Raw genomic sequence first — 1,153,433 nt, 5'->3', positions numbered from 1 at the left:
GCAGAAACAAATCCGTGTGACATAGGTGACCACTTGCACAGCATGAATGATGAATAGAAATACTGGAATTGTTTTGCAAACACCCAATAGGCTGCAGTACGCACAGTTATAAATAACTAAGGACCAGATACTACTGCCCTTACAGCCTGAGTAGTACCTTACTGTGCAAGTAGTCCCCTGACTACAATTTGCCAATGCTTGGAAAACAATACTGTTTGCCAATGCTTGGAAAACAATGATTGCAAATATTTATACATGGAAAACTTCCCCCAACAATTTACAAAGGGCTCAGTTGTGCCTTTATGGTAGAGTTCTACTCTGAGCCCTATGCATTCTAAGCACATGGGGGAATATGTGATAATTGTCAAAGATTAAGGTGTGCCTGGACCCTATAATTTCTGACAGCTGTAAAGAGAAGGACATCTATAGCAACATGGTGCCTTTTTAGCTGTTCTAAGTCAGAATAATAACCATGGGATATATCCATTGTAGTCATTTTGGTTCTTAAATAGTTGTTACACTACTAACTCCATCCATCATATGCCCTCCATTGGGTAGAGCAGATTAGACAGCAATGACAGCTGAATTTGGGACTGTTCCCGTTCTATTTTACAAGGATATCTGACATTCCTGAGTTGTGGTTGTAATAGCACGATTTTAATTATTTTGAAAACATATACATTAAAATGTGTTGTTTGAGAATGAGATGTGAATAAATTAAAGTGCCTTTGTGTGTTCTTTTTTAGTTTCTTCTCTGCCTTTGTTGCATTCACCTTACACACCAGTGTCACTCCAGTTTCAAGGGCGTTATTATTTATTTACTCCAGTGTAAATGAGATCAGCATCAGGCCCTGTGTAAATGAGATCAGAATCAGGCCCTAAATGTCAGCTCCTACCATAGTCCCGTATCACCCTAGCCAATATATTATCATTGAGTTTTGATAATGTATTGCCATGAAATGATGATGATCTCTGTGCATATAATTCTTTCATAAATAAATTTCATAATTTTCTACAGATTTTCTAGAAAATTAATACAGATAATTAAAAAAAAATTACCAGTGCTTCTGTGACTCATAACTAGCTGTGAGTCAGAGTCCCCTAAGCCATTTCTGTAAAGGTCACCAATCCAGCTTCAGGAGCCCCAAGAAAAAATAGACATCAGTAAAAACAGAATAGTATTCATTTTGGGCAAACTCACAGAGACTCTTTTCATCTCACTTTTCTGTTGTTTTTATCTATGTTAGCCGGTGACCAGCCCTCAATTCAACAGCACCATGCCCCTTGCACTCAATTACAAATCAACAGCACTCAGGGCTAGGTTGTAACTTTTCAGTCTGCCCTGAGGAAAGGGTGGCACAAAACTGCGCCACCCCGGGAACAGGCCAGAGGACGAATTGTCACAGTTCCTTCCTGTTGCCCCAGGGGTAAGTCATTTCAGAAAAATTCGAGGGGGGAGGGACAAAAAGGTGGAAGACATAATAGAACATAAATAAACCATGAAAAGTCTGGGGGTGAGGGGAAGCGCCTTATAGCAAATTACACATCTGGCTCCCTGTAACCCCCAGACAGTTACTCTTCCCAGTCCCTGCCCCTCTCCACGCTCTCCCATCTACTCATTCAAAGTAGGATGGAGTTGTAATCTGTACAGAGCCAAACGAGGGAGTGAAGGGGAAACTTAATCTAGCCCCGCATAGCTGCGTAAGGTCTGTAACACTTTAGCCCTTATGGATCATTGCCACTATAGATGAGTGAACCCAACTCCCGTATAATTAGTGTTGTTATTTAGTAACAGACAGCTGCAGCGGCACGGGAGCCAGCAAACAGAGCTGTAAACAGGGGAGTTTGAAAGGGGAGTTTGTCTTGTGGTGCTTGTTTGGGGTTTGTTTTTGCTGTGGGTGCTGGTGTTTTGGTGTGGTTTGTGTTTCCCAGAGTAACAGGATTGAGGTGGGAAGGCTATGACCGATACAGAGACAGCAGTGGTAGTGACCCAGGTAGTGGAAGACACAATGAAGATGACTGGATGTGGAAGCTGCGGTATGTACATGATCCAGGAGTGGGTACCTGGAAAGAGTTTCGTCTGCATGAAATGCCGTCTGATAGAGCTGATGGAAGAAAAGATCTGAGGATTGGAGATGCAGGTGGAAAGTCTGGTTGAGTTTAGAAGGGGGTTCGAGCGGATTATGGAGCAAGGATATGAGGCAGCTGAAGGGAAAAGCTGGAAGCAGGTGGAAGCAGGACTGAAAAACTCTGAGGGGAGACTGCTGGGTGAAGAAAATGGACAGTGGAAGCATGTGACTAAGAGAACCAGGCAGAGGAAAAGACGGGCTAGTGAAGGAGAAACAGAGCTCAAGAACCGGTTTGCAGAGTTGGAAAATGAAGAAGTGGCTCAGCAGGTGGTCACTGAAGGTGGAAGGGCAAGGAAGAAGAGAAGAGAGGCTAGTCCTATAGGAAAAGGGGAAGAGTCAACGGAGACTACACCAGATATGAGCCCCAGGAGGATACAGGATGGGTTGAAGAGGATTACAAGGGAGAATGGGAATGGAAAGAACTTGCAGCTAGATGGAACAGGGGATAGATCAGAGAATCGCACCATTACCAGAAAAAGGAAGAAAGGAGAGCAGCAGAATACGGACCCTGGACTTCAGAAAAGCAGACTTTGACAACCTCAGGGAACTGATGGGCAGGATCCCCTGGGAGAATAATATGAGGGGGAAAGGAGTCCAGGAATGCTGGCTGTATTTTAAAGAATTTTTATTGAGGTTACAGGGACAAACCATCCCGATGTGTAGAAAGAATAGTAAATATGGCAGGCGACCAGCTTGGCTTAACAGTGAAATCCTTCCTGGTCTTAAACATCAAAAAGAAGCTTCCAAGAAGTGGAAGATTGGACAAATGACCACGGAAGAGTATAAAAATATTGCTCGGGCGTGCAGGAGTGAAATCAGGAAGGCCAAATCACACCTGGAGTTGCAGCTAGCAAGAGATGTTAAGAGTAACAAGAAGGGTTTCTTCAGGTATGTTAGCAACAAGAAGAAAGTCAAGGAAAGTGTGGGCCCCTTACTGAATGAGGGAGGCAACCTAGTGACAGATGATGTGGAAAAAGCTAATGCACTCAATGCTTTTTTTGCCTCTGTCTTCACGAACAAGGTCGGTTCCCAGACTGCTGCACTGGGCAGCACGGCATGGAGAGGAGGTGACCAGCCCTCTGTGAAGAAAGAAGTGGTTCGGGACTATTTAGAAAAGCTGAATGAGCACAAGTCCATGGGGCTGGATGCGCTGCATCCGAGAGTGCTAAAGGAGTTGGCGGATGTGATTGCAGAGCCATTGGCCATTATCTTTGAAAACTCATGGCAATCGGGGGCGTCCCGGACGACTGGAAAAAGGCTAATGTAGTGCCCATCTTTAAAAAAGGGAAGAAGAAGGATCCTGGAAACTACAGGCCAGTCAGCCTCACCTCAGTCCCTGGAAAAATCATGGAGCAGGTCCTCAAGGAATAAATTCTGAAGCACTTAGAGGAGAGGAAAGTGATCAGGAATAGTTAGCATGGATTCACCAAGGGCAAGTCATGCCTGACTAATCTAATTGTCTTCTCTGATGATATAACTGGCTCTGTGGATGAGGGGAAAGCAGTGGACGTGTTGTTCCTTGACTTTAGCAAAGCTTTTGACACAGTCTCCCACAGTATTCTTGCCAGTAAGTTAAAGAAGTATGGGCTGGATGAATGGACTATAAAGTGGATAGAAAGCTGGGTAGATTGTCGGGCTCAATGGGTAGTGATCAATGGCTCCATGTCTAGTTGGCAGCCGGTATCAAGTGGAGTGCCCCAAGAGTCGGTCCTCGGGCCGGTTTTGTTCAGTATCTTCATAAATGATCTGGAGGATGGTGTGGATTGCACCCTCAGCAGGTTTGCAGATGACACTAAACTGGGAGGAGAGGTAGATATGCTGGAGGGTAGGGATAGGATACAGAGGGACCTAGACAAATCGGAGGATTGGGCCAAAAGAAATCTGATGAGGTTCAACAAGGACAAGTGCAGAGTCCTGCACTTAGGAGAGAAGAATCCCATGCACCGCTACAGACTAGGGACCGAATGGCTAGGCAGCAGTTCTGCAAAAAAGGACCGAGGGGTTACAGTGGACGAGAAGCTGGATATGAGTCAACAGTGTGCCCTTGTTGCCAAGAAGGCCAATGGCATTTTGGGATGTATACGTAGGGGCATTGCCAGCAGATGTAGGGACGTGATCGTTCCCCTCTATTCAACATTGGTGAGGCCTCATCTGGAGTACTGTGTCCAGTTTTGGGCCCCACACTACAAGAAGGATGTGGAAAAATTGGAAAGAGGCCAGCGGAGGGCAACAAAAATGATTAGGGGACTGGAACACATGACTTATGAGGAAAGGCTGAGGGAACTGGGATTGTTTAGTCTGCAGAAGAGAAGAATGAGGGGGGATTTGATAGCTGCTTTCAACTACCTGAAAGGGGGTTCCAAAGAGGATGGATCTAGACTGTTCTCAGTGGTAGCAGATGACAGAACGAGGAGTAATGGTCTCAAGTTGCAGTGGGGGAGGTTTCGGTTGGATATTAGGAAAAACTTTTTCACTAGGAGGGTGGTGAAACACTGGAATGCATTACCTAGGGAGATGGTGGAATCTCCTTCCTTAGAAGTTTTTAAGGTCAGGCTTGACAAAGCCCTGGCTGGGATGATTTAGTTGGGGATTGGTCCTGCTTTGAGCAGGTGGTTGGACTAGATGACCTTCTGAGGTCCCTTCCAACCCTGATATTCTATGATTCTATGAAAAGGCAGGTCTACGTGATCGGGGACTCCTTACTGAGAAAAATGGTCAGGCCTGTAACCAGAGCTGATCCAGAAAATAGAAGGGTGTGCTGTCTTCCAGGTGCTAAGATACAGGATGTGGACCTGAGGTTGAACAGGATCCTAAAGGGAGAGGGAAAGAATCCACTGATCGTCCTTCATGTGGGAACAAATGATACCGGTAGATTCTCGCTGAAACGTATCAAGGGAGACTATGCCAGGCTGGGGAAGACGCTTAAGGAAATCAAGGCTCAGGTGATCTTCAGTGGGATTCTGCCTGTTCCTAGAGAAGGGGAACAAAGGTGTGATAAGATTATGACTATCAACAGATGGCTCAGGGAGTGGTGCTATAAGGAGGGCTTTGGGATGTATGGCCACTGGAGGCATTCATGAACAGGATAGTTCTCTAGGGATGGACTTCATCTGAGTAGGGAAGGAAATAGACTTCTACGATGGAGGCTGGCACAACTGATTAAGAGAGCTTTAAACTAGGAATTTGGGGGAGATGGTTGGGAGATGTCCAGGCAATCTCCATGCCGGATTTTAACATTAAGAGGGAAGAAAACAAAGTAAGAAAGGATACAGCCACGGGTAGGAGAATGGACATAAGGAGGAAGGGCAGTGTGGATACCAGTCTAATAGGTCACACTGGCTATAGAATGTCTGTGCCTAATTGGGTAAAGAATATGAATGAAGCCAAACAGCAAAAATTAAGATGTTTGTACACCAATGCGAGGAGCCTAGGTAACAAAATGGAGGAACTAGAGCTACTGGTGCAGGAAGTGAAACCAGATATTATAGGGATAACAGAAACATGGTGGAATAGTAGTCATGACTTGACTACAGGTATTGAAGGGTATGTGCTGTTTAGGAAAGACAGAAATAAAGGTAAAGGTGGTGGAGTAGCATTGTATATCGATGATGAGGTAGAATGTAAAGAAATAAGAAGCGATGGAATGGATAAGACAGAGTCCGTCTGGGCAAAAATCACATTGAGGAAGAAAACTACTAGAGCCCCTCCTGTGATAGTGCTTGGGGTGTGCTATAGACCCCCGGGATCTAATTTGGATATGGATAGAGCCCTCTTTAATGTTTTTAATAAAGTAAATACTAATGGAAACTGCGTGATCATGGGGACTTTAACTTCCCAGATATAGACTGGAGGACAAGTGCTAGTAATAATAATAAGGCTCAGATTTTCCTAGATGTGATAGCTGATGGATTCCTTCATCAAGTAGTTGCTGAACCAACAAGAGGGGATGCCATTTTAGATTTGGTTTTGATGAGTAGTGAGGACCTCATAGAAGAAATGGTTGTAGGGGACAACCTTGGTTCAAGTGATCATGAGCTAATTCAGTTCAAACTGAATGGAAGGATAAACAAAAATAAATCTGCAACTAGGGTTTTTGATTTCAAAAGGGCTGACTTTCAAAAAATTAAGGAAATTAGTTAGGGAAGTGGATTGGATTGAAGAACTTATGGATCTAAAGGCGGAAGAGGCCTGGGATTCAAGTCAAAGCTGCAGAAGTTATCAGAAGCCTGCATCCCAAGAAAGGGGAAAAAAATTCATAGACAGGAGTTGTAGAACAAGCTGGATGAGCAAGCATCTCAGAGAGGTGATTAAGAAAAAACAGAAAGCATACAGGGAGTGGAAGATGGGAGGGATCAGCATGGAAAGCTACCTTATTGAGGTTAGAACATGTAGGGATAAAGTGAGACAGGCTAAAAGTCAAGTAGAGTTGGACCTTGCAAAGGACATTAAAACCAATAGTGAAAGGTTCTATAGCCATATAAATAAGAAGAAAACAAAGAAAGAGGAAGAGGGACCGCTAAACACTGAGGATGCAGTGGAGGTTAAGGATAATCTAGGATGGCCCAGTATCTAAACAAATACTTTGCTCAGTCTTTAATGAGGCTAATGAGGATCTTAGGGATGATGGTAGCATGACAAATGGGAATGAGGATATGGAGGTAGATATTACCATATCTGAGGTAGAAGCGAAACTCGAACAGCTTAATGGGACTAAATCAGGGGGCCCAGATAATCTTCATCCAAGAATATTAAAGGAATTAGCACATGAAATTGCAAGCCCATTAGCAAGAATTGTTAATGAATCTGTAAACTCAGGGGTTGTACCGTATGATTGGAGAATTGCTAACATAGTTCCTATTTTTAAGAAAGGGGAAAAAAAAGTGATCCGGGTAACTACAGGCCTGTTAGTATGACATCTGTAGTATGCAAGGTCTTGGAAAAATTTTTGAAGGAGAAAGTAGTTAAGGACATTGAGGTCAATGGTAAATGGAACAAAATACAACATGGTTTTACAAAAGGTAGATCGTGCCAAACCAACCTGATCTCCTTCTTTGAGAAAGTAACAGATTCTTTTAGACAAAGGAAATGCAGTGGATCTAATTTATCTAGATTTCAGTAAGGGGTTTGATACGTTGTCACATGGGGAATTATTAGTTAAATTGGAAAAGATGGGGATCAATATGAAAATTGAAAGGTGGATAAAGAATTGGTTAAAGGGGAGACTACAGCAGGTCATACTGAAAGGAGAACTGTCAGGCTGGAAGGAGGTTACCAGTGGAGTTCCTCAGGGATCAGTTTTGGGACCAATCTTATTTAATCTTTTTATTACTGACCTCGGCACAAAAAGTGGGAGTGTGCTAATAAAGTTTGAAGATGATACAAAGCTGGGAGGTATTGTCAATTTAGAAAAGGACCGGGATATCATACAGGAGGATCTGGATGACCTTGTAAACTGGAGTAATAGTAATAGGATGAAATTTAATAGTGAGAAGTGTAAGGTCATACATTTAGGGATTAATAACAAGAATTTTAGTTATAAGCTGGGGACAAATCAATTAGAAGTAATGGAGGAGGAGAAGGACCTTGGAGTATTGGTTGACCACAGGATGACTATGAGCCGCCAGTGTGATATGGCCGTGAAAAAAGGTAATGCGGTCTTGGGATGCATCAGGCGAGGTATTTCCAGTAGAGATAAGAAGGTGTTAGTACCATTATACAAGGCACTGGTGAGAGCTCATCTGAATACTGTGTGCAGTTCTGGTCTCCCATGTTTAAGGATGAATTCAAACTGGAACAGGTACAAAGAAGGGCTACTAGGATGATCCAAGGAATGGAAAACCTGTTTTATGAAAGGAGACTCAAGGAGCTTGGCTTGTTTAGCCTAACTAAAAGAAGGCTGAGGGGAGATATGATTGCTCTCTATAAATATACCAGAGGGATAAATAGCAGAGAGGGAGAGGAATTATTTAAGCTCAGTACCAATGTGGACCCAAGAACAAATGGATATAAACTGGCCATCAGGAAGTTTAGACTTGAAATTAGATGAAGGTTTCTAACCATCAGAGGAGTGAAGTTCTGGAACAGCCTTTCAAGGCAAGCAGTAGGGGCAAAAGATCTATCTGGCTTCAAGATTAAACTCGATAAGTTTATGGAGGAGAAGGTATGATGGGATAACATGATTTTGGCAATTAACTGATCTTTAACTATTCATGGTAAATAGGCCCAATGGCCTGTGATGGAATGTTAGATGGGGTGGGATCTGAGTTACTACAGAGAATTCTTTCCTGGGTATCTGGCTGGTGAATCTTGCCCACATGCTCAGGATTCAGCTGATCGCCATATTTGGGGCCAGGATGGAATTTTCCTCCAGGGCAGATTGGCAGAGGCCCTGGGGGGGTTTCGCCTTCCTCTGCAGCATGGGGCACGGGTCAGTTGCTGGAGGATTCTCTGAACCTTGAAGTCTTTAAACCATGATTTGAGGACTTCAATAGCTCAGACATAGGTGAGAGGTTTATTGTAGGAGTGGGTGGGTGAGATTCGGTGGCCTGCATCGTGCAGGAGGTCAGACTAGACGATCATAATGGTCCCTTCTGACCTTAACATCTATGAATCTATGAATTGCCAGACTGGCTCAGATTCAAACACCATCCAGTCCAGTGTCATCTGGAGACCAGCATTCAGTGCTTCCGGGGAAGATGTAAAACCACTGTAGTAGGCAGGTATGGCATAATCAGCCCTCTACATTAAAGCTTGTCCTGACCTTCAATAGTTAGAGGTTGACTTAAGTTCTGAAGCATGAGATTTAACATCCTTTCCAAAATGTTCATTAGCAATAACATTTATAACTCTGGATATTATTCCTCCCCATATAAACCTCCAGTCTCTTCTTGCATCTTACTAAGTTCCTGGCTTCAACAATTTCTGTAGCAATGAGTACCACAGTCTAATTATGTGTAGTGTGAAAAAGTATCTCTTTTTACCAGTTTTGAATTTGCCACCTTTCAATTTCATTGAATGTCCCCTTCTTCTTGTGTTATGAAACCAAGAGAACAGACGCTCTTGATCCACCTTCTCTATACCATTCCTTATTTTATATACTTTAATGTATTTCTAAGGTTCCCATCACCCTAATATCTGGGCTAAGATTGTTTTACCTTTCAAAAGTTGTCTCTCAATCTCGGCTGGAGGTAGGACTCCCAAAATAATTGGCTAGGTTATTCTCACTAGTTATTTTGCAACTGTGAGATTGTTCAGCCTAATTTGTAAACCAAAATGGCTCAGTGAAATTCTTCAGAAGCTTTGAAAATTTTGGATGCTTAGCCAAATTTTGGGCTTGAGCTAGCATCCAATAAATCCATGACACAACTTCCATAGAATTTAATGGGAGGTGGATTGGGCCCCTTACAAAGATTACCTATCACTAGTTGCTGCCCACCCATGACCACAAGTCAAAAGCAGGTCCACCATCTCTGGTTTTGTTGAGTTCTCTGGAGTTATTGCAACCAAAGGCAAAGCTTGACATGCTCACTAAATGGAACCTTAAAAGATTAAACCTTTTCTCAAAAGCACAGATCCTTCTGTCCAATGGTCCCTCTGACTCATGGTCTGGCAATTTTATTTTGTATGAGGAAAGGAACAGTAAACAAATTCACCTACAGTACAATCCATGTCCCTAAAGAAGCTTTTTACAAAGGCTGTGGGTAGGAAGTGCCATATGTGCAAACCACTGCAGTGGATTAAAGTGATTTCTATTGAAAACTTAGCTGATTCGTTTGAGCTGAGAAATGTTTGTGGGGTTTTGTTTCGAGGTTTATTAAATTGTCTTCATTATGTTTCTGCAGCCAACACAGATGTCTTTTGCTATTGTGCTATTCATCTTTTATTAATTATCTACTTTGACATATGAACAGACCATTTGGATCCTATAAACATTTGGGTTCTGAACTATTCTGTACTGTACATGTTTATAGTCTTCTTCTTGTAACAAAAATACACTTCATCTGAAGAAAGCACTCAGGTACTGAAACAATAGCCCTGCATTCATAAACAGCCTGGGATTGAACTCAGTCCCTAAATTGTTTTTCTGATAGAAGCCATAGCACCGAAAATCTCTGTGCTTCTTAATTGTTTTAAAATAGTTGAATAAATTTTGCGTGTGTTGATGTTTCTTTCCCTGCTCCAAACTTTCAAGTGTTGGATTGTGTTTGGTTTTTGCATTTGCATTACCAAACAGCAAAAGCTATGACAACGTTGCAGGAGGGTGAATCCCACTTTTGAAGTATTGCTCTCCTCAGTTAACCATTACTCCATGACATCCTCAGAGTTGGCAGAGTCCTGTGGCACCTTATAGATTAACAGACGTATTGGAGCATGAGCTTTCGTGGATGAATACCCACTTCATCAGATACATGGACGAAGTGGGTATTCACCCATGAAAGCTCATGCTCTAATACGTCTGTTAGTCTATAAGGTGCCAGAGGACTCTTTCCCGCTTTTACAGATCTGGACTAACACGGCTACCCCTCTGATCCTCAGAGTTGTTTACATACAAAATTTTATACCCATTTCTTTAAATTGGTTTAGAAACTGAAGTAGTTAAATCAGTGCAACCCATATGTGTGGACACTCAGATCAGCTTTAGAGTACTTTGTATCCATTTAGCTTAAGTCAACTCCTTTCCACCCTACCTCAGATAAAATTGGCCCAGCCCTGTTTTTGGAAGTTTTCCAACTGATTTGGCAGGCCCAGCAGGTTCAGATAGTCCCAATAAGCATTCAAAATATTGGATACTTTTCAATATTTAATCTCTTAATTTTTTAAGATTTGCCCATTTCTTACTGACCGTGAAAACTGTGCTGAAAATTCTGTGCACTTTATTCAATTATTGTTCCATGATGAAAGCATTAGCAAGAAAATATCTACTTCAACTCATAGACACGGATAATGAAAATAAAAGTCCAGTTCAGTGATGGAAAAGTGTCCCTGTGGACTAAATGTGAGACAGATTCTATTTTTCATAGGCTCCATCTCCACAGCAGCTAGGAGCATGCTTCACAGAGCAGGCAGGCAGACCTGCTACCGCTGCTCAAGCTAGCATGCTGAAAATAGCACTGGGGCCACACAGCAGCACAAACAGCCGCCCAAGTACGTATCAAGGGGGCCAGGCAGGCTTGTACCGGTGACTATCCCAAGCTGCCACTGAAGCCACACTGCTATTTTTAGCACACTAACTCAATCAGAGTTGGCACATCTCTACCTGTGCTAGGAAGCACCATCCCAGCTGCTGTGGAGAAATACCTTTAGAGGTGTTAGTGGCATCCCAGACACTACTATGGAGATATGCCAGACCGCTGGAACGCTTTACCTCTTGGTAGCATGTCTGGTGAGTACTTTTAAAGGCATCAGACATGAGAGTCCAAAAAGACCCACATGTCTGACAATGTTTCTTTGTTTGAAGAATCAGCTCTGTGAGGGAATCGTCTTTAAAAATACATTTACATTGGGTGGCAGAAATTAAATGAATTTCACTGTCAAAGATCGTAAGGCTGGTAGTGCATTTAAGCCCCATCAGCATACACCAGAGAGCAAAGCTGAAATGAGGGACAGGAAGTTAAGGGCATTCTTTTTCAGAAAAGTGGAAAAAGCTGGGCACCATCCCTGGCCATTATACTTCCAGAAATTGGAGGCATTTGATTTGGTGGATATTAATCCCTAATTTTTAAATGCAAAAATTCACCTAAATTATCCAATCACTGACTGTTTTTAATTCCCTCCTTCTGACGTTTGCTCATCTAAACTGGTCATATTGCACTGATGTCCCAGGTCACAAAGAAAATCCTGGGAGATCAACTTGCTCCTTGTGAAGTGTTTGTCCAAGGGTTATCCACATGGTACACACTCTTTCCAAGTCAGCCAAACCCAGATATTTCCCAATTCATCAGCCACATGAGCAGCTTTCTATGAGGTTGAGTGCAGCGCCTAATTTGAATAAAAAGGAGGTGATTGCAAATACCTTCATCTTCTTCAGTACAGAATCTGTGGAGTCCGCTATTTGGATGCAATGCTCTATTTTGATCTGAGCCGCCTGGTCTCTGACCGGAGCGGTTGTTCCCAGGGCTGCACCTCTGTATTAAAGCTGAACCATGCTCCATATTTTAGGATTGCATTGACTGTATTTGGCCACTTTACGGGCACCACTGCTCTAGATCAAGTTCATTTCACTACACACCTTTTTGGCTGATTCACAGAATGAAATATATTGACTTATGAATCTCATGCTCAGGTACATTACTGGAAATGAACAACTAACAAAACAGAAAGGAGGGAAACATTTTCTGCAAAGAAGGGTCAGGTAAGGAACATCAAATTATGGCCTTAAACAAACTGAAATACAACACAACAGGTCAAGGGTTTAGTAATTAATCTGAGTTTACCCTGTGTTGTGGATGTGCTCAGAATAGATGGAATTATATTTTTTTCACTTCCCGCCACAGGAGATCTATCTGTGTCAGTGTGGCACTTATCTTGAGCACTAAATTCACTTACAGAAAAAGAAAAAAAATCTGAATTTCTTGATGTTGTGATCACCTATTTGGGTCAGAGCCTGAGTACCATCTAACACAGAAGCTATATTCTGTCCTCAGTTATCCATGTCCAACCCCATCCATGGCAGGTTCAGATACTAATAATGATATATGGGGTGCCAAAATTTGAAAATGTGTTTTCTTGACCACAGGAAACTGCATATTTTGAGTTTCATAATTAAATATTTCCATAGGGTATATCCTTCAACGATTGTATATTAACACAGTACAATATAGCGATCAAAAGATAACTCTCCTTATCCATCTAGTCTTCACTGGGACTACTCACGTGACTAAGGCCAAGTAGCTTTGCCCCCATGTGTAATTCCAGTTAGGATCAGATATTGTGGTGCTAGGATCCATACAGGCATATAGATAAATGTATACTACTAACAGTAATTGTGGGGAACAATAATTTTTTGCTGTTGAATTAAACATAGAGTCTGGATGCTTCTTTTTCTTTAGTTTACTACTGTTGTTATTGTGCCAATGTACACAGCCTGCCCTCAATCTGGTGGCTGCCTGAGACTGATTATTTTAGAGCTTTTTGCACTTAATGAATTAATTACTGATCACTGGTTTGTTCTGATTTTCCTTCCGAAAGTTCAGCATTTACCTAAATGTTTCAGTCCAATCAGAAAAAGCCTGCATTAGAAAAGATATAGCATAAAACAGTGCATGTCAAAATGAAATTCTAGCTGTCCCAGTTCTCACTTTGCCTGTGTAGGTAGCACAGCTTCTAATAAGCATTTGGGAAATACACAGCAGGAACAGTAACATGTCATTTAATTTTACATACATATTAAAAAAAACACTACGATTCATTTGCACCTTAAAGATAAAAAGAATGTTGATCCATAACTATAATTATTTTTTATGGAAATTTTAAATTATGCTCAAAAACCATCTACAATAAAGGGACAAAAGCTAGATATTGAAGGGCACCAGTTAAGTAGAACATTGTTTTTGTAGGTTCAGTACATAGAGAATCTAAGGGTTTTCATGGCGGTGTTTTATATCTGCGTCACATCATGAAGGCTATCTTTGCAAACATAGTGGCTAGTGACTTAATGTTATTTTTAATGTAAGCTCAGGTTGTGCAGCACAAGTTTCAGGCACCAAGGAAAAGTGTTCCACCAAGCTTTCTTCCTCACTTATAGTAATGTGAAAACAAATGCAAAGATTCCCCAGCTTTCGGGGTACGTGTGCACCATATTTACATGCAGTTTATTACAGCGTAGGGAGAAACATTTTTGTGAGAACTCCTTATTAAAATATCAGCAGCTCCTCATTGGTACCACTGACCCAGAGAATGACTGAGAATGGTGCTCCATTGGAGCTATTCCTAGCTTACAACATTATCAGATCAGAATTAGGCTTGCCTGTATTCAAAATGTTTTGAGAAACCTCTTTGTTGATTCACATAAATCAGATACAGAATTATCTGTACACAGCCATTTAGTCATAAAACAAATAAATCTATCTCGTATGGAAGACAACAATATACATTGTCATTTAGCCTCAAACTCACTTTTCTTTAGTATGCTCAATAAAGGTCTCAAAGCTAATGGAAATGGAAGAATGGGGCTCACCGCAGGTTCAGTATTGTACCTGTGCGCTGTAAATTGCAGTATTAGTGCCTAAATGACCTATTCTTTTGGCAGACCTTCATTTAATAGAAAAAAATTATCTTGCACTTTTAAAGAGATCTATACAAATTAATTAGAATGAGAATTGAGCCATCAGAAAAAAATATTCCTTTCAAGGTTTTCAATAAATATTAGAATTACCAAGGACAGAGTATATTGTTTTTATGATTTAAGACTAAAACTGTCCATCAGCAGCAAAATGAAATCTGATTAACTGATTCTGTGTTAATTTCCACAAAGTTTAATCAGCTCTGTCAATGACGTCTGCCCAATGTGCTGCCAATCTGAACTGATCATATTATTAATGCCTCCAGAGGAGTGAACCTTAAGATTTAATGGATTTACTAATTTAAATCAAATCTTTATGGGTCAAATATTCTGGCAGTCACAGTTTAACTGTTCTGATGTCATTTCTGCTATTTTTAGGTACTTTAACAGGGGGAAACAGTAATTTCATTTTAAATTAAGTTTGAATAACTGATATGTAGCAAAGCCTTATGCAAGTTTAGTAATGGTAAAGAAGTCAGGAAAAACACAAAAATAAACATAGGTGAAAATATGGGCCTTGCTTTACTTCCTCGTTAAGAGTGTAATTACATTGATTTTAATCAAGTACATCAGTTTAAAACTGGAGTAACACATTGGTGAATCAGGCACATCAGGAAGGGCTGGACTTAGGGAAAATGGTGCCCCGGCAAACTTGTATTTTGGCACCCTTTCTTTGAGTTTAAGTAAAGATACACAGTACAGTCACACACCTGGCGTTTACTGGAGAAGCTTTTAAGTTATGGTAGGGACTGTGTGCACCTACACCACAGCCTGCTGCAAATGGCACTGGCAGCCCGTAAGCTCAGTGCTGGCTTGCTGTAGCCCCCCGAGCCTCTGGCACCAGCGCTGGGAAATCAGGCTGGTGCCCATGCGAAGTGCCGGGGGGATGGCAGTGCTGAGAGGCACAAACTGAAGCCCAGCACAGCATGCACCCAGCATGGGGTCTGTTTCCCTCAGCTGCCAGAACCTTCCCAGGGAGCCTCGCTGTCTCCTCTCTTCAGTGCTGCCCAACTTCAGAGTCAGGAGTCCAATATTGGAGTCAGGATTTCACCTGTGGAGTCTGCCCTCCTCCTTTGTTGTCTGTGGATGTCTATGGACATTTTGGGGTTCATCCCAGACCAGTAAGAGGTTGTGTCACCACCTGTCCTGCAACTCTGAGTATTAAATGCTATGCAGCTGTAACTCAGAGACACCAAAGCCACCATACAAGCATGCAAGTCACTCCCTGGCTTCCACCACCTGGTTACTGTTTGCAGAATGACACTAACGTCCCCCCAGGCCCAAATTTCCCCAAAACTGTTTTTCTGCAGTGTCCAGCCCTCTTCTGGAATACTCACAGACATTAATGTAAGCGGGGGGAATAGTACCGCTATTGTGGGGAACTTTCCTGGCTTCTGCACTACCCCGGTGAAGTGGGCTAGCGAAAGGATCCGAGTCCTCGCTCCCACTTCCTTTACCCAGCGGCCTCCCTGCCCTTGAGGGCTCCCCTTCTACTCTCCTGTCTGGCAGAACCCCAACAAGGCTGGGCCCAGGATTCCTGGTGGCTCAACCCCCAACCCTGCTGTGGTCACCGAGGACAGGGGCTAGGGTGTCCCCATTCCAGGGTACTCTCTCTGCACTGGGCACTTCTCTGACCCACTGACCATTACATACAAGTTAAAGCAAATGCAAGTTATTTAATCAACAATTAATTTAAAAAAGAATAAGGAAAAATGGGAAAGGTTAAAGGAAACACATCACCCCACTCTGTGGCAGGGAACATCACAAACAGTGTCTCTGGAATGTCAGGGCAGTTCATAGTCTGCTCCTTGTAAGTCCCAGGCCTTCTTCTCCAGCCCTGGCTGTGCTGTAGGGATGCTGTGGGTTGGACACTCGCTCTGGTGGTGGCCACACGCTCTCAGGCTCTAAGTGGTAGGACCCTTCTTCCCAGTGTCGCCTCCGTCCTGTCGGGGTTACGATCCAAGCCTGGCCTGCAGAGCCTCTTGGCTGAGGCATATCCCTGTGCTGGGCCCACTGCCCAGGGTCCCCCTCACTCTCCCCAGCTGCTCACCGCACCCAGCTCCGGACTGCTCCAGCCCGAGCTCCACCACTGTGTCTCACCACTGCTGCTCTGCCTCCAGCTCCCTGGGCTGCTTCTTTGGCCCCTCTGCCTCTGGTTGCTACAGCTCTGCTCCCAGGACAGGTCTGCTCTGTAGGCTGCTTCTGTGACTCTGCTCCCAGCACTGACCTGCTTCGTGGGCTGCTTTTCTGGCCCCTCTGGCTCTGGTTGGTCTGCTCTCTCTGGGCTGTGCCTCTGGCTTTGGGGCTGCAGCTCTGCTCCCAGGACAGGGTCTGCTCTCTCTGGATCTGGCACAGCTCTGCTCCCCAGCTCAGCTCAGGCCCCTGCTTTCTTCTTAGCTTGGCCCCACTCTGTCTGACCCAGGCAATTCCAGCTCACATGGAGGACGGGACCTCCCTGGCCTCCTAACTCTCTGATTAGCCTGCCCACCCTGTCATTCAGGCTGACCTGGAGCACTGGCCTCTCCCCATTGTTCCTGGGGGCTGTCAGTGTCAGGGTCCTGATTTCCCATAGACCCTTCCCCTTTTAGTACTGGGAGCTAGCCAACCAAAACACCCCCACTGAATGTTAGTAAGGGGGCAACAGTCCCCTTACGTTAAGTTCATTGCTCCTTTAATGAGTCAATACACTGCAGCTCACTCATTACCCTGGAGCTTGACAAACATTCTTATTTCAGTCAGAGCGCTGATTTGGTTTATAGTAAAAGGAAAACAAGTCTATTAAACAAAAAGGCATAGTTATAAGTGAGTTCAGGTATAAGGGATAAAGACAAAAAGGGTTACAAACAAACAAGTAAAACACACTTTCTAATGGGTAAGACATAACATTACGAGCTATAGTCTTTGTTCAAGGTAGTTTCCTCACCAATCTTCCTTTTCCAGCAATGGCTGACTAGCTTTGAGCCAGGATCCCCATAAAGTCCAAAGCACTGATTTTCCTTATCTCCTCAGGTGAAGGGTAACTTAGGAGTTCACTCCCCCTCTCTTTATAGTCCAGTCGACCTTTGAAATATCTTCCAAAATGTACCCCTAGATAAAGTTCCTTTTCCCTGTTGTCTGGTGTAGCCGCCATGCTGTCTTCTCCTCCCCTGATGATTTTTACAATGTAAGTGATCTCTTCCTGCAACCTCTGATACAAATCTATAGCCCATTGAATTTGGTCATCCCTGGTTTGAGGTGTTGTCCTCTTTCCTTTGGGTGGAGAAAACCTGTTTATCAACTTTCCCTGACATGCCTGATTTAAACATGCTTTAGTTCTCATTCTAGCACATCTGCATACTCCTTTGTGGGTTGACCTTCCATACATCACACAAGGATATTAATCATCAGGGAGTTATTAGTTTTCCAATGACATATTACATGATACCTTTTAGATATAGATTATAACAATAGTGAGCTGTGGTACATTGAGCTGGCTACATTCACTGAAACTCACCGCTAGGCTCCAGGGAGCCCCTTGCATTCTGGCATAGGGATGCTCTTAGGGTCACAGTGGACAATACTGCATGTTACAGGGGATTTGATAACATTCTTGAAAACCCTTATTCATATGAGTGGCTAATGTAAATAATCCTTATTCATATGAGTGGCTAATAAGATATTATCTAGGCCAGAAATCTGAGAACAGCTAGTCTCTTCTAATAAAAATTTCATATGAGATAGCTTCGAACACACACCACTGCATTAGGGCTACATTGACGCCCCGGGTCTGATTCCCAGCTCAAACAGACATACTCAGCTGAGTTAGCATGCTACAAATGATAGTGTAGCCGCAGTACAGTTATACCAGTACTTTAACTAGTATGCAGGGCCGTCCCTAGCTATTTTGGTGCCCGCAGGGGGGCTGTGTGGGGCCTGAGGCCTCCGTGGGACGGGGCGGGGGACTGGCCCCAGGCCTCCATGGCGGACGGGGGCTGGCCACTTCCTGCGGGAAGTGGAGTATCCTGGCTCCAGCCTGCTCCGCTCCCCTGGCTCCCAGGCTTGGGGGAAGGGGGGAACCGCCCCCCCCCCCCCGCAGCATTCGCCGGCGGCGCGGCTGGGAGGCAGGGGAGCGGAGCAGGCTGGGTCCGGGTCGCTCCACTTACCGCGCAGTGAGTGCAGGGTCGGGCCTGGCGGCAAGCTTCAGGAGAGTGGGGGCGGGGCTTGGGCAGAGCAGGGACAGGGCCCTGGGAAAGAGGCGGGGCAGGGGCTGGAGCAGCATGGAGCTGGGCAGGGCACCAGGAAATGTGGTGCCCCAAATTTCCTGGTGCCCTACGCAGCTGCGTGCTTTGCGTATGGGTAAGGATGGCGCTGCTAGTGTGGGTTAATAATACTAATATTATAATATACAGTTGGGTCTGAGATATTGAGGCAGTTCTAGTGCTCCCATTAGCAAAGGAGTATCCACTGTAGCATCTTAGCATAATTCTACAAATATAATACATATATTACACGGCTATATTAAAAACTAATTTGTTAGCTTTCCCAGAAATTAATAAAACTGACAGAAAATAAATAGATTTCTATTGCTTAGTTAATTTTCCACCAGTTCTAGGTGCTGTAGGTTGCACATGCATTCATTCTAGACAACTCTTTGTCAATAAGGCAATGTACCAAAATTGTAAATTTTAACATATTGGCACATCTCGTCATTGATATTTTTACCAGGTGAGATCTTGGCTTCGGTAGAATTATCCCAGTTTACACCAGCTTAAGATCTGACCCACAAGTACCACAGGAGCATAACAAAATTCTTGCATTTTCAGCCAGCCATTACTGTCTGCAGAGTTTGAACAGATCAGATGAAGTTTGTTTCTATAACTATAAGCACGTAGCACAAATTTTTGCACACAATACCCAATACAATGACCTCATAATTGTGCATTGTTCTATTCTTTAGCTGCCCACTCAGTGAAAAACTAATAACTCCTATAGCACATCCCCCAAACTCCTTTTCTATTAAGGCACCAAAAATCACCAGAGCTACAGTATCATTGGTAAATAATTTGGCATCCGAAAAAATGTACTTTTGATTATTTGATCAATCTGGTGATATATTGCAATGTCACCCTTCTGGGGTCTTTAAAGTACATTTCCACATTGAATAGAGAGTATCTGAAAGAGCCATGTCTTTGTGTCAGTATCTGCAGTCAGAAAGGGCGGAGTACTGATCCCCATGGACTGAGGGGGTGTAACATTTAATTTCAACACCTTGTGTTTCTGAGAAAAGTTTCTCACTTTGCACCTCACATCCTGCAATGGCAGGAGCATCTGAACAAAGCAATCTGCCACCACATTCACAGGTGTAACTCAGCCTTTCACAGACACTTGGCCAGCATTGGCATGTGGACGAGATATTTTCCTGTGCAGCAGAAGGTGTGCTAAATACAGTGTCAGAAGGTAAACAGTTGTGGGTGAATAATCCTCCACACCTTTTCCTTCCCTTGAAATCTCTACAAAGGAAGCATGCAGAGGGCAGCTCAGAGCCTTGTCTATGCTTTTTCTACTGCTATTAATGACACTTGCAGTATTACAGGTATTCCATGAATCAGGCCCCCAAATCAAGAAATTTTAAAAATAATACTTCTTTTCCTTTGACTTCTGCCTTTTCAATCTTTAGGGGTCCTATTTTCAAGTTTTTCTCTGCAGCCATGAGTGCTAGAAATTTACTTTTAAAAAAAATTAAATTGAGATTCTCACATAATACGTGACTGGAGGAGGTGGAGCTTTAAGAAAAAAACCCAAATATTGTGAGACTCGCTATAAAGAGAGCTGGCAATACCACATAAAATGGACCCCTTTCTTCTCTTGACTCGTGTATGCAGTGCCAGGGGCAACTGCTAGTAAGACATGGAGAACTGACAGATTGGAGCCATAGCACGTCCTGCAGTAGAGGCCAAGGTAACAGGAGTAACAAGGACAGATGAAGCAGGGTCTTGAATAATGAGAACAGCACATGGACAGCAGAGTTCAGGAAGAAGAGGGATAAAGATTCATGCTGGGATGAAGAGGAAGAAGATGAGAGGATACGGCAAGAGGTGAGGTGATCTGCCCTCTCATAGGCCTAGCTCTGGAAGAGACCAGAAATATGAGTGAGGCTCCCTATAAATATTTTTATTGAAATGAATCCATTTTTGTGATCTCCTTGAGTGCTTTCCCTGTACTTGTACAGGAAATGCTCCTGTTAGCCTGCTGCATGTGTCAGGGACCCATTGGACTAAAATCTGCTCACAGTAAAGCCAGAGTAATCGCATGGGTGTAACCGAAGGCAGAATTTGGCCCATTCTGTATATGCTATGATGAATCAGAAAGGGATTAGAACACCAATAGAAATATGCATTACATTTTTCTTGCATTATACATTTGGACTATGTTTAGCACTTTACTCTAGTTCAATGGCAAATACCTGATACCCAGCAGTGTACAAAGAAATCTAGGAGGTGCCATTTCTGTCCTGCAATCCCCACAATATTATATATGTTTTTTACTCTTCCATATGTATTTTCCTAGTGTGCATTCATGTTTACATCTTTGCTGCTGCTTCTGTTTCAAACTATTTAAACCAAGGACTGTCTCTTTAAATATGGGTGCATGGAAAACAAAAAGTCCTCAGAGTCAGTCAATATAGGGTGTAGCAGACCCTTCCTCATTTCTTTTATTGTGCTGCCATCATGTGGCCATTTAATTTCATTCATTTAAAGATGTTACACATTTTACACATTTATCCATAGTTTTGTGCCTCTCGTGTAGATACCGTTCATGTGTCCTTCACATGCTTTTAAAGCTTTTCACTTAGGAATATTTTAGAAAATGTAGACAGATAAAGGAGAGGCATTTTGGATCAATGTAATACGATAAACACAAGCAAAAATGCTGATCTCCATAGGACCCTTCTCTGTTTCAGGGCTAGTGTTGTTGGGCCATAACCTGTACATTGTATGGCACAATAACTAGGAAGGGAGAATGCACATTCTGTCTTAAGAGTTAAATAACTAAGTTTTTTCTGTGTTAGCTCACACAATACTTCACATCAAGGTAGAATTAAGAGAATCATTTATAATGTGCAGTGTGGCTCTGCATGAGTCCTGAAGTGACTCCCACTTATCAGATAATGGCTATTTTTTCATACACAGTGCATTTTATTGTAACTTTGGCCTTCTGACATTAAGCAGTGCTCACAGGTGCTTTTTTCCTGGATTCCACACCTTGAGGCAGAAAATACCTCCTTCTGTATAAGTTTTGGCTGCAGACCCTAAAGACCTTCATGGAGGTAGAAGTAGAGAAGGGAGTGACTTGCACCATGTCTTGTGCCACAAGAACTGTTATGTCCTACAATATGTGCCATACCTGAAATGATTGAGAAGGCTTATGAAGCACAGCAGGGCCACCAACCTCCCCACAAACTCAAATAAAAAAAAAAGAAGTTGAGATTTTGACCTTTCCAATCTCTCTGCACTTCTTTCATTGTGATTAAACTGGCTGTGCCCAAGGAGTTTCTGTGCTCTGAAGCAGCCCTCTTGCTAATATATTGAAGCTCCGTTTCAAAAAGTAATATTTTCTGTCCTTGAAATTCCAAAGTGATTTTTTCTGTGCTCCTGTACTGAGCTATTCAAGACAATAACCTTCTGTGTCTTGTCCTATTCCAGGCCCCTCAACCTCTTTCGGCTGCAGTACCTTCAGAATCTGCCCATGTGGCAGAAACCTAGATTATCGTACCTTTGTGGACCATTCCAAGGGGAAGCGTTTCTGTGATGAACTTATAGTTGAAGTTCTGGAGAAGGCCAAAAAGCAGGTTGAGTACCAAAGGCAAAGGAACTTGCTGCAAGAGGAAAGACATGCCGAGAGGCTCAGGCTTGCTTCACAGCTTGAGGACAAGGTAGCGAGGCAAGAGCAGGCACTCCCTTCACAGTTGCTGGAACAGGAACATTGGTAAAGGGAAGAAAGCGCACAACAGAGAAAACTGGTTGAGCGGCTGCTGTTTCTGATGGCCCAAAGAGCAGGCTCCTGCTGCGCCCCACAGGCTCCTGCTACACCTACACCATGGGCTGCATCCCTTCCGTGGTACCCTGTCCTGTGTTCCAGGAGCAGCTTGAACAACTCCATGGCTGGATGGCCCATGCAATCAGGTCCTATGAGTTACTGTGCCCCATGCAGTCCTCAGTGCTGAACCCCTCCCTCATGGACATCTCCATCTCTCTACGCTGGCACCAGGTGCATGGCAAATGTGGAAGGGAGAATGGGGAATCAGAAGACACACAATAGTGGTGTGGGGGGGGAGGAGGCAGGGGTCTTGCATATAGTTTCACTGTTTTCACTTGTTTATGTACTTTGTTCTTGGTTACTTTTAAACCTTCTGGTGTTGCTGGTGTTTTGGTGTGTTAATGGCAGCTGGCCAAGAAAGCAATGGTTTAATATTGTACTTTTCCAATAAATGTGTAAAAATAAATGTTTTTATTTTCTAAAGAAATCTTATTGACCTCACTGCAACACATCATTAAATACATATTTCAAATAATTAAGATAAACACATGACCAGGGACAACTGGGAGATTGTATACAAAACCCATGTCTCAATATCGCTAAATAAATCAATCCACACATCTGTTATTTACATCAGTCCATATTGTTAACCCCTCTCCCACCCCACACCCCAAAAGGACAATGCATGGCATACAACCTCCCTCCCACATGCACAAGCACATTCATAAAGGTGCTATTCTTCATCTTCCACTGGCCCATGCAAATCCACAGTGTGGGAGCACAAAGTGTCCCTGACTTCTATTGCCTGGGTGCATCCAGCTCCAGCTGTGGTAAGTGCATTTTCTGGCTGAATGTACCAATTCAGCAGCCCCTTGGTGTCAGAGGTCCATTCAGGAGGAAATGGCTCTCCTTTGGCTTCACAAAGATTATGTGATTGTGTGTGAAAAGCACAGCAAGTCACAGTAACGTGAACAGCATTGATGATACTGGAATGCAAATGGGTCTGTAGATAGCACCAGCGGGATTTCAATCTGCCAAATGCACATTCAACCAGTGTTCTACACCCGCTGAGAGTGTACTTAAACCTTCCTTTGCCAGGGCCTCTGAGATCAGGGTATAGTTTCATAAGCCAAGGTGAAAGGGGTATACAGGGTCCCCCAGCACAACAGTGGGGACAGTAACTGCATTTATGACAATGTCATGTGGAGGGAATAGTGTGCCAGCCTGTCCATGAATGTAGACCCCTGATCATTGCAAAACGCTGTCATCATGAACTTTCCCAGTGCAGCCTACATTGACAATCATAAATCGGCCTCTGTGGTCCACAAGGGCCTCCATAACAATGGAGTATTTCCCTTTGCAGTTTATGTGCTCATGTGCTCCTTGAGAAGGGCAAACTATGGACACACGAGTCCCATCAGTGGCCCCAGCACAGTCTGGGGGAAACCCCATTCTCTCAAAGCCAGCAATTACCTCCGGAATATCTTTTATGCCCACCACCTTGGGGTAAACCATAGGCCTGATTGCCTCAGAAACCTCGCCACCACTTAACCCACAGTTGACTTTCCAACACCAAACTGGTTCGCAGTGGAAGACTGTAGAAGACTGGGGTAGTCAGCTTCCAGAGGATTACAGCAACCCACTTCTGGACTGCCCTCAAGTATGTGTCTTTTTGCTGGAGGGTCAGGGCAAGCCTCTCACAAAGCTCCAGAAATGTAGCTTTCTTCATGCAAAAATCCTGCTGGTCATCCTAGATCTGCATGACAATGTGAGTCTACCAGTCAGTGCTTGTGGCCCTGATATAGAAACACTGATCTATGTAGGGACCATCAGCGGCTATACCGAGGGTCATGAGTAGCCTCAGCCAGTTTGAGTCTGCCATGTATGTGTCCCCCTCCTTCTTCTCCATCATTAGCTCTGTCAGGCACCTTTGGTGGGTCAGAAAATGCTGCCAATGTCTCATGGAAGCTCTGCCCGGGTCCTGAAATAGGAGCTAAAGCCCAAGCAAGAAAAGTTCTTAAAATGGTGATTCCTCCATTTTACTGGCTTTGGCTGTTGGAAGAGCACAGAAAAAAATGACAGCTTGGCAGTATGTATTAGCAAGTTATTCAAACTTCCTGTTACATGTGGTATGGACAGTCAAGTTTTCCGAGACTGCATCATGAACAAAGGGCTAGGATGGCCACATTTTGGGAGGGCACTAATAAATCTGAGATATGGTAGGTTGAACTCGGTTCTGCTCACTGCAGTGTGGACACTGGAGCCCTGGCTTCAGGCCTGGGTTAAAAAATTCTTAACCTTGGGTTGGCAATCAGTGTAAACACTCAAGCTCTGGGTGCTCAAACCCAGGGTACACTGACTTGAGTTCCACTAACCCTGGGTTTATGTTCAGGGTATGTCTACTCTGCAGTGTTCTTAATACTTGGGACAAACATAGCCCTTTGTAAGGAGGCAGAGTTAAGGTTGAGCTTTCAACTTTGACTCTACATTTCCTAACTTTTCAGTAGAGTTGGGTGAATACTGCAAAACATTTTCCACAAAAATACATTTGACATTTTTCACTTTCAGCTGTGTTTTAAGCTCCTTTTGCGTTTTCTTTCCAAAAATATTCCAGTGAACAAACTTACTGGAAAGGACATTTATAGAAACAGCACATTTTTACCAAATATTGAAGAATGCTGGCAGAAAATGAACTCATGAATATCTGAGTTTCTACCTTTGCACTCGTCCAATCAGAAAATAGACGCCTACCATGTGATCTTTGAAACATCACAAATTATGAATACTTGTAACAAACTACAAAATCAAAGATTATTTTAAAAATTATTCACACATAATTCCAAATAATGAACACAATGAAAGATGTAAAGATGAATACAGTGAAAGAACTGCAGTCTGCTTGTGGACAACGTGCTAAAAGAAAGAGCAAAAATTCACCAAATTAATTGATTTCTCAACTTTAAAGTTGACTAATGCTGTAGAGGAAGGGGTTGCACAGGATATATCCGTTTGCTGTACTTCTCATGTACATTCAATCCAGAGGATCTCAAAGCACATTACCAAAAGTGATGGAATAATCCTCACAACCCTCCTCCCATTTTATATATCAGGAAACTAGCGGTATGTCTACACTGGACTGTAGCCCAAGTTTGACCAGTTACGCCACAATTTTACAGCCCCACAGCCTGTGCCCTGGAAGCCCAAGTCAGGCTAGACACAGGTGTTCAGTTGCAGTGTAGACATATCCTAGGATAAAGAGAGGTTTGGTTTTTATTGTATTTATTTACGTATTTTATTACTATTATTATTATTAATTATTATTATTATTGTTATTGTTATTATATGTATTGAAATAGAACCTAGAGGCCTCAATCAGGGATCCTCAGAGCTCCGTTGTGCTAAAAACTGTATATGAGTGTCATGAAAAGACAGTTCCTGCCCCCAAAACAATCTAAGCCTGGGGTCCTGCAATTCACCACACAAGAGCACAACAAATTGTAGGCTCAAGGCCTGCGTATATATTGGGAGACAACAGGTGGAGAGAACAGACAAACAGTAGTGGCACAAGGTGAAGAGCTTCAGTGACTTGCTGAAAGTCGCACAGTGGATGAGTCAGATTCCTGTGTTTTAGCCACAGTGAATTAATCTTGAACAATCATACTTGACAGCAAGACGTATCAGACCCTCATTGTGAAAATATGAAAACTACGGAGAACGCTGAGGGGGAGGGCATGTAGGAGGTTGTTTTTTCAGCTATGTTCTTAGGAGTGGCAGTATTAAATTATCATTGTTTTTTGTTTTGTTTTGTTTGAAAGTGCATAATATCTAATGATGAATCTCTTGGTATTTGGAATGCACAAGTCAAAGAAAATGAAATCCTAACCTCCTGGAGAACATTGCAGTTTGATTAACCTAAAGGGAGGAATTCTAATAATTTAACTTGCCATAGTGCTTTACTGAAAAGAGGGGAAAAAGTAGTTTTCAGAAATAATTTAAATTATTTAACTCTCTGTTATGAATCAAAATCCTCAGGAGAGGAAACTTTCCAGCTACCAGCTTTTTATATCCACTAGGTCCTGATCACACGCAGATGCTGTAATTACCTCAAGTGTGGTATATTAATTTTCCAGCAAGACACTAGCAGAGGCACCATGGTATTATATGATGTTTTCATTTCTTGGGGAACTCCCAGGGAATATTTCTTCTTAGGAAAACCCATTCCATCATAAACCTTCCTTCCTATTCTTTATCTTGATAAGCACCTAGGGAAGCTAATGTTTGCTAAGTGCTCTGAGGATGAAAAGCTTAATCATTATTATGATGACAGTTAAAAAGAGAGGACAGAAAGAAAGACTGAAAGCAAAATGGGGGAGAGGGAACTGAAGCCTGAAATTTTACCACATCTGAATGGGAAGAAGATTCCCTTTAGGGCATTCATCTTCAAGAGCAAGTGGAAAACATTACTCCGGTCTGAAAGTTTAAAACAATTTTGCAGAGCATCCACTATCATGTGGAGGCAGCATACAGAGCCCCTGAGAGAAAGACTGCCTTTGTTATCTCTCCAGTGAGCAAAGGGACCTTCATCCTGCTTTTCTCAGCCAAGAAAAGTCACTACAACCTGGGCCCTTGATGGACTGAGGTGGGGGGATCCTCCACTGGAGACTGCATTTGGAATAGAGAGAACCCTCCTTTGGGGAAGGGGAGAAAAGGGTAAAATAACCCTTAGTATTTTTAAGGACCTGCCTTGAGAAGAATGCAAACATTCACTGAATTAGACTTGCGACACAGCTTTCAGGTAGACATTATTGTCTTCATTTTACAGATAGGGAAACAAAGGCACAGAGAAGTTAAATAACATGTCTACAGTCACACCATTGTAGCAGAGTCAGGAATGGAACTCAGATACCTTGACTCTAAGTCACATGCTGTAACTCTTACGTAGCACTTTCTTCTTACCATAGACTTTGTTTAGGTCACTTATATTAGCAGATATGACTACTTCAGCTCTGGGATACACCATACTGATATTATAAGTAGGTTCTACTACAAAGTACAAATTAAGGGCCCATTTCTGCAAGATGCTGAATAAATATCAGGACTGGCACCTAATATAAGTGTTTTCTTCCTGTATCATTATTATTAATAATTATTTTATAATTAACTCTAGAGGCCCCAACTGAGATAAAAGCACCATTGTGCTGGTCATCATACATACATACAGTAAGTAAAAGTCCCTGCCTGAAGAGCTTACCATCAAAATAGACAAGAGAGAGGGTACAAGGAAGGAACCATTATCATCCCTATTTTACAGAAGGGAAACTGAGCCAACAAAGGTTAGGTGACTTGTCCTAGGTCATACAGGAAACCTATTGCAGAGCCAGAAACTGAACCAAAATCTCCTGAGTCCCAATCCAGTGTCTTAATCCCAAAACCATCCTACCTTCCCATTTGAATCTCAGACTTAAATAGGGTTTTGCTCCAACTTCTTTTTTTTCTTCCCTTTGTGGACCAAAAAAAAGTTATAATAAAATTATGCAATTGTATTTTAGCTTGGAGTTAAAACATGGTTCCCTCAGACATTTAGAACATGATTTCTGTCCACACCGACAAGCAAAGGCACTCTATAACAGAGCTGGGACATCACAGCCAGGCATTGTAAACATGTTTAAACATAGTTATTTTTGTAATGCAGAGAAAGCTGCCCTCTCTGGGCTCATTGCAGAGTTCTCAAGTTCACATTACTGATTATGAGCCACTAAATACCAATTTGCATATTATATAAAACCATGCTCAATTAAGGGGGTATATTCCCACTCATTAGCAAACACAACGAAAATAGCACAGGAAAAAAGAACGGCATTCTGTTTTATTTATGTAAAGAAATTTCATTAAAATTCTTTTGATTTTCCTGAAGGCAAAATTTTACATTATTAGAAATACAGATCTGGCCTAATTTCCCAACTGCAAATTAATGAGCATTGGAGATATTTAAATTACACTCATAGAGCTCAGATGTTTCACAAAGAATTTTTTTAGAAATCGAGTTTGTGAGAAAAAATACTCTACTGAAGTTAGAAAACAGAAACATAACTTTCTATGGTTCAGTTTTATTATGATTGGGGCCTATCCACCGTAAATGGTGTTAAGAAAAAAATATTTACTGTGAGCAACAGTGGGAACAATAGGTGAAAGCTCATTGTAGCCGTACAACAAGGAAACAAATGGATGTGATTGTCAAAGGAGACTAAAAATTACCTCTTCTTGGGAATTAAAAGCTCTTTGCTTCTGCTTTGTTTACAGTGCTTAGCCAATTTTCAATCTAAGTAACAGTTTTGCCATTGGTACTGGACTCAGCTGTAACTCTGCATAGGCAACACAGCAGTGAGGAGGGGAAGGAGATACAGTCACAGGAGGCAGTCTGCTATACCAATGCCTCTGGAGCACTAAGTGGGGCATGCTGGACAGTGAGACTTGCAATACCTACATAAAGAAAAGGAGGACTTTCGGCACCTTAGAGACTAACAAATTTATTTGAACATAAGCTTTTGTGAGCTACTGTTCACTTCAATGGATGCTCACGAAAGCTTATGCTCAGATAAATTTGTTAGTCTCTAAGGTGCCACAAGTCCTCCTTTTCTTTTTGCGGATACAGACTAACACGGCTGCTACTCTAATATCTACATAACTTTTGTAGCCAGCACTCCTCCCAGCACAACCCCACTAAACACATCCCTTCTGTCCACTTGCACTGCCATCAGTGCTCTGCAGGGCAGAATTATGGATATCTGCTGTATTGGTGCAATTAAAAAAAAATATGTTCCCATGCCACTCCACCCCCACACTCTCCTTCCTCCAGGCTGGGCCCCCATTCTTTAACCTAAACTTTGGCTCATTATTTGAGCTTGTTGGGAATTATTTTTTCCCCAAGAAAAATCTATGATGAAAATGACATTTAAAAAAATGTCTTAGGCTATCTGTCAAAAAAGTGATAATGCAAAACCCAAAAGTTTTTGGTTCAAAATCAGAAAAAAAAAATCATTTTTCAACAAAAGCCCAAATGTTTTTAGCAAAAATTGATATTTTGTCAAGAAAGCCATTTTCCCTCCAAAAAACTTTTGGCAAAAAATTTTCAACCAGCTCTATGCCTTGTGTTTACTATCACCCCTTCAGCTGTTAATTTTATCAATTTGTCTTTCTAAATCAGGTAATATTTATACTTCATAAATACTCACCTTTCTGTCTCCAGCAACCCCTCAGAGAGGTATCTGCCTGGTAGCCCATCTCCACTCAATCTGAGTTATGGTAGTTTCATCTTGCAATACTGCTCTTGGTTCTTGCAAACAGAACCTAGACAACAAACAACAAAACGAGATCTAAGCATTGGGGTGAAATTCACCCATGGTGCAAAGGGCTCGCACAAGTCCCACTGGACCATTTTAGTCCTGCATAGCAACTGCATCCATTGTATGCCTGATATGTGACTGCAGTAATGGTTGCCACACTGAACCCCCCAAAATGGGCAATATAACTTTGGCTGGGGCAAGGTAACGGGCGAGGGGGCATGGATACATGTTTGCACAGAACCAGGGGCCCTGACAAACTGCAACCAGCACAGATGGTTTTCCAGGCCATTGAATAAAATAGCAGTTATAGGGGTGAAGAGATGGAAAGTTCTGCATATTAGCTAGCATCCATGCTCTGGGTTGGGGAATGGATTTCATTTTCCCAGCTATCCTGCATTTCATTTTCACAGAGCCCAAGTACTCAGGGTTTATGCAGGTGTGGTGAATTTTGTCATCAGTGTTTTTGTAAGCGCTATGGCCTGCAGCTCTAGTGGATAGGGAGCTCTCTGCTCCCATCTGTTGGTGAACAGGGGGAAGAACAGACACAGAGCAGCTTCATTTGCAGGAGGTATTTACCCAGAATTCCTCCAGTGACACTTTGGGAGTAACCATAACTGTTCATCGACTCAGAATTGGCTAGGAAGTAGAGATGAATTGAGAGCAGGAACAGAACACTTACATTGTAAGCAAGGAGGTGTAGCCTCAATGGCAAGGAACTAGGATCAAGAGTCTTATATGGTATTCCCTTCTGTAGAGAATTCTGTGCTATGGGGAGGATTCTTCAATGGGAGACACTGCATAAGTGGCAGTTTGCTAAAGCTAAAGAGGTCCGTGGTTGAGCTGAGTGAGCTCTGATGAGGTACTGCCGATCAAGTCATTAAATAAAGCTGGAATCACTATAGTTGAGTGAGGTAGTGGAGCCCCAGGACAGGATGAGGCAGCACTTTCTGGGCCTGAATGGCGTTTAGTAGATGGGGAAGGGGTAAGTGATGTGATAGAGGGACATCTGCATATTGGTCATTCATGCTGGTGGACGGGGAACTCAGTTAACAAACTACTGCCAAAGTTACTATGGGAGTGTTTTATTTATTCATTTAAATATATTGTTTCCAAGTTGATGCTGTGTTCACTTTTCCCCTAATAATGTTTTCTTTGTTTCATACACAGACTTGTTAAGGGTGCCCAGGGAAGGTATTTAGTGATCCCAGAAATTCTGAGTGGGGGCTTAAGCTGGTGGTGTTTGTTTGTTTTAAGAGGGACACCTTGTGATTTAAACCTGGTTCTTGTTGCTGCTGACAACACTTGGCAGAAGGGTTACAAATAAATGCAGAGATCGGGTTATTATTATCGGCAGAGAGATGGACAGATGTGCATCTGAAACATTTTGTTCAGAACTCGCATATCAGTGTTAACATGAGGAGGTCAAATGTAAATATTGAGAAAAAAGAAAAACCTCCTTAAAGTAGGTTTCAGAGTAGCAGCCGTGTTAGTCTGTATTCGCAAAAAGAAAAGGAGTACTAGTGGCACCTTAGAGACTAACCCATTTATTTGAGCATCGGATGTATCCGATGAAGTGAGCTGTAGCTCACGAAAGCTTATGCTCAAATAAATGGGTTAGTCTCTAAGGTGCCACTAGTATTCCTTTTCTCCTTAAAGTAATCCATCTTTGATTGCATTCTTTAATCAAAACTTGTTCTCATCTCTTCATATAAAATTGAGATAATACACTTGTCTGATACTCTTCTAATTTGTTCTCCTGTAAAAGACTTTGAATTAATAATACTGTATAGAATAGGTGCAGCTGTGACATAGGGATTAATTATTTAAGAGTAGTTGGTATATAGCTTGAAATCTCTACCAGCTTTAATACCTGGAAATCTGCCTCTTTTATGAAGACCAAATTTAAATAGTGGGGAATGGTGGATTGCACGAAGAGGGCACATTTAGGGTGTGTGGGTAATAAATGATGTGCTAAACTATCCTGTTTATGATGAATTCACAGTGGAGATTAACACTTTTATTGGAAATGCCATAAATTGTCCTTACAAAATACCTTTATAGCAGTTATGATTTTTTTTATCCTGTAGTTAAAAACATTATCCTGGCACTTAGTAAGCAACATCGCATTATATGCAAACTAAATGGCGAAAGACGCACACAGATTTTGGGAATTCCTACCTACTATTCATTTGTTCAACTGAGCTTCAAAATGGCAAGGAAGAGACAGGCAGCAGCAGCTGTCGCCTTCAAACTAGGATTTTCCATCTGCCAAATTAGGTGTCTTATTTGTTTGTATATTTAGGTTTTAAAATGCATTTAATCCTAAGCATTAGGGTCCTGATTCAGAAAAGCGGCTAACTACATGTTTAAACCCATCCCTATTGAGAAAAAGCATTTACGTATGAGCTTATGACCCATTGATTTCAGGATTTAAGCACATACTTTCCTGAAAGAGGACCTAGGTTCATATCCTGCTATTGACCCACACATTTAACTTGCATCAGAGTCAATGGGAGTTTGCTTGGATATGGCCATAAAATAGGTCTTTAAAACCTGAGCAGTGATTTATCTTGTTTTTATTAGCTGTGGATGAAATGAGGGACAGTGGCTGTACTTTGCCTTAAATTGTAAGAATTTGACAGGGGAAAACAGAATAATATGAAGGTTGGCAAAACGGAGCAGAATGTACAAGATTTAAGAGGAATAGATTCTGTTGAACACTCACAGAGTCCATATCTAAACTGTTATTCCTAGTAAAATGATTCCCTTCTGTAGCATTTGGTATAAAGACAAGAGGCTAAAGTACAATAAACGAAAATCAGCTTTTGTATTTGGAAAGCTATTTGTGGACCAATTAAAAAAAATATTTTAGTTCCACTCTAACTCGGCATATTCAATCCCATTGATGATGTTTTATTAATGGCTTGAAAGGAGTCAACAGCAAGCTAATGAAATTAATAGATATTACAAAATTGCAGTGGGATGAATTAAGTACTAGTAAATACAGATGGTAACCAAGGGGGTCTTGAGTAATGAGTAAACTGGACACAAATAACAAAATCTGGGCCTTGACCCTGCAAACTGCTCCATTCTTCTTCACCCAATGGGTCATTCTCAGTGGGACTTTGCATGGGCCCAGGGCTCCACCGTCATGGAACAGCTTTGCAGCTCTGTGCCACAGAGGAGATCACATGGACAGGACTGTGAGGACTATTTTCTAGGAGAGCAGCAGCTGACTTTATAAGACGTATGCATTTCCCTTCCTTAGCTAAGGAGTGTACTCATTTGTCAAACAGTAGGAGACTAGTTTTTAGTGCAGTTGCTATTCTGTATCACAAGACTGTTTGTGATCTTTCTAATGTGGTCTGCTGGTGAGAAAGGCATCAAGAAGAGAAAGCAAGGAAAGGGGGGCAAGGAAGAGAGAGTAATACGAGGGGGTGGAAATGAATGTGTGGTGCTTGTATATGATTTGGGGATGGAACAGGTGTGAAAACAAGCAAAGGGAGAAAAAGCAGCGAGGAGGAGTGTGGCAGGATGAGGGGGAAAAACAAGAAGGAGTAGCAGCATCCAGAAAACAGAAAGAGCAAAACTAACAGAGAAGAGAAACAATCACATAAAATAGGAAAAAGACAAATGAAAATGTAGTGAGTACATTTAGAGAGAATTTGACAGGGGAAAACAGAATAATTTGTAGATTTGTAAATGTAGAGAGAGTACAAAATACAACAGTGCATCAGATTCTGCTCTCAGTTACATAAGTGTAAACTCAGATTTATGTTTGATTTATGTCTATGTAGCTGAGGGCAGAATTAGACCCAGAGAGAGAGAGAGCGAGAGAGAGAGAGAGAGAGAGCGAGCATACAATGAGAGAATGTAAAACCAAAGGAAAAAGCAGATTGGAATGTACATGGAAAAGAGTGAACAGAAGGTTTGACTATAGAGGTGGGAAACAGAATAGAAATTGGGGGGCGGGGGAGAGACTCAAGAAAGAAGAGAAACAGAAAATACATGAAAAAGAGGGAGGGAGAAAAGAATCATGGGATAGTAAAAGCCACCTGTACAACTCAGATTTTAGAAATATGTGTTTGCCTCCAAAATTATCAATAGGAAAGATGTCATTTTTAACAAATACTTTTCCAGTGTGGTATAAAATATATAACATGGTTTTGATTTCTCAAGATTCTAGACTACTTCCATGTGCTGGAAATAGTGATGGGCAGACATTGAAAAGTATAAAGCAGTGGTTCTTAAACTTTTATACCTTTCACATAGCAAACCTCTGAGTGCAACCCTCCCCCCTTATAAATTAAAAATACGTTTTTATATATTTAACACCATTATAAATGCTAGAGGAAAAGCGGTGTTTGGGGTGGAGGCTGACAGCTCATGACCCCCCATGTAATAGCCTCTTGACCCCTTGAGGGGTCCCGACCCCCAGTTTGAGAACCCCTGGTCTACAGCTTCAGATCATGAAGTATACAATATCTTTAAACCTTTTGAGTCCCCTTACAGGACTCCAGGACCTGTTTTTCCAATCTCTTCCCACCCTGATAGGCCTTTATAATCTGACCATAATCAACTGAAACTGCAAGTCCTGCTCAGCACCTCTTAAAAATGAAGACACTTTAATTTAGGCCCCCAGTTCTGAAAATTATGGCCTTAACTCAGCTGCACCTCAATTTTTCCTGTACAAAATTGAGCTATTACCTTACAGAAGGGTTGCCATGTTTGATTGATGTTTGTAAAGTACTTTGAGATCCCTTGGTGGAAGATACGAAAAAAATTGCAATTCTTATACAAACCAAAGCATCTGGCCACATTCGCTGCTGATTGGCACAGCACTATTGACTTATTTATCAATAGCTTTGCCCGTAGCGTTAATCTACACCAGTTGAGAATTTGGCCCCTTATCTTTTTAGATTAACCCTTCACTATTAAAGTGTTCGTTACAATTCAGCCTATACTTAATGCTTATATTCTCTTGAATCGCTCAGTGAATTCAGGCACAGGGTAATGTTAAAGCTTGAGAGATCATTTTTTCCATCAGCACCTGGTCTACCTTACCAGCTGATATTTTATATTAAACTTCACTTCTGGAATTTCATCAAAATAGTTTGTAGTTTATCTTTTATTTGCCTCATCCTTTACGCAGCTCATTGTAAATTTGCACAAAGGGAGACTTAGGGAAGCAGCTGTGATTTCTCTGCTCTTTAATACATACGGCATATTTGTAAGCAATTACATTTCAGCTTCTCTTCTGAGCTCATATTCTCTGTGCACATCAGAGATGGCAAATTAATTATCATAATGATCTGGACTATGTACTCATTCCACGTAAGACAAGCCAAAGCCCATTCAAATCCAGAGATCGATTTTTCTAGAAAAACAAGAAAAGAAAAACATAGCCCACCCCCTCAATGTGCTTTCAGGCTTTAAAGTTATTTCAGTCTCTTAAAAAGAAACAAACAAACAAACAAAAAATTCGTTAAAGAAATTGCCTCTTAATTTTGCCTAATTGTTTTCTTTTCTACTGGATAGATAGACCAGATGTGCATGTTGGGATGGAAGATTTCACACACAGAGCCCAACAGTGTGACATGTAGACCATTGGCAATGCTTAGCTGTTTCCTTTCTCTTTGTCCTACATTTAGTACTCCCTGTGGCAAGTAATCAGTTTCTGAACTTCAGAAATAGTTTCTTGAAAATGTTTCATGCTGCACTGTGTTGGCTCAGTACCACTCTGCTGGGGCTAGTTAGTGGATACAGAGACGACTGTAGTCTATGCCCCAGCTCCCCACATCATACAGTTCAGATCTTATGTCGCCCATCACATGGAGAATCCTGGTGGAGAAATCCTGTAACATAAGCCGTTTATTTGGGATTTCAATGGGGAAGGGTAGATTTAGCTCTAAATGAAGTGCAATGAAAGTCCCAGATGATTTCAGTGCTTTTAAAATGTCCAAACTGCATTTGTGATAATAGTGAACTTCTGCTTATATAGAGCAGGATCTTGAAATCCTTATTCACTTTTCATTCACTCCTTTTTGCTTTGAAGGGAGTTTTGTCAAAGTGAAAAGTAAGCAGGAACTTCAAGATATGTCCCCTTAAGAGCAGTACTGCCCATTGATCAGTCTTCCCTATCACCTGGCATGGCCCTTTAAGAGTTTGGGGTGGTCAGATACTCAGAGCCTGAGGACACATAACAAGAGAAGAAAGGGGTCCCTGGAAGAAGTAACATTTAGAAGGAATTCTGTTACTGTATCTTTAAGGACCCAGGACCTGGAGCATTGCAGAGAGGGTGGGGCAGGTCTCCCATTTCTCACGTCCAATAAGGAGTGAGCTGGGAGAAGCAGCCAGCATAAATACTGGCCTCCTCCTTCATAGCAGCTCATGTGCCTGAAAACACTAAAAGGAGTAAGACAGCTTCTACAGGGTTCTGAGTTAGCAGGGAACAGATACCAGCAGGAGAAGACTGCCAAACCCTCTGAGCCTGAAGACTAAGTGGGGTCAACTGAGGGAGATAAATTGCCAGCAAGCTCCAGGAGGAGGGCTCGGGTTCCTGATAAAAAGAAGAGACTTAAAGACAGAGAGTCCCCTGAGGGTCAAAGCTTACAGGGCAAGTTCCAGATGAACCCTGAAAGCCAGAAGGATCTTTTGTTTCTTTGGGACTTTTTTTTATGGCCCCTTTTGTAGGAGGCTCTCTAATAAACAATCCTTAAGCAGGGTATAATTGAATCGAGCAGAAAGAGTGGAATTATTGGCTTCCTGAAAAGGGAAACTGGGGCTCAGCAGGGAGCACTACAGGGCAGACATGCCGTATCACAGATCCATAGTGAAGTTGTGCTGCAGAGAGAATAACTTTCCTATAAAAGGTTACCTACTGTAGTTCTAGGACATATTTTATCTCTTAGCTTTCATTGGTCAGTGTATAAGACTCAGCCTCCATATAACCATGTTTTACAATATCAGAGAAAGATGGACAACACATGGAAAAGGTAGTCATGCTTTTTCTGCAGCACTGGGTGTGACAGGTTGGGTCACAGAAACCCCCTTGGGGCTGCCACCTGATGTGCTGAGACTACCTCTGAGCCGGTTTTCCCTGCCAGCTTGGGACTTCAGAATCCTGGCTTGTTGAGCCAGACATGCAAGCTGCTGCAAACACAGACCCAGGTCTGAACCATGTCCCCCAAAGCTGCAGGCTTTAACTGAAAACCACTTAGCAGCTGCTCCTGTCTCCAGCACCCAGATACCCAGTTCCCAATAGGGTCCAAATCCCAAATAAATCTGTTTTACTCTGTATAAAGCTTATACAGAGTAAATTAATAAGTTGTCTGCACTCTATAGCACTGATAGAGAGATATGCACAGCTGTTTGCTCCCCCAGGTATTAGTCACTAACTCTGGGTTCAATATTAAGAAAAAAGTGATTTTATTAAGTATAAAAAGTAGGATTTAAGTGGTTCTAAATAATAACAGACAGAACAAAGTAAGTTGCCAAGCAAAATAAAACGAACACTCAAGTCTAAGCCTAATACATTAAGAAACTGTATACAGGTAAATCTCACACTTAGAGATGTTCCAATAAGCTTCTTTCACAGACTAGACTCCTTTCTAGTCTGGGCCCAATCCTTTCCCCCGGTACAGTCCTTGTTCCAGCTCAGGTGGTAGCTAGGGGATTTCTCATGACTGCAGCCCCCTTTGTTCTGTTCTATCCCCTTTTATAGCTTTGGCACAAGGTGGGAATCCTTTGTCTCTCTCTAGGTTCCCACCCTTCCTTCTAAATGGAAAAGCACCAGGTTTAAGATGGATTCCAGTACCAGGTGACATGGTCACATGTCCTGTGAGACCCCAAGCCTTCATTCTTCCTGGCCTGACTCACAGGAAGGCTTGCAAGTAAACAGAGCCATTTACAACCAACTGTTCTAGTTGATGGGAGCCATCAAGATTCCAAAGCACCATTAATGGCCCACACTTTGCATAATTACAATAGGACCTCACAGTTATATTTCATATTTCTAGTTTCAGATACAAGAATGATACATTTATACAACTAGGATGACCACACTCAGTAGATTATAAGCTTTGTAATGATACCTTACAAGAGACCTTTTGCATGAAGCATATTCCAGTTACATTATATTCACACTCATTAGCGTATTTTCATAAAATCATATGGAGTGCAAAGTCACATTGGGCTTTATCTGAAAGACTACAGTAATTATTCCTTAGGTTGAAAAATAGAGACGTTAGTTATTTTCTTTCTGCGATCAATGTCCCAGATACTCAGCATGTGTACGTTGGCACAACTCTGTTGACTTCAATTACACTACATTGATTTACTTCAGCTAAGGATCTAGCACAATACATTTCTTTTCAAATACTGTAGATCTGATTCACAATCGTGTAAATCAGGAGTAATTTCATGAAGTCTGTGAACTTACATGTTGTAAAACCAGTGCCATTAAGAGCAGAACCAGCCATTGTAATTTTTATTTTGGATAATCACACCCAGGGCAAAATTTTTTGAAGCCCATGTAATATCACCAGGGAGGTTGCAACTAGAGAAATTGAATGTTGAGCTCATAAGTACAATTTGAATTTACCAACTGTGGACTTGGGAAAACTCCCCTTTATTGAACAGGAACTGGAACCAGTCCCAGCTTGATAGTAGGTTCTTATCCAGTTTCAAATAGGTAGGTAACTGTATATTTGCTTGTCCAAAAGAGCAGTAAGCAAATGGGAAGAGCAATGAATTCCCCTTACTAGAAAATAAAGATTAATACAGTAAGACTTCACAGATCAGGGCCTGCATTCCAAGCTGCCTGGCTGTGGGATTGTTGACAGAATATTGGGGTTAAACAATGAAAAAAAAATAAAACTTTCAAAAACAGTAAGGAAACAATGTGAATATTTCCTGAGGTCTGATATGGGTTTTTAACGTAATAAACTTTTTCATTTATATTGAGTAGTGTCAAGAGAAGATGGTGTGTGGGCCCTTCCTTCCCTAGGATCCAGCTGGCAGGGCAGGCAGGTGGAAGGACAGAATATGAAAAGGGGATAATTTCATTTTCCTGCACATCTGAAGAACAGTGCGGGGCTGAGTTCCTTCTTTGTTTACTGATCAGTTTACAAAATGTGCTTATCTAAGAGCATGCACGAACCTTCAAACTAGCACAACTCCCTATACACTGAATAGACTCTCTCTTCAATATGACTCCACCCTTAACTTTTGCCTCCTCCTTGGGCAAGTCTGAGTAAGCAGAGTCGAAGGACTGGGGAGTTCAAGAAGAGATGTATTCATAAACTTGGTATTTGTCTTGTTATATCTCCTCAAGGCAAGGAGGGAAGGGAAGTGGAGAGATTAGTGAGGATGCAGATGTACATTCATATTCTTGGAAATCAGCACCATGAGTCTGGATTTTCAGAGATACTGTTATAAGACAATTCTTAGAACAGCGAAGTTAGATCTCCATCGCTGAAGGTAGTTTTTATTAGTCATCACAACAGTTATTTACTTATTTGTGCTTATTGTTATAGTTCCATATGTTGGGGACACTGGGGCATGGCCACTAGGTAACTCGAGGGGATGGAAGACCACGAGTGTCGATGAAGCCCCCTCGTACTAGGCCCAAGTGTCCTTGGCCCCCCCTCCCGCCTGGAGGCACTCGCAGCAGCTCTGCGTACTAGGCCCAAGTGTCCTTGGCCCCCCAACCTGGAGGCACTCACAGCAGTTATGCTGAGGATCTGCAACAATATGTTGCAGAGTCAGACTGCCTGAAACTAAGCAAGGCCAAACAGGGCAGATATGGAAGAACAATGCTGAAGAAAGCAGCTTTACGTATGGTTTAAGAAATGATACAGAGCACAAGGGCACTAGCTGGGAACTGGATTGGCTGGCTATATGGATACTTAGGGCAGCTTGCTATTGGATAAGTATGCTGGGAAAAAAGGATGTATAAAAGCCTGTGTAACTTCCTGCTTTGTGTGCAGGATTTGAGATTTTATTCTCCCTGTACCTTTTTGCAGCTGCAAATAAACTTTTCTGCTTCTCCACCCCATTGTGATTATTGGGTGTAGCACACTGGGTAGCGAACCAACCCAAGCTGTTGTTTAGCCTCTCAGCACTGGGTGCCGGCAACACATATGTTATGCTGTCTGGAGTTCGTGACAAAGTCAGGCTGAATGGGTCCTGGAAGGCTGATATATTAGCCCTAGAATGTTAAAGGCCCTTTTTTCTACAAGCTGAGAAGGGGTTATCTCAGGTCAATTAGGAACACCTGAATCCAGTTAAGGGCTGCCTGAGGCCTTTAAAAAACTCCTCCTCTGGGGAGAGCAAAGGGGAGCCAGCCTGCCTGCCTACCTAGTGGCAGTAGGGAAATAGACTGTTTTAGATTGAGAGACTGTGCTCCTTCCCATAGGGGAAACAGCCAAACCTGAGTGCCTGCTAGGGGAAGGACTGATACCCCAGAGCAGCCACAGGACAACATCTTGTCCTAGCAAGGGTGGCAGAGAAAGGTACCCCGCTGTTTTTTTGTCTATGAGACGGTTTCCTTTTTGTTTGGTGGAGGATAACCCCTTAGGCTGACCCTCAGGCCTACCCTGAAAATATGGCCAAGGAAGCACAGAAAGGGGAAGGCAAACCTTGCCTGAGTGAGGATGATTACCCCAGGCCAACCATCGCCAGAGGGGGAAGCGCTAAGTATGGCGAGAGAAAAGAGGTGTCTTGCCACAAGTGGTTCACAGCTGAGAGTGCTTGGCTCAGGGCAGACAGTCAGAAAACAGGGCGGACACCCCAACCTGGTGGTGTGGTCTATAATTAGATTTCACCAGCCAGTGACAAATGTGAACTCCTGAGTCACTATACCAGTCTTACCATGAAGTCACAGACAGTCCCCTTAGACTCTCCAGTCTATCTTGCCACCTGGACAAACTGGACTTTGTGACAAAAGGTCACTTAAATCAAAAATGACACCACACCAGGTTGCTCCGAGTCCCAAGAGACCAGTCACTCACCCAGATCAATTGGTACTCTAGATCAGGGGTTGGCAACCTTTCAGAAGCGGTGTGCCGAGTCTTCATTTATTCACTCTAATTTAAGGTTTCGCATGCCAGTAATACATTTTAACATTTTTAGGTCTCTTTCTATAAGTCTATAATATATAACTAAACTATTGTTGTATGTAAAGTAAATAAGGTTTTAAAAATGTTTAAGAAGCTTCATTTAAAATTAAATTAAAATGCAGACCTTCCCCCCGCCCTTCCCCCCAGACCAGTGGCCAGGACCTGGGCAGTGTGAGTGCCACTGAAAATCAGTTCACGTGCCGCCTTTGGCATGCATGCCATAGGTTGCCTATCCCTGCTCTAGATCTTACATCAAAGACAATGCTGGTAGCCAATTCTATAGTAAATTAACTAAAGGTTTATTAGCCAAGAAAAGGAAGTGATCATTATTGAAAGGTTGAAGCAGATAAAATATATGCACAGGTGAGTCACAGTTTGTAATTCCCAATGGTGGCAGTGATATAATAAACTGCCAGTTTCCCAAAACTCTTTTCAGGATACCCAAATTGTTTCTGGGGATCTCCACTTTGCATCCGGTACACTTCCCTGTAAGAGTCCAGAGATGCAGGATCGTTCCTTGAATCCATACATATAGTTTCTTCTCACAGAAAACAAGCTGGCAGTGTCACTACCCACGTGGACTTTTCCTTTAATGACGGTGAGTGAGGAATGCATTTTGAGTCTTTGACCTCCTATCATTGCACACCATGACTACTTGCTTTGAAATTAGTACTTTTCTGTTAAAGTTCTTCATTTGCACAGGGCTTCTTTCTCCTTTGATGGGTTATTTAGTTACAAGGGGGTACACACAATGAAAATGTTTGCTATAACATCATAACAGGATACAAATAAGTGAAAACAATGCAAGTAACATCCCACTAGTTTTCATGAAGTTTAAACACCAAATATACTCTTATACTCAGGTGATCTTGGCCTTGCTATAATGCTTTTCAGATTAGCAATAGACATACTCCAACTCTCAGGCCCTTGAAGCATCTTCCTGGGGCATCCAGCCCCTGGCCCACTGGAAACTCACAGTATTCACCAATCCACTGCTTCTGAAGAAGCAGTACACCCCAGCTTACCAGTTCTACCTCAGCTCACCACTCTGCTTAACACACAGCACTTGTTTATAGTGAAATCAGGTATAAATTCACTTAAAGCATAGAGATTTATAAAAAGTAGCAAGTAGAAGTATAGGAAACAAATGATTACATATAAGTTATAACATGCATTTTAAAGCCTAGACTTAATTGACATGATACTCTTATGTCTAATAAAGTCTTGCTTGCCCCAAATCCTTGCAATGTTTATGGCCAAGCAGTCTATGACCCTTCTTTCAGAGACAAACTTAGAGATTTTAAGACCAAAAGGGACCATTATGATCATCTAGTCTACACATCATAGGCCATGGAACCTCATTCCTTCAATAGTCCCAGAACCTTTGGCTGAATTACTGAAGTCCTCAAATCTTGATTAAAAGATTTCAAGTTACAGAGAATCCATCACTTTCTCTAATTCAAACCAGCAAGTGACCCATGCCCCATGCTACAGAAGAAGGCCAATCTGACCTCGAGGAAAATTCCTTTCTGACTGGTGATCACTTAGATCTTGCCCAGATGCTCAGGGTCTATCAGCCAGACACCTGAGAAAGAAGTCTCTGTAGTGACTCAGAGCCCTCCCCATCTAGTGCCCCATCTCCAGCCAATGGAGATATTTGCTAATAGCAATTGTGAATGGGCCATGTCCCATTGTAAGCAACCTCATAATATCGTCCCCTCCATAACCTTACCTACCTCAGTCTTGAACCAGGTTAGGTCTTTCCCCCTACTACTTCCCTTGGAAGGCTGTTCCAGAACTTCACTCCTTTGATGGTTATAAACCTTCATCTAATTTCAAGCCTAAACTTGTTGATGGCCAACTTATATCCATTTGTTCTTTTGCAACATTGGGCCTTAAATTAAATAACTCCTCTCCCTCCCTGGTGTTTCCCCTCTGATGTTTTTATAGAGAACAATCATATCTCCCCACAGTCTTTGTTTTGTTAGGCTAAACAAGCCAAACTCCTTGAATCACCTCCCATAAGACAGGTTCTCCATTCCTCTGATCATCCTAGTGGCCCTTCTCCACATCTGTTCCAGTTTGAATTAATCTTTCTTAAACATGGGATTCACACAGTATTCCAGATGAGGTTTCACCAGTGACTTGTACAATGATAATAACACTTCCCTATCTCTACCAGAAATACCTCTCCTAATGCATCCTGGGATTGAATTAGCCTTTTTCACATCAGCATCACATTGTCATCTCATAGACATCATGTGATCAATCAATATACCCAGGTCTTTCCCCTCCTCTGTCACTTCCAGTTGGTAAATCTCCAACTTACAGCAAAAACCTTTGTCATTAGCTCCTAAGTACATGACTGTGCACTTTGCACTATTACATTTCATCCTATTTATATTACTCCAGTTTTTAAGGTCTTCCAAATCTTATTGTGTGCTATTTTGGTCCTCCTCCCTATTGGCAATACCTCCCAACTTTGTCATCTGCAAATTTCATTAGCACAATTCCACTTTTTGTGCTAAGGTCATTAATGAAAATGTTAAATAAGATTTGTCTCAATACTCATCCCTGAGGCACTTCACTAATAACCTCCCTCAAGTCTGACAGTTCACTTTCAGTGTGACCTGTTATCTCCCCTTTAACCAGTTCCCTACCCACCTTTCAATCCTCCCATTAATCCCTATCTTCTCCAAACAAGCTGTCAGTTGCCTTCTAGGTGAAGGATTCAGTGTGTCTCTTTGCACTCCAATACATACCAGACCAATCCTTCGTCTTTAGTCGTAAACAGGACACCCCCTTGCTGTTTTTTTCTTTCTGTAATTTTCCTGTCTTGTAGATTTTGCACTTTTTGAGTTTGCACCTGGCTCAGTATGCAAATAGGCACACAGTGTGAGACATACAATACACAAATATGCAGACAGGTAAGTAGGTGTCAGTTTTCTCCTGCCTGAAGGGAACATCTCCGAGATATGTCACATCCAGGTGACATGCCTTAACTCCAAGACCTGAAGAGTATAATTTACAGTATAGCTATACAACACCTCAAATATTATCCATATATACATTTTGCAATGATTATGACAACTAGTGGGCTACTGGCTCTTGATAGAGACCTCACATGCCACCCTTTGCTGAACTATTATGCAGATATCTGACTCAGTGGATCCCTGTACAACCCTATGCTCCCTCTGTGTCCTCTGCCAGTTGGCAACAAAGGGTCCCTGGGTCACAGAGGCATTCATGGAAAGAGGACTATTTCCATCTGACTGACTCCACCTGTGAATCTGGGGTATTTACTTTCTGGGATCAAGATTGATATAACAGACAAGAAGGGCTTTAAACTAGGAAATGGGGGAGGGGGGAGAGGGAACATTTGGGACTGACTTGTATAATCTCCACACCTAGTTTTAATACACAAGAGAGAAAAGTCAAATAAATGGGGCTACAGTAAGGGACAGAGGAACACCAGAAGTTAGGAGTATGGACAATATCTAATCCAACTAGGAAATTGGGTGAAGTCAGAGAGAAACAACTGAGATGTCCACATACTAATGCAAGGAGTCTAGGCAACAAAACAGAGGAACAGATGAACAGGTGCAGAATGTAAAACAGGATATTACAGGGATAACAGAAATATAGTGGAAGAGATAGCATGACTGGAATACAGGTACTGTTCAAGAGAGACATAAATAAAGGCAAAGGTAGTGGGTAGTGTTAATCAATTATGCAGTATATTGTAAAGAAATAAGTGATAACATAGATACAACAAAATCAGTTTGGGTCAAAATCACTTGGGGAAAGGACTATCAAAGAGATTGTATTGGGACAGTGTTGTAGGGGTCTGCTATAGATCTTAGGGATCAGATTTGGATATGGAGAGAGATCTCTTTGATATAATTAAGGTGATAAATACTACAGGAAATTGTGTCATTATGTAAGAATTTAATTTCCTATATATAAATTGGAGAACAAATGCTACTGATAATGGTAAGGCCCAGTTATTCCTGGAGGCAATAGCTGACATATTTCTTCACCAAATAATTACTGAACCAACAAGACGTGTTACAATTTTAGACTTAGTTTTGATAAGTAGCGAAGACATTCTAGAACAGCTGGTCATAGTAAATAACCTTGGATCAAGTAATCCTTTAAATTAAATGGAGGAATAGTCAAAAACCGTTTGGCAACTAAGCTTTTTGATTACATAAGGGCAGACTTTGAGAAAAAAAGAACAAGATCATAAAGTCAGCTGGACTGAAGATCTCAGGGACTTAAATGTGGCGGAGTCTTGGAATTTCTTTAAGTCAAAGATGCAAAATCTCTCTGGAATTTGCATCCCAAGCAAGAGGAAATAACTTGTAGGGAAGGGCTCCAGACCTAACTATGAATGACCACTTGTCAAGGCTGAATCCCCACTCTGTCACTCCAAGTGCAGGAAGTGGGGGCCCGCAAGGATTTTAAAAAATAATACTTGCCACTCCAGGCTTGTATTACACTCCCAAGGTTACAGCTTCTCTCTGACCTTGGCTTGGTAAACGTTGCCACCACCCAAATGCAAAAAAACCCCTTTGAACCCAGGAAGGAGCACTTGGGAATTCCTCCCTGTGGGGTATCCTCAAGTCCTTTCACCCCACTCCAGGGAAGAGATGAGAAAGAAAACAAAGGAAATTAGCTGTGCTACCAGCTAATCAAACAACATGCACAAACCTCTTAGGACACCAAAAATCCAATCCTGTTCTTAAAAAAGGTAAATTTTATTAAAAACAAAAAGGAAAAAATTACATCTGGAACTTAGGCTTTTTGCTAGATCTTAAAAGAAACAATTACAAAAATTAAGCACCCAAAATAGCTTTCTTGGGGGTTCAGCTTACAGGTTACAAGCAAACAAAAGCATCGGGGTTAGCACAGAGGAGATCCACAAGCCTTAAAAAATAAACAGAAATAAACCTCATCGCATCTAGCTAAACATTCTGATCTACTTTCACATTTGGAGTTCAGATAAGTAGTTCTAGATATGATCTGATGATTTATGCTCATACCTGACTTAAAGCTGCTTACAGCATTGCTGCTCTGTCCCTCCAGCCCAGAGAACAACAGACAAAGGGAAAGTTTCTTTCCCCATTCTAGCCTTCCCATTGGCTCTTTTGGTCAGGTGCCCACTCCTTTTCTTTTACCTGTGAGCTTGTTAACCCTTTACAAGTAAAGCAAGCAGAGAACAGACACCAACAGGGATTTTACAGGTAACTGGCTGGCTGGGTGCTCATAAATGGGGGCTACCCCCCCACACTTTATTTATCACACCACTTGAAAAAGGTTAAGCTGAGAGCCTATAAGAAACAGAAGTAGGGACTGATTAGAAACGAAAGCTACATCTGGGAGGTCTGAAAGTATAGTGATCAAGTGAGAACTGCCAAAAGTCAAGCTGAGTTGGACCTTGCAAAGACAATTAAAATAAATAGTAAAAGGTTTTTTAAGTCATATAAATAAAAAGAAAATGAGGAACGAAGTGATCTGCTATGCAGCAAGACTGGGATAGAGATTAAGAATGAATGAATACTTTGCCTCTGTTTTCAACAAGGATGATAATGTAGAACATGGGGAAAAGGCAGGATGGCTAGTGGAAATGAGTGTATGGAAATGAAAATGACCACAACTGCCGGCTTAGAGCCGGCCACAGGGGCTCTGCACTCTGCCCCCACCCCAAATGCTTGGTCCGCAGTTCCCATTGACTGGGAAGCATGACCAATGGGAGGTGCAGGGGCGGCGTCTGCAGGCAGGGGCAGTGCGCCGAGCTGCCTGGCTGCGCCTCCACCTAGGAGACAAAGGGAGATGTCACCGCTTCCGGGAGCCGCCTGAGGTAAGTGCTGCCCAGATCCCGCTCTCCCTCCCACGCTCCAACCCCCTGCACCAGCCCTGAGCCCTCTCCGAAACTGCCTCCCTGAGCCTGCATCCTGCACCCCACTCCCAAACCCCTTCTTTACCCCAAACCCCTCATCCCCGTCCCCAGCCGGAGCTCTCACCCCCTCCTGCACCCCAACCCCCTTCCTCAGTCCGGAGCCCCCTCCTGCACCCTGAACCCCTCATTTCTGTCCTACTCCTGAGCCTGCACCCCCAGCCCAGAGCCCATACCCCTTCCCACACTCTGAAACCCTCAGCCCAACCTCCAGCCTGGAGAGCCTTCCTGTACCCCAAACCAATAATCTCTGGCCTACACCCCCAGCCAGAGCCTCACCGCCTCTCGCACTCCAACCCCCTGCCCCAGCCCCATGAAAGTGAGCGAGGGTGGGGGAGAGCAAGTGACGAAGGGAGGAGGATGGAGTGAGCAGGGGCAGGGCCTCGGAGAAGGGGTGGGTCAGGGGCGTTGCCTCTGGGCAGGGCAAGGGTGTTTGGTTTTCTGAACATAGAAAGTTGGCAGTGGTGAGAACTTATCTGGAATATGGTGTACAATTCTGGTCACCCATATTCAAAAAAGATGAATTAAAACTGGAACAGGTTCAGAGAAGAACTACTAAGTCTCCATTCCCTGATCATCTATTTTATGAAAGTAGATTAAAAGAGCTTGGCCTATTTAGCCTAGCAAAATGAAGGCTGAGAGGGGATATGATTGTTCTCTATAAATACACCCGGGAGTAAACATCAGGAAAGGAGAACAGCTATTTAAGCTAAAGACAATGTTGGCACACTAAAATTAGGCTGGACATTAGAAGAAGGTTTCAAACCATCAAAGGAGTGAGGCTCTGGAACTGCCTCCCAGTGTGAGTAGTGGAGGCAAAAACCTGACTGGTTTTAAATTGGAGCTTGAGAATTTTATGAACAGGATTGTAAAATGGAGTTGCCAACTGATCTCAGTGACCAAGGAGGTCTCTTCCAGGCCTATGTTCACCTGAAAATCAAAGGATTTTGGGTCTTAGAGACACAATCAGGGAAATTTTGATGAATTTGGTCTTAATATTGTAGCACCACATTAAATATCCATGTCACAGTACTTTCCACTAGGAAAAAAAACCTGGTATAGGAGACTTGAAATTCCTTCCCTTTAACTATTTATATGCAGAGCTCTCTAGAGGAATTTTAAACCACTCTTAAAGATGTATTTGTTTCTCTTACCCTGGACATGATTAAATTTCTGGTATCTGAACAGCGGCCACAGATGTATATTTCTTCTCTGTATTTTATTACTAGCTGATAATTTTATTGTATTCCATTTTGAAATTCATCTCATGAACACACTATGTGGTTTTTCTTTCAGCTGGTCTTTTCTTATTTTTAGATTATGTCTGATGTGCACACACACACACATATATTCCCAACCTTGCCATTTGTGCAGTACCACTTTGAACCACTTAAAATTAATTTGGGAATTTACACACACACACGTCCCCCGCCCCCATAATACAGACAGTAGCTTCTGCACTAAAAGATGCTGATTCAAGAACTGGATGTGCTCAAAAACATATATGTGTTGTGTCTTTCTAATTGGTTTTTAATATAACTGCAATTTCTTATCACGTTCTCTGAAGATGGGATTATATAATCAAAAATACAATACAGGGGATACAGTTTTCCTGATAGCCCAAATAAAGGGCCCAGACATTCCTCTGGGTACTGTATGTGGGCAGAAGACAGATCAGACACACTTAGGGATGGAAGCATAGAAGAAGAAACAGAAGCTCCACAACATGCTCCCCACCTTCACTTCATGTCACAACTGCCTTTCTACAAGTGCAGCCTGGATGGTGGGCTCTACAGATCTGCAAAGAGTAGGGCTGAGAGGAGAGCCCTTCCACATGGCATCAGCTCTCCAAAGCAAACTAGTGAATTTCCCCTCAGAATATTCTTGAACTTTTTAGCGTCTCAACATTGTAACACACTCCAAGCTCTGAAAGCTCACATTCTGGGCAATCTCTGGTGGTGACTACATAGGAGCATAGATCCTGAGGGAGTCAGTTTACCATATGGGATGATATCACTTGAACCAAATTCAGAGGCATTGATCCAGGTGCATAAATGCCAAAGTATTCCAGTGCATATGCTGGTTCAGAGTAGGACCAGAGTTATGGAACTCATTTCCTGTGGATCTGAGACTAACTGTAAAGTTTGTCACCTATTGATCCAAATGAAAATCTCACCTCTTCAACTTTGATTTCCCATGTAACAAGAGATACTATAATTGTCATAAATATAAAGGGAAGGGTAAACACCTTTAAATCCCTCCTGGCCAGAGGAAAAACCCTTTCACCTGTAAAGGGTTAAGAAGCTAGGATAACCTCACTGGCACCTGATCAAAATGACCAATGAGGAGACAAGATACTTTCAAAGTTGGAGGGGGGGAGAAACAAAGGTTCTGTCTGTCTGTGTGTTGTTTTTGCCCGGACCAGAGTAGGAATGCAGGTCAGAACTCCTTTAAAAAGTCAGTAAGCAATCTAGTTAGATATGCGTTAGATTCTGTTTTGTTTAAATGGCTGATAAAATAAGTTGTGCTGAATGGAATGTATATTCCTGTTTGTGTCTTTTTGTAACTTAAGGTTTAGCCTAGAGGGATTCTCTGTGTTTTGAATCTGATTACCCTGTAAGGTATTTACCATCCTGAGTACAGAGGTGATTCTTTTACTTTTTTTCTTCAATTAAAATTCTTCCTTTAAGAACCTGATTGCTTTTTCATTGTTCTTAAGATCCAAGGGTTTGGGTCTGTGTTCACCTATGCAAATTGGTGAGGATTTTTATCAAGCCTTCCCCAGGAAAGGGGGTGTAGGGTTTGGGAGGATTTTGGGGGGAAAGACGTTTCCAAGCGGGCTCTTTCCCTGTTATATTTGTTAGACGCTTGGTAGTGGCAGCAATAAAGTTCAGCAATAAAGTTTTATAAAAATAAAAAGGTAAAATAGTTTTTACCCTGGGGAAGTTTTAACCTAAGCTGGTAAAAATAAGCATAGGGGGTTTTTCATGCAGGTCCTCACATCTGTACCCTAGAGTTCAGAGTGGGGAAGGAATCTTGACAATAATTAAAAACACATGTTTTTTTGAAAAGTCCCAAATTTTTGCTGCCACTTGAGAAAAGAAGAGATCCATCATAAGGATGGTCCTCCTGATTTACTTCTCCATTCTGTAAGGTGCTCAGCTGGGGTGACTGAGAATGGAGTAGAAACATAGAACTGGAACCACAAAACTTACTATCTGATGCGTCAAGGCAGGAATATTGCTCATGGTGACATTTTGCCACCCTCAGATATTTAATATTAAGTTTTGAAACAGTTCCAAACTGCTTAAATACTATTTTAATCAAGCAGTTCTCGCCATGATATAACACAATTCTCATTTAATCGAATATTTTAATATTTAATATTCTGAAATAACTAAGAATGGCAAAATCTCAGTAAGATGATTGAATATTTTGGAATGACCACTGATTAAATATCATGAGAAGATTAATGTTTTCATTGCTCTTTACAAAAACTTGAAAGAACCAAAATATATTATTTAGAATATATGATATTTTTATTTAAATCTGAGATCAGGGTGTTTTCAAAATGGAACAGTAAAGAAATATACTAACATTTTTTTTTAAAAAAATGTGCTGTCAAACTGTAAATGTCAGTTATTAAAATTAAGCATTGTTTTTAAACACCTAGAATACAGTACTGTACACTACCTCCAATGAGTACCTTGGAAAAAATAATTTCTTCTTTCCAATGCCCAGGGAGTTAATACTGTCTGGCCAGATCACAAACAGCACAATTGTCAGATAATCACATGCATAGTAGAACCTTGATTATTCAAATGTCTTGGGATCATGAGTTCTGGTATTCTTGATATTATTATTGTTTTATTGTTATGGTAGCATGTAGGAGACCCAGTCATTTGGTGAGTTACATCAGAAGACTTTAAAATTGTTCAAAGGGTCTACTGACCACGAATACAGACTTCAAAGGCTGTTGAGATGTTCCTGATACTATAGACAGTTTGACAGGGCTTTAAAAATTTCAGCACATGAATATTTTTGCACACGTCTCTTTGTACTGGAGATATTTCAGCACATGCAAACATCTGCAGGGAAGCCTTTATGTACTGATGTATTTTTGGTGTATACTGATTTTTGAGCAATGTGCTTAGGTCATGCTGATCCAGTTGCTCTGCAGAAAATGTTTGTTTCTTAAAGGGAAACTTCCTCTCCGTTAAGCAAAGAAGAGAAAATAGGAGTCCGGGAGTATGAACCATGCTTGATCTGAACTTCATGTATCTTTCTATGTCCTCTCATATCTTTATAATGGGCCTGTTGTTGTGGCATCTAAACGCTTCTAAGAGCTCCCCACCAGCAGTCAAGGAAGTTTTGGTTCAAAAGGAAAGCCTCAACCAGAAACAAAAAAACCATGGGACAGATGTGCATTAGGGGTATTTAACATTGGCAAGAGTCTGTAGGCAGGGGAGTGCTGGCACGAGTCTGTAGCGTGCCCCTCAGGCAGGCGGAGCGCTGGCATGAGTCTGTAGCGTGCCCCTCAGGCAGGCGGAGCGCCGGCATGAGTCAGTGGCGTTGTTGGGATTCTGCTACCCAAGGCGGGTTGGCCGGGGTAGAGGAACGCAGGCCCACCAAACTCCACTGCGTTCCAGCCCAGGGCCCTGACAGTGGTGGCAGGAGAGGGTCCCGCCACTGGGTCAGCGGGGAGCCATCCGCAACACGCTGACCAAATAGACCCACCGCACTGTGCAGTTCTGCCCCTGGGCTACTTCCTACCCGGTCTCTCGAGTGGGTCGCTCTGGTCCCTCCAGCTCGTCAGGGTATTCCGCTGCTGGCAGCTCCAGCTCCCCCTCCGCGTCAGGCTCACGCGGGCCCGAGTTACTGCGTGGCCCCTCCAGTTCCTCCGGGTACTCGGCAGCTGGCAGTCCTGGAAGCCCCAGTCCTTCCTCCCGGTCAGGTTTCTCCTGGTCCAGGGCCTCCCCTGGCTCACCAGCAGGGTCTGAAGGGAGCAGCCTGTGTCTGTTTCCCTCCCTGGTGCTGCCCTGACTGGGCTAAGGGCCCCGCCCTTTGTACTTCCTGTCCCACCCCTCCCCTTCCGGGGGTTGGAGTAAGCTTGGTCTGGCCCCACCCACTCAGGCTGAGAGAGTCATTCTTTACCCTCTGGTTCGGAGGGAAACCACCCTGGCTGCCTACACAGGCCTTTTAACTTCAGTGCAGAGCAGCAGTGGAAAGTGTTTAAAAACAAAGATTGTGGCTAGAGGAGGCGCTTCAGTATTGGGGTACTAAAGGGGCTGATGTGTAAGGAGAGACAGAAAGTTTTCTCAGGAAAGGAGATAGGAACTAGGGCTGTCAAACGATTAAAAGAATTGATTGCGATTAATCGCGCCATTAAAAAAATTAATTGTGATTAATCATGCTGTTAATAATAGAATACCATTTATTTAAATATTTTTGGATGTTTTCTACATTTTCAAATATATTAATTTCAATTACAACACAGAATACAAAGTGTACAGTGCTCACTTTATATTTATTTTTATTACAAATATTTCTACTGTAAAAAAACCAAAAGAAATAGTATTTTTCAATTCACCTAATACAAGTACCATAGTGGAATCTCTTTATCATGAAAGTTGAACTTATAAATATAGAATTATGTACAAAAAATAACTGCATTCAAAAATAAAACAATGTAAAAGTTTAGAGCCTACAACTCCAATCAATCCTATTTCTTGTTCAGCCATTCACTCAGACAAACAAGTTTGTTTACATTTTCAGGAGATAATGCTGCCTACTTCTTGATTACAATGTCACATGAAAGTGAGAACAAGCATTCACATGGCACTGTTGTAGCCAGTGTTGCAAGATATTTACGTGCCAGATGTGCTAAAGATTCATACGTCCCTTCATGCTTCAACCACCATTCCAGAGGACATGTGTCCATGCTGATGACGGGTTCTGCTCGATACCAATCCAAAGCAGTGCGGACCGACGCATGTTCATTTTCATCATCTGAGTCTGATGCCACCAGCAGAAGGTTGATTTTCTTTCTTAGTGGTTTGGGTTCTGTAGTTTCCACATCAGAGTGTTGCTCTTTTAAGACTTCTGAAAGCATGCTCCACACCTCATCTCTCTCAGATTTTGGAAGGCACTTCACATTCTTAAATCTTGGGTCGAGTGCTGTAGGTATATTTAGAAATTTCACATTGGTATCTTCTTTGCATTTTGTCAAATTTGCAGTGAAAGTGTTCTTAAAATGAATAACATGTGCTGAGTCACCATTTGAGACTACTATAACATGAAATATATGGCAGAATGAAGGGTAAAACCGAGCAGGAGACATACAATTCTCCCCCAAGGAGTTCAGTCACAAATTTAATTAATGCATTATTTTTTAACAAGTGTCATCAGCAAGGAAGCCTGTCCTGGAATGATGGTCGAAGCATGAAAAGGCATATGAGTCTTTAGTGCATCTGGCACGTAAATATCTTGCAACACCAGCTACAACAGTGACATGTGAATGCCTGTTCTCACTTTCATGTGACATTGTAAACAAGAAGCAAGCAGCATTATCTCCCGCAAATGTAAACAAACTTGCTTCTCTGAGCAATTGGCTGAACAAGAAGTAGGACTAAGTGGACTTGTAGGCTCTAAAGTTTTACACTGTTTTACACTGTTTGAGTGCAGTTATGTAACAAAAAAAACTACATTTCTAAGTTGTACTTTCATGATAAAGAGATTGCACTAAGCTACTTGTGTGGGGTAAATTGAAAAATACTATTTCTTTTGTTTATCATTTTTACAGAGCAAATATTTGTAATCAAAAATAATATAAAGTGTGCACTGTATACTTTGTATTCTGTGTAGTAATTGAAATTGCTATATTTGAAAATGTAGAAAAACATCCAAAATATTTAATAAATTTTAATTGGTATTTCATTGTTTAACAGTGCAATTAATTGCGATTAATTTTTTTGAGTTAATCACAAGAGTTAACTGCGATTAATCAACAGTCCTAATAGGAACCCTGAGACACTGAAGTTAAGCTTCCTGATGAAACAGCATGGGATGCCCCAGAAAGGTTCCTGTGAAGTGTTGCTGCTGTAAGTAACTGTTATAACTTTGTTTTTGAAGTACTGCAGCAGTGCGTCATGAGGTGTCAGCAAGGATAGCTGCCATTTTGTGAGGCAGAAGTGATGCAGCATATTGACAGGAGGAATGGGCCATTAGTTGGCCACTTATATTTAGGCATACAAGTATGGATTAAAAAACTGAAGTTTTAGATGCTTATTTTAAAATTTCTGGTCCACACTCAAGCTATTCAATTTAGGTGACAAATCTGAGCAACTGTCCCAGATTAAGGTGCCATTAAAGGAGGTTTTAGAACAAACTGATAAATTAAGCAAAAGTAATAAATCACCAAGACCGGTTGGCATTCATCCATGAGTTCTGAAGGAACTCAAATATGAAATTGCTGAACTACTAACTGTGGTATGTAGCCTATCACTTAAAATCTGCCTCTGTGCCATATGAGTGGAAGATAGCTAATGCAACATCTGTTTTTAAAAAAGGCTCCATAAGTAATCCTGACAATTACAGAGCTGTAAATTTAACTTCAGTATAGGGCAAATTGGCTGAAATTTATAGTAAAGAACAGAATTATCAGACATAAATATACATGATACGTTGGGGAAGAGACAACACAGCTTTTATAAAGAGAAATCATGCCTCACCAATCTAATAGATGTCTTTAAGGATGTCAGTGAGCATGTGCAGAAGTGTGATCGAGTGGATATAGAGTACCTGAACTTGCAGAAAGCCTTTACAAGGTTCCTCACCAAAGGCTCGTAAGCAGCCATAGGATAAGAGAGAAGGTCCTCTCATGGATCAGTAACTGGTTAAAAGACAGGAAACAAAGGGTAGAAATAAATGGTCAGTTTTCACAATGGAGTGAGATAAATAGCGGGGTCCTCCAAGGATCTGTATTGGGACCTATGCTGTTCAATATATGGATAAAGAGTGAGACGCCAACGTTAGCAGATGATACAAAATTACTCAAGATAGGTAAGTCCAAAGGTTTCCGAGTGGTAGCCGTGTTAGTCTGTATCAGCAAAAACAACGAGGCATCCTTGTGGCACCTTAAAGACTAACACATTTATTTGGGCATAAGCTTTTGTGGGCTAAAACCCACTTCATCAGATGCATGGAGTGGAAAAACAGGAGCAGGTATATCGGTACATAGTACAGGAAAAGATGGGAGTTGCCTTACCAAGTGGGGGGTCAGTGCTAACGAGACCGTTCAGTTAACAGTAGAATGCCAAGGGAGGAAAAATCACTTTTGTAGTGGTAATAAGGGTGGCCCATTTCAACAGTTGACAAGAAGGTGTGAGTAACAGTAGGGGGAAATTAGTTTTTATAATGACCCATCCACTCCCAGTCTTTATTCAGGCCTAATTTGATGGTGTCCAGTTTGCAAATTAATTCCAGTTCTGCAGTTTCTCGCTGGAGTCTGTTTTTGAAGTTTTTTTGCTGAAGAATTGCCACTTTTAAGTCTGTTATTGAGTGACCAGGGAGATTGAAGTGTTCTCCTACTGGTTTTTGAATGTTATAATTCTTGACATCTGATTTGTGTCCATTTATTCTTTTGCATAGAGACTGTCTGGTTTGGCCAATGTACATGGCAGAGGGGCATTGCTGGCACATGATGGCATAAATCACACTGGTAGATGTGCAGGTGAACGAGACCTGGGTGGTGTGGCTGATGTGGTTAGGTCCTATGATGCTGTCCCTTGAATAGATATGCGGACAGAGTTGGCACCGGGGTTTGTGGCAAAGTTTGGTTCCTGGGTTAGTGTTTTTGTTGTGTGGTGTGTAGTTGCTGGTGAGCATTTGCTTCAGGTTGGGGGGCTGTCTGTAAGTGAGGACTGGCCTGTCTACCAAGATCTGTGAGAGTGAGGGATCGTCCTTCAGGCTAGGTTGTAGATCCTTGATGCGCTGGCCCAACAAAGAAAGTAACAGAATGCCACTAGCCATCACCTACAGCCCCCAACTAAAACCTCTCCAGAGCATCCTCAAGGATCTTCAATTTAGTAACTGTTTTCAGCAGAGCCCAGTTCTTAGAAAAATGCAGAGATGATGTTTCAATGGCAACCGTTCTTCGTCACCCTATAGGACCTGTGCATATGTTCCTCTTCCATAGGGTGACCAGACAGCAAGTGTGAAAAATCGGGATGGGGGTGAGAGGGTAATAGGTGCCTATATAAGACAAAGCCCCAAATATCTGGACTATCCCTATAAAATCGGGACATCTGGTCACCCTACTCTTCCATGCTGATAGAACAATGAAAAGAACAGACAAAGCTGAGCTAGAGCATCAGCTGGAAGTTCAAGCTGAAAGAATCCATGAGCTATGAGCATGCAACAAAGAAACCACAGTGTACCTCAGAGACACCATGGCGGTCATTCAAATGATGACCAATTCCACACACTCAGTGAATGGGCTGCTGAGTACTTGAGGCAGGTCCTAAAAGGATTTGACAAAGCTAATTCTATAATTGAAGTCTTTGACAGATCTGACAACTGCGACTCTGTGAAAACTGCAGAAAGACAGTACCGGATTGGATCTAAGTTTGGATGCAAGAAATATCACATGATTGGTAGATGCCCTGTGCCTCCATGGAAAAAGTTTCTAAATATAGCATCCAACAAGCAGACACTTGTAAAATTTCTATCTAAATATATGGTTCAAAATGAAATAGCAAAGTCCACCACCAGTAGATGTGATGAAGAAGCCTAAGATTTGTACAGCATGCATGCTGTATGTATCAATATGGACTCAAAGGAACCATAGTAATTAGGTCACCTGATACAGATATTTCGGTTCTTGTTGTTCACTACTTCCCAAAAATGGAACATGTAGGTAACATGTGGATAGACATGGCACCAATTCCAGCTTTTTGCTTTATACATGCACTCACTCCTGACATCTGCAGCATAATTCCTGCTGTACACACTTTGGCTCTGTGGCATCCCTATTTGCTACTGGAGGGGGGTTGGGAATCTGTATTTAATGTTGTCAAAACAAAGGGAGGTTATCACTTCAAGAGATCTTGCCAAATGGGGAGAGAGTGACAGACAAGCTACAATTTCTGCAGCTAGGAAGTTGGTAGTAGTGCTGTATGACCAGTATGAGAAAGAAAAGGAGGCCCATAGAGACCTGAACTGCTTGCGCTTCAGTCTAGCCATCAAAAAGGACAAGTCACGGGCCAAACTCCCACCACGTGAGGAGAGTTTTGAAGAGCTTGTCAAAAGCGTATCTTGGCAAAAAAAAAAGACTTGGATATCTTTGCACATAGGTAAACCATTGCAACATGGATGGAAAAATGTGGATGATGATGAACTACTTCCTGTATTCTTCCAGGGCCCAATTGCAGCTGAGCTTCTACAAGACCGTATTTGTGCTTGTGCCAGTGCGGGGGCAGGGGGGGTCATTGCACAATCAACTGTGTCTTCAGTCAGAACAATATTCCCTGCACAGAACTGTGTACGTGCCAAGCGAATGAAGACTGTGGTAGCCAACTCACTCTCGAAGGCGATTATAATAATGAACAACAGGATGCTAGTGATATTGACTAGAAATGTCACTAGTGCTATCACATTTCAATGATACCTGTATACACTTATTATCTGATTTTGTTTTACCCTTTAGATTGTTATTGTGATGTTTTGATGTCACAATGAAATCCAATTTTATGTCTTGAAATAATACATTGTCATTAAACTAAGAGAAACAAATGTAAGTATTTCAAACTAGTCATTTTAACACAGTGGTGGTGCCTTTGTTTATCCATTTCTATGGTAATGGCACAACTTGACAACTTCACATCATACCCTATCTTAAAGTAGACCTAATAAGCTTTCAAACGACATATTGTGTGTGTGCACTGTGAGTGTGTGTGTGTGTGTGTGGAGAGAGGGTACATTAAGTCAACCAAATCAGTGGTGTCTGCTTCTCACCTAATTAAAGATATCAGTTTAAAATCTACTGGGCTTGATTCTCCATTGTCTTACACCTTGTGTAGTCATTAATGCTGTGAAAAGTGGGTGTAAAATTCTGCCATTCTGATTTCAGAGTGTTTTGCACCCACTTCCCACAAGTTTAAATTACTGTGACAAGGTGCAAAGAAGTGGAGAATCAAGCACATCTGGCATTACACATTCTGCTCCTCTGGGACAATGTAGATCACAAAGCTTAGAACACAGCATGTGAGAGATCACGACAAAGCCTTCACAGTATAGGGAACAGAACAAATTTCCAGAAAAAGTGAAACTTCCACAGGAAGGGAGGAAAGATGGTCCAGAGGTTAAGGGAGTAGCCTGGAATTTGGAGAGCTGGGTTTAATTCCCTGCTCCACCATAGATTTCCTTTGTGACCTTAGGCTCATCATTTAGTCTCTCTGTGCCTCAGTTCTCCATCTGTAAAACAAGGATTATAGTATTTCTCGACTTCACAAGGATGTGAAAGATAACAAGACACTGAGATATGGCAGTAATTGGGGCCATATAAGTACCTAAAATAGGTTAGTCAGAAAAGAGAAAATTTTCCCCAAACACGCTTATATAATTATATTGCTAATCTCTATGAAACATTTCTGATTGCTCAGGAAAATACATATTTCAGGAGGTTTTTATTTGGGACCAGCTTTAATATTTTCAAAGGCATTTTTAGAATTTATTATTCCCTCAGTGTAATAAGTGCTTTGCTTCACCCATTATATTTTTCAGCATACATGGGAAATACAAGACTGCATATAAGGCCAATTTTTTAAAATAGGTGCTGTAGTTCCATTCACATTTGTGCAGGTGAATTGGTTAACTGAATATGTAAGCAGATATTTCTGCACATGATTACCCATTTGTGCACTGAGGGTGAAATTCACTCTCTGTAGAGCAGCCAGTATAAGGCCACCACTTAAATCTTCAAAACAGGATTTAACTGGGACTCAAGTGGTGCTGGGCTTCTGATTGGGGTGAATTTCACCCCCTGTTGGCAGATGAGTATGCACAGGATATGCTCTAGTTCAAACTGGAATTAATTCGGGAAAGTTCTATAGCCCTTGTTATGCAGGATTTTAGACGGGATGTTTACAGTGGTCCCATATGGCCTTTTAAGCCATGAATCTATGAAAAAGTGGGTGCCCATTTTGGGGGTACACATTTTGATCATGGACTCTCAGCATTGTTTTTTTAAATAGTTTGATCCATTTTGTACCTCAAAGTTTACTTTTTTATTTGATGTTTTCATGCCTTGTGACACATGAGGCAACCCAGTCTTTCTGCCTCCATCTGCCTAATGCAACATTTCTTGTCTATTATAGTCTGTTTCCATGACAGCAGCCTCTTTTTCAATGGCTTTCTTACATGGTCTTCCACTAGGTGTCATCCAGTCAAGCACCTGTCTAGGAATACATTTTTTTTACATCCATGAAACATAAAACATTGTCTCTACAATCTGCTGGCCCGTCCTTTGTAACACAATCAGCCTTGGTCAATGTATCCACTAGCATACACCAAGTATTCCTCGCAAGCATCTCTGACAGAATGCATTAAGATTCCTCTTGTGGGTTTCAAGCATTTGCCAAGTCTCAGAAGTATATAACAATGTGGGTATCATAATGGCACAGTATAATTTTACCTTGGTTCTTTTGTGAATCTCCTTATTTTTCCAGCTGTTTGGCATGCTCAGACTCCATTTGCCTTCCCAGTTTTTGCTTCCACCTCCTTATGGAGTAGGCCAGATTGTGCTATCAGAATATACAAACTTGTTAACCATGCTTCACTACTGACCTTCTGTGCACCATCATTGGCAGCCTCACCTTTTACATTGGCAGTGGTCTTTTTCATAGCACCATCATCTGTGTAAAACAGATGTCGTCTGCAAAACTGAGATCTTAAAGTTTTCCTCCACTCCACATAATTCCTGTATCTTCCTTTGATGTTGCTGTTTGCATCTCATAATCTATCACTATGCAGGAAAGGAGAGGCGATGAAATGCATCCCTGCTGCACTCCACTGGTGATATCAAACCAGTCAGTCTCTCCCCTTTGTCCGTACGCAGCACTTTGGACCTTCTTACAGCATCTTAGCCAATGATTCTACCTTTCTAGCAAGCCCATATGGTTGTAAGATCTTCCATAGTGACTTTCTATGGGTGCAGTCTGAAGCTTTGGTGAAATCTATAAAGTTCAAGACTAATCTTTGCTGATAAGCAAGCCCTTTCTCAATCAACCATCTGAAAGTAAAGATGTCATCTATACACAGTCTTTTTGGTCTAAAGCCAGTAGACAAAGTAAACTGCCCTATGCCAGACTGCCAGTAGTTAGTGTCTTGTAAGAAACCCTGCTCCACTGTATGGTGCTTTTCTATAGCATGGATTTTGACTTAGAAAGAGCAAATAGTGGTTGTCATATAAATCCTGCATTCTGCGTGGTTCACTGACCGGAAGGGTCATTTTGGCTCCCACCGAGCTGAGGAAGCACCGTGTTTCTCTGTAGTTATCATGTACAGACACAGTGTTTGTGTCAAATCCCTTTTTCAAGTTGAATAGAAAAAACAAATTGTGGCACATGCTTATTAAAACCCGTTTCTAAATGAAATAACTTGAATATATACTATGAGGAGAAGTGGGAGGGGATGAGTATTTTAATATGCACGGCTCCGTATTTGTAATTTGTTTACTCAGGAGGAAAGCTCAGTGCAGATGCAGCATTTAATTTTCAATGAGGTCCTCTTCTTTTTTTTTTCTGCTCAATGTTCCAGCTGGGTTGACTGAAGCACGAGTAGCTTGCCTGAGGGATCTCGTCATGAGTCAGCGGTTCAGATCAGATTACCCAGGATCCTCTTGGTTTTTGTCCTAATCCAGGAAAAATTGACTTGGTCTGTGAGAATTCAGCTGCAACTTGTACAAAAGCAGCGATCAAATACTTACTCAACTGACAACTAAAATCTCTAAAATACTGTTTGTGTACCATTGAAAGTCACAATATGTACAGAGCTGTGTATAACTTTATGTCCACAGACATGTTAGAAACAAAATCATTTGATGGAATACAGGGTTTAGTATGTCAGTGGGACAGATCCTCAGGCGCTATGGCAAATTACACCAAATGGAAATTTACTCTAGGATATATTCTGCACTGGCAGAGAGATCGACTAGGTGTCTAAATGATAAAAGGCCTTTTCTGGTTCTAATTTTTGTTTGTTATAAGATCTAGTGATTTCTTTGTATCCTGGCTACACAAAATATTCATCTGTTTGGTACAAGATCATGAGACAGAGGTGTGAGTTCTGTTCTCCAAAAGTTAAGCAGCTGTAAAATATATATAGTTTGTGCATTATTTGTAAACATATAAAACAATTGGGAAGAAGGGCTTTGAAAAATCTAGACTATAACCTGATTGTTTTATATGTTATTTATTAGCCTCACAGCAATGGAGACTGGCTGTTAGAGTATCACATAACTACAGTACATGGATAAAATTAAATATTTTTGGTGCAATGTCTACTTCAAATCAATCTCAGGACCATAGGAAGTTTTAGATAAAGCTAAGTAACATTTTAAAATGTGATTATTTGGTCCTAAGAAAATTCTAATTTAAAGTGAAGTTTCAACCAAATTACAGCTCTATTCTAATTTCTTGACTATTTTTAAAGTGAATTTATTGCTAGTGAAAGACACCAGATTGACTAAAATCCTCTATTTATGCACAGAACAACTATAATATGGAAAACATTCATATGATCTTCCCCACATGTTCACTTGCCTGGGAAAGACCACATGGACCGGTGACGGGGATTCAGTTTTTATGCCCATTCAATATTAGGCATTATGTTGACTCCGCTAACAATGGTGCCAATTAGTGGTAATTATGATGATGGAGTTTTCTGTAATATGGATGGGGAACTGGACTGAAAGGGTTTAGGACTATTGCCCAGTTGACTGAATGAATTATTCTGTAGCACATAATTACACAATAATTAATTATTTTTGTTTTTCTCTGTTCATGTGTGGTCTTTCAGGATCATTGAGCAACCATGAATCCCTCAGTTTTGTGGTATTTCCATCAGAGATGAAGATTCAGTGACCAGGTATGACCAGTGACTCATACCTGTTGTATGAATTAGCTTTCTCAGAGCAAGTCCGAGAGGACATGTGGACACACGGTTCTAGCTGGCACTAATTGGCTCCACTGTTGTCAGCCTCAGCAGAAAGGCCAACAGTTGAATAGGAATGAAGAGATGGTCCCCCATGCTGTGATCTGAGATGTATTGATGGGAGAGTTTGCACTGCTGGTGCCCATTCTGTCCCTCTTTTGTGGATAAACAGAAGCCCTCAGTTTTCAGGGCTGTCAGTGTAGCAACTGTGAACACATTATTTTTTCTTAAGTGAAGTTCCTAGCCTATCACAAGGGAGATAACTACACAAAATGGCTCCAGATGAGCACTTCTTGTTCCATTTCCTGCAGCACATTCCCACATACCCATTGCAGCTTTTTGTTGGCGTTTGCAATAATATAATAAATACATACATGATATAAGGGGAAGCTCTTTTATGGTTCATGCACGAAAAACTCTCTACTATCTCTCCGGTAGTTCTCCTTATTGACCAGAGAGTTCTTACTTCCTGAACAATTTGGTCTAGATCATTTAAACTTAAGTCACAAATGGCTGATAATTTAAGCATTGTTAGCACTTCAGCAGATTACTTGCAACTACACAATTTCAGTTCCGTGGTCAATATATCTATCCAGGCAGTAGAATAGATTCCTTATTTTTAAACTGCAAAAACTAAATTAATATGTATCTGTCTCCTGTTCGGCACAAGTTTGGGTGTTCTGTTTTTGGTTTCTGGGCAGTTATTTGGAATTTGGATTGTTCTGGATGAGCAGCTTGTTTGAGCATGAATATAATTTGTTGTTTTAATCTTCTTTTTGTAGTTTTTCACCACAGCATGAGCAACAAAGGATTAGATGTTTCATAAGTCTAAATACATACATTAGCTAATATAGTAATTACATTTTCCAGTTCTATAGTCTCATACAATAGAATTCAAACTAATACTGAGACTGAACAACAAAACAAAATAGACTGACACACAAGCTGCTATGAATCAATAAATATGAAATCTAATCTATGTATTAGAACCAAAGAGCAGGGACATGAGAGAAGAAACTGTGCAGAGTGCTTCAGACACTGATAATGAGGAAGCGTCATTGACTTGTTTCCTTTCATGGTTATCAGTAGCTTTAGTTTAGGGAAGAGGCACAAAGAAAAATTATACCTGGTGAATGCAAATCCAACTAAGTCTATCTTCTCAGTTACGTATGACGTTATCCTTTCTGTCTGTTGACACCTTTGCCACAGAGGTGCTGGAACTAGAGGTGCTGTCGCACCTCCTGGCTTGAAGTAGTAACAACAGACACCAAATACATGGTTTCCATCATCGGCACTCCCATTATAAAAATTGTTCCAGCACCCCTGCTTTGCCATCAAGAATAGTTATTAGACTATTTCTTCTACTAGAATTATCCCAGGATAGAATATGAAAGAACCTTGAATGTACACTAATATGGTATAATGGAAGCTTTTCAATATCAAAGCAGCTTTCTTGCTGGGCTCCATTTTCCCTTTACAAATTGCTGGAGAGAAGACAGTGAGTGTGGTACATGTAGATACTAGTGACATAGGCAGGTTAACAAATATGTGGACAAGGGTGATTCAGTAGATACAGTGTGTTTGGACTTTCAGAAAGCCTTTGACAAGGTCCCTCACCAAAGGCTTTTAAGCGAAGTAAGCAGTCATGGGATAAGAGGGAAGGTCCTCTCATGGATCAGCAACTGGTTAAAAGATAGGAATAAATGGTCAGTTTTCACAATGGAGAGAGGTAAATAATTGATCCCCCAAGGATCTGTACTGGGACCAGTGCTGTTCAACATATTAATAAATGATCTGGAAAAAGGGTAAACAGTGAGGTGGCAAAATTTGCAGTCAATACAAAATTACTCAAGATAGTTAAGTCCAAAGCACACTGCAAAGTGTTACAAAGAAATCTCAACAAAACAACAAAACGGCAGATGACACGCAAAGTAATGCACATTGGAAAATGTAATCCCAGCTATATTTACAGAATGATGGGGTCTAAATTAGCTGTTTCCACTCAGGAAAGAGATCTTGGAATTATTGTGGATAGTTCTCTAAAAACATGTGCCCAATGTGCAGTGGCAGTCAAAAAAGCTAACAGAATGTAAGGAACCTTTTGGAAATAATAAGACAGAAAATACGATAATGCTATAAATCCATGGCATGCCCACACTTTGAATGTTGCATGTAGTTTGGTTGCGCCATCTCAAAAAAGACATTAAAATCAGAAAAGGTACACAGAAGGGCAACAAAAATTATTAGGGGTGTGGAACAGCTTCCATATGAGAAAAGATTAAAAAGACTGGGACTGTTCATCTTGGAAATGAGGTGACTAAGGGGAGACATGATATAGAGGTCTATAAAATCATGAAAGGTGTGGAGAAAGAAAATAAGGAAGTGTTGTTTACCCCTTCACATAACACAAAAACCAGGGTCACCCAATGAAATTAATAGGCAACAGGTTTAAAACAAACAAAAGAAAGCACATTTTCACACAATGCACAGCCAATCTGTGGAACTCATTGCTAGGGAATGTGAAGGCCAAAGTATAACTGGTTTCAAAAAAGAATTACATAAGTTCATGAAGGATAGGTCCATCAATGGTTATTAGCCAACATGGCCAGGGACACGATTCCATGTTCTGGGTGTCCCTAAGTCTCTCACTGCCAGATGCTGGGATGGGACAACGGGATGGAGCACTTTATGATTTCCTTCTTCTGTTCATTGTCTCTGAAGGATCTGGCATTGACCACTGTTGGAAGACAGAAGGAGACTGGACTAGCTGGACCATTGGTATAACTAGGGCCCTACCAAATTCACGGCCATGAAAAGCACGTCACGGACCGTGAAATCTGGTCTTTTGTGTGCTTTTACCCTATACTATACAGATTTCACGGGGGAGACCACTGTTTCTCAAATTGGGAGTCCTGACCAAAAAGGGAGGTCACAAGGTTATTTTAGGGGGGTTGCAGTATTGCCACCCTTACTTCTGGGCTGCCTTCAGAGCTGGGCGGCTGGCGAGTGGCGTCTGCTGACTGAGGGCCCAGCTCTGCAGGCAGCCGTGCAGAAGTAAGGGTGGCAATACCATACCATGCCATCCTTCCTTCTGAGCTGCTGCTGGCAGCAGCTCCACCTTCAGAGCTGGGCTCCTGGCCAGAAGCTGACACTCTCCAGCTGCCCAGCTCTGAAGGCAGCGCAGAAGTAAGGGTAGCAGTACCACAACCCCCCCCCCCCCACACACACACACACACAATAATCTTGAGAACTCCCCTGCAACTCCTTTTTGAATCAGGACCCCTACAATTACACCACCCTGAAATTTCAGATTTAAATAGCTGAAATCGTGAAATTTATGATTTTTAAAATCCTATGACTGTGAAATTGACCAAAATGGATTATGAATTTGGTAGGGCCCTAGGTATGACCCAGTGTGGCCATTCTTATGTTATGTTCCTTACAGGTTCTAAGTTACTTCACAATGCCACCCCTTTTCATATGTCAGGAGACATACTTCTCAGCTCCTGAAGCATACTTGCTATGGTAGCAAAGGGCAGACTTGACCCTTTGGTTCAGGATGACTCCAACAGAATTGTTCGAGTCATTTGACATTAAAATCATGTTCAGTGACTGTCATTTTCAAGCAATTTCCTGAATAATTTCCAATCTATTAAGACACAGGAAACTGCTACTTAACAAAGGTTGGATTCAGTGAATCCAAGAGCACCATCTAATTATTAACTTCCCTTATTAGCTAAAATGAAACCTGTTATGACACAACCACATCTTTGGTATCAGACAGTGAAGAAGATGGAAGGGTCAGTCGTAAGCACAGAATCAACCTCTTTGCCTGAAGCACTTGTATCAAAATAAATTCCATTTTACAGAGATGATTTATTTGCTTCTCATTAATACAGTCTTTGCACGGGGGAAGAAAGGATAAAATGAGTGTATAACTGTGCTGTACTGGACTTTAGAGACTTTGCTCCCAGAAGTAATAGAATTATACAGAGGAATAAAAACCACATACACATGGAGCCCAAGTCTGAAGTACACTATGAGAAACCCATTTGGCTGGATTTAACTTGACCCTCTTTCCTATATATCTGCAGCATGACATGCATATTGATTCCATGACAGCTCCAAACACCTTTACAACATCCACCATTGATGCAACCCTACAAAGCCCAGCATAGATCAATCTTCTTTCTTTGACAAACTTCTTGGCTGAATGAATACCAAAGGGTAACCAGGTAAATCTGTAATCTCCCTTGTGAAGTATTAAAGGTGGTTAGCACTTGACTTTCTTTGTCCAGTTTTATCTACCAGTACCCAGAACTGGAAAACTGAGCACCAGTCAATTTACTTGCTCCGTTCTCAGATGTCATTATCCGATCATGTTTTTCCTCAATTTCCTTGTTCTGGTCTCCTGGATTTAGGCACAGACATGTGGAAGCGCAGCACCTCTGAAAAAAGATGCCACTCCTATTTAGGTACCTCACTTAAGAAATTAAAGTCTAAAAATAATGGCCACAGATTTTAACTGGGCTTGTGTTCTGACAATGTCTATCACTATTTAAATCAAGCTAAGCTTCATGACATATGAGTTTTTCATTGACTGTGAGTCGATTTGTCCCAAACACTGTCTGGTTCCAAAACATTTCACCTATCTTGGTAAATACAGAGTCTTTATACAGCAGCTTTAGCTCAGTCACAAAAACTGTTCTTAGGGTTCGTTTGGTTCTTTTATTTGTTATAAAAGGTATGTATGCAAACAGTTGGCTGGATATTAAGATGGCATTTTCTTTAAAGCTATTGCAATATGTCTTCACTTACAATAACTTTTTAAGTATTATAAATGTAAATAAGTGTCTCTCTCCATTCAAGATTAGCTGACAACATTTTTTTTTCCTAATGCTTGGATTTCAGGGGATCTTTGCTGGAAATCTTCTCCTGCTCAGGAAGGTGCATGCTTTTACAAGTTTAAGCTAGGCATTTGGACTTCAGCCAGCTCTGCAAGATTGGCCAGTTGTCCTTTCTCAAGCTATTTCTGCACTTGGAGGGCTTCTGTTATCATATGATGTTTTGGTTTGCTTGCATGAGTATAACCTCTAGACAGCAGCTTTACACCTAGGAAATCACTTTAAATGGTGTAGAGGCATGTATCTCTGCAATGATGGCTTTGGCTTTACCACTGATTCCCCAGGATCCATTCTGAGCTCTGGGGAGGATTGGAATTGGACTCAGCAATCTATTTCCACGCTCTGGGGCAGAATTAAAGAAGCACTCTGTGCTGTGTGGGGATGCTAGTGGAAATTTTCTCCTCCAAATCTCTTTCTGACAGGTTTTCCCAGCCCCTGGCAGCTGGTTTTACAGTAGCTGCCCATGCACCCAATAGCACCCGAAACTTCAAATGAGATTCTTATTCCAAACACTGCAGCTCTGAAAGATGAAAGAGAGGATTCCTGTGGGTGAGTTAGAAGAAGTGCTATGCTTTTCTCACCTGAGGTGCTTTTATGGGACCCTTACTCAGGCTAAGCGGCATTTACTTTAGTGCAGGGGTTCTCAAACTGGGGGTTGGGACCCCTCAGGGGGTCATGAGGTTATTACATGGGGGGTCGTGAGCTGTCAGCCTCCACCCCAAACCCTGCTTTGTCTCTACATTTATAATGGTATTAAATATATTTAAAAGTGTTTTTAATTTATAAGGGGGGTTGCACTCATAGGCTTGCTATGTGAAAGGGGTCACCAGTACAAAAGTTTGAGAACCACTGCTTTAGTGGGATTGCTCACTTGCAGCTCAGCTATGCCTAATGGGCACAGCCCCCATGGTGGGGGCAGTGTGGCATCACACTGTGACAGGAGGAACACAAGGAGGCAGAATGTCTTCCAGAGTTCTCTGGCACACAGAGGTAACAGACCTGCTGCTATATTCCCTCACACTCATAGGGTGCAGCTCATTCCCCACATCCTCCACATGGTCAACCAATGCAACTGGCCACTGCATGGCGGAACAGAGCCACGTCCTCCTCTTTCTTTTCTTTCTCACCCCCTCAGAGACACTACAGAGGGAGCAGTCCCTGCACTCCCCTGAGCAAAGCAACTGCCACTTGGGCTGACCCTTACACAGCTCATGCAAATGTCCACCTTCCCTCTGATGGGTCAGCCACAATATAGCCTTGGAGTAAGCACTCAAGACCATGTTGAAAAATCAGAAAAATTCCAAAGGCGTTTCTATAGCTTGCATAAATCACTCTTATGAATTCCTTTCCACATACAACTTATTTGTTACACATTATTTATGTTGTTTGCTGGGACAGGAGCTGAAGTTGAGTGAGGGTAGGCAAGCATGGAACTTCCTCACAGGGCAGGAATGGGTAAATGCTACCCACTGCCTGCAACATGGAAAGCATTCTATTTTCTCTTGTTTATACCTTCCTTAATATGCAGAGAAATCATGGAGAAGCCAGCCAATCACTTTGTGACATACGGATGTAATCCATGTATTTTTCAGTCACAGGGAGGTAGGGAGCACATTCAAACTCTGATATCTCAAAATTTGCACCCAGGTTGTTAAAGAACACACAAAATATCCCACTTTCCATTATAGCTTCAAGAAATTGTGCTTTGGAGTCCTCTGGGTTTGTTCAGATGATAGGTTAATAGATAATATTATACTAAAATTAAAGTGTGTGTGGGTGTGTGCATGTGTGTAAAATAAGCTCTTTGGGGGCAGTTACCACGTCTCCCGACACATTTGCACAGAACCTAGCACATTTTAGCTCTTATTTTGTTTGGGTCTCTGGATGCTACTGTAATGTGAATATTAAATAGTACGGCATAGCCTGATTTTCTAAACTGCTCAGCACCTTTTGCAAATCAGGACCAATATATTCTGAACTTAGGAATCAATTTTTTAGGTAGCTAAGACAATTCCAATTTTGCAATGTACTCCTGATTAGCTATTTCTTGGCAGCTTGAGATATCTGTGCTAACGGATGTCTCTGTCCCAAGCTAGCTTAAGCTTGATAGAAAGATCTTTGCTTTACTGAAGTGGCTGAGTTTATATTGTGAGCTAGTGAGAAATGGAGCATTAAAGAGTTTAGTTTCAGCAGCCAGACCAAGGAATGACGTTGGTGGATTGAGATATGACATACTGTAGCACCTTGATGAATCTCTAAGATTGTCTCTTGAAGAAAGATTGAAGGACCCATTTGTTCTAATGTCAAGAAGTAGATAAGCCAAGGGGGAAAGGAAAGGAAACCACACGATAAATTTAATTCCACTGTGGAAATAAGGCGAGTAAAATGTGATGATTGTTATATTAGTGATTATATTGTTGTCAATTAAATTAGCAAGCGGCTCTGGCAGTGATGTTGGATGAAGTGGTGATGGGAAGTATCATTTGAACAGCAACCAAGTGGCTTAGAGCAAATTATATAATAAGGGCTCTAGCATCTTGTCCAGGCAGTCCCACATGATATGAAATTTCAAGCTTTGTTTATAGATAGAGGTGGTTTTGTTAAGCATCTGAACTGTTGGGTAATTATCCAAAACAAAACAAGCCAGAGCCTGGCTCACCTTCCCTCAGAGCAATATTTGTGGGAGGCAGAAACATCCATGAACATTCCCTGAAATCATTCTGGGAAAGGGATTTTAAAAAATGGGCACTCCAGTTCCCTTCTCCATCCCCCTGGAATAGGGAGCATTTCCCTACTTACGAAAAGAGCCTTGGTATCTTTATTATCGATGCAAAACAAACAAGACCGTGGTGTTTAAATTCTCATCTGAAAGACCCAATACACTGTAAGCTCCCTGGTGTTCAATTTCTTTCTGAACGTTAGAAAAAAATCATTACATACATTAGTCCCTGCATGGAGTGAGTGGTGCCAGAGCAGAGGGGAGGGGTTAATTACTTCCGATCTTCATATTCAGTAACTTCTAAGAATTACTATTGACCTTGTGTGCATTATAAGAAGAATAACAGGTAAACAAGCAGACAGGAATGCATATTTCATTGGACTGTACTACTGACATATGGCCCAATCCAGCACCCATTAAGGTTAATGGAAAGACCTGATTGACTTCAGTGGGAGCTGGAACAGGCCCTTAATGAACCACACCCTTGGAGTTCAAGTAGTTGGTTACTAGACCTTCAAAACAAGATTTCCAAACTCTTCCCAAATTGAAAAACAGCATTTAACAGCAGAAAGCCAGCAGGAAAGGTTGATAATCCAAGTGAGGTTTGTTAATCAAATTGTATTGCAGCAGATAACCGAGTTGATGAAGCCCAGTACATGACATAATTGTTTCAAATTACTGATATGATTGAACCAGAACAGTAGCTATACACTTCTGCTGCTGGTCCATCCCAAATTAAAATACTGCTTCTAAAATATGTTATATTTCTAACATAAAGGACAGACTGATTTACTTCTGCAAAGCAGGCCACAGGAACACAGGAACTGCCATACCATAACAGCCAATCGAATCAGCCTCTGCATGTGGTCTGTACAAATGTTTCAGGGGAAGGTAGAATCCCCCCAATTTCAGTAATGCTTCTGGCATGGATAGAAAGCCAAAGCTTCAGAGAAAGACAGAATGCCTACCCAGCCCCCAAAACTAGTGATATGCTGCCAGTATTTTAACCTATGGCTCCCCAAAAAGTTTCTCCATAGTTGACATTAAAACCACTGTACCAGGTATATGTGCTGCAGGTAAGGGGCTACAGAATTCATTCCATTTATTTTCCTCTCTACACAACAACTAGTCGTCATAAATCTAATCAAAGAGGAAGAAAACCCCACATAGGAAACAGACTTGGTAAGCCGCTCTCACCGTTTGTGCTTGGTTCCTGAAAACTCTATTGAGTATATTGATAGTACAGGACAACGCTCAGCATGTGCTATTTGAAGCAGGGCGTAGGAGAGAACCTGGATGTCTCTTACTCTGAGAATTTTTAGACAATGCCAGCCCTTTGGTGCAATCTGGTCCATTCGGCAGGTAAAATAGTTGCTCTTCAGACTTATTTTTATAAGCTCTAGAGATAAAAACATCTCTGCTAGGGAAAGAGGGAGGACTGCACCAGAGATAGCAAATTTACCCCAACCTCTCCTTCAGCTATGTGGCAGAATTTCAATAAGGGAGCCCAGCAGGTCCAGGGGAAGGTTAGACCTCTAGATAAACAGAAATAAACTGATTGTAAAGTCAGTGTTGAAATAACAGATTTTAAATCAAATATAATAATAAAGCTGATTACAATTGTAGGAATAAATAACCTGCCTGTAAAATGGGGTTTAAATTGGACCCCAGCTGACCCATGATTCTACTTCATAAAAATGTTCCCTGATTAAACGCTGGAGAGATTTCAATGCCATGCAGTTGTGGTCACCTAAACCCAGAAGACTCTAATTACAGCTGCTGATTCCACAAGGGGCATGAGAGATGGAAGCTACATCAGAAAGCAAAGAAAATATTCCTTTGTCCTGGATTTATATAGAGTATGTAAAGTAGTAAAATGCAGGACATTTACCTTTTACTGGAGGTAATAACAGATTTGTTCAAAAGACCTCCACAGTGCTAACTATGAATTTGTTTTGTGTGCAATCAAATAAATCTGGCATAGGTTTATTCTGCTAATAATTTAAGTATCCAGTTAAGATTCAGCTACATTCAGTCATTTTACTTGTTCTAGTTTACTATATCTAGAATATCAGGCTAGATGCACACTTTAGCTTTTTTGAACTGTTCCAGAGATGAAAAAGATGGCATGACCCCTATTTATCTACCTGGTCAGACTGGGCATATATCCACTTTTGCATCATCAACTTTTGCATGTGCAAAGTAGGCACAGTGTTCTGGTGAACATAACCAATTAGTTTTTAACAGCTTGATTCCTTGGTTTTATCTTTAGTATTCTGGGATTTAAACCTCATAGGCATTGCTGCAATATGTCTTCAGAAAAAAAAGCATTTAAAGTAATAATTATATGTATCACTATTTGCTCAATGTTTTAGTCCTCCCTTTACAAATCCCATTTATGTACTCAGCACTGTAAACTGATTATTGCCCAAATCAAACTAATTGACTAAAGCAAAGGTAAATTAGACATTGTGAACATTGTGTAATTAGGTTTACTGTCAGTTAATCAACTAATGAAGATACAGTACATCCACCAAAGTATATCAGGGAAGAGGAATAAAGCAGACCTGTGTCAAGAACAAATTGTTAAATATTGTTCTACCAATATTTTTTTTTTGGAGGGGGTGGGTTGGCTTTGATACTTGCTATAAAGTAAAAACAAATCCACAGGACAACACAGAATGTACCGTACTTAGCTTTGGTATAAAAACCTATTGTCTCTTAGTCTAGATTTGTGTGTTTTGTTCAATAAACAATCTTGCTAAATTGCAGACTATTATGAAACATAATGTGATTGTATTCCACTCACATTGCTCATTCCACTGTTCACCAGTTGGTAAGTATTGTGAAGGGCAGAAGGGGCACCTTTAAACCACTAATTGTTATGATTGCTGAGTGACAAGAATTGCAAGCAGTAAAGGGTATATCTCAACAGCTTTGGAAGTTTGATTCAGTTAAGCCCTGAAAATCCTTGATGCTTATCAAAATCCTTTGAGCTTTCCTTTCTATCTCCCTCCTTCTTCTTCTCCTTCCTATTCTTCGCCTTTCCCCTGCCCTGTCCCTTATAGCAACTTGCAACAGCCCCCTCAGACTTTCTCTTCCCCCACCCTATTTTAGCAACAGTGGTCTAAAAACTTGTTAAATCTAGTTGTCTGTCTGGGCCTGAGCTGATTGCACCATTTGTATCATGCTCCCTCTCTCTTGGGCTTTCTTCTGCAAAGACACCACAATATACATTGTAGGCCAGGTTTTTTAAAGGTATTTAGGTGCCTAAAGATGCAGATATATGCTTTTGATTACTAACTCCCACTGAACTCTGGTTAATTGATGATGAAGGGTTCAGTCACTGAATAGGAGCCAAAAGGGTCCAGACCAATTGAGGATGAAATAAAAAATGTTTCCCTGTGATGGGATACCCGAAACACCTGGACTTTTGCAATGCAGAGTTCCATAGCTGCCTGTGAGCTCATTATCAAAATTCATTTCCGTGTGTCAGGATTCGTTTCACTTTAGACCAGGGGCGGGCAAACTACGGCTCGCAGGCCACATCTGGCCTGGGATCTGTTTTAAGCCAGCCCGCAAGGTCCCGCTGTAGTATCGGATCGGGGGCCACACCATGTGGCTCCCGGAAGCCGCAGCATGGCCCCGCTCTGAGGGTCGCAGGCCACTCCATGCCTAGGAGCTGGAGAAGGGACATGCCACTGCTTCCAGGAGCTGCTTGAGGTAAGAGCTATTCGGAGCCTGAACCCCTGAGCCTCTCCCCATGCCCTTGCCCCAGCCCTGATCCCCCTCCCACTCTCCAAACCCCTCAATCCCAGCCCGGAGAACCCTCCTGCACCCCAAACCTCTCATCCCCAGCCCCATCCCAGAGCCCGCACCCCCAACCAGAGTCCTAATCCCCTCCCAAACCCCAACCCCAATTTTGTGAGCATTCATGGTCTGCCATACAATTTATATTCCCTGATGTGGCCCTCAGGCCAAAAAGTTTGCCCACCCCTGCTTTAGACCATGCCTATTTCACAGAATTTTCATCAGACAGGGGAAGGATGGAGTACATGCAAGGGACAGATTGGTCCTTGGGAAAGATTTTCAAAGGCACATTTTAGTCAGACATCCTGCTGAAATTTGATGGAAATCTGCAGGAAGAGGTTTCAAGCATGCCTAATATAAGGGCCTAGACTCTTTTCTGTGCTCATGGGCACTTTGCACCAGCTTACTAGCACAAAGGGACAGTAAAGCCAATGGATCTGTTGATCTGTGGTGTCATCTGGGATGGGGGAGTCTTTAGGTGCTCTCCAGCAGCACTCGCCAGCAATCCTGTGCAGGTGCATTAAATCGTAATATATATATATTGGATGGTCAAGTGGTAAAGATAGCAGCCTGAGGCCCAAGTTCAAATCCCTGTTCTGCCACATACTTCGTGTGTGACCTTTGGTAAGCCACATAGGGCCAGATATTTAAAGGTATTTAGGTGCCCAAGTTTGCAGATAGGTGCTTAATGGGATTTCCAAATGCTTCTTAGGTGTCTAACTCCAATTAATGTCAATGGGAGTTAGGCATCTATGTCCTTTTGAAAATTCCACTTGGTGTCTAAATACTATTAAAAATCTGGCCCTTGATCTCTCTGTACATCAGTTTTCCATCTATAAAAGAGGAGATGATAATACTTTTCTCCCTCCCAGGACTGCTGTGAGTGAAAATACATTAAAGATTGTGAGGTGTTTCAGATACTATAGTAATGGGTGCCATATAGGTACCTTAGATAGATCTGATCCTGAATGAACATCAATTCATTTTCTTTAGAAAGTTGGACTTTCTTAACCTACCTCCATTTAGAGTGTCATTTTGATGGACAAACCAATACCCTAACTGACTTTTGACCTCTTATGCATTTCATACCAAAGAGGAAAAAGAGAGAAAAAGAATAGATGGAAAGGAACTCTCTCATTCAATATCATTAGAACATAAGAACGGCCATACTGGGTCAGACCAAAGATCCATCTAGCCCAGTATCCTGTCTACTGAAAGTGGCCAATACCAGGTGCCCTAGAGGGAATGAACAGAAGAGGTAATCATCAAGTGATCCATCCCCTGTCGCCCATTCCCAGCTTCTGGTAAACAGAGGCTAGGGACATGATCCCTGCCCATCCTGGCTAATAGCCATTAATGGACCTATCCCCCATGAATTTATCTAATTCTTTTTTGAACGCTGTTATAGTCTTGGCCTTCACAACATCCTCTGGCAAGGAGTTCCACAGGTTGACTGTGCGTTGTGTGAAAAAATACATCCTTTTGTTTGTTTTAAACCTGCTGCCTATTAATTTCAGTTGGTGGCCCCTAGTTCTTGTGTTATGAGGAGTAAATAATACTTACTTATTTACTTTCTCCACACCAATCATGATTTTATAGACCTCTATCATATATCCCCTTAGTCGTCTCTTTTCCAAGCTGAAAAGCCCAAGTCTTATTAAGCTCTCCTCATACGGCAGCCATTCCATACCCCTAATCATTTTTGTTGCCCTTTTCTGAACCTTTTCCAATTCCAATATATCTTTTTTTGAGATGGGTCAACCACATCTGCACGCAGTATTCAAAATGTGGATGTACCATGGATTTATATAGAGGCAATACGATTATTTGCTGCCTTATTATCTATCCCTTTCTTAATGATTCCCAACATTCTGTTAGCTTTCTTGACTGCTGCTGCACATTGAGTGGATGTTTTCAGAGAACTATCCACAATGACTCCAAGATCTCTCTCTTGAGTGGTAACAGCTAATTTAGGCCTCATCATTTTATATGTGTAGTTGGGATTATGTTTTCCAATGTGCATTACATTGCATTTATCAACATTGAATTTCATCTGCCATTTTGTTGCCCAGTAACCCAGTTTTGAGAGATCCTTTTGTAGCTCTTCATAGTCTGCTTGGGACTACTTGAGTAGTTTTGTATCATCTGCAAATTTTGCCACCTCATGTTTACCCCTTTTTCCAGATCATTTATGAATATGTTGACTAGGAGTGGGCCCAGTACAGATCCCTGGGGGACATCACTATTTACCTCTCTCCATTCTGAAAACTGACAATTTATTCCTACCCTTTGTTTCCTATCTTTTAACCAGTTGTCAGTCCATGAGAGCACCTTCCCTCTTATCCCATATCTAAATAGCCAGATGTAATAAATCACATGGCAATACCTTTTATTGATTCTTTCAGTGACACACACTAATTGAAAAGGTTTACATTTTCCTGGCCAGTTCCATAATCCTCATTGACTGTCAGGGCGCTGTGTCCTGTATATGAACATAGCTCAGCTACACACCTATATTCTGTTAATGCACAAAAGCAATCCTGGACATGTCTGTGAACGTCTGAAGTAAATTCAAAAAGTAATGTAATCTCTGTGCCAAGGCCTCTTTCCCCATAGGTGAATTCTTGCCTATATTTAGTATCGTTGGGAGAGATCTGCAAATGTCACATACAGACCTTTTGATTCCACTGGACCACTTCAAATTTCATACAAGGTAAATGTTTGGCCAGACACTCTTCCATTTTTATGAATCCAAAACAATCCCTGCCCAGTGCCCAGCTAGTAGTCTGAGCAAATATTTCCCTGTCTTGTTGTGCAAAGAGATTACCTGACAGTAGTTCAATAACTCTTTACTCACCTTTTACAAATATAAAGGTCATTAGAGGGTTCACTTTTAAAGCTTCCTCCCCTAAACAAAAGATTCCCAGTTCAAAGTCAAAAATTAATGCCATTGAATGGAATTAATATATTAGCTAAAGTTATTTACCCTTTTTGGGCTCTCTCTTCCCTCCTCTTCCAAACTTCTAGATATAGGGGCAGATTGCCACAGCTCCATTGAAGTGAATGGAACTATGGCGGCTTACAGCAGCTGAGAATCTATGCTATAATTACTAGCTCACCAGGGGCCCAATCTTGTAAGGCACTGATCTCATTCAACTCCTGTTGAACTCACTGGATGTTAAGGGTGCACAGCACGTCATAAACTCAAACCCAGCAAAAAGAATAACTTTGGATTTTCTACAAGAGAAACAGACTATTCTGATATTTCTGTTTTACATTTGCTAGTGATCTCCCTGGACCATACCTGACACTGGTGCTCCTGTGAACCTCTATTTTTTCCATGTATGAAGAATTACATAGGGAGGGTTATATCCTGCTCTGGAAAGCCCAATCAACTGAAAAGTCAACTCGTCTTTCTTGGATTTAGTAGTAGAACAAACAGTCGTTTAAAAGAAGGAAACAAATAGCACAATCGAAAGCATGAACTTTAAATAGTTTCCTTGAGGGGGTCCGTGTACAGGTGGCCTAAAGGGCAAGGAAGGAAATACATGATTATAGCACATTGGTCTTTCTTCTCTTGTATATCTAAGCACATAGAGGTTGGGAGAATGGTAATGCCAAAGCCTGAGATCTACTCTTCATCCGTAAGTCATGTGGGTTTCAAGTGCCTGCATTATGAACATTCAGGGCCAAACCCAGCTGGTGTAGATTAGTGTTGCTCCATTGATTTCACTGGAGCTAGTCTGAGTTCCACTAGCTAAGGATCTGATGCTCAGGTGCCTCATCAGTGACATATCATTGAACTGTTTCAAAATCCCTAGCGTTAATAGCCCATTTGATGTCCCCAGTTATTCAGTTGTAATGAAATATGGAAATTGTACACGAAACACAACTTCCGCCTTTTGGAATATCATGCAGTGTCAACAGTACCATCAGTATCTTGAGGAAATGAAATCTTCCACTGGCCTTTGGTTACTATTTCTGCATTAAAGCTTTCTCTTGGAGTCATTATTTGTGGTGATATTTCTTGATTTCACTTTCCATGCAAAGGGGCACTGTTTTCACAAACATTAAATGCCTTCACCCCATTGGCCTATATCTTCAAGCAAAGGGAAGGTGATGATGAGCTGGAAGACCAATTGTAAAATTGCCAACATCTGGATCAGATGTCAGATTTATTTAGGCTTTTGGTTCTATAAGATAATCAAAAGGGACCCTGGGAAGCATCCATTCTCTTAACTAGGTTGACCTTGAATTTGTTATTTTAAAATTGGCAAAAAATTACCATGCTGCCTTCTGATTTTATTGTTCTAGTTTTGAATGCAGTTTTGGCTCTAGCACTAGATGGTGCATAAGGGAAAAGGTGGGGGGAGGGGACAAGAAGCTCAAAAGGGGTTAATATAACTTGAGATTTTTCACTTGGAAAAATGGGTGCACATTTTGACACCCAGAAGCAAACAACTTTCTGAACTTCCCTACACACCAAATATATTCACAAGGTGATTTTTTCCCACGGTGAGAGTCTGAGTCAGGTGTTGTAAAGTTCCAAATTTCACCAGGGTGTATTGTCTGCTTTTCCTCTCCGCATTGATCTTGGATGGTTCCTCAGACATAAAGGGTCTAGTCCAGCTCCCACTGAAGTCAATGGAAATCTTTCAATTTATTTCAGTGGGGTCTGGATCAGGCTCATATTGAAGAGATGTGATAGAGATTTAATTCCTCTCTGTTGACAGGCAAAATAGTTGTCAAAATTATTACAAACAGGTAGACTATTCTGAAAATAATCAGGGCATTCTCAATTCCAGTATGAACTAATATGGCATGAAATTGGCTTATTCATAGATTTTAGGGATGGTAGGGATCATTAGATCATGTAGTCTGATCTCCTGTATACTACAGGCCATCAGGGCCAGATTAACCTCTTGTGGGCCCTGACCCCCGCCCTGCCCATGCTCTGCCCTGAGGCCCTGTCCCCCACTCAGCCTATTCCCCTGAGAACCCGCCCACTGCTCACATTTGGGGAGCAGGCAGAGAGGAGTGAGCAGCAAGTGGTGAGGGAGAGGGTGGAGATGAGCAAGTGGGTGGGTGTGGCCTTGGGGCATGCAGGCAGAGCAGGGGGTGGAGCCATGGTCTGGGCGCTGGGGCCCCTTCTGAGTGTGGGCCCAGTGCCATTGTAAACCCGGTTCTGCAAGCCATAGATTTTTACTGAGTTTACGTCTGAATTGAAACCAATAACTTGTGTTTGACTAAAGCCGATCTTCCAGAAAGGCAATCAGTCTTGACCTGAAACATCAAAGAGATGGAGAATCCACCACTTCCTATTGTTCCAATGGTTAATCAACCTCACTGTTAAAAATTTGTGCCTAATTTCTCATTTGCTTTTGTCTGGCTTCAGCTTCCAGCCAGGGTTTTGTTAGGCCTTTCTCTGTTAGATTAAAGAGCCCTTTTGGAACCCAGTATTTTCTCCCAATAAAAAGTACCTATAAACTGTAATCAATTCACTTTCCAATCCCCTTTTTGTTCAACTCAAAGGATTGAGGTTTCACGGTAAGGCATTTTCTCCAGCCCTCAAATTATTTTCATGGCCCTTTTCTGAATCTTAACCAATTTCTCAACATCCTTGTTAAAAGTGGACACCAAAACTGCACACAGGGTTCTAGTATCAGTCTCACCAGTGCCACATATGGAGGTAAACATCACCACCCTATCCCTACTCACTATTCCCCTGTTTGGACATATCAAGGTTGCATTAGCCCTTTTTGCCCGAGCATCACACTGCAGCATTACAGTGCTAGAATATTATGAAGAAAATAGGAAAACAGAGTAGAAATCCAGGCATCAGAAACTCAACTCAAACCATTAAACATGAAAAGAAGCTGCCTAAACGAAATCTAATTTTGAGTGGTAATAATATTATCTTGCACTTCTATAGCACCTTAAATCTAAGGATCCCAAAGTACTCTTCAGACAAAACATAGAAAGGAAACACTGTCAATGTTGTTCAGATCTTGTCCTTCTGTTGATAACACAGCCTTACCCTTTATTATATTTTTGCTTGTGAACTCCTCTTTGGTTTGGTTGTTGAATTTAAATAATTTGTATTGAATAAGACTGATTTCCTAATTTACTTTTAAAACACATATTGGAAAAAATTGCATACTGAAAAATTATCTAAAAATATTCCTAGCATCATACTTGCGGGGGTGGTCTCCAATGTAATAGGAACTTTGCATCTTTTCAATTTTGCCTGACAGCGATTTCTCGGGCTTATTACAATTACTAACTATGCTATATTATGTTACACTTTATTTCTGTAGTGCTAATCACTGTGACAGCTGCTAATTTAAATTAAAGATTAAATAAAAATACTCAAACTCAAACAGAATCTTCTTCCCCAATATTGTCTAATCCATTGCATTCTAGAGTTGTCTTAAATATACGTATAATTCTTTATACGGTTTATAGTGCATTGTCCTTTTTTCTGATCTTCCTTGTAGTTTCCATAATGCATGAGGTTGACCTTCCCCCTCAGATTAATAGAAAAGTGCAGTGGTCACAGTTCTTATATAATTGTAGTTTTGTCAAATCATCTTTATACCTATTTCACTTGCTAGAGCCAACAGCAAATATTTGCAACCTTAAATTAAGGACAAAAACTGTTAATATACCAAGCAAAGCTTATGTTTGCAACTTCAACATTCATTTGGGATATCTTTTAAATTTCCTTCTTTATCTGTAATTTATCCATCTATGTGCTTATAACATTCCCATCACCATGGTATTGAGCACAGCTATGTGGCATTAAGAGCTGTGTACTAATCATGATCTTGATGTTCATGGAACAACTTCAGTGGGAATTGGGATCAGGCTTTAAACAATTGAAAACTATGTGAATGTTTTTATATGATTTTTGGTAGGATTACAGTAACATTATGAACATACATGGACCCTTCATATTTTCCTGCACTAGGAAGAAATTGTAAATGTGATTCTTTTATCTCAGAAGGAATTTTCTGCTTAAGGATTTTCAGAAATAAGCATCTGGTCCTTTTTTAACGGGGATCTTTCACAATAAAAGTAGAGTTCATTCTTTTTCACCCATCCATGGATTAAGCAAGAAATTAACATTGAGCTAATATTGCTTGGGTGTTGCTCAGCAGCAGAAAGGTCAACAAAAGTGGCTGTATATTTCATTAGTCCTACTTTCTGGGCTATAACAACCCTCTTGAAACAAGGACTGAAGCTATTGAATACATAAATCAACCGCCGTTGTTAGAGCTCCATAACAGCAAGAGTGTATGCAGTTCTTAAGAGCAGAACATAACAATTTCACAGAACAAATACACACATTAAGAAACTATGCTCTAGGAAACCAATATGTTCAATGACACTTTAAAATGCAATATGTGATACTGTGGTCTAAATTATATCTTCCCAGAGAGATACCCATTGCAGGAGTTGTGACCAGCCTCTCTGGTTCTTGGTGATCCACTGGGAAGGGAACCTCTAGTCCCCTGGTTGCACTGCTCCTCTAGTCCTCACTTGTAAAAGCTTTTTCCCCCACTGGCTAGGCACACTATCCATCTGCAACCTGCACCCTCCCTCACCCCCATACACACATCTGAAAGGGGTGTGGAGCCTGGGCTAATACAGCTCCAAGCAGCATTAACTTGGGTGCAGATATCTGCTTGAATAATCAACTGCCTCTTTAGGGAATGACTGAATGAGAGCAGCACCCTGCCTCCAGGCCCCTCTCTTCAATTACACCCATAGTGCCCCACTGCATACAGTTGCAGTCCAGAGGGCAGAGTTTGCTCTGCAGCGTTTTTACCACTGGTGTTGATGCACAAGAGCTCAGCTTGAATTGCAGAACTGGCAATTAAATAAATCATTTTTCTACTTGTAACCTGAGCAAGTTAAATCTTGAAAGCAAACACAGAACTACACTTCTCAGAATTACTCCTTGGCCTTTTCTTCTTACTCCAAGGCCATTTTCAGTGTCTCTCCTCAGCGTAGAACTGCACTTTCTAAGAACACTGGTTGACTGATAGCTAGAAAATGAATTGGGAGCCCTACTTTCCTCCTTCCCCATTCAGTTATTAAGTGTGTGTATCAAGAGTTAAATCAGGGTCTTGTATCTAGTTGGCCCACCGTCACTCACATTCTTACTTCAAGGTATCGTGGGAATGTCCAGTCACCTAAAATGCTGATTTTTAGTTTGTCGTTTACGGTACTAGTTTCTACATGGATATGTAGGGCACGGATTCTCCAGTTTTGTTCTTCTGCAGAGAAAGATCCCCTCCTGGGCCACTTCAGCTTTCAGCACTGCAATCTCCCACCATTTAGTGTCAGAATATTTCACAAGCACTCCATTGTGATCCAGAGGCTGCTAATATAAGGGAGCGTGTACCTCTTCATAAACCAAAAACTGCACATTTACTCATTTCTTTGAAGTACGCCCAATGGCCAGATCCATTTCTACACTGCAGTGGCTGCTCTCATTGACAGCTTTGACCTACTGTGTGACTGGTGACTCTAGTTACTGTCTCGTTGATACTATCGTTTCTTCATGACTAGATTATCCTATCATACTGCTGTAGTTCTGGTTATTTTAACAGAGTTGCTCTGGTGTGAATAAGGAGAGAAGAGAATCCTAGTGTGTGGTTTGTGTGGTTTTCTCTTTGTTTTTTTGTTTTGTTTTGTTTTTTTACACACACACATTTGTTCTTCTCGTTCCTATTTGGCAAGAATGTGTAGACTAAAAAGCTGGTTCCAAAGCGCCAACCATCTCCAAATCATATTTTCAAGGTGCAGCTTCTTTCTATTCAATTTAGGATAGGTATTGGGAGTAAGAAACACACTGCTCTCCCTGTAGGGTGCTATGCCATAGGAGCAAACTATGGGAACAAAGTCAAGAGCTATATTACCAGAAACCCTCTATCGAAATTGTTATTGACTTCACATGATGTATGCAGCAGAGACAACCAGAAATTTCTTCATCCTACTCTCTCCAGTAAACAAAAATACAACTGCAATGTTATGCATTAATGATAGCTAAACAGGCTGTGTAGTGTATAGCCTAAAAGCAACTTTGAATTCTGTATGCATAGAAAAATGCTTCTTTGGTTTCATAAGGCTGTTATTTCTACTATTTATCTCTTGTGAATATAAAATTAGTTTTAAAAGTGTGTAATAAAAGCAATATTTAGAAGATTAATTTAATTTATTTTTAAAAAATCCTACTATAAGTATAATAAAAACCTTAATTAGGAATAGAAACAACTTCACAAATTCAGAACCAACTTGTTTTTGTAGATATTACATCATGGTGAGACGCAGGAATCCAGCCTGAATATTCTGAGCACCTTTTTCCTCAGCGCTGTATACTTTGTAATAGTGTAAGCCATAGAGAGAGACTTTTACACTAATTATAGGAAGGGGGAACCTCAATCATGTGGAGAAATGATGGTTTGCATCATTATTTCTATGATAGCTCTGGCACCATCACAGGAAGAGATGAATGCTTTAGTAGGTAGGAAAGCCAGTTTCCCTAATGCAAGATTAAGCCATTTTGATTAAATGCTCACTGCAAATGAAAGGAAATAATTAGGAGAGGAAAACAGAAGCTTGTGATTTGGAGAACATGAGAAGTTAGGGGAAGCTGTACATTTGCCAGTAATTACAACAGATCTGAAGTCAAAATTATGAAAGTCTAACTTGTTTTTTAACAGAGTTGGGAAAAGCCTTTTGTGTATAAAGGATGTGTGCTTGGACCCTGTGGGATTTTCAGATCTAACGCTGACAACATTGGAGAACACTAGAAGCTTTGCTGTTAATGGTGAACTGCAATGAAAATGGAGTTAAGCGTATATTTACATGGGGAATGATCCCACTTGCTATAATGTGGGGGCACATGGCAAAGAAAAATGTACAAGCTTGCCTTTTACTAAAATAATTCCCCTCTGAAATCTTTCTGGTATTTCCTGGTTTGCTGAGCACATCCTAGAAAGCAGCATTCCCTGGCATCCCAGTGACAAAGGCTTTTCAATGAGACTTCAGCTGACTTGTTACAAAATGATGCATTCAGTGCACAAATCTGTGCTTAACTCAGTCTCCACATTACCTTTGCCATTTACCTAGTATTGCCAATGCCTGAGATTTTAATTACAAGTCTCATGATCTTTTGTTTTTCTTAAAGCCCCAGCTGCCGGAAACAAGAGACTGCATGAGAATTTCAGCTTCTGTTTAAAAGCATAATAGTTACTAGCCCTCACAGATGTGGAGAAAAGCTTGAAATCATGAAGCAAGTGCACCCTAAGGTTCAGAAAGCAGACAGCAAAGAAAAGAAACCAACATTTGCTATTGTTTTTTAAATCTCATGATTTTGTAGGGCTTGCCTTATGAAAGTTTGCAAAATCCCCAAGTGACAAATGGTATCATTTGTTGGGAAGAACTGGGCTATTTGCTGCAGTAGGTAAGAAGTGGTGACCAATGCTGCCAGAACCATATTAAGAAAATAAGAGGAGCATAAGAATGTTGTTACTGCTCCATTATAAGCAAGTGATGCAGTAAGCAGGCAGAGTTGTAGGAAAGAGATTTTTATTGAGCATGCTGACAGGTCTTTGTCTGCCAAGTAGCAGCTTGACCAAGCTTGTACTCCTGAGTCCGGGTGTCGCACCAAACTAGTGTCTTCTGGAATCTAAACCTCTTTCTCCACTTCCACTCATCACACTTCAAGTAGAGATTCCAAGAATTGCAGGGGGAACTCTTCTTACAATATCAGGCAGTCCCATTGTCCGTGATAGAAACTTGCTTTTGAGCTTTATCCAAATGGAAGAAAAATAAATTTCCATCTTTAAAAGGGAGCAAAAACTACATATAACTGGCTGAGGAAAAAGTTTGCCATTCAGACGAGTCACTTTTCTGTTCTGTTCTAATGCTAATGCCATACTAGAATAATTTCTCTTATTTTAACAAGTTTGATTCAGTTTTGAGTATGCTGGCCAAGGCACTGTCTGGTGGGTCAGGGAGGGAATGTAATGCAGCCTCTGCTTGCAGGGGCCCTACATAGAACAGCCACAACTTGCTGCTATCTTCTAGGCCAAATCCTTGAAGGTGCAGCTGTTTCTCCTAGTGAAGGAGGATGGGAGAGGGGGTATAATCAAACAGTGAAGGTGTAACTCATGGTCCAAAAAAGCTCCTCATACTTTTGGATATAGGTAGGTTTGTGCCCCAATGATTGTCCATCACTGATGGCTCAATGCCCCAGTAAAGCAAGTTGTTTATTTTAAGAGCAAAGACAGCTATTGAGGCATTGTCTTGTGTTTGAAACTCAGTAAAGGAGTGGGTTCAAGTCAAGACAAGCTGTGGGCAAAATGCTGAGCTGCCAAAAGCTTAAAAATGAAAGTCAGTAGATTGCAAAGACACATCAATTTGTGTATATTTACACTAATTTACCTAATTTGAACAGAGATGCAGAGAGAAAAAGATAGGTGTGGAGAAAGGTGTAGAAAAAGAGCAACATCAGCATTTCATTCTCTTCCCCCTATATCTTTAGAAGCCTCCTCTGGCTTGCAGGACTTGGGGATTCCTGGTGGTTTGTGCCTGTCTAGCCGGGATATTGCAGAGATGTGCCCTGCACTGTTCTCCTTGGCAAACTTGATTCCCTTTTCTGGGACCAAGGCAATGTTTGGAGTCCTCTCACTAACCCCCTACAATTCTTGAGGGACAGCATGTGGAGTGTGGATAGGGACAGTGCTTGCAGTCTCCTCACCCCCCTTCCAGCCCTGCAGGATTGCCTTGCACAACCTCCCACACACACACAAACACATGCACAAGCGTGCACACACACACACACACACACACACACACTCTCCTTCCTCAGACATTGTTTGAGCACTGTAGTCTTTGTATATTTTTAAAAAATCATTTGTGTGCAATTCTCAACATAGCTCTGCAGCTCAGGAACAATATTCATTCCTTGGTGGCCAAAATAACACCTTCATATTCTTACTAAAGTTAGCCAAATATCCCCCCTATTTCATCCAGAATGGTTAAACAGCAAGAACCAAAAAAGAAAGAAATAACTCTTATTGAGCATGAAACAGGAAACGCAGAGCCAGCTCCAAAATTACTTCTGAGGCAAATATGAGGTCTTCAACCCATCTCTATACAAAGTGTATAAGTACTTGAATTATGGTAAGATATAAGTGCCCCCAGAGACAGGAACTGTTCTTAAATAGTATGAGGCAGTTCAATTCTCTGCTGAACATGGGCATCACTGTTGTTTTATTTTCTAAACCTGTTACATTATACCTGTCAGACCTCCTGATATGAATATAATTATAGAATCACTGGCACCAATTCCGGCCCCTACAGTCATGTAGAAGGGCTATATACAGAGTTGCAAGAGCCTGCGGTAGGAGCTGTGTAGAGCGAACATAAACAACCCTGTGCCTCCCCCTCAGAAGCCCCAGAATATGGAATAAACCAGTGGTGGAAGGGGGTTGGAGGGCATGTGCCTGCAGCTCTGAGTGCTCTGGGGATTTGGGACTGCCGCAAAGCCCATAGACAACCCTGAGAAGGCTATTGTAAGTCAGCACAGTCCTCAGGGACCCATTTCACACCCCACAGTAGCTCACAATGCAGAAGTAACAAAGGTGGAATAAACAGAGCTGGTCAAAGCAGGACATATTTTAGTGAACATTTCTTTTGAAAAATTGTCCTTTTTCTCATCAGAAATGTTGAATTTCAAAATTTTGCTCTAGGGTGAAGCTGTCTTTGACCTGTTTTGCCCCCTATGCTGCATCTCCCAGGACGCACAGCAAACAATATAGCCCCTGGCTTTTATCTTTACCAATATACTCATGTAAAATATATCTTTGCTGTACTAGAAACAGAGCTAAGAAAGCGGGCAGTTGTGTTATGCACTAGCTGACGTTTCTGAGTGGGTTTCAGTGGCAGCATCTTGTAGAACACATTGCAATAATCTAATCTGGAGGTGACGAAAGACAGGGATAACTGTGGCAAAGTCCATGTCTCATGGGAAATGTCCCATCTTAATGAAAAGATTGTGAAAACTTGCTCTTGACTATACTTGCTATTTGACTTTCTGAGAAGTCCAACAGTACCCCCAGATTGAGGTACACCTCAATAATACACCTTATTAAGAAAAGGCAGACAAGCTCCCTCTAGATATGAAGTACTAGAGCTGAGCAAAATCATTGGTTATTTGATTCAGTGGCCAAACTGAAAAATCTGTGGGGAAAAAAGGATAAATGTTGGGTGACACAAAGTGCTTTTTGGGTCTCAGCAAAACATTCAACTGGAAATTAATTATTTTTTAAATAAGTCTAGCTACATTTTGAAATGAAAATGCATGTTTCCTTTCAAAAATGTTTGAACTAAACATTTTGACTTTTTTGACAAAGAAGAAGAAGAAGAAGAAGAAGAAGAAGAAGAAGAAGAAAAAAATTGGACAAAATTTGCCAAATATGGAGAAAATTCACAAATAGCTTTCGTCAACTTTAAACTAAATTTTTCAGCAAATAAGCTTTGTCTGAAATATTTTGCCCAGCTCTGTCAAGAACATATCCTGTTAGGTGAGACTATGCAGTACCAATGTTTTATCTTAATGCTACCTTAAGCCAGTTTGTCTCAGGCCACTGTATCTCTGCTGCTGACTGTCTGAGCTGCTTGTTTCTTATGGATACAGATGATTATGCAGGAAGCTCATCTCTGAGTATGAGCCGCTTCCGGTGTCTGCATTAAGCCAGTGGCCTTTTCTCTTTCTAAAAGAAAAAAGGTGGGTGATGTAATATCTTTTATTGAATCAACTTCTGTTGGTGGAAGGGACAAGCTTGTCTCTCTTACCCTGGGACCAACACATCTACAACAACAATGGTTAGTTTCATTCTGTTCTTTCATGTTAAACACATCTTCCTTTTTCCATTCTTCTATTATCCCGTTTCTATGCCTGTCTCCTGTATCTCTCTCCTCTCCTCTTCCTCTGTTTCACATTTTCCTCCATATTTCTCTCATTTCTCTGACATCAGATCAGTCTCTTTTTCCATGTCCTCCCTCAGCCCCATTTCTTGTCAGATCAGTAACATTATTTGATGGTGTCAATATTTAACAATGGAGTTTCCAGGTGGAGAATTTAAACAAGGACAATTTGCACAACACAACAAGGTACACGCTATTAATATTATAAACTTTTGCTAGGGGGGTTTCATATGAAGTTCTGACAAAAAACAATCCTCAAATCCAAACTTCTTTAGTTAGAGTCCAGACAGTGAATTTACAATTAATCCCCTCCTACACACACATCCCACTTCATTAAACACCTTCTCTCGGTTTAAGGTCACCATGGTAGTCTGCTAACTTAACGGTGCTCAGGCTAGAACTATTGTTTTTTATATTGCTTTTCTTTACTCCCAGGAAGTTGGTTAGCATGTGGGGGAACTAATTGAAGAAGGATAATCTGAGTGTGTCTCCTTAACAAGTATTCTATGTACACAATCTATGGTATAAACATTCACAGACAAAACTGGATTTTAAAGCACGTTCTCCAGGACCTTTACTGCTCTCAGGGGGAAAAATACCATATACAAATGGAACATTGGAGTCAACATTTGACAGAGTAAAATATTTGTCTGAAAGACTAACCTCAGTACCATATGTCATAGACTAGCTGATAGACTGTAGTTGTAAAGCTGTCAGTAATTTCCCATTTCTCAGTGATGTAGGTACAGTATTTCTTTAGCAATGCTTCCTTGCAATCTCTCCTGTAATGCTGTGCAGGTACATTAAATCTAATTATCTATTAATGTTCTCTTCCTGATCCTACATAAAGTATATAGGTTTGCTATAGAACCTTTGATTATTATGAATAGTAGCAGTATGGTAGCACTTAGGAACCCTAGTTAAGGACCAGGACCCCATTGTGCAAACAGAACAAAAAGACAGCCCCCACTCCCAAAAGCTTACAATCTAACTTGTCTTCACTACTAGGGAGATTGATGCTGCTGCAATCGATGCAGCAGGTGTTGATTTAGTGGGTCTAGGGAAGACCTACTAAGTTGATGGAAAGCGCTCTCCGGGCAATCCCGGTACTCCAGCTCCCCGAGAAGAGTAAGGGAAGTTGACTAGAGGGTGTCTCCCATCAACACAGCGCAGTGTAGATACCGGGGTAGGTCGACCTAAGCTACACCACTATTCACGTAGCTGGAGTAGCGTAACTTAGGTCGACTTACCCCAGTAGTGAAGACAAGCCTGCATGTAAGATGGGAGACAACAGAAGGAGACAGACAGGGAAGTACAAGGAAACAATTAGATATTTTGGTCAGCATGGTGTAGGCTGTGGTCTGAGCACACCAGCTGCCTAGCAGTTGTCAAGTCTTGTGTATGCTCCATGGCAAAGGAGTGTTTTAAGGCAGAAAAAGCCATATGGGATCATTAAAAACCTGCTCTGGTCAAACCCCATTATATAAACTAAAGCTTGGATAACTTCCTAGTAGAGCAGATGAAGGAATTAAGAAAAAAACAAAAAAAGAGATTCTTATATGTAAGAAAGGCCAGATAATGGCAGTTATATACCAGCCTGCCTAGAGCCATACCATCCCATGGGGAGCTCTGAAAGAGTCAGTGTCTTGCTCTTCCCTAGTCTTCCCTCCTCATGCAACTGCACAAGGGCTAGTCACAGCTAGGCACAACGGTTACACGGCAGACTGTGGTGGCCCTGGGCTGCTGCTAAGGGACATAACCAGGAATTAGACTCAAAGACACCCACGCCTACACGGCCTCCCTGGATCACCACTGTAGCCACAGAGGTGAAAGCAGGTGCTATAAATCAGATACACCTGCTTTGGGATGGGGGAGGAGAGACGTAAGGAATGGGTGGAGCCCCAGTACCCCACCTACAACAGCTTAACCTTTGTAGGTCAGAAATCTGCTGCTGCCCCTGGGAGCAAGTTGGGAGCAGGGAAGGAATTCTTCCCAGGGCTCATCCTTGTGTGTGTGACAACCCAGAGCTTCCCCTCTGCTTCCAAGCACACTCTGCCATGCCCAGTCTCCTTTAAAACACTTATTTGCTTAAAACAGGCAAGGAAACAAACAGAAAACAGTCTTTTAACTCTGTCCTTTGTCTCAGACTTCAGGTCACCTCTCCCAGGGGTCTCTAAAACTGGGAACTTGTCAGGAGCAGGAGTGCCAGGCAGCTCTGCTCCCTTCCTGGAGCAGCAGCCCAGGGCTGCTTCCCTGAGTGCCTGGCCACTTGTTCCAGGGACCAACCACTGGAGTCAAGACATCTCAGTAGCTTCCCTTCCCTAGGCATAGCCTATGCCCATTTTCTGCCCTTTATAGGCCCAGCGTGGCCCCCTTGAATTAGCTGGATTGGGCTCACCTGCTCTGAAACAGGGGCGCTGGGCCTACCTTTGCTCACAGGGACCAAATTCCCTGTGACAGGTGGTATAGCTACATATTGCCCCTTTTGGGGGATTTTAGTTTTCCTCAGTTCAGCTGTGTTTTGCCATTTTCAATTCTAGCCCTATCTATGCTTGAAATGGCAAACATAATTGTTTTTAACATGTTTTAATTGACCTTTGCACTTTGCTTTTGATGTTTAAACATCCAATCCTGTAAGGGCTAGTGCTTCAGAACAGGGCTCTAGATTTGTTGGACTAAAATCACTGGAGGCCTGCAAAGTTCGCCTACCTTTCTAGAAAGGTATTAGTATTATTACAATAGCACCTGGAGGGCCCAACTATCTCAGGGCCCCATTGTGTCAAGTTTGTACAGACATAGTAAAAGATAGCCCTTGCCCCAGAGAGCTTCCAAACTTAGATTAAGACATGTCAGAACAAGTGCATGAAACAAATAGGGGAGTAACTTTATATTTTAACCCTTCTCACCTTAACCCTTCCCTTCCTGTCTCCAGAGATTGGTAAGAGTTTACAAAGTTTACTAACATGTTTTCACTTTGACACTTTTTATTTATTGTTTGTGCTAGAATATCAACTTTCCAAGTTATGCTTTTTTTGGTCGGTACAAAGAGATGTCAAGGTTTAATATTGGTACTTTCATGTTTCTGACACCAAAGATTTACAGAACAAGACCATGCATCTTTGGAGGTATAGTCAGGCCTGCAAAGAGCCTGGTAAGCACACTGTAGGTAAAAAAGCTCCCTGAGACACCCTAAGCTCACAGTGAATGACAAATCTGGGTTTCTGTACTTTTGGAATCCCCCAGAGCCTTGATCTGACAAGTATGAGATTAGCTGTCATCTTTAAATTATGTCAGCCTGAGATCAAACAAGGCCCCTAATCTTGACAATTCCTTTAATATGTATCTCCTGGTGGTTGCCAAGGTCAGTACCTGTGGCTCATGTGTTTTCCTCTAACCCCTGAGACAGTAGCACAGGAAATTGCTAAATGCGGGGGGGGGGGGAATGGTTCCTCCAAACAAAGGGATGCTGGTCATAAAATATTACATTTTATATAGCATTTTCTGAGAAATTCCCTCCCCCCCAAAAGTGAGTCATCAACAGCATCATATAGAAAAGATTAAAAAAATCTTCTGCATGCTGGGTAACAAATATGGTTTTCCTGATGCAACCTATTTGCTTCCTTGCCCTCCCAACTTTTTGTCACTCCCTTTTCACAAAAGTTGAGGCTTCATGGGCTAGACCTATTTACAGCAGCTAAGGCCACATCTCTTTCTGTTTGTATTGTAAAGGATCTGATCTGATCTGATTCACTTTAATAATACAATTATAAACAATGATTGTGAAGCTCTGTAAAAGATTGTTCTCATAGTGTCCGGAACCATATAAACATACTGTAGAGGACTACACTGAACATCTGTGGTCTGTGGGTTAGAGTGCTGCAGCCAACCAGCGCTCAGGACGGTACACAACATGGGGACAGAAAGGGAAATCATGTACAATGACACCAGAACAAGCCAGAGCATGAGTATTTCTACATCCACACATAGCAGACAATACTGCAGATTTCAAGGTCTTGTCAGGAAAATCCACAAAATAAACTGCATGGAACTCAATTTCTCTCTTGAAGATGAAGGGCTGAGTCAGCGCTGCTAGATTTGAACATGTGGTCCATTACCTTTGCGTGTCTTTCTCTCCATTACTTTTGTGTGTCTTTCTCTCTGTCCTTGCTTATCCATAGAAAACATTCCTGACAAAAACTTAAATAACACAGTTTAGCCCAATGCTTCTATATCATAAGACATATTCTTAAGAGTTCTTGAAGCCTGAAATTAGCACACTTCACAGAGATCATAAATGTAATTCTCAGACCTGTCCACATGCCAAGGTTCAAGTGTGGAACTATGCGTGACAAAGACCCAAAAGTGAAAGACAGAAAAAGTTCCTCCAGCAGAAAACTAAAAATGTATGTGGGATTCATTCCCTTAGGGTAAAGAACCCTTCCCATAACCTCAGCTTTGTAATTCTTTTTCTGATTTTAAACAGTTTCCAACAATACAAGTGGGGGGACACCAAATTTGCATAGAATGTAAGTAACTTTGGGACTAAAGTGAGTGATGTTCTTCAAAATGAGGAATATTTAGATCATTCTAAAGAGGGACTTCTCACCAGAGCTCCCCTTCACTAACCTAAAAGGTTAATTAAGTTAAGATAAAAAAAGAATACTACAAAAAAGTAACACCAAGTAAAATGTTTGATAACTGCGTGGTAAGCAAGCATATATTTAAATATATAACATTTTTAAAAAGTTAAGTGCAAACTTTGTGGTGATGTTTAGTCTGAACATGTAATTAGATTTTATGCCCTCTGAGTGATTAGTATTGAATATACTGGTAGAAAGTTACTTCATACCCTATGAATGCATAAACAGTGGCTGCTCAGGGGCATCTTTAACGTTTCACCCCCATTTCTGTCCTTTTAATTTTTTTTAAAAGGCCTACAGATATAAAAAGGAAGCACAAGTGGCCTTTATGTTGGATTTTCCCCTTTTGAAAGCTGTGAGTTAGATGGGGTTTGGAGAAATGTCTGCTGGAAAATTACAAATTCATTAAAACATTGTGGGCTTGCAGTTTTTCCACTGGAACAAGTCTTAGTTGAAATTTGTGATTAAAGGAACAGAAATCTGAATCAAACTCATCTAGAAACAGGAAGTTTGAGTGACATCTAAACTCCTTCTCCCTCTTCAGTCAAGCTCTCCCCCGCCCATCTTGTTTGAGGGGAGAGGTCTTTCATTCTTGTAGGCTCCACTCACTCCTCTGGGATTTAGAATAAGCCCTCCCCTTCCCTAGGGCCTCTTTTCCTCCTCAAAAGATAAAATAGGTCCTCCCCTTCCTAGCTAGCTAGTCAACCAGCCAGGCAGTTGGAACAAGCACATTCAGCTATATCATTAGAGGAATGAGAAAGTAGAAAATAAAGGGGTGAAATATTACTGGAAATCAATTCCATTGGAGCCTGCAACTGGTGCAGGCCAGTGTATGGGTGGTGGGAGGGAGAACAAAGAGTGGTAACTTCCTAATCCCCTATGGGCCACAGAGACACAACGGATGGGGCAATGTGACAGTTGTGCTGGCTTAGCTTTCTGTGCCAGAACTGCTGTCATAATGGAGATCCTAATTCTGACTATTGGCCGGCTGGTGTCCATTGCCAGAGGGAGGCGTGTGCCCTCAGTGTAAAAGGCAGAGCTCCGGCGGTGACACCCGAGGCTCCTCACTGGCTGCCCAGCCACTATGAACATGATCAAGTCAGAGATGGGGCAAGAGTGAGGCCTTTTTTGCTTGCTCTGCACCTGAGACTTCTCCTGTTTGTCCACTCACCTCTGGCATCTAGCACTGTCATTGTACAGTCCGGTTTCCCTGTGCTTTGTGCTTAGGTAGTCACAGTGGGGAAGAGTTTATGAGCTTATAGACATCATGGGTGATAAAAATGTCTAAGTCATGTCACTATCTGAATGGTAGCATTTTACACCTATTTGTATTTATTTTCCTTGAGGGTAAGTGACAACCCAAGGTGCAAAGCAGTGGACAAAAAGGCCCCTGTTTTCTAAACAGTTTGCAAGCAGGGTTCGGTTCCTCTCCCCCACCAGTATTCAATATTCAGCCTTTGAATTTTGGGCTGTTTTGATCAGACACACAGGTCATAATGCACATCTGTATTTCCTGATTGGGTGAGACTGTGTCTCAGAATCAGTTTCTGGTGTGAGTTCCTGAGGTGATTAATTTGAAATTTGCTTTCTACAAATAATCTGCTCAAAACTGGTTGTTTTGGTGAAAACTCCTGTCAGTAAACTCATTTGCTAGACCATGCACAGAAAGTGAACATAAACATGGGTCTGAATATGGTCAAAGTGAATTCATTTAAACTTTTCAAAGGATGTTCATAGAATGTCTATTTGGTAGCATTTGCCGAGCTCTACTCAAGAGTGAGGTGATGCATTACAAGAAGAAAGCAAAGAACATTAAAGGGCTCAACACTTGGAGACAAATTCAGCCAGCCACTGGGAGCTGCAGCTCAAAGAAGCTGTTACTCTTACTTTTTCAAATTCATGAGAATTGAAGCAATGTATTTGTTTAGACTTTCATTTTGTTTAATGTGTTGTGCCTAACAGTTTAAATGTCCATAAATGTCTAGATTGTTATTATTTAAATTTCCAGAGGCAAACTGTTATGGCTGCAGTGATTTTTACTTCAATGAATGGGAGCTCTGTGGGAACTGGAACAATCCCAAGGAGAATGAGGCTGGGCCAGTAAGGGGTATAATGCAGCTGCTCAGCCATCCAACCACTGGGTCTTGCATACACTCAGGAGGGAGCAGGAATTTCATACAAATTAGTTCTCCACCAGGCTGTGTGGATCCCAGTTTCTCTCTTTGTGGAGCTAGTGGCTGTACTTAGCTTCACCAATCCACAGCCATGAGAAAGAGAGAGGAAAAGCTTGGGCTCAGCAGTGCAATGAGAGCCCTCCAAGAACAAAGCATGTGAGAAAAAGGATTTGGGGCGGGGCGGGGGGAGAACAATGAGGAACTCAGTTGCCTCTTCTGCTTTGTTTTCCATAATGGATATGGGAGATACTTGTGCCTCCTCTCAGTGCCTGCGGGAAGGGCCTCTCTGCTCTCTCACTGCTTTCTGTGAGTCAGCCAAGGAGACCCTGCTACCCCCATGACAGCATCACAGAAAAAGCCATCTCCCTCCACAGCGATGTCTTCACTCAGTGATATATCTGGCAGCGAGTCTAGGATTCCATGTTTGAAGGAAGAAATGAAATTTGGCAGTCACAGAGCAACTCCACACTTTCATCTACAGAAAAACAAAAGCTAGGTAGATACACAAAATGCTACATTTCTTGTTGCACCAACTTAGTATGGTATGAAACCCCCAGGCATACTCTATGGAGTGAATGGTGCATTACATTTTCTGTAAAGTCTTGTGCGTAAAACTCTGAATAGTTCTTTTTTTAGTAGAAAACTTCATTCCTTTCCTGATCTGAATTTCTGGAACATCTGCGGTTGGCCTAAGTTATAGGCACTGTTGTTAAGTTAGGAGGTGATGATGACCTGATTGTAGAGGTCTGTTGAATTCCTTTCGAGCAGAATAACTGTGATAAAATATGGTGGTGTTGTAATTTATCTCACTGTTTTAGAAGGCCTGTCTGGGAAAAAGCATGGGGGAGAAATGAAATGAGATATTCCCCATATTATCATCTTTACATGAATCAGAATTGTGTTCTGAATCTTCTGAGTTCTTCAACTGTTGCAGTGTATTCAGTTCTAAATAATATTATCTGGTTGATTATATACCGTAGAAAGCTGTTCAGTAAGTTATATGAAAATAGCATAAATATTGCCAGCATTTGAAACCTGCCAGTTTCTAATTCTATGTACAGTTTAAAATTAGATTGTCCCCCACAATATATTAATGTAAACTCTTGCAAAGTTTTGTGCATGTCTAATGAAGTTCAAATGTCTTTTGGGTGCAAATATTTGTCTTCAAAGCTGTTATTACAGTTAGCATTGTTAGACCGTTGTTAGCAGAAAGGCTAAGGATAGAATGGGCATTGGCGACTGAACTACCATTACATCTCTATAAGTAGTCTGCACCAAATCAGGATTGTGGCATGTGGATAGAAAAATGTGAGAAAGCTTGAACTGAATTGCCACTGTCCGGAAAGGACTTCCGTCTCCAGGTGAGACCCAGCTAGAATCAGGCCAGTAAGCACTCACATGAGGATCTTGGACTGGAACTCTGGTTCTTCAGCTCCATAAATACAGGCCATGAACTACTTGAACTGAGGACTGAACTGGAAGTAGCAGTAATAATTTTTAGCTTTTCCATAGCATTCTTCATCAGTAGATCTCAAAGTGTTGTAAAAAGACAGTCAGTATCAGTATTCCCATCTGTAAAATGGGAAAACTGAGGTGAAGTGACTTGCCTAAGGCCACACAGGATGCCAGTAGCAGAGGCAGGAATGGAACCCAGGCCTCTTGAGTCCCAGTCCAGTGCTCTAGACACTAGTACCTCCCAGTAATAATAGGAGAAGGAGGGCTCATGGACTACTGCTCTGTGGTGCCACCCAGAAGAAGTGAGAAGTTCTGCCTGGTCCCTAAGTATCTGTTAGCTCCGAGATTATGCCAGGAGTGGCTGACTGGAGCCATATCCAAGAACATTAAGAACAGAGGTCCAAAGGCTCTTATCAGCCACTCCTGGCACAATCTTGGTGGAGCAGGACCATCCACTGCTGCACTGAGCTCCCTTAGGGAGCACTGTATGCAGCTACTTAACTTTGAAGTGGGATGGGGTGTCTCTGAAGGGGCTCTGGATGAAGAGAGGTTCTGCAGTGTTTATTGACAGAAAAGCCAGCCCTGAATCCCATTTTTCCTTCCATAAAAAAGCATGGAAGCAGGGGGGATAGCCCAGTAGGGAGCCCCACTAGCAGATGGCCAGATCTACACTGTGGATGAGGTAATATCTTTTATTGGACCAAATTCTGCTGGTGACAGAGACAAGCTTTTAAGCCACTCAGAGCTCTCCTTCAGATCTCCCAGCGTCACAGCGAAATGCAAGGTGGAACCAACTGTTTAGCATAAGTAGTTAGCACATAGCGTAAGGGACCATTCTATAATGTACAGACCTCATATCTGCTACTACAGTGCATGGGTATCTACAGATCAAGAGAAAAAGGGGTGGGAAAACATGGACTAAGTCTCCAACTCTTTTCTAGCCCTTAGATCTGGGGAAATAGTACTTTAAACAAAAAGGGGACACTGGAGTTAATGTGCCTGAGTATTTATGTGTGAGCCCATGTGTTTTTGTTCCACTCATCTGACATACATAAGAATTGGATTAAGAGTATCCACAAATATTTTTAGCCTAACCAATCAGTAATGTCATGTCTACAAATTTACCGTTTGTCTCTCCCTTTTGGGGGGAGAGTGTTCTGCATTCTCGGTAATATTTTTACTTCCATGTTTGGAGATGAAACTGTTTAGGTACTTCCTAACATTTTTTCAGTTCTTTACTCTGTTTGGCTATTGGATATGTCCACTTGAATGATTGTGGATGAGAAAGAGGACAGCTTGATTGATTGGAACAGATTGAACTATTATGGAATCTATGCAGTGGAAAAAAACGTATACAATCATATTGTCAACCCATTCAAGGTCACTTTTTTTTAAAGTGATTTGAGTAAACTAGTCTATAAACAACATAAATGTAACTGTTGTATTCATTAAACTAAATTCCATGTGGTGCACTTCTTTAAAAGTTAGAGGGGTTGCCAAATATTAGACCTGCTTTGTAATGGAAAAACTGTCTATCATTTTAAAACCTGGCAAGTGAGTGAGACAAATTCCTGTTTAGAAACACTGAGCTGGGGTAGCCAGTTATTCATTCCTCTCTTGATTTTTATTAATGAAGTATTCACACCTGTTTCAAGTTGTTAACATAATAAAGGCCCAATCCTGCTCACGCCGAAGTCAACAGCAAAGCTCCTATTGAGTTTATTGGGAGTGGAATCAGGCTCATAATCAAACATACCATAGACAGGAAACAGGCATGATGACAGCACCTAAATGATAGGATGATTAGCACATCTGTTCTGAACCATTAAAGTGATGTAAAGAAATTACCTTAGAGGCCACCTGCAGGACAGCAATTGCACACAATTACCATAGCATCATTATGAAAAGTTAATGTAGATGAAAAGTGCTGTTGGAAACATAATCTCTGTGTTACATGGTGCTACTAAAGATGGGAACTGAGAAGTGTGTTGTCTGTGATGATGATGCACAGGGTCCAGAGTGCATTGCCTTCATGTCTTACATTCGTAGTGAGAGCGGGTAAGTATTGTGCAGTGGAAATTCTCTCACTCCACAGCCCAGGTACATTGCTGAGAAGATTCTGTGGATTGTGAGGGCTACATGGACTCCTTGCGTTGGGACTGAATGACTGCCATTATTACAAAAGTCTCTTATCCTTTGATTCACAGTGTAGAAATGACCTGGGCTTAAAAAAAAGCCACTTGCCCAGCCACACAGACAAAGCAAAAATAAGGAAACAAAGAGGGGGGAAATGATGATACCCAAATACAATTAATCCAAGTGAGCTAACAAAGAATTTCTCTGTAGCAGAGCCAGAAACTTTTATGGGCAAAAGCAAAACAGCTTTAGATACTCAGTTTATAGAATTGGGACAGGGACGAAAAGCCTTTATTTATCCTATCCTAAGAAGAGGAACCAGACTCAGTTGAGTCTTTAGTTATAGAGTACTTAGATGCCATCACAAGAGGCCTGTTTAGAAATCCAATAGATAAGATCTGGAACCCGATCACATTAGGTGTGATGATATGATAAATGGGAAAAAGATAAAACAGAAAGGGTAAACAGGAACAGAGAGGCAGGTTACAGGAAGTAATGTGAAACTGGGGCCAATTCCCTGTGGAGAGATATCAAAAAGGACTAATGTTGTAACTGTTTAATGGCCTTTGTGAAATAAGGTAGTGGTCAGTTCCCAGGGCAATATGGTCCACATCACCAAAAGCCACCACCACAGCTGACATCCTTACATGCCTACATTCTGGCATTTGAGGTGTCAGGACCAGTGGGAATCCTACTGTAGACAACTCTCCAATGGCTTCCCTACTGTAGATGAGGATTGAAAGAACATTAGAATGAGTTTTTAACAACCTTCTTACCCCCACAGGTGGTCTCTGCAAGTCAAGGTTCAGGCACATCGATGGGACAGTGTGGTGGTGCTGTTTCCTAGATTGTGCTTGTTATATAGTTTAACAGAGGATTTCTGTCAATCTTTTAGAAGCACTAAGTTTTTGATTGCTCACTATTGAAATGGAGGCATAAGGAGAACTAAATGCAAAAACGGCCTTCCAAGAAAGCTTAGTGTGAATGCAATACAAGTTTCTGATAAATACATATATGGGGATAATTTTTACATGGATTAAGAAGGCAATGGGCCAGAGTGTGAAATCCTGGACCCACTGAAGTCAATAACAAAACCCCCATTGACTTCCGTAGGACCAGGACTTCACCCTGCGTGTTAAAAGGAAAAAGAAGTGAATGGGAAATTTGTAATATTGGTCAGAAATCAGGATGCTGGAAAGGAATATAGCCAGATATAAAAAGGAGATTTTAAAAAGTAATAGCAAAGGTTAAAGTAGCAAATGCAATAAAATAATCAAAGGAAACGGATACTTTATCAGTTATGTCATTTAACTACACAAGCAAAAAGCCAGCCAAGCGTTCTGTGAAGCCACTGAGGGAAATACAGAAAGTGGGAAGTTAGTTAATGATGACGTTAGTATTGCTCTGGGCCTGAATAAATTCTCTGCCTTAGTCTTCATGAAAGAAGCCAAAGGTCACATTCTGGGGATTGGGATATTTTCCCAAGTGGGAGGGAAGAGAATGGAAGTGTTGAAAGACTTTGTGAGTACATCAAAGCAGAAAAGCAATTAGAGCTGATAAATGTTCATACAGAACAGATACAGATAGAGAGCATCCCAGATTTTATAACCTAGCAAAGGAGACTATAAAGTATTAGTTGTGGAGATTTCCAGTACCTAAAAACTAAAGAAGCATAGTACCTTCTGCACTGGAGTGCACAGGCTTGAGAACTAAAACGGGTCAGTCATGCTGTGCAATTATTTTATTTAATTAATGTATTTATTTATTTATTGACACCATGGGGCATGAGGAAGAGCCACTGTTTTGTGAGTCAATGAGGCTAAGTGCAACATGATGAGGTAGGTAGTCTAATAATAATAAAAGCTTATTGAAGTTGTCATCACAACATACCCTACAAAGGTTACCACCTCTGCAGAATCAGGTGTGATCCTGCTAAAAAGTTAGTTTGCTAGCACATCATAATTCAATGAGAGTTCTGATAGCAGTTTCCTTCTCCTTTACCATAGACTCATGACAAAAATCATTGTATTATTGTAGTGTAAATAATTACACTAAAGATGACTTCAGAGGTAATTTGTTTACACCATTTTAGTGCTTTCAAGCAGATGCAGTAAACACCATTCAGCATGGTTAGATGCTGCCAGCTAAAGTGCCTACTCAAGTGATTTCACCTAGATTTATCTGAATGTGAATACCATTTGCTTTTTATGAATGAAAGTCAAGGGCAAAGAGGATAGCCATAATGAGAGTTGCAATGGGGGAGGTTTAGATTGGATATTAGGAAAAACTTTTTCACTAAGAGGGTGGTGAAACACTGGAATGCGTTACCTAGGGAGGTGGTAGAATCTCCTTCCTTAGAGGTTTTTAAGGTCAGGCTTGACAAAGCCCTGGCTGGGATGATTTAACTGGGAATTGGTCCTGCTTCGAGCAGGGGGTTGGACTAGATGACCTTCTGGGGTCCCTTCCAATCCTGATATTCTATGATTCTATGATTCTATGAGAGCATGAAGGGGATAATGCTAGCATGTTTCAATATCGTATACTATATATATTAAGATGGTAATAGACAGTAAAAGACAAAGTTGAAGGAAATGAAGGGCCTGATTTAACATCCGCTGAAGTCAATGTGTGTCTTTAAGAAGATGTTGGATCAGACTCTATAGTGTTAGCAGATGCATGTGCCTCATCTGTAAATGTGCATGTGCCTCATCTATGAGTATGTGTTCCTCCTATTTTTCTGCCAGCAGCTACTGTTCTTGATTCTCTTGTATTCCTTGTTCTGCATCCAGACTGCCAGGTCATTTTCAGTTAACATAGTACTAGCAAAGCTACAGAAGTGTTTTCTTTTATTCAATAAAGAGACAAGCTTTAGTTAGCTGTCTAGAAATCTTGAGTTAAAATGTTTTGGCAGTAGGACACCTAGAACAGCAGTGATCTCATAAAAGCTTGAAGTAGTTATCTGAGTTTTAAAATATTACTGAGATGATAAATTGGAGTGTTCAGTCCACAGAGATGATGGGAAGATATGATTGTAAAACCTAGTCTGGACTGCAAAGCAAACGTTCTATTATATATTCTTCTGCATTGTCCTACAAGATCCCAGTAAAGCGGGGAAGGTCCCATAGTCCAAATCTCTAAAAACCATGGCTATGAAAGGTAAGTTCAAGTGCAAAGGGGAAAGGAAAAATATTGAATATGGAAGAATTAAACATTTGTGTAAGAAATCCTATTTGTAAATTGCAAGGAGCTGAGCAAAATTGGTGATTTTCTTTTTCTATTTTGAATAATGGCTTTTTGGGTTTGGTTTTTTTTGCGGACTTTTTTTTGCGGACTGAAAATAGCGGACTGTCAAAAATGTTCCATTTCACAAAAAATGTGCCTTTACAAATTTACAAAATTGTGATCAAAATGGTAATTTATAAAACCCAATTTAGGAAAAAATAAAGTGGTTTATAGCAGGTGTTTTGTGGTTTTGAAAAGATACCTTAAAAACAATTTTTGGGGCAAAACCAAAAAACGGCTCCATTTTGAGCACTTGGAAACAAAAAACGTCTAAATTTTGAAATTTTTCACGATTTTTTTTAACCAGCTCTCATTTCATGCAATTTGTACTCCTTGGGTTTCATTGCTCTATAGAAAGGTGTGACACAGGTACATTGGTGCCAACTAGCAAAGGGTTCACTATTCTTTACAAGCAACTCACTATACCTAATACACTACTTATATGATATTTATCCATAAATGATAGCATGTGAGGTCTCCACTGAAACCTTGTAACTTATTGATAGTCAGTGAGAGATATGTGTACAGGTAATATTTAAGGAATAATTTAACGATACTAAAAATTGACCATGTCTCTGTATTTCAAATGTGTTATGTTGGATGAGTCCAAACAATGTTAGTGGCTTATTGAAGAAATGCACACTAGCAAAAGGATTACCCCAGGAACTGTGTGCAATAAAAACCTCTCAGAGATAGCACTACACAATGGGAATTGTTTGACGCAGGTCAGATAGCTCTATAGAATGGGAACTGTTTGATCCAGATCACAGCAACATGAAGGGCCCTCACTCTCCCTATGACAACACATCTGAAAACACCTGAGGAACAAAGACTGAACTGTGAGAAGTGATGGTCCCAGCCTAAGATCTTTAGCCTGTTTATGAAAACCTCGGAAAGCCAAGGCAACTGGTGCCTTAAGAAACTGCCAGCCTATTTATCACTCGGGGTGAGAATTTGCTTATTTGTATCCTACCTATCCAGTGTGTCAAGCTTAGTTTGCATGTTCTGTTTATTTACTAAGGTAATTCGCTTTGTTCTCTTTGCTATCTCTTGAACCACTTAAAATTCACCTTTTGCAGTTAATAAACTTATATCTTGTTTATTATTAAGCCCAGTTCTTTTAATTTCTATATGGGGGGGCGGCAAGACATTGTGCACATCTCTCTTCACATTGAGGAAGAGGGCAGATTTTTATGAGCTTGTGCTGTGCAGATTTTTCAATACAGTGCAAGACAGTATTATTTTGGGTTTATCTCCCAAAAGGGATGTGCATGTGAGTGCTGGGGGAGTCCTCTCACACAGAGCTGACTTCAGTCTGTGGCTGAAGCTGGGTGGTGGAGCAGGAAAGGCTCAGTGCAATCCCAATACATCAGGTGGCATCCCAGAAGGGAGAGGGAACCCATCATAACTGGGTCCTAGCTCATGCCACAAAAGCCTGAACTTTGGGTTGATAACCTACTTTATTAAATAGGAAAGGTAACTATTAATTAGAAAATACCCTAGTTCCCATTTTATTATTTTGGTTTATATATAACCATTTGTTTCCAATGCTTACACTGGTTTCTATTTGAATATCTATTCTCTCAAATAAATTTCCTTTTGTTTTACTGTAATTGAACTTGAATTCTGTGTGTGACAGAGGAGCGGTGGCTAACGCAGAACTGATAAACTGGGGTACATTGTTCCTCTGGGAATAGAGGATCTGGGTTTTCTGTGGGTATCCAGAGATCAAGGGCTGCATAGCGCTGGGGAACATGGAAGGGACTAGGGAACTGGGGTGCACATATTGTCAAGCTGCAGGGAAAAGGCAGGGCGGGTGTAGCCCAGAGGTTAGCACTTGAGTGGCTGACAGACTGGCTGTGTTACGAAGCTAACATCAAACTGACACAGGCAAGACTCCCTGACGCTAGAAGCAGGGGGTAACAAGGGGACACACAGCCCTAGGTGCCCTGAAAAGCATCACAAGAGAATATTTCTGAACATGCAAAAACTCCCATTTTGAACTGCAGACTGCCAACTTGGAAATTTTGGATGCCCTTATTCAGAATGGACTCCTTTTCAAGTGAAAAATGTTGATGTGGCAAATTAAATATGAAAACACTGAAGGTTGAGGAATTTTGCTTTTCACTGTGAACATTATGTACATTTGAAGTATGTCTACACTGCAATGTAAGTCCAGGGTTTGAACTCAGGCTCAAGCCTAACTCACTTCCATCTACGCACAAATCGCACCAAGCCAGACTCAGGTCCAGGACTGAAGGACCCCACAGGGGTGGAGAATCTGAGCCTGAGTCAAGCTGGACCCAGCATTCAAGTTCTAGTGTTTTGCAGTGTAGAAACAGCCCCACTGGGCTTGTGAGCTGGGAGTCCACCCAAAGTATCCCAGAACCTATGGACCTAATTTCTTTGTCCTCTGGACAGTCAAGTTTGGTGGACAGTCAAGTTTTCCCACACTGCACCACAAACAAAGGGCTAGAGTAGCCACATTTAGGGAGGATGCTAGGAAGTCTGGAATATGATTGGTTGGTCTTTGGATCTGCGTACTATGGTGCTAATGCTGGAGCCCCGTGTTTGGGCTCCAATTAGAAAATTCTTAGCCTAGGATTGACAATCAATGTAGATGCTTGAGCCCTGGGTTCTCTAACTTAGGGTCTGCTGACTCAAGTTCCACTAACCCTAAGCTTACACTGCAATGTAGACATATCAATGGACTAGGACATCAAGGGTCTGTTCAAATGAGCACACACTGTACTTACTACTCATGGTTTACAACTTCAAGAGCTTTGGGAAACATTTGGGGTCAAATTCAGTAGTGTAAACTATAGAGTTTAAGGTCAGAAAGGAAATACTAGATCATCTACTCTGACTTCCTGTATATCACAGGCCATCAACACCACCCAGCACCCATACACTAAACCCAAAAATGGAAATGAGACCAAAGTAAGTGAGACCAAGATATTATTATGTGTCACAGGCAGAGAATAGGAGGGACTGAAGTGCATCAGTGCTCAAGACACCTGCAAGGGCAGGGAAATAGTCCTGGCAAGTTACCTGCACCCACACACTGCAGAGAGAAGTGAAAAATCCACAAGGACACTGCCAATCTGACCTGGGGGGAAATTCCTTCCTCACCCTATATATGGTGATCAGTTAGACCCTGAACATGTTAGCAAGAACCAGTCAGCCAAGCACCTGAGAGGATGTCAATGCCACCCCAGAACCCCGGCCCACCCTTCCCAGTGTCCCAACCCCAACTGTGGTCATCCCTGATGCTTCAGAGGAAGGAAATAAAAAACCTTCTAGGCTACATTTGGGGGGTGGGAGAATCCGTTCTTAATCCCTGCCAGTGGCCAGCTGAAGAGCCAGTGTACGTTTGAGTCCTTTACAGTAGCCTAGGCCTTTTTAGATCTAATTACACCTGCTTATTGATGTGTATATGTAAGGGAAGTAATATTGATGTAACTTAATCACCAAGGAGCTAAAGAAGGTGTAATTAAAGGAATTTAATTTACATACTTACACCCTCCTGTTAGTTGCTTTTCTTCTTGTTGGGTTCTCTCTTCTGATATCTCAACTTGTAAGTTAAACTAACTTAGACTCCCTGAACCAAATTCAGATGTAATATGTAAGAGGATACAGGGTGAGCTCAAGGTAAGTAGATGGCTATAAAAGAGACTTGAATTTGGTGTACCTCTTCACCTACCAAAAAACACACTGGGCCAGATTCCTCTGTGGTGTAAATCCTTAAAAGGAAATGGAATTACACCAGGAAAGAATTTTTCCCTGTATCCTTAATATTAGAGAAACAGAAATCTTAAATACATAACCAGTATACAGGTGCACAGTGAAGTATGGGTTTATATGCATGTATACCCTGCTTTCTACTTGATGAATGACAGAGCAGCTCCTACAATATGTCTAGCAGTTCCCTCTATTGACTGAGATTGTGAAATTATTTCCTATAGTTCACTGAGTAAAGACCTGTTTCTGGAAGTGAAGGTGCTATATAGAATTATAATATTGCATGTCTGACTGGTAAGCTGGTGTCTTTATTATTATTTGAATTCCCCTAAAAGCATCAAAACCTGAGGATCAGCTTTTCTTAACTTCTTTTGTTTGAGTATAAATGCAGGCTTCAGTCACAGCAATGGAGCTAAGCCACTGCATATAACTACAGGTTTCAGAGTAGCAGCTACCATGTTAGTCTGTATCCGGAAAAAGAACAGGAGTACTTGTGGCACCTTAGAAACTAACAAATTCATTTGAGCATAAGCTTTCATGAGCTACAGCTCACTTCATCGGATGCATGCAGTGGAAAATACAGTGGGGAGATTTTATATACACAGAAAACATGAAACAATGGGTGTTACCATACACACTGTAACGAAAGTGATCAGGTAAGGTGAGCTATTACCAGCAGGAGAGAGAAAAAAAAACCTTATGTAGTGATAATCAAGGTGGGCCATTTCCAGCAGTTGACAAGAACATCTGAGGAACCGTGGGGTGGGGGGAAATAAACATGGGGAAATAGTTTTCTTTGTATAATGAAACATCCACTCCCAGTCTTTATTCAAGCCTAATTTAATGGTGTCCAGTTTGCAAATTAATTCCAATTCAGCAGTCTCTCATTGGAGTCTGTTTTTGAAGTTTTTTTGTTGAAGAGTTGTGACTTTTAGGTCTGTAATCAAGTGACCAGAGAGACTGAAGTGTTCTCCGACGGGCCAGACTATGTAGACTCCCTCCTCAGGCCCTACGTTACGAGCACTCCTAGCTATCTTTGAGACACCACTGACGTCCTGAGGAAACTACAATCCATCAGTGATCTTCCTGAAAACACCATCCTGGCCACTATGGATGTAGAAGCCCTCTACACCAACGTTCCACACAAAGATGGATTACAAGCTGTAGCTCACGAAAGCTTATGCTCAAATAAATTTGTTAGTCTCTAAGATGCCACAAGTACTCCTTTTCTTTTTGCATATAACTACAACAAGCTAGCAATGCACTTTGCTTTGTGGGACATACCCAAGTTTAACATTAGCCTTACACAGTGTTTGTTGGATTCTTCAGTAGGCCTCATGATTTTCAGGCTCTTTTTAATTGGAAGTAGTATATTGTGAGTGCTTAGGACATAGCATGCACAATTAGGGATATTGGGTTCTGTTTGTGGCTCTGCAGTAACTCGCTGTCTGACCTTGGGTCTATCACTTACATTCTCTGTGCCTCTCTTTCTGCCCCATCCATTAAAAGCCTATCATGGTACTAATTCTATTTCCCAGGAGCATTGTGGTTCAGGCTTAATATTGGTAAAATGTTTTGCGATTCTTATATATACACATTGTAATATAAATGCAAAGTATCATTAGATTTGTGAATTAATCAAAACCCAAAAGATTAATAATATGCTTAATACTGTGCAGAATTTTGATATTTTCTGTTGTTAGGTTTCATGTCAGGCAATATGGTTGTGGACCTTCACCTGCCCAGAGGAAGGGAGCTTTTGACTGAAGAATTTTATTACAATATTTTTTTAAGTGTCATGTCTAAAGCAGTTATAATAAAACATCTGTGTTGACTTCAAAGTTATCCAAAGTAGTCAGATTTTTTTTTAAAATAAGTAACATTATTCATCAGTGATATGGTGGCAAAATAGAACTCACTCCCACATAGGCACATTAGATGAAAAGTGATCTTCATGACTCTCACAAAATCCCATGTCAATTAAGGCCCTCATTTTTCAAAAAAGGATTTCCAATATAGCTTTTAAACCCTAATGATTTCCAGATCCAGTATTTAATAAGTTGCATGAGCTCACTGGATTCCCAGTCTGAATCCAGCCCCTGTCCACAGTGACAAAAGATCATTGCCATCAAATTGTTATTCAGTGACATACATGAAATGTTTTGATTGTCCCAGTTTAGCACCTGATGAACTGATATGCATCACATTTGCCATGAAAATTTGATGGCACTTTCAACAGAGAAACCAGACTTGTGAATAGGCATGGAAACAAAACGAACCGTATCGCCCCGTAATAGGGTTTACAAACCCCACACTGAGTATAGGCGGAAGGGAGAGGAGAGACTTCCCTGCTTACAGACAACCAGGGTGACCACACCCCAGCACACGTGCCAGAACTGCCAGGTATAGAGGCATGGATGATGGACGCCCGACTGGGACCAATAAGGAAAACAAGCCCATCTATAAGAGGAAGGAGAACAGAGAGAGATGGGGAGGCAGAAAGGCCTGGGAGAGTGGTGGGGAAACAGCCCTACACCAGACTGCCTCTAAGAATCTGACAGGGAGACAAAGGAAGACTGCAAGCCCTGAAGTTGAAGGCCTGATTGATTTCTTTTAGGTTAAATTGATGGACTGGGCTAATTTGACATGAACAAAGGAAGACTAGTTAGGAGGAAGCTGGGAGCTCTACAGGGATTGCCTCTCGAGCAGTTAACACACCCATAAAAGACAGTCTTATGTGAGGGCTGCACTTTAGTGAAGCCCTGCTGTGAAATTGCTGCCCACACTGTATCTCTTCTGTTGAAAAATAAGACTTCACTATGCAGGGATGTCTAACACTTTACGTGAGCACTACATTTACTTAAGGGAATTAATTGATGAAATGAGTACTGACAAATGCAGCATTGATTCAGTTTCAGTTCAGTGTTGCTGCCATTATAATTAACTTCTTGAAGTCTCACATAAGGTTTACTAACATCTGGGTCCTTTGTGTTTTTATACTTAAGTCATAATACATTGCCCCTCTATATTAACTCTCCTAAAGCATTTTATTCATGCTGTATCCAATCATAGGTCTTGTTTTTCTTAATATTTGGAGAAATCTAAGATGTCACTTACTCTCCCCCTTTTTGGCAATAGCTACATTTCAACATCTACTGGTAAGTCCACTGTTTGTTTCTAATTAAAATTGTCAATCATTTAGCATATGCCATCAAAGTAAATGTTAAACTCTAAGCTGAAAAAAGTACGGCTGGACTGTTAGTATGCCACAGTAAAAATGGCACTTAAGTGTTGATATTTGTACAAGAAAAGGAGTGCTTTATTATTAAAGCAAATATTGTTGGAACATTAATAAACTAGTATTATACACTAGCATTAGATATGTGATGAAGACAGAAGGGAAGGATGGTTTTATGGGATTTAGGTGGTCTGGGTTCGATTCCTGGCTGTGCTACCAACTGCCTGGGTGTCTCAACTTAGTCACTGCACCTCAGTTCTCCATCTGTAAAATGGGGATAATATCTGCCTTACAGGATGTAGTGAGAATACATTGAGGTTATGAGTGCTCAGATACTATGTTGATGTGGACCATGTAAGTAACTGAAAGCAATGTTACCTCACCACTTCCACAACTGAGGCTATTCCCTGCACTCACTGTCATGAGTAAAAATTTGCTGTAAAAATGTCACCAGCTGTCACACACAATAGCTTTTGATTAAGATTTCATCTGGTATGAAGGAACCAAGTTACAATGTGGACCTTCCTTGGTATCAGACACATATTGGCATATGATTAGGATTCATTCTGCATAATAATAATAATGGAGTTTACCCAATTTACATGAATATCTATGCTGGGTTCAAACAAGACTTTGATAAAAAGCTTTCTTCTGCAAAGAAAGTTCTCCGCCTTTGAGGTGACAACTTTCTTCATTGTTTTCTGACAATCCGAATTAACAAAACTTCTTGCATAAAGTTTAATAAGCTTTCTTTTCATACTGCAAATGATTCCAGATAACACCTGGCTGGAAGGGAGTTCTATTAACATACAAATAAACCGGTGGCATTTTTAGCTCCTTTGTACAAGCACAGCTCATGGATGAGAAGGTATTAGAGAATCCACAATTGCAAATCAGAAGTATTGCTACATCAAGTAAGATTAAAATAAAACATATTTATTACTTGTCATCAATATACTGTGCACCTCAGTTCAAAAGAAATTGCTGTAATTCCCTTATAGCTAGGACTTCCGTTTTGGGCAACTTATTAATTTCATTTGGGGGGGGGAATGTTCAAAAATAAGAGGTTTTCAGAGCTTTGTCTTTACTGTTCGTGGTATATATAATGTATATTAGATACATTACTCATTGTAGTACATACTGCTGTAATGAGTAATCTCTTTGTAATGTTCCCTCGTGTGTTTAAAGGTAGCACTGTTTCAAACAGCACAAAGTTAAAGTGCACAACGCAGGGTTTGCACAGACCAATTAATGCATAACACATTAGTGCGCTTTAGAAATCATACTCACATACTCCACATTACTGCTTGCCCCATATAGACAAGCCTTTTGATACAAGTAACCATTTCCATTGGTTTTTCCATTGGTTAACCCCCCCCCCCCCCGCACGCACACACACACACACCTTTTTGTAACAAGAGTGTTTTATCTGTGTGTAAAAAGAAAAGGCGTACTTTTGTGGCAAGAGACTAACAAATTTATTTGAGCATAAGCTTTCGTGAGCTACAGCTCACTTCATCGGATGCATGAATGCTGCATGCATGCATCCGATGAGCTGTAGCTCACGAAAGCTTATGCTCAAATAAATTTGTTAGTCTCTAAGGTGCCACAAGTCCTCCTTTTCTTTTTGCGGATACAGACTAACACGGCTGCTACTCTGAAACTTATCTCTGTGTGTTGGTTAAAACAAAAAATCGGCTCTACTTATAGCTTCGGGATGCCTTCTGACTACATAGTAACCTGTGTCCATTTGTCATGGGTTGTGTCTGGAGGGTGCCCTCTTGGGGTGAAGATGAGCACCCCTCTGGCCCCAGATGTCCTCCTCTGGCTGCAGGAGCCACCGGAGTACAGAGTGCAGTCCTCCACCTGTATGCGTTAGGGAGATAGCTTCCCCCACCTGCATCTGGGGATGACCTGATGAAAAGGGCAAACAAAATAATCCCTCGACCCAGGCTCACCCAACTGCTCCCCACAAGACAAACGATAAATAGTCTGTGAACAGTCTAGTTTCCTAACCAGTGTGTGTCTGAGGAGCTCAGGTTAAGTACCCTGGGCTCTAATAAAGAGGAAGCCAAGGTAAAGAGGGTCCCTCTACCTATCCAGAGGGTCCAGGTAGCAGAGACTCTTCAGCAGTCTTCCTGGAAAGCTACTCCTGCTCTGTGCGGCTAGGGAATACTTGCTCTGTTTCTCTGAGTGATTAAAACTTAATTCTAGGGCATTGTAATCTTTACCTGAGCAGTTTACTTATTTACATCAAGATAACAGCACCCCTAGTCCTCCAGACCAGGGGACCCAACTTTCATAGGCTCAAAGGCTGCTGTATCCTATTGTCTCCTCAGTGATGGATGACAAAATGGCTTTTTGCTTCTGCTTATATCTTCCCAAAGCTCACTGACCCTGTTTCAAGGGGCAGGAAGGCTTTCCCACGATGAAATCTCCAGCCCCATCAAGATTGTTAAGTGGCCATCTTCCCCACATGCTCACCTGATGGCTTCATTTAACCTTACTTGTAAGCATGCTTTTCACGGTCTTTGGTCTCACTTTGCCCAATTTACACTGGAGACACAGTCAAGCCTGCACAAGAACATTCCTTTGTCTAGCACTGCCTGCCAAACACGTTTTAGGAATGTATTTCCATCACACATCTATAACTGTTTATACACTGCCCACACATACATCACACAACATTAATGACTAGCATGTTGCCAGTTTGTATATGACACCTTACACTACATGTTTTAGATACAGATTCTGACGACAGAGAGTTGGGGGCAATGAGTGTGTCAGGTTTGAATAGAGTTATGGTATGGTGTGCCCTCTGCCACTTGGCATTGAGGGCTCCCTGGGTCACATAAGAGAGAACCTCTGTACATTTATTCTCCAAACCCACTTTGACATTGGACTCCTTTGTCCAATAAAATATCGAAAGTCTAGGTACTGGCAATGCTATTCCAAATAGTTTTCCCTGTTTAATGTTATTTGTTCTCATTCATCTGGCTAAATGAATCAAAAACAGCCAATGAATTCTGAATCATATGTACATAATTTTGAATCAACATTTGGCAATTTTGCTATTTTCCAAACTATGAGACAGCTCCTCAGCTAGTGTGAATTGTCACAGATCCATCTACAGTCCCTGTATGCATCTAATACCCAAACTCCATTTTACACTTAATATGCAGTTGCAAAAAGAAGCATTTTATGTTAATTGGTTTTGGCATGATCTATATGAGAGGAGCAACTGGCCAGATACTATTCTGATTTCCTTTAAAAGTAGATGCTCTCCATTACTGTACATTGTCCTGCCCTGGAAGAATCTGTATCTGTAAGACTTTTGGGAAGGAGAGCTGAAATTTTCTATGAAGGCCTCTGTGCTTAACAACTTTTAAAATAAAAGTAAAAAGAAATTATTTCAGTTTTTACCAGAAATGAGGCAGATGCTCAGCTGGTGTAAATTGGCATGGAAGTCAATGAAGCTGTGCCGATTTACACCTGCTGAGACTCTGATGCAATACTCCAGGTCACAATTGATTACAGTACGAATTTAGAATTTGCATGGTCTTACCTATAATAACCCTGACTAACCACTGCATTACTCCCGGTGTAACCCCCTGAAATCAATGGAATTACACCAGCATGAAATCTGGAGTAACAGAGTAGCAAATTAGGCACGATGGTGACATTTATTTCGAAGATCAAGAGCTAAATTTAATGCTAGAGTGTCAGATTGCCAGAATGAGAGAGTGATAGGGAAGCAGCCCAGGGCAATACAGCAGCTGGAAAGATAACTCATCAAACATGGTCTAAAACTCCATTGTCTTTGGTAGACTATAAGTTATGATTTTTCTGTAAGTCACTGCACCCCTTCATTACTGCACTTGCGTATTTAATCCCCCTCACTTCAAGAAGAAAATGCAGCTGTATTTGGCAGATTAGTTTTTCTTTCTGTATATGCCTCGCAAGTGCTGACGAATTAACATCGGCCATCAACAGCCTGATGTTTGGAACAGCTGCTGAGCTAAAAATGTATCTGAGTTGTGAAAATTACCATGCTCTTTCTAGGAATATAACCCAGGGAAGTTACTTCCCTACAGTACATAATGAGATAGAGCAATATCATCCCAGAAGGAAAGAGAGTCTACAGCAGGCTTTTCACAAAGGTCCAGTTTAATATACATATTTAATGCATGTGCCTATTTAGCTCCATAAGGTTATGGTCTTACTTAACGCAAGTTTTGTCCGAGTAAAAAGTGCAGGCTGGGCCCTATGCATCTTATAAAATATTGAATTACTTTAATTATTTTAACATTCACTTCTTATGTCTAGGCGGCTAACTATTTTATGAAAGCATTTGGCTGCGTTCGGGGGGGAAGCAAAATCTCTGGCCACAGAGATTTTGAGGACTCTGTTTCCATGGAGCCTAATAATGGTTATTAGGGACCAAAATTATATATTTTCCTTTTCCCCACTGAGTTTAGATGCCTGAATTTTGGCTTTATCTTTCCTCCCACAGACTACAGCAGCACATGCAAACATGTCAACCTCTGGCCCAAGATATGGGTGACACACCAGTAATTGAACTGGGCATGGATTGAGAGAGTGGTGAGACGTACAAATGACAGAGAGGCCAGTCACCAGTGAAAGGAAGCAAACAATTTTCTATGAAGTTCTGCTAGCAGGAATTTCAACACGGTGGAGTAAAATGTTCATTAGGAATATCTTTAAGTTCCTTCAGTCCATTTGCTACATAGTACTAAGAGCAAGAAGTCACATTTTCTCTGTTTCCACCTTACTGACTTGCTTCACACAGCCAAGGAATAAGGGGATTTAAATTCTTGTAGAGAGCTGATTTGTGCTATTTTCATAGATGTTTGCCCTATGTGAAAGAGGATTGACCTGTAGCCAGAGCATAACGAGGAGGTTTCAGATAGAGTTTGGGCACTGCAACATCAAGGGCTTCAAAAATTCAGAGTCAACCTGCTACTTTCTAGGCAGGCAGTGTAAAGAATATAGAGCAGGCTTTAGTAGGCTTTAAAAGCTCAAGCCAGCAAGCAAATGTGCTGCTACCTTTTGCCCAGTTTCCACATGCTGGAGAAACCTCACTGAGAACCCTCTCACATAGGAATTGCAGTAATACAGTCTCATTGGCATATGTGCTGCTGTAACAAAATTGCAATGGAGTAAATGTCCTATGTACAAACCAAGCCCTTCTTATTTCTGCTGTTCCCTGGATGAGTATGTGGAGTATATTGTATGATCTCAAAGGAGTCAAGACTTCCTTGTGATTTAGTCAGTCCTGAAGATCTTCCATGAACTGGCTGCAATGAGTGCTAACAGGCTGACCTCTTAAATACTGGATAAAAATGGATACTTATTGTGATCTTACTGGGTTTCCCAGGTGCTTGCTGTAACCTTTCTGACAGTTTCCAGTGTCTATTAATTCCATGTCTTCTCTTAATGTCCCTCTATTTCTTTTCCTTTCTCTTGAGGGATACGGAAATCAATGTGGCTAATAAACTGTGAATTAGTGCAGCTGAATCATCCCATAAATATGTGGTTTGGATCCTTGCGTAGGAGGCCAACAGGTCATTTTAGTTCAGAATAATTTTTCACCTTGTGGCACACATTTATTGTGAGCCTCAATGCAATGGAAAGTTGTACTTAACTTCTCCTTCTCTTTCTATACTCACTGATGTGCCCTTAATCATTGGAAATTAAAAATAATTTGAGATGAGTGACTCACCTGATAATTTTTTCTACTTTTCTATTAAATGTATTGTACCTCACTGAGAGTTTTATAAAATGGACTGCAATTAGCATAGCACCTACAGTGCTATGATTAAATACTGCTTGGGGGGATTTTGTCTGTACTGTATCATATTCTTCATAAAGAGGGCTCTCTTTTCATTTTAAAGATGATAATTCCTGTCACAGGGCCATGTTATGTATATATGTTGCAACTTGTAATGGGGGTGTAACATGTAAATGACATCAGAATTAGGACCAGAATGTGTATTTGAAGTGATATGTGGCTGTTTCAAGAAAAGTATTTGAATAAAGGTTAGAAAGGCCATCACAACAGTGAACCTATATATAACAATTCTATATGACATACAGTATATGACCAGCCTTTGACTGACAAAACAATTGGAGCAAATTTTCATGGGAAACTCATGTGGCAGAAGTAGAAAAAATACACAACAACTTATATAAGTAAGCTCTATCAGAGATGGAGAGAAAGGGTTTGAAATCGCTACAGAAGAAATAAATATCCCCAATAAATACCACATTAAGGACACTTTGAGATAATGCTGTCTTGAGGGAATTAAGTAGCAGCATCTGAGCTAATGGGTTAAATTCATCTCCAGTGTAATTCCTTTAACTTCAATTACATGCTTATGAGTGGGTTTGGAAGAATGCACACACCCCCACACCCCCATTTTTAGCAGTTCTGTGAATATTGCCAGTGTTTATTTCCAAGTAGTTAATTTTAACTTTGATTGACTTAGGGCTCTATATTACAAGTGACTCCATGTGGAGTGACTCTATTAAAGTCAAAGGGGCTTCATGTGGGACTGCCTACATGGCAGGATTGGGGTCTCACACATTGTCATACTTGTATCCAAGTTTGAGTTTTTTATTGTTTGTTTAGTTTTGGTTTTGGTTTGCGTGTTTTAATCAGCTTTATTTTTTTTTCATTTGCAAAAACAAAAAGAAAAAATGGAAATTTGCCACATAGTCAAAATGCATTGACTGTACAAGTTCAAATTCATTTAATGCATTCAGATACAGGAATATAATATAGGGTGATAAACTACGGCATTCTCAATTGCTTAGTATTTCCCTAAGGCTCAGACCCTGCCACAGAGTCCATGCAAGCAAGTTGGCACTACCAGCCAACTGTACAGGCTCAGGCCTGAGCTTTCTGTTTCATTTACATGCAAGAATCTGTAAGTTCTAAGGCACAGCCACATTTAAAGTTTTATTTTGCAGACAATTCAGTGAATAACTGACAGAATTATTTTCTGTCACGTTATGGCTTGAAGGAGAAATGGATAGATACCAACATTCACCCCAGGATTCTACAGTGTTAGAAGTTTTCAGTTCCCATCAAGTTCAATTATTTCAGTGGCAGCTGAAGTTCGCCAGCACCTAGCAGGGTGGTGCATTTAGGACCTAATCCAAGGCACTTTCCATGTCTTCAATAGGCCTTGACTCAAATTCATTTTCAGTCAATGAGGGCTTTTCTAAAACCCATTTATAAAAACCTTGTCCAAGTCCTGTCTCTCTCCCAGTCCCAGTTTCTAATTATAGTACTTGTATTTTGTTTGTCATCAGCAATATTCTTCTTGAAAGCCACATACTTCCGGGTTGTCTAGTTCAATAGGATCCAACCCTGCAATCCTCTCATTGACTTCAATAGGGATTTTGGGTGCACAAAGAATGCAGATGGGCTATGCCACTGGCAGTGTTTTCTTCCTCTTCTAACAGAGATTGTGGTTTTTGTTTAAGTTTAGATGCTGCATCAAAAGACCAGTCCCAGGAAAATATGTATTTCCTTGCATAATATGCTTCCTCACTCCTAAGCCCAGGAGCATTAAGTCAAAGAAAATATATGTTTCTTTATTCTTGGTTATGAAAAGTGAACTTCAGCAACATACAGTAACCCTCAGAATACTGATAAATAACCTTCAGATTAACAGGGCTTTCATTTCATTGTCATTTCTCTTGGGAATGACAAGCCAACAGTTGCCTGGAGCCAGAAAACTAGCTGAGTATTAAAGCAAAATGTGACATCAAGGCTACTTATAAACAAGTAAAAAAGTACACGTTCCCAAAAGGTTTGTGCATTTGTAAGGCAAAAAGGGTGGAAAATAAGTGCAATCTGTTCCTGTTTCATGGCCCTGCAGCAGGTTTCACCTGAAGGCCAGCAAGCCTAGAGCACAGGCTGTGTCTCAACAGTCTTTCCCACCAATTTGTAGTGGGTTCTGCTCAGAGGCCAGCAGGCCTAATGGGAAGGTGGTGGCTTGACAGTCTTTCCAAAGTCCTGGGACAGACTTTCCTGACATGCAGCAGGCCCACTGGTCAAAGAACAGTCTGTTGCTTCCCAGACAGATGTGGGGACTAGCGAGTGGGACCTGGCCCTCCCTCTCAACCAGGTCCCAGCCTAGGGCACAAGGGAGAGAGGCCCTCGGTCACCTCATCCTGGCATACCTAATTAGCCTTCTCTGGGCCACTTCCTACCTTTCCTTTGCCTTGGGGCATGGTCACAGTCCCTATCTCCCTCAGTGGTTCAGTTGGTCAAAAGAGTGTTCCCCGGCTCTCTTCTCAACGATCCGTTATTCTTCCTCACCAGGGAAGGGGAAAGGACACCCCCCATCACCCAGTCCAGACACTTCTTTGGTGCATTACTCTGTCGCCAGAAGCTGCAAACTGACTTTTACCTTTCAGACACTCTCTCCTTCACTCTCCCCCACTTGACTGTTACACCCCCCACTTTAGAGGAGCTCCTCCATTTGGAGCATGCTCCGCAGCTGCCCTCTTAAGCCAGTACTGCTCCTTCACTCCTTTGGTTTCTGTTTGGGGTCTGTAAACCACAGCATACGCCCTACAAAATCAGACTTCCATAAAAGACAAACCTGCATGCTGTGGCTCAGATAAAATCATGGGCCAGAGAAGCACACATACATACCCAGCCTCACATAATCTCTTCTGTTAGATCTGAAGTTTTTTAAACTAGTTTTTTAAACTAGTAAAAAAACTAGTTTTAAGTTTTTAAAGAGGTGTTATTTACATTTATGCAACAGTGACTGGGCAGAGAATCCTACTGAGAATTTTTCAAGGAATGTGCTAGTGGACAAGTGCTATATATTTCAAGATCCAGTGACTAGAAACTGAAGCTAGACAAATTCAAGCTGGAACAAAGGTGCATACTTTAAAGTGAGGGTAATTAGCCTTTGGAACAGTTTAACCAGGGATGTGGTGAATTTTCTATCCCTTGTCATCTTGAACTCAAGACTGGATGTCTTTCTAGAAGATAAACTTCAAGTCAACTGGAAATCATTGGGATCAATGTAGGAATTACTGGGTGAATTTCTATGGCCTGTATTATGCTCAGTGGTCCCTTCCAGCCTTAAAATCTACTAAAGATCCCATCCTTCCCTGAGAACAAATGAAATTCGTGGAGTTCACAGATGAGGCTGATTTTAATAAAATATGCTCATCATTGTTTTTAAATATTTTTGTAACTAACCTAGTACTAAAACAGAGTTATCACGCAGGGCTAGAACCACAGAGCATCAGTAGATTCTACTTGATTCTTCCTGCTGGTTGATGTACTTCTCAGGGGGCCTCCCAGCAGGAATGTGCAGCATAAATCTACTAACAGATAACCTTGTTGCATCAAAATGTTGCTCATTTAATAGCTATTTGCTTAAGAGGATTCTCCTGTTTGATAAAACATTGCAAAAATGTATTCAGTGGCCAAATCTGTTTTTAGTGCTTTTAGACAATTTTTTACTGTTTTTGTTTGTTTGCAATCAAACCTACCCTTCTGACAGTCTTCAGTGGTTTGCTTTGGCCTGCCAGGACCAAGTAGTCGTTGGTCTGAGTGAGCGCCACTCCTACATGAAATGTCAGTTTAAATAACATTTAAAATTTTAGGCAAGAAATATGCCTCCAAGCATTTTCAGTCATTGCCAGAGTTCTGCAGTATCATTACTGTGTATGAAATTTCATCATGAGGCAAACTCCTGGTGAGAATTTTTAATCTATTCATCTGTACCATGAACACAATATCCAAAATGTTCATGGTGTTTCAAACAAGCACAGCTGATACCTATTAGCTGATGGTGAGGTGATCATTTTGCTACCTCCCTCTTGGATGAGAGACAGGTCTGTAAAAGGCACAGCACTTTTAAAATTGGTATGCAGTGCTGCTTCTCTGCTCCCACAAAAGGCTGTTTTTACCAAATGGCCAGATTCTGCTGACCTTGCTGAGGCTGAATAGTCATTTACTTTACACGCAGTCCCATTGAAATCAAAGGAATTATTTCTGGAGTAAAGTGTTATTCAGTATGAGACTGGGGTATCACATTCTAGCCCCAATTCTCTTGTGATCTTCTCCAGTCTTGTCTCAATTCTTTCTCACGTAGAGAAGATTCCATTTCCTCTGCAGGAGCTTCATGACTGAAGATAGGAAATAATTAATAAAAAGAAAAGGAGTACTTGTGGCACCTTAGAGACTAACCAATTTATTTGAGCATAAGCTTTCGTGAGCTACAGCTCACTTCATCGGATGCATACTGTGGAAAGTGTAGAAGATCTTTTTATACACACAAAGCATGAAAAAATATCAGAGGCTCGTTCACCTGCACATCCACCAATGTGATATATGCCATCATGTGCCAGCAATGCCCCTCTGCCATGTACATTGGTCAAACTGGACAGTCTCTACGTAAAAGAATAAATGGACACAAATCAGATGTCAAGAATTATAACATTCATAAACCAGTCGGAGAACACTTCAATCTCTCTGGTCACGCGATTACAGACATGAAAGTTGCGATATTACAACAAAAAAACTTCAAATCCAGACTCCAGCGAGAAACTGTTGAATTGGAATTCATTTGCAAATTGGATACAATTAACTTAGGCTTGAATAGAGACTGGGAGTGGCTAAGTCATTATGCAAGGTAACCTATTTCCCCTTGTTTTTTCCTACCTCCCCCCATCCCCCCCCCCCCCCCCCCGACGTTCTTGTTAAACCCTGGATTTGTGCTGGAAATGGCCCACCTTGATTATCATACACATTGTAAGGAGAGTGGTCACTTTAGATAAGCTATTACCAGCAGGAGACTGGGTTTGTGTGTTTGTTGGGGGGGGGGGAAGGGATGGGGGGGGTTGGGGTGAGAAAACCTCGATTTGTGCTGGAAATGGCCCAACTTGATTATTATACACATTGTAAGGAGAGTGATCACTTTAGATAAGCTATTACCAGCAGGAGAGTGGGGTGGGAGGAGGTATTTTTTCATGCTTTGTGTGTATAAAAAGATCTTCTACATTTTCCACAGTATGCATCTGATGAAGTGAGCTGTAGCTCACGAAAGCTCATGCTCAAATAAATTGGTTAGTCTCTAAGGTGCCACAAGTACTCCTTTTCTTTTTGCGAATACAGACTAACACGGCTGTTACTCTGAAATAATTAATGTTGCTGAACTTAGTAATAACATCTCACTTCAATCTTGACGTGGTAATGGTGGGCTGGGTCTCTGTTTTTCCCTTTTGCACCTCAGACCTCAGGTCTACATGAACAACTGCATGTGTGACTTCGTCTCTGGTTCCTAGCCTGAGCCATGCAGTTGCCAGAGCCATATGCATAAGTAAAACCTTTATATCTCTAAAAAGGCATTTAGGCAATGCTGTAAAGTGCCAAGGAAGTCAATGAAATCTTCATCACCAGAGATGCACAAGATTAGACCTGATAATCTGCTATGTTCATAATAATAATGAATAATGACACTCTCCTGACAAGATGCTGGGGCACAAATTATATGATCCCTGGAATTCCCTTCTATACATCCTTTGTCTGGGATAAACCTAATAAGCAATCCCAGAGGTTTCACTGTTATTCTCAAGATACTCTCAACTCACCCTTCTTCATCTTCATGACTTTCTTTAAAGGCAAACCTAAAAAAATGCTCCTAAAGATTTTATGATGGGGGCAAACTCGGCTTTGGTGTAACTCCATTACCTTCATTAGGTTTGTGCCTGCTTACACCCAGGTGGTATGTGGCATACTAAGTAAGAGAGAGCAGCCAGATAGGTGTGTGAGAGAGGCCAGATATTCTCTTAAACTGGATAAAGGAAAAGGAGAGTAAAGCAGGGTAGAGACAGTGGTGACCTGAGTCACTGACTGAGGTCCAAAGCATCCACTATGCAGATTTTTAACCAGCTGAGTTTCTAACCATGGGAGAGGGTTGGGGTTTGTCCAAAACCCCTTCACTCCCTGAAAGCTCAAAAGGTATGGCCTTAAGAGACCATTCTGGGGATGAGGAAATTCTCAGCAGACCCTTGGCCTCCACCACAGAGAGAGGGATTTTAAAAATCCATGTGAACACAGCACAGAATTAGCAAAAAGAAACGGGTGTAAGTGCAAAACACTTTCCTTCTGTCAGAATGTGAACATGTTCTTTACTTGTAGTAGTATTTAGTACTAGTATTTCATACTACTACTTGATCCGTTATCACAGTAGAAAGGTAATGAATTCACTGGAAAATACTTTGATTGCAACACATTCTCCTGATATTGTCTAGACTGAAAAGGGGAAGCTTATTAATTAAATGAATTACCTCCTAACTGAATCAAGTTCTTCCAAGCACTCTGTTTAAAATCCAGGTCTGGCGGAGTCTCATTCACTGGCTGTCAATATCAGCAAAAGGAAAACAAGATTAAAAGCATTAATTTGCCTGTGTGTCAGTGCCACCAGGTTTAGGGAGTCTAAATGAATGTTCTGTATATGCACTCAAAGGGTTCAGTATAAAATGTCCCGCTACTACTGAATATAAATTGGAGAGACACTACTTGTGGAGAAATTGCCATTTTTCTTTTACTTTAATATTTTCTTTTGTTTCTTGTGTGGAATATTAGCAATTTCAGTTCTTCATTACAGGACATATTTGCATCAAAGCTACAGAATGCAAAAGAACAATGACAGGCAGACAGTCTGCCCATAATAACTTAATATGTTGTATGATAATTGACCAGGAACTATTGCCTGGATAAAGTTCTATAATCAATACAAAGTTTAAAAAGCAGTAATTGAAGAAATAACTCAAAAAGCAATTCAAGAAATATGGATTGATTTGATGTTTACACTTATTATTCTTTGTGTTAGGTGGGGGGAGACTCTGAAATGTTCTGAGTTTACTTTTGTTTTGAATTAGTAAATTCAGAAGCTGTTCACAAAATTTGGGATGGAAATTTCAGGAGAGCAGGCTTTTGAAGCAAGATTTCAAGCGCTTCTGGTGGTGGCCTGAAATGCTGTTTAAAAAAAAAAAAAAAGCTTTCCTCCCATTATTTTGGCACTCCAGTTTCTGATGAAAGGAGAAAAGTGGAAATGGAAAAACAGAACAGAATATTTCAGAAACCTGCAACAAGGTGAGGGTCAAGCTTCACTTTTAGAAATCAGCAAAGATTTGGAATTTGTCCTTTTTTTTTTTAGCAATAGATTCATTGTGATGGGATGTCGACCCCCATGCAAGACCTGAGAGGGTTAATGTGGGCCAGAAGAGGCCAATTAACCTAATATGCTGCACCTGGAAAGGCCTAATGGCAGATGAGGCCCTGCTGGGGGAGAAGCAGAAATAGTAGTATGAAACCAGGATGTTAAAAGCAGAAGAAGTCTGTAGAGAAAGATTTTGCAGTCTCTATAGGAACAGAGAGGTGGTAGGGAGGACATGTGGCAGGTGAATAAGCTCTGGACAGGGGCACCAGATGCAGTGAGAGCTAATTCTCACACCCAGCCTCACATAGGCACACCTGCAGTGAGTAAAACCCCCTTTTACATTCACCCATTACTAATATTCATACTAAGCTTTTCTAATGTGTCTTAGCTTGAAATATGTGGACTGAAATGCTATCTGATATCCTAGGTTAGAATGTCTCGTTGGCGCTGACCAGCAGCGCTAAGAAGCCAGAAAGCTAATGGATCCCCCCAGCTGGGGATTCCTACAGTGCCAGGGAGTCCTCAACTGGTGCAGAGTTAGCTCGTATGCCAGCCCTCTGCAACAACTCGGGTAGTGGTGATGCTGGAGTTGAATTTGGCATGGGCGGGTACATGAGCAGTACATAGGTTATGCAGATCACCTTCAGCTGATGGACAGCTCTTGTGAGCTACAACCAGCTAGTGTAGATTAGAGCAGCCCTGAGACTGTTCTAAATTTTGCCAGGTCCAGTGTAGAACTGGCCAAAGACTCAAGGAACCATAACTGGTTCCTTTTTGGCCCTCCACTGCTGCAGCCAGTGAATAATAGGGGAAGTAAAGAATCTGGACCCAGGGTTTATTCAGTTTTTAATCAGTTTTTTTTTAATTTAGTCAGAAAAATAGCACTTATGATGGCTTGTTGTTTTTACACTCAAGTTTACCACCAAGTAAAAAGTACATGTGTCACACAACACAGTACCTCTCCAAAGCAAGATTTCAGATAGATGGATTTCTTTTAGGAAACAGTTAAGTGGTAACATAATTAGAGATGGAAAATAGAACATTCATTTGGATTAGGTATCTTTAGTACAGACAGTAAAATACCTGCTGGCCAGGCACTTCTTATTAATAAGGTCATGTAAACCAAGTTTTAAAAGAATAGAAAAGAAAGACATTTATTGAAATGCTGTTCTGACTTTATTAAGTGATGTTCTGTATGTTCTGCCATCAAAAGGCAACTTAATTATTTCATGTGCTGTGCTAACACCCTTCAGAATACCAAAAACATGCAAGAACTATTCAGCTGAATTGAAGCCAGGGAAATGAAATTTTGAATTACCCACTTCTGCAGGAAAATATATTCAAATAGGGCCCGAGTGCTATAGAACCTGCTACAGCCAATTAAATCCAGTCTTTACAGATCTGGGGCTTTTTTGTGTGGGAGAAGGGCACATTAAACACTTGTGTTCTCACCTCCATGGAACAGAGAATAAATCATTAATCAAAGAGCAATGACCCAAGCAGTTCTCTCTGGAGGATTTCTTTATTCCTGCACAGCGGCAGACTAATGATCCAGTAGGTAATCCCTCTGGTAATCCCTTTAGCTGTGGATAAAAGGAGACCCCCCCCCCGCCCCGCACACACTCCCCCTACTAGTCATTGGCACTACACTTTTGCATGGTATTTTAATATACACGAAATACGTCAGCAAGTGAGTGCTGTAGTAGCTGCCTTTGCTCTTCCTTTTATGTTTTCATGGGGGGGGGCAGCAAGCAACCTACACCTCACCGCATTCTTACAGAGAGCAACCTACACTTGCACTGAATTGCCTCTATAAGCCTGGTGGTCCGCTCACTAGTGTGCAGTGGATTGACCCTCAGGTTTCCCTTCCTCAGACTGGCAGAAGATAGGAAAGCTGTAGAGGTGATGTTCACAACAGGCAATGGGTGCAGATGACATTACATCACTCTCCAATATTCCTTCGCAGCTGACTGAAGAGCAGCATTAGAGATGGAGCTCTCAGCTGCCTTGGCCTAGGATAAAGAGGAAGGGTAAAATCCAAGGCTCAATATGCAGAGTCTCAGCTGTTCCAAAAAAGTCAGAGTTTCCCTTTGCGTGCACCCTTGCTTGGTGTGGATGAGTGCAGACCCTCATCAAAATACACAGGCATAACTTTTTCAAGTGACTCGTGAATTTTGTGCCTCCATTTTTGGATGTCCAACGAGAAACAATTTAAAGTTGTCCAAATGCTGATCATCCTGTCTCTGAAAATCAGCACCCAAGGCATCTCAAGTTGGCACTAGTCGCTTCTGAAAATTATGCAACAGAATAAAAGCCATCATAGTCCTGTCTTGATATATCACTTATTATTGAGCACCGTTACAAGGAGTTTCTTTCTTGCTCGATTGCACTCTCTCTCCATATCTCAATTTCTCTTTCTCACTCTCCCACCATATGTCACTGTCCTCAAGAATGGGGCTCAGACCATCTCAGCTACACCATGCTGTAGCAGAGCAGCACATTTTGATGGCGCCACGACATAGTGTGCAGTATTGTGTTATGGCTGGAATCACCAGGTGGCACTGGTATACTTAGGCTATGTCTACAATACAAGCCGGGGTGAAATACACATACTTGCGCTAGCTCTTGACAAATAGTAGTGTAGCCATGGTAGTATGTGCAGAGGCTAGCTGCCCCAACCCTATACCCCTGGACTGCAGGCAGGACTGTACTTGGGACAGTGAGCCCATACCACCGCCGCCTGACCTAGCGCAGCTGCACTATTCTGGTAGAGTGTTCGCTCAGATAAGAGTGAGTGCAAGTATGTCTAGGTGGGCTGGGAATCACACCCCCAGCTCGGAGTGTAGACTTAGCCTTACAGGGTCTTAGCGTGTGAGCAGGGTTTAGTCTTCGAAGAAACGCTGTTTTGTTTTGTGACGGAGTTGGTTTTTACAGCCGCTGGTGCACGCACGGAGGGTTGCACCCTACCTTAATCTCCCTAATGAGAGTCAACTCTTGAGGCAGAGCTGCTCCTTGGGATCTGGGTGTTTGGTTTTTGGCTGTGACTCTGAAAAGAAGGGATAATCTGCATGCTCTTTTTGACACCTTACATAATAAGACTGGGGTATATAGTGTAGAATAAACGAGTGCTATTGATAATGTATCCACTCTCCATATCACTGATTTCTCCTCCGTCAGGAAACTGATGTGCAAGTCCCTGGCTCAGCAGGGGGGCAACAATACCAGAGAATCTGACAAGCCACATTCTAATGTTCTGTCTTCTTTGCCACTGTCAGCAGCCCAGCTTCATAATAAGATACTTGTCAGAATTCCTGTTTCCAGTCTGGAAGGTTATCATTGATTAAAATAAACCAGCAGTGGAAGAGTATGACTGGAATAGTCAGCAATCAGGTTTTCCTTCTATTTTTTTTCAAGTAGAAAGGATGCAAGGTGGATAAAAGTAAATTTTTATACTAGGGGTAAAATTTTCCAATTGCCCCATTTTCAAGTGACTAAGCCATTTAAGAGCCTAGTTCTCATTGTAGGTGTATGGGACTTATGCTCCTCAGTCCTAGGTCATTTTTTAAAATAGGACTTAGGCTCTTAAATCACTTACTTGCTTTGGAAAATTCTACTCTAGTCCCTATGTCTTGCATTTAGAAGTTAATAACTCATATATTTGAGAGTAGGGGATTGTTGCTGAAATTTAGCCTGTTATTTTTCCTCCAGGATACCACTGCTTCAAATATACTTTGCTCACAGAGTGAGTCTTTCTAAAGATGATATTTAGATAACAGACATTTTTGTTTGCTATATCACACTGTATTCATTCTCTGAGCTTAACAGAGAGGATCATATTTTAAATTCAGATATTTTTGATCTCTTAAAATTATTGTTCATCAAATACTGGCTTTTGGTGGTGCTCTCATAAAGGGGTAGACATTCTTTTCCTTCCTCATAAGTTTCTGTGCTGGTGCACTTTTAGTACTAGTATGGCCAGTGTGTCTGTATATGAAAGAGAGAAATAGTGGAATAAAACTTTTCTATTCAGTAAGAGAGTTCAAATTCTGCATCTCAAAAGTGAAAGTCATATCTAATTACTCCAAGTATTTTTTTTTAAAGGTGGTTTAGGAGATCAACGCTCTCATAATCCGGCTTCAGTCCTGAGCCAGCTTGTCAAACTAGCAAGCCAATTTGTTTTTGTACGTTCCAAAGCAGAACTGAGCAGAGCTGAAAATATCTGTGGCCAGCTGAGCCATACAGGCCTCAGAAGACCACACATGCAGAATCCACAGAAGGTGGACTTATCCAAGGGAAAGGTCAGCACGCTGCAGTAGTCACAAACCAAACTAAAACTTGAACAGTATGGAGGGGAGTTGGAAAGCTGTGTGGGAGCAGGAGAGGAAGCTTTTGCAAATGACATCGCTACCTCCTGTACCCTGTTTGTGCCAGCCCTCTGGAAAATTAATTCCCTATCCAGGGCTGGCATAAACATTTTGTGCCTGGCCTACAAGACACTCTCTGCTGCACCCAAAAGTTACCTACTTCTGTCCCAGCCTTTCCCTACCCCAAAAAATATGGCTGATCCTTGCTCGCCATGCTGGCACCTCACCCTGCATTCATGGGCATGAGCAGCACGATCTGTTTTTCTACATGACTAGGGTAACAATGAAAACAAGGATGTCCCTCTTCTCAGGGTCTGACCCTGCCATCTTCACAGGAAATAGTATTATGGGCTGGTTTGTTCGTCTTCTAAATCACATCAGACTGGCCACATGAAAGTAGGGAAAGTACCTGGGGAAATTGACATGAGAGCTGAGTGAGCACATATACACTGAAGGAGACAACCTGCCATCCCTACAGTGCATGGCGCAGCACAATGGGGAAAGGTGTGTAAAGGTGGCCAGGGCCATGCCCCCTACACCAGCAGTGAGCAGGGGAGGTGGTGGCACAAGTCCACGCTGTACCAGCAGTAGGCAGCAGATACAAGTGCAAAATCTGGTTTTAAGTGTCTGCGTGCAATTGATGAGAGTTTCAGAGTAACACCCGTGTTAGTCTGTATTCACAAAAAGAAAAGGAGTACTTGTGGCACCTTAGGTTAGTCTCTAAGGTGCCACAAGTACTCCTTTTCTTTTTATTGATGAGAGTATAGACAATGCTCCTAGGCCATCACTGTATTCATGGTGGCTTGGGGACACTAACTGGGATACAGCATCCATGCTGCTGCTCATCGTCCATGCACCACAAGTAAACACAGTGCTCAGGCAGCGTATTGAGTGAAGGGGGCAACAGAAGGGAAGACGGGGGAACCTAGAGGACTGAGAGTAGATGTGAGAGAGAGCATGATTGTGACAGAACTCCCAGCCTAGCACATGGCTGCTTCTATTCTCTACCAACTTGAGCAAGGCGCAGAGAAAGGTCACAGAAAGGTCAGGCTTTGAAAGCGAGAGACATGCCAAACAGAATAAACAAATAGCTTTTTGCTATGGATACAATGGTGACAGACCTAGGGAGGGAGGAGGAAAAGGGGAGACGTTTGAAGCAAGGGGAAAGTGGAGAAAGCAAGGGGAGATGGGGGAAAGGTATAGGAAAGCATAGGAAATATCAGAGGGAGGATTGGGCAGATTTTTCTCTTACCTTCTCTAGCCCCTGCTCAAGTAACCAGAACCCTCCTATGCACATCTCACTGACCCTGCTAAAGTAATAGCCTCCTCCCATAAAGTTTTTTCACCTTGAAAATCTGGTCGCCCTCAAAATAAAGTGAGGCAGATCCTCAGCTGATATTAATCTATTATGTGAATCTGTCCTATTATTCTTAGTATTTCTGTTTAAAAATATATGTCAAACTATCCAGCTATAGCAAACATTTCAAGCCACTCAAACTCAGGCAGCTCAAAGTTTCAGAGGAAGTCTCTCGGTTCCTAACATTGTCATCCTTTTCGAGTGTCACTGTTTTCAGAGAACTATTCACATTGACTCCAAGATCTCTTTCTTGAGTGGTACCAGCTAATTTAGACCTGATCATTTTATATGTATAGTTAGGGTTATTCTTTCCAATGTGCATTACTTTGCACTTATCACATTGAATTGCATCTGCCATTATGTTGCCTAGTTACCCAGTTTTGGGAGATCCCTTTTAACTCTTCACAGTCAGCTTTTGACTTAAATCTCTTGAGTAATTTTGTATCATTTACAAACTTTGTCACCTCACTGTTTGCCCTCTTTTCCAGATCATTTATGAATATGTTGAACAGTACTGGTCTAGTACAGATCCTTGGGAGACCCCTCTATTTACCTCTCTCCACTGTGAAAACTGATCATTTATTCCTACCCTTTGTTTTCGGTCTTTTAACCAGTTACTGATCCATGAGAGGACCTTCCCTCTTATCCAATGACTGCTTATTTTGTTTAAAAGCTTTTGCTGTGGGATCTTGTCAAAGGCTTTCTGAAAGTCAAAGTACACTATATCGACTGGTTCACCCTTGTCCACGTGCTTGCTGAGACGCTCAAAGGACTGTAATAAATTGGAGCGGCATGATTTCCCTCTACAAAAGCCGTTTTGACTCTTCCAATATATTATGTTTATCTGTATGTTTGATAATTCTGTTCTTTTCTATAGTTTTTAGCCAATTTTCCTGGCAATAACAGGCTTTCTGACCTGTTATTACCAGGATTGCCTCAATGCCTTTTTAAAAGATCGGCATTGCATTAGCTATCCTCCAGTCATCTGGCACAGAGGCTGACTTAAGCAAAAGTTTATATACCTCAGTTAGTAGTTCTGCAATTTCATATTTGAGTTCCTCCAGAACTCTGGGGTGAATACCATCTGGTCCTTGTGACTTATTACTGTTTAATTTATCAGTTTGTTCCAAAACTTCCTCTATTGACACCTCAATCTGGGATTGTTCCTCAGATTTGTCCCCTAAAAAGAACGGCTAAAGTGTGGGAATCTCCCTCACATTGTCTGCAGCGAAGACTGATGCAAAAAATTCATTTAACTTCTCCACAATGGCTTTGTCTTCCTTGAGTGCTCCTTAGCACCTCAATTGTCCAGTGGCCCCACTGATTGTTTGGCAGATTTCCTGCCTCTGATGTATTGAAAAAGGTTTCTGTTTAGTTTTTGTGACTTTAAATCAAATAAATCATTCCAGATTATGAGATCCAAACTGCAGATAAGCAAAGATAATTTGGCCTGTTAGAACTATACAATTTTAATTACTCAAAATCTGCTTATTTTTTTAAGAGTTAAAAACTTCTGGAAACTTCTAGCCTACACATTATTTTCCTATTTTGTGTACTTTAAAATGGTTGAATGATTTTTTCCTATCTTAAAACAAAAAATATGATGTGTTGAGACCACGTGTATATCAATTTTTAGTTCTGAAGGAGTATTTTTCCAATCTATAATCTTTTAAAAAAAGTTTTGTCATGGAAATGCTTAGTGAATTCAACCACATTGGATAAAACATCACGAAGTAAAAGGTTATTATGTGTCAGCAATGTTCAACGGCTGTCTGTTCACTCATATTCTCATAATCAGTTTAGGTAGGAATTGCCAATGGAACACAATATTCGTTGTGTGTTCAATTGCAAAACTGAAATTGTGTGTGTAACTTTTGCACATACATGCACTACCTTATCCCAAAAAGGATTTGAAAATCTAAGACAGATAAGTAGAGAATCAGTTACTTGATTAATGGAAGCTGATTTCCATTTGGGTACATAAATGGATGTGTTCAGAAAAAACTGGCAGCCTACATGTTAGTTTTACATGGAAAAACTTTTTCCATGTAAGTTTTAAGTCAATCTATACTCAGAAGTTATGTTCACCTGGTATGTTGCTCAGGAGTGTGAAAAATCCACACCCCCTGAGCAATATATTGAAGCCAGCCCAACCAACAGTGTAGACAGCACTAGGTTGACAGAATTCTTCCATGGACCTAGCTACCTCCTCTCAGGAAGGTAGATTAACTATGCCAATGGGTGAACCCCTCCCATCACTGTAAGTAGTGTCTACACTGAACTGCTACAGTGGCACCTAGGTTGCATTTCAAGTGTTGACAAGCCTGTAGGCTTAGCATGCATGAGCAACTTTGAGACATTTCCTTTTGAAACACATTGACATTTCCCAGCATGAATAAAAAGAAAAGCACGTTTTTGAATGTGCACATCTAACTCAAAAGTAATTTACATTCACAGAAGTCAATAAAGTTTTGCTGTTAACATCAATGGAAGCAAGATTAAGTCTGTAGTACATAAATTGAAGTAAAATTCCAAAGGGAAATATGCATATTGCTAAGCAGCCTCTACATGCTTTCTTCACCCTTTCCAAACTTGAAAATATTTTAAATTATGAATGGGGTTTCTTAGCTTTATGCCTGGTATTCCATACAAGTTAGTACTGAGGAGTCTATGCTACATAACTAGTACATACAGTAGATCTTTTTCATACTGTACTAGAATTATCAAGCCCTATAAACAACCTCTGAAAAGGTCCTTCTTGAGCAAATGATTATGTAGCTTATATTAAAATACACAGTGGGCCTGATTCACACCAACATTCTTCCAGTTTTACATCAGAGTTACACTGACATTAAACTGGAATAACACAATCAGGAATCAGGCCTATTTTGTCTTTTAATACAATCAGAGATTTATATGGTATATCGCAGAAGAAGAATGTGTTCATTTTGTCTCTGTTATTAACAGGGGTCTTGTCTGTTCAGGCAATTGCAGCATTGAATCAAACCAATAATAGTTGCAGTGATAATAAAATGTTTTTTATTGTCTGCGTATTTCATAAGTTACATTCATTTTGAAAAAATAGTAAACTGTCTTCAGATCTACTTTATATATAAGGAATGCGCTCATCAGCAAAGTTATCCACAACCAAATGTAGAATAAACTTACTGCTATGACTTTAGCACATCAACCATTAAGGGGTAGCTTTTTTCCCCTTCTCTTTCCGTGTGCTTTGGCAACTTTGGATTAAAAAGTGTTCACCATTAAAAAGAAAGGAAATATTACTGGCTTTAATTTAAATGGTATTTTATGAAAACATTCAAAATGGAGGAGGACAAAAATAAGGTTCTATGACAGATCCAATCCTTTTAAATGCCTTTTTATTTATTTAAGTCGGTGAATTGTTAGAAAAGCATATATTTTTGTACAGATCCTACCCCCGGCAATCTTTTCTTACACAGTTTGAACATACTGAACACAGTTCCTTTCTATGGTCTTTTGTATTTATTTATTTATTAAGTTGTCTGCAAATGTATCCATTGCGTCATGCAATTTTACCTGAAGTGTCACCATAGTTAAAATAATCCAGTTAATCAGTAATTTGGTGCTGTCTTCTGGTGTGCATTCCTCTTTTTCAAATGCATTTATTGAAGTAAAGGATTTACATCATATGAAATCACAGGGTTTTCATGAGTTAGACTAGCATACATATGTACAGCTTTAGGTAGAGATCTCTAAAGTAATATTTACAGTGTAAACATCAACTTTTATTATATCAGAAACAAATATATCACACTGTCACTTCACAACATATTTGTTTTGGTTTGAATACTGAAGTCATTTCTTTGAAATACTATGTGGAACTCAAAAAATAGTTTTGTTCTTGTCATAGATTTTACCAGCTCTCCTTCAAAGACTCTGAAAAACAAGAAGAATGCGTGTTTCAAAATCAATGTTACAAGTGACTGCAACATCAGATAACGTTATCTAAAGTGTATACAACCAAGACCCAAATCCTGCAAACACCAACTACAGGGTGCAAGAGTCCCTACTGGGAGTAGCAACTTTGATATCTATGGAACCCCTGTTCATAGCAATAAGGACTGTGCCTGGTAGTGAGTGCTTGTAGAATCAAGCCCAACCATCAAGAATGTTGTTGAATATCAGCATACTAGGCAAGAGGGATGATACTGAAAGCAGTTGGATCCTTGGAGTGAATAAGTGCAGATTACCAAGCTGACATGGCACCAATGGATACTGATAGAATAATGGACAGCACTGACCAGATTCTCCCTCTTCAGGGAAATCTGTAGCATGGTTACAATCCCCTAATCTGGGAGGGAGGGAGGAAGGAACAAATTTAGGAATTGCCAGGATCAGATCAATGGTCTGTCTAGTCCAATATCCTGTCTCTGAGTGTGGCAAGCACCAGATACTATAGAAGAAGGTATAAGAAACCTTGCAGGAGGAAATGATGGAATAACCTTCCCACAAGGAACATTTTCTTCCTAAATCCATCATTTAGAAGTTGTCCTATACCCTGAAGTGTGATCTTTTGGATCTCTGCTTATGTTTGGAAAAATGCATTTTCTTCTATTATCTGAAGGAAATGAAAAACTGAAGAAAAACATTTTCTTACTCGTATAAGGCTACAGCATTCATCAAATGCTAGGATGGGTTAAATAATTACTTTTTATTTATTTGTAATCCTTTTTTTTTTGCCCATTTGCATCAACAGCACCACTGATATAAAAAATCCTCTAACAGAGATTAATATATTTTCAAGAATATCAGGCCTGATTCACCACTGTGTTATCACTCCAGTGTAAGGTCTGTGTAATACATTGAAATCAATGAAGTAGAGTAACACAGTTGTGAATGAGGTGCATTGTCTCCAAAGATTCTGACACACAGCTAAATAGGAAGTAGTAACACAGCTATTAAGTAGTAACTCAGACATTAAGAATATCAGAACAGAGGAAAAAAGGGTCTTTCCCCACTTGACACACAGTTTTAGATAGTAATCAGCTGCCATGTAGGTTGGGGTAGTGGTGCACATTTTTCTCATTCTCCAGTTTTAGGGGGAGCTTGGATTTCAATTAGAAAGAATGACATAAGGCAAAAAGTGGGGATGGAACTTTATTTTTTAATTAAAGAAAACCAGTGAATTTATTCTCAGAAGCCAGAATATTCTTCCTAATTAAAAATAAGTCAATTATGCTTTTTTGCCTCAGAGCCTGTGGCTTGAAACACCCAAGTGAGCTAGGTGCATTAGCAACAGTGTCAGACTGTTCATTTAATTAGGAAGTTAGAGTGAAAGTAATCATGGGGATCATTTAATTAATCTTATTAAAGAGGTCATTACACTGAGACACATTCCCTGTAGACATATAAAATATATAATGGAATGTGGCTCATGCCAGAGGGGTGCACTTTACCAAGAGGCCATCTTTTGTGCAGGATTAATATCTTAAGGGTGGTGTGACTACTGCTGAACGGGAAGGATAAAAGTAAATTTGGACCTACCAATGGGAGGCGGTTCAGCAGCTCATCTACTGTAACATCATCATAGGTTTCGGAAAAGGAGGGTTCAAGCAATTCTGCTTCATCTCGAAGGCTGGCAGGGTTTAGCTCTTCTTGGCTGTTGCAGATGAGAAACATGGATTTTGTTGCACTCAGAAAAATAAGACAGAACTAATCATAGTAACTTTCTGTTTTGTTAAACTTTATTAAACAATTTTTAAATAAGTGAAGTAGCATGTCTAGCACTTCCCTAGATATCAGCAAATTTCAAACACTGTGCATTTTCATTGTTAGAGTGTTACCTCATAGCAAGTCCTGTGCATAAGCCCTAGCTCTTCAGTTCTTCCTTTACTAGGATGTTTGTTCTAAATAAAAGACTTTAAGAATATTTCAATAGCATTTTCCTTTATTTTAAGACTCTCAAATTCTGTGTGTTATTCTTGTTCTTTCATTCTAATTTGACTGTGAAGTGTGCTGTAAATAAATCACTAGGAGAAAATGTCACTAATACTTGTCTATATATTAAGATTACATTCCAAGATCATTAATGTTCACTGTGTTTTATTTTATTTTCTTAATACCTTCTTTTTCCAGTTAAAACTGAGTTTAAATATTTCTTCACGGCCATTTGCTTTCGAAATCGGCTGTAGTTGTCAGTGAAGACGGCATCCGAATGACGTTTGACGGGCATCTGTTCGTCCATGAGGTTGTTGCTATGTAAACACAAAAAACAGTGGAAATGACCACAAATACATTCAACTAGAAAAGATAAAGACTTTGAACTATATGCAGTAAGTTTTTCAATTGCTGACTAGCTGAGTAAAAATTCATTTCCATTCAAATTTTCTTTTTACTACTTCAAAAGTCAATCTGATCAAATTGGTAAAATCCTGAAATTTTTATTCAGTCTTTACTTAGGCAGATCTCCCATTGACTTCTTCCCATCTCAGTGTAATTAGAATTCACATTGATGTCTCTGGAAGTATTATATGAGCAAGGGTTGAGCACAGACTTTAGGATTTGGCCCATTCTGTTTTCTAATAATTAAAATCACAAGTCCTTATGTGCCAATTCTTGTAATTCAGGAAACCCTTTTAAACAAACTGAAATCATCCTGATTTACACCAGAAAGATATTTGAGTAAATTATCAAATTATATAGGCTGGCTGAAATATAAGGAACCTCTTAAAGGGCCTAGTCTTGTTCCCATTGAAATCAGTGGGAATTTTGCTTTTGACTTCAACAGGAGCAGGCTCCAAGTATTACAGTATGTTTATATATAGCTTTAACTTATGCACAGAATGGTTAGTGAAGCAAGCTAAATAAAAGCTCTATGTAAGTGTAACCTCACCTAACCCGTTTTCCAATAAGTGATTCCAGATATCTCCTTGCAGAAAGTTGACCCAAAAGTTTGCTGTAGCCACTGGTGAAAAGTCCATCAGCATGTCTTGCATTCCTAATATGATGAAAAAATAACTCCACAATAAAATCTGGGCTCCATATATTACAAGTATATACAGTTTTTATTTTAAATTTCATAAGCACTTCTTTTGAAAATTATTATTATTGCTTTGATTTATTAAACAAAACTATTTTAAAAAACATTTCCAAATGATTTATTATTATTTTTCAGCGCTTTCAGTGCCCATGCTATAATGACAATGAACTCCACAAAACTTTGGCAAACAAACATACATTCTATGCTCCCTTTTAATACTCAATTTTTCCTTTCAAATGTCTTAAGCAGTTTGAAAAGTTCATTGAAATAAATGCAGGAAAAGCACTTTCTACCTTGGTATCATTCAAGCAATGCATCAAAACTTATCCAGTATTTATGGCAACAAAAATTCTCACCTATCTATAGCTCTGGACATGTCAAAATAGAATTTGTCATTTTCTGGTAGTGCATTTGGCAAAATGTCAGTTTCAGGTTTTAATGAACCCTGGGCTTGATCAGGTTCACTTGCTCCGTCAAATGGCATTCTGTTTCCCAACCTACTGGAGAAGAAAATCTCGTAAAGTATTGCAAAATGAGGTTATTTAATACTGTCTCTTTCAATGCAATTTGCATGCAGTCTAACGTGTCAAACAATATACATGTGTCTAATGCTCAAGACATTTTAAAGCAAACTGGATAAAGCACAAGAAAATACTCTGCAAGTAATAATCCTTCATTGGCAAGATGATAGAGTACCTGGTGTAATAGATTTTCTCCATCTTTAACCATATATTTATATGAATCTTCATATTGGGTCAGCATTCACATTTTTATAATGTTATCATTGCAAATAATTGACTTAAGGGAATACCATGCAATCCATGGTCATTATAATTACTTGCAAATGGCAATTGTAAAAATTTTAATGGCAACCATTGCAATATACAGGGATATGTATATGATATAAACTATGGATTAAATTCTCTTCTGTGTAAAGGGCCAGAAGATCTATGTGCCACTTAAGTTCCAGTTAAGACCTTAAAATGGTGCGTAAGTGGAACTAATTGGTTCTTAGGCCTTTGTGCAGATTCTCTGAAGAGGGATTAATTTTACCATATAAGATATAAACAGATAGCTATATACTGATTTTTATTCTCTTTTAAGACTGATTTACTATTAACTCATCAGAATATCTCACTGCTAATAATTAATGTGTTTTCATCATAACCACAATTCTGTTCAAGTAGTGTTAATATCCCAAACATTGAATAATAAACTTTTTGTTAGTTTATGTGTTAATATTGCCCACTCCCACAATTGGATGCATGATCTCATGTATTATTAAGGATAGCATGACTATGTTGCAGTGGTATGGCCTCAGACATTGCTTCTGGTCACTGTTGTATTCTATGGAAAATGATAGCTTCCTGTCAGAGTGGTAGATGCAGCATGTGATGATGTGCCAAATCACACACTGAGGCTTGGAAGAGATTTTATGCTAACATTGTAGGCATACACTCCCTGTGGACAAATTATACCTATTGGAGTAAGACATGCAGGATTTCGCTCTTATGAGTATTCCTTCAGCTACAGATGTTTTATGAAACAAGTACAGTTACTGTTGTGCGAAATAAACCAACCCAAGTGGCAAATTTTAAAATTATATAACTACAGTTATATTCATTTGTTCTTTTCAGCATGTACATTTGTTTCAGCTTAATACTGAAAAATACACTGTAACATTTGACTTTACCTTCTCTAAACAACAACAAAAATTCAAAATATCAAACTACAATGTGTTCTTTACGCCAAAGCTATGCATAGATGTAGGCAAGTCACTTTCTCACAATCTACTGTAATACAGTCTACAGCCATAATTTGAGGCACAGTCCAGCTATAATGGTAGAGCTGAGGTGAAATGTAGGTTTTGCCATAAGAAGAGCTGGTACTTGCTATTTGTGATAGGCCAAGGCAAGCCCAGAAACACAATTCAGCATGTTTTCTTTACTATTTGTCATATTCTTCATGGAAGCAATAATCATTACTAAAGGGCTATTAGAGTGGAAATGGTACTTAGGACCTTTAAAATAAGAAGAAGTCATTTAATTGCTATCCACCAGTGATGCTGGCGCTGGCTGAATGAAAGGATCACATCACTTCCTGGTGTTCTTGGGGAACAGATGGAGAAGGAAGCGCCACTTCTTAAAACCCTTTTAACGTTTACATTATTTACAGAGAGGGGAGGTAGACCAGCCCATACCATCCATGCTACTGCCAAAAGGGGTCATCTTCACTGACGCTATTGCAAAGATCACCAGCGTACCCAATAATTATTAGTCCCTTCCTGTAATGTTGATGTGAGAATGTAATAAATGAACCTTTCAACCACGTTTGCTAAAGAGAAGGGTCTTGTATTCAAGCCTTGGATTAGAGTTTCCAAGATAACAAGTACACTAGGACGCTGCTGATGCTAACTAACTAGACCGTTTGCTGCAATATCGCCTTTCGCAGGTGGTGTTGTGTCGTTAGCGAGCAGTGGGGTGCTGTAGCTAGAGGTTGCATGAGTTGGAACAGCACTTACCTCATAGCTGAGTATGTCCCCAAAGGCGGTAATGCCAGTGCTGGCGAGCAGAGCACACTGAAGAGTGTGAAGGACAGAAGAAGCTGGGAGCTGCTTCTATGTTCCATCATGCTGGACCTGAGTTAATGAATAGGAGACAATAATTACCTCCTATCGGCACTGGTTTCCGACTGCATATACAGAGGGCCAATTCTAAGATGCTTTTGTTGCTGTATGAAGGAAGGGTGGGGAAGGTTTCGGATCCCACGTGGAAAAGCAAGGATCCCTGCTGCGGGCTACACCTCATCCCTCAAATATGGCATGCCAGGGTACGGCTGTTTAAAATTTGCTGCGAGCTATATCTTTTGCTTTTGCTTTAGAAGTCAGGGGCACTCGCTGGGTAAGACGGATCTGGTTGACAATACACTTATTTTTTCTAAATCACCTGGAAGGAAACTATTTCTTCTGGTTTGTAAGTCCTAGTATCTGATGACGGCCAAAGGCAGGGAGAGGGTGAAGGGGAGAAGTTCTATCCGAAACGTAAACCTCCTTGAAACTCAGACATTAGAGTAATATAAACCCGTTTGAATTTGAAGAATGAAGTAATAATGTGAGTTAGCACTGTGCATCCTCTACGTTTGTGCTCCGCTGGGGAAGCCACGTACACTTACTTCTCTTCAATAGTTTAATAACTTAAATCTGGTCAAACAGTTAAAGAACGAGTAGCAGATGGTTCTCATGCTGCGCTGTACAATACTGCCGTAGAAAGCCGAGCTGCACTTTGTTTCAAGCAACCAAAAGGCACGAGCAGGCAGTGGGGAATTTGAGTTGAACATTGTAAACATTAATGGTCATGTTCACTCAAAGCCAGTCTGCATCCTTCTGAGCTCGGAACAGAGACTTTAAGTGGAAACTTTTTGTAGCGTATCAACACCTCTTCTAGTCCCCCAGCCCCCCCTCGCCCCCCGCAGGAAAGAAGAGTGCAGGGAAAGCGAGAAAAGAAAGATCGGCTTGATTTGACTAATTCGGTGAATTTAAATTGAGGATATAAAATAATAAAAGCGCTAAGAGGGAACCCAAGTAACCAGCGCGTGATAACTGTACACGAGGGAGAAATCGGCACTCAAGGGCAGCTAACATGCAGCAGTAAGGAGAAGTAAAAAGGAAGGCGCAAAGCAAAGACACCCTAACTTGGTTAATCTGAGCTAAAGTCCATAGGAATTGATCAAGGATTAGGAAGGAGAAGGTAGCGTCAGAGAAGGCAGGACTGTTCTATACATTCCCACTTGCTGGCTGGTCAGCAACTTTTTAGCGTTAAGCCTGTTTGCACTGCTCTTATCACCGGGGGGGTCCTCTCTTCTCTCTACTCGCTAGGACGGTCCAGTGGGTTTACTTATTGAGCCCAGGCCTAGCTGGCGGTACTCACGAGGCAGGGAGACGGTGCTTTCTCCTGGGAAGTCCGCCCGGCGCCGGGAGTTCTCCGAGGTGCTGGATTCCTCGGCGGCTCGCCCCGCACTCTGGCCCGGGGACCGAGGGGGAACGTGCAGGGGTTGGGTCCGTGTCTGCTGTTTCGGTGGTGTTCCCCAGCCCTCCTCCTGAGGCTGATGCCGTCTCTCCCCTTCAGTGACACTCTGCTCAGCCCTCCAAGCCGCCTGGTTTTATAGGGTGTAGCCATAGGACCACGTTTCTGCTTCAGAAAAAGCAATCACGTTACTTGGGAGACGTCACTCTTCCCAAGGGGATGACTGGAAGTCCGTGATCGCTTTGCTCAGGATGCTCTGAGCCGGGGAAGAAGTTCATATTTAATTCATGAGCAGCCGCGTCCCCTGTTTTTATTGATGTATATTAATGGATGGCTTAGCCAGTGAGTAAGACTTGGCTGGCAACATAATTCAGCCTAAAACGGCAGAGCAGAGTTGGGCAGGTCCCGGGTTGCAGCCCAGAGCCCTGTTGCACGGTTAGCCTGGGGGTGATTACCCGGGACCGGTTAGCAGCCTGGCTCTCCTTCTGTGCATTAAAGACACCGAGGGACGGGGCAGAGCGGGCAGAGCTGTGGGCAGCAGCCGAACGTGCGGCCAAGCACGAGTTCCGGGCAGAGCTTCTGTCTGGGACGGTCGCACCGACCTCCGCAGCCTCCCATTTACTCCCAGAAAAGTGTTGGTGTCTTGTAAACTGTTAAGTGTCCCGCTGAGGTTGTGTAGAAGGAGGCGTGTGTTAAAGTACACGGCATTCGGGGGGCTGCTTCCACCTTTTGATCTGGTTTGTTTTTTATTAACATCTTTGGTTTTCTGCGTGCATGTTACAATTCTCCAGGCACACTTTACTTATGAAGTGTAAGGACCCTGCCCAGCTCCCGCTCTCCGCAGACACACAGCTGTGCTACAGACACACCCTAGCTGCACCCTAGGAGTGTTATCTGCCGTCCTCGGGGACCAGCCATGAAATATCACCATACTTGACACAGTCAGAAAGCTTTATACCGGGAGAGAGCTTTCCCGTGTAACCTGTAAAGCACAGATTTGGAGCAGAATAGCTGGCTTAGAAGGGGTGTCTTTTTTAACTCTCTATTTGCCGACAGATATGATTTTTATGAATTAAGTTACTATTCTGTGGTTTCTCGTTTAAAGCATATTTGCTCACTCGGATTATTCGGGGAATTAAAAGAAGCAGCAGGTGCTTGTAAACGTTGACCGAAACCAAAGACTGGAAGACGCTAGGCTCCCCGAATAGGGGAGAGGTGAAGCCCTGAAACTGGGCAATTGAATGGAAAGGGGACATGCGCTTGGAAGGAGAGCCCGTTCTTGCTCCGCATTTGAATCGTGCCCCGAGCAGCAGAGGGGGACTCAGAACCGCGGCATGTGGCGAGTCGATTCGTTTTACTACAGCCCCCATTTTTCCCCTGAGCAGTTGTTTTGCGGGGAAGCGGATTGGAAGGCATGTGGCCATGAAACACGGGTTCCGGCCTAGCGCTCGTCTGGTTTCTACAGCCTCGGTAGTTTTCGTACATTCCTCTTTTGTTTGCCGAATTTCCTTTTGTATCTAAAACTCCTACGTCAAAAGAGCCCCGTCAAGGAATCATTTCGGTAAAGGCTCACTATCCGGTTCTGCTCTAGCTTTCTTGTGTATGTGATGTACACCTAGTCCTCCTAACCCAAGACAGCCGGCGTACAGAACCAGCGCAGACGATTTCACCATTTCCTCCGACTTATCATAGGCTTTCCGGGCTAGTTTTCCGTCTTAGTCTCTAAGGTGCCACAAGTCCTCCTTTTCTTTTTGCGTGCTTCTCTGTTTCATGTATTCGTAAGGTCAGACAGGCTGGACAGTGAATATTCTGCGAGCCCTAATCGCATTTTCTAATTCGGTTACATAACAATTAAGCGAATTAAACGCAAAAATGCCTGGAAATTTGTTTCTCGGATGTCAGCTGTGACTCAAACCAGAGTTCCTGCAATGGCCTAATTCCAGGAAATTTTCCCTTGTTACTTCATAACTGGAGGTCGAACAAGCAGTTCTGTTCTGGAATGGCATGATGAGCATTAATAGCTCTTCTTCACCTAACTCCTGGGGAAGTTTTTCCTCACAAAGGCTCTATTTGGCGTTTACAAGCTGTTGCACTGTAGGCTAGTGATGAACAGAGGCTTAAATAAAGTGCTTCAAACGATTGGTAAATGACATTTTTGAGAGTTCAGGTAGAGGAAGGGACCTGTGGACGAACACAGGGTAAAAGTTTAAAGGAGGATACTCCTAACTTTGGAAGAGGAGTTTATCTATGACTTTGGCAACCTTAGGCTGTGAGTTTATTTTGTAAACGCACACGTAGAACTGAAGCTGCGCCTGCAAAGGTTACTACTGGGCAGGTTCTTTGTCCGGCCAATTCCCTGGAAAAGTTTTACAACAATCAGCTGGCGAAAGCATGCAGCTGTGAGTTTCAAGAAAACGCGAAACCTCAAGATCTACATGTGGCGAGAGCGCCACCTACACGCTAAAGCGCTGACATTCTCGGCGTGTGCTGGCTTGGTATAAAAGGAGCTCCCCTGCGGTTAGCCTAATAAACCGAGCACAGGAGTGAATGTCAAATATAGATATTCTTGGTCGATGTGGGAAAAATCAGCTACCTCCCGATATAGGAAGCAGGTAGAACTCCCTGTTTTGCCACGATCTTGTTGCTAATTTCACAAGGCATGTATGTGGCTAGTAGAGAATTGGACTGGACAAAGCCATAACAAATGTTTTGTGGAGCGCAATTCTGCATGGATGAGGTTACACAGGTGACACCGTTCCTGAAAGAGCAGTCTGTCTTATATAGCTCCCATAGCCACCGTACCTGAGCAGCTCCAACCCCCCCCCCGCCCCGGAAGGTAGGGCATTATCCCCATTACACAAATAAGAAACAAAGGCCCAGAAAGACTGAGTGACTTGCCCAAGGTCATAGATGAAGTCAATGGCAGAGCTGGGAACTGAACCTACCTCTCTTAAGGTATGTCTACACTGTAATTAAACACACACAGCGACTCTGGCTCATGGGGCCTGGGCTAAGGAGCTGTTTAACTGCAGTGTAAACATTTGGCCTCATGTTGGAGCCTGAGCTCTGGGACCCTCCCCACTCAGGGGGTCCCAGAACCCTGGCTCTAGCCCAAGTCTCAACATCTATATTGCAATTAAACAGCCCCAGGAGCCCAAGTCAATTGACATGGGCCAGCCGTGGGTGTTCAATTGCAGTGTAGACTTACTGTTACACTGCAGACTCCTTATGGCAACATGGAGAGTACATACTCTGTGCACACGGCTAGAATAGGTATAAGTAGCAGTGTAGATGGTAAGGCACTGCTTAGGCAAGTAAAGACATGCCATAACCCTATTTCCAGACTGGATTATCTTTCCTCTCCAAAGATGACCCCATGCCACCCTCTATTTCCTCCTGTGAAACCAGGCTAAGTGGTGCAGAAGGGGATTATGTCACTTCCATAGCATGCATCCTCTTTTTCTCTTGGCCCTCTCTCCCCCTGCCACAGAGGTCTCTCTGTAGGGTAGATATCTTCAGGATGAGGAAGCTGGGGTGGCAAGTCGAGTTCCCTACCAAAATCTCCTCTCCTTCAAAATCTGCTAGGGAAACCACCACAAATGACTACATCCTCTTCTGTGTTTTGGAATCTCCTCTTGAAATAATAATAATATTATTATTGTGTTGTATTTCCATAATGCCAACACTTGGGTAGGCACATGTGTACAAGAAAACATGACTGCCTAAGGAGACATAGGAGAGGCAAGCAGGCTCTGCACGAATGCTGGTTGCCTCTTGCTGATCCCCTGAGATCTAGGTGGATCCATGGGTTTGGGGCATTTTCCACTGATGGGAAGAGAAAACCCTTTCCCACAAGGAAAAACTTAGCAGGAAATAATATGAAATAACACTCATGGAGTTTCTACTGAGTAAGAACTGGGCACAGATAATTTTCAGGAAGATAAGAAGAACATAAGAATGGCCATACTGGGTAAGACCAATGGTCCATCTAGTCCAGGGTTCCTGTCTTCTGACAGTGGCCAATGCCAGGTGCTTCAGAGGGAATGAACAGAACAGGAATCCTCAAATGATCCATCCCCTGTCACCCAAGATAGTATTTTGCAGCTGACATCCCATGAAATGTCAGAGTTTTCAGCAGGAATATCTCTGCATAGTACCCAACTTCTACATTCACTCAACAACGAGCCCACGGGGTTGACCCCACCCAACTGGGGTCCTTTGGTTTATTTTTATTCCTCTTACCTAACCACATCTTAAGCAAAAGGATAAGAATATAGCTGTCCAAAAGTATTTGAAGTGTAATCACCAAAGAATGCAAAGATTTATTTTGGGTTCTAGAGTGTGGTATAACTAGTAGTGAGATGAAATTAAATTAAGGAAAGTTTAGTTTGAATATCTCAATAATGGAACTCTAGAACACTGAATAATGGCAGAAACCCTGTCATTTGAGATATTGCAGGCAAGACTGCAGAATTTGGAAAAATTTGCCTGAAAAGCAATGTGTGGGTGTGGGTGTGGGGGTGTGCGCGCACACATAACATACCCAACCATATACTGTGAACTAAAATGGCCACAAACTTTCTGGAGGAGAGCTGGATATTTGTTGTCTGGCTATGAATTTCTGGCTAACATAACTTTTGTGTATAAGGCTATTTATTACGTACAAAATGTGCTGAAACTGATGTATTAAAAAAATCTTAGGTCAAAACTCTTCAGCTGCTGAAAATCAGTATGGTTTCATTGACGTCACCATCAGTGCTTACCAGGTTTGTCACCTCCTCATATCAAGAGAGGGAAATTAAATTGGCAGAAATGACAAATGACTTTATCATAGTCTTGGTTTTTTAAATAACTGTATAAAAAGACAATGATTTAAGTGGCTTGCATGCTCTGAAAGAAAAGTAAAACATCTAGCACATCACAAGCCCTGACTCAGGAAGTACTGTGGTGTGCTGTCATCTCTTGCTTGTTATAAGTTGTGTTCCAATGGACCTGTTTAGAATCTCCACCTTTGATACAGTGCCCTTGCCTTTTGTTCCAGGATCTTCTAGGAACTTGTCCATTTGAGCTGGTTCATGGGTACCGCTTTCCAGCAGCAGCTAGCCTAGCATTTTCAGCATATTGTGTCTCTACAAGAGACGCACCAGAAAAGATGTCAATGACTTATAAAACGCCAGTAAAAGTACAAGCAGACACATGCTAACCCACCCTCCCCCAAACCATCCACTGACATAATTAACATGAACTCCAGACATGGGTGTTGAGATAGCGAGGAGGGAGTAGGACCCTGCAGGTGTCTCCATCCCCCTCTTCACACATGTGGTAGTACAAGTGTGTGTGTGTGTGTGTAAGATGGGTTAGGGCGGGGAATAAGGGGTTCTGAAGTGATAGTGCTATAAAGCCTCTGCTCCCACCGGTGAGACCTTTGCACAGTGGTTTTGTGTGTATTCACACTGGGACAGTTTTCAAAATCTGTGCAGGACTCAGGTTATATGCCCAAGATTTCCCAGTCATGCTCCCACATTAAGAAATGCTGATGTGCTGTTAACCTATGCTACTGCACCATTAATGTGTTGCAATTGCTGTTGCGTGCCTAATCTGCCAGTATATAATATGCCGGGTAAAAGGCGTGTAAATGCAGGTGAATGGCTGCTTACAGTGGTGTCCCCAGTACTCTCCCCCTATTTTTTTGCTATCATCCCCCTCAAAGCAAACCATCACTGCTTGTACCTCAGCACCTTGTTCCCACTGGCCACCCCACCACTCCTCACCCCAAAGTCCTCTCTCTCCCTCCCACTACTGCTCCAAAACTCTGTGTCACTTTTGGAGAATTTCTTCTCTAGCTGTTTCTCCTGGCTTGCACCTGCTTGAACACCGCCTTTACCTTGACCTAAACATACCCTATACAACAGTGTGATTAGGTGGGATGTGCCTGTTCCTGAGACCACAGCCACTACACCACCTATTTGCTCATGCTGTTCACATCACCACCACCACTCCCCCTTTGAATATCACATGTATGTGTGAGCACACACTGCTTGCACCCCACATGGAGACGGGCAACCAGATAACCTTTTGAAAACATGTCGCAAAGAGACTGGCTTTAACGCTTCTGCTTTTCTTTCAGACCTAGCTCTTCTGCTAACTACTTTAGCCTAACTTGTTAGAATGATTCCATTTGTCTTGATAACTGGAAAGGGTGGCAGTGGTGATACAGAGCTAAGCATGACGGCAGAATTGTTTCATTTTTATGGGCCACACTGATAAAGGTCATATTTCTCCCAGCACTACTTGAGGGTTATAATCTTCAGCCTACAGCAAAAGAGTGACAATTTCATCAGCAGAAGTATGTGTTGCCTCCTCCTGCAGTTGCCCCGGTGCTTCCATGCTTCTGGTTAGATCAACAGCACCTGCCTTTAATATGCTACAGCATGTAGTCTCAGTTACCTGTTTATTTTCCTGTGACACAAAACACAGTCTTGTTTTCTTCCTGCACTTTTAAAGTATTCAAAGCAAGTTAAGCTGTATGTCTATCGTATATTCAAGCTCTTGCGGGAAGATGCTTTGGGACTTTGAAGAAACATATAAACAAGCATATGTTTCGAACCAGATATTCAGAAGTGGCTTTCAAATTTTCATGCCTCCATTTTCACATGCTTTCTCTGTAGTCCCTCAGGATAGATTCTGCCCTAGGCTGTGGCCCCTTTGCAGGACTCTGGTTGTATAAAAGGGACACAAAGGGGGCAGAACTGTCATATAGGGCTCCCTGCTCAGAGTAAAATCAACGTGGCAGCTCTACACTGAGTCCTCTCCCAGCTGCAAACCTAGGGGGCGTGTGGGGATAGGGAGGTAAACAGAAGGGGTCAGAGACGACATGTCTGGAGCACACTGGGCTCCAGTTATTCAACATTGACCACAAGGCCCATGGACGCCTGCTACAATCCAGAGCAAATTCAAGGAGCCCTAAGGGCCATGATGGCTTCTGGCCAGGTACAGATCCTGGAATGCACAAAAGCAGCTTGAGGCCATCTTTACCCTCCTCCCTTCTTCCTGTACCCATTGCAGGAAAGGCATAGCCGAGAAATTGCCCCACTGGCTCATTAGCTTTTGCATGCACAGAATTTTCATGTGGGTGCACAAACTGTATTTCTGTGAGAAAACTGGGTGTTTATCTGATTTGCATGTACTATTTGCAGGGCACACAGACCACCAGACCCCATCCACTGTACATGTGGCCAAGGTCTCTCTGTACACCCTAAAGAGCACCTCTGCTATGGTGCTGGTTGGAACCTAGCAGTAGTACCAAGTCATATATTTCTTGGAGGAAAGGATTCTGGTGTCCCATGGTTAGGGACCCCATTCCAGCACCCACTCGTCCCTCCCCCTGCCAGTCGCCCATCTCTTTTACCCACACAATGCATAAGCTGGTGCCGCCAGGAGTTGAGTTCTCAGCAGACTCCCCTGCACTCTGCCATACAAAAACAGACTCCCCATGTGGCAGGTCACAACATCCTTTGGCCTGGCCAGCCCTCCATCCCACATTTCCTGTTGACTAAACTCCACAAGGCAACAATTTAAAAGTGATTGTGGAAATTATCTAAAAGATGCTTCAGTCTCAAGCAAATTCCTACTATTGTTTTCATTTTAAATCAGCCTAAAGATTTTCTAAAATTGCATGTGTGTATACAGAGAGCAGAGGGCATAGTATGATATGCTGATGTGTACCTTAAACTACCCCTAATGTACACTACTTTGGCTGAGAAAAAACAATAAAATTAATTCATTTACTTAAAGAAACTACAGAGAAGAAATCATCAATCTGTCAGTTTCTTCTTTAATACATTTCAGTTTTGATCTTATTTTAATATTAATTATGAAACCATTTCTACAATGATCATGAACAAAAGAGATACAGTTCTAATACAGAGTTAGTTCAACTCCACAAGTCACTGGAACAAACAAACAATAAAACCCTCCATCGAGTTTAATTTGCTTCTTGGCTGATAAATCAATGGATCATTATCCTTTTTTCCCCATGTCAGGGTTCCTTCCCCACTCCGAACTCTAGGGTACAGATGTGGGGACCCACATGAAAGACCCCCTAAGCTTATTTCTACCAGCTTAGGTTAAAACTTCCCTAAGGCACAAAGTCTTTGCCCTTGGATTAGGTAAAACGCTGCCACCACCAAGTGATTTAACAAACAATCAGGGAAAGGACCACTTGGAGTTCCTATTTCCCCAAAATATCCCCCCAAGCCCTTACACCCCCTTTCCTGGGGAGGTCTGAGAATAAACAAGATGAGCACAGACCAGCCTTGGATTTTTAAGACCCAAAAAACCCAGTCAGATTCTTAAAAAACAGAACTTTATTAGAAGAACAAAAAAAGATACGAGAACTACTCTGTAAGATCAGAATGGAAGATAATCTTACAGGCAGTCAGATTCAAAACATAGAGAATCCCTCTAGGCAAAACCTTAAGTTACAAAAAGACACAAAAACAGGAATACACATTTCTTCCACCACAGTGAATTTCACAAGCCAAAACAAAAAAAACCTAATGCATTTTCTAGCTAGATTACTTACTAACTTTACAGGGGTTGGATGGCTTGCATCCTTGATCTGTTCCCAGCAAAGGTATCACACAGACAGACAAAAGCCTTTTCCCCCACTCCAGATTTGAAAGTATCTTGTCCGCTCATTGGTCATTTTGGGTCAGGTGCCAGCCAGGTTACCTGAGCTTCTTAACCCTTTACAGGTAAAAGGACTTTGCCTCTGGCCAGGAGGGATTTTACAGTACTGTATACAGAAAGGTGGGGTTACCCTTCCCTTTATATTTATGACACCCCACATAAAGCATTAAAAAATGTTACAGTGAACATGGTACTGCAATCAATGTATTCCACGTTATTAACTCCACATAAATAGACCTACTCCTAATTGGATTCCTAACCATTTTGGAAGGAGGATGAGAGAAGTAAAAGATAGACTCAGTTGCAACAGACAAAAAGAGAGATTAAGTGACACAGCAATAATCATGACAACTATCACATGTACATCATTGTACACCCTGGTTTCTTAAATGAGGAAGTGCAAAAGAATTAAAGGGTCTTTAACAGAAACTAATGAAACATTCAGTACAGAAGGGATACACATTAAATGCAGTGTTTCCTCTTCCAAGAGAGGAACATTCTAAAATTTTGTGAACTACTCTTTAGACATGAGCTGAACCGCAAGCCTTAGATTTTGGATACCTTCAAACTTTAGGAAGGTCTATGTCCTAATTGCACTGAAGCTTGGTTTCAAATATCATTGATCCAGATCTGATTTAGAGATCCAGATGAATGATCCAGCTATATCAGTAGCTGTATTCATGCTATTCCCTTCTTCCAGAATGTAGCTATGATATTTTTAAGGCACTGGATCGATCCGAGGGCCATAGCTAAGCACAAGAAATAGAAGTAACTGCAAGGGGATCCATGATTAGAAGGACCCCATGCAACTCAGTAGAAGACCTGAACACCCCAATCCAGCAGCAAGGCCAAAGGCAGATGATTCTAAAAGTCCAATCTTGCCAGAAGTGGCACCTTAAAAGGAGAAAACTCATGACCTGATCTACTACCACTTGCAATTTGGAATCTTGTAAATTATAAGGCAGGCCCTAGTGGTTTCCCGTAGGAGAAAGGTAAAAAGCAGTAGGCACCAGAATGAGAAACTATTATTATCAGCAACTTTTTGTATGTCACAATATCAATAGCTAAGTTATTTGGCAAATTAAAGTATTACGACACTTGGGAAGCTCTAAGGGTAAGTGCATGTGCAAACTCAGAGATCATACATTACAGTTTCTTGTTGTAAAGGAGAGGAAAGTTAAATAGGCAGGGAAAAGATTATCAGCAGTCGAACCTGAAACCAGTTGTTGGGGAATGAGATCACCCAAACTCTGGCTGTCTATCCTTCAATAACAGCACTAAGCACAGAGGACTCAGACCCAGAAATTACACAAGTGTAAATGTAGCCATTCTTACACCCAAGGGACTATAGAATATGTGCTAAAGTTGTGGAAAGAGTATAAATTACCCCTGGATTCAATCTAAATTAGCACCTGGTACCTTCACCTGGAAATCTCCAGGAAACAAACAAATATTACTTAATGCAGAGCTTCGGCAGAAGTAGCAACACACTGTAGGCATCCAGATTGAGATTTAGACACAAGGTTGCCTATTCATTAGATAAGGATGAGGAGGACAGGGAACTTGGGTCCGTGGTTAGATAGGATGTATAGCAAGTGGAAACAGAAATAAACCTATGCACTCCATTTGTCCCTCCCACAAGATATAATGACAGGTACGTCTGCACACTAGTGATGGTGAATAACGGAGTAACTTACACTGTGTTTTGTGGTTATGCTGTTGGAGTCCTCAGGTTGTTATAATGCAACAAAATGAAGGAGATGAGTTTAGTGGGGGTTTCTCATGTTCAGTTATAACAGGCTTTTCCCCCTTAGCACAACTCATAGGAACATGTCTGTTGCAGGGCATGTCTTCTCTGTAGTGCCCCCTCCTGACCTAATGTGGCACTGCAGGCACTCCCTGCATCTGTTTCTCTTTTTTCAAGACCCACTCAGCACAGTCCAAAAGTGCATAAGACAAAATTCTGCTGTTGGGGTTCTACTTTATTATATACAAATACACTTGAAATAAAGTCTCTCCCCCTGGTGTCAGGAGTCTCACTGCCCTTCTGCTTAGGGCTCAGGTGTGAGAGTGGCCTGTTTGTGCTGGCACTGGCATTGTGCAGCTTTGCTCTCCAACTTCCCTCAGTAACTTCAGGACGCCCAGCTGAGAAGTGTCCCTCCCAAATGGACACCCAGGAATGACCTTGTTCCCCTCCCTGATGCTGTGCCTTCCCCTGGCAGAGGCCGTCTAGCAGTGAGAAGCAATGACCCTAAAGAGGTTCCATAGAGACTTTATTGCTGTCAGTCCCTACGTCACTGATACATAGGTGCCATCCAGAGGTTTGAGATGATGTGGCATTCAGAGGAAACCAGGTTTATATAAACAACTGCACCTAAATTGCCTCTGAGGAGGCTATGATTCAGGAGTTCTCCTCTTTGATTTTATATCACACTAAATGCCTTACAAATACTGCAGTGAAGAAAAGGTCCTCTTCAAGGTCAAGCAGGACATTGATTACTGATTAGTCACTAAGAGTTCATTCGTGAGCCCTCTTACATGCCTACACAGTGGGCGTAAGAAGCCCCTTTATGTCCATCAACAGGCAACCCCATGGTGGGGGTACCATGCCTCTTTCATGCCTAAACAAGAATGAAAGATGAGTAGAGTTCCCTGGTAGTGTAGCCATTTAATTAACATGCAAGAGGCATTTCAACAAGCAGCATTCAGTAGTTAGGGCACAAATTATGCTCCTAAACTTAGTCACTGGCATTATATGGTTTAGGAAATTAGGCTCTGAGTCAGAAAAGGACTTGAGCCCATGAGTAGTTCTGCTGAAGTCAATAATAGGTCAAATCCTAATCCAGTCAGCCATCAATGTGACTATTGACAGGCTTAAAGTTAAGCATGTGCCTAAATGCTTTGCTGGACACACAATTTTTGACACCTTAGTCATCAACCATGCGGTTAACATGCACTATTTGCAAATCTATCCCCAATGCAGTAATATTTAAAGAACCATGCTTTGCTTTTCTTTTCTTTTCTTTTGGTATCTACGCTATAGCTGACCCTGAAAGGAGAATGGATTTGCCATCCAGATGTAAATTAACCATGGCTAAACAGCTAGCCTGAAAAGTTTCCTCCATCATTGATTTAGTCAGAGTTCACTGTCAAGCAAGAAAATAAAATAAATAAATATACATATAGATATGTAATATTTACACTCCATTTCCAAATCTTTTGTAACGCGGGCAGAAGCATTTAAATCAACTGGCAGTTCACTGTCAACCAGGAGCTCTGGAGGAAGCAAGAGCACCTATTTATATCTCTTGTGATCCCAGTAAATACATTTAAATGCACTCAATGACATCAAGGACTATGAGTTATGTGACATCCTCACTTCACTAGTAAATTTATCAAGCAATATGTGGCTCTTGTGAATTGTTTTCAGACATGGATTTGTTATTGCCCCAGTGATTGACATCCCTGTCACTGTACTTTAAGACTTCACACAAATACCTGTAGACCAAAAAACACACAGATTGAGAGAGAGAAAATATTTAGCAGACTGTGTGAGTGGAAATGCTGTTTAACCCTTCATGGAAGAAAATAAAATGAGCGCATTTTATACACTAGTCACAGACCAGAACTAAGTTCATTTGCAATTAACAGGAGATGTACCATGCTCCTCATATCACTCACAGACTTATGCCTTTTTGAGCCTACTTCTTAGACTGTAAGTGGCTCTGCCAGTTCAAATTCACTGCCTGCCTGAACTAATAATGAGGCTCCCACGCTGCAAGAATGCAGAGCGGTGAACAAACTCTGGAAGGATAGCATGCATCTTATTTGATGCTTGATGGCTGCCTACCCTTGCTCCCTGCCTCTATGGACTCAGGATCTGGCACACAGATTGTGATTCCGTGGAGATTAGGATCTTCAGATGCCAAGATCCTCTCACCTCCTTCTGGACCTCTGTGGATTCGGACTATGGAATGGCAGAGTAACTTTTCAGTACCCCTATTGTACTAGCTTGATCGTTTTCAAATTAGTCAGGCTCACATGCAGCTACCCTCAGTGAGTACAGCTACACAGTGAGCAGCAGGAAGTGATGGAGTGAGCTTCTGAGCCTGTCAAGGCTGATTTCCCACTCTGGCACTTTGAGTGCAGAAGGTGGGGCCCGCAAGGATTCTAAAAATTAATACTTGCCATTCCAGGCTTGTATTAAACTCCCAAGGTTACAGCTTCTCTCTGACCTTGGATGGGTAGATGCTGCCACCACCCAAATGCAAAAAACCCCTTTGAACACAGGAAGGCACACTTGGGAATTCCTCCCTGTGGGGTAACCTCAAGCCCTTTCACGCCGCCCCCCCCCCCCCCCCCGGGGGAAGAGCTGAGAAAGAAAACAAAGGAAATCAGCTGTTGCTACCAGCTAATTAAACAACATATGTACAAACTTCTTAGGACACAATAACTCAATCCTGTTCTTAAAAAAGGTAAATTTTATTAAAAACAAAAAGAAAGAAAATACAGCTAAAAACTCAGACTATTGCTAGATTTTAAAAAGAACCACTTATACAGATTAAGCATTAAAATAATTTTCTTGAGGTCCAGCTTAAAGGTTACAAGCAAACAAAAGCACCTGGGGTTAGCACAGAGGAGCCCACAAGCCTTACAGAAATAAAAGAGATAAACCTAATCACGTCTTCTTAGACATTTCCTGATGTACTTACATATCTGGGGTTTCAGATAAGTAGTTTCTAGGTATGATTTTTCATACCTGGCGCAAGCTTATTACAGCATTGCTGCTCTGTGTCTCCTCTCTGGAGAAAACAATAACAACCAGACAAAGGGAAAGTTTTTTCCCAATTTTAAAAAGTTCTAGCCTTCTCACTGGCTCTTAAGGTCAGGTGCCCACTCCCTTCCTTTTACCTATGGGCTTTTTTAACCCTTTACAGGTAAGGCAAGTAGAGAACAGCTACTAAGAGGAATTTTGTAGCTAACTGGCTGGCTGTCCATAAAAGGGAGCTACCCCTCTCCCCTTCATTTATCACAGAGCCCACGTTACAATGTCTACACAGCTATTTTTAGTACAGTAGAGCAAGCCCTGCTAGCGTGAATCTGTCGACCCGAGCTCAGAGCCTTGCTGCTGCGGGCTGTGCGGGCCTACCCATGGAACTAGGAGGCCGTAATGGTTGTTAGGGTTTGCTGCAAATAAGTTAAAATTACAAAAAGAGAAACGTAAAGGAAGATGGTTGTGTGATGGTAGTAGAACCAAGGAATCTGTGAATTTAATGCATAACAAGAAACATTAATAAAATATTATTAATTTAATGCAAATTATCAATATTTTCACTAATTGGTCATTTTTTTTACTTGTGTGAGGATATTGGAACATATGACCTTTTCAATTCCAGTTAAACCAGTAGAGTGGTCCAATCAAAGGCCCTGATCCCACAATTCACTGTTTGTAGGCATACTACTGTTTCTGTAAAGAGCTTGAGGAGTCCTGTTTCAAAATAGTTTGTGATCATGTTATTAAAGACTGTATGATGAATGCTTGCCCTCTCTTCCTGGCATTTCTTAATTTTTGAGTGCTTGACTCAACCTTTAACCTTTTAAGCTTTTTTTAAAAAGGTATTTGTAAAGTGTACAAGGGTGCCTACATTACTTAGGAGCCTAAGTTCCATCTTCAAAAGTGACAGAAGCCAAAGTCCCAGAGAAAGTCGATGGGACTTAGGATCCTAAGCCATGTGGGCACTTTTTGAAAAGTTTACCCAATATAGATGTAAGAGATGGAAAACTATGTTTGTCCAGTGCACAGGGATTTCTGCAGGAGACCTCTTGTTTTATTCGGAATGCTCATAAATATCTGAATGCTGAATTATTATGTCATGGATTCACCAGGATTTTGCAAGGCAATTCAAAGCTTTATGAAATGACTGTCCATACCATTTTATGGCATGTACCCAAGGCCTTACAGAAAAAAAAATACAGTGCTTCGAAACTGGCAAACTAAGTCAGAAGGGTTTATCAAACAATGCAAGCTAATACATTTCACAAACTGATTCTTTGGTGCCACCTTTTCTATTGCTTGCCAAAGCAACAAAAGAATTAGGTCTGAGGAAGACCTCTGGATTTTTACCAACATTTTGACAGAATCCAGAGAGAAAGGGATTCTGAACTGCCTGGTGTCATGAGAAATATCAGTTTTTTAAATCACTCTAAAAATAGTCTCTATTTAAACGGTACACTTGAAATTCTTTGAAACTAGCATGGCATAATGAATTTTCCAGGGAATTTTGTGCTTTTGAGAACACTGACAGTAGGAGCTATTTAATTTATCCTCAGAACACATGTAGCATGGGGAGAGAAAACTTCCTCACTCTGACTCACCAGTGTGCCTCAGCCCAGTTCTAGAAGGACCATATGCAGAGTTGAGGGAGTAGTGTAGTCTTGAGGTGCCTCTAATCATTGATGGCTTCACTGATATTATCCAAAAGGCTGTAAATTATTGCCAACTATGATTTTCACACCTGTCCACTAGGAACAGCTTGGGTATCATTCCCTTTTTTCACATAAGTCACCAGAGTGCTGGCATCTGGCAATGACTTTGGGTCACTACAGACGTGGGTCTGGATTTGACCGGGGGGGTCTAGAGGTGAACGGTTTCTTGTCTAATTGCCAATAGTCTGAGCCATCCTACCACCCCAGTCAAGCCTTACTTAAACCAAATGGCTACTCAGCACCAGTATTTCTATTGTTTAGTGTCTATAAGGGCAAAATTGGCCTGATTTTGCTGCTGAACAAAGAAAATCCTGTTTTCAGTGCCTGTTGCCATTTCATCCTGTCTGTACAACAGAAGACATAAAACTGGCTTACAACGGTACGTCAGCAGAGTCTGTTTCATGCTTGTCATGCATCTGCTACCATCACGTAGCAGCAAGTGGCAATGTAACAAGCATCAAACCTTTCTAGATGAGGTACAAGGAGGAGTGTGCTTAATGAACCTGCTGTACCTTTGTAAGCGATTTGTTACTATTCATTAATTTCTGCTTGCACTGGACTGGTGAGTGGCCCATAGAACATTGAGCTCTCATTCAGGCTGTTTACTTGGACTGTACCCTCTTTGGGGCAGGGATGGTCTTGTCCCTCCGTGTGTGTGTGTATAACACCTAGCACAATGGGGCCACAGTCCTTGACTGTGGCTGCTGGTGGTACTATAAATAGTCAACTGCTGAAGTAATAATTCCCAGATTTTAGAAAGACTAGGGGGACAGTAGATGAGGGAGAGAATGCTGAGGGGATGATGGAATGAGGACGTGATCGGGGAATGATACTCAGGGTGCTGAGGACGACTTTTCCCCTCCTGTTGTTCTCTGAGGTTCAAGAAAAGCTGCTGGCAGCCTCTTCCAGTCCTGAGGTGAAGTCTACACATTTGAAAGGGATTAATGATCCTGCTGGATGAAAAGGGCTACAGAAATAAAAATCTATGTTGTTGTTACTCCAAATTGTAACCCACATGCAATTAAGATTTTGTCCTTATCACCAGTTTTTGAAAAGGTAAATAGGCACGGAAGCCAGCCCCTCTGCAAATCAGGTCACTTTTGTCAAGGTGCAGAAAAAAAAAAGATTTAGGTGCCTAACGTTAGGCACCTACATTTGAAACGGTTGGACAAAGTTGATTTATGGTCCTCCTCTCTGTAAAGTACATCAACACTCTTCTTTAATCTGTTTTGGACATGGTAGAGGTAAATTTCCTATTAGTGTTTCCTTTCTTTTCTCCAGAAGCTGCAGTGCATCACAGACATTGCCTAATTTTATAAAGTACCTATAGGTCAGGGATCTGGCATGTGTCATTTCATTTCTGAGTGGACATTTCCAGTAAATGTAGTTTTCAGTTTATAAATTTTCAGATGAGATGTCAAGATGACTAAAAAACTTCATGGTAAATCGCAAGTGAACTTTAAAAATTTGATTTGGCAAAGACATGCCACGTTCAGAGAAGTAGTATTATAATCCAGTAGATGTCTGAATGAGCAATCTGAAATTCTTCAGTAAGAAAAGGTCAAGGAATATAGTGGAAACCACTTGTGTTAATACCTTGGAATGGCATTAATCTGTTCTCTGCATGAAACATGGACAATAGCTTCTGTGTATGATTTAAGGTATGGACAGTGTTTCATTTTAAGAAAAGAAGAGGAAGCATCGTCTAGTGTTTAAAAAGTGCAGGACTGGGGTCAAGATATCTGAGTTCTAGTCAAAGCTCTGCCAGTGACTTCTGTGTGACCCTAGGCAAGTCTCTTAATCTCTCTGTGCTTCCCTTCCCCCACTGTAAAATGGTGTAAGTAATGATTACCTACTGTCCAGAATTATGAGGCTTATTAATTCATTATTTGAGGGTGCATTGAGATCTTCCTGTGGAAAATGCTGTTGTACAAGGTCAGTACAATATCTCTGAAAAGAATGACCCCCCGAAAAAGCCCTCCTGCACCATGACAGAAGGTGAAATGCACTAATAATTTCACCTGCTAAAAAAATAGAATGCATTTTTTTAAACATAAAACACCTCATTAAACATTGACTTGATAGAGACTATTCATGCTTCAATGTATGCTTACCCACTTTCCCGGATCAAGGACATACTGCTCAAAACCCTGCCAGTTCGAACTCCTTTGAGCATATTTCTTAGAAAGATATCCAATCCTGATTTAAAGACTTAAGGTGACAGAGAATCTACTGCATACTGTGGTTCCAGTTAATTACTCTCACTGTTAAACATTTGAGCCTTGTTTCCCATTAGAATTTTTTTAGTATCAGGTTCTAGCCACTGGATCTTATTATCATAGAATAAATGCTGAACTTGACACTATTTATATAACTTTTCCAGCTCTTTATGTCTGCTTTCTACAGCAAGGATTTTACATATAAATTAGCTCTTTCACATGTAAAATGTAGCTTAAGGAAAATCATGCAGTACAGATTATAATTTCTACCTTTATTTCACATTTCAAAGTCTCCACAATGCTTACAAAATATTCATATCCATTATTGTTTAAGCTGTTAGTTAAGCAGCTGACTTCCAAATTGGTTATGCACAAAATATTTCAAATTTTTAACTCCTCTAATCCAGGGAATGTAAAACAGTTTTTGTGTCCAATGAAGATTTCAAGAGAAAAAAATACAGTACATTATAGCTTTTCTTCCTATATTACTTACTAAATATAGTGTAATACAAGGAATAATATATCATGTAAAGCTCTATTGCAAATCCTGCATTTATAACCCATAAGTACATATTCAGTTATTTTAAAATTATCTCTCTGTGAAGGAATTTCTAACACCTTGGTTACACACTGTGGACCAAATCCTCCTTGCTGTTCTCATTCAAGTAGACCACTAAAGTCAATGAGCAAGGGGGGCAGGGTTAGATGCAATTTTTCATGGGCATGTTACAACAGATGCCATTATCTGCAAGAGAGATACTGTGTAAGCCTTTAGAGTACAGTGAAGCCTACTGGGAATCTAAATAAAAACAATAAGAGATCTAATACAATAATAGAAGCCTCCTCCCATAAGAGTATCATTTTACATAGGAATATAAGAGCAGCCATACTGGGTCAGATCAATGGTCCATCTAGCCCAGTATCTTGACTCCTACAGAAGCCAGTATCAGAGTTTCAGAGAGTGTGGACAGAACAGGGGACTTTAGAGTAACCCACCCCTGTCTTCTCCTCCTAGTTTCTGGCAGTCAAAGGTTTAGGGTGGCCCTAAGCATGGTGGTGCATCCCTGACCATCTTGGCTAATAGCAATTGATGGGCCAATTGACCATGAACTTATGTAAATCTTTTCTGAACCCAGTAATACTGTTGGCTTCACAATATCCATAGCAATGAGTTCCACACATTAACTGAACATTGTGTGAAAAAGTACTTCCTCTTGTTTGTATTAAACCTGTTGTCTATTAATTTCATTGGGTGAGCCCTGGTTGCTGTATTATGGGAAAGGGTAAATAACACTTCTCTCTTCACTATTTTAGGGCCATATCCTGCCATCACTGGAGTCAGATGGCGTTTTCAGACCTAGTAGTGTTCTTAGTTTACTCTAATCCATACTTTCTAAAATAAAATGCTGTATGCAATCTGTATGGACAACGTGGAGCTCTAGCAATCAGGTTTAACTTCTTAAAATTAAAAAAAAATTGCACATAAAAAGAACAAAAGCCAGTCTGTCTGATACATTCAAATTAGTTTGCCTTTACAGTTAGAAAGCTGGACAGGTTGTTTAGAATTAATAGTAATGGTTGCAAAGAGAAAATAGCAGGTTTAGAGACTGCAGTGATAAGAGCAGTTATAGTTACTCTGGGCCCATTCATGAGAGGGGCCAGAGTAACAATGCAATGCTGACTGTGGAGGAAGTTTAAGGTGTTATCCACTTTGTCTGTTCCTGAGAGCTGCTCCCATTAACTACAACTGTGGTTGCAGGTCCTCAGTAGATGCACAGGATCATGCCCTCTAAGGATCAGGCCCACTGTAACTAATACCTCTTCCCCTAACCCTCCGTAAGAAACAAAAAGTTCTTAATAAGCCAGGAATGGTAGTGTTGCACAGCAGCAGGGCTGGATTAAGGCAGGGGCTTTAAGGGGGGGGGGGCGCAAAAATAAATCACAGGCAGCGATCTCCGGGCCTCTAAAAGGGGCACTCAGGCAGGCTGCCTGCCTGCCATAGCCCTGCACCACTTCCGGAAGCGGCCAGCTGCTGGCACGTCTCTACGGCCCCTGGTGCGGGGGGGTGAGGAGGGGAAGGAGGTGGCTCCGTGTGCTGCCCTTGCCCCCAGCACCATCCCCGCAGCTCCCATTGGCCGGTTCCTGGCCAATGGGAGCTGTGGGGGTGGCACTTGCGGGGACAGCACTTGTGGGCGCAGACAGCATACGGAGACCCGCTGCCCGCCTCCAAGGGGCGCGCAGAGACAGGCTAGCAGCCAGCCGCTTCTGGGAGCAGTGTGGGGCTATGGCAGGCAGGCAGGCAGGCATCCTGAGCCCTGCTGCACCGCCGGCCAGGAGCCACCTGTGGTAAGCACCTCCCAGCCGGAGCCTGCACCTCACACCCCCTTCTCCACCCCAACCCCCTACCCCAGATCAGAATTCTCTGCTGCACCCAAACTCCCTCCCAAACCCGCACCACCTCTGCACCCCAACCCCCTGCCCCAGGCCCCTCCTGCACCAAACTCCCTCCGAGGAAAAAGACTTGTATACAGGGGTTCCACACAATCTAATAGCCCCTGGCCCACAGGAGAGTTAATCCGGCCCTGCACAGCAGGTGGTACTCTCTAAACTGAAATGCCCTTCTCTGTGTTCAAGTCTCAGACTATCCACCATGGAAATGATCCAGCTCCCGTTGCAGTCAATGGGAGTTGAATCAGGCTCCATGTGTCTGTGCTATCTCCGTTGCTCCCAAGCCTGGACTTCTCACATGTGAATACAATCAGTCACCGCTAAGCCAGTGGGCCAGCATGTTATAATAGCTCTACAGGTCTGACAGTCAAAAACAGGCATTAATCTGTCCTGAGCATCTCCATACTCTAAAGCAGTTTCATTATTTTAGACTGAAGGCTTGACATCCTGGAGTCAATGGGAGTTTTGACATTGAATTTGGTGGGGCCAGGATTTCGCCCTAGACGTCTGAGAAATTTTCTTTTAGCAAAATGCAGGATTTCACTGTATTATACATCAGGAAGGATGAAACGTTAGTACAAACTGAAAAACAATTTAAAGAAAGGAAATGAGTATTCCCATAGAAAAACAGGAAGCTCAAATAAAAAACAGTTGCCATTCACGTTGTTTATCTTAGGGACCAAGACTAGTATCCTTGTAACCTTATAGGGTAATAAAATGTGACCCCTGTTAGGTTGCAGGACGAAGTCCTCTTATAGAGTTATTCCTTTTTCAGTCGGTTAGAAATTTCTCCCGTGGCACAAATGTTGGGACACTCCATCTTTTTTTGCCATATTTTTGGGAATTTGTGGTAAACAGGGAATTTGTGGTAAACAGGACTGGCCTGTGGTCATTTGGAGCCCCCTACAAATATCAAAACAGGGGCCCTAGTACCTGCCACAAGACTGTGACACTAAAGCCACTTTAAACTCTACTTCTTCCAAGGGATTCCTGAGCTATAGGAAACCCTGTGGTTCAGGAGGCATAGAACCAGCCCAGGATTAAGAGATGAAGGAAAGTATCTAATGAAAACTTAAGACTCACAGACAAATGTACAAGAACAAGATTTCTAACAAACATAATGAATGGGTGAACTTTGCAGGAAATTAATAAGCGATTATCAACAAATGGTTCCTCATGTGGCTCGTTTCTTCCTTTAAGTTGCCAGTTTTGTAGCCTGCAGAAGTTTCTTTCTTCTAAACTAAAAGCCTTACAATGATTACAGATTAAAGGTATAATATAAATTTAGAATTACACTGCAGACCAGTTCAGTTGGTGGGGGAGGAGGGGTAAGATCCTTGGGGCTGCAGGATACCACACCTTGCCCTAGCAAATCAGTGTCATCTGTGCATGTCCCTTCTGTTTGCCTGCAGCATGCCACAGCACCAGGGAGCTTCCCAGAGGCCTTTAGAGCATACAGAAAATCTGCTTCAGATGATGGAGAGTCCTCCTTTTAAAGAAACAAAGAAAGACTTCAGCTCAAGAGTCTGGAAAAGCTTTAATGATGGTCTCATAGGCAGGAGGAGGTGTTTGTGTTGAATGACAGATGCGGAGGCTGTTGTTGGACCAGTGGAATTCAGGACGAGTTAAGCTGTTGGTGGTGGTCCCCACAAGGGTAGTGGTGGTGCTGGTGGGAGACAGAGTAATCAGCTGACTGTTAGTTTCCACAGGGAGCGGAGGGCATTGCAAAAAGGGGTGGAAAGTGGAGGCTCGGAAGCTTGACTTTCTTGGGAAGGAGTTGGCTTGCTCCAGGGAGGCTTGTCGCTGGAAGGTGAGGCTGGCCAGGCTGAGATTGCTACGACGTTCACAGCTGTTGTTACGGTAGAATCCAGTCCTGTTGGCAGCATGGCCCTGAGAAGCAGGTCTGGAACGGCGGCTAGAGATTGATGAGCTCCACTGTGAAATGTGCGCACTGGCTCTGCGACGGGACAGGCAAGTAAACAAAGCCCAGATTATCCCTCCAATCACCAATCCAATCACCATGGACACCGAGAAGGCTATTATCATCTGACCTAAAACACAGAAAATAAACATCAAGGTTGCTTTATTTACCATCCAGACTATTCAGTCTAGAAAATGAATTTGATATGGCAGGCTTCTTAAAACGTGCCCAGACAATAAGGATTAAAGATGTTCGTTTAGTGACATTACAGAGGGCACATGCAACTTGTAATTATGGTGCAATAGAAACACAGGGTTTGATGCTGATCTCACTGACACTAGTTTTTAACAGTGTGACTCCAGTCAGTAACTCCTGTTTGATACCAAAGAGAGCGAGGGAAGACTGAAAGTGGCAGGTACTCATGACCTTGCAGGAGGCTGTTAGCACCTATTACAATCAGATGCAGACCAGATGTACAGCTGTACCAGAAAAGCACTGAGATTACTTTGGCAGAGGTGGCCACAGAAACACAAAAAGCTGATGGACCTTTCCCTCCTCCTGACCCCCAGTTTTGGGGACATATATATGTCAAGCTGTCATTGCACAAAGTGTAAATTTCTAGCCCTCTTTACACATGCCTGCACTCTAATACTCAGCATTGAGAGGCTCTGGAAAATATCCTAGCGAGGATAATTTTCTTACCCACATGATCAGCAGTGTAACAGAAAAAGGATCAATTTTTTCCTCAGACATCCCCATCCATTTCTAAAAATGGGTGAGCCACTTCAGCTAACTCTTTACCTATTTCTAGAACTGAGCACAAGCAAACCTTGCACTGAGGTTCTAAAAGGTATGGTGATGTGTGTGTGTGTGTGAGAGAGAGAGAGAGAGTGTGAGTGTGTTTATAATATTTCCATTCACTTCCTATGCTTTTGCATTCTCAGGTTCTAGATAGAACTAAAAGCACCACAGACCTCATATGCGAGCTTATTAGATTTTCAGATATTTTGGACAAGCTCCAAATAAGCAACTGATGTTTTGGAAGTTTAGGTGACCACTCCAGATCCCTAAATATGAACTTTTGGAGTTTTCCCCCTTGACTACTTCTTGCCTGTTACTTCTGCTCTCTGATATATATGGTTCTTAGCAGCATTCCCAAATGGGGATGAACAAGTGAAGACAGGTCAGAGGATAATTGCATGGGATATTGTCTGAGAGCATTATTCCCAGCTGGGAACATTCTGGCATCTATTCAGCTCCAAAGTGGCCTCAGTCTGAACACAGTCAAACTGGGACACCTTTCTGGCCCACAAACTCCTGGCAGAGCATTGTGCTGTATGGCTGACTGAGCCAAAAGTAATGTGGTTTTCCCCTGTCCAATTAATGTTAATAGGAATAGGCCAGCTACATGCAGGAGCCTGTTCTGCAACTCTCAGTTATGGAAACAGAGATCTAAATAGTTACCAGCAGCATTCAGATGAGTTCATATTCATTATACTCCATTCAAAATGCCTTCACAGAGGCACAATGCTTTACAGGGCTCCTCATTTGCATGGTGTGGGGAGCAATTTGTTATGCCCATTTATGTGTCCAAACAGCTTTCCTGGCCATTGGGTAGGAGGGCAGAGCCATGTCTCTTTCCAATTACTGCTCAGTTGCTCCCAGCATGAATCACCTTGAGAACAGCCCATACACTTCCACAAGTGCCAGAGGTGCCACTTGGGTAGCCATGACTCCCTCCTACTTCCCTGAACAACCACGGAAGGGTACAGTCTAGCCCTTATGATGACTTTTTGTCATCTAAACCAGAATACATGAGTGTACTTTGGGGACTGTCTGGGAATTGACTTTCTACCTAAGAGGTTTTATACTGCCACCCATCACCACAGTATCTGAGCAGCTACTCTGTCACTGGGACAGAGGCAAGAGGGCATGCTGTCTCGTCAGCATTTCAACAGCCCTGAGTCCAGCCAGTGACTATAGTGATCACTGAGCCCCGCGGAGAGGATCTGGCCCCAATGACTATAGCCAAACATTTTTACCACCTATACATGCAAGTAAACATTTCACATTATTAAAAACATGCAAAGAAATTGACAAAATATTGAGCGCAGCACTTCAGTCCTTTCCCCAACTGTTACCCATCCAACTAGAACACTCAGCTGTTATTAAACTTCTGTGCCTTTATATGCAAATTAACAAATACAGGGTCAAAGTCCTCTGTAGTGTTATTCCACTGAGGTCAGACAGACTATTGCAGTGTCTACACATTAAATCTCATTTCCTTTCACAAAGCATACATTTTAGCCTCCTCTTTTGTTACTTCAGTCGTTTAGGTGGACACACAGATCCCAATCCCCCTCCCATACACACACCCAGAACTCACCTGCTTCCACAGAAAATGTGGATGCACTGTGGCAACTCTAAAGGGTAACATTTATCCCCATGCAGTGGGCCAGCATAGAGCGTAGGCACCAATGAAGCCCTAAGGGTATGTCTACACTGCAGTTTAACACCCATAGCTGGCCTGTGTGAGCTGACTCGGCCTCGCGGGGCTCAGGCTAACGGGCTTGGATCCTGGGCTCTGGGACCCTGCAGTTAAACAGCCCCTTAGTCTGAGCACCATGAGCCCAAATCAGCTGATGGGACCAGCTGCGGGCTTTTTATTGCAGTGTGGACATACCCAAGGAGCTTTAGTGGGACTTATACGGTGTATAGTCCTTGTGTTAGCCCCCTGCAAAACATGAATTTCATCCAAATGTAGTAAATACTGAAAACTGCATCTATTGATTTGTGAATCTATATCCATCCATTTCCATTCTAGAATGCTCAGTCATCAAAAGCAACAAGTACATTAGAGAAAGTATTACAATGCTTCACTCGAGCAGAACTTGCCACACCTGGGTTTTTCGGGCATTGGTGGCTTTACACAAATTACTGTGACCTCCACGCAGTCCCTCAGAAGAGCTAGAGCAGCTTCAGGCTCTAACTTGCCCTGGCAGATAGCGTCTCCTAAGGAGCTGTGATCAGGGTGCCTGTATGGGCCACACTGAGAATGCTACACTCAGGGCAGAATGCAAGGAATGGGGCAGAAAATCCCCCAACTGGTGGTTTATTCAATAATTAGATTCACCAAGCCAATAACAAAACAGCTTCTGTAATACCACACTTGTCACCAGGAAGCCAAACACAGTCCCCTTTAAGCATTCCAGCCCTTGACTTCCATCTAGACACTCAAGTCTAATATAGTGAGAGGTTATTTAAAACTTGGTTCACCATATGTGAAGTCCACCAATCCCAAAAGACCAGAGACTTATCTCCAGGTCGATATGAGTCTCAGATCTTACCCAAAAAGAAAAGGAGTACTTGTGACACCTTAGAGACTAACAAATTTATTTGAGCATAAGCTTTCGTGAGCTACAGCTCACTTCATCAGATGCATTCAGTGGAAAATACAGTGGGGAGATTTATATACACAGAGAACATGAAACAATGGGTGTTACCATACACACTGTAACAAGAGAGTGATCGCTTAAGGTGAGCTATTACCAGCAGGAGAGCGGGGGGGGGGGGGGGGGGGGGGAGAGAGTCTTTTCTCAGACAATACCTTCAGCAATAGCCATTCAAGCTATCAAGACAGTTCACAGGTGATTTACTATGTGGAATTACAAGCTCCCAGGGGAGATTAGGACAATAATATTATTACACCACAAGTCCCATCTAAATGATAATATCCCCTTTTGATCTCCAAGTCAATAGAATGCAGTAATGAAGCATTATAAGACAGAAATAGAATACAGCATCTACACGTTAATTCGATCACGTTGTTAGATTGCTAATAGGATGCAGATAAACATAGACACATTTAGCCGTTACTCTTTCATTCTCTAACAATACAGGCAAACAGGTTAAAGATTCCAGTCTACTTTAACATGGCTTTGATAGATCTCTGCAAGGAATGGCCCTCTTTACCACTGCAATACCCTTTTGATATGTCCTTAAGGGTTGCTTACGGGTCACCTAGTTTGCTGATTGTTTAACCTTCACTGGCTCAGCATTACAGGAGCCAACCCACCAAGCAGGATTGCTACAGTGTAATCTTCTTCCCCATCTGCCCACCCCTGAGATGTCCACAGCCCACCCTGGGAAGTCCCACAAAGAAGAGCAATGAGAGACCAAGGATCTGGCCCATGGTCTCAATCATATCCTGTCGACACTAGCTTGCATTGGATGGGGGCTGCAAAAGCACCAGGAGGAATCTTGCCTGATAGAGAATTCCTCCTGGAGCTCCCTGCTGCACAGGGAAGTACACCCACCTGTACACCCCTTTGGAGGGACTGTATATTCCCCCCCTTTGGGGTATCTTGTACTTTAGGGGGCACTAAGAGCAGTGCCTACACTTGGCAACTCTGCAAAGAGTGGGTAAGACTTGTTGCATCCTCCCATCCTCTGGCTCATAGCTGTGGCAACTGAACTGTATTTAAAATAAATACACCATTTACCGATTTAGGGTCCAGTCCAGTCCCAAGCACAGTGCTTGCTTTGTGAGTATCTCATTTTCCTTTTGTGTGCTTAGACTCCATCAGAAAGTATAACATCCTCGTGAGCACAAGATCTACCAGCTGCATTGTGAGGTACTGAAAATTGTATTGAAATTGTTAACTCTCGCTTTAAATGCTCAGTGGGTTTTCCTGGTCCTCCATGCCTGGTAGGGGGCTCTGTGTGCAATCTGGGCCTAGTAGCAGTCAGATAGCAACAGACAGGCAGCTTACATTAAGATGGGGTGAATTGTGCCTCTCTGTTTAGGGAGCAGCCTGTTTTGTCTCTCTCTGTTTTTGGTTCTTGTGTTGACAAGGCTCTAGATTTTAAGAAATAAAAATAGAGTTACAGTGCAACCTTTCAAAAATATGTTTTTATCTAACCTTTCTATGTGTATGCCATTAACATAACATGTACCACACCAAGAGGGTAAACAAAGGTTTCATTTGAAAGGCTTCAGTTTCAAATAGTACATTTTAAAAGTAACTAAGTCATTGGTGATTGACAGACCTGGGTAGCCTTGCCAGTGAATTTCCAAACTTTTCTCCAATTGAGGGCTAGATTATCCCTAGGGAGCCTCTTCTCAACCCCCACCCTCTGCTTTATGTCTCATTCAAGGTCCAAGGCAGAATTCCATTCCCTGGGCTCAGAGGACTGTGGAGTTTGCTCCTTCCCTATAATCCTAGGTAGAACACTGCTCTGCGAAGGGTGGCACAGTGGAGCTGGGCCCACGACTAACCCCACCCCACTAGCAAGTTGAACTGACCATCTAAATGGGGGAATATGTAGTGCCCTACAAAAAGATGTAGTAGCAGGTGTGCAAGATGCTTCCCACTGTAGCCACCTGCATGGAACTTGGAAGTTGGAACATGGGCTGCAGGAGGAAAGAGTTTGGAAAGAAACCAACTAATCAGTCAGTGTGCACATCCTGCAAATACTAGCTGAAGTTGCAGCACCTTTGTAAACAGTAGCTTTAATAAAGACAGGGGGGCTGGAACAATTTGTATAGTGAGGGTGCTGAGAGCCATTGAACCAAACTGTAAACCAGGGGTAGTCAATAGGCAGATTGTGGGCCAAATCTGGCCCGCCAGATGTTTTTGAATAGACCCCAAAATATTTTTATTTATTATTAGCATTATTCTTATTTTTTTTTATTATTTTCTCCAGAGTCTACCAAGAAATCTGGACCTTGACAAAAATAACTGACTTAACCCTGTATATCATGGAAACCTCTTCAAGCCCCCCCATATTCCAGCACCTATGAATAAAGATCCAGATTAGCTTTTCAAACGTGGAGTCCACTCATATTGTTACCTGGCACGTGAAACATCCAGAACTCCCCCTGGGGTGAGGCAGCTCCTTACTGTGGACTATAACTAAAGGACCTAATTAAAGACCATTGAAGTCAGTTGAAAGATCCCTGTTGATTTCAATGGCATTTGGAGCAGTCCCAGATACTGCAATCTACTCTAAGTTTTTGGGCCACCACATTCTTTTATTACTGTTTTATTAAAAAGGGGAATAATTTAGTAATCTTATCTGAAATTTAACAAAGGTTTTTGTTTGGGAATATTAACTCAGTGTCAAGCAGGAGAATCCTTGCTCTGAATTCAAGTGCACAGCCTGCTGTAGAGAAGGATTTATTCATGTTAGGGCAAGCCTCTATTTCTCCACAATAATTGGGAGGGATTCCCTCCCCCACTAAAATCTCACAGCAGCTGCACAGAACATAAAATAAATAAATAAAGTGCTATGTACCAGACAAGCAAATTCTACTGTATGGGGGCTCTAGCAGATTCATGCACAGAGCATATCATGTTCAAGCTGCTTGGCTTTGGTTGGGGTGAAGGAGGATACATCAGAAAGAGTCTGTTGTACAATGAAGAAGGATTATTTTTGCCCCTTCCCTTTTTAACTTCTTTCCCTCTCACGTTTCTGCAAGCATTTCCTCCCTTGTGCTGGGGCAGTGGATCAGCACATGTTGACGAGACAAAACTTGATTCAACCCAAAGCATGCATGCTAGTTGGAGACTCATTTTTCCCTACTGCCCAATCCATGAACTACAGTGTTTTGAAGCTAGAAACAATGGTTAATCGGGTATTTTCACACCAGCCTATCTCAGGCATGCAAACTTACAGACTGCAAGCCAGCCAAATGGTCTTCTTCATCATAATTTTGCCTTAATGCTAAATGAAATAATCTGTGATATGGAAAACCATACTTGAGCAGGTGTTTGAAATTTAGTGTAGAACACGGACTAGTGGACAAAAGATGAATTGCACCTGCATCCAATCAGCAAACTCTTAAATAACTGGAATAGAGAAACTGAGAATTGTGACTATTCTGCTATAATAAAGCAATCTCTTCTCAAGTGAGGTTGTCAGCTGAAGTTCATTCTGTAGTCTGATTCATGCAACATCACAAGCAACAAACTAAATACATTTTGCTAGCACTGATGAAGTAAGGAGTTGAACCTGCTAGGGTTTGGACTTTGCTTCTAAGAAGCCCAGCAAGGTACTTGAGGCTCAGATCAATAAGCTAACCCATGTGGCATACACCGTTGTTGCTGTGTGTAGTTTGCCAAAACAACGTTCCTACAACTGACAAGTGTTTAGAATTATTTTATTCCCTGATCTTTATCACCCTCTGATTGTTTGTAACAAAGCCCTGATTCAATAGACTGAGTGAATCAGTGGGTTGGCAGAATGAACCAGCTGCGATCTTTGTCATGGCAAATGTTGGAAAAGGGTCACAGTGTGGTGATGGTGAAAAGAACAGAAGTGATTGCCCGCAGCACAGACTGATTCAGGTAATTGGGACACTGGGAGGCTTACACAGCTGGCCTGGATGGTGGTGGGTTAAGTAGGCAGCTACTTAACACTCCTCTACCTGAAGGGTTTCTAGAAGCTTCCAGAAATAAATCATTAGCCAAACTGAGTAAACAGGAAAATCATGAGTCCCTGAGGTGGTGTTATTATGTTTGCCACCCGGAGAACAATGCTCTTGAACAGAGGTTTACATTTCATAACCAAGCCACCTACCTAGTAACAAGATTGCCCTCTGCTGGCAATCTATAGTGATGAAAGTAGAGCAGCAGATAAAATAGTTCAGACGTTGTTATGCTAGAAGTACTCACAGCAAACGTTCAGGAGATGGAGAGCACCACGACCAATGCTCTATTTGGTAACTACCAGAAACTCAGGAAGATTCTGAGCTCTCTGGTGTATACTCTTGGGTTAAAGTCCTGCTCAGAGTTTGGAACGCTCATGTGCAGGGGAAATGTTCAAACAAACTTTGTGAAGTACTGTTTACAAGGGATTGGTGACTTTGTGACTGTTTGCATGAAACTCTATCTGTCTTACAGTTGGAGCACTAAACTTGCTTTGTAGCTACGTTACCGGTCTTTGTTCTTGATAAAAAGCTGAAAAGAAAAGTTTAAGATGCCATATGAAAATCATAAAAACCAAGTCAGAGCCAAGTCTTGATTTCGCTAGTGACCAGCATTGAAAGGGATAATAAAGACAGAGTAATTGTAATGACCAAGAGGAAACATCTAGACATCACCGTGTTTTAGTTTCCTGACAGCAGCACAGTCGTTTAAAGAACTAAGCAAAGCGGTAACTGGCTCTTCTAAAGAATCCTGTGTGAAGGCAGTCGTAGAAACTGTTACTTCAGGGCTTCAGCCTATTTTCCTAAACGCTATTGAAATAGCAACAAACAGTTTTCATCTGCTCACGTGTGTGGTGCACAAGCCTCTAGCACAGCATTGCTGTCTGTCTTGTAAAGACAGAGTCGGAGTAGCATGCACTTTTAAAGAATTTAAACCAATTGAATGTACTGATACAGTAACATAATTCCACAGTGCAATATTGAATAACCTTTTATTGTAGTAACTACTTAGCTAATAAGACTATCCTATAAAACTGACAGTAAAATCATTTACACTTTTGATAAAGTATTTAACAGTGCGGTTAAAATGGAGGCTTCACAAATGAAGAGGGATTTCTTTAATGAGGTACGTGGCAGTTAGCAGCACATTACAATAAAGAAAATGTACAGTATTGGATCAAAGGTGCAGATCTTCAGCTTGATGTAAGGACTTGAGAGTATGTGATACTTTTAAAAGGTCCTGAATATTAACACCTGAAATTCTATAATATTTTTGTTGGCTGCCTGATGCTGAAGGAAATCCTGTTGGAACCTAAAGCATTAGAGACATTTCTCAAAAACAGTCTCTCATTAAGTAGAAATCTGTGACCACTGAAATGCTGCCAAGGTCAGTGGAGAGAATTCTGCTGATGGATTTAACTTCTGCATCACCAGTTCAAAAATATCCCATGTGTTTCCTTAATGAATCAACTTATATTCTCCATTCCTTGTTCATATTGTCTCATTTCCCCCCATTATTTCCCCTCCAGGTATTTCTTGTTTTCACCTGGAGATTTTCTAATTTTTTAGCAGTTAGTGCCTTTTGTTGAATACTGACTTCAGGCTGGTAACACAGAGGGACCCCTAGTCTAACCTATATAGATTCTTATAACACTCTCATCATCATAAAATCTGATTTCCAGTCACTAGTATTAAATTTAGTGTAGCAAGGAAATTAGAAATTGCATCTTCCTTTTTCTTTTCCTTTTTTTTTTCTTTCTTTTTTTTTGTGCATGCCATTTTGAGAATACAACTCTAAGTTCTCATCCAGTGGTAATGGGCCCTTCAATTAATTATCTGTTGCTAAGTGTTCTGTTTCTCATTTTGCCTCAGTCTTCCTATGTGATCTTGGGTAAAAACACTTGACCTCTCTCTTTCACAGTTTTCCCCTCTTTAAAATGGGAATAATACTACCTACGCTACAGAATTGTTGTGAGGCTTAATTCATTAATGGGGTGTAAAGGGTGATGAGACCATTACACGAAAGGTGTTGGTATAAATTCTGAATAGTACTATTATTATTGCCTGTAGCTAGTATAATACAATTTTAAAACTACATATTTAAAAGTATGGACATATCAATTAAATATTCAAATACACCCATGAGTCATATAATTTCTTAAATAAATGTACAAGTGTAATATATTCCATTTCCCACGCAAAGAAATAACCTTAACTTTGCCTTCATATGCCTTCCTGGCCTCATTCTATAGAAAAGGGAGATTTTTACACACCCTGCTACATATTACAGGTACAGCATGGACACACCCTGCTACATATTACAGCACACCACATATGACCCACAGATCATCTAGTTTGCTCACCTGCTCTGGGCCAGAAATACTAACATCTTACCTCCTACCCTCTGTGAGCCGACTGGAAACTTGAGCCTCCTGCAACCCAGCATCCTACTTGTGTTAAGAGGCCACATATTTCTCCATAATCTTCAAACTCCTCCATTTACAGTCTCTCTTGGTTGTATGTATGTGAGTAAATGGTTGTCTAATTTTATCTGGCAAAATATGGTGTTTCAGTGACTCAGTCATTATTTAACAATAATGCTTTATATATATTCAGTATACGGGGACAAAAAGAACCATGATCCCCTTCTAAAAGCATTCTTAAAGAAGTCATTTGTAAAATCGCCATGTCTGGAAAGGCGTGTTCTCAGATTTTCAGAAGAAAGTATGCTGCACCCTAAGAGTTAGCTTTTTGCATTTTGAAATGGTAAAGGTGGTGGCTTGTTTCGGAAGAGTCAATAGAGGGCTGATTGTGGATCTTATAATGGAGCACTGGTTGCAGCCTTAGCTATAATATGGCTCCATATTCAATCGCCTAAATTAGACTCATGCAAGAAGTTAAAATTCTGCTAAAAAGAGTGAGGAAAATACGAGTCAGTACTAAACTGTGTTCCGTATGATACTGAACTTCTTTCACTTCCTCCCCCGATACAGGGCATAAGATTAGGTTATGTGTGGAAGGATAGTCTTATAAAGCACAAGACTGTGACCCAGACAAATTAGCTCTATTTAATGCTCTTCCACGTACATCTCTTGTGACTGTGGGCAAGTTACCCTGCCTCTCCGTGCTGCAGCTTACTCATCTGGAAAATGAGGACAATAACACTTGTAATAATAATACATAGCTCACAGGAAGACTGAAGCTAACTTTATGAATGTAGGAGGAACACTTTGTTTCATGCACTTTAATGTTAAAGCACCCCAAGGTAATCAGATGGAAGCCGCTTGGTAACAACAAAGTATTATTCTTCAAAAGGCTTTAAAATGAGGGGCTCAGTAACAAGAATCACTGAAGAACAGTTCTTGGCCCTATGACATGCTGGTCAGATATGATACTGGATCCTGCTAGATTTTGACATGTTTGATCCTTAAATCTAGAATTCACCTGCGTGTAACTTACCCTCCAGAGAAGAGAGAGCACAATGAGAGCTTGTTTCCTTGTGTTGCTACTGATGCAGACACATTCAAACGCTGGCTGAGTCCTTGGCAGAAGAAATACCCTTGACCTCCTCCTAAACCACTTCCAGGGCTTGGAATCTTTTCTCAAATGAGAAAAATCCATGACCCTTTGGGGAGCTATCAGCTGTGGGAATAAACAGCAGCCCTCACCTGAGCAACATAGTAACTGTTGCACACATTTTTTTGGCAAATACAGTGTAAAATATATTTGATTAACTTAACCAAATAATACTATTAAGCAAGGTTTTCTTGGCCTTTCTCCCTCCTACCACTACACTTGGTCTTGTTCCTCCAGTGGAATGGTTGAGCCCTGAGAAAGCAGTGATTGTATGAGCAAAAGGATCAGGAAAGTAGCAGTTAGCAGAAGGCAACATACATAGGCTGCAGGGACAGCACACAAGCATGAGATCATGCCCCCTCACCATTACTGAGTTTGTTTTCACCCAGCCACAGCCACTGTAATGTTTACTTCAGGTTTAGCAGAAGAATGGCAAAGGGAAACTAAGGGCATGGCTGCACTTGCAGATGTAGAGCGCTTTGAGTTAAACCCACCTTCGGAGAGCGCAGTAGGGAAAGCGCTGCAGTCTGTCCACACTGACAGGAACAAGTGCACTGGCATGGCCACATTTACAGCACTTGCAGCGGCATTGGGAGAGGTGCATTATGGGCAGCTATCCCACAGAGCACCTCTTCCCATTCTGGTGCTGTGGCTTGTGGGAAGGGGGCAGGGAGTGCGGGGCATTCTGGGTCCTGTCCCAACACCCCGTGATGCATCAGTTCGCATCCCAGCAATCCCTATACTTCCATCCACGTTTGGCGCCATCTTTCAACGTTTTTTGTACTGCGCACTCTGTCTTCCTTTTTGGTCTGCGGGAATGGATCCCGAACTGCTGAGGAGTATGCTGACGAGTCTCGCCAGCACTTCACGTTTGACAGTCGAGTTATTTCTTATGATCCAAAGTGACAGTGAGGGCTCCAACGACGATTTCGACTCAAGTAACGCATATGACACGAGTTTGCTTGTGGCATTTACGGACACGCTCACCACCGTGGAACGCCACTTTTGGGCTCAGGAAACAAGCACTGAGTGGTGGGATCACACCGTCATGCAAGTCTGGGATGACGAGCAGTGGTTGCAGAACTTTCAGATGAGAAAAGCCACTTTCATGGGACTGTGTGAGGAGCTTGCCCCAGCCCTGCAGTGCAAGGACACGAGATTGAGAGCTGACCTGACGGTGAAGAAGTGGGTGGCTATTGCAGTCTGGAAGCTGGGAACTCCAAACAGCTACCGATCGGTCACTAACCAGTTTGCAGTGGGAAAGTCGACCGTTGGACTCGTGTTGATGCAAGTTTGCAGGGCCATTAATCGCATCCTGCTCAGAAGAACCATGACTCTGGGTAACGTGCATGACATTATGGATGGCTTTGCACAAATGGGTTTCCCTAACTGCGCAGGGGCGATAGATGGCACACATATTCCAATTCTGGCACCAGCCCACCTCGCCTCCGAGTACGTTAATAGGAAGGGGTATTTCTCTATGGTTCTCCAGGCTCTTGTGGATCACCATGATATTAACGCAGGCTGGCCCAGAAAGGTGCATGACACACACATCTTTCGGAACACTGGCCTCCTCAGGAAGCTGCAAGCCGAGACTTTTTTCCCAGACCAGATGATCACCTTAGGGGAAGTCGAAATGTCCATTGTGATCTTTGGAGACCCCGCTTACCCTTTAATGCTGTGGCTCATGGAACCCTACACAGGGAGCCTTGACAGCAGCAAGGAGTGGTTCAACAACAGGCTGAGCCAGTGCAGAATGACTGTGGAGTGTGTTTTTGACTGTTTAAAGGGCTGCTGGCGCTCTCTGTATGGGAAGCTGGACGTGGCTGATGACAGCGTCCCTGCAGTTATATCTGCGTGCTGTACCCGCCATAACATTTGTGAAGGGAAGGGTGAACGATTCACTCAGGCATGGAACTCGGAGGCTCAACAGCTGGAGGCTGAATTTGAACAGCCAGAGAGCAGGGCTATTAGAGGGGCCCAGCGTGGGGCTGCAAGGATTAGGGATGCCCTGAGGGAGCAATTTGAGGCTGAAAGCCACCAGTAGTGTCTGGTGCCTGCATGGGAGTGAAGTGCCGTGGTTCCAATGTTAGTAGGAATCTGTGTTTGCTACGCTGACTTTCAGTGCCTGTTTCTTTCCTGGGCTATGGTATCTTTTACTTTATGCAATAATAAAGAATGTTTTCAAAGCCAAAAAATCCATTTATTGAAAAGAAAATTCATTTATTGAAAAGAAACACAATTGCTTGGGAAACAGAAAGGGCAAAGGGGAGGGGTGGGGAACGGTACAATCACAGATTTGCGTATGTCCTGTTATCACACTAGCCTTCCTGTCTGGAGCGCTGTGCAATGAGTGCTGCACTTCAGGGTGGCTGTACTGCATGGTGATGGGGGTTCAGTGCAGTGGGTAAGGGTCGTAGTTTTCAGGGCTGGGTGGTGAAGCTACAAGTGTTGGAGGCAGCTGGTGGCGGTAAGAACCCAGCTGTTGGGGAAAGTGGGTTGGAGGTGACATGGGGGCACAAGGGAAAGAGTTTTGGGACAAGGGCTGCAGGGGGTGTCGGGCACAGTAGTGCTCCGCCTGCATGGGTAGGAGCGCCTGGATTGGTAGGAGCGCCACTTGATGCTCCATTATGCTTATCAGCCAATCCGTGTTTTGCTGCCAGAGCACCGTGCTTTTGAGCCGGTGCTCCTCATGCTGCTGGCAGATCCTCCTTTCACTGTCCCGCCACTCCTGCACTTTTCGATTTTCATTATTTGAATGCTGTATTACTTCATGCCACATGTCTTCCTTGCTTCTACGTGGCCTCTTTCTGATTCTTTGGAGTCTTTTGGCCGGTGATAACACGGATGGCTGAGATCTCAAGGTTGCATCTGTAAAGGCAAAATGCAACACTTAACAGAGGCAGCATTGTTCACACCAGACAGAGCAATGCTTCCCCCATACTTAAGGGCAAGCACAGTCTACACAATAGCATAATTTGCCCATCCCAAAGCGAGTGTACATAACCCACAGGAGCCCAAAATGGTGAGTAAGCACAGGGTCAAGCGTGACTGATTGTTTCCCGGCTGTACTGTCCTCTGGGTTTCTGTGCCTTGGGGAGAGCCAACAGCAGCAGGGGACCCCTATACTGAACACTGTCCCCACAGTTTCCACAGGAGTTCGTCCTGGAAGATATCTTGCTGCTGTGGGTGACCTGAGAAGCAAGGGAGTGTCTTCTACCGCAATGTGGATTCCGCCCTGGCCCATACGCAGCTTGCCTGTGTGCAGCAATGGTCCCCCCACCCCTCACGGCACAGTGGCGTGGACAAGTTAGCCTTACTGGGACAAGGAACACAGTGGCTCTCCCAAGAAACCTGTGCAAGCGCATTGCCCAAGTTTTCGCTGAGACCTTTGAAGAGATCACTGAGGCCGATTACTGCGATGGGAGAGAGCACATCAACATCCTATTCCGCATCTAGGCATGCATGCAGCCCTAACCCTCCTCACCCCAAGAGCCTGCACCTTCCCAAAATAAAAACTGCTTACCAGGAATGTCCTCTGGTTTCTGTCCTTCCCCAAGCACCGGCCGCTGCGATTGGCTACCTTCCTCCTGGCTTGAGAACAGCTCCTAGCCGCATACATCTAGGGATTCCGGGGTGTCTTCCTCCGCTGGAGCACCCTCGCTCCTGCTTTGCTCCTCCTCCTCCTCTCACCTTGTTGAACTGGGCTCTGAAGTGTCCATGGTGGTACTCGGAGTGGAGGTGGGGTCGACCCCAAGTCCAGCTCTTTGTAAAAACGGCAGGTCGCAGGGGCAGCAACAGAGCGGCTGTCTGCCTTATGGGCTTTGCCGTAGGCGTTCCACAAGTCCTTCACTTTATTCCTGCACTGCACCAAGTCCCGGTCATGGCCCCCTTCCATTATGTCCCTTGATATCTGCCCAAAGGTATCATAATTCCTACGGCTGGAGCACAGCTAAGACTGGACAGTTTCCTCCCCCCAAACACTGATGAGGCCCAGCACCTCGCCATTGCTTCATACTGGGGATCACCTGGTGTGTGGAGGCATGGTCACCTGGAAAGATTCACTGAGAGCACTCCAAGCCTGGCTGAGGAAACAGGAAGGGGATTTTCAAAATTCCCAGAGAATTTAAAGGGCGGGTCTGATGGTTGGTCACCTGAGGGCAGGGCAGTAGAGTTCAAAGTGATGACCAGAGTGGGTAGAATAGGCATTGTGGACACTTCTGGAGGCCGATCACAGTGCATAACAGACCAGGGTGTCCACACTCCAGCGGTGGTGCACAAAACGTTATTCCACTTGCTGAGGTGGAGTACAAGCAACGTTCTAGTCATGGAGTCAGAGCACTCCACGTGCCTTACCAGTGTGGATGGGTAGTGAGCTAGCAAGTGTAGCCAAGCCCTAAGTTCCCAGTACAATGCACACAGTTTCTCTCCCCAGTGGATTTGCACCTATGTAGCTTGTGATTTGCTTTATCTGCTTGTCTGTGTGGATACCAAGATTCATCAATGACTTCATCTGAATTATACCAAGGATACATTTGGTGTCTTCTCTGCCAAATCTTTATCCTCAGCAGTCCCCTGATAGTGACATCAGAGCAGTTACACCCGTCTAAAACTGGTCTAAATAGACTCCTCAGAAGAGGGCGCATTTGTGTTTTAGTTTTATATTTACTGAAGTTTATATAAACGATAATAGTCTATATTTGACATACAGTAATGAAGGGGCTAGCTAGAGAACAAAACACAGTAACATAGCTGACACACCACTGTCCCTCCCAAGGAAATGGTGCCTCCTTTCAAACTATGACCTCTACTCATACTCATGATCAAATTGGGAGGAAGTTTCAGCTTCCTGCAGTTGTTGGGTGGGTTGCAAAATTGGCAAGCACAGTGCATGGGTGAATACAAAGTTGCTTCAGGTGCTCCTTAGTAACATAGAAAGACAACAAAAGCAGCAGTCGAAGAGACATCCTGCAACAATGTTGCCAAAGACATAAGAAATCTGACTGACAAACTGCTTACAAATCCCTCGTTCTCAAATATTACTGATGAGTACAGAGACATGATGTGCTGGAAAAGTGGTTGGGAAGATGAATAATGGCTTTCTACATCATAAACATAAATCCTGTCTTTTCTTCTTCAGGTACATGAATATTTCTAATAGATTTGGCGGGGGGGGACGGGGACTCTCAGGATTTACAGAGCGATGAGAATCACTGCTGTTGGTTTGCCAAAGGAATGGCACTACATATAGCTGCCACCATCACGAATATTGTAGGGGTAGATGACCAAAGGAGACTAAGGTTCAGCACTGCAATACCTAACTGTAGGCCCCTTGTCACCAGCAGAATCCTCAGCCCTGAGTTAGGCATCCAGGCTCCCTGTATATAATGCATAGGAACAATTAGGTGGTTTAGCAAGGGATTCACAAAAGCCAATGTGGTAAGTGGGAAGTCACCTAATCTAGCCAGTTGGAAATGCCAAGGGGACAGGAAGCCTAGGCCAGAGAGAGGTACCTATCTTCACTTGGAATTCACTGCTGTGAACCCACTCCTGGAGCTAAGCACCTAAGCCAAATCAGTCCTTTCTGGCAAAAAAGTTAGGAGGAGGTGAGATGCTGTTGCCCCACCTACAGCCTGCTGCTGGTCAGGGCCCCCACCTCTGATGTGCGTGACATAGGTTCAAGTCCCCACTCTGCCTGATTTGAAGCAGGGACTTGAATTCAGGTCTCCCGTATCCCACATAAGTGCCCCAACTACTGGAGAGTATTCATGAGTATGGAGAGTATGGAGTCTCTCTCAGTGTTTCCTGTTGAAGTTGTTCCACTTTCCATAAAATACTTAAACAGTCATTGGGCCAGAAAAAGTAAGAATGAATGACTCTAGCCCAATGGTTAGGGCTATAGAGTCATTCCAGTCCCTGCTCCAAAGAACAGTTAAATATTTCCTACAAAGTGAAACAGCTTCAACAAAAGGCTCACTCCTGAATGCCCAGTATCCCAATAATTAGGGCACTGGCCTGGGAGCTGGGAAACCTAGGTTCAAGTCCCTGCACTGAATCACACAAAGTGGGAACTTGAACTCACATCTCCCACATCCTGGGTTATAAAGAGGAAGAAGCATGCTCACTGGCGGCTGTATTTTGTGTAAGGCCCAATCTGATAAACCAGCTCTTAGGCAGCCTCTGAGCATGCCTATTGGATTAGGCTCCATAGGTGAGACTGGCAAGGGAATGCCTAGTTTGAGGATCTCACCAGGGCTTAAGCACTCAGTAGCGACAAAACTTAGTTGGCTTTGTGCATCCCACTGGCAGAAACGTAGACCTCTATGGGACTTTACAGGAAGAAATGTAGGTGACTAGGGAATTTAGGAACCTACAGGGTTAGGCAGCCGCTGAGCAGGGTTTTTGAGGGTCTAAATTTTGGATGTGGGCACTAATCTGGTAGTTAGGCACCTAAATCCCTTTGCAGATCAAGCTCTTACTGAGTACTCCTTCCATTCTCCAACTGCCTTTCATTTACATCCACACTCTTGATGCTATTTCTAGTTGTCAGACTAAACAAGAACAAATGTTTGAAATGAAAGCAGTGTCTCAAATAGTTTAATTTGGGGCAATTATAGCAGGGCTATACCTTGTGTCACTTCTACTCCGTTACAATATGGTCATTGCCCTAATCCCCTCTGATTTAAAGGTAAGCCCCTGCCTAGCCTGTCCTGTAGCCACTTTGTCATACCACCAGTCAGGGTGGCGGCGATCCCTCGAGGTCGAGGATGATCTCCTTCACAAGTCTTATTTTTCATGGGTCCTTTGGTGACTGAAGTCTGATTCTTGAGCCACAGGCTCATTGGCAGACATTGCAGGTGGTGCTGGAAGCATAAGTGCTGACTTTTGTTTTTGCTGGTGGTTGCTTTGGAAGAGGTGTGTGTTTGGGGGGAGCTATTTTCTGTTTATTTATACACTTCTTTCATATTCTAGTTACTGAATGTGTCTATCACTGGTATCTTTACTATTTTAATAATGGTGCAATTGTTATGAATTACATAATTACTTTATCATGAATTACAGTATATTAAGATCATTGCAATCACTTACAAGCTGCCTTCACTAACATCCCAGTTAAAGACATTATGTGTCACTGTCGCTTTCTGCATGAAACTGTCAGCAATCTTATTTATATCTAGGTTTTCTGGTATTATTTTGATGCACGTTAAGGACTGCTACATTATTCAGTTGTGTCTGTCCCATTGATGACCTGAGATAATTTTTAAGTCTTCTGAAGCCGGACAAAAAGCATCCCACAGTTCAGGATGATACAGGCACAGTGAGAAGGATTCTTATGAATTTGCAGTACTCTGGAAATATAGTGCTTCCAGAGTACTGCAAATTACTCCAAGATCTCTTTCTTAATGGGTAACAGCTAATTCAGGCACCAGCATTTTGTATGTCTAGTTGGGATTACATTTTGCCATGTGTATTACTTCGCATTTAATATTGAATTTCATCTGTCATTTTGTTGCCAAGTCACCCAGTTCTGAGAGATCCCTTGGTAACTCTTTGCAGCCTGTTTTGAACTTAACTATCTTGAGTAGTTTTGTACCATCCGCAAACTTTGCCACCTCACTGTTTACCCCTTTTTGCAGATCATTTATGAATATGTTGAACTGCACTGGCCCCAGACCAGTACAAGCCCCTAGGGGGACACCTCTATTGACTTCTCTCCATTCTTGAAATGGACCATTTATTCCTACCCTTTGTTTCCTATCTTTTAACTGGCGTGCCTGGGAATGTTACCAGGATCATCTAATTATCCTTAATATAATTGAATGACAAGTCTTTTGTGATCTTAATCACCCTGTCTCTGTTTATAAACAAACTCCCTGCCCCAAGGGCAGAAGTTGTTAGCAGCACAGAACTCATCCCATTCCACACTCAAGTTTTGACTCATGGGTGCTGAGCACCCACTATATTTTTTTCCGTGGGCGCTTGAGCCCTTGAGCACCCACGGAGTCGGCACCTATGGTTGGAAGACAGGGTTGGGCCGCGATTGCTGCATGACTGTTGTCTTTCCTTTCTTTTCTGGCGTTTTTCTGCAACCAGGGCAAGGTGATTTTCCTCAAAAGTGGATGTTCCCTTGCTGACAAGTCTTTGCCAGTTATCCCTATCCTGGGCTGCTGTCTCCCAGAGTGTGGTGTGGATACCATGTCTCTTGATATTTATCTTGAGGGTGCCTTTAAAGCATTTCTTTTGGCCTCCTCGTTTCCTTTCTCCTTTGGTGAGTTGGGCATACAGCAGTTGTTTTGGTAAGTGTACTGTGATAAATAAAGTGGGGGGATAGCTCCCTTTAATGGACACCCAGCCAACCAGTTAGCTGTAAAATCCCTCTTGGTAGCTATTCTTTACTTGCTTTACCTGTAAAGGGTTAAAAAGTCCCCTAGGTAAAGAAAAAAAAAAGTGGGCACCTGACCAAAAGAGCCAATGGGAAGGCTGCAACTTTTTAAAATGGGGAAAGAAACTTTCCCTTTGTCTGTTGTTCTCTGGGCTGCAGGGACATGGAGCAGCAATGGTAAAGGCAGAAATGCTGTGTAAGGTTTGAACCAGGTATGAAAAAGTATCTTCCATACCTAGAAGAAATAATTTGGATAGGGAATGTTTAGACAGACACTATCAGGTTTATGTCTTATTTTGGCGTGTGGATCTCCTCTGTGCTAACCCCAGATGCTTTTGTTTTGCTTATAACCTTTAAGCTGAACCTCAAGAAAGCTATCTTGATGCTTACTTTTTGTGATTGTTTCTTTTAAGATCTAGCAAAAAGTCTAAGTTCCAAATGTATTTCCTTTCTTTTTGTTTTTAATAAATGTTACCTTTTTCAAGAACAGGATTGGATTTGTGTGTCCCTAGGAGATTTGTGCATATGTTGTTGGCTTAGCTGGCAGCCACAGCTAATTTCCTTTGTTTTCTTTCTCAGTTCTTCCCAGGAGGGGGCATGAAAGGGCTTAAGGGTACCCCACAGGGAGGAATTCCCATTTTCTGGTCACATGCTCCTTCCTGGGTTCAAAGAGGTTTTTTTGCATTTGGGTGGTAGCAGCGTTTACCAAACCAAGGTCAGAGAGAAGCTGTAACCTTGGGAGTGTAATACAAGCCTGGAGTGGCAAGTATGAATTTTTTAAATCCTTGCAGGCTCCCACTTCCTGCACTCGAGGTGCCAAAGTGGGGATTCAGCCTTGACACATACATCAGGCATGCGCACACAGGGCCCGCTCCACCTTAGCTGGTGCTGGATAATCAGGGCCTCAACACTGAAGATGTTGGCCTCTGTGAGGACACTGACATCAGTGTGACGATCTTCCCACTTTATGTTGAGGATCTTCTGAAGAAAGTGCTGGTGCTGGCGTTCCAGGTTTCTCAGGTGTTTTCTGTAGGTCACCCAAGTCTCACAGCCATAAAGGAGAGTCTGGATTATCACTGCTTTGTAAACTAAGATTTTAGTATGTGTTCTGATGTTTTGATTGTTGAATACCTGGCAAGACAGTGTGCCAAAGGCAAGGCTGGCATGGCGAATTCTGTGCTGAATCTCGACATCTATGTCTGCCCTGTGTGAGAGATGGCTGCCAAGATAGACAAAGTATTCTACATTTTCCAGTTCTTCTTTGTCAATGCAGATCTTCCTTGCTGGGTCTGATGATGGACTGGGGACTGGCTGGTGGAGAACTTTTGTTTTGCCAATGTTCAGAGTTAGCCCTAGGCTTTTGTAAGCTTCAGAGAAGCAATTAAGGGCTGTTTGAAGATCCTACTTTGAGTGTGCAACTACAGCACAATCATCTGCATACTGGAGTTCAGTTATTGTTGCCGATATTACTTTAGTCCTGGCACGGAGATGAGAAGGGTTGGAGTCATTGTCGTTAGTCCAATATGGGATGCCAATACCCTGTGGTAGACGATCTTGGGTTAGTGTTTTCATAGATGCTACAAAAATGGAGAAAAGGGCGGGTGCCAGTACACAACCTTGTTTTACCCCAGTTCGGATGACAAAGGGCTCAGAGATAGAGCCACTGCACAGGATGGAGGTAGTCATCTGGTCATGGAGGAGTCTTACAATGGTGATAAATTTGCCTCGGCAGCCAAACTTTGACATGATTTTCCACAGAGCCTCACAGTTGACAGAGTCGAAGGCTTTGGTCAGATCGATAAAGGCCATATACAGCTTCTGGTGGTGTTCTTGACATTTTTCCTGGATCTGCTGGCTGTGAAAATCATGTCAGTGGTGCCTCGTGATGGTCTGAGGCTGCACTGGGACTCTGGAAGTACTTCCTCTGCAAGAGGGAGCAGGCAATTCGGTCAGATTCTGGCAAGAATCTTCCCAGAGATGGAGAGGAGGGCGATGCCTTGATAGTTGCTACAGTCGGCCCTGTCCCCATTTTTGAAAATGGTGATGATGTTAGCATTATGTAAGTCGGCAGAGATTTCTTCAGTGCACCAGATTTTGAGGAGCAGCAAGTGAAGCTTGTTAGTCAGTGTTTCTCCCCACACTTTCAGCTGGTATGCCATCAGAAACTGGTGCTTTATTCTTCTTTGTTTGTTTAACTGCTTTGCAGACCTCCTCAGGTGTTGGTGGGTTGGCAAGAGTTTTCCAGATTGGGTGCTGAGGGATGGAGTTTATGGTGTCATCAGTCACAGTCGATTCTCGATTTAGAGGCCTTTGGTAGTGTTTCTTCCAGTGCTCATTGATGGATTTGTTATCTTTAAGAAGGGTCCTACATCTTCGGATCTCAGAGGTGTGAGGTCACATGAGCTCGGTCCATACAGGGTCTTTGTCTCACAAAAAAAGCTCCGTATATCATGTCTGTTGGCGAATGTTTGGATTTCTTTTGCTTTGTCCTCTCACCATTTGTGTTTGATTTTTCAGATCCTCCTTTGAACTTCAGCTTTGAACTGATAGAAAGAGCTCTGCTTCTGACTGGATAGTGGTTGGTTTTGCCAGTTGCAGAAAGCTTTTTCTCTTCTGGTCCAAAGGGGCTATAATCTCAATGTTGTTGTTGTCAAACCAGTCCTGATGGCGGTGGGTAGCAAGGCCAGTGGATTCCTTGCAAACCTCATGGATGGTCTGTTTTAGGGATTCCAAGTCTTCAACACTTGTGCTATCATTTCCAGGTGTGCATATGGCCAGTTTTTCCACTGAGGAGTGTTTGGAAGTTCTCTTGGTGCACTGAGGACTGAACTCTTTGGATGTTGTATTGCTGTCTGTGTGATTTGGATTGCTTTCTATGTTTTGGTGCAGTCCTGATGGATATGACTGACCTCACCATACCAGCAGTACAGATCACCCTAAAGTCAATGTAGATGGGAACAGAAAGATCCTCAAGTGGTGTAGAGCTGGTATAATAGCTAAAACACCAACCCACCTCACTTCAGCCAGTGACAGTGTAAGAGAGGTAGCCAGTGTATGAGGGGATGCCATAACATCCCCTTGAGGTCATGATCAGAATCATTAGGCAGCTCTCGGGCTGTTAACTTATGCTTGATCAGGTCAGCAGCCAGCCAGCCCAGCACTTGGGGAGTGCAATGGCGAATAGCTGTACTGTGCACTCCTCAACTGTACTTGAGGATCAGGTACTAAATACTAAATACTTTATGGGTTTGCCTTGAATTATATCAGCTTCAATAAAGAAATCAGGAAATTGGTATTTCATCCAGAGAGACCCATCTTGCCCCAGAAGCCATCTAGCAAATGTTACACTGAGACCACTGGGAATACACACATTCTAGACCCCTACTCAGAAAAAAATAGCCTTTCCAGTGCTTTCAGTCTCCGTTAGACAAGGTTTATATTGATTACAATTACTATATTTATTTATATTGCAGTAGTGCCGAGAGGCCCAAATGAGGCACTTTATGAACACTTCCTAACCCAAAGGGCTTACAGTCGAAACCGAGTTTGTAATTGGAGTCAACCCAGTTGCCACAAATGCACCATGTAAACACATTGTCACTATGCTCCGGTAATAAGAAAAACAGAATTACTCATACAAATGAAATCTTTTGCTAAGTCAAAGGAAAAATGTTCTCACTATTAAATCCATGTCACAGTGTAACATTTCCCTGTGGAATTGGAGGAAGGCCTTGCAGGCACATTGTACCTGAGATTGCTAATAAGGTGGAGGAAAAAATATAAGGAGTTATCTAATCACGCTCCAGGATTCCTTCATTTCTTTCATAACGCTGTTTAAGTGTCAGTTCTGGAGATATATGGGTTTCCTTTCTGTCCCTAAAACAGATTTACAGTTAAGCATCCACATAATTTTTGTATATTTCCAGGGGATCACACAAAAAATACATCAGTCTGCCTCTTTGTCTATCAGATTCTGTGTTCTACGGTAGGGGCATCCCCAATTACCATAGTATTTGAGCATCTCAGAGTCTGTAATGTATCTATCCACACAACACCCCTGTGAGGTAGGGCACTGCTACTATCCCCATTTTACAGAAAGGGACCTGAGGCACAGGGAGACTAAGTAACTTGCCCAAGGTCACACAGGAGTTCTGTGCCAGAGCAGGTCTCCCAAGTCTCAAGCTAGGCTCTAACCACAGGATCATCCTTCATCTTTGTTCTACGGCTATCAGTGCTCCAAATTGTTGCTGCAGCTATCAGTGCTCCAAATGCCACCCATGGCTGTTAACAAAATACTGTCTGACAGTGTAATTCTTTCCCTAGAAAGTCTCTACCTGCTGCAGTCAGGCAGAACAAAGTTCTGGTTGTTCCTAAGAGAAGACAGCACTTCTAATCTCCCATTGGGTATGATAAGAATTAACACTTCACCCTAAAATGGTCTCCTTAACCCAGGAATCTGAATACATTTCAGTGTATTCAATCAGTGAGTAAAATCCTTCCCTCTATTGCACAGGTTCACTGCTGGGGAAGAAAGAGTGTCTCCTCATCACCCTCTACAAGCACAGCTATGTAGCAGCTATACACGATACACTTCTAGCCATCTGTTGTTTGATAGCACTGGGGGGCTGGCTAACTCACATGCTTGTGATCCATAGCTCCAAAAGGGCAGGGTCTGCCAGTTGGGAGGGTGTGGTTAATGTGGGGGTTTATATGCTCTAATTGGCATTTTGTGAGAGATGCTGACACACATTGTTCTGGGAAGAACTCAGGGATATTCTGACTCCCGGTCTTACCAGCTCACTAAATGTTTCCCCTCTCTTCCCTTCCCCCCATGTTGCTTAAAAGTACCACCCTTGTCTTTGCCCTCTTTACTCTTCCACATCCAGTTGCTAAATTTGGCCTGATATTTACATCAACTCTTTACTGACTTGATCTATATTTTATATATGGTAATTAATTTTAAAAAACTGCAGTGAGGTTGACCATTAAAAATGGCAAAACAATTAAAATAAATAATTTTAAGACAAAGAGAGCAACATCAATTCATCCACATTGTACATACTGTACTATATATTGATAACCTGGTTACCCAGGCATCAGAATTACTGCATATGTGCATTTTGTGCCATCACAATATCTTCAGTTGCACACAAAAGGCTCCATCATGGCTCCTAGCTACTAGTTCATGAGCCCTACTGCCCCAGGGAGAGCTCTGGAAGGGATTGTACCTTGGGATGATACAGCATGGCTGAATAGCTCTGCCGCAAGACCTTCCCACCCTGGTCTCATGGGGTTGCCACCACTGACAAGGGTTTGTAAAGATTGCAATTGTCTCACCCCTGCCCAGGAGTTGCAAGGCCAGAAGAGGCTCCTTACACTCTTTCCCCACATCCCAGTTGTAAATCTAGGAAGGGGTCAGTCTTAATCAGCCCAAAGATTCTGCAGAAGGAGGCCACATCTGCAGGGGAAAAAAGAGGTGCTTAGAGTGAAGTTGCCCCTTTGCGGTAAGTGGGGTGATATGTTTCAGAGGGTTGATATCTTTTAATCTTTGGGTTTTCCGCATCATAATAAGGGTTCTAGAAAAGTGACAGAAAGAAAACGATTGCAAGGAAAGTTCCAGCTGAGGTATTAAGCCATCCTTCCAGAGACAGGTTTGGCTTTTCACCACCAATTAAAATATCATTAAAAAAACTAGCCATTCCAGCATGGAATGATTAAAAAAGGAAAACCAGTAATATTGTTTCAGGAAACAAGGCTACCAAGGGTGACGCAGCACCTGGAGTCTGAGGCTCTGATTGTGGGGTGTGTTCCAGCTGCTTTGTTCCACTCCTGCTGTGCAAAGCTGCCCAAAAGCTGGATTAGCTGGCCACTTGGGGAGTCCCCCTGCATAACAGAACTTCAGGTGTTGTGGAGCTTTTGTGCCTTGCCATCCCACCTCTTATCTGCGGGCACAGGAATTGTCTGGGCTATCATACACCCTAGCAATCATGGGCTGCCAGAACAATGGCCCCTTCAGGTTGTGCCAGGGATCTGGCCCAGCACAGAACAACCCTGGGACTAGGTAAGAAAATGATGTATTAAAGCCACTATTACCCTCCCACCCCATGTGCACCACACATGCACTCAAGGTTCTGGCTCTTAATGTCCGTAAGTATAGCAAGATAGTAAGGCAGCTGTGACATTCTCCGGGGTACAATCTGGACTGTTGGACAACTGTGTGCCCTCAATTCTCCAACCTGGGGTGCCATTTACAATGCTTCGCTGTGAAAGCAACCACTCCTGGCCTGCTCATACACAGCCTCCACCAGGTAAATTACCCCCAGCTATACTGCAAGAGTGCTTCAGCCAGCCAGCCTGCCATCCTTGAATTATACTGCAGAGTAACACCAGCAAATTCCCAGTCCCAGACTTTCCCCCAGAAATGTGCATCTTGTACTGCCCAGCATCCTCCTGGACAATAAAAGTTCATATAAAGTCCATCATTTCATTAATAGGAAATGATATGCACAAACCTTGCTAGCTCAAGTGGAGTTTCCCAAACACTTCAATCCAAACACCCTGGCTTAGATAAAACAATGAAACAAGTTTATTAACTAAAGAAAGATTTTAAGCAATTACAAGTAATGAGGCATAAAAGTTAGAATTTGGTTACAAGAAAATTAAAGGTAAAATACAACTAATAGCTAAGTGAACAAGCTAAAGTGAATTTAAAAAAAAGACTCTCTCTCACCACATGTTTACAGCAGTCTGTCTAGAATCCTTTTAGCCAGGACCTTTCCTCCAGTTCTATGAGGCGTCTTTTGTCTTTCAAGTATTGTTGATGCCATGCGTAGAGATGAGGGGAAAGAGGTAATCAGGGGAGTTTGCTCCCCTTTTTTATAATAATTCTCTTCTTTGTGAATCATCTCCAGCTGGGGTTCAGGCGACAGTCAGTCTGTTTGCATAGGAGCTCCAGCTGTTCCATTGCCAAGATGTAAAATTCTTGCTCACACCCTTCTTCCTGCCAAAGAATGGCCACTTACCCAGGTGATAGTCCATTTGATTTTGTTGACACCTGGCTGAGGCATCAATTTGCCTTTTGTCTCTGAGGAACTGGTTTATGCCTGCTTTTCTAAACTTGGAGCCTGTCTTAGTCAAGCCATACAGTATAATCTTATAACTTTACATACCATGTTGTCACACATATTTTACTAGGACAATAATAATCAGCACATTATGAGTTTTCAAATGATACCTCACAAGGCATACTTTGTACAGAATCCATCATAGTCTTGTAAAAAGAGTGGACATAAGGATATAGACTGTCACAGCAGTTGTTGGAACTGTTATGCTGTACTGCTAAGAGAAGAATGAAGGAGTGCAAAGAGTGTAGAAGGAGCATGGGGGAAGTGAAAGTGTGCCGAAAAGGAAGTGACAATGAAAAGAGAAGTGAGAGACACAGTAGGAAGAGGGGGTGACACACTCAGAAAGTGGCGAATGGGAGACACACAACTGTTCACTCTCAGAGTGAGTTTCTAAAAGAATTCTGGAGGAAAATGCCCCAGACCCTGTTCCCAAGATGCCATATTTAGTGAGTACACAGGAAATGAACAGATACAGTAGATTATCCTACAACATTTCATGCCAGCACTTCTCTCCATCAGTAGCATTTCAGTGAGCTCTATGAGACTGTAGCGACCATTCTGAAGAGACTGGCAGTCTGATCCTTGTTTACACAAACTGGTACTATTGTATCTTCACACCTAATGCTCATTTTCCCCCAGAGAGAGTATACTGGCATCAAAACATCTTGGCAGGGGGCTAGACTACATGACCCTGGCAGTCCCTTCTTACCCTATGATTCTATGATTCCATAAACAGATTGGATCCAAAAAGAGATTAGTGACTATAGGTGGAGATTTCTTCCTTGCCAGATTAGTCCAGCCAAGTTGTCTGAGACAGGCGTATTCTTGCTTTCCAAGTGGAAAAAAAAATTCCTCCTTGCAACCAGGAAGCACCTCTTGAGACCTCTTTAATTGGCTAGGCAAGGAGCAGAGCTGCCAGAGGCTACAGCAACCTTGCTAAGTTGATAGAAAGAGAAGGTATCACCACCTATCACATGTTTACTATGGTTTCCCTATTAAATAGAGGAAGTTTAGTGACAAGGCCATGACATTTATTACAAAACTCCTGGAAGTGTACACTAAGAAAGGAGGTTAAAATCAATTTTTGTATGCCTAATAGAAACACTCATGATTTTTAGGCCCACAAAATTATCCTGTTTACAGTTTATTCATGTATTTGTGCTGCATGTCAGGTTTTGGGAGAGTTTGTGAAAGGTGTTTAATTTAGTGTTTGTGAAAGGTTCCACAATGATGACTGTGGTACATGAAATCCCCAGGACAATTAGGGCATATTCAGCAGTAGTGAAAGCTCCCCTCACGTTGCTCTGATAGTGTGATTTGGAGGAGACACTTTCAGGGGTGAAAGAGAGTGGTTAAATCTCCAGGTCCATTCAGTCCTCGGCCTTTCTGCTGAACCTTCAAACAAGGATGCTAGTTTGTGTCATTTCTCAAGGTGTTTTTTTATGATGTGGACAGCTGTCTAATAGGAAGTTGACTGAGACCACTAACGCAATTCACATAACATGACTCAAGCCAAGCTGTGCATTGTGACAAAGTTCTTCCTCTACCTTGGTGGGTCTTGCGCTTATTGCCAGATTTGCTCACCTTGGAGCTTCACAGCAGCCCTCAGTTTGGCCGTTTTTGTGAACCCACAGTCCAGGTCAACTCCTCCTGTGTCTGACCAGGAGTTGGGAGGTTTGGGGGGAACCCGGGCCCACCCTCTACTCCGGGTTCCAGCCCAGGGCCCTGTGGAATGCAGCTGTCTAGAGTGCCTCCTGAAACAGCTGTGCGACAGCTACAACTCCCTGGGCTACTTCCCCATGGCCTCCTCCCAACACCTTCTTTATCCTCACCATAGGACCTTCCTCCTGGTGTCTGACGATGCTAGTACTCCTCAGTCCTCCAACAGTATGAGTTCTCACTCTCAGCTCCTCGCACCTCTTGCTCCCAGCTCCTTACACACGCAGCACAAACTGAAGTGAGCTCCTTTTTAAAACCCAGGTGCCCTGATTAGCCTGCCTTAATTGATTCTAGCAGCTTCTTGTTTGGCTGCAGGTGTTCTAATCAGTCTGTCTTAATTGTCTCCAGAAGGTTCCTGATTGTTCTGGAAACTTCCCTGTTACCTTACCCAGGGAAAAGGGACCTACTTAACCTGGGGCTAATATATCTGCCTTCTATTACTCTCCTATAGCCATCTGACCCGACCCTGTCACAGCATATATGCTGTTTCTATCATATATATACACACAACTTTGCTCATCTGGTGTGCTGAGGTGCTCACTTCACACCTCACCTGAAAGGGTTAAGGTAACTGGGAAGGGGCTAATTAAACTAAGAGGCTGCACCTAGGGAAGAATTAGGCGGGACAGGCAAACCCTAACAGAAGATGAAGCTCAGCTGAGCAGGTACAGGCTGGGCCTGTACAAAGCCAGCAAGCTGAGACCAGAAAGGCGCTGTAGGGGAAGTAATCTGTAGTTAGTTCCTGGGAGAAGGGAGGATGTTTGGGGCTATACAGTTAAACAGTAAACAGTTGTTTCCCGGAAGAAGAGTGTTTAGGCTGGAAAACTGGGGGGAGGCAGAAGATAAGGCAGAGAGGTAGAAAAGAGTCCTGGGAGCGAGCAGACCATAGTTGCTAGACATCGGGTCCCTGGACTGGAACCCAGAGTACTGGGTTGGCCTGCGTTCCCGTACCAGCCATTGGGAAAGAGGCACAGGACCTAGCCTTGGATTGGAAAACTGTCTGGAGTGGCATGAGGATAGCTAATCTAGTGGGACTTTAATACCCCCAAAGGGGAAACACCGATAGTGACCTGGCTGGAGGGCCAAGTCACGAAGAGAGAGCGTGCTGAGTCCCAGAGAGCAAAAAGAGCTGCAGTGAGAGCAAATGACAAAAAGGGGCGTCAGATCTGGACGGAGCTAATCCCCTGAATAGCCAGGAGGAGGTACCCTAGTGGTGACTGTACCCCATTACATGTGGACTTTTAATAATATACTGTGGAATGGACCGGTTTGGAAAAGAATAATATGTGCTCAAATATAAATAAACAGTAAGTCTTGCAGTGGAGACTTTACTTTGATATTGTTTTAAAATTCTTAAAATCACTTCTAAAAGAGCTATGGTCTCAAGTTAACAGTGGAAACTTCAAGAGTTCCAGAAAACAGGATTCCTGTAGATAATTTTCAGAGTATGATACCAGCTATTGGACAATAGATTAATAAGGACGGTGAATTGTTCTAACAGTTTTTACAGTATTTAACTTTGTCCACTCCGAGTAAGTCCCTGATCAGCAAACAGTTACACACACTTTAGTCTACACATTTATAATCCCCTTGAAACAAATTGGATGACTCACAAGAGTAAATTTAAGACTGTGTGTAAACTTCTGCAGGGTCTGGCCTAAGTAATTTGTTAGTGCTCACAATACTATATGCTTCCTTAAAAAGAGAGAGTGTGTAAAATGTATTCTTAAAGTCAGACTTTGCTGAAAGCAGCTATGCTATATCATTTTAACTGATGCCATCTCCTGAAATCTCCTTGCCTATTCCACCCCTTCCCACATGATATGGGGGGGAAAGAACGAAGTGCCAATCCCACTGCTATGTCCCAAAACTATTAGGGAGAAATGCATTGAGCCAGAGGCATCACTACCTTCTCTCTGTAACCATGGAGGCCCCTCCATAGGAAGACTGGATGGTTCACTGTGAGGTTGATCTACTGTGTGGGTGTCACCAAGTGGAGGGAATTGTGGTGCTGTGCAATATCAATTACTTGGGAACAACACAAGAAAATTCTTATGCAAGTTAATGCCGACTCTCAGCATTATGGCAACCTGTGCAGGTTCTTCTCTGTGCAGTCAGCACTGAGCATGGAAGAATCCGGGGTTTGGCAAGCCCTGGGAGGCACCCAAAAGTGAGCAGAAAAGTAATGGCAACACAGCTACCAAGGGGGCCAGCGCTAGGCCCAGGGGGTAGAGCAGATACCCAGCCCTCAGTGCAGATGAAGGATCTTGTCCACAGACTTCTCTGGCTGGAAAACCACAGTGCCTGTTGAGTTAGAAACTCTGGATTGTGAATTCACAATGTCTCATGTAACTTTGCCCTTCTGATGGATTTTTCCATTAGAGATAAAATATAGCCCGCTGACTCTTGGCTCAGAATAGAATAAAATCTGGAATTTACAGTAGGTAGTGCCTCTTACTCAAGGATTCTCAAAGTACCGGCTATATGAAAGCACTCTTTCACTCCTATTCTGAAATAGCTACTTTAGAAAAATATGCAGTTTCACTCTAAAAATTGGCAGTCATCTTTGCTTCAGATACCAGAGGACAGTACCCGAAACAAGGAGAGCACATCCTATGAAATGCACATATCAATAAAGGAATCAGAGATTAGCACTCAAAGGCCTGTTACTCACACAAGGTGACACAAAGGAACTCCCTCAAAAGTGTCCCATAAGCTGATCTCCCACTTTACTCCCAATACATCCTCATAATAAAGCAGGCCTCTTTGCTGTTTTTAGCATATATTATTTTGTAGAGTTACATATTGCAAGGACTCCTGAAAAGATCACAAGGGATGGTAAGAATAAAATAGGCAAATATACAGTATGTGACTTGTGTAATGTAAAACATAGCAAGTTTTAGGACTTTTTGGAGTGAAGTGATCTCCATGATTGCTGCTGGTGGTTTGTTTGTTTGTTTGTTTTTTTGTGAATCTACCTATGGAATTTTGGTATTACTGATACCCCTGTCTCATACCCAATATATTTTGGTTAAGGAACCCTTCCCAGGTTTTAATGATAGCACATTAGAGTTAATGGACAAAGAACAAGTCAAATTTTGAGAGAGACAGTGAAGACAAGTTGTTTTTGTGAGGTTCTCAGCTTATTAGGAACCTTTCACAGCTTGGAAAGACAAACCGATTATTCCAAAGAGTGCACTCCCTCTAGTCTTTGCTACATCCCTTTCATCTGAAAATGGGCCAGATCCTGCTTGCTTTCCTTATGTGAGCAGTTTCATTAAATTACTGAGATTAGGTGCTTAACAAGCCATTGAAATCAATTGACAAACTCATTGACTTCAATAATGGACTTTGGATCAGACCATGGGTGAGATCTGGCCCAAAAACCCACCTGCTAGATCTCAACTGTTTGGATTCATTAAGAAACTATCCTGACACTTCATTAAGGAGCATTTGGAAAATATTTGCACCACAAAAATAAGTAATCCATTAATTGTTTCAGTGGTAATAATTCTAGAAATCTACCCCAGTGATAGATAACATGACATTTTACAAAGTAATTGGTGGCATACTTGTGTTCTAATTCCTACTAATAATACTCTAGTAAAAAAAAATAATCTTACCCCAAAAGTTTGGCGGCCATGAACTATCCGAATGAGTACCGTTTTTATCCATAACATCCAAAATAATAATTGTGAAACTGGTATGTCCACGATGAAGCACTAGATTTTGATATGTCTGCGATTCAGCAGGAGAAGAAATGCGTTCACACACCCAGTCACATTGTTGTGCTTGCATAGAAGGAAATAAAAAGTATCACATTTCCTGCTTTTAGACTCAAATTAGCAACTGTTTGTCTTATCTTGGAGTGCCACATGGTTCCTGAGACGGGACAACTTCCCTCTCGTCATTTCCTCAGCTAAGGAGTGAATTGACTTAAAACAATACTAAATCTCCTCCCTTTCTAAAGCTTGCCACTGCATCCAAAGTCATCTGAGAGAGATGAGGGTTCCTTCCTTTGCCCCACAGCAATTCCCCTCACCCTGCCTACTTTAAGCATTCCAAAACACCAGTTGGCTTCAGTGGGGAATTTTGGATATACCAGGAAGGCAGGACTGGTGTCTTATTAAATATCCTTTCCCTAAGTGTCTCATGAGAGTATATTTTTATTTGTTACCCTCCATTATTCCTCAACTAGCATGAAAGCTTAGGCCTGATAGTGTGACCACTCATATGAATATTTTTTAATTACTATACTTCACAGTTCCTCTGTTAATCTAAGGATGTGTATGGGGAGGAAAGAGATAGTCCATGTTCCAGAAAACAATCTTTGTGTTTTGAATGCTGCCTAGTGCTGTGAGACCCTAATCCCTGCTTGGGGTTTGTACCTACCGCTGAAAAAGAAATAATAAATAGTAGGGCTGTCGATTAATCACAGTTAACTCATGCGATTAACTCAAAAAAATTAATCATGATTAAAAAAGTTAATTGCAATTAATCAGTTTTGCACTGATTAAACAATAGAATACCAACTGAAATTTATTAAATATTTTGGATGTTTTTCCACATTTTCATATATATTGTATTTTGTGTTGTAACTGAAATCAAACTGTATATTATTTTTTATTACAAATATTTGCACTGTAAAAATGATAAACGAAAGAAACAGTATTTTTCAATTCACCTCATACAAGTACTGTAGTGCAATCTCTTTGCCATAAAAGTGCAATTTACAAATGTAGATTTTTTTTTTGTTACATAACTGCACTTAAAAAAATAAAACTATGTAAAATTTTAGAGCCTGCAAGTCCATTAAGTCCTACTTCTTGTTCACCCAATCACTCCGACAAACAAGTTTGTTTACATTTGCAGGAGATAATGCTGCCCGCTTCTTGTTTACAATATCACCAGAAAGTGGGAACAGGTTATCACTTTCAGGTGACATTGTAAACAAGAAGCGGGCAGCATTATCTCCTGCAAATGTAAACAAACTTGTTTGTCTGAGTGATTGGGTGAACAAGAAGTAGGACTTAGTGGACTTGCAGGCTCTAAAATTTTACATAGTTTTATTTTTGAATGAAGGTTTTTTGTACATAATTCTACATTTGTAAGTTCAACATTCATTATAAAGAGATTGCACTACAGTACTTATATTAGGTGAATTGAAAAATACTATTTCTTTTGGGGTTTTTACAGTAGAAGTACTTGTAATCAAAAATAAATATGAAGTGAGCACTGTATACTTTGTTTTCTGTGTTTTAATTGAAATCAATATTTCTGAAAATGTAGAAAACATCCAAAAATATTTAAATAAATGGTATTCTATTATTGTTTAACAGTGTGATTAATCGTGATTAATTTTTTTAAATCGCTTGACAGCCCTAATAAATAGTAATAATAACACACCCTTTATGCCCCAAAAATATAACCAAGAGACTTAGTGGTATGTACATTGTTCTATGCTATATTTCAGTGAAAATGAAGAAGGAGCAGTAGAATACAGATGACCATGTATTCTTGTGAAAACATTGCAGGTCTTAGCGCAAAAGCTCTTACTTCTTAAGTGCACCTGCTAATTAGTGATAGGTCTGATCTATAAAATTCTGGTGCAGATTTCAAACCTCTTTTCTCTTCCAGAGTTTTTGTGGGGTGTAGTTCAGCCTTTCATAGACAATGGGATCAGTTACATCATCCATGTCTGGCTTTGACAAACCCCCAAAGTTCAGGGATATTTAGATCTGAGGATTTGATTCTGGACCAATATTAATGATGATTCTAAACTTCGATGTTACTAAAGAAAGAAACATGACTTGCTAGTGAAAACACAATGACCAAAATTTTCAAACCTGGGACCAAAAATTAGACATCTAAGTGAAAGAGGCACAACTTTCAGAAGTATGAATTATTTTGAAAATCATTAATAGGTGATCGGGGACTCTCTCCTCAGGGGGACTGAGTCATCTATCTGCAGCCCCGACCGGGAAAACCGAGAAGTCTGCTGCTTGCCAGAAGCTAGGATTCACGATGTGACGGAGAGACTGCTGAGACTCATCAAGCCCTCGGATCGCTACCCCTTCCTGCTTCTCCACGTGGGCACCAGTGATACTGCCAAGAATGACCTTGAGCGGATCACTGCGGACTACGTGGCTCTGAGAAGAAGGATAAAGGAGTTTGAGGCACAAGTGGTCTTCTCGTCCATCCTCCACATGGAAGGAAAAGGCCTGGGTAGAGACCGTCGAATCGTGGAAGTCAACGAATGGCTACACAGGTGGTGTCGGAAAGAAGGCTTTGGATTCTTTGACCATGGGATGGTGTTCCAAGAAGGAGGAGTGCTAGGCAGGGACGGGCTCCACCTAACGAAGAGAGGGAAGAGCATCTTCGCAAGCAGGCTGGCTAACCTAGTGAGGAGGGCTTTAAACTAGGTTCACCGGGGGAAGGAGACCAAAGCCTTGAGGTAAGTGGGGAAGTGGGATACCGGGAGGAAGCACGAGCAGGAGCGCTCGAGAGGACAGGGCTCCTGCCTCATACTGAGAAAGAGGGATGATCAGCGAGTTATCTCAAGTGCCTATACACAAATGCAAGAAGCCTGAGAAACAAGCAGGGAGAACTGGAAGTCCTGGCACAGTCAAGGAATTATGATGTGATTGGAATAACAGAGACTTAGTGGGATAACTCACATGACTGGAGTACTGTCATGGATGGATATAAACTGTTCAGGAAGGACAGGCAGGGCAGAAAAGGTGGGGGAGTTGCACTGTATGTAAGGGAGCAGTATGACTGCTCAGAGCTCAAGTATGAAACTGCAGAAAAACCTGAGTGTCTCTGGATTAAGTTTAGAAGTGTGAGCAACAAGGGTGATGTCGTGGTGGGAGTCTGCTATAGACCACCGGACCAGGGGGATGAGGTAGACGAGGCTTTCTCCCTGCAACTAACGGAAGTTACTAGATCGCAGGCCCTGGTTCTCAGACTTCAATCTCCCTGATATCTGCTGGGAGAGCAATACGGCGGTGCACAGACAATCCAGGAAGTTTTTGGAAAGTGTAGGGGACAATTTCCTGGTGCGAGTGCTGGAGGAACCAACTAGGGGCAGAGCTCTTCTTGACTTGCTGCTCACAAACTGGGAAGAATTAGTAGGGGAAGCTAAAGTGGATGGGAACCTGGGAGGCAGTGACCATGAGATGGTCGAGTTCAGGATCCTGACACAGGGAAGAAAGGAGAGCAGCAGAATACGGAACCTGGACTTCAGAAAAGCAGACTTTGACTCCCTCAGGGAACTGATGGGCAGGATCCCCTGGGAGAATAACATGAGGGGGAAAGGAGTCCAGGAGAGCTGGCTGTATTTTAAAGAATCCTTATTGAGGTTACAGGGACAAACCATCCCGATGTGTAGAAAGAATAGTAAATATGGCAGGCGACCAGCTTGGCTTAACAGTGAAATCCTTGCTGATCTTGAACACAAAAAAGAAGCTTACAAGAAGTGGAAGATTGGACAAATGACCAGGGAAGAGTATAAAAATATTGCTCGGGGATGCAGGAATGAAATCAGGAAGGCCAAATCACACCTGGAGTTGCAGCTAGCAAGAGATGTTAAGAGTAACAAGAAGGGTTTCTTCAGGTATGTTAGCAACAAGAAGAAAGTCAAGGAAAGCGTAGGCCCCTTACTGAATGAGGGAGGCGACCTAGTGACAGATGATGTGGAAAAAGCTAATGCACTCAATGCTTTTTTTGCCTCTGTCTTCACGAACAAGGTCAGCTCCCAGACTACTGCACTGGGCAGCGCAGCATGGGGAGGAGGTGACCAGCCCTCTGTGGAGAAAGAAGTGGTTCGGGACTAATTAGAAAAGCTGGACGAGCACAAGCCCATGGGGCCGGATGCGCTGCATCTGAGAGTGCTAAAGGAGTTGGCGGATGTGATTGCAGAGCCATTGGCCATTATCTTTGAAAACTCATGGCAATCCAGGGAAGTCCCGGACGACTGGAAAAAGGCTAATGTAGTGCCCATCTTTAAAAAAGGGAAGAAGGAGGATCCTGGGAACTACAGGCCAGTCAGCCTCACCTCAGTCCCTGGAAAAATCATGGAGCAGGTCCTCAAGGAATCAATTCTGAAGCACTTAGAGGAGAAGAAAGTGATCAGGAACAGCCAGCATGGATTCACCAAGGGCAAGTCATGCCTGACTAATCTAATTGCCTTCTATGACAAGATAACTGGCTCTGTGGATGAGGGGAAAGTGGTGGACGTGTTGTTCCCTGACTTTAGAAAAGCTTTTGACACGGTCTCCCACAGTATTTTTGCCAGCAAGTTAAAGAAGTATGGGCTGGATGAATGGACTATAAGGTGAATAGAACGTTGGCTAGATTGTTGGGCTCAACAGGTAGTGATCAACGGCTCCATGTCTAGTTGGCAGCCGGTATCAAGTGGAATGCCCCAAGGGTTGGTCCTCGGGCCGGTTTTGTTCAATATCTTCATAAATGATCTGGAGGATGGTGTGGATTGCACTCCCAGCAAGTTTGCAGATGACACTAAATTGGGAGGAGAGGTAGATACACTGGAGAGTAGGGATAGGATACAGAGGGCCCTAGACAAATTAGAGGATTAGGCCAAAAGAAATCTGATGAGGTTCAACAAGGACAAGTGCAGAGTCTTGCACACAGGACGGAAGAATCCCATGCACCGCTACAGACTAGGGACCAAATGGCTCGGCAGCAGTTCTGCAGAAAAGGACCGAGGGGTTACAGTGGATGAGAAGCTGGGTATGAGTCAACAGTGTGCCCTTGTTGCCAAGAAGGCCAATGGCATTTTGGGATGTATACGTAGGGGCATTGCCAGCAGATCGAGAGACGTGATCGTTCCCCTCTATTCAACATTGGTGAGGCCTCATCTGGAGTACTGTGTCAGTTTTGGGCCCCACACTACAAGAAGGATGTGGAAAAATTGGAAAGAGTCCAGCGGAGGGCAACAAAAATGATTAGGGGACTGGAACATATGACTTATGAGGAGAGGCTGAGGGAACTGGGATTGTTTAGTCTGCGGAAGAGAAGAATGAGGGGAGATTTGATAGCTGCTTTCAACTACCTGAAAGGGGGTTCCAAAGAGGATGGATCTAGACTGTTCTCAGTGGTAGCTGATGACCGAACAAGGAGTAATGGTCTCAAGTTGCAGTGGGGGAGGTTTAGGTTGGATATTAGGAAAAACTTGTTCACTAGGAGGGTGGTGAAACACTGAAATGCGTTACCTAGGGTGGTGGTGGAATCTCCTTCCTTAGATATTTTTAAGGTCAGGCTTGACAAAGCCATGGCTGGGATGATTTAGTTGGGGATTGGTCCTGCTTTGAGCAGGGGGTTGGACTAGATGACTATCTGAGGTCCCTTCCAACCCTGATATTCTATGATTCTATGATTCTATGAATAGGGAAGAAATCTTATCTCTCCTAAACAAGTCTAAGGTCTAAATCATCCCTTCTGGAGTATGTTGAAAAGAGATAATAAAATGTAGTGGCCAGAATTTTCAAACCTGGTGCCTAAATCCATGTCTAGGTTCCTAACCAAAAGAGGCCTGTTTTTCAGAGATGTTAAACATAAAGAGATGAGTAAATAGAAGGGCAATCAAGCTCAATATAAAGAACATAAGAAAATTTGCTGATTTTGGAAATGTTCTGCAGATCTAGTTGAAATAACATTATAGTGATGCCTTTCATGCCATGTTGCCAAAATGAATGAATCTACTATAGTAATAATCCAGTTTCCAATTATCAATAAATAGAAGGATAACAGAGATGGGTGATGAAACAGATTAGAAGTATGAAATCCATTTCTTTGAAAAATTAGGACTGTTTATTTTAGAGAGGAGACAAATAAGAGGGCACATGATAAAGATATACTAGTGAATGGTATAGAAAGTCATATAGTCACTGTTCTGCCTTACCCTCTCATAATATAAGAGCAAAAGGACATTCAATGAGATTGTAATGTAACACATTTTAAAATCATAGAAGTAAATATTTTTACACAATGGATAATTAGTCTATGGGAATTATTATTACTAAGTATCATTCAGAAATAGAGCTTAGCAAGATTCAAAAAGAACTGGACATCTATATGGATAATGCAAACATCCACTGTAGAATATAAACCCTCATGCTTCATGACATAAATCAAGCACTAACAAGTGACAGCTAGGAAGAAAGTTTCTCTATGGGCAGGTTATTCCATCACTGGAGTTCTTTCACCTTCCTCTGAAGCATCATGTATTGGCCACAGTCAGACAGAATACCAGACTATTTAGACCACTAATTTGACCAGTATAGCAATTCATATTATATCTCTACATGTTAAACACTACTAAAAATATGACAGTGGTGAAAGTTTTAAATGTTCTGATTATACGTTTTTAGAAATGATGCTGCATTTCTTCAATGGGCCAATTCTGCCATACTCTCTCATATTGAGAACTACCTTACTCTGCCAATGGTATTATTGTAAACAAGACTATTAAAATACTACTCAGCTTGAGTAAGGATGGGTTAAATCTGGCCCACTGACTTCAGACAGACATGAGATGGTAGATAAGTGGATGACAAGTTGACAAATTCATTGCTGGTAGATGTGGACATAACTCCACTAAAATTAATGAAATTATCCACCCCTCAATAAAAGGGAACTAAATTTTGTGCTTAAACTTTTTGACCTTGTCAACAAAGTCAGAAGAGTTACTCTGATTCACACCAGTGTAATTAGAAGCAGAAATTGACATTATCTCCATTTCTAAATTGAGCAATGTGTTTATTATAAATCAACCTGCCCTGAGATGTACAGTATATTCACTGTTTTTGAAAACTAGGTCCCATTTTATTAGCACTTTTCAGGGTTTAATGCACTTTATGTATTTATGTTGAACTCTTTTGAGAGCATTTGAAATCCTTTGTTTGCCATTCAAGAGCCTATGAAGCTCACTGAAAGGAAAGAGTGAAACAGACTACAATTTGAGTATGTGCAGTCACTTATTCTACTCTTTTTCCATCTGGAGGCTCTGATTTAGACTGTGATTTCCTTTAATTGTTTCACTTTTCAGCCATTTCAGATTTGTCCTTGGTTCATTTGCAGCTGTCCAGAGGCATGAAGAAAAACTGAGGAATAATTGTTTTTTCCTTAACTAGAGATGGAAAAATGCTCCCATATCATAGTGGGCTATCTATTTAAAGTGATAATCATAATATGGTAAACAACAAAGAAATGATTACTGAAAGGTACACTCAGTAATGATTCATTTCTGCATGAACCAAGCCATAGACGCAATGCAGGATTTTGCAGTTTAGTTGCTGTAGAGCTTAATCTTCACTGAGAACATTAAATTGTCTACTTAACCTATCTTTCAAATGATCTCTCTAGCATGTTGCTTCTTTGAGCCTGCCTCTCCATCAGTGGATGCTAAAAGAATATGGCTTTTAAAGACTGCATCGGCACTTCAAGAGGGGAAGAGGGTTCTTGGTTTCCAGTAAAGGCACTGTGGTTTTCATCAAACTTACCAGAAAAATTCTTCCCTGGGCTGAGAACAAGCATTAGAAATTTCAGTGACACTGTACTTTCTTGGGAAAGTTATAACCCCGGGGGGGCTTACAAGGAAAGCAACTTCTTGACCATTTCTGTAGCACTACACTAGTGATGGGACAATGCAACATTGTTGGATGTGAATCTGCCTGATTTAAAGAGACACTTTTTCAAGGTTTTTAGGTCCAACATTCAACACAAGACCTTGGAATCTTGAATATCACTGAGTGCGAAAACCATGTAGAATTTAGTTGAGGATGCTTCAAGGAGAGGAGGCAGAGAAGATGAGTCCCCTCTCTTCCGGCCAGCCCAGAACTGCAGAGTGATGCTCCTGTTCTTTAAAAAACAAATCTCTGTGGTCCACTGACTTCAGTGTGGGGCTGAAGAATGAGACACAGAGAGGGGAAAAAAGGTTCACTGGCCCGCCTGCCAACTCCAGTATGATACTAATTACTCAGCTTGAGCTTCTCTCTGATATTTCATTTATATTGCATTGATGTGTATCTGGCTGTTTTACATGCCCATATGATTGATTTCCAGTAGGGATAAGGAGGTTTTAGTACCGTTATATAAGGCACTGGTGAGACCTCACCTGGAGTACTGTGTGCAGTTCTGGTCTCCCATGTTTAAGAAGGATGAATTCAAACTGGAACAGGTACAGAGAAGGGCTACTAGGATGATCCGAGGAATGGAAAACTTGTCTTATGAAAGGAGACTCAGGGAGCTTGGCTTGTTTAGCCTAACTAAAAGAAGGCTGAGGGGAGATATGATTGCTCTCTATAAATATATCAGAGGGATAAATACCAGAGAGGGAGAGGAATTATTTAAACTCAGTACCAATGTGGACACAAGAACAAATGGATATAAACTGGCCACTAGGAAATTTAGATTAGAAATTAGACGAAGGTTTCTAACCATCAGAGGAGTGAAGTTTTGGAATAGCCTTCCGAGGGAAGTAGTGGGGGCAAAAGATCTATCTTGCTTTAAGATTAAACTCGATAAGTTTATGGAGGAGATGGTATGATGGGATAACATGGTTTTGGTAATTAAATATTCATGGTAAATAGGCCCAATGGCCTGTGATGGGTTTTAGATGGGGTAAGATCCAAGTTACCTGGGAAAGAATTTTCTGTAGTATCTGGCTGATGAATCTTGCCCATATGCTCAGGGTTTAGCTGATCGCCATATTTGGGGTCGGGAAGGAATTTTCCTCCAGGGCAGATTGGAAGAGGCCCTGGAGGTTTTTCGCCTTCCTCTGTAGCATGGGGCACGGGTCACTTGCTGGAGGATTCTCTGCTCCTTGAGGTCTTTAAACTACAATTTGAGGACTTCAATAGCACAGATATAGGTGTGAGGTTTTTTTGTAGGAGTGGTGGGTGAAATTCTGAGGCCTGCGTTGTGCAGGAGGTCAGACTAGATGATCATAATGGTCCCTTCTGACCTAAATATCTATGAATCTATGAATCTATGTCTTTTTCTCACAGTTGCCTGCTTTAACAACCACATGTGGAAACCTGATGGGGACAGGCTATGTTAGCGCTCTCCTTCTGATGTTCTGTGTACATATATGAATTTACTGCACCTTTATTAACTATTTGTTTGTATTATCGTAGTGCATAGGCCTCTCCATAGCCTACGACACAGAAGGAAAAACTATGTTCCCTGTGGAAAAATGAAAAATCATTCAATAGAAAATAACATTGCTGTAGCCATCATGATTTCCGGACTTCAGTAACTCAGCCAGAGGTTACGAGTCTATTACAGGAGTAGCTGGGCAATGTTCTTGATCTGCAGAGTGCAGGAGGTCAGATTAGATGATCATGATGGTCCTGTCTCTCCTTAAAGTCTATAAGCATTTTAAAACCAACCTATATGAAGGATATAAATTGTGCACCCAGCTACTATATCTTGGAGAAACCATTTTTGATCTATTGTGTTCTTACACACTGGCTGTTCTTTTTAAAAAAAAGAAAGAAAGAAAATCATACCAATTTTGCTCACCCTCAAGGAGGCCTGAAATTTCAAAGGACAGTGAAAAATAATTTTCATAGATCTGCCTAAGTGTGTTCATGCTGGATGATGTGTTTCATCTTAACCGAGCAAGATGAAATTTTTGAAAGACAAGGAGTCCACTTTACCTATTCCACTGCATGACATATATCGGAGCAGAATTACATGTGTCCTAAGTTGCCGAACAGCTTTTAACAGACCTGACGTCTTACAGGTATTGCCCATAACCACAAACATATTGCTGAGCAATGTTGTTTACACATGTACTTGCATAATAGTTAATGTTTGAACATAAGAATCACCACATTGGGTCGAACCAGTGGTTCATCTAGCTTCGTATCCTTTCGCTGACAGTGGCCAGAGCCAAATGCTTCAGAAGAAATTAACAGAACAGGGCAATTTCAAGTGATCCATCACCTGTCCTTCAGTCCCAGCTTCTGGCGGTTGAAGGTTTAGGGACACTTTGAGCATGGGGTTGCATCCCTGACAATCTTGGCAATAGCCATTGATGGACCTATCCTCCATGAACTTGTCCAATTCTTTTTTGACCCCAGTTATGCTTTTGGCTGTTATGACATCCTCTGGCAATGAGTTGCACAGGTTGACTTTGTGTTGTGTGAAGAAGTACTTCCTTATGTTAGTTTTAAACCTGCTGCCTATTGATTTCATCAGATGGTCCTAGTTCTTGTTATGTGAAGGGGTAAATGCCATTTCCCTATTCACTTTCTCCACACCAGTCATGAATTTATACGCTTCTATCATATCTCACCTTAGTCTCTTTTCTAAGTTGAACAGTCCCAGTCCTTTTAATCTTTCTCCTTATATGGAAGCTGTTCCATACCCCCTATCATTTTTGTTGCCCTCCTCTGTACCTTTTCAAATTCTAATCTCTTTTTGAGATGGGGTCAACAGAACTGCATGCAATATTCAAGGTGTGGCATGCCATGGATTTGTATTGTGGCATTATGATATTTTCTGTCTTATCTATTCTTTTCCTAATGGTTCGTGTGGTTAGATGTTTGGCTACATGTGTATGTTCTCCCTGTGTGCTGCCCCAGCTCTGAGCAGCCAGTTGGCACAGCAGACCTTGAGCGAACCGCCCAATGACCACAAGATCCATTAAGGTATGAAGGCGCCAGGCCAGGTTTATTGTCGACAAAGAACAGTAATAGCACCTATGAGACTCTACAAGGATACTAAGACATGTATGCCCATGACAATGGATGCAGCTCAGTGAATGGCAGTTATTTTCCATTCCCCCCTCAGCTGGATCAAGACACTTTCTCAGAGATACCTCTTTATACCCTGATACAAATAAGTTACATACTGCCCACTGACGTGGCTAGTTATTACCCATCTCCTCGTACATGTTGGTTCCATCAAAACATCTCTATTCATCACGCTGTCATCCTGACCTTATATTTTAGGAGCGGTCAGTGTGTTCCTGTTATCCTTGGGAAACGTTTTTGTACTATCCTTGATATGGAGATGTTCTGGTACCACTCTTCTGGAATGTGTTTGCATGAGCACTCTGTGCCTAGCACTTCTTCAGAATGTGTGTTTCTGCAATACCCGCCCTGCTCTTGCCAGGTTCTGTGAACTCGCAAGCAGGCAAAGACTGATGTTTGCTCATAGCCTAACTATGTCTTACTAAGTTTTACTAACTTTGCTTTATATCAGAAAAGCTTGCCCACTACTTTAGCTCAGGCCTCATTCCAGGTCTATGATAAAAAGGGCTTAGATCTCAGGCTTTCCTGCTACTACAATTCTTATATTCTGTTTGCTTTTTTGACTTCTGCTGTATGTTGAGCTGATGTTTTCACAAAACTATCCATGATGGCTCCAAGATCTTTCTTGTGTGGTAACTGCTAATTTAGACCCCCATCATTTGTATGTACTGTTGGGGTTTTCCAGTGTGCATTACTTTGCATTTGCATAACTTTGCAACACTGAATTTAGTCTATTGGTCACCCAGTGTAGTGAGATCCCTTTGTAATTTTTCTCTGTCAGCTTTACACATAACTGTCTTGAGTAATTTTTGTATCATCTGCAAATGTTGCCACCTCATTGTTCACCTACTTTTCCAGGTCATTTAGGAATATCTTGGATAATACAGATCCCTGTTCAGAGCCTTGGGGGACCGCACTATTTATCTCCCTCCATTTTGCGAAAACTGTCCATTTATTCTTACCCTTTGTTTCCTTTTAACCAGTTACCGATCCATGAGAGGCCCTTCCCTCTTATCCCATGACTGCTTAGTTGGCTCAAGAGTTTTTGCCGAGGGACCTTATCAAAGGCTTTCTGTATGGAGCTATACACAGGTTGCTTAGTGCCACAGCACAGTTAGCGGCACAGGCCTGTGTGAATTGTCTAGTGCCAATGATCAATGTAATGATTCTACTACTATCATTGTTGGCTGACGACAAGCCTCATTTAGGTGCAGAATGCATACGCCCTCCCTGCTGGTGCATCACCTCTCTGACCCTTGGAGTACCTCCTGAGTGATAACCCAATTATTGGTTGGTATTGCATGCCCAGACAAATTCTGCAAGGGATTTCTGAGCAGCATGGGCCCTCAGAGGTGTAGTCAACAGGCCCGCCGATGTATGGAACGCACCCTGACGCTCATTAACGTAGGCTGCTAGCTACTGGATCAATAGCAAAGACCTCCACAGTTTCCATAGCAGACGCATGGTACACTCTATAATGTCGTAGCAAGTGGATGCAGGCATAGCAGTTGCCTACCATAGAGGGTGCACGGTATGATTCCACATCGACAGCCATAGATTGCACCCTAACTCTTGCCGGTTGTCTTGTGAAGGCATGCCACTGGAGAACAGATGAACAGGCAAGAGTGTGGATGGGGCAATGCAAGCCATCACCACTGAAAACGACAATTCATGCATGTCTCCAATGACGGAGGACAGGTTTTGTTGTTGTTGTTTATTTATACACTGATGGGTGAGTGGTGCTGTGACAGATGTGGTGACACTGGCAGTTGTAGTTGCAGATTTGCAAGTAGGTGGCTCATGACGCCAATTATAATTGCTCTGTGGAATGTTAGGACTTTATGTGACAACCCTGCTGCCAGTTGAACTGAGTGGCATGACACTTGTTGCAAAAGAACTGGACAGATATAGGGTGAACATTGCTGCTCTCAGTGAAACCTATCTTCCTTGAACTTGTCCAATTCTTTTTTTAACCCAGTTATGCTTTCAGCCTTCATGACATCCTCTGGCAATGAGTTGCACAGGTTGACTGTGTGTTGTGTGAAAAAGTACTTCCTTATGTTAGTATTAAACCTGCTGCCTATTCATTTAATCAGATGGTCCTAGTTCTTGTTATGTGAAGGGGTAAATGCCATTCCCCTATTCACTTTCTCCACACCAGTCATGATTTTATACACTTCTATCAGATCTCACCTTAATCATCTCTTTTCTAAGTTGAACAAGATCCAGACAATGGCATCTGATCAACTACATCTTCCAGCAGCATGGTCTACAGGATGTACAAATCACGGCAGCCATGCCTGGGCCAGACTGCTGGGGACAGACCATCACACAATCCATTCCAAACTGTTGTTTGTAGTTCAACCAGTGTGTCACAAGCCCTCATCTAAACCAATCAGACTGCTTAATGTAACGTGATTACCAGATGAAACTACACAAGTGCAGTTCTGTAATAACATCAGCTTTTCCTGACCCTGCTGGTTTGACTGCTAGTGATAATGTAAACAGTGAGTGGGTGACTTTGTGTGACATGCTATATCAAATGGTTCTTGCCACCTTTGGTACAACAAAATGTTGTAATCAAGAATGATCTAGACATGAAACAGGTACTCACTCAACATGAGATGCATTGTCAAATTCTTGTAATCCATGTCCTGTAGGCACAGTTCTAACATACCGGAATCTGCCATGACATCCAATCTAAGCTTAGAGACATGCAGGATCAATGGTGGAATGCGAAGGAAGATGAAATCCAGGGCTATGATGACCATCATGAGACCAAAGATTTCTGTGCTGCTTTGAAAGATATACATGGTCCTACGCATACCACTATAATGCCGTTGAAGAGTGCTGACTGCTTAATACTGATCACTGGCAAAGGAGAGATCCTTCAGAGGTGGCAACAGCATTTCAGGTTTGTGGGGTTTTTTTTTTTAAATCTCTAACATCACAGATGAGACAATAATAAGGGTAATGGATCATCCTGCATGGAATGACAACATGGACACAGCCCTGTCCCTTGACAAAGCACTGCAATCAGTGCCATGAAGAGAAGCAGGGCTCCCGGATCTGATAGTATTCCTGCAAAAATATTTAAGTGTGGAGGTGAGATCCTGCTGAGGCGACTGCATGGACTATTCCTCAATACACAGAGTATTGAAGATGTGCCGCAAGACTTCCAGGACACCACCATTGTCACCATATACAAGAGAAAAGGTGAAAAGTCTGATTGCTGTAACTATCACAGTATCTCAATATTCTCCATAGCTAGAAACGTTCTGACTAGCGTACTCTTCGGTTATCTGCTACTCAACTTTTGTTTATTAAGTGCTACCGGAGTCACACTGTGATTTTAGGCCAACGCACAGAATGGCAGACATGATATTTGCAACTCATCAGATGCAGAAAAAATACAGAGAACAGCAACAGGGCATTTACACTGTCTCTATTCACCTGGCTAAAGCATTTGAAACAGTCAGTAGACCTGGGTTTTAATAATTACTACGTAAGTTTGGTTGTCCAGAAAAATTCACCAGCATTCTGAGGCTCTTTCATGATGGAATGCTTAGATGGTGTTCTGTCTGATCCATATCCTATTAGTAATGGTATTAAGCAGGGCCTCATAATTGTTCCACTCTTGTTTAATCTCTCCTATTCAGCAGTGCTTGAAGATGCTAAGAGAGTCTTGAATGTCTGTATCAGAATACATTTCTGACCCTCTAGAAAGTGATTTAATCTGAGCAGGCTGCAGTCTCCCACAAAGGTTTTCATGGCAACTGTTTTATGACCTGCTATATGCCAATGACTGTGCTGTAGAGGTCCATACTCTAGAAAATATACAATTGATTATGAACAGATTTGCAGAGTCCGTAGAAAGGTACAGGCTGACAATCACTCTGAAAAAGACAAAGATCACGTATCAACTTGTGCCAAGGAAACCCTACACAGAACCAAACATCACCATTAGTAACACACAGCTGAATGCTGTTATAGACTTCTGCTCTCTTGGTAGTGTATCGTTACGACTTATCAGCTCCTGGTCTATAGTCTGCCAAATAATGAACTTTGCTGATACTATCAGGCAGAGTCTGGCAGCAACATGGTATTAAGCATCAAACCAAGTTAAGTCTATAAAGTGGTTGTGCTGCCCAACTTGTATGGGTGTGAGACCTGGACTTGCTACAGGCATCACATGAAGTTTCTAGATAAGTTCCATATATGACATCAGTGTGCTATGCTCACACCGTATGACAGGATAAAGTTACCAATAATAAGGTTCTGGAACATAGTCACTCCACAGGGATTGAAACCATACCTAGGGCATCATAGTTAGGCTGGGCTGGTCATGTGTTGAGGATGGATGACACCAGAATGCCAAAGCAGGTGCTCTACAGTGAATTGAAAGTGGGCAATTGCATATGAGGCCAGTAGAAACATTTCAAAGAGACACTGAAGCACAACTTGAAACAGTGCAACATTGATGCTGACAGCTGGGAGTCATCAGCAACAGACAGATCACTCTGGCAAGCAGTAGTCCACAATGGGGTTACACAGTCTGAGATTAACTGCCCTGTGGAGCTGAGGCACAGAGGATGCGTCAAACAGTGGCAGACTCAGCAGACACAGATAGTAATCCCTTCACCAGCACCAAGCTATCTGTGCACTTCTTCATGTGGAAAGGGCTGCCACTCACATCAGGCATTTTAGCCACAACCATACTCACAAGACTTAAAACTGTTGTCAGTGTCATCTTCGGTCACAAAGGACTTCATCATCACACATAGCTCCATCTAACTGGTTTGTTGTTGAACAAGTGGATCCTGCTTTCTATCGCCATTATTCCACCATGGCCTGGAATATATAGTCTCCATTTTTTTTAACCTGTGCTGAGAGCAGAATCTGAATGTATGGGGTAATGCATAAAAAACCATTTTGGGACCAAAGTTTACATTGCATTTTTCAGAAATGCTTCCCAGCTGTGGATGCAGTACACATATTATATCAGGGCCTAATTCAAGAGGCACTAAAGTTTAATAAAAATACTCCTGTAGACATCAATCAGCTTTGGATAAAATCCCATATACTAATGGAAAGATAAACACTTCTGTAGCGATGTTAATATTTATTGCTGATGTGCATCTGAAACCTGCCCCAGAGACCTAATGGGAGGGTTCTATCAGCAAAACCATTGCTGTTGCTACTGCTAGCATTACTGTTTCCAATACTAAGGGTTTACCTCCAAACACTTTTTTTTTTCAGAACTGATTTAACATGGGTTTGCACCCAATCTAATTTCAGATCCTGGGTCCACTTAGCCCCCCAGCTGGTGGATCCGGCTTGTGAAGACACAAAACAGTCCCACATGGGATGATCTGCCACAAGACCAGCAGAATATCCTGGTTTGGTTTTTATTAATGGCTCTCATGTAGGAGTCAAAGTCGTTTAATTTTTCAGGACTGCTTTTCTTTAGGTGCTGATCTAGGCTGAAAATCCCTCTTTCATATTACTGTCAGAATGACTTACAATAGTAAAAGTTTGTTTTCTGAGCCAGACCATTTATAAGCACACAATGTTAAGGGAAACAATGGTAAATTTTTGATCATGATGGTGTCTTAAATCAGAGAAGATAAATTGGTTTACTAACACTATGAAGACATTGTTTACTGGAAAAATAAAGCCTTTCTGAAATTTAGAACAAAAGGAAATCAGAGGGGAAAGGGTAAGAGTGGAGGTAAAACAACAATTGAAGGAAATGCCTTTCAGCGATCATTGAATGCTTAATTTTCTCGGGCGTCACATTTACTGATTTACGTAGGGGTGGGTTGGTTTTTTTTTGACCACTCAATAATTGCAGAATATCCATTTTTATCTTAAATTAAGAGATTCTGGGATGTAAATGATAAACAATTTATTTCTGTTGCTGTATGTATCACTGTTCTATATTATCAGTAATCTGAAGGAAAATGATATAATACAGAAGGGTATGATATGATAACCAAGTATATTTTAAGGCCTGAACCTGCATGCTTGCAAAGTTTTGCACAGGGTGTGAGGAATACGGGTCTGGACCCCATGCACTGAAGGTTTGAGTCAGCAAGGTACTTACTCATGTACTTAAAATTAGGCATATGGTTAACCCCCCTGCTTTCAATGTGCTTAATTTGACATGTGTCTTAGTACCTTGCTTAATCAGGACTATAATATCCAGGTATAGCTTATTTTCTATTATTTCTATTGCAATTGCCCTAAGACTTATGGCCCCATGGTACCAGGCAATGTACAAACAACTAACAAAAGCACTTAAGGAATTTGTTTTTCTTCTGTGCCACCAAAGTAACTTCTTTCTATGGTGCTGGGGAAATCATATTATGGAATTTTTTTTTTAAAAGTCCCTTATCAAACACGCCTCCTGAAGGAGCATTCTAGGTTTACAAGGCAGGGCTTTCAAGTGTTACACACCTTTTGTGACAGTCTCGGTCGGCAGCCATGTCATTCCTGCCCCCAGCTTAGCCTGTATGTCATGCATTCAGCTGCAGTTCCACGTATAGGCTGTCTAGAGGCTGTTGTGGAGCCCAGGCCCCATTACTCCTGGGGACATTCTGCACCAAAAAATTAAAAATTCTGCACACAAGATTTTAAAATTCTCCAAAATTCTGCAAATTTTATTTATCAAAATAACACTACATAATCTTACCAGTTTCAATTATTTTCGTAATTTATTTCAAAATACTTGTCAGGGAGTATGTTTGCAATAATACAGACAAACACAAAAGTCCCCCCAGGAGTAGAAAGTTAAAGAAACCCCTATGACAACCCAGTTCCCCCCCAGAGTACAGCCAGAGGGCCAGACCCCCATAACCCCTCCCCTCCAGAGCCCAACTGCAGCCTCCCCCTTGCCCAGACACCCGTCCTCCTTCCCCCAGCCCCAGTGATCCAGAGGGAGAAACAGCCTGATGCTCAGTCCCAGGCTTGCACGGAGTTTCCTGCATGCTGCCAATCCTTCCCTCAGGGCATGCTGGGAACTCTAGCTTCCTCTCCCTCCCCGCAGCAGTGTCTTCTTTGTGGAAGCTGTGCTCTGCTGAGTCCAGTAGCCCCTAGTGGTGGCTAGCAGCACTGCAGACCATTTCTGTGGGGTGGTGGAAAAAGAAATTCTGCATGCACATTAATTTCTGCAAAATTCTGCATTGCGCAGTGGTGCAGAATTCTCCCAGGAATAGCCCCATGTCTCTCTTCCCTCTGGCTGCTCCCACTGCTGGATCTGAGCAGGGAAAGAGCAGCAGCAGGCATTTGCTCAGCGGGTGGTGAGAGAAAATGAAGGGGTTCCATGCTATTCCTAAACTCTCTCTTTCAGCCAGACCCCAGACTGCCACGCTCCTCCACCGCCTGAGTGACAGACCTCCCACTACTCCTGGGTTTCAGGAGACTGTCCTGCTTTGTCTTTTTTTACCTGTGCTGGTACTTGCATAATAGTTGAGTTAAATAACTTCCAATAGGCAAGCTAATTCCAACTTTTATAACATGATGCGACAAGGGATTCCACCATACTGGTAATATATGATCAAAGATATGGGCTCCAATTCTGAGCTGTACTCGGTCTGCTTTTGCAGCACCCCACTTGTGCAAAGTGGCCCTGTAGTGGGGCGGTCACCCCGCACTGGCTCAGAAAAGGTTAAAAGCCAGCCCTTGGAGAGGGCTGGGGCTGAGAGCCAATAAGAAAAGGCTGGGAGGCAGCCAATGAGGGCCAGGCTGGGCCCTATAAAAGGGCTGTGAGCCAGGAGCTGAGCCAGTCTCTCGCTAGCTTTGGAGAAAGATGGACCTAGCTGCCTGAAGGAGCAAAGGGTACTGTGGACAGAGCAGTGCGGGGGAAGGGGCAGGCTGAGCTGGAGAGCTCAGGCCTGGCGACCTTCCAGGCTGCGGCCTGACAGGAAGGCCTAGAGAGGTACTGGGCTGCAGGGAAAGGCAGCAGGTCCAAACCCCCCTTGCCAATGATGAGTGGCCATTACACTGCAGTCTTCCCCAGTGAACAGGGCCTAGCTGATGACTGGCAGTAGCCACTGAGGTGAGGTGGGCTTAGAGGGTTGGGGGTTACCCTAGCAGGGGAGACTCAGAGTGGGGGTCCTGTTGAGGCAGAACCCCAGGGTAAGGGGTTCGGGAGGGACACAGGGTCCTGAGGCAGGTGAGCCGCCGGCTAACAGAGGGTGTGCTGAGCTGGAAGCGAGCTAATTCCCAGGGCAACCAGCAGAAGGCACCGCACCAGTGAGTTGTGTTGCTACAGGCCCTAAACCCAGTAGACTGATTCCAGAAGATGTTCTCAGTGTCCTTAAGTAGCATAGAGCCATCACAGGAGGCATGTCAGGGGCAGAGGATGTGGACAGGATTCCCTTATGCTGATGATCCCTGGTTGTCTCATGGTAGGGGACAAAAAAATTCAGGGAACAGCAAATACTGAAGAGGACGAGTCACTGGTACAGACCAATTCGGATCACTACAAATGCATTTCACTACAACCAAATGTAAAGTCCTGCATCTAGGATCAAAGAACACAGGCCACAGTTGCAGGATGGAGCTTTCTATCCTGGGAAGCAGTGACTCTCAAAGACTTGAAGGTCCTGGTGGATAATCAGCTGAATATGAGCTCCCAGTGTGAGGCAATGGCCGAAAGGACTAATGCGATCTTTGGATGCGTAAATGGGGTAATCCTGAGTAAGAATAGAGAGGTGTGAGCGGTGGCGGATTCATGATTTTGCCACCCCTAGGCCCTGACACAATTGCTGCCTCCTTCGCGGAGCATGCTGCCGTGTCCTGCTTCTCCCCGCTCCCTACCAGTGCTTGTGCACAAAGCAGCTTCCTGAAGGGGGGGAATGTGGCGCGCTCAGGAGAGGAGGCAGGGGTGGGGATTTGGGGAAGGGGACCAATAGGGGCAGGGAATGGGGGTGGGGAAGGGGTGGAGTTGGGGCGGAGGGTGCAAACTGGCGCTGGGGGGAGCAGCCTCTGGTTCCAGTTCAGCCCACAATCAACCTGTTACTTGGGGGGATTGCTGACATTGGGTGGCAATTGTTGGGATAATGAAGTAATTGGCTTAGTCATGGGGAGGCTATACAATCGGAGGAAAAGAAAATAAGTGGGAAGGGAGGAGGGGGGAAACTTAGAGGGTGAGCTGCATGGAGGAGAGAAGTTGCCTTAAAGGCTCCTGCTGCTCCTCTATGCTATGTCCTGCCATGTTTGGAAATGGAGGACAAAAGGTACATGTGGGTGAAAAGAAACACTGTGTGTGTCTGTGACTAGGAGACCATGAAAACAGGCTCAGCAGCGCTGCTAACTGGGTAGTTGCAGAAGCACGCTGTGACAAAAGCTTATTTTAGCTCTGCACTTGGCAGTGGTGTGACTACTACTGCAATGCTATGTTTACTTCTGGTCTGCCATTCAAGAAGGATGTTGCAAAGTTGGAGAGGGTTCAGAGAAGAGCCATGAAAATGATTAAAACATTGGAAAACATGCCTTATAAGTGAAAGACACAAGGGACTAGATTCACAAAAGGATGTAAGTCCCTAGCTGCCACTTTAGGTGCCTAAATCTCAGAATCAGGCCCCACTGGGATTCAAAAGGCCCCTGCCTCAGCTGCCCCTGAACCCTGTAGGTATCTAAAATTGCTCCACACCTACATTTTTGCAGTTAAAGTTCTGTAGGCACCAATGTTTCTGCCTGTGCACCTCCGCACTGCAGCCCCATGCTGTGTCTGGATGCCTAAGCCCCCACATAGACTGAAGGAAAATAGGTGTCCCTCTGCCTAACTCACCTGCAGGGCCTGAGCCAGTTGCTGAGCTCTGTGTATGCTTATCGCATTAGGCCTCTAGAGGCAAGTTTATACAGAACAGCCTGGGGGTTGTGGAGGTGGAGAAAGATTTCCCTTCTAACATTCAGACTAGGGCTTAGGGTGCTCATCAGAAGTGGGGAAAACCCTCATTCTAGTCTCTTTCCCCTGACGGGAGGGAGAGAAGGGACTTGAACAGGGATTTGAACATTGAACACTGGTGAGGCCTCATCTGGAGTACTGTGTCCAGTTTTGGGCCCCACACTACAAGAAGGATGTGGATAAATTGGAGAGAGTCCAGCGAAGGGCAACAAAAATGATTAGGGGTCTAGAGCACATGACTTATGAGGAGAGGCTGAGGGAGTCTGCAGAAGAGAAGAATGAGGGGGGATTTGATAGCTGCTTTCAACTACCTGAAAGGGGGTTCCAAAGAGGATGGCTCTAGACTGTTCTCAATGGCAGCAGATGACAGAACGAGGAGTAATGGTCTCAAGTTACAATGGGGGAGGTTTAGATTGGATATTAGGAAAAACTTTTTCACTAAGAGGGTGGTGAAACACTGGAATGCGTTACCTAGGGAGGTGGTAGAATCTCCTTCCTTGGAAGTTTTTAAGGTCAGGCTTGACAAAGCCCTGGCTGGGATGATTTAACTGGGAATTGGTCCTGCTACGAGCAGGGGGTTGGACTAGATGACCTTCTGGGGTCCCTTCCAACCCTGATATTCTATGATTCTATGATTTGCCACCTCTTAGGTAAGTGCCATAGCCACTAGTGGGCTATAAGATATTCTGATGTGGCACTCCCTCAGTCTCTCCTGTTGAAGCTGTTCCACTGTGGATAAATATTTTAAATAGTCAGTGGTGAAGGGGGACTGGATCCTGAATCTTCCACATCCCTGGGGAGTGCTCTAGCCACCAGTCTACAGCATCATGTGGAACAGCTTTAACAGAAGACATTCAGGGAGCACCACATCAGACTATCCTATATAACCCAGTGGTTAGGTACTCACTTGAGTGACGGCAGATCCCTGGTCACATCCCTTCTTTTCGGGTGGAGGGGGGAACTTCAGTCAGGGATCTCCTAAATCCCAGGTGAGACCTTTTAGCCCATAGGTTAGGGTAACAAGGGAGTCCTTCTCTGCCCCTGCTTCTTGCAAAAACAGCATAGGAACCTAACACTAAAAGAGGGCTTGCAGCTGAGAATCTCAGCCATAGAGCAGTGCCGAGCTCCCTCAGAAGGTGTAGGGTTTAGGTCACACCTCTCTCCCTGGGCGCCCTCATTGGTTAGCGTAGGCAGCTCCCCATCTAGCTGGCTGGCTTTTGTGGATCCCAGTCTCACGGGCCTATCTCTCCGCATTGTATAGGGAGCCAAGGCAACTAACTCAGGGTTTGTGAATCCCAGTACTTTCTAGGCGCCTAGGTTTCTTTGAATGTGGTCCAAAGAGCTCACTTTACTTAGTTTAAAGGGGGACAGAAATTTGATAATGAAGGAATCTTCAATCTAGCAGACAATGGAATAAAAAAATCCTCTGACTGGAAGTTGAAGCTAGACAATGTTGACTAAAAATAAGGGGCACCTTTTTAACAGTAAAGATAGATAAATAACTATTGGAACAATTTACCAAGGGTTGTGGTAGACTCTCCATCACTGGCAACTTTTAAAACAAGATTGGATGTTTTCTAAAAGATATCCTCTAGTTCAAAGAAGATTGAATTCAGGGAAGTTCTATGGCCTGTGTTACAGAGGAGGTCAGACTAGATGATCGCAATGGCCCCTTCTCGATGTGTAATCAATGAATGAACCTGCACTGGGAACCAGACTGCCACAAAGCACAACTTTCTGTCCCAACCCACCCCCTTCTTCCTAGTTGCACCAAGCCGTGCTGTAGCTAAGGATCTGGCCCATTGTGTTCAATTCACAATGAACACCCTCCTTAGTGTCTTTAGCAGAAGGTCCGCAGGTTTCTCTGGGACGGTAACCTTAATCTGAGCAGGTATTTCCTTCTAGATAGGAGCTGTGTAATGCCATTTTAGACATTATGCAGCCTCCCAAAACCTCTAAGCCTGATTGCTCAGCACCTCTTCCAATGTTGTGGTGTAAATGAGGGTTCTCCCCTGCTAATGATACATGCCATCAGCCCTGATTGTTTTAAACAACATTAAGCTTGAGAATGTAATTGTACAAAAATCAGAAAATTCAGATTTTAGATTCCTGCTATAACTCTGTATATATATCTCTAGAAATAGAGGGGAAAAGGAGACAGCAAAGGAGGAAGTTGGGGTTATAGCAGTGGTCCCCAAACAGTGGGGCGTGCCCTCTCAGAAGGCTGTGAAGGAACTTTTTTTTTGGCGGGGGGTGCACGGCAGGGCCTGGGCCAGCCGCCAACAAAGGGTGGGGACGGAGCAGTGCCCAACCCATCTCCGTTCTGCCTCCATCCCAGCTCTGGCCCCTGTCATAGCTCCACTCTGCCCCCTACTCTGCCCCCAGCCCAGCTCTGCCTCTAGCCCCAGCTCCTCCCCCGTTCTGTACCCAGCTCTGCCATCAGCCCAAACTCCTCTGCTGAGCCAATTGTGCAGGAATTGAAGCAGGGGCATGGACAGATTCCGTTACTGGGAAGGGGGAGGGAGGGTTGACAGGAAAAAGTTTGGGCACCACTGAGCTAGATGCCTTTTGCACCCTCTGAGATGCACTTTGGAATTGGGGCTTGAATAAATCCCAAAGCAAGTCTCAGCCAAATCTGCCAAGATTCCAGTCAAATTCTGTTTGTCTTACTCTGAGACCTGGGCTAATTATAAGAAGGCTGCAAAGATCCTTCTCCCTCACTCAGCACTTAGCTTGTGAGAGTTCAGCAGTGCCTTTCCCCCTCTCCATGTTTTGACTGACTGTGAAAGGACGGAGCAGAAAGGAGAGGCCGGTGCTGCTTTGTTCAGCAGTTCTGAGCAGACTATCTCCTCCCCCCTCCTTGCTGCTGTCAATCAGCTGGTTAGCTGTTTAGGCTCAATAAACAAGCAGGAGTTGCACTCGCAGTGCCCTGCCAGCAAGGGCTGCTATGTCCCTCTGCCTTGGGAGGCAGGCGCCTGAGCTCTGGCTCCAGCCTGAAGCCCTCAGGGCTCAAACAAGGCATGAGGGAGCAGTGCTGATGGGGCAACAGCTATGGAGGATAGGCATAATAGGGACACCACTTGGAGAAATGGGGAACAACACAGGCACATTGGAGCAGCTATGGGCTGAGTTTGGGGACAGGCAGGGTAAAGGAGTTGGAAGGACTTTGGAGAGAGGAAAATGACTGGGACAAGAGGCAATTTTCAGAAGAGAGAATGAGCGGTGTTAGGGGCTATATTGTCTGAGACAATGTAGATTGTGGTTGAGGGAGGGGACACAATATTGCCAACTCTGTGTTCAAAAATTGTGAGTCAGGCACAAAATATCATATGCTTTTTGTTTTTAACAATATAGTGGTTTCCTTTCGTTTACCCTCTGGTTATTGAGTCTTTAGGAGGCACTCTTTTCATGTTTTCAAGCTTTTCTCTGCAATCATGAGGGCCAAAAACTTACGTTTTTTTAACATGGAAGCTGCGATTCTCTTGGCTTTGCTGGATTCCAACATTTGAGGGTTTAAGAACAACACCAAATATTGTGAGACTTGTAATAAAATCACGAGAGTTGGCAATATTGGCCTTTGGAGAGAAGAGACTTGGATTTAGTGAGAGGAAAGTCTTGGGAAAAAGAGAAGAGAGATTTGGGTCAGGGGAAAGGGAAGAGGCATTGGAGGACTTAGTGGCTATAGGAGCATCTGGGAAGATTTCATATGGAGAGACATCTGGAAGTGGAAGAGGAGAGTCTAGGGAATTTAGGAGGATGTTGGAAGGTCAGCAAGTTGTTTGAAGATTTCTGCAGCAGCCAACAGGAGCCAGTCAAAGACTTCACCATTACAAGACAGGAAGGAGGAGGCCAAAGGAAATGCTGCAGGTCTTGTTTATTTCTAAGGGGTGGGGAGACAATAGCTTTTGTTGGTACCTGTTTGGTTTACAGTGAAAGAGAGTGATGTTATGGTGCTACAGGGCAGTGTCTCTGCCTTGTCCTCTCATCATTTTGGGCAAAATTATTCCACTGCTCATGTGAATAATTCCATTAAATGTTAACAAACTCACTGCTTAAGTGAATAAAGTCAGCAGGGTCTGTCCTCTTGGCTAGTTTCATATCAAAGAAGAAGAAAAAAAGCTAAACTGCTGAACATCCCTGATGATGTTCACTGAAATGATATCACCATCTTTGCTTGGAATTGGCTCCATTTCCCTCAGATCAAAACAGACCAGTTTTGCCAAAAGACTTGTGAACCTCTTGAGTAGCATAGCTTGAGTTAGGGCGGTAATGAAATGCAAAATTACTTCCCTTTTGCTAGCTTCAGGGTTCTTAATGAAAATTGCACATGGCTCTAGCCCAGCTTATTTTGTCACCGTCCAGCAGATGGCATTATTTGACTATATTTGTTTTGTAGTGCTAATTTGAAGACTAAGTTAAACAAGTAATTACTTTTGACATGTTTCATTTGCATTTATTTTTTAAAAACTCAAGCGCTATACAACATACGCTATTTTAACTGGTGAGCTGGTTCTTTTAGCTGCCTATTAACCTTAGTAATCCTGTTTTAAAATATCAAGCTCACTAGAGGTGGTTGATGTCCCACCCGCTTCCCCCCACCCCTAAAAAATGTTGGACAAAAACGGGGAGAAATTGTTTACAAAAAGTTGTCACTATTTCCCTATTTTTCAATGAGCTCTATTTATGATGTGGAATTTTCAGAAATGCCTTTAGAATTTAACAGAACTTTTAAAGTACAAAGTACGGAAAAGTTATCACAACAATAAACTGTTCAAAATATCCATACTTATAGCCTCTAGGAAATATTAAAGTAAATGGCATTAGAAACTTAATGTAACTTTATTTAGGTCATCCCCCGACAAGTGCCAGATTGTGCTCAATCTGTACATGTTTTTTGTTAGTTGTAATTAGGAGTATCTCTGGTGACAGAGCTTCAGTAACTTCACCTGCAAGAAAATTCCATAGTCTAAGTGAGAATTTTTTCTATGTATCTAGCTTCAGTTTCTCTTTGTACAGTTTCATCCTATTACTTTCAGTTGTTAATCCAAATATAAGGTAAACAAAGCTAATGTTTGTTTTTGTTTCCGTTCATATAACTCAGGATAGTTAATTTCAGATGTGGCATATTCTTTGTGTTCTATTGGTGTCCTACTTTTACCCAACTTATTGCTTATGATTTGTTGGCCCAAGCTTTGCCACTTTTTTTTTTCTTTAATGTTAATAAAAATAGAACCTATATCCGTGATATCCCCAAAGTATTTTACAAACAACCTCTACTGTATAGGAGGCACTTCCCCTACAACAAGAATGCAGACACCTCCTAGGTGGGATGTGGCAATTATTTAGCAGTGCGCACCAACAACACTCACCAGTTTAGGACAGGGAGGAATGGTGAATATCATACAATTGAAACTGGAGAAGGAATGTAATGGGAAGAATTTAATTACCCAAATTTGAATTTGGCAAGGACATTAGGCCTAACACCCCCACTCTTTTGAAAAGTGCTATGGGATCTCCAGGCACAACTCAGCTGAAAGTTGGCATGGTAATAGTGCTGTGGCCTCCACCATACAGAGGCACAATTAACTTTGCAGGTGAAATACCACCTACCATGTCCTCAGCATCACTGATTATACTGGCTAGATTTCCTTGGAATTTGTCATGTTCTGTAAGCACTCAGGAGTCAGGTTTGTCAGAACAGAAAGCGCAACACTTTAGCTAACTATGAGCTCGCAGCACAGACTGAGACTGTGTATGCTTCTGGAAACGTCAAACATAATCATCTAAGACCTACATTAACATAGGTACTCCCATACTAGTAACACACATAGATCTCTTAACAAGAACTTGCCAGGCAATTCTGGTTATCTTTGAGAACTGACAAATCATAGCTGTATGTAGTCCACTCAGTGTCAGCAATCCCCCAAAGTAACAGGTTGGTTGTGTGCATCTAGTCTGACCTCCTCTTCTCTATCTAGGTACAGTATTTCTAGTGTATTCAGCACTGTGTGGTCTGAGCATTTTGTGTGTCTGCACTATCAGTTTGCAACATCTATGCATTTATTAAGTGGTGAAGTACAGTTGGTCTGATGAAAATCAGTTATGATTTAGTCATGCAGTAACGCTTTAAACTTCATATTTTGTTCATGTACACTTAGGGCCTTAATTTGGTAATAACAATTAGGATTGTCTAAATGATGTTCTAATGGGAATGCTTATGAATGCATAGAAATACGGTTTGGAAACTAGTATCATACTATAAAACTATGGAAATCCTGTTTCACTCAATCCAATAATGTTTCTAGAATGACTCAGGCCCTGTTTATAAATGAGGCAGGGCATCATTGCTTATGGTCTCTGAAGGTAATTTCAAACAGAATTTGCTCAAAATGAGTTTCAGATCAATAGATTCCCTGTCTCATTCATTGTACAACTTCTAACCTGTGCACTGAATGAGGCAGGATTCTTGTTGAAATAATATGTGAATAAGTATCTAAGGCTGTATAATAATAAGGGAAGCATTAAGGTGATGAGTCACCCTTAACTATGGAATTTCTTAAATTTTGTGTTTCACTTTGTAAACTTAACATTATTATAATGTTTTAATTGACTGTAGAGGTATTTTAAGTGTCTTACACTGTTCTGTTTATAGCTGGTAACTGAGGCACAAGGTAGTTTGGGTGAGGGAGTGTCTCATTCCTTATTTTAATACTGACTCCTTATTCTTTTCTGTAACCACTGAACTATGCCAGTCAAGTTAATTTAGACCTTTTTCCCCCTTCTCATTTTTTGGATAGGAATAATATTTTCTTCTGATCATAACAAATCCCCTGATTTGAGAAAGCATCCCTACTCAGGAAGGACCCCACTTAAGCATGTGCTTAATTTTAGGCAGATGCTTAAGTCTCATGGGAGTCAATGGGGTTTGAGTATGTACCTAAAATTAACATGTGATTAAGTATGGATAAGGATGGACTTAAGCACTTTCCTGCGTTGGGGCCAAAAGGTCATTCAGAGGGATAAGCTGCAAAATGGTGTCATGTGCACCCCTTCCCGAATTGAACATGGTGCTGTCAGCACTCCCTGTCTCAGTTTCCTTCCCTGAGGAGCATCTCGTTGGCTCTCCACACACTGGTCTGTGCTGGAGATGTGGCTTCACCCTCCAGCCAAGTTACAAACAAACAACCCCTTCCAGGGTAGCAAAAGTCTCCTCCACAAACAAAAAGGTGGTTCTGTCCTTTGGGGCTTCTCTTCAGCCCATCCTCTGGGCCATCTTTGAGAGTCTTTCTGGCTCTTCGATACAGCACTCAGCCTCCAGGCTGGTTCCTCTGGAGTATTCTTTTCAGCACCTGCTGGCCCTTGCATTCTTCCCTGCCCTGGTACAGAGCAGTGGACTCCTGACTGGTTCCCCTTGAGTACCCAGCCTCCTGAAGACCCTGGCTCAGGGCCTTCCCTAGCAGCCTGCCTGTTCCCCCAACTGCTATCTTAGTCATTTTAGAAGGCCAAGGTGACTATTAAGGTATCACCTGATGCCCTTATCCCCACCCCCTCAGGGTGGGAAGCAGCTAATTAATTATGGCACAGGTGTGACTGGCCCCATCTCCGCTTAAAGGTGCCAGTCACCCTGTGACAAATGGTATAGGGGTCTCAGCAGAAATCTATACTGTTCATCTCTTATGCTACAATAAGCACATTTTTCTTAGTCCTGAAAAACTAATGTCATTTTAAAGAAACATAAGACTATCAAAACATATTTAGATTGTAAGTTCTCTGGAGTGGGAAGCTTCTTTTTGTTCAGTGTTTATACAAAACCTAGCTAGTGCTCCTGGTGCTAGGGTAATACAAATAATAAATAACAATAAATAATAACCAAGATGTAGATGTGACAGGATGTCAGGTGCCATTGATATGGAGAGCATCAACTCTGTTCACTATTTTCTTTTATAGTCTCATAAGAAGATAAAAATATCTGAGGATCTTTTATGTTCATGGGCTTCCCTTCCCCACAAGTGCAAGCAACACTGGCTTAGTGTGTATTGCAGGACAGGTGGATCCCCCTTTCAGTCTTGCTGCATTTTAGCAGAAGTAATCTCGGTTCCCGTCACAGGCATTATCTGCAAACATCCTACTGACAAACAGGATTTCAGTTTCTGAGTTTAACCTTTCAAAAACAAAACAACCTATTGGAGGAGAATTGTAGTATAGCTTCACTGAGATGTCACACTAGATACTTCTCTAACGAAAAAGCTGCAAATAAGTTTGGTTATTTCCTCTAGATCTCATAAACACTGTAATATTAAAAGAAAATAAGGTACAAGAAGCAATTATTGCAGAAGGGCTCTTTCATAAAAATTTTATAGATGTTATTTGGTTGTGAGAAAAAATCTTAAAAAGTGGCATAAAGGAGTACATTCTGCTTTCAAGAAAGATATAAGGCATGAGTCTGAATGAAGTTACTGTCACTCCTTTGACTATGGCAAAAATCTAGATCTGTGCATTTAAATAATGAAGTTCTGAAATGCAACCCAGTGTGTTAATCACTGAACACATTTCTTTTTCAGGGTGGTCTCCAGTTTGTTGAACTGTGGGTATGATGTTTTATGTCAGAAGGGTCAGGAGGAAGGATGATACCCACATTATTGTTTTCTGTAACACAAAAAGGAGGAGATTTACATAAAGAGCCAAATCTTGCTTTCTGTGACATCACAGTAAATCCAGAGTAACTGCACTGAAGTCAGTGATGTTTCTCTGGGCTTATCCAGTGTAACTGAGAGGCAGAATATATCTCAGTAGTTTTAACTGTACAGATAAGTTGCATAATACAACAATGAAGACAGTATACCCTCCTACCATTTTGTATACTTTTATGTGCTCATTTATTTCAGTAATGGGATTTTATTATAGTGTAATATCTAATACTCGTATAGTAAAAAAGATACTTTTATTCTTGTATTCTTTGCTCAGGAAGTTGAAAGAAAACCAAATATTTGGAAAGAGACAGTAAGCAAGAAGAGGAGTTTCTCTAAGAATAAGATGTGGTATTTTTTAAGGGGAAATTCAGCAAGAAGTCACCACCCACTTCCTTTTTCTACCCTCTGTGCTACAACTGACATGCGTAACAGACACAGTAGCAAGGCCAATGGAGATTTTTTTTTAAAGAAAAAACAAATGTTAAGGGCTCCCCCCTCTTACACAGAAACCTGAAGAAGAGAAAAATGTAAGAAAAAATATCTGCGGCTATGCTTAGCCAGGGGCAAAGAGATTTTGGGACCTAGTAGAAGTGACCCAGGGAATGGCCTCCCAAAGCTCCATAGAGAATCCTTGCCATGTAATTCTACAGACCTCAGATCACCCCTGGATGTCCTGGCTCCAGCTTTCTGGTCTTAATGTCTGTCATACTATAGGCAAGTCTACACTACAGCGCTGCATCGGCACAGCTGCACTGATGCAGCTGTGCTGCTCTAGCACATCTGGTGAAGATGAGCTGTGCCGATGGGAGAGCACTCTCCCATTGGTATAATTACTGCACCTCTGCCAGAGGCAGAAGCTATGTTGGCAGGAGAGCGTCTCCAGCTGACATTGCACTGGTGTGGACAGTGCTTAGGTCGCTGGAACTTACATCACTTGGGGGTGTGTGTCTTTTTCACACCCCTGAGTGACGTAAGTTACATCGACTTAAGTGATAGTGTAGACCAACCCATGGGCTGCATAGTTACCCCACTGAGCAAGGTAGATGCTGCAGATTAGAAGTTTGTGCTGGAAGGGAAGCATTAACATCCTTAGTTAAATCATGGGAATTCTGTTGGGAGGATGCCATGTAACACTTCTACTCCCTAACTCTGACTCCCTCCAGCCAGCCAAGGCACCCATACCCCAGAGCGCTCTAATGTTGCCAAGTTCTAATTGCCACAGAGAGGCTCTCAGAGCCTTGGGAAAGGTAAAGAATGTGCTACACTGGCTCTGCTCCTCTCCCCTTCTCACTTTGCAGCCATATACCACTCCTTTGTTCCCCTCAGTGCCACAGAAGAGAGGTGAGCAGAGATGCCTAATGAAGAAAAAATCCTCTTATCTTTTGTATGAAAAAGCTTTAATCAAAATGTAATAAAAATGGAAAGGGGGAAAAAAATAGACCCTCAAATAAAGGGGACATCTGCAATCCCTTACTAACAAATACAGCATTATTCTACAGTAATGGTTCAAAACCCTGCAGTAATACTATTGGACAAAGGTTAATCTTATGTTTCAAACTCAGGAATGGGAGTCAAGAGACCTAGTCTGTATTCCTAGATCCCTCAAATACTTCTAGTAAGGTCATATTATGTAAGTCACTCACACCTCTCTGTGCTTCAGTTTCCTCAAACAGGAATGCTTAACTCATTAATATTTGTGAAGTGCTGTGAGATCCACGCTGAAGGCCCTATACAAATACAAGGTATTTTAAGACTAAGCTGTAGTGTTTTGGATCATTACTACAGAATATTTTGGCCTCATTTTTAGCTGGGTCTGAAGCTTGCCTCTAATATCACAGGTGCAATTATACACCTGCAATTACAGATTAGTGCAAAATTGCAGTGTAATTTAGATCCTAGTATTGAACTGGTAAATCAGGCAGTTAGGCATGTAGAAGGATGGCGTTGGGGCCCAGGTTGATTGCACTTGCAGTTTTGTCCCCAGCTGCGTTCACGATATGAGAGTCTGTGCTTGAAAAATGTAGGGTTTGGTATACACATTTCCCCCCTTAGAAATAGTGTGCATCGGAGCAGGGGCTGCGCTTGGACACTGCAAAGCAAATCACAGGGAGCCGAGAGAAGGAGATTGGAGGAGCGCGTGTTGTGAGGGCCAGCCCCTCCTGCTCCCACTAATGGAAACCTCCCCGGGGAGGGAGGGGACAGAGAGAAGGCTGGGGACAAATGACAGCCCAGCCGCTGCCTGGGAAACACTGCAAGGGGGCGGGCTAGCGCGCGCGTGTGTGTGCTGCTGCTGGTGGTGGGGGGGGTGTGTGTTTGTGGGGGGGGGGCTCTCTGAGCAGGGAAATCCTGCATCGCCTACAGACACTTCGCCTCTCCCACTCTTACACAGCGCATCCCCGGAGCGATGCACTGCGTGTAACGGCGGGGAGGGGCCAGAGCCTGGCCAGGAGGGACGCAAGGGGGCCACATAGCCCTCCCCCCTCACACACACCTGCTTGCCCCTTGCAACGACGGCGAGAAGCCCGCGGTGACGGGGGAAGGAGGGAGGCTGCGGCCGCATGGTTTGACTGCAGGAGGAGGCAGAGGGGAGGAGGGAGAGAGGAGGTGGCCGCTGCTAGGTGCCGCCGCGTGTGTGTACGGACGGAGCGTGTGTCGGATTGTTGCACTCGGTAACCAGGCAGCCGGGGGCTTCCTGTCAGCCCTGCAGACACAGCCCCGGGACTCGGCGAGGAGGCGGGAGCCCGCGGAGAGCCCAGGGGCCGGGGCACCGGGAGGGCGGCCGCAGAGGAGCGGAGCGCTGCGGGAGAGAGGTACGGGGCTGGCCGGGGAAGCCGGCGGCGTTCGGGGCAAGCCGGCAGCCCGCGCCGCGCCGCCCGGCAGGCTTGCCCTCCCGAGGATGGGCGCAGGTTGGGTCGCTGTGTCCTGTGTGAAGATGGCTCAGTCTCTACAGTGTCATTTCCGTTAGGGGCAGCCCTCCTTCTGCCTCAGGGCCATGCAGGAACCAGGGACAGCGGTCTGTGGGCTATTGGTGGGGTTAAGAATAATGTATTTGATTCTGAACAGGAAAATATGGGATTGTAATCAAACCCTATGAGGCAGAGCACCCCACCACAGAAACTGTTCTTTGGCCTGAACCAAAACCCAGTGAAATCAGTGACTTTCCATGGACTTCAGTGGATTTTATAGATCAGGCCCTTACCCCAGGGAGCAGGTGTGTGTGTGTGTGTGTGTGTGTGTGTGTGTGTGTGTGTGTGAATATGCACCAAAGGCTAGGGAACTGAACACACAAATGTTATAATAGCATCCATTCCTGACACACACTACAGAGCAAGATGTATTTCACCTAGAAACAGTGACTTGTCAGGTTATCACTGTATGTATTTGCCCAGCTTGGCTGTACAGAATGGTGACGCATTAAGGGCAAGAATATTGCAACAAAAATTCCAACAAAAATGCACTGGGGTGTGTGTGTCTGTGTCTGTGTGAGTGTGTGTAAAAACTTTGAAGGATACCAGATCTGAAATATTGGCAGTCAAGGCTGTTTCTAGGATTTTGACATTGAGGCATGATGATTTCTCCTCTAGTGATACTAGTGGTTACAGTATTAATAGTGGGAGAAGTGCTTTTTTGAACTATTCTCAGAGTCTGCTGTTATGGCCCAGATTGTGTGCGCAGATGCTCATGAGTTATCCAGTTGATGTCAGTGAGACTACTCCTGTGATTAACTGCACAGCAGTGTCAGTAAGGAGCTCATAATCTGTTCCTGTCTGATTTGTGGGGAGGTTGTATGTTGTTTCAGGGTGCCTACCAGAACCTTGCAAGTGCTGAGGCGGTTGTCCAAAAGAAACCCAGAAAGGACGTATTTTTCTGTTGTAGTATTGATGATAATCAATTTTGAGTGCTCTCTGAGAATCATTTTCACAAAGGCTAAGATGTGTTTTAACCCTTGAGGTCTATATAACAAAATGTTGCTAAACTATATTTAAATGTTACTTTCATCTGTCTGGGTGCTATGTTGACTTAATTATGAATAATAGAAATACTTTATTGATTGTTGTACTTAACCTCACGTGGTGAATTATATGTCACAATGTTTTATGAGTATAATATTGTAATTTTTGGAGATGTTCACTATTTCTGACAGCAACCACCTCTTCATTATTTTGTGGATATTTGAAACACTCTTTAATAAAATGTCTTAAAGAAAAGAGGAACTGCTGTCCAAAAATCAAACAGATCATGCCCAAATGTGAAGTTTGAAAGATTGTCTCTGCTTTCCTGGATTTCTTTTCATTTATGATCTTAATTTTTAATATGTTGTCTTCAGACTGACTAAATCAGTGGCAATTCCATTTTATACCATTCGTTATGAAATACAACTGGATGGACATTAATCACCGAAGTGCTCAAAGTCATGTATGATTTGTATTTAAATTAAATCTCCTCTTCTTTTTCTAGCATTTGTTTCCATCTATATGGGGTCATCTCTTCGAGTCCTTCTTCTCCATTCCAGTCTGTCTTGAAGCAGTTCCTTGGAAACTTCGCAGCTAATGAGATCCTTTTGTATAACATTCATCCATCTAGTTTTTGGTCTTCCAATCCTTCACTCTATTTCCTGTATTCTTGTGATCTTCTTTTCGCATGTCCAAACCACCTAAGCCTGGATTCCTTCCGCTTTTTTATAATTGGTACCACTTTCACACTTCCCTTAGATGGTTTGTTCTGAATATGGTCCATTCCGGTAAATCCAAGCATCCATCTTAACATTTTCATTTCCACTGTATTTAGGATCTGCTCCTGGCTCTTCCTTGGTGCCTAGCATTCAGAGCCATACAAAAGTGCAGGCCTAATTACTGTCTTATAGGTCTTGCTTTTCAATTTGATAGGCATTTTCCTATTGCAGATCACTCCACACACTTCTCTCCATTTAGTCCATGCCTTTCCTGTTCTACATATAAGTTCATTGTTGAGTACACCATTATCCTGTCAAATCTAGGTACTTGAATTTCTGTACCTCTGGGTTGTGATTGGCTCCCCCAGACTTAGTCTCATTGTCTTTCTGAAATGCATCATCAAATCTGTAGATCATATACTCTGTTTTGTGTCACTGATTTCCATGCCATTTCTTTCAAATAGATACCTCCATCTCTCTAAATCTTCTACCACTCCCTCTTTGCTCTCCCCCACGAGCACTGCATCTTCTGCAGAAAGCATGCACCTGAGAGCTACTCTTGCTGCATGTTTTCTGTAAATCAAGCACCAGTGTGAACAGAAAGGGGTGTGATGCTGAGCCTTGATGCACTCCAACTCTTACAAGAAATTGCTGGGTTTCTCTACGTGGCCTCCTAACGGTGGTAACAGCACGAGAGTGGGGTGGGGGGAGAGAAAACCTTTTGTAGTGATAAACACCCATTGTTTCATGTTCTCTATGTGTATAAATCTCCCCACTGTATTCTCCACTGAATGCATCCGATGAAGTGAGCTGTAGCTCATGAAAGCTTATGCTCAAATAAATTGGTTAGTCTCTAAGGTGCCACAAGTACTCCTTTTCTTTTTGTAGATGTTGTGGATGACTCTAATATAGCCTTCAAGTATCTGTTTCATTCTCAGACACTACCAGATGATTTCTCTCACAACGTGGTCATCAGCTGTCTGAAGATGGATGAATACTATGTCCAAGGTTTTCCCCTTTTGCTTGTGGAAAAATATAGGGAAATCTTAATGCAGCAATAACATCTATTGTTGACTTGCCTGGAACGAATCCAAACTGATTGTTACTGACCTTTTGCTTTTCTTCATAGTCTCTTATCAATAACTTCCTCTGAAATCTTCATCCTGTGGCTCATAAGTTTAATGCCAAAGTAGTTACACTTCTTGTATGTCTCTTTTTCTCTTAGAGCACATAAGTACCAGTATTTTTCTCAGGCATTAGCTGTCTTCTCAATCCTCATGATGGAATTAAACAGTTGTGTCAATATGTTCACACCTGTTTGACCCAGGCACTTCCATACTCCTGCTGCTAAGCCATTGGGGCTGAGAGCTTTCTTATTTTTGTTTGTTGGTTCTGCAGCTTCTTCTAGGACTGGTGCCAGCAGACCATGGTTTGGTTTCATCATGCAGCATGGTTCTCTTGGAGTCTCCTCATTCATAAACATTTCAACGTAATTTCTCCCCTCTTCCTTAATCTGGTTCTCATTGATCAATGTATTTGCACTTTCAGTGTAATTATTTTGATCTCACCAATGTCTTTAGTTTTCTTGTAGGTCTTTGCCAGTCTATATATTTCCTTCTCACCCTCCTATGTTTCAAGACAGTCATATAAGCCTTCCATGGCTTTAGCCGTAGCGACTGCCACCTCTTTTGACTTTTTTTATACTGCTGAAAATCTGACTGTTGAAGCATTGCTTGCCAAAGTTAAAAATGCTTGTTCGTTTTCTCCACAACCTCTCAAACTTACTCATTCCACCATCAGATGTGATGGGGGTGGGTGGGGGGGAAGGAGGAAGGCTCTTGCTTTTGTTTCATCAAGCAGACTCTTCGCACATTCTGGAATTTTGCTTGCAGTATGCTTCCGTCATTGATTTGTATTTTGTCTTAACTCTTCTAAATAGATCTCCAACATGTTCATTTTAAACCCCTTGTTAACTTCATTAAGCTTCCAGTGCTTCGTTTTCTTTATTGCTTTGGACCATTTTCTTCACATATTCACTATGTACCCATAGTCAAGAACTAGCATTCTATATTGAGTTGCACTGCTTTCCCCTGGGATGATCTTACACTTTTTTGATGTTCTTCAGATCAGATTACTCCCTGATAAACCATCTACTACCTCCTACTACTATTCTGATCTAATGTTCTTCCTTCTTAGTGAAGAATGTATTGACTACTAAATTATATGTCTGCGAGTACTATAAGATAGTTTCTCCTTCCTTGTTTCTATGTCCAGACCCATGGCTGCCATGCTACCTTTTTGAAGCATTTACTGTCGCTCTCCATGTAGACATTAAGATTTATCAGTGGAGTCACTCTTTCATTCTTTATCATTTTTTGTACAACAGTGTCCATTTCCCCCCCCAGAAATTCTCTTCTTCTTGTTCCTCCTATCCTACTTGGGGTTATGCACATACAACATTTAGGGGGATGTTTTCAAGAGCTAACATAATGAAAATTATCCTGTGACTTATCCTATCCACAACCACTGCACATTCCCGCATCACTTTGTCTAAAGCTCCATTTATCTTATTCAGAATTCCATAGTATAATGGCTAATAGCCTTCCCCAGTACTTCTTCTCTTCGCTCCCTTCCATTTGGTCTCTTGAATGCAGGCAATCCATACTTTCCTTTTCATCACCAGCTCTGCACATTTTCCAGTTAATAAATTAATTGTTTTAATAAATGGTAGTTGTGCTTCAGACTGTTACAATTTAAATAGACTGTACTCAAGAGTTTTCATAATCATGAATATACATCAGGATGGGGTATTTATTTTAGTTTATTAAAATTTGAACTTGACTCATTAAAGGATACTTCACTAGGACTAGTTCTCTTTCTAGCATAAATTGCTACAGCCCATTGACTTCAGTGGAGTTATGCTGAGTTACATTAGTATTGGCACCTAGTGTCAAAGAAAACCCCTACTATGAATGTTCTTTCTTTTGAACAGGAAAGGGAGTCTTTATCACCGTAGGCCACGTGCCCCTTTTTGCTTGGAAGTCTCAGGACTGATCAAGAATTTTAGTGTTTTTCTGTCTGAATAGAACAGTTAAGAGTTAAAGTTGCGGAAAGATAAGTCTACACTTCCCGCTGGAGGGAAAATTTCCAGCTTGAGTAGACATACCCATGCTACCTCTGATTGAGCTAGTGTGCTAAAAATAAAAGAGTAGCCATGGCGCAAGCTGTGGGAGGGGCTAGCAGCCTGAGTACATACCCATCCAAGAAGGTAGGCACCTTAGTGTTATTATATTTTTCCTGGCTTCACAGAAAATATAAAAAGCAAATTCACGTTTTAGATCTCCTTCCTACAAATGTTTATACAAGTGCTTAACTTGAAACAATGCACTGAAATTAGTGGGACTGTTCAGACACTTAAAGTTAAGCACATCCCTATATGCTTGCAGGACTAGAGCCTCACTGATCATTTTACAGTCTGCAGAGTAAGGTACAGGGCATTTGCATGATGAATATGCCAAATTCTAAAATGCCAAACATACAGCTTACGTTAAATATGACCTCTCACCCCAGACCCCCCATATGTTCAATTTATAAGCCCTCAACATTATGTTTTAAAGTGCAAAAGCATGCAGAAATATAACTGCCAGAACAAGAAGCATCTGAAGCTCCAGGGTGGGTACTTCACTTGCTTTTTCAGGGAAAAAAACCTGACCATTTTCCAATATTAATTCTTTCAGTTTTGGAGTGGAGACATTTACAATAGCTTAGAACCCAGCGTCCTGTTTGAATGTCTCTATATAGCGTCCTTTTTGAAAGGTCAACATTTACATCTTCCTTCATCTTCTTTTTCCGAAAGCAATCCCTGATGTAGAAAAAAGGAAGTACAAAGTGACGGGGATGGGAGTTGTGAACAGCAGTATCTGAACACTTTCCAGAGCCAAACTGATGTTTTTTCCATGATCTTATGCGGTGTATGTTTAAGACCCAGCAGATTTTGGGAGAGCAGCAGAGCACATAAGCTGGTTGTATTGTACAATGCATTAGCATACAAGTACAGATTTGCAATTTAAATGTGGTCCAATAGCGATTTCTTTCTTTTATTTACAAGATTAAAAACCAAATGGTATCTCTGCTTGAAACACTGTTATACTATTGCTTTTCAGGTTTAAATTTTCTCCTTGAAACAGACTTAGTACAGTGTAGTTGCTACAGCTGTAGCTGAGCACTTTGGGCTATATAAGAGCATATCTGGCTGCTTTATTAAACTTTCTTCCCGAGGGAGCATAATTTAAGATATTGGCACGGGACTGGAGGCCAGGACCTCCTGAGTTGTAATCCCAACTGTATCCTTGTCCACACACAAAACTAGCACCAGTTTAACCAAAACCAGTTTTTAAATCATTTTAATAAAGCCCTGTGTGGACATTTTAAATCTGTTTGCTCCAGGCATATATCTTGTTAGCTTAAGTCAGCTATTGACTGTTGTTTACACATTCTGATGACCAGTGGCCAGATCCAGTGACCAGTAGCTGAGCACTACGAACATTGTGATACACAGCGCATGATTAGTAATATCAAAATAATAATAAAAAACAATACTTTCTTTTTTTAGTTAAGTGTTCATCCTGTCATTTGCATATTTCTGCTATTCCCTTCCTCTTTCTACAATACTGTAACATAACTATGAATTTGTATTCTGTTGGGTTAGTAACGCTCTACCAAATGGATTTATTATTACTAACAATAATTGTAATTCACAGTGCACTACATACTATAAATACTATAAAGATATTTTTGTGTGCTCTTATGGATGTAAGCATTTTTCTCTTCCAATATAAACATAATAATAACAAAAGGTACTTTTGACTTCTATGGTTCCTCTTATCTAAGGCCCTGGAAGCATTTTTACAAAGATGAATGAATTAAGCCATCTACCAACATTTTTTAAAAATTAATTGAGGCCTAAGAAGGCAGCAGGATCAATTTATAGGCGGGCCAAAGATTGCTCATTTGAAAGGGGCGGAGATTTCTTGACTGCTCTCCTTAAATAGTGTGTGAATTAGTGTGAAATGGTACTCATGTAAAAGAGTAAACACTACAGCTTCTCAAAATATAGTTTTTTTGACCAAAAGACAGACACGTATTTTGCTGTTTCCCATTTTTCAACCAGGAAACACCTTTTCTGTCATCAACGAGAGTGTTAGATTGGATACTGAAATTAAGTATAGTGTGCAGAAGATTCTGCATGGTTTTTTAAGACTATCACATATTCATTAGTTATCACATGTTTTATAACTCTAAAGAATAGAAGAATGAGATACCATGAGATCTCCTAGTGCTTGGTCCAGGTCTACCAATAAACGGAAACTTGTTTATTTTCATTCAGTGGCCTGTTTTTAAGTACAGCTAACATGTTTCTAAGTGTTGTGAAATAATTTAGGCCTTCTCATGAAAAAGGTAACATGAGAGATTTGGTACTAGTGTTCTCTACATGAGATAAGATTTCCCTTTTCTTACATTTGCAGAAAAAGTAACATATTCTACAGTGTTTAAAACCAGTGCCATGCAAGAGCCGATTTCTGTTCTTGGGTTGACATGCACAACTGCCATTGACTTTACTGGGGTTTGTGCTTTTATCTGAGGGCAGAAATTGACTATTCATCTTTTATTTTTATTTTAAAATCACACGGGGCCACGCATGTGCCCAGGCAGATGGCAATGATGTCTTTAAATGAGATGAACGTTCATTACAATGTTAAGTATACTTGTTCATTTTTATCTCATATCCTTAATCTCTGTACAGTAGAACCTTAGAGTTATGAACACCAGAGTTACAAACTCATCAGTCAATCACACATCTCATTTGGAACTGGAAGTATGCAATCAGGCAGCAGCAGAGCCAAAAAATACCCCAAAGCAAATACACTACAGTACTGCGTTAAACATAAACTACTAAAAAAATAAAGGGAAAGATTAAAATAAAAGATTTGACAAGGTAAGGAAACTGTTTCTGAGCTTGTTTAATTTAAATTAGGATAGTTAAAACAGCATTTTTCTTCTGCATAGTAAAGTTTCAAAGCTGTATTAAATCAATGTTCAGTTGTAAACTTTTGAAAAAACAACCATAACATTTTGTTCAAAGTTATGAACAATCTCCATTTATCAGGTGTTTGTAAATGTGAGGTTCTACTGTATATCTCTGTCAACAAGTACATGTAATTAATAATATGGCATAACAATAATAATGTAACAAAAATAAGGCTTTAGTCACCTGTAGAATGCTAAAACCTAGAGCAGCTTGCAGACTACTGGGTACTTCAGTCTAAGTTTTATAGAAATGCTCGTATTTAGAGCTAATTTTCTAAAGCATTGCTGTTTTCAGTCATGCAATTGCCATTAAAGACAAGGACTCCAAATAGTTACAAATCTATGCAATGTTCTGAAAATGTATTCTTTCAAGTTTTTAATACATATGGCTGATACACAATGGGAAAACCTGTTAGTTTTTTATAATGAAATGTTTTTCTGTAAGTGCTGTAAATATGTTTAGTGTAATGGAATTTTAATAGTATTTGCAACTCTAAAGAGTAAAACATTGTTAGAACAACAAACAAATCTTATGTCTTGAGATATAAACTGATTGCCTGTGGGAGGTGAGGAAAAAATATACTCCCCATTACGCTGCAAAACTATGTGCATTTTGGGTTTTGGTTTTTATCTTCCTTTGAAGCATCAGGTGATAGTCACTACTGGAGACAGGATACTAGACTACAAAGAATATTGCTTTAATCTGTGTTGGTAATGCCTACTGTATGTTCCTATGGTTCTTTCTGGTTGATGAGGTGACTGTGGTGATGCTGTTGTTTCCGTGTCTAATACCGTTTTCTTTCCCCATCTGTTGCAGCTTAGTTCCCCCTCTTTATATTAGAATCACTTCCCACTGCTTACAAAGGAGCTTTCAAATTATGATTTAGGGCCATGAATTCTCACTACACAGCACTCACTCTTTATTCTCAGCAAGATAATTTATTAATTGCTACAATCCCATTTATAAAGGTGAACTGGCTCAACCTGTACATTTTATGCAGAGAAAACAGTACATGTAAGGGAAATCTAAATATATATGCACTGCACCATAGTCTAGATTATTTTACATTGGAATTGGAATTTACTAAGGAGTAAGTATCTTCCTCAACTGGTCTAAACCAACATTAACTTCAGTGGTGCTTCACCGATTTATACCAGCTGAGGATCTAGGTCCACATGTTTTGAGTGAGTTAATAAATGATCATCCAGACCCAGTTCATACAAGTATTTTAAGAAAATAATATTTTTATTGCATCAGTAGGGAAAAAGAACTCTGTTGTTGACAACAAAACTAAGACTAGTTCTTTGAAAAATAAAAATACAGTGTATTAAATTGATGTGGCTATCTTTGGACCACTCATTGAATAAGCTGATACACTGCACATATAGATACTCAAAGTTAATCATTAAGAGGGCTGAATAATTCTGTGCATCCTTGACTCAGTTTGGTGGACTAGGTTCACTGCAACTGGAGGAGAGAGCTGCAAATTGCAACTATTTTCACCAGCACAATCCACTGTACTTCAAAGGGGATTTAACTTTTTGGGGGAGGGCAAGCACTGTTTCCATTACCAGACTACCTTGTGGGTTTTGTTAGGGAAGGGTAGCTTTAATTTTTGTAAGGAGCACCAGAATGGGCTCTGCCACAGTGTGTGACCTGAATTGATGCATCCCAGAATTGCTCTGGCCATGCTTCTCTCTGGCCAGAACCATCCATTGATCAACACCAGCATTTGACTATTTGCTGTAAGAGATAATAATACATGTGGTACAGGTGCAGCTGTCAGGGTATTACTTATGTTTGTAGTTGGAGAGTAGACAGTCGGGAGGTGTTTTTAATACTGTGTCAGCTAGCCCTGCACAGGAGCACCTCCAGCTGCATGCAATAAAAAATGCCTGCACCTTGTCTAAATTACTGTTCAAAATGTTAGCAAATCTGTTCCAGCTGAACCCGTTTCACACTTCCTTAGTGTTGGCACAGCTATAACATACAGATAGTGCTGCAGAGCCTGATTATCCTCTCACTGAAACAGGTGTAATCAGAAACAATGCCACTGAAGTCAGTGGACTCACACTGATGTAAAACTGTTAGGATTAAGAGGAGAATTAGGTCTGCAGAATCATACACTCTTTGGTATGAGATTTTGAGCACAGCACTGTGAATAAGAACAATGGGCTGGATCCTGACTCCCTGCTCTGTCTACTTTGTACTGCTCTGGCAGTGCAAAGAGGACCAAGAACTGCCTAAAATGGCAGACCGGGATTCCCTGGACATAAGGGTGTAGGGAGTATTTCAAGGGCAGAAGGGGACATGATGAGGATGGAACTGGAGCATGATGTGCTTTTACAATCCTCAGATGGTGGTGCAGACCCTGCAGGAACATTCTAGACTGCCTAATGTAGAACAGTCTAACGGCTGCTCTCTGTTAGGGCAGTGGGCATTTTGGCTCCAGGATCAGGGGAGTACAAAAAAGTGTACTACAGCTACTTTTCCCACCCACTCCCAGGCCATATGTTCACCTGTGTCGGGGGGAGGGAGGGCGCTGGCCCTGTGAATGCACTATGCATAAAACAAGGTAGAAAGGAATGTTCTAGGTCTGTATCCACTCATTTCTCTTCCACTGAGGAACTAACCCCCCTGGAAGTCCAATTTTTTCTTGCTGTTCAGAAGTCAGGATAGTGTTTTACGGTAGCATTTTGGAGCCCCAAGGTGCTGCTGTAACAGGGCAGTTTTACACTGATGTAACTCCATTGATTTCAGTAGAGTTACACTAGCATAAAACTTGAGTAACAGTGGTGAATTAAGGACCTGTAATGTTAATTACACTTTAAATGTTATGCCAAGTGACCAAAAAAGCAACTTTACTGTACATTACTACTGTGATTAAAAAAATATAATAGGCAAAGTGAGACATTTCAGATTATGGACAGTAACCTAGTAGAACTAGGGATTAACATTTTATCCTGATCAAAAAGTTATTACCTGTTCTTTTTTAATGCAATGAAATATAGTGATAGTTTTAAACTATTTCAGTTTTACCAGGGACTTTATATTTCTTCCTTTAGATGCAATATTATTTTAATATTTGATGTACCGTAGCCTTCTGAAACAGCATACTCAATCCTGTCATAAAAAGTATCAATGTCTGGCATGTTTTCAGTTGACTTTAATCATTTGTTTGTGTACTTTCAGTTGAAGTAGTGCTTGCCAACCAGGTTTTCAGCATTAATTGTGTCTCTGGCTTGAGCAATACAATATATGCCATGCATGCCACTCTTTATGTGTTAGAATAGCTAATAAAATTATGGGTCTTAGTTTTACAGGAACTGGTGCAGGTTTCTCTAAAGCCCACATCTTTCTTTTTTCAGGCTTCTGAGGTCTGATGAAGGAAGGACAGTGCTGTAGCACAATCATTGCAAGCGAGTACTGTGCTTTCATTGGGGGAGAAGCTGCTGTGACTCATCATAGGCATGCTGTGCTCAAGCTAAGTGACGTTTTCTAAAAGGAAGTAGTCCAAACTCTCTATCCTGTTGAGGTCTGCAGCTTGGTGTGGAGATTCTGTCACTGAAAGCATTCTTGCTGCAAAGAGACCATGGCCTCCTCCAGGCTAGCGGGGAGATCACCCAGGCATATTGCCGATGTTATGCAAAGGCTTCAAGGTAAGTGACTGATTCTGAATGGTTATATCTGTCATCTGTTCATTTAGATAACAAATACAATATTCTTTGAAGCCAGGAAAGCATTTTAAAATTATTTATACATTTCAAAAACCTACTGTTCTAAACTGATCTATAGGAAAATGTTTGCTTATGATGTGTTTGCAGATTTCTGGTTGTTTCCTCTAGTATTACATTATTAATGATGTTTAAAAGCATATGGCATTATGCAGGGCAGTAGATTGGCAGTCCAGACATCAGGGTTCTATTTCTGGCTTTGCCCCTGACCTGCTCTGCTCAAAGTCAGTTCACCTGTCTGTACCTCAGTTTCCCCATATGTAAAATGGTGATAAAGACACTTACTTTCCTTCTCTGCTTTGAACACTACAGATGAAAAGTGCTCAATTAATAATAATATTTTTAAAATGATTGCTATTACAATAAGGCCTAGAGGCCCCAAACAAGATTAGGGCCTCATTGTGCTGGGTATTGTTACAGACACTCAGTAATGGACAGTCTCTGCCCTGAAGATCTTACAGTATAGAGGCTAAGTGTTGTTATTGTCCGAGTTGATATCCTTACAAATCATGGGACTTCTGGTTATTGTTGCAGTCAGTGGCTATCAAGTAGAACTTAATAAGTTGCTTTAAATCTCTTTATCACAAACAATCATGGCTAACTGAAATTATAATGTTCACTGAAACTTTTTAAAGTTTATAAACTTAGAAGTAAAAAAGTACCATCTAATATATTTTTTTTTAAAAATGCCTGCATTTTAAAGTATTCACTAACCATCTGTAAACACTTTCTTAGCACCACTTTTGTTGCCAGCACTAGGGTGACATTTAGGGACTAATGGCTCAATCCTGCTCCCATTCAACTCAGTTGAAAAACTCCCATTAACTCTCATTAACTTTAATGTTTCAGGATCAAACCCTAATTTTGAAGTTCCTCAACACACAAAAATTCCATGGACTTCAAGAGTTCAGTGCATAGAATCATCTATGCTTTCTACATCTTGAAGCTTCCTTTGTTCTCCTGTCCTTTTCCTCCCATTTCTGTGTATACAGTCATGGTGGCATGTCTAACATTAGTCTGCCTGTCAAAAAATGGGACAATCAGTTAGTGTTGTGGGTGTTTACAGGCAGCTTTTCCCAAAAGCTGTGATGGGCAGCATGAGAAAAAGCAATAAAGGTGTTGTTTGAAGGTTTAGCAAGTGGAGGGACCTTGGAGCTGAGTAGTGGTTAATGCAATATAGTGCATCATTCAGATGATGTCATGGTATCCCCTCGCACTGAGGATACCTCTCCAGGGGAGACAGCCCCAGGTATTAGGAAGAGACAGGTAATATTAATGGGGGACTTGATCATTAGAAATATAGAGAGGTGGGTTTATGATGATTGGGAGAACTGCATAGTGAATTGCCTGCTGGGTGCAAAGATTGCAGATCGCTCGAGATATCTAGAAAGGCTTATGTACAATGCTGGGGAGGAGCTGGTGGTCATGATATAGGTAAGGACCAACGACACAGGGAAAGGTAAGAGAGACATCCCGGAGGCCAAATTTAGGCTTCTAAGAAAGAGACTAAAATCCAGGATCTCCATGGTAGCAATCTCTGAAATGCTTCTTATTCCAAGGGAAGGGCCAGATAGACAGGCAGAAGTGCGGAGTCTTAATGTATGAGTGAGACAATGGTGTTGGGAGGAAGATTTAGGTTTATTAGGAACTGGGGAACCTTTTGGGAAAGAGGGAGTCTATGCAGGAAGGATGGGCTCCACCTAAACCAAAATGGAACCAGATTGCTGGCATGTAAAATTGAAAAGGTCATAGAACAGTTTTTAAACTAAGGGCAGGGGGAAAGCTGACAGGTGCAGAGGAGCACACAGTTTGGACGGAGACATCTCTTAGGGGAGGATTTATTAAAGGGGATTCTCTATATCAGGGGTGGGCAAACTTTTTGGCCTGAGGGCCGCATCGGATTTCGGAAATTGTATGGAGGGCCGGTTAGGGGAGGGGGTTGTGGCCTGGCCCCCACCTCCTATCCACCCCCCACAGGACTCCTGCCCCATCCAACCCACCCTGTTCCCTGACGGCACCCCCCGGGACCCCTGTCCCATCCACCACCCCACTTCCTGTCCCCTGACCACTCCCGGACCCCTGCCCCTAACCGCCCCCTGCCACTCCATCCAACCCCCCCTCTCCTTCCTGCCTGCGCCCCCGGGACCCCTGCCTCATCCAGCCACCCCTTCTCCCTGTCCCCTGACTGTACAAGACTGAAACCAGACACGGAGTTGCTTATGAATTTTTAGTCATCAGCATAGCCTTTATAAATCATTTTCTAACTTCCTGGCTTTTCAAATGAAAAGCCTGATATTGCGAGGATTTGGCTTCTGCTGCAGTAGTTAAATAAATATTTTACCTTTGGAGAGATTGATAGTAGTTTGAGCATAAGCCTTTTATAGGTTGTGGTCCTGCATTATGGATGAGCGGACAATCTGCTGTGCAGCTCCCTTTAGCTCTTACAAAGTACATCTATCCTATCTCTGTCCTTGTAATCAATTAAATACAACCATGTGAGGACAGACAGGAATGTAGAGGATTGCAGAGCTATGGGCATGGCATAATTGCACTGAATCCCAGGGCCTGCTCCTGCCACGTGCTAAGCACTTTTTTCCCACTGAAAGTGGAGTCGGAGGTGCTCAGCAGCTAATAGGAAGAGCCTTGAGTAGGGGACTAGTGTAGAGCCACCACTCTGCCCGCTGCACCGGCTGTACGTCTTCTGTTCCTGCCCTGATGTTGGAGTAGGATGGTGCTTTTCCTTGGCATGGCCAAACTGTGCTGCAAGGTGGTGATGCTGGGCCACTGGAAGGGCCCTTGGAATGACTGGGATTGGGTGACGGGACAGAAAGGTGATGGAAATCCACCTGTGTTCTTTGCCGCTGTGTACTGAGTTTGCTCAGATTCACTTGACGACCTGCCCATAGATGTTTGGGGAAAAAATATTTACTAGTAGGTATCCTTACGTCTACGTTTTGAAATACCTAAAGTAGATATTGTATGTGGATCGAATTACTAATGATCACCCCAGGAAACTTCAGTTGCTGTTATAAAGAGGACATGATCTGTTGTTCTCCATGTCCATTGAAGGTAGAATAAGAAATAATGGGCTTAATCTGCAGCAAGGGAGATTTAGGCTACACATTAGAAAAACTTTCTAACTATAAGGGTTGTTAAACACTGGAATAGGCTTCCAAGGGAGGTTGTGGAATTCCCATCACTGGTCATTTTTAAGTATGGGTTGGGCAGGGATGGTCTAGGTTTATTTGGTTGTGCCTAAGTGCTGGGGGCCTGGACTAGAACAGTTCTCGAGGTCCCTTCCAGCCCTACATTTCTGTGATTCTGTGATTACAGTAGCGCTCAGATCCCCAATCAGGATTGGGACCCTGTTTTCCTGGATGCTATACCAGGATGAATAATACTCATGACATTAGTTCCATTGGTGTCATTGTGATTACTCATGGGAGCAAATGTTAATCATGTAAGGGCCACAATATTAGGCCCAGAATAAGTGCGAGTTTTCCCAGGAATGCAAGAATTCATGTATTCCTCTCCAAAGGAATTATAGCTATTGAGAGATTCAGGATTTTTTAGAGCACTTGTAATTGCTGTAAAAATCAAAATATAACCCTCCAAATAAAGCTGACAGGTGCAGATTCTAGTACCTTACGTCTTTTTACTCTTAAGACTGGCATGGGTGTAATTTTGTTCTTTCCTCTAATAATACGCTCATACAGTTAAAGCTGTGTGGTCATGCTTGTGACAATTGTCAGGTAACTCCCATGCAGTCCTGTTACACAAATGACAGTGAGTCAGTTCTCCTTGACCTTGTCACTCTTATATGCTGACTTGTTCTTGCCTGTAAAATGATATCAAAGAGTCAATATGTCATACTACTATTGCAGTTTTTTTCTCCTTCCCTTTCCTCCCCCTTCCTCTAATTTGTCATTTGTAATAGCCTTTTTCTGCCAGGTTGGGAGGAAGGAATTGTTTTGGATGGTATTATATTCACTGAATTTTTTCTATAGTATCACAAGTGCATTTTATAATTTTAAAAGTTAAAGCTAACACAAAAGCACACTGTAATGAGATTGATTTTAAATATAGCAAATAGAGCTGATAACTTCAGAATGTCTGGGTAGTAAAAATTCCACTCAGAAGTTTTCTTTATTTTAGCTGACTATAATAAAATAAATTATAATAGTACTTAGCACTTATATAGTGCTCTGAAACGTCAGTGTTCTGTACAACATTGTGTTTGATTCACGAGGGAGAGCATTCGCTCCAGGGAGTGGGTAGACTGTATCTCCACCACTGACCTCCTTGGGGTTAGTATCACAGGAAGATAGCTTCGACTTATAGTCAACTCATAGGACCCCGCCCAAAGGGGATGCACTGAATCAGGCACTTATAGGCACTGTGGCTGTGTCCCTCCTAGTCTGAATGGAACTGAGTGTGTTGTGCTGCTGCAGATTCCCTCCAGGTTCCCTCCCTCCCTCTGGTTCCAGAGACCTTCCACCTGGCTTTGGAAAGAATGCCGTACCCTCATTCAGCAGGGCAGGCAGCAGTGGGAAGAGGAGAGCCAGTGGACTCCAGGTTTGAAGAGAGCCCATTAACTACTGTAAGACACACAATAGCCCTGACTGATTTCAGAGACTCAGGAACCAGTTGGCTAAAGGCCCAATAATGATGCTATTTCAGATTACATAACCCTGGATAGGTTCTGTTTTTGTAAGTGGTAGTGACTTCCTTCTGCTAATGCTATCAAAGACAGTGTATTCTTCCTCTGTATATGCCTCCTTCCTTCTCCCCCTCTCACCCTGATTTCTATCTCTTCTTTCTCTTTCTTTCCAATTTTTCTTCTTTCCTTCCCATAAAGGGGGAGCGTCAGTCATAGATCAACTACCAGAGTCATCTCCTCATACTGCTGCCTGCTCTGCCTCCAACAATCTTCCTGCTTTTGCTGTTTTCCTTCTTTGAAGGCAATGGAACCAAGTCTTGAAGTTAAGCACGTGCTTAAGTGCTTTGCTGAATAGGGGCCAGAGTGCTAAGCATCTTGCCCAATTGAATCTTTATGATTATTATTTATTATATGTATTACTGTAGCACCTAGGGACTCTAGTCATAGGCACTGTGCCAGGTGTTGTAGAAACACAACAAAAAGATGGACCCTGGGCTTAGTCCCTAATCACATTTGCTTCCCACCCACCCTCCTTGCATGGCCGCCTTTCCTCCCAATCCCTGATACTTGCTGTTTCCAAATTTTCCTTCTGGTGCCTTCTCTTTGTGGACTCTTCTTCCCTAAAATTTCCCAGTTGGATTCCAGGGATTGTTTGTGAAGTACAGCAGTTACTGTGTTAATTTGTTTTTCCTCCTTAACTTGGCTGGAAGACTCATTCACTTAACTCATTACCCACTGGAACTGGGTTAAAGGGAAATGTAATCAATAGCATTCCCTTACAGTATCTCTCATATAGAAGGACCAGGAAGAATTAAAAGATTTGTATTAGTGAAGTAAGAAGAAGCAAGTCCAAATGATGATTTGCAAATGTTTCTGCAAAATTTGAATGTTGACAGCTGATATGTTGCTTAGCAAGAAATTGATTTGTTATAATGTGAGAGAGATATAGGTGAGAAATACTCAAGAGAAAATGTTTGGAAACTAAGATGTGTGAGGAAAGGATAAGAGAGCTGGGCATGTTCAATACAGAGAAAAAGAGACTGGGGAGACTCGATAACTGTTTAGGACAAAATAGAAGAGGAGAAAAAAGGCCAGTTGTTTTAATTTTTTAATGGACAAGCTAAAATGTAAAAGGTTTAAGCTGCAGCCAGGGAGATCCAGGTTAAATATTAGTTAAAACTGCACAAGTGGAGCTGCCAAAGCTGGTTGTGAAATTGTCATTGCTGGATATATTTAAGGCTTGACTAGACACGGTCTATTAGTGGTGACTGAGTATACTGCAATCAGTCCTGTGGTGGTGCAAGGATATGGAATAAGAGACCCATTAGAGTTCCCTTCCAACGCAGGTGATCCAGTAAAGATATGCCGAGGTAATCTAGTATTTTGCTAAAACCCTGACATAGCATTGTCCTGAATCATCTTTAGGAGCTACAGAAACTTATTGGAAAGGATATCAAGAAAAAGTGGAATGAATTAGTCCTAAAAAATCCCAAAAACATGCACTGGTTGTTCTGTGTGATGTTGTATTGCAATGTTTTGCAATATGGATCAACAAAAATAGTTCAGAATAAAGGACCATATGCTGTCCTTGATCCACAGTATATCACTTTATATGAAGCTTTGCGTTCATTTGTATGCTCTCCTCAGGAGAAGTTGTGTGTGAGGGCACTAGGTGGGATGAAGCATTCATTTTAGTGCAGTGAAATTAAAGGGGGACTGTAGAGTGGAGAATGTACTTACTGAGTTTTTGTTCATTCACTCTTTTTTTTATTTTAAACATTTCCTTTGTTTGCAAATCCTTCTGAGCAGTTTTAAAAATACAATTTCTTTTCCTACTAATTTTGCCCTTTTCATTTGTCCTTTCCCATTTCTTTTCATCCCAGAAATGAATTGCTGTGCACAGACCAAGAAGTTCCTATTTAGTTTTCTTCCTCGCTTCTTTCCCACACTTACTGATAATGTTAGCACAGTTCTCAAACAAGGGTTGGCTAGTTAACTTCTGCTCTTCCTTCTGGCTGTCCGTAGAGTACAAAGCACTAGAACGGGGTGGCCAACTTGAGCCTGAGGAGGAGCCAGAATTTACCGAGGTACATTGCCAAAGAGCCACAGTAATATGTCAGCAGCCCCCCATCAGCTCCCCCGTCCCCGCTCCCAGCGCCTCCAGCCCACCGGCTGCCCTGCTGATCAACCCCTCCCGCTCTGTCCCTGCACCTCCCAATCAGCTGTTTCGTGGAGTGCAGGAGGCTCGGAGGGGAGAGGGAAGAGCAGGCACGGCAGGCTCAGGGGAGGGGGCGGGAAGGGGTGGAGTGGGGGCAGGGCCTGTGGCAGAGCCAGAGGTTGAGCAGTGAGCACCCCTCTGCACATTGGAAAGTTGGCGCCGGTACTCCAGCCCTGGAGTCGGTGCCTATACAAGGAGCTGCATATTAACTTCTGAAGAGCTGCATGTGGTTCAGGAGCCACAGATTGGCCACCCCTGCATTAGAGGGACTACAGAAAGTGTAATGTAAGAAAAAATATACTCCTCTATTGAGCAATGGATTTTAAAAAATTATTATCTGAGAACCTACTGCTTCAGATTATAAAACTGTTGGGGTAAATTCTATTTTCCATGGCAGAAAATGATTAAAATTCCACCGTACCACTGGTTTGGCTCATTCTTGGGGAAGTGGTTTGTAAGTGACCGCAGTTCTCCTATGGAAAAATGAAAATACAGAGTGACCATTTATCTTACACAGTTACTTTGAAAGGTATGTCCAGTACACTATGCTTATTATGGACAAGAACTAACACAAGTCTCAGAATATATATGATATTTAAGGCATTAAACATTGCCATAAGACAGTCAGTCATTTTTGCTGACAAAATTGAAGGGGCTGATATTTTGGGACTTCTAAGTGTGAAAAGAAAAGTGTCAACTATGAAGATAGCTGTGAGGGTGTAACCTTAACAATGAGTTGTTGTTATAAGTTGGTCCCATGTCCACGGTTCTCAAGTTTGCTAAGAATGAAAGTAGCACAGTGTTGGTTATGAGTGTGAGCAACACCTATATTTTGCGATGGAACTGCAGATCTAATATAGCATGGTTTTAGTAACAGAGGTGGGTTTACAGGGCAAATACATAAAGTCCTATGGCTGGCTTTCAGACCATTTCAGAATACCTCTTTCTAAACAGATTATGGCACTGTGACCATTCATTAGCTTTGTAACATCTAGTTCTAGCCCTGTGTAAAAATGATCAGATAAGACTGGCAAGGGCTGGAGGGGAGTGGGAGGAGAATTCTTTTTTTTTTTTTTTTGGAGGGTTGTTTCATTGTCCAAACAAATTAATTTTCAGACTACAACCAGCAAAGCACAAAATCTGCCTATGAGAAAACCCCCACCACAAAGTCCTCCCCAATAAAGCTCTGTCTCTATCTTATCAATTTAAAATGCTCCCATCACAGTGCTGTTTAGGTATTGGTTCATACCATTATGAAGTATTGTCTGAACTATCATTATATAGAACATACATATTAATTGGTGTACAACTGTTTTAATTCGTGTAACTTCTTTATTGTTGCACCAGATTTTGTATTTCACTATTTGGTACATAGGGTTTAGTTCTTTTAAGAGGATTATTCATTCATTCATGCACATTGGTTTAACTATCTCTGCAGAATCTGTGCAAGCTGTTTATAATACTATTAAGCTTATGACACAAACCAGGGGAACCAATGGAATTTCATGTTAAGGACTATTCTGTAACTCAGCATGGTACAGCATGTGTCCTGGAAGTAGGACTGACTTCACATTGGCCTTACACACAGCTGGTACTGCAGAATGACAGTTACAGATTTACTTTGCCGTAATTCATGGTTTGCTTAGCTGTGCCAGCATACTTCTAGGGAAAATCGGCCACCTCTTTCATGGGTGCAGAGGGCACTGCATGCTTTGGAATGGCATGGTAATGATGCAAAAGGGGGAACAGGATTGCTCTAGACTGAACAGATGATATGCACCCTCTGAGACAGACCCTCAGCTGGTGTAGATTGTCATACTGCATAAATTGCCATTGCTCCATTGACTACAATCCATTGGAGGCAATGGAACTATGAGAATTTACATCTGCTGAGCATCTGCCTTTCTATGTGCCGATGATCACATTTCTGTATAGGATCTCGGTAACCTACTGCTCAGAGGAGTTTTGGGAAAGGATCATTGGATCCATGACTTTGTGAACCCACCAGCTGTCCCCTAGGGGCTGATCATAGCGCTCTAAAGTCAATGGAAGTATTCGCATATGTGTATAGAATGAAGGGGGCTGCACTACACATAGGAACAACTGTATGAACAACAGCAGCAGATAAGGAGTAGCTCTGCTGCCACTCCACAGTCCTGGGAGTAGGATACCTCACCTCACAACTCCAACTCCCTTGGGGAGTCATGGGCCAAGCCTATGTCCTCAGGCTTGTTGCAAAGTAAGGTGCAGGATTTGGCTCTTTGGTTAACATGTCATATTTGTTTATTGATGGGAAAACACGGTTGTCCCAATTTTTGGGCTATGGACTCATTTCTGTCACATAAATTAAAATGAAGTAATGTTGCAGCTATGCTTGTCTAAAAACATTTCTCTGTATTCTGTTTGCTCTGTATTCTGTTTGTTAATGTCTCAGGGGTCTCATTTTTATTCTTTTTGTCCTTGTCTAACTCACATTTGATCTTTTATATTTAGTTTTGTCCTTGCTTTAACATAAACTAAGGCTGTGTCTGCAATATGGTTGCTACAATGGCACAGCTATGGTGCTGCAGCTATGCCACTGTAGAACAGAGGCTTCTTACAGCGACGAAGGGATTATAGATAATCTGCCTCTCTGAGCAGCAGTAGTTAGGCTGATGGAAGAATTCCAGACATGTCTATGTTGGGGAATAGGTACAGATTTTTTCACACCCCTGAGCACCATAGCTATGTCAACCTAACTTTTAAGCATAGACCAGTCCTAAAATGGCACAGCCATCCCTAGTCTGAGAATGAGTCAGAACTGAGACTGAGGGCATGTCTTCACTAGCAATGTTAAAGCGCTGCCCCCATGATGGGAGTAGTGATACCAGTCAGCTCTGTGTTCTTGGGGAACCAGGGTGCAGTATCCAGCCTGTTTGACTCATTGAAAGACACCCCCCTAACCAGCCTCTGTTTAAACCAAAACCCATCAGAGAAAAAAAACTTGCAGAGAGCAGTGAAGGGCATTGGGAGACATACCTAGATCCCTCCTGACAAGGGTGACAAGATTAAGACATCTCCATTAGCATACAGAATGGAAAACAGACAACTCCCCTAGCCTCATCTGCATGAAAGGTGGGACAGGGAGACATCTCAATTTGCATACAGAATGGAGAACAGAGAACCGCACTGAACTCTGGGATCAGAAAAGCAGGGACTCACTGCATCATGGGAATCTCTGCTCCAGATGTTAATGAACCTACGCCTGCACACACCCAGCTCAGCAGTTATCAGATCAATTCTAGTAATAAATCCTTGATTGATATCCAAAATACTGAAGCAGCCTTTTATTCTTTGCGAGCTCCCTGGAAGAAAACACCACCCATCGCCACGAGTGATCAGCTCCTATTGTCTAGCCTAAAGAAAACCCTTAAGTCATCAGTTTTCCCATAAACAAATCTAGTGTTCTGCCTTGAACCATTGTATTTTCTCTACAAAAACCCCTACCTATGCCCAAGTAAGTGTTCTGATGCTTAGATCCAAACTATGCATCAGTTTCACTGGGACTCCATCTTCTCCTGACTGATCGTGCTGGGGGCTCTGTCTGTCTCCTGCCTTCAGGACCCTGGGCTACCACCATCACCTGGGAACCCCGACCAGTTCAAGCCTCCTGGAGAGGGTGAGATCCCCCTCTTTCTCTCTCTCTGTTCACCTTTCTACCTCAGGTATTAACCTTTAATAATGTATCTTATGTTGGTTTAGGCTCTCCTTGTGTAGTTATCACTATTATTCAATAAATAACTTTTATGGTTAAGCTGGTTGCTTCTCTCTCTCTCTCTGAACTCTACTCTTTTGTGTTTTTAGCTTCCCGCATTTACTCTGCAGCAACACTTCTTTTACCTAAGCTAAAGATCCCTGTAGTGCCCAAAAATACTGTGGGGTTTGCTCATCAAGTGGGTTACTATCAGTACAAGTGTAACGTGAAAGTGGGATAGGGACGTGTTAAACCTGTGGCATATAAGGGGTGAGCAGCTGAAAGTGCTGCTCAGCCCAGGCTATTGAGCCCAGGGGCACATGAGGGTGACAGCTGAAAAGTGCTGCTTAACCCAGCCCATTGAGTGTGTGTGTGTTCATCTAGTTCTAGGGTTGGAGGAACCCAGTCCTGGGGAACCTAGGTACTGCAGGATAGCTCCATTGGGAGGGGACTTGCAGAAGGAAGGAATAGAGCTCCATATGAACACACAAGTGACATAAGCAGTACATTAATAGCATTACAGAACCGCCCCCGCCCCAGAAGAGTAACCCTAATAAATGAGCATACCCCAAAGTAATGGGCACATCTGGTAACAGTAGCTACCAGCACTGGTGCACTGTGTACACTGGCGCTTTACAGTGCTGAAACTTGCTGTGCTCTGGGGGGGGGGTGTTTTTTCACCCCCCTGAGCAAGAAAGTTTCAGCGCTGTAAAGTGGCAGTGTAGACAAGGCCTAAATCTTGTCTTTCCCACTCTCTATAACTTGAGAGTTGCCCCAGTCCAACTACCATCCATACACAAAAATATCTAGCTTGAGGTAAGTGGTGCTTTAAACTTGAGCTAGTGGGGTAGACGCTCCAACGCTGCTGATGCTGGAGCTAGTAATGCTGTGGGGATGAGGCATCTGTAGTACAACTCCTCGTCAGATGCTGATCCAGTCACTCTGATAATCAAATCGCTCTGTGTTGCTGGAGTGTTGTTTTGCAGTGTGGATACTTTCATTCCACTTGCATTTGAGATAGGCTAACTACTTGAATAGAATAATTAGGTAATTAGTAACCTGAAAAGAGTAAAGCTTGAGTGGAGTAACCCAAAATAACTGTTGCTGTGAAGATAAGCCTTATGTTATAGTCTATTTCAAATGTAAGTTAAAATTCGAATGCCTAAATGATGCTATGGATAATATCAACCCAGTTTGATAACTTTTGTCTGTTTGAAATAAATCTGATTAACAGTCTAAAATTATAAATCTACATTGCATGCCACTGTGGATTCCTAATGGATCACGGATTTGGAGCATCATAACAATTCCAAAGGAACTGTTACAATATTACTATAGAATACTGATACCAAAACACATTTAGCAAGAGTAATTTCTAGGGATATGCAGCAGTCACTTTTCTAATCTTAACGATGAGTTATTTTACCATGTATTAAGTTGGTCCCATGTCCACATTTCAAAAAGCAAAACTGTACTTTAGAGCAGTGTTTCTCAACCTGTTTACAATTGTGGGCAGCATATGAGGCTCTCTATTTGTTTATGTGATCTGCATCCACACAATATAGATACTACCTGTATGGCCCTGAGAATGTCACCTGAGCCGTGGTTGTGTGCTGATTAAGCCACGAGTGGGCCAAGGGTTGAGAACCCCTGTATTAGAGGAATAAAACATTTGAAATGAGAGAAACCTGTTGTATTTTTCCATTTACTGACTTAAAAATATGCAAACACATTTTATTCAAATTTGAAACCACATGGTCATTTCACTTTATACCAAGTTTCAGCTGAGGTTAGTTTTTATTGAATAAGTTTTTAAAAACCCTCAGAAATGGAGTTTATAATGGAAATGTTGACTCAGCCATAGTAGCAGACCAACCAAGATTGCTATAGTACAATTTTTCTTGGTGCTTTTTTCCTCCTGAATTGAATGTTTATTGAAGTGGTCTTGAAATGTATTGAATACATTTTCCCAATTCAGCAGCATTTTACTATCAGGAATACTTGCTAACATAGATCAGATTATTTGATACAGAACATTAGCTGCTACATTTTTCTCTGTGGACAATTTAGAAGCAACGATGCTTTGCAATAATTTGGTACCAAGTAGCATTCTTATAGGTTACAGGTTCTGGTTTAGTTGTCTCCAAAGGAAGCACAAGACTATTTTTCCATGTTGTTGGTTACTTAATAAGGGTTAAGATGGAAAAACTGTACTGCAAACAGAAAACTGACCGCCAGAAAAGTAAATGTTACCATTATATTTTTATACTGAAAAGTACAGATTGTGCTTAGATGGATTGATAAATCTGTTTTCTATTCTGAAAGTATAAGTACTAGGTTATAAGTAGAAGATGAAACTCCTTTTAAATTAGCTCTGCGTTGTTTGTGTTTCATCCAAAAAACCTTGAAATAATTGCATACACATTTATATGTGTTTGGCCATTTTTGTTGAGAGCCAAAAATCTTGGATTTTGTGGTCAACAAAATAAGAGTATTTTCCTTGCTTTAATATTACTGCCAAAGCAGATTTCTACAATATAGACTGGAGACAACATGGTGTCCTTTGCAGTTTTTAGAGTGTCTTCAGAAGCAAACATCTGAATTACAAGAATTATAATTAATTTTAAGAGCCTGTCTTATAATATTTCTACAAGTTTCTATTTAGGGTCTTACACTGCATAGCAACAACATAGTATGTGAGTACCTAGGATTCATGAAGACTTCTGGGCTGTGTAGCTTATATGCTGCTGGGACTATTGCTCGGTAGCTGTAGAAGATAGGCAATGGATGTTTACTCAGAACTCCATGTTCTGCCTTTGTTTGACTGGATCACTGATGTTATTAGTGATTCCATGTAGGACATTGTCAAAGCCATATCACAAAACATGGTGGCCTCTGTTTCACATCACTGGATTGAACAATTAGCAGCAAATTCTTCCTCAAAGTTCTTTCTAGTTCTTTCACCTGCCCATGGTGTCATTATGGATGCCCATCATCATACTATCTGAGCACCAGCCAAACATTTTAAAAAGACATAATACATCTCTCTCCCTTCCCAGACAGTAGGAGAAAATGGTTCATTAGAATAAGAATTTTTTTTTGTAGGAGGAGGTGGGGGGGGAGCTGGGTTAGTTTGTGTGTGTGTGTGTGGTGTGCATGTGCGCATGAATGAGAGGGGGAGTGGAGGGAATACTGATGAAAAGTGAGGCTGAAGACATGAGTGTTGTTCAGTTCTAAATGTGAGGGAGGTCTGTTTTCATTCTTATCTTTGATGTTAATGAGTCAAGTAGTGTTGGTTCATCTCTCATGAAAGTTTTGTCTCCTGCACTCCTGAGCCTCTTTATTGGTTGACAGTCTATTTTTTTCCAGGAGATCAAAGTTGCTGATGAAGAGGTGATCTTTCATGTAGTCAAAATCAATCCTATAGAGGGCTTTAAAGATCAAGACAGAGAACATCAAACTCAATTCTGTATTCAGTGGCAAACCAGTGCGGAGAGCATTATTACCAAGCAATTGTGTTTTGTATTAGCTGGAGCTTTTTCTGGGCTTGTAGCTTCACTGATAGATATGAATTGCAGTAATCAAGTCTGGAACTCATGAATACATGGGTCATTGTAGCCAGATTTGAGCCTGATTGAATAGAACATTAGGCTAATTAAGCTGGATTTATGGCTGCTTTTCCTCACTGGAGTGGTGCAATGCATCAAGGACCAGAGTTTTAAAGGTATTTAGGCATCTACAGATGCAAATAGGTGCCTACTGTGATTTTCAAAAGCACCTAAGTGCCTAGCTGCGTTTTCAGATGCCTAAATACCTTTAGAAATCTGACCCCCCAAGAGCATAAAGGTGAATCTGGCCCATGGTTTGGGATATTATTTCCATTTAGTTATCATGAGTCTGGAGGACTTGATTATTTTTAGATCTGGTTAATACTATAAAAATGTTAACATTGTTGAATTCTGATTTTTCATTCATGACCAGTCTCATAAAAAGTTACTGAGAGAAGAATCCCAGGCATCCCTTTTTGTTCTTTAATACACATAAATTATATTAAAACTGATGCTATCTATATAGCAATCTTGTTGAATATAAAGCTCTGGAATATTACTGCAGAGCTGGTGCTGACTGCTAAGTGAGCAGACAGGAATGCATCTTGTTTCTTAATATTGGCTGTCTCAGTAGTGGAGCAATATATTGTAGAAAAGGGAAGAATACATTGCATAATTTTCTTTGACTAGAATGTAACACTGTTGCACAAAAAGCGAACATCATGCTGGGATCTATTAACAGGAGTGTTGTAAGCAAAAGACAAGATATAATTCTTCCACTCTACTCATCACTAATAAGGCCTCAGCTTTATCCATCCAGTCCTGGGCACCACACTTTGGGAAAGATGTAGAAAATTGGAGAATGTCCAGAGGAGAGCAACAAAAGGATTGCAGATCTAGGAAATATGACCTATGATGAAAGACTGAAAAGAATGGGTTTGTTTAGTCTGGAGAAGAAGGCTGAGGGGGAACATAACAGTCTTCCAGTACATAAAATGTTGTTATAAAGAGGATGGTGATAAATTTGTTTTCCTTATCCACTGAGGACAGGACAAGAAGTAAGGGGCTTACTGTCAGGGTAGTTAAGCACTGGAACAAATTACCTGAGGGGGTTGTAGAATCTCCATCACAGGAGGTTTTAAGAACAGGTTAGACAAACACCTGTCAGGGATGGTCTGAATAATACTTAGTCCTGACTCAGTGCAGGGAACTGGACTAGATGACCTATCAAGGTCTCTTGCAGTCCTGCATTTCTATGATTCTTCCTGCTCCAGTTTGTTAGCACAGTATTTAGAATGTCCTTTTGCTTGAGCAGTGTGCTGATATAATATACAGAATATCTACATAATACTTTTTCAGGATTCCTGAAGCTGAAACTTGGCTTTATATTTGTGTTGTTACTAAGAAATCTATGGGTGTGACAAACTGTCCAAAGGTGGCTTGAATAGTTAACTGAATCTGAAAGGTTAATTTTAATGTTTACAGCTAGTTCCTAAGAAACTAAACCCTCCACTCTCTCTTTAGGCTTGCAAAGCTTAAGAACCATGTTTGCTCTCTCAATGATTTTGTGTTTGATATTTTAGTGAATAATTTAAACATATCTATGTGTCTGTTCCCTACATAAACATGTTTGTTTTTATAACCCTGCATCACATTTATTGTTACCTTCCTGAATCTGTTGTTACCTTCGTGACTGTGAATGGTGGTAAAACATCTTGTTGAGTTAAGTATGTTTAAACTTGCTCTCACTTGCCGGAGTTCAGGTCTGGTAAAAAAGCCGTGTAGATGTTTCTGGTTATAGTGTTATGAGGTAGCTCTCCTGAAATACTTCAGAATAGAAGGACTATGTTTGGATGGAGGAGACAGAGGTGGCAGTGGTATAAAGAAAGATGATATGAAGACTTTCAAGTACCATTTCAAACTACTGTATGCAGTGGGGAAAAAATGAAGCAGAGAATACCTCAGTACAAACAGTAAAATTTGAATAACAAACTATTATATTTTTAAATTTGTCCCAGCTAGATTGAGATTAACCAGTACTTTTGCATTAGACTGAGTGTAGGAAACAGAAGGAAAATGTTGGCTTTGTTGAATGTAAGTCTTGCACACTTCAGTCTCATCTGAATTGTGTATGGCATCTTCACTTTAAATCCCTAAAGACTTCGATGTAGCTAGAAATATCAGAGAACTTAATCTGGAATATAAGGGATGTATAGAAGGCCACAATTATGTGGTTGGGTTAAATTTTCAAGAGACACTTTGAAAGGGACTTGAACCCCTATCATGTTTAACAAACACTGAAGAAGAGATTAGAGTAGATGGGTCAAAATTAGAGGCTGCAGAAGAGTTTCTGGACCTGCTAGATATTTGTTATTCTAAAGCAGGAGTGTGGTGGAAAGAGAAATCAAGGCTGAATGGGAGAGTAAGGTTTCATAAAGAGAGTGCTTCCATATTACTAAAAAGCAGAAACATAGGTATTACCCTCAAGAAAGACCAGTAACTAAAACTTGACAACCAGAGATAGAAAGAAATGGAACAAATTCGTGAGTAGGAAAACACGTTAAAGTGAAATACATTTTGAAGACATTCATTGTATGGCCATTTGGGGTTCCTTGTTATGTCGCATGAAGAAATGCTTAATGGAATAGAGTGGAATGGAAAACAACATATGATAGGGACCACTGGTGATGCTGCCTCCAGAAATGAAAATGGAGAGATTGCCTTTGCAAGACATAGGTTGTACTCTGCTCAGGATAGGGGGCAAAGTCAAGAGCTTCATCTGCAGTAGACACAGTGTGATGAGGGTGATGATGGTTAGTGTTTGTCCCATCGCCAAAAGCTATTTTCCCCACAGTTTGACTATAGTTTATTACCCTCTTATAAAGACACAATATAGAGCTGTCAATAAAAAAATCTGTCTGGCTTCCACAGAGCACCTGCACCCTGTTGTGTTTAACAAGCATAGATTTCAGCCCTGGCTCTCTCATTATTCTGTTATGAAATCCTTAAATTGAAGATGAACAAGGCTTTAATCTAGATACATAATTTTAAACTCCAAAACAGCAGAGTAAAATGTACATGTTAGCATTGTTTTATTTGTTCTATTCTGAGATTTGTCTGTTTCACAAATATCTTAAAAGATGCTGCCAGCCAGGTTAGCTTTCCTAACCACGTAACATTCTGTTACGCAGTCTTAGAAGAGTTCTAACCTATACACCTGTAGCAATATATTAATCAATTACTGAAAATTATCTTGGTTTCTCTTCTCTTTCTGCACTCTAAAAATACCTTCTATAAACCTAATAATGGGAGCTTGTTTTCCGGGTCATCAATTCAATTTCTCAATTCTTGGTAGCCCTCAGTCCATGTAATTAGACGAGCTACATACCAGTCAATTGTTATCCATGTTTTCAAGATTATTTTTTTCCCCTCAGACTCTTTAACTAGAAGATTTTTCTTGGATCCTTGTAGACTTTCAAAGCTTTCAGTTTCATTTAACTTTTACTAATAACCAACTGGGTTCTGGGCAAGTAATTTCAACATTGTTTGGCTTGTCAAATATCTTTACCTTTTTTTGTGCAAAGCCAAAAGCCGAACAAGGAAAAAACCTTGTATTAATAGCAGATGGTAGCTTGTAATAAAAATGTTCTCTGTCTAGGAGGTCAGGTATATTTTTAGGGATTGTAGGCTATATTTATCTTCTAATAAATAAATGTTTAAGCAGAAATAGTCACCTGCAAAAATACAACCTAAAGCAGCATGTCACCGAAAGCCATCTGCTACATATATGTGACCTTTTTCATTTTATCTCAAACCAGTGCTATAGGATGCTGTTCCGGTTACTTTCCAGAAGGCTGTTCCTCACTGACTAGACAGAATTTGTGGCTGCTTGCCAGTAGTGTCAGCCATAAGCTGCTTTGGTGGATTTTCCTTTCTGAGTCTTTTGCATTATTGGGAGGGGAAATTATATCCCATACTGCAAAACGTCAGAATGAGGCTGAGATATGCCCAGTGAAAAAGTAACAAATATAACAACAGTAGCTGTGTCCTAGGCTGAGGATTTCATCTTTCTATTCCCTACATCTGTCTCTAATGCCAGTAGAGGCTGACTTTGATGTGGTTAGCATAAACAAAGATGAAATAAGATAAAATTGTTAGGTTTTCCTTAAACCCACAATGTGTTCACTCTGGTCTAACTTCTCTCATAAATAGAATCCTACGCTAGCTTCAGTAATCAAAGAAAGGTAATCTTTCCAGTGCATTTAATAGGGAGCTACAAACCTAAACCTTGCTAATGAGACTTAAGATCAGGCAGAAAAATGTACTCAGTGTATTTATCAAAGCCATGTACAATGGCAGGGAAATAATAACCCCCCTCAGTATCTTAGCTGCTGTGTAAGTAGTCCCACAGGCTATTCCTACAGAGCAGTAGGGAGGATGCTTCACAGTGTGGGTGGAGAGACACACTCGCTGTGATCGAGCTAGTGTGCTAAAAATAGCAGTGTGGCCCTGGTGGCAGGGGCAGCGTCTGAGGCTAGCCATCCGAGTACTACTCAGGCCGATAGCCCAAGCTGCTCCCTGTGACGCCACGGCCACGCTGCAGTTTTTTAAAGTGCTAGCTCAAGCAGAGGTAGTGCATGCCTGTCCACCCATGCTGGGAAGCACTCTGTGGACATACTCAAAGACCTCCAGCCTGATCTGTACTGTGCTCTAACAGGAACTTGAACAGTATTCATGAAGATTCTTGTAAGAAATCTCTGACATGATTAACAGAAGTTAACACACATTCAGGGTAAGATTTTGCTTCATCCTGGATGGGTGGAGGGCAGAGGAAGGGAGTATAAAGTCAAGGAGCCTTCCCAACTGTTACACCCATGTAGGAATGGGCACAGTGTGGTCTTTGCACTCTCCTTTTAGTGTAAGGGATAGTGACCTGAATGGATGGTTTCTGTTTACTTCAGTGGGAGCTGGAGCAGATTTTAGAATCATAGAAATGTAGGCCTACGAGGGACCTCAAGAGATCATCTAGGCTATCCCTGTGCATTGAGGCAGAATTAAGTATACCTAGACAATCCCTGACAGGTACTTGTCTAACCTATTCTTAAAAAAACCTCCAGTGATGGGGATGCCAAAGCCTCCTTTGGAAGCTTATTCCAGTACTTAACTATCCTTGTAGTTAGAAAGTTTTCCTTAATACCTAACCTAAATCTCCCTTGCTGCAAACTAAGTCAGCTACTTCTTATCCTACTTCAGTGGTCATGGAAAGCAATTGATTGCTGTCCTCTCTGTAACAACAGTCTTCAAATATGTAAAAGGTTATCATGTCCCTCCTCAGTCTTCTCTTCTCTGGATTAAACATTCCCAGTTCTTTCAACCTTTCCTTATAGGACAAGATTTCTCAACTGCTTATCATTTTGTTGCTCTCCCCATGACTCTCTCCAATTTTTTCACTTCTTTATAAGAGTGGTGCCCAGAAAGGACACAGCAGAGTGGGCCAATTACCTCCCATGTACAAAGCTAGTGTCCAACCATAGGTAGGACTATAGAGAGCAAAGATGAGAGGAGTATATGGCCATCCCTCCTTCACACTGTGCCTGTTCAGGAATAGCTGTAGACCTTACTGTGTCATCATCTTCCACATGGATACCTGCTTGTGTAACCATAGGTTGGGTAGAGGATGACACTATGCTGTTTGGCTTCACCCCCTGCCTCTGTCTCTGTCTCACCTCCTGCAATGCTTCGCTGAGGGAATTCTTTGGAGAGCCAGGAAGGGGAGAGGGTGCAGCAGGGGCAGCTTTCCTCCCCTGCTGCATGGGCAAGAAGAATTGTACCTTCGTAGGTTCTTGTCTTCATGCACTAGCAGAGGGGTTAATGTGGAACTTGATTAGAAGATCCCAGAAAACTAAGTGATGAAGCTAAAATCTTTAAAAAAAATCTTTCCCTTTCATTTTCCACCTTTACTCTGCCTGCCATCGACAAGAGGAATCGGGAACAAAATTAAATTTGGTTGAAATTCCCCTTCTCCATTAAACAAAGACAACCAAGGGTCTGGTTTTACAAAGTGTTAGCTTCACATGGAGTTGTGAATGCTCAGTGTATTCAGAATCAGGAAATTCAAGGTGTCTCAGGTTGGATACTCATAACCAGGGAGCACTTTTGAAAATATTGCCGTTAGTGTGTTGAGAGAAGGAAAGGAATGTACACAGAAACATGGAAGTACATCCAACAGGACCTGCCAGTCAGGATCCAACTATCGGTCAATTTACAGTACTCCAGACACATGCCCTCACCAGCGGCTAATACACAAGAAGGGGGAAAATACTTCCTGCACTTTAGGCGATAAGATTATTCTCTCCAGCATGAGATTAGACTACCATTAGCATGATTCTAGTTTATCTGCTACAGCATTATTGTTGGGCATATGATTATCACACCTCTTAAATCCAGCCACAGTATATGACCCAATAACCTCCTCCAGGAGTGAATCCCACAGACATATAAGAGAAGGGATATCCCAAAAGAAGCAATTCAGGAGGAAAGAGCACATGTATTTAATGACAAGTACAGTGGTGTCTTCTATAAAGTATGGATCACATACAGGGAAATGAACAATAACAGCTAATATGGGAACTCACATATATCCGATCTGAAAAGTTATGAAAAACCTTAGCATTCCCACAATTTTTAAAAAGAGTTTATTCATTATCTTTGTATTTCATGACAACAGTGTTTGGCAGTTAGTTAAGTTATTATAGTACTTTATATAATGAAGGCCATAGTTACTGTATCCAATTCAATGTACACTTGGGCCCAATCAAACTAAACAAACCCCCTGGACTTGCCTATTCATCAGGTTGGTCACTTGAGGCCATCTCTGTAATGGGCTGAGTGAAAACTATAGATCCAAATATCCTTGAACGTTAGGAAAAATCTGTAGATCTGAACTTTGTGTCTTGATCCCATCTCTGTTTCAGTGCACTGTATACAGATCATATTGAGCTCAGAGTGGATTCTTTAAAATAATAATTAAAGTGTTAGAAAAATATTTGGTGTAGAGATCAAAGGCATATAAAGTTAAATGTTCAGAGTTAAGTATCATATGATAGGCAATGGCTGCCACTTGAGACCTCAGCTCTGAGAGCTTGATCCAATACCAGTTAAATGTTTTTTTTCCCCCATACACTTTATTGAGCATTGGAGGCTCCTATCCCTTGTTGACTCCTATTCCTTGTTGACACCAATGCCCTGGGGATATGAGTGACTACTTTTATGAGTGTGACTGGCAAAGTTATTACAGTTTTGTAAGAGTGGTTTATAATTACTTTCAAGCTTGTCCCTCCCAATGTTGCTTTAGGGAAAGGAGATGTAACAATTAACTTTTTTTTGATTTTTAATTGAAAATGTAACATCTGCAGTAATGTTTGAATATTAATTATTGATTTTGGCTCTTTGCAGCACCTTTTTCAATAAATGCCGTTTTAACTAAATCTGTAATTATTCTATCCTGATTTGTAGATCAAACATTTGATAAGATCAATTATTTGGAAATCGCTCTCTCTTCCCCGTTTCTGTATTCAAATCAAGCCATGACTTTATAGTTTACCAGACTCTCCTTGTTTGTATGGACTCTGTTAGCCATGGAATTAATACAGCGATGTTTGTGTGTAGGATTTTTTTTGTGTGTGTGTGGTTGAAGTTGGTTATGGCCTATCGTGTAAGTCTAGTTTTTGTAGTCTGTTTTTTTAAAATGATTGATTGCCAGCATGAGGCATCTATATATAATATATGATTAATTTCACTGCATCACAGAGTGCTTCCCACAGTTGATCATTGTAACCCTTGTTTTTGAATGTACTAACCTTTTGTAATTTCTATATTTAATATTGGTGTAAAGAATGTATTACTAATTTCAGTTTCCCACTTTCTCTGTTCACCTGTGACCACTCTGTTTTGGACTAGGTTGATTTCAGCCCTGGTGGGGACACAGGTATGCACAAGAAACCTTTTCACCTTTGAAACATGAAACCGTGAAACAGCTAATCACAATAGCAGTCCTTGTGAACAGGGCCTGCTTGTCTCCCCTTCACCCAATGAACCAATTGCCTGAAAGAGGGCAGGGAGGAGGCAGGTGTCTGTGGAATGGGACCAGCACAGAGAGGAGAGCAATCTGTCTAATCCGAATGGGTGTTATAGAGTTCATACCTCCTGTGTATGCTGAGAAGCCCCAGGTGAGATTCTTCCTGAGACAATCTCTGTCCAAGGCCCTCCTGAGGCAAACTCTCTCCTGTGTTCTTAGAGCAGTGTGGCTCTACGTTGCCCTTACACAGGGCTTTGTTAACTTCGCAACTAGCACGATTGTACTGAGTGATAGTCCTATGGGATTCTCCCATTTGGGTGAGAAGAAAAACGTGTCCGTGCCTGTGCATGGGAAAGGCAGGATTTCTGTGAACACACTGACTGTAAACTCTTATAAACTGAGCAGTGCTATCACTCAAAAAGCAATGATCTCAGGTTGGGCAAATACTATTGCATAAAGTGACCTGGAGATAGTGCGCAAGAGGTGGGGAGGGGAAGTGAAAAGAGGAAGAGATCAGGAAATAATAAGAGGAACTTATCAAAGTGAGCAAATTCCTCTTATAACCTTTTCTGACTGAGCAATTTATTCCCTGCAAATAAAGATGGTCAGTATTAAGACAGGCAGGCTACATATACACAGATGGCCCAACCTGCCCTCCACAACCACTCATCCTGGGTGTGGAGGGCCGCAGGTATAGTGGAACCAGGGTAGTTCAGCTGCGCAGGGTGGGAGAAGAGTGGGATTGAGAAGGCCAGGCAACTGAAAGCACAGCTATGGAACGCCATGGAACTCCATTGTGAGGACTGCCTGCACACGCTTATGGGTAGGAGTCAGGTGGATCTCTGCTCCCTTATCCTCCTGCTCATCAGTGCTTGGGGCAGTATGAGAATTGAAGTTTGCACATGTTATGAGTGCAAAGCACGTTTCTGCCGCCTTCTGAGCGCTGTGTTGAGTCTCTCTGAACAACAGTGTTTTGGTTCTCTGCACTCCTTTCAGCAGGGCGTGCATGCCTGTGGGACTGAGCCACAGAAGCAGATCTTCGCTATAAGAGATAAAACATTAACCAATGTAAAATGACAGATTGTGCCTTTCAGGTTTGTGTATTTTTTTTTCTAATCAGAGCAATAGTCACTGTTGTTGCAGGCCCTACTGATTAGATTATGGTCTGCAAACACAGGATTAATACATCCTGGGCAGGGTGGATTTGATTTAAATCAAATTGATTTAAATCACTAGTCAGGAAGACTCGGTTTAATCATGGTTTTCTACATAAAAGTGCATTCTTGTTTATTGTTATAACCTTAATACATATTCTTCACAACTCAGAGGTAGATGGTTTCATTTTTAGAAGGTACACACTATACATTTTTAAACAGTGATTTATTTTGAAAACTTTTCAGATTAGTTTTACAGCTATATCAGAAAACGAATGATTGTTTGGTTATTTCATTTACCAAAGGTAATTGAAGCAGATATTTATGAAGTCATTGGGAGGTGAACTATCTCCGATTCAACAGGTTAATCATTAATATTTGGAGGATTTTCTTGCCATGCTGTATTAGGAGGAGAACATCACGAGACAGACATTTAAATTGTTTTATTTAACTAAAACAACAACGTTAAGTATTCTGGATTTTTTTCTTCAACTGAAAACATATAATATTTTAACAAAACAAGCATATATCCCTTGCTTCTCACGTGGTTCAGTTCCCCCTCTCTCTGCCGGGGGGGGCGGGGAATGGATTTTAATCAGGGGTTTCCCAACCTCTCAGGAGACTGCTTTAATCACTGAGCTATGGGGTATTTTGATGTGATGGTCCCTCAGTCTGTTGAAGGTGTTCCATTGTGGACCGATAATAAAAGAATCATTGCAGTAGGGGGCTGGACCCACCCCCCATGCGAGTGCCCTGACCAATGGATTACAGAGACCTCATTCTCTCTCACATGCTTTCTCTGTCCCAGTGACTGTTCCTCTGTGGATAAATACTTAAACAATCATTGGGTGAGGGGGTAGGTGGGAAATGTTAACTCTGTAGCCTATTTGTCAGGGCGTTCCCCTGGGAGGTGGGAAACTCTGGGTCCAGACCCTCTGTTCCAGTCACTGTTTCATTATTTATCCACCCTGGAACAACTTCAGCAGCACAGTTTGATTGAGCCCCACATCAGAATGTCACCTACCATAGTGGTTAGCATATACTCCTGAGAGGTGGGAGACCGTTATTCAAATCCTTTCACCCCATCAGGCAGAGGGTGGGGATTGAAACTGGATCTCCTGCATCCCAGGTAAGTGTGCTAACCACTGGACTAAAAGTTATAAGGTGGGCACCACCTCCATCTCCTCCTCCTGCCATTTTGAATGGGACTTGATTTGGTAGGCAGCCCCTGAGCATACCTACTGGATCAGGCCCTGCAAGCGGCTTCTGTGGTCATAACAACAGCTATACTGGGTCAGACCAATGGTCCATCCAGCCTAGTATCTGTCTTCCAGCAGTGGTCAAATGCCTATCTTCCCCTGGTTTTTGAATTTTGTGGAGCTTAGGCAGGAGATGGACATCTGCATGCTTAAAGTGGTGCAGCAGTGCACATGCCCAGAGGCAGAAATGTAGGCACCAAGGGAACTTTCACTCTGCAAACTTAGGCACTGAGTGACTTTAGGCAGCAGCTTTGTGGATCACAGTCCAGCCAAAACAGGGACCAACGTGACTAAATCCCAGACTTTGTGGTTCCCACACAGAGAGACTAAGCCACTTGTCCAAGGTTGCAGTAGGAGTCTGAGACAAGGCTATAGATTTTATACCAGATACCCCAAGCCCTAGGCTAGTACCCTAAACACTGGACCATCAAGAGGATCCTCAAACTTTCTCTGTAACTCAGTTTTCTCAACTGATGGATAATGATGTGTCTCTGCCTTTGCAAAGCCCTCTGAGTTGTGTGGATGAAAAGTGTTTCCTATATGCAAGGGGTACCTTACATAATCTGAAGCTGACTGCCCTGCAGCTCCATAGGGCTTCACTCTGATCCGCCCCACAAGCTGCTCTGCTCTGCAAGCAGCTCCCGCCATCCCACGAACTGCTTCGCTCCGCTCTGCTCTGCAATAGATTTTCAGGCTCCCCACTACTTACACAGTGCTTAGTGATTTCAGCTCTTAGCAATTTTAAGCTCTTTAGTGATTTCAGCTTGTAGTAGTAGGAGCCTCAGTGCTGATGCACAATAAGGCCAAAGTGAATTCAGCTCAGCACCTACAGCTAGACTCCTAATAGATCCAAAATTAGCTCTGATGTTCTACAGCAGAGAGAGACAGAGGTCCAATTGATGTTTCAGGTCCTTACAAAGGCAGCCCACACCACTAGGTACTAATATCTATCTCCAGCCTCTCTCTCAATTCACAGAGTTTTGGAACCCATGTCCCTTGCCTAGCGAGTGCTACTTAGTTGATGGCAAGTCCCTCCATCATAACAAAAGGCCAATACAGTTCCACTGTCCTTGATTCCCATAATCAGGATAATAACAATTTATTCTTCCTGCCCCAATAACAGAGACACTGGGGATCCCACATCAGCCCAAGTGACCATTTGGGCAGCTATGGGCTCATTCTAGGCGGGGTGGGTGTGCCTATGCAAATGAGATCAGCCCCTGAAGTTCTTTTCCACAACTTGCCACACGTCACCGCCAGATGTCAGGGTGGAGCTCATCCTGACTCTGCTTACACTGATGCAGAGTCAAACAAAATTGTGTGTACAGAGAGAGAGAAGGAATTTTATATATGTGTGTGTGTGTATAGAGAGAGAATTATATAAATTCTGAATAATTTCATTAGGAAACATCTGACAGAGTCTTTCATTAAGGTTATGAATGTCTTAAGTGATGACTGTGGTTTCCATTATATAAGATACAGAAGAAGACTCAAGTCCCTACTCCAAGGAGCTATCTCAATTGACGAACAAATATTGTATGTTCAAATATACAAACTGGACTCTAAATGCCCTTGGAGACTCAGAGGAAGATACTGTCTTTGAAATGTTTGGTTTTTTAATTATTGGGTGTCTGGCAGCATTTTTACTTAGATGGCTTAACATCTGTGGGCTTTATGGAAGAAGTAAGTTCTGAGGAGGGATTTGGAAGAGGAAAAGACATAGGCTTGGCAGTCTGGGATAGGGCAGGCATTCCAGGTATAGAGGGAAGCCTGAAAGAAAGCATGAAGACAAAAGCAAGAGGAACAAACTAAGGGGGTGAATAAAAAGCAGGGTCAGATTCATGGAGAGCCTGGAAAGTAAGGATGAGGATATGGAAAATGAGAAGAAGCTAGGGGAAGGAATCAGATAGGGGAGGTAGAATTTGCCAAGGTGTGGGTGAGGAAGATGATTTTAGTTGCTGCGTTCTGAGTACTGTTGAAAAGAGTGCAATGGAGATGGTGCAGACAAGAGAAGAGAAGGAGTTTGGAGTAGCTGAGGTGGGGAGATAGAATAATGGAATATTAGGGTTGGACGGGACCTCAGAGTTCATCTAGTCCAACCCCCTTCTCAAGGCAGGATCAATCCCCAACTATAGCCCCATGGGCAAGCATATTGTCTGTAGGAATAGGGAGGAAGTGTGTAATGTTGCAGAGAAAGACCCGGCAACATTTTACAACTGCCAAAAGAAAAAGAAGAGGTGAATATTGCAACAAGGTTCTGATCTTTGCTGATGAAATGTGATTGGGAATGTTAGTGTCAACAGAAAAAAGATGAGAGAAAGGGGAGGGGGGAGGAGAGAGAGCTCAGTGGTTTGAGCATTGGCCTGCTAAACCCAGAGTTGTGAGTTCAATCCTTGAGGGGGCCATTTAGGGATCTGGGGCAAAAAAACTTGGGGATTGGTCCTGCATTGAGCAGGGGGCTGGACTAGATGATCTCCTGAGGTCCCTTCCAACTCTAATATTCTATGAGATTTTGCCATGTGGAATTGGAGCTGCTGGCTGGACCTCCAGGATGATATGTCAAGGAGATAATCAGAAATGTGAAACTGGATAACTTTATTTTAAAATAATGTTCTAAAGGGATGATACAACTAAATGCAGAACAAATTACTATTCACCGCTAAAGAGTCATTTACAACAAATATATTTGTGTATGCCTCCCAATTGACTTGCTGGGATTGAATAACTGTTTTATTAAACTCAGCTGCAGCCAGGTAGGGTATAAACAATCTGAATCATTAATATTACTACAGACTTGGGCTGAGTGGGAAATAGATACCACACCTGTGAGAATTTTTAACATTTGGAAATTTTTGCTGTCTTGAATAGGGATAAAAAGTCAAAATCTTGAAGATTTTCACCAACCAAAAATCAGATTTTTTTCCCGTTCAGAACACTTGCTTTGATAATTTTGAACCATTTAATTTGATTAGCTTTTTTCCCTTAAAAATAGTGTACATTTACTAAAATTTCAAAATGAAAAATTGTTTAGACTAATAAAACTTAAGCTTTCTGGAACAAAAGTCTCAATTTTTTTTAAACCAAAAATTTAAGTTCAGTAAAACACTTGATATAACATTAATTTGTGAAAAGTTTCACATTTGATGAATCGGCATTTTCCAGTGAAAAAATGTTTAGCTAGAAAATTCCCAAAGACCCCTCACTATTCTGACTTCTGAGGTAAGCAGGAGTAGGGTTGCCAACTTTCTAATCCCACAAAACTGGGAACAACCTAGCCTGCCCCCTTCCCCGAGGCCCTGCCCCCCCTCACTACAGGGGGTTGGGGTGCACGAGGGGGTGAGGGCTCTAATTGGGGGTGCAAGCTCTGGGGTGGGGCCAGAAATGAGGGGTTCAGGGTGTAGGAGGGGAACTCTGGGCTGGGGCTGGGGGTTGGAGTGTGGAAGGGGGTGAGGGTTCCATCTGGGGGTGCAGGCTCTGGGTTGGGGCTGGGGATGAGGGGTTCAGGGTGCAGAGGGAGTTACGGGTTGAGGCAGGGGATTGGGATACGGAGGGTGAGGGCTCTGTCTGGGGTGCAGGCTCTGGGTTGGGGCCGGGGATGAGGGGTTTGGGGTACAGGAGGGGGCACCAGGCTGGGGGGTGGGGCAGAAGGGTTCAGGGTGTGGGAGGGGGCTCTGGGCTGGGGCAGGGTGTTGAGATGCAGGGGGGTGAGGGCTTACTTCTGTCTGGGGATGCAGGCTCTAGGGTGGGGCCAAGGATGAAGGGTTTGGGGTGCAGAAAGGGGGCTCTGCGTTGAGGGGGGCTCAGGGCTGGGGCAAAAGCTTGGGGTTGGGGCGTAGGCTTACCTGATGGCTCCCAGTCAGAGGCTCAGTGAGGGGCCTAAGGCAGGCTGCCTGCTGTCCTGACTCCGCAATGCTCCCTGGAAGTGTCCAACAGGTCCGTCTCCTAGGCGGAGGCACGGCAGGTGGCTCTGCTGCGCACTGCTCTCGCCCACAGTCACTGCCCCCGCAGCTCCCATTGGCTGCAGTTTCCAGACAATGGGAGTGCGGAGCCGGTACTTGGGGTGGGGGCAGCGCGCAGATCCCCATAGCCCTTCTGCCTAGGAGCCGGACCTGCTGGCTGCTTCCAGGACTCAGCGCGGAGCAAGGACAGGTAGGGACTAGTCTTTCTTAGCTCTGCAGCACTGGACTTCTAACAGCCTGGTCGGTGGTGCTGACCAGAGCTGTCAGGGCCCCTTTTCAGCTGGGTGTTCCAGTCAAAAACCGGACACCTGGTCACCCTAACCAGGAGAAATGTTCTGATTTTGTCACATGAGCTGGGCATTCTACTGCATGCTAGCTTATGTAAAAAAAATAACTTGTACAAACTGGAACAGGTACAGAGAAGGGCTACTAGGATGATCCGAAGAATGGAAAACCTGTCTTATGAAGGGAGACTCAAAGAGCTTGGCTTGTTTAGCTAACCAAAAGAAGGTTGAGGGGAGATATGATTGCTCTCTATAAATATATCAGAGGATAAATATCGAAGAGGGAGAGGAATTATTTAAGCTCAGTACCAATGTGGACACAAGAACAAATGGATATAAGCTGGCCATCGGGAAGTTTAGACTTGAAATTAGACAAAGTTTTCTAACCATCAGAGGAGTGAAGTTCTGGAATAGCCTTCCAAGGGAAGCAGTGGGGGCAAAAGACCTATCTGGCTTCAAGATTAAACTTGATAAGTTTATGGAGGAGATGGTATGATGGGATAACATGATTTTGACAATTAATAGATCTTTAAATATTCATGGTAAATAGGCCCAATGGCCTGTGATGGGATGTCAGATGGGGTGGGATCTGAGTTACTACAGAGAATTCTTTCCTGGGCTTCTGGCTGGTGAATCTTGCCCACATGCTCAGGGTTTAGCTGATCGCCATATTTGGGGTCAGGAAGGAATTTTCCTCCAGGGCAGATTGGAAGAGGCCCTGGGGGTTTTTCGCCTTCCTCTGTAGCATGGGGCACGGGTCACTTGCTGGAGGATTCTCTGAACCTTGAAGTCTTTAAACCATGATTTGAGGACTTCAGTAGCTCAGACATAGGTGAGAGGTTTATCGCAGGAGTGGGTGGGTGAGATTCTGTGGCCTGCGTTGTGCAGGAGGTCGGACTGATGAACATAGTGGTCCCTTCTGACCTTAATATCTATGAATCTATGAAAAAATCCTACTTTTCTGAGGCTCTGAGGCTGCATTTATGCCTTCGGTAATTTTAGCTGTGCAGTGTATGTATTTCCTGCTAAGTTTAGACCTAGGTTTACCTCTTTCACCCCATATGGTTTTGATGCTTTGCTTGCTGCAGTCGATTTTCATGGCCTGAGTTCTACTGCCACAGCGGTTACCTGTGCTCTCTGCAGCTGCCTCTGTTCACTCAGCAGCTGCTTATAAGAATGACTGCCTCACCTGGCAGGCCCAGACTAATCAATTTACCCTGGCTGCACCTACTGATCTGACCATAAATAGGAAGACAGGCTCAAACTCAGAGACAGTTCCATTATCTTTTGTCTGCAGATCGGATCTGTTTTTCATCCAACTGGCTGGAAAAGAAGCACACCTCATTTACCCAGCGTAGTATAGATGACTTTTCAAAAAAGTGATAGAGTCCCAATGTTTTTCCACTTTTCCAGTATCACATATATGCTTGTTTACATTAAATTTGAATGTGAAGGTCCAGTCTTGGCTCTCATTGGGCAAGATTGCTACAGGTCCATCTAGGTTTTCCTCTCCACCAGGGGCATCTCTCACTGCACAAGGATCTGTCACAATTGCAGTTCCTGCACTTGGGTGAATGTAGGGGCTACTCCTTCAGTGGATCACTGAGGGGTTAAAGAGCACGGAAGGAGGCGAGCATCCTGGTCTGGTGAGAAGCCTGCTGGCAACAGATGAACAAGCTGCACCATTCTAAAAGATGGTGCAGTCTGTGCTGTCCCCTTGCTCACCACAGAATATAGTTAAGGCATCAGGGATTGTGCTCTCCTCCTGTAATTGAAGGGATGGGATACATTTAACAAAGACAGCCTATTTCTCAAGTGTTAATTGGGCACTGGAGTTGAAAAGGTTTTCACAAAAACCAAAGAATTGGAAGCCACCTGACAAACAATCAGTTCCCCTCTTAACTGTTCATTTTCTAGTCTCTTGTGATGTCATAATCTCGCTAGATCTCCGGTCATGCAAGACTTCCAGAGTAGATAAGAGCGGAATATCTAACATAAAAAATTAGTGGGGAAGAAATCTTTAACAAAGAGTGAAAAACAGCAGGCCTTTTTCATACTCAGTAAGGAAAAAAGGAAATAGTCACTTTTTTCCCTTTGCAAGTTGCCTTTAACAATGCACAACAGTACTGCAATGAACCATATCATTCGATTTCATCTGCAGGGGAAATCTGGGCAAGTAGAGAGTATTTGCTCAAATTGGAATTTGGCCAAGACAATGGGGTTAATACCTCATCCTTTGTGGAAAGGACCCAACGATCTTTAATTACCTTAGCCATGACCCTCAATTTCACATAGTCCTTGAAAGAAGGCATCTTCAGGAATGTACATTGCCAAAAGGACAATTAAGTGAATATTTATGAAAATATAGGGTGAAATCTTGGCCCAGTTGAAGTCAATGGGAGTTTTGACATTGGCTTCAGTGTGGCCAAGATTTCACCCAGAGTGCCTGCATCTTAGGCTGTTAGTTGCTTAAGACCAAATATTGATCTGTCCTGTCGAGTCTGGTCCTGGATGTTACCCCAGAGAGTTTATTTTTAAAGCAGTGACTCAGTAATAAAATGACACAGTCTCACTTTAATGATTACAGCTGTGAAATATTCCTCAGGCTCTGTTAGTTGCGAATGTAAGAGTTCCTGCATATTTACATGTAAGAAAACTTCAGACTCAAGAGCATAACACAAAACATCAGGCAAGGATAAGGAAGCTCATGTAAGGTCTCCACTGAGTCCTTGGTTAGACTCTGCCAGTCATGGGGCACTCGTCCTTGGTAACACTTTTCCAATATACAGTTCTTTAGTATTTGTTACTAAAAGAGAGATTCTTGTTCCTCCAAATTTAATAGTAAATTAAAATCTTGTCAAGATAATAAATGGATGGACTATAGGAATTTGAAGAGTGGATTATTTCTTTTAGGAAATCAAAGAAGTGAACAGCAGGCACAGGATTATTAAATTATCCTAATCTTTAATTATCCTAATCTACTTTAATTTACAAATGTGAAATTCTTGCCATTAGATTTTGAAGCAAAAATAGCATTTTTTCAGGCTTGTGGAGAGAGACTGTCATCCAACTTTTCTCTTAATGTTTACAGGTGCTTTAGAGAATGTTCTCTTTTATATATCCTCTTTTAGCACAACTCTAATTCTTCTCTTCCTAATGTGGTATGCAGATTTAAAAGCTTCCCCAAAGAGATCCTGTGGGATGATGAGAGCTCTTTAAGTCAGTGGGACTTAGGGCACTGAGGTAGAAAAGTATCTGTGTTTGGCAAAAAAAAAGACACAAAGAATTAATCAATGTATCATGACAAGAGAAACCCTGGGTGACAGCTTTAGGTCATCCACATCTAGTTATGGTCTTAATGGGGGGGTGGTGGGATGTTAAAGCATGTACAGTATGTGGCTTCAAGAGACTTCCAGATCCAATGACATGAGACCCTATCAAGCAAACCCTACATCTTCCGGGATAAAAACAGCAGTCTCATCATCATACTTGAAACTCCCAACAGTATCAGTGGAGCAACTGCTGGTGGGTATCATGGAAAACTGCTGCAGAAAATCCCCTTTTCAAAGGGAGTTGGAAGTGGTATCATAGACTTTGTCACTTGCAGAATTCTGGCTCTCAGTATACTGAAAGTTGAAAAGGTTGCTAAAATATAGAGAGAGTGTGTTACAGGGTGAGATCCAGAAGCATGAGGGATACTGTCATGTAGTATTATTAGTTTTGCCTAAAAAGTTACTTGGTGATGGGACATTCACAACCAAACAATTATTTGTAGTGCCACACACAGTGGAGGTTGGGGCTCTATTAATTATCTTTCTGAGGCCTCGGGGAAGCCTTAAGATTTTTCAGCCTAGCTGCAATAGGTCTACTCAGTATATTTTTTTAAGCCCAACATTTCCAAACCTGGGTACCTACAGTTAAATCCATATTTAAACACATTATACAAGTGTGCTATTTTTCTAAGATGCAGCACACCTGCAGCTCCAGCTGACTTAGTGGGATTTGTGGGTTTCGCTAATAATAAAAAATGAAGCTCCTTGTAAATGTGCAAGCAGTTCTTTTACCCTGTCATTATAATACTCAGGCTTGAACATACCCAAAGAAAACTATTCTTGTGCATTATTAAATTAATTCACAAGGAAGGCTGACTGACTTTGATCTGGATGAGTTGTGACAAAACATTAGTTTCTTCCAAGCTTTTACATTTAGAAGCCTTTAAAAAGCCCTGTTTTGTGTTTCCTAATTTGTTTTTCAATATTCAAATAATGTTAAATGCTATAAAACATTTAGTTATTTACTTAAATTTATAAAAGCACTCCCCAAAATCTCTGGGTGCAGTACAATCCTGCTAAAACTTAACATCTAGTAGATCATTGTATCATCCTTGTCGGCAACTGAGTGAAGACCTCTGCTCAGTGAGCAGCACTGATCAAGAAAGGAAATAGCATTTTGGAGTACAGAAGCAATGGTGAGATGGAGAATAGTACTAAAATGTATAATGCCATTATATAAACAAGTATTACACTCTCATCTAGGAACCTGTTCAGTTCTAGTTGTCCTATGTCAAATAGGATGTGGCAGATATGGAGGTGGTTCAGGATGTGGGCAGAAAATCATCAGAAGCATGAAAAAACTACCATATGACAAGAGACTGAAAAGATTGGGGATCGTTTACCATTGAGAATTGATGAATAAGGGAAGAGATGATAAAGTATAGAAAATAATGAGTGATACAGAGAAAGTGGGCCAGGCATTTCTATTTACTCTTTTGCATAAAACAAGAACAAGGGGACACTGAATGAAATTGAATGGCTGTACATTTAAAAATGATATATATAATTTTAAATGGGTCCATTTTGTAACCTGGTGAACAAATTTTTTTTTTAAATTTTCAAATTCAGTTGTTCAAATTTCCAAGTTAGCTGTTTTGTGTTTACCTTCTTCAACCAGATTTACTCCTCACTAACCCATGCAATAGCCAAGATATCCAGAATTATGAATTAATATGTTGAAAAATTTGTATTAAAAATGCAGTAGCTAAAGATTGTCTATTACATCATGAAATAACTATGATTCATTTTAAAGATCAAGTATAATCTCTTAAAAACTACTTCAAAGCAGCTCTTTTATTTGGTTATGTTGTATCTTATAACTTTTAAAGTAAAATATAAATCAGAGTCAATCATGATTACGTAAACACATAATAATCCCATTGCTATATTAGCTATATGATCTACCCTCATCCTGCTTTTTTGTCAGCACTTCACTACAGCATATTTCATGTAGGGCCCAGTCTTGCCAAGACTTAAAGATATAGGGAAAGATCCTCAGCTGGCGTAAATCATCCTGTCTCCATTCACTTCAGTTGAGCTATAGTGATTTGTCAGCTGAGGTCTGGCCTGTAATTTTATGCCCACATGAATTTGTCACTTACATCAGTGAGGCGACTCTTGAGTTAAAGGATAAGCCCATCTTTTTGGGATAGGAACTATGTATTTTGTAGGGGTCTCTTTGGAACCTAGCACACGTTTGGGTCATCGGTGCATACATAATATTTATTAATTAATGAACTAATGGACAACTTTGAAAAAATATTAGCATGAAATAGATTTGCTGTATAAATGGTAATTGGTACCAGAGATTATTGTAATTATTATGGCTGCTCAGTGCTGAAGTACACCAGATCCTTAGAGTGTCAGTAGTGTGCCAGGTAGGGAGGCCACTTGTCCGGTTTTATACCAGACAGCCCTATTTTTGGCTGATTTGGCTCTCATCCTGGACTCGGACAAAACCGGATGTGGCTTTGTCCAGTATAGGACAGGGGATGCCATTTTGAACAGTGCACCACTCCACCTCCACCTGTGTGACTGTGTATACATGCTGCATGTGAGGTTAGGCCGGCAGGGGCAGGGTGGTGCCTCTTGAAAGTGGCACCCCCCATGTGACGTATGAGGTCATGGTGGCAGGGGCCAGGTCACGGAGGCAGGGTAGGTCCATGCAATTCCTGGAAGTGCTAGAATGTCTGGTATTCCGGGAACATGTGAGTGGCCACTCTTGTGCCTGGTGTATCATGACTGGGAGGCAAGCACTCTTGTTTTTTCAGAAGCTAGGCCTTGTCGTTGCTAGCCCTGGTAGGTCCCCAAAATCACTCAGAAATATGGCTAAGGGAAAACATATTTTACTAGGCCTGGCAGGAAAGGGCAAAGGTTGTAGATAGCCAGGCACCGTTCAATAGGAGTGGTTCTGGTTTGGGCCTCTGGGCCAGTCAAATGGAGAGTCAGGCTCTTCAGATTTTTAGTAGTTGGGGTGTCCTCTTCAGTCCAGGGTCTATTCCAGAAAATAGGAGCTTGTGGGTTTCCAAGTGAGGCTTAGTTAGTGTCTCTCCTTGGGGCCCCTCTGCACTGGCTGCCTGCCCAGCTGCTGCTGCTCCCCCGTAAGTCCCACACAGACCTGCACCCAGATGTAAAGTTTGGCAGCACAGCCTGTTCCACACGCAGCTCTGCATATGGTTCCTGGAGATTTTCTGCCTCCAGTTTCTGTCCAGCTCCTGGCTTCAATGTGGCTGCCAGTACCATTTCTCCAAACAAAGCCCAGCATTCCTGGTTCAGGACCTTTCCTCTGACCTGGCCAGGGAGAAAGGGAAGTGCAGTGGTGCTGATGGGAGTTGTAGTCCCCTACTTAGCAGCTCCATCACATAATTAAGAGGAGTCTTTTGGTAAAGAACAAAAATTTTCCACCATCCCCTGCTGATCCCATGATGACTGCAAATCAAAGCTGATTCTCCTAAGCCCCGAACTCTTTAATTTCCAGGATTTCCTATTTTGAATCTCTCTGAATACATAATAATTTGAAGAAGGCATTTTCTATCTCCACCTTATTAAGCTAAAAGTACTCTCTTAACCTAGTAAACATGATCATAGGTTAAGAATAGATTGGTTTTCAGTTTTTCTAAGAATAAAATACTTGCACTATGAATTCTAAATAAAACTATATAAGTTTCCTTGTGGTAAGAGGATCTTCTTTTATAATGCACAAAAGGTACATTTGCAGTTCATTATATTTTCTCTGGCATTAAAAAAGCTACATTTCTGCTAGATCCTGCAGGTTGGGTATTCTTTATTCTTTCTGAACTGTAAAGTAAGGCCAGATCTCAAGGTCTTTACTCAGTTATTACTCTGCTTTTATTTTATTTTTTTTATTTTTTTTTTTGCCAAGGCAAAAGGAGTTTGCTTGACTAAGTAAAAATGGAGGAAAACTTAAGTATGGCTTACAGATTTTCCCATAGTGGGCATGGTAAGACTTATAAAAATACAGTAGAGTTCTCTGTGTGTGTGTGTGCATGTGCATGCATGATGTGGGCTGAAAATGTTCTGCAGTGATTCATGCTACCTCTGCAGAACTTTCTGCCTGATTCAGTAGTACTTAATCTTGGCACTTCACTGTGTCACTTAAAAATAACTTGAAGACAGTGGGAACAGTAACACAGCATTGATTTTACACTGATTTCAATTGGACTAAAATAAATGTGGCACAACATCATAGTTATGATAAAACCCTCTTCTGCTCTTAACATACAGATCCTTTCCCATGAATCTTATTTACCATAATGAATGCACATTGTTTTATTTGCACAAGTTAAGCTTTTAAACGGGGAGATGGATCTGTTTGTCTGTCCAGCACTCATCAGTACCATGTACAGGAAGTTTCAAACAAAAAGTTGTTTGATAATTTAAACAAAAGTCAAATGACATAGACCATTCAATAAAGCAGCAAGGACCTCTGAATTATGAAGGTGCTAAAGATTATGGTACCTTCAGCTGAGAACTACAGTAGCTGATCATGTAACTTTCTTTCTGTGGTATGTGTAGCTTCTAGTACTCACACAGTCCCATGCTTGCTCACAGTGAGAGTTACTTAAGGATAGTGCACAGAGCATTACGTGTTAGAACAAGAAACACAATGAGGCATTTTCAGATAAGACCCTTCATCTCTGAAACATACTTCCTTTCTTGGTTCTACAGCATATGGATTTTGTGATCTTTGAAGTGTGCTGTAAGGCCCATTTAGTTTTTCAGGTCCTGATTGCAATGTTGTCAAACATCACAATATTTGGTAGTTTACTGAAAGCCCCAGTTTCTTAATTCATGCGATTACATGAAAATCCAAGCTTTAATTAAAAAAAAAAAAGCTACTAATTTGCATAAGGTGGTGACAATAGCTTGCAACATGACCCAAAAGGCTATGACACTAGAAGACAAATAAAGAGATGCCAAAGTCATTTCTCTCAAAAATGTCATGTTTTGAAGTCAATCTCATGATTTTTCAAGGGTCTCACGCACATTTTTTGAGCACATTGGGTTGGCAGTACTATCACTAGCCCTGACGTGGGTTTGTGAGGGGAGAGGGGCTCAAGGAGTGTTCCTTTTCATCAGTGCATGCCCTGAGCCAGGGTCAGGGACAATTGCAGTCCTGTGGTCAGGGGAGTGCTGAGACTGCTCCCTCCTTGAGCTCTGGAGAACACACCTCACCCCAGAAAGCATGAAGAAGAGGAGGGGTAATGGGTCCCTCTCCATCCCTGCTCTCTCCTGCTCTGTGGGTTCGTGGCTTCATAGAGGGTGGGGGCACTAACAGTCTGCATCATCTTAAAGGGTGGTCCAGCCTGCACAGCTACCCTGTGTACTAGGGACCTCAGGGAAAGGGAAACACATTCCTCCACTGAGCTCCTTATGGGTTTGGGCAGCCATACCACCCTCAGCTCAGGACTGGCCTTAGGCTGCCTAGGGTTGCCAGGTGTCCAGTTTTCGACTGGAACGTCTGGTTGAAAGGGGACCCTGGCGGCTCCAGTCAGCACCGCTGACTGGGCCATTAAAAGTCCGGTCGTCAGCACAGCAGGGCTAAGGCAGGCTCCCTGCCTTCCTTGGCTCCGCATGGTTTCCAGAAGCAGTGGTATGTCTCCCTCCAACTCCTACTTGTAGGGGCAGCCAGGGGGCTCTGCACGCAGTCCCCGTCCCAGGCGCCAACTCTGCAGCTCCCATTGGCTGGGAACCGTGGCCAATGGGAGCTGCGGGGGCAGCACCTGTGGATGGGGCTGCACGCAGAACCTCCTGGCTGCACCTCCATGTAGGAGCCGGAGTGGGGACATGCCGCTGCTTCCAGCTGCCTGAGGTAAGTACTGCCTGGAGCCTGATCCCCTGACCCCCTCCCGTGCCCCAATCTCCTGCCCCAGCCCTGATCCCCCTCCTGCCCTCAGAACCCCTCGAACCCAGCCCGGAGCCTTCCCCTCCACCTGCACCCCAACCCCCTGCCCTAGCCTGGAGTCCCCCCCACACCCCAAATCCCTCATCCCTGGCCCCACCCCAGATCCCGTACCCCCAGCTGGAGCCCTCACTCCTTCCCGCATCCCAACTCACTGCCTAAGCCCAGTGAAAGTGAGAGAGTGAGTGAGGGTATTGCTGTATTACCAGAGGGAGGGATAGCTTAGTGGGTTGAGCATTGGCCTGCTAAACCCAGGGTTTTGAGTTCAATCCTTGAGGGGGCCATTCTGTGTGACAGTTGTTTTTTGGGGGGGAGGGATAGCTCAGTGGTTTGAGCATTGGCCTGCTAAACCCAGGGTTGTGAGTTCAATCCTTGAGGGGGCCATTTAGGGATCTGGGGCAAAAATTGGGGATTGGTCCTGCTTTGAGCAGGGGGTTGGACTAGATGACCTCCTGAGGTCCCTTCCACCCCTGATATTCTATGATTCTATGAGGGTGTGGAGAACAAGCAACAGAGGGAGGGGGGTGGAGTGAGTGGGGGGACAGGGCCTCAGAGAAGGAACGGGGCTTCAGAGGAGGGGTGGGGTAGGGGGTGGGGCAAGGGTGTTCGGTTTTGTGTGAGTAGAAAGTTGGCAACCCTACTTAGGCTTCATCTAGCCCTTGGGATGTGTCTGATAATGGAGGGTAGGTGATTAATATGGGTTGGGAATAGGAGGTGTTTTAGTTGTGGGCTGGGAGTTTAGTGGTTCCTGAGTTGCTAGAATTTTGTGTGGATTTTTTCTAATAAATGTTAGAAATAATTTACCTCCAGTAGATCAAAATAAAAAATTCAAACCAATGTACAGCTGGGGAAGAAGGAGATTAAACCAGAAATATTTTTCATGAAAAAGAAAACTGCAATCATTTAGGAAGGGTTGACTCCTCTTGCTCCTCTTCTGGTAGAGCTAAGTTTCCATAATCAGAAATGTGCAACTTTTGTCTTATGCATAACCGTCGCCTTATTAATCAGCTAACTGCCACTACTAACCAATGATCCACTAACACCATTAAGCACTACAATAATTTCAAAATCCTTAAAACTGATTATACCTCAGATTAGTGCAGTTGTCATGGGTTAACACCTTGTATGCCACATTTCTGTTGGCTCTGTTATTTAGTATGAACCCATTTCTTCTAAGCTGTATGTTAATTTATTTAGTTTTAAATAATAATAGTAAAAATGCCTGTTCAAAAATGAGGGGCTAGTTACATGCTTAAAGTTAAGCATGTGCCTAAAAGTGCTTTGCTGGATCAGGGCCTGCAATAAGCACATTTCTGGAGATTATATTTATGGCTGGTTTAAGGATATATTTGGAAAAGTATAATTTACCAGCTGCACATAGATTTGTGAAAGGTATAAATCACGTTCTAATGAAATAACTAAATTGTTTGCTCCTGTTTACCCTTTCTGATAATACAAAACAAAAGGGACAGCAGATGAAAATGAATGGAAACATAGTCACACTTTAGGTCAAGCTAAGCATAGTTTAATTAGGTATGTTGAAAACATCTTTATGTACTGTATCAACAATGTGATATGTTTTGTAAATCCAAGCAGATTTTGCTAAGGCTTTACAAAAAACATAGGTTAGTCTGCATGTGGAATATAGCATTCACTTTTAGTTATCTTCTTTGAAAAAAGATACAGTTGAAAAATGAGAAATTTAATTAAAAGTTTTTTAAATTTTAAAATATGAAAATATTTGCTGACCAGAAAAATACTTGTGTAGGAATGCTTGTGAACTAATTAAATTATATGGCACATAGATGACAGAGTTGTCCTCATACTGTTCCACACATGAAGGGCTTATTACTCCTTTCTGGTCCTATGTAAGTTGCATGATGACTGACAAACATTTATCGTCTGCCTTCAGGATAATTCATGAATACTCCGCTGGTTAGTTTAAAAAAATTGCATGTAGATTTGAGTTAGTCCAGTATATCAATAGCGAACTGGAATACTTGCAATGAATATGGTTTTGCTTCAGTTCAGCTTAGAGTTCAATCAAAAGCCCACTGAAGGCAGTGGGAGCCTTTGGACTTTGAATCAGGCCCTTTGTATCTTTTGATTTCTTTTAGGAAGAAAAACTTTATCTCTATAGCAACTAGGAAGCAGTAACTATTGTATGTAGTTTAGTTTTCAAGGGAGAAACTAACACAGTAGGTTATGACAGGTAGTCGTTTCTAGCTCTATTCTTCTGTTTTCTCGAATAAAAATATATGTGCAGCTGCTAAGCAGTATGCAAAAAATCTAAACGCAGTTGGGGCTGAGAGTGCTGTAAGTAGATTGGTTGCAAAGCTGTGAATGTTACAACCTGCATGGCAGCTGAATGGAGTATTTGAGCTCTGTATGCTGTGGCAGTACTTTCAGAAAGACAAGTATGGGCATGTTTGTTTACTAGACAGTGTTTGATTTTCTGACCTTTGACAGATTAAGAAATACTGCTTTTCCCAGGATAGGGAAAATGACATCAAAAGAATTACAGGAAAAGCCCTGCTGCATTTGAAAACAATAATTGTCATTAGTGCTGAAATGGTAATTAAGTTGATGAAAAAGTGGATTCTGTACAAACTTGTGAGACATAATACCTGATTGATAGCCAGTAGTAAAATAGCACTGTTAATAATAAAGAGGCCAGGTTCTCCTAGATTCTTACTCATGTAAGTAATCCCACTGAAGTCAATAGAACTTGTGTAAGAAGTAGTCTAAAGATGGAAGAATTTAGCTCAGTATTAATAAAGTGCTATGAATATCTCTGTTCTGTTATGTGTAGTTGGATTCTGGTCAGCCCAGGGCTGTAGGGTAACTGTACTGATAACACAAATTATAATTAAAACTCATTGTTTGTCCTGGTAAAAAAAATAGGAAAAGTTATCATTTTAATTTTAAAACAGGAAACGTCATGGCACAAAAGCATTATGAATAATATTAAGTTGGCATAAAAATTATAAGTCAAATAAACATTTAATTTACAGTCAGAGCAGTTTACAGCCATTATATTATTTGGCATATGCAATTCGGTCAAGTCAAGCCACAGCGTTCTTATTAACAATGTTCAAGGCATGAAAACCTCCAGGAAGCTGAGTCATTTTGCAGTCCTCAACAATATGTGTCATAGTCCTCTTCACGAGACATGTAGAAAACCAAATTTATAACTAATCATACAGGAAGTCTGCTCAGTAGTGAACTTACTCTCATGACTTGGACCAGGACTTTTTCTGAAACAAACAAACCCTGTCACAATTTCCATGGAGATTGTGGCTATGACAGACATACAGCCTTACCAAGAAGCTACAGGAGAACAGAGCTAATTCAGTATTTTATTGGAGGAAATACTTGCAGAAAAATGTCAGCGTTATTTGATAGTACTAATAATCAAAAAATTAAAGTGCAACATGTAAATATTAATTTGCAAAATGGCATGTAGTTTGGTTTGTCTCTGTTATCACAGCAATTTGCCTCACCTATATTTACAAGTGTTAAAGAAACTTTAGAATTACAGAAAATTGAAATACTAGCCAAACTGCTGTTATACTACAAAAATGCTAATCATTTTTGAAAATCTAATTCACTTTCTGCTGCTATTAACCAATGCCATGGGTGCGACACCTAGGTAATAACTGTGGTTATGTAGATGGTATCTCTAACACAGGAAGTGGAGTAATATCATTTTGTCCTTCTGTTTACTGATGTCATCATATCCTTCTGCAGTGCCAGTTTATAAAGAATTCCTTTATCATTTCATGATTCCTGCATAAAAATAATACAAATGGTTAGGCTTTGCCATTTATTATAAAGATGTCGATAAATAAAAGCGCTATTGCTATCATTTTTTCATTCATATACTCTTTTGCCAGAGCTCCATTAAACTCCTTGCATAAGGAGTTACCTATCGGCTACTATTGGTAAGGCACTTAGCTGAATAATGTTATATTGCATCCAAAAAACCTATGTTAAAAGAAAGATTAAGATTGCAAAGTTAAGCACTCAAATGTTAGGAAATGCTAGAATGAAGGGTTCAAAGTCCTGTGAAAAATGTAATAAATGTGACCATGTAATAAAACTAATACATACACACATACTACCTTGATTGGTCCTGCTTTGAGCAGGGGGTTGGACTAGATGACCTCCTGAGGTCCGTTCCAACCCTGATATTCTATGATATCTATGATATTTGAGTGCTTGACTTTGCAACCTGAGTGTTTTCTTAATATATTTTAATGTAATTTCTTAAACTTTTAAAACGTAAACTTTGAAAACATAAAAACGCCATCTTGTGGAACCATACTGCCCCTCTCACCCAGATGGTGAATCAGCAAGATTGGGATCTTTATACCTACAGTACAGTGCTCTGCCACTTGAACTAATAGTGGAGTAGCCTGCCACTACAGGGGAATAGAAACACATACTAAAAAACAAAGGAATACTGAGATTTAAAAATAATGGTTTCAATTCCAGGTTCTGGAGGGGAGTGTTATTTAGTGGTTACAGATCTTTCAACCCCAGTTTCTTCCTGTCCCCTTTTTCTTCTATTCTCACCTCCTCAGTCCTGTTATCCCCTTCTGCCCTGTTCCAGCTCATGCTCTAGTCTCACCACCTGCTCCTATCCTTCCTCCCAGCTCCTGCCCCCCCTCTGTTCCTGTCTTCCCTCATCTGCTCCTGCTTCCCTTCACTGTGTTCATAGACTCACCATCTTCTGCCCCCTCTGCTCATTCCCCCATTCCCCAGCTTGGTGGAGATGGTGCATATGTAGTCTTGTCACCACGTAGGAACAATGAGGAGATGGAGCATGCTCAGTGCCTACAGAATCTTTGGAGAATTTGGCTACCAAACTGTAAGATATTTCTACTGAGTATGTGAAAACTGAGATTTTTCAGAGTCTTATGACGGCTGAATTTGGGCTGATATTAAAGGCAAATGGCACATTCCTGACATTACAGTGACCACCCTGCCAAATTTCAAGTCTCTGTTCTAATGCAAGGGGGTGCTAGAGTTTCTTAAAGAAACAGGTGCAAGAATTTGTATAATGTGCAAACCAACTTATTTTACCCTAACCTCTTACACTGAAACAGCTGAACCGTTTTGTTGAAACTTTTGTATGTATGTCAGCCTGAAGCAGATGTCTGGCATGAAAAATTTCAACCCAAATGGTTTAAATTTAGCAAAATTCAATTGGGCAATTACACTGGTCTGTCTGAAATGAGTAAACCTCTGTAATTTTGTTCGCCAGTTAGGACATTCAGCTTACGGGTGTCTGTGTGGTGGCACCTTTATTTTCTTATTGTTTGAATAGAATAAAAGTGTGATAGGTAATATCAAAAGAAAAAATGGCTGTTTAAAGGGGAGATTCCGAATAAATATGGTCTGATTCTCCTCTGACTTATCTTGGCTTTACACCAGATAACTCCATAGACTTCAGTGGAGTTACTCCTGATGTGCACCACTGTAACTGAGATCAGAATCAGGCCCATACTGTATGCTTACTAGAATTATTTATTAAAAAGTTACCTGTGGGTCTGCTTCGCTCTCGCAACATTGTAGACCAGGAGCCATTTTAATGAAGTAGATGGAGTTACAGCAGTATGAGATAAAGCCAGGCTTTTAAGTGTTCAACTTAAGATGAGCTTTTAAGATGAGATCAGGCTTTTAAGTGTTCAGAATGACAGCATTAGGACACGTTGCATAAAAATGCCTTCTGGGATGTCATGGAACACACTAACACAGAAATGGAACAGATATGCATTAGACATAACGACAATGAAAGACCAAGTACTGTTCTCAGCAGAATGTCAGATGGTGTCGTACATATTCAGCATTAGCTCCAAAGAAAGACTTAAATTAGTATTCTCATTAGGTTACTGTAATATTTGTAAATTCAAACAAATACACTACACACTTAGTTGTTGGATAGTATGTGATCTGTATGGCACAGAAACAGAGAAATTAGATAAAAATAAAAGTACTGTGTTACCCTACTTTATTTCTGAGAGTTCAGAACATACAAGAACCCCAAACAGAGAAAACAAGCTGCTCCACTAAGGCAGCGTGGCACAACTCACCCCACCCTGCTTTAAGCTGACCTTTTCCAGAATGACTGTACTTGCACGCTTTGTTACAGAGCTCTCTAGCCCACAAGCAGGACCTGGACACCTCTTCAATGCCCATAAAGTGATAGCTTGCAATTCCAGTGCAGCCCTCAAAACAACATACCACACCCTTGTAAATTCCTTGATTAGTTAACACAATAATAAAAGAAAAACCACTAGTTTAACCTTAAGATAGGTCTGCAATTTTGTTGCAGCTGGTGTACCTGCCAGGAAGAGAAAGTGACACCTGCCTTTTGTCTGTGCCTTATTGATTGGATCACCCTGAAAAGGAACATTTTCTGTTACTACATCCTCAGCCTCCTCTGGCCATCAAAACTCATAAACGTTGTGCCCCTGAAATGTGTGATGGTGCTACTATGCTGATTACAAATCCCTATTGAAACCATAACTAGGCATCTGGTGCTCACTATCATTGCCATTACAATGTTTGGTAGTAATCAACCTATTCTTGCACTTGACCCCTACCCAGTGTATTTCGCCTTTGCATTGCTCCAGCAGAACAAAGTTGTTTTAAAGCCATCCTAAAAGGGAAGCTTGGGATTTTCCTTCTGAGAATTCCCCAGTGGCATGTAGCCAGGTTACTCAACTCTGTGCCAACCACACTCCAGTGGAGTCAGGGACAGATTAGGGGCAGGAGGGGGCATGAATAGTGCATGCAGCACTCTGGTTACTATGAAAGTACCATTCAACATAACAAACAAGCTTTTAATAAATAGTTTGTTACTTCTTGTTGAAGTGTTTAGAGTCTTGATTATTTCACCAGACTACAGACAGTGCCACTACCATATCCTTCAAGGATGCAACCCCTGTAAGGGGTCATGAGTAGGTCTAGGGGGTTGTGATCACTCTCCTGTTTTTTATGGCTAGTTGGAAGGAGGGGTCCCAACATTTATTTTCTCTTGTGACAGTTGCTCTTGTTGAAGTGTAGCCTATTAATTTCCCATTGACCTTAGTTCTTTTCAATGTGTAGGCCTTAGTGTCTTTTTGGCAGGAGGAGATGGATCTCATTGTCTTGTTTTCAGTTTTGTTTAAAATACTTCAGGTTACCCCTGTTGTTTATGTTTCGGTCTGCAGTTAACTTTTCTCAATTGTGTACCAATGTTTTCTTCCAGAGTCATTTTTTCCTTATGCGTATCAGTCCCTTTGCTTAAGAACCCTCCGTATTCTCTAAATACTTTGTCTAATCCGGGTCCCATTAATGTCAATGGAAAAACTTCTATTGACTTCAGTGGAGCCAGGATTTCACTCACTGTCTCTATGCTTTCTGAGTACAGTTCCTGATCCTGCACTTCTTACTCAGGCAAAACTTGCATTGAGATTGTGGGAAGCTTTGCTGATTAAAGAACTAGTGAAAACTGTTGGATTTGGTAAGTACTGCGTTAAATACAGTGCAGAGTACACCCATCATGTCCTTCCTGGGGAGATTCAAGATGTTCCTGTTTTCTTTTTCTTTTTAGAGTCTATGATGGATATTGTTTTATTTATTGGATGTTTGGGTGATGGCTATCGGATTTTGTTTTGCTTTCATTGTTTTTGCACCTGCTCTGTATACAATCATTATAATCTCTGGTTTTGCTTGAAACATATTTGGTAACATTTTGTTAGGCACCCAGATGTCTTAGGCCCTATAAGTAATTATGCATTGCTATTGTTGTTTTTGGTTATACTTCTTCAGCAGAGAAATATGTTCCTAAACAACAATACTTTATTATATAAATTAGTGCTTTCACAGTGAAACAAATGTGAACCCTGCCTGCCTTTGGCTGTGGACATACTAAACCTTATATAGTTTCACATTTTTGCCACTTAAAAAAACCCACTGTCTCCAGTTTACAAATAGCAAAATGTAAGATGAGAGAGGTTAAGTGATTTGACTAAGATTACTCAGCAAGGGCCGAATCCAAGTTTTGTTGAAGTCAGTAGAAATACTCCCATTCATTTCAATGGGAGTTGGATTGGTTCCTGTATTAATGTCAGAGACTGGCTTAGTCCCAAGTCTCCTGACTTGCATTCCTGTACCAAATTACCAGACCTCAGTACCTCTCTGGAAGTTACTTAACTTCTCTGAATCTGACTCTCCAGTGACCCCAGCCACAATGGGATTACCTCCAGCATTCTTTACCCCACTCTTCTTCCCATGTTGGAGGCCTGGAGGAAGCAGAAGGCATTCAGGCCGATTCACCTAGAATTCTGCCTCATAGCTCAAAGGGCTCTTTTCTAAATTCTTGCTCCAAGCATCATGAAGCATGACTGTTTCCTTCACAATTCACTTCTCAATAAGGAAATGCCCAAGAGATAGAGATCACAAAACACACTCTAAATTAAATGTGTTTAGGGCTGGATTGTACCTTTAGATATAATCCTGCATAAGGGCCAGTGTGTGGTTGTACTGCCTGAGAAGGAGCCCTGAGAAAAGACTGTGAAAATCATAATTCCTTCCCTGCTTTGCCCTTTCCCCACAGATCCTTTGCTGCCGTAGAGAAAAAATGATGAGTAGCAAGGGCTAATAAGCCTTTTTATTATATCAGTCAGTTACCCACAATGACCTTGTTGTTTTCTTAAGATTAGTTGCCTTGTGTCATTAAAAATTAACATATCATGTTGTTGGCTTTTAAAGGAGGAGGAGAAGAATTATTTGCTTTCAGGCCCTATTTTCTCTCCTCCACTATTTCCTCAGACCCAGAACCCTCAAGCTTCTTCATTGTGGTGACCTTCCTGCTGAGGAGAACTGGCTGGAACTCCCTGTGGAATTAATCAGTGCTACTTCTAAGCCAGCCAGGGAGTTGATGCAAAGAGATGTGAGGCTGCTTCCTTTCCCCCTAGGGGCAGAGTGTACTGCCTCTGCAGCAACCCCAGGAGCTAATCCTATTAATCTATTGGAGATTTTTCGCTTCCAGGCTATAAATACTGCTACACATTTCATATGCTATTATTAATTTAGTGTGGGATTTTTTGATTATCTGTACTGGGACACTTGTGGACTAGTACCACAGAAAGGGGTATTTGGGGTATGAGCTATACTGAGTAATATATGTGCACTTGATTGCTTACTGTTCAGAGGGCTAGCAGCTATTTGATCTCAACATGATCTGCTTTTAAACTACGTTTGTTAGAATAGTGTTTATAGGCAGAGTTTACAAGCAAGTCGAAAATTAGGAATACAAATATATATATGCCACCCTTAATTCTTGCAGTTCCAAACTTTTGAGTGCTTGACTTTGTAACCTTAATAATGTTCTTTTAACATATTTTTGTGAGTAGTTTCCTAGGATTTTTAAAAAATAGACTCAAAACCCAAAAATTCCATCCTGTGGAATGTCTCATATTGACACCTAGAAGGATCTTCAGCAGGGCTGGAACCTTTAGATCTACCACACAGACCTCTGCCACTTGAGCCAATGGAGTAACTGATCGCAGTAGTAGTTGAGATCTCTGTGTGGACCAGCACTAGAGGGAAATGAAACACACATTTTGTCAGCAGGTTTCACAAGTATTTTCTGACAGTAGAGGAATGATGAGACTCAGGAATCCTGGGTTCCATTTCAGGATCTGGAGTGGAGTCTGTTCTAGTGAGGCAGACTCTAACCTATTCTGACCTGTCCCTTCCAAGCTTTCCCTGTCCCAGTCTTGTCTTTTCTCCTCTCCTGGCCTCTTGTCCGAGTCCCATTATCTTTGCCGACTCAGTTCCCGTTTCTACTCTTTACGGTTCTCATTGTAGTCCTCGTCTTCTTGCCCAGCCAGTCTGAGTCCCTGCCTTTGGGCTTGCTGTCCAAATCGTAGAAGTGTAAGAGTGCAAGGGACCTCATTAGGTCATCTAGTCCAGTCCTTTGCACTCAAGGCAGGACTAAGTAATAACTCGACCATTCCTGACAGGTGTTTGTCTAAATCCCAAAGTCCTCCCTGATTCTCTCCTCGTCCAACACCCAGTCCAGGTCTCCTTGCCCAGCCAGCCCTAGTTTTCTCCCCTCCTGCTGCAACTCTGCTTGCCCGTCTGGTCCATTTCCCCTTGTATCTGATCTCCTCTCCCATCCTCCACCCTGGCTCCCAATCCCAGTCTCCTCTCAATGCTCCTCTTCTTAACTTTGTCTCCACCCCACCTCCTCCCTGACTCCATATCCTAGTCTCTGAACCCAGCCAGTCCTAGTTCTCTTCCCACAACCCATTTCCTTTTCAGATCTGTCTCTGCTCCCTCCCACTCTCCACAGGTTCCTAGTCCCAGTTTTCTTGACCAGCCAGTCCCAATTTCGCCTGTCACCTCAGTTCCTCAGCTGATTTCATTGCCCACCCAGCAGTTGGTTCCCAGTCTCCACTCCCCATTCACCCCTCAGTTTCTTTCACCAGCGTCCAGTCCCAGTTCTCCCCCTCAAAGCCCGCAGCCTCCAGTCTCCTTACCCAACCCAGCCCATCTTTCCAACTCACCTGGTCCTGGATTGCCCTCTCCCTGGGCTCCCAATATCCTGGCCCAACCAGTCCCAGTCTCCCACTCCAATATCCAGTCAAGTTTCTCTCCCACCCCTTCCAGTCCCAGTCTCACCACACTCTTTTCCTCAGTCTATTCCTTTCCCTCTCCCCAGTTCAGCTTTTTCCCCTCCACATTTGAATCAGAAGGCTATCTCCTCCATGCTGCCTTGGTGCCGGGGTGGGATATGTGTGTGTGTGTGTGTGTGTGTTATTGAGAACACAGGCAACAGGCTCCCTGCTCTCAGTTCCAGTGCCCGGCCCCAGTCTGTCACAGATCAGCTTTTAGAGGGAAATCCTTCTGTGCCCCCCTAGCTGTGGGCTTGGAGCATGCTTAGTCACTTTTTGGTGATGATGTATGCACTGTATAATCAGCACTAGTAGCTATGAAAAAATGGAATATGCTCAGTGAGGTTGGAGTTTTCAACCTCTACTGAGCATGTGTAAACTGCAGATTTTCAAAGGCTTATCACTTGGCCACATTTTTATGGGGAAGGCAAAAGGCACATCCCTGACAGAAAGGCCAACCGCTGCCACATTTTCGAGTTCTACTCCAAAGTATAGGGGGTGATAGAGCATTTCAAAGAAAAGGTCTCAAGAATTTTTTAACATGGGCAAAATTAGATATATTTTTTCAAGCCTCATTCTCTGATATGGCTGAACCACTTTGGCTGAAAATTTTATCTATATGAGGCAGACACCTGGCATGGAAAATTTAAGCCTAAATTGTTAAAGTTTGGCAAAGTTGTAAAGCAACTTAAAACAGCATCTTTTAATGGGAAGTGTCAGGGAATTTTAATAACATGGAGTGCCAATAGCCCTGCCTATAGTAACAGATATGGTACAAGGCAATGAGATACAAATGTATGAATAAAAAATGTAAAAAACAAACAAAAAAAAGGCATGAGTATGAGGAAATGACAATCTAAAATTAAAAGAGAGTTTTGACATACCTATATCACGTATGCATGTATACATCTGCATCTATATATCATTACCTACATGAGTAGACAAAAAGTATTGTACTTTTCTAGAAGACTTGCTAAAACATTGCATCTAATAAATCACCACTGGTTTTATATCTCAACCACAACTCCTTCTCTCAGATAGAACTGGTTATAACAGAAAACAGTTAGAACAATATTGAGCAACTGTGTAGCCTTTCACCTCTTCACCTTTCTGTAACAAAATCTTCCATAAATATCAAGTTTTCATTAAGACTAATCAAACATGAGCATATATTGTATCTCAATACCTCATCATGGAAAAGAAACAGAAATTCAGTTTCTCACATTTAGATTGTAAGCATTAGGCAGTTCTTCTGTTGAATTGCCACCATTGCTCAGGCAAGGCACTGGCTCCCTCCTATTTAATTTATCCAGGGAAATGTACTGTGCCTGACACATATTCAGACTATTTAAGAAATGAGATGCTTTCAACCAAGTATCTGTATGTTAATTTCAAAGATGTTCCCAGTGAGGTGAGGACCTCCCCAGCCCTATCAGAATTTAAGAGTTCCTGGACAGTATTTCCAGTGCAGCTTTCACTTAAGGAGCTAATTGACAAGAGTGGTACCTTATCAGTGAACAGAATTTTCAAAAAGTTACAAAAAATGGGTCACTTTTCCACGGCTCTAAAGATATATGCTGTGATAGTCACCAAGATAACTATGATCCTATTAGAATTTGGGTTTGAGATCAGGCTGTGTGCCTAATTTAACTTTGTTTTGGCACTGACATCTTGGCACATTGTATACACTGCAGTTTATGTTCCTACCTGATGTCCGTTTGGCAACTAGTTTTTCTCTCCACAAGCTCTGCTGATGGGTTTCATTGTAGAACTCAGTGGGATCTGTGATTGGATGCCAGAAAGTTAGTGCTGCTTTAACCTTTTATCATTCTTCACTTACTTTTCCTTTAATTTGAAGGTGTTTTTGTGACTTTGTTGAGATGTTTTTAATTGCCCATTGTGTTTCTGTAACTGATCAGAATTTATAAGCAGCATAAAGAAAAATTCCACAGAAATGAATGGAGTTGATTGAATTGTTCAACGTTCTAAAGAATGAGGTTTTCAATTTATTTGTTATGGATCCAAATTGAAACCCTTTCTCATGTGAGGTTTCAGAGTAGCAGCCGTGTTAGTCTGTATTCGCAAAAAGAAAAGGAGTACTTGTGGCACATTAGACACTAACCAATTTATTTGAGCATAAGCTTTCGTGAGCTACAGCTCACTTCATCGAGTAATCCCAGAGATTTCAATGGGATCATTCTTGGGAGTGGCAAGTAGTTGCGTAAGGGTTTCTGTATTGTGCTATGTGGGTGTTTCTCTCCACAGTTATGGTGAGGGGAAAAAGAGTTATAAACTATATAGATTTGAATATGGGCTTGCTGGGAGCTGCTGTCCTCAGGGAACAAGAATTATATTGGTAATACAGCATTTGAACAACTTTAAAGACACATACGAGGTAGAAGATTAAATCTAGAAGCTCAAGGTAAATAGGAAAGATGTGGGTGAGGGCCCCATCCCTGAAGTCAATGGACAATGCTTTGGTGAAAAGGGAATTCTCTTGCCCTTTTTGTCAATTTCATGGATGCCCACAGGGCTCTGAATAGCAGCTATGAAATTGACTATAGTTTTCTTGTGTTTTTAAAGAAATTGTATATTCTAGAGAAATTGATACCTTAGGCTTCCACACTTATTAGGAAAACTTCCCCTTACTATTGGTGATTGGGTAAGTGAATTTTTCAAGCTTTGGAGTAGTAGTTTCATTATTTTTCTTTCTTTATTCAAATCAGGTAAAATACAGACCAGGAAATACATAAGCTACATTGACTATTGTACTACAATGAAAAGTGTGCATAAACATACCAGTTCTTCTTCGAGTGCTTGCTCATGTCCATTCCATATTAGGTGTGTGTGCTCGCCATATGGCAGAACTTTTCCACTCAGCAGTATCCGTAGGGGACCGGCTCTGGTGCCCTCTGGAGTGGCGCCCGCATGGTGTGGTATAAGGGGTGCCACCAGCTCCCCGCACCCTCAGTTCCTTCTTGCCACCAGCGATGGTGCTGGAACATCTGCTGCTTTGGCTAGCGTTTCGTTTTCTATTCTTGTGAACTTTGAAAACATGTAATATAGTTGTATATAATTAGTAGTTTTTTAGTTACCCTTAGTAGTAGTTCTCAACTTTTCATTAGTCTCCAATGGGACTCAGCTGGGGGACGGGGCATGGCCTGGTCCCCAGGCTTTAAGCCCTGCAATCGCTGGAAATGACCTATGTCCTTTAGCGATCCACATACCAGCTGCCTAAGATATTTAGGTGAAGGGCACGTAAGTGACAAGTGCCATACCTGCAAGTCCTTTAAACCTAGGGCGAAGAAGAAACACGATATCCATCTGAAAGCACTCCTAATGGAGTCAGCACTCACTCCGGCACCGGAGCAGTGGACCGACTCCACACTGAGCACCGCAGCCTCCGTGTGCAGTGCTCTGCCGGTGCTGTCCACAAGCTGGCACCAGTCCCTCTCCATGGCTCCGGGGAAGAAGCCATAAAAGACTGGGAGGGGAAGTTCTCCTACCTCCTGAAAGGAAAAGGAGAGGGCTGGGGGTGAGTCACGACCTTTGCCGGGCAGCTCAACACCCTCTTTGGGAAGTTGGGCCCCAGCTCAAGTTGAGCGGTGTAGTCCATCCCATGCTTTGCCTGTGACCCCAGATAGCGGTGCAGGCCCTTCCCAGCTTCAGGTGCCATTGATGCCCGAAGGTCTTCGAGTGGCTCAAGAGATCCTGATGCTCTTGGTGCCGCCCACACCGGCTCCCACGTACCCTGGTCTTGGGGAAAACCCGGGTTGGGACCTATGTGTGTGTCCCTGCCTCAGCGGTACCGATCCCACCATTGAGAGGGACATCCCACCAGCGTTTGCCTGCCCGAATCCGTCATGCCTCAGGACTGGAGAGGCAGGCTCCGTGGAGCCTGGGGGACACCGATCGAAGGACTCGAGGCATACCTCACCAGTAGATTGGCACAGACTCTCTGAGGCAAGAGCCACCCGACAAGAACTCCAGTAGCAGCCCTGACCATCTCCAAGGGCCCAGGACTGATCCTGGGACCAATTGGACACCAGAGACCGCTGTTTGCTTGGCCATCATCGCCTGTCTCCAAGAAGGAGGTCAACCTACTCAGGACGATCCTCCCAGCAGCTGGCCCATAGTAACTCTCGGTCCTGTTTGACTCTCGGTCCTGGTACTGGTTGAGAGCCCGACCAAGACAGTCTTGCTCAGACAGGTCGGCACCAGTTGGACAAGAGCCACTGCTCAGCCCAAACCTGGTCGCCCAGTACTGACTGCACTGCTGGTAGCTCCTGCTTGGAGCGAGGTTCCCTGACTTCAGGACAAGCCCCAGTACTGGTGGTGCCGACTACATTATCGGCACTGAAACCTGTCCCGTGGCCCCAAGCGCAGTGTCTGGCACCATGGTATTCATGGAACCCTTGGGAGTTCTCCCAACCTTCCCAGGCTGCTCGATTGGTGTTGGGAGTCTTGAAGAGGCCAGTGGCCTTGATACCTCATCCTCCTCCAGTGCTCGAGGCTTCGGGGGGTAGGACCTCGCAGGTCCAGGAGGACCCAGAGGAGCAAGCCGCTGGACCACCAATGGACGTGGAGGTTCTAGTGGCACCGGCATCGTCCTCGTCATCGCCGGACAAGGCTATCACGGAGCCCCCTCACCCAGTTCCTCAGGATGATGCCAAAGTACACCAGGAACTTTTGAAGAGGGTTGCTTCTAATCTCGGGCTTCAGGCAGAGGAACTGGAAGAGCCCTCGGACTCTCTGTTTGATGTCCTCTGCTCCTCGGCCCCTTCCAGTGTGGCTCTACCCCTTCATGAAGGGGTTTCCAAAATCACTAATGCCTTGTGGCAGACTCCCCCTTCCCTGGCCCCTATCTCAAAGGGCTGAACACAAGTACTTCGTGCCAACCAAAGGGCATGAGTACTTATACTCCCATCCACCCCTAATTCCCTTGTGATTGAGGCGGTTAACCACCAGGAGAGGAAAGGGCAACCGGGGTGACCAGTGGTGAGCTGGAGCCGGTTCGCAGCGGTTTGCCAGAACCGGTTGTTAAATTTAGAAGCCCTTTTAGAACCGGTTGTAAAAGGGCTTCTAAATTTAACCGGCCAAAAGTGGCGCCTTAGGTGCCGACTCCATGGGTGCTCCAGCCTGGAGCACCCAAGGAGAAAATTTGGTGGGTGCAGAGCACCCACCGGCAGCTCCCCACCCCATCCCCGGCCCCAGCACATCTGCACTCCGCCTCCTCCCCTGAAAGCGCTGCCCCGCTCTGCTTCTTCGCCCCCCCAGGCTTCCCGCGAATCAGCTGTTTGTGCGGGAAGCTGGGGCGGGCTGAGAAGCAGGCGGCGGCTTCGCATTCAGGCCCAGGGAGGCGGAGGCGGAGGTGAGCTGGGGCAGGGGGGCGCGAGGAGGACCGCCTGTGCCACAGCAGGTGACCTGGGTGGGGGGGCGCAGGGGAACCGCTCCCCGCCCCAGCTCACCTCCGTCACCCTTGGCCTGAGCGGGACGCCGCCGCCTGCTTCTCAGCCCTCCGAGGCTTCCCACCGAACAGCTGATTCGCGGGAAGCTGCAGGGGAAGGGGGTGCGGAGAAGCAGAGCGGGGCAGTACGTTCAGGGGCGGAGGTGGAGTGGAGGTGAGCTGGGGCTGGGTGTGGGGCGGGGAGCTGCCGTGGGTGCTCCAGCCCCAGAGCACCCCCAGAGTCGGCACCTAAGGCGCCACTTTTGATGTGATCAGTGGAGGGAGCGGCTCCCTGCTCCCCCCCAGCTACGCTACCTCACCCCTAGGAGCCAGAGGGACCTGCTGGATGCTTCCTGGGAGCTGCCCCAGGTAAGCACCGCTGGGACTCCCCATCTCGCCCCCCGGCAGGTCCCTCTGGCTCTTAGGGGTGGGGTGGGCACCCACTACGGTGGCCCACGAGACCCTCCTGCCCAGTTCTGGGGGCAGTCAGGGGACAGGGACGGGGTGGATGGGGCAGGGATCCTGCGGGGGGGGGCGTCAAGGAACGCGGGGGGTTGGATGAGGCAGGAGTCCCCGGGGGCGGGGGTGGGCAACGACCCCCTCATGGGGTGAGGAGGGAACTTGTTGTTAAGATTTTGGCAGCTCATCACTTGGGGCGACCCCCAAAAATAAAGACTCAATGAGGTTGGATCTCTTTGGACGTAAGGTTTATTTGTCTTCCAGCCTTAGCTGAGAGTGGCCAACCACCAAGCCCTCCTGGGCTGATAAGACTTCAATATGTGGCAAGCCATGGCCAAGTTCGAAGGATCGCTGCCTGAGGCTTCCAAGAAGGAGTTCCGAGTGATCCTCGATGAGGGCACTACTGAGATGAGGGCAGCCCTCTAGGTGGCATCGGATGCTGCTGATGCTGCTGCCCGTCCCAGGGCTTCCGCTATCTCCATGCGGCGAGTCTCTTGGCTGCTTCTCTCAGGTTGTCTACTGAGGCCCAGCAGTCATTGCTGGACCTGTCCTTTGGTGGAGGGGCCCTATTTGTGGAGCAAACAGACAACAAGTTGCATGGTCTTAAGGACTCTCACACCACCCTGAAAACCCTGGGTCTCTAGGTCCCAGCCCTGGTGCGTAAGTGGTTCAAACCGCAGCAGCTTAAGGGCCGGGGAGCCAGCCTTGGCAGGACCAGCTCCATAAATGAGCCAAGGGTTACAAGCGCCACCCGAGCCACCCACCTCCACCATCTGTGCAGTCGGGCTTGACCCATAATAAGCAGGGGGCCAAATGGTCATTTTGAGGGTGTGCCTGAGGGCAACCTACCAGACTATTCCCTGGATCCATCTTTCCCAGTGTTCTCTTACTGCCTTTCCCCTTTCCTCCCGGCATGGACCGCTATAACGTCGGACTACTGGGTCCTCAGCACAGTGGAACAGGGTTATACCCTCCAGTTCCTTTCTCCCCCACACTTCCCACCCGCCTTCCCCGTCCCTCTTCAGGCACCCGTCTCACGAGAGTTTCCTCATGCAGGAGGTAAAGGGGTTACTACAGCTGGATACGGTGGAAGAAATTCCTCGTCAGTACAGGAACAAGGGGTTCTATTCCCAGTACTTTTTAATCGAAAAGGCCAAGGCAGTCTACGGCCCATCCTGGATCTGTGAGACCTCAACAAGTACCTACAGAAGCTAAAGTTCCACAAGGTCTCTCTGGCTTCTATTATCCCCTCCCTGCATCCGGGAGTCTGGTATGCTGCCCTCAATTTGAAGGACGCACACTTCCACATAGCGATCTTTCAAGGACACAGACGCTTCCTCCAGTTTACGATCCTCCCATTCAGCCTGGTGACAGCACCGAGGGTGTTTACCAAGTACATGTTGGTGGTAGCGGCTTACCTCAGACTCCAGGGTATCCAGATCTACCTGTACCTCGATGACTGGCTCATCAAGAGCAACTCCGGGTCTCAAGTCCGAAGGGATGTCATGGTGCTTCAAGCCACATGATGCTCTCTGGGCCTACTGGTGATTGACAAAAAGTCAACGTTAGTGGCAGTGCAGAGGATAGAGTTCATTGGAGCGGTCCTCGACTCTACCTGCTCCAGAGCGTTCCTGCTGCCGGAAGGGTTCCACACGATGGCAAATCTCATCGCAGAACTCTCCGCGTTCCCTCTGACTACAGCCATGGCCTGTCTGTGCCTGTTGGGCCACATGGCAGCGTGCACTTATGTGGTCCATGCCAGGCTCCATGCGGCCCCTGCAATGGCTGGCAATGGTCTATTCCCTGTCTCGAGACCCCCTGAAGAAGATCGTTACCATTCCCCAGGCGATACTTACCTCACTGCGATGGTGTACCAATCGCAGGACAGTCCTGGAAGGGGTTTCGTTTGACAACCCACCTCACTCCATTGAGTTGGAGTTAGACACCTTGAACCTTGGCTGTGGGGCACATCTCGGCAACCTCCAGACACAGGGGATGTGGTCCCTGGAGGAGGCATGGTTACACATAAATGTCAAAGAGCTCCAAGCAGTCCAGCTGGCATGAGGAGTCTTCTTGCCCCACCTGTCGGGCAAGGTGGTACAAGTCCTGACGGACAACACAGCCTCGATGTTCTACATCAACAGGCAAGGGGGAGCGCGCTTGTTGGCTCTTTGTCAGGAGGCATGCTGTCTGTGGGACTTCTGCATCAGCCACAAAATCCACCTGTAAGCTTGTCACCTTCCTGGCGTCAGGAATACGCTGGCAGACCAGCTCAGCAGGAACTTCTCCTCTCACTACGAGTGGTTGCTCCATCCAGAGGTAGCCTGCATCATCTTCCAAAGGTGGGGAATTCCCCAAGTGGACTTGTTCGCTACCAGACAGAACACGAAATGCCACCAGTTTTGTTCTCGACAGGTCTGAGCAAGGACCCCCTCTCCGATGCCTCCTCTCATGGTCAGGGAGTCTGATATATGCGTTCCCTCTGATTCCACTCATAAGCAGGACCCTAGCAAAGATCAAGAGAGACCAGGCACAGATTATCATGATTGCCCCAGCATAGCCTCACCAGCATTGGTTTGGCATGCTTATGAGCCTGTCAGCGGCTCCTTCCTGGCCCCTGCCCAACCGACTGGACCTGCTGTTGCAGGACCACGGTCAGCTCTTACACCCCAACCTTGGGTCCCTCCACCTCTCGGCATGGATGCTGCATTGCTGAACCCAGAGGAACGGACCTGTTCAGAAGGAGTCCAACAGGTACTCCCGGAAAGTAGAAAGCCCTCAACTAGACTGACTTACCTGGCCAAGTGGATGAGGTTTTTCCCGCTGGGCATCCAAATGAGGCATCTCTCCCTCACATTCCTCCATACAGGCTGTCCTGGACTACCTGTCCATTTGAGGAACCAGGGCCTGGCACACGCTTCCATTAGAATGCATCTTGCAGCCATCTCCGCTTTTTACCCACAGATCCAAGGACAGACGTTGTTCTCCCATAACATGACGGTCAGATTCTTGAGATTCCCACAAGTGCTGGCTCCTGCCCTGCAGTGGTCCTCTCTAGGTTCATTGGGCCCTTCCCCATCTGTCATGGAAGGTCACGTTCCTTGTGGCAGTGATGTCAGCGAGACTCAGAACTGCAGTACACACTACACAGTATTTTCTGCAAAGATAAGGTTCAGTTGCAGCCCCACCTGGCCTTCCTGCCAAAGGGTGTCTCCATCTTCCATATGAACCAGGACATCTTCCTCCTGATGTTCTGTCCCAAACCGCACAAGACCAGTGAAAAGAGGCATTTTCATGCCCTGGACGTCCAGAGGGCCTGGGCTTTTTACTTAGAACGTACCAAGCCTTTCCGTAAATCGCTACAGTGGATAGGATGAAGGGTCACACGGTGTCCTTGCAGAGGATTTCCAATTGGATCACCGCATGCATACAGACCTATTTCGACTTGGCAGGGGTTCCACTGCTGCCAGTTGTCAGAACCCACTCGACGAGAGCTCAGGCGTCTTCGGCGGCCTTCCAGGCACACATCCCTATCCAGGATGTCTGTAGAGCTGCAACGTGGTGCTCTGTCCACACGTTTACTGCTCGTTATGTCATCACTCAGCAGGCCAGCGACAACACTGGGTTCGGCAGAGCTGTGTTGCAATCTACACATCCATGAACTCCTACCCACCTCTAGGGGTACTGCTTTGGAGTCACCTAATATGGAATGGACATGAGCAAGGACTCAAAGAAGAAAAGACAGTTACCTTTTCCATAACTGATGTTCTTTGAGATGTGTTGCTCATGTCCATTCCATGACCTGCCCTCCTTCCCCACTGTCGGAGTTGCTGACAAGAAGGGAGCTGGAGGTGCTCTTTATACCACACCATGTGGGTGCCACTCCAGAGGGCGCCAGAGCTGGTCCCCTATGGATATTGCTGTGGGAAAAACTTCTGGCACCAGTGCATGTGGCAAACACACACACCTAATATGGAATGGACATGAGCAACACATCTTGAAGAACACCAGTTATGGGAAAGGTAACTGTCTTTTCATTTTAGATTTTTCTTCTTTGTGTGTGTAAAGACTGCCTGCGATAGCAGAGAACATAATAGCCTGTACCACAGAAGTTGTTAATATGTTAATTTTTTGCAACTTCATTTCCAGGTAAAAGAAATAGAGGACTTCATTACCCATTGGTGTAAATTGGTGCAGCTTTGTTGAAGTCAATGGAGCTGTGACAGTTTACACCAATAGAATTTATTCCAGAGTTTTCAGAAAAAAATAAACTTGTTCCTTGTGATCCTAGAGTGTGTTCACATATGCAGCTTGGAGAATCCAGGGAATTTTCAGGCCAAAGGCATGAAAAGCCTCGGTAGACATTAAACAATAATATGGCTACACTTGCAGCATATTGGCTTTCAAACAAAATTTTCATCAGTGAGGTTCCCAGGCTTCATATTACGTTATAAAACAGATTGTAAATTCTCCAAAATACCTTTAATTCTGGATTTCCATGTTTTCCAATGTGTACTTTTGCAAAAGATGAACCTTAACTTAGAATTACCATGTTTTATAAATGTTGTGTTTTGGGGTTTCTGGCATTTGCGTACAGATACAAATGTACAAACTTAATTCCCCATACTACCTTTTATCCCTTACTTAGTTCTACCAACTTTCGCTCCCCTGGATTGAGGATCCGGAGCATATATTTTACCCCCGGGTAGTATTTTTTATAATAATGCTATTTTATGGTTTTCCCTTGCTTTGTGGGTCTGTGATGTGATGTGAGATGTTCAGGATGGACACAGAGAAATAAACAATTCTTGGAAAACCAACCATTGTAGGATATTTAATCATAGTGGTCCTTCTCTGCTTGCCTTGTTCAAGCTGAGTAGTACATTATTTAGTGAGCAGTCTCATTGATTTCCCCCTTGGGACTACTCACTGAGTAAGATACTTCTCAGCCTAAGTAAGAGTAGCAGAATTGGGACAATTATTATTTAGTAGATGAATTTTAAAAATATTTAACATAGTAGCATGTTATTTAGAAAATTGATTCCGTTTGGAGCCCTGTTCTGAATGGCTGTAAATAATCATTTGCTACAGTTGAAGGTTTTTTTTAATCAACTGATATTCTTTTGTGTTACTGTGTTGTAATAATGATTTCTCAAAGGAGTGAATTCTTTCACATGGATGTAGCTTCAGTATACTACAGTCCATGCTCCAAAGAGCTTGCAATCTAAGGCCCTCATCTAGCAAACACTTAGGCATGTGCATAACTTTACACACACGGCTAATCCATTGAAGTCAGTGGGATAGCCCACATGCATAAAGTTACACATGTTCTTAAGTGTTGGTAGGATCAAGGTTCAAGAAACTCTTCTGATTACTTTGGGCAAGATTGTGAATCTCTTGCTCACATTGGTAAGCAGTTATTCATAGCAGTAGTCCCACTGACTTCAAAAGGATTTCATGTGCAAATAAATGATTCATAATTTAGCCCTCAGAGCACATTCAAAAAACTAACTTCTCATACTCCTCCTGCATCCAGAAGAACTGTATTCCTTCCTCTGGGTACACGTTAATGGAACATCATGCCTCTATTATGTTGTAATATTGCAATGTGTTCTCAAGAGAAGAACTTTGGAAGTCATCCAGACTGTCCACGGAGTAAATAAAAAGCATTGTACTTTGTATAAATCATAAGTTAAATGAGCTTTGAACATACAGTAGTTTTGGCTGGAAAGCATAATCTGCTTGAAGTGATACCGTGACATTATGATTTTAGTGACTTCTCTTTTACTTTCTGATAAGAATAAGCCCTTTTCAATAATACTTTTCATTTCATTTAATTTTGGCCACTTTATTATAAAAATCACTGAGATTTAATTGCAGAAAATGTCTCTTTTTAGAACAGACATGTTTTTCTATTAGTGCAAGAATAGGTAATATACACTATTGTTTTCAACAAAATATTTAAAAGTGCATGTAATTATTATAACATTATCTAGATATATTTTGGTGGTTATTAAAATGAAAAATCAGAAGCAAAATAGAAACCCTTTATAACTCTGACATGGAATTTGTTTCTAAAGTGGTTCTTTTTTGATTAAAGCTAAAATGTTAGAAAAATTGTTTTTCACATATTACCCAAGCAAAATATTTATTTAGACAATATAAAGTGTTTGCAAATATTTTATTATTTTATTAGATCTAAATGTTGCTTTGTTTGCTGTTTTGAGATTACTCTTAATGATCCTTTTTTCTCCGCTATGGAGCCTTCTTAATATATCATACGTTATTTTTATAACTTTTTGGGGATGTTTATTCTGAAGTAGAGATTCTTTCTGGGGATTCCATTGCCACCAGAAATGTAGAAATACTAAGCAATATGCTAACAGAACAATAGTTTTTCTTTCTCTTGTCTTCATTACTGATAGCCTGTGCCTGGAATGCTTTTTTCACTGACAAACTTTGGTACTGTATGTTTCTAAGATTCTTCTTCTATTCTTGTTTGTCCAAAATAATATTTGTAGTAGTGTAATACTGTTTAAATAGGAAATTTATAAAAATCACATTTTTCCTCCGTTCGTCCCAAAGTTGTATGAAAATCTCTTGGCATTTGTGCAATAGTTGGAGTCAGAGGAGCAGTGAAGCTGGTGGGGCGTCAGAGGACAAGAAAAAAGGATAATGATGGAAATGCCTATACAGTGGGGTTGCTATAGCAATGCCTGGAGGATAATTCTGCTGGGCTGCTGAGAGGTTTCCTTGGTAAAGGCCTGTGTTTCATTTAGCTTCTGATTCTGATTGAATTAGGGCATCTCCAAAATACAGAAGTCAATATAACTGGTGAAACATGACTGAAAATAAAATAAAGACTATGTATTATTTTATTTATTTAGGGATTCTCCTCCCCCCAATGTCCCATACTGAAATGATGATATTTGTTTAATGGTGTTTAAAAGAAAAAAGGTATTTTGTGTCCTGGTCTAAGAATGAACACTTGCAGTATTTTCATATGGTAGTTATCAGTACTGGTCACTGAAAATGATTATGGGTCAGTGAGTATTTCTATGACTTCAGTGGGAATACTGACATGAGGAAAGATGGAGATGTCTGCAGGATCCTATAGACCTTATTCAAGCAAAACTCCCATTTGAATCCATATGAATATTGCTTGAATAAGGACTGCAAGAATGGGCACTGAATATGAGTGTAGTGTTATCACTGTGAGCTAGCTTCATGATACCAGTGGAGAAAAACTGGTGCCTTTTTGACATAAATTTGGTAGCAGTCTCATAAGGTTAAGATGTAACCACTACGCTGACAAGTTTTCATTTTTGAGATAGATGTATATTGTAAGGAATGTGCAGAGATGTGAGGCTTAGGGTGAAATCCTGACTTCATTGAAATCAATGATAAAACTCACATTGACTTCAGTGAAGGCAGGATTTTACCTTTAATGCTCAGGTATTCATGGCAGCCCAAAGAGAAGTCTCAAAATCTGTTAGTCACACTCCTTAAGGGTTCATGTCTTCTGTGGTCTATTAACACACTGTCAAGGGTTTCATATCCTGTGTTGGACCTTGTAACTTGGAAATCATGTTCTGGAGTGCGGGATATTTTGGACCCTGAAGTGTCAGTTCGGCTGATGTAAAAATCCCTTGTTCCTGAGCGATTAGGAGTTTGTTGTGATGAAAACAACTCTACTTCAGGCTGGACAGCACTACTTTGGTTATGACAGGTGGTTATTCAAGGTTTTCAATACAAATCTCTATTTTCAGTTCAGAAAAAAGGAGTGTCTCCTGTAGAAACCTGCATGGACCTCGGAGGGAGTGTAGCACATGAAACACCTTCTTTGCTGTTCCTTACTTCTGGAACGCTCACCATAACCTCGAGTGGCAAGCAATTTCCTGCTCCTCTTCAAAACATGCTTCCTCAGTGAAGCCTCCCAGCGTTAATCCACTACCGAAAGAAATGCTATTATCAAGGCTTAAAGTGGGCTAGGTCACCTATGGTTAATGTCCCAGACAAAACAAATGAAAAGCTCTGAGGTGTCTCTGGGTTTGGGGTGAGGGTTGTGCTGGTGAAGAGGACTGCATGGCTGAATCTAATGCAATGCTTTCTGACTGGGAAACAGAAAGTGCAGTATCAACTATCCCCAGGTGAGTATTTTCCTGATCATTTCAGGACATGCTGCTGCTCTCAATGCTGCCATAATAGGTATTTAGGACACAGGCACAAATGTACCAGGAATGGATTGCACATACGTTTGAGGTTGGAAATAAATCATCTGGGTCTAATTTGGATTTTGCTCTGATTTTAGAACTCTTGGAGTTAGCAATACTGCATTTTCCCATTTGTTGGCAACACCCCAGACTCTGCTGCAGATGCAGACATGCTACACACCCCGGTCAGCAAAATCAGACCATTTTCACATTTGCATCCACTCTGCTGTTGCTGACTACTTTACAACTACTTCTCTGCATGTTGCAAAGGAAGCTAAGGAAAAGGGCGCTCATAGATCAGACAGACTTCTCTGAGACAGTATTACGACTGTAGCTGGCCTGTGTCAGCTGACTTGGGCTTGTGGGGCTCAGGATACAGGGCAGTTTAATTGCAGTGTAAACATTCGGGCTCAGGCTGAAGCCTGGGTTTTTGGATCCTCCTCCCTTGCTGAATAATTTGTTCCACATTGTATTTATCTATGACACTCTGAGTATGTTTCCTAGCCCTAAAAAAGAACTCAGTGTAAGCTGGAAAGTTTGTCTCTCTCACCAACAGAAGTTGGTTCAATAGAAGATACTACCTCACCCACCTTGTCTCTTTGATCATCACCCATTGGCATTTATTGGCTTCCTTTCTGGTAGTCTCAACAGAGAGGCTGGGAGTTATACCAGTATTGAAAATGAAGTACCTTGTCACCCCGAGAGACGATCCATCTAGGTCAGGGTGGAGGCATGTGGAGGCAGAAGCTTGTGCTGCTTCTGCTGTACCCGGTCTGTGAATAAAGCAATTAGGCTACTAGGGCTGCCAATCTGGCACCTTTCACAAGCACTACATTCACTTCAAATAAGCACCTCAATTGTTGATTATACTGATTTTAGCTAATAACCAGCTTTAGATTAGTGCCTTGAAAGGCAGATTAAATGCATGTAAATCTCTTGAAAATTATAGCAATGATTTTGCAATAGGAGGTTGTTTTCATTTGCAACTTTACTCACTTCATTGAGAATAGTATGAAGGAAGGTAATATAATCCACACAGGTCAAACAATTCTCTGTGCAATATCAGGATTTCTGAGTGGAGAAAGCCTCAGGTCACCACACTGAAATGAGGATTGTTGTCTAATATTGGTCCTTATGAGTTGACTGCCCTAGATACCAGAAAGGGAAGGCTTATTGGAGCTGGTTCGAAGCTTTATTTTATTTTATTAACAAGAAAATAATCAAATACTTTTTAATGTCAGAATGAAAGAAGAGAGGGTTAAAAAGAAAAAAATACATATACATCCCAATGAATACAGGCTAGGACAATAATCATTTAGCAGAAACAGAGGGGAGAAGGAACACATGCATTTAAATCCCCAAGGAGATTAAGACAAAGGTTAATAAAGGTAATAAGAACAATAAAAGAGCTGCAGTTCACAGGGGAAATGCTGTAGGGATGAAATGCAATTATAATCAGTGTATGGGGCTAAATATGCTCCTGTGCTACCAATAGTGGAGAACAAAATGTAGCAGACCCAGCCAGGCAGGCATGCTGCAGAAGTGGGGGACAGCTGGTTCTATAGTGCGTGCCTCTCTACCCGCAACCGTTCGGAAACCCATGTGTGAGTATGCTGCAGGGACTGGCATCCACAGATGGGAACAAGGGGGACAGGTCGTAGAGAAGTCACTGTCTGTAGCATCATCCCAAACCCTCAACCCCATGCAGATTTTCACCATAAATTAATGTTGATTCTGTTTGCATTAATTTATGTGGGTTCTCTCACAGATCAGGGAACCCTCCCAGGGGATTGTGGCAGCAGCAGTTGGTGACACAATGAGAGCACAACTCCTGAAGGTGCTGCCATGAATCTGGGCCAGGAGATAGTACAGAAGCACTGGGCTTCTGTGCAGACGGCGCTGGCTTCCACTGATCTCCTGAAATCTGTGTGTTCCAAGTAGCAACCCCCATTCCAGATCCATGGAGTAGCGGCGGGGAGGCAAATCAGGCTCCCAGAAAGTGCCATCAATGAGTCCAAACTAATTTGTTCCTCCTCTCTAAATGAGAAAAAACTGAACCAGGGAGGGTAGGCTGTTAGTTTGTAAATGTAAATAAGTGCATTTCCAACTCATTTTTCTGTTACATATCCTCAGTGTAAGTGAACAATTATTGTGAAGCTAGCAGTAAGTTTACTTCTTGAAAAAAACTGGCAGGCACATAGTCCAGAATCTGTTTCAATATCATTTTACCCAGTTTTCTTCTTTTGTGCTGACCTCTGCAACAGTTTCCACCAGAAAGTGATTTTGACATTGCTGTAGTTTTCTTGGGAAAGTCTGTGGTATATTAATCCTTTGGTATCCTTATAGAACTGTAAATATGGCACGTTGGCAGGCACAATAAGTTTTCTTCTTATGTGTGAGAGGGAGCTGCTGGCAAGTTGTTCTTCATGAGAACTCCTAGATTTTTGAATTTATTCCTCACCTTGGTCAGAAATAGCCCAAATATGTCAACTGTGCAGGCACGCTGCAAGCCTGTTTTTGTGGCATTTTGAGGAGGGTAAGAGTATAGGATGATTGGAACAGAATTTGAGGCAGAATGTCCTACTGATTCATTTACTTTTAATACTTGACTATACCTGGATTTGTTAAGGGGTAAAGCTGATTTGGGCGATTGACTAATTTCGTACATGATTTTAAGAGATGGCAGGGCTCCTAGAGCTTTGGATGGGCATCTTTTCTGTTTTAGAAATGGGAAAAAAATAAAATATTTATAGCAAACTCCATGCCGGCAATAACCACAACTGCCCTGGTCCTAATCAAGCCAACGACCATCTACTGCATATAAAAACAGGTGATATACTGTACTTTTACTTTTCTGTCTCCTCAACCATGTCCACCACTTGGAGAAGGTTTCACACTCTCCAAATAACAGACAGACCAGGTCTCAGAGCCAGGACACTAACTGACCACTAAGGCCTGATAAAATGTCTTCAGTTTTTTTCCCTTCACCACAAAAAAAAAAAAAAAAAAAAAAAAAAAATGGGGGGGGGAGGGGTGGGAGCAAAATCCATGTGAATACATAGAGTATCTCAAAAATATTGCCTCTCCCAACATCAGTGCATGCACACTCTTGAATTTCAGTGGCTTCTGTTTTGCTGTTGGTGTTGAATCTCTTTTCATCTACCTTCATTTTCTTCCACTGTTCTCCTATTCCCCATCATTTATTTCTGTCCTGATTGAAGCAGACAGGATAGGCTTAGCAAGTTACAAAGCATACACTGGTTTTAGCATTGCTATCATTTTCCTTTTTGTTGTGAAAGAGGCATAGTTCTGGCACAGGCCTGTAAAAAAATAATTAAAAATACAAAAAATACAGTTAAGTCTTTCCTGGTTCCCCTTTGTCCAGTAAGTCTGAATGGGGTAATTCATGTACTCAGAGGAGCAGATGTGCAATAACTACTATGTAAGCTTAGAACATTGCTACCTTTTATAAGAGTCCACATTGTTGCTTTGACTTGGCAAGCCTTTGTACAGCTGCTTTAAATTAAAATTGGCTTAATGGAGATGGAAATTGCCATATAATATTGCTCACTTGAAACTTTACAGTGCCAATGCCAAACTACTGACCAAAGGAACTTTCCTTGAGCAGTGCCATTCACATCTCTGTATGCCGACTGTTACATGTTCTCAGATGACATCTTGACATGCTGTAGCTGATTTGGCACTCTTCTGTGCAATTATGGCTCTCTTGACACTATTCCTAGCAGCTCTGAAATCCCCCTGGAAAGTAAAAAGGAAAGCAGGTTAATGAGAAACTCTTTATAGTTTTTAAGACTAAATTACAAAAAAATTGAGATTTTGTGGGGAAAAGTAAGCGCTGGAACACTTTTTTGTTTCATCAGAGCAAACAATCTGTATGGTAGCCTAAGAAGCTATCAGAAGATATATTTTAGTGGCGCAGCTCTATAATTTAATAGTACACATTGTTCAATGGAGCTGTGTTGCTTTGCATAAACTTTAGCAGAAACATTGTGTGGACAATGTTGTAGGACCAGTGCTGCCAACCTTTTAAAGTACAGATATAGTTAGGCGCCTAGCTGTCATTAATTTTCAGTGGGAATTAGGCACCTATCTACCATTTGGGCCTTTGAAAATCTCTCCATTATCTGCTAAATATCTCATAGTATTATTCAGTTAGCCTAAGTCTACACTCCATGTTCAAGACTAAAGGGAGTTTTGCCTGCATGAGAAGTGTAAAGTAGGGGCCATGCAGCTTAAAATAAAATAATAATAATTGATAACTGAATGGCTTTGTCCACAGATCATGTTGCTCTTGAAGATTTCTGCAACATATCTGCAAATGTCTAAAAGTAGAAAATTATTTTTGTTCATCTTTCATAGCATCTTATCCATTGTTATTGTAAACAAAAATAGCCAGTTACTATTGTCTTTGCTTATTTTTGAGCTACCTGAAAAAGTCATTTGTTAGAGATGCATTAGGGAAAAAAAAGACTTGTAAAAATATGTAAACACTTCAAGTCAAATAAAGGAAAGGTATTCTATAAAAATTCCAGGCCCAAATTCTTTTAGCCACATCTGCATAAATTCATGGGGGTTACACAGGCATAACTGCAGGCAGAATTTGAACCTCCAAATTTAATTTATTAAAGTGAATTTAAAAAGCCTGTACAAGTAAGATACATTACATAAAACAGCACACACAAAGTGGACAAATTTTTCCCTCTTCAAAATTATATGCTATTCAATTGCTAGGATAAACAGAATGTGCATCACATTTACATGTTCTCCAGATCTTATTGGTCATAACTATATTTATTTTAGTACAGCAAAACAAAGTCTATTTCAAACCTACACACCTCAGATTCTTTGCTATATGGACTAGGAAATACTGCATATTTTCACATTTTTCAGCATGTAGAATGCTTCCTCAAATACACTACAAAATTCTGTGCATCACTAGATATATTTCATATTCACTATAAAATAGTTCTAATACATTATTAAAAGCTAACTGGCATATATGTCTTTTCAGGTTCATTACTCATTATCTCTTCCAGTTCAGTACTTCAGATACAAGCTGAAGGACATCCATGTCTAAACATACAGTGTGATAAGATGAATCCAAGTGGTTGTTTTTAAAAGCTACATACATATTTTCATGCCAAGCAGTAACAGAATATTTTATTCAGTGTTTTTATGCTTACTGTACGTTACATTACTATCAAAGTTCTGGTGAGAAATTTGAATTGCTTTTTACAGCCACACAGCCTGCTGCTTTAGGTTCTCAGCATTACACTTGGGTTGTCCCAATTCCTGGATAAATTATTCAGGCTCTTGACATCACAGATTTCCACTATCCGATTGGCTGGGGCTTACAAAATAGAATCTTTCCTCAGGAAAACAGTTAGGAGGAATGATGGCAGTGAGACCAGCAGGGTTGTTACTCAGAAGAAAGCTGGCTTTGTCGGGTAATATGAAAAAATATGTGAAAGATGCTATAAAAACCTGCATTAATGTGATCCCACTTTAAATGGGAAACGTGGAGGGATTTATGCAAGAAGCATGCATTTTTGGTGGAGGAAATAATGTGATCTTTGCTGAAAAATTACCTCTTAGCTCAAGTCTAAATAACAGAGGCTTACTATATAAGATGCAAAAGTAGCAGCAGCAGCAATGGCTCGTTACAAAGATGCTAGTGGCAAAAAGGTTACGTCGTTAAATTTGGTGACCGGATTCTTTCAATACCAGCTGGGTAAGTGGTGCAATTTGAAGCACTGACAACCCTTGTAAGTGCGGGAAGCAATGGCATACAGTGTGTAAAAATTGTAAAATGTTTGTGTCTTGTGTTCTTGGAGAAATGTGAGATCTAAGGAGAATTCAGATTATCTTAACAAATGGAAAGAACTGCCCTCCTCTCTATGGAAATTGTAAAAAGTACATGCTAAATTCCCATGGTATTTGTAAAAATCAAACCACTTTTCTATTTTACTTGTGTCTTGGATCTCTAAATGGTGTAATTCAGTCTATTTATTTTACAGTTTTAAAGAATAAGTACTAAAAAGTAGGAAACTATTGAAAATAGTTATTTTAGAGATGGTAAGGTATATGAGTCAACAGATTTTGCTTTGGGATGGGTCACATTAAAGAATATTTCTCTTATCTGCTGATCTAAACTGGCTATGCCTACCATAGGTCAGCTGCTAGTAGCTAGGAGTTCAGAGCAGGTGTTTCACCTGATTTTCAGTATGTTGTCAGAAGGGCAGTCAATAAACTCTGTGGGTGTTCTGCCTAGGAGGGAGCAGGCCAGAATTGATTATTTTTCCCTTTTGTTTTATTTCTTCGAACTGAAAGTTGAATTCTAATTGCCCAATTCTCATCTCTGGTCTGATACACTATTGATTTAAATTGATTTACTCCTAATAAACATGGGTGTGAATGAAATAACAATCAGGGATTAATTTTGCTCCCTGGGTACATATACCCAGGACTAAAAGACCCTTGGCATGGCCACAGCTGGCTTGGGCTTGCTGGATGCGGGCTGTGCAGCTAAAAATCTCTGTGCTGATGGTTGGGCTGGAGTCCGAGCTCTGGGATCCTCCAGCCTCCCAGAGCTCAGGCTCCAGCCTGAGCCTGCACATCTACATAGCGATTTTTCCGTCCCACAGGTCAAGACCCATGATCCTGACTAAGCTGACCTGGGCCAGTCATGGGGTTTTTATCCCTGTGTAGACGTAGCCTCTGTGTCTCAGTCCCAAATTCCTATTCAGGTTGAAGTGTACTTTTCTCTGCAAGTAGTTCCACTAAAATTAATGAGGTTACTTACATGAGCAAATGCTCATCGGTTCCGAGTTTGGCCTTTATGACTTACTGCACATCACACATGAAATACCCTGTTTACATTGGTTACCAAAATAAACACTCCTGAATATAGTCTTGTTGCACACGTAACTGAAAATGATTTATTTTGTTTTCATCTACGATCATTTTTATGTTTGTTATAGTCAGTTAGATTTGAAATATTTTATCGTAACAATTTTACTATTGCACGTCAATATTCCTTTTTCTAAATTATACAGATTTACAAATTATATATAATTTCATAACTGCAACTCTGTGTATTGGCAGGTGCAGTTGTTGCTCTTTAAAAATTCATTCAATTTTGAGAGGTCCCCTATCAGTTTCAATGATATTCCTTATACCTATATAAAGGGAAATACTAGTGGAACCAATAGAATCTCTAAAAGCTGAGTGAACTTAACAAGGGAAAACTGGGTCAGACTCACCAACCATAAAAAAGATTAACAAAATTAAGAGTGCAAAAGTAATTTGCAAGTTTCAAATTATTTCCTCAGTTCAGTTCATAGCTCCAATAATGTACAGTAGAGGATAAATACTATAATTATAAAAAGTTCACCACTTTTATTCATGGTGAACACATCTCACTAGTATATGTAATGCCATTTTATCAGTGTATTTCCCCCTCTTTTACTGTCCTTCCTTGTGTATATGCTAACCCAGGGGTGGGCAAACTTTTTGGCCTGAGGGCCACATCTGGGTGGGGAAATTACTTGCAGGGCCATGAATATAGGGCTGGGGCAGGGGGTTGGAGTGCGGGAGGGAGTGCGGTAGGGGGTGCGGTGTTCAGGAAGGGGCTCAGGGCAAGCGGTTGGGGCAGAGGAGGGGTGCGGGGTGTACAAGGGGGCTCAGGGAACAGGGTTGGGGTGCAGGAGGGGGTGCAGAGTGTGGGGGGGCTCAGGGCAGTGGTGCAGGGAGGGGTACAGAGTGCGGGGGGGCTCAGGGCAGGCGGTTGGGGTGCAGGAGGGGTTCAGGGTGCTGCAGGGGGCTCAGGACAGGGGGTTGGGGTGCAGGCAGAGGGGTCAGGGCAGGGAGTTGGGGTGCAGGAGGGGTGTGGGGTACGCTGGGGGTTGGGGTGCAGGCAGGGGTTTGGGCTCCAGCCTGGCACCGCTTACCCAGAGTGGCTCCGGGGTGGCAGCGGTGTGCACCGGGGCCAGGCAGGCTCCCTGTCTGCCCGCCCTGGCCCCGGCCCTGTGCCGCTCCGGGAAGTGGCCGGCACCACGTCTCTGCGGCCCCTGGCGGGGGCGGACGGGACAGAGAGCTGCATGTGCTGCCCTTGCCTGTGGGTACCTCTCCCGAAGTTCCCATTGGCTGGGAATGGGGAACCGCAGCCAATGGGAGCTTCAGGGAAGGTACCCACAGGTGAGAGCAGCACGCGGAGCTCTCTGCCCCCCCCCACCCCCAGGGGCCTCAGGGACATGGTGCCTGCCAGTTCCTGGAGCGGCGTGGGGGCTGCCGGGCCCGGGGGTGGCAATCCCGCGGGCCGGATCCAAAGCCCTGAGGGGTCAGATCCAGCCCACGGGCCGTAGTTTGCCCACCCCTGTGCTAACCATTTAAAATATCTGTCCTGCTAGTTGTAAAATAAAACCCTTCATACTGTGACAGTCTATACTATTACTCACCACTTTGACAAGATTATGCTAAATGTTGTACAAAGTATTCCTTGTGATGTATCGTTTGAAAACTCATAGTCTGCTGAGCATTGTTGTCCTGATAAAATATGTCTATCAACGTTGTATGTAAAGTTATACGTTTTTACTTTATAACATTGGTGTAACACATTCCAGAGTTAGAAAGGCAGTGGTGCTGGGACGGTGGGGGTAGTGGTAGTATTGTCAGAGTACTTGGTAGTATGACCACAATGAAAATAGAAATGAGAGGGCATTTTATGAATAATATTATTTAACACTTTTCATCTCTAAATCCCAAAGCACATTAGAAAGGTGATTAAACATTATTTCCTACCATTTTTACAGATCAAGAGAGCTCACATGACTTTTTCAAGGTCACACCACAAGTCAGTAGCAGAGGCAGGAATAGAATCCAGGTTTCTGGGCTTTAGACCTGTGTCATCTGGTGAACCATAGTGCATCCTTGTAGAAAGAAAGAAAGAACTTCAGCTAGCATTGAATTTTCTGTAGTGTAGGGTAAGAGCAATGTTCAAAACTATTCAGTGGTGATGAAAAAATGACATTATTGGTGAAACAGGTAGTTCTTTAAAAAAAACCCTATTAACTTTATGCATTTGATCCCAGTGGTATAAAATTCTTTCCTGTGCCAAAATTCACTCACCACAAGAGAAGGGGTGGACCTTCAGGGAGCCAGTTATGGCTCTCTGATTCTCTCCTTTTTACAGCTGTAACCCCAGCATAGGTTACAACAGTTAGTTCAGAAACTGTTTTCACCTGTATCAGCTGGCAGCAACCTGCAAGGGACCAGTTGAGAATTGGCAGAGCTCATTGTAATGTCAGACATACTCCTTAAGCCAGTGCAAAGAGCAAGAGTACTGTAGAAACTGGATATGCCAGCAGCTCCTGCTTGCTAGGGTGCATTGTCAGCTGGTCAGATATTGGCAGTGTCCCAAAAAGTTAGGCTTCTAAATCCATAGTTGTTCACCTAAATAAGTGGTCTGATTTTCAGAGATGCAAAATACAGTGGAGGTTGTGAGTGTTCAGCACCTTGAAAAATCAGGCCACTTTTTTCAGTGCCTAAACATGGATTTAGGAGTCTAACTTAAGCACTTCGATTTGTACTCTCTCCCAAAACACAAAGAAAGTATGATATTTAAACATTGCTGTGAAGCACTGCTAATAAACAACTGTCGGGACATTACTGGGAGAATATACAATTTTTTGTTACAGGGGAATTACAGGCAAAATTAACAGGATTTACAAGAAAAAGTGACATTTGTGGAGCTGTTGCATGATATGTAATGAACATTGTTCCCCCCATCATGTAACTCCCCAGTGAGCTTTAGCAATGTCTAATCACATTGGTTCCATTTTTTTTTCAGATGAGCAAGAGGCAGTGCAAAAGAGGACTTTCACAAAATGGATCAACACTCATCTGGCCAAGGTAATAAACATTATGTAATGATCCTTTTTTGAACTCAAATCCTGCTCCTCTGCAGATAACTAGGCACTGGAGGATGTAAGGCAATGGAACCTCTGCAGTTCTGCTGATCAGGATAGAAGTAGGTTGTGGAGACCCCTCAAAAGGGGATCCATATTATCTGTATGTTTAGAGGTTTAATCTGTTTCAAGATGTCAAGGTTCCTTCCCCACTCTGAACGCTAGGGTACAGATGTGGGGACTGCATGAAAACCTCCTAAGCTTACTTTTACCAGCTTAGGTTAAAACTTCCCCAAGGTACAAACTATTTTACCTTTTGCCCTTGGACTTTCGCTGCCACCACCAAACGTCTAACCGGTATATTATTAGGAAAGAGTCCGTTTGGAAACGTCTTTCCCCCCAAAAATCCTCCCAAAAGTTAGCCCCCCTTCCTGGGGAAGGTTTGATAAAAATCCTCACCAATTTGCATATGTGACCACAGACCCAAACCCTTGGATCTTAAGAACAATGAAAAAAACATTCAGACTCTTAAAAGAAGAATTTTAATAGAGGAAATAGTAAAAAGAATCACCTCTGTAAAATCAGGATGGTAAACACCTGACAGGGTAATTAGATTCAAAACATAGAGAATCCCTCTACGCAAAACCTTAAGTTACAAAAAGACACAAAAACAGGAATATCCATTCCATTCAGCACAGCTTATTTTCTCAGCCATTTAAAGAAATCAGAATATAACGCATATCTAGTTAGATTATTTACTAAGTTCTAAGACTCCATTCCTGTTCTGTCCCCGGCAAAAGCATCACACAGACAGAGAGAGAGGCTTTGTTTCTCCCTCCTCCCAGCTTTTGAAAGTATCTTGTCTCCTCATTGGTCATTTTGGTCAGGTGCCAGCGAGGTTATCCTAGCTTCTTAACCCTTTACAGGTGAAAGGGTTTTTCCTCTGGCCAGGAGGGATTTTAAAGGTGTTTACCCTTCCCTTTATTTTTATGACACAAGATGACAATGGTTTTGGGGGCTGTGGTATGGCCAGTAGGATCACAGCTGCTCAGCTTTACTGGCCAAAATCCCTTGCCCTGGAAAAACGGGTAGCATAGTGGCTGCTACTACAGTCAGGAGGAAGTACTATGTGACTGCCTTGTACAAAGCAGGACATTGTGCAAACTGAGCTGTGTTGGTTCTGTCACTCAAAGTATGGTAGGATAAAGCTTGACTCAGCTGCCTCTTAGGTGTTCAGCCTCATAGGGTACATCTACACAGCAAAGAAAAATCCGCGGCTGGCAAGTGCTTTTACTTTTTCTTTAATTAAAATTCTTCTTTTAAGAACCTGATTGCTTTTTCATTGTTCTTAATATCCAAGGGTTTGGGTCTGGGTTCACCTCTGCAAATTGATGAGGATTTTTTATCAAGCCTTCCCCAGGAAAGGGGGTTTAGGGCTTGGGGGAATTTTGGGGGGAAAGACGTTTCCAAGTGGGCTCTTTCCCTGTCATATTTGTTAGACGCTTGGTGATGGCAGCAATAAAGTCCAGGGACAAAAGATAAAATAGTTTGTACCTTGGGGAAGTTTTAACCTAAGCTGGTAAAAATAAGCGTAGGGGGTTTTTCATGCAGGTCCCCACATCTGTACCCTAGAGTTCAGAGTGGGGAAGGAACCTTGACAGGTCAGGAAACTTTCTTGATAATGGACCTATAATAAGTACTTAAATTTAAAATAAACATTGATTGCTATTCTTAGGTAAAAATGATTTTGATTTGAGGTTTATCAAGAAAATAGCAACAACAACACGCTGTGAAATAAAATGTTTTTATTTCCTTTCTTCTAAGAAATCACACATCATTTTAGGTATTCTGGCATCAAGTGAATACATTTAATAACTGATTAGAAACATTTTATAGCAAGTCGCAGGTGATTTCTAGGAGAGAAATATTTTTACAGAGATTTGTATGCTCTATTCAGACTGTAAATGCTGAGCTTTAAAGTGCTGGACAATGAAAATATGATAAAGATCTTGGTATGAGCAAAGCTAACTTTTGTGATCATCTGCATTCAACAAGTACTGTATGCAGAAATCTATTTTTCTGTTTAAAGTGGATTTAGTACCAGTTAAAGGTGTTGTACTTTCAGCCCTACAGTCTGATGTCCTCTGTCCCAGAAAGAACAGCTCTTGCCTTAGCATGAAATGGTAGTTCAGCCTCCTTACCAATTCATTTTGTGACCTCTGCTGTGACCTTTTGAGAGGAGACTCAAAGAGCTTGCTTTGTTTTGCCCAATCAAATGAACGCTGAGGGGATATATGACTGCTTCCTTTAAATACATCAAAAGGGGTAAACACCAGGGAAGGAGAGGCATTATTTAAATTAAGCGCCAGTGTTGCCACAAGAACAAATGGATATAAACTGGTCATCAACAAGTTTAGGCTTGAAATTATATGTAGGTTTCTAACCACTGGAGGAGTGAAGTTCTGGAACAGCCTTCTAAGGGTAGCAGTGGGGGTAAAAAACCTAACTAGCTTCAAGATTGAGCTTGATAAGTTTATGGAGGGGATGATATATTGAGACTGCCTACAATAGCAGGTGGACCCTCTGTGACTGCTACAGCAAATATCCCCAGCTGCTGGAGATGGGACACTGGACGGGTAGAGCTCTGAGTTACTGCAGAGAATTCTTTCCCAAGTGTCTGGCTGGTGGGGTTTTCCAACATGCTCAGGGTCTAAGTGATTGCCATATTTGGGGTCAGGAAGGAATTTTTCCCCCAGGTCAGACTGCCAGAGTCCCTGGGGTTTTTCACCTTTCTCTGCAGCATGTGGCATGGGTCACTTTCAGGTTTACACTAGATTAAATGGTGGATCCTCTGTAATTTGATTTGAAGACTTCAGAAACTTAGCCAAAGGTTATGGGTCGATTACAGGAGTGGTTGGGCAATGTTCTTGGCCGGCAGTGTGCAGGAGGTCAGACTAGATGATCATGATGGTCCCTTCTGGCCTTAAAGTCTATAAGTCTATGAGACCTGCAACAAGATGCCTATTATGATATGGTCACTAAGAACTGGACTGATATTTTCAACCTATTCCACATTGCTCACCAAACAGCCATTACATGGTAATGACTTTCTGACACTATCAGCATGGCTCAGAATCAAACTTGGGATCCAAAGATAGAAGGCTTTGTTTTCCATTACCAGTCCCCAGGCAGGTGTGTCCAGAAGCCTGGTTGTATGTTCTTGATCACAGTAAGGTCCATAGTTCTGGAACAATAGGTCTTCAGCTTGCCTGTAAATTGGAGAGCAGCATCCCTTCCACTAAAAAACACCCTAGTTTCATTCTGCCTCCTCAGCTGCAGGCAGAGTTTATGCCTAGGTCCAGGGGCTCATCCCTTTTGGCTGAGGGGAGGGTCCTTTAGATATGGGTGGGGCCAAACCCGCCCATCCCCAGCGCCTCAATAGGTGCAGGCAGGGTTCACTAAAACACTCCTGTACGGTGAATGAAGAGACATGTCCCTGTTTTTCAGAAAAATAAACTGCCCTCATCTAGATTGTTAGCTGTGCTTCAGGGCTGTATTGGGCTTAGAGGATTCAACTTTAGTCTCCCCTTTATTTTATTTCTCTGCTGAGGTACTGCAGCAGCTGAAACCTTTGGATTCTCATGGAGTGGCAGGCAAAGCCAAGGAGAATAGGAGAGAGAGAAGTTTTCAACCCCCCAAATTATATGGTGGCAGTAAAAAAGGGACAGACAACACCCCAAATTTCTTATTTCATTGGGGCAGTAGGGAGAGGGGAGAAGAAGGTGACAACAGAGAGAGAGGGATGGAGAGAAGGATTTTAGACAACTCCTCCCTCCCCAAAACCTTACAAAAGACTGAAAATGATGCAAAATTCATGTATAGGAAAAACACCAAAAAGCATTGCCAGAAAGGGGGTATGGCCAGGCCAAGTATGTAATGTGCTGCTTCTGTTCCACTTGGGAGCATCCTTGGGAGCATCCACCATAATTTTAAAACATGGAAGTGGTATCACTTCCTGATTGCTCTTGGACTGAATGCCGCTTGGGGCCAGGCTGGTTCAGGGGTGTATAATTTATCTTTGCTATGTTCAGTGACTAGTCCTGTAGTGTTACTGTAAGTTTAATTGATTTGCTTCTTATTGCTCTCAATAAATGCCTGCATAGCATTTTCATGATACATTAGATTGATATCTTCTGCCTTTTTTTGGATGTGTACTTCAAACTTTCACCATAACTGATTTCTGCCTTTTATCCTGGGTTATAAGAAACGGATAGCTCTGCTGATTCAGAAAAGTTGCTTAGGGCTAGTTCCTTTTTAATAAAAACAACAAAGAGTCTGGTGGCACCTTAAAGACTAACAGGTTTATTTGGTCATAAGCTTTTGTTGGTAAAAAACCTACTTCTTCAAATGCATGGAGCTAGTGAGGAACAGGGAGGGTAATTAACCAAGAGTTGTGGTAGATTCTCCATCACTAGTAATTTTTAAATCAAGATTGGATGTTTTTCTAAAACATATGCTCTAATTCAAAAAGGAATTAATTCAGAGAAGTCCTATTTTATGCAGGAGGTCAGATGAGATGATCACAGTGGTCCCTTCTGGCCTTAGAATCTGTGAAGTTACACCTGTGTAAAACAGGTCTGAGAAGAGAATCAGGCTCTGCAAGTGTTGTAGTCATAGCATGAGAATGACCCAGAAGCATTAAACATTGATTAAACATTGATACAAAATTCCCTACCTGACATTTTTAATTTATTTTTTAAAGTTAGTTATTTTAATTACTTATCCTACACTGATTTTTTTTGTGGGCCAAATTCTGGCTCAGTTACCAATCCAGAGGAAACGCTTTGAGTTCGGCCCTTGTTTCGCAGATTTCAAAATTAACACTAACTTGTGAAATAAATTATTGTTAGGACTTCATTGTAAATATTCCTTCCTGTTTTCTCTGCATCTATCCTAAAGTTCTATTATGTTTTGGATGATGGGTTTTTTTTGGAAGAAGCATTTATAACTAGTGTCCTAGCTGCTCTTCATGCACATTTGGTAAAAATAGGGCTTTGTGTTGTGTTCCTCACCAAAATTTCCCCTCTTCTCCATCTTGTGTAGCAAACAATGCTACACAAATACCTCCCCCATCTGCCCCCACATAGGTGACACCCTTGTTCACCACATAGGTGTCTGAATTACAGTGGAGAGGTGATTTCTGTGTAAAATGCTCATCGACTGTATGACACCGGATTGATCCTCCCCTCTCACTTCTTGGACATGGGCCATAGTGCAGAGGGAAAATATGTGAAAGTTAATGTTTGTTCTTCAAATGTGAGAGGGGTGAAAAACGTTACAGAGGATGGCAAGTCCCTAGGTTTGCCCTTTTGCATTTCTTCCCCACCAAAGAGTCAGATGAAAAGCCTTATATAAGCCTAAGATATTATTTCTTTATTTTATCATCCTATTGCTATAATCCTTTGGTACCAGCTGATTAGTTTGGTTCTCCTTTGCTGCATGATGCATAGAGATGCAATGCGCCATTACTTGGGGCCAGATTGTATCCTTTATATGCATTTTATTATTGCTATTGATATTGTTGCTATTGTTATTATTTATAATTATTATTGTTATTACACCATTGTCCTGCTGTGTCAGGCATTGTATAAGCATAGTAAAGAGACCATCCTTATCGTACCAAGCATGTGTTCCATTTACTTTACTGGGACATGAATGTTTCCAGGGTAGAATTTAGATTTTAGGATTTTCCAATGACCTCTGTTTTAATGGTTATTATACCATCTTTTGGAGAAGAATTAAAATCTGTAATTGAGTGAGGGCCTTGGGAAGATTTTTAGTTTTTAGTGAGGATAATCTCTTTTTATCAGATTTCTCCTTTGCTGCTCCTTTCTTCTACTATAGTAAAGAACTTGTTCTGTCTCTCGTGATGGATACATATTCAGAGCAAAGCAGTTACTCCCAGACTAGGGGAAAATTGGTCAGTCAGTAGACACCTGGTGATTGCCATGAAGCTGAGTGAACTAGGAAAATTCTCAAAGGACCTAGATTCCACTCTTTAGTCATATAATTTTTTACCCTTCTGCCCCTGTTTTCTTATGACACCCACCCAAGTAATGAAGTATAAGTGCATGGCATATAAGATTTTCATACCCTGTCTCTGAGGAATCCTAGATTTGCTAGAAAATGTGCCCACTAACCGATTGTGTTCAGACATTTTTAAAAAATACGTTTTGTTTTGAATGTTGGGCCCAATCTTGAGCTCCTTGCATAGTTTTTATTCAGCCCCTTTCATAGATTCCAAAGCCAGAAAGGACCATTGTGATTATCTAGTCTGACTTCCTGTGTAGCACAGGCCATAGAACTCCCCCAAAATAATTCCTAGAGCAGATCTTTTAGAAAAACATCCAATCTTGATTTAAAAATTGTCAGTGTTGGAGAATACACCACGACTCTTGGTAAATTGTTCCAGTGGTTAAAACTGTATAGCTTATTTCCAGTTTGAATTTGTCTAACTTCAACTTCCAGCCATTGGATTGTGGATCTCTTGTTTCAGTGAAAAACTTGCCCTAGAAAGGACTGAATGAAAATTGAGTATGGACCACAGGATAAGGCCTATTGTTCCTTTGTACCCTGAAGAGTGGAAGAGAGCAAACAGCTTGCAGAGAAAGATAATTAAGAAAGACAAATCTGTGTTTCTTTCAGTTCATAAATGTGAGCTCTGAAGGACCATGGGTACAATTAGCTTTAACAAGTTAAGTTATGTGTGTGTATTCAGCACAATTCCAAATTTATGCATGCATGTTTTGGGAAAAACCTGAAATCTCTAATCAGGGCTCCATGTCATTCTCCCATGGAAAAACCAATGGGAGGAGAAAAATGAGTTAAAATATCTGTGACTTTGACACCATGGGTATCTGGAGAAATTCTTTCCCCACATGAGGGGGTTGCCAGCTCTGTGGTATGTTTCCAAACTGCATAGGATGATGACGAATTCAGGAGTCATTCCTGCGGACATCATAGAACCTCTATGCAGAGGGCCTGCCTCACCATGCTGCTCTATGGGTACTCATTTCTCTCTCCATTGGCGGTGTGTTTCCCAAAAGGGTAAGTATTGAATGTCCCCGTGTGTCTGTGTTGTAGAAATCACAAACCAGTCACTGCAGAAGTTTGATTTTAGCAGCATTAATCCTAGTGCATTTTTCACACCAAACATAATGGAATCCCAAGGAGACCAAGATATCAGCCTCAGTCTGGACCAGTCCATACAAGATGTCCACTTCCTAGACACTACAGTGCAAATAAGCAATGGTCACATAAACACCACCCTATACTGGAAACCTACTGACCACTATACTTACCTACATGCCTCCAGCTTTCATCCAGACCACATCACACGATCCATTGTCTACAGCCAAGCTCTAAGATACAACCGCATTTGCTCTGATCCCTCAGACAGAGACAAACACCTACAGAATCTCTAGCAAACATTCTTGAAACTGCAGTACCCACCTGATGAAGTGAAGAAACAGATTGACAGAGCCAGAAGGATACCCAGAAGTCACCTACTACAAGACAGGCCCAACAAAGAAAGTAACAGAACGCCACTAGCCGTCACCTACAGCCGCAACTAAAACCTCTCCAGCGCATCAACAAGGATCTACACGTATCCTGAAGGACGATCCCTCACTCTCACAGACCTTGGGAGACAGGCCAGTCCTCACTTACAGACGGCCCCCAACCCTGAAGCAAATACCCACCAGCAACCACACACCACACAACAAAAACACCAACCCAGGAACCAAACCCTGCAACAAACCGCGGTGCCAACTCTGTCCACATATCTATTCAAGGGACACCATCATAGGACCTAACCACATCAGTCACACCATCAAGGGCTCGTTCACCTGCACATCTACTAATGTGATATATGCCATCATGTGCCAGCAATGCCCTTCTGCCGTGTTCATTGGCCAAACCGGACAGTCTCTACGCAAAAGAATAAATGGACACAAATCTGACATCAGGAACCATAACATTCAAAAACCAGTAGGAGAACACTTCAATCTCTTTGGTCTCTCAATAACAGACCTAAAAGTGGCAATTCTTCAACAAAAAAACTTCAAAAACAGACTCCAACGTGAAGCTGCAGAACTGGAATTAATTTGCAAACTGGATACCATCACATTAGGCCTGAATAGAGACTGGGAGTGGTTGGGTCATTACAAAACCTAAACTTAATTTCCCCTAATACTAATTTCTCCCTAGTGTTACTTACACCTTCTTGTCAACTGTCTGTAATGGGCCACTCTCTTACCACTTCAAAAGTTATTTTTCCTCCCTTGGTATCCTGCTGTTAATTGATTTATCTCGTTAGACTGACCTCACACTTGGTAAAGTAACCCCCATCCTTTCATGTATTTATACCTGCTCCTGTATTTTCACTCCATGCATCTGATGAAGTGGGTTCTAACCCACGAAAGCTTGTGCCCAAATAAATTGTTAGTCTCTAAGGTGCCACAAGGACTCCTCGTTATTTTTGCTGATAAAGACTAACATGGCTACCACTCTGAAATATACGGAGAGTGGCTGCTCCCTTATCCACCTCTGGTTCTCCCTTTGAAAACATGCAAGGCCTCAGTCATGCAGAGTAGGTGCAGAGGTGGGTCCAAGGGCTTGCAGGAATGGGGAGCATGGCGGCTCATTGCCTCTCTGTTGCAGGCTTAGGATACTTTGTGTCCTAGTTCTTCCTCTTTAACTTTCAGTTCTCTCTGGACTGTTTAATGAAGCTGGGGGATAGTGCTCTTCATCTTTACTCAGACAAAACTTCTAATTTTTGAGAATATTATTTGAATAGGGATCACATCATTTGAAGCATAACACATCATAAATGTTTCAGGGGAGGCTAGTCCTGAGGGGTTGGTGGTGCTAAGCTCTACTACTAATGTCCTAGCTGTCAGACACTGTAGTAGCTGTAGAGTGGCTGCTCTACTGTAGTGTCCAGAACCACCTGCTTGCACTAGGGGCTCCCCTTAAGGTTCTACTGGTGGCAGTACATTGGGCTGCTATTGAGGGTCACCTGGTAGTGCTGGAACTGTTCCAACTCCACCTGGAGTCTCTGTAGCAGATAGGCTGCAGGTGCAGAGCCTCAGCATGGCTACTTTATCTTAGAACTTCACAGGTGAGGTAAGGGGGCTCTCTTCACATACTTCCTGCTCCAGTTTCTACAGGTCCAGCTTTGAGTCAGGGGGAGTTTCTGAGCTCCAGCATTACATGGGATTGATGGAGTTTCTGAAGTAAGTGGGTATTTCTGTGCCTGGGGTTTCAGATTGGAGGGGAGGGGAAGATTCTGAGGCTGGGTAGACATTTTTCTCTTGGGATGGGTGGGTTGAGTTTAGCAGGGAAGGTCTAAGAGCATGAGGAGGAGTTTTTTGAGCGTGGAGTGGAAGGTATTCTGAAGATATTGTATGAGGGGAAGAGAAGTGTCATTTTAGAACTGGTGTGTGATTTCAGAGCTCTGGAAATTGGGTAGGAAGGGGTGTTAGGCCAAGGGAGTGGTTTGTGTGTGAAGGGGTTTCTGTGAAGGAGCTGGTTGGCTTGGAGGGAGATGAGGAGCTGTTGGGGGTGGGATTTTGCACTGGAAGTTAGGTTGGCAGGGTTGACTGTGAGTGAATGGGTTTGGGATAATAGGTATAAGTAGAGGAGAGTGAGGGAAATGGGTGGATGAGGGTGTGAGTAGCAGTGAACTGAAGGATTGTGTGAATGAGAGTCTGTGCGTGGGGTGGGAGACAGTAGGGCAATAGGGGAATAAAAGCTCAGTTGGAGAGGGGGAAAGACAGAGATGATCCTATGACTGGCAAAAACAGTACAGGGGTGACAGGACAAGCACATTTTTATTTCATCCTGTCCCTTACTATGAAGTGTCACCGTTTTTTATTCTGTGTATTTATCCAAAGGGGCCTTCCTTACAGACAACCATGTTTCCCTCAGTGAAGGAGAGGGACCAAATAAAGGACCTGGCATCAACTAATTATGGGGCAAAACTCAAACTGGGATTGAGGCCAAAAATTCAGTAAAAGAGTGCCAGAGGGGACACTGAGTGAGAACTCAGGCAGTGCCCACTGTTCCGTGCTGAGGGAGTCATTTAGATGCTGTCAAGAGGGACTGTGCCTGGGTGCATGTGTGAGGCCAAGGAAAATGGTCACAGAGAGCTTCCCTGTGGTCAAGATTCCTCCTCTGGCACTTGTGAAGGACCATTTTGGGCAATTCCAGGTGGCAGTTTACAAGAAGGTCTCTGGATATAGTGGGGCTGTGGGAAACAAAAAATAAGAAGGGGTGTGGAGAAATGCAGCCTAAACATGAGTAGGTGGTACTCAAGTTGGATGGAGGATGAAGCCTGGCACACTGGCGATAGGCATGGGTCAGGTCTCCATCTCATTGCAGATGTTGTAAGTGTCAGAGGAATTAGTGAACTGTGCCAGCTATATGCCCATGCTCACAACACCATGAAGGAGCCAACAACTAATGTCTTTGGTAGGTTGTAGAACCACAGTGGAATACACAGTGATGCATGAAGGATCTTCACCCTCAGATGAAGGCAGCAGGTCCTGCCACTTGGTGTGTGGTCAGGACATTAGAGTAAGAAAAGTAGATGGGAGCACAAATGAGATCATCCACGGACCAGTGCTAACATATATGCTGTTAACATCTGTGAGGATTGTCTAGAGTGTAACCACTGGATTACACGACTATTTGTGAAACAGCACTAGAAAGTTAGGTATCAGGATTCTGGGGTTCAGTTCCTGAGTCTTAGAATAGAGTATAGTTTCATGGTTGCGGACAGTATCGCTAAGTTAATATGGGCCCTTCTTGGGTCTTCTGCTGAGTTTGAACTCTGGGATATCTGAGCACAGGCCTTGAACTACAGGATCATTCTATTAGTATGTAGGCAGTACCAGACTCATAAACCTCTACATATGGTCTAGCCACCAGAGAGGGGCAAATAGTCACTAAGAGTATTAGCATGGGTTATACAGGCTATTTGACTTATTTATTCTGAAAGTGTGTAGCAAAGTAGATGAGACATAGGTCTCCAGCTCTACCTGCAGTGACGCTGCACAACCTCTCAGTTTCCTTGTCTGTAAAATGGGTAAACGATAGTTGCCTTTTTTTAGTCTGGGTTATGCAGCCTTAGTCAGTAAAGGGTGTGAAGTGAATGGAAATATTAAAAGCTTCAGTAGAAAAGCAAGGATTAGATCCTTCAGCTCTTAGCCTGTAGTTTAGTGAACCTTTTCCTACAATACTACTGTAACTGGGCAGATCTGCATCCCCCTTCCTGCCTCCCTAATTTACTGAATCCTTTCTGCTCCCCTAACCCAGCAACCCACCTCCTGCCATGCCAGTTGAGCATCAAATCTGTTCTGTCCGTCTGTCAGGTGTACCATTCGCAGACTGGTCCAAGGATTTTTCTTTAATTGTTGGCAACTGTTATTTTGGACACAAGCTCCCACTGAAATGTAATCTACTCTGTTGTCTAATCTAATCTTATTTTAGTGTGGTTTAGTCTAATCTTATTTTATCAAGTGTGTCTAATCTATAACATCTCTATCACCTTGGTAAGTGAGGGTTGAATATGAGTGGTATCTGAGTCCTTAATAACTCTCCATGAAATGTCAGGTTTTTTGTTTTCTTTGTGTAATGCAACAGTCGACCAGTGTAAGGTTAGGTTTATTTTTTAGTTATGAAATCATAAGTCAATGAATGTATCTTTAAACTTACAGAATTTAAGTTTATACAAAGTTATCAATAAAAGTAAAGAGGGGAATGGATATGTCCATGGATTGTTAATGAGGTATGGAATCACTTTACCTCTAGTTTACTTATTTGATTCTAGCTCAGGATGAACATCACTGAAACAGTCACAATAGATTAAAAAATAGATTAAAAAATACGCTGAAAATACTTTCAGTATACAATGCATATTTAAAATCTCCAGTCAAAAGTTACTAACTGAAAAGCTTGAGATGATTTAAAGTTTAAGGCTACAATCCTGTGAAGACTTACTTACCTGTTTAACTTTGTGCATGAGAAGACCCATGAAGAGAGTGGAATTACTCATAAGCACAAAGTTAGGCAGATGCATGAGTGCACAGGACTGAGGCTTGGGCCTTAAAATCAGATTGTCTGAATGTACTTCAAAACTTTTGGAGTTGGGTTATTTATCTCTGTTAAGAGCAGGTGTAAAAATATATCTGAAATAATTTGAGAAAGCTGTCTGTTCCTGATTTGGATGAATTTATCTAAGGCCTGAGTTTAAAATGGAGAACAATATTACTGCAAAGCTAAATTGAAATATTTGCAACACTGATTTAGTACAGCAGTTCTGGACAGCAGTTACTCAAGAGTTTTCCATTTCAATGTCTGTCCTGAATTTTTAGATAAGCCTTGAGTGATTAAAGAAGAGGAAATAATGATGTTCACTGTCAGAGTAAACAAAAGACCTATCTTTTTCTGCTAGTGTTATCATTGGCAGAAGATGATTGAAAATAGTAATTTCAAAGCTTTAGAAAAGGCAATAAACTAGACACAGGCTTAACCAGTCAGGAAATGTCAGCTTTCCTTTGAGTGCTTGTCCTTATGCACATTCCACTGATGGTGCATATGTGTCTCATGAGCCAGAAGTCAGAGTCTTTTTGGCCAGCAGTACCGGTAGGGCATGCATGCACTCTTTCAGTCCTCATGCTCCGTAGCGAGATCATATAAGAGTGAGGCTTGCCAGCTGCCATTTAATTCCTCTCGCTTCCTCATGGCTTAGAGATGGAACCCTGACTGTCTGAGATACTGCCAGCCTTTCTATTATAGTTGATAGCTTATTAATTTTACAGTTTAGTTCGTAGTTAACCAGTAATTATAGTTGTTCAGTTGCTTTTAGTCTTAGAGTTTTATTTGTCACTGGTATGGCGTCGTCTGGTTCTCCCAGATTCAAACATTGCCCCTCATGTGAAGGAATTATCCTAACCTCAGATGGACACTCAGAGTGCCTCTGTTGTTCGGGAGAATCACACTTTCCCAATAAATGTGCTATTTGTAAGTCCTTCAGCTCCTCTGTTAGGAAGCACTTGAACGCCCACCTTCAGGTCTTCCTAATGACTAAATTTATGAGACCCACTTCCAACCTGGGCTTGCTAGATGACTCCCCACCCCAGTACAGGAACCTTCAGAGCCCAAGAACATAAGTGCCGGCTTTTTGCTGTTGCAAGCCTCGACTAGAACCATGGCCATGATAACAGAGTCGTCCTCTGACAAGCTGCAGGGAGCCAGAAGCCCCAGAGGTAGATTGCTGAAAAGCTCCCCTGGCACTGAACATCATCTGGGACTTCGCAGCCTAGAATGGTTCCTGCTGAAACTCAGTCTTGTGCTGGTTCCTACTTGATGGCACAAAGCATCTGGCACCAAAATCCATGAGTTTGGGAAAAAGTTTAGCACCAACCTTGACACCGTCTACCTCAACAGCCCCAATGCCAACTACCTTGGCACCTGAACCAAGCCAACCAGGGGAGCGCACTATTGCCACTACAAGGATTGCGATGCCACCCTGAGAAAAATCTGGCTCCAGCACACCTATCTACACTTCCCTGCACAGCATCGTTCAGGTATGTGGCCCGATGGAAATGGAACCACAGTCCCCCTTGCTGTCAACTTCAGTACTACAGTTAGCACCAACTCTATCAATTCGGCACCGTCAGTCCCTATCACACTGAGGGCCATAGCACTGCCTATGAATCAGGCATATGCTTTGTTGTCTGTTTCATCTTCAGAGAGAGAAGGTGAGGAAAATCCATGCCAGTGATGTCTTTATTCACCAGATTCTCGCCACAACCCTCCACATCTTACATAGTCTAGACAGCTCTTACGAGAGAGATACTGGGGCCTGCAGAACCCAGGCCTGTGGTTCTCTACCTCTCCCTGTTCCAGTATAGCCACACAGAGGAGAAGGAGGTGGAAGAGCAGGCATCAGGAGGTGACTTCCCTCACTGGTCACCCTATCCTCATCCCCTCATGAGGCCATAGTACCAACCAAGGCCCCACAACTAGATTGATTATTAAGGGTTCCCAAGACCCATTAAAAAGGATGGGTGAGACCCTGCAAATCCTGTTGAGGAAGTACAAAAAGACACAAGTTAGTAGACATATTCCGGGCATCTTCAGGAGGAAGGATAGTCCTCTCTGTCAACGAGGCCATCATTGACCCTGCCAGAACCCTGTGGCAGATGCTGGTTTCAGTCCTACCTCTTGTAAGGCAGATAGGAAATACCAAGTACCACCCCAGGCTGTGAAATGGTTTTACTGCACCGTGTCCCATTCTGCTTCATAATCACTGTGGTGAATGCGAAGGCAAAACCATTCAGATTCACATTAAAGGAGCGAGAGCGCCAACTCCTCAGCAAGCCTACAGTTTCATAGGCCAAATGCTTTGTTCCAAACCATGGGTTGGAAATCAAAGACACGATACTGACAGACATCTTCATGGCTTGGGGCGATCTCATGATAAACCTCTGCCACTCAACACAATACCAAGTGTCAGAACTTCTGCTCAAGAAGGGGGATGAGTCAAGAGTCTATAGAATACACGTTCCTCATACCATGGTCAGGAGACCTGATGAATACTTATCCCTGACCCCTCTGATTACCAGAGTGTTCTGCAAACACAAGGAGGCCTTGATAAAGTTAATCCTCATAGCTCCAGCATGGCTCAGACAGTTCTGGTTCAGGGAGCTATTGAACCAGTCAGTATCTCAGCTCAGGTCCACATCTCTACTCCCAGATCTGCTGTTTCAGAACCAGGGACAGATTCTACACCTGAATCTAACGTCCCTACATCTCACAGCATGACAGCTGGATGGATGTCATTGGTATAGCAGGCTTCCTCCTCTCTGGTTAGAAAAGCTCTAACAAGCAGTGGGAGAGAACTTCCTGGCAAAATAGCTGAGGGTCTCCCCCTGGTGCCACCAAAACTTATTCATGCCCTGTCACTTCTTAATTCCACAGATTCTCAAATAGTTACTTGATAACTAAAAAGGAAGAACTTGTCCGTCAGTCCCTTCAAAGTGCACTTGGCAGCGATTTCAGCTCACCATCTGCCAGTGGAGGATCATACAGTCTCCTCCCATCCAGCAGTAATTCGGTTTTCAAAGGGGTTTAATAAAATGTTCCTGCCTGTCAAGGAACCTGTACTCCCATAGGATTTAAACCTATTACTTGCAGCCCTCATGAGACTACGCTTCAAAACCTATGGGCTCCTTCTCTGCTGCGCCTGTCAATGAAGATGGCATTTTTAGTTGCCATAACTTAGGTCAGAAGAGTGGGAGAGATTGAGGCACTAATGGCTGACCCCGCCACACACGGTGTTCCACTCAAAGTGTTCATGAGAATACACCCTAAATTTCTCCCAACTGGAATACTCCCTAGTGACAGTATTCCATTTGAATCAACAAATACATCTACCAATATTCATCCCGAAAATCCATGCAGCCAGATCTGAGGCAATGCTGCATACATTAGGAGAGTCTTGGCTTGCTGCTTAAACAGAACAAAACCCTTTAGAACATCACCAGGACTGTTTGTCTCTATTGCAGAAAGGATGAAAGACTCTGCAGTTTATCCCAGAGAGTATTGAACAAGATTTCCAATTGCAACAGAACCTTCTAAAAGGTGTCCAAGGTAGATCCACAGTCCACAATCAGAGGTCACTCTGCTAGAGCACAAACTGCATCAGCAGCATCACTGCAAAACTTACTAGTATTGGACATTTGTAAAGCAGCGACTTAGGCTTCAATCCACATGTTTACATGACACTATGCCCTGACTGAAGCCTCCAGCTCCAGTGCTGCATTTGATAAAACCCTTCTTCACTCATTGTTTACCTAACTACTACAAGATCCCATCTCCTTAACAAAATGTCTGCTTGGGAGTCACCATCATTGGAATATGCCTAGGAACAAGCACTTGAAGGAGAAGGAAAAGTTACTTACTGTGTACAGTAACTGGAGTACTTCAAGATCTATTGTCCATGTGCAGATTCCACAACTTGCCCTTCCATCTCCTCTAACTCAAAATCCTTACCTCCAGGGATTCTGCAGTGAAAAGGAACCAAATGACTATTGGTGGGCCTCATCCCATTTGCTCTCACTTCAAAGCACGAGATCTGAAAGAGCACATGCGTGCCCAGGGGTATTGCTGGCCAAAAAACCTCTCATCTCTGGCTCATGAGGTGCATATGGACAACACATCTCAAACAACCCTAGTTACCCTACACAGTAAGTAACTTCTCATTCCCCCAACTCCAGGAATACCTACAGTATTATCTAACTTCTGCTACCAAGTGTCAGGCAGCACAAGCTACTTTCCGAAACAGACACCCACACAATTGAACTAATATGGTTCACTTAATAATTATATAAAAAGGAGAATGGAGAGCATCCTAAAATAAAAGCAGACGAGGGATAATAAACCAAAATAAAGCTAAGAATGGAAAGGTTTTTAGGATATATTTATGGAACACTACTCTGCATTGTTGTGTTGTACCTATATATGTATCTCTATATTCAGGGTTGTAAATTGAAAAAAAGACTCTCTATGGATTTAGAAAAGAAAAGGAAATAGAAATATAACCAAGAATAGATATTGTCATCTATAATAATAGTTACTGAATTTTTGAGACCATAACAAGGTCTTATCTAGTCAACTGTGAGCTTAATTGTAATAGTACTTTGCACTTAGAGTATGTAGTGGCTTCATACAAGGAGCTGAATAGTTTACATCTATTAGATAAGTAACCATCAGAATTGGGTACTATTATATTTATTTTTCAAATGGGGAAACTGAGGCATGGATAAACTAAGTGACTTGCATGGAGTCACGTAATAAGCCAAAAAACAAACAAACTAATGTTGAGAAGAAAACCCAGGAGGTTTGACTCCCAGTCTCCTGCTTCAGTAATTATGGTATGTTTCCTTTAATAATAAACCATTGGTTAAAGATATCCTTGGAAGAAAACTGCCACATTAAATCTAGGGCTTAATCCTGCAGCCTTTACTCACACAGATGGCACTAAAAGCTATGAGCATGCCTCTAGAGAGGGGGCATGTGACCTAGAGGCTTCAGGATAAATCCTTTAAATTGGCATTGAGGAATAAAGGTCAAATATTCAAAACAGCCTTTGAAATTATGCACATCAGCTTGTTCAGACAAATCAGGACAAGCAAATCAGGTAATTGCACACCCAGATATCAATTTGTGCAAGCGAGTGCATGTGCCAGATTTGCTCATGCAGTTTTGAAGCTATTTGAAAATTCAGCTACCACTTATTTTAGTAACGGAAGTCTCACAACATTCTACAGATCATTTTACAGAGGATCTGCAAAACACTATTGTTTTCATTTGTACAGCACTAACTGTTTTTTAGGCAGTGTACTCACAGGTGTGAAGAAAGATTCAAAGCAGTTACAGTTTAGAGAGACAATAGAAAAATACAGAAAAGGAGATGCAATGCAACAAAAAACAGTAGGACAGAACAGAGAAGTTTATCAAATGTCTTGTTTGTTCCATGATTTTTGTCTGGGTTTTTCAAAAAGTTTTCTGTTACTCAGTTTAATACTTCTGAGAGAGGAGAGATTACAGTTTGTAGGCTATTTAAAAATCTGCTTTTCTGAGTTTAATAATTACATACTAAGTATATTAATTGATATACTCTAAATTGTATTGCTTTAAATGTTCAAAGAAATTTTCTAAATATTAGCACAAACGAGAGGCCAGTTTCAAAGAGCAATAGGATTATCCAAAAAATTCCCACATTAAGTTACATTTGTGATCAGTTCCAATCTATATTTAAATAAAATACTTAGTATGGGAAAAAATCAGTTTGCTAACCTTTAAAAAGCTTCCCAGTTAATTCATATGCCTCCCACAGCGCTCATGAATTTACTTGTGGTGAGTGTGCCTCACCACTCATGTCTTGCCTCCTCACAGCCACTCTTAAATATAATTATTACCACAAGTGTAACCATGCCATATGTGCTGGAGTTATGGAAAAGTTAGTGTTGATATAATATGTGTGCTTTGCTATTGCTTTGATATTTTGGAGGAAGAAAGCAGACACCGAAGGCCTTGTCTTCATTAGAAAAAGAGGGTGTGTTTTAACACATCAGCTAACAAACTAAGATATATTAAAATCCTCGTATAGACAAGGCAAGTTGTAGTTTATATACATGTTAGCTGATCGAGGAAAATTATGTTTACAACTTGACTTGGCTACACTAGGATTTTAATGTATGTTAGTTAATATGTGTTAAAAATACACCCTTTTTCCTAATGAAGACAAGGCCTTTGTTATCTGCTAACTGCTTCCAGTATAACAAAGTACTGTATCAAAGCAATAGCAAAGTATATATATTATATCAACACGAACTTTTCTATAATTCTAGCACATATGGCATGTTAAGATCAATGTTATTGATTCAGTCACTGTAGCTGTAGGGACCAATCACAATGCCAGTGTCTGGATATAGATCTAATATTTTCTAAAGTTCAGATATGTTTGTACCACATGTTTCTACAGATTTCATGTTAACATTTTGACAGTACAGACTGGTAGTTGAATGGAATATTTGTTAAGTTCTGGTCCATCTCTAGTATAAATAGTATTCAGTAGCATTTAACTTTATTCACATTTTTAAGAAAAGGTAATGACTTTCTCACTTGGAGACTACCAAGGAAAAAGTACATATTAACTGACTCACATAATTCAGATTGACATTACGTATGAGGCTAAGGGACATGTACTTATCTATTATAGCAGAAGAATCACTCTATGTTAGTTTGAATGGAAAGTTTTTTCATGAAAAACAGGAATTTTATTTAAGCTATCATATTTAGTGGTGCATATACAATAATATATAAATAAATATCTAAAAACTTCTAAGTGTCAGGAAGTTTGTGCTTACTACTTGGGATATACTGAATTTCATAGGTACATGGAGCTGAATTACAATAAGGCTGATGTCCACAGCAACCTTAAAAAGGAGAGTTAGTGATTGCCATTAAAAAGTCAGCATTTTCTAACCATTCTCACACTGGCATGAAATACTCCAGGAGATAATTGTGGTATTACAGGCATAACAGTGTGGGAAATGTTGCGTTTGTGACCACTGTATATTGTTAATAAACATGCTGGAGATGGATTGATGTGCGTGTTGAATTTTTTTGCAGTTAAATATCACAGACTACATATGTGCTTCACATATAGTGTCACCCCACTCTGTCCCAATATAACCAGAATACAGACGGAAGTCAGTGAGAACTCTGAGTAAGAGCTGCCAAAGAATTTGGCCTTATATTTTTAAGTTTGTTTCCGCTAAATCAGTAATGTTTTAACTAATGCAGTGTGACCACGGCAGCATACAAAAAAACAGAACAAAAAAAGGTTGCTGTGTCATTTACTTATCGTTGGTAAGAAAGAGTCTTGAGTTACTAGCTATGCACGCTTTATTTTTAAACGGGCCCTCCTTACATGCTTTTCTCTTTTAAAAAGAGGTCAACATTTTAATGGCAGTAGAGGACTTTACATTATAATGTATATTGCACCAAGCATTTTGGGTTAGGAAGCAAGCTACCTACCTAATTTCCAATCTAAGAGGTAATGGTGCCAATCTAGTAATTGTGCATTGCCCGAAAGTTAGTTCTTAAGTGCTCATATATCTCTTATCTGTGTTTTCTGCTTCTCTTTTGTACTGGTTTTATTTATGTTTCCATGCATGAGTTCTGCTCTGCTAAGCAGTGCGAGTGATTGTAAAGAGAAAAAAGAAGACAACTTTCCTCAATAGAATACACAGGTTTATATTTACCAGCTAGCACCAGCAAGAGATGAATTGCAGTCTCCTGATTTAAGAGGAACTGTTGTGGTTTCCCTTACTTCTCAGCATTTGGTCTCAAAATCTTTGCTTTTAATAATTTGGTTGTTTCTTTGCCACTTCTCATCTTTTCCAGCACTCTTTATATTTTGCCTCCTTTTCCAAGTTCTATGAAATCTGTCTTCACAGCTTTAGTTTGCATGGAAAGCATAGCATTTTAGAAGTAAAGTTTTCTGGGAGAAATCCTGGTTTCATTGAAGTCAATGGCAAAATGACATGATTTCACCCACTGTTATTGATGTGATGACCACCCTTATGGATCACTATTTTAACTGCTAAATCCAAATACTTGAAAGTAGTATAATGTTGCTTCAAAATTTACAAAGGAAAAAACAACACAGAAGGAAATGAATTGTATCTATATCTGTAGCATGTAATACAAGATTGCCTGGGACAAATCCATTTTTACTTTGACTTTGACACTCCATTGATTTCACTGGAGTCACAGTGAGGAAGAGTTTGGTCTAGCATCAGGGGTATTAGTAGAAATGTAAGTGTGGTAAGCAGGGGGTTTTTCTTTAAACAAAATTATTCATTAATCTGATACTACTAGCATATCAGAATGAAAAGAACTTTACATGTTATTCTTATCATCTTTTTTTAAATTGTACAACACAACTGTACAGCAATCTATAGGAAACCTGCAGTTCTCTTACTGTAGTTGTCAGAGCATAACCACATAACAAATCTTAAGTGTACAAAGGCTCATTTCAACAGAAGAATGTTCTTTTCACTTAATGCTAAAAGTATTTTTTTCATAGAAGAAATAGATAATCTAGATTAAACAACAAAGGGAGAGTATTTTCAGAGTTGGAGGCTACAAACCCAGGGATGCTTTGCTTTTTCCTGCTTTTTTATATCATCACTGCTCCTGAAGGGAAATGCTTCCTTTTTTATCTCCAGTTCTTCAGTTACTTTCTGTATGAACTATACAAGAGCAGTACATCAAGTTGGTTGTGCAAGCGTGATTTTTCAGATGTACATCTGATGTAACCATAAAACAAAGTAGGCACCTCTTTTGCAGTTTAGTATATATTAGTCCCTGTTGCTCAAAGGTTATGTTCTCACTTATTTATCTGTTTAGTCACTGTAACAATTGTTGCCCTTCATGACTTCTGTGAAGTCAGGGTTTTTTGTTTTGTTTGTTTTTTGTTTTTTTCTAGATTTTACAAACAGTGAAGACTGAATTTTGTTATTTATATGGTATTTCCATCTTGTGCATGTGTGTATATGTGTATAGTTTGTTTATACTATACACATATACACGAGTTTATAAGCATCCACATGTTTTGTTGCTGCTGATTGTCTATTAGACAACTCTATTAGACAATCAGCAGCAACAAAACATGTGGATGCTTATAAACTCGAGGTGAAATCCTGGCTTCAGTATAGTCAATGGAAATTTTGCCAGTGACTTCAATGCGTCCAGGATTTCAGTATTTAGTATTTTTTGATGTGCGAGGTTAGGGAAAATGCATGAAATTGTTATTGTACTATCCAATTGATAGAGTTACATAATATGGCATAAGAAGAGTCAAAGCAGTTGAAAAAGTAGAGTTTAATGATGACATCTTATCGTTCAAAATATCTGGAAACAAAATCTGTTTAAGTATATTTTCAATATTATCATTGTTGTCTCTGAAAATTTAATAGCATGTGTTACAGTAATTTGTCATGAGTGGGAACTGATATTTTGAGTAACTTAGTGTTGAAGAACTGCAATGCCTCGCGGAGAAAGGGTGGTGGTGGTGGTGGGGGGGGGGATATGGCAATCTTCTGAAACAACTGTCAGCAATGTAAAAGTAGTACTGTGACTCCAACAGCCCCAGCACACTAAACACTTCCTGCCACATCTTGTCTTCCCTTCATACTACTCACCCAGTCATATGTTGCAGGTTTAGAGACAGTTTCCTGTAGCATATTGAATACTAGGTGGAATATGAGATAAATCAAAATATGGTTAGTCGCTAAGGTGCCACAAGTACTCCTTTTCTTTTTCCTTAATTAATAGTTTCTTAATGGGCATGTCAACATTATAGATTCCTCCCAAGTCTACCATTTTTAATAAGAATGATAGATTTTGCGGTTTCTTCAGCAAAAAAGATGGTGAATCTAAATGTAGATGAAAGATGCTTTTAGGTTTGGAAATCAGTAGTGATTATTGAAATTGTAAATGTTCACTCAATGCTGGGACTTAAGGTAAAGGGCCTGTGATGTGGGCTTAAAGTTTAAGAATATTCAAGGTGCCACCATATTATTTTTTACATTACACATCTGTATAATAACCTTGAATCCTGCAAGTCTTTGTGTTCAGTGCAAGTGGATGTGGAAGCTATGCATGGGTATTATTAATAAGATTAAAAAGTAGGCATAGTCCTTCATGTGGAACATCTAAAGAGTCTTGTGTGCACACTCCCTTCCTCTCAAGAACACAGGATCAAAAACAGGACAAATTGTGGGATGGCAAATTAGTGTGCATGAACAGACTTAAGCTGAAGTGTGATCCTGAGTATGAAAATTGAACATGTAACTATTCCTCTCTTTGACCTTAATGCTGCTAGTAGGTGGACTAACTTGGCAGCTGCATATCTCACTAATGCAGCATATCACTCTCCCTCCCTCTTGTCATTTTTACCGGGATGCTATAGGCTAGTCAATGGAGCTATGCTGATTTACATCAGCTGAGGATTTGGCCCTATATGTTCAACATTTCATGCCTTCACTGTGGAGGGCAGTAGATTTATTTCAGTTCCTTACATTATGATATTAATGCATCTAGTATTACATTCCAGAGCCAGCAATGCCAAATGATAACTGGCCCATTAAACCATTGCTGACAAAGACCAGATTAATTTTCTGTCCCTTTCTATTTTAACAAAGTAGCCGTGTTGTTAGTTATGATATCTGATTTCTTTTCACCTTTCAGCGCAATCCCCCCTTGGTGGTCAATGATCTGTTTGAAGATATCAAAGATGGGGTTAAGCTACTTGCCCTTTTGGAGGTTCTTTCTGGTCAGAAACTGGTAAGGATTTGTTTCCCTTTGAAATGAGATAAGATGGCTTTCTGAACTTCTAAGTAATACATGAAAGACAATAGGTACCCGTGTGTTACAGCATAAAACAGGCTTATTAACTGGGTGGTCTGCCAGGTTAAGGTATACGGAATACTTTATTATAGACTGATATTCTTTGTTTTACTCCCTGTTTGTGATATGCTGAATATATGCACACAATGTCTGTTGCTTTTTATTTTGTCTTTTTACATTCAGCAAATGTTGATTATTTACATGCATCTTATCTATCAGTGTGCACATGTTTCACTGGAGCTTAACATTAAAATGGCATTTTTGTTATATTTGTGCACCAGCATCATCAGGATCTGAAGCTGACAATAATCACAAATCATTAGAACCAGTAGCGGGAAAATAAGAACACACAAAACTTTCTGTACATCTCACAGAAATAGTGTCTATCTTACTTGTTTGGTTTATTAATTTCTTTATGAGAGTGGTGGATAGTTGATATTATCTAGGGCAGCGTTTCTCAAATGTGACCATTGGCCACCAGGGGCTTTTCTTGTAGCCACAGGCTCCTGGGCGGTGATTGGCGGGGTCGGGACGGGAAAAGCAGTAGCTCCTCTTCCGGGGCCGCCAGCAGGGGTTGGCCCTGTCCCCCTCTGGAGCCACAAACACCAGAGAAGCAGGTAGCCGGTGTGAGTTCCCCTTTTTCCTGGTGGCAGTAGGGCTTCTGGCTTCAGCACTGGGTCAGTGGACTCCATCCCCCCAGCTGAGGGTCGGCGGTCTCTAAGCACCCGGCAGTAGACTCTGGCTTCAGGTGCTGGGCCCAGGCTCCCCTGCCCCCACACACATCGTCACTGGACCCCACTATCTCCCCAGCCTGCCATCCATCCTCCCATTGCCCCTAAACTCTGCTGCCTCCCTACCCACCTCCCCATCCAGGGCTTAATTTGTCTCCTGGCTTGCTGGGCCTGAGTATGTCTGCTGTGAAAAGGGATATTTCCATGTTTGTTAATATCACTTTTCAGTGCCTCCCAGTTAGCTAGCAGACTTACTAGTTAGCAAGTCTTAAGAAAAAAAAGCAACCAAAAAAGCAACAGAAACAACAACAACAAAAGTCAAGAACATGCAAAGCACCTTATTTGTGTTTCTATTCTGTTTAGGCCCAGTAAAGTATAGAGACAACTCTGCATTATTTTTATTACTGAGTCTGCAAACAAAACCATCCTTAAATAAATTACAATGATTTGGACATGTATATGTGCATATTTATTTTATTTTCCTAAAGTTAATTAAGCATTTTAGGAAAATTTTTCAGAGTGGCCACCAGCAAGAGTTGGTGGCTGAACTCTGAGGCCACCAAAAAATTTGTTTTAAGAAATTTGATGATCTAGGGTCTGATTCTCATTTATACAAAGGCCCCTTTCTCCTGTTCTTCTAGCGAAAAGGGCCCAAATTTACACCATTTGAAGGTTCCTTTACACTTCTAGAGTTGTGTAAAGAGGCTTTGGTGTAAATGAGAATCAGTCTTTAATTCTGGCCCTATGCAGGTCAGCAGAGATGAGTAGGGTTATCCATTAGGAGTTCCAGCCCCTTCCAAACCAGCCCAGTGATCAGATTGCAAGCTCCTAACAGATAGAGATAGAATCCTTCCCTGAACTCACCCTAGGGCTTAGGAGTTTCAGTCTACCCCCTACTCAAGGCAGTATCTAAATGCCACACTTCAGCTGTTATTCTTTATTCGTATCTAGCTATCATCTGCCTCCATAAAATAGAGGGAGGCATTTTGATTCCAGATAGAAACCTACACTAGATTATAACAGCTTTAAAGTCATTCTGATTGTGGGTCTAAACTACGTGCCAGTCTGACAGTAAGCATGCTTAAGGATAATTCACTTGAATGAAGATTGCTTAATTTGAGTTATGTGTTCTGAAGGGTTTCTAGGATTTCTGCAGTGTTGAACTGCGCTAGTTTTTTTATTCTGTTCTATGCTTTTCTGAGAAGGGAAGTCTCTCCCTTGTGGTAAAATGTTATTCAAGATCGAAGAAAGGAACTTTACCTTTGTTAATAGTGACATTGAAATTCATTATATTAAAACCAACATAAACACACTATTGAAAGAAAAGAGGCAGACCCAGAAAAATGACTGGAGTTTAAAAAAGCACGGTATCAGGTTTACCGAAAGGATAGGCAAAAGAATAATAATAGATAATTTTACAGGTTGAAAAGGACTTTTCATACAGTATGATCCCAGAGTGTTTTATAATTTATATATAAGTATTAGTTAGGATTACCGTCTATGGAAATGAAGCCACTGCTGGGGTGGAACATAGCTGATGTTTTACAGTGCACAGCAACAGTATACTATGGTTTAAGACAGGAAGTGAAGAATATTAGAATGCACTGAAATTACAGGGGGAATTTCAGGATCCATAGCAGACCGTTCTTAAAGTTTGATTTTCTGAATAGGAATAAAAATGGAAGTAGTTAATGATCCAGTGATACCAAAATGTGGATTGCCTATTAGGTGCATTCTGTCAGAATGAATTGTTCAAGATAGGGGAAACCTATGGGTCTGGGTCTCAGAGATCCATTTTACAGATATGAAATATACATGATCTTAAAACTTGTCTAGATTACACTTTGATTTCCAATTTACTGAAGAGACTTCTTGAGAATGATACAACCATTCTCTATCTTTCTTGATGGAATAATGTATCAAGGATGATTAGATGTAAATTTTAATTATCACTTTCAAATTTTAAAAGTTTAGGATATAAGGGGTGTTTGTGTCTTGATTACATTCAGATAATTGTATGTCTCCCCTTTGGAGAAAATCCCCTGTTGAGAAAGGGCTCATGATAGTTTGTTGGCCTCAGAAAGACCGTGAACCATATTTTATAGAAAAGGAGTACTTGTGGCACCTCAGAGACTAACAGATTTATTTGAGCATAAGTTTTCGTGAGCTACAGCTCACTTCATCGGATGCATTCAGTGGAAAATACAGTGGGGAGATTTATATACACAGAGAACATGAAACAATGGGTGTTACCATACACACTGTAATGAAAGTGATCAGGTAAGGTGAGCTATTACCAGCAGGAGAGCGGGGGAGGGGCAGGAAGGGGGGGAATCTTTTTGTAGTGATAAGCAAGGTGGGCCATTTCCAGCAGTTGACAAGAACGTCTGAGGAACAGCGGGGGGTGGGGGGAATAAACATGGGGAAATAGTTTTACTTTGTGTAATGACCCATCCACTCCTAATTAGGCCTTATTCAAGCCTAAGTTAATTGTATCCAGTTTGCAAATTAATTCCAATTCAGCAGTCTCTCCTTGGAGTCTGTTTCTGAAGATTTTTTTGTTGAAGAATTACCACTTTAGGTCTGTAATCAAGTGACCAAAGAGATTGAAGTGTTCTCCGACTGGTTTTTGAATGTTATAATTCTTGATGTCTGATTTGTGTCCATTTATTCTTTTACGTAGAGACTGTCCAGTTTGGCCAATGTACATGGCAGAGGGGCATTGCTGGCACATGATGGCATATATCACATTGGTAGATGTGCAGGTGAACGAGCCTCTGATAGTGTGGCTGATGTGATTAGGCCCTATGATGGTGTCCCCTGAATAGATATGTGGACACAGTTGGCAACAGGCTTTGTTGCAAGGATAGGTTCCTGGGTTAGTGGTTCTGTTGTGTGTTGTGTGGTTGCTGGTGAGTATTTTCTTCAGGTTGGGGGGCTGTCTGTAAGCAAGGACTGTAGTTTCCTCAGGAAGTCAGTGGTGTCTCGAAGATAGCTGGGAGTGCTGGTAGCGTAGGGCCTGAGAAGGGAGTCGACATAGGCAGACAATCCTGCTGTTAGGGTGCCAATGCCTGAGATGATGGGGCGTCCAGGATTTCCAGGTTTATGGATCTTGAGTAGCAGATAGAATACCCCTGGTTCGGATTCCAGGGGTGTGTCTGTGCGGATTTGTTCTTGTGCTTTTTCAGGGAGTTTCTTGAGCAAATGGTGTAGTTTCTTTTGGTAACCCTCAGTGGGATCAGAGGGTAATGGCTTGTAGAAATTGGTGTTGGAGAGCTTCCTAGCAGCCTCTTGTTCGTATTCTGACCTATTCATGATGACGACAGCACCTCCTTTGTCAGCCTTTTTGATTATGATGTCAGAGTTGTTTCTGAGGCTGTGGATGGCATTGTGTTCTGCACGGCTGAGGTTATGGGGCAAGTGATGCTGCTTTTCCACAATTTCAGCCCGTGCACGTCGGTGGAAGCATTCTATGTAGAAGTCCAGTCTGTTGTTTCGACCTTCAGGAGGAGTCCACCCAGAATCCTTCTTTTTGTAGTCTTGGTAGGAAGGTCTCTGTGGGTTAGTATGTTGTTCAGAGGTGTGTTGGAAATATTCTTTGAGTCGGAGACGTCAAAAATAGGATTCTAGGTCACCACAGAATTGTATCATGTTCGTGGGGGTGGAGAGGCAGAAGGAGAGGCCCCGAGATAGGACAGATTCTTCTGCTAGGCTAAGAGTATAGTTGGATAGATTAACAATATTGCTGGGTGGGTTAAGGGAACCACAGTTGTGGTCCCTTGTGGCATGTAGCAGTTTAGATAGTTTAATGTCCTTTTTCTTTTATAGAGAAGCAAAGTGTGTGTTGTAAATGGCTTGTCTAGAGTTCCCCTGGAAAAAGTGAAAAGATCTACTTCAAATTGAATTTTTGAAGTAATAACCACCATTATCATTCCCTTTGTAAGCCATACGTTGGAGATGACATGTTCACTTCCGTTACTTATGTGTCCAAAACCCAAAACCTGCTTAAATAGATAAGTGATATTGGAAGAAAAACAGCTATTAGTATTATAGGAATTTTGATTTGTCATTTAAAACTTCAGTGAACCTTCTAGATTTATATGTTCAGAAAAAAAAACATAGTAAAGAATAGAGAAATTAGTGAATATTGTTTTTGACTAGCTTGTGTTGTGAGGTTGTTAACTAAATAGAACTTGATGATACTTTTGGATTATAATACGTAGATCTAAAATTTAATCAAAGCTGTAAAATTTGCCTTCAATATTTATATTTATTATGTTTTCTGTATATCTATTTGCATATACAAAAATGCTAATTTGAGTGCACTCAGCAATATTTTCACATATCAATCAGGTCACTGCACATATTCATGTGCTTTTATAATGACCTGGCCTTCACTTTGTAAGAATGTTGGCATAAATCTGATTGTAATTTGCACTATTCTTTCTTTAAGCCTTGCGAGCAGGGACGTCATCTGAAGAGGATCCATTGGGTGGCTAATATTGGCTCTGCCCTTAAGTTTCTAGAAGGAAGGCGGGTAAGTTTAATTAACATTCTGTCAGCACCATTTTGTTTCCCCAGTGGTTCTTTCCTGAAGTCCATATTCTATTTTCACCTAATTGCTGTAATCTTGAAGAGTCTGGGCTACGCAGAATCCTAAGTATCTATGTGCTGTACATAGGTATGCTATAAAGGTATGACACAGTGAAATCCGAATATCGACTTCCCAGGTATGATATTTATGGTGCAATTTTTCTTTTTCAGACATTGATCAACTATTAATGGACTCCTCAGTTATTATGTGCTCTTCAGTTAATTTTCTTTGATCCCATTATAAATACAGATAAAAAGCTGCCCTATCTGTTAATACATTTGGGGTAAGCAGCTCATCTGTAATTATAAGAACACATCCCCAAACTTAATTAAATGATATTTGCAAAGATAAATTCCCAAAAAGAATAGATGTGAGAACTTGAAAACATTCTGGTCATTATTTCCTTGACTGGCATTCAGGCCAAGATCCTGCCTGATTCTGGAGAAACCACACTGTTGCCATTTTAGTACCAGAAATGAAACAAAACACAATAAATAAAATTCAGAATGTTTTTGGTAAGAATGCCAAATAAAGTAATCCTACTTGTGCATGTATTCCTGGCTCTCCTCCTCCTGCTATATCTACTCTATTGACTTATGTTTATCTTTTTTATTAGCTTTAGTTCCTTTTATTAGCTTTAGTTCCTTTTTACATTTGGCTTCTTTTAAAATTTCTGCAACACCAGATTGCGTCTGATAGCATAGTGATAAGAGAGATTAAACCTATGAACCAGCAGCCATCAGTTGCCATCAGTGATTTTTGGCACATTTTGTTTCCATCTCATCTCACACTATGATATCTCTGACCTAATTACTTTTCTGCCACACAAGAGACAATCATAGCAGCTCCCTGTAAAAATAAATCCACCTCAGGTTGTTTTTTTTGGCTCAGTCTTGGGTGGGAAAGGTAGAGTACAAGAAAAGACAAAAGTATTCCCAAAACAAAATTTTGCTTCAGCCCACCTAGTGAAGTTTGGTAATACAAACTGAGCTACAGAAGCTGTTCACCCTGAGAACTTTGTGTTCAAATGTAGTGAGGGCTGCCTTGCCTGCTGAGACTGGTGCTGCCAAAAAGTTGACTAGGACCAGGGAAAAAGAGAATCTGGGGTGCAAAAAGAAAGACATACCGATTTTCCTTCTCTCAGAGAGGCCTGCGTAATCTTTAGTAGAGGCCACATTACATAACCTAAAGCAATCTCATGTGGTTTTCACTATTTCATCCAAAAATGCTTCTTCTGTATAGAAGGAATGCTGGGCCATCTATTGAAGGAGCCCTCGGATCCATCTTATGATCTTGTTATTGAATGTTGTCTTTGATCTCGGTTGGGGTAGCGAAGCTTTTGTCAGATAAGTTTTATTAATTTATCCAGTGATTCTACAAATACTACAGGGGCATGTTTAAAAATGAACCTAATATTTTATATTCCTTTGATAAGGCTTGGGAGTGGGGATTCACCCAAAATGCCCTTTGAGCTACAGCAGTGCTTGCCATTTTCATATATTTGAAGGTAGAATTGAGTGAGTCTTGTACTGCATTGTGCAAAAATATGAAAACTAATTGTCACTAACCTAATATCTTTTTTGGATAAAACTGGGTTTTGCCCTGGGCCTGGAAGGTTTCCTTTCTAATTCCTCAGTCAACTTTAATAGGGTACAAACCAAAGAAAATACAGTACTTGGAAGGATATGTTCATATGAGCAATCGCCTAATCAAAAGCTTTTTTGAGAGCCCTGTTAATCTTTTTATCTGTGGGATCTGTAAGGAAAGCATTGCTCTCTAGAGGAAATGAAGATTTGTTGGGGCTTGAGGAAGCTTTGGGGGATGAGCCCCCAAATATTTTTTTTTTGAACTAGGCTATATACAGTAACTTTTCCTTGTTAACCAGTAGAAGAAATACAGAATCCTGGTTTCCCCAGGAGACTTATACCATTTTTTTGTGGAGTGGATTGTCAAAATATCTTGTGGGGAATTCTCCTCTAGGGCTATTTCCAGGGTCTCTGTGGGATTTTAAGAGGGGAGGGAGTTAACTGTACAACCTTACATGAAAGTTTTGCCAAACAAACCGTGATCCTTTCCTTTAAATGTTATAGCACAAGGGTGGGCAAACTTTTTGGCCCGAGGGCCACATCTGGGAATAGAAATTTTATGGCGGGCCAGGAATGCTCACAAAATTGGGGTTGGGGTGCAGGAAGGGGTGCAGGCTCTGGTTGGGGGTGCAGGCTCTGGGGTGGGGCTGGGGATGAAGGGTTTGGGGTTCAGGAGGGTGCTGTGGGCTGGGATCGAGGGGTTTGGAGGTGGGGAGGGGGATCAGGGCTGGGGCAGCGGGTTGGGGCATGGGGAGAGGCTCAAGGCTCCAGGCAGTGCCTACCTCAAGTGGCTCCCAGAAGCAGCGGCATGTCCCTTTTCCGGCTCTGACGTGGAGGCATGGCCAGGGAGCTCTGCACGCTGCCCTGTCCGCAGGCACCACCCCTGTAGCTCCCATTGGAGTGCCAGAGGGGGCCATTGGAGCAGTGCCATCAGAGCGTGTATGAGCTGGAGGGGGGCCATGTCGTGGCTTCCGGAAGCTGTGTGGAGCAGCCCCTGACCTTGCTCCATGGCTGGAGCACTGGAATGGGGCCATGCGTCTGCTTCCGGGAGCTGTGTGGAGCGGCCCTGACCCTGTTCCCCAACGGGAGCTCGACGGCTGGCTTAAAACGGCTGGCGGGCCTTAGTTTGCCCACCCCTGTTATAGCAGCTTCTGTGGCTTCTCTGTTGCTGGGTCAAAGGACGACACCTTTCTCCATATGATTAAAGGTCACATGAAATTAGTCTCCTGCCCTCTTAGTGCCAACCAACATTTGAAGGTTCTTCTGCCCACTCCCGCCCTCATCCCCATCTTCCTCTCACAGATACACCTGCATAACGTTAGAATCTTGGGAGTCCTTGGTCAGAGATAACACAATGACTGGGAGCACCCAGGAGTGTTTTAAAAATTATTCGTGGTGACTGGTGGTACTAATGCTTTTTACAGGAAAAAAGGAGGAGCTGTCTGCCCGGGGATACAGAACATTGACATTAAAATTAATTAATTCATTCATTAATATATTTTGGGATTGCATGGCAGGGCTGAAATTCAGCCAGAGCTGTTCAGAGTGGAGGTCCGGTAAATTTTTTTAACCCCCCTGGAGTTTTCATAACATGTTGGAGGGTGGGCCGTAGGGGGCTCCGGGAAATACTCTATGAGAATTTAAGCCCTGGAACATAGAGATTTGGTTCTTTAAACAAAGGAAGCTCTTCTGAATTTCTCAGCAGGATGATGTATTGGGAGGTGGTGCTTTATCTTAAGCTACACAGTTCTTCCAATTGTCTGTGTTTGTTTTTGAAAAATTTTAATAGAAATCTAATATATCAAAAAATCCAATGTGAAAAAGAAGAAAAAAGTTGAAATTTACTAGTTTTACACAAATGTAACATTGACTTCAGAAAAGTTATTCATGATTTACATCACCGTCACTGACAGAAGAATCAGACCCACTGTGTATTTTTCTTTGCTTTTTAATGCTAATTCTGTGGATATTCTTTCTTATTCTGTTTCATGGATTTCTGTTTTGCTGCTACATTTTCTTTGATTTTACAGTCTATTGTATATTCAACCTCTTCTTTACTGAGTTTTGTCTTTTGGCGTTATTTTTGTTGAGCATATGTCTAGTGGTTAGTGTAGGACCCTGAGGCCATGTCTACACTTACTGGTAGATAGGCACTGCTGCAATTGATGCAACGGGTGTCGATTTAGCAGGTCTCTTTTCATCGATTTGTGTACACTCTCCCATCAATTTGTGTACTTCACCTCCCCAAGAAGAGTAAAGGAAGTCTGTGGGAGAGCATCACCCATCGACACAGCGCGGTGTAGACACTGTAGTATATCGACCTAAGCTATGTTGACTTCAGTTACGGTATTCACATAACTGAAGTAGCATAACTTGGGTCAATTTACTGTGGAAGTGTAGACCAGCCCTGAGTCTGATTCTGATCCCAGATTCTGTTCTTGTCTTTGTGATTGATTTATTGCATGACTTTGGAAAGTCATTCATTCTTCTCTGTGCATCTATTGACCTATGTTTAAAAGATATATAATAATGCCAACTTCACTAAGGACGTAAGTCCTTTACAACGCTGGGATGAAAGGATCTCTACTTGACACGTATCTCATCTTTTCTTTTCAACGTCTGTTTATTCTTTTCTTGCTCCCCATTTATTTCCTGTTCCCTTCTTCTCTCTTTCCCTGATCATCTTCATTCAAAATATGGCAAGAACAGCTTGTTCATAGCTAAATGAGTAATTTGAGATAACAACTAGTGAGTACAAGAATGGAACACTGTGGATTCTATGCACTGCATTGCTGATTAGTCTTGTTATAGCAGTGCTTTCTTTACATTCCAGAATTTAATTACCAGGAAAATGAATTAATTTATCACATTAAGCTGATTTTATATACCACTGTTTCCCCTTTGCTTTTCATGCTAGTCCATGTACAGAGGATCACCGGTTGGTACAAAGATTTTCTGGAATTCTTAACCCTATAACAAACTTGCATAAGTACAAAAAGTATAAATTAAGTGGTATATTTTTTCCATTTGAAGTTGAATATATTAATGGAACAATCCTGTATTGGCCAATATGGTAGTTTAGATTAGTTTTTACATGTAATTCCTATGATTTTATGATAAATCATGTTTAATCACAAACTGAAAAATATATTCATGTATTGTTATACTTCTGTTTGTTATCTTGCTCCATTTTAAGGTATAACTGTAGGTGTGCAATATATTAACTGACGTTCTCATCACTGTACTGAATTTTTGAATAAAAAAACTAACTATTTTTGCATAAATTTACTGTACACCAAACCCATTCAGAATCCATGTAATAATTGTCACTATCTCCTGTATGTGATAATGTGTATTTTCTTTTCTAAACAGATTAAACTAGTCAACATCAATTCAACTGATATTGCTGATGGTAGGCCTTCTATTGTACTTGGCTTGATGTGGACCATAATTTTATATTTCCAGGTATTATATTTTCTATATTTGACTATTTTTGAAGTAATGGGCCAGATCCTCATCTGACATAAGTTGGTGTAGCTCCAGTGACTTCAACAAAGCTCTGCCAGTTTACACCACCTGGGGATCTGGCCCAGTGTCTGTATGAGGATGGGACTATTCACTATGTATAAAGTTAAACGTGTGTGTAAGTTTTTGCAGGATTGGGGCTTAGGAGTGTAACTTTAAAATTATACCAAGTTATTATTGGCGTATACTCCTACTTTTCCTGAAGAAAGCAAACTATATATATATGAAATCAAGTAAATAAAAAAGGACTAGTTGTAAACAAGCACCATCAATCACTGTAAGCCTTATTTATACTAACAGAGAACCTGCTAGCGAATGAACCAAGTTTTCAAGTCCAGCAGATTCAATATGTAAACACAGTTTACTATTTAGTGGCTGAAGCGTGGCCTCACATATACATGTGTGACACCTACTGATTTCATCAGGAGCTGCAGATACTTTCAAGGCAAAATTTGATCCTGTGTGTAATGAGGCACTCACCTTCTGAACACTTCCTTGTAGCTGGATGTGGTACTGCATGCCTTTTCCTGCTCCTGGTACTCGCTGCAGGTTGCTGGCTGACTTTTTGGGATCTTCTGTGGCTTGGACCTTTGACTGAGTCACAAAGTCCAAATGAATCCCTACCACAATAGTAAAGAGCTACTAAATGAACAGTCTTATTAAGTCCCTGGCTCTAGTCTCTTTAAATTCAGTTCTTTGTTCAGGCTCTCAAATAAGCACTGTCCCCTTCTTGTGGTTGATGCTACTGTGGCCAGAGGGGGAGCCTGGGCCCGCCCACTATTCCGAGTTACAATCCAGTAATCCTGTATACAGCAGCCACATACGGCTTGATTTCAGATCATTGCTGCTTCTTCCTTGGGCCTCTCCCTACCTGATCCATGTTAGCTTATCTTAGGGTTAGGTTCTTAGACCCTCCCTCTCCCTGCAAACCCAGATAAAGCAAATGCAGCCAGAAACAAACTCTGGTTCTTCTTCAAGGAGTGTCCCTGTGGGTGCTCCACTTTAGGTGTCTTGGTGCCCTGCGCTTGCAATTGTAGATTTGTAGTAGCAGTGCCCTGGTTGGCTGCACACGCGTGGCAGCCGTCTCGCACCACTCTGAGTGGCCACTTAGCTTGCGCAGCCAACCATCCCTCAGTTCCTTCTCTACCACCTTTGGCTTGAGTCGGACCACCAGCAGCGCCACTTTCAAATTGTAGATAGCTACCCTTTCCTTTCTTTTTCTTTATAGTTTCTTTCTTTCACACACCCTGCCTCCAGCAGGCTCCACTTTGAATAACAACAGCCAAGTGCAGGACTCATCTCCTTCCCTCAGGCGTGCCCGGCTCTCCTGGTTTCAAACACTGCCTAACCTGCAGACTCTCCATTCCTGTGTCGGATGGCCACCCTCAGTGCGTCCGCTGCCTCGGAGAGACTCATATTGCCCAGAAATGTCCGCATTGTAAAAAGTTAACTGCTAGGACATGAAAGGCAAGGGATCTCCAACTTAAACTGTTAATGATGGAAAAATCCCTCAGACCAGTCTCCGACCCTGAGACCAGAACGCCTCCAGGCCAATGATTACCATCGGCAGCCTCTGACAGGGGTTCTACCTCTAAGACTGTTACCAAGGAGCCTGCTTCCAAAAAGGGCGCAAAAAAGTGGACCCATACATCCCCACAGAGAGATTCGCCCAAAAGAAAGTGATCTCCAGGTGGAAAATCTGCCCCAGTACTGACAGCACTGAAACCAATGGACCGTGAGGCACCGGGAATGCCCAGTAGGGAGATGTCCCGAGGAGCTAAAGACCCAGAACGGGTAACCTCTCTCTCAGGTGCACCCCATAAGAATAAAACATCTACCTCGGCACCGACGGAGCCAAGGAAATCCTTGGCATCGAGTCCTGCAATGACGCCCCCCCCCTTGGTAGCCAGCGCAGCATAGCACGTCTGCGGTTCCAACATTTCTGACATCAACAGCAAATCAGAGTGTACTCCCATTCCTGGCACCGAGCTTCCCAGTACCATGCCAATTCAGCAGGCACACGGACCTTCTAGTCACCTCCACGCTGGGGACTCCCTTGTTCGGCACTGACGGTACCACAGTCAGACCAGGATCGATCTGAATAGGCACTCCTAGTAGATCTGCACCTCTACTATCTAGTGATGAGGATGAAGAGGATGAATCAGGTCTTTATGATTGTCATTCCTCCCCGAAACCAGGACCTTCTCACCAACAACCATCTATGCAAGGGCAAAGCTGGCAGGCACAACCATGGATGCTATCGCCCGTTGTTATGCCACCCAATTGGCCATACTGGGACCTATGAGCAAACTACAGAGCCCATAATTTAAACCCCCCAACCTACCAGCGTCAAGGGACACCTGATCCCCTTCACCCACAAACCCACCACCATCGGAGGCCCAGGAGGAAGAGGGAAAGGAGCTGGAAGAGGCTCCTGAAGGCAACATACTGCCACCCATCCATATTGCATCCTCGTCTCTGGACGAAACAATTATGCCACTGCCTCCCACCACAGGAGATGACTTCAAGTCCTTCCAGGACTTATTCAAAAGAGTTGCAGAATCCCTGGATATGTCTCTAGCAGAGCTGCCAGAGACCCAGCACAAACTTACCGACATCCTGCAGGCATCCCCATCAGCAAAGATAGCTCTGCCCATCAACGCTGCTATAATGGATCCTGCAAAGATAAAATGGCAGACACCTGCCACTGTCCCACCCTCCTGTAAACTCTTGGACAGAAAATATTATGTACCACCGAAAGGGGCTGAGTTCTTATTTACTCACCTGCCTCCAAATTCACTGGTCGTAGAGGCAGTAAACCAAAGGGGAAAACAGCACCAGTCAAAAATCACCCCTTATGACAAAGACTGGAAAAGGCTTGACCTCTTTGGATGCAAAGCCTATTCCTTGGCCTCGCTGCAATTTCGCATAGCAAACTACTCTGCTCTGTTGGCGAAATACACTTACAACTTGTTTAATAAAATGACATTTTTTATTGAACAAATGCCAGAGGAATCAAAACAACAATACAAAAGCTAACATTGCGGAGGGCACCTTAATTGCCAAAACAGTCCTACAGGCTTCCCTTGATTCCACTGACATGGCAGTTCATTCTATCGCCACGTCCGTGGTCCTGTATTGAGCATCATGGTGCCATCTCTCTGGATTTCCTAGGGAAGTACAAGCCACAGTTGAGGACCTGCCCTTTGAGGGACAAAAAGTGTTTGTGGAAAGCACAGATGCATCTCTACATACCTTAAAGGACTTGAGAACTGCCTTGAAGACTGCAGGCATTTACGTCCCCCCCAAAGAAGAAGAAACAGGGCAGATTCTACATTAAAAGATTCCTCCCTACTCTGTACACCCAACCCCAGAGACAGTTATGATCAACACCGAAAACAAAAACAATTGAAGTGCAGGCAGAACCAAGATCAACCCGCCACATCTCAACCTTCAACATCACATCAATCATTTTGAAATATCAGTTGAGGGCTCGAGACCTCTGTGTTCTCCCAGCCCGGAATATCAGATGACCTCCAGTCCATTTGGAGACCGCCTGCTACTACATTACCTAGTCTGGAACAACATCACTACAAACAAATGGGTCCTGGAAATCATCCAGAAGGGTTACTTTATCCCATTTACTTCTACTCCCCCTACCCACCCACCTTCCCCGTCCCTCTTCAGGGACCCCTCTCACAAGCCCCTGTTACAGCAGGAAATAAACCACCTCCTGCAACTAGGAGTTGTGGAACCAATACCACCTCAACATAGAGGAAGAGGGTTTTATTCCCGTTATTTTCTAACACAGAAAAAGAACAGTGGATGGAGACCCATTCTGGACTTATGCAAACTCAGCAAGTTTGTGAGAACGCAGCATTTTAGAATGGTAACTCTGGCAACCATAATTCTGGCATTAGAGGAAGGAGACTGGCTCTTGTCCCTCGACCTACAAGATGCCTACTTTCATGTCACCATTCATCCAGTGCACAGAAGATCCCTGTGCTTCACATTAGGCCATTAACATTACCAATACAAAGTGCTAACCTTTGGATTATCGACAGCCCCAAGGGTAGTCTCCAAAGTCCTGGCCCTTGCCGCAGCTCATCTCTGCAGGCTAGGAGTGATGATCTTTCCATACTTGGATGACTGCCTCATAAGAGCATCAACACAACAGGCAAGTGGTACAAGCTACACAAACCACAACAACCCGTCTTCACCAACCTAGGGTTTCAAATAAACAGTCCAAAAGTCCATCTTGGTCCCTGTCCAACAACTAGAGCTTATAGGGGCCTACCTCGACAGCCTCCCAGCAGCGATTCCTCAACCTAACCATGCTGATAACTACGGTCACAGACAGCCCTCAAACGTCTGCCAGGACCTGCCTACAACTCTTGGGGCATATGACTGCTCCGACTTACTGTAGTTCAAACATGCCAGACTACATATGAGATGCCTACAGGCCTGGCTTCACACCTGCTATATACCACACAGGCATTCCCTCCACAAAAGACTCACAATGCCCCACAAGGTGAAGGATTCCCTCAAGTGGTGGTTGCAACCGCAAAACATCTGCTTGGGGATCCCATTTCAACGAACAGCTTCCACCATGAATGCCTCTCTCATCGGATGGGGCGCTCATCTGGACAACAACGCTATCCAGGGATGCTGGTCCCCAGTGGAAGCCAACTTACATATAAACATTCTAGAGCTCAGAGCAATCAGAAAAGCATGCGAGCACTTCTTTCCACTCATCCTCAACAATACCATCAAAGTCCTCATGGACATCACAGCCTGCACGTTTTATAAAAACTGACAGCAGGGAGCTCGATCATATCCTCTCTGCATCAAGGCACTATATCCTATGGCAATGGTGCATCTCCAACAAAGTAGACATCTCTGCATCTTACCTGCCAGGGCTTCAGAACACCACGGCAGATCAACTGAGCAGACACTTCTCACAAACCCACGAGTGGGAGGTGGACTACCCGACCCTCCTGACCATATTCCACCGGTGGGGGTTCCCTGCTATAGACTTATTCTCAGTGGCTCACAATACAAAATGCCCTCAGTATTGCTTCCAAGTGGGGCTCGGTCAGCATTCCCTGGGCTGATGCTTTCCTTACAAAGTGGGAGGCGCCACTAATGCTCGACTTCCCCCCGATTCCTCTATTGAACTGGGTGCTACACAAAATCAGACAGGATAAGGCCAGGGTCATACTTATTTCACCCACATGGCCCATGCATACGTGGTTCCCATACCTGAGACAGATGGTGGTGAAACCGCCTCTAATCCTTCCACTACTTCCTCACCTCTTGACACAGGACAATGGCTGAGTCAATCACCCCAACCTAGCGGTTCTCAACCTCAAGGCCTGGTCACTCCGTGGCTAACAGGGCTGGACAATGACTTATCCGAGGAACTTAAAGACATTCTCTTGAATAGCCGCAGGCCGAGGACACAGAAAACATACACTCAGAAGTGGGTACGATTCTGCACCTGGTGTGAGGCTAACCATGTTGCCTCATTCCGTTCCTCTACCCAGGGTCCTGGACTATATACTAGGCCTTAAAAAATAGGGTCCTCTCCAACTGTTCCATAAAGGTGCACCTAGCTGCAATCATCTCACTACACGATAAGGTAGATAGAACCACCATCTTTGTTCACCCAACAACTAAGTGTTTCCTAAAGGGCATGACTAACATCTACCCACTTCTGAAAGACCCTACTCCTTTGTGGGACCTTAACCTCGTGCTACGCACCCTTATGGGTAAATCATTCGACCCCCTTGCAACTTGCTCATTGCTACATCTATCGATGAAGGTCTCCTTCCTTATCGTGATCGCTTCAGCAAGAAGAGTAGGGGAGCTAGGGGCCCTAATGGCACACCCGCTGTATACCACATTCCATAAAGACAAACTGATCCTAAGAGACCACCCCAAATTTATACCTAAAGTAGCCTCTTCATTTCATTTAAACCAACCCATTTGCTTACCTGTGTTTTTTCCAAAACCCCATGCTGATGCCAGGGAGGCATCCCTTCACACTCTCTACATCTGTAGACCTCTGGCCTTCTACCTAGAAAGAAAAAAGAGATTTAGAAAATTGTCACGTCTCTTTCTATCAGTCACAGAGCGATCGAAGGCTGAGGCCATCTCTAAACAAAGACTATCTAAGTGGATTTCTGGCTGTATCCACCTGTGCTATCATCAGAGCTACATCCTGGCTCCAGCTAGGGTTCGTACATACTCCACCAGAGCACTGTCCAAGTCAGTAGTGTTTCTCAATAACTTACCCATCGTAGACATTTGCAGGGTAGCTACCTGGGCCTCGGCCCACACGTTTACCAAACAATATGCCCTGGAATAACATTCCTTTGCCGACACTCAGTTCGGACTCTCGGTGCTATCCACCCTCAACAAAGATACTCTGAAGCCCCTACTTCCATCGAGGGGTACTGCTCCATAGTCACCTAAAGTGGAGCACCCACAGGGACACTCCTCAAATAAGAAGAGAAGGTTACTCACCTTGTGCAGTAACTGAGGTTCTTCGAGATGGTTGTTCCTGTGGGTGCTCCATTACCTTCCCTCCTCCCCTCTATTTCGTTGTTTCACACTGACTCTCTGGGGTAGAGAAGGAACTGAGGGACAGTTGGCTGTGCACAATAAGTGGCTGTTCGGAGCGGCGCGAGACGGCTGCCGTGCACATGCGGCCAACCGGGGCACTGTTACTACAAGTCTCCGATTACAAGCGCAGGGCGCCAAGACACCTAAAATGGAGCACCCACAGGGACAGTCGTCTTAAAGAACCTCAGTTACTGCACAAAGTGAGTAACCTTCTCTTATCCCTCAAGTTTCTGTGGCCAGAGAGAAGCACCCTTCCTCACACCTCTGGTTTCTGCCAGGAACTGAGCTGCTCAAGCCAGGCAGCTCCTTTTATCTAGGCCAGCATGGCCCTGATTGGCTGTTGCTAGCCCCTCTAGTCCTTGGAGGGCCACATCTCTCTAGCTTTCAAAATGACGACTCCAGAGAGTCCACTCTAGGCAAGCTTGAAGGACCCACCATTGCTACTCTTTTCCTTTCAGCTCGCTGCTTCTTGGGGCAGGGTATGATAGGACCACAGGGCCTCCAGCAAAGGCCGAATACACCCTGCAACACTGTGGGCGGTAGAATGGAAATCATTTTGGGGGGGGGGGGATAGCTCAGTGGTTTGAGCATTGGCCTGCTAAACCCAGGGTTGTGAGTTCAATCCTTGAGGGGGCCATTTGGGATCTGGGGCAAAAATTGGGGATTGGTCCTGCTTTGAGCAGGGGGTTGGACTAGATGACCTCCTGAGGTCCCTTCCAACCCTGATATTCTATGATTCATGCTCTCCAGGGGTTAAAATGGGAAAAAAAGGTGGTGTTACTCTTCAGACTCTGCCCCTCTGAGCTGACTAAACGAGACAGTGCTCACAAAGGGATGATTGTGTGTGCTTCTTGGCTCCACAGGGCTCCCTGACTTTGGCTTCCCTTTGTCATGGCTTCAGTTGGCCCATGGGCTTTGCTAGGCTTCTGGGGCATGGCTCCTTCATGACCAGGGGCAAAAATAAAGTGGTGGTATCTCCCAAATGCAAAGCACATGTTGCGCCAAAATTACTACAGTAAATTGTGCAGATCTGAGATTCTCCCTCTTGTTTCTTACATGAGGAATGCAATAATTAGCCATGTTGACATTTAAATGATCATTACTGGGCAACTGAGTTAATGTCTCACTGAGATGAGTGGGGCACTTCTTCCCTGGCAGAGCTGTTATTCCAAGCTGTCTCTAAACCAACCTTTGCACCATTTGCACTTGATTTGCTTTCTGAAGTTTTCTTTATAACCATTAAAAGTAGACACTTAGTTTTTGAGAAAATGAAAACTGACATTCTGGAGAAAAAATGCTTCAGAGAAGTGCTGCTACAGTGTATGGGCATGTAGCAACTGTTGCCAATCCCTGATACTCTCTAAGAGAGCCTGATTCTTTAAGGTACTGAGCTATTCTGTGATGTTTTGTGAGCAGTCTCAACTCTCTGAATCTTTGTTTCTTCAAGCAGGCAAATATGTGCCAACCATATATATATATATATATATAACCATTTCCTATTAAAACCAAGTTGTGAATGTAATGCTCTTAAAAGTGTGGGACTAATGGTTTTCATTTGAGCCAGGGATGGAACATATAAGTGCTCTGTGAATTGCCTCACTGGTATTTGCTAATGTACACCTCTGTACTATTCCATTGCGAGGCCTCTTCTAACTAGAGACATCCAGTCATTCAGAATCAAGCCATAACAATGCACTAGTTTTGGGATGAAAATGAAACTACTACAATGAGGTCATCAGAGTCACTTTAACTATTTTGAGGAGGTCATGGGAAGAAGACCCAGGCCTTGTTAACTTCCCCAGCTGCCACCAAATGCCCTCTTCTTGGCCATTGTTGGTTAAACGTAGCGTATTTGGAAAGGTCACTTTCAAGTGTTCACTCTGATTCAAATTCACCAATGGTATCAGGAGATGCAGCTCTATTTAAGTTGATGGAATTGTCTTTTTTTTGAGCTAGTGGTGAATGTGGGCCAGTATCTCAGTACAATGAACTAGTAATTTGCATAAGAATGTGTAATGCTATGTAAAGTGATATGTTTACACATTGTTCAAGCAAATAGGACATCAGTAAGAGTCAACAGTTTCTGGATGCTCAGCAGGTCTGAAAAGAAGACCATTTATTTAGGCACTTAAATAAGGATTTATGAAGTGACCTTTAGGAACTTATTTTTTTAAAAAAAATCTTGCTCATTATTTTCATGTTTTTTAATTTTAGCCCATGTCTAATCCTGTTAATGTCCTGTTCATTATGATTAAAATAAATATCCGTATTACAATAAACTGATGTCATTCTAAACACAGATTGAAGAGCTGACAAGCAACCTGCCACAGCTGCAGTCATTGTCTAGCAGTACATCTTCTGTGGACAGTGTCGTCAGCTCTGAGACTGCAAGTCCACCAACAAAAAGGAAGGTAGTAACCAAAGTCCAAGGAAACGCTAAGAAGGCTTTGTTAAAGTGGGTGCAGTACACAGCAGCAAAGTAAGTTAAACTCACAAATTAATTTAGATTTAATTTAGCTCTTTACTTAGGACTGGAGTTCTTTTTCTGTGTTTTTACAGTGCCTAGCACAATGTGTTCCTGGCCCATGACTGGGGCTCCTAGGTGTTACTATAATACAAATAATAATAAAGAATAATAATTTAGATTACTTTTACAAAGCAATCCCATTTTATGGTATATGAAGCAGAATTATCCCTGAGACAGTGAAAAACCGGAAATAGAGTTGGATGTTGTTTGAATGGCAGTGTTGGCTCTTGCTGCCAAAACCTTTGATACAACGTTTGCCCCATATTGAAAGGGCACTTTTTACAGACTGTGCTTTTCTGTCATTTCTGTCTCAGTGAGTGAGTACAATTGTACTTGGGTGCGAGTTGTTGAAAATCATGACTATCATGATTTAATCAGTGGTACTCAGTTACATATATTATACAAATTTCATTAATTTTCATTTCCTATTAAACTAAATTGGTTCAGAGGTGTAACAGGGCACTCTGTTGTTAGCTTCAAAACATTTATCTTCATTTGGTGCAATTCTCCTATGTATGCTGATTCCAAAGAGGGCATAAAACAAAAAGTAAATTAGATCAATGAGACCACAGTGATCTGATTGCTTCCACAATAAGAAAAATAAAAAGACAGGTCCTTCCCCTAAAAGCCATAAAAGAATAAACTGGATTTAATTGTTCAAATAAAATAAATAATTATCTGAAATACAGATATCCACAGTAATATCCAGGGAGAACAACCAGCACAGAGGAGTAGAATGGAGCCCCAGAGAGAGTAAATATGATCATAATGTCATAGAACTATATGCCCAGGTCCCTATAACACCAGTGCAGTATAAGATAATTTACAGTACAATGCAATCTACTTTGGCATAGCATTCTTCCTACAAAATTATTTGCATTCAGAGACAGACTACTGAAAGCCGATAGCAGCACCATCCAGACAGGTGGCAAGTGAAAAATTGCAGTGATGGGTGAACACAGCAATGAAATTGACCCAAACATGGGGAGAGGAAGGAACATCATAGTCCCCATCCCTCCATACAAACTCAGAGTGGAGTGGCTGCACTGCAGGAGCAGGCTGTGCCATCGGAAAGCATGGTGTATCCTGAACAGCGCTCAGGAACTGATGCATAGCCCACTGAAGGGATTGGGAGTCTTTCCAAGGATTTCAGTGGGCTTTGGATCAGGCCCTCAGAGAAAGACACTACCTCCATGAAGAATGAACCTCTCTAAGCTACCCCTGTGACTCCACACTACCCCAAGAGGGGGCAAGCATCTGAAAGCCACAATATGGCCTCACTGGAAGTTTGCCTGGGTAAGGACTGAATAAAAATTGGGGTAAGGACCTGAGTGTCTGGACATGAACATAGTTTTCAGAATTACTTTGAAAAATTAAAATATTACCCATTGCTGATTAGTTTCTCTTTAACATAGTGCTAATCGCTTAGATTCCCTCTTGCATCATTGTGTGAGTTTCACAGTGGCAGTGTAAGTGGACTGGATATTGTGAGAGGACATTATCGCTCATGCATGGAACAAGAACGTACTCCACATTACATTTTTGGGCTGAACCACAATGACATAACGTCCTAGGATGTTATTTTAAAAGAGAAAAATATTATTGTAATCATTTACTTTAAAAATCCAGATGCAGATAACAAGGGAAGTATACTTATAGTGAAGGAAGACTGGAAGGATTCAGTAAGGGAGGAAGGAATAGTGAGTAGTGTTTTATATAGCAACATACTTTGTAGTGTCTCACATACAAGAACCAGAGTTGTAGTTCATTTGCTCATAACACACAGGGCTTAATGTAACCAAACAGCTCACTGGAAATAGAAATTTTTGCTTGAGGCTAATTGGAAAATACACTCTTGGCCACTGATAGAAAACATAACCTTGTATCTTGTGTCTTCATATGACCTGACTGATTCATTGTCCCTTTTTTTCTTTTTGTTAAATTTTAAGGCAGGCTGGAATTGAAGTAAAAGATTTTGGACGAAGTTGGAGGAGTGGTGTTGCCTTTCACTCAGTCATTCATGCTATTCGTCCAGAGCTAGTGGACATGGAGAAAGTGAAAGGAAGATCTAATAGGGAAAACCTAAATGAGGCCTTCACAATTGCAGAAACAGAACTAGGAATCCCAAGACTTCTTGATCCTGAAGGTACTTCACATAAACTATACTGCATTAAATTTTGGACTAGGATAGGCTAATATTTGTTTGAAAGTTTTTCAAGGGTGTGTAATATTTTTGCTGTTCAATTATGAATTAATTTACTATATATTCTGCACTTTTCTAGATGTGGATGTTGACAAGCCAGACGAAAAGTCTATCATGACCTACGTAGCACAGTTCCTGAAACAGTATCCCGATCTTCATAATGCAACTGAAATGCAGGAGAATGATGTAGGTGTCCATTACATTTCCATTTTAATCAGTTGCTTATGCACATAATGGGCATATTTTGACATCTATTTTCAAAACATATAGGTTATCTCTGTTTTTTTTTTAAAGAGCAGCTGAGTGAAGAACCACCGGAGCTAGAAAGACCATTAGCTAGAAAAGACTAGCTGACTATAAAAGAAGCCAGTGTTGTGAATGAACACTAGTAACAATTTTGGAGCTGGAGAGAATAGAATGATGATGGAAATAATGACCCTGCAGATAATAGCAGAGGGGAGAGGGAGCAAGAGTAGCTCTGGTGAAGAGTAGCAATCTCAGACCATGTCTACACCAGAGGGACTGTAGTGGCATAGCTGTGGTGCCACAGGTATGATGGCATAACCCCATAGTGTAGACATTGCCTACGGTCACAGAAGGGTTTTTTCCATTGCTATAGAACCACCACCTACCCGAGTGACAGTAGCTAGGTTGACAGAAGCATTCTTCTTCTTTGAGTGCTGTCCCTGTGGGTGCTCCACTCTAGGTGTTGGTGCGTCCTGGCGCCGTCGATTGGAGATTTTTGGTAGTAGTGCCTGGTTGGGACGCAGGTGCTCAGTTGGTATCTCCCATCTCGTTGGAATCTTCCTGAGCGCCTGCGTCCTGCACCCCCCTCAGTTCCTTCTCAACCATCCTCGGGTGAAGATGGGACTCAGGGCAGTGCTACTTCTCTTCCCTGGTCTCTGTCGGAAACAGTAACAAAGAACACAGAAATAGTTATTAGTTACATCCCAGTTGTTTCCCTTCCTTTAGAATAGTTACGTAGTTTAGTTAGTTTAAAAAACAAAAACAAAAAACAAAACAAACAAACAAACAAAAAACTAAACACTTTTCATCTCAGGCTTGTCTCCCGCTGAGACACTGTCCCCTGCCATTTCTAATTCAATATGCCAGGGGCTTCAGGATTCAAGAAGTGTGTTTCCTGTCAGGACTCCATGCCAAGGTCTGATGGGCACTCACGATGTGTGAAGTGCCTCGGTGAAACACATGTCCCTGCTAAATGCCTTCACTGTGCAAGCCTCAAGACCAGGGCTCGTCGCAACAGGGACCAGTGGCTTAAAATGTTACTAATGGAAAAATCTCTGCAGCCGCCTTCGGAGACGGGGAAAATTAAACCCTCTCCCTCACACTCCCGGCCAGATCAGAGCCAATTGGGAGCATGGCTTCACCTCTCTGTAGCAGAGGCAAGAAGCCAAACAGTCTCTGAGAGAGACTTTAACAAGGGTAAAGGGTCTCCCACGAGATCCTCACCCTCTGTATAGACAGCGCAGAAGGCAGGTGCCTCAGGCTGTCACAACGCCTCAGCCGCAGCTTCCGCAGACCGCAGAGGCAGGAACCCGACCTCCCGTGCTGGGAAGGCTTCCGCGGCACCAAGCACTTCAGCGCTAAAAATAGCTGGCAGTGCGGACTGCATGCTCTGCTCCGGTGCCGGGAAGAATGTCCTCACCGAGCCTTCTGCTCCGGCACCAGCAGCGGACCCCCTGCAGGGCTCCTCCACACGTCCCGGGACACCAGTGAGGCTTTGAGGACAGTCCAGGCTCAGCACAGCCCAGGGAGCAGGAGCAACAGTTTCTCACTCAAGGTGACCTCTCAGTGCCACCTGAGCCTAACTCCCCGCTCCTGGACAAACAGGGCTCATTTTTTGAACAGCCGCTCTCCCCACCTGAACTGGCTACCTTTACTGATAGCGAACCTGATGTACAGCAGCAGGCGGAGTTCTGCCCATCTGCCTCTCCTCCTCCACCGGAACCTTTTCCGCCTCAGGTCACGGCTCACAACCACAAGTCTCAGTTTCCCTACTTCACCCCTCTGTGGACGGCACCTGGCAACCACCAGTCTCAGTTTTCCTACTTCACCCCTCCATGGACAGCACCTGGCTTCTCCTACCCTATGCCTTGGTCTCAGTGATACCCTTTGTCACATCCTCCTACCACTCACCCTCAGACCTCTTCTACTGAACCACTACCTCCTTCTGTGCCTTCATCTCCAGCTCCGTCCACTTCTAGAGTGCCTGAACCCCCTCCTGAGAACATGAGCTACGGACCATATCCTGACTCACTGACCCCCTGACTGTCCATCAGCTCCAGACGGAGCCCTCTTCCCTCCGCCTCCACAGAACGTGGATGACTGTAAACAATTTCAAGAACTTTTCAAGAGGGTGTCACTCAGTCAAGACATCCCCTTAGAAGAGGTTCAGGAAACACAAAACAGACTCCTCAGAATCCTTCCACCCTCTGCACCCTCAAAGATCGCGCTCCCCATAAACAAGGCACTCTTGGAAACAGCTGACACTCTCTGGCAAACTCCAGCTTCTTTATTACCAACTTACAAAAGGCTGAACGTAAATACTATGTTCCCACTAAGGACGCTGACTTCCTATTTTCTTATCCACAACTGAACTCTCTTGTCATGGATGCAGTTGCACAACAGACAAAACAGCCTTAAACTCCTTGACATCTTCGGTCGCAAGGTTTACACATCCTCCACTCTGCAATTCAGAATTGCGAATTATTCTGCCCTCCTCACCAGCTACGACTTCGATAATTACAATAAACTTTTCGAATTTGCCTCCTACATTCCAGAGGGTAGGAGAACAGACTTCAAATCAATCCCGGTTGAGGGCCAATTAATTTCCAGAACGGCCCTACAAGAAGTTCTAGACACGGCAGACACAGCAGCCCGTACTATTGCAACTGCTGTGGTTATGCACAGATCTTCATGGCTCTCTGCATCTGGCATCCCTAAAGATCTGCAGACCAAAGTGGAGGACCTCCCCTTTGATAAGGATAAACTTTTCTCAAAAACAAAAAAACAAAAACTGATCAATTCCTCCACACCATGAAAGATTCTAGAGCGACACTGCACACCCTGGGCATTCACCCATCTTTTCCCAGGAGACAACAATACCAACCCTACCAAAGACCACACACACAACAGTATTATCGGCCTCAACCCAAATCATACGACATAACTAGGAGTTGCGCTAGATCCCTAAGCACAGAAAAAATCAAGCTCAAGCAACCACTTCCCACCCACCGGGGAATAAACAACAATTTTGAAACATTGGTAGAGGGTCTGCAGGACCTCCCCTTGAATCTACCGCCTACTTGCCTGTTAGGCCACCGCCTCCAGAGTTTCCAAAATGCCCGGCAGCGGATTACACGGGACCGCTAGGCCCTCAAAATAGTTCAGTCCGGTTACTCTATCCTCTTTATATCCTACCCTTCCCCCTTCCCCGTCTCTCTTCAGGAACCCCTCTCACAAGCACTTACTTCGCATAGAAGTGGCTCACCTTCTACAACTAGGCGCAGTGGAAACTGTGCCGACACAACGTCGAGGGAAAGGGTTCTACTCCCATTACTTTCTGACCCAGAAAAAGACTGGGGGAGGGAGGCCTATACTGGACCTACGCCGACTGAACAAATTCATGAGGATACAAAAATTCAAGATGGTCACACTGGGCACAATAATTCCTGCACTGGATCAAGGGGACTGGTTCACAGGCCTTGACCTCCAGGACGTTTATTTTCATATACCAATTCATCCAGCTCACAGATGCTTCCTACGTTTCACAATTGGTCACAACCATTTTCAATACAGAGTTCTTCCTTTCACACTCTCTACAGCACCGAAAGTCTTTTTCCAAGACTCTAGCCATGGTCGTGGTTCACCTCCACAGACATGGAATCACGCTTTTTCCCCTACCTGGATGATTGCCTCATCAAGGGCAACTCCTATGGCGAGACACTTCAAGCTACCTATTTCACCATCTCCCTCTTTCACAGCCTAGGCCTCCAAATAAACGTCCAGAAATCCACCCTGACACCTACACAACAGATCGAGTTCATTGGAGCTCATCTGGACTCAATCTGGAGCAGAGCCTCACTCCCAAATGACAGATTCCTCACTATCACACAGCTGATACGCACGCTTGCTATTCGTTCCAGGACACAGGCAAGAATCTGCCTACAGCTCCTTGGTCACGTGGCAGCCACCACCTTCGTGGTCCAGCACGCCAGGCTACGCATGAGATGTCTTCAGGGCTGGCTCAACTCCAACTTCAAACCCACCAGACACACCTTAGGGATGGTGCTAACTCTTCCTCCTCCCAATGTTTTAGCTTCCCTACACTGGTGGACGAGACCAGAAAACCTCTGCATGGGGGTTCCCTTCCAGCAATGATCCCCAACGCTGACGCTCACCATGGACGCTTCCCTAATCGGCTGGGGAACGCATCTAGGGGGACACAGGGCACAAGGCTGCTGGTCCGCATCAGAGACGCACCTACACATAAATCTCTTAAAGCTCAGAGCAGTGTGATGAGCATGCCTTCACTTTCTTCCCCTCATAAAGAACAAATTTATTTGGGTCTTAACGGACAACATAGCATGTATGTTTTACATCAACAGGCAAGGGGGAGCCCAATCACACTCCCTATGCATGGAAGCCATCCGACTATAGAATTGGTGCATACAACATGAAATACGAATCATTGCCTACCCGGCTGCCACAATACTACTGCTGACGCACTCAGCAGGCATTTTTTGACAGAACACGAATGGGAACTGCAACCTGCAATACTTCAGCAGCTCTTCTCCCTCTGGGGCACCCCGTCAATGGACCTCTGCCACAACCCAGCATCGAAAATGTCGCCTGTTTTGCTCCAGAGTGGGACTCGGGACTGCATCCCTGGGAGACGCGTTCCTCATCCCGTGATACAACTCTCTCCTGTATGGAAGAGATATTGAAGAGCTCAGAACGGAGCAGAATCCGATCTTCCTTGCCTAAACTATCAGTGACTGTGATGCATGAGTTGGAAAAGGAGGAAGATACTGAGTTAGACTAGGGAGCTCCCTAATGGATAATCTGGAAGAACAAGAACAAAATTATTATTCATTTGACATCAGTCAAATGTCTGCCTGTCTGTCTATCTGTCTGTCCAGAATCACCTCTTCTCATTGTGGATTTCTGTTCTCTAAGAAAGATTTAGAGGTACTTTGATATAACCAGCACTTCCCTAAACAGTAAAGAATATATGTTGCTCTGCATAAATGATTGTTATGGATGCCTGTTATGATCTGTCAAGGCCTTTTAGTTTTACTCTCAAAGGAGTTTTAAAAAGATGCAGCTGAACTTTAATAGACATTTCCTGTAATCCTGTTTTGTTAAAATACAAGCATGGGAAATGGTTTGGAAATTAGACTCTGGAAATTCTGAGTTATTAGCATCTATTTTAAATTCCAGAAACATAGGGCCAGAAACATAGCCCATTTGAGTCCATGGAAGGACTCCCTTTGACTTCAGTAGGGTTTGCATTGGGCCGTGGCTTGCTTTCTGGTTTCTGACCACTCCAGAGATACCACCAGGATTATGCTAACCTGGGGGAAGCCTATATTTTTTACTGAATGTCAGCTGGCAGGCTATGGACCTGTCCAAGAAAAAAAAATGATAGAAGAAGTAGCACACCAGCATTTTTAATTTTAGCTATCATAAATCTTATATTATTACTTCCAAGAAATCTTAACTTCTTGAGGAAGAACTCACCAGCTGTCCCTTTTCACATCACCAATGGATTGTTTAACCTGGAACTGATTGCTGCAGAGGCTTTTTGAGAATACCGAATATCAACAGAATGGCAATGCTTTGGTAGTCTGGCTTGGATATACAATCTCTGGAGTTGTCTTCTTGGTTTATTGGTTTGAGAGCCCTCACTTGGCAACCTCCACACTTTTATTATTGTAAAGGATTTCTGTGATACACAGGATAGAGAGGCTTACTCTGCACCACAACCACTTTGGATCTGAATTACTCATGATTTGTCAGAGTATCATCAACATTAAAATTGATATTTCCCATGATAGCAGATTCTTGCCATTTAGGATGTTCTCTTTGTCCTTGCCAAGCCCATTCTGATGACTTTGGAAGAGCATCACACACAAATTCCAGCAAATATTAGCATCTTAAGTTATGCTGTTCTTACACATACAAAAAGAAGCTGGGAGTGTGTGGCTAATCCTGTTGGCAACATCATACCTAGTTGTAATGTTTTCCCAAATATTACTTTATGTTGAACACAGTACCTTTAATTCACATTGCATGTTGCACATGTAGAGACTCTAGTCTTGTAAAGACTAATATATCAAACTATGAAAAAATGTATATACTGCATTACATTTTTATATGGTAAATGATTAGCCAGGTGAAAGGAAAACTGAAGTGATAGCAGGCCAAGACTAACTGAAATTATATCATCTAAAATAAATATCTCATTTTTTTTATTAAGGTGCTTTTCATTTGAGTTGCCCAATTTCTGACTTTTAAAGGGTTTAGTGGAAATTAAACAAAGGAATCTGCAAAGTAAGTGTTTGGTTTCTGGAGGGCTACCATAGCAGCTGATCTAAATAGTGGCGGAATTTCATTACGATTTTAGCTGACTCTTTTAACAATACCACTCTGCATTAATAGAGGTCTTTTTGCAAGCTAAGTCTTTTTCAGACTAAATATCACAGTTTACATTTTAAGTAAGACTAAAAAGTTAAATAGTTGAAAAGTTGAATGGGGCAAGCAGTAATTTTGCTTTGATATCTGTGGGAGGACAGCTGAATTTGTAAGGCAATGCCATTTCTGCAACACAGAGCAGCAAATGTACAACCAGAGACTGAGCTCATGAACTGCTGAATCTGAACATACACAGTCTCTATTTTACCAGAGCTTAGAGAGGCCAATTGTGGTAAAAAATGATTGCTTAAAATAAACATAATGCAGCCACCATTATGGAGGAGAGAAACTAAGAGTGGAAATACAGGGTTTATATAGTATTTTGGACCAATAATTGGCCTGTGCTATTGCAATGTAGAAAAAATTTCCGGTTCCAGAAAAGGGAAACTGAGTGTAAAACAGCAAATGTGTGAGGTCACTGTGGAAAACAAAATAAATTAAGCATGTGAAAGACATTCTGTGCTGTTTTTGTGATGCAGTCACTACAGGCATCCAATATTTTACCCTTTATAGCAGCTCTAGACTGTGACCTCACAATGTCACTCTTTCTTAAAAATCACTGCAGCCAAAAGCCATAAAAGTAACTTCTTCCGAAGCCACCTCTCATACTATTACGTTGATTGGCCAGAAAGAAGCCAGCGTCCTAATACATGCATGCAGCAAGGGGAATGAGCTAGAGTGAGAGGATACAAGTGAGAGTAGTCTTCTTTTCTCAGACTTAACCCATGTATGCAGCTATATAATTTCACTGAAAGGTGGTTGGGAAATTTAGTTGTTCCTTATAAAATATGTTCATAAATTAGCAGTAACTAATAGAGCAAAAGCATTGGTTTGGTTATCAAACCAAACTCCTTTATTGGATTTTCTGAAATAGCATAAATACATTAATATTTAATAATCTGTCTCAGAGAAGTTTCAAATAATATGAGCTTCTCTTTCCAGGAAGTTCACTTCCGTGCTTTTAGATGAGTGGCTTTTTTAATGTACTTCTTTGTATCTGCTCTGTTTTTTGGTTTTGTTTGGTTTTATTGGCTATCCATTTTTCTTTTTCTATTGTTTCTTCATATTGCTAGGACACACTTCAAGCAATCCCAACTTTTTCCATTATTATTCCTAAATTAAAGGTAAGGGTTAAACACTCTGGAATAGGAACTTATCCCCCAACTGAGTGTTACTCCTTGCTATTTTTTCACACCAGTGAAAGTTTAGTTTACTCTTATAAACTTTTCCACTAACACTTAATTTAGTAAATAATTCTATAGGGATATGGTAGAAAAGCAGATCAGCTTATACGTAGGGTATCTCAGGCAATGCTTTATTATGGTTTTGTTAAATCTAAGTTTATATATAGAAAGACCGGATTGGATGGATAGATGAAAAGAACTATCTATCTATCTATGTTTGTAGATAGATAGAGTTCACCGTGCACCATGACCCTCTTCTGACAACATAAGAATGGCCATACTGGGTCAGAACAAAGGTCCACCTAGCCCAGTATCCTGTCTTCTGACAGTGGCCAATGCCAGGTGCTTCATAGGCAATGAACAGAACAGGTAATCATCAAGTTATCCATCCCCCTGTTGCCAATTCCCAGCTTCTGGCAAACAGAGGCTAGGGACACCATCCCTGCCCATTCTGGCTTACAGCCATTGATGGACCTATCCTCCATGAATTATTACATGACCCTGGGTTAGGAGAGAAAGGAGAGGAGAGGGGGGCAGGAGTCCGAGCCCCGCTGCCCCCAGGTGGAGGTGGAGCTCAGGCTTCAGTCCTAGTTCCAACAAGTCTGATGCTGGCTTTGGTGACACCATTAAAATGGGGTCATGACCCACTTTGGGGTCAAGACCCACAGTTTGAAAACCACTGGGTAGCTATTAGGTTGTTTCACATACCTGTGGAATATATTGTATGTGTTTGAAAGAGAAAATATATGCATAACAGTGTGAGGTCCGATGAAGCTTTTATTACCACGTCTGTGATGATTTTGAGGGTGCCATTTTCAAAGGTGCCTAGCATTTGGGTGTCCAATGGTCATTAATTTCTAATGGGAATTGGCCCTTTCAGGCAGCTTTGAAATCTTCAACTTAGAAGTTTAAGAGATGGTTTTCTTTGGAAATGAACATTCTGAATGAGAGATGAAATTAGGGGTCCAGAAAAAAATCCATTTGGTGGTAAATAATGGTTATCACTAAGATCACTGCAGTGAACCAGGATACATTTATTTTCTTATGTCATCTGATTAATGGACATGTTCAAAACCTCACGGTTTTTTTTAACTCAACACAGGACTGTTTTCAACTAAGTATCAGTCAGGATTGCTTTCATACTACATATAACCAATAATTAAACGGTACTTTATATACTAGACTTTGAGATAAAATAGGTACATCAGTATAGGTAGGGGCTGGATTCTCCACCCTACCCGAGCAGATAGATAAAGGATCCATGAGGGATCTGGTTGCAACTCCCCAGTGCTGCATGGCCCAGCCCTGGTGTAAGTTAGAGTTACTGAGGAGCAGCTCTAACTTACACTGCCAATGGTGTAAGCTCCTTTATTGACCTCACACCAGAGGATGAACAGAGTAGTATAGAGGAGCTCCCCTGCTCTAGAACCCACCTGACATGACCCCCCCTCCTTTGTGTCAGTGTGGCAAGTGGCTAGTGCAGGAGGTGACTCTGCCACATTGACAGCTTTATATCAGTGTAGTGGTCCTCTATGTAAAGGGAATTCTCCCTTTGGCCAGCTACTGCCAAAAATTACAACTTTGTGCTGCTTGAGCAGTGCAAAGTGTCTGTAGTGGACTAGAGAATCTGGCCCATAACTCTCCTCTCAGGATTCTACTTGCCATGGTATTCATGGTATATAGCTTTGTAAAGTCATATGTTTGAGTGTGGAAAATTTAGGAGTGTTATGTCTTTGTAAAAAAAATATGTGCTCAAAGCTTTCAAACTAGAGGCCATAGTTGGGCACCTAAATTCATATTTAGGCACCTTAACAAGTGCCCTGATATTCAGAGTATCTGAGCTCCTGAATCTGTCATAGTTCAGCTTCTCTGAAGATCAGGCCACTTATTTATTTGCCTAACTATGGATTTAAGAGCTGACCTGTAAGGGCCCAACTTTGAAAATTCTGCTGTTGGACTTGAATAGCCTAACAAATTCATAATTACGTATCAGAAAACTGGATAATCCAACTAAGTACTCCTTTTTCAATCTGTAATTAAACTCCTTATGGTACACAAATGTATATGCTTAGCTGTCTAGCAAAGTGTCCTGCTTTTGTAATTTTCAAATTAACCTCAATGGCATCAATTTAAAAATTGTTGTAAATTGTTTTGACTTTCTGACTGGGTCAAAAATATTCTGGGTTAATTTAAACTGCCTCACCTTCTTGTCATAGGGGAAGCCAGAAACACTTTTCCATTCTTTAATTACATACCTTAGCTTTCATTGGCTGTTGAGCACTGTGCTCTTATTCAGTTGATCTTCTCTGCAAAATCAATGAATATTTATGGAGAGATAACAGGATAGGCTATTACTTTAAAATGTCATTTAGGGTTAACATGCAGGGAATAAAATGCAGAAAGTTAGAAAAATTAAATGTCAAGCAAATGTGATCAAAGATTAGATCTCTTACCTAAAAGGAATAATTTTATTTCCACTAGCCAGCTATATTTATAGTTGCTTACACTCCATTCCATACGCTGTTCAAGATGGCTAGTCTTCAGAATATAATTTGCCTATTTAGAAATGTACCCTTTTGATGTTTCTGACTGAGCGTGCAGAGCACTAAGTGTTGATAAATGCCTTGTGTTAAATATGATAGTTCATCAGACATGATGTATGAATGGTAGGTCCTTTGGTGCTTAAGAAACTGTGATTCATTTCCATCTACTACCACTCAGGTTGTACTTGCAACCATTTAATCAGAAGGGGATCTTCGAACTGCTTATATATCAACCAAGGAACCTTTCATCTGACAAATGGGGCTGAGACACAGAGAGCTATATTGATGCCTCACATGCAGTTACTGAGAGATATATTCCAATGTATGTAGAAAGAAACAAGAGTCCAGTGAAGCAGGCTGCAAAAACAGAATGGTAAAATAGGAGCATGGCTAATAGTTTAAAAAATTAACAAATGATTATTCCTAAGCAAAATCATTCTGGGCCAAATTCATCACTTGTGTAAGTAAATACAAATCCATTGACTTTAGGTTGATTTTACAGCATAGCTGAATTTGAGTCCTTCTCTATAGTGGGACTGTATCTATCAACCTGAATAATTTGTTTTATACAGTGTGGTAAATTGGAGAATTGGTCTGAAATTCAATAAAGACAAATGCAAAGTGCTACACTTAGGAAGAAAAAAATCAAATGAACAAATACAAAATGGCGAATAACTGGCTGGGCACTAGTAATGTTGAAAAAAATCTTGGGGTTATGGTGGGTAACAAATTGAATCTGAGTCAACAATGTGGTGCAGTTGCAAAAAAGGCAAATATACCGGGGTGTATTAATAGAGTGTTGTATATAAGACATAGGAAGTAATTGTTCTCCTCTACTTGGCACTGGTGAGGCCCCAGCTTGAGTAGTGTGTCTAGTTTTAGGTGGAACACTTTAAGAAAAATGTGGACAGATTGGAGTAAGTCCAGAAAAGAGTAACAAAAATGCTAAAAAGAAACATGAGCTATGAGGAAAGGATAAAAATACTGGACCTGGTTAGTCTTGAGAAAAGAAGACTGAAGCAGGACCTGATGACAGTCTTCAAATATGTGAAGGATAACTAAGGACAGGAACAGGTTACCAAGGGAGGTTGTGGAATCCCTGTCATTGGAGTTTTTTTTAAGAGAAGATTAGACAAACACCTGTACTGGATGGTCTATGCATGCTTAGCCCTGCCTCAGCATGGAGGGACTAGATCACCTCTTGAGTCCCTTCTACTCCTCCATTTCTGTGGTTTCTATGAAATATGATATTGAAATAATCACATATAGGGTGAAATTTTGGCTTCATTGAAGTCAGTGGCAGAACTTCCATTGATTTCAGTGGGTCAGGAATTTCACCCAGAGGCCGTGTGCCACTATAGAATGTGCTATATGGGAGTAAAGAGCTAAACTTCAGGGCTTAAATCCTGGCCTTATGGCAAGACTCCCACTGACTGCAGAGAAGGTACTATTTCATCTAATTCATAAGTGAGCATATCATTTCTGTGTTACACACAAGATCACATAAAGTTGTCCAACCTATTGACTATCTCCCACCCATTGATACAGAGTGTATGGAAGACCAGTTGAGGAATAACACAAAACCTTGATGACTGTCACTCTTTTAGAATTGTAATGTCTTCAAAATCAATCTTACTACATATAGAAGTAGCTACTTTTTTAAAAAAATATTCCTGTTAGAAGACAAAATTGTACCCGTTGTTTAGTAGTCTTCAAAGGACATTGTGGAAGGATTTATTTTAACTCTTAAGTCTACTTTCAACTAATATAGACATGTTCTTGCTGCTGCTGATTCTGTGTTTCAGTGAATCTTGGGCCTGATTCCTACACATGACTTTGTGGCTCATATAGTCAGTCACCAAGTCAGAACGGTAGTGTTTTACACTCATTTTAGACTTGTCTCTATGGACACTTAGTGTGCTGCAAGCTGGGGTACAAATCACTAGCCTGCTGTGCACTAAGTTGCTGTGTGGACCTTGCTGTCATTCACTAGAAGATCCATAGTGCCCTTTGACCCACTGCTGTAGATCAGAGCACACCACGGATATACATAGCCGTTTAGTGTGCAGGAGGCTAGAGCGCTATAGAGTTATACCCCAGTTTTCCATGTACTACAGACTATGTAGACAAGCCCTTTGTACACACTTTGCACAGGTATAAATGATTCCACAAGATGCATGCAAAGTGAATGTAATCTGGCTGCAACTATCCTGCTGAGAATTCCCCTGGAAGGGAATTCTCATCAGGCATATAGCCAGTGGAAATGGTTCCTGTGCCATCTTTGCCTATCCTGCAGCCTCAGCCCTGAGGGCCTGGGGAGGGAGTGGGTTGCTCCATTCCCATACAGCAATACTCAGCTGATGGATGGTCCATAGAGACCATAGCTAACTGTTGTAAAATAATAGCCTCCCTCGTGTTGCTCTAATTTACTTCTGGGCTGAGGGCAGCTTGAGAATTAGAGAGCTATAATTGACTCCCTGACAACCCTCTGTAATGAGAGGATTTTGATAAAAGAGCGAACCTTAAATATTTAAGTTTAAAATGACTGTTCTTTAGTACGTTTCAATTGTTTTAAAAACAAGTAGGTATTTCCTCTACAGTTTTGTACGCATGAATCCACTAATTTGGTGTGATGTTTGAAACTTACATACTTTGGGTTACTACTATGGATTTAGTTGAATCTATGAGCGTGCTTCTCCTCTCACTGGTTTTACAGGCGTGTATCTTCATTTATTTCAATGGAGTTACTCCTGAGTTACATTAGCGTTAGTGAGAGGTGCATGTGGCGCACTGTGTGCAAATATCAGTCAGTCACTTACATCCCGCTTAAGGATAGGCTGTTTACACATTGCACAAATGTCCCTTCTATCATATGCTAAATCTTGATATGACAAGCTTACAGACCTGTGATTTCCTGTTGGTATTTTTGTGTTGGTGACTCTCTGATCCCACTGTTCCGGACACAGCATTAATAAGGACTGTGTGGTTGACAGTACACCGTACTAAAGCAATGTTGAAACAAGTCCTCTAATAGAACAGTATGCTGTTATTGAATGTAGAAAGATCCGTGTGCTGGGGTATATAAGTAAAAGAAACTGTGAAGATCGGTACCTTGCAATGTTTTTTTTTTTTGTCCTAATTAAAATTGTAGAATATGTAAGCATTTGTCATTTATACCAACTTGCTGTTTGATACTGGATGGTGCACTTAAATCAGGGAGCCAACAGTCTGGTAATGTAGCATGTCATTATGACACATTGTTTATCATCAATACCATAAGTGATAATAAATGATAAAATCAGGAATAATGCCCTTTTCCAAACATATAGACCTTCACTGAAATTCACTGTGAACAAACTGTGATTTACATCAACTGTGGCAGATTAAAATTAGCTGTTACAATTTATTGCAGTGGCTGCGCATTAAGTTGGCTTTAAATAAGAACTCCCTGTGACAGTATGCTCTATGTGACACTGCAGTACCCCTTGCTAGTATGAACCTCATGGCTAGGGGTCTAAATTCTACTCTTACATCCAGGCAACCCCACTCATTCAGGTTGAATGCAGATAATAGAGTCAGATTTGACCCAAATGTCTACACTGACTTTCTCTGTAAATTAAATTGTTCTGCTAGGAAAGAGTAATATATTGCCTATCTTTGGCACTCACTAATAATCATCTACAATGCTGTTTGGGTTTCCTGCCTCACAGAAAGAAGATAGACTGATGCTGAGAGACCTCAAAGTTTGGGTAGAACAGTTTGAAAGGGACCTGACCAGGACACAGATGGCAGAAGCAAGCTTACAGGAAAAATACCAGGTAAGCTGTGGAAAACTTCAAATGGTGGAAGATTTTTGTCATGATTAGGTGTAATATGTGCCCCTGAATTTGTATCCTTCTTCCATATCATAGAATATTAGGGTTGGAAGGGACCTCAGGAGATCATCTAGTCCAACCCCCTGCTCAAAGCAGGACCTGCTCAAAGCAGGACCAATCCCCAACTAAATCATCCCAGCCAGGGCTTTGTCAAGCCTGACCTTAAAAACCTCTAAGGAAGGAGATTCTACCACCTCCCTAGGTAATCCATTCCAGTGCTTTACCACCCTCCTAGTGAAAAAGTTTTTCCTAATATCCAACCTAAACCTCCCCCACTGCAATTTGAGACCATTACTCCTTGTTCTATCAGCCGGTATCACTGAGTTTAGCTCCATCCTCTTTGGAACCCCCTTTCAGGTAGTTCCAAAAGCAGCTGTCAAATCCTCCCTTATTCTTCTCTTCTGCAGACTAATACAGTATGCTGACTGCATAAAAGTGTGCAGTGTTTCACTGCTGAAACAAATCTAAGTCTGCAGATGCTCACGTTGTGCCCCCTAGATCTTCAGATAAAGGGGACTTGTCTAACACAGATCTGCCTCCTCAGGATGGAAGAAGGGCTAGGTTGCCCTTAGGTGGGCAGCTAGGGGCAGCTAAGTCCTCTCTCCCCAAACATACATTCCAGATGCTGCAAAGGCCGCTCTGCATGATAGAGCTTCTGTGATGGAAAATAATTGAAGGGGAGGTGGGCCAAGAGGAAGAGTCGGCAGGCCTTGGTCAGGGGTGGAGGTCACATTTTACTCCCCTCTAGCCAGGTCCTGGAAATTAGTCAAAATGGCTAATACAGAATGGGCCTGTATTATATTTTAATGGAAACCCCTTCCTCCACTGGGGGCAGTCATAGCCCAGGGGAGGCCTTGATAGTGGGGCTCGAGTGGAGCCATGCTGCATGGGGGGAATGGGTGGGTGTGATAAGGGCCAGAGTCAATATGGAGGCATAGGGTCTGCCTCTAGTGGATATGTCTCCCCTGCCTAATTTGGGTGCACATCGTACCGCCTTTTCTAGATGGGTTAATTCTGCCCCTATAACAGGATGGTGTCAGGAAGGTTTGTAGAGATTTGCTTCCTCTGAAAACCCTGCCCTGGGTTTTGGTGTGGGAGGAGATGATCTAGGCCCTGACAACGGTCCTACAATCGTTGAAATAAAGAGGCAGTTTTCTCTGCCTGCCCTTTACTGTATTTTCCTTCTATCATTAAATATATGTAACATATATTTGGGTCACATTCTGCTCAGTTATAATCGTGTGAATTTGAGTAACTCAGTTGTTGGTGTGAATCCTGAAGAAGTCTGTTGAACTTCGTGTGTGACTCTGGATTTAAACAGCTTTAGCTCTAAAGAGTGGATTTCAGCAGTTTTTGTTAAATCATAGGTTTTTTTGCCTCACAGCCTAGCTTCTTATTTTGTCAGATTCAGCAGTGAAGTCCCAATTATATGTTTTTGATACCATAAGACTTCCTCTCAGGGTCCCACCACAGCCAAAATCCCCATTGATTTCAGTGGGAGTGCCATACATAAGACAGCTGCAGGACCAGCTCCTGATTGTAAGATGCTGGTTCAAAAATCGTGGTAGATCTTTGAAGCAGATGGAATTCCCATCCTCCCCTGAACAGATTATATGTACACTGTATGAAGTCCAAATGGAGGCCCTGATCCTGCAAACAGTTATGCATATAATTAAAGGCACACAAGTGAATAGTCGCAGCTCATTCAGGGCTACTTGTGCATGCAAGTAAAGTTACTCAAATGCATAAATGTTTGCAGTATCAGAGTCCTGCTCTTTCCTGGGGTTTGGCATTATTGGTAACACCACATCATAAACTTCAACCTAAACTTCAAATATGGTTATACATAGGAGTTTCCATGCAGGCCATCTCTCTACCAAAACCTAGTTTCCTCTGCCTCTGAGAGAGGCTCCAACCCCTCTTTTAACCTGCTAAAAGCTAATTGAATGTAATTGCTAGTTCTACTCAACAGTAATTTCTGCCTTTCATGTAGGGTTCAGGTGCCTAATAACTGGAGGAAAACAGAGGAGTCCTGTATCCCTACAGAGGTCCCTTGAATCTCTTACCCTGTTAAAACTTTTAATAAAAATGTCTTTCAAGGAAGTTCATAGTTAAATACACATTCCAACTTGAGAAGGATAGAATCTTTTATCAATTCAGAATTGTAAAATGGCCAACCTTACCCCATACATGTCCTGTCATTTCCTTCCATGCCTCGTTGTACTGATTTTCTTTTCATGCAGTCATTTAAACACTTCCGAGTCCAGTATGAAATAAAGAGGAAACAGATTGAACTTGTAATCCAGTCTTCCCGGAAAGATGGTAAATTGTCACTTGATCAAGCTATGGTGAAGCAAGCTTGGGACAGGGTTTCTTCCAGGGTAAGTTAAAAAAAATTAATACACTAAATACATTTTATTAGACATACATTTTTAAGTTTTGCCAAAGCAAAGATTGAATAAGGTCTTTAGGATAGGGCACCTACCTTGAACTGCCCTTTGTTAGAAAATATGTTGATAAAAACATAGTGGTATTGAGTATTTTGAAAACACAACTAATAGTACAATTCACAGCTCCCCTCAAACTGGATTGACAGAACAGGTTTTAGACAATATTGAATGCCCTATAAAATTCTACATCTGTTCATTTGCAGAACAATTTGTGTCTGCCTACCAACTACTGAATACTTACCTGGCAGGGGAGATACCATGATCACAAAGGTGGTTTTCCCAGGGTGAGGCTCATCCATTGCACTGCGGGTGTGCTGACCCCTGCGATTTCCCCAAATGCGGGAAACTCGACTGCATAATTTGTGGTAGTGGGGGACTGCGTTCGCGCTCTCCCCTGGCTTTAAAAAACAAAAACCAAAAAACAAAAAAAAAACTACTGAATGTTGCAGTGTGTTGTAAAAGTGTAACAGTATTCATTTGGCATGGACACATACTTATGACTGGTGAAGCAACAAATGAGTTGTGTAGGTCATTCCAAATGAGAGCCAATGAAACCTTTATAAATCACCATGCTGTCATGAATTTTTCTATGTCATGTATTTAAAATAAACTATATTGGAAATATTCTGAAGCTTTATAATTTTTATTGACATTATTTTTCTCTTTCTTAATTGGGACTCTTCCAGTAAGACAGGCTACTTTACTTCTACAGATCCAAATGTACAGTCTTCTGAGGGAGAGAAAAATTAATAAAGACCTTTCAATATTACTGAAAATAGCTTCTTTGTGTAACTAATATTAAATCTTCAGCTCTGAACTTCCACAGTCTACTGGAAAAAACATTCTTGGCATTCAGTGGGATAAGGAAATTATTACTATCCCTGATAATTGATGCCATATTGGAGCTTAAGCTTTGTCAGGCTCCACTCTGCATAATGCCAGACAATTATAATTTGGAGAGGCTAGGTGGAAGAAAGATGCATTTCTCAAGCACAACGTATAAGCATCTGTCTGAAACTGCTGAGATGCCTGGAATGGTTGACATTTGTCTCCTCTCAGATGGGGTAATGAGCAGAGGGTAGATGAAACTATCTGACATTATGAGAAGTTCAGTTTATGACATGGTTTCATTTTTTTTCCACAAGCCTGTCATCACCACATCTGTGGTATAACTATAGAACATCTGACTGCTTTTGGTGGTGGACAAGTTTTACTAATATACATGTAGGGTAACCTGCACCATTAATGAATAATGATGCCATGCATAGTTTATCCAGGACAAACTGTTGTAATGGAAAATTATAAATTACATCCTTAATACTGTAACGTCATGAACTGAATATCAACATTTACATTTTATACATCACTTATTGGTCTTTTAATTTCTTTTTGGCCTTGTAACTATCCAGCACCAGGTTTGTTAGAAGTCTGATTGTCAGGATAGTTACTTGTGAAATTAATCCTGGAAGGATATTCAGTATTCTTAATTTTGTTTTCCAGCTATTAGATTGGCACAAATATCTTGATAAATCTCTTCCTGCACCTTTGGATAGCATAGGTGCCTGGCTATACAGAGCAGAGGCTGCCGTTAGGGAAGAAATAATTGTCCAGCAAGCGCATGAGGAGACAGCAAATACGATACATCGGAAGCTTGAACAGCATAAGGTAACTCTGTATGAGACATCTCTATGCATGACATTCCAGTTTCAGTGTGGCCACTGTTCCTAGGATTGTGGGTGACTGAGAACTCATGCTGTATGAACAACAAATTTTCGTGGTGGTGGTTACTAGGTTTGTTTTGAAAGTGAGTTGTGATGATGAGGCAACTTGGACAACATATGGAGTCCTAAGATTTCCTTGGTGCAATACAAACTGGGTTTTTGACATGCTGTAGTTAGGAGGCTACATGTACTAGTTGTATTGGTAGATAATCTCCTGTTGGTGGTAAATGAAGATCAGGTGTCCATGCCTATTCTTTTAGATCTGTCAGATGATACCTTTGACTATGAGGTTTTATTAAGACGTCTGCAGATCCTAGAAGAAGTAGTTAGAATTATTTTTGAATGGCTCTTATTCCTTTCTTTTTGAAAAGTCCCAGAGTGTAATATTCCATAGCTGTTCATCTGCTCCAGGAGCTCTCTCCTACAAAGCTCCACACTGTACCATTCTGTTACTCAATCTATATGGGAAGCCAGGTGAAATAGTGGGGTAATGGAGAGACTACAACACTTTAAATAAGCTGATAACCCGCATTGCAGTTGGTCTTAACCTGCTTTAATGCCTAACCAAGATTTAGGCTCGAAAGAGAATGTGGTGAACCTAGATCATTTTGCGCCTGAACAGGGCTTGAAAAATCCACTTTCCTATGGGTGAGTAAGAAGCTTTCATAGGCAAATTTGAATAATAGTGTGATCAATTTCTGAAGATTCTAAGCTGTCATTTAAAAGTAATTTGTATATATAGACAGGCAGATAAAAATCTTTGGGGAGAAGTAGGAGAAGAAAGCTGAGACAGGAAATATAGAAGATCAAGTAGAGAACACAATGTAGGGAAAGCGTAAAAGGGTATATAAGCTGGGAAAGAGAGGAAGAAAAGAGAGAACAGACACTGAAAATATAGGGATAGAAAAGGAAGAAAAATTGGAGTGGAACCAGCAAGGGAAAGAAGATATAATGGAAGCAACAGAGGTGTATCTAATAAGTTATATTTTAAAATGTTTTATATTGAAAGTTGACTGACAGCATGGCATAAAGAAATACAAGGCTCAACTGTTTTATTGCTGCAAAAATAATCTGCCAAGGATTTATTTAAAATTATATTTGTAGTCCTTTTAGCTTCTTTATGGTGTACAGTATAATGAAGGCCTAAAAGGTTTCTTAACAAAAAAGGTTTTGTTAATCTTGCAATATCATGAATGTCAGCTCTGCTTGTGCTAGAACAACTCCTGGAAGTCTTAGAGATATATATTTTGAGCTCTTACATCTTAAGAAATCACCCTGACAAGTAAACTTAGTCCTTAGGTTAGTAGATGTCAGCTAGATTTTCAAGCCCTATATCAATGGTTCTCAACCTATTTACCACTGTGGGCCGCAAATATGTGTTATGTGGGCCACATCCAGTACTGCCTGTATGGCCCTGAGGATATCACACGGGCTGCAGCTGTGTGTTGATGGGCCGCAAGTGGCCCACGAGCCGCAGGTTGAGAACCACTGCCCTATATGTAGTGCATGTGGGATGGAGAAAGCATCAGAAGAATTAGTAGAAATCAGCTCCCTGTATTGTGTGAGTGTGCTCATCTTTGTCACTCAAGGTCGTGACACAGGGGTCATGAAGGTCCTCAGCTGCTTAGGTAGCAGCAATGGCTCAGTGTGTTTTTTCCAGCTGTGCTCTGCAATTTTTTTTTAATTTCTCTCTGCTGGAAACCTCACCACATTATCCATACCTTTGTCACCTCCAGAAGTTGTTACATGGCATTGCATATTATATGGCCCCTTAAGGTTATTCTGAAGTTCCAACTGATGCAGAATACATTATTATTAATAACATCTAGCTTTTATATAGTGCTTTTCATCAGTATATTTCAAAGTGTGTTTTGCCTTCTTAGACACCATCCTGCACAAACTTTGCTGTGTTCAACTTTACATCCATAAGTAGTCCTACTGAAGTTAGTGGGACTACTCACAGTTGTTTAACTCAAAGTTAAACATGTATATAAGTCTTTGAAGGGTCAGGACCTTAATAATTAGTAATTCACTTGGGGAGCAAATTGCATCTGAATGCCGTAGTTTTCACAGGCGTCCAGTAGATTAGTGGGTGAAGTTTCAAGTACTGGTTTTGACTTCTAAAGATCTAAAAAGCTTGTTATCTATCTAAGGATCTCAGGCTATGTCTACATAGCCCTGAAGTTTGGACTATGGGGGTGGGAATAGAAATGCACACCAAAGTACTGTTTGTAACTGCCCCGTGTGGGTGCTGTGAGTGCAAACTAAAAGGTTTCTAGTTTTCATTAATGTAGTCTGGTTAGCTGAGGACTATGTTAATGTGAACAAGGACACTTTTAGTTCACGCCCACTGCATCCATATGTGGGGAAGCTGAAGCGCAGCAGTTTGGTGCTTACTGCTATTCACACACCTGTACTCTGAACTGTGGGACAGTGTGGACAAGCCCTTAGAGACAACTTCCCTCCTTGCATGGCGAGGTGGCAAATGCAGTCATGTGAAATGTTTGTTCTAACATCCCTCATATAAATGAGAGAGGGCTAGCTGCAGAGAATTCTCGGCAAGGGTTTCTTGATTCTCAAACTCATTTATTATCCCCTTTGCCTGACAAAGCCTGATATATCCTCCTTCAGACATACTGTCAGTTTTATCTGTTCTCTCAAACTTTCTACCAAAGAGGAGGGTTGAGTAGAGTCAGATGGGTTGGTGGAGGATCATGAGGGATATTGGGCACAATTTTGTGAATTGAGCCAATAGAATTGTATATATCTCTCTGCTGTTGCACAAGTGCTCAGTCAGAGCAGTCTGTGGAGAGGTGATATTTTAATACATTGAAAAAATAAACATTTCAGATAAATTTACTAGCTTGCATTTTGTGTCCCAGCTCCCTCAGCCTGGGGAGAGGAGGAGCTGTACATGATTTTGTTTGTCAGTACGATACTGATCAGGTTCAGCAAGGGACTGTACAATAAGCTATCTACTCCCTCACATTCTGGCAGCCTTCTGAAGACTTCACATCGTTATGGTTACCGCTTTGGAAACTATTGCCAGTCATTCATTTTAATAAGTAATCTCCAGGAAATCCTTTGAAGTAGTGTTGCTTGGTTACTATAGAAATGAGCTGTTGTTATGAGGCTTATGCTTGTTCGTATCTTATCATAAGCCTACAGGTTTAGGTACTGTATTCAGTGTAGGTTTGCGTAATATATAGCATATAATCACTGAATCTTCTGATGCTGAGAGTCAGGAGTTCACTTCACATTGAATATGCAATAACATCAGGAACCCTGAATCTGCTGCTTTGTATTGGGGGGGGGAGGGGGATTAGACTAATTGTGTAATATTTGAAATAGCAATTAATAAAAGCTGGTATTTGTAGTAAAGATATAAACAGTAAATTTAGCAAAATTATATACTCATGAAATTTCAGCAATTGCAGACTTTATCTGAGATTAGTCACATATAACTAGAGTTCATCGTGTTTCTTTAAATCTCTGAAAGATTTATTTGAGGCAGTGCAAGTGCCATCTATTTTAAAAACTGCCAGAATTATAAGACACAGCTTTAGCAGAATATCTCATAAGGTACTTCCACTGTACAGATACTCAAGCTGCTATATAATGCTTTTATATTAGGCATTAACTTGCATGCAAATGTGACAGCATGTTCAAATACTTAACTACATTGACTCATCATTGCAGCCTTAAAATCATGCTTATTAGTTAGTCTACTGTGAGCGTTTTCTCTCTCTTTGAATCGAATCAGGACCTGCTTAAAAACATAGATGGTCACAAAAAGGCATTCCAAGTGATCCACCGGGCTAGGTCTGTTAATGGAGTCCCTGTTCCAGTGGAGCAGTTAGACGATATGGCAGAGAGGTAAGAAGAATTTCAATCTTAAATGATAGGTATCAGGGGGTAGCCGTGTTAGTCTGTATCCACAAAAACAACAAGGAGTCCGGTGGCACCTTAAAGACTAATCTTAAATGAATCCTTCTCTGTGAACGACAGAGATCCTGTTTGCTTTATAATGTTTTCATGTAAAAATCAGATTTTGCATTTGGTTCTTAGTTAAGAAGAATGTGAGCAGCAACAAATGAGAAATATATTGAAAAGCCTGATATTCATAATTGAACAAGCTATTGATTTTCAGAAAGGAATAATTTTTCAGACAGACTCGGCACAAGAAGGAACATTATGTAACAACACTTGGGATGCTTATGAACAAACTGGAAGAGGGATGCTTTGGTAATGAAAAGAACTTAGTCTCAGACCTAAACTGATGATTTACTTCTGTGTATAAACAGAATTATAACATGTTTGCTTTTAATGAGCAACCTTCAGAGTGGTTATCATACAAAATTAAATATGCCTTTAGGCTTTGCATTAGATCAAAGAATAGAGATATATATCTCACACATAACAAGGTAGCTTGAACCTATAGAAAAATCCCTCCGTTCCTCCTACACATTAAATGTTTCACTTTTTTACTACTGTGTGATTCATTCCTAGGTTTAATTTTGTTGCATCTACGTCTGAACTCCATCTGTTGAAAATGGAGTTTCTGGAACTGAAATACCGTCTGCTGTCACTGTTAGTCCTTGCAGAATCGAAGTTAAAATCATGGATTATCAAATATGGAAGACGAGAATCAGTAGAACTACTTCTACAAAATTATATTGTAAGCTTTTGTTCTTTGGTTAATTTTGTTGCATCTACATCTGAACTCCACTGCTTTGCTCCTTATGTTGTGATTTACACCTATGTAAAGACAGTGTAAAATGCTACCATAAGAGAAGGGCCGCATTTTACATCTACTCTGCACCCAATTTGAAGAGGTATAAAGGACCACAGAAAGTATAAAACAACAGAGAATCCAGCAGATGGCCCCAATCCTGGCTGCGCTTCAGCTGGTTCATGGTGCTCCAATGGTACAGAGTTCTTCTAAACCCAGCAGATCCAGCCTCTGAAATTAGGAGGATCTTTGGGTGATACAGAACTACTACTACAGCTGTCACATGGCTCCTTAAGACCACTGGTGGCTTATGGAGAATAAAACAGCTTTCAGGCCAGTCTAACCTGTGTTGGGGGCTTCACCCTGGGCAGAGCAACTCGATGGGGAAACACATAAGGCACATTTGAGCCCCCCTCAGCTGAGCTGAGCATTCATTAGCTGAGGTTCTTGCCCAATGTATTTATTATGTGTGCCATGTAAGATTTATGAAGTCCTCCCATATTTATTCGCTTGCTTTGATGTGTTTCAGTTTTGTAAATGATGTGATAGTTCCCCACATTACTGTTATTAGCAATCTGAACTGTTCCTTTTCAGTGTCTTCTTGTTTTGGGAATGGATACAAATGCCAAACTCAATTTACAGAGCAACAAATCAATAATTCAAAATAAAACACAAATTCAGTACCTGAGATTCCTTTTCATTTAACAGTTTAAAATAAGATTTTTTCCTGCTTACTATAAAATAGTGATCCAAAAGCATCTTTCTCTCAATTATTTAACTTCCATTATGTTTTTAGTGCTCATCAAAGCAGCCCATTGACGGTATTAATGATTATAGTTTTCTAGCCATTGCACATCAAGAATTCCATAGTTTTAATGCTAATTGGGAATGGGCAAACTGTTTAGAGTAGAGTATACTCAATAATCATGTGCTTAACTTTTGAGAATGTGTGTTCCCATTTACTTTAATAGGATTACTCACATTCTTAAAGTTTACTAATGTGCTTAATGCTTTGTTAGATGGGGTGGGGCTTCAGTATGTATCTGATGATATAAAGTATGCGTGTATACTGCATAGCTAAGTTAGCCCAACATGCCTTCATTCTCAAAATGTTGGCAAAAAGTGTTTAAAAATCATATCAAATTACGTGTTCAATACAAAACTGGGACCCAAGTCTTTTGGTGCCACTGTCAGTACCTCCAAGTCAAATCAGTGAACCTGGTTAGCTTATCTGAAAAATAGGGCTAATATTTCTTGCACTTACATATCTGAAAGGAATTTACAAAGGTAGGAAAAATTATTTCCATTTGGCAGTTGGCCTAACTAAGAACTCAACCTTGAAAATTCTTAAGCACATTAACAACTTTAACAAATAATTTTGAAAAACAAATACATTTGAAAAAAACAAAACCAAGTGACTGACCATCCATGAACAAAGAAAGGGGCAACATTTGTTGAATAAGTATTCCCTATAAATTATTTACCCAGCTCTGTTTAAGAGCAAATGTTCAGAGCAGGATATAGAGTTTTAGCATCAACCGCGAAGGTAAAAACCTATGCAACACTTTGTAAAGCAGCATCCCTTAATGTAGTATTTCTTTAACACCTCGTTCTGTCTCTTCTGGAAGATGTGAATGAAAACTGATGTTTGATGGAATATATTTCTTCTCTTTGAATGAAATCTGTCCCTTTGGGCAGAGTCAGTACAAGGGCTATTCTGAAGGCTTAAGTGAGATTTAAATGGTGCATAGATTTTGAGTTAGCCGTCTGCATGAAGATGAATTTTGCCCTTACTGAATTGTTTTCACTTAGATCTCAGCAGAGGAGGAGTTATCTAATAAATAGTGACTCTTCAGTCAGTTCTTTGGCTTCTGCTGAATTCTAAGTGTGAAGAAGTCCAAAGAATTCCGGCAAGAAAGAGCAATTAACAGGTTGCCTCATAAGCATGTTAAAAATATTCATCCAAAATGTACTATTGAAAGAAAAAAAAAACCTATGGGAGGAGACTATCCTGTCCTGTCACTGTCAAAGGGAACTCTGGATAGCACTTTGTAAATTAAGTGGGGGATGGTTTGGTGAAATTTGAGAAATCGTATCTTAATGCAATTGTAATTCGAAGGAATTGTACTTATTATTCCATGTGAGATTTACTTTTGCCCCTTATAACTGTTTTTTCTCTTTTCAGTCTGTTATAGAAAACAGTAAATTCTTTGAGCAATATGAAGTTACATACCAGATCTTGAAAAGGGCAGCTGAGATGTATGCCAAAGCTAATGGCTCAGGTAAATACCTCTGTATCTGTTGCAATTCTTAAGGCATTTTAGTCCTGTTGATTTTAATATCCTTCTTAAATTAGTTCCTCAGAGTATATTAGAAGCCAATTCCTTCTGTGCAATACAGTTGTACTGTAGCTGTAATTAACCACGTGGGATCTGACAAGACTAGAATCCAGTGGATTTCTGCCAGTGTGTGTTGACTGTGTGATTATTAGAATATGCTACTGGAACATGAGGAAATCTAAGTGTTAATTGTAAAAGTTCTTCCACTTTTGACTCGTAGAAAAGCACTCCTGGTTGTAAGTGAAGAAGATTTTGATTCGCAAAGTGTGAAATTCATTCCGGTGCAGAGGGCTAGCACAATGCCCATACACCAAATAAGTCTCACATACTTTGTACTGGCCCCCTGCACTGTGGTGAATTTCACCCACTTTGAATAACTTGGAGGAGATATGAAATGATAACATCTAAGCACTGAGTAACAGTGGTCATCTGTGCTTTTCGGGGGGGTGGACTGTAAAAAAGCAACAGTCTCCTCTCGAAGTATCTGGAATGGGGATTTAATGATAGTCACAATCATAATAATAATGATGCAATTTGTGCCATTTTGAACAGCCTTGTGTTGGGGCACTTCAGAGCAACAGCTATCCAGGGGGAAGTTGTAGAGGGATTGTTAGACCTCGCTGAACTCCCCACTACACAGGGGGAAGCTGCACCATCCTTTTATCTCCAGGCTCAAGGAGTGGTCTTTTATTCCTGGTGTGCAAGCCATGGAAGGATCTTTTGTATTATTATGCCTCTGCACCCACATGCAAAGCAGTCTCATCCAGTATCATTATTAGTAGAGATAGTATTCACTGAAGTACCTTTCACAAGCTTCACAGAATTACAAAGAATGATCAAAATGATAGGTGCAGTATATGATGACCTGTGGATGGATCGGCTACTCTCTGTTCCACCTATACAACCCCACTGGGTTCAGTGAGGTTGCATGGATGGCTCTGGAAGCACCTGGTGGGGACTAGTTTAAACACTGTCAAATAATAGTGCAGCAATCTCTGGGGTGAGATGCTGCAGTTGTTAAGATGGCTTATGGACAGGGAGTGAAAAGGAATATCTTACCCGTTTAAAGTGACACTATCAGCTCAAATTTGTCCCAAAATTTAGATTTTTGTAAAAATACACTTTACAAAATTTAAGAGCAATAGAAATTATTTCATGATTTTTTTAAAAAAAATCCAACAATAAGTCATTTTCCAACAAATAAATATTCACCTGAGTTATTGGCAACATCAATAGTACAAACTAAGGACGCCTAAGCTATGAATTCATTTCTTAAAGGATCCTGCATTGTGGATGTATTGTCTATTTTCCTTAAAAAGAGAGAATCAAATGCACCGGTATGGCCCAGAAATCAAGTACACCATAGACAGAAAATTCAAAAAGTAAATGACAAAAATCCAGTGTCATTAATCTGGATTTACACAATTGTAAATTAGAATAGATTTTCACTGAATATTTTTAATGCAAATTCATCATTGAAGCAGCCACACACGTAGTTTTCTATTTCTCTTTCCTTGTTAAATTTAACCCATCCTATATTACCTTTTTATTATTAGATGCATACACCAATAATATGCAGGATATGCACCATAACTGAGTTAATGTGACATTCTTTGTATACTTTATTTTTTACAACGTACGCTTAATTTCTCAACGTTAATGTTGCAGATGACATAGAGCTTGGGGGGAGGGGTTGCCAATACTTTGGAGGATAAAGCTAAAATTCAGAGGGATCTTGATAACATGGAGAAATGGGCTATAGATAACAAAATGAAATTCAACAAAGACAACAAAGAAAAACTAAATGCATAAATACAGAAAGGGGGAAAACTGACTTGGCAGCAGCACTGCTGAGAAGGATCTGGGAGTTGTGGTGGATCATAACCGCAACATGAATCAGCAATAAGATGGTGTTTAAAAAGAAACAAATGTAATTTTACGTTGCATTAACAGAGGCATAGCATGCAAGTCCACAGGAGATGATAGTACTGCTCTACTTGGCACTGGTTAGGCCTCAGCTGGAGTACTGTGTCCAATTTTGGTCACCACTGTCTAGAAAGGATGTAGAGAAACTGTCTAGAAAGGATCCAGAGGCAAGTGACAAAGATGCTCAAAGGGATGGAATACAAGCCATGTGAGCAAAGGCTGAAGGAACTAGGTATGTTTAGTTTAGAAAAGAAGAGATTAAGCATGTGGGGGGACATGATAGCACTCATTAGGTACTTGAAAGGTTGCTACAAAAAAGATAAAGAAAAATTGTTCTCTCTTGCCACAGAGGGCAGGACAAGAGGCAATGGGTTCAAACTGCAGCATAGCAGGTTTCAATTAAACCTCAGGAAAAACTTCCTTACTGTAGGAACAGTAGGACAATGGAACAGACCCCTCAGGAGGTTGTGGAAGCTCCTTCACTGGAGGTTTTTCTAAAGGAGGCTGGAGAGCCATCTGTCTTGGATGGTTTAAACACAACAAATCCTGCATTTTGGCAGGAAGTTAAACTAGATGACCTTGCAGTCCCTTCTAACCCTGTGGTTTTATGATTCTGTGATTAGGTTGTGCATTTAATATATGTTTAAACAAACCTACTGATGCTGAAAAGAATATAAAATATAATTACTTAACAAGAATAATAAAAGAGATTTAATAGTATTTTTAATAAAAGAAATACATGCTAAATACTTGGATAAATACTTCCAGCAGCTCCAAGACTTTTAAGTTGTGTTTAAAAATTCAATATGCTTTCTATGTCTTAGTGGAAGAAGCAGAGAATGTGATGAAATTCATGAATGAAACAACAGCCCAGTGGAGGAACCTGTCGGTAGAGGTGAGAAGTGTGAGGAGCATGTTAGAAGAAGTGATTGCTAACTGGGACCGATATAGCAGCACTGTGGCCAGTCTGCAGGCCTGGCTGGAGGATGCTGAAAAAATGTTGAATCAGCCTGAACATGCCAAAAAGGTAAGGAATATTAGCTACTTCATCCAACCCCTGTATATGGCTTTTATGACTGTTCAGTAAAAGTTTTACAACCTACACAAAACAAGTTTAAAAAAGTATATATCAGTGACCAGTTAGGGGCTGTTTGCAGAAGACTGGGGAGAAGCCCTAGATGATGAGAGTTGTGGCAGGTTGAGATTTATGCATGGAATAATTCCTGCTCTACTCTCTTCACTATCAGAAACCTTCACAGATGCATAGTATACTTTCTATCTGAGCATATTTGCCTCAGGTTTGTGTGTGTGCGCATGTGTGCACTCATGTGTGCATGTATAAATTTGGAAAGAGAGCGAGCACATATAGGATGGTATAGCATAAAGGCTTTATTTTCATGAATTTAGGATGGCTGCTTTGTTCACAAATGGCAAAGTCAAGAATGTATTGTTATGCAGCTCACTCAAAACAAGTGCCATTATATCATACTGCATCATTATGTGTTCTGTGTATGCCACATATTTTGTAGTAAAACTGGTTTAATCATTTCTTTCTTTGCAACAATCTAGGAGTTAAAGTGAGCTGTTTATACAAGCATTTATGTGCAGTAAATATTATGCTTTTACCTTTTTGTTTACCACTCAGGTGACTTCTCTGAATTACCACTCTGTCTACAGCCAGTTTATCAATGTATATTTGTAGTTATGTTTGCCCAGCAAATTAAAAAATAAGGATGTTTTTAAACTATTTTAGAAATTATTTAAATAGTTCTAAAATTTGTTCCAACTATTGTGTGCATTTATATAGTTCACCATAAGCCTGTCTGCTTTGGTATCATGAGTTGTGCTCTGACCTCAGAGGGGGTGAAAAATTATGACAAATACATTTTAGAAACTTCTTTAAATGACCTAAAATAGTTTTTCACCCATAAGGATAACACTACTATTTTAATGGCACAATTTTAATATCTATGGTCTTCAGCACTACCAATGATAAATATCTCCTATTTAAAAAGATATCAGACTTTAATCCTGACACCAGCTGAGGACAGAATATTGCACATTGTGGGTCACAAGCCAGTTTAAATTTTTTTTTTTTTTAGAAATTCACTACTTTGAATTGGGGGGAAAGAAAGGAGCGTTTCTTATGTTTCTTATGTTTAAACAAAAATTGTGCCTGTAAAAGTTGTCTCAGTAGTTTGGCATTTTATAAATTGTCCTGGCAACGGTAGATTAATGGGCAAGTGAGATGGTCAGACACATGATAAATGCACACGGGTGTCAGAGGCTTATATGTGTGGTTTATGTTCGTGTGTATATTGATATATATATTGATATATTCTTTGTATATGAACATTTAAGTCAACATCTATGTGCCGAGTCTGTTCTACAGTTTCATCTTAAAGCAGATTTTAAACACAAAATGTGAACATGTGAATAGTGCCACACGTGCTCCTGATATCCATGTGATGAATTGCATTCATGATGCAACTTTGACCATCCCATCTGCACTCTATCCACTCTGCTAATCTGTCTCCACTGGGACTCTTTGACTACTAGGGTTGCCAATTTTAGTTGGATGTATTCCAGGTGTATCCCAGATTGGATGTATCCCAGACTCCAGGGCAATCCTGGAGAGTTGGCAATCTTATTCCAAATCTCTCAGCAGCTTCAAATAGCCAGTTTAAATAAGTAAGTAAGTAAGTAAATAAATAAATACAGCACTCTGACATAGGAATATTACTTCCTTTCCCCCAAAATGTGCAGTTTCTCCCTCATATTACACTGGCTCAAGGATCAGAAGTGTCCCCAATTATCAGAAGGTAACAGAATTTGCTTCTGGTCCTAGGTATTTTCAAGATGCTGTACTAGACCTTAAGAGTGACATCATCATGTATGGCAAATCTATTTTAGGTCATTTAAGAGGCTTTTATAATTTATCAGTTATAACTTTCACTCTCACTAAAGTTTGTACAATTCAACTAATGTTAACAAAGGCATCCTGGCTTCAAGTTGGATAGAGGTAATTCAATAGCATCAGTAACGCAAAGTAAAACTTACTGAAATATTTCCAAAATATTTGTTTTGTAACGTATGTGTCACATACAAAATCCCTGATGCTGTGGCGTGATATAAGGGCTTTATGGCACTCACCTGGAATGATCTACATAACTCACTCTTAAGTTCACCACGCATGAGAATTATGGTGCATCCCAAATGTAGGCCATAAAACCTTCATACCACACCATAATGTTTCAACTCTCCTTTAGCTCCCTGTCTGATTACAAGTTCTGTATTTGCATCATTGTTGTGTTTGCAATGCTAAAATGTAAAGTTCTTCCCTGTTTTTCCGGTAACCCCTAGTTTAAGGGATTCTACCATGAACTCATTAACCTAAACAATTTTGAAACTTGCCAGAAATAACTGTCCTGGATTCTCATATTCCTCGCACAAATAATTGAAATATAACAGAACAAATTCATTGCTGAACAAATCCATCTTTTCTGTAACTCCATCAACTACCAGGAACTTCAACTAAAGATAAATTTGGCCTAGTAATTTCAAAGTTGCACAAGGAGGCTATTTACTGGGAAATATCTGTGATGCCCCTGCACCATGCCATCAGGAGGAGCAGGGTTTGTCACCTGCTGAGAACTGCCTTCCAACCTAGTGGATTCCTGAGGACCTGCAGATGGCCTCAGCCATTCACAGGGAAACCCCACACCTTTTCAACCCCAGCAGTCCCTCTCAGACCCCTCCCAGCACAGCTCCATTGGAGCCATGCTTCCAGGGCCTCTCCCCTTGCACCTTCATTCAAGGCCCCAGGGGGTATTGTGGGGGGGAATCAAAAAATAGTATAGGCTGGGACCATATTCATTTTTTAAAGTCTTCCTTGGGTCAGGGACAATATGTGCCCCCCCCTCCAGCCTGCCCTGACTCTGCTTCCTCCTTCATGCTGACTGGGGTCTATGCAGAGGAACTTCTGCAGGGTCTGGGGTGGGAAACGGTGCCTCAGAGGTATCCAAGCCATGCTTCCCAGTGTTGGAGAGGAGATTTACACCTGGAATGAAGAAGGTCTACCTCTGCAGGGTAATTCATTCTTCCGTCTCATTTCATTGCTAAGTCTGCCAACAAGAGAACTGGTCAGTGCCTATTCTGAAGGAGTTATTTTGTTGTGAACAGTAGGAACAGGACTGCTGGTTTTGTGTTCCTTCTAGCAGGCCTGGCATGTGTACAGCAGTTTAAAAAAAGACAGGGAAGTGTTTATATAATATATCTGGGATGCTGTTGGGTATTTCCTGACAAATCAGTATTGTTATCTTGGGCACCAGGGCAATGCACCACTATTCTCAAACTCAAAGAAGATGGAAGATAACACCCAGTCTACTCGGAGACTATGAAGCTTATTCACTGATATGTCTATGTACATAGTACAAGTGCTCTTTACCCATCTCTTCTTTAGGGATTTAAATAACATTGTGTTCAATTATCTGTCCAACTCATTTAAGCAATATGCCTCCATTTGACATTTTCTTTGTAGCTATATGGGAGGTGTTTTAAATATGGATAAGTTATGACATCTGCATCAACTATTGTGTTGTCACAAGACTTTCTGAAACCTTGAGATTGTGCTTTTTGGTACAGCCCTGAGCAAGAGGCAAAGAGCCTGGAGCAGCGCTAGGAAGAATTGTACTTCAGACAGCCATTTGAAGCACAGTTCCTCCCTGGTTCCTCCTTCCTCCTGGGGCAGAGGAAAAAGGAAGGTGGGAAGTCATTTGTTGGGGACCTCTCATGGCAGAAAATTAACACAGACACACACATATCTCACACCTCTCTCTCTCACACACACACACATCTCTCTCTCTCACACTCCCCCTCTGCACAGGCTCAGCTGTGCAGCCTAGAATACTGGAGTGGGGACAGAACCAAGGCTCCATCCATTCTCCTCTCCCTCCCCACTCACCCGCTCTGAGGTGGGAGTAAGCAGCCATGAAGCATTTGTTTTCCCCTCTGCTCTGAGGCCCACAATTACCTGCCTTGAGTTTACAAGGGGGATTCTTACTAATGTGCTGGCATGTAGTCCAAGTTGCAATACAGCCCATAGTGAATTAGTAGTTAATTGATTTCAAATGAACAAAAGTAATCCTCAAATGTATATAAATTAAACAGAAATTAGATGAAACAATGGCAGTATTATAAATTAAGACTCAAATCCTTTTATCTTACTCAGGAGAGTAGTCCCATTGACCTCAGTAGTTCTACCTACTTGATTAGAACTGAGAAGGTACTGATTGTTTATATCTATATTATAGATACAGATGTATAATATAGAGTCCCCTCCATTAACGCAGCAGGTTATCTTGATAGCTCTTTTTAAAAATATTATTTTGGAACATAAGAATTTACTAGAGTACCCAATGTGGAATGCTTTCCCTTGTAGGGAAAAGGTTTATCCATGTCCTTAGTTGGTGATGAGGTTTAAATTTTATTGTGTAACATACTGACTTTTGCAAAATGTTTAGCAATGCTGCTTATATTGTGTTTAGGATTTTTTCCGACATTTACCTCATTGGATCCAGCAGCACACAGCCATGAATGATGCTGGTAACTTCCTTATTGAAACTTGTGATGAGACCATTTCCAGAGATCTTAAACAACAGCTGCTGCTACTAAATGGAAGATGGAGAGAGTTGTTTATGAAAGTTAAGCAAGTATGTGTTGTTACGGTTGTTGTATTTAAGTAATTATTTTATCATTGCAATGCAGCAAGGCTGCCTAAGGTTTGCACCACTAAAGCCTGCGTGGACAATTTACCAGGACTCCAAGGACCATGTCTAATGTAAACGTATATAATATGTAAATCATGAAGCAATACATACCACCAGAATAGTTGGTTGCATTTGTACCTTTTTAGAAAGATGGGTAGAGATGGTTTGTTCAAGTTCATCAGCAAACATACTTTGCAACTTATCTCTGTAATATTTGACCATGCCTTTTTAAAAAAATGCACATTCTCTATAGTTGAGAAATTAAAATGATTTTCAAAAAATAGCCATTGTTTATGTGGAATCTACAGAGCCAAATTTAGCCACAGTGTAAGGGGATACATCGAATGCTTTTTAATGGGAGTTGCACCTACTTATCAGAGGGCTAAAGCCAGTCAACAGTAGAGGCAGCACATGTTAATCAGGCAATCCCATTCCCAAAGCTGTGCTCACATCATTGTTGCCTTGTGCTCTACCAGGCACGGAGAGCAAAAAACTTTGCTTCAGGAAAGAGACTCACCGGGCTGGAAAAGAAATGTTATTTTAAGAGGTTATTCAAAACGGCGTGAGGGAAGATGTGAGCTATAACTTGTACCAAAGTATTTGACAGCCTTATATACACATTTAAAAATATCTGCATTGAAGTAGTCATATGGCTAATGAAATTTTTTATTTAATTACTTTTGACTATTCACCTGAGGCCAAATCCTGTTCTCCTTACTCTCATGAGTATTCCCATTGCTGTCAATGAATCACATTAGTAAAGTGGTCAGCATTTGGCTCTTATTTTTTTAAACCTTTCAAACTGTTGCTTGTAGCATAGTCACAGCTTTATTATTTGCTAGTGATGGGCAGAGTAGTTTACTTGGCAAATCCTGATCCCCAGAGTTTGAATGCTCCCCTGCACATTTTGAGACTGTCTCCTCACTCCTATTCCCCATCCATCTTCATGACCTTCTAAAAATTCTCCCACTCAATTCTTTCCAGTCTATTTTGTGCCCTCTAACAGTTCCTCAGTTCTTCCTTCACCGCAGCCCTCAACTAATTCCCTGACTTCTCTCTCTATCTCCTCCGTCCTCCCAGCCTTCCCCAATTTTGTTTGGCTGCCTCTCTCCCTGCTGAGCTGCAGATACTGATGCATTCATATTTCCTGATGTTAATAGCGTCACAGTCAAATGCTGTCAACAATGCAGAGAATGTGAATGGACTGGCACCAGGATCTTAGTGGAGAGGCTGCCATATTTGCTGTATCATTAAACCAGATCCCCAAAGACACTGTTAGAGGGTTGCAGTGACTGAGAATACTAGGAGACTATTGGCATTTTACTCACTGAATTGATAAACTAGCAAATCACAGTTTGAGAGAAAGTAGATGCTCAGGTGGAATGTGTCCCTGTCTAGAGTCAAAATTGAGAAAAGGGTAAAATATGAAGCCTCAAAAGAAAGGCTACTGGTAGTTCAGGAGAAGTGAGTTGGGGAGTTAGGTCCACTTCAGAAACCTGAGAGAGAAAGGAGGTCTTGAAGTGATCCAAACTTTAAAATATGTTTGGGTTTTCTTTCATGGATGGAATTGAAGTGAGGGCCATTTGCGGGATTGGAAACAAGTTTTCCCATTTCTAAAAAAGAACTATGTGCTTCATTAATCAATATTAAAATTTAAAAAAACAAGCAACCAACGACTTGCTGGACCCTTAGCTTAAAAGATCACTAGCAAATCACACTGAATAAAAAAAAAAGAAAAGTTTAACAGTTACTCCCAAGAACCTATTAGTTTCCTTAAGTAGCAGCATTGCATATTTTGACATGTTCTCTGTGTTTTTATTTTCCCTTTTTCATAGTATGCTCGCGTAGATGAATTTGACAGAATGAGGAAGGAATACTTGGATGGCATTGCCACCTTGTCTACCTTTGCTGATTGCACTAATGGAAAATTTTCTGTGCCTGTTGAAGTGTCCTTTCTAAATGTCAAGATGTTTGTCCAAGGTTTGGAGGTGAGTTTCTGCCTTTCATCTGTCTGTCTCTCTCACTCTCTTTCTCTCTTTTTTCTTCACAGAAGGGAGAATTATTTAACTATTTAATTTTATGAAAGGATCAGAAGATTATTTATTTACATAGCCATATCAGTATTTTTATACTACAGTGGTGTATTTTGTGTTTTAGGTAATCTAAATGATTGCATTCTATGAGTGACGTTTCTGGAACACATTTCCAGTGCAACAAGCAAGGGTGTCACTAGATTTTCAGCTGAACGCTGAACTGTAATACAGAGCGTTGGAGATGAACTCCTTTGCTTAGTATATATCAAATACATTCTGGACCTGGTCCAACACTCGTTGAAGTCAATGGAAAAAATCCCATTGATGTCAATGGGAGTTGGATCTGTCGCCTACAGCTATGTGAGAACAAGCTGATGTGCCACATGAATTCATAACAGTACCTGTTAAAATATTTGTTGCAGGATATTAAACAGAAGGTGCCTGTGATGGAAGCTCAGTACAAGATAATTACAAGGACAGCACAGCTTATTACAAAGGAAATTCCCCAAGAAGAAGTCAATGAAATGCTTGCAACTATGACAGGGATCAAAGCACAGCTAAGCAAGGTCCTGGAATATCTTTTCTGCTGTTAGCAGTATGTTTACTGTTGGACTAATAATTAAAGACGGGTCCAAACAGGAACCATTTAGCCCAGTGCCACACCAACCCCAAGCTCAGGGGACTCAATAAAATGGGACCCATATCTGAACCAGGCTTAGAATTGGTTGCTTATGATTTGTTTCACATAGTGGGTTTTTATAAAGCCAAAACTACACTCTGGTTTTGACCCCTCTTTATTTCCAATGGACACGAGCTAAAACCTAAACTATTTATGTTGAACATCTCTTCTACCCCTCCAGACTTTAGGGGGTTAGATAAAATGGGACACATATCTGAGTCCCCCCAGGTTTGAGTTTTGCTTTTTTCATCATTAAAACCACCCCAGTTTTGTCCATCTGATTCTGTACTAAAGTGACATTTATGAGCATTCTTTGAAAGATATGCTTTCATATGGGAAATTTACTTAAAAAGAAAACTTGTTATGTTAGATTGTGCATATTTTCAAAATAGCTGGGTGGCATTTGTTTGTTTTTTGGTATAACTGAAGTATTAGAGCTAATGCATAAACTTGGAAAAAATCATTGAAGTTATATATATTATAATGTTTCAGGTGTATGCATTTAGACTGAGTGCTAGCTCCCAAAAGTTATGCATGTCAGTACATCTATACAATAGACCAGTGCACACTTTTCATATGCAAGGTTCTCTCCACACCAAATGCTCTGCATTAATCAGACCTGTCCTTACAGTCAGAGAGTGTTGTATGCAGCCTCTTCCTGAAGTCATTAACACTCCTCCTGAGTGGAATAGATGGTTTTATTATATATGAGATACTCTTTTTACCCTTATCATCTCATGGAGCTTAAGCCTGAACGTGGAACCTTAGCTTGTGTCACTACTGTTGCACTACTTTAAACTGCCAGGCTGTCCCCAAAAGCACACCCATACTTCTATAGTGAGCGGGTGAGTGTTTTTGTCCAACTGAAACTGGCCGAGAGCCCAACCCCGATTGCTCTACTGCTGGGAAATACAGAGAAATATATAGGTGTAAAAATCCAAACAAAACACACACACATACACCATCACACCAACCCTTTGTCAATGTTGTCTTCTTAACAAATACAGTAGTTCAAACTCACCTCAATAAAGGGGATGGAGTAGTGAAAGACAGAAGCTGAGTGGGAAGTAGTGATGGAGAACTGAAGAGGTACAGTGGGGAGAGATAGATGATCTTGCAAATCATGTATATGCGACACTCCTGTGTAAGGGATGCAGGATTGGACCAGAGACAATGTAGAGAATGAGAGAAAGAGAAGCAAAAGAAATGGAAAAAGGAAGGGGTATGTAGAAAAAGTGAGAGTGGAAGGATGGGATGGAAGAGAGAAGGAGGGAGGTGGAAGGGGAGAAAGAGAAATGCAGGAGAGAGACCATGAAGCAGAAGATAGCAAATAATGTAAGGGAGAATAAAAGAAGAGATCTCCCACACAAAAGTTTAAATGATATCTAGTGCACATATATTAAAATAACTATGGGTGGAATATATTAGCAAGAAGATATTACCAGATCCTGAAGTACTTGATATTAATGGTAATTTTTGCTTAAATAAGAACTAAATATCAGGTCCATTTACCTTTAAAAGAAGGAGGGGGCTTATGTAAAGCAATGTACATGGAAAGGTTATTTATTGTTTATTGAATTTCAGTAACTTTCTGTTGTAATGAGATTTTTTTCTTTATGTTGCCAAAAGACTAAGGAGCGTTGCCCTGTCCTGCTCTATGAAGCTCAGCAGCTGCTGTCTCCTCTGGAAGAATTAGAAAAGCAAATTACATATTTTTATGAGTCTCTTGAGAAAGTCAATGAAATAATTTCTGCCCTAGATCCTGAAGTACAACCTGCAGCTGTTTTTAAACAAAACCACCAGGTAAGTTTAAAAAAAACCAAAACACCCAAAACCCTATCTCGAAAATATAAGAGACTCCGTGTGAGCATTTATGCAACACATTAGATTATTAGGACTCTGGATTGCAGCAGTGAGAATTGAGGAGCAATTCTTAATTGAGGGGCAATTTCTTAATCTTAATTTAATAATAGTTAAACACTTTTTCTTTGGGATACAGATGCCAGCTCTACAATTCACCGCTGCCCACCAACTTTCCCACAAACTCACATTAACTGAAAGTGCATTTTTCTTCATATGGGCCCTGTTTCATCTTTCTCTGAAATCAGTGGGAGACTTTCCTTTGATTTCAATGGAAACTAAATCAGGCCCCTATACAATTGCACACAGCATCAGTGAACATTGGGATTTCCTTGAGAATGCTTAGGAACTCCCATTGATTTTCATGGACACTGGTGGGCTTCCCATGTGTTGGACAGGAGTTTTCTTTGAAGTCATTGGGGATGGGGAGATATAATGTAATGAGGCCTTAAATTTCCACCTGTCCTGCAGTAAGGAACTCAGTGTTAGACAATGGAAGGACATATTGGATCCAGAAGAAAATATCTTAGATTGGCTTCTTGCATCTGTAATGTAAGGCTGGAATGTTAAAGGGCTGTTTAGAGTCAAATACAGGGAGATAATATTGTTAGCAAAATAATGGACTTAGTACAGTATATGAAAGAACAGTTAGAAATTATTTTATAATTGCAATGACTATGGAGATGTGAGCCACGCTTCAGTCAGGGAGGGCCTTCGCCCCACCAGTGACTTGAAGCTTACGTCTTTGTTTTTGGAAGAAAAATAATATTGGGCTGCTGAGCTTGACTGTGCATGTGAGCCAGTCCAGCCTTGATCTAAACTCCCTCACTTTCCTGAACAAATCCTGTCCTGTCTGAGCATAGACACCGAATGAAACAGGTGTCAGAGCTGCAGAATGAAGAGAATGCATCATCATGAAGTCTCCAGCTTTTAGATTACCATAGCCCAGACATCATAATTTAAGTAAATGGCTTATTTCTGCTAAAAGGATTTACCACCCATGGAACTGAGATCCGTGACAGTCTGACAGATTATACAGAGGCTCCTGATTTCTGCTGAGTAGATCATGGAATAGATAGTTCATTAAACAGTAAAGAGCCACACTTGTGCTTTCCTCTCATGAGAATTAATGAGGTTTTTCTTCTTATTTGTGTAGTTGTAGTTACTGATTCTCTTGTCTAATGATTTGTTGTGGTCATTTAAATTCCAGTAACGGGATTGGTAGATGGCACGGACCTTATGTGTAAGCATTTTAGCAAGCTACGGAGAGTTGTCACTCTTTATCTACTCACTGAATAAATGAACATCTGTTTTTGCAATTAATTACTATGGGTACAGATATTAATAATACCCAAATCAAGAATAAATGACAGAATCACACAGCCAGAAAAGACCCTTGCATTTTGTAAAACTACCCATATGGATCTTATCCTACAAGCTGTTCTGTAGGACTGAATTCCTGTGGATGGGGCTGAGCACCCCTGGAAAAAGTTTGCCGGATTTATATTATTCTCTCTAATGTCTTGTTAAAACTGTTCTTGGTGGAACCTGACCACTTCCATTTTCTTATTGTCACAAATGCCCCCCTAGGTTGTTTTTTCTGAACTTTGCCTCTCTTTGTTTCTGGCCGGAACAGAATTATGTTTCCTTCTTTCTTTCTTTCTTTCTTTCTTTCTTTCAGGATTTGGTAGCATACCAAGAAAACTGCAAGAAAGCTTTGTCCCTGATTGAGAGAAACAGTCAGGACATTCTGAAGTTTGTGGCTTCGAGTAAGGTGTTACAACATTTCGATCCATTAATGCTTCAGAAGAAGGTCACAGAGATCCAGGTCACTTTTCAGGTAGTTGTGTCGCTTCTCAGTACATTTTTGAGACTCTCTTAGGGTACGTCTACACAGCAAAGAAAAACCTGCGGCTGGACTGTGCCAGCTGACTCAGACTCGTGGAGCTCGGGCTGCAGGGATATTTCATTGCTGTGTAGGCATCTGGGCTTGGGCTGGAACCTGAGCTCTGGAACCCTCCAACCGCACAGGATCCTAGAGCCCGGGCTCCAGCCGGAGCCCAGACGCCTACATAGCAGTGAAACATCCCTGCAGCCTGAACCCTGCGAGCCTGGGTCAGCTGACGTGGGCCAGCCACAGGGGTCTAGTTGCTGTGGAGACATACCCGTAGGATGCACTTGTTGTTCCTGTGTTCTCTTCGCTTTCTGTCAGTCTTCAGCTGTTGCCACAGGGAGCGCAAAGAAGTTTCCTTTGTTTTTCTCCTCTCCTGACACTCACATACTCTTTAAATCAAACACAGGGCTTATTTGTATTAGAAAACTTGCACTAATGTAACTAAATTACTTTAAAATCTAATATACTTTTAATACTTCAATACTATATACTTATACACAGCTAGAGGTGCTCATTCTCATTGAAATCTTTCCCTTACTCCAATCTGTACCAACAGTGCCATGATACAGTGGGATAATTCCCCTTTTTTAGAATTTGAAGTTGCAGCAGAAATAAAGACTAGATCAGTGGGAGGGGAAGAGATACTTCACAAAGCTCTGTGAAATGAGACTCAGGTTTTCATGTGTCATGTGCTCAGGGAGCTTGGGGTCTGCTTTTCCGTGTAATGACCTACAGGTCAGAATCCTCTGCACCCCTCTGATAACCTGAGATCAACAGAGAAATCCCACAGATTTCAGGCCATCTGTTTATGGGGTTAGAAGATCCCCACAGAGGGACTGCCTTTCTGTGTTACTGCCCAGACCTCTCTACCTGCACCTGTTATCACAGCTCTCATTGGCAACCATCTGTTCATGCACCCCACTCCACTCCAAGAATGGAGCATGGTGATTTTTTAAAAACTCAGTCTTGCTGGGCTTGTATTTCCACTGGAAATAAATCACAGTTACAGTGAGAGGCAAATGCTGAAAGTTACAAACATTTGGTTTATATAGTACTCCACATTTAGTGCCCAAATCTGTCTCACTTACTCACTTGAAGTAGTATTTTACTCTGTGAATAGTTTCATTGATACTTTCTGGACTATTTGAGTAATCAAGTACTTATACAACTTTAGTAAGTGTAACAAAATCTGGCACATAATTATCCAGTACTCTTTTAGGGTCAGATTTTCCAAATGTTCAATGACACTCCTTTTAGAGTAATGTACTATTCAATATAAGGGTGGCATAATTGGACTCTTAATTACTCTATGAAATGTAGTGTCTTGAATTTTAAGCTAAAGTGCTGATTGTCTAAATCAAGGGTTCTCAAACTGGGGCTCGGGACCCCTCAGGGGGTTGCGAGGTTATTACATGGGGGATTGCAAGCTGTCAGCCTCCACCCCAAACTCCGCTTCACCTCCAGCATTTATAATGGTGTTAAATATTTTAAAAAGTTGTTTTAATTTATAAGGGGGGTCACACTCAGAGGCTTACTATGTGAAAAGGGTCAGCAGTACAAAAGTTGGAGAACCACTGGTCTAAATGCTATCATTGAGCATTTCTGAACATCTGGATTCTCAGTGAAGATCTGTAGATGTCATTTTTCCTTGGGTTATGTTTATGGGTTACAAAGGCAGGTTCAGTTGATGGAGCTTGATAAGTAGCTCATGTAATACATTATTCCCATCTTATAAGCGTGGGTAGTTAGTTTTATTTCAGTTTACATTTGAAGTAGACTTAACTCATGGGGCAGAGCCAGCCTTAGTATATTTGTGGACCTGGGGATTATTATTTCTCAATGAATGGAACCAGTTCTTATACGAACGCACTACTGTGCACAGAGTCAGCCTGGGAATTTGGGGAGATTGAAAAAGATGATTATTTGAGGCAGCCCAAAAGAACAGTCGAGTTTAGGGCATTCGTGTAGGATTTGGGAGACCCAGGTTCAAGACTCTGTTCCACCAGAGACTTCCGGTGGGACCTTAAGCAAGTCACTTAGCCTCTTGTGCCTCAGTTCCACATCTACAAAACAGGCATAATACTACTTCCCTACCTCACAGGGGTGTTGTGAAGATAAATACGTTAAAGAGGATCAGGCACTTTGAAATCTGTTGATGAAAAGAGTTATGTAGGAGTTAGGTATTGTAATTAACTGAAATATTTTCTATAACAGAAAGAAAAGGAGGACTTGTGGCACCTTAGAGACTAACCAATTTATTTGAGCATAAGCTTTCGTGAGCTACAGCGGGTGTATCTGGGTGCATCCGATGAAGTGAGCTGTAGCTCACGAAAGCTTATGCTCAAATAAATTGGTTAGTCTCTAAGGTGCCACAAGTCCTCCTTTTCTTTTTGCGAATACAGACTAACACGGCTGTTACTACTGAAACCTGTCATTCTATAACAGAGGTTTTCAAACTGTGGTGCGTGGAGGAATGTTCATGGGGTGGGCACAATGCAAAAGGCATTTTTTTTACTTTTTAAAAATTAGTATTACTAAGGCCCTACTTAATTCATAATATTGCGAAAATTGAAGATCCCTCAACATTAGGCTTTCACCACAATTTTGTCATCCAGGCAGCTGGCAGCGGGAGCCCTGGCCTCCAGCCACCCGGGGCCAACAGTGGGAACCCTGGCCACGAGCCACCCAGGGCTAAGGCTCCCCTTGTCAGCCCCATGCATGGCAGAGCTCTGTTGTCAGCCCACGCGGTTGACAAAATTTGCAGTGGAGTCCTAATATTGTGGGATCTGCAATTTCCGCAATATCATAAATTAAGTATGACCTTAAGTAGGAGTAAACATTTTGCAGCTCATTTAATCAGATGGACTTTTTTGGTGATGGCTGGTGATGCAGTACACAGGAAAGAGTTGCCATGTATTTAATTATAAGCCGACGATCATTTCTATAGCAATAATTACCTTTCCCAGTTCAGTATATTGTATCCTGTCATTTCAGCAAGCAGTGTTGTTGTGCTTATTCCGCTGGTGAAAAATGGATTGGTAGTTATTGCCAAAAGATGGTAATGTTCCAAAACGAAAGGCAGAAGCTGAAATGGCTAAAGTTGTTACAGACAAAAAATCTGCAAAAACAAGAAAATATGATGAAGCATATTTGAATTTTGGTTTCACTTCCATTGCAGTAGCGGAGAAATCAGGCCGCAATGCGTAGTGTGTGCAGTAACTTTAGCAAATGATAGCCTGAAGCCAACAAAATTAAGACGCCATTTGGAAACAAAACATGGCGATGTGGTAGGAAAGAACAGAGATTTTTTTCGAATGAAAGTTACAAGAAATTAACAAACAAAAAACCACAGTGAAAAATGTGGTATCCACCCCTGCAAGTGATTTAAAAGCATCGTATCCAGTTGAATACCACATTGCCAAGAATAAAAAGCCTTACACAATTAGGGAAAAACGGATTCTCCCAGCAGCAATTGACATTGGCAGGACAAGGCTCGGTGACAGTGTGGCAGAGAAGTTAAAAATGATCCTGCTGTCAGACAACACAGTCAGCTGCCAAATCTTTGACATGTCAGAAAACATCAGGACACAGATGATCTCTCGATTGCAAACCAGTTTATTTGTAATCCAGTTGGATGAAGCAACGGATATATCAAAAGCTCATTTAATTGCTTATGTTTGGTACGCTCATGAAACATCAATATTGGAAGATTTTTTTTTGTTGTGCAAGCCAATTAAGATTCATGCCACTGGATTTGAACTGTTTAACATTTTAAACCACTTTCTAACATCTCACAAGTTGAAGTGGGAAGCCTGCATCAAAATCTGCATGGATGGAGCCCCTTCTGTGTCTGGAGGTAGGGCAGGCTTAAAGGCCAAAGTGTTTGAAATTGCACCACATATATTGTGGACTCATTGTGTGATACACTGCAAAGTCCTTGCAACTCGAAACATGGATCACATACTTACAGTTCTGCTCTAAAAATAATGAACTTTATCAAGACGCAGCCCACAAAGGCACTTCTCTTTGAAATGCGTTTTGCAGAAATGGGAGTAGAGCATGATGCTTTGTTGTTTCACATGAAGTCAGTTGGCTATCCAGTGGGAAAGTGTTGCAACGCGTTTATGAACTTAGAAATGAAATTTGGTTTTTTTGTGGTGGATATGAATTTCACCAATGCCGAGACACTGTGTGATCCCTAGTGGCTTGTGCTTTTGGCTTACCTTGCTGATATTTTGACAAAATGAATTATTTTTGCATTGTTCTTTTGCAAGGAGCAGAAAGTACTATTTTTGACCTGCACAACAAGATATCGGCATTCAAGAGAAAACTAGATCTCTGGAAAACAAAAATCAAAACTGGTTTAAGCATTCCATTCCTGTTGTTAACTGATGTTATCGATGAAACAGAATCTGAACTATTCAGTGTTGTGGAGCCAATTGAGAATCACTTGACTTCTCTCAGAGCCAGTTTGGGTAAATATTTTCCTGGAGGAAATACACCCCTGAATGACTGGATTATCCAGCTTTTTGTAGCTGAGGCAGTGACTTTGTCCCATCTCTCAAATGACATTCAGGACAAGCTGATTGAACTTTAGAGTGATAGCACACTGGACATTCAATTTTAAAAAAAGTCTTTGGGGGATTTTTGGTTGAAAGTTGGCTCATAATATCCTGCTTTGTCAAAGTGTATGATCAAAGCTCTTTTACTGTTTTGGTTCATCTTATTTGTGTGGGATCAGATTCTCTCTGTTGGCTGTGCTAAAGACAAAGTACCGTCTGAGACAGGAAGTGGAGGACAACCTCAGAATGTCAGTTTCAAAAAACTCCTCACAAATTGATAAACAGAGAAATAGGCACACCCTTCACATTAAAGTATCAGTGTATTTGTAATTTAATTAAAGTTGTGTTAAGATCTCTGTTAGGTTTATGAGTAGACTATCAAGCATACTTTTGTATGTGTCTATTTTGTCTGGGTTGGGGGAGTACACAACCAAAAATTGTAACTCAAAGCCGGGGGGGGGTCTCAGCTCCAAAAGTTTGAAAACCACTGTTCTTTAAAGTGTCTGTGGTGAGCAGGTGTTGTTGCCATTGTTGGTATCCTCAGGCTTCTCACTTCAAGAGAAGTGCTGCTAGGTAAGCTATAGAAAAGTTGTTTTGAGTGTCGGTTTTCTGTAAGGGTTTAGCGCTCCAGCGGGTTTTTATGCATCTTGGTGAATAAGAGAACTTATGTATTTGAACTCTAGAAACATGAGCTAATGCAAACATAAGATATCCTCATTCTCTTCGTCCATCAGTAAGTATTGTTCTTCTCATTTTGCAGATTAGGAAGCCAAAGCAAAAAAGTTAAGTGATTTGACAAAGACCACAGAAGGAGAGAGTGTTAGAGTTGGGATTAAACCATAAGAGGGACTGCCTGTTACAGTTCTGGGCAGTATCACAGTGCTCAGATGCAGGCAGCTAAGGGGAAATAGAGTTTTGCCAAACTCCACATCTGGCAGTTGGTTTAGGCCCCTCAAAAATCAAGAGACTTGTAGTTGTGGGGTTCATGGGTCTCAAAGGCCAACCAGGGTGTCTCTGACGAGAAGGGACCATGAATAACTTGTGATCTTTTGGAAAAATCCCAGTGACAAACTTCCTACCGTACCAGCCAGTTACATTTAAGACTTGCTTCGCATAAAAAAAGTCTAGTCACAATGATAGGTTGTATGAAAATCCCCCAGATTCATTAAATTAGATAAATTTATTTATTTAATGGGAGAATGAGATTAACATGGTCATTTATAGGTACCAGGGGAGAAGCTGTGAACTTCACAAGCCAAAGGGCAGCTCCAGCAGGAAGCATTTTAATGAGGGACTGTGGATAGTATAGTCAATAAAGATCACCATTCAGAAAATAATCTGGGGAAAAAATACAAGCTCATTTTTCTTCACTTGTAACTTAGGATATGGTCAAGAAGACTGGTGACTGGAGAAGAATGTAGAAGCAAATAGCCGTTTGATGAAAAAGTTTGAGGAGTCCAGGGCAGAACTAGAGACAGTACTACAGATTGCCCATGGTTGCCTAGAAGAAAAAGGAAATCCTGAAGAACTTCTCAGGAAACATACTGTGAGTAGATTCTCTGACCTTCACTGCAGTCCCTATGTAGGCTTTAACAATGGACATATGTTACACTAGTACAAAGTCTATTTAATCTTATAAATGACATAGAATTCGATATTTGAATGATATTGTTCAGGAGGACTTGGTGGCAAGTAAAAATATAGAAGTTCTTATTAAGTAAATGAGCTAACTGGTAATATTACTACTTTTATTGTTTCTTTAAAATACTGTGCAGAATCCTATGTGTATAAGCTACCAACTCTGTGCAGTTGCTGAACTGTACAAGGAATTAGTTGATTCTCTACCTTAGAAATTATTCAGGAATATCTCCTGCTAACTCTTTCCAACTTCCTGCTAAATAGTGTACCATTTCTTAACTTGAATTCAGTCTTTTAATGCAGCTACCTGCCAAGCTTGCAGAGAGCTTGTATGTGGTAGTATAAAATATGTCATTCTGAACTTCACCCTTGCTGCTTTCCATATCAATAACATTAAGCAACTTAACCTTCTAACTTTACTTTCAACATCAGGAGTTTTTCAGCCAGTTGGACCAAAGAGTGCTTAATGCCTTCCTGAAAGCTTGTGATGACTTACTGACATCCTTCCTGAGCAAGAACAACACAGCCTGCAGAAGCTGTTCGGAAACTCCATAAGCAGTGGAAGGTTAGTATTTAAATTAGAACTCTGGAATTGTAAACTGAATGGCTCCAGAGACCCAACTGCCCAAGCAATATGTTGTGCATAGAAACTGGGGACATCTTGTCCCTCTTCTTCCTCTTTCCGAATATGTGAAAAAGGACACATTGACTGTAAAAATAAATACAATTACACAAAACTATGTTAAAAGAATATTATTACAGTTGCGAAGTCGAGCACTCAAAAGTAAATGAAAATGCCAGAATTTAGCTTCCCTATGCAAGTTTAATTGGTCCCCCTGTGCATATGCATTATGATACAGTCATTAATTACATGGTCACAGACTACTTTTTCCACAGGATGCCTGTGTCATTCAGAACACAGGATGGACAGTGTTCACTTAAATAGCAGCTGTTCAATATTTTCTTTTCCCTCATTGTTTAGTGTGTGGCTCTAGGCCTTAGTTATTGTATTATTCAGACCCAGACAGAATTAATTTCTTCATGGGCATTCTTGTGTCACTCATCACTCTAGTATCTGAGTGCTTCACGGACATTAATGAGTTAATCTTCACAGTACCTCTGTGAGGTGAGGGGCAGTATCCCCATAGAGAAATGGGGAACTGAGGCACAAAAGGATTAGGTCAAACATATTGCTCAATTTGAAACACCTAGGACTTGATTTTTTCAGAGTATTTAGTAGTATATTGTTTTATATAGTTTGAACCCAGTTCTTATTGTCTTCATTTGCACCTGTGAGTGCTCAGCACTTCTGCAAATCAAACCCCACGATCACAAGTTGGGCACCCAGAGAATGAGGAACAGACAGCTAGTGACCACCTGTGAAGAATTTAGTGTAAGTGAGTTGCCCACCATCACACAGAAACCTGGTGGCCAGTTTTCCAGGGCAACATTCAACTGTCTAAATCATGAGACCCACCTTTCTCTTCCTGCAATCCTCTGCCTTATTCACTACATACCTTCTAATTTCTGAAACAAATGAGATTAGGGGTCCTACAGATGTCAGCCTCCTTTGCAGTGCAACCCTGATTTATCCCCCAGAGCAGGTCCATCCTCTGCACTGAATGATGCAGGCATCATGTGGAAAAAACAGTCTGTGATCATGTATTTAAGGACTGTAGCATAATGCATATTTAATTCTGGCACTTTCTACTTTTGAGAACTTGACTTTGTTCTTTTAATGTAGATTTTTGTGTGTAATTTCCTAGTTTTTTAAAAAAAAAACAAACTGAAAAAAAATTAATTTGATCATCTGGCATCATGTTGACACCCACATGTATCATCAGCAGAGTTGGAACCTTTAGAGCCCACCACACAATCCTCTGCTACTTGAGCTAATGAAGTAATTGATAGCAATAGTAGGTTATTATCCTCTATATCGACCAGCACAAACAGGGGGAAGAGACACACATTTTGTCAGAGGGTTTTACAGATATTTCGTGACAGAAGAGACATGGTGAGACCCAGGATTCTTGGGCTCCATTTCAAGTTCAAGAGCGATGTGTGATTTCGTGGATAGAGACTCTTCTGCCTGTTTCCTCCTAACTTGACCCCTTCTGTCCAACCTCTTCTTGTCCCAGTCCTGTCTCTTTTCTACCCCGGCTCCTCATCACAGTCTCATTCTCCTCAGCTACCCAGTCTCCACTCCTCAGGTTTCTAATCTCAGTCCAGTCTCCATTCCCACCCATTTGTAGTCTACCCCACTGGATTACCAGTCCCAGTCTCCCTCCCGCCATGTCCATGATTTGGTCTCCTTGCCCTGTCATTTCCAGGTCTCTCCCCAGGTTTTTAGTGCCAGTTTCCTTACCTAGCCGGTACCAGTTTCCTCCTCTCGGCTCCTCACTGAAGTAGTCCTCTTCCCCCAGCCTCCAGTCACCGCATGCCCACATTCCCCTCACCATTGGCTCCTAGTCTCAGTCTCCCTCCCTTCCTGAGCTCCAAACTCAGTGTCTCCCCACCAGCCATCTCCTTGTCCAGTTCTCCCCTGACATCCTAGCTTCTTGTCCGATACATCTCCCCTCCACCCAACCGTCCTTTCACTGCCCAGCCAGTCCCAGTCTCTCCCCAGGGTCCTCATCTAATCTCAGTCTTTTCACTCCATGTATTTGCTCCCAGTCTCACATCCTGCGCTTTCAGTCTCCTTGCCGAATCTGTCCCAATTCTCATTTTAATGCCCAGACTCTGTTTTTTTCCCTAGTCTCATTCTTGGAAATGGCTGAATTGTTTTGGCTGAATTTAAAAAAAAAAAACAAAAAACAACAGCCTGAGACAGACATCTCACATGGAAAATTTCAGCCAGAACGGTTGAAGTTTGGAAAAGTTTGCAAGCAGCTGAAAACTGAGTTTTATAATGGGAAGTGTCGAGCAATAAAAGGTGGTGCCCGCGCTGCTACTCGTGCTGCCTGCAATATCACCTATCCTTTTCATGCTTTACACTGAAGCAGAGCTGACTGTAGTTACCCTAGTAACACTAATAAAACAGATTTTTAATAGATTAGGCTTTCAGTTTAAACAGTGCTTATTGCCAAAGACTACAGTGACTAAGCAAAGACTGATAATAAGTCATGGAACAATTTCATTATACTTCATGAGCCAAGTTTCAAATAGTCCTCTAAGAATATGCCTACAGAATGTTCAGGTGAACATCTGGGGAAGCACAAAGGTCTCCACTTGAGTCCATCTTGCATACATCATTGGGGTAGTTAAATATCTAGAGTGAAGTTTTCAAAAGCACTCAGAATTGGCCGAATTCTCTGGGAATTTTACCATTGACTGCAATGCAAGCAAAATTAGGCCAACACTGGCCGTTTTGGAAAAATCCTACCCTTAATAAGTCACATTTTGTGTGCACCTGTGGCTTTTCATGAACACAAAAGCTGGTGCTCTTGGGGGGCTGTTGCTAATGTAGCCACACTATTATTATCTTTGTTATTTATTTTTATTGAGGTAGCACCTAGAAGCCTCAGTCATAGATCAGAATCTCACTGTGCTAGGTACTGTAGACACTATTGTGAAAGAAGGTACCTGTCCAAAAGAGCTTGTGATCTAAGTATATAACTAATAATTCTGTCTAATAGATTTATTTTATTTCCCTTCATACATGAATGCTGAAAAACATCTGTTCTCTGTGTGTTATAGCATGTATGTGATTTCTGTTACACTTTAAAAATTGTTCTGTAATTCTCATTTAGTAGCCTTACATTGGATGAATGAGAATCATGCTTTCTTTCCGTGTTTGTTTTTTTCCCTATGGAGTATAGGATCTCCAGGCAGAAGCCCCATATCATTTGGGTCCATCTGAAGATTGAAGTGGAGAAAAGCAAACTCCTAGGCACAGTGGAAGAGTGTAGATCTGAAACTTACTAGAGAGAACAAGCTGGTATCCAGCAAGGGCAGTGAAAAGATCATCAAAGAGCACAAGGTATGCACCATGTGCCACCAAGTGGACATGTGTGTAAATGCATTCAAACACAAAGGATATAAAAACCAAGGTCTCATTGACCACAATCAAGTTACTCCAGATTCACACCAGTGCAACTGTACTGATTTCAGCGAAGTGAAACTGGTGTAATATGGCAGTAAATTGGACCCCTGGATGGAGGTTCTATAAGTTCTCTGAACAACTTTTAAGTGTACTAAGATTTGAAATCTTAAAGGAAAGGTGAATTTGATTTACTTTTGTACTGATATGCAAAAGCTGGGAGCCTACTTAGTTTTCTATAAAAAAAAATGTGATTTGTGGCTTTGTCAGTTTGTATTATTGTTGCTTTTTTTCCCTTTTCAGTTTTTCTTCAGTGATAAGGGACCCTATCAGTTGTGTGAGAAAAGGCTGCAGCTGATTGAAGAACTGTGTCTAAAACTCCCAGAATGGGATCAATTTAAGACTACATCGGAAAGCATCCAGAAACCCTCAAGGAACTTAAATCCCAGATTGATAGCACCTATGTGAAGCTAAAAGAGAACCCTGACAAATGGAAGGAGTACAAGAATAGGTACTAGTTCTGTTGTTAACTGGGTATGACAGAGCCTTGGTCAGAACAATTAGCATATGTGCTCTTCTTTAAACTTCCAGCCGTAGAAAAATACAATTCAAGGAATAGTAAATGCTTTTTTTGTTCACAAACAGAAAAACTCTGTTTTATATAGTAGGTCCAAAATAATCTGTTTTTCTTCTTGTTGTTGTTTTTTTATTTAAGCTAATAATTATCAGCTGTGACTTGATAAAGGCTAGTTTACAGCTAACTTTTAACTTGTTTTGTGTTGTGTGGTCTTTGATTTCAGAATTTCTGAATTAGCAAGTTGGATTTCATCAAAGGAGAGTGAGCTAAAGAAGATTAAGCTTGATGTCAATGATACTGCCAAATACAAACAATTTAAAACAGCCATGGAGGTTAGTTCTTAGCTTATATTAATATAGAGGAGAGTGATTTCTTCCTTGGACTTCAGTGGTGCTCCCCATCAGTTCAGCTGCACAGAGTCAGCACCTATGGGCCTCTATAAAAAGAGAAGCTGGAGGCAGGGTCATCTCGCCACCTACCTTCACATCAGTGAGCAGACCTGGCTGGCAACACAGAGGCATAGAGTTTAAGGCCAGAAAAGACAACCAGATGGTCTAGTCTGACCTCCTAGATGTCACAAGCAAGCAACACCACCCAGCACCCGCACACTAAACCCAACAACCAAAATTAGACCAAAGTGTTACAGCCCCCAGAAGACTAAACTGTTGTTTGTCATAGGCAGAGAATAGAAGGGACCAAGGTGCACTAATACGCAAGACCCCTGCAATGGCAGGGAATATAGTGAGGGATACCCAGATGATCCTGGAGAGTTAACCACACCCCACATTGGGGCAACCCCCAGATCACTGCCAATCTGATCTGGGGGAAAAAATCCTTCCAATATGGCCATCAGTTGGACCCTGAGAATGTGAACAAGAATCAGCCAGCCTGAAAGAGAGAAAGCTGGGCGCCACCTCAGTAGCAACATCCCACCCTGGCCAGTGTCCCATCTTCAGCAGTGGCCATCCCTGATACTTCAAAGGAAGGAGACAAAAGACCCCAGAATACGTTTGGGTGGGGGAATCCCTTCCTGACCCCTGAAGATGATTGGCTGAAGCCCCGTCATACACTAGCACTCATAAATTTGTCCAGCTCTCTCTTAAAACTAATTAAGTTGTTTGCCCCTGCAATTCCTAATGGGAGGTTGTTCTAGAACCTCACCCCTCTGGTGGTTAGAAACTTTCTTGTAATTTCCAGCCTGAATTTGTTCATGGCCAATTTGTATCCATTTGTTCTTGTGCCAGCGTTGTCCTTTTTCTTAAATAGCTCTTCACCCTCCCTGGTATTTACCTCTGTGATGTATTTATACAGAACAATCATATCGCCTCTTAGCCTTCTTTTTTGCTAGACTAAACAAAGCCAAACTCTTCCAGTCTCCTCTCATAAGACAGGCTTTCCATATCCCTGATCATCCTAGTAGCCCTTCTCTGCACCTGTTCCAGTTTAAATTAATCTTTCTTGAACATGAGTGACCAGAATTGTACACAGTATTCCACATGAGGACTTACCCCAGCCTTGTACAAGGCATTAATACTCCTCTATCCCTATTGGAAGTGCCTAGCCTGATAATCTTAGGACTGCATTTGTCTTTTTCATAGCTGCATCACATTGGTGGCTCATAGTCATCCTGTGATAGACCCACACACCTAGTCTCTCTTCTTTTCTGTGACTTCCAACTGATGAGCCATCAGCTTGTGGCAGAAATTATTATTATTAGAGCCTAAGAGCTTGCACTTTGTAGTATTGAATTTCATCCCATTTCTATTATTCCAGGCTTCAAGGTCATCCAGATCTTCCTGTATAATATTCCCACCCTCCTCTGGATTGATGGTGCCTCCAAACTTTGTATCATCAGCAGATTTCATTAGCGCACACTTACTTGTTGTGCCAAGGTCATTAACAAAAATATTAAATAAGATTAGTCCCAAGACTGATCCTTGAGGCACTCCACTAGTAACCTCGCTCCAGTCTGCTAATTCACCTTTCAGCAGAACCTGTTGCCTTATCCCCATTAGTCAGCTCCTTATCCACCTTACAATACTTCTCTTGATCCCCATCTTCCCTAATTTAACTAATAATTTCCCATGTGGTATCATGTCAAATGCTTTACTAAAGTCCAAAAATATTAGCTTTACTGCACTTCCCTTATCCAAAAATCAGTTGTTTCCTCAAAGAGGAAATCAGGTTAGTCAGGCATAGTCTGTCTTTGGTAAACCCATGTTGCATTATATCCACTTTTCCATTTGCCTCTATGAATTTAATTATTCTTTTCTTCACAATTTGTTCTAAAGCCTTGCAAACAACTGAGGTCAGACTAACAGATCTGTAATTGCTAGAATCACTTTTTTTCCTTTTCTTAAATATACATATGATGTTAGCTGTTGTGCCATCTTATGGCACTACCCCTGAATAGATAGAAGTATTAAAAATCCTTACTATAAGGCTACCAATCTATCATGCCAGTTCTTTCAGTATTTTGGGATGGAAATTATCCAGTCTCTCCCCACCTTTCTTTGAGAGCATTAAGCTCTTTAAGAGGAGAGAGCTGGTAGAGTAGCTGAGGATCTGAACCTTTGATTAAATTCATTGAGGTTAATAACTCAGGGTGTATATCGGGACAGAATTTGGCCCTTTTTCTTTTTTACAGTAGAAGGGAGAACAGGACTACAAATTAGTACAGTTTATCGAGGTTCATGAAAGTCATTAACAGATTATAAGGCATACCTATGCAGAGAAAAGGAATTTGAGTGACCTGGAAAAAGCACACAAGTCAGAGGATTAATGGATGACATTGGCATGACTATGCAATATCCTCTTATTAGCGCTGGGCTACAAACATAAACAGTTGGGAAAAAGTGAGTGAAATGGGGAAAAATTAGCTATTTTAGAAATTTTAAAAAAGTATATAGATGCTTATATAATTTGAAATATTATTCAACAAATAACACTCGAGGGAAAAGCAGAGTTAAAAATAAAAATTGAATTATTAATTAAAATTATAATTAAAATCTTTATTACATTCTATAAATAACTATGGCTTCTTTAACAAGCAGCAGGTTGATTTCTTGCACTGTTAACATTCTTCACCTTGTAAAAAATATGAAGGTGTAAAAAGAAACGTTCTGTTTCTATTTGGGTCATTCCGAATTTCCACATCTGCTATGTTGAGTAGAAGAGCTTGTGCAGTCACCTATAGATAAAAGCCATTTCTTGGTACTTAATGAAAACCAGTCAAAGCTAACACAATGCTTTCCATACCATGCCATCAAGTTTTATTCAGAACTCCCCACTGATTTCGCAGGTGATTTCTACATGCCATAGAAGGCAAGGTTTGACTGGTATAAGTACCAGTTTATTAACACTGCACTGAAGTGTTAATACCTTATTGAATGACTTCATTGTGATGTGATGAGAAGGTATATATTTCTGAGAGATATCAGTAAAATGGCAAAATAGTGGTGTTTTTGGCAAATAGCCCTTCAGCCCTTACACCTCTTTTAGTCAATGGGACTTCTCACATGTGGAAAGGCTTTACCACTGGTCTCTAAAATGACCACATCAATATTTTTTTTAAAGCATGGGTTTTCATATGTAGGGAAAAATGTGCTTCACTTACCTTTTATACTGTAAAAAGAAAAGGAGTGCTTGTGGCACCTTAGAGACTAACCAATTTATTTGAGCATGAGCTTTCGTGAGCTACAGCTCACTTCATCGGATGCATCCGATGAAGTGAGCTGTAGCTCACGAAAGCTCATGCTCAAATAAATTGGTAGTCTCTAAGGTGCCACAAGTACTCCTTTCTTTTTGCGAATACAGACTAACACGGCTGTTACTCTGAAATCTTTTATACTGTGAGTGCTAATACACAGAAGGACATAGGTGCCTAATTGCCGCTTTAGGCACCTAACTCCCCAAATCAGGCACCACTGGGATTCACAAACCCCCTCCTAGCTGCCACCAAACCCTGCAGGCACCTACATTTGTGCAGTAAAAGTTCCCTGGGTGCCTATGTTTCTGCCTTTGAGCAAGATCACAGCAGCCCCACTCCAAGGGTCTGGATGCCTAAGCCTCCGAGCAATGCACAATCCAGGAGAAGATCAGTGTTCCTCCTCCTAAATTGCCCAATCTGGGAAGCGTGTTCAAGTCCTTACCTTCCAAATTCGGCACTTATAGACAAACTGACACAAAACGGAGGGGGGGAACCTCCCTCTTAACTTTTAGTGGCTAGTGTATTCACCTGAGATGTGGGAGACTGCCAGTTCAGTCGCCCCTCCACCTGAGTGGGAGTAGGGATTTGAACAGATGAGTGCTCTAAAAAACTTTCTTTGTGACTCTGGCCTAAGTATCTGAAAACAGATGAAAACATAATAAAATGTTGCTAATTTGGCTAATCCTGATACTCTTTAAAATATGCAGTGTAATCCTAGTTTAGATACATATATGCAGGATATTGTATGGTCAATATATGAAAAAATATGTACAGTATTTACCATGTGGATAATGAGCACCAAAAATGCTAGCCTGTAGGGGAAAAAAAACAGGCTTCAGCAATGTAATCAGTAGGGGACAATCCTGTATTGCTTGTGGAAGGAATGCAGGATTCAGCCCTTCGTAGAACATGACAGACTCCATGGGAATTAGAGAAAAATACTATCCTGCAGTATCTTCAAAGGAGAATACACAGACTCTCACACACATACTTTTGTGCTGCTAACCATAGGATTGATGGCAAATTGCCCATGAATATTATTCGCTGGTATATTTAATTGATTCTAAGCTTGTATATTTGTGATTCTTATATAGATAATCCGACAAGATATCAGCAAACAAGGAGAAAATGTCGACTGGCTGAAATCTAGACTTGCTGTTCTGACTGAGGTTTCTGCAGAGGATGAAGCCAGAAAGAAAGAGGATGAGCTATCTAAACTTTCTAGTAACTTCAAGGGACTCCTACATTTGCTGGCTGAGGTATAGTATGAGAAACACAATGCCACTACATTTACAGCATCATATGTAGTGACATCAGCCATGCTACACAAGACTAAGTGACCTGCTGTTTTTTTAATTACACTAGAAGCACACAGCAACCCAAATTTCTTCAGGTTCCAGATGCAACAAAGCCTTGAGTCTAACAAACAAAAAATATTGACAGAGCTGATCAGCAGGCTTTTGAATCTTTCTCGGCTTCAGATGAACATTTCTGAATCCAAAATACGTGCAGTGCTTTAGGAGTTTTTATCTAAAAAAGGAACATTAGTTTGCTATAATTCAATTCTATCAAGCATTTTACATTGACAACCTGGTGATGTGGGTGTCTCAGGTTTGGAAGTCTCAGGATTCTGTTGTTGCAACTCCTAGGCTAAATCACACCCTTACTTTCCAAAGTAAGAACATCTAACATGAATTAGATTGGCAGAATCAGGCTCCAAGTGATTGAGCCCCCTGCCATCCTTACTGACTGATCTGCAACCAAATTCTGGTACCACTGAAGTCAGTGGGAGTTTTTGGCCCCTAAGAGACAGTGTACTAGAACACTACTTTCTGGCCTGAGAAAAGGGTTATGGATGAGTCAGTGCAAACAGAACTGCTTTGGCAAGGTTCATCAATGCCTGAATCATGTCTTTTGGGCACCAATGTTTCCCCAGCACGAATGGCACCGTGTCAGCCCACTTCACCTCTGGCCCCTCCATTCTCTAGTGAGGAAGAAGATACTGAGGAGGAAGGTGTCTTCTTATCTCAGCATTCCTTTCCCATAGAATCTACTCTGGGAAGCCTAGAACCCATCACAGGACTGACATCCAGACCTGGTAGGGCTTCCTATGGATGCCACCGCTTATGCCATTCCCCACTCCGTGGCCCTACTGGGACCCCTGGAGGCATACAGGAGACAGTATCTCAGACCCCGAGCCTATACAAGGAGAGGCTTAGATCTCCCCCATCACTTTCCATTGCTGCACCTTCAGAGCCCTCTGAGGAGAGAGCTGAAGAACAGGAGGAAGCCTGGGAACAGGTTACAACACCAACATCCAGCATTTCTTCTTCGTCCCTGGACGAGGTCATAATGCCACTGCCACTCACAGTGGCGGACGATTTTAAACCCTTTCAGGAACTCCTTAAAGGAATCGCTGATATCCTAGAGATTCCTCTAGAGGAGGTTCCAGAGTCCCAGCACAAACTACTGGACATTCTCCAATCATCCACCTCATCTAAAATTGCACTTTCCATACATGGTGCACCCATGGAGCTGGCCAAAAATGTATGGCAGACCCTGGCTACGATACCGCCCATCTGCAAGAGAGTGGATAAGAAGTAGTATGTTCCCTCTATAGGACCAGGCTTCTTATTTTCTCACCTTGCACCAAATTCACTAACGAGGCAGACAACAACAACAGAGATCCACTCCATACAACAAAGAGTGGAAACGTTTGGATCTTTTTGGCCACAAGGCCTAATCATTCTTCAGTTCTGGATTGCCAAATACACTGCCCTAATGGCAAAATACAACCACACTCCAAACTCACTGAATTTATTGACATCATACCAGAGAACAAAAGAGACCAATTTAAGTCCATAATTTCAGCGGGCCAACTCCTATCCAGAACCTCCTTACAGGCCTCTCTAGATATGGCTGATACAGCGGCGTGCTCCATGGCCACTGCTATAGTTATGTGCCGGGCTTCATGGCTCCACCTGTCTGGCTTTCTAAGGAAGGTACAATCCACTCTCAAGGATCTGCCATTTGATGGCTGTAAGCTGTTTGTGGCAAAAACTGATGAGACATTGCATACTCTGAAAGATTCAGAGGGCGACACTCTGCTCCCTGAATATATAGACACCTGTGTCAAAAAGAAAAAAGGGTCAATACTAGCCCCACTCAGCGTGCAAGGTCTGTCCTATACACCTCAAAAGAGGCACTATGACACGCAAAGGCAAAGACGGGGCCTTCAAAGCATCACCAACTGCCTCCATTCTTATGCGCTGACACCATCACTAACCATCCCCTGTTCTGGACACCGGTTGACCTGTTTATTGCCCAGCATGGTAATCCATCCACCACAAAAGAAATGGGTTTGGAGGTAATCCTTTCAGGCTATACAATAGCATTAATCCCCTCCCCACCCCCCCCCCACCACCATCCCTCCTCAGGGACCCTTACACAAACACTTTCTACGGCAAAAAGTAAATCATCTCCCACATCTGGGTGTCTTGGAACACGTACCATGACAACACAAAGGGAAGGGTTTTTACTCCCACTACTTCTTAACTCAGGAAAAGAATGGAGGATAGAGGTCTATCTGAGACCTCAGAAAACACAACAAATTTGTAAGGGTCCAATGTACGGATGTAAAATGTTAACTGGTTAACCGATAAGCATCAGTCTTATTGGTAATATAGTCAATTAATGTTTAAACTTCACTGCCCGCCAACTCCCGGGACTCTGCAGCCACCCCGCATGCCCAGGGCTCCACTGCCGCCCCACATCCAGGGTCCCAGCTGCTGGTCCTGCACCCGGATCCTGGTTGCTGCCCCTCGCCTGGGGTCCTGGCTGCTGCCCCGCGCCGAAAGTCCAGATGCCAGTCCTGCACCCGTGGATTCAGAACTTTGGAACTATCTAAAGATTTGTCTGTGTTGTCATTGTCTGTTCCACGCAGAGGCTGTCCAAATGGATTTCTGGATGCTTTCACCTATGTTACCAGCAGCATGACAAACAACTTTCACCAGGGATCCGAACCCACTCTATGGTTATTATCAACCTCAGTAGCATGTCTCAACAATGTACCAATCATGGACATATGTAAAGCAGCCACGTGGGCTTCTGCACACATGTTTACAAAACACTATGTGATAGATCAGAGCTCAAGATCGGACGCATTGGTAGGACTCATAATCAATTACCCACGCAACTCTGAAGCCCCTTCCATTCAACGACGGGCACTGCTCAATAGTCACCTGAAGTAGTGGTCCCACAGGGACACTCCTCGAAGAAGAAGAAGAAAGTAACTGGGGGAGGTCTGGTTGTATGGCGCTAGATAGGCACCAACAATGGCACGACATGGGGAGAGCACATGCGCGACTCAGATGAGCACTGCTGCTGAAATTCTCTGCTCAAAGGTGCCGGGACACACCAGCACCTGAAGTGGAACACCCACAGGGACACCATTTAGAAGAATCTCAGTTATTGCACAGTGTGAGGAACTTTCTCTTGGGAATCCCTGTACCAAACAGAATGAGCCCCTGTACCAAGTGATGAAGGTTTTGGACTTGTGTTGAAAACAGGTGAAGGAAATGGCCTGGGGCAAACAAAGCAAGGGAGCCTGAGACCTGGAGTGGGCACCTGCTCATTCTTTAGGAGTCCCAAGCTGGAGTTCCTCAGAGATAAAGGGTGAAAATTTCCCCCACCCCTCAATGTCCAGGCAGGAACTATCACCATGGAAGTGAAAAATTGAGCAGAAGATGAGAAAAAAGCCAAAAATGTACAGAAGACATTAGAAAAAATCCCCAGTGCACTCCAGATGTTCAAATCCTTCCATGAGCTCCAGTTCCTCCCCTAAAGAGGGAAGACTCTTGATTTCAGACTATAACTCTAAGCCAGAGAAGCAGGAGGAGTTTTTTTCCCTGGACATGTTTCAAACGAGGAGGAGGAGGAAAGTGGTGGCCAGCATGACAAAGTTTTGCTACCCGCTACATTCCTCCATCAAAGATGTTAATGGGGAGAAACTCTAGGTAAAGGGGAAAGGATCACTTGGCATGTCCTGGAATTTTACAGTGTCCTAGGACCCCAAATTATGTTTGCATCATTCTTGTTGCTGATGCAATAATGGCATTTGTGGAAAATGGCAAGATAATTCTTGCAAAAGACTAGACGATGGAAGTCATCCTCAGAAGCGACTTCAGAACTTCTTCAGCTTCCCCCACGGCTCTCTAGCAACCACCAGTTTTACTGAGCCAAAATATTTATATTTAAAATGATATAAAATGCTTGCATCTCCAGATCTATGATGAATTCAAGTAAGTTGATACAATAGAAGATATTCCTGGCTGTCATAATTATACCAGTTTATCTGTGGATTTCTTAAAGCTGCCAGCAAGCGTCATGGCAGCAAACTCAATGTCCAGGCACTAACTCTGGCTTCTGACCTGGGCAGCAAATTATTCATAGCAAATCCTCTGTGCCTTAAAAATCTGAGGAGGAAATGATTGATAAGGTGGTGGCTGACAATGTAGATAAGCCATAGTGTGAGCTATCTACTCTAATGAAGCCCTCAAAGGACTACAAGCTCTCCTACAAGCTCAAAGGATGACAAGCTCTCTTACAAAGGTAGAAGATCCTTTCATCCTTAACCCAAGGAGAGACTCTTCACATTCCAGGGGCAGAATCTGTGCACAAAACACCAGTAGAAGACTAGATTCAGTAACAGGATATATCCCTCATTAGTGTGACTGTTCAAGGGCCTGTTTCTTCCAAAAATAGGCAGGATATCTCACTTAAGTTTAGGGACCCTGTCAACTTCAGACACATGGATACCCTCACAGCTGTTATCTATTTCCCATTTAGCTTTGACAGGCAACGAGAAGTATCAAACTGTCTTGAAGAAATTGTGCTTCTCTTAGATCTGGGGCAATCGAGCCTGCCTCTCAAGACTCTACTCCATATTTTTCATAAGAGAAAGATTAGAAGGAGTTTGGGGATGTCCTTGTTAGGAGGAGGATGAAATTCAGGATGGAGACTCTAGTGCCACTTTCACTGCAGTCTCTTGCAGAGACCTTCTTACATCATTGTAATTGTTCCAGATTTATACAGGCTCCAAGTATTTATTCAAACTTAATTTAATTTTCCTTGGTGTGAAAATTGGGTGTGAAATTTTGTGAAAACTGTTGGTTCATGTCGTGATTTCCAAAGGGTTGGAAATACTGCATAATATAACTTTTCATGGTATTTAAGTGAATTTACCTCTTGTCTCATCCAAAAGCAAGAGCCAAGAAAAGCAGAGATCCATGAACATTTAAAACAAAAACAGGAAATGGTTACTAAACTTTTCCAGAACCTAAATATGGTTTGGCTTTATGTTGTCCTCAAGTTTAGAGTGAAGGTTCTGTTGATTCTTAATCTGTCTGAAATATTTCACACATTCCTAAAAACTGAAATCTGTTTCCTGACTGACTACATTTTATATTTGTATTTTCTTCCACTGATATATTATTTTTCTTTAAATACAAAGCAAAAGCGTGGTCCTAAATGACCTGGAGGTGTATGGGTTTTGCATTACAGACAATTATCATGTGTTACAAAAAATACCCCAAATGTAAATTAACCCTGTTCAGCTATTGCCTATTTCAATGTTGTCCATAAATATAGATTGAGAAGATGTTAAGCACTGTGGATGATTGTGTCCAATACAAAGAAGAAGTAAAAAGTGCCCTAGAAGAACTAATTACCAACTCAAAAGAAGCCCAAGTAGAGGCTGAAAAAATCTTAGATACAGAAAGCTTATTACAGGCTCAACAACTGCTTCTGCATCATCAGGTAGGACAACTGGGCATACCCAGATTTGATATGTTACGTGGAGTTTGTGTCATTGACAAGCATAGAGTGTTTGTGTGGCTTCTCCTATGGTGTACTGCAGTGTATTTAATATGACAACATCAGGTAAAAAGTATAGCCCCAGCATAGGGAAATAGTGCCTCTGAACGAGTGCTCGGGTAGCCACGTTATGCTGATGGAGAGAGCTCTCCCATCGACAAAATAAAATCAGCTCAACGAGCGACATAGCACTGTGCACATGAGCGCTTATGCTGGCAAAACTTATGTCGCTTGGGGGTGTGTGTTTTTTTCAGACCCCGGAGCAACAAAAGTGCTAATGTAGACATGGCTTAAGTGATACTAGTTTATAATGATGTCATTTATTTTGTCTTGAAATAAAGAGACCTTTATTTTCAAACCTGGGTGCCCTAAATAAAAATAGCCAGATTTTCAGTGGAGATGAGCACTTGCAGCTCTCGTTGAATTCACTTGAGTTCCAGACCTTCTGAAAATCAGACCATTTTTATTTAGGTGCCAAAGTTTGAAATTTTTGACAAGGTGCACTCTACAAGTATTACTATTTTTAAAGGCTAAGATTCTGATCTGATCGTTGTGAGCATAATTGGAGGAATTATTTACACCAGTCATTTTTTCCAGTACTGTGCCTCCAGTAACAGAATTTGGTTTTATGACATTATATTGCCATGGTTCAATTAACCCAATGTTTCAATTTGCACAATTAATATTTTTAATATTGAGGGGCAGATTCTGCCTTCAGTTACACGAGTGTATGTAACTGAAAGCAGAATTTGTCCTTAATATTCTGGCTGGGTATGTATGTAAAACTATAAAAAACTGTTTTGTGTAGTTTACATTAATTGATACGTAATGCAAGATGTCATATTTTCACCAAATCAGGTGCTGACTGCAGTAACAGGTTCTTATTTTAACTGATTGCAGGTAAACAGAATTAAAAACATGGTTTTTTTTTAATCTTAACAGACAGTGGACCCAGTTATGCAATAGTTACACATATCACTGTTTTCAGTCATAACAACAAATACTACTACGACTACTATTAGTAATAAATAAAGGTTGGGGGTTGTGTTCTGTCACAGACTGTAGAACAAGGCTGTATTGTGTGACAGTCACTCTGGGGCTTCCTAAATAAGAATCACATTATTGTCATTGTCGGTGCACGGTGTAAATGGTGTTTATTAACCTGTGTTTCTGCACAGTTGGAAGTGCCTTGTTGTCTAACCAGAGGATGCTGTGTTGTAGCTCTGATTCTGTACAGCGCGTGTCATATTTGTCATAACTACATCTGTGTAATAGTTGCTGTATGTGCTGGTGTTTTAAGGCTCCGCAAACCTGAGCCAATCTGAGAGAGGCAGGAGGAGGAGCACTACTCACAGGGACTTGGCAGGTTTATCCTTGCAGAAGCCAGGAAGAGTCATGGGTGAAATTTTCACCCTGTCCTGTCCCCTGTATGGCAGATGGGGGCAGTGGTACAAATGGGGTCTTTAAAAGCCCTGGAACTGGCCAGAAGAGAACTGAGACAGACAGCTGCAGGCTGCCTTCTGAGGATTCCTTCACAAACCCCAGCAAAGGGACATGTAGGAGGCAGGGCTGGAGGTGGGTGGGACACCCATATGCAAGGGGGTGGAGCTTTGGCATTTGCTGTTTGCTCACTGCGTGGGTGTACAGTGTGCTTCCCTCAGTGCTGCTCTGCATCTGGCGAGTGGCACAGAGAAGGAGCAGGGCTACTGCCATATCCACACCACACCCAAAGGTGCTCTGGACCCTGGGGGTAGTGAAGCAGCATGAGCCAGCCTCCAGCCATTACTCACTACTTTGCAGCCAGCTTATGGCTGCCTCCTGTGCGGGTGCACAAGTGGGACAAAAAGGCTCCATGTGTCCTCACCCTCTGACCGTACTTCTATTCAGGGAGGAGATAGTGTAGCCCTTTGTCTATTATTCCCTTTGTATAGATATACACATACAGAAAACGGTGAGTGTGTTTCTGGTGTGCCTGTTTTCAACACTGAACTAAGAAACATTTAAATTTGTATCAATCCTCTTGAATAAATGCTTCTAGCAAAGGACAAAGAGGCTCTGTGCAAAGAGGCAAGATGTGCAACAGCAGATTGCGCGAGCTAAGCAGCTGCAGATCGAAGGAGGACTGCCTAGCACAGTGCAAGAAGATTTACAGAAGCTGGAAGGTACATTAGAAAACATGCAGCAGAATATGGAGAAACGGGAAGAAAAATTACAGGTGAGTGTTCTGCATGTAACATTACAGAAATCAGTATCCTGTATTCTATTTTCCCAGTTTTTCATGTAATTTAGTTAAAGTAGTAACAGGTCAATGTCCTTTTCTTTAACTTGCTCTTGTATCCGTCTGATGAGAGGTGCGTTTGCTCCACATTTTAACATTTTTAACAAACTTGTGATCAGTTTCTTACCTTTGAAACTTAGTATGTGGGAACTTCACAGTCAGAACCCATCCATCCCTCCTGATACTTTTCTCTCCTTGTTTGAGCCAAATGTGGGAACCCTTTTGGATTATACTACATCATTTAATTTTTTACTAGCTTGTAGCTCAGTCCTAATTGACAATGTTAATTCTCATTTAATAGACAAAATGCCTATAAATTAGTTTTTAGATGGGGATTATGTGGCACATTTATTCATGAAGGATGACACTGCACTGTAGTGAAATTATTTAGGTTGCATTCAATAATAATACCTACCACATATACAGCACTGCACAAACAATTAAGCCTCACAGCTGCCATATGAAATATCCTAATTTCACAGATGGGAAAACAGAGGCACAGAGAAGTGAGCTGTAGCTCACGAAAGCTTATGCTCGAATAAATTTGTTAGTCTCTAAGGTGCCACAAGTACTCCTTTTTTTTAGAGAAATTAAATGACTCACAGAGCAAATCACTGACTCCCTCCTGATTCCCAACCCTAAACTCAATTCACCAGACTACACCCTCCCATCAGATTTTGCTGCTCAAGGGTGATCGTGCCATTGGATTTGTCACTTTGCTTGGAGGTTTAAAGACACCACAGTTATTTCCTGTGTTATGATAGGTTAAAACTATATGATTGACATTGCAGAGTATTAGAAGACGTTTTAATTGTAATTATTGGTGGAAGCAAATTAGGATATTTCTAAAAGGGCCCACCTTCTGCCAATTTTTAATAGGGGCTTGAGTTTATTTCAGAAACTTGACATTTCAAGGAAATATTCATTACACTGAAGATACTAGGTTGGGTTCCAAACTTGGAGTAGCTAATAATCAAATGCCACATGTTAACCAAAATTTATATTAGATAAACAGAACAGATAGCTCTCTATATTCAGCTTGGTATTAATATAATTACCGTTTTGCCTGTGTAGTTTTTTTTAACCAAAAAGTTTTCTAATTCTATAGGTATCATTGAGCAGAGATCCAGTCCTTCCACCTTTACTTATATAGCCTTGAGGCTTTAGTAGGTTCAGATTTATGCTTAAAATCCAGAGAGAAACTAGAAACAAGTACTAGAGAGAACTGTGCTTTTCTATACAACAGAACAGAACATGTGCCAGGGACCAACCAGACCTTAACTGTCTCCTACATGGTTGTGTCTGTAGCTGGGGTTCTGAGAGGCAAAAAAAATGATGTGTTTAGCATTTAGGTGTGTAACCTTTGACCTCCTTCAGTAATTTATAACCAAAATCTTTTCTGTTGTTGTCTTTTTTATGTGTAGGTCACAGTAAACAAATGGGAACAGTTTGAAAGAGACAAAGAAACAGTAGTCAAATATCTTAAGCAAGCAAGCTCTGCACTTGAACGCATCTTAAGCTTTAGCAGTTTAGAGAGCCTCTCATCAGAACTGGATCAGACAAAGGTATAAATGCCATTGTGTAAATTAGTGGAATTGTGACAATGTTCTGTCTTATTTATTAATAATTAATGTGAAATGTTGTTTTTTGATCTCTGTATGGTTCTCCATGAATGAGAGAGACCAGGTAGGTGAGGTCATATCTTTTATTGGACCTACTTCTGTTGGTGGAAGGGACAAACTTTCGAGCTATACCTCTTTCAAGCTCCCATTAATGTCTGTGGAAGCTGTGCATGCAGGTTGGAGACAAAATAGTGCCTTCAGCAGTTAAATTATAATTTCACCACTGAAATGAATATATCTGCCAGTGAAGCACATATATGGAGAGTAAAGCAATTGCCTGAGCTTTACTATTTTACCCAATACAAGTATTATAAATATAAGGGTAGATATAAACAAAAATATTCACTTTCCTGCTACGCTGCCTGGCGATCAGGTAGCTGATATGTGTTTCTTCTTACAGTGTGCACAGCAACAGCCTGTTATGGCAAGTAATTTTGAAGTCAGTAGACCTAAAAAGTTGATTTTTTTTCTCACATTCAGCATAACACTTCACTAGTTAATTCCCTTTTTCTTTCTCTAACGCCTCTTTCCTTTTTCTTTCTACTCTTCCTCTGTTGTGGACAACACAACTCATATTATCTAAAGCCCAATCCTTTTCCTATTTTGATGTCAATCAGAGCTTTGGTACTGACTTTAAAAGGGGGCAGGTTCGGGCCCATAGTGCTTGCTTTTTTTCCTAGCTAAGTGTATTGTTTTTCCTCAATGCTTATACCTTTCCCTGTTGACAATGATGCCAAATTGTATCTAAATCTGGTCAATCTAGCAATCCACCATTATCTTGTATGAAAGGAAATAATGCTAAAGAGAGAAAAAAACGAAGCTAAAAGCTACATAAAGCTATAAATCCACTATATATTTAGGAGTTATAGCACCTAAAAGATATTAAATGCGAAGACTATCCTAGACACACTGCCCTCTGCAATTTCAGTAATAAAACTGCTTCACAGTGCGTCTAGTACACTGATTTTTAACTGAGTACATTGAAATATTATTGTCATATCATATCAAACTAGGTTCTTGCCTTAGTTTGATTGGAATAGTTAACTAAAATGAGCATTTGTTAATGGAAATGTGAAAATAAAAAGGTTCTGAGTTTTTACACATACCACAAATAAATATGAATAATCATGGGAACAGCCTCTCTCCCCACAGGGGAAGAAAAAACAATAATTTTAGGATCAGGAAATGTAAAACATTTTTTTTTATAATAACTATGATGCCTCTTTACAGGAACTTGCTAAACAGACTATAGCCATTGCAGCACAGGCTGAGAATCTTGTGAAGAACTCCTCTGAGATACAGCTGGGCTCAAAGAACAAGCAATCCCTTCAACAGCAAGCCAAGTCAATCCAGGAACAAGTGAAAAAAGTGGAAGTTACCCTTGAAGAAGAGTATGTTCTTAACAAGTCCTAGTATTTTCTGTGGCATAAGAATGTAGCTGATTTTTACATAACATTGTCAACATTTCATGTTAAGTCTCAAAGGGCACTGTAAATTTCAGCTTTCCATGGGATAATAACCAGGAGAATAGTACTAACCATTGCCGAGAACACAAATACCTACCAATAAAGAAAATAGTGGCTTGATAATACAAAGTAACTACAATGATTCCAGGCATATTTAACAGATAGAATTTTTTATTTCTAAGCCACAGGCCCAATCTTGTGAATTAGTCATGTATTCAGGCACTAGAGCCTTTTGAAAGCTATGCCATTACCATGCTTGTCTCACATTTTTCCTACTTTTTCCACAGGAATATGTCAAGAAGTGCCTTTATCTTAGTGAATGCCCCAATTTGATTTTCACTGGCAATGCAATAAGTATTTCTGGTCTTGAAAATAAGAAAAGGTTTGCCAAAATTCGGGTAAAAATGGAAAGATCAAGATCCATGGAAATATTGAGAAAATCCTGAAAAATAAATGTGACATTTTGCATTTATAAAAATATAATGCATTTTCACAAGTTTGTGAATATTTCAGTTTGGGCAGTGACATTTAGTGAAACTCTGTTTTGGTAGATTCACATATTTCTGGATGTTAGTACCAAAAACTCTTATCAAGCCCAGCTATGGGGGCCTGAGTACAGGTGAAGTTGGCATTCAGTGTCAAACAATATTGGTTGCACCATGTTGTGATCTCAACAATTTCTTTAGAATTTAAGTAGGACTGTCAAGTGATTTAAAAAATTAATCGTGATTAATCACGTGATTCAAAAATTAAACACGCAGTTAATCATACGATTAATCGCACTATTAAACAATAATGGAATGCCATTTATTTTAATATTTTTGGATGTTTTCTACATTTTCAAATATGTTGATTTCAATTATAACAGAATACAAAGTGTACAGTGCTCACTTTCTATTTGTTTTTTATTACAAGTATTTGCACTTTAAAAAAACAAAAGAAATAGTATTTTTCAGTTCACCTAATACAAGTACTGTAGTGCAATCTCTTTATCATGGAAGTTGAACTTACAAATGTAGAATTATGTACAGAAAATAACTGTATTCAAATAAAACAAAACTTTTCCAGCCTACAAGTCCACTCAGTTATATTTCTTGTTCAGCCAATCGCTCAGAAAACAAATTTGTTTACATTTGGAGGAGATAATGTTGCCTGCTTCTTGTTCACAATGTCACCTGAAAGTGAGAACAGGCATTCTCATGGTGCTGTTGTAGCCGGTGTCGCAAGATATTTACGTGCCAGATGTGCTAAAGATTTATATGTCCCTTCATGCTTCAACCATCATTCCAGGGGACGTGTCCATGCTGATGACGGGTTCTGCTTGATACCAATCCAAAGCAGTGCAGACCGACGCATGTTCATTTTCATCATTATCTGACTCAGGTGCCACCACTTTTTTGGTGATTCGGGTTCTGTAGTTTCTGCATCGGAGTGTTTCTCTTTATTAAGACTTCTGAAAGCATACTCTACACTAGTGGTTCTCCAAGCGGGTCCGCTGTTCAGGGAAAGCCCCTGGCAGGCCGGACTAGTTTGTTTACCTGCTGTGTCCTCAGGTTAGGCCGATCGTGGTTCCCACTGGCCGCAGTTTGCCGCTCCAGGTCAGTGGGGGCTGTGGGAAGGGCGGCCAGCACGTCCCTTGGCCCACTTCGCTTCCTGCAGCCCCCATTGGCCTGGAGCAGTGAACCGCGGCCAGTGGGAGCCGCGATCAGCCAAACCTGCGGATGCAGCAGGTAAACAAACCGGTCCGGCGCGCCAGGGGCTTTCCCTGAACAAGCGGCGGACTGGCTTTGAGAACCACTGCTCTACACCTCATCCCTCTCAGGTTTTGGAAGGCACTTCCGATTCTTAAACCTTATGTCAAGAGCTGTAGCTATCTTTAGAAATCTCACATTGGTACCTTCTTTGTGTTTTGTCAAATCTGCAGCGAAAGTGTTCTTAAAATGAACAAATGTGCTGAGTCATTATCCAAAAATACTATAACATGCAATATATGGCAGAATGCGGGAAAAAAAGAGCCAGAGACATACAATTCTTCCCCCAAGGAGTCCAGTCACAAATTTAATTAACTCATTCTTTTTTCAGTGAGTGTCATCAGCATGGAAGCATGTGCTCTGGAATGGTGGCCCAAGTATGAAGCGGCATACGAATGTTTAGCATATCTGGCACATAAATACCTTGCAATGCCAGCTACAAAAGCTCCATGCAAACACCTGTTCTCACTTTCTGGTGACATTGTACATAAGAAGTGGGCAGCATTATCTCTCGTAAATGTAAACAAACTTGTTTTTCTGAGTGATTGGCTGAACGAGAAGTAGGACTGAGTGGACTTGCAGGCTCTAAAGTTTTGCATTGTTTTGTTTTTGAGTACAGATATGTAACCAAAAAGAATCTACATTTGTAAGTTACACTTTCACGATAAAGACATTGTACTACAGTAATTGTATGAGGTGAATTGAAAAATACTGTTTCTTTTGTTTATCATTTTTACAGTGCAAATATTTCTAATCAAAAGTAATAATATAAAGTGATCACTATACACTTTGTATTCTGTGTTGTAATTGAAATCAATATATTTGAAAATGTAGAAACACATGAAAAATATTTAATACATTTCTATTGGTATTCTATTGTTTAACAGTGTAATTAAAACTGCAATTAGTCGCAATTAATTTTTTTAATCGGGATTAATTTTTTTTAGTTAATCGCATGAGCTAACTGCGATTAATCAACAGCCCTACATTTAAGCTTTCATTAAACATATGCGTTTCTGAGCATAGTGTACCAGATCCTCAGCTAGTACAAATCTGTGTTGCTCCATTTACTTCCGTGGAACTACGATGATTTATCCAGTTGATCCACTGGTTGTAAAGATAAACTTCCAAGTATATCCCAGTCCCATGCTGCCTTACTGGAGTTACCCTTGGGTTGAATTTGCCCCAGTTGTTCCAAGAAGTAAGATCTGTTCCTGTCCATCTCAGTGGTTGCCTAACCAAAGGCAACTGAAATGCCAACATTGTTGGCTATTTCATTACTGATCATTATCCAGCTAGTCTGAAATTTTGGGAAGAGCTTGATTATAGTTCAACTGCTTTTTCTTCTCAGTGTGAATCCTGATCCCAACAGCTACTATAGCATGTGTTTGGCTATTGGCAATTTCATTCTTTACACACTCCCTCACTAAAATGTGTGAAATACTATAGTCATTTATTGTCAAATATTCTGTCATTTTCTACTTAATAATTGACTTGCTAGTGTGATTTTTACCACCATCATTGAGCAGGCCACCATTGTCCTTTGATTCAAAAGACTCTGAGTAGCCCCTTACTGCCAGTGATATATATTCATTTTTGTTTTTAATAATGTGGCATCATTTTATAAAGCCTTGCAGAAAGCTAGACAGTTTGGCCATATTCCCATGCAGCCTAGGTTTGGAATAGATTTTCATTTGGAAGTAAAATCATGTAATATGTCTGTGGTACTGTGATAGAACAGGGCATCTTTACCCAATAGCCCATAACTTCTTCCTGCAAAACATGCATGCCTGTATAACTGGACATTAGAATGAGATGAACCTGCAAAACATGTATTTTACATTGAAGTGAATATTTTGTATATATGGTCATGGGGTGGCTCATGCACACTGCAGAATAGCAGTGCCAGCGGTTAGAAATTTTGCCCCATAGATATGTATTGAAGATGTCCTCCTAAACACAGCAGGTCTCACACACTGCTCTTCTATGGGAAAACCTTCAGGAGGAGAAAAAAGAATATCAGCTCTGCATGGTCAGCTACACAGCAAAACTGACACACATTCTTTTTGTGCACATAGATTTGTAGCTGAGCAGAGGGGACAGAGAGATGTCCTTGAAATACTGCAGATCCCAAGGAATCATAAGGAAATCATACCCCAGTTGCTCAGTGTTCTGATTCCTGTATTCTGATCCCCAGCCCTCTTCCTCCTGGCATTATGATACACTTAGGTTACGTATTGCCACCTTATCTGAGTGTAATGCCGACAAACCCTTGTCACCGTTGGCTGGGATCAAACCTGGTACCTCTGGAGTTTAATGCATGACCCTTTCCCGCCTGAGCTAAAAAATGCATACCTCTTAGCTAAGACTGTAGCAGGCTCATCAGTCTAGAGCTGGTCTAGCTGTCACTAGAGGGGGACAGAGTGCCACACCAAGCAGACATGGGTTACATACTTCCTCTAGCTGGAGATGCACATCCTGAGCTTCAGAGACTTCCCAGTTGATATTCTGGATGAGCCCCCACTTGTAACACTGACAGACTCTGGTCGTCATCAGCTGGGATCAAACCTGGGACCACTGGAGCTTAATGCATGACCTTCTACTGCCTGACAAAAAGACAAACCTCTCTTAGCCAAGGCAGAAGCCGGTTAATTACTCACTAGCTGGTCTAGCCGCCACTGGAGGAGACAGAGTGCCACACCAAGCTGGCCTGGGTTTCATAAGCACTGTCATATTCTTTGAGAGGAGTAGAAGCTATGGCCAAGGAGTTACTTTTGGTATACCCAGTGGGGGGTGTATGAGAGAAAGGAGAAGGGTGCTTCTTGTGTGAAGCCTTGGACCCGAACCAAGATCAAGCACAATCTCTTCCTGTTTTAACACATCTAAATTGTACATTTATGGGCAAAAGAATATTTTGGACCAAGCTCAGGCTTCATCAGTTTTCTGTTCTTTCACTTGATGTTAACTCTTTGCTTGAGAAAAAAACAGCTACTTGCAAGGTTGGCAGATTGTTGTTTATAGCACAAGAGAATAAAACAGTCAGTCCTCACTGATCACATGCAGAGCTACAGTATACTGGTCTTAGCCATTTTGCTGTAAAATAATTCAGACCCCTTTATTTTTAGGGATCTGGTGCAGCCATATAATGTTTATATTCCACACATATTGTGTATATGGTGCCTGGATTGTTTCTCTTTGTTATTTCTTGCTTTCATGTGTTCCTTGATACACAGATTTTACACTTACTCATATTGTGTGTACCACTATTGAGATTAATGGAATTGTGCAAAGTCCGATCTGACTTTGATCCAAAAGACACATGTACATTCTCTAAAAACATTTTTTTGAAAATACAAACTGCCTGTAATTTGGATAAGTAGTATTTTTAATTAGACCTCGAAAGAAAAGTTTCACTATATTAAACTGTTTATTTTCTCTACTTAATTTGGTTAATTTTAGTATTAAAACCATGGAAATGGTGAAAAGCAAGTGGGATCATTTTGGCAATAATTTTGAAGCTCTATCCATCTGGATAACTGAAAAAGAAAAAGAACTGGATACCTTGGAAACATCATCATCTCCCTTGGATATGCAAACCAGCCAAATGAAGGTGATTGGTTCACGTGTTACATTAAGCATTAAAACCTTGTTTTTCTCTCTCTCTCTCTCTCTCTCTCTCTTTTTTTTCCTAGTGGCTGCAAGGGTGAGGAACAGACATTTGACTCGAGTTTCAGAGCCACAATGATGTAAAGATGTTACACTTTGTATACAAATATACCAAGCTCAAAGATTTGGCAAGAGCTAAAGGAAAAACATTATAGGCTGGTTTCTCTGTTAGTGGCTATTTATACTTACAAAGCCTTCATTGTATGTAATATTAAAACATTTTAATGAATGCATAGTTTTTTTCTTTTTTTGGATGAAGCTCACTGACTTACCAAATAGTCATGTAGCATGTTTATACAGAGTGTAGAAAGCCTTTATATTGTAAAATGTACATCAGTCAGTGGTTATAGCACCTTATTTTATAGCACCTGATGTTCTGTGTGTCTTTTATGCTGAAATAATAAAGGAACTAGTGTGCTCACTAGCTTGTGCACCCATAGACCTTTATTGCTACAGTATTTACAGAATTCCAAATTGTTTGTACAGTATTGTAGGTACACGTTTTCTCCTAGTTCATTTATTGGCCTCAGAGATGCCTAGTACCTCCAAAAGCTGCATTTAGTCAAAAATACGCTGTCAGTTCCAAGGATCACTTTACATCCCCCTTCAAAATATAAAAGGTATGTCTTCTCAACCTGCATGTGCTCATGGGTGCAAAGTTCCCAAAATGTAATTTTCTATAAACCCTTTAACTCTGCAATGGCTTGCAGTTAGGCTGCTGCAGGCTGTTGCAATATATTTTGAAAGGTTCCCAAGTCAGATTTGATTCAGGTGACTGGAAGAGTTTCTTGACAGAATATTAATTTCTGAAGTTGTGATCATATTAACATATACTAAATAAATGAAATCATCTATCTCTTGGTTGCAGCAGTGAAAAATAGAACACTGCTTGAATTCTTGCCTTGTCATTAAAGCAATGTTTCTAAAAAACTCAAGAGTAAAATTAATATCTCTGTGTTTTTCACAGAGATACATTAAATCATACATCCCTATTTGTTAGCAGCTATTAGATAGAACCCCAATGTTCAATGACTCTGATGGAGAAAATTGAGCACATCTGAATTACACATGACATGTTATAATTTAGAAGCTATGTCCCTGAACTGGTTATTCTGCATGAAGCCTAACAGACTTGTGCAAATACATCGTGGTTCATCCATGCAGATCTCATTGGAGGATTGATACCTATTTGTGTGCTGTGCTTGAAGAGATTAGCAATGACTCCATTCCATCCCAGTGTAAGTTTATGAGAAATAACGCTTCAACTAAATGCCAGTTATCAGACTGAAAATTATTTTAAATAGATAAACATTTGAGTGAGTTACCATAAAATAAAGAAAGTTCTTCAACATGAAGCTACATGAAATAAAGATAAGATTGTGTTTCTTATAAACAAAAGCAAGGCGATGCACGACGAAGTGTGAAACTAGCCATGTGTTCCTCAACATCAAGACATAAATAGCTGCCACCTCAGTTGCTTTCATAATGTTCATAGTTCTGTCTACATTTGAAGAACTTGTGTTGTGTATTGTGGTGTATTTGCTGCTTTGTGTCACATTCCTAATAGTGCTTATAGTGTAGTAGACAGTATTAAGCAATGTCACAATCTGAGTGGCTCAGTGGAAAAATTGTGTGATACACACTTTCTCATCTCTAGATCACCAGAACAGATGACTATAATTATCATTGCATGACTGTTCACTAACCTATGTAAAAAGCCTAATAAGTCTGACATGGCCTTGTAGTCAGTGGCAGAACTCCCACCGCTTTCAGTAGAGCAAGGATTTCACCCTAGGCGATTTCACTGTAATTCCTAATTCCACAGAAATTACGACTACAGTTATCACTAAATGGTTCCGCTGTTGGCAGACAAAGTTATACACTTCCTCTTAGGTGCACTGTAGGTGCGAACTTGCACGGCCTAATTTTATTTCTGTTCTGCTGAGAGAGGGTTACAGCTCCAGTGCTGTCAATCTAGTACCTTTCATTAGCATTGTATTCTCATGCAAAAAAAATTATTTTATAATCTGAATTATTTCAAAACATCACACATAGACTTTATAACTGCTGATTTACTATAGTGCATTCTAGCTATACGATATAACTTTGCTGTTCTAGATACAAACCTTGCAAAATTCTATTCATCCACAGTTGAGTAATTATTTTTGAATAGCAAGTAAAATATAATTAGTATTTTTGTTATCATCGTGATAACAGTGGTTAGTAGATCTAGTGCCTGGAATGGTACAGTTTCATGACAATTTTGGAATTCTTCCATTCACACATACCTTTACATAAACATTTATGAGGATGATAGAGCGTTTCCTAACATTAGTAAAAGAGGGCTTCTCTCTCCCCATTACCAGCCAGTTCTGATAACTATATTTCACTACTTGTGAGCAAAGCTTCATGAACATGCTACATGGTCTGAAGTGAACATACTTCCCTGGTGAAGAAAGCGTATTTTTCCATGTGCACAGATGTTTAATGAGTAAATACGGGTAGGTGCTGCAAGTTTCAAATTTGTGTGAAGGTCTCATGCTTATCGCTAATTGCCAATGAAAATAAGCATAGAAACATATAAAATAGGATAAACTATGATCAGCTAGTGCCTACCTGAAAAGCAGTTGATGAAATCAAAAGCCAGTGCTAGATTATCCCAGAACTCTGCTCAATGACCCAGAGCAAGTTGAACAGTATCAAAGGCCACTATCAATCTACCCTGGAGGAGAATGTTGTCTTGAACTCCAATCTGGCTCTCCATTTAACCCTGTGTTTGAGAGGCAGAATCATCCTTATGCTCAAATAAATTTCTTAGTCTCTAAGGTGCCACAAGTACTCCTTTTCTTTTTGCGGATACAGACTAACATGGCTGCTACTCTGAAACCACCCTAATTAAGTTTCTAATCTGATTTATACTTGGAGATCATAAAATTGAGATGAAAATACCTATTTTCCAATGTATAAAATGCTCCTATTTACACTCTGAAGCAGGTATTCTCGAACTGGGGTGACGGGACCTCTCAGGGGGTCATGAGGCTATTACATGGGGGGTCGCGAGCTGTCAGCCTTCACCCTAAACCCCACTTTGCCTCCAGCATTTATAATGGTGTTAAATATACAAAACAGTGTTTTTAATTTATAAGGGGGGGGTCGAACTCAGAGGCTTGCTATGTGAAAGGGGTCACCAGTACAAAAGTTTGAGAACCACTGCTCTAAAGCACATGCTTGCAAATTGTTACATCACATTCATATTAGATTATTGTCTATCTCCTGACCAATACAAGTTTGTTTTTCATTGTACATTTACTAAGTTTATTTGTCAAGCTTAATTTTAAATATGACTAAGTTATGTTTATTTTTCCTTCTTGAATCCCAACCAGAATTATTCAACCAATTCTAGGGGGCAGAAGATTCTAAATATCATCCTGTCTGCTTATACTAATGTACATTTCATTTAGCCTGCACTAGTTGGTTTTCATAGATAATGCTTTTTAAATAGCTTTCCAACATTAAATCCAAGAAGGAAAGGGAGCTTAGATAATATAATAAGGATTTTTATAACCAGATGTGTAGGGTGATCTCTGAGTTGTCCAGTACATTGATTTATAAGAAAATTACTGTGACTACTATTAACACTAATAGAAGGAAAATAGAAAGTGATTATTCTGATCAATTGAAAATCTGTTGTGGCTGCTAATTTATTATTACTTTACATTTTAGGTTATTAGTAAAGAAATAGATGGTAAAATAAATGGAATCCCAAGTCTAGAAGAGGAAGCTCTGTCTTTTTCTCAGTTTGTTACTTCTGGAGAATCTGCGCATCTTAGAGCCAAGTTAACACAGATCAGAAGGTACTGGGAAGAGCTGAGAGACCATGCACACTGTCTGGAAGGAATAATCACAGGGAATGCATCGCAGCAGCAGAAGTATGAAGAAAGTCTCAAACAGGTAAACATTGCAAACTCTCAATAGACTATTCATAGACAATTTATAGAATGTGTATAGTTTCCCACTAGAACCCTAAAATTACACATACAGTACCATATTATCAAAAAGAAAAGGAGTACTTGTGGCACCTTAGAGACTAACCAATTTATTTGAGCATAAGCTTTCGTGAGCTACAGTGAGCTGTAGCTCACGAAAGCTTATGCTCAGATAAATTGGTTAGTCTCTAAGGTGCCACAAGTACTCCTTTTCTTTTTGCGAATACAGACTAACACGGCTGTTACTCCAGTAACATATTATATTATACAAGAGATTTCATTAAGGTCTGTTTTTAGTTAGCTAAGCAGTTTCGAATCCTCCACTGGTAAATTTTGTTTAAAATGATTTAAAAGGTAATGAAATAGACAAATCATAACGCAGAACCATACAGTGTTATACATCTTTAAAATAACAGAAGACAATTCTTCTGGATGCTGCAACAGTAAATCAGGTCCAGAAACTTGACATATGAAATTGTCCATCTTCAGTACCAGGTAGGAATAAATACTGTTTGCATAAAGGGCCAGTCCTGCAAGGTGCTTAAGCATCTCCTGAGAGCAGCTGAGTGCCCTAAACTCCTATTAACTTCAGGAAGCACAGAGCACCTCACAGGGTCAGGCCCTCAAACTGCAGTTGGCTCTGGATACTTAATTTATTAGCAAACATATAATTTTAAAATGTGACATTTAATTTGTTTTCTGCAGTTTTTTAAAACCTCTGTTTTGTATATATTTCATAGGTGCAGCAGGCTGTGTCTAGATTCGAAGCTAAACTGGCTGAGCCTGTTACTTCATGTTTTTCATCAGCAGATACTTACAAAGCTCTTCAAGATCACACGGTAAAAACATGCTCCATAATTGCTGCTTGTATATTTATTTACTAATTGAGGGAACCTGTATTATATTGACTTTCTTACAGAAAACAGAAATAAGTTACAGTTGAGGGACTGATTTACCTCCATGGGCTGTGAGGCAACTGGACCTGGGGAGGAGCATGCAACGTTACTGCTACTAATGCCCATCCTGCCATGCCTTCTGAGGGGTTCTGTCTAAAGGCACCGCCTTTAAATTTGGGCCAGTGTTCCACAGGAGACTCTTGGGAAATACATGAAATCTACACGTCTCCAGACAGCTCAGTCCCACAACCAAGTGGGATTTGTCACTACATCTCCTATCCCGTCAGGCAGTCTTTCCTACTCTTGGGGGGTGGGGGGGAGGAGGCGAAAAAGGTGTAAAGCAAGCCCTGAGAACTTTTAAATTCCTCTTCATTTTTAAAACATTGTCATAAATAAAAGATAAGAAATGCACATAGCTGTGAATGTTCCTGTGGAGAAATTTCAAGAAATTTTGTCTTTTGTCTTTGTGGTTTATAGCAGTGGTCTCCAACCTTTTTACGCACAAGATCACTTTTTGAATTTAAGTGCAACTCAGGATCTACTCTGCCCCTTCCCTGAGGCCCAGCCCCACTCACTGCCCTTTGGGGGGGGAGGGGGAACATGGCTCTGCGTGCTGCCCCTCTCCGCAGGCACTGCCCCCCTAGTTCCCATTGGCCACAGTTTCCGGCCAATGGGAGCTGTGGGGGGTGGTGCTTGCAGGCAGGAGCAGCACATGGAGACCGCCTGCCCCTGCCCCGCCCCCCTCCCGGGGCCTCGGGGGCATGCTGGCCACTTCTGGGAGTGGTGTGGGGCCAGGGCAGGTAGGGAGACTGCCTTAGCCCCACTGCACCACTGGACTTTTAGTGGCTGGAGATCACGATCGACTGGCAGAGACTCCAGGATTGGCCAGTTGATTGTGATCGACCGGTTGGTTACCTCTGGTTTATAGAAATCTATGATTAGAAATGGATTTTCTTTTGTCTATTTTCCCTTTATCGCTCTGACTATTCACACTAGACATGGGCTCAAGCTACAAAATTCAGATTTAGAACCAGATTTCTAGCTTCTAGAACTCTGGGGGAGTTTCCTTTTTGGGTTTGGGTTTCGTCCATTGTAGAGATACAGATAATTTGCAAAATTTGGATCTGGATTCAGATTTCAAAAAAGCCAAAGTTCAAGGGAGTTTCCTCCAGGGTTTTGGTTCACCTCTCTCTCTATATTACATACACATTCATCATTACTTCTCTCTTATTTCCTCTAAGAAAATAAATACAAATCTTTGGTCAGAATGCCTTTGCAGATATGTGTACATAATTCTTATTGAAGTAAATGACAGCTCCTTGCAAAGGCCATCTGCAAGGACGATCTAGCCCTTAAACTGCAAAAAGTTGTAGATAGTAGCAACAACAGAGGCCTGTTTAATGAGGAAAAAAATATTGTTGCATGTAGGATGTGTAGCCATACGCTAGGTTTCTACTATTGTTTCTACCATTATTGTTTGTTAAGCAATCATAATGGGCTTGGCGCTTAAGCATTACTAATGAATACTGTAGCATGATAATTTAACCTTTTGAGAACAAATTCTGCATCCTTATTTACTTTAAAATATTAGCATTCCTTTCTGTGCTGTTCTTGTTTCTTTTTCAGTTACCCACTGTAGACTGATTCTTCTATGATGTACTATAATTGCATCCTTTCCCACACCTTGTTATTCATTTGGTAGAAGTGCTTTGCTATTGCAATTTTAGGATTATGTGGTGATGGTTGGGGGGAGGGGTCAGTCTTCCCTTTTTAAAATCATTATAATTATTTCTGGTTTGTTTCCATGTAGACATTTTAGCCCCAGTTCTAATGGCACTTACAAGACTGCCCTAAGACTGGCATAGCTGGTTAGTGCAGGATTCCCTTTGCCTAAGTTAGTGTATATCCACTGTAACTGTTCTCATGCCTTCCCCCACTCCAGCACATAGGGCATGGCTGAGTGTCCCTACTCTGTAGCTATCCTCAGCTGCTGGAATGACCCTGTAGGGCTATGAGCTGCCAAAGTAAATTAGAATAGCCCTTAGGCAGCTGCTAGGGAATCTGGACCTTTGGCCCCTAACCAAGCCTTGTGCCAAGCACAGCCTGTCCAGTCCATTTCATAGTTGTCTGGGTTTTTCCCTAAAATTGTTTACAAGGATTCTTTCCCCAAGCACTATCTACCCTTTGTGTCTGATGTGCTTATTTTGTTTGTTTCTAATAAAAGACAAATTCTCTGACCTAATGAGAAAAGAAGCATTGTGCAGTGGACCTTTGTTGGGGGACAGCGGTGTTGGAATCCTTTCTCTGAGGTCATGGAGCACCTATGCAGTAACTCCATGATCCTTGGGCTGTAGCAGTGCTGCAGATACTGTGCTTCTTTCAGCAGGATTTGTGCCACTGGATCTTGGTAGTTATTGATGTCCTGGCCACACTCCTGCCACTTCCCTGGCCTGCCTCCCAAAGAGTAGCATGGATCAAATCCAAGCACTTCTGAAGTAATGCTCCATGCCATTCAGGGAGTGAGGAGTCCTCTCTGTGCATGACTTTTCCCTTCATGTATAGAGAAACCTTACCAATTCTGTGGCCTCCTTTGAGCTCCTGTAGAGGAATAGGAGTTGGCTCATGGGTGTTATTGTTTGTTTGTTCTATTTGTGGCTTTTATTCCCTTATCACCATCAACAGGATCTCTGCCAGGCTGTGGGAAAATTGAACAACACTGTGACCTCCCTCTTAGCCTCTGCCCATAAGGTCACCAGCAAAGAAAAAGCTATTCAAGAGGTTACAGTGTTACAGGAGAGATATGAAAAGCTGCTAGGAAGAGCTAAAGAAAAACAAACCTTACTAGAGACTGTGCTAGCACAGTGGCAGAGGTGAGTAACCCGCTCTCCTTTATTTTGACAAATACAGAGACTTTTCTGCAGATAGTCCAAGAGAACATGGGGCACTTGAGTCGGTAATGTTCTATGCCAGGGGTCTCAAACACACGGCCCTTGGGGTTATTTCCTGCGGCCCATCAAGCTCATGCCCCCCCCCCCCCCGCCTGGAGTTATTTCCTGCGGGCCGCCAAGCTCCCCTCCCCCCTGCTCTCCCTCCCCCCAGCGCTCCGTGTCTATGCTCCTCTGCCTACCTCCAGGCACTTCTCACCAACAAACAACTGTTTGGCTGCGCTTAGCGCTTTCCAGGAAGAGGGGGGAGGAGCAGGGAGCTGCGCGCTCAGGGGAGGAGGTGGAAAAGAGGCAGGGCTGGGGCCGGGATTTGGGGAAGGGGTTGGAATGGGGGCAGGGAAGGGGTGGGAAGAGGCGGGGCAGGGAGGGGGTGGAGTTGGGGTGGGGACTTTGGGGAAGGGTTTGGAATGGGGGCAGGGAAGGGGTGGGAAGAGGCGGGGCAGGGGCCGGGCATCATGGAAGGGGTGCAGTGGGGGTGGGGCCAGGTGCGGGGAGGGCTTTTGTACCTTTATATGGAAAGGTGTCAGTGATGTGGCCCTCCTGGTGATTCGAATTTGAGATCCCTGTTCTATGCCATGCTTTTGTTAGGCAGGAGAAGGAGCTATCTATCTTCCGGAACTGGTTAGAGAGGTGTGAAACTGCAGCCAGACCTCCAGAGCAGTACGTTTCCGCTGACAGAATCAAACTGGAAGGTGAATTACAGTCAGTACAGGTAAATTTTGGGATTGAAAGTTAGCCCAGAAGTGTACCTGCTTTTACGGATTGGCTTTTCTGTAGCTTTCTAGGATTGGATCTGCTCATTTGACCTCTGACAATCTGTCTAAAAGTGAATTGTAGAGATTCACTCAACTGAAAGCGCTTACATTATTATTTATTAATTCATTTATTATCATAGTACCTAGGAGCCGCATTCATGGACTAGGACCTCAGTGTGCTAGGTGCTGTACAAACATAGAAAAGATATTAGCGTTTATCAAAGTGCAGGCAAAATTGGAGGGGGGGTTTGAAGGAAGAATTTTATTTTGCAATTAGTATATGCTGTTTCCTGGGGAAGAGTGCTACAGGATACCCTACCACCCACCAGGGACTGATGGGCTTCAGGGTGAGTGCCACAGGATCTTCAGACTGCAGGGCTGTATTTTCTTTAGGTCACACACTTGTGTATTTTTTTTCATGTATGAGAAGACTTTTCCGAGAGCAAAGCAGGCAGGGATTTTGCATTCAGAATGGAAATGGTGATTTTGCAGCACTTCCACTGGGTTTTTGAATGTAAAATTTCACACAGCTCTAAGGCACTTTTCCCCTGTGAACAAGTGCTCTGTGTTGTAGTGGACTAATGGGAAACATTTGGGCAAAAGCAGCTCTTTTTTACAAATCCAGTGAAGACATAAATTTCATTTCAGCACTGAAGAGAATGGAGAGGTTTTTCTTTGTTCAGGCCAAAGTGTGATTTTTTTCACACAGCTCTAGCACTGGTGACAAGGACCAAATTCTGGGCTAGATTTTGTAGCCATTACTGTTGTGTGAGCACTTAATCTCACAAGCAGTTTCATTGTCTACTTGTTTGAATAAGTGCTCACGAACATGAGAAAGATGCAAAGCCTTGCCCTTCAAGAGGTACTGAGAACTTGCTGAGTGCCTAGATGTCCTAAAAACCCTGAACATCTGTAAGATTTGGTCATACCTGAGTCTTGACTCAGAGTAGTGTGTTGGCGCTCCCCAGCTGACTACAGACTGTCATGTTTACTTGCATATTATGATACTGTATTTACCCTAAAACGTGCAATCTACTGTTCCCCAGCATTTGCAAGCTGATATTACATCCCGTGCTTCACTGTATACCAGCCTATTACAATTAAATGAGTCACTGTTCACAACAGCTTCCAAAGAAAGTGTGAAAGCAATGAAACAAGAGTTCAAAGAGCTGGATGGGAGATGGAAAGCTTTACCACAGACTGTTAGCAAGAGGTATGTGTTTCAGGGTGTGTCTAACATGGTTTACATGCTCAAAAATAGTAATCAACAATGCAGATGAAGAATACCCTGCCTCAGTCACAGCTTTACAGTGTAACGCTGGAAATGTTAGGTTTTATGGGCCATATGCTCGCAGAAGTGGAGAGTATGGGAATCCAACAGATCCAGCATGCTGCCTCTGTGACATCATTCTTCCCCTACTCCAGTGGAAGTGTTGAGGATCTGTGTGCTAGGAGGAGGGTGGGGCAGGTGATGGAGGCAGTATTGTCCCCACACAAATACCATGGAACTTCCTCTTATAAGTTAACGTTGGCATTAACTTATCCCGCTTTCCTACTCAGTATGAAGGAACTTCCTTTTGTGGGGAGGTCCAGGTCTAGCAGCTGGTGAGGGAGCCCCTACGATCTTGACCTCTGCAAAAGTCATGTGGATAGCAGCTGTGAGTTAGAATCCATTGAGATATTCTTGTCTCCGTGGATTCCTCAGGATACACATGGATCTCAAGTATCCCCTGATTTTGGAGCCTAAACATTTTACTTCTTCAGAGAGAACGTCAGCTCTCTCAAGGGAAATATGTATGCAATTCTGAAAGGGAAATCTCGCAGCATTTCTTGTCCCCGTTCAGTCTTCTCCTGCATAGGAAATGATATAGCAGGGTTTTTTCAGTTTAGTATGCAATGGCTTAATCTTGAGTACTCCTGTGAAAGGATGAGCATCTCTCTAGATTGCTCAGCACCTTTCAGGATGGAGCCTAAAGTGTACTTGCTTGAAGTTACTTTAAACAGAATTGTTATGTCTGAAAATTCAAGTTTAAGATCATTGGCCCATTCCTGTAACCTTTGCTCCCATGAGTTTCATTCATTCTCTCTCTCCTCTCACCTGGAATGTATTTTAATACTGTCTAGTCAGCTGTGGTTTTGATTAATCACAGTGACTCACTCACACTGAAGTTAACTTTTCATTTTTATACCTGATATCCTGTAGGATCAGTTTCCTTCAGTCTCTTGTTGCTGAACATGGGGAGTTTGATGAACTGCTGCTCAGTTTTTCAGACTGGATTAACCAGTTTCTTGGTGAATTGCAAGCCACTTCTGAGATAAACACAGCTGATCAGCACACAGCTGTATGCCGCAATCAGGTAAGCTATCCCGTTGAAATATTCAAAAATATAAAGAAAAGCATCCCATGCACAGTGCATTCCAAAGACCATGCAGCTAAAACTATGATGAAGCTGCTTAACCTGTTGGAAATCTGATTGTCCATATTACACAGTTCACTTTTTTGATTGGGTTAATGCAAATCAGCAATGCAGTATTGTTCCTACTGGGTTCTATTTAGTAATAATTGTATGGATGAGCTTAATTTCTTTTGTCAAGACTTCTCTCTGAACTCTTGTATGGAAACTCAGTTTGTTTCCTGTCTTTCTAAAAGGACCACTCTATGGAAGTGGAAAGCAAGAAACAGGAACTTCAAAGTCTGAGGGAACACGTAGAAAAGCTGTGTTCTTTTAGTAGCCCAGAGGACCACCACATGCTACAGGGGAAGGCTGATGACTGCTTCCAGCTCTTCCAGGAGGCCAGTCATATAACCAGACGAAGACAAGAGGCTCTGAATCAGCTTGGGGTGTTCCTAGAGTTACATGCTGCTGCATCAAGTGTGCTTCATCACCTGAGGCAGACAGTAGAGACTACTAGAAACATGGATAAGGCAAAATCAGAACTGCTGGAGAAGGAACTGAGGGATGTTGTTCAAGATATTAACAAATTACCACCTGCTGCAATCAGTTTGGATGGAGCCCTTACAAAAGCCCAATATCATCTAAGACATGGAAGTTCTGAGCAGAGGACATCCTGTAGGGCTGTGGCTGATAATCTATGTTTAGAACTGGAGTCAGTCCAAAATCTGTTGGGAACCAAGCAGAGTGAAGCAGAAGCCCTTGGAGCCTTACAGAAGTCTTTCATGGAACGTAAAGAACAGATGTTAAAGAGCATTGAAGATATTGAGGAAAGAGCTGACAAAGAAGGATTGAAGGAGCCAACACTTCAGGCACTACAACAAAGGTAAAAACACGAATCTTAGGAAGTACTTGATCTTTGGTGCCTTTTTTTTTTGGCTTGTATTCCATAGTATTAGATGTTTTGATGACTTAGACTACTCAATAATCATTTTATTCCTTGGGTTAAATTCACTCCTGGGAGATCTAGGTCTCCAATGGTAGAAAGTCTGCAGAGGAAAAGGTTGCAGTGGCGCAAGTTACAGACAATCTGTGGAGCCAGCCAGCACAGTTCCAAAAGTGAGCAGTCTGGCAGAAGAGAGGGCATATCCAGAACACTCGGCAGGTGCTCTGTTTCAGCACATCTCTCAGAGCTCTTTCTCAGGAAAAGCACATGGTGAAATCCCTGCCAATAAAAATTGCTTTATCCTGAGAGAATCCATACTGTAAAGTGGCAGTACAAAAACTGCTTCCGTTAGCACAGACATTGCAGATTGTATAGTCACACATTAGCAGGGCATGAATGGAACCCATTAACTGTAATAAACTGTCAGATTATAAAGGAGACTTACTTAAAAGGGATTCTAAAATTCTAGAAGAATATTTCCAAGTTCACTTTGTGTGGGAAGTGAGGATAGGGGGCGTATGCATGTGTGGTTATAGAAACACAGAGGCCTAGATTCTGATCTTAGTTTCACCAGCATCAATCCAGTGTAACTTCATCTTCAGCAGAGTTGTCCCAGATTCACACTGTTACATCTAAAGCCAAAAATTGACCATCAAATGTATTTTATATGCAATCTTGCCCTTTCTCGCTCTCATTTCATTTTCAGTGAAGCTAAGAAGTAAATGTGTAACCACTCTTCTCATTTGCAGATTAAAGATCTTTAACCAACTGGAGGGTGAACTGAATTCTCACCAGCATGAACTGCAGTGGTTGATGGACAAAGCAAAACAAATGGCCCAGAAAGATATAACATTAGCGCCTGAAATTGACAAAGAGATAAATCGTTTGGAAGCTACCTGGGAGGATACCAAGAAACTAATCCATGAAAAGTAAGTAGATTTTGGATATACTTAAAATGAGGGAGAAGGAGTATCTTTTTTTTGGTAGAGGACGAGAGCTCAGGTATTTGAGTATTATTTCTTTTGCCACATCAACTCCAGTATACAATAATACCACCTAGCAATCATATATGATTTGATATCTTAGGAGTACTGTACAAACATGATTTAATTAATAAATCCATATTAATTATGTGCTCTTTTTTGCTTTTCTAAACTTACCCTATGGCTGGAAAGTTAGGAAATCTCCATTAAGACTACATGATTACTATGTAATTAGAATTTACATAATGCACTATTTCCCTGTATGCTACCTCTGCAACATGCCAATCTTCCACTGGCTTGAAACTATTCCTGAGCTTAAGTCTCCTCTATGTCTGCATGTAGCACCACCCTCTAGGCAGTCAGCCCAGCTCAAGATTATGTTTTGAGTAAAATCATAACTCAAGCCATTTGCTAGATAATACTCAGCAGGGCATGCTGCGGTCTATCTGTCTATATAAGTATATTCTCTCAATATATATTCCAGTAACTTTTTCCCAGTCTTAACTGCATTTGCATTTGTTTGAAAAGAAAACTAACATTCTTTTAAGGTTTTTTGCTTGTACGTTTGGTTTTTGCTGAAATAAGTGGTAGGCTCTTTCAAATATGACTCTAGGTTATACTGTAAAATTCCTCCCTCTCCTTAGTACTGACACCCTTCAAATATTTGTATACACACTGGCACTTTGCCAAGCTATGTGCATTTCACTTTTATAGATTTCATCCTTTGTCAGTCCCTTTAGCACAGTCACCAAAGGTGTTATGTTCATTTGAATTCACTCTAGTTTCCCAATATCCATCTGGTAACGAGGTGTGCAGATCTGAACAAAGGAGAGGAGAAGGACTGAATTTACTAGGCTCTTATACCTATTTCGTCAAGGTCACTACCTGCCCCTCATCTTTATTTTATGTGCTGCAAAGGCATGGATAAGGTGGTGGAAGCTCACTTTGAATGGAGGCACAGAGGTGAATAGTGAGACCTAAACACACAAAGCATTGTACTAAACCTGGGGAGCGGGAGGAAGTTAGGATGGCTGCTCGACATGGGGAGTGGGAAAAGTCAGGGACAGTGGGGGAGGTTGGGGTGTTAGGAATAGGAAGAGGAGTCAGGGTGCGTGCTCTGTATGGGGAGTGAGGAGAGCTACAAAGACTTGGGATCCTTTGGGAGGGGGCAACCAGCTCCAGTTTGGGAGGGGGGTTCTGGAGATTTGCGTCTCTCTTGCCGGGGTAGCTGCTCCCAACCTGAACATCCCAGTTCCTGCCTGCTCCCACTGCGACAGCTGCTCTGGGTCCTGCTCTCACCTCCACTCCCAGCAGCCATGGAGCCCCACTCAGCCTGAGGGCATAAAATAACTCACTTAAGAATAACACACGGAGGTGGAAATATAGATCCACATCCACAGTATTTCCATTGTGGGGGCACTAGCCCCAATGCCCCCCAGTTCCTCCGCTCCGGAATATTTCCATGGGATGTCTCAGAGGCCAGACATCACCGCTCGGAACTGAAGATAGTATACATATATAAAGCCATACCTACTTGCTTAATAAATAATAGTAATAATAATAATAATAATAACATGTACATGTTCAAAACAATGAAAAGACATTACCTAACTAATCCACATAATATCTCTTTGTGGAAGTATATTTATTTCTATTTTACATATGGGGAAATTGAGTCAGAACAGCAAAATGACCTACCCAAGGACACACAAAACAGCAAGTCAGAGGTAGAGCTATGTCAGAGTTATGTAACTGGGTTATTTAGCTCCCTTTAACTCACCCAACTACAGCCCAGCTATGGCAGTGAGGAAGAATGATTTGGTGGCTAGCGCCCTAGACTGGGACTCAGGAGACCTGGGTTGAATTCCCTGTTGTGTCAGACTTGCTATATGGGAAGTCATTTAGTCACTGAGTGCCTGAGCTCCCCATCTGTACAGTGGGGATAACAGCACCTCCCTATCTCACAGGGGTGTTGTGAGGATGAATACAGTAAAGACTGTGAGTTGGTCAGATACAATTGTAATGGGAACCATATAAGTACCTGAAAGTCAGTTTCTTAGTGAGTCTTTTCTGACCGGAAGAAATGTAATTTTAACTCTCGGTTTTTAACTAATATGATTATTAGTTTTGCTGTAAGCCAGTGGGGACCTCGCTGTGCACGATTATTTCTCTGGTATGCTCCTGAGAAGGAGATGAACTCAGAAGTGACCGTCTTTCACACTTGGCCACCTGTGGCTCTCAAATTCCTTTTGTCAGTGGAACACTGTTTATAACAAAGTAAATTATATAAAGGAAATATGGGCTTCCTGTTCTGTCTTACTCCTCCTCGTGAAGAGCTTGAATTCATTGAAAACTTCTATTGAACCTGAAGTTCCCTGTCTAGGCAGGGAAATCCAAAATAAAATCATAAGATCTGGCTTCAGCAGCAAATTGTTCCCATTTCCAGGTGAATGTCTCAAGCCAGAGGCGTTTGAAACGATATTTTAAACGTAAGAAAGGAAATATTTTGACTGAAAAATCAGCAAGGCTGGACAGGTCTCCCTCTTCTTCAACCTTCATTTCTACTTTTTCCTTTTTAACCAAGAAGCTTGAAATCCTTCACTGAATTTAATTTAGTTGATACAAGAGGTTGAAAATGCACAATCAGAAGCCAGCTACATGGCACTGTGGTTTTCAGACAGCATGGTCCAGTGAGTAAGACACTGAACTGGAAATCAAGAAACCTGGGTTGTACTATCAGCTCTGACCTGCTGTGTAGCCTTTGGAAAGTCACTTTGTTCAGATACCCTGCCTGTTTAATGGCAGTGTGGGACCCTTCTTTTGTGAAGTGCTTTGAGATTGATGAATCAAGAGTGCTGTATAAGTGATAATGATGATTATGTACATAACCACATAGATCCTGCTGCTTTAACATTCTAACCTGATTCCCCTGGGCCACTCCGGGGGAAGTTCTCCCTGACAAATGCCTCTGTCACATCTCCTGGATTCACAAATATCAGAATGAACACCATTCTTTCAACACAGCTATTTTCCATTACAGACAGGAGCAGTGCTGCATCCTGGTTGATCTGATGAAAGAATATCAGAGTTTGAAATTGGCAGTAACTAAAGTCATAGAGAATGCTGACAACGTGACTATGACCAACTCCATTTTAAAGGATCAGGAGGACGTCAGAAGGGCTTTATCAAAGGTAATTCAGATATTTTCATTTAAAAATAATTGAATGGATCTTCCGTTTCAACAAATATGATGAATCGTTTCTTTTTGTGTTTGGAAAGAAGTTGGTCTGATCCTTGCTTAAAGTTCCTTGCAGTATTGGGTGCCAAATCATCTCCCACTGAAATCAATGGTAAATCTCCCATTGGCTTTGATTTGGGAAGAATCTGGCCATTACTGTACACTCTGCACATTTTGCAGGAAAACCTTTCAATTTGCGGGCATCTGCTTTTCTATTGTTTTAAGTATATTGTACATTCCTTCAGTGATTTTAAATGTACATTTGTATACAAGGAGAAGCTGTGCATAGATACTGGAGATGGATACTCTACTCAAAGGCACTGAGGAAGAAAATGCCTAACATGTTTCTAATGCTTTGCCATAGTAACCCCTTGGATCATTTTTGTTCACTTGAAAACAAAATGAAAGGACAAGACGATAACTGAACTTTGGTCTCTTCCATGACAATGCAGGGCATTGATGCTGCAACATCAGCAAATTAGCCTCTGCTTCTGAAAAATGACACATTCTCTGTCTCCTTCCCCCAGCAATGGTTCATAGGCACCGACTCCATGGGGAAAAAATGGTGGGTGCTAAGCACCTTCCGGCAGCCCTCCTATCAGCTCCCCCCACCCACCCCCAGCGTTTCCCGCCCACCAGTGAGCCCCATGGAGCAGCACCTCCCCCTCCCTCCCGCCCACCGTGAACAGCTGTTTTGTGGCATGCAGGAGGCTGGGAGGGAAAGGGAGGAGTGAGGACACTGTGCACTCAGGGGAGGGGGTGGAATTGGGTGGGAAGAGGTGGGGTGGGGATGGGGTGAGAAAAGGTGGGGTGGGTGGGGGCCTTGGGTGGACTGGGGATGGAGCCTGGGTCAGAACCAGGGGGCGAGCACTTTGGAAAGACGGCACCTGTGGATTAGTTTATCCAAAGTGGTTACTTTGATACAGTACTGGACACGGAAAAGGGTCAAGGACTTTGGTTCCCTATAGTCCATACACTTCATGAATTACATTTATTACATTTCCAAATTCTGCTAGCCTGAAGTCACTCTTAAGCCCCAGCACATCTTGAGAGTAAGTTCTGAGTTAAACTCTCTCCATTCATTAAATTTAAATTCAGTAAATTTTCAGAATGGAGAGGGGTAACTAGTGGTGTTCCCCAAGGGTCAGTCCTAGGACCAATCCTATTCAACTTATTCATAAATGATCTGGAGAAAGGGGTAAACAGTGAGATGGCAAAGTTTGCAGATGATACTAAACTGCTCAAGATAGTTAAGACCAAAGCAGACTGTGAAGAACTTCAAAAAGATCTCACAAAACAAAGTGATTGGGCAACAAAATGGCAAATGAAATTTAATGTGGATAAATGTAAAGTAATACACATTGGAAAAAATAACCCCAACTTTACATACAATATGATGGGGGCTAATTTAGCTACAACTAATCAGGAGAAAGATCTTGGAGTCATCGTAGATAGTTCTCTGAAGACGTCCACGCAGTGTGCAGCGGCAGTCAGAAAAGCAAACAGGATGTTAGGAATCATAAAAAAGGGATAGAGAATAAGACGGAGAATATCTTATTGCCTTTATATAAATCCATGGTACGCCCACATCTTGAATACTACGTACAGATGTGGTCCCCTCATCTCATAAAAGATATACTGGCATTGGAAAAGGTTTAGAAAAGGGCAACTAAAATGATTAGGGGTTTGGAACGGGTCCCATATGAGGAGAGATGAAAGAGGCTAGGACTTTTCAGCTTGGAAAAGAGGAGATGCAGGGGGATATGATAGAGGTATATAAAATCATGAGTGGTGTGGAGAAAGTTCATATGGAAAAGTTATTTATTTGTTCCCATAATATAAGAACTTGGGGCCACCAAATGAAATGAATGGGTAGCAGGTTTAAAACAAATAAAAGGAAATTCTTCTTCACTCAGCACACAGTCAACCTGTGGAACTCCTTGCCTGAGGAGGTTGTGAAAGCTAGGACTATAACAGGGTTTAAAAGAGAACTGGATAAATTAATGGAGGTTAAGTCCATTAATGGCTATTAGCCAGGATGGGTAAGGAATGGTGTCTCTAGCCTCCATTTGTCAGAGGGTGGAGATGGATGGCAGGAAAGAGATCACTTGATCATTACCTGTTAGGTTCACTCCCTCTGGGCACCTGGCATTGGCCACTGTAGGTAGACAGGATACTGGGCTGGATGGACCTTTGGTCTGACCCAGTATGACCATTCTTATGTTCTTATTAGAAAATGTTAATTTTGATGGGAAGCCTGTAGTGGGTATATTGCAAAATTGTCATTAATATTCAGTAGTCTGCACCATAAAACACATAGTATTAAAACATGCCTCTTTATGGGCTATGTTTTATAAAAATCATAATATCTGGAATTATAATTCAGATAATCATCCTGTTAAAGTTCTCTGAATTATAACTTCACAAATTCTTGCATGAAAGACTTTTAGTCCATAGTGCTACACCTATTTTACAAAGGATTTCTTTTATTTCTATTTAGTTTATTTTGATATTGCAGGTAACATTTTTTAACATAAGCCTTATGACAATGACCTCCTGACAACATTAGCCAGAAGAACGTATGCAGGAGTTTGCAAGATCCCTCATACAGCTATGCCAGCATGCGTCAACCCTCACTCGCAGCACATTCTGCGTGCACATCTGTCTGAGGCTCTCAAAGCACTTTTCAAACATTAGTGAATTATGCGGCATGACTGTTATATGTTTCTGTTATCCCCATTTTACAGGTGGGGAAATGGCGGCTTGGAAAGTTTGTAAATTATTAGCCCAAGTTCCCACAGCAAGTTATTGCAGAGTGGGAAAACAACCCAGATCTTGTCACTCCCACTCATAGACTTTATGGCCAGATGGGGCCATCATGATCATCTAGTCCAGTGGTTCTCAAACTTTTGTATTGTGACCCCTTCCACACAGCAAATCTATGAGTGCGACCCCCCCACCTTATAAATTAAAAACACTTTTTTATATTTAACAGTATTATAAATGCTGGAGGTGAGGTGGGATTTGGGGGTGGAGGCTAACAGCTCGTGACCCCCCACATAATAACCTCGTGACCCTCTGAGAGGTCACGACCCCCAATTTGACAACCCCTGATCTAGTCTGACCTTCTGCTCATCGCAGGCCAAAGAACCTCACCCACTCTGTCCTGTAATAGGCCCATAACCTCTTATTGCATAACCATTCATGTACTTACAACTGTTAGCAAGAAACTAGAATAACTAGAAAACACATTCCATATGTTCAGTGACTTTAGGTCTCTAGAGGTGGATGGCTGGGGAGATGGATTTTTATGTATTTATTTATTTATTTATGACTGCATTAAACAAACATTTATGTTTACAGCATGAAGCTGTCAAGAATGAACTAAACGACAGACAGGAAGAGCTGGATGCCTTCACTAATAAAGGAAAACACTTGCTAGCAGAGCTGAAGAGAATTCATAACTTTGATCCCATACTGGTGAAAACAGATATGAACAGTACTGTGGACAAATGGCTGGATGTAAGGACAATGAATGATGTTTTCCTTATACGGCAGACTCAGTTTACAGTCCGAGAATACGTTGCAATGTCTGTGCTTCTCTTAGGAACTGAAAATACTTCTTTTTTTTTTTTTTTTAACTAAAGGTGACTTTGGAATAAATCTCAGAGGGCTAAATCATGAGTATTCTGGGGTTGGTTTGTATCTACAGTATGTACTCAACATATATCAAGTACATTTGCTAGATCTTAAAAAAGTGCACACTTCTGATGGTATCTGAAATATGTGTAAATTTGGACCAGATCCTCATCTGCTGTAAATCAGTAAGGCTCCATTAAAGTCAATGCAGGTACACTAATTTACACCAGCTGAGTATGTGGCCCATCGTATATTATGAAACATAATATTTTAAAATTTCATATCTATAGAACTTTATGTGCAAATCCCTTTATGGTTTGAAATCCTTCTGAAGCTCTTAGTGAGCTGTCTTTTCTGTTCTTGTATCATACATTTGGGGTTTGCTCAGATGAGAAATTCCTCAGCGTGCATGGTGGACTACTCCCTGCTTACCTCCTGACCCCAAGTTTGTTGCAAACCTCATGAGTTTTGAAAACTGCAACCTATTTAGCTGAGACTGCTAAGCCATTTGAGGTCCCTAGATGGGTTTAAGCAAAGGTATGATGCTTATTTGGAGTCAAAGAAGGGAAGCTGGGAAGGGGAGTGTGTGTGTGTGTGTAGGGGGAGTGTATGTATGCAGAGAGTTAAACTAAAAGAAGGTTCACATTTGGTTTGAGACTTGGGTTTTTTGGACCCATTTCATCCCTCACTATTACTGAACTAGTTTTGATGCATCAAAATTGGCTCAAAGGTGAATTTTCAGTGTTGGGTGGGGTTCTAGCAATATAACACATTTTAAAGTCAATGGACATTTATTCATCTAATTCCTCTTGCAACTCTTTCCCCAGTCAAAGTATACACATTCAGAGGCATTGGCATGTACTGGTTTATGTCAGTTTTACAATATATAAACCTAAAATGCAGATAGTAACGTCTTGCTATTCTGAATGTGTTTCTGTTTGTAAAACAAGAGACCTGAGGTTAGGTTTTCCAGTTGTTTCTGAGCTACTTTTCTTGCAATTGACTCAAGCTTAAAGAAATATGAAATTAATTGTTCAGGATATGGATGTCTGTTCCTCTCCAACAGGTGTCAGAGAGGACTGAAGACAATGTAGAAAAGTTGAGTGTAAGCGTGTCTCTATGGGATGATGTGCTCACCATTGGAGATGAAATTGATACATGGTGCAGTAATGCCATCTCTCAGCTGAATGAAGGCATCAGCAACCTGAACAGCAGCCAGAAAATGGAGGCCTTCCTGAAGGAATTTCAGGTGCTTACCAAAAAAAAAAAAAGATATAAATGTTTGAAATGCTTTAATCAGAGTCTCAGATGGTTTAAATCGGCATAGCTTCACAGAAGTAAGTGAAATTATGCCAATATACATCAGCTGGGAATCTGCCTTTTTGATCTTTTGTTCAGTTACATTATTACCAAACATAGCAACTCATTAGGGAGAATGTAAAAATCTAATAGATATATCCACCTTCTTTCTGAGACTGTCTGTTAGTATGTGGTCTGCTGAAGAGTAAAGGGCAAATTATTTGGGCTTGGTCTGATTTCACTCAATATGTTCAGAAACTAATTTACTAACATAAGAGCAAGCCCACTTATGTGGACACTCTTAAACTGGTTTAAGAGTGCCTCATATCCCTTTTGCTGTTGATTCCTTGCAGCACCCTTTCTTGCAGATCTCACTCCATAGTAAATCTCTCTGTATATCTGGAATATTTCATTACTTTATTAGCGCTATGCCTTAGTCACACAGCAGGTGGTGGATCCAGTGTTGAAGTTCACTAGTACTTCATTTCTGTTACACTGTGATTACCCTGCATTAACAATAATTACATCAGATTCTCATTCATTAATAATACTCTAATGCAATACTTTTACCTTTTGTCTAGAATGGGCTGTTAAACAAGAGTTGATTTAATACATTAGACCAGAGATTCCCAAATTCTGGTATGTGACCATAGGTATATGAGCTTGATGGTTCATCAGTTCACTTCTCAACAATTTTCTAAGAAGATGGTATGTGAACCAATACAGTTTGAGAGCCACTGTATTAGACTCTAAATCCTAGAATAGTGACGGAGCTTTGGTACTACAGCACTCCCTTGTTATGGGTTTTTATGAGAATAGTGTTGTGTCCAAAATATATAGCAGGTCCATTGAAGAATGGGCTTATCCTACTTCCTCTGGAATTAATTTAAAAATAGTGATCGTCAATGAAACAGATAATGAGTTTGTATTAGTAATATAGGTAAATAGTATGGAATGCTTCAAAGGGAACACATTTGCTTTGATTAAATTAATATTATATTCCATTGTGTCCATTTCTCACTGGGACCAGCCAAACAAATTGGTGTAAAACAGTCTGGTTTTGCATAGAACCAGACTGTGCCCAGGCCTCAGGTGTGCAAGGGACAATACAGAGTTCAAGGACTGTATAGGAGCTGAATACAGTGGATGTCTTTACACTCAGGTAATGCAAAGATTCTGCACAGCTACCACTACTCTGCATTGGCTTCTGCAAAGGAGAGAGGAGGGGGCACGGGTGTAGCCCATTACCCCCCGCCCGCCGGTCTGGACCAGCCAATAGAGAAGTCTCAGCACAGAGAGAAGCACACACTGCACCTAATTTGCAAGTGCCTCAGCATCTGCATGTCTCAGGAGCACTGGAAGGCATTGTGCATCCCTGAAGCACAATGCCTCCCGGAATTTCTGATGGGGTGATTCTGCACCACCTTAATGCCACAATTTAGCCCTTAATGTGCCTCTTCTAATCAATGAGATCTGTGTTAATTTAATGTTCCCTGCAATAGCATACATATTTGTATCAGAACTTTTAGTATTTCAGATCTCAGAAAATTACAAAGTGAAAGTTATGAGCTTTCTCTGTAATGTTAACAAATAAAATGTTTCTCCAGAGTTTTCATTGAAATGTATACAGTAAACTAGAGATCCTGACATGTCAGTGAATTTCAGCTCTCTTTTCAACACAGAATTTAGTTCTGCATTTGAGGTTTTTTCAGAGCTCAGTTCTCTGTAATAAAAAACAGAGGGTTGTGCATTATACTCTGCATTCCATTAAGTGGAACCTAATGACCATAGTAAAATTTTCCAGTCTCATAAACAAAGGCATTCCCATTTCTACTGAGCCACTTTTCAGAGACTCAAGCTGTTAAACAAATGAGCTGTGTGTGGTTTTTTAGTGAAGAGGAAAATGTCTGAACTTAATATAAAAAAGGAAAGAAGTGAAGTATTTTTGTGAGACAAGAAAACCGAGGGATAATAATGTTTAACTTTGTTTGAATAGCTAAACATTCCCTTTCTTTTTCTTTCTTTCTTTCTTTCTTTCTTTCTTTCTTTCTTTCTTTCTTTCTTTCTTTCTTTCTTTCTTTCTTTCTTTCTTTCTTTCTTTCTTTCTTTCTTTCTTTCTACTGAGCACCTATCTACAACTTCATTCAGCTCTTTAATGATCAGTATAAAATATTTACTACATGCTCTTTTTCAGTCTCAAGTTATAAATAAAGGACAGAAGTTGGAGCAGCTTAGTTCAAAAGTTTCAGATCTCAAAGAACTGACCAATAGTCAAGAGTCACCTGCAGATCTTCAGGTAAGATATAGCTGTCACTCATCACAATCTGTATCCTTCTGAAATTGTGCCCCTTCTGTATAGCCTTTGTCTATTTGGGAACATATTACACTTGCCAGTATTCTGCTAATTTTTCTTCCTATTGAGAGAGTTCTGAATTAGTTACTGACATTGTTTCTGAACAAGAATACTGTAGAATACAGAGGGGTTGAAGTTTTATAAGCACTTGCCACCATCTGAATTTAGAGAGAGCTTCTTATTTCAAAGGTAGTGTTGCAGTGGAGCATATGGGTAATTATGTTGGCCTACTTTACAAAACCAAGAAACAGCACATTGGATTCGAATCTGTGCATCAAACTAAATATTATTAGAAATTGGCCAAAACACGAACCTCGAATCCCCATTTACTGTTTTTGTTATTTTGGGGGTCTGATTCAGATGAAGACTCATTTTGTTTAATGACTGCAATGTTGAATCTACAGAGAGGGAGACTAACTTTTTAATTTTCTCAGAGTTGGATAGCCATTCATTCAGGATTAAATTCTGGCTCTATTGAAGTCAGTGACAAAAATTGCATTGACTTCAGTGGAGCCAGGATTTCACCCTCAGTGCCTGCCATTTTCATTTACTTTAAATATTTGTAGCCATTCACATAAAAAGAGAGCGAGAAAAAAAGGGGGCCTCACATCCCACTTTTCCTTTTTTCCATTTGTTATACCATGTGAACTGCCCATTAGTTGTAATACTAGGCCCAAGTGATTCACTGTAGTGCTCTAATGTATGAAATTTTGATTTTAGTTCCTAGAAGCAGATTTAAGGCAAAAATTGGAACATGCCAAAGAAATGTCTGAGACAGCAAAAGAGACACTGGAAGATTTCAGTACTCAGAAGATGCAGATACTAAAGTTTATAGATCACATGACAGGCTGGCTCACAAAAGTAGAAGAGTCACTGTTAAACTGTGCTTGTAACCAGGATCCCAAGAGCTTAGGTAAAGTGAAGGTAAGTGTTACAGAAGATAGACTTTCTATTGCATAGTGGCTACTGTATTTAATTCTAGCATAGTTTTACCTGATTGGTCATAATGGCTCTCAATGTATTAAAATGTACATGTTAATTTTAATCTGATCAGTTTAAAACTATCCATTTTTATGCTTTAGGATATCAATGAAGAACTGTCTGTCATATTTTTAAAGAAGTGAGCAGCATTACTGATCTTCATTTTTTTTCATTGTATTGCAAAGCTTTTGGAGAAATGAAATGAATAGCAGTGTCTTTATTGTGACAGGAACTAATGTTGTTTCATCAAACTGTTTTCAGTCATTGCTTTAGAATATTTGCTATCCTGTTTTTTGTCTTTCTAATTGTTGTGAATATGGAGCTCATGCAATTAAGAGACTAAGAGCTCGGGTAGAACTCAGCATAATATTAGGTTCTATCCTAATGCACCTCAGTTGCCATCTGCAGCACCTCTGCTATGTAAATCCTAGACTCTCTGTGAATGCTGACTACCACGCCTGGCCATATTGTGACAAAAAGCATGGAGGTTTTTGTGGTGTAAATAAATGGCAAGTCTGATGAAACAGCCACTCTAAACTTTAGCTTTGATATAAATTTAGCTTTGTATGCTGTTCCCCAGATGGATAAAGGCAATGCTAATGATTCTCCCTCTCTCTCCCAAACTCACATTGCTTTCCTAATGTACCTTTGAACTGGGCAGAAAAATGCCAATAAAACTTTTTTTTCTGGAATTTGCCAGTTTGTCAAAATAGAAATGTTTTCCAGAGATGGTTTGATTTCTATAAAGTTCTGATGGAACACAGGCTGGGGTCGATGGAACCCTGTCAGCCAGGCAGGTTTTGATCAGAAACTGATCTGGTTTCCTGCCAGCTTGCCCGCCTGGCTCCTCATCAACAGATGTCAGAGAACCCAGTGCTTCTGGGGTCCGTAGCTCTGGGGCTGCCCACCAGATGGACTGCCCTGGAGCTCGATCTCATTTAATGGAAAATGTCCAAAAAAATGTTTTTTTTGTTCCAAAGCACAATGAAACCAAACTTTGAAATATCAAAATCCTCTATTAATGGAATTATCTTTCTCCACACAGCTCTATTGTACCCCAAATGAACCCTCATTGTTGACTGCAAATAAACATTATTTTCAGTTGCACTTTGAAAAATATATTTTAAAAAAAATGACAGTGGTGAATGCTAAAAAGTTCCATTTTTCTGTGCTGATTTGACATTCTCTAGGAGCCATTTCAGTTGGGAAATATCAGGAAATTGTATAATCTAGTACCCTGTTCCTCAATTCCCTCCACAAATTCCTTGCTGCAGAGTGCTCTCTGTAGCTGCAACAAGTGACTGGATGAAGGGCAGCAGAGCAGGAAAGTAGAGGAAATAGGCAGCTGTTTTGTTTAGCTGGGCATGTCGCACTGATGATGCAGTCTTATCTTTTAGGAAACACAAAAAGAGCTTCAGGTCCAGCAGAGCAGCATCGATTCGACTCGGGAGAACCTCAATAGCCTGTGCCGCAAGTACCACACAGTGGAACTGGAGACTCTGGGTTGCACTGTCACTTCACTGATACAGAAGTACGAAGCTGTGACCCAACTGTGTTCCAGAACGCAGGCCAGCATGCAGGACTCCCTGGAGAAACACGTCCTCAGTGAGTCTGAGTGCCTGTTAAGATGAGCTGGTAGACTGCAGCCATGGATCAGACTGCCTCAGAAGAGTCTGCCAGAGAGTGTTGGTGCAAAGTTTCCGTTGACATCATTTATAGTTACACTCTTGTTCTTGTATAGAGACTTTCCTAAAAGTGCTTTCACCAAATGCTAGTTTCAATGTCTGTTGCAAATTGAAGGGTTTACAAAAACAAAATTCAACCTCATTTAATACATGCAGTCCTCATGACAGGAGTTCCAATTAGGCCTTCCCTGATGAAATCCTTCTATGTTTCTCGTCTTCCACTTAGTCCCATTTTAATCCCCCTTGTTATAAAACATCTCTTGATAGCACTCAAATGCTCTGTATAGTCTGTCACCAAGGACAGTCTCATGGTGCCTGTTGCAAAGGCCATTGAAGTCAATAAGAGTCTTTCATTTAGCTCCAACAGGCTTTGGATCAGGCACCTAATGAGGGATGATGATATATCTGCACTGGTATTTTGGATTATACAAGAGTAAAATGCCTTTTTTGGAAACTTATTCCTATCTTCTGTTTTCTTTTTAAAAGCTTCTATGCAGGAATTCCAGGAGTGGTTTTCAGGTATGAAGGAAGCAGTAAAAGAGTCATCTGATAGGTCTGGGGACAGCAAAGCCATAGAAGCAAAGCTGCATGATTTGCAGGTAGAGTTATCAAATCAAGACGTGATAATTAGCTCCTTTTGGCAATTTGCATCCATGTCTTATCTAATTTATATCTACAGAAATCTGACAAATCCATTTTTTCTAGAAAGAAAATATAAAAATGGCTCCAAATAGCAATAAATTACTGTACCATATCCAAAAGACGTCAACCAAATGTATTTCATCTTGTCGGATTTTTTGTTCTGTTAAAACTCTTCTTCCTTCCTCTCTGCACATTTCTATATCCTATTTTCTCCTTTGTCTCTGTCTTCCTCTCACTCTGTCCCTTACCCCTTTCCTATCTTTCCCTACAATATCTTTCTTCTTCCCACTCTTTCACATGTTATTGCTCACTCCCTCCTTGAGATATACAATGCTATGATATACAGTATTAGGACTTCCTTGATCTGATTTGTCATGGAAAAGAGCACAAACAGGACAAAAGCTGCTCCAATTCTTGTAAATAACCCTAATCCCTAAAATGTCTGCCCATAGTCTTGGAGATTACATAAAATAGGCAGAAAGGGCTGGGGAAGTACTGGGAACAGACAGGAATTGTCCATTCTGTCCATCATAGATTTTAATAAAATGGTCCAGTTGTAATCAGTTCCACTGCTAGACATAGGCTCTGAACTTCTTGGGGAAGTCTGGCCATCCCTAGTGTATACAGTGCTTCCTTAGCTATTGGCTAATCCTGCTAGTTTAAACTGTACTCTTTTCTCACACAGAGAGTGTTGGACTCGATTAGTGAGGGACAGAACAAACTAGACGCTGTCTCCACACAAGGAGAAAATGTGTATGCTTACTTACCCAAACCAGTTGTGAGCAGTATCCAGGAGCAGATAGCAAAGTCACACCAGGACTTCCAGGGGTTCCTGAAACAATGCCTGAAAGATAAAGAGGCTCTGGAAGACTGTGCCTCAGAACTGGGAAGGTGGGTTATTTCAACAGAACCAGATACTCTGCAGAATTTTATTATAAAATGGCTTAGAGGTGGGGCACTACACTGGATGCTGAAATTTTCAGACTGTGGGGATATAGATGATGATTTGAGATTAAAACTTGCAGTTAAAGAAGTAATAACTATGGGCCTGTTCACCCCCTCCTCTGGAGAGAAGTTCAGAGAATCATCTCTGTGCTAATAATTTTGGAAAAACAATTGGGCTCTGTATGTTAGATTAAACAAACGCAAAAGCCAAAGGCTTTAAGGTATTTATTAGCTCAGAATATGTTTACTGCTAAAATAACAGGAAGAGTATTAGTGGGTAGTTGGATGAAACAGCAAAATGAGATCAGATGGAAATTTCATGTGTGCCTGCATGTGCATTAAAGTAAGATTTTCAAAAATAGGAAACTAAAGTAGACTCCTAAATGCATGGCCTTATTTTTCAGAAGTGCTGATCATCCAGAAACTCCTGTTAACCTCAATAGGTGCACAATACTTTTTAAAATCTGGCCACTTGTTTACGTGCTTACGTTTGATCTTAAGAGCCTAATTTTAGACATCTTTTAAAAAAAACAAACTTGGGTTAAATTTTAATGACAAGCAAGATTTGGAGAGACTTTTTTTTTAGCCTCCTTATCTTTACTGAATATAGTACTTAATAAATACAAGCACTGTCACTTTAAATTTTGGAAGGTTCTTTTCCCGCCGTAATTCCCATGATCTTGCTGAACATTTTTAGAGCCCTGCTGAATATTTTTAGACTAGTTGTCACTGCAGAAGTATGCTGTGTGTGGAGCTCTCATTCACTAAAAGTTAAAGTGGTATCCAGCCTGCTTTTCTACTCTACTGGATATGCATTATACTGTATAAACTCAATAGTATCTTTGCACACCTAGGAATTGCTTTTGAAGGGATATTTTTCTGTTCCGTAGCTTTGAGGATCAGCACAAGAAACTGGCCCTGTGGATCCGGGAAATGGAGGAAAGAATACGTACTGAAGCACTAGGAGAGAGCAAACAGCACATCCCAGAGAAGAAAAATGAGGTGCAGAAAGTGGAAAATTTTCTTGAAGAATTACTGGCTGCAAGGTATAAAAACACGTTTTCTAATGTCCTGTTGTCAGCGTTCTTTTTTCCTTCTGTTCAGCCATAATTAAATGAACGGACTGGTAGTATGAGAGAGAAGTGCTGGAGGATGCAGTGTGTCAAAGGAACAGCTTACAAGAGGCTCTGTCCAAACAGCTCCAGACTCTGGGGAAATTTGAATCTGTATCCAAACTTAACGGCTTACGCTCATTTCTATTTAAGGGGAAGTTGAGGTAACTTTGTTAGTAAAGATGATCTGCACAGCATTAGAGCACAGCACCCTCAGCTTTAGCAATATGGTTTAGATGTCCCCCAAAAGTCACACTAATAGTAATAGTCATCACATTGTCCATTAAAAAGTTTTGTTTTCTTGCTTTTGCCCCATGGCATCCAGTTCCACTTGGATTGCACGCTCATATGCTGCCTGCCACGCACTGTGCCCATGAAACCTCTCAGCCATGGAATCCTACTTGAGTTGGGAATCAGCCAGTGGATGACGAGGTAATTGCCATTTTTAGTATACTGTGTAGTTGTGCAAACATTTTATAGTTTGTTGGAAAAGGTAGAAAAAAATATTATTCAATTGTTTTGCTAAACCTCACAGTATACTAAAAGAAGGCACTTACTCAATCCTCATCCATCTGTGGCTGTTCCAGCAGGGTTTTTGTCTGATGTGACTTCAACATAGTACATACAGGGACAAGAGGGAGGATGATCCAGTGGTTTAGGACTTGGGAGACCTGGGTTCAGTTTTCTGTTCTGCACAGACTTCCTATGTGACCTTGGGCAAGTCACTTAGCTCTGCTTTCCTGTATCTTGATTTCCCCAGTCATTAAATGGGGATAATGATACTTCCCTACCTCGCAGGTTCTGAAGTGCTCTGATACTACTGTAATGGGAGCCAGATAAATATTTAAGATAGATTACCTGTTGGAGAGGGAATTGGCAATATCAGTAGAGGTGGATGTAATAGGAAATAAAATTAGAATGTGCTTATCTCTGCTTTTAGCTTGATTACTGTTGGCACCAAACAGTTATTCTTAAAGCAAGAGTGTAGACCCTCATTAAGGTTATTTATGTTACTTTACAGCAATATATAAGTCTGATATTATACACTCAAATTTGGCTTTGTTCAGATAACTTTTCCAGCAACCATGAGTTGTCTGACTGCAGTCAAAGTTGGTTATGTTGGCAGCATTAAGTAATTTTCCATCCTCACTATAGCAATAACAGTTCAAGTGGTTTCTAAATTTAAATGTCAATCTCAAATCTTTCTTTTAGAGAATCCTTTGCTAAACTTTCCCAGAGGGCACAAGCTTTAAATGAAGAAGGACATGGTGCTGGGAGGGAAGTACGTCTGGCTTCGCAAAACCTTACAAGCTATCAAAATCTAGTCAAAACTGTCAAGGAGAAGTTGCGAACATGTCAGGTTGCACTCCAGGAGCATCAAGCCTTGGCGGAAGCACTACAGAGTATGTGGTCCTGGGTGAAAGATGTTCAAGATAAGCTGGCTTCTGCAGAGAGCACTGTCGGCAGCAAAGCAACATTAGAGAGGCGGCTGATGCAAATTCAGGTAAAGCACAGGGCTACATGAGCTAGCACATCAGGTCAAAATTGCATTAGAGTTTAATTCATGCCACACTCACGGAGCTTAGGGGCTTAAGCTATTCATTAGCTGCAGAAAAGGACCTGGGGATTACACTGGACGAGAAGCTGGATATGAGTCAGCAGTGTGCCCTCGTTGCCAAGAAGGCCAACGGCATATTGGGCTGTATTAGCAGGAGCATTGCCAGCAGATTGAGGGAAGTGATTATTCCCTCTATTCGGCACTGGTGAGGCTACACCTGGAGTATCACATCCAGTTTTGGTCCCCCCACTACAGAAGGGATGTGGACAAATTGAAGAGAGTCCAGCGGAGGGCAACGAAAATGCTTAGGGGGGTGGGGCACGTGACTTACGAGGAGAGGCTGAGGGAACTGGGGTTATTTAGTCTGCAGAAGAGAAGAGTGAGGGGGGATTTGATAGCAGCCTTCAACTACCTGAAGGGGAGTTCCAAAGACGATGGAGCTGGGCTGTTCTCAGTGGTGGAAGATGACAGAACAAGAAGAAATGGTCTCAAGTTGCAGTGTCGGAGGTCTAGGTTGGATATTAGGAAATACTATTTCACCAGGAGGGTGGTGAAGCACTGGAATGGGTTACTTAGGGAAGTGGTGGAATCTCCATCCTTAGAGATTTTTAAGGCCTGGCTTGACAAAGTCTTGGCTGGGATGATTTAGTTGGTGTTGGTCCTGCTTTGAGCCGGGGATTGGACTAGATGACCTCCTGAGGTCTCTTCCAACCCTAATCTTTTATGATTCTATGATCAGCTGCTGCAAAATAGGCAAATGCTTTAGGAGGCACCAGTTGGCACTTGTATGGCTTTATGCTTTGCTGCTACAGCACTCTGCATAAATATAAATGGAGAGATGAAATGGGTGAAGTAATATTTTTCATTGGAGCAAGCCATTTTTCTTGGTGAAAGAAGGAAGGTTTCAAGCTTACATAGAGGCAGTCCTGAGAAAGTATGGTCCAGGCTGAGTAGGGATGCACAGGAGTATGGTGCAGAAGGGGTAAATCAACTAAATTACAATGGTGAATATTGCTAGAGGAGTAGCATTTGGAGGTTTCCTTTATGTTTTCTGGCTGGTTGGATTTGATACATGTGATCCTTTTTGTTGCACAGGAGATCCTTTTAATGAAAGGTGAAGGTGAAGTTAAGTTGAACATGGCCATTGGTAAAGGTGAACAAGCCCTTAGAAGCAGTAATGAGGAAGGGCAGAAGATGATACAGACCCAGTTACAAACATTAAAGGATGTATGGAATGATATCATCAACACTTCAATGAGCTGTCAGAGGTAAACTCACTTTAACTCTCTTTAAACGTAGGGCCAGATTCTGACATCCTTTCTCCCAGTGATAAGTACCTTACACTGCAAGTAGTTCCGCTGATGAATACTTGAAATGTAATGTGCTGCTCGAAGTGACTAATGCTGGCAGAATCTGGCCCAGAATGAAATGTAATTTAGAAGTGCTTATCTGAGAAAAAATACGGAGAAAGGCAGTGTGGTGATTCCGCTGCTTGAGTTCAGAGTTCAGTGTAAACTGGTCACTGCAAAAATACTTCCCTCAATAAGAAAACTCTCACAGTTCAGTGTGCTTGGTAGTCTGAGAGGACTAGGACTGAGTAGTCAAAAGTTGTCAGTTTTTCAATAATTACTGAACTGGTGCACTTTTTATTATAGTTTTGAGAGGAGGGCTGTTTTTTTTATTCAGGAGTCAGGATTAACGTACATTGGAGTTTCATGTGAAACCTGCAGAACACTTCCTTGTCTGAAGTTAGTCAATGTTACCCAAGTATCTCATTTATTAGCACTTCCCCCAACCCCATTCCACAACTCCGATAGAGATGTGTGCGGAAGTTTACAATGATAAAGTTTATCTAAATTTTCACTTTGATTGTGTGGCTAAATTCACCCCAGTTTATGTCGGCTCCAACTGACATAAACTTGGGGTGAAATCCTGGTCTTTTACATAAGAACGGCCATACTGGGTCAGATCAATGGTCCATCTAGCTGAGTGTCCTGTTTTCTGATAGTGGCCAATGCCAGGTGCTTCAGAGGGAAGGAACGGAGCAGAAAATCCTCAAGTGATCCATCCCCTGTTGTCGACACCCAGCTTCTGGAAAACAGAGGCTGTTGACACTGCAGAGCATGGTTTTGCATGCCTGCCTGTGCTGGCTAATAGCCACCGATGGACCTATCTTCCATGAATTTATCTAATTCTTTTTTGAACCCTGTTATTGTCTTGGCCTTCACAACATCCTCCAATAAAGAGTTCCACAGGTTGACTGTGCATTGTGAAGGCCAAGACTATAACAGGCGGCTGCACACGCTGCCCATGCCCCACCCCAAGTGATAGCTCCCATTGGCGGGGAACTGTGGCAAATGAAAGCTGGGGAGGCAGCACACAGAGTGCCCGCCACGCCTCTGCCTTGGAGCAGACGGGACAGGTTGCCGCTTGCGGGGAGCTGCCGGACGTGAGCGCCCCCGGATCCGGCACCCCGAGGCCCCTCCCGCATCCCAACCTCCTACCCCGAGCCCCCTCCCACACCCAAACTCCCTCCCAGAACCGGCGCCCCACACCCCCTCCTGCGTCCCAAGCCCCGCACCCACCCACACCCAAACTCCCTCCCTCTTAGTTAATTGGCATTTTTCTCTTACCAGCATCCCCCATTCCCACAACATGCCGGATAAAACAGCTTTTACTGTAATAGCTCAGATGACAGGGAAGAAGTCTGAAATAGCAACAGTTTGAACTGATAAATGGAAAGAGTCAGTTTTGCTAAAGAGAGATCCAGAAAATATCTGGGAGAGGACATGTATTCTAAATGTATGATACACGTGTACAATAAGAACTATAAAAGGTGGATTTTTACCAGTAAATAAAATATTGATAGTTTGAAAAGGTACAGTGGATTAAAAGATTTCTACTGGTTTCAGACATTTACTGGTTCTGTTTGTATTCTGCACTACAATATATGAAATATCTCTCAGACCCTTCTTATAAGAATTTTTCAAAGTGTAATTTCTGTATTCAGTACAATTATGAAGAGGGAATTGGGCTACAATAGGTAATATCACCTTACCAGTAAAATGGTGAATGAAAACTTTTTGATTGCACTTCACTGTTCTAGGGCTGTGTGAAATTCTTAAATTTTTTGTTTGTGAAAATTTTCACAGTTGAATTTCAGGCAATTGTACTCTTACAAAATACTACTTTTTATGATGTTTTAGTGAACAGCATCTGTCAGTGTGCTAGGTTGTAGAACCCTCACTCTTTTTGGTAGCACTTATTACATGGGGCTCCTCAGGTGAGTATTATAGTGCCACTTAATTGGTTTTCCTTAAGGCCTGCAAGACTTCTGACCTGTAGTGTATCTGTGTCTGTGTCTTTAATGTAAGCTGTTTGGAGTCTGTGATTAGCCAGTGGAATGACCATCTGGAGAGGAAAAGCCAGCTGGACCAGTGGTTGGAGTCAGTGGATCACAAAATTGAACAGCCTTTACAGACCCAGATTGGTCTGAAAGAGAAGTTTTCTCAACTGGATCACTTCCAGGCTATCGTTTCTGATATAGAGGATCACTCTAGTGACCTGCATCGACTCACTGAACAAGCCAAGGAACTATATGAGAAAACTGAGGATGCTTCTATCAAGGAAGCAGCTGAAGAGGAACTGAAAACACAGTTTAGTGACATCACCACTGTGGCCAAGGTAAATGCCTCGTAAGAGAAGGCAAACTTTTACATACTTGTTTTAATAAATAAGCTTGTGCCAAGATTTCAGTTCTATTTCAAGTAATAAAAATATTTATACACACTTCTGTAAAATCAACATAGAAGGCAACTAAAGAATCACATCCTAAATAATATCCTGCTTGCATATTTATGCTGAAACATAATCGGAGGGCAGCCCTGGTACTCAATTTCAATAATTTTACTTGCATGAAAAGCCTTGTAGGTGTTGGACTTTTCTTGGCTTTTTTACTTCAGTTATTAAGATAGCGTCTAATTTAATTTGCTGTAATTCACTGGGATGCAATGATTTGTTTCCCTTGGGAAATTAGGGTTATCAGGTGGAATATTTATGACTTTCAAGTAGTGAGATCCATATATTTCAAGCTTGAGGTCTTATATACAATGATATTTCTGCAATTCCTTTTTATTTTTAAACTTTATTTCTTTCTCATTTATTTCCATCATGTTTCACTTGTGTATGTATGGGAAAGAAGGGGGGTGGGCGGTGTTTTACACAAGCACAAGAGAAGAACAAATTGCTTAAATGAACAGAAAACACATTTCTATAAAGAAGATGAAGATGAAAGTATCTGTTTTATGGGCCACTGAATATTAGGCATGTCATAGGGCACATCTTTGTGGTCTCTGAGGAAAGTGGATAGAAACTGTTTGTTCTTGGACCCCTTGTGCCAATGTCCCTCCCCAAGCTCACCGAGGGAGGGATCTTGGACAGACTGCAGGGGATGCAACCAGGTGTCCAAATAGTGTGTGTGCATGCGTGTGTGTATGTATGTGTAAGGGGGCATATGTGGCAAAGGGGGAGCTCACCCTCCTTCTCGTCTGCCACCTTCCCATTGGCTGGGGGTGAGTACCCAGGTTAGCTAATTACTCCTATATGCCCCTCCCCACCATCATATTTATACTTTCCAAGCCCTTTCAAAAGCCTCTTGCTCCTGCTAGCTGCCCTCCCTCAGGTGTAGTATAGGAGCCATGTTTTTTTAAGGTGATGCGGGTCTGACAGATCATCTGTTTTTAGATCAGGAAGGATTTTTTTTGTGTTGGAACAAATTTTCAGAGGTCTTCTGTTTTTCCCCACCTTCCTTGCAGTGTCCTAGAGGCAAAGTTGGATTGTAAGCAATAGATTCATAAATGTCTAGGTTACATTAGAGGCCAAAAGGGACCATTGTGACCATCCAGTCTGACCTCCTCTGTAACGCAGGCCATAGAACTAGTTTCTTATTGGATACAATATTTCTTTGTTTTTCCTTCCTGGCCTGAAGCTATGTAAAGTTGCAGCACAGCTGACATGTTTCATCCCTGAGGGGCTTTTAGTGGTAGGTGAATAACCTATATATGTTTCAGTTCTGCCCCGTATACCCTAAATGGGTCGGGACCTGCCTGTCTGAGAGACTACCTCTCTCCCCATGCCATTAAGCCTCAGTTGCAGTCAGCAGAGGTACTCAAATTGGAATTTACTCAATTTAATAAGGAGGGGCCGGCAGTATAACATTTTCCATAAGTGTAGGCTTGAAAGGATTTAGATACTTGTTAGTAAATGTAGATAGACTCACCAGACACACGCAAACCAATGAAAACATGTTTCCACCAATAATAATAGAAATTTACAAATAGGAAAAATAAGAAAAATGCTGGCTGAGAACTTGTTACAGTTTGATTTAAGGATATTTACTTTGTATATTTTGACATGTGATGCTGACAATTTGTGTTTTAACGGTTATAAAGCTTTATCTTGATGAATCTCAACATCCACTGTTTTTAAATGGTTATTGTCTGACCCCCGTAACTTCGCACAACTGAAAATTTAAATAAAAAATCCTTTAAACACCAGAATTTTGCCCAACTGTGAAAATTTAAATAAATAAAAATTGAATTCTGCAAGCCTATATAAAATCTAAAAGCCTATGCAAAAGCCTTTATATGGTATATCTTGGCTTTAGTAAGGCTTTTGATACTGTCTCGCATGACCTTTTCATAAACAAATTGGGGAAATACAACCTAGATGGAGCTACTATAAGGTGGGTGAATAACTGGCTGGAAAATCATTCCCAGAGAGTAGTTACCAGTAGTTCACAGTCAAACTGAAAGGGCATATCGAGTGGGGTCCCGCAGGGATCAGTTCTGGGTCCGGTTCTGTTCCATATCTTCCTCAGTGATGTAGAGAATGGCACAGAGAGTACACTTATAAAGTTTGCAGAGGACACCAAGCTGGGAGGGGTTGCAAGTGCTTTGGAGGATAGGCCAGACTGTGCATCTAAACTAGAGCCAGTGAAATGGGATAAGCTTGTTTTTTGGCTTATTGTGACAGCCAGGTTGCTTATTTACAGCGTGAAAGTTGGCAACTTTTGCTCACTCTACCAGAATGCTCTCTGGGTCTACATGGGAGCACATACTGCTTCAGCACAGGAGCAGCTTTGCCGTCCTTTGAAAGGATGTACTGAGTATTCTCCCATTCCCTACAGCCTCCCTATTGGCCGGTGCAGAAGGGAAGCAGGGCCATGGCTCTGCTCTCACTCTTTCCCCTCCTCCTGCATTTTGGGGAAGCTAGTTTCTCCTCTCCTCAACCAAACTGTGTATTTCTTTAAGGCAGAGGCGCAATGGGGAAGGGGAGGACCAGGCAAAACATAGCTCTTTACTATGGATAGCTTATAAGGCAATTATTAAAAAGAATACTTTGGAAGCAGCCCTGCAAACAGCATGCAAAACAGCACCGCAAACGGAAGGGGAGGAGAGACCAAAGATTATGCTACTCCTTAAGCGCACAAATGAGTCTGTTTTCCATGTGATTGACAGGAGAAAATGAGGGAAGTGGAAGACATTGTGAAGGACCATTTGCTATACCTTGATGCCATCCACGAATTCACAGACTGGCTCCATTCTGCAAAGGAAGAGCTGCACCGCTGGTCAGATGCGTCTGGAGATACATCAGCCATACGGAAAAAACTAGCCAAAATTAACGTAAGAAAAGTCAACTGGGCTGGTTTTACTTGTAACTTTGTCCCTGGGCACTGAAACAGGACATGGCTAGAAGTGCTGTGGGATCTAAAGATGCTGGTTTCCCTTTGTTTGTTTGAAATGGGTTGTTACTTTTCACTGAGCTGAGAGTGCACTTGCTACGCCAAACTCTGTTCTCAGCTGCTGTGCCTGTGGTTTGAGTAAAACCAAAACTGAGGTCTTTAGTCACAAGCCCACACTGGAAGCAGCAGCATCATATCAGTGGGCTCAGAGAGGTTTGCTGGGGTTTTCAACCTTTTTCTTTCTGAGCTGCCCACCCCCCATGGTATAAAAACCCCACAGCCCACCTGTGCCACAACAACTATTTTTCTCAGTATAAAATCCAGGGCCAGCATTAAGTGGTAAGAAGCAGGGCAATTGCCCTGGATCCCACGCCACAGGGAGCACCGGGAAGCTAAGTTGCTCAGGCTTCAGCTTCAGGCCCGGGTGTTGGGGCTTGGGCTATAGTCCTGCGTAGCAGGGCTTCAGCTTTCTGCCCTGGGCCCTAGCGAGTCTAACACTGGACATGCTTGGTGGACCCCCTGAAACCTGCTTGCGGACCCCTGGTTAAGAACCACTGTCTTAATGGGCCAATACACAAGCTGCACCACTTTGGTCCTCCGAGTGTGCCTGTCCCATCTGCAGAGCTGTATGGAGAGGAAACAGAGACAAGGGCAGGGCCCTTACCCTCTGCCACACCCCTTCCTGTTCTGTTAGGGCAATGTGTGCCCTGGGGTGCACAGAGAGACCGATCCCTGCACTTCTCCAAGCACTGCGGAAGTGCTGATGCATGGGACCCGTACAGTGAGGGAGTCTCCTTGCACACTCCCTGCCCCCCTTGAATCTCTGAGGGCCTGTCACCTTCTATGTGTTTATACGCTCCAGAGCAAATTATCTATCCCTGCATGCAGTATAAGAGCAGAGTTCACATATATTTGCTGTCAAAACATTTCACTTCAGATGTTCATAGAGGAGTTTTAGACTGCGGCACAGTGTAGGAAGCTGGTCTGGTGGGTAGGTTTTCAGACTGACACTAAAGAGTCCTGGGTTTAGTTCCCACCTCAGTCATGGCCTTATTGTGCCATTTAATCTATCATGTGCCTCCGTTCCCCAATTGTAAAATGGGGAGAATTCTTCCCTACGTTACAGGGCTGTTGAGAGGATAAATACATGAATGATTGGGAGGCACTCAGATACTGCTGATATTACGGTTGTATACTACATAGATGGCTGTATAGAGAGAGCTGCTTCTTCCATGCTATATTCCCCCCAGGTTACAGTCTTTTCTTGTTCCTATGACAGCGTGTGATCTCATATTTATATATGAAATCAAAATATGACACAACATGCTGTCTCGTGGAAAGTAAGAAATTGTGCAGCCAATAATGGTGCATCACAAATTATGGGCAGAATTGCAAAGCACTCCTGCACTTCACGTTTCTGTTTGTATGTCCTTAAAACGATTGGGATCAGCTACACCCTTGCATTTATTGTATTAAAGAGAATATGTTTTTTCCCATTTTAATCTAAAGAAGCTTCTTTGCACTGTCTAAGAAAAGTTGTTTTTCTTCTAGTCTTCTGAAAGTTTGAGTATACTAGCTTCAGAGTCACTCTGTTTAAAGCATTCTGTCTGCTTTGTTGTTTTCATTTTATTTTAACCTTTCATTTACATTTTTAGATGGCGTGGGTATTGTGAAAATGTTTTTGTTGAAACTGCTGCTTTGTTCACCACGAAATGCTGGCTGTTACTTCCCAGTAGAATGTGCTGCCCTCCATTTGTAAGTGTTCAGATTTCCAGCTGTAGTGAATCACAGCACTTTCAGTTACCATGGCAATGTTCCATTGCAGGAGCTGATAGATTCCAGACAGATTGGTGCAAGCCGCCTAAGCAGAGTTGAGACACTGGCTCCTGCAGTGAAACAGAACACAACTCCCAGTGGGTGTGAACTGCTAGATGCAGAGATGCAGGCCCTGCACTCGGACTGGAAGCAGTGGGAAGAAAGCATATTTCAAACCCAAAACAACTTGGAGGATATAGTTAGCCAAATGGCCTTGTCGGAGCAGGAGTTCACAGCGCAGGTTGCTCAGCTGGAAAAGGCCCTGCAACAGTTCACCTCACTTCTTGCAGCCTGCTCTCAAAAGCTGACCCTCCTAGATGGCAAGCAAACTGATAAAGAAATAATTGAATGCTGGCACCAAGAAAAAGTAAGGCCACTTTCTGCTTCTCTAATCCTTTTTTGGTTGTAAATATACAAGTACTCTGTTGAAGAAAACTTCTTACCAGCAAGTGACTGTAATACATAGGCATAGGAAAAGCAGAAAGCTTTGAAATACATTTTTAAATATAAAATTCAAAGCTGAAATCTCTAGTAATGACTTTGTAAACTTTTTTAAAAGGAGTCACAGTGTGCAATGTTTTAATGAAGACATTTCTCTTTGGCCTCCATTATACAAGGCATAATACATGTTTCTCAGCTCTCCCGACACTGAAAACAGGGCCTTTCAGCAGAGGCAGAAACCAGTGAATGCTAGTTTTGAGTTTTCCTTCCAACTCCCTCAGTATTTCAAGCCACAAAAGCACATGATTGTAGAAATGAATATTGTATGTTGTGGTTTCCATAAGGTCAGTTAGCCATCATAGGCATTATGTTTCCTTGAATTTAATCCTTGCTTTTTGCCAATTTATTCTTCTCATTTCTCAGAACATCTTGGCATTGTGCATTATAAACTGTCGGCGTATATTTAGAGAAGAGGAATTAGAAGCTAGTATCTACTGGTTAACTGTTCTCTTAACTAGCTCAGCAGTACTACTTCAAGACAGAGAGAGGCAATCGAAACGCTTTTACCTTCATACTTCTCTCCGAGGTGATCTTCCACAGCAGAGGCAAAAAGATTCCTGTAATATTATAACTGTGAATGATATATGCCCCAAAAAAGGTTGTAGAGTGTTTCAGTTTCTGCTAGCTTTGCACCAAAGCCGTCCAAGTAGAGTGAGAGAGCCATGTAATGCTTGCACTGTCACTCCTTCACTGAAGATCTGAAATGTTCTAAAACTCCCAGAGATGTTCTTTCTTTAACCTGAAATTATTAATCTCCATCTCCTGCTTCCCTCTCACGTTAGTTCCCCTTTCACAGAATTCTCTTCTGATACGCAGATTTACAGTACCAGTATGCAGCATTCAGTACACAGCAGCAGGTCTGATAAGGCTGTAATACCACTTTAAACATTATGGGTATGAATATGCAAAATTCCCCTTGGCTCATACTATTTTTAACCTTGTATTATTATCAACACACATACAGTAATTACCAGAGATTCTGTGCTTAAAAACCCATATTAAACTCCTTATAATCTCAAGAGACTTCAAAATGTTGCTTGTTAATATTTATACTGTATACAAATTGTAGCTGAATGTAGTACTTGTCTAATATACTTATGCTGACTTCTAATAATATGTAGAATGCAGAAAAACAGAAGTCTTACTGAGTATGCCTCTACTTTGTAATCTAATTTATAGTAAAAAGTAGGAACCTGTGTACTGAAAATTAGGAGTCCTAAGGAAAATTAATAATGTGGACAAGGGTGAACCAGTGGATATAATGTACTTAGACTTTCAGAAAGCCTTTGACAAGGTTCCACACCAAAGTACTTACTTAAACAAAGTAAGCAGTCATGGGATAAGAGGGAAGGTCCTCTTATGGATCAGAACTGGGTAAAAGACATATGAGAAAGGGCAGGAATAAATAGTCAGTTTTCTGAATGGAGAGAGGTAAATAGTAAAAGTCCCCCAAGGATCTGTACTGGGACCAGTCCTATTCAACATATTCATAAATGATCTGGAAAAAAGAGTAAACACTGAGGTGGCAAAATTTGCAGACAATACAAAACTACTCAAAGTTAAGCCAAGCCCAAAGCAGACTGCGAAGGGATCTCTCAAAACTGGGTGAGTGGGCAACAAGATGGCAGATGAAATTCAATGTTGATAAATGCAAAATAATGCACATTGGAAAACATAATCCCAACTATACATACGAAATGATGGGAGCTAAATTAGCTGTTACCTCTCAGGAAAGAGATCTTGAAGTCATGATAAATAGTTCTCTGAAAACATCAGCTCAATGTGCAGCAGCAGTCATAAAAGATAAAATGTTAGGAAACTTTAGGAAAGGGATAGCTAATAAGACAGTAAATACCATAATGCCTCTATATAAATCCATAGTATGCCCACACTTTGAATATTGCATACAGTTCTAGTCACCCCATCTCAAAAGAGATATATTAGAATTGGAAAATGTACAGAGAAGGGCAACAAAAATGATTAAAGGTATGGAACAGCTTCCATATGAGGAGAGATTAAAAACACTGGGACTTTTCAGCTTGGAATAGAGATGACTATGGGGGGATATGGTAGAGGTCGATAAAATCATGGCTGGTGTGGAGACAGTGAATAAGGAAGTGTTATTTACTCCTTCATGTAACACAAGAAGCAGGGGTCACCCAATGAGATTAATAGACAGCAGGTTTAAAACAAACAAAAGGAAGTACTATTTTACACAATGCACAGTCAAGCAATGGAACTTGTTGCCAGGGGATGTTGTGATGGCCAAAAAAGTACTGGGTAAGTTCATGGAGAATAGGTCCATCAATGGCTATTAGCCAAGATGGTCAGGGATTCAAACTCCATGCTCTGTGTGCCCCTTGCCTCTGTTTGCCAGAAGCTGGGAATGGACGACAGGGGATGGATCACCTGATGATTACCTGTTCTCTTCATTCCCTCTGAAGCATCTGGCATTGGCCACGGTTGGAAGACTGGGTACAGGGCTAGATGGACCATTGGCCTGACCCATTATGGGCATTCTTACATTTTTAATAATGATCCAGCCATTTTGGACTTCCTTTGAAGTTATACTGTGACCATAAAAAAGACATGACAGCAATTCCATTTTTGTTGTCTTACATTGACTCGATTGTCATGTGTGCTTAGAATTAAAATATCTTTCCTAATTGTTAGTGTTTGTAAGCTCATTCTGGTATCCCAAAGTCAAGCTGTGTTCCTTAGGCAATAGCAATAATAAAAGATCCCACATTTAGAACTTATGTAATAATTCTATTGATGTATGATCCAGAATCAAATCCATTTCACTGCCAGAGCAGTGTTGGCTCTGCGGGGCTTTATTTAAATATATACAGTGTAGGTATCTATTGTTCAGTGGTTCTCAACCTGTGGCCCAATCAGCACACAGTTGTGCCCCATGTGACATCCTCAGGGCCATAAAGGTAATATATATACTGTGTGGATGTGGGCCACATAACACAGAGAGAGCTGCATATGTAGCCCAGAGTGGTAAATAGGTTGAGAACCACTGGTATAGTCTCTTTCAGTTCATAACTGCACTTTAAAAGAAAACCCAGGTTTCTGCATTTTGGACAGCTTGTGCGTGAAATTATAGTATGCTATTATAAAGATCTTTCAGTGGTGGTAGTGGTAGGTTAATTGAAAATAAAAACTCCTTCAAACATGAATTTGTTAAGTGCGGGGCATTTGTGGTAAATATTCTTTTTTCAGAAGTACTTGTGACATTTCAGAATAGTGAGTCCTACACTGTAGAACTTGAGAAATCCTGTATGTAAGCAATCAGTATTATGATGGCATAATTGTTACTGCTAGAAAATGTCCTCTGCGTATTTTAGTGTAGCATGATAGCTAAAAGAAATAAGCTTACATTCATTTCTAAGCAACATTACCAGTGTGTAAATAAATAAATTAATTCAAATGTTATATTGGTATTAGAACATCATTGACAATTTGGGAGTTTCAGTGTGGAATCTACTGGTGTTTGAGTGACTCAGAGCAGATATAACCAGTAATGTTGGCATAAATAGTGTAGGTTAGTTAAAGATATGATGTAAATTTCCTGTGGTGAAGTCAGTTTTTCACAGTTTCAGAATAATCAGAGCTGTAGTTTTGTACACACACGATATTGAAATGCCTTTGGACAGTCATTCTGCTGAGTTTCACTGTATCCAAGTTAATTATAAACAGGTTTCACTAAACTTAATATTGCATTGAAGTACTGGTGAGCGATCAAACCACTTTTTTTTTTTTAAGATAACAGGATTTTGTGGTTTTCTTTTTCTCTAAAATCTAGAAGGCTTTTCCTGACAGTTCAGTCTTTATTAAAAATATGGGTAATATATTTGAATTTCCTAATTTACAGTACATTACAGGGTAAAAATCTTCATTTACTCACCCACAACCATCCAGACAGAGTTTTTGGTAAAAAGGGATTAGAAAGGAGGCTATCACCGCAGGTTGCTTGGCTATTATCCATATGCTGTTCTACCAAGCCAGTCAATTGGCTTGTTAGAGTCTTGCAGGTATATGAAAGATTTGACATCTTTTACTGCTGATCTATATATTTAGACTTTTGAATAGCTTCTTAGTTTTATTACATCTTAGTGAATATTGCCCAGTAAACAACCTATTCAAAGAGCTGTGCCTTTTTTATCTTTGTAATTGTCCACAAATAGATTGTAAAACTGTCAAATTATTTTTTTTTTGTAGTTTAAACTACTTGCTAATTTCTTGAGCAGTAATTCCTGGTTTGCAGATGGTTCACAGATATCCCATCGAGAATATAGTGAGTGTACCTGCACCTCTGTCCATATCTGGTCTCGCTCAGGACACCCCCTCACATAATAGGCCTCTTGCCCTTACCCGTGTTAGGGTGGAATCACATGATTCTTTCACTCTTAGACCAGTAACTACTTATCGTCTTGCGGGTTTGACTGGGTTTCATGCATCTGCATTTCTTCCCTTCAACAACTTGTGTCTAGTGATAAAATGGTCAGCAGCCTTCTTTAAACCAAAGTATTTTGGTTTAGCAGTTGGAACAAAACTGTAGAGAAAAAGAGATTTTTTTTTAATCAGCAGACAGCCTTCAGACATATTTAGCCTCATCTAAATTTAGGCTTCATTACTAGCTAAGTTAGATAGACTTTCCTCTAAAGTTATAGGGAGAACACACTTACATTCTCCCCTGTGAGTCTGAGGGTTTCTCAAAAACTCCTCCCCAGCCTGACCAGGAGAGCGGGCTAGTGCCATTAAGACTACTCACTGTGACATTGTACTTTGACACCGCGTTCATTCTCAGTGAATGGTAATCATTGGTCTTGTCTCTGTGTGTGGCCTGTGGGTTAAGGGGTGAAACTCTGCTTCCCTTTCGAAGTCCAATGCATCTATCACTTTTTGGGTTACAGATTAATAACCTGGACCAAACACCCCACATTCATCACACATTCTGCTTATGCATATTTACATAAATTAGACAGTATTGTTTCTATTCTCTGATGGGATGGTTTAGGCAACTTACCAACAAAAATATATTGCAATTATTAAAGTCAGACGTAGACTTTGAAATTTGCTTTAGGAGAATATTTGAGAAAAAACAGAATTTACGTAAGCATTCACACACAGAAAAACTTGAACACTAAAATATTTTCAGAAGAGGAGCATGGTTGGGTAATGAACATGGCTGAATTGAAATTTGCTTTGGAATTCAAGTCAGTATTTTCAGATTAATTCCAGTACTTTCTCAGCCCTAATAATTTTAGCCAAAGGGTAAAATTTTCAAACGTGTCCAAAGTCCCGTTTACAGAAGTGACTTTTTAGGAATTTTTTAAAATGGAGCCTAGGTTCCTAATTCGCTTATGTGCTTTTGAAAAATTTACCCAAAATGTTCAAATATGGATACTTAAAGTTAGGTTCCTAAGTCCATATTTAGGCACCTAAGTAGAAGCTGACTGTCCAGAAGTGCCAAACACCTGCAAATCCCATTGGAAGTTAATGGAAACAGGATGTGCACAGCACCTTTGAAAATCAGGCAAGTTCTGTTTTGGTGCCTAAATTTGATTTTGGGAGCCTTCTTTTAGGCACCCAGAATTGAAAATATTGGCCAGATCTTACAAAAGAACTGTATATGACAGTATTTCTTTGCAGAAGTACCAAATATTTTGCCCATCTTAACGTTTAAATTATTCTGTGTTGATTTTATTAATTTCTTTATTTAAAAGTGACAGCGCTGAGAAAAAGGTACACATCCCATTTTTCTGAGTAATGGTACAATCTCGCTTTAACACAGCACAAACAATGTAAGGCACACCTCATCTAAATTAGTTGACAACAGTATTGAACAGTCACAATTTCAGTTCTTTTCACACTGTTTTTTTTTTTCCCCCCCACCAGGAAACACTGGATGCTCTAACAAAGGCAGAGAATATGACAGAAGAGCTCAAGACTCAATTAAATGACCTTTGTAGATTTTCCAGGGATCTGAGTACCTATTCTGCAAAAGTTTCAGGGTTAATTAAAGAGTACAATAGGTAAGCATTCATCTTATATAAGTTAAACAATACTCTGTGTGTGTAACGTATACATTTTGATCTAGGATACCATAAGTTAGAAATTCACAAGTAAACAGTGGATTATTTACTGATTGCCTTAAACTTGATGGTAATAAAGGTTGAAAAAAATTGCCAATTTTTTTTTAAGGCCTTGATTGAGTCATAAGACTCAGCTTTGAATGGTTAAGAATTGGCACTGTGAATGACAACAGATAGTCATTGGGCCAGAGACAGAGAGTGAGAATAACTCTATAGCCTGGTGATTTGGACACTCACCAAAAATGTGGGAGAATCGAATTCAAATCCCTGCTTCAATGATTATTTAATTGTTTATACAAAGTGGGAAAGTTTCCACAGGAGAGATTGAGAGAATATCCCATAATCTAGTGGCTAGGACACTCTCCTGCAGGGTAGGAGACCCAAGTTCGCATCCCTTTTTCACATCAGGCAGAAGAGGGTGTATCGGGGTGTACCAACCCCGCACTGGGCTGCTGGGAGCAGACCAATCATTGTGGGCCCAGGTGGCCATGCCCCATTTCCTCTGCTGCACATGCTCCAGGTGGAGAAGCCAGATAAAAGGAGCCAGCACAGCTCAGTTGGGGTGGGCAACAGAGGAGGAAGGACGTACACTGCTGGTTCCTGCAGTGCTTCTGGCGGTAGAGCCTGACTACGCTCCAGGAGACTTGCCGATGGCGGAGACTGCTGGGAAGCCAAGCCGCCACCTGCTGAGGAGGCTGCTGCCTGCTCTGAGTCCCAGGCCAGAGGGAAGTAAGTCCTACAGACTATTTGTTTGTTTTGCCCCACCGAGGGGCCATAGACTGACTGATGTTTTCCCCTGTCCAGGGGGCTAATTCACCAAGTGCCACTGCTGGCCCAGCTGGGAGGTTGCAGGGCTCCAGACTGGTTGTTTTGTTTTGTCCGTCCAGAGACCACGGACTAGTTTGTTAAGTGACCCCCGTCAGGGGGCCCGAGACCCACTTGGACGAAATCACCCACTTAACAGGGAATTCTGACAACAGGGTGATGGGGTATACCGGGAAGGGAAGCTGGAGGCTGGGGCCAGTGCCACAGAGCTCCGAGGCCGACACATTGAAGGGTCGATGTTATGAGTGTGGCCAGAAGGGACACTTCAGATGGCACTGACCTTTCATGGACTGCAATTATGGCCAGGTCTGGGTAGCAGGTTCTCGGGCCTGGCAAAGATGCTCACCAAAACTGATAGTCCCTATGCAGGTCAATGGCACTCCAGTATCCAGTCTTATTGACTTGGGTTGCAGCCCAACTCTCATATGGGCCAATCTGGTGAAGTCACTGGACTGGACAGAAGCCCTATATACCTTCAGTACATCCACAGGGATGTACAACTATACCCCGCCACTAAGGTAAAGCTAAAGGTGGGCAGTCTCAAGGAGACATGCCGGGTCGGTCTGGCCAAAAAGGTGGCATATCCCGCAGTCCTAGGTCAAGACCAATGTTCCCTCTAATTTTTAACAGGCCGTGTGCACAAAAAATTTCTTCTGTGCCGCCACCGAAGGAAAAGAAAAAAAAAGAAGCCGCTGAAGTTGGAGTGCTTGCGGTGTTTCACCATGTGCGCGGGGTTTAAGATCTGTGTGCAAGCGCACAGCTTAGAGGGAACAGTGGTCAAGACTGGTCCTGGTTTAGGGAGATCCTGCAAGAATGGGTGCGCCGTCCATTGGCAGAAACAAACCAGAGGCCATGGGTGAGGGGACCTAGGCCAGAAGGAAGAAGAAGGATGGGACGAGAGACCCTCCTGCCCTGCAGAAGGCCCCGGACCACGCCCTGCAGGAGGGGAGATGCTGGAAGTGAAGCGGGAATGACTGATGGGGACTTCCTGGGAGAGCAAAGAGAAGACCCCACCCTGAGTCGTGTGTGGGAGCAATTGACCCCAACCGAGGAGGAAGGGGACGCCAATCCACAGACACCCCAGGGACCACACTTTGAGGTCCACGATGAATGCCTTTACTGGATGACCAAGAACCCGCAAACGCAAGAAGTGATCCAACACTGGTGCCATGTAAGTTTCGGCGTGACCTGCTGCAGTTGGTGAGAGAAGACCCCACGCCAGGTGGCCCTTAGGTTTTTCTGGCCCGGCATCCATAGGGAAGAGAGCGACTTGTGTGTCTACTGCCCAGAGAGCCAAAGGCCCAGTCCCAGAGGGATACCCAAGGCGCCCCGATCCCCCACCCAGTGGTAGGAGTGTCATTTGAGAGGATAGGCATGGACCTAATTGGGCCCTTCGAGAAGAGCGGCTCGGGGTTCCGCTACATATTGGTGGTGGTAGACTATGCAACCTGATACCCTGAGGCTGCGACTGCAACTGTCATAGCAAAGGAACTCTTGAAAATGTTTGCCCAAGTCGGGATACCAAAAGAGATACTGACAGATTGGGGCGCCAACTTTTCATATCGACTAATGGCGAAGCTATGCAAGCTACTAAACATCCAGGCCCTGAAGACTTCTGTCTACCATCCCCAGACCGATGGCTTAGTCAAGAGTTTTAATGGGACCTTGAAATCAATGCTCTGTAAATTCGTGGACGACGACCCACAACATTGGGATAAACTGTTACCTGACTTGCCGTTCACAATACGGGAGGTACCCCAAGTGTCCAAGGGGTTCTCTCCATTTGAACTGTCTTTCAGGAGGCAACCCAGGGGGATCCTGGACCTCCTTCACAAAACCTGGGAGGAACAAGAGTCCCGAGTTACAGGGTCAGTTCCATATATATTACAGCTGCGGGAGTACCTTAAGAGGCTCGGTGGGTTTGCCCACGATAATCTAATGAAAGCCTAACAGACCCGAGGCAGAGATACACCCAGGGAACTCATCTCCAGACCTTCAAACCCAGTGATTGTGTCTTGTTGTTACTCCCCTCATCTGAGTCCAAACTGTTAGCCAAATGGCAGGGACCATTTGAAGTGGTCCGAAGAGTGAGACTGGTAGATTACGAGGACGGCGACACGATATTAGAGTGTACCACATCAACCTCTTAAAGGCCTGGAGGGCCCAGAAGGGCATGCTAATTGCACCTTACCTGGCTGACCCTGAATTAGGACCAGACGCGTTGAACCCCCCGCCCCCATCGACACAACAGTGGTCTTCGGGCAGGAGCTCAATGAAGAACAATGACAACAACTGCAACGACTGACCCAGTCCTTTCCAGCTGTTCTATCACCCCACCCCAGACGGGCAAAGATGGCATACCATCACATAGCTATGAGCCCAGGACAGAGGGTGCGAGATCATCACCGGTCATTGCCCTGGAAGATGCGGGGCATCGTCAAGGAAGAACTTGAGGTGAAGCTAGCCTTGGGGGTCATGGAAGAGTCCCATAGTGAGTGGAGAAGTCCTGTTCTAAAACCAGACTGGTTCACAAGGTTCTGCATAGATTTTCAAAAAGTAAATGCGATCTCCTGGTTTGATGCATACCCTATGCTACGGGTAGAAGAGATTCTGGAACAGTTGGGGAATGCTGAGCTCATATCTACTCTCGATTTAACAAAGAGATACTGGCAAATTCCCCTGACTCCTGCTTCCCAGGAGAAGACAGCTTTTGCCATACTGTTCGGCCTCTTCCAATTTATGACCATGCCATTTGGGCTACATGTGGCCGCTGTGACCTTTCAGAGGCTTATGGAACAGCTACTGCGGCCACACGAGCAATATGCAGTGGCCTATATCGACGATATAGTGATATACAATACCAGCTGGGAGGACCATCTTAGACATCTCACTTGGGTGCTGCAAGCCCTTGGAGGACTTGGCCGTCAATACGGCTTTTCCAAGTGTCACCTAGAACAAAAGGAGGTAACATATCTGGGATACACGGTGGGGTGGGGCAGCTGTGCCCACTCATGGATAAGGTCTAAGCTCTGAGAGACTGTCCAACCCCCACAACCAAGAGGCAGATGAGACAGTTTCTGAGCTTGGCCGGCGACTACAGACGTTTTCTTCCAGCGTTTGCCACATTAACAGCACCCCTAACAGACCTGATGAAAAACTCCCAATCCAAGAGAGTACAGTGGTCTAGGGACTGCGAATACGCTTTCCAGACCTTGAGGAAGTGGTTAAGTCAGGAGCCAGTCTTTTTTCACCCAGATTTTTCAAAAAGGTTTATACTCCAGACCAATGCTTCAGAGGTAGGCCTTTGAGCAGTCCTGTCGCAAGAGCCTGAGGGGGAGGAGCACCTGATGCTCTATCTGAGTAGAAGGTTATTCCATCACGAGACAAGGTATTCCACAATAGAAAAAGAGGGACTGGCTGTGAAATGGGCTGTTGAAGCCCTATGGTACTACCTATTGGGGAATCCCTTCCAACTTTTCACAGGTCATGCACCCCTGTGATGTCTCCATTCTATGAAAGACACTAATGCCAGGATTATGAGATGGTACCTTGCCGTCCAACCCTACCAATTTGAGGTACTTCACCACCTGGGCCAAGCCCATGCAAATGCTGACTTCTTTTCCTGAGTAGGAGGGAGGGAGGAGAGGACAGGACAGGGGGCAACTGTCTGATCTGGACTTGAGGGGGAGGGTGTGTGACGGGGTGTACCAATCCCACACTTCGCCGCTGGGGGCGGGCCAATCATTGTGGGCCCAGGCGGCCATGCCCCCTTTCCCTTGCTGTGCATGCTCCAGGTGAAGAAGCCAGATAAAAGGAGTCAGTCCAGCTCAGTCAGGGCGGGCACCAGAGGAGGAAGGATGTACACTTCCAGTTCCTGCGACGCTCCTGGTGGTACAGCCTGAAGACCTGGACTACGCTCCAGGTGACTTGCCAACAGCAGAGACTGCTAGGGAAGCCAAGCCGCCACCCGCTGAAGTGGCTGCTCCCTGCTCTGTGTCCCAGCCCAGAGGGAAGTAAGGCCTACAGACTGTCTGTTTTGCGCCACCACAGGGCTGCAGCCTGATTGCTGCTTTGCTGTGCCCAGGAGGCTAATTCACCACGTGCTAGGGGCTGCAGGGCTCTAGACTGTTTATGTACCTGCCCAGGGACTGCAACCCAATTGCTGCTAGGTACTATTGCCTGTCCCCCCTGCTGTTTGTTTCTGTTGTCTGCCCAGAGACTATGGACTAGTCGGTTAAGTGACCCTGTCAGGGCCGAGACCCACTTGGCCGAAATCACCCACATAACAGGGAATCCTGACGACAGGGTGTACCAACCCAGCAATAGACCGACGGGGGCACCCCAACTTGACACACAGGGCCCCCATCACAGAGGGAATTGAACTTGGGTCTTCCACATGCCAAGTGAGTGCCCTGAACACTTAGCTAAGGGTTATAAGGATGGCTGAAGCATCACCACTGGCCATTTTGTAAACAGCACCTAAATTCTGGGGGGGGAGAAAAAAGTGGCCAAAACTACGTAGTGAATTGCTGTTGAATTCACGAAGAGGTTCTAGTCTACTAAAATCTCATTTTTTTTTTTTTTTTTGGTGAACAAACTATTCATGTGGAAAAAGTCACCCAGCTCTAGCAAGGGTATTACTCATCTGAATGAGCCCTGGGAAAAATCTGTGACTCAGCATCACAATTCCTCCCCTGCTTTTCCTTTTTTCCTGGGAGGAATTAAGTTGCAACAGCTCTTTCCCTGCTCATTTTACTCCCTCCTCCCTGGCCGCTCTCACTTTGGCTCAGCTCTGCTGGCCGGTGCAGTTTGGGGGTGGAGCCAAGGCTCTGCTCACTCCCTCTTACTTGCTTGTGGTGGTGGGAAGTATGCACTCTAGACCTGTTAGGTTTTGCAGGAGGTGGTGGCTTTTTCCCCCGTGGCCATATAAGATAAGAACACAATCTAACCCTAAACAAATTGTTCAGTTGCTTTTAGTCTCAAAGTATATATAATATGAGTCTTAGTGTAATACCTGTGGAAATGCCTATTTCATTGTATTTAATTGACTCTCCCATCCCCCCCTGTTTTCATTTAACTCCGTAAAATGACAAACTCAGCCTCTGTCTACAAGCTTCAAAGGGCTGTCAGAATAAAGAGGAGGTTTTGCAGCAGAGATTCCGGACAGCTTTCAGGGACTTCCAACAGTGGCTGGTCAGTTCAAAAATCACCACCGCCAAATGTTTTGACATGCCTCAAAATATCAGTGAAGCACTGACAAGTCTACAGAAAATACAGGTAATTGCACCAGAATCAGATACTGATTTAAGAGGGACATGATTAGCTTAAAACCAACACATCTGTCTGAATTTTGTTTACTTACTATTTTTAGTTTACTGTTGTTACAGCAAGACTAATTATGACTATAACTGAGAAGGACTAGAGAATTATTTTTTTTCTCTGTTCGGTTTGTTTATTTTGTGGATAGCCATTTTCACTATTTTCCACATTGTAGGACATGTCTATACTGTAAACACAGGGTGTGATTACAACCCAAACTCACAGACCTGAGCAAACTTTACTCTAGCTAGCTCAAATCTCAGTAGCGCAGGAGTGGTCTATCCAGGGTTTTGGATAGGCTTGTTCAGCCTGCGCAGAAACCCCTTCTGCCAGAGCTTCACCACTTGGGGACCCAAGCCAGCTAAATTAATGTTAGCTCAGGTATGTCGGCTTGAGCCGCAGTCACACTGTGCGATTAAATTTAGACCTACTCATAGTCAGTTTCCTCCATCCATCTGGGTCTTTCACACAGTGACACGGGGGAAACATATGTTTTAAAAATAGGAAAATGTTTGTAAAACAACAACACAAAATGGAAGGCAAGAACATTATGTGGTACCTGAAACTATTTCAAAGTAATAGTTTCTGCAAACTTTTCATCATGTATGAATATAATCTTTATAATGTAAGTAAATGACCACAAACATGCCAGCAGGCAATTAACTTGTATATTTTTCAGTTAAAGGTAATACTAATCCTTCTTCAATAGTTTATTTGCAGATTCCAAGTCCCAAAACAGATAATTTTCCCCTTGGAATTGTACTTAAAATTTTGCTTAATGTTGGATTAATGTCTCACTTTTTCATCGAAGGAATCCCACTTTAGAAGGAGAAAATTCTTTGGCTGTTTCTGGTAACGATGTTTGGGAATAACAGAAATGTCAGCCCATTTGTCATTCGAGCAGTGACAAGCAATTTTTATTCATCATGAAAACCTTGCATGATTAAAATAACCATTTGCTCAACTTCTGCCTAAAAGCGTAAATTCATGATTGCTATGCACAGTATACGCATTCTGCATAAAAGAACTTCTGCTCATACTTCCTGGCATTTCTCAAGAAACCATGTTCACTTTCATTCCTTAATCCCTCCAGCAGTTAGGAATCCATTAGCCTGTTTGATGTCAGTAAACATTCATAGGTTCATAATGTAAAACTTCCATTGACCTCAGTGGGGCTAGGTTTTCACTCACAGATTTTAGAGACAGAAGGGGCCATTCTGATCATCAAGTCTGACTTCCTGTGTAACACAGAACTTCACCCATTAATTTTTTGCATTAAGCCCATAACTTCTTAATCTGGAAGTAATTTGGTAAGGTAATTGTGAACCAGAAGCTTTATATTATGGCAATTCTGATCATCATCATCATCATAATAAATATCTTTAGTTATATATTTCCTTTCAATCCAAAGATTCACAAAATACTTTTACAATTATACACAGAAATTTCACCCATAACTGAAATACAGGTACTTCTGAGGTGGAATTTGAAATATCCACATTATGCAATAGCTCCATGAAGTGCAGAATACCTTGAATTGCGGAAGTAACTAAGCAGACTGTAATTACCACAATTAGCGTTTGTCCCGAATAGCAGGGTTAACACCCCTACGCTCTTGGGTTTTTTGTTTTTTTTGTTTTGTTTTTAAAGGCCTATGTGGTTATTGAAGATTCCAAGTGAGTTACACTGTATGTGTCACCTAAAAGATGATCTCTCTAGTAGCAAAGTAACTCAGACCACCATGCCTGGGTGTGCGTTCAATATCTACTCTGAGCAAAGTCTACCTGCCACCTACTGAATCCCTAGTATTGCTTCTTCTTGCAACACACTGAGATTTTCAAAGCGGTATCCTATCCCAGTAAAGAATGGGTCATTTTATGAATTCTCACACAGTCCGAGCTTGTTAGTATCCCTTTCGTTTAGGCTCGTGGTACCTCTGGTCTAGGTTGTTGCTGTCCCTAAAGCCTCTGATTTTTACTGGGTATAAAGTGGAATGCATTTAAACAAACATGAGTTGGTGTGATTGTGAAAACTCTTTCTGCACATTATCTATAACTAATTGGCTAATTTCTTTTGCCAAGGAATCCTTATCTGAAAGTGAAAATGGCCAGCGTAAACTAAACATTGTGGTGTTCAAGGGAGAATTGCTGAGCACTATTCTGCCCCAAGAAAAGGCTAAAGTTATCCAGGCCAAAGTTGTTACTGCTAAAGAAGACTGGAAAAATTTTCTCTCCACCCTGCACCAGAAGGAATCTGCTTTGGAGGTATGGAGCCAGTCAAACAGGAAATGGATTGAATAGAAACCTTTTTTTTTCTTTTCTTTTGCCTTTCTGATTACATGCATCTTGATAGACTGAGTGCTTTACATTTCTTGTTACTGAGGAAGGTCAGCTTTGCTGTCTGGTTCTTGCTCATGTGCTCAGGGGCTAATTGATCACCCATATGTGACATCAGGAAGGAATTTTTCCCTAGGGCACATTGGTAGTGGCTTGTGGGGGATGGGGGAGTCGCCTTTCTTAACAGCATGGAGTGTGGGTTACTTGCTGGGTTTAAGTGGGTATTATTGTGTCTCGGTCCCTCCTATTCTCTGCCTATCACATATAATAGTTTAATCTCCTGTGGGCTGTAATATTTTGGCCTAATTTTGGTTGAGATTTAGTGAACAGATGCTGGATGGTGGTAGTGGCCTGTGATAGACAGTATGTCAGACTAGATAATGTGGTCCTCCCTTCTGGCCTTGGAATCTATGGCTCTATGATAACTAGTTCTAAGTGCCCCTAAGTGATGCAACTGGAAAATGGCTAAGCTCAGAGGGTCAGATTCTGTCACCCTTACTCCTATTGAGTAGTTCTTTACCAAACAAGTCATCCCATTAATTTAAATATCATAGCTCACATAGTGATGTACTAGTCAAGACAGAGGATGATGGAATCTGGCTCAACCTCAACAGCTTGAGTTTCATCCCTACACCAAATAACTAAGGTGCATGAAAATACATTGTTTTAGTGCAAGACTCTGATACCCTTGTTCCATGAGTAGTTCGACTGATTTAAATGGGCCAGCTCAAATAGTCTTACTCGTGTTTAATAGTACCTTGCTATCAGAATCTGGGCCTTCATGCAATCACTAGACCAAGTTTGTCCCACTGAAATGTAATTAAGATTTACCCAAGCAAATATTTTAATCATAGATACAATGTGACACCACAGTAGTCTGCGCCTTTCAAAATGTCTTGTTCAAGTAGCATAGTTTTTATCCCGGGGAAGGATAGCTCAGTGGTTTGAGCATTGGCCTGCTAAACCCAGGATTGTGAGTTCAATCCTTGTGGGGCCGTTTGGCGATCTGGGGCAAAAATTGGAGATTGGTCCTGCTTTGAGCAGGGGGTTGGACTAGATGACCTCCTGAGGTCCCTTCCAACCCTGGTATTTTATGATTCTATGAAAGATGTTTAATTTCTAACACAGTATACTTCAAGTTCAGAAGGGGCCATGACACAGAACTTAAAACTGGATGATCATAACATAGGCCATAAAATCTCTCCCAGTGATTTCAGTTTCAAGCCCCTAACTTCTAGTTGAGACAGAAAATATCTTTTAGGTCAGTTTTAAATTGCATTGACAGGAAATGTAGGAAACTCTTTGGGCCAGATCCTCACCTCTTGTAAATCAGCACCAAAGACAATGGAGCTACACTGATTTAGGCCTTCTTTGTCTCAGAGTGGATGTGTGGGGAGATGTCATGCAGTACAGTGGACACATCCTGTGCTGTTCTCACATGGACGGGGATTAATCCTTCTAAACCCAGAAGTTTCAGTCCCATATCCTAAATCTTTCATTCTGAAGTGAATGAAAAGAAAATCAGTCAAAAAAACTAGAGAAAACTAAACTACGTGAATTATGCTGGTTAGATCTTTTTAATCCACATTGATTGTTTTAGATATTCTCCTCTCAGCCAATGGAAGGAGTCCACAGGAAAAATATGCAGTCAGCAAGGGCTTTTAAAGGCTTATTTATAAGGACTTGAAAGTAAAGCAAATTACAATCAGAAAGTAATGGTTCAACTAAGCTCTTGGCTGTGAAGATGTCCTTTTTAAAATCATTTTCCCCACTCTGGCTCCCAAACGTAGCCTTCCTCCTGATCATTTGTGCAGGATGGGAGAGAAAGCAGAGCTGAAATGAACCCTTCACACCTTAGCATACCCGTGTATGCATACCTCTGGGTTTGGGTTATAGATTGCATAATAACATTGCAGCAAACTTAGTCATGCATTGATTTTTTTTTTTAAATGTGCACATCACGTCTCCACAGAACTTAAAGATCCAGATGAAGGACTTTGAAGCAAGTGCTGAGCCTCTCCAGGACTGGCTGAACACAACTGAGAAGATGATGCAAGAAAGCAGTAGTCGACTGCATGACCTCCCTGCAAAGAGGAAAGAACAACAAAAGTTACAGGTGATAAGGGCCTAAAAACACATCCAGCCATCCCTAGCCTGATTTCCTGTGTCATGAATTCCTAATAAATGCTTGATCATGCTGGCACCCTGATCTCCAGCTAAAGGCTGCATCCAGTTTTGGGGCTTACTTCAATCCTCAGGCAGATTTTGTGTCTCAGCACTTCTTGATGACATGTGTTGTTTCCTTTCTGTGTCTGTATCATGTGCAAAATGATCAACTGTTGCCTTTTTTTAAGATGCTTGCTGATGGCCAGGGCATGAATTTCCATGTTAACAGGGCTGCTTCCTTTCTTTTTTGCTTGCTCTTTTGCACCCGCACTTAATAGTAACATGCTTGTGCTTTACAGTCTGTCCTTGAGGAAATAAGCTGCCACGAGCCTCAGCTCAACAGGCTAAAAGAAAAAGCTCAGCAGCTGTGGGAGGAGCAAGCTGCCAGCAAAAGCTTTATGCGCAGAGTGTCTCAGCTATCTTCTCAATACCTAGCTCTAAGCAATCTAACCAAGGTAATGCACCCCCACTGTGTGCGCTTTCCAGCAGTTCTTGTGAATGTGACAAGTGAAAACGAATGGTTGAATTCTGAAATATCGCAACTGTCCTGCTGCTGTATTGTATGGTATGTCTGCTCTATCCTATGTCTGAGGCTTGTGGTATAGAGGGGAAAGGTGTGTGTGGATCGTTTACCTGGTTGAACACTGAGCGAATTGTTTTTTCCAATGCACTGGTCTGAGAAGAGAAACTGAGAGTCCACATACATGGGATATAATTCCTTCCCTCCTCCCCGCCCCCCGCAAAAAATGGTAGTTTGCGGGGAGTTATGTTTTAAATGAAACAAATTTGGATGTTTTGAATGAAAAAAGCAAGCCATGATTTACGGCATTTAGCATAATTTAGTTTGATAATCAGTATTTCCGGGAGCATGTACGGTAATTATTTTTCAAAACTTGGGGGTATTTTATACAGAATCACAATACTGAAATGTTGCTAATACTTAACCAGTCCTCATATTAAAGCTTAATATCTCCATTATGAATTTCTGTGTCTAGAAGTTGGTAGATTGGTTTCAGCATTTTTAAAAAGCATTTGTTAGCTGTTAGGGTGCTTCTGAGTTATCAGAGCGAGGTAGCATTCTCTAGTGGCTTGGGCACTGGATTGAGGCTGGGAGACCTGCATCTTTTTCCCATCTATCCCACTGACGTGCTGTGTGACATTGGGCAAGTCAACTCACCACTGTGTGCCTCCCTTTCCCCTCTTACCTTCTGTCTTCCTTGTCTATTTGAATTGTAAGCTGTTTAGAGCAAGGACTATATCACTCCTGCAATGCCTATCATGGTGGGACCTTGATCTCAGCTGGAGATCAAGCAGGCACTACTGTAATATAAACAATTATGAATATTAGAAGTGTGTTATTGGAGACCATTTAATATGAGACCATTTAATAAAGTATCTCATTTCTATTTTTAATAATTACTAGTTTGTTAATTTGTCAACTAAGTGTACACAAATAGAGAAATATGAAACATATAGTCATATAATATACAAAAATATTGTATATAGGGCCATATCATGTTCTTCATGTTAAAAAAAAAACCCACAGGAAGGGAAAAGGAATATGGGGAAATTCTCACAAGTTGAAACTAATGAAATTCCTTGCATATCTTAAAATCAGAGACTGGGAGTTTGTGGAATGTCACACACCCTGGCTCTATGTACCTTCTTATATGGGGCAATCCCAAAGATCTGTACCCAAAGCATCAGCAGAGTGCCGCTGCTTGCACAGAGCTGTGAGATGCCTTCCTACAAAAGTGTGTGCTCACACTGTGTACTACCACAAGTTTCTAAGTGATCTTCAGGGGCAGTCCTGTGCGGAGTGTATTGAAATAATTCAGTCCTGAGGTGATGAAGGTATTGATAAGGTAAGGCAAGATCCATATGTGGAAGAAAAGGATGTAAGAAAATGGAAATAGGTCTAACAAAAACCAATAGCTGGAAACTGAAGTGAGACAAATTCAAATGAGAAATTACATGCAATTTGGAGTCCATTAACTACTCCAAATCTCTCTGCCATATGACACTTCAGAACATAGACACAATGGGCTGAGTTAAAGATAGTACTGAAATTAAGGAGTGAATTTACTGTCCACAAAGTCAGGTTTTATGTCCCTCCTCTAGAAGGATGATAGACTATGAAGTATACATATTTTATGGATTATGGATGAAGTATACATATCTAATATTATTTTAATATTAAATATTATTTTAATAATTTTTTTATTTAGTTCTGTATATAGTATATATTGAAGTGGCTAACTAATAGGTCTCAAAATGTAATTGTAAATGGGGAATTATCATAGGGTGGCTGTGTTTCCTGTGGATCCCTCGGGGACCAGCTCTTCGCCCTATGCTATTTAATATTTTTATCAGTGACCCAAAAGAAAACATAAAATCATCACTGATAAAGTTTGCAGATGACACACAAATTTGGGGAGTGGGAAATAATGAAGATAGGTCATTGATTCAAAGCGATTTTGGTCAGTTGGTAAACTGGGCACAAGCAAACATTACATGTTTTAATATGGCTAAATGTAAATTTATTCATTAGAAACAGAGAATATAGGCCATCCTTACAGAATAGGGGACTCTATACTGGGGAGCAGTAACTGTGAAAAAGTTTTGTGGGGGAGCAGATAATTACTTGAACATGAGCTCCAAATGTGATGCTCTGGCCAAAAGAGCTTAAGCAGGGAATCTCGAGTAGAGGTAGAAAGATTATTTTACCCGTGTATTTGGCACTTGTGTGACTGCTGCTGGAATACTATGTCCAGTTCTGGTGTCCACAATTCAAGAAGGATGTTGATAATTTGGAGAGGGATCAGAGAAGAGTCAGAGAATGATTAAAGGATTAGAAAACATGCCTTACAGTGATAGACTCTAAAAGCTCAATGTATTAGCTTAACAAAGAGAAAGTTAAGGGGTGAATTGATTAGAATCTTAGATATGTGCATGGGGAACAGATATTTAATAATGGGCTCTTCAGTCTAGCTGAGAAAGGTATAATAATATGATCCAATGACTGAAAATTGCATGTAGACAAATTAGACTGCAATTAAGCCATACATTTTTAATGGTGAGAATAATTGACCGTTGGAACAATTTACCAGTTCTTATTATAGATTCCCCACCACTGATGATTTTTAAATCAAGGGTGGATGTTTTTCTAAAAGGTCTGCTCTGATAATTATTTGGGGGAAGTTCTGTTGCATGTGTTACACAGGTGGGTAGACAAGATTATCACAGCGGTCCCTTCTGACCATGGAATCTATTAATTGAAAAAATGTAAATGAAAATGGCTACTTTATGTAAAAAAATTTCTCACTTATAAGTAAGTCCTTCAAATGGTTCTGCTAATGTAGTTTTTTACGAGACTGACTGATTTGTTTATACACTTAGATCTATTGATACATTGCATAGACTGAAAAAGGGAGCATTTGAAGAGCCAAATCTTCTAATTTGGGGGACTAAATGTAGTGTACTTGTAAAATTGGCACATGCATATAGTGGGTGCACCACTCATGCAAAGCAGATAACTGCACCTATACGCACTTGAGCATGCAACATATGCATGAAATATGGTAGACACAGTTTAGCCACCTGCCCTAAGTGCATACTGAGCGGTAACAATCACTGGAATGGATGGCAGTGTTAATTTCCATATGAATTTCAGGAGAAGGTTTCCAGAATGGATAGGATTGTCGCAGAGCACCATCAGTTCTCTCATGGCATAAAAGAACTCCAGGACTGGATGGCTGATACAATTCATATGCTGGAATCTTACTGTCTCCCCACAGCAGACAAAAGTGTTCTAGACAGCAGAATATTAAAGCTGGAGGTATGTAAACAAATGGCTACAAAGATGACACACACAGGACACATTACTTCAGTTGCTATGAAATAGTGACCACTATAAGTAAGTTTGCAAAATTCAAACACCAATTTTTCATTTACCTCAAAAAAACATTTGGAAAAATGTTGCCTTTTGGAGTAAAAAGGATAAGATAAGATAAAGATATACTGGACCATTGTGACATGGAAAATGGTGTAAATATTGAAGAAAAAAATTTCAAGATGATACGTTGTTAACTAAGGCTATAGAGAAAGTATGATATTGTTTTTAGTTACACAATCATACTGTGTCAAATGTTACAAGTGACTTAAGTGCTGTATTGTGTAACCATCACATTCTGTTAATGTAGTTTGTTATTTGTTTGTAGTAACTAATGCATTGCTCATTTAGGGGTAGATTGTGCCTCTCAGATAGAACCTTGCATTGAGGGTGTTACACTGCCACACCACGGCTGGGGGGAGTATTGCACTTAGAGAGAATATGCCAACTGATATCACTATACAGAAAACGTTGCAATGCTCTACCAAAAAAAAAAAAAAAAGAAAAGGTGGTGGATGATCATGTTTACGTTATTGTCAGTAACACTGGGCATCCCCAGCATTGTCAATCTCCAGCATTTCAAAATCCTGAGTCAGGCCCCCAAAATTATGAGAGTTGAAATCTCATGATTTTTAATCAAATCATAAATTTAGCATTCTTTTCATTTGCCTTCTGTTTTGAGGCGGGTTCAGGGTTCATGTTTTCTGATTTTTCTGCACAACCATAAGAGCTAGACAGTTACTTTTTATTTTTAATGAAAGCTGAAAATCCCATACGTACACAACTCCAGGAGCTGGGGTTTAAGAAAAACACCAAATGCTGCAAGATGTGATAAAATTGTGAGAGCTGGCGATACTGGGGTCACCAGATTTCAAAAGTCGAGGCACCGCAGTGTTGTAGGTAGGTCTTAAATAGAGTTTTATTTCAGCACCACAGCAGAAGGGCTCTTTCACCACAAAATATCTCCAGTTCTCCATGGATCACTATAGAGACAGTGAGAGTTCTAGTTCCTACTCTCTTTTTCTCTATAGTGTTCAGCTTGGAAATCTGTAGAACAAAGCCCTTTCTGCCCAGATTCCAGGAAAACTCTCTCTCTCCCTGAGTGCTAGGGTTTCTCTTATGGCCCAAACCCTTCCTTTGAAAGGCCTCTTTTACTAGGGAGACCCAGCTGTCAAGCCCACCCTCCCAATAAACAGCTTGTACAATCCATTCAAGGTGTAGTGTAGCAGCTTCTTTTCTAGTAACGTTCATTAACCATTTCCTCTTTTTGGGAGAAGGACTACATACATGTCACAACAATGAGGCTAGAACAAGGTCTGTTTGCTTTCTAGAGACTGTTATCAGTGAAGCAGGAGAAGGAAATCCAGATGAAAATGATGCTGACAAGAGGAGAATCTGTTCTGCAAAACACTTCTCCGGAAGGAGTCCCTGTCATTGAACAACAGTTACAGACACTTAAGGAAACGTGGGCTTCTCTCTTGTCCTCTTGCATTCACTGTAAAAGGTAAAAAGAGATGTGAGTGGGGAATGGTAACGGGAGACAACACAGTTGAAAATATTAGTATTATCTCCAGAAGTCATATGATTACAAGACAGGCAAGGTGGGCGAGGTAATATCTTCCATTGGACCAACTTCTGTTGGTGAGAGAGACAGCCTTTCGAGCTACACAGAGCTCTTCTTCAGGTCTGGGAAAGGTACTGAGTGTGTGTCACAACTAAATGCAAGGTGGAGCAGATATTTTTAGCATAAGTAGTGAGCACATATTCTAAGGGACCATTCAAAGTGAAGTGGCCTGCTGACACCCCTGTAGTCATAGGACAAAAATATGGTGAGCGTTACTAATTACAGACATTTCCAAGTTTCAAACAATCAAGACTATTTATCAGTAGATAGTATCTGCTCCCTAATGTATGATGAGATATAAAGTATGGTACTTGGAGTCAAGTCTTACAGATTCTATTCCTTTATACCATGCTTTACCCATATATTTACTAGAGCTAGTGCACACATGGTTGAGGGATATGCTGGGACTGCAAGCATCCTGTATCCACCACTAATGTCCTTTACTGTCCCTTTTCAGATGTGGGCAAGTAGCCTCAATATTGGTACCCTTCTATATATTAGCCAGCCAAGATCTGTAGCAGTTTTCATAGGGCAGTTCAGCATATTACATGTCTCCTTTCATTCTGTCCCCCTAACAAACCTAAAACTTGAATGACTGTTTATTGCCTTATCTAATTGCTAGAATAATATGAGATACTGAATATCAACTGATATGTATTTTTAAATTGTAGTCAGCTGGAAGGAGCGCTGTCCAAATGGACAAGTTACCAGGATGATGTTCATAAATTTTCCAGCTGGATGGACAAAGTGGAAGCGAGCATGAATGCTTCTGAGAGACAGTGTGCAGAGCTGAGGGAAAAAACAGCTGTCCTCAGTAAAGCAAAGGTTTGTTTACTGTTACTATAATCTTAAGAAAAATCCTCCGTGGTGGTATGAGTAATAGTTTTATTGTATGTTATAATGGAATAAATATTACCATGATGTCTAAACAGACAGATACAACTGTTTGATACTTAGCTTCTGTCCTGGTGTATGCACTAGAAATCAGGCAGATAGCTGTTCAGATTGAAGTCCTGTTTCCTCATTAAATTCTGCTGCTGCAGCCATTAACTGCTGCGGGGAGGAACAGTACTACAAACCATACTAGACAGGAAATCTCTCCAAGGTAGGGTGAAGTTCAAATTTTGGCCAACTGACTTAAAAAAAAGCCTTAGAGATAAATCTTCTTCAAGTTTATATTCTCATAATTCTCTATATTCTTGTTCAAAATGGCACAATATGCTATGACATTAGAATGGACATGTTTTACTTCACAGCATTGTTTCTGTGCTGGTGTATATAACTACACAGAGTGCTGGGCAACAGTGAATCAGACCCATTCTGCATTATAGTCATACGCTGCATTTAGTTAAGTAATAATGTGTTTTGAGTCAGACATTTGATATGAGTAAATAGCCAGTTCAAGGAGTTAAGGGCCCAAAGTGAAGTTTCAGGAGCTTAATCCAGGTGGTTATTAATTGCCATGCAATGTCATTATTGCTGTTATTTCTCCAGTGAAGTCTTATGCGAGGTAGTTTCTTACACACTTGCACATCCTTAACCACTTTAATATCTGAGTGCTTTTGAGTAGTGCATTAAGCAATGTGGCTAACATCTGACTGTGATTCATTCCCGCTTTCATCCTCTCCCCAGGGAGAGAGGGGTATGTGCAGTGGAGTTCTATTTTGATAGGGATCTCTGGCTTTGGATTTTTTTTCCCTAATGCATACACTGCTATGTGTTTATGAGAGAAATAGCAAGGTGGAAGAAATTAGTCTTGCACTTGGAGGAACTTGAACCATATAAATTCAGTGGGCAAAATTCCACTGTCACTTAGGCCTGTGCAGACCTATTGAGAAGAGAATCTGTAAGAGCAATATAAGTAAGCAACAAACTAATAGGCCAAAAAAACCCCACTAATTACCTTACAAACAAACAAGCTGTCTCTGGACTTGTTTGAATATTGATCATTAGTAAACCTGTTCATTTACTCTGTGTTATGCAGTTACTCAGTGAAGAAGTATTGAGTCACAGCAGCCTATTAGAGACCATTGAAGCAAAAGGCACTGGCATGACTGAGCATTATGTAACCCAGCTTGAACTCCAGGACCTCCAAGAACGATACAGGTTCCTCAAAGACAGGACAATGGTACAGTTTATCTTGTCAGTACTCCAGTGTTTTTCTTTGAGTTTGGGGTGGAGGGAGAGAGGATCTGTTTGTTTGTTTGTTTCAGAATTTTTAATGTGTATAATTTGGGGGGCAGATTTAATATCTCTGGCTATCTTGAATTCAAAAGCAAAACTCTCATTGACTTTATAATGGCTAGGATTTCACCCACCCGAAAGCTTAGAAACATCAGTGCAAATACAAAGAAGGATTTTTGTTTGACCATGAATGCATGTCATATGACAAATGTAAACACTTTGTATTTGTACTGATGTTAAGTAATTCACCAAGGGCCTACTTTTACAGTCACTACTAAATATAGTGCTTAGTACGAGGCTGAGTTCCATTGACTTCCGTGTCATATGATCCATCAAAGTAAGTGCTACACTCAATGGTAAGTGCTGGCGGGTTCCAGCACTAGCCCAGAAGGGATTTTGGAAAGTTTGATGTCAGAGAGTGATGAAGGCTGAAGCAGTTTTAATACAGTATCTTAAAATATCATGAACTTCTGAAAATTATATGTACTTGCAGAAACTCGTCTGCAGTCACACCACATTGGGCTGTGATTTTGTGGCATCTGATAAAATAATAATCAGTGAGGGCCTGGACAAAGTGTGGATGGGAAACCTAGGTGCAATAATAGTGTTGGGATTCTCTATCAGTCCTGCATAATGCTTGGGTCATTGTGGTGGAGGTGCTATCTTTTACATGAGATGTAAAAATGAAGCCTAACCCTCTTGTAGTCAGCAAAGATCTCATGGCAGATTTATTAAGCATGGGACTTAACCCTAGTGTCCTGAACAAACTTCTCTGTTGGCAATTACAGAAATCCCTCTGCAGTTTCAGTTGCAGATAATCTTTTAGTATTGCTTCTGAAAACACCATTCTGTAATGTTGCTGACATATGATGGCTATGGTGTTGTGCCCCAGATATGGCAGTGTTTTGGGGCCAGATTGTGAAATCAGAGGGACTACTCATGAAAATGATTGTTTATCAGTTTAAGTATAGGGTTCACAGTCTAGTTCTTAGTAATCAGCAAAGTTATCTTTAGATATAGCAAAACACTGTGAGATTCTCCATAAGGAATGCTATTATATACTGTAAATAAGAGGTGGAACTATTATTGTATGTAGTTGACAAGGGTCTGAATTCCTGAAAAGAAAATGGGCCAGATTCTGAGCTCACACATGTGGCAATCAGGAATAATTCCAATTAAGTCACTGGAGTTGTGCTAGTTTAAAAACAAAGTAAATGAAATAAAAAATCAGGTCCATTGTTAGTATTAATCAATGCTTTAACTATAAATGTTCTCAAACCAAAAGACCAGATCCAAATAGCCTCAAATTGAGTCAAAGTTCCCATCTGAATCTACATCTCTATCTTCATAGATGCCCCCTCTCTTTCTGTAATTACACAAACCATCCCCCTGAATCTAGACCCCCTGAACTTTGGGAAAGTTCAGCTCTAGATCCAAACTTTGTATTTCATTTCTAGGATGTATAGTTTACAATACTTAGTCCTGCCTTGAGTGTAGGGGACTGGGCTAGATGACCTCTCAAGGTTCCTTCCAGTTCTATGTTTCTATGATTCTATAATCTCTTAACTGGTTGTGGCTCAAATGAAGTATTTTTAACAAACAGGAGGCTGTAACCAAATCTGAGAAACTGCTTCACTTACATCATGAGTACCAAAGAAAACTGAAAGCCTTTGAAGTATGGCTGGAAAAGGAACAGGAAAAACTTGAGTGTTTATCATATCTTGAAGGTGATGCTCAGACACATGAGTCAACACTCCAGGACCTACAGGTATAGTATGTGTGGCATGGCACTCGATCTAAATGAATTCCATTTGTAAAATACAATAACAATAATTGCATGACAGAGAGGTTGTATTCCTTGTTTATCTTGGGGAAAAAATTAAAGCACAGTAATGCATTTATTTTGCTGTTGTTTTTTAAAACGTGTTCTAGCCATGCAAAAGACTTACAGGGCTTGATTTTCAAGTGCACTTCAACAGGTCCTCCCATTTGCAGGCACAAATAATGACATTTACTTTATATCTAACAACTTGATTTCTGGATGCAAATGAGAAGTCTATGTCACCCATTGTATTGGTACAAAATGAGAGTGAAATCCTGACTCCAATGAAATCAATGGCAAAAATCCCATTCACTTCAAAGGGACAAGCAATTCACCTCCAGCCTACTACTTCATCTTAAGAACGTAAGAACAGCCATACTGGGTCAGACCAATGGTCCATCTCGCCCAGTATCCTGTCTTCTGACAGTGGCCAATGCCAGGTGCTTCAGAGGGAATGAACAGAACAGAGCAATTATCACGTGATCCATCCTCTGCTGTCCAGTCCCAGCTTCTGGCAGTTGGCAGTTTAGAGATGCCCAGAGCATGGGGTCACGTCCTTGACCATCTTGGCTAATAGCCATTTGTGAACCTATCCTACATTAACTTATTTAATTCTTTTTTGAACCCAGTTAGACTTTTGGCTTTCACAGCATCCCATGGCAATGAGTTCCACAGGTTGACTTGTGTTGTGTGAAGAAGTACTTCCTTTTGTTTGTTTTAAACCTGATGCCTGTCAATTTCACTGGGTGACCCTTAGTTCTTGTGTTAGGGGAAGGTGTAAATAACACTTCAGTTTCTCCATACCATTCATGATTTTATAGACCTCTATTATATCCATCCCCCTTAGTTGTTTCTTTTTCTAAGCTGAAGTCCCAGTCTTTTTAATTTCCCCTCATCATTTCCATTGTCCTATTCTGCATCTTTTCTAATTCTAATATATCTATTTTGAGATGGGGAAACCAGAACTGCATGCAGTATTCAAGATCTGGGCACACCATGGATTTATATAGCCTCATTACAATATTTTCTGTTTTATTATCTATCCCTTTCCTAATAGTTCCTAATATTGTTAGCTTTTTTGACCGCTGCTGCACATTAAGCAGATGTTTTCAAAGAGCTATTTGACAACTCCAAGATCTTTTTCTTGAGTGGTAACATCTAGTTTAGACCTCATCATTTTGTATGTATTGTACAGATTATTGTTTCCAATATACATTTGCACTTCTCAATCTGCCATTTTGTTGCCTTGTCACCCAGTTTTGAGAGATCCCTTTGTAACTCTTTGCAATCAGCTGTGGACTTAACTGTCTTTACTAATTTTGTATGGTCTGCAAATTGAGCTACCTCACTGTTCATCCCCTTTTCCATAGCATTTATGAATAAATTGAACAGCACAGGTCCTAGATCTTTGAGAGACCCTACTACTTACTTCTCTCCATTGTGAAAACTGACCATTTATTCCTACTCTTTGTTTCTTATGTTGTAACCAGTTACTGATCCATGAGAGGACCTTCCCTCTTATCCCATGACTGCTTAGTTTGCTGAAGAGGCTTTGGTGTGGGACCTTGTCAAAGGCTTTCTCAAGGTCCAAGTACACTGGGGATCCTCCTTGTCCACATGCTTATTGACATCCTCAAATAATTTTATTAGAGTGGTGAGGCATGATTTTCCTTTACCAAAGCCATGTTGATTCTTCCTCAACATATTGTGGTTCATCAAAGACTTTCTTCAGTTTCTTACAGTTCCTTTTTACGGCTCAGACTATATTATTGTTGTTATTGGTACTATTCTTTTATTTAAATATACAGTGGAAGTAGAGCAAAAATATCAGGTAAAATCTAACATTTTCAGCTGAGTCATTCTTAGAGTTTCAGGGGTAGTTTGAACTCAGAACTCAAAGAATCAATGCCTTCATGAACCAAAACTGGCCAAGTGGTTCACACAAACCACTGCAAACTGAAACGGGTCAGTTTTCTACATCTCTAGATATAATATACTTTGGGCTTTGGTTTTGTTAATTGATTTACATTTTGCACAAGGACTCTTTTGTATAAGGTATTTGCTACCCAACTAGTGGGCTCAGTCCTGCTGCCTTTCAATTCCTGGTTGAAGTCCTGTTGACTTTTAGGGATTGAGTTTTGTGACTTCCAGTTGACCCCATATATCAGCCCATAAGTCCACAGTCATACCAAACTTTCTCAGTTTTGCTGACTGCAGTAAATCTGGCCTGAATTTGAGTCTTTAAAGGGAAAACTTTGTACAACTCTCAGTCTACGATATAGTTAACAGTATTTCAGAAAAGTATTGTCAGGTTCTAAAAGCCAGAACTAAAGGGATCTGAAGGTGAAACATGATACCACTTTTTCTCTAAATCAGCTGAAATAAATCCATACTATCACATTAGAGTGTGTTTTGTTCATTGAGTCTTAAGTCTTTCATGACTTAGCAACTGAGTGAGAGAGGAGTTTTTTTTTTAGTCCTGTTCTTGACCTAGCAATAACACAAAAGGGCTATACAGTATTAATCAAATATAACATATTTATAAAGTTGGTGGGACAATTTGTAATTTAGGGCTGCAAATGTGAAATACCCACTATCTTACATGTGATTTTTTAAAGGGATTAAAGTCAGTGTGGATATGCTGTCTACAAAATTATACTTTTAAAAATATTTACATGGAAGGAAAGTTTCTTAAAATTAAGGATGGGATATTTGTTCCATAGAAATAAATGTGAAAAGAAGTATATGTTTCAGGTTGCTGTGTTCTTCTCTTGTGCAGTGCTTGAACAGATGGTCCCTTCTTGGATTCTTTATTAAAGCCATTTTCATTCTCTTCCGGAATTAACAGCAGAAACCCAAGTGTGTCTTCTGTTTCAAATATCTTCATCAGAAAACTGGGGACCATCATATTCTGTAATTTGGCTAGCCCATTTTGGTATCAAATGGATTTATGACGAACCTGAATTGCACAGTCTCAAAATAAAACCAGACTGGCTTAATACCCTGGAGGAGAAAGTTAATATCAGGACCTGGCAACAGTCTAACAGAGTAAAAACCAGCATGTTGTAATTCTTAACTATAAAGGACGCTGGGAATTAGTTTGTAATTGTATATGAAATATTTACAGGGAAAATACTGTTATATTTATTACTAAAAAATCTGGGCCATAAATCTTCAAACCAGCTGTTTCCTGATTTTGTATGCCTTTTTTTCAATCAACTTTCTTTAAAACGTGGTACCCTTTGTGGCTGTTTTTACCTACATAGGGCAAAAATAAGCATCTGGCTAAGAGCAATGGAAAACAGGTCCAGGAATCTAATGAAACAGATTTGGTGTTAAAAGTTACCACATTGGCAAGCTAGTAGTATCCTGGCTGCCAGCCCAAAAGCCTCGAGTTCAAGGATGTGCTGAATGGGCTCAGGGATCCCAAGTGCCCATGCCAACAAAGATGACAAATGTTTTGGAAGTTATGATCAGCTCAGCAGCTAAGGGAGGAACATATAGCACATTTTGGCCATAAATGTATCCCTTAATTCATTGAGCAACACTAGTGATTGTGTCAAAAAAAATCTCTGCCAGGCTGGGTTAGTTAAGATGTTCACAACCAGACTACCACTGAGGTGGTATAAGGTACTCAACTTTAAATACACTGGGTCATGTCATGGCTCCATTGAAGTCAAAGGGAGTTTGGAGCTAGGGTTTTATCTACTCTGCAAAACATGCTAACCACTGTTAGTGTAAAACATGTGAAGAAGTTATCCCTGTAATTGTACACTTGCAGGAACTACAGGTCAATTGTGCAGAGGGACAGGCATTACTAAATGCAGCGCTCCATGGCAGGGAGGAGGTGATATCTTGGGGCATACCCCAGATAGAAGACAGAGCACTGGAGTCCATGCGACAGGATTGGCAAGTTTACCAGTACAGGCTTTCTGAGGCCAGGACCCAGCTAAACACCACTCTGAATAGACTGAGGTTAATGGAGAAAAAGTTTCAGAAGGTAAATGACTGGCTTAAGACCCTGGAGGAGAAAGTTAATATCAGGACCGGGCGGCAGTCTGAGAGAGCAACAAAGGAGATGCAGCTACAGCAAATGAAGGTAATGACTGTCCATCTATTTGAGCAACACTGTATATATCACACATGGTGTATACATTACAGTGTAGTTCTACTATGAAAAATGACTGTAAATACGACATTGCCATTGTCTCTCAGGGGGTCTAGATCAAACTTGCTCCGCTTACAGGTGAAGAGATGATTTTGCCAGAGCTGTAATCTCAGTGTGGGATCTGGAATTTAATTGGCCTGTAGAGTGCATTGGCACAACTGAAAGAAGAGTTTGGTCCTGGAACTGGAATCTGTTCAACTCTTTTCTTGATGAGGGAACCAGAATCGAATCCAGCACACTCTCCCATCATGGTGTTGACTGTCTCTGCTGTACTGACCAGAGTAAACAACTACATTTCCAGTGTTAAGATACATGGTTGATACACTTGGTAATGTCTGTCTTCTTTGTCTCAGAAGTGGCATGAAGAAATAACAATCTACAAAGATGATGTTGAAGAAGTTGGGGCATTAGCTCAGCAAATCCTGGAGGAAAGTCATACCACCAGTAGAATGGGAAATCAAGCTACCCAGCTTACCTCTCGGTACCAAGCTCTGATCCTTCATGTACTGGTAAGTAATGGCAATTCATTCGTTATAATATTATGCAATGTCAGCAAAGGGGGAGACACAGGTAGGTATTATTTACTGGGCACGGTTACCACAAATTATTCATTGATATAGAATCCTCAATCATATAATGTGCACATATAAGAACCCTCCCCTCTCTAGATTTCAGTGGGCTAGCTGGATCAGGGCATTGTTAATAGGAAACAGACCTTTCAGCCAACTTCTGCAGTAATCATAAATTGTCACCATGTCATGGGTGTTAAGCAATCTGTGTGAAATGTGTTGGTAGTCTGGTTCTGTTTTCCTATAGACAGTTTGTGTAAGTTATCTACATCACAAAAAATATCCTCACAGGAGATACGGACTGATACCTCTCTTGGCAGTCCCAGCAGACAACCTGAGGGTTCAGTGTGCATTGACATTGAATGAATTTTAGAGAAGTGCCTTCAGGTTGTCATGGAGGCGCATTGGTAGGGCGTTGTGGGGAAACTTGATTTCCTAGTGTAAACCAGGCCTAAATTCACTTAAAAATATAAAATAGAATTTTATCACCTGTACCCTCCCCCTTTAGTGCTAAAATATTACTCCATTTTAACATTAGTGATTGCTATACACACATGTTGAAAAGAGAATACAGAAAATCCCCATCAGAACAATTATCTGGTGGATATAAAAGGAATGAATTACAAGTCAATGAACTTCGTAAATTGATTATTCTTTCATAAAATAGTATTTTGTTGCTTTTATTAAACGTTCTCTTGTCAAGAAATGGACAATGATAAGCATTTCACTTTCTGTTTCCAACATTTGTTTGAAGGAACAAATAAAGTTCCTGGAAGAAGAGATTCGAAGTATGGAGGAGTCAGAATTAGCTTTCTGCACTTACACAGATTGGTATGGAGCCACTAGCCAGAACTTAAAAAATGTGGTAACCAAGACTGATGTAGTCGATAAAACAGCAATGGAGAAGAAAATGCAGAAACTAGAGGTACAGTACACTTGAACTTGGGATTTGTTAATCATTTTTCTTCATGAGGTAAGTCACATACACTAGTCCACATTTAATAGTGTACCTCCAGTTACTCAGAATTCTGATTCCAACAGTCCAGAGTAGTTAGCAGCATAGCAAACATTGGGTGTAAAATTTGATGTTCTCCTAGTGTGTGGAATTTGATGACATTGGATTAATAGTTTGGTAACTCTTCATAGTGAAATTCGTCTTAATCCCATTCTTCTAATAGAGGGTGTTTATATTTTGATTTAGTTTAAAATAAAAGACACCCAAATAATCATGTGGTATAAATTTTATTATAGAAATGTATTGTGGGGAACAAAACTCTTCCTTTCCTCCCACTGAACTAACCCAGTGGTAAAACTCACACTTTACCTCAGAGTTGTGAATGAATTCCTCAGTCTCCTTGCAATATTTAAAACTACTATGCCAAAGAACAGCTTTCAACTATTCCACATTATCTTGTGCACTTTGTATTTGACAAACTCCATACATAAAATTTCCTAGTTCAACTCCTGAAATTTCACCACCTCTGGCTGATTTCTAGTACATGGTTTTAAAACATTGTATCTTTAATGAAAGCTTTAATTCCTTTCTGAGATGCACACTGTTTTGTTTTTCCCGATAGCCATACTTAATAAGCAGTGGAGAATGAAAGAATTATATTTTCTTGTATCTGTTCCACTTAAGCGAGCTTTTGAAATATTGACCAAAGTGATAAACCATGTAGTATTCACACTACGTCTACTGTCAGCATTCATTATATTGCAATAAAACAGTACAGTGAATTTGAACTGTTTAGTTATGTTTTAAAGTGAATTTCTTGATTGTGAAAAGTGATGAGCTGATAGTCTTGGAGAGAGAAGTCCGGATCCTCAGTTGGCAATATTGTGTTGAATTACAGCATGAACAGCACAAGTGCAAGCTTTTCCACACTTCCCTGCTAATGCATCTCATCATGGTACTGCAAGCAGTGAGAAGTTCGCTCAATCTCTTTGGCCTCGGTAGTTTGAAAAAGACATTGCTACTAGCATCTCTTTGACATAAAAATTAAAACAAAGGAAAATGAAAGGGAAAAAGACTCAGTCTGCTTTCTCTGTTAATCTCCATATTTTCCTTCACAGCTTCTTTTGAGTGACATGGATGTAGGCCACAATTTGCTGAAATCTGCCCGTGAGAAAGGTGATCGGGCTATTAAATACATGGAGGGAAATAAAGCTGACCAGTTAAGGAAAGAGATTGGTGATTACATGGAGCAGCTTGAAGAGCTGGCCAGCTCTGTCAGGAAGGAGCATATGGCCTTAGAGAAGTGCCTCCAGTTGTCAAAGGAATTCTCAGACAAGTACAAGGCACAGACTCAGTGGCTTACAGAGTACCAAGCCATATTGCACACTCAAGTGGAGCCCAAAACTGAATTATATGAGAAGAAGGCCCAGTTATCCAAATACAAGGTAAGAATTGATGCTGTGACTCCATTGTATGAATGAAGTTTTGAGCTAGAAGTCCTTGAGGTCCAAGTTTTCAGCTGTGGGGGCCTTAATAGATTCCATGAGATCCCTTATCTGGATGCTCAAATCATAAATGCATAGTATTTGTGCCAGAGAGCCAGTGTAAGCATCCAAATGTGGAATTTGGGTGCCATAATAAATTCTCCATGTTTGAAGGTTACCCACCTGGGGCCAATTTTTGTTCTCATTTACATGGAATAAGTATGGAGTAACTCCACTGATATCAATAGTTGTTCTGGATTTAAACTAGTTTAAGTGACAATAGAATTTGACCTGCAGTCTTCTGGAACTTTTCTGTCACAGCTGACATTGCCTCCTTATGCTTTTGTTTTCTTGCTATATTTAAGTTTTCTATAGAATGGAAAATAGGTTATAGTGCTATATATGGTACTATTTACCACAAAGATAATGAGAGTTAACCTGAAAACTGAGGGCCAGATTCAGAGGTGACATAAATGATGGTGTAAATTATATGGTGGTAACTCATAGAAGTTGTTATAGTTTAAAACATCGTGGGGAATGGAAGGGCAAGGATGTAGCAGGGAAAGCAACTAATAGGAGGGTGAAAAGGAAATCAAGATAGACCTCTAATTAGTGCTTTTCCGACTACACACTGCCACCTCTGTGTGTAAATTACAAGAGTAACATGTTTAAGTTACACATTTCCTCATTTAGCTTCCCCTACTCGGGATCTGAATTACACACTTTCTGTTGCACCTTTCCTTTGTATTCCTGAAGTGCATAAGTTTTCACCTAGCGATACATGCTAATATAGATAATGTACTGCATGCGGTTGTTTGGATTGCCTGTGATTTTAACCCTGAATATTGAAGGCATGCGAACTCCTTCTCATCAGTCTACTAGTTTTATAGGTGTAATGATACAATGAATTGAGCCAAATTTTGTTCCGCAGTACACTAAAGTCAGTGGGGTTACTCTGGATTTATGCTGATGTAGCTGAAAGCAGAATTTGGCCATGCCACACATTTGGCTAATTTAAAATACCTGTTGATTTATTAAATGGTCTGAAAAATTCCAGCCTGTGTTGGCCTGAGACAAAAGATGCACAATTGAGAACTCTTCTGAGATGTTATTTTATTTTATATTATATTATTTTATTTTGTAAACTAAACCTGAAACTGAAAGTTCCAGTTTAGTTGACATGGGAGATTGTAGGCTCCAGTGCTTTTAATTTTAAAAGCATTATAAAAATATTAAGAATTAAAATAGTTTTAGAGAGACAGGGTGGGTGAGGAAATATCTTTTATTAGACCAATGTCTGTTGGTGAGAGACACAAGCTTTTGAGCCCTTCTTCAGGCCTGGGAAACATACTCAGGGTATGTCTACACTTAAAATGGTACAGTGGAACAGAGAGGGATTCTCCTGTCAGTAATCCACCTCCCTGAGAGGCAGTAGCTAGGTTAATAGAAAAATTCTTCCATCTACCTAACACTGTATAAATGGGGACTTAGGTAAGTTTAACATTGCCACTCTAGGGTGTAGATTTTTCACATCCTTGACCGACATTGGTTTTACTATCTAATTTTCTACTATTGACCAGTCCACAAAGTAGTGGAACAGATTGTTTATCACAGTAGTTAACATATATTTCAAGGGACCATTCAAGGTGAAGTGGCTTGTTAATACCCCTTCAGTCATAGGGAGGGAAGGAAGGGAGAGCGGGGAAAAAAAGGCAGTTGATGTAGGGGGTTGTTAATGGGTTACAGATTGTTGTAATAAGCCATAAATCCAATGTCTGTTCCGTCCATGATTTTTAGCATCTAGCAAAGTTACAAAGTTAAGCTCCCAGGCTCATCTTTTGAAAGTGTTGTGCAGTTTTTCTTTGAGAATAAGGACTAAGAGGTCAGATAAAGAGTGATAGTTTTGTGAAAAATGTTCGCCCACAGGTGATAAGGGTGTTTTTGTCTATTATCATTTTCCTGTGTGAGTTTATTCAAGAGCATAGTGAGTGTGATTTCACCCATATAGTTACTGGGGTATGTCAGGAACTGGATGATGTGCACCACATGTTGTGATAGGTATGACCCATGGATCTTGAATGGTGTGTTGTCAGTGGTGTTGATCATCGTCATAGTGGAGAGATGTCTACAGGTTTTGCATCTGTTGTTCTGGCAGGGTCTGAGTATGTTTCCCAGACCTGAGGAAGAGCTCTATGTAAGCTGAAAAGCTTGTCTTTCTCACCAACAGAAGTTGGTCCAATAAAAAATATTATCTTACTTAGCTTATGTCTCTAATATCCAACACGGCTACAACTACATTGCAAACAAAAATAGTTTTTTAACATTTACCATTGTACCAAGATAATAACTCTGCAAAAATAAAAATTGCATCAACGATACAAATCGCCCACCTTATTAGTGTCTTTGTAACGCAACACAGGGCTGCAGATGTTGCTTGTGACTCTCAGGCATCACTATGCCTATGAGGAAGTCAATATCTGACATCATGTGCACACACTGCCATTGTTTCATTTGTTGTTTTTAAAAAGGCAGGAATAAGGGGACAGTTGACCAGATCATGTCCCTTTGTAGAGATTCCCCTTGCATCATCCCATTAAGGGGGATGGAGTTTATCTCCTGGAAAAGGCCGTGGGGTCCATCCCCAAACCTGCAGGTTATAGCCATGTGTTCAGAGGCACTCTGCTGCTGCACCAGCTCTGGCCTCTAGCACTTGCCCCCTCCACCTCCCCCCCACACACATGCTCACTCTCTTATTGTAGCTGCCCCTAGAGTTCCTGAGGGGGCTCCAAGGAAAAAATAATACAGCCGTGGGGGCTGGTTGGGGAAGGATAGTGCCGCAGAGGTGGCTGCGCCCTCTACTGTAGGAGAAGGGGGAGCTCCATGATTAGAGGGGACCCTCTGAGCCTGGAATTTAAGGGAAGTGATCTTACCATATTCTGTTTACAGTATATTTTTTTCACTATAATGCTTGCACTTGTAGTCAGTACAACAGACGGTGCTGTCCCACGAGCCTTCGATAAAATCAGTGACTGAAAAAGGAGAAGCCCTTCTTGAACTTGTGCATGACGTTACTTTAGGGGACAACATTCAGAAACTTCAGGCCAATTACCAGGAACTCTGCAATGTGGCAAAGGTAAAAGAAATCAGCAGGGGACCTGTGGGATCCTTTCATGTCACTCACACACAGTATGAGAAATGTTTTTGTTTTTTTCCAGTTTAAAGGGTTGAGGTTTTTTCCTGTGGGTGACATTTCATCCCAATGCAGAGGGCTGGCAAAAGCCCCCTTTATGTGGGGTTTACAAGGTGCACTGGGTCTCGTGTGAGCTCTCTGCAGTGAGGTAAATTATTACTTAAGTAAATATCACAAGGAAAGCTCAAATGAGTATTGAGGTACTAGGGGAGAAGTCTCCTCTTGAAACTTATGGCTTAAAGGAGAGCGGTTAAAAGATATCAGTGACCACTCTGAACTTGAAGAGTGGGCCAACTCTATCAGAAACAAGCCTATGACCTTAGAGACTTAGCAAAGGAATTCTCAGACAAGCACAAGGCACAGATGTGTGTCTAATCATCTCATTGCATAAAAATAGTTTCCTGAGTAAATGATACTTCAAAAGTAAAAATGTCCTTGAATCACATCACCTTGTACAGTGTTCCTGCCAGATCCCACAAGCTAGGCATGGCTGAGATCACAAAGGAAAATTTACTTAAGTAATTTTAATTAGTTAATGAGTATATAATACTTTGAAAATGTAATGCTGATATATCTATATCTATATATATATAATGTGTTATTCCTAAAGCTCTTCACAGGTGATGCCTCCAACAGTACTAAGCTACAGTAAAACTGTATAGTGTCCCTTTAATTGCTATTCCACCTTCCCCTGGCGGACAAAGAGAGAACCAAATTTGTGGATGTCTTTTTGTTTTGTTTTGTTGTGTGAGTTATAATTTACAGGAACAAAATGATGCTTCTCTGAATGATTTTTATTGTGTTAGATTTGTTGTTTGGCAACCTGGGTGATTTCAACTCTATCATATATACATGAATTTAAACAGAAAAAAATCCACAGTAAAATATATTTTAAAAGGACACTATCATTTTAAAAGTAACATTCTTGTCTGTTGTTTTTTCTACTATAATTACAAGTAACGTGTGCGATTACTGTAAGTGACAAGGATTAACTACTTTTCAAGTTGATAGTCACCCTTTTAAAAAAAAACCCTCAATTTTCTTTATCATTAATATTTTTGTACTTTTTTTTAAATTGTGCCCAACCCATACTGATGCAAGAAGTTCTTCTGATGTGTTAATTGCGGTCTAGACCTATAAGCACTACTCCTATGAATAAATAGTTTGCAGGATCAGTCTCTTAGTAACTTTTCAGGTTTCAAAGCAACTTTTGACATCCTTTCTCTTGTAAGTGTCTCTAAAATTGTATTTCGGTTTATATGGTCCCACAGGCACATGTTGAAAGCTTGGAGGTGAAAGTAAAAGAGCATGAAGATTATAACAGTGACTTACAAGAAGTGGAAAAGTGGTTGTTACAGATGTCCAGCAGGCTGGTCACTCCTGACCTTATGGAGAGCAGCAGCGTAGAAATAATAACTCAGCAACTAGCCAACCACAAGGTAGGTCTTGTGTTTGAACACGTCATTTACTCAGTAAAAATAAAAAATATTACTCCAGCAATTCCCCATCTCAGTTCTGGAGCTGTAACTTTTTTATCACCCTTTTCTGTACTTACTTGAATATCTGTAACATTGACTGGGTTAACAAGAATAACTTGATGCACTCACTGTCTACATCCAGATCAGTGTGTTTCTGATTCATGTCACCTTCAGTGAGCAGCAGTGACATAATGTGAAAGTTATGTATATATGTCTTAATTTTGTATTCGATTTTCTCTATTTCATGCTGAGAAGAAGTAGACCTCAAGAGGCAGAGCTGGGCCCTCCTACCCTGGGACACTATTGATTCCTGACTCTTGGGAGGACAAAAACCTCCTAGTTTTTAGAAGAGTTTGTATTATAATTCTCTCTTGTTATTAGGTTGTAAAATACCCTCAAATACTCTCATGAAAGGCATAATTATTGCTAGCAACCCACTGCTGTGGTTAGTACACACTGAAGTTAAAGAGAGTCAAAATCCTTGCCTCAAAATGCCTTCAAACTATGGACCAGATAATGATGTCCTAACTTATTTTGGTTAGTATGTTACTCCTTAAGTAGTTTCATTGTGTGAAATCCTGGTTCCCTTGAAGTCAATGGCATAATTCCTATTTACGTCAATGGGGTTAGGATTTCATCCATTGTTCTTAATGGGACCACTTTTGGATCAATTACTGTCAACATCAAAATCTGACTCTAATATTAGATTTGACATGAAAAAGCGGTGATAAGCAGCGACAGAGAGGGACTGTTGACAAGGAAAAATGAAAGTTACTCAATTTAGGACAAAGCACATCATGTTAGTTCATTTAAGATGTTTGTAATATGTCTAGAGGATACCTATGTATGTGAATTTGCTGTATTCTGTTGATTAAGTGACAGACTAGGATCTCTTGGGTGACAAAGGCTTTAAGACCGATTGTACAGTCTAATAGCTGGAACATAACTGTTTTCTCATGAAATCTAATCACAAATACATTTAAGAAAAATATTTAAGCATATGAGTTGCTTTAAGAAGTCATCACTCAGAAGTGGTTTTACTATCTAAGTATTTCTTTATGGGTTTTTTAACTTTTTTTTTAGGCAATGATGGAAGAGATTGCAGGATTTGAAGACCATTTGAACAGCCTTAAAAATAAAGGTGACTATTTGATCAATCGATGTGCAGAACATCTTCAAGCAAAATTTAAGCAAAACACACAAACCCATCTGCAGGGGACAAAAGACAGTTATTCAGCCATATGTAGCACAGCTCAGAGAGTAAGTCTTTTTTTTTTTTCAACAATGTATATCGGATATAACTATAAGCAACATGCTGGTTATGTACAGTATTGTAGTAATTCTGTGCAGGATGGGAATAATGTATTAGAATTTCTGAAATAATTTGATGTTTCATGAAATTGTTTAAAAACTGACTCTACATGTTACTAATGTAACTGTGCCATCATTCCTTATGCTACAGATAAATTGATTAAAGTGGCCATTTTTTGTCATAATTTGTACTCCACATAAGCCCAGATTGATTTAAAATCCCTATTTACAGGGGTATGCAAATGTATTATTAATATAAAATCAGAGAAACATGGTCTCCATCCAGGAAGTGACTAAGTTTTTTCATCAAATTTTAGAAAAAGAGTTTGACTATATTTTATTATTAAAGCATAAAGGTTAAGTTTGGCTAAATAAATAAATAAAATCCACGTGTATAGCTCCATGCAGTATATAATAAAAGGTGTTAAAAATCAGCTGAGGTCGAAATTCTGTTGAAGTTTATTTGTTTTAAGCAAGCTTAGGTTTAGACTGAGTCATATAGGCCCAGATTCTGCAAACACTTGCCCACTCGCTTCACTTTACGCAGTATGAGTTGTCCCAGTGAACTCAATGGAATTGTTCACAGTGGGTAAAGTGAAATATGTTGGTAATTCTTTACATGATTGGGGCAGTAGTGAAGTCTTTATCAAGAGTCAATATCACTCTTTTTAGAGTGAAATTCATCCCTATTAAGACAACCTTGTGTGGAGTCCTCTTCATTGGGGTGAACTTCATACTTAGTGTCAGCAGTTTAGGAACATCCGTCACTAGGAACTGATGATGTGCTAGGAAATTTTATCTTCCCTGGCACAATAGAAGAGTCTTAGCTCAGCCATCCTGTTGATCCAGTTAGCAGAAAGGGCCATTTTCTTTAAAAAAGTGCCTCTACACTGCCCCCCCACATAGATGGACTTGTATCTACAAGGCATAACCAAGCCTTTATTTGAAAATTTCTTTATTAAAAGTCCAGAGCTTAAATTTTCAACACCTAATTAAGCATCATTAAAGAAATTGACAGTAGCATATGCTTTCCCATTAAGAAAAATAAATATTAACATGCCAAATAAGCAACAGTCATCGCCATTCAGAGTTATTAATCTAAACTCCCTGAAAAGTGTGTGAAATTGCCTCATCCTATTCAATTAAGGTATATTACATTATATTTCTAGAATGTGATGTAGCTGAAGTACAAAAACAGGATATTCTGGATGTTATACTAGACTGATTTCGTGTTTTTTAAAGCATCTGAAGTTTGAATAAGATTAGAGAATTTAATGTGCACTAGGGAACTTCTAGTGCTTTCCAGCAAGTTCCACCATGGGTCAGTTAGTGCACCATGGTGCAGGCACCGTGTAGACAAGCCCTTAGTCTCTCTTGAAAATTTTACCTAATATCTGAAAAATACAGCTTGGTTGGAGTTTGAGAGACCTGCATTTTATATTCTCTTCCTTTTTTTTTATATCAGTGTCAGAAGTGTCAATGACCTTACTGTTCTTTTTATTATAGGTGTACCAGAGTTTGGAACATGAACTCCAGAAGCATGTTAACCATCAGGATACTCTACAACAGTGTCGGGCTTGGCTCTCTACAGTCCAACCAGAGTTAAAACCAAGCATGTGGCCACCTTTCAGCCTGACAGATGCAGTTAAGCAGGTAAAAGTTGTGCACATGAGCAACATTTTGAGCAAACTGGGTTTATACACTCAATTATCCTTTTTGGTGTGAATCCAAGTAGGTGCTTAATATTAGCAGAAAACTGCCTCTGTGGCTCTTCACTCATGGAAACTTCAGCGCCTCACTGGCTACTCCCAGTTCCAAGGGTTAAATGTTCATGCACTAGGGGCAGCATAATGCAGTTTTAGGCACCATGCACCTACTCCATCCTAGGACTGTGTGACTCTTGCTAGTCCAGCATCATAAGTGAAAATAAGATATTTGAACATAAAGTTGAGCAACTCAGTAAACATGCTCAGAGATTTCATTGTAGAGCTTAACACTGAGTTTCCCTGTCTGCCTAGCCACCCATCTATCTATTTGTCTATTTATGTTCTTGTACCAGCCCCATTACAGTGGTGTCATTGGCGCATAGTGGTGTCATAGGAAGATTTTTAAAAGGTTTCAGCCTGAGGTTATTGGGTTAGAATCATAGAATCATAGAATATCAGGGTTGGAAGGGACCCCAGAAGGTCATCTAGTCCAACCCCCTGCTCAAAGCAGGACCAAGTCCCAGTTAAATCATCCCAGCCAGGGCTTTGTCAAGCCTGACCTTAAAAACCTGTAAGGAAGGAGATTCTACCACCTCCCTAGGTAACGCATTCCAGTGTTTCACCACCCTCTTAGTGAAAAAGTTTTTCCTAATATCCAATCTAAACCTCCCCCATTGCAACTTGAGACCATTACTCCTCGTTCTGTCATCTGCTACCATTGAGAACAGTCTAGAGCCATCCTCTTTGGAACCCCCTTTCAGGTAGTTGAAAGCAGCTATCAAATCCCCCCTCATTCTTCTCTTCTGCAGACTAAACAATCCCAGCTCCCTCAGCCTCTCCTCATAAGTCATGTGCTCTAGACCCCTAATCATTTTTGTTGCCCTTCGCTGGACTCTCTCCAATTTATCCACATCCTTCTTGTAGTGTGGGGCCCAAAACTGGACACAGTACTCCAGATGAGGCCTCACCAGTGTCGAATAGAGGGGAACGATCACGTCCCTCGATCTGCTCGCTATGCCCCTACTTATACATCCCAAAATGCCATTGGCCTTCTTGGCAACAAGGGCACACTGCTGACTCATATCCAGCTTCTCGTCCACTGTCACCCCTAGGTCCTTTTCCGCAGAACTGCTGCCTAGCCATTCGGTCCCTAGTCTGTAGCGGTGCATTGGGTTCTTCCGTCCTAAGTGCAGGACCCTGCACTTATCCTTATTGAACCTCATCAGATTTCTTTTGGCCCAATCCTCCAATTTGTCTAGGTCCTTCTGTATCCTATCCCTCCCCTCCAGCGTATCTACCACTCCTCCCAGTTTAGTATCATCCGCAGGTTGTCCCTGGCTGACAGCTTTCTTGTGGAGTTCTGCCAGGGAAAGGAAGCAAGGAGACATGTAGGCTCCCCAGAACCTCACACTAAAGTATGGGACTTGAAAAAATGCATCCCTTCCACACACTCCAATGGAAACCAAACAGTGACGGGTGGCAGACACTCCTTTTCAGGGCACATCAGCACTTGGAAGTTGGTACAGAAGATCTGTCCCCAGATGCTTCCAGGATTTTTTTATTTTATTTTGAAGCGCAGAAGGCTAAGTTCAAAGCTGAACAGTTCCTCTATCCACAGCTGAACAGGGGAGTTCTCTCAGATCCTAGAACCACTGAAAATAAGGTTGGCTTTTGGATAGGAATACTGACTGTCTCAACCATCAGGACTAGGAGACCTTGGTAGCAGTGGTGATGATGATGATATAAATGACAAGACAGGTAGATAGTGGAGCGCAGAAACTGGAGAGCTCATGTATGAATTTCTGCATCTCCAGACAGCTAAATGCTTTGCAGCCATCACACTGGAGTTGTGGCGGGGTGGCCTCCATAGTCATCCAACCATTCTCTATGGTGGGGCCAGTTATGGGAGATGGCTTTTTTGTAGGATACAGTTTCCTTACCAGCCACACATGACTTTAGTAGGTAAGTTTTAGTGCTGTGCTCTGTCAACCTGAAATGAAGTATCTCTGGTCTTGTACAGCTTGTATATCCCATAGGTCCCAATCCATCTGACAATGTCCTTATCTGAGATCTGATTTCGGATGCATGGATGCAGAATCACTCTGTCATTCAAAAATTACCTTAAGGAATTTTCCATGTCCTGTGTCCCTTTTTGTGGATTTTGACCTCTTCTGGGTTTTTTTCCCCATACAGAAAGGAAGCATGAAGTTAAGGTGTTGTCATAAGACTCTGATACCTTAGAAAGTAATTTGAAATTGTTGTTGTTTCATTTTTACTTGATTATTTTTAATACTTAACTATTTTGCATAAATTTTGAGCCCTGGATTAAAATTGAACTGATATGAAGCTGTACATTCAGAAATTTAGGGTCATATCACCTACATATAGTAGTGGGGGGACTCATGCCACAGCTTATGGCTGGGCAGGATAGGGAAGGAGAAAGTACCACCCCTGTAGCATTGTTTTTCCCTTCCCTTGAGCCTCTTTTAAAGAGTTCTTCAGGGACTGGTTTTCACTCCGTGGTGGGACCAGTTATGGGAGACCGTTTTTTTCTATAGGATACAGTTTCCCTACCAGCCACTCATGATTTGAGTAGGTAAGTTAGTGCTGTGCTTGTCAACATTAATGTAACCCTTTCCTATGCGATGGGGAGCCTCCTTCAAGGAGCATCCCATGGACAATAGCTGGAGGGAGAGTCCCTAACCTGTCAGAGTTGTTCTACCATGGAGGCAAAGGAGGATTGGGAGGGCTCTGAAGCGTATATGGAGAAACCAGCCCTCTGCATAGATCACCTTGAATCCCCCCAGAATCTATTCAGATTTTGGAGAATTCATAGGTCTAGACAGCCACCCCTCTGAGCTCAACAGTGATGTAAATCCTGTTTCCTTTTCCACTGAGGAAATGATCTAGATGAAACTCTGCATGTTTAAACAGTTCTTTGTAAGGGAATAATCTATATAGGGGACAGCATGTCCCTCAGAGCTTTGATCTAAAAAATAAACAAGATATAGTTGTCATTCTTTAGCATTGTGAGCAATATATTTCCCATAAGCTTATTGGTAAATAGTCCAGATAATTGTGGTTAAGACAAAATAGCCTTCTCTGAAGCTGGTCTCTTACATTTTCTATCCATCTGAAAATTATGACAAATGAAAGTTTTAATGCAATGTGATGAGTTCCAGAATATATATGAGGATTGTCTTCCTTCAGGTTAAACATTTCCGAGCTCTGCAGGAACAGGCAAGCACATACTTGGATCTCTTGTGCTCTATGTGCGATTTGTCAGATACCAGAGTGAAGAATACAGCAACAGACATTCAACAAACAAAGCAAACGGTATGAGAGAAACCACAGCAGCCAACCTCTAATCCTCCTTAGAGTTTTAATTGTCTTGATCTATCCTCTTACACAAGGTTCATATTAGGTAAAGGTTTAAAGAAACATCTTCTGTACTTACATCTTAACTTTCTCACTGAGGAAATTTTACTTTTTTTTTAAATTATACTTTCATGTTGTCATCCTGCTGTACAACAGGCATCTTAGAGTGAGGTTGCTGGAGTGGGGATTTTCAGGAACAGTGCTTCAAGGCAGCAGTATATAGTGTATATTATGGCTGTGTGAAAAAGCAGAACCTGGGCCAATGTATTACTGTTTTCAGTTGCACAAACATGACTTTAGCTATTTTCTAGTGCTTAGTGTTTAAGAAAACGTAAACTTATGAAACACAAGGCTGATTTTCCTGTTTATCACTAAAATTGGTATACCATAAAATCTTCTACAATGGTACTTTTAATTTTTAAATAAAATGTGCTTTTACATGTGCATGTGTAGAAAAATATTATATCAGAGTTTTAAACTTAAAATATATTCACCTAAGTTATCCACGAACAAACATCATTTACATTCTTCCATGAAAACATCTCACTGCAGTGTACGCTTTATCAGGAAAAGCCACATTCTGATATCATTTAAAATTCACTCCATTGAGTATAACAGTCTAATGCATACAGTAATCAAATTCCATATTAAAGAAGCAAGTTAAAATCCAAATCCAAGCAACCCATAAACTACAGTCTGCAGATATATACAGAATAGATAAAAGGTGCTTCCAGTCTTAGCAATAGAAATGGCTTGTTAAATAACCAGCAGGAGAAAAAAACATAAGTAGGATAGCACCGAGACATTTTAAGCCTTGAGAACCTAAGTCTTAAAGGCATCTCACTGTTGCATTTGAAGCAAGTGACACTCTGTTAATATGGGTTTAATGTGACTGATGGACTCAGATTTGGTAAGCATTCTCCTTGCTGAATTCTGGGAATTCTCCTAAATGACACATAAGGAAAATAACTGTGTTAGGCAAATTGGAATGAAACACACAAATTGAATTAAGTTTTCATGGTGAGAGGATATACGTTTATGTATATATGTCACCATCTGGCATGATTCATGAAGTGCAAGCAAGAGAGTAAAGAGACTTGAATTGTATAGTTGATTTGAGCTTTTAAAGAAATCGTTGAGCCCTGAATTATCTCTAAAGAATTGTTAGATTATTTCTTTTTTAAGTCTCTTACAACTAAATTTATTATGAGTCAATCGTGAATTAGCTTTCCTAATAATTTCTTGTGGCTTTCCTCTGACACAGTCTTGTTTTATGACTTTCCAAGGTTAAGGCTTTTTTTGGACAGTAATGCCTTCTGCAAGCTCCACTTAGTCCCCTCCAGAATCTACTCCTCAAATCTGTCCTTTGCGCAGTTCTACTGTACATTTCGCGCAGCGCATGAATACTTACATTAAAACGTCCCCATCGCTATTCTTTTCTTTTTAGATCGAGCAGCAGATAATGCACTCACAGTACCTGGCTCAGGGTTGGGAAGAGATAAAACAAATGAAGGCTGAGCTTTGGATATATTTCCAGGATGCAGACCACCAACTACAGAATATGAAGAGGAGGTGGGCAGAACTGGAACTAAACATTGCCCAGAACATGGTTTTGCAGGTTAAGGTAAGGAGTCATTGTGTTCTGAAAACGAAGAAAGGAGGAAATGTATCCAACAGTTCATTTTATTATAGAACTTGCTAGATCCCCTGCGTGGGTGCATTGATTCTGTAACAGCCATGCAAAGAAGGATGAGAGGGGACTGTTTTTGCTTACGTTGGTGCTACAGAAAGCTAAAGCAAAAAGGGAAATACTTTAATACTTCCCCTACAGTTTTAGAGTAGACAGTCAAATCTTTACTGTGCTAGGTTCCCATTGCTTTCAGGAAGCTAAATGCCTATTGCATTTAGTCTGAAGTTAAAATCTGTAACATACTATGAAAAAAACTAAATAACGTAACTATTTCTAAAGCAGTCTAAACTATTATCAGATAAAATTTGACTAGGGCTGTTGATTAATTGCAGTTAACTCATGAGATTAACTCAAATAATTAATTGCGATAAAAAATTAATTGCTATTAATCGCAGTTTTAATTGCTGTTAAACAATAGAATACCAATTGAAATTTATTAAATATTTTGGATTTTTTTTTACATTTTCAAATATTTTTTTCAATTCACAACACGGAATACAAAGTGTTCACTTTATATTATTTTTATTACAAATAGTTGCACTGTAAAAATGATAAAATACTAGTCTTCAATTCACCTCATACAAATACTGTAGTGCAATCTCTATTGTGGAAGTGCAACTTACAAATGCAGATTTTTTTGAGTGCAGTTACGTAACAAAAAATAATGTAAAACTTTAGAGCCTACAAGTCCACTCATTCCTACTTCTTGTTCAGCCAATCACTAAGACAAACAAGTTTGTTTACATTTACGGGAGATAATACTGCCCGCTTCTTGTTTACAATGTTGCCAGAAAGTGAGAACCGGTGTTTGCATGGCACTGTTGTAGCTGGCATTACAAGGGTATTTACATGCCAGATGCGCTAAACATTCCTTTGCGCCTTTATTCTTTGGCCACCATTCTAGATGACATGCTTCCGTGCCAATGACCCTCTTTAAAAAAATGCATTAATTACATTTGTGACTGAACTCCTTGGGGAAAAAAATTGAATGTCTCCTGCTCTCTTTTATCTGCATTCTGCCATATATTTCGTGTTATAGCAGTCTCAGATGATAACCCAGCACATGTTGTTCGATTTAAGAACACTTTCACTGTAGATATGACAAAAAGTAAAGAGGATACCAATGTGAGATTTCTAAAGATAGCTAAGGCACTTGACCCATGATTTAAGAATCTGAAGTGCCTTCCAAAATCTGAGAGGGACGAGGTGTGGAATATGTTTCCAGAAGTCTTAAAAGAGAAAACACTCCAATGCGGAAACTACAGAACCGGAACCATGAAGAAAGAAAATCAACCTTCTGCTGGTGGCATCTGACTTAGATGATGAAAATGAACATGCATTCGTCCACACTGCTTTGGATTGTTATTGGTCAGAACCTGTCATCAGCATCTAAGTATGTATTCTGGAATAGTGGGATGAAGCATGAAGGGACATATGAATCTTTACCGAATCTTTACCACATCCTGCACATAAATATCTTGCAACGCTGGCTACAACAATGCCATGCAAATGCCTGTTCTCACTTTCAGGTGTCATTGTACACAATAATATATAATACCATTTATCTAAATATTTTTGGATGTTTTCTACATTTTCGAATATATTGATTTCAATTACAACACAATACAAAGTATACAGTGCTCACTTTATATTTATTTTTATTACAAATATTTGCACTGAAAAAACAAAAGAAATAGTATTTTTAATTCACCTAATACAAGTACTGTAGTGCAGTCTCTTTATCCTGATAGTTAAACTTACAAATGTAGAATTATGAAAAAACACCAAACCTGCATTCAAAAATAAAATGTAAAACTTTTTAGAGCCTACAAGTCCAATCAGTCTGTCTTCTTGTTCAGCCAATCGCTCAGACAGGCAAGTTTGTTTACATTTATAAGAGATAATGCTGCCTGCTTCTTGTTTACAATGTTACCTGAAAGTGAGAACAGGCATTTGCATGGCACTGTTGTAGCCAGCGTCGTAAGATATTTACATGGCAAATGCACTAAAGATTCATATATCCCTTATTGCTTCAACCACCATTCCAGGAGACATGCATCCATGCTGATAACATGGTTCTGCTCGATAACAATCCAAAGCAGTGTGGACCAACAGATGTTCATTTTCATCATCTGAGTTAGATGCCACCAGCAGAAGGTTGATTTTCTTTTTTGTGGTTCTGGTTCTGTAGTTTCCTCATTGGAGTGTTGCTCTTTTAAGACTTCTGAAAGCATTCTCCATACCTCATCCCTCTCAGATTTTGGAAGGCTCTTCAGATTCTTAAATCTTGGGTCAAGTGCTGTATCTATCTATAGAAGTACCTCGCATTGGTATCTTCTTTGCATTTTGTCAAATTTGCAGTGAAAAAGTGTTGTTAAAATGAACATGTGCTGGGTCATCATCCAAGACTGTTATACCATGAAATGTATGGCAGATGTGGGTAAAACAGAGCAGGAGACATACAATTCTCCCCCAAGGAGTTCAGTCACAATTGTAATTAATGCATTATTTTTAATAAGCATTATTAGCATGGAAACATGTCCTCTGGAATGGTGGCCAAAGCATGAAGGGGCATTCAAATGTTTAGCATATCTGGCACGTAAATACCTTCCAGTGCTGGCTACAAAAGTGCCGTGCAAACACCTGTTCTCACTTTCAGGTGACATTGTAAAGAAGAAGCAGGCAGCATTCTCTCCCATAAATATAAACAAACTTGTTTGTCTTAGTGATTGGCTGAACAAGAAGTAGGGCTGCGTGGACTTGTAGGTGTTAAAGTTTTACACTGTTTTGTTTTTGAGTGCAGTTATGTAACAAAAAAATTTTACATTTGTAAGTTGCACTTTCATGATAAAGAGATTGCACTACAGTACTTCTGTGAGGTGAATTGAAGATAAGATTTCTTTATCATTTTTACAGTGCAAATATTTGTAATAAAAAATATAAAGTGAGCGCTGTACACTTCGTATTCTGTTGTAATTGAAATCAATATATTTGAAAATGTAGAAAAACATCCAGAACAAATTTAATAAACTTAAATTGGTATTCTATTGTTTCACTGTGCGATTAATAGCAATTAATTTTTTAATCATGATTATTGTTCTTTTAGTGAATCGTGTGAGTTAACTGTGATTTATCGACAGCCCTAAAAAAGTGTGAGATAGATATAGATTGATTGATATAGCTAGATATAGTACTGGCAGAAATGACTCTAATAAAAGCTAGACTGTGCTGTCCTGTGGGAGAGGTAGGGTTAGCTGTGTCCCCAGGAGAAGTCCAGGGAAGGGACTATAACTCCAGTCACAATTCCTCCCCTCATCCACCCTTGCTCCCATGAAGAACGTAATTTGCTACTAGCCTCTTCCCAATTGCAGCTTTGTGGAGATTGCTTTTATACCCCTCCGCAATCCTATACTAGGAGCTGCAAGCCAGGGTCGGGAAAGGATCTTATTCCCCTTGTATATCTGCACAGCTGCATAAAGCTGCACCACAGCCTAGCTGTAAGCAGGATGTTTTCAGAGTTTTCATTCAAACCTCAAATTATATTTGAAATGGAACATCTCAATTTCATTTTTGTTTTGTGTCTCTAACAGGAATTCAGTCAGAAGCTGCATTCTAAAGAGGCAGCTCTTACCGCTGTGACTGAAAAGGTGAATAAACTAACAGAAGGACAGGAGTCTCCTGAGCATAAGGAAATAGGTCACTTCAGCAACCAGTGGCTGGACCTCTGCCTTCAGGCAAACAATTTGCTCATACAGCGAGAGGAGGATCTTCAGAGGACAAGGGATTACCATGATCGCATGAATGTAGTAGAAATCTTCTTGCAAAAGTTTACAAAGGAATGGGACAACCTGGCCAGGTAGAGAGGCCTGACTCATACAAACCTGATACATCCCACACTTGTTAAGAAACCACCTTACTAGGGTTGCCAACTTTCTGATTTCTGAAAACCAGACACTACAGCAGGAGAGCCAGAACCTCTCCCCTCCCCACCTCTTCCTCTGAGGCCCTGCCCCTGTCACTCACTGCTCTCCCCATTTCTCCTCGCTGGATCCTGTACACCTCCCTCCCCTCCCACCAGCTGGGCTCCCTCTGCTCTGAGGCTAGGACAGGAGCCTGCCTGCCCGTGAGTTGCAGGTCGGAGATGGCCCCAGCTGAGCAGGGGCTGACGTGGGTCAGAACCTCTCCCCTCCCGACCTCTTCCTCTGAGGCCCTGCCCCTATTACTCACTGCTCTCCCCATTTCTCCTCGCACGATCCTGTACACTTCCCTCCCCTCCCACCAGCTGGGCTCCCTCTGCTCTGAGGCTAGGACAGGAGCCTGCCTGCCCGTGAGATGCAGGTAGGAGACGGCCCCAGCTGAGCAGGGGCTGGCATGGGTTGATGAACCAGCGCCTCCTCTCTTGCCCCCTCCCACCCCATGGTAACTGGAATTTTAGTGTCCAGTCAGTACATGTGACCGGACACTGTACAGGTCTCCTTTCAACCGGACTTTTCAGTCGAAAACCAGAGAACTGGCAACCCTACTTCTTACAGTGTCTTAAGAGGCTATGTCCAGTAAAATCCTTTTTCTATACCTTACTTAATAAAAACTCCTGATAGCAGAATTCATTATTTTGAGGTGGAAGGAGGTCGAAGTGCACAATGCTTGTATTTTTTAAATAGGCGAGGTCCTCAGCTCGTCTTCAAGGGGTGTGCACTAACTCCAACTGAGGATTTGGACCTATGTCTGTGCTACCTTTTCCCCTTTAGAAGCCCTTTAATATTCACGGCATAATTGAGAACTGCAGGGTTGTCAGATCTTGCAAGGTTATAGTTTAACTATTCAAAATGTCATGCAGGCATAATTCTGTAATCGTAAATGAATACATGACCGAATTAATCAGGAATGCACTTCCAAAAGGCATGCTTTGATATTAGTACCACATGTCTAAACTATTCCATTGTATTTTATCTAATGGTTAGTTTTAAATTATTGAAAGCTTAATTTCTCCTTCATCACTGAGATAATATTTTAGGCACTGCCTAAGACTATATTTTAAAGGAGTAACAGTCCAATTCTGCTCCTATTTAGGTCAATTGGTAAAACTCCCTTTGAGTTTAATGGATTGGGTCCTAAACAAAGATATATTTTGTTGTTGTAATATTTTCTCTAGTGCAATATTTGATTTGTTATTTACATATACAATATGTTACATGTATGAACTGCCAGTACTTACATTGCTAATTTGAATGTTTTACCAAATGACAGACATGTTGTGGAGGAGGGGGAGGAATAGTAGAAATATTAAACTTGTAGTTAATGATTGAATTGGCTATCTTCAAAAGAGCTAAGGGATTTAGGCACCCAGATCCCAATGAACTTCAATATGATGTGGGCACCTAACTGTCTTTGGCTCCTTTGAAAACCGTACCCTGAGATCATGTAGCAAGTAGAGACTTACCCATGCGGCACCTCCTGCTGGTTGCCCTGGGAATTAGCTCACTTCCAGCTCAGTGTGCCCTCTGCTTGCCGGTGGCTCACCTGCTCAGGCCCCCGTTTCCCTCCCGGACCCTGGTGCCCCTTACCCTGGGATTCTGCTCCAACAGGACCCCCGCTCTCTGGGTCTCTCCTCCCAAGGGAACCCCCAACCCTCTAAGCCCACCTCGCCTCAATGGCTACTGCCAGTCATCAGCTAGCCCCTTTTCACTGGGGCAGACTACAGTATAATGGCCACTCATCATTGGCAAGGGGGGTTTGGACCTGCTACCTCCCTGCAGCCCAGTACCTCTCTAGGCCTTCCTGTCAGGCCGCAGCCTGGGAGGTTGCCAGGCCTGAGCTCCCCAGCTCAGCCTGCCCCTTCCCCCACACTGCTCTGTCCACAGTACCCTTTGCTCCTTCAGGCAGCAGGTGCATCTTTCTCCAAAGCTAGAGAGAGACTGACTCAGCTCCTGGCTCACAGCCCTTTTATAGGGCCCAGCGTGGCCCTGATTGGCTGCCTCCCAGCCTTTTCTTATTGGCTTTCAGGGGGCTGGCTTTTAATGCATTCTGAGCCGGAGCAGGATGACCACCCCACTACAGATACCAGCTGGCATTTAATTTTTGTACCATGCATTTTGTCAACAGATCAGATGCTGAGAGTACGACTGTACACCTTGAGGCTCTGAAAAACGTAGCATTGGCTCTGCAGGAGAGGAGATTTGCCCTTGAAGACCTGAAAAACCAGAAACAGAAAATGATGGAACATCTGAATCTAGATGACAAAGAATTAGTGAAAGAGCAGACTGGTCATTTTGAACAACGCTGGTCTCAGCTGGAGGACCTAGTCAAGAGAAAAATCCAGGTCTCTATCACAACCTTAGAGGAGCTGAGTTTGGTGCATTCTAAGTTTCAGGAACTGATGGAGTGGGCAGAAGAGCAGCAGCCTAGCATCTCTGAGGCTCTTAAACAGAGCCCTCCTCCAGACCTGGCTCAGAGCCTTCTCATGGATCATCTCACCGTTTGCAGTGAACTGGAAGCCAAACAGGTTGTTCTCAAAGCACTCATAAAGGATGCTGACAGGGTGGTGACTAACCTTGGCCTCAATGAAAGGCAGATCCTCCAGAAGTCCCTTTCAGATGCACAGAATCACATGGATTGTCTTAGTGATCTGGTTGGCCAGAGGAGAAAATACCTGAATAAGGCATTATCTGAAAAGACTCAGTTCCTCATGGCAGCTTTTCAAGCTACAAACCAAATTCAGCAACATGAGAAAAAGGTAATGTTCCATGAACATATCTGTCTGTTGCCAGAAGATGTGAGCAAACAGATCAGGACTTGTAAGAGTGCCCAAGCTAGCATGAAGGCCTATCAGAGTGAAATAACTGGGCTGTGGGCTCAGGGAAGGGATTTAATGAAAGAAACAACAGAACAAGAAAAGAGTGAGGTGTTAAACAAACTCCAGGAATTACAGAATGTGTATGACACTGTTTTACAAAAGTGTAGCCAGCGACTGGTAGAACTGGAAAAAAATACAGTTTCCAGGAAATATTTCAAGGAAGATTTGGATAAAGCTTCTCATTGGATAAAACAAGCTGATATTGTCACATTTCCAGAAATCAATTTAATGAATAGTAACTCTGAATTATACTCACAGCTGGCAAAGTATCAGCAGATTCTTGAGCAGTCTCCTGAATATGAAAATCTTTTACTTACACTGGAAAGAGATGGTCAGGAGATCTTGCCATCGCTTAATGAAGTGGATCATTCTTACCTGGATGAAAAACTGAATGCCCTGCCACAGCAATTTAATATTGTCATTGCCTTAGCCAAAGATAAGTTCTATAAGGTTCAGGAAGCAATTCATGCTCGCAAAGAATACGCTTCATTGATTGAGTTGACAACTAAGGCTCTAACTGAACTGGAAGATCAGTTTTTAAGTATGAACAAAGCTCCTGCAGCTCTTTTATCCAAAGAGGTTGTGTCACTCCAGCAGGATTACAAAGCTCTCTTAGGTGAAGTGGTGAACCTTGGTGCAGCAATGGATGAATTGAACCAGAAGAAAGAGGCTTTTCGAAGCACTGGCCAACCATGGAAACCTGAAGAGATGTTAAAACTCACCACCCTGTATCACAAGCTGAAAAGGCAAATAGAGCAGAGAGTTAATCTTTTGGAAGACACTATAGAGGCCTACAAGGAACACGAGGAAATGTGCATGCAGCTTGAGACACAATTAGAGGCAGTGAAGAAAGAGCAGATGAAAGTGAATGAAGAAACACTCCCAGTAGAGGAGAAGCTGAAAAGCTACCATTCTCTGGCTGGCAGCCTGCAAGAGACCGGGATTCTTTTGAAGCGAGTTACTGAACATGTGGAAACACTTTGTCCTCAGCTTGACCCATCCACCTATGAGATGGCAAATCATCAGGTACAGTCTTGGCAAGAGAAAATGAAGTTGTTGCATGCTGCCATTGGTGACACAGTGATGGAGTGTGAAAACAGGCTGGTGCAAAGCATAGACTTCCAGACTGAGATCTGCCGTTCACTTGACTGGCTGAGATGGGTGAAAGCAGAACTTAATGGAACGTTAAGCTTGGACCCAAAACTGCAAAACATTCAGGAAGAGATCCGAAAGGTTCAGATTCATCAGGAAGAAGTGCAGTCAAGCCTGAGAATAATGAATGCGCTGAACCGTAAAGAAAAGGAGAAGTACATGAAGGCTAAAGAACTGATACCTACTGACTTGGAAAACAGCCTTGCTGAGCTATCAGAACTAGATGGTGAAGTTCAAGAAGCCATTCATATGAGGCAGGTTAGTGTATTGTTTAGTCTGTATTTTTTTTATTTATTTTATTTGGTTCTTGCTGAAAACAAACATCATTATAAGGTTGCCTTGGCTTATTGTCTGTGATCATGATGAACAGATTGGCTTTGCTAATCATATGGTCTTTTCTCAGGTTTTAGGCACAGTTCATAGCCCAGCCCTATGACGCAGTATAGGGACAGAAAAGGAGTAAGACCCACCTCAGCACACACTCACATGTACTCCTTGTGGCCTCCCCAGAGCTTGAGTCTCGGTAGTGGGCAAAGAAAAAATGCTGTTGTCAAGGTTCCTTCCCCACTCTGAACTCTAGGGTACAGATGTGGGGACCTGCCTGAAAAACCCCCTAAGCTTATTTTTACCAGCTTAGGTTAAAACTTCCAAGGTACAAACTATTTTACCTTTTGCCCTTGGACTTTATTGCTGCCACCACCAAGCGTCGAACAAATATATAACAGGGAAAGAGCCTGCTTGGAAACGTCTCCCCCCCCCCCCCAAAATCCTTCCAAACCCTACACCCCCTTTCCTGGGGAAGGCTTGATAAAAATCCTCACCAATTTGCGGAGGTGAACACAGACCCAAACCCTTGGATCTTAAGAACAATGAAAAAGCAATCAGGTTCTTAAAAGAAGAATTTTAATTGAAGAAAAAGTAAAAGAATCACCTCTGTAAAATCAGGATGGTAAATACCTTACAGGGTAATCAGATTCAAAACATAGAGAATCCCTCTAGGCAAAACCTTAAGGTACAAAAAGACACAAAAACAGGAATATACATTCCATTCAGCACAACTTATTTTATCAGCCATTTAAACAAAACAGAATCTAACACATCTCTAACTAGATTGCTTATTAGCCCTTTACAGGAGTTCTAACCTGCATTCCTGCTCTGGTCCGGGCAAAAAAAAACACAGACAGAGAGAACCCTTTGTTTCCCCCCTCGTCCAGCTTTGAAAGTATCTTGTCTCTTCATTGGTCCTTTTGGTCAGGTGCCAGCGAGGTTGTCTTAGCTTCTTAACCCTTTACAGGTGAAAGGGTTTTTCCTGTGGTCAGGAGGGATTTAAAGGTGGTTACCCTCCCCTTTATATTTACGACAGCTGTCCACAGCTGCTGTTCCCCCTAATGAAGAAGAAGGTTGAAAGGGGTGGGGAGTGGGTGAAGCTGTCACACCTTGTTGGGATTTTTTGTTGCTGTTGTAAGATAGTTGGCTCTGTAACTGTGTGCAGTATTTTCACTGTTGTTTCAGGCTGTTTTGACGAAACTCTATAGCCTATGCCGAAGGTACTACCAAGTGATACAAACAGCTGGTGACTGGCTTGAGGATGCCCACCAATTGCTACATTTGGCAAGGAATGGTCTGGATGTGGAGAGCTCTGAGGAGAATCTGAGGAATCACACTGAATTTTTCAGCACAGAAAATCAATTCCTTGGTCATCTGGAGGAGCTACAAGCCCTGGTGTCTGAGATGGAACCATTTATCCAGGCCACAGCAAGAGAAGAGCTGTTACAGAACGTAGCTGTTTTAGAAGAAAAGGGCAAAGGAACCAAGCAAGAATCTGAAACCCAGCAGGATCAACTGCAGAAGTACTTTTTTATTCACTTTTAAATTTAACGCGTTTTGTTGATGAGAGAAAGGGGGACACTTCAGAAACTTCACTGAAGTTTGTTTAAGAGTGTATTCTATGGAATAGAGCAGTAGCTTATGATTCAGAACTCCTGGATTCTGTTTCCTCCTGTGCTGCTGACTTACCATTAGGAAGTTCTCTGTTTCAATTTACTTATTTTTAAATGAGTATAGTGGTATCCAAAATGTTATTTACAGGGCTTCATGATTTTGTGAGATTTATGATTGTAAGAAACATTGAGTTTCTCTCATGAAAGGTATTAGACTCATAGACTTTAAGGCGAGAAAGATCCATCATGATCATCCAGTCTGACCTCCTGCACGTTGCAGGTGAATGTCATCCACCTACTCTTGAAAAAGACTCATAACCTCTGGCTGAGTTACTGAAGTCCTCAAATCGTGGTTTAAAGGCTTCAAGTTACACAGAATTCACCATTTACACTAGTTTAAACCTGCAAGTGACCCGTGTCCCATGCTGCAGAGGAAGGCAAAAAAACCCAACAAAAACCCAGGGTCTCTGTCAATCTGATCTGGGAGGAGATTCCTTCCTAACCCCAGATATGGTGATCAGTTAGACCCTGAGTGTGTGGGCAAGACCCACCAGCCAGATATCCAGGAAAGAATTCTCAGTAGTAACTCAGAGCCCTCCCCATCTAGCGTCCCGTCTCCAGCCATGGGAGAGATTTGCTAATAGCAAAATATGTGATGTTTAGACCCTGGTGTTGCAATGTTTGATTCTAAATGATTTTGTGTTATATTAAATCTTTCTTGCTGGTGTTTCATTTTGCAAGGCATACATCTCAGTGGCAGGAGTACCAGGCAACAAGGCAGCAGGTTATTGAATTGATGAACGAGGCTGAGAAGAAATTATCTGAATTCTCTGTAGCCAAGGCTCCTTCTGGTTATGAAGCAGAAGAGAAATTGTTAGCACATAAGGTAAGGTTACTGAAAACGATATGAATCAATTAAATCTTGTGCCATATGCAGGATATCAAGGACAATCAATGACTTGCATCGTTGTTTGTTTTCCACTAGATAGATATGTGAGGTGATGAAGTGTCAGGTTTATAATGTAGACTTTTATTTACAGCCTAAATGAAATAACAGTTAACTTATAAGAATGACTTCTCCTTCCTATATATAGTGTTTTCAATGGTAGACTCCGAAAAGGTTTGTTTAAATATAAAGTAACTGCACTGAAATATTCTTATGGATCTATTTTAAACAAACAAAACTTAAAAATTCTGAGTTGAGTCCGTGGTATTTCAGGGATATCTTGAACACTCGCATTCTACTGTCACATTCTGGGATGCAGTCCAGACTGGTGAGGGGTTGTGTCACCACCTGCCCTGCAACCTTGGGTTCACTCACAGTGCTTTTTACAGTTGTAGCTCCCAACCTGGGCCCCCCTTACAGACAGCATGCAGGTCACACCTTAAATGTCTGTACGTAGCTTCAGCCAGTCAGGAACACTCCAGTCACACTCCAGCTTCTATCAGCCTGGGTTACCACTTGCAGGGTGACCCCAACACACTCCCAGTCCTGAATTTTCTCAAACACGTAAGTTCTGCACACTCCTGGGCAGTTCAGATATTAGAGGTTTGTTGCCCCTGTAAGGAGTCAGTAAGCAAACAGTTTGCTATTTTAACTGGAATTACCCAAAGAGTTCAGTTTAAACACAGCACTGGAATAGTTTTGATTAAAAGCAAGAAATCAAGTTAAATAAACTACAAAGAGAGAGGTTTTAAGTGAGTACAAATATAAGGCATTAAAGTCAGAAATGGTTACAAGAGAAATAAAGATAAAATGCTTTCTAGTAATTAAAACTTAAACAATACTTGGTTCAAGGTAAAATTCTTACCGTATATTCCCAGCAACAGGGCTGACCAAATTCTTTGGTCAGAACCCCTCCCAAAGTCCAAAGGCTGGTTCCTTTGTCGTCTTGGATGAAAGTGAGAGAGAGGGAGAGATAACATGGGTTGTTTTTGCCCCTCACTTTTATAGTCTAGTCACCCTTTGAAATGCATTTTCCTTCCCGCTGTGGGGATGGAAACATGGAGTCTTGTGGTGAAAGAGGTCCCATGTGGTTATCTATAAAATGCAGACCCATCTATTCCTGCCCCTCTTCGTTGCCAAAGAATGGCCACTTGACAGGCAATTGCCCTGTAACTTTGATGACATTTGGTTAGAGGCATTAGTTTGTACTTTGTCTTTGAGTAACAGGTTTACCCCTGCCCCAGTTTTGTCTGGTAAACACATTTCTGTCATAATTTCATCTATGTTCATAAGTTTACATATAATATTGACTCACACATTTCACCATGATATTCTTGACCAGCAAGTTATTAGTTATCAAATCATACCTCACAAGGCATATTTTGTTCCGGGATTATTTCAGTGGTTTGTAGGTGTAAATACAGGGGTGCATTCAGTCCCACACACCCCTTTTTTTAAAACCGTGTGTTCTTGAGAGTGAGGTTATGTCCACACAGAGCTAGGGGCATGATTTCCCTGCTCATGTACACCTACTCACGGTAGCTTTCATCAAGGCAGCGCGAGTATAAATAGCAATGTAGCTGCGATAGCACGGATAGTGGCAGAGGAGGCATGGCTGAGCTGTGCCAAGTACTTATCCACTGGTTTCAGGTGGGTTTGTGCTTGACGTGACTTAACCAGGCCTTCGCGGTAGCTACCAGTGCTACTGCAGGTACACTGCTATTTACCTCTCATTAAACTAATACGAGCATAATGTGAATACACATACACGAGCAAAGAAATTACATCCCTGGCTTGTAGTGCATACGTAGCTTAAGAAAGCAGGTGCATATGGAGTTTCAAATGTTTACTCACTGTAGAGAACTACACCTAGGGCCAGATTCTCCAGATTAAAGCTAGCATTGGAGACCAGCTGGAGATTCCCAGCAGAGAATTTCCACTGACATAGAGCTGGTACTGGTGATTTATCTGCCTCCTTTGCCAAGTGAATGCACCGTCCTGGTAGATTGGGGATTGGGAGAGAAATTAGAGTTTACCTGCTGCTGCTCTGACTTCCGCTGGGATCAGGTGGCCCTGAATTGAGGAGCTGAAAGTGGCTCCTTTTGGCTACCAGCATCCATTATGTCCAAGTTCATACTGAGTGGGGATTCAGGGCCTTAGTGTTTAAACTCACTAGTGTGCACACATAGCTTCCACTCAAGCTACTGCTGGTATGCAAAACTTTTCACATTCTACTCATGGATAATGGATACACTTTAAAATTGTTATGTATGTAAAACATTATAATGGCAAAAAACTATTTGAAAAAAATTGCTCTTAGGCTAAAGCCTCATTTCAGCCCATAGCTGTGTTATAAACTTCACAAGAGAAATGTTGAGGTAGCTTCTACTCTGGTAGAAGAGTGGCAATTCAGGCATTGCTATAAAAAGGAAAATCCTGCCATTTGTTTTGCTTTTTTTCAGTCCCTGGTGTCTATGGTAAACGCCTTCCATGAGAAGATCACAGTTCTGGAGGAAAAGGCCTCTCAGCTGGAAAAAATCGGAAATGATGCCAGTAAGGCAACAATAAGCAGGTCAATGACAACTGTCTGGCAGCGCTGGGCACGGCTCCGGAGTGTGGCCCAAGAGCAGGAGAAGATATTGGAAGATGCAGTGCAGAAGTGGAAAGGCTTTAATGATAAGGTATAAGGGTCTGTGTCACGGGGCGCAGACTCACCGGCAGCACCTCCTGCTGGTCGTCTCAGGGAATGAGTGTTCCAGCCTCCGGAGCACCCTCTTCAGGCCGGTGTCTCGCCTTGCTGCTGGCTCCCGTGTCCCTCCCAGGACCCCAGTGCCCCTTTCGCTGGGTGCTGCCCCCTGGCGGTACCCCACAGTTCTGGGTCTCCCCGTCCCAGGGGAACCCCCCCACCCACTATCCCTATCTCGCCTCAGTCGTAGGCTCCTGCCAGTCACCAGCTAGCCCCCACACCCTGGGGTAGACTGCAGTATGAGCCACTCATCACAGGCAAGGTTGGGTTTGGACCTGTTACCTCTGTCTAACCTAGAGCTGTCCCCTGCAACCCCAGTACTTGTTGGGCCTAATGCTAAGCCACAGCCTGGGGCTTTCCTGGCTGGAGCTCCTCAGGTCCTTCCCCAGCCCTGCTCCAATCTAGGTACACTGCTTAGGTCCCTGCAGCCAGGTCCCTCCCCCTCAGAAGCTAGAGAGAGTATCTCTTCTGCTCCTGGCTTCCCTGGCTTTTATAAGGGCCGCAGGGTCTGTTTTGGGCATGGCCCCCAGCTGCGGCTGCTCTGCCAATCAACCCAGCTCTTCCCCTGCCCCAGCCCTCTCCCAGGGCTATCTTAAACCCCTCTGGGCCCGAGCGGGTGTCCACCCGCTACAGTCTGGAAACTCCTTTCTACTTCATTGTTTGTATGTTTTCGTTACTTGTAATATATAATGTGTTACAGATTCAGAGCATTGTACAGACATTACCTCACAGGGCTGAAGGCTGAATTAGTTAGATAGGTCCGTTAATGTTGTCACCCCCATTTTACATATGGGGAAACTGAGACTAAGAAGCCCAGCTACTTGTCCAAGGCCAAACAGCAAGTGATTAACAATGGCAGGTTCAGAACTCCTGACACCTATGCCTATTCCTCCAGACCATATTGCACACCTAAAATGGAATGGAAATAATATTATGTACAGTAAATTCAATCCTGTTTTTGTTTTTGATACTTTTGGTAGTTCTCTCTGATCCCTCATTCTTTCCTTTGCCTTCCCAAAGGGCCAACTCTAAGCCGACTCCTCCTTCTGTATAAAGAGAATTCAGGGTACAATGTCTGAATCAACAAGAAGATGTCACTCAATGGCAATGCAAGGCATTCCCTTACCATCCTTCCCATCGCTACCAACTGCCAGAGTGAAAGTACACTCTCAGAACCCATATCTCCCGCAATGACTACTGGGTCAGCCCAGTATTCTAGAATCCTAGAAATCTAGGATTGGAAGGGAGCTCAGTAGGTCATTTAGTCCAATCCCCTGTACTGAGACAGGACTAGATATTATCTAAACCATCCCTGACAGGTGTTTATCTGACTTATTCTTTAAAACTTGCAGTGACGGAGATTCCACAACCTCCCTAGGTAATTTGTTCCAGTGCTTACCCTTCCAGTTAGGAAGTTTTTCTTAAATCTAACCTAAATCTTCCTTGTTGCAATTTAAGCCCCTTACTTCTTGTCCTGTCTCCATAGTTAAGGAGAACAATTGATTACCCTCCTGTCCATATCTTTCCTGAAGTGTGGTGCTCAGAAATGGACACAGTACTACAGCTGAGGCCTTATCTGCAGGGATCCTGGTTTTCTGTGATTAAAAAGCCCAACATTTTCCGATTAAAAAAAAACATTAAATTCTGTGTTTTTCTACAATTAAAATGAAATGCTGAACTTTAGTTTCCCTACCCACAATATACAACAAAACCCCATTTATCCAATCTAATAGGGACAGGCACCATATCAGATAAGCAAAAATTTGGATAATCCAGAGAATGGGCACAGAGCTTCAGTTCCAGGTGGTGACAGCGGGAGCCCCACTGTTTGGGGCTGAAGCTCTTTGCCCAGTCTCCGGATTATCTGAATTTTTGCTTATCTGATTTGACCCTGGTCCCAGTTAGATCGGATAAACGGGGTTCCCCTTACTTAATATATGGGTTTTTTTAATATTTTTAGAAAACATAAAAATGAAAGATTCACTGTAAAAATGCAAATTGTGCATTTTTCCATGGCAAAAAGATTTCTATGATCCCTGCTTATCAGCACTGAGTAGAGTGGAAGAATTACTTCTCGTGTCTTGCTTACAACACTCCTGCTAATACATCCCAGAATAATGTTTGCTTACAGTATTACATTGTTGACATTTACGTAGTTTGTATCCAGTTTACCCCGCAGATCCTTTTCTGCAGTGGTCTTTCCTAGGCAGTGATTTCCCATATTGTATTTGCGCAATTGGTTATTCCATCCTAAGTGTAATACTTTGCATTTGTCCTTATTGAATTGCATCCTATTTGTTTCAGACCATTTCTGCAGTTTGGCAAGATCATTTTGAATTCTAATTCTGTCCTCCAAAGCGCTTGTAACCCCTCCCAGCTTGGTATCGTCTGTGAACTTCCTACACGTACTCTCTGTCATTATCCAAATCATTTATGAAAGTATTGAATAGAGCCAGATCCAGGACGGAACCCTTTGGGACTTGATATGCCCTTCCAGCTTGATTTTAAGCCATTGCTAACTACTCTGAGTACACTTTTACAGTAGGTTGTGCACTTTATAGTAGGTTCATCTAGGCCAGGGATTGGCAACCTTTGGCCCGCGGCCCGCCAAAGAAAGCGGCTGGTGGGCTGGGCCAGTTTGTTTACCTGCAGCGTCTGCAGGTTCAGGCTGAGGGATGTGCAGGCTGTCCTTCCCGCAGCCCCCATTGCGGCTTTCCCTGGCGGGCCGCGGGCCAAAGGTTGCCGATCCCTGATCTAGGCTGTATTTCTCTAGGTTGTTTACGAGAAGGTCATTTGAGGCAGTATCAAAAGCCTTACTAAAGTCTAGATATACCATATCTACCACTTCCCCCCCATCAACAAGGCTTATTATCCTGTCAAAGAAGGCTCTTAGGTTGCTTTGACATGATTTGTTCTTGGCAAATCCATATTGACTGTTATTTATCTCCTTATTTTTTCCTAGGTGCTTACAAATTGATGGTTTGGTTATTTGCTCCATTATCTTTCCGGATACCAAAGTTAAGCTGATTGGTCTGTAATTCCCTGGATTGTACTTGTTTCCCTTTTTATAGATAGGTACTGTATTTGCCTTTTTCCAGGGCAAATTTTGCTCTGTAATCTCTCCCATCCTCCATTAGTTCTTTAAGATAATTGCAGATGGCTCAGATATTTCTTCAGCTTGTTCCTTAAGTATTCTAGGATGTATTTCACCAGGCCCTTGAAGGCATCTCATTTGTCCAAGTAACTCTTCTATTTGAGCTTCTGATCCTACCCCATTTAAACTGATGTTCGCTATGTTAGTTATCCAGTCACTGCTAACCTTTATGATGAAAAGTGAAACATAAAAGGCATTTAACACTTCAGACATTGCTGCATTTTCTCTTAGTGTCTTATCCCCATCACTGAGTAATGGCCCCACCTGTCTTTGGTCTTTCTCTTGCTTCTAATGTATTTGAAAAATGTTTTCTTGTTACCCTTTATGTCCCTAGCCTGTTTAATCTTGTTTTGTATGCTAGTCTTTCTAATTTTATCCCTATGTGTTGGTGTTGTGTTTTTTTTATATTCATCCTTCATAACTTGACCTAGTTTCCACTTTTCGTATGACTTTTTTTTTTTTTTTTGAGTTTCAGATCGTTGAAGATCTCCTGGCTAAGCCAAGGTGGTCTATTACCATGCTCCCTATCTTTCCTATTGAGAGAGTTTTCTTTTGTGCCTTTAATAATGTCTCTTTGAAAAATCCCAACTCTCCTTAATTCTTTTTTCCTTTAAACGTGCTTCCCATGAAATCTTACCTACAGTTCTGAGTTTGCTGAAGTCTGTCCGAAGTCCACTGTTTTTATTTGCTATCATTCCTTAGAATCATGAATCTATCATTTCATGATCACTTTCACTCAAGCTGCCTTCCACCTTCAAATTCTCAACCAGTTCCTCCCTGTTGATCAGAATCAAATCTAGAACAGCCTCACCCATAGGCCCTTTCTCTTCCTTCTGTAATAAAAAGTTGTCTCCCACGCATTCCAAGAACTTGTTGGATAATCTGGCCTGCTGCAGTGTTTCCCCAACAGATGTCTGGATAGTTGAAGTCCCCCTTTATCACCATCTCCTGTTTTGGATGATTTTGTTAGTTGTTTTAAAAAAGCTTTGTCCATCTCTTCTTCCTGGTTAGTGGTCTATAGCAGACACCTAACATGATATCACCCTTGTTTTTACCCCTTTTATCCTTACCCAGAGACTTTCATCAGGTCTGCCTCCCACTTCTATCTCAATTTCACTGCAAGTGTACTCATCTTTGATATACAAAGCAACACCTTCGCCCTTTTTTTTCTGCCTGATCTTTCTGAACAAGCTGTAGCCTCCTATACCAATAAAAAAATCCAGCTTTGATAGAAGCAGATTGGAACAACATGACTGCTTTTTTCTGTTATAGGTTGAGTTTGAACTCACTGCCTGGTAGTGTGCTCAGATTTAATGACCATAACATAGCTTTAAAATCCACCAGGTCCTGTATAATCATAATGCATCATAATGAGTTACTGATTCTAGTGATACAGCACTAGGTTTAGATCTTTTCCTATCAACTGTATCCATCTTTTGTTTTACCTTTATTGTTGTCAAAACCTGTATCTCTTTCCTTAGATTCAAAAAGCCACCATAATGATAGATCAACTACAAGGTCGCTTACCAGAGAGCTCAGTTGAGAAGGTATCAAAGACAGAGCTTCTGGATCTTCTGGGTTACCACAGCACTTTCATTCTGGAGCTGGAACAGCAGCTGTCATCTTTGGGTCTGCTCAAGCAGCATGCAGTGAGCATGCTCCAGGATCTGGAAATGGAGACTTCTTCACAAGAGAAGCTACCATTCATGCAAGAAATCAAAGCAATGCAAGACCGATGCCACAAGTAAGGAGAAAACAGTATTTAAGTAAAGGTTTCAGAGTAACAGCCGTGTTAGTCTGTATTCGCAAAAAGAAAAGGAGTACTTGTGGCACCTTAGAGACTAACCAATTTATTTGAGCATAAGCTTTCGTGAGCTACAGCTCACTTCATTGGATGCATACTGTGGAAAGTATAGAAGATCTTTTTATACACACAAAGCATGAAAAAATGGGTGTTTACCACTACAAAAGGTTTTCTCTCCCCCCACCCCACTCTCCTGCTGGTAATAGCTTATCTAAAGTGATCACTCTCCTTAGATAAGCTATCACCAGCAGGAGAGTGGGGTGGCGGGAGAGAAAACCTTTTGTAGTGGTAAACACCCATTTTTTCATGCTTTGTGTGTATAAACACCCATTTTTTCATGCTTTGTGTGTATAAAAAGATCTTCTATACTTTCCACAGTATGCATCCGATGAAGTGAGCTGTAGCTCACGAAAGCTTATGCTCAAATAAATTGGTTAGTCTCTAAGGTGCCACAAGTACTCCTTTTCTATTTAAGTAAAGTATATTAGCTAGAAAAGTCATGTTCTTTTTACATTAGTGTACTGTTGGCAACACACCTATAAAAAGTTCAAAATCTCCAGTTTCTGACTCAAGTCCTCAGTGGAAGTGTGGTAAATGTATTTAAAGTCAGGGTAGCCTGATCAAGTAGCAAGTCCAAATGGCTGAACTGTGTCTTATAACAGCTACTCTGTTAATACCTGTCCCTCTGTGTGAGTCACAATGACATACAATCAAGACAGACAGGTGAGTAAGATAATTTTTATTGGGCCAACTTCTATTGGTGAGAGAGACAAGATTTTGTGCTTACACAGAGCTCGTCTTCAAGTCTGGGAAATGTACTCACGGTGTCACAGCTAAATACAAGGTGGAACAGGTTGTTTAGCATAAATAGTTCTGTTCCGGCTTGTATTTACCTGTGACACTCATAGTATGTTTCCCAGACCTGAAGAAAGTGCTCTGTGTAAGCTCGAAAGCTTGTCTCATCAATAGAAGATGGTATAATAAAATATATTATCTCACCCACCATGTCTTTCTGATACCCTGGGACTCTCATGCCTACAACATATATACGGTCAAGACACACTACATAAAATGGGTGATCTGTGGAGTTAAACATCTGAAACTTAGTGTTGTAGTGTTCTGTAACACCACTTCATTTTTTATTAGTCACCCTGTAAATGCATAATGTTGTGCAACAGTCTCCTTTATTTGTTTTTTGTATCATTCAGTAAAAATTTTGACAAAATATAATGAAATTTTTAGCAAGATGTAGTTCTTCACAAATAATATATATTTTTTTGTTTTGAAGCATGCAACAGAAGGTGAAGAAAAGTGGGAAGTTGGTGAAACAAGAACTCAAGGAGCGGGAGGAGGTGGAGCTAGAGATTAATATAGTGAAGTCTTGGATTCAGGAAACTAGAGAATATTTGCTAAATCCCACCATGGAAATAGATGCTCAACTTGAGGAATTGCAGGTATATCAAACTTGTAATGTTCTCGTGCCCCTTGTGAAACATCTTTGGTGTTTTCTATTTATGAGCACTAAATCAGATTAAATTAGAATGAATTGGAATTATACAATATGAATGAAATCTTTGCACTAGCAATTGGACAAACTTATAAAACAAACCCATCAGCTTCAGAAATGGTGTGCAGCAAGAGAGCTATGATACATTCTCCCTTCCTAGATACATAGGATAGGAGTTAGCAGCTTTCTTCATTCTATCTCAAATAAAGGTAAACCCTAGAATATGGATGGCGAAGTATAATAAGGTATTTATTTTCTTCTTGGCGGGGGGGAACATTTTAAATGAAGATGCTCAAAATGTATAGACAGAGTATAATAAGGTATTTTCTTCTCTGGGGAGGAACATTTTAAATGAAGATGCTCAAAACGTAACTGTTTCAATATAGATGAGCTCACACGAGTATTTTCTTTCTTTGGGTAGCAAAAAGTGTTAGAGAAGGTGAACTTCTGAAATATAATGGCATATACGGAAATTAGCTATGCAGACAACTACCTGTCTAACAAAGGATTGAGTAGTTAAGAGCCAACATACCACCTTTTATAATAATCTCAGCACCAGTTTACCTGAGTATTGATCTATATTTTATGTATGAATGAACCCAAAATCTGAGTATAAACTGCTGGTTTTGTATTAAAACCATGTTATGAAACAGAAAACGTTTGCATGATTTTTTGCTCCAAAATTCTAAATTGTTTGGTTTACTTTAGCTAGCAAACATTCAGATGGAACTGGTCTGAATTTTCAGTTTTTAGTGAAACTCAAAAACTGGGGATTTTCATGTGATTCTAGGCTTTGTTACAAACATTCTCATGCCTCTACTCTTGATACCTGCAAGCTAATTCTGTTCAGTCTTAAGAAATATTTTTCTCAAAGTTATTGTTTTTCTTTTACAGTGTTCCTGAATGACACCTTTTTTTCTATCCTCTAGGCTCTCCTCAGTGAAGTAACTACTCACCGCCAAGCTGTTGAGAAAGTGGCTGAACAGCAGCAGAATAAGTACCTGGGGCTTTACACCATTTTACCTTCTGAACTGTCTCTTCAGTTAGCAGAAGTGGGACTGGCCCTGGTAACCATACATGATCAGGTAAAACCTACTGGAAGAAGGCACTATATAAACCTATGATACTATGATAATTTTCAAAAGGGCAGTAACTGAATGAAATGTTGTGATATTCCAAGCCTTGTTACCTCCTTAGTTTTGCAAGAGACTCCTCCTATGAAAGAAAAGTGTATGATTAGTTGGTTTGTTGGTTACTGCTGCTGTTTTTGGCAGATTCAAGCCAAAGAGAAGGAAACCCAGCAGAGCAAAACATTGAATCAAGAGTTTGGTCAGAAAATCCAGGTGACAGCAAAAGAACTAAATGGAATTCTGTCCAAGCTGAAGGAGAAGACAAGTAATATAGCACAAGCTAAAATAGATCAAAAGGTAAGAAAAATGCTTTATCTGCTTATATGGTGAAATGTTCTGAATTGGCATATTCCAACTCACAAAGGGCTGAATGGTGAGTTTGGCTTATACAGCTAGAAGGAGTAAGGGTTCCCTTTATCCAGGCTGTCTGAGGGTTTCCATGACCTCTGCACATGTGCACATGCAGGGCTGCCCCCAGATGTTTCCCATGGGAACAAATATGAAGTGGGTGAGAGGGACAGGGAGCAGGCAGAACTGTCAGGCCATATGTAGAAGAGTGTGCTACCCCCTTCCTTCCAAAAAGGGGAGTGGTAAATAACCCCCATCATACCCAGTGCAATTAGGGATCCTCATGAGGCAACCACACTGCCCCTTTATTCAGGCTGCACCAAAACAGCATGAGTTATCCCTATGGGCCATCCTTGTTCATGCTGATTAGTACCTTTCTCAGAAAGTAGTTCCACTGATATCAGTGGGACTGCTCATGAAGCTCAGTGTGCTGCTCAGTTTGAGTAAGGGTGACACAATCTGGCCCTTCATGATCTTGCTGGGTTGCTGAGGCTATTAGACATATATTGTGTTTGCAAATGCTCATTTGTATGAAAGAGTTGCTATTAAGTTTATCACAAAATATTACATATTTTTTAAAACTACACTAAGGTAAGATGGACTTGGTCACTAGCTTGAAGTGAGCAAAGTGCTGCACACAGAGGAAAAATTACTGATGTGACAGAAAGCACCAGTCTCTGTTAGTATGCTGCTTTAAAATTTTGCCTCCCAAGTATATTTTTCTGCTGTACAGGGTCACTGAAATGCATCCCACTGAAACTGGTTCATAATTGCCCCAGTTAAGTTGCTGTAAAATAAATTAAATGTGTTTTCCTGTATCTCCAACTGTAGATGTCCAGTGATGCAAGAACATTTCATCTAGTAATATTTCCACAACTATATTTATCTGTTAATTGTGAGATGAGGTTGGCTTCTATCAAAGAAGTAATAGTTTTGTTTTAATGCTGAAACTATGGCTGTAATATATATGGGATACAAATTAGTTATGAATATATCAAATGATTTCTAGTTGATCCATTTTAAGACTTTTTTTTAAAAAAATTGGAACTTTAATCAATATAAACTCCATAGCTTTCAATACTGCAATATAGAGATGTACATATGCACACCTACAATACAATAGTGTGTGTGTTGAAACAGGTAGATGTATATCTATGGGTAGATTGGTTAGCTGTGTCACTTTTGTGATGCTGATTTACCATGAACCTTTATCGCTCCATTTGCACTCTAACCCATCTCTTCCACAATATTCTGCGCCTCTGAATAGCTTGAAACAGATCGGATTAAAAATAAAGATTAACCTGTCAGAGAAATCTTTCCTTTCCTCCTGGACTATTCTCCATCATAGAAAAACAGTCCAAAATAGAATTTCCCTCACAGTAAAACTGTTCTGAGATGCAGCATGGACAATGTTCAGTCCTGGACCAGATTTTGTCTTTTTGTTGTGATTTGTGTAATAATAATTGTAAAGAGCACTTTGAACTCTGTGGAAATGAGCAATTTCCAGCATAATACATGTAATATTCTTGCAGCCCTGCAAGATTCCAAGATATCATATGCCACTGTGTAAAGAAAAACTCTTTTAGATCTTTTTTAAAAAAAATAACTTCTCTAAAATGGAATAGATAACATTTCTTCTCTCCTTTACAGATATGTGCAATAAGAATCATAGATAACTAGGACACTTGCCTTTGCATGTGGTGGGATACATAAAACACTGTACATAACACATTTCCAATATATATTTTAAATACATCCACACAGTACAAAATACATGATGGTCTGCTATGTTAGAAAGTTTTATTGTCATTTATTTAAGTTGAACTGCATAATTCATGGCTTTTCCTGTTGTAGTAGATTCCTCCCAATCTCTTATAACATCTTTGTTATCAAACCACACCATTATACACAGTGAAGTCTATTTCTACCTAAGAGATTCTATTGATGAAGTTTTTATTTTTATTGAAATGTGCAAACTGCTCGTGACAAAATCAAATTGTCTAGTGCACAGCACAAACTGATGATACTAATAGGAAAAAAAAAACAAAATAGTCTGGACACATGGATATTTAATGACACATTCTGAATTTTTCAAAAAAGGTTTCTTTAAAAAAAAATATCAATCCATACTCTCATATGACCAGCCCAAACCTTCATCTTGACAACAATGTGTTGACCACTCAGTCTGAGGACAAACATAGGACCACGGCCAATACTGGTAGATGTAACACTAAGTGACTCAATCTTCTGGTGGGGGAGGGAAAATGTTATCCATCTTGTACAGGAACACGGGGAAGAAACAGCAATGCCAGTCATTAAAGAGATGATCACACATCCTGCTCTACTGCCTTTTTGCTTAAAGAAAAATTACTGGTATGCAGCCAAAATAGAAATGGAACAAACTATGGAAACTTTGGAAAAAGTGTCAAAATCACAAAAAGGCTGTTTAAAAACCAACCCCCACTCACTGATTTTGTAAGTAAAATGCTCTCTCCGTGATCCAGATCCTAGGTGAGGAATTGGACAGCTGCAATATAAAGCTGGTGGAACTGGACGCATCTGTACAAGATTTCGCAGAGCAGAACAACCAGCTGGCTAAACAGCTGGCTAACAGGATAGAGAAACTGACTGGGCTACACCAACAGACCATTAGACAGGCTGAGTACAGAGCAGCCAAACTCAACCAGGTATGGTATCAAATCATTTAATTTATTTCCTTTTAGAGGCTCCAAGAAAATGGTGATTTCTGATTAATGCTGTTTATTTTTTGTATAGTTACATAAAAACATTGTCTCTTGGAATAATGTGTAATATGTGCATATTCAGGGCCGAATACGCTCCCTGTGGATGGGCCTTAGGCAGATGTAAGTCTGGCTGAATGAAGCATGGCCAAGTCAGGAGGGCGGAATAATTCTGATTTGGAGAGATGCTGATTCAGCCCCTTTGCCAGGAAACATGTCAGCAAAGTTCCTATGGAGACCCAACCAGGTTTTAAAGCTGCCTTCCAACAGCAGCATGCCCAGTGCAGTACCTGCCCCCTCCTCTGGAGTTAAATCTTGCTAGTGCAGCTCCCCCTTAATATTCATTTGGATATGGGGGAGGGGTGATCATAGCCTATATACAGCAATAGAAAAGTCTAGAAATAAAATAATTAAAAATGGCTCCAATTCAGCAGTCTGTTCCTACTCAGCAAAGAACTTAAGCACATACTTTGTCCGATTGACTTCAGTGTGCAAAGTCTAATTGAGCACATGCTTTGTTAAATTTGGATCAGTACAAGAAATTGAGCCATAGAAAAAGGGCCTAACAAGGAAGGAAGTTGAGGTACCATCTTGCCATGTTGGTATTTTGAATAGTTGAGATAAGAGTGAGGGAAGGGACTTTTTGTGGTCCTGCCATCAATAATCCTGATACATCATGAGCCCCATTTTCAAAATGCTTTGAGAAGATTTTACAGAACTTGAAGTGGATACTGCTTCGTGGTATTATTTTCCATTGCCATTGCAAGAAAGTTTCTTCAAAAGGAGGTCGAAAATACCTGTCAGAATAATTTTCAATCAATGTTACTTTTAACAAAAGTGCTTGGTGAAAGAGTTGTCCTGTATTTTAGTTCAGCACAATACAAAACACAGAAGAAACCCCTTACCCCATCCCAAGAAGCTTACAGTCTGAGTGCTTTAGACAAACAATACAATTCAGATTCACAGGGTTTGTCTCCATTCTTACAGTGCAAATCCATTGATTTCAGCAGAGTTATTCCTGTTAAGTGAGTAGAGAATCAGAGTTATAATGTAATTGCTAACCAGAAAAGTGGATGTATCAGAAATCAGTGCCGTTTGTGGCTTTGTATTTTTGAAATAAGTATACCACTTTTCTTCTTTTGGAAAATTAACATTGATAGGCCAGACAGAGAAAGCAGGCTTTAAATAGAGAGCGGGGGATGTGTGGGATTGCAGGCAGGAAAGAGACATAAGGGACAGACTAAGATAAGGCACAAGATAAGAATGACTATACTTAAGTGGGAGTCTTGAGCTGAGCAAGAAGGGAGAATACATTCTTGTGTGACAATCTCAGGCATGCACAGCCACCCACACACTCCTAATGTGTCCTAGTTTCTTTAGGAAGAACTTTCAAAAAATAGTTACACCTGCCTTTAGAGACATACATAATTTATCTTCATAATGTGGAATATTTTTACTAAATTCAATAATAATAATAATAAGTAATAATAGTGATTGAAAAATATTACAAATTACCCTCCCCACCAAAAAAATAGGTAGATTGATCTACTTTTGCCACTTTTAAAAAATGTTCAGAGTCCTACTGTGCAGGATTGATTTTCAGGTTTATAAAATTGATCTTTTTATTTTCAGGCTGCTTCACACTTGGAAGAATACAGTGAGATGCTGGAGTTCATACTGAAATGGATTGAGAAAGCGAAGAGTCTAGTGCATGGTAGCATCACATGGAATTCTGCCTCCCAGCTTCGTGACCAGTTTACGGCATATCAGGTGACTATATGAGCTACAGATTTCAGGGGACAGTTTAATGCCCATTTGTCACGTTCTGTTCAGGATACCCAGAACTGTAAGCCACTGTGTTACCCCTCTGCCTCAGCAAGAGAGATCAGACTGTGTGTGTCTATCTGTTTACCAGCAAACCCCTGAGACTCTGTCAGTCTAAACCTTGCCTTGTAGGTAACATACAGTGAACTGGAGTTCTCCCAAAGATAGCTCTCTGCAGTGTTCAGTTCCTCTCACTGGACATTCACAGAAATCATTGTTTGCTACTTCCAAAGAGACAGAGCGCACACCAACCTGTTAGTTTAATTGAGGACTCACACTTTAATTCAGTAATAACAGCACTGAAATTTAGAATAAGTAAAATTAAGAATAAGTTTACTAACAAGGAACAGAGATTTAAGTGATACTAGGCAAGAGAAAGAGACAGGTATGGTTATAAACAAAACAGTATAAGCTTTTTATTGACTAAAACTTAATTTTAGCAAGTTACAGTCTTTGCCTAAGCAGTTTTCTTACGGTTGTATCGCAGAGCTTGGCTGTAGACGATGGATCGTGTGGTGTGATCAGGGTGAAAGCTGGAGGCGTGTAGGTAGGAATAGCGGTCAGTAGGTATAGGGTGGTGTTTATGTGACCATCGTTTATTAGCACTGTAGTGTCCAGGAAGTGGATCTCTTGTGTGGACTGGACCAGGCTGAGGTTGATGGTGGGATGGAAATTGTTGAAATCATGGTGGAATTCCTCAAGGGCTTCTTTTCCGTGGGTCCAGATGATGAAGATGTCATCAATATAGCGCAAGTAGAGTAGGGGCGTTAGGGGACGAGAGCTGAGGAAGCGTTGTTCTAAGTCAGCCATAAAAATGTTGGCATACTGTGGGGCCATGCGGGTACCCATAGCAGTGCCGCTGATCTGAAGGTATACATTGTCCCCAAATGTAAAATAGTTATGGGTAAGGACAAAGTCACAAAGTTCAGCCACCAGGTTTCCATCCCACCATCAACCTCAGCCTGGTCCAGTCCACACAAGAGATCCACTTCCTTGACACTACAGTGCTAATAAACTGTGGAAATGGCCCACCTTGATTGTCATACACGTTGTAAGGAGAGTGGTCACTTTAGATAAGCTATTACCAGCAGGAGAGTGGGTTTGTGTGTGGGGGGGGGGGGAGGTTGAGAAAACCTGGATTTGTGCTGGAAATGGCCCAACTTGATTATCATACACATTGTAAGGAGAGTGATCACTTTAGATAAGCTATTACCAGCAGGAGAGTAGGGTGGGAGGAGGAATTTTTTCATGCTTCATGTGTATATAAAAAGATCTTCTACACTTTCCACAGTATGCATCCGATGAAGTGAGCTGTAGCTCATGAAAGCTTATGCTCAAATAAATTGGTTAGTCTTTAAGGTGCCACAAGTACTCCTTTTCTCTGTCAGGTGGCACTGATGCTCAATTAGGATCACACTATTGCAATACAAAAAATAAAAAATGTTGGGCTTTTGTGGCTGTGCAATGGCCAGAAGAGGTGATTTTTTTTCAGGGTTAACAGATACTGGAAAAACAATATCTTCATTGTTCTATGCAGTAGGTCCCCATATGATTCCGCCTCGTCTTCGCTTTTACTCTAATATATTTACTTACTAACAGTATTTGTCTGGGTATGATGCTATAAGTGGATAGTGTGAAGTACACAGAGATTGGCTCATGGCAGGCAGTTCACCTCTGAAACAGATCACACTAATTCCTGTTGATAGATGTTACAGCACGTACAACAGCAGATTATAAATTCTAGTTGTGCTCAGCAACATTTTGTATATATTTGGTAACACGTGCACTAATGTATTTTTCTAGAGTAAACTAAAATAAGAGATTTTGGTCTCATATGGCAGCATTCATATTAAGTGTTCCAAAATTCTTTACAGATTGACAAATTACAGAAAATATGTGTAATTAAATGACTCTGCAGGCACATGTGCATTCCACTGCATATTTTGTAAACATGACTTTGGTGCAATTTTTTTTAAATGTAACAGTTATGATGATACAGCAAACCCGTTTACCAAGCCCTGCTGAACCACAGGGGCCTCTTCTCTGAATCATCCTTTGGGAAACATAGCCACTTTCCTAGTTGTTCCCTGAATATTCCACATCTCTGCTTATCCACAAGTTTTGATGTTCCCTGAACAGTGTTGATTGTATGGGTGTGTGTGTGACACTGTGTGGATTGTGCATACATGGAAATAGTGGCATGTTACATGATTCTGCGAATCAGACCGTCCCAAGCAGTCAATAGAAAATGAATCCGATGCAACAGCAGGTGCTATCATCTGACCGAGACCAAAAGAATATAATGTGCTGGTGAATCTGGCTCCATTTGTATAATTCTCACTAGAGCAGGAAGATATAAGTTACACTTCCCTGTATTAGTGAAGTTGCTCTGCTCCAAGGGAGTTCACCCTGGGGAAGCTGCTGTTTCTGCCATCCGTGATGGTTTCCCACCCTGCTGTTACAGGCTACTAAGGAGTTGTTCTGATTCAGCGCACACCCCAGGACACCCTGAGTATGCCTACTTCCTGGGCAGGCCATCTACGTTTTAGGCACAGCTAACATCCACTGTCTTGGCCGCCACACTGTTTGCTCCACCTGAGATCTTTCTGCTACCACGTAGGCCCAGCAGATGTCCAGGCTGAATCAGGGCCAAACTTAGTGTGTATTTTACCTTTATGTAACAACAAGCTAACGTATATGGAGAAATTCTTTAAAAAACTGATGTGTGGAGAGGTGCAGCTTCTGAAATGGTAAAATTTATGCTAGTGTTTTATGGCTTAATAAACTAAAGCTCTGAAGTTCATGCTCACCATAAAGATTTGCTTAAGTCTAATTGAAGTCCATGGAACTTAAAAACCTACTTATTCTTAAGTATGTGATTAAGTGCTGTGCTAAATAAAGGTGTGCTTAGGGTTGAACACATGCCTAAATGTTTTGCTGAATCTAAAAGGTGTCACTTAACTCTGGTGATATGGTTCTTCCATCCAGACCATGCTTGAGGAGTCTGGAGAGATACATGGTGATCTCGAGTCCATGACTGAGAAAATAGAATATCTTTCAAGCGTTTACTGTACTGAAGGGATGACTCAGCAAGTGTTGGAACTGGGGCGGCAGACAGAAGAGCTACAGCAAATTATCAAACTGCGGCTCCAAAATCTCCAGGATGCAGCCAAGGTACTTGAAGTGCCCTTCATAGCCCTTCATGTCATCATGTTTGTAGGAGTAGCGGCAGAACAGGTCATCTATGGTTTATAAAGTGTTTATCGTAGAAAAAGAAATGGAACTGATATTGTGCCATTTCCAATATCTTCCTTCTGCAACGTCTCATCCAGCTCCTACTGAAGTCCATGGGAGTCTTTCTGCTGACTCGACTGGGAGTTGGATTGTGGCAAAACTGTGGAGAGTAAGGTCCCCATTTCCAAATGGGTGAACCCTAAAGAGTGTGCACTTTCACATGTATCATGCTTTAATATGCAAACTCCTCAATGGGTGTGCATACTAGGATTTACATATGTTAACCCCACCTAGTGCATGTACATGAGGGATTTACACATTTCAGCAAGGGCACGTGCAAAAGTGCAGAAAGCTTCTTTTCTTTTATTTTCTTTAAATTTTCCAGTGGGTATGCTGAAAAACCTGTTGCTTTTAAGGCCAGAAAATGGCTCAAAGATTTATTTTTTAAATAGAGCAGTTTCTTTATCATAATGTAGCTTTCTTGGTGCTCGAGAGGGTTTTCCATTGCAATTATAGTATTCCTTTTGATGCTGGCTGCAGGTACAGAAAAGATACAAATTGATAAATATGGGAAAGTTATGTAAATTCAGTTAAAGGTATGGCAGATAGATCTGCTTTTTCTAGTTAAAGCTAAAATGCGGTCCTTGACCCATCACGTGATCTGAGCTCAGCAATCATATACTGCAATGTAGCAGAAGTTCTGTAATAAAGCACAGTAAGGTGATACAGAACTTTTAAATAAAATCTGAGACACAAAACGTGTCAAACCACAAATGCGCATAAAGTCAAGGCTTATTTTATTGTTTATGGTACAAATCAGACACTGGTCTGAATACTTAAGTATCACGGAAGTGAATGGCATCACTTCAATCAAGTCCAGATTGAATTTGTTTGAGAGGATACTTTCAGTGATATCTGTGTCTTGCAGAGCTCCTTTTCCAACTGATCCCAGGGTGTAATAAGAGTAAAGATTTTTGACACTCCCAATAACTTAAAATTGTAGTTTATATTGAAAAAAACTGGTGTTGTGTATGGATTACATAGTGGATACTATAATACCAGATACATCTATGGCATTCATTTCTTTCTTGTTTGTCCCTGAATTTTATTTTTTGCAGGATATGAAGAAATTTGAAGCTGAGGTGAAAACTCTACAGGCTGCTTTGGAACAAGCCCAAGCTACCCTGATCTCTCCAGAGCTTGGGCGTTTGAGTCTAAAAGAACAACTTTCTCACAGACAGGTAAAAGGGTCAAGCCACAAAGATAACATGGAAGTGAAGTGAGCAGCTCTAATCAGTGGGGGTGCCCAGGGGGTAAGGCACTACTTACCGTGAGTCAGGGTATTGGAAGCCAGCCATAAATTGTCCGTAGGTATGGAGAAAGCAGGGGAGGAATTGTTACCTAGAAGGGTGTCCCCAAGGTTGAATGCTTCATGGGGCTATTCCTCAGTTGATGCAGCTTCTGTACTCGCACCTACCTCAGGGCTGTGCCTAAAGTAACAATCTACCCCATAATAATACTAGCCTTTGTATAGCCTATTCCATCAGTAGATCTCCAAGAGCTTTACAAAGAAGGTCAACATCATTATCTCCATTTTACAGAGGGGGGAAACAGGCATAGAAAGATGGACTGACTAGCCCGCCCACCCAAAAGGCCAGCGTCCAAAAAAGGGAACAGAATCCAGGTCCCTGAATACCAGTACATTGCTCTATCTACTAACCATCTCTGCCTCCATAGAATATAGCAGCTTTTTGTATTTCAGTTGACTTATTATGGAGATTTACTTGTGGTTACCTTTTGTTCTCTGCCTCATGGATCAGCTTAACCAGAACAGTGACTCTGAGTACTTGATTACAATTTCCTACTCCAGACTAATACAGAAGTACACTGCTAACTGCCCTCGTTCTGTCAGCACTAGCTAGACATCTGCTGGTTCACTTTTGTTAAACCACTGGTAGAATGGAGTTTTGTTTGTGTTCTTGGAAAAGATTAAAATCTACAAACACGGATGGGGTGAATGTTCGGAGCTTTGCATGTGGATTTAATAGCATTACTCTTGTTAATAAGGGTCTCACAGCCAATTCTCTGCACACCACAATGAATTATATCTCCTTGTGAACCATCCCATCACCCACCTGGAGAGTAAAGGAAAGGTGATGACAATAAACTATAAAGTAGTTACCAGATTATTCTTGATAGGTCAAGTCCTGTCCCTGCCAGGTAGAGCTGCACAAGGGGAAACCTTATGGACAGCTGCAGAGTGGCTATGCTGCCACCAAACCCAGCCCACGCACCAGAAGTGGAAGGGATAGATGCTTTGAGGGAGACTGACTTGTCATGCAGCCCACAGAGTGTCCTGAAGTCAGTTCCAAAATAAAGCTGTCCATTATGGTGGGTATGGGACCTATCAGGTGAAAATCTGGCGCAAAGGTGTTTGGAGAAGAAATAGGTATTCACCACTGACCTTTAGATCATCCACCCTCCTTCAAAAAAGGAAAAATAACCCCCAACACGTTAGGTGCCCCAGATCTCAGGGTCTTCCGATTGCCCATCACCACAGTTCCATTGCTGTAATAGCGGGGGAAAGGGATGAGTTTCTGTACCTCATACTGTCAAATTTTTGGTACTGAGGCTTCAGCCTGTTGAATTTAAAAATTCAGACTGTGTATGTTTATGCATGTCTTCATTCATGCATTTTTTTTTGTTGAGAATTCAGTAAACTCCTCAGTGACAAAACAAAGAATGTAGACCTAATCTATCCCCCTGTAACTGCATACGCAGTTCTCATGCATATGAATGGAAGTTAGGCACATGCATTGTGGGAAGAATAGATGCTTGGAGGGAGGCCAGATAAACAAAGGAGACCAGATGGTGCTTATTCAAGGGAAAGGATCTTTATGTAGCTGCATTTTGTTCCATTTCGTTGCTTATTTAATTTTAAACCTCATCATTTTTAGCTGTGGTCTAAATTTACAAAGGAGGATTATGAGCACAAAATATGGGTTTTACATGCCCCATCTGAAAATGTGCAACTGTATCTCAGAAGGGCTCCCAGTTTGGTTTTACGTTTAAAATGTGCATATAAACAAGATTAAACAAATGCCTGTTGCTCAGAAACTAGGTCTGTTTTTTAAGCATTTTTGTATGTATTTTCTAGAATAGTTTAAAGAATTACTTTCAGTCTAGACATAAACCCATGAACAGGGATAAACATTGGTTTGTTTCAAAGGGGGCTCATTAAGTGATTTAATTAAATCATTTTTGTTCCTCTTCAATAGCTGAAATACACTTTGTTTTAATTAAGAATAAAAAATAATATTTACCACAAAATCAACAAGCAACTCCACTCTGAGCATGCCCTGATTGTGCTTCATTTAACTGTGGGTAATCTAATTCATCTTTTATTTTGCTGGTTGAACTTGCTCTTAATAACTGGCTGTGTGAATTGTCTTCGGAATTCATGGGAGAATGACTTACTATGGCACCAATTTTATTTCTAGCATCTGCTGTCTGAAATGGAGTCACTGAAGCCAAAGGTTCAAGCCGTGCAGGTCTGCCAGAGTGCCTTGAGGATGCCTGAAGAGGTGGTCACCAGCCTGCAGATATGTCACACTGCTCTCAGACTTCAGGAGGAAGCCAGCCGTCTGCAGCACATGGCTATCCAGCAATGCAATATAATGCAGGCAAGTGCAAACTGACCTGTGGGTGAGGGTAGGGGGTTAGAGATTGTGATACTACTAGAAAGGTTTATACTGGCACAGAATAATTCAAACATTCCTTTTTTTTTTTTAAGCCCAATGTTTGCCTGGAAGCATAACATGCCCACCACTTACATTTGAAAGATTTTGAACTCCATGTTTATTGGAATTTTAAGCATATTATTAGACGATTTTCTCAGTCTGCATTAATTCCCAAAGAAGTAAGGAAATAAAACTTGAATACCCAATTAGCCTTTGCCCTGTAATCACTGTTAAAAAATATTACTCCCCTTTTCATTCCAGTTCTTGTGAAGGGTTATTGCACAACCTATCAAGTTATTGCTTTAATTTTCAAAAATCTAAATTGTATTTTCTTGTTAATCTCCTTACTCCTCCGTTCATCACCATGGCATAATCTGGCTGTCTGACCCGTCCATTTTGATTGAAAAATGAAATTTTCATTTCAAATATAGTTAATGGTTTCTTTATTTTATGGTGGATAAGAACCTGAGGTGACAAGTAGCAGTCTCTTCCTGATGTTGTTGTTCGGGCCATGCACTTTTGCCAATCCTAAACATTCAAATATCGTGAGCAGGACCTAAGCATCATGAGATTATCGTGAAAATCATGAGTTTATGGTTTTCCCTCAGTTATTAATTCAGGGTTCTTTTAATTTGTTTTCTGGCTTCAGAGCCTTTAACATGCATTCAGATCATGTTTCTAAGTTTTTCTCCACAAACAAGAGAGCCAGAAACTTTTTTAGTGAAAACGAAAGCTGAGCAGGAGTTGGGGCTTTAAGAAAACAACAAATACCACAAGATCTGTGATAAAATTGTGAAGAGTGGGCAACACTGTGTTGGTGGGCATGGTTGGTGAGGTAGCCAGTGGCAAGTCTTGAGCCCCAGTGGTTGACATTTGCTCTTTTAAAAAGACTTCTTTAACTTTTTTTTTTTAACTTGTGTTGGGGCATTGTCAGTTCAAAGCCCATCTTAATAGCTCAGATGCCTAAAGACTTTTAAATGATTTGCTTCCTTGCAACTCATAATGTTCCCCAATGAACTATCTTCTCAATGAGAGCACTCCTACTTTACTTCAGCTGTTGCTGGTGCTGACCTTCATCCCATCATTACACTTTGGCATTGTGGCTTATGTGGCTGAGATTTTTTTCAAAGCCAACTAGGGATTTATTCACACACTTCCCAGTTAAGTTAATGAGTCATGGCTAAATCCACTAGTCAGCTTTGAAAGTCTCAGCCTATTTTTGCATGCTAATACAAAGGTGGAAGATGACATCTTTTGAATAATTTACAAACACCCTGGAAAAAGCAATTGAATATACAGAGTAATTCATCATTGGAAAGGAGCTGGGCAAAGTGAATTCTAATTTTTTTCCAGTTCTAAGTTTTCTGCGGTTATTTACATGGTAACTTTGTAACTGTATTATTCAGCAATCCTCCATATTACATGCCAAGAAAAAAATCTATTAATTCTTCTGTCTACAGAAATATATTTCACCAGAAAATATGTATTATTTAGTGAGCTCTACATTGTATTTGGTAATATTTTTTCTAGACATGCACCGTTACTTTCAAAATGTGTATAGACATGGCTCTTCAGTAAGTCTCATTGAGTGAAGTTTGTTTTCAAATTAAATTAGCTTTGATGCATCCAGTGAAGTGAGCTGTAGCTCACGAAAGCTTATGCTCAAATAAATTTGTTAGTCTCTAAGGTGCCATAAGTACTCCTTTTCTTTTTGCGGGTACAGACTAACATGGCTGCTACTCTGAAACCTGTTATTTTTTTGTATACATCTACTGTATCTTCTCTTTCTAGGAAGCAGTGGTACAGTATGAGCAATACGAACAAGAGATGAAGCATTTACAGCAAATGATAGAGTGTGCCCACCATGAGATCCAAGACAAACCTATTGCAACCAGTAACATCCAGGAGCTGCAGGCCCAGATTTCACGCCATGAGGTAATGCAGCAGAGATGCAACTGTCCAGGCTCTGAGTTAATTAGTTTGAGAGATCTCTTGGTCACCTTAAGTTCTCTTGAGGTCACAGAGCAGTTTTTTAGCGGTCCACAAAGGCTAGCTTAGCAGGGAGGATTTATACCTCACATGCTCGCACAGCAAATTCCTATTAACACCATGGTTCCAAGTATCTTTTTCTTTATCGAGTAGGTCTCCTGAAGGCTTGAGAGCATGGTAACCTATTAAAGCATTAAGTAATTACCAAAGGCTGAAAAAGACACAGGGTCCATTGATGGATGTGTGGAACTCCAAAATATTTTAGTGGGAACTCTTTGCATTATGCTGTAACACAGTGCTGAATATGAGCAGGAAGATCATTGTCACTTAGTGATCTGAGGCCCAGTCCTGAAGTCTTCATTTAGTTCTTTCGCATCACTGAGAGAGATGCCTGAGAACAGACAGAGTAAAAGCAAGGGGCAGGATCGCCCCTCCTGAGGTAAAGTCCACAGAAGGCAATTCTAGAGGAAGAAAACTCTGCAAAGATCATCTTAAAGGGTCCTTTTCAAGTTATTCTGTCAGGGGGAGCAAAGTTTTGTCTCTGAGGAATGAACTTCAGGTCCAGACCTCAAACCCCATAGATATCAGGAGATCATATGAGGACAGGACAAGCTATGTGGAGGCTCCATGCCACCACACTGATTTGGAATTCCAGGTCTTCACATTGTGGTATGTCGTGCATTAGATTGCCAGATTGGTAGTGGCTCTTTCATAGTTTTTGACACTAGTGGCATTATGCTTTAGTTTTAGAAGAAAGGGTTACATTTGTCTTTCATAGTCTGTGTTGATCCCTGAAGTACTCCACCTATACTGCTTAGTTAATTTTCCGTCACAATTGTCATGGAAGCTGTTTAATAAAATGAAGAAGAAGCTATTTGATACAAATGCTTTATGCTGTTTTGGTGAAGGATGTTCCTAATAATGTCTCCACAGAGAGATCTGAAAACATCAGTGCAGAGGGAGGCATTAAGAGTGGGGCAGGCACAGGGTTCACTGGACCCACACTTGTATGAGTAGAGTATCGGGGAATCCCTTCAGAGGAGCATAGAGAAACAATAGATGCTGTTCCAGTCCTTTTATTTGAACCAGTAGCTGTACAATGGCTGTGGTGCAGACCTGCAAGCTGCTCCAAGTTTGGGGAGGTGTAGTCTATCCCCTGCCCAAACCCTATTTATTCAGTTTGGGTGGCAGTGGAGGTAGGTTGCATGAATTTCACATGGTGGGAAGTAGAATAAAATGGAGCTTCATTCTGGAGTAGAATGTCTGAAACATCTCAAAGGAATACATTTAAAGAGACACAGATGACTCCACATTTCTGCATTTATGTTTTTGTTTGCTTAAGTTTTGCATCAGAGTACACGGTACAACAAACAAGACTTACAGGGTCATTGTATGATGACACCTTTTATTTTTAATCAGGTGTGCAAGATGCAGATTGCATGCATAATTGAAAAGAAAAATTACAGTTTCCCCGGGCACATAATTGTAGTCCCTGTGTGTAAAGGTTAACAGGACACACAGTAACTATGTTAAAAATACAAAGATAAGATGGGAAGAGGAAAGTCATTGCCTCCTGCATCACAAGAGGTTTTGCAGTAGCCTTGCACATAAGCAACACAGAGTATCATTCTACCCAATAAATATGTTTACAGAAGTCTTTGTCTCTGGGGTTCCATGTTCTAGAATGGCCACCTATTCTGAAAAAAGAAAAGGAGTACTTGTGGCACCTTAGAGACTAACCAATTTATTTGAGCATAAGCTTTCATGAGCTACAGCTCACTTCATCGGATGCATACTGTGGAAAGTGTAGAAGATCTTTTTATACACACAAAGCATGAAAAAATGGGTATTTACCACTACAAAAGGTTTTCTCTCCCCCCACCCCACTCTCCTGCTGGTAATAGCTTATCTAAAGTGCACTCTCCTTACAATGTGTATGATAATCAAGGTGGGCCATTTCCAGCACAAATCCAGGTCTTCTCCCCCCCACACACAACACAAACCCACTCTCCTGTTGGTAATAGCTTATCTAAAGTGATCACTCTCCTTACAATATGTATGATAATCAAGGTGGACCATTTCCAGCACAAATCCAGCACAAATCTATTAGCAACAGGAGAGTGGGTTTGTGTTGCGGGGGGGAGAAGACCTGGATTTGTGCTGGAAATGGCCCAACTTGATTATCATACACATTGTAAGGAGAGTGATCACTTTAGATAAGCTATTACCAGCAGGAGAGTGGGGTGGGGGGAGAGAAAACCTTTTGTAGTGGTAAATACCCATTTTTTCATGCTTTGTGTGTATAAAAAGATCTTCTACACTTTCCACAGTACGCATCCGATGAAGTGATATGTAGCTCACGAAAGCTTATGCTCAAATAAATTGGTTAGTCTCTAAGGTGCCACAAGTACTCCTTTTCTTTTTGCGAATACAGACTAACACGGCTGTTACTCTGACACCTATTCTGAAGTTTCTGGGAGCATTGTGATTTTGATGGGCAGCACAGTAGTTTGCAAGATATTAGGTGTCTTCTGCAATCATTAGATGTCCATGCAATTGTGAGATTACAATATAGCCTGATCACGTTCTGTCACAGTGTTATCATGTTGCATTGCAATGTGGTGACACAACTTTATTGCAGGATATTTCTAGTGTAAACATGATGATGTTATGATGCAAGCAGTTGTCCTACCAAAATGTCAAATTTGGGTACCTCTGGCATACAGACCAGGAACAACATATAGTTTGCTGAATCACACTCATAAAAATAACTTGGATTTACATTGAAAAACTGAGCTCCCATAAAATGATGAGTGCAAAGAAATCTGACATTTCTATGTGTACTCACAAGCTGCCTGCCTATTTTTCTTTACACCTATAAGTTTCTCTTCTGAACCTCAATTTTAGGCCTTTTTAGTCTGTATAATGTATCTGTCTGTATAATATATTTTGTTTATACTTATATATTGTGACAAAGGTCTCTCCTTGTCTCCGTGGGTTCCGCGTTTCCTGGCAGATTTTGCTAGCTTCAGAGGCTCACTGTGACCCTCCACGTAGTCCTTCTCTCTCTAGAGGCAAGGGTCACAGCTTACTGAGCCATTTGCATGATAAGCCAGCAAGGGAGGTGAGGAGAAGCAACCCTCCCTCGCACAGTCTCTGTTGTCTCCCAGTCTCAGTGATTAATTGGGGAGGGAAGGGGGGAGCCCAGGCCCATCCTCTATTCCAGGCTCCAGGCCAGGGACCCTAATAGTAGCAGCTTTGGTAGCTGACTTTTTGGAAATAGGACGTGTACAATTCTCTGGGCCACTTCCCCACAGCAGCCCTCCCTCAATATCTCCTTCACCGTTACCTCAGGGCCTCCTTCCTTGCGCCTGATATGGATTTGTACTGCTTAGTTCCTCCAACAGCATGGCTTCCTCCTACAGCTCCTGACACACACGCCTCACTGACTAACTGGGAGGCTTTTAACTAGTTCCAGCCAGCCCTTGATTGGCTTCAGGTGTCCCAATCAACCTAGCTATCTCCACTGCTTTCTGGAAGGATCTTAATTGGCCCCAGGTGTCTTGATTAACCAGGAGCAACTGCCATTTGGTTACCATGGTACCAGGGATTTGTTTAGCCTGGGGCTAACATACCTGTTCCTCACTACTTTACTATAGCCATCTGGCCTTGCTCTGTCACAATATATACAGACACACACACACACCGTTATGGTTGTTCTTTCAAAAGTTTACAACTGAAAATTGACTTAATACAGCTTTGAAACTTTACCGTGCAGTCCCCCCTTCCCCCGCTTTTAACCATCTTAATTTAAATGAAACAAGCACTGAAACAGTTTCCTTAGCTTGTCAAAAAAGAATTAAACTTTCCCTTTATTTTTGTAATAGTTTAGGTTTAACACAGTACTGTACTGGAGGGTTTGGGTGTCTTTTGTCTCTGCTGCTGCCTAATTTCGTTCTTCCGGTTCCAAATGGGGTGTGTGCTTGACCAGTCAGTTCGTAACTCTGAGGTTCTACTTTATAATATGTATTTTGATTGAGAGGGGTATGTTATGCACTCAGTGTGCTGGTTATTAACTATGGAAATGTTACTGATTCCTAATAATAGTAATGGAGTTAAGTAACTAGAGCCTAGTGGGTAGAATTGTGATAGACTTTCTGTTCAGCTCCTGAGTTAGGGTGGGGGTTGGCTCACAATTTAGTATCATGGCAACTGGAGCAAATAACTGCTTTGGGCCCATGAGTCACTGGAGTTAGAACCTGATTTGATTTAGAAAGTTGTTTATTCCAAAACCACTTGCTTCACACTGGAAGCTTTGCATAGCCTCCTGATGAAGCTGGAGAATCCCTTTGGTTGCTGACATAGTTCCTATTTTTAAGAAAGGGAAAAAAGGTGATCTGGGTAACTACAGGCCTGTTAGTTTGACATCTGTAGTATGCAAGGTCTTGGAAAAAATGTTGAAGGAGAAAGTAGTTAAGGACATTGAAGTCAGTGGTAAATGGGACAAAATACAACATGGTTTTACAAAAGGTAGATCGTGCCAAACCAACCTGATCTTCTTCTTTGAGAAAGTAACAGATTTTTTAGATAAAGGAAACGCAGTGGATCTAATTTACCTAGATTTCAGTAAGGCGTTTGATACCGTGCCACATGGGGAATTATTAGTTAAATTGGAGAAGAAAATTGAAAGGTGGATAAGGAATTGGTTAAAGGGGAGACTACAACGGGTCCTACTGAAAGGTGAATTGTCAGGCTGGAGGGAGGTTACCAGTGGAGTTCCTCAAGGATCGGTTTTGGGACCAATCTTATTTAATCTTTTTATTACTGACCTCGGCACAAAAAGTGGGAGTGTGCTAATAAAGTTTGCGGATGATACAAAGCTGGGAGGTATTGCCAATTTAGAGAAGGACCGGGATATCCTACAGGAGGATCTGGATGACCTGGTAAACTGGAGTAATAGTAATAGGATGAAATTTAATAGTGAGAAATGTAAGGTTATGCATTTAGGGATTAATAACAAGAATTTTAGTTATAAGCTGGGGACGCATCAATTAGAAGTAACGCAGGAGGAGAAGGACCTTGGAGTATTGGTTGATCATAGGATGACTATGAGCCGCCAATGTGATATCGCCGTGAAAAAAGCTAATGCGGTCTTGGGATGCATCAGGAGAGGTATTTCCAATAGGGATAAGGAGGTTTTAGTACCGTTATACAAGGCACTGGTGAGACCTCACCTGGAATACTGTGTGCAGTTCTGGTCTCCCATGTTTAAGAAGGATGAATTCAAACTGGAACAGGTACAGAGAAAAACTACTAGGATGATCCGAGGAATGGAAAACCTGTCTTCTGAAAGGAGACTCAAGGAGCTTGGCTTGTTTAGCCTAACTAAAAGACGGTTGAGGGGAGATATGATTGCTCTCTATAAATATATCAGAGGGATAAATACCGGAGAGGGAGAGGAATTATTTAAGCTCAGTACCAATACGGACACAAGAACAAATGGATATAAACTGGCCACCAGGAAGTTTAGATTTGAAATTAGATGAAGGTTTCTAACCATCAGAGGAGTGAAGTTTTGGAATAGCCTTCCAAGGGAAGCAGTGGGGGCAAAAAATCTATCTGGCTTTAAGATTAAACTCGATAAGTTTATGGAGGAAATGGTATGATGGGATAACATGATTTTGGTAATTAATTGATCTTTAAATATTCATGGTAAATAGGCCTAATGGCCTGTGATGGAATGTTAGATGGGGTGGGATCTGAGTTACCCAGGAAAGAATTTTCTGTAGTATCTGGCTGGTGAATCTTGCCCATATGCTCAGGGTTTAGCTGATTGCCATATTTGGGGTTGGGAAGGAATTTTCCTCCAGGGCAGATTGGAAGAGGCCGTGGAGGTTTTTCGCCTTCCTCTGTAGCATGGAGCACGGGTCACTTGCTGGAGGATTCTCTGCTCCTTGAAGTCTTTAAACCACGATTTGAGGACTTCAGTAGCTCAAACATAGGTGAGAGGTTTTTCGCAGGAGTAGGTGAGATTCGGTGGCCTGCGTTGTGCAGGAGGTCGGACTAGATGATCATAATGGTCCCTTCTGACCTTAGTATCTATGAATCTGAAAGTGCATAAGAATGGCCATACTGGTTCAGACCAAAAATCCATCCAGCCCAGTATCCTGTCTACCTACAGTGGCCAATGCCAGGTGCCCCAGAGGGAGTCAACCTAACAGTTAAATATGAAGTGATCTCTCTCCTGCCATCCATCTCCACCCTCTGACAAACAGGCTAGGGACACCATTCCTTACCCATCCTGGCTAATTGCCATTAATGGACTTAACCTCCATGAGTTTATCCAGTTTTCTTTTAAACCCTGTTATAGTCCTAGTCTTCACAACCTCATCAGGCAAGGAATTCCACAAATTGACTGTGCGCTGAGTGAAGAAGAACTTCCTTTTATTTGTTTTAAACCTGCTGCCCATTAATTTCATTTGGTGGCCCCTAGTTCTTATATTATGGGAACAAATAAATAACTTTTCCTTATTCGCTTTCTCCACATCATTCATGATTTTATACACCTCTATCATATCCCCCCTTAGTCCCTTTTTTTCCAAGCTGAAAAGTCCTAACCTCTTGAATCTCTCCTCATATGGGACCCGTTCCAAACCCCTAATCATTTTAGTTACCCTTTTCTGAACCTTTTCCAATGCCAGTATATCTTTTATGAGATGAGAGGATCACATCTGTACGCAGTATTCAAGATGTGGGCGTACCATGGATTTATATAAAGGCAATAAGATATTCTCCGTCTTATTCTCTATCCCTTTTTTAATGATTCCTAACATCCCGTTTGCTTTTTTGACTGCCATTGCACACTGCGTGGACATCTTCAGAGAACTAGCCACAATGACTCCAAGATCTTTCTCCTGATTAGTTGTAGCTAAATTAGCCCCCATCATATTGTATGTATAGTTAGGGTTATTTTTTCCAATGTGCATTACTTTACATTTATCCACATTAAATTTCATTTGCCATTTTGTTGCCCAATCACTTTGTTTTGTGAGATCTTTTTGAAGTTCTTCACAGTCTGCTTTGGTCTTAACTATCTTGAGCAGTTTAGTATCATCTGCAAACTTTGCCACCTCACTGTTTACCCCTTTCCCCAGATCATTTATGAATAAGTTGAATAGGATTGGCCCTAGGAGTATAGGGAGTAGACCACCAGTCAAAGAGTAGAGCACTCTGCAAAGAGTATAAGGAACAGAGCACCAGTCAAAGGCTAGTTCAGGTCAAAAAAGGTGCTCACCCTAAGTAATAGGATGTGTTGGTTTATAACTCTGTATCTCACCTATCTGGAAGTTTTCCATTGAGATGTTGAGTAAGTAGTTTCATAAAACTTTACATAACATACAGAGTCGAAAGCCAAACTGCCCTGGGGCTGCCATAACTTATCCACTTCATTTTTTCAATAAATGTTAATTACTGAATATTTTGCCTGTTAGGCTTTGCAGCAGCTGTTCAATATTTAATTGTTGCTCATATGCACAGAGCAGGTAGTGCTGAAGAGAAGGATCTCCTGGGCAGCCCCAGAAGTAAAGGGAATAGATCTCCACTATGTTTAATAGTTCTGAAATATTAAAGGTACTGGGACTCATGCTTTATAAATAAGGCTGCGAGTCTTTCACAGAGGTCACGAAGGTCACAAAAGTAATGGATTCCGTGGCTTTCTGGGACCTCCATGACTTCTGCAGTGGCCGGTGTGGCTGACCCCCTGGGCCGCCTGAGCAGTTGGGGCGGCCCCGTGGCCAGTCGCACCTGCCCCTGCTCAGGTGGGCACAGGCAGCTGGCTCCAGGGGCCTCCGGAGAAACAGTGGTGCCCTGGAAAAGCGGTCCAGAGCTGCAGCGGGTTCCCAGGCCGTTCCCTGCCCTCACAGAGCAGCAGCGGTGGGCCCCAGAGCAGCAGGAATGGTGCCCCAGAGCCCCCACTCCGGCACCTGCAGTGCCCCAGAGCCACCCAGAGCACCTAAGATTTAGTCAGGGGTATTTATAGTACAAGTCCTGGACAGGTCACAGGTCCGTGACTTTTACTAAAAATACCCGTGACTAAATCATAGCCTCATTTATAAATAGCCATTTCTCCTGTCTACTTGATTTGGGAGCCAGCATTAGAAAAAAAATCTAAACAGATGTTAAAATAAAATACAAATATCTATTTGAAAGAATAAACATAGTGGTTGCTGGTGTAGCAGCAATAACTCTACATATTTAATTATCACTATGTAAATCAATATGCTGCTGGCCATCCCTGCTGTATGAGTCAGAATCTGCCACCCTAGGCAGCTGTCTAGTTTCCTATGACTAGAGCAGCTCCTGTCTCAATGGAGAGAGAAACAATATCTGTAACAGAAGTGTGATCTTCCCCCACTGATCTTTTTGGTATATTTTAATGTGAATTTAGTGTTCTGAAAATTGGTAGACTGACGACACTAGACATGCCCCTGTTGGGCAGGAGCAATCCTATGTGTGAAAAGATCATTCAGTCTATAGGCCTATTCGGTTGTGTGTCCTTTTGTTGTCACTGCCATCACAGGTGTGATAGTGTGTTTTAGCAGTGTTGAGAATTGGATTGATTTCACACAGACTGCTGCACAGCAATGAGAAAACAATGGCTTTTGGTCAATCCTGTCTTCGGCCTAATTCCTGAACTCACTTTCATGTAGGGACATAACTGTCCAATTTGGATTTTGACTGTGAAGACATAAGCATAAGAAAAATTATTAGGGAAAAATATCTGAAGTTACACATAGAAGATAAAATATATCCACTCCAACCTCCATGCAAACACATGTGTGTTATAAATAGGAGTGATCCAGCATGTATTTACCTTACTAAACCACTATGTGTATCTGTTTTTGCTGCTCATTGTGTTCAGACTGGTGAGAGCTGAGTGTTGCATTTTTTTTAAAGTTCCCGTCATCACATGACCTCATTTCCATGGTATGCACCATCTGGAGATTTTCATCCTGTTTTAGTAACAGGAGAAAAAGAGAGAGAGCTTCCCCTTTCCTCTGCTTTAAGATAAAGCATATAGAATTTGCTGCAAATTAGGAATTGTATGTGAGTGTGACATATTCTTCCCTTTTGTCAGTATCATACAGAGATGTGGCTTTCACAGTGCTTTTCCGGTTTCACTGCATAGCTTGCTCCTTTGTGGTTTAGCTGTGCAGTGAGATGCTGCCTGACTTGTTCTCTACCACAGTCAACATCCTGCCTTGCAGCTTGTGCTGTTGCTAGTATCCCGGCTTGAGACACAGAGCTGTGATTTTTATTGGCTGGCCTCGGAGAGGTAGCCTGCCACTTAACAGAAGCTGAATTGCTATTAGTTGGTTTTGTGGCCTTTATATCCTGCATGTGACCCACTGAATAAAAAATGTTTCCTCAGGAGCTGGCACAGAAGATTAAAGGATACCAGGAGCAAATAGCCTCTCTGAATTCCAAGTGCAAGATGCTAACAATGAAAGCCAAACATGCCACTATGCTGTTGACAGTGACAGAAGTGGAAGGGCTTTCAGAAGGAATGGAGGAGCTGGACTCAGAACTCCTCCCAACACACTCAGCTCATCCCTCTGTGGTTATGGTAAGAACTGAATCGGTATCATTAAGGTTCATTAGGTATCATGAATGTATCATAATGTTCATCATACAGCCAATTGCCACAATACACATTGTATGTTTTGCTTTACTGACATGCTTTGGGAGTTGTGGGTGTAGAACGAACTACAACTTCTTATTAGTGCATTTGTGTCACCCCCGCTTTCTAAGCCAACAGATAAGGAATGAAGTTGTTTATGAGGATAACAGAAATCAGTCTGTTAAAAGGAAAATAATATTTAAGGCTCTCTCTTACCTTTCAGGATGTGTGCTGAGTTGTTTTCTCAATGCACCACAACAAACATTGAAAAAGCACTGAATTGAATGACAAAAGGGGCGGGGGGATGCAGAGTCAAATGTATTCTACAGCATGTTTTTATACCCCGGATTTTTTTGAACATTTTTTTTATTAAATATGCTTCAGTAATTGACATTGTTATTACTATATCCTCGCATTTATAAAGGCTGAATACATATATACACACTGGAGTTCCTACTTTATTTTGCTCAGTCCATGTGCAGATATAACCCCCACTGATGTCAGTGGGAGTTATGTCTGAGAAGGACTGAGTAAAAATGGAGTGAGGACTTCAGGATTTGTCCCTATATTAAAACCTTAGAAAAGCAAAACTGAGATGTTACTACTATAGTATATTGTGGCTTTTTTTATCTGGATCCAATTCTGCTTTGCAACATTCTTTCCTTCATCATTTAACTAGGCCTGAAAGGTAAAGTGTTGAGGGCAGTAGTTCTGGCTATCTGCAGCATTACTCTGTGGCTTTCAATAACTTCTCCTAATGCATTGTGTGTGTTACCCTCTAACTTATTTTTGATGTGTTGGCTGTAGAAACTTTTTAAAATTCCCTAGCATACAGGAGATGGCCAACATCTCAGTAACAAAGTATTGGCAGTAAATACCACTGCTTGCCTGTTGCTTTCCTGAACTGTTAATATAGCAACTCTAAGGGGCTTGGAGGAAGCAGCGATCCTTAAATTGTGTCTTGGTAATTCCAACATTGTGTTAATTTTCTTGTTTTGGTCTACATCTAATGCAAATGTTTACTGAGATGATTGACTGATCTTCTTCCTGTCCTTTGGGGTTGCATTTCCTGTGACAGATGACTGCTGGTCGCTGTCACACACTACTCTCACCTGTCACTGAGGAGTCTGGGGAGGAGGGAACCAACAGTGAGATTTCTTCTCCACCTGCCTGTCGCTCTCCTTCACCTGTGGCTAATACAGATGCTTCTGTTAACCAGGTACCTGCCTCTTGGCATTCATTCCATTGTGATCTCTGGAAAGATGCATGGTCCCATTTTGTGTACTCTGTGGTTGATTCCTTCTTCAGAAAATTTGGGCTGATTTTCTTTACATGTTGGGCACACAACTTCAGTGTCCCATCCCATGAATTGAGAATAGTCATCAAGCATAATCAGGACCTGGCTTCTGAATACATAAAAGTTACAAATACTGTGCAAGAAGCTTAAAGCATATCAATTTGGTACCCTTTGTCATTGGCAAAAAAAGACTCAATAAGTTGGTTACTTTTTAAACAAATGTTGAGTGAGCATTAGACAATCTTTCTAATTCATTGGTGCCTCCGTTGCATTTATAGCATGGTTTTGTTTTCAAAATAGTACACATGATGGCATCCGGCATTCTGAGAGAACGCAATTTTGTACTTCATGTGATGAAACATTACATTGTTTGTGTCTGTCTGCCTTGTGTCATTGTCCAACTGATGGCAAAGTTCAAAGTCTTCCATTGGTTCAGCTATTCAGATATCAACTGTGATCTGTTTTGTGGGGGATTGTGTTCATTCTACACTTTGGGTCAAATTCTGTTTTCAATTATAACTGTTCAAACCCCATGAAATCACTGGGGTCACATCTGTAAACTGAGAGTAGAACTGAGACTTCTGGTACTCATGTGACCAGGTGTACACCACACTTGTTTTTCTTGGTAGGCTGGTTTATTGTTTGTGCTTTCAGTATCATGTACGTAGATGCATATATGCAGTGCATACGAGTTGTACGAGTAGTCTCAACTCCATTGACTTCAACATCTGATTTTTGTTCCTTGTGTCTAAACAGTGTTTTTCTTTATTGTTTTTGTGGCTAAGTATTTCTAGAGTTGAGTAACTGAAGAAGTGAAGCTTTCCTTGACCATGTATTTCTTTAAGTTCAGTACCAAAGAAATACAATGATGTTATTTTATCTTTTTAAGTATAGTTACGGTATTTGCTAAAACTCTAAGCTTCCCACAATTTCTTTCAAAGGTGCATGTGGTTCTAAAGTTATTGCTAAATTATAAAATGATTCTGCTGTACTGGCTAAGACAAGAAGAAACATAAAAATAAGGCAATTATCAGTGACAAGCCATATGAAGAAAGAAAGGCAAACAAAGGGATTTAATAATCCAGGAGCTTTCTAAAGTCATATTACACTACACAATAGGATAGTTCCCAGTGAAGCTTGCCTGCAGTGGAAAAGCCGTTCCATTATTCAGCAGAAGACTCTTGAGGCCATGTTAATGAAACAAACAGTGAAACATCTACAAGGACAGATAATGAACACAATGCAACTGGTAAGGAACACAATGCAATTCAATGTCAGCTCACTAAAATTCTCTTTTAAGAATGAAAATCAGGTTAGCAACATAGACAACTCAAAGAACGACGAAAGTCCATTGAGAACTTCTGTTACCTCAAGAATTGGAGTAAGAAGTACAAACCTAAGTAGAACCTAACTTAGTAGGCAGAAAATATATTTACACAGTGTCTTTCACAAAATGTCACTTAGCCCTTAAAAGCAGTAAAATTATTGAGGATGTCAGGATAGATAAAAGCATCAGCGGTCATAGGTTTCTTCAGTCTGGTCATAAATGTTGAAACAAACTGAATGATCTAAGCAGTAAAAGGAGGAAATTTCCACAATCAAGTGGGTTATTTACAAAATGGTTAGGTTCCTATTCACATGAGATTATAACCTAAACAAGCTAAATAATCTTGCCAGTTCAGATCATAACAAATGTCTAGGAATGTACCAGGAGAGAAGATTAGGCTAAGTATGCCGGAGTGCGGCAATTCTGGTCCTTAAATGTAAGTAAAATAATTTTATAGTCCATGCAAAACTTACAGGGAGCTAAAGTAAAGATTTTTAAATCAGAGTAATACGCTAAGAGAGCAGTGATTCTGGGAGAATGTGATCTGCTGCATCTTAGAAACTGAGCAGGAACTCCAGGAAATTGTAATAATCTACCTGAAAGAAATGAAGGCTTTTATCGAATAATTCTAAGGGCTTGTCTACATGGTGATTTAGTTTGTACTCGAGGGGCGTAAATTCTAGTTCGCGCTCTTGAGCTTTGTGGATTCTGCTAGTGTGCACTAAAAGTTCCGTAGTGCTGTTTGAATTGCGACTACATTTACACACATGAGGGAACTTTTAATGCATGCCAGCAGGATCCATGCAGACCAGTTAGTGTGTAACATGCTAGTGTGCACTAGAATTTCCACCTCTTCAGTGTGGATTGACATACCATATAGACATACCATGCAGACGAGGCCTAAATCTTTCTGATCAACACTATATGGGGTAGAAAGGGGCTAATTTTAGTTGTTGGACACCATGTAATTTTCTTTTAAATATTACTAGAAATATTTAGTCCAGAGGAAACATGAAATGGTAGGTCAACTCTAACTGACTGTTTCTCTTACTGCTCTCACTATTTTAGTCCCAGAGATTCTTTTACATATCTCAGTGGACACCATGACAAAGACCAAGGAAAATAATCACAATTATTAATCATGGTTATATTATTATTAAAGAAAGAAAAAGAGACAGGCCAATTATAAATATTAAGAATCTTAAATCCAATTAAATTCCACTAAATTTCTCAGTTTACCAAGGTTTAGCCCCTGTTTCTGCTCCAGGAACACGTGGTCTAACCATGCAAGTGATTAACAGGAGAAACTGTTAGTATTTTATGTTACAACAGCAATTTCATATCCCCAAAAAATCATAACAAGAGTTTAAATCTAATCCCTTGGCTGTGACTTAGTTAACCTTCTCTCACCATCAATGTTCAAGTCTTAGAGATTTTCCTTGAATTAGTTTCTTCTTGAATATTCTCTGTTTTTCTTATCTGTCTGTGGCAGCTTGCTGGTAGAGATGGACTGGATGAGTTGTGGAGTGTTTGGTGTCAAAGGAGGGTACCAAGGGGGGTGTGCCTGTGGTGGTCACTTCAGTTTTTTATACACTTCTTCTTCCTATTTTAATGAAATTATAGGAAAACACACCTCTTTCTGCCTTGTTTAGATGCAGGGTTGGTTGCTGTTACCCTTTCACTGGCTCTGTGCCTTTGGAGTTGGCTTAGGTGACACCTTCAGTTCCTGAGTATGCAGTCTGCCTAATGAATATGCAACATTCTTTAATTGCCTTTGTTCTTCTTATGGTGGGAAAGTGTCAAAGAACTGTTAAAGTTAGTTTTAACTTCATTTATTGAATCCATTCTCTGCGATATTCTTTCAATTTTATTAGATTTTGACAGGAAATTAAATTCTGTTTTCAAAAAGTCCAGACACTCCTTATATACAAGGTTTTAATTCTCAGAACAGTCTTTTAAAAATTTAAATAACTCCTACAAAGTCTTTTTTTTAATGATTAAAAAATTGACTCTTATAACAATTTTTGGAGAGATGATTCTTATCTTCCAGAGTTGGGGGAGGGATTTCATGTACATTGCCAGAATTAATTAATTCCCTTTTCTGTACATAAATGGCTTCCTGCATTAGTAATTAGTTTAGCAAGGTCCTTAGATTCCATGTCAGTACATCAAGTTTTTTACCATTTATATAGCAGTGATATTAGAAGCTTTGCATTTACTAACGTATGCATTTCACAGAAGTGTTTGCCATTTTAACATTTAAGAAACAAACAAAAGTATAAAATCTCTCTAACTACACGTGTTTTTTTCTAAAGCTTTAAAACACAAGAAGGGTTTTTCTTTGGAAATAAATGGTTCATGAAACAACAAACTATGTAAAACATTTACGTTTTAGGAAAACGAACGCAGGGTAGTGTTGTCAGAACAATAAATCCAAAGTTAAAGAGGGCTTATTGTTCTGACAACACCACGCTGCATTCGTTTTCTGAAAACATAAATATTTTACATAGTTTGTTGTTTCGGGAACCACGCTCCTTAGAATTATAATTGTTTAAACTGCTTTTAAATATTTTGTACAAAGCACAAATTTCAGTAATCACTATATCTTTTAAATATAGCACAAGTGAAAATAATATAAAGTTAAAGCAAGGTAAATTTTAAAATACAGCTTTTCTGAATTTGCATAAACACTCTTAGGGTAATAAAATCTTCTTATCCATAAAGCCATGTTTATCTTCCTTGACACTTGCTTGTCCTTGGGAGCTAAGGTGGAAGCCTCCCCAAATTTCTTTGGTTAGCTTGAATATTTAAAATAGTTTAATAAACACAAATATATGCATGTCAGGTACTTTTCTCCAAGCATGATATGTATGAAAGTAATTATAAATATATTGTAAGCTTCACTAAAGGCACAGGCAAGTTTAATGCTAAAATTAATAATAATTTTACATCAATATTGAGGTCTCTCCCCTACAACTATCAGCCTGGAGATATTTCATAGTTGGTTAAATAAGGTTTTAGCAATAGCTCGATGAGCGAGAGAGAGAGAGATTTTCCAGTGCATCTTAAGGAAGTAAACATCCAGGCTTTTTCAGCTTAAAGATGGAATCCTTTTAAATGGAGAAGTGTAGGTAAGAGCACTCACTGCAGCGACCATGTAGGGCAGTGTTTCTCAACAACCAGTCTATGGACTGGCACCCGTCACTGAGACCTCCCTGAAACAGTTTAGGAAGGCAGCTAGTCCGGTCCATGGTGTCAAAAAGATTGAGAAACACTGATCTAGGTCTACCATCTAGAGCTGCTGTCCTAGTTTAGTAGTAGTTAATTACTGCCCCTCACTGTGAACAGTATGGAGTGGGTGCACCCCAGTGGAATCATTGAACACTGGATACATTTTCTCCATCAGGAAATGTTGTGTTTCAGGAGAGGCATGATGTCTCTCTAACAGCCAGCATAGAGGGAGTGTGCCTGCTGTGCTACCACTTATAACGGTGTAGTGTGCAACCCCCTTCCTTGGTCAGTCAGCCAGCTTGCTGAGGATAGCTGATGCCCAAGGCACTTGGAAGGAATACTATGCAGCTGTGCTGGTACCAGACAGGAGGGAAATGTAGGACAGGAAGCTTCTTGGTACCCTCCCCCGGATTATGGAAGAGTCCTATAGACGAGTGGCTCTCAACCTTTCCAGACTACTGTACCCCTTTCAGGAGTCTGATTTGTTTTGCGTACCCCCAAGTTTCACCTCACTTAAAAATTACTCGCTTTCAAAATCAGACACAAAATATAGAAGTGTTACAGCACACTGTTACTGAAAAAATACTTACTTTCTCATTTATACCATATAATTATAAAATAAATCCATTGGAATATAAATATTGTACTTACATTTCAATGTATAGTATATAGGGCAGTATAAACAAGTCATTGTATCCAATTTTAGTTTGTACTGACTTCAGTAGTGCATTTTATGTAGCTTGCTGTTAAACAAGGCAAATATCTAGATGAGTTGATGTACCCCCTGGAACACCTTTTCCTACTCTCAGGGGTACATGTATCCCTGGTTGAGAACCACGGCTATAGAATGTAATTGCCACCTTATAGAATTAAATACAGAATCTTCCCCCCACCACACACACACAAGAGTAGAACTCTATAGGATGTTTCAGTTTAACATATAGAGGGAAGATAATTCTGTATTTGTTTCTACAAATGTTTTGAGTAATTTCTATAGATCCTACTTAAGTTTCTGTAATGGTCCCTTGGTCTCATCCCTATTAAATGTCATGGACTTTTTACAAAAGGGGTACTTTTTCACATCTGCATGGTGCCAACCACAATCTGGCCCCAAAGGGTCTGTTTGATTGTGGATTCAGTTTTATAAAGTTAAGGGAGATCCCTTGCTAAAATGCTACAAACTACTGGTGAAAATAGAAACAAGATCATGTCTCATTCTGGAGTGCGATCCTGACCAGTAAAGAGTTGTATCACTTCTTACCCTGTAACCCCTTGCTACTGTGGCTCTCTGCCTGGGACACCCACAGTCAACAAGAAGCATCATGATTATTAAGCTGATGTTGGGGGGTTTTCTTTAATTTACAATCAGTGATTATTTCAGTGTAATCACTGCATTGAAAACTGCATGCTTTTGCAAACAATTTAGATTTGCTGTGTTACTGTATGCACTATGAAAGTCAAATAAAATTCAGTCTCCTGCTCTGTTTGGTTGCCGGGGGGGAAGCATGCATTTTATGTCTATGTATTAGGCAGCTCTGGTCCAATGCTTTGGATCCTGCCTGCAATACCACAGACTTCCACGGATCTCCACCGACCTTGGTTAACGAGCGGTAAGGTTACTCTCTCTACACTCTCTACACTCTCTACACACTCTACACTCTCTCTAGCCATAGATTTTCCCAAAAACATGTGTTCTGAAATGCCCAGCCTTTTCCTGGAACAATCAGAGGAACATTAAACTTTGTTGCTCCTTGAAGAATCGGCATTCAGGAGTTTGCTATTTTTACTAGAGTTAACCAAACATTTCAGTTTAAACACTGCACTGGACTGTTTAGATGAAAAATAAAACAAGTTTATTTAATTAAGAAGAGAGACATTGTAAATGAGTACAAGTATAAGGTTTAAAGTCAGAAATGGTTACAAGAGAAATAAAGATAAAACTTTTTCAAGTAACTAAAACTTAACAAGCTGGACTTGGGTCTAGTGAAAATCCTCAACACACCTTTCCTTCAAGATGGCTGACCAAACTCCTGGATCAGGATCTAGCTCCTAAAGTCAAAGGGCTGGTACCTTTGTCTTCTTAGATGAAAGATAACTTGGAGTTTCTTGGCCTCTCTATTTTATAGTCCAGTGAATCTTTTGAAATTGATTCTTCTGAAGAATACCTCCAGATAAATGTCTATATCCAGCTGGAAGGTAGGCAAAATGGAGTGTGTCTTGAAGGAAGTTTCCTTATGATTCTTCCTCTGCTGGAGATGTCTGCTAAAATGCAAATTTTTTTAGTTCTTGCTCCCTCCACTTCAAGTGAATGAACATTGTCAGTTTCCTCCCCGCCGTGATAATGTGAGGTTTGCCTCTACCACTTGTTAGCTTGATGAGTCTGTTTACACGACATGTAAATACATTCTCATTGTCTTTCAAAATACTATGGAAGTAACTCCTAGGTGGGGGAAACCACATGTTTTTTCCTAGGCTCGGGAAATTTCTGCTTGGCTGGCAAACACATGTTAAGAATTATAATTTCAGTTTATGTCCATAACTTTGCATCAGTTGCTTGCATCTACATTACACGAAGATGTTGTTAAGCGGTGAGTCATGAGCGTTTCATTGACACCTTGCACTACCCTTATCAGATAGATTTCAGGACATTAAAGAAGTGCGGTACACTTGAACTGGTTAAGCCAGCTACTGTTCATCACCAGATATCTGGGTGCCTTTTGTCCTCTGCCTTTGGGTTGTTCTTAATATCCTAGATCATGAGCATAACAATGGCAATGCCAAGATACTACTTTTAATAGACCACAATAGAAGTGTATAAATACTAAAAAGATGTCCCAAAACCTAGGATTGTGGTAAATTGACACTCGTACGTTTAAAAAAAAAATCAGTTGCTCACTAAATGCAGCAGCCTTTAGGGCTGCTCTAAAGAGATCAGAACCAAGGAGAACACCACCAAAAATATTAAATATGGGTGTAAGCATAATGTGTTAAACCCCCAAAGGATTTTAAAAGTTCTTGTGGTATACAGTGTATCTGCAGTAGATAGCAGTCCTTCATGCAGTTTGTTTTGAAACATGAAGAAATTAAGCAAATAGTTTGTTCCTCATAAGCTCAGTTCTGTGAGGTGCCCAACTCCCAATGGGGTAAGTGGGAGTGTAGGATGCTCAGCACTGGATTCAAAGTACTCCACACCTCATGAGAGTCTGTCCTAATATTGTGTGTATGTTATTCATAAAGAGAATCTTACTTCAATCGGTCTTTTGTTTGTATGTCTGTGATATAAACACAGACCACATATCAGCATGCTAGCATGCACTGCAACTATGAAGGAGGAAGCAATTACAGAAAGCCCCTTTTGGCTTGAAGTTTCTCGTACTTATTTTTTATTCAAAGACTTTTTTTTCATTTGGCGCAATTTTTTTAGATATAGTGAGGCAGTGCTTGAACTGGGAAAGCTGAAGGGTTGACACGCACCCATTCTGGCCGCAGTTGGTCTTGTAATTCCAGCACCAGCAATGGGCCACAGTTAACATTTTTCTCTCCCTATCCAGGACTTAGTTAACAAACCTTCATCACCTCCCACCCTCATGAAATCTAGACAACAGCAGTAACAGCCCTTTTCAGATACGTTAAGAAACCAAAATATCCCCTCCGCCCTTAAATAGGGGAAACAACATAAGGAAGCATAAGTGCTGCTCTTGCTTTTGGACAGTTTCCATAGAGGAAAAAGGAGGTGGTGTTAGACTTCCATCCCTATGCAGTGAAAGAATTTTTATATATAAAGCACACCAAAAATACATACTAACTGGAAAACCCTGCCAAGACTGATGTGCTTACATCTTTCTCTCCTTCCTTCCCACCTCTCTGTCACTACTGAGATCTGACAACAGCAGCTGCCGCACTGTGAACGCGCAAAATTTACTGAAAGGGGGGAAAGGACTGGTTCAGTTCAGTTTTCCCTCTCCATCCTCCCTTATCTTTAACTGCAAGTCCTTCATCCTGGAACAATCATTAGAAAGTGTCAGAAATAAGTCAGATGTCAAGGCTATACAGATAGGCAGGAAGGTCCAGTGGAGACCTGGGTTCAAGTCCCTGCTCCACCACAGACTTCCTGTGTGAAGCTAGGCAAGTCACATAGTAACTTTGTTCCCCATCTGTAAAATGGGGATAGTATTTCCCTATATCACAGGGTGTTGTGAGGCTAAATGCATTAAAAGATTGTGAGACTATAGAAATGGGGGCCTGTAAGGACCTTAGCTGGACAGATCTCATCTCCCTGACAGGAGAGAAGATATGATGACTACTTACCCAGTACGAGCATAGGTGGCAAAGTCAGGACCTCAGTTATTTTGAAGTGACTTTGCCTCAACTATGCTTGTTCCCTGTATTATGATAACTTTCCACAAACATTTGAACAATTTTGTTTTTCTAGCATGTTTACTAGAATGTTTCAGAGGCACATATCTAGTACTCCTGGGAGAATTCTGCACCACTGCGCATCGCAGAATTAATGATCCCAGCAGATTTTAATCTTTCCCTGTAGAAAAATTGATTCATGTGCCCTTCCTCAGCAGCAGTAGGGGTTGTATGTCCGGTTTGGGCATTGGGATAAGTAGGGGAGGCATAAACATGACCTCAAGAGGCAGGGCCGGGCTCTCTCTTTCCTTCTTGCTTGCAGAGCTGGGGAGGGGCAGGGCTGTGGACTCCCGGCTTCTGGCTCCTACCGTACCCTGGGCTCTAGCTGTTAGTCCCAGCTGGGCTGTGGGGGACGGGACTTTCTTTTCCCCTGCACAGGCCACTCTTGGGGCCGGGGCAGACCTCTTCTGGGGTACCTCCCCTGGCTGCAGGAAGTTCCGTACACACACTCCGCTTCTTGCTCCCGTTGGTCCCCAGCAGTGAGGGAAGGATTCACTTACTGTATGGGGAGCTGCCTCCCCCATCTGCCCAACCTCCATACAGCCAAACTCCCCACTCCCTGCCGAGTCCCATCCCCATGCATCCGGACCCCCCCCCCGACCATCCCCCACTAAGACCCCCACACTTGAATCCCCACCCTGCCTAGCCCCACCCTCTTGTCCCTGGACAACCCCAATGAGCCCCACACATACATCTGGACCCCCACCCCACTGAGTCCCAACCAGCTGCCCCCAGACCCCCAACCCACCAAGCCCTGCTAGCCCAGCACCCGGAACCCTGCACTGAGCCCCCAGAGGCTCCCCCGCTTATCCCCCTGCACCCAGATCCCCCTGCGGAGCCCCACCCCCCTACCCAGATCCCACCCTGCTGAGCCCCAACCACCTTCACCTGGACCCCCCTACAGAGTCCCATTCTCCCGGCTCCCGGACCCCCCATTGAGCAGCCCACACCCAGATTGCCACACACAGAACCTTCTCCCCCTCACTAAGCTCCTCCACACTTGGATCAACCTGGCAGGATCCTGCTTTGCCCCACACCTGGATCAGGGGGGCCAGGAGGTGCGTGCGTGCAACACTGTCCCTCTTGCTCTCTGTGAAGCCAGATAGATGTGCTAATATGCCAAGTAAGGAATCTATTTGTCAAAAAACATTTCTTGAATCTTGTGTGTCTGTATTGTTACAGACATGCTTGCTGACAGGTATTTTGAAATAAATTACCAAAATAATTGAAAATGGTGATTATGTAGTGTTATTCTGACAAATAAAATATGCAGAATTTTGCAGAATTTTAAAATATTTTGTGCAGAATTTCCTCAGGAGTAATCTGGCATGTAACAACTAAGCAACACTGAATAAATTTAGAATGTTGAGTGTAATTTACTAGCAGCAAATTTCTTCACGATCAGTCCATACAGCAAAAACTTTTTGGAAGAAAATGTCTAATATCTTTGAATGATGAATAAATTTGAGAAAATTCCTGTTCCCCAAAGTTTATGATCTAATGGCCCAGTCCTGCCACACTTAATGCCAGTGAGGACTGCAGAATCAAGGCCCAGCTAAAACAAAAAACTATTTATTGTTCAGCATTTCATGGAGTACCAAAGAGCACTTCCAGACACAGAGTATGTAGGCATAGCCATTACATTCAGTTGCATCATTGGAACTACCACTAAAGCAAGCCACGTTTATGTTAGAAAGTTGTAGAAAGGCTGTTGTTTACCAAATGAAACAATTAGGTTGTTTGTATATTAAAAACTCCCATTTGTTCATGTAATGAGCCAGGAGTTGGGAAATGTTCAATTTTAAAGAAATAATAAAACCAGTTTTAAACTTAGGAAACCACAAATGTCCATTTTTACTTATTTCTTTATTTGCTTATCCGTAATTCAAGAAAGGACTAAACCATTTGTTTTAGGTTAAAAAAATAAATTGTTCCCATGTGAAAATCTTACATGCCAAGTTTCAGCTTGAGCTTTGTAATATGTGAGCCAGCAATGCATGAATTCCTAACTGATCAGGAAGTATTTCAAATTCTTATGAGGGAAAGAAGGAAGGCATTTTAAACTCTTCTGCAATGTTCTGTGATTTTTCATTTTCACTGTTGTTCACAGCCAGTTACACTGTCTGCTTTGCTTGCACTAGCACAGTATTTCCCAAAGTGTGCTGCATACCCTGTAGAGCACAGAGGACTACCTGGGGTTGGTGGTGTGGCTAATTGTTACAATCAAAGTGGGTTGACATTTAACAATAGGTAGGTGTGATTGGTTTCATTTTCCTGAGCGGAGCCTCAGCTTCCCAATGTTTAGGAAAGGATATGCTCACACAATGTGGAGGAGTCTGGATTGCTTGTTTTACTGATTCTCTTCCTATGTTTCTAACCATTCCTTCAGCATCTCCCTTGGTGACTCCTCCTCCCCTTCTCTCTTTCTGTCACAGTCCCTTGGGGCGATGTTCTTTGCTACTTCTACCCCTTACTCCTGAGTGATTGCATCCACTCTCATAGCTTTGACTGCCATCTCCCCACATTTGACTCCCAATTCTAGCTCTCCAAGCCTGACCTTTCCCCCTCTGTTCAGACATGAGTTGCTCTCCTGGCCTTTAGCTCAAAGACAATAAGGCAAAAACACATCATGTTCTCTCCCAAGTGCTCCCTTCTCCACCGTGGTAGAGCTCCAAACCATATGTCAGTAGTTTTGCTTAAACTGCTGTGCACCACATTTTAATGTTTGTATGTTTGTTTTTTTAAAAAAAGAAAAAATAAGACAAATCATGGTCTTGGATGTCCATAGATTTATACCCTAGAGTAGCTGTTAAGAGAATATAATTACAGCAAGGTGATATATCTTTTGTTTTGAAAGTGCAATGTTGTGCTTCATGCTCGTAGGACATTGCTTATTACCAAGCCTTATCTGCTGAACAGTTGCAGACAGAAGCTGCCAAGATTCAGCCCAGCACATCATCCACTCAGGAGTTCTATGAGCCGGGCTTAGAGTCAGCCACCAGTGCCAAATTGGATGATTTGCAGCGTTCTTGGGAAACATTGAAGAATGTGGTAAGTCCTTTAATGTAGAGGTATCAAAACTGATCTGTGGTATATCCATTTCATAGGAATAAAATGGAAACAACTCATTTAACCTCGAAGGTGCAGCTCTACATAATACTCCTCAACACTTTTTAGCCTAAATGTTGGCATTCATGCGGCAACAAGAACTGTCAGTTCCACTTGTTCTGCATATATATGATGCATGAACAGCGTTCTGCATATATGCGATGAAAGACAGGCTGTGGCCAGACTGAATGAGGGTGATGGACTAAACAGAGAACACACAAGGGCATGATTTGCATAGGTACTTCTGATTCACTAGTAGTGTGGAAATAGGTTTCTGAACAGTAGAGGCTGAACCTTGGAGGGAACTCTGCGGCTGAGTGTCTGCACTCTAGAGCTTAGCAGAGAGTGCATGTGGGGAAGCCCTATTCTCTCCATCACCTCCTTTGGGGCTTATTATTATTTATTTGTAGCATGTAGATACCCCAATGAGGAATTGGGGCCCCTTTTTGCTAAGCAGTGCACATGCCTATAATGCAAAGATAGCCCCTACCTCAAAGAACTGACACTGTAAGTCTGAGAGACAATGGGTGAACACAGCAAACAGACAGGGAATGTATGATTGTGCGCGGTATGATGGCCAGTGGTCACAGCATACTAGCTGTCAGCCCATTTTCAAGTGTTTTGTTGGCAGCATGGCAAAGGTGAGTTTTGAGGAGAGATTTGTGGAGACTCTGGTTCAATTAACAACTGTGCCAAAGCCAGGTTCAATATTATTGCTATTTTTGCTGGACATTCTGGCGTTCTCCCTACTTACTTGCGCTTAGAGAGGGGGCAGGTGTGTGTGTACACATTACTTGCAGTTGGTCTATATTCTGCCATTTTTCGTACTTATTTGCCCTATTTTTTGAAAGTCTGTTGCAAAATAAGGCCATTTGTAAGCCCGAAAATGTAAGTAAGTCATAAGTGAGGATAGCTCCCTCTAGAAACACACCAATTGTCATTAATGTCCAAATTCTCCTTTGGTAGTTCTGTGACTAAAGGTATACGGTTCCAAAAGAGGCCTGAGTAAAGGTGGGCATGTACCATCTAAAGTGACTTTCTAAGCATGCTAAGCAAAAAATTTCTTTCAGTCTGTTCTAAGCCCACAAGGACTTTATTCCAACTATGAATTGAAATAACCCTGCACAAAAATCCACACATTTTTTATGGGATGGCAGAGAAAGTCCAGGGATCCTGTTTTTGAGGATATGTCTACACTACATTCAGAGGTATGATAGTAGCTCATGTAGGCATACCCAGGCTAGCTTTGATCTAGCTAGTGCAGTTAAATATAGCAGTGAGGACACAGTGCCATGGACCTTGGCACAAGTGAGGAACACGAGTACACACCCAGGGTTCCTGGCTGGTTTGTACAGCTCACACGAAAGCCCATGCTGCCTCGTCTTCACCGCTATGTTTAGTGGCCCCAGCTGGATTAAAGCTAGTGTGAGTTTGCCTACCCAGGCTGCAATCACACCTCTGATTGCAAGGTATGCATATCCTGAGAGGTACTGGATCAACCTGACATATTTATGCACACCAGCAAAACCCAGTTATCCAGTAATGTACAAAATAGCCCATCCTGTACACTTTTTTCCCCGGAGGTTCACTTACATGGTATTAATCCTAATTCTTGCTAGAGACAGAGTAGCTATTATGTGGATTGTGGAACCATGCCTGTAGCAATTTATGCACATGGCATGTTTGTGTACATACAGCCCAGAATGTGGCAGGAGAAATGTGCTTAGTTGTCACCCTTTTATTAAAATATGGGGGGTTAGGCATAGAAACTAGAATTTGGCCAACAGTGACTAAACATCCTTAGTATGACTTTTTTGCTATATAATTTATATTCTTAAAAACTGGTATTGCAGACCAAGCTCTTGGCTTAGTGTCCCATGAAAACCATGGATGTAGGAGGGAGAAGAGAGGAGTGAGCAAAAACTTACTTCAGGAGACAGAATATCTGCTTACAGCTTTCTTTCTTCTTTAGATCAGTGAAAAGCAGCGCACCCTCTATGAAGCTCTTGAACGCCAGCAAAAATACCAAGACTCACTCCAGTCCATATCCACAAAAATGGAGACCATTGAGGTGAAGCTGAACGAAAGTTTGGAACCTGGCAAGAGCCCAGAGAGCCAGATGGCTGCACATCAGGTAAAAAAAGCTAAGTAGCTACAGCTTTTGTTGAATTAGATGGCTGTATTATTCCTCACGGAATGCTTCACAAAAGCATGCAGGCTGATGGAAACGTTGTTTAAAATGTAAATTTTTTATTTAGGAAAGAGCTCCCTGAAGACTGCTCCACCTCTTGAACTCCCCACTGTTATGGAGATGGGACAAGATTTACAAAGTGTCTCAAAAAAGAGAGAGGGGCTAGACCATCGTTTTCAGCAAAGCTTGTGGGCCAAATTCTGTGCTAATTAACACCCCATATAAGGCCTCTGAATTCACTGGAGTGGCACGGTGTGTCAGTCAGCACAGCATTTGGCCAGTCACAATGTTTAAATTTGCCAGTTAAGGGAAGAGACGATTATAACTAGTTTTGGTGCATTTTAATCTGTTTCATTCTGATCTTTGGCTTGTTATAAGCACAGATGAGGGTCATCTTAGGAAATGAGTCTCTGAAATAATAAGACTGTAAAATAGCCATTTTGTTCTGATAGCCACACAACAGATCTTCCTCCGTGCGTGTTTCTAACCTTGACACAAGTGATAAGAGCACAGGGAAAGCAAAATAATAGAGTTGAAATCTCCCATGTAGATCTCAGAGTAGTATTTTTCCCTGAGCATATACAACTTTACTGTCAGAGCAATGGGTTATACCAGTATTTTCACTTTTGACTCATTTTATCAGGGTTCATACTCAGCTGCTTAAAGCTTCAAATTAAAATCTGGAAAAGTTCCATGCCACAGAAATCTGGATGGCCTGTGCCACCTGGAGATATTTGCACTCACAAGTGAGCAAAGTCCATAGGGTGGGAGGGAAGATGATGCCAGAGAGGAACCACTTGTCCCACCCCTTCATGTGGGAAGGAGGAAGATGCAGTGTCCCATCCACCTATTCATTATATTTTAAAATGGGTTCGATTTAGCCTTTTAAAATTATTTATCCCAAGGAAATAAATGATGGGCCTAATTTTCTGCCCACACTTAATCCACCCTCCTTTTTTGTGCTCACAAAGTCATTGTACACGCAGTTTGCTATTTAGACATGCCTTTGACTGGGACTGTTTATCAATTTGTTAGATATATAAATTACATAATTTGCACCCCCAAATAATTGTGGGAACAAAATTGCACAGGCACATGTGGATGCAGAAAGGTTGCAAAAATCTGTACCCAGACGTTCTTCTGGGCTGCATATGTTTTCTACCCATGTTCTTACAAAAATAACATAATAGAAAATTGAACTCCCATTGTAATGGAAAACCCTTCCAGTATGTCCTGTTAGTGAACAGTATTCAAACTGCACACTTCAGAAAATTAAAACTAGACTCAACAAAATACTAGTTCAAAATGTGACAACCTGCCTGTTTAGCAGCTACTGTATCTGAATGTTCCAGGTACTTCAGGGACTCCAGTCAAATACTGAATTCAGTACAAGCCTCGGTCCTGATCTCCAAAGCAATCCATGAGTTAGTGTCAAGCGATCTGAAGGGCCACCTTTCCCTTCAATGGGAGTTTTGTGGAATTAAGGAACACAGAATTTGGTTCTTTGTAATTAGAGCCAAACAGTTCTGGATCTGAAGCATCCATGCAGAGGGGCTGGCAAGGGACCATCCCCTACTGATTTGCCTGGAAGATGTGTTCTAAAATGGGAATGATAGAAGGAAGTCCCTATACAGCATGCAGGCTTCTTCTGAATGTTCATGTCTCTGGGTGGATGTTTTCAGTTCCATCTTAAAACCAAAACCCACTATAATTTTAGGTGAATTGAGTTTTCTAGTTGAACCCATGTCACAACCATATTTCAAATAATATTGTCTTCTCTGTCTGCTATAGACACCCTCTTGTACAACCTTAAATGTTTGCTGTGGAGCTCAAGCTCTCTTATAAAATTTCCTACAGATTGCTAATAATTATATACTTGAAATCCACTTTTAATTAGCCCATGTAATGATCCCCGAATAAGCATAGAAATGAAAGCTCCAATTGTTCTAGCCCCTTGATCTTGAAGAGTAAAATATGATAAACTGCATTGCAGTGAGTTCTGTTTTAACACATTTGCACTCACTTGGACCACTTCCATTTTAGTTTCTTATACCAGTATATGTTCCTTCACATTTTTTTCTCAATGAGAAATTAACCAATTTGTCTGTCTGCTCCCACCTTGAATAGGCTTTGATGGATGAGATTCTGATGTTACAAGATGAAATCAGTGAGCTTCAAACATCATTAGCAGAGGAACTGGTGTCAGAACCACTGGAGACAGATGCTGCTGATCAGCTGGCTTTGCAGTCCACGCTCACTGTCCTGGCAGAGAGAATGGCCACTATTAGAATGAAAGCTTCGGGAAAACGACAACTGCTAGAGGTACAAGAGAACTTTGAAAGGATTTTTTGTTTCTTGCCCCACATTTCTGATTCTGAAAACTGCTTTTAGCATATTTAAATATACAAGGACTTTTTTCTTCCAAAGGCTTCAATTGCTGCAACATTCCACTCTGCTGATATCACAATGTGTACTTCGGTGCATGTAAAATGCTACACATAAGAGACCTTGTGCTGCCATACTCTTCTCTGGGTTTTTGTCATGTCGATAATTGTTTTTACTTTCCTCTTGCCCCCCGACCACCCAGCTTCTATCCTGATTGATCATCTTTTGCTCCTTCCCTTCTATTTTAGGTAATTCTCCCTAAACTTTAGTTCAGCTTCAGTCTGATTTCAGTTTTTTTCATTCTTTCACACTGAGAAACTTGCTCCAATCATCCCATTAACCAAAATGCCAGCCTGGTTCCCACCATAATCACAGTACTAGATATGTCAGTTTCCCTCCCATTAGCCAAAGCAACACCCAGAGATCCTTCCACTCTCAGGCAGTCCTTCTCCTTACCTGCTAATCAAAGCACCAACTTTATTCCTTCTGTCCCTCCTCTGTGTATTAACTTCAGTATCAGCCAATTTCTCCTCTCCCATTTTTAGAAAAACTCCCCATTCACTGAAACAGAATTTCCACAAACATCCTCCCCTTTGACTCCTCACACTTCAAATTGCTCTGAAAAAATTGCAATATAAAGTTTCAAATGTATTGTTCCTCAGTGACTTCCAGTTCAGAGCTGGCAGCCCTGAAACATCACTCTAGAATATCAGTGGCAAACAACGTTGTTTCCAGCTCACATATCACCGCCAGTAATAAAAATTGTTCAGGCTTTAAAAGCCTGGCCCTTGCAGGGATGACAGAAACTACACAACCAAAGAAAAAAGGCAATGCCCACCATGAATAAACATGGGTAGCAAATTGTGATCAGACCTCTGAAAAGCCCTATGCTTTAAAGTGCCTAAGATTTACAGAATGGATGAAGCTTCTTTCTCTAATCCATCCATGCTCTGTTGTCTTCATGGGATCTTCAAAGGAGTTGTACATGTTAACTGGGGGGCAAAATGTAACTCTGTGATTGGAAGCAGTAAACTGTCATTTTTATCATTACATAAGCAGGTATGATTTTGAATACCAACCGGAAGCAGAACTATTGTGTAATAAGGTGACGTTCTTCGTCACTGTTCAGAGTAGAACCACACTTTAAGGAATTATTAGCCAATCATCCTTAAATACTCCCTGTTAAATGAACACTGGACAATCTCAGGTTTTTTTTTTCTTCTCACTTTCCCTTCCACCAAAGAAATACTCCTCAGTTTAATTTTTTTTAGCAGTTCAGTCCCTAATCTTAGGGAGTAAGAGCATCAAATCACCCCGTTCAGTGGTCAAGCATAATTTTTTTTAATCTGCCTTAAATAACATTAGTTCAGTATTTGCAGTGTTCCCTAGATATTATACTTACCTCAAGAGAAGTAAAGTAAAGTAAATGCTTCATATCCTGAGATAGTATTATCTAAGGTGATACTAGAATGTTTTAAGGGCAAGGACTTTACATACCTTTACACAGGAGTCCAGCTAACCAATCTGGAAATTAAGGGATGGAGGGAAAACTGAGGAACAAAACCGTTCGAAAGCGATGGCATTCATATGCTGTTCTGTTTATGTTGAGTCTTGCAATAAATTATGTACATGCTTTTTTCAGTTAGCAGGAAAATGGGGCCCTTCCATTTTTCTGACTACTGACTTTAACAGAATTACTTTAAGGCCTTGAAGGCATTTTTAATTTTTCACTAACTGCTTACATTCAGAAGTGTTGCAGAGTTTTGCAGGTAAGAGAATGCAATCACATTATGAATCTGGCTAGGTTCTTTTCTGTGTTGTGCTGTGTCATTGGATATGTCTGTAACCTCAATCAGAGGTTTACCTGAGCCAGCATGGCTAAAAATAGCAATGTAGATGTGGCGGCATGGACTTAAGTGTGGGCTATACAAGCATGCCCAGGACCCTAGATACTCATGTTGCTAGCTCATCTTGCTGCATCTTCACTGTTATTTTTAGCCATGCTAGTTTGGGTATGTCTACCCATGCTGCAGTCACACTTCAGATTGTAATATAGACATGTCCTAAGAGACAGAGCACAGAACTCACAGCCCAGGGAGAGGAGGCTAATGTGGCTTCCCAATCCTGGTCTGTTCTGGAACCCCCAGCATAACTTAGCCCAGGGACCCTGTCTAAATTATGGCAGCTCCAGGGGCTGCCCTGTGAGTAGTGGTGCTGAGTGCTGCAGTTTCACCCCCGGCACACCTCCTGTGCCCCCAGGACTTGAAAAGGAATCCTTAGGAGGCAGCCTTTAGACTGTTTCCACAGTGCCTGAACTGGGAGAATCCTCTCAACCAGAACCAGGGCTCTTAGGACCCTTTTATGTGAGGACCTCCCTCTGTATAGCTTGTATTCTGCAGGACTAGGCTGTATGTTTGCTTGGTTGCATTTAGGAGATCATAGCAAGTAAATAAAAAGAGGTAAGTGCTTATGACTGATTTTACCTAAATGCAAGGCCAAATACTGCTCTGTTGTACTAGAGTATTGATTTTATAGAGTAACAGAGCAAATTTATCCCCTGGTATTAATCCAATCATTATTTCCCGTCCTGTTTGTACCTACTGAAGAACATCAGTATGATATTGTGTAATATTTCACAGGCTTAGCCAATGGAGGATATTATTGCTCTTGCCTTCCTCTGTTTTTTCTTCTTATTGTTCAGAAAGCAAGCTCTGCCTACATCCGTAAGGAACATAAATATAGAAATATTTTTAGAGTGGTGTGATATACAGATTGTACTGCCATGAGTGTGGGATGACCATGTTACTCCACATGTGGAAATAACTAACAAGTAAACCAGAACTTGAACAGTGTTAAATTCAGTATTCTCTGGCTGAGATACTTAACCAACTGCAGAATTCTCTCAATAGTCCTGTCCTGTAATGAATCTTCTTTAAGATAAAATGAACAAGATAAACATCCAGAAAACTACCCAGATCCTTACTATATGCTGTGTCTAGTATTTGCCTAGCCCCAATAGGACCTGATCCATAGCCCAATTAATTCAATGGAAAGATTCCCATTCACTTCAGTTGGCTTTGGATCATACCTGTAGAGAGTAAATATGAACTCAGTCTGTGTCATGGAAATGTTGGGCCAGATCCTCAGCTAATGTATAGCAGCGTAGCTCCAGTGACTTCAGTGGAGCTAAACCAATTTATACCAGCTGAGAATCTGGCTCCTTTTATAATAGAGAATTCCAGGTGTCAAATAACTGTTTTTGTAGGTGGAAGCATTATTATAAGATTTTCCAATTGCTATGCAAGAATGGGCAGATGATGGCTGGAAAAGGTACTACACAGAAGTTGTATGTGAAAGAGAGACCGAGACAGAAACAGACAATGTATCAGTAGTCCTTTAAAAAAGACAGAATAATATTAATGATGGAATAGTATGGTAATTTTATTTTATTGTACGTTCTGCATATAGAAGTTATAACTTCAAACTTGGTTCTACATTCTGGCTGCAACGGCCTTTCTCACATCATACTTTTTTTGCCATTTAAGGTACCTCTCATCTGCTTTATATTGTATTTCTAAAGAAAGACCCCCAAATAACAGCCCACATTGTACCACTAGGAAAAACTCAATGAGCAGCTAGAAGAACAGCGACAAGAGCAAGCCCTGCAGAGATATCGTTGTGAAGCTGATGAGCTTGACCATTGGCTACTCAATACCAGAGCCTCTTTGGACACCACTTTGATTACTTCTGAGGAACCCATGGACATGGAGGCTCAACTGGTTGACTGTCAGGTAAAACAAAAGTTATGGTTCAGTTCTGCAACTATTACACTGAGTAATACCTTGCTCCATGAATAGTTCCATTGACTTCAGTGACATCAATGTGGACGTAGAAACATAGAATCAGGCTTATTCTTTGTTACCGTATGAAGGGACACACCCTTACGTTGGCCGGGAGGAGGCTGAGGAGCTCTTCTGGGCCCATGCTGTACTAGCAAGGCACCCCTGCATGGCTTGTTCAGCCTAGAATAGGAGGAGCTTCAAAGGGGGAATTTACCACAATAAGGAGTGGTGAACAGGAAGAAGACTCCTCCCCCAAGAGACTGACAGACGTGGTCCAGCCAAGGAGGAGTCAGCTGTGGGAAAAACTATTCCCAGAGATGCCCTGGCTGTCAGCAAAGCAGTATGCCCCAGGAGGAGAGGTAGGAGGTAAACCCCATGACTTTGGGAGACTAAGCTGATAAAGCCAAACATCCCAGGGCTGACTGAGATACTGGCCCTTTTCCAGCCACCCCCAAGTGTTGCCAACTGGGGTAGAAGAGAAGGTAAATTATGGACAGTGGGACCTGGAAAGCCCTTTCCACCCACATACCTACAAAAAGAATGATCAAGTACAGTCAAAACATGTTTAAAAGGCACAATATTTAAACATAATGTTAACAAACTGTTATATCCTGGTTCCTGAGATCCTTGGGATTATAAACTTCCAACAAAAAATGAACCTTAATATTTAAAACTTTTGTTAAGGCAGAGTTAAGAATGCCCAGTGATAGCTTGTGCCCTTCCAGAACGTTGAGTTCAGCAAAACTCAAACGTCTGAAAACCAGAAAATACTGAGTTTAGGTAAACACCCAGCCAACCGTAAGTCTACCCCCATTCAAAATGGCGGTATCCCCTGGGAATTATCCGCATACACTCCAGCTGTATTCACTGTGGAGTGTAGCTGTTCTGAATGGCAGAAGAGTAAGTTGGAGCAGCTTGGAAGAACTGTGATTGTGTTGTGAGGAGATCTGGATTGAGTCCCCCGATGTGAGGCATCAAAGGAAAAAGGTGCATGTGTACCTTGAGGTCTGCATCTCTGCAATACATAATTGTGAAGATGGTGACAGTAGCAGGGCACTGGGGTCATCTTGCCATGTCTTGAGGTATGAGAGCTGTCTGTGGAGGTAATGATTAGAGGAGGAAAATACAGGTTTAGGTGGTATCCTGTGTGCAAGTGTGAAGGGGCTATATAAGGATAGGAAGTGGGTGTTAAATTTTACAGGTGTAGTATTGTGTTGGACAAGTAGGCTCCATGTTTGAGCGTAGTACAGGTGCAGGTAGAGCTGTCCTTCGCAGCGAAAAGGCAGAGTGGGAGTATATGTGTTATGGGTGTTGTGAGGCATCGCTCAAAGAGAACAGAGTTGAAGTTGGATAGGTGTTTACCTGAACTTGGTATGTCCTGATTTTCAGAAGTTTGAGTTGTGCTGAACTCGATGTTCTGGAAGGACACAAGCTATCACTGGGCAGCCTAACTCTGCATTAATGTAGTCTTTTGCCAATTAATTTCCTAGTTTTTAAAGAGAGAAATGTTTGTTGGTAGGAGGTAGTGGTCATTTAGGCAGTTGTGGTTTTCACCTAGGTTTGCAGTTGATATTCTACTGTGGCTAGATAATAATCAAAAGACCTAGACTTCATACAGTGTTTCATCACTAGATCTCAACAAACTTTATATCATTATCCCCATTTTACAGCTGAGAGACAGAGGGGAAGTGGCTTGCCCAACGTCACCCAGCAGGCCAGTCACAGAGTAGTAATAGTCTCAGTTCAGTGGTCTTTCCACTAGGCCACATGGCTGCTGTGTAATTCCTCAGTGCTCCTCCCCCCTCCTGTTTGTTTTGTATAGTGGAATGGGGATGATGGTCAGGGTTTGAAATGTTTGCAATGTGTCGTTGCTAACAGGGCTGTTCCAAGAAATCTCAACCTATCTATGTTCTAGTCCACCGCTCTCCTAACCCTGGCCCTTCCCCCACACATGGACCAGCCCCCACAGTGGGGTAATGTATATATTATTAACTATTCACTTTCTCGATTTCAGGTGTTTAAATCTGTATTAACTTTATTTCCCGCACCTGAAATTCCAGCTCCAAGAGGAGCATGGTCTCCCAGAACACACAGTGGGCAGGGAGAGGGCTCAGACCCCTGCAGAGGGGTAGGACTGTCCCAGATCTCAGCACATCCCCCGAAGGGAAGAATTCAGCATAGCAGGCTCTGAGAGGACTGACAACAGCATCATCTTCTGCTACCTCTCACATTCTCCAGTCCCTGTCATCTTCTTCCCCTGACTGCAACCCATTTTCCCCTTATCTTAGGCCCTGACCTACCACCCATTCCCACTTACTCCATTCCCCTTAATGTCCTCATCTCTAGCTGCAGACTCAACCCCCCTTTCCCCCCATTCTTAGTCCAATCACCGCTCCCCTCTCAGTAAGCATTTGAATGCACGTGTAATTTATTTTCTTTTCAAAAATAGTTTCAGCATCTTTTGAATATTCCTCTGTACACAGATGACAGTTCTCAGAAAAACAAAAATAAATAAACCCACATCAACACTTGACAGAAGCAGATTTTCTCCAGATTTTCCCCAGCTCTTTCTCAGATTTCAGCCCAGGGTGGGTTTCAAGAATCTCTAAACTTAATGTAATGTTGTTGTTTCTTCTGGGGGCTGTCTCTCAGGAACCCCGTGCTCAAACAAGCTCACATTTGGATCACTAATCCTACCCTACGGTCTCATGAGGCATAACAATTTTCAAGACAATCTGTATAAGCACATAGATTTTAGAGCATTTAGAAGAGTCATCCTTTAAACCAAAAGCTGGCCTTAACCTTAACTCTGGGGAGGGGCTCTACACATCCGTTAGCAAGAGAAAGAGAAATGGAGATGAATACAGCCTGAAACAAGAGCTTTGAGACTTGTGAATTACTCCATTCATGTCAGTAGGTGTTCCCATCTCACCTTCACCATGCTGGAGACTTTCTGATACATGTCAGGCATATCCAATCTCCACTCCTCACCCCAGACTTAGCTCTGTGTTCTTGGGGCATGCTCCAAGCATGCCTGTTCTAAGCTCCCAAACCAGAGGGTCAGGACCTCCCCAGACCCTGGTTCACAGAGTGGGGAAAGTAGAGAGATGGGCTCAGATCCCCTTAGAGGGTCAAGACGCCCCAAATCCCAGCTCACATGAAGGGTAGCAGAGGGAAAGGGGCTCAGACATCTGCAGAAACTGGCTTACATGATGGGGTAAGGATGGAAGGTTAACCCTCCCCTAGATGGGCAGGTGCCCCGGATCCTAGCACAGACACAGTGCAGCAGGGCTCAGACAGTCAGACTCCAGCAGGGAGGCAGAGACCCCCGGATCCCAGTTTACATATTAAAAAGTAGGGAGAAGGGCCCAACCCTCCCAGAAAACCAAGCCCCTCCAGAACCTGGCTCATGTTGGGGACGAGAAGGATGGGTCATACTATCATAGATGTTCAGGGACCCCAAGCTCTGGGCACACACACACAGGGGACAGTGAGCAGGACTCAGACCCTCAGATAGGCGAGCCCCCTCCAGAACCTGGCTCCTATGGGGGGGTGTCACATTCCTGTAGATGGGCTGGGGGCCTTCTGACTGTGGTACACACAGAAATGGGGAGATGATAGGTGCCCCTGCCCCTATTCTCCCAGCCCCATGTCTCCCTTTTAAGTGTTTCACACTGCTTCTTCACCCCCACCCCGAGTGCCCTCCCTTCCAAGTGTGCATTTGTTTTGGTAGTTTTTCTTTTTAAGAAGTAGTTTTGGTGCCTTCTTCTTAGGGATTAGAGGTCTCAAACCCTGGTCCATAGGGCTTATAGGTACCAATAAGCTCCAACGTGCTATCCAGGGATCTGCTAACAGTTGCACAACTAGAATCTGAACTCGAACAGAGGATTCCCGTGCTGGGCTCTGATTGGCGGATCTCTGGGGGTCCTGATTGGTTCTCTGCTTGTATTTAAACTGAGCACAGGGGCAGGAAGTTGTTTGCACAACTGGGTTTCCTCTGTTTAGGACTCCTTCTCCTGCAGTACCTGCTCCTATTGTCACTAATTTCCTGATAACCTGACCCTGCATCCCTCCTGGCACCTAACTCTCAGTCTGCCCTCTGGTCTGTCTCAGACGCTGAGCTCCTGGTATCTGATCCTGCTTGGTTCCCAACTCCTGCTCTGACCACTAAGTCAGACTGCCCACATGCTGGTCTTGACAATTCTGAATATTGTGCTGTATTCAGATTATATTTTCCCAAAATAAAAATCCCAGTTTGATAGAGGTAGATTGGAATATCATGCCTGCTTTTTTCACTTCAGATTTCTACCCTAGGTTGGATTAAAACTCACACAGCTAGGTGTGGTGCTCCGATTTAACAATCATTCCATAGCCAAAGAACCACCCGGGTCCTGTAATGTAGAGGTAGTTTTCCAGGTAATTAGTACCTCTCTCTGGGGATGCTCAGGATAATCCTTGATGTGCATAACTGGAGAAGCAAACTCTTTTTTAAATAATGTTTTAACCTGATTTCCCCCAAAAGGACTGGTAATAATCTTTTTGGGGTAATCCTAGAGTACTGGAGATCCTGGTATGATGATCTAAGCCCTGGTTTGGTCCCTGATTTCTGTGCTGGTTAGACTTCCTTTATGCACTGATTCAGAGCTCAGCTACCCTGGGGTAAATCATGAGTAACTTTGCTGAAGTTAGTGGTGTTACACTGGTGTAAAATTGATGTAATAGAGACTAGAATCAAATCATGTTTCCAGTCTTTAAGACCTCTTCAGTAGTTGAATTTCCAGTCTACCCAATCCTGCCATGATCTTTCACTGTTCATTCTTGTTCTTCTGTAGACCAACACTTTGAAGTTAAAATAAAATGATGGTATGATTTATCATTTGTATGTAAACTCTAGGAAATGGATTAGTGAAAAAGCAGTCGCTAATCTAGTGTGGAAAAATTAGTACTGCTCTTCAAGTAATGGTACTTTAAATTGCCTGTGTTTCAAAACTCACAACACAATCCTTTGTGTAACAAATTTAACAAACGTTTTCATTTTTTCAAGTTCTGCCCATCTTTACAGCACACATTCCTTCAGAGAGCAAAGCCTCTAGAGCAGTAGTTCTCAAACTTTTATAGTGGTGACCCCTTTCACAAAGGAAGCCCCTTTATAAATTAACACTTTTTATATATTTAACACCATTATAAATGCTGGAGGCAAAGCGGGGTTTGGGGTTGAGACTGACAGCTCAGGACCCCCAATGTAATACCCTCATGACCCCCTGAGGGTTCTGACCCCCAGTTTGAGAACCCCTCACAGTGACAGGTGCTGTGGAAAATGGAAACGCACCTTTGTTATCTGACTAAATCTGAGTAAAAATCTAATACGATCTTTTAATTTGGAAGCAGCAAAATGTGCCTCATTATCTATGTAATAAATAAATAGTGAGCTGCATATCAGGAAAATAGATTATGAAAACAAGTAAGCCACAGATTTGTCTCTGTAAATCGCTCTCTAGACTAAAGAGGATTATATAGGGGATCTCAGGGCCATTCAAGCACCAATCAGAAAAGGCAAACAGTGAGAAGAGAAGCTTATCAATACAGACACAGCAACGTGGGGGAAGGAGGGTGGGAAAGCAGAGAGTGTGACTTCTTTCTTGTTGTATATTCAGTGAAGAGGAAAGGAGTAGCCATTTATTATCCTATGCAGTGGTGTCACTGACCAGCACAGAAAGAATGGAATAGCCACTAGGCATCTTAGCCACAGTAGCCGTTGAAATGCAAAAAAGGGTGTCTCCTTTGCAGCACATTTTCTGTTTCAAATAAGCCAACTTTTCAGTGAACTTCTTTTAAAATTTAAATAAAAAGTCAAGACATGAAAAGGGTTGCAAGCATATTCCTGAGGACTCTGGAGGGGGCTGGAGAGCAAAACAAGGAAAATCTTTAGTTTGGAAGAGGATGAGGTAGGCCACGGGTCTCCTTGCCAGGAAGCTTGGTGGATGCTGGAAAATGTATGAATTTGCCTCTTTGTTTTTGCTGCTGCAGAACATGCTGGTGGAAATTGAACAGAAGGTGGTGGCCTTGTCAGAGCTCTCTGTGCACAATGAGAACCTGCTCATGGAAGGAAAGGCACACACAAAGGATGAGGCAGAGCTGTTGGCCGTAAAGCTCAGAACTTTAAAGGGAAGCCTTCTGGAGCTGCAGAGAGTGCTGCATGACAAACAAATCAACATTCAAGTAAGCAGCTCTTTGTAATTGGCTTTGAAGGGGCCAGTATTTTTCCCCATTAACAATTGTGGTAGGGGGTTTCAGACAGTTGGGAGTGGGAGTTAAGAAATGTTTGACCATGATAATGTAAGTTACACATATTAAAACAACAAATAGCAGGATGCTAAAACATATACATAATTTCTCTAGCAAGCTGTAGCTTAATATTTGCATGTTATAACACAGATCATTGATTTCATAATTAATTAAGCTATTTTTATATCAGTATCTTTACTAGACAGCAATAACATACTATTTGATTAGTTGGCCTCAATTTACTGAAGCCTTGTCCCCAGTCTTTTGTCTGTTGTAGATTGTATGCTCTCTGGGGCAGGGACTCTACTTACTTATTTCCATACAATGCATTGTGGGCTTTACAAGAAACAAATCATCAACAAAATAACGGAACATATTTTTAAATATTGCAATCGGTAATTAGTATCATCCAACTAGATAAGTATTCTCTCTCTTGAAGAATTGAGGAACAAAGATTGACAGATTTAACCTGAATATTGTTTTATGATATTATTTCCAGCCGTATGACTGTACCTAATGGAACTAGATAATGTCTGTTGTTTTAAAAGTTATCTTATTTATTCTTTAGGCTAAATTAGCATGGGGAGAAGTGAAAGCACACAAGGAAGTCGAACATATAACATGGCAGACTGGCTTTTCGTTTTGAATTTGCTTGCTCTGGGATTTTTTCTTCTTCTTCTCTAGCCTTTGGGTGTGCAAATCAAACACATGATAAGCTTCAAAAAAATGTCTATATTGTAATATAGATTAAAGTTTATGGAGCACTTAGCTTGAAAAGTTACTAGGTGCACTAGGAACTATTTTTAGTTCTAGTGTCTACAGAAGAGCGCAAAAAAAAGAACAATTTTTTTTTCAAAAAAGCAGATATCATGGTTTTGTTGTTCAGATTTGGTATTAGATGTGTTGAGAATTTTTTATTCTGAAAAGAAAACATTTCATCCCAAGTACCCCTTCAACATTATTCTTGCATAGTAAACCTCATGATTATGCAAATTAAATAAATGTTACCAGCAGTGTGCTGAGGTATTATATTGTCATATATAAGTCATATAAAATCACTGGCAAAATGCAAAGATAGTAATTCGTATCAAAACTTGATTTCTTGCAATGCTGGGTTTTTAAATACGATAAGATTCATGAACCCCAGTTTTATTGTAAGCTTATTTACAGAATTTTTGGCTACTTTGCTAATATTAAGATAATTTTCGTTATAATTTAAAATTATACTTAAATCACCTGCTTACCCCAAAATATTACATAAATGCAACACTTCCATTTTATTTAAAGACCATGTTCTTGGAAGTTTTTATATCCATGTAAGCAGCTATTTTAGCTTTTAGGACTTCAGTTGCAGGTCATGAACATAAGAAGACAGGGGAAGCTGTGTAACATCTAACTTTTTAGAAGAAAGAAAAGGAGTACTTGTGGCACCTTAGAGACTAACCAATTTATTTGAGCATCCGATGAAGTGAGCTGTAGCTCACGAAAGCTTATGCTCAAATAAATTGGTTAGTCTCTAAGGTGCCACAAGTACTCCTTTTCTTTTTGCAAATACAGACTAACACGGCTGTTACTCTGAAACCGTTTTAGAAGAGTGGTTTAAACTGATTATCTGATCAGTGAAGGATATTTTAGTAAATGACCCCTTCTTATAATAATTTCCTAGTCTGAACTTCTCTTTCAAGAAGTTACAAGTTACATTGCATCCTCTCTTCTCTTAAATTCATGATTCTCATCTTATAATTATTTCCTTGATTAAGTGACCAAGGCATAAGACATTTCCTGTGGATTAATGATCAGAGAAGCTGATGGCCTGAAATATGGTAGAGGGACATTAACCCCAGCTGATCACTGATCCTGAGGAGATGTTATGTGCCAAGACCATTATTGCTCTCATCAGATGAAAATGCAAAAATAAAATCACAGGCTTATCATCACTTCCCTTGGGTACAAGACAGCTGCAGAGAAGGTAAGAAGGTAAGAAGGAGGTCTCTCCTCAGCCTACACCAGACAATAGAGCTAGATAGCAATGAAGGGAATGCATGTTGCTCTGTCCCAAGTAATATTACAGCAGCCACTTTACCCTGTCCCTCAAGGAGACCCAGGAAGCATTGTGTCCTCTGAAGTGCTTCACTCCCCCCCCCGCACAACCCCCTGCTGCAAATGTGACCCAGTATATAAACTGCTGCAATGCACTCTTGCTCTGTGCCTGTACCTATCCTAATCGTTTGCTCTCGAATACGCTGGAGAAGTTAAAGTACTTTGATGAGCACAAACCATTTTGCAGACACAATTCTTTCTTTATCTTCCCACACCCTCTGATGCACAGGGCATCCACCAGTTTCTGCCTTTCATTTAGGGGGCCTGTGCTGGTCTGTTCAGGCATTTTGAGTATCATGTTTATGGATATACTTCTTTCTCTGTTGTTCTGCTTAATGTTTCTCTAGATTGCCCCCTTTTTCTCTTTCCAGGTAATATCCATATATCACTTCCCATGGAAGTCATGGTGGTGGCATACTTAAAATGTGTCCTAAATATGTCCATCATCGTCGTTGTCTTACCATGTTTGATGCTTTAGATTGGTTTACTCTACTTAGACTCTGATATTGTAAGAAACTCTTTCCAATGGACTCTGAATATCGTCCACAGGCATGAGTGAGTTGATCTTATCAATTTCTGTTGTAGATTTCCATGACCCTGCTCCATAAAGGAGGACTGACATGATGCCGGCGTTAAAAAAGTGTAATTTTCTGTCAGTGCCAATCATGCAACTTCTCCAAATCTGTTTCAAGTGTATGAAAACAGTTTGCTGCTTTTGATATTTGTTGCTTGACATCAAGTTTGGTGTCACCATCATTGCACAACTTGCTCCCTAGAAAGATTAAATTACTTACTACTTCTAGTGTTTCTTTGTCCATTCAAATGGTTATTTTGTGGACATTAATAGCCATATATTTTCTCTTCCCCTTGTGGATAGACAAACCAACTTGTTTTGCTGTTTCTGCTAAAAGCTCTGTCTTTCGTCTATTAAGCAATGTGTTGAACTGAGGCAGGACAATGTGTTTAGCCAAAATGAGTTCATCCGATTGTATTCTATCATTTGTCCATAAAATTCCTCAGTTGCCTTCTGTGGTTATTGTCCTCATGGCAAAGGCAATGACCAGTGCAAACAATAGTGGGGACATAATACACGCTTACCTTACTTCAGTTGTCACTGCAAACCATTTGCTGATGTTGTCACTATCTCTGACTACGTATTCAGCATTATAATATAGATCCTTGATTATTCTAATTATTTTTGCTGGTATTCTGTAGTATGCCATAATTTTCCAACGACTGTCCTTGTGTATGCTGTCAAAAGCCTTCTGGAGATCTGTAAAATTTATCACAAGAGGTCCTGGCCAATTCCACATTTTGTTCTAGAATATGTCTGCGAACAACAGTATGGTCTTCACATGATCTCAGTGGTCTAAAACCTGCTTATTCCTCTTCAGGTTGAAGGTCTAGTTGTTTCTTGTTACATTCCAGGATGATAATACACATGATTTTTCCCGGCACTGAGAGTAATGTGATTCCTCTCTAGTTACTGTAGTTAGTATGGTCACTCTTCTTCGGCAGTTTTACTGTAAAGCCTCTCCTCCACTAGGTTGGGTTCTTTTCTTCATTCCATAGTCTATCCAAGAAGACAAGAGAAGTTTGGAGGGCCGTTTTGTCACTTGCTTTAAGCATCTCTCCAGTAATGTTATCCTCTCCGCTGCTTTTCCATTTTGGAGTTTACTGATGAGTCTTCCATTTCTTCCCATATCAAGCTCCAGTGGTAGGTCTTCATCAGTCATTTCTAGTAGTTAACTTGGGCTTGTTCTATTTAAAACAGTCTGAAAATATTCTTCCTATCTTTTCCTTTTGTTGTTGTTCTGTATTAAGAGTCTTAACATTTACATCTCTGATAGGCTTCCAGTACTGCTAAAGTTTCCTGTTAGCTGTGTGATTGTCTTATACAAGGTTATAAGATCACCATTTTGGGTAGCATTTTCAGCCTCTTGACATTTTCTATCCATGTATGCACTTTGTTCTCTTCTAGACTCCTTTTTATCTGTCTAGAGTTCTGTATTCTTCTTGCTACTTGCTTGTCTCTTGACATGTCTTAGCATTAATGGGTTTTTGCTTTATAGTTATTCTCTTATCCACTGCTGTCCAAGTAACATTAACATTAACCCATTCTTCCCTTTTAGATTTTGTTATTAAAATGTCTTTGGATTGTCTGGATAGAAGCTCTGATGTTTTCCCTCAGAATATCAGCATCTGGGTTTTCTTCAACTAACTCCATTAGAACACTGCACCTGTTCTTCAGCTCAAGCTGAAAAGCACCTTTTGTGTTTGGGTCTTTTTGATTGTGTGCTATTGATGCGTTGTCTTCTTTTAACCTTCTTCTTCCTCTGAAACTTGATCTTCAATTCAGTGATACAAAGTAATGGTCACGGACCACATCTGCTCCCTTGTGCGCACCTGTGAAATGTTCTTGAAATGCAGAAGCGATCTATCTGATGCTTTGTAGTACCATCTTGGGAGTTCCATGTCACTTTCTGGATTTCTTTTGAGGAAATATTTTTCCATCTATCACAAAGTTGTTCATACTGCAAATTTCTACAAATTGTTCACCATTTTGGTTCATATCCAAACCCCTGCTGCACTTGCCCATAACTTTATCTAACCCATCATTGTTCATTCCAGTGTTTGTATTAAAATCACACATAGTCACTATGATATCATGTTCTGGGACATTAATTAACGCATCTTGTAACAAATCATAAAAAGCATTTTTTTCCACAACTGGATTTTTGCACTGTGTAACCACTAGCTTGAAGAATCTAATCTAAAAGTGAACTCTAATAATTTTTTCATGGACTGGTTGCTACTTCATTCAGCATTTGGATTGCTATGTCGGCTTCAAGTCTATGATCCACATTCCTTGAATATATGATGGTTTTATTGGAACGAATTACACTTTAGAGAAACAAACTTGTTTATCTGCACTCACTGATTCCAAGGACATCCAGCTAGTAGCTATCCGTTTTGGTAATTACTTGAGCTGTTTTAGAAGCTTTGTATATTGTTCTCAGTGATTTTTTTTTCAGTGCCTCTCATATTCTTCACATGAAGTTGATCTCTTGTTCAAGCCTGCTGCACACTCTGTATGGCTCCTGTGGTTCATTTCTGTAGGAAGTTAATTTTTACATGATAGGATTACCAGCCCCCAGCACAACCTTGTGGATACTTCCCCATCCACCACCCAGGGGATGCGCTTAGTAGCTTCAGATGCTCCAAGTAACAGACAAAAACAAAAGGAAGCTGTGGAAATACCCTAAAAGCTCTTAGATCAGAAGGGATCCAAATAATTTTTTGCAGCTATCCATTGCAGAATTTAGCAGTCATACCATACAATATCGTTCAAACTTTTATGCTGTGAGACTACCTTCAAGCTACACGTATTTGGGGCAATAATATGAAATAAAATGCTGTGTTGACCTTGTTTTTTCTCTGCTTTTCTTCCAGATGGCTCCACTTCCTGGTTGCAGGAATGTGTGGGGTCAGCTGATATGAGGGTCAGAATGTAAAGGAGCAGTTACGGTGATCTGCCTTTTCTGCATGGGGATCTAGATCCTTTTAAGACCCGGGAACTTCCTGGTGCTCCTCCTGCAGTGGGGGCTCCTATTGGTTAGGAAGGTGGAGAGGAGAAGGATTAGAGGGGAGGTTCATAGAGTGCTATGGGTCCAAAAGGGTAAGCGCAGAGGCAGCACTAGCCTTTCCTAGGGAGCGGAGGAGCCTCTTACACTCCACCAGCACCAGCTACACAGTGAATTGCTAACCAGTTTCCCCTGCAGCCCATCCTCATTCCACTGTCCAATTTCACCACTTCTCCCTGATCCCACTTCCTGGCCCCTTCATCCACTTCTCACTCTTATATGGGGAGCCATGTCATCTCTTCTCTCTGCCTTTTCCCCAGTCCCTGAGTCTGTCTCAGCCTCATTCTGCTCCTTCCCCTCTCACTGAGCAGGAGGCAGGGATTCTATGAGTGCATGGGAGCCAAAGAGTCAGAAAAAAAAGGTGAGAGAAGTTCTTGAATGAAGCTGGGAAAAGGAGGTGCTCAGTGGAAAGGTTTAGAAGGGACTGAGCAAGAAGGGCGAGGGAGACAAAGGCTGGGGGTAGGAAGGAAGCAGAGACCTGTAAGCCATAGAGATTCAAATAAATGTTTACAGGTCAGGTCCTCTTTCCATCTCCCATCCTAGGCCCAATCCCCTCTAGCCCCCCTAAATCATGCGCTTGCAACCAGGAATGGTGAAACAGAGGGCAAAGATGAGGAAAATGGTAAAGATAATGGCAACAATTTTCAAAAGTGATGTCTAAATTTAGGCTTCTATGTCCATAAATCAGCATCTAAATAAATGGCCTGATTTTCAGAAAGGCTAAGCACCCACAACTCCCAATGAAGCACTTATTTTTTCTAATGCAATAAAAGACTGAAAAATGTTGTTTTATTCCTTAGAAAGTTCCCAAATTTGTATAGTTCAGCTAAAGTTAAAAGCCCACTAACCACAAATTCAGTGTATTTACTGAAGTGTTGTTGTTGGCTAACTTTCATGTAGCCTTTTAAAAATCAAGCAGAGGCCTAAATTTACCATTGAATTCACATGTTTGGCTCCCAGTGAAATCAGTGGAAGTTGTATGTGCCCCTCTGAGGGCAGAATTTGTCCCTAGTTTCTTAGAAATTCAGTGACTATTAGATTCTTTCGCAGTTGTCTTGTTTGTATTTTTTTCCATTTCTTGTAGCTCTGTAAGCAGTGCAATACTTAGTCTTTCAAAGCAAACGATATAAAATTGCATATTTTAAAGGGACACAGTCACCACACAGATCACATTTCTATCAAAATTTACACCTAGTATAGTTACACTTAATACACAAAGTTATTCTAACTGAAATACATTAGCCGCAAACAGTTTCTTTTTTTTAAGTTTATTTACTTTATGCATTCAAAAGCACATTGTAGTAAATAAATTGCCTATAAGGATTAAAAAATAATTGATACCAATTTTGAATCTTGGTTTTTCTGAGTACTTACAAGCCAATGAACATAAAAAAAGTTCTATCAAATACAATTCAAATTGAAATGTTAATGTGTTCATTACCTTTTATCATCTATGATTTGGGAATAATTAAAACAGACACAACTAAACATAGGAGGTTAGTGCTAGAACATGTGTATTCTAGCTTTTATTTATATATATATGTGTGTGTGTAAGCTAGAATACATGTTACACACACACACACACACGCTCTTTGCAGTACATGGTTTACTCCTGGATCTACAAATTCCAGAGGCTCTCTCATATTTATTTATTCCCTATTTCCATAGACTGAAAAAAAAAATCTGAAACAAGCTTGTCTTGTAATGTTCCATTTTCAAACCTTGTGCAGTTTTATTACTTAGCATGCATCCAAGGCCTTCAATTTGTTTATTTTAGTTTTGTATAGCGCCTGTCCCCTTGGTAGCTGAACACTCCTCCTAGCGAAGAGGATGCTTTAAGAATCTAGTTCAAATCAGTCTCTAGCCATTGATAAGCTTTCTGTACCATTTAGAAAAAGTGTGTTTTTCTCCATTCAAACAATAGCTTCCCTTCATTTCTTCCTCACCAAGATTAATTTGAGATTCAATGAGAAACTATTCATTTCTTTCAAAAGCCCTTCAAATAGTAGTAGGAGATAGAGAAATCTATATACTTGTCTCAGGAAAATTGTCATATTTTTAATCAGATAACTAAAACTGGAAAATAACCCTTGCTTTGCTTTGCCTGGGACCCCCCACACTTCATTCCCTATCTACCTACCAGCTTTGCTAAAGACTTCAAAACAGTTTCCCTACATCCAGCTAATCTTCAAGGAGAATAGAAGACTTAACCACAATGGAGTGAGGCGTGGGGTTAACAGCAGGTCTTGATGAAAGACCACTTAATTTTTGTCCCCCTTACAATTTTCACCTTCTAACACCACCCAACCCAACACCAGGACCGCTCCTGTTCACCAGAGCTATTGAATTGTCCATCCGAAAGAAAAACCTTAGGCTTCTTTTTATGTTGTTGTCTGAATGCCTGCAACTACAGTGCCATGTGACAGCAGCCCATATCAGAGTTCAAGTCCAATCACTGATAGGTCATTATCAGCTACCAGTGCAGTGAGACATGAGACAATCTTGTTTCCTTTTCCATCAGTTGATGGCATTGCACCTGTGCTGTTCCCTGTCCCTGAAAGAAAACAAGGGACCAAGTTGGACTTGAAGTTCATTCCCCATCATGGGAGCATATTCGGCCCTCTCTAGACCACTTGAGTGGCCAAGCTTGATTCAGAATGACAGCTGAATCTTGGGTAAAACCTGTATCCAAGGAGTCACATCTACAAAAATGAGATGCATAAAGCAAAAATCAAAAGGGAAGAGGGGCTGGGCCCTAGGTGTAGATTTTGAAGTTTTGGAATCAGTAAAGAAAAAAAAAACAGGAGAAAGTCTTTCATGATAGCCTGGTATTTCTGTATCTAGATATGTAATAGGTGCTAACTTTGAATATACCCAGACAATCACAAAAACCCAAAATTCCGGAACCATATAAGTTCATGTTTGTAAATGCTGGAGAAGAAAATTTGTACTTAAATCCCTGCATTTAAATACATTATTCTGCTGTTGCTGATCAGCACTTCTGAATTTACGATGAATGTGGATTTCATAGGGGTCAAGGATTATAGAAGGGTGGCTGGATCAAAAGAAATATCATTTGTAAACTCTTCCGTACCATTAAGGGCTTTGTTTTCTTTTTGGTGTTTGTTTACATACTGTAAACATGTAACATGTAACATAATAATTTATTTGAGAAGAAAGGATCAATTATATATAGTAAGGGAGGATGAATGGGAATCAGTTTGCCTAAAATCGCTGTCTGTCCATCTCTTTATCTCTCTTTTCTCTCTGTGTCAATCAACTCTCCCTATCTTTTGTATTTATCTTTTTATCTACCACAGATAAACTGATTCAAATATACTTATTAATTTTGGGGCTTAGTGTATAGGCCAGAATAAGAACCAGCATTCTCTCATTTGTAAATAATCAGTAAGCTGATGGAAACAATCAACTGATTCCCATCATTGTCAATTGGAACTTTTAAAGCTGGTAGGCATTTTAGGTCAATTAGGTCTTTGGGAAAGGTGGAGGTCTTCACTTTTAAAAAACAGATGTAATGTTTGCGTGAGGTACTGGATTAGCATTCCTGAAGAAAGTGATCTGCTGTTTATCCATGGAATATTAGTCACAGAATAAATGCACAGGACAACTGCAACTGGAGCTGGGTGAAATTTTTCAGACTTTTAGGTTTCAGAGTAGCAGCCGTGTTAGTCTGTATTCGCAAAAAGAAAAGGAGTACTTGTGGCACCTTAGAGACTAACCAATTTATTTGAGCATAAGCTTTCGTGAGCCACAGCTCACATGAAATGTGAAGTGAGCTGTAGCTCACGAAAGCTTATGCTCAAATAAATTGGTTAGTCTCTAAGGTGCCACAAGTACTCCTTTTCTTTTTTCAGACTTTTAGTTTGTTCCATGAAAAAATACAGTTCTGATTGACCCAAAACTGTTCATGAATTTGACCCAGTTAATTTAATCTGGGAAACATTTTTCCGGGTCAGTTTCAGAAAACTATCCTTGTGTCATCTTTAGCCAGTGATTAGGGCACTTAGCTGGGAGATGCAGGTTTAAATCCCCACTTTGGAGCAACACTTGAACTTAGTGCTTTCCTAGCCCAGGTGAGCTGCCTAACCACCAAGCTATACCGCTCAAACTCTTCTGCTGAAGCTGTTCCACTTTATTTATTAATTATAATTGGGTCAGGAGAGAGAGAAAGAGGCTATAACATGGTGATTAAAGGATTCACCTGGTGATAAGAGGTGTGGATTCAAATCTTCTCTCTGCCTGATTCAGAGGAGAGATTTAAATTCACATCTCCTACCTCCCAGCTGAGAGCTTTAATCAGCAGGCTATGGAGTTATTCTCTTGTGTTCTCTGGCCAAATGGATAGTTAAGTAGTTATATAAAGCAGAACAGGAGAGCGTGAGTAGCCTGCCCCAGAATAACCAATAGCTTGGTGGTTGGGGCACTTACACAGTAGAAGAGGGTGCCTCAGTTTAAGTCTTTGCTCTCAGGAATGCTTAAATATGTATACAAAGTAGGGCATCTTCAGTAGGTGAGATTGTGAGTAACTTACCCCAGGATAGCTTGGAGGTTAGGCTGCTCAGCGGGAGATCAGAGTTCAAATCCTGACTCCAGAGTGGGGATTTGCAGCTGGGTCTCCCACACGCCAAGCCAGTTCCCTCATCACTAGCTAAAGGTTAAAAGGAATCTCTCTCTCTCACACTTTTCTGAAGATGACTGGACTTTTCCAGTTTGCTGATAAATTCTAAACATTTTCAGAATGAAACTGAACCAAATATTGTCCCTAATGTTTTTGTTTGCTGGCTGAACTGAAAGATCAATTATTTGCCCAATTCTAACTGCAACCCTCTTCATTGCTGGCTTGTTAATGTGGCTTTCCTCTGAACTGAAGGGACGTCCTGTAAGAGGGTGTCTCTAAGTCTATGCCAGTGCTGTTCCTCTGATTCTGCTAGCAAGATGCCAGTTGTGGTGGAAGTGTTTGCTTGGTTTGTTTTATGGAGACCTACCTGATACTGGCCAACAAGCGAATAACTTCAAGTCACAGCTGAGCTAAATTCATGTAAACCGGCAACTTAGGAGTTGAAAGGCACTATCCCATATTAATATGGACTGAGCAAGCCAGTGTCTTACACCTCATTGTAACATAAAAGGTCCCTTTTATATAAAGTAATTGTTTCTTTTCTTCTTAATCAAAGCAGGGAGCTTTACAAGACAAGGAGGTATGTGAATTGGACCTGATATCCTCACACAGTCCAAGTGTCCAAGAATGGCTGGCCCAAGCACGAACAACCCGTTCCCAGCAGCAACAGAGCAGCCTCCAGCAACAGAAAGTTAGTACTTTGTACTTGCCACACGCTGACCTGCAGGTTTCATTTAACATCACAAACATGTTTCTTGGTAGGACTTTGGGCATTTACTGCCTGGGCAGTGTAGGGAACGAGAAATTTATAAGATTATTCTGGTGTATGCTCTGTATTTACATACATCTCTTATTTAAACCCACTTTTGCCCATCAAATGGGTACAGATACCCTAGGGGTAGGCATAGTACCTGAATAGAATGGAAATGATATAGCTAGTTTAGAACTTATTCCTTAAATAATTGCACACTATTAGGGTGGCACATTGTCCTGTGAGGGAAAAAATGACTTGTATAACTTAAATATCCAGGTCTAGTTCATAGCTGGTCCTTTGCAATGTTGTGCAAAGAATGGGGAGTATGCTAGATGCCTTTCCTCTACACATACAGTCTGTACAGGGGGCAGTCAGAATCACAGTCCCTGCACTCTTCGAAAAACAGAATCTGCTCCTTCCAGCACACACAGTGGATATGGGGCCAAGTTTCCATCTCCTCTACTCACAAGCCAGCCAAGCTACCTAGCTTCTGAGGAGGAGCCATGTTATACTATCTGTTGTAGGGTTTTCTATAGCAACATAGGATCTAAGGCCCCAACGCAGCAAATTACTTAACTATGTGCTCTAATACTTTCCGAATCAGGGCCTAAAAGCTTTGTGCTAGCATGCTGCATTATCCTGCATACCTGAAACACTAAAGAGATTATGCCCCCTGAGGCAGAGCTCTTCCTAGAGTTTGCACCACCCGTTACTGAGGGCTGTGCCATAATGATGCAGTTGACCCTTCCCCGCCCCTCTCCCCATCAGAGGTAAGATAGAGCCAGCCAGACCAGATTAAAGATGACCTTGTGGTTATGGCTCTGAATTGGGACCCAGGAGGTCTGTGTTCTGTTTCTGGCTCTGCCCACTATTTCCTATGTAAACTTGGGCAAGTTACTTAGTCTCACTGTGCCTCAGTTCCCCATCTGTACATTGAGGATAATACTTACCTTACTTCACAGAGGTGTTGTAAGGATACATTCATTAGGGTTCTGAAGCACTCCACTGCTGTCTTGATGGAGACAATAGATACACACACCCTTGTGGTGTCATAGTTTGGCATGACTGAGTCATAAGTAGCATATTGGTTTTTTTGAGATTACTCACCTTAATAACAGTGAGGGGAAGGCTATGGACATCTATATCATTCTGGGAAGGCTGTGGGCATCTATACTCATTTCCTGAGCATTTATTTTGATGGCTGTCCGACTCTGATGGTTAAGAGAGGTAAAAACATGCATCGGATACGCTCTTCACAACCAGAAAAACAAACAAACTATTAACATAGCCATCTTTGTTCTCTGTTAGGAGCTGGAACAAGAGCTGGCAGAGCAGAAGAAGCTACTTTGTTCAGTAGCAAGCCGCGGAGAAGAAATCCTAACCCAACATTCTGCTCCAGATGGCCGTCGAGCTAGGTGAGCTTCGGTACATTTTTTTTTCAGTGGGGATCCCTAAGCCTTCACACTTTGGCCTCCTTGCTTCTGTCTGTTTCTTCCAACATCTTGTTCTCTAATTTTTGTTCTGTCTGTGTTTGTACAGAGCCTAGCACAATGGGGCCCTGATCCATGTCTGTGGCTCCTAGGTTCTGTGATAATACAAGTAAATAATAATACTATCCTAAACCATTGTGATCTGAAAGCATAATCTTATTAACAAATGAAGTGTCTATAACTTAATTTTCTCTGCATGAAGTTAATTAAGACTTTTATCTTTGGCACTTGGAGTGTCTCTTGAATTTTGAGCCATAGGGTGAGATTCTCACCCTCACTCTGGACCATTTATGCCAGGCCTTGGTTCAGGCTGGGGGAGAATTCTCCCTGGTAATAACTGAAGAAGACAAATACAGCCTGCTTGAGGACTCCCACAAGCATTGGCATGGGAGCATGCAGCGGTGGGGCTGGGGAGGGTGGAGAGTCCTGAATTTCCATTTGCTGCAAAGCTGGCCATTAGTAGCTCTGGGGGTGGGGCAAGTAGGATGCCATAAATTAGAACAGCTCTCAGAGCTGCTTAAATAACCCTGGCTCCTGCAATATGCCAAAATCTGGAAGGCATAAAGGTGGTTCATAGGATAGCGGAGCAAAAGCTTTGATGCTCAATATTAGGGACTTTTACATCAAAACCAGTGCAAGTGGATGACTCAGCAGGGGAAGAAGGCCAGTTACTCTCAGCAGTTTGTCTTCCTCATGGGTTAGTGTTTACAACAAGGAAGTGTAATAATTTAAAGTAAATTGAAAATCTCCCAAGTTTGGGGTTCAACCCAGTCCTGTAATAGTTGTGGAACAGTTGTTTTCCAAATAGCCACATTCACAGCCTTATCCCTGAACTTGGTTATAAAAGAAGGGGGAAAATTGAACTTAACCTTTTGTTCACCAAGATTCAGGTAACATGTCTGACATGAGGAGAAGTAGTGTAGGACACATGCGGAAAAATATATAGAGAGAGAGAGAGAGAGTTGATCCAAATTAGTAACTAGTAATTTAAATAATTACAACTTCTCATTCTCTGAAATAACAACGGATTTAGAATTTAAATTTGAATCTAATATATTTTTCATCAATTTGGGGGTTGTATGTGTTTCTATTAGCTTATATGAGTGTTTGCAGCTCCATACAGTTCATAAGAGTTGAACGGGTCTGGTTATATTTGAGTACTTATTTCTGTTCTAAATGTATCCTTCATATTACTGCTTTAAAGCACAACTAAAAGCTGTTCTTTTAAAAAGGCATTTATTTCAAAATTGAATTATGTGAAAAATCAAAATTGAAAGGGGCAAGAAACACCTTCAATTACAATACTTCCTGAGCTTAACTTATATTTTTTTGTCACAGTGAGAAGCCTGATGTGTTATCTCAGGAGTTAGGCTTGGAAGGTGAGAATCCATCAGCTGAAGATCAAATGAGAATGAAATGGGAAAGCTTGCACCAGGAATTCAGCACCAAACAGAGACTGCTGCAGAATGCTTTGGAACAGGAAGAGGCACAACCGGTAGCTGGTTTTAATGTTTCTGTGCACTCTTGTATGAAAAGCATGTAGCTGAGCACACATTATGCACAGCAAATGCCTTATGTAGAATACAGTTTTTAAAAATAGTCAGTTCAAGGAACATAAAGCGAAATTTTTTGTAAAATTTTACAAATTAACCAAAATTGGAAGTATTATTCGGCTTTATGAGTTTAAACTCATTGTGTGGGATCCTGGTCCCATTCAGTTTATTGACCTCAGTGAGGCCGGGATTTCACCCGTGGAGTTTTACCGCAAGAGGTAAATGGTTCAAGATTTGCATAGCTCGCAGATCATCTTCACTTTAGATGTAAGCAGAACCATCTGCCAACTATCCAAGGGTCTGGCAGAGATTAAAACTCATAATTATTATTAGTTTATTTCTATTTTAGTAGCCCCCAGAGGCCCCACTTAGGATTGGGGCCTTCCTGTGCGAGTTGCTGTACATATGGCAAGGGACAGGCTCTGTGTGAAAGAGCTTGCAGCCCAGTTTAAAGTGAAATGCAGCAAGTGTGTGCAACGAAGAGAGAATGAGGAAAGAAGAATGAGAACAACAGTGATGAAGGTGCATGTTTACCTAGACTCACTCTGGGCTTGACTCAGCTCACATAAAACCCAGTGAAAACTTTCCCACAGACCTTAATGGGAGCTGGATTGGGCCTTATGTGCAAATGTAGATGGTTTTTTTACTTAAAAATATGGTACAATATAAATAGAGTCGGCAATCCTCATTGCCCACTCATTTGTCCTGATTCATTTAAAAAAAAAAAAAGAGAGCACCCACTATTTTTTTCCCTCGGATGTTCCGGCCCCAGGACACCCACGGTGTCAGTGCCTATGCAAGGTAGACAAGAATTTGTCTAGCTTCAACTCCCAGCCATTGGATTGTGCTATACTTTTTCTCTTGTTAGGCACTGGCTTAGTGCTCTGTTCCAGAATGGTCTAGTAACTGTAGCTTTCCAACATATAAACAGTATTACTACTTCAGCATCTCTGGGTATACATGTCTCATTGCTAAGTTTAGTTCAGGTATATTGTTCTTACATGATGTGAACCTCCAGTGTGAGCAGCTTTATAACAGCGGTATGTGTGTGACTTATTTAATGGTGTAGGGGCTCCTCAGCCGGTAGTGGTATCTATATTTTCGTATGAGAGATCCAGAGTACATCAGAACTACTCTAACCAATACTTCTCTTCTAACAGCTTTACAACAGACCAAACAGACTGATGTCTGGCCTACCCTTGTATAAAGGGGAAGGAAAGGCACAAGATAAATCATCATTTGAATCTATATTGGTTGGTTTGAACCAGGCCTTTGAAGATGTTTCATCTCAGGTACAGTGGCATTGTTTGTTTTTAAATACAATTTTATGCAGAGCTGCTATACAGAGTGAACACTCCTCTAGTTCCCACTTGGCAGTGAGCTGCCCCTCCCTGAACACTGGAGAACCAGTGGACATTAGTTCTCTGTATGGAGGCAGTATGAACTGACAGACTTTCCTATCACTTTCGCTCCTTTCACTCAGGCTGGAGGAGCAGAGAAGGAAAGCCTGCACTTGGAACAGAAGCTTTATGATAGCGTGTCAGCTACCTCTTCTTGGCTGGATGGTGTTGAAGAATGCTTATTTGTTGCTACAGCCCTGCTTCCAGAAGAGACAGAAACTTGCCTGTATAACCAGGAAGTAAGTATTTTTAGCTTTCCAATCAGGTTCTGTTTTGCTTTGTATTTTAGTGAGAAGTAAGACTCTAGAATAATAGTTTTGCATAACTGAAAGCAAATGGAAAACTCCTTCCAGTTAAGACTTTGCCCTCATAAGGATAAGGGACTTCACAAAAGCAGATGTCAACAAATGTAGAGAATTGATAGATAAGATACTATGGGAAGGAAATCAAAGGGAAAAATGAGTTCAGGAGAGCTGGCAGTTCCTCAGAGACAGTATTACAGACACAACAGTAATCTATCCAGATGCGGAGGAGAAAGAGGCAGAACAGTAAGAGACCAGAATGACTGTATCAGCAGCTCTTTAATGATCTAAAATCAAAAAGCAATAATACAAAAAGTAGAAAGAAGGACACATTGCTAAGGATGAGTACAAAAGAATAGCACAAGCATGTAGGGGCAAAATGAGTTGTACCTAGCAAGGGACATAAAAGGCAATAAGATGATGTTCTAAAACTACCATAAGAGCAAGAGAAAGACAAAGGAGAGTGTAAGTCCAATACTTAGCGGGGAAGGAGAGTTAATAACGGATGACACAAAAAAGGCTGAAGTATTTAATGCCTGTTGTTTTTCAGTCTTCATTGAAATGATTAACACAATTAATATTAACTACAAGGGGGAAGCAACACAAGCCAGAAGAGGGTAAGAACAGGTTAAAGAACATTTAGATTGATTAGATGTATTCAAGTTGGTGGTGCCTGGTGACATTACCCCAGTGTACTTAAGGAAGAGCCCAAGCAATCTTGGAACCATTGAGAACTCATAGAGGATGTGTGAGATCTCAGAGGGCTGGAGAAAGGCAAAGAGAGTACATATGTTTAAAAAAGGGGGAGAAGGAGGACCTGGGAAATTATAGATAAGTCAGCCTAACTTTAGTATCTGGAAAGATATTGGAACAAACTATTAAGCAATCAATGTGTAAGCTTCTAGAGGATAATAGGGTGATAAGCAATAACCAACATGGATTTGTCAAGAACAACTCATGCCAAACCAACCTTTTACTGTTACTGAAAAGATTTCCTGGGCTTTTTAGCATGGTTTTAAAGTCTATTGTGAATGAAGGGGTGGTAGTTACAGCAATACAGTAGGTCTACTTGTTAGTGTCTAATTCCAAAAATTGTTCTGTTCCATAAAAACTCCAGTCTCTTGCCAAAGATATCAAAGAGATGTCAGAAGAAATGGATAAGAACAAGAATTTGTTTTCTCAAGCATTTCCCGAGAACAGTGATAACAGGGATATTATAGAGGACACTTTGGACTGTCTACTGGGGAGACTGACCATGCTGGAGTCAGTAGTAAACCAGAGGTGCCACCAGATGAAAGAGAGACTTCAGCAAATACTCACGTTCCAGGTAGGTTGCCAAGGAATTCTCTAGACCCTCCCTATGTCACATTATCTGTTGAAAGTTTTGGGGGGTTATTAGGGAATAGAATAAACAGGTAAATTTCCACATACAAGTGGAGTTTTAAGAGAGGATTTCAATAGTGACTAGAGATGTTAAGTGCCTCAGTTTTTTGGTGTCCAACTTGTGACACCTTAAATAAACCTGACAGTCAGAAAGCGTTGAGTACGCTCACTGTGGTGTCCATCTCAAGTTGAGTATCCAAAAATGGAAGCCCCCCCAAATCAATAGTCCCTTAAAAATTTGGGCCAAAGTTCCAACTCACATTATTGTTAGCAGAATAGTTGTACATATAGTTCCCTGTGTGCTACCGTGAATGTTCATCCAATAATGCATGGCACATGTGTTTGGTATTACAATAACCAGCATCCTTTGACTACTATACATAAAGGGGGAAAGAGCAACTATAGCTTTCAGATTTCTAAGGTACAAACAGCATAGTGCTTTGTTGATAAGGTGGGATACAGTGCAAAATATATACCAAACATTAGCCTTGTTTTGATATCTACCTTCTCAACTTTGTTAACACCATCCCATTATCCTTTAACAGCTCCTACCTCAAATGACCTCCAGTATGAAAAACTCTGTGTACATAATACCCTCACCCTTTATTCGCCTGGAAACTTTTGCAAGCGTCAGGGGGTTACTGCCATCTTCTCCCCTTTTCCTGCCACATAAAGCCTACACTGCCAGTCACTTCAGGAAGTTTCTTACAAGAATTAGAACTTCCAGCAACTGCTGTAAAATTGGTATATCCAATGCCATCTGTCTGTCTTTAGATCAGAATCCCAAACTGAATGAGTATTTTTAAAGGATTTTCATAAAATTCAAGAGTGAAGTAAATACGGTGTCTGTTTTAGTCACATATGCCTCTGTTGTCTCATCTTGAATGAATATCTTTATTCTACATATATTTGGAACTCTTCTAAACACACAGCCTGTCATGTTTCTTTGTTTTAAATTCTAAAACCCATAGAGATGGTTTACTCTGGCACAAATGAAACAAACACTAGCAACAAGTGTTAGGTGTAAAACGCCTAACTGTGGTAGAGAAAAGAGATCATAAGTGTATATTGTTGCAGTACCATAGGTACTATTGTATAAGAAGTCATCATATGAAAATAAAAATAAATCACCATTATTTTCTGCCTTTGCTGGGTGTCTTTGAAAATGTAGAAGATGTTTGAAGATGTTGCTTATGCTTTCCGGTATTGTCAGCATACCTGGGATAAATATGTGAACAGAGAAGAAAGCACTAACAATTGATTGAGGATAGTTCTGAAAAACAGCAAACAGATTAAAATGTAATTCTGCTCTGACAAATGACTCTGAAAATGGCAATATTGGGTTCCATGTTTGTTGTGTCCTGCTGACTTCAGTGTTAGATTTGCTCAGTTTACAGGCAAAAAGATCTTTTTCTATGAAAAAAAAAATAAGAAGCTTGTTAGTTAAAATGAGCGATTAGAAGCATTTGAGCTGTATTTTATTCATTTTTGTTAAATAAGGCATTCTTAGAGGAAGTATGAATTCATGTTGTCAAATTGGAATGGAAGGGCCCACATGGTTTCTTTTTCTCTGAACATTACCCTTGCATAATAATTATTTCACCTTTTTTTGGAGTTGTCAACGATGTCCCATGGTTTTAAAGCACTTTGTACATGTAACATCTAATTCAATACACAATAGATTGTATGCATTCATGTGAATTATTCCCATTTTGAATACATACAAGTAACATACCATGTTCTGAAAATTTAGTCCATTATGTCAACAAGTGATGTACTCTCGTTTGGGAATAGACTAATGTTTAATTGATGTGAGTCATGATTGGCTATAATTTTTCTCTTTTAAAACTTCACTTGAACTTTGTCTCTTATAGAATGATCTAAAGCTACTGTTTACATCATTGGCTGATCACAAATACATAGTTCTGCAGAAACAAGCAGAGGCAGCTGAGCGACCTGAAACGGAACAAATGCAGGTATTATCAAATATCTATTATGAACAAGAAGAGCAGTGTGAGTATGGTGAATACAGACAGATTTTCTGCTTGAGACTGAAATAGTCTCTGTAGGACAAGAACCAGGTGTGTGGGGGAGGAGGATGTTTATGGTGTGTACATTGTATGTAAAAATAAAATATGTGCATGTCCAAGAATGTACTTCTGACTTCTGCAAAATATTAAAAACTTCTAAAATAGAAGGGGCATGGAATACAGACACAGAAAATCCAGGCGGCTAAGGAGATTCATATAGAGAGCACCCAAAAGTATCGTCATTTCAGTACAGACAATTAGAAGGATAAGTCCTTGACCTACATCTCTTCAGTATGCTTTGTCTTGCTGGTGACTGATTAAAAACAAGTGGCATGTTTTGGTGCTCTGAGGTGTTCATATCCTGACCTCCACATTCTGTGTTTTTGACTGAGGAAAATGTGCTCTAGCAGGAAATGTGCACTGAATAATTAATCTCAACCTAGATATTTTTTGTCCCATGTTTTTGTTATTCCTGGTATTGAAAACAAACTTTGGTGAATGCAGTGTGCATCAAAGGCTACTTTCTGGCTTTTTTGTGATAGGAAATAGGTGGGAGCAGAGATGTAGTAACAAAGTGATTTGCTCGGGTACTACAGTGATGAGTACCTATATGCGAAGCTAAATAAACAAACAGATTCTGGCATTCACTCTGTCTGTGTTGGAGAAACCTAAACATAATGACTCAAAGTTCTTCAAAGTGTGGTTTTTGAAAAACTCATTGGGTTCTTGCTCCACCATCTGTTGCTTGATGCCAGCAGGTGGGTGGGGGTTAGACATTAGAAATCACCCAACCTTACAGTGCAGGGAGTGTTTAGGTCTGTATTCTGACAGGCTCATGCATGGTGTGCTGCATAGTTCCTGGTACCCCTTCCTCCTTAGCTTACCTACCCAAAAAGGGCAGTCAGAATTTAGTTCCCAATATATAGAACACAAGGAGGGAAACAAGTAGGCAAGGAAACAGACTGAAATAGTATGTTAGCTCAGCTGATAAACCATAGACCTTTTAATTTCTAATTTAATAGGGTCATGGATTCAAGCCCTGCACTGAGTAAGTATAGTTTTAGGGCCCAATTCTGAAATCAGTAGAACTGCTCACATTCATAAGTGTTTGTAGGATTAGGTCCTAAAACTACACTCACTCAGTGTTACGAGAGGTCAAAGGGACTATGCATGTGAAATATTAATCCCTTGTATAAATGGTTTCAGGAGAGAGGCCTTAAAAAAGAAGGCTGGCTTTATGGTTAAGGTACTATACTGGGTCTCAGGAGATCTGCTTGCTATTCCTGGCTCTGCCACAGACATTCTCTATGATCTTCAGCAGACATCTGGGGTGAGATTTCAAAAGGCATTGGCCTCACTGCTTCCACTGAAGTCACTGGTAAAACTTTCATTTACTTCAGTGAGAGAAGTTAGGCCATCACTGACAGCCTTGTAAATCCAACCCTTAGTCACTCAGTTCCCCATCTACAAAAGGGGGCTAATTATGCATTCTTACCTGACAGCAGTGTTGGGACTCATAATGAGGACAATGGCAAAGCGCTTAGGTTCTTCAATGGTGCAACATCAGGGCCATTGTGAAGATAAATTGTTTGTAAGGTTCTCCAACGCCATTGTGATGAGTGATAGAGGAAAGCTTAATTTTAAAATGTGTTAAATTACCAAACACACCTTGCGTGTTTCTAATATAAACAGTATATATTACTAATCAGTAGTACAGAAATAGAATCAGATTTTGTTTAAACAATTCAAATATAACATTCAGTGTATGTGATATAAAAGTGCCATGCTACAGTAAACCTTTAATCAAAAAATTATCTTGAATGTCTGTCTCTGCTTCCTGTGCTATATTTCTTCAGGTTATTCAGTTTCCAGGGTTCTCAGTGAAACATGATGAGTACAAAATTCACTATTAAAAAAATGGGGACAGATTAATACTTCATATCTAAAACAGTTCAAGTAAATGGTAATAATGTAGTGCAGGTAAAAGATTGTTCTTAGACCTTCTAGCTAAATGTTGCAATTCCTTGATACAGGCTATCCTAGAGGCAGAAGATGGTCTCAAGGAATTAGATGCTGGAATCAGCAAATTAAAGAAGCGTGGGGACAAGCTACAGATTGACCAGCCTTCCATGCAAGAGCTATCTAAGCTCCAGGTATAGTTCCCTTCCAAAGAAACGTACATTATAATAACTACCTACTGATATTGAGGATATCTGTAAACTGCCCTTATCTTTATTGTACATAGGGCAATTTACAAAAATATGTCTCAAAGCACTTCACTGTGTGTAAAAGAGATTTATAATTTTCTCCATAACATCCTCCTTGTCCTTGTATTTAACACTTTTGTAGCATCGCTGACCTCAATCCTGCAAATCCCTACATGCTTAACTTCCAGCTTATGTGCAGTCCCATTGGCCGCTCAGGTGAACAAAGTTAAGCATGTGCACGTTTGCTGTATATTGGCCTCTGTCCTTTCCAGAGCTCTATGACCTCTATTATGTTCCATCTGAATTTAATTATTTCAAAGAGATATGTATCTATTTTCTGTAACCTGTGTGTATCTTTACTGTTTATACAGTCTTGTCAACTAAAACTTGATGAACTAATGCTGCTTGCAGGACTATATATTAAGTATTCTTCAAAATAGCTATGCAGGGATAGCATATTCTAGAACTCGATTAGCTCTTCACTTGCAGGATCCTTTTGGGTGGGGAGGCGACGACAAAGACCTAGAAATCAGCAGGACTAACTCAGTGAAGTTAATATAACTGTCATTAAAATGAGGTGATAGTAAATCTGAAGCAAAGGAAACAGCTAAACTAAACCTGGGGATTTATTAGCTCAACAAAACAGCCATAGAGTCACAAAACAAAAGACAGACTTTAATTGCTCATGTCCATGTACACTGAGATCTAGTTAGAGCCTGTGGTTCCTTAGCCTTCAGGAAGGTGAGAAATCAGTCTTTCCTCCAGTCATCCTGCCTGGGTACCTATGAACTACCTACTTTGACTTTTCTCTCTTATAGGAGCCTCTCCCAGCATGCATCCCTGCTAACTGTCCCTTTAACTCTGGGAGAGACAGCCATCTGCAGCCTTAGGGTAGTCATTTTGCCTCTCAAAGACCGCAACTCTTTCCTTTCTAGCTCCTCTTATAGTTGTGGAGCAGAAAGGGGTCATTTTAAATTGTTGGACATCAATTTTATTTTTAAAAATACTACAAAATAATTAGTCCAGAGAAACAATAAACCAGCTTCTATTTGTTGCTTCTCTTATTGCCAACTCATGGAGGTTTTCCTTAGGTTGCTTTCTTACTGAGTCATCTCTGTTGTTCTTAGCTGTCTGTGGTAGTTACATGTAAAGATGGACAGGATGAGTTGTGGAGTGGTTGCTTTTTGTGGCCGTAGGAATGCAGGGAAGAGCCATAGTGCACACACATCTTCTCTGCCAGGCAGCATTTGGTTACAGCACTTATGCCAGTTCTGCATTGGCCAGGAAGGTGCTCTCCATAGGGAAAATTCTAGGGGTCCTTTTCTGCTGATTGAAAGGGCTTGTCTTCACATACAGTGGAGCACCACTGTAGCGCTTCAGCAAAGACACGCCTTTTCCCGTCAGCGTAAATAATCCCACCTCCCTGAGAGGCGGTAGCTATGGCAATGGGAGAAACTCTCCTATCGACTCTGTGCTGTCCACATGGGGGGTTCTGTCAGTATGACTGTGTTGCTCAGGGGTGTGGAGTTTTCACACCCCAATCGACATAGCTATACTAATATAGGTCTGTAGTGTAGACCAGGCCTAAGACCCCTTTACACTGCTAGAGCAGTGTAAATGGGTCTTGGTGTAATTGAGAATGAAGCCTAATGTGTCTGGGTGTGTCCTTTCTCCAACTGCTCTGCTACTTAAGCAAGGCCACTTCAGTTAACTTCGTTCTTAAACACAGAATCTCAAGAGTGGTGCAGTTCTCACCTGTTTTTCTCTTTAAACACTGAGCTGTTAATTTGCCAGTGAGTTAAGTGTGTCTTCAATGTGTGTTTACGCCCTCTTCAGGTTCCCAACTCAGATACTTAGGCCAGGACTACACTCCAGATCTATGTCAGTATAACTATGTCACTCAAGCGTGTGAAAAATCCACACCCCTGAATGACATGTTATACTGACCTTCCCCCCCCTCACCCACGTGTAGATAGCGCTATATCAGCAGGAGGGCTTCTCCCACCAACATGGCTAGTGCCTCTCGGAGAGGTGGATTAACTCTCCCATTGACGTAGTAGCATCTTCACTGAAGCATTACAGCGGCACAGAGAAGACTAGTTCTAATTATGGTGACATAGTTTGAATATAGTGAGCACATTCAGTGTGTTGGCTTAAAAGTAATGTGTTCAGTACAAGTGTGCATGAAATGAGGAATGCTGTTGTTGTTTGTCTCCCCCAAGGACATGTATGATGAACTGATGATGATCATTGGATCCAGACGCAGTGGGCTGAACCAGAATCTGGCCCTCCAGGGTCAGTATGAACGAGCTTTGCAGGACCTGGCTGACCTGATAGAAACTGGCCAAGAAAAGATGGCAGGTGACCAGAAAATTATTGTTGCTTCCACGAAGGAAGTCCAAATGCTACTAGACAAACACAAGGTAAAAACAACATGTTCATTTAAAAAAAAACTGTTTATTTGAAGGCTAAGTAAAACTCTTATCTTGCACTCCACTAACTTCTGGCCATTCTATAGCCAGCCTTCACACCTGGAGAGGCATCAGGAATTTTGATGGTGATTTACTGCTGGTTTAGGATACATTGCAGTATTTTTTAACTAAATGGTGTTGAGTATACCACCAGCTTGGATTTTTTGGCAAGTACTCTTGCAGTAAGTAAATTCCATATATGATGGTAGCCACTTTCTCACTCATCCTAGTTTATTCTGACTTTGAATAACAATGCTTTTGTGCTGGCTAGCAAAGATGGAGAACTTGGGAATCTCTCTGGAATGCGTCATTGTACTCAGTATTATCTTATTGCTTGAAAGCAACCTATTGAACAGGTTAAAGCTATTGTCAGGAATGCACTGCAAACTTTAGAAAGAGAAAAGTAGCTTGATTTGTACACTAGTTAATTCTATTTTCTTTAGGTAAGGTTTTGGTTTGCTACTAGCTTCCACAAACACAGGAAGATGTGGCTGCTTTGTACAACAAAACTTCTTACATTATTAGACCCAAATTCTTCTCTGATTATATATAATTGAAACCAGCTATGTCTCACAGGGTGTAAGTTAGGGCAGAATTTGTAGTTTAAAGATTAACTCTTTTTCTCCAGTGTTAATGAGCTTTTGTGTGGCGATTGGTGGGGAGCGAAGCTTAGCTAATTGTACGTCTCCCGATACTTATATGGCCTCCGTCACAATAGTGTCGGAGCACCTTTGAGTTTGGCAATTTTTTTTATGGTGACTTGAGTCTAACTGGTACACTCTGATCTTTTTTTTTTTTTCTGGAATCCTTTCAGGAATATTTCCAGGGTCTGGAATCTCACATGATCCTGACAGAAACGCTGTTTAGAAAGATAAGCAGTTTTGCCCTCCTGAGGGAAACCCAGTCACATACGAAACAGATGGCACAAGCATCCGCTGTGTTAAAACAGGCTCATAAGCGGGGTGTTGAGCTGGAATACATTCTAGAGGTGAGGGGTTTCTCTGTTTTCTCCTTCCTCTGTAATGATGCACTATTAGGGGTGCATCCCGCCTGTACCTGCAGAGGGAGGGCAGTGTTGGTGAACCTTGGTCCCTCTTGTCATATTTCCCTATGTTGGAATGGAGGATTATGCACAATCTCTGTTGCTCACATATTGTGAAGCAATGAGAGCATCAGGTTCAGCAGCCAAACCATATTGTTAGTAGTATAGCATTTTCAAAGTTAAATGGACTTGACCCGTCAAGGAGGAGAAAATGTCATTTTCCAAGCAGAAGCCAGGTCTGCGATTTGGATCACATGACTAAAAGCTGATCCTGAGTGTCTTTGACAAAGTTAACATTATATTATATATACACTGTGCATTTCCTTTGGAGCTGGAGAAATGCGGTTAGAGAAATTTACATAAAGGATGTAAATAATATTTTAAAATTTAGTTGTAAATAAAAACCTAGAAGTCAAAGGCAGTATTCACCATACACATGTATAAATTATTCGTGCAGACCTGGACACACCTGGACAAGGACTATCAGGAACTGACCAGAGAGCTGGAGGCTGTTGAAAGTAGCATCCCTAGTGTTGGTTTGGTAGAGGAGACAGAGGAAAGGCTTACAGACCGGATCACGCTTTATCAGGTCAGTGGCAGCATGGGATTTTCAAACATGATGTACTTTTTGATCATCCATCATAAATCTCTTAACCATGGTAAAAGCTAGTAGTTTATGTCTGGGATTTCTACTAAATCCTACATTCTTGGTCTCATTTTATAGAAAGGTCTTCTGATTTATTCTCTCTTGGCTTGTCTACGCTACCACCGGATCGGCAGGCAGCAATCAATCCAGCGGGGGTCGATTTATAGCGTCTAGTATAAATAAAAAAAAAACCCTGAAAAGTCATTTTTAATTAGAAAACCAATTTTTTTCATTTAGAAAATGTATTAATAGAGTGTTTCAGCAATTTTGAATCTTTTTCAACATTTTTTTAAGTCAAGAACTTGGTAAAAACTGACCTTTTTCTGTGAACAGTGTGTTTCTACAAATTGATATTTTTTTATGGGAAAACATCTCAGAAAATTCCCAACCATCTCCACCAATGAGCGGTTCAGTCTTCTGTTCTTTCCCCCACAGTTCCATTATTTTTCCAGTCCTAACTTGCCAAGTTTATTGTGTTTCCCTATACAGTACAGGCTGTTGGCTTTTGTACAGGTTAATAGGAAATCTTGAGCAATGTCCTGTTTGTTATTTTTTCTGATGCTGGGCTCAGTTTGTGTGTGTTAATAGACCAGCCACTAATTTATTTTGTTGTCTTTTGTTTTCCTGACTTCTTTCATAGTTTAGAGTAAAATAATCCACATTACACAATGTGAAATACCAGCATACAAATCAGACTAATGAGCAGCTATGTCACCCTTGCCTTGCAACGTTGGGTACCTTACAATGCCTTGCTGAAGTAGCTCCCACCTGGGCCACTCACAAACAGGCTTCCAGCCACACTTGGGTTACACTTTGGCTCTCCCCAGCCTTGGTTATGCTGCAGGATGACCCCAAAATACATACATAACATTTAAGTCCATTATTCCTTAAAGGGAGTAGTATGCCATTTTACTCTCTCAAATAGTTATTCAGACGCTTCCATTTAAACACACTGGGTTAAATAAAACAGAAAACAAGTTTATTAACTACAGAGAGAGAGAGATTTTAAGTGAGTACAAATAATGAGGCATAAAACTGAGAAATAGCTCCAAGAAAAATAAAGTTCAGACATTTACTAATATCTAACTTGACAAACTATATCAGGTTCAAGCAAAGTATCTCACCACATGGTTTCAGCCATTTTACTGACCAAACTTTGTAGGTCACAACCCCTCCCACAGAGTCCAACAAATGCTTCTCTTGTTGCTTCAGGTGCAGTGAATGCAATGGGAAGGGGAAAGAGAGAGGGGTCTCTTGGGGTGTTTGTCCCTCCTTTTTATAGTTTCAGTCTCTCTCTTGAAAAACAGTTCCTGCTGGGCCCTAGGACACAAAGAGTCTTTGTGGAAGAATGTTCCCTGCTGGCTTTTTCTCACCTCTTTGAGCTTTCTTTGTTTCCTTTCCTGCCTGATGACTCTATTTACTGCTTAAATGCAAATTAAGCAGAGCACACATTCCTTTATTTAGGGCAGACCTGTTTGTCAACCTCAGTTTGCGAAGGACTGTGGTGTTTGGAACATATGTTAATAACATCATGTAGGGAAATCTTATAACTCTACAAACAATGTTGTCACACACATTTTATCAGGACAGTACTGACCAGCAAATTATGAGTTTTCAAATGATACCCTACAAAGTATACCATGTACAAAAATTATTACAGTAGTATGCAGGGTGAACATGGGGGTATATTCTGTGATACCCAGGCTCTCCTGTTGCCAAATATTTTTCTCTCTCTTTTTTTTTTTTTTTAATGACCACATTCTCAGATTTCCCATCTCATGCTATTTAAGTTTGAAGTTTGCTATGAAAACTGTATGGCTGCCTTAGAATTTTTTAGGTTGCTCCCTGAGAATAAATGCTTTTGCAGGGACGGAGTGAAAATGGAAAAAGAAATTTTATCCTTCACTTTTCAGAGTAAATCCTTAAGATATCACTACCAGCTTTTCAAAGAGCAGATTATTTAAATGGCTCAATTTTCCATGTTTTCTTTTGACATGTCCAGGGTAGTATTGATAGGCACTCTGCCACCTGATTACATTAGAATTTGTCAGCATGGAAGAGAAAATAGAAATAGTCATGGAAATAAACTCATTGCAGGTGCCATTAGTAAGTATCAAACACCCCATGTCATGTTTGGTTACAGCATAATTTTTAAATGAGAAGGCATGTGCATTTGATGCTTGAATTTATGCAGATGTATGAACATTTATGCAAACTTGCAATTCCTGTATTTTGTTAGCTGTTTGTTTGTTGGCAGGTAAATTAATCTCTTTCCTTCTCTCGTATATCTATTATCAATCATTCCTTTCTGTATCTGAACGCATGTGCACAATTCTGTGCCCTCCGCCATTCTCTCCCTGTTGGACCTCAGGCACGTGAATGAACATACAGTCTTAGCTTCCTGTTGTAACACCATGACCTCTGGTGGTCCAATTCTCTCTTCTTTAACCTTCGCATGGCAGCATTCTTTCTCTTCCAAAAAGAGTCTGAATTAAAAGAGAGTCCTTGAAACAGGGAGGGAGTTTGCTCTACCTCAGGCAAAAGGAAAATGGGGCATTGAGAAGCTACCGATCTGACTGTCTTTCCTGTCCTCTGTCATTACAGCGCCTGAAATCTAGCCTGACTGAATACCAGCCCAAGCTTTACCAGGTGTTGGATGATGGGAAGAGACTACTTTTTGCTATCAGCTGTTCAACTCTAGAAAGTCAACTGAACCAGTTAGGAGAGCACTGGTTAAACAACACCAGCAAAGTGACCAAGGAACTGCACAGACTGGAGACTATACTAAAGCACTGGACAAGGTAGTGCTAATGAAACTGAGGGATTGAGTGTCTAATCCTGTGCCATTAAAATCAAGGAGAGTTATCTTTTCAAAAACTCTTAGTTTATTTTTTAAAAACCACAGGAAATTAATATTAAAGTTGCACTTCCCAAACTTCCTACCTCTGCCCCCGTATAGTGCCAGCTGACTCTCTTCTCTGCATAAGAACTCTCAAAATTGTGTACCATATTATAATTTAATACATATCAATACATGTTTCTGATACTAAATGGGCTGATTTGTCACTATAGTAATCTTTGCTTTTTCTGAGAGCTCTAACTCCATGATCTGTATGTACATTGTTGTATATGGAGGCACTCAAGCTCTGGGTCTAATGACCCTGGGCTAATTGGCTGGCTAATCGTCTATCTCATCACAAACCACCATATCTCTTGGCATAATTGGCAATCTCTTAAAGAGAGACCATTATGGAATTATAGGACCCTGCCATTAAGATGTTGTGCATCTAATGGAGACATTTTGTGCCATTCACATTTGGTAGAATCAGCCCAGTGAAGAGTAGGGAAAGCTTGCCTCAGTATGTAGTTTGTCAAACCAGGAAAATATTCATAACTTTTGTAATTTGACTTTTATTCAGTAACTATCGGTCCTGGTTACCAGATCTCTGGTAGGGGAATCTGACAAAATAGGTTTCATCTGTCATCTTGCTTCTGGATGGAGGGTGGGGATTGCTAGAAAGTGGGGAAGTAGAAAGTACATTTCTGTAGCTGCATTTAACAGTTCTAATTTTAGGACATGACAATTAACCAAAAAAAATTTGAGCTGAGCCCCAGTTCTCTCCTACCAACTTTCACGACCGTATGATGTTTTTGTGGATTGTTAGGAGGGAAAGGAGATGTTCTTTGTAAAATCAGGCTTCCAGTGGAGATCCTCATTTGTTGAGAGACTACACTAGAGACAAGGGTTGGCAATGACAGTGTTTTTATCATTAACATCCCCACAGATATCAGAGTGAATCAGTTGAGCTGATTCATTGGTTACAATCGGCAAAGGAACAGCTGGAGTTCTGGACTCAGCAGTCAGTGACAGTCCCTCAAGAACTTGAAAAGGTGCGAGATCATCTGAATGCTTTTCTGGTAAGTCAGTTTAGGAACCTTAGGCACCTTTTCATCTCTTATTGCAAACAAATGGTCCCACTCTCATAAGGTTTATGCATATGTCATCAGCAAAACGTTGCACGTGAAAAAATGTTCTCCTTGTCTGTGTGTGTAGACCGGCTGTACAATACCATGCTTACTTTTTAAAACCCCCCTCAAATATCTGAATGTTAAACAGTACTGTTAAATACAGAATGTCTGAGCAAAGTTACTAGAAAGTGCCCTTCATACTTCGTAACACCTATTGTATGTAGGCCTTGCTGGTTTTTATTCTGGTACAAAGATTTTGTACTTTTAATTAAAACAACAAAAAAAGAAATTTTAAGTCGTTTATATTTTCACCTAGACAAAAATGTAAGAGGCTACTGAATCCAATACATATTTTAAAATATATTATTTCTTTTTGAGTAGAGGAATAAAGTTAGCTCTAGTTGGTTAATATAACATATTTATCTCTGTGAAATTATGATCCTTTTACAGGAGTTTTCAAAAGAGGTTGATGCCAAATCATCCCAGAAATCTTCTGTTTTAAGCACCGGGAATCAGCTCCTTCGGCTGAAGAAAGTGGATACAGCAGCATTGCGTGCAGGACTGTCTCAGATCGACAGCCAGTGGATAGAGTTACTTACTCAAATTCCAGTAGTACAAGAAAAACTGCATCAGGTAGGGGAGAAGTTTACTGCTACTACAGCCTTTGATGTTCAGAGAAATATAGTGACTGAATTAAAAGCTTTTGCATTTGAAATATTTAAAGTGCAGCTGGGTGGCACAATGGATCAATAACATTGCCTTTTACTTAAGTTTTAAATTGTGACCAATTCAAGTTAAAATGTATTCTCCTCGTCGTCTTTCTCATCACAAACCACCATATCTCTTGGCATAATCGGCAATCTCTTAAAGAGAGATCATGATTCCCCTCCAACCTCCTACACTTGGGCTGGGATAGAAGTTTTTACTAATGTGCAGTGGCAGAGTTCTGTGGCAAAACTTACACAATGTGTACCCCACCCTGTGTCTGACTCTGCTCAGTGCTAGGCGTCCTTTGCTTTCACAAACCCCAAGTGCAGTTGTAGTATTACATTTTATCTTACAAACTGAAGCAAAAAGCCTGAAGTGTTTTTAAACATATATCTTTCTATATTTTTATTAGAACTTTATTATATGCATTTGCAAGAAACAGGGAGAGTCACTTTTGCATTTTGCAGTGTAGCCTTTTCGTAGCCTGTGGTCAGAAATGTCAGGTTAGGAGGGGTTTGTTTGTTAAGGGCTGTTGCTTGCCATATATATATATATGCATTTGATTATGCCAGAATTGCATGGGCAGAGTTCAACTCTAGGAAAAACAAAAACAAGTATAGTAAAAGCTGATGCAGGCCTCATAGGGGAAACTGGATGTTTGAAGTAGGAAGTTTTACTTTAATACTTTTCCTTTGTTAACTTCAGTACTGTTGCACAGGGTATAATGCTCTCAGTGAAGAAGTTTTCTTCTATTATTTTCATTGATAGGTAAGGTATTATGGGTTCAAGCAGGTATAATTTTCACTATATAATGAGGAATACTGCTAGAACTGGTAATAGTGTACACACTGGAAAAAAGGAAAAAAAGTTTTAATTGTGCCCACTGTGTTAGATGACTGGTCATACATGAAAAATAGTACCATATTGTAGCCTTCTGAAACTTCTCCTAATGCAGGTTATATACTTTTCTTTTTCTTAAGAAATAGAGACGCAATCTAATAAAGAGCTATAAGCTGCCATCAAGGAGAATAATTTTCTTGTCCTTTTAAAAGAAAAGAAGAACTAAATTTAAGTTAAAAATGCTGCACCAAAAGCTGAAAATGACTTGTTTTTTAAGTAAAACAGCTCAGTTGCTTAGCAAGGAAAAGAATCCAGTCTCCAAAATCCATTGAGAAATCAGCTGCCATAGGAGGAGGGCACAGAAGAGGGGAATCATTGCAGCAGACTTGCTCATCAGCCATTAACAAATAAGGAAGAGGGTAGAAGATATTGTCCGGGGACCCATGTATTTCTAGTACAATGTGGAATTAGTGTAGTTAGAGCTGATAATTGACAGGTTATTAAAATTCAGTAGTGGTATCTTCATAGGCTCATCCAGATGCCTACCTAAAGTGACAGTGACAAATGGAAGTAAATCCAAAATTGCTTATGGTTTACCACCAGTGACTGTTTTAAAAAATATTACTTAAAATATGGTTCTTTGCTTATATAGACACATTATACATTAATATGTACAGTTATATATGTAATATAATATACTTCCAAAAAGAACTTATACTTTACAGTTCATAAACGTCCAGAAAACCAGACCAAATGATCTGTTAAGTATGCAGAATAATGAAGACAGAGAAAAATAGAGTAGGCTTAATTAACAGAGCAAAGTGCTTTTATCCATTCTCTTGACAGTATGTCATTAATTGAAATCCTTTGCCTTTACAGCTTCAGATGGACAAGCTTCCTTCTCGTCATGCCATCACTGAACTCATGAGTTGGATTTCACTGATGGAAAATATCATTCAGGAGGATGAGGAGAATATTAAAAATGTAGTAGGACATAAAGCCATTCAGGATTATCTACAGAAGTATAAGGTAATTAAGTGAGGATGGTTGGCAAATACATTAAATTTATTTTGTCAGATTCAGCGTACGAACTAAAGCTCTGTATTCTGTAACTTCACTACAAAGGCAAGGTGACATGCAAATAACTGACTTTTATTATGATTGAATTTTGTCCAAAGACCACAAAACATTTGGCAAATGTTGCATATTGATTTTTGAATTCTTTACATAGAAAGATCACCTACCTCTTAGATAGGAAGGTAACTGTTGTTTTCTAGCACCGAACAATGCTAGACAATGGTTTAGGCCAAATAGGAAAAATTCCTTATCCAAATGAAATTTGAAAGACTATTTTTTATATAGAATGTAAATTCTTAACTCCAGTTCCTTTCAAATTGGTAACATTCTTACTCTGATAAATACACATGCACATAAGCATTTTATTTTCAATGTCAGATTTTTTTTCTCTCAAAGAGCATCAATAAAAAGAAGTTCTTCTTCAAGTCACTGCAGACATGTCTTCCCTCAGGTGTATTTGCACAAAGCACACCAGAACTAGAGACTTTTCCCCACAGTAGTACCTGTTGAAGAGTAGCTATAGCTTTGGGTATTCAAGCTGAACTGGTATAGGAAAATACCCATGCGTTATTGGTCATCCTTCAGGCAACGATTCCAGGAAGAGTAGCCCTCTTGATTAACAAAGCTGTCTTGCAGCCGGTGAAAGCCTTATAGCTTACTCCAGTGTGTCTAGCTCCAACAGCTAAATGTACAGACGAGATATGACATCCCATCGCAGGGATTCGAGTGTTTTTACTCTCACCCAGCACCAAACTCCCTAATTGTGGCCACTAATGAGAGTTGTGGTGGGGAACTTTAAGTCGATTCCAAAGGAAAAAGAGCCTAAAAGACTGGACTTGTTAGGAAGAAAGATTTATTCCACTGCCTTGCTCCAGCTGTGAATAGTGAACCAATGAGCTCTATTAGCAAAATATGACTTTTTCAACTCGGAGGCAATGTCTAAATGCTCAGATAAATTGCCAGAGTACTCAAAAGAGGAGTTCAGGGCTTTCTTACCAGAGGGTTGGTTGGTTGGTTGCAAAGACCTCGCTCCAGTCACAGATGCCCTCTCCAGGGTGATAGCTTCTGTAATTATAATAAAAAGGGCATCATAATTATATAAATCTGGTATAGCACCAGATATTCAACAATCTTTTGAGGATCTACTCTTTGATGGGCAATCTTTGTTTTTGGGCAAGACTGACCAGGTGTTGACTCTTTTAAAGATTCATGTACTTTCCTCCGCTCCCTAGGAGTCTATAGTCCAACCATCAAGAGATGCCAATATGAGCCTCCACAGCAATATTCTCACCAGTACCATTGACAGCCCTTCTATTCTCAGAGGCAACAGACATCTTGAGGAGGCAACATAAGCCTCAGAAGAGAGGGTCATCTTTCTCCAGTTTTAACCAATCTTTTCCCCTCAACCAGCTGTAAGAAAGCAATACAGCCAGCAGCAATCTTCCCATTCCTCCCTCCTCCTGCTGCTTTTGGGGAAAGATTATCTTACTTCCTCAGTGCTTGGGAGGTAATAACCTCAGATAAGTAGGTCCTGAGTGCTGTGGGACTCGAATATTCAATCCAGTGTCTTTCCATCCCTCCTCCACAACCTCCTTCTCTGTCCCTTTTGAGGGATCCATCTCATGAGTCTATATTCTTACAAGAAGTTCAGACTCTGCTTACTCTGAGGGCTATAGAGAAAGGTCCCCTGCAGTTTCAGGGGTGGGGTTTCTACTCCTGCCATTTTCTGATCCCCAAGGACACCTGAGACCCATATTGGACCTTCAGGCTCTCAACAAGTTTATCAAGCAAGTCAGATACTGCATGCTTACCCTAGCATCAATCATTACCTCCCCAGTCTGTAACAATTGGTTCACTGCCCTTGATCTTCAAGGCACGCAATGTTGCCCAGTCCCAGGAAATTCCTCAGATTATGTGACGGGGGGCCGCCATTGTTGGTATACAGTACTTCCCTTTGGCATATTATCAGTGCCTCGTGCGTGCACCAAATGCATGGTGGTGCTCACAGCCTGCTTAAGAAAGAACAGAATCCATGTCTTCCCTCACCTCAATTGTTGGCTGATTTGAGGGCCATTCCAGGACCAGATTCGTGGCCTCTGGAACTCACACTGAACAGGGGAATGTCAGCACTTATTCCTACTCAAGTTCATTGAGACCCTGTATGACTCAACAATTTTAACTGCTTTTCATTCCCCAATAGAGATTTCAAATGATTCACAACTTATACATGTCCCTCATGTCTCATCCATCCACCCTGGTTTGGACTAGGCAACAAAACGGCAGATGAAATTCATTGTTGATAAATGTAAAGTAATGCACATTGGAAAACATAATCCCACCTATACATATAAAATGATGGAGTCTATTTTAGCTGTTTCAACTCAAGAAAGAGATCTTGGAGTCATTGTGGATAGTTCTCTGAAAGCATCCAGTCAATGTGCAGCGGCAGTCAAAAAAGCAAACAGAATGTTGGTAATCATTAAGAAAGGGATAGATAAGACAGAAAATATCATATTGCCTCTATATAAATTCATGGTATGCCCACATTTTTAATACTGTGTGCAGATCTGATTGCCCCATCTCAAAAAAGATATATGGGAATTGGAAAGGGTTCAGAAAAGAGCAACAAAAATGATTAGGGGTACGGAACAGCGTCCGTACAAGGAGAGAGTAATAAGATTGGGACTTTTCATCTTGGAGAAGAGACGACGAAGGGGGGGATAGGATAGAGGGTCTATAAAATCATGAGTGATGTGGAGAAAGTAAATAAGGAAGTGTTATTTACTCCTCCTCAAAACACAAGAACTTGGGGTTACCAAATGAAATTAATAAGCAACAGGTTAAAACAAACAAAAGGAAGTATTACTTCACACAATGCACAATAATCTGTGGAACTCTTTGCCAGAGGATGTTGTGAAGGCCAAGACTATAACAGGCTTCAAAAAAGAGCTAGATAGGTCCATCAGTGGCTATTAGCCAAGATGAACGGCGATGCAAAACCATGAAGTGTCCCTAGCTTCTGTTTGCCAGAAGCTGGGAATGGACAACAGGGGATGGATCACTTGATATTTACCTGTTCTGTTCATTCCCTGCGAAGCACCTGGCATTGGCTACTGCCAAAAGGCAGGATACTGGGCTAGATGGACCATTAGTCTGACTCACTTTGGCTGTTCTTATGGACTCATTTTGAGGTTGCTAGTTCATGCGGCCTCTTGTAGATATGCAACCAAGTGTGTAAGATTGTGTCTTCATATGCTTCAGGTGTGGCTGAAATTGGTCTATCATCAAGTAAGCACCATTTTGATAAGTTGGTCCAGCTCCCACCTGCAATGTTGCATGCCCTATGGCAGTGAATAAACCAGAACAACATATGTATAGACATTCCCTTTTCTGACCTCACCCTCACCCCAGCTGCAACAGCTGTAACAGATGCCTCTTTGATAGGTTGGGGAGCTCACCTAGAAGGGTCATGAACACAACACTCTGGATGGAGCACGAGTCTGATCTTTATCAGTGTCCTCAATCTCTGGGCAATTCACAGAGTTTACTGAGCTTTCCTTCCCTGCATTAAGGACTTCTTGTTCCAAATTTTGGCCAACAGCACAGCAGCAATGTACTATTTAAACAAGCAGAGAGGGGCTCACGTTAGCCAGCTTTGCCAAGAGGCAATGAGCTTTCAGGAGTTTTGCATCACAGAGGATATCACTCCTGTGTCTACACACTTACTGGGCGCCCAGAACCAGTTGGCCAGCTTCCTCAGCATTAGATTTTCTCTCAACCATGAGTGGTGTCTCAAAACCAGCATGCTGAGGTCCATCCTTTGGGCATTGGACATTCCTTCAGTCAGCCTACACAAGAAAACAAGAAGTATCAGCAGTTTTGCTTTTGGGCAGGTCAAAATCTGGGCTTACTAACCGATACTTTGATATTGGACTGGAGACTGGGGCTAATGTATGCATTTCCCCCAATCCCTCTGATCCAACATGTCATTCACAAACCGAAACAAGATCACATCATGTTAATACTCACAGCACCAGCCTGGCCGAGACAGTGCTTGTTCTCAAACCTTCACAGTCTCTTAGTTCAACCCCTTCACCATCTGCCTCTCCTCCCAGGCAGACTGTCACAGCGTCACAGTCAAATGCTACAAATGCAGCCTCTATCTCATGGCATGGCTTGTGAGTGGCTAGGCCAGGATAGGGCATGCGATTCAAGAGATTTTACTCAATAGTAGGAAGCAATCAACAAGGTTGACTTATCTGGGTAAGTGGAAAAATGTTTCCATCTGGTCTACTAATCGTGGAATACAGCCTCCAAAAGTGAGGATCCAAGACATTGCAGAGTATCTTCTGCATTTGAGATCCTCTTTCTATGAGTTCGGAGGGTACCACCTTGTGGCTATCTCTGCTGTTCACCCTCCTGTCCAAGGAGCCTTGCTGTTCTCCAACCCCATGATTACTAAATTTCGAAGATGGACTTCAGCATACTGGTTGGAGAGACCATTTGTGGTAATGGGCAAATCTTATGCTGAGTAAGTCGTCGAAGGGTGTGGCACATCTTTTCCCACCCATTTAAGGACCTGGTACTTACTTGGGACCTCAACCTTAGCAGCTGTTATGGACTTTGAGCCCTTGACCACCTTCTCTTCACCTCACTTAAGCCAAAAGATAGCTTTCCCATCACTGTTATGTTGGCCAGGAGAGCATCTGAACTAGAAGCTTTGATGGCGGGCCCTCCTTATACAGTATTTTTCAAAGACAAGGTAGCCCTGTGGTCACACCCAAAGTTGTTAATTAAAGTAGTGTCAGTTTTTCATTTAAATCAACCAGTGTATCTCCTGGTTTTCCTCCTGAAACCACATTCTGGTCTACGTACCTTCGATGTCTGGAGGGCACTGGCCTTCTGTCTGGACAGGACCAAGCCTTTCAGTCTCCTCATCTTTTTGTCTCCAGTGCTGATTGCATGAAAGGTCAGACAGTGTCAGCGCAGATGATCTCTACATGGATTACCTTCTGCATTACAACAGCCTACAGGGTAGCCAGTACTCCTGTGCAAAGACTCTCTGCCTTTCAACAAGGGCCCAGGCTACATCTGTCACTTTCCTGAAGATGTTTCTATACTGGACATTTGTAGAGCTGCCACTTGGATCTCAGTATGTACATTCATTCATTATGCCATCACCACTTCATCCAAATTTGATGAGAACTTCGCAAATATGTGTTGCAATCGTTATTTAAATAGATTCAGTAGCCTCCAACTTACAGTACTGCTTGTGAGTTGCCTCAGTAGAATACACATCTGCAACCTCAGGAAGAGGAAAAATGGTTACTTACCTGTTCTGTAATTGTTGTTGTTGGAGATGTGGGTGCAGACATGTATTCCACAACCCATCCTCTGCCCATCAGAGTCTTACGGCTTCTTCTCTGGTGCAAAGGAACTGAAGTCAGGGGGACCGCCCTTACATAGTCTCAGGAAGGTCCAGGAGTGGCATAGGGCACGTGCACAAAATCTCCAGTTCTGGTACTCCTGGCACAAATACACCTTAATGTGTTCCTTAGAATGCACATCTGCACCCATATCTTGAAGAACAACACTTACAGAACAGGTAAGTAATCATTTTTTTGAAAATATACTTTCCAGAAGTTAGTACATACAGTTTTAAGGACTGATATTTTTACATTCATTTTTCGGTAGTATATTGTCTGGATATTTTACATCTTGGTTTATTGCTAGATCATAAACCAGAAATGCTATTTTCCAGGCTAACTCTCCAGGAATAAGTATGAAAAGTGATGATGGATCCTCCTCTTCTCCCCTTTCTTTGTTTTGCAGGGGTTTAAAATTGATGTAAATTGCAAACAGTTGACAGTAGACTTTGTGAACCAGTCCGTACTACAGATTAGCAGCCAGGATGTGGAAAGTAAACGTAGTGATAAGACTGATTTTGCGGAACAGCTTGGAGCAATGAACAGACGTTGGCAGATCCTCCAGAGCCTGATAACAGAAAAGGTAAGAAAAAAACCAGCTGCTTTTCAGTGTGCATTTAAAAATGGGTGCAACTCATTCAGGAGCAGGCATACTAAAATTAATTTAGCATGTCCTGAGTAATATGAACACCTCCTTTGGCAAAACCAAACATCTAGTGTCAACATAATTGCTTCAATGTTCTCCGAGACATGCCATCTTCTTTCCGATAGTAACATAGCTCCTTCAGTTTTACATTTATCTTAATGCATTTCCTAATTATTTCACATACTCCTGCACACTTATGACCGTGGTGTTCAGACTGAAACAAAGAGTGAATGAATGCTTTTTGTTTCTCCAGTGTCTATTAACTGAAGTGCTCAGAAGATTGGTGCAGTCTTAATCTGTCACTTATAGCAGGTTGAGCTTAAAATTGGGCATCAGCAGAATATTCTTGCTTGTGAATTAGCAAATTCTGCTAATCTGTCAAAGAACACATGTATATTTATATTTTTGTTTTATAATAAAATAGCACTGAAGGTCCCAATAAAGATCAGTAAAAAGAGAAGGAGGACTTGTGGCACCTTAGAGACTAACAAATTTATTAGAGCATAATCTTTTGTGAGCTACAGCTCACTTCATCAGATGCATACAGTGAAAAATATAGTGGGGAGATTTTATATGCACAGAGAACATGAAACAATGGGTATTACCATACAGACTGTAACAAGAGTGATCAAGAAAGGTGAGCTATTACCAGCAGGAGGGCGGGGGGAACCTTTTGTAGTGATAATCAAGGTGGGCCATTTCCAGCACTTTACAAGAACAATAGGAGGGGAAATAAACAAGGGGAAATAGTTTTACTTTGTGTAATGACACATACACTCCCAGTCTTTATTCAAGCCTAGGTTAACTGTATCCAGTTTGCAAATTAATTCCAATTCAGCAGTCTCTCCTTGGAGTCTGTTTTTGAAGTTTTTTTGTTGAAGAATTGCCTCTTTTAGGTCTGTAATCGAGTGACAAAAGAGATTGAAGGTGATCTCAGACTGGTTTTTGAATGTTATAATTCTTGACATCTGATTTGTGTCCATTTATTCTTCTACGTAGAGACTGTCCAGTTTGGCCAATGTCCATGGCAGAGGGGCATTGCTGGTACATGATGGCATATATCACATTGGTAGATGTGCAGGTGAACGAGCCTCTGATAGTGTGGCTGATGTGATTAGGTCCTATGATAGTGTCCCCGAATAGATATGTGGACACAGTTGGCAACAGGCTTTGTTGGAAGGATAGGTTCCTGGGTTAGTGTTTTTGTTGTGTGGTGTGTGGTTGCTGGTGAGTATTTGCTTCAGGTTGGGGGGCTGTCTGAGGCAAGGACTGGCCTGTCTCCCAAGATCTGTGAGAGTGATGGGTCATCCTTCAGGATAGGTTGTAGATCCTTGATGATGTGTTGGAGAGGTTTTAGTTGCGGGCTGAAGGTGATGGCTAGTGGCGTTCTGTTATTTTCTTTGCTGGGCCTGTCCTGTAGTAGGTAACTTCTGGGTACTCTTCTGGCTCTGTCAATCTGTTTCTTCACTTCAGCAGGTGGGTATTGCAGTTGTAAAAATGCTTGATAGAGATCTTGTAGGTGTTTGTCTCTATCTGAGGGATTGGAGCAAATGCAGTTGTATTGTAGAGCTTGGCTGTAGACAATGGATCATGTGGTGTGGTCTGGATGAAAGCTGGAGGCATGTAGGTAAGTATAGATGTCAGTAGGTTTCCGGTATAGGATGGTGGTTATGTGACCATCGCTTATTAGCACCGTAGTGTCCAGGAAGTGGATCTCTTGTGTGGACTGGTCCAGGCTAAGGTTGATGGTGGGATGGAAATTGTTGAAATCATGGTGAAATTCCTCAAGGGCTGCTTTTCCATGGGTCCAGATGATGAAGATGTCATCAATGTAGCGCAAGTAGAGTAGGGGCATTAGGGGACGAGAGCTGAGGAAGCGTTGTTCTAAGTCAGCCATAAAAATGTTGGCATACTGTGGGGCCATACCTGTAGCAGTGCCGCTGACTTGAAGGTATAAATTGTCCCCAAATGTGAAATAGTTATGAGTGAGGACAAAGTCACAAAGTTCAGCCACCAGGTTTTCCATGACATTATCGGGGATACTGTTCCTGATCGCTTGTAGTCCATCTTTGTGTGGAATGTTGGTGTAGAGGGCTTCTACATCCATAGTGGCTAGGATGGTGTTTTCAGGAAGATCACCGATGGATTGTAGTTTCCTCAGGAAGTCAGTGGTGTCTCGAAGATAGCTGGGAGTGCTGGTAGCGTAGGGCCTGAGGAGGTAGTCTACATAGCCAGACAATCAGGAATCCATTGTGCCAGCCACTCTACAAACATAAAATAGAAAAGCCAATAACCTACAATCTTATTTCAAACTAAAATATAAAAGTGCATAATGAGTGGCGGGTCTCACTAACCACAAATGCATAGAAGTAAATTACCTTCAAATAATTTTGGCCTGGAATAATTCTTCACTGTAAATGATGTTTCACTCCATCACCATTCACCTGAAGAGAATTCCACTCCATGTAAACTTTTATGTGGAAAGCTCCTTCCAGCTTGTCACAAATTTGGGGTATCATGAGCTAGATCACTAGAGAAACTCCTCAGTGAAATACTTCTTTGAGTTTTTTCTTTGCTGTTTAATCGTTAATAAATAGAGGATGAATAAAATTGAGTTTGACTTTATACTCTGTTCTAAATTCTGAATGCAGGAATACACTGAATTCTGAGGAAAGCACAAATCAGCATTCATCTGCACTGAATTATTTAATTTTCTTGACAGAGAAGCTGTTTCATTTAGGATGTATACATATGTATTTCTTTACAGATCCAACTGTTGGAAAGCCTGCTGGAATCCTGGACAGAATATGAAAACAATGTGCAGTGCCTGAAAACTTGGTTTGATACCCAAGAGAAGAGGTTGAAGAAACAACAGAGAATTGGAGATCAGGCTTCAGTCCAGAATAATGTGAAAGACTGTCAGGTAACATTTTCTTGGAAACTACGGGTTCTCTTTCCTGCATGCAGAAACAGCACCTAACAAACATGGGGTGAAATCTTGGCTCCACTGAAATTAATGATGAAACTCCCCTTGAGTTCAGTGGGGTGAGAATTTCACCCCTCAAGTGCAAAGGAGTAATAGTGTGCTGAACGTACCTACATGCATACTCTTATGTGAATACTAGCTTAATAATTGTAATAGCAATAATAAAGCAGGGCCATGCCCAGGTATGCTGAATTGCTGTGAGTTAAAGGGATACATTCTGTTTTCTGGGCAGCCATTTTTCTGGATTTCACTGTTATGAATATTGTGCTTGACTGCTTAAAAAGTTTGCTTCCCCTCCTTCTGATGCCCTCCCTTGGACATGCTGGGGAAAATATGCTTTAAAACAAATTTGGCCTATATGCTCCTTCCCTATGGAAAATGCACAAAGAAACCAAATTAATTCCGATTTTCTGGACCACTAAGGCCACTTTGTGTCACATAAGCTACTCAAAGGGCCTTAAATCAGGCAGAGACAGCTAGTGGAAAACTCCCCCTGTGCCGGGGAACTCTCTGCTGATGGACAGCTGGTGAAGGTGGCTCCGACTGAGTCATCTGCCCCCACCTTGCCCATCCTGTAAGAGGGAGGAGGAGGCGAGGCATGGCATGGATGGAATGGAGAGGGCAGGAGGCCGACCAGAGCAAAGCTCAGCAATGCCCAACACTCCACTGGCCTTAAGTCACTGAGCCTGTGCAGCCCTAACATGCTTCAGGGCCACATGGCCCTGAATCAGTGAACCACAATCAGCTCTCTCGTCCAGTAGGCCCAGCATGATATTGGGAATTGTAAACGTGAAGGAATGTCTTGCTTCTTTTCAGATCAGGGAAAATAGAGTGGAGCCTCTAGAGAAATCAGCTTGGATATGGACTTCCAAGCCAGAGTATCAGTATGGTATCAGGGATCAGATCCCTCCAGACTGATTTAATCTACTAGACAACAAACCGGAATTACCAATTTACAGTGGTGAAAAATTCAGAGCACTAGGCCAGCTATATCCCCATGAGCATGGACAGTCTGTAATGCTCAGTGTTACGGTCCTGGTAAGAGGAATAGGGGAATTTTCATCTATTGGTGCTGTTCATTTCTTTCTCCCCAAGCTTTCCATCAAAACGGTAATTATGACCCTATATTAATTAAGTCACCAGGTAAATCTTCATAATCAGAAGGGCTAGAAATTTTTTTTCACAGGAAAACAGATCCTCGAAAGGCCAATAAAATATTGCCAGGATTCACGAATTTAGTAACTCCATCTGTTTCTGTGAATGCAGAGGACTGGTAAGTTTGGCAGTGTCAGAAGTTACCATTTTCAAGTTCTCTCCCGTGAACTTCAAATTGAATCCATCTTGTGGCTTCTGTACAAATGACTTTATTATTTCAGTACAATAAAGCAAATAACCCATACAATGAAGCCACCATGCATAATTAGCACAACTTGACATAGTTGGCAGACTCTGCTTGGCAGAGGTCCAAAGCTTGATCCGATTTATTACACTTGCGGTTCCTTTGGGTCAGGGACATCAGCAAATTCACAGCTCTGTGAATGACAAGACTTTGATCATTAGAAAAACAAATTGTTTAAAAAATAACTTCACTAGGGTGTCAAACATTGTCAGGTATTCAGTTAAGCTAACACAAAAGCTACAGTTTATGTATTAACAGATACTGAGACTGATCCAGTATCACTTAAATAGTTAAGGGCAGCCTTTATTTTTTTTCATCATAGATCAGAAACATAAATGACTCTTTAACTGAGTTATCAGATTGAAAGGATAGACATCTCAGTTTCCTCTGTAAATATTTCTGGCTCCCTGTGTATTTCTGGCGTTTGATGCTTTGCCAGTTTAAATCACATCCACTTTTTTTTTTTTTTTTTTGGAACAACCACATACAGACTTAAATAATACATTTTAACATTAAACTCAATTAGATTGGTTAAAAATGTCAGATTTAATTGGCACCACTAAAAAGTGAACAATTGACTGTTTTGGTGTCAGATGTTATGAAAACGATGCAAGTATTATTCCAAGCTTATGCTCTGGAGATGGACCAAGGAGTCCAGGTTTTTATTTTCTGAAACCTCATTGATTCCAAAACGCGAACTTGGTTTGGAAACAAGTCCTATTTTATCTAAACCACCAAAACTAAGGAGCAGTGAGAGTATGATAAATGTTCTGGTTTGGGTCCATCCCAATTTATATGCCATTGTCCATGAGAATGAGGGGGAAATATGTAGAAATACTGAAATTCAGCAAAGAAAAATATACCAAATGCTTTGACTATCAGCTAGTTTCTACATTTTAGTTGCTAAAACAGATACCATGAGCTCAAAGTAAAGAGCATTAGAGAAACGGAAAGGATTATAACAAAGTTAAAAATAATAGAAACGTGGAACAGAATACATGAAATGGATAAGAATAAACAATAGACTGAAGTTCATCATACTTGTAAAACTTAGAATGTGCTTATGTCTGTGTATGTTATAGATCGAGGCCCAAATTCTGCCCATGTAATCCTATTGATATGGCTTTTGAAGGATGTAACTTGGGTAGGGTTTGGTCCTTAATACTCACTTGCTAACTGATGAATATTAATGAGTATCTACAGTTTTTGTCTGATTCGTGTCTCAGAAAGGACTAGCTTTGGGGGTATAGAGGAGGTGGGGAGTGCAGATTCAGATACCTCTGGATCAATGTGCAGCCCAGAGGGCAGACCTGCAGATCCCAGGCCATGACCTGGCAGCATGGATCCCTTTACACTACCTCCAAACAGGATAGGTATAGACGAGTAATTACTGCTCCACCGAGATGTTAGGGATTTCCACTTAGAAGTGCACCAGTTAGCCAAGGGAGCACACCATGGAGAGCATTTCCTTTCTGGGTTCTTCCATCCTCCAAGTTTGTCACTCCACTCCAAAACTGCTGAAGCCTTGGAGAAGTTGAGAAGCATGGGGTCTCTGCAAGCAGAGCAGCTCATGCAGCAGAGCTGCTGTGCTCCATTTCTTAATAATGGTTCCATGTTGGGATTACTAAATCCAGATGCCAATGATCAATTGAAAGGTATGTGAAATGAATGAACTAAGAAACAAGGAAATGCTTCTCTTTTGCTAATGAATGGAGCAGTTTCCTGTAGATCCATGTAGCTCCAAGCTATTTTTTAAAATGATTTTGGACCCTATATGAGAGCAAGATATTCTGCATTGTAGTAATGTAAATAGAACATGGACACTCAGCATTAACATTGTTTTTTTCTTTAAAGTAAATATGGGAAATAGAAAATATGCCATAGAAATTGTTGATGGTTTTTATTGTTAAAGGAATAATAAGCATACCACTGTGCTCTTCCCATTCTTATCATTGCAGAAGTTGAGGGTTTGCAGAGAGTTTTTGTACCTGGAAGCATTATTGATCTAAACCCAATACATGAATGCTTGTTTCTTTCAGGAGTTGGATGAGTTGATTAAAGCAAAGGAAAAAGAAGTCGAGAAAATAGAACAGAGTGGCCTTTCCTTGATCCGGAATAAGAAGGAAGAAGTCTCTACTGTTGTCATGAGTACCCTGCAAGAACTTAACCATTCCTGGGCCAATTTGGACCACATGGTGAGAGAACGTGGTTCTGTTAATCATGAGGCAAACTGTGCCTGGTATCCCTATGAGTGAAGATAGCCCTTACCAGAAAGCAACAGGTGGATTTCTTCTGAGTGGGAGGGCGGGGAGTAGATATTCCAGGAGACTGGGCAGTGAGTCTGTACCCACGTTCATGTGATTACACATGTAAAATGGGTATGAAAATTCCTATTTCACAGGGGTACTGAATTCTTATTTATCAAAGTTTTCACGGTGCTTTCAGATTTCACATGAAATGTGCTGTATTAATTACAAGGGCCACCTTTTAAAGTACACACATTACAAGTACAGTGTATGCAGTACTGCCCCCGAGCCTATAAATAAACCTACAGCCACAGATCGAATTAGGGGGGAAACGGCAGGGGTGCTGGGGGAAGCTGGCTTGAAGTGGCTTCCATCATATACAGGGTTTGCAGCTTGGTTCAGCATCCCCACTCTACAAATTGTTTCAGCACCGCTGCTTCCAAGCTCCACCCACAAAAGTAATCTCCACCCATAGGAGTTTCCAAAATCAGACGCTGCTCTCATTAAATTATGCAAAGGATCAAAATAAAAAAATGCTGCTCTCGGAGCTCCACTGGGCTCCTTTAATTGGACTCCCCCTGCCTGGGGCGTGACTCTGCTGTTGGTTCTGCTCCTTGGGCTAAACTGCTTCTTGATTGGCGGGGGGAGGAGTGGCAGAACTTTCCAAACGCAACTCACTTTTGGCACCAAACGAGACACCATTTACAGTAACTTGTGCAGATCGGTCCCTTCTTTTAATGAAGAATAATTCAAATGTCAGCATCATTATCTATCATCAGTAGGCTTCTGAGTTACTGCCTCACTAGGATTCAGGGGGCAGTTCACAACTCTCGGATATACTGTTCCAGGCTTTCTGCAGACAACGCTGCAATGCTTACACTCAGTTCATGTATCTCAGATTTTTTTTCTCACCCATAACAGCTAGAAACTTGCTTTTTACAAAAAAAAAAAAAAAAAGAAAGCTGAGATTCTAGAGAACAAGGCAGGAGCTTCAGAGATGTTCTAGTACCTCACCCTGCTGTGTACTGGCCCATGAAAAACCCTGATCAACAGCTGTGAAAAATAGTTTTTCTCATAGTCATTGTGTGTGCTATCATTAATGACAAACCATGTGGATTAAGGGCTAAGTACTGAACATCAGACCCCCTTTAAGGTGTCATATGTTGTATAGCCAAAGACTGAGACACCCAAAATCACCAATCGCATCTGCAAATCTTGGCCAGAATTGTTATGTGATCAAGCACATTTCTTGTTAAGCCTGACTGTAGAACAAATAGTGCTGAGCCTGGAGCGCTTACCCTTTTTTTAATTCAAGATCAAATGAAGGGAAATAATTTAAGCAAATAGCAAATGCGTCTCACACATTTCATACTGATGGTTTGTTTTTTTTCTCCCAGGTCGGCCAGCTGAAGATATTGTTGCAGTCTGTGCTTGATCAGTGGAGCATTCACAAAGTGGCTTATGAAGAACTGAATAGTTACCTGATGGAAGCTAGATATTCTTTGTCCCGCTTTCATCTCCTCACAGGTTCATTGGAAGCAGTGAAAGTCCAAGTCGATAACCTTCAGGTGACGAATAAGTACTGAGCCTCCTGACATCTTAAGAAAAGATTTGGAGATAAATTCTGCTCTCAGTGCTGCACTGACGTAGCTGACTGCAGAATCTGGCCCTTCAAATATGGAATCTTAGATGCGCTGCCAAGCCAAAACCTGCGATGTTAACAAATGTCCTTAGACACGTTTCTAGAAGAGCTGGTCCTGAATTTTTTTTTTTAAAGTAACTTTTTGTGAAATTGCTTTTTTAATCAAAATATTGTTTTTTCTCTAAATTTTCTAACCATCTCTAGTTGTTAGAAATATATGAATATTAATAGAATTTTTAAAATCCAATTTACTTGTCTTTATTCGTGCTCTGATCACTTCTGCATTTCTCCATCCCTGAACAATTAAAGTAAAGTCAGTTTCATTTGTTTATCATAAGTTCTTCAAGTGCTTGCACATGTCCATTTCACTGTTGGTGAGTGCGCACCTTGTGCTCAGTTGTCGGAGAACTCTTTCCCTTAGCAGTACCCATCAGGGCGGCTCGAGCAACTCTGTCTCCATAGGCCACTGCTTGCTAGTGTAAGAGGGCAGAGCCGCCCTCAACCCTCCTCAGTCCCTTCTTACCACCAGTGGCAGTTGTTGGAACCATCTCAGACTTGTTGTCATAAGCTTTCTCCTTCCTTTGTATCTGTACTCTGTTATTGTTAGGAAGTAGTTAGTTAGTTAAGTTTAAGTTAGTTTTAGCTTGTTTTAGTGATAGATTCTTTTGTCTTAGGTCTTTTTGGACTAGTTTTCATCTGGCGGTACTGAGATCGGTATCGAAACAGTGCTGCACTCACCAGGTTTTAAGTCCTGCCGCGCTTGTGCTTAGTCTATGCTGGTCAGTAACCCACCCCCGGCCTGTGTGAAATATTTGGGAGAATCCCACATAAGTGACAATTGTCACGTTTCTAAGGAATTTAAGCCCCACTTGAAGAAAGCTAAAGTGGCAAGGCTCAAATATTTGCTCATGGAGGCAGCACTTCATCCCCCATCAGACTCTTCTCACATGAAGAGCACCCCAAGTACATTGGCATAGGTTTGGAGCAGACCAGAGGTGTCAGCAGCTCCTCAGTCCCATTCACGATACCAAAGAAAAGGCTTAGACCCTCCTCAGGCTCAGTACTTTGCTCAGGCATGTTGGTGCCAAAGCCTAGTAGAGAAAGAGACTCTAAGAGACATTCAGGGGAGAGTCTCTCACTGGAACACTCTACAGCTAAAAAAAAACGGATCACCACCTCCAGAGCCTGTGCCAGGTCCATCAAGAACATCCCTGAAAGATCTCTGTGGGAGAGCCATCACTCATTGCTGCTCCCAACCACCCCGAAGACGTATGCAACCGCAGGACATGCTTAGCTTCTCAGTACCGGTATCCCCAGCAGTGCAAGAAAGTTTGCTGTTAGTACCGATGCCTGCAGCACCTACCTCTCTGTGTCAGGAACTCGCCATACTGCTACGTCCCAAGCTTCCACAAAGGGCAGTGCCGTCAAAGGACAAGCTTCCAATGATATCCCTGGTACCACCATCCCCAGGCTACCTATTCCCAATCCCAACTGGTTCTTCTCCCCCTAGGTTGGATGTCTGATTCTTCCTCTTCAGACTCAGAGGTGCATTTGTCTGTGTCCCGTCAGAGACAGGGGGCATACCCTCCATCAGAGATTTGGGACCTTGGGTCACACAATAGTCACAGCACTGGCCTCCTCCTCCTCCTCAGGAGCAAAAACCCAGTCAAGGTTGGGTCCCAGGCCCATATCAGTGACTGTTGTGGGCATCCTGGGGCATCCCTCCTTCTGCGAGGACCTCCCTGCAGCTCTCTTGTTCTTTGTCATTGAGACTGCTCTGGGAGCATCGGCACCAAGAGCATTATTCTCCAGGACTGAGCAGCCAGAAGTCATTTGGGTGGCTTCCCCACCACAAGTCATGGAGCAGCCACCACCACAGAATTCTGTGGTGTCCTCTTGATAATTGCCAGATGATGCTGTTGGTAGCAAGATATTCAACACCGCAAGAGGACCAGAGGCCTCATCAAGGTCTATTGAGAAGGAAGGATGGCCTCTGTTCTTAACATTCAAGCAGAGGAGGTATGTGAAAGCTCCCTCAAGTTGGTGGACGTTCTGGTATTGGCGGCCCCTACCAGGGTGGCCATGCCAATTAAGGAAGCCGCTGTGGATCCTGTGAAGGTGCTGTGGCAAACAACGTCCTCCTTACTCCCTACAGCAAAGTGAGCTGAGAGGAGGTCTTGCATCCCCTCTAAGAGGTATGAGGTTGCCTAGAGCATAGGTAACTTTGGCAGCTTTCTTGGCATAAGTGTTGATCATAGAAATTTTTAAAGTAGTGACTTGGTCATCAGCCTACACTTTTGCTTCTCATTATGCCATTTCAGTCTAAGGACGATGTCTATTTCAGACAGGTTGTCATACAGTCACTGTTTAGGTAGACTCTGAGCCCACCTCCATGTCTGTCTGCTTGTGAGTCACCTTCAGTGGAATGGACATATGTAAGCACTTGAAGGCAAAAAGAAGGTTACGTACCTTTCTGTAACTGTTCTTCTTTGAGATGTGGTGTACATATCCATTCCATGACTTGCCCTCCTTCCCCTCTCTATTGGAGTCTATCTGGTACAAAGGAACTGAAAGAAGTCAGGGCAGCTCCGCTCTCTTACACCAACGTGCAGTGGCATGTGACAGCTGAGGGTGCTCGAGCTACCTCGACAGGTACTGCTGAGGGAAAAAGTTCTCTGACAACTGTGCATGGGGCATGTATACACCTACAGTGGAATTGACATGTGCAGCACATCTCAAAGAACAAGTTACAGAAAGGCAAATGTTTTTTTTTTTCTCTTTCAGGTTTCAGTGGTGCAGTGTATGGGTTTCAAACACAGTATTGCCAACCCCAAACTTTCTAAACCATGAGACTAGCTTAAAAATCATGAGGGTTTAAAAAAAGTCTCCTTTTTATTTGCCTTCAGGTTTCTGAGTCTTTAGGGAACACTCGGGTCACATTTTCAGATTTTCCTTTTTAATCATGAGGGCTAGAAACTTACACTTTTTAAAAAACAGAAGCTGAGATTCTCACATACTCAGATGACTCCAGGAGCAGAGGATTTATGAAAAACATCAAGTATCATGAGCTCATAATAAAAACATGATCATTGAAAACACTACCAGCACAGAAGTATGTTTGTTTTAAAACAGCTGTTTTTGGAATTAAAAATAATTGTGGAAACATTTCTTATGTCTTAGGACTTATTTAAAAATGTGTTTTATTAATAGTTAATTGGGGGCAAATTTAAGCTGACAGCGTTGCAAAAATTGGCAGTCTAGGTAGATGTATATACATGTGTCAGTGAAGTTGCAAGGATATAAGTGAAGGTGAAAATGGCATATGTGTAAATTTGCAATTCCCAAACTGAGGTCCACAGAGCACTTGCTGACAAATGGTGCTGCCTCTTTTCCTTGTTTCCAGATATTACGTTGCATAAAAGGCAGCAAGTAAAACAATAAATACTTTTGATTTTTTTTTCTTTGGGGACAGATTGTGGCCCAAGGTGCCACCTTACTACTTTGAGCTGACAGCCTGTACTGCCACTCACAGCACTGGAAGGGAAATAGGCTCAGCAGAAGCACTGCAATCCTCCTCTCCCTATTTGGGTGGGCAGGAAGAAGTGACTGGGCAGAGCTCCCTTGTACCTCCACCCCACCCCCACACCACACAGCCAGCAGCAGACAGACCCAGTCCAGTTTACACCCTCCTTGAAGCAGCAGGGAGACTGGGAGAGGATCTGAGGCTATGCTATCGGGAGGTGTGATTGCAGCACATGTAGGCATAGCCAAGATAGTTTTGATCAAGCTAGTGTGCTAAAAATGGCAACATGGGTGGAGACATGGGCTAGCTGACCCAAGTACGAGTCCAACCAGTACCCTGGTACACACTCAGGTGGCTATCCAGTGCCACTTCCTGTGTTGCCACAACTTAACTGCTGATTTTAGCAAGCTAGCTAGATCAAAGTTAGCTCAATTATGCCTACATGTGCTGCAGTCACAGCTGCGATTGCAGGGTAGACAGACCCTTAGGACTTGTCAACGCGAACATTTAGTTTGCAGCAAGCTGGGGTGTGAATCTATCCTTCACTAGCCTGTTGCAGACTAACTCTCCATGTGGACCCTGCTGCCATGCACTAACAGTTCCTTAGTGCACTTTCATCTACTCCCATTTCAAAGCAGGGTAGATCAAAGCACACAAATGGACTGTTAGTGTGTGTCAGCGGGGTCCATGTGAAGAGTTAGTCTGTGGAATACTGGTGCGGGATAGACTTACACCCCAGATTGCTCTGAACTAAATGTTCCTGTAGATCTCCCCTTAGTCACAAGTTCCTTCCCAGGCTGCACTATCCATTGCTGAGGGTACATTGTTAACTCATGATCTAACCTTAAGCAATTATTGTAGCTGTTTGTGAGTCCAAAGATGGGTTGGGAAGTCTCTTAACAAAGAGAGCATCTCGTGGTCACATTGTTTAAAAAGTTTGAGATCCCCTGGCAATGATTTGAATTCTGCACTTGTTTAAACTTCTGCTCAATGTAAATAAATAGGTTAACAATACTTTTGAAAACATACTTCCTTGTGTTGCTAAGAACATCCTAGATTAATAAGCGAAAGAATTTTAAAAATAAGGTTTACTTTTCCCTACTTGTGCTGTTAGTTTGCTTTTGTGCATTCCTCTCACTTGGACTGTGGAAAATAGACTAGTCAATTTTAATATTGTTTCTTCAGTAGTTAGCCTCCAGTCAGTTTTGGTTTTTATTTCTGATACACTAGCATATAGTGCAGTCTTTTGGTTGCAAGCACTGCATGTGAATATTTGTTTAAAACCAACTTGTTTTGTTGAAAGGTTTTTACATTTAGGTACATGGATTTGGTAAAAATGTAGTTTTTATAAAACCTAGATTTTGAGCCAAGTTTAACTCAATAATGTTTCTTTAAACATATATTTAAGTATGATTTGAATTACTGTAGGGATAAAAATAAGAAATGTAACTTGATTTCATGAAGCCATATGACTCAATGCACTTTTATGGTGAGATTAAAATAATTTATATTCTACAGGAGTGGAATAGATCTCAATGTTTTTTTCTTTTTTCTCTCTCTACAGAGCCTGCAGGATGAGTTGGAAAAACAAGAGAACAGCTTACGGAAGTTTGGTTCAGTGACCAACCAGTTATTGAAAGAGTGTCACCCGCCAGTCACTGAAACACTTTCCGACACTCTGAAAGAAGTCAATGTGAGGTACAAAGCCTGCTTTTGTGTTGAACTTTGTTAAATTGTCTACTTGTCAGAGCAAACAGAGGTGTAATTCATTGTCTATGAACAGTATATAATTGCTACTTTAAGCCTTCTTCTGTATAGCTCTATTAATTCACATGCTTTGACGTATCCATTTGATATATCTGCCAGGTGGAATAACCTTCTGGAAGAGATTGCAGAGCAGCTACACTCCAGTAAGGCCCTGCTTCAGCTCTGGCAGAAGTACAAAGACTGTTACAGCCAGTGCTCCTCCTCAGTCCAGCAGCATGAGGACCAAACCAATGAGCTGTTGAAGACAGCCACTAACAAGGACATAGCTGATGATGAAGTCACTACTTGGATTCAGGATTGCAATGTACGTTCAGTAAGCTCACTGCTTTATCACAATTGCATGGGCTAATATCACAACAGGGTTTCCTATACTAAACTGTTTATCCCGGCTAATCAAAATAGTTTGAGATTTTTATGTAGGGGAGATATTTTCTCTTCACTAAACAATCCTTCAGGCATTAAACTGTGGGCTTTGCCTTTCCTTCCCAGATCCTACCATGGGACAAGGTCACAGGGGCTTTCACCTTCCTGAATCAGGAATTCAGGGTACTGAGTCCTCCTGGGTTCCTCGGATTTTCTCACACAAACTTCATTCCTCATCCTAAATGTTAGTTCAGACACTTTTGTGTGTGGTCTAGGCCCATGCTAAAGACAGATGAATTGAATTACTGTGTGCACTTATCTTTGGGTCCAATCCTTTGGTCTTTCCTTATCCAAGTCACAGTTACTTGGGCAAATATTCCCATTGATTTCAGTGGGAGTGCTCACATGAGAGAGGATTGCAAGGTCAGCTGCTATGATTTTGCCTACATACTCTAGACTGGAAAATACATCAGGCAGAACAGAAGAGATAAGTTCAAAATCTTTTCCCACCTCTCTTTCACTGTGAAAGGACACCATGCACTCTGTTGAAATCTCAAGATTCTGCCCTTTCACCAGTTTACCCACATCTCATGGCAAAGGTACAATTTACCTCCTAGACTTGGACAAATGTCTTCATTTATGAGTTACGATAGCCCATTATACCTCTGCCTTTGATAGGCAGGTTGTCACAGAGGTTTCCTGGAGCACCCTCCAGCATCAGGTCTCGGCACAACAGGCATGTCAGCTTCAGTTCACTCTTTCAGAGACCTCAGTCACTCCACTTCAGGCTCTCCAGCTTTAATAATATCCCTTCTTAGACCGGGTTATTACCAAAACATAGCTCACTGAATCTGCAACAGAAGTCCCAAACATAGTCCATCTCCCACATCTGCTGGGTAGAGTCTTTAAAGCCCTGCTCTTCCCAGCAGGCACCCCCCTCCCGCCCTCTCCTTGGGCAGTCCTTCGTTACCACACTCTGGTGCCGTTTGCCACATGTAGGCTCCTCCGCCAGGACAGCCACCCCAGCCCTATCAACTAGAGTGCAACCCTGCTCTTCCCAGCAGGAAACACCACAGCTGTTCTGCTGGGAGATCATCCTCCCCAGGGGAGTATCCTTCCCTGGACCCACCTCTCTAGTGTGGAGTTGTCAGCAAGTAAGCCCCTCCACTGGTCTCCTGCCATCAGCTCTCTGGCTTGGGGATGCCACCCAGCAAATCCCTCTTCTGCTATCCTGCCTTCAGCTTTCCCCAGGAACCTCCCACAGCTTCCTTCTGGGACCTTGTGCCATCCACCTCGTATCTGGTAACTCTCACCTGTCCTTTTCCTGAATGACCCAGCTCTAAGACAACCCTCACTCACTCACTGAGAGAACCTCTCCGATTCTCCCCATTCTTTATAGCCCCAGGTACTGACTGGCCCTCTTAATTGGCCAAACTGCTAGCTTTAGATTTTCAGAAAGCTTTTGACAAGGTCCCTCACCAAAGGCTCTTAAGCAAAGTAAGCAGTCATGGGATAAGAGTGAAGGTCCTCTCATGGATTGGTAACTGGTTAAAAGATAGAAAACAATGGATAGGAATAAATGGTCATTTTCAGAATGAAAAGAGGTAAATGGTGTTCCCCAAGCATCTGTACTGGGCCCAGTCCTATTCATAACGATCTGGAAAAAGAGATAAACATTGAGGTGGCAAAATTTACAGACGATACAAAACTACTCAAGATCGTTAAGTCCCAGGCAGAAGAACTACAAAAGGATCTCACAAAGCTGGCTGACTGGGCAACAAAATGGAAGATGAAATTCAATGTTGATAAATGCAAAGTAATGCACATTGGAAAACATAACCCCAACTATACATACAAAATGATGTGGTCTATATTAGCTGTTACCACTCAAGAAAGAAATCTTGGAGTCACTGTGGATTGTTCTCTGAAAACATCCATTCAATGTGCAGCGGCAGTCAAAAAAGTGAACAGAATGTTGGGAATCATTAAGAAAGGGATAGATAATAAGACTGAAAATATCATATTGCCTCTATATAAATCCATGGTACGCTCACATTTGAATACTGCATGCAGATGTGGTCGCCCCATCTGAAAAAAGATATATTGGAATTGGAAAAGGTTCAGAAAAGGGCAACAAAAATGATTAGGGATATGGAATGGCCTCTGTATGAGGAGAGATTAATAAGACTGGGACTTTTCAGCTTGGAAAAGAGACGACTAAGGGGGGATATGATTGAGGTCTGTAAAATCATGACTGGTATGGAGAAAGTAAATAAGCAAGTGCTATTTACTCCTTCTCATAATACAAAAACTTGGGGTCACCAAATGAAATTAATAGGCAACAGGTTTTAAACAAACAAAAGGAAGTATTTTTTCACACAACACATAGTCAACCTGTGGAACTCTTTGCAAGAGGATGTGAAGGCCAAGACTATAACAGGGTTCAAAAAAGAATGAGATAAAATCATGGAGGATAGGTCCATTAATGGCTATTAGTCAGGATGGGCAGGGACGGTGTCCCTAGACTTTGTTTGCCAGAAGCTGGGAATGAGCGACAGGGGATGGATCACTTGACGATTACCGTTCTGTTCATTCCCTGTGGAGCACCTGACATTGACCGCTGTCGGAAGACAGGATATTGGGCTAGATGGACCTTTGGTCTGACCCACTATGGCCGCTCTTATGTTCACCTATTCTGGCACAGAGAGCTAGACAAGCCACCCTGTGACATAGGTCCTCGCTATTTTCATTCTGTTTAGTGTAAGCTATCAAAACAGATTAAAAAATTGCTACCTAAAATTGCATTCGTGGGTTTTGCAGGCACTTGGGTTCACAACCAGAAATGCCAAAGTAGGATTGTTTCCTCCTGTGCTCATTTGGCATGCTTTTGCCATGAAGACTAAGCATAAAAAAAATGGATTTAAAAAATCTTCCTGCTAGATTAGTTAAGTTAAAGAGAGGGTGTTTCCAGTCAAAGCTGAACATACTGATCCAAAGTGAGGTATTTTCGCTGCTAGAAATGACATCATATCAACTGATGCACATGTATGCTTTCCACATGTGTTTCTGATCAGTGCTCAAAATTTGCATGTAAATAGCTCATCGGTCACTCCTTTTCCAATCCTTTGAATATCTGTACTGAAACATATGTTCTTTTCCATGCTACAGAGGTCAATCAAGAGTTACTAAAGGCTTTTCTTGTGGAATGTAATAGTATCTATGTTTAAATGTAATCCTTTTTTTCATGAGTTACATGGCAAATTTTGAGAACCTCAAGAGCTCAGCTGAGATTGTTTTGAAGCAGAGTGATTTTTAAGCTTTTGTTCACTACAGGATCTATTGAAATGCCTGGGGACAGTGCAGGATTCCCTGTTTGTTCTCCATGAACTTGGAGAACAGCTTAAGCAACAAGTGGAGACGTCTGCGGCAGCAGCTATTCAGTCTGATCAACTCTCCCTGAGCCAAAACTTGGCAGCCTTAGAGCAGGCTCTCATCAGGCAAAAGGCTATACTTCAGGTATGAAAAGCTTGCTTATATTCATTGCTCCTGATCATTCCATTCTACCTGAAAAAGTGTACACTAAGCTAGCAAAAGTGGCACAGAAAATTACACCCCATGAAAGGTGCATTATCTGCACATGTGTATTCCCTAGGGATCCATGTAGTATGTGTAGTACACAACTAAATGTGGGAGAATTCAACTAGCATGCCCAAACCTATAGTAGGAAACTAGGAAGGTGAATCCCAGTGCTGAAAAAGGGACAACAAACCTTGCAAGAGGGGCAGAAATTTATCATGGGAAGCTAGAAACCCCGTAGTAACTGTGGACATGACAGTCAGTCAGTGTATAGAGCTAACCTCCTGATCCACAGCTGCTACTTAGCTATAAGGGGCTAGGAAATATCAAGGAGTCCCTCACAGTCAATAAACATGTAGAGAAACCAGGGTTGGATTTTTAAAAGCGTTCATCGTTAATCTAGCTCTTCTCCCACTGAAGTCAGTGAGAGTGTTACCGTTTACTTCAATGGGAAAGGGCCAATGCTGAATGCTTTTGAAAATCCCACGTTAAATATGTCCAGGAGTCAGTAAAGAAACTGTGATCGTAGATCAGTTGCCAATGGCATGGGAAATGTCCAGTTCTGCTGATTGAAAGCACAACAGCGGCGCAGCACAAGTACACACGCATGGGAAAAGTACAGGGAAGTAGCTTATATCCAGATGGCTGTGTGCTGGAGAAAGTGCTCATAGACTGCCAGTTTGGTTTGTTAAACCTACAAAATAACAAGCATGCATGCCATTTTATAAGAGAGTAAAAAGAAAGGGGCTTTTATAGCAATCTAGAATTTAACTGTGACTACTATTGATTTTTATTAACGGTATTACTTAAGCAGACAGTTCAGTTTTATAAAGGGAGAAGTTTAATTATCTCAAGACACCTTAACTATTTTAAAAATAATAACATTCCAGTTTTAGCATTCAGTCCTGAAACCTTAAAATTAAGATAAAGCTAAGAATTTTGGGGGTTGAATTTTTCTTTTTAAATTACTATGTGTGTGAGATTTTATTTAGAATTACATTTATGCAGAGTTTCAAGTGTTACAACGAAGCTATTTATATGGTAAAGGATCTCCAAAGCTTTAGAAACCAGCCCTAATTTTTTGAAAAGCACCATTGTTAATTCCTTTGAACTCCTAACAGAACTGATTTACTTGCAACTTTCTTGAAAAGTAAAGGTGTACTGTTGCCCTCTATTCATCCCATTGACTTCATTGTGCATGTGCTTGAAGTTAAGCCTGTGCTAAGTACTTTGCTGAATTGGTGCTTTAAAGACTAAATGGTGTAAATTACAATCAACTCTTGTTTTCATGCCTAGCAAAAGAATTATAACCTCACTTTCAGAACAAATACAGCCTTTACTATGGAGGCAGTACCACTGCCTCTGTAATCAAAAAATATTGGTTCTACTATGGAGAAGCAGTCACATTGCTACCAGTGAGAATTGCTATTATAGGAGTTGGAGCATCAGAATGACTGAAAGGGCAGTGAGGAGCAGAGCAAGAACATGAATATTATGTGACCTCATGTTAAGCTTTTAAATTGTGGACTTTCTTTTGTGCCTAAGACTGGAGTGCTAGACTATGAGACATTTGCTAAGAGCCTAGAAGGCCTGGAGGCCTGGATAACAGAAGCTGAAGAAATGTTGAAAGGACAAGACCCCAGTCATTCTTCTGACCTCTCTACAATCCAGAATAGGATGGAAGAACTCAAAGTGAGTGGCAAATATAGACAGTATGACATGAAATTGTGAGGTCAGCGTGATCCATGTATAGTATAGCATATGCACAAAATCCACATATGCATTCACTTATCATTAAAGACCTTACATACACACACTAAAGACAGAAAACCAAAAGTTAATTCTGGCATTCTATCCTTAACTGCCTTCCTTGTGCCTCAGTGTAAGAAGGATCTGGATGGGCAAACTGGTTGGAATAAAATAAGTACCAAAACATCATTCCAAACTTGAATTGAACAGTTTTAGAAGTTTAGAAAAGTTTGTGCATTTTCTTTTGTCTCTGTTCTCTTCATATTCCTGAACCTCTGTAATTCCTGAGCCTGGCACAGAAAGTAGAAAAGGTAAAATACCACAAAATAAATTCTTTTATTTCTGGCCTGGCCTGGATGCAGGAAGACTGTTCACATAAGCTTTGTAGATACAAGAGGTTCATATAAGATTGATTTGGACAGCCAGACCTTTGGCTGCTTCCCTAAACTGAACCTTCAAACGTTTGGACAGCTAACTGGATATTATGTGCTGTATCTCATCTCCTCTCATATCTGGATACTATCAGGAAAGAAAATAAATGCCTAAATATAACATTTCAACAGAGATGCAAGATGCATCAATGATCCCTGAATATGGTGCAGAGTTTGATCCCATGAGAATGACCACACTTTGAAACTTAATAGATAATCTGCTTACTATACAGGGGATTCCCAGAATACTCTGTTGGAAATTCAGGACCAGATCCAAACTTCCCCAAGTTTAGGAGTGTGCACATCCAGATTTTTGGTCTGTTACCAACTCTAGAAAATATTACACATTTTAAAATTTATCTTAATATCTGCACAAGTGGCAAGTTAAGTCAAATGAACTTTATGGAGTGGTATTTTCTACACCCTGAATTAAGTTATTTCTCTCATATACTCATTTTTGAATATCTTAATAATTAAAGTGAATGTGTATATGTATTATACTATATATATATGGTCACTTGTTCATGTCTTTTTACTTCTGTCAGGGACAAATCCATGAAAGAAAGTTGATGACACTCCTCCTCCCCCGCAAACCCAGTATTTCTTCCATTTTAGCTCCGCTGTTATCCTTCCACCAGAAATAGCTACAGAACCTCTCTCCACTATGTCTTAATTGATGGGTGTACTGATCAGCAGAAGACATTTCTTCTCACAGGCTAAGTGCACTATCTTTGAAGAGATGCCTACTTTTGCAAGGATCTAGGATCATGAAAAGGTGTCTTGCCTGACAATGGAGAACACTTACCACAAGGTGGCAATCCAAGCCATCCCAAATTTGTCAACTGGGAGCTTTCCCATAATTTTCAGATTTCAATAAGATAATTACTGAATTTCTCTATCTATAGCTACATATGTTCTTTGTCACTTGTTCCAGAGCCAGATGTTAAAGTTCAGTAGCATGGCACCAGACTTGGACCGTCTGAACGAGCTGGGTTACAGGCTACCCCTGAATGATAAAGAAATCAAACGGATGCAGAATCTGAACAGGCGGTGGTGCATGATCTCATCTCAGACGACAGAAAGATTCAGGTTGGGTCAGCTAAAAGGACATGTATATTACTCTGTGCTAGCCATTCTGAGCTGTAAAAGGCAGTTTAATGCATGGCATGTGAAACTTTGGCTTTGCCTGCACTATGTGAATTTTGCTGGTGTAGCAAAACCAGTAAGAACATAAGAACGACCATACTGGATCAGACCAGAGGTCCATCTAGCCCAGTATCCTGTCTTCGGACAGTGGCCAATGCCAGGTGCCCAAGAGAGAATGAACAGAACAGGTAATCACCAAGTGATCCAGCCCTGTCACCCATTCCCAGCTTCTGGCAAACAGAGACTAGGGACACCATCCCTGCCCATCCTGGCTAATAGCCATTGATGGATCTATCCTCCATGAATTTATCTAGTTCTTTTTTGAACCCTGTTATAGTCTTGGCCTTCACAACATCTTTTGGCAAGGAATTCCACAGGGTTGACTGTGCATTGTGTGAAAAAAATACTTCCTTTTGTTTGTTTTTAAACCTGCTGCCTATTAGTTTCTTTTCATGACCCTAGTTCTTGTATTATATGAAGGAATAAATAACACTTCCCTATTTACTTTCTCCACATCAATCATGATTTTATAGACCTCTATCATATCCCCCCTTAGTCGCCTCTTTTCCAAGATGAAAAGTCCCAGTCTTATTAATCTCTCCTCATATGGCAGACGCTCAATGCATCCGATGAAGTGAGCTGTAGCTCACGAAAGCTTATGCTCAAATAAATTGGTTAGTCTCTAAGGTGCCACAAGTACTCCTTTTCTTTTTGTCAATACCCCTAATAATTTTTGTTGCTCTTTTTTGAGATGGGGCAACCACATCTGCATGCAGTATTCAAGATGTGGGTGTACCATGGATTTACATACAGGCAATATGATATTTTCTGTCTTATTACCTATCCTTTTCTTAATGATTCCCAACATTCTGTTTGTTTTTGACTGCCGCTGCACATTGATTGGATGTTTTCAGAGAACTATCCACAATGACTCCAAGATCTCTCTTTTGAGTGGTAACAGCTAATTTAGACCCCGTCATCTTATATGTAGTCGGGATTATGTTTTGCAATGTGCATTACTTTGCATTTATCAACATTGAATTTCATCTTCCATTTTGTTGCCCTGTCAACCAGTTTTGAGAGATCCTTTTGTAGCTCTTCGCAGTCTGCCTGGGACTTAACTATCTTGAGTAGTTTTGTATCATCTGCAAATTTTGCCACCTCAATGTTTACCTCTTTTTCCAGATAATTTATGAATATGTTGAATAGGACTGATCCCTGGGGGACACCACTATTTACCTCTCTCCATTCTGAAAACTGACCATTTATTCCTACCCCTTGTTTCCTATCTTTTAACCAGTTACCAATCCATGAGAGGACCTTCCCTCTTAGCCTATGACAGCTTACTTTGTTTAATAGCCTTTGATGAGGGACCTTGTCAAAGGCTTTCTGAAAATCTAAATACACTATATCCACTGGATCCCCCTTGTCCACGTGCTTGTTGACCCCCTCAAAGAATTCTAGTAGATTGGTGAGGCACGATTTCCCTTTACAAAAACCATGTTGACTATTCCCCAACAAATTATGTTAATCGATGTGTCTGACAATTTTGTTCTTTACTATAGTTTCAACCAGTTTGCCTAGTACTGAAGTCAGGCTTACTGGCCTGTAAATGCCGGGGTCACCTCTGGATTCCTTTTAAAAATTGGCATCACATTAGCTATCCTCCAGTCATTTAGTACAGAAGCAGATTTAGATGATAGGTTACAGACTACAGTTAGTAGTCCTGCAGTTTCACATTTGAGTTCCTTCAGAACTCTTGGATGAATACCATCTGGTACTGGTGACTTATTACTGTTTAGTTTATCAGTTTGTTCCAAAACCTCCTCTAATGACACCTCAATCTGGGACAGTTCCTCAGATTTGTTACCTAAAAAGAATGGCTCGGGTTTGGGAATCTCCCTCACATTCTCAACCATGAAGACCGATACAAAGAATTCATTTAGTTTCTCCACAATGGCCTTATCATCCTTGAGTACTCCTTTAGCATCTCAATCGTCCAGTTGCCCCAATGGTTGTTTAGCAGGCTTCCTGCTTCTGATGTACTTAAAAAAAATTTACTATTACTTTTTGAGTCTTTGGCTAGCTGTTCTTCAAATTCCTTTTTGGCTTTCCTAATTATATTTATACACTTCATTTGCCAGAGTTTATGCTCCTTTCCATTTTCCTCACTAGGATTTAACTTCCACTTTTTAAAGGATGCCTTTTTGCCTCTCACTGCTTCTTTTACTTTGTTGTTAACCATGGTGGCTCTTTTTTGGTTCTCTTCTATGTTTTTTAATTTGGGATATACATTTAAGTTGAGCCTCTATTATGGTGTCTTTAAAAAGTTTCCATGCAGCTTGCAGGGTTTTTACTTTTGGAGCTGTACCTTTTAATTTTAGTTTAACTAACCTCATTTTTGTGTAGTTCCCATTTCTGAAATTAAATGCTAGAGTGTTGGGCCGCTGTGGTGTTTTCCCCACCACAGCGATGTTAAATTTAATTATATTTTGATCACTATTACCAAAGGGTCCAGCTATATTCACCTCTTGGACCTGACCCTGTGCTCCCACTTAGGACTAAATCAAGAATTGCCTCTCCTCTTGTGGGTTCCAGGACTAGCTGCTCCAAGAAGCTGTCATTCAAGGTGTCAAGAAACTTTAACTCTGCATCCCGTCCTGAGGTGACATGTACCCAGTCAATATGGGGACAGTTGAAATCCCCCATTATTATTGAGTTTTTTGTTTTAATAGCTTCTCTAATCTCCCTGAGCATTTCACAGTCACTATCACCATCCTGGTCAGGCGGTTGGTAGTATGTCCCTACTGCTATATTATTATTCGAGCATGGAATTACTATCCGTAGAGATTCTGTGGTACAGTTTGGTTCATTTAAGATTTTTACTTCATTTCATTCTACGCTTTCTTTCACATGTAGTGCCACTTCCCCACCAGCACGACCTGTTCTGTCCTTCCGATATATTTTGTACCCTGGTATTACTGTGCCCTACTGATTATCCTCATTCCACCAAGTTTCTGTGTTGCCTGTTATATCAATATCCTCATTTAATACGAGGCACTCTAGTTCACCCATCTTATTATTTAGACTTATAGAATATTTATATATAAGCACTTTAAAAACTTGTCACTTTTTAGTTGTCTGCTCTTACATAATGTAATGGAATGGGACTTTTTTTCATTTGACTATTTCTATTCAGATCCTACCTGTATTTTATCATTTTCCATCCTCTCCTCCTTACTAGGCCCTAGAGAATCTCCATTAGTAGATCCTCCCCTAAGGGATGTGTCTGTCTGAATCACATGCTCCTCCACACCTTTCGGCTTTCCCCCAGCCCTTAGTTTAAAAACTCCTATACAGCCTTTTTAATTTTAAGTACCAGCAATCTGGTTCCATTTTGGTTTAGGTGGAGCCCATCCTTCCTGTATAGGCTCCCCATTTCCCAAAAGTTTCTCCAGTTCCTAACACATCTAAACCCTTCCTCCCTACACCATCGTCTCATCCATGCATTGAGACCCTGCAGTTCTGCCTGTCTAACTGGCCCTGCACATGGAACTGGAAGCATTTCAGGGACTGCTACCATGGAGGTTCTGGACTTCAATCTCTTACCTAGCAGCCTAAATTTTGCCTCCAGGACCTCTCTCCTATCCTTCCCTATGTCATTCTTACCTACATGTATCATGACCACCAGCTTCTCCCCAGCACTACACATAAGTCTATCTAGATGTCTCAAGTCATCGCAAACCCAGCTATCTATGTTTCTAATGATCGAATCTCCCATTACTAATACCTGTCTCTTCCTAATAACTGGAGTTCCTTCCCCCAGAGAGGTATCCTCAGTGTGAGAGGATACCGTAACATCATTTGGAAGGACGGTCCCAACTATGGGATCATTTCCCTCTGCTCCAGTTGGTTGTTGTTCTTCCCTGAGACTTTCATCCTCAGCAGCACAGAAACTGTCAGACATGGGGCGGGACCATTCTACTGTGTCCCAGAAAGTCTCATCTATGTACCAATGTCTCCCTTAGCTCCTCCAGCTCAGCCCTCTGGTCTCCAAAGCCCGTACACGGTCTCTGAGGACTAGGAGCTATTTGCACCCAATGCCCACATATGCCACCCACCCATAGGGCAGGTAATCATAAATGATGCATTGAGTGCAATAAACTAGATAGCCCCTACTCTGTGGCTGGACCGCTGCCTGCATTCTCTTTTTACTCCTGAAGTTAGTTCCTTTGTTGAGGTTTTGTTTTTATCAGGGTTTTTTTTGTGGCTTAAGTTTAAAGAGGTTTAAGGAATGTTACATGTATCTTAAACTCCCTTGCAAAACTCCCCTAATAGCCACTCCTGTTTGCTAGCTCCTCTGGTCACTTAGGAGCAGGCTTCTTAAAGCCCATGTCTTCCTGTGTATAGCTATATTGGCAAAAGCCTGTTGTGTGGATGTAGTTATATCAGTATAAAAGTTCTTACACTTTTCTCTGAAACCAGCATAAACTATGCTGATATAATAACAGTTGTTCCAGCATCACTGCATTTACACCCAGGCTTTTGCCAGTATATTTATGTTGGTTAAAAAAAATCACATCCCCAATCAATGTGGCTGTGCCAGTAAAACTGAAATGTAGCTCAGGCCTTTTTATGTTACCAATATTGCATTAACTGATGCTGCTGTCCTTTGGGATCACAACTAGGGTTTAGTCTACACTCAAAAGTTTTGTCAGCACAGTTATATAGATTAGGAGAGTGAAAAATCACACCCCTAAACAATATAGGTATGCTGGCAAACGCCCTAGTGTAGACCCAATTCTCCTGGCAAAAAGCCCAGTTAGTATAGATGCAGTTATCCTATTTTGGTATTCCATTCAGGGACTGGGTTAAGTTATATCATCAGAAGAACTTTTTTTACCAGTGTGAGCTATGTCTCCACTGGGGAGGTATAGCTCTGCTGGTAGATCTCTACTGGCAAACCCTTTTAAGTGTAGACATGACTTCAGGCATTGTTATAAAGTTATAATGAGCTTGGGTCTCTATATATTGAGCTAAGAGGCAAAGGGAATTCTACCAAAAGAAAAGTTATGGTGATTATTTGTTTATGAACACAAGTTGACGTTTTAAATGATACTGTTTTTGTTTACATGTAGACTAAACAAATGGGTGAAAAGGGTGGGAGGACAAGAGGGTTCCACATCAAACAGCCTCCTAGGATAAGGCAGGCAGTGTGTAGGTTTGTGATGGAAAAGCTATTGCAGCCAGAATTGTAATGGCTCCCTGGAAAACCGTTGTCATTTTATTTTGTGTGAGTTGGAGGCATTAATGAATTGACCTTTCATCCTTTTAGTAAGCTGCAGTCTTTCTTGCTGCAACACCAGACCTTTTTGGAGAAATGTGAGAGTTGGATGGAATTTCTGGTTCAGACTGAGCAGAAACTGGCTGCAGAGATTTCAGGAAACTACCAGAGTTTGTTGGAGCAACAGAGGGCACACGAGGCAAGTTATAACAAACAGACTTTATGGAGAGACTGTATCCTGAAATAAGCTACCTCTGTTATATCCTCACTGAGAATATTGTACCTTAATAATTTAAGCATGTGAATATATAAAAATATAGACCAGTGGTGTGCAATCTGTGGCCCATATATATTTTCTGTGTATAAAAATCAGGTTTTCAATCATCCTGTAATTTCACGGGGTTGTGTCTTCCATTTGACATCCCATTATCCTCATCTGCAGTGTTCGCTGCATCAATTCCCAGTCTTTTAATCTCCCAACACGCTCTTAGCTCCCATTGCTCCCCTGTTCCATCCTCATCCCCCTGTCCTACCCAATTAGCTTCCTGGGCTGAGACTGAGATGATGGGAACTTCTGTAAATGTATTAACTACTAGTTTCTTAGTTGCCTTTCTGAAATTCTCAGGCCCACAGCCCTGTTTTGGCAATAACAAGATGATTAGGTGATAAACTCCTTTCTATTCCACATACATACCTGTAACAAAATTGATACTAGTTTTTTACATGGATTAAACATAGAAACAGTGTGTATGTGTGCGTATGTGGGTTTTAACATAAAACATTCTCTACCTCAGATTCCTATACATCCCCAACAATACTGTCAGAAAAATTCTGCAAAGATATCAGAAAGCACCATTCTTCTCTACTGAAAAGTTGTAAGATATATTGGGTAAAAAAATTCAAAAGGATCTAAGGCCCAGATTTTTGAAGATATTTAGGCACCTAGCTCCCATGAGAAGTAGGCACTTAAATACCTTTTAAAATCTGGAACTAAGTGACTTAGGAGCCTAAACAAATTTTCAATAGTAACTTAGGTATTTAGGGGCCCAAATCCTATTGACTTTGATTAAGACTTAGGGCTTGTAAGTGCCTAAGTCACTTTTGAAAATGGGATTTTGGCTCCTAAGTCACTTGAGCATTGTCTTTTTTTCTCCTTGAGTCCTGAAAAATATATTTTAAAATAATCACACAATGGACCATATGCTCAGCTGGTATAAATCTGCACAACTCCATTGACTTAAGCAAAGTTATGATGATTCACTCCAGCTGAAGATCTCGCCCAGTATTTCTACTAAAAACTTAAAAAAATCCAAATTTTTAATCTGATTAGTATAAAACTAAAAAAGTAGCTAATACATTTTCAGTGTCACCATGCAGCTATGTACCTCTGTCAAAGAGGGTTTATCAGCAATGTAAAATTGTCTTACAATGTTGTTAAGTTTGTACAAGGTTTTGGTTCAAAAATTCTGCATGCAGATATCTGACTTCACAAAGCAAAGAACTATAACATATTTATATTTAAAAACATTTCAGAAAATGAGAAGTGCACAAATACTCCTGAACCACAAGATTCTAAATTCCTCATACACCTTGTGTTTAAAACATGCTGTCAATCACAGTATTATCTCCAAAGGATGCCTAGGTTCTGTTGAATTTGTTTAGCTTTTATGTACAGTAAAAAATATTCCATTCCTGGGAAGAATAATTACTCCTCCCTCCTCCTCCCCAAGACTGAGGGTTTAATCCCATTCTCATTGAAGTTGATACCAAAACTCCCGTTGAGCTCACCTGGACCATAATTCAGCCTTGAGTAAATTAAATGAGAAGAGAAATTTTTGCCAGTGATGGCAGAAGAAGTGAAATCCTTTGAGACCTTTGCTTTGAAACCACTTCTGTCTCTTTTATAATAGCTGTTCCAGGCAGAGATGTTCAGTCGCCAGCAGATTTTACATTCGATCATCGCTGATGGGCAGCACCTACTAGAGCAAGGACAGGTGGATGACAGGTAGACACTAGTTTGCTTGTTGTTTGTTTGTTTATTTATTTATGTGTGGTAACACATGCTATGTGCTAGGTAATTGCCAAACAGAAAAGAAGGAATATGGTGCCGACATTGAGGAGAACACCATATAAAGCCAAACAGGCAGAGGGTAGGTGGAAGTCGCAGAAGATGTAAGTAAAGCAGCCAAGGTACCGATTGGCTATTGTCCTGAAAAGTGGTAGTTTTAGATCCCAGTTGAATGTTAGTGGCCGTATGAAAGAGTAGTGCATCCCTTTCTACTAGGACTTTATAGAGAGCTGTCCGAAAACATACATTTTTCAGCTTTTCATTTACTAAAGAAATGGATCAAGGATACAATTCTTACCCAGGGTATTGTTTGTTTGTTCTCAAATAGGGATGAGTTTAATCTGAAACTGACACTGCTCAGTAATCAGTGGCAAGGAGTGATTCGCAGGGCACAGCAGAGGAGGGGAATTATTGACAGCCAGATCCACCAATGGCAGCGTTACAGAGAGATGGCAGAGAAACTACGCAAATGGCTGGTGGAAGTGTCCTGTCAGCCAGTGAGTGGACTGGGTGGTGTTCCTATTCCACTGCAGCAAGCCAGAGCCCTGCTGGATGAAGCGCAGGTATGGCCAATATGTGAAAAACAGTTTTATAGTCCTTTTCTCGTATGCTTTAATGTTTAGTTGAAAGAGGTTTTGTTTATCTTAAAAGTGTGCTAGAATCGAATTAATTACAATAGTCAAAGGTCAGTGGAGTCCAGCAAGAGAAATATTGGACATAGTCGTTTTTCAGAGTAGAGAATAGACTTAGTAGCATACCTCAGAAAGAAGGAAAGCTGGATTTATAGATCTAAAGAAATCCCAGTGACATAGTGTTTAACAAAGACTATGCAAGCAACAGCTGAGGATTTCCTTTCACCCAGTTACCCGTTTATTTCCTTGATTCACACCTGACCTCCCAGTGAAGGTTGTATGTGCTCCTATATGTTTGTTTTAATTAGTCTTTGGTCTTAAAGACACACCAGAACTTACGATAATGTTTAGAAGGCCTTGATCTCTCATGCTGTCCATCTTTGTGCAAAGTCAGACAAATCCACTTATTAGCTTGGAATTTGCAGGGCTGAAAATAGCAGTGCTGATGCACATTGCATGCCTGCTGTGTTCTTCACAGGAGAAGTCAGAAGAGAGGAGCTTCTCCCTTGCAGAGTTTCTGAACTGCTCAGGTGGAGGTGGGGGGGAGGGGAAGTAAGTTTTTTCATCCCCGCCAACCTCAAAATCTCTTTATGCACTGGGGATGAAGAGACAAAACCTTCTGTCTAGTGAGCTACTGGTTGAACTGTGAAATGGTAGCTTTATGCATTTGGGTAGCAACCCACTGTATCTAAGCTACGGTCCCTCATGTAGCAAAGAAAAATGTATTTTACCGATGTTGGCTGTAGGGACACTAACACGTAACAACTCACTAGGATTAAAAACAAGAGGCTAACAGATCATTGGCTCTTTGCAGCTTAGGGAAAAAGTTCTCCTGCGGCAACAAGGGAGCTACATTTTAACTGTGGAAGCTGGGAAGCAGCTGCTGCTCTCTGCTGACAGTGGAGCGGAAACAGCCCTGCAGACAGAACTCACGGAAATTCAGGAGCGCTGGAAATTAGCCACCGTTCGTCTTGAGCAACAGAAGAAACAGCTCACCTTCCTGCTGAAAGTAAGTGCACGTGCTGTATGAGTAGGCACAAAACCACACACACTAATTGTTATGGCATAGTGAAGAAGTGTAATTAAGAGGAATGATCACAGGCCTTGGCATCAGGAATTCCTGTGTATTAAATCTTTCTTTGCCACTCGCTCACTGTATAAACATGGGCAAGTCATTTAACTACACTGCCTCATTTTCCCCATCTATAAAACAGGAGTAATAATACTTCCCTCTCATGTGACTATTGTGAATATTTACTAGTTAGTGTTTGTGCAGCACTGATGTGTAAAGGTCTATATATGTATTAAGTTTTATACTGATACTTTTAGTGAACATTGCAGAAAGAATGTGCATTTTATTTTGCAACATTATGATTAGTTATTCCTCATATACATTGTATTACAAATATTGCAAATCTCCCCTTTCAACTCAAATGCCAGTGTATGGACTTACCTAGCCACTAAGTCATCTAGTTTTCTCTACAGCATCTTGACTACTCGTTGGTTAAGACAAATTTCTTAGATCTTGGAGGAGAGACCATTAAAACATGTTTTAATTTAAGCAATCTCCAAAATGCATGCTAAACCCAATGTAAGCACTCAACTTGATAGACTGGAATTTAGCCACATCTCTTGCATCTATTTCATGAATGGAAATGGGGCATGTCGTTAAATTCCCATGGATGATGATGAAATATTTTTGCAACTGAAGCACATTGTTGACTCTCATTCAATCTGTGATCCACTATAACCCCCAGATCTTTTTTCAGCAGTACTACAACCTACGCAGTTATTCCCCATTTTGTAGTTGTGCATGTGATTTTTCCTTCCTAAGTTAAATACTTGTCTTTCTTGAAATTCATTTTGTTGCATTCTGACCTGTTTTCCAGTTTGTCAAGGTCATTTTGAAATCTGAACCTGTCTCCCAAAGTGTTTGCATCTCCTCCCAGCTTGGTGTTAACCCCACATTTTATAAGCATGTTCTCCACTCCATTAACCAAGTCATTAATGAAAATACTGAGTAGTACTAGACCCAAGACTGACCCCTGTTAGGGGGCTTATTCCTTCACCCACTTACCTCCCTGGTCCTTCTCGCATGAACAGAGAGCAACAATACCCGAAGTCCAAAGGTGCAAACAATTCGATGTTTATTGGGGTGAACTTCCAGCAAACATGATTCCAGTTTCCTTCCTTAGTATCATCCTTCCCAGCTCTGACACCAAAGAGCCTTACACCTGTGTCCCTGTTCCCATTCCTGCCCTTAGCAAAACATGATTCCAATTTCCTTAGCCCCATTCCCTGTTCCCATTTCCCCTTTTTAGCAAAACATGATTCCAATTTCCTTACCCCCATTCCCTGTTCCCATTTCCCTCACCCGCATGCCCACCCCCACACCCCTACTTCCTGATTGACTGCAGACTATATAGTAAAACTTGAATTCTGCTTTGCTATACCTTAACCAATCATGTTCCTGAAATTTAACTAACCAATCCTAACATGATTATGGAACCAATTATATCCCACCACCTTAATTAGTTTACACGCAGCAAAATTAATTATACAGCAGACAGAAACAATCACAGAACCAGACAGAGATTATACAGACAAACAATAGCAAAGTGGGAACTATAATGACAAAACAATACAGAAGTGAGGATTTCACATCCCGGCTATTGATAAGTGAGTTCTTGCCAGACAGGATGCTATCAAACTAAGTTTCCTTTTTCATTTTCTAGGCACTTCCCTTTCTCTGGAGGTGATAGGCACTATCAGGACAGGATTGTATTCCTAACAGCCCAATAGCACCTTATTTCAATGTGACTAGTTTGGAATGTGAGGATGTGACCATTCGCTTCCCAGCTTATGGCTGCCTCTGTTGCTTAGCCAAAGGCCTTAGCCTAAGAACAGGGCCTCAGATGTCACGGTAAGAGAAGGCCCTTACACTGGCAGACAGTGATTTTGATTCTTTCTTTTATACCTCTATAACTAGCCAAGTGATAAGAATACACCTAAATTCGTAAAGTACAAGCCTTTGCAGACAGGCCTGAATATCTATATTCTAACAACCCCTGTGGGACCTCACTAGGTACATCCTCCAAGTTTGACCATGAACCATTGATGAGTATTGTCTTTCAACCAGTTGTGCACCCACCTTATAGTAAATTCATCTAGACTGCATTTCCTTAGTTTGTTTATGAGAATGTGATGTGGGACTGTCAAAAGTCTTACTAAAATCAGAATATATCCCTTCTAATGCTTCTCTCATGGATTAGGCCAGTATCCCTGTCATCTTCTAGCATCCCCCACACCTGATGATACAATAATTTCAGATGTGTTCCTGTTAGGCTAGGGAGCTCACATGGATGATCAGACAGTATAGAGCATTTGGACACCGCAGGAGACCAGAACATACACACATCTTCTGTATATTTTAGTATGTATGAAAATACTGAATGATATATTGCTTATTTACTATATAATTAACTTTTGCTCATGTTTTGTGTCAGTCTGCGTTAGGATGGTAACTGGGATTTAATTAAACATACAAAACAATTTTTTTATTTAAATGTTTTAAGAGATTATGATAAGTTTAGGCCTTCACATATTTTGTATTAAATTCAGATTTCATTTTAAACCGGTTCATTTTTAAAAAGAAAAACTTACTATGATTTAAATAAAAAATTAATTTGAATACAAAAATCATTGATTTTTATCCACCATAGTTATGACCTTATTAAGACAACAGAAATGTCAGCAGTGGCAATGGAAGTTCTTATTAAAGATGAGTGGTGCCTTACATTTCAGAACTTGAATCTTTAGGTAGTTAAAAGTGTGCATCAAAAACGCCAGTAAAAAATACATGCATGGTAACTTATGCCACTTGTGAGAAATTTTGGCTAAACAGCTATAAACAAGTGGCACTGTAAGTAAAATCCATCAACATGAACTCGGAAGGCTTTCTTTTTCATGCATTTCACTGTTGAAAACAGCAAGGTCTAATGCATTCAACAACTTGCACATGCAACTTGACAGAGCATGTATCTAGTTTATTCATTATGTGATATTTAGAAATAGCCCTGACACTGAAATGTTAACTGAGTCTGTGCTTTTTGATGGAATGATGCATTTGCTTTCCTCCTGCTTACTACATCATCTGAAGATGGTTGAAAATCTTTAATTGGAAGGAAACTTATAGTTTATGACTGCAAAGTCTTTTTTTTATTATTTTTGAAAGCTAATGTGACAGCAGAACCCTTTCTTATGCTGAAACTCGCACCCCAAAAAATTGTACAGAAATGGAATCATACCACTTCAAGGGAGAAATCAGCTGGGGTCTTCTCTGTATACTTAACTGTTTTGTTTTGTTTTTTTTCACTTTTATCTGCTATCATAAGAAGGAATTTGTGAAGCTAAATCCTGGCTGCTCTAGTATCATACAACTGACGTTCTGCAAAAGAAACTTATAGCTGTACTCCTCTGAGTTCTTTAGTCTGGTCAATTCCTGCAGTATTTATGTATGTCAGCTGTTGTCTACTAGGATTTTAGTAGACTGAATGGGATTACTTCTTCAAAGTATAATGGATTGCCTAATGCAATCATTCCTAAGGGGACTCATGGAACCCTTTTTGGCAGAGAGAAGCAACATTGCAAGGTCAAAATCAGACCTTGAGGACTCTGTGGTAATAGAAGGGGTTTAGTTTTGCCTGCTGCTAGCACTGGAACACAGCACAATAGACAACATGCTCTACTGGTGCATGCCATCCAGACTCTGAGACTTGAATATTATATAAAAAGGGCTTATGGGAACATCCTATTCTGCAAATATCCTCACTGCTTGTTGGTATTGGTGCCATGAGTACAGGGGACTGGACTAGATGACCTCTCGAGGTCTCTTCCACTCATATGATTCTATGATTATTTAGTCAGCTTGAATGATTCACCACTATGAGCCTCTTTCCACTCCCCCCCCCCCCCACCCCAATCTGGAATAAAGTCTAATAATAATTGTTCTGCTCTGAGGACTGGGAAAAATGTGAAAAGGGCGTAGCAGACTCCCTGGAGAAACTAAGATCCTTCAAGAAAAAGCTTTCTCAGCCATTGCCAGATCACCATGATGAGCTGCATACGGAGCAGATTCGTTGCAAGGTAAAGCACTCTGTTGAGCCCCATCTGATCTGCAATTTGCTTGTCTTGGAACATCTTCAGCCATCATAAGCCTTGGCATTACTGACTATATAGACCAGCAGCCCATAATTACTGCATGTGCAGTTTTCTGTTTGTGTCTGCATGCACATTTTGTGTGTGCATCCGTTCGTTAAATAGTGTTAGCACAGCACTGGTTAATGTTTGTACAGCACTTGGAAAATATAGGGCCTGTCTCTAATCTCACATTGGTGTAAATTAGGTTACATTAGGCAAAACCAAAATAAATTGGATCAGAATTAGGCCCATAAAGAGCTATAAAAGTGCTAAGTATTGGTGGTTCTTTTTAGTTTAGAAGTTCTTACTGCATGATTCTTTTAGATGAGACAAGTAAAAGTTCATAGATTTTAAAACCATGTCATTTCAATGCTCTTTACTCCTACTCAGGATAATTGTCGGTCACAAACTTTTATCCTGCATTAGTTGCAAGTTAGAAACAAATTGGGAATCCCAGTCTCATTCTTCCTTTCCTAAAATCAGAGAGTAAACATGGTGCAGATTGCAAAGGGTGGTCATTAGAGATGGGCCCAAACCAAAATCTTGAGTCCAGATAGCCCTGAACTTTGGAGAAGTTAGACTCTGGGATTTTAGTTTAGACCCATTTCTACTTGTTTAAGGGCTGATGTATCTTGCTGTATCAGTTTAGTAACAATGGGACCTCCCTTCTAACTCTGAAAAAATAATGCTGTCTTACAGGTGGTCTATTATAAATAATGCTTTTAATATAGTTGTAACTCTCCATCTGAATATTGGCTCTGTTAACAGACTTGGTTTGCTAGATACAATAGGACTTCAATGCCAGTGCCTATGGTTAACAAGTAAAGACAACTTTGTATAATAAAACTATTGCCAAACTTCTAGTCGCATAAAGAGCTTGATATTTTTCATGCATTTTTTTTTAAACCAGGAGCTAGAAAATGCGGTTGAAGGGTGGACATATGACCTTGCGCATCTGACACTGCTGAAGGAGACTCTAGCTACCTACATCAGTGCTGATGATATCTCGATCCTCAGCGAGCGCATTGAGCTGCTGCACAGGCAATGGGAGGAGCTATGCCACCAGGTAAATGTGACCCTGAACTGGGATGTGACTGTGACTAGTGAGCACAGAAACCCCCATGGGAATCGCTACCTGATGTGCCGAGACTACCTCTGAGCTCATTTTCCCTGGCGGCTTGGGACTTCAGAACCCTGCCTGGTTTGAGCCAGACACACTAGCCTGCTACAAACACAGGTCTGAACTACATCCCACAAACTGCAGGCTTAACTGAAAACAGCTTAAGAAGTGTTCCTGTCTCCAGCACCCAGGGTACCGAGCTCCCAATGGGGTCCAAACCCCAAATAAATCCGTTTTACCCTGTATAAAGGTTATACAGGGTAAACTCATAAATTGTTCTCCCTCTATAACACTGATAGAGAGAGATGCACAGCTGTTTGCCCCCCCCTCCTCCCAGGTATTAATACATACTCTGGGTTAATTAATAAGTAAAAAGTGATTTTATTAAATACAAAAAGTAGGATTTAAGTGGTTCCAAGTAATAACAGACAGAAAAAGTGAATTACCAAGCAAAATAAAATAAAACACACAAGTCTAAGCTTAATACAGTAAGAACACTGAATACAGATAAAATCTCACCCTCAAAGATATTTCGATAAGTTTCTATCACAGACTGGATGCCTTCCTATTCTGGACACAATTCTTTCCCCTGGTACAGCCCTTTGTTCCAGCTCAGGTGGTAGATAGGGGATTTCTCATGACTTCAGCCCCGTTTGTTCTGTTCCACCCCCTTATATATCTTTTTCACAAGGCGGGAATCCTTTATCCCTCTCTGGGTTACCATCCCTACTTCTAAATGGAAAAGCACCAGGTTAAAGATGGATTCCAGTTCAGGTGACATGATCACATGTCACTGTAAGACTTCAAGCCCTCATTCCTCCCAGCCTGACACACAGGAAGGCCGGCAAGCAAACAGAGCCATCCACAGTCAATTGTCCTGGTTGATGGGAGCCATCAAGATTCCAAACCACCATTAATGGCCCTCACTTTGCGTAATGGCCCTCAGAGTTATATTTCATATTTCTAGTTTCAGATACAAGAGTGATACATTTATACAAATAGGATGACCACACTCAGTAGATGATAAGCTTTGTAATGATACCTTACAAGAGACCTTTTGTAGGAAGGATATTCCAGTTACATTATATTCACACTCATTAGCATATTTTAATAAAATCATATAGAGTGCAACGTCACAGTGATTATGCACATGAAAGGGGCACAGGGACAGCTGAATGTGATTAGCAACAGTTAGAACAGACAGGTACTAGCTGGATGTCAAGCTAGCATTTGAATTTGAACTGAGACTCATCCATTTGTAAGGTATAATCTCATCAATCTCCTAATGCAGAGGTAGAGCTAAGGAAGTAGAATTTGGCATGTCAAATGCAAGCTTTATCCAGAGGAACAACACCCTTTTGAGGATGGGGCGATGTGGGAAATATTTTCAGCCATACTGATTTACAGATATTTAAAACAAAAGAGTGGAGAAAATACCCACTAAAAATCAGGAGTTAGCAGACGTAACCTTAAAGTGATCACTCACTTAATAGCAAAGTTAGAGTGGAATAAGCAAAATCTGCCCATGAAATGGAACAATAATCAAGAAGAATCTCATTACTGGAAGGAAATTGTGACTAATCTAATAGCTAAAGGATATGTACAGTATGTGTCTGCAATCTCTAAAAGGGTTCATCCTTCCATTTCTGGAGACCAACTTTTCTGGTGAAATGTCCATTGAAAGCGATGGTCATGCCAAGACCAACAAAAGAAAGAAAGAGCAGGATTATGTATTTTATTATAACAGCAGAAGATTTCCTCTTAAAAACTTTGCTTCGCTGTGGAGCTAAGATTAATAACAGTTCAGTGTATCTTCAAGTGTTTGCTTTAGTTACCACTAATATTTCCAGACTTCCTGTAAATGATCACTTCACTGAGCAAGGGTATAAACAAACTCAGGAAAACTATATTAAAGATAATGTTAAAGTTATGGCATAATTGGCCCACAGGAATAAAGAAGAAACAGAACAGCCATCATTGGCTTGAGAGAGGTGGCGACAAGATAGTCTGATGTGAGAAAAAACCCACTGTACCCTGTACTCTGTTGATATGCTTTTCTTTGTGTTTAAAAAAAAAAAAAAAAGACTGCACATTTCTCATTCTCTTTGGCTTGGCTGCCCGCTTAATTCCTTGGCACCATGTGGGAGATGAATACACAGTGCTCCCAGTGCATTTTACAGTTGCTGCTTATGCTTAGAAATCCTGGCTCCAGATTTAAAGTTGCCACCTATCCCAAATTTTCTGGATTGGCCTGATTATACTTGTCTACTCCAAAATGTATTGAGCAGTGAAGAACCATTTCACTGTCAAAAAACAAATGAACAAACAAACATTGTAGGTCAGCAAAACATAGTTACATTGTGCCAGGGACGTGATATCCTTTTTCATTATGGTATGGTGCAAACAAATCTGTCCTGCAGGATAAACGTTAAAAGGTATCAAAGGAATAGACTTAGTTTTGGAAACCTGTAGAATTCCAGTTGGGCACTCAGACTGGAGGAGGCTTTTCCTGTCTTGTGAATGAAGTTGACAGGGTCATGAGAAAGAGACACAATTAAGTAGCATTCATGGGTGAAAAGCCTTCATGCATCATAAACTCTCATGAAACGAAGAAGCTGAACTGGCTGCATGTGGGTGAATGGGCTAGAAGACCTTTTCCAAGTAGACTCTGATTGGTTTTTCCAGATTCCTGCTGCACACCTCTCATGCTAAAGGAGAGGGCTGATTCAAGGTTGGATGTCTTAATCTGTCATTTACATATTTAACCTTCCAGGATGTAACCAAATGAATGAGGCTTTTTTTTCTTTTTCAGTAGTTAGGTTTTACCACAAAAGGAAATGTGCTGTCATTTGTGTCTGACTTTAAAAATCAAAAGCTTCAGTTAGGAAAGCAGTAAGTTATATACAAAAGAGCAGGTGCAATGCTCATATGATCAGTTGAGATGCTGATGTAGAGTCAGAAGCAACTCCTATTACAGATGAGGAAGAAGAAGCTGTAGTAAGTAGGATGCCATTACATTATAGCCATGCGATTATCAGAAATTCTGACAGGAGAGGTTAGTTTACTGTGAATACTGTGTTTAATATTCTTTCAGGTCCTCTTCATATTTGGCCAATTGTTTTGTAATTCACAATTTGAGATGGAAATATCATTCTTCTAATTTCTTAAATATATAGCAGTCTCTTACTTTTCAAAGTGGTGTGACAAGCCTCCATTTCCTGTGTATGCTGTTGTTTTGTTCTCTCTTTCAGTTTGCACTTATCGCCTGCTCATTTCTGTCGTAGCATTCTTTAGCCCTTGGGAATATCTGGTCACAGAGTTCCAATGCTGCAAAATTAGACGCACTCACAAAATATGTGTATGTGGACACAAGCATGGAATTGCACATTTCTTTCCAATTGCTTGGCTTATGAGAGCTGCCTATCTCATCTGTGCACACATTTTGCAGATACAATTGACATACCAATCACTTATAGTGTGGCCATACCATGTATGCATTGTCCTAGACATCCATTTGGTTTGCAGTCTTAAAAATGTCGTTGTTCTAAAGGTCAAGCATCTATTTGTGCCAAACAATCTGTCTGTGTTGGAGTTTGTGCTTCCAAATAAACAGAAGTATCAATGTACATTTTAATTCTTAATAAATGAAAATATTGACTCTAAAGACAATGAAAGGGCTATTTTTTAACTGTGCTATGGAAACCTGAATTTAAAGACCACAGATTTGTATCTTATCATAAAGCAAATTATATTTTAGAGTATACTCTTCCCTGTGTGCAACAGGAACTGGCTACCAAGCATCCTGAGATTAATGCTGACCTTGAACTTATAATGAGTCATGCAAGATTTTTGTAGCACAACTCCAGTTTACCTTAATGACAGTCAGGTAGCTAAAACTCTTTGCAGGACTGAGAATTTAGCTCTGAGAATCAGTTCGCTCTCATCTACTAATTGTACTCTCTTTTATTGACTCCCTCTGTAAACATTATAAGATCTCCTTGCGGCGGCAACAGGTGAATGAGAGACTGAATGAGTGGGCAGTCTTCAGCGAGAAGAACAAGGAGCTCTGTGAATGGCTGACACAAATGGAGAGTAAGGTGTCTCAAAATGGAGACATCCTCATTGAAGAGATGATAGAGAAACTCAAGAAGGTAAAGTTCTTTTGATTTTATATGTTTATATGCTGTTATGTGCACCTTTTCCTCTGCTCTTTCTCGGTTATCAGAACTTGAATAATCTGGTACTGGCCTGTGTTATAGACAGAACACTGTATTAAATGGATCACTGGTCTGATCCAATATATGGCAGTTTGTATGTTCCAATGAGAATTTTTGTCAATGTTCTTCTCTAATTATGTGCCTTTTCCCTGTGCTTCTTGAAGTGGATTTCTCAAAATACAAAGACACAACCAAGAACGGTGAATGCTTTACTAAATGCCTGATCACAAGTGTCAGTAAACCAGTTATGAATTATTGTACATGCATTTGCAAAATATTTTTCTTTCTTGTGATTACTTATGTTTAAACGGTGGTGATGTTTATGAGGATTTGTTCATTCACCAAACTATTTCCAACTTAGTATTAGACACTGCTTATGTTTATTCTAGTTCTTCCAGCAGCACTGAGCTGAATGTGTTCTGAATAAGTTTCTTGATCTCTGTGATTCCTCTTTGCCATGTAGGATTATCAAGATGAAATTGCCATGGCCCAAGAGAATAAAATCCAGCTCCAGCAAATGGGAGAGCGTCTTGCCAAAGCCAGTCACGAAAGCAAAGCATCAGAAATTGAATATAAACTTGGCAAGGTCAATGACAGATGGCAACACCTCCTAGATCTGATTGCAGCCAGGTAAAAACAGCTACTTTGTTTTTAAACATTTCCTGGAATAGAATCCTGTATTGGAATTCAGGAAGCAGCTGAGTTCCTAGTTCAAGAGAGGACTTAGAACTTTTTCATACCTGTCTCCACCCACTCAGCTGTGATCTGTAACTGCTCTCAGCCAACATGCTTGGTTGAACTTATCCTTCCTGATCCACTGTATCTGATTCAGGAAGTTTAAAAACCATTATCTATTAGGATGATCAAGACTGGCTGCAGTCAGAAGTGTAGTGTCTTCTGGTCAAGTATGGTTATTTAGGTTGAAAGTGGGTGCCTAAAGCAAGACGTAAACGTTTTGTTTTCTTTAAAGTGCAGCACAAAGGGTGCTAAGTGACTCACTTTTAAAAATCCTACCCAAAGGACAGTTTATGGCAGGTGGTTTTGTTTTTCCGTTTTTAGATTAGTGAAGAGGGGGAGAGAGAAAATAAAGTCGACGGATGTATATCCATTAGGCCTAGTAGCTTGCAAAAAAAATTGTTTGCCATAGGTTGTTATCTACAGAAGTATATACTGTGCATATGCGATTCTCGGTTAGTACATGAAGAATATTAATTTAAATTTGTAATGTCCGTTCTGAGCTGTAGTGCAGTTACTCTCGAGCTAATAGACAATAATTTTTGCCGCAGCTTTGGCTATTATGTCTGTACTCTGCAGTATAAAGGATGTTCAACATGTTGCTTGAGTTTCCATAACTTGAAAAAAGAAAAGGAGTACTTGTGGCACCTTAGAGACTAACCAATTTGTTTGAGCATAAGCTTTCATGAGCTACAGCTCACTTCATCGGATGCATGCAGTGGAAAGTATCGAAGATCTTTTTATATACACAAAGCATGAAAAAATGGGTATTTACCACTACAAAAGGTTTTCTCTCCCCCCACCCCACTCTCCTGCTGGTAATAGCTTATCTAAAGTGATCACTCTCCTTACAATGTGCATGATAATCAAGGTGGGCCATTTCCAGCACAAATCCAGGGTTTAACAAGAATGTCTGAGGGGCGGGGGGTAGGAAAAAACAAGGGGAAATAGGTTACCTTGCATAATGACTTAGTCACTCCCAGTCTCTATTCAAGCCTAAGTTAATTGTATCCAATTTGCAAATGAATTCCAATTCAGCAGTCTCTCGCTGGAGTCTGGATTTGAAGTTTTTCTGTTGTAATATCGCAACTTTCATGTCTTTAATCGCGTGACCAGAGAGATTGAAGTGTTCTCCGACTGGTTTATGAATGTTATAATTCTTGACATCTGATTTGTGTCCATTTATTCTTTTACGTAGAGACTGTCCAGTTTGACCAATGTACATGGCAGAGGGGCATTGCTGGCACATGATGTCATATATCACATTGGTGGAAGTGCAGGTGAACGAGCCTCTGATAGTGTGGCTGATGTTATTAGGCCCTGTGATGGTGTCCCCTGAATAGATATGTGGGCACAGTTGGCAACGGGCTTTGTTGCAAGGATAGGTTCCTGGGTTAGTGGTTCTGTTGTGTGGTATGTGGTTGCTGGTGAGTATTTGCTTCAGGTTCGGGGGCTGTCTGTAGGCCAGGACTGGCCTGTCTCCCAAGATTTGTGAGAGTGTTGGGTCATCCTTCAGGATAGGTTGTAGATCCTTAATAATGCGTTGGAGGGGTTTTAGTTGGGGGCTGAAGGTGACGGCTAGTGGCGTTCTGTTATTTTCTTTGTTAGGCCTGTCCTGTAGTAGGTGACTTCTGGGAACTTTTCTGGCTCTATCAATCTGTTTCTTCACTTCCGCAGGTGGGTATTGTAGTTGTAAGAATGCTTGATAGAGATCTTGTAGGTGTTTGTCTCTGTCTGAGGGGTTGGAGCAAATGCGGTTGTATCGCAGAGCTTGGCTGTAGACAATGGATCGTGTGGTGTGGTCAGGGTGAAAGCTGGAGGCATGTAGGTAGGAATAGCGGTCAGTAGGTTTCTGGTATAGGGTGGTGTTTATGTGACCATCGTTTATTAGCACTGTAGTGTCCAGGAAGTGGATCTCTTGTGTGGACTGGACCAGGCTGAGGTTGATGGTGGGATGGAAATTGTTGAAATCATGGTGGAATTCCTCAAGGGCTTCTTTTCCATGGGTCCAGATGATGAAGATGTCATCAATATAGCGCAAGTAGAGTAGGGGCGTTAGGGGACGAGAGCTGAGGAAGCGTTGTTCTAAGTGAGCCATAAAAATGTTGGCATACTGTGGGGCCACGCGGGTACCCATAGCAGTGCCGCTGATTTGAAGGTATACATTGTCCCCAAATGTAAAATAGTTATGGGTAAGGACAAAGTCACAAAGTTCAGCCAGCAGGTTAGCCGTGACATTATCGGGGATAGTGTTCCTGACGGCTTGTAGTCCATCTTTGTGTGGAATGTTGGTGTAGAGGGCTTCTACATCCATAGTGGCCAGGATGGTGTTATCAGGGAAATCACCGATGGACTGTAGTTTCCTCAGGAAGTCAGTGGTGTCTCGAAGGTAGCTGGGAGTGCTGGTAGCGTAGGGCCTGAAGAGGGAGTCCACATAGCCAGACAGTCCTGCTGTCAGGGGGCCAATGCCTGAGATGATGGGGCGCCCAGGATTTCCAGGTTTATGGATCTTGGGTAGTAGATAGAATATCCCAGGTCGGGGTTCCAGGAGTGTGTCTGTGCGGATTTGATCTTGTGCTTTTTCAGGGAGTTTCTTGAGCAAATGCTGTAGTTTCTTTTGGTAACTCTCAGTGGGATCAGAGGGTAGTGGCTTGTAGAAAGTGATATTGGAGAGCTGCGGAGCAGCCTCTTGTTCATATTCCGACCTATTCATGATGACAACAGCACCTCCTTTGTCAGTCTTTTTGATTATGATGTCAGAGTTGTTTCTGAGGCTGTGGATGGCATTGTGTTCTGCACGGCTGAGGTTGTGGGGCAAGTGATGCTGCTTTTCCACAATTTCGGAAGCACTCTATGTAGAAGTCCACTCTGCTGTCTCGACCTTTGGGAGGAGTCCACCCAGAATCCTTCTTTTTGTAGTGTTGGTAGGGAGGTCTCTGTGGATTAGTATGTTGTTCAGAGGTGTGTTGGAAATATTCCTTGAGTCGGAGACGTCGAAAATAGGATTCTAGGTCACCACAGAACTGTATCATGTTCGTGGGGGTGGAGGGGCAGAAGGAGAAGCCCCGAGATAGGACAGGTGCTTCTGCTGGGCTAAGAGTATAGTTGGATAGGTTAACAATATTGCTGAGTGGGTTGAGGGAACCATTGCTGTGGCCCCTTGTGGCATGTAGTAGTTTAGAAAGTTTAGTGTCCTTTTTCTTTTGTAGAGAAGCAAATTGTGTGTTGTAAATGGCTTGTCTAGTTTTAGTAAAGTCCAGCCACGAGGAAGTTTGTGTGGAAGGTTGGTTTTTCAAATAAATTGGTTAGTCTCTAAGGTGCCACAACTTTTTGCGAATACAGACTAACACGGCTGTTACTCTGAAACCTGTCATAACTTGAAAGATATTTCTATCTGTACCAATACCCAGTGTTCTATTTGCAGCAATTCCTTTTACATTTCTCTATTTATCCAGTAGGTTCTGTAAATATGTTTGGTCACCTTCCCCACCCCTGTACTACAATATTCCTCCTCAGAATTCTGTGACTGTGGGGAGTCAGTGAATTTCACAGTGGCAAAGCCATTAAGGGGTACAGACCTTTTAAGATGAAGGTGACTGTGTTTTGTTTTAATGTAACATTATCCAGGAAGTGGCATTTCTTACAGACTAAAAGTCTGTTGGTTTCACAGGATGTGGTTTCTCACCAGATCTTAAGCAAAACAGTTACTTACCTTAATTCTATACTTTTCTCTTGAAGACATTTCTAATGTTTAAACATAACTGTGATGGGCTTCCTCTATGCCCAGGCCAAGCTTTAAGAGATTTCCAGTGAGAAGTGATGGTATATGCAGATGGCAAAGTGTACTTCTAGATATCTATCTGTTACGCTCAGTACTGGGATTAGTTTTGTACCTTGGGAGTGTGATCAGGGTCTCAGGATTCTATTTCTTAGTGGTCTTTTCAGATGAGCTGTAAAACTGAATTGTTATACACTTGTTGAACTTCCCATGCTATTTTCCTCAAGTACAGAGTGATAGTCCTGGCCATAGATTAATTTGTGTGATTACAGATTTGCCTCAGTTTCCCAGTCAATTTCCGTTGGATGCTTTCTTACCTAATACATTTAGTGTTGCCCCTTTTCACCACAGAGCTGGCTGCATTTGAATAGCGAGTGAAGGGATCCCTATGTGAAGTTTGTATATCATGTGGCTAAACATGGAGTAGTGAATGGCTCAAAAGATTGCTGAAGGGATAGAGAGCCTTTGCCAATTCGTCTCTGGCCCAGTGGGTTGTGACTTATCTACTGTCTATTGGTTAACCTGTGTGAAATGAGCTTATGATCTAAGACCAGTTCCTAGTGGAAAGATTCCCACATCTCAAAAACCAGTTTGCAAAATACTTTGGATGAAATTTGGTATATCAGAGTATGTTACTATTTTCATACATTCAGCTGGAAAATGCAGCTTATTTTTGGCACTGCTGACATTATAGTGCAAATTCTGCATTCTGGATCCCTGACAATATTAATAGTAACTCTGTGCGTACTTTCTCCATGTTTCTGTTCTCTCTGTCAAGCCAAGGCCATCTTTTGCTCAAATGTGCTTATTGGTTTGTTTTCAGCAGCCATCCACCAATGGGAAATACCTGTTTACAGGAAAATGGAATACAGAGTTGTAGTGTGTTGGTCCACGATATTAGAGAAACCAGGTGGGTGAGGAAATCTCTTTTATTGAACCAACTTCATTGGTGAAATAGCCAAGCTTTCAAACTACACAGAGCTCACCCACTTCGTCTCTCTAAAGAACAAAGACTCACAGTATGTTTGTTTCAGAAGATGAATAAGAATATCATATATTTTGGCTACATAACATTTTATTTGTGTTTTTAAATGACCTCTCTTGTATTAAAGAAGCTTGACTTTAGCCTGTTCACAGGTTAAAGTCATGTTCTCTTGTTTACAGCAAGTTGTTCTTCCTGCAGAAAAAAAAATTCAGTCAGAAAAAAACTGGTCAGTTCTGAATCTGTTTTTGTTAATTTTTCATGCCATTTGGCGTAATCATTTTAAACATTCTTTCTGGCCTATTTTTTTTTTCCCAGCAGCATGTTTCCGTTTCACTTTTTCTTCACCACCCTCTGACTCCTTCTACGGAGAAGGGAGGACTCCCCAGAAAGACAGCTGCCTCTCTACTTCAGTGATTTCCCATTTCTGGCCTCTCGTGGCTGGAAAGTTTTCTCCCTACAAATTGTCCATTATGATAAATAGGCCAGCTGCATGTGTGCACAGTAAAGGAGTAGTGTGTGGCCGCATGCTTTATACAGGACTTTTCTTGGACAGTTAAGTTTACAACTGAAGGCCTCTCTCCCCCCCCCCCCCCCGCCCTTTCTGACACTCATGGCCTACATTCCAGAAGATCAAGCCTGGCGCATGTTGATGAATGTAAGTTTTATTTAGAAACATGACCACTTGTCACCACTCAGTCTCATGTTAGCAGGCCGGGTCTACTAACATTTGTTTGGAATGTGAGCATTTTTGTACAGTACTCACAAAGGCAAGCTTGCCTGCAGCACAGTCTGTTGGACTACAAGCTTTTGGACTGCAAGTTCTTGTTTTTAGTACTGGAAATTTTCATGGTGGTAGGAGAGGATTTATGTGGCGTGAGGATGGCAGAGGACTGCAGTGTGGATTCAGACCTCCCAGACTGCAATTGCGATGTCACAAGGCAGGCAGCTATTTACTTTTCTTATGTATTTCTTTGGAATTTGTTATAGCTTGCTGAGGAGCTAGTTGTCATAGTATTAATCCATAGGCATGCTGCCTTACCAAAAAACTTTTTCCTTTCTGCCCAGAATTTTAGTGTTGTTGAGGAGTGTTAGGAAATCATGATGTGCTTTGTTGTCTTGCTATAATTCTGGGATCTTCAAATGTTTGTCTTAACTGAAAACAGCCTGACCACTACAAGATCATGTAAACATGTGAGAGGATCCAGAGGGTTGTAATTTACTACCTGCTGTTTGTGTAATCAAGGGGGCCTGACTACATCCAAAAGTCAAAGATGTGGAGAGGCTTTGTAAAGGTACTTCCAGCATTAATGTGTGCTAAACTCGTCCTTCAAGTACATATGTTGCATCCGATGTAGTGAGCTGTAGCTCACAAAAGCTTATGCTCAAATAAATTGGTTAGTCTCTAAGGTGCCACAAGTACTCCTTTCCTTTTTGCGAATACAGACTAACACGGCTGCTACTCTGAAACATATTATTAAAATGTCTGTAGCCAGATGGATCTTTGTAGCTTAGTTTTGAACAATGTATATAGTTGGATTGAAAGATTTTTATTTTTTCTCAAATGTTCTCCCTGAATTTTTTTTTCCATTTTGTATTTTTTCACAATATTTTTAGTGTAAGCTAACTTGTAAGTTGTAAAATTATTTTTCAGTAAAGGTAAAAGTATAGAATCTGAAGAGTAAATGTGGCATTTTCAACTACTCATTCGTTACTGAACTATGAAAGCTACTTTTTATTTTATTTTATTTTATTTTGCATTTCACTATTTAATTTATTTTAGATGATGAAAGAATTTTACAATATGTTCAGGTGCATGCATAACATTTCCCATGGTATTATTCCCCAAACAGAAACATTTAAGTATGAATGAAATAGTGCACTTGCATTGTGTTCTTGGAATATATTTGCCTGGAATTTGAGAATTCAAGTATCTCCAAAAGGGTGGAGTAATAGTTTCTCATTGTTTTCTCCCTCTTGAGTTGGAACTCCAGTGTTTTGCCAGTCTAATTTGTTTGAGCTTAGATATTACTATAAACATGGTGTGCGAATGGTTAACAGCTAATTAAAACTATAAGCTGATGATAGATTCAGCTGATGTCACATTTCTGTGCATATTTTTTGTGGCTGGCTTTTAAATGAATGTTAGTAACCAGCTGTCTAATGACTAATAGTGAAGTTATGAATTCTGTACGATACACTGTTGTGTGTTTATGGTGCAATATATGTTTAGACTTAAGCAGAATTTAAGCATATCTAGTTTAACTCTAGCTAACTGTTTGAGTTTTAAAAGACCTTCCATATTGTTTTCAGCTCCAGAATATTTTCTGTGTATTTTTCTTGGTTTGAAATTGGCTTTCTCATTAGCAATAAACTGGAAAACTGAGCAATTGGATTACATAGTATTTTCCTTCCTGAGCAAGGACAAATGCCTGAGATTTAATATGGGCTATGAGACAAGTACAGCAAGCTTCAGGGACTTCCTGTACTTATATGTCAGGCTTGCTAAATTTATACAACCCTGCTTCAACCTGCCATGTGATAGTTCCAAGCATCTAATTTGAATTAGGAATCCTTGTTAGCAAGCAGGGGAACTCAGCCAAAGCCTCTTACAGTAACATGTTTCATGAGATTTTCCCAGAAGAATTTGCTTTTTTTTATATAGTGCTGTTGCAAATGAAACCCCAAAAGGGCACAGCTTCATTTTGCTCAGGAGGCTGCAGACCCCGATGTGTAGACTCTGTGCAGCCTGCTCCCTGCCTGCTGGCAGAACTCCATGAGTCCCACTATCTTTCAGGCCCTGTTGGTCAGGATTTTAGACTATTGGAGAATGTAGAAATAAGTTTCTAAAAATATATATATATTGCCTCTGCTACATGCACAAAATATGTAGTTTTGCATGTGCAATTAATTTCAGTGGGTGGCACAAAAGAGCTTAAAACTTCTTTATATGCTCAAACTAGAGGTGGGAAATAATGAGGTGAGCATGTAAGCGTATAAGTGTGCAGGTATGTTTTCAGTGTAATTAAAGGCACATGTTGAGGTTATTTGAGAGATTTATACATTTGATGAATAATGAAAAAGCCTCTTAGAGCCCTACACATGGATCAAAATCCCTTTGTGCTAGGCACAAACACAGAACAGAATGAGAGCTCTGTAATGATTTGCTTTTAACCTCCTAAAAGACTAGAGAGATGGACCTAAACCACAAAGTTTGGATTCAAACTTACCCAAATTTCAAGGATACTATGATCTGATTTTTTTGGAGGAATCATATAAGCTGAAGTCCTGAAAATAGCTCTGTGTGGTGCACACTTATTACATGCTCTGTTGTGAGTGGTGGAATCGCAGTTCCCCAGAAGCCCCTGCTTGGAGGCACTGTGTCTGAAGCAGGCTCTAGAATGCCAGGAGAATACATAGCAGCAGTTACTGCTGAGCCCTCTATACCAGTTGTTTTCAACCTGTGTTCATTTGCAGACCCCTAAAAAATTTCAAATGGAGGTGCCAGACCCCTTTGGAAATCCTAGACAGTTTACGGACCCCAGGGGTCCACGGACCACAGGTTGAAAACCACTGCTCTGAACAGAGTGAAGCATATACTGTCCCTATGCCAGTTCCACTCCACAAAGTAGTACACTAGTAGGGATAGGACTATGACTCTGCCTCTCACACACTCTCTTTGGGATTTTTAACACTAACAGCACAACCCCGATATTTGTGGAGGCCAAAGGGACTATCCATAGATTCCAAGGCCAGAATGGACCATTGTGATCACTTAGTCTGACCTCCTGTATAGCACAGGCCATAGAACTTCCCCACAATAATTCCTAGAGCGTATCTTTTAGAAAAACTAGTAACCTTGATTTTAAAATTCTCAGTGATGGAGAATCCACCATGGCCTTTGGTAAATTGTTCTAATAGTTAACATCTGACCGTTCATGCTTATGGAATGTGGTTAGGTCTCTCTCATTCTCCTATCTAATGTTCTCTTGAAAAGACAGCTGATTGGTGTCCTTGGTGATTATTGTTGCACAGCAAGGTTACCAGTTCTGTTACAACCAAGAAATCATTGTGGGGGCAGATTCTGCTCTCCGTTACATACCAGTGTAAATCTGAAGTAACTATTAAAATCCAGTGCAAGTTAGAGTAGCCCTTAAGATTGGGGAAGGTAGAAGAGTGGGTTAGTGCAGTGGCTCTCAACCTTTCCAGACTACTGCACCCCTTTCTGGAGTCTGATTTATCTTGTATACGCCAAGTTATACCTCACTTAAAAACTACTTGCTTACAAAATCAGACATAAAAATACAAAAGTGTCACAGCACACTAGTACTGAAAAATTGCTTACTTTCTCTTTTATACCATATATTTATAAAATAAATAGATTGGAATATAAATATTGTACTTACATTTCAGTGTATAATATATAGAGCAGAATAAACAAGTCGTATGAAATTTTAGTTTGCATTGACTTCGCTAGTGCTTTCTGTATAGTCTGTTGTAAAACGAGTTGTGTTGATGTACCACCTGGAAGACCTCTGCGTACCCCCAGGGGGACACATACCACTGGCTTAGTGTACTGAGCTCTGCTCCAGATAAGGACAGAGCTCACTATCTCTAAGGGCGAGAGAGTTCAGTCTTTAGAACTTATAGGTGAATAAGTCTTATTAGATGCATGTAGTTCAACACCAATGCAGGTCAATTTCATTTTGTTAATTGCAATAGCTATTTACTTGTAATCTGACCAGGTGACTACATTAGTGAAACAGAAGGCACAATTAATTTAGATGGATTTTTTTTTACACTGACCGTATTAAATACATTTTCTTTCCCCGAACCAAGCTTTGATTCCACTCGCAGAGATACAGAAGCCTATAAAATCTTGTGTGTGGCCTCTGAAAATCCTGAATTTCTGTTAATTAGAAATACTGGGTTTGGGCACTATTTATATGATTGTAGTGCTGTAAGTAGTAAGGGGAATCCCTAGATTAGCAATTCTGTTGTTTGAGTGTAAAGTTAAGTTGAATTTCTTTCCCAGTGAAAATTATACAAAAGTGATGTCTTATAAAGGCTGTTTAATGATGTGCATGTGCTCTTGTTTCTCCTTTTGGCAGGGTGAAGAAGTTGAAGGAGACCCTGGTAGCTGTGCAGCAGCTGGATAAGAACATGAACAGCTTGAGATCCTGGCTCGCTCACATTGAGTCAGAGCTGTCCAAACCCATTGTCTACGAAACCTGTGATTCCGAGGAGATACAAAGGAAACTGAATGAGCAGCAGGTAAAATACAAAATGAGGTAGAAGAGTAAAAAACCTGACACAATCACCACACTGGCAGTTGCACTATGGTGTGGGGAGACCCAAGTAAAGTATACCCTTGGGCTGGCGATATCCAGCTCAGTGTTGAAAGAAGGCACTGATGCAGAGAAGATGCCCTTAGATTTCAAGGCAGATAGTGCTTATTGCATCACTCTGGTAGAGTCTTCTGCCGGCTTTGACATTGAATCTACAAGGAGCTGCTTGACCCTGCCAGTCAGAGGTAAGGTACCATGATGTTATGTCTAGAATGTGGGTTACTTTTGTGGTTGAGGTTTTTTCTTTGTTTTTTAGTATATAATGAACTACCATCCACTTCCAGAATTAAAATGAAACCATACTGTAGTGTTTGCTTTCAAGCTTTATAAGTGCTTGACATTGTCCATCTTTGGAAATGCCTTCTGATTTTGTTTTGTTTTGCAGTTCATAAACATGTTTGAGTCTCTTTGCATGCTGAGTTGCATGCGCGATACAAAACTGATGTTTAACTTTAAGCGGATGTGCACTATGCAAAGTCTGCACGCAGTGCTGGAATGAAGCAGTTCATGCTGCAAATAGGAAAATTGGGATGGGGCAGATACGTTTTTGTTTTTGTTTAATTTGTAGTAGTTTTTTACATTGTACTACGCTGTTAGTATGCTTCCTTTCCACTTCCATCACAACTTAGGAAAGAGTAACATCAGTTTTGCAAAGTAAAGAAATACACGTTTTTGTACATATTTTTGTTACTCTATGCCAGTTCTGTCTGACACACTGGGCAGAGATTCTGTTGCCTGTCACACAGCAGATTGCATTCTCGTCAGTTATTTCCTGGCAGATTGGTCGCTGGCTGATATCAGTGCAGTTTGTGATGAGCTTGTGAAAAGCAAAATAACACCTCTCCTTAACACACAATAAAGTAGAGACGTTTAATTTTTTGTGGGGAGAAAAGTACTGTAACATTTTGCAGATAATTGATTTATAAAGCATGCAGAATGACAGTGTGGTCTAGTGAATGCAGTGCAAGTCCAAAAACTAAGAATCTCCTCAGTTTTAATCCTAGCTCCTCAGCTGACATACTATGTGGCTATGGGAAAAAGCCTTTTAACCTCTGTGTACATTTCACTATCTATAACATGGGATGAATAATACATACAGGACAGATATGACGAGTAGCTAATACTGTGCAGTGCTTTGAAGATGTAAAGTGCTGTACAGTGCTAAGTATTAATGTTAAAGCAAATGTTTAGAGACTTCCTGGCAGTGTACTACATGAGCATCCCAAGGTTTGTTATGACTCCTTTACTACTGCATTCATTCTGGGTACAGACATCAGTTGAACTCTTTATTCTCTGCAGTTCTCAGCTGTTGTTTCTGTGCAATGCTAGATGGTGGTAGTGTTCATTTTGAAGTACCAGTGGTTTCATTGGAACTCCAAAGGGGACAAACACTGGAAGTGTATTTTACCTTGTAAGCATAGTACGTTTGGCAGCTCCCTGCGAATTAATTTTTTATAACACTAACAGCAAAGAAAACATGAACTTTTAACATAAAGAAGAAAGTATTTTTATTATAGCTGTTACTAGTAATATTCATTTGGTTTTTACAACACAGGTTACCTCAGCTACCTTTTCAGCCAGTTATGTCAGCACTAGTTTTTCTTTCTGTTTGACCTGTATATTTTTCCACATTTGTTTTCTCTTAGGGACATGTTATCTCCGCAGCCCACACTGTCGCAAACTATCACTCAACTACAGATCTCAAATTTAATTAAAGATGTAGCATTGCCTGCCAGAAACTAGGGCCTGATCCCAGTTCTGTGGCTCCCACACTCTGCTTCTACTGGCTCATCAGCCAAGTCTGAGTTGGAGGGGAACGCACATAATAACTTTGGAGTTGCTCTTCTGGGGCAGTTAAAGCAGTATGACCTGAAGGAGAGTGAGTGTAACCTCACTGCAGTCCTGCCAACCCTGGAAAACTAGTCAAATTTCAAAGGCCATTTTTTTTTCTCTTTTTTGTTAATTAGGCCACAACAAATGTGAAACATGGCAAGGTGTTACAGAATGTCGCTTCTGTTACCTTGCAGGTAGTGTTACTCTCCATCTTTAACCAGCCATTTGAATCATGAGGTATAATCCAAATGTAGTCAGCAATTGAGCAGGAATTTTTCTTACACATACCCAGGAATAATAAGAGATCATTTTCACAATCTGTCTCACAAGCACCAGTAACGTGCTGAAGATAAATATGTTGAAATGACATTTCAAGATGGAACGTCAGTTCCAGTGGAAAAAGGTCATGAAAACCAAGAAGTGGAGATTAATAATATAGAATCACACCTGAGCAATGCAATTCTTGAGGATGATGCAGATGGCATACATTGATGTCCTGTACCATGCGTGTCCTTGGTAGTACTCCCAAGAGTTAAAACACTCTTAGGAAATACATGAGCTACAATAGTGGGGACTGCTGGTACTAGGGGCAGATCAGCAACTAAACTTTGTGAAAGTAAAAGCAGTAGAAGTAAAAGCAAATGTACAGTAAATCATTTATGGATGCAGACTGTAATTTAAAAACACTGAAGTGTTCATCTGTGGATTGATTTCTCCAAAAAGGCATTCACTAAATTCATGGCAACAACTGACTCATGTTTGAGTTCCATTTCAAAAAGGTGATTCAGAGGTTATGCTATGTGCAGACAAATAATACAGCTGAGGCAGTCACAAGGGAGGAGTCAAGATCTATGTTCATTTAACCAAACTTATGCAAATGGTTGGTTCTGTATTCGCTGGTCCCTATGTAATCTAGAATTCCAAGGCCACAAAATTTACTGCAAAATCCATACCATGGTGTGGAATTGTACTAAAAAAAATCTGTTTTCAGTTTGTTTGGTTGTTTTAATTGGCTTTTAGCCCCTAGCATTGCAGAGAAAACCTTGAAAATGTGGCTTACTGCAACCCATGCATCTTTCTTTTCTTGAGCCTGCAAGCGTCCTGAAACAATGACTCTGAGAGGTGTGGTCTGAATAGGGTATGAAATCTGAAACCTAAAGATGACAATTAAAAAGTCAACAATGTTAACTATTTTACTGATGATCGTCACAGGAAAAACACCCAGTAAATGTGGCTATCCTAGCTGCAGGCTCTCTGGAAAATGTAGTATTAAAATAAATAGTACAAGTGCTATTGAACTGACTCTTTCATTCATTTTCACTAAAAAGCTCCATTTTTAAAATAAAGCTGCCAAAGAATTTCCAGTTTGCTTTAACAGTGTTACAGAATGTTGGGACATTGCCAATCTTGATTTTAAAATTGCCAGTGATGGAGACTCCAACATGATCCTTGGTAAATTTTTCTAGTGGATACCCTGACTCTTAAAATTTATACCTTATTTCCAGTCTGAATTTGTCTAGCTTTAACTTCTACCTATTGGATCATATTATACATTAGTCCACTAGATTGAAGAGCCCATTGTCAAATATTTGTGCCCCATGTAGGTACCTATAAACTGTGTTCAAGTCATCCCTTAACCTTCTTTTTGTTCGACTCAAGGAGCTCAATCTATTTAATTTATCACTATAAGGCATGTTTTCTAATCCTTTAATCATGTCTTGTGACTCTTCTCTGAACCTTATCAACATCCTTTGTGAATTATGGACACCAGAACTGGACACAGTATTCCAGCAGCAGTCACACTGGTGCCACATCCAGAGGTAAAATAACCTCTCTACTGCTACTGAGGATTCCCCAGTTTATGCATCCAAAGATCACAGTACAATAGCCTTTTAGCCACTGCATTGCACTGAGAACTCTTGTTCAGCTGATTGTCCACCGCGACCCCCAAATCGTTTCCCAGGATAGAGTCCCCCATTGTGTAAGTATGGCCTACATTCTTTGTTCCTAGATGTATACATTTACATTTAGCCATATTAAAAAGCACGTTGTTTGCTTGTGCCCAGTTCACCAAGCAATCTAGATTGCTCTGTATCAGTGACTTGTCCTCTTCATTATTTACTATCCCTTTAACTTTTATGTCATATGCAAACTTTATCAATGCTTGTTTTATATTTTCTTCTAGGTCATTGATAAAAATGTTAGATAATGTAGGGTCAAGAACCGAGCCCTGTAGGATGCCAGTAGAAATACACTCACTTGATGGTGATTCCTCATTTACACCTATATTGTGAAAGCTATCATTTAGCCGTTTTTAATCCATTGAATCTGTAGAATGTTAATTTGATATAGTTCTAGTTTTTTAATCAAAATGTCATGTGGTTCCAAATCAAAGCACTATTACCTTTATCAACCAAACTTGTAATCTCATTTAAAAAAAAAATTCGTTTGACAGGATCTGTCTTCCACAAAGCTATGTTGATTCCTTACTCACGTTGTCCACATGTCTCTAGTGTCGTCTTCATTTTTGTTGTGGATTTTACTATAGATGGTTAGAGTTGGAAAGCTAACCACATTCAGGATAAATTTTTTAATTCCTATCCCCCCCCCCTTATTTTACTAGAATGAGATGGACACAGATTAGTTAGAAGAGTGTAATTGCTGACACTAGGAGGACTGCTTTTTCTTTCCATGTCTATGAAAACTTCTGTGGAAAGTCACTTTTCTCCCCTATTTTCCCCGCCATCCCCAATTAAAAATAATGTTATCATTGGACAGCTGAGAGGAAAACAACTACATTTCATATTAAAGATGTACTGATAGATAGATAGATATGCGCTACTGCTGCCCCACCTGCAGAACATGTCAAGAGACACCCTCTTGACTTACTGAAGAATAGCATTAGACGGGAACACAATATAGCAGAGTGAATGCCCACAGTGCAGTGGAACTTATTTATTTTTCTTGCCATTATTATTATTATTATTATTATTATTATTATTATTATTATTATCCTTCAGTATGACATCATAGGTATGGGTTGTTGTTGTTGTTGTTGTTTTTTTTAAGAAATAGCCTTCACAGCATAAAAGATACTTAAGCATGAAAAGGGGAAAGCTGTGGTCTAAAACAGGGACGGGCAAACTTTTTGGCCTGAGGGCCACATTGGGTTTTGGAAATTGTATAGCGGGCCGGTTAGGGGAGGCTGTGCCTCCCCAAACAGCCAGGCGTGGCCCAGCCCCGCCCCGCTTCTCGCCCCCTGACGGCGCCCCCCCCCAAGACCCCTGCCCCATCCAACCACCCCTTCTCCCTGTCCCCTGACTGCTCCTGGAACTCCTGCCCCTGACTGCCCCCCGCCACCCCATCCAACTCCCCTTCCTTCCTGACTGCCCCCCTGGGACTCCTGTCCCCATTCAACACCCCCCCCGTTCCCCACGCTCTGACCAACCCCCCCCGCTCACTGCCCCCCGAATTCCCCTGCCCTCTATTCAACAAGATGCCCCCCTCTCCCTGCCCCCTTACTTTGCTGCCTGGAGCACCGGTGGCTGACGGCGCTACAGCTGCACCGCCCGGGGCTGGAGCCAGCCATGCACCGTGCAGCACAGAGCACCGGGTCAGGCTGTGCTCTGCAGCTGCGCTGCCCCAGGAGCTCACAGCCCCACCGCCCAGAGCACTGGAGCCCATAGAGGCTCCAATGCAAACACATGTCAATCTCATCATGTCTGTTCATATATTCTCTCCCAGCGAGACTCCTGCAGGCATTCAACGTGTGCTAACACATTAATCATCATCATCATCATCATATGTATTACAGTAGTGCCTAAGGACCAGCCAAAAACAGGGCCCCTCTGTGCTAGGCACCCAACAAACACTGTACAGTAGGTGGTCCCTGCCCTGCAGAGCTTACAGTCTAAACAGCCAAGACAGACGCAGACTGCTTAGAACACATAAGCAGAGGGAACAATGTGATGGTAACAAATGGCTTGTTAGTTTCAACAAGGGGCTGAGCTAAATGGAAGGAAAAGGAAAAGAGGGTGATGGGGATGTGGGACAGGTGTGGAGTGACGCTGCGGTGAAGAGACTGTACCACAGGGGTAGGGTTGGAGCAAATACCAATCAGCACAGGGTTGATAAAATCCAGTCAAAACTGTAGTAGGTTCTCTGAAGGTCCAAAGGTCCTTGTGTTGGCTGCTTCTGCTCCTATCAGCTGGAGTTTCTGACTGGCTCCTCTGCAGTTTTCTCCCAAGCCCATGTGGCGAGGGACAGGTGGGGCACATCTGGATCCTAGAGCCCCCAGCGTGTGTGTCCAAGTCTTTCACCCCCTGTTCAATAGTCCCTGCTTTGCCTGCTTCTGTCCCTGTTGGCTGCCACTTTTTTCTCTTTTGAACTTCTGTTTTATGTTCTTGGGGGGAGGGGGAGAAGAGAACTGGGAAAGTAAACAGTTCCATTGTAATATGGCAGTGGTGAGAAATGCTGATGAGACAAAAATTTCATTGGCTGTCATGAAGCTATGACAGTTTACACCAGCTGAGGATTTGTCCTCTATCTGCAGGCTTTCTCAAGTACTGGATAGCTCTCTACTATCGTCTACTGCTACTAACTTACTTGTTTATTGGTAACATTGCAGCAATGCCCTTGTAGGTTGGGCATTTTAATACTCATTCAACCTGATTCTTGTGAGCTTGCCTGACTTTTTATTTTATACGATTTTTAATAGTGTATTAAATGGCATATTTTCAAAGAGCACATGGTTTGGCTTACATATTTAAGCTTTGATTTCTTGACTGCAGGAACTCCAAAGGGACATAGAGAAACACAGCACTGGAGTTGCATCTGTTCTCAACCTGTGTGAGGTACTTCTCCATGACTGTGATGCTTGTGCCACAGAAACAGAGTGCGACTCCATCCAGCAGGCCACCCGGAACCTGGACAGAAGATGGAGAAACATCTGTGCAATGTCAATGGAAAGGCGACTTAAGTAAGTACAAAACCCAAGAGGTTCTCCAGATGTTTCAATCTGGGAAAAAAACGTTGCTATTTCTCAGATATTCACTTACCTGAGAAAATATTCTCCATATTTAAAAGCAGACTTCGTCCCACAACTTGCAAGGAGATCTACACAAGCAGGACTCTGCACTTGTGTGGAACGAGATTGATGTCACTGGGGTTATGTACAGTCCCAAAAGTCTGTCCATTGAATTGCAGGATCAGGACTCAAATTACATTTCTGCTACATGTATAATTATAACAACATTGCTTTTTCATCAGCTGAAACGTTTTTTTCAGTGACTTATTTCATGTTTTAAAAATACATTGTTACAAAAACGTATTTGCAGTGGATATTCTTAAAACTAGATTTTTTTTACTGATGAATGCAAAAGAATGTCACCACATCCTTATGTTAATTCCAAGTAATTTATGACAGATATACTTAGTCATTTTAATGTTGGTTTTTAAAAATACCAATACACTACCTCCTCCTGGTTGAGTTACCCTGGAAAATTTAACAATTCATGCTGCAACATTTCGGTTTCCTATAGGAATGGTTTGATTCTACAGTTGAATGTTGTCTCTAGAACAGCAGTTCTCAAACTGTAGCAACCCAAGGACCCCCATTTTGATTTTAAATTTTTCGCGGACCCCCAAGCTGGCTTCTGATTTTCCCCAGGGGTGCTCAACTCCCACTCAGCCCCAGGCCCCGCCTCCACTCCACACCTTCCCCCAAGACCCCACCTTTGCCCCTCCTCTTCCCTGCCTCTTTCCTCCCTCAAGCATGCACTGTCCCTGCTACTCCCGTCCCTCCCAGCACCTCCTGCATACTGCTGAACAGATGTTCCGCAGCATGCAGGAGGCCCTGGGAGGGAGGAGGAGGTGTTGATCAGTGGGGCCGACAGGGAGGTGGTGGAATCTCCTTCCTTAGATATTTTTAAGGTCAGGCTTGACAAAGCCCTGGCTGGGATGATTTAGTTGGGGATTGGTCCTGCTTTGATCAGGGGGTTGGACTAGATGACCTCCTGAGGTCCCTTCCAACCCTGATATTCTATGATTCTATTCTATGACAGCCCCACACATGACTCTCGGACCCCCCTGGAGCCGGACATGACTTGTGGACCTCGTGGAATACCCTTGTGGACCCCAGTTTGAGAACCACTGCTCTAGAACATTCGACTAATTGGAGTTTTTATACAAAGGACTACATTTTGGCAAATGGCCAAATTTTAAGAACTGCTATTACAGCTCATAATGTTCTTTTTATACCAATTGTAAATGAGGATTTGCAGCACACACAAAAAAACATTGCTGTCTTATTCCAGCTTAAACTGGAATCAGCCAGCCATTTATGTTGTCCATTTATCAACCTTGCAATCAAGGCTTGGTTAAGAGCCAGTTATTTTTCAGTGCAGCCCTGATTCCCTATTGTAGCTTATGATCAGGCAGAACGATGCAGTCAAATGACCTCTAATCTAAACATACCCTAATTTTCCATTTTGTCGCAGAATTGAAGAGACGTGGCGACTGTGGCAAAAGTTCTTAGATGACTATTCTCGATTTGAAGACTGGCTGAAAATTTCAGAGAGGACAGCTGCCTTTCCTAGCTCCTCTGGTGTGCTGTATACGGTTGCCAAGGAAGAGCTAAAGAAATTTGAGGTAACTTATTATGTTTGAAATTTAATATCTCCAGATCCTATTACAGCAGCCAGCTGGTTCTCCTTTCAGTACATAAGCTGCTCAATACAGACACATGATACAGAAGAGTTGATGATTTTGCAGCTGTCCCCACTAGCATTTTTTAAGGAAAAAAATTAGAGGCTATAGATATATGGATATATAGATATAGGAAAAGACATACTAGGTCATCCAGTCTCTCACCGTATCAATGCAGGATTGTTCCTTACAGTGCATTGTCCAGGGTTCTGTCCAATGTAATTTTTAAATGTCCCAAATCCTTCTACGCTTTCTCTTTGAAGACTATATACACCCTAAATATTTTCTTTTCCTATAGTTCATCCCATTGCTCCTGGCTGTAATTTTTGGTATTGTACCACCTTAAATAACTCCTCTCCGTTTTCATATTTACACTCTTCAGATATTTGCAAAGTGTTACCACATTCCCATCTTAGATCCTGATCCTGCAAACACTTACACTCACAAGTAACTTTACGCGTGTGAGTATTCGCTTTGATATCACTCGGACAACACACAAGCTAAATGTTTAGCATGTGCATATGTGTTAGCAGGGGTGGGGCCTGAGCTGGGGCTTAGCCGTGTTGTAGTTATTTAACTCATCGGTGTTTGTGACTAGTAACATACTGGACAGAGTGTATGTGTGGTGTGCAAATAAATGGAACTCTCTGGGGGTTGTTCAGGTGAGTTAGTTTCAATTTTCTTTCCTAATTGTGAACACAAGAAAATAAACTCTTTGGGCTTAGGCTTTGGAATGCTTCAGCCAGGCTCAGTTTTTATTACCTGTGTACAAACCTCTGGAAGCTATGGTCATTATTGAAACACTGACAGACCTCTTAATTATAGTGAAGCCGAAGGCTACAGGATAATAATCATGTAAAGGTTGAGATTTATCTGGAAAAGCAATATTCTGTTTGCAGTCCTGCCCATTTGTTCCATCCTCCCTCCGTTCAGTGACCAGAGTCTAAATCATGTTTAGTGAGTTACTGTAAATGAGAGACTACATGCATATCTCAGCTGTCTCCTATGATCACAGCTGACCTGACTTTGCCCTAAGCCTGTTTGTCTATGCTCTCTCACTGTGTTAGCCTTTATATACTGACCTTTACCTTCCAACACACACCACAGTACTCTCACACAGACATATGGAGCTTAGACTGCAGACAAGGACCATAGTTTTTAGTCTAGTACTCCTGTTTAAACTGGTACATCTACATGTACATACAGCTACTATCATCTCAAAGTAGGGATGTAAGTCCAAAATTAGTGTTCATGTGGGGGCAGCCCTGACCAGAGGTAGAAAATTGAGTTCCTTCAGATTGTAACTGTACTTTTTTCCTAATTTTATTCTCCTATCCATCCCACCAATAAGATTAAAACCTTTAAGAACTTTAGCAAAGCACATTAGAAGGCTTCAGTTATTCAGTATGTCATGAGCTCCATTGTACAAAATCACACGGTAGTCCAGTATTTCACTGAGGCTGTAATGCAAAGAGGAACATAAGCAAATGAATCACTGCGTAGCTGAACTGAACATTGGAAAACATATATAATTGCTCTTTTGCTAAACAAGACTTGATAATAGGTGAGGTGGCATTGTAAATTTACACAGAGTTGTAGATTACAAGGTTAAATCTTCTGAGTTAGTAAATCAGTGGTCAGATTGATGCCTCTTCCATGAGAGAATGTGCTTCTGACTCCAATTACAGAACCGCGTGTTGGTTGCTTTCTTCTTTCATTGGCATTTAAACAAAGAGAGTAATTATAGTGACAAGGACCCTTCGGTGTATTTGGTTGTTTTAGACTAGCTCCTTGAGCTATCCCTGTGGGTTCATTGCACAAAAGTGCTTATTTTCATTTTTAATTAACATGCATTCTGGCAAGTGACAGGATTGAGACAATATGCATCTACATAGCTGATGCTGATGATGATTTTGTATTCGGGTCCACTAGCATATTTGTTTTCCAGTGCTATCATTTCTCTCCCTCCTCCTATCCTCATAGTCGCTTCTTCTTCTTTGAGTGCTTGTTCACGTCCATTCCACATTAGGTGTGTGCGTGCCGTGTGCACGAGCGTTGGAAACTTTTTCCCTTAGCGGCTCCCGTCGGGCCAGCGGGGGGCCCCCTGAGTGGCGCCACTGCGTCGTGCATATATACCCCCTGCCGCCCGACTCCCTACAGTTCCTTCTTACCATCCGTGGCGGCGTTGGAACAACCTCTCTCTCTCATATGAGAGCAGTCCCTTAGCCTTTCTCAGAGTTAGATAGCTGTTATCAGTTATCAGAGTAGCAGCCGTGTTAGTCTGTGTCCGCAAAAAGAAAAGGAGGACTTGTGGGACCTTAGAGACGATTAAATTTATTTGAGCATGAGCTTTCGTGACCTACAGCTCACTTCATTGGATGCATCAGTTAGTTAGCATACCTTTGTTGTGGACACTTAAGTGATTAGGTGCTTGGAGACTTCCAGTACCCGCCCCGGGCCGTGGGGCATGCCGCAGGCCCACGGGTTTAAGGCTTGTGCCACGTGCCGCAAGCCTGTGCCAGTTCGTGACTCATGTCTAAGTTGCCTGGGGGAAGAGCATCAGACTGAGTGGTGTAAGATTTGCAAGGTGCTCAAGCCAAGAACGAAGAAAGAAAGAGACTTTCGTTTGAAGCAGTTGTTGATGGAGGCCGCATTGCAGCTACCGGGCCTGGAGTGCCCGACGTCGGCTCCGGTTTCCTCAGTGCGTAGTGCCCCGGAGCCGTCGAGAGACCCAGCATGGGCTAAACATAGAAAGCTATCAAAGGCGCAGACGTTCCCCTCATAGGAGGCCGGCGCTTTCCAAGGTCCTGAGCACCGATAAGAGCGGGAAGGCTGCTGTACCAGCACTGGCATCGGTGGCTTCGGCACCATGAGTCCCACTGAGCTCAGACCTAAGTGAGTTCAGTGTGGACAATGAGCTCGAGGACATAATGGATCAGCTCTCCACACCTGGCACCTTTGAGGTGGCGAATGACCTCATTGAGCTGTCAGCAACGAGCTCCCTCCCGTACAGGGAGAATCCTCCGGCACCCATGCCATGGGTGCCATCGAGGGATAGGCCAGCTACGGTGTGCCGTTCGAGGACACCGTCCCGGAGTTGGTCCCAGTCGAGCTCTGCAACTGCAGACTCCCAGTTACCCATGGCTCAGAAGGAAGTCGTGGTACTGGGAGTGCGTCGGCACAAGGAAGTAACGGAAGGGGCACGACACTCTCCAGCACCACTTAGAGACCAGCACCGGGAGCAGTCGAGATGGCCCTCACCAGAGGACTCCCGCGGATGCCGGTCCCGGGAACCCCAGTCCCTGTCCAGATCCCATTCCCAGTCCCTGGGATATCAGTGCCGGTCCTGCTCCCATTCGGTTAGGAGCCGCTCGTCGATCTCACGCTGGCACAGATCGTCAGCACTGCCGTGACCTTTGCAGTCGGCGTCGCCGCAGTCCGGCACCGACTCCGGCCGTTACAGTTACTCACACCGTGCTCTGGACAGCAGGGACCCTCAGACGGGTTGGCACCCCCAGTGGGGGCCTCTAGGTCATTGGCCCTTCTGGACTCCTTGGGCCTATCAACAGCACCAAGGGGCCCCGTCCAGGGCGAGCTTCTCAGTGCAGCGGTGCTGGTCCCCACACCAACACCCGACGGCGCCGGAAGCTACAGTATCCAGGCCTCCAGCATCCCCCCAGGATAAACTGGAGAGACCAGTACTGAGTCCGGTGCCGCCCAAGGTCTCCAGCCCTGGCCCAAGCCGGAGGCCCCTCCCATGGGAGGAGGGGAGCAGGAGGACCAGCCAGAGGGGGTTGAGCAGCTGCTAACTTCCTTGTCATCCCCGGATAAGGTGGTGGCGAGTACAGCGGTGTCCAGCCCTCCACCCATAGACCACAGAGCCCACCAGGAGCTACTACATAGGGTCGCCCAGAACTTGGGGTTGCATGGCGAGGAGATGGTTGAGCAGGAGGACCCCATGGTGGACATTTTGAGGCCCGAAGGTCCATCTAGAATAGCGCTCCCGCTCATTAAGACCATCAAATCGAATTATAAGACTATATGGCAGACCCCAGCCTCCAGCCAAAGGTGTGGAGTGCAAATACTTTGCCCTGTCAAAGGGCTACGAATTCTTGTTCTGCTACCCAAGTCCATGCTTCCTGGTGGTCTCGGCGGTGAACGAAAGGGAGCGCCATAGACAACAGGCCCCGGCCCCTAAGGCCAAGGAGGCAAAATGCCTGGACCTTTTTGGCAGAACGGTGTACTTGTCAGGGGGCCTTCAGTTGAGGATTGCTAACCAGCAAGCCATCCTCAACAAGCATAATTTTAACTCCTGGGCAGCGGTGGGGAAGTTTAAGGACAACCTCCCGCAAGGTTCCCAACAGGAGTTTATGGCCCTGGTGGACAAGGGCAAGGCAGTAGCCAAGACCTCTCTCCAGGCCTCCCTGGATTCAGCAGACGCAGCAGCCAGAACAATCGCGTCGGGGGTGGTCATGAGGTGCTCGGCATGGCTTCAGGAGTCAGGCCTGCCGCCTGAGGTCCAGAATACGCTTCAGGACCTCCCCTGTGAAGGGTCCGGGCTCTTTTCGGACCAGACAGACGCGAGGCTGCATAGCCTCAAGGACTCGAGGGGTACACTTAAGTCGCTGAGTATGCACACCCCGGTGACGCAGAGGAAGCCCTTTAAGCCGCAGCCTCCCCCTCAGCGCCAGTACCAGCCTCGTCATAGGCGTGAGCCTTACTGTAGGCGAGGCAGGGATAACAGGCGACGGCACAATAATAACAACAATAATGCGCCAGGTCAGAACAAAGGTCAGCACAAATCCCAGCCGGGCACTAAGCCAGGCTTTTGAAGGTGTGCTCGGGGACAGCGTGCCAGACCAGTCACCAGATCCGTCCCTCTGTTTCCTGAACCGCCTGTCCCATTTCTCCCGTGTGTCATCCAACATTAAGTCGGAACCATTGGGTCTTACGCATGGTACAGAACGGGTACTCGTTGAAATTCTCTTCCCTCCCTCCCTCCCACCACCCCTTCCCCATCCTCTTCAGGGACCCCTCTCACGAGCATCTCCTAGAGAAGGAGGTTCGCTCGCTGCTAGAGGCGGGGGCGGTAGAGGTGGTGCTGCACGGCCTAAAGGGGAAAGGTTTCTACTCCCGGTACTTCCTCATCCCCAAGGCCAAAGGGGGCCTTCATCCCATTTTAGACCTGCGTGGGCTCAACAAGTTCCTGGTCAAGGCCCGGTTCTGCATGGTCTTTCTGGGCACCATCATCTCTTCCTTGGATCCGGAGGGCTGGTACGCTGCCCTCGACATGAAGGACAAGTACTTCACCCTTCGCCATCCACCCTGCACATCGGCAGTTCCTGCACTTCACCGTGGGCCAAGAACATTACCAGTTTGTGGTTCTCCCATTAGGTCTAGCTGCGGCCCCACGGGTGTTCACGAAATTTGTGGCGGTGGTGGCAGCCTTCTTACGGAGGCAGAGGATCCGGGTTTACCCGTACCTTGACGACTGGCTCCTAGCAGGTCGATCCAAAGCGGAAGTGCGGGGCCTCATGGAGGTGGCCTTGAGATTGTTCCGCAAGCCTTCCAGTATCCTGATTCTGGGCTATCCAGCAAGCGGTGACCTCCCTGCGCCATTTTCCAACAACAACGGCCGGGTGCTGCCTGCGGCTGCTGGGCCACATGGCAGCATGCACGCATGTAGTCAGGCTTGCCAGACTGAGACTCAGGACTTTGCAGGTGTGCTTCGCTCAGGTGTACCGCCGAGGCAGGGACCCCCTGGACTTGGTAGTGACAGCCCCAAGGGACGTGCTGGACTCCCTGCTGTGGTGGCAATCCCAGCCTATGGTTTGCGAAGGCATCCCCTTTGCCGCCCCACAACCGGGCCTGACGCTGGTGATGGACACGTCAGACCGCGGATGGGGGCTCACCGGGGGGACCTCAGGACTCAGGGCTTGTGGTCCGGAGCAGAGCAGTCACTCCCTATCAATGTGAAGGAGCTCAGGGCAGTTCGTCTAGCCTGCCAGACCTTTCACGCCACTCTGAGTGATCACTGCATGACAGTTCTGACAGACAACACTACTGACATGTTTTATATAAACAAGAAAGGCGGGGCCCATTCCTCGCCGCTCTCCTCCTCTGGGACCTTTGTATAGTTCACGCCATTCACCTCGAGGTGTCGTATCTCCCGGGGGTGCGAAACGAGCTGGCAGACTACCTCAGCAGGTCGTATCACATGCATGAGTGGACGCTCAGAGTGGACGTCATGCTTTCGCTCTTCCACGGGTGGGGGTTTCCCCGGGTAGACCTGTTTGCCACTAGGGTCAACACCCAGTGCCCGCGGTTCTGCTCGTTCCAGGGCCACAGCCCTGGCTCAGTCACAGACGCGTTTGCGATCCCGTGGGGAGGGGGCTTAATATATGCCTTTCCCCCGCTCCCCGTGGTACACAAGGTCCTGCCCAAGGTACGCAGGGAGAGGGCGGTGATGTCCTCATCGCCCTGGCATGGCCCTGCCAGCACTGGTACACATCGCTCCTAGAGGTATCGGTGGAGGCCCCAGTAGTCCTGCCCCTACACCGGGATCTCATTACACAGGACGGCGGGTGGCTTCTCCACCCCGACCTACAGTCACTGCACCTGACGGCGTGGAAGCTCTGTGGCTAAACACCTTGGAGAGCGAGTACTCCCTTCCAGAGCAGCAGATTCTGCTTGGCAGTAGGAAGCCCTCTACCAGGGCTACCTATATGGCCAAGTGGAAAAGTTCTTGTGTTGGTGTGAGCCTTGACGAGTGCAGCCCTGCCAGGCCCTGGTGCAAGCCATCCTAGAGTACCTCCTGCACCTCAAGCAGCAGGGGCTGGCCCCGTCCTCACTCAGGCATCTGGCGGCCATCTCCGCCTTCCATCCAGGGTTTTCGGGGGGGCTCGGTGTTTTCCGACCCAGTGGTGGGACAGTTCCTTAAAGGATTGGAGAAGATGTTTCTGTTCTCACGCCCCGCAGTCCCTCCATGGAACCTTAACTTGGTCCTCTCTAAGCTCATGAGCCCCTTGCTACCTGCTCCCTCTTCCACCTTTCCTGGAAGGTGGCATTTCTGGTGACCATAACCTCAGCAGAAGGGTGTCTGAGCTGAGGGCTCTCACCTCTGAGCCACCGTATACAGTGTTTCACAAGGATAAGGTGCAGCTCCGGCCGCACCCCAAGTTCCTCCCTAAGGTGGTCTCGCAATTCCGTTTGGGCCAGGATATTTGTCTGCCGGTGTTTTTTCAAAACCCCATATGGACCCAAGTCACCGCAGCCTGCACACTCTGGATGTGCGTCGAGCGCTGGCGTTCTATTTGGAGCACACCAAGCCCTTTCGCAAATCCGCGCAGCTGTTCATGGCTGTAGCTGAGAGGATGAAAGGCCTCCCGGTGTCAGCGCAGCAGATCTCTTGGATTACAAGCTGCATCCAGGCGTGCTCTGAGCTCACAGGTGTTCCGGCCCCGGCAGTCACGGCCCACTCTACCAGGATGCAAGCGACTTCCACTGCTTTCCTGGTTGTTCACGTCCATTCCACCACCCACCCTCCTACCCCTCTGTCAGAGTCGCCAGCTAGAAGGAACCGGAGGGGGTCGGGTGGCAAGGGTATATATGCACGGCGCAGTGGCGCCACTCAGAGGGCCCCCCACCGGCCCGACGGGAGCCACTAAGGGGATAAGTTTCCGATGCTCATACACACGGTGCACGCACACCTAATGTGGAATGGACGTGAACAGCACATCTCGAAGAACAACAGTTACGAGAAGGTAAGTAACTGGTTTTTTTGCCGCCTCATACTACACCATGCAGACTTGCACAACTGTGATCTGGAACCAAAGCCAATTCACTTCTTTATCATTTCCTTTAAATTGCATGTGTCCCAAATAGAGCTGAGTGAAATATTCAACACATTTAGCCCTTTTCTCTGTTCGTGAGTCATCAGCAAAACAAATTTTGCTTTTGAGAAATTCAACAATAAATTTGTGAACAAATTCAAGCCTACAAAGTGCTCACCAGGTTCTTACTATGACTTGCTTTTTGAGAATTTGCTATTCACACAGTGTGATTGATCATCTAAGTCACATGGTACTGTTTCTGTTCCCAAATTGGTTGACTGAAACTTTTATAACCTGAAGAATGTTACCAGATGTGCCCATTACTTTGGGGTAGGGTCATTTATTAGGGTTACTCTTCTGGGGGGTGGGTCTGTAATTCTATCAATGTACTGATTGTGTCACTTGTGCTCTTATACAAAGCTCTGCTTCTCCCTTCTGCAAGTCCCCTCCCAGGACCTAGGCTCCCCAGAGCTGGGTTTTTCCAGCCCCAGAATCAGACGAACACACACACACACATACTAACAGAGCACGTCTGAAGAGGACCGGGTCAATCAGCACTCCCAAGCTGACCCCTTATATGTCCCTGGACTCAGGAAGCTGGGCCAAGCAGCACTTTCAAGCTGCCACCCTCAGAAGCCCTTGGATTCAACAGGCTGGGTCGAGCAGCACCTCCGAGCTGTCACCCTCATATGCCATGGGCACAGCACCGGCATAGAGTTTGCCTGAGCAGCTGGGTCGAGCAGCACTTCCAGTCTGCCACACTCATATGCCCCTGGCTCAGCAGGCTGGGTTGAGCAGCACTTCCAAGCTGCCACACTCATCTGCCCCAGGTTCAGCACGTCCCTGTCCCCACTTTCACAGTGCAATTGTTCTGGTAGTAACCCACTTGATGGGCAGACCACACAGGATTTTTGGGTACTGCAGGGATCTTTAGCTTAGGTCTGAGGAGTGTTGCTGAAGAGTGAATGGGGAAGCCAAAAGACACCCACGAGGGGGGGAGAGAGAGAGAAGCAACCAGCTTAACCGTGAAAGTTATTTATTGCCAGGTAATAACCATACAAGGGGAGCCAAACAAACAAAGCAGTTATAATATTAAATCTAACTTATATTTGATTATAAAAGTCAGGTTTAGAAAACTATAACTGATCACACAAGTCAGGGTCAGAAGGTCATACCTACAGAGAGAGAGTGAGAGCTGGGTTCTCACCACGCCGTGAAGCTTGAATCGATCGGGGTTCCCAGGTGGTGGAGGTGGTAGCTGAGGGTCTGGAGTGCTGGAGACAGGCAGAGCCCCCAGCACAATCAGTCAGGAGAAGATGAAGTCCCAATAGGACTGATGCAGATTTTGGATCCAGGCATGAGAGCACTTACTTGAGCATGGGGAGGGATTTTTGTCGGGAAAGAACAGTAGTTCAAGGGAGAACACTAGATTCATTTATGGGTAAACTGATAGCTCAAAATAGTACACCAAAGTTGGTTTGTTCAGGCTAGACAATAGGAACTGCTCATTCCTGACTATGGGTGGTGTTCCTTTGAAGGAGCTCGCAATGCAATTAGGCAGCTTCAGTATTTTGGATACCAATAAAGGATTTATTACTAGAATTTCTCTGATAACTACTGAGCTGGGTGTGTGCAGGTTTTGGTTCATTAACATCTGGAGCAGAGATCCCCCAGAGTTCAGTGTGGTTCTTGCCTTGAAATCTCTGTTCTCCATTCTGTATGTTAATGGGGTTGCCTCCCTGTCCCATCCTTGATACAAATGAGGCTAGGGGAGTTTCCCTAATCCTGTTACTCTTGTTGGGAGAGGTTTAGGTGTGTCTTCCCCTGCCTTTTCGTTGCTTTTTGTAAGTCTGTCTTCTGATCGGCTTTGGTTCAAGCAAAGGCTCGGGGGGTGGGGGGAGAATGTCTTTCTTAAGTCAGACAGGCTGGGTACTGCCCCCCAGTTCCCCAAGAACACAGAGCTGGTAGGTAACAAGTAGGATTTGAATAAGTCACATGTGGCCTGGCCATTTGCTCAAACACAGATTTGTATAAATATTCACAAAACTTTCTCTCTCTGTGACTGTGGAAATAAAAATGGCTCTCATACCTCTCATACTGAAGATAAATAAAAGGTGCCTGAAATACTGTCAAAGCAAATTCACAATTATTATTCATATGAAGACTTCTCAGCATCTGCCAAGTGGTAGTGACTTGAGAAAGTCTCAGCGTCTGCCAAGTCATTGTGACTTGAGAAATCTTATAAAACCATAGAAATTTTTGCTTTGACGTCTTTAAAAATTTGACATCGCCATTTACAGTGCTTGTTTGTTTGTAACCCACTGAAATTTTATTAGTCAATACCACAGGCAACCCTCTACTATAACATTTTAAGAGACCTTTAATCTCTTTCAGAATTTACACCCTCCATATTCTAAAATATGCAGGTAAAAGATTGGACAGCCAAGAAAGGACAGTACCTCATTCTTGGAATAAAACTGTGCTTGCTGCTGTCATTGTGACAGGAGCATTCTCACTGAAATGCTTGGTCCTTACTGCCATTTATTGATTTTGTAAACAGCGACATTTCTCTTTGCTCATCCCAATCAAAAGGCCCCAATCCTACAATCAGGTCAGTACCAGCAAATGTTTGCACCCATGTTGGAGTCTATATGGTTCCCCAAAGGGTCTGCCCATACAGATCCAATTTCAGGATTGGAGCCAAAGACAAGAACAATCTGAGACTATTTACCAATTGCAGGAGCTGACACTCTGATAGTGTCTTTTGTTGTTTCCACTGTTATTTTAGGCCTTCCAACGGCAAGTGCATGAAAGTCTGACACAGCTGGAACTGATTAATAAACAGTACCGCCGCCTGGCCCGAGAAAACCGCACTGACTCTGCTTGCAGCCTCAAACAGATGGTCCATGAAGGGAACCAGAGATGGGACAACTTACAAAAGCGAGTCACTTCCATCCTGCGCAGGCTAAAAGTATTTCTCCATTTTCAAGCCATTCTCTTTCAGAACTAGACTGTATGCATGGAGAGTATTGTGAGCTTCTGACTCCTCAAGCCCATGCAAGTTTTCTCTTTGGCTGGGTTATTTAAATTTTATTTTGATGATTTCATGGGTGCTCTGTCTAAAGTAGTTAAGTAATACATTGCAGGAAGATGTAGAGTTGGACCTGGGTGCCCTAATTCCCCTTAGAAGAGAAGAACAAGAATTCTTGCAGCTGAACTTTTGTAACTGTTCTCTTCAATCAGACTCAGAAGATAGGGAAGTGAAAACTAACTTTTGTGGAAGCTTCACATTGTTTCGGTTGTTTTCCCCTTTTGCTTTTTCAGCATTTTATTGGCCAGCGCGAGGAATTTGAGGCAGCACGTGACAGCATTCTGGTCTGGCTAACAGAGATGGATCTGCAGTTGACCAACATTGAACATTTCTCAGAGTGTGATGTCCAAGCAAAGATAAAGCAACTCAAGGTACAGGGGGCCACCCCGTCTATGGCATCAAAAATATCCAAATAGGAAATGAGAGCGTAAGAAATGTTCCATAAATAGTGTTATGTGATTAAAACCTTTATTCCCAGGACATGGGCTCAGCCCCAGTCAATCAATGGAACCATTGCTCTTTATAGAGCATGGTCTATGCGCTGATGAGTTCTTTGATGGCTGCTGAGTCCAGTGTGCGAGTGACAGTCCTGTGCATAGGTAGGGCACACCCATGCACTAGCAATGCTCTGAATCTGAGCAACAGATTCTTTTCTCCTCTGATGCCAGTCATTACAGAGCTTGATCCAGTCCACCTCGCAATGCCTCATTCCATCTACAAGCTGTCTCTGCCAACCAGAGCGGTATTCTGCACTCCTTTCCCAATCATCCACAGAGATTCCAAAGGATACTACATCATCTTTGTAAGCATCCCAAAATCTGCACAGCAGTCTGCCTCTCTTTCTAGACCCTTCACAAGCTTCAGAGTACAGCACAGTCTTTGGGATCCTGTAATCCGGCATTTGCTTGGCGTGTCTAAGCCACCTGATTCTTTTCTTACTAATCAGTCTTCCCATTAATGATATACCAGCATGATTTAACACTTCCACATGTGTCACCCTGTCTTGCCATCTTATTAGAAGAATTTTATGCAAGCATCTGATATGAAAGCTGTTTATTCTTTTGATATGTTTGGCATAAGTCATCCATGTATCTGAGCCATATAGAAGGGTGGATTAAACACATATCTCATAAATACGGATTTTCACTTTAGTTGACAATTAGTTATTGTTCCAAACTCTGTCTTGCAAAAGACCAAGATTCCTAGCTGCTTTGCCGATTTTACTAGTGAGCTCCACATCCAGATCTACATTGCTGGTAACAGTAGAGCCAAGGTGGCAAAATTGGTTAACAACATCCGTACAAATAAAGTGATATCTGGAACTGGTTCTGAAGAGCCTTGGTGCATGATAAGTCTTCTTCAAGCTTATTGCTAGCCCAGAGATTTTGCATGAATCAGAGAACTTGGTAATAAGATGTCGTAGGGCATCAACAATTTGAGCCACAAGAGCTGCATCACATGCAAACAACAGGTCCTTTATGATATTTCCTTCACCTTCATCTTGGCTCTGAACCTTGCAGTGTTAAACAAACCTCCATCAGGTCTAGTGCTAAGATAGACACCCTCTCAAACATCATGGAACACATGTTGAAACAGGAATGAGAAGTAAATATTAAACAATATAGAAGCCAGTACGTAGCCCTGCTTCACTCCATTGTTGAAGTTCAATGAGTCGGACTCTTGTTTTTCATACATTATAGTTGCCTTCGTGCCATTGTGTAAGAATTTCACAAAGTTTAGCAATATAGGTGGACAAGCAAGCTTCTTCAGAACAATGTAAAGCCCTGACCGACTAACCATTTCAGAGGCTTTTGTTAAATCTATAAAAACCATGTACAGTTTAATACGCTTCTCTCTGTACTTTTCCTGCAGTTGTCTTACAGAGAAGACCATGTCTATGGTAGACCTTCCTTAGTGGAAGCCACACTGGCTTAGAGGATAGATTCTCTAAGCTAAAGTTTGAAGTCTAGGTAAAAAAATACAGATTAAGATTTTTTTTAACAATATTAAGAAGAGATATACCTGTATGGTTATTACAATAACTTCTGTCTCCTTTGTTTTTAGAGAGTTGGATGAAACGAGCATCCTTAATATATTGTAGAACAGTTTTTTCCTTCCAAGAGAGTAGCAATAACTCATTTAATCTTTGCAGCAAGTCTTTTCACATTTGTAGATTTCAGCAGAAACAGATCCTGAAGCTTTGTTGTTGGGAACCTTTTTGGATGCTTTGGTCAAGTTCCTCTACTGTAGGCTTGACATCCAGCAAACTTCAAACCCAGGAAATTTGTCTGGCACATATTGGCCTACTACAGACTCCCTTGAGTATATCATTCCATGTGCTCAATCCACCTCACCCATTGCTTTCCTTTATCTGTTATGATATTGCCATCCTGATCTTTCAGCAGAGCTGTCTTGTTCTTTATCGGCTCAATGGCTTTTCTAATGCCCTCATACAACTGTCTACTGTCACCTGTGTCAGCTGCCTGTTGGATACTGCCACAGAGACCCAACCAAAATTCTTGAGCACACATCCTGGAAGCTATTTGAACAACCTTACGAGCTTCTCTTAGATTGTTGAGCAAATTAGTAGTAAAAGTAGACTTGTAAGTGATCAGCACAGATCTTTTCATGTCAATGAGTGGCAGTAGTATCTCCTAATGGTCTACGTACCATTTTTTTAGTACTCTTTCCAAAACTCTTGATGGCCACATTGTACGTACTTATCTTCAGGACTTCACATGCATCTGAAGCAGTTTTATTTGTTCCATCTGTCTTTGCTGCTACTTCATTTAAAAAGCCTGTTTCTTGATAGGATCATTGATTTGTCACATGTCAATATGAGTTTCCATGGCAGTTTTATTATGGTGCATCCTCTTAGCTTGAAATTTCACTTTGCAGCAGGCAAGAGAGTGCTCTGTGTCACAGTCTGCACTTTAGAAGGATCATGTATGAAAGATATCTTTCAAATATGTATATTTTATGAATACCAATTCCAGCTGATGCCAGTGCCTGGACCTCCGGTGTCTCCACCAGGTAGTTTTCTGATGTTACCAGCAAAGAACGTGTTGGTCACTGATAAGCCTTGCCTGGCATAGAGCTTGAGAACTCTGACCATTATCATTCATACATTCAGTGCCATTCCTACCCAGAATCCCAGGCCAGATCTCAACATTGAATCCAACTATTGCATTGAAGTCTCTCACTATTAGGATGGGTTCTTTCCATGAAATCCTGCCAATCAGTTCTTCCAGCTGTTGGTAAGAGCTATCCTTCTCCTCATTGCTAGCCTGAAGAGTTGGAGCATAGACACGGCTGAGGTTGATGAACCCTTTCTATAGACGAACTCGAAGTGTCATGATACATGTGGACTCTGCAATGGGAGCTTCGCACAATGATATAAGTTCATTTCTGAGAGCAAAACCTACACCACACCCTCTCCTTACTCCTTCAGGTTTGCCATACCAGTAAATGGTGTAGTCCTTCTCTCTTCTGAGCCCTGTGTCGGAGAGCTGAGTTTCCAAAAAAGCTGCAATATCAATTCTGAAACATGCAGGCTCATTACTCAACACAGCCGTTATCCTCAAATCCGAATTCAGATCAAAGTCGTATCCAGGGGTCAAAATCCAGCAAGCAGTTCTATTTGTAAAAACAGTTGAGCCAGGATGTAAACAATGAGACAGGGCTTGTCTGACCCACCTTTTCTAGGGCCACCCTCACTTGAGGCAAGCAGGCCATCCCTAAACTGGGCTGCTTGGAAATCTTGTTAGCTGTCCCACGGCCCTTATGCCTCTTTCAGATCCCTGCGACCATCTTGTCAAGACCTTCAGTGCATATGCCTAGACAAAGCTATGGAGGAGCAGAGGCTGCCATAGACATGTCACCCTCCCCACTTTAGATCACTGAGCCAGAATCCAAAGTCAGAACGAGTCTGGACGTTCAGGGGCAGAGGTTATATCTTCTGCCAGAGAGCAAACTACACAGAGCTGTTAACTGCCCGTGGCTTCGGTGTGAGCACATTTTCTATCAGGGTGAGATCCCATAGCCTTTCTTCCACCACGAAGCACATCCACGAGGCAGTGGAGGATGCAGTTTAATGTCATGCCTAGGACATGAGCTTAGCCCCAGTAGTGACACTACAGAACAAGCTTATTAGAGAGTGCTAGGGTTCAGTGAGAGAGAAAAGGTAGGCCCACCTGTGGTTGCATGGGTGGCAATTAAAGATGGGTTTTTAAAAAAGCATAGGGGATAACCTCAGTGCTCTGATTTTTCCTCTCTCGATAAAATCATTTCCAGTGGCAAGGTTATGTGTGTTATGCCCTGCCCTGTTTGTGCGTGGTTTCTGCTCTACCACAATGTGACTCATTATTTGCTGAGTGCTGTGGAACATCTGCAGTGTAAGTGGCACTACATAAAACAACTTGTTAGTATTTGTTAGCATAGCTTTAGAATCTGCATCCATTCTAACCACCTTATCTACCTAAGCCTTTCAAAACTCTCAGGAATGGCTTGTTCAGAGGACAGTCCTCTTCCCAAATACAGCACAGGAAATCATGAGATTTGCTGGGTAGAACTTTAAGTTCTACTTCATTAGCTTATATGGGAGAGTATGGCAAGGGAATGCTGAGTTGCACCATCAAATTTTGCTTACCCTGTGTAATGGTCCTTGTTTGTGTTTGGTAAATGTACCATCTCTGCTACAAAGCTCTGTAAGACATAGCATTTGTGGTAACCGAGGATTGTTTAATGTTGGTTTTAATGATAACAGAAAGTCATGGCTTCTTATGCTGCACAGGCTTTCCAGCAAGAGATCTCTCTGAACAACAATAAAATTGATCAGATAATTGTCCAGGGTGAGCAGCTGATAGAGAAAAGTGAACCCATGGATGCAGCTGTCATTGAAGAAGAACTGGATGAGCTCCGGCATTACTGTCAAGAGGTCTTTGGTCGTGTGGAACGTTACCACAAGAAATTGATCCGCCTTCCTGTATGTACCCTCTTTATTTCTTTTTTTAAGATTTATTATTAATTTACAAATATAATAATGGTGAAAGCGTTTGTGTGTGGGGGAGGGTGTAATGTATACGACAAAACACCCCAGGATCTTTACTTGTTGTAACCCTGATCCTTTCCTTCCCTTCCCCCTGCACCTTTGTGTGTTATCATTACATATCGTGTTGTTATGTCTTATTCAGACTGCAGACTCTTCAGGGCAAAGAACCTGTCTCATTTCTGTAAAGCAACATGCACACCTGCATTATGAATGAGAGTGATGGTGCAGTACTGGAGACATAACATTCTTCTTGCCCTGTAGGGTGAATTCCATTGAATAGCACTGAGTTCACAGAAATAAAGACACTCCTCCTTTGCAGGGCAGATGGAACTTTAAGGATCCAGAACTGAATGTACAGTTGGGAAGTGAGAGAGGGTGATTTTGGAAATGAAACTGGAAAGCCCCACTGAGGGAAAGCAGTGAGAAGTGCTTTTCATAACATGAAAGAATAGATGAGAGCAACAGTCAAGATAAATGCCTTTTATAGTTTCTGTAATTTGGTTCCAAAATGTTGCTCTAATTTTACTGTCTGTGTGGAGATATTATCTGGAGAAAATTTGGAGACAGTTGCCTTACGTGAGACTATACAGATGAGCATTAAGCAGTAAAGATGAATTTATTCTTAGCCTCTTTTATTCATTTTATCTTTTTATTTTATATGCATTTTTAAAAAATCAAAGGAGGATCAAAGAAAGATACAAAATGGGAATCCTGTCAGTCTGCGTGTTATCCAGTGACATTTTTATCTCATTGACCCAGGTAGAAAGGACGTTGTTTCCGAGGGTTGAATTAATAGTCTCTGTTCTGGTGTTTCCTTCTAGCTGACAGACGATGAACATGACCTTTCTGACAGAGAGGTGGATCTGGATGAATCAGCAGATCTCTCTGACATACACTGGCACGACAAATCTGCAGACAGCGTTCTCTTCCCACACCCCTCCTCCAACCTCTCGCTGTCACTTGCCCAGCCGATGAGAAGTGAGCGGTCAGGACGGGATACTCCTGCAAGTGTAGATTCCATCCCCTTGGAATGGGATCATGACTATGACCTCAGTCGGGACTTGGAGACAGCCATTTCGAGGGCACTGCATTTAGAGGAGGAGGAAGGACAAGAAGACAAAGATTTCTATCTTAGGGGAGCAGCTAGTATAGCAGGTATTGATTGCTTCTCTCATCTCTCTCTCAGTAAAGGGAAATAAATATTGCATATAGGATCATACTGCTGTGGAGTTCCTAGGCATGGGAAAATATTCCAAAGAACTCCAGAAGACCTCAAATAGCTGTCCTAGAATAGTGCCTTTAGCCTCCTGGTCTTTGACACAATATTGCAGGCTTCTGTATGAGTGCAGGCTTGGAATGTCACAGAGGCATATTCACTGAATGACAAAGAGGGAACAGGCTATTTTATTGCACCCTGTGTCTGCCAGATGTGACTGGTGTCGCCTGTAACAGAGTTGGCTAATAGTCTTTTGACTGGAGGAAATGGTACTGGATGATCACAAGAAAAATGGGAGGGAGAGAAAATTCCAAGGAAACATAGAATATCAGGGGTGGAAGGGACCTCAGGAGGTCATCTAGTCCAACCCCCTGCTCAAAGCAGGACCAATCCCCAATTTTTTTTTTTTTTTGCCCCAGATCCCTAAGTGGCCCTCTTAAGGATTGAACTCACAACCCTGGGTTTAGCAGGCTGATGCTCCAACCCCTGAGCTATCCATCTCCCGTCCCCACCCCCCCCCCCCCCACTGACATGTTCACCCACTGGACCACATGTTCAAGTCTAAGTGAATTTTTACTCAGTCCTTAGGTAAGACTCACATTGACATCTTTGGGAAGTTTTACTTAGACTTCAGGACTTGGCCTTTTATGAGTTCATGAGACCTGTCTGTCTGTATGACTATGTGCATATTGTGTAACAAATACTAGTGAGGACTAATGTGTCTATATGTTTGAAGCATGTAGACATTCTACATTTATTGTTAGTGAGGCCTAAATTCAAGATTCTGTTCTGTCTTTAATTGTGATTGTCTTGTGCTTTTCAGTTCCTTGACACCTTCTAAAAAGAGGCTGACTTATTTAAAACTGTTTTCAGCAGGAATCTAGTGATGTTTAAAAGGAATATGTGCTGGAAATTAGAACTGGTGATCTACTCTCCTTCCGGGAAAGTTGGTTTCCTGTTACAAGAAGACAACAATTGCTGAGAGATCAACTCAGATTGTGCTTGTATTTTTGCAGATGTAGAGATCCCAGAAAGCTCTGAGGACTATGTAAAACTTACTGAAAATGCACTCAGAAATATCTCTGGTAGGCATCAAAAAAGCCTAAGCATAGCCCGACCCAGATAAACCAACCCATACCTGTAACAGTGTCCTCTTAGCTCATCTGCTGTATTTCTCACAGCTCACAAGATAGATATTTTCTCACATGACAGCACTACCATGTTAATGCAGAACTTTCCTGCTTTACTACCATTCATAAAGGTCTTGCTTCTTCAATGCACCCAGCAGAAGTGGAAAGAGTTTTTGAAAGCTGGCTAGGGTGCAATACCTTTTAGCTAAATTACTGGCTAGCTAGATGTAGCTAATCAGTATTTTACTCAAATTGGTACAGGCTCCTTGGTGTCCAGCCTCCAGTATTGTAGCAGAGGGATTCAAAATAAGAGATTCTTATAAGAGGGTCCCAACCCTTGGTTTTCCTCTGGGAAGAGGCTGGTTTCGTAAGGGATGAGAGAGCATCTGCAACTGTTAAAAAAAAAAATGTTGTTTTTGAACATCTCCTCCTACATAAACCAATGGAGATCAGGCATATTTCCAGAAGAAATCACAAGTTTGCCATGTTTTAGAAGCATTGCCTGCTAGACCTGGTGAATGTAACTATAACAGCATCGCTTGGTATTTACATACGGCTTTTGATTCTCAGAAGTAGTATAGAAATAGAATCCTCAAGGTACACCAAGATTCCACTCTATTAGCTTTAGGGGAAATGCCACAATGTCTACTGCAAAAAGAAGTGAGAGAGAAAAATTGAACTTTAAAATAAAAACTGAGGGGAGGGGCACAGATACTTAGTCCTGAGTGATTGCCAGGTCTGAGAAGTAGCGATGTCACAAAAAATGTCAGTGTGAGAGGCTGGTATAAAGCCCACTGAGAATTTAGTCTTCCAGAGGGATCAAGAATTATTTAGGGAAAGAGTCTCTTCAAAACAAGTTCCAGGCCTCTTTGCACCTATGGAAGCTTTGATACTGTTCTCATGGCAAGCACATTCATCAGTATAACCATCTGTGCTCTGGAAAGTTGCTAACACGCTAACATGTAATCAGTTACAAATTTACTTTGTCATTTCCCAACACGTGTTCTATTGCAGCCACCTTTTCATGCTGCCTAACCTTGTTAATAATCCTTATATTTTTCCTTGGATATAAAGCAAAGGCTTTGAAAAATCTCAAAGCAGTAGTCACATCTTCTGTAATTTTGTCACAGGAGAACCAGGTGCCTTGGAAACACACATCCGTCAGCTGGACAAGGCCTTAGACACTAGTCGTTTCCAAATACAGCAAACAGAAAACATCATTCGCAGCAAAACACCCACAGGACCGGAACTAGATTCCAGTTACAAAGGATATGTGAGTACAAGGTGTATTGCCACCTAGTGACTGGATTTAAAATAACGGTTCTTGTGACAGGGCACTATATTTAGAGGACAAGTGCTAATAAGTGAACATAGAATAGCCATTGAAAAAATGGCTCTTGCAATACAACAGCTTATTAGGTATAAAGCTATTACTGCCTCTCAGCCCCATTCACACACACAATCTCTACCCTTGATCACACACAGTTATTGTTATTTTGAGGTTATGTAATTATTTGTGAGTTTATAATACCATGAGATTGTAGGAACATAACCCCAGTAAGTTCATTTTCCAATTAAATTTGTGTAGATATCCCAGAGTAATTTCACACACATCCATTTATCCCTCAAATGAGATCATCCTTGTTTTTTTAAAAAAAACTTCTTTACTTCTTAAGATCAGAATTTTATAGACTAATGCGTGATATTTGTTTTAATGACACGGTATAAACATACATCACATTACACAGGTTGTATATGGGAATCAGTGATAAAAAGTTTGATGAGGAAACTTTGTAGAATAAACCTTAACAAACAGCATTGTAAGCACCTAGATTTAATTTGGTCCTGCCTTTGCGCAGCGGCTGAGCTTGATGACTTCTCGAGATCCCTTTCAGCCCTACATTTCTATCATTCTATGACATTCATGTCAGAATGAAACAGATTTTATGTGTGGATACACCATAATTTTTCCACTCTTGTATAACTTTCTTTCACTCCCCATGTCTCCCATTATCATCTTCTTTCCAGCTCCTAGGGCAGATGTCCCCAAACTGTGGAGTGCACCACCACCCCTCCCCCACAAGGGGGCGCGGAGGAACCTTCAAGGGGGTGCAGCAGGGCCCAGGCCTGCCCCCATGGGTGCAGTGAGGGAGCATCATCCAGCACTCCCCACCCCCAGCTCTGCTCTGGTCCCACCCGCAGTCATGTCCCCGTAGCCAGTCCTGCGCCTGGCTCCGTCCCCAGCCCCAGTGCAGCTCCGCTCCTGGCCCTGCCCCCAGCCTCAGCTCCTGGCCATGGCTCCATTCATGGCCCAGGGTCAAGGCTGGGGTCAGGGCTGGGAGCAGAGCCGTACCTGGGCAAGGGCCCAGCTGCCAGCCTCGGCCTTGGCCCCTTTACCCCGTCCGCGTCCGTTTCTCCCGCCTACCCGAGCCGTGGCCCTGCTCCCAGCCATGGCTTGGGGGGCACGGACAAGGGTAAGGTGGGGACATGACCCTCAAAAGTTTGGGCACCACTATCCTAGGGTCTTAGTGTTTATAGCAAAAATGTCACCTGAAGACATCCATTCTTTGACTCTGGTAGTACCCTGACACAGTGGCACTGAATTATTTCTGTTAATGGAGTTTGAGCCTCTACTCTACATTTAATCCCTTAAATCTCACATGTATAATTCTTTTTGTGTGTGTGTGTGGATCAATGCAAAAATGATACAAATAATATCAAGAGACACAGCATCTCATTGACATTGTATTGGCCAGTATATCTAATGGCTTTTGAAACCGAAAGATACACTCACAATTGGCAGATCGTTAAAACAGGCTGCTTCCCATTCTGTCATGTGAAGTCCCATTTTCAGAATGTTTTTGAAAATTGCTTTGTATTTAGCCTTTTAGCTCTGGAGTTATTCTACCATGGCATAGACTGATGAGAACTATTTTTAATTTTTTTAAACAGATGAAGCTACTGGGTGAGTGCAGTGGCAGCATAGACTCAGTAAAAAGGCTTGGTTACAAACTGAAAGAGGAAGAGGAGAAGCTCTCTGGATTTATAAGCCTGAACAGTACTGAAACACAAACAGCTGGTACGTAGTGTTGAATCCTTCCATGGGAAACAAATGTGAAATGAGCAGCAATATGTATAGTATTGTCAGAGTAAGCGTTTGGGATTATGCAGGAAAGTAGGAATTTGCTTCAGATTGACCAAGCTTGTGCTACTCCATACGTGTATGTATGTATGATTGTTTCCACAGTCAGTTTATTTATTAATCGGTTCTTTGTATCGACTGGGCATAAGCATCAAACAATGTGCACATTTTAAGTAACTCATCACATTATGTCTGTCCCTAAGCACTTGAGCAAATAGCTTTAGATGCTGTACATACTAGTTAGAGACCTTCTGATAGGAAAAAAAGGTGTTTTAAACTTGAGATTACAAAATACCCTTTGTGCCGTTTTAATCACTGATCTAAATTACTTTTACATTTTTAGCAAAATGAATATTGTAATCTGCCCCTCTCTAAACCACATGCACATGGGGTGAATGACTGTGGAAAACACCCTTTATTTATTTCCATGTAACATAGATGTTTGTCTTATACACTGGCAGTAATTGAAACATATTTATTGAAGGACAAACATTTTTATTGAAAAGGTCCAAGTATGTGTGCAGACAGCAGTAATTATATGTGCAGATGGCTAGTTAAATATATAAATGGCCATCTGCAAGTGCAAAATCCTTATTGCACACACAGTCATTCATTATATGAATGAAACAGCTTTATCCATGGGGCTAGGGCTTCAGGAGAGAAATACGGCACTCCTGAGTTCTAATCCTGGCTTTGGCATGGATTTGCTATGTAGCCTTGAATAAGCCATTTAGTCTCTTGCCTCAGTGTCCCCAGCTGTAAAAGGGGGGTAATATAATACAATTGCCTACCTCTCGGAGCTGTTGTGAAGATTAACTAATGTCTGCAAAGAGCTTTGTAAACATAAGTGCTATAATATAGATAGGTATAAGTGTGCGTGCAAATATAGACGGATAGTTTTATTTTCTGACACCCTTGTATATCACACAGTGGGCTAAATATTTTATTGCATAAAGCCATAGAAGTGAGAGTTGAAAACTTATTAGATCAGCTGGTCCATCTTTTGCTATGTAAAGCCACATACTCAGTGTTGTCTAAAGTTAAAGTTGTGTGTGATAATGTTTTCTTTAGGCTGATGTATACTGAGTAAACATGGATGTAATTGTGCATATTATGAATATGCCTTTGTTTTTATTGTATTATGTCTCTGCTTTGGCAGGTGTGATCGATCGCTGGGAGTTAATCCAGGCCCAAGCTCTAAGCAAGGAACTGAGAATGAAACAGAACCTTCAACAGTGGCAGCAGTTCAACTCTGACCTGAACAACGTTTGGGTTTGGTTAGTGGAGACTGAAGAGGAGCTAGAGAAACTCTGTCATCTTGATCTCAGCACTGACATACAAACCATTGAGCTCCGAATTAAAAAACTGAAAGTAAGGTTTTATCTCCATTTTCCGTCCGTTGCCTCAGTAATGGCCTACCGTGCAACATGTGCATTGGACTCCATTCATGAGATACAGTTGCTATTTGGTATTCACTTTCTGCATTCCCTGCACAGGAGAATGTGACTAATGATTGGGGTGAGGAACTGGAAAAATGGCTTGAGAAATCATTTATTTGCAGAAAAATAAACCACCACCATTTTCCTGAAATTCCAAATAAATGTTGGGAACCTTTTTATATGCAAGCTACATTTCCAGAATTGCAGAAGTCAGCTGAATTAATGAAGCTTAGAAAAGGCCAAATTAAGTCAATTAAAATCTGTCCTAGCCTAGCTCATGGCAAAAACCAGGTGTTTTTAAAAGAAATGGTACACTTCTATTTTTCTGTTAGTTACAATCTCTTCTTTCTCTGGGTCCTGACATTGTGCCCTCCTAGGGGTCCTAAGCTTGGTGAACTGTGCTACCATTCTCCCAACCCAGCTTCAGTTGCTAGATCAAGTGTCTCCTACCCTGGGCGAGAACGACATCAGAGCCACTGTGAAGGCAGCAGGTTCAGCACCTGAAGTATTGGGGGGGAGAGAGAGTGCTGCTTTCAGTGACCCCTCTAGTCAATTCAGGGGCTGCATTAATGTGTTTTAGATGGAATCCAGTCCAGCTGCTCTCGTTGATATGAAAGTCACTGTGATATGGGGCAGTATTAGGACCTGGGGAAGAGGCTGTAAACTAGGGAGAAAATGGACTCTTCCATAAGAATCCTCTTCTTCTCCTTTAAAATAAAAGAATAATATGGACAGTGGTCTCAAGATGATAAACATAAAAAAGCCAGCATAATTTTCAATATAACTGTGAGGCAGAAGCTTTAGTGTTGTCAAGCATTTGTCAGGAGCTACACCAAAATTTTCCCCTGTATCTCATATTTGCTCCAGCCTTTGCATAACTAGGCTTCCTTGTCTTTCAGACATTCGAAACACAAGCCAGTTCTTCTGATCTTTAAAATTCAGCCATGACAACAGGGTTTTAAATCTTAAAAGTTTAACTGACTTATACTAAGTTTTATTGTGAACATAAAATAGTGGACATTAGAGTGAACATTTGCAGTATTACCACAGATATTTCCTGTCCTAAGTAAAGAGAGAACCTGGTAAGATAAAATACTCTTGCATTACCGTACAGCAAATAATTGCTCTTTAATGGCAACCACTACACTTGATTCTTCTAAAAGTCTGTAGCACACTTACTATAAATTAAGTTTTGGGTGTTTTTAACTCCATTCTCCTGTCATCCAGGAGTTGCAGAAAGCTGTTGATAACCGCAAAGCTATCGTCCTGTCCATCAACCTGTGCAGCTCCGAATTCACTCAATCTGATAGCGAAGAAAGCAAGAAGCTGCAGGAGCGCCTATCTCAGATGAACATGCGCTGGGAACGTGTATGCAGTATGATTGAAGAATGGCGTTGCTCACTGCAGGATGCGCTAATGCAATGTCAGGTCTGTATTGGTATGCGGGGTCTCGTTCCCTTCTTGGACATAATGAGGAATTCTAGAGCTGATGGGATTCATTTTAAATAATCAGCTTACACACACACACATATCAGAGATATAATTTTCTTCACAGCTTCCTAATCTGAAAGATCAAACCTAATGCTGCCCACATATGCAAACTAAAATGTAGTTTGTGAAGGCTGGCTCTTGAAAGATCTCCGTGCGTTACCTGAAGCATGTGTTCTAAGTCCATGTTCCAGGTGTTCTAAACTGAAGTAAAGTTAAAAGATGATTCTCCACAACCATATTCTGTATGCTAGCATTCACACCTAAGCAAAGCAAATGCAAAGTGGGTGTAAACCACTACCAGAGCAGAACAGTATTCATGCAGTGGCAGGGGTATCAGACCCATTGAGTATTTGCAATAATACTGTAATATAGTATACTAATATAGGCTTGTAATACTATAGTAATATAAGAATATAGCCAGTCAAATCCGTTGTGGGAAATAGCAATGTGGCAGAAAACCTCAGCATAATTCAGGGTTCTCTTAAGCTCTCTCATGTCTCTTGTAGGATTTCCATGAAATGAGCCACGGTTTGCTGCTTTGGTTGGAGAACATTGACAGAAGAAAAAATGAGATCTTGCCTATTAATCCAAACCAAGACTTGGACACTCTACAGGATCATCACAGACTGCTAATGGTAGGATCATAAATGCCTGGAATGTTTAAAGCCTTCAAAAAAAAATTGACAAGCAGAGAGAAGGTAGTTCTGGAGGTTAGTGATTGGTCTGTGAGGTATACAGTATACTTAACCCTGTGGTACTAAGAAGGTCCGGGATTCTCTTTAGTATGGGTAGAGGGAGTAGTGAAATTGGTGGTTAAAAACATTTGGTTTAACGTACAAAGCATCTGTCTAATTATCTTATTGCTGTTTGTTTGTTTTTTTTAGTTTGGGGTTGTTATTTTGGAAAGGCTATTTTTAATTGCAACTTGCTGGGCTAGACAGGAACTCTAAAAAAAAGTCTACTGCTCATGATATGAGGTTTAGAAGAAATTGCCAAGCATTTATCACCTTTCTTCATTATAACCTGCCAGGATTTTAGGGCTAGTGGAGCTTTTTTCAGTGAGTCTATTGTGATTGTCTTGGAAGCTGAAGTCACTGCCATCTGTCTGTTTTGTTGTTTTTGTGGAAGTTCTAGCATTCTCTTTCACATGTTTCATAATATTTAAGTAGAAAATGTGATTCTTTGGCTTTGCAATAGCAAATCAGACGCGAGTTGCTAGAGTCTCAGCTGAAAGTGGTGTCACTCCAAGATATGTCCTGCCAACTGCTGGTCAATGCTGAAGGCAAGGACTGCCTGGAAGCTAAAGAGAAGGTCCATGTCATTGGAAACAGACTCAAGCTCCTACTGAAAGAGGTCACACATCACATCAAGGACCTAGAGAAAATCTTAGACATTTCAAGCAGTCAACTGGTAAATCGTCCTATTGTGTTCTCTCCTTTACCACTCCCTGAGGGCTAGTTTTGTAATCACACTGACCTTTTTCAGGTGATCAGCTGTAAAATACACTACTGACCCTTATTTTGTTGCTGAGGACTGTGATGCCTGTCTAAGTGGTATGAAACCATTATGAAATCTCCTTCGTAATTTCTACTGTCCAATACTTTCCTGTCTCTGAGACAGCAATTCATAAATTCCAAGGCCAGACAGGACCACTGTGGTCATCTTGTCTGACCTCCTGTGTTCCATAGGCCAGAGAACATTCCTGCCCCTCCCCCCCCAAAAAAAAACATTGCTGGAGCAGATCTTTTAGAAGAACACCCTATCTTGCTTTACAATTGCCAGTGATAGTGAATCCAGCATGACCCTGGGTAAACTGTACCAGTCGTTGAATTATCCTCACTGTTAAAAATTGGCACCTTATTTCCTCTCTGAATTTTTCTGGGTTCAACTTCCAGCCTTGGCTGCCTACTTTGCTGCCACTGATTCAGTCAACTGGCAAAGTACATGGGGTAGCTACTGTAGCTGCAGTATCTGAACCTGTGGCATGTAAATTATTTTCACAGAGTAAACAGCATCTACTTTCCTATTGGCAAACCAATGAAAAAGCTTGAAATAAATTCTCTAGTGTGCTAACAAAGACCCTGTTTGTTTGTGTTTTCTTAGCTTTGGAAGTGTACTCCATAGCAGCACAAGTTATCTTGCAGATGAGAGTGTGGGCAAGGGGAATGTTATGCTTGTGTCTTCATTGTACCTGCCCCAGTCAGATAGAAGACTTTAACACTCTCCATTGTTCTCAGTCCCTTCTCTTGTAGTCCCCAAAATCTGAATTAGTACAAAGTATGAAGAATGTGATCTGTTTTCAATCTGGCCAGTGTCTCTCTCTCTGTATAAAACGATGTCTGGGATTCCAGTGGGAATTTTCACTGAGTACACAACACCTCTTTACCTTCTAAAAACCAATAAAGAGCCGTCGTTTTCTTGGTACTGCCTTTGCCTTACCTTGGGCAGTTAAATGTTATTTCTGGCAGCGTATTCATCTGCCTGTCTTTCTCTTCAGATCCTAATGTGTAATTTATAGTGATTTAATCCTACAGATTTGTGTAAATTTAAACCTCCCTTTGTCATAGTTCAAGGATCAGTAGTGTAAAGCACTCTGCTAAAACCAAGGATTTAATCCCCTTTTTCTGACTGTGGTTTCCTTGGCAGATTACTTATGTTCTTCTAATCTCTTATGATTCTGAACTTTAGGATTTGTCTTCATGGTCCTCAGCTGATGAACTGGACACTTCAGGATCCCTCAGTCCTGTATCTGGAAGAAGCACACCAAGCAGACAGAGAACGGTAATTTCATGCCAGATACATTCTATCACCTCTTGGGCGGGAGCACCAGATATTTACAGTAGCTGGAGTCAGCTGAGAGGTCTACACCTTCTCCCTGATAGGAAAAAAAAGGGCACAAACCAAGAATTCCCCTCAAACAAAGCTGCTTCCCCAACCCTGCTGCATCTCTCTCCCTGCATGAAATCAGAATTAGAAAATGCTCTGTATAAAATCTGGGCTCAAAGTGTGGATGGAGTTTTGTGGTATGGCACACACTCTCTCTTGTATTCTGTTCAAGCAGTGGCAGCATCCCAAGGTCTGGTCTTGTCCCAGCAGAGTTGCAGCCAATCCCTCTGCTTTCTACCTGGCATCCTCTGCAGAGCTGCATTGTCAAGAACCTCAATAAAACTTTCTTTTCATGATCAATTAAAACTGTAGCTGGAGCCAGAATTTTATTGAGACTGTGGATTAGAGGCTGCGTAGAAAGTTTATAAGGTATTGGCAGAAACACTGGAACAGAACCTGATCAATGGTTGTGTCAACAGCTCTAATGATGCATGTTGTCACCACTAGAACACAATACAAGAAATGCACCATGCCATGCTGCACTCTACTTCTCCACACTTTGATCCCTGTATGGAACTGGAATTTTTGTCTTTCTTTACAGTTCTTTTGGTTGATTTATTTTAATTATTATTCAGTTTTCCTTAGTTCTGAACTATCAGTTTTTCATTTGCACTTTTTATAAAACATCTGAGTTCTGTCCTGATAAACTTTGTGGTCTCTTGAAACTGATTTTGCTACATTCACTAGTTTGCTTCAGATCCGAGTTTGAGAATGTAAAGGAATACTGGCTTTTCAAAAAGGTTGAGAACAACATGAAACATGTTAATTTTATTTCTGGAGTCATTAATTTCATATTTTATTAGCTAATTTTTATAAAATTACTAATAGAAGTCATGATACCATAAACTAGAAGATTCCTGCACACGGCAGAAAGTGATAAAGTAATTTACTATAGCAAACTTTGGCTAAAGAATTGGTAGAAATGTAGTATGCCTCATATTAATCTTTTAATCTGTATTTGTTCATGTCTAATACAATACTGTGGTTTACATACATTGTTTTCTTCATTTTTGTCCATAATGTACAGTGTAAGATGCAAGACTCCTGAGGGCCTCCCTTTTTGCATCTGTAATTTTGAAACAAAAATTGATGTCTCTTATAATTCTAATGCCAAGCACATCACCAGTACTATATTTGTAATAATAATTGCCTAACATCCAGAGACTTTAAGCTTGTTAACCGTCTAAGCTACATTAATTGTGCTAGGAAATAATTGCAAGTGCAGTAATGCACCCACAGTTGTTTGGCCCTCAAAATTATGGATGGAAACAGGGAAGCCAGACTTTTTAAAGGTGACTTTTGGAATATAATTTTTAATTAGCTGCAATTAAATATAAATACACTTAAGTGTATCCCTTTCAATAAGACAAATTAATTCTTATCTCATGTAACAAATTACTTGAGCTAAAAAGTTTTAACTCTTTTTTTTTTTTGTACCAAGCCTAGTATGTATCATTTTAATGATTAAAACATTCTGTCAAGTTCCTTTTGTCTGTTCAAAGCATTTTCATATTCCGCTGGGAGCAGAAGAAAAGCCAGTTTCCTTGGTTCATGGGTATTGGTCACTTCATTTGATTTTATGTTTCCTTTGCTGCACTTTTAATTTGATTTCATCAGTAGCTTGTCTTTATTTGCCTGGACTGAACATTCTTCTTTCTTTACCCCCTGTTCATTGCAAACAGCCACGGGGCAAATGTAGTGTGTCTCAGCCTGGACCCTCTGTCAGCAGTCCACATAGCAGGTACCTTATTCTCGTGGTTTCCACACTCTGCTCTAGAATTCCAAGAGGATGATGGAAATTGCCCATGATGTACATTAAGTGTCTCTCCACACTTAATCTGTCAAAGGGACAGGAATTAACCATTTCAAGTGCAAAGTTCCTTTGTAAGCAGGATTCAGTTATTACAACCAAAATATCTGTAAATAGAAATATCGGGTCATTCTTGAATATACAGCTTTTGCTTCCCATTAGCATCATTTAAATTTATTTTATTTATTTGATCACATGGGTGTTTGTTTACATTCATAATATTGCTTGTTACATTAAGACCTGATCAGCAGATACACCATGAGGTTCATGGCAAAGACTTTTTATCATCCTCTTTATTTCTAGATATTAAATTAAAGCAGGTATTAGACCAATACAATATTTTAGAATTTGTAAAACCCACAAATCTGGAGAAAACACACTAACATCCTCTCTTTTTTTTTAAATTTTTCTTAATATTTTGTTCAGTTTGTGGGTTTTCAGTTCTCATCATTCAGAATGAAAAGTCAGAATTTGAGAATTTTCATCCTAAAAATTAGTATCATCTTTTCTCTCTGCAATCATAGAACTTCTTTGCAGATAAAACACACTGACATTAATGTGACACTTGACAAGTGCTTGCATCCATGTATCACTCTAGGAGCAGCGCTGCCCCATTTCTGGATGAACACTAGAGAGCAGACTTGCAGCTGCAGCTTTTTGCTTTCCACCTTGTCTCCAGCAATCTGTCATCTCTGCGGCTAACAGTGCTTCTGCATTCTCTGTTGTTGGTGTGATGTGTGTGTCCCTTCACTCTTTCACTGATCAGATCACTTCGCCCTATCGAATAAACAAAAAATGTTTTAAAAAACAAAACAAACATGTAAACAGTATAAGGTACAGGCCCTTGTCCCATTCCAGCATCTAGTGAGTTTCAACAAGAATTTAAAATTATGCGGCGGGGATGGGGGGTAGAGGGGGTGAAAATATATATGGAACTGTAATCAAACTTACACTTTCTGTGTCATCTATGTAGTAAAATTGAAATTCGTTAAAATAGTTCCTGTTCAAATGCAAGACATTTTAGGTTTGAAGCCGGGCCAAAATACATTTATACAGTGATTGAGCAATGGTCAGGAATTAAAAAAAAACCTTGAATGAACTTTGTACTTGATGACCTTTATTCCATAAAGACAAACCAGGCTTTTGTTCAACAATGGAACAGCGTGAAATATTGGTGCGGGGGAGGAGCAAAAACTGCTAGAATTTAGAACTAGTCAATATCCAAATTATTTGCTATGTTTAAATGTGTGTAGAGATTCATTTCAAAGTAGCAGCCATGTTTGTCAGTATCTGCAAAAAGAACAGGAGTACTTGTGGCACCTTAGAGACTAGCAAATTTATTAGAGCATAAGCTTTCGTGCGCTACAGCCCAATTCATCGGATGCATAGAATGGAACATATAGTAAGAAGATAGATATATACATACAGAGAAGGTGGAAGTTGCTATACAAACTGTAAGAGGCTAATTAATTAAGATGAGCTATTAGCAGCAAGAGAAAAAAACTTTTGTAGTGATAATCAAGATGGCCCATTTAGACAGCTGACAAGAAGGTGTGAGGATACTTAACTTAGGGAAATAGATTCAATATGTGTAATGACCCAGCCACTCCCAGTCTCTATTCAAACCCAAGTTAATGGTATCTAGTTTGCATATTAATTCAAGCTCAGCAGTTTCTCGTTAGTCTGTTTTTGAAGTTTTCTGTTGCAAAATTGCCACCCTTAAATCTTTTACGGAGTGGCCAGAGAGGTTGAAGTGTTCTCCTACTGGTTTTTGAATGTGATGATTCCTGATGTCAGATTTGTGTCAATTTATTCTTTTGCGTAGAGACTGTCCGGTTTGGCCAATGTACGTAGCAGAGGGGCATTGCTGGCACATGATGGCATATATCACATTGGTAGATGTGCAGGTGAATGAGCCCCTGATGGTGTGGCTAATGTGATTAGGTCCTATGATGGTGTCACTTGAATAAATATGTGGACAGAGTTGGCATCGGGCTTTGTTGCAAGGATAGGTTCCTGGGTTAGTGTTTTTGTTGTGTGGTTGCTGGAGAGTATTTGCTTCAGGTTGGGGGGCTGTCTGTAAGCGAGGACTGGCCTGTCTCCCAAGATCTGTGAGAGTGAGGGATCATTTTTCAGGAGAGGTTGTAAATCTTTGATGATGCGCTGGGGGAGGTTTTAGTTGGGGCTGAAGGTGACGGCTAGTGGCGTTATTTTCTTTGTTGGGCCTGTCCTGTAGTAGGTGACTTCTGGGTACTCTTCTGGCTCTGTCAATCTGTTTTTTCACTTCAGCAGGTGGGTATTGTAGTTATAAGAACACTTGATAGAGATCTTATAGGTGTATGTCTCTGTCTGAGGGATTGGAGCAAATGCAGTTGTATTGTAGAGTTTGGCTGTAGACAGTGCATCATGTGGTGTGTCCTGGATGGAAGCTGGAGGCATATAGGTAAGTATAGCAGTTAGTAGGTTTCCGGTATAGGGTGGTGGTGATGTGACCATTGCTTATTAGCACAATAGTGTCCAGGAAATGGACCGCTTGTGTGGATTGGTCTAGGCAGAGGTTGATGGTGGCATGGAAATAGTTGAAATCATGGTGGAATTCCTCAAGGGCTTCTTTTCCATGGGTCCAGATGATGAAGATGTCATCAATGTAGCGCAAGTAGAGTAGGGGCATTAGGGGCCTAGAGCTAAGGAAGCATTGTTCTAAGTCAGCCATAAAAATGTTGGCATACTATGCGGCCACACAGGTACCCATAGCAGTGCCGCTGACTTGAAGGTATATATTGTCCCCAACTGTGAAATAGTTGTGGGTGAGGATAAAGTCACAAAGTTCAGCCACCAGGTTTGCCGTGACATTCTCGGGGATACTGTTCCTGACGGCTTGTAGTCCCTCTTTGTGTGGAATGTTGGTGTAGAGGGCTTCTACATCCACAGTGGCCAGGAGGGTGTTGTCTGGAAGATCACTGATGGATTGTAGTTTCCTCAGGAAGTCAGTGGTGTCTCGAAGATAGCTGGGAGTGCTGGTAACGTAGGGCCTGAGGAGAGAGTCCACATAGCCAGACAATCCTGCTATTAGGGTGCCAATGCCTGAGATGATGGGGCGTCCAGGATTTCCAGGTTTATGGATCTTGGGTAGCAAATAGAATACCCCGGGGTTCTAGGCATGTGTCTGCACAGATCTGTTCCTGTGCTTTTTCAGGGAGTTTCCTGAGAAGATGATGTAGTTTCTTTTGGTAATCCTCAATGGGATCAGAGGATAATGGCCTGTAGAAAGTGGAGTTGAGCTGCCTAGCGGCCTCTTGTTCATATTCCGACCTGTTCATGATGATGACAGCACCTCCTCTGTCAGCCTTTTTGATTATGATGTCAGAGTTGTTCCTGAGGCTGTTGATGGCATTGTGTTCCGCACGGCTGAGGTTATGGGGCAAGTGATGCTGCTTTTCCACAATTTCAGCCCGGGGACGTCGGCGGAAGCACTTTATGTAGAAGTCCAGTCTGTTGTTTCGACCTTCAGGAGGAGTCCACGCAGAATCCTTCTTTTTGTAGTGTTGGTAGGAAGGATTCTGTGGGTTAGTATGTTGTTCAGAGGTGTGTTGGAAATATTCTTTGAGTCGGAGATGTCGAAAGTAGGATTCTAGGTCACCGGAGAACTGTATCATGTTCCTGGGCCTGGAGTAACAAAAGAAGAGGCCCCAAGATAGGATAGACTCTTCTGCCGGGCAAAGAGTACAGCTGGAAAGATTAACAATATTGTTGGGTGGGTTAAGGGAACTACTGTTGTGGTTTCTTGTGGCATGTAGCAGTTTAGATAGTTTAGTGTCCTTTTTCCTTTGTAGAGAAACAAAGTTTGTGTTGTAAATGGCTTGTCTAGTTTTTGTAAAATCTATCTATGAGGAATTTTGTGTGGAAGGTTGGTTTTTTAATGGGAGTATCCAGTTTTGAGAGCTCATTCTTAATCTTACCCTGTTTGCTGTACAGGATGTTGATCAGGTGGTTTCACAGTTTCTTTGGGAGCGTGTGGCACAATCTCTCAGCATAGTCTGTGTGATATGTAGATTGTAATGGATTTTTTACCTTTTAGTCCTTTTGGTATGATGTCCATCTGTTTGCATTTGGAAGGGAAGATGATGTCTGTCTGTATCTGTACGAGTTTTTTCATGAAGTTGATGGATTCATGAAGTTGATGGATCCATACGGCTAAATTCAGTGCCAGACAGTCTCTACGCAAAAGAATAAATGGACACAAATCTGACATCAGGAATCATCACATTCAAAAACCGGTAGAAGAACACTTCAACCTCTCTGGCCACTCCCTAAAAGATTTAAGGGTGACAATTTTGCAACAGAAAACCTTCAAAAACAGACTTCAGTGAGAAACTGCTGAGCTTGAATTAATATGCAAACTAGATACCATTAACTTGGGTTTGAATAGAGACTGGGAGTGGCTGGGGCATTACAAATATTGAATCTATTTCCCTAAGTTAAGTATCCTCACACCTTCTTGTCAACTGTCTAAATGGACCATCCTGATTATCACTACAAAAGTTTTTTTCTCCTGTTGATGATAGCTCATCTTAATTAATTAGCCTCTTACAGTTTGTATGGCAACTTCCACCTTCTCTATATCTTCTTACTATATGTTCATTTCTATGCATCCGATGAAGTGGGCTGTAGCCCACCAACGCTTATGCTCTGATAAATTTGTTAGTCGCTAAGGTGCCACAAGTATTCCTGTTCTTTTTATAGAGATTCAGTTCATGACTTTGTAGCTGTACCAGTTCACAATCAAAATCCAAGTGATGTATGGTAGGTAGAACATTTAGTCTTCCAATGCTTCCAAGAAAGTAGATTGCTTGGTTGAAAAAAACAGTAAAATAACATACAGAATAAGTGTTGTATACTTATACATGTGACCCCAGTTCTCTGTTCTTCTCTCAAATGGAGAATCAGTGAGAATTTTTCTACCTCCAGTCAGTATAAGGCTTGGCATTCTGTTTCTTACAGAAGGGGGTTGGGGGGGAACGGAAACTTAATCTATGACCATTAACAGCTACGCATATGTCTTTTATGAACCGGTCTGAAGAACAAAGTTTAAATCAGGCCGATAAGCATGCTTGCACTAGCAACACTGAAGTAAAGGAGTATGTTGTGTCTGCTCCTCTGCTCCCCTCTACATGCACAGCCACACGCACACCCCTTTGAGAAGGCTTCTGTGTTGTAGGGGTGAGCGACTGGCCCAGCGTGTGTCTTAGTAGCGCTTTGCAGCTTTGGGATCAGCCCACATTCTAACAGTGGCATCTGTGCGGCACCTCTCAGATCAGCTCTGTTCAGCACTGTATATTAACACATCTCATAGCTGTTCAACACAATATTCAATTTGTCATTCAGACAAGCGTGGAATACAAATGAGTTACTACTGAATAGGAAACTTAATCAAATGCGCAAGCCAGACAGGTTGTGGTTGATGTGTAATGTGGTTTTAACTGATAAAGCAGTACAAGCTGTCACTGTGTTCTTTAATATTTTGACATGCCTCTGATCAGAGTACTTTGTGTTTGATCTTGCACTGGATCAGCAAACCCTAATAGACTACAGTGTAAGGGAGAACCAAAGACAAATTAGAAATGTTTATCCCATAGGATTTTGCAATGGAAAGTTACTTACTTTAAAAATTTGAGGGTCAGCGGGGTTTTATATTAAGCTTGATGACATTTTTCCTTTCCATTATCATAACAAATAGGTTAACATATTTACTTTATCCAGTTGATTTGTCACAGAACCCATGTCTGTTTAGCAAGATATCCTCCCAAATCTCCACAATTACGTTGTGGCATGAATCTGTTTTGCGAGGCAGTACCAGCTGTTGCATGCTAATTAGGAGAAGCAAATCCCAAAAGTGCATTTTCCCCTAACAGTGCTTTCAGAAAATGTACACCTGGACCTATGCCTGCAGATTTTTTGAAGTGATTAAAATGTTAAAAAGACAAAAATAATTGTGCAATTTGCATCAGTGCGTTTACATTGTCTCTCTTGGGCAGGTTTATTCAAGTTCTGGCGCCACTGATTCAGTCCCCACTTCCTAACACCACCACCCGCTTCCATCCCGAATCAAAGAGCAACTTTATAAACCCACCTTTAATTCTTGAACCAAACCAGGCCACAGGATTCTTACTGGTTTCAACTGCATAATAGCAGGCAGTGTAGTGTACTGAATAGACCTGGAGATTTGGGCTCAGATCTCCATGGTTCTGTTCCCAGTTCTGCCACTCACTCTGACTTTGGGTTTGTCAGTTAAACTGCCTGTTTAACCACCTGTAAAATGGATATATTAATCTTCTTTACAATGTAAACTAGCTAACTTTGAGGGAAGGAGGGAGGCGGGGTAGCCAATGTAGAACACGCAGTAGCAAAGAACAGCTAATTTAGCTGCATACTGAGCAGTAAGGTGAAGAGATACACAGGAGCTGAAATGAGAATTCCCCCTGCTCCTCTGGTAACCCTGCATGATGATTTAACTTCTGCCTACCAGCTAAGCTTCTCTGGAGAGACAAGAGTAGAGGTCCAGTTCTCCAGACTTCGCAAACTCCATGGGCGAGGAATTGGACTGCTTTTTGTAGCCTAAGGTCAAGTCATCAGATGACTTGGTTTGACATTAGGAAACATGCAGTTGGTCAGATTTGCAGCTGCGCCTTCCACAGTATCTAGTCACTAGTATCTATTTAAGGGAGTAAAGAACAATTGTGAAGTGGTCTGACTGCAGTCCAAACTGAGCAGCTGTCAATGTGACAAACGGCAGAGCAGTTTGAAAGAGAAGGCAGGGAATGCATGGGCAAGAAAAACGAACTACGCTTTCCCCCAAAGTAATATACTGTAATAGCATTTGGGCCCAATCCCCACCCACTGAAATTGATAGGAAGTTTTCCATTTACTTCAATAGCGCAGCAGGTCTTTGGTTGCAGATGTTACCATTTAATCACCCCTTTCCACCCTCATTAAACACTTGAGCTGCGTATCCAGTTTTCCATCACTATTAATTTGTCCATTATGGTATGAGTAAGCAGCTGTGTCGCCAAAGGAATATAGCACTTGAACATTTTAAAACAGACCCTTTGAAGTAGTTTCCTACAGAGGCAAATGTTTCATTATTCACGTCTTGGATCATTTCATACAGTATTAGCCCATTAATGTTTACAGCCCTGCTCTACTACTACTATATTTCAGAGCACTTTTCCAATAACAGCATTAATTCTTCAGAGAATTAACTAGGCTCTTCATCGAGAGCCTCCATACACTTTCCACCACCACCTTTTACTTTTCATGTTTTTATGTTTTTCAAGAAATACAGAAACAAAATCGGTGATGGTGCATTTCTGCTGCCATAGTCTTGAGAAGAGGGGAAAATTACTAGTTGATGAACAAGCCCACTCCTTTGATCTGTCTCTTGGAAATTCCCTTGGAGACCCTCTTGGTAGCCCCAGAGACATTTTCAGGTGACGTTCAGGTCACTGGGTAACTATTAAAAAAAAAGACTCTACTTTTCACATCATGATCATTAACTCCAATGACAAGTGGACACTACAAAATGTGGCATCTGTTGATGAGTTGTAAGCAATAGTATTTATGCAAAAAGCCACGTAAGTATGTAAACTCTGCAGCGAAATGCTTGGAAGATAATTAAGCACTCCATGTTCCTTTTGTTCTTACCTCAGCCCATTAACTCTCTGTTTTGGCATTCTTAGACAGTGGAAGGCCTGGTCTAATTGAACTTTAATATGGAATGCTCTGATGCTGTTAAATGTGCCATGTCCTTTCATTGCGTTCTATATAATATATGATCTTACATGATGCAAGAATAAGCAGTTTTCATTCTGGCTCCAATGCTGTGGATTTAAGCAATGTGTAATCTTTTGTTTTGATCTTGACCTCTTGACTTAATCATCCCAGTAAGTTAATCATTTAGTGGGCCCGAATATTCAGCTCTCCATTAGTCAACTAAACATAACCAAAAGCTGCCTGGCTTCATTTTAAGTCTTCAGCCTGGGAAGACATCTGCAGATAAGTGAGCTAGTAACAACAAATGATGTCCTCCAGTAAAATATTAATAATTGGAGAACTAGTTACTTCAGTGATCCAGAAGAGGAGAGATACAGGAGAGGGTATAATTTTGTGGCTATGTAACCAAAATTGCCATCAAGACAAAGGTAATTCTGAAGATGGCTTCTCGTTTTCCTTTGTGCTGTTTTACATACGTCTTTCCACCTCCTTAACCTCAGTACACCATTGTGTTCTCACTGAACTGTAATCAAACTGCTGTGAGACTTCCATATCAGATAGGTTTCAGAGTGGTAGCCATGTTAGTCTGTATCAGCAAAAATGAGGAGTCCTTTCCTCATTGATTTTTCCATATCAGATAGACACTTGATAATAAAGAGAACTGAAACAAGATTGAAGTATGCTGCAGTATTAGGAGATAGCTTGAGAACCGTTAAATTCCTCTGCATTTTAGTACTTGCCAAAACACAGTACCTTTCCATGCCACCTAAATAGTGTACCTAAATCATTCTGTTTGGGTTTCTTAACCTTCAGGCTATCTTTTATCAACCCATCTAACTGCTAAGAAGCCTTTTGGTTGGTCACACATGTAGTAGGTTTCTGACAGGTTGGGTCAAGAGGACAAAATGGGAAGGTTTGTGCAGGGGAGCTGGAACAATTTTTATAGTGGGGGTGCTGGGAGCCATTAAACCAAACTGTAAACCCTGAATATGATGGAAACTGCTTCAAGTAACGGGGTGCGGGAGCACCTCTAGTTCCAACAATTATGGGTTTGTGTCAAAATGGAATTCAAATTGTATCCAGTACTAGAAAGAAGAACTTCCGTGTTATAGGAAAAGCTAAAAATTTCAGTCAGAATTCTCAAATGTGGGTACCTAAAATTAGGCATCTAAATTGATAGCCTGATTTTTGTTTTTCAGGGGTGCAGAGCTCCCACATCTCCCATTGATTAAAAAATTGCTATGGATTTAGATGCTTACCTTCAGGTGTACAGGTCAGGAAATGCTGACCTAAAGGCCTGCCTCCCCATCAGATATTGAGAGTAGGCTGTGACTACCATGGAAGTAATATGTTTTCATAGAAAGACAGCAAGGAAATAAGTTACACAGAAAGGGTAAGAAGTCCATTCAAGTTCAGTAACTTTAACTCCTGATTCAGTGCAAAATGAAGCTATGCTGTACTCTGTGGAGACTGAGATCCCTCTAATCCAACACTGGCATATTATTGCTCTGGTTGCATGACTCATCATGATACTTCCTAAAAGGAAATGCAGTTGACACTTAAAGCAATGGGGTTTCCCTTCTAGACTGTGTGTAGATATTGATTGAGTCAGCAGCTGACATGATAGAATATATTTTGTCTTGTCTAGAGAGTACAATCCATTCATTTTTTCTCATGGAAAATCTTTAATGCAATTAAGTAAGAACGATGGCACTTGAGCTGCCCATGTGCTATTCTTTTTATGATTGATCAGATGTTTTGTTTTCTAATTCCACCAGTGCTAAACAGTAACAGTGTCAGGGTAATGGCATATTCAGTATAAAACACCTCTGGCATTTAAGTATAGAATTTGTATTGACATTAAAATGAATGCTCTGGGAAGAGTTGTTATATTCCAGAAAGCGGTGTCCATTTTGGTAAGGCTTCTGTTTATCCTGTATTGATTTCTTTTCTCAGGTCCATAAGAGGTGGCTCAGATTCCTCCCATTCTGAGACACTGGCAGCTCAGCAGCACCCGTCCTTCTTCCTGAGAGTCCTCAGAGCTGCTCTACCACTACAGCTTCTTCTGCTGCTCTTGATTGGTCTTGCCTGCCTTGTACCAATGACTGAGGAGGACTACAGCTGTACCCTATCGAATAATTTTGCCCGGTCCTTCCACCCCATGTTAAGATATACTAATGGCCCTCCTCCTTTATGAAGCAGTAGAACGGCTATTAAAGTTGGAGAAGCATGTCAGGAAATAGGCCTGTTTCAAATGTTAATGCACTCAACGTGGCAGCTTTATCTATCTATCGTAGCCAATGTTCCCATATCATTCTGCTGGCACTAAATTAATAATGTATCCGTACCAAAATGTGTAATGCATTACGTGAGTAATATCCTTTCAAAACTCACATCCCTGGCACTAAGAAGGCTATGAAATAAGTGAGGGAATTTTCTTTCTCGCCAACATTCTGGATCTTCTGGCCACTTTATATCTGGGTCACTGCCCTGTGCTGTGCATAGCCCAAGGACTTTATACTGTCAAGAGAACCTTTTCTCTGAATGAGTTATTAGCTGATCTTTGTTAAATATACTATCAGTATCTTACAGTATTCAAACGAACCAGTGCTAAGGACATTTGAAAGACTTTGTAACATACATTTTTAAAGAGCTTGTATGGCAATGTACTATTTTTCCTTGTTTTTTGTTTTGGGCATGGTGTTCTAACCTTTTCTTTGGATGCACAGGCTGTAAATCTGAAAGGCACTTTTTTAAGGTTTAAAAAAATGGATGTAATAAATAAGATCCTGGAAGGTTTTATGAGAAAAAAAATATTGAATATCAAGTATAAAAAGGAACCTATTTATGTATGTACAGTTTGCTAAGCCAAGTTTTGTTGGTAATGATTTATTTGCATTTATTATAGATACCATACAATATTTTGTCTACGTGCTTTTTAATGACAATTATAGAAACCTGTAAGTTTAGAATGAGAAATGTATGGTAAAAACAATTATAAGACCATGTATATGCTGCAGTTATCAAAGAAAAAACGTAAAATAAAAAGAAATGCTGTAATAATGAATTGTAGAAGGAATCTGTGGGAATGGGAAGATCTTGCAAAATTGCTGCAGAACAGTATGAGATATGGGAAAGTGTACGGTTATAGAATCAGTGATGAATATAAAAGGCTGTTTAATTATGAATTAACATTTGGAAACTCCAGATTTTTCTAATCTTTCTTACAGTCCATGTTTCCCAAACTGTTAGTTTTATATGTATATACGCTGCTTCCCATACTCCAGTTGTTATTATTACCAGCCAACATTGAAGAAGACTGTTTTTTGTGAGTTGAAAACATTTAAATCTTCTCCATAGCAGCTTGATATAGACTGACATTAAGACTGATATTTATGCTTGACCAATAGCTGAAGTATTGTCATGGAATATACCCAACACACAAGCATAAATAGCAGAAAAACAGAACAAAATGAAAACTCATAAATTTCCGAGAAACATTACAGCAAACTCACTCTCTGATCAGCGGCCGGCTCTTCACATAGCTTATGAGTCATAACTTAACCAAAACAAAATTCTTTTCAAGTTTGAGAAATTGCAGAGTGTTGCCCTAAAGTTATCTCTGGTTTAATAAGTTTTTCTGTTTTAAAAAAAAGCCATTACACATACTGTATATTTTCCCATTAATTTTAGGAACAAATGTTTTCATTTAAAGAGCGAATAGACTGGAGTGTGTAAGCAGAAGGAAAGAAGTCCTGTTTTTGCTGAGCCTGGAGAAAACAAAACTACTTGCATTGTTGATGCTTCTTGAGATTGCCTTTCTGGGTAGCAATGGTTTGAATTGAGACTGATTAGAACTGAGCTATTGAGGCCATTAAAATTATCACCAGTAGGCATCTGAGTTAACATGTGGGGCAGTTCATAAATCTCACAGCAATTGTTCCAGATTCTTGGGCAGATGTCACCGAATTGGATACAGTGGATTAAGGTTTCTTTTCAGCCATACGGATTAGAGAGCTTTTAAAAAAGGAAAGCTGAGATTGTGAAGCACGAGATGGCAACGCGGGCAAGGAAGCGAGCAAATGTTATCTGAAAGCAAGCACACAGCCTGAAATTAATAAACACCATTAAAGTTTTATCTTCAAGGAGTTCACCAAAGAGGGTGCTCGGAAGAGTACACAGACAGCCTCACCTATGACTTCCTAGGGATCAGTACATTCTAATGTACATGAATTAAAAATTAGAGGGAGAAAAAGATTATACAGTCCTATACAGGAGGTAATAGGTAAGAAATTAAGCTTTAAATTAGCCTGCTAGGTGTAGATAGATGATCACCTACCACATTCTCAAGTGGAACAGATGTTTAGAACAAGGTGGGCTCTTTTCCACTCCCATGATTTTCACTATCATTTCTGTTTTGCCAGCTCAGAAACTTGCCTCTCTACCCCTTTTACCGACTGTCACATCTGCCTCCTGCATCTCCAACCATTAGCACAAACTCTCCATTCAAAACTGAACTTCTTGTCCTTCTACCAGCCTTTCCCATCCAGTTGCAGCTTTGCTATTCTCCCTGTCCCTGAGATTTGCAAGCTTCTTGTCCGTGGCTGTCCTCATTCAGTTTTCTTATTGCTTACTCCACAATACCTCTGAATGCTGGGGCCACTTGGGCAAGGCTGGTGTATGGTGACCGTGCAGGAGCCTCTGTCCGTCTAATCTTCTGCTGGAGCTGAGCCTTCCACTGCAGTAGAGGAGAAGCCAGCAGGGACAGTGAAGTCTTCCAGGAGTGCCCTCCCTACCCACATCTTCCAAGGAGGGGAGAACTGTCAGTATCTTCAGAGAGACGACTTGGTTTGCAGTGACTTTTCACTATGTTTAGGGCATCTCTTGATTGGTTCCTCTGGCCTTTAACTCCCAACCCCTGGGCTATGCGGGTGGGAGGGCATAGACTACAGAGAAAATCAGAAATGTGGAGGGAAGAGAGGGTGAAATGGAAACTGGCCAATCCTGGTTATCGTGGAGAGGGAGGGAAGGTGGGAGGGGGAACTATTAGGAAGGGTACAAAGTAGGGCTGCCAAGCGATTAAAAAAATTAATCACAATTAATCATGCTGTTAAACAATAATAGAATACCATTTATTTAAATATTTTTGATGTTTTCTACATTTGCAAATATAATGATTTCAATTACAACACAGAATACAAAGTGTACAGTGCTCACTTTATATTTATTTTTAATACAAATATTTGCACTGTAAAAAAAGAAATTATATTTTTCAATTCCCCCATTGCAAGTTCTGTAGTAGCATCTCTTTATCGTGAAAGTTGAATTTACAAATGTAGAATTATGTAAAAAAATACCTGGATTCAAAAATAAAACAATGTAAAACTTTAGAGCCTACACGTCTACTCAGTCCTACTTCTTGTTCAGCCAATCGCTCAGAAGAGAATGCTGCCCGCTTGTTGTTTACAATTTCACCCGAAAGTGAGAACAGGCATTCACATGGCACTGTTGTAGCTGGCATCACAAGATATTTATGTGCCAAATATGCTAAAGATTCATATGTCCCTTCATGCTTCAACCACCATTCCAGAGGACATGCTTCCATGCTGATGACAGATTCTGCTCAATAACGATCCAAAGCAGTGCAGACCGACGCATGTTCATTTTCATCATCTGAGTCAGATGGCACCAGCAGAAGGTTGATTTTCTTTTCTGTTTTTTTGGTGGTTCAGGTTCTGTAGTTTCTGCATTGGAGTGTTGCTCTTTTAAGACTTCGGAAAGCGTGCTCCACACCTCATCCCTCAGATTTTGGAAGACACTTCAAATTCTTAAACCTTGAGGAAAGTGCCATAGCTATCTTTAGAAATCTCACATTGCTACCTTCTTTGCATTTTGTCAAATGTGTATTGAAAGTGTTCTTAAAACAAACAACATGTGCTGGGTCATCATCCAAGACTGCTATAACATGAAATATATGGCAGAATGTGGGTAAAACAGAGCAGGGGACATACAATTCTCCCCCAAAGAGTTCAGTCACAAATTTAATTAATGCATTATTTTTTTAACAAGTGTCATCAGCATTGAAGCATGTCCTCTGGATTGATGGCCAAAGCATGAACGGGTATAAGAATGTTTAGCATATCTGGCACGAATATACCTTGCAATGCCGGCTACAAAAGTGTGAACACCTGTTCTCATTTTCAGATGACATTGTAAATAATAAGCAGGCAACCTTATGTCCTATAAATGTAAGCAAACTTGTTTTTCTTAGCGATTGGCTGAATAAGAAGTAGGACTGAGTGGACTTGTAGGCTCTAAAGTTTTACATTGTTTTATTTTTGAGTGCAGTTATGAAACAACAAAAAATCTACATTTGTAAGTTGAACTTTCACAATAAAGAGATTGCACAACAGTGCTAGTATGAGGTGAATTGAAAAATACTATTTATGTTTACCATTTTTAGAATGCAAATATTAGTAAACAAAAATAATATAAAGTGAGCACTGTACACTTTGTATTGTGTTTTGTAATAGAAATCAATATATTTGAAAATGTAGAAAAATATCCAAAAATATTTAATAAATTTCACTTGGTATTCTATTGTTTAACAGTGCGAGTAAAACTGTGATTGGGTGATTAATTTTTAATAGCAATTATTTTTTAGATAATTGTGTGAGTTAATTGCGATTAATCAACTGCCCTAGTACAAAGGAATAGTTTTTTAAAAGAATTGTCATAAAATAAGTGACGTCAACCTCAGTTTGATCCCTTATTGCTCCACTTACTCCATTATTTGTCATTATTTGTTATGGGCTAGATCTACTTTAGGTATCTAAATCCAACTGTTAGGCACCCTGAGATCCTCAAAACCCTGCCGCTTAACCCTGGAGGTGCCTGAATTCACTGCTGGTGGACATGTGCAAAGCTGCCTAAATCCTCATGATGCTGAGCAGTTTGGTATCCTATCTCAGGGCCATTGAACCAAACTGTAAACTCTGTATGCGATGGAAACCACTTCAAACTAAGGGGTGTGGCTGCACCCCCAGCACCCTGAGTTCCAGCACCTACTGTGGGGGCTCTTTCTCTTGCTCTGGTTTTTTTCTTTTCTTTTCTTTTGTCTTTTTTGTTTGTTTTTGTTCTTAAGAAAGGGTTGACCAGGCTTAAGCATGGAACTCTTTGGGAGATGATTCATGGCTGAGAATCCCGAGCAGAGGGAGAGACCTTCTGTCAGCCAGGTGCCTAAGGCCCAGATCAATGAGAGTTAGGTTCCTAACTACATTTGAGAATCTGGATGCTTAGCCCTGCTCTTTAACTCTGCATTTCACTCCTGGCTAGCTTAGGCAGCTCCTTGCTCAGCTTGCTGGCTTCAGAGGATCCCTTCCTTAGGCACCCATCTCTCCCTCTGCGTTGTATGAGGAGCCTGGGCACCTAACTCGGGACTGAGTATTCCCCTGGGCAGCAGGGTGCCTTGCAACGCAGAAATACCTTTGTAAATTTAGCCCTATGTGTCCGTACGCTACCTAGTGCAATGGGGATACAAACAGGATTGAAGCCTTTAGAGGCTAACATAAAATCTGCCCTTTCTGTCCCTATGGTCAAATTGCTGGCCTGTGTCTTCATTGCCTCTCCCCTCTATTATTGCCCTCTCAACCGCTCTGGCCTCCTGCTACCTCGCCCCTCCAATCCACTCAACTGTTGCAAATAAAATGATCTTCCTTCTCCCAACCCCTTCTCTGCTCCTTAAATCCTTCTACTGGGTCCCTCTCCATTGCTACATAATATTCAAGCTCCTTGGTCTCCCCGTCATAGTTCAGCCCCACTCCCCTCTGCCTTCTCTCATCTCCTCCTGTCCTTTCCCCGTGCCGCTACACTTACAACACCCTCACGCTTGGCACTCAGAGGCTTGGAGCGAGCCCTCTTATCGCAGGCGGGTTCCTACTGCCCCGTGTCCTGCCATCGTCTTTTGCTTTTCTCGTTGTTCTCTGTGTTTTAGCTCGGGGTGCGGCAGGAAGTTGCTATAGCAACAAAGCCGTGTGGGGCAGGCGGGAGGAAAAGTTCCTTCGGTGCCTACGGGCGTTGGTGCGTGGCTCCATTGCCGGGATACTCTGGCGGCCATTCAGGCCGCATAATAGGACGAACCGTGCCCATAAAGCAGACCCTCGCTGGCGTCGCATCGTTTCCTAGGCCCTCGCTGAGGGAGCAGGAGGGATGCGGGGAAGGAGTACTCTCCTGTGCTTGGTTTGGAGGCAGTAGGGGGGAGGGAAGGGACAAGTTACACCTCCCCGCCCCTCTCCCCCGAATCTCAGCCACAACAGGATGCTGCCAAATTTCTTTCCCAGTCTGCAGGGTAAGAGCCCTTGGGTGACCCCTGCTGGCCCACCACCTCAAGCCCACCAAGGGAGCAGGAGGGCGAAAGCAGTGTTGCCAGCTCTTCGCAGCGACTAAACCTTTAGCTCCTGCTGGAGCCACTCCAGCTTGCCTTCCCCACCTCCCCCTCCCGCCCTGGGGGCTTGGCTCCCCCAGGAGGCACAACAGGGCTCTTTCCAGCCCGACAGGCTGAGAGGAGTTTTCAGGGAGGGGAGAAGGTGTAGCTGACATCATTCTCACGGGACTGGAGGGAGGAACCACCTCCTTCCCTGCGAACAATGGGTCAGTCTGTGCTCTGCTCCGCCCCTGTAACACCAGCCCTGGGAAGGGGGAGAGGGCGGAGAGGAGCCCCTAGGGCTCTGGTAGGTGCAGAGGTGGGGTTGTGGTGGGGTGTGTGCATAATTAATTGCTTAGGTAGGGGGTGGGCAGTGGTGGGGTTGCATAATTAATTACTGGGCTGGAGGAATGAGCAAATGTCTGGGGGGGGGACACTCCATAATTATGTCTGGGCTAGGGGGTGTAATTAGTTAATTATAATTTGGGGGAGAAGGGAGAAGCTCTGCACCATCAGGCAGCCAATCAGAGGTCCTGGAATGAGGCCAATATCATTTTTATACATTTGGGAAAGTTGGCAATACTAGGCTACACGACAGAGCTTTACGGCTGCAGCGCTGCTCGTGCACATGCTCTAAGCCAAGGGAAGAGAGCTCAACCTAATGACTCCAGCCCCCATGAGAGGTGGTAGCTATGGCAGCGGCAGAAGTTCTCCCACCAACACAGCCCTGTCCACATGGGTGACACTTTCATCGCTCAGGGGGGTGGCTTATTCCCGGAGGGACATAACTTATACCAACATAAGTGTGGACATAGCTTAACTGTCACCCAGATGGGGTGGGCGAGGGGGGTTGGAAAATGAAAGGCAGCCCAAAACTCATGATCCAATCTCAGGGTTGGGCAGCCAACTCCAGACTTCTGAACATTTGGGGTTGGCCGTGTTGTCACGTTAAATGACTGTTCCTACTCACCCCTCATGTGTGCGCTTAATCCTGACAGCCGTAAGCCGGACTTCTCAGCCTCATGCCTCGCACCCATCCCCCAAAGAGCCTTGCTTCATTTCCAAACAAAATTAACTACCTGACAGCTGCTCGAACGTGTGCTCTCTGCTACTCTGCCCGTTCTCACTCAACACACAACCGCAGCCTCCCAGTCCTACAAAGCCTGTCCCCACTTCTGGTTAGAAACCCTGAACTTGTTGGTGAGTATAGGGCATACCAGGATGAAGGGATTGGAATTGTTCCTTGTAGTAATGAGAGAGTAAATGTCTGTCTTTCTCTCCCCTGTCCCCCATCTAGACCTGGACAAGTTAGTTCTAGATGTCTGACCATCCACTCCTATTTCCAGCTGCTAGTTATCTCAGAACAAATTGGTGTCCGAAGGGTTAATGGAGCGTGAAGTATCTCAGTAACGTGAGACACGCCACAGCAATAACTCCCCAGGATTTAGCTGGTGTTTGTAGGAGGATTCTGAGGATAAGTGGGAAATAATGAAGCCAGAGCCATGGGTGTGAAATAAACACTTCAAGCATCAGACCCTTCGTGTGAGATGGAAAGTCAGTAATATGGTGCTTAGAAGTGAGGCAGGAAGCAGGGTGAATGGAGATATTGTGAAATCCAAACTGTTGTTTTTTTTCACCTGACTCTCAGGGAACTGGTCAATAGAAGAAAGACCAGAGGAGCAAGAGGTGGCCTAGCTGAGGTTGGACCTATGGATTTGGTACAAACACGGTTCAAATCTTCTGAGTGGCTGTAGACTTCACGATTTTAAGGTTAAAAAAAAAATCTGACTTCTGTGTAATTCCGAGGGGTCTTCTATGCAAGCCCCTGAATATGGAGCTTCCCCTCCCCCATCCCTCCAATTCATGAGTTTCCATGGTTGTCATAGGCCAGTGACTTTGACAGACTATCCCATTATTGCCCCCTCCAGCTAGTAGTGTGTACACCAGCTGGTTGTTGACCTCAAACCCAGAGGTGGCTGCACGGAAGGTGCAATATAAAACTAATTGTTTTTAATTGTAATAGAAAATATAGACCTTGTGGTGCCTCAAAAGGGAGAGCTCTGACTCCCTTAATAATATTATAATTATTCGAATATACTTGATGATAAAGGAGTAGACAGCAGTGACCAGACAAATACAATCTACTTGGTTTGCCAAAAAAGCTTTAAATAAAGTTGCTGAGAAGCAATAAAGGGAAATAAATAATCACAGGGACTGGGTCAAAGGCCTGTCATGGATTAAAAACTAGTTAAGAGATAGGGATCTGAATTATATTACATGGCTGCTCTGAAGAGCAGAGGGAAATGAATAGTGGGAGATCCTAGGGTTCTGAATTATTTAATATACTATTTTATGTGCAAGAGTAAATAGACAAACCTGTTTGGCTTAAAACCAGTGAAGGCCCTGAGAACTAGCAGATGGATTTCACCGCGGTGCAAGATTGAGCAGCACAATGGCAGATTAAATTTAAATTATTTTGTGGAGGAAATACATTATTTTGCTAATACATCTTTTTCAAAAACACTGGTGGGTTCAGGATTTCCAGGGTACTGTGAGCAAAATGGCTTAGGAACAGAAAATAGGCTGATGGATGCTGATGAAGGTCCTCGTTCGGGCAAAACTCCCTTTGCATTTTGAGGCTTTCCAAATATGATTCTTGGTATCATTTTTAGAAAGGATGGGAAATAGCTTCAATACAGCATTGGAATGGCCTCATCTGGAGTACTGTCATCTAAACGCAAAAGCCAATCTTTATGGAGTCGGGATAAGGACAGCTACAATGCTTGGAGCTCCTACATACTGAAACAATATCTAGGCTTAATCAGTCTGGAAAGACCGGGCCGTGGGAGCTAGATTCCACTTCCCAAAAGGGGCAGGCTCCAGGTAGAAAAGAGAGAGTGTTGATTGCAGAAACTGTATCCGTGATCAAATATGCCATTAGAAAAGGAGTACTTGTGGCACCTTAGAGACTAACAAATTTATTTGAGCCACAAGTACTCCTTCTCTTTTTGCGAATACCGACTAACACGGCTGCTACTCTGAAACCTGTAAATATGCCATTGAAACCCTGGCATGGCAGTTTATATTAGGCTGTATTAATTATTGTTGTTATTAATAATGTGGCAGTGCCTACAAGGAGGGCCCATTGTCCTAGGCACAGTGCAAACATATAACAAAGAGGTAGTCCGTGCTCTGAAGAACTATGTACTTTTGTATTACACTGAGGTGTCTGTTCCATCACTTAAAAGGTTGGCCAGTGGCTGGGACAAACACATAAGGTTTTGCAAGATCCCATGAGCACAACCAATACTCACTGATACTTTGGCGTACTTCTGAAGGAGAAACCCCTTAGTGGCTGCTTTTGAGTTTGTGAAATCTACAGGGCCTGATTTTCAGAGGTTCTGGCAAGCCAAAACTGCCATTTATTTCACTGATTAATGCACTACAGCTATTTGTGGTGAAGTTTGTGTCACTGTTTGGGAGCCTGCCTGGGCAATAGGACGGGAAAGTTAAGCTGAGTGGTTCTAGCCCTATTTCAGAACTGGCCATGGGACACCTGAATGACATAATGTGGCAGTCTCCCTAGCCTGCTGTTCGACTGTATTGCAGTGGCTCAGCAGCACCACGGTAGTTAAAACTGTGTCACATTAAAAGAAAAGGAGTACTTATGGCACCTTAGAGATTAACCAATTTATTTGAGCATAAGCTTTCATGAGCTACAGCTCACTTCATCGGATACAGTGAGCTGTAGCTCATGAAAGCTTATGCTCAGATAAATTTGTTAGTCTCTAAGGTGCCACAAGTACTTCTTTTCTTTTTGCGAATACAGACTAACACGGCTGCTACTCTGAAACCTGTCACATTAAAGTTCTGTTTAACAGTCCTCTCAAATTGACATGCTTCGTTGACTTCCTTTGAAATTTGGTATGTTTTAGGCGGGTGCAAGGTAGGTTGAATGACCCAAAATTGTGGTCATTTGAGCTCGGGTCTGCAGAGATAAAAGTTCAAAATAAATAGCCGTTTTTCAGAATGGTTGTTTTTGGGGGTGTGCAGAGCTAGAGATCAAATTATTGATGTGGTGCCAGTCAAAGTGGGCATATTCCCCGTGGTGCTACATGGCACCCAGTAAATCTTTGGGAGACCTAATAGACTCATAGACTTTACGGTCAGAAGGGCCCATGATGATCGTCTAGTCTGACCTCCTGCACAACACAGGCCAGGGAATCTCACCCACCCACTCCTGTAATAAATCCCTGACCTATGTCTGAGCAACTGAAGTAATCAAATAGTGGTTTAAAGACTTCAAGGTGCAGAGAATCCTCCAGCAAGTGACCCGTGCCCCACGATGCAGAGGAAGGCAAAAAAACCCCAGGGCCTCTGCCCATCTGCCCTGGAGGAAACTTCCTTCCTGACCCCAAATATGGTGATCAGCTAAACCCTGAGCATGTTTTCAAGACTCACCAGCCAGATACCCAGGAAAGAATTCTCTGTAGTAACTCAGATCCCATCATAGGCCATTGGGCATACTTAAAGATCAATAAATTGCCAGAATTAGGCTATCCCATCCCCTCCATAAACTTATCAAGCTTAGTCTTGAAGCCAGATATTCCTTTTGCCCCCCACTGCTTCCCTTGGAAGGCTGTTCCAGAACTTCACTCATCTGATGGTTAGAAACCTTCGTCTAATTTCAAGTCTAAACTTCCTTATGGCCAGTTTATATCCATTTGTTCTTGTGTCCACATTGGTACTGAGCTTAAATAATTCCTCTCCCTCCCTGGTATTTATCCCTCTGATATATTTATAGAGAGCAATCATATCTCTAGTCAGCCTTCTTTTGGTTAGGCTAAACAAGCCAAGCTCTTTGAGTCGCCTTTAATAAGACAAGTTTTCCTTGCCTCGGCTCATCCGAATAGCCCTTCTCTGTACCTGTTCCAGTTCGAATTCATCCTTCTTAAACGTGGGAGACCAATACTGCAAACAGTGTTCCAGATGACGTGTCACCAGTGCCTTGTATAACGGTACTAACACCTCCTTATCGCTACTGGAAATACCTCGCCTGATGCAGCCCAAGACCGCATTAGCTTTTTTCACAGCCATATCACATTGGCAGCTCATAGTCATCCTATGATTAACCAATACTCCAAGGTCCTTCTCCTCCTCTGTTACTTCCAACTGATGAGTCCCCAGCTTATAACAAAACTTGTTGTTAATCCTTAAATGCATGACTTTGTGCTTTTTTTACTACACATGTTAACTTCTTTGCTTGCACAGATGTGCAGTGTGGATGGACCCGGCATTCTGCACCCTGGACCCCTCATTTCTGGCCCCACCCCGGAGCCTGTACACCCCTCCCCCCCAAGCCCCAGCCCAGTGAACATGAGTGAGCAACTGAGGAGGGGGGCAAGGTTGTTCGGGAAAGTTGGCAACCCTTGCGAGACGTTTTGTGTGTTTTACTATAATGGTTTTTGTTTTATGGGAAGGCTTATTGGGAACACAGCAGAATAGTCAGCCAGTGGCCTAACCAAAATGTGTCTCATACTGGATGGAGGAGTCAGAGCCTGTGGACTTGTGCATGAGGGTCGGGAGGGACCAGAGAGTATAGTTGCAGCGAAAGAGGGGGAGGAAATGAGGGCGGATGGCAGACAAGCCATGCATTGGTTGGTTGAGAAAAGCTGTATTTTTCTAGCCCATGGAAGAGGGATGGGAGTGGCTACTTCTTGATTTTGGGGCAGATTAATGTGGCATTTCCAAACACTGCTGGTGCAGAGGTTTGAAACTGGTGGCAGGGCAATCCATAGCAAGGGGTACAGGGCCTGGGGAAGAAGTGACGGCTTCGTCTCTTGGTGGACCGATCGCACCAGCCAATCGCGCCAGTCTGTGGGGCCCCCTCAAAGTGCGGTGCCCTGAGCAGTCGCCTCGATTGGCCCTACCCAAGGGATGGCTCTGATTGGTGGTACCTTGACTGCTGAGGGAAAAGCAATATGTGCACTGCCAGGATGGCCATTGTGTGGCTTCTGGGAATTCCTGGATCATGAGATTGCAGCTTTTTGCAGGAGCGCTCGGGGTACACCATGACATGGGGATTGCTGCCGCCAGGCTGATCTGAGTGGGGAGAGGTGGCCTTCATTGACCTCATGTTTTGCCCACTCAGCAGTGTGTAGCTGGTGACTTAGGGTGTGAGCTGCTGGCCATTGTGCTGCACCCCACATGATTTCTGCCCATGAGCTGTCTGAGAGCGGTGCTAGGTCACATCAGCGCGTAGTGTCTAGGCGCTGTGGCAGTTTTCTCTGGTTTGGCTGAGTGTCTGAATAATTGCTACAGTGACAACAGGAAAGTTAGTTATTAATAAACAAAACATGAGAGAGTTCCTGGCTGATCAGAAAATTTGTACTAGAAACAGTACAAGCACTGACACCTCACTGTTTCTCAGGGCTGGGAACAGCTGTTGGGCAGGAGCCCGAACGTGTATGACCGTGCTGATTATGTTAGGAGGTGCTCCATGTTTTGCGCCCTCTGATGTGTTGAATGACGGGAAGAGCTGCATGTGAACGCTCAGGCTCCGGTACACATCATTACAGTGTAGCAGTGTGTAGGTTAAAGAATTAGCAAGGTGGCCGGGGTGGGGGGGTGTTTAGTACCCAGGCTATTGTCAGCCGTGAAGTAGACTATGTGAGGATTCGCACATTAAGTGACAGCGGAGGTTGAGCTGGTGTTCTGTGCGCTGAGTGTAAGGGAGCTGTAACATGGTTCTGTACACGTGCAGAATACCAGCCTTGCTTTGACACTCTTTATGAAAAAAATTAGGGAGGAACAAAGGCAGTTGTTTGGACCTCTCTTCCTTGTCCCTATCCCCGGGCAGAAAATGGGACTTCTCTCTTACTCCCCGCTTAACCCCAGAAACCAGAACCACACCCCACTCCTCTCCTCCCCCGTCTGTGGCTGTGGGGGTGCTGGCCCCCTGTTCCCCCTCCTCACTGCACCTCTGACTCACACCCTCAAACAAGCAGAAAGGGAAGGGTCAGCCCTAGGCAAGCTGGTCTCCTATGCTGCCCAGGCCCCTTAATTACCTTGGCCAGTTCTGAGCCTCCTTGCAGGAACAATCCTCCTTCTCTTGTCCCCTTATCACGTTCCCTCGCACCTCCTCCACCACCACTATCTCCTCCTGGCCCTTCGGCTTTTCCCCCTGCCCACCACACACTGCACCTTGAGGGTATGACAGGAGTCAAACTACAATGACCGTCAGTGGGGTTAGGGGTGCTGGATTCAGTGCCCAAGCCACAAGCTGTGTATTGCACTTTTTGGTCCCACAAGGACTCTGCTGGCACGCTGTAGCTACCTAATGCATGTTAATGTAGTCCAGCGGGGCCCACATGGAGCAGTGAGATCACACCGTGCAGCCTGCACAACCCCAAGAGCACCGCTTGCCTCCCACCAGACCTGCTCTGCATATGTACCATGGGCAGTGGAGAAGAACGTCCCCCGTGGCCATGGTGCTATTTGCTGTGTGTGTTGGACTCCAGCTTCCTAGATTTAAACCTGAATTAGTCATTACCTGTGTAAATCAGGATGCTTCTGGACAGTTAGAGAGGCTTGGTATCACTGCACATGTAGGGGAGTTGGCTGTGTGAGTGTACGCTAGGAGCTGGAACGGCCTGAAGCTTACAGTGCCAAGGGCAAGTGTGAGTGTGAGGTCAAAGAGGGTAGATGGTAGCGAACGGGTGGGGTGGGCAGCCTTTGTTGCGGTCCTTTAATAGTATTAGCTTGAATGCTGTGAATGGGTTGTAAAAGGTGGTGGTGACAAGCTTGTTCATTTCAGCAACTGTGGGTTGGCAGAGTAAAGGTGTTAAGGGGGGGGGGGGCGGGCGTGATGGGATTGATGTAACGCTGCCCTCTGTCAGCACTGCCCCAAAGGCAATCTTAACTGTGCAGTGTCTGCTCTTCAGCCGATTTTGGTCAACTCAGCGTTCTGCAAGGGGATGCCCGCCCCACCCCCCACTACCCGCTAACTGCGCGTTCATGGAGGGTTTAGCCACATGCACTGACATTTCAAATAATGATTTGGGACTGGCACCATGACGGGCTTGACACTGAGCCACAGACCGTTCTGTTCACATCCCCGGCTGTGCTGTAGTCAGTGAAGTATGCAGAAGCACTTGCAGCCCTAAGCATGCTGTGTCCAGTGCCAGCAGCCAGGAGCAGGAGCACTGGTTGCCCCACTGCCAACTCAGGTTTGGTCTCATGACCTGGCCACCATGAGGGAGGGGCCATGTGACCAAACTTGAGTGAGTGGCATTGTGACCCCAAACACAGGGGGAGGGGACACTGCTCAGATATGTCTCTGTGGCCCCTCCATCATGATGAAAAGGCCATGGGGTCCAAAATTGAGAGAGTGGTGCCATGATGGAGTGAAAGAAATGGGGTGGGAGGCAGTTGCAACACTGCTCACTCAACTTTGGCACCCGTCACAATGGAGGGGGCACAGGGCCAAACCTGAGTAAGCATCTGAGTGGGGTGGTCAGCACTGCTCCTCTTTAGTGCTGCTGTGGGCACAGCCCCTGCCCCAGGGCTCCCTGCCCCCAGCATTATCCTGCTTGCCACATCCCAGTGAGTGAGGAAAGTAACAATGCATCAGAATGGGGGGGGTTGGAATGCAGGGACTGAGCTTGGTATGGACTTGGGTGGGTGAGGAGCTAAGGCCAGGGGCTGCACCATGGCTGGCTCCACAGAGGTTGATGGGGAAAATTTCTTAGATTGCTAATTTGGTTCACAGACTTCCAGGGCCAATCTAATTCATTTTCAGGGATCAAATTACATCCCATTTGTGATTTACAAATATAGGGTCAGATTGATCAAATGGATAGATAAAACTAGATGCTGCCAGTGAGTGCCCCTAGATTGTGAGCCAATCCTCTGATGTGAGATGAACTGAAGTAATATGTCCGTTGGCTTATGAGTTTGATCACATACAGATGTGCAATCAACCTAAATCCCTGGCAAAGCCTTCACGCATCCCAAGGCGCATGTGTGAGGATGACTGTGTGTGGGGAATAACTGAGGCAGTGTTGCCTAGTGAATAGAGCACTGGACTAGAACTCAGGAGACCTGAATTCTATTCCCAGCTCTGCCACAGGCCTGCTGCACAACTTTGGGCAAGTTATGTCCCCCTATGTGCATCAGTTTCCCCACCTGTAAAATAGGGATAAGGATGCTGATCTTCTTTCTAAATCATTTTGAGATCTGCTGATAAAAAGCACTTTAAATGATCTGGGTATGATGTTATTCACAACCTGGTTTTTGATCTCTAAATGCAGTATTGGTAAAATGTATGTTTGGTTGTTTGGGGAGATCCGGGGGAGGGACCACTGCTGATTTCTGCTAGAAAAGCCCAATGCTGGCCCTCAAAGATCCAAAGCTTCCTTTTAAAACAAATAGCTCATATGCAATAATGCTGGGCAAGCTGCAGAATGATCTGTTACTCATATGTAGAAAACATGCTACGGATTGTGACCAAATTATTGATAATATTCCAGGGATAATACATGTATTGGTTCCTATGCTGGTCTACGTACAATGAAAAATTACATTGCTTAGAAGCCAAAATGAAGCACTGCGCAGCAGGGAAAAATATAATCCAAAAATAGACCCATAGAGTGGGCTTCACAAAGGCACCTAATTTCTGTTGATTTCAATCTAAAATTAATTTAAATCAATGGGAGTTAGGAACCTAAATACCTTTGTGAATCCCACCCTTACTGAATGTACAGGCTCACAATCAGAGAGCCAATAGTCCCTTCCAGAAGTAGCACTGCAAACAGATTTTCAAAAATATCACAGCACAGAATCTAATCTAATATACGTTTTGCTGCTTTGATTTTGCTCAGAGACCCACAATTATTTTGAGGCTATACCTGTATGTTTTTTGCAAAGGGTAAAGTCTTCACTAGGAAAAAGATGTGTTCTTACCTGGTATTAGCAAACACAAGATAACACCTGAGTTTTCACTCTAGGCTCCTCTGCAGTCTTTACCTTGACCTGCTAAAAGGTAGTGAAAACTATGAACGACCTTGTCTTCGCTAGGATGCACTTAGTAATACTTGGTAAGGGCAGACCTTTTGGTAAAGAGGCATCCTGAGAGTTCAGTTAGGCATGAATACTCCCATGAAGTAGAAGAATCTAGACTTGGCTAGACTGTGGAAATAAATGTGTTTTGAACATTTCTTAACAAGTGCCGACAGACAGTGATCTTTAAAAAATGTATATGCTAGTTGTGATTAACCCATCCCTATTTAGTCATTTAGCATCTAGTGCAGACAAACAGCCTGTAAAACACAATCTATTTGATGAGCATGCCTCCTGACTCTGGAAAAAGGGAGAGTGCTGCAGAGTGCTAAGCGAGTGGCAGTACAGGGAAGTTGCCTAAACCCTATGACATGAAGGACTGATTCAGCAGCATCTAATAACAGCCATAAGGGTTTCTCTTCAGCCTCCAAGTGCTCAAAGATGGTGCAGCCCATAGCCACATTTTAGGACTCTGCAGGCAACAGGTTGAGCGTCCATGCTCTGGCAGGAGCCCTGACTCTCAACAGATACAGACAAACATGCACACAGGCAATGCAAGGCCTTTGGAAGTGGGCAGTACCATAGGAGAATTCAAGAGGTCTTTTCTCTTTTCCCTGCAATGAAGGCAAAACTCCTGTTTTTTTGCAAATGCACTTTCTGGCCTTAGAACACGCACTTAAACAAATGTAATAGGGACATTTTTTTATTAATCTAAATGGTTACCCATCATCTAGCTAGTCATCAAGAGGCAACAGGCAGAAAAAGCAGTTTTAAAAACTATCCAGCAGACCATGTTTTATTTAATTCTTTATTTTGACATCAAATAGCTTGAGAAAATCTTGGACAGGTAAAGTATGCTGCTGGATTTTTTTTTTTTAACGTCTTTTGTAACATTTGTTTCAAGGTGCAAAAGAGGTTTACATGTGTGTTTCATGTTACATAGCAAAACTTTAACAAAACAAGAAGACGTCAAAAACAGTATACGCATCAGCAGAATAATCCAACAAATACATTATGGCACTTGAGCCTTGTACTAAAGAAAGGGCTCTACAATGAAAAGATAGGTAGTGCACAAAAAAAGCTTCTTTTTTATATATATACACACACACTAAGGGAGCATAAAGTGGCTTTTTAATGCAAGTCTTTGTGACTAGCAACTTCTTTCTTTTCATTCTCAGATGGTCACTATCTAATGAAAACAGATTACTTATTGGAGGTGCACAGGGATACAGAGCATACTCATTGAAGAGGGGATTGCAATATGGTAGCATATATTTCTTTAAAAGTTTAGGCACATTTGAATGCAAAAAATGAGTTTTTTAAAAAAAATCTCCTACAGACAGTGCAAAATTTGAAGTGCCCTCACAAAGGCAACAATCACTTAGAAAACAACCTTTAGGACATAAAAAGATATCTGCATTTGAATTAAAACATAAAAAAGAATGCAAGTAGAAAAAAAAAGGTTTGTAATGAAATATGAATTTTTGGTACCCAAAATTTAAATCACTGAAGGCAATCTGAAATTGTGGTATATTTTTGGGTACTGACTAAGCATGCTATGCATTAAGACCTGGCCTTAACTTCATAAATAGAAAAATATTCAGTTTTGTAAAGCTGTAATATATTTGTAAATAGCTTTCAAAATAGCTGACGTAATGCTGAATAATTGATCACACTAATTCTGCTGTCACTATCTTAGTGTTTGCATCCACACAATCCTGCTAGTTTTAAATTGGGATGCATCCTAGTTTTAAAAGCAGGATATATGTACAAGAACAGGGATAGATCTTGTTCCCATTTAAGTCTATGGTTAGATTGACTTCAGTGGGGCAGGATTTTTGGTGGAAACAGTTCTAATTCTCAGATGTTTGGTTTCATTTTTGGCCCAGATCTTTAAGAATTAAAATAATCAATTACTGAAATGGATCATGACTCCAGTTTGAGACCTACCGCTTCCACTGCAAAACACACTGACCTTGCATTATCAGTAGAAACGTAAGCTGTTCCTTCTTTCTTCCATAGTGACAAGTTTTCTAATTTACCAATCTCATAAATGTACGAGAAGGAAAAAATCAGGAAATGTCACTGACAACGTAACAGTAAAGTCACCACACACACCAAGAAATTGCTCCTGCTTTTTTTGTTTGTTTGATTTTTACTTCAGAACAACTCCTGTTGTCTTTCATAGGAGTTTTACCTGAGACAAAGTCTGCAAGATCAAGTCCACTACAAACAAGAAGTGGCTTTTATACTCCGTTGGAAACCCAGATATCATCAGATGAGCAAGTTCATATTACTACCTTCACGTGTGCCCTGAACTTCTTAAAGTGATTGTTATTTGAATGGCAACAGGTTTGCTATGCAAAGCAAGTTCATCTGCTCTATTATTGTTTGGTAAAAGCATAATTAGCTTCCCTGAATATTTTTCCTTCTCAAACATAGTCTCTACAAGATATTATTTTTCTTTTTCATGTCCAGCACTAGGTATCTCAGTTAGTGCTGGCTTCTCTACTGCAAATATAAAAGTATATATGAAATATAATCATCATATAAGCTAACAACCAGTTAGCCTCAGGCACAGATAACTACATATGTGATATGGTACCTCAAAAGCATATGAAAACATATGCTGTTTTATGTATTATAGACTTTGTCAGCTGGGTTTACTGAATGGCTACATTCAATTGTCTGATATGTGAGCAATGCATCTTTTATATATAACATTATTTAAGGTGCTTTTTTAAGAAAAAATTAAGTTTTGAACAAGTTAATGATGTTGATCACAGACACTGCCTCCAGTTAAACGTATGTATTGTGGGAAATCATTATTTTTCAATCTTCGGCTCCCACTGCTTTTGTTACAATGTACATTTGAACTAAATGAGGTCTTATTGCAAAGGCCAAGGCTAACAAAGAATCCCAAGTTGCTGGTGTGCACCCCTATTTGTCAAATCATTTTTAATAGTCTCGGCCATGTTTTGATACCCTTCCTTATGTTGGGTAGCACTTTATCCCACATGCAGGCTCATTGACTTCAGTGGGACAATTTGTAGCTGACGGTCCTACTCACCCTGGGTAAAGTATCAGAATCTGGCCCTCTGTTTCCAGTTGCCAACCATGGCCCACATTCATTTATTTAAATTCATCCAAGGATTAAGTTTGACCCAGTGTACTTATTTGTTGGGAGAACCAAGGAAGAAGCCATTAATTTAAATAATGTGAAGTTTAGAGGAGCTCTGTCTAGTTTATCATAAAGAACATGGAAGTTGTTAACATACTATATTTGACTGGCAGCTCTGGGCTACAATTGGGTTGACATTTGTCTTTTAAACTTAGATACAAGGTTTCCGGTGGCCCATTCGGATCTTCACCTCTGCTTATGTGTGTCAATAATATACAGTACACCAAGATTTTCTCAACACACGAAAAAATTGCTACAAAATGAAAATAAAAATGTGTGCATTTTGAACAAGGCACTTAGGAGCCCCCAACGGTCTTTGGGTAATGAATTGCAAAGAAATACCAACGCTTTCTCTGCATAAGCACAAAGACAAGTGCTTTATCATATTCACACAAAAAATGAGGCTACTGGAAATGAAACTAGTGATATGCGTTAGCAAAAGGGCTGTGGAATTAAGAGGAGATGAAAGCACTTCACAAGTTGAGAGCTCACCAGCTTCCTAGGGATTCTGAAAAAATACAACACATGCAGCTAGTAGTTACCTGTAGATTTAGAACTAACGTCTGTGTTCTGATATATACATCCTCCCCTCCCCCCCACTAACTCCCTCTGAAGTTAAGATGCACATGCCTTTGGCTTGCAGCGTAAACTTGTACTGTCCCTCTTTATGTCTGTTCTTCCCTACTGCAAGTTGTTTATCAGCATACAAGGAGTTCTACTTTTGTTGCAATGGGGACCATTAGAAACAGTCATTTATTGCAATATTTGCAGTATTCCCTTTCATTAGAATGTGAGATACGGCAATCAACTGAACTAGATAGGGTGGCAAATGCCTAATTTTTAATGGTACCCAGTACAGGGAAGATTACAGTTTATCTTCGTCTTCATTAGATGCCCTTCATAAGTGGTTTAAACTCCTATTAGTGTCAATGGGAATTACATGCATTCATGATTCCAAGGTCCAAAGGGACCATTGTGATCATCTAGTCTGTAGTCTGACCTCCTGTATAACACAAGCCATAGAGCTTCCTCAAAATGAATGTATGGGTGAGTTGAATAGAGTTTGACAACACTTATTAATATTAAAGGCAATGGCATACATCCATAGAAAGGCACACATGTTTCCCAGCTGGCTTGCCATCAAAGCACTACACATCCCAGGACTCAGATCAGAGAAGATTAAGTGCATTCGATCCAGCGTGGCCACTGGGTGAGATAACTGCAACTGGATATAAATTCAATGCATTCATGAAGGGGGAAAAACATCTGCTGATGTCAGCCAGTAAGGGAAATCTTAAAACAATATTACTTTCAGAAAGGTGCACTTTGTCACCATACGAATATGACAGGATGGAATCTACCAAGATCTGAGCTATGTAACTAGGCAGTCTTTAGTGGGGCTTCCTTATGGCTCATCCTGGAGCCACTGAACTTTTCAGTGGAAACATCAATTACTTAAATTCAACTCGGGCCCAGGCTCAAATGATTCTCAGCAAAGGGTCAACAAAGCCAAAATCTTGGGCTGATAAAGGCTACAGGAATCCTCACCCTAATTAATGCATGGGGTAAATAAGAGCCATTGCAAATTTCAAATTAAGTTGGCCTCCCATCCTTGCAGGCCATCCGTAATAACAAAACCTCTTCCATTAAGGGTTTTAGCAAATGATCAATGAACACTCAGACTGGAAATCACTGGTGCCTATTGGAGTGTTTACGTGTGTGGCAATTTAGCTAAAGTGATGTATGAACTAGGTAGTATGCTGTTGGGATTCTCAGAACCTTGTAGGCTTTTTTAACATGGGAACGCTCATACTGTATTTTGCAAATTCTCATCTTCCCTGTTTACATAAAAGGACTGCAAGGAATGTGATGAAGTTGATGCAGTTGTCAACTGGCTCCGATTCTCTTCTTCCATCGGGGCAGCATTTTTGGCTGCTGGGGCATGCAATCGGTGAGCATCTAGCATTTCCAGCAATAAATCATAAAGGGGGACTACATTTTTGCACTTCATGTTGTATAGGTGCTCCATCCCTTTATTGCTGTGGATTTTAATGAAAACAAAGTCAGAGGACACTCCATAATGAGATGACAATCCATAATATTTATTGTGATTGCCATTAAAAAGCTACCATCTGGCAACAGTTACCTAAGATATCAGTTTCCCCCCAATGTGTTGGCTTTTAATGCTAATTGCATATCCAGCCCATAACTACCAAATCATTGGATTGCCAGACTTACCATAACAAGAAAAATAACAAAGTTTACAAATGGCAAAAGAACAAACAAAACCAAAAACAAACCACCACCCTGGGTTTTGCCTGAACGTCTAGATCAGTTCTGGGATGAAAAAAAATGAGGGAGTGTTATTAACCCTTTCACCACTCACATTTGTAACTTTAGTGACGCTTGCCACTATTTTAAATGCCACTTATGTAGTGGGATCAAGGAACCCTAACTCCATTCACCAACCAACCAGTGTGCTTTGCCACCTTAAAAATAAACTGTACCTGTTTAGAACTGTCAGATTTCTAACACTCCAGCTATAAGGTAGAGCCCAGTTTCACGTCAAGAACTGAATAATTGAATTGATCAGGGTTGTATAGACCTTTTGCTTAGACTAAGAGCAAATTAAATTCTTCATACACTGTTAATATTTAATAACTGTTAATTATTATTAAAAATCATGGAGATAGAGTCTGAATTCCCTACTTTGAGAATGCCTGTGCCTATCAATGTGAGCAGGGGTTGCGGAACTGGGGTGTTATATACAGCTGCAATTTACTCAGTATGTTATAAACAGAGTAAGACATTGTGTTTATAACAACAACAATCAGGTCCTGCCTCCATCATCAGACCCCCTTGCAGTATCGTGACACCAAAAGCAGAGGAACCTTAAAGAGCACAAGAAACAAATAGCGTTAGGGACAGTTTCCCCTCCCACATGATATTAAACAGAAGGGCTGTTTGTATTTCGGAATTATGGGCCACACTGTGATACCCTCACTCACGCTGACTAGCATGTTGCCCCACAAGCAGTCTCACTGAAGAAAAAGACCACTTGTGGAGTAAGTTACTATTCAACACGAGTTTATCAGAATCTGGCTGTATCGACAGAGCAAAACCTTCCTTGCATGCTGAACTTTGCACAGTTGTCTTGTACAATGCCAGAAGGCTGCATGTGCACTCTCTCACCTCATGTGCCTGATGTGCGAGAGTATGAGGAGGAGCTGAGCCAGTCGTCTGTGTTGCTGATCCGGAGGGAGACCTGACTTGGCCATTAAATGAATCAATGTATCTGTGATTTTGTCCAGAACACGATGAATATGCTCCTTCTCTTCCAAAGATTTCAAGGTGCTGGAAAGAAACGTATATACACCTGGGGTGGGGTGGGGGGAGAACAACACAAAGAGAGATTAGACTTTCACAGCTACAGTCTCATAGACAGGGATCTTAAGAGGCCAGAAGAGGCATGAGAGCCAAACGCACTATGAACTTAGTTCTCTTCTGGCAGTAGGAAGGTGAACAGGAGGTTAGAGACAACCTAAAGAGAACATGGCTAAGGAAAGAATGGAGGTCTCTCCAAAATGACAATGGTGAGAATCAGGAATGGACACACATTGGTCAAGATGAAAAACAAAACAATGGGTATACTCAGAAAATATTAAACAACCCAAACTGCAAATATAAGTGACAAACAATAAATAATCAGTTTTCTTGTTAAGCCTTCTCTGCTCCTGCTGCTTCAGCTCCCAGAGATTATTATTAAACGGTGGTGGGTTTCATGTACAAACCCAGCTCCACCCACCCACCCAAAGAGGATATGGTGAAAGCAAACTGATTGGCACTTTGGTTGGAGTCCTTTATGCTGTATCTACAATAAAACAAGGTAAAAAAAGTGTTTCTGCATGAGGAAAAGTGTTTCTCATAGATAAACATAATGTGGGAAAATCAAAGTGACTGAAAGGGAAAATTACACGGCAGCCTTTACCCCACTTCCTCCATGTCTTAGGGTCTCTGGCTATTTCAAAGAATCTTTTTTTCCCCAAGGAAGGTGATGCTATTAGGTCAGTTATTGTATTCTTCAAACAAGATGGGCGGGGTTTGTAAAAGACTAAACTCCAAGCCACAGACCTTCATAAACAATCCACAATAAAATCTAGCACTTGCAGTTTACTATTTTTCTCAATGCAGACTGATAGCACTGGTCCAATCTGAAATTAACCAGCAACCAGTATAGTAGTGATGACAGCATCTGGAGAAACAGTCAAGTGGAACTGGAGATAAAGGGCCAGATGATGAGTTCAGTTACTCCAGATTTAAACCCAGGTAAGAGATCAATTTACGATAGTTATAATAAATCTCCCACTTTTCTTGCTCCATCATGCTCTGTATTAGACCTCACTGAATAATTGTGTAATTGGTTTGAAGTTACTCCTGTCCCCACCTCTACTGTCTGTCACCTCCTAGTCCCTCACATTTGTTAGCTGTTTGGTGCAAGGACCCTGTTTTCTATCTGTATTGAGAGACACCTACAGCTCCTTTGGACACCGTTAGAAATAATCGTATTAATAATAATGATCATAAGTGTAATTCTGTTGATTTCACTGGCATTTACACCAGAATAAGTGAGATCAGAATCTATCCTGCTGACAGAGAACAGAACAGCTATTACAGTGTGGCCTCTGGAAGGCAGCAGTCGCAGCTCTTCCTTTTATTGATTTGGCTGCACTGGACTATTGCTATAAAGTTGTTATAGAAATATGAAGCAGTGACTGCTTGTCCTATATCATTTTTCAGACTGGAGTAACTGCATTGAAGAGAACAAGACCCTTAGACCTTTCTCAGCCAAATGATTTTCAACCCTCCACACACCCATGCTGCTAATAGGTTTTATGGCTTAGCAATATTTTAGAGGGACTAATTTCTTAGTTCTGACTCACTGGGCTTAATCCATTAGTGGGAAATGTTTTCATAGTCTCATAGTAGCACCAGCACAGCTCGGCTTGGCCAGGGGATCCTGCCAGGTGTTACGAATACTTTAGGAATTCCTCCCAGTTTCATACTTCTAAAACCCTCTCAAAAGGAAGGAGTCCTGCCCGGAGCTCCCAGGTCTCACACTTCTTTAGCACAGGAGCCATCAAAGAGCTTTGTTTAAAAATATCAAAACAAATCCCCAAGAAATCCCCAAAGATTTGGCAATTGGCAACCCTTACTAATTAAATGTTGAATGAAAGACAGCTATTTGTTATCTCACTGCCCCAGGTGATTACTGTTGCCTTGCCTCACTGAGCAGGCATTTCAGAAACAGGAATATCAGCTGTCCATCACCAAAGAGAAGGGCTGCTGCCTTCAGAAAAGTTCGCTCAGCAAGGCGAGAACTGGCTGCCTTAAAGTAAGTATCTTCAAAGCTGTTTTCTTCCAACTCTGTATAACAATCCAGTATCCTGAACATCATGGAAGGAGAGAGACAGGGAAAACCACAGCCACTGCAAGGGTGGGGCTCATATTCTGTGCCAACAAGGCAAAGCTGTGCTTCGAATGGATTTGTGGAGGGGACTACACAATATGTTACCATATATGCTGTTGGCAAATGGTAATGACAGACATTTTGGATGCTACTGTTGAGGAGAACGCCCACTTCACCCTTTCTAGAACCACACAAGTGGAGTTTAAAGTGTCTGTTCAGCCTTGGAATCCGAAGACCACTACTGGCGATGCAACATCCCACCCTGCATGTTTCACCTGTCACAAGACAAGATGACCTAGATCAGTGGTTTTCAAACTGTGGTCCACAGGACTATCGAAGATTTCCAAAAGGGTCAGCACCTCCATTTGAAACTTTTTAGGGGTCTGCAAATGAAAAACGTTGAAAACCACTGATGTATAAGAATGACTCAGGGGGAAAGGATGTTTAAAAAACATTATGTCAATGGCAAAGAACAACAGCTGATTAGGATGTCCCATGAAGCCATCCACCATGTGGTTTTAAGGCTGTGTAGTACTCTCCCTGAAGTATTCATAAAACTAACTCAGTTCTGTCAAAAAGAAAAGGAGGACTTGTGGCACCTTAGAGACTAACAAATTTATCTGAGCATAAGCTTTCGTGAGCTACAGCTCACTTCATCGGATGCATGCAGTGGAAAAACAGTTCTGTCAGTCTAATAGGTTTAATAGGTAAATCAATTAAATTAATTTTCTGCTTTGACAGAAATATCACCACATTGGTTTCCAGAGATAAAGGGTGATCACTTTGCCACATACCACTGATCCTTGTATCAGATCCAATCTAACAGCAAGAACTCCAGCATTATGTTGCTGCCTTTGTGTTTCTGATGCTTGTTCTCCTTGACCACAATGGTAAGGAAGAGCCCTTGAAGCACTGCACTGCTGAACTGAATGTACTTTTCAAAAATACAGCTTTGTTTTGCAGCTGAAAGGTTTATTTCGTTTTCTGCAGCCCTGAAGGGATAGATTCTGTTTTGTTATTGAGCTGGTGAAATGGCAGCACTGTCCTAGTTATAAGAGACAAGCTGTCGCCATGGTATCTTGGGAGAAATTCACAAATGGTATCAATATAGCGCAGGGGTCGGCAACCTTTCAGAAGTGGTGTGCGGAGTCTTCATTTATTCACTCTAATTTAAGGTTTCGCGTGCCAGTAATACATTTTAACATTTTTAGGTGGTCTCTTTCTATAAGTCTTTTATATATAACTAAACTATTGTTGTATGTAAAGTAAATAAGGTTTTTAAGATGTTTAAGAAGCTTCATTAAAACTTAAATTAAAATGCAGATCAGTTTAGTGTAGTGGTTCTTTACCTGGGGTGCACGCACTCCCTGGGGGTGCGAGATGCCCTTTCTGGGGGTGCGAGACATGCGAGATTTTTTTAGAAGGTAAATCATCGAAAACACAAATTAAGCACAGGCACATAAGTACAACTACTTTGTTTCATCAAACTTATGTATTTATTAACATTATACATTTTTTAACAATTTCTGTAATATACAAAGTTTTTAAGTTTAAGTTTTTAAGCTAATTGTAGTGTAATTTTTGATAAGGGGTGAGAAAACATATTTTAAGAACTCCAGACCATCAGCAGGCTGAGCGGGGCCAGGTGTAGTGTATTAAATTGCTCCCCATAGGAACGTGCTACTTATGGTGTACTACTTACGGCTGCCCGTCCTGACGCTCTGAACGGCATGGTAGGGGATGGAGAACAGGGGTGGTTGGACAGGCGTGGGAGTCCCGGGGAGCCTGTCAGGGGTCGGGAGTGTGGACAGGGGACAGGGCAGTCAGGGGACAGGGAGCGGTCAGGAGACAAGGAGCAGGGGGGGTTGGAGGGGTCAGGGGTTATGAGGTGGGCAGTCAGGGGGCGGGAAGTGGGCCAGCTGTTTAGGGAGGCACAGCCTTCCCTACCCCAGTGTAATGTATTAACATTTCTCCCCGTAGGAATGTGCTACTTACGGTGTACTACTCAGGGCTGCCAGTCCTGGTGCTCTGCAAGCAGCACATTCCTACGGGGAGAAATTTAATACACTGCACCAGCAGACAGAACCCCAGCCCGGCAGCGGGCTGAGCGGCTTAGCCTGCCGCTGGTCTGGGGTTCCATCCGCCGGCTCCTGCCAGCCGGGTCCCGGCTGCTGGTCCCGCTCAGCCCGCTGCCGGTCTGGGGTTCCGTTCACCCAGGCTGGCAGTGGGCTAAGCAGGGGCGGCGGCTGGGACCCGGCTGGCAGTAGCGTGCCAGTAAAAATCGGCTCTCGTGCTGTCTTTGCCATGCGTGCCGCAGGTTGCTGACCCCTGATATAGTGCATCTTGCAGTGCAAATACAAACTCTCACTTTTCCATACAGAGGGAAAGAGGCTTGAAGAGAAAAAAGCCGTTTTTACTTTTTTCGGCTCAAGACCACAGAGAAAGGAAGAAGTTACAAGAAACAGTGAAAAGGGACAGAGTCCTGATTGGTGGTGGAGGAAGTGTGGAATTAGATATTAGATGATGATAGCATCAAGGAATCCTCATCACTGGCGGTTTTTAAGAACACATTGGACAAAACACTTGTCAAGGATAGTCTAGATTTACTTAGTCCTGCTATAGCGTAGGGGGACAAACTTCATGACTTCTTCAGGTCCCTTCCTGCCCTATATGTCTACAGTTAATCTCAATATTCTCTAATATGACTGTGCACTAAAAATTTCAGGAAAAGGAAAGTGTTCTAGACTTAATAAAAATCATTTGTCTGGTGCAGTAAATCTACACAACACCTTAGAAATACAATTTAACAGATTAGATTTGAGATTGATTTTAAATATTTATGGCTAAATATGTCTAATTCAAATTGGCTGAAAACACATTTAATTCCTCTTGAGATCAATTGTGTTTGTTCCATGTATATGTAATTTGTGTAACATGGTTCTCAAAATTTTTTCCAAGATTTTTGTGTACATTTTTCACCTGTTTTTGCTTTGTGACATTTGTGTGTATTTTCTACAGGTTATGTTTCCAAATACAATGTCTGTATTTTTTCTGTATATTTTCCACAGGAATCCAGTCTCCTTCTCTATACAGGGAATGAGGTAGCTGTAACATATTTCTTTTTATCCTCCTCATTCAATGTGTGGCCACAGGCATGGTTTACCACACACTATCCACCTTGAGTACAGAATTACTCATTTCTTTTTTTTATTACACTTACCATAGTAGTTTCTAAGTGCATCACAAATATTCATTAATTTATCTTTATGACATCCCTGCAGAGAGGAGTTTTTACAGATGGAGAATTGAGGAAGAGAGAGATTAAGGGCAAAATTTGCAAGCATTTGTGGTGGGTGGCTCAATCACTGGGCAGCCAGCTTGAGACACTGAAAACCTGATTTTTCAGAATACTTAGCATTTTTGTCGCACTTTATATGTTTTCAGCACTGTACAGATATTTATTAATTCACCATTACAACACCCCAGTGAGGTAGGTGGGTGAAATACTATGACCCCATTTTAGAGTTGAGGAAACTGAAATGCAAAGTGACTTGCCTAGGATTCAAACACAGGGCCTCCTTTTGCCTAACCCATGTTCACTCCTCAGACTATACTGCTAGGGGTTTTAAGTAGCTGCAGCTCTCACTCAGTTCATCTGCAGTTGCGAGAGCTCAGCACTTTTGCAAATTAGGTCCAGGAGTCTCAGGTTAGGCACCCATAAAAGTTCATGATCACCTGGGAAAAGTTTGGTTTAAGAGACTTTCCTAGCATCACACAAGAACTCTGTGGCAGAGGCAGGGATATAATCCAATTCTTCAGAGTGGCATTCAACATCTTAACCACAATGTTATCCCTTCTCTTTCTGTGGCCCATAACCTTTTTCTCTACACACATTCCTGCAATAAACGAGGCCCAGGAGTCTTACAGACACCACAGTCATTCTCTGTGCAACCCTAATTCATTCCCACAGCACTGGTCATCCTATGCATTGAATGAAGCAGGGTCCTGTGGAAAAACCAGTATGTGATTGTATAATTAACAAATGAGCCATAATGTGTGCACACAAGAGAACCTAAACCATCCACAAAAAAGTGACATTGACCCAAGGTGCATTCTGGGCAATATTCACTCCTGGACCTGATTAAAGTTCTGATATCTCACAGCCCAGTATAACTAGGAGGTGTGGGGGTGTCAAGGTTCCTTCCCCACTCTGAACTCTAGGGTACAGATGTGGGGACCTGCATGAAAGACCCCCTAAGCTTATTCTTACCAGCTTAGGTTAAAAGCTGCCACCACCAAAGTGTCTAACAAAAATAACAGGGGAAGTGCCCACTTGGAAATGTCTCCCCACCCAAAATATCCCCCCCCCAAGCACTACACCCCCTTTCCTGGGGAAGTTTTGATAAAAATCGTCACCAATTTGCAGAGGTGAACACACACCCAAACCCGTGGATCTTAAGAACAATGAAAAAGCAATCAGGTTCTTAAAAGAGAATTTTAATTAAAGAAAAAGTAAAAGAATCACCTCTGTAAATTCAGGATGGTAAATACCTTACAGGGTAATCAAATTCAAAACATAGAGAATCCCTCTAGGCAAAACCTTAAGTTACAAAAAGACACAAGAACAGGAATATACATTCCATTCAGCACAACTTATTTTATCAGCCATTTAAACAAAACAGAATCGAACACATCTCTAACTAGATTGCTTATTAGCCCTTTACAGGAGTTCTGACCTGCATTCCTGCTCTGGTCCCGGCAAAAGCATCACACAGACAGAGAGGACACTTTGTTTTTCCCCCCCTCCAGGTTTGAAAGTATCTTGTCTCCTCATTGGTCATTTTGGTCAGGTGCCAGCGAGGTTACCTTTAGCTTCTTAACCCTTTACAGGTGAAAGGGTTTTTCCTCTGGCCAGGAGGGATTTAAAGGTGGTTAGCCTTCCCTTTATATTTATGACAGGGGGAGTGTCTAAAGTTTTGCTACATATATTTCCAAAGGACACACAGCATATGCTGCTAGCCCTGTATCTCTCTCTCACTCCCCCTCTGAAGGCTGCATAGTTGTTCTCTTCAGTGCTGAGTGAGTAATGCAGCCATGCCATCCCAAAATCGTTACAATACAATGTTTCTTTTATAGCCCCCACCACATACAAAATAAAAACTTTCAATAAGCAGAACATAAAGTCTTTGCGTTCGTTTTGCAGTAGTGCATGCTGGACAGATTTATTACAGTTATTTTGCTCATACACCCAAGAGGTAAGAATACCTCAACCACACACTATTTAGATCCAAGTGCACTCACTTCTTAGTTTTGTACAATTTCCCCATTATAAGAAGAAAACAAAACCCTCTATTACAAAAGCCAGAGAGACACCACAAAGCACAGTTGGCAAGGTCTGAAAAGGATACTGTCTAAGCAAGTCCTGGCATTGCCGATCTGAATAGCATCGCACTAGACCACTCAACTTACTAAACTCCAATTGCGGAACAAGGACACTTCAAAGTGTGGGTCAAACAAAATAGACAAGAGACATAAACGGAACAAAAAAACTTGAATGATGTAGTAATCATTTTCTAGGGTTAAATCAGCTATTTCTTGTAAATCAACAATATGCAAAGAGGATCATTCAATTTCAATGTATTGGCTAAAAATTATCATAATTGCCATGATAATCACTTACACAGATCTTTTTTTATTTTCAGGAAGTATTAAATTTTTTTGCTCTTATGAAGAGACTATATTTTGTTATTTTATCCTCAATTTATCACATTGATAATTATGTTTGCCATATCAATTTAAAGTATGCTGAATAACTGTGTTTCCTCAGATACACTTTGTGATAATTATTGGTGAATGGTGTGGCTAAAGCTATTGGTAAATGCATTAAAAACCACACTGTGCTGAGATTTATGGGGATACACATTTGAGGAACTGTAGAGCTGATTTCCCATATAGAAATTGCCTCAGAACTCCCTTCCAAACTATTCATAGTAGGGGCAACCAACATGTCACCCTACCATTGGCCGGTGTCTCACAACCACCCTAAGTAAAGGTCTCAACAGTTATCAGAGGCTTAGAGGACCCATTACAGCTGCTCAGGGAAGCATGCCACACAGAGCAGCTCCTTTTCCCCAGTCCAATTCAAATCACTGGGGCTTTTCCCCCCACAGAGTTTGTAAACTATGTCAGCCTGATGGGCTGAAAGGGAACCAAGAAACTCTGGGAGCCCTGTCTCTGGGGCATCTAGCTCAGCTGGGGCTCACGGGGCTTGTAGGCTCCCAGCTCCCCTTCAGCCCACCTGCTGGAATTTCATTTTGAAATTATCAAAATGAATATTTGATTTTTTTGCAATGAAACAGATTTCAGATTTCTGTCTCACTAAGAATTTTGAAATTTTTGGTTTTTGTCCCAAAACTGGAACCAAACCAAATTTTCAGAAACATCTGTGAAACAGAATTACAGTTCTCCACCCAGCACTGGTTGAGAAGTACTGCCAGTGTCCTAGCAGCCTGGGAGTCAGTCAGAAAGCTGGGATTCCAACCTGACTTTCGGTGTTCCCCTTAGGCATAACCTGGAGAAGGGTAGGAGACTCTAAGATTAAGTAGAGCAACAGTGTGGTCCAGTACCACTGGAAATTAATTTTCCATTGTGATACAATTACGCACTTTACAACAGAATCCACTTTGCTCTGCCATTGGCTGCTTTGAGCCCACAGTTACCAGAACTCTACATTATTCAAAAGTTACTTTAGATTCTGACTAAAAATGACACTGTTCGGTAAGGTGGTATCAATTTTATATAATCACTTTTGGGAGTAGAACCTCTTAACAGAAATTAACATTCTGACTTTAGAATATGGCTGTATGCTCCAGCTTGAATTTAAAATAAATATTTGTCTATTTTCTCTAATTTTAAACAGACAAAACATTCTGCAATCCTGCATCCCAAACTAAAGGGAAAAATCGTAGGGAAAGGTTGCAGACCAAATTGGATGAACAAGCATCTCAAACAGGTTATCAAGAGAAAGCAAAAAGCTTTCAAGTAATGGAAGAAGGGACAGATCAGCAAGGAAAACTGTCTTTTGGAGGTCAGAAAGCATTAAAAAAGAGTGAGAATTGCCAAAAGCCAAGCTCAGCTAGATCTTGCAAAGGAAATAAAAAACAATAGTAACATGTTCTTTAGCCATATCAATAAAAAGAAAACAAGGAAAGAAGAAGCAGCACAGCTAAATACGGAGGATGGAGTGGAGATTAAAGATAATCTAGGTATGGCCCAACAAATACTTTGCCTCAGGTTTTTAAAATGGGTAATGAGGAGCTTAGGGGACAGTGGCACAGGGCTAATAGGAACAAGGATATGGAAGCAAAAATTACCACATCTGAGTTAGAAGCCAAACTCAACAGCTTAATGGGACCACATCAGGAGGCCTAGATCAACTCCATCCAAAAATATTACAGGAACTGGCACATGAAAGTGCTAGTCTAATAGCAAGGATTCTTAATGACTCCATAAACTCAGGAGTCATACCCTATGACTGGAGAATTGCAAATATAGTACCTATATTTAAGAAAGGAAAAAAGTGATCTCTAAAACTACAGGCCTGTTACTTTGACCACAGTTGTGTGGAAGGTTTTAGAACAAAATGTTGAGAGAGAGGTTAAGAATAAAGAGGTAAAAGGTAACAGGGATAAAATACAACACAGTTTTACAAAAGGTAGATCATGCCAGAGCAACCTGATCTCTTTCTTTGAGAAGAAAACCAATTTTCAGGACAAAAGAAATGCAGTAGATCTACTCTACCTCGATTTCAGTGAAGTATTTGATACAGTTCCACAAACAAATGATTAATTAAATTAGAAAAGATGTGGGTTAATATGAGAATTGAAAGGAGGGTAAGGAACTGGTTAAAGGGGAGAGTATAGTCTTCATGCTGAAAGATCAACTTTCAGGCTGGAGGGAGGTTGCAAATGAAGTGCCTCAAAGATCAATCTTGGGACCAATCTTATTTAAACATTTTCATTAAAGACCTTGGCAGAAAAAGCAATAATGTGATAATAAAATTTGTGGATGACACAAATTTGGGAGGTATTGCCAATATGGAGAAGGACCAGAAATATCATACAAGAAGATCTGAATGACCTTGAAAACTGAAGTAAATGAAATGGTATGAAATTTAATTGCGTAAAGTCATGCATTTAGGGACTAACAACAAGCAGGATGGAGCGAGGCTGTTCTCAGTTGTGGCAGATGACAGAACAAGAAGCAATGGTCTCAAGTTGCAGCGTGGGAGGTCTAGGTTGGATATTAGGAAAAACTATTTCACTAGGAGGGTGGTGAAGCACTGGAATGGGTTACGTAGGGAGGTGGTGGAATCTCCATCCTTAGAGGTTTTTAAGGCCCGGCTTGACAAAGCCCTGGCTGGGATGATTTAGTTGGGGTTGGTCCTGCTTTGAGCAGGGGGTTGAACTAGATGACCTCCTGAGGTTTCTTCCAACCCATATCTTCTATGATCCTATGAAGGCTGAGGGGAAATATGATTGCTCTCTATAAATACATCGGAGGGATAAATGCTAGGGAGGGAGAGGAGTTATTTAAGTTAAGTGCCAGTGTTGGCCAAGAACAAATGGATATAAACTGGACACAAACAAGTTTAGGCTTGAAATTATACAAAGGCTTCTAATCACCAGTGGAGTGAAGTTCTGGAACAACCTTCCAAGGGGAATAGTGGGGGCAAAAAACCTAAGTTATAAGATGGAGCTTGATAAGTTTATGAAGCGGATGGTATGATGAGATTGCTTACAATGGTACATGGCCCATCTACAACTGTTATTTGCAAATATTTCCAATGCCCGTAGATGGAACACTAGAAAGGGAGGGCTCTAGTTTCTACAGAGAAGTCTTTCTAGGTGTCTGGCTGATGGGTCTTTCCCACATGCTCAGGGTCTAACAGACTGTCATATTTGGGATCAGGAAGGAATTTTCCATCAGGACAGATTGGTAAGGTACTTAGGGGGTTGCCACCTTCCTCTGCAACATGGGCCACAGGTCACTTGCTGCTTTGAACTAGAGCAAGGATTCTCAAACTGGGAGTTGTTACCCCTCAGGGGGTCATGAAGTTATTACATGCAGGTCACAAGCTATCAGCCTCCACCCACCAAACCCTGCTTCACCTCCAGCATTTATAATAGTGTTAAATATATATAAAAAAGTGTGCCTTTAATTTATAAGGGGGAATCACACTCAGAGGCTTGCTGTGTTAAAGGGGTCACCAATACAAAAGTTTGAGAACAATGGAACTAGAGTAAATGGTGGCTTCTCTGTAATTTGAAGCCTTTAAATCAAGATTTGAGGACTTTGGTAACTCAGCTAGAGGTTATGGAGCTACTATAGGAGTGGGTGGGTGAGGTTCTGTGGCTCAAATGCAAAGGAGGTCAGATTAGATGATCGTGATGATCTCTTTTGGCCATAAATTTAAGGTGGGGTCAATTTTATGTAATCACTTTTGGGAGTAGAGCCTCCTTTAACAGAACTTATCATTACGGCTTTAGAAAAGTGTTGTATGCTTCAGCCTGCACTTAGAACACATATGTTTCTATTTTCTCTCATTTTAAATAGATGAAACCTTCTGGTCAGAGATGCAAGATCCTTTCTTTTTGTGCCTTACGTCTCAGCTTTATTTGGCCATTTCAACCTCAAGGTCTTTACATACGTTCTGACAAATTTAGCTATGCCTTTGCCATCCCTTCCCTTAGTTTTACCACCTAAACAGGAATGTTTAAACTCCAGTTCTAAAACTAAAATTAGAATCACCCCTTGACACTATGAGGGTTGCTTCAACTACTGTCATCACCTCCTGTCAGATCTTTTTAATACTAATCTTGACCCCCCCCCACTCCCAATCCATCGAAAATACTGCCCAAATCATCCTTCAGGTCTGTTGCTTTCAGTATATCAACTCCTTTTTGAGTCAATTCCCTGGCTCCTTTTTGTACTGAACAAGTTTACACTGTCTGTCTTTGCCTTAAGGCTGTACATCACAAATTCCCCGTCTAATTCTCTGATCCAACCTCTTTTCACATCCAACAACAACTGAAATCAAACAGGTTTCAGAGTGGTAGCTGTGTTAGTCTGTATCAGCAAAAAGAATGAGGAGTGTACACACACACACACACAACATGAAACGATGGGTGTTGCCATACCAACTCTAACGAGACAAATCAATTAAAGTGGGCTATTATCATCAGGAGGAATAATTAACGGTTTGTAGTGGTAATCAGGATGGCCCATTTTAAACAGTTGACAAGAAGGTGTGAGTAACAGTATGGGAAAAAATTAGCAAGGGGAAATAGTTTTTAGTTTGTGTAATGACCCATCCACTCCCAATCTTTATTCAGGCCTAATTTGATGGTGTCTAGTTTGCAAATTAATTCCAGTTCTGCAATTTCTTGTTGGAGTCTGTTTTTGAAGTTTTTTTGGTGAAGAATTGCCACTTTTAGGTCTGTAAACAGCAACAGTAATTGAATTACTACATTAAATAATAAAAGTGTTTATGTGAACATGCCACTTACCTGAATTGAGCAGGATGATTGACTTAAGGCACACAAATTCCTCCCCCTGGAGATTCATCACACGGAACCGAGCAGCAGTGGCCAGCAGCATGTCAAAGATCTCCACCATGCCCTCTACACACTTCCCTTGATTCCTGCAAGAATGCAACCACAGAGCAAGCTATTCACAGATTTATCCAAACAGCAACATGTTTTTCATCCCCAGATCCTTCCACTACAATTTGACTTCTTAACTATCAACTCCATTCTGATTGCATAGTGCTTTTACTCACTATGCTTACTGTGCACCAACGTGTCTAAGCAAAGTGGAAGGTAGTGGAGGATAAGGGCCAACATCCAAAGTGAAAATATAGAGATGTTTATTTTTCCAAAAGAGTTGCTAATTACTTAATGGTCTGTACACCAGTAGGAGTCATCATGCAGGTTAACTTCCTGTGAGCAAACCATCTTAAGAACAAAGATTTTTTTTTAAAGATATTTTCCTTGTTTCTTTTCCCCTTTATTGCTTTGATTCATTTGTCTTCTCTTTTTCTTTAATTTTTCTTTATGCTTCACAGTACTTCTCCCTAATCTTTTCCTGTTGGCATTATAAACTAGTATTCTGACATGTTATTCATATTTCTCTTACATTAGTGTAATGATTCAGGAGTCCCTTATTAGTTAATGGCACTCATGCCATGACATTATATGATTTTGTTTATCTCAAGACAAAGCTCAGTGATGCTGTAAAGCACCCAGCCAGCCCACTAACAATGGCATTTAATCCACGACCCACTGTTCACAATGACAGACTTTGGGCAATTAAATCAGGTGGTTCAGATGCAGTCAGAGTAGTAGTTATCCGAAGTGACTTTCCTTTATGGGATGCTATTGATGGTTGTTTGCATTTCCCTCACTCAGGTACAGCTGAGCTAATCTGAGTCAGGAGGAAGAATGTATGGAATTATACAGAGAACAGACATTCTCTAACCCGCTGGACCAATGTCACACCAGGTGCAATTCTACTGACCTAATGGCATGGCACCAGGGATGAATTTGGCCCTGTGAAACTAAGTAGTAATCTGTCATTGTTATAATGCTAAGAATTACTGAGTTTGCCACTAGAAAGGAAAATCCTTACCAAGTGCAAAAGGTGATCAGATAGTAAATACAAAGACTAATTTTTCTTATTCCTCTGCAGTTTAGTCCTGCAAACTCATTTTGGATTCTGCGAACTTCAAGAGGTTGTACAGGTGTAATTGATTAGAACTTTATTAAAAAAAAAGAAACTGATAAGGAACAAGGTCGAATAGAATCTTCAGATTACTATCTGTTAGCTAACTTGTCTGTGTAGTCCTAACAGGAATAAAAATAGGTAAAACTTATCTGAATGTATCAGAATTTAGAACTATGAGTGCTCATGTGAGCACATCTGTTGATTAAGAAGAGGTCAACTTTACATAACCAGTTTTTGAGTAAAACAGCATTTTAAAGATCACTACTACGGAAAACTGCAAAAAACATTTTAAATCATGTGTATATTCAAATATTACTTATTTCAATGCTCCAAGGGTAGACAAGACACTTGTGAATCTTCTAGTACCAAAGTAATTGCAAAGCAACATTAACTTCTTTCAGTGAAAGACAGTTTAAATGACAGTAGTTTCTCACCTACACCAATTAACACCGCAGTTTTCTGACATAGTAGGAGCTCAGTTACTATGGTGATAAGCACAGAATAAAATCCTAGATGGAAAGATATTCAAGTGGGTACTCAAAGAAAGAGACAGAATACTGAGGAGGGTTCAGTCTAAAATCAGTTTTCTTTAGTCTGTTTATTTACAATGCTCCAGCAGGATCGTGCCAAACCAACCTGATCTCTTTCTTTGAGAAAGTAACAGATTTTTTAGACAAAGGAAACGCAGTGGATCTAATTTACCTAGATTTTAGTAAGACGTTTGATACCGTGCCACATGGGGAATTATTAGTTAAATTGGAAAAGATGGGGATCAATAAGAACATTGAAAGGTGGATAAGGAATTGGTTAAAGGGGAGACTACAACGGGTCCTACTGAAAGGTGAACTGTCAGGCTGGAGGGAGGTTACCAGTGGAGTTCCTCAAGGATCAGTTTTGGGACCAATCTTATTTAATCTTTTTATTACTGACCTTGGCACAAAAAGTGGGAGTGTGCTAATAAAGTTTGCGGATGATACAAAGCTGGGAGGTATTGCCAATTTAGAGAAGGACCGGGATATCCTACAGGAGGATCTGGATGACCTTGTAAACTGGAGTAATAGTAATAGGATGAAATTTAACAGTGAAAAGTGTAAGGTTATGCATTTAGGGATTAATAATGAGAATTTTAGTTATAAGCTGGGGACGCATCAATTAGAAGTAACGCAGGAGGAGAAGGACCTTGGAGTATTGGTTGATCATAGGATGATTATGAGCCGCCAATGTGATATGGCCGTGAAAAAAGCTAATGCGGTCTTGGGATGCATCAGGAGAGGTATTTCCAGAAGGGATAAGGTGGTTTTAGTACCGTTATACAAAGCACTGGTGAGACCTCACCTGGAATACTGTGTGCAGTTCTGGTCTCCCAGGTTTAAGAAGGATGAATTCAAACTGGAACAGGTACAGAGAAGGGCTACTAGGATGATCTGAGGATTGGAAAACTTGTCTTATGAAAGGAGACTCAAGGAGCTTGGCTTGTTTAGCCTAAGTAAAAGAAGGCTGAGGGGAGATATGATTGCTCTCTATAAATATATCAGAGGGATAAATACCGGAGAGGGAGAGGAATTATTTAAGCTCAGTACCAATGTGGACACAAGAACAAATGGATATAAACTGGCCACCAGGAAGTTTAGACTTGAAATTAGACGAAGGTTTCTAACCATCAGAGGAGTGAAGCTTTGCAATAGCGTTCCAAGGGAAGCAGTGGGGGCAAAAGATCTATCTGGCTTTAAGATTAAACTCGATAAGTTTATGGAGGAGATGGTATGATGGGATAACATGATTTCGGTAATTAACTGATCTTTAAATATTCATGGTAAATAGGCCTAATGGCCTGTGATGGGATGTTAGATGGGGTGGGATCTGAGTTATCCAGGAAAGAATTTTCTGTAGTATCTGGCTGGTGAATCTTGCCCATATGCTCAGGGTTTAGCTGATCGCCATATTTGGGGTCGGGAAGGAATTTTCCTCCAGGGCAGATTGGAAGAGGCCCTGGAGGTTTTTCACCTTCCTCTGTAGCATGGGGCACGGGTCACTTGCTGGAGGATTCTCTGCTCCTTGAAGTCTTTAAACCACGATTTGAGGACTTCAATAGCTCAGACATAGGTGAGGTTTTTCGCAGGAGTGGGTGGATGAGATTCTGTGGCCTGCGTTGTGCAGGAGGTCAGACTAGATGATCATAATGGTCCCTTCTGATCTTAGTATCTATGAATCTATATGGAATTGAGGCAATGGGCTAAACTCAACCTTGGTGTCAGTGGATGCAACTCTGTTGAAATGAATGTTTGCATCTCCTTACACAAGAGATTAATTTGAACCAAGAAGTGGAGTTTTCAGTTGTGCTGGCCAGAAAACAAGAACTCTGTTTGGGGGCTGGGGGTGGGGGGTGAAATTGAGGTTTTGCAATTTGTTTTCATTCTGCGTTGAAACAAAACCATGACTTTATGAGATTTTTTTGGTGAAAAAAAAAAATAATAATAATAGAGACACACACATATACACACACCCATCTCAGAATAGCCAATGTCCAGGGCACTCACCTAGGATGATAGAACAAGGAGTAATGGTCTCAAGTTGCAGGGGGGTAGATTTAGGTTGGATATTAGGAAAAACTTTTTCACTAGGAGGGTGGTGAAACACTGGAATGCGTTACCTAGGGAGGTGGTAGAATCTCCTTCCTTAGAAGTTTTTAAGGTCAGGCTTGACAAAGCCCTGGCTGGGATGATTTAATTGGGGATCGGTCCTGCTTTGAGCAGGGGGTTGAACTAGATGACCTGCTGAGGTCCCTTCCAACCCTCATAGTCTATGATTCTATGATTTGCAACACTATGGCCTTAATTTTCAAACTTGTGTCTAAAAAGTACTAAATTCACATTTAAGCACCTACTGAAAAATTACCTGAATTTCACAGATTCTGAACACCTGCAGTTCCCATTTACTTCAATGGCAGTTGAGGATCCTACAGACTCTCCGAAAATCCAACTTTTTAAATTAGGTGTCAATGTGGGTTTAGTTGTCTAACTCTAAGTTCCCAGATTTGAAAATACTGGCTTATGAGACTTGTGCCTTATTCACAGAGGTTCCCACTGAAGTCAATGGGAGCTGCAGGTGCTTAGCAGTTTTGAAAAAAATCTGGCCCATAGTCTAATATTGCCAGGATGGCCAATGGGATCTTAATGCCCTTTGCTGATAAAATTACCCTGCTAAAGCTATAGGAGATAGATGAATTAATATCTGTTCCAGAAGAGAAAAGAAGAAACTTCTCTGCAGAGGACTCTGTGCTATTTGTTTGTTTCATTTCAGAGATCCTTTCAGTCACAAGGATTTTTAAAGTTTGACCAATTGTGCATGCATTAGAAGGCTTAGAGCATAAGACATTAATAAGACACTCATATGACAGAATTTATGGGGAAGAAATTATGGGATGTCTGTATCTTGGTTTAGGAAGGAAAGTGAAAACACCAATGAATATTTGATTATCCACTGACTTCCTGCCCACTCAAGATTGCTCTCCTCATCTTCAAGAACCCTCATGATCCCAATATATCTCCATGACTTCATCCCTCCCTATGCTCCCTGTCACACTTCCCAACATAACTGCACCTCTGACCCCTTCAATGCCTACTTGAGAGCACACCACTCAGCAATCACCTATCTGAGAGTAGAGTGCAACAATCCTCTCTCTTCAGACTGGGGACTTAGACTGTAGACTCCTACAATTCACTGTGATCACCTCACCATATCTGACCTCAGTTCAGCGCCTGCATTTCCACTCTTTCAGGGGCAATAATAGGGTTATCAATGACCATCAGCTCTGACAGAAAAGTGCTATTTGTTCCGAACAAAAGCAATTCAGAGAAATCATATCATAAAAAACAAACAACTTATTTGCATTTCTAGCTTACCAGGTGGTCAGCCATCTTCTACATGGAGCCCCTGATAGGATTAGTGTACTTCAAGCCCTCTCACAGGGCCTGTCTCTGGTCATGGACTCGTGCCAGTCCTTGGATCAAGTGTGAGTGACACCCTCTTTCTAAGTTAGGAATGTCACTTTATAAACTTTCAGGTATTTTGCATGTTAGGCCTCTTGAGCTATTTCCAGGGAATGAAACTTCAAAATGACTTGTTACCTACATTGTTTTCGGTATTGGATATTTTTGTTAATTACCCCTCATTGACTTTAGTTCCTGCCAGACACCTCCTTTATCTTGACCCCTTGAGACAGAAATCCAATCTCAATCACTTGTAAGCTCATAAATATGTATCAAACACATAAATGTTATAATAGTCTTTGCATAGACCGTATGTCTGTGGCATCAGTGTATCTCCTTATAATACACTTTGGAAAGATGCAATATTCAAAGTCTCATATATGTTACACCCCCTTTCTCCAATTTTGATTTATATCAGAGATTGCTCTTTTGCTGCTACCACAGCAATTATTTGGTGAAGTCTGCTCTCTTCCCTCCTGATTCCCCATCCCTTTTTCAAATGAAGCTCAAAGCTTCTACCTGTTCTGTGTTGCCCAAAATCAGGAAGCTGTAATTCATACTTGCACTCCCTATTACCAACCTTTCACATCTCTCATTTACTTTCCCCTTAGTATTGTGGCAGCTGACTGTTGCACATTGTGAGATATTGATACTGTTAACACATCCACTGTCAGAGGTCTCCTCTGTTGCCTTCCATTTTTCCAACAATGAATAAGAGTATTATCAAACATTTAGAGCTTGAACACTGATTTAAACCAGTGTAGGCTAAGTATAGCACACCATGGGACATGATGTCATCTTACCTGATCACTCTTGTTACAGTCTGTATGGTAACACCCATTGTTTCATGTTCTCTGTGTGTATAAAATCTCCCCACTGTATTTTCCACTACATGCATCCGATGAAGTGAGCTGTAGCTCACAAAAGCTTATGCTCTAATAAATTTGTTAGTCTCTGAGGTGCCACAATTACTCCTTTTCTTTTTGCGAATACAGACTAACACGGCTGCTACTCTGAAACAAGTTAAACTAAGCGACAAACTTGAAAGTCACTACTTGAACTCTCAAGTTGCTATTCTCTACATTGTCATCCCTACTGATTTTGTCAAGAGCAGTGAAAGCAGCAGTTGTCTGTTTACTCTGAAATGAGAGACCTTAATTGAGAGACCTCGTGGAGGTGGTTTTTTTGAGCTCTGGGAGAGCTCTCTCCCAGCACACTGCCATGACTACACAAGCCACGTTAAAGCAGTGGCACGGCAGCACTTTAGCGTTGCCAGTGTAGACTAGCCCCCAGTGTGAGGTATTTTGGTCAGATACTTATTAATCCCCAGTCTCACCTGATCCTTTATTGTTATACAATGGTAAAAAGAAGGATTTTAAGTGAGTGCTTGGAGAGGTTCATGGAATGATCTAGTTCCAGCATTTATTTATTTATTACTAGCGTTGAGCCTTTTAACCAAGTATACAAATACGCAGCCAGCACCTGAGTACAGAATAAAAGCCTTTACATCACCCTCTTTCAAGATGATTTCCTCTGCAAAGACAGTGGCAAAAGGTTTATATTTGGACTACTGTGGTTGGTGTTTGTGCTTCAAACTGGCACTGAGTGCAGATGTGCACAAAAATGAAAAAAAGGTAACTGAGCATGAACTTTTCATTTTTCAAAAAGCTCTTTAGTTTTGGTTCCAATTTAATTTTGGACAAAGATTTGGAGGGAATGGAGATTCTACTTTATCCATAGTGGTCTGTTCATCCCGAATACATTTCCCAATCCTTTAATACACCTTACTTCTAATCCTCACATTTCTATTTAATTAGAAATAAATAACAAATGTATTACATTCATCAGTCACATCCTATGTATGGAAGAGCTTTTTTTCCAGGGACACGAATATGGGTAGAGGGAGCCTGAGGAGATGCGGTGAGGGGGTCAAAGCTACTGGAAAGATATTTTCAGAACTGATTTTTCTCGGTATTTGTTGCTTTTTAATTTACTAGGGATTTTTTTCAGTTAATATCTCAAGCTCTAACAGCAGCTCTCTTTTGTTGTTCAGATACCATTAATATTTTTATCAACTTGTGCAAAAGCATGTGCCAATAGAGTCAATGTACGAATCACAGTCTAAGAATCACTAATAGTATGGTGATTAGAACTGGGCCCAAACTAATAGGTGGAATAAAGTCTGCTTGCCCCCAAATTGTGAGGAAGTTTAGTTTGGCTCTTTGCAACTCTAACCTTTTTCTCTAAGAGGCCAAATTGGAGCATCAGTTCCAAACTAACCTCAAACTTTGGAGATGTTTGGATTCAAACCCTATTTTGGATCTGAAAGCTTGGGCCCATTTTTAACTCTGCCTCAGGATGCTATAGTATGAGATTCATTTGGGGAATGTTGTGGTAAATATCCTTTAAGTTAAAAAGAAATAATTAACCTGTAAAATCCATCAGTATATTTATGTAGCAACTATCACTGTAGTAACTAGATGGCAAACACAGAAAATTATACAAGAGGATACACTAGCTGCAACCACCATAAAAGCACAGTGACTCATTCTCAGCCCAAATGGGAAATATCAAAACAGCAGCAGCAAAATGCATGAGGATTGGGAGCAGATGATAAAGCAATTCAGAACAGCCATAATGCACTATATTATTTGTAAAGGATGCAAGAGCGGTCTAATATTAAACAAATATTACATGTTATCTGTTTTGGTATCATTGTGGGGTTTGTTATATAATTACATGCGGTTAATTCAAGCAGGGCTTATTTGCATTTACACAGGAGACAACAGCATCAGATAGTACTTAAAGGATAATATGGTTGTCATTCACATTGAAGTTTTGAACTCTCATCATGGTGGGTTCAACTGTCTAGCTCAGGGGTTCTCAAACTGGGGGTTGTGACCCCACAGGGGTCATGAGGTTATTACATGGGGGATCAAGCTGATCACAATGTGGGGGTCACAAGCTGGTCACATGGGAGGTCACAAGCTGCAAACCTCCACCCCAAACCATGTTTCACCTACAGCATTTACAATAGTGTTAAATATTTTTAAAAGTGTTTTTAATTCAGGAGAGAGGTCACACTCAGAGGCTTGCTGTGTGAAAGGGGTCACCAATACAAAAGTTTGAGAACCACTGGTCTAGCTGGTAACCCCAGGAGGGTGGGAACCAAGCAAGAAAAACTGAAACCCAGAACTTGGGGCAGATAAAAGGACAGCCTCTGAAGACCAAGAGGGAGAGAGGAAGGCAGGGACTGCTGGGGAAAGGGTTGGGGTCTTGGATAAGCTAGGCTTATCTGAGCCATAAGGTAAGAGATGGATGCATGTAGACTGTTCGGTTGTGTGAAAACCTCTCTCTCTTTTTATGCTTTGTTCCTACTATTGAGAACAAACAATACTCTGTTTAAAAAGATTGTTTTGGGTTATTGTATTCACCACTGGTCACAGCTCCCAAGGAGAAAACTTGCAGTGGTTGAACCCAGTCAGGTCTGCACAGGGTACATTAGCGCAGGGGACCAGTCAATAACAGGAGAATTGTGGAATTCCACCCTGAGAGAAGTGAAGGCCTGTCATTTGAAAGGGTGCACTCAGGGACTAGAGAGTGATCCATGGGACAGCTAGCCTGAACCATTATTCTCCTTGATACTAAAGGAAAGGAATTTTATAGAAAACCAATAAACCTCTTTACTGTAGTAAGAATGAATTCCTTCATTACTGAAGTACAGGCTATGCATATTTCTGATCTACACATGTGGCATTATGCCCCACTGCAGTTCTCAGTAGCAACTGCCTCTTTCTTATAGCACTGTTCTGAAGAGATGTTAACATCCCACACAAAGGTTTGGATCAACTGTGGGCCATAACCTATGTGAATGCATTTTAATATCAGTTTAGGGATTAAAAATGTCTCTTACTGCAGAATAGGAATCCATACCTCATTAGATATTATGGAGATGAGTGCTTTACAAATGCAAATAAATACATAATTAATAATTTGTTTAGCAATCATTTTTCACTCAGTGGTAGCATTATTTGGCACTGCCATATCAGTGTTTACTCTGCTATACACTTAATTAATGGGAGAATAAAGCAAATGAGCATTGGACATGATCATTCCCCTCTATTCGGCATTGGTGAGGCCTCATCTGGAGTACTTTGTCCAGTTTTGGGCCCCACACTACAAGAAGGATGTGAAAAATTGGAAAGCGTCCAGTGGAGGGCAACAAAAATGGTTAGGGGGCTGGAACACATGACTTATGAGGAGAGGCTGAGAAAACTGTGATTATTTAGTCTGCAGAAGAGAAGAATGAGGGGGGGATTTGATAGCTGTTTTCAGCTACCTGAAAGGGGGTTCAAAAGAGGATGGATCTAGGCTGTTCTCAGTGGCAGAAGATGATAGAACAAGGAGTAATGGTCTCAAGTTGCAGTGGGGGAGGTTTAGGTTGGATATTAGGAAAAACTTTTTCACTAGGAGGGTGGTGAAGCACTGGAATGGGTTACCTAGGGAGGTGGTGGAATCTCCTTCCTTAGACGTTTTTAAGGTCAGGCTTGACAAAGCCCTGGCTGGGATGATTTAGTTGGGGATTGGTCCTGCTTTGAGCAGGGGGTTGGACTAGATGACCTCCTGAGGCCCCTTCCAACCCTTATATTCTATGATTCTAAGTCAATTTAATCAAATTTTTCAGTTTTATTAGAAAGGTCATATTTACTGTTCCATTGAGGTTGATGGAGTTTCAGCCCCCAGGGGTGAATTTGTCCTGAAGTGTGAAGGCAGCAAAGCATCTTTTCTAGAAGACTTCATTCATCTTGATGAGAGGTGATATTTAATAGATCTGTAGGCTAACAGGTGGCAGAAATCTCTACCCTTCCTCATACCTCTTCTATGATAATTATAATAAAACTGGGATAGCTATTGTGTTCAAAACAGGACAGCAGTTGACATAGTGGGCAGAGGGTATAAGATACTCTTATCAATGGTTTCTGCTGGTGAATCATATTTATAGACCTCTGGGGGGTCCTTTTGTTCTTAATAAAGGACCACCACCACCATCACTATGGGATTTTATTTATACTTCCAAGTTCTGATTTCAAATACACCTTACATAAAATCATAATGTCATCACCATAATATAAATAGAATATAAATACTCAAGATGATCCAAAACTCTAGATAGACCTTCTCCTGATTATTTTTAAACTTATTTGAATTGTGAAATTCCCTTGAAAAGTGTTCACTGTGGCTTGTAGAGACCCCAAATTCAAGTAAACAGAATTGAAAACTCCAGAAAGAATTGCAAGTCTGACACTTAAAATGCATGTTTATCTAGTTCTCCATAGCCTATAACTGCAATGTAATAACAAGCCTCAAAGTATATCAATAAAGCAAAAAGTGGAAGAGAATTTAGTCATTTTCTGCATTTTATTAGCTTTCTGCACGCTACTGCACTCAGCTCTGTTAAATAAGTGACTTGTTTACAGACTGGTTGTTGGAGGTTTGGTTTCCAGAGTGGAACACATCGCTGTCATTGGTCAATTGAAAATAAAAACTATATATAGATTTAAAAAAAAAAATGTTTTTGAAATGCAGCAGTGGATTTAGTTAGTGTTTATGTGCTTGCTCCCTTGGCAATAAATACAAATAGCATGTCATTAATTAAATGCTTTGAATCAAAGCTCTGTATCCACCCTGCTTCTATTTTTTCTAATAAACTGATGGTAAATTGGAGCAACCATATTTATGTTGTTTTGCTGTCCCTTTACTCAAGGGACAGAGTTATTAAGAGTGTGATGTCCTGAGGCATTTGACAGGTTTCAGAGTAGCAGCCGTGTTAGTCTGTATCCGCAAAAAGAAAAGGAGGACTTGGGGCACCTTAGAGACTAACAAATTTATTTGAGCACAAGCTTTCGTGAGCTACAGCTCACTTCAAGTAGCTGTAGCTCACAAAAGCATATGCTCAAATAAATTTGTTAGTCTCTAAGGTGCCACAAGTCCTCCTTCTCTTTTTGAGGCATTTGAAACATTTTACGAGATGTGAGGGACCAGCTAAGCATCCTATAGTCCCTTTCTGATTTTATTCTATTGTGCTTAGCCTTTTATTACAGACTCATTGCTATAGAATCTGAGTACCTGAAAGCACAACATGCACAGGAAACTCAATAAGAGACAGTTTTCAGATATGATGGGACGTTTTCAAACCAAAGCCATAAAAGCTAAATAAGAATGGAAACTGTTCACCTGCACTCAGCTGATGAATGCAGCAGATATTTATGCTAGTCATCAAATTATTTGATTCAACCATAGCTGGGAGTTAAGCAGGATACCCAACCAATGCCCTCTGCCATTGCTCAACAGAAGGGAGTGAAGAGAGACCTTTGTGGATCCCAGGAATAGACACAGAGAGCAAAGAAGGCCCAGAAGATGCTGGACATGCATTTGTCCTAAACACACCAAATGGGACCAGCAAGCCACTGGGTTTCTCCCCAGCAGAACAAAAGTAGGCTGGTAGAATAGCTGGGGATTGCATAACAGTATTATGTATGGTTATCCATTTTTGAAGTAATGATGATAGGGTCTGGCACACTTACATGTAATTAAGAAATATTAATGCTAGGTTGTTGCCTTATTAATTAATTTCAAGATTATTATTGTTTTCCTGGTAATTCTAGCAGCAAGACAGGAATTGAAAGGGAAAGACCGGCATTTAGGCCAGCAGCTTAAAAGGTTGCCCACTCCCTGGAATCAACTCCAGCTGGGGAGTGCTACTTCTGTGAGCATGGATGGAGGTACTCTACAGCCAGACACCCATCCACAACCCTTCTATTGGTATCTGGACCCTGTTGCTCTGCCCAGTCATCCTCTCCAACAAGAGACAGAAGGAACAAGGCTGTTGACGCTGCAGGTCACATGATGTCAGAGGCTAATATTCAGCTAAATTTAGGTACATACCTGGAGCTTAATACAGCACTACCAACATGGTAGAATCATAGGCTTAGATGACATGAACCAGTGGTCTGAATTCTCCCTTGCCATCTCTTGATGACTTGGGGGGAAAGACCTCAGTGGCAGAGCATATTTGCACAGAAACACCTACTTTGCCAAGGTATGCAGCAGAACGTTTTGCCAAATTGTGGCTGTTTTGGGTTAAAATTAACTTAAGTCTTGGTTGCAGGGATTAGGAAAAGTTATTATCCTTACTGTATGACTAAAGGACAGCAGAACTGTATTTAATATGCCCTAGTTGAGGGGCAAATAATTACCACCCAAGATACTGTGGGGCAGGTGTTTACTTACTGCTTGTATACTTTTCTATCACTGTTGCTGTGTTTTTCCTAATTGATGCTGTGTTCCCTCTCCTCTTAATAAAAAAAGTTTTGTTTTTTTTTGTTATGCACAGACTTAGTGCTGGAGAGAGGGGAAGAATTTTGTCTTAGAGTTGTACCAGAGTGGTACTTACTGTTCTTGAGCTGGTTCCGTCTTGTAATGTTACATTTCCCTCCCAAATGACAATGAGCTAGGGGTCAGATCTAACAAATTTCAGTCCTGGACTAGTGACATCTTTAAGATCTATTTTCTTGGGCACCATCCAGACTAGCAACATCTGCCTTGTCCTGTGGAGAGCTAAGCATCTCCCCTTTTCAACAGCTGAAAGCATTTGTTTCTAGCCAGGCCTGTTCATGAGATATAGTCCTAAAAACAGCATATCATTCAGAAGAACCATGTACATGTCATATGACTTTTTGTGAAGTGTGTCTATTTTTCTACTTCACAATAAGTATTAACTGAGCTCCTCTAAAGGGGTCAGCTATCACTTTAAAATTGCACTTATTGTACCAGTCTTTCCTATTATTTTAACCCTTATAGAGATATCTGTCTCATTCGTTACACTATCAACAGTGCAACAACAGAAACAGATTCTTGTTTGTACAATTGCTTCCTAACTTCCAAAAATAGCCTTCTTTGCTCTTAAAGTCTATTGCTATTGCTGCCCGGGGGTGGCCAGGGAAATGGCTCATGGGAGCGATCCACCCAGGGAACGAGGACAGAGAAGAAAATGTTACCTGTCAATACAGACCTCCTCTTCCCTGAATGTTTCCCCTCAGTTCCTCCTCCTCTCCAATTAGCTAAAGGGAGGATCAGAAGTACTTTGGCTCTGCTCTCTATTTTGTAAATGTTTCTCTGCAATTTTCTTAGAAAAATATCAAACGTAGAGCAGATGGATTCTTGGAAGGCAGGTATGTACTTTACATTGTATTTTCCCCAATAATATTCTGTATTTTCTTTCCTGAAGTAATAAATTATACTGCTATTGTGCAAAGACTTAAGGACTATTTTAAAATTTTATTCTGTTCTCTTGATTTTTTTGTCCACTATAAGCACTGGTGGAAATCTAAGTTTAAATGAAGAGATAAATTCCTGCTCCCTGTACAGAGAAACTGTTTTATACATTTCCTAATGCCAAAGCACACAGAAAGATGATGTGCTTCAATGGAAATTTAAGCAGAATAGGGCTATTTCTGAGGCAACAAATATATCTTTTTCCTGTTCTATTTCATAGTTATTATACTATTATATATTAGTATTTATACTGAGCTGCTGCTTAAAAGTACAAAAAACAAAACCTTGTTTCTTGCAGATTGCTCAGTGCTAATCCTCTGGTTTGCATCAATCCTGTTGGATCAAACTTCATAGAGCAAGGCTGCTCCAAAGGCATGCAACAATTGGATGATGCTAATAATGTTCTATGCAATATGGAATAAGCTTGTGGAACTTATCAGCACAGGAAATTATTGAGGAAAATACATTAGCAAGCTCTTCTTTAAATAGTTTTGGTGGATTGTGATCCAATCCAGCACCCAGGTATTCACACCCTACACACTATTGTAACGATCTCGGTACAAAATATTCCTTGTGAAGTATCATTTGAAAACTAATAACTCACTGATCATTAATAGTCTTGTTTATTAAGAGATCTGGATATATGTGGGAATTATGACTAATATGTATTTAAACACCAGGCATGTCAAGGGGAGTTAGGAAACAGGTCTGTATTAAACAAAGGAATGTGGGTTTACCTCAGTTTACATACAAGCAGTAATCAGGACTATCAAGACAGCAGAGGGAGGAGATTGCAGGAAACAGAACAATCTGCATTTTAGCAAACACTAGCGGGGTGAGGGGGAACAGCACTGAGTTTCCTTCACCACCAGACTCCATGTCACCTTCCTTACAGATTGAATAAACTTTACTTTGAGGGGTAACCTTCAAAACAATCCATTTCAAAGGTTCACTGGATTTTAAAAGGAAGGGGCAGAAAACACTAAGTGATCTCTTTCACCTAAGATGACAAAGGAACCAGAACTTTGGGGCTTCTGGAGGAAATCCTGACCCGGGTGGAGAAATCAGCCACCAGCTTATCTTGCTGGAACACTATGGGTCAGAAAACCCATATGAACAAAGCCTGTACTTTGCTAAATTAAGTTTTAGACTTTGTGACAAAGCTCTGTCCTTGTCTCCATGGGTCCTGCGTTTCCTGGTGGATTTCGCTAGCCTCAGAGGCTCACTGTGACCCTCCACAAGCCTTCCCTCTCTAGAGACAAGGGTCACAGTCTACTGAGCCATTTTCATCATAAGCCAGCGAGGGAGGTGAGGAGAAGCTATCCTCCCTTGCACAGTTTCTGTTGTCTCCCAGTCTCAGTGATTAATGGAGGGGTGCAAAGGGGGGGAGCCTGGGCTCGCCCTCTACTCCGGGCTCCAGCCCAGGGACCCGAATAGTATCAGCTATGGTAGCTGACCTTTTAGAAACGTGTTCCAATCAACCTAGCGTTCTCCCTGCCTTCTGGAAAGTTCTTAATTGGCCACAGGTGTCTTAATTGACTTTAACTTATCCTGGTACCAGGGATTTGTTTAGCCTGGAGCTAATATATCTATCTCCCACTACTTTTCTATAGCCATCTGGCCTTGCCCCATCACAACTTTCAGATGCATGTTTTCACTTTTCATTGCTTGCAACCATTTCTAACTTTCTCTTTTATACTTGGTCACTTAAAATCCTTCTTTCTTGTTGGTAATCAACTTGTTTTACTATTAATCTCAATGAACAGCACTGTTGTTAAGTAAAAAGGAATGTTAACTTCAATGTGACAAGCTGTTGGGTTTTGTCCGTTTAAAAGAGCAAACTGATCTCTTTATTCATCTGAATGTTGCAGGAGAGGGCTGGACACTGCAGAAAACACGGGTCTGGGAAAGTGTTGCAGTCACCTGTTAACATCAGCCAAGTTGGGTAAAGACAAGAGTGTGTCTGTGATAACAGCTGGCAGGCTGTTGGTTTCAAAGTAGTTGAATCAGAGCTGTACAGCACACAGAACATGAAGCGCGTGCTGGCTGTCTGTGTGACCTAGGCAGAGCGCCAAAACTAGCAGAAGCATTTTGGGGCACTCAGGTTTATAATGCAAGGTGTGACACCACCTTTCACTGGTCTGAACTGCTCACCAGAACATGACATGTATATTCTAATGTTAGTTGTGGTGACTATAAGATTATAAGTTTGAGAGTCTGTTTCTCTTCTCATTCACTTTTTTCAGGTCTTTGTATCTTTCTTAAAACATTCCTTTGGGGTTGAAACATGGTTGTTTTCATGAATATAAGGAAAGCACTTGAATTTACAGTACATTAGCTAGGATAAGTTTTAAGAAGTGTCAATTCTCTTGCTTCAGTGCATGAAATTAATGCCAGCCGAAATCAACAAGAAATTCCCCACTTCTATAGAATTGTATTGCACAAGTAGATAGTTGTTTTTCCATCTCCCTTTGAAGTATGTAGTAAGAGACACTAAGTTTCAGGATGCTGGATTTGACAGGGTACTGATCTGTTTTTCTATAGCATTCCTGGGTTGGACCCTCCAGTCCAGCCAAGATGAGCCCAGAACAAGAGAGTAAAGGTGTGTGAGAGGGACAGGGTTGGGCCTGCTTTAAACCACTTTACAGCTCAGACCCATGGAACAAATTAGAACATCCAGTGAGCTGTTTTAATTATGCTGCTGCCCACAGTCCCCAAGGAGACATTTGGCAGTCAAAGTTGGCTGAACCCCCAGTCACAGCTACTGTCATCTAACATGCCTTCCACACCTGGGATAAAGAAGAAGATAACATAGGAGATGCTGCAGCAGCTCTATCACCCAAGTATTCCCCTATACTGGATAAGTCCTCAAGCGGTCAATTAAGACAGCTTTTGGATTGCTTGGCACAGCCAGACTAGCACAAAGCAGAGTGAGGTCTAGCATATGGTTTTACTCTACCGTGGAAAAGTAGTCTCCTCTGAAATGGCAAGTGGCAGCCGTTTAATTGCACATAGCACTAGTATACAACTGGCTGAAACTTCAGGGGAGAATTTTTAGTAAGCAGAAGTAATAAACAAAATGGCTTCTGGTCAGGACACTGGATTCAGCGTCCTTACCCTTGCCAAAAGCGCAATGGACTCTTTAAGGACTACAAATGGCAAGTACCTTAGTTTTCTGCCTCCTTTGAAAGAAAGCACCTGCAGCAGGAGAGGACCTTCTAACACCATACTAGCTCACCACTAAAAGTGCCATTTATTGAATCACCAACACCAGTTCCAACAACACCTTTAGTAGCGTTCTTTAGCGGTCCCTCTTTCAATACAAACTAGGCCAGTCCTGCTTAGTTTATGAAATGTGATGGGATCTCAGAATCAGGTGGGATGGCTGGAGGCTAAAATGACTGAAAGTGGTAGAGATACATTCATTTAAATAAATAATAAATAATAAGTAGACTAACCTGTCCAGTAATAGATTAGGTGCAAATAAGAGTTTTCCTGGATGTTCCATTGAACGCCAGACTAAGCCAATCATCAGTATCTCTAACCAGGCACATTCCAGTAGATGTACCTGATCATGGAGTGTTAAATCCACAAACCCTGAAAAAATAAACAGGTTACAGGAGAACCATACTCTGTGTGAAAATAATAATTAAATATTTCTGTTAGTAAACCAAAGTATTTAGAAAATCAGACAACAGGATGTGTTAGAAGGCTTTGGGGTTGGGTTCTAGATGGTCTGAATTAAAAAAAAATAAAAAGTTAGTTCCTTGTTTTCGTGTCTGACATAGCTACATATAGCAGTTATCATTTTTACCATCCATTTAGAAAATATGACAAATAGGCAAAACTGACTAATAGTATGCGATAATGGCTCTAATCACCAGAACCTAGAAAATTATGAACTTCATGGTAGAAAAAAATGTTGTATGAGCTCTGGAGCAACTAAGCACCTTGTAAATGTTGAGTCTGTGCTTTTGCCTGACACAGTGCTACAAATATATTAGCAAGTACTTGTGAAAGCATAACTGCAGCTCCTGGATGCAACAATTTTCTTTTGTAGTAAGTTAGTCCCTTCACCAGAGATATTGCAGTCTGTCTCTTACGACATGTTTGTGCAGCACTTGGTGCGATGGAGACTGATATGGAGACTGGCTTCTGAGTGCTACTTCAATACAAATAAATAAATAATAAAATACATAATAGAGAAAATGTCAGTAAGGAAATAAAAAAATAAATGGTAAAGAAAAAAAGCACATTGTCTGGGTAGCCAGGGGATATACTAATGAGATACACAGCCTTTCAACTCCTATGGCCCTGATTTAGTTACATTGATGTAAAGCAGAATTAACTTCAATGTAGATATACTGGTGTAAAACCAGATTAGGCCCTATGTCACTGGTCGGAAGCAAAGTAGTTGCTTAGAGCAGTGTTTCTCAATGACCAGTCCGTGGTCCGAGATCTCCTTGGCACAGTTTAAGAAGGCAGCAAGCCAGTCCCTAGTAACAAAAAGGCTTAAAGAATGATCTTCTGCTTTGGTTGTCTGCCATTATCATCTGGTTGCCGAGTGAAATGAGTTGGTAAGAGTAATAGCCGTACACAGATGTTTATATCAAAACAATCGCACCCAGCTATAATCATCACAGTAGATACACCCAAACTTTACTGAGTATGGAGATTGAATCATCTCACTCCTAGAAGTTGTCTCTTCTAAGGTTGCAGTAAACTGGTAGGGCAGTGAGGAGAAGCATCCACTACTATTGCCCTTGCTGTACGTGTTCTGTGGCTAGAGGACTTCAGTTTTCAGGTCTGACAATTGGGCTCGTTTCATAAGCACTATATTCAGTCCAAAGGAATAAATAACGTATTGGTTGCATAATATAACCTACTAGATGAGACAAAACATATGCTGGAAGTTATAAAGATACACAACAACATGAACTGAACAAAAAGAGACCATTTACAAAATAACATATCTATATATGCTTCATTAAAACGTTTGTAGATTCCGAGGCCAGAAGGAACTAGTGTGATCATCTAGTCTGATCTCCTGTATAACACAGGCCACAGAACTGCCCCAAAATAATTCCTAGAGCAGATCTTTCACAAAAACATCCAATCTTGATTTAAAAATTGCCAGTGATGGAGACTCCCCAACCTTGGTAAAATTTCCAGTGGTTAATTACCCTCACAGTTAAAAATGTGTGCCTTATTTCTAGTCTGAATTTGAAATTCCGGTCTGAATTTATAGAGAGATATTGATAATATACAAAATACATAGAAATTCTCTTGAAACAAATGTTATTTATCATTTTTATATAGTTCTCTCCAATACAATGTAACTCTGATCTGAACACTTGAACCATACTGCTGATCTTTACCACTGTGAAATATTTTTAAAGATTTTATAAATGATTCATACTTGCACATTAAGGCACACAGGTTACATGATAAACAGCCTTATTAACTACGTAAGTGTTCTTGGCTTTCAGATAATATTCTCAGTAGAAGTAAATGAATAATTTCTAAGTAATATACTGTATGTAGTCAGTAGCATAGAATTGGTTTCTCTCTCTCTTCACTACATTGAGATGTCTAAGAAACTCGCATTGTATTTAACTCCATGTTTCAAACTGTTTGTTGTGTTAAAACTGTGGTTTTGAATTACTACATAAAATAAAGAGGAGAAAGAACAACAGATATGGTTCATAGAAAATAAAAAGTATGTTCTCATCTTTCCCTCAAAGCACTGACCTATGGATTTGTATGTAATGCTGTTGAGTGTTAAACAGGTTAAACAGGTTTGTGAGCTGCATCCTACTTAAATTGTTGGTGAACTTGATTATATAGAGGTCCCTTTCAGATATGACAAACGGGGTGAAGTGGGCCAGCTCAGCCAGCTTGGTATGCTGCGCCTGTTTTGGAGGATGGAATCTTGGGTCTAAAAATCTAAGCTTTCGTTTTTTTAAAAAAGTACGTTTCTCCCACTTTGAACATTCTCTTTGCAAGCATCAACTGTGCACTGATACACTGATGTCTGCCTGAATTTGTAGACAGCCTAAAACAGTAGAGCTGAAGCCTAAACATGAACACTGTTAACTATCACAGTGCTAATCAAAGCATGCAAGAACGAACACAGATAAAGATAACCTGACGTCACTGCATGCAGAGTATGCAAGGAAGAAGAAGAATGGGCAGACTATGAAAACTACCTAGTGTAAGTGGCGTGTCTCATTTTAGTGCCTCCGGCTGGTGGTACTTGGGTTGTAAGCAATAACTTGGAAGAGGACCACTACTTTTCTTTTCCAGTTTACCCCCCTGATTACCATTATTTCAAATTCCCATTCAGCATATTAAAAGCCAATTATATCGCTACCGTTTCACGCTGTCCCACAATGGAATGCTTCTAAGAAAAAGAATATGCTGCAGACAATTTGAATTTTTTACAATTGTCCTAATCCACTACACTGTAAAACTGTGGTAGTTTTACAGGACTTTGAATGCCAGATTTTTGGCACTCCTGTAAAGCCAGAGCCATATTTCACATTTGGATTCAACCTAAAAGCAAAAACAAACAAAGCCACCACTTCCTTTTTGAAACTCAGCAGAGTAATAAGTTAAGTAACAACAATAGCATCTCACATAGCTCTTTTCATTCCAAACGTTCCCAAATCATTTAATAAAACATAAGAAACAACTTCACCTACCTCAGAAATACAGCCATTGCTATTGTGGAACACAGTTATTGCTTAGGAACAGAGTAACTAGAAATGAGCAAACGTCATGGAACTTAAAGTTTTGTGAACTGTTTATTGGGTTTGCAAAATAGGAGTTGTAAGACTTTTCTTCCTGTTATTCCCACTTATTTTATTCAATTTTTAAAAAAACCCAAACCACATGTTTTTCAAATGAAAGGGAGGCCTCTGCTAAGAGTTAGTGATAGAAAACAATGTCTCAATGCTAGACTGCCCTTTATAGAGCGTTTATTTTTTTTCCCCATTAGAATTTCTTTTTCTCTGATCCATTTCTCACATGCTCTGTCTTTGTTTTTCACTCTGCCTATTTTCTGCTCGATTTTTAACCCTATTTATTCCACTGGCTGTGTTTTGCTCCCCCTTTGCTCCCCCATCCGCACATCAGAGCAATAACATTCAATTTTGAACTGAATTTTGAAACCCAAAAAGGACAATTAGGAAAAAAGTTTGCTTATCCCTAGCCTCAAGTCTACATGACATTTAAAGACAGGAAGCAACAAAGTGCTTACTAAATAAAGCTCTTTGCCAGATCTATAGATTGGGATACTGCATTACTTTTTTTCATTACCGGCACTCAAAATGTATGGCGTACATTTGTAAAATCCCATTTTTGGCTACATTAATGTTGTTGAAGTCTGAAAGTGAAATTCTTCCAGATTCTAAATATCTCGTTTTGGTGCTTTAAAAAACAAACAAACCGAAATAAAAAAAACCTCTCCACTGCTGACAAATTAATAATAAGCTATAAAATCAGTCCAGTTCTGACTGCAAATAGAGCTGTCACAGGCTCCAGTTGACACAGACACACATAGTCCATACGCTATCAAGTAGAAGGCAGCAGTATATGTCACATACACCAGCTGATATGTTATACCTTACACCAGAGAGCAGGAGGCAGAGCATGTTAAAGCAGCTGCAAAACAATAGAGTGGAAGCAATACAATATTCCTTCACTGACAGACTGGAAAAAATGGAGTAAGACTGTGGAATCAAAGTTTGCAGGTCCCACCAACTGAAAACAGACAGAGAGTAGCCATACATGATGGGAGGAAGTACATACCTCTGTAGACTCTCATAACCTTCTCTATTTAGCATTTGGAGCATTGCTACTGGAGGAAGTGTCACCATGAAAAGTATTTCAAGGTAGTTGGGAAGGCACCCAACCATTTCAGTGGCTGCTGGGGTAGAATTTATTCCCAAGCTGACTTCATGGAAGATGCTTGTGCACAAAGTTGTTTTGTTTTGACACAGCACTATGTAGTGCCCAATTGGTTTTCATTTATTGTTACACTGATGCATTCACATTCATTTAAATTTGATTCAGAATAAGAGAAATAATGTGTTTGCTGAACTGCGAGTGCAAGAAACTCTTCCACTGTTCCAAATTCCTTGACAAAGGGCACTTGTCTGTGTGTTTAAGGGACAACAACCACTTGTATGTTGGAACACCCATCTCCACTATCAGGCTTGCAGGTGAGTTTGTGCTTTTCTGTTGGAGCTTTTCTGATACCTGCATCTTGCTTTTCAACAGTGAGGGTGTTTTAAACACAAATGTGAAGCAATCCAGCCAGGAGCTGGTTATTAAGAGTCCAATCCACAAAACCAATGGATTCAGATTTCTTCAGCGTTTTATACAAAACCATCCTCCTATTCAAGCCAGTGGCAAAACTCCAATCAGTTTCAACAGGGAAGGATCAGACCCTATGCATTCATTATAAGACACTATTGACTTGCTTTACATCATTTGTATTTACAGCCCCCTCAAGGTCTGACAGACAACATGTTATTAGGAACATCTTTCTCCATTACTGCTTGGTGGAGGGGGTTGCAGAAAAGGGTATTAAACTTTCAAAAGATCTGCATAATTACAACATTATAAAAATGATGCAGAAGGAGCTTTCATTTATTTACTTATTTTACTTTTAAGGGGTCAGTAGAGGAATTTTTCCAGTGTGGCCTATGGAAAAGCTAAATTAGATAATACCTTAGAGAAACCGTGGATGAGTTATCGTCACTAAGTACAAGAGGTTTAGACTTGAAAGCATATGGGCGCTCTTCAAACCTAAATGCCCTCCACAGAAGGCCTTAAAAGTAGTGTGATAAGATTATAAGATTCCATAATTTTTTCAGCTATCCTTCACTTCTTCTGAAGATTGTGGAGAGTCTGCTATTTGGGGAATAAAGAAGGGGGAAAATGAACTAAAGCCATACAAACAAGGCTCTTGGTCTACATATGCAAAAACAATCCCATTCATTGCTTTCGCACCAGAAGGAGGATCATTACAGTGAACTTCTACCATTTCTTAAAAAACAGACCAAGGCTCAGCAGATGAAATGTATAAACTTTCTCTCTCAGTAGGAAACAATACTAATAAGTCATCCTCAGTTTATACTCTGATGCAATTATAAATATATCTGCTTTTCTTAATTTTTATATCATGGATCATCATCACAGTCTCTAAGGTACAGATGTTAGTTAAAAATATTGCAAGTGTGTGACAGCTGTCACATTAACATAAATATCCTGAAGACTCATACTCCACTGGGGGAGAGAAAAAGGCAAAGCAAAGCAAAGAAAAAAAAAACAACACACTCACATACGAAGTTTCAAGCAGACCTTAAAAAGACCAGCCTTTAGCCTCATCCCTCAGTTCATACAATATCACGTTAACGGTCTTGTGAGTTCTTGTTAAAAGAAATACATTATTTGCAGTTCTTATTTTTTCTCTTCCATAACTTATCCAGTAATGCTGAAGGTCAAACTTTATTCCTATCCCCAGGATCCATCAATCCATCTTCTAGAACATATCACTCTGGCTCTTCATTCAACACAGTGTTATTTTTTGGGGGGTCAAGAACAGATATAGACAAAGTGATTTGAATAAAGTAAGAATCTAAACCTTTGCCCAAAACCTGAACCAAAACTTTGGTCTTCTTTTTTCCCTTCTAATTAATGTTTCTATTTTTTATGGCCCCTGCCTTTCCAGGCTCTAGCCAGGCCAAGAACTGCTAAAAATTTCACAATTCACTATTTCTAGCCCAATGAAAATGGGAAATACGACAAATATTTTCAGAAACCCTACTCTTCTGAGATTTTCAGCCAGTTTTGCATTCCTAAAGAGTTTTGGATTGTTCAGGTCCTTAGGCAGGAGGAGCGAACAGTGTGTGCAACTTAGGTAAGTAATCACAAAGGAACTATTTTGGAATCTTCTGGCCAGTTTTCTCTCATCTCCCAACACAGTTTGTAGCAGAGGGTGCACTAAAACTACACTTGCCTGCAATACTCCCTGAATAGGCCATTACACCATCAGGGAACACCAAATTGCAGTATGCTCCAGCTCTAGCAGAATGCCAGCCAGGGATTCCTCCAGAGTAGTTTACCACTTAGGGTAGCTTTTTGGCCTCTTTGCCAAACCACAGCAAGGCAAAGGACTAGTATTAGACCAAAGGTGTATATCTGAGCAGAACCAAATATCCAACCCCTTTGGGTTTTCCACTCACTAGCCAAGAAGTTTTTCCCTCACTAGGATTCCAACATTAATATCAAAAGTAAATAAAGATCCGTCAATGGCTTCCAACTTCACTGGATTCTAGAACTGTAATTTCTTGGGCACTGGTGTTCACTAATAACTCCTGGAAAAATGTCAGAAGCAGCAACATTTCTGGTGAGTGAAGGGAACAAAGTACTGGGGAGTCAACCTTTCTAATGATAGATAAACCCTCTGTTGCTCTGGCTGAGATGAAGTATGTTGTCCCACCATCTCCCAACCTGCTCCGCCTAAGGCCAGGAAGTAAAAAGAAGTACATAAATTGTCCTCAGTCTGTAGGCTGCCTCAGTTACTGGTGTGAAAGAAGGCAAACAGGCAACTTTTCATCTGTAAATTAGACTGCAATGGGCATAATTTCTAATGATCAAAGAGCCATTCAGTGGGCCATAAAAAAAAAAGAAAAGAAAAGCAATTAGGAAAAAATTATTTAAAATAATCTTTGTATCCTTTTTATCATCTTCCGCTTGACTGCTGGACATCGTCCCTTGCTTATTGCTGCTCCAGGCCATAATCCATATGAAAATATTGCACCAAACCTTCCCCAAATTAATGACATATGACAGTTCAGATTTCATCTATCATCTGCTGTATCAAACCAAATTCTCCTTTCTTTGAGGATCCATGCAAGACATGGGATTTTTATACAAGAGACAAAAATTCTTGATTTTGTTCCCTTTGTATAGAACTTTCTAACCAGCCCAATATGAAATACTTAAAACAACCTGTGTTCATCTTCACTATACTAACATAAACACTTAAAAAACCCCTAACAAACAACAAAAAAAACCCAGGAAATTCAACGGTAAAGCTGCCCCTCTATCCCAAGCCCATCCCACTGTGCCCAAGCTACGCAACAGGACCTGCTGAGACAACTTAATATAGAATTTCCTGGCTTTTGTCTATAAGGTCTTCAAATCAACAACAAGAGGTCTCTTATAATCCATACACTGTAGAAGACATTACCATCCAGGGACTTCAGAGAAATCTGAGATATGGTCAATTTTTCACATACTTTGGTATTCATTATAACTAACTATTGTTATTTGCAGCATTGAAAGTTTTGAAAAACAGCATTACACATGAAGAGAAGCTGCCTTCTACTCATTTAACAGTAATTCAACCCTTCAAAATCAGGTACAAAAGGCATCCATCTACATTGGGAACAAAGCTCTACGGAAATGAGGCAGATACACAATGGTGCAGGGAGGAGGGGGAAGATGGTTATGAGGTAACATCCCTCAACGAGTAGCTACCATAGCCCCAGCACAAACATGAAGAAATGGTGATAGATTATATAGTCTAAAATAGATCTAGTTAGATGAATCGACATCCTGGGAAGAACTACTCTCACAGCAAGCCCCTCTCTCAGGAAAAAGTGAGCAAAAGGTAAAAATAGCATTGATTTCTGTTAAACACTGGTCCACATTGAAGGATTCACATAGCACAAGCACCAGTGAGGGGACCAACTTCAGCAAGGCAAGTAAACCAGCTGTGCCAGCAATGGCCCAGGAACCATGGAGACAGACGAGTGATCCTTGCCTGGGGGTAGGAACAATGACCATCAGAAACCTCACCACCTTCCCCTCAAGTGTAAGGCACGTTTCTTTGACCTTGCCTTCTGTAACGTACATACGTAAGAGCCTGCATATTTTAAAAAAAATAAATAAATCTTACCAAAACAGGACATGCCTCAGCATACCTTTCTCCCTCCGGGGAGAGGCTGAGAACAAGAACAGAAGTTTTTTAATGCATTACTGGAAGGTGCTCAGATAGTCCCTTGATGAGCATGGTATAAGAACCTATTCAGAACAGAACAGAAACAAAACCAGCTTCAGTTCTTAAAAGGAGATGTGCTAGGAGAAGATAAGCTCCAATCGCTTTAGATAATTTTGATTTTTACACATTGCTTTCCCCCTCATGTTGTATATTCTCTACCATGAATTGCAATGCCTTGAGGCAGAGAGAGTTTTCCTGTAAATGTTGTACAGCATCAAATACACTCCCAGCACTCAAATACATACAGAATAATTATTATTATTGAAGGTCAATAGTGGCTTTGAAGTTATCAACAGTGGTCTTCTTAGCGTATGCTCAATGTGCCTCAGGTGGCACATGACCAGGATTAATCACCGAATTTGGTCTGCTGGTTGGATCATTAGCTTCCCCGGCCCGGTCACTGTTGGGGAGTGCAATGTGAACACTGATCCATGCGCCACAATCAATGGTGGTAGGGAGATACTGAAAGTGCAGACTCAGATTCTAAGGCAAGGGTGAGGCTAAAGGAATGGCTTATTTTTACTCACTTTATCTCAAAATGTTGGGGATGAAAGGGCTGTTTTGTTTCTGGGGCCTCCATCCTAGAAACATTTATGCATGTGCATTACTTTAATTGTCCCACTAGAATTCAGTGGGACAACACACAGACCTGATCCTGACCCACTGAAGTCAATGGAAGTTTTATCATTGACTTCAATGGTGGCAGGATCTGGCCCACAATGCATAAAGTTAAGCATACACTTAAGTGTTTAATGCCTCAATCTGCAATGATGGTTAGTAACTTAGCATTTATACTGTGCTTCTCATTTTCAAACTACTTTCTAGTAACTGACTAATTAAAGAGCTGATCCTGCAAAGACTTATGCATATGCTTGACTCTCTGCATGGGTGTAGTCTCATACTCAGGTACATAAAGTTAAGCCTGTGTATGATTGTGACCAAAAAGCCCAATTCTCTTGCAGCAGCAGTTTTCCCATTAACTTCAATAGGAATAGGATCGGGCCCTTGATCTTTCTATATATTCTGTTCTTTATGTAGGACTTAAAAAAAAAAAGTTTCGTGTTTTTCATTGGTGGGGGCGGGGGGGAGAAATCGCTCTGCAGGTCACCATGAGGCTAAGTGTCAACCATAACTTAATTTCCTGGCTTTTGTCAGCATGTTTCACAATGTCTAATTTGACTGAAATGTACTTTCATTTGGCAATGCATTCATTTTGTTAACAAAAGAATATTCCAGAAAGTGCATTAACATTACCATCTTGTACAAATATATTAAGGCTTTCCATCAGGGCAACATCATAAAAATACTTAGCGCTCACACAGCACTTTATATTTTCAAAGGGCATTAAATATTATTAACTGCATTTTTCCGATGGAGCACAGACAGGTTAAGTGCTCTGTGCAGGGCTGCAAAAAGAGTCAGTGGCAGACCAGGATTAGGATTTGACATGTCTGGCTCCCAGGTACCAGACTCCAATCCTCTAAAATCTTCAAACTGTAGAACTGTCTTTGAAATCTAGTTCAGCCTTCACTCTGGTCTTTGTGAATCAATTAAAGGAACAAATAAAGTCAAGAGAAACCAAACTGTTCCTAAAGACCAGATGAAAGCTTCACCATATGAGAGCTGGGAGTAACTGATTTTAAAATGTGAGCAGAAAGTCCTGGCTGGAATGAAATAAAGGCACACAGATTATTCTGTACAACACCTTCATTAATATGGGCAAAGTAACTGAGAATCATTGACCCAACTTCCCCCTCCACCCCAAAGAAAATCTTTTGGAGTATTTATAAGGTAACTCCCTTCTCTTCATTTGTCAGTATAATAATGCCTGCATCTGTAAATTTTTACTCCATGCATCTGAAGAAGTGGGTTTTTTACCCACGAAAGCTTATGCCCAAATAAATTTGTTAGTCTTTAAGGTGCCACTGGACTCCACCAGACTCCTCGTTGTTTTTGTGGATACAGACTAACACTGATACCCCTCTGATATGTAAAATGGTTATTTTTAAAGATTATTTGTTAGTAAAGGCTGCCAACTTGCCAGTAAGAGAGTTTGTTATACTGTATTTATAAAGGTAAAAGGAACTGCTGTATTTTGCCTCTAACAACAATTATCTTGATATAACAAAGATCAGTAAAATGAGGTTCAGTCAAATATAACGATACACAGTTGTTGTCCCCAGCACGTGTTAAAAATGGTCTGCCTCTGCTGTGTCCCTAATCTAGTTGTCCAGTAATCTAGTTGTCCAGGACTCATGTTAGGTTTTGATGAATGTATCACCTTCTTTCCTCTATTTATTCTTTCTTTCCCTTTAAGGTTGTCCGTTTTCCTTACGAAATTCAGATTTACAATCCAAATGGATAAGGCCTTGGTTGCCCTCAGAGCAACACAAGCCTGATGCTTCTCCACTGAAGTCAACAAAAACAAACAGCCAATGGCAAAACTCATACTGGCTTCAGTGGTACAGGAGCAGCTCTCCTTCCTCCTCCCTGGATACTTGGTACTGTACAATTACTCCAGGTTTCAGTCCAGTTGCAGGGAGCCTTCGTTTTATTGATTGGTAGATGTTTGGTACAGCTACAAGTGGGTTCAGGTGCTTCACTGAGAATTCAATGTGTTTTATCATTTAATTAGATCAGAGGTTCTCAAACTGTGGTCCGTGAGCTCCATTCAGGTGGTCCGCGGATAGTTCCCTCTAAGGTGAGTGCCTGGGCGGCCGCACACGAGAAAATGAAGGGCCACCCACCTAATTAGTGGAGCTGCGCAGGTGTGGCTCCACTAATTAGGTGCCTGGACTCTGGAGAAGACACAAATGTAAGGTGAGGTGGTGGGCTTGGAGTGGGAATAGGGAATAGGTGAGAGGAGGCAGTGGGTGAGAAGAGGGGGTGGGGGCAATTTTGGACATGCAGGGCTGCCGTGGCCAGCGAAAGAGTCAACTTTCCTCAGCTCCAGGGCTGCCGGGGAGAGACGGCCCTCCTCCCCAGCCTCAGCTCTGTGGCGGGGGAGAGACCCCCTCCTTCCCAGGCCCAGCTCAGGGCTGCCGCGGCAGGGGAAAGAGGGAGAGACCCCCCCCTCCTTCCCAGCCTCAGCTTGGGGGCTGCCATGGCACAGGAGAGAGGGCACATCCATCGCATTAGAAAGGTAAGACTACTGATATTGAAATATGAGATGTGTGCTTTTATTTGTAGAACAAAAACCATTAATTATTATAAAGGGTTTTTTAATATAGCGGTTTCATCCAAAGCACTTTACAGTAGTTAGCTAACGGTACAAACAACATTTGGAAAGATCATTAAGTGGTCCGCCGAGACCCTCAGCAATTTTCAAGTGGTCCACGAAAAAAAAGTTTGAGAACCACTGAACTAGATGATGTTACTAGAAGGCAAGTCTGTGTTCCAGCAGTGGTCTAAATCAGAGGCTGATAAATGCTAAGGTTAAGATAAGGGGTTTAATTTTGTAGCTGTTACAGACCATTATTTGAGCAAAACCTTTCATTCTAGTACTATTCTCTTATCACTCATATGCCAACTATAAAAGAAAGTGGCTATTCAACTCCCTTCTCTCACAGAAGGGAACAAAATGAAGTTGGCTACAATGGAGTCCTTCATGGTCCTTTTTTTAAACTTTAAGAAGAGTCCCCTTTAGGTTTCAAAGGGACATTGTGCATGCTGAAAAGTGATCAAAATGGCTTTTTTAAACCAAAAATCAGCCTACAACAACAGCTGTCTAGTTTTCCTCCTTTCATGGGCTGCACCTTCACTAACCATTTTCAGAAATTCCCCGATGGGCTGGCACAGATTTAGCAATGGTGTGAGCACTACCAGAGACCAGCTACAGGTGTTCTACTACTAGGTTATTTTGATCTGCTCAGAGCAGGTTGGATGACACCATGCCACAACACCAGTGTACACTAATACATCCATTTTTGCTAGCACTGGTGGAGCTGCACTGATTCTAGACAAACAGAGAATTTCTGAAAAAAGCTCAAATACGGACACAGGCCTGGAGGGTGGCCATGTTACACATGCGGAAGGCTGTGCAGCTGAAAGGCTTTGGAGAAAGTGTAGATTGGTGGACAGAGCATTAGACTAGGACTCAGAAGACCTAGATTCTATTCCTGGCTCTGCCAATAGCATCCTGTGTGACCAAAGTAGGTAAGTCACTTCACCTCTCTATGCCTAGGTTTTTCCATATATACAATAGGGATAAGGATACTATCCTCCTTTGTCAAATGCTTTGAGATCTACTGATGAAGAGTGCTATGGTATTATAAGACAGTTCTCTGAATGTGTGTCAATAAGATTTTTTTTATATATTTGCCTTATTTTCCCTTTCAGGAAATACTGATCAACTTTAGAAATTCTACTTACTATTTATTTCTACTGCAGTAGCAGTTAGAGACCAAAATCATGACCGGGGCTATGTTCTTCTTGTTTCTCTACCAAACTAAAAAGTACCATTTCTGCACTGAGGAATGTACAGTGTAACAGGAAAAGAAACGTATGACGGGTAGGGGAGATGGACAGACATACATGCACGCGCGCACACATGTTTAAAAACATTTAAATAGATAAAAGTCATTATTAGTCACCCCAGCTGTCAATGAACTGAATTCATTTCTACTGTTACACGTCTAAAAGTGAACAATTCGGTTGTTCCAACTTATTTTAAAATGTTGGTTTTGGGTAAAATTCTCAAAAGCACATAAGTGACTCAGCAACCTGAGTCCCATTTATTAGGTGTTAAGGTATGAAAATATGACTGAGTCACTTATGTGCTTTTGAAAATTTTACCCCATCCCTTTTTAAACCTCTGTTTCCATATTCTCCTCTATTTTAAGCCTTTGCCTATTTCTGTTTATTTTGAACCTCCACCTGGGCCTAGTTTTTCCCTTTTAAAATCACTAGAGCACCTACTATCTGTATTTTTTGGAAGCTTAAGTTTCAGTTTGGTTTTTAACACCTGTGTGTGAGTATAATCACTTTCCATCTTTTGAAAGAATTGAGAAAAATGACAGGTATGATTTTTTATTATTATTCTTCATAGTAAAACCAAAAAGATGACGACACTTTACTAAGCTTTCTATCCCACAGCACATTTCAGTCTAATATCTACTGTGATTATCTCTGAACCCATCAGTAATCATTTCAGGTATGGCAATAAATGGGACAAACAGAAAAGTGGATTCTTTTGCAATCCAAAGCAGGGGTGAGGGGGTGGAAAATAACTGTCAGGCAGCTGAAGACTAAAACAGCTTCAAGACTACAATTAGAAACTGTTCAGAACATAATGTACTGTACCCAAGAAATGAAGCATAACCTCAGAGTTCATGGTCTGGTCGTTCTTTTTAGTCATTAGAAAATAAAATCAGTCTTCCACTAAGACACCTGCAGCCATTTAAAATCTTCCTATGGCTGAATTTTGGAAAATTCCTCCTGCTTATTGCATGTATTTATGTCCACAATACCAACCAAATATATATATATATATTCTCTCTCTCAAAATAACTGCATTGGCTTGAAAATGTCACCCAAAGCAGAAAAAAAAAATATCTGGGCTTTAAAATGTAGCAAGTGTAAGATTTAAATGTCAACGAGAGATATTCTTCTTGTCATCAGAAAGTATAAATGAGAAAATAATCCTTTTATAATCTTTATAAAACAGTTTCATTCCCCCAACTCCCAAACAATTGGTTTTGAATAGAATCCAACCTCTGAAAAATTGTCCAAGGAATCATGAGGACACATCAAAGAGAAAAGAGACAGCAAAATTAATTGCAGCAATTTCCTTTATCCACTGCAATAACATGAGCACTTTAGCTGCTGTGTGGGAGCGTCACAATCTAAGAGCGCAGGGGAATACATAAGGGGAAGATTTAGAAGTTGGAATGCAGCTGACCATTTGTATTCATTTTCCTGTCTAGTAAAACTTCAGTTAACAAGCAGCATGTTCCCAGAAAACACATCGCTCACCTAACAAGCTCCAGCTTCTTTTGCTGTGAACTACCTCTTGTTGAACAAGGCCTGTTGAAGACCCTGGCACCTGCCAAGCCTCAAACAACCAAAGAAACTTGTGGTGAATGAAAATCCTTCGCAGGCATACACAACACAGTTATTCTAACTGGAGAAATCTGCCTTTTATTTGTAACAGTAAGCGCCCACACATACATTGAAGCTACAACTGGCAGGAAGTTTTCCAATTGAATGTTTTTCTGTTAGAAAATACCAATTCAACCAAATCAAGACATTCTGTAGGAGTGTGCTGATTTCACCAAGGGTCTGACTTAAACCTGCTCAGCTTCCCACCTGAATTCCCATTCCTCAGGAAGATTAGAAATTTCTCTTTTTCCAGTTTTCAACCAGCTCTAATTGAAGGTGATTCCCAATTCAAGTGAAAGCCCAAAATTTTACTCACAATGCAAACTACAGAAAAAGTTATATCAAGTATATTTTAATGTATATTTTCAGGTGCCACTGCATTTCCTGGTTTTGGTCAGGACAGGAAAGTGAAATAACAAAATACCAAGCACTGTTGTTGAATTATTTCCAAACTGGATGAAATTAGGAAGCACAGAAAGTGTCATGAGAAAGCTTGCTCCCACTAACTTTTTAGCCAATACAAAGATTTAGGAGAAGTCTGAATACGGATCTGAAACTGCATCCAATCTGAATTGGACCTATGAACCCTACTCATCCTTCACCACAGCTGAAAAACTGATTAGAATGTCATCTCAGACAAAAGTGCAACAAATCATTGTGATTTTTTAAAAATAACTTGAGTAAATTGGCAGAAAAAGAGAAGATGTTAGAGGGGTAATTTATGTTATGATTATGAAAAAAAAAGATTGCTTTATAATGCCTGGACAGACTTTTGAAGTTCTAAAAAAGTCTGCAGTTTGCCTTGTCCTGTTTTATAATAAAGTTTGATTTGCTTTTTCTTCTCTCTTTTGCCTAGTTATTGAATTTGACAGCTCACAGGTGAGAATGAAAACTGGCTATGGCCAGACAACGGAACTTCCCTGCACAGCTCAAACCTGAACTAGGACAACTTTTTATGAACCATATTCATATCAAACCTAAAGAAACTATCTGATTAATATTACAAACAGGGTTGGAAGCTTCACTCCTCTAGTGAGGACAAGCTGTACTCGGTGCAGGACCGAAGGGGGCAGCAAATAAAACATTTGATGTTGCCCAAGTAGTTCATATAATTAAAAGTTCTAGTCATAAGAGCCATTTGAAGAACATCAAATATACATAGATAACTAAGTTTAAACAACCAGGAGTCAATAGGCAAGGAGTTAGACTGGCGGTTTATTTGAAAGGGTGGATCACATGATTAGAATTTTAATGAAATACTGAAAGCAGATGCCACAAAAAGAACATTTTGAACATTTCTGGAATTCTACCGTTGTACATCTTTTAGCAGCTACTGACAAGATAATGCCATTATGTGCTGCTAGCTTTCTCATACAGAATGCTGATCCATTCAGGACTAGAATCACCTTTTATTTCAGAGTTACATATGTCCAGTGGCAAGCTGAGTACATTAACTGTGATACCGATTTAAACCCATTACTTATTTTATAATACCACTTGTAAGTAAACATCTGGGGCGGCGAACCACGGCCAGTAGGAGATGCGATCGGCCGAACCTGCGGACGCGGCAGGTAAACAAACTGGTCCGGCCCACCAGGGGCTTTCCCTGAACAAGCAGCAGACCGGCTTTGAGAACCACTGTTCCAAAGAAGAAAAGGAGTACTTGTGGCACCTTAGAGACTAACCAATTTATTTATCTGCAGTTTCCACAGTATGCATCCGATGAAGTGAGCTGTAGCTCACGAAAGCTCATGCTCAAATAAATTGGTTAGTCTCTAAGGTGCCACAAGTACTCCTTTTCTTTTTGCGAATACAGACTAACACGGCTGTTACTCTGAAACCTGTTCTAAAGAATGCTCTGTAAGGCCATATTGAAGACTGGATAACAAACAGTCCATTGTTACAAGGTAGCTTTTCCTCACCTATCAGAACAATTTTTTTTGCAATTTACCAAACAAAATAAATCTATTGTTATCCTAGCAAAAATGAAGATAACAGGAACAATTAATAAACAACTAGAACAATAACACATCAGATCAAATATTGTTCAATGTTTTAGTACAGAATGGTTGTGCATTGTTGTTGATGGTTACTCACAACTAGTATTTATAATTATCACTACTGTTTTCACAAGGATAGTATGCTGCTATTGCATCCACTGCAAGAGATACTTTTCTTCTGAAACATCAGGCACTGTCTAGTGACAGAAGCAGGATAGTGGAACTGATGGACCAATGGTCTGATTTGATATAGAAATCCTATAGTTTTAAGATCCTAGAACCAGAAAGCAAGGTGAAGAAGTTTAAGAGAAGAGATAGGAAATCTGGCTTTAAAGCTATACTTAAGCCTCTGAATCATGTCAAGTAACATTGGTTCAATCGAATTATTTACTGGTAAATCCACACCATAAGAATATCTAGCAATATGCCATATTTTCTACCTAGATAAATTAAATGAGGTTTGACGACTTTTACTGATTCCAAAAATGCCTCAAACATCCTTAAAATGTTACTAAATAGGGGACACCTCAAACGTTGTCTAGATCTAGAACACAGATCTTATTTTAAAGTTATCAAGTAGAACATGTGAATGAATTTATATGACATGTACATAAGTGTGTGTGTGTGTGTGTGTGTGTGTATGTAGATACACACACACACACTGCATCAGTGCTTCTGTGGTGTTTAGATGCTGCTTGTAATTATTAGAACTGGGAGCACTGGCTGTTGGGAGTCTGAAAGGACAAGAAACAGGAAGCGGGGGGAGGGAGTTGAGGAGGCGAAGTGAGAGCTACCGAGGGTGCAGCAGCAGCTTGGTAAAAGAGGTTTCCACTTTAAAAATAGGTTTCAGAGTAACAGCCGTGTTAGTCTGTATTCGCAAAAAGAAAATGAGTACTTGTGGCACCTTAGAGACTAACCAATTTATTTGAGCATAAGCTTTCGTGAGCTACAGCTCACTTCATCAGATGCATACTGTGGAAAGATCTTTTTATACACACAAAGCATGTGTATCCAGTCCACACAAGAGATCCACTTCCTGGACACTACAGTGCTAATAAACGATGGTCACATAAACACCACCCTATACCGGAAACCTACTGACCACTATTCCTACCTACATGCCTCCAGCTTTCACCCTGACCACACCACACGATCCACTGTCTACAGCCAAGCTCTGCGATACAACCGCATTTGCTCCAACCCCTCAGACAGACAAACACCTACAAGATCTCTATCAAGCATTCTTACAACTACAATACCCACCTGCGGAAGTGAAGAAACAGATTGATAGAGCCAGAAGAGTTCCCAGAAGTCACCTACTACAGGACAGGCCTAACAAAGACAATAACAGAACGCCACTAGCCGTCACCTTCAGCCCCCAACTAAAACCCCTCCAACGCATTATTAAGGATCTACAACCTATCCTGAAGGATGACCCAACACTCCCACAAATCTTGGGAGACAGGCCAGTCCTTGCCTACAAACAGCCCCCCAACCTGAAGCAAATACTCACCAGCAACCACATACCACACAACAGAACCACTAACCCAGGAACCTATCCTTGCAACAAAGCCCGTTGCCAACTGTGCCCACATATCTGTTCAGGGGACACCATCACTGGGCCTAATAACATCAGCCACACTATCAGAGGCTTGTTCACCTGCACATCCACCAATATGATATATGCCATCATGTGCCAGCAATGCCCCTCTGCCATGTACATTGGTCAAACTGGACAGTCTCTACGTAAAAGAATAAATGGACACAAATCAGATGTCAAGAATTATAACATTCATAAACCAGTCGGAGAACACTTCAATCTCTCTGGTCACGCGATTACAGACATGAAAGTTGCGATATTACAAAAAAAAATTCAAAACCAGCGAGAGACTGTTGAATTGGAATTCATTTGCAAATTGGATACAATTAACTTAGGCTTGAATAGAGACTGGGAGTGACTAAGTCATTATGCAAGGTAACCTATTTCCCCTTGTTTTTTCCTACTCCCCCACCCCCAGACGTTCTTGTTAAACCCTGGATTTGTGCTGGAAATGGCCCACCTTGATTATCATACACATTGTAAGCTATTACCACAGGAGAGTGGGTTTGTGTGGGGGGAGGGGAGGGGGGGGAAGAAAACCTGGATTTGTGCTGGAAATGGCCCAACTTGATTCTCATACACATTGTAAGGAGAGTGATCACTTTAGATAATCTATTACCAGCAGGAGAGTGGGGTGGGGGGAGGTATTTTTTCATGCTTTGTGTGTATAAAAAGATCTTTCCACAGTATGCATCCGATGAAGTGAGCTGTAGCTCACAAAAGCTTATGCTCAAATAAATTGGTTAGTCTCTAAGGAGCCACAAGTACTGCTTTTCTTTTCACTTTATTTTTAAAGTCCTGTTGAAGTTTGTTGTACCTTGCCTGGTTACTACAACATTTTGGCGACGAGGATGGATCTTCTGCCTCTGAACGCACCTGCAACCTTTCTGCAAAGGCCAGGTGAGCCTCCAATTGCTTTTACTGCCTGAATCCATATGTTTGAGACTTATCTGCTTGCAAACACTGCTACAGAGATTTCTGAAGTAAGAAAGCCTGCTCTGCTAATCCACTGCCTTGGAGCAGAAGGACAGAGTATATTTTACACTTTTCCCCTTGCAGACGATAAATATGAGACTGCACTCACTGCATTAAAGAAATTTTTGGGCCAAAAGTGAATGTAGTAGCTAATCGCTACAGATTTCGCCAGCGTGAGCAGAAAACAGGGGAGACTATAATGCAGTATATTGCTTCCCTGAGGAGTCTGATTGTAACTTGTGACTTTGGGAATATGGCAGATGAGATTATTAGAGACCAGCTCACTGAGAAAACAACCATGCTTCTTGTTAGAGAACGCTTACTTCTAGAACCACAACTTACACTAGAAAAAGCAATAACCATTGCTACCCAGATTGAGTCAGCTACAGCTGAAGCCAAAATAATGAGCATGGATACAGGAGGAACAGTTCAGGCTGTGACTCCTTTGCAGAAAAGTTCACTATCACTGCAGACAAATGATTACAAGAGGAAAACTAATGGAAAACCACCGAATCAGCAAATTCAAAATACAGTAAAAACCTGCTTTTGCTGTGGATCCCCACAACATTTGCAAGCTACACAGGATGTCCGGCAAAAGTAGCCCAGTGCAATCATTGCAAAAAGATTGGGCATTTTGCTCAAGTATGTCGCAGCAGCCAGTTCAATCAACAGGTGCATGCAGTTACAATACGAGATGTTACTATGCTGAGCGTGGACAAAAGCCCTACTGCACATATTCCAGAACAAATAAAGTGCACTGTAAATGTTTCTGCCATACCCTCAGGCAAACCACACTCTATTCAGCTAATGTTGGACACTGGCTCAGCAGTATCTATACTACCTGATTCCATCTATTTGCATTACTTTAAAGATGTGCATCTTACTGAACCCAAGCTTCACTTGGTGGGCTATTTGAAAAACCACATTCCAGTACGTGGCTGCCTGCCAGCAATAGTTACTTTTGGTGATTGGTGTGTAACTGCAGAGTTCTACATTGTCCACAAAGGCACTCCTATCCTTGGCAGAGATTTATTGGCTGCTTTAAATCTCAGGGTAGTTAATGGATGAATTGATCTTCTTCAGCAAAGCACTGGTGCGGTACACACACCAGTTTCAGCTGGGAGCCAACACCAGGTTGAGGAGAAACTCGGCTGTGATAATGGGTTTCTGCATAAAGTTAAAATGCGGAATAATGTGATGCCTGTATGACAGAAGTTACGGCACTTACCATTTTCAGTCAGGGAAGCTGTTTCAGAGGAACTTAGAAAACTTGTTCAAAAGGACATTATTGAAGAGATTGACTCCTCAGAATGCATTTCACCTATAGTAGTGATGCAGACGAAGGGTGGAGACATTCAACTTTGTGTGGACTTAAGGGAGACAAATAAAGCTATTGTGATTGACAGCCATCCTCTTCTTCACATAGAAGTAGTATTTGCAGAACTCCATGGAGCAAAGATGTTTTCTACTCTTGATTTGCAGACTGCATACTACCAGGTTATGTTGCATGAAGATAGCAGAGACCTCAAAGCATTTATTACACAAGGGACTATTTCATTTTAAACATGTTGCATATGGTCTTGCATCAGCCCCAAGTGCCTTCCAAAAAATGATGTCATTGATTCTGAAGAATCAACATGGAGTTCAGTGCTATCTGGATGATATTATCGTGTTTGGAAATACTTCGGAGGAGCATGACAATAACCTGCAGTCTGTACTAAACTGCATCAACAAAGCAGGCCTCAAGCTCAATAGGTCCAAATGCAAATTTAGAAAAACTGAACTCCCCTTTCTGGGGCATACAATTTCACAGGCTGGACTAAAACCTGATCCAGATCATATCCTGGAAATTTCAAATGCTCCTCCTCCAACAGATTTGCAAACCTTACGTTCCTTCTTGGGTCTTACCTCCTGGTATGCAAAATTCATTCCCAATTATGCTTCTGTCATTGAACCGTTATGAGAATTACTATGGAGAAGTTCAACCTTAGTGTGGACAACAGATGCACAATTGTTAAAGGCACGACCTGATGCCCCAACCGAGGATGATGTGAGAAAAACATCTGAACAGAACCAAGCAAAGTATAAGGCTTTCACAGACAAGTGGCAGGGTGCTAAGGAACCAAAGTTTCAGTGTGGTTCCTTCCTTAGAATACAAAAACTTGGAATTTTTTGCAAAGGGGACCATAAATTCACAGCTCCTCTTAAAATCATAGAGAAGAAGGGACCTTATACCTATTGACTTTCTGATGGGCGGGTATGGAATGCTTCTTATCTTATCCTGCCTATGCACCAAGAGGAGATTATGCCAACACCCAGGCTGCACTGGATGACTTCACCGTAGTAACAACACAACAAGACATTGCACTGGAATCGGGACTCGAGAGATGGCCTGTCAGACCCAGACGACCACCTGTCTGGACTAGAGACTATGTTATGTAGTATCTACAGTGTTTTCAGTGTAATATTTCTGTCAACAGTATAGTGCTTTGTTTCCTATTTGTTTCTGTGGTTAGAACAATGTTTGTTGTAATTGTTGTAATTGGGAGAGTTTCTTAAGAGAGGAGGGAATGTTGCTTGTAATTATTAGAATTGGGAGCACTGGCTGTTGGGAGTCTGAAAGGGCAGGAAACGGGGCCGGGGGGAAGTTGAGGAGGTGGAGTGAGAGCTACCGAGGGTGCAGCAGCAGATTAGTAAAGAGGTTTCCACTTTAAAAATAAAGTCCTGTTGAAGTTTGTTAGTTTCTTGCCTGGTTGCTACAACAGCTTCCTAACAATTGCCTCTACCTTTTCTAAATTTTTAAAGAAATTCAGGAAGGACCATTATTATTGCAATGGTTTATTTAGAAAAGAAACTAATGAGTGTTTCCTTCAGAAGCTCTGCGTCTCAGCTCAGGCAAAGATAAGAGAAATGTTAGTCTTGGAGTTTCAATCTGATAATAATCAATTCACATACTTGCATTTCCCTTTAATTGATTAAGGGATAAGCTCTCTCTCTCTCTTTGAAGAATTTTTCAAAAAATGAATTTTAAGGGCATATAACATTTATTATTTAAAATATCAAATATTATATTGCTGGTGCTTGTTTTTCATATCCTTTTCAACTAGAAAAATAAAAAATCCTTTTGGAAAAGTGTTCTCACATATATATTATTGAACGGACAATGAACTCTTAGTAAATGGATAAAAATCTCCAATTGAAAGAATATTAGCAAGTTTTAATAAATTTAACATCAGACTTTGCTCCTGTGGCTGTATAGATAGCAACAGGAAAACAAAAGGTTAGTCTAGTTATCTGTGGAACAACATCTACAAGCCAATACTACAAGCCAATACAAGCCAATACAAAAAAGATGTATTCTTTAAGAGAGGCAGTCCCCAGGTCACAAAATTCAGAAACAGGTCTGGGACCAGATTTCAAATCCTGGAAAGTTTTGAGTGGATCTGGCTCACGTTACCAGTTTGGACCTCAATCTGAAAAAACTCTGCTGCACATAAGCAACTTTATACATGTGAGTAGTCCCATTGAACTCACTGAAAACTACTTACATGCATTACTGTTTGTGGAATAGGGGCCTGATAGAAAAATTTTTTGATTCAGGTCTGGATCAGAATATACGAAATTCAGGAGTGTTCAGATGTGGAGATTTATTTCAGGTCTGTCTCTACAAACAAGTAATTTTTAAATCACTACAAGTGAAACATAGCTACTGTGCTGATTTATCTCACACACACTCAAAAGAGTCTGCTTTTAACATATTACTCTAAAACATGTTCTTCCACAGAGTGAAAACCGTTACTCAATGTATTTGATACTCCTTAGGACATAGTGTCTTCTTGTTTTTCTAAAGACCCTTCTTCTAAGCCAAAACCATAGAAGCATTTTACCATCTAAAATGAGCTATGAAAGGAATTCCTAAGAGAACATTTTAATTTAATGATTCATAATTTATAGGGATCGTTAGTTGAGCTTCCATTTTTTAAACATGATCAAATTTAACAAACTGCATGTCATTTTCCTATGAAAATTACAGACACATGACAATAAGTGTTGCTCCAGCTTTTTTGCACATGATAGAAACAGTTGCTCAGGCATACATTAACATATTTGCACCAGTTTAAAAAGAATATGAATGCACTGAATGCTTCGAGTAGTAGTAATAGTTTGTTCATGCATGTGCATATTCAATTCCTGGTTTTGTCACACAGATGCATGGTGTGCTAAGTCTCGAAAATGTAGCCCTTATTTTGTAAGCAGGCTAATAAAACATTGGGAAATAGCTTAGCGTTTAGGCTGGTGAAATGGTAAAGCTGAATGAACAGACTCAGAAATTGACATTTATCTTTCCTGCCACTCATTTTTCTCAAGTTTTTTATTCATAAGGGGTTTGAGTTTGCAGTATTAATAACAAAAGGGGGAAAAGGCAAAGTGGTCTTATGTCACCAGAAAGCAAAGAGAAAGAACCTCAGTCTGGGCCACCACCTCAGCCCAGTACTGGCTGGCTAGTATTATTTTAACTGCACCCACAAATGTACTACATGCCTCCCAGCACTGATAAAAGACCATATAGAAGAAATATAAGTTCCATGCTGTGAGGAGCTTGCCAGTTAATTTTAGACAAGATATGATGAGTAAAGAATTTATACAGGGCTGAATATAAACCAAAGGATAATACAAGACTAAAGGTTTGTGGGTAGATCCTCAAAGGAATATGGGTGCCTAATTGCCACTTCAGGTGCCTAAGTCCAAAATTTACGCATCACTGAGTTCCTCAAAAAACCCTGCTCAGCTGCTAGAACCTAGGGTTGCAGTGAATGAGAAGCTGGATAGGAATCAACAGTGCGCTCTTGTTGCCAACAAGACTAAGAGCATTTTGGGCTGTATTAGTAGGAGCATTGCCAGCAGATCAAGGGACATGATCATTCCCCTCTATCTGGCATTGGTGAGGCCTCATCTGGAGTAGTGTGTCCAGTTTTGGGCCCCACACTACAAGAAGGATGTGGAAAAATTGGAAAGAGTCCAGTGGAGGGCAACAAAAATGATTAGGGGGCTGGAGACCATGATTTATGAGGTGATGCTGAGGGAACTGAGATTATTTAGTCTGCAGAAGAGAAGAATGAGGGGGGATTTGATAGCTGCTTTCAACTACCTGAAAGGGGGTTCTGAAGAGGATGGATCTAGACTGTTCTCAGTGGCAGCAGATGACAGAACAAGGAGTAATGGTCTCAAGTTGCATTGGGTGAGGTTTAGGTTGGATATTAGGAAAAACTATTTCACTAGGAGGGAGGTGAAGCACTGGAATGGGTTACCTAGGGAAGTGGTAGAAACTCCATCCTTAGAGGTTTTTAAGGCCCAGCTTGACAAAGCCCTGGTTGGGATGATTTAGTTGGTGTTGGTCCTGCTTTGAGCAGGGGGTTGGACTAGATGACCTCCTGAAGTCCTTTCCAACCCTAATATTTTGGAGGTGCGTAAGTTTCTGTTGGCAGCCATGTGCAAAATCCTGATGCCACTGAGTTGCTCAGCACCCTAGCTCAGGTGATTTTCAGACTAGGTGTTGCCTGCCTATCTCATTCTGTGTGACACAATCCAGTAGTGAGCTCTGAGAATACTTATTGGATTGGGCCACGCACAAAGGACAGCTGGGGCAAGCAAGTCAGGAATTTTGTGGCTGACTGGCGTATGCATACCTCTGAATACCCGATATCCCAGTGGTTAGAACATTCACCTGGGATGGGGGAGCCCCAGGTTTGAATCCCTGCTCTGCTTGAGTTGGAACATGAATGCAAGTGTCCCATACTTCAGGTGAGTACCTTAGCCACCAGGCTATGGGGTATTCTAGGGTGAGTCTCTCCTGCTGAAGTTGTTCCACTTTGGATACATAATTAAATATTCATTGGATCAGAGACTTCAATTTGACTCCCCCACATCCCATGAGAGTGCTTTAGCCACTGAGCTAAAGGGTCAATATCTTGCTTTTCTCTCTCTCTCTCTCTGGCTCAATCAATATTTATTTATTCATTCAAAGTGGAACAGCTTCCACAGGAGAGACAGGGACACCCCCCACACATACAATTACCTGGCAATTAGGGCACTCTCCTGGGATGTGGGAGCTCTGCATTCAAGTTCTGCCTGATTCAGAGTAGGATATTAAATGCAGGGCTTCCACATCCCAGGAGAGTGCCCTAACCACTGAGCTATTGCTTATAATGAGATGGGGGGTTATTTCTTGCTTTGCATGAGAAAGGGCTGACTTGGCTTAGATACCTAATTTCAGGAGAGGGTTCATGGCTGTGAATCCTGAGCAGAGATACTAGTCTTGAGGCTTAGGCTCTGCCCCTCTCCTTAGCATTTCCTACTGGCCAGCTTACGCAGCTCCCTGCTCAGCTTGCTGAAAACCCCTTTCTTAAGTGCCTAATTCTCCTGCAATGCATGGGGAGCTTGAGCACTTAAGTTGGGACTGTGAATGCCACTGGACAGCAGAGCAGGGCACCTAAGACCCATTTGTGGATCTGCCCCTTGATCTAGCCTAGCATAAACGAAATCAGGGTCTACACCGGTAATCTGAATCTAAATCCACTCTGAACCTTTTGGGGCAGGATACGTAAAATTTGGTCTCAAACCTGAACCCTAATTTTGTGACCTACAGCCCATCTCTTTCAAAGAAGGGCCTACAAGTCTTTTTTAGGAATAGGCTTAATTCTTCTCTCTATTCTTCATCTCTTTTCCCCTCCACCATTCTCTAGGTCCTCCACCTCACTTTCTTCCATAGCCTCACACCGTGTACTAGGAGAGAAAACTTGACTTTAGGCAAACTTCAGAGTGGCCTCCCAGAGGTTAAAAATACTAATTCACCACTGGGATAAGTAAGCACATTTCCACTGATTGATTTCAAGGTGTTGGCTCCAGAGTGTTTTCTGGCCAACCAGCTTAAGTTCTACTTGAAGTATATATTTTCTCTGAGTTACAGTGCAATCTTAAATGTAACACCATAGGCATCTCCTATTCTTTCTATGCTCAGAGGGCCCGTTTCGGGCTGTATCCTTCCTCTAAGACTGCTTTGACACCCCTTCTCCCCCACAACAAATAAAACTATGTTTGAAAGACTGGTTACTGGAATTTGAAGTTTGACAATTGCCTGATTGCAGATAATTGTCAAACTATTCAAGGCTTTATGAGGTGGAGGAAATAGGATTTCACCACACTCGGGAAATGTGTTTGCAGAATAGGGCATAACAAGAGGTATCCAAGTACTACCTCAGAGAAATGCTTTTACCTAAAAATGTCAGACAGATGAACTTTAAATTCATATTACAGATTCATTTATGTATGAAAAGAAGCTTTAAGAGTAGGGACATTTTTTATTGGCCTATGACCACAAAATAATAATTACAATCAGCAATTTAATTGAATTGGCCTCTACTCCCCACATTTGTCTAAAAAAGTTCTACAGCTCTTCTAGAAACAGGGAAACTAAAATATTGGATCCCATGCTTGATTCAATCTCTCAAGTCCTGCTGGCATCTACATATGCAAAGTAACTGCATTTCTGGAATGAAATGTTAGCATAGCACTTTATAGGAACTACTCCATTGCTGAGTCTTTGTAACCTTAGAAATGATTAATTATTGCTGTACTTTTAAAGAAGTCACACAGCAGATACAGTTCTCATTTTATCCACAGCAAAGTTAGCCATGGAACCTTCTTAGACAGAGACACAGATAACAGACATTTATCTTCCATCCATAGTATACTATAGGATCAGGGTACTTTAAATAGGCCAGATTCTTCACTGCAGTAGTTCTTTAATAGAACTCCCATTTTTTCCTCTTTTACAGATTTTCCCTTACCCAGGATTTAAAGTGGCAGAATTGGGGTTATGAAGACTACAAATTACTTGGTTTTGACACTTCAAAAATCAAATGGCAAACTACACATTTTTCTTTGTGGTTTCTCTTAATGCAAATTTTACAGATTAAAATGGCACATCTCATTTCTTTTTGATTGAAGGACTCTTGGTTTTCTCCCAATCAAGTTCCCTGAATCTCAAAACAAGCAGATTACCCCTGATGAAAATAGATCCCAAAGAGGAGTGTCACAAATCCGAGAGAGAAAGGCAGTTAGCTGAAAGTTCCCAGTTAGTGGGATAACTAGGAAAGAGTCACTTCCCTGGTGTAAATAGAGTATTAATTTAATTTTGTGCATGGTACAATAACCTCCTGCAGCAAGTTAGTGATTACATCTATGGACTTTAACCCTAACCTGCAAAGCCATTATCATAGAATCATAGAATATCAGGGTTGGAAGGGACCTCAGGAGGTCATCTAGTCCAACCCCCTGCTCAAAGCAGGACCAATCCCCAACTAAATCATCCCAGCCAGGGCTTTGTCAAGCCTGACCTTAAAAATATCTAAGGAAGGAGATTCCACCACCTCCCTAGGTAACGCATTTCAGTGTTTCACCACCCTCCTAGTGAAAAAGTTTTTCCTAATATCCAACCTAAACCTCCCCCACTGTAACTTGAGACCATTACTCCTTGTTCTGTCATCAGCTACCACTGAGAACAGTCTAGATCCATCCTCTTTGGAACCCCCTTTCAGGTAGTTGAAAGCAGCTATCAAATCCCCCCTCATTCTTCTCTTCCGCAGACTAAACAATCCCAGTTCCCTCAGCCTCTCCTCATAAGTCATGTGTTCCAGTTCCCTAATCATTTTTGTTGCCCTCCGCTGGACTCTTTCCAATTTTTCCACATCCTTCTTGTAGTGTGGGGCCCAAAATTGGACACAGTACTCCAGATGAGGCCTTACCAATGTCGAATAGAGGGGAACGATCACGTCCCTCGATCTGCTGGCAATGCCCCTATGTATACATCCCAAAATGCCATTGGCCTTCTTGGCAACAAGGGCACACTTTTGACTCATATCCAGCTTCTCGTCCACTGTAACCCCTAGATCCTTTTCTGCAGAACTGCTGCCGAGCCATTCGGTTCCTAGTCTGTAGAAGTGCATGGGATTCTTCCGTCCTAAGTGCAGGACTCTGCACTTGTCTTTGTTGAACCTCATCAGATTTCTTTTGGCCCAATCCTCCAATTTGTCTAGGGCCCTCTGTATCCTATCCCTACCATCCAGCATATCTACCTCTCCTCCCAGTTTAGTGTCATCTGCAAACTTGCTGAGGGTGCAATCCACACCATCCTCCAGATCATTTATGAAGATATTGAACAAAACCAGCCTGAGGACCGACCCTTGGGGCACTCCACTTGATACCGGCTGCCATCTAGACATGGAGCCATTGATCACTACCTGTTGAGCCCGACAATCTAGCCAACTTTCTATCCACCTTATAGTCCATTCATCCAGCCCATACTTCTTTAACTTGCTGGCAAGAATACAGTGGGAGACCGTGTCAAAAGCTTTGCTAAAGTCAAGGAACAACACGTCCACCGCTTTCCCCTCATCCACAGAGCCAGTTATCTCATCATAGAAGGCAATTAGATTAGTGAGGCACGACTTGCCCTTGGTGAATCCATGCTGACTGTTCCTGATCACTTTCCTCTCCTCTAAGTGCTTCAGAATTGATTCCTTTGGGACCTGCTCCACGATTTTTCCAGGGACTGAGGTGAGGCTGACTGGCCTGTAGTTCCCAGGATCCTCCTTCCCTTTTTTAAAGATGGGCACTACATTAGCTTTTTTCCAGTCGTCCAGGACTTCCCCCGATCGCCATGAGTTTTCAAAGATAATGGCCAATGGCTCTGCAATCACATCCGCCAACTCCTTTAGCACTCTCGGATGCAGCGCATCCGGCCCCCTGGACTTGTGCTCGTCCAGCTTTTCTAAATAGTCCCGAACCACTTCTTTCTCCACAGAGGGCTGGTCACCTCCTCCCCATGCTGTGCTGCCCAGTGCAGTAGTCTGGGAGCTGACCTTGTTCGTGAAGACAGAGGCAAAAAAAGCATTGAGTACATTAGCTTTTTCCACATCCTCTGCCACTAGGTTGCCACCCTCATTCAGTAAGGGGCCCACACTTTCCTTGACTTCCTTCTTGTTGCTAACATACCTGAAGAAACCCTTCTTGTTACTCTTAACATCTCTTGCTAGCTGCAACTCCAGTTGGGATTTGTCCTTCCTGATTACACTCCTGCATCCCCGAGCAATATTTTCATACTCCTCCCTGGTCATTTGTCCACTCTTCCACTTGTTGTAAGCTTCTTTTTTGTGGTTAAGATCAGCAAGGATTTCACTGTTAAGCCAAGCTGGTCGCCTGCCATATTTACTATTCTTTCTACACATCGGGATGGTTTGTTCCTGTAACCTCAATAAGGATTCTTTAAAATACAGCTAGCTCTCCCGAACTCCTTTCCCTCTCATGTTATTCTCCCAGGGGATCCTGCCCATCAGTTCCCTGAGGGAGTCAAAGTCTGCTTTTCTAAAGTCCAGGGTCTGTATTCTGCTGTTCTCCTTTCTTCCCTGTGTCAGGATCCTGAACTCGACCATCTCATGGTCACTCCCTCCCAAGTTCCCATCTACTTTAGCTTCCCCTGCTAATTCTTCCCGGTTTGTGAGCAGCAGGTCAAGAAGAGCTCTGCCCCTAGTTGGTTCCTCCAGCACTTGCACCAAGAAATTGTCCCTTACCCTTTCCAAAAACTTCCTGGATTGTTTGTGCACTGCTGTATTGCTCTCCCAGCAGATATCAGGGTGATTGAAGTCTCCCATGAGAACCAGGGCCTGCGATCTAGTAACTTCTGTGAGTTGCCGGAAGAAAGCTTCGTCCATCTCATCCCCCTGGTCCGGTGGTCTATAGCAGACTCCCACCACGACATCACCCTTGTTGCTCACTCTTCTAAACTTAATCCAGAAACACTCAGGTTTTTCTGCAGTTTCATACTTGAGCTCTGAGCAGTCATACTGCTCCCTTACATACAGTGCAACTCCCCCACCTTTTCTGCCCTGCCTGTCCTTCCTGAACAGCTTATATCCATCCATGACAGTACTCCAGTCATGTGAGTTATCCCACTAAGTCTCTGTTATTCCAATCACATCATAATTCCTTGACTTTGCCAGGACTTCCAGTTCTCCCTGCTTGTTTCCCAGGCTTCTTGCATTTGTGTATAGGTACTTGAGATAACTCGCTGTTTGTCCCTCTTTCTCAGTATGAGGCAGGACCCCTGCCCTCTCGCAAGCTCCTGCTCGTGCTTCCTCCCGGCATCCCACTTCCCTACTTACCTCAGGGCTTTGGTCTCCTTCCCCCCGTGAACCTAGTTTAAAGCCCTCCTCACTAAGTTAGCCAGCCTGCTTGCGAAGATGCTCTTCCCTCTCTTCGTTAGGTGGAGCCCGTCTCTGCCTAGCACTCCTCCTTCTTGGAACACCATCCCATGGTCAAAGAATCCAAAGCCTTCTCTCCGACACCACCTGCGTAGCCATTCGTTGACTTCCACGATTCGACGGTCTCTGCCCAGGCCTTTTCCTTCCATGGGGAGGATGGACGAGAAGACCACTTGCGCCTCAAACTCCTTTATCCTTCTTTCCAGAGCCACGTAGTCCGCAGTGATCCGCTCAAGGTCATTCTTGGCAGTATCATTGGTGCCCACGTGGAGAAGCAGGAAGGGGTAGCGATCCGAGGGCTTGATGAGTCTCGGCAGTCTCTCCGTCACATCGTGAATCCTAGCTCCTGGCAAGCAGCAGACTTCTCGGTTTTCCCGGTCGGGGCGGCAGATAGATGACTCAGTCCCCCTAAGGAGAGAGTCCCCGACCACCACCACCCGCCTCCTTCTCTTGGGAGCGGTGGTCGTGGAACCCCCAACCCCAGGACAGTGCATCTCATGCCTTCCAATTGGCGGAGTCTCCTTCTGTTCCCTTCCCTCAGATGTATCATCTAGTCCACTCTCCGCATTAGTACCTGTGGTAGTGAGGGATGCTGGCCTGGGGTGGAGTAGTTTTGCTTCCTTTCTCTTAATTACACTCAGCCAGTAGTAATTCCTCTTATTTATATGAACACAAATGCAACACTGGAATATGAGCTCTCCCTACTCCCAAATGTTCTGCTCACTGCCATCTCATTAACTGCATCAGCAGTTCTTTCTCCTCTTTACATTTCACTGGACTCTGTCCACAACAATAGCTCATGTCTACCCCAAAGTCCTCACACAATTCAAAAACAGGGTGGAAAGCTCCAAGAGAGTTCATCAATGTTCGTTCACAGGCCTTGCTATGACCTGCAGGTTAGTGCACACATCATTCTGCTTAACAAACCCAACAGTTCATATTAGCCTGTTTTAAAACTCAATAAAGTAATCTCTGAAATTCAGCCTAAAAGTAATAACATGTGCAGCATCTTGGAAGGAGAAAACAAAACAGATATGCGGTATTAGTGTTAGGCTACTGCTTTAATCTCCTAGGAGTCTTAACAGAGAATTATAAACACTAAAGATGGAAAAGATATTCAGCCACCTTTCCATGTCTTTACTGCTAAAACCTTTACCCACAACTTGGTCAGTCACCTTGACTACTATAACCATTTATTTTCTGGTTTTCCTCATGTGTCTCCACATCAAATTCCAACACCTGTCCTCACCTCCCAGTCTATATATACACACACATCTCTGATCTCCTTTCCCCTTACTCCCACTGCTGAACCCTGTGCTCCCCCCCAATCCTTAAAACTTAATCTTCCTTTTATTTATTTTTTGCCTTCTTGCCTTTGTGTCTTCTAACATGCTACTCCTACTCTTGCGATACTAACTTTCAGTTTTTCCAAACCCTTCTCTTCTCTTGTCAATCAACTTCTTACTTGGATATTTCTTTCTTCTCCTTACCTATAATCTCTCCTTGCAGTTTCTTCTCTAAACTATTCTCCCATGTCTTGTCATATTAATTTGTCTGGTCCATCTTCTATTGGAAGCTCAGTGGGGCAGGGAACATACCTTACTCTATGTTTGTAAAGAATGATATATATTTATTGTACTAAGTAAACCATTCCTACTATTTATTAATAGCCTTGCCCATTGCCTCATCAGAACAGCATTGTTCCTGACAGCATATTCATCAGTTTTTTGTCCTGACTAGATATAAACAATTTCAAGCGATGGGGCTCTAGACACAGGGACTAGTCCACAAACTAACAGATCAGAGTATTAGGAAGGTTTTACTTGGTATTCAGCTTTCCTTTTGCTTTATTTCATCTCATTACTCCTAGTTATACTTCCCTTGGACCAATACCTCTCTCTATTTGTTGTCTACAATCTTCAGAGGCTTACAGGTGGTTACTATATCCTGCCATCGGGATTTTTTAATCTCACTTACACCCATGTAAATCAATAGTAACTTCAGTGAAGTTACACTAATATACAGCTGGTTTGGAATCAGAATCAGGTTTGTCATCATTTTTCATTTAGCTACATATTTAGTTCTTTTAATCTTCCCTAAATATGTGGGGTACCAAACCTCCAGAGTGTGGTATATGCCAGCTCTGCCAAAGAAACCCACAACTGATTACAAATAGAATATTACTTGATAACATTGTCACAGTCTCCAATACTGCTCATTAGCCAACTGAGATAAGAAAACGGAGTGAATATTTTAGAGGGTTTAAACAACAACTAGAGTCACTGGTACTAAATGAACCTTTATTTGCCTGGATTAACAGCATCAGGGGTATGGATCACCTATTGTCAGGAAGGCTACTACACTGAACAGTGCTGCAAACCACCGTGTACCTAAACACGTACAGTAGCAATATGCACTTCAGTATATCAGTACCTTCCTTCAAACAACTTTTTTTTTTTTGCTGTCAGTAAAACACAGTGTAAAATAGTAGCTATTGTTGGTCCCTTCACACACTGTTCCTAATTTAACAAACAGAGCAATTTAGGAGGTCAAATAAGAAAACAATATCTTAAGAAAATAGCAACTTCTGCAGCTTTAAAATAAAAATTCAGTGCCAAAATGTTTATCTTCTCAGTTCATGAAACCATAAAAAAAGTACAGCACCGTGAATCATCTCAAAACTTCAAAGCCTGTATGCTCAATGTACCATTTTAGGGCCATTAAACTGTTCAGCTACTGTACTCAGAATAAATAATTAGCCAAGCTTGTACCAGCTGTGCCAAAAACTGCACTTGTTAATCCAAAACTCCTCAAAACTACCTTCTCTTTCCCCTCTGCCCCTCCACTATTTATACAACCTAAACATCTAGCAAACATCCCCTCAAGCATGCTCATGGAATCATAGAATATCAGGGTTGGAAGGGACCTCAGGAGGTCATCTAGTCCAACCCCCTGCTCAAAGCAGGACCAATCCCCAACTAAATCATCCCAGCCAGGGCTTTGTCAAGCCTGACCTTAAAAATATCTAAGGAAGGAGATTCCACCACCTCCCTAGGTAACGCATTTCAGTGTTTCACCACCCTCCTAGTGAAAAAGTTTTTCCTAATATCCAACCTAAACCTTCCCTACTGTAACTTGAGACCATTACTCCTTGTTCTGGTATCAGCTACCACTGAGAACAGTTTAGATCCATCCTCTTTGGAATCCCCCTTTCAGGTAGTTGAAAGCAGCTATCAAATCCCCCCTCATTCTTCTCTTCTGCAGACTAAACAATCCCAGTTCCCTCAGCCTCTCCTCATAAGTCATGTGTTCCAGTTCCCTAATCATTTTTGTTGCCCTCCGCTGGACTCTTTCCAATTTTTCCACATCCTTCTTGTAGTGTGGGGCCCAAAACTGGACACAGTACTCCAGATGAGGCCTCACCAATGTCGAATAGAGGGGAACGATCACGTCCCTAGATCTGCTGGCAATGCCCCTACGTATACATCCCAAAATGCCACTGGCCTTCTTGGCAACAAGGGCACACTTTTGACTCATATCCAGCTTCTCGTCCACTGTAACCTCTAGATCCTTTTCTGCAGAACTGCTGCCGAGCCATTCGGTCCCTAGTCTGTAGCGGTGCATGGGATTCTTCCGTCCTAAGTGCAGGACTCTGCACTTGTCTTTGTTGAACCTCATCAGATTTCTTTTGGCCCAATCCTCTAATTTGTCTAGGGCCCTCTGTATCCTATCCCTACCGTCCAGCATACCTACCGCTCCTCCCAGTTTAGTGTCATCTGCAAACTTGCTGAGGGTGCAATCCACACCATCCTCCAGATCATTTATGAAGATACTGAACAAAACTGGCCCGAGGACCGATCCTTGGGGCACTCCACTTGATACCGGCTGCCAACTAGACATGGAGCCGTTGATCACTACCCATTGAGCCCGACAATCTAGCCAACTTTCTATCCACCTTATAGTCCATTCATCCAGCCCATACTTCTTTAACTTGATGGCAAGAATACTGTGGGAGACCGTGTGAAAAGCTTTGCTAAAGTCAAGAAACAACACGTCCACTGCTTTCCCCTCATCCACAGAGCCAGTTATCTCATCATAGAAGGCAATTAACTCATCAACTGAACCACTCAAAGTACTAACTTCCTTCCTTGCATGTGATGCTCCAGACATGAATACAGTGGTATATATGAAAAATAAAATACTGTACACTAATTCACAACATTGCTATTTCATCAGGATTGCTATAATACTGTGATGCCTGTGGATGTGTTATTGGCAGCAGAGACAGAACCTCCGACCCCCCGGGGTCTAAAACCATGAGCCTAAATTTAAAAAAATCCCAAGTATATTAGCTCCAATGCTGTAGCAGACTCAAAGACATTTATATAGTGCACACATTCAGAGGAGGACAGAGAGCCAGGCTATGCCATCCTAGATCAGACTCTTTACTCATCTACGCTGATATATTATTTGCACCAGTAGCCCGTACATGATGCTTCAAAAGGAGGTGAAAACGAATCTGCAGTGAACTTAGCCAATTGTGAGCTGCATTGTCACCTGAGAGTTTTCCTCAGGGCCTCAGCTAGTAATCACGTTATACTTTGACATTGGATCTTGCTTTTCGGGGGGTACAGAGATCAGGCTGTCACATCAGAAATTAGTAATTTAGGAACATCACTCAAGTTACTGGACTGATTCAGATACAATATGCCAATCTGAGGTTAGAATAGATCCAAACCTCAGACACTGAATACAGGTACAAGAAAGATCTGGATCAACAAGGAAACGGAGAATAGATTTAAAAATGTAATTAAAGCTAATGTTAAAAAAATTATGTAATACACAGATTGGGAAAAGAGTGTCTGTACATCTGGGTATACTACAATAGCTTCCACTTCCATCAACAGAAGGGAAAAATGAATTTAACGGTGACAGCTGTTTCATTTGTTGCTTACTTAGTTTCTTAAGATCCTAGCAAACGTCACGTTGAATGACTGAGTAGATTTAGCACAGTTATTGGGCTCGAAAAGGTGACATAATATTGATCCTGGACATGTTTGTTCTGGTAAATGTAGAAAGAGTTTAGTCTAGTGGTTAGATCAACAAACCAGGATTCAGGACTCCTAGGCTCTGTCCTTGTTTCTTCCATTGACTCCATGTGTTGCATTTTCATCAAGCTACTCAAAATGTGATTCTACTCTGAAAAGTGATTTTATGAAAATGGACCCTTTCTTGTCCTCCTCCCCAAGTCAGCATAACCAGGGTTAACCCAGCCTGCTTTTTACCGTGCACTAGCAGAACTGATTACCAAGTTCTGATTTGTTACAAACCGATGCAACCCCATTGAAGACCGTGAAGTTGCACAGGTAATTGCAGGCCTAATTGCCTTTATTCCTGGTAAAAATACTCATCTTGACTCTCAAAACTCAGACTGAGTTTGCAGTTAGAAAAAAAATATCATTTTACTTGTCACTTTAGGAAATTGGATATGGAAATAGTTGATTGATAGATTTGGAACACGATGATATTTTCACAAGATTATTTCTCAGAACAGAAACTCATTTAAATGCAGTCAGAGCACTTACTTATGTATAAAAGGTGTATAATAATGTTTCCCTAATTCAAAAGGTTGCTGTAACGCATAATCAATCAATATTTGTAAAATAGTATGAGATATTCAAATGTAAGATGCTATAAATGGGCAAAATATTAATCACCAGATACGTCCCCTTTAAATGTTGGTGTTCATAAAATATCTCTGCAACACAAGGATTGTAGAGAGCCAGTCTACAATTTTAGAGCAAAAGATTCAGGCCCTAAACCTGCAAGGCGCTCAGCGCTTTCAACTCACATTAACATCAACAGGCGTTTAAGGTACAGCACACCCACAATGAGATGAAGAACACCTCAAAAAACTAGGCCCTCAAAGTTCATAATCTGGACTTTTGCACAGATGCTGCAGCATATTTGTGGAAGTAGGAAAGTCAGTTGTATTTTCACATTCTGTTTGGATGCATAATTGTTGTTGGTAGTCATTTCAATCATTTAGTGCCACATTATAGAGATATTCAGCCAGGGTGAAATTTACTGCTGGGCAGAGAGCCAGCACAAGGCCTACGCACTACTAAGTCTGATTTAAGAGGTGCATAGGTCTTGTGCTGGCCCTGCGCATAGGGACAAATTTCACTTTATGGAAGAGAAAGACAATACAAGATAGTATGTTATAAAGGTATTATCTGTATACGAGTTCAGGAGAGCTGCATTAACTCATGAGTGCTGAGGCTACCAATAAGTTTTGCAGGTCATGCGCAAAGAGTATCAGTAAAACCTCTATATCACACCACACCATCATGGATTCTATTGGCATTGCCTGTATTACAGAAAAGCATTTTAGAAATGTTTGATGGTGTTTTCAAACTTTTATCCAGAATATTTTATATCCGTACACCATCCACGCTATCTTACTAATCATGAGTCCCACTGTACAATATTCAGAGGGAAAGAAAAATCATAACTAAAATTTTGCAAATCCTCCTCCTACCACAAACCCCTTTTTCTTATAAAATAATGCAACATTTGAAGTCCTACATCACACAGTCTACTTGTCATAGACTGAAAATTGCCTGTCAGTGTAAACTAATTTTGTGAGGAAAGAAGAAAACATTTTGGAAAAAGGTATGTGGTTTCTTTTTTTAAAAAAGCAGTTGTTTGAAACTACTCAGAGGTTTGGAATTTTGAAAGTAGTCCCACCAGAGAATTAATAGGCAGATGAGGTGGACAAAGGTGTATGATTAATGCAATGTATCAGATGGCTCTGCAGTTTATCACATAGATACTACCACATATGTAGTCCCATTTCAAATCCCTCCATTAAATCACCATTGCCCACTGCATCAAGTTTAAACTTTTTGTCCTTGCCTTAAAGGGCCTGCACATATTGGCCTTGACCTACCTCTCAGATCATGTCCTTATCTTTCTCCTGTGCCCCCTTTACTCAGCCAGTGCAGCCAGTCTCACTACTCTATTCATGTTCTTTTGCCACTTCAGTTTCTTCCATGCTGCCTTTTCTATGGAATAATTACCCAAACCCAGTATGCCAGGTCCTTACCCTCTTTCATGTTCAAATGGGTCTTGAAGATTCACACTTTCCACAATAACCACGGATTAAAACACCCTTTCCACCCCCAAAACCACCTTAGAGAAAGAGACCACCCCCCCCCCACAGCTGCCCCGGCCCCACCCCTACCCCGCCTCTTCCCACCCCTTCCCTGCCCCCATTCCAACCCCTTCCCTGAAATCCCCACCCCAACTCTGCCCCCTCTCTGCCCCCCAGGGGGTGCAGGGTGCAGCAGGGGGTTGGGGTGCAGAAGGGGTGCGTCAGGGGGCTCAGGGCAGGGGGTCGGGGTGCAGGGTGGGGCAAGGGGTCAGGGTGCAGCTCACGGCAGGAAGTCGGGGTGCCGGAGGGGTGCAGGGTGCAGAAGGGGGCTCAGGGCAGGGGGTTGGGGTGCAGGGTGGGGCAAGGAGTCAGGGTGCGGCTCAGGGCAGGGAGTCGGGGTGCCGGAGGGGTGCAGAAGGGGGCTCAGGGCAGGGGTGTGGAGTGCCGGGGGGTGCAGAAGGGGGCTCAGGGCAGGGGTGTGGAGTGCCGGGGGGTGCGACAGGGGGCTTAAGGCAGGGGGTCGGGTGCAGGAGGGGTGTGGAGGGCGGGTCCGGCCTGGCGCGCACCGGGGGCAGGGCAGGCTCCCTCCCTACCTGCCCCCGCGCCGCTCTGGGAAGCGGCCGGGACCTGGGGGTGGGGGAGGGCACAGGGGTCTGGGCGGAGGAGTGGCCAGGGCAACACACAGACCCCTGTGCCCTGCCCCCCACCCCCAAGTTCTGGCCGCTTCCCGGAGCGGGCAGAGCAGGCAGGCAGGGAGGGAGGGAGCCTGCCCTGCCCCCGGTGCGCGCCAGGCTGGAGCCGCTCTAGGTACATGCTGCAGGGATGGTGGTGAGGCGGGAAGCTGGCGGGCCGCAGAAAATAACCCCGCGGGCCGTGTGTTTGAGACCCCTGATCTTAACGAAGGTGAAAAACCTAGAGTGGCCCGTGAGTGTATATTATGAATTCATTTGTGGCAGACACACTTCTGCAGGGGAGTTCCAAGAGGCATTATGTGAAAGATGTGCAAACCCTCTGTGATACCCTATGACAGGATGTTGCTTGTGCTCCACCAGTCCTACTAGAGGCAAGTAGCAGAGATCTTGAGCAGACTTTGTTCACAGGGACACAAGGACTGCTGCCAGGCTTGGACTTTTCACAGGGATGTAAGCAGGAGGAAGGCTCCGTGTGCTCTTTCCACTAACTTGCACAACAGTGTAAGATCACACATAATTAAACTCTATGTCTGGCCCTCAGGTGGTTAAAGGGTGTTTGTAGGACAAGTTCCTTTAAATGAGAGATCCATTTTCAAATTCCTATAAATGGTAAATGTAAATTAATACAAAACTTGAGATATTTTTCTAGAGCAAGACAAGAGTGCAGTGTGCTTCTCTTTTCCATGCAACAGACATTCTAGTATCTATCACCAGAGAAGAGATTTTTAATTCAGCCTTTCTAGTCCACACTGCCATTACTGTGTTTAAATTAGTATGACCAATAGCTTTAAACATTAAGGTCCCTATTTCAAAAATACGTTGTAGAGGCCTGTTCCAAAGCACACAGAAATTAATGGAAAGGCTCACATTGACTTTGAATCAGGTCCTAAAAATGCAACTATGTTAAAAATAAAATTCCCCATGTGATTTCCTTTAAGTTACTATGAGAAATGACACATCCCTTACAGCTCTTCATTGATCACAGCTTGAGCCCACAAAGTGACATGTGAAAAGTGGTTAAAAAAAAAAAAGAACACATAAGGACTGGAAAACAGACTGTGTGTGTTATTGATTTACTAAGTAAAGTTTTGCCAAGTTTAAGTGAAGGACACAGAAAAGAGGCATGACCTGCAGCATTTGACCTAACTAAATCTGTAGTAGTGGACATTCTCAGAACAGTTGTTCACAGAATCTACATAAATGTTAATGAAATAGAGGGCTAGAATATGAAATTAAAGAGATTAAAAATTGGCTAAACTAGGCAAAACACACTAGTATGTATATTGTACCAGTAGGCCTAGTAAAGAGAAGTGCTGTGATAAAATTAAAGATTCAGCATGCATAATAAATGTTTAGTGAATATAATGCTTATGAAAGGTATTGGACTGATAGCTCTGGAGGCTGGTATCTTCTTTTTATCCACAGAACAGTTATCAGTCCATTCAGCAGAAATGCAATCTTCCCCACACTACCCTGTCAATGACCTTCAACTCGGACGACCTTCAGACATCAGAGGGTTTTTAATGACCACTCATTGGTTTCTCTGCTTGGACTGTCATAAAGGGTGCCAATCAGTGCCAAACTTGGTAGCGTTTTGTGGTCTGGACACCTGTTTGCTAGGAAATAGACCCACGATAACTAGTCCATTTCACATAGGCCTCTGAATCTCTTTTATACAGCAAAAACTTGCATTTGTAACAGATCTAGGCAAAGTTTGATTCACTGACCTGGCAATGAAAGATTATATCCTGGTGCCAGTTACCTCCAAGCTATCTAGTATATTTGGCAGACAATATATTATAATCTACAGTAACGAATTTTTCTGAACAAGATTTTTTTCCCTAAAGTTTTACCTGTGTTTCCCAAAAATTTCCTTCTAAGGAGCACCACATGAAGTTTGTAATTTTACAGATAAGGATATTTAAATGAATGATTTGTAGATAATGAGGAAACTGTGTCTGTGGAGTAGGGAGAGGGAGAAGGAAATTCCTTCACTTAAAAGTAATATTGGAACTTTTCCAGTTAACCACTGTTCAAATGATCTATTTTCTTACCTGGGACCCTTTTTGCCCAGTTGATCATGTGCACCAGTTCCCGGTCTGCAAGGCTGGTCAACAGGGTCATCATGGAGGCTTCACTGAAAGGTCGGTTAGGATCATACTCTGAATAGACTATGGGCGGCTCAGCTTCCAGCAAGGCGCTGACCATCTGCTCTGCCGTCAGGGTCAAAGCTGGACTGTTCTTCTTGCTATGCTTAATCACAAGAGGACTTGTCCAGAGGGTGGGGGTTCTCATCTCAATAGAAGTAGTCCCTCCACTCCTGGCATCCTGCTCCTCTCTTTGACGTTTGTATTTCAGCATACGCCCACCTCTGCGGTCTTTTCGGATCCCTGGAGACGCATAAGAATCTGATTAGCTTCTTTTCCTTAAACCTGTACAACTACTCATGTTTATAACTTCAACCAATCAGCAGATGTTTGCGTAGAGTCATGCAGAACTCCTTTTGGGTTTGTTTTCCCAAGAATCAGTCATAACCATAGAACCTTAAGCTAGTACACAGGGGGAATGCTATGTATATTTGTAAAGTATAACATTAAGAATGCTTCTTTATGTAAGTGATTCATAACATTTAAATGGATTTGGCTTTGGGACGTGCTTGTCAAACACCAGCCTGGGGGAGCCATGATTTGATGCTCCACTCCTCTCAAAAAACAAAACACAACACAACACAACCAGTAACTGAACTGAATAAATATTGTCCTACTACATGAACTGCCAAAGCATGCCCTAGCTTCTAGCATACAATTAATCACACATGTTTCACTGAGCAGGTCATCAGAGACAGCTGAACACTATGTGTGGCTTAAATAGATCACAAATGTGGGACCCCAAAACTGCTCATGAATGCTGTGGTGCTAGTGTTGAAAGCCTTAAGAGGCTTGGACCAACGAATTATTTTAATTATAGCTTAAACCAGCACTGAGCACTTGTTCTTTGTTATGGGGAAGAACCACTCAGGGAGGTTTTCCCTATCATACGTTGTTCAGATACTATGGTAATGAATGCTGCATAAGTAAACAAAAAGTACATAATAAGGAAAATATAAAATGATAAGATCACAAGAGGGTTGCCATGTGACCTCTCTTAAGTGAAGAGAAGCACAGAAAATAGAATCATAGAATCATAGAATACACCTGGACTGTAAAATTTCTGGAGCATGAACTGTCTTTGTTACTTGTTTGGATAGTGCTTAGCACAGTGAGGCCCTGATCCTTGATTGGGATACCTATCATAGTAGTAGTAACAGCAGCAGTAACAACAAAAGGCCTGGCCACAGAACAAAGCCTCCCTTTGTGGAAAAAGTTACAAAGAAAGTATTTTGAAGGGGCCTGGGTGGGTTCCATCAATGCAGAGAGAAGACAGAGGTCAGATAGGGAACTGGGGAGGAGGCTGGGAGAATAGTTTAGAAGAACCACCAGAGAGTGGTCAAGAGATATCATGCTGTTTGGGTGGGGTGGATACGTCATATTGGGCAATCACTGCACCCACTGAAAAGCAAGTCATCTCAAGCCCTCTCAAAGGCGTCAAAATCTTCACGCTTATAGGCATGCTTTAAATATAACAAGGGGCCCCAAATTTGGTAGCACTGACACCACCCTTTCCACCCCAGCACAGTGCTCACTTTCTATGAGCAAACATCCATACAAATGGTTTTCAAACTTTTCCATAATGTGAACCAATGTTACAAGATAAGAAGGCACACACACACACACTCCACATAAAGAAAGGGAGGGTGGCCATGACTCTCCTGAAACCTGTTCATGACCTCCAGGTTGAGAATCTCTGATCTATATGAATAAACATCTTCCCGCAGAAAAATGACACTTCACTGAACTAGGGCAGTGTGAAGAGGGCAGAATTTTTATTCTAATCTACTAAAATCCTGTAGCTCCTCTAACCATATTCAATTAATCTTTCCACATACACTGGATTCATTAAATCTCTCATACCCATCACCTGACCTTTTCATGTTTTGCCCATTAGTTAAACTAATATTTTTGCTAAGCTAAGTACCTTAAAAGGTTTGCTGTTCCCATTTTTCATAAATTCATTGCTGTTTTTCCTACCACAAAGGCTTCCTAACAGCCAGAACAAAAGATATTTTGGCAAAACTTCATCCTACACCAATTCTCACAGTAGATTACCGGAGACTATTGAATAAGAAATCTTAATTGCTATTTTCTGTTGCATGGTTTCAGGACTATGATGTTTGTGAATTAAAATTTGCCTATGAAATCAACAGGCATAATTGTGTGGAAAAAACCACGTGGTTCACATATACTTGAACACATCATAACTTCACCACATCCTGGATTATAGAACCACTGATTCAACACATCTCTGCTTTAAAAAAAAAATCTGATTGATTGAAATATAAAATGTGCATGTCTATGAAACCTGTTAACATTTACCCGCTTGCTGTCATTAACGTTATATAATCAATAGTCAGACAGACAGACATGCAAATTCATGCCCATTTTGTGTAGGCAAAACTCACCCCAAAACCCATCTATTAAAAATCATCACTTGGCAGTAGCAAGAATGCAACGTTCTGTTGTGTGTGAAAAAGACTTTTTCTTTTATGCTTTGTCTATCCAGTCATTCCTTCTTCCCAGATCATTGTTTCACAGAATGATAAGTCTGGTGTTAGGAGAGGTTGAAATCAGAAGACGACATCTGAACTGGCACTAAGGTCATGAGAAAGCTTTGTGTTTGGGGGTAGAGACAAGACGGTCTCATCACAATTCCTCCTCACACATCCTCTATACCACCAAATTATTTATATTCCTGATAAAGTCACATGGCTCATTACAGCAAACGGGGGGAGGGATAGCTCAGTGGTTTGAGCATTGGCTTGCTAAACCCAGCGTTGTGAGTTCAATCCTTGAGGGGGCCATTTAGGGAGCTGGGGCAAAAATTGGGGATTGGTCCTGCTTTGAGCAGGGGGTTGGATTAGATGATCTCCTGAGGTCCCTTCCAACCCTGATATTCTATAAAAAGAAGATGAGAGAACATTCAGCTAGAGCACAACATGTGATATGGTGTAAACCAACACCAGGTAATACCACTCAGTGGTCAAACAGACCTGCACTGAAGACAAAAAAGATTACATGAACATTTTAGGCACAGAAATATTCCAAGATTCAATAAGTGTATACACTAAATTTCCATACAGGTGAATTGTGTCTTGCAATCCATGTTTACTCTGGTTTTCTACAAGTTTTGTCTATGCTCTAAATATGTTCTTCTTGAAACCAAAACACTATGGAGCTGATCCTGCACAGCAATCCACTCACATGGGGTCCCATTGACTTTACACCAGCATAAAGGTACATGTGGGCCAATCCCTGTGCAAGATCAAGGTCAAATTTAAAAATGGAAGATTCCTCACTAGCAAGGCATGGATAAAATTAGCAATATTGTTTGTGTTCCTGTGATCAAGATGCAGAGGGCCAGATCTTCACATGGTGTAAGTTAGCTGAGCTCCATAACATTAGCTCAGGATATAAACCCAAAAGACTATTTCTGTACTAAACAAGAAAAAAACAAATTGGAGAGACACAGCATGTCATTGTTGCTTTGGCTCACTTGTTTTTGATAGGTGTGTCAAAATTATTCTACACACCCACATTTCATTCCTGGAGCCCCTTCTGATAGTGCTCATGATTATTGCTAGGAGCAGAGGTTTTGAAGTAATTTCTAAAAGTAAGGTACTGCATTGTAGGATGGAGCTAGGAGGATCTGACGACTTCATAAGTCTGCTAAACTTGTTGCCTTCTATCCATACTGCAGAGGAACATGTTGTAGTAACCAGGCAAGGTACTAACATACTTCAACATGACTTTATTTTTTAAAGTGGAAACCTTTTTTCCAAGCTACTGTTGCACCCTCAGTAGCTCTCACTCAGCCTCTTCAACTCCTCCCCCTCCTTCTTGTTTCCTGTCCTTTCAGACTCCCAACAGCCAGTGCTCCCAATTCTAATAATTACAAGCAACATCTAAACACCACACATTTGTAGACCTTCATCAATTCAGTAAGCGCTAAGCTAAATATCTCATTCCAGATGATTAGTGGTACAGTCAACTGGTACATACAACATGGTACAGTCATGCATATGACAACCAATACACTCAATGCTTGTTACATTTTTTTGTAAAATACTGTGCTAATATGTAGTACATACACTGCAGCACATGACATTGCAAACTGTAGCTTCCGGTGACATCTTTTTGCCTATGAATGCAATTTAAAGTGTTGAAAGTGATCTTTAAAGTCTTATCTGGGTTGGACCATACATACCTGAGATATCACCTGTCTCTCTGTTTCACCACCATCTTTCAGATCAGCTAGAGTGCAGTGTTCTTTCTAATATTGCCTTGATTTGCATGTGTGGTGGCTGCTGATAGGACACCTCAGTTCTGGAATTCACTTCCACATTGGTTCAAAAGAGTCAGTTTGTCAACCTTCAGTGCATGGTGTAAAGACCATCTGTTTTCACAGGACTCTCTGCCTGCTCATGAAAGTGGGGAATATACAGTATTGATGATGTGCTTATTTTCTAGATGGAGCATATTATTTTTATTTAATGTCTGATTTTGGTGTTTTGTTTAAATTATGTGTCCAGAGACAAATGAAATGGGTACTTTATTCTAAATCAGGAAAATCAAGTTTAGACAGGGCCATATTGTATTTTAGATTGGAAGTGGTCACTTAGAATAGGATTTAGATTAGTTATGTCCTAATCCAGGATTTTTCCTCTCTATATGTTAAGGAAATATTTAGGGTTCCTCTGACATCATTGAGATAAAATGTTTCAGTGGGAAACTGTTCTAAATGGTACATTTTAGAAGAATACAGAGCAACCTGATAATTTCATTTTCTTGCTGGAACTTTTAGTTTTGGCACTTAACATCAACAAAAGCTGAATTTTCTAATGAATATTCACTTAATTAAACAGGTCCATTTCCGCTGAGTCCTAAGTGAAAATAATCTGTTTAAGAAAAGATATTCCTTTTTTCATTTCCCCTGGGCACGTCTGCGCCTCCACTAGAAGAAATCAGAGCCAGTATCACAGTCTGAGAGCGAGAGCATTAATCTAAGCAAATATTTGAATCAAATTTATATAACCTGTCTCCTCAACAGCTCCATATTTGGCTGTCTGTGTTCTTAAGTCAGACAGGGAAGTGTTGGACAGGTGAAGGATGTCTGCCAGTTATTTTATGTGCCATATGTGGTTGATCATCTGTGAAAGAACTGACTACTTGTAATCATACAACTAATTCACATTTCAAATGTGTATATTGGATTGATTTTTGAGAGTTTCCTACTAACTTTACTTTAAAAATTAAGAAAGGTTTCTTCAGAAGTCAGTTTTTTGAACCCAGAGAATGTACCCAACATACCTTGGTGCAAACCAAGCTTTATATTTTACTTCAGAAGAAACATCTTAATAACCTCGCTTCTACTTTGCAGCTTCAGAGGCTGAATCTGAGAATTTTAAATGCATTCCTCATGTCTCACATCAGGCAGTGACATTATTATGATCACAGACAGAAAGTCCTTTAAATCTGTATAAGAATTACTGCTAATCAGAGATTTGTGTAAGTTTCTACTACTAACTCTTCACTTATCTCCTAGATGGAGAAATTAGATGATTATTCTATTATTCATTATCTTGGACTAAGGGAGTGAGTCTCTCCCTGAAAAATTTGAGGGCCTCCAAATTTCTTTCAGCTTATGAAACTTTAACTTGGGTTTCTATAAGTAAAAGAAAAACAAGCCATAGATAAGTATTCCTAAAACAAACATTTCTATCAAGCTACAATTTGACTGACCCATTTCTACAACCAAACTTGAACTGAACCTTTAAGTTTCTGTAATGTATGGATACATTAATTCCAGTCTGTATAGAACCAGAACTGCCAAAATACTATGAGGAAGGCTATTTTACCAAAAATGGAAGTACTGGGGGGAGGGGAGGGGAATCTTTTTCTTGCACTATTTCCATTTGAGTTTTAAAGATACGATGAAGATTTTCAAACTCCAAATAAGTACCCAATTTTCAAAATTATTGAGCACTGGCAACTCCCATAGAAGTCAATAGGAGCTGCTCAACAGCTGAAAACTAGGGCATATATTTAGTGCCTATATATGGTTATAGCCACCTCTTTTTGAAAACTTTTGCTAATAAGCTCAGATAATTTAGAAATGCTTTGAATAATCAGTAGAACTCTTGGATGATTATCTTATCCTAACCTAAAGTCCAACTTCTAATCTTTCGGTCAGTCTCTATTTTTCCTCCCATCTACTAGTGGATAGTGATAAAACATCAACTTCATTTGTACCTTACGTCAATTATTCCTGAGAGAGCAGGAAAATTTGTTTTGCGTAGAATTGACCCAAACTGTATATTTTAAAATTTAGAAGATCATTCAACATTTTTGAAGTCCAAATTCTGTTTCACTCTTGAAAAACATTAGTGCTGGAATGATTTATATGTTGCTATTTTATTTCTTCTGTAGTCCTAGAAGCTTGGCAAAAATGACTATCAAACAGAGAACTTATTGTTTTCATAGCACAGCAGTACTTAAAGCATGGTTCTTTTTTAAATTAAAATGTTGTTTAAAAAACAATTGTTTAAATTAAGGGGGGGGGGAAGTATTTCACAAAACTCAAGGAAACTTTTGTGAAACCTAAAACCTAAAAAAAAAAGTTCTGCATGTTCTGAGAACTCCAAACCACCATTGGATTCTTCGGTCATTATTGTGTATTCACTTCTTCAGAAGTACTAAGCATGACAGTGGCTGATTTTTTTGGTTGGTCCTTTTATCTAGTCCAACTCCTTGTAGCTTGTGACAACTCTCCACAACACTGATTAACCTGGTATGGATGCAAGCCTTATCACCACCATTTTTCAAGAAATCATCTGAAAGTTCATCACCGATGTGCAGCTTGACCTCAGCTAGCCATTCATTTTCAGTGACAACTTCTTGTTTGTTGATCTGTCAATTGGTGTGCAAAGCTATCAAAATTACTTCAGTCCTTGGGATTCGGTGAAGGACAGCAAATGCATGCCCTTTAAGTCACGTCAGAAAGGAGATCTTGGCCCTAAGATGGTGGGCTCCTAAAGAGCTTTCTGACTCTATATAGTAGGGGAATGTTCACTTTACCTTAGAAAAACAGCCTTATAAATATAAGCATTAATTTAAACTTTTTAAAATAAAAACTGGTTTTTATCCTCAGTACTCTCCAATTTGGGAGGGCTTTTTTGTTTGTTTAGAAAGAACAACAACTGAAAATAGTTTTATACTTTTCTCTCCCATCATTCTTGGCTTTGATCCATGATCAAAGACAGATCCTAACAGGGAATTGTAGATATTCCTCCCTCTGTTGTATGGTAATTCTCACTATTCTCTCCATAAACCTTTTCTTCTTGGTACCACTTATGTTCCTGAAAGGAGGGCAAGGACAGCAATGTTTCTCCATCGATAGGCTGGAAGAACACTTGTCTATTGTGAGTCTATTTCCTTTCCTTCTCCCCAAATCTAATATCTCTATGAAATACATCCATTCTTTAGGCTGTGCTCACAATCATGACATAAGAGCCTTCCTGTACCCATTGAACTATGTATCACAACTATCTATCTCCTATTTAGTTTCAGTCACAGAAGGGTAGTTAATAATGGTATATTCTCTGATTCTCAGGAATCTCTCTCCTAGGCATTTAATTTTAATTTCTTATGCATTTTTTTCAATGAAATGAATTAATCTTGATGCAAACAGCGCATTCATATCTGCTTACCTCACAAAATACCAAATGGATCTTTTATTTGCAATTTGCGGTGGTAATACTGTATTGAAGATTTCTTAAACAGGTTTCAGAGTAACAACCGTGTTAGTCTGTATTCGCAAAAAGAAAAGGAGTACTTGTGGCACCTTAGAGACTAACCAATTTATTTGAGCATGAGCTTTCGTGAGCTACAGGTGCCACAAGTACTCCTTTTCTTATTAAACAGGTTTGTTATCAAATGATAAATACATGCAGATCCAGAATATTTGTCCTCTTACGAGCAGTTGCTTAGCAACATGAAATAACCACTGGTTTCCTATAGAACAGTGATACTCAGACCTCAGTGGTTTAGTAGCCAAATTACCCAAAAGAGCCACAGTAGTGTGAATTCATTGTTTCATTTACTACTTGGTGTGTGTGTACCCACGCACACAGCAAAATGACTGACCAAGTATTTTTTTTAATCAACTACACTTGGTTAAGAACATCTGGATTGGTTGTAAAAGCATCTGGATTGGTTAATAACTAAAACTGGCTAATAACTAAAATCACAGTGTGTTTTAATATCATGTGATGCAAAGAGCTGCAGGAGACACTTTAAAGAGTCACTTGCAGCGAGCCTCTGTCTAACTATCACTGCTATAGAAACACTAATTATTCTGATTTTTGTTTGTTTCTTTAAGAAAGCCGTGCTGGATCAAAAATCAAAATCTGGTTTCTAGTGTCTCCTGCGGTCTGTTTAAATCAGCTGTACAGACTGTATGTGATGAAATAATGGAGAAAACCCTACATGCACTTGTCGTATGATAACAAATTTGATTACTATCTCAAAGCAGCTAACAAACATACGTGAGTTAACTTCCCAATGCTCCTGAGAAGTAGGGAACTGGGATATGGTGAGATTAAGTGACTTGTCCAAGGTCACACAACATATACGTAGCAGACCCTAGATCACCTGACACATTGCTGTGCCTTAACCATGAGGCCATGCAGGTAAGAATGAGTATCTTGTCTATTAAGTCACTGTTTGAAATACGTCCAACAGAAACTTTTGGCCCACAAACTTTTGGCCACTTGAGCACATGAATGCCAGATGCACGCAGGCAAGCTGGAGATTTGTGGATGCAGCCCTGACCTGTACATGCCCACTGGGCATTTTGCATATGCAGCTCACACACTTTTGCACATGTATTTTTAAAAATCTGGATTCTATGACAGAGGAAAAAGTTTTGTTCACATACATGAAATATTGCTTTTTAATGTTGTTTAATTCTGCAGATGCAATTGACTGGACTGGCAGGAGTTCTGTGCTGCCAGAAGGAAAACACATTGTAGCTCTACCTCAAATTCCCTACTTCCTTGTGGTGTTGTTGTTGCAGGCTATAAATTTAATGGAAGAGGCAGCCAGAGAGTCTGGAAGAGGAGCCATATTACATTATCTTTAAAAACCTGCTCCCTGAGTTAGAATACCACCTCAGAAACAAAATACTCAAGAATTAAGGCATTCATTTATCAAAATGGTGGCCCAAAATAACAGCTTAAAGAACCATCCTTTCTTCCATGCTTGGTCTCTTTGTCCTCTAACCTCTAAACACTTTAGAGTAAAAGCTACTTCTAAGCATCCTACTACCTCTCAATTTCAGGGTCCTGTAGTCGATACCCATTAGATTGAAACCCAAACATATGACAGACAGGTAAAAATCCAAAAATGTAAAAGGCAAGGAATCCAATAGTCCTGGAATCCTCACACTTCTATCAAGCTAAGAAAGCAAATATCTGACAGGGTAGGAGAGTTAGAGTCTGGTTACTAGGCAACTGGATTGTAGGTAGCAGCTTCTCTCCAAGGACCCGAGTACTGCTTTGTTTTTCCACATTAGTGCTATTGCATATAGAATTTCTAGTGATTCGCCAAACAAACAGATTTTAAGATGGGAAAGAAGCTTCCATCTAGACATTTGCTGCATAGCTTTGGGCTTTAGCTCTTCTGAACCAGAATTTTTTTCTCCTTGTTTTGGCTTTCCTTTTTCTTTTTTTCTGGTCATTTTATTCCATCTTCAACAATACAATCGGTTTATCTTATAAGATTAGATCAAATATCTGGTTTTTGGCTATCAATCATTTTATCAGTGCAACTTGTAGGACATTGTGGCGTTTTACTGCAATAACCTACTATATTATATACCACAACAACAAAACCTCAGAGAATCCTCTCCCAATACATGTACAGCCTTTCTCCTGTAAAGAATCCCACATTTAGAAGGAACTGGTATAATTAAGCAGGGATTTAAAGACTGGATTAAACAATAATATGACTAAAAATATAAACACCTGATGAAAAGAAAGAAGATGTCAGAACTACACAAAACCAAGCAGAAACAAGTGAAAAGAATAAGATGAGAAACAAAACATAATGATCAAATTGTAGAGGAAAATGTTCAATAAAAGAATTCTATACAGACAGAAGTTAAGAGAAAATTGTAAAAATTGTTAAGAAGGAATTGGAGAGAAATCTAAGGAAACAGCAGTTATTTTGCAGAAGTCTTTAAAGAGAAGGAAGAAGAAGCTGAGGTGCCTAAGATAGGGATCATACTTTTTGGCCTACTATTATATAACACACATGTGCAGTGTAGGCAAGACAAACATAAGCGTGAATTATACTTGGTAGAAATAGGAAGTAATGAAAAAAGGAATTGCTACTATACTTCTGAAATTGCCAAACTATCCAAAACCTTAAAATGCAATCTTTTCTAAGATAACAGTGGTTTCACCATCTGTGAGTCCATGCCATTTTTAAATGTAAGAATATGGGTGTGGAAGTGGGGAGGTGTCCAGCTGCCTGTTCTTCTTCTAAAGAGCATTACAGTGGATGAAATCATCCAACATTACACTGGGCAGAGCTCAGCCTTCCAGTCCTCTTAGGGACTGGGCTTATAAAGAAGAGGCCAGTTCAAATAGATAGGTGCTTTCTAAATGTTCTAGTAATAATCAACCTCTTCTAATGAAAGCTTGCACATTATTTGCAGATAAATACAGTGTTTAAGTACACAACTGTCCAATGTACCAAAGGTACCTATTAAGCTGTTAATCTTAATCATTCTAACTTGTATGAGTGAATATTAACATGAATTTGGTGAAACATAATAAGTTTAAGAATAAACTGTATGAAATATATATCATTATAATTATATCACCATTTGTGATTTTCTCTAGTCCTTTGCAATGAAATATGGAAATGACAGGGTCTGTTAATGGATTGCTGTGCTCTACATTTGACAGACTACGTGGGAATAGAAACTGGTAGTGTAGTGGATGAGTGGCACTGCCTGCACAGGTTTTAGGTACAATCCAGCCCACTTGCACACTGAAAAGAAAGTTATAACTGTTTAATTAAAAGTCAGATGATCCTTCCCAAAAACGTACTTGGTTCAATTTATTTTTCTTACAGATTATGACCGAATACTACAGAATGCAGATAATATTTTGGGGGTGGTGGTTGGGTTGTTTAAGATACCGTATAGTCTACATTTATTTGCAGATGTGACTACACCTCATTTCCAGAATTTAGACTCGGTGCAACTTGGAAGCTTCTTTACCCTTGCTGGTGCCAAAAAATACATATAGTAAGATTAGTGACACTTCTTCTAATTGAGTTGGAAACTGACTTGATTAACAATTTGAAAGCATAAATATAATAGAGAATAATGAACCATGATTTAATTTAGCAGCAATGGAAACACTAGTGTAGACAAGGCACTGACCAAAAAAAAAAAAAAGGAATGAGTGTGACCTGCACACAGAATGGCATCAGCAGGACATGGATCAATACTCTCTGACATGTCCTACCACACAAAGAACTGGAAAGAAGAAGGATTTGCCCAACTGCTTTGTGTCTACACTAAAACCTCTACCATTGCTACCGCTGGTGGACCTGCACCAGGGGTAGTACAAGGGTGAGAGATTTCCCAGGAAAAGTAGCATAGACAAGCCAATAGCGGCATGGTTGGCACTAAACATGGTACGGTCTGAACACAACATGGTCAATACTTAGTAGACATGGCACCTAGTTATGTTTCACTCTTCTCAGAGAGGCCTGTACTGACACATCTAACCACTTCACTGCCTTTATTTTGCTTTATACACAGGACCCCCTAATCATGCACTTCTTTAAATCAATAGTTTTAACAAAGCGAAGTGAAATTAGGCTCCAAGGGTGCCCCCAAAATATATGGTTGCTGGGGCTGCTATCTGGCCTACATAAGAGCAGAAGGCTGGGTTGTATTGTTTTTTGAAACCAATTTTCATTATTTTATAAACTATGTTTATAGAAGATGGAGATTTGCCAAAGCCACTTATGATTGTGTTCTAGGTCCAAATGTCCTATTGTGTTTCAGCATGATGGTCCTCCCAAAGAGATTTAGAGGCCTGGCAGACTAAGATGCTTTCTTTTTCCATTTTTTTCTCTCTATATAAATTACTGTGATCATTGGGAAGCTGACTGTGAAAATATTCCAAATTCAAGATTTATAGATATTAATGTACTACTTTTGGATGCAATTCAGACCATCTCAACACTCATCTATTATAGAATGCTTTTATAGAATGCCATTAAATAGAAACTCGAATGGTGCTGGAGTCCCAGCTGGGTAAACAGTTACTTTAAATGAGAAATGTTGTCAGAAATTAGCTGGAAAAAAAAATCTAGAATTAAGGTCTGTCTTAAAACAAATGTATATTCAACTGCACAGTTAAGGTGGCAGCCCATAAACACTTGCTCAAATCCCTAGAACTAGCCTGGGACTTGGACTACACACCTTACATAAGGGAGGAAGAGTGTAGACCATCCAGGTCCATCTGAGTTCCTAGACCTTACGTTCAGGTGTGTAGGAGTAGATGGATGCTGCTTATTCCCCATCCAGATAAAGTGGATACAGAATGAACAGAGCCTGGTCTTCACACCCCACATCACTGGCAAACAAATCTGAGTTGGCACAGAGGCGGTGGTCATTTGCTGCTGTTATAGACCAGCAGCAAAATTATAACACCCCCACCCAAAGCAACACAAAGGAATTGTGACTCATTGGTGTTTCCCATAGTTACAATGCCTCAGGAACATGCTTATGGGGATACAGGTTACACATCACCACCTGGCTCTTCTGAATCCTTCCCACATCCACCATCAGATTTTACTTACAGTACGAACAAGGCTTCGTCATCCCTATTTACCCTGGGCCCCTCTTTGCACGTTCTGTATTGTTAAGTCCCAGATGTTTTCCCTCTCTGAGAAGATGTAGATCTACCTGAGCTAACTTTGATCCAGTTAGGTCAAATGGCAATGGAGCTGCAGCAGCATGGGCAGCATCACCTGGTACACACAGATACACGAGTGGCCACTGCCTATGCTGCGGCACCTTCACCGCTACTGAAATGCAGCCCAGGGTGCTGAGGGAGTCGGCTGATAGGATTGAAGAGCCACTGGCCATTATCTTTGAAAACTTGTGGCGCTCGGGGGAGCTCCCAGATGACTGGAAAAAGGCTAATGTAATGCCCACCTTTAAAAAAGGGAAGAAGGAGAATCCAGGGAACTAGAGACTGATCAGCCTCACCTCAGTGCCCAGAAAAAAATCATGGAGCAGGTCCTCAAGGAATCCATTTTGAAGCACTTGGAGGAGAGGAAGCTGATCAGGAACAGTCAATATGGATTCACCAAGGGCAAGTCATGCCTGACCAACCTGATTGTCTGCTGTGATGAGAAAACTGGCTCTATGGATATGGGGAAAGCAGTAGACAGGATATACCTTGACTTTAGCAAAGCTTTTGATACGGTCTCCCACAGTATTCTTGCCAGTAAGTTAAAGTATGGATTGGATGAATGGACTATAAGGTGGATAGAAAGCTGGCTAGATCATCGGGCTCAACGGGTAGTGACCAATGGCTCAATGTCTAGTTGCCAGCCGGTCTCAAGAGGAGTGCCTCAGGGATTGGTCGTGGGCCGGTTTTGTTCAACATCTTCATTAATGATCTGGATGATGGGATGGATTGCACCCTCAGCAAGTCTGCAGATGACACTAAGCTGGGAGGAGAGGTAGATACGCTGGAGGGTAAGGATAGGGTCCAGAGTGACCTAGACAAATTGGAGGATTGGGCCAAAAGAAATCTCATGGGGTTCAACAAGGACAAGTGCACTTAGGGCAGAAGAATCCCACTGCTACAGGCTGGGGACGGACTGGCTAAGCGGCAGTTTTGCAGAAAAGGGCCTGGGGATTACCGTGGACAAGAAGTTGGATAGGAGTCAGTGTGCCCTCAGGCTAATGGCTGATTGGGCTGCATTAGTAGAAGCATTGCCAGCAGATTGAGGGAAGTGATTATTCCCCCGTATTTGGCACTGGTGAGGCCCCATCTGGAGAACTGCATCCAGTTTTGGGCCCCTTACTACAGAAAGGATGTGGACAAATTGGAGAGTCCCAGCAGAGGGCAACAAAAATTATTAGGGAGCTGGAATACATGATTTATGAGGAGTGGCTGAGGGAACCGGGGTTATTTAGTCTGCAGAAGAGAAGAGTGAGGGGGAATTTGATACCAGCCTTCAACTACCTGAAAGGGGGTTCCAAAGAGGATGGAGATAGGCTGTTCTCAGTGGTAGCCGATGACAGAACAAGGAGCAATGGTCTCAAGTTGCAGCGTGGGAGGTCTAGGTTGGATATTAGGAAAAACTATTTCACTAGGAGGGAGGTGAAGCACTGGAATGGCCTACCTAGGGAGGTGGTGGAATCTCCATCCTTACAGGTTTTTAAGGCCCAGCTTGACAAAGCCCTGGCTGGGATGATTTAGTTGGGGTTGGACTAGGTGACCTCCTGAGGTCTCTTCCAACCCTAAGGTTTCTATACTGTTACTCAAACTAGCTTTGATCTAACTAAAATCAAAGCTAGCATGTGTCTAGTCTGCATGTGCTGCAATCACACCTCTGGACTGCAGACCAGACACTCTCGGAGTTGTGTTTAACAAAGGATTCTTTCAGTTGGCCCATTTTGCACATTCCTGCAGCTGCCCAATAGCACACTTGCCATGGCAAACACTCTGGCTTCATTCTTAACAAATATCCACTCATCTGGAGATCTTTAGCAATAAGGGGTTGTTAAATCTGACTAATCTTGGCATTTGTTATTAATTTGGTCGATTTAATACCCAGTAATTTTCTATGATATTTGTTTTCAAAATCATTGAGACATCTGTCTGCACCCTTTTGGTGGATTTACACCTGCTCATGGCTATGGCAAAAATCACATTCTAGTCCTTAGGCACTAATAACTACCTTCAGTAATACTGAGATACAGCAAGTATACAGAAGTACAAGGGGAAACTGCTAATAATGGGAAACTTTGGTAAAATCAGCACTTTTTAAGTGCTCCACTTCTATAGTTTGGGCATGCAGTTACTGGAACTGTAAATGCTAATTATTTATTTGTTCAATCAAATGGCCAACTATGCATCTGATGGACCATCCTCCAGTACAAATACTTGGTTTTCATGTGCAAGTACAGTAACTGTATGTGCAAACTGAGTAAGGAGTTACTTGCAAACTTGGTATGCAGTTGCCTGACTTCATTTTTTAAAATCAGTGTCTTACTCAAGTCACTTTCCATCTTAGGAAAAGGAACTAGGGTTAAAATACAAGAATTTGCAATATCCAGTGCATTTCTGTTGCTTTTCTTAAAACTATTAGTATAATGTTCTGAATACCCATTAAGATCACGAATTTGAGATTTGTTGAATGCCCTCACTCTATAGGAGGTGCTCAGAACTTCACACTCTCCTTATCCTGTTGTACCTACCATCAATGTAATGTAAATGCTTTGAAAGGTTATTTAGTTTTCTTGTAGTTTCTGTAAGTGCCTTCTTACTAGAGCAGGAATTGTAAAGGCCTCTTATCGCGGCAGCACACTGGAAAAAGAGCTTTTCCGTAATGACGCTTCAGAGCTGACCCAAAGTCTAGTCATTAAGAAAAAGAATAGCTACCTTTGGGAATAGCAGTAAATTAAAAGGGATACTGATGTTGTACGGTTGTTAGTATGCTGGCCTTCATTCTGGATTCCACTCACAAATTCCAATATATGGAAATAATTTAGTTTAGAGCAAATCCAAACAGGAATTTAGAAAGTGTGTTCATAACATTGAATACATCCCTTGATTTTTCACTGTTGTAGTGCAAGTTTCCCATACCTCTTTATTTATTGTCATCCTTCCCAGTGTTAGATGATTTTTATGTATGGAACTGTGTAAGTAAAAGTTTTGGCTGAACAACATATTCAATTTATTTTACTACCACAACTAACTTATTCAATTCATTTTTCTCATTATTCATCAAGCTCTAATCAATACAAATAAAATAGAAATTAAATAACAAAGGTTGATTAAAGCCCAAAATTTAGTTTTTGCAGACAAACTATGTTTTTGATTTAAACATTCCCTCGAAGTGTTTGTATCCCAAGCACTGCAACACTGGACTAGTCTCATGATCTGTTGTCAAGGGACTAACTGATTTTACACAAAAATCAGACTAACAAACCTGTTTTCATTGTCCAAGTACAGTGAAACAGAAGACTGGAAGAAAATAATTTGAATACTCCCTACCACCTATACTACACTTTACAAACATTTATTAATCAATTCTCACAACATACCTGTGAGGTAGGTAGATGGGAATAATAATATCCCCAGTTTTTGGATGGAGAAATTGAGGCCAGGAGATTAGATGACTTCCAAGGTTACGCAGTGAACCAATGACTGAGCCAGGACTAGGATCCAGCATCTTGACTCCAAGATAGATTTCATTTTTAATAATCTAAGCTGTTATTTGTAATGTAGGTAAGGAAAATGGCCAGAAGTGGGGAGGGATGTAATTCAGATGTAATAAATTGGTTAGTCTCTAAGGTGCCACAAGTACTCCTTTTCTTTTTGCGAATACAGACTAACACGGCTGTTACTCTGAAACCTGTTATTATGCAAGGCACTGCATTTAGCCGTATGGAGTGGAAATCTATCAACTGCATGAAAAAACTTGTACAGATACAGACAGACATCATCTTCCTTTCCAAATGCAAACAGATGGACATCATACCAAAAGGACTGAAGGTAAAAAATCCATTACAATCTACATACCACACAGACTATGCTGACAGCTTGTGCCACACGCTCTCAAAGAAACTGCGGAACCACCTGATCAACATCCTCTACAGCAAACAGGGAAAGATAAAGAATGAGCTCTCAAAAATGGATACTCTCATAAAAAACCAACCTTCCACACAAACTTCCTCATGGCTGGACTTTACTAGAACTAGACAAGCCATTTACAACACACACTTTGCTTCTCTACAAAAGGAAAAGGATACTAAACTTTCTAAACTACTACATGCCACAAGGGGCCACAGCAATGGTTCCCTCAACCCACCCAGCAATATTGTTAACCTATCCAACTATACTATTAGCCCAGCAGAAGCAGCTGTCCTATCTCGGGGCTTCTCCTTCTGCCCCTCCACCCCCACGAACATGATACAGTTCTGTGGTGACCTAGAATCCTATTTTCGAAGTCTCTGACTCAAGGAATATTTCCAACACACCTCTGAACAACATACTAATCCACAGAGACCTCCCTACCAACACTACAAAAAGAAGGATTCTAGGTGGACTCCTCCTGAAGGTCGAGACAGCAGACTGGACTTCTACATAGAGTGCCTCTGCTGACGTGCACGGGCTGAAACTGTGGAAAAGCAGCATCACTTGCCCCACAACCTCAGCCGTGCAGAACACAATGCCATCCACAGCCAGCAGGAGAGTGGGGTGGGAGGAGGTATTGTTTCATGGTCTCTGTGTATATAATGTCTTCTGCAGTTTCCACAGTATGCATCCGATGAAGTGAGCTGTAGCTCACGAAAGCTCATGCTCAAATAAATTGGTTAATCTCTAAGGTGCCACAAGCACTCCTTTTCTTTTTGCGAATACAGACTAACACGGCTGTTACTCAGAAACAACTCTGACATCATAATCAAAAAGGCTGACAAAGGAGGTGCTGTTGTCATCATGAATAGGTCGGAATATGAACAAGAGGCTGCTCGGCAGCTCTCCAATACCACTTTCTACAAGCCATTACCCTCTGATCCCACTGAGAGTTACCAAAAGAAACTACAGCATTTGCTCAAGAAACTCCCTGAAAAAGCACAAGATCAAATCCGCACAGACACACTCCTGGAACCCCGACCTGGGATATTCTGTCTACTACCCAAGATCCATAAACCTGGAAATCCTGGACGCCCCATCATCTCAGGCTTTGGCACCCTGACAGCAGGATTGTCTGGCTATGTAGCCTCCCTCCTCAGGCCCTACGCTACCAGCACTCCCAGCTACCTTCGAGACACCACTGACTTCCTGAGGAAACTACAATCCATCGGTGATCTTCCTGATAACACCATCCTGGCCACTATGGATGTAGAAGCCCTTTACACCAACATTCCACACAAAGATGGACTACAAGCCGTCAGGAACACTATCCCCAATAATGTCACGGCTAACCTGGTGGCTGAACTTTTTGACTTTGTCCTCACCCATAACTATTTTACATTTGGGGACAATGTATACCTTCAAATCAGCGGCACTGCTATGGGTACCCGCATGGCCCCACAGTATGCCAACATTTTTATGGCTGACTTAGAACACTTCCTCAGCTCTCGTCCCCTAACGCCCCTACTCTACTTGCGCTATATTGATGACATCTTCATCATCTGGACCCATGGAAAAGAAGCCCTTGAGGAATTCCACCATGATTTCAACAATTTCCATCCCACCATCAACCTCAGCCTGGTCCAGTCCACACAAGAGATCCACTTCCTGGACACTACAGTGCTAATAAACAATGGTCACATAAACACCACCCTATACCGGAAACCTACTGACCGCTATTCCTACCTGCATGCCTCCAGCTTTCACCCTGATCACACCACACGATCCATTGTCTACAGCCAAGCTCTGCGATACAACCGCATTTGCTCCAACCCCTCAGACAGAGACAAACACCTACAAGATCTCTATCAAGCATTCTTACAACTACAATACCCACCTGCGGAAGTGAAGAAACAGATTGACAGAGCCAGAAGAGTTCCCAGAAGTCACCTACTACAGGACGGCCTAACAAAGAAAATAACAGAACGCCACTAGCCGTCACCTTCAGCCCCCAACTAAAACCCCTCCAACGCATTATTAGGGATCTACAACCTATCCTGAAGGAGGACCCAACACTCTCACAAATCTTGGGAGACAGGCCAGTCCTTGCCTACAGACAGCCCCCCAACCTGAAGCAAATACTCACCAGCAACCACATACCACACAACAGAACCACTAACCCAGGAACCTATCCTTGCAACAAAGCCCGTTGCCAACTGTGCCCACATATCTATTCAGGGGACACCATCACAGGGCCTAATAACATCAGCCACACTATCAGAGGCTCGTTCACCTGCACATCCACCAGTATGATATATGCCATCATGTGCCAGCAATACCGCTCTGCCATGTACATTGGTCAAACTGGACAGTCTCTACGTAAAAGAATAAATGGACACAAATCAGATGTCAAGAATTATAACATTCATAAACCAGTCGGAGAACACTTCAATCTCTCTGGTCACGCGATTACAGACATGAAAGTTGCGATATTACAACAAAAAAACTTCAAAACCAGACTCCAGCCAGAGACTGTTGAATTGGAATTCATTTGCAAATTGGATACAATTAACTTAGGCTTGAAGAGAGACTGGGAGTGGCTAAGTCATTATGCAAGGTAACCTATTTCCCCTTGTTTATTCCTCCCCCTCCCCCCCCCAGACGTTCTTGTTAAACCCTGGATTTGTGCTGGAAATGGCCCACCTTGATCATCATACACATTGTAAGGAGAGTGATCACTTTAGATATGCTATTACCAGCAATAATGACAGGTTTCAGAGTAACAGCCGTGTTAGTCTGTATTCGCAAAAAGAAAAGGAGTACTTGTGGCACCTTAGAGACTAAATTGGTTAGTCTCTAAGGTGCCACAAGTACTCCTTTTCTTATTACCAGCAAGAGAGTGGGGTGGGGAGAGAGAAAACCTTTTGTAGTGGTAAACACCCATTTTTTCATGCTTTGTGTGTATAAAAAGATCTTCTATACTTTCCACAGTATGCATCCGATGAAGTCAGCTGTAGCTCACGAAAGCTTATGCTCAAATAAATTGGTTAGTCTCAAAGGTGCCACAAGTACTCTTTTTCTTTTTGTGAATACAGACTAACACGGCTGTTACTCTGAAACCTGTCAATTTTTCACCTGATAGTTTCACCTTAAGTAAGGCTGGGTGACCTCAGTTGCTAGTTACTACATTCAAAAGGCCTGGGGTAACATGTAATGGGAAATCTGCTATTTACTAATACTTAAACATTCAGAAAAGAGAATGTGATTCATTAGTGTGCTAGCAGATGGAGATACTGAGTTACAGATTTATCCTCATCTTTCTGCTGCCCATTTTGATTACTTTTAACCAACCATTTATGAAATACATAACCTTGCAGGGGAACAATGATTTGCTCACTTATCAAGATAATTTGCTCCCATATGTATATCTGTAAGCTCAACACAGGTGTTGTTTTGCTGCAGTCCTCCCTGTTTCATTACTGAATACTGCACTGTACAACAGGTTGTTTTAAAAGAGATGTAGCTAAATCCAGGCACTGTGGGCCAGAAAAGCACAGACGGATATACTTTGGCATTTGGATCATATGTCTGTGTCTCATTTGGTGGATTAAGTGGTTATGTAGAAGCTCAAGAAATATCATACTTTCAAGTTCTGTTTGTTGAGAAATAGAACGTCTCTAGGCTTGATGTAGGATATATATTTGGTTGGCTATGAAATAGAGCAGATTTCTGGCAATAACTTACCAACCTTCGTGCAGGGGATGAACCACTGCAGTATAAAGACACAGAAAAATGTACAAATGGATCCAGAAAGCAGCTTACAGTTTAAAACTAATTGCTGAAGACAGCAGATGCAGCATTTAATTGAACAAATTTGAAGTATTTGATAATCCTTTGTAAAGAGCTTCCCTTACCCACCAAATAAGTACTGTACGTAAAGTGGCCTGGACGAGTCACCGAGGAAAATAGAGCTACTAAAGCTTTATTATGTTCCTATAAGGGTATGTGAATTTTTACAAAACTATCAGTAAGTCAATATTTTTGGCTACACAATTCCTGGAATGCTTTCAATGCTCCTTCCCCACCCGCTGACCCCGAGTTAATTCTGGTTTGACTTTGCAACCCCTCTGTTGGCTTAGCAGAGTTCAAACTTCAATCTCTGCAAAAATGGTCTTTGGCAGTAAGAAAACAGAGGGTTTGAACTGTGAAAGTAAAAAAGTTAAGTGCCCCCCTGCACCCCAGTTTTATTAGCTGTAAATTAAACTGATTATCCAAATTTACCCTTTTCTCCTACAATTTATTTTGCTCCCAGCACCCTGTACCTCAGCCCAGTTTATATACATACATATATATCAAAGATTTTCCTTCTTAGAAAAAAAAAAGTTCCCTGAGCGATCTTTGATTCATATTCAGACTATGATTTTCACAGCCACCCAACAGCGTAACGGACTTCACTATCCACAGAAAAGAGTAGATAGAATTCATTTCAAGGAGAAACAAAACTCCAGAGTTACCAATAAATATTTCAGGAACACTTCTGATTATGCTGAATTCTGCACAGGAGCCAAACACAAGGACACCTTTAGGCAGATAGCTCAAATGGAATGAAACAAAGATGTCAAATTAGATTTCTGAGTCCACTGGAAACTAAGTCTAGTAATGCTATATGCTATACACTTTTTACAAAGTCTTGTGGAACTTCTAACTGTTTAAACTTAGTTTAGTTTGGCCATTCTCTATCAGGCGAGTGAAGGTTGCTGGAAAATTCTGTGTGCTCACATGAGCCCTTACAGGGGGGAGAAAAAACAAACTAATGAACTTAGCAGAAAGTCGCAGCTCTTCTATATGCTTTTTGGACCATACTAGAGCATTTAGATAATGATATTCTTGCTATTGAATCTATGTAATGATTGTAAGAGACTTGCATAAAGGAAATCATTTATATTAAATTCCATAGGTTTTAAAAGGTTTTATGGAAATTATACTAAAGTTCTTATAGAGCTGGTTCATCCTACTTAAATTATGTAGAATACCTCTATAAGGGTGCCATTGGATAGGCCAACCTCAATATTGCCATTTGTCATTATAGCCCAAATAACATTATTTCTCCCATAACACAACAGTTGTAAGAGCAGCATCAGAAGACAGTCCAGATTTCTAATACAAGAACCCATCATACCCAAAAGTGGCCCTTCTGGGAATGGTACTTCTAGAAATGGAAAAAAGTGAAACTGCCCATTTCACACAGTTTTCTACCTGTAATGCTACATTCCAGATACTCCAGTTTTCCAAATCATTTCAGGGAAGTTACATATTAGGAGAGCCACTCATTGCTAATTACTGTTTCATGTATAGCTATGTAACTTGATTATGATTATTCAAGTCTATTGTTACTCCATAAAATCTTCTCAATACATGAATCCATCTACTGAAAGAAAGTAGTATTGTGGCTACATCACCAGCCTGGATGATCACCAGACTTAATCCTTGACCATTTTGTTCTTTCAAAGAAGCTCTTTTCAGCCATTGTGCATTATCTTTACTGGCGAATCAGAATGCTGCTAGGAGCAAAAGCAACATCAAGGTGAGCCCTGATAAAGGTAGAGTTTAGATAAATACTTTATTACATCACAAATTGAATATGAAGGCATGACCCTTGTGAGGTGGATGCAAGCACAAGCTCATCTATTATAACTTATGCACATTATATTTTGCATACAAGGTGATATACAAAGGTTTTATTAGCAAGAGAAATCATTGCTGAATGCTAATAGTCCTGCAAACTGACATTCACTCCAATCTTTAATTTCTGAGCAAACTGACTGAGAATTTAGCCAAGAATAGTCTCCCATTTCCCTTATAGCTGCATATCCCAGATGCCTCTCAAATCAGATTGTGTCAGGATCCTAGCTATGAGGTGCAAGTCGAGGCTGGGGCCTGGGTTGGAGGGGGGACTCAATAGCCAGTTCTGAGTTCAGTCCAAAGAGTCAAGGCCAGAAGCAGCCATCCGTGCTAGTGTCACTCTGTAGGATCAGGTCAGAGGCAAAGTTAGTGAGCCACACTGGGTCGGAGTCAAGTAGGTCAGCTGAGATCAGAGTGAGATGTAAAGAGGCAAGATACTGTGAAAGGCTAGATATCAGGAGCAGTGCTGGGGCCAGGAACCAGAAACAAGCCAAGGTATCAGGGGCAGGCAGCAGCATCTATTGTAGCAGCAAGCTGGGGATCTGCAAACAGGCTCCAGGTGTATTCCCTAGGTCTTAAATAACATAGCTGGGACAAAAAATCAGGGAATGTGATAGGCACTGCCAGTCAGGGCCTCCATGGGCAGGACATCCAGTTGTGCTTGAGCCCATAGGGCAAAGGCTGTTTCCTGCTTCGACAGAGCTGTCAGGTGGCATTGTGGACACAGCAGCTGCTCAGAAGCCAGAAGAGCCTGAATCACATTTATGGATCCTCACAGGTTTCATGCAAGAGCATGAAATAAACAGCACCAGATGCACTAAGAGATGACTTCCCCTTGTCCATGGACAAGGGGCTTACCATACACGCTCATTCCTCTGGATCTCCCTGTTGCATTTAATGTCAATCATCAAAATAGCCTATCCCACCTTGAAGAGGCTTCAGGGGAGAACAGAAATGTTAAGAATTAGCTCCGGTCCTCTCTCTCAGACCAAATACAGATAATCATAAAAGGAAACTGCTCCACAGTAGAGTGACCAGATGTCCCAATTTTACATGGACAGTCCCGATATTTGGGGCTTTTTTTTTTTAATATAAGCTTCTATTACCCCCATCCCCTGTCCCGATGTTTTACGCTTGCTGTCTGATCACCCTACCATGGAGTCACACAAGATTCAACCTCCTCCCCCATCTATTTAGCATCTTATTTATAATATAAAGCCACTCAGGGGAAACTGCAAGATACTCACACTTAAGTGCCATCAACACCCACATGACATCCAGCTCTATGTCTACTTTACATCAAATGAAAACCATTTCCAAGCTATCACAATGGTGACACCACAAACAAGTGTCTGATATGTGATAGTATATAGTAGTATAAAGTATTTGGTTAAACCACATACCACAGAAAAGTCCAGTTCTCTTATGGCTACAAGTCCAATTTTACCAGCTTCACTGTCAGACAGAAAATTGTAACTAATACATTTTAGAAGCCTCCAAAACTCACATGAGCTTCTCTATAAATCAGGGTGTTTTGATTATACAGTCTAATATGACTATAGTGCTTAATTTGTAATGAAAGAGGTGCTAGGGCTCAAGCAATTGTTTTACTTTCATAACTGACATGGCAAGCCCAGAGATGCCGGGCTATGAGTTGCCATGCCTAGAGAGGTACCGGGCCTCACCCTGGTGTACATTAAGCACTGCATGTCTGGCAGTAGAAGAACTGAACTCTGTATACAATAGGAAATCATGTAATCCCAGCTCTCCAATGCAATGCTAAAAAAACAAAACTAATCATCCAGAACTTTGTGTTTTATGAAAATCTGGTCAGGAAGTTAATATAACATTTCTGACACTGCCTGGTAATTCCTGTTTTTAGCTCATCCAAGCAATTTTAATTCTGGGGTGCGGAAAAGACAAAAAATAAAAAAGTTCATGCAATGTTTTCCTTAGTGATGGCTGTTTAAATATTGATTGGTTTGATATACTAGGATAAATCTCAGGGAAGATTGATTAGTAGGCAGAGTGCAACTGAAGCAGTAAAAAAGTTCACGATGAAAACTTTTTCATAGTTCTTCTCTCACCCACATGGTTGAAGAATTAAGAAGTGTATTCCATAGTTATAATCTTTCATATGCTTACAGTGGGAGAGAGAATGAGTACATGATGGTGTAGGATGGCACCAAGGCCGGCCCTAGACCAAACTGCACCCCAGGCAAGGAGCATCTTTGGTGCTGCCCCTCCATTTGTTAAACTTTTGGATGGCTTATTTTATATTGCATTTGTAGCCCATTTAATGACTTTGATGCACGATATGCATGTATGATTTATTCCTGTCCTATAAGATGATCAATTTGCATGATAGAATCTGTAAATCTGTATTTATTCATGCCATAAATAAATAAAATAAGCAAATTTAAAAAAAAGCATTGCCTCTAAGCTTATAGGAACTTTTTAAATTTTAAGAATAACTGAAACATACTAACATCAAGAAATTGTACCAACATTGGGTGGACCAGTATTAAATAGTGTTACAATAGGTGACAGCCTTAGATGGTTAACCCTAGTCCTTTAAATCCAAAGGTCGCTTACAATTAAACAATGAAACAAAGTTCACTGTATTGCAGCTGAGCTCTCACTTCACTGCGTTCTTAGATCTCACTGACTGATGGTGATGCCCTGCCCCTTACGTACCCATGAGGACATGACTGACAACATTGTAGGAGGTTCAAGGAAAATGTAGTTCTCAGAAAGTCTGGAACGTTCCATGAGATTCTACAAAGGTCCAGAACATTCTAGGAGGTTAGTGAAAAATTAATCCACATACAGAATACCTGAAACATTTCACTTCAAAGATTCTATTTTCCTTTTTGTTGCTAACAAAAAAAACAGCATCGTGAGCATGGTGGCCCCCAAGAGGTTGCCTGTCACTAAATCTGGCCCTGGATGATCTGAGTTTTTGTTAGCATGAATTTGGGATGATCTGCTTTACTCACTAATGACAAAGCAAGGAGCGCCAGAAATGCAGGGAAACGAAGGAATTCTAAAGCTCTACAGGGAAAAGAAGCCAGTTATCTGAAGAATTCCAAAACTCCATAGGACAGTACAAGGTACAGATAAACAGAGAACCTATAGTCCCATAAAGTTCTCATTGTATGGAGAAGTTGGGAAGCGAATTGGTGATCCCACAGAGATCCTAAAATTTGCCCTGACTCTGTTTTTAAAGGAAATTAACAGATAAAATACCTGTAAAGTTACCTATAAGTTAAGGTTGCCTCATTAACACACCTATTGCCAAGAAATGTCAGACATAAATAGATAAGCAAAGGTAAATAAATATCCAAATATCCTTAGTTCATACAATCTTAAACAAACGTTCGTGTGTAAAACATGAAAAACTGCACAACAAACATTCTTACAGCCCTAGTAACAGCCTAGCAGACATTGCATATGACCAAGTGGCATTTTCAAATAATAAACAAGCACACGTGCAGCTAAGAATCAAGGTTCAATATGATCTACCCTTTGCTCTGTTTGGGGAACAGATTAAACTTTGGGATGATACTACGATAATCATCCACTCTGCATGTGGGCACAGTGGGCGAATAGAAATTTCAATAAAGAGTCAGATTTCAGCTCCATCTTCCTTCCAAGTGGCTATTATAAACAACACTAAGAAAAAATTGTTTTAAGAATACTTTGTCTGTATCCTTTTAATCAATTATTGCTTTAAAATAAGCAATTACTCATATTGGTATTTGTTCCCACCACCTGTACCAATTTTCATGAGTATAGAACAGCATGTCTAGTAAATGTTATAGAGAGTCACTTCAGGCACAACATAGTTTCATAGCTTAGTTGCTTTCTTCTTATTCACCAATTTCTATTTTTAATAAATTGTTGCACTAGAAGATAATTGGATGACAAACTAGAATGTTTGGAACTTTTCCAATTGTTGCATTAAACATTTGCTTACCCCTGTTTCTGAAAATGCTTTTAAATTCGCTTGCTTTTTTGTTTGGTCTTTTAACATCTTATGAACCTACAGTATGAAAAAACAAAGTGTAGCTCCCCTCCACAAAAGACAAAAATCAAAGGGTTTGGAAGTTCCTTACCAAAAAAAAAAAAAAAAAAAAAAAAAAAAAAAGATAGGACCTTCCAAGGATGTTTATTCTGTTCTGTGGTTTCAACTTTTTGTCCTGCCTCAGCATTCCAGCCTGGCTAGATGAGACTGAAAGACCAGCATTGGCCCATCTGGATACAAGCGGATACTTGGTCCAACATTAACTGAGAGGATACCAGAGAAGAGTGGCTTTTTGCATCCAATCTTAGGTATTGGAGGTTTCCCTACTCCAGAACTGGATGTAAGTTAAGTTTTTATTAACATGAATTTGGGATGATCTGTTTTAGTCACTAGTGACAAAGCAAGGAGTATCAGAAACCCACAGGAAACTAAGGAATTCTATAGCTCTACAGGGAAAAGAAGCCAGTTGTCTGAAGAATTCCAGAACTCCATAGGATGACTCCACAGATCCAACTGGAACGTCCACTAAAATGACGACAACACTTTAATGTCAACACTAAGTATTGCAAAGAGGATCATTTTAACAGATGGAATGGGGATGGAGTGGAAGACAAGCTCAAAGCGTTAGCGCTGGAAACTCTTGCAGGAAAGGAAAGAAAAGTATGATTCTTACCTGATAATTTCCTTTCTGCTAGCAACATCTCCCACAATTCTGAAATGTATGGGTTATTCCCCTTCTGTCTGTCGTTTCCGGAGGCAGTTCAGAACTATAGCACAGCCCATGCTAGCTATGCCCCCTTCTGTAGCCTGCTGCCAGAAGATTCATTCCATATTCTATAAATTTTTATACAGCTTTGATTAGTAAAAATAACTTCATTACCAACCAGTAAACTATGTATAGTAGGCTATGGCCAACCAAACATATAAAAATTAAATATGGTCCATTGGCTAGGAAGCCAACCATAGGAGGTAGCATTGTGAAAGACACTACTAGCAGAAGGAAATCATCAGATAAGAAATTTACCATTCTGCAGCTCAGCATCTCCCACAATTCTAATATGTATGGAAAGTAGCAAGCTGTGAACAGAAATAAGGAGTGATAAGAAAAGCAGAGTGAGATAAGGAAGACCTTCCTCCTATGCCCAAGTTAATTGCCCAAAATGGCATTATTATTACTGGACCTCTGGCAGCAGTGTCTTCCTGCCAAAAGGTCCTTCTTCAGAGAACCGAAAGTCAACCTTATAGTGTCAGATAAAGGTATTAACTGATGACATTGTTGCCCTGCAGATCTCTGCAATGGAAGCAAGCTCTTTCTGCCCACAAAGTCACCATAGATCTTGTGAAGTGTGCCTTGATGCCATCTGGAACAGAAGCACCTGACACCTTGCATGTATCAACAATGCGTAGCTTGATCCATTTTTAGCTAGTGATAGCTTGGATACCCTGAGCCCATGCAATTCAGATGAAACAAGGAGCCTGAATCTTTTTGTTGATTCAATGTGCTTGACAAAGATCTTCAGCAATCTTCAAACATCTAAGGTATGCCACAGCTTTTCTGTCAGGTGCCGTGGTTTTGAACAGGATGAAGGGAGGACAATCTCCTGTGAGGCATGGAAAGAAATTCATTCTAGTCAAGAATAATCCTGGGTTCTTAACACCATTTTGTCACCATGGACTATACAGTAGAGTTCCAGTACAGATAAATCTGCCAGTTTAAAAAACAAAACAAAAAAAAACACCCACTCTCCTAGTAGACATGATGGCAACCAGAAAAAGGGGTTTTGATGGATAGGTAGAATGGAGATATTGAGGTCAGTAGCTCAGAAGGGTGTGTAGACCTTTCAATACCAGTGACAGATCCCACTTAGGAAAGATTGTTCTAACCACAGGTTTAGCCAGACTAATTGCTCTGATAAATCTGGATATCTGTCAAGAAATCAGAGGATCCTGTGAATATAATGCTACTTATGCTGACATTTTATACCCTATGGAGCTGGACTGAAGTCCCTAGTTTATATCTTCCCAAAGAAAGCCCATGGTAACTGGGAAACCAGGATCCTTGGGGTTTTTGTTATGTTCGACACCACAAAGTAAATCTCTTCCAAAGTGATTTGAACTCTCCTTTCCTCTAGATGAGCTTCAGCACTGAAGGCCTACTCTTTCACCTGACAAGAGCTGTGCTAGAACTAATTCTTCCCTCTCAATAGTCAGGTTGTCATTTGAAGGCAGTCTAAATCTGGAGGGAGGAATGGGCCTTGGTAATGGATATTTGGTCTCATTGATAGATGCAACACCGATACCATTTTCAGTTCTATCAGATCAGAGAACCATGATCTCCTTAGCCAGTGCAGAGCTATCACTATCACCTTTGCTTTTCATCTTATCTTCTGGATCTCCTTTCCTAGAAATGGAAAGGGTGGGAACAACTGTATCAGATCCTGTGGCCATCTCTGTGAAAGGCATCTGTCCCCAGTAATTTAGGATCTGCTTCCTTGGTGAAGTACTGTGAAATCAGGGTGAAAACTTCCTGATTCAGACACCATTCTGAATTGCTGACTGTGAATCTGCTGAGCCAGTTTGCTTTTTGGTTCAGCTCTCCTTTTATGTGTATTGCACTAATAGAAGGAAGTTTTCATTCCATTATCTCCACCGCTTCTTTAGGTCGAGTTGCACTCCTTGTTCCCTCTTGGTTGTTCATATATACCACAGTGATCGCATTGTCAGATGAACCAGAACACAGTCACCCTCCAGGTAGTTCTGGAATTTTCATAGGGCAAGCTTGACAATTCTGATCTCCAGTAGGTTTATTCTCTGATTCCTTTCCCTGGGAATCCAAGTACGTTCAACTCTCCTGTGCCCCAGATGCACTCCCCATCCTGTCAGGCTGGCAGTAGTTGTGTGTGTATGGGTCTTCCTATGTGCCTTTTAGATCCTTGCAGACATTTGTAGGACTGTTCACCACCTTAGAGTTCAGCACCTTGTTCAGAATCAGTACCTGATCTTGCACGTGTTCTGGTGAATTGTTCCACAGTTTCATGAGAGAGGCATGGAGGCACCTGATATGGGACTTTGCCCAAGAGCGAATCCTGTACATGAAACCAAGAGTTCCAATAGCTGTAGACACTGAGCGAGGGTCAGCCTTGCACATTTTCCCAACATGGATATCAGGTTTCGTATCTTGTGGAATCTGTCCAGTGATGAGTAGACTTTTGCCATCACAGAAGCATCTATCTCCACTCCCAGGTGAATTACTTGTGTGGAAGAAATCAAGTACCTCTTCTTAGTGTTTATTGTAAATCCATGTTTTTGAAGAAGATCCAGCATCCAGAGTGTGGCACTGTGTGCCGCTGCTTGGGTCAGAATTCTGATCAAGATGTCATCTAGGAAGGGATACAGGCGAGTGCTGCAAGGCCTGAATCTCACTACCACCACCAGCATCTTGGTAAAGAGCCTGGGGATGGCTGAATGAGAGCATTTGGTACTGGCAGCAGGCCATGCCATATGCAAATCTCAGCAGTCTGTGGTTGCATGGTCATATGGGAATGTGGAGAAATGCATCTGCTAGATCAGCAGTTTTCAAACTGTAGGTCAGGACCCCCTTTTAATGGGGTGGCCAGGGCTAGTGTTAGACTTGCTGGGGCCCAGGGCTCAAGCCCAAGCCCCACAGCCTGGGACTTGGACTTCCGCTTCAGCTGGGGGCAGTGGGGCTCAGGTTACAGGCCCCCCCCCCCACGCATGAGGCTGAAGCCCTTGGGCTTCAGCTTTGCCCCGACCCTACCCGGGGCAGCAGGGCTTAGGTGGGCTCATGCTTCAGTCCCCCCTCCTGTGTCATATAGTAATTTTTGTTGTCAGAATGGGGGGTGGGGGGAGTTTGAGAATTCCTGCACTAGATCCACTGAGTCAAGGAATTCCCCTTGGTATAGGGATGCCACCACGAAAGCAAGGGTCTCTATCTGGAGTCTCATTTTCTTCATCAGTTTGTTCAGCAGCTTGAGATCCAGAATGGCTCTGACCCACCCATACACAGCTGGACAATGAAGAAAATGGAATATAGTCCTAAGAATCTTTCTTCTGGGGGAACCCTTTCTATTACTCCTATGTCTAAGAGATGCAAGATTTCATTTTATGGGGTCACTCAAGATGGGGGGAAATGGATGAAAAGATGGGGTATGGCCCTTCGTTCCAGGGAGTATCTGCAACTCATTCTCTCTCTCATCCACTAGTCTGTGGTAAATCGAGACTACTAAAAAATGGGAAACTCTGCCTCATAGGTTCAGGTCTGGGAAGAGGCATATTAGTTTAACATCATAGTGGGCTCTTAGAAGCTATGGATCCACCTCTGGATTTTCCACTTGATACCCTTTTCCATGGTTAACCCTTGATGTACCTGTTTCTTTCCTCTGGTACCTTTGTGAAGATGGACAAAAGGAGTGCTTTTGTCTGTTGCTTGTCCTGTAGTTCCTCCTTGGAGCACTGAGGGGGGAGGGAAGGGACTGTTTCAGTTTGACAGTACTCTCTGCCACTATTTGGTTTAGTTTTTCCATAAAAAGGGGAGAACCTGGGAATTTAGATAAGCACAGAATATATTTGGAGAGAGCGTCAGCATTCTGGGGTGAAACCAGATATGGCTTAAAATCTCAATGCATACATTTTGAGGCCTCTACCACAAAGGCCGCTGTTACAGAAATTTTCTTAAGTGTAGACCGTTAGTCAGGAAAGTCTATCCTTCAGGGCCTTAAGGTCACCCAACCAGGACATTGTTGAGTTCTTACAAAGCATGTAGCTGTCAAGGCTGCTTTAAAAGTGTCTGTCAAGGCCTCAAAGTCCCTTTGAGGGTGGTTTTTATCTTTCTAATAGTTGGATGGGATCATCATATATTTAGCTAGAGATGCCCCTAAAGAATCAACCATTGGTATACCTCTAATGGCATTTTTCAGCTCTTGCAACTCATAATATCTAAATGCATGCCTACTTACGTGTTTACTCTTATCAGGTGTTTCCCATGCCTCTCTGATCACAACCTGAAAGGATGTGTGCAGTGAGATTGCTGTCTCAGGTGAGGCTTTGGACAGCAGGTACTATATTGCCCTGATTTGAGCTGGGAAGAAGGGGAGCTGAGTGCCCAGCTTTTCTTCCTAGGGAACTTGGGACCCATTTGGGGGGGGGGAAAGAGGAGGGAAGGAAAACACATGCCAGTTAAGGGTTTCTCCTCTACTCCCTCCCCTGGTCTGTTCTGCCTTGGAACTTAACCCAGGCTGGCTAAAGTTCTCCTCATCCATAGAGTCTCTCCACCATTCTGCTCAACACCTCCAGATCATGCTCTTGTGTGTGGGAATTGTGACTTCTTGGTGCAGGTGGGGACCCAACATGCCTGCCCAGTAGTCCCTTGCTTTAGCAGTGCAAGGGTCAGCTGACTGAGAACAGGCAGGGCACAATTTTCCCTCCTATGAGCCTGTAAGAGCTGCCTCACGCATAGAACACTGCTTGGATTTAAGCTCATGTTTGCATGACAGCTTTACCACACCTTGCGGGGCAAAGGAGAGGAGTCTGTCAGAGAGGCATTGCAGTACTGGCTCTGTGTGACTGAGACCATGCCATGACTCAGTATTCAAACCAGGAGAGGGAGAAGAAAAGCTGTTTGCTAATGTCTGAAAAATTGGATAAAATAATAAGCTGTCAAAAAAAATCTGGAGCAAAGTGAACCACCACTTGACTGTTGCCACGGAAGCAGAAAGAGCTGGCAGCAGGCTGGAGAAGAGGGAGTGGCTAGCATAGGTTGTACTACAGCTTTGAACAGCCTCCTCAAACTGTGGACAGAACGGGAACAGCCTATATGTATCAGAACTGTGGGAGAGACTGAGCTACAGGAGAAAAACAAAGACAAGAAAGAAATAAAATAAGTAAACACAGTGGCGATCCAAAGAGGGAGGCATATTTTCCCACTGAATGATACCGATTGTGACAATAAATACACAACAGTAATTAAAAATTTAGTTACTACATAGAGGCTAGATTACACCCTTGATCTTTGTGCATCTTCTCATTGACATCCATGGGGATTCTGCTATGGATGGAAGGGGTAAGGTATCCTAAATGTACAGCTACGTACCATAACTAAAAATGAATTTCACCTTCTCCACCGAATGACTTTGAAAAGCTCTACTGAAGTAAGTGAAGCTATGTTGATTTACATCAGCTGACACTATATCTTACATACACAAGCACAAAAGCCTTTACTAAATTTATTTAGCATGTCTCAGGGCACTCATTACTTCAAGATTTTTGCACTGAATACAGTAATTAAGATTTGCATAGAGTCATCTACAGTGGACTCTGCCATTTACCTTTCTTGGGTTCAGCAGCTCTGCATACTGCTCTCTTGTTGTTACTATTAGTATTTTTATTACTGTAGCAACAAAGATCATTCCTCATGAATCAGGACCCATTATTGTGAGAAACCTTCTGCCAAAAAGGTGTCTCATGTAGCATGTCCTGAAAACAGACTGACTCATGCTTATCTTCTACAATTGGTCATTCTACAGGCAGCCCCTTGACCAAAAATGCCTTAGCTCCAGCTCTAATGAGCTGTGCGTTCTGGGCACTGTTAGCTGAATTTGCCACAGGAGGGCCAGTGCTTCAATGGTTTCTGTTGTAACAGGACTGAATCCATTTGGACCGAAGCCTTGCAGTAACACTAGAAAGAAAATGGGAGCCAATGGAGGTGCAACAGCACTGGTAATGCAATGTGTTCTGAGGTGCTTTTTCCTGTTGAGGTGGTATGCTGCACTCCACACAAGTTAGGCTGCAATGCTGCCATCTTTGGTCCCAAATACAGTGAGTGACAATAGTTCAATCTGCAGGTGACAAATGCATGATTCATAGAAACTCATTGAAGATGAAGAGGCTAGTTTACCAGCAAAGTCTGATGTAATGCTGGCAGACCAGAGTGCTAGGGCCTCATGGCCCCAAATGAACACTGACAAATGCATAGCTGGAAACCAGTCTGTCTTACCCTTGTTTTGCTAACAGACGTATGAAGTTTATGAGCCAGTGTTCAGACTTAATTAAATGCTTTAAGCTGCTGCATGTATTAATCTTATTGAACATCTGTACCCCATATTATATGGTTATAAGAAGCATTTGCATTATAAACCTCTAACTGTTGTGACAAAGTTCCTCCTCTACCTTGGTGGGTCTTGCGCTTATTGGCAGATTTGCTTGCCTTGGAGCTTCACGGCAGCCCTCAGCTTGGCCGTTTTCGTGAACCCACAGTCCAGATCAACTCCTCCTGTATCTGACCAGGAGTTGGAAGGTTTAGGAGGGAACATGGGCCCACCCTCTATTCCGGGTTCCAGCCCAGGGCCCTGTGGAATACAGCTGTCTAGAGTGCCTCCTGGAACAGCTGTGTGACAACTACAAGTCCCTGGGCTACTTCCCTATGGCCTCCTCCAAACACCTTCTTTACCCTCACCATAGGACCTTCCTCCTGGTGTCTGATGATGCTTGTACTCCTCAGTCCTCCAACAATACGCGTTCTCACTCTCAGCTCCTAGCGCCTCTTGCTCCCAGCTCCTTACACGTGCACCACAAACTGAAGTGAGCTCCTTTTCAAAACCCAGGTGCCCTGATTAGCCTGCCTTAATTGAGTCTAGCAAGTTCTTGATTGGCTGCAAGTGTTCTAATCAGTCTGTCTTAATTGTCTCCAGAAGGTTCCTGATTGTTCTTGAACCTTCCCTGTTCCCTTACCCAGGGAAAAGGGACCTCCTTCGGTTGCTGCTCAGCTATCTGCCTTCTATTCTCTCCTAAAGCCCCCTGGCCTGGACTTTTCTTACTCTTTGACCCTGCTTCAGTTCCCCCCCCTCCGACCGGGCCAGACGCTTTTTCTTCGTTTTGTTTTTTTTTTGCTGCCATTCGAGTGCTGGTTGGCTGCCAGCTTGCTGCCAAGCCCCCCCATGCCTGTTTTTGGACGCTGCTATTGCTCCAGCTGAAACCCCCGGGGGGTGGGGGGGACTGCTGACCCGCTCCCTGGAGGAGGGGAGTGGAAGCCCCCAGACCCAGCCATTTGCTGTTCATTTGTGGACCTGTAATTAACCAAGTTATTTTTTTCTTATCTACTTGGCATTTCTGGAATGCTCCACAAAGCCCGGGAAAGAAGACGGCCGACAGAGGAATCGCCCAGGGAAGCTACAAATCATCGTGGAGGGGGCCGTAAGATTGAGTAACTTTTGAACTGTACTCTCGTGTGGGGGGAGTTTGACTGTGTCTTAACTGCGTTTGTAGGGGCACAGGGGGCGTGGCACAGAGCTGCCCCCCGATCCATCGGTGCCCCCCCAACACTACTACAACCGTCATGGCCCCCCCGCCGTCCGTCCCTGCTGGCAACTTGCCATCTGCCTCTGGATTCAGCTGCTTGCTCTGAATTCCGTCGTCCGGACCGGAAACGACAGCTGACCAAACGAGACTCTTTGGACAAACGCGCGTGGGTCCACGTTCCCCCCCGGACTGCCCACCCCACAGTTTGCCCCTACTACCTGACCCCAACTCCTGTTTCCTCCCCCTGTCCAGTCCGACCCATTTGCCCCCCCCCCCCCCACCTGCAGCCCAACAGGGAGAAGTGGTTAATCTGCTTCCCCGTCCCCCCTCCTCCTTCTGGTCTCTCCCTACTCACGAAGGCAGGGAATGAGAGGGGTGAGGCCCCTCTAACAACCTCAGCTGCCCCTCCCCCACCTACCCCCCTGCCCAACCCCCAAGCCTCCCCCCGCCCACTGCTGCCAAAACACCTGCCACCGCCCCGCTGGGGCATCGGCAGCAGGAGGCACCGGGGTGACTACTGCCGCTGCTACGCCCACTACCCCCCCAGATTCTAGGAGAGCCCTCCCGGTTAGCCGGAAAGGCCAGGGTGTGAAGAAGGGAAAGGGCCCCACCACAACCACCAGGCCCTCTATGGCAGGGGCTGCCCCCACCGCTGTGGCCTCGTCATCGACCATGGCATCCCTCCCCGCTGTTCCCTCCACCAGCTCTGCGAGCGTCCCTCCCCCGGCCCCCAAGGCATATGCCTGAGTGGTGGCAGCCTCCCGCACACCTGCCGCCTCGTCATCTCGCCCACCCACCGCCTCCGTTACCATCAATAGCGGCCCCTTTCCCACCATGACCAGGAAGCACGGCATCCGTTGCCTCCTGGTGCCCGCTTCGCCCCACGTGGAGACATATGTGCAGGCGTTGGCGAGGGTGGTAGGACACACGGCTATTGTGGTGGCCTCCAAAATGTATGGGAAGGTCGTCTTTTTCTTAGCATCAGAGGCTGCTGCCCAGGAGGCGGCGGCGAAGGGCCTGGTGGTGGGGGGGTGTTTGTCCCCCTGGAGCCGCTAGAGGACCTGGGCATCCGCCTAGTCCTCACCTCTGTCCCTCCCTTTCTACCCAATGCCGCCCTGTTACCCGCTCTCTCCACCCTGGGGAAACCCGTTTCTGTCATCAGCCCTCTCCCGTTGGGCTGCAAGGACCCCACCCTCCGTCACGTCCTCTCGTTCCGCCGGCAAATGCAGCTTCTACCGCCGCCGCCAGCGGCGCGTGACGGAGAGGCGCTTGAGGGGTCCTTCCTGATCCCCTACCAGGGAGCCCGCTATCGGGTCTACTATTCTACAGGAGAGGCCCGGTGCTACCTCTGCCGATCAGCGGGGCATGTCCGAAGAGACTGCCCCTTGGCCCGGCAGGGAGGGGCACCCGAGACCTGGCAGGACATCGGCTCCGTCATTGCCGATGCCCCTGGCCACCCGGTACCTGAAACCACCTCTCCTCCTGCTCGATCCACCACCTCTCCCGCCCGGGCCCAAGAGACACCTCCCCTACAACACCCAGACTGTTAACAATCCAGCAGAGCCTATGGAGGAGGGTGCAGCAAAGATATTACCGGGCATAGGAGAGGGCCCACCCCAAGGAGAACCCCCCCCATGCTGCCTCACCGTTACCCCCCTGAACCATCACCTCTGCCCCCCAACACGACCCCTGCTAACCAACCCCCAGACAATGCTATGGAGGGCTGGACCCTAGTTCAGGGAAAGCGAGGCAAGCGGAAGGCTCGAGCTCCACTGCACCCATCTGATGCGGAGGCCCCCCGGAAGACCAGGAAGGGAGGCACTGCCACTGAGCCTTCCGCTATGCCCACGAGTGAGATCCATCCGCCGGTGTCGGGAGGGGAAGACAAAATAGCACTGGAAGGTAGAGTCTCCCCTCCACAGGAGACCCTCCCCTCCGAGACCCCTGAGGAAGCCCCTTCTGCCCGAATATCACCCAAACCCCCCGCGAACCCCGAAGCGACCGTCGTAGCGGGCGCCAGAGGGGAGACCCCTGGGATGGCAGAAGACGACCTCTCCTCCATGTATGAGGAGATCGAGGCCCTGGGTTTGACCCCAGTCACCCAGGGAGAGGATGACCTACTGCCGGCTGGCCTCGATCTGGGCAACCTCACCCCAATCCCCCTTTCCCCAGGATCCCTCCCCCTAACCGCCTTCCTGGGCGAGCACCCTACAGAAGGTGGTCTACCACCTGATGCCGTGGCTGCCAAATCCACCACAGAGACTGCGTCTAGCATCACTGGGAGCCCCCCTTAACCCTTGAATCTGTTCAGGAGGCGCCACCTCTTAGCTGCTTGCCTCCTGAAGCCCAGAGCCTCGCCTCTGCCCCTGCCCCTGCCCCCGCCCCCGCCCCGTCCTGCCCAATCCACCTCCTCCTGCAATGCTATTGCTGCCCCTGGGGTTATTTCTTTCCCTTTTCTTGAGGATTCCCCCAAGGAGCAGTCTTTGCATTTTCCTGCCATGACCCCTTAGGAGCTGCAATTTTCCCTCCGCCATCCCCTTCTACCCCAAGGCTTGAGATGGACCTAACAACTTTAGCCTGTCAGACGCCCTGTCGGTGGTCTGCACCCTGCCTGCGGTCTGCACCCTGCCTGCCCGCCTCAGCAGACCACGAGGCTGCACCAAGAGCCCCACCAGGGAATAACCGGGAAATCGCAACCCCACCCCCCCCATGAGCTGCGAAAAGCGTTGCGGGAGTTTTTAGAAGACATCTGTGGCTCCCGCAACAGGGTACAGCTAGCTCTCCAGCTATGGGAGGACTTTGATCAAATCCTCCAGGCCACAAGGGCCCTTATAAAGGAGAGTAGAGGGAAAGGAAGGCACAGTGCCGCGGCCTACGGGAGGCCTGCAGCTTCCGTGATGATTTACTCACTTACAGGATGGGTCACGGATTGTGGCGCGAGCCGCCGGGGGCCGCGAACACCCCCGCCAACAAGGAACCCCGACCCCCCAGCCCTTCGCATGACGCCTCTCATTATTGCAACTTTGAACACAAGGGGCTGTAGGATGGCTCTCCGCAAGTCCCAGGTGCTCTCTTAGCTTCGGGAAGGGGGGGTACTCTGTGGTTTTCCTGCAGGAGACCCATACGGATCCGACCGCCGAGGACAGCTGGCGGCTGGAGTGGGGGGATGGGGGTCTACTTTAGCCACTTCATGATTCGACAAGCTGGAGTGGCGACCCTGTTCTCCCCCAACCTACGGCCCGAGGTGCTAGGGGTCACTGAGGCCGTGCCGGGCCACCTGCTGCATCTCCGAGTCCGTATGGAGGGGCTCGTGGTCAACCTCGTTAACATCTATGCCCCGACAACGAGCCCGAAGCGGCCACAATTCTATCAGCGGATGTCCGACTTCCTCGGCACCCTAGATTCTCATGAGTGCCTAGTCCTGGGAAGGGACTTTAACACCACCCTCGAGGAACAGGACCGCTCAGGGGCCGAGCTGAGCCCGGCCACCACGAACATTCTCCGAGAAATATAGTCGAACATCACTCCCTAGTGGACGTCTGGCATGACCACCACCCAGATGACACTTCCACATTCAGCTTTGTCCGGGTGGAGGCCCATCGGTCACACCACTCTCAGTTGGACCGTATTTATTTATTCCATTTCCATCTTTCACAAGCCCACTCCTCCAACATTCGGCCGGCCCCATTTTCCGATCATCTAGCCACCATAACAGCCTCCCTCCGCGCAGAGAGACCGGGGCCGGCCTATTGGCACTTTAACAGCAGCCTGTTGGAGGATGAGGGCTTCGTGACATCCTTCCGGGAGTTTTGGCTGGCCTGGTGAGAGCAGCGGCGTGTCTTTCCCTCGGCGTGGCGATGGTGGGATCTAGGGAAGGTGCGCGCCAAGCTCTTCTGCCGTGACTACACCCGGGGCACCAGCCGACGGAGGAATGCAGCCATAGAGCAGTTGGAACCGGAGGTCTTAGAGATGGAGAGGCATCTGGCAGCCAGCCCCGAGGACCCATTCCTCTGTGGAGTGTGCCGGGAGAAGCGGGAGGAGCTCCGGGCCCTTGACGGCCATCGAGCCCGAGGTGCCTTTGTTCGATCCTGCATCTGCCTCCTTTGGGAGATGGATCGCGTCTCCCGTTTCTTCTACGCCCTGGAGAAAATGAGGGGGGCCAAGAAATACATCACCTGCTTTCTAGCAGAAGACGGCACCCCCCTCACGGATCCGGTGGAGATGTGTAGGAGGGCCCGTGACTTCTACACAAGCCTTTTCTCCCCCGATTCGACCGATCCTGGTGCTTGCAGGGTGCTCTGGAAGGAAATCCCCACGGTCAGTGTGGGCAACCGAGATTGACTAGAGCTGCCTCTCACCCTGGCCGAGTTCTTGGAAGCCCTCCGTTGCATGCCCACCAATAAATCTCCGGGCATGGACGGGCTGACCGTGGAGTTTTACCGCGCATTCTGGGACACCCTTGGCCCAGACCTAGCCACTGTCTGGGCCGAGTCTTTGCAGGGCGGGGTCCTCCCTCTTTCGTGCAGGCGAGCGGTGCTCGCCTTGTGGCCGAAGAAGGGGGACCTCCGCGATTTACGAAACTGGCTTCCCATCTCGCTCCTTAGCACGGACTACAAAATCGTAGCAAAAGCAATCTCGCTGCGGCTAGGGTCCGTGATGGCGGACGTGATCCACCCAGACCAGACCTACACTGTCCCGGGCCGCAGCATTTTTGACAACCTATTTCTAGTCCGAGACCTTTTGGAACTCGGGCGTAGAGACGGTCTGTCGTTCGCCCTCCTGTCTCTCGACCAGGAGAAGGCGTTCAATAGAGTGGACCATGGGTACCTCCTGAGCACTCTGGAGGCGTTTGGATTCGGACCTCAGTTTGTGAGTTTTCTCCAGGTCCTGTACGCTTCCGCGGAGTGTCTGGTTAGGCTCAACTGGACCCTGACCGAACCGGTCATCTTCGGGCGAGGAATACGGCAGGGGTGCCCCCTCTCGGGCCAGCTGTACGCTCTGGCGATCGAGCCCTTCCTCTGTCTCCTCCGAAGGAGGTTGACAGGGTTGGTGCTGCGGGAGCTGGAGCTGTGGCTGGTCCTGTCGGCATATGCCGATGACATGCTCCTCGTGGTCCAGGACCCGGGCGACTTGGTGCGGGCGGAGGCTTGCCAGGCCATCTATTCGGCAGCCTCCTCCGCCCAAGTCAACTGGGTCAAGAGCTCTGGCTTGGCGGTGGGGGACTGGCAGCAGGTGAGCTCCCTCCCGTCCACGCTTCAGACCATCCGGTGGAGCGCAGGTCCACTGCTCTACCTAGGCGTCTACCTTTCTGCCACACACCCTTCTCCGCCGGAGAACTGGCGAAATTTAGAAGGCGGGGTGATAGAGCGGCTCCGGAAATGGACGAGGCTACTCAGATGTCTCTCCCTCCAAGGGAGAGCACTGGTGCTTAACCAGCTAGTCCTGTCCACGCTCTGGTACCGGCTCAACACCCTGGTCCCGGCCCCGGGTTTCCTGACCAACCTCCGGACATCGATTCTAGAGTTCTTTTGGTCAGGAATGCACTGGGCCCCTGTTGGGGTTCTTCATCTACCCCTGAAGGAAGGAGGGCAGGGCCTGAAGTGTCTGCACACTCAGGTCCGTGTCTTCCACCTCCAGGCCCTGCAGAGGCTCCTTTATAGTGCAGGTAGTTCGACGTGGAGCATATTGGCGCACCCCTTCCTGCGCCGCTTCCAAGGGCTCCGATACGACTGGCAGCTCTTTTATCTCTGTCCGAGAGGTTTTCCGCGAGACCTCTCCGGGCTGCCGGTCTTCTACCAGGACCTCCTCCGGACCTGGAAACTGTTCTCAACAACCAGGTCTGTGGCGGCCACCGTGGGAGCAGATCTCCTCGCGGAGCCCCTGCTACACAACCCCCAGCTCCGTGTGCAGGTGGCGGAGTCCCGCTCGGTGCGTCAGAGGTTGGTCCTGGCGGAAGTCACGAGAGTCGGAGACCTCCTGGACTATGACCGGGGAGACTGGCTGGATCCCCTGACGCTCGCCCAGCGCATGGGGCTCTCCAGACCTCGTACCGCCCGGCACGTACTTCAGGAAGCGAAGGCCGCCTTGACGCCTGCTACTCGGGCTTATCTTAATCGAGCCCTGTCGAGGGCGCACCCCGCCCACCTTTTACCCCAGGCCCGCCAGACCTTTCCATTGGGCCCCTACCCCGTAGATCCCAACAAACCCCTCACACTTTCACTGCAAGCCGGCTGCATGAACTGCAGCTGGTCAGCTTCCAAATCACACCACGGAAATATTTATACACACTCACGCTTCACACCCTTCACGCCCACACCCTGGTGTCCCGCCCCGATACAAAAGTGGTGGGACCTCCTGCCACCTTTGGAGGGTGCGCAACCTCGGTGGGCCAGCCTGTATTCCACCTTGGTCCCGAGGCCCATCGGGGACATTAGCTGGCGGCTCCTTCACGGAGCTGTGAGCACGGGCGTGTTTTTGACACGGTTCACCCCCATCCTGGATATTTGCCTTTTTTGCAACGTGAGGGAAACCCTGGCACACGTATATTTAGAGTGTGCCAGGCTGCAGCCCCTTTTCCAGCTCCTCACGAATATTTTATTACGCTTTTGGCTACACTTTTCCCCTCACCTTTTTAATCTACACACTCCCCATCCGTGACCCCACAAAGTCATGGGATCTCCTGGTTAACCTCCTCCTAGCCCTAGCTAAAACAGCCATTTATAAAACCAGAGAGGGGAGGCTGGCCAATGAAGCATCCTGCGACTGTAGGGCCGTTTTCCGATCCTCAGTACATTCACGTATCCGGGCGGAGTTCCTCTGGGCTGCATCCACCGACTCCCTTGACGCCTTTGAGGAGCGGTGGGTGCTGTCAGAGGTTCTCTGCTCGTTGACCCGTCCAGTTCCCTCCGTCTGAACCTTTGATTGAGGGGAAGAGCGAGAGACCCCAGCCCCAGCCGTTGCCTCTGTGGATACCATCATCACTGTCACCTAGGAGGGGTCCTATCACATGTGGGTGTACGTCCCCCCCATCCCCAAACCGCCCAGCCCACAGCCGTGCCCATTTTGTCGGGCACTCTCAGGAGAGGAATAATCGGTGACACTGGGTGTGGCACTCGGTAACTCGAGGGGGTGGAAGACCACGAGTGTCGAGGAAGCCCCCCTGCTCTGGGCCCAGGCTAGCCTGAACACTTCTCCCTCCTGAAGGCTGCTGTGTTATACCCTGCATTTGCTTTTGTTTTGTTGCATAGTTTTGCTTGATCCTTTTTGGTGATTTCTCTGTAAGTTTTACACAAATAAAATTCGTTTCTGCTTCAAAAAAAAAAAAAAAAAGTTACTCTCCTATAGCCATCTGGCCCGACCCTGTCACACTGTGTAACTCAAACAGGAAAGAAGCCTAAGTTAATGTAAAGGCTGGCTTCCTCTAGAAAGTATTGGGTCCTGCCCACAAGACGGCCAACTGAAATCAAAATGAGCCACTGTGAAACATCAAAGGACAGATACTTTGTTGATTACTTCTCCTCCCGGAAGAGGATATCTGCATTTGGACTTGTCCCATCAGCTTGAACTCTGGGAGAAGGGAGTAGAAATCCCTCTCACAAGAATAAACTGGATCTCTATGCTGCTTGGACTTGTCAAGAGCAAGATTTGCATTAGCAAATGATCCCCATTGTTTGCCTTGGGTCAGCCCTAAAGGATGTATAGAGCTTTATTGTAGAAGCTTCTACCACCTTTTGGAACTTAAGACTAGAAATCATTTGTCTGTGTATCTTTAACCTTGCAAATAACGCATTTATTTTTCTTAGTTAATAAGTCTTTAGTTAATTTATTATAGGATTGGCTACAAGCATTGGCTTTGGTGTAGGATTTAAGATACAATAGACCTGGGGTAAGTGACTGGTCCTTTGGGACTCAGAGTAACTTCAACATTGTCATGATTTTTGGTGTAAGGGACCATCTGTCCAAAGATAGGCTTTCCTGGGTAGCAAGTACCCATGGGTACAGTCTGTGACTTCATGTTAAGGCTATGAGTGCTTGAGGAGTTTGTACTTGATACTTTGTTGGTGAAATCTAAGTATAGAATTCACAACCAGTTTGGGATTTGTGCCCCGTTTCTTAATCTGCCGTGGAGGTTGGTATTCATGCTCTTGAGCCCCTCCAGACAGTTTGACACGTGGAGGAAGGTATTTCTCACTGTTGTAGCTACTTGGACAAACTGACTAGTGAAGAGTCCAGTAGGACCTCAAAGGCTTCACGCTATGTCACTGAATGGAAGGCAGAAGACGTCCACTGAAAGGAAAGGTCAGAGAATCTTGACTAGCTCCTTAAAACATTTTGTTCTTCCCACCAACATCACTATGGTGGAAGAGGTATTTGTCTGAGCAGCTTTGATTCTGGTACTGCAGCAATTGCCATATCTCACCAGTTCGCAACCTAACTAGCTGCACTCAAGGCACTACACAGGACACCTGCAACCTTATTGGAGCAGGTAAACCCTATCACAGGTTTCTCATGTCTTTGTGTGGGACCCAGGCACAGAGTTGGATGAGCTAGTGACCTCCCACCCGACTGCTATGAAACTCATAAAAATGTGCTGTGTCTCAGATCAACCTGACTTGAGACCTATAAAAATTAAACAAATATGGTTTTACATATCAGAATGTGGAACATGTTACCCTTGAAGAAGGAAGGCTCAAAGGCGCTGCTTGTCAGAGAAATGTCTAAAGTTAAAAGATGTCAGTCACTGGCCTCACTGAAACCCACCTTAAAGACAGCAGTTAGGAAAGAATAGGTGGTATGGTCATCTGCTCCAAATGCCTACCAACCTCTTTGCAAGAATAGCTCAGTGGTTTGAGCTTTGGCCTGCTAAACCCTGGGTTGTGAGTTCAATCCTTGAGGGGACCATTTAGGGATCTGGGGCAAAAATTGGGGATTGGTCCTGCTTTGAGCAGGGGGTTGGACTAGATGACCTTCTGCGGTCCCTTCCAACCATGATATTCTATGATCTTTGAGTTCTCTCCTGCTTTCAAGCACTCCCAGAAGACCTAAAACATGATAGCTGTCCTTGAGAAGTTTTCTACCATGTAACATGCTAGATTTGGCTCAGGACAGATCATGGAGGTGCATAACTCATTTAATTACCTCTATGCTGTCCAAGCAACAGAATGAGAACTAAATGACCACCAATGTCTCCATAGAGTTGTCTGGGTGTAGTTTCAACTATCAGCTCTGGATCCAGGTGTTACCTTATCAGGCATTGAAACTTTCTGATGGAAATGGTCACAGGTTCTGAGGAGATATAGAGCCTGGTGGTGAGAGAAGAAGTTTCTACAGGATTGCATTAAAAACAGGAGGTTCTCAAACTACTGTCTGTGGACCACTGATGGTTCACATACAGTGCTTACTTGGTGGCTGGTCACAGGGCATTAGCTCTTCCTATTTTCAGCTACTAAAATGAGTTGAAAACCAACTAATGTATTTAGCTGTCTTTTTAATATTTGTCAATATATATCAGTTACAGTTGCCATAGGGATGTTATACCATCACTAATGGAAAGGTCCACGGACTGCAAATGGGAAGGACAGTGGCCACAGTCTCTCTATTAAGAGGTGGTCCACATTATGAAAAAAAAAGTTTGAGAACCCCTAAATTAGGAGGTGGTCAGGGACAAATTTAAAAGTAGCTATTCTTTTTTGTCCTAAATTTAATCCCCAGAACTGGTGCTAAGGCTATACTGCTGCTTAAAAAAAATAGAAGCATATGTACATTGCTGTTAAATATATCACAGCTGAGAAAATTATTAGACTGCATACCTAAGAGGAAAGAGAATATCAAAAAGCCTTAACTCAATAGAGATATACTGGATTATTCTGACAATGAAAGCAATGTAAATATAAATGAATGAAAAGATCACGTGTAAGGTAGCATAAAATGATACAAAATGTTGTATTTGAGAAACCGTATATGATCATATAGCTGAAGATGATATTGCATATTTACAAGAGGGCAGAGTTAAGGTAGCAGCTGCAGCCTTAATTGTGATATTTTCTGCTTGCTTAACTATATAGCCTTAATATTTCTTTACTGTATTTTTTTGTTGTTTTGTTCTGCAAGGACTATGTTTTTCATGATGGAAATAAACTCCAATCAGGTGCTCCAGAATATTAAGTTGAGAGCCACAATACACACATATGCATTCCATGAATCAATTATTGGAGTTCTATTTCAGTCTGAAGCTAGAAGCCAAATGAAGGGAGTAATTGGCTGCTCTGAATCACCAGGATGATAGAAATAATGACAGAGAAAACCTGAAACATTCTGAATAGCCTAAAATTGGAGTCCTGAGCCAAACCTCTCTCACCTGAGAAAATAAAGAATGAGCGCTGGAAACCCTCTCTGAACATTCAGAAGACACCACCATCCAGATTTAAGTCTCTGCAAGATACTATTGCTGAGACTTCCTTTACAAATAGGTTTAGATAAGGTTAGTAATTTTTTAAATAAATGTGACTGAAATATTTTCATTAAAAACACAGAAACTATCTTCCATTTTAAAGGAGGTGCATCTAATCTCCAGTTTTATAATTCCCTGCATTTCAAAATTAATTGCACTGTTAAACATAGAATACCAATTAAAAATTATTAATTTTGGATGTTTTTCCACATTTTCAAATATATTGATTTCAGTTCCAACACAGAATAGAAAGTGTACAGCGCTCACTCTATATTTTTATTACAAATATTTGCACTGTAAAAATGATAAACAAAAGAAATAGTATTTTTCATTTCACCTCATACACATGATGTAATGCAGTCTCTTTATTGTGAAAGCACAACTTACAAATGTAGATTTTCGGTTACATAACTGCACTCAAAAACAATGTAAAAACTTTAGAACCTATAAGTCCACTCAGTCCTACTTTAGCCAAATCACTAAGACAAACATGTTTGGTTACATTTACAGGAGAGAAAGTTGCCTGCTACTTATTTACAATGTTACCTGAAAGAACAGGCATTTGCATAGCACTCTTGTAGCTGGTATTGCAAGGTATTTACGTGTCAGATATGGTAAACATTCATATGCCCCTTCATGCTTTGGCCACCATTCCAGAGAACACGCTTCTATGCCGCTAACACTCGTTAAAAAAAAAAAAAAAAAAGCGTTAAGTCTGACTGAACTCCTTGGGGGAGAATCGTATGTCTCCTGTTATGTTTTACCCTCATTGTGCCATATATTTCTTGTTACAGCAGTCTCGGATGATGACCCAGCACATGTTCGTTTTAAGAATACTTTCACTGAATATTTGACAAAATGCGAAGAAGGTACCAATGTAAGATTTCTAAAAATAGCTACAGCACTCGACACAAGGTTTAAGAATCTGAAGTGCCTTCAAAAATCTAAGAAGGATGAGGTATGGAGCACGTTTTCAGAAGCCTTAAAAGAGCAACACTCCAACGTGGAAGCCACAGAACCCAAACCACCAAAAAAAGAAAATCAATGTTCTGCTGGTAGCATCTGACTCAGATGATGAAAACAAATGTGTATTGATCTGCTCTGCTTTGGATAGTTATTGAGCAGAATCCATCATCAGCATGGACGCATGTCCTCTGGAATGGTAGTTGAAGCATGAAGGGACATGAATCTTTAGTGCATCTGGTATGTAAATAGCTTGCGATGCTGGCTACAACAGTGCCACGTGAACGCCTGTTCTCACTTTCAGGTGACATTGTAAACAAGGAGCAGGCAGCATTATCTCCTGCAAATTGTAATCAGACTTGTTTGTCTGAGCAATTGGCTGAAGTAGGACTGAGTGGATTTGTAGGCTCTAAAGTTTTACACTTTTATTTTTGAATGCAGTTATTTTTTTGTACATAATTCTACTTTATAAGTTCAACTTTCATGATAAAGAGATTGCACTACAGTACTTGTATTAGGTGACTTGAAAAATACTATTTTTTTTACAGTGCAAATATTTATAGTCAAAAATATAAAGTGAGCACTGTACACTTTGTATTCTGTGTTGTAACTGAAATCAATATATTTGAAAATGTAGAAAACATCCAAAAATATTTCAGTGGTATTCTATTGTTTAACAATGCAATCACTCACATGATTAGTTGCAATTAATTTTTTTATCTCCGCCTGTCCCCTCCCCTTGCTTTCTGTCTGTTTCTTTAACAAAAAGGAGTGGTAATTTAAAGGAGGGAGAGACGACGTCTACTGGGGAAATGCTCAAAACTCACTATTAAAACATCCCAAAGGTCTCTTGGAAAGAACCTTTGCTCTGAGAACAGTATAATAAAGGTTATTTGATGGCAGTGTCCTCTATTTATAAAAACTTTTCCTCTAAACATTAATCATCAGATATCTCTAGTACAATCAGTTTTGGGATGTGCAGCAACCACTGTTGACATCTAAGGCGGATTCTTCTCTCACACCAGCGTAACTCCAGTGTCTCAGTGTAATTACTTGTGATTTAGCTCAGTGTATCTGAGATGAGAATCAGGTCCTGAATATTTCAATACCGGAAAAGGAAATTAATTCAGGTGCATTGTGTGCCGTTGCAGGGTGCTAGAACAGCTCTGAAGGTGGCAACCCTTTATAAATCCACAGAAGTAGTGCAGTAAGAGCAGCAGTACTGCAAGTTTCACCAAAGTACCTCACCAATATGTTTCATACCTGACCTAGATACAAGATAATTAACAGTCTGTTCCCATACAAGTCTTGGCCTACCCTCAGAAACAGTCAACAAGATGGCAATAACGATGCTGGGTTTTACTATGTGGATACCTGTCCACTGGGACCTGAACTGAGACCATCAATGTGTTTCACAGAGCGCTGAATGGCATATTGCAGAAAAACAAACATTTAGGACTGGATTTCACTCATGATAGCCTGCGGCCAGACAAATCCACTTGTGAGGAAACAAAATTTAAAGTATTAGGGGTGAAATCCTATTCACACTGAAGTCAATGGCTAAATTTCCATGGACTTCCATTCAGCCAGGATATCGCCCTCATTTACTCATGGTTGGGATTTTTTGGCCAACAACAGTTGTCTTTGCTTAATTGTGTTGGTTGTCCAGTTAAGCAGCCATCAGTGCTAAAAAGTGTGTTTGTTGTTGTGTACGTACCACCTTTCATCATTCCCACTTCATAGCACTTCCGCAGCCGGCAGGCCTGACAGCTCTTTCTCCTGTTCTTGTCAATGGTGCACTGGTTAGTAGCAGGACACATGTAGTCATTGTGCCCTGTAAAGCCAGAGGAAAAATATAAAAGTAGAATTAATGAAAAATAGACAATCCCTTAACAGTATTTTCCAGAGTTCCTGTAATACTTTATCTTAAATTTCTCATTGAGTATCTTTCATGACCACTCTAATCATAAGAAATTTGATAACTTTCCCTAAACAAGCATATTAGGTGTATACTTGTGCTTTATTAATGGATGTGTTGGTGGTGGCGGCTCTATAGTGAAGACAGAATTTATACTTCCATTGCAAGTTCCATTTTCAGTATCCTATAGTGAAGTAGTGTTAGAAATATGTCAAAACACTTACTTAATAAAAAGAATGGACATCACAATTCTAATAGTCAAAGCAGAGGACTGACGGCAGGACTTCTGTGTTCTATTACCAGCTCTACCACTGGACTTGAGGCAATTTGGGAAAGTAACTTTATGCCTCAAGTTTAGTCATCTGGAAAATAGGTGAAATATCTACCTACTTCCCACACAGGTCTGTTGGGAGGATTAGGTAACCGATTGTGAAGTACTGTAAAGGTCCTTGGAATAGAAAGGACCATAGAACACTTTTTAGCACCCACTACACTTTTGGGCAGTGAAAAAAAATACATGAAATCATAAAAACATAATATAGAAGTGGCAAATATAAATCAACTAATTGCATTTCATATCTAGGTGGGCTTCAACTTGAGTTAAGTTACACATTTTAAAAATGACAATGTTTAGAGTATTCCAGCAGTAGTGCCTTTTCACTGTGAGCCCTACTACATTTGAAACCGGTTGATGACAGTTACCCTATAGTCAGGTCTGCCACAATAGACACTATTACTTTCAACAGGCTTATTATCTATTCCTAGTAAGATGTATTACATTTATGCACAAGGATTTTTCTTGTCTCACCTATTTAAAAAACAACAAAAACACACCACACGCATGCACGTGCACACACACACCACCTACAACCATCCAGTTAGAGAAAGTTTGCAGAGGATGGAAAAACACTGTCAAACAGATCTTTATTTTTCCCAACTAAACAGGACAAGGTACAGCACAGAATGAAACAATTTTACTGCAGAACTGTTTGTTCCTTATTCAGGTCAGGGAGCAGTCTGAGGTAGAGTGGGGTGGGGGCTTGACAGAGGCCTTGGTCTCATCAAACCCTCTATCCTTGATTATACATTAGAAAATACAGAATAAAAACGGCTATCAGATTACACCAAGAACATCTGCTGTTTTATGCTGCATAATTGGGATCCAATCAAAATCAGCTGCAGAACTGGTGACTTGCTAATATGCTGACAGCAGACCACACACTGCCTGAAATAGGCATATTAATTATTAGAATTAATATTATTTATAAGCCCTGGCTAATAGAGTGGCGTGACTAGAACAACCTGAATCTGCAGGCTGTGCTCCAGGACTGAGCTCAAGAAATACATTTCAGAGATACTACCTCAATCTAAGCAAACCCATTTTAAAAATTTTCCACTTCCTTCTAGTATTATACAGTGTGTTCTGTATCTGATTCAAAACATTTCACATGTAAAAGAGTCAAGCTGGAAAAAGAGCAGTTCCAACCACATAAAGATGTGGTATTTATTAGTAATAAGTAAAGTAACATTAAAAAAAATCTTGTTAAAACAGCAGTAACAAAAAAACCCAAAACACACACCACTGTAAATCTTGTCCCCATTCCTCAGTTTCAGTTTATAAACCAAATGTGAGAGCTCTGAAATGGAGAAGAGTGTGTAAGCACACCCCTTATTGTGAGTTGTTACTGCTTATCTTGACGGTTAAAGATCCTGACTTTGCTCCTATAGCAGTCAACAGATTAAACTCACATCAAGACCAAGAGCAGGACCTAGCCCTTCAACTCAGCAAACTACTTAATGACATACTTGACTTTAAGAAGGGAGGTGGTAGTTCCATTCAGAAAAAAAGTTAACATATGCCCAAGTGTTTTGTTGAATTGAGGCCTAAATAGTTAGCTTTCCTATTGTGCGTGTTTTTAGAGATATCATGGGTTTACATGGCTCAGTTTTTAAAAGTCTGCCTTATTAATTAGTAGAAGAGTATTCAGTATATTTTACAGCACCTAAAGCTGTACTAGGCACCCTACAGAACAGTTTACAAAATCTGGTCCCTTCTGCAAAGAGCTTGCATTCCACTTATAGAGGTGAAACCACATGCAAAGGCAACGAACATTTGGGAGGGTGGGTTTGAGGAAGCAGAATGGCAATAGCAACGAGACCAAGGTGATTCAGTTTAGGCCAAAATGGTTCTCTCTCATGATCAGAGACTATTTCTTGTTGTTCATGCTGTATGAAAAAGACATTAAAACACTTCTGTTGTAAACGGTGCTCTCTTAAGCGTCATCAAAAGAGAAGTGTCAAGTGTCTAAGTCCAGGCCCATTGCACTTCTAAAAAAGACTTGCATTGTACAGTCCCTATGAGGGGCCTGCCTCATAGACAAAGGCCCTGACCCTACCAATGATTCCATCTGGGTGGATAGCAAGGATGCAGATAGTGCAAATGGTAATAGTGGTTGTGTAAGTGGACACTTCTCCACAAGAAATTTGATTGAGATCAGTTCATTTCACATAGGCTAGTAAACAGTCATCAGATGGTACCACCTTTCAGTCACTGGGACTTAAACTACTGGCCTATCCTAATATTGTTCTGTGAGCACTCCCACAAAAAGTTTAATTTCTAATTTGATGGATGACTTTCATTTCACTTCAGTCAAGGAAAATAAGAATCTATCCCAGAAATGATGAACTTAAAAGTATGTTTCATTTAATTAGTGTAGTTACCACAAAAACCTAAACTGAAACCAATGTAGATTTCAGTACAGCTGCACAAGGTTTCAGACACTTTGTATAATTAGATGCCACCACCTTCTGTCCTGTAACACACTCACATACAATTTATAGTCACTAGAATTATAAGAGACACACAGTTACAATATAAACTGATTGCAGTGACTAAATATTAATTCTGCTAATTTCAGCCAAGTGTTCATTTTAAATGTTGCTATTTCAGGCACTCATCCCAGTTGAATCAGGATAGTAGGTTCTAGGGTACTGCATCGGCGATATAAAGCTTTCGATGGACACATCTCGACAGCCACATCAGTAGTATTTCATTAGTCCAGCTCAAAAGATAAAATGTGGAGTTTCTCTAAGGCAAACAGGCTGGGGTTGAGGCTAAAGTTTTGCCAGGCAAAACCCTAGAAGAATCATCTCAAATTTTCAGAGTAAGGTTTATATTTGTTGTCTTGACTTAGAAATAAAGGAGAATCCTTGGAAAGGTGGTGAGGTTTAGACACTAGTCCGGAGTGTACACACATCACGTCGAATGACAGTTGGGAACTGCCAGTTCATATCTGTCTCCAAAGTTTCTTTAGTGTCTCCCAACCACTTCCTGACAGTCCCCACTAAATAAAAGGTCACACCTACCTCCCTGACAACTGCTCATTGTGTCCCCAAATACCAGACAATAACCAAAATTGTGTATGTCTATAATATGAACTGAAGGTCCCTGAACTTTGGAGGAAATGCTGAATCACTTTTTAAATTTAAACTAAAAAGCTACTTATTGTATGTAAGATGAAGTTTTTAATATGTGGTAAAGGGCCTCTGGTATCGTATACATTCATTATTTTCTTTTCATCCAATGAGCAATTGAGTCTCACTTTGTGGCCTTTCAGGGGAGAATACAAAGACACTGATGAATGACTTAGAAAGAAAGAAGGATCAAAATCTAAAAAGTACTATTGTAATTTATACATGTCTTTGCTTTATAGTTTCACTCCAAGAAACAAATTGGGATAGTCAGCTGCAATGACATGAAGCCAAAAAAAAAAAAAAAAAAAAAAAAGATATTCAAAGTCAGCATTTGAGCAATTTCAGACCAGTCGCTAAGTCATAAAATAGGTTTGACATCCAGACCTCCTTTATAAGGCTGAACTGAAGTTGATAGAGCTAGAACAATTTATACCAGCTGATGATCTGCCCAGTATTCTGAGAAGAGCAAGACAAGTCATACAAATCAATCCATTTCCTTGAAGGAAGAATGAAATTAGCCTTTGCAAGTTTGAGGGTTCAAGTTAAAATTCTAAGCTCTTCTCTGGATCAGCCATCTTTTTCTTCTGGCTCTTTGGTAGTATGGTAATACAAAAGTAATGAATTCAAGTTTTCAGGGGATTCACTGCTCAGCTACACTCTTCCCCACCAGCAAACTTTAGAGCCTCTTTCTCATCTTAATGACAGGATTCACAGTAGCAGCCGTGTTAGTCTGTATTCGCAAAAAGAAAAAGGAGGACTTGTGGCACCTTAGAGACTAACAAATTTATCTGAGCATAAGCTTTCGTGATCCGATGAAGTGAGCTGTAGCTCACGAAAGCTTATGCTCAGATAAATATTAGTCTCTAAGGTGCCACAAGTACTCCTTTTCTTTTCTCATCTTAGCTATCTTCAAAAAAAAAAAAGGGGGGGGGGAAGAGATGTTGATGGAGCAAGATAGAAAACTTTCCTCTTCTCAGTCAGCCTATCTACATAAACCTCAGCGTTGCTTAGCATAGAACAGGGTTTGCGAATGCAGATCAAAGTTGACCCAAAACTGATTGAGTACGTTTGGGCTTTCATTTGAATATTTTACAAAGCTTCAATTTTGAGGTTTAAAAGAGGAAATGCAACAGTGAAACTGATCATACAGGATTTAATTTCTCAATCGCAGAGTAGTGTGTGTGTGTGTGTGTGTGTGTGTGTGTCACTCTGACAGACAGAATGTCTGTTGAGTCAGTGTGAAGTGATGAAAACAGCTACAAGTGTGGCTGAGAGCTCTTTATTTAGATTTCTACCAGGTTCAATCACTGGATTTGCAGTATGTTACCATCCAATTTTTATGTTCTCAGCAAGTTTGTTTTTACTAATTACACACATGTGGTGTACAGATACAGTAAGGCACATATCTGCATCATGCCAAAAGTCCTAGTCCAGAGGTAACCCAACCAATCTTAATTCTACAGCTAATTTACATGCAAGAATAATCTCATTGGTTGTAATGAAGTAGACTCGACAGACTGGATTGTGCGGCTCAGCTGCCACACCCATGTAACATCATGGGCTTTCAGCTACTAATGTATATTAAGTGCTGCCCGATGTGCCAGATTTTATAGGTCACTTTCAAATTCCAGTGAAACCATCTCCATGTTCAGAAAGGCCTCCGAGTCTGAACAATCCTATGTCTTCAATAAGATTTGACTTGAACTAACTAATGAGATTCCTCTCTGCCTTTCACCTCTCCTTCTGCCAATCCAGTTACCCAGACAAATTGAAGCAAGAGATTTGGAGAGCACACATTGCACAAGAACTGGTGTGGACGCAATTTGCTGTTATCTGTACTATTTCATAATCATTAAGCACAGAAGTCTGTAAAGAATGACACAAAAAGCAAAGCATTACTTTAGAAATACATCTGATTATTTTCTATTATAGCGGATCAGTGGAGAGTTTTTTCACCAGCCTCTGAGCCCAAACCTTAAAATGGCTTTTTTTTTTTAACTTAGAGATTATATAACAGAATGAGAAAAAGACAAGAGCATTGTTTGTGCATTAAAATTCCTCCCCACCCCAATGTGCATCTTTTCAATTTTAGACAAGATAATAAAAGCAGCATGTTTTTTCCAGATGACTTTAAAATAAGACTCCAGTCCACTTGACTGTGGCAGATCCCAATCTCTGAAGAAGTCTGGCAAGGAACTGACATTTTCTTTCAGTATCTCTCTATTTGATAAATCACAATTGTTTTAAATGTCTGGCACTTGATCAAACCAACAGCTGTATTAAAGAAAAAAAAAATGGATGCATCACTCGCCACCATCTCTCTCATTGCGATCACTCCAGAGACAAGTAAGTAAGTATTTTCAATGATACTCCTTATGGCTCAGAAAGGAAGTTAGAGTTACACAGTCATGTAGGACCTGATGCTGGGCATGGCCTATTATTTCTGGAACTTTTGAATGACACTTGACATCTCTATCCTCTTAAACTACCTGTGTATGAATAATAGTATTTTTCCCCATTCTAACACTTCATAGCCAACATGGGGATACAAACTAAAAATCAATTAAGTGCCTCTTGACCCCCCCACCCCAAAAAAATTCAGTCAGCTACTCCCAAGCAGAAAATAAACATATCTAATTTAATTTCATATATAGCCTCTATTGTTGGATCATCATGAGGTACATAAGTTTGGCTAAATCTTAGGTAATTATATGATCTTGATTGCTGTAGTATCTGAATACCTCAATGTTTAATGTATTTATCCCTGAGAGATAGGGAAGTGTTCTATTACCCCCATTTTAGAGATGAGAAACTGAGGCAGGCAGGCTAAGCGATGATTGAGAGAATTTTCAATGTAATTAACAGACATCAGTGGTCATTGCTGTTTTTAACAAAGGGAGTTCCCAGCAATGGAGGTTTGCTTAACTGAAGTTGTACTGTAGTTACCTAATATTTTTGTTTAAATACTTTAATAGAAAGCCCATTCTACTTATTCAGCACTTTCTCTGTAAAATAAAACCAGCTGCAATTATTCTTATACCTATTAATCTAAACCAATACCCCCTATGTCTACTTTGCTCAATTAAATTAAAATAAAGAAGAGTCAAAGATTTTAAAACTCAAAAGGGTCCATTAAGATACCTAGCAGGATCTCCAGCATAACACAGGCCATAGAATTTCACCCATTGATTCCTCCAGTAGACGGAATTATTCTTCCCGAATATGTAACTGAACACCCTTGAGCCCAATAATTTGTAGCTGAATTACAGCAAATTGTTTAGAAAGGTGTACAGTCTTGATTCAAATCAAAGTAATAATGAATTGCCAGTTCTGTTGGTACATTGTTTCAATGGTTAATTATAAAAGTAAACTTGTTAAGTTTACATAGTAAACAACCCTTAGCTAGTTTAAATATTTCAATCAAGTTGTGTTAGTCTTCTCTGAAAGCTAAATGTCACCAGTTTCAAAGGTCTTTTCACGGGTGAATCCCTCCCATACATTTATCATTTTAGTTATCCTATGATGCGCTCTCCAATTTGACTAAAATGACTTTTTTCAAAAATAAATACAATCAGACCTGAACATTTGGACCAAATTCTGCTTTCCAGTACTCTGGCTTCAGTGGAGATTTCACTGATGCAGCTGAGCGTACAGTCTAAATCAATACTCCAATGCGCTATAAAGGTGTTTCTTTTCAGATAAAATTTCAGGTCTAATAGGCAAAGAACTTTGAACCTGTTTCTCCACTCTCCCAGATGTAAATCAAAAGTAACTCCACTGAGGCAGACAGAGTTGCTCTGAAGTAAAACTGATTTGATGAGAGTTAAGCCCTTTCAGCTCTTATTTTTCTAGTGAATATTTGTGCTGCTGAGATAGCACTGAGTGTAACATGAGCTGGCACTGGGTACATTTAATATAACCTGCTATACCAGTTGTTGCTGGTGACTCAGCAGCCACTTCAGAATGCTTTCCTGTGGGCACTATTAAGATTGACAAGCTGATGTAGTAATACTGGTATTGGAGCTAGGACACTCTGTTCAGCACACTCAATGAAAAAAGCCAGCTACATGCTTATGAAATGATTAGATCAACACTTCATAAGAAAGTGCTGGTGATCTTTTGAAATTCATAAATGGTCTTATAGCTGGATTTTCAACAGAGCACAAGGAAGCTAGGCACCCAAGTCACTGGGAGTTGGACACAAGTCCCTTATGCTGTATGGAAAATCCCACCCTTAAGTCTTAAAGACTGATTATGGTCTATTGCTTAGAGCTGGGGTCTGAAAGTCAAGCGTTTGGATTCAATTACTGTAAATTACTGTTTGACCTCCAGTAAATCACTCAGCCCTCTCAGTCTCAGTTTATCCTTGTAACATCTAAATTTACAAAAATGAACTAATCCTGACAACTCCCTAAAGCACTCAGAAATCCTCATATTTACATGGCTAATATGAAGAGATTAATTGCATTTATTTAATGGATTTAAATGCATGGTCTTCTCAGCCTGGAATTAAGTCTGGAAGTGCAGTGTGGTGTGAGAAACATGTCATTTGTGGTGTCTTTCCAACTAAAGAATCAAATATACCTTGAAGGAGGAAACAGGAAATATTAAATTAGAGACTTTAATTTTCAATTTCTGGTTAGTAAGGTCTAGGAATTCTGCCCAAGAAGTGTGCAGAGCTTCAGAGTAGTAAACAGAAAAACCTCATCACTCAACACAAATTTATGTGATCAGATAATAAGTAGAATTCTCCTCGTGTTAGTGAAATGTTGTCCAAGTGAATACAAAATTTTGAAAGAAACAAATTAGAGATGCACTAGCGTTGGCTGCTCTTCCAAAAGTTCCCAAGCAAAGCTATGCTTGTGTAGAGCAGAGAAAGGAAACTCTTATAGCTAAAAAAAAGGGACTGAGAATCTCCTGAATTTTATTCCAGGTTCTGTCAACTGACATAACTCATGTGCCTAGCTTATCGGTCCACAACATGGGCATACCACCACTTATGGTTCATATATCACTAATGTAGGTGAGGCTTACTTCATTCATGCTTGTAAAATGAAGTCAGATACTCAGATGGAAGGCACTATAGAAATGTAAAGTATTATTGTTAGTGTACATTACACTGTCCTCTGCGGAGTACTCAATATTTATTATAGGCAACAACTGAGTTCAAACCATCAAAATACCTCCAGTGACATTATGCTCCTGAAGCCTTCACAACTTAATAGGTCACTTGTAGCCTGCTGATTTCTGACCTGCCACTCTTTTCTTACAAAATTCAGTTCCGTAGCAGTGATTGGCTAGACACAGCGCAGCACTGTGTTGGAGCTGAAGGAGATTAAAATTACTGACTGGAAGAAAAATTACCATTACCCAATTAATATTCCTTTCATTTGCAGTTCACCTCATTTAAATAGGTAATCAAATCAAAGCCATTCTTAAATTAATAATGCAGAGAAGAGACTACCCTGCAGACTGAAGAAATCAATATGACCTAGTAAGAGTTTTTCTAACAAGTCACTTCTTTGTTTGCATTCTTTTCATTACATGTGAACTGATGTTTTTCCAATGTCTCCATGCATCATTAGTCATGTTAACTTTTATCAGTGTTATAGTTTTCATTGTATTATTATTTCCAACATCCAAGTGCTTAACTCAGAAGAGGATTCAGAATAATAAATTAGCTTCTTAAGTAATAGCTTAGCATAGACATATCAACATCTGAGGAAATTAATGCACAGGTAACAAATTTTAATACTGAAGGGTATAGGGGGACCTATTTTACTTTATCCAAGGATATATGCTATCACTAGAAAAGGCTAATTTCAGTCTCTTCAGAATGAAAACTTTCACTACTGTAAAAAATGTGAGGAGGAGTAATGAGGATATCAAGATTCTTGTTTTGACAATTAGAAAACAATAAGAAACTTAGAAAACTGACTGGAAAGGACTGGGTAGACACTGGTGACTGGGAGAGGTGTTTGGTTAGTGGATATAATCAATCATTAGATATTGAAAAGAAGGAAGCAGGTGATAGGAGCTCTTGTAGGGGCTTGGTTTGCCACAATACAGAACCTTCTGGAAGGTAGATGGGTGCTTTAAAATGTGGCTCCATTTGAAGTTGGCTAGCTCACCTTACTTCTCAGTCTTTGACACTGAGGAAACCTCATGAATCTAACACTAACTGCAGCATGAAAGATGATCATTACTGTAAGTGGGTGATTTAGGGCTTAGTAACTAGCAAACAGAAGTGTATGGATTTATCTAAGATGCCTTAAGAAGTGGTGGAAATCAAGTGACTAGGAGCTAATGAAAGAGTTCTGTTTAAGTAAAATGTATACTTTGTGGCAAGATTGAACACACATCGGTTTTAAGTGCAGCAAATCAGTTTCTTTGGATTTCTCAAGATCAAATGTATCACTAAATGAAACATTGTACACTGAAGTGAAAGGACAGAACACTGATGAATATACATCCTGTGAATGAGGCATTTCATAGTTAATCATAATTGAAACATTGGCACAACGGTTCGTTTCTGTCCCTGCTTCAGGCCTTTCAGCAGCATCTTCATTCAGAAGAAATTTGTTTTTGCTTTTTTGGGGGTAGGTGGTGATTTCAAACGATCAAAGGGCAATGATTTGAATTTGATAAGTTGTAACCTTAAAATTCCATCAAAGTAGCACAAAATACTAAATCAAGGAAGCAAAGCACTTCAACCTACAAGTAATTTAAATATTCAGGTCCACTGGTAGATGCTGCAAGTCAGGAAGAAAAAACCCAACACTATTGATATTTCAGCACAATGCTTAGTTGAAACTGAGAAATGAACTGATAAGGGATACAAGCATCCATCCATACCATGAGAAAAACACATTTCTGTATAAAACTATTGATTCTATTTCATGAAATAGAATTGCAGAATATTGTATTTGGCTTGCTGAAGATGCAATCCAAGAATTCGGAGGACAAAAAAAAAAACACAAGGCATTTGCCATTTGGGCAGACAAAGGATATAAAAATGAAAAGGTGAAAGAACTTCTCAAGTGCAAACATCCTAAATTTTTTGACACATGCATGCTGAATATACTATTTAAACCTTAGAGAAAGTAACATCATATACAGTCCCAAACCATGTTGCGGAAGTTCATAAATTCTTCTATAACTACCATCAGCCTCAAAGTTGTTTGATTGAAAGAGAATTGATGCCCTTGAATCCCAATGACATCTGTGTCTCTGCATTGAAATCACTACCCTAAAAATACTCATGTTTTCACTGAGCATAAGGAGGGTTTGATCAAAACAATTAAAAACAAGGGACTCCACAGAGAAACACTAAGTTTGCAAAAGCTACTGAAAGATGTTTCAGAAGGATTTGGAAGATTATAGACTAACAGCACTATCACAGTTACCAGACTAATTGCACCTTTGAGTGCATCTCCTCTTGATCACAAGTGTCTACCTGTCATCACTTGTCTCAGGATGGAATTACACAAAACTCTGACTGGTTTTGGCTGCATCCTCTAGTACTAACTTCAGTTACCTCAGCAGGTCTGACTTAACATCAGGGCCTGAGATTATGTTCCCTCTGGGTAAAAATGACCATGGTAATCAGCGACCAAACGGCTTCCTTAAAGCTAAAGTATCATTTAAAATAAATGCATTTCAGAAAAACATATCTGAGCAAAACAGATTGTGCATATCTCTAGCTTTCCCTATGGTTTATCATTCCATGGATCCAGCAAGGATCTTTTTTTTTTTTTAAGACTGTCTCTCTCACACACACACACACTCCTGGCAACTCACCCTCCTTTGTAGGAATAAAGACATTAACTGTTCAGGACCAACCAACCATGGACCATACACGGCACCCCAAAGTTAACCATTTTATCAATACTACCGCTAACCAGAGCTGAATTACCTGTACTCTCAAGGGACTGAATTTTTGCCCTTCCACAGAATCTGTTACCATATCAACATGTGGAGAACTAAAAGAATTTTGCCAACTCCACCTCAGAGAATTCTTTCACAACAATGACACCACCCCCCACAACCACCACACCCACACCAACAGTCATAAAAAAAAAAACCAACTGGGCACCCCACCGCAGGTGAGACCACACTATCATTACATTGATTGCTTCACACAAAAATTTGACTGAGATCTTTAATCATGTTTACCACAATCTCTCCACCACAGAGAGGACAGCCATATAGTCCCTAAAAAGCCACCAGATAGTGATCAAAGACAACAGGGGTTCCATCATAGCCCTCAACCATGAGGGCTATATTAACGAGGCCAACAACCAACTCTGATACCACCTACTATAAAGAACTCACAAGACATGGCACCACAATTCACCCAAGAATTTAAGGATATCAAATCATTCCACAAACAGCTTCAAGAGAAAGTCTACAACTTCATCACCCGTGGTCTTACTCCAGAAACCATCCACATGCTTCCCAAGAAGCACAAAACAAGAGAAGCCAGGTAGACCCACCATATCCAGCCATGGCACTCTTTCTGAAGGAATATGAGGATTCATAGAAATCATGCTCAAGTCACTCACCACACAAAAGGGTCAGCTTCTGGCAGAATACAATCTGCTTGCTCCAGAAACTCCACAACATTAACAACCTCCCTCAGAACACCATCCTTGGCACCATGGTGTATAGGGAGAGGACATCCAATGTTCCTCACAATTACAGCATTGCTGCCTGCCTCAGATATCTACAAGACAATGGACTACATTCAGATATCCACTCCAAACTCATCCATTTCACCCTCGCTCATAACAATTTTACATTCAAACACTTTGTCCAGACCATGGGAACAGCTGTAGGTACTAGGATGGCTTCCCAACATGCCAATCTATTCATAAACCACCTTGAGGAAGAATTTCTTGACAAATGCACTAAGAAACCAATAATATACATTGATGCTATTTTCATCCTCTGGATAGATGACCTAAACTCCCTCACAGATTTCCACCACAGCTTCAACCACCACCTCCCATCCATCAGCTCAGAGCCACTCCCACAACAGCATCAACTTCCTGTACACCACAGACAGTTATATACAAGAAACCCACAGATCACCACACTTACCTTCACAGTTCCAGTATCTATAGCCACGCACTCAGATACCACAGAATATACTCCAAGGAGAAAAAGTCTGGGATACACACTTTATAAACACTTAAAACTGTCTTTAAAAAACCCCACCCAGAAATACACACTCCACCAGAGAAGTAGATTCTATCATGGAAAGGGCCACCCAAATACACAGAGAACCTGTTTCAATACAGAGGTCGGGGGGGGGGGGGGGGAGGAACCCTCCAGCCTCACACAGCTAGTGTCACCCCACCCTGAAACCCATACAGGGTTGTAGGTATCATTAAACCATTACAACCCACATTTGATGGGAACCACACCCTGAAATAAATCCTACTCAAATCCCCTCTTCTGGCCTTCAAACACCTCTCTTCCACAACCTCACCAAGCTCATCAGAAGCAAGCTCCTTACAGATCAGGACACCAACTCAAAGCAGCACCAGACCCTGCCAGAACAGATACAAAACCTGCAGACATATCTCCACTGCTAGGAGGATCAATACCTCCCACAACACACCTTTCAAGATCCATGGGTCCTACACATGCCTATCACAAATGTGGGGTACCTCAGTTAGTGCACTAAATTATTTCACCCACATAGTTGTTGGTGGGACAAACTGTCACTATGCATTCAGAAGAACACACCTTATCAACCATGGGTGAACACTCTTCAAAATGATCATTTCATATCTGGACATCTCAGTCCCCATTCTCAAAGGAAATCTGCACAACACCTTCAAAAGACGAGCCTGGGAGCTTAAATTTTGCTAAACACTAAAAAGCATGGACTTAAGACACTGGATTTATAGCATATTACAACTAATCCACTAGCCCCCTTTTTTTCTCGTTTGACTGCAGAGATGTTAACTGGACACTGCACCTTGAATGGTCTTTCATAGTGTGTTAACTACTTATGCTAAACAATCTGTTCCACCATGTATTTAGCTGTGACTCCAAGTACTTTCCCAGACCAGAAGAAAAACCAAGCACAAAAGCTTGTCTCTTTCACCAACAGCAGTTGACCCAATAAAAAATTGTTTCTAATACCCTAGGACCAACACCACCACCACGACTACCACAACAACGCCCTTTGATCTGTTACGTCCCAGCATCGTCATTCAAGTGTGGGTGGGGGCGGGGGGATGTTCTTATCTGTAGCCCCTGTTACTTTACTTCACACAATGCACAGTTAGTCTGTGGAATTCTTTGCCAGAGGATGTTGTGAAGGCCAAAACCATAACAGGGATTGAAAAAGAACTAGATAAATTCATGGAGGATAGGTTCATCAATGGTTATTAGCCAGGATGGGCAGGGATGGTGTCCCTAGCCTCTGTTTGCCAGAAGCTGGGAACGGGTGACAGGGAGATGGATCACTTGATGATTAGCTGTTTTGTTCATTCCCTCTGAAGCACCTGGCATTGGCCACTGTCGGACAACAGGCTAGATGGACCTTTGGTCTGACCAGTACGGCCGTTATGTTCTTTACTGTCCCCCCCGCCCACCGCCCCTTATTCAACTAAAGGGATGCATTCATACAGGAAAATCTTAGACCCTCTATATGAAATAACTTCCACCTATTGACCAGTCACAGCGTCCATAAAATTGTTATAGCTTGATATTCAAAGCATTATTACAGATTACACAGTAGTCCCATTTCTGTCACAAGCACTACTGCTGCACTGTCAGTGGAAATACGGCATGGCCTAATTATTAAAGAACTGGAATTACACATGGACAAAATCAAAATGATTAAGAGAAGCTTCAGAAAATTTCCATAACTTGCCATCATGTATAATCCTAAAAACAGTCACAGGGTGAGCTCAGAACAAGACGCTAAGACACATTTGATGGAACATAATCCTGAATTCCTTACTTTCAGTATTTAAATTGTAGCCTCCTTGGGGCAGGGACTTACTTTTTGGTCTATGTTGGTATAGGGCCTAGCACAATGGAGTCACGAACTGGGACGAGGTCTCATCTGTGTTACATCACTTTCTCCTTATCAGCTGTTTTGTGTGTGGCCCAATCCTGTCTCATGCTCTAAGAAAGCTTATTGTATTAGGCCCCACAGACAAGATAGGTGGGGGAAAAAACACCTAGTTCAAGGATCCTGATGGATTTTAGGCACAGAGCTACTTAGAGTCATCAGGAGTGATGCAGCTTTGTGCCTGCCCAAGCAAACAAATTTAGTTGCTCAGGGAATTTAGGTATCTATGCTCAGACAACAGTTGAGAGAAGGTTTTGAAGATCCAGATTTGGGACTTAAGCATGTAAATTGGCAGTTAAGCACCTAAGTCTTTTTGTGGATCTAGCTCTTTGTCCAAGACTCAACATCTCAGATTCTGAAAACATTGGTAAAAGTATATCAGCATCAAAGGGCAGGTACAATACAGCAGGTAGGACTGTGTGCGTGCTTGCCGGGGGTGGAGGGGGGAGGGTTGAGAAAAAAAAAAAAAAAAAAAAAAAGGGGAGAGGTTGAAATTCTGGAAGAAAAAAAAAAACAAAACAAAAAACTTTCAATTGTTTCATTTCCACCTAGCTCTATAACTGGTCAGAACATAGGAAAAGTTTAAAAAAAAATTGTTTCCATTTTTGTTGAAATTTTGGGATCAGCTCTATTAGTTAAATTAGAGACTTGATTGTGTTCTTACATTTTATGTTCGGAATTCCAAGCTTTTCATTTGGGATAATGCAAGTGTCTTTATGTTTGAAGAACAAATATACCTAGGAGGTAAATCACCTCTTTTATAAAATAAGTGAGGGTGTTGTCAGATCTGTTCAATGGTTCTTTTCTGGTTGGGAAAAAACCCAACTGTTCCAAAAGAATACCCTGATTACATTTTCCATGGTCCCAGACTCGGGGGGGGGGGGGGGGGGGGAAGAGAAGCAGAGGTTTAATCTTTATTTATGCTCCAATATCAGTGGGAGCTATGCAAGAACAACTATTCTGATAATACTTATGATATTATCTTCAGTTGATGTTTATATCAGACCAATGCAATGGGCACACTGGAGAGTTACTGGGTACACAAACTTATTAAAAAACGTTTCTGCCTTCTTGGCTGCAGGATGATTTGTAGCAGTTGTAGCTACTGTCAAAAGAGGTTAAACAAGGAAATACAAGGAGGCGGCAGGCAATAATGAAATACTGGTGTGAGTGGTTCATGAACTCCTCTTGGACTAGCTGAAAATCCTGGAGTTAAGGTATTGTGACAGTAATACCTGCACCCCTCATTAGGGATCTTTTGCTAGTGGAAAAGACAGCATTGGAATTCCATTCTTGGCTCTTCCCACCCCCAACACAAAAGAAAAAAACAAAACAAAAAAAGAGTTACTACCAACCCTGAAAGTTTGCAGTTCAAACGTTTATTTCAACAAAGTCCAGCACTATCACTGGGCAGCTAAGTCAACAACTGATAAAGTCCCCTATCTCCTGCCAAAAGGTTCTCCTCCCTGTGGCCCAGAATGCATGACTGGTACATACAATCCATTCTCAGCTGCATGACTGAAATACTTCATTTCTTTGGGTTATCCCTGCAGTGCTAGAGACCCAGACGTCTGGGCGGTTTAAGAGACTAAGGAATGCTCATTCACATAGTCAGCGAGTTTTGTGTATTTAGGAGCTGGGGGGGAAGAGAAGAACACACTTTGGTCTCAGCTTTTTCCTATCCAGCTGACCTTACTGTACAGCCTCATTTGTGACTAGAAATCTGAAATTTCAAAGAATTTATAAAAACCTGCAGCTAAAGGGATAAAAGGAGGAAGCAGAAAATAATGAGGGGTAGGTGGAGGGGGGAGGTAAAGATGTGTGCACTTTGGGAGAAATTTTCAATTTAATCCTGCTAGGTTCTAGGCACCCTCAACTCGCACTGTAATCAGTGGAAGTGGAAGGGGCCCTGTACCTCAGTCATGCACAGCACTTTGCGGGATCCAGCTCTGGGAAACCAAGAGTAATTAATTTGCCTCCTATGTCCTTGATGGCAAAGGAATACAGCAATAAATAGGGGAGGAAAAGAGGAGGGAGGAGAAGAGGAGGGAGTTGTTCTATATAGGAGGCTGACAAAACCAACATGACATAACTACATGCAGTATGTGTCCACGTTTCCAAAAGGATGGAGAAGTTAGAGGGTTGGCAAAAATGCCCTACTCAAGGAACTCAGTTGGTTTAGTTTTTGATAATCAAGAGGTGACTTGACTACGATTTAGAAGTACTTTCATGGGATACGAATAGTAGTTAAAGGGTTCGATAATCTAGCAGAGAAAGGCAAACAAGTACAAGTAGTTGGAAGTTAAGACAGACAAAAAAAAAAAAAACAAAAAACCACACACACGGCAATTTTTAAACAGAGGGTAAACTATCCATTGGAGCAAAACTACCAAGAAAAGTTCATTATGTTTTGGAGTCCACAAATCAAGACTGGATGCTTTTCTGGAAGATGTGTTTGATTAAAACAATGTATTTGACTCAATAGAGGGACAACTGGGTGAAATTCTATGGCATGTGTTCTAAGAGGTCAGATTAAATGATCTAATGTCCCTTTTGGCCTTAAATCTGTGAAGAGAGAATTACAATTTACTGCGGCTGTTTGTAATGCTAGAATAGCATTTTAGATAGGAGAACGTTACCTTCCAGGTCACTTCCTATGGGAAAAGAAAGGCAAAAAACCCAGGTCTGTGGGTTCTGAAAAGCCTGAAGTGTGCTGGCAAACTTTGAAACTCAGCAACGTTTAAACAGGGTGCCGAAGGAATTGAGGAGGGAGGAAATGGAAGAAAGAAGAAACCAAATCTATGAATATGTGCAAGTCAAACCATTTTCCCTCCTTATTCTTATTAAAAAAAAAAAAAAAAAGATAGAAAATAAATGGAACTGGTTTATAATTACAAGCATATGTAGGTGTATGCGCTTGCCAGGGAGGGTTTTTTCCTGAATTTAGAGCACAGTTCAACTCTTAGAAGCAGAAGTCACTAAATGGCTGTTCCTATAGAAGCACCTCCCTAGAGGTCTTAAAGAATTAGAAGCAGAAAATAAAATAGCTAAAACCTTTTTGAGAGCTCTGGACAACTCATTGCAGTTTGAGATATGCTCTAATTGTGTCAGCCAGTGACCAATTTCTTTATTTAAGGAATCGTAACGGTTTTAATAGATTATTCTAGTTCTATCATACCCTCAATCTGAAACATTTCTAATTATTCTGGCAGCGTGTGCCTGGTACAAGAACCACTCCTACCATACCTCTGGATTCAAGGTCAATCAAACCAGCACATCCCTGCCCAAAGACGCCTACAGCCTGCATGCCTTTGAGGGGTAAAAACACCCTTACAATCACCAAGCCAGGCATGCAATGGATTGGTCATTTTATCTGGTTTGCTTTATTGTTAAGTATTTGAGAATTTGTGAATAATAATCTTCAGAATAAACACCCCTATGTAACACTAAAATAGCATTTGTAATCGGGACAAACTGGCAAAAGGCTTAAAATCTAAAACTACAGGATGAACTTGACACTGCCATTAACTCGTGCTGCTGTTGAATCAAAAAAATAAAATGAAACATACATGTTTTATAAGTGCAAAAAAGCACAAGAGCATCCAACTCTGGCTGTATTTTGAGCTTTCAGCTATTTGACATAAGAAAGTCATCCAAAGGCTGCAAAAAAAATCTAAGCCATTCCGATTGCTGTGGGAGAAATACAAGCAGTTCACCATCACTATTTGGCCTTAATTTGCAATAGGTCTATCAGTCAGTATTTGAATTTGTGAATAAGTAAACAGATTAAAAACCTCAAGGATAACAGATCACAAAATGTGCTACGTTCATTTAATTGATATCTGTAACTCACTTATTTATAGTACTAATAATAAAAGCACCGAACATTTTGAAAGCAAAATTTTCACCTGGTACCTCCCTATAGCAACTCTGCTACAAAACCTTTGAGAAAAAAGACCTATGCTGATGGATTAATTGGGTTCTGCTGTATTTTAAGTCCTTTCATTTAAATACAAAGAAATGAAAACAGATTTTTAAAAAAGTGTTGCAGTGTTTTAGACATGCACCCCACCTTTTCCACTGGAAACAAAGCATTTAGCACTTCACAGGATTAGGCTCGTGTGTTACAAAGTAGTGAAAAAAGCTGAAAGAGTCTTCTGCGCTCACATATGTATAGAGATCACCCAAGTTTCATGCTTGGGTGATCTCTATTTGTATTCAGTTTGTATTCAGAAACTATTCAGTTTGTATTCAGTTTGTATTCAGAAACTATTCAGTTTGTATTCAGTTTGTATTCAGAAACTCTATTTGTATTCAGTTTGTATTCAGAAACAGTTGTTTCAACTTTTTCCCTAGAGAAGTAAAACTCAGAGGCCAAGTATGGTTTTTAGCAAGTTTTAACTGCTTCTTATCTAAATTTGGAGCTGAGCTGAATGAAATACCAAGCAGTCAAATGATTTGCCCAAGACCACAGAATCAGTTGTGTGACAAAGTTCCTCCTCTGCCTTGGTGGGTCCTGAGCTTATTGGCAGATTTGCTTGCCTCAGAGGTTCACGGCAGCCCTCAGTCTGGCCACTTTTGCTAGTGGCTCAAACCAGCTGTTCACTCAGCTAACCTCATCACTGCCCAGCATAGGGAGACGGAAGGAGAACAAACCCTGCAGTCTCTGCTGATCCACATAGTGGGTCGGGGGACAGACCAGGGACCTTCCCCTCTGGTGGAACCTACAGTCCAGGACAACTCCTCCTGTATCCAATAGGGAGTTGGAGGGGGAATGGGGGGAACCCAGGCCTGTCCTCTACTTTGGGTTCCAGCCCAGGGCCCTGTGGATCACAGCGGTCTACAGTGTTTCTTGTAGTGATCACACAACTGTTACAATTCCCTGGGCTACTTCCCCATGGCCTCCTCCCAACACCTTCTTTATCCTCACCACAGGACCTTCCTCCTGATGCCAGATAGCATTTGTATTCCTCAGTCCTCCAGCAGCACGCCCTCTCTCTCAGCTCCTTGCATGCCCCCCACTGACTGAAGTGAGGTCCTTTTTAAGCCAGGTGTCCTAATTAGCCTGCCTGCCTTAATTGGTTCCAGCAAGTTCCTGATTGTTCTGGAACCACCCTGTTACCTTACCCAGGGAAAAGGGACCTGCTTAATCTGGAGCTAATATATCTGCCTTCTATCACTTCCTGTAGCCATCTGGCTTGACCCTGTCACAGTTGCCCAATGCACACTGTGAACCCAGGATATTCCCAGGGTAGGTTTAGCTACCAGATTTCAGTTTTACTTCTGCCAGGTGTACTCTGTTCCACAGGGTTTTACCTAGACAGTGCAGTTTTTGGGTCAGTTTTCTGTGACAGAATGCCGTACCTCCCTGTGTGATACTAAGTGACAAGGCACAGCAACAGCCATGAAAGAAAAAGACATGAGGGTGACTCTTCTCACCTCACCCCCATCCTAACTGCTTGCAGGACACAATATGTTTTGAAAAGGAAACCTCTTATTGAGTTTGCATTCAAAGAAGTGATGTCCTTAAGTTTTGCCTTGAACTGAACTATCTTGCGAATCTAGCACTTGATTTATTATAAATCAATAAGCAAGAATTAAGCTGCACTCTGACAGGGAATTCACAAGAAAAAGGCTGTTTGAGATAAGGAATATTTACATGAAGAGCAGTGCAGAGTATATGTGCAAAGGGAAGACGGGAGGAGGGAAGAAAACAACCCAGCAGTGTTGAATAGGATTCGGCATAGAGTTTTATTTTAAAATTAGATTCCTCTCCAGTGCCATGATGAGACATACACAAACCCAGAGATAGAAAGGAGAAGTGTTGGGTTTTTTTTTTTAAATCTTGGACTAAACCAATTACAGTGTTATTAGTAAACAGGATCATAAATGCATGTGGGTGAGCATGTGGTTGTCAGCTTGTGAATGATTCCTGGAGAACAAAACATTATCTATCTATAGTCTCCATACCATCACAAATGCACACAATTCCCTAGGAATAAGGAACTTACTATATTTCCACAAGTTATTACCTTGAATGCTTCTTTTGAAGAAGGCCTTACAGCCCTCGCAAGACCAGACTCCATAATGGTAGCCTGAAGCATAGTCATTGCACACAGCACAGTAACGGGTTTCTTTGGTGGATTCCATGGACAGGCTGCCCTTTTCACTGGTGCTGGACATCCTCTCCCTGCTCCCTTGTCGCCGGTTATCCGAGCTTGGCCTGTAAAATGAACATTCAGTGAGTTTATTGACATTAAAAAGTCTCATTCCAGCTGCTGAGTTACTTTAATATTACCTTTACATGTAAACAATTGCCACAGGCATGTTATATGATCATAAAGAGGAAAGGAGGAAAAGGAACAGGAATAGAAGTACCTGTGGGATTGCAAATGGAAGGGAATGTGGTCAGACACACACTGTTGAGATGTGGTTCAATATTTATTTAGTGGAGACAAGACTGCTTTGAGAAATGGAATGCAACTGGCTGAGACAGAATCATGTGACCAGAAATACTAAAAATTTACTATTTAACATATCACTTACCAAAAATAAATTTAATTTTCAATTCTTGAACAGATGTCAGTTATCTTACCAGGATCACAGGACCTTGTCCTAGCCAATTACATTGTGTTTCTGAATCTAACAAGTTGGACCTTCCTCCAGGTTTTACTTTTAGGTGTGACATGTCCTCTACCCCACTTCGAGTGCAGCAGGATTCCCTTTTTTTTTTTTTAATTAATGAGGCATGTGGCACAAACAGAAACTTCAAGCTCCTAGCCAAAACACCAACAATTCTCCAAAGATTCCTACTCTCAAATGCCATCTTTCATCTAGCTAAAATTACTCCGCAACATCAGCTGCCACTCCTCCCACCTCCCAAGTATGCATACCAGCCAAAACTTCCTGGAAGCATTTCCACACCACTCCCAAATGCTGCCACCCATACCTGTCAAAACTCTTATGCCTGCCATGCCCAAATTAAATTGGCATTCAACTGCTTAGAAAGGATATCACTTACAGAAATATAAGGCATTGTCATGATAGCCTATTCTAAGCAACTTTACCTGAATTGCCAACAATTCAGTTTAACAGCATTTTTGAAGTCAAGTGAAAGCTTTTGCCTCAAGTCCTGTGCTCCAGTTCATTTTGGACTTTTTAATATTCATCTGTAGTTTATTTGTGACTTGTGTAAGTTGAAGACAGCTGTGAACAGTGAAATGCTGACATGGCAGAACTCTGGCTTTTTGGAGGTTCTAGAAAATGGGTAGAATTCCTGATACCATAAAAAGCATGACCATAATATGCAAAGTAACATTCACTTGCATATTTTGGATGCTATTAAAATTTAAGAGGAGGAAATGGTGTCATTGGTTTAAAAAGTGTTATTTATACACTAGTGTCCATTCTTCCTCCCTCTCGAGGTCTACTTTTTATCCTTTCCTATTATTCATTTTATTGTCCTTCATTGCTAGGATTTCTCTTTGAAGCTGTTTTACCTCAATGTTTCATTTAATCATATCCCTTTTACTGTATCACTTCACTACTTCTCCCATGTTGCCTAGATTTATAAAGCAAAAGAAGTTGAGCATTAATCAAACCAGCATTTTTGTACTTTCCCTGTACCCTTCCACCACAGCCACAGAGATGCCAGACCATCCCTTTTCTTCCAACACATGGAGCTGCCAAACCTGCTAATACCATCACATTGTAGAGGAGAAGAGACAGCATCTCCACACTTCAGTCTTTGCTGCTTTTCTGAGATTCCCAACCCTCCCACTGTTTCCTGGTATGAGGGAGGGAATGGGACCCACTGGAAAGGGGAAGTGCCTCACAGCAACAGGGCCAGCTGGGAGAAGAGGATGATTCTGACAGGGGAAAGGTGGACTAGTTTGGACTCCTAAGCAGAATTCATGGCCTAATTCCGCCTCAGTGTGACCATAGATCTTCCCTCGTCTCCCAGCCCCAATAGCCTTGACATAACTTCAAAAAGCCCTACCCTGGAGGGCTGTTAATTTTGTGCATTATCGGTGTTTTAACTCTAATGAAAAACAAAAATAAGCTAAGAAATAAACGCCATCTTTAGCCACACTTTAACAAGGATAACCTATTCGTTCACCTAAACTGATGTGACTATACACTTAACTATTCATCAAAATGATTAATGGATTTCAAGGCTAAAAGGGATCATTGCGATCTAGTCTGACCTCCTGTCTAGAGACCATATAACTTTCCAAAAATAATTCCTAGAGGGTATCTTTACTTCAATTGCCACTAAAAGAATCCATCATGACCCTCTGCGAGTTGTTCAGTGGTTAATTACTCATGGTTATAAATTTATGCCTTATTTCCAATAGATGGAAGTTGAAACTAGACTGGATCATGTTACACCCTTCTTTGATAGATTGAAGAACCCATTATCAAATAGGTATACTCCATTAGGTACTTCTAGACTGGAACATAGGTATCACTTAACCTTCTTTTTGTTAAGGAAGTTGGTGGCAATATGGGACTTCAACTACTCAGACATCTGTTGGGAAAATAATGTGGCAGGGCACAGATTATCTAAAAAGTTCTTGGAACATGTTGGAGACAATTTTTTTATTTAAGAAAGTGGAGAAAGCTACTAGGGGAGAGACTGTTCTAGATTTGACAAATAGAGAGGGACTGGTTGAGAATTTCAAAGAGGAAGACAGCTTAGGTGAAAGTGGTCATAAAATGGTAGAGTTCATGATTCTAAGGAATGGTGAAGGGAAAACAGCACAATAAAGATAATGGATTTTTAGAAGGCAGACTTTATTAAAGTCAGGGAGTTGGTAGGCAAGATCCCATGGGAAGCAAGTCTAAGGGGGAAAATACTTCGAGAGTGGACAGTTTTCAGAAAGACATTAAGAGCAAAACTATCCCACTGCATGGGGAAGATAGGAAGTATGCCAGGAGACTACCCTGTCTTAACCAGGAGCTACTCCATGATCTGAAACACACACAGTCTTACAAAAAGTGGAAACTAGGGCAAATTACAAAAGGATGAATATAAACAAATAAGTATGTAGAGACAAAATTAGAAGGGCCAAGGCACAAAATGAGATTAAACTAGCTAGAGACATAAAGGGTAACTAGAAACATTCTACAAATACATTAGAAGCAAGGGGAAGAGCAAGGACAGGGTAGGCCTGTTACTCCACGAGGGGAGGAAAACAGAAAACGTGGACATGGCAGAAGTGATGAATGACTGTTTCTGTTTTCACCAAAAAAGAAAGTCACAATTGGACATCTAACTTAGTGAATGCCAGTGAAAATGAGGTAGGATCAGAGGCTAAAACAGGGAAAGAACTTAAATCACTTAGACAAGTCACCAGAGCCCGATGAAATAGCTCTTTAGTCAGCTCCTAGAGTATCTGAGTCATTAGCGATTATCTTCAAAATGTCATGGAAGATGGGGGAGATTTCAGAGGACTGGAAAAGGGCAAATATAGTGCTCATCTTTAAAAAAGGGGGAAATAAGGACAACCTGGGGAATTACAAACCAATTATCTTAACTTCAGTACCAAGAAAAATAATGGAGCAAATAATTAAGCAATCAATTTGCAGACACAGAAGATAAGTAACAACCTGCATGGATTTGTCAAGAACAAATTATATCAAACAAACAATAGCTTTCTTTGACAGAACAAGCCTTGTGGATGGGGGAAAGCAGATGATGCGATATATCTTTACTTTATTAAGGCTTTTGATATGGTCTCGCGTGACAGTCTCAAACAATCTAGAAAAATACAACCTAGATGGAGCCTACTATAAGGTAGGTGCATAACAGGTTGGAAAACCATTCCCAGAAAGTAGTTATCAGTGGTTCACAGTCAAACTGGCAAGGCATATCAAGTGGGGTCCCGCAGGGATTAGTTCGGGGTCTGGTTCTGTTCAATATCTTAATCAAGGATTTAGATTATGGCATAGAGAGTACACTTATAAAGTTCACGGATGATACCAAGCTGGGAGGGGTTGCAAATGCTTGGAGGATAGGATTAACATTCAAAATGATCTGAAGGAAATAGGAGAAAATTCAATAAGAACAAATGCAAAGTACACCACTTAGGAAGGAACAATCAGTTGCATACATAAAAAATGGAAAAGAACTGTCTAGAAAGGAGTATTGCAGAAAGGGATCTGGGGGCCAGTGAATCACAAGCTAAATATGAGTGAACAGTGTAACACCACACAACATTCTGGGATGTATTAACAGGAGTGTTGTAAGGAAGACATGAGAAGTAATCAGTACTCCAGTACTGATTAGGCTTCAACTGAGTATCAGGAAAAATGGACACAAATTGGAGAAAGTCCAGGGAAGAGCAACAAAAAATGATTAAAGGTCTAATATGACTATGAGGGAAGATTGAAAAAAAAAAATTGGGTTTGTTTAGTCTGGAGAAAAAAAAAAGACTGAGGGGGCATGATAACAGTTTTCAAGTACATAAAAGGTTTAGATGGAGAAGGGAGAAAATTATTCTACTTAACCTCAGAGGATAGGACAAGAAGCAATGGGCTTAAATTGCAGCAAGGGCAGTTTAGGTTGGACACTAGGAAAAACTTCCTATCAGGGTGGTTAAGCACTAGAATAAATTGCCTGGTGAGGTTGTGGAATTTCCATCATTGGAGATTTTTTTTTTAAGATCAGGTTAGACAAACACCTGTCCAGGATGGTTTAGATAATCCTTAGTCCTGCCATGAGTGCAGGGAGACTGGACTAGATGACCTCAAGGTCCCTTCCAGTCCTATGACTATGAAGCTAAACAGAGTGATAGACTCAAGGAGCTCAATATCAGGCATGTTTTCTAATCCCTTGATCATTCTCATGGTCTCATCTCTGAACCCTCTCAAATTTATCAACATCCTTCTTGACGATGGACACTGGAAATAGAACAGTATTCCACCAGCAGTTGCATCAGTGCCAAATGCAGAGGAAATTAACTTCTCTGCTCCTACTTGAGATTCACCTATCTACACATCCAAGGATCGCAGCAACCTTTTAGGCCACAGCATCGCACTAGAAACTTCTGGTCAGCTGATTATTCACCATGACCCCCAAATCCTTTTCAGGGTCACTGTTTCCCAGGATAGAGGCCCCTAACCTGTAAGTATGGCTTACATCACTTGTTCCAGATGTACACATTTACCCATATTAAAAACAGTGTGCTTGCAAGCAGTTTACCAAGTAATGTAGATCGACAACCTATAGTCTTCATTATTTCCCACTCCCCCATATTTTGGGTCACCTGCAAACTTTATCACTGGTGATTTTATGTTCTCAGGTAAAACACTTTTGATTAAAAAAAAAAAGTGTTAATAGCATAGGGCCAAGGACTGATCCCTGCACCCATTCAGTGATGATTCTCCATTTACAAGTACATTGAGCCCTATCTGTTAGCCAGTTTTAAACCCATGTAATGTGTGCCATATTAATTTTGTCATTCTAAGGGTTTTTTTAAAACCCAAATACTGGGTAGTATCAAGTCAAATGCCTTACAGAAGTCTTGGTATATTACATCAGTACTATTACCTTTATCAAGGAAACTTGTAATCTCATCAAAAGGGGGGGGGAAAAAAAGGTAGTTTGACAAGATCTGTTTTCCAAAGACCCATGCTAATTGGCATTAGTTATATTACTCTTTCAGTCTTATTAAGAGAGTCCCATAACAGCCACTCTGTTATCTTGCCCAGTTTTGAGGTGCTTTTCATCCGCTTCCCTCACAATGGGAAAAAGCTGCTCAGTGGCTCAGCTTTGGGGGAGTCCTACAGCTGTGAATCCCCTGTAGTGACGCTCACTTTCTACACACAAACTACTGTTAACAAAAGAAAAAGTGGGGTTAAGTGTTTCATTGCTGTTGCCACATGCCAATCAGATCTGAACTACTTGTTCCTGATTCCTGACCTACTAGCAAGGTTCAAATGTTTGCCAGCTACTCCAATTCAGCTGTACAGGGCTTTCTGCAATTAAGTACAAGTCATTTTTAAAAAAAAGGTTACAGTAAAAGGCATCTTTATTCCAGCAAACATTTGGAGATCTTCAATCATCGGGGTAGCCTACCAAACCATCCGAGATCAAAGCACCAGACTCATTTAGGAGCCTAAATCTTATTGATAGGCTTTGGACCAGGCCCTATTCTCTACATTGCTCATTCACACTAAGGTCACAAAGCAATGTCCTACTCTGACCATACATTTTTTATAATGGCACTGTCACTGGTTCCCACATTTGAGGAAGTTAGGATTTCCCAGTGACTCTGTGAAATTTAGGTAGAGTTTTTCCAAAGGTTCACTTTCATTAAGAGCCTCACTGACAAATACATAGTCAAAAGGTTCTTTCTTCATTGTGATCTTGATAGGATAGGGAAGATTTTATTCTTTACCAAAACGTTCATGCATTTTCCAGAAATGCTATAAATAAACTAAAATATTGCAACAGTTCTCTTATCTTGTTAGTTACAGAATCACATACAGCTAAGACCCAAACACAAACAAGAATGCATGGGATGGAGATTAGAGTGAGTCAGAAGTTATGGCTGTATGCACTGGACACTCACATATTATATCATTTTTCCACTCCACAATTTGTGATTAATCCATCTTGGTTTGCATTCAGAATTATATCTAAAAATCTGAACCAAGACCTTTACATGTTATTCATTTGCCTCCAAACATTGGTGTCTCAAGATACTTCCCTGACAATTCACCACAACTGACTATGTATACCTTTGGACTGCTCCTGAATTACACAATTTCTGACATATTTCGCATTGCTTTTGACTCCTCATAAACACTTTATGGGTGTGGTTTAAGATGTTGTAACATGAATATTGTATCTAACAAAGCCCCAACAACCTATTGCTGAATCTTGCTAATTCACATGAATGACTGGAGACCCACTGCAAATTAATACATTTTGGAAAATACAAATAAGCAAATACTTAAAGTGGAGATAATGCAGCATGGAATATGCTTTGTTTACTTGATCAGTGTAGTTTAGTTTTAATTATTTACATAAATACATTTCAAGGTATACTAGACATGTAATAAATAGTAATACTTTCTGTAGTATAATTTGCAAATAATGGAATTTTAACATCACACTTCTCTACAGCACAATTTTAGCTGAGATGTGGGATCAGAACATCTTTGTGTGCAAACTTTAGGGTACGCGGATTAACAAAGCGTGAATGAGAATGAATGTATTGTGACTTATTAACATACTGCCCTACAAAGGCCCTGAATGGGTTAATGTGGGCCACAGAAGCCAGTTAACTTATCAGGCTGCACCGGGAGGGTGGGCCAGACTTAATTTAGCATGAGTCATGGCTAGAGGATTACTTTAAACAGAGGAAATTTAGAGCAGAAGGGGGCTGTACTCCCAGAGAAACTCTGCAGTCACTCCCTGGGAAAAGAGAGAGACCAGAAAGATCGAGGAGGAGGGAAATGTCCTATCTCCAGGAAGCAGGCTGAGAAGGAGAAAGGGAAATAGAACAGACAGGCTTCTCCAGGGGCAAACTGGAAGCCTAGCTGAGAGTAGGGGGTGCCAATTTTGGTTGGATGTATTCGTGGAGATTTCATCACATGACACAATCTTTAATGTAAAGATGAATCTTTAATTCCTGGAGACTCCAGGCCAATCCTAGCTGAGATGGGCACCCTGATGACCTGCAGCCTGCCTGAACTGAGTGAGGGGAAGAGTGTGCCAGGACCTGCATCCGGGGATTGACAGAGGCACAGAAGGGCAGCAGACCAACACCTGTGACAAGGGGGCTGCCAGCAGAGCTGAAGGTTTGTTTTTTTTAATCCATTTTTAGGTAGACTTTGGTAAAGAACTTAGGTAAAGTCTGTGGCCCCAGAAGGGGCAGGGCTCTAAAGTGATCCGGCTGGAAAGTCAGGGTGCTCTTATGGCTAGAGCTGGCTGATGGAGAGTGGGGGAAATGGAGGCAAAGGGCAGTGCGATGCCACATTCATCCAGGAGGGAGGAGTCGGGGCAAAACTTTCTACATCACTCCAATATCCTGCAAGCCATGAGATGGTAATGGGTCCAACACAACACTTTGACAGTACCAAAAGATGAAATTCTCTAAAATGAGTTATTTTCAGAACAGTCTTGCATCACATCTCATATTAAAGTTGCTACATACGTCATAGCTAGGAGATTTAGATATCCTTTGATTTACAAGACCCTCCCCATGGATTAATCTTTCTTTATACAAGAAAACCTCTCTTCTGGAGCACAGAATCTGTTTATGGCATTTGGACACTGGATGGTACTGATACATGAAGAAATCAGTCTACTCCTCCTCAGACAGATGGAAACATCAGCAACTGAAAGGATGACTGAAGCTACAAAAAGGAGCAGCTGTAGTATAAGAATAGTGGATCTATCACTTCCTGCATCTAGGATCTACAAAATTTGAGAAGTGATCCAACCCTGAGCTCCAAAACAAACTTGGGAATCTAGAAAAAAAAATTCCTTATCAACTGACTAGAACAACATATCTGAAAATATATACAAACATGCCATAGATGTATATACTAGTGTTATCCAATATTACATTCTCCAGTGGATTTACCGAACCCCAACTGGTTAAACTTTATGAGGCTAGTACAGGAAGACAAATGCTGGAGATGTGATTCAGATAATGCTCAAAGCATGCTCTACTACAGTACACTTTGGGAGGAATTCATCTGATTGGAATTGCTACTGAACTACAATGTAGACATTGCTCATTCATTCACTTACTTAGATATCCACTGCATCTATGTGCAAATTCTACATGTATTACATATTTTTTAAAAAAAGATTTATAGTACAATAAAAATCTTAAAAACAAATCTCCAGGAAAGCCAGACAACACAACCAACCCAAGCCATTTATTAGACTCTCCTTCCTGGCTTCCCTCCCCAGAAACATCACTACTCAAAACATCCCCTTTCGAAAGAGTCAACGAAAAATAATGGCGTCCTGCAGCTTGTCGTAAGGGTCTCATAGCCAGGCTCTGATATGCCACGAGGGGAAGCAAACCGCAGTGCCACAGACCCCACACCAGAAATATGCTGCTGCCAGCCCCTGCCGCTTATTGCGGAGGAGCGTTGGCATGAGCTTTGCATTATCACAACTAGCAAAGCATCACAGGAGGAGATGGTCAGTCTCTGGGTAAAGAGGACACAACCTATTTACAGCTTTAAATTCAAAAGCAGTTTCTTGAATTTCACCCAGAACTCAATTGCTAGCTAGCGCACATCATGAAGCACTGGTGCAACATGCTCCCTTCAAGAAACTACATTCTGCTGTAGATCCAGTTCTGAACGATTTCAAGGGTAGCCTCATGAAGACAGGGCCGGCTCTACCGTTTTTGCCGCCCCAAGCAGTGAAAAAATCCGCAGCGGCAATTCGGTGGCGGCAGATGGCAGGAGAGAGAGAGAGGGGCTGTTGCCAAATTGCTGCTGCCGCAGAAACCCTGCCGCCCTTTCTGGCTGCCGCCGCAAGCACCTGCTTGGAACGCCGGTGCCCGGAGCCAGCCCTGTGTGAAGAGCACATTGCAACAATCTAACAGAGAGGTGTCAAAAGTACTGATGGCATCACCATGTCCAAAAGATAAGGGCACGGCCTTTTTGTTACCATGCAACACTAGTCTTCTCGGGGGGCGCCAGGGGAAGCCAACCAAATGACCCAGAAAGTAAAAACCAAACATAGCATGGAATTTGTGACTAAAAATTAAAGGTTCCCTTTTGTGCGTAACAATAATTTTGGCATTATTTAAATTGAGAACCTTCTCTGGAGCTGTAGTGTGACCAGATTATATACAACAGCAGATGGGGACAAGCCACTGCTCTCCTGCTCCCTGACTCCATTTTATAACTCCCTTCTGTAACAAGCTAGCAGAGTCTACTCAGAAACCATGTGCTTAGCAGGTTACTTCTGCTGACTCTCAGACAGGTAGAGCTTGTCTTTCCCCTGGCTATACTAAGGAGGAGTCTCTCTAAACAGAGGGATATAGGGTCTGGGTTGGAGAAGTCCTGCAGTAAAACCCTAGGAACAGCTTAGTTTGGGGGAGGGAGGACTTAGTCCGAATTTTGTGTTATGTTATTGTTATTTCAACTGCCGATACAAAAAAACAATCCCAGGTCAGTTTGGGCTCTAAACCAGGATCTTTGTGTCCTATGCTAAAGTGAGGTAGGAATTCAGCCTGTTCACAAACCTAAAGACATCTAAGATAAGAGGGAGGGCAGGTCCCAGGGTTTGCTGAGAGTAAGGGAACCCTTGTTAGAAGGAGTGAGGGAGATGCAAGTTAGTGGGATTCCCAGCTTTGCAAACAAGACTAGTCCGCATTTGCAAGACTAGGCTGAAGTTCACACACATCAAGCCTTGAAACCAAGGCCCATTTCAAGTATAACTGAGGTTGACTGGGAATATTTTGTACAGCTGTATTCATCATTAGTATGGTATTGGTCTACTCTCCAAAATGGAATTAATATGATTCTAGACTATCAATTTCCATTTGATACAAAAACAGTCATGCTAAGTGATCTGGACAAAGTTAAACTTTTTTATAAAGTGAGGGCGATTTTACAAAAATGGAAACTAGCAAATAAATTAAATGGTAATCGGAGATAGAAGATTTAGCCAGACTGAAAAAAAGTTACTTTCTAGCTAAAAGCAAAAAAAGTAGACTTTGCTAAAAATTGTGAGGGTCTCTCTTCATTCTAATTAAACTAATCATAACATGTATCAAACAGCAAAATAATATGTAACAGCCATGGAAGTGAGCAGGGGCTGGCAACCAGGATTCCTTGATTTGGCTCTGCTTCATTGTCAACTTGCTGTCTGACCTTGGGAAAGTCAATCTGGCAGCAGTTTGTCCAGCTATAAAAATGAGTATAATAATATCTGTCTTAAGTATTTATAAGGCACCTATTGCCTTGGTATTTATCTCACAAGAAAGCTATGAAGTGTTGTGGGGACATGGTCAACCACAATTATTCCCAAAATAAAGAGTTTGAAAATATGGGAGGCCACTGGATGTCCCCTTCTAGGTTGGGACTGGGCTGCCAGCTAACCAAGCAATTGCCTGGTGGATCAGTTCCCTCTATGGGCTGCAATATCACTCTAGACCCCTTCCCCCCCATAGCCTGTACAATTTATCTCAGAGGAAACAGATTGAGACACCTGAAGTCTGCCAGAGCCAAAACAAAAAAATTGTGCAAATTCTCAGTACAGCAGTTCTTCCAGCCACCTGAGAGACCCTGCACCCCCCATACTGCAGCGGGGCAGGCTTCCTGCACCAGTAGAGGTATCTCTTGTCCCTCCCCTCCCATCCCATCTCACCTGAGCGATGCTTTGGGCCCTCTCTCCTCCCTTCTCGCTGGCTGAGGGTGAAGAGGGCTGAATGAATGAGCAGGTAACTGGCAATGCATGGTGAAAAGGAATGAGGGATTAATGGCTCTGGGGGAAATGAGCACCTAATTTGAGACACTTAAGTCCTGATTTCTCAGAGTGCTGAGCACGATATATTTTCAAAATATAGCTTCCAATTGACTCTTGTTGGACCTGTGAATTCTCTGCACATCTGCAAATCAGACCCCAGGCACCTAGAAACACATTTGGTTTAAATGATTTTTAAAGCTGTCTGTGGAGGTAATGATGAGAGGAGGAAAGTACAGGTTCAATGATTCCTCTTAATGATACAAAATAGAACCAGCTTGAGCCCCCACCCAGAAATCTGGGAGAACTTAATACCACCCCTGGGAACCCTCAAGAGGCAATACTTCCCCACTTGCAAACATTGTGTCTGTGATTAGCAAGAGAAAATTTTATTAAAGGGGAAAGGGAACCAAACATTAATTTGGGAAAACACGACAACCACATTCAAATGCACATGACCATAAGCAAACCTGACCCCACAGTACACTGAACAATGTCTTTTGCCTCAGTTTCCCGCCTTGCAGTGGGAAAGTCCAACAAACAAATGTTCCTTTATCACTCCTTCTCCCTCTGGTGCACCCCACTCACAGTTGGCTGTCCTAGGTTAGTAAAGACCCAGAATTCCAAGGTGCATTCACAGGGGTCACCCACCCAGAAAGCAGGGAGACATCAAGCGATGTCTCTGTGCACCTCTGCAACTGGCAGTTTGCCACTGCCTCCATTGCTTTTCTCAACAGCCACTGGTCACTCACTGCCACGTTCTTAGGTTCCACCACTTAACCCAAGTCTTTTAGGGATTTCAGTGAGTAGCAGGGAACCTCACCACCAGTACAGCCTCTGCACGGTCTTTCATTTCACTACTGTTCCTATAAGCAGGTCTAAGGGTTATGCCTTAAACCTGGTATCAGTGATTCAGCTCTGGCAACGGCTGAACAGAAATGATGACTCTCAGTTGAGTTTAATCAGCACAGTCTTTAAACACTGGGGAGGGAAAGGTCAAATGGCATCCACACCACCCAGGAGGAATGCTTTTCCGCACCCCAGCTCTTCTTCAGTCAGGGTAGGCTAAGAACAGTTCTGCTGCCCTTTACTCATACAATAAAGATAACAACATACCTCTAACCCAATATGCCACTGTCTCTTGTTATTCCAGAGAGAATGCAGTGTTTAAATAAAACTTACTTAAATATGGAAGGGAAGCCAGAGAAGTAAATCCCCGCCATCTCCATTTCTGCAGCACCATTTGGGTTTCCTAATGACTCACTGTCATGGGGCAGTCCCCAGCAGGCTGCAGCACAACATGCACACTTGCCTCAGTTTCCCTTTATATGACCCATGAAAACTTGCAAAGGAATGTTGTCTCATCAAGAGATTCAAATCCTTTTATTTACATAAAAGTACCACATTGCAAAGATCCCACATAATAAAAACTGTTCCTCTCAAAACCATGAAGTAAAACAAAGTTAAAATGCAGCAGCTCTCCAATCCCATTCAAGGGTCTCTGTTCCCAGGTCACACACCAGAGAGCTATTAACCATTGTGCCCAGTTCCTTTAACCCCATTCCAGGGCCCACTCGCCACACCTCCTACCTGAGAGTTCCAAGACCTATTTTTCTCCCACAAGTCTTTTCCTGTAGTCCCACACCAGGTATCCCATGAGAAGGCTCCCAGCAGGGTTCCACTCAGCCAGGCCTCTCTGCCTGTGATTCCTACTCCTGCTCCAGGGAACCTCCCCTAGGACCAACCCCTTTTTCCTGGGCTCCTCCCACAGCCCTAAAATTAGGTCTTCTGCCAGAGGGCCCCCTGCAGAGTTACACTTCTCAGGCCTTCATGCCTGTGAGTCCTACCCCACCTCCTTGGGACCTCCCTCCAGAGTCACCACTTGCTTCTGGGCCAGGCTTATGCAGAGCATGCCAATTCTCATTCCAAGGTGCTTCTGCCCAAGGCTTCCTGCAACATGGCAGGTTCCCCAGCACTAGCCAGTGCTTCAACAGTTTCCCTCAGAACCATCACCAGCATCTCACAGTTACTACTACTGCTGCTGCTGCTGCTGCCGCCGCCCTTCTGGGTTCCTGCAGCTCTTTCCCTTAGGCAACTCTCTGCCACCCCTCCTGTATCATCTCTATTCCCAGGCAGGTATCACCTGCCCCTCCTGACTCTTTCAGAAAACTGTCACCCACCCCCAACTCACCTAGTCTCCCTGGTGCCCTCTCTTAAGCCTAACTGGAGTCACCTAACCAGTAACAGGTGCACTAGCCCCTTCTCTCTTAAAGAGCCAGTGTCACCATGTGACACACACCCTGACCCAGTTTTTTTCTCTTATATAATTATTGTTCAAATGGCAATTTCATACAAATGTCATATGGTCTTTCTTCTACCCACAACAGATAAGAATCAGGAATCAAAATTTAGCTCCAGTCAACATTTTTCATACAAAGATAAGTCGCAGCAGCAATGCTAACTGAATTTTTGCTTTTAAGGCTTGATTGTGTTTGGGAGAATCCAGTTCTACCCAGATTTTTAAATGTGATTATAAACTGAGTGCATTTTGTACCATTTTCTATTTTGCTGTCTTTTTTAAGGACCTGCACAAAGGCCTTTGTGGGATGAAATTCCTCTATCCATAAATCTGCTTTTACTGAAAAATACCACTGTATGGGAAATTAGTTTTATTAGTCCCCAAGAGCAATACACAGAGGTACACAAAGCATTACTGACAGACCTCTACTTTAATGAGGCTAAATTATATCACAGTGGGTTTCCACTAATTGATGAGAATAAATTAATGAATAACTAACATGCTAGCATAGGTCAATGCCTGCCAGAGTCACTCAGAAACTAGGATGAAATTGCTTTTTTTCTCCCCCTGGAATTGTGCAGCTGGATTTCAGAGACACAAGTGCAGCCTCACCTTCCCCTCTTTCTTTTGGAAACTAAGTGAAAATGGCTCCTGCTGAACCTCCTGATGATGGGCATCTAGGAGAAATGCTATATGACTCTTAACTTATGAACTAACCCTAATTTCAGACATGAACTTCATCAGAGGAATCATAGAATTGCAGGACTGGAAGGGACCTTCAGAGGTCATCTAGTCCAGTCCCCTGCATTCATGGCAGGACTAAGTAGACCACCCCTGACAGTTATTTGTCGGCTCTTAAAAATCTCCAATGATGGAGATTTCACAACCTCCCTGGGCAATTTATTCCAGTGCTTAACTACCCTAATAGTTAGGAATTTTTTCCTAATATCGAACCTAAACTGTCCTTGCTGCAATTTAAGCCCATTGCTTCTTGTCCTATCCTCAGAGGTTAAGGAGAACAATTTTTCTCCCTCCTATTTGTAACAACTTTTTATGTACTTGAAAACTGTTATCATGTCCCTTCTCTGTCTTCTCTTCTCCAGACTAAACAAACCCAGTTTTTTCAATCTTCCTTCATATGTCTTGTTTTCTAGACCTTTAAATCATTTTTGTTGCTCTTCTCTGGACTTTCTGCAATTTGTCCACATGTTTTCTGAAATGTGGCACCCAGAACTGGACACAATACTCCAGTTGAGGCATAATCAGCGTGGAGTAGAGCGGAAGAATTACTTCTTGTGTCTTGTTTACAACGGTCCTCCTAATATGTCCCAGAATGATGTTTGCTTTTTTTTGCAATAGTGTTACACTGTTCACTCATACTTAGCTTGTGGCCTACTATGACCTCCAGATCTCTTTCTTCAGTACTCCTTCTTAGGCAGTCATTTCCCATTTTGTATGTGTGCAACCGATTATTCCTTCCTAAATGGAGTACTTTGCATTTGTCCTATTGAATTTCATCCTATTTTCTTCAGATCATTTCTCCAGTTTGTCCAGATCATTTTGAATTTTAATCCTATCCCCCAAAGCTCTTGCAACCCCTCCCAGTTTGTTATCATCCACAAACTTTATAAGTGTACTCTCTATGCCATTACCTAAATCACTGATGATTGAACAGAACTGAAGCCAGAACAGATCCCTGTGGGACCCCACTTGATATTCCCTTCCAGCTTGACCATGAACCACTGATAACTACAGTCAAGCTGAAAGGGCACATTGAGTGGGGTCCCGCAGGAATCCGTTCTGGGATGGGAGGAAGATGGACTTGGGGTTAAATACTGGCATGGTACTCAGATGATCCATGATGATTCAACTCCTAGCTCTACCAGTATAACCCCTGGAAGGGTCACTTAATGCATCAGTTCACTACCTGTAAAATAAGGTAGCCTTATCTCACAGTGGAGCTGTAAAGATAAATATGTTAATACCTGTGAAGTGTTCAGATACTGGGGGTGGGGGGGCAATTACATAACAATATAAACAATACCATGAATCAGTTTGTGGGTATCTAGAGCAAAAAGGTGTTCATGGACATGAAAGCAAGGCTGATTCTGAATATGGTTTTTGGTCTGAGTTGAACATTTCACACTGCTCTAACAGTGACGTCTTCCTTTCCTATCTATGCAAGATCAGTAATTCCAACTATGCTATCCAAAGGTAACTGGGTGAAAATTAAGGGCCTATATATACAGGAGGTCAGACTAGGTGACCTAATGGCCTTAAACTCTATGAAACTATTATTTTTGTCAAACTACCAGCAGGGAAATTGGTAGGCCTTTTTAAAACACTGTTGATCTGCCAGACACTGTCTCTGAACTCCACCTTCCCAATGAGTATCATATTCTTCTGGAGGGGGGGAACCTACTGGCTGGGGCACAGCCCGATAACATTTAGCCTTGCTTCTCACAAACTTACTTGAACTGATGTTACTTTACACTTTGTAACTTAATCCTACTAAATTTGTAGTGAGTTTTATATGAAATAAGAGGGTATAAAATGCAACTGAGTATAGCTGACAAGCCTATAATGAACAAAGACAGAAAGGAAACAAGCCCCAACTGCTGCATAAAGACAGTATTTAATATGAGGGCCAAATTCTGTTCTGGTACTCAGGTGTTATACTAGTCTGTGTGTGAACTGACTCCAGTGGGGTTACAACAGATCTCCCCATTTAAACTGAAAACAGAATTTGAGCCAGACTCTTTATGACCTAAATATGTTGCAGCATCAATCTCAGGGCTTCTCTACATGGCAAAGCTATTATGAAATAAGCTAGGGCGTGAATTCTAACTCCCCATGTGGATACACTTATTCTGCACTAAGAATGCCTTTTTGCAGATTAGTTTAATCCACTTCCAAAGTCTTTTAACCTAAGTCACACAAAAGCACTCTTAGGATACACTACACTTTGAGCTGCAGGTGTAATTTCCATTTTTTTGGAAGACTTATGTGTGCTAGCTTTGATCAAATTGGTGTGCTAAAAATAGAAATGTAGCCAGGGCAGCCCAGGAGGTGAGATAGGCTAACTGGCCTGAGTACAATTCGCTCCAGGCGACACTAGGAACTTACTTGAGCAGCTAGCCCCTCCCACCACCAGAGCTACACTTCTCTTTTTAGCATGCTAGCTCAATTAAAGTTGCATAGGTATGACTAGCCAAGTTGGAAATTACTCTTCCAGCTCCAGTGTAAATATACCCACAATGCAGAGTAAGAGCATCCATGTGGGGAGCTAGTGTGGAATATCTATTCTGCAATAAGAAAAGGAGTACTTGTGGCACCTTAGAGACTAACAAATTTATCTGAGTATAAGCTTTTGTGAGCTACAGCTCACTTCATCAAATGCATCTGATGAAGTGAGCTGTAGCCCACAAAAGCTTATGCTCAAATAAATTTGTTAGTCTCTAAGGTCCCACAAGTACTCCCTTTTTTTTTGCGAATACAGACTAACACGGCTGCTACTCTGAAACCTGTTATTCTGCAATAGCTATTCTGGGCTATTTCCCCATGTAGCCAAGCCCTTCACTTGTGGGGGGCTTCTGGATTTGACTAACAGCTAGGCCATAAAAAAAAAAAAATACTGGCCAGATAATAAGGCAACTGTCCACAATGATTTTAGTTAACCAGACTCTACTTCAGCCAACTAAATTGAATTTGGCAATCCAAGAGTCAAGAGTTTATACACAAATATAAACCCTTGGCTCCTGGATTATATATATGTTGTGTGTTGATGGCAGCAACTGAGCTGTTTAGTGCCTGTAATGAATTTCAAATGGCTCCTTTTCAGATCACAGCTATTTTTAACAGCTACCAAAGTAATCTGTTTAATTAAAATATATTGGAATTCTGTTTCCTTGGGGATTAATAGTAATAACATAAATCTGTGTTTAGTGTAACATTTATTAATCTGGCCTACACTAGGATCACGAGATGCCCTTTTTTTTTTTTTTTTTTTTTTTGAGGGATGGTTTCAGTGTCTCAGACAGTCTTAGTTAAATCCATGTTGTGTCCAAGTTACACTGGACCCAAACTAGTGACTACCCAACCTACTCCAGGATTATCTCCCTGCTGCAGTCAGGGCACAACCGTGCCTGAACACTGTATCTTTCTCTGCCAACCTCTTCCTCTCTGAACTATGCCAGCCCCCAGCCTGTGGAGTATGAAGTGCAATCTGAGACAACCCATAATTCATTGCACAGAAGCATGCCAAATTTGATGAGGAAGCAGCTGACAGAGAGAGGTGCAGCACATTTGGCCCCCATCACAGATTTGACTGTGTCTGGCAGCACTAAAAAGTGTGTGTGTGGCTTTGATAGTAGAGGAAGCAGGAATCTGAGCAGTAGTATCAAGTGTCAACAGAAGCAACTGTGCTCAGAGGTATACTGAAATTGGGGGACTTGGCAACAGAAAACTAACTGCCTCTGGAGGGAAACAAAACGTAGTGCCCATGTAAGCCGTATAAAAAGAAGAGAGTGAATCTGAAAAGCTGGAAGGTTAAGAAAAAAATACAAGTACTTGTTAATCCCCAGCTGCCCAAACCATGCTGTCTGGCCTCCTCTCCAGCATACACATTTCATAAAAATATGGTCACCTTTACCTACTGTTTTGTTAAGCCTTAAGTACACAGAATTGGAAAGTCACATTTTAAGGGGAAGACAACATAAAGGCCAGATCAAATCTTATCTTCAGGCTGGCTGCTCCTAGATAGGACCTCCCTCAAAATTATTCAGTCAGTACCCTAGGCCCTCTCTCTTCTAGAAAGGCACTCCCACCTCCCTTAAATCTGCAGGGAGAGGCTTAAGTGGGGTCTGATGACTCAATGGGATAGGATAGGGAGTTTCAAAGAAATGCTGCCAGCTTGTTACACCCATCTACAGAACAAAATGCAAACCGAAATTACTGTTGGACTTTAATCAGTCATAAATCTGTCTTAACCACTTTGTTAAGTGTTACACAAACAGATGCGTGTTTTACATTTTTCTGTTTAAAAAATCATTAAAGAACGACCCAACAACTTCCACAACAGCACTGGAAAAATCTGTGAGACCTGCATGAGACAACATCTCTTTTTAAATTATTCTGATGGACAGACCAATTGCAGTTCCATCACAGCTGTACTGAGGAAACCAGGTAAGTAGAGCTGGTTGGAAAATAGAATTTCCATTCCATGGAAAAATCTAACATTTCAACATTTATTTGCATTCCAAATTGGGATAAAAGGTCAAAATATCAAAATCTGTCATGGAATTGAAAATTCAGAAAAAAAATTCAAGTTGGAGATCAGGGATTTGAGATGAGGTCTCCTACCTCTCCACTGAGTGCCCTAACCAGTGGGCTATTGGCTATAACGGGATAGGTGAGTCTGTCTTTCTCTCTCCTCTCCCGTTCTACCCTGAGAAAGGGCTGACCTGGCTTAGGCACCTAACTCTAGGAGAGGATTCATGGCTGTGAATCTTGAGCAGAGATTGATGCCTTCTTCCAGACTGGGAAGTCAGGTACTTAAGTCCCTTTGAGGAGCTGGGACCTATTTCCTCTTCCTTTCATTTGTGGCTAGTTTATAGAGCTCCCTACTTAGTTTGCTGGCTTCTGTGAATCTCCCTTTTAGGCATTTATCTCTCTCCAGACAATGCCTGGGAAGCCTGGGCTCCTAACTCAGGCCTGTAAACACCACTAGGTGGCAAGGCACCTAGTAGTTAGGCATTGCAATGCTGAACATTGTAATGTCTAAATCCCCTTTGAGAATTTGGCCCCCTATTCCTCTTACCAGGTCCACATGTCACAATGGCTGGCTCAAGGCTCCTTATTCTGTGAGTTTCTGTGGGAGGTACTGTGCGTGAAGGTGTCCTCACACAGCACGTCTAGTCGAACTTCCCCCTACTGACTCACTACAACAAACTACAGGAGCAGGAACTGACTGTCCAGTGAGAGTTGGTGCTGCAACTGGATCTGGCAGGGCGCTGTCACTCCCAAGCCCCCCATAAAGCCCAGGCACTGGACAACAGTCCCAGCTGCCCTCCTACTGTTAGCAGCTCTGCCCAGGGATAGTGTTAACAGGTGCTGTGTGTATCCGCACACAGTTCAGACAATGTACCTCATTCTTCCCTTGCAACATGTTCAGCTAAAGTCAAGCCAATCCTAATCAAGTTTTTTTTATATCACAACCCATCACCTTAATGTTTGACCTCCACTGTTCTAATCTTCAGCTTCTGTTTAACTAAGACTGAAAATTATATTGAATTGTATTGTGACATGGAACAGCATGAAATCAAACTCATTTCATTAGTGACCCACAATTATTTTAATTTAATAATCCAGAAGTTAAAAGGTTAATGTACTAACTAATTCATTACACCCTAATAGCAAATCAACTCCCTTTTAGTACTAGCCTATATATAAACTATATACAGTTGAATGTTTGCAACTTTTGACAACAGTCTTACAAGCATGATCTATGAACCAGGAAATGAACATACTGAAGTAAGGACAGAAACTCGGTTGAAATTCACCCACTTCCTGGCTCATACACAAAACCAACAAGGACAGATAACAATGAACATTTAGATCTGGCATCCCATGGAAACCTGGATTCTATAAAATATGTTGAATTAGCCCGTTGTGTATGATACAGAGAACCATACAGATGTGCAATCAAACAGGTTCTCCCAGTAGTTGGCTATTTCAGTGTATTTACCTGGCCTGCTTTTGGAGGGCAGGAGCAACAAAGAAAGTAGAGCTGTTCATATTCTTTTTCTCTTGGTGGGTGGGTACAGGTCTTCTTGAACTGAGTCTACACTGGGGAATTAAACCATTTGTAATTGGACAGTTACTGAACACTTAAGTACAAATGCTTCAGTATATTTATGCACCTTTGCATTTTTGTCTTGTATTCACAGTAATGCTCTTAACTTATTCAGCTGCAATCAAAAGGACATCAATGCACTATGGGACACTGGTGGGAAGAATATTTGAATAATTTCATCTTGTCTGCCTCCACGTTGACACTAGATTGGACAAATTTTTCAAGGACTTGTGTATTCCCAGTTGTGCGATTTGGCATCTCTTGGGTCAAGGTGAGACACTGCCTTGAAAAACTACATCTGCTTGGGAGTGCATAAGTGTTCCTATGAGCGGGTGATATCACTGCTATACTTTTACAGGAGGAAGTGCACTTTCATCAGTTGCTTGAGTTCCTTCATTGCTACTGCAGAGAGTGAACAGATTTACCTTAATGTCCTTAGGACTTACTTTAGGATTTACCTTAATGTCCTTCACTTAATCTTTTTCTTGTATTTGTAAATAGCTATACAGAGTGAAGTGAGGTTAAGTTCATTTTTAACTGAGCTCTTTTCCTTGCCCTGGGATCCTCTTCCCTGGTAAATTTCAAAATTCAGCTTTTTGTTTGAAAATGAAACTAAATGATTTTTGAAATTTCCTATGGAGCAGAAATTCCAACTTTTGACTGACTAGCTCAGCATATCTGAAAATCAGGACAAATATGTCTCAAGTTGAGCCCTAGAATCAGAGGGCCCTTTTAAATATTTTGGCTTAAGGCTACTATGATATTGATGTTAAAATAATCAAGGGGAAAATATGAAAAATTATTATAAGAAAAATTGTCACATTTTCCTTTTCCTCATTCCTCTGTCTGTATTTTGACTATTTTTAGATGTAAGGCTCTGCTAGCAAGGACTTATGTCTTTTCATTTGGATTTGTGTGGCAACTATCACAATCATGGGTGCTGAATAAATAATAGTTAATAATAAATAATATTCTGCATATTTTTCCTTAGTTTTGCCCTTTGCGTTGATGTTAATTTTCTTGCAAAAAACTTACAAAACAAAAAGTTTTGTTTTGTTTTTCACAAATACTTCCAATCTACTGATGTCATTCTTACAATGATCATGCCAATGGAGAATTAGAGAACCCTTTTTGGCTTCTATGTCATGGTACTTCATTAACTTTCCCACCAATTATTATCTTTGGACAGTAGTGCTCAGCTTTTCTATAGAACTACTGGGACGGTGGGAGGGAAAGTCTAACAGAAAAACAGGGGTAACTGGGATTAAACGTTCGGTGTTGTGGACACCAAGCCAGCACCCTCATCATAGCATTTTATAATGGTGGTATTATCACCTGCTCACATGGTACCACTGTGGCATGCTGCCACTGCACAAGACTCACAGTTTCCCTTTTGAATCCTGTTTATCCCTTTTCCAAATATGCCTGTTTTTCACAAATGTAGAGACAATCAGTTTTCATCTATTTGTTAGATTCTATTTACACTGTAAATTCCATCCATGCCCTTCTGTATATGGAAACAGTATTACACATCTTGACCAAAGTGTTCAAACTTGGGTATCTAAATTAAGGCTCCTAAAGTAAGATTTAGACATCTACATAAGCAGATTGATTTTCAAAGATAATAAGCACTCACAAATCCCATTGAATTCAACTGGGAGTTGCTGGTGATCAGCATAAGAGCTGGTCAGAACATTTTTGATTAAATGGTTTTTTATCAAAATATGCTATTTTGTCAAAGCTGAAATGTTTTGTAGAGACATACAAAGGACTCTCCAAGAATTTGCAGGGAGAGATGGAGGGAAGAAAGAAATAGAGAAAAAGACCCCAAATCAAAAACCAGACCTTTTCCATCTAAAACCAGGAAAATTTATCTATGGCTTTTCTTGAAGTAATTAGAGCCAGAGATCCATGACACTCTGCTCTATGCAGCCTTGGAGGTAGGCCAAACCTGTCAGTCAGAGGCAGGGACTTATGGCTCCACCTGAGAAACCATCAGTTGAGATACTTCCATGGCCTAGGAAAAACTAAGTATTCTATATCAGTAAGGAAAATTAAATATTGACTAAATTGAACAATCCTCTGCAGAGCAAGGAATTCAGTGAACAACAGGCTTTGAGTGCCAATTAATAATTCTGTATCTTTTCCCAATTAACACCTTGTTCAGGGTGGGTTGGATCTGTAGACCTCACTACTTGAAGAAAGGAAATTGTCAGGTAAGACTCAGATAAATTTTCCTATTCTTACTTGTAATGAGATCCACAGATCCATGACACTGGGATTTTTATAGCAGTGGCCACTCAACAGGAGGGAACTCCATACAGTTATGTACAGATGTGAAAGGGGATAACCCTTTCCTCATAGTCATTGTGATGCTACAGCAAGGAGCACCTGTCTACTGAAGGCAGCATAGGATGATGCCTGATATCCAGTTTGTAGAAATTTGAAAGTGGCATGAACAGATGACAAGGTTGCTGATTTACAGATTTTCTGGTATGAGGCCTGCAATCTTTTGCCCATGAGGCTGCCCTGGCTCTCAGGGAGTGAACTCTGGTATTGGAAGATGGAGCTATGCTTTCTGACTTCTAAGATACAGTATCTCATCCACCTGGAAATGGAAGATTTTGAAACCTTCTTTCCCTTTCATACTGGTAATAAAACACAATTTGTCAAGCATTTGTCCTTCTGATGTCAGTATGAAGAAGGGTTGGTTCTGAGTACCTGTTAACCTTATGGAATGTGCAGCACTGAAGCTGTAGCAAAAGGGCTTCTAGCTCAAATACACTGCCAATAGCCACGATTGTCATGAAAAAAGCCATTTTAATTATTAGAAAGTAATGAGACACCTTTGTGGGTGGTTCAAATGGAGGGCCTGTAATGACAAGGAGAAGCAGCATGTCAGGATGATGTAGAAGAGATGCTGGCATAGAAAAATGCTGGACATGTAGGTAAGATGAAATTCACTACTTTGTCTAAGCATCCTTAGTACAGCAAAGCAGCAACTTGACCTTTTAGAGTCTTAACTGCCAGGCCTAACCCGAGTTCATTTTGAAGAAATTTGAGAATCTGTGGTACTGAAGCAGATTGAAAGGGTGTAGGGGCGAGACCCCTGTCCTGGCACAAATTGTTAAAGCTCAACCAGGCCCTTGAATACGCTAAGATAATAGATTTATCTCTGGAAGCTAAAATTGTGGATATTAGCTCTCTGAATAACCTCTTTGGCTTAAGAGGCTTTGTTCAAAAACAAGGCAGTTAGGCTCAAACTGTCTGGATCTTGATGCATGATCGGCTTTTGTAATATCATATCCCTTCTCAATGGAAAGTAGATGTGGAGGTCTTTGTACCCTGTCAAGGACATCAGAGAATCAAGGCCTCCTTGATTAGAATGGGAATACCGAAATTACCAGTGCTGCTTCTCTCCTGATCTGTTCTTCTGCAATATTCTTGTGAGGAGAGGAAAAGGGATAGAAGGTATATAAGAGTCTCTTTTGGCCATCCTTGCAACAAGACACCTGTTGCTGTGGCTCTGTGATCCCACTGACAAGACAACAACACTGAAACCTTTTGATTCAGGTGGGAGGCCAACAGATCTATCACAGAGAGACTACATTTTTTACCAGGAGATGAAACACTTCTAGGCATAGTTCCCATTCTGGATGACCTAACTTTTGCTCGCTGAGCCAGTTGGCTGTAACATTCAATTTTGTCTTGGATGTAAATGGAGCAAATTGACTGCAGATTCTCTGTTGATCAAGTCATCAGGAGGTGAGCCTCTCTTTGAAGGACTGTCGACCTTGTCCTCTTTGTCTATTGATGTATGATATCACTGAGGTGCTGTCTGTCATGATTAGCACTTGAGGTAAGTCCAGATATGGAAGCAGAGTCTTAAGAGCATATTGGGGAGGGGGAGTAGAGGCTGAACCCCACCCCCTGCTCAGAGGTCTCGACAGTTTATGCTGTGCTTTCTCTCGTGTTTGGACCGGATTCCTTGGATGGTCCTTGACCCCATGTGAATGACCCAAGAATCCTCCTGGGATTACACACCTTCACTTATCACACAGATAAGAGATAAGAGATAAAGGGAAGCTCTGTGATGGCCTCATGAGCACTGGCCCATTAAGAATATCCACATGGGAGACCACTAATCCCAGAAGAGAGAGATACATGTGAAGGGTACTCCCCTTGAAAGGTTGAATGTTTTGATAAGATTTCTCCACATCTCTATCTTTTCTGCAGTAAGCAACTTTGCAGAGGTCACTAATTGATTCTCACAAAACTGTGGCTCTGCAGCATCCTTAGTGTTTTGGTGATACATTCTATGAGGCCCAGATAAGGAGGTCACCCAGGAAGTAGAAGACCCCCTTCCTTTCTTACAGCTGATATTGACAATATTTTCGTAAACACTTGCAGTGCTGTTCCTAAGCCAGTGTTTCTCAAATGTGGCCACCGTGGCCATTGAAGGGTTTTCCTATGGCCACGATAGCCTCCCCTCAGAAGAGATGGGGGAGGGGACAAAGCAGTGCCCCCCTCTGCTCCGGGGGAGGGCTTCAGCCCCCATCCCCTGATTCAGCCGGACGTTCTGGGGGCAGGCTTGAGCCTCCCCTGCTTCAGCCACAGTGTTCCGGGGATGGGGTTCAGCCTCTACTCCCCCTCCCCAGCTTCAGCCGTGGGGCTCCAGAGGTGGTCTTAACTCCCCTCCCCACTCCTGGCTTCAGCCACAGGGCTCTGGCAGTGGGTTCTGGTCTTCAGCCTCTCAGGGTGGCAGGGCTCCAGGCTTCAGCACACACACACCCTGACTCCAGCCATGGTGCTCTGGCTCTGGGCTTGAGCTCGGGGCAGCGGGGCTTCAGGAGGGCCGGCCTTTCTGGGCACTGTGGTCAAGAGGCAAGGAGCAGGGTGAGACTAGGGTGTGAGGTCACAAAAGGGAGCTTGGGGCAATGTGGGGGAAGCAGTGGGACCAGGGGATGGATCAGGGCTGGATTTACACCTTATGCACCCCTATGCACAGTATCTTCAGCGCCGCTTACAGCTGACCTTTGTGTTTTCCTTAAAAAATTAAACAAAAAGAAATATAAACAATAATCTAAATATTTATTCAATACAATAACAAAAATACATGTAATTAAAACAATCACATAGGTTGCAGGTAGGACCAAGCTGAAAGTGAAACTTATTTTGTAATGTTATCAAATCCATGCTGGCTGCAATATACTATGGTAAATATAGCAATAGCATTTGCATACACGCATGACTAGAGCCACAAGCACAGATGCAGACTGGTAAGTAAGTCTATACACTCATATACACGAGCGTCTAAAGACGGTGACGACGTTGGCCAATCACAAACAAGCAAAACCGGTACCATGAGCAGAGTTGCCACAGTTTCCCATGTAATATCATCATTGGGTTGTTTATAATTTTTTTAATAAGCTCACGATAACCATTTTTAACCGCATATGTATTAACTTTTTAACTTTTAACCCACCTTTAACTTTTAGGCACCCCTAGGCACATGCCTACTGTGCCTAATTGGAAATCCAGCCCCGGGGTGATGGGGAGCCTGGGGGCAGTGGAGGGACGGGGGAGGCAGCAGGGGCAAGAGGCGATGGTTGAGGGAGGCAGCTGTGGCCAGGGGCACCAAAATACAACTGTATATTATATTCATTATTGAGTCTGCAAAAAAAAACCCTACATAAATAAATTATAGTGTTCTGCGCATGTATATGTATGTATTTATTTGTTTTTCCTAAAGTTAATTAAGTATTTTAGGAAAATTTGTCACAGCGGCCACCAAAACTTTTGTTATGAAAAGCTCAAAGGGCAAGGACCTGCACTGGTAATGTGCTTCAAGAGCAAAACTTTAAGAAGCATCTGTGGGACTGTCAAATTGAGATACGGAGATTGGCATCATTCAAATGTCATGCCCTCTATTGGTGGTGGCTAGTGTGGATTTAAACGTCTCCACTGTGAATTTTTTTTTGTTTGATTTTTTATGGATTTGTTGATATAGTTGAAGTCAAGAAGTGCTCTGTAGTGTTCTGCCTTTTTTTTTTTTTTTAAAGTAAGAATGATATGGAGTAAGGCTTTTTCTCCTCTGAAGAGGAGGGACAGGTTCAATTGCTCCCATTATGGTCTCTGGTCAGCTCTACTCAGAACTTTGAAAATAAGACCTTTTATTCTGGTGCTCAGATATGAATTTAGGAGCCTAACATTAGGTGCCCAAGTTTGACAACTATGCCTATTTTATGTTTATGCATAAACAGACAAATTTATAAATGTTACATATATGAACTTATCTACCCACAGAGACCATATATTCCCAGACGAGAAACTTTAGTTAAGTTAGAGTTCAGATATTGTCATTGAAACACTTTAATAGGAGGTTACTTTAAAAAAAAGGGGAATACTATCAATTCAGAAAATTCAAAGTTATGTTTCTGAGACAAATCTTAACTCTGCTCTTGAACCTAACCCATTCCCCATTTATAGATCAGAGACACTCACTAGTAACTGTGTGATAACTGCAGCAAATCCAGAACACTTATCTTGTTGCATTTATGAATTACAAACAGTTTAGTCTTTTTTGTAATGGATAAAGAAGACCTTAATCTGGATAGGGTACCCCTTAATCTGGATGTGTTTAATAAGGAAATCCATTTCAACAGGACTATTCCTATAAAACATATTTAAGACCAGGCATACTTAATAGAAATTACTCTTTTTTAATAGGATACTAATTCAGTTTAATATGGACATCAGTGGTGGATTAATGCACAGGCCCATGGGGCCCATGGCCAGGGGCCAGGCCCAATTTGGGTGCCCCCACAGGAGTACTGGAGAAGTGGTAGGGTTGCCAACTTTCTAATCGCACAAAACTGAACAACCCCAGCTCCACCCTCTGCCCCACAGCCCCACCCATGCCTCATCCCTTCTCCGAGGCCCCACCCCCACTCACTCCATCTCCCCTCCCTCTATCACTCACTCTTCCCCACCCTCACTGACTTTCACCAGGCTGGGGCAGGGGAATGGGGTGCAGGAGGGGGTTAGGGCTCCAGCTGGGGATGCGGGCTCTGGGGTGGGGCCAGGGATGAGAGATTTGGGGGCAGGAGGGGGCTCCACGCTGGGGCTGAGGGGTTCGAAATGCGGAAAGGGGCCAAGGGCTGGGGCATGGGGTTGGGGTGTGGGAGGGGGTGCAGATTCCAGCTGGGGGTATGGGCTCTGGCGTGGGGCCAGTGATGAGAAGTTTGAGTGCAGGAGGTGGCTGAGGACTGGGGCAGGGGATTGGGGTGCAGGGGGGTGACAGGTCTGGGAGGGAGTTTGGGTGTGAGGGGAGTCCCATCTGGGGCAAGGGGTTGGGATGCAGGAGGGAGTTTGGGGTGTAGACTCTGGCCAGGCAGCACTTACCTCAGGTGACGCCCAGAAGCAACCAGCATGTCTGGCTCCCAGCCAATGGGAGCTGCAGAGCTGGCACTTGGGGCAGGGACAGCATGCAGAGCCCCCTGGTCACCCCTGTACATAGGGGCCGGACATGCCAGCCGCTTCCAGGAGCTGCGCTGAGTCAGGACAGGCAGGGAGCCTGCCTTAGCCCCACTGCGCTGCCGACCGGACTTTTAGCAGCCCGGTCACCAGTGCTGAACGGAGTCGCCAGTGTCCCTTTTCAACTGAGCGCGCCAGTCAAAAACCAGATGCCTGGCAACCCTAAGAAGTGGGGGGGCCATCAGCGCTGGAAACTGCTACTCCTCTCACCCTCGGACCCTGCCCCTGCTCTTCCTTTTTCCCCCAAACCATCCCCCCCCCCCAACAAAGCAGGAAGCCAGAGTCAGACCATGGTAAGAGCCACCCAGAGACCCTGGGCTGCTGTGGGGAGCCCCGGACCCTCCACTGGCCCTGGACGGGGGGACGAGAGGCCTAAGAGAAGTCCCTGGCCAGTGTCCCTACTCCCCAGTGAATGCTGCCCAGGGCAGATGGAGGGTCCGGGGCTCCCCATAGCAGCCTGGGCTCCCTGTGCAGCTCTTACCACTGCCTGGCTCTGGCTGTCAGCCTCGCTGCGGGGGGAGCCTCAGGGGGAAAAGGAGGAGCAAGGGGTGGGGCCCTGTACTGAAGTGGGGCTAAGGCTCACCTCAGCCCCCACCGGGAAAAGTCAGTGTTACTAGCTGGGGCTGTGCTTCGTGGCGAGGAGCTGATTAGCTCCCCCCACCACAAAGTGCAACCCCTGCCACTGCCGCTCCACACCTGCCAGAGACTATTACACCTATTAAAAAGTGGGGGGGCTGGACCCCCATTTCTGGTGCCCCTGAGGCCCCAGGATGTGGGGGGTCCAAATGTTCTTTGTGCCCAGGCCCCAATAAATCTTAAACCGCCTCTGATGGACACCTTAATCTGATGTAATAATACTCTGGTCTTGTGTGTGCCTCAGGCTCATTCTGGATCTATCTGTCTGCCTTATATCCAGTTTTCAATCCCTCTGTAGCTGCTGAAGTGTATAAATTGATTCACTGCTGCACTAGCCTGGCTGTTAGCTTACTCCTTCCATGCCAACTACCCACGTTATGAGCACTGAATAGACTGCAAGCTAAATCCCTAATCCAATGCAGACAGTGTCTGTTCCAAAAAGAAAAGGAGTACTTGTGGCACCTTAGAGACTAACCAATTTACTTGAGCATAAATAAAATTGGTTAGTCTCTAAGGTGCCACAAGTATTCCTTTTTTTTTTTTTTGCGAATACAGACTAACACGGCTGTTACTCTGAAAAGTGTCTCTTCCCTATCCTGTAACACCAGGGGCTCTGCAGCTCTTCAGCTAGCAGCAGTACGACTGAAAAGGTTTCTTAGAAACATTTACAAATATAATATGCATACATTTCATAAAGCTAATGTGCTTAATTTTGTCGTCTTCTATTTTTTATGTTTAAAATTAACGTGAACAGATGTAAAAGCAGAAAGACAAAAACATGTACATAAACAAAGCTACAAACAACCTAAAAAATGAGTAGCCTTGATTCAAATGTGTGCTCACTACACAGGTTGAGGAGACTGTGTACTAATCAGTGGTCCTCAATGTACCCACATGTTTACCAGTTATAGAAACACCTGTTATAAACATTTTCTGCTGATCCCATGTAGTGATTCACAATACTATTCAATATGAACCTCCTTCCGTATTTCTTATCCCTGAACTGTGCTTTCAGTGGCTGCAGTGTAAATACAGTACTGATACAGGTTCCACACTGACCAAGTACTTACACTGCCTGCAAGGTAGACCTGTTCCTTGCTATGTTTCTTTTATCTCCCAAGTTAGTTCATTGAAAGTAGAGAAACAAACATTTCAGTATCACTCATACTTAAGGGCGTCCATTGTCCCTAACCTGAACCTGGAATGTCCAAAATGTTCAGACACTTGGGGCTGAAACTAAACCCTGGAATTTTCAAATGACATCGGGGCTTTGGGGAACAGCTCTCTGTAAAGTGTGGCCCTGGTTCTCCTTTTCAATCTACCCCTTCATGCTGTTCCATTATTATAAAGGAAGTGGCTAGCTGGCAGAGACAGCCCACAGGGAATAACCTTAGGGCAGGGGGCCTTCTCCTGTTAGTGCAGAGCCTGCTGAAGTGTTCTGTGCCAGTTCCTGGAACAGCAGCACACAGGGGCAAAGCCAAAGCACTGTGCACTTCAATTATTCTGTGCTGCTGAGCCACCTAAATATGCCTCCAGGAAGCAGCTACAAATCAGAACAGTCCAAGAACTGCCTTTACTTTTGTAGGAGACAAGCAGGTTCCCTGCCAAGTGCAAAATTCAGGAGCTACCTTTGTCCCACTCCATCCTCTTCTGGGTTGTGCCTCTGTTTAGCATCTTCTCAGAGGCTCCCCTCAGAATCTTTCCCAGCCTGTTTGCTACAGCACTTCCTCAGGTGTTATAAATCTCCAAAGTGAGCTGCATTTGCTGACAATAATGTGAGTAAGGCAGAGGAGGAAGCAGGATACATTATGAGGCAGGATCACAAATCAAAACAAATTGAAATGATTAATATTTAGTGCTGACATTTAATCACATATAAAAGAAGAACTGGGACTGACAGCAGCTAGCCAGCTAGTGATTTTATAGTTCTTATAGTGTATTTTAAAAAAAAGCAGCCTCATTCAGATTATTTTCTTAAATGCTTTGGTAAAAGCAGCGTGTGTGCACACTGCAGTGATGTTGCAAGTGCCCCAGTGTGTTATGTTTTACTTTTTGTTGGTAAAAGAATTAATTTTGATTTCCTTAATGTCACTTTGTTTTTTCTTATTTATTATCAATAAAATCATTAATTAATTAATTAAATGGCGAAACCTATCAGTAACGCAGAGTTGAGGCTGCCCAGTGATAGTTAATGCCCTTCCAGAATGTCGAGTTCAGCAAAACTCAAACTTCTGAAAGCCAGGAAATACAGAGTTAAGGCAAACGCCCACCCAACCTTCACTCTGCCCTCTTGCGCGATGCCCCAAAATACCCATAACACTGTCCGCCTTGTCAATGTAATTAATGCAGTGTAATTGTAGCCATGTCAATCCCAGGATATTAGAGAGACAAGGTGGGTGAGGTAATATCTTTTATTGGACCAACTTCTCTTGGTGAAAGAGACAAGCTTTCGAGCCACACAGAATTGGCTCCAAAGCTTGTCTCTCTCACCAACAGAAGTTAGTCCAGTGAAATATATTACCTCACCCATGTTGTCACTGTAAAAGACAGGCACTAGCTGCACTTGCCCTGAGCTCAAACACTGAGCCTACTTCCCCGACAAAATACCACACCTGTCTGATTTAACAACCATTTCCTATCCTTATGCAATCCTTTCACACTTGCACACAGGATACCACCTAAACCACACATCCCAAATCACATGTGGAGCGGGTGAGGTAGACCCCCCCAAGAAAGGCATGAGGCACACCAAATTTCAAGGCAATCTGAGTAACTGTGCGGATTTTAGAGCACTAAGAAGAATAATCCTTTACACAGAAAGGGTTTCTCAACCTTAACTATAGTGGAGCTAGTGCTCCACTATAATATTATTATGAGACATCTAATTCTTAAGAATAAACTTTCAGAGTCTCATTAACACACAGTATGCAACATTCTTCACCTGAGCTGGGGCATGAAGGAAATTGGGAAGAGTGGCTCAAAGAATGCATGTCAGAAGAAGGAAACAAGGGGAGCCTAGGAGATGGTATATTGACTGTGTTCTTGTGCAGTGGTCCCTCATCTCCCTACAAAGTAACCATATACAACTTAATTAAACCTGAACATATATATTTGAATACATATTGAACTTTACCTAAAACTAGCATTCAAAGCTTTTCCCATTGATTTCTAGGACCAGTCTCACTGAATTCGCAAGCTATTCTATATTTTTTCCTCATTATTCAACCTGTGGCCTCATGCCTTATTTTCTGCACACTTTTCAAACCCTGCTCTGAAGACAGAATTATGAATTTCCTGCTGGACTTTTCCATGGTGTGCACCATTGTAGTGTCTTAAGTGTTTCACAAACATTTATAAATTTATTCTCACGACATCCCTGTGAAGTTAGAGGGTATTGTTATTCTTGTTTTACAGATGGTGAACTGAGGCACAAACAGTTAAGGTAAAAAAATGAATTTGAATTTCGGGTTCCCAATTTGATGCTTAGAACCTGATTTTCAGAGTATTTAGTAGCATATAGAACTATATATATGTTAAAAGCACAGCTCCCATTGACTCTATTTGCAACAGTGAGTGCTCAGAACTTCTGCAAATCAGACACTGTCTCAAGCTGCACACAAAGAACATGAGGAACACACACTTAGTGACCGCCTGTGAAAAGTCTGATTTACGTGATTTGCTCATCATCACCTAGGAACTTTGCAGCTGATACTGGGTTAGAATCAAATTCTCCAGAACTGTACTCAATTGCCTTAACCATCAGACCATCTTTTCTCTTTCTGCAATCCTCTACCTTTTTCACTGCACACGTTCCAACTTTCGCAATAAATAACATAGAGGTCATACAGATAACAGCCTTATTCACTATACAAGCCTGATTGATCTGCAGAGCATAGTCCATCCTGTGCACTGAATGATGTAGGGATTCTGTGGAAAAAATAATATGTGATCATGTAATTAAAGTCAGTACAATATGGATAAGGCTAAGATTTTGTCACGGATATTTTTAGTAAAAGTCAGGGACAGGTCATGGGCAATAAAGAAAAATTCACAGAAGCCTGTGACCTGTCCCTGACTTTTACTAAAAATATCCATGACAAAATGGGGAGCTGCTGGGGCCTGGCTGGGGGAGCTCCAGGGGCCCCTATTACCTGTGGGGGCTCGGAACTCCAGGGTCCCCATCCCCCGCAGCTAGGAGCTGTGGGGTCCCCTGCCGCCCATGGCAGCTGGGAGCTGTGGGGGCCCCCTGCCACCCACGGCGGCTTGGAGCTCCGTGGGTCCCCGCTGCCTTGGGTGGCCAGGGTATCCACAGCTCCAGGCCGCTGGCAGGATCTTACAGCTCCCAGCTGCCTGCAGGCTGAAGTCACAGAGGTCTTTGGAAGTCACGGATTCCGTGACTTCCGCAACCTCTGTGACAAAATCATAGCCTTAAATATGGATATCACAAGGGGGCCAAATTACGGTTGCATGGGCAACCTTAAGTCAGACATTTTCTAATTTTTGTAAACTTTGCAATCTTAACATTCTATTAATTGTGTATATTTGCCTAGGGTTCTTTTTTTAAAAGTAATTGAAAAACAGAAATTCTACACATGGAATCATATTGACAGCTAAATGGGACATCAGATCCACTGCACAGACTTCTGCCACTTGGGCTAATGAAATAACTGATAACACTAGTAGGTCATCATCCTCCATGTAGGACCAACACTAAAGGGAGATAAAACATACACTTTGCCAATCGGTTTCACAGATATTTGGTGACAGCAGAAGAATGGTGAGACTCACTCAGGAATCTTGGTTTCCATTCCAGGCTCTGGAAGAGAATGTACTCTAATGGGCACAGACCCAATAGTACCCCTGTTCCCCCCAAACCTGACTCCTGTACTCTCTAGCCTGAACCTGTCCCGAGTTCTGTCTCTTTCTCCCCTCAGCTACTCATCCCAGTGCCCTTGCTCACCCAGTCCAGGTCTCGTTCTCCACACTCCCTGTCAAAGTCCCAGACTCCTTCCTGGGCTCCGTATCCCAGTCTCCTTGCCCAGTCAGACCCAGTCTCCCTCCCGCTCCTCATCCAATCTTAGTCTTTCCACCCATCCACCCCACACACCAGCTCCTAGCTCTCAGTCACCTTACCCAGTCATTCACAGTCTCCTCACCTGATCTCCTATTCCCAGTTTCCACACCAACCCAATCAGAGTCTCCCTTCCCTCGCCCCCCACACTCCTTGTACCAATCTACTCTCTCTCTGTGCCCCCCACCCAGTCCACCTCTTGACTCATCTGTATTGAGTCAGGCTGCTTCTTCCATGCTGGCTGGGCCAGGAGGAGGGTCTTAAGAATACAAGAGAGACGGTCTTCCAAATATCAGTTTCTGTGGCCTGATACCACAGTGACCGGCATCAGGCAGGAGTAGTAATTGCAGTGAAAGTTCTGCACAGCCCCAGCTGCCCTGGGATGGCACGTGCTCAGTCGCTCTGTTGGGGTGATGCATACACAGTCCAGTCAGCATATAGGAGCTACGAGGTGATGCAGCATGCTCCGTGCAGATGAAATCTTCAGAGAATCTAACTGGCAAACTCTAACAAATGTCTACTGAGTATGTTCAAACTGAGATTTTTAAAAGGCTTAAAACTTGGCCAAATTTGGGCAGGATTTCCTGGGAAAAGCAAAAAAGCACGTCTCTGACACCAGGGTGACCTCCCACTGCCAAACTGTTCTACGGCATGGAGGCACGAGAGCGTCTCAATTAAAAAAAGAAAACAAAAACCAAACAAGACCATTTTAACACAGGCAAAATAGGGTATTTTCCCCTCATTCTCAAAAACAGCTGAACCATTTTGGCTGAAACTTTAAAAAAGAAAAAAATCAGCTTGAGGCAGACACCTGGCACAGAAAATTTCAGCCTGAACAGTTGAAGTTTGACAAAATTATAAGCAACTGAAAACAGGGTCTTAAAATCAGAAGCATAGGGCAACTTTCAATATAGGCAGCATTAGCAATTCACTGTGTCCATAAAACCAGTGAAATTTGCCTCCAAGACATTTGTGAAAAATTCTCTTTGTAGTATTCTCTGATGTGTTTCCTATTTTTTCATCTTGTTTGTTATATTTGTGACTTGGACCAGCAAGAAACAGCACTCAGCCACCCACTCTAAGCAACATTTGGCTTCCTTGACTAGCGTTGTGTGTGCCTCATGCACACACCTATACCTATTCCAAATGTACTGATATCTCAGATGCTTATCATGAAGAACATTCAGTTACATAACTTTATGTTGCATTTGCTTTTATCTGGCTTTTTATCACGCCACCTTTTTCCATTAACCATGTCTGAATCATCCTCTCAGATTTTGAAGATTCAGCTGAATTTGGCATGCATATCCCTACTGTTTCAGAGTAACAGCCGTGTTAGTCTGTATTCGCAAAAAGAAAAGGAGTACTTGTGGCACCTTAGAGACTAACCAATTTATTTGAGCATAAGCTTTCGTGAGCTACAGCTCACTTCATCGGATGCAGTGAGCTGTAGCTCACGAAAGCTTATGCTCAAATAAATTGGTTAGTCTCTAAGGTGCCACAAGTACTCCTTTTCTTTTATCCCTACTGTTGATATAAATGAGGACAGAAGCCACAAAAAATTGGGACAAAAGTTCTCATAGGGGATGAAACAAAGAAAGAAATATTTCTCTATCTGTACATTTTAAATTTAAAATAATCCACACTAAGCAGTCTATTTCCAGGTAATAAGAGAGCTACAGGAACTTACACATTAGTGGCATGCACATTTTTTCTTGCTTATAGTAATCATTTTTGCTTATGAAGGGGTGCTATTCCACTTTGGCTATGTCTATATTGCGAGCTAGGGATGTGATTCCCTGCTCTTGTCCAGATACTCAGAGTAGCTCGATGAGAGGTAGTGCAAATAGAAATAGTACCGTAGTTGGGGGAGCATGAGAAGCAGCAGCAGAGGCACGGCTGTGCTGTGCCAAGGCCATACCCACGGTTTTCAGGCAGGTTTGTACTCAGCACAGCTCAGTTATGCCTCCACTGCTGCTACCTAGTTCATAGTGTAGACAAATCCTATATAAAGGAAGTAAATAGGTAGAGCTGGCTTTCAGGGTATTAGCTACTCAAATTATGACTGGAGTAGGCACGTCTGCTCCAGGCACACCTAGTTCTTTGCAACTACTACTGTAATTTTAAGGGAATACTGCTGATACAAAGGATTCTGTGGCACATGGTTTGAAACAGGGCTCTGACAATTGGGTTCAAAGTGTAACCAAAACATAAACATTGGTCACGTATTTTAATTTATTTTTCTTTGGACATCAGGAGCTCGAATCATGAAGAGACTTGAGTGTCGTAGCACCTAACTTTTAGGCTCCTTGATGCCCAGGTGGAATTCACAATCCTGAGTTAGGAGACCACACTCCCTGCACAATGCATGGAGAAAGTTAGACACCTAAGAATGGGATTCACAATAGCCAGCACACTTAGCCACCTAAGCTAGACAGTAGGAAATGCCAGAGAGAGGGGTGGGGCTTGGGAGACCTTGGGTCCTGAATAATATTGCTGCGTTCACTCCTGCTGCTACTGCCATTGCAACTTCCCACCCATTTTACTGTCAGATGCACCTGTTTCTAGTGCTGGGACCAAATCTTCTGCCACTCTATCTGCCTGCCACTTCTTAACTGAATTTGCCACGCTGTTGCACAGGGAATTATAGGACATCCACATCCCAGACCGTGCTCCAAAATCCTGTGGTGGCTGGAGCAAATCAACACTGAAGCAGTCAGCAATGAAAAAGGCAGCGTATTCAGGCTGAGCACAGGCACAGCTATGTCATACAGCACCTAATAAGTCAGGAAGAGCCTGGCCAGTTGCAAGGAAACCAGGGAAAATGGCAGGTTTTGCTAAAACCATCTGGAACACTAGGAACAACCTTTGACAAATTTACTTGCTACTTGCAAGTATGGCACGTTAAGTGACGTGTTGCTTACAAACACAAAAGGAATTTAACCTCAAATGGGGAGGGAACCTCTCCCAATAGAACTGAATGGAGTTATTCTAAATTTACGTGAGTAGAGCAGAATCAGGTGCAGTGTTTTTAAACTCAGTATAGTCTCCAGTAAACACATGCACATTCATACTTACTTGCTACTGATACTAACTGGACACCTAGCTGCTCTCCTACACTGCTGATGCCTTCTAACTCTTTCTCCAGTTCCTTTTCCTTTTCTGCAGATTTTCTTACTAGGAGAGGAAAATGCTGCCCGCCTTAACAAAAACATTTAATTTTCTCCTGTTGCTGTTAGGCTCCAATTGCTGATCAAAACTGCAACTGCACTATTTATTCACATTAAACTACATCATAAAACCATGGAACTTAAACACGTAACCCTTCTGCCAGGTGTTGTTGGCAGCAGAAGGGGTCAGGTTCAAATATCCAGGGGTTCCTCTTAAAACTAAATACTACCAGCTCCAGCCCCTTCCTGAAATCTTGGAAGAACTAAATACCTTCCCTGCATGCCTTTAATAGGCAATATTTCTCCTCTCACAAGCACTGAGTCTGTGTATAAAACAAAGAAAACTTTATTGGGGGAAAAGGAACTCAACATTATTTTTGGACAACACAACAATAAATCACTTGTATGTTTAAATGAATATTAGGTAAAACATCCAGCCCCTCAGCATCTTAGGGAGTAGCCCTTTGCCTCAGTTTGGTATGACAGTCCAAAAGACATATGTTGTTTTGACTCCTCACTTCTTCCTCTTCTCGTTCCATGCACCCTACCCACGGTTTGTGGTCAGTGGTTAGTAAAGTCTCACAGCCCAGGAATGCACTCAGGCAGGTCCATCTTCTGCCCCTAGGGAAAAGAGCTGTCTGGCTTCCATCGAGAGACACCTTGCGACTGCCCCTGTATCATCTCTTGCCATGCCACTGTCTCTATTGGTGATGCCATCTCTGTGCCATCACCTTTAACTGCCTCTGCATCATCTCTCCACCACATTTAGCCATGATGCGGTCTCTGCAGCATGATCTCTTGCCATGCTGCCACTTCTAGCTCTGATGCCATCTCTGTGACATCATCTCTGACCATGCCACTGCCTCTAATTCCAGTGTTGCCTTTGTGCCATCATCCGTTACTGTGGTTCTTCGAGATGCTGTAGTCAGTGTGGATTCCACTGTAGGTGCACGTGCACCCTATGTACACAAGATCAGATTTTTTTAAAATAGCAGGGGCTACACAAGTACCCTGTGCCTCCTCATGCTCCTGTGTAAGGGAACAAAGGGCATGGCAGCTGCGCTCATTCCCTCACATTTCAAAGCCTGTGTTAACTAAGAACTCTGAAAAGCTGGAATGGAGAGTGGTTGTGGGTTCTACATTGACTACAGCATCTCAACAAATCACAGTTATTGTAGGGTAAGTGACCATTCTTTTTTCTTTGAGTACTTATCACTGTGGATCCCTTGTAGGTTATTTCCTGGATCCCCTCAGGAAGGCAGGAATGAGAAGTATCAGCTGCCTCAGTGATTATAAAACTGCTCTCCTGAACATGACACCTGACTTAGCAGCTAACTCCAAGACGTCGTGTTTGATAACAGGTCAGTGGCTTACTCCATATCACCACCTAGCAGATCTCTGATACTGGCACATGTCTGAAGCAGGCATAAGAGTCAGCTGAGCTGCAATGAAATGAGGCACACTAGTCAGCTGGTAACAAAAGGAGATACATTCTGTAATCCATGGCAATATCTTTTGAAATGAGGGAGCCTGGCTTTTGAATGCCCAGCTATAGCCAGAAATCGATGAGTTGACAGTCTGAATAGTTTAGTCCTGTGCGTATTCCAAAGCAGAGTCCTGGATACATCTAGTTTGTGTAATTTCTTTTCTTTCTCAATGCTAAATATGGTTTCAGGAAGAATCCAAGTAAATTGATGGACTGCTTTATATGAAATTCTGAGACCATTTTGGGGATAAGTTTCTAGTAAGGTCTCGCACTGCCTTGTCCCCATGGAATGTTGAAGAGGAGGGTCAGCCAAAAGCGCCTGAGCTCACTCACTGTTCTGGCTGAAGTAACAGCTACTAGGCAGATCATCTTCAGAGCGAAGTGGTATAAGAAACATTCTGGGAGGCTCAAAACGAGACTTCACGAGTCTCAGGAGGACTGTATTGAGGTCCCAAGCAGGACTCAGTTCTCTGACTGGGGGATAAGTGTGTAGTAACCCTTTAAGGAACTTTGATACTGTGGGATAAGAGAAGACTAAGCATGATTGCACAGCTGACTGACGTGCTGACATCGATGCAAAGTGGATTTTAATAAAGCTGAGCAAAAGACCAACCTGCTAGAGGTTTAATAGGTAGTCAAGAATCTTCAGTCTTGAGGCTTGTATTATAGGCAGCTCAGAAAGACCTGAACCTATTGAGGACCTCTCTTTTTGAAAAGTGCATTTTTATGGTAGACATCTTCCTGCTTTTTATCAGGATTTCCTGGACCTGTAGGCAGCAGTCCCTATCTGTAGTCCTCAGGTGCACTAACTTCAGGTCTGGATGGAGCATTTGGTTGTGGTTCTGTGAGATCAGATCCAGTCTGTCTGGGAGCTGGATGAGACGCTGAATAGACATCTGCAGTAGATCTGGCAGCAAAGAACTGCCTCAGCCAACATGGAACTACCAGAATGATAGTGGTTTTGTCTTTTTTATCTTCGAAATCACCCTCAGAATCAGGGAAATTGGTAGAAAGGAGCATAGCAAGCCTCTGTTCCACTGATGGAGGAAGGCATCCAGTAGTGACCCTGTACTCAGGCTTCCTCTAGAGTAAAAGTTCTGACATTTTGTATTGTCCTTGGTGGCAAACAAGTCTAGTGTGGGAGATCCCCACTGATCAACTAGCTCTTCTGTGATGGATCTGTGCAAGGACTATTCATGGGTAGTCACTGATAGCCTGCTCAAAAAGCCTGCTAAATTATTGCTGACTCCTGGGAGACAAAGGGTCATTGGAGTTATCCTATTCTGATGGCACTAATTCCAGAGGTCAAAGACTTCCAGGCAAATGGGTGTGGATCACTCATCCCCTCCTTTCTTATTTATGTAGGGCATGGCTGTCATGAGGTTTTTGAAGATATGCACAATTGAGTTTTGGCGGCCCAGTAGGAATGTCATGTATGGCAGTCTTATGGTTCTGAGCTCTAGTTTATTTATGTGTAGCTCCATGTCGCTCGGGAACCACGGTTCCTGGATTTGTAAATGGCCCAAGTGAACTCCCCAGTCCGTCTATGATTAGTGTCTTTGTCAGGGAGTGGAATGAAAAGGGGACTCCTTTCTATATGTTTGAATTCTAACCGCCAGCCAGCTCTGCTATGATAGGATGGGATACTAAGATCTTCTTGTCTATTGGCTGTTTCACAGAAGGACAGACTTAAAGGGGCCACAGGTGAAGTCTGGCAAGCAGTAAGATAGCTCGGGGAGGGTTGTGTGTGCACCACCCTTTGTGGTCTTTCAGAGGAACACAAGGAGGCACAGGGCACATGAGCAGCCCCAGTGGGCACTGCTATTAAAAACAATCCAATCTTGAGTGCATGGGGCATAAGTGCACCTAGAGTGGGACCCACACTGACACATACTCAAAGAAGAACTAGTAGATAGAGATCTCTTAGGTACTTTTATGGCCCCCATCACCATAAAATCAGAGCACCTCACAATCCCTAATGGATTTATTCTCACAACACCCCTATAACATAGGGAAGCATGGGGCCATTCTTCCTCTATTGGCCATTTTTGCAAAATTGACAGGTATAGGAGGACTCTATAAACAGAACCAGTCCTGGTGTTCAGGACATAACATCAGCATTCCTATATTATGGATGCCTAATGCCAACTGTGAAATCAAAAGGAAACTTTCCACAGAAAAGAGTCAGCTACATGGATATTCCCTTATATAGAGCATACCACGCTATATTTAAAAAGAAAAGGAAACATTTTATCCTTGGATTTTGCATATACTGTGGTACTTTTAAAAATTCCGCTCCCTATATAAACATCCATAAGGTTTAGCCACTGAAGTGGTTCAAGCTAAAGAAAACAGCTTAGGCTAGTAGGGCCAACTCTCTTCTTCCAAATTCTGATACCCTGTGTAGGGATTTATGAACTCCAGCAGGATGGGGATCAATGTATCTTTGTCATTTTTTGGACCATTTTAGGAAAGTGTAAAGAATTAACATGATCACACTGATGGGAAATAGCCAAGAGACATTTTATAATAATTCACCCTTAATAAGATTTGGAGATATTACGCATCTGCAAAATTAAAAAGATACTTTATCCATATTAACCTATGCTCTAGGCTTGAGGCACCAAAAAGCATTCCGGCTCCATTTGAGAGAGAGAAAGACAAAGACTGTGTTAGTGATGCACAGATGCTTTTTCATAGAATGTTTCCTCTACTGTATTGACTGGACTTGGTCTTGTGTTTTGCTACTGACAAATAAGTGGCTCCATAATTGACTGGGTACTAGGTCCAGTCTGGTTTTGTGTGAGCTTGTGCTGAATTTGGAGCCAGCTCCCCAGCCAAACAGAGGACAGACAAGTGTTTATTTCTGACCCTTAGAAGGTGCAAGGCCAGTGGAGTAAACTTTTAGTTTTCTAATAGGGCAACAGAAAGGAATTAATCTGTTGCTGTCTCTGGGGATTTACAGGTGTTAAGTTAGCCACTGGAGGGCTCCTCTGGTGTTTTCTGAATGAGATAGAAACCTATTGCAAAGTACAGTGAAAATTTTTACAGCAAAATCAAATATAAAAACTGAGATCAGTTAAAGTCATTTTCTTAGTCGATAGCCAGGTACTCATACACACAAAATATAAATTACAATATTTTCATGAAAATACACAGTAATATTTGATAAATTAAGTACTGAAAATAGTGAAAAGACAATAAAACATGCAAAAATTCTAAGAAAATTAAAAGATTAACCACGGCTACTCTTCACCCATGATTTGAACATACTACCTTTGTACGATAAGAAAAGATAGTATCCAGTACTAGACATACAATATGTCATTAGCATGCAGTGAAATTCAGAGGAACTATTTCTCAGTGGAAATGTATTGAAAATCACAAGGAAAAATTAATTAAAAAATCAAATATAAGTGATACTGAATACATTCATAGGTCTATTTGTATACATGCAAAACGTCATGCTAATTAAATATAGTATAATTTGTATTTAACTTCTTCAATCAGAGCGTGAGGAGGAGGAAAATTTCTAACATTTTAGCCATGTGTTAAAGTGGGGCAGTGCATGGCAGAATACACCTCCATCTCCTACTTATTGTAAGTAATTATTAAATAGTTACTGCTCCAGCTGATTTGGCCTCAGAGAATGCAGCATTTGCATTCCTAAACCATAATGTTATTGTGATGCTCCATTGCAAATATTATGACTCTCCAACACAATCATACAACACTATTACACCAGAGGATTAAATGTTGCTCTCCTTACTCATCTAATCCCATTGAACTCAATGGGACTACTGAAATGAGTAAAGCAAACTGGGGGTATGTGGAATTTGTGCCCTCTACAGCCTTTTGGAAATGCCTGTGCTTTAACTCCTGATTTTATCTTTAAATAACTTCATAAATTGAGTACTATTAAAATTATTTTATTTGATGGGATATTTGTGATTTGGTCTGTGCCCAAAAGGAAAAAAGAGCTAAAGTTTAGTGTTTTCAGGGCAATATCCTACCAAGTACAGCCCTACAGAGATAGAAACAGCACTGCTTTCTCTAACTTAGTTCAAGTCACTACCATGGCTGTCAATGTGAGATAATCAGTACAGACCATCAATAGCAAGTTTATTGTAACCCCACTCTATGATTTTTTTAAAAGGTGCTGCTTCTGGTTCCATCTGTTATACAAATCCTTTTCAAAACTTCACTCTTCCTCTCTGATTTGTGGCCTGATTCTTACTCATACTGAGTATTATTTTACCCTGTGAACAATCCCCCTGAAGTAATTTACTATCCAATAGAGTTAGGATGCAAGAATCTAGCCCTAAATATTATAAGCAGTAATTATTCCTAAGCTGCAATTTGTTGCTCAGACCTCCCAGATAACTGAGACAGAGACATAGATTAAGGGGGGGAAATCGCCTTTAACATGACCCAGCACAATATCCTGCAAAATTTTGCTACCAAACATTACAATTTGGGAGAGACTGGATATAGGGGTGTTGCATTCCTGGTATTTTCCCAACAAAGGAAAAATATATTTTCATTTTGTCGTGGAGATTTATTTATTTATTTTGTGGGTGGGGTATTTTATTTTTAAATTAAGAATGAGGAAGGAGAGCTGATAAAAACCTTGGCATCTCTTAAAGATGTTTTATATATTCTCTGCCATCTAAAAATTCTCTGCAGCACATTCCACTACCTAATCCAAAAAAAGGACTGAAATGCATCTTCAACTGCAAAAATATGAATGCCAATACTCCCAAATAGAACATTTTATAGAAGTGTTCCACTAAGAAACACAAGAAGCTAAAGAGAAAAGAAAGTAAAAATACTCTGTCTTTTAATAAAACATGCTACTTTAGGGAAACAATATCTCCTTATCTCTCTCCAACCACAAATATGCATTTCAGGTATGAGGCATTTATTGCAGCTCCTAAAGGCTCTGTATGATTGAAGTGCTGTTTGTCAATAAGTCGACTATAACAGTTTTGCTAAGAAGGATACTGAGTTTCTGAACAGCTTCTTGTATAAGCCACCCATAGCATTGTATAGGCAGCCAAGAAAAGAGCCTTTTGCTACAGACTCAAACTATCACTTACACCGGCTCTGAACTTGACAAAGGTGGTGGAGAAATCCCTTCTAGTGTATTTCAGATTCTCATTTTTATTTCATGTATTTTTTCTTCCTGTTTTCCATTCTTTTGCAGATTATTATTCTAGACTTGTTTTTCCCAGGTCACATTTATGTTCATTATCAGACTTATTTTTCATGTACGTACACTTTCTAACATTTACAGCAACAATTACTCAACAGTCACAACAGCTATTTTGTTTACTCCACAGTATCATTTACAGTCTAATTATTCACTGGTGACTCAATTGATCACACTACATGGCCCTTTATACAGAGACAATTCTTTGGGCTTCTCTATATCCTGTTTAGCATATCCTGTTCAAATAAATCAAAGGTAGGATTTACCTGTAGAAGGTTGGAGGGCCAGCTTCTCTCATCCCAAAGCTGCTCTGATCATTTTCAAGGTAGTAGGGTACCTGTTGGTTGTGGTGATGGATGAAGGGTGAGAGCTGTGGAGCCGTTTGTAAGAATACCATGGGGCTTGGAGGGACATTGTTCAGGGAATGAAACCCTCCCAGGCTGCTGGACCCAAATGATTCAGAAACCGGGGCATAACTGAGGCTAGTAGAGCTGTACACCGGAGCGGCAGTGCCAAAGTCATAAGTGGTGCCTTCTGGGTAGTTAAAAACCCCTGTCTTGTTGCTCTCCACGTACATCTCACTGAGCGACCGATCCAGGGGAATCTTCAGCTGAGGTCTGCTCAAAGTCTCCAGTTCAGTGCCTTGAATCTGGTGCAGCAGGGCAACTCCAGAGTTTTTGGTATGAAGGGTCATGGTCATTGTTAATGGCAGCGAGCAATTGGCATATCTGTTTTTACTGTCAGCAGAGGGATCAACAGCTGATAGTCCACCTGAAAAAAGAGCAGAACCTTCTGTCAGCCTTGGCAAAACTCACGTTAAGGAAGCACCGCACAGGTATTCAGCTGGTCTCAGCAAGGAGGAGAATACAATCCAATGCAGCATGAGCAGTGAGAAAATGCTCTCTTTCTCTCTCTCTGTCTCTAACTTTTAAGTACTCCTCATCTGAGCTAATATGCATTACAAAGGTGCTGGCCATAGGCCAAGAACTCTTGCCTTGCACTGACATTGGTTTAAACATCTCTTCAGAAACAATTAGTTTTGGATTGATACCAAATAATTGTTCCACTAAACTTTACTCCTATTAGTTGTTTAATTTTTCACTTCATGGGGTCCTGCTGCTCTAGGGTGGCGAAGGGAAAACAGTGCTTATACGAAACTAGGAAGACTAGTCCAGTGGTCAGTCAGCTTACCGCTTTTTATGCCCCCGCCAGGCTCCAATCTATCTCTGTTTATCTCTACTTCTGTTTGATTCATTTTCATGTTTGCTAGAAATATGTAATGTGTACATTGTAATGACCCTGGGTAGGACTACGCTGTAACTGAGATATGGCAGAGCAGAGTGTGTGTGTGTGTGTGTGTGTGTGTGCAGCCAGCCAGTCAGTAAAACTGAATTTAACAGAAATCAGTGGAGGTACTCTATCTATGTAGGAGAAAAGTAATATTTAAATGTGCTAAATTATAATGATTCCTGGTATTTAGCTGAAGTGTAAAAAGTAACATGAAAAGACAGGAGAATCCTTTAGTTAAATTCTTCTGTACACTTCTGCCTGCTTCTTGTACAGCATGTAAAATGAGAGCAATATAAATTTAAATATGAAACAAGACATCTTTCAGACCATCATGTAAAACCAGTTAGACAAAAGTCAGACAGACAAAATTCATGTTAATTACTTGAAATATGAACTGAATATTAATAAATCCAGCAGGAGGATGTTCTTCCTCCTTGTCCATTGACAAATACCTAATCCAAAGGGACCAACTTTAAAATAAATCAAAATGTTCCCCTTAAAACTATATTTAAAACTCAGCAAGAGAAAACAGAATTGTAGAGGAAAGGTGTGGCAAGCAAGTTTCATCTTGCAACTTATTCCCATATTATTTGAATTTTGCAGAAGCTACTTGTCTTGCATCAGCCTAATGAAAAACTCTGAAAATTGTTTTAAGTTCTATAGCAATGCTATAATGGTCTACAGTTCATCTGGCGTAGTAGGTTAGTGCCAACCCCCAACAGACGCATACAAAGCTCTAGATAACATGATTTAGTGATTAATGTAAATCCAAGCCATACTAAAATAATTCTACATTCATTCAGCCCAGCATTTGAAAATTCTGATCATCAAGTGAGATGGGGGTTTAAAAAGAAAGCACTGGAAATTTATTTTTATGTCTTCAACTTAAAATAGTTTCAAAACAACTTCACTATAAATTGTTTAATTCTATAGACAATACTTGAATCATAATATTCCATTTTTAGAGCTTTTGCTAAAAAAGCCAATGCTTAATCTGCACTTGCAAGATTTCACTGAAGTTGATTTCACTGAAGTAAATACATTTGAATCCCGGCACACATACAGAGACAGCAGCATACGTTTAAATATATATGTACTTGATAGATTCCTCCCACCCTTCCCTTCCAGCTCAAATGTCAGGTTATAGACTTTGATCAAAGAGATAACAGTGTTTAAATAAGGCTGAACTATACAAGTACCTGGTAAGAAAAACATCAGACAATCATACCCAGCAGAACAGCGAGAGTCTTCCAGGAGATATTCTAAAAATATGCCGAAGTGTGTAAATGCATGTGTATTAGAGGGAGTGAGAGAGAGAAAGTGCGTGTGTACGTGTGTGTGTATTTACAAGGGCTCGTGAAGCAGCAGGCAAACACAGCTCTCAACATCTTCCTGAACAGAAGAGCCAGTAGCTCTGTGCCACAGGCTATAACGAAGGGCAATTAGAAGTTTAAGGTAGGCTACTGCCTACAGAGTCACTTGGTGCATCTCTAATATTTAAAACACAATACTGTCTAACATACTGTGGTATTATATTGCATAATCTGAGAAACAATGTGACAGTATCCCAGAGGAAGAGTAGCATTTATTTTTACAACATGCTGCAAGAGGGACTCTAAGGCTTTATTTGAAATGTTGTGAGATCTATTGTATCATTATGTAATAATATATACTACATTATAATACATATATAGAAGAGAGCAGATTTAAGGTTAAGCACACAAACTTAACTTTACCACACCACTTCCTGACTTTTAAGTATTTCACTTTGCAACCTAAATGTTTTTTAATACAGTTTTTTTAAACTGAATTTACCCATATACAGCTATTTGCTAGATAGCATTATAACCCTCCGTGTAGTACAGTAAATACAAACCATGGTGTAGGAACCTTGATTCCTTCCCTATGTCACCTTAACTCAGGTCTCTGCACCAGTTCCACATAGGCCAGTGTGGATGGCTGCAAGGAGACCCAGGAGAGGGGTGGAAACATGGGATCTGCATTTACATTGACCCAGTATCCCATGCAATTGATGCAGAGTGGCTGCTAAAATAGACCAGTAAGCTAAACTGTAATAGGTTGTCGGTGTTTGCCTGAATTACCCAACCTAGTCAGCAGATGCTGTCCTGATGCAAAAGGGTTAAGTGGGCTCTGCTGACTCAGTGTCTCAGATGGTTTGCTACCCCCACTTAAATATAAGGAAGGTGGGAGTGGCTCTCCACAGAGAGGATCTAGGGGGTGAGCTGAGCAGTCCTGTGGTAGGAGTCCTAGAAGACCACCAAGCCTGGAGAGAAGGCTCTGGGTTAATTGTATGATATTTTCTTTATTAATAAAGCCAAATGCCAGGAACGAGGTGAATTTTTGACTCTGCATAGTGTATGGACTTTGTTTGGAGCAAGAAGAACAGGCATAAACACATAAAACTAGTGAAAAGCCTTTGATAAACCCTAACATTTTACCTGATAATAATATTTGGCACTTGTTCATTGGTAGATACCAAAGTTCTTTACAGAAAATGTGTGCAAAGTAGCCCCACTTTACAAATGAACTGAAAAATTAGTAATTTGCCTAAATTTACACCATATCTTGCAAAGTGAAACCTGCCTCATTTGCTGTGCACTTTAAAAGATATGTACATTAACTAAACCGCAAAATTTAACCCGGGCACTTGCTGCAACACCTTCACTCCACACTCTGGTCAAAAGTACTTTAAAAATACCCGGTTGATGGCAGGTCCATTGGTTTCGGAGAGGATGCTTTACTTATTAATGTGCATTCAATTCCAGCCAAGCTAACAAACATCTTGGGACATGTCTACACAGCATTTTGGCAGGAGCAAGAATGAGAATCTCAGTCCAGATAGACAGACTTTGATTAGCAGGCTCATGCTGGCACTCTAAAAATAGCTGTATAGACAGTGCTTTGAAGTTGCAGTTTGGGCAATGATGGAGGGGCAGCTGGGCCAAATTTGAGTAGCCTTGTGACCCCTGTGTCTGCTTGGTCTCCCATGTGTGCAGTTCTTCAGCATCCAGGGGCACTCGGTCCCCCAGCCCCTGGGGAGAAGCAGAATAGGGGGCCCCAGAAACGCCCAGTCCCCAGGAAAGTGGGAGGACTGGATCTGGGCTTTGGTGCTTCAGAGGAAGGGTAGATGCAGAAGGAGGATGGGGCTTAGGGCTCCCAGAATGGCCTGGACCCTGGTAAGGATGGTGCAATTCAGCCAGACCACCTCTCTGGGTAAACAGCTTAGGGTTGGCTGTGGTGCAGGGGGGCGAGCTCAGAGCTGGGTGTGGGGCACGATCAAGGGAAGAGCATGGGGCTGCATGTGGGGAGGAGAGACCATGGGGGTGAGTGCAGAGGGAAGAGCTTGCAACTGGGTGTGGGGTAATGCCTGGGAAAAAGCCCAGGATCAGTGTGGGGCAGCAGGAAGGGAGTCTGTGCGGAGCTGAGTTCAGGAGAGAGAGCACGGGTCTGAGTGCAAAGGCAGTGAGAGACAGCTCGGAACTGGGTATAAGGGAACAGCAGGGGAGAGAGCTTGGGGCTGGGTGCAAGGCAGGGGAATGAGAGCTCTGGGCCCCCTCCTTAGGAAAATTCTGGTTGTACCCCTGGCATTTACACAGCATATATTAACAAGACAAGATTGGCTCTCTCTCTCTCTCATAAAATCTGGAGAGAATTTAGTTCTACAAAACTTCAGCGGATGAGATTTACAGAACCTCAGTGAGAGGTGCATTGGATTTTATCTAAATTTCCAAAGTTTAGAAGTGTGCAGACAAAAATAATTCTGGCTTTGATCCATCTCCAAATATGCCTGTGACGAAAAAGGGATGAAGAAAGTAAGGAAAGAGGCAACGGCAACGGAGGGACATTGTGAAGGAAGGGCCAGGTCTCTGCAGTTCAGGTGTGCCATGCACACTACAAAAAAACCAAAGCAGAAACTATCTGCGTACGCACACACACCCACACCGACCTTCATGGCGATGGAGACAAAAAGCCTATGTCTGAGATTCTGAAAGCAGTCTCGGAGACATAGATATATGTATTGCATAGAATCATAGACTTTAAGGTCAGAAGTGACCATTATGATCGTCTAGTCTGACCTCCTGCATAACGCAGGCCACAGAATCTCACCCACCCACTCCTGTAACAAACCCCTGACCTATTTAATGTTATAGGAAAATGTGTGGCTAAATCTTCTGCTGTACTTTTCAAATCCCAAACTAAATACTTGCTATTTCGGGACACTTCAAAGCTGCATTTGAAACTGCACGAAATAAAAACTAAATAGATAATGCACTAACTGAATCATAATTCTATGGTTAAATGAACATTGTTTACAATTCATGCATCTCTCATCTTGAGAATGTACAGGTTCTTTTTTTATGCGGATAGACAATCCCTATTAATTTCAGGGCACTGATGCAACCAGTGGGCTTGTAGCTCCTACAGTTCTGCTGACTCCGTTGGTGAAAACCTTGTTTCAAATGGACACATCATGCAGACCTAACTAACAGCTGCATTCACACTAAGCTTTGTCTCCTTTCCCCCACTGATCCAATAAACTCACCAGCGAAAAAGCAAGCTACCGAACCAAATTAGGATTTTACAATGACAGAAACATTGGGACATTTCTGAGACTTAGCACAAGCAAGAGAAGATCGAAAAAAAATACACTGGAAGCGAGAAACTGTGGAAGAAATGACATAGAACTCTACCATAATATTGGAAATGATGTTTCAGGGTTTCCAATCCTCTTTACATTCGACCCAGTATGGCTGTTCTTATGTACCCTGGAGAAGTTTTCTACTAAACGAAAAGACCTGCCGGAGCATCAGGCGGCGATAGAGCCTCCAAGTATGCTTATAAGGGGGGAAAAAACAACAGTGTGGACATGAAGACAGACTCCCAGCTAGACCTGGTCATTTTCAACAAAAATGCCAATTTTTCAAACCCAAAACGTCTTATGAAAAATAAGCCAAATTCAACAAACTTGCTTTGTTCCCTGCTTGCTTGCCTGGTGGGCTGCTGGGAAGCCCAGGATTCCAGGGTCCACAGCTCAGAGGCAGCCCCATCATATGGACTGCCCCAGGATTGGGGAGCCCAGAGCTTACAGGGTCTGTGACTCCAGGGCAGCGCCACCATGCCAGTGATCCCTGCCGTGGAGCTGGGAGCCTGGAAAGCCTGAACCCCAATTCAAGCCAGGACTGACAGGGCTCTTAGGACTTCCTGGCTCCCTGCTGCAGAGGTGGGAGTCTGGACCATTCTGGGATGGGGTTCCAGGGCTCACAACTCCAGGGCAGCCCAAGAAGCCAGCAGCCCTGGAAGTCTGGAAACTCAGGGGTCCCCAGACCAGGGCAGTCTGTGCCCCTGGGCTGCCCTGGTGCCCAGGCAGCTTCTGACTGAAACTGACAAGAATTTCAGTTTCAGTCAGCAGCTGCCAGGATCCCAGGGAGCATATTTCCTTTCAGAAACACCATGTGTCCACGTTTCCATAATATATTTTTTTAATTTTCCAGTTCGTGTGAAATTTCCACATTTCAAAATATTTCATGTGAACCAGAAATCTCAAGTTTCAGCCAGCTGTATTTCTGATCCTGGAAAACTACCACAGCTTGAGGTACAAGATGAAAGTGAAAACAGTAGTCATATGAAAAATATTCAGATTACAGGATTCCTTGGAGATACAGACATGCCTAAACCTATTTTGTTTTTTTAATCCTGGCTTTCAATTTTATTAGGAATTCCAACAAAATATGGCAAATTCAGAATTGAAAGGGTATACTGCACATTTGCCCTTAAGTCTGCTGACCATGAAAGACCATAAACTTTATTCGTTTGGTTCGCACAACTATTAAGACAGAAATTGTTTTAGTTGCTGCAATTAAAGAAGAATCTGTTTCACATAACTGCAAGAACACCATGTTTTTCCAAGATTCTTCTGTTGCATTGCAGAGAAATCATGCAGCCCTTACAGCAGTGAGGAAGCTCCTCAGGATAGATGGCTAGAGATACAGCACCATCTATCTGTTTTATAAATCTTCACCGGAAAAGAACATAAAACCTTCACATCACCAGATGAAGCCCTGAAGTGTGCTCAGGATCTGCTTACACCATCAGCAAAGAGATAAGCTCTTCAATATATTATGCAGGGCTTATAATGTTTGTATGTTCATATGTTGATATGGGGGACAGATGTAATCTGTGGTTTCCCAGTAACATACTACAAATAGGGATGGTGCCAAAAGGCTTGGTCTTAAGATCCCGAGTTTTACATTTAAATTTTGGATTGGTTTACATAATTAAAGATGGTGGTTTAATTTTTCATGAAAAAAAAAATCTGACCAAGCAGCCCAAATGAAAACAGAGAATATGGGAACAATTATTTTTAAATAATTTTTGAAGTCAACAAATATATATTAGAGATTAAGTTGCCTAATTTTTATTATTTTAAACATGGTAGTTTTCAGAGAATCCTGCCACTTGCTTTTTTAGTAGATCGCAGCCTATTGTATACAATGTTTGTGGCACTTATCATGGTAACATGTTACTTTTGTTATATTCAAACTAGTACAGGGTGGGAGTGATCTTAAGTTCTGCACTTGGAACATCCAGGACATTTAGAACCCAATCAAACAAAAATTATAGGCAGGACTCACAGGCCTTTTTGTCAGGGAAGAGCCTTTTGCCACTTCCACGAAAATCCACCCAAATCTGGCCAAGTGCCTTTGAAAAAATCACAGTTCGCACACGTTCAGTAGAGACTTCTTCAAAAGTTTAAATCTATGAAGGTTCTATACTCATTGAGCATGCTCAAGCTTCCCACAACTGCTAGTGATAACCAGATTGCACATTCACCATCCCCACAGAGCACTTGAGCATGCTGCATCCCCTCACAGCTCCTGCATAGGACTGGACTGCTTACATGCCATCACCACAGGCGGACTGAGCATGTTCCAGCTCGGGACTACAGGGGTTCAGAAGAACTTTCCCTATAATTGCTGCTTCCAGCTGGTTTGCGCTGGGGTAGGGCAGAGCCCTGGAATTAAGACCAGGGAGCCTGTCTCTCCTGTGCTCTCAGTGCACCCCTGCTGAACGTACAGAGCTTGGAGGAGAAAGGCTCCTGATTCAAATGCCAAGGGGGCACGAGCCTGACCGGGGCAAGGGAAAGGAGTAGATTGGGATAAGTAGTGTGGTGAGACTGAGACTGGGAGTTGGAGGGAAATACTAGGATTGATTGGGCAAGGAGATTGAGACCTGGGGGGAGACTGGGACTGGCTGGACAGGGAGGCTGGGTCGAGGGCCCAGTGGGGGCAATTGGGCAGGCCAGGAAAGCCTTAGAGAAAATGACGCCCTGAGTGAACTTATTTTTGGCACCCTGGCCCCCATTGCCTCCCCATCACCCCGACCCTCGCTGCCTCCCCAGGCTCCCCACCTAACCCACATAGCTCCTGCTGCCTCCCTGGGCTCCCCACTCTGCATCAACCCTGGGCCCCGCCGCCTCCCCCGCCCATTGCCCCGAGCTCCCTTCCACAGACTTGCACCCCAGGCCCGCACTGCTCCTTGCCTCTTGACCACGCCACCCTGACTGCCTGCAAAGCTGGCCTTGAGGTGGGAGAGGAGATAGACCTGACATGGAGCTGTAGGTGCACAGACAGAAATTGAACTGGCTGGGCAGAGAGACTGTTACAAGGAGCTAGTGAGGAGCCTAGGGGTGGGGGGAGACAGACTGGATTAGGAGTCTAGGAAGGGAGTCTGGGTGGGAGGGAAAGGGGAGAGACAGATTGGATGAGGAGCTGAGATGGGGGAAATGGGACTGGCTGGTCAAGGAGACCAAGACTGGGTTGCGGAGTGGGAGGGATTGGGAGTTGGGGAGGAGACTGAGATTCAGACAATGAGCCCTGAGAAGGACACGCTAAGCAAGGGGACTGGGACTGTGATGAGAAGTCTGTGAGTGGAGAATGGGACAGGAATAAGGAGTTGGGGTAGGGAAAAGACAGAACTGGGACAAGGAGAGGTTGGAGAGGATGGGGCAGAAGGAGTCAGACTTGGTGGGAATAGGCAAAAGAGTCCGTACACACTAGAGCACACTCCCCTCCAGGGCCTCGAATGAAACCTAAGATTTCTGAATCTCTCTATTTTTCTGCTGTCTGCAAATATCTGTGAAACCTACTGACAAAGTGTGTTTCATCCCCCTACAGTGCTGTTTCCCACAGATGACTATGACCTATAGTTTAGTGCTTAATTTGTAATGAATGAGATGTTGGGGTTCAAGCAATTAGGTGCCATGGCTCAAGCAATTATTTTACTTTCATAACTGACGTAGAGGTGCCAACCCAGCGGTGCCGGGGCTATGAACTGCTAAGCCTGGGGATGCTGGGGCTCAGCCTTTTCAAGCCATGGCACAAATTAAACACTGTTATTATTGCTGTCAGTTACTCCTTATGCTCAAGTTATAGAGGTCTGTGCAGTAGATCTAAAGATTCCAACCCTGCTGATGAACCAGTTCAGTGTCAATATGATGCCACCCACTGGAATCTGTGTTTTCATTTTGCTTGTTTAAAAACCTAGGAAATTACATTTAAAAAGCTGTGTTCAAAGAACATTATTAAAATTGCACAGTTAAGCACTCAAAAGTTAGGAAATGCTAGAATTAAAGTTGTCTATGTAATCTTAATTCGCTTCTTGTATGTATGGATTTTGATACAATCTCTAATTGCATGTGTGTAGAACTGGGAAATATTTGTATTATTTTTTTATAAATGTCTTATGCTCCTCAGCGTATTTGTGTGATTTCTATCAAGGCTGAATGCATAAAGTTCGATCAAAAGAGGTAGTGAAAGAAACTCGGCAGGCAAGGTAAAACAATGGCCTAGACTACTTTTGCTCTGCCCTAGCCAGGGAGCTGGGCCATAGACTGCTTTTGCGCTGTCCTGTCCAGCAGGGCGGGAGCCTGACTGTCAGCAATTGCTCTGCCCCGCCCAGAGGGCTGAGCCTGACCGTGCTAATTCCTTGTTGATTGGCTTTCAGCTGCTCGATGGCGTAGCAAGGTGGAACAGCCTCCCTCTGATGCTGACAGGGCGGAACCACTCCAAGTCACTACACTCACAGAGATTTTGGACTATTATGAGAGCACCATAAACAATTCCTTAAGGAAATGAATAATTCTGTCCTCGCAGCAGGGTTTAAATAGTGTGTAGTAAATATAGCATTGTTCACACATTGAACAATGATGAAAAAACAAAATATTGAAGAGCTACTCATTTTGTAATGATGTAATTAAAGACTATCATAATGCATATGCACAAGAAGGGAGCTGAACTAAGATTGGCACAGGCAAGTACGGCATTTCCGAAGTTCTGAGTGCTTGAACTTTGCAATCTTAATAATTATCTTTTCACATATGTTTATTTTAGTTTGTTTTTAATAAAATAATAAGAATGATACACAGACATTATATATATATACACAAACACTCTGAGATTTTTTAAAAAAGAGAATTGAAATTGCCCACTTGCAAGAAACACACCTAAAAAGAAATGAGAACAAATGACTGGTGGGAAACTGTGAAGGATACACATTCTGTATGTCATTCACCTCACATCAAAGCAGCACTTTTTCTTAAAGAAGTTGTTTACATTGTAAACGTCTATAGACACTGATGCTGTAATATCGGGACTCTTAAATGTTAATAAGGTCAGTATTGACAGTACATGTACTTTAAAAAGTCAACTGAGATATAGACTGACTTAGATTTATTTTCAGATATATAGATATCAACATATAAGGTGGAAATTACTATGAAATACCAGACAATGGATTGGCCTCCTGAAATACTATTTCTCTCTTTCAATAAATGAAATCCAACTCAACTCCTCTTTTGCTGACAGCCCTGGTATTGACAAATAAAGACATTTAAAGTAGAAGTAGATAATAAGCAAGATAAATTAAGAGATATTAAATATAGGAAATTGATAAGGGAAGTTAAAGTCATCAGGGAAAACTCCACACCTGGAAGGGCTAAGGACCATATGAAGGAATTTTTTTTAGTGTATTAGAAACAAAAGAAATTTTAATAGTGATTTAGATGGTGAATACTAGATGGAGACGGTAAAATTGCTAAAAATGATGCAGAAAAGGCAGAAGTATTCAATAAATTTCTGTTCTATTTGGAAAGAAGCAGGATAATGTGTTTGTATCACATGTGGATAACAAAGTATTTTCCAGTCCTTTAGTAACAAATGAGGATGTTAAACAGCATCTACTGGGGTAAACATTTTTAAATCAACAAGCTGAGATAATCTGCAGCCATAAAAGAATTGGCGGACCAGATTTCTGGCACACTGATGTTAATTTTTAATAAATCTTGGAACATTGGGGAAATTCAAGAAGACTAGAAGAGAGCTAATGTGGTGCCAATATTCAAAAAAGGCAAACAGAATGACCTGGTTAATTATAGATTGTCCTAGATTGATGTGAGGTTAGCCAAAGTAATAGAAAAGCTGACAAGAATCAATCAATAAAGAATTAAAGGAAGGAATATAGTTAATGCAATCAACTTGGTTTTATGGAAAACAGATCTTGTCAAACACACGTGATTTCATTTTTGATGAGAATATAAATTTGGTTGATAAAGGTAACTACAACTATAATATACTTAGACTTTTGTAAGGCATTTGACTTAGTATTTCACAATATTCTGATTAAAAAACTATCACTACATAATATCTAAAAAGCATGTTACATGGAGTGAGGACTTCCTAACAGACCTCAAAATGTAGCTGTTAATGGGGAATCATTATTGAATAGGAGCATCTCCAGTGTTTCTGCTGGGATCAGATTTAGTGCCTGACACCATTCAATATTTTTACAATTATCTGGACGTAAATATCAAATGACTGCTGATAAAATCTGTGGATCACACAAAGATTGGAAGAGTGGCAAATAATTATGAAGAAAGGGCAGTAATACAAAGAAATCTGGATTGCTTGGTAAACTGGGCCCACTGCATTTAATACAACTGTCGAGGACTCGAACCCCAGACGGCACGGTTCGTTGTCAGACCGGAGAGAGACAGGCAACACAACCAAATGTAGGTCATACATCTGGGAACAAAGAATACAGGCCATACCTACAGAATGGGAGACTGCATCCTGGAAAGCAGTGACTCTGAAAAGGATTTAGGGATCATAGTGGACAAGCAATTGAACATGAGCTCCCAATGCAATGCTGTGGCAAAAAGGGCCAATGTGATCCTTGGATGTGTAAACAGGCAGCAGTGAGAAGGAGTAAGAATATAATTTTTACCATTGTATATGGCACTGGTGAGACAAATACTGGAATACTGTGTCCAGTTCTGGCATCAACGTCTTTAAAAGGATGCTGAAAAATTAGAAAAGTTGCAGAGAAAAATCACAAAAATTATTTGAGCCTGGAAAACAGTGCCTTACAACAAGAGACTAATTGAGCCCAATCTGTTTATTTTATTGGGGAGAAAATGGCTCTTCATTCTTGTAGGTAAAGGCATAACAAGAACTAATGTCTGGAAATTAATGCCAGACAAATTCAAATTAAACATAAGCACAAATTTTTAACAGAGAGGGTGATTGACACTTGGAACAAATTACTAAGAGATGTGTAGGTTCAGCAATAGGTCTCATAATAATCTCTGATTACACTGTTACCTACTTCTGGATAAGTGATTTTGTGCCTGATTGAAAGCTCACTGTAATCAGTAGCAGTCTTTTCAGTGGGCATTGGACAGGCACTAAAGACCTAAGAGACCCCCACCAAATTGGACATATCCTACTCAACTTTGGATAATCCCTATTTTGTCATGCTTATTATTTCACAAACCTAATTTTTTGTTTATATTAACACCCTAAAATTATTTTCCACACAAATGAATTTTATGGACTTACAATAGCCCATACTTCCTGAATAAAGAGGGATTTCCTAAAACAAGTGAATAAACAAGAAAGCTATTAAATGAGCAGCATGAAAACTACATTTAAAATGTTGACTCTAACCACTTGTAACAGGTAACTCATGCTAAAAAGGAACGGGGGATTCCCTTACCTGAAAAAAATTAATAGACATTTATAAGAAACAGAAATTATTCAAATTTGGGACAAAATCTGGCAAAATGCTGGCCAATTTATATAAATTCCAACATCAAAAAGCTATTATAACATAAGTCAAGTATAGTGCATTATTTATAAAGTGCTATCTCCAATTAATAAAATATTCCTGAATTCCTCTACACAGATGTGCACTCCTGAAGAAGTCATACTGACATCAAAAAATTCCTGCAGAAGATAAAACTCCGCAAATTAACAAAAAACATGCCACAAATTTAAAAGAACGACATCAGTTTAAATGCAATCCAAGAAGCTATTAGACAGCTCCAAACCAGTAAAGCGCTGCAGGCCCTCATGGATACAAACATAAAACTTTATAAGAAATTTTCGAATACTACAATATATTTTCTCCAAAATTTAACAGTGACAGTATTGACTAACATAATGTACAATCAGAACTTGCAAGAGAAACTAAATAAGGCTGTGCCTTACTACGCATGGGTCACTGACTTAATGGGACTAGCTGTGAGCTTACAGTTAAATATGTGTTTAAGTGCTCTGCTGGATCAGGGCCTAGAGTGACCAGACGTCCTGATTTTATAGGGACAGTCCTGATTTTAGGGGACTTGTCCCGTGTCCCAACCTTACATCAGTCGGGAAGCCCTTTGTCCCGATATTGGGACCATCCGGACTGCAGCTGCGGCGCTGCTGCTCACCGCTTCCTGGGGCAGCTCCCAGTGCCCGCCCGCTGGCAGGAACGCCGCGTGCTGCAGGGGCGGGGCTTGCAGGCGCCGGGAGTGGGCAGAGAGCCCTCCGCCTCTCCCACCTGACCCGACCCGCGACCCTAGGAGCCAGAGGGACCTGCCTGCCGGATGCTTCCTGGGACAGGAGCTGCCCCAGGTAAGCACTGCCGGGACTCCCCACCTTGCCCCCGGCGGGTCCCTCTGGCTCTTAGGATGGGGGGGCTCTGCGTGCTGCTGGCGCCTGCAAGCCCCGCTCCGCGGCTCTGGCAGCTCCCATTGCTGCTTTTCCCAGCCAATGGGAGCCATGGAGCTCGCGCTTGTGGCAGGCGCAGCACGTGGAGAGTCTGGAGACTCCCCTCGCTGCTCTCACCCTAGGAGCCAGAGACATCCCAGCAGGGCTGGTGAGTGCGGCCAGGGATGGGGGCAGGGTGTGATGATGAGTGTCTGGGAGGTGTGTGGGAGTACTGGGCTGCGAGGGTGTGGAAGGCACTGGGCAATGGGGGAGGTTTGTGTGTTTTGGGGTGCTACACAGTGGGGGCCTCTTGGGGGGTGCTGGGAAGTGGGGGAGATCTGTGTGTATCAGGGCACTGGGCAGTGGGGGTCTGTGTGGGGCATTGTGTAGTTGTGGTGGTGGGGCTGTGGGGAAGGGCACTGGGAGGGAGGAAGGGAGGGAGGGGAAATCTGTGTGTATTGGGAAACTAGCGAGTGGGGGGTTCTGTGGGGTGTGCTGGTCAGCTGTGGTCGGGCTGTGGGCAGGGGGGCACTGGGCGGGGTGTGTGTGTGCACAGCACTGTGCATTTGTGGTGGAAGGGTTGTAGGGGGGCTCTAGGCATAGTGGATCCAGGGGGCACTGGGCAGGGGAGCTGTGTGGCGCAGCATGGGCCCACCCCCAACAGGAAGGGGCACGCTGGTAGCACAGGGCCAGGCGGACCAGTGTTCCTCTGGCTCCGGTCGGGGCTGTGCACCTGTGTCTGTCTCTTCCCCCACCCCCACCCGCCGCTCACCCAATGTGTCCTGATATTTCACTCTTGCGATCTGGTCACCCTGTCAGGCCTGAACTCTCTCCCTCACTCTCTGATCTTCAACTATTGCAGCAGTCAAAATTGGCAGCCATGGAAGAATATTTCACTTTTTGCTAAGCACTCTCCAAAACTCTATACCTCAGACACAAGATCTACTCCTTACTTTAGGGAAGCTGTCCAATCTTAAAACTGACTTAATGAATCTACAGTTATGCCCACCAGGGCTGGTACAAAACAGGTCCTGCCAGAAAATTTTCCATTACAATTATTATTTGCACTAGAGTAGCACCTACAGTCCCTAATCAGGAACAGGGCCCCCCCTGTGCTAAGCACTGTACATATACACAACAACAGGTACCTACCGAATGTAACCGTCCAGGCGTTATAAGACCAACAAATAAAAACAATATTGTTAAAGAAAACATAGAAAACATTTCATTACTACGTCACACATACAGACAGACCTGATAATGTGGCAGGATCTCACACTTTCATCATGGGGCTGTGTTCATTTAATAAAAGTAAAGACTACTTTACCCCTGTAAAAAAAAATCCTTGTGTCAAGCTATTATACAATTGGTAAAAGAAAATACAAGGGGTTTAGGATTAGCATTAGTAAATTGTAATTGTTGAAGGAAGTCGAGGTTCTCACCCTGACACACCAGAAACGCTACAACTATGAAGCCTCACTACATACGTTACGGGTATGGTAAAACTCAGTTCTTGCCCAAAAAATAAGAGTACACACATACACAAAACCCTCTATCTTCAAGTGCTTTCCAAGCACCATCAATTGTCATGAAGGACTGTCACCATCATCCATAGAATGCTTCAACAGTCAGCAACATATCATCCAATCATCAAGCCACCAAGCAGGGTAGCAATAACCTGGCATTGCTGGATGGTTACTTAAAGTTCTCTAGGTTGCCTCTATGCTGCTGTAGAAAGATAAAAATGCATTGTCATCTCTCAAGCGGAACAAATAGGACCTCAGTGATGCAGTAACAGTTGTTCTTTCTTGGCAGATGTTTGCTTGTTCAAGTCAGAGAAGATCAAAGGAACATTACTGGATGCCAAAAAAAAAGGTCAAAGTTATTTATTATTTCAGCATTCCCATTTCTTTATTTGTTTTTCTACCATGTTCATTGTTTTCTGCAACAAGATGGAGTTCTTTCTGAAGTAGACAGCTATCGTCAATAATGTAGTGCAATGGCTATTTTGCAATGTAAACTGTTGAAGTTCATCAAAACTGCTTGAGCAACAAGTTTCCTATTGCTAGGGGCATTGGCATGTACAGTTGCTAATACTTACAACCTCTGGTGCCATTCTTTCACTTACAACTTCTGCAGTGAAATTGAGGGCTGTTTTCAAAAATGCCTCACATTAATAAGAGCCAGAGGAGGAATCATTCAGGGTAATAATCTTCATGATTCAAAGCATAGGATTATTTTTTATCATTTACGTATTTTGGAACATTACTATACCATCCACCAGTGTAAGCCTATGCCCAGCAATTACTTAAGCCGAGGCAGCAAGAGTGATTGTCCTTTGGTTCTAGCATCATAAGCTCAGAGTTTGTGTATTTAAAGAAGTTTAAAAAGCCCTAGTGTGTACTCAAAGACTCCAAAACTTATACCCATGCTGAAGAATCACTTGAATAGCTGTTCATTACTGAATGATTTTCATATTTTCATCAGCCATCATTGCAAAACAGTTTGTTATTCCAAATAGTGGACAGAGTGCTGCACAGCACTCTATCTGTTGCACAACATCGCACTTGGGCAAACACCCACATTATAAAATCTCACACATTGTAGCTCATGTCTTGGAATATAAACAACTATTAAAAGTCCCCTTCTACTTCGGTATGGCCCTAACACATAATATACAGTTACAAAGTGTTTTCAATTGGTGCAGGAATTACTGTATATTCTATAGTCATTACTCTTGCTGTCAGTTAAACCACACACATGAGCAAGAGCCATAGAAACAGACTTGGGTAATTTTTTCCCCATAGAATTTGATACTCTTGGCCTACCCAACAGGGTCATGTTTATGGTTCTGGAATATAATATCTTGGAATTAATTACTTCAGGGCAGGTGGATTTCTCAGATTTGTCCTTTAAATCAATTTTATTGGTTTTGGAATGCCAGTTAGACAGTTGCAGGGAGAGGTTTTGGTTAGCTTTGCTCTATCTGATCCTTGCCTAATCTTTCAGTGCTATTTTGTTTTGTTTTTTAATATAGCAATATATTTGTGGCATATTCAAGTAAGATGGGGGAGCCCAGGTTTGGTCTGAAACCTGATATGTCTTGTGGGCACAATTTTGGGTGATTTACAATATCAGTTGGTTCTCAATCTTCAATATATTTTAATCCGTAACGGCACTGGCAGATTATGTGCGTATCCATACGTTGAATACTGTATCTTGAGGTTGTTCCCTTGGGGTGAAAGTGGGCACCTCAATTACCCTGGTCATTGTTCCTGGGGTGACAGCAGTCCTGTGGCCCAGTCCTGGGGTATGAGGAATAGCCCTGTACTTCTTAATTAGTCCACCTCCTTCTGGAGGATGGCCGGGGTCTAAAACAATCCAAGAAAAGAAAAATAGTTTCATGGCTCACAAGGAGCTAGATCCCTCCCTCATGCAAAGGAAGGAAGCAGTCTTTCAGAGTCCACAGGAAGTCTTAGCTCCCATCCTCCTACACAATCAGAGGCTATGACTTAGTCCTGGGGATTTCAACAAAAGAAATAAACAAGGCTGTCTTCTTATCTCAGAGGGAGTGGGCTGCAGTGCTCTGAAGCCATGGTTCAGCACAGTGCCCTGGTCTGGGAACTCTAGCTCTTTTTGTTTCAGACTGCCAGCCCAACTGTGCAGAGGTCCTCTCATAAAGGCCCATCCCCAGGTCTGACAGGCTGCTCAGGTGTGGTATGTTGGGGCTGACTGTGACCACAACAGTTTTTTAACCCCCTTTTCACTGGGGGGGGGGGCGCTCAATGTCTGAGCCAGACTCACCCACTTCTCACAAGAAGTCTGGGTTGCTGCGTACCTTTCCTGTGCAAAGCTGAAATTGAAAGCTATAGTGCTGGAGAGATAAATACCAATATAGAATGCAGGAATTCATTTCCTTCATCCTATTCCAGCCACTCCAGTGGAGCATGATCAGTAATGAGAAAAAAAGGATTACCCAACAAATATCATCTGAGAACGTCCATAGCCCATTTGACCATGAGAGCTTCTTTTTCAATTACAGAGTAGGCTCTCTCCCTCTGGGAAAACTCTTTTGACTTAGATATAGGACAAGATATTCCTCATCGTTCACTCTCTGATAAAGACCCGACCCAGGCAGGCATCAGACGCATCTGTTTGCAGAATAAATGTTTTTGTAAAGTTTGGATTAAAAAGGACTGGTTCTTGCATAACCATTTTAAAGGCTTCCCCAGAAGCCTCAGTCTAGTGGATCTTTCGGGTTACCATCCTTTATTAGATTTCTGAGAGGGGCTGCAAAATGGTAGCAAAACCAGATAAAAATTGCCAGTCGCATCCAGCCAGGCTGAAGAACATCTCATCTGCCTCTTTGTGTGAGGTATGGAACACATCAGTAAAGCCTGTACCTTGTTAATCAGCGGTCTAAATTGGCTTCCCCCATGGTAGATCCAAAGTCTTCTCAATTAGTGATCTTACTCTTGGCCAAACTGGCCATATGGCCAGCCTCAGCCAAAGATTGGAAGACTGCTCAGATCTGACACAGGCAAGTATCTCAATCTCCACCATATATGACTAAATAATTTAAATATGCAGCAGCATACTGACCATGGGCCTGAGAATTTGATCCATTAATTGCTGAAACATTGCTGTTGCCCTGTGCAAGCCAAAGGATTTCATACAGAACTGGAAGAGTCCTAAAGACAACAAGACAACTGTTTTCTCCCAAGATTGTGATGACAGGAGGATCTACCAATAACATTTTTGTAAGGTCCAAGGTGCTGATATATTTGGCAGATCCTAAATGTTCTAGTAACTCTTATACCTGCACCATAGGATATGCATTGAATTTTGAAATTGCATTCACGTTCCGAAAATCTATACAAAAGTGTGTTGAGCTGGGTTTGGGGATGAGAATGATAGGGCTACACCAGTCACTCTGAGACTCTTTGACTACCCCCAAATTGAGCATGGCCCATAGTTCCTCCTGAACCACACCCCAGATCTTCCAGGGTAGGGGTTGATGTATCTGGGATTGTTTTGATGTGGTAGTATATACATTCGGCTAGTTGAATTGTACTGCTTCTGATAATATCCCCAGATGGTGTCTCAGTACTCAATCTCATCCCCCAGTGGGGCGTATTTGTATAAATGCTCCTATCAGGTTCGAATCTGCCACTTGTACTCAGTCTGCTCTTTAGGCCATAACCACTTTTAGTGGTTATAGTATCTCAGTTTTTGAGCCACCATTCATGACCAGACTCACTGGGGGCATTTTTCCACCCAGAAGCAACTGCAGTGCATCTCCTCACTTAATGTCCAGAAAATCCAGGACAGCCATATAAACTAGTGAATAATCCTGTACAGCCATGGAGTCTAGCCTCTGATAGCCAGGGATAGGCCAGTCAGGTAGTGGGCCAGTACAAAGGCCCAGTGTTCTGGTGCCCATTGTTTGGCCATCCCCACCCATTCAAAGGTAATCAGAAATGCCTTGGAGTGATTATCCAGACTCATCTTTGTAAGTTTCATGGGTAATGGTGGCCCCTGGCTGTTCCCAGTAGCTGTAACCCCACCCCATTAGCGGTTGCACCAGTTGTTGTCATTGGTCTTTCTGCTGGGTCACCAATTCACATAACAGCTGCTGCTGTTGGGCAGTCTGAAACTGCTGCTGTGTTGCACACTGCTACAATAATTGTTGTTGAAACTGCTGCTGCTGCACTGCTTGCTGTGGCTGGTTCTCAGCTAACCACTTCAACCATTGTTCTGAATCCATAGTGCATTTGTCTACATCTCTTCATATGTGTTCACTTTCAATCTATTATAGGGCTGGGATGCCTGCTCCCCTTCTCCACTTGTTGAAGTTTATATCTCAAGGTCACCCCCTTAGGATAAAGGCAGGCACCTTGCTAACCTCATACATCATTCCCTTGCTGAGGGCAGCACCATGGTCTGGTCCAGGGTATAGCCCTCTGGCTGTACCTCTTAGTAAGTCTGCCCACTTCTGGGAAGATATAAAATGATCCAAACAAAAAAGGAAATAGTTTCATAGTGTGATCCAAGGACCTCTTGGTGTCAACTGGAAGAGGTCACAAAAGTATATCATGACCGTTGTGGAGAAAGTAAATAAGGAAGTGTCATTTACTCCTTCTCATAACACAAGAACTAAGGGTAACCAAATGAAATTAATAGGCAGCAGGTTTAAAACAAACAAAAGGAAGTATTTCTTCACACAATGCACAGTCAACCCATAGAACTCATTGCCAGAGGATGTTGTGAAGGCCAAGACTATAACAGGGTTCAAAAGGAACTAGATCAGTTCATGAAGGATAGGTCCATCAGTGGCTATTAACCAGGATGAGCAGGGATACAAAATCATGCTCTGAAGTGTCCCTAGCCTCTGTTTGCCAGAAGCTGGGACTGGACGACAGGGGATATATCACTTGATGATTATCCTGTTCATTCCCTCTGAAGCACCTGGCATTGGCCACTTCAGAAGACAGGATAGTGGGCTGGATGGACCATTGGTCTGACACAGTATGGTCGTTATTATGTTCTTACACAGGGTAAGGAATGCCTTGGGTTCAACAAAAGGGGTCATGTATGGCCTCTATGGACCCATGTGTCACACCGGTCATCATAATCATTGTGAGATGTATGTACAGAAAATATGTGAGGAATTATGTATATATTCTAAAAAATACGTTCCCTAGGTCAGTGGTTAAAAGCAATTCATTCAAAGATAGGGTATCTTGAAACAAACTTCTTCAGACTGAAGGGGGGAGATACTTATCACTGTAGTGGACCATTATGTATAGCGTGTCATACAACACAAGTCTACTAGCATACTGACTCAAATGTTAATGAAGAGCTTGCGGAGAGTTAATTTCCTTGTAAACAGGAAGAAGTGCACAGAGTGGGTGGGACCCTATTTTCAGGTGAACATCAGATGTCTGTTCTGGCATACCTGAGGGTGCAGAGACACACTCTGGTATTACTTCAAACTGTGAGGACAAGCCACTGACGCATTTGATCTTATAAGAAGGGATCTCAGCCAAACAGGCTGAAAACGTGGGGAAAAGGACCTGGGATAAGCTATCTTGTAGAAGACACAGGAATGCCCTGTTAGTTAGGTTTAGTCTCTAGAAAGCATATTATGATTTTGTTTTATATGTATCCATTTCTTTCCAGAATTCTTACTATATCACTTGAATCTCTGTTGGATGAATGGGAGCTATAGCTGCTCTTGTTTCAGAGTGACACCGCAAATAGGCTGAGTTCCTCCACAGGCTGACATGACATACAGGTTCAGCAGATTGGGGCTGATTGTGACTCCCAAAGTTCTTTAACCCCCTTTTGACTTGGGGGTGCAGGAGGAAGGGTTTATCTATTCCACCACAGCATATTGCAAGATTTGGACCCATGAGCCAAAAAAGTTTCCAGCATACAGAATTTTCACTTTCAATCACAAATCAATTTCACAGTGCACAAAATGGCACCAAGGTCCATTATTGGCTTAATCTATTTCTTCCTGTTTGGTATTTCTGGCCTCATTGCTTGTTGCTGTACGTTAAATGGCAAAAATATGTATTTTGCCTTTATTGTGAAGAGGTAATAAGCACCTACAATTATGAATAAGCACTACAACCTTTGAAATCTGCACTCTGTCTGTCACAAAACAGAAATGTATACAGAATCCAAGCAGTGGGTAGATGGAGTAGCTGTTTTAGCTAATAAAAACATTTCACCTACAGGAGAAAGTAACCACAAACATTATGGTGTTGACTGTTGAACACTTATGCAAATAATCCCAGTAAAATCAGTAAGACTATTCCTGTGAGTAAGCATTCACTAACATGAGTGAGGGGTACACAACAGGGCCCTACAACTTATTAAAAGATTCCACTGCAAATTATTATTCTTTTGCCCCATTTCTTTGACTACGCTAGCACCATACTGATATCAGCAGTTGATTTCATGACAGGATCACCCCTTAAAATTTATGAGGCTGAATCAAAAGATGTCGATACTTCAGATAAGAGATTCCCTAGCAGCAGCATCTGAATTGTAGGCAAAGCTGAATGACTGCATTAACTTCAAGTGCTCATTACGAGGGGATAAACTCATTCATTTATTTTTTATTTCCCTTATATGCCAATATCAGTGGCTACACTATTGCATCTCTTGGCCAACAAGAAATGTGTTTCAGAAGCTCTCAGTGCTAGAGGACCATAAAGGGAAGCAGAACAGATCTACTTTCCTAAAGGCATGCTAGGTGACACTTACGTTTTACACAAAGATGGCAAAACATGTCCATTTGCTCTAACATGCTTTTCTTTTAACAGATACTGCAATTTAAAAATATATATATTTAGCAAACAACTGGCATACATAAAACATTGTAAAGGCATCTTATGCCAACAAAATGATTTAGAAACTAAGCTAACACTGCCTCTGTAATGCTTCATTTATTTCTACTTCGATACATTAAAAAAGTATCAACCCAGTCTGTGGGTTCTTTAACACATTTAAAACAACGAATCATACAATAAAAATAATAAATCCAGCAGTTTACCCACAGTTTATATTTAAAAAAACCCTGAAAACGCCTCACCCTTTTAGTCTTTCTCCCTTTCCCAAAAGCTCAAGAAAAAAGATGGGCCTTGCAACATTATCTAAATGAGTTCACTTTTAGGGTATTTCAGATCAGGTGTGAGGAATCATAGAATATCAGGGTTGGAAGGGACCTCAGGAGGTCACCTCGTCCAACCCCCTGCTCAAAGCAGGACCAATCCCCAATTTTTGCCCCAGATCCCTAAATGGCCCCCTCAAGGATTGAACTCACAACCCTGGGTTTAGCAGGCCAATGCTCAAACCACCGAGCTATCCCTCCCCTAAAAAAGCTGAGTCCCCAGAAAGGGGCTTGAACCCTGAACCCTCAGATTGAAAGCCTGATGCTAAAATCAGCTAAAATCCTAAAAAAAATGAGTAGGTTCTAAAATCACTGGGCCTTTGTACAGAACATCTTCCCAGCAGCTTCCTCTTTGAAGGGATTCCAGTTCAAGTGTCCCTACTGACTCAACTGCAACAGTATCAAAACCAGGAGAGACGCAATCTCTCAGGAAGCTTTTATAGACCAACAACAACTTAAAACAACCCAGAAATCAGCTGAGGAACAATCAGCTGATGAAGATCATGTGGGACTGGTGTAAAATGATCCTAGTAAAATACTTTGTCTAATAAATAGGTGTCCCACATTGTGCACCAGTTTCAGTTTCCAAAAGGATTTAAAGCATAGCCCCATGTGAAGCACACTGCAATAATGTATCACCTCAAGATTAAAGGCATTCAAGCCAGAAGCAGATGGAAAAAAGAAAGTCTAATCACATCTGCTATCTGATCATCTCACAGCAGGTGGGGATCTAAGACGACTCTTTCATTATCTCAAGTGACAGATGATAGTTGCACATCCTCAAAGGGATCAGTAATGTCTCCATAGTATCAGATCATTGCTTTCCTAAATTTACCAATCTGGTCTTGTCTACGTTTGAAATGTACAGCAGCTTAGCAGTGTGCTGCAGCTGCTCTGCTGGATCGCTTCAGCGTAGACACTCCCTACAGTACCAGTTGGGGTTCTCTTGTAGGCATACTTAATCCACCGCCCTGAGAGGTGGTAGATTGGAAGAAATATTCCATTGATTTAACGCTGTCTATGCCACGTTTAGGTTATCTTAACTACATTGCTAAAGGATGTGGATATTTCATACCATGTTCCAGTCTCAACCAGATACTAGGTAAATTAGGCAAGATGGAGAACAGAGTTGGGTATCAGCAGAACACTGAATACTTCATGTTCTTTTTTCAGAACAGGAGTAAAGATGTTGTTTGGTTTGCTAACCAGTGGGCAGACACTGGGTTAGACAACCAACTAATTATGATTAATATAGAGTCCCCAGTGCAATTGCTGAATGTAATTGTGCATATACCCTGCACGCCACAGTGGCTTAAATAACTTGAACCAAATCTCTTGTAGATCACAAGTAGTAGCTCCACCAGGTGAGCAAAAATTGAGATTTCCTCAGGCAAGCCAGCTCCCTCACATGCCAAATAATCAACCAGATCTTTTATGATGGAGGTCAGTATGATGACAAGGCAATTGCTTCCAATGCAAATGAAGAGGCATTCAACGTGAGAGTCACTCCAATTAGAAATGACACTAGTTCAGTTATTTGAACTGATTGAAATTGGGGGTCCATATGCAGTTAGATTTTGTTACACTTTCATATCTAAATGTTCACAAAACGTTGCTTCTATCCCTCATGTAGTTTTGGATAAGCTAATATGCAAGGGAAAGACTTCAGAATGTATGCAATTGGCCGCCAAGTGAAAAAGGTCAGGCTTGCTACTTCACAGACCTAAAATTCACAGATGAGTGCAGATGTAAATAGTCGGTCAGAATACTGGCTGGTTTTCAGTGGAACTGAAAGTTGTTTAATCAAATTTGTCTTCAATTTGGCTTTATTATCTTCTAAAAATTCCTTGGGAATACTTGTAAATTTTATCCACCACTGGGCATGTAAGAAGGTGAAGGTAATAGTCTGTTCTCAGTGCTAAAAAAGTTCCTTCATACCCAAGAATTGAGACTTTTCCACATCCTGAAGCAATCTGCCATGCTCAGTTAATAGGAATCCTTTTAAGTTCACAGCAGCTGTAGGTGTTGATTGTTACCTCTCATCTCACGTTTTGTTGTGTGCTTTGCAGTATGTATTCTACTGTCTGGAATACCAAAATACTTTGCAATAAAGCCTGCTGAAACTATAGAAGCAATTCAGTATCAAACAGTTGTGCATGTACTTCTTCAGTGCATGTGTTGGTTTTGAAGTTTTTGTGTTCACATAAGGGATTTTCAAACTTTCTTTTGATCATGTTGCAGGCTCCCAAAAATGATATGTCTTTCTCCAGTGGAGCTTTTTCTTTAAGTTTGGCTCAGGTGATAGAGACTTGTGTTTTCAGAGCAGGTCATGAGTTCTTTCTGCTGATGCCACTTATGAGAAAATGGTAAAATCACAGTAAAAACAACATGCCGGCATAGTATGGTGTCATAAATATAAAGGGAAGGGTAACAACCTCCCTGTATACAGTACTATAAAATCCCTCCTGGCCAGAGACACAAAATCCTTTTAACTGTAAAGGGTTAAGAAGCTCAGGTGACCTGGCTGGCACCTGACCAAAAGGACCAATAAGGGGACAAGATACTTTCAAATCTGGGCAGGGGAGAAAGGTTTTGGTCTGTCTGTTCTGTGTGCCTGCCGGACACAAATCAAAGAAGCAAGCAATCCAATAACTCCATTAGAATTAGTAAGTACTAGCAAGGGAATGCATTAGCTTATTTTTGTTTTGGCTTGTGATTTTTTCTGTGCTGAGAGGAAGGTGTATTCCTGGTTTTCTTTTTGTAGCTTTAAAGTTTGGCCCAGAGGGAAATCCTCTGTGTTTTTGAATCTGATTGCCCTGTAAGATTATCTTCCATTCTAATTTTACAGAGGTGCTTCTTTTACCTTTTTTCTTTATAATAAAGTTCTGTTTCTTTTAGAATCTAATTGGGCTTTTTTTAGTGTCTTAAAAAAAATCAAGGTTGGTCTGTGCTCATCTCATTTATTCTCAAGCCTCTCCAGGAAAGGGGGTGCAAGGGTTTGGGGGGATATGAGGGGGAAGTAGGAACTCCAAGTGGTCTTTTCCCTGAGTTTGTATAAATCACTTCGTGGTGGCAGCATTACCTAATCCAAGGTAGAAGGGAGAATTTGTGCCTTGGGGAGTTTTTAACCTAAACTGGTAGAAATAAGCTTAGGGGTCTCTCATGCAGGTCCCCATGTCTGTACCCTAGAGTTCAGAGTGGGGAGGGAACCCTGACATATGGTCACAAAGAGAACCAGAGAAAAAATAATATTTACTACAATTGTTTCTCCATCTTTAAGAATATGCTCCCTAGCAGCATGAAATGATGTGTCTCTGTGCTTGCCAGCAGAGGGTCGATCCCTATAAAAATGCAGTAAAATTTAAATTGGCGGTCAATACTCAATTCTTTCCTTAACTCAAGCCATGGCCTCTTCTTTTCATGAGTTAAAGACAGAATAACAGTGTTAACTTTTCATTTCAAAGCCTCTGTCAATGTTTTCGAGTAACTTATAAATGTGACTGGACAGTATGGACTTTGGAGGCTTATCAGCTGACTGGCACTGTATGAAAGAATTATCACTTGAATCAAACTACAGAAGAACCTATCCTGCATCCACTTCTTACCAACAGAGAGAAAAGCATTGACAACGTGAGAACAACAGAGAAGGTTGGAACCATTCGCCACATGATATTTCAATTCAGCATAATATGACCGCAAAATGTGTTCAAGGGGAATACATTTCAGAAAAGTAAATTTGGGGGAATTATTAAATCTAGAGCCCAATCATGAAACCTTTACTCATTAGTGTAGTCCTAATTGTCCAGTGGAACTAACTGTGTGAGTAAAGACTACTTGAGTTAATAAGGGTTACAGAATCAGCCCCCTAGAAAGTAAAGTCTGATAGAAGGAAGTATTCAAACCCATAAGTGGAAAACAAGTGTGGGGAATCCAAGAGGATACCATAATTAAGTCACAAGAGATTACAATTCCTCTGAAAACGAAGAATACAGGTAACAAGGAAAGAGACTGCTCTAAGATCTGAGGTTGAAGAAAACCCCTATACTGTTAATAGAAAAGGGGAGAAGCAGTCCAACATAAACAGTCGGTAAAGTAAACCTGGCAGAGAGAAAAAAAGACAGCAGAAAGAGCACAATGAAGTTAGGCTAGCCAAAAGAATTAAAGGAACAAAGAGGATTTTAATAAATATTTAATGGGGAAAGTATTAGAGATAAAATACTCCTAATAACAAATGAGAAAATTAATGATTCAAAAATGGCCGAGATACAAACTTTTAAAAATCTATCTTTAACAAACAAAAAGTAGTTTGAATAATTAGGAAATGAGGAAGACTACCAAATTAGCTGTTGATAAAGAGTAGGTAAAAAAATCCATGGAAATTTAAACATACACAAATCAACTAGGCCAGATGATGTGAAATTTAGAACCCTGGTTCTGCCAATGCTTATACACATGCATTATTTACTCATGTGAGTAGCCCCTTTGGAATCTGCTCCACAGACACAAAGCAAGGTTAAAGCTGGCTTATGTACCCAGCTGAAGATTCTCCTTGCAGATCTCCCAATGGCACGTGTAGCCAGCCCTATATCACCCACCCTTGAATTCCCCAGTGTACAGCACATCAACAGCATGGTTGGGGAAAGAAGTCATTGCAGGAACTCTGGTGATCCCTGGCTGCCAGAACAGCTTTTTGAGGGCCACTGCAGCTGGGAGCAAATAAGAGGAGACCTGAGGTTGCTCTAATTTTCACCAGAGGCTGAACTGATCCTTTGATAGTTCCAGGAACAGAGAACGAGGAATAAATATTGCATACAGCCACGAATTAGGCTTGTGTCATAACACAGTCAGAGAAGGTAGCAAAGGTAAGGTTGTGTAAGCATTTGTGCAAACAATGTAAGTTTGGCATTTCTTCACTTGTGAGTGCTCCTCTCTGTGACCTCAATGATTTCTTTTGACCTGCTTTTTATTTTATTTTTAATTAATTTCCTGGGGTTTTTGTTGTATTTTTTCTGAAGAAAATATTAAAAATAAAAAAAAACTTTTATTAGTTCTATTGAAACTAGGTGTGTCGCCACTACATTGAAAACACCATGCGACTTGCACATTTGGACCAGACCCTAACTGGTATAAATGACTTCAATGGAGCTAGGCTGATCCACACCAGCTGAGAATCTGGCCTTTTAAAGTTGCCAGTGGCATCAGATTCCACCTTTTAACATGGAAAATTTATGTGAAGTGGGTAAGAGCTTTCCAGGAACCTTGGAGTGCCTACTTCCTTCACTGAGGTCATGCTTAAATGTGAAGTCAAGAATACAGGATTTCCTGTATTCTTACTTAGATACTAAACTAGCTGTGCAGTCATATGCAGTGAAGCACTTTCTTTCAAGCTGTTGAAGGAAGACAGTTGAAAAAAGTACTAATGATCTTTTACAAATGTTCTTGCACAAATTATGATTTTCAAACTCTTTTAACTCATCCAAACCAAAAACTATATTTCACAGAACATTGAAATGCACCTCTCCTCCCTCACAGCCATTTCCTTGCCAAATTTTCAACTTCTATATATTTTTAAAATGGAACTGATACACAAACTACTCTACTAGCTTTGAAATTAATGTGCATCATAAAGCCCACAAACAAGGGAATCTATATAATAAGATTCCAGGATTGTCATTCGGTAGGTCACTCTGAAGCCTAGCGTATCTGTATAGCTTGACTGAGGGCTCCTTTTGATCAGAATATCACCAGAGTGACTCATCACTGGATTTGGTAGACTGTTACAGTCCAATTTTTAAGCTTTCAACCATTTTGACTTTACAAATTACACCCGTGCAGTGTACAGCTACCATAAGGCATACCAAGTATGCCATGCCAAGAGTCCTAGACCAGTGTGGTAGCAGAAGTAACTCAACCAATCACCACCCTTATTCTACAGCTAATTTGCATGCAACAGTTTCATAGCTTGCATGCACAGATGGCTGATTACCTGACCCAACTGCCACAGTTTTTCAAAACCACCCACACAACAACACAACCAACCTGAAACACACATAGCCCCCCACAGCAGCACATACCCCTCATTCACCATCAACACAAGTCTTTCAGTGTAACTGATGGAAACAGCTACAAGCATGGTGGAGAGCCCTTTTTGTTCAGAATAACACAAGGTTCAGTCATCTCTGGGCCCTGGAAGAACCAGATGGAATGTTGTAGTCCACAGCTTCTGTGGCGGTTGGAATGTGACAGTGGATCAGAGAAAGTGAGAGTAACAGCTGTGTGGGATAACAAAGAAGTGTTTGTGCCTCCAGTCAGGGGCCAGTCCCATGACCAAACTTCGGAGAACATGTACAAACAGCAACATTTTTCACTGCAACACAGCACATGGAAACAAGACCCCAAAATACTACTTACCTATCTGGCTTTACTGCCGTTCCATATGATTGCCTGTTCACTGACACATGCAGCTCTGTGTTGTATTAGCGGGTTTACCATGTTTTGTGAGTGTGTTTCCTGGTGTGAAGGCCCACCACTAATACTGGAATAATCTGATTCTAAGCCATACAGGATTGGGCACAAGTGAAAATGGTTCCCACTGCTCTGGTATACAGTGGTACCGTATACCAAAGCATGGTATACAGTGGTACCCCTCAAAGCTTTGACCACACACAATGCCAGGAAAGAAGGCTACCCCCACCGGCCACAGAGAGGATAAAAGAAGGAGAACATAAAGTGAAAATTAATTGAATACAGATGATGGCTCCCTTGACCCAACTACAACATCCATGCCACGGCAACAGCTTTCAGCTACTGGTTCTAAAATAAAGCTGCCATATGACACAGGAGTGGCCCTAGCCATTTTGCTAGCCAGGTGAAAAACATTTTCAGCACTGCACCACCAGTGAGGGAGGGGGGGAAGCCAGCAAATCAGACCGGAAGGGGAAAAAAGAGCACAATCACATAGCAACTTCCCCGCTCCTCCACCCCTAGAACCAGCCCTGACTTTGCACATATAATTATCTATCAGGCAAGCTTGGCTGACGTGACATACAGCTAACAGGTGAGTGCTACAATGCCTATGCAAAATAACAGGTAACCACAAGGCTACTGGTGGATAGTATACTTGCCCTCACTAAAGTGTACTGCAGTACACAGTAATACAGATAAATATATTCATCTGTGAACTGCTCTCAGTAACCTCGTAACTTGCCCAACACACCTCCTAGGTTTTCAACCTTCCTATTTCCCAAAGCCGCACACAGCCTCTAGCTATGCAATTCCTCCACCCAATCTCCATCTAATAAAGTTAATAATATAATAATATTAACTTACATTTATACATCAGCTTTCATAAATGTTCTCAAAGTTATTTCTAAATATTAAATAAGCCTCACTACACCTCCTTGACATAGGCAAGCATTTTTATACCCTCTATATAGCCACAAAGAAATTATATGGCTTGTCCAAGGTCCTCCTAAAACAAATTGGTAGCAGAGCAGAGACAGCTAGAACAAGGTATCATGGCTTCTAGTCCCTTCATCTACCCACTACACAATGCTCCCTCCTTAGATGTCATTCACCAGGAAATTACATAGCATTATAAGGCTCACCTTTGTGGATCTGTATCTCTAATAATATTAATTAAAACCAGGAAATAAAAAGTTAAGGGAATGCAAATTTAAACCTCTGAAAACCAGGAAATACAGAGTTAAGGTACATGCCACCCCCACATCACAAATGTAACTATCCACTGAAGCTGGAAATAGCCACTGAGGATGGTTCAATAAGGTTCACGCCATAATAAGTAGACATGAGTACCTGAGGAAGGCACTGTTGTGTATATTGTGTTGTGTTCCAGATTTGAATTCCAGCATTTATCTGCATGTATTCCAGCTGCATTCACTGTGTTAAGGTGGTGGAGGAATTAGTTGGAGCAGATTGGACAAGCTGTCACTGTGATATGAAGAGACATGTATGAGTACCATGAAGATTCAAGTACGGTTCATTTCAGCACTGAGTTCTGTAGGTTGCATCAATAGTGGTGCAAGGTAGCCTTCTTGTCTTGGACATTGGTCTCTGGAGTTTAGTGATTGGTAAGAGAGGGCAATGTCTTAGGAGAAATCCTCTGAGCAAGCGTGAAAGGGTTGTAATATTTAGCAAGCGGGAGGTGGTTTGTGTGGAGCAGGTTCAGTGTTTGAGTGTAGGCTAGGTATTGGTAGCTTCTGTTCCCTACACTGTACCTAAACCCAAGTTTTGTCTTAGCAAAGAAAAGATGTTAGACTTGGTCCTACAGTGCTCATATGCTCTGTACTCTGAGTGTTCTGTTGCAAGAGAAGAGTATTAGTATATGTGTTCTCAGTGTGTTAGAGCATCATTCAAAGAGGGCAGAGTTAAGGTTATGTTGTGAGCATGGCATGTTCCCCAACTCTCTATATCTTGGTTTTCGGAGGTTTAAGTGTGTATTACTTTAACTCTTCCATTCCTTGTTTTCAGAGGTTTAAGTTCAGCTGAACTTGATGTCATGAGCCACCGTTTGGCAACCTTAACTCTGCTTTCACTGAGTCACTCTCAGTTCCATTGCTCAAGAAAGGGTTAAGAGTATGAGTCATGATTACATTACCCTAACTGCTGACTGAAGTCTTTAATTTTCCCTTTATGTAATTACTGATAATATCCTTAATAACAAAATCAGAGTCTCCATAAGGATTTTGGAGCACTTTAAAATCTAACTTTTAAAAGAAAAATTTTGGTGTCAGGGCAAATCTTCCAAAAGGAGCCCCTGCCCAATGTAGGCAAATCCCAAGCAATGTACACAATACACATTCTTGGAAAGCTACCAAGAGTTAGGGCTCAAACTCACAGTGCATGGGGGCAGCTCAAATTCAACAACCACAGCATATTACTTTAAGCCATCCACTTACTGTGACAAACTGCCTGGAAACTTTCTTCTGCCAACAGAGCCCTAGTCTTGCTGCTTGTCTGAGTCTTCCCCATTGCAGGCAAGTGCTCTAACCACTGAGTTATAAGGTGGGCCCCACCACAACCATCTCCTCCTCCAGCCAGATTTTACATGGGACCTGATCTGATAGGAAGTTTCCAAGCACACCTATTGGATTGAGCCCCACATGCCACCTATGTACCCAAATGCCTGTCTTCCCACAGTTTGTGAATCACTCTGAGGCTTAAGGAGATAGGTGGCCAGATGCCTAGAAGGAATCAGTAGTGTACATGCCCAGAGGCAGAAACGTAGGCACCGAGGTAACTTTTACCCTGAAAACGTAGGTGCTGAGTGAGTTTAAGCACTTACAGTGTTCCCCAGGAGTTTTGTGGATCACAATGGAGCCTAAAACTGGGACTTAAACACCTAAACTCGAGACTTAGGTGCCTATGAGTGGGATTTAGGCACCTAAGTAACTTTGTGGATCCCACCCTTTGTTTCTAAATGGATAGCCTAGTAAGCACTGATGGCACAAATATATTTATTTGTGCACAAATAACCAATTTCATATGAATAAAAATCACTGCCCCCCAAAATTTGTACACATAAAAAAATAGGGTTTCAGGTGGTCACAGTAAAGCAAATTGAAAAATGTGTACAAATTTAATTTTGAATGACATTTGTAAATATGTTCACAGATATATTTTCCCACTATTTGCTTAGCTCTACCCTTGAGAGCTCAGTCATCTATTACTGTTGCCTGAATTGAAGCAGCATGTTACCAGGTTTCACATTTCTGCCAGTCTGGATGAGGAAAATAGAAATTAACTCTCCCATATGAGACTATGAAAGAGCCCAAGTGCTTCTTTAAGTGTTTTTTACATATGAGGAGGCCAGTAAATACAGTAAAAGCTGTGTTATTTGGCTCTGTACCAACCAGAAAGCTCTCTAAACCAGCATTTCTAATCTTAATAGAAAGTCCGGTTTATAGTCCAGTTGGTGCGGGGCTGGCAGACTCCCTACCTGGCTCCACATGGCTCCCCAAAAGCGGCGACATGTTCCTGCTGCTCCTAGGCGGAGGAATGGCCATGAGGGGTTCGTAGTGCAGGAGGGGGTGTGGGGCTGAGGCACAGGAGGGGATGCAGGGCGTGGACTCTGGGAGGGAGTTTGGGTGTGGGAGGGGGCTTGGGGCAGGGGTGCAGGAGGGGTTTTGAGGTGCCGGATCTGGGCGGTGCTCACCTCAGGCAGCTCCTCGCAAGCAGCGACCTGTCCCTGCTGCTCCTAGGCGGAGGCATGGCTAGGTGGCTCTGCTCGCTGCCTCCACCCACAGGTGCTGCCCCTGCAGCTCCTATTGCCCATGGTTCCCGGCCAGTGGGAGTTGCAGACCCAGCACTTGGGATAGGGCCAACGCACAGAGCCGCCTAACCACATCTCCACCTAGGAACAGCGGGGACAGGTTGCTGCCTATTGGGAGCTGCCCAAGGTGAGCACCCCCCCAGATCCAGCATCCCGAAATCCCTCCCATGCCCTAACCCCCTGCTCTGAGCCCCCTCCCGCACCCAAACTCCCTCCCTCTTAGTTAACCAGAATTTTTCACTTACCAGCACCCTGCATTCCTCCAACATGCCAGATAAAAAAGCTTTTACTGTAATTGGGTTATTGGAATAAAGAAATCTGATGAGAAGTAGGGCACCAGGAAATCCATGGAGGCATTTGTTAGGGAGGAAGCTTGGCTCAGTTATTAATACACACAGCTAAGAGTCTGAAAAGCTGGACTTTACTCCTGACTCTATCTACCACAAACTTGCTGAGTCACCTTGAGCAAGTCTTTCAGCTTCTTTGGGTATGTGTAGACTAGAGTCTGTGGCCCGGCTGTAACCTAAATTTGCCAATTAACTAGAACACCTTTGTAAATACTAATCTAAACACTCCACAAAACTTTGTGTCATGGAACACATCAGTGCAGTGTTTACATTACGATGTACAATGGTAATGGTCCAATGTACGATGTACAATTGGCAATCAATTACCTCAAGTTACAATGGGACCACAACTCGAGTTAATCAGTTAACTAGACTTACAACAGGACCAAAATATCTAGTCTAGACATACCCTTTGATTCAATTTCCACTTGTGTGAAGTGGAGATAAGAATACCCATCTCACCTGGTTGTTGTAAAGCTTAATTCATTCATATTTACAAAGTGTATAGAGCTCTTTAGATGGAAGACAATCCAGAAGTGTTAATTATTATTATTATAATAAATTATTAGAAGCTTGCATTAACTAGCCAAGCATAACAACGTTCAGCAGACAAAAGACGAATCCCTCTGGCATCCATTTTTAATCAGGATTTTATGACGAAGAATATCACTAACATTACAGATGACACTGAAAAAATGCAAATGAAATAGCCTGTCACTCTAACCTCATTAAGGGATTGATTTTGATCTCATTGAACTCCATCATAGTTTTGCTGCTAACTTAAATGGGAGCTTTGTCAGGACCTAAAAATCAAAATGCAGATCAGGAAACTACTAAAAAAACAGGTGACTTTGTTTATTGGCCAATTCAGTTTACACAAGAGTAAGAAAAGAAATGGAATACACTCAAGAAAGGAGCAGAAATGAAGGATCTGGCATGGGAACAGATGTAACATGCACTCACTGCAAACACAAACACAATCAAAAGATTATTGCTCAGCATGAAACAAAAGACACAGAAAATGCAACTAACTGGAACACATTGAGGAGATCCACTGCACTAAAATGGTGACATAAATAGTGGTCAGAGGCACAGAGTAGGAATTAGGAGCACTGATTTTAGGACTGATTACTTGTGAAGAGAACAGTAATATATGGCAAGTAGCAGTACAGCTATATGTCAGAAGAGTGGATTTTAAGATCAATGTAGATGAAGATATCATTACAGTATCCCAGAAACCATTTCAGTATATAGCACAGCAGACATTGCTGGAGCCTGTGATAGCCAATGTATACATCCCAAAAGGGAAATTACTTTTGGGCTATTAATTTTTACTTTCTAGTAACAAACAACAATTTACTGTTTAAGATGCAGTCTGTAAAATGGGCCTCCGGTACCCAGTAGAGGAAGTAAACCTAGAGGTCCAAGAACACTGGTCTTAAGTTTCAGCTAGTTTAAACTGAAATGAAAGATCTTTTTCCTATAGATCAATCTACTTCCCATAGATTTGATACACCACATGGTGTGTCCTCTTCAAATGCTTCCAAAAGAGAAAGCAATCATTAATCAGAATAAAAAATATAAACTTCAAAGAGGAAATTAGTGAATCAATGAGTGTATGCCAATAACCCTAGAAGCAAAAAAGAATGGAAGAATAAAAATTTGAGTAGGCCTTAAGCTGTTGAATGAGGCAGTGAAACGAGAAAGATTTATGCTTCCTACATTAGATTAATATTGCTCCTAAATTAGCTGGAGCTTGTGTTTTCTCTTCACTGGGTTTTGGCTACCTCTGCACAATGACAGTGTCAGAATCACATTTATAACCCCATTTGGAAGAGTCTGTTTTCAGAAAACTTCATTTGGAATTGCCTCTTTAATTGAATCATCTAGAAATAATGTATGAGCTCCAATATGCTCATTAGTAATAATGGCTGTCTATGCCAAGGGGGACAGTGTGGATTAGTGAGAAATAGGTTGGAAGAGCTTGAAAGAGAGGAGTAATCTATTGGTGAAAACACACAGAAGCACAGAAATTAAAAAAAAAGCAAGCACAAGGACAAAAGCGAAAAACTTAAAGTATGACCAGTTGTTTAACTGGTAGGAAATTCAGAGATCCCACACCAGCGGGGCATCACCTAGGAAACATCCTCCCCATTCTCTCCAGTGTCAGTTAAAATGGACTTTACTGAGACATTCTCTTGCAGATGCCTATAAACCCACCTATCCTAGGGGTTGACCCTAGATGAAACATAGGAAGACCCTTCCCTCCAGCTTCTCTGTGTGTGAGACTCTTAGGGTATGTCTACACTGCAAATAAAAACATGCGACTGGCCTGGGTCAGCTGCCTGGGACTCGTGCGGCTCAGGCTAAGGGGCTGATTAATTGCGGTGCAGACATTTGGGCTCAGGCTGAAGCCTGAGCCCTGGTCCAAATGTTTACGCCACAATTAAACAGCCTGAGCCTTGCAAGCCCTGGGCTAGCCATGGGTGTCTAACTGCAGTGTAGACATACCCTCGGGGACAGATGTTTGGGAAGTCATAGCCCCAGTTGTACTGCCCCAACCACAGGCCCTTCAATTCACTACTCCCACCTTCAGTCAAGTCCTGAGCCCTTTTCTGGAGGGAACCCTCCTTCAAGAAGCATGAAGAAAAGTTAATGTAAAAATCTTAGAAGTCTGCTGGTTACTTCCAGGTGAATGTTACCAGGAGCAAGGATTTTAACAAAAACACCACACTTTTAAACCCAATGAAATGGGCCACAGCAGTTTCCCAAACAGCAAAACAAATCCCACCTCAAATAGTCAAGCTTTGAAAGCCCAGCTAAACACAGTCCTGCTATAGTAACCCATTTCCACAGCTACAGGTGACATAGGTAGCGCAAAGTGACCCATGGTCACAATGACATTCTTGCACCCACAAAGACGGAGAAGGTACATACTTCATGTTTGAAAACAATGCTGAACACTGTGATTAAAACTAAAGCAGGGCAAGTGCCAAGTTAAAAAAAAAAAGTGAAATCAGGGGCATAACAGTAGTTGTATGGGCCCTCAAGCACAAATTCAAATTGAGCACCCAACTTTGAATACACCCTTCTCACATCCTTTTCCTTTTGGTTTACTTATTATTGGTATTTATATTATGTTCATTGCCATGGTATCTGAGTGTCATCCAAAGTGACCACCCAAACCATGCCACCCCCTTCCCACTCCCTGGTGGTTCTGCCCTCCAGTCCTCTTTCTCACCACAAAGTCCCTGGTGACTTTGCCCTTCTCCTCACTTCCTTCCCGAAGTCCTTTGTGGTTTGGTCCCTCTCCTCAACACGGAGTCTCTGCCTCACCCTAAAGTAGTGATTGGCAAAAGAAGCTGCCATCATCTGCTACCTTCCTGGACAGATGGCTGCCTGCTGATTTAGGAGTTTCTGAGGGAGCTGGGGATAGGAGAGGAAATGGTCACATAGACGTACCTGCTCCCTGACAAGTAAGAACTAACTGACTTAATAAAATGGGTTGGTGAGATGCCTATAACAAGTTATTAGCCACTTCTGCCATTTCATGGTAGCAAATGGAGCTTCCTGCAGTAAAAGAGGCACTTTTCCTCAAGTCTGCTGGTTCTCTGCAGGGTGACCCCATTGCTTAGAGTCTGTATCTTACTCCTGAGATTCCTGCAGATTCCCCTGGAATCATGAGCCCCCAGGCACTGTTGCAGTATGATTTATCCCCATGAGGGAAGCTCACAATTTTGGACATATGGGCCAAAATGCAATTGAGCGCCAGAAGCTAAAATGCAACTCAGTTCAAATCAAAGACATCTAAGAAATCCTATCCCTCGGAACATCGTAGTTATACTAAGTATTTGGAATGGTTAACTATTTGAAGACATTACTCCCAAACATGACATCAGAGATCCAATTAATGCAGGACAGACAGACATCATTTGTGTGTTCAGATGTGCTGGGCAATGGGCTTCCAATTACGTAAAAACCTATATCACCCGTGCCAATGCTAAGACCCGCAGCCAGACAGGCATTGCAAGCAGTTCTGGTACTGTCATTTTAGTTCCTGGGGGGAAAGGAGTTACTTCACCTAGGATTAAGATCACTTTTTCTACAGTTTGCCAAGAGGGAGGGGGAAATTTATCTTATTTTATTTCTATATTTAAAATTAACTTTTGCATTAATTCAAATATGGGATCAGTAAGAGAGTTAAATGTAAATCAAGTTACCTTTCAACAATGTGTTTCTAGTTCCTCTCTTCATAGTGCTTTTTCTGAAGTTGTTTGTGTGAGAAGCAGACTTTCCCCATACCCCTCAGTCCCTTCGCCAGTTTCTTCTTTGTATGGAGAAATCATAATCTTTTGTGAACTCTGTCATTGTAAAATCCCAGCCATTCCCACAGCAGCAGTTTGATGTCACTAACAGGAAACAATGAGTTCTAAGAACGAGTAGGAAGGAAAAGAGGTCATTTTACAGGGAAAAGCCCCGGGTTGGATAACATATGGATAACCATTTGACCAGCCCGGCACAAACAGGTGAATGGAGACTTGCTGTCCCTAAGAATATGCTAGTAGCTAGGGATTAAAAGTAAGGGGGAATGTGCGAAAGCAAAATTCCCCTCTTCTTGGCTACAACAGTGGGAGATTTCTGCTTCCTCTCCCTCTCCTGAGGTGAGAGAGCGCCCCTTCCTCCTGCCTCTTCAGTGGCTGAAGAAATAAAGATTCCTCAGCTGGGAGGTTTTAAAGTGCGAAGATTAGAAGGATCTGGTGCCTGACTGAGGACCAGGGGACAGAGAAGGAAAGAAAGACAGCCTGCTACTCTCAGTTCTCCCCTACATGGACAAAGGAAGAGCGTGGCAGTGGCTCCCCGCTTCTGTGCCAAATCAAGGGGAAACATAATCCTGTTAGTGCCCTCTCCCCTTCTGGCACTCTCCAGTAGCATGTAGGAGTGAGCAAAGGGTAAAAGCTAAAGGTGTTTGGAACACAAAGGATGTTCTCTACACAATGCACTTTTGCAGGCCACACACCCCAGCTTTCTTTGGATGACAATGGACTTCGGCAGGAACAACAGACTCCTTTCCAATTCATTTATTTCCTTTTCCCTGTTGTCTTCCCTTTGCCATGTCCCATCACTAGGTGATTCAATGTCATTCCGTCACGTTGTCAACATCCATGACAACACACAACCACCAGCACGGGTGAGCTCCCCCTCAAATTTTGATCTACTTTAATCACTGCTTTAAAAGTATCAACAAAAGCATGAGATTATTGTTAGGGACCCTCACACGGGTAAATAACAGTTCTAACACTATAGGACTGCACTCTGGCTTTCCTCCTGTAAGGAGCACTGGAGGGAGGATCAAAGCTCCAGAAGCCAAGCAGAGATTCCTTGCGACTTTCTGCCACTGTACAGAAGAAGAAAGCAGAGAGGCTAAGGTGGAGTGGCACACTTTGCATTGGCCCTTACCGTTTCATCAAAAATAAGAAGTATACCCTTCCCACAGCGCCTGCAGATGGATGCCAGCTGGTGTACAGGGAAGGCAGGGCCGTGGCCACCTCCCCAACTTACTGCTGAGCACACTAGCCAGTTCCTTTGTAGTGTTCATGGAATTCTAGTGAAAACATTCTGCCAGGGTACTGTACAGTGTCAATAGCGAAGGAGAAGAGGCTCCATGTGCCCTTTTCCCACCTGCATACTTGAGTAGGACTAGCTAGAATTTAGTCTATAGATTGCAGCTCACCACCTTGGGATGTTCATCTTTAAGTGTAATGTGCATATTCACAAAACATTTATGCAAAGTGTGTTAAACACAATTGTTCATGGGTCACCACTAAGAAACCTGATAATTCAATTAATAGCTGTTGTTCATTCATCAGTAATTATACAAATGGAATATTTCCATTTTGTCACATATTATATCCTGACCACTTAATTCATTCTATAAGACCTGTTATTTCAAGAGCACTATAATTTACTCAAATGTAAAACTCATTTAATTACATTATAGGGGAGCTGGACGAGCCACTTATTATTATAAGACTCAGTTTTCAGTTGCTTATAACTTGGCCAAATTTTAACCATTTGGGCTGAAATTTTCCATGATGGGTATCTGCCTTGGGCTGATTTTTGTTTAAATGGAAAACCTCAGCAAAAAAGTTCAGCTATTTCTGAGAACAAATTGGGGGGGAAGAACCATGTCATTTTGCCCATGGTAAGAAAATTCCTATTTTAACAGCTCTAGCATCCCTATGCTTTAGAGAAATTTGGCAAGGGAGTGGCCTTTGTATTGGGGATGTGCCTTGTGCTATTCCTGTGAAAATCCACCCAAATTTGGCCAAGTTATAAGCCTTTGAAAAAAAATCACAGTTCACACGTGCTCAGTAGAGGCTTCTTAGACTTTAGCAACTAAAATCTCTGATGATTCCATCCTCCCTGATCATGCTTGAGGCTCTCTCAGCTTCCAGTGTGACTGGACTGCACATGCACCCTCTCTACAGACTGAATGAGCATGCTCGAGCCCACAGCTACATGAATGAAGCTGGACTTTCCCCTGTGATGGCTGCTCCCAACTATTCCGGACCAGGGCTGCTGTGGACTAGAGCTTAGCACTGGAACTGAGATAAAGGAGCCTCTTCTTCCTGTCCCCTGAATGCGGTGGGCAGAGTGGGGGGCAGGCTGGGCCCAGGAAGCATAGAGGAGTAGGGAAGAGACCGGACTGGGAGAGGGACTGTTTGGAGGAGACAGGATGAAAACATCAAGCTTGGGGAAAATGGGCACAAAAGTGTGTGCCCACTAGATCACTCTCCCCTCCACAGCCTAGAATGGAAACCTAAATTCCTGAGTCTCACCATTCCTCTGCTGTCAGCAAATCTTTGTGAAACCCACTGGCAAAGTGTGTGTCTCATCCCCATCTGGTGCTGGCCTGCATAGAGGATAAACTACTACTGCCATGAGTTATTCCATTAGCTCAAGTGCCAGAGGTCTATGCAGTGAATTTAATGTTCCAACCCTGCCGATGAACCATATGGATGTCGGTATGATGCTACATGATGGAATGTCTGTTTTTTTTAACATAGGAAATTATACACAAAAATCCTATTTTAAAAGAACATTATTAAAGTTACAAAGCCAAACATTCATAATTTAGGAAATGCCAGAACTAAAGGTTGCTTGTGCAAACTTATAGATTCAAAGGCTAGAAGGGACCATTGTAATTGGCTAGATTGACTTCCTGCATAACACATACCACAGAACTTCCGTGAATTAATTTCTATCTGAACTACAGCATATCTTTTAGGAAAACATTCCATTTTTATTTTAAAATTGCCAGTGATGGAGGATCCACCAAAGGCTGAGATAAATTGTTCCAATGATTAATTATCCTCACTGTTAAAATTTTGTACTTTATTTCTAATCTTTTGTCTAGCCTCAACTTCCAGCTCTTGGATCTTGCTATATCTTTCTCTGCTACACTGAAGAACCCCCATTATCAAAGTTTTGTTCCCCACATAGGTACTTAGAGGCTGTGATCAAGTAACCCCTTAACTTTGTCTTTGTTAAACTTAACAGATTGAGCTCCTGGAGTCTATCACTATAAGTCATGTATTCCAATCCTTCAATCATTCTTGTCGCTCTTCTCTGAACACTCTCCCATTTATCAACATCCTCCGGTATTGTGGACACCAGTATTCCAGCAGTGATTGCACACGTGCCAAATACAGAAGTAATTTAATCTCCTGATACTCCTTAATTCAGCCCCTTTGTGCATATGTATTACAGTCTTCATTACATGATCATGTATTATTTTTTCCACAGGACCCCAGCCTCATTCAGTGCACCGGATTGACCTGCTCTGGGAATGAATCAAGATTGTGTACTAAAAGAGGCTGGTGTCTCTTTGACTCCTGCCTCATTTGTTTCACAAATTAGAAGGTATGTAGAGAATGAGGCAGCAAATTGCAGGAAGAGAAAGGAGGGTCTCATGGTCAAGAAAATTCAAAGCTGCCCTGGAAAATTAGATTCTATACCTGCCTCTGTCACAGAGTTCCTGTGAGATGCCAGATGAGTTACTTAAATGAAATTTTTCACGTGTTAACTAATTGCGTGTTCCTTGTTTTTTGTGTGCCCAATCTGAGACCGTGGCGTCTGATTTGCAGAAGTGCTGAGCGCTCACAGCTGCAACCAATGTTAGAGCCCTGCGCGGATACAAAATTTATATCCACTGATGCAGATATCTGCAGATATAAATAGGTATCTGCAGAGCTGCAGGGCTCTAGTGAGAACCGAAGCAGCAAAAGCAGCAGCCTGGAGGGCCGCCACTCCCAGGAGCCAGCACCCCGCACTGGCAGCTCCTCTGGAGTGGCTGTCCCACCCGAAGCCCCATCCACTGGGGCAGGTACCAGGCTCATCGGCAGCTGTCCCTGGTCATGTTAGTGCAATGGGTGGGCCTGGGGCTGGGGGCAGTACAGCCATGCTGGAGGAGCTGCCAGTGCAGGGCACTGGCTCATGGGAGTGGCAGCCCACCAGGCTGCTGCTTTCGCCACTGCGGTTCCTGGTAGAGCCCTGCAGCGCCGCAGATACCGATTCATATCTATGTATACTTTTAATGCAATTTAATGTCATATCAATTTAATGCACATTTTATGCAATTTGATTTCTTATTAATCTCGTTTCATATCAATTTGATTTCATATTTTAACATAGATTGAGAAAACATATTGTTTTCCAGGTAACATGCGAGAATTTGTGCCAGTAGACATTGTTAACACAATAGAAATTGTTGTGATATTTACCAATATGTAAGTGTAAATATTTTTGTAAAAATCCATTCCTTATTCTCACACAAAGCCACAGAAAATAAATATTGGGAGATAAGAGGAAGGTAAGCAGTGTTTAAGGGATCATAGCCATAGTAAAGCCACTACTCTTTCTGCCTGTGTTTTGGGAACATTTTCAAAACTTCTTCTTGACTATCAGTGGTAAAACATCAACAAACACCAGGAATTCTTCCTTTCAGCACATGCTGTTTAGTTTCCCTTTGCTGTCCCAGGGTAAATCAAGAGAAAAAATATCTTTTCAACATGAAATGCAAAGATGTGAAGAGATTCAATTCCTCAGAAAAGTGCTGCATTCATACTATGCGCAGATGCACATGATTACTGATAATTGAAGATACTTGCTTTTAGCAAATCCGGTAGATAGTAAAAGCTGCCTCTGAACAGAAAATTGTTGGGTAAGTAATAAACAGATGTTATATGTTACATCTGATAGGCTAACAAAAACATTCTTGGGAAAGAATTTTCATGTTATACATAGAAGGCTAAATTCTGCCCCTGAATGCACTTGACTAGCATTAACTGTATCCACTGGGAGACCCACACATGCATCTGAGATCAGAATTTGATACAAACCCTGTTTTCAACATTCAATCTGAGTAACCGGGCTGGACACTCATCATTTCTATTGGGACCAGAAGAGTAAACCTCCCCAGCCTCAGGAGATGGATCAGCAGCAAACCCCCTCAACAGCCACTTCTCCAGGCAGAGAGCTGAAGTAATAGGCTCTGTGACACTCTCCAGTGGATCCATAAAGCATTTGTCCATGTGATCACCACATGCATTCAAGCACATACATTAAAACAATTGCACAAGTACTTTTTCTTCTTCTGTGTTTATTTTGTTTTCTTTTTTTTTAAAAGAAATTATATACAAACATCAATGTGAAAAAAGTTATGACCTACAGTTTATAGGCACAGATGAGGACACTGAGTATGATTCTCACAGTAACTGTACCGGTAACTGTCTGTTTTGGTCCTGCAGTGAGAATGAGGCCAGATGAGCCTTGCACACATGCAAAGCCCCAGTGTTTTCAAGTGGCCTCTATGGTTCTGATTGCAGGTTCAGAATCTTAGTTTTCCTGCACCAGCCTAAGGCGGACATTTTGCACATAGACATGGGTTTCTGGGTTGTGACTCATTCATTTTTAGGCAAAGTAGGACTCATTCTTAGAAGTAAAAATTAGGGTGTTTGTTTTTTTTTTAAAAATCAGAACCTAAAATTTGTTTTCCTTTAATTATGTAAAAAAGAAAATTAGGTTCCATCCTCCAAAGCCCTTCACTTCTGGGAAGTTATTCATGTGAATGTGGAAGATCTTTAGGGTTTGCAAGATTCTTCTCCAAACAAATTTCAACACTGCAAAAGTGTGTGTGTGTGTGTGTGTGTGTGTGTGTGTGTGTGTGTGTGTGTGTGTGTGTGTGTGTGTGTGAGTGAGAGAGTGTGTGAAAGAGGTACATTATGTAGTGTCTGTGTGTTATGTGCATGTGCACTTGTGTGTATAATATTGCATTTATGTGGCATATCTGCATTTTATTCTAGATTGGCAATGAGATATCATTATATCATTTTTACTGCTTCTCTCTTGCAGTTGGAACACTATATAACTGAACTACAGAAAGGCTATTAGAATCATGATGCAGAGGGTTACAAAATGTAATTAAAATTATCATTAAAAGGCAATTCAAATCTCAAGTCAAAGATTTAGTTTGTGCTGGTGTGAAGAATCTGAAATATCCACCTCGGGGAAACATTTCAGTGGTTAAAAAACCTTGACCAAAGGGCATACCACTCACAACCCATTTGGCTAATCAATGATTCATTCATTCGAGTGTGTTACAGACAAACAAAAACATATGTGTGATGCTCTCTGTGAATTTGCTGGTGTCTTCTTTGCGCTTAGGCTATAAGGGCATTCATGTACACAATATTATCTGTTTAGGAGAAACTGATTAGCACCATGCACTCCCCTCTCCATTCATACTGTACTGAATGATTAGCAAGGGAGGGAATAACATAACAAGCTTTTGACCACTGTAATTGCCTTTGTATCCATGTAATTCAAATAATGTATTATCTTGCACAAGATTTTAATAGTATAAAACTTCCTTCCTGAAGATGAGGCAGAATTAATGCTTCAAAATTCCTAACTGTGAAAAACAAAATCCAGGTATGTGGGTTGTATTTGGGAAATACAAGTTGTAACCTCATTTCATTCCACACTGAAAATCCTCCTCCGCAAGAAGTACTGCCTGGCCTCAGCAGACTCACACTCTGTCTCTGTCTCTCTGCTACTTCTCTCCGCCAGAACAAGAAGATTAATATAAATGAATCTGTGTATACAATGTAGTTGGACTATATGAAGGATATTCTCAATAACCTTCACGCTCAATGATCAGCTTAGCCTAGATTAGTCAACTAGTTTCAATACATACATCTGTTCTGGCTCAGACAGAACTTAGGAACATTTTTATGTAATTAATCACATTATTTATTACCTGCCTGACAGGTGAATTTTAATATTTCTCTCTTTCTATGTGTCAGAGAGAGAGAGATGGAGGACGAATGCACGCACACTCGCTCACACAGGGAGTCAACCACAAGAATTACTTAGAAGAGAGAGAGAGACTTTCCCAGAAATCCCAGAAGCCCAGTCAGAGATAAAAAGCAATAGGACAATTTCTGTGAATCTTAAATGACAACTAGTAACTCCACACTTGTTACAGTCCTTGAAGCTATAGCATCCCCTGCCCTCCTAAGTTAAGAAACTGTAGCAGAAGATAAGTAGAGGAAAGTTACCAAGAAAAAGTGAACAGAGGTGCTGAAATCAACTCTACAAATTCTTCTAAAAGCATTTTATTTTACTGATGCTTCCCAGAATATGCTAACATCCTGTGAAGTTAGTTGGCAATTTGTAGGTGTACGTTTTAGTTTGCAATTGAAATATAACAGTCATTCCAAGAGAAAAGGAACATTTATTCTTCAAGTCCCGCACAAAAAGCCTTGAAGAGCAAATTAGAGTTATTTGAGTTTTCAGATACTATCTCTTAAAAAAAGAAACAGGCATAGAGCAAGCAGCTGTCACAAAGTAGGAGGTAACATCAGTGCTCTGATGTACAAAGAAGGGAGTAAGGTTCATGGCTTCAAGTGCATGAGTTTCAGTGATTTTGCAAGAGCCCATAAACCTTGACAAAGCAGAACAGCTATTCCCTTACATTTTACATGTGGCTTCCATTTCCATGGTATATTTCTCAGTGTCTCACAATCTGCTTTTCCAGTACTGCAAGACCAATATTTTTTACAAAGTGGGAGAAAACAGATCTCTCTTTTTAGTGTAACCTCCAGCTTTTTTTCCCCAGCTAGTAATGTAATTAGTGCACCTGCACAGCTGTCTTACTTCTGCTATCATTAACCCAGGAGTTACACTTTAAAAAGAAACATTTCATAGCTGTTTGTAACTTTGTGGTTTTGAGGCTCTTTGATGTCACTATCATTACAAAGTGCAGTCCCTTTTTCAATACAAGAGACTTCTTTCTAATGCTATCATCAGACACTGTGGATGAACCCATCGCCAAGAATAGTAACCTTGATAGCATAAAGTCGGCTTGTGTAACTCATACTTCAGGGTCAAAAATATTGTAGGGAAAGAAAAGGAGAAGGGAGGAGAAGTAGGAGGAGGGAAAGAGATTGAAAAGGGAGGGTAGGGGAGGAAGAGAGCCAAGCAGGGAAAGTATATGAGAAAGCAATGTGGGACTTGTAGACAGGATGAAGAAAAAAAGTATAAAGTGAAGAGAAGAGAGGGAAGTAAAAAGCAAGATAAAAGAGTAAGAGTGGTAATGAAAAAGCAACAAGATGGAACTAGGGCCCTGGCCCAGCAAAGCACTTAGGTATGTGTTTAACTTCAACCATATTATTAAATCCACTGAAGTTTACCATTAATTAAAAATTTAAGCACATGCTTATGTGCTCTGCTGGCTAACTAGGGACAAAGGAGAAAAGGGAAGAAGAGAAATAGGTGAAGGACCAATGATGTAGACAAAAAGAAAAAGAACAATGGAAGGCGAGTAAAAATATAACTTGCTTTGTCATATAGCACCCCTGCTTTGTGATTTGGAGGTGTTGCAATGTACTGGCAAGTGGGAGGCCTGGGTTTATAGACCCTTAATTAAAGGGGCAAGGGCACTTGGGAGAAGTGCATAGGCTCAGAGAGGAGGGGTGAAAGGCTGCAAGGACTCCAGAGACTACTGACACCTTAAAAACACAGTATCTTGAGGGTAAAGCTGATCCACTCCTGTCACAAATCCTATCACAGCCTTTGAGATTCTGCCTCACAAAGTCTAAACTGAAAATGTAACAAAAAATAATTGAATTAAATTGTTCATTTTGGCTTGAATAAAAACATTGCCATGTATATCTCAAACTGACTAACACGCATCCTAAATGACAGTATATTGAGTTGGGTGAGGTGCAGGTTATTTAATAACTTATTTACTATCTGGGAGAGGAAATAAATAGCACATCAATGACATTTGCAGAATAAGCTAAATTGAGTGGAGCAGTAAATCCCAGGAAAAACAGAGAAATAATACCAGGGGCCCTTTAAAAACTGTGAATGTAAGTAGAAAATAAAATAAGATTGAACTTGGAAAAACGCAGCTTTTGAATTCTGAATAGATGAGCAGGTTGGAAGAAATGTACAGGTACAGAAACATTCTCTCAAGAAGCTAAACAGAACTCTACAGCATTAAGACTGAAATGGTCACTAACAGTATCTTCTCTTTGTACAGCTTTAACTTCCCTGGGAAAAGCTCTTCTGCACCTCAGTTGGTCTTAAACTTCCTTTGGATTGTACTTCTTACTGCCCAACAGTTTACTCAATTAAGGGGAAAGGTCCCCCAGTCATCTCCGCGTACTTTCACCCATTCCTATATCTCCCTTGTTTTTTCTTCTTTCTCTGTCAGTGTTCCCTGTCCTAACCCACTCTATTACTTTTCAGAATGGCACTGCTAATGAACATAATGAACAACTGGCCCAACAGCCTCGTTTGGAACAATACCTCCTATTTGAACTTTCCTGTTGAGCAAAACTCTCTGTTTAACACTGTTTTAAATGTGTTTTTCAGGATGTGAACATCACTCTACCTTACATAAACACCAGTACTGAAACTATGACCTCAGCCTTCCACTTTCCTACACAAGCTAATACATCAAGGGAAAAATCATCTTAAACATATATACTTAATGGGTGGAGTAAGAAGGAAACTTTGTAAGCAGAAACACCGAAAGATACATCATGATAAAGCAAATATGAAATTAATGATGTGTTTGCAATGTGATAAATGTGATCACAGCTACAAGAAAATGACGATATGATTTTAGGATCTATATGCTATGGCATCATGTCACAAAGCAGGACGGTAATAGTCTTGCTCTATATATGATTCTGGTGATACTGTACCTGTAGTAAGATTTTCACTCCCACCGGCTTCTTTATATCAAATGTAAAGGCCAGAGAGAATAAGTGTTCTAACTGGGAAAGAACAAGTTGAAGAGGACAGGTCACTGATACAGAGCAATCTAGATCACTTGGTAAGCTGTGCGCAATATGTGTTTTAATATATCCAAATGTAAAGTCACACATCTAGAATCAAAGATTGCAGGCCATATTTAAGAACTGGGCACTCTATCATGACAAGCATTAACTTTGAAAAAGACTTGGCGGTCATAGTTGATAACCAGCGAAACCTAAGCTCCCAGTGGCTAAAATGTCTAATACAATCCTTGGATGTATAAACAAGAGAATATTGAGCAGGAGTAGACAGATTATGTTACTTCTTTATTTGGCTCTTGTATGACCACTACTGGACTACTGGGTCCACAGGCGCAACTCTGTGGGTGCTCTGGGGCTGGAGCACCCACGGGGAAAAATTGGTGGGTGCTCTGCACCCACCAGCAGCTCCCCGCCCCACCCCAGCTCACCTCCACCTCCGCCTCCTCCCCTGAGCGCATCACGGCTCCGCTTCTCCCCCTTGCTCCCAGCTGTTTCATGTGGCAAAAGTTGGGGGGGGGGAGGAGGGAGAAAGCAGCACGCTCAGGGTAGAGGCGGGGCCGGGGCAGGGATTTGGGGAAGGCATTGGAATGGGGGGGAAGGGGTGGAGTTGGGGCGGGGCCGGGGGGGGGGGTGCGAGCACTCACCGGCACCAGGAAAAGTTGGCTCCTATGACTGGGTCCAGTTCTGGTGTCCACAATACAAGAAAGACAGTGGATAAATTGGAGAGGGTTCAGAGAACACCCATGAGAATGATTAAACAACTGGAAAACATGCTTTATACTGAAAGACACAAGGAGATCTATCTCTTAAGCTTAACAACAAGAATGTTAAGGATGATTTGATCACAGTCTATAAGTACCTATAAGGAGAACAGAAATTTGATAACAAAGGTATACCAAGATCCAATGGCAGGAAGTTGATGCTAGGCAATATCATAGTAGAAATAAGGTGCAAAATTTTATCTGTGAGAACAATTTACCAAGGACTGTGGCAGATTCTCCATCACCGGCAATTTTTAAATCAAGATAGGAAGATTTTCTAAAAGATATGTTGTAGTTCTAACAGTAATTAATTCAGGAAGTTCTATGGCCTATGTTATATAGGAAGTTAGACTAGATAATCACAATGGTCCCTTCAGGCCTCTTAATCTATGAAAAAGGGACCTTAAGAGCCCCATATCCACCAGGAAAGAATTCCCCTGGTACAAGCACTGCAGAAGACTGCTTTAAGACTGCTTTCCAAGCACCGTCTTGCAAGCCCCATCACAGGGTGTATGCAGGAGGCAAAAGCTGAGGTGGGAGGGATATGCCATATATGGGGCCACAGCACACAATGGTGTAGAGGCTCTGGACAGAGCTGCCACCCATAGAGAAGCCCAGAGAAGATGCCATAACTTAGACAGTCCTCCAGAGATCTTTCTCGCTCACGCTGTCTCTCGCTCTCTCTCTTATACTTCATGTGTGTGTGTTATCATGAAAGGTGCTGAACCTAGGAGACAAAAGTTGTCTATCTACTGAACAGGTGTGACATGAACTGTAGGAGTTCAAGCTTCCCATATTCGCCTACTACTATCCCTCAGACCTGACCTGGACTTATGTGAAGGAGAATGTCATTCAGTTCCCAGGCCAGTTCAACCTTTGGCATCTTTGCCGAAGTTGCAAAAGTACAAACTGTGATGGTGGCATTTTCTGATGTGAATATCAATCTGGAGTGGGATCCCCAACAATTTCACAGGATTCACCAAGGTACAATATAAGGTAGCAACGTTCAGTCGCAACAAACCTTGGCTAATTTTAAGCTATTTTTCTCTGGAAGAATGAGTGTTCAAGATTCACTAAAGATGCCTACTCTTTCTTCTCTGTTTTGCTTTTGTTTTTTAACCTCCTGGCTATTTTACAAATCCAAAGCTTGGGTTCAAGGATGCTACATTGCCCCACAGCTAAAAACAGGAATTTGTTGATGGCATCGTGTATTACATTGCCCAGGTCTAAAATCTCTGTCCTGAACATAATTAATTAATTGTCAGTGTTTTGTCTAGCTGTCAGTCATTTGAGACTTAGAAGGTCAAATGTGCTTCGTAGTTTCCTTGACAGAGCCTAGGATTTATCCATTAGGTACAAAAACAAAACCTTCGTTATACATGATTTCTCTACCTTTTCATCAAAACACCACTTTATTTCAATACATGGTGCTTAAACCATTGCTCTCTTGAGTCCCCACTGATTTTGCACTTAGCTGTCTTTCTCTGTTGCATTTCTAAAGGCTTCTCCCTGTAAAACAAGGGATAGTGTATCCCTGCTATTACTATGTTTTGAGAGAAAAAGCTCAAGAAAGAAAATGAAGTATTAAATAAACAACCCAGTGCTGTGCCAACTGTCACTCCAGAAGGTAAAATGTGCATGTGCCCCTGCCCCCTTTAAAAAAAAAAACAGAACAGTTTTTCTATGCTGAACATACTGTAACATGAAAATAAAAGACTGTCCAAGAAAATGATGTGCTAACAAAATAATAAAAATATATTTATTGGTGCCATTAATCCCCAGGTTCTTTAAAAGTTATATATATATACACAAACACCACTGACATGCAACCATGTCTGGCGCAGAACACAGCAGCTGTTGAACAGTGCATAGCAACACGACAACCGTTTAGAACAAGAAGTGAATCCAAGTGAAATGCATGTAATGGGAACTGAAAGGAGAATTTGAGCTAGCACAATCTAACAATGCAAATTGTAAATTGGCCAGGATACTGGTATTAAAACCCTTACTCTTGTGAAAAGTGCCATGGGATTTTTACTGAGCATGAGCAGTCAAGATCTCTGTTTTCTATCTCATCCAAAAGTGGGATATAATGGCAGGACATCAGTGCCTATATTAAAAGGGCCCTTTTCACAAAGCCAGAAATCATTAACAGCAATAGAAATAGAATGATTTATTGGCAGGACAGGGATATTGCTTGGCAATGATCATGGATAAACATACAACAGAGCTCTCTGAGTTTTGTGGTATTCTTGGAGGGGATTAAGGAGTTGCTTAATTATAGTAATATAACAAATAATTACATCAGAAACAGAATGTTGTGCAGAGAGATGAGCCCAAAATCATTTATCTGAACCCCACCATCCCAAATTCATGGGTTCAGATAAAATGGGACATGACTATAAGACACCCCAGGTTTTAGTTTTGCAAAACAAAATCCCTACTACCTAGTTTGCAAAACCTGATCCAGTTTTGCCTACCTCCCTCAAAAATACAAATCTGAAAAGAATCATAATCGGGCATCCTGCACCCACACAACTTTCAGGGGGCTGATAAAATTAAACACATATGTGAGCCACCACTGATTTTGGATTTGAAAAATTAAAATCCAATTAATGTTGACTTTCAAAGCCGCCTCCAGTTGTGACCCTGTCTCTAGCTGTCCCTCTGGAAGGGCCTATTACTAAGGCTACAGTTTTGTCATGGCTATTTTTTAGTAAAAGTCACAGAGGGGTCACGGGCAATAACCAAAAAGTCATGGCCAGTGACCTGTTTTACTAAAAATACCCCTACCTAAATCTTCAGTGCTGAGGAGGGGTGCTCCAGCAGACACTGTTGCTCCTCCAAATTGGGGGCACCCCAGAGCCTCGCTGCCGCTGCTCCGGGTAAGGAGCAACCTGGGGCCCCCCCACTGCTGCTGCTCCTCGGGGCGGGGGCAGCCTGGGGCGCCACTGCTGCTCCCAGACCGCTGCTCCCTGGCAGTGCCCAGGACCAGTTGCCTGGGGCAGTTGGAGCAGCAGCCGGTGGAGCTGGCTCCGAGGCTGCCCCAGCTGCTCGGGCGGCCCTGGGGTCAGCCGCACTAGCCGCTGCGGAAGTCATGGAAGGCCCAGAAAGTCACGGAGGTCACAGAAGTCACGGAATCCATGACTTCTGTGACCTCCGTGAAAGACTCACAGCCTTACTTATTACATATGGACTGAAGATACAGGCAGAGAATTAGACAGCACAGAAACTATCCTGATTAACCTGGCCATGAAATTTTATCAGTTTTGCCAGAGAACTGGAGGACAGTTTGGTGAAAGAGAATGCAGAAGTACAAAAATCCCTAACCACCATGGAATTTAATAGGAATCTACATAAGAATCAGAGTTGCCACCTGACCTGTTTTTGACAAGCCTGGATGGTTTTTTCTAGTGCCTTGTTGGTTGCCGGTCACAAGATGTCATTTTTCAGGTTATTTGTGCACTCATGTCACAGCTAGATGTGCCCCAGAGCTGCCCATCTGGCACCCAGATCCTGCTTTGCATGTGCCAGGGACAGACACTAGCCAATTGGGAATTTGCACTCAAGTCCTGTCCCCGAAACCCTCCAAATCTTGTATAATTTTCTGAAAGTTGAGGCCCTCAGCATGGTTCCCCTCCAGTTCTAGGACCTGGCCCTGCCCGGAGACAGGTCCTGCCTCTCCTGGGAAGTGGCCCCACCCTCAGGCTGGTCCCACCTTTCTTGGGACAAGGTCTTTCCCACACGCCAGCCAGTTTCAGTGCCTCAGAGGTAGCAACCCTAATAAGATTCCAATATTGTCCCTCTGAAGCATGTTCAGAATGTCTATAAGTCAGTGTCAAGGGATGGAAACAGCTACAGGCATGGTTTTTTCTACTCACAAATCTTCCCTTGTTCAAAATGGCTACCATCTCCAATTACTGTCAATGGACCTCAAGTCACTAAGATGGCCACCATTTGCCTACAGTTCATTTGCATATAGAAGTGAAGCTGTCCTTAATAAAGTTGGCTGCCACCTCCCAATGTCTGCAATGAGATTGAACAGAGGCCCACACACAAACACCACTCTGCCACTCTGTTTCAGGGGCTAGACGGAACACAAGGACTGTGAGGAGCAGAAGGGACACTATGAAAGATTGATGGGAAAAGTTGGAGGAGCAGATTATGGCATTGCAAGGGGATGGGTTGCAGGCAGGTGTGGGGGCAGGAGGGACCTGAGAGGGGTGCTGAGGATAGTGGAGGATTGGAAGATTGAGGGGATGAAATGGCAGCTCCCCCAACGGTAGGGAAAGGGAGTCCCCTTTGAGCAACCAGGGAAAGGCCGCGTTCAGTGTTGCCAACACTCACAAATTGATAGTGAGTCATAGGATTTTGTTGCCTGCAGGAGGAGCTATTGTGATGTCATGAGAAGTTCCTCTGATCCTGTGATTTTCAGGGTAGCACTCAGGCAGAGTTCTGTGCAAGAGTCTCAGGGCTAAGGAACAGACTTGCTCTGCCAATGAGACCTGCCTTCATGTATGGTCCTCCTAGAGTAAATAGAGGATCCCAGGGCAGCAAAAGACAAGAGAGGGTGAAGTTGGGGAAGTGGTGCAGCTGGGACCCAGGCAGAGCAGAAGCTCCTGAGCAACAGGAGGCAGGGGCAGTGCTTAATTTGTGCCAGGGCTTGTTGGGGCTCAGACCCAGCACCTCTAGGCTTGGCAGTTCATATAGCCCCAGAACATCTGGGGTTGCCACATCAGTTAAACCATTAAATGATTGCTTGAGCCCCGGCACTTGTTCCATTTCAGTGGTCCCTGCTGCCTTTGGAATCTATGTTTAAGTTAGGTAATGTGAGCCAAAGCAGTCACATGTGTGCACACTGCAATTTGACAATGTGCATGTTTTGGATGTGTAGTCTTTCTATAAAAGCGGCAAAGAGTCCTGTGGCACCTTATAGACTAACAGATGTTTTGGAGCATAAGCTTTCGTGGATGCATACTCACTTCGTCAGATGCATGTAGTGGAAATTTCCAGAGACAGGTATAAATATGCAAGCAAGAATTAGGCTAGAGATAACGAGGTTAGTTCAATCAGGGAGGATGTACATAGCAGAGGGGCATTGCTGGCACATGATGGCATATATTACATTGGTGGACATGCAGGTGAACGAACCAGTGATGGTGTGGCTGATCTGGTTAGGTCCTGTGATGGTGTCGCTGGTGTAGATATGTGGGCAGAGTTGGCATCGAGGTTTGTTGCATGGATTTGTTCCTGAGTTAGAGTTACTGTGGTGCGGTGTGTCGTTGCTGGTGAGAATATGCTTCAGGTTGGTGGGTTATCTGTGGGCGAGGACTGGCCTGCCTCCCAAGGCCTGTGAAAGTGGGGGATCGTTGTCCAGGATGGGTTGTAGATCACTGATGATGCAAGGGAATTAAAACCAATAGTAAAAGGTTCTATAGCCATATAAATAAGAAGAAAACAAAGAAAGAAGAAGTGGGACCGCTAAACACTGAGGATGGAGTGGAGGTCAAGGATAATCTAGGCATGGCCCAATATCTAAACAAATACTTTGCCTCAGTCTTTAATAAGACTAAAGAGGATCTTAGGGATAATGGTAACATGAGAAATGGGAATGAGGATATGGAGGTAGATATTACCATATCTGAGGTAGAAGCTCAAACAGCTTAATGGGACTAAATCGGGTGGCCCAGATAATCTTCATCCAAGAATATTAAAGGAATTGGCACAGAAAATTGCAAGCCCATTAGCAAGAATTTTGAATGAATCTGTAAACTCAGGGGTTGTACCGTATGATTGGAGAATTGCTAACATAGTTCCTATTTTTAAGAAAGAGAAAAAAAGTATGCAAGGTCTTGAAAAAAATTTTGAAGGAGAAGGTAGTTAAGGACATTGAAGTCAATGGTAAATGGGACAAAATACAACATGGTTTTACAAAAGGTAGATCGTGCCAAACCAACCTGATCTCCTTCTTTGAGAAAGTAACAGATTTTTTTAGACAAAGGAAACGCAGTGGATCTAATTTACCTAGATTTCAATAAGGTGTTTGATACGGTGCCACATGGGGAATTATTAGTTAAATTGGGTAAGATGGGGATCAACAGGAAAATTGAAAGGTGGATAAGGAATTGGTTAAAGGGGAGACTACAACGGGTCCTACTGAAAGGTGAACTGTCAGGCTGGAGGGAGGTTACCAGTGGAGTTCCTCAAGGATCAGTTTTGGGACCAATCTTATTTCATCTTTTTATTACTGACCTTGGCACAAAAAGTGGGAGTGTGCTAATAAAGTTTGCGGATGATACAAAGCTGGGAGGTATTGCCAATTTAGAGAAGGACTGGGATATCCTACAGGAAGATCTGGATGACCTTGTAAACTGGAGTAATAGTAATAGGATGAAATTTTATAGTGAGAAGTGTAAGGTCATGCATTTAGGGATTAATAACAAGAATTTTAGTTATAAGCTGGGGACGCATCAATTAGAAGTAATGCAGGAGGAGAAGGACCTTGGAGTATTGGTTGATCATAGGATGACTATGAGCCGCCAATGTGATATGGCCGTGAAAAAAGCTAATGCGGTCTTGGGATGCATCAGGAGAGGTATTTCCAGAAGGGATAAGGTGGTTTTAGTACCGTTATACAAAGCACTGGTGAGACCTCATCTGGAATACGTGTGCAGTTCTGGTCTCCCATGTTTAAGAAGGATGAATTCAAACTGGAATAGGTACAGAGAAGGGCTACTAGGATGATCTGAGGAATGGAAAACTTGTCTTATGAAAGGAGACTCAAGGAGCTTGGCTTGTTTAGCCTAACTAAAAGAAGGTTGAGGGGAGATATGATTGCTCTCTATAAATATATCAGAGGGATAAATACCGGAGAGGGAGAGGAATTATTTAAGCTCAGTACCAATGTGGACACAAGAACAAATGGATATAAACTGGCCACCAGGAAGTTTAGACTTGAAATTAGACGAAGGTTTCTAACCATCAGAGGAATGAAGTTTTGGAATAGCCTTCCAAGGGAAGCAGTGGGGGCAAAAGATCTATCTGGCTTTAAGATTAAACTCAATAAGTTTATGGAGGAGATGGTATGATGGGATAACATGGCTTTGGTAATTAAATATTCATGGTAAATAGGCCCAATGGCCTGTGATGGGATGTTAGATGGGGTGCGATCTGAGTTATTCAGGAAAGAATTTTCTGTAGTATCTGGCTGGTGAATCTTGCCCATATGCTCAGGGTTTAGCTGATCACCATATTTGGGGTCGGGAAGGAATTTTCCTCCAGGGCAGATTGGAAGAGGCCCTGGAGGTTTTTCGCCTTCCTCTGTAGCGTGGGGCACGGGTCACTTGCTGGAGGATTCTCTGCTTCATGAAGTCTTTAAGCCACGATTTGAGGACTTCAATAGCTCAGACATAGGTGAGAGGTTTTTCGCAGGAGTAGTGGGTGAGATTCTGTGGCCTGTGCAGGAGGTCAGACTAGATGATCATAATGGTCCCTTCTGACCTAAATATCTATGAATCTATGAATCTATGAATTGGAGCGGTTTTAGCTGAGGACTGTATGTGATGGCCAGTGGAGTTCTGTTGGTTTCTTTCTTTGGCTTGTCTTGCAGCAGGAGGCTTCTGGGTACATGTCTGACTCTGTTGATCTGTTTCCTTATTTCCTCGTGTGGGTATCATAGTTTTGAGAATGCCTGGTGACGATCTTGTAGGTGTTGGTCTCTGTCTGAGGGGTTGGAGCAAATGCAGTTGTACCTCAGCGCTTGGCTGTAGACAATGGATCGTGTAATATATGCCATCGTGTGCCAGCAATGCCCCTCTCCTATGTACATCAGCCAAACTGGACAGTCCCTACATAAAAGGATAAATGGACACAAATCAGATATTAGGAATAGCAATATACAAAAACCTGTAGGAGAACACTTCAACCTCACTGGACACACAACAGCAGATTTAAAGGTAGCCATCGTGCAGCAAAAAAACTTCAGGATCAGACTTCAAAGAGAAACTGCTGAGCTTCAGTTCATTTGCAAATTTGACACCATCAGCTCAGGATTAAACAGAGACTGTGAATGGCTAGCCAATTACAAAAGCAGTTTCTCCTCCTTTGGTGTTCACAGCTCAACTGCTAGAAAAGGGCCTCATCCTCCCTGATTGAACTAACCTCATTATCCCTAGCCTGATTCTTGCTTGCATATTTATACCTGCCTCTGGAAATTTCCACTACATGCATCTGACGAAGTAGGTATTCACCCACGAAAGCTTATGCTCCAATACGTCTGTTAGTCTATAAGGTGCCACAGGACTCTGCCGCTTTTACAGATCCAGACTAACACGGCTACTCCTCTGATACTATTTTTTCTATGTTTGTTGCCTGATATTTTCTTCCATCAGTCACTGTCGCTTCACATGACTTTACAAATCACACCTGGGCAACAGCACAGGCTTTCAAGTATTAAAACTAATAAGATTCTACTCTAGAAAGCTTTAGAATTGCATTGAGAATTCTCTCCTCTCTGTACATTTTTGAACCATTATATAGGATACAACGCTCCATTCAGTTCTATTGGAAATGGTTCAAAAATTCTTTAAGGAAAGGTTATCATTGTTTTAGGACTTTTCCATAAGGGAACTCTAGTCCGATTTTCAAATTAACTAAAAAACTGGTTTTCAATTCCTAAAAAAAAAAATCAGGTGAGAGTTTTCATTTGAAAAATCCAGAATTTTTTAAAATATGGCCCCAATGATCAAAATCTGATCCTCATCCCCTTATTTACTGACCTAGTCTACCAAATAATGAAACGAAGACGACAACAAAGAAGTGCAGGCAACCAAAATTTCAAACCTAAGGGTATGTCTGCATTGCAGTTGGGAGATGTGACTGCAGCACATGTGGAGCTAGTTTGATCTAGCTAGAGCAAAACTAATTCAGGGGGTTGGACGAGATGACCTCCTGAGGTCTCTTCCAACCCTGATCTTCTATGATTCTATGAATTCCAGTCCCAAAAGCAGTGAAGTCATGGCAACACAGGTGACTGTACAGGCTAACCCTGCCCATCCAGGACCCTGGTTACATACTCAAGCATCCACTGTGCATACTCAAGGCCAAATTAACACATAGGCAAACTACGCACATGTCTAGGGCCCAAATTTGGGGAGAGCGGAAGGAAATTAATGGAGGTGCCAGTTTGGCTTGGCCAACCCCCACCCCACCCGATTCATGACTGGGCCAAATCTGAGTAGCGCTGCAACCCCATGCCCCATGTCAAAACATCACTCACTTGAGTTTGGCCCAGCCACCCCTCCATCATGAAAAAGGGGTGTTTGGGACCAATTTGAGCAAGAGGCATTACAACCTAGCACATGGTCATATTAGAAGGTAGGGACCCAGAAGCGTATGTTTGCCTAAGGCCCAGTGATGGATCAGGCCCTGCCCATACTGACACAGTTTCACCGCTACTGTTACCCGATCTAGCAAAATCAAAGCTAGCCCAGATATGTCTACACATGCTTCAATCACATCTCCCAAATGCAGTGCAGACTTATTGTAAGAAATTATTAATGCAGTTAATTAGACCCAACTAAATTTAGCATATTATATGACGGGGGGGAACCCAGTATTTTTTGGATACCAAGAGATCAAAAGGCCACACTGCTCAGGACAGAATGTACGGAATATGTAACTCCACTTCATAAACAAATGTAATGGAAATGTACCCTGTACATTTAGCAAATGCTCAATATCCCATAGTATGATTTAAAATACTGCAAAAAATATGTCAAGCTTTTTCTTTTTCAAACCAGCTAGTTGAATGCTAACAAAATAGCTGACACAGACACTGTCTTAGTATGTGTTAATTTTATCCCAAACAGTGAGAATTATTAGAATTTACAGCTTTAAAAAATGACCAAGGAGGATTGGATATACTGGTAGAGAAGTCTAGTGTGAACTTCCATGTGGAAAGAAGCACTGTATGAACTCCTATCACATTTTGCCAAGGGCGTCGTCACCACAAAAGAAGCCAGACTGAAAGAATTCAGTCAAAAGAGATATAGTCAAGTTCAGTTCATATTTTTAAACTTTACCTCTCTGTTACTAATAAATCACAACATAGGGCCCTGATTCAGAAATGAATTAAAATACATGCTTCATTTTAAACAGGTCCTTATACCCCACTGAAATCAATGTGACTTTAGAATGTGGTTAAATGCTGTGCAGAATCAAAGCCTAGATTATTAAAGCAGAAAAAAAAATAGAAAAATTTAATTTGCTTTTCCAAAGGGAATTTGAGTTAAAACTGCTCAGTGTCCTTTTTCTATTTAAAATTGATGTTCATGTATTACTACCTATTAATGCTTTTGTGAAGCAAGTTAAATAAGCTTTTTGTATTTTCATGCTTTGGTGTTTCTATTTTATAAGTGAAGATGTTTTTACTTTGATTTTACATGTCACTATTTTTGCGGTTTGTTTATTTAAACTTGCTAAATTATCCCACATTTGTCTCCCCCATCCCACAGGCCCACTAGGTTGTCCTGCATACAGCGAAGTTGTGCAATGATGTATTTCTTTCTTTTGCTATATAGCATGTTCCTCCAGCCAATAATGGCCACTCTGAAAAGTGCTTCCTCGCTTCCTTTCCCAGCTCTCTGTGTTTCCCTTGCTGGCTCCTGTAACCCTTGTTCAGCCTGTGCCATGTTCCTTGCTGCAATAAGCAGTTGTACTCAAATATGGTAACATGGCAGCACACAAGAAATGTGGGTGGGTGGGTGTTGATCCTCTAGCCCCACTTTTTCCACTCACCCTCTGCCTGCAATGGTCCAGTCTCAACCACAATCCTTTCTCTCCCTGAATTTCTTCATATTCTCTCTGGACCTGTCACCCTCCCCCTTGGCTGCCTCCTGAGGGTGGAACATGCAACTGTTCAGAACCAGAAAGCAGCAAATCTGGCCACCTATTCCTCTCTACTAGATGCCTCTGTTTGGCACGCTGAGAGGCTCAGTGGGCCTGAGTGACTCAGTACAGGTAGCACTGAGAAGGGAGAAGTTAGAGAAACCTTTGGCTGCCTGAGCAGAAACCCAGAAGTAATCTCTAGCAGCCAGGAGGAGGAGCTGAACAGGACACCTTGCTCATTATCTGCTTCACTTTTTATGAGTGACATCTCAGCTGGCTGGAGTGAGACAGTAACAGCTTGGACGTGTCTGATGGTCATTCCAGATGAGTAGCACTTGTCAAGTTTAAGTGAGGTGAAACCAAGATTAGAGAAGGACATAACATGAGGGGGAAAAAATATTTTAGAATTCATACATGCGTGATTTCTGATCTCACTCCCACTGGTTTTATGGTGTGGTCTAATCTCACAGCTGTGATTTTTATTCATTTTTCTAATGAAACTGAAAGTAAAGGAGGAGGCGAATGGATAAGCAGCAAAGAAATTGCAATAGCAGAAAACAAGGAAGCAGGAACAGAAGTGATAACAGATCCTCCAATTAATTAAGTTTTATTTATCATTTGTGTACTACATTGTATTGCTGTTTCATGGAAAAACTGACACATTTCTTTTAATTTGGGAGTAGATGGGAAAGTGCTCAGATGCCACTGTACTGAATAAGTAGATGGATCGTGTTATTCAGCTGTTAATGTGACTTGTCTCACTATTCTGGATATGTTAAAGTTAGGCCCCCTGCTCTGGTAGGAGCTGAGCACCTCCTACATAGTGCAGATCATCCTCAATTCCTCATGAAGTCAGTGGGAGTTGACGGCACTCAACACCAGGGAGGAATTGCTCAGGATCTTGAAGGAAAGGTTTTGTTATGTTAAATGAAATTAGAAATATACTTTAAAATGTTATGAACAACCATATTTGTTTAAATGGCAAAAACTGAATACATTCCCATTCCCAGCCTGTGCAACTTGGACACAAAGGAGTTACCACCAAATACAATTGTTCCTGACTTCACACTCAAAATGTTAGTAAATCTATTTGCTTCCTGATGCTCACTCAACTTGAATAATGCAAACAGTCTTCTCTTTCTAATTTGTTTTTATTTCTGAATATCATGCACTAGCACATGGCAATTGTGTTTGGGTTTCCAACACCACAGGGGGGAATACTGAAATCAAATACATCAGATATCTGAATACATGGCTACCATTCATCACGTACATTGAAATGAGAAGCTGGATTAAAAAGCCTCACCGATTTATTTCCTTATTAAGATTCCAAAAACTCCCGTTTGTTTTGTACAACATTTGCTTTGTACTCTTTGACAATAACCCAGTTGATCACTTTTTCTTTTGGTTTACTATCTTGATGTTTTCATTTGGATTTATGAAATTTTGGTGTTATTGTTTTGGACCATATTAAAAAAATAAAATAAAAACCTCTTCATTTCAATTTAAACAATTAATGAAAAAAATTCTATTTATATTAAGTCTGAGAATGTTTATGTCACAAGCAAAAAAGTAAATAAAACCCCCAAATTATGGAGCCTGAAACATCCAGTTAAACAGAACTAAAATGCACAGAGTCACACCTTCTGCTGTACAATACTGAAAAACTGCTAAGAGATACGTCTGGGATTCTTTTTATCACTTTTCTTCTGTGAAATTGTTTCATGATATGTACGTGAGATATGCCTCATGATTAAGTATATATCTTAGCTACACAAAAATAAATACATAAATAAGGTAACAAGCTCTGATGGTGGCATTTGCACCTAAAAGTGCTGCAACATGGGGCCTGATCTGAAGGCCATTGAAGTCAATAGAAAGATGCCAGTTAACTTCTTCAGGTGTTGGATCAGGCGCTCACTACAAAGTTTACTTTCAAATTGTATGCAAAACCCAAAACTATCAATTGGTACGCCCCCATACTGACTTACAAAACAAAAATAGGCCTATAAAGATTATCTGTAAGCTTCAAAAAGTGTGTCTGTAATTTCTCAAAATAGTGAAGTAGTCAAGGCAAAAAACTATGTATGTGTGTGCTATCCAGGAAAATAAATATGTATTATCTCAGAAAAAAAAGGCCCAGTATGCGAAAAGAAGGCTCAAAATACTTAAGAGATAATCTTCACTTATTAAGCTGAAAATTTTGTCCCAGAAATCCTATTAATGGAAAAACTGATGCTCAGATAAAGACACTCAGCTTGGGTTAAAGAATGTACCCAATAACTGTAAAGAAAGAGATAAAACTCATTATACCCACTACTTAAATATCATATTCTGTAAATAGATTTCAGCATCTGTTAAGATCAAAATACAGTACTTACACTCATTAAAGGGAACCATGTAGACTTTGTGACTCATGAAAATAATAAATTCATCACCCCAAAAGGTACTGCATTCCTTCTCTTTATACATACAGTTTTTACTATGTCCTGGAACTGAAATTATTGAACCCTTTAATTGTTCAGTATAACGTGATTGGTTGAGACAGGATCAAGAGAGCTAATAATTTCAGTTACAACTGTTCTCGTCGCTGATCAGTTTGGGCTGAGAGTCATGTGACTGTGTCTGGGGCTTCAGCATAGGGTAATTTTCATGCTATTGCAACCTAAGGCTAAATAATACTGCATTAAAGATTTTCACTGGACACTTATTTCATACTTAATGACAACATTTGGAAGCATTCCCTTGGTTTTCTGCTGCTTTCTGCAGGACACGGAAAACAAAGAAACAGTAAATAAAATTGACGTTAGAAAAAGAGTTAAAACAATACTTTTAAGCAGTCCCCGGGGCACCATGATGTATGCACAGCAATGTTTTGAGTAAAAACAGCATTTAAAAGTGAGCGTGAGGGAAAGAAACTGAAAAAACAGAGCTATTTTCACTTACATTTATCCAAGAAGGCTGTTGGCATTACTTCTGGAGTTCTGTTATTGGTTGAGAGGGTCACATGACTATGTGAACTAAAATAGAAAAGCCTCAGTAGAGGGAAACTGAAGCAGCAACAGGTCTGAGACAAAATACATGTTAAATGGTATGATTTAACATGCACATTTTAGACTGGAGTGTTTAATTTATAGGGGAAAGTATGGTCCATTGGATTGAAAAGGTGACCTCCAATAGGCCACAATACCCTTAGCCTATGACTTTGAGCATTATATCCCAATGTCACTCATCTTTTCAATATGTGGGGAAAACAGTTTTCTACTATAAATTTCAGCTCCCATCAGTGTGTAATTGAAACACTAACAATTCTCAATAAATTACCAGGACCTTTAAAAAAAATGATCTGGTTCATTTAAAAACCAAAAAGCTTCCACTATGCTAGCTGTTTTCATTCTTTGTCTAAGGTTTTTATATCTCAGTCGTACTGTTGGTATCTAAAAGGGAAGTCATAAGAAAAATGCATATTTTCTTGTGGTAAATGGCAGCACTGTACAACATATGCAGCAGAGCAGTCCAGTTTTCACATTCTTTCATAAGTAAAACTTATGGTTGCAGATCTACAAATTACTAAAACATGTGCCATAAATCTGCACGTTATAAACAGAGATAAAGTGGAAAGGATCCCAGACTAACAAACTGTGCTGATGTCCTAACAGCTAAATGCAAATTAGCTACTATGATAAAACACTGTCTGATTTCACGGTCATTGCTTAATTGCACCATTTAAAAAAGAAGCTTTTCCAGACAAGTTGTTTTAAAAGATTCAGGCAGATAACACAATGACGCTAGCATGAATTACTACAAGTCCCCTAGGTAACTTTCACACCAGGAAACTTTTTCACGGTTTACTCAGGTTTCTTGTTGAGTTTTTAGATTGATGCCGCTTCAACTTGATAAATTGCCACATGTCTCCTTTGTTTTATATATCGGTCACATTTGTTACTGAAGGGGGAGGGATACTAAGGGATGCACAGAGCAAGAATGTGTAGGGGAGGGTGTTCAAGCAGCAAACACAGTCTCTTTGCTAACCAAACACAAAAAGATGCTACTCTGGTGAATAAAACAACAGACCCTGAGACTGTAGACCTGAGACTTCAGTGATGGCTGGTCAGATGACCTCAGCTGAAGGAATCATTCTATTTTTAACTAAAGCCTCAAAGTCTTTCCCCTTCCTGATCAGCATCACTTCCTACTTCTTCAGGTTGAGCTGCTAGTGGTTGGCTTTCATCACAATCTCTGGCAGGTACTAGTGACGCCGGAGACAGCAGTGTCTGGGTCAGATGAAGAGCTGGGTGTCATTGGTATTCTATGATGTTCTGTGATTGGTGTATTGATGACACTGCCACTCATATCATATCTCTGTCTTCTGCACTGGCTTCCAGCATATGCTGAACAGAACATGACAGGACTGAACCTTACCAGGACTGGACCCACAGCTGACAGCACTTGGGAAGAAGTAGTCACTCCTCACCACTCTCTGGGAATGATCTAGAAAGGTGTAAGTGGAAACGCTCTGGGGAGATTCTAATTGCCCCTTCCAAATCATGCTTGCTGTCATTTCAGCAACATCTCATGATCAACGACATATCTTGATGGCGACATTATAGGTTCTAATTTCCCACCTTTAACTTTTCAGCAGTGCCACCTGCCTAAAATGGTGCAATTCCCAAAGTTCATCAGAGTAGCATGCTGAGGAATGCCAGAATATACTACCCCAAGGATAGTGGGATAGAAATGTAATTATAGCATCAAGAGAGTCAAACTTTGAAGGAAGCGTAGTCAACAAATCAAACAGGTAGAGGACTGGGAAGGTAAGGACAGAAATATGCTCTTGAAGTAGAAAGGCTTAGATGGCAAAGAGAGAGAGATGAAATTTAGAAGACAACCTTAAGGAGAGTGATTAAGGTGAAAAGGAGCGCAAAGAAAGTCAGATAACAAAGGGGCCCTAATACCAGGTAAAAATCTTAAGAACCAAGAAAAAGGTATTTAGAGATGAGAATGACACCCAAGATCAGAGGTAGAACTATAAAACTAATTGACATTTATTACATTTCAGAAACGTAGAAGTGATTCTCTGGCATTCTGCTTTCTAGCTTCCCATTTTTAGTAACACTCTTCATTCCCATCCTAAACTGCTCTATAACATTGTGGTGTGCCATTAAATAGCCATATTCATCGAGTAATTTGACAAATGCTTTTTTCTGAAATATTCAACCAGTTCTATAGTTAGCCTAATACCAGTGTATATATATGCAGAAAATACCAGGAAAATAAATCAAATACTGTATTTGACAGATATGTTGGGATGGGGGGGGTAGATTGCTATTTGACCTGCCCTAATACTAAGTCCATATTTTAAAGTGTATTTAGTAGCAAGTTGATTGACAGTATGTTGCAATTAAATATAGTACAGAACTCTTATTTTTTTAAATTTCAGGGAAAGAGATGTAGGGCCTTTAGAGTTATTTATACTCTGGCTGATTGGCTTAGTCCTCAGGCTAGTAGATACTGGGTAATTTTTTCAAGCCTGGTACAGGGTTTACACTTATCCCCAAAACATCTGACTATATGAAGAGAATCTCTCTCAAGCCAAAATCAATAAAGTCATAAAATATCTTCAAGCTGCAAAGTAGCAAGGCTGACTGGCTATTCTCTGATCACTCCGTATTTACAATGTATATACAACCCTCACACATAAGCACGTTCCTCACCACCAACATGCCAAAACCTAAATCATATCACTATGACTGAGTTCCCAAATAAAGCAATGAAGTTCCTTAAGGATAGCAAAATTCTGTCAAAAGTATACACAGAAAAATTAATACTCTTTTATCTTCTATTATCCATGCAGATTAATTCTGATTTACTTAATAGAATGGCCAACAACAATATCAAAAGGCTATTTAGCATTATCAACCAATTATAATGGAATAAAACAGGACAGCTTATCCTGTCTTGATTCAGAAAAGATATTCAATAGAGTGTTTTGGGATTTTATTCTGCAACTTAGATACTGGATAAATTTATTTGCCCAACAACCAAGGGAAAAAATTATTATAAACAATGTACAACCTAAACTGTTAAAATGAAAAAGGTGAGTCAAATAGGACTACACTCTTTCACCTCTCTTATATGTAACAGTAATCAAACCAGTAGCTGCCTGCATAGCCATTTGAACAGACTCTAATATCCCTGGTGTCAAAATTGGTCTTTATGAACATAAAGATAAGCCTGTGTACAGATGGCCACCTAATTTAAATTCATACCAAACCTCTCTCTCCAGATTTCCTAAATTAATATGGTGTTACATCTGGCTGAAAAATTAATATATGTAAATGCAAAGCTATTCTCATAGAACCACTCTCCTGGAAAACACAATTCTCAGATTCGCAACATAAGTTGTCACCCAATGGATTTAGATGTCTATCACTGGAAATAAGCATTTATGCACAATTTTGAAGAAAAAAAACAACCCCTTTCATCCCTCCTACAGAAAAATCCAGTCTGCTTTAGCAAAATAACACAATCCACTCCTCTTACTCTTGGGATGCTTACATGTATTTAAAATGTATATCTGCCCAAAGGCACTATTCTACACTTCTAAAGACATTCTCATATATTTCATCCCTGCTAGAAAAAACAATCACTGGATAAAACAATTTCTAAGGAAAAACAAACACTAAACAAGGGAGAGTTTCCTTAAAATGCAATTACCAACATTTAAAGGAGGTCTTACCTGATCAAACTGAAAGATAATGATACTGTGAAATTCTGTGAGAACATTTTGGAAACAAACATTTGATCCCCACACTCATTCACTCACTCAGGACCAACTTGGCCCACTATTGAAAAATACTTGAAATAATACTGGCTCTCAGACCATATTCTCAACAGACAAGCCTCACCCAGTCTTTATATAGTGTAATGAAATGGCAGGAAACCAGGAAATTTCTAGGGATGGGACATTATCTAATGCCCACCCTCCCAGCTGCCAGGCTATCACAGTTTCAACCTGCCTTAGAGAAGTATTTCAGAGACTAACAATCTAAAAATCTCAATCCAACTGAATATTGCTATCAAGATATTCTGTTTGAATTGTATGCACAAGTTAGTTAAGGGGAAAACCCCAATATACACAGTAAGCAATTTTTAATGTAGCTGCAACTTTGTGACTTCAGCTTATTTCAGCAGACTCAGGAAATACAATGCTGTTTTAATGGAAATTTTACTTAAGAATTGCAAGGTCAGGCCCCTTATTTGAAAGATCAGGTCCCTTTTTTCTTCAGCCAGAAAACACAGTACAGCAGTTAGTGGTCAGAAATAATTTAAAAATGGATATCAAGATTTACTCTAGTGCAGATTCAGCACTACAGCCTCACATAGTACAAACACCAAGCAATCGCACAACAATGGAAGAGAGACCTATGTATTTAAATTGAAGAATCGGACTGGCGAGTAGCACTCATATTTTTACATTAAATCTCAGTTTGCACTATAGTTGTTCAAATAAAAGGCCTTATTACCAACAGATTATATTATTGTCTGGTTATTACCAATAAACTGTGGGCTCTATCCAGCATATCATAAATGCCGCTCAATAAGGGCCACATTTCCCCACCTCCAACTGTTTAATAATTCAGAATTTCTGGACTCCAATTCAAAAGTTCTATCCTGCTGCAAATGGGCAAGTCATACAACTCACTTCCGTGTTATGACTTCCAGACATTACAGCCCTGATCCAGAGTCCAGTGAAGTCAATGGAAAGACTACCATTGGCTTCAATGGTCTTTAAATCAAATTTATATGAATGGCCTCAAATGTATCAGGAGATTCTTAACACATTTTTTTCTGTTTGCTAGGTGAAACTTACATATACCATAAAACGATAACAGAATACATTATATAAGGTATGGTTTGCATACCTGGAGTGTCTAGCCCTGGCATAACCTGTTCATAATAGCCAAGACTTTACCCAGGCCTATGGCAAGCACCTGACAGAGAGGATACCTAATATACATCCTTGGCTTTCTTTCATTGAAGCAAATGGGAATTCTGTCCTTGTCTTCCACAGGAGCATGATCGAGCATACAAGTGTAAGAATGTTTTCATAGAACTAAAGGGACATCAAGAAAATAAATTCCCATTCATTTGATCAATAGAGTAAATTACTTAACCATTCGTGGACAAATCCTAGTTCTGCATTTTCAAAAGTCAGGAGTGATTTATGGTGGCCTCAATCTTTGGGTATCCAACTTGAGACTTATTAAAGGGACCTGATTTTCTGAAAGTGATGAACACATACCCTCTGAAAATCAAGCCTTTAAGGGCTATAAAGTTGAGTACACAAAAACAGGGGCACCTCAAAGTACTGGTCACTTTTGAACAAGTAAACTATAGAATAGAGAGTTCTACAGAAATTAAATAGTTATGTAGAAACTATTCTTAAAACCTACACATTCTAATAGTGAATCACTTCCTTTTCATAAAAAGAAAAGGAGTACTTGTGGCACCTTAGAGATTTTTTGCGAATACAGACTAACACGGCTGTTACTCTGAAACCTTCCTTTTCATAGAAATTTTAAATTAACCTATAACATTTAGTAGAGAATGATAGCATTCTATAGCAGCAAGGATATAACCGATTTACAAATTCTATAAAAAGGAGATTCCTTATAAATTGCTGTGGGACCTTCCTATTTGGGCTATCTGCCACATTCACGATGTGGTCAGCGTTCTCTCACATATTCATGGTCCTAGCCAGTTCCCCAGGCACTGCAACTGCTGAAGCCTGAAGCTGTTGTGCTGCAATGTTGGCCTCCTGCCAAAAGAGGATGCTATACAGAGCAAGTAGTAAGCTAGCAGTAGATTGATGTCCCCCTTTCCCATCTCAGCAGCTATACACTCTGCTGTCTCTGCTTAGAAGAAATAGTTTTTGGGATATAGAGGGGAACAGAGAGGCCAGCACTCAAGAGCAACCACAATGAGGGAATTTAGGTGAAGTCTAACAGAAACAAGAGGGGTGTAAAAATGTAGAATGGAGAGAATCATTAAGGGGGAAGAAAGAGAGGACCTCCAAAAGGTAAAAGAAATTGAGGAGCATATGAAAGTTTGCAGGGACTGAGCAAAGTGCTTCTGCAGAGCTCTTGCCTCATGCCATGTGTACACCGATGAAGTGAGCTGTAGCTCACGAAAGCTTATGCTCTAATAAATTGGTTAGTCTCTAAGGTGCCACAAATACTCCTTTTCTTTTTGCGAATACAGACTAACACAGCTGTTACTCTGAAACCATTTATTACACAGTTCACTATGCAGCCAAGTTAGCCACTCAGTCAGTAGTGCACAGAGTAGCCTTTCATAGCCATGAACTTTAGGAGCTCTACAGAAAAACTCTTTGCAAAATGCACTGCATCTGTTAAGAGTGTGTTTTATAAAAAAACTCATAACATAGCAGAATCAAAGCTATTTTCATAATACTCATAACCAAGTATTCTTGTTGAGGACTATTTTCATGCCAAATTTTAACTTTCTACCCTGAGAATTTGCTCTGCGGAGCTGTTCAAATGTCACACACATATTTTATTATAATGAGATAATGGATTTTTATACTCTAATAATATAAAATTGCTGAACCTGTTTTTCCTTAAACTTTCCATTAAAAAAAATACAAAACACATCTTTGGGCAGAGATCAAGCATAGAAAGTTACATCCTAAATGTGGAAAGTTTTGAGCAACTGAAAAGAGGAGGTTGAGTAGAACTGGTCATGCAACCTTAACTAGAGCAGCCACCGCAGTTCCTGGTGAAACAATAACTATGACATTAACCAACACAAGTCAGGCAATTCAAAAGTAAAGCTGACACCTCCGCTATTAACACAAGCGTCTGTGATTTTTCCATTACCATCTGAATTAAGGTCAGAGCCATCCTTCAATTTTAATTAGTTGCCCTTTTTGCATTGCTGTCACAATTTCATTATTTAAATTCAGTGGGCCCAATCCTGCAGCCGTTCCACACAGAAATCCTACTGGAGTCATTGGTGGTACTATATGCAGAGTAGCCACAAGATTGGGCCCAGGGTTTTGCCATTTCATGCTACAGTATGTACACTATTTCAGTCTAATGTTACACAGTCCAGTGTGATATATTTTAAAAAGATGATACGTGCAGGATATGATTCTCTTATACAGTTACAAACAAAATAAAAACCATTACAGACCTGAAGAAACAAACTGACAGTAAAGTGTGAAGCCCAGAATGTGTGTTTGAGAGACAGAATCCTTTGGAACTAAACATTGTAATCATTAACCACAGTCAGTACATTTTTAATGGTAATTTTGTTTTCTTTAGCCTTACCAGCTTCAATATTTTTAAAACTTAACATTCTCTAGATGTTGGTTTTGATACATTTCTTTTGAAGAAAGAAAGGAAAGGGGGTTTGGGGAAGAAAAGCATTTAGTGATACAGCTCTTGGATTTGTATTGGTTTTGCCAAGACATGGGAGATCTGCAGCTCGCAAATTTGGATTTATTTATTGCTGTTTTTCTGGTCATCATGAACTAAGTGAACTTGGCATTCCCAGACAAAAATAGTAGTATTTTATATACTATTTTCAAAGCAGCATGTTGTGTTTAGAAGCCATTTATACATCACACTATTAATTCAAATCAACTTCACTGTTAACTTAGGGCACAAGAATTAATTTTATTTAAAACAAAAAATAACCTGAGCATCCAAATAGATTAGCTCAAAAGGAGCATACCAGTAAATAGCATACCTGCCAACATCTAGCAAAAAGGGCTTTTAAATTTACCTGGGTTAGCAGAACATTACCTGTATTTGCCTAAAACTTATTAACATATTTGCTTAGGGGCTTGCAGCCTGTCTCTCCCTTGGTGTGAGCAGGCACTCCAAAGGTTTGGGCAGTACATGCCATCTCTTCTCCCACTGGGTTCAGGGCAGGAGACGGTGTGATAGATTGTGGCAGCATAATCGTTGGATGAGGATGAGTGTTGCAGGGCATGTTGCCTCCTCGCCCAGTGGGTGATGGTAGCAGGTGCTCTCTCCATGCACCGTTTTCAACCTTACCCTCAATTTATAGTCTAAAAATAATTGGGGTGGAGGGGAGGAAGGAATAGTCTGGATAGGGAAGAGAGGATCTGGAGATAAAGTGGTGACTAGATCTTTGGTAGGAGAGACTGAGGAGTCAAAAGAACAAAGGAGAAGTATCCTCTTTCTCTTCTCCCCCACGTATCCCCCATTCTATTTCTTTTCTTATGTCATGATCCATGGGACTCAAACCCAGGCCCACAGGAGTAGCCACACTCCAACCCTCCACCTGGCAGCCTGCTGACCTTTGCTTATCTGGGCCCCATGTAGCTCAGCCCCAGAGTGAGGCTCCACTCTTGAGGTCTGATTGGTGAAGTCCCAAAGCAGCTGATTTGCCCATTGGCCCTACTTAAGCCATCAGCAAGAATAAGTAAGCTGTCCAAAAAACTTGACTGCACCCTGCTCTGGACCATCTGCCTTATGCTTTCTGCTCCTGCTTACCCAGCTTGATTTCCTGGCCTTCATACCCAGCTTGACTCCCAGCAGCTGATTTGCGGTTCCTGATCTCCAGTTTGGCTCCTGCCTCTGACTCTCTAGTATCCTGACCCAGCCTCACTCTGGTTACCTACTCATGGTTCTGATTTACAGTTTGGCTCCTGTCTCTGACTTCCACGAATCCTGACCCAACTGACTCCTGTTTCCTGCTCCAGCTACTAGGTATGGCTGCCCATGACCCAGCCATGACACCTTCTCCCAACCCCTCATTCAAATTTTTGCTCTTCCAAACACAGACCAATTAATTCACTGACACAGGGTGCGGGCAGTTTCAGGCTCTTCCTCTTGCAGTGGGGATGAAGAATCAAATGGGCAGAAGGAGCTGTAGATCTGGCAGGAGCATGAAGCCTTCAGCCCTTAGGAAACTTCATATAGCCCAGAAGACTTCAGCAAGTCTATTCAGCAACACAGGCTACCCCGAGCACTCTCCTCCATGTCCTCCACTCTCTACACTGGCCTCCTGTAGAATATCAAATCAAATTTAAAGTCTTGATCCTTCTCTTCAAGTGCCCAATGGCCTAGGCTCAGGTTGTCTAAAAGATCACCTAAAACTCCAGGATGAAGACCATTGTTGACAACTCCAGCCCTCAGAGTCAGGCTCAATGGAACTTTCTTCCCTAAAAAGTAAAGCTTCTCTGTGCAGGAGACAGAGACTTTGCCTTCTTTAACAAACACATAGCAGCATGTACGCTGAAAAACATGAAACAAAAAACAAACAAAATAAAACACTCCACACACAATTCCCCTCCTGGGGAGAGGATGAGAGCGAGAACAAATACATGTGACAGATATAAGACAGTCAGTGTCTATGCTGATGAGGGTAGTAAAAGATCTTATACAGAATAGAATAGCCACTCCGCAAATGCTGGGAGCTCTTGCAGGAGCGCTCTGTCCCCATTTTTTCAGAGGGAGGGAGTACTAGTCACTACTCATGTGATGTAGAATCAGGCTGTTCTTCAGCACATGCAGCAGCTCTAACTAGCTGCCCTTAAACAAAGGGAAGCGGAATGGAGAAAGGGCAGCCAATCAGACAGGGATTTCCCCATAAATTAGGGAGTTACCTGCTGACTTCTACCAGAGTCAGGAAATCCAGCGCAGGGAAAATCTAAACTTGGCGAGTCTGAAATAGAGTGATCCAGTGGGACAACGATTGACATCAATAGGGCTACTTACAAAGTAAGTTGTATAAGAAAACCAGGTATAAGAAATATGGGCTTAATTTATTGAGGTAACCCTGTCAAGTTACTCGCACAGAGACAGATGCAAAATGGATACTAGCAGCAGCCACAGCAACTTTATCATAAAAAAAAATGTAGAATGTCTCCAGCCGTGGGTAAAGATGTGCTGCAGTAGTCTTCATCCCATGCCACCTAGTGACTAAACATTATAATGCAGTTTAAGCTTTTCACCAGATATCCCCTTTTTAATTTCTCTTTTTCTGCTTTTTAACCATTTTAAAACTATAAAACTATTTTTAAAATAACTTTATTTCAGCACATGTACATCTGTTACTCTTCTCTAAATCTTACTGGTTTTTTTAACAATGTGGCAAGAATGGGTAACAACTTGGTGACTAAGCTGTCCTACTTGCAACAGCTATCTCTGGCAGGTTTGGAGTAGGTGAATCTTCTTCTCCTTGTTCTGCATCTGCAATTTGTAGAGTTTGCTCAGTTGATTGATTGTTCTGTCTCTGGATTGAACTGAAGATGTCAGTGGTTTCTGTTGAACTCCCTGCTGTCTGTCTCAATAGTGTAAGATCTAGGTCAGTGGTTCTCAAACTTCTTTTTTTTTTTTTTTTGCAGACCACTTAAAATTGCTGAGAGTCTCGGCGGACCACTTAATGATCTTTCCAAAAGTTGTTTGTACCATTAGCTAACTATTGTAAAGCGCTTTGGATAAAAGTGCTATCTGAAAAAAACCTTAATAATAATAAACATTTTTTTGTTCTGCAAATAAAAGCACACAACTCATATTTTAATATCAGTAGTGTTACCTTTCTGATGCGATGAATATGCCCTCTCTCCCCCACCACGGCAGCCCCCGAATTGGGGCTGGGAAGGAGGGGGGGTCTTTCCCTCTCTCCCCCGCTGCGGCAGCCCCCGACGTGGGGCTAGGAAGGGGGCCGGAGGGTCTCTCCCTGGCAGCCGCAGCCCTGGAGCTGGGGAAAGTCACCTCTTTCTCTGGCCGCCGCAGCTCTGCATGTCCCAAATTCCCCCCATCCCCTCTTCTGACCCCACTGCCCCCTCCCACCTACCCCCTATTCCCCCAAGGCCACCACCACACCTTACATGTGCATCTTCTCCAGATTCCAGGCACGTAATTAGTGGAACCACGCCTGCGAGCCTCCACTAATTAGGTGGGTGGCCCTTCATTCTTTCATGTGCGGCCGCCCAGGCACTCACCTTCGAGGGAACTATCTGCAGACCACCTGAATGGAGCTCGCAGACCACTGGTGGTCCACAGACCACAGTTTGAGAACAGCTGGAGTTCTTCCATCCTCTTCCACCATCCAGTTTGACACAAACATGGTCACCGGGTTCCAGATCAGGCAATTCTCTAAATGAGTGATGTTGGTTATAAAAGTGTTCATAAGCTCTTTTTGCCTTTTGATCCAATTTGGCTATTTTTCTCAGGTCCGGCCACTTTGGGGCTAAATTCTTTTCCAGGGCTGGAACTTTAGTCCTGAGTTGCCTTCTCATTGGACTGCATTGGCTAAAGCCAGTGGCTGCTAAGAGTGTTCATCTGTACATCCGATGAAGTGAGCTGTAGCTCACGAAAGCTTATGCTCAAATAAATTTGTTAGTCTCTAAGGTGCCACAAGTACTCCTGTTCTTTTTTTAGTGTTCATCTGTAGCTCAGAGAAACAAGAAATGGATCTTTCTGTCTCAATATTCTCTTGGTTGTCTGTACAGTCATCTCAGCCTCTCCATTTGCTCATGGGTAACATGGGCTGCTAGAGATGTGTTCAAAATCATATTTGGTTTAGAACTTAAATTCCAAATTCAGCTGCAATTAATTGCAGTCCGTTGTCTATCAGTAGTTGTTCTGGAATACCAAAATGGGCAAATGTGCTCTTTAATTTCTCAATAACACTGCAACTAGTATTTCAATATATCTAGAAAAATAATCCACTCCAGCTAGATAATAACGTCCTCTGAATTTGCATACATCTTCTGCTAGCCTCTTGCAGGGCTGTGTGGTAGAGGTGTTATTAGAGACTCCTTGCATTCTGTTGATCTGGCAGTTCTGCAAAGTTCACATGAAGATACTGTATTCTTTATGTCCTTGCTACCTGTAAGTGTACAAAAGCAGAATGCAGCTGGCTTCCATTCAGATCCATGTAGCTGCAACAGTACACCACCTGGGCTATAGCTACTGGCATCAGCATTGACTGCTGAGAGTTTCTTTACATCATAGAATTTTAAAACTGGAGCACGTGAGATCATTTTTTTACTCTTTTGAAAAGAGTTTCCTGATTTGGCCCCCATAGCTAGGACGTATTGGACCCTAATAATTCATTCAGTGGTTCTGACACTGTAGACAGGTCTTGCAGGTATCAGCCAAGATAATTTACTATCCCCAGCCTGCGTCTCAGTTCTGGTGCATTTGTTGGAGCGTTCAATTCTCTAATTGCTTTTACTTTCTCAGGGCTAGGACTAATTTCATCCTTGTTTATCATCTGTTCCAAAAATTCAATTTGGTGCAAGTAGAAAACACACTTTTCTCTATTTAGTTTGAGTTCGGACTTGTTGATCAACCTCAGAACTTCACTGAGGGTTTTGTCATGTTCTTGCATTGACAACCCATATACTAAATTGTTGCCCATTAAAACAACAGCCCCATTTGTGTTCTTTAGCAGCTTTGCCATCATAATCTTTGAAAGCAAAATCTCCCAAATGGTGTAATTAATGTAGTCAGTTTAGCTCTCTCTTTAGCTAACAGAATTTGCCAGAAACCACTTGAGGCATCTCGCTTAGAGAACACAGTAGCTCCTGCCACTTTAGGGATGAAGCATTCTAGTGTTGGGAAGATATATTTTTCTCTCAGTACTGGTTCATCAAGTCTTTCAGATCCACACAGATTCATATTTTCCCATTTTTCTTCATAGCAGGTACCATTGGTATGCACCCTGGTATTGACCCAGAACTGTTCTCAATTATACCATTCTTTTCCATTGTCTTTAACTCAGTTTCTACTTTATGATGTAACGGTATAGGAGTTCTGTGGGGTGTATGTACACTAAATGCTTCAGAATTGTCTCAAGATCATTTCTACTGGATCTCCTTTTAGAAGTCCAATATCACCAAATAGTCCATTAAATTCTTCCACCTTTCATACTAGATCCATCCTGACAACCACACTGCAACTGAGAAGACTGTTAGCCTCAGCTTCTCTAATCATATATACATTAAAATTAAAGCTTATGTCTTTGTATATCTTTTTTCTGTGGAAAATTGTCCAATGCACTTCACAATACCTGCAGGGCAATTTAGGACCATGTCTGCTGGTTTCAGCTCCAGCAGGGGTTGAAGGTGATTCTAAGTCCCTTCTGATAAGACTGTAATATCTGCACCTGAAACTATTCAGTTCCACCCTCCAGGCTGGCTCAGGAGGGTGGATGATGCATGTGGTTGATCTCAGAAAAAATGGCTCTTGATTCTCAGTGGGTCATGTCCTGAAGTGCCTTTGTGTGGCACACAGTAGCAAAATGTCCAATTTGGGGACATTTACAGCATTTGACTCTCTTAGCTGGACAATCACCTCTTGGACAGGGGTCTCTCTCATATCTTATACATCTAGTCTGAAAAGTGTTATATTTTGCCTGGGGCTTACCTCACATTGACTTTTTGCAGCTGTTCTATATCTCCCATCATGACTCTGTTTGTAAGCCAGTTCCTCTAGGTTTCTTTCTGGCAGCCATTGATCTCTAGTTTGATTTTTAATCATCTCTGATTGTTTTGCCATTTCTATTGCTCTGAGGTTAAATCTCTCTTCATTTGTAGTTTTTCTGTCAGTCCCTTGTCTAAAATGCCAATCACTACTCTGTCTCTAATGTGCTCTTCCTTTTTGTCTTCAAAATCCGTTTTCTGCTGTGTCATTCTTCTGCTGCACCTTTTAAAAGATTCCACAGATTCTCCAGGTTTTTGAACATGCTGGTAGACTCATGCTAGCTTATACCTCAGCATGCTGTGGTGTGTGACATGTTCAAATTTCACCAGCACCACCGCATACGTGTTCTTGTGGCTCTCCTCTGGAAAGGGGAAGGATTTAAACATATGTTCAGCTTCCTTGCCCATGGCATAGACTAGGAAAGGCACCTGTGTCTCCTCATCCTCCTTGTGGAGTTTAGTTGCAATGCAAAAACATGCAAACTGCTCCTTCCAATCAGGCCAGTCTGCTGGTCTTTAAAAGCTGAAGCTTTCTGGGGGATGAAACTATGGCATTTTGATGAAATTCATCGGCTTCTATTATTCTTCTGACACAATGTCAGGTTAGTCACACAGAGCCAGACGCAAAATGGATGCTAACAACACCAACTTCATTGTAAATAAAGAATGTAGACTGTCTCCGGCACTTGATAAAAGAGGTGCTGCAGTATTCTTCACACAGTACCACTTAATGACTAAACATTATCATGCAGTTTAAGCTTTCCATCACAAATCTGGATATGTCAGGTTTAGCTAGCAGACTAATGGCAGCTAGATAACGTCATGCAAGAGATTCAGGCTGGTAAAAGCTGGGGTATGGGAGAAGAAACCATTTCTTTACATCCCTAGTTCTTCAAAGTTTTTGTTCTATGGACTACTTCGTAAGAGCATCCCTATGGACTAACCTTACTGCCAGCAGCTCAACCTCCAAAATGTTATTGCTTGGTTCATAATAGTTCTTTTCTGAAGACCACCAAGAAGTGCTTTGCACATCGCTTGTGATCCATGGACCACAATTTGGGAACCACAACTTTTAGCAGTGTTGGTGGACCCCAGGGGAAACTGAAGTCCATCCTTCATAGCCAGAGACAGCATGACCATGATAAAGGACATGTGTGTTTGTGGGAAGATTAAAGGAGAAAATAGAACAAAATCAAAAGACCCCCCAAAATGTAATCTCTTAACAAATTGTGTTGTCAGTAAACACAATCTTGAGAAAACCCAAGTTAAGTTAAAAGCAAGGGCAACTGGTATGAAAAAGAAATAAAAGCAGGCTGTTTTGTATTGTTCTCTCTCTTGCCCTCCCCAAAACAATTTAGCATAAAGTGTCTATCAATAAATGTCTCTCTAAGAGCTCCCATTATATTTTTGAAAGAGTCTTTTAAAATGTGATGTAGTTTTAAATTTGTTTATTCATCTAAGGACTCTCTATATATAATGCAAAGAACACTGTAAAAGGGCGTATTTTTACCTTTCAACCTTGCTCTTCCTCTGAAACATTAGTACATTGTGTTTCTTTTCAAATACCAGGCAGCAATGACCTAAGTTATGAACTTTTTCCCAATAAAAAAATGGAGAGTGGAAAGTTTCAAATTGTATTTAGGAGTCTTCAAAATCAGCAGGTACACACTGACAGATTTACAAGGACAGGTGGACTGATATCTACATTTGTGGGACTAGGTGCTCCTTAAGTGCGGGTAAACAGCTGCTCCCAACAGGCAGTTAACACTTTCTTCAATATGCAGGCCAAGAAACATGCCTGGAATCTTGTGCCCAGGGTAATCTCTGCCTGTGTGAGCAAAGAAACAAGCTCTGGTCTCCTTGATGTGATCTGGTTGTCTCTGGAATAAAATTAATTAAGAATCCAGACACGAATATGAAAAAACTCCTCAAGGTTTATTAAATACTAAGAGATTAATCAAACTGCATGAGCAGGAGAGTTGTTTTTTTCTGGTTTATTACAGAGCCCCATCTGAAAAACAATCCCAGCAGGATACTGAGTGACAACAAACTAAGCCAATGAAGTACAAGTCAGAGATATTTACATCATTAGACTACACACCGACTAAATACCCTGACAGAGGCATCTTTACATAACAACTAATGAAAACTGATTAACCTTTTGCAGGGTTTTATATACCACAGAACTTTTGCCTTTCACTCAAACCTGGGGAGAAAGATCAAAGTTTCTATCTGTTTTAATCACATATCACTGTAGTCTAGCTGCTGTATTTAACTGATAAATTCCACATTATGAGTCAATACAAAAAGCTATAATAGAGAATAAAAATAATACAATTAGAATGAGAAATAGGTGAAGAGGGAATAATATCCAACTACAATTTTGAAAAAAATAATTAGAGTACCAATAAGCAATCAAGCATCATACGAACAGAAAAAAACAAAACCAAAACCTTTCTAGCAATCATAGCTGGTAGATTACGTTAGAAGTATCCCAAGATAACACTGGAAGACTGACTTCTCGAAACATTTAAAAATAAACTAGACAAAACTCTAGAACGTGTCCTGTGAGGGATAATCTTCCTGCACATTGGTAGGCGCATGAACAGACTATCTCCAGCTTTTATGATTCTAACCTACTGAAGCTCACATATCATATTATATTTCAATGTCCTCATGTGTTTTTCAGTTTTTGATTCCATCTATAAAGGGCTTCAAGGAACCATGGTTATATTCAGTTATAATGTCATTTCCTCTAAAGCAGTTTCTCATGTGACTCGTCTGATGCAGTGTGAATGTAGTAATATGTATTAAAACTGTGTATCTTTTTAAATATGGTTCTCCTATTGCCTGACACTATACATGTTGCCCAAGTTTAGTCACACTGAATTTAACATGATCCTATATTCAGTTTTGAAGCCCAGCTTAGGGCTAATAATTACAATAAGGCTTATTACATACAAAACACTAAATTAAATGAACAGTAAAGTTGGAAAGTCAAGCCCTCGAACATTAGGAAACATCTGAATTAAGATTGCCTGTGAAATCTTACTGTGGCTGGCTTACTTGTATGCATTATGATGCTGCCTTTAACTACATGATAACATACTATTTTTTCTACAGCAGTGGTTCTCAAAGCCGGTCCACCGCTTGTTCAGGGAAAGCCCCTGGCGGGCCAGACCGGTTTGTTTACCTGTCGCATCCGCAGGTTCGGCCGATCGCGGCTTCCACTGGCCCTGGTTCGCCGCTCCAGGTCAATGGGGGCTACGGGAAGCAGTGCGGGCCAAGCGACGTGCTGGCCGCCCTTCCCGCAGCTCCCATTGGCCTGGAGCGGCAAACCGTGGCCAGTGGGAGCCGCGATCGGCCAAACCTGTGGACGCGGCAAGTAAACAGGCCAGTCCGGCCCGCCTGGGGCTTTTCCTGAACAAGCAGTGGACCGGCTTTGAGAACCACTGTTCTACAGGACTCCTACCTCATTTAGTGCACAGGACAGATAGTGGTCACATAATGAACTATTCAATATTTCATTTTATCCTCCTCATCATTCAGTACCCAGAAGTCACCTACTACAGAACAGGCCCAACAAAGAAAGTAACAGAACACCACTAGCCGTCACCTTCAGCCCCCAACTAAAACCTCTCCAGCGCATCATCAAGGACAATCCCTCACTCTCACAGATCTTGGGAGACAGGCCAGTCTTCGCTTACAGACAGCCCCCCAACCTGAAGCAAATACTCACCAGCAACCACACTCCACACAACAAAAATACTAACCCAGGAACCTATCCTTTGCAACAAAGCCCGTTGCCAACTCTGTCCACATATCTATTCAAGGGACACCATCATAGGACCTAATCACATCAGCCACACTATCAGAGGCTCGTTCACCTGCACATCTACCAATGTGATATATGCCATCATGTGCCAGTAATGCTCCTCTGCCATGTACATTGGCCAAACTGGACAGTCTCTACGCAAAAGAATAAATCAGACATCAAGAATTATAACATTCAAAAACCAGCCGGAGAACACTTCAGCCTCCCTGGACACTCAGTTACAGACCTAAAAGTTGCAATTATTCAACAAAAAAACTTCAAAAACAGACTCCAATGAGAAACTGCAGAACTGGAATTAATTTGCAAACTGGACACCATTAAATTAGGCTTGAATAAAGACTGGGAGTGGATGAGTCATTACACAAACGAATAACTATTTCCCCATGCTAATTTTCCCCCTACTGTTACTCAGACCTTCTTGTCAACTGTTTGAAATAGGCCATCCTGATTATCACTACAAAAGTTTTTCTTTCTCCTGCTGATAATAGCCCACCTTAATCGATTAGTCTCGTTAGAGTTGGTATGGCAACCCCCATTTTTTCATGTTCTCTCTCTCTCTCTATATATATATATCTTCCTACTGTATTTTCCACTGCATGCATCTGATGAAGTGGGCTTTAGCCCACAAAAGCTCATGCTCAAATAAATTTGTTAGTCTCTAAGGTGCCACAAGTATTGCTCGTTTTTTTTGCTGATACAGACTAACACGGCTACCACTCTGAAACCTGTCATCATTCAGGTGTGGACCGCCCTCTGATTGCTTCACAAACATTAATGAGTCTACCTTTGTAACAACATCCCTGCAAGGCAAGGTGGTATTACTATTTCTATTATACAGATGGGGAACTGAGGAACAGACACATTTATGTCAAAAATGTGAACTAATTTGGGGTGCAGAATATAAGAGGCCTAGGACCTGATGTTTCAAAGAACTTTGCATATTATAGCCCTTCATTTGTTAAGACTACAACTCTCATTGACTTCAGTTACAGCTGTAAGTGCTGATCCACCAATCGGACCCCAGGGGTCTCAAGTCAAACACCCAGAAAATGAGGAACACACAATTAGTGGCCACCTGTGAAAAGTTTGATTCAAGTGATTTGCCCAGCGTCACATAGGAACTCTGTGGCAGAGGCAGGGATAGAATCCCATTCTTCAGGGCAGCATTCCATTGCCTAAGCCACCAATCCATCCTTTCTCTTCCTGCTCATCCCAGTCACAGTCTCATCCACCACCACTTGCCTTCAGCTCATCCCAGTCCTGCGCCCCTCCTGCTGGCTCCAAGTCTCAGCCCCCACCCCACCACTACTCCCCCGCATTCCTTCCAGTCTGCCCCTTCACTACTTCCACTATCCCCAAGCACACCTCCTCATCTTGCTTCATTTACATCAGGATGTTTCCACCTTCTCCTCTTCCTCACACCAGCAGGAGAAGCACTGAGGACAAAGAGAGTCTCCCTGCTTTCAGCTCCTGTACCTAGAGCCCCAGCAGCCACAGACTGCTGAGAGGTACAACTACAGTGATCAGTCCCTGCAGCCTCAGGCTACAGCATGCTCAGTGGAGATGAAATCTTCAGCGAATTTAGCTGCTATACTCTAATAAGTATCTACTGAGCACGTGCAAACAGATTTGCAGAGACTCATAACTTGGCCAAATTTGAGTGGATTTGCACAGGGACAGCAAAAAGCTGATTTCTGACACCAAGGTGACCCCTCTATCAAATTCAAGTCCCTACTTAAAGCATAGGGGTGCTAGAGCTGTTCAAATGAACTTTTTTAACATGGGCAAAACAATGTATTTTTAAGTAACTTAGTTCTCGGAACCGGCTGAATCATTTTGACTGAAATTTTCTAAAAGAATTCAGCCTGTGGTAGACACAGGAATGGAAAGTTTTGCACAAGTGATTAAAGTTTGGCAAAGTTACAAGCAATGGAAAACAGGGTCTGATATTGGAAAGCACAGGGTAACCTTAACTTTAGGCAGCACAACCTGTGCCACCGCTAAAAAGCTTTTATTGTGTTGTTTCATTTTGCATTTGATTTTATTCTATCATAAAGCACCCCCAAATATTTTGCCTTTTTTATTTATGTAGATAAATAATTATGCTTCCTGATCAAAAGTTCTCAAACATTAAGACCTTGCTTACCAAAAGTAAAACTCAGAAGTACCACCTTTTCAATTATAATCAGTGTAGTCAGAATGGATTCTTATTCTGACACCATCCTACTTTACATATCAGACTCACCAAATAGCTAAATGATCTGTGGGATGGATGCACCTATCTCAACTAACATAAATGATGTTGCTTTCTTTTCTCTCTTCATTCGCTCCCTACCAGCCTCACTTCTCCTCCCAAACCTCCACACCCACACCAGTCTCCTCTCACAGTCCCATCATTTTTCCTGCCCCCAAGTCAGTCCTGGGGCCGGTTTTGTTCAATATCTTCATAAATGATCTGGAGGATGGTGCGGATTGCACTCTCAGCAAATTTGCGGATGATACTAAACTGGGAGGAGTGGTAGATACGCTGGAGGGGAGGGATAGGATACAGAAGGACCTAGACAAATTGGAGGATTGGGCTAAAAGAAATCTAATGAGGTTCAATAAGGATAAGTGCAGGGTCCTGCACTTAGGATGGAAGAATCCAATGCGCTGCTACAGACTAGGGACCGAATGGCTGGGCAGCAGTTCTGCGGAAAAGGACCTAGGGGTGACAGTGGACGAGAAGCTGGATATGAGTCAGCAGTGTGCCCTTGTTGCCAAGAAGGCCAATGGCATTTTGGGATGTATAAGTAGGGGCATAGCGAGCAGATCGAGGGACGTGATCGTTCCCCTCTATTCGACACTGGTGAGGCCTCATCTGGAGTACTGTGTCCAGTTTTGGGCCCCACACTACAAGAAGGACGTGGAGAAATTGGAGAGAGTCCAGCGAAGGGCAACAAAAATGATTAGGGGTCTAGAGCACATGACTTATGAGGAGAGGCTGAGGGAGCTGGGATTGTTTAGTCTGCAGAAGAGAAGAATGAGGGGGGATTTGATAGCTGCTTTCAACTACCTGAAAGGGGGTTCCAAAGAGGATGGCTCTAGACTGTTCTCAATGGTAGCAGATGACAGAACGAGGAGTAATGGTCTCAAGTTGCAATGGGGGAGATTTAGATTGGATATTAGGAAAAACTTTTTCACTAAGAGGGTGGTGAAACACTGGAATGCGTTACCTAGGGAGGTGGTAGAATCTCCTTCCTTAGAGGTTTTTAAGGTCAGGCTTGACAAAGCCCTGGCTGGGATGATTTAGCTGGGAATTGGTCCTGCTTCGAGCAGGGGGTTGGACTAGATGACCTTCTGGGGTCCCTTCCAACCCTGATATTCTATGATTCTATGATTCTATGATTCTAAGTCTTTCCTCAAAGCTCTTTCATTCTTTACGATTACCAGTCCCAACCATTCAAAAATCAGGAGTCAAGCCTCATAAAATCATGGGATTTTGAAAAATAATAAATATGGGGTTCTTTTATTTCCGATCCAGTTTTTGAGTTTTAGGGGTCTGGTTTTCCAGTGTCTCTCTGGAACCATGAGGGCTAGCAACTTACTGCTTTAAATTAAATCTGAGATTCTCACATAATCACAACTTCAGGAGTGGGGGCCTCAAGAAATACACTAAACATTGCAAAACGTATGATAAAATCATGAGTTGGCAGCACTTACTCACTACAGACATTTGTTCCAAATCCCCCCAGCCTCTCCCATTTTATGAGTTTCTCCTCCTCCAACATTCCTTCCTCTCTTCCCAAATCTCATTTCCCTAAGTCCCTCTTCCACTTGTTTCCCCCTCCCTCATATCTAACTCTCTCTTCCTACTCCCCCACCAGTCTCTTTCTTCCCTTTTTGCAGTTGGTCCTCAACAGTTCTCCTGCCTCCCCCAGCACCCTTGCCCCCTAGGTCTCAGAAACTTATACCTATCGTGTCCCCTTTGCTCTGCCCCCAACCAGGATCCCATTCTTTCTTTCCATTCCCCCTGCCATTCCCCTCTCTGTCTCTCAGGGCCCCACAGCCAAAACCACTTTTCTCCACCTCACCCGTACTCCTCTCTCCAAGTGCCTCCTGTCTTTGCCTCCTCTGCCCCAGTGGAAGAGGTGCTGCTGGTCCTTTTCCACACAACGTTTTGAACTGCAGGAGATGGGTCCAAGGAGGAAGGAAGCTAAGCCAGCTCCAGAGAGGAGCTGTAGTTTCCAGCCTGCCCAACAACAAGACAGAGTGCCCCTACAGAAGCAAGAGGTTGCATTTCAGCAAGAGGTTGTCTCTCTCTCTGTGGCCAACTGCTCAGTTCAGCAGCTGGAAGGGGAGAGTTCTGAGCATTACTGCAGCCTCAGATTGCTTTGTGCTCTTCCCTCCCCTCCAGGCGGCCATTACTGTGTGTGGGCGTGGAGGACAAAGACATTGTTTTCCCACCCCTCAGGCTGAAAGTTGGGCTAGCCATTTCATCCAGCCCTCCTATAATTATGCTCATTCATGAAAGCCAGCACTGCAACCAACTTGGGGTAACTCTACATTAGGCCTCATTCTGATGGGTAAAGATGAATTGATCACTGAACTAAAAATTGATGGTTTCCCAGGTGCAAGTGATCACAACCTAATTTAATTTGATATGTGCAAACAGAATACAGTCCCAACCAGTCAGATATATTTTGGGTGGTTTAATAGGGCCAGTTGCTTTAATCTGAAAACGATCATCAGTGAAATTGTGTCAGAGGAAAAAGTTAAATGTAACAATGTGAATGGTAATTGAGAATTATTTAAGAATACTTTATTACATACCAAAAAACACAAAAGTCCCAAGTCACATACGAAGTCTTCTTCAGTTAAAGCACCATCCTGGTGGGAAGTGAAAGTAGCAATTAAAACTAAAAAATAATATGTAACAAATAGAAAAATGTGAAAGTTGACAGCAATGAGTACAAATTGGCAATTAGGAAATACAGACAATTGATAAGGGAAGCTATCAGTATGAAGTACTCATGAAAAAAATCTATGACCAGAGGGACTAAAAACAATGAGGAAATTATTTAAATAAATCAGGAACAAATGGAATCTTAATAATGGCATAGGTTTGATACCAGATAAGGCTGGTAACATTGTCAATCATGGAAAATAACTAGCTAGGCAGAGAATCTTGGGTTTATAGTGGATCACAAATGGAATGTGAGTTAACAATAAGATGCAGCAGCAAAGAATAATTTTGGAGTACATTAACAGGAATGTCATATAGAAGACACAGGAGGAAACTGTTCTGCTGTAGTCAGCAGTGGTGAGGCCTCAGCTGGAGTACTGCGTCCAGAATAATGTGGACAAATTGGAGAGAATCCAAAGGAGAGCAACAAAAATGATGAAAGGTTTAGAAATCATGACCTTTGGAAAGGTTAAAAAACTGGGCATATTTAGTCTTGAGGGAAAAAAAGACTGAGGCAGGGGAAGACCTGATGGCAGCCTTCAGATATGTTAAGGGCTGTGATCAATTGTTCTCCATGTCCACTAAATGTAGAACATGAAGTAATTAGCTTAATCTTCAGTAAGGGAGATTTAGGTTAGAAAGTTTTCCCTACAATCTATCTGTAAGGATAGTTAAGTACTGGAATAATTACCTAGGGATGTTGTGGAAGCCCTGTTATGACAGTTTTTTTCAAAAAACAGGTTAGAAAATGTGGCAGGAGTGGTCTAGGTTTGGCTGGCCCTGCCTCAGCACGAGGGTGGATAGACTCAATGAACAGTTAAGGTTCCTTCCAGTCCATTTCTATGATGCTATGATGCAGAAAAGGAAGTAGTATTCAATAAATGTTTTTGTTTTGTATTTGGAAGGAAATAGGATGATGTAGTCCAGGGGTTCTCAAACTTCATTGTACCATGACCCCCTTCTGACAATAAAAATTACTATATGACCCCGGGAGGGGGGACCAAAGCCTGAGTCCTGCCACCCTGTGAGGGTGCCAAAGCCAAAGCCCAAGGGCGTCAGCCCCTGGCAGGGGGGCTGTAACCTGAACCCCGCCATCTAGAGCTAAAGCCCTCAGGCTTCAGCTTTGGCCCCAGGTGGTGGGGCTTGGGCTTCAGCCCTGGCCCCGAGCAAATCTAACCCAGCCCTGGTGACCCCATTAATAAAGGCATCCTGACCCACAGTTTGAGAACCACTCATGTAGTCATAGAATCATAGAATATCAGGGTTGGAAGGCACCTCAGGAGGTCATCTAGTCCAACCCCCTGCTCAAAGCAGGACCAGTCCCCAATTTTTGCCCCAGATCCCCAAATGACCCCCTCAATGATTGAACTCACAACCCTGGGTTTAGCAGGCTAATGCTCAAACCACTGAGCTATCCCTCCCCTCAAATCATCCACTGATACAGATATATTTTCTATTCTATCTGTAACTAGGGAGGATGCTAAATAGCATCTGTTTAAAACTTTTAATCAGACAGACAAGATAATTTGCACCCAAGAGTATTTAAAAAATTGGCTGAGGGAGGAACTCTCTGAACCACCGATGTTGATTTTAACAAATCTTGGAATGGTTGGGAAGTTCCAGAAGACTGAAGAAAACTAATCTTGTGCCAATCCTTTAAAAGGGCAGATGGGATGACCCAAATAACTTTAGACTAGTTAACCTGACATTGATCCTGGACAAAATTATGGAAAGACTGATATGGGATGTGCCAGCCTCTGAGCACCCCCTCATGGCCAGTGGTCACTTTGCAGACACCGTGCCCCAGTTAGCCCCCTCTTGCAGGCCCCTTAAACACTCCAGACAGTTTCTGCTATGGCTCACAGCACCCTTTTCTGGGACTCGTTTAATGTGAAACAGTCCTCATAGTCTTAAATCACAAAGTAATCCAAACAATCCTCAATGAGCCCCAAACATAAACTCCATAATCATAATTCAACAGTTCCTACTTAGCTCCAGTTCGCCTGGCACACCCAGAGCCCTTCCTTTGTCAATCTGCTCCATCTGAAGCCGCCCTACATTACAGAGCTCCTGATCCTGGGCCCATAAAGGAAGAGTGTCCTAGGGTCCACCCCCGCACCTCCAACACCTAATTCTCCAGGACCACTTCCTCTCTTCCACTACCAGGCCATTTTCTGGGCCTTTGTTCATTCCAACTCCCTGGAATATTTTTCTTAAAGGACCAGTTCACCCTGTTACAGGATGCAATTCATAAACAACTAAAATATAAGCATAATTAATGCCAATCTAATTCTTTTATGGAAATAGATTTTGTCAAACAAACTTGATATTGTTTTTTGACAAGCTTACAAGTTTGGTTGACAATGGTAACTGCGCTGACATAATATACTTGAACAACAGGGCAGTCTGCAAAATATCTTTGATGCCTATAGTATATACCAATGCAAAGAGTATGGGGAACAAGCAGGGTGAACTGGAAGTTGTGATATATGAAGAAAATTGTTACTTAATTGGCATTACAGAGACTTGATAGGACAACTCCCATGATTGGAGTACCAGCATTGAGGGGTATAGTTTGTTTCAGAAGGATAGATATAGAAAAAAGGAGGAGGCCTTGCGCTGTACATCAAGAATGTATACACTTGCTCCAAGGTCCAAGAGGAAGTGAGTGGCAGACCTACTGAGTGTATCTGAATGAGGACAAAAAGGGAAAAGAACATTAGTGATGTTATGGTGGGGGTCTGTTATAGACCACCAAGTCAAGGAGAGTAAGAGGATGAGGCATTCTTCAAGCAGGTAACAAGATTAGCTAATACACATGAGCTAGTATTAATGGGGGATTTTAACTTCCTGATATCTGTGCGGAGACAAATACAGCAAAACATAATACATCCCACAAATTCTTAGCATGTGTCAGAGACAACTTTCTGATTCAGAAAGTTGAGGAAATAATTAGGGGGTCATCCATTTTGGATCTGGTTTTAACCAACAGGGATGAATTAATTGCAAATGCAAAGGTGGTTGAGAACTTAGGGGAAAGTGATCATGATCTGATAGAATTCAAGATCCTAAGGAAAGGAGGACATAAGAACAGCAAAACAAGGACCCTGGACTTCAAAAAGACAGACTTCAACCAAATCAGAGAAAAATTAGGCAAGGTTCCACGGAGAGATCAATTAGGAAGAAAAGGAGTCAAAGGGGGCTGGCAGTTCCTAAAAGATGTAATACTAGAGGCTCAATATCAAGCTGTTCCAATGCAGAGGAAAAGTAAGAAGAGCCATAAGAGGCCAAGGAGATTTTTAGCTATCTAAAAACCAAAAGGTACACATACAGGAAATGGAAGGAGGGGCATGTCACTAAGAAAATATATGAGGGAATAGCGCGAGCATGTAGGGACAAAATCAGGAAAACTAAGGCAAGGAATGAGTTACAACTGGCAAGAAATGTTAGAGACAACAAGAAGGGATTCTACAAATATGTCAGACAAAAAAGAAAGATCAGGTATGGTGTGGGTCCGCCACTCAATGGAGAAGGTGAGCTGGTAACAGAAGATGATAAGAAGGTAGAGATGCTCGGTGCCTACTTTGCTTCAGTCTTCACACAAAAAATAATGTGACCAGATGACTAACAAAGTTATCATAGACAATAAAGGGGAAGGGATGCAGATCAGAATAAGTAAAGAACATGTCAGAGATCTTCTGACATATTTGAATTAATTTAAGTCAGCAAGGCCTGCTGCTGTTCACACCAGGGGGCTGAAGGAATTAGCTGAAGAAATATCGGAGCCACTGGCAATAATATTTGCAAACTCATGGCCAGGAGAGGTCCCAGAAGACTGGAGAAGGGCTAACATTGTGCCCATCTTTAAAAAGGAGGGAAAGGAGGAGCCGTGAAACTATAGACCAGTCAGCCTGACCTCAATACCTGGGAAGCTACTAGAGTAATGTATAAAACATTCAATTTGCGAATACCTGGAGGATGAAGGGCCGATCACTAGCAGCCAGCCTGAATTTACCAAGAACAAATTATCCCAAACCGGCTTGATTTCCTTCTTTGACAGAGCAACTGGTTTAGTGGATAGGTGGAATGTAGTGGACATAATATACCTGGACTTTAGCAAGGCTTTTGATGCAGTCCCACATGACATTCTCATAAGTAAGCTGGAGAAATGCGTGCTCGAGTAGAAGTATCATTAAGTAGATACATGATTGGTTAAAACACCTCAAACAAAGAGTAGCTATGAATGGAATGATGTTAGATTGGAGGGAGGTCTCAAGTGGGGTTCCACAGGGATCTGTTTTGGGTCCAGTGATGTTTAACATCTTTATTAATTATCTGGACATAGGAATAGAGAGCGTACTGATCAAATCTGCAGATCATACAAAGCTAGGTGGGGCTGCAAACACTTTACAGGATAAAACTAAAATTCAAAGGGATCTTGATAAATTGGAGAACTGGGCTATAAACAACAAAATGAAATTTAATAAAGACAAGCGTAAGGTGCTATACTTAGGAAAGAGAAACCAAATGCTGAAATACAAAATGGGGGATAACTGGCTTGGCAGCAGCAAGGATTTGGGAGTTGTGGTGGATCACAACCTCAACATGAGTCAACAATGCGATGCTGTTGCAAAAAAAGTAAATGCCATTTTGTGTTGCATTAACAGAGGCAAAGCATGCAAGTCATGGGAAGTGATAGTACTGCTCTATTCAGTGCTGGGTAGGCCTCAGCTGGAGTCCTATGTCCAGTTTTTGTCACCACTGTATAGAAAGGATGCAGAGAAACTGGAAAGGATCCAGAAGCAAGTGACGAAGATGATCAAAGGGATGGAATGCAAGCCATATGCACAAAGGCCGAAGGAACTAGGTATGTTTAGTTTGGAAAAGAGGAGATTAAGAGGGGGACATGATACCAGTCTTCAAATACTTGAAAGGCTACCATAAAAAAAGATGGAGAAACATTGTTCTCTCTTGCCACAAAGGACAGGACAAGCAGTAATGACTTCAAACTACAGCACAGCAGATTTAGATTAAACCTCAGGAAAAACTTGAGGTGAGATTACGTGGTTTATAGTATGCACAAAGTCAAACTAGATAATCATATTGGTCCCTTATGTCCTTAAAACCGATGATTGTATAAATTTTCTGTATCACTACATGATTCCATCCATCCAGTTATGATGACAATGGATTCATTCTCTGCTCCGGTGTGTGTAGTTTAACTCTCTCTCTTCCTAAGCAACTTTTAACTAACCTACTTTAATTAAACATCTGAAGGCCTGTCCTCTTTGTTGTGTTTCTACATATTTTTACTGCATGATTTACTGACCCAATTATTATGACAAAGTGTTTTTATTAACTAGCCATGTATCATCTGATTGCAGCCTACACATCAGTCAGAAAATAAACCATTTAATAAATGAAAAAGTTAAATTAACTGTGACATTGCACTCCATAATGTTTTATGGAAATGTGCTTATGAGTGTGAATATGATGTAACTGGAATGTGCTTCATGCAAAAGGTCTCTTGTAAGGTATCATTACAAATCTTATAATCTACTGAGTGTGTTCATCCTATTTGTATGCATGTATCATTCTTGTATCTGAAGCTAGAAATATGAAGTATAACTCTGAAGTCCTATTGTAATTATGCAAAGTGTGGGCCACTAATGGTGGTTTAGAATCTTGATGGCTCCCATTGACTAGGACAATTGGTTGTAAATGGTTTATTTACCTGCAAGCCTTCCTGTGTTCATGGGAGCCAGCCCAGGAAGAATGGAGGCTGGGGTCTCACAGAACAAGTGAACATGTCACCTGATACTGGAATCCATCTTAAATCTGGTGCTTTTCCATTTAGAAGGAGGGGTGGGGACCCAGAGAGACAAAAGATTCCCACCTTGTGCAAAAGCTTTAAAAGCGGGGGGAACAGAACAAAGGACTGCCAGTCATGAGAACACCCCTCGTTTCCACCTAAGATGTCTGCTGGAACTAACAAGGACTGTATCAAGGGAAAGGATTGGGCCCAGACTAGGAAGGAGTCTAGTCTCTGAAAGAAGCTTATTGGAACATCTCTGAGGGTGAGATTTTACCTGTAATCAGTTTCTTAAAGTATTAGGCTTAGACTTTGCGTGTTTTTGCTTTATTTTGCTTGGTGACTTACTTTGTTCTGTCTGTTATTACTTGAAACCACTTAAATCCTACTTTTTATACTTAATAAAACCACTTTTGTTTATTAATTAACCCAGAGTAAGTGATTAATATTAATATTAATTAATTAACCCAGAGTAAGTGGGGGAGCAAACAGCTGTGCATATCTATCAGTGTTATAGAGGGCAGACAATTTATGAGTTTACCCTGTATAAGCTTTATACAGAGTAAAACGGATTTATTTGTGGTTTGGATCCCATTGGGAGCGGGTGTCTGGGTGCTGGAGATAGGTGACCTGCTGAGCAGTTTTTGGTTAAAGTCTGCAGTTTTGGGGGTGTGGACCTGGGTCTGTATTGCAGCAGGCTAGCATGTGTGGCTCAACAAGACAGGGTTCTGGAATCCCAAGCTGGCAGAGAAAATGGGCTCAGAGGTAATTCCAACACATCAGGTGATAGTTGCGGGTCTCTGTGACCGAACCCATCACATTAATAATGACTCAAAAATAGCCAAGATACTTAATTCCCCTTTAAAAAAAATTTTTCAACAAAATATTGTTTCAAAATGGCTGATGTTGGTATGGTGGATCCCACGCTTTTCTTGGTAGGGGGGCTAGGACGCCACCTCTTGCCCCTGATCTTGGGGCACCAAAGTCCCGCTAGTAGCCCGGGAAGGTGGTAGAGGAGGGAAGCAGGGAAGGGGTCTGAGTTTGCTCCTCACTCTGATCACCAGCCCCTCTCAACCCCTGAAGGTTTCTTACCCTCTTCCCCCTTGGGTAGGGTTACCTTCGGTCCTTGATGCTGGGGGAGGGAGTCTCCCTGCCCTGTTGGGGAAGGGTCTCCCATCCTCTGGTTCACTGATCTTTCAATTCTCTGTAATGCACCTCCAAATTCCAGTCCTCTCTCCTTTCTCACACCACCCTGTCCGCCTGACCCAGGGGGTTTTATTTGATTGGTAACAGGGCCTTAATTGACTACAGGTGCACCAATTAACCTGTAGTAACCTTCTCTAGTCTACAGGGAACTATGCCTTAATTAGCCAAGGGGTTATATATCTCCCCTCTCCCATTGCTCCCTGGCCCTGCTGTATCACAATATATAGAAAGTTGGAACAATTAGAAAGGAAGTCCTTGTGAAAAGTATCTCTGGGAAAAGATAAAGTTTAGGGAATATATGGAAAATTTGGACATCAGCTAAATGAGATAATATGCATCATAACATATTACATCTGTTACACTTACTGAACCATTGTAAATTCTTTTTGAAAAGTTATGAGCATCTGGAGAAGTAACAGAAGAAAGGAGAAAAGCATCCTATAAATTTAATCTCTATTGTTAATAAAATAATGGAAAAACTATTCAGAAATATATCTGGATGGTGACAGATTCAAGAGAATTAGACAGTACTGGATTATTAAGAATAAAAGTCTTGCCAGACATACTTGATTCTTTCCAAAAATGCAATTACAAAATTAGTTGAAGAGGTGATGCATTAGAAGCAATATATTTGGAATTTAGTAAAATATTCAACACAGTGTCTGACACAAATCTTATATATCATGTTAGAAAGATGGATTATGGGGCAGTGATACATGTTAACACTTTTGTCACTGAACATGTTAATTAAATGATTTGTAAGAGGGAGCAAACAGCACATAAGATATATTAAGGCTCTGTCTACACTACAAATACCTGTTTGTTTTTTGAACAAGTTTGAGACTACTCTCATCCAAGCTGGTTATAACGTACTATGTGCACAGTTGAGTTGTGTCCACCAAGTAGCATTTTTCACATCTGTGCTCATGTCTACATTAGAGAGATTTGGCACACTGATGACCTTTTTGTTCCCCCTCCTAGTATGCCTATAACACACCTCACAGAAAATTGCTTCAAATAGTGCAAAGACAGCACACTGCCCTTGGATAACAGATGCTTTAACGTTGCTTGCACATCCGCACTTACCACACGCTCCACCTGGGCTTGTAACACTGCATTCTGGGGAAAACTGGGCAGCGTCTATAGTGCCTCAGCAAAGGAATAGGCGAGCAGAGCAACACCAGCAGCACACAGGTCAGTGCACTCCAGGCTGTCCTCGCACACACAGAGCTGGGAGGATAAAAGAGCTGGCAAACTGGCTAAACAGGTATGATTAGAGGGGCCAGCATGTATTGCAAAAAACAAAAAAAAAAGGGGCACACAAGTTTCAGGAGAACAAATACAGCTTTGTTTTTTTAACCTTGTTGAGACCACTCCCATCTGATAAAACAAACAGTTGAGTTGTGGCCACTGAGAACAGTCATGTGTCAACCTAGACCTCTAAACAGGGTGGAACACTATTAGATGCCATAATTCAGCATGTTGTGTATGGGCATGAACTATATTTAGGACTAATCTCATCACTAACTAGTTACAGACTCAGTCATTAGCATGGAAGGGCCTTAAGTGGGAGGAGTTACGAACACCATTCAGACCGGAGATATAATTCAAGCATCTCATCCTCACCTGGGCCCTTCACAATTCTGCCTCTATCTACTTGTCTGCTCTGTCTTGTCGCATTCTTCCAGCCTCCAGCTCCCTCTGCTTCACCAGTTACGCCAGCCCTTCCATTTCTCCCACAGTCATCTCAGAGCAGTTTTCCATGTGTCCTTTCACATTTGGGACACACTCTCTGAACTTGTCTACAAGGCCACTACTATCTCCTACTCATGATGACTCATTTCTACTACTACACATGTAAGAAATAAGCCAAACTATTAATGGCCAGATAGAGAGGCAGTTGGTGGAAAGAAACTTTCATTACATGTTTTATCTCTTTTCTCTACCAATCATCTGTTGCTTGTCTTCTGTAAGATCTTAGGAGATGGGCCTGAGGATTTTTAATACATTTGAACAACATTTCACAATACAAATAAATAATCATAACCAAAAAAGGCATCAGGTCACAGAGCAGAAAAGTGAATGGCCCTCTCTGAATGTCTGTCACACAACTGCACAAATTTTGAGGCACCTTTTTACCAGAAAGATATTGATATGTTGGCGGGAGTTCAGAGAGCAGAAGCAAAAATCAACATGTAGCTGGAGAGTCTGACCTATGAGGAAAGATTAAAAGAACTGCATAAGTATAGCTTGGCTAAGTGATGACTAAGAGTCAACAGTTTAAATATAGAAAGTGTACCAAGGAGGGAAATGAATTATTTTGTGTAGTGTACAGAAGCATAAGTAGGAATAATTGTATGAAATTTAAATAAAGAAAAAAGCTATGATAAAGCCATATCTTGAATGAAAATCTTCCTGACTGTGAGCTCTATTAGGTTGGGAATAGTATTCCAGAAGATGTGGTGAAAAGCCAGTTGCTTAGGGCTTTTAAAATGACTGGGCAAGACACTAAAAATTGTACTCAAAGGAACAATCCTACACTTGCCTGGAGAGGGACTCAATGATCTAATAAGTCTATCTATCTTTAACTTCTATGGTGCTGTTCCCTAAAGTACTATTTTAACCCCTGCTGCAGAAATCAGCCTTAATACTAGTTTTATTAGGATCCAAAGTGTATTAAAATCCATACTTCATGGATTATTAAAACATAACTTGTATTCCCCTCCTCCCCCTGTTTTCATGAAGCACGAGATTGCTTATACAGTGGACAAATAATTTGAGTTCTATTGTGTATCCTTTACTACTTCCAAAGTTCAGTGGTGTATGCTTGAAAGCTCCCACATCCTCCATCTTGAATTCTGTCTTGAGTCCAGAATTCAAGGATTGTAACCTGCTGCCCAAATTCTGTCCGGATGTTCCACCTGATGAACACTTATTCTTGCATCTTTGCCATGTAAATAGTCCTTTCTGATAATTCTTGATGTCTGATAGGGCAGAAAGAAGCTGTTCCTCTGAATGATGTGAACTCCTCCATCTGTGGTATTGCAGATGGAGGCAATGTATCCCTTTGCAATTGCTTTTTTAAGAATTTCTCTGTGTAACTCCTCTCTACCTGCCACCGATCTCAGCTAAAGACAAGCATTTCAAAATGCTGTCTACTTTCCAAGGCCTAACCACAGATGTCACACTGGATGCTATTGCCCTGACTAGAGTTCTTCCATCGGTATACCACCCATAAATGTACCTGCTAAAGAAGATTTGTTAATGACTGGCTTGAATTCCCCAATCTTATTCAGAAAATTGATCTGAATATTGTCACATTCTTCCAGCATACCAAAATATATTTAAGATACTGTTGATTGTCAAGTTACAGAAAATTCTACATTGTTTATTTTTAAATTAAGCTCGCCTTTCTCTATTTACTTTTGTTTTTTCAGTCTTCTTGATTTAGTAAGAACAGTTTCCTTTACCACCCTCTTGTTCATTGCATCTATCTAATCTAGGGGAATAGACTGGTATACATGCATGTATATAATAGACTGAGCCAGCTGACTCTGGTTTAGAATTTTTGCCCTTTCTTTGAAAAAAAATTGCAGAGTGTACTGGAGCAGGAATTTTTTCTTTCTGGCTTCTTTTTATCTTCTGTATATTTCTCTGATTTCTTATTACTGTTTTTTTAACAACACAAAATGAACTCTGATTTTTGCACCTGAGCTAAACTTTTCAACTTCCCGGATCACAGATATGGTTTTCACAAAATCACTATGACTATGTTCACTGTGTTATATTTCAGTTAATTACTATCCATGATTAGCTGACAACTGTGTGTTCCAGCATATCTGCTTAGAGGGGGTTTAAATAAAGTCTGATAATAAAGTAGTCAATTGAAACGGCACAGGAAGTAAGATACCTGTTTCCCTCACAAATGAAAAAGTAATCTGATTCGGAACCTCCTATGGAATTGCAGTACAGGTAGAGTACTGCCTTGGTATTAGTACCACATAAGATAAAATTTGCACTTGGCTCTGGTTTGTAAGGTTTCAGAATTGCCACTCACCATATGCTTCCCTGCTGGGGCATTAGTCACATTTTGCAGTTCCATGTTGCCTTTCATTGAGAACTCATCTGAGAGGTAGTTATTAAACTTAGTTGACGTATAGGGAAACTGAAGTAACTAGCCTGAGGACCCCTAGCATAGAAAGGCAGAGCCAGAAATAAAAGCCAGAAGTCATGATTCCTAGTCATGTGCTTTTACCACTAGGAAACACTCCTTTCCTGTGTTCTTTTGCTTGAAAAGCTGGAATTTTGCCTGTTTGTCTCTTTGCTGATTCAGTCTGTTCCTGGAGTACAAAGGGGGAGAATAACCTCTTTCTGCAGCTCCTGTTCTGAATCCAAAATTTCTAAATTGCTAGCTGTGCTAAGTGGAGCTTAGCACATAGCCGATAGAATTTGCTCTCAGGAGTGGGCATCATAATTGCAAATTTGTTTCAATTTTAACAACATTTTCAGTTGCTTTTGGCTTTTTTTCCTTTCTCTATCATTATAATAAGCATGGCGTGGTGGGAACACCAGCTGCTGAGTGTGCTTCCAAAATAATAACAATTCCCCTTCCTCCCCAAATCATACACTTTCAGTGCTCTCATTTCAGGATTTACGTTAATTGTGCAAGCAGGAAAAAATAAACAACTGTTGTCTCTTATGGAGGCAAAACCTGTAGTAGGGCCTTCACTATGACAGGTGTGGACTACATCTCTGTTGCAAACTGGTGGATTTTATGATGAGTGAGATTATCTTCCTCTTTGTGTCCAAGCTGTAAACCCAAGGTAAAAAGATACTATTTGTTAGAACTTCTCTACTCTGTGTGGCTCTTTTTCTGCTGGGTGAGCAATGATAGAAATTTCTAGCCTCAGCTGACACAAACTGTCCATCAAAGATTTAAATTTTGACAAAGCATTTGGCTCCCCAGAGGTGTTTCTTCCTGGCCCTGTCATAGTAAAAACAGCAGTGACACAAAAAATGCTGAAGAAGTGTGGTAGTTTGTGAAATGGAAATGGAAGTTTTCCCATTTGGGACATGTCTACCTCTCATTCTGTGCTCAGGAAATGAGGAGAAGACATTGGTAGAAGCAAACTAGAATGGTTACTCAGCCTCAGTACAGTTCGGTCTCTAGGCTAACTGAAAAACTACCCAAATTCACTATCCTTCATCCAGCAGACTCAGCGTGGAAAACAAGCCAGATAGCTACCAATACATTATAATTTACATTTGGCTTGAGAGATCAGCCAAGGAGAAAGGAAAACTTTGCGAACCCTGAATAGAAATACCATATTTAAGTATTCATTTTGAAGTAGCGAGAACGGGGAGATCTATCCACTTGCCTTTCTTGAAGTTCCTGTTCAGCTTGTACTTGCATGGATAAAATTTTAAATGTTACAGATTCCACCCACAAGAGTGTATTCAGAGTACTATCTGCATTTTTGTCTCTTCAGTGGTCTTTTTCTGTTTCCTTGTGTTTGACATGGAAAATGAGCCCTGCTGCTTCCAACTTGTGGTTTGTGCATGTTGCCTAGGGGAGATGCAACTTCACTTTAGAACACTGGAAAAAAAAACTGCGTGGAAATATTGCAGTGGCAAGGTAGTTTCTGATGAAGCAAAGTGAACTCCTGTTAGGGTGGTTTAAATGTGTTTGCCTTTTTCTAGTACCCGCAGCAAAGCCATTTATTGCAATGAACTATTCAGTCCTCTTTGCCATGGTTGCTGCAATTGTTTGAAACAGCCCCTACTTGGCACCTGGCCAGCGTGCAAAGATGAAGCCGAGAGAGTCTTAGGATGTTATAGTGAGCTAGCACTCTTACTGGAGACTACAGAGTGAGGCTCACCATCACCACCCCTGCAGTCCTCCCACTTCATTCTAAATGACAAACCTATGAACAAATGATGTGTGTCAATGTAACTGTATGAATAAGGTTTAGGGTGAGGTACAGTATGCAGAATGTATGAATAAAGATTTAGGTAAATATTTAGAACCAGTTGTTTAGACACCCAGAAATGTTTACTCCCTCAAACAGATGTTAGAAAACGAAATAAAACTGTATACAGACACCCCAATTCTAGGGGGAAAAGTTCTCATTTAAAAGTGCTTTAGTTTAATGCTGATCCTGTGCTTACAATCCAAAGCCTCCCTTCTCTTACTGAAAAGCAGGATAATACATTTTAAAAGGGGTGGTCTATCCCTGCATCTCTGTCATTCTGTCTGGCAGTTACACACTGTATGCAACCATACAAAACATACAAAACCATAAAAAAAAAACACCACAGTCTTCATGGGATCATCTGTTAAGTAACCTCCTTCCCAGAGTTATCCTGCAAATCCAGTAACTCCCACATTTGAAGCCATTTGAATTTTGGCGGCCCAGTAAATAAGTTCCACAACATTCCAAGCTAAAATCTGTGAGCTTGGATGGGCGAAGCTACGGTGGTGATCTGTTTGCTGCTGCACAAAATTTTCTAAGTCAACAAACATTTTCTGAAAGACATCTCTCTAAACCTAAAGGCAACTGTATTTACTTTGTAGATGACAAATATTTACTTGAACTCACATGAATGTATTCAATATGTACACTGTGAATCCATATACTAGTTACCACAAATTTAATAGGGTACAGGATCCTCTTTAGCTCAAATATTCTCCTTCAAGCCCATGCATAATAAACTGAACTAAGACCTGTGTGATGCCAACAGGTATTCCTACATTGTGGCACTTCATACGCAGGAAGCTGGGTGCAATATATATTGCCTGACGTGCAGAGGACAGGCTGTCATCACTGCTCTGCGAAAAGGACACCCTTTTCACACTACAGCTCAGCTCATTACTGTCCCAGATGTCAGTTTCCACTGCAGCAGGTTTATTCAGAATCCCTTCGATCGGCTCTCATAAACCCACATTGTAAAATGCACAGCGGATGCATGTACTAACATGGAAGAATATACACCTAGCCACTGTATGTATACACAAACGCGTGGGCTAAAGTTACCATAAATATAAATCAAGACATAAATGACCAAGAAACAAATAAGATTACCTACTTTCACAGGAGCGTACGACTTGCAATCCGTCTTCTTATTTTAAAGCAAAAATGAGGGGATGAAATATTACAATTTCATGCCCATTGAATGGCTTCTGTGCATGTGTGCCTGTATTTTCAGCTATGACAAGATCCGTTTACTGGCAGTAACCAGGAGGCTGATATGACCATGAAATGAGGAAACTCAGTGACTGAAAAATAAAGTACTAGCACCACCATTCGCCTAGGGATGGAAAAACTATCATAAACCTTACAGGCCCCTTTGGATCATATCTCTACACTGTAAGCATGATTTTAACTTACTTACCATTGCTGTTATTGGAGATGTTTGATGAAGATACATTGTCAGCATTATTTAATTTGCCAGGAAAATCTTAATGGAGTCCAGATGATTTTCTCTCCCTGTGCTATAAATCTTGGAGATGTTTTAAACCATTTTGAGCTGGGTTTCTTAGAAACATATTAGTTGGACAAAAAAATAATAAAATACACAGGGGTAAGCATACGTTGGAAAAGAAACATATGCAAAATGCTGGTAAATATGTGCAGAAACGGAACAGGAGATTCATGTGCTCCATTAAGGAACAGGTTTTTTATTGCCCATTCATTGCCCTCCGCCCTTTTACCGCTAAGTAGTTGGGTACTTGTCTGAAGTGGCCCTGGAAGGGATTAGTTTCCCACTGACTCTTAAGCCCTTCACCTCTGTCACATGATCTTTCCATTTCTGCCTGGTGTTTCCTGGAGCAATTTAAGTTTGCCTCTGACTCTGAGGTAGAAAATGAGCTAAAAATATAATTTAAAGGGACATTCTCCAGTTAAAAATCATATTTGTTAAAAAATAAATTTGATATCTGTGTTACAAACTGCAACTTAAGACTTTCAGCATTGAAATACTTTGTTAAAATCTAACTTTTGGCAATCTATGCTGTTTGCTCACTTACTGCATTTCACTCAGCTTGGGGAATGAAAAACAACAAACCAGTGACTTTAACATTTGTTTATAGCCAATTTCAAATCAACTTCGCTTTCTGGTTCTCATGAAATCCAACAGTACTGCAACTGTTAGGCTGCAAAAACTGCAGAGGAATGTTTAAATGCATAAAACCCTCTAAATGATTTTTTTTTAATCCATGAAAGCATTTCTATTGAGCTTATGTCTTGTTCAAAGTTTTTGTTACCAAAACCTAGTATGGGGGCCTAAATTACCTAACAAAATCTATTTCATAGTATTATTAGAAATGAATTTGTAATTTCCTTGCCAGGCCCTGTCCTCCCTGCAAAAAACCCATAATACAGAGGTGTTGAAAACATTCATTACTTTCACCAGATTTTGATTATGGAAGGGGAACGCTGAGCTTGGTCCTATGTTGATGGCCACATTAGAAAAGCATAAACAGATAATATCCAGTAGATATAAACATGATGAAAAAGAAGAAAAGGAGGGTCCAAATTTTTACAAAGACAGGCACTTTGGGCTGGATGGCCTTTTCCACCTCCTAACATTTCTAACCTTTTAGCCAACGTTTATGGTTTCACAGACTCAGAACTGTTAGAAATGGCACAGAATGCCATTGGCTCATCTAATCTATCTCTCTACTACTGCCAGACTGCTGCCTATTGTATATTTACTAGTGCTTTCTCCACTGCCATTTTAAAAGTTCCTAAAAAACAGAGTTTCCACTATTTGCCTTGGGAGATTATTCCACATTCTAATAGACCTCAGTGTCCAGAACTTTGTCCTGAAATTTAGCCTATATTTTCTATTTTTCATCCTATGCTATTACTTCTAGTTCTATGCACTAAACATTGATTCTTCCTCCTTGGGATTTGTGGCTTTCAGAATACACTCAGACCACATTCTTCAGCTATTTACACAAATTCACGTCCTCGCCGGCGCTATGCTGACTGAACTATGCATGTGTGAACTCTTAAACTTTCCCTAATCTCTCTAGTCCCTTCATCATTTTTATCAGCATTTCTCTGCCCAAAACTCAGTGCAGTACATTTCAGGTGTGGCCCCATGTCTAGAAAGGATTTATTACCCCCCCCCCCACTCATACAGCACACATTTGAATTGACCTTTTTGGTGCCATAATGCATTTTTTGCTCATGTTTCTTTTTTTTAATTTCACGAGGCCCCACTGAATCACTTTCCAAATACTACTTCTTTCCCACCTTGTAGAAGAAAACCAGTCCTAACAGACTGTTATGACTCCATCTACCACGGAAGGGACAAGGATGAAGAGAGCTAAGAGTCAGAATAAAATGCACAGGACCCCTCTTAAAATACTCTTCACGCCTCAGTCTTCTCATCTTCCTATTCCATCGCCAACCCAGACAGGGATATGAGGATAGAGGAGAACTGAATGGTGAATTATATTAAGTCAGAGGAAGGCAACAAGTTAAATTCTCTGCTCAGAGATGGGGAAGATCTGTGAGTCAGGGGTCCGCATATTATTGCCTTCCCTCTAAGAATCTGGCTTCTGGCTCTGTCCTGAATCAATCCTCCTTAGAACAGGGAGAAACATAGTCCTGCAATGTTGACTTGAAGGGCAGCATGCCTGTCATTTGGACCAAGCAACAGCCCTTCTCTTGCCTAATTTGTATCATGTGGAGTATTGCAATGAGTAAGTGGAGCCAGAATGAGTTGGACCAGCCAGTACCCATGCAGCCTTCATAGGCTGGGTTGTGCTGGGTGCCATGGTGAAAGAGGAGGAGCCATGTAGACCAGCCAGATATGTTTCTCCAGCCTCTGGATGAGCCCTGCAGGAGGCTGCGGTGTGTGAGATGGAGTCTGCACACCAACCTGAAGCCCTTTTCCCTCAGCTGAGAGGGGCAGTGGAAGTTGGAGCCCACAGTCCAGCCCTTTTCGCTCCACCTGTACAACCCTGATAAGCAGCAGAGCCTCTGGACACACATGCAGCAAAGAGCCTTCCACTGGGCTCTGTGGAAGGGCATGGTAAGAGGTAGATTCCAATCCCTCCAAAATTCTCCCTCCCTCACCTAGCTGTGTGGTTTAAAGAGAGCTTGTGCTTTAGCTTACTGTTCTCTAGAGAGAGCCTCCAGCTTGCTGGACCATCCACCCAACTTTGTTGGGGTTTAGAGCTTATCCCAAATTAACATCCCACTCCTCCTGCAGGAGGGCAGCAGGTGAGAAGAGACAGAAGCTGGTGGTGAACAGAGCAGAGGCTTCTGTCTCTAGTGTTGTTAATCTGGCATCTTTCAAAGCACTTTAAATGAAAAAATACATTTTCCTCCAGTAGACTTTAGCTCCATAGATTCTATTCTTTCAGTGCTCCTGTAAAATATCACTGTGCATTAAACATAGAAAAGAACAATATTGTTGGTATGAATCGTGTCTTTGCACCTTTGGCTAGCACTCCACAAACAGTAAAACTATATCCCCAGAATAATTCTCGCTCTTCCTGGCTTCTGCAGGCACAACAGAAACACCCTTCTGATTTATGGGTTTTTCATCAGCATTGAAACAGATCATTTCCCAGCTGAGTCCATTTGCCATCCCCACAGTAACTCTTCCCACAGCTTATGTCTCAGCTCCCTCTACTACTAGCCCTACAGAGTCTGCACCCTGAGCCTACAATTGCCCCTCATTTGATTCCAGTGACCCTTCAGGAGGCTTGGATGGTCCAAATGCTCCTGATTTGCCTAGGTTCTCAGGGTACTACTATTAACTAGTGCCTGGTTTTGAACCTTCTGTAGGGTTCCTGGCCTTGGATCTCCCATTTTCTGACCCTCTTTCCCTAGGACTCAGGGCTTCTAATGCTGAATAAGATTGGATGGCTTTTGTCAGACCCATCCGTAAGATCTCAGGTGCTTTCTCCTCTCTTTGGTATTTGGGAAGCAACTAACAGGGATGGCAGTGTGCCAACCCCGGCAAGGAAAGCAATTCTAGCCCCCTGATGGAGCCAATCTGGCCATGATGGGAGAAGCTCCTGCCCTCAAACAAATTTCAACCCCGCCTACTGCGGGAAACCCCTCTCTGATTGGCTGCTTTCCCCACTTCCCTACTTCCTGGAGAAGAGCAGCCAGTCAGAACTGCTGTAGGAAGCAGGCAGAGCCCCCTCTGCTCAGGAGCTGGCACCATTCTCCCAGGAGGGGCAGGGGAAGGAGGAATGAGCCCAGCCACTCAGGGCAACTGTGGATCCTTAACCTCTACACTTTCCCAGTCAGGCAACACCAGGCCTGGGAAGGGAGAGAGTGAGTAAATAATCCCTGGAATGGCAGGAGGAGCAGAGGTGCAGCTCTGAGGCAGGGATAGATCTGGGGCTGGCAGGCAGAATTAATTGCAGGGCTCTGGAATGGCAGATGTGGAGGTGGGATGTGCATAATTAATTAATTATAATTTTGAGGTTTGGGGTCCCACCCTCAAGCAGCCAGCAAGAGCTCCTGTGGCAGGAGTCACATCACCTGACTATAAATTTGGCAAACACATACACACACTGTGGATGGGCAGGGAGAGTTCAAAAATCCAAAGACAGCCCAAAAAGCATGATGTAATCTTTAAAATAAAAGAGTTTCCTGATTTTTGGGGGGGTCTGATCCATGATTTTTGAACTTCTGAGCCTGGCAATACTGGTGTAGGTCGATAGAAAAATTAATGTCCCTACGGTAACCACCTATGATAATTTAGTTTTGTCTGAAACATAACTGGGTGCATAGCACTCAACTCTCTCTACCCTAGTGCTGGAGTCCCAGAGTTCATAGGGCACAGCAAGAGCTGCCCACATTAAGGGAAAGAGAAGCCAGCATGAACATCCTTCCTTTTGCTGACTTGGACTTTTAGGGAGAAGGTGGGAGATGAGGAAAGAGAGGGCAGGATTATATTAACTCCTGACTCATCCTGCAGGAAGGCAGCAGGGAGCAGAGATAAAAAGCAGGTGGTGACTAAACAAGAGACTTCCAGTGTTGCCAGAGTGGAGCCTTTGAAAGCACTTTAAAGAGAAAAATCTATTTTTCTGCAATGGATGCCAATTCCAGGCACATTATTCTTCTAGCACCACAGAAAAATATCAGTACACATTAAACACAAAAAGGAAAATACTGTCAGTTTATACCAGCTTGTGTTCCTTTGGGTGACACCCTAGAAACAGTTAAATCTTTTCCTAAAATAATCCTGACAATTGCTGGGGATGCTGCTGCACAAACAAGAACATAAACAAAAAAAATCCATACTCATTTCCAATTTCATAAGTAGCACAGTTAGAAATCGAAACAAACAAAAAAGCAACATTTACCAAGTGAAAAAGAATCTCCATGGTCAAGTTTCTCTAACCGGTACTGTGTCTGTAATTGTATAATTAATAATTATTTACAGTAGGCTTTTTACTTACCATATACTCTTAGCTTTAAGTGATTATTGTACCACTGAGTTTCTTTGGACTCTACTTTTTCCATCATATCACTCTAGATTTCTTTCGACTAATATTTCTTTAGCCTATTTCTATAGACTCTCCTGGGTTTCTTTAGTCTATTCTACTGTTGATGCACACATGTAATTCCCATTACAGGGAGTAATGTGTATTGACCAGCGGTGGAATAAGCCTCTGAGTTTTATAACCTTACAGAAAACAGAGGGTTTGGGGGAAGAGGAGTAGTTTGCATTTGTTTTAAGGGGAGAATACTCCGTTCCGGTTCCTTCTCTCTGCGTAACTTCCATTTATTATAATAGAATTTACGTGCACATACCAAGAAGGAACTAAATGACCCTACATGTGCTTCACAGACCATAACATCATTTCAAGGTGTTTCAGATAAATGATGTATGTTTCTGTTACCTTGGATGAAATATTTGTAAAGGGAATATGTATATTAAAAGGCAAATCCAATAATAAAGGATTAATATATCATAGAATTATAGAATATCAGGGTTGGAAGGGACCTCAGGAGGTCATCTAGTCCAACCCCCTGCTCAAAGACGGACCGATCCCCAACTAAATCATCCCAGCCACGGTTTTGTCAAGCCTAACCTTAAAAACTTCAAAGGAAGGAGATTCCACCACCTCCCTAGGTAACGCATTCCAGTGCTTCACCACGCTCCCAGTGGAAAAGTTTTTCCTAATATCCAACCTAAACCTCCCCCACTGCAACTTGAGACCATTACTCCTTGTTCTGTCATCTGCTACCACTGAGAACAGTCTAGATCCATCCTCTTTGGAACCCCCTTTCAGGTAGTTGAAAGCAGCTATCAAATCCCTCCTCATTCTTCTCTTCCGCAGACTAAACAATCCCAGTTCCCTCAGCCTCTCCTCATAAGTCATGTGTTCCAGTACCCTAATTATTTTTGTTGCCCTCCGCTGGACGCTTTCCAATTTTTTCACATCCTTCTTGTAGTGTGGGGCCCAAAACTGGACACAGTACTCCAGATGAGGCCTCACCAATGTCTAATAGAGGGGAACAATCACATCCCTCAATCTGCTGGCAATGCCCCTACCTATACAGCCCAAAATGCCATTGGCCTTCTTGGCAACAAGGGCACACTGTTGACTCATATCCAGCTTCTCATCCACTGTAACCCCTAGGTCCTTTTCTGCAGAACTGCTGCCGAGCCATTCAGTCCCTAGTCTGTAGCGGTGCATGGGATTCTTCCGTCCTAAGTGCAGGACTCTGGACTTGTCCTTGTTGAACCTCATCAGATTTCTTTTGGCCCAATCCTCTAATTTGTCTAGGTCCCTCTCTATCCTATCCCTACCCTCCAGCGTATCTACTTCTCCTCCCAGTTTAGTGTCATCTACAAACTTGCTGAGGCTGCAATCCGCACCATCCTCCAGATCTTTAATGAAGATATGGAACAAAACCAGCCTGAGGACCGACCCTTGGGGCACCCCGCTTGATACCGGCTGAGAACTAGACATGGAGCCATTGATCACTACCCGTTGAGCCTGACAATCTAGCCAGCTTTCTATCCACCTTAGCGTCCATTCATCCAGCCCATACTTCTTTAACTTGCTGGCAAGAATACTGTGGGAGACGGTGTCAAAAAGTCAAGGAATAACACATCCACTGCTTTCCCCTCATCCACAGAGCCAGTTATCTCATCACAGAAGGCAATTAGATTAGTCAGGCATGACTTGCCCTTGGTGAATCCATGCTGACTGTTCCTGATCACTTTCCTCTCCTCTAAGTGCTTCAGAATTGATTCCTTGAGGACCTGCTCCATGATTTTTCCAGGGACTGAGGTGAGGCTGACTGGCCTGTAGTTCCCCAGGTGCTCCTTCTTCCCTTTTTTAAAGATGGGCACTACATTAGCCTTTTTCCAGTCATCTGGGACCTCCCCTGATCACCATGAGTTTCCAAAGATAATGGCCAATGGCTCTGCAATGACATCCATCAACTCCTTTAGCACTCTCGGATGCAACATATCCGGCCCCATGGACTTGTGCTCGTCCAGCTTTTCTAAATAGTCCCGAACCACTTCTTTCTCCACAGAGGGCTGGTCACCTCCTCCCCATGCTGTGCTGCCCAGTGCAGTAGTCTGGGAGCTGACCTTGTTCGTGAAGACAGAGGCAAAAAAAGCATTGAGTGCATTAGCTTTTTCCACATCCTCTGTCACTAGCTTGCCTCCCTCATTCAGTAAGGGGCCCACACTTTCCTTGACTTTCTTCTTGTTGCTAACATTCCTGAAGAAACCCTTCTTGTTACTCTTAACATCTCTTGCTAGCTGCAAGTGTGATTTGGCCTTCCTGATTTCACTCCTGCATGCCTGAGCAATATTTTTATACTCCTCCCTGTTCATTTGTCCAATCTTCCACTTCTTGTAAGCTTCTTTTTTTTGTTTAAGATCAGCAAGGATTTCACTATTAAGCTAAGCTGATCGCCTGCCATATTTACTATTCTTTCTACACATCAGGATGGTTTGTCCCTGTAACCTCAATAAGTATTCTTTAAAATACAGCCAGCTCTCCTGGACTCCTTTCCCCCCATGTTATTCTCCCAGGGGATCCTGCCCATCAGTTCCCTGAGGTTGTCAAAATCTGCTTTTCTGAAGTCCAGGGTCCGTATTCTGCTGCTCTCCTTTCTTCCTTTTGTCAGGATACTGAACTCGACCATCTCATGGTCACTGCCTCCCAGGTTCCCATCCACTTTTGCTTCCCCTACTAATTCTTCCCGGTTTGTGAGCAGCAGGTCAAGAAGAGCTCTGCCCCTAGTTGGTTCCTCCAGCACTTGCACCAGGAAATTGTCCCCTACACTTTCCAAAAACTTCCTGGATTGTCTGTGCACCGCTGTATTGCTCTCCCAGCAGATATCAGGGTGATTGAAGTCTCCCATGAGAACCAGGGCCTGCGATCTAGTAACTTCTGTGAGTTGCTGGAAGAAAGCCTCGTCCACCTCATCCCCCTAGTCCAGTGGTCTATAGCAGACTCCCACCACGACATCACCCTTGTTCCTCACACTTCTAAACTTAATCCAGACACTCTCAGGTTTTTCTGCAGTTTCATACCGGAGCTCTGAGCAGTCATACTGCTCTCTTACATACAGTGCAACTCCCCCATCTTTTCTGCCCTGCCTGTCCTTCCTGAACAGCTTATATCCATCCATGACAGTACTCCAGTCATGTGAGTTATCCCACCAAGTCTCTGTTACTCCAATCACATCATAAGTCCTTGACTGTGCCAGGACTTCCAGTTCTCCCTGATTGTTTCTCAGGCTTCTTGAATTTGTGTATAGGCACTTGAGATAACTCTTTGTTGTCCCTCTTTCTCAGTATGAGGCAGGAGCCCTCCCCTCTCGCGCTCTCCTGCTTGTGCTTCCTCCCAGTATCCCACTTCCCCACTTACCTCAGGGCTTTGGTCTCCTTCCCCCGGTGAACCTAGTTTAAAGCCCTCCTCACTAGGTTAGCCAGCCTGCTTGCGAAGATGCTCTTCCCTCTCTTCGTTAGGTGGAGCCCATCCCTGCTTAGCACTCCTCCTTCTTGGAACACCATTCCATGGTCAAAGAATCCAAAGCCTTCTTTCCGACACCACCTGTGTAGCCATTCGTTGACTTCCACGATTCGACGGTCTCTACCCATGTAGTAACATATTCAGCTTGATGTTCACACTGACTTTACTTGGAGTTGAGAGTGCTCACCTACTTGCATCATGGAAGATATTTGTTCACTGCTATGAGATGTGCAATAAGAGTCACATAGAAAAAAAGATGGTGATGTAAACAGTTACCTGACTTCACATAAATAGACAATTATCTGTACCGTGAGATCATCCAAAGTTACAGTAGACAGTGTACATTATTATTGTTATTCATTTTAGAAGGGATATAAACTCTCATGCTTCAGGGTGCAAGCCAACCACTAACTGATGGGGATTAGAAAGAAACTCCCCTTGTGGACAGGTTAATCCATAGTTGTCCACTACAGTTTTTTGTACCTTCCCTCTCAAGTATTCTACATTGTCCACTGCCTGATATAGGATATTGAACTTCAGGCAGTACTGGTCTGATCCAGTATGGCAAATCCCATGTTCTTATATTCTTATGTCTAGAGGACTAGACAAATTAGGTAGGGATATGACCTATGTGAGATTCTCTGAAAAACAAGAGAATAGAAGCAAAAGCAAACTGCTGACATATTTCTCATGCATTATACTAAGGTCAAAATTTGGCCAGCACATGTGCAACTCCCACTGACCTTATCATGGCTTTCGAATGTGTATACAAGGGCAGAATTTGACCTGATTAAAAAAGAGAGAGATTAAGCAACTAACAGATTTGAATGATCCTTCATCCAACATATAGCAGGGTTATATAGTAATTGTTATATCCCCCTTTTCTCTCTTTCCTTTTGATTTTATTCTCTTAAGATTACCCCCATGTTTGGGCGGTCACAAAATCCAAACATATAACATATCCAAAATCTACATTCCCACTGCTAACCCTCATAAAAACAACATATGGGCAAAATACAGCTAATCCCCTTCATCAGTATATTGGTCCTCTCTTGTCTTGACTACTCCCATCAGCAGGGAGTAGGCCCTTTAAACAGTGGGAAGTAGATGTTACTGGTTTTCTGACTTCTGTGGTATTGTGACATAGGAAGAGTTATGTTATGTTTTAGGATATTTCTACACAGAATGTGTATGTGTTAGCCAAGCCCACTTCTGAGCATCCACCCTGCAGAGCCTCATGTGCCCAATAGCAATGTACCCACATCCACAATGGCATTGCAGTTACATTTGTTTGGCACTGGGATTTCTAGCATCTTGCCAAATGGAGCTACTCCAGGAATTGGCTTGCAGTGTATTGTGGGAGAACTCATCTGTCCTTCCTAGACCACTGTGTGGAAATGGTTTTAGCCTGCCAAAGCCTGCCTATAAATTTAGCTTAAGCACTTCTAGCTCTACACTTTCCTCATTTCTGTTCTTTCTATCTGGTACCAAGGCATGGATCCACTGGACGAGCTGCTCCTGCTTGTGGCTGAAGTGTTTATATAGCAGGGTAGACATTCATCCGTGAGACTCTGGATGACATTTCAGCAGCAGTTTCTGAACCACGGAAGGAGGTGGCAGGACTACACAAGGGTTTCTTCCATGTCAGACTGGAGAGATCTGATGCTTGCGGTAATCACTGTGGAGTCCCCATCTGTAGAGTAGCACTTCTAGTAGAGGACAACTAGCACAGTGTGGTTGGGTCACATCGTCATGAAGCCCTGGGATGACCAACAACAGCTCCAGAACTTCCACATGAGGAAGGCCACCATTGTGGAGCTATGTAAGAAGCTTGCCCCAGTCATCAAGCTCCAGAACACTTGGTTGAGGGAGACCATACCTATCCAGAAGCAAGTTGCAATTGGCATCTGGAAGCTGGCTACCCCAGACTGCTGCAGGTTTGATATTTTATTAAAAGCTTTAGATACAACTTCCTGACTCTTTGTTCTTTTCCAGGTTCTCACACACCAACCGGTTGTGCAACCAAATCAATGTATTAACAAAGCCAAAAGTATGAAAAGAAAAAAATAATATTAATAAAGCCACTGCAGGCACAGCGGCTGCCTGTTCACAAGTAACTATTTACAAATGTGCAAAGTGAAATGAATGCCAATGTGTACAAAACAGTGAAAAACAGTGCAGATCAGTACAATTAACTGATGTCCAAGTTCCATGGTCAGTCTCACCAGTAATGAAGCTGGATCTCAGAAGTGTTCTTTCTGTTTTCCTTCCTCTTGGCCTAGTGCACTGACAGTTGCACAGTTGGCTGTATGGTTGTGTGGGTTGGAATGCGGAGGGTACCTCTGCCCATTCCATTCCATAGAGTTGCTCATTGTCCAATCAACTCCAGAGTTGAATTGGACGACCTTTCTTTCCTCATGCTCCTCTTTGCTTTTTGATACACCCAGTGGTCTCCATCTCGCACCTCACATCACTGAACATCTCCTTTCTGACCCTCTTCCTTTTCCCACGCTGGGTCAGGGTCTTGTCCCCACAAGTCCTGGGTGCAAGTGATGGTGCAGCTGAGGTGGAAGTGCCTGCCAAGAGCATAATCTACTTTTTCATTGAAAAAAAAGGAAAGAATCTCTCCACTTTACACAGTGCATCAAGACAAGGGCACAGTTTGAAACTTTTAGCAACCTAGTATGCTTTTATTTCATCTTTCATACACTAGGTTATTCAGAAGCTCCTTCTAGCAACATATCCAGACCAAAGACAAAACCAAGATAAGAACTTCAGATTTATGTAATTAATTAATTAAACATACAAACAAATAAAGTTTTAGGATCTGGTTTGGAGCATGGGGCTAGAGCAATGAGACCAGGGCCTTGTTACCAGTATTGGTTTCAACATTATTTCAGGCCAGAGAAACTTTAAAGGATATTACTATTTTGGAGATTGTGGACTAGAAGAAGGGACAGATTTTCCAGACTACAGGTGGAATTCCATCTATCCATGCAAAGGAGATTTTTTATTCCATAGTGACTGAACAGCATATCAAGGAATGGAGAGGTCTAGTTAGTCACAGAGACAGCTGTTGGAAGTTTGCCTTACCCAGGAATCTCAAAAACTATCTTGACTTTCTCCTGTATGCAAAGTTCTCAAGCATCACCAGCCAGGCATGAGGAAAAATTTGAGAGAACATCAATATAAAGGTGGGTGAATTACTATTTTTATAGTGTGCTGGCACTCTGAAAAACAGAAAAAAAAATTGTTTGTGTCAAACAGAATCCGAAAATGTCAAAAAAAAAGTCAGCAAATCGAAAAAGTAAACAAACATTTTGTTTCCGGTTGAATGAAATTTTTCATTTTGTTTTAGTTTCTGGGCAATTTTTGACATAAAAGCAAAAGAAATGGTGAGCTAGATTCACAGTATGGGTCAACCAAACCTGCTTTTTCTGGTGACTAAACTATTTGTCCAAATAATTTTGCCAAAATATATATTAACAAGATGTTGAAATAGGATGCAGCGGCTTGCTAACAGCTGAGCTTATTCACTCCTCTTCCTCCTCCCCTTCCCCAGGCTGGACAGTATGCTGCAAACGGACAGAACCAGAAGGCCAAGCACTGAGATCCAACAGGGACTTTTACCACTTAATACAGACACTGCAATTTATAATCCATACTGTCTGGGATAATGTTTTAATGCTAGTTATAGTAGAAAGCTATATCATTCCACCAGTGTGACTGAGTTACAAAAGAGAGCACTATTTGCAGAGATGTGCACTCATTCTTGCTAAGACTGTAAGTCTTAATAAATTTGAATCACACTTAGTGGTGGGAGAATGGGGAAGGGCAACTGCCCTGAGCGAATGCTAGACCAATCTCATTGCATGCAATATCCTCCAGAACAATAATTTTATTGGTCATAATCCAAAATCCCTGCCTCTTATGATATAGTTTTCCCCATGATAATAAAGATGGCACTTACCCAGCTGTGGATCCAGTTCCTACTTCTGTGTCACTCCCTCGCCAGACTATTCCCCAGGACCATCCCTGAACTGTCCTCAGAAAATTCATCCAGGACACCTACTAGCCCATCTGGCTGTGTGGGCTGATCCTGGGCTTCCAGTTCTGTAGTCTGTTCCTGCAACTTTGCCCCTTGCTCCACTTGCAGTCTCCTTCAGTGCTGTTCCCATAACCTCTTTCGCCAACCTAAACGTCAGACTGTCTGTGTTCAGAAGTACGTCATGGAGGATGGTGGGCTCTGTGCTTGTGGTGGTGTCAAGCACCCAATCAAACTCACAGAAGATGCATATAGACGGGTGGCTGGACCTGCTGTTGCCATCCTTAGCCTTGCAGTAGAAGGTCTTTAGATGCTTAATGCATGCCCTGCACTGCACACTAGTCCAGCTGATGCCCACCTCCAAAAGTGTCATCTAGATGGCCTCATAAAAGTGGATATTTCAGGTGCTTCTCACAAAATCATGATCCTGGCTATATTCACACCCCATTAACCACAACCCTGGAGTGCTCCTCTGGCCAGCTTGCAGCACGCTAGGGGATGGACATCTTACTGTTTGGCATAGCTGGGCAGGAACTGGAGTAGGCCACATGGAAATGAAGGGTTAAACACCAAGCAAGTGTACATAAACCAGCAGGTGGCTTCCATTGTAGAGGCGGCAAGAGGGAAGTGAGCAGTTAGAAAGGCTGGAAGATACAGGGAATTATGGGTATGGAATTGGAGGACAACCTAAACATGAGCACACTCCACACTGCAAAGTAGGGACACCACTCAGAGCTCAAAACGCACTTTGCCCCATATCCCCAGCCTAGCATGCCAGCGTGAGCTCAACGCGCGCTTATATATGCTTTTAAGGATTTTGAGTGTGGGGGGTAGGGGTAGGGGTTGAACAACAACAAGCAGCAAGCCTACAGTGTAGATATCTCCTCAAACGGAAACTGACCTTAGTGTATTATACACGATAAATCAAGAAACTGATCTGTTAATAAACATACAAAAGTGCTTTTGGAATAGGACAAATATTGGACACCTTGCATAGAATCAAATATACATTTTCTAGTTGCATCCCTTTTTTATGTACATTGAAACCAGTTTGAACTCAATGATTAAATTAACCACATATTAAAAAATTGTGGAGGAATAAGACACTCAAGGTGTTGAATTACAGTGTGAAACTTAAACACTATGCTACTGAATAAAGACGATTTGAAGAAAAATCATATATCTTCCTCCTTAATCACTTGATTTTTTTAGCTGGTCTTTCCGTCCAATTTTAATCACAGTGTGGGGGAGAGTTAGTCTGGCTAAATGAAAACTGCAAGGAAATGAAAAAGAGTAAAATGTAACATATTTTAACTCTGTTCTTTTTGCTTTCAGTATTCACAATCTCCTTTGAGCTACTAAACCTCAAAAATAAGAAGCATTTAAACATTACATTTATTTCAGAGAATTTTCATTTCTTTATTTAACTATGTTTAAAAATGTACCGTGCAAATATAAATACCCCATTTTTAAAAAAGGTACAACTGCCCAAGTCACTCAGGTGCTCAATAGTTGACCTTTATCTGATTGGCTGTCTGACAATGCTTTGGTGGGTCACTCTGTTAAAGATAAATATGTGTACTTTGCTGCCCAAAGGAAAATGTTTATTAGTTATCACTAGCTCAGTTCTTATCAATGCTCAATATCCACATATATTCATGATGGAGTTCCTTTATACATGTTGTTTAGCTAAGTTACCAGATGTGAATGGCCAACTTGACATAAATCAATTTTCATTGATAAGTTTATGGAACAATTTAAATTGGAACTATAAATGGAAGTCAGTTTTATGGACTTTTGAGAATGAGGGGTAAAAATGCAAACCACTCTACCAAAATATTAAATTCTCATTAGTGAGCGGAATACCACATTTTCCAGAATTTCCTGATGTAGGGAATGTTTTACGCTGGAGTCTACATCGATATTAACAATACAGCCTGAATCATGAGATCGAAAATATAAAACAAAAGGCAATGAAAAAAGCTACTGATTAACATACATGTACCATAAATAATGTACTAACCCTTAGAGTTGCACGACACTGTAACCAACTGATTCCATTAGAATGGCAGCCTTTTAACATAACAAATGAAAATACCTGAATGTATTTGCAGAACAGAATTATGTAATAACCTCATAAGACTCATACGGTGACCATAAAAGTGTCCGCAGCACTTTGCCATTCAGTTCTGCTGTTCTCATGTGCTAATAGAGTTTATTCAGTATTCCCCAGTCAGTCGTCTTGTTTTAAGACCAGTGTAAGCGACAAGCAGCTCCTACTTCCAGAAGGAATAGCTTAGTGTTCAGTGAACTGAACAGACGTTACCGTGCCTCTAACATGATTTGATTGGGATTTCAGATGAGAATTCCCACATCCCATATGTGTCAAAGATATACAGATACATTTGTCTCTTGGGAAACATTATTCGGCATAAAAGGGCCACTGACAACTGTGCTGTAAGCACTGATTTGAATTTCTGACTTTATTTTTCTATATTATCATGATAATAGAATGTATTTCCTTGTATCACAACAGCACTTCATTATACAAGTCTACAGAATCAATACAACATGAGAGACCAACGATAAACTCATATTAATATTTTGTAACAGACTAAAAATAATAAATACAAATATAAAACAATATACTAAGTAAATGGCTTCTTAAAAACTCAGTGATATTGCATCTCACTTTTTTGTAAAGTCTGGATTTCTTAGGAGAATGAAGAGCTCTCAAGCAGTGCAAAAAATATCCTCCTCCGGTAGCCAAAATATTAACTTCTTCCTAGATTATTAACTGGAAAACCTCCATTTTGAATGTATCTTGCTAACTCACCTGGTTTATTGTACAATTGTATATCGCCATCACGTAAACTTTAAAACAACACAAGCCCCGAAACTTTCTATAAAGAATAAAATGCCTTTAAACAAGAATTCTGTTGCAGCCAATTATTATGCTTAAAAATAACCCACCTACTACTCCTAATACAAGATACATTTTTACTTTTAACTGTAAAGTTAAAGTTAAAAACAAAAATTGGTAATAGCTATTTATTTAGTAGCTATTTATATATTTAGAGATTATTGTAAATATTACCAACCTTAGATGAGTCTACAGTACCATAGAAATAGGCATTTCTGGGTGGAAAGAACCTTAGGCCCACATAATCCAACTTCTAAATTGTGACAGGAACAACCAGCTTCTCTGCAGACATGCACAGGTATGTCCCAATGACTGTCCTGTTTAATCTTAATCTCTTATTACACCAGCAACCACCACTAGTTCTTGTGACACATTTTTTCCACAAACTAATGACCCTTTTGCTGAAGAAACTCCTCCTTTTCTGGATATTGATTACTGCTCTAACAACATTCTCTTTGCAAACTATTTCCAGGCAGTGATTACAATACTTCATTTCACTTCTCAACTCCTAATCCTGTTTACACACAGTCAGAAGTGCCCACAATTCTTCACCACTCCTTCCGGTGTATGGCACACTGTGTCTTGGAGTTCCAGTCCTTTTCTCTTCAAACTTGTCTTGACAAAGTCTTTCCATTATATCCTCGGTCTTGCACATCGTTTCTTTCTGTCCTCTTCCTCCCATGCTTTCTCTTCTGGTAATTCTTCTCCCATTCTTATCATATATCCAGCCCACCTCAAACCTGTGCTCTCCAGTCTATATGTCAGTGAGAGTCCCAATTTCATCTCCCCCCTAATTTCTTCCATGCACATTCTGTCTATCCTCCGCTTGCCTGCCATTTCCTCAGAATATTATTGATGGGACAGGTCCATCAATGGCTATTAGCTGGGAATGGGTGACAGGGGATGGATCACTTGATGATTACCTGTTTTGTTCATTCTCTCTGGGGCACCTGGCATTGGCCACTGTCAGAACACAGGACACTGGGATAGATGGACCTTTGGTCTGACGCAGTATAGCCGCTTTTATGTTCTTATGTGCACACAGTGGCAAAATGAGGACAGACACATGGATGGATTTTAAGTAGCAGGCCACAACTTTTATTAAACTTTAATATAGAGGAGGGCGCTACTCACTCTTCACACATACTTTTCTATACCAGGCATTTAATTGGTTCTAGTCCAGGGGTTACAGGGATCCTACCATATAATCCATAACTTGGGCTAAGCTCTCATCAGCCTAGCTCTCAGGACTCAGCTTACTCGGAGTCCTGCCACCCTCCCACTGCAAGGGGGACAGAGGGTGCAGCAGGGCAGGGACCTCAGCCCACAAGGTCTGACCTGAGCCCATGAAGGCCACAATATCCCACCCCATCCCATGAACCCAAGCCCCATCACCAAATCCCAAGTCTCTTACCTCTGGGAACCATTCATTTTATCATTTTAAACACACTGGGCATGGACCATTGGGGATGTCAGTGGCTAGCCTGGTTCCCCACCACCACCACCACCACCCTCTCACAACCACGTTGCCTGGTATCACAACTCCTGCCCAATCCATTCCCTCACATTCCGTATCCCAATGTCAGCACCTCCATCTGACAAGTGTACGCCATCATCCCTGAAAATTCAGGCTGACTGTAACAGATGTTCCTATGCGGTATCATGGAATCCCCTCTATCCAGGGATAGCCTAGTGACCTTCCTATCCACTTTCTTCTCAGCCTTGTTCATGTAGGCTGGATCTGTGGCTCCCTGCCAAACATGCCTTGCAAGCATTTCTGACCAGAGCAACCTCACCTCTGGCCATGATTGCCTAAGCAAGCTATCATCCCTCTGGATTCTGTCCCTTACTTTGACCCCTGTACAGCCCCTGAGATTGTTCTACCTGAGGTGAATAACCAGGACTGAGGTGATTCCATGTTGTTCATCAGTGGGTGCAGAAGAGGCACAAGCTTCTCCCACTGCATGTATTTTCTGCCGAACCACTGGATGAGAACAGCTTTGGGCCTGAAGCCCCACAGAAATCTGCTTGCTGTCCTAGTCACTCTCTTGTGGGCCCAATGCACTATAGAATGCCTGCAAATCCAAATAATGAGTATGCTCTGGACACCTTCTGAAACAAAAGGTGCATTGAGTTAGTTCCATTTTACCATTCCCTGTCATCTTTTCCTTGGTGTGGACATAAGTCATGTAACACCTTGATTTCCAGTGCCCCATTGCTTACACCATCCATGGACCAAACCTCCCTGCAGCTGCTGACGTTGCCGCCCTGAAAGAATGAGTACTAAATTTACCCAGGACAAGACTGCAGTAACTTACGGTTTTTCTTGGTACAGCAGTGAATTGGTACCCTGTCAGGAAGCTGCCATCACCCTGTGTGAACAATGCACCCAGCTGCTGACTCTGTACTTTTTGTAAGTATTTTACTGCCTTTATGGGGCATAATCATTTGTCTGCACATTTCTTCAACACCACTTAAGCCCCACTGCTCTTCTAGTTTGTTTTTGAGTACCTTAAGTACAGGAACATTGCTCTTGTAGATAGAGTCCATTAATTTCAATGAATGCTGGAACCTGTCTGCAGCTGCCAAAGGCACCAGCTCACTCCAAAAGCGCCAACGAGGGCAACAATGAATAGTGCCCTAAATAAAATGACCTGCAGACCCAGGGTAGAGCCTTTAATAACACTGTCAGGATTTCCAGTGTTATGGGTAACCTGTCATCCCACTGGCGCCCACCCCTCCTGGGCCACCCTTCTAAGAGCTTCCATACTACAAAATGTCTGTGTGAGTCTGGGAAACCCACCAGCTTACTCCAGTAGGACAGACCCGGTAGCTGGCCAGATATAATGGAGGAAGCCAACCTGCAGTGGGCCAAGGACACCACATATTGCACCACCTGGTGTGTAAGTATGGAGCATCAATGATTAAGCCCTTCTTGTGCCCTAACTTCCATGAACTCTGTAAGGCTGGCCTTATAGACCCCGAGAGTCCGCAGGGCAATGGAGTCCTAGACTAGTCACATAGCGATCATGAGCCAAGGTTGCAGAGTTGCTGGGGCATTGCCTGTGGATCCCTGCAGGGAAGCAGAGTGAGCACCCAGAATCTGTTGTCCTGAAATTGAGATAGAGCAGGGGTGGGCAAACTACGGCCCGGGGGGGCCGCATCCGGCCCTCCAGATATTTTAATCCGGCCCTTGAGCTCCTGCTGGAGAGTGGGGTCCAGGGCTTGCCCCACTCTGGCACTCCGGGTGGGGAGCGGGGTCGTGGGCTTGCCCTGCTCCTTGCGGCTCCTGGAAGCAGTGGCATGTCCCCGCTCCAGGTCCTACACATAGGAGCAGCCATCCCCTTGGTCCCATCCCAGAGCACCCTCCTGCACCCCCAACCCCAGCCCAGAGCCTGCACCCCCAGCCGGAGCCCTCACCCCGGCCGCACCCCAACCCCCAATTTCATGAGCATTCATGTCCCACCAGACAATTTCCATACCCAGATGTGACCCTCGGGCCAAAACGTTTGCCCACCCCTGAGACAGAGCATCAGCAACACTTACCCTCTCCTGGGACATGCACTGTATGAGAAAAGGATGTTAAACTACAGGCAGCATATAACAAAGGCCCTCACCAGCCTCATTACCCGAGCAAACTTAGCCAACTGCCTGTTTACAATATGGACCATAGATCTGTTATTGCACCCGCAACATAATCTTCTGTTCTGAAAGTTCTCTCCTCAAATAGTGCCTGCCACCATTATAAGAGAAGTCAAGGAAGATGACGTCCTTTTGAATTAAACCCCAAAACCTAGGCCTCCTGAGGCATTGGATTGCACCTGCAGCTCAGTCCTGATTAATCAGTCTGAATGCCATACTGAAGCATCGTTAAAACACCTCCAGAAATCTTTCCCACACTTCTAAATAGGTTGATGTCAGATAGGTACAGAAGAGCCACCACCTGGCGCACAAAGTTTGGGTGCCCCATGAGCACCTGTACTTCCCTCGGTGTGATTTTCTTTGTCCCTTTGAGAGTCCATATCAGTGCTCTGACCAATTCCAACTTATCTGCTGGAAAAACAACCCAAACTCTGCCCAGTTCAATGCCCAGGTACATTAAATTTTGGCAAGGCCTCCTGTTTTCTCTGTGGTGAGGGTTCCCGCGGGGACTTAGCTAGGTTCTGGAATGCCTGAAGCAAGTACTCACAATTTCCTGTCCCTAATCTGCCTGCAAATAAGAAGTCAGGGAGATCGTGCACTGTGCACAATCACCCACTCCAACACAGAGCTGAATCTTTCAAAAGCAGCACATGCCACCGAGCACCCCCTGGGCATGGCTTTATCAAAATAGTAGTGGCTTTCACACTGAAACCCAAGCAAGTTGAAGTCCCTGGGATGCACTGGGAGCCACTGGAATGCAGACTTGGTGTTGCATTTAGTTAATGCCACCCCCAGAGCCACATTCCTTCACAGCATCAAATGAGGAGTATCTCACCAAACACAGCTGGGGGTCAACATAGCCATTTAGCAATGAGCCCTGGGGGTAGGACAGGTGATGGATAAGCCTGTATTCACTCTTCACCTTCTTCGGTAGCACACCCAGGGGAAGTGTGTGAAATTCCAGCACTGGACGACATGGAAAGGGGCCTGCCACTTGCCCTGCTGCCCCTTCCAAGGTGATCTTAGCCCTCATTGTATGTTCAAAGCCTTTAATGGACTTCAGGTTCCCTGCCCAGGAGGGGCACCTCACTCCCACGCTGGGATTTGAAAACCATCTGAAAATCCATTCCGGAAATAAGCTGTGACTTTTTCTGGGGGTAGTCCAATAACAAATTCCATACTACCTGTATCTTAACTGGAGAATGAGCCTTTCCCCTGGTTACTGTCTCCTTCTGTCCTTGCTGACTTCCTTTCCTACCACCCTGTTGGAATTGCCATTTAGCAGACCAGTCTGCAATCCAGACCAGTGTGGCATTGTGTCACCGCCTGGCCTGTAACCCTCGGTGCCTTAAATGCTCTGAGGCTGTAGTTCTTTAGTCTGAACACCAGCAGCCAGCAGATTAGCATGCAGGTCATACCCTGAACATCTGTGCGCTGTGCATCCCTGGATCAGAAACTCTGACTCCAGCAGCCTGCCTACAGCACAACAGCCCCAGACTGGCTTCCATACAATGAGTGTCTGTGTATAACCGCAGCCCTGGTCCAGCAACTTTGACTCCAGCAGCCTGCCAGCAACACACCACTCACGCTCCCTGGTCCCTCCCAGCCTTGCAGGGTGACTCCAACATACTCCCAGTGCCTCATTTCTCAAAAATTTCTGCACTGCAATGTCCAGCCCTCTCCTGAACCATGCAGAGAGATAATAAGGTTCATTTTCTCCTTGAAAGACACATAAGCAGATCACATAATCAGAATTCCAGCATATATCTATAACTTTTAGTATATACCTCATACATACATCACACAAGAATATTAATGATTGGTGAGTTATTAGTTTTCTAGTGACATGTTACATGACACCTTTCAGATACAGATTATAACCACGGTGAATTAGGTGCAGTGAGTATATCAGGCCTGACGAGAACTGCTGACACAAAACAGTGAACCACAAATGGGCCTCTGTGTCACACCCCTAATGACAGGACAGGGCTCTATGCTGACCCCTGCACTGCCGTCAACAATGTTTGTACTCGCTTTGAGAGCAAAAACATTTTGATAGTTAAATGCAAAGCACGCATTTCTGCATTTTGAAAAGGAGGTTTTGGCACTGGCGACCCGCTGTCTGTGAATGCCAGCTGGATGGGGCAATAAGTAATCATACACTCCAGCCAAAGTTCCTGGTCTATTTTTTGTCAGCGTAATTCAGGCTGCTCTGCTGCTCTCTCTAAATTCTCTGTCATACCTTAACCATGCTACCCAACTACATGTGGCATAAACCCTGCTATTAAATCCTCGTACTTGAACAAACAAGTACATTTCTTGGGGCTCCTCACACAAACTATACTTGCATAAATGCAAAAGGCCGCTGACCACTTCTCAAGTGTTTGAGGCACGTTAGCTCTGTGGGGTTTGTCAGTGTCTTTTTTTGTCCTTTTTCCACACTTTCTCTGTCTTTCCTAAACAGCAAATAAATACATCCACGAACTCCCCCTTTTAAATCTCTCCCTTAGCCATTAGACAGATGATTCCTGAGCAGCCAAGTGGATTCTGCATAAAATCCAGGGTCGTTAGCCACCATAGATCCCGTCTCTGTCCCATTAAGAATGCAGCCTCCTGGCAATGCGGGGGAGATTACTCCTTGATTACTCCCTGTCAGTCCCACCCAAACACGTGACAGGTTTACCCCCTCATCTGAGAGGACCCACTCTTCTCTGGCAGGCTGCCCAGCCTATGGCAACCAATGCCAATGATTTTGCCAGGTCACCCCACATCCTTTGAGGGGAGTGTCAAAAGGAGGAGCTACCTGGCAGCTGCCTTTGCCCTGAGGCTCACAATTCCTTCTTCAGTATCTGTGGGCTGCTGGCAAACTCTACTGCCATATCCTGAGGAGCCCTGTAGGATTCTTGGTGAGCGCGGGGCTGTGGACACTCACCCGCTCATCATCCTTGTCCACCTTAATGAGGCTCAGACCCTCGCTATCCTCAATCTCAGACCTCAAATCCCTTCCTCAGACCACCTGTATGAAAGGTTCAAGACCCCCTCTTGGAGAAGTGCACTCCTCTGACACCCCACCATCTGCAAACTGACTGTCCCAGCTGGGGTCCTGGCTCCTGCTCAGCTGCTCTCCTAATCCCGTGACTCCCCTTCCACATCATTTGCAGGCCATTAGTCCTCACCCAATCTCTGCTCCTGTGAAGGCTGAGCACATTCTTCCCCACAGGGCAGTAATCCCAGGCCCACAACTCCCCTGCAAAGCTGCCCAAATGAACCTTCACCCACCTCCAAGGCCACCTCTCTCCGTTGCTCCAGTAGGGCAGGGCTAGGTTCCGCCGAAGCTCTGGAAGGGCCTCCTACTACCTACACCCTGACCCCTGCTTCTCTGCCCCAAGGGATGGGGGAAAGGGACCAGATCTTCTGCCTAGTTACCCCAAAGCAGCTTCTGGAGCAGGACCCACAGGGTCAGTGGATGAACCCTTGGCCAAAGCCCCAAGAACCCTTCCCCGCCGAAGCAGGAAGGTGGGGGGGAAGCAGGACAAAAGGAGCAGTGCATTCCCTCGCTGATGGAACTGTCCTGTCTCGCCATCAACCCCATCAAGTCCCCCCACCCTTTGAGGCAGGTGGTGGCACTTTACTACTACCTGCATTTTCTCTTCTTCCATCAGCATAAAACCCACCATTAAACCATAGAGCAGGCAGGGTTAGCATATATTTTTCCTTTCCGTTTGTTACTTAATTGCTGATCCCATAGTAATCTTGCCATCTTTTTCACTGCCGTCCATGAACATTGGGTTCTTCTTTTCATTTCTCCAGATCTCTCGCCAACAGCACTGATGTACTTCCCAAGCACACATTCTTTCTTCTGCTTTAGCTTCTCTCCTGAAACTTCAATCAACAGCTCTTCTTCCACCTTCCCTACTTGCATAGTAACCTCAGTTTTCTTTGTGTTTGCCTTCAAACCGTGGTCTTCAAACACAGATGCCCACACCCATGATATTTACCAATACCTCTTTTCTGCCAGTCAAAAGGGCCAGAATGTGAGCATTCATTAGTTTTCTGTGTCTCCATAGGTCTGGTTCTCCTACTAATGAACTCCATAACTAGGATGAAGATAAAGGGACTCAGCAGTGCCTTGTCTAAACCCCACCATCTCAAAGCTCTCCAAAATTCCATGTATTGTTACCATCTTAGCTCTTGACCCTCAGTACAGCTCCTCTGTCATCTCCACTTCTTGAAGTCCTCCTCCCATCCATCTCAATATTCCAAACACCAGCTCCTGCAGAACCAAGTCATAAGCTTTCTCACAATCAATAAATGCTACATAGGAGTAACTATTTCATTTTAAAAATGAAAGCATTGGCTAAACCTAAATGTAGCATATAAGTGAAAAAATATTTTTCAAGGTGCATAACCTGCTGAAAAAAGATTGATTACATCAAGCTTCATTGCATGTGCCATGGGTTTCAAGAGTAACAAAGCCAATACATAATTCAAATGTAAAATGATTTGACTGGAACTAGACGGGGTAATCAGTATTGTTGCTATAGGTGGAAAACTCCATATTACCCTGTTTGAAAAAACAAAGCATGAATTGAATGGTTGAGAATCATTCCATATTAAAACACAAATGATAATTATCACATTCTTTAAAAAGGGGAAGAAATTCAAGCCAATATGTAATGGTGGGTTTATTTTCAAGAACATACAGTGGACATAAAACTACTGCCCTTACTCAGCCTATACTCCCTTTAAAGCTTCTTTTTGGATAATTCACCTGTATAACTGGCCTAATCCAATACCATTTGAGGTCAATAGAAATATTATACCCATTGCCTTCAATGGGTGTTGGGGTCAGATTCAATATACACCCTACAAAGCCCCACTGTAAGGGTTTATGTGGTTTGAAGAGCTTTGTGTGAGTCCTGTGCCCTAGGATGAATTTATCTATTTTGTGACCTTCTCTTACTCTCAGTTTTGTACCTTCTTCCATCTCCAACCTGCACTTCAACCAGCCTCCCACCTCCCTTGCGCAATGTTCTATCCCCACCAGCAACAGCCTCCTGGAGAAGTGACAGGAAGCCTGCTTATACTTTCCTCCTCACCATTGAGGAGTCACTTCTTGGCTTGTAAAACTGTTTTTCCACATCCATTTTTAAGTGAGATTGTAACTCTTCATGAGATCCTGGTCTATAGCTGGGGCTCCTAGCTGCTGCTAAAATACAAAAAAAAAAAGATCATAAATAATAATTGCAGGAACTTTGTCTTTTCTTTTTTTATAAGTGCACTTTCAAACTTTTTGAGAGTGTACTAGCGCTGGGCTTGTTTTTCTTGTTATGCAATTTCTTTCGGAGCAGAATTATGCAAACCACAGTCTCTCTCTGGGAAAACAGAAGAAGACAAACTACAGGAAGTTTCTGGCAAAAAAGCAAACTTGTTCTTAAATTGTTCTGAAGATTTGAAATGTTAACATTCCAGTTATTCTGAATTGCAGATACAGAATCATCAAAATTAGAAGGAAAATACTTCACTGGTTACCTAAACTTTTAAATTTTGTGAACCTAAGAATACAATGCAAAAATGTTCCTTGCAATATGTTTGCTAGTACTTTAACCACTCTGCTTTGAGGGGTCCAAACAGTGAGGGGGTTCCACTACTCCCTTCGGAGACGAGCTTAAGAACTCTCCTTGTCAGAAGGTGTCTCCTGATGCTCATCTTAGTTTAAACACTTGCAGGTGATAACCCTGTCACCTCTTAGGGTAGATGTACACTTATGGTAGTGTGTGGAGTACAGGCGCTGCATGCCTAGCTAGCACGGGTATAAAATAGCAGTTTAGATGGTGAGTCACTGCCTAGACAAGGTAGAGTGACCTACACCCCTGAACCCTAGGGTGTATACCATACACAGCACTCTACAGGACCAAGCAATACCCCTCCCCCCATCTACACTGATATTTTTAGCAGTGTAATGGCTCCACTGCTTCCCTGCTGCTGGAGTCTTTCCCCACTGCACTCCCCCACCCCCCCAACGTCCGCTGGAGCCTTTCACTGCTGCATTTAGCTACACGCTGCAGTGAGTGTGGACACAGCCTGCTTTTAACTGAGGTGTGTAGCTATATGTAACCTCCATGCCGCCACAGGTGTAGGCAAGTGTAGACAACGTTCAGCTAAACAATAGGTATTAAACTCTTTTAATCTTTCCTTATGAGCTGATCTTCAATGCCCTGCTCTGTGAAGTAATGACACGACGCATTCAGCTCAAAAGCCTCTGTTTCAGATTATTCCCCCAGATGTATAAAGAAAATATTTTTCCAAGTTGGAGCTTATTTTGTTGTTTCCTGCACAAGTTTCTAAATTCCATGGGTCCCTTTTCACAGTCATCAAGGGTGTTTACGACACCTCTCAGTTTAGGATTATTTGCAAATTGCATGAACATGCTGTTCCTGGATTATTAATGCAAATGTTAAATTAGACTAAAACTGACTCTGTAAAACCGCAAACACCTCTTCCTTTAGATATGGTCCTTCAGCCAGTTTTCAGTCTACACGACGTTCATATCCAGGCCAATTTGAATTGATTTTGTGAGGCTTCATCAGACAATGCATCTTGTTTTAGTAAATCCAGATACGTGCGGTCCCTTCAATTACTGTAAATTGGCAATCTGCCTGCGAAGCAGGGTGCAATGCTATTTTCAATTATTTCACTCCAGGATATACAACTGAATTGATATCCCAAAAGCTCTAATTCTAGGTGAACCATCACCAGCAAGAAAGATGTAATAAAATGTTGACTTTGACATCTCTCTGAATCATCCATTGGTCCTGCCTCTATGCAGGGGGCTGGATGAGATGACTTCTCAAGGTCCCTTCCAGACCTGAATTTCTATGAGCTGGGGCAATCTGTGAGCAGCACAGTGGCTATTTCAGTACCTGCCCATCAAACTTTTAGATACCCTGAAATGTTCTCTTGCATTATTTGTATTTATAAGAGCTTGCTGATTTACAAGAAATATGTAAGGTCCCTTGGCTGAGATGGTTTAAATCTAAAGGCCAGGCACAGATAAAATAAGATGTACTTGCACATTGTTTCTCAGCTGACAGATTACCACCTCACCCACTCCAGGGGTTCACAAAAGGCAGTCAAAGAGGGTTGCAAGAAATTGAAAAATGTATTATAATCTAAAGCAAATTAAATCTTGTTCCTCTTCTCCAGACACACTTTTACCCTTCCAGGTCAAGTGTTCTCTGTCTACCTCTTGAAACACACAATAATAAATATTATGGGGTTACCATTTACATTTTACTCTTTTATAGCAAAGGTAAGGGCGTTGTGAAAATGTTTCCAATTAGGGGATCATCACCCAGAAAAGGTTAAGGAACTGTCCTAGGAGAACCAAAGGAGGTGTTAGCGTTCTGACTGCTACTACACTTTCAGACAAACATAATGTCATTTAGGGAGATATGTTTAAAAGTTTACTCTGCTCAGAAGTTGATCTAGACCAAAGCTGGTCTGGATAACATCCACAATGAGTTCATCTCTCCCTTTGGGACAGTGACCAAAAGCTGCCTATTCTGGTCTCTCAGTCACTGTGCCCAGGATTGTAGCATCCCAAATGTGTGGAGCAGAGCAAATATCATCCAGGAAATTATCAGTAACCAAAGCTTCACCCTGCCAGTTGGGGGGAAAAAATCAGTATCCTTACACATCTCTCCAATGGTCTTCCACCAGGGTCAGTGCTGGCTCCCCTTTTGTTCAATATATGTACTTAAACCTTCCTGAAGATTGCAGGCCGAGAATCATGTGTATACTGATGACATCTATATTAGTGACACTGAAAATGGCTTCCATAGGATTCAAGGGAATCTCAGCCAGGCCATGGATACTTTGACCACTTACTACCAGCAATGGAGACTAATTCTTAGGGTGTATCCGCACAGGGGATTTAATCCACAGCTTTTTGGTGTGTGTCAGGTAACTCACAGCCCGGGAGATGCACTAATAGCATGCCCATGGAATGCCTGTTCTGTTTTCAGTTCACATCATGTGACCACCAGGCAGCAGGCTGTTGCAAACTGAAGGCATAATGTTCTCAGCAGGTATCCCATGGTCCTTTGCTTCACCTCTGAGCAGCATGCATATGGGACTGTTTTTGCTGTGAATTGTGGGAAGCCAGGTGGCTTTAAATAAAAAAAAAATCCCATGATTCCACTGTCTTCATCCCATGCTTCCTTTCCGGACTGGCTCACACCATTTTCAAATTACCGTCAGCCAGCATGGACCCAACAATGCTTCACATCACTATGGTGACAAGCGTGAATACATACAATCTGCTTGGGCTGTATGACCCTACTCAGAGCCAGTTGAATCTGGCATTGGACACCAACCATCACACCACTGAGCAGTTGATGAAGGCACAGGAGACTACTCTATGGGATGCTCTGCATCAGTGGCACTAGGATGAGGTGGAAGAACAGGAGGACACCTAGCTGTTGGAACAAAAGGACCTCCTGGATCACCTACACATAAAGAATCTGACACATCAGAAAAGGGCAGACAAATAAAAAGTGACAAGTTTTTAAAGTGCTTGTACAGAAATGCTAGAAGTCTAAATAATAAGATAGGTGAACTAGAGTGCTTTGTGTCAAAGGAGGATATTGATATAATAGGCATCACAGAAACCTGGTGGAGTGAGGACAATCAATGGGACACAATCATTCCGGGGTACAAGGTCGTGCGTGGGGAGGAGAGTGGCACTATATATGAAAGAAAATGTAGAATCAAATGAAATAAAAATCTTAAATGAATCCACATGTTCCATAGAATCTCTATGGATAGTAATTCCATGCTCTAATAAAAATATAACAGTAGGGATCTATTATTGACCACCTGACCAGGACAGTGATAGTGATGATGAAATGCTAAAGGAGATTAGAGAGGCTATCAAAATAGAATACTCAATAATAGTGGGGGATTTCAATTATCCCCATATTGACTGGGTACATGTCACCTCAGGATGAAATGCAGAGAGAAAATTTCTCGATACTTTAAGTGACTGCTTCTTGGAAAAGCTGATACAGGAACCCACAAAGAGAGAGGCAACTCTCGATCTAGCCCTGAGTGGAGCGCAGGATCTGGTCCAAGAGGTAACTATAAGAGGACCACTTGGAAATAGTGACCATAATATAATAACATTTAACATTCCTGTGGTGGGAAGAACACCTCAACAGCCCAACACTGTGGCATTTAATTTCTGAAAGGGGAAGTATGCAAAAATGAGGAGGTTAGTTGAACAGAAATTAAAAGGTACAGTGACTAGAGTGAAATCGCTGCTTGGACACTTTTCAAAGACACCATAATAGAGGCTCAACTTAAATGTATACCCCAAATTAAAAAACACAGTAAAAGAACTAAAAAAGAGACACTCTGGCTTAACAACCATGTAAAAGAAGCAGTGAGAGATAAAAAGGCATCTTTTAAAAAGTGGAAGTCAAATCCTAGTGAGATAAATAGAAAGGAGCGATAAACATTGCCAAATTAAATGTAAAAACGTAATAAGAAAAGCCAAAAAGGAGTTTGAAGAACAGCTTGCAAAAAACTCAAAAGGTAATAACAAAATGTTTTTTAAGTACATCAGTAGTAGGAAGCCTGCTAAACAACCAGTGGGGCCCCTGGACAATCGAGATACAAAAGGAGCACTTAAAGACGACAAAGTCATCGCAGAGAAACTAAATGAATTCTTTGCTTCAGTCTTCATGGCTGAGGATGTTATAGAGATTCCCAAACCTGAGCCGTCTTTTGTAGGTGACAAATCTGAGGAATTGTCACAGATTGAAGTGTCACTAGAGGAGGTTTTGGAATTAATTGAGAAACTCAACAGTAACAAGTCACCGGGACCAGATGGCATTCACCCAAGAGTTCTGAAAGAACTCAAATGTGAAACTGTGGAACTATTAACTATGGTTTGTAACCTGTCCTTTAAATCAGCTACTGTACCCAATGACTGGAAGATAGCTAATGTAACACCAATATTTAAGAAGGGCTCTAGAAGTGATCCTGGCAATTACAGACCAGTAAGTCTAACGTCAGTACTAGGCAAATTAGTTGAGACAATAGTAAAGAATAAAATTGTCAGACATATAGAAGAACATAAATTGTTGCGCAAAAGTTAACGTGGTTTCTGTAAAGGGAGATCGTGTCTTACTAATCTATTAGAGTTCTCTGAGGAGGTCAACAAGCATGTGGACAAGGGGGATCCAATGGATATAGTGTACTTAGATTTCCAGAAAGCCTTTGACAAGGTCCCTCACCAAAGGCTCTTACGTAAATTAAGTTGTCATGGGATAAGAGGGAAGATCCTTTCATGGGTTGAGAACCAATTAAAAGACAGGGAACACAGGGTAGAAATAAATAGTAAATTTTCAGAATGGAGAGGGTCAGTCCTAGCACCAGTCCTATTCAACTTATTCATAAATGATCTGGAGAAAGGGGTAAACAGTGAGGTGGCAAAGTTTGCAGATGATACTAAACTGCTCAAGATAGTTAAGACCAAAGCAAACTGTGAAGAACTTCAAAAAGATCTCACAAAACTAAGTGATTGGGCAACAAAATGACAAATGAAATTTAATGTGGATAAATGTAAAGTAATTCACATTGGAAAAAACCCCAAATATACATACAATATGATGGGGGCTAATTTAGCTACAACTAATCAGGAGAAAGATATTGGCATCATCGTGGATAGTTCTCTGAAGACGTCCACACAGTGTGCAGTGGCAGGCAAAAAAGCAAACAGGATGTTAGGAATCATTTAAAAATGGATAGAGAATAAAACGGAGAATATCTTATTGCCCTTATATAAATCCAGGGTACGCCCACATCTTAAATATTGCATACAGATGTGGTCCCCTCATCTCAAAAAAGATATACTGGCATTAGAAAAGGTTCAGAAAAGGGCAACTAAAATGATTAGGGGTTTGGAACGGGTCCCATATGAGGAGAGATTGAAGAGGCTAGGACTTTTCAGCTTGGAAAAAAGGAGACTAAGGGGGGATGTGATAGAGGTCTATAAAATCATGAGTGGTGTGGAGAAAGTGAATAAGGAAAAGTTATTTACTTGTTCCCATAATATAAGAACTAGGGGCCATCAAATGAAATGAATGGGTAGCAGGTTTAAAACAAATAAAAGGAAGTTCTTCTTCACTCAGTGCACAGTCAACCTGTGGAACTCCTTGCCTGAGGAGGTTGTGAAGGCTAGAACTATAACAGGCTTTAAAAGAGAACTGGATAAATTAATGGAGGCTAAGTCCATTAATGGCTATTAGCCAGGATGGGTAAGGAATGGTGTCCCTAGCCTCTGTTTGTCAGAGAGTGGAGATGGAGGGCAGGAGAGAGATCACTAGATCATCACCTGTTAGGTTCACTCCCTCTGGGACACCTGGCATTGGCTGGTGGAGCAGAGCAGTTTGTGGGACGGCTGGAGTGGCTCATGAGATGGCTGGCGGAGCAGAGCAGTTTGTGGGATGGCTGGAGCAGCTCATGGGGGCTAGCAGAGCAGAGCGATTCATGGACAGCTGGTAGAGCAGAGCAGAGCCCCACGGAGAGGTGGGGCAATCGGCTTTGGACCACGTAAGGTGCCCCTTAACCCTCCCATTTCCACCCAGGTTGGGAGGTAAAACTCTGCAGATAAACTTTTGAACTCTGCACTGACAGAGACTTTGGGGTTTGTTGGACTTTTGGGACTTTGGGTGACTTTTGGGTTGCTAGACTCAAGAACCGAAGGGAAAGAACACGGCCCAATTTGCTTGGGATGGGTCTTGCTCATGGGTTGTGTTATGAATCCTGTTGGTGGTGTTTCCCCAACATAATGCCACATTGTTTCTGTCTGTTATTAAAAGGCTTTTGCTACACTCAGACTCTGTGCTTGCAAGAGGGGAAGTATTGCTGCTTAGAGGCACCCAGTGGGGTTGGTATATATTTGTCCCAGGGTGGGGGCTCGAGCCAATTTTGCATTGTGTTATTGGAATGGAACCCCAAGTACTGAACCCAGCCCTTGTTGCTGCCAACTCTGACAGGCAGAAGGGTTACACTAACATACTCATGAAGAAGCGGGCCACCCCAGAATGTTATTGGTCAGTAGCCAACAAATTCCAAGCGGGGGGGTCGACTGTTGGAGTCATTCTCCTGCAGATCTGCTGTGGCATTGATAAGGTATTGTCTAACCAGGTCATGAACCTGGGTAATTCTCTGGAGATCACTGATGGCTTTGCATGCATGGGGGTCCCAACCTGTACAGGTGCTACTGATGGAACCCATGTGCCTCATTCTACCACCACAATCCCTGCCAGATGCAGAATTTATAAAGAGAAAAGGGTATTTCTTCAGGGTGCTGCAAGGACTGATGGACCACCGCGGCAGGCTTACAGAGATAAATGAGGGGTTATCTGGGAAAGTCCACAATGTTAGGATCTTTTGACACTCGGTACTCTTTAAATTAATGGAGAAAGGACTGTTGGCTCCCAGGTCTACTGAGGAAATTAATGGTGTGGAGGTTGGTCCAGTTATTCTGGGAGACCCAGCCTATCACCTTATGCCCTGGCTAATGAAGCCATATACAGGCTACTTGAACAGAAGACAGGAACATTTTAGCTATCGCCTTAACAGTAGCAGAATGGTCGTCCAGTGGGCATTTAGCCATTTGGAAGACAGATGGCACTGTTTATGGAATAGATTGGAAGCTTCAGGGAAAAAAATGATCCAACCATTATAACGGCATATAGTGTTTTGCACAGCAACTGCGAGAGCAAGGGGGAAAACCTTATGGCTGGGTGGGAGGCTCAAGTGCTGAGACTTGCTCAGAGGTTCGAGCAGCCAGCAAGGCATCCCATCGAGAACACAAGCAGCCAGGGAAATGCTGTAAGAGATGCCTATTGTTTGTATTTTGAGTCTCATGGCTGAACATGCTAGCCTGTGCGTGTTGTGTTGGGATACAGCTATTGGAAGCACTGAGGTATTGCATGTGGATTGCTGAAGTGTAGCATTTCCTATGTGCTTTTATAAAACACCGCGAATTATTTCAGCTTTATTTAAAAGCTTTTTGGTGTTAATTGCAATGATGACCCATAATGAGTGTACTGTGAATGGTTTTTATTATGAAGCAATAAAAATAATAATAAAACTTCAATGGAAAATTATCTTTGTATTTGGAAAGACATTTAAATGACCTATATACAAAGTAATCCACTATACATAAGAAGACAGTTACTTTTTCATAACTGTTGTTCTTCGAGATGTGTTGCTCATGTCCATTCCATTGTAGGTGTGTGTGCTCGCCCCATGCACTGGTGCTGGAAGTTTTTCCCTTAGTGGTAAACTCTGGTGCCCTCTAGAGTGGCATGTGTATGCACTGGTATAAGGGGCGCCGCCAGCTCCCCTCACCCTCAGTTCCTTCTTACTTCCAGTGACAGTGCTGGAATGTCTACTTTCCTTGCAAGCTTACTCCTCTCAACTGTGCCTAGTTATGAACTTTCTGTATATAGTTGTTAAAAACTTTGATATTTTTATAGTTCCCTTAGCATAGAGTTAGTGATAGTTTGTTAGTCCCGAATGCGACTTAGCCGAGGGTCGGGACATGCCCCAATCCCTGGGCTTCAAACCTTGTGACTGTTGCAAGAAACCCAATAGTTGCTCCAGCTGAATGCTCTGCATTCTTGGGGTACAGCTGCCACACTCATCTCATCAATATAGAGCTGAAGTCATATCATTAGTGGCTGTTTGAATTATATGCCAACCTCCAGTTTGCACATGTAGCTCTGCCAGACCTTCGATGAGTTGCCATTACTGTTAAGTCTGCTTGGAGAGCTGCAACAGATGAGACCAACCCATTACATCCCCAGTTGACTGATGCTCCACTTTCAAACAGGAAACAACAGGCAGCACCAATCTGAAGGTCTGCTCACGTTGAGGGGAGGAATCCCACTCCTCTGGACTGGCGTATGACACTACAGCTGATTTCTTGACACCCCTTTACTCATGCACTCCTGGACAAGAGCGCTGCTGGCCTTTTACCATGCATGGACGATCAGCATAACCAGGGAGCTGAAAACTACGTTCTTATACAGCGGAAGCAATGGTGGGAAAGAGAGTCTATATACAAAGCCAATTCAGGAATCCATCTCTGCACCTGCCTCCTTCTCCGCTTGAGCGTAGACCCAGGACTGGGCTCACCACTACTCCATGGCTTGCCTAGAGTTGCTGCAACTCTGCGGCAGTTTGGCCTCGTTTCCTCTCCACATTGTGACTGTGGGGTAGCATTGCAGACAATAACTGAAGTGGTGGCAAAGTGCCCAACTTGACACCTGGAAAGCCTATCCTCCCTTGATGCAGAGGCCATCCTCTGCTTACAGAACCTGGACATTGAGCTCTGATGTCTGCATCTAAGAAGCAGCAGCAGAAGGAGTGGATAATTTTATTTCTCCAAAATAGACCATTTTTGCCAACAGCGAGTAAGCATTGTGCTGCAACAGACTTTGCAGCATAATTCAAACTCTGATTATATTTAATTAAAAATTTCAATCCTTGAGAGTTCTCAAAACAAAAATAAAATTCTAATATATCCTAGAGATAAATGTGTCTGCTATTTTGCTGTCAGTGATATGCATACCAAAGGAAATAGCATAGGGCCATATCCTCTAGTGTTTACACAGGAAAAATACCAATTGAAGTCAATGGGAGTTGTATGTGAATATTAACAAACACTAATTATAATACTTAGCACTTTCAACTGTAGATATCAAAGTGCCTTACAAACGTGGGTTGGTATTATCTCCATTTTACAGAGAAAGTGCAATCGTCAAGATTTGGGCCCTGATTCACCAAAGTACTGAAGTATGAATTTAAGCACTGTGCTGAATTTGGGCCTTGGTCCACATTCAGAGTTACATTTTCCTCCAGCATAGGAGGTGGTTTCCTCCTCTGGAAAATAATCGATTGTAAATATATTTGCAAGGTTTCATGATGTGCACTGCATAACCATGTAGCAGAACACAGTGTGTGGCAATATGCAAAATTCATGTGAAATATTCTGATAAAATCAGATTCTGTGAAATCTGATAAATTATCACAAGTGTTGATCAATGCCATATATTTATTACAAAATATATGACAAATCTACAGAATCTCTTTCCTTAAATTTTCATGGAATTTTCCTTTGTCAGAAGAGCTGTACAAATAGTAACTATTTAATTAATTAGCAATATTATTTATGCTGTATTTAGCTAGTTTAAAGGAATCTGGTCAGCTGTGAATAATTAAATCTTGTTTTCAGCTATAAACATCTCTCTTTAAATTCTTTAGTGTATATTGTAGAATAGAGTCTTTGTCAGAGAAACTACACATATATACAGTATACAGATTAAAAAACAAAATAAAATCCCTTACTTCCTTTAGAAATTAGAGACTATATTTCATACTTGGAAGATAAAAAATGCTGCTGGTAGCCAACATTGCAACTCCTCCAATCTTTCAGGTTTAACAAACTACCAAAATACAATCTATTCACCAAATATTTCAGTTGGACAAAGTTAATTAGGTTCATTAGGATCCCTGAGCCAATTTTGACAAGTCACAGAGATTCATTTACATGCTGACATAACCCTTCTGTCTACAGTAACAAAACACAGAGCATGCTCCTGGTGTTTTGATCCCTTTATATTTTATCTTTTACCTTCTACAATCTTTGTCTGCAGTTTAAAATTCTTTGTGTCTGGTCTCTGATTTCATCTCAGTTTAGATCTATGAGGTCTTAATTTCAGTTTTGAGCTCACCATCGCTAGCAGGTTCTGCAATTGCTTCACAGGGAGAACGTGCCTGATCCTGCCCCTTTGAAGTCAATGGGAGCTTTACCATGTATGTACAAGCTCAAATTCAAAATGACCATTCTCTCTTCAATGTTAAGAGAAGCACTGATGATCTCCAGAGGAAGTCACAGTGCAGCACTTCTCAGCAAGATCAAGCTGTGTGCAGCCTTCTTCTAGAGGATGACTGTTAGCTAAGGCTAAACTAACATATGATAAATGTTACCAAGAGGAAAGTTACCTCCCTTTTCTGAAATTTGCTGATCAGGTTGAAGAATTACTGTCCAAACAAATAGATTTTGTTAAAATTGTTAAACATATAATGAAAACACAAGCATTAATAATTGGGAAAAGGTGGATGATTTATTGCCTTCCTCCATTTTATAAAACAGAAAAATATTGTGAATACAGCTTGGATAGGACTAAAGTGCTTTAAAGTGTCTTTTTACCCATTTTACACATGTATTTAAATTTGTGTTTGATAGTTACTACATAATATTATAATCAGAAGAGAGCATCATCATGCTTAGTTATATGGGGACAGCAGGATGATTTTGTACCCAGAGATTCTTGTCCAGATTATGTATGAAATTATTTTAACAGCTTCTTTACAAAAAATTGTAAATCAAAATGGTCACTGAAACAAGAAACTTAAAAAATCTGATACAAAGTTAGAATTGCAAAAATCAGTAACAACGATACACTGGAAATATCTTTCCTTTGATTCCCTCAGATCTCAGAAACACTGCTGGATTCCTATTCAAAACAGCAGTCTTCTAGGGCAGTGCTTCTCAAGCTATCTGATGTGGTGAACTGGCAATTTTTTTTTCCAATGTGCGCGCAGACCGACAGCCGATGGCTCCGGTCCGCGGTCCACCACTTTGAGTAGCACTGTTCTAGTGGAAACACAATCCCCACATGAAATAATACTGATGATTCAGTATATGGCACTCTGAATCAATGCTAAGTCTCATGTAACTTGCCAAACACCAACCCAAGTTATTACATTCTGTCTACCTACATTCAGTTTCAATTGGTACACTATTCAATTGAAGTTTCAACTAATAAAGTATGCTTCATTTCCTGTGTACAGGGGAGTTGAGTGATGCTAAATGCCCCATATTACCCAGAGATGGACAGAGTATTTCTTCTTCACTTGTTCATTGATTTCTCTAGTGTTTAGCATTCTAGCAGCTCAGTACTTAGGTTAACTATTTTTAAAACACAGAAATACGTTACCCAAAGTAAACAGTGACATAAAATCTAAACCTACCACTTCCTATGACTATTGGCAGTAAACTTAAACAGCTCCCCCTTGGGTGAGATATAAAACCGTCTAGGGGTTTACCTTTGTAAAGCACTTTCAGATCTTTTGAGATGAATTATATTATTCCTCAACGTAATCTGTTAATTATTTCTAATAGTGCATAATAATGAGCAGAACCTTGTTTAATTTGAATAGCAATCACTTACAAACAGATTAATTATTTAAATAACTCAGAGTACATATTTGCAGTGTTGCTGTAGCTGTGTTGGTCCCAGGATATTAGAGAGACAAAGTGGGTGAGGTCATATCTTTTATTGAACCAACTTCTGTTGGTGAGAGAGAGAGACAAGCTTTGGTGCTTACACAGAGCTCATCTGCAGTCTAATAAAAGATATTACCTGACCCACCTTCTCTCTCCTTAGAGTACAGTAAGGAAGCTCAGAAAGTTAATCTTCTTACTTTTAGACTGAAATGCAACCTTAACTACTTTCAGTTATTTTTCTTTTCACTCCTGTCCCAAGCATAAGCGATGATACCATGGTAGTTATGGTACCAAGCATGACCACAGTTTCAGTGTATATACCTCACATCCATAACACAAAAGTTATCAGCAATCTACCTTCAAACAGAAAGTGATATATGGACAAATTATTTTTCAGGTTTTTTCAATTCTGTACTCTTTAGTAATAGATCAGACTTCTTCTAGAAGTGACTTTGAAAACTGTGGTAACAATACTTAAATGAAATGCACATAGGGTCTGTTTCTATAGTTAGAGATATCGTATGTATTACCGGTAACAAGAATGTCTGTAGGATGCAGGACCTGATCCTGCAAGTTCTGTGTATGCCAAACTCTGACTGAAGTTAAAGGAGCTCAGTACCGCTCCAGAGACATTCAGCACCTTACAGGCCTAAACAACATTTGGGAACCTGAGAATGTGATTGACTACCATGAAGTTTGCCTAGGTGAGAAAAAGTTCAAGAGGCCAGAGGTTTATTAATATGAATTTTGGGTCTGTGAAAGGTGCCCAGCTGACTTACAGAATGAATCCTATTGGGATCCATTGACTAGGTACAGCATGAGAGACAGCAGTGCAAGCTTACCTCCACTGCCCTATTACTATGCCTGCTACCTATTGGAGGAATGATAGGGAAGGCTAACAGGATGCTTCAATCTCTTTGCCAATTCACTCCATAATTACTTTATTTAGTCTACCCATAAGGGCACCGATTGTGGGGTCTGTGATATCACAGCTGTTGTGGAGATCATGTTGACAAACGTAATTTTATTACATAAACCACAGAAGCCTATGAACTCCTAGGAAAGAAAAGCATCTTGTTTTCATATAGGATATATTGCCTTCAAGAAGAAGAAGAAAAACCTGCAGAAAATATATCATCTGATTTTTTTCATCAATTTATAACAGGAATGTTCATCATTGTTTCCATGAGTCATCAGCTGACCTTTAAAGCTGCCAGAGAAGTCTGACAGTTTTGTCAGGCAAGTTGGGGGTTTTTTTTGTTTTATTATCCTTTCATTTTATGTAATTTCAAGGTTATTGCTGAACAATGTTTATATGTGTGGAACCATCTAAGATCAACCCTCTCCTGCCAAAAAAACTTCAGACAGTTTAATCTATGCAGGATTATCACTTCTTGTGGCAAGAGAACCAAAACAAATTGAAAACTGCTGCTTGAAAATTATGAAGAATGAGCAGTCTTACCAGTCCTTTCTGTTAACCCCCAATTCTTCCATCCCTCCTGTGATGGCCTGTCATCCCTGGGGTGCAGTCTGGCAGCTCTGGGAACCGCTGGACCCCTGTAACCACTCAGTTGGGTTGGCTCTGCTCACACTGCTTGGGGACACAGCCAGCCTAATCCAGACCCTGTTATCACCGAACACGACAGCGGATGGCGCCACACATGGAAAGTGAGCTATCTGCAAGAGCAGCTGCACCCAAGCCACTCAACGACATGCAGCAGACAGCAGCCAGTTTCCTAGCTTTCCAAACTCACACCCCCCACTGAAGTATAACCCAAAATTATACCACCTTGTGCTGCACAGAAAACTGTACAGTGCAAGCTCATAAAATTCGCCCCCTCCTGCAATGTGGAGAGGAATATGCAATAGCCTTTGCCCGAGCTATGATTTCCATACACTTCACTCCAACTCATTGGTTTCGATAAAGCAAAAACAAGCTTATTAACTACAAAAGATAGATTTTAAGTGACTATAAGTGATAGCAAACAGATCAAAGCAGATTACCTAGCAAATAAACAAAAAATGCATACCAAGCTTAATATACGAAAAAGACTGGATATGAATTAGTCGATTCTAACCCTAAGAAATGATACAAGCAGGCTACAGATTCTTAAGGGGCAAGCTGCACTTGCTTATAGCTTGGAATCCACAGGTGTTCATTCATAGGCCAAAAATCCCTTTAGCCAGGACATCCCCCAGTTCAGTCTTTGTTCCTCAGCTGTTTCCAGGAGTCTTCTTGGGTGGCACGTGAAGAACACCAGATGTCACTCCCTGCCTTATATAGCTTTTCCATATGGCAGGAACACTTTCTTTCAAAGCTTGGTTCCCAGACCAGTCTGTGGAAAAATACTGACATCTCAAGATGGAATCCAGCATCATGTGGTCTGATCACATGTCCTTGTAGTTTCATAGCAGCCATTACGTGGCAACTGTCTGTAGCGTTCTCAAGAAGGCTCCCCAGGTGAGACGTAAGCTTCTCAGAAGGCCTATTGTTTTTTCCTAATGGCCCATTGCCCTCAATAGACCCTTTCCCACCCACTATTTAGACTGAAAGCATCTTGTCTAGCGGGTGTTACCCAGGTTTGTAACTACATTTGAAATACAGATACATAGTCAATATTCATAACTTCCGATACAAAAATGATACATGCATACAAATAGGATAATCATATTCAGCAAATCATAACTTTTCCAATGACACCTCACATGATGTACTTGGCATAAAATACTTTATAATTCTGTCATAATCATATCATAATAATATTAGTGAAGAATATGGGGTTCAGGGTCATACCTCCCTCTCCTCCCAAGTCAGTTATCCAGCTTCTAAACCTGTTCTTTCATTTGGTTGTGTGTGTTCCAGTCCTACCAGTACATAATCTTTTTCTCTAACTTCATGATACTTTCTCCTCTTCAAGGAGTCTCTTTCTCTTCCTTTGATAGTCTATTCTACCATTTCTAGCACAGAAAACATTTTACTATCAAAGAGTTTTGGTGAAAAAGGCATTTACAGTAGCTTTGCTCCAGAAATTCTCTATCTTTTTGGAAGTATACTCAAGATTTTCGTTTTCAACATTTTATAAGCTTTAGGTCCCCTCATTTGTTTTTTCTTCAAAATTATAAAATAACTGACCAGTTCACATGGGTACCATTGGTCCCCCTGGGTTTGAAGAAATGTCAATGGCTCATGTTCTCAAAGTTAAAAAAAAATCTCCACCAGGTAGAGCACTTATTCATGGGGATCTCGTCTTCTAGGCTCAAACTCAGTAAAGCATTTCAGCTTGCTTAAGTGCTTAGCTGAATCAAGGCCTTATTGCATAATTTCTCTGTTTTCAAAACATAGTAGTGACAAGTTTGTTATGAAGTACAAAAATTAACTCAAAATCACATCCTTTTTTTAAAACAATGCTTTATCAGAATTTTTGTGGCACACATGATACAATATTGTATTTTATCCAGTACAAATACTGTAAGAGACAATTTGTTCAAAGAAAGATAGGCGGAGAGAAAGATTAAAATTCAACAAGTTACGGGCAACTTATTTATTTAATTTCAGTGGTTACCTTGAAAATTGTAAACAAGGGGAGCCAAATTCTGCTCTGTTTACCCTTGCAAATCTGGAGTTACACCACTGCCTTCAGTGGAATTACTCCAGATTTACCACTGTAACTGAGAGCAAAATTTTGGCCTTTAATTGAAAACAAACATTCTATAGCTTTATGCGTATTATGAGCAAATGCATTTCAATTTTTATATATATTTTGTACCCAATACAATCCTCTACTGTAGTGAAAGGGTAATCCTTATAAAGAAATAGTGGCTGATTCTGCAAACGCTTACTCTTTTAATTCTTACTCACAGAAGCAAGCCCAGCGAAAACAATACTCTACTCATATGAATAATGGTTAGCGCATGGTATTCCAAGCCTTTTCAATCTTAAAACATATTTTGGGGAAGGTTTTAATTAATTTGGATTTAGGTTGCTACATCCTGGTTTGAAAATGAAAGATTCAAAGAGAATTTTACCTAAATCAATTTTCCTTGTGAAAAATAATGAGTCTGAAGTTCTCAACATTACATGAAACAAAGCCCAATAGAAGGTTACAAGTCAGCTTGGGGTTAATTAAACTGCATGGTTAAAAAATCACTCTGAACTTTGTTCATGTCAAACTACTGCTTTATTTACTTTTTTATTTGCTTTAGCTAAATGAGCAAAGATGCCAGTAACTCTTCCAGAAGAAAAACAAATATTTAGAATAAGGGATGTATTCACTGATGTACTATTTAAAAATTGTACATGTCTTATTGAGGCAACAAAGTCAGAGACAAAATTAGAACTCAGAAGTTCCTGATTCTGCTAATCTTGGGCTCAAAACACAAGAGACTAGACTAAACCTTTCTTTGGACTTGAGGTGAAATCCTGCCTCCACTAACGTCATCGGGGTTTTGCTTCTGACTTCAAAGGGGCCAGAATTTCATCCTTGGTCTCTTGGTTTGAGCTCCCAGGAACTTCCATGCTCTAATCTTGACAGACACTGAATCCTTTTGTGGCCTTTAGCAAGTCATCTAATTATTGTGCCTCAGTTTCCCCATCTGTAAAAGAGAACTAAAAATACATATCTCTTAGCGGTGTTTTGAGGGACTAGTTCTGAAAGAAAAGGAGTACTTGTGGCACCTTAGAGACTAACCAATTTATTTGAGCATGAGCTTTTGTGAGCTACAGCTCACTTCATCGGATGCATACTGTGGAAGCTGCAGAAGACATTATATACACACAGAGACCATGAAACAATACCTCCTCCCACCCCACTCTCCTGCTGGTAATAGCTTATCTAAAGTGATCGTCAAGTTGGGCCATTTCCAGCACAAATCCAGGTTCTCTCACCCTCCACCCCCTCACACACAAACTCACTCTCCTGCTGGTAATAGCCCATCCAAAGTGACCACTCTCTTCACAATGTGTATGATAATCAAGGTGGGCCATTTCCTGCACAAATCCAGGTTCTCTCACCCCCTCACCCCCCTCCAAAAACCACACACACAAACTCACTCTCCTGCTGGTAATAGCTTATCCAAAGTGACCACTCTCCCTACAATGTGCATGATAATCAAGGTGGGCCATTTCCAGCACAAATCCAGGTTTTCTCACCCCCCCACCCCCATATACACACAAACTCACAAATCCAGGTTTTCTCACCACACCCCCTCCCAAAACACACACAGAAACCCATTTCTAGCATAAATCCAAGTTTAACCAGAACGTCTGGGGGGGGAGGGGTAGGAAAAAACAAGGGGAAATAGGCTACCTTGCATAATGACTTAGCCACTCCCAGTCTCTATTTAAGCCTAAATTAATAGTATCCAATTTGCAAATGAATTCCAATTCAGCAGTTTCTCGCTGGAGTCTGGATTTGAAGATTTTTTGTTGTAAGATAGCGACCTTCATGTCTGTGATTGCGTGACCAGAGAGATTGAAGTGTTCTCTGACTGGTTTATGAGTGTTATAATTCTTGACATCTGATTTGTGTCCATTTATTCTTTTACGTAGAGACTGTCCAGTTTGACCAATGTACATGGCAGAGGGGCATTGCTGGCACATGATGGCATATATCACATTGGTGGATGTGCAGGTGAACGAGCCTCTGATAGTGTGGCTGATGTTATTAGGCCCTGTGATGGTGTCCCCTGAATAGATATGTGGGCACAGTTGGCAACGGGCTTTGTTGCAAGGATAGGTTCCTGGGTTAGTGGTTCTGTTGTGTGGTATGTGGTTGTTGGTGAGTATTTGCTTCAGGTTGGGGGGCTGTCTGTAGGCAAGGACTGGCCTGTCTCCCAAGATTTGTGAGAGTGTTGGGTCATCCTTCAGGATAGGTTGTAGATCCTTAATAATGCGTTGGAGGGGTTTTAGTTGGGGGCTGAAGGTGACGGCTAGTGGCGTTCTGTTATTTTCTTTGTTAGGCCTGTCCTGTAGTAGGTGACTTCTGGGAACTCTTCTGGCTCTGTCAATCTGTTTCTTCACTTCCGCAGGTGGGTATTGTAGTTGTAAGAATGCTTGATAGAGATCTTGTAGGTGTTTGTCTCTGTCTGAGAGGTTGGAGCAAATGTGGTTGTATCGCAGAGCTTGGCTGTAGACAATGGATCGTGTGGTGTGGTCAGGGTGAAAGCTGGAGGCATGCAGGTAGGAATAGCGGTCAGTAGGTTTCTGGTATAGGGTGGTATTTATGTGACCATCGTTTATTAGCACTGTAGTGTCCAGGAAGTGGATCTCTTGTGTGGACTGGACCAGGCTGAGGTTGATGGTGGGATGGAAATTGTTGAAATCATGGTGGAATTCCTCAAGGGCTTCTTTTCCATGGGTCCAGATGATGATGATGTCATCAATATAGCGCAAGTAGAGTAGGGGCGTTAGGGGACGAGAGCTGAGGAAGCGTTGTTCTAAATCAGCCATAAAAATGTTGGCATACTGTGGGGCCATGCAGGTACCCATAGCAGTGCCGCTGATCTGAAGGTATACATTGTCCCCAAATGTAAAATAGTCAAGTGCACTCAACTCCTACTGGGAGTACATTCAACACCTAGTATGTTCAGACACTAATTTCTTACTTTAGTTTGTTCAATTTATGGTTTATAAAGCATGTTTCAGTATTTTAAAAGTGTGTATGTAAGAAACAACAGCTGACAGGGCTTTACACTAGCTGGCAAAGACTCTGTCCACCTATGTAATTATGGAACAAACAAAAGCACAGGCTAAAACTACTATCAACCTTATCTGAGTATTAGTATATCTGTACATCCTCTTCCTACCTACACACCCCCGAGCAGTTCAGTTTGACCGATAAAATGTTAATCTGTAATCTGTTATTTTCAATGAAAGAAGTGCCTATATCTCAAGTTTTATTTTGTATTTTGTATTTGTTAGGGGTTTTCCTTTTTATTTGTGAATATTTGTTAACTTGTACGTGAACAAACCATTTCACAATAGAAAATAAGAAAGGAAATTATTGTTAATCTAAATAATCATAGGAACATATGCTTTACCATACCTGATCATACCACTGGTCTACCAAGTTTGGCATTCCTCATTCAAAAATAGCCAATCACTGATGTTTCAGAGAAAAGCAAAATATAAAAAAACTACACTGCATGTAGCCAGTTGTGCATTACTTATGTAATCCCTCCTAATCCTGTACTAAAATTGTTTTTCTAAAAAAAGATTGTAAAGATTATAATTCATTTTCCTTAAAATATAGATTAATAATTTCAATGACTGGAGTAATGTCTGTTGAGATGCCCCATGCTCCTAACCCCTCTATGGTATGTTAATTATGCAAAAGGGAACTTGTTGCAATTACAATGTGTGTTGCATCACAACTTACACTGCTCTGAGGTGAGAGCATGCTGCTTCCTTACTTCATATCCTCTGCCTTTCCACCACCCAATCAAGCTTCTAAAGCTCAACTACAGTGGGCGCAGAGGGACTAGCAATGATGAGAGCGAAGCATGCATTGGTTGGGGGAGGTAACTGAATAGCTGCCTCTTTTATCTGCCCAGCTACCCAACAGAACTTTCACAATCTGGCTGTCCTATGAGCCATGCAGCAGAGGTAGGTCTATATCCCACATACTGTCTATCAAGCACATAGACCTTGATTACGTACAAGCTTTATATTGGGGGTGATACGGCTTGTCTCTTATCAACATTTGTGAATTTGTACAGATAACTGCCATTAACAGTAGGAGGAATTACATATGTTTGTTCCTGGACAGGGAAACAGACATCTGTTAGCTGTATTAAAAATATTGCTTATTAAAAATACTTCAGTGTCTAGAGTGCAAGAAATTTAAATTTAGGTTGGATCCTTTTCTGTATTTTGTTTCGCTGCCGGTACAGTGGGTGAAATCCTAGCTCCGCTGAAGGCAATTGCTAACCTCCTCTTGACTTCAGTGGGGCCATGATTTCACTCCACATATACATTTTGAGAGAGATGGTTATAGGAATATTTGCTCAAATCACCCACAATCAGGACTCATGCTGCTGTTCATTTTCAACACTAAGAGCCAGCTGAGTTCTGTCTGCCTGTCTCTCAAAGAGGCACTGTTCAGTGAAGAAGCTGTAAGTGGCTTTGCGAGTGTCCATCTTGCCTCACTGCCACGTCTTTGAGGCAGACACAGGGAACAAAATGGTGCTGATGAGCATGGATCAACCCCTCGAGACGTGTGATGATTTCATAGTCAGGGAGTGCAAGGCTGGTAACACTAAGGCCCAACATATGCGAGACCACCTCACGGAACTCTGCCAGCTGCAAAAGCAAACAAACAAATCAATCATTCAGACAAGAGGAAGGCTGGAAAAACATTTACACACACACACACGCACACACACACACACACACACGCAAGTAGTACTTGTATCAGGGATTCAAAGATTATGTAATTGCTCCTTACAACCTGAAAGTTTGGCATTGTTCTTCTTCCACATGATTAGAGATTTTGGTGGACTAGATGGCTGGGGTGACTGGAGACTGGACATAGAGTCTTCACCTCTAGGTTTAATCGCAGAAAAAAGTCATCATACAAAGTCTGTTGGGCAGCCTGTGTTTAAAGGCAGGTGTTTTCGGTCCAGTTCCAAGTGGACAGGTGTCCATATGAAAAGTCACCATCAATATTGTTGGCAGTCACAGCAGGAAAATTAGGACATCAACAGCTATGACACTGCATGCACACAGGTGACACATCTAATGAGTAAAAATGGCCCAGGTCTATTTAGTCACTTTTCAGAGTTTAATCACACTTTAATAAAAGCTATGAGGCAACATTCAGACATCTTCTGTCCCTGATTAGATTTTCTAACCAAGATAGTTTAGCACTAAGGGGAAGGAGAAGCATCAGCAGATGTGCCTAAACTTGCAGCTTCTAACTTCCATATTTCCCGTGGCAGGCTGCAGCCCTTGGCCAGCCTCTCCCAGCTAGTTCCCTTTAAATTACCTTCATCCAGCTCCAGCTGGCTGGCAGCAAAAGCATTTCAAACAAAGTAGAACTCAAAACAACATCTTTATGAGATGTAAGGAATGGTGTCCCTAGCCTCTGTTTGTCAGAGGGTGGAGATGGATGGCAGGAGAGAGATTACTTGATCATTACCTGTTAGGTTCACTCCCTCTGGGGCACCTGGCATTGGCCACTGTCTGCAGACAGGATACTGGGCTGCATGGATCTTTGGTCTGATCCAGTATGGCCATTCTTATTGTCCTTTCCACCCAGGCATCTCTGCTTTTACATTCTTCAAATCTTCCTCTACCACTTGCAGGACAGGTCAACCCACCTCACTCCTTTCTCTCTTGTGCCAGAAGAGGCCAGAAAGTAAACAATCCTTCTCCTCTAAGATCTCCACATTATGATGGAACAGCCAGAGTATATATTGCCCTCCTTCCCAGAACTTGTCCTGATTGGCGAGGAGGGGATCCTACTTCCACCCTACACTAATATGTCATGGTCCCAGACCCTTAAGGAAACAATAATCTGGGTTTGTCCCCAGACACTGAATTTTACCCTGAGACCATTTTCTTTCCCCCAGCATCTGCCTCTGCCATTTCCTAGGCCCTCATCTGCTCCAGAACTTCTGGAACCTTAAAGGGGCATGTCAAGGGTCAGGGTTTGGCTGGCCTCAGTCCTCACTACTTCTTAAAGGGGACAGAACCTCCCGTTACGTCACCCATATCGGTCTTTGAATAGTGAGCTAGGTGATTCTGTTGCTGGGATACTAGATGAATTTCTGTCATCATGGGCAAATGTGATAACCTACCACAAGACAATTAAAAGAGAGTAAGAGGGAGAAAGCCTTCCCCTCCACAATTTCTAACTGGTTTATTTATTTATTTATTTATTTATATTACCAGCAGTACATAGAGGTCCCAACCAAGATCAAAGCCCCATTGTGCTAGAAAGGGTACAAACACAGAATAAGCTATACTCAGGCCCTCAAAATCTAAACCCCCTTAACTCACTGACAATTAAGTTGTAAAACAGAGTGGAAACAAAAACAAATACACTCCCAAAATGCCCTGGTTACCCCCCGCCCCCGAATGGAATCCAGAACATTAAGGTTATTGTAGCATACCTAAACCAAATTCAAATTAAGAAAAAACAAATGCAAAGGCCAGATCCTGAAGCCTTTAGTCAGGCAAAGTCTCACTGAAGTCAGCAACAGTTTGTGTGACAACAGACCGAGTGAAAAGCGAGTACAGACCTTCAGTATTTACAGCTAAGTTCAGAAAAATAAATAAATCAAATCATCATAAAGTACTGAGGGATCTTAAGGATTCAGCCTGGTAATATCTGTCCTAAATTAGGTCCAAAAGCTGTGAAAGAAAGGCTATAACAATAGGCTAAACAATGCAGCACTGGAGGGGCCTCATATTTCAAAGTGCTCTTCCCAGTGACTTCAGAGCCAAGTCTGGAGGCTATAACTCAGAAGCTGTTGCGGAATGCTGGAGCAGCATGGTGGAGCATTAGCTGGATTTTTTTAAAGGGTTCACTCAAGGTTGGCTCCAACAGGCTGGTAAGCTGGCATTTGTCAACCAGGACCTCAAACACATTTAAAAAAAATCTGGAGCTCCCATGTAGTCCTCCAGCTCTTGGATCCATGAGCCAGTTGGCCAGGGAGCATCCAGCAAGAGTAGCTCTTCATGTTCCTCCTTTCGTTCCCCCATTAACATCCTCAAAGCTCCTGATCAGATTATTTCCTTCCTGTAGAAGAAAACTAGAAGAGGCTCCTCTAGCATCAAGCTTTGGCCAAGAGGATTCACTCAAGAGCCGCATGGGAAACTCTTCTCCCATGGGATAAATACAATGCCTCAACAGCACTTCCAGTCCCTGCTGACCAACATGCTCAAGACTCAGCTTGGTGCATGTTTGTTGTTCTCTGTATCGTAGCTGAAGTTTTTCATCCTTTTCCTTTATTTTTCAAATCTTGCCTTCATTTTTTGGGAGGCAATTCCACAGTTAGAAGCCAGTTAAGGAACATATGAGTATGCATGGTTTAGCATTGCTAAATGCCAGAATGAAGGGAAGCCACAAACTCTCAAGGTATGTCTACACTGCCCTGCAAACCACTGAATTGCTGACGCGGGCCAGCCATAAGTATTTCATTGTAGCATGAATATACCCTCAGTCTAATAAACTGCTTGATTTCAGCCAGTGGAAGATGCACATTAAAAGGATATATGGAAATCTCACTCTTTCCTTTCTTGTCATGGAGGAAAATTACTGGCATAAATGGCTACATTTGAGGAACGGTAAACATTTTAGGAATTTGGAGTACTCACATACTTCATATCTAATCCACCCTTCTGTGCACAGTATATCCATCATTTTCTTGGCCATCCTCTCATTCTTCACCTGCAAACTTCATACATGCTCAGATCATCTCAGCCTCCTCCTTACAGCTTCTCTGATATCATACACTTTGGTCTCACTCCTGATGACATCATTCCACATGTATACCCAAAAGGTCACCCCCTCACTGGCCTCAAATATATCATTACAATGGCTTTAAGTCTTCTCAAGTGCCTCTCTTTGGTCACCCATGTCTGTGATCCATACAGAAAAGTTGGACTTACTATGGTTTGTATAGTTGTCCGTTAAATAACCTGAGTAACTGTTTATCATAAATCACACACACTTATCTTGCTCCAGACTTCCCCTGCACTCAGCAGCCTTGCTTTCAGTTCTCTGTCAATTTCTCCATTTGCTACTAACAAATCATGAAGGTACTTAACCAGAAACCTGATCTAGGCACTGGTCCTCAATGTTAATATTCACCTGTCTTGGTTCTGTGCAAGTCAACTACAGGACTTCAGTCTTTGTTTTACTCATTTTGAGGCCATACTTTGCTAGTTCCCTATTCCAAGCATTGATTGTCTGGATCAAATCCTCCTCATTATCAGCCATTAGTGCAATATCATCAGCACAGATAGTACCTTTGCTCTCCTATGAAGTCTGTCACAATTATGAATACTAACGGACTAAGCACTGATCCCTGGTAGAGCCCAACCTTCACCTTGAAACCCTCCATTACCCAAAGGGCGTCTGCTCTTTTTTATCCTGGTACCATTACACAAACCCATCACCATCTGGACAATATCCTCTGTTATCCCAGAGAATCACAGCAGAAGTCCCAGAAGTCACCTAGGTAGTATGCTGAATGCTTTTTCCAAATCAAGGAACTCCCAAGTGTACTCGATGTTTCCTTCCAACTTCTTTTCCACCATTTGTTTAGCAATGCACAAACCACCTGTTGTTCCTTTTCTAAAACCAAAATTTAGCCTTTCCTAAAATGGGTTCCACTATTGATTTAGTTGGGGATTGGTCCTGCTTTGAGTAGAGGGTTGGACTAGATGACCTCCTGAGGTCTCTTCCAACCCTGATATTCTGTGATTCTATGATTTGGCAAATGCGGCTATCTATAATTCTCTTAGTTTCATGCAGTGGGACAACTTAATTCCTTGGTACTTCGAACAGTTGTGTATCTCACCGTTTGTTTGTATATCAGTACCAGTATGGACGTTCTCCATTCTCTTGGCATTTTCTTCTCTTTCTAAACTGAGCGCAGAACTCATCTGAGCCAGCATACACCAATTTCTCTCAAGTCTTTGATCATCTCTGCCATGACTTTGTCTGAACCTGTTGCTTTTCTGGATGCCATCTTCAGCAGTGCAGCCTTGACGTTTGCCTCTGACAAGTCAATAGATATTCAGTGTAACTGTAGCTGTGTCAGTCGCGGGATATTAGACAGACAAGGTGGATGAGGTAATATCTTTGATTGGACCAACTTCAAAAGCTTGTCTCTCTCACCTACAGAAGTTGGTCCAATCAAAAATATTGCCTCACCCACCTTGTCTAAGGTCAATAGATAAACACTTCAGGAAAATCAGCTTTCCTGCTAATGAACTGTAGCAAGAAAACAGGAAAATGTTTGTTCACGAAAGAGGTGAAAAGAGAACTGATTGTCCTGCAGAGCAAAATACATTATAACAAGCTGGCCAAAGAGCAACATTGCTTCCCTTGCAAAAGTGCTGAACAAGAGACATTGATTTTTATTCAGACTATTTTAACAAAGTGACAGGTCAAACAAAAGCAACATAAGAAGAAGTGCAAATATATACTGAAATATTTCCTTAATGCTATAGTATGTCTTGCCTGGAGCAGAACTACACATTTCTGCTCCTAATTTGATGCACTGCTGTATGTGTTTCATGAACATTTATTAAAATTTGGGCTAAAATATTTAGTGACTAGAAAAAAACACAATGAAAATTCTGCTTCAACTTTGCAACAATCATCATCATCATCATCATGACAAATCTCCAAAGAACATGGCCTTGTTGCAAATCAAGCACCACCTGGGTTTATCTCTGGCAAGGAGTTTGAGTGGTCTGGCTGTATATTCATCACTGTGTATGTCCATCACTGGCAATCCTGTTGTGTCACCAGAGCTTTTGGTGGCCACTGAACTCTGGCCATGTAGCCACATTCCTTGGTACACACTTCAGAATTCATTGGTTTTCCATTCTTATATGTCCATACCAAGAAAGCCGCCAAAACTGAACTGGTGCTGATGGAGGGATTGCTGGATTTGGCTTTGAATATCCTTGTCAAGGTTCCTTCCCCACTCTGAACTCTAGGGTACAGATGTGGGGACCTGCATGAAAACCTCCTAAGCTTACTTTTACCAGCTTAGGTTAAAACTTCCCCAAGGTACAAATTAATTTTACCCTTTGCCCTTGGATTTCCACTGCCACCACCAAACTTTATCTGGGTTCCTGAAAAAACGTAGTTTGGACACGTCTTTCCCCCCAAAATCCTCCCAACCCTTACACCCCACTTCCTGGGGAAGGTTTGGTAAAAATCCTCACCAATTTGCATAGGTGACCACAGACCCAAACCCTTGGATCTTAGAACAATGAAAAAAGCATTCAGTTTTCTTACAAGAAGACTTTTAATAGAAGTAAAGGAATCACCTCTGTAAAATCAGGACGGTAGATACCTTACAGGGTAATTAGATTCAAAACATAGAGAATCCCTCTAGGCAAAACCTTAAGTTACAACAAAGACACACAGACAGGAATATTCATTCTATTCAGCACAGCTATTTTCTCAGCCATTTAAAGAAATCATAATCTAACACATACCTAGTTAGATTACTTACTAAGTTCTAAGACTCCATTCCTGTTCTGTCTCCGGCAAAAGCATCACACAGACAGACACAGATCCTTTGTTTTTCTCCCTCCTCCCAGCTTTTGAAAGTATCTTGTCTCCTCATTGGTCATTTTGGTCAGGTGCCAGCGAGGTTACCTTTAGCTTCTTAACCCTTTACAGGTGAGAGGATTTTTCCTCTGGCCAGGAGGGATTTTAAAGGGGTTTACCCTTCCCTTTATATTTATGACAATCCTGATTTCTGATTTTGCCCTGCCACTTGATATGGAACAGTTGGTGGAGATCACAAGAATCAAAAACATCAATCTGGTGTTCTTCAGCTTTCTTCAGTGCCCACATATCACTTTTATACAGGAGACTTGGTATAACTGGTTGTGATGGGGTGGACTAGGCCCAAAGGCCCCCTGCTGGAGGCCTCAGGGTTCAGCCACACCCATCCCAGGAAAGAAGCAGTGGAGAGGTCCTCCAAGCAGGCTAGAGTAGCTACAGGGGAAGTACCCAATCAAGGCCCAGGAGGGCCATATAAAAGGAGCTGCAGAACAGAGCAGTAGTTAGTTGCTGCATGAAGCAGGAGAAGAAAGGACAGCAGGTCTGGCTGCCTGGAAGAGCACAGGACTACGGACAGCTAGGTCAGCTGGTAGGGACTGGGGGAGAAAGAGGCTCCTGGCTGGCTGCTAGGGATTGTGTAAGGACTGAGCCTGGGGCTCAGAAAGATAGCATTTCCAGGGAGGAAGCCCTGGGGATACAGCCTCACACCAGGCTTGGAACACTTAAAGACTAAAGCCAAAGGAGGGCTAGAGAGAGACACCATCAGAGGGGTACTGAGATAGGCTCTGTGGACTGTATACCCCAGAAGGGGGTTGTGCTGGCTAATGTGCAGACAGTCACTCAGCTGAGTCACTGAAAACCCTCCTGAGAACCACTGAAAGGGGTCTCCAGACCTAAATAATGCAGATACGCCCAATCAGAAGGGGGCACTCGCGAGAGGTGGGTGCCAACCCCTTTACACTGGTTCTACAGATCTGCCACTTTGAAGCAAGTGATGCCACTATCATTGATGTCACTATGCCCTTACGACACTCAAGGACCCAAAACATGGCAGCAGCTGCTGCTATAAGAACATCCGCATCTTTCCGGCATCCTCCTTTGAAAACAATGCAACATGGAAAAAAAAAGCAGGACTGTTCTTCTAAAATATCACAAACTGAGACTAGTATTACACACGGTCTGAACTTTCATGTAAGGCTTTCTTCAGACACAACAAATTCTTTAGACACAATGAACCCTGCATCTTGGCAGGGGTTTAGACTAGATGACCCTTGCGGTCCCTTCTAACCCTATGATTGTATGATTCTATTATTTCAAACTTATCACATATATGCACAATCCTAAATTTCACTTCAGCCAGTAACGATTTTCACTAATAATTAGAGAATAATAATCTGTATATACTCTATTTCTGATGCAGAAATAAACAAATTCACGTTACACTTTCTTTACTCTCAGCCCAAGAAGAAAGTTGAAAAGGGTCTTATTCAGCCATGGAGAAGAGAGAGAGCCAAAGGAATCTTACTGCACACAGACCAAAAACTGAACCAAGTACTGTGCCATTTACATTCCTATCAAATATTAAATATCGCATTTCAGTGCTTGAGCTGAATCAATGTCAAAATAAAATATATTTGGGATTTTCTTTGTGGTTGATTGTGTATAAAAGCCACGTAGGGATCTCAACAATTGCTTTGAATGCTCTTTAGACTGATCTTAATAAGATATATTATATTAGATTTAATAAAATGCAAGTATTATTCTTGAATACGTAGCAATGACAGCTAAAATTTATATGTTTTTCTTTTCATAGTGCAAATACAGAGCTTTAAGAGATTACAGGTGCTGGGGGAGTTGGGGGGGGGGCGGGCAGGCAGCAGCACATGGCTCGGGACCCCCTCTGGTGCTTGGGGAGGGGGGGGTGTTGGTGGGGTTGGCAGACTCCCTAGCCAGTTCCATGTGTCCCTGAAGCTCCTAGGGGCAGGGATGGCCAGAGGGGCTCTGCGTGCGGCTCCCGCCGCAAAAGCCAGCTCCGCAGCTCCCAATGGCCAGGAACCGCAGCCAATGGGAGCTGTGGGGGTGGTGCCTGTGGGTGCGCACAGCGCTTGGAGCCCCCTTGGCCCCTCTGCCTAGGAGCTGCACGGTCATGCTGATGGGAGCCTGGGAGCACCGCACCCTGAGGTAAGCACCACCCTCCTGCCCCAGCCCCCTCCCACACACACACAGAGTGCTGCTGTTGCTGGCCACTGCAGAAGTCATGGAGGTCACGGAGAGTCACAGAATCTGTGACTTCTGTGACAGACACACAGCCTATTATACATAATATTATCTCAGCACGCTCCCACACCCTCAAGCTGTGGCCTCAGTTTTCAAATACATTTTTGCCCTAATTATGCTGCAGCCTCTGTTCCCTCCACACTGGTTCCTAAGCCCAGCCTCCTTGTCCAACCAGTCTCAATCTCCTCTTTGCCCCTCCCCAACCCTAGCTCCTTGTCCACTCTCAGTGTTCCCTACCCTCAGCCAACTGGCTCCCACTCGCCTAGCCATTTCCCTCACTGGATCTAGTCCCAGGCTCCCCTTCCCATAAGCTCCCAGTTTCTTTGTCCAGCCAACATCAGACCCAGTTTCTCTCCTCCCCCTCCAGTCCAACCAGGCTCCTTGTCGCAATCTACTCTTTTTCCCCTCCCCTCAAATCTGATGTTTGTCCCCTCTGTATTCAAATCAGATGGCTTCCTCCTCCACACTGTATGGGTGGCCCAGCAGTAGGAGGAGGGTCACTGGGCGCACAGGAGAGACAGGCTCAAAGTTCCAGTGCCGGGCCCAGAGCAACTGAGAGAAGCTATTACAGGAAAAGTCCAGTCTGGGCTGGAGCATGCTCAGTCACTCTGGGGGGATGGTGCATGTGCAGCCCAGTCACAGTGGCAGCCGTGAGAGGCTCCAACGTACTCAGTGCGGATGGAATCTTCAGTGATTTTTAGTTGCTAAAAATCTAAGAATTCTCTACTGAGCATGTGTGAACTGAGATTTTTTCAAACATTTAGCCCTTCATGAAAAACTGCCCAGATTTGGCAGAGACAGCAAAAGGCTTGTTCCTTAACATAAAGGGCAACTCCTTTCTAAATTTCAAGTCCCTGTTTCAAAGCATGGCGGCATTACAGCTTTTCAAAGTTGCCAGAATTCTTTTTTTAAAACATGAGCAAAACAATCATTTTACCTAGCTTTGTTCCTGGAAATGGGTGAACTGTTTTAGCTGAAGTTTTCCCATAAATTTCAGCCCAAATGGTTAAAGTTTGGCAATGTAATAGGCAACTCAAAATGGTCTTATAATGGGAAGTGTTGGGAAACCTCAATAATTGCCCCACCTGTAATAATCAAACAATGCAATATATAGTAGCAATAAATGCACATATGTGATTTGCAAAAATGTAGTCAGTGGCTTTAATTTTGCACCTTCCAATGACCTCTACACTCTCATTTTGGATTCCAGGATAACAGTATAAAGCATTTATTTATATCTAAACCTTTGAGGTTCATGAAGTATCAGATCTTAATGTCACAAGAGCCTGATATCAGGACTCACGCAGCTGAGTTCCCTCAGGTGAGCCTGGGTCTAGCTGCTTCAGCCTTCAGATGATAGCTTAAATGATAGCAGGGCTGTGGAAGGATTGTCTGATTGGCTGGCTGTATCAATTGGCTGAAAGGAACAAACAGGTCTACATTCACGCTCAGCAGCAGATCGCTGTTTGCTCAACACTTACACCGGCAGTTGTGATCACGCCTGGGCCTGCCTCGTTTCCAGTCTTGTTCCTGTCCTCTCCAGTCTGCCTCAGCCCTACTTTTTTGCCTGGCTTCTGACTTTGGCTGTGACTCCTGGCTCTGGTGATGATCTTTGGCTTGATTCCTGGTTCCTAACTCCAGCTTTAGCCTGTGACTCCTGACTCCTGTCTCCAGCTCTAACTACTAGGTCAGACTACCCAGGTCCTGGTCCTGGTTCAGCAACCCCCACCCAAACAAGAGAGGGCTTTGTTCAGCTTTTGGGATGGGCCCCCCTAAAGCCAATGCAGCGCTGCAGGCCATTAGTGATTCAGACCCATCGAGAACCAAAGTTTCCAATGCCTGACAAGCTTGATGGTGACCACAGAAAATTCCGTCAGTTTTTAAATCAGTGCCACCTCTTGTTCCTGCTATGCCTACAGTTGTTTTCCACCACCTGAACCAGGATGGGACTTCTTAGCCTGCTGTCCAGGGAACGGTTGGTCTGAGCTTCCCCACTGCCTGAGAAATCCAGTGCCCTAATTGAGACAGTTCAAGGAGTTTGCCCAAGCCATGACGGTGATCTTCAACCCTCTGAATCACAAGCACATAGGAGAATCCAAGTTCCAGATCCTCATGCAGGGATGCTGGCCAGTTGCTAACTATGCTGAAGATGTTCAGTGCCTGGTGACACAGAATGGAACAAGGTGCTACCACTTCTGGCTTGGTCTAAAGGATGAAATCAAGGATGAGCTGGTGTGGCTAGAACCCCCAGCTTGTCTGGGCTCATTTATTGACCTGTCCATTGAGATTATCAATCACTTATCAGAATGCCACCAAAAAAGAAGGATGGCCCAACTTAACAGCTCCAGCTAGCCAACATCCAGCACCCACCCTATAGTCTGAACTCATGCAGGTTGATGTGGCCCAGACCCACTCTGAAGCTGAGAAGGCCTGACATTAGGCATCAGGTGTCTGTCTCGACTGTGAGGAACCTGGGCACTTCGCCTTGACTTGTCCCACAAAGGCCCGTTCCCCATCTTCATCAGGAAATGCCAAGTCTCAGTCCCCACGTCTGTCCACCATACCTAATCAGAGCCCGACTCAGCTTCTGCTCAGTCCATGGCATTCTGTCACATCTGAAGCCAGCTTGAAAGCACTGATTGATCTGGCATCTCCAGTAGTTTTATGGACTTGGACTTCATTCAAATGCAGTGGATCCCAACTCGTAAGGCCTTAGCTGATCTAAGAGAATCCATTGACAGATCACTCCTCTCATCAGGTCCTATCATGCATGATATTGCGCCCTTAGAACTCACAACCCCTCAGGTTTCTGACTACACAATGGCATCCTCTACGACGGGAAACTTATTCATGTCCCAGATGGCCAGCCTAGGCTTGAAGTTCTGAAATTATGTCACAACTCAACACTCACTGGCAATATTCCCTCTATTTTTTTCCATCCATGTGTGGAATGAATTTTGTTATGCGCACCAATATCAAGCTAATGTACAGATGTGCGCCACCAGTAGAAACAAAAAACTCTAGATAATTTTTTTTTTAAGTTAGCATAGGGATAATTTCTCCTGCTGGGACAGGTTAGGCATTTTAGAACTCACTACTCAAAGAATTAAATTTAAGCATAAGAGAGAAATAAAAATTATGAAATGCGTAGACCAGTCAAAAAACTAAAATAACAAACTTTGTAAGAATAAAATTACAGAGGCTGCCGAGGGAAGTGGCCAGCCAAAGGACTGCAGTTTGCCCCTGAGCAAGGGACTGGACTAGGGGCTGCAGTTCGCCACTGTGGTGAGAGGCCAGCCAAAGGACTGTTGGTTCCCCTGGAATGGGGGAGACAACGGAGTTGGGGCAGGACACGGTGGTCCGGGAGCGACGCGGGTCCCCAGAGACAGCAGAGGTGGTGGAGAAGCAGTGCCAGAGAGTGAGACACCACAAGAGGAGGGTGCCCTGCTGATGGACAGAGCTAATTCCTGTAGCAAACAGCAGGAGGTGCCATGAGCAATGAGCACAAATCGTTACACTGGCCAAGAACCCTTGCTGGAAGTTACTGTCTCCTCCAGCCACTGCCCACCCATCTCAGTGCTGATCCATCATGTCCCTGGACGTCACTGTAGATTTACACTGCTCCCACAGTTGTACAGTAGTGTTAGTCACAGTTCTTCACTATGGTGGCACACTTTGTCCATTCGCACACAGTCCCTACCACCCCAGAACTGCCTGCCTCTTTCTACAGCACATCTTCTGGCTCTATGGACCACAGACTGGCACTGTGTCAGATCAAGGCCCACAATTTGTCATGTGCTTCTGGCACAAGGTTTTAAATTCCCAGGTGTAGAGCTCCTTACCTCATCAGCATACCACCCACAGATCACACCAATGGACGGACCAAACCAGATCTTAGAGCAGCACCTCTAATGCTTCCTGAATTATGACCAGCATAATAGGGTCTCCCTGCTGCCTTGTGCAGAGCTGGCCTACAACAGTTCGATCCATGCCTCCCCCTGACAGAGACCATTCTATGGCAATTGCAGCTTCCATCCCTGCTTTCACGCAGCATTGACCACAGACTCCCTGGTCACCCATCTGCATCACCTGCAACAAGAACTTATTGAACAACTGGAAGCCACCAAAGTAACCTAGGAGCATTATGACAATAGCAGCTTCCAGGATGCACCACACTTTAGTGTCAGGGACAGGGTCTTTATATCATCTCAGAATCTGAAATTAACCCAACCATCAGCTATGTTGGCTCACCAATACTTAGGTCCATTCGATATCCTTGAGCAGATCAACCTGGTGACACTCAAGCTTCACTGACCAGAGCCAGTGAAGATCCATCCAGTGTTTGAAGTCTCTCTCCTAAAACCTTACCTACATAACCCCTTCTTTAGTCAATCCAACCCACTGCTGCTGCCCATAACAGTCCCTGGACAAGAAGAGTACCTTGTCTGACAGATTCTTGACTCCAAGCAAGTTTAATTGCTTGGTGTACTAGGACGACTACGGTCCTGATGAACGGTCATGGCAGCCAGCAGAGAACGTTCATGAATCAAGATTGGTATGCGATTTTCATTGGGTCCATCCGAAAGAAGGTGCTCCTGACAGGGGGCTACTGTCAGGAACCCTGGCATTGAGTTCCCTTGACAGAGCCTAGTGCTAGCCAGCTCAGCATTCAGGAAGGTTAATGAGCCCAGCTGGGCTGCAGCAGAATTGCCTGATTGGCCGGCCCACCTAATTGGCTAAAAGGAGACAAAAAGGTCTGCATTTAAGCTCAGCAGAAGCAGCAGTTTGCTGGCTGTTCAGTGCTTACACCCACAACTGCTATCTCTCCTTTTCCTGCCTTGTTCCCAGCCTTGCTCCTGCCTTGTATCCAGTCTTGGCTCTGGCCTTGCTCTGGTCCTGCTCCAATCTGCTCTTGCCCTGTTCTGATCCTGCCTGGTTTCTGGCTCCGGCTCTGACCTCTGACTCTGATTACTGACTCTTGGCTCTGGCTCTAGTCCTTGGATTGATTCTTGGTTCTGACTTCAGCTTTGGCCCAGGGCTCTGGCTACCAACTCTATCCCTGGCATTAGCCACCAAGCATTGCTCAGGTTCTAACAACTAGATCAGACCACCCACGTCTCAGTCCTGACACCTGGTTTGTTAACCAAAAAAGTTACCTTTGATATATTTTAAAAATATTTTTGAATTGTCCATGAATCCGTTGCCTATACATGGCAAAGTAACTAGGTTTTACTGGCTGATAAATATGAAAAATTGAATCAGTAACAAAGAAGTTGGAGTTCTAAAGTATTTTTTAATCTAACTTCTCCAAAACGTGGTATAAACAGAACACTTAGTGGCGTACAGTGACACAAAAGGTCTTATTTGGCACTCTTTTGGGATGAGTTGCATAACTCTGATGACTTTGCCACTCTTCAATAATGCAGCCATCTCAAACTCATGTCAGTAAAACCTTAATACTAACACACACACACGTTTTCAGAATGGCAGTATAATTCGTCCAGATACCAAGTTCTCAGTTTCCAAATGGCATCTACCAATTGTCTATCATATTTATACCTACCTGCTTTTCTCTTTTTGATACCTCTGCCAGGATTGTTTTAAGCGCCTTCAGTTCACTGGTAACTGCTTCTAACATACTCCTGGCCCTTTCTTTATCCTCCTTAGCTTCATGCTCCGTAAACTGTAATTCGGATTTGACACAGATCAGCTGCTTCTCAGCCTTCTCCTTCATCTTTTCCAGCTTGCCTTGAGACTTGTTTAGTTCCTCAATGGTTCTAATCTGCTCCAGAGTTTTGACCTACAAGATCAACGATTAGAGGACTATTAAGTTCTTCACATTGCCATTTATAAGAACCCAATAGCGAAGATGGCTATTCTAGAATGCTTTTTTTTTCTGCTGAGCTGAAGATAGCTTTTTGCTACTGTAAAGCAACAAACATTTTCACAAGAAATTCAGAACTAGTGAAAAGCTAAAAACTGTGTTTCATTTAAGTTCAAAACTTTTTCTCCCAGGTTTGATAGAATAAATTTTCTGAGGACAACTAAAGCAACACACATTGAAATGTGTTCAACTGTAGCCATGTTGGGTATTCCACATTCCATAACATTAACTCCAAGTGTTCTGGACTGTATTTACAGATGCTATGTAGTACATACTTAGAGGTCAATGACAGATTCCAAAATATCACAGATCTCTTGACTTTATTACACTGCTTTCTTTGCAACAGACAGATTTCAGTAGTTCACCATTAACATATGTTATTATACTTCATAGTTAGTGTTTCGTGTTTTCAGTTTTTACTGATTTACACCTGTTTATCAATGTACACTCTCTCTCTCTATATATATATATATATGTACACAAACATACATACATACACTTTACTTATTTTTGTTAAATACTAACGCTTTAGGCGATTGTTGTGTCCTGCAGTTCTGAGACTGAAGCAGTTCTGCAGTGTAAAACACAGAACACACTCACAGTGGCGGTTGGAAAAATTAAACAATGTTAGTATTGTGCTATGATTGGCCCACAAGGAAACGCTGCCCACCTATTTCTTTGTGTGCGCTTAGTGCAGCACTGATATTTAAACAACCAATCCTCCACAGATAAAGATAAGGTAAAAAGGTAAACCTGGGGTGAAAACGCAAATCTATACCTGAATACCAACAAGAAAATCAGTGCTTAGAAATTTTCAAGAAAATCAAAGACAGGAGTGAAGAGGATATCTTGTGCTGCGAGTACTGCAGAGTTGAGGTTAGTGCTCACGCTAACAGAATAAAAGAGTATGTTGAAAACAAATGACATAAGAAGCTTAAAGAAGAAAGTGAGCTTTTGGGTAAACAGTCAATATCAGGAGCTTTCTTTCATTAACACCCTAGTGAGAGGACGCAGTATGATTGTGCCACTGAATTTGTGCGTGCTTTGTTTCACCAGACAGCCGCTGTTAATTGCTAAGGAGCCTATTGATGACTTTGTGCAACCATACTGTCCAGCAGCAAAAACCATTCCTAACACAGACAACCTCACTCGTAAATATCTGAAAGAAAATGACAATGCTTTAGAATCTAAACTGATGGAATGAATTGATGGAAATGTGGTGTCTAGGCTGATTTTTGATGAGTCTCCTCATACCTTGGACTGTCCAATTTTTGGCCTTTTGTTTTTGTTTTTTAATTTCAAAGTGAATAAACTTGCATTGTTTAGTGCTAATGTAATATTAGCTGACACCCATTTTGTTGAGGCAGCAATAACTGACATGTTTGAGATGTACCAACTAACTTGGGAAAACGTGGCCACAGCTAACACAGATTCTGATTCCTACATGGCTAAGTTTGCATGGGAAATTAAACTCAACCAGTAACCAGAGATGCTACCTATTACCTGTCCTGCTAACCTGATTAACATTGCGCTGTCAGCAGTTATTGCTATAGAAGAAATGAAAGAGGTGAAATCTTACATCATTGGATTCGGGGTTATTTCAAGCATGCAAACAAGTTGAAGGCTTTGTTTTACACAGTGCAAGATGAATGCAGAGCCAACTGCCAATTACCTACCCATTATGCCATATCAGTGGATGAGCTTGTACTTCACTGCCTGTTATGTAAATAATGTGTGGACTGTGCTAATATGTCTCATAGATCATACTGAGTTTGTTGGTTCTAAAGCGGAAACTCTGAAGAGACTGGCAAATAACCAAAATTACTGCCAGATTCTGCCCACCAAGGTAATGTTCATTGTTGAAAACTTGGAATCACTGGATGACAAACACAAAAAACTTTTTTTCTCTGACTACTGCCAACATGATTGCCAATACAGACAATTACCAGATCCTGACAACCAAAATCTCATCTGAATTAAGCATAAAAGTAGCAGGAGAAACATACAGCGAGAAAACCCAGCTGCTTCTGGAAATCCTTCCAACCCCACAACATGAGAAAACCAAAAAAGCGTTCCAAACCTTCAACACCGTGCTCAGCGACAAAAGGGAGATGACCGTGACCCATAATCTGAACCCCAAAGTGTTTGGTGCTGAAGATTCTGTTTGAAATGTCATCCAGGTGTGTACCCCTTCCTCTCAAGGTGTATGACTGTTATGCTAGTGTTTCAATGATTTGCCACTGTGATAAATAAAGTGTGGGGGAGGTAGCTCCCTTTGATGGACACCCAGCCAGACAGTTAGCTATAAAATCCCTCTTGGTAGCTGTTCTTTACTTGCTTTACCTGTAAAGCGTTAAAAAGTCCCCCAGGTAAAGGAACAAAAAGTGGGCAACTGTCCAAAAGAGCCAATGGGAAGGCTAGAACTTTTTAAAATGGGAAAATAAACTTTCCCTTTGTCTGTGGTTGCTCATTGTGGGCTACAGGAACCCGGCACAGCAATGCTATAAGCAAAAATGCTGTGTAAGGTTTGAACCAGATATGAAAAATTATTTTCCATACCTAGCAGGACTCATTGGGATAGGGAATGTTTAGGTAGACATGATCAGGTTATTTCTTTATTTTGGCTTGTGGATCTTCTCTGTGCTAACCCCAGATGCTTTTGTTTGCTTGCAACCTTTAAGCTGAACCCCCAAGAAGCTATTTTGAGTGCTTAAGTTTTGGAATTTTTTAAAATCTAGCAAAAGCCTAAGTTCCAGGTGTATTTTCTTTCTTTTTGTTAAATTTTAAAATTTACCTTTTTTAAGAACAGGATTGGATTTTTGGTGTCCTAAGAGGTTTGTGCATATGCTGTTTGATTAATTGGGGGCAACAGCTAATTTCCTTTGTTTTCTTTCTCAGCTCTTCCCCAGAGGTAGGGGCGAAAGGGCTTGAGAGTACCCCACAGGGAAGAATTCACAAGTGCTCCTTCCTTGGTTCAAGGGTTTTTTTTTTGCATTTGGGTGGTGGCAGCGTTTATCAAGCCAAGGTCAAAGAAAAGCTGTAACCTTGGGAGTGTAATACAAGCCTGGAGTGGCAAGTATTAATTTTTAGAATCCTTGCGGGCCCCCATCTTCTGCATTCAGAGTGACAGAGTGGGGATTCAGCCTTGACAGCCACTAAAGATGAAATTTCAAATTTCCCTGAAAATTTCCCTGAAAAGGGAATTTACTGCCTACATGAACATGCCTAACTCTGACAATGTAAACTGGATTTGCTGGCTTTTTGGAACAGTCATCAAGACACACTTCCCAACTTCAACAACGTGGCACAGCAAGCCCTGGGCTCTATTAATACAGAGCGCTTATTTTCAAAGTTGGACTACCTCCAAGACAGCAAGAGGCTCAACATGAGCGAGGATACTTCGAAGAAAACTATGCGAGTGTACGTAAACCAGGATTTCTTGAAAAAATATTAGCTCAGAGAGACAAAAAATACCTTTGTACCTAAAAAAAGTTTTAATTATACTGTAGTAAAATGCGTATATTATGAACTTTTTTTTTCTTTTTTCCCTGTTTTTTAATTATTTTTAACCCCGTTTCATCCTGGTTTTAATGTTTGGAAAACACCAACAAATTCCTGGAATTATTCCTTACCAAAAAAAAAGCTGAAAACGCAGAACACTATTCATAATATAAAATGAGCTCCAATTGTATTCAGCCTTTTCCCTCCACTGGTAAACAGAAACGGTAAAATGTAACCAAGTTACCCACTTTCAGTTCATTGGTGTCAGACAGTTTGGCTTTGAGGTCAGTGTTAGAGTCTCTTGCCAGGCCCAGCTCCTTCTGTAACCTCTCCACCTTCTTATGTAACTTTCTGATGGTTAGGTTTGCCTCATCTCTCTCCACAGCCAGGGCTGTGCGCACTTGCTTCTCCTCTTCCAGCTGGGATATTTTCTGCCGCAGAAGATTCATATGCAGCTCTTTGCTCTCAAGCTTTTCTTTCTGAGCTTTCAACTAGTTTAAAGAGAACAAGGTGATTTCAAAGAACAAACAAACATACACCCAACTTTAGCAGCAATTACATGAATGGATTGTCATTGTAAGTTTGGTCCTTCTGAAGCACATTTCTGTAAGTCTGACCTTCTCATCGTTTCCTGCAGAGCTCCGTACAACTCTGCTCTGGCCTACATAGGCACTTCATCTCTATCCAATCACCCTATATCTCACCTCTTACTACTTCCCTGGGCCACCTCCACCGCTCCTGCTATTTTACTGCTTACATGTCGAACACCGATCCTATCCTATACTTAAGCATCATGCATAACACCTAAGCTTGTTTTTTTACAATTACCAAACATATGTAATCCTGCAGGTTAGCCTAACAGTTGGTGAAGAGCTCAACCACAGCAGGATGGCTGATAGTGTTTGAGTCAAACCAAACACATGTAACAGATGGAAGTTTAGTACACCAAAAAGATCAAGTATTTACTAAAGTACTAGTTCAGTTTTATTAACTTTAGTGAATGTGATTTGCAGACTGTGCCAACGAAACGATACTTCTACATTTAAATATTTTTGGTATGCTCTAATAGTAGTATTGTTGTTAGGAGGTGTTCAATTGACCTACTTTTTTATTGTTTCAGAGTAACAGCCGTGTTAGTCTGTATTCGCAAAAAGAAAAGGAGTACTTGTGGCACCTTAAAGACTAACCAATTTATCTGAGCATAAGCTTTCGTGAGCTACAGCTCACTTGTTGTTTTACTATGCAGTAATTTGCTCTGGGTTGCAAACATGTTTATTATCTCCTCTTTGGATGACAGACTGTATCTTTGTATGTGTTTGTACAAAGTGGGGCTTCGATTTTGATTGGGGTCTCTCTGGCAGCTACTTTAATGAAATACAGTAATAATAATGCTCTTCTTTATAACAGATAGGAGATGAACTCAGCCCTCCTTTACCTACCTTCCTTTGTAGGTTGTTCGCATTAGTCTTGTTTTCAATCACTGCATCACTTTCCAGTTTGACCAACTGCTCTGCACGGGCCAGAATCACATCCAGACTCATATCGAGCCCAATTTCAGCTGCAATGCTGTCCAGCTTCATTTTATCTGAAAGTTGTTCCAGAAATTTAAGATACTGAAAAAAGAAATGGGTAAGTGGGAAGAGAAAAGGAGTCATTTAGAGCCCTTAAAGAATCCAAACCATTTTCCTCTATGCTGGCAGCCATCGAAGTACAGCCAACCATCACCATTTCAAAAACATGAAGCACACACTTAGTATCCTCTTACAGTTAATACAACTCAGATATTTCTCAAACAGATCTCTCTTCATAGGTATTTGCTAGAAAAGAGTTAAACCTATAGTATTTAGTAGTTTAGTGACACCAGGGATCCTAGAAATGTTTGCCACAGAAAATCATGGAATTTGTGTTTTTACAGAGAATCTTTAGTTTTTACATTTTGTGAAAAAATAAAAATATATACAGTGGAACCCCAATTATCCAATCTAACCGGGCCAGATTGGATAATCAGGAGAATGAGAGCCCAAGCCCCACCCAGCTTAAAAATTGTAAATATAATCAATAAAACATTGTGTTCAATTAATACCTACCTATATTGTGGCTAGGGACACTAAAGTTCAGTATTTCATTTAAATCGCGGAAAAACACAGATTTTTCTGTTTCTTTTTAATTAGAGAATTTGGGGAGGGGGATTATCACGGCAAACTCGGATCCTTGGTGATAACCTACCATGATACATGCCAAGCACAACTGATCTAATAGGAAGACTGCAAGTCAAATTTGTATTATACTGTCACACATGACATTGCTGTGTAATATTTTGTTTAATTGTTCTGGAATGAGAAATGACGACATTTTAAATACAATTAGATTTTGCCCCTATCTTATATTTTATCTACGATGAAGTTTGAAACAACATGAATACTTCCTGAGATAACTGTACAAGAACAAAACCAGAGACAGCAGATCTGAGGTCAGGTGTTAGGAGAGGGTACACAGAGGATGGGATGGTGGACTGAGGAGCAGCACAAACAGTAGGCGGAAGAGATCTACTGATTCAACTATTGGATCTTTCTTAACCTTCTATCCCCTTCTCTGTGTGACTTCTTCCAGGATCGCCTGCAGTTCAGGTGTAAAGAGACAGAGCTGGAGGTCATCCCCAGGTTCAGAGAACTCACTGCATTGAATATTCTCCTCCTAATCAGACTACCCAGGCTGTGACCAATCTGGTATGGACATGGTTGACTTGCTCATCAAATGGTGTGTCTTGGGGAAATTTCTAACCTGGCGGAGGCCATCGCTCTCCAGGCAGCCCACTTTCAGTTGCCTCTTATGACATGCAGGAGAAGCAGTGGGCCTATTCTGTCCCTGAACCCACAGGGGACAGAATAGGAAAAATACACCTGGCACCTCCTAGGAATCTCTGAAGTCAGATGGAAGAACTTTGGAGAGGCACGAATGGAAGAAGGCCATGTACTCTATTACAGTGGAGAGGACAAACATGTCAACAGCATAGGATTTCTTGTCCATAAGGATATCACGAATTCAGTATTAGGATGCCATCCAATATACAGCAGGCTTATTTCCATCTGTCTAAACGCAATACCATTCAATATCGCAATGACACAAGTCTACGCCCCTACAACAGACTATGACGATGAGCAAATTGAAGATTTTTATAATCAGCTCCAAGACATCATTGATAAGGTACACAAGAAAGATATCCTGATTGTAGAAGGAGATTGGAATGCTAAAGTGGGTACTGATGTACAGGCAGATTGGCGAGATTATTGTGGCCCTTTCTGTAATGTGGTAACCAATGATAGAGGCCTGAGACTTTTGGAGTTTGCCAGCTATAACAATCTGGTTCTTGCAAACACATTAGGAGTACTTAAAGCATCCATACAATCAACATGGCATGCACCTGATGGTTTACATCACAGTCAGATCAACTACATCATGGTGCAAAACCAATTTCATTCTGGGATCAACAGAGCTAAAACAAGGAGCTTCCCATGTGCTGATGTTGGAAGTGATCACAACCTTGTGATGCTAAACTTTTGGCTGTGGCTAAGGAAAATCGTTAGGCCAAAGTTCACCAAAATCAAGTTTGACTTAGAAAGACTTAGAGACCGAAGCATTGCAGAGTCATTCCAAGCAATGATCAGTGAAAAATTTGCTCCGTTGCTTGTTCTAGAGGAAAACGTAGAAACAATGACCAACAATTTCAGTGCTGTAATGAATGAGGCAGCAATGGACGTTCTTGGGAACCACTGTAAGATAAAACCTTGGGTCACAAATGAAATACTACAAATATGTGACATTAGAAGAGAACTCAAGAGAGACAAGAACAGCACTGATAAATACAGAGTGATTGGCAGAAAGATCAAGAAAGGAATGAAGGTGGCCAAGAAGATATAGATCAAAAAAACAATGCTCTAAAATTGAAGAGAGTGTATCAATAATAAAAATAGCAAAAGATTTGATGAAGGAAAGATTGACCAAAGCTAACACAATTCAAGAAAAAGAAGGGGAACAACCTTCAGAAGAAAAGGACATCATCAGTAGGTGGACAAATTACTGCTTTGATCTATACAATCACTGGGCAAATGGAGATGTCCTAGCCAGCCCAGATTCAACAGAGGAGGATGACTTTCCAATACTGCATGAAGAAGTGGAGACAGTTGTGAAATAACTAAAGAACAGAAAGATTACAGGTATTGACAACATCCCAGGTGAACTGATGAAATTCGGAGGAAAAATAGTAATAGATGTACTCACCAAGATCTGCAACAAGATCTGGCAGACCGGTCAGTGACCCTCCACATGGACACAGTCAGTAATCATCACTCTGCCAAAGACCGGCAACCTGCAATTGTGTCAAAGTTACCGAACTATAAGATTAATTAGCCATCCGAGCAAAGTGATGCTGAAAGTCATATTGAACAGCTTGAAGCAAGAAACAGATATCATCGCTGAAGAACAGGCTGGCTTTCATGCTGGAAGAAGTACCAGAGAACAGATTTTTAATCTTCGCATTCTGTGTGAGAAGTACTTACACCACCAGCAGGACCTCTACCACGTCTTTGTTGACTTCAGTAAGGTGTTTGACAGAGTATGGCACGAAGCTCTCTGGACAACCATGAAGAAGTACAGTGTCAGTCATAAGCTTATTCTTACTATTAAATAACTGTATGCCAAGGCCAGCAGTGCCGTTCTCATCAATGGCACAATAGGAGAGTGGTTTCGTACCACTGTTGGAGTCCGGCAAGGCTGCCTTTTTTCACCCACACTGTTCGACATCTACTTGGAGTGCAAAATGACTGATGCCCTGGAAGATCACATATGCACAGTCAGCATTGGGGGGTGAACAATCTCAAATCTTCGGTTCGCTGATGACATTGATGGCCTGATAGGCAACGAAGATGAACTTGCCAACCTTCTGAAATGAGTGGATGAAACTTCCGCAAAATACGGTTTGAAAATCAGTGCAGAAAAAACCAAGCTGATGACAAATAAACATGATGGGATCAGCTCAGATATCACTGTCAGTGGACAAGAGCTGGAGACAATGAAACAGTTCAGATATTTGCGGGCAATCATCACTGATGAAGGATCAAAGGCAGAAATTCTGGTAAGAACTGCACAAACAGCAGCAACAGTGGCAAAGTTAAAGCCAATTTGGAGGAATAAGAACATCTCTCTGGAATCCAAACTGAAACTGCTGCACGCACTGGTCATCTCCATTTTTCTGTATGTGTGCGATACATGGACCCTTGCAGCAATACTTGAAAGGAAAATACAGGTAGTAGAGATGAGATGCTTCCTTAAAATCCTGGGCATCTCCTACTTCGACCACATCACTAATGAAGAGGTCCCGAACACCATCACCCAATGCGCTGGGTCATATGAAGGCCTCCTGAAGACCGTGAAAAAGTGCAAGCCGAAGTGGTACGGCCATGTAATAAGATCTGGCCTATCCAAGATCACCCTCCAAGGGACAGTACAGGGGAAGAGAAGAAGAGGTAGACAGAAGAAGAGATGGACTGACAACATAAAAGAGTGGACAGGAACGGACTTTGCGGAGACTCAAGCACTGACACACAATCATCATGGGTGGAGACAATTGGTTGATTGCTTATCAGTGATGGTGCCCCAATGACCAATGTGGTTATGGGAGTGATGATGATGATGATGAATCAGACTATGGGGAGGCAAGAGGCACAAGGAATCAGTAATCTTGCTCATGTAAGGAGATTAGCTTCTAGACCTACCGCTTGGCTGAGCATCCTGCCAGCCTCTCTCTCCTAGGGCTTGTCTTCACATACAGCACTACAGCACGCTGCTGCGATTTAGTGAAGATGCTACTACGCCAGTGGGAGAGCTTCTCCCATTAGCGTAGTTAATCCACCACTCCAAAAGGCAGTAGTTAGGTTGGCAGAAGAAGCTCTCCCATCAGCACTGCGTTGTCTACACATGGGGTTAGGTCAATGTAACTACCCCTAAGTGACACCCCTGAGTGACATAGTTATATTGATATAGGTCTGTAGTCCTGTCACTAGGGCCCTGAAAAAAAGAAAATAAGGCTTAGTGCAAATGACTTAAAAAGAGTATTTTGTTGAACATGTCTGGTGTTAGTAACTTCTCTGTAAGAACTCAGATTGAAAAGAAAAGCATGGTTAGGCAGTGTTAATGGCTACCATCAAGCAGATCTCTGATCTATAGACAATCACAAACTTGGTTAATGATGATAGGTGTGCACAAAGCACCCTTCTTTCAGGCTAAGTGGAAGTAGCAATTCAACTCTTTGATGTAGTGAGATAGCTGGAAACAACAGAAGCCACCACCTAAGGCAACATGCCACATGTTGAGTCCTGATCAGAAGCTAAGCCATATGGTTTGAGGGATTTCCTTGGGACAGGCTGCAAATGCAGTGGCTAGGGGGTGTTTGGCATGGGGTGTGTGTGTTTGTGCATGTCTGCTTATTTTAAAAAAGCCAGTGGACAGGGAGAGAAACAGTGGTGACCCTGAGAGGGGGCAGAAAGATCAAGTTCCTTGGGCACAGAACTGACCGGAGGGGTAGACTTGGAAATCGTGAGCAAGAAAACTACCTGTTTGTTTCTACTGTGTTCAGGGAAACAGGACATTGTTTACATGTTTGGAAATAAACTAGATTGCACCAGAGACTATACCTGACTCATTCATTTCTCCTCCCAGTGGAAACAACCCTGCAATGCCCCTACTATTGGCTAATCGCTCTGGCCAAAGCAGGTAATGATATGCAAACATCTTTGTATAAATACTGGATCCAATCCTAAGCACTGCTAAGAGCTTTTAGCTTCTTGCAGCATTGGGTCCAGTATGTTATCCTGCATGGACTGTCTCTCCAAATTACTGGTCCCTGCTCTTATTGCTGAATACATTTTGTGGGACCCCTAAAAGTTCTATTCAAAGTTAGGCTAATGAATACTTAAATGGAAATCTGAAACCTCAGTTGCTCTTTCTGACTGCTTAAATTATTTATCCAACACATTGGAAAAATTAACATTGGCCAGGAAAGATAACTTGAAACAATACTATTTGATTTGGCACCATAGGAAAGAACTACATGATATCTCTTCATAGTTTGCATTAGTTATTAACAACCCAGCGTATATTAGCTTGCCATGGAGGTACAAGTAGGGGAAGCCTCGCTGGGTGTAGCAAAAGAAGGGTAGAAACATTTTTAAGGGATGATTTTTCAAATAAACCAGGAATCTGGGAACAACTGGAAGGTTTTCTGTGCATTCGGGTGAATTTTAGTTGTTTTTTTTTCTATTATTTTCCCTTACCCTTTTCAGAAGGCAATGACATAAAACTCTTTGCAGACAAAGAGCACTAGCCCCTCTGCTGCTACTCATATTTTTGCAAAACAGCAACAGAAGTAAATTAAAAAGATCTTGTTCAATTTCATGGCTGCCCTTGGCATCCAGGAGTATGAAACTGTCAAGAATCTTTTCTGATTAATGCTGCTGCTGGTTGGGAATATGGAGCATACGAATGTCAGCAGAGGCAGAAACTGGAGCTATTCATTGAGGAGCAGAACCTAAAATATAGAGACTGCTGATGGGTGGCAGAGTAGCGAAGAAAGACCTCTTCCTCACACCACCTCCTTGCAGCAGACATCTGAAGACAAGTAAAAAAATGAAAAGCCTCTTCCCTTATGGGGGAAGTGGGAGGATTAAACAGAAAGCTCCATCTCCCTTCCTGTAGCTAGAGGTGGAAGTTAAAATTTACCAAAATTTGCTGTATTAGCAAGACACTGATACAAAAGGTGGAGGACCAGTGTCCAGAAACAGCAGTCTGGTAGACAGCTCAAAACAGTCACCGGCTTCGCACCAAAGCATTGGTCCTGGACTGATGACCTGGACACCTACCTTTATCTTTCTTCTCTACCTCTCTGGCTAGTTAGTTTAGTCCTTTAGGTATCAGTTAACATTTCAAGTCCTTATTTAAAAGTTTTATATGCCCCAAAGCACCAGCATGTGAACTCACAGTTCGAGTACTCACTAAAACAGGGATTCTTAAACTTTTTCTCTCTGAGGCCCCTCTTGACAGGCTATAAAGACTCCAGAGCCCAGCAGGGGAGGGGGGCTTCAGGGCAGGGGCCTAGGGCATAGGCATAATTTGACTTCTATCTGGGGGGGCAGGAGCCAGCGGGGCTCAAGCCACCTCCGCATGGCAGGGTCCAGGGAGGGAGTGCTACCTCCATCCCCTGACTCACCTCAGCAGGCCACCCAGACTGTCTGGGTTGGGGGTAGGGGGGCACGCAACCAAAAATTATAACTTAATTATAGCTTAGCTCAAAAAGTTTGAAAATAGCTTAGGGTACAGAGAGGGGGTGGCTAGGGGCTGTGTGCAGGCAGTGGGGTAGCTCAGGGTATAGGGAAAGGGGTATTAGGGGCTGTGTGCTGGGAGGGCTCCCCTGCAGTTCCTGTTCCCGGAGGGGTCTGCCAGCCACGGAGCCGGGTCTCCTAACCAGCTGCCTCTGTGGGAGCAAAGGGGGCTGGGAGCTGAGGAACAGCTTCAACATGGGGCACCAGCAGGAGACAAGGCAATGCTGCCACTGCCTGCTCCATGACACCAGCCAGAGCAGCAGCTAGCCCACGCTGCCTGGCTCCAGCTTCCTACCTCCAACCTGGCCAGAGGGTGGGGAGAAGAAATGGGGTGGGGGGTATGGAGCTGCCTCCCCGGGACTGTCGTGATCTTTCGCTGCAATTGGCGGAGAGGGGCAATGCCCTCCATATCCCCAACTCTGCCCATGGGCTCAGGGCTTCTGCCCCACAGAAAGCACCAGAGCTCAGGGATTCAGCCCCATACTTCCTGGCTTCAGCCCCTGTGTGGGGCACCAGGGATCAGGGCTTCCGCCCCATACCTTCCAGCTTCAGTTCCTCGGGGAGTGTTAGGGGGCGGGGATGGGAGCTTCAGTCACAAGGCCGCGCAGCCCCCTTGAAAGGCTGCGGACCCCTGATTGAGAACCGCTGCACTAAAATACAATAAAGACACTCAGCTATATCTCTGGCTTGTGAAAAACATTCCCACAAATAGAAATAACCTATGTTGTTACTTTTTGTTTCTCAAGCTTCAAATCATCTCGCATCACGTCTCCAGACACCAACTCCCCATCCAGACGCATCAATTGATCCTGGAGTGTCTCAAATTGTTTTTCTGCTTTCCCGGCCTTTTGCAGAGCCTCCTGGTGCAATCTCGTCTGATTCTCCAGCTGCTCAGTCAGTTTAGCGATTTGGGCTTCAAGCTGGGACACCATCTGGGAAACAAGAAAACCAACAAGACAGAGACTGAGTTAACTTGACATGTACATGGTAGAGGCACAAGAAAGATGCATCCCCAAGCTACCAAACAGTGGAAGACTTCCCACTTATAAATAAACAATTTTTTTAAAAGAAAGGAAACAACATGTGGGGTAACAATCAGCAAAAATGTTGTATGCAGTGTTCTTGTAGCTGTGTTGGTCCCAGGAAATTAGAGAGACAAGGGGGGTGAAGTAATAACTTTTATTGGACCAACTTCTCTTGGTGAGAGAGAGAGAGACAAGCTTTTGAGCTTACCGAGCTCTTCTTCAGAAAAAGTGATAGAAGCTGCTGGGGAAAAAATGCTGCAGTGAGCTACTGAATCAGAAATGGAGAACACCACAAAGACCTGAATATCTATGCCTACGCTGCCAAATAATTTGAAGTAGCTAAGTCTTTTGTAAATGGTTTCAGAGTGGTAGCCGTGTTAGTCTGTTCCCCCCAAACCAATGAGGAGTCACAGGTGCCACAAGGACTCCTCGTTCTTTTGTAAAAATTAATCCAGACACTCCGTGATCATTCCAGAACACCCATTCACAATTTACCCTAAATTTCATCCTAGGGTATAAAACAAAAACTTTTCTGTCCTGAAATGTGGAGTGTTTAGATTAACATTTACAAAGATGTTAGCTAACTTGAGTTAATTGGTAATCAATCAATTTCAATTAAAATAGGGCCACAAACCCCAGTCTGCATATAATCTGGAAAAACGGAACATTTTAGAAAGATTGACTAATACATTTTAATTAAGTGCGTTTTACAAACATGTTACCCCCTAGTGTAGACAGTGTTAAAAAAAAAATTAAAATGTGTTTGCTTGTCCTGGTCAACATTAGAGAACCTAGGTTTCACCAGGGACAACTGAAATTTCTTTTAAAAGATGTCTCCACTCAGTGTTACTGTGCTGTTAAGCACCACTTGATTAAAATGAGTTTGCTAAACACATTTTCTTCTAAAGCGGATAAGAACTAAAACTCACAATATAAACCAAAAATCATTTAGCTGTTCTCTATTAACTTAACACTTATGTGATTCGCTAACCAATAAACTCAATGGAATGGAATTAAAAAATGAATTGTTTAATAACAGGAAATAGCAACAAGATGGCTAATTACAATGCTGCCAAATGTTAAATTACTTGGCCTTACTCAAAAGGTTGGTTTTTTTCCCCTCTCATTTTATTTTCCTGCAGCTATTTGGTTTGCATTGCATGTTCATTTTTAATTCCACCCTCAGATACTCATCCAACAGTCCCTTCATTTCTAGCATCTGTTGGCCTCATTTACAAACTGGCCTGGTTCCTGATTTACACATATAAAACTGCCATTAATTTCAGTGACACTTATCAAAACGTAAGGGCTGTAGCCTTGGGTTAGTGTTAAATAAAATGGCACAATTGAATCAGGACCAAAAAGGCTTTAGGGAAATATTGATTGCACACTGAGAGGAATGACCCAACAACAAAATACAACCTAAAGAGAAAAAAAAACAACCAATAAACACATTATTTTCTATTGTATGTCACTAAGGAGCAACTCTAGCCCTCATTAGATTGGAGGAGAAACTGGTAGCAGGGGAGGAGGAGTCCTCCATCAGGCTGCAGAAACTGCAGCTGCTTTACCTGGTTCATCTTTGAAAGAGGACAGAAGAAAGGCACCCAGTCCCATCCTCTTTTTCTCCTGTACAATGACATCCAGGAGGCTGCTTGCACACAGCAGAGTTCTGCAACACACTCCCATGCACAATAAAGCTACACTAATTCTGCAGAACAGAGATCTTTTGGGGTGGCAGAGTAAGAGGTGTGGATTCACCTGAGGGCTTATCTACCCTGGAAACGCTTCAGCAGCACTGCTGTAATGCTTCAGTGTAGACACTACCTACACTGATGGGAAGGGTTCTCCCGTTGGTGTAGGTAATCCACTTCTTCCTTTGACCTAATCTACACAGAGGGTTAGCTCGGCTTCACGACATCACTCATGGGTGTGGATTTTACACACCCCTGAGCAATGTGGCTAGGTTGACCTAACTTTTTAGTGTAGACCAGGCCTCAGTGAGTGAAATATGCATCTCGTGATGCTGCCACTCAAATGTTGCCATTTATTTCAAAGGGAAAAGCATTAGGGCTTGATTCAAAAACCCATTAAATCAACAGACATTTCCCGGCTTCAATGGGCTTTGGATCAGGTCAGTCCCATAACTGCGAAAGTATGTACTGTGTTTGAAGAGGACAACCCATTTATTCTTAGGGCCTGTCTACACTATGGCTGCTATAGCAGCACAGCTACAGCATTGCTGCTGTGCCACTCTAGGGCCCTGGGGAGATGGGGAGACGGAAGGGGTTTTTCCACCGATGTAGTTAATCCCCCTCTCTGAGAGGTGGTAGCGAGGCTGATGAAAGAATTCCTCACATCCCTGAGCTACACAGCTGGGTCGATCTAATTTTTAAATGTAGACCAGCATTAGATTCTTCAGTCATTACACTGGGGAAAGAACTGTGGAGTTTAATAGTACTTTTGCCTGTAATATGACTATAGGTGTGGTCCAGATTAAGTAAAAATATCTGAACCCTGCCGACACGTAGAGTGCTCAAGACCTGATCTAGTAGCTTTAAAATGATTGTGATTTTAAATTTTAACTGCTGTAGGACAATAATTAATAGCAACATCTCTTTCCCACAACAGACTTTATAATACTGGGCACTTGTCATTTTATGTGTTGATTTCTTTTTAAAAGGGCATACCTCTGGGCTTTCTACAGAGTAAATTACATTTGTAACAGATTCAATTACTGCCAGGCATTTGTCCATTTCACCGGGTTAAATACCCAATTGTAGCAATTTTTAGCCAGACACATTCATTATCTATTATAAGCTGACTGGAATACTGAGAAGTCATCCAGGTAATAGGATAGGCTAATGTGTAGGCAATTAAAGCTCTAAAAATGGCCTCTTTTCTGTCACCTCATTGAAGACATTTAATCCCTTCACTGACCATCTGGGTGCAAAGTATATACACTCCATCTTAAACTTTTTGATTCAAATCCTAGAAAGGGACTGGTTGCTACAGAGTTCCAGTGGGACCCTGCCCAGGGTAAAAGGTTAGCGCAGGCATATAACTTTGTAGGATTGGAGCCTTACATTAAGATTTGAAAAATAATTACACTTTCTACATTCATGAGTGTGTTGCCGGCACCCAGTGCCGAGAGGCAAAACAGCAGCAGGGGTTTGTTAACCGGTGTGCTTTACTTAATAATTACAATGGGGTGAAGAAGCAGAAAAGTTTATTTGCAGCTGCAAACAAGGTACAGGGAGAATAGAATTTTAAATTCTGCACACCAGAGCACGTTATTACACACCAGGTTATTTTATATTTTTTAATGCTACTGCACTACACATTAGCCAATTAAAACTTTGCACAAATATTTTGCCTTTTTTATATGGGTTACAACAGTGTTTATTTTTTGCAACCTTTAACAAGCAGTTTTAGCAACTTAAACAACCAGCACATTTTGTCTGGCCTTGTAGCTGTTTATTATTTTTAACTTGGCGTTAACAAACCTTACACTATAAGGCATTATTTGCGGCTGCAACATTGTTTTAAGAGCAAAAGAGCTTACTTAAACCAGCCAGGCCTGAATTTTATTAAGGGCGGGTTAAGAAGAAGCCCTTAGGCCTTTAGCAGGGAGACTTTCTTGACCCTTATGGCCTTCCATTCCCTTGACTTAACTAGTGGCCATGCCCTGGGGTCTCCAACAAGTGAGTGCAGGCGAAGCTAGACTAAAAACACAGAATAGCCTACACTCTCTTGGGAATGATTCCTTTCAGAGCATGCTCAAGTCCTTTCTCACATAGTTATTTCAAGGTCTGACCGACATAAAGAAACTCTCCTGAGAGAAGCAGTCCATACTTCTTTATTAGAGTGCTTCACTTTGGGACAAGGCAGACAGAATAACTCCTTGTCCCCGATACCTGTGACAGATAGTTGCCAAATTATAAGGTTTCTTGCACGTTCGACTTTTTTTTGGTATCTTTGTATTTACTGAGTTCGTGGTAATTGATATATAGCTAAAAATCCTCCCCACGTTTTTTTTTATTTAGAAAATGATGAAAAAAAAAGTAACAAATTTACCGGGGCAGAAGGCAAAGAAAGGAAAAGGGAAGATTTGCTCTTCTCTCCCCTTTATTATTTTAAAGATGAAATAAAAATACTATGGAGGCACAGGCTGTAGCTCCATAGTTAAGGCCGACATGCGTTTTGCATTTAAAGCAGGGGTGCCCAGTCGTGGCACCCAAACAACCTTCATTCTGCCCTTTAGTGACACTAAGAGTATGTCTACACTGAGAGGCGACACATGGGGTGGTCAAACACCCTCCCTCCTGAACCTTTAAATTGTGCCCACTTACACTATCAACATTTGCGTGTTGCCTCTGTAACAAGGTGTGGTGTTAATTCAGATTAGCTAACCCTGCTGGAGGAATTTGGGTTGAAACAGCATGGCAACACAGCTTTTAACTTGGTTCAGCAGCTCAAGTACAACCCTGAGCTGCCCTAGAGGCTTCAACTTGAGCAGCTAACCCAGGTAAAAAACCAAGGTGCTGCGTCTTCACTGTTATTTGAACCCAAGTTAGCTAACGTAGGTTAGCTAATCCAAGTTAAAACACATCTTTTCATGTAGTGTGTAATCTAGGTGTGGGTATTTAAAACAATCTAATGTGTCTTTAGAAAACAGTTTAATCTAACATGCAACTTCAACAACTATTATGCATTAATTACAATTGTCTAGTTACAACATGATGATACAATAGGGTAGAGTTAAGTTTGGTTAAGGAAAAGTGCATCTCCATACCTTCATGTTTGGATTTCTTACATTCAACTTTCACTCTGAATTTCCTGGGTTTATACCACTTATTTTGGGGACAATTATGCCCCTATAATGGTTTTACCCTAAACATCTCATATGTACTTCCAAAATTAACTTCATTTAAACACAGATTTTCTGTTGGAAAATATACACACACGTACATGTGATACTACAGTTCTTACCTTTAAAACATCTTAAATGATTTTGCCTTCTCTGGTACCTTTGAAAAACCAATATACTGCAATGGAGAAACCATTCTCTTTTGCCATGGCTATCAAAACAAAGCAACTGTTAAGCAACCATAGTGGTAGTTTATTTTGAAAACTACTCTTCCTTAAAAAGAGTCCTCCAATAACCTTTACCTGCAGCTTTGGACAGTCTAACTGTGGGTCACTTTTTCAGTGTGTAGAGCCATAGTTTTCCATCACAAACCTCAAATACCACTGCATGTATACCCTTCAGGCCGTTTGGTTCTCCCAATACCCATACTGGCCAAGCCTGCCTCCTTGCAGCAATGTTTACTTTGTACTTGGGCTGTCTCATCCTTAAGATTCTGGTTTTCAATGTCAGAATTAGTTGCTCTTCTAGGTAGCCACAAGTGATTGTCCCAAACTAACAGTATCCAAGGCCCAGTTCAGGTTACTTTGAATTTAAATTGATTTTATTGTCACATCAGAAAATGGAAAGATCATCATAAAATAAAACTTATGTGGAAATAAACTCATTGAATCAGACACTACAAAAAGCAATGCTTAGTGAGAACAAAGCTCAGTGTACAAAGTATTGAAATATTATCTATACAGCACAGCAGAAAAACTTCTTGCTCTCCCTCAACCTACAGCTGTCCATTTCAGCTGGCTAGAAGAAAGCTCACTCACATGTTCAGCAAGGTAGGGGTAGGGGTGGAGGTGGGTGCGTACCTTCATTTTATGGCCTTTTGTTTAGGTCATTAGCATGCACCATTTCCTCACCTCCCTTGAACAGTAATTAACTTTTGACTTGTTTTCCAATACAATGAAATATATTCATTTTCAGATGCCAGCTTATGCTAAATAAACAATGCCACTTTATGTTTCCCAATACATATGAACATTTAAGCAATACTGGGTCTGATTCTGACTTCACTTAAACTGGTATAAAACAGATGTACTGTAATGTCCAAGTCACCGGAGTTATGTGGGTACAAACAAGATCAGAGGCAGACTCAGTATCTTTAAGTACCCACACTTCCACTGTCATACAGAGTTTTTTGTTTAACTTGCTAACAATCCAAACAGAAGGAATGTTTTGGGAAAGTTCCTATCTGGTCAGGGCCGCAAAGTCACACAGCAGAAATAAGATTAATTCAGATAAGAGACACCGGATAGATTTTGGTGTCAGACAGACTCATGTAACAATATTAAATGAAAAAACCTTACCCTTAAGGTTCAATTAAAACTGACCTCTCAAATCCTCAAAAGAAATTCCACACATTGATCTTTTAAGAACAAGTCAGGGAAGCAAATTCATTATGGTATGTGAACTATCCATGTGGCCATAAAGGGAGAGTGCCTAAATAGAGTATGGAGGAACTTCTACACCAGCGTCCAGTCAGGGATCCGTGAGTTTGTTCTGCAGCTTCCTGTGGATCTCTGGTCCACATCTACACAGACAATGCAAACACTGCTCTCTGCATTTTTTGTGCTATGTCAAGCTTCTCGGAGAGGAGCTGACATAGCACACATAGGACCCAGGTCATGGATTTCTGAAGGAAAGTTTTCCTTCTTCTCTATGGAAGCTTTTCCATCAAAGGGATTTAGCCTCACATTAAATAATTTTCTACTGGAAGATTATGTTATCTTTTGTTAGATCTGAAGTTACTCCCATTTGATGCACAATCTGATTATACAAGCAAGTCAGTAAAAGCAAGCATTTGCACAATAACTGCTCTGTTACAACCATCAGCTGTTCAAACCAGAAAGCACAATACATATTTTACTGGTATGGGTGTGGTTAAATGGATGCTAGCAAGATTAAATATACAGACAAGATTTTTTAATATCAGAGCATAAATTAAGGCTCCTGGATCTAAATAAATGGCCTAATAAGAGGCCTAATTTTTAGAGGTATGAGCACCCAAGAATTCCTATTAAACTCTGGCCTGATTTTCAATGGGAGTTGCTGAGTGCTCAGCACTTCTGAAGAGCAAGAACCTTTACCTTAAGGTGCCGATTTCTGAACACAGAATCCTAGAAATGTAAGGCTGGAAGGGGCCTCAAGAAGTCATCAAGTCCAGCCCCCTGCGCTGAGGCAGAACTAAGTAAACCTAGACCATCCCTGACAGGGGTTTGTCCAACTTGGTCTTTAAAATCTCCAATCATGGGCATTGAGCCTATTCCAGAGTGTGACGAGACACACCCTCATTCTGGTACAGAGGAGACTAAACAAACTCTTCCTGGCCTCTTTAGCACTAACAAGGCACACTTGCAAGGTTTGTTCAGCCTGGAAGGGGAAGAGCTTAAAAGAAGAAAACTTACAGCAGGAAGGGACAGTGAATAGGAAGAAGGCTGCTCTGTCTTACTGCTGGTAAGATAGGTGGTCCAGCCAACGAGGGGACAGCCATAGGATGTACTGCTCACGAAGCTGGCCTGACTGGCAGCAAAGCAGTATGCCCCAGGAGGAGAGGCAAAAGGTAAACCCCACAAAGGGTCAATAGACTCTGACAGACGAGGCCCATAGGGTTAAATCCCAAGAGACTGCCTGAGAGACTGGCCATCTTTTCAGCCAGATCCTCTTCTCTTGCAAGGAGAGGAGAGGAGGATGAGACAATCCTTTGCCGGTGTCTATTTCCCTCAGAGAGCTCCCCCAAGTGCTGCCAACTGGGGGAAGAGAGAGAGAGAGAGAAAATGAGAGAGTGGGACCTGGTGGGGGGAGATGGGATTCAGGGAGCCCCTGCGCCCCACACAGACCTTAGCAACCCTTACAGTTAGAAAGTTTTTCTTAATAACTAACCTAACTCTCCCTTGCTGCAGATTAAGCCCATTACTTCTTGTCCTAGCTTCAATGGACATGGAGAACAATTGATCACAATCCTCTATACAACAGCCCTTCACATGTTTGAAGGCTTATCAGGTCCCCCTTCAGTCTTTTCTCACTAATTAAACCATGCCCAATTTTTTAACCCTTCCTCACAGGTCAGCTTTTCTAAATCTTTTTATCATTGCACACATACAAAATGGGAAATGACTGCCTACGAAGGAGGACTGAGGAAAGGGATCTGGGGGTCATAGTGGATCACAAGCTAAATATGAGTCAACAGTGTAACGCTGTTGCAAAAAAAGCAAACATCATTCTGGGATGTCTTAGCAAGAGTATTGTAAGCAACACACAGGAAGTAATTCTTCCTCTCTACTCCGCGCTGATTAGGCCTCAACTGGAGTATTGTGTCCAGTTCTGGGCACCACATTTCAGGAAAGATGTGGACATACTGCATACTGAAACAGGTCTCGGCCAAGCTAATTCTCATTGCTCCAGTGTGGCACCAGTCTCTGCTGAGAGATGGTTGTGGCACAACGCCCACATCAATGGATTAATAATTTCCATGGAATAGATATATTCCACCTGATCTGTGTATATGCATGTGTTAGAAAATTGAGTGGGATTTCAGTTTTAAATATATAGATGCTTTGTGGCATATGGTGTTACATAAAGAATCAGGGCTCAAATAATAAAGGTGCAGATGGAAGAGAAGACAGGATTCTGAAGAAGGCTAGAGCCTCTTCCAAATGATAGATTATGATGCATAAGTAAGAACAAAAAGGTTGCTGTCTCATTACTTGCACATGTTGTGCAGTCCACAATGTTCTATTAGAATACAGCAAATATTTTCATTAATGATCTGGAAGATGGCGTGGACTGCACCCTCAGCAAGTTTGCAGATGACACTAAACTGGGAGGCGTGGTAGATATGCTGGAGGGTAGGGATAGGACAGAGAGGGACCTAAACAAATTAGAGGATTGGGCCAAAAGAAATCTGATGAGGTTCAACAAAGACAAGTGCAGAGTCCTGCACTTAGGATGGAAAAATCCCATGCACTGCTACAGAGTAGGGACCGAATGGCTATGCAGAAGTTCTGCAGAAAAGGACCTAGGGGTTGCAGTGGACAAGAAGCTGGATATGAGTCAATAGTGCGCTCTTGTTGCCAAGAAGGCTAACGGCATTTTGGGCTGTATAAGTAGGGGCATTGCCAGCAGATCGAGGAATGTGATCGTTCCCCTCTATTCGACACTTGTGAGGCCTCATCTGGAGTACTGTGTCCAGTTTTGGGCCCCACACTACAAGAAGGATGTGAAAAAATTGGAAAGCGTCCAGTGGAGGGCAACAAAAATGATTAGGGGACTGGAACACATGACTTATGAGGAGAGGCTGAGGGAACTGGGATTGTTTAGTCTGCGGAAGAGAAGAATGAGGGGGGATTTGATAGGTGCTTTCAGCTACCTGAAAAGGGGTTCCAAAGAGGATGGATCTAGACTTTCATCTGCTACCACTGAGAACAGAACAAGGAGTAATGGTCTCAAGTTGCAGTGGGGGAGGTTTAGGTTGGATATTAGGAAAAACCTTTTCAATAGCAGGGTGGTGAAGCACTGGAATGCATTACCTAGGGAGGTGGTGGAATCTCCTTCCTTTGAGGTTTTTAAGGTCAGGCTTGACAAAGCCCTGGCTGGGATGATTTAGTTGGGGATTGGTCCTGCTTCGAGCAGGGGGTTGGACTAGATGACCTCCTGAGGTCCCTTCCAACCCTGATATTCTATGATGGAATTCATTTCCATCAATTCCTTCTTCCTTTTTTTGAAAAAAGCTAGGAAGTTCTATACAAAACAGCTGCATTAAATGAATATTAAGGCTACAAAGTAAAGCAATCAAATGTTAGGAAATGCCAAAATTAGGGCTGTCTATTATTAGGTCTAGATTTTGTACTGCACCTCTCAGGAGCATTCCTGGAGGAGGAGCTCTAAAGCTACCTTGGTGCCTCCTCAATTCTGCCTGCTCCAGGAGCTGGTGCCGACCTTAAGACTGCTCTTACAACAGCCTCCCCATAGCTCCCAATGAAGTGTTTCTTGGTTCAAAACAGCTGTAGTGATGAACGTAATAGCCACCCCCTCACCAGGGTGTTGCAAGGGCTGTCAGAGTGGTGTACAGGTGCCACAAGGGGGCTGTGATCTGGCCTTCAATCTTTACTTATATGATCACTTCTTATTTTTTCCTCTCACAGAATCCATGACTTATTCACTGTGCACAATGGACTGATCAGTGAAGGAGGCAGATTTTTTTTCTTCATTGTTTATGTATGGTCCTGTGCCTCATTACACCGCACAACATCAAAACTCTGCTCAGAGAGGAATTTTTCCTCCATTCATGGACTTTCCTATGATGCCATGCACAGGCACATCTGATCACCTAACGTTACTGAATTTACTTTTAAAATAACCCTGTGAGCACTCCATTTTGAGAGTGCTCACAGATGGGGGAACTGAGGAACAGAGTAATCAAGTAATTTACCCAAAGTCACACCAAAGTGAGACCCAGTTCAGTGTCTTAAAGACAAGAGCATCCTTTCCCCTCCCTGAGGATGCCTGTCTTACTTCCTGACTACATCAGCTTCATAACAAACTCTACGACTTCAGTGAATGATCCAAAGTTGCTCTAGGCTCAGGCCTGTCCAATGTGCATACTGAATTAGGCAGGTATCCTGTGGAAAAAATATTATAGGACCACATTATTTAAGATTCTATCATAAATGCAACACATACATGCAGAGTATGGAATTATAGCTAATATGGAAAAGGAGCCATACAAAAATCAAGCAGATTGAATAGGTACAGAAGCAATCCACTTACTATCTTTTTGCTCTCTTCCCTGTGGCCCAGTTCTCGAATTCTCTCCATGATGGCCCCCTCAGAGCATTTAACTGTTACAGAACTGTTGCTGAGAAGGGTAGCAACTTGCTCTTTAAAAGCACTCAGCAGGCTCTGAGCAGTCCTGGCCTCGTCAATGCTGCTTTTCAGACTCCCATCCATCTCATTGGAACATCTCTTCAGGTGGTGCAGTTCCTGCTTTGAGGCTTCCCAAGCCCTCTGGCTAGCAGCAAGCCTATCTTGGAGGCTTCTGATCTCCTTCTCTAGACTCTCTTTGGCTGTTAAAGCACTGTCCAGATCCTAAAATACAAAAAACATAAAACAAGGCTTAATACAGGTCAAAAATAAGGAATGGGGACTAAATGGCTAATTTTCAGCATGGAGAGGTGACTAGCAGAGAGGGGCAGGAACGAGTAGCATTAGGACCAAAGTTGTTCATTGTGGGCCCAATCTTGCAAGTCCTTCACAGACAGAATCCCTATTGAGGTAAATAGGACTCCCACATGCATTTAGTATCAATTATCTTCATAATATAGTGAATGGGAAAGTAAGATTTGAAGATGACACAAAATTACTTAGATCTATAAATACATTGTTAGATTGTACTAGAAGAAATGGTGTAAAAATTTAAAACTACTTGCATATACTGATGGGGTCTAAATTAGTGACATAGGAAAAGATCAAGGCAACATATCAGCACACTCCATGAAGACATCTGAATAATAGACCCACGGGGATTTAAAAAAAAAAAAGTGACAAATGTACCAGGATTATTTCCACACAAAACAGGGGAGTGGCTAAATGAGAAAAAGTTATAATAGTATATAAGGAAAGTGCAAATATTCAAATACTGATTGGCTGCCTCATCTCAAAGAAGACATAGATGAGAGAGGCAGGTGGAGAGATGAAGACTAAATCACATTAGAAGCATGATGGGGAGACTTTCAAAGAAGGAGAAATTTAAAAACTGGGACTATGTAGGGCCACATCATGCCCTGGTGAAAGTAGCAAAATTCCTACCACCATGGGGCCGAAGTTGTCAAAAGGAGGTGAGGAATGTCAATATCAAACTAGCCACCTGTCCCCGTGAGCCTACAGCTGCCCCAGTGTGTGAATATTGCTCAATCTGGGAAAGGACACAGCACCTGTGATCAAGTCCTAGCCTTGACCACCTTTATCAAAAATGGTTTTCAACAAAATCTAAAGACAGGAGCCATCTTCTTGGATTTGACCGCCGCCTATGACACAATTTGGCACAGAGACCTTTTGTTTAAACTCTCTCAAGTTGCCCGCACTGGGTGTTCGAAGTAATAGAGCTCCCTTTCTCCGATACAGGAAGTGTCAAATCAATGACCTCCCTCCAGGCTCAGTTCTTTCACCAATACTGTTCAATGTGTACATCAATGACCTGCCAGCTATGCTCTCGTGCAAGTTCATCTATGCCGACATCATCTGCTGTAGCCACCAACCTGTCCTTCTCAGAAATTGACAAGGTCTTGAATGAAGTTGTGAAGCTCATGGCAGAGTATTGTAGTCAATGGCACCTACTGCTGAGCTTTTCTAAGACTGTTTCTAGTGTATTCCATTTGAATAATGCAAATGCAAGCCAGGAGTTATACTTTTCCTCAGTGGCCAATGCCTGCAGCATGATCCAAAACCAGTTTGGCAAAATCATTAACATACCACAACCATTGAGGAAGATGGCAGACAAAGTCAGCAGTCAGAACAACCTGCTCAGAAAATTGGCCGGTTCAACCTGGAATGCAAGAGCCCAGAAGCGTAGATCATCAGCCCTTTCCCTCTGCTATTCAACAGCAGATTACTGTGCTCCTATCTGGTGTCGCTCATCTCACACGAGGTTGATCGATGTAGAGCTTAACAAAGCTATGCATATTGTTAGCAGGATTCTGTTGCCATGGCTACCGATACTTCACATAGCACCACCCCATATTTGCCATGAAAAGGTCTCTGTCATGCTGCTGGCTAAGATCCATGAGAATAGCGACCTGCCATTGTACTCAGACCTCTTCAATCACCCACCAGCTCACCTGTCTTCTAGATGCCTGCAATGGGGTCAGCACCCACCTTTCATGAGCACCCACCATAGTCAACAGTTTCTTCTGCAAGTCTTCAGTCACTCAGCCCTCCAGCCGAATCTCACACACTGTCTGTAGGTGGACCAGAACAAACCCCTTCTGATATACACAGTCTTTACCTTCTCCCAGGCCTGGCATGGGGCCATACCTCCAGGGCTTCCTCCCTTAAGACACTGTCTTCCTGAAGCCCTCCCTGGGCTGAGTTCTTGCTCAATCCCCTCAGCCAGCCAGGAGCTCTTTCTTAGCTCCCCAGGTCCCTGGCTGCACTGAGATTTCCATGGTCCCGCTGCTCTTTCAGCCAGCCAGGAACACAGTTCTCTCTCTTTCAGCTCCAGGCAGCAACTGACCGACAACTGTCTCTGCTTCTCCTTTTTATATGGTCCTCCTGGCCCCTGATTGGCTGGTCCTGCAGTCCCTCTGATTGGCCGCTTCCCCTGCAGACACTCTAGGCCACTTGAAGGACCTCTCTTCTGCTCCTCTCTGGGACGGGGTGTGGAAGAATTCTGAGGCCTCCAACTGGGGGCCTCTAGGCCTCGTCCAGCCGTCACAATGCTCTTTATGCTCATTTATGCCACCACAGGACAGGACAGTGGAATCTGCTTGGCGCAATGAGTGGTCAATGATGACAGTCATTAATCACTCTCTCATCAGTTTTGATCTGCCAAGGTGCCTGTGTTCATCTCTGACCTGGTTTCGAACAGGACAGGGCACTGTGCGGCCAATCTCTTTAAATGTGGTTTTTCCAGCAATGCAGCTATGTTCAACTTCAGACTATGTCACATATTGCCGAGTGCCCACTGACTTATTTCGACAACAGGCTACCGGCTCTCCACCTGGCTGATAAGGACACCATTAAATGGCTGAGCATACTGCACATATGCCGTTGAGTCTGGACTCTGCAAGTTTAGAGGACACGGCAGGGTAGGTGAGGCAGGACAGCAGCCCTATCCTGCATCCCTATAGAAACATCTTTAGAAATTCCTGAGGAAGTTAATTCTTGAATAATCCTTCTATGTCCCTTAAAGGGAGGGTACACAGCAGGAATACACAGAAAATGATAGCAAAGGTCCCAAAGGGGCTATGTTGCCATGGAACCTGGGGAATAATGCATAGGGGCTGCTACTCTGTGAATACCCCAAGATCCTGGGAATATTCTCATGCATCTCATTGGATCTCACTGTTGTAGAGCCATGACCCTTGCCTCCTCTTGTGTAAACTCACAGTACTTGCCAAGTAAATTTCCTCTTCTCTGTGATGATCCAGTCATCAGTTTGAGAAAGAGATAGAGGCAGTAGATATCTCAGGGGTATATAAAATAATGAATGGAAAGTGCTGCATATCCTGTGCTGTGAAATAAGAAAAAGAAGCCATTCAATGGAAGAGAAAATATTTTAAAACAGACAAAACCAAAAACATGGTTCTGCTTCATTTAATCAGCCTGTGAAACTCTTTGCCCCAGGATACTAATGAGACAAACAGTTTAATAAGATTTTTAAAAGGATTAGAGATTTATGTGAATAAGAATAAACTCTGCAGTCAAACTAGCTGGGATTACAATGTAGCAAGGAATGTAATCCTTCACACTTCAGGGCACTGTTTGATTAACAACTAAGAATGGGAAGGAATTTTCCTTCCCACAAGGTACAACTTTACACGACCAGGTTGGTACATTTACAGGGAGTCATTTGCCTTCTCCAGAAGCATCAGGTTTCAAATGCTGTGGGAGGCAGGATACCAGACTAAATTGGACAGATTTGTTGCAATGTGATAATCCCTGTGTTAAATACATTTCAGAATAAACAAAGAAACAAAACCATATTAATTAGGTAAATACTGTCATTACTCGTTACTAAACTGATTTTAGAACTAACTGCCAACCAAATCTTGGCATGGTTCCATTTTATTTCCCTTCTTCAACTCTAAAGAGGTCCTCTTAACAGAGAAATTATGCCAATGCCAAGAATCAAATTATGGCTATTATAGCAAAGAATGAAGGGAGGTCTATTCCAATTATATTACTTCATCAGTCTGTAGATTTCCTTTCACAGGTGCAGCACAATAGCAGCTAGTCAACATAAGGTTGAGCAATAACCAGTTATGATCTCAGTTTATTTTTTTAAAATTTGCAAACAAATACAATTGCTTCAAAAGGCCATGGTACTGAAATGACAAATTGGATAAAATAATTCAAAAGGAACACAATTATTGTGCCTCTTTCTCATTTTAAGTGTCATGGGTTATAGCAAACCTTTTTTTTAAAAAAAAACTTTCTTTTTAAGAATCATATTTACAAGTCAGCTGATGCATAAATCTTAAAAAATAAACAAATGCAAGTTGAAAAGTTTAGTAAAATTCTATGTTAAAATTAAATGCTGAACAGCTTCATCAGGCTTCATCAGGTCAATATATGTATTTAACACATTTTTAATTATAATTTTTAGGATGGTCTTGCCAATCATAGCAAATGTTGGAACTGCAGATAAGAAAATGCCAATATCTCAGATATTCTGTGTATTCATAAAACATTGTGCATATTACAAGCTGGATCCAAAGCCACTGAATTCAATGAAAAACTCCAACTGACTTCAGTGGATTTTGAATCATGGATTGTGGAGTCATGCTGCTAGCCAGGATTTCTCGGTGTGCAAGTCAAATGACTATTTATGAAGTATGAGTTTATTATACCATACAAATAATCTGGTGTCTGACAGACAAGATACTTCACTACCAGTTCTGTAAATGGAATCTTTAGGACAACATTTTGCTAAATACTATTCAATGAATTTCTCTCTATTTCTGAAGAATAAATTTTACAGCAGTTTTTTAAAAAAAATCTGGCTCCAATTGCATCTCCAGCTACTCCTGATTCTCTATGGAAGAATACTTGTAAAACTCCCTCAAGCTTACTTCAAGGAATAAAATATGGATTTCTTAGCATACATTTCAACTCCTCTATCAGTCTCCTACCTCAGAGTAAAATCAATAGTTCTGTACCTTCATGCTGACTTACACAACTTCCGTCCACCTACCACTTTGAGAAGGCTATAACCAGGGATACAGTTGTTGAACGAGAGTGAAAACATCACTCTATCGGCATATAGGAAACATCAACAGTAAAGCAGAGCTCTCTAACAAAAGCATTTTAATCTCCTAATATTCTTGAGACTTCATGAACTTGAAGGTGATAACAGAAAAATACTTTTTTAAAAACTAAGCATAAAAAATAAATCTCCAACCAACACCCTAGCCTGATAAGAGTTTTCCAAACTAACTTTTGTTGGTAATAGCATGTGTTGAAATCTTACCATCATTTACTTTCATGTCACACCATGTTCTTCCACTGAAAAATGCATTTTTCATTCCTAGAAATAGGTCTCGAAACCACACAGACATGCACACTAGAAAATAATTTACCTTGCTAAGCTTGTCCATGTCTTGGGAGTAGACTATGGCCCTTTTCTGCTCTTTGCTGACTTCTGAAACAAGCCTCATGATGGTTTCTCTGCTAGCTTTTGACTCTATCTCATGAACATTGATAGCCTCTGCAAGAGTGGGAATCTGCCCTTTTAGCATTGTATTTTCTTTATGCATCTGATTGACCTAGACAAACATACAATTCAAATAGTACATATTAATAAAATTCTTACACTGTTTCCTGTTAACAATTGTCTTCACTCATTTAAATGCATTTCTGTTCCCCATCATCATAAAAAATGTTGTTTGTAAAACCTTCAGGGTCAGATCTATGACTAAGTTCTGCTATTCATTTCCAATGTTTCCTTATAAACAAAGTAGAAAGAGAAGAGAAACTGGAGCGATAATATGCCATGAGAAAAGTATGCCTTAGCATAGCAAATGTTAATTTGGTTTAGTTATCCACATACAAATTCTTAGCACCAGATCAAACATTATCATCTGGAGGGCTGTTGTCATTTCTGCATGTCCACAATGGTGATAAGGCAGAGCAGAAAATAAAAATAGATTATACAACTATCTTCATGTGGGAAGCAGGCAGCTTTTCCATAAGATTTATGGCTAGCAAGCCTTTGGAATGGGAAACCAGCACAGGACATTGAGAAGTGATTTTACATTTGAAATATTCTGAGTCACAGGGAGCCATGTGATTTGGCAACAGACTCCTCTTGACCTTATGAGAGGGAAAGTCTATCTCCTAAAAAAAGAATTTGGGGAGCTCTTTTGAGCAGCAGCCAGAATTCAGGGGAAGACAAGCCCCAAGCATGATCTTGATCTGTTGAGGTAATGCTGCAGCAACTCCAACGAGTGTAAAGCTCCACAGGTCTAGAACCCAAGCCTGCAAAACTACCAGGTTACAGCAGCAGCTATAACCAACTTGAACTCCATTTCCCATGACCCACTGTGGACACAGACCATGGGAAGTTCCACCTCAAGAATCTGACAGACAGCAGCCCCATAGCTCTTGATTGGCTCACTGCCTTATATAAGCCCAAGGAGCATTCCAGGAAGCATCCAGGCAACTGGCTCCTCTGTAGCTGACATGACCTTTCTTGCTCGATCTCAGCTTGATTTGAACTTCGCCACCTGACTTGAACCTCAAAACCTGACTTAGACTCTGACCCTTGCTATGGACACTGGCCTGGACCAGACTACAAACTCCTCTGCTACACACAGCCTCGGGTTTGCCACTGCTCTGTCCCTTGGCCCTGACTACCCTTGTTGGGATCCTACAAATCTGGGGTGAGGAATATCTTCAAAACGAGCAGAAAAATACAGAATTATATGTCCCCTTGAATCCTACTTGAATGATGACTAAAGGTGAAGGTGCTCCTATTCTGTCTTTACTCTAGTCATTGCTGAGAGAAAAGAGACATAGATAAGGGAGGGGAGGGGGGGAAATCCAGAACAAATACTCTGTTCTAATAAACACTGCTTTCAGTGTGCCCCTTAGAAGAGAAGTAGAGGTGAAAGACTAGCCAGAGAGTGCAAAAGATGTATTAAAGGTGGGTAGGGGGTGCCGTTGATTTCAGTTTCCTGAATGGGAGCTCAGCTTTCAACATTTGGGAAATCGTGGAAGAGAAAGCTATTAAAGATTTTGTGTAGCATTCTCTCAGAACTGTGCGTAATGAATGAATAAGATTCAATTGTACCTTGTAGTAATTGTGTGTGTTTTGGTACAGGTTCAGTATTAAGGTTGTTTTAGTGTGTGTCACTGAGAATGTTTCTGTTTAATGGCATGACTGCATTAAATGAGTGTTAAGAGTGGTGCCAGAACGGTCATATTGGAATTTTATCGTTTTTAATATTTTTAGACAAGCATTCAATTGTATGTATTTTCTTGAGTTGTACTTTGCAAACATAATTGTAAGTTAATATTATAGGAACATACGTAAGGCCACTCTGAGTTCAATGAGAGCTGTGGGAAATCAGCACCTCTGAAAATCATATATTTATGAACACTATTTTATATGGCAATATACTTGGTATATCCTTATTTGACAACAAAATTCTGATCTTTAACATTTAAGTTGTTTAAACAAGTATTCTCTTTTTCTATTATAAAAGAAAATTGCTGTATTAAATTTTCTACATCAAACCAAATATTTCAAAGACAGTGCACCCTTCTATATTAATATCCATTAGAGCAATACAATGCAGTTAAATTTTTAACAAGTCTCTTCAGTATGGAGGAAAAAATAACTGCACATAAACACCTTTGAAATTAAATGTTTGTGTGGTTCCTCTTTTCCTCTGATGTCGACGTCCAGGAATCCAGAAAGCTGTGCTAAGAATTCACCATGCTTCCAGCTGATCTTAGAAGCTTGATTCTTGCTTTCTTCACATTCATTCAAATATCTGCTAATCAGCCAAAACAAACACACATCAGGAGGAATATTTAGAAACAGTATTTTTTCAAGCAAAAGGCAAAACTATCCCAAGTTCATTGCTTGGGCCTACCTATTCTAGCACAACCTTCACCAAAGTTAAATGTGGTTTAATGCATATACTATGGGCCACCAGGGGCAGGGAGTGCTGTTAGATGCTTCTGCCCCTAAGAAAGCAAGCGCCTCACAGCCTTATCAAATGATGCCCCTCTGATGACTGGCTCTGAAGATCTCTCTTCAGTCCACGCCAGCAAGATGAAACTATGATGTGGTTTGTTTGGTAGTTGTCCTATTGAGGAGTAAAGCATGGGCTGGAAAGGAAGGAAACTCCAGAAGCATTCCCCAATATACACCCTTGGAAAAATACCATATATTAAAATCATGTTCTGTATTTTAATAAATAGCATACATTTTGAAATTGAAATTAATAAAACAATTACTATATTTTTAAACACACTGGATGAACTACTGGTTCCACATCACCAATTATGCATATTTAAGAGGACACTTAACTCTTTAGGGTTTTTTTGGTTTTTTTTTTAATTTTTGATGGACAACCTTTACTCAAAGCCCCAAGAGAACAGAAAATTCACATAAAGCCAGAGACTTTCGCCTTGAATTCTGCACAGAAGGGGAAGTTACTTTTCAGGTACAGAAACTGGACTTCTTCAAGATGTGTGGTCCATAAACACATTCCACTGATGGTGCACATATAACTCATGAACCTGAGAGTGGAGTCTTTTGGGCCAGCAGTACTCGTACAACACGCATGCACCCTGCAGCCTTCATGCTCCTGAGCCCTCCTGCACCAGCTACCATTTGGTTCCTTCTCACCGCAGAACCCCCAAATAGGGACTTCACGGTAGAGGGGATGGAACGGTGGGAATGTGCATATGGACAACCCATCTCAAAGAACTTCCCATTCTCCTTCAGTAAGTAACTTCCCATTCTCCTTCAGGTGATTGTCCATATCCATATACCACTGCTGGTAACTCCCAAGCAGTGACTGTGTTAAGGAGGTGGGAACTAAGTGTAATTATTTAAACAGAGTGAAGAACTGCTTTACTCTTTGGGCCTGGAGGCCTCAGTCAGGATGTAGTGTCTTGGGAATATGCACATTGATGCCCAAGTGGCTGCTTTACAAATGCAGTAGAACTAGGGTGACCAGATGTCCTGATTTTATAGGGACAGTCCCAATATTCTGAACTTTGTCTTATATAGGCGCCTATTACCCCCCACCCCGTCCCAATTTTTCACACTTACTATCTGGTCACCCTAAGTAGAACCTCAGAGTTACGAACACCTCGGGAATGCAGGTTATTCATAACTCTGAAAAACACATTATGGTTGTTCTTTCGAGTTTACAGCTGAACATTGACTTAATATAGCTCTGAAACTTTACTATGCAGAAGAAAAACGCTACCTTTAACCATCTTAATTCAAATGAAAACAAGAACAGAAACAGGTTCCTTACCTTGTCAAGTTTTTTTTTTTTAAAACCCCCCTCCCCTTTTTTTAAGTAGTTTACATTTAACACAGCACTGTACTGTATTTGCTTTTTTAATTTGTGGCTGCTGCTGCTGCTGCCTGCATACTTCCGGTTCCAAATGAGGGGTGTGGTTGACTAGTCAGTCCATAACTCTGATGTTCATAACACTGAGGTTCTACTGTGTTTGATAATGGTAGACTTTGCAGTGATGCTGCTGGTACAACTTGCACTCTAACGGAGTGACCCCTGATGTCTGGTGGATCTACCATGGCCACTTCGTGGCATGTTTTAATAACATCAGAAATTCAGTTTTATAGTATCTGGGATGATCTTGCAGAACCTTTTGACATCTCTGTGATGGAGATGAACATGAAGTGATTAGTGATTTTCTAAGTACTTCTGTTCTGTTTTAATAGTAGGCCAGCACTCTCCTGACATGTAGAACAGGGTTTTTCAACCCATGGGTTGTGACCCAAAACTAGGGTGCCAGAACGTGGCACAGGTTCACAGAGGAAGCCCGGAGAGGAGAGTGTCAGGTCCTGCCCCCAGGGGGATGGAAAGCCATGGACGAGAGGGTTGCAAAGCCCACCCTGCATTCACACTGCTGTGGTCCTGCGAGGCTGGTTGAGCTCAATTCCCTGCTCCAGGAGTTGCTACCTGGTGCACAGGGTTGGCCCAGCTGCTCCTCCAGGCCAAATATGAGTGAGTGGTGCTGTGACCTTCTGCACAAAGTCACTACATCACTTTCCCAAATTTGGCCCAGCAAGCCCACAAGCTAAATCCTCAAAGGTCACACTGCTTGGAGTGAGGAGCCGAGCTCGCCCAGTCCCATGGGATAGGAGCGACACGAGTTGCCACTATGGAACGGAGGGTGTAATTATTTAGTATTTACTGCATTAATATGTATATTGTATTTCTTACCCACAATATATTTAGTAAGCCAGGTTTTTTGTTTTTTTTTTTGCACTAAAGCTATTTACTGGTCACAACAAGCCATCAAAGTTTACAAATGGGGACTGAACCCAAAAAGGCTAAGAACCACTGATCTAGAGTGTGCAACATCACCCCAGATTTAAATGCATGAGGTTTTGGGAAAAATACCAGTAAGTGTATTTTTTGGTTCTAGTGGAAGTCTGTCAATACTCTGGAAAGAAATTTAAGGTGTATGCTCCACCTTGTCTGGGTGGAGCACTATATAGGGTGGGTCAGCCATCAGTACCTGAATTTCCTGTACTGATCTGGCAGAAGTTATAGTGATTAAAAATGCAATTTGCATAGAAACGTGTAGAAGGGAAGAAGAGGCCATAAGTTTGAAGAGTAGATCCCTGAAGGCTGAGAGTATCACTTTTAAGTTCCATGAGGATCCAGGTTCCTTGATTGGTGGGAATACCTTAATTAGGGCCTTCAGGAACCTAATTACTAACAGTATGGTCCTCCACTGGTGGAAGATGAGCTGAGATGGCCAGTAGGTGATGGCTGACTGAACTGAGGGACAGGTTCTTACATTTTAGTTTGGGTAAATAGTTGAGGATTTGTGGAATCAAGGAATGATGTGGTACCACGGATTTTTGGTGGCACCAGTGAAAAGCACCATCCATTTTGGCAGGTAAGTTTTTCTTGTTGATTCTTTTCTACTGCTTATTAGAACTTCTCTAACTAGAGAGGAGCAGGCCTGCTCTATTGACAACAGCCATGCTTGCTGTGAGCTGTGAGGATGCAAGATTCAAGTGTTGGGTCTATCACTTTGTTCTGAGACAGCAGGTCTGGGAGCAGAAGAAAGGCTCAGTAGGTCTGTGAACTAGAATTGTCAGGGCCACACTGGAGCTAAGAGAATTAGCTTGGCCGAGACCTGTTTTAGTTTGCAAAGTACTCTGGCAATAAGAGGGGCCAGGAGAAAGTATATATCAGATCTCCTGTCCCCAGTAACACAAAGGCATCTGCGATGGATTCCAGTCTCATTCTACCCCTTGAGCAGAATCTCAGGCACTTGTTCTATTGAGTGGCAAACAGGTCCATTTTGGGATTGCCCCAGTCCATGAAGATGTCCACCAGAATCTCCCATTCACCATCTGGGAGGAAGTATCTGCTGAGATTGTCCACAAGCATGTTCTGCAGTCCAAGTAAATATACTTCACCAGCAATAGCTGTATGTTTGATGCACCAGTTCCAGAGCGTGATGGCTTCCTGGGAGAGCAGGGAAGGCCTGTCTTTACCTTGTTGATATAAAACATGGTGGTCATGTTGTTGGTCGTGATTTATATGTACTGCCCTTCTATTTGGTGGAGAAAGGACTCACAGACCTCCTGTATGGTTTTGAGTTTTAGGAGATTGATGTACATTCTCTTGTCCCTTGGGGACCATAAACCCTGTGTCTTTAATGCGTCCATGTGGGCACCCTATTGTAACAAGGATGTGTCTGTGACTATGGTCTTCAATGGCAGGATTATCCAGAAGGAGACCCCTCTGCACGCACTCTTTTTTTTTCCCCACCATTTCAGTGAAGACAGGACCATGGGTGAGTTAATGAGATGCATCCAGGCAATGTTTGGAGAGTGTGTAAAACAGCTTCTACTAATCCTGCAAGTAGTGGAGGTGAAGCCTGGCATTCAGAGTCACAACGGTGCAAGAGGCCATCTGATCTAGAAGGACAAGGCACAACCTTCCCTTGGTACATGGATTTCCCTCCAACTGAGAGTTAGAATGGACAGGTTCTCAAATCTGTCTTGAGGCATGTAGGCCCTGGATGTGGAGGAATCTAAGATCAGACCAATGAATTCAATCCTCTGATCTGGGATTACTGTCTATTTCCATTTATTGACTTTCAGGCCTGATCTCTGAAAGAGGTTGAGTGCATTTTGGATGGCTTCAGAGACCTGTTGAGGAGCGCTCCCCCATATAAGCCAATCATCCAGTTAAGGTTATTTATTGATGTTGCATCTTCTCAAGTAAGCTGCCACTACTGAGAGCACCTCGCTAAATCTCTTCAATGCTGTGGAGAGTTCAAAAGACAGGATTCAATATTGATAGTGGTCCTGGCCAACCGTAAATCTTAGGTACTTCTTGTAGGCAAAATGATGGAGATGTGGAAGTACGCATCCTGTAGCACAAGAGATCTGAACTAGTCTCCAGACTCTAGATTTGGGATTATCAATGTGAGGGGTACGATCCTGAACTTTCAACTTGTGAATGAATGTGAGGTTCCGCAAGTCCAGGATGGGTTGCCAGCCTCCCTTTTTCTTCAGGATAGGAAAATAGCTGCTCTAAAAACCCTTTCCCCTGTACTGAGGCAGGACCTCTTCCATCACAATGAGAGAAAGGAGCACAAGGACCTCTTGATATAATAGATCCTTGTGAGAAGAATCCTGGGAAAGGGGGGTTGAGTGTAGGCACTGCTGCAAACCAGATGGAGAATCCATGTGTTATTGCGTCTATGGCTCATTGGTGAAATAGCCAAGGGAACCTCATGGGAAGGAATGCCGTCACATCTTCAACGTTAACTATTTCAGAGACTTCTCTAAAAACACATGGCCAAAATGACTGGTTACGTGACATACCATCAAATTTATCCTGTCTTGTTCACCAATTTTTCCCCCCAATAGAACAGTGAGTTAGCCCCATGTACTGCATGTGTGTACAGTATGTTCTCTAGGACTACTGTCTCAGATGAAGACACACCAACCAGGAATTATCTTGAAAGTATAAATTTCTTTAAGTTACAGCAACAGCATGTAGCATTAACCTACTTTTTTTTTTTAAGTACATTTGATCACGTGGATTTCTGCAGAAATACTTGCACCTCTGATGTGTCTGAAGCCACAAGACTGGCCCAGCAAAACTAACCTGTGTGTGTATTCGGATCTAACAGTGAATACACTTTTGTTTGGCATGCACACGGTCCTGAAGATTGTTAAATTGATAAAGTCAGCACAGGACATTGCATCTTTTACAATGTAAAGTTGTATATGGCAAAAGCCATCGCCCAGTGAACAGTAGGAGGGAAAAAAATCAATGGATTGAAATATCTAACAAAAGGCACATCAGACCTGCATATGCTGGTAGATACTGTATTTAAGTTTTCTTCCTAACCTAACAGCTATCACCAGTAATGGTTCTCTTCCTCTTTCTTGGCATAACTATACCTACAAACATACCACAGTATCTGAGCACCTTGATATTGCATTATCCAGAGTGGCACATGCAATACAGAAAAATACAAAAGGTTATATTAATGTGACATTACTAGTTACAAATATGAAAGCCCAAATACATGGAAAGGAAAAATTTAAAAATGTTCATAGTAAGTTGAGCCACGTTGTACAAATTGCATATTTTCTAGTGTATTCTTAACATAAAAAGTAATATATTCATGTATGTATTTAAAAACAAATACACAAATTGAAATTACAATGCATGTATAGCATAACTGAATTTTCCATATTATGAAAACCTTACTTTTCTGGTTTCATGACTATTGAGCATTTAAATATGTAATTTCAATCTTAAGCACAAATTTTTGTATTTTCACTTCCCTGCTTTTTCTTTCAGGGAAAATCAAAGCTATTACGCTGGAAGAGCTCACAAACTCCACTGGGCAAGCTAATGGATCTTCTTAACCCTTAGAAATTCAGACTGGGGAGATTACAGACTCAATAACCACTGGCGAAATTTACAGAAAAGTCCTACAGATTTGCAGCTGCAAGTGACTAAATGCTTCACTCGAGTAAACAATCCCTCCTGCAGAGTTTATTTATAACCTCTGTAAAAACATATTGTTTTTCTGACAGGTGCTCCTGGCTGGCATCTGACAAGTCTTTGGTTCCAACAATCACAGACCCAGTTACAGTCAATAGGTGCGTCAAGCATTCTTTCAGACTCAATGGAATAAATAATTTAGCCTCTTTATTTAAAACAAACAGCTATAAAAAATGGAGGATGGCCCAGACTACAGGGCAGGTCAGGGATTTCCCTGATTGAAAACACAGGGGCGAAGAGATTGGTTTTTCAGCCTGTGTGTGGTAGAAGCAGAGAGAGCCTGTAGAAAGCATGGTGAATGTGACCCTAAGAGGAAGCAGAAAAAGACACTGTCAGGCACAGAGCTCGCTGGAGTGGTACACTTGGGGGTATCTGAGCTAAGAAATTGTGCCTGCTATTTGTTTCTACTGTGTTCAGGGAAACTGGGCTTTGTGTACATTATTTGTAAGTAAACAAGATTACACCAAAAAATATACCTGACTCATATCAAGTTCTCTTCCTAAAGGGCACAACTCTGCAAGGCCCTGAATATTCGCTAATTGCCCAGGCAAAGAGGCAATACTATACAGCTCAGTACAAAGCTGTAAATCTGTTTCTGCACTGAAATTTGCCTACAAAGGTAGTTTTTTATGTTGGCAACTATAGTACAGTGACATCTCAACCCAAAATTATGCCACAGCTTGACTGAATCTCTTACTTCAGTTTGGCTTCTTGGTCATGGATCTTCTCCTTCAGCTCCCAATTCTCCTGGAGCAAAACCTGTGCTGTTAGGTCTGTCTGTTTTTTGGAAGTGACAAGCACACCTGATTCCTCCTCCATCTCCTGAACTCGATTTTGCAAAGAGAGGAGGAGAGAGGATTGTCTAGCATTGTTTTCCTTGTAGCTTTCCACTTCAGCCTTCAGCTCTTGCAATGAGACTTCTTTAGAGACCATTTTGGATCTGAGATCTAGAAGCTATAGAGAGAGGAGAGGAAGAGAGAAAAAACAAATAACTGTAAGAAGAATTCAATATAGACGACGTATTTGAACTGTCAAATTATTATTTAATTTAATTATTATTAAATTGTTTATTTTTTTAAAATCTGGCAGGAAATACCTTTTGGAATCAAAGTATCTTATTCTTCTACTCTATTACCAATGGATTCAGTGAAAAAAAACAAGTGACAATAGCTACCATTTTTTCAGTACTCACAGAAAGCAGTAAGTAAACTCCAGCTTCAGTATGAAGTAAACAAAAATAGCCACATTGGTTTCAGTGCCATTTGAAACAATAGCAAAAATATGCATTAGCCGAATAAAATGGGCAAAGTTAGTAATAAGAAAAATGTTATTTTTAAATATCTATAAAGGTATTTAAAAAAACAGAGCAGAAACAAAAAGAACCACTGTTTTTTAAATTAATTTAAATGGAGTTTTATATTAGGTTGAAACAACATTAAGGTTGTAAAAATCACACATACAAAAGTTAGGAAATGCCAGAATTGGGGTTTCCTGTGAAACCTTAATGATACAGTCTTTAATTATATGATCACATACTATTTTTTCACAAGACCTCTGCCTCCCTGCTCTCACTTCTGGTGTCTGGTGTCACAGTGGCCTCTCGCTAATGGAAAGAGTAATTGCAAGAAAAGTCTCGCTCAGTCCTGGGCTGGAGCGTACTCAGTAAGCTCTATGGCAGGGGTAATCAACAGGCGGACCGCAGGCCAAATCCGGACTGCCAGATGCTTTTGAACAGACCCCAACATCTTTTTATTTACTTATTATCATACTTTTTAAAAAAAAATATTTCCTCCAGAGTATGGACCTTGACAAAAAATAATTGACTACCCCTGCTCTGTGGGAATGAAGCTTGCTCACTGTGGCTGGTACACAGCTCTAAAGAGCTGCAGAATGTTCAGTGAAGATAGAATGGTTGGAGAATTTTGCTAACAAACCTCTACAGAGCATGTGCAAACAGTGATTTTCAGAGGCTTATAATTCAGTCAAGTAGATTAGGTAGATTTCCATAGGAACTGCAAAAGGCACCTCCCCTGGTGGCATCCCTTGCCTAATTTCAAGTCCCTGTTCCAAAGTTTGAAAGTGCTAGAGCTTCTCAACAAACAGTTCTAACTTACTTTTTTTAAAACACTGGCAAAATAATGTATTTTCCCTAGCCTCATTCTCAAACAGTTGATCCATTTTTACTTAAAATTTCCCAGAAGCATTCAGCCTGAGGCAGACCTGGCATGTAAAATTTCAGCCTAAATGGTCAAAGTTATAAACAACTAAAAACAGGGATTTACAATAGAAAGTGCTAAGCAACACTTAGGTGTTGCTTCCAGCTCCATTATAATGAAAAATATGCAATATGTGGCAGTTAGCTCTTACCACATGAAAACTAAAACTAAGGTAAACAAGGTATGTGAGTGCTCTTTTAATGCAAGAAGGATGCACTTGTGATTAAGGCACTGGACTGGAACTCAGGAGATCAGAGTTTAATTCCTGGCTCTGCCAAAGATATCCTGTGTGATCACAGGCAAGCTACCTAATCTCTCTGTGCTTTAATTCCCCATGTAGAAATGGAACAACACTTCCTTTTTCTCTCTGGTCAATTTACTCTGTATGCCATTCATTGTCTCTTATTATGACTCTGTACAGCACCAAGCACAAGGGGGCTCTGAATTCAGTTAGGACATACAGATGTTACAAACAACAACATGAATTTAACAAGAATTTGAGTATTTTCGATGAAAGTGATGGTGGCTTTCTTTACTCCCTTTCTGCCTTTTCCAAAAACAGCAGTGAAAAAAATTCTATAAAGTGGTCTGTCATCACGACAGTAAGTAAAGAGATTATTAAAGTATTTACTCCCTTCATTTAAGAGTTGGAGTCAAGTAAAGGATCAACAAGAATCTCATCTTCTTTAATTCTTTCTGATGAAATGTAAAGCCAAGCTACTGACCACATACATTAATTAAAGATCAGTAGGCACTTTTTGTTAACTGGCCAAAGTCCAGCTCAGATAATTACATTCTACTGATCTACATTCACCCCTGTTTCACTTGGATATAGAATTTATAATTTATTGTTCTAAACCATTACTTATCATTGCTGTGAACTGTTTAAAAGTTGTTTGATTTTACAACAAATTTAGCTATATTTCATTCATGGGCATAGTGAATTTTGATTTTGATGCATCATACAGGTGGATCCTAAGCATTTTACACAGAGAGAAGGGGAGAAAGAGAACATGCTCTTGAAACATTTATTAAATGCTTTAGATGCCACCTGGATGAAGAGTGCTATCAGTATAGGATGCTATCATTCAATTCTATCGGCACAGAAAAACCACCTGTACTGCACGACTGGATCAACTAAGCGTCATTCAGTAATGGAAATAAAAAATGAGCATGTTAACAAGTGGGAAAATATGGGAGTCCTGGAATCAACAAATGTTATAATCACTGAGATAACCACAGTGTTAAAATATTAACTTTGGTTAGAATTGTGAAATACTGTATTTTACATCCAAACAAACACAATATGAAAATCATCCTGATGCCAACTTCAATTAACGAGCAAGATAATGGTGGAAAGACTGGCAACTGATAGAAGCAGGAAAAAAAACTCATGGCAAATCAGAACAAATGTAATCTGAAAACAAAAACAAAATCCCACAATTAATAAAACAAAGATACATTTTACATTCCCCGTAAGGAGATTTATTGGATCTACTTTCTCTGCAATGCGTGCACAGCTCATATTAACAGGAAAAGAACATTTAGGGGGTTCTTTTGGGGGGAAGGGAGGAAGGGTGATTCTTTAAGACTTACCTCTGACTGGGCACATTCATACTTTACCAGAAGTGCTGCAAGTTCACTACGGGCAGTTTCAGCCACAGCCCGATGATTTGTCTGTTCTCGATTGACAGGTATATCCAAAAGAATGTGATCATAAGCTCCCTGGGAAGACATCACAGTCAAGGCAAAATGAGAACCATCAGACACCATGTTTCTGAACAACGTTTCTTCAGATTTGTCCTGTCATTCAGTAGCTCAAAGAAAACACAATAAAAATGCTGTGCACTAACATTGGGTATGCTATACCCACCAAAGGTGTAAACAGACATAATTGTACTCAAATCAGTGGAGTCCCTCTACTCACACTGGTGGTGAATTTGGCCCTCGGTGTGTTAAACTGTTAAAATTCTAGAGTACAGCAGCAAAGTTACTTATGTAGTTATTAAACATTAAAGACAAAGAAAGCTTTACAGACTGTCCTTGGCCAGAGGTTGTGTGTCCCTACTATTTCAGTATTTAAATTCTGTTCCTGCACTGCACACTGATTTACAGTTTTGCAGAAAATAAAATATATCAATATGGGGCGGGGGGGAGTAGTATGAGGGATTAAAAAGCATCAAAACACAATACCTAGTCATGTAACTATTCACCTCCCCCCAACCTTCTTTTGGCTGCTGTTCCTCTTGGCTTTTAGACTTTTCCCATTCCGCGGCAGACCAGATCTCACATTTTGACAATGTATACACGCGTTCAGCTTTTGGATGCGCTGAATCCTGAGTTTTGTTTTCATTCTCTGAGTCCAAGAGCACCTTGCAGCACGTATCAAAGGAATCCCAATTAGCTTAAGTAAAACAAGTCCATTTAATTTAGAAAAGAGAGAAATGAAAGCCATGCCTTCCAATTTATGTCTAATCCAGGGTCTCGGCAACAGCCCCATTAGATAGGACATATTTTGTAGTTATTGTAGATTGAAACAATATTAAATCTGACATTCTTAGAACAGAACTGTGTTTAGTACATGCAGGGAATGCAAAGGAGTAGGGAGAGGGCATACAAAAAACCCCCCTCTCTACCTCCACCAACTCCCATGCAAAAATGAAACACAACTGTGGTCCTTGCACTATTACAAAAGAAAGACAGACTCCCATCCAGCAATGCTGTTAGAGCTAGACACCCCAGAGGGGGCAGAGATAGGACACAATCCACACTGCACACTGGACTGCAGAGCTGGTCTCACTCTGGAAAGGCACACTCCCTCCTCTTCAAGGGTGTCTCAGGGCTTGTCTACCCACAGAGTCAATCCTGAATAACTCAACATGTGGACATTTTTATTCCAGAATAAGAATGTCCATGTATATTGTTCTTCAAGAATAGTTATGAAGAACTCCACCTGCAGACAAGTCCTCGTGTCTATACCTCTAGGAGCTCCCATTGAGGCAGTGCACCACACCAAACCCAATGCATGCCAAATTGCACCTTTGAATTTTGTGTCCATACGTCTCTCTCCTAACTTGAAAGAGTGATGAGTAAATGAAAAAGGGAGTTCACAGTAGAAACACACAGGCAACCTTACAGCTGGCACTGGCAATTCAGCTATAATAGAGAAAACACATGCAGTGGTGTATTTTCTGAGCCTGAGTTTAGGATTATGCACATCAGTCACAAGTGGTGAAGATATTAAATTTATGCATGACATCCTAAGCAACTGTTTTGAGATATTTAAATTTTCTTTTGATATGATTTTTGTATCCCTCTGCTTGTAAAGTCAGACTCACTTATCATTTAAATCCAAATGTACAAGCCCAAGAGGGAAAGGAAAATGATAACGAATATATTTTAAAAAATCTCTAAAAACTACTATAAAGGTTTTCTACAGGTAATAATATTGCAAATAATAGGTTACTATTTAAACCAAGGCAAGAAACAAGCGCTATGTATCTCACTAGAAAGAGGGAATGCAGAGCTTTTCAATTATATAAAGCTCTTTTTTCCTCAATGGGTCACAAGAGATTAGTGAAATCTGTCACTGGTGCAAGACGGAATATTATCCCTCCTACTTCTGAGGAGGGACATTATTTTGGGGGTAACAGTGAATTTCATATTCAAGGGGGAAAGGTCAAAACATTTCTGTGGCAGCTTGTTTTAAGAAAACTTTGGAGTTGATGAGAGTTGAGGAATTTAGCAGTCCTAGGGGTGACAGAGTAGTGGGTAGAATGCAGGCAAACGTATTTAGGTACACATGAGGCAGCCAAAAGTTAAAGATAAATGTGATTTATTACATGTCTCTGGAATTTGTCATGACTGTCATCACCACATGGATGCACACACGTTCTTCTCCAATGCATATTTTAATTAGTAGTTTAGAAAAACATCAGCCTGCTAAGGATTAGTATCTTGGGAAAAGTCACAAAATAAATTATCTAGATGAAATAATGCCACATTTGCTCGTTGGTCAAATGTCAGTCTTTTAACACACAAAGGGCTTGTTCTTGTCACTCAACTGCCTGGCACAGTTTTGGAGAAACTATAAAAAGCACAAGGCTGATAACAACACTGTATCTTTCCAACGACAACGTAAAGAGTTTTCATTGCTTTGATGTTGTAGTGAATACAAAGAATCAAAACACCCTGCTAATGTACTTAGTAACTAGTTTTGTTTGATGATCAAAGCACGTACACAAGTGAAAACTACATACTCTGGTGTTGAAAGAGTAAATACTGACATTATAGCTTATAATCGGGACTTCTGTGTTGGTTGGTTTTTTTGGTTTATTAATTTCATATTTTGGGGTTTACTTTTTGCAATTTTTGTTTGATGTAATGTCCAAAAATTGGGTGTTTTCAGGGCTTGCTCTCTCTGTATATACTAGAATGAGTAATGTATATTATTTTTTACATTACTCATTACAGTCGTTCTGTAATGAGTAATCTCTTTGTAATGTTCCCTAATGCCCTTTAACGTACTGGTTCAAAGAGCACTAAGTTAAAGTACAAGAGGGAACCTTTAGTGCATGCCAGCAGGCCTACCCAGCAACACAGTGTGCTTTAGAAATTACACCTCCATAGGGCAGTGGTTTTCCCAGAATCCTGTACTTGCTACCATACTATGCCTGCTACTTATTATAATCACTTATCTGCTACCATCCTCTCTCCTGTTTTACTCCACGAGTTGTCTAACACCATGTGTTCAGATTTTTAGGACAGGGATTTAATTTTTTTTCCATATGCATACAACAGTCACTATAACAGAGCCCTAGTCCGTGCTTTGGGCTTCTAGGCACTACCACAATACCAACAAATGAAACAGTAATATCACCATCTCTTCGGGCTGAATTTCATATTACTGTGAATTTCTCTTCTCTCCTCTAAACAAACATAAAATGAATAAATTTAGTCACCATCTCTTATTCTCTGACATCATTACATAGGTGTCTCATCAAACTGATTAATACAGCACAAAATAAGAGAGTATTGTTCTAGAGGAAGATCCCTGATCCTCAGCAATACAAAAATGCCTTACTGCCTGAGGATCTAAAACCTGCACTGTTCATTTAGGGACAGATTGACAAACGTATTTAGGTGGCTAAGATGCAGACAGACACCCGAGGTATTTACAACAGTCCCTCAGTAGGTTCGGCACCTAACTCAGATTAAAGTTAATGGAAGATAGCTCCTAACTCAAGCACTTTTGAAAATCCCTCTAAAGGCATGGCTACACTTGCAGACGTAGAGCGCTTTGAGTTAAACCAGCCTTCGTAGAGCGCAGTAGGGAAAGCGCTGCAGTCTGCCCACATTGACCGCTTCAAGCGCACTGGCGTGGCCACATTTGCGGCACTTGCAGCGGCATTGGGAGCGGTGCATTATGGGCAGCTATCCCAGCATGCAAGTGGCTGCAACGTGCTTTTCAAATGGGGGAGGTGGGGTGGAGTGTGACAGGGAGTGTGTAGTGTGTATGTGGGGGGAGACAGAGTGGTTTTTTGGGGGAGCTGAGAGCATGTCAGCATGCTGTCTTGTAAGTTCAGACAGCAGCAGATGCCTCCTTCCCCCCACCACCTCTCTCTCTCTCACATACAGCATTCCACACTAATGGTTGCTTTGTCTTGGAGCAGATAAGCAGCTGACTGTCAGAAACGGAGCTGTCAAAGGGCATTTCCGCATTCCTACAGCCAATTCTAAACAATGACAAGAGTGGCCACCTGACTTAAGGGGATTATGGGACATTTCCGGAGGCTGATCAGAGTGCAGTAAAGCAACACCTCGATCACACTGGCGCCATGGCGCTCCAGCGAGGGTGCAGCAAACGTTATCCCACTCGCAGCGCTGTAGCCGCAGAGACAGAGCGCTCTACGTGCCTTGCCAGTGTGGACGGGTAGTGAGCTAGTGCACCCAGGGCTCCTTTATTGCACTGTAACTCGCAAGTGTAGCCAAGTCCTAAGTATCTATCTGCATCTTTAGCCACCTAAATACTTTTCTCAATCTGCTCCTAATGATCATTGTGGCACTAGAGATTGGAAAAGTTGGAACTACTATATTAATGTCCAGGTGGATTTTCTATATATATTCATACGGGTTTTGGGGGGTGAATATGTATATTTGTGTACACATTAAGTAAACACATTAATTTCTACATTTTGCTACTCAGTATGCACAAACCTGACTGGTGATCCATACCACTGCCAAGCAGTTAGCTAATCATGAGTGACTGAGAGATTTTAAAAGTATATTAAGCAGATCTGGCACTCCCTCAAACAAGAACAGAAAAGCTCACTTGCATAATGCCTAATCTCTACCATTCATTCTGTTCTCCACAGGCTGGTGCAAACAAAATGAAATAACATTTTTAAATAATAACTACAAGCGAGTTTTAAAAACAGGTCACTCATCCAAGATTTGCATGGTATAATTCAGTTCAGATGAAGTGTCTCCAACGCAGATCAATAAAATTCAAGTCATTAAAGCTAAATGAAAACAATCCAATCCATATAAAACACACGTAACAGATGCCTCTCCTGTCCCTTCCACATGGGAAACAGCAGCAGCAATTTCAAGTGGACTATGGAAATCCCAAGACCAGCTACAGCCAAAGGGGTAAGGGGTAAAGTCAGCGCCTTCCAACCTCCCCCCGCCCGCCAGTTCCAGGGGAACAAGCCCATTATACTGGACCCAGAAACCTCTCCTACAACTCCTTTACATGGGCAGCAGCAGCAGCTGCCAGGAGAAGCCTTCACATATCATCATTCGCTCAACTCTGTAACTTGAACTCTTGATGTATATTTATTTCATTTGCTATAATACCTTTCACTGCTGTCCCCCTTCATTCCAAGTGCAAGCAGGTGGACACCCCCACACAACACATCATGCCCGGAACAGAATCTACAAACTCTTTTTAATCTAAACATACCCCTTTTCCTGGGAGTTTTGGCTTTACTGGCCGATCACACAACAAAAACGTAAACCTCAGCCTACGGTGTTCCTATGGTTTCTCCTGTAGAGACCTATCTGACCTAGGCCCCAGTTTCCTGTTACGAAGAGCCACTCTCATCTTCCTTATATAAAGGGTTGAGTCGGCAAGCTGCACCTGCCACAGTGAGTCAGCAGAACTTCAGTAGTTTTATGCAGGGCTCCACCACCTCCTGAAAAAGGTGGATCACCAGATCCACCTCCTGAAGAAGGTAGATCACCTTGTTACACTCCCCTCCCCTTTGATATGACTGCAATACTTTAGCTGCCCACCATCAGTCTCTTCCCATTATGTTTTTGCCATCTTTCTTTCTTTAATTCACACAACCCCTTCCCCACCATTCTTCACTCTCACTTCAAACCCAACTACTGCCCTCCCAAAATCCCTAATATTAGTGAAACAAATATATAAAATATACATCAAAACAATAAAAAAAAACCTCCATAAGCCAAGTGTCACCCATCATCCTAATTGACCAGCGGGTACATTGTATCCCTTTCCCCAACACTTTGTCTGTTTCGACTGCATGCTGTTCAGAACAGGGATGACATCTTCCTCTGTATTTGAAAAGCAAATAGCACACTTCGATTGCTAGTACAATAGAAATAAAAAATGACTCACTAACCTTTCGTGCCTCTGTTCTTCCTTTGTTTCTAATAAAACAAATGTGAGAAAAAGAATTGAAAAAAAAATGCTTGATATCAAAATATAGCATATCTGAGAATTCTCATAAATCTGTTCTACTGACCTATTTCCTGTTCTTCCATCAACAAAATAAGGGCATAATAGCAGGAGACAGCAGGTGTAGGGAGAGCTTCCGTAGCAGCCCATCAAAGGCCCCAGCCACCAGAAGCCCTCCAATAGCAGCCAGAGCAGCCTTCAGATCCTTGTCTACCAACTGTCATGATAGTCCTCTTCACATGGCCAATGATCTCTGCTCCAGTTACATGACCACTTTTGTCCAGTCACCTCCTTTCCTCTCTCCCCTCCGATCTTTACTCTTTCGTTCCTCTTCTCACCCCATCAATTTCACCCCTCTTCTTTTTACCCAATTTCCCACTTAAACCCTCCGGCACAAATAAAATCAAAACAAAAAATAAAATCCATGCAATAAACATGACATGGGTCAACCTTAACCATAAGCTGTAATTTGTATGTTGCATCCCTTTCCGCCACCATTTATCAGTTTTTATGCTTTTTAGATTGCAAGTTCTTGGGGCAGGGACTGGTTGTGCCTATGTATTTGTACAATGCCTTAGTACACTGGGTCTCAAGACTGATTGGAACCATTGGGTCTTACTACAATTAAATAAACAAATAAAAAGAAAGGGGAAAAGCTGACTAGTATTGCTAAACCCAAAGGTTCACCTTCTATGTCATACCAGATTCATATTTAACAAAATAAAGAAGAGTTATGCAGACAGTGTTTCTATTTTTAATTACATTCATATTCATGGACACACATGTGAATTAAAAAGGGGCTCATTCTGAAAAGTTAGGGCAATAGGAGGGGTGAGATTCTGGGCTGCACCTCTGATGGTATGTCTACACTGCAAAAAAAAAGTGTGTTCTTAATTTGGCTATCTACCCTGCATTACCTAACACTGATTAAAATAGCAGCCAAGATATGGCAATTTGGCTTTTAACTTGAGATAGCCTGTAGAACAGCTAGGGGTTGAACTTGAGCTCTTAACTCAAGTTAAAAGCTAAATTGCCATGTCTTCACTGATATTTTAACCAGAGCTGGTTAATGTTGATTAGCTAACCTGAGTTAAGAACACACCCTTTTTTGCAGTGCAGACAGAGAAAGTGGAGGTTAATGTGGTTTTAAGCCTTCTTGCACAGTCCTGATTCTAGACTGCTTTGGGAAAAGGGTCTGTCGAAATCATGGCAGCCTGTCCCTGACAGCCTATGAGTGACAGTGCTTCTCCCCCCCCACCACCGATACACATGCACACCAGGTCTTGCAAGCGTACCCCAGAGGACAGCCTATGGCTGTCTTCCCTAATTGCACTAGCTGTCTTCCTCAGTGCCTGTGCCAGAATTCTCCCAGAGCCAAATCCATACCTTTTAGGGCCCTTTCATTCAACTTTGGTCATTCTACCTGGAGTAAAGGGCCCAGAAATGTTGGATATTAAAGCAAAATAATAATATTACACCTAGACCAACAGTTCTCAAACTTTAAAATCTAGCATATGAGATCTAAAACTCAAAAGTACTTAGTGTAACACCCTTATAATATTAGTCAGTGTAGTTATAATGGATTCTACTCTGATAAACCAATCCATGTATCACATGACTGCAGCAGGCATGTCATCTGTGGTTGCATATACTGCCTTTTGAGAAATCCTGGCCTTGACAGTTTCTGCACTGCTGAATGCCCCTCTTTTGTTAAGGTGGAGGAAGAAGGAATTCTAAGGTGGCTGAGGCAATATCTTTCATGCTTGTCTCTCTCACCACAACAGTCGGTCAAATAAAAGATTATTACCTCACTCACCTTGTCTTTCTAATATCCTGGGACCAACACAGCTACAACAACTCCTCTTACAGAGTCAATTACATAAACTTATTACAGACTTGACAACCCCAGGCATCCAAAAATCATGAGTCTCAAAAAATTATAAAATATTTTCCCAAAAATCTCATGATTTTAAACCAACAAATTTGGGGTTATTTTGCCTTCTGATTTCTGAGCCTTTCGGGTGTAGGGAGGGGTTCACATTTTGAAACTTTTCTCTGCAACCGTCAAGTCTAGAAACTTAACTTATAAAAATACAGCTGAGATTTTCATATAACCACTTGACTTCACAAGTTAGGGTTCTATGAAAAAAAAGACAAATATTGTAAGACAAGTGATAAAATTGCAGGAGTTGGCAATATGCCATATGCCGTGTACATAAATATTTTCTGTTTATTTTGCAATTACTACATTTCAGTTTTATCCTCTTTATTTTCAAATTATGGAAAAGGGTGAAAACAATGTCTGATTGCGGCGAACAGCAGAGAGGCTAACAGAGGGAGTTTGCCTGGGATCTGTTGAGAGGAGGTACGCTAAGGGCTGCATTAGGGAGGCTGTGTTGGTGAGTATCTGAGTGTCTGTTGTGGGGACAGTTTGACTGTGTGCTTGATTGGCTGTTTGTTTGAAAAGTGTGATTTGGGAGTGCTTTGTTCCAGGTGAGCCTTGAGTGGGCCTGACTGTTATAAAAAGCCAGTCAGCTGCGAACCAGCTGAGTGGCGAACGGCAGAGAGGCTAACAGAGGGAGTTTTCCCGGGGAGAGCCCACTGAGGCTTACATCTTGCCGGCTTCTCTGAGTAGTTACTACAACTCCTGAGGAAGTTTGTAGAAGGAAGGTAATATAGACGGGGAGCGTTCAGCTGTTGTGACCTGCACTGGATGTGCCATGTTTGTCTTTCTTCCACAGGACAGAAGTGACTTTGTCTGTACAAAGTACAAGCTGGTCTCCATATTGGAAGAGAAGGTTCAAGGTCTGGAAAAACAAGTATCAACCCTGCGTTGCATAAGAGAAACTGAAGATTTCCTGGACAGATGTCAGGATATCCTTCTACGGGCACAACGTTCTGAAGATTCAGAGCAGGCTGCGCAGCGGGGACAGGAGGACGGTGAAGAAATTTGGCAGCATGTGACTTCCAGAAGACGAAAGGGGAGCATCCATGTACCAGCAGCGCAGATACAGGTAAGCAACCATTTTCATGTTCTCTCCACTGGTACTAATGCGGAGAGTGGACTAGATGATACATCTGAGGGAAGGGAACAGAAGGAGACTCCGCCGATTGGAAGGCATGAGATGCACTGTCCTAGGGATCAGAGTAGCAGCCGTGTTAGTCTGTATTCGCAAAAAGAAAAGGAGTACTTGTGGCACCTTAGAGACTAACCAATTTATTTGAGCATAAGCTTTCGTGAGCTACAGCTCACTTCATCGGATGCATTCAGTGGAAAATACAGTGAGGAGATTTGTGTATATAAACCTCCTCACTGTATTTTCCACTGAATGCATCCAATGAAGTGAGCTGTAGCTCACGAAAGCTTGTGCTCAAATAAATTGGTTAGTCTCTAAGGTGCCACAAGTCCTCCTTTTCTTTTTGTCCTAGGGATGGGGGTTCCACGACCACCGCTCCGAAGAGGAGGCGGCGGGTGGTGGTGGTGGTCGGGGACTCTCTCCTCAGGGGGACTGAGTCATCTATCTGTCGCTCCGACCGGGAAAACCGAGAAGTATGCTGCTTGCCACGAGCCAGGATTCACAATGTGACGGAGAGACTGCCGAGACTCATCAAGCCCTCGGATCGCTACCCCTTCCTGCTTCTCCACGTGGGTACCAATGATACTGCCAAGAATGACCTTGAGCGGATCACTGCGGACTACGTGGTTCTGGGAAGAAGGATAAAGGAGTTTGAGGCACAAGTGGTGTTTCCATCCATCCTCCCAATAGAAGGAAAAGGCCTGGGTAGAGACCGTCAAATCGTGGAAGTCAACGAATGGCTATGCAGGTGGTGTCAGAGAGAAGGCTTTGGATTCTTTGACCATGGGATGGTGTTCCAAGAAGGAAAGCTAGGCAGAGACGGGCTCCACCTAATGAAGAGAGGGAAGAGCATCTTTGCGAGCAGGCTGGCTAACCTAGTGAGAAGGGCTTTAAACTAGGTTCACCGGGGGAAGGAAACCAAAGCCCTGAGGTAAGTGGGGAAGTGGGATACTGGGAGGAAGCACGAGCAGGAGAACGTGAAAGGGGAGGGCTCCTGCCTCATACTAAGAAAGCAGGACAAACAACAAGTTATCTCAAGTGCCTATACACAAATGCAAGAAGCCTGGGAAACAAGCAGGGAGAACTGGAAGTCCTGGCACAGTCAAGGAATTATGATGTGATTGGAATAACAGAGACTTAGTGGGATAACTCACATGACTGGAGTACTGTCATGGATGGATACAAACTGTTCAGAAAGGACAGGCAGGGCAGAAAAGGTGGGGGAGTTGCACTGTATGTAAGGGAGCAGTATGACTGCTCAGGGCTCCGGTATGAAACTGTAGAAAAACCTGAGTGTCTCTGGATTAAGTTTAGAAGCGTGAGCAACAAGGGTGATGTCGTGGTGGGAGTCTGCTATAGACCACTGGACTAGGGGGATGAGGTGGATGAGGCTTTCTTCCGGCAACTAACGGAAGTTACTAGATCGCAGGCCCTGGTTCTCATGGGAGACTTCAATCACCCTGATATCTGCTGGGAGAGCAATACACCGGTGCACAGACAATCCAGGAAGTTTTTGGAAAGTGCAGGGGACAATTTTCTGGTGCAAGTGCTGGAGGAACCAACTAGGGGCAGAGCTCTTCTTGACCTGCTGCTCACAAACCGGGAAGAATTAGTAGGGGAAGAAAAAGTGGATGGGAACCTGGGAGGCAGTGACCATGAGATGGTTCAGTTCAGGATCCTGACACAGGTAAGAAAGGAGAGCAGCAGAATACAGACCCTGGACTTCAGAAAAGCAGATTTTGACAACCTCAGGGAACTGATGGGCAGGATCCCTTGGGAGAATAACATGGGGGAAAAGGAGTCCAGGAGAGCTGGCTGTATTTTAAAGAATCCTTATTGAGGTTACAGGGACAAACCATCCCGATGTGTAGAAAGAATAGTAAATATGGCAGGCGACCAGCTTGGCTTAACAGTGCTGATCTTAAACACAAAAAAGAAGCTTATAAGAAGTGGAAGATTGGACAAATGACCAGAGAAGAGTATAAAAATATTGCTCAGGCATGCAGAAGTGAAATCAGGAAGGCCAAATCACACTTGGAGTTGCAGCTAGCAAGAGATGTTAAGAGTAACAAGAAGGGTTTCTTCAGGTATGTTAGCAACAAGAAGAAAGTCAAGGAAAGTGTGGGCCCCTTACTGAATGGGGGAGGCAACCTAGTGACAGAGGATGTGGAAAAAGCTAACGTACTCAATGCTATTTTTGCTTCTGTCTTCACGAACAAGGTCAGCTCCCAGACTGCTGCACTGGGCAGCACAGCATGGGGAGGAGGTGACCAGCCCTCTGTGGAGAAAGAAGTGGTTCAGGACTATTTAGAAAAGCTGGACGAGCACAAGTCCATGGGGCCGGATGCGCTGCATCCGACACTGCTAAAGGAGCTGGCGGATGTGACTGCAGAACCATTGGCCATTATCTTTGAAAACTCATGGTGATCGGAGGAGGTCCCGGATGACTGGAAAAAGGCTACTGTCGTGCCCATCTTTAAAAAAGGGAAGGAGGAGGATCCTGGGAACTACAGGCCAGTCAGCCTCACCTCAGTCCCTGGAAAAATCATGGAGCAGGTCCTCAAGGAATCAATTCTGAAGCACTTAGAGGAGAGGAAAGTGATCAGGAACAGTCAGCATGGATTCACCAAGGGCAAGTCATGCCTGACTAATCTAATTGCCTTCCGTGACAAGAAAACTGGCTCTGTGGATGAGGGGAAAGCAGTGGACGTGTTGTTCCTTGACTTTAGCAAAGCTTTTGACACGGTCTCCCACAGTATTCTTGCCAGCAAGTTAAAAAAGTATGGGCTGGATGAATGGACGCTAAGGTGGATAGAAAGCTGGCTAGATTGTCGGGCTCAAAGGGTAGTGATCAATGGCTCCATGTCTAGTTGGCAGCCGGTATCAAGCAGAGTGCCCCAAGGGTCAGTCCTGGGGCCGGTTTTGTTCAATATCTTCATTAATGATCTGGAGGATGGCGTGGATTGCACCCTCAGCAAATTTGCAGATTACCCTAAACTGGGAGGAGAGGTAGATATGCTGGAGGGTAGGGATAGTATAGAGAGGGACCTAGACAAATTAGAGGATTGGGCCAAAAGAAATCTGATGAGGTTCAACAAGGACAAGTGCAGAGTCCTGCATTTAGGACGGAAGAATCCCATGCACCGCTACAGACTAGGGACTAAATGGCGAGGCAGCAGTTCTGCAGAAAAGGACCTAGGGGTTGCAGTGGACAAGAAGCTGGTTATGAATCAACAGCGTGCCCTTATTGCCAAGAAGGCCAATGGTATTTTGGGCTGTATAAGTGGGGGCATTGCCAGCAGATCGAGGGATGTGATCGTTCCCCTCTATTCGACATTGGTGAGGCCTCATCTGGAGTACTGTGTCCAGTTTTGGGCCCCACACTACAAGAAGGATGTGGAAAAATTGGAAAACGTCCAGCGGAGGACAACAAAAATGATTAGGGGACTGGAACACATGACTTATGAGGAGAAGCTAAGGGAACCGGGATTGTTTAGTCTGCGGAAGAGAAGAATGAGGGAGGATTTGATAGCTGCTTTCAACTACCTGAAAGGGGGTTCCAAAGAGGATGGATCTAGACTGTTCTCAGTGGTAGCAGATGACAGAATGAGGAGTAATGATTTCAAGTTGCAGTGGGGGAGGTTTAGGTTGGATGTTAGGAAAAACTTTTTCACTAGGAGAGTGGTGAAACACTGGAATGCATTACCTAGGGAGGTGGTGGAATCTCCTTCCTTAGAAGGTTTTAAGGTCAGGCTTGACAAAGCTCTGGCTGGGATGATTTAGTTGGGGATTGGTCCTGCTTCAAGCAGGGGGTTGGACTAGATGACCTCCTGAGGTCCCTTCCAACCCTGATGTTCTATGATTCTATGATCACTTTTCACTATATCCTTCATCGTCACAATCAAGTCCACCTACCCAGTTAGTCTTTTCCTTTCCAAAAAGACCTAACTTTTAGCTTGTAATTCCTGCCAATCCTCTGATTATTTTTGATGTGCTTCTCTGGACTTTTTCTAACATCACTGTGTCTTTTCTGAAACAAGCATAACCTAAAAACAATAGTCCAGGTGAATAATATCAATTACTTCTGGCATTTTCAGTGTTTCTCTTCTGACGATAAGTCCTGCTCAGTCTGCTGTTGTCATTATAAGATGTTGTTGGACATCATTCTCCACTGTTGTTTATTTAATAACAAGCCTAATTCAAAGTTGTTTAATATGCTCAAAAGAAAGTCACATAGCAACCAAAATGTTATTTTTACCTTCCAGCACTGCAGATAGCATTTAAATTCACTCTCTCTTCCACTTGTCTCTTCATTATGGTGAGTTGATCTTGAACCTAAATGTGACAAATAACTGTTTACCATGGTTAAGAACAGCAGTTATCTCAAGACAATTATGAAAATACTGGTATTTCAACTTTTATAACAACTTCTTACATCTTCTTGTAAAGACTTGATTAATTAAGGGATGAAGTAAAAAGAAAAAAATTGGTGAAATGGGTCCCCCTGCTGCTTTGTTTCAACAGTTTTGTGAAATAAATGCTGTGGAAAAGCTGAAAAATTTATTATTTGTAATAACTTTGAGATCAACATGTTTTATATGCTTTAAAAAACAAATATGGAAACAGAGTTCAGATCTTGCTGCCAGCAGACAAAGGGTCAGAGGAATGAAATGCAGCAAAAGCAAGTTACTGTGCAGAAAATCACCGCTTGCTCACATGCAGTTTCACTTGTTTTCTTTGTTTTATCTATTGGTTGGTGGACAACAATATAAGGCTTTGTAGAATAAATTAGTGTTAATGAGAGATTTGTAAATGGAGGAGAGACCACAAAGGTGATGGACACTCTAACAGTGCCAATATTCTATTCTAATATCCTCTTTGTTTCATGCCTTCTATGTCTTGCATTACACTGAACAGATATATACTTATGAATATATAGTTGGCTTGTGCACAGTATAAATTTTAAGGGTCCAGTCCCACATCTCTCTCTACTCCACCAGCTCTGATCCGTCACAATTATTACATATACTTTTGCAATGCCTGTAAAAGTAATTTTAAGTATGTTCTTCATTTAGAAGTCACCTAGTTACAGATCATTTTTATATTTTTTTTTTTGCTATCAATTCTAAAATATTAAAAATTCATGCTGCTGAAAACAGTTTTCTAACAGGTTGAAAGCTGTATTTACTAAAATGGCAACAGACTTCAGAATGTTGAAAAACAAAAATTCTAAGCAGAGCAACAAAACAATTTAGTGCAATACAAAAATCACATCCCACTGTTAACAAAAGTCAGTGAATAGCTGAGTATCACCTATTAATGGCTGTTTTTCTTACTGAATAAAGTATTGTTAAAATGATGGACTTCTATATTAACTACACTTTTTGCTATTGCTTTAGCAGGCAATTGGTTTCATTTCCAAGCAATATCCTTGAGCCTCACCTTTAACTTCACATCAAAGCCATCATACCACAGTTTCAAAGGAATGAGTTGGAAGAATGATAAAGAAACGCAATGAAGAAAAGCCTTGGATAACACAAGTAAATTCCTAGCACACTGAAGATACTCCCTTTTGCAACATTTAATAAGAAAAATTTTTGTCCTTGAATTTGTAAAGATAAGTTTTAATGATCAGTCAGACTTTATTTAAATCATTGAACCAAATATCTCTACTGCTTTGTAGTATATGAAGTAATGCAGCTGTTAAAATTGACAAAATGATGAGGTGAAACTAAAAACTGAAACAAAAAGGGAACTTGTAGTTGCATTTTGAAGTATTAAAATGAATGTCACTAATCCTCCACAGAAATAAGCAATTAAATAAAAAGCTATCTTTTTTCCCCTCTGAAATGTCTGAAAACTGGCTAACAGATCAATAGGACAGCTTTGAGGCAGTTAGAAATTAGCCATTCTATCTTGGAAACATCAGGATGAAGGCACTAGACTAGAATTTCTTGAACTTGAAGAAACTATGCCCAAATTTTTCCAAAATTCATGCCCCATCTCAAACACATTAATTGCAATTAAAACTGCACAGACCCTCCTCACTTCTAATTTTGCTGGTGTTAAAATCAAGGATTAGCTTTTTTCCCAAGTTTGTAAATCCTCTGTCACTGACTTCAGGAGCATCTTCATTGGAGATTTTTTTATTTATTTCTTTTTATTCCTGATGTATGTATCAATCTGGAGGCTTCCAGTGGGGAAAAAATGAAATTATTCTTCAAAAGTACATTTTAAAACTGGAGATAAAAGTGAACTGAGTCTAGAAATGCTGGTTTAGCAGTATCTAGAAGCAGGGATGGATTCGAAAAGAGGCAAAGAAATTCTACACACAAAAATATGAACCTGGGAACTGCCAAGGATCTGTAGAACGTCTTTGCAGATCCTCTTATGCGATGGAACATAGTCTGAGAACCACTACATCGGGGAGTCACTAGAACAGGTAAGGTTTCTATCAGCTCTAGGTGAGCTGGATTGCATGTTCTTGTCTAAGGCTTTGTCTACATTGCTAAACAAGGGTGTGTTTTGCCACATGATAATTAATACGCATTAGCAACCCCACTGTAAAATCCCAGAGGAGAGAGGACATTGTAGTTTTACCATGAGATAAACTAGGCAAGGTCAATCATCTGCAAGGAGTATAGTGTTAGTAGTGTGTACAGAAGATCTTCAATCTATCTCACCTCCTTTCTGTAGGAAATCATCTACATGCATGCATTTGCTGTTATACCTCTTAAACCCACAGATCTTCCAGAGACTAAAAAAAGCCACGCCTTGAAATATATGGCATAGGTGGGAGCACACATCATAAGAGTCAGGATGGAGAATGGTTTTCAGAAATGGCAAAGGCAATAAAGGGGTAACAGGTCTTCAACTGAGAGTGAGTATACTCATCCTGACTAGAGTAAGGGCTAAAACCTATGTGTCACAGCTGCATACAGCAAATATAGAAACGTATTTGAAAGGAACATAAAATTACAACGAAATGCAGGTTGACGCCTTTTTTAATTTTGGGAGGGTTGTGGGGTTATTTAAAAATTTTAAGTAAATATCATGTGACAAAAGGTGCTGGATTAGTAAAGGATTAGTTAAAATGGGGATGAGGAGGTTGGGATGCTCACTGGGACCCTACAGTGAGGCTGAGGACCTGCATGCAGCAGAGGCCAGAGTCAGCCAGGAGTTCTGTTGCTCAGCTCTGGCCTTTGGTTCTGCTCCCCAGCCCAATTTGTGCCTCCCTCCAGTGAGAAGCAGCTGCTTGCTCTGGTGCACCACCTGTGACTCCGTTTACACTATGGAGACTCTACTGGCATAGCTATGGGCACAGTCCTGTCACGGAGGCACAGCTTTTCTGTCACTGTAGGTAGGAACGCACCACCTAACACCTGGGGGGTGCCAGAGTGCACTGATCAGCAGCCGGGCACTTGGCTACCTCCAGGTCCCCAGGCCCCTGCAGTCAAAGCCCAGCTCCCTGGCCCCAGCGATGGCTCCCTAAAGCCCTTTCCCACCTCTTGTTTTCTGCACTCCTGGTGCTCTTTAGGAAGGTTTCTTCTGACTCACAGTGTGACTCCACAACTGTGCATAAACTCTTCGTTCTGGCACAGGGAGGGGGACACCCTTGCACTAGGCAGCCAAGCTCCCAGGAGGGACGCGGCTCTGCAGCGGCCAGGGCCAGGGAACTAGACTGGAGACCCGCTGCTCAGTCCATCCCCACCCCCCACACATGCAGCCTGCCTAGGAAGCGTCCCCCTGGCTAGCCTTAGGACCCCACGGAGCAGTGAGATCCCGGAGACAGGGGACGCTGAGCGCAGAGAAGAGCAAGGTGCTGGCCCCAGGCAGCGCAGCTTGATAGGAACAGGAGGCGGCGGGACGCTGCGTCCAAGCCCGGCTCTGCCCCGCAGCCAGTGCAAAGCGGGCAGGGACGCGGCTCCGTACCTCCGCGGCGGGGGGGGCGGGCAGCAGCGCCGCGTTGCTGGTCACGTCAATGAGCCGGGAGCAGGCGGCCCCTGCGCGCGACCTGCTGTCGCTGCTGCTGCTGCTGCTGCTCATGGTCCCCGGGGATCTGCTCCGGCCGGTTCCATTCGAACCCGCCCCGCCGCTCTGTCCTCGCGCCCCCAGCCAGCCAGCAGCGCCGAACCTTACCCAGGCCGCGGTCGCCATGGCGACGCGTACACTGAGGAGGCCGAGCTTCCGTCGCTGTCGCGAGAAGTGTCCAAATCGCGCTGCCCTGTCGGCGTGGCCGAGGCGGGGCGCCCCGCGGGCCGCGCTCTGGGTGCCGCGGCGGCCAGCGGAGCGGCTGCAGGTCCCCCGCCAGGCGCCAGCCAGCTGCTCTGCGCACCGCAGGCGCCCGAGGGGGCGCTGGTCGCTGGGTGCTCCTGCCCCACCTGGCGCCGCGGCTGCCGTAGTGCAGAGCCGGCCTCAGCTGCGCCCCCCACTCCGTGGCCGGGCCGGGTGGGGGGCGACTGGCCGGCGATGTGAAGCGGGGCAGGCTGGAGCGGGGGTTCTCACAACAAATGTTTTGGTGGCCACCCTGACAAATTTTCCTAAAAGACTTAATTAACTTTAGGAAAAACAAATTAATGTGCATGTCAGATCACTGTAATGTGTTTCTGTAGGGGTCTTAGAGTAGCAGCCGTGTTAGTCTGTATTCGCAAAAAGGAGTACTTGTGGCACCTTAGAGACTAACCAATTTATTTGAGCATAAGCTTTCAGGAGCTACGGCTCACTTCACACTCAGTAATAAAAATAATGTACGGTTGTCTCTAGTCTTTAGTGGCCTAAGCAGAATAGAAACAGAAGGCGCTTTGTACGTTCTTGTCTTATTTTCTTATTGTTTCTTTTGCTTTGTTTGGGTTTATTTATTTAAGACTTGCTAACTACTAAGTCTACTGTGAAAAGTGATATTAACAAACATACAAATATTACTTTTCATGGCAGACTTGCTCCGTCCCGGCAAGACCTGGGAAAAATTAAGCCCTGGATGGGGAAGCGGTTACAGAAGCAGTGGGGCATTAGGGGAGGCAGCAGGGGCCGGGGCAACTGGGGAGGGTGAGCTCAAAGGCACAGCCCACCACCTAACAGCCAGGGAATGGAGCCCAAAGTCCTGTGGTGTAGCCTGCCACACAGCACCCCAGGGTTGAAGTCAAATCCCACCATCCCTGGGAAGGTGGGGAACAGACAGCGGCTGGCTGCTCCTCCAGCTTTTCTATCACCCAACCACTGCTGGCAGCCCCAGGGGAGGGGTGACTTCTTGGCCCCTTCCCCCCCCCCCCCCCCATCACCTCTGTGGCCCCAAGAAAAGCCCCCTCGTGGCCACATTTGAGAAACATGGGACTAGACAATCTGATGGTTGCTTTTTTGGCCTCAGGTGCCCTTGATCTGTAAACACAGCTTTCATGGAATATCGGTTGGAAGGGACCTCAGGACGTCATCTAGTCCAACCTCCTGCTCAAAGCAGGACCAATCCCCAATTTTTGCCCCAGATCCCTAAATGGCCCTCTCAAGGATTGAACTGACAACTTTGGGTTTAGTAGGCCAATGCTCAAACCACTGAGCTATCCCTCTTGTCTCAGCTCATGCAAGACAACTGTGTTGCCAACTCCTCTGTACCAGGAGCTGTGCAATGGTGGTGATTCACAAGGCCCAGCTTTAGGTTCATGGCCTAAAGAGCTCTGTGTAAGTGAGAGAGCTCATCTCTCTTACCAACAGAAGTTGACCCAATGAAAGATATTACCTCACCCATCTTGTCTCTCATGAAAATCCCAGCTTTCATTTAAATCCATGAAAAAGGATGTTTATAGCTCAGGGAAGAGAAGACAGGCATACCCAGATGCAAGCATTAAACCCCACTCTGACCAGTGATTCAAACTGAGCGCTATCAACCACCACCATCTCTGGTTTCTTGACATTATCCAAATGATACACTCCTTTGTTTGGGTGTCTTTTGGGTCCCAAGTGGAAAAAGTGGCTTATAGTATGGTTGTATAGTTAATCTCTGTCTACACTGGAACAGGGAAAATTAGGTTATACTGTGGCAAGAACTGCTTTTTATCATGGTTTTGGCTGGCTACAGAACTGACATCGGGTGCTATAGAGCCAGCAGTAGCAAAGCTCTATTTTTACCATGGACCCTGACAGCTCCTGAGGTTAGCAAGTTAAAACAATGTGTGTGTAGGAGATGATTCATAACAAAAATAGCAATTTATATTCCTATTGAGAAGCCACTCAAATTATATTTATACTTTAGGCCTATATAATCTGAACATTCAATCAACATGGAAACAGTAAACAGTAGTGTTTTGCTAGCAGTATCTACGTTGACTGGATGTAGACTACAAGTCCTTTTGCTGCACAAGTAAATTAGACCACTGTAATGTGCTTTATGGTTCCACGTCCCTTGTTTAGGGACCAGATCAACTCCCATTTAGATGAAAGAAAAGACAATCATTTACTTTAGCAGGAATTGGATTCAGATTTCAGAGATTTGCCCTGTGGAATTTAACATTTAGCATACTGTGATAAATGCAGACAAGGTTTCCCAATCCTAAGTAAAATTTTGGGTTGTTTAAAGTTAAGTAAGACTTGCAGGACATATGACACAAAATTAGGGCTGCACAGAAAATTCAGGATAGATGCCAACAGTTAAGGTAAAATTTAAAAAAGATTATGCTCCCCTACAGACATACTTTCTTCCCTGTTGGCAAGTGCATTGTGAAATTTATGGTCCCCATCATTTATCACTTTTATATTGCAGCTGTGACTCCTACAACATGAAAAAAGTTGCCATGCAAGAGTGCCATCCTAGTCTTTTCTTAAAATTAACCCATGAGTTTGGGAGAGCAGTGCTTCAATTATTGTTCAGCTAACAGGGCTCCTCAGTGAAGTCACCACAAGCTAGTGTCCTGTAGTAGGGCACTGTGGAAGTAATGTCAGGATGGAGAAAAGGTGGTTATTCACCTATAGCAGGGGTGGGTAAACTACGTTTTAATCCGGCCCTCGAGTTCCTGCCAGGGAGTAGGGTCTGGGGCTTGCGCCGCTCTGCTCTGTGTGGCTCCTGGAAGCAACGGCTTGTCCCCCCTCTGGCTCCTACGCTCAGAGGCAGTCAAGGGGCTCCGCACGCTGCCCCCACTCCAAGCACCACCCCTGCAGCTCCTATTGGCTGGGAACCATGACCAATGGGAGCTGCAGGGGCAGCACCTGCAGATGGGGCAGGGCACAGAGCTGTCTGGGCGCGCCTCTGCGTAGGAGCCAGATGGGGGACATGCCACTGCTTCCAAGAGCTCCTTGAGGTAAGCGCCACCAGGAGCCTGCACCGCTGACCCCTTTCCAAGCACAAACCCCCTGCCCCAGCCCTGATCCCCCTCCCACCCTCTGAACCTGTCGGTCCCAGCCCAGAGCACCCTCTTGCACCTCCAACCCCTTATCCCCAGCCCTCAAACCCCGCCCCCCACACTCCAACCTCCAATTTTGTGAGCATTCATGGCCCAGCATACAATTTCCATACCCAGATGTGGCCCTCGGGCCAAAAAGTTTGCCCACCCCTGACCTATAGTAACTCCTGTTCTCCAGCTACATTGCCCCCTATGCAACTGATTCTCCGCATTGGAGTCCAGCTGGAAACAGAGTTCCTGAAGGTAGAAAAAAATCGCGGGACTGTTAGTGGGTGTGGGATTGACTATGCTCTCCATCTGAATAATGTTGGAATTGAGGAATCTATTTCATCTTTAAAATGGTTCTTTGGTTGTGTATCAAGGAACAGGACTCCTACAGCATGGCTCTGTGCGGGCAATACAGTTGGAAACAAGAGTTACTGTAGGTATCCCTTCTTCTGGATAACATGATGTCAACACTCCTGTAGGTAAGTCCTAAGTAGCATCACTCGACTGCAACCGGGAATACCAACGCTTTCTCCTCTTTTAACCACAAGCCCTGACAGATCCTGGGCTTAAAAAGTAAAAGAAAAATGAAAGGCCCTTAATAAAACCAACAGTGGTTTTATAGCAAAGTGGTGTCCCTACGGCATGGCCCCTCATGCTGGATGTGGCATTGTTGCAGCTGTGTCAGTTTCCCTCTTGTGTTCTTCAGCCTATTTCAGCTGTAGTCAACCCTGCAGTCAAGACAATTCAAGAGTCTGCCCCTTTCTGGGTCACAGAGTCCCTTAACACATCCAACATAAATATAAAGACAACTAAGTCTTCAGCCCCAGCAAAGTCCAGTTGGCCACCCCTCTCCTTCATAGGTGAGCCTCAGTTAGGATGCAATATCCTCACATAGGTACTCAGGCTCTAGGGTTGCCAGCCCTCCAGGATTGTCCTTGAGTCTCCAGGAATTAATCTTTAATTAAAGATTGTCATGTGATGAAATCTCCAGGAATACGTCCAACAAAAATTGGCAACCCTATCAGGCTCCTCTATCTCACTCCATCCCATGGTCTAGGGCTAGCACAGTTCTCCACCTTCCCAGGGTTTCAGAAAGGCCATTGTCCCCCAGGTTTCAGGCACTCCTCTGGAGCAGACTGCCAGCTTCTCTACCCTTCCAGCCTTCTTAGGGTGTGTCTACATTTCAGATGGGATGTGTGATTCCCAGCTTTCATAGACGTACCCATGCTAGCTATGCTCAAGCTTGTACCTAAAAATAGCAGGAGTCCACAGACGCACAGCCGGCTCCTCAGTCTATCTGCCTGAGTACAATCTCACCTGACGCCCTTGGTATTTATGCCACGGTAAGGAACATAGCGGCGAACACCCTCTGTGACGTGACAAAGAAGCGGATCGGCAGAGCCCCCTCCAACCAAGACATTGCCACCTTCCTGAGCGGCTCCCTGGATGGCGAATTCGGACAGGACAGGAGCGACATTGCTTTACTGTGGTCCCGCTCTCGCAGTGCCACGCCTCACCTGGGGAAGCGCATGGGCTGCCACTGGGAGTGGTGCGAGGAGAGCCAGGAGCTGGGAGTCCTGGTTCCGCAGATCAGGTCCAACGACAACACCATCATCACCCCGAGCACCAGGGGCATGCTGGAGCAGACCCTGAAGGTAGCCATCCATTCACTGTATGTGGGAACCCTGAAGCGTAAACCAGACCAGGGTAAAGCTTTTGAGCTGACCAGCAAGTGGGATGCCAGCAACCACTTCCTCGCAAGGGGTGGGTTCACCTGTTTCACCAACTGGTGGTTCATCCACTGTGCCCGGCTCAACTGTGTCCCGCTCAATGGAGCCGTCTGCCACAGGAACCGAGACAAGCATTGCAGGAAGTGTGGCTACTCCAGCAAGACCCTGCCCCATGTCCTGTGCAGCTGCAAGCCCCACTCTAGAGCCTGGCAGCTGCACCACAACACCATCCAGAACTGCCTGGTAAAAGCCATCGCACTGCACCTGGGGGAGGTCGCCATGAACTGCACCATCCCCGGTACCGACAGCCAGCTTTGACCTGACATGGTCGTCACTGACAAGGCCCAGAAAAAGATCAACCTCGTCAACGTCAGGGTCTCCTTTGAGAACAGGACCCCGGCCTTTCCCGAAGCCCAAGCTCGTAAGCTGGAAAAGTCTGGCCGACACCCTGAGAGCAAAGAGCTACGAGGTGCAGATGGACGCCCTGATCGTCGGAGAACTGGGCGCCTGCAACAACCATGTGCTGTGGACCTGTGGGATCGGTCGACACTATGCACGGCTCATCTGTACATTATTCCCTGATAACCAGAAACTTCTACGCTTAAACTCTGTACCGTTTGTTTTTTATTTTAACATCATCTTAATAAAATTCTTAAATCTGAACTCAGTCCCTCCTTCCCCGACAGCAGTGGAGCAGTACCTCTGGAAACAAAACTCATTTAATAGGTGTGACACTGATAGCTAGGGGGCCCAGCTCACAACCTCAAAGAACTGTTAAGAGTATCAATTCACTTGTGCAGATGGGAAGCAAAAGAATGCCAAGAGGCATTATAGTGGGGTCAAGCCACATCTGCTGGAATAGTTCAAAGTAATGTTACCACTATTGTCTTCATGTATCTGTAACTTGTTGATTTGCATTGTGTATATATACCCCTATGCTTAATTAGCCCTAGATCAGTGATATATGTTAGCATTAAGATGAGAATTTGCTTGATATGTAAACTTCCTGAAAACCAAATGAATGTTAACTGTACTGCTTTAAATTATCTATTTCTATTGTAATGAGTAGTTGGCAATTGTATTATATCATTGTAACCAAATTACTTGTGTATGTATAGGAAATAGAATGTTAATTTCAAAGCAAAAGTAGTCCTTGATGTGGTGACCCAAGGCCAAAGACTCAGTATGCTAACTTCAAAGCAACAATGCAATCCCTGTCTGCATTGGCTACCCATCAGAGCCCATGCTGGGATGAAGGTGCCTGTCAGCTTGCCTTCCTGTGAACAAGATCTATAAAATACTGGAGCCTTTGAGCAATTTTTATCTGATTCATCTCAGTGCTATCAGCAGGTGTTCCAGATAACAGACAGAGGTTCCCCAAAGCCATTTTTAGGAACCCGTGGGGAACTTATGAAGAGACTCTAAGAGACTGGCAGACTACTACACCTCTGTTATCATTCGGACAATAAACCCTGATCCAACTGTAATGTATTTTATCTGCTTTAGCCTCTCGATAACTCGCATTTCTTTTCTTAGCTAATAAATCTTTAGTTTTAGTTTACTAAAGGAATTAGATACAGCATTGTTTTTGGTAAGGTCCTGAGTGACTTGGGGTAAATGACCGATCCTTCAGAGTTAGAAGAACCTAATGTATGTGATTTTGGTTTTAATAACCTTTTATATCGCAAAGTCCAGTTTATCTGGATGTTAAAGAGAAGCTAGAGAGCATAAGTGGATTGTTTGTGACTCCATGGGAAAACTAACATAGTAATCCAGGAGTACACTATCATTACACGCTTGGTGAAATCTAACGATAGAATATACCACCAGTCTGGGGTGTCTGCTCTGGTTTCTAACAGTCTGATCTACATTTGCACACTCAGCTGTGAGCCACTCCAGGCACCGTGACAATAGGATTACACTAATTTTTGTACTCTATTACAAAAGATCAAAATATGAAATATTATCCAAAGGAAAATAGACTTTGGAGGGTGAAGATGGGGGAAAAGATAAAACTAGTTACAGGATATCAGAAATTAAAAATATTAAAAACCAAAATCTCATGCATGGGGATGTGAAGATAGCTGCATCTGCCTTCAAAATCTGTTTATATTTGTACTTTCTAAAATAAGAGACTACATAAATGATCATAGACATATCAGAGTTTCTCCAACAATTCCAGTGAGACTGTATGGTTCAGTGGACAGAGCCCTAGCCTGGGAGTCAGAAGACATGAGTTCTAGCCTGGCTTAGTGTGACAGTCTGTGCCACTATGTTCACTACTTTTACAAGACTATGATAAATTTTGTGCAAAGAGTGCCCTGAGAGATATCATTGGAAAACTCATAATCTGCTGAACATTATTGTCCTGGGAAAAGATGTGTTATCAACATTATAGGTAAAGTTATAAGATTCTACTGTATCACATTGCTGTTACATGATTCAAGTTTAAGAAAAGATGGCCCAAACTAATTTATCAGAAACAAAGGACAGACCAACACCCAGCCTGGTGTTAAAAGACTATCATCCATTTAAGCAGCCACTCTCCAGCAGGGGAAGGCATAAATAAAAAATTTACATTTCATCACAGGGACAGTTCAAACCTCACATTCACAAGAAACTACTTGTCACCTGCACTCCAGCTGGGGGTAATCCTCAAATTGGGGAGAGGGGTATAAGAATGAGAGTGAGTGGCCTCCAAATCACCTCTCTCTCTCCTTCACCCCCCTCCCCCCTGTCTCTACTCATGGCAGCTACAATTCTCAAAAGACAAAGAAAGCACCATTGAACTGTGGTAGGGGTGGTCCAGGCGGGAAGGCTTTTCAGCCAGTACAGACAGCTGTAAGCATATGGTGAAACAAAATCTTTTTGCTTTTCAGTTAACTTATCTTGTTAAATTACATATTAGCTTGTGCTTTTTTCCTTTTTATTTGCTTTGTAATCAAGTCTGACTTTTATGCATCATTACTTGTAATCACTTAAAAATCTAGCTTTCTGTAGTTAATAAACTTATCTTATTGTTTTATCTTAACCAATGTGTTTGAATTAAAGTATGTGGGAAACTCCATTTTGGATAACAAGGCCTGTGCATATTATTTTCCTTTGATGAAATGATGGACTTTCTATGAGCTTGTACTGTTCAGGAGGGTACTGAGCAATACAAAATGGACATCTCTGGGGGACAAAGCTGGGACTAGGAATTTGTGGGTGTCACCATTTATGTAATTCATGATTGACTGGTCAGAGCATTCATGTAATTTAGCTGGGAGTGATTTTACATGCTCGGGACTGTGCATGAGCTGGCCAGGAGTGGCTGTTCTGACAGCAAAGCAGTAAAAAGGCACCCCAGGCTACAAAGTTAAAGGGACACAGCTGTTCAACAGTCCAGATTGTACTGTGGGGCATGTTACACTCAGTCATTCATTTATTATTCAGGTCACTTTACTTTCTGTGCCCCAACTTCCTCTTCTGTAAAACAGACAGTTATACTGATTCACCTGTGTGAAGTGCTAGAAGATCTGCAGGTTATGAGTGCTAAGAATTATTACTATAGAGGAGTGTGAGAACAGCCATCAGAAAATTTGAGTCCCCAAAGTAATACAAGTTTTGAAAGTAAAAACACTTATAGCTTAAAGGGACTAAAAACATAAAGCTCAGTCAGATCAGCATTCTTTGGTGCTGTTGGAAAAATAGAGGAAGAATGTGTATGTTAGTACTCAAAAATTCATTGGTTCAAAAAGCATCAAGAAAGCTTATTCTACCATAACTGGAATTTCTGCTGGTGTTTATTTTTGTACTCTATGTTGGAATAAAATTCTTTTTGGGATCACTCACTCTGTAACATTAAAGGACTAATGTATGTTGTTTGTGAGTTTAAGCATATTTCACTTGACAGTGATAAAATAGTCTAGCTAACCCCATTATCAGTAGAGAAAGCATATATACCAAACCTGTCTTCACTTATAAAAGTATACTAAAAACACTGAACTGGTACAGAATCTAAATTGAAGATGTAAATATACACAAAATTGATATTAGAGCTGGTGTTTTATTCCTTGCAAAAAAATTGAAGGAAAATGAAAACTTTGTCAAATTTTCCATGATTTTTTTTATGTTTTAGGGGAAAACATCATAGTTTCAGTGGTCATATATTAGGTTGTCAACAACTGGAAAAAATGTTTGGTTTACAGATAGTCATTGAATACTCACAAAACTTAAAAGAAAATGGAAATTCTCCCATGACAATGTCCATGCAGTTATAAAGGCATTTTTTTGGCAAAGTGTATCTGACCAACTCTAGCTGATAGATTTTCTTTTCCCTTTCCCCTACTACAGCAATTTTCTTTCTTAGATAAAGGAACAAAACCAAATTCAGTATGATTAGGCTCCAGGTGTGTTAGTCCTATCTGGCTAAGCCAAAAGAAGGAAAACAAATATGTATTTATTCAAAATATTTCACGTATATGTTTATTATTTATCTCCCACAAAAACCTCTTTTCAAACTTGTGCAGTTGTTTCAGAAGTCTATACCATCTAGAGGCAAAGCAAACTGATATCTGTGACCTCAAACAAATTTAGAACAAATGAAAGAGTTCAGAGAAACATGTTTTAAAAGAAAGTTCCTTTACTTATTTAGCCTTTTTAAAAAATAACCCATGGATTTAAAAAGAGGAGCAATGGATGAAGGATATTAGGGAACTCACTGGAGAAGAATCCAACATCTATATCAAGCTACAAGAGGAAAAAGTTAGGTTTAATTGAGATCATCTGAGACAATTAGACTTCTAGGTCATTTTCACCAGAAATTGACTTTCAGCTCATAAAAGTCGATTGGTAAGCCTTTCTCAAATCAAGAACACTTTGCTGAAGTCTAAAATAAACCTATAATCCCTTTTCTGAAATTTAGAAAGCTTTCCATTTGGACAAGGTCCCAGCTCCCATTGGATGAGCAATTAGTTTGGCTTTTGTTTTTATTATTATTTTTAATTATTACATAATGGTGGGGGGCGTGTGGGATTTGCATGACCTCTTTTAGACATCATTTGGACTTCTTTGAAAGTCATGCCAACTTCCTTCTAAAGGGGAACTATAATTCTTACTAATAAAAAGAGAGAGTCCAAAACCTTTGTTCCTCCAATGTACCACTTTTGCTTCTTTAAATTGATTGCCAGAAGTTTCGACAGGATGTTACAAACAGATTAGAAAAGTTTTTGCTGACTACTAAAAATTCAGACAGTGTGGATTTATTACAAATTGGAGTTCTACCAGCAACGTATATGGAGACTTGT

At 41.8% G+C, this 1,153,433-nt stretch overlaps 5 protein-coding genes and 1 non-coding gene across 13 annotated transcripts; 2 read left to right on the top strand and 4 right to left on the bottom strand.

The window, feature by feature from the left end:
- Window positions 1-130,126: 130,126 nt before the first annotated feature.
- LOC102937114 (vasoactive intestinal peptide) lies at window positions 130,127-191,901 on the bottom strand. Of its 5 annotated transcripts, none has more exons than XM_037895006.2 (7): window positions 191,770-191,898; window positions 136,650-136,766; window positions 134,485-134,628; window positions 133,982-134,086; window positions 133,212-133,343; window positions 132,634-132,748; window positions 130,127-131,025 (listed from the first exon to the last, which is right to left on the bottom strand). In XM_037895006.2, the coding sequence occupies exons 1-7, from the start codon at window positions 191,787-191,789 to the stop codon at window positions 131,017-131,019; spliced, it is 642 nt and encodes a 213-aa protein (XP_037750934.1). In that variant the 5' UTR covers window positions 191,790-191,898; the 3' UTR covers window positions 130,127-131,016. The 5 variants fall into 5 exon arrangements, with proteins under 5 accessions (XP_037750934.1, XP_037750935.1, XP_043399102.1 ...); XM_037895007.2 differs by having other exon boundaries at window positions 134,485-134,625; XM_043543167.1 differs by lacking the exon at window positions 191,770-191,898 and adding an exon at window positions 138,055-138,636.
- On the bottom strand, window positions 158,852-192,030 carry MYCT1 (MYC target 1). Its single transcript, XM_027822776.3, has 2 exons — window positions 191,770-192,030; window positions 158,852-160,045 (listed from the first exon to the last, which is right to left on the bottom strand). Exons 1-2 carry the CDS (start codon window positions 191,942-191,944, stop codon window positions 159,513-159,515), a joined length of 708 nt encoding a protein of 235 aa, XP_027678577.1. The 5' UTR covers window positions 191,945-192,030; the 3' UTR covers window positions 158,852-159,512.
- A 31,991-nt stretch (window positions 192,031-224,021) lies between these two features.
- SYNE1 (spectrin repeat containing nuclear envelope protein 1) lies at window positions 224,022-721,097 on the top strand. Its single transcript, XM_043543166.1, is given in 152 exon segments — window positions 224,022-224,342; window positions 235,661-235,951; window positions 308,833-308,894; window positions 331,784-331,879; window positions 337,127-337,210; window positions 341,771-341,791; window positions 342,226-342,318; window positions 351,306-351,484; window positions 353,482-353,678; window positions 353,815-353,921; window positions 367,890-367,997; window positions 370,298-370,435; window positions 372,005-372,169; window positions 375,989-376,101; window positions 376,735-376,903; window positions 379,143-379,239; window positions 382,047-382,249; window positions 386,769-386,933; window positions 388,826-388,978; window positions 389,446-389,589; window positions 391,332-391,505; window positions 393,244-393,402; window positions 399,401-399,425; window positions 399,428-399,564; window positions 400,089-400,143; window positions 400,146-400,184; window positions 400,187-400,221; window positions 403,475-403,504; window positions 403,506-403,571; window positions 403,573-403,635; window positions 403,999-404,101; window positions 404,104-404,206; window positions 404,496-404,604; window positions 409,076-409,240; window positions 414,630-414,797; window positions 416,893-417,069; window positions 418,557-418,697; window positions 419,985-420,145; window positions 425,431-425,581; window positions 429,361-429,588; window positions 430,364-430,462; window positions 433,202-433,389; window positions 434,053-434,176; window positions 435,266-435,432; window positions 436,423-436,576; window positions 436,870-437,498; window positions 438,308-438,487; window positions 441,582-441,732; window positions 445,143-445,301; window positions 446,485-446,667; window positions 448,912-449,013; window positions 449,791-449,994; window positions 451,449-451,656; window positions 452,223-452,335; window positions 453,064-453,269; window positions 454,214-454,369; window positions 455,648-455,939; window positions 457,089-457,261; window positions 459,368-459,677; window positions 462,512-462,676; window positions 464,561-464,917; window positions 470,959-471,095; window positions 477,080-477,257; window positions 479,381-479,563; window positions 481,608-481,751; window positions 482,101-482,256; window positions 485,475-485,639; window positions 487,025-487,197; window positions 487,989-488,142; window positions 489,302-489,445; window positions 491,105-491,269; window positions 495,105-495,422; window positions 495,845-496,000; window positions 496,815-496,985; window positions 498,134-498,460; window positions 501,480-501,632; window positions 502,961-503,128; window positions 504,251-504,427; window positions 505,985-506,131; window positions 509,395-509,520; window positions 511,010-511,186; window positions 514,843-515,108; window positions 517,355-519,515; window positions 520,770-521,107; window positions 521,939-522,083; window positions 524,606-524,824; window positions 529,525-529,787; window positions 531,136-531,301; window positions 532,284-532,439; window positions 532,629-532,781; window positions 535,337-535,519; window positions 537,206-537,343; window positions 540,386-540,571; window positions 541,750-541,872; window positions 544,132-544,314; window positions 546,163-546,306; window positions 555,791-555,985; window positions 557,118-557,258; window positions 569,194-569,361; window positions 571,391-571,552; window positions 573,737-573,931; window positions 577,612-577,785; window positions 583,864-584,055; window positions 595,064-595,195; window positions 596,567-596,673; window positions 598,087-598,243; window positions 599,462-599,593; window positions 599,785-599,940; window positions 601,121-601,330; window positions 603,261-603,362; window positions 605,450-605,569; window positions 607,846-608,046; window positions 608,909-609,082; window positions 609,594-609,725; window positions 612,387-612,583; window positions 613,568-613,700; window positions 614,202-614,384; window positions 616,179-616,328; window positions 622,209-622,385; window positions 625,216-625,371; window positions 628,873-629,028; window positions 630,477-630,647; window positions 635,809-635,942; window positions 636,111-636,315; window positions 639,708-639,890; window positions 641,496-641,642; window positions 643,065-643,219; window positions 648,612-648,759; window positions 650,471-650,565; window positions 650,957-651,191; window positions 652,075-652,269; window positions 656,280-656,405; window positions 657,370-657,525; window positions 661,572-661,730; window positions 662,260-662,426; window positions 672,403-672,565; window positions 679,263-679,450; window positions 680,970-681,120; window positions 691,798-691,980; window positions 692,334-692,471; window positions 696,893-697,084; window positions 697,972-698,305; window positions 699,383-699,451; window positions 700,627-700,769; window positions 702,449-702,575; window positions 703,798-704,009; window positions 705,305-705,505; window positions 706,075-706,203; window positions 706,766-706,978; window positions 708,257-708,349; window positions 710,137-710,195; window positions 719,991-721,097. Coding segments are annotated over 151 exon segments (26,427 nt in total). The 5' UTR covers window positions 224,022-224,342; window positions 235,661-235,884; the 3' UTR covers window positions 720,232-721,097.
- LOC114019605 lies at window positions 370,738-370,901 on the top strand. Its single transcript, XR_003564636.2, has one exon. It is a non-coding gene; the product is annotated as a U1 spliceosomal RNA (small nuclear RNA).
- Window positions 721,098-738,063: 16,966 nt separating the features above from the next.
- Window positions 738,064-928,640, bottom strand: ESR1 (estrogen receptor 1). Of its 2 annotated transcripts, XM_007060337.4 has the most exons (9): window positions 928,373-928,640; window positions 926,150-926,654; window positions 882,201-882,391; window positions 861,399-861,515; window positions 813,241-813,576; window positions 772,729-772,867; window positions 755,732-755,865; window positions 742,889-743,072; window positions 738,064-741,735 (listed from the first exon to the last, which is right to left on the bottom strand). In XM_007060337.4, exons 1-9 carry the CDS (start codon window positions 928,386-928,388, stop codon window positions 741,504-741,506), a joined length of 1,854 nt encoding a protein of 617 aa, XP_007060399.2. In that variant the 5' UTR covers window positions 928,389-928,640; the 3' UTR covers window positions 738,064-741,503. The 2 variants fall into 2 exon arrangements, with proteins under 2 accessions (XP_007060399.2, XP_043399100.1); XM_043543165.1 differs by lacking the exons at window positions 926,150-926,654; window positions 928,373-928,640 and adding an exon at window positions 895,211-895,342.
- A 139,717-nt stretch (window positions 928,641-1,068,357) lies between these two features.
- On the bottom strand, window positions 1,068,358-1,143,308 carry CCDC170 (coiled-coil domain containing 170). 3 transcript variants are annotated; one of them, XM_037895004.2, is made up of 13 exons: window positions 1,143,180-1,143,308; window positions 1,139,299-1,139,375; window positions 1,131,908-1,131,935; window positions 1,125,855-1,125,983; window positions 1,122,740-1,122,996; window positions 1,115,631-1,115,775; window positions 1,113,355-1,113,540; window positions 1,107,827-1,108,144; window positions 1,096,846-1,097,046; window positions 1,089,182-1,089,355; window positions 1,087,991-1,088,233; window positions 1,083,921-1,084,157; window positions 1,068,358-1,070,121 (listed from the first exon to the last, which is right to left on the bottom strand). In XM_037895004.2, the coding sequence occupies exons 1-13, from the start codon at window positions 1,143,195-1,143,197 to the stop codon at window positions 1,069,921-1,069,923; spliced, it is 2,214 nt and encodes a 737-aa protein (XP_037750932.1). In that variant the 5' UTR covers window positions 1,143,198-1,143,308; the 3' UTR covers window positions 1,068,358-1,069,920. The 3 variants fall into 3 exon arrangements, with proteins under 3 accessions (XP_037750932.1, XP_037750929.1, XP_037750930.1); XM_037895001.2 differs by having other exon boundaries at window positions 1,142,973-1,143,236; XM_037895002.2 differs by having other exon boundaries at window positions 1,115,631-1,115,772; window positions 1,142,973-1,143,236.
- Between the last annotated feature and the right edge of the window lie 10,125 nt (window positions 1,143,309-1,153,433).

The sequence above is a fragment of the Chelonia mydas genome, chromosome 3 (genome assembly GCF_015237465.2).
Source record: "Chelonia mydas isolate rCheMyd1 chromosome 3, rCheMyd1.pri.v2, whole genome shotgun sequence".
Classification (NCBI taxonomy): Eukaryota; Metazoa; Chordata; order Testudines; family Cheloniidae; genus Chelonia; species Chelonia mydas.
The sequence above is the reverse complement of the archived record's forward strand: the minus strand, read 5'-3'. Positions and strand labels throughout refer to the sequence as shown.

Bases quoted from the DNA above. Each gene is read 5' to 3' on its own strand.
- ESR1 (XM_007060337.4), bottom strand. The intron at 882,392-926,149 runs GTAAATCCTACC...TTCATTTTACAG, and splicing joins GGCCCTCCAACCTTCTACAG to GCCAAGCTCGGATAACCGGC. The intron at 861,516-882,200 runs GTAATAACTTGT...CTGGCTTTACAG, and splicing joins CTTCAAAAGAAGCATTCAAG to GGCACAATGACTACATGTGT.
- CCDC170 (XM_037895001.2), bottom strand. From the start codon at position 1,143,197: ATGGCGACCGCGGCCTGGGTAAGGTTCGGCGCTGCTGGCTGGCTGGGG. The intron at 1,131,936-1,139,298 runs GTAAAAATAACA...TTGTTTTATTAG, and splicing joins GCTATCTGCAGTGCTGGAAG to AAACAAAGGAAGAACAGAGG. The intron at 1,089,356-1,096,845 runs GTAACAACATAG...TTCTTTTTTCAG, and splicing joins TGAAGCTTGAGAAACAAAAA to TATCTTAAATTTCTGGAACA.
- MYCT1 (XM_027822776.3), bottom strand. From the start codon at position 191,944: ATGCAAGCACAACAATGTGACTGGGTGTGTGAACGCATTTCTTCTCCT. The intron at 160,046-191,769 runs GTAAGATTATTT...TCTGTGTTTTAG, and splicing joins ATGGCCGCCAAACTTTTGGG to GTCAGATGATAATAGCCTTC.
- LOC102937114 (XM_037895006.2), bottom strand. From the start codon at position 191,789: ATGGCCGCCAAACTTTTGGG. The intron at 134,629-136,649 runs GTAAGTGCTGTT...TTTCTTCTCCAG, and splicing joins GGGACATACTCAGCTATGAG to TAGGTTGGGAAACAGAATGC. The intron at 133,344-133,981 runs GTGAGGTTACAC...GTGTTTACATAG, and splicing joins CTTATTGGAAAACGGGTTAG to CAACAACCTCATGGACGAAC.